Below are 939,127 nucleotides of genomic sequence, written 5' to 3' on the forward strand. Positions count from 1 at the left end.
TCTACGGAACGTTCAGGTTGTGCGGGGGTCTCCCATTTTTTTAGCAGGTTTACATGATATATTTGTGTTTTTATTGGACGGGAGGATATTTCGATAAGGTAGGTGACAGGGGAAACTGCTTTGATTACTCGATATGGGCCCTGCCATTTGGCCAGGAGTTTATGGTCGGAGGTGGGTCTCATTATTAGGACCTGGTCCTCGGGTTGGAAAACCCGTAGTTTACTTCCTTTGTCATAATAGGACTTTTGTGTTTGTTGGGCCTGTTCCAGGTTTGCGTGTACGTCGGTCCATAAGCTGTGTAGGTGGTTCCTCAATTTTTCCGCATATTCTAACAAAGGAGTCCCTGCTTCCTCAGCCTCGGCCTCCCAGGATTCTACCGCCATGTCTAAAAGGGACCGAGGTTGGCGTCCGAAGACCAACTCAAAGGGGCTATGCCCCGTGGATGCTTGCTCATGTGTCCGTATGGCGTACAACAGTAGGGGTAACTTTTGATCCCAATCCTTCCCTGTCTCATTGATAGTCTTTCTCAGCAGGGTTTTAATGGTTCGATTATATCTTTCGACTAATCCGTCCGTTTGAGGATGGTAAACGGAGGTTCTGATCTGAGCTATCCCCAATGTTTTACACACTTGTTTCATTAAGGTGGACATAAAAGGGGTCCCCTGGTCCGTGAGGATTTCATGTGGAAACCCAAGACGAGAAAATACGTTAATCATAGCTTGGGCCACTGTCTTGGTTGTCATACTAGTCAGGGGAATGGCCTCTGGGTATCGTGTAGCATAATCTACAATGACTAAGATGTAGGTGTGTCCTTTTGACGAAGGAATCAAAGGTCCCACTAGATCCATCCCTATTCTTTTGAACGGGATATCGATGATGGGAAGGGGTAGGAGAGGCGCCTTCCTAGGCCGACTAGGTTCGGTTAACTGACAACGGGGACATTGGGCGCAATACCTACGTATGTGGGCGTACACTCCAGGCCAATAAAACCTTCTGAGCAAATATTCCTCGGTGTTTTCTCTCCCAAAGTGTCCTCCCCCTGGGTGATTATGAGCTAGTGTAAGAACATGTTCCCGATAGTGGGTAGGTACCAGAAGTTGGCGTTTACGTTCTCCCCGTCGTGTGGTAGTAACCCGATATAATAAGTTTTTTTGCACTATAAAGTAGGGACCCACCTCTTCTGTCTCCTCTGTTACTGCCGACCTCCAGGCATTGTTAAGGGAGGGGTCCTCTCTCTGTTGTTGGACAAAAGTACTAGGAACTTCATGAATTTCTGCCACTATCTCTCCATAGGTGTTGTCACCTTTCGTCTTCCGATAGTCCCCTTTTCCCTGTCGTTTCTCTCTTCGTGACAACTTTCTACGATATAGCGGACACTCAATATCACTCTCTGAAAAAGGTGCCTCTCCCCACCAATCCTTAGTTTGTTTGCTATCTCTGACGTAGTCTAATAGTTCTTGGAAGTGGATGTAGTCTGTCCCAATGATACATTCCTCGATTAACCGGGGCATTATCCCCACTGGGAGGAAGTCCTGATAGGGTCCCCACCTGATCTGGAGTACCTGTATAGGATACTGGGCCTTGTCCCCGTGTATGCAACATATAGATACCCATTGTTTCTCTTCTATATCATTATTTATCAAGTCTTTCCTAATTACTGATTGGCTGCAGCCGGAGTCAACCAGGGCATATACACTTTTCCCGTCCACTTGTATCATCATTTTAAATTTTAGGGCGCCCTTCCCAGTACATAACACCCTTCGCCTTGTCATCCCTATCTCCATTGGTTCTCCCATTTCTTGTTTCTGGGGACACATACGTGCGATGTGTCCCCATTCGCCACAACTATAACATTGGGGTCCCCTGGTAGGCGGGCCTTCAGGAATCCTACGTGGTACTAGATAGTCGGGTGGACTTTTTACAAATGTCTTTGGGGTCGGTAGAACTGGTTTAATGATACTTCGCGTGGGACAGTTTCTGACATCGGTGGATCGATGAAAAGCACAGGCCAGATCGATGGCCGTCTCAGTATCCACTTTTGGGTGTTGTCTTATCCAGTGTTTTGTGGATGGAGGTAGACCATCTAGATATTGTTCCAGTATAATGGTTTTGATGACTTCCTCCCGACTATCTCCAATATGACCTAACCATTTTAATGCTAGATCCTTCACACGAAAATAAAAGGTTCTAGGATCTTCGTTGGTGCCCCATTTGACTTTACGAAATCTCATCCTGTAATATTCTGTGTCGTGACCCACCCTTTCTAGTATACTTGTTTTTATGTCTTGATAGGGGTTGACACCACCTGGGTTAGCGGCTTGATATGCTGATTGTAAGAGACCGGTGAGCAGGGGGGCCACATATTGTCCCCATTTATCTTCTGGCCATAGGGCGGAGGAGGCTACCCGTTCAAAGTTGGTGAAAAAGGATTCCGGATCCTCTCCCTCCTGATACTTCTGTAATACGGAACTAGGTACATTCGGATGTACCTTACTAGCGGCGATAGTCTCCGTTAGTTTTTTCATCGCACTTTCATGGACTAACTGGTTGTTCGCCAGTATGGTCGCCTGGCTCTTCAGAGCAGATTGTAAGGTTTCTCGGTCTTCTTTGGCCTCTCTCTGTTGGGCCTCCCATACTAGTTGTAAGTGTCTTTGCCCTTCCGCTAGTTGCTTAATCACGGTCTCTAACGATGGACTCTCACTCATTGTGTATACTGTCTGGACTGTTTTATGGAGAGGGATTAGAAACAAGATCCCACTTCTGACACCACTGTAGACAGTCCCCACAGTATAGACACTCAGGAGAGGTAAATTTGGGTTTTTGAGGTAAGTATTTATTAGTAATTTGAAATAAGAACTGATGAAAAGTCAGTACGACGTTTAGCGCCAGTTTCTTCTCTGGAGTGGTGAATATCTTCCTTCTAATCTGTGTCCCTTTTCTTCCTTTTCTCTAGGTGGCGTACCGGATCGTCCTCATCAGGTCCCGGATGTGACATACAAGAAAAAGGGAACACATACCGCTGGTGAGTGGAACGGACGCCTTATACCACGTCTTCTACTTATATGTTTTACTGGGGAAAAGGTTTAAGGAGGGGGGGGGGTTTTATGTGTGATATAGGTGCCAGTGAGGACTTCAGGGCTTGTGTATATTCCGTACTTTACCCTTTTGTGCTCTCCCGGTGCTCTCTAAAGTGCCCTTCTCTCCTCCCTCCCCTCACCCTGCCTCCCTCCCTTCCCCAGCGTTTCTCCCCTTTTATTGTGCCCCTCGGTTTGTCCAGAAGGACCGTACCTTGTAGAGCCACGACCCTCCAGGGTCGTGGCTGGCTCTGTGGAGGTCCTCTCGTCGGTCTGGGCTGGTCTCCCCTGCTTCCGGTCGGGCGCTGTTCCTCTGGGTTCGGGTTCCGCCGCTTCCAGGCCACTGGGGTCCTCCTCCGATGTCCTTGTCGCCGTCTCTCTCTTCCTCCTTAGGTTCGCCGTCGCCGCCGTCGTTCTCCTTCCTCTCTTCCTTCCCGGCTCTCCTCCTCTCGACCGGAGCTTCCGTCTTTTGGCCGCCTGGTGGCCAATCCGGAGCCTCCTCGTCACCGGAGGTTGCCGAGGCAACCTCAGGACGCTGGCCTCGTTGCGGACGCGTTTCCAGGGGAACCTGGGAACGCGGCCGTAGCGGTTCCGTTTCTGCCGGTTCCCCGCTGTTGCCCGGGGCGGCCCGGTCACAGGGTCCTTGCTTGAACAGGGGGTAACAACCTGACTGTCAACCAAAGACCCCATTTCTAACAATAACCACTCCTGACAAACATATACAACATCACCAATCTAACAATAAATGTGGAGAAGCTGTAATGCACAATGCAACTTTAGAAACATTCACCTTTAGGGAAGTTAACAAGTAGAAAGTTGACAACATCCGCGAGGCACCCCTGAAGCAGCACACAACTAGCTCTAGAGCCTTTAATGCAGCCAGCTGAAGGCTAATGGCCTTTAAATCCCTGGAAAATGAGCAACTATAATCTTAAAATGTAAATTAATCTGCTGTTGACTAAAAAGCTAGGACTGAACAAAGGTGTCAATTACATAAAACACAACCGCTTGGCTGCCATTTATGGGCTTCCACCCCTCAGACATTGCACTCCAAAGAAAGCTTCAGAGTACATAACCTTTCCAATCCTCAGACTCGAAAACACATATGCAACTTTTTTCCTATTTACTTAAACTTTGTGTACCAAACATTTGGCTCTGCGTGCAACGATATGCCATCTCGCTTCTATCAAATGAGGTTTATATTCAGGACAAGATCCAGCTCCCATCATATAGTGCAGCGTGAAGCTGAAGTTCAGGGCTCACGTGGCCTCCCCCCGGAGCTTGTGGAAATGTTTCCAGCCCTAGCATGACAGGTCAAGGCAGGTAATTTATTCATTTATGCATTTTTATATAGCACATACTTTACGCAGAGGTGTCAGAGCGCTTTCCAACAGTAATACACAAGAAATTCAAAGTAACATGGTGGTTGGTAGCAATACGTGTATCTACTACACTTACTCATGGTGATAGTTACATATTTCCAAACATATATTCACTAAAGATTACAAATTAAAAAAGGTTGGAGTGATTATAGGTGCAAGACTGCATAGTTACAGAGTCGAAGCACTAGGTGGTACTAGATCTCTCCTCAGTGTCATGTAAGAGTCAGAGTCACGCCTTGGGTTTGAGGGCGCGTGCCTCGTGAGGAGCTAGGCCATGACAATTATTGATAAAAGTGTCTTGGGAAGGTAAGAGCTTGAAGATGCGGAAAGAGGTGCTGGCGCGAAGGTCTGGAGGTAGCGAGTTCCAGATTCTAGTTGCATTACCTGAGAAGGATTGCTCCAGAAGTCTTTCCCCTTTGCATTTGTTAGCTGGTAGCAGAGGGTGGATGTGCGAATAGCTTTATGGGTGATACAAGCAGTAAACTGCTGCGGCACCTGGCCCCACCCCCTTCAGCATCTATGTGGCTTCAAGTGGCACAAGAATGATTTGCAGGGGTACGGAGGGCTTCCTGTCCTGTACAACCCACAAGTGTCGCCCATCAAGGCAGAAGATATGTCTCCTGCAGTCAATCGCTTACCTGCAGCTTACGGTCCCAAGCGCAGCCCCCGAGACCCAACGGTGCTCACCGTCCATGGCTGCAGGGTCCTTCCCCGGGTGGGACTCCGTTCCCGCCTCCACTTTCCTCTCACTTTCAGTTTTGAGAGCTCAGAAGAGACCGCCGGGCGGCGCCTATGCAGCTCCCTCACTCTATGTGGTAGCAGCTAAATGCTGGTGGTCTCTACCTGTGTATTACTGCAACCACAGCACGCCTGGCATGGCCCGACCGTGGTGATGTGGGCGCACAGGTGTCTTACATCACCAGTCTGAGCTAGAACCAGTGCTTTAAATGGGCCGGTACTGTCCGGTACTGAGTACCGGCACTTTTTTATTTTGAGAGGGAGAGTACCGGCACATCTCAGGAAAAACGTAATACTTTTAATTGGAGAGTACCGGCACTTCTAGGAAACAAGCAGGTACTCTGCCACAGAGTACCTGCACTTAAATTTTTCCATTTCAAGCACTGGCTAGAACACAGCACTTTACTCGGCGTGACGATCAGATTAGGTGCGGGGATGCGGACACCACCTCATTTGCGTTAGACTAACCTCTTACGAATGACATATGGCAGATCATGTGAACTTTCCTGTAGGATCTTGTTCCTGCATCGCATGGCAGGGAATTCCAGGTACAGTTTTTCAAAATATATTTTTTCTACAAAGGGATAATTTCCCTTATTTATTTACTGTATTTGTAGAGCGCTCAATCATCCTCGAAGGGATATCAAGACGCTAGACCTCGGACCAGTTAGACTCCACAGATCACAAAAACCATTAGAGATTACGAAATCAGAAGTCAAATGTAGATTGAGAGGGAGGGCGTTCCAGTGTGAAGCTGCCAAATAACCGAAGGAGCATTCACCCCTTCGATCTCTTCATGCACCCGCATTGCATCAAAGCGCTGGCTTGTAGAAAGCAACTCTGCCACGCAAGGTCAGTGAAGCACCCTATGCTCATGGCAAAGAAGCTTAAAGATGGATCTCTTACAGACTGGTAGCCAGTGAAGTGAATTAAAATAAGACGAGACCAAGCTCCTAGTGGCAAGATTGCAAACCAGTCCTGCTACTGAGTTTTCAATCAGTTGGAGGTGAGTAAACAAATATGCAGCCATTCCATCATACAGAGCATTGCCATAGTTTATAATACTATCTAGCAACGCATGTACAATGGTCTTGTGCCACACCACTGGGATCCACTGAAGCAATCTACAAAGAGTTCGTAGGTGCCCAAAACAGGTTCCACAGACACCATTCACCTGGTCCTGCACGGAAAGCGACTCTTCAGTCAGGAAAATCAGACTCTTAGCTACTCATTTAGGTCTGGGGACAGGGTCTAACAAAGAGGGCCACCAAGAGTCATTCCAAACACTAAGGGAGTCATTATGACCCCCACGGTTGGCGATAATGTGGTGGTAGTACAGACAATAGGCTGGTGGTAATTACCTCCATATTATGACATTGTACCACTCCGACCGCCATGGTGGTAGCAGCCGCCGGGCTGGAGATAACCATCTCCAGCCCGGCGGCCGCCATTGTGCCGCCTGCAAAATTATGACCCCGCCTACCGCCATGGTTTTCGTGGTGTTCCTAACGCCATGAAAACCATGGCGGTAGGCCCTATCAGTGACAGGGAGTTCCTTCCCTGTCACTGATAGGAGGACCCCCACCATTACAAACACCTCCCTAACCCCCCACCTCTCCAAACACCCCCCGACATCCACACCCCCATTCACACACACAGACACACACTCATTCACACATACATACATGCATGCATACATCCAATCACACACACATCAGCACACACTTCAAAACATACACGCAGACATGCATTACGATTTCTATACATACACGCACTCACACTTCCATACATTCACGCACGCAATCAACACTCAACACACACCCGCATTCAGGCACACACATACATGCACACCCCCCCACCCCCACACACAACACCTCCCTCCCCTGTCAGAGACCCAACTTACCTGGATCCAGGGGTCTTCTGGCAGGAGACAGGACGGGGTGCTGCTACCGCCAGCAGAACACCGCCAGGCCGTATTATTTCTCATAATATGGCTGGCAGCGGTCTATTGGCGTGGCGCTGCTTGTGGTAGCAGCACCACCCTACCGCCATCCGCAAGTATGGCTACAGCCGGATTTCCGCCCTTCTTGTGGCGCGAATCCGGCTGTGGTCATAATATGGCGGATGGCTGGTAGCTGCGCGATGGTCTTTTGGCAGCCGTCGCTGCGGCGGTAGGTGGTTTTTACCGCCGATGTTATAATGAGGGCCTAAGTACCCTACCAAAGAGCAGAATGTCAGTCTTTTCTGCTTTGTTTGAGACAGTGTGAGCGCATCCCCTTGCTGTCTCTGTGGGCAGCTCACTAAGTTTCCTTGCTTATGGATGCTTATCATCATTGGAAGCAATAAGCTGAGTGTCATTGGCATAAGCAGTGATCTCAAACCCCCAAGCTTTGACCATACCCTTTGTTTAAACATTGAACAAAGTGGGGCTGAAAGATGACGCTGAGGAACACCACAATGTGTCATCCTCGGGTCGGATTTAGAAGGGGGAAGTTGTAACGATTGACATCTGTTGCTCAGAAACTGCCAAAATAATTGCAAAGTTGTAGAATGCAGGCCGATGTCATGCAGCCTTTGCAATAATAGGCTGTCGGAAACAGTGTCGAAAGCAGCAGGCACGTCCGGAGGATGAGGGTCTCAGATTTACCCTCCTCGACCTGGAGCCTGATGCTGTCCAGCGCCACCAAAAGAGCGGATCCAGTAATGTTTTTGACTCTGAAACCAGTTTGGGAGGAGTCCAGCAAGTTGTTACTTTTCAAATAGTGGGAGAGTTGACTCTTGACTAATCTTTCCAGAACAGTTTCAGTGTATGGCAGAAAAGGGATGGGATGATAATTAGACAAATCTGAGATATCTGCCCCAGTTTTCTTCACCAATGGCAGACCAGGGCAAGCTTCCAGGCTGAGGGATACTCAGCTTTCCTCAATGACTTGTTCAAAAGTAATTTTAGATACAGACTTAGAACAGGGGCCAAATGGGAGTGAATAAAGGGAGGGCATGGATCCAGTGGCAAGCCTGACCACCTTTAGCGTAGTCCTTTCCACCGTCTCGTTGGTTAGTTCAGAGAACCCAGCCCAGTTGGACAAAGCCAAGGGATGAGACCCGGTATTGTTAGTGATCCCCTCCGGAGAAGGTTGTCTCCAGAAGATCCGCTATTCTCCTCACATCTCCTGACCAAGTGTTGCCTTTCAGCTTGTCTAAAGTGCTTCTGGTAAGCTTTGAGTGTGTTTCTATAAATAGTCTGGTCCTCTGAATCCTTAGAGTACCCCCCGAGCTCGAACAACTTACCTTTTCTTTTTTCCTCTCATAACTCATCTCAATACCACTTTGCTGAGATCGATTGCCTGGAGGAATTCTTCTCCTTCTGAGGGCGCAGACATCAATGCCTTTGGTCATAGCGTCTACAAATTCAGTAACTGCTGTCTCCACCGAGCTGCTCACTGTAGCCTTAGGATGACTCAAACTGTTGTCAAAATTCATTGGGTTTACTTTGCTCTATAATTTCTGCAAAGCTGGAGCCAGTCTATGCCTGGATGGAAAAGAGAAGGACAATTCAACCATGAAGTAGTCTGATCAGGCGATGGGGGTCAACTGATTGGATCTACAGTCTTTAATTTTGATTAGTGAGTAATAGATCAAGCATTTGCCCTGCCTTGTGCGTGGGACATTTTATCTATTGAGTAAGTTGTAAAATCTGCATCTCATTCTACAAGTGTCTGCTCAATGGATCCAACTGTTCCTCAAAATGAAGAATTAAGCCTCCGATAAGAAGGAAGGGATCAGTCTTCAGCAGAAATGGTGACAGCAGCGCAGACAGGTTTGCTGCCAACTGGGAATGATAACCAGGAGACCTATAGAGTAAAGCGCCTCCTAATTTGAACATGGTAATCCGTGAAAGTTGAAAATCATAAACTCGCAAGAGCCCATCGAGGAATCACTCATGCTAATGCATTCAAACATGTCCCAAAAGAGGATGACAACTCCCTCACCTTTACTTAAGTTACGATCTCTTTTTAGCACCCTGTATCCAGTCGGAACCGCCAAGGCCAGGTTTGGATTAAGCAAAGGTTCTGTAATAAATACCAAATCCAGCTTCAGGCTATAAATGGTGTTCAAAACCTCCATACAATGTTTAGGAAGCGATCTGGAGTTAATATATAGGCTGCTAATCAGGAGGTCTCCACCACTAAGCTCTCTGGAGAGTACTGAGGCATTCTCCCCAAATGGGCGACCACCAGGTTGTCCCCTTGCATATGAGCTCTGTTTCATGGACCCCTCCAATACCACACCTCGCCCTGCGTGGTACGTGCAGAACCATCTACAACTAGCGCAGACGAAAACTCCAGTTATAGTCCCTGGAACTCTCTTATGGCAATTGACCATGCTTTGAGCATTGAGAGCCATGGCAGGCAAGGCCTGACTTGAGTTCATGACAGGGTCTGAAACCAGGAGGGGTCCTCGCGACAGGTGACCTTTGGGCATGGATGGGCGCAGACAGGTTTGCCTTTGGTATGCCAGAAGCATGCTCAGTGTGTGTGTCCGCTGCGCACAGCACACATCCACACGACAAAATTCCGCTTCCCAGCATGTCAGAAGATTTAGGCCAGCCCTGTGCTTGAGTAAATATCCAACCTTATTCACAGTAGGAAAGAGATGGATTGGAGTTTGGGAATGCCAACTGATGTACAAGTTTGTGGGCAATGTGGCTTGTTGGCCTGAGGCCTAACAGTGTGGGGTAGTGGCAAGCATAGCGCACACCTGATCATTCATCAGGTTGCAACTATAGGTCTGTGCAACAAGCAGTCCTATTTATTAGCTCTGTGACCACATCGGTCACCAGAGTGTGTGTGTGTGTCTGCATGTACCTGACATGGTCAAGCCACACCGCTTGTCCCACACACTACATCCCTTATCAAATTCTATGTAAACAAAGTTTCCAACAAAACACCTTTTGTGTCCCAAACCTGTCTAACCCCTAGTTACAAGGTGTATTCTCATAACTTCACAGAGGGCGACAAGCTCAGGTGAACATTGTAACAACCCTCTCCTCATCCCGTGAAGGAAAAAGTCCACTGATTGTCAGTTGAGCCTGGTCTTCTTCTTCAGGCATTGACCTGGGTTCAGTCAGTCGAAGCTGCTCAAAATTGTCCAGGCATTCTCGAGCGTCGTCCAGTCGTGAACTCCTATCTCTCGATGGTCGGGGTCATAGACACAAATAACTAATATAAGGGGGTTGGCCACCCAACCACAACAAAAATTAATGAAGTAGAGTCCTGGATTAGGTTCTGTTTGAAAAATGCAGTTTATTTTGTGTGACTTTCTATCATACCATTCATTTGTTTGTATTTATTGACAATAGTGTGAGTAGTTCCCACTGTCAGGTTTCTTGGGTACAGGTGTGAGAAACAGGAGAGCATAAAATATGTCAGTCAAAACTATAATTTAAATACAACTCTATGGGTGGTTTGGCACTCTCCAAATAGAACTGTAGGTGGAAATTAGTCTCCAGTTGTGCATATAATGGCCATTAACCAGTAACTTTTATTCAGTGACTAACAAAGATAATTTGTTTCAGCCCCAAGGGATTTTGGTGATAGTGGTAAATGGAGCATCCCTAAGCATGCTGAATCACGGGCACTCGTAAGAACTGGAGAAATTTAAATAAAGACTTACAGGTGAACTTTTGGGTTCCTTCAAGGAACTCCTGTTAATATTGGAGGCAGCTAGAACATTTCATTCTCCATTGGGGTATGATTTTCAAAATACTGGCTTTGTTTAAAAACAACTTGGTGTGCATCATCGCAAAAGCTCCCCACCCTCAAGCTATCCACAACCATCAAATGCCAACTCCTTTCAGAAGCAAAGATGCAAAAACAACACCTCAGGCACAAGACCACTAACATCCAGGCCATGTACACATAGATTAAGACGATTACAGCCAATGGCCCTGGCAGCCATCAATCAACTCTTTGACTCCAAAGTCAAAGAGATGGGCGAGGCAAGTGGGCTTGTCGGATGCCCATCATACCTTTGTTCTCTCAAGCCACCAAGAACATTCAACTCTCAAACACTGCCATGATCCCAGCAAAATCCCCCCTAAACAAATCTACCACCGACTTTAACATCTCCCACGTCAAACTTCACATCAATGATAAAGAGCTGTGACTCGAGAACTCTGCCAGCTATCAATCAATCACCATTAACCACACTTAGGCCCTCATTACAACCCTGGCGGAGTGGCAATCGTACCGCCAACAGGCTGGCGGTACAATTCGCCATATTTTGTCCGCAGGGACTGGCGGTTTTCCGCTATGGTTGTCCCAGTGGTTATAATCCGCCAGCCCTTCCCACCATGGACCACCATGGAAAAGCTGGCGGGAAGGGGAGTCGCGGGGACCCCCCAGGCACAGCCCTGTCGCGATTTTCACTGTCTGCTTGGCAGACAGTGAAGAGCGCGACGGGTGCTGCTGCACCTGCCAAACTGCCACATTGCCGCCGGCTCCATTTGGAGTCGGCAGCATGTTACGGCCCAGCGGGGATGTCCAAATGCGGCCGGCGGGTTTCCGGCCGCATGGGTGGCCGTCTAGCTGTACAACCTTGCCGGTCGGACTCGTCCGACCGCCAAGATTGTAATGAGGGCCTTAGTGTAGGAAATCTTCTATTTCTGTGTGGTCAACCTATATTTTTCACCTTTTGCTGGACCCTATATTTCTGCTGACAGTAGGCCTATGTGCACTTTAACGCTGCTAACCAATGGCAAAGAGCTCCCCCTTTAAACATGGTCAAATTGGCACATTCCTAATTGGAATGTTTAACTTGCCTATACACCCCTAGTATATGCTACAAAATGTACCCAGGGCCTGTAAGATAAATGGCACAAGTGGACTGCAGCACCTATTGTGCCACCCACTACGGTGGACGTGCAAACATGGCTTCAGGGCTTCTGTTGTAACCTGATAGTGGCAGTTTAACCTTGACAATTCAACTGTCAAAATAAACCCTTTTGACAGATCAAAACCTCCCTTTTAAATATTAATAAGTCACCCATACATAGGCCTTGTAGTCCACAAGGCAGGGTGAGTGGCATTTAAAAGTAGGATATGTAGAAATTTAACGTAAACATGTTCTTACAGTGACTAGCCCCCAAAGGCTATTTTTTTACAGTGGCAGGTGTAGAGTCCTATGTAGGAAACCAGAGCGGAGATTAAAATCCTAATACTGTATCTTGGGAATAGGACAATGTAGAAAATAATTAAACAGCTATTTTTAATAGTTATTAAGATCCAATTTAACTATGAAGTCAGATTCGTAATAAACATTAGGGAAAAGTAACTTTTAGAAAGTTGCCTTTTCCTTGTCTGAGGTTCCTGGAGTCTAATATACATTTGCTCTCAAACATCTCCCAGCCAGGGATTAGCATTTGAATAGATGTGAAAAAGCTGTGAAAAGCCTCTTAGGAACAAACAATGGGATGACCTTAATGGGCAGAGGTGACACCACTGAATCTCATAGGCTATACAGGGCAGGGCCAAAAAGTGACTTTTTGGATTTTTAATTGGCTTTTGGTCTTAACTGGGATATTTTTTATTTATTCCTAAATTCATTCTTGCCCTTAGTTTTTGCACCTGGAGTTGTAGGAAACATTGATGTGGATCTGGCTAACATGGAGAGCCTTAACATTGCAAAGCCGAGAAGCATGTGCAAGCGAAGGTGACTGTAGCTGAACAAGTAGTCCAAGAAGGATGATTACCACACTGTCCTCAGAGCCTGGGAGGAAGTCAGTCACCTACAGTGCATGAGGAGAATGAGGTTGAAGAGGGAAAGGAAGAGGACACTGAGGAGGCTCCACTACCAGAGGACTGTGTCCCTTAATGAACACCTCTCCTGCCTAATCCAGGGAAGGGGGCAGTGTCAGCAGACAGCTTGTCATCATCAGAGCTGGAAGACAGACTGGCGGAGAGGTCCCGAAGTTACAACTGGCAACCCGGGCTGCAGAAGAAAAGCAGGCAGCCCAGGCAGCTGAGGGGAAGAAGGCAGCAGCAGAGATGGAACTGGAGGAGAATAAGTTAACCCTGTCCTTGGAGACGAAGAAGGTCCTGCTGGCTCATTAGTCCCACAGGGCCTTGGAGTCCAGTGATGATGGTGACAGTGACAGTGAAGTACCGCAGAGAGATGACATACGTACGTGGTATGCAGCAAATGATGTGGCCCTGCATATGCATAGGGACCCAGAGAGGGATTCTGGGGCCAGTGTGTGGAAGCACATGCCCACTGCAGGGAGGGATACCTTACTGGCTTCTGGAGCAGCCGACCTGATGAAGTGTGTCCCCATAGGCCCCCATGAAAGGAAGCCTTTATCATTAAGTTTGGCCTGACCCCTGAGAAGTAGTGTGTGAAGTTCAGAGCGTAGCCAGGAGCAGTCACACCGGTTATGGGCGGATTTGGTAGATCTTTCCAATAAAGCACAAGAAGGTTGGGCGAAAGGCAGCAAAGTTAATGATTATGATGGGCTGTACAATTCAGTTATAAAGGAGCACATTTTAAATGATTGTTTTAGACAGTTGCACCTGATTGATAGCAAACCCACTGTATCCAGAGAGCTTGAGAAAGAAGCTGACCTCTGGATCAGCTCCAGAGTGTCCAAGAAGGTTTCCAGGACTGAGCACATGAAGGAAGGTCGTCCAGGTTCCCCTCCACAGAAGGAATGAGAAGGCCAGGATAATACAGATAAGCTCCAGAAAGGTCACAAAAGGGTTTTGAATGGAAGGATTCCCAGGCCCTTTCAGAGGGGAGGCAGAAGCCCAGGGCACTCATTCACCTGCCCTGGTGTTATGACTGTCTCCAGTCAAGGCATCAGAAGGAGTACTCTGTGTATCCCAGGAAGCCACCCACGGGGGATCATCCCACGGGGCTGGATAATGTAGCTCTAGTGGGAGCTTATTTCCTAGAGAAGAGGGTACACAGCATGGATCCAGAAGGTAAGCTGGTGATCCCTGAAAGCAGCAGACATCACTTCCAGCCAGACCATGGCAGCAGCAAGGGTGTTTTTACTAGAACAGGATCTGCCAGGACAAATCTGTAGGGTAATCCAGGCACGGGGGCAGGATTTTATCTGCCTTATGACCCGGGTAGCCCTACAATGAGAGTGGGTACAGACTTAGAGGAGAGTCCTTGGGAGTCTCCAGATGCCCATTCACTCGTTCCTTGGCAATGAGAAAAGAGGTGGAAGAGGCAGTCACCCAGGGTGCCCCCAAAACAGATTTCTGGGGTAATGAAGGGTACAGGGACCTAGACCAAAAGTAAAGGGTAGGAAGTGGATGCCATTTGTGGTAGGACTAGTCTGTCAGGGGCTATCTGCCCTAAGAGAGGAGCACCCAAGACTGATCCTGGTGAGGTCACTTCAGACCTGGAGGTGGTCCCTGTCTCTCACAGAGACTGAGGACAAGAGACCTGCCCATGCAGACCCCTAGATGACACAGACAGAGGGGGTCATTCTGACCCTGGCGGTCACCGACCGCCAGGGCCAACGACCGCGGAAGCACCGCCAACAGGCTGGCGGTGCTTCCTGGGCCATTCTGACCGCGGCGGTAAAGCCGCGGTCAGAAAAGGGGAACCGGCGGTTTTCCCGCCGGTTTTCCCCTGGCCCAGGGAATCCGCCATGGCGGCGCTGCTTGCAGCGCCGCCATGGGGATTCCGACCCCCTTCCCGCCATCCCGTTCCTGGCGGTTTCTACCGCCAGGAACAGGATGGCGGGAATTGGTGTCATGGGGCCCCTGGGGGCCCCTGCACTGCCCATGCCACTGGCATGGGCAGTGCAGGGGCCCCCTAACAGGGCCCCAGCAAGATTTTCAGTGTCTGCTTGGCAGACACTGAAAATCGCGACGGGTGCCACTGCACCCGTCGCACCCCAGCAACTCCGCCGGCTCCATTCGGAGCCGGCTTCATCGTTGCTGGGTCTTTCCCGCTGGGCCGGCGGGCGGCCTTTTGGCGGTCGCCCGCCGGCCCAGCGGGAAAGTCAGAATGACCGCTGCGGTCATTTGACCGCGGTGCGGGCTTCTGGCGGTCTCCGCCCCGCGGGCGGTGCCCGCCGCCCGCCGGGGTCGGAATGACCCCTAGAGTGTGTTACCCTTGAGAGGGCCAGTGTCCATCCCCTGAAGTCCTGGACTGCCCGGTACCTGTTCCGTCTTAGGGTAAAGCAGGGGAGCCATGATGTCTTGAGGCCCCCTGCCCTCCCCTTGACAGCCACAGCATCATGGGTCCCCCTACTTTGTTTTCGGTGTGGTGAGGAGTCTCCACACCACATCACAGGCAGAGGAGCACTGGCCTGGTACACATGCCTCACCCCTTCAGAGACACAGACCGGGTTTCAGCACAATAACTCAAAAAAGCACAAAGGGTAGCATGTCCACCAGGGTGCCCCGTTAGGTAGAAATGGCAGGATTAGAGACAGTGGTGGCTGTCCAACACCAAGCTGCTCTGAGCAACAGCATAGCAAGTGAGTACACCCAGACAACAGTAAATAGTAGCAGTGATAGGGACCATCCCAGCCATCGAACCCTTTATCATTGCTGCGCTGCCCTCAGCCCAGGCACCCAGGTCATAGCTGCGGATGGAGACTTAAGATGTTCCTTTCTGCCACTGTGGTGCAAGAGTGTAGGAAGTGTCCTATGCCGCTGCACCTGGCAGGAGAAGTCCTATATAAGCTGCCTTGCATTTTCCCAGGGGCAGGTCCCCATACATCTCTGCCACCATAGTTCCCCTTGTCAATGACCATTTTGAACCAATGGCTAACCCTGTTTGTGAGTGGTCGGTACTCTATCAGGATCAGCAGGTACCAGGCTAATCTGTTGATGCTTTCTACACCCAGCTCATGTGCATGCGTGAGACGAAATAGATTCCAGATTAAATCAGGTGCCCGGTTCATCCAAATCTGTGCATCGGCCAATTCATGGAACAGATATTCCAAGTGCCTGGCAAGTCCCTGCAAGACATCCCCAACACTCCAAGGACCTGTCCAACATGAGAGCCTTGCACACAGAGGTAACAACAGAGCCAAGAAACAAAAGTCCAGTGATCAAGGGAGAATGGTGCCAACGGTCGCACCAACCATGTGGACATTGTGGAGAACTATTTCCCCATGCAAGGAAGTGCTCAGCCTGCAGGAAGAAATGAGCAACATATGGGAAGCTAAACTACCTTCCTAAAGTGTGCAGGTGGTCCCGTCCTCAGTAGGTGCCCCAGAAAAGATGTCGAACACCATAGCACACCCTCCTGAAAAACATGTGTAGGAGTGCAGGAATGCGGAGCTTGTCCCCTCCTTCTCCTTCCATGATGCCTGGCTTGGCTACAGTCACCTCTGCTCCTGGCCCTTACTTGCCGCCTCTCCCTGCCACCCACTTCTCCGAGCCTGTGTCTTCCTCGTGGCTTCTCTCTCTTTCCACTGTCTTGGGTCCTGCGTCTCCCTCACCTTCTATCTCTCCTTCCCATGCCTCGGGTCCCGCGTCCTCTTGGCAACTTCTCTGCCTCCGACATTTTGTATCCCACTTTGTCTTCTCCGCCACTCGTCCAGTCACTCTCCTTCTCTTTCCACCTTCTCAGTTCCTTTTCACTTCTGTCACACGTACTCTTCAATGTGCCCCAGGGGGAACTTAGAAGGGTTGCGAGGTGTGTGGCTGGCTTGCTCTCATCTCACCTCTGTAGCCCGTTACAATTACTTTATGTAGTGTATTCATGTCCTACTTCATGTAGTGTATTGTTGTTCTACTTCATGTTGTGTCTTGATGTCCTACTTCATGTTGTGTTTTCATGTCCTACTTCATGTAGTGTATTGTTGTTCTACTTCATGTTGTGTTTTGATGTCCTACTTCATGGTGTGTGTCGATGTCCTTTTCCATGCAGTGTTTCGATGTCCTACATCATGTTGTGTCTCAGTGTCCTACTTTACTTCATGTAGTGTCTGTGTCATACTTCATGTAGTGTCTCAGTGTTCTATTTCAAGTAGTGTGTCAATCTCCTACTTCATGTAGTGTCTCAGTGTCCTACTTTACTTCATGTAGTGTCTCAGTGTCCTACTTCATGTAGTGTCTCAGTGTCCTACTTCATGTCATGTCTCAGTGTCCTACTTTACTTCATGTAGTGTCTGTGTCATACTTCATGTAGTGTCTCGATTTATTACTTCATGTAGTGTCTCAATGTTCTATTTCAAGTAGTGTTTCAATCTCCTACTTCATGTAGTGTCTCAGTGTCCTACTTCACTTCATGTAGTGTCTCAGTGTCATACTTCATGTCATGTCTCAGTGTCCTACTTTATGTAGTGTCTGTGTGTACTACTTCATGTAGTGTCTGTGTGTACTACTTCATGTAGTGTCTGTGTCCTACTTCATGTAGTGTCTCTGTGTCCTGCTTCATGCAGTTTCTGTGTCCTGCTTCATGCAGTTTCTGTGTCCTACTTTATGTAGTGTGTGTCCTACTTCATGTAGTGTCTGTGTGCTACTTCATGTAGTGTCTCGGTGTCCTACCTCACGTGTTGTATCTGTGTCCTACCTCACGTGTTGTCTCTGTGTCCTACTTCATGTAGTGTCTCTGTGTCCTACTTCATGTAGTGTCTCAGTGTCCTACTTCATGTCATGTCTCAGTGTCCTACTTTACTTCATGTAGTGTCTGTGTCATACTTCATGTAGTGTCTCGATTTATTACTTCATGTAGTGTCTCAATGTTCTATTTCAAGTAGTGTTTCAATCTCCTACTTCATGTAGTGTCTCAGTGTCCTACTTCACTTCATGTAGTGTCTCAGTGTCCTACTTCATGTCATGTCTCAGTGTCCTACTTTATGTAGTGTCTGTGTGTACTACTTCATGTAGTGTCTGTGTCCTACTTCATGTAGTGTCTCTGTGTCCTGCTTCATGCAGTTTCTGTGTCCTGCTTCATGCAGTTTCTGTGTCCTACTTTATGTAGTGTGTGTCCTACTTCATGTAGTGTCTGTGTGCTACTTCATGTAGTGTCTCGGTGTCCTACCTCACGTGTTGTATCTGTGTCCTACTTCATGTAGTGTCTCTGTGTCCTACTTCATGTAGTGTCTCGATGTCTTACTTCCCATGGTGTCTCTGCACCCTACTTCATGTAGCGTCTGTGTCCTACTTCGTGTGGTGTCTGTGCCCTACTTCATGTAGTGTCTCAGTGTCCTACTTTATGTAGTGTCTCAGTGTCCTACTTCATGTAGTGTCTCAGTGTCCTACTTCATGTAGCGGCTGTGTCCGAGTTAATGTAGTGTCTCAGTGTCCTACTTCAAGTAATGTCTTGCTCTCCTACTTCATGTAGTGTATCAGTGTCCTATTTCTTGTAGTGTCTGTGTCCTATTTCATGTAGTGTCACAGTATATTACTTTATGTAGTGTCTTGATGTTCTACTTCATGTAGGTTCTTTATGTCCTACTTCATAGTGTGTCTCGATGTATTACTTCATGTACTGTCTCAGTGTCCTTTTTCATGTAGTGTCTCGGTGACCCACTTTATGTAGTGTATTGATGTCCTATTTCATGTAGTGTCTCGATGTCCTACTTTATGTAGTGTAGTGATTTCCTACTTCATGTTTTGTAGTGATGTCCTACTTCATGTAGTGAATGGATGTCCTATTTCATGTAGTGTCTTGATGATCTACTACATGTAGTGCCTTGATGTCATACTTCTAGTAGTGTCTTGAGTTATTACTTCATGTATATTCGCAATGTCCTATTTCATGTAGTGTCTCGATCTCCTACTTTATGTAGTGTATGAATGTCCTATTTCATGTAGTGTCTCAATGTCCTATTTCAAGTAGTGTCTTGATGTCCTACTTCATGTAGTGTATTGATGTTCTATTTCATGTAGGGTCTCAATGTTCTACCTCATGTAGTATATGGATGTCCTATTTCATGTAGTGTTTTGATGTTCTATTTCACGTAGTGGCTTGATCTCATACTCTGGTGTATTTCATGTAGTGTCTCAATGTAATACTGCATGTAGTGTCTCAATGTCCTACATCAGGTAGTGTATTGATGTCATACTTCTAGTGGTGTCTTGAGTTATTACTTCATGTTGTGTTGCAATGTCCTACTTCATGCAGTGTTTCCATGTCCTATTTCATGTTGTGTATTAATGTCGTATTTCAAGCAGTACTTCGAGGTCCTTCTTCATGTAGTGTCTCAATGTCCTATTTCATGTAGTGTCTCGTTGTCCTACTTTATGTAGTGTCTAAATGTCCTATTTAATCTAGTGTCTTGATGTTCTACTTCATGTAATGTCTCGATGTCCTATTCCATGTAGTGTCTCGATGTCCTACTTCATGTACTGTATTGATGTCCTATTTCATGTAGTGTCTCGAGGTCCTACTTCATGTAGTGTATTGCTGTCCTATTTCATGTAGTGTCTCGATGTTGTACTTCATGTAGTGCATTGATGTCCGACTTCATATATTGTCTTGAAATTCTACTTCATGTAGTGTCTTGATGTTCTACTTCATGTAATATCTTGATGTGATACTTCTAGTGGTGTCTTGAGTTATTACTTCATGGACTGTTGCAGTGTCCTATTTCATGTAGTGTCTCGATGTCCTACTTCATGTAGTGTATTGATGTCCTATTTCAAGTAGTGCCTCAATGTCCTACTTCATGTAGTGTATTGATGTCCTATTTCATGTAGTGTCTCGATAACATACGTTATGTAGTGTATTAATGTCCTATTTCATGTAGTGTCTCAATGTCCTACTTTATGTAGAGTATTGATGTCCTACTTCATGGAGTGTCTTGATGTCCTTCTTCATGTATTGTATTGATATCCTATTTCATGTAGTGTCTCAATGACATACGTTATGTAGTGTATTGGTGTCCTATTTCATGTAGTGTCTCGATGTCCTACTTTATGTAGAGTATTGATGTCCTACTTCATGTAGTGTCTTGATGTCCTTCTTCATGTAGTGTATTTATGTCCTATGTCAAATAGTGTGGCAATGTCCTACTTCATAGAGTGTCTCAATGCCCTGCTTCATGCAGTGTGTTGATACATTGCTTCATCTTGTTTGTATATGTCCTAATTTACTTCATGTAGTATCTCAATGTACTACTTTATGTGAAGTGGTACATCGACACACTAAATAGAGTCTCGATGTTCTAAGTGGAATAGGAGTCGGAACCACGAATGCTGGAGCCAGGCATGCCTAAACAACGCGGTCGGAACAACGACTGCGTTGTTACCACGAATACCTTAACAACGATTTTTCATTGTAAAGGCATTCCTGGTAAAGGAACGGCATGCGTGGTTCCAGCATCCGACTCCCCCCACCGATCTCCCCACCCCTAAAACAATCATACCCCAACCTCCCCACCCCTAACCCTAAAAACAATTCTACCACTACCCGACCCCGTCCCTAAAACCACTGCTACCCTCCACCCCCCTAAAAATTAAAAATACCCAACCCCCCACCACTGCCCCTAAAACTACCCTGACCACCCACCCGCCCCTAAAAACTAAAAATACCCCACCCCACCCCTAAAACTACTGCAACCCCCAACATCCCTTAAAACCTAAACTACCCAACCCCCCACCCGTCCCTAAAAACTAAAAATATCCGGACCCCCCACCCTCGCCCCTAATACTACAGCGACCCCCACTCCTCTAAAACCTAAACTACCTCAACCCCCCACCCGCCCCTAAAACTACTGCTACCCCCTGGCCCTCCTAAAACCTAAACCACCCCCACCCAACCCTAAAAACTAAAAATACCCGACCCCCCACTCCGCCCCAAAAACTACAGCGATCCCCCACTCGTGCCCCTAAAACTACAGCGACCCCATCCCCTCTAAAACCTAAATTATCCCGACCACCCACCCCGCCCCTAAAAACTAAAAATATCCCAACCCCCCACCCGCCCCTAAAACGACAGCGACCCCCAACCCTTGCCCCTAAAACTACTGTGACCCACCCATCCCCCCTAAAACAAACTACCCCCACCCCACCCCTAAAAACTAAAAATACCCCGACCCTCCCACCCCACCCCTAGCCCCTAAACCTACAGCGATCCCCCACCCCGCCCCTAAAACTACCACGACCCCCACTCCCCTAAAACCTAAACTATGCCGACTCTGCACCCTGACCTTAAAAACTTAAAATACCCCGCCTCCCCACCCCTGCTCCTAAAACTACTGCGACCCCCACCCCTCCTAAAATCTAAACTACCCCGACCTCACACCCCGCCCCTAAAAACAAAAAATGCCCCGACCCCCACCTGCCCCTAAAACGGGCCCAGCTCCACTTACCTGATCGAGTCCTCCGACGAAGCCCACTCCCTTCTTCTGTGTCTTAACCACACATGTGGGTTGTTCAGCACATGCTTGGTTAAGGTACAGAACAACAAAGTTGTGGTTACCGAAACCGTGTTCTGCTTTCGTTGTTCACGACTTCGTTGTTCCGGAGTCGTGGTTGGGGATGTTTCCCTCCTAAATCATGTGGTATGTCGGTTCCTACTTCATTTTGTGTTGCAATGTCCTACTTCATGTAGAGCCTCAATGTCCAAATCCATGTAGTGTCTTACCTCATGTAGTGTCAGTGTACTACTCATGTAGTGTCTTGATGTCCTACTTCATGTAGTGTATTGATGTCCTATTTCATGTAGTGTCTTGATGTCCTATTTCATGTAGTGTCTTGATGACATACTTCTAGCGGTGTCTTGAGTTATTACTTCATGCACTGTTGCAATGTCCTATTTCATGTAGTGTCTCGATGTCTGTCTTATCCAGGTGGCTGATTGACACCTGTTCGGTATAAGTCAATAAGGACGCTCAATGAAGGACCACACGCCAATTATGAATACAATTTAGCTTTACTAGAATTTCAGGTAAATGCAAGCATTTAGCACATCAACAATAGTGGAATAAGAATAGCAATGAAAAGCATCTATTTATATATAAGTACACTACAAAGAGCATCTATGTATACGGATGAGCAAAGAGTTCATTGACAGAGTAAGAATAGCAATGAAAAGCATCTATTCATATATGTGTACACTACAAAGAGTATCTATGTATACATATGAGCAAAGAGTTCATTGACAGAATAAGAATAGCAATAAAAAAAGCATCTATATATATATATATATATAGATGTACACTACAAAGAGCATCTATGTATACATCTGGGCAAAGAGTTCATTGACAGATATAAACTTGGAGTAACTGTACCAAAATGTGATACACTACGATGTTCAGGGAGCAGAATATAAACAAGTTGAATACTTCAGATAAGCTTTGATTTACTGCACAATAAAATGCATATTTCAATTACTGTGGCAGACTCACACTACGATGTTCAGTAAGGAAGAAAAACTATAAACGAGCTGAATTTCTCAGATTATAAACACAGTGCAAGCATATTAATCAATCATAATAATAGAGCAGAGAAACAAAAAGCCTTTCATCCCTGGGTGGAACTTAACTTAGTCCACGAATGCTGGGAAGCCCTCTACCGCCCGCTTGGACCTCTCTCCCCCTCGAGCGTCACTGTCTTGGAACAGCAAAACAGGGAGGCAGCTCTGGGTCTGAAGATGACAGTTTCATAACTCCATCTGCGAGCTTCAATTCCCTCACCCACCTTTCAGTGTTTAAATAACCTGAAGCTTGGATTCTACCCCCTTCCAGTATTTTCTAGCTATGTTATCAGTACATGTCTCTTGGCTGCCTTGCCATTCCCTGGCCATTGTTTTCATTCCATCTTTTACTGTGGTCTCGTTCTCAAGGTTGAGACTGAATCTCCTTCACAGCCTGTTTCTCACACATGCAGCTGCGAATAAGTTTATCTACGGAATGTCAAAAGAAAACAAGCTTGAAAGCGAACATTTCTTCCACGTTGCTCTGGCTTTGGTAGGCATCACGCTCATCAACACTGTTCAAGCTAATTAACCCTTCGCGTTACAATGTCTTCCGCACCTTTCCCTATACTGATCAATGTCCTACTTCATGTAGTGTATTGATGTTCTATTTCAAGTACTGTCTTGATGTCCTCCTTCATGTAGTGTATTGATGCAATACTTCTAGTGGTGTCTTGAGTTATTACTTCATGTACTGTTGCAATGTCCTGTTCCATGTAGTGTCTCAATGTCCTACTTCATGTAGTGTATTGATGTCCTATTTCATGTAGTGTCTTGATGTCCTTTATGTAATGTATTTATGTCCTATATCATGTAGTGTCTCGATGTCCAAATCTATGTAGTGTATTGCTGTCCTATTTCATGTAGTGTCTCAATATCCTACTTCATGTAGTGTATGGATGTCCTATTTCATGTAGTGTCTTGATGTTCTAATTCATTTAGAGGGTCATTCTGACCCTGGCGGCCGGTGGCCGCCAGGGCCACCGACCACGGGAGCACCGCCGACAGGCTGGCGGTGCTCCAATGAGCATTCTGACCGCGGCGGTTCAGCCGCGGTCAGATGCGGAAAGTCAGCGGTCTCCCGCTGACTTTCCGCTGCTCATTGGAATCCTCCATGGCTGCGGAGCGCGCTCCGCAGCCATGAGGATTCTGACCCCCCCTACCGCCATCCAGTTCATGGCGGGAAAGCCGCCATGAACAGGATGGCGGTAGGGGGGGTCGCGGGGCCCCTGGGGGCCCCTGCCGTGCCCATGCCAATGGCATGGGCACGGCAGGGGCCCCCGTAAGAGGGCCCCAAAATGTATTTCACTGTCTGCCTTGCAGACAGTGAAATACGCGACGGGTGCAGTAGCACCCGTCGCACCTTCCCACTCCGCCGGCTCGATTACGAGCCGGCATCCTCGTGGGAAGGTCGTTTTCCCCTGGGCTGGCGGGCGGTTTAACTGGAACCGCCCGCCAGCCCAGGGGAAAACTCGTAATACCCGCCGCGGTCTTTTGACCGCGGCGCGGTAATTTGGAGGGCGGGATCCTGGCGGGCGGCCTCCGCCGCCCGCCAGGGTCATAATGAGGCCCTTAGTGTCTTGATGTCATACTTCTAGTGGTGTCTTGAGTTATTACTTCATGTACTGTTGCAATGTCCTATTTTATGTAGTGTCTCAATGTCCTACTTCAGGTAGTGTATTGATGTTCTGTTTCAAGTAGTGTCTCGATGTCCTCCTTCATGTAGTATATTGATTTCATACTTCTAGTGGTGTCTTGAGTTATTACTTCATGTACTGTCGCAATGTCCTATTTCATGTATTGTCTCGATGTCCTACTTCTTGTAGTGTATTGATTTCCTCTTTCATGTAGTATCTTGATGTCCTATTTCATTTAGTGTCTCATGTTCTACTTCATGTAGTGTATTGATGTTCTATTTCATGTAGTGTCTGAATGTTGTACCTCATGTAGTGTATGGATGTCCTATTTCATGTAGTGTCTTGATGTTCAACTTCATGAACTGTATTGATGTCATACTTCATGTAGTGTCTTGATGTTCTACTTCATATAGTGTCTTCATACTCTACTTCATGTAGTGTCTTCATACTCTATTTCATGTACTGTCTCGATGTCCTACTTCATGTAGTGTATTGATGTTCTATTTCAAGTAGTGTCTCAATGTCCTCCTTCATGTAGTGTATTGATGTCATACTTCTAGTGGTGTCTTGAGTTAGTACTTCAAGTACTGTTGCAATGTCCTATTTCATGCAGGTTCTCGATGTCCTACTTCATGTAGTGTATTGATGTCCTATTTCATGTAGTGTCTTGAGGTCCTACTTTATGTAGATGTAGTGTCTTGATGTCCTATTTCATGTAGTGTCTCAATGTCCTACTTTATGTAGTGTCTCGATGTCCTACTTTATGTAGTGTCTCGATGTCCTAATTTATGTAGTGTATTGCTGTCCTACTTCATATAGTGTATTGATGTCATACATGTGGTACCTTGATGTTCTACTTCACGTAGTGTCTTGATGCTCTACTTCACGTAGTGTCTTGATGTCATACTTCTAATGGTGTCTTGAGTTATTACTTCATGTAGTGTCTCGATGTCCTACTGCATGTAGTCTCTCGATGTCCTACTGCATGTAGTCTCTCGATGACCTACTTCAGGTAGTGTATTGATGTTCTATTTTAAGTAGTGTCTCAATGTCCTCCTTCATGTAGTGTGTTGATGGCCTATTTCAAGTAGTGTCTTGATGTCCTACCTCATGTAGTGTATGGATGTCCCTTTTCATGCAGAGTCTTGATGTTCTACTTCATGTAGTGTCTTGATGTCCTACTTCTAGTGGTGTCTTGAGTTATTACTTCATGGACTGTTGCAGTGTCCTATTTCATGTAGTGTCTCAATGTCCTACTTCATGTAGTGTATTGATGTTCTGTTTCAAGTAGTGTCTCGATGTCCTCCTTCATGTAGTGTATTGATGTCATACTTCTAGTGGTGTATTTGAGTTATTACTTCATGTAATGTCGCAATGTCTTATTTCATGCAGGTTCTCGATGTCCTACTTCATGTAGTGTCTCGATGTCCTATTTCATGTAGTGTCTCGATGTCCTATTTCATGTAGTGTATTGATGTCCTAATTCATGTAGTGTCTTGATGTCCTTCTTCATGTAGTGTATTTATGTCCTATACCATGTAGTGTCTCGATGTCCAAATTCATGCAGTGTATTGCTGTCCTGTTTCATGTAGTGTCTCTATGTTCTACTTCATGTGGTGTCTTGATGTTCTACTTCACGTAGTGTCTTGATGCTCTACTTCACGTAGTGTCATGATGTCATACTTCTAGAGGTGTCTTGAGTTATTACTTCATGTACTGTTGCAATGTCCTATTTCATGTAGTGTATTGATGTCCTATTTCATGTAGTTTCTTGATGTCCTTCTTCATGTAGTGTGCTGATGTACTGCTTCATCTTGTTTGTCCTAATTTATTTCATGTAGTGTCTCAATGTACTACTTTATTTAGTGTGTCGATGTACCACTTCACGTAGAGTTTTGATGTCCTAATCATGTGGTGTGTCGGTTCCTACTTCATTTTGTGTCACAATGTCCTGCTTCATGTAGTGTCTCCATGTACTACTCATGTAGTGTCTCAGTGTCCTACATCATGCAGTGTCGGTGTCCTACTTCATGTAGTGTCTCAATGTCCTAGTTCATGTAGTGTATTAATGTCCTATATCATGTAGTGTCTCAATGTCCTACTTCATAGAGTGTCTCAATGCACTTCTTCGTGCAGTGTGCTGATGTACTGCTTCATGGTGCTTGTATACCTCCTAATTTACTTCATGTACTGTCTCAATGTACTACTGTATTTAGTGTGTCTATGTACCACTTCACGTAGTGTCTCGGTGTCCTAAATCATGTGTGGTGTCGGTTCCTACTTCATTTTGTGTCGCAATGTCCTACTTCATGTAGAGCCGCAATGCCCAAATCCATGTAGTGTCTTACCCCATGTAGTGCCTGTGTCCTACTTCATGTAGTGTATCAGTGTCCTGCTTCATGTAGTGTCTCAATGTCCTAGTTCATGTAGTGTTAGTGTACTACTCATGTAGTGTCTCGATGTCCTACTTCATGTATTGTCTCTGTGTCCTACTTCATATTGTGTCTCGGTGTCCTACTTTATGTAGTGTGTCGGTGTCCTACTTCATGTAGTGTGTCAGTGTCCTACTTCATGTAGTGTGCCAGTGTCCTGCTTCATGTATTAGCTCGGTATCTAGATGGATGAAGACCAACTGTCAGAACTCAACACACACAAAACAGAAGTGGTAGTCTTCTGCACAGACACCTCACTATGGCAATCCACCTGGTGGCCTGCAGACTTTGGCCCTACACCCTGTCCAGCCCCCTAAGCCAAAAACCTTTGACTACTGGTTGACAACCAGCATGTAATGCCCATCCAGGTAAATACAGTCACTGCCTCTGGTTTTCATACCTTCAAAATCCTCAAGAAGATCTCCAAGTGACTCCTGATCAACATACGCAGAGCCGGACTACGACAACTCTCTATTCATTGGTATCACTGCCCAACTGACCAGAAAACTTGTGATCATTCAATGTGCAGCAGCTAGGCCCACGCTTTCTTCATGCACACACATCACCCCACACCTAAAAGACTTTCACTGGTTCCCCATACTCAAATGTGCACTCTTCAAGCTTCTAAAACACGCACACACACACACACACACACACACACACACCTACACAATCTAGGTCCCACCTGCTTCCACATTCAAGTCACCTTCCACACATCTACAAGTCACTGCTGCCCAGCCAACTCGTGCTCAGACACATACTCCACAGACACAGAGTCGGAGCCAGGGGCCATGCATTCTCTTAATCTGATCCCAGACTCTGCAACGACCTACCCCTTCTTATAAGAGCCATCTCTTCAGTGCTTGAGTTCTACTTAGGCCTCAGACCTGGATAGTTATTTAGCCTCTACTTATCAGGGCCAGGATACTTAAGTAAAAGGTAGAAGAAAAGGCCAAGTTTGATAAGCAGAAATTCTTATTTATTTCTTTAAGATGTCGGGAAGAAACTCCAGCCACTCCTGCTCTGCTCCTCCACCAACTGGCAAGTCATAACATTCCAGGCAGTACCTTTGTTGGAGCAGGGGCAGCTGGAAGATACCATGTTACATGACAAATGTAAATAAAGAGCAAAGGAAGAAAAGATACAATGACATAAACCATGTGATACATTTTACATACATTAATACATTTTCAAAACACAATACCACACCATCTTTCCCCTTCAAACAAATAAATATATACATATATACATTACTTAATTTTGACAATCCTATTGAGATTCTACACACGCCCATCATCCAACTTAACTGCACCTCTGTAAATTTTAATAATCTTAAAGACCCTACTAGAGTGAGACTGCCCTCCACTGGTTCTTCTAGGCAGCTTGACTTTAACCAAATCACCCACACCAAGATGCATCTCTTTCACAGATTTCCTCACATCATACACCTGTTTTCTTTTCTCCTGACAAGACAAGTGTTTACTCACTGCCGATTCTCTCCGACCTTCATAATTGAGTTGTTCCTTGGTATATCCCTTAACCCACGGAGGTTTTACCACCGTGTGGGGAATACGTTTCTTGAATATGACAAATGGGGATTGGCCAGTGCTAGTGTGTGGCGTGAACCTATATTCCTCAACCTTTTTCTTGATCATGAATTCCCAATCACACCCTAAATGATTTGCCAACTGGATGGTCTCCTTTAATGTTCTGTTGAAGCGTTCCACCATGCCATTGGTTTCTGGATGATATAAGGCACTTTTTTTTGTGTAGAATCCCTCTTATTCTCAAAAACTCATACATAAGTTTAGATGTGAATTGAACGCCATTATCAGTCAAGATAGATCTAGGATTACCCTCTCTGCTAAATACGTCAGTGAGAAATTCTACAACAGTCAAAGAGGACACCTCAGAGGAGATCATGACTTCCGGCCACCTAGACAACTCATCCATGAGAACCACCACATGTCCCAAAATGTCAATGGAGACCGAATCCCACACTTCACTGGGAATTTCTTTGAGTATCATAGGTTGTGTTTTAATTTTCAACGACTTATCTGCAACATTACATTCCACACAATCTCGCACTTTTCTTTCAATAGTTAAATCCATCCCTGGCCACCAATACACTCCCCTTAGTCTTTCTTTAGTTTTGCAAATCCCATGATGACCACTGTGAGCAAGATCCATAATGCGCTCTCGCAATTTACATGGAGGAATCAACCTTTCCCCCCTTAACACTATTCCGTTCTGAATGGACAATTCATGCCAAATTTTCCTAATATTCTCCCTATTACCTAAGACTCTTCCAGCAGAAAGTAAGTCTCTGACACGGGAAAGATTGGCGTCATCATCCACTGCTTGTTTCCATTCATCCTCTGTAACACACCCATCTGTGACAGCACAGACCTTAACCTCCTCGTCTACCCACCAGGAATCATCAGTGTCGTCTTCACACAAATCTTTATTCCTCAGTCTAGATAAACAGTCTGCAGCTTTATTCTCGCAACCCAGAACATACTTCACATCAAAATGGTAATCCTGTAGTCCAACTATCCACTTACAAATACGACCTGAAACATTATCCACCCCCTTCTTCTCAAAGATTTCATGTAGGGTTTTGTGATCCATGCATACTTCAAACTTAGTTCCCCACAGAAATTGTTTAAATTTCCTTATAGCCCAAAAAATTGCCAAAGCCTCTTTCTCAATAGTAGAATATTTACACTCTGTGCCACGTAAACTGCGTGACGCAAAAGCAATAGTATTGATCTTATCATCATTAAATTGTCTCAAGACACAACCTAATCCTTTCTCAGATGCGTCTGTGGTAATGGAGCAAGGTAGGCCAGGTTGAAAGCTGTTAAGGGATTGCGCTGAAGATACACCTATCTTTAAATCATCAAATTCCCTCTGACATTCGGAGTTCCAAATAAAGTCAGACCGTTTTTTAAGTAAGTTCCTAATAGCACAAGTTCTCTTAGCCAAATCAGGAATGAACCTAGCATAAAATTCCACCATCCCCAAGTAAGTCTGCACATCAGACTTACTTTCAGGCGCTGCTAGATTTATAATGGATTTTACTAGTTCTTCTCTCGTCTTTACACCGTCTGCAGTAATCATGTGGCCAAGATAAGAGATCCCTGTTTTAAAAAATCTACATTTTTCTCCCTTTAGAGTTATACCCTTGTTTTGGAAAATGTTAAGCACACTCCTGACTGACGTTCTGTGTTGTTCAAGGGTATTCGAAAAAATAAGAACACCGTCCTGAAAAAATTCACAAATGGCAAATCCCCAAGTAACTAATTCATCAGTCTTTGAAAGACAGAAGCTGCCGAACATAATCCAAACGGCATCCTGTTGAATTTGTAAACACCAAAAGGGGTGATAAAGGAAGTTAACAATTTAGATTCTTCACATAGTAGAACCTGGTGATAAGCCGAGCTGAGATCTAAGGTGGTGAAGAATCTGGCATTACCCAACAAACTTATCATTTTGGTTATGTTAGGTAAAGGAAACCTGTCCTCAACTACTTCTTTATTCAAATTGCGCAAGTCCACACATAACCTTATATCTCCATTGGCTTTAGAAGCAACAACAATTGGGGCAATCTATTCTGCAGCCTCAACTTTCTCAATGATGTTTTCCAATTCTAATCTCTGAAGTTCCCCTCTAACTTTGTCCCTTATACTAAAAGGAATGTGTGGACCAAAACAAAGGCCATATCTGACTAAGGGGAAGGGGGGGAGGAAAGATAGAGGAGGAAAGGGAGGGAAATCGAAAGGGGCACGATAACGAACACATATGAGCACCCCACGAATCTATAACTAAAGATTGAGAGCACTTATTTCCCAACTCCTCACAGGCACCCACCCCTCCTTAAACCTCCTACCCATGCACAGAGAAAGAGTGAAATAACGTTGGTTAAAACCCCATACTTACCCGGGTGTTGTTTTCCTTTGTTTTCCGGTATCCGGGAATCCACCTGAGGGGATCCGCCAGAAGTCACCCGGGAAAAGAAATTGAGACTAAATCAACAATACAGGAAACTGAACAACAGCACTGAAAACCCTAAGGAAACCCGCCCGCTTGGTTATATACTACAACTTTTGTCATTATTCCACCTTAATCTTAGAATAAACCCCACCATAAACTAAACGCATATCTCGTCGTCATTTGTATATTGTTCGATCTGTCACAGAATGTTTCTAACTTTACTTGCTATTGGTATTGCTCCTTTCTTCAGCACAATGCAGTGCTTATACCCTTTTACACACCCAATTTTATTGGAAAAACATCAGGAAATTCATTCTTGAGATCTTCACCCCCAGCACAGACCTTTTGAACTTGAACTTGAGGAACCACATTAGGGTTCAATACAATATTAAGCAACTTCTGATGGGGCCAACCCAAAATAGTATCACCCACTACCTTAATATACATTTTTCCTTCAATCGTGTTTCCTTTGAACGCGATCTTAGCCTCAAAATACCATTTTAACTCAATAGGTTTTCCACCATACCTAAAAGGCATAACATCTGGTGGTTGAAGAGTTACCTTGTCGACAAAAAACTTTAAGTAATCAGACTCCGAAATCAGAGTCAATTTTGCACCCGAATCCATCATCATGGAAACCTTGACCCCATTCACTTCAACAACATCAATAGGATATTCACAGCGTACATTAGTAATACAGTTTACATCATTGACAACTTGTAAAACAAAAGATCTCTCTTCATCTTCATCACTGCAACCATACTCAATTTCATTCACCTTCACAACTTTCTTCTCTCCTGACTTGCAACACCTGGGAAAGTGCCCTTTCTTACCACATTTTTTACATAACACATTAAACGCTGGGCAATCTTTGCTATTAGCTAAATGTCACAAAGATTTACATCTATAGCATAACAGTTTAGATTTAGATGATCCTGTGTGTCTTTTTGTTGTGGTCTTTGCCTCAACCAATTGGACAGTTTTTGAGGCACCCTTGGATTTTCTTAAGTCTTCCATGCAGAGTTCGGAATGCTCAATTTGTTTTGCCACCATTATAACTTCATCCAGAGTGGGATCGCCTTTGGACCACAAAGCTTCTCTTATCTTGTCGCTTCTACATTCCAACATAAACTGATCTCTAATACGTTCCTCCACAGAGTCACCAAACTTACACTGGGCAGCTAATTTTCACAGATTTGTTACGAAATCCTCTACGGTTTCAGTTTCACTTGGCTTACATTTACCAAAGTAATATCTCTGTAGAATAATTGACACTTTTGGTAAAAAATGTCTATCCAACCGAAGAAGAGTTAACTCAAACTCATTCAAGTTCGTGTCACCTTCTGCTCCATCTGGGGAACTGATGACAGGTAAATTCTCCAAAATCTCCTGACCTTCTGCGCCCAAACAGTGTTGGAGAATAGAAGTCTTCCGGTCTCCAGACAAATTACTGCCACAAACTCGAATGTAAGTAAGGAAAACCTTCTTCCATTTACTCCACGGTATAGGTGGTTCACCAGGTAAAGACAAAAAAAATGGAGGCAGGGTAATATTCTGCATGTTTAAAAAAAATATATATACATAATCTTTGGATCTATAACTATTTAAATCCACTTCCTGTAATACCAGGTTGACCGACAAATTTGTTCCTTAAAATGCAAGTCTTTGCAGCAAAAATATGCGGTAGAATATCAAATTGCCTGCTATAATTATATTCAACAATCTTCAGTAACGGATGGGAACAGAGCATAGTAATGAAAAATGACAGTAGACATATTGCTTAGCAACGGTTCTGTTTATCAGGATCAGAAAGTCTTGTAAAAGTAGGTAAATAAACAATTTACTGTTGCTGTAGGCGTTTACCGGAGAGCTTCTGAATCCATGTAAGAGGCAGGAATGCGAGGCTCGAGTGCCGAAGAGGATTAAATCCTCTAATGCATAGGCATTAAACCCCCGGTCCTGAAAATGACACGACCAGGGGGTTACCTAGCAACAGTAGCATCGGTACTGCGATCAAATGTTGGCAAGCGGCCAGGCACAACACGGTTCCCGAAGGAGGTTAAATCCTCTATTGCGTAGGTGTCAAACCCTCCTTCAGTGCGCGCCGCAAGAGTACAAGGATCAAAGCGTTGGCAAGCGGCCAGGTGCAACACGGTTGCCGAAGGAGGTCTAATCTTTAAATGCGTAGGCGTCAAACCCTCGGTCCTGAAAATAACTCGACCAAAGGGGTTGCCTAGCAACAGTAGCGTCGACACACGTTCGCACGCACATTGCTTGTATAAGCGCTGAACGAAGGGAAAAAAAAAACAAATACAGGGATGAAAAACAAAATCCTTGAAGTTGAAATGTCCCAAAGGAAACCTCCCAAGTACTCGATGCAATGAAGCCTGGAAGTCTGGCAAAGATCCACAGCTTAACAAGAACAGCTCCAAGTCTTGGGTGTCCAGACTTCTTGAGCGCTGGAGTTTCAAGGGGCGCATCCCATCCTCGTCACCAAAACTGAAGTAAAGGGTAGAAGAAAAGGCCAAGTTTGATAAGCAGAAATTCGTATTTATTTCTTTAAGATGTCGGGAAGAAACTCCAGCCACTCCTGCTCTGCTCCTCCACCAACTACCTGGTCACAACATTCCAGGCAGTACCTTTGTTGGAGCAGGGGCAGCTGGAAGATACCATGTTACATGACAAATGTAAATAAAGAGCAAAGGAAGAAAAGATACAATGACATAAACCATGTGATACATTTTACATACATTAATACATTTTCCAAACACAGTACCACAGATACCCTCTCGGGTGAGTCGTGTCCTCTACAAGTTAACATAACATAACAGCAAAGTCGTTGTCTAGCTCTGTGGGCGGTCAGCTACTGGGTCCACAGATTGGTATAGAGCCCAGTGTGAAATCTGTTGCACCAACGTTGACAGCTGAAAGGCGTGGGTGACCACTCGCTTCTGGATCCAATACATTGCTGTTGGATCGTCCAAGCAGATTACTACAACCGTTCTGTGTAACTGTGTTTAACACATTTTGAGACCCACAAACACTGCTTTTAGCCCCAACCCAATGACATGGACTTGAGTCTTGGCGCAGGTCCACGTTCTCTAAATTACCAGTTTGATCTGTGGCTGATGATTTGGCAATTAACTGCCCAATTACAGGTTTTCTCTAGTTACATCAATGTAACCGGTGATCTACTCTGGGCGACAACAGCACTAGGGGCCATATTTATACTTTTTGACGCAAAGCTGCGCTAACGCAGTTTTGCGCCAAAAAAATTAGCGCCGGCTAACGCCATTCTGAAGCGCCATGCGGGCGCCGTATTTATTGAATGGCGTTAGCCGACCGGCGCTGCCTGGTGTGCGTGAAAAAAAAACACGTACACCAGGCAGCGCCGACGTTGGGAAAAATGGCGTTTGGGCGTCCAAAAATGGGGCAAGTCAGGCTGAGGCAAAAAAAACGTCTTAACCCGATTTGCGCCATTTTTTTTTGGCGCCCAGACGCCATTAACATGACTCCTGTCTTAGCAAAGACAGGAGTCATGCCCCCTTGCCCAATGGCCATGCCCAGGGGACTTCTGTCCCCTGGGCATGGTCATTGGGCATAGTGGCATGTAGGGGGGCACAAATCAGGCCCCCCTATGCCAAAAAAAATTAAATAAAAAATACTTACCACAACTTACCTTTTCTTCCCTGGGGTGGGTCCCTCCATCCTTGGGTGTCCTCCTGGGGTGGGCAAGGGTGGCAGGGGGTTTCCCTGGGGACTTGGGAGGGCACCTCTGGGCTCATTCTGAGCCCACAGGTCCCTTAACGCCTGCCCTGACCCAGGCGCTAAAATCCGGCGCAAATGCGGGTTTTTTAGTCCCGCCCACTCCCGGGCGTCTTTTTTGCCCGGGAGTATAAATCCGACGCAATAGCATCGGAGTCATTTTTTTAGACGGGAACGCCTACCTTGCATATCATTAACGCAAGGAAGGTGTTCACGCAAAAAAATTACGCTAACTCCATGAACTTTGGCGCTAGACGCGTCTAACGCCAAAGTATAAATATGGAGTTAGTTTTGCGTCAAATTTGCGTCGAAAAAAACGACGCAAATTTGGCGCAAACGGAGTATAAATGTGCCCCTAGATGTCCCAAGGCTCCACTGCACTAGGCCTCTGTCTTGCTGAGAGGTCCTGCAGCCTGCAGATATGAAGGCTAGCTTGAGAAACCTATAGAATGCATATGACACCATCACCTCCCTATATTCATTATAATTTTTGCTGTCAGAGATTGTAATGTCTGATAAACGCTGACATAATCAGATCCCATGATTTTACCATCACGTCTTACGCAGACGACACTCAGATTGTCATCTCTCTGGCCAATAATGACACAAGCACAGAGTCCAGGCTTTGTGACTGTATGTCGTCTTTTTATACCTGGATGAATGAAAACTGTTTAAGTTTAAATGCGGACAAGACCGAGGTGCTTTTTGAGTTCCAGACCTCTTTCTGGACCCCCGTCACCTGTGTCGAAGGCTCGTAATTTAGGTGTCCCCATTGATAATAAACTGCCTTACACTGAGCTTGTCAATGACGTGACTTCATCTGCCTTTCTCACTCTCAGTTCAATAAAAAAGGTCCTCACCTACATCCCTGAACATTTGAAAAAACATATTGTTGACCTCATTAGTCATGGCCACATTGGATTATTGTAACGGATTGTTCCTAATGGCCCATCACCGTATATTAAGCTTCAAATCCTGCAGCTCGATTATTGCTGAATATTCCCAAATATGTCTGAGTCTCCAGCCACATTAAAAAAAATCCCACGGGCTCCCTACAAGACAGAGAATAACTTTTCAAGCTCTCTGTTTTGCCTACAAAGTGCTTAGTAATCTTACCCCAGCTTTTTCCAACCACAACTTCCACTGGTATATCCCAGCAGGGACCCTCCGCTCTAATTCAGCAAAGCTGCCTGTGGTCCCCGAGTTTAGGCGCGTGTCTTGGGGTGGCAGAAGCTTTTTCAGGGGAGCTTCTCTTGCCTGGAATACTCTGCCATTTGCAGTTAAATCCTTCCCTAATCTTTTTGCCTCTAGGAAAGCTGTCAAAACGTGGCTGTTTAACATAGCATAGGAGTAAGTCCACCTAAGATCCCAGATTGATGTTTTTCAGATAGGTACCACCATGCTGTCTAGCTAGCGCCAAGAGACCTTCGGGTAAACGTTGCACTCTACAAAGTGATTTAACATAATATAACATAAATAGAAATTACTCTTCCCAATGGTGGACAGGATTTTGATGTTACCAGTGTGTGAGTCAGCCCAAACATCTGTAGGTGTGGCAGGTGTGTGGGATGTGTTTCAGAGGTCCATGGGCCTCCAGAGGGTGGTTGGCATCAAGTGAGGCCTTTTACCTCATGTCCTGGTGCTTCAGAGTCTAACGGACCCAAAACAGAGCCCCCTTTCGGCACTTGTTCCTCAGGGTAGCAAAGCTGACCAAGGCTTACTCATGGAGGTGGTGGTTAGAGACTCACATCAGTGACAAAAGCATGCTCTACATTACTATCTGACCAATGCTTTATTATAGCTACATCAGAATAGTACACATTTAATAACCAGACAGAAGTATCTACACAATGTTCTGGGGCAATTAGAGACTATGGGTAACATTAACAGATATTCTTCTATGCAAGTCTGGTTGCGTTGCTTTCCACAGTCTTTTTGTACTTGTTACGTAAGCTGCCCTGGTGCACCCTGGCATTCGCAGCCCGTGGACCATGCTGTTCCTAAGGACAGGTCTCATACCTCTCTTAGAATATCCCTCCCAAGATGCCTTCTAACTGGACAGGTTCATAGTTCTACTCAAGTATTAAGAACTTGGTCAATATCTATTCTTTCAGGAGTAGATCGCACCACACCAGGTAAGCCCATGAGCTTTTAGTTAGCTCTGCCTGTCAGGAGAGCATGTGTGCAGGCCACTCAGGGTGGTGTGATAATGGAAATCCTTGGGCAAGGCTGTAAAATACAGCATGCAAGGTGCAATCGGTGTGTATAAAAATATATACTCACGGGTACAAGGATCCATATAGCATTTGATAGCCATGACCAAACACGGACGGTTGATCCCCACCGGTCTTCTACACCAGTGACTCACTGAGTGAAAGGTTTATCACCTGCCTTATCCTTTGACTTCTCAGTATAGGCAGGGACTTTCCACAATCATTTGGCCACAGAAGGTGACCACCCCCCCCCCAGGTGCACTTATGTCCTGATGAGACCCTTGGATTCAATGAATGGTCAAAACATTGTTGACATTTGGTACAAACAAAGCTGCTGCCATCCCATGACTGACAGGTGCACAGGCGGCTGTGGGCCTGTTATTATGAATCAGGAACTGTTCGGTTGTTTGTATTCCAACACACTACTGTGTACTATTGCTCCACTGAGCTTTGGTTGAGGGTTTTGCACTGGGGCCACCTTTCATCTATTTCTTTGTGATGCCTACAGACAAATGTGATTTATGGTGGTAACAAACCATGGGCCATAAGTGCAAAATTTCAGATTTGCAATTTCCAAATGGCGAATCCGTAGAAATTGATATTAGTGAACAGCAAATTGATATGTATGTAACCACCGATTCCACTAATGGCGATTCCTACAGATTCGGATTCGCATTTAGGAACTCAGAATGTTGAGATCGCAAATTAGGGAGAGTTGCATTCTGGATGCAGAATGATTTCAGACCAGGTGTTTTACAAAGACAGGGTGTGGCCACAACCCACAAGCATAGCAAGGTGCAAGGGAATAGCTGTGACTGCATCATGTCCAAAGACAATGCGCACAAGGAGTCTGGGAGCAGGAAGAGGAAGGTTACATTCTCTGAAGAAGGAGCTCCTAACAGAGGAATTTGTGTCCCACGCAGACCAGCTATTTGGGAAAGCCTCTCTCTCTGTCACTGAGACCCAGAAGACCAAGATATGGAAGAGCATCTTGGAGAAGGTGGATTTCCTTGGTGTAACACAGAAGACCAGCCCAGAGATCTGCAGAAGGTGGAATTACCTGAGATCTCACACAAAGTAGAAGGTGGCCAGCAGGATGATTGAGGGTCGTGCCACAGATGGTGGACCCTCAAAACACCCCCTTCTACTCCCATAGAGACACTCATCAAGGGGACACTGGAACCGGGAAAGTGTGGTGGGAATGTCCAACATTGGCACCAGTCAGGGTTAGTCAACTCCCCTTTACTTACTCCACATAACGTAATGTTTGCAATTCTTCCAATAAAAAATCAGAGCAAATGTGACTCCATTGAGATGCTTGCACTAACTTGGCAATGCATCATGGGAGTTGTAGTACACCATAGTTGCATGCTGTACTGTGAGCTGAAAACTAAACTACATAGATCTGTCCATCGCCATCATGACACACAAATGAAGCACAGATACAACAATACTGTGAACAGACATAAATCATTTATATACACCAACTATATATATGCATTTCCACAGATCACAGCCAGGGTGTGTCAGAAACAATTGAGGCTGCGGAACCTTCTGACACGTCAAAATGGAGGCCAACACATCATCAAAACCTATGCCCATCAGTTCATCTCCAACTGATAGGAGAACAGCCGTTCCACCACTTCCAGTTTCTGTGGACATTAATGACGGACAAACGCAAAACAGGAGCATCAGCACATCAGTGGATATGACACACATGCATCGTAGGGGCCAGCCAGCTACAGTCCACAATGAGCATGTGTCAGATGACATGGCAGACAGCTCTCCTGTGTTTGGGTGCCCGAAGAAGGCCATCATCTCTGCGCAGTGCCTGCATACAAAACAAATTAAGACTGTTGAAAAGCATCTGCTCAATACGTCATGGTTGATACAGCAATTGCAGAGGGGGCAGGATCGTTGAATTGCTGCCATCCAGAAGGAGCAACGGGTGCAGAGACACAGGCAGCACCTGGAACGCTTTGATGCCTTCACCCGTTCCATCAGTCAATTGCCAGTAGCTACAACTCTTGAAAGGAGAACTGTCAACATATAGAATGACATGGGGCACTGCAGAGAGGGTGTTGCATGTGGGCTAGTTCAGGTGATCACAGTTCTTGTGAACATAAAGACCTACGACCTCTCTATCCCTGGCATACTGCCACTACCTGAGAGTGAAGATGGCTCTAGCGTCAGTGCCACATCTATGCAGAAGGTATTCTGCACCAGGTGTACACGCCAGAACACTTCTGGGTCGAGCATGTCCCCAGTCCCACAGGCCAGTGTGGCTGACAAGGCACCCAAACCCAGAGGAGGGAAGAAGTGACTACCCTGAACACTCTGAGTCATGAGTCCACTGTATGTTTGTAATGGCATATTTTGTTGCCTAGTTGTAAGGAAATGGCTCCCTGTTGCAGTTACCCCCCACTTTTTGCCTGATACTGATGCTGACTTGACTGAGAAGTGTGCTGGGAACCCTGCTAACCAGGCCCCAGCACCAGTGTTCTTTCACCTAAAATGTACCATTGTCTCCACAACTGGCACAACCCTGGCACCCAGGTAAGTCCCTTGTAACTGGTACCCCTGGTACCAAGGGCCCTGATGCCAGGGAAGGTCTCTAAGGGAGGCAGCATGTCTTATGCCACCCTAGGGACCCCTCACTCAGCACAGACACACTGCTTGCCAGCTTGTGTGTGCTGGTGGGGAGAAAATGACTAAGTCGACATGGCACTCCCCTCAGGGTGCCATGCCAGCCTCACACTGCCTGTGGCATAGGTAAGTCACCCCTCTTGCAGGCCTTACAGCCCTAAGGCAAGGTGCACTATACCACAGGTGAGGGCATAGGTGCATGAGCACTATGCTCCTACAGTGTCTAAGCAAAACCTTAGACATTGTAAGTGCAGGGTAGCCATAAGAGTATATGGTCTGGGAGTCTGTCAAAAATGAACTCCACAGCTCCATAATGGCTACACTGAATACTGGGAAGTTTGGTATCAAACTTCTCAGAATAATAAACCAACACTGATGCCAGTGTTGGATTTATTAAAAAATGCACACAGAGGCCATCTTAGAGATGCCCCCTGTATTTTACCCAATTGTTCAGTGCAGGACTGACTGGTCTGTGCCAGCCTGCTGCTGAGAGACGAGTTTCTGACCCCATGTGGTGAGGGCCTTTGTGCTCTCTGAGGACAGAAACAAAAGCCTGCTCTGGGTGGAGGTGCTTCACAACTCCCCCCTGCAGGAACTGTAACACCTAGCAGTGAGCCTCAAAGGCTCAGGCTTCGTGTTACAATGACCCAGGGCACTCCAGCTAGTGGAGATGCCCGCCCCCTGGACACAGCCCCCACTTTTGGCGGCAAGTCCAGGGGAGATAATGAGAAAAACAAGGAGGAGCCACTGGCCAGTCAGGACAGCCCCTAAGGTGTCCTGAGCTGAGGTGACTCTGACTTTTAGAAATCCTCCATCTTGCAGATGGAGGATTCCCCCAATAGGATTAGGGATGTGCCCCCTCCCCTCAGGGAGGAGGCACAAAGAGGGTGTAGCCACCCTCAGGGCTAGTAGCCATTGGCTACTAACCCCCCAGACCTAAACACCCCCCTAAATTCAGTATTTAGGGGCTCCCCAGAACCAAGGAACTCAGATTCCTGCAACCTAAGAAGAAGAGGACTGCTAAGCTGAACAACCCTGCAGAGAAGACGGAGACACCAACTGCTTTGGCCCCAGCCCCTACCGGCCTGTCTCCCCCCTTCTAAAGACACTGCTCCAGCGATGCTCTCCCCAGGGACCAGCGACCTCTGAAGCCTCAGAGGACTGCCCTGCATCTAGAAGGACCAAGAACTCCTGAGGACAGCAGCTCTGTTCACCCAAGACTGCGACTTTGCTACAAAGAAGCAACTTTGAAACAACTTGCGTTTCCCGCCGGAAGCAGGAGACTTGACACTCTGCACCCGACGCCCCCGGCTCGACTTGTGGAGAACAATCACTTCAGGGAGGACTCCCCGGCGACTGCGAGACCGTGAGTAGCCAGAAGTGACCCCCCTGACCCCCCACAGCGACGCCTGCAGAGGGAATCCCGAGGCTCCCCCTGACCGCGGCTGCCTGCTTCTCAGAACCCAACGCCTGGTAGAGACACTGCACCCGCAGCCCCCAGGACCCGAAGGATCCAAACTCCAGTGCAGGAGTGACCCCCAGGAGGCCCACTCCCTTGTCCAAGTGGTGGCTACCCCGAGGAGGCCCCCCCCCCTTGCCTGCCTGCATCGTTGAAGAGACCCCTTGGTCTCCCATTGCTTTCTATTACAAACCCGACGCTTGTTTGCACACTGCACCCGGCTGCCCCCGTGCTGCTGAGGGTGTACTTTCTGTGTGGACTTGTGTCCTCCCCGGTGCCCTACAAAACCCTCCTGGTCTGCCCTCCGAAGACGCGGGTACTTACCTGCTGGCAGACTGGAACCGGGGCACCCCCTTCTCCATTGAAGCCTATGCGTTTTGGGCACCACTTTGACCTCTGCACCTGACCGGCCCTGAGCTGCTGGTGTGGTAACTTTGGGGTTACTCTGAACCCCTGACGGTGGGCTACCTTGGACCCAAACTTGAACCCCGTAGGTGGTTTACTTACCTGCAAAAACTAACAAACTCTTACTCCCCCCCAGGAACTGTTGAAAATTGCACTGTTTAGTTTTAAAATAGCTATATGTGATTTATGTGAAAACTGTATATGCTATTTTGCTAATTCAAAGTTCCTAAAGTACCTACCTGCAATACCTTTCATTTGAAGTATTACATGTAAATCTTGAACCTGTGGTTCTTAAAATAAACTAAGAAAATATATTTTTCTATACAAAAACCTATTGGCCTGGAATTGTCTCTGAGTGTGTGTTCCTCATTTATTGCTTGTGTATGTACAACAAATGCTTAACACTACTCCTTTGATAAGCCTACTGCTCGACCCTACTACCACAAAATAGAGCATTAGAATTATCTCTTTTTGCCACTATCTTACCTCTAAGGGGAACCCTTGGACTCTGTGCATACTATTCCTCACTTTGAAATAGTGCATACAGAGCCAACTTCCTACACTAGTTGACAAATTGTCCGCAATGAATACAGTTGCTTTAGGAGAGTGACATTATTGTAACAACCTGAATAAAAGGTATCTTTCTGTTATGTTCCATACATTACCATTCTGTGTGATGTCCATTTCTTAAATGTTGCAATGACTTAACTAAAAAATAGTTGTTGATGATCTCTGTGCGTCGTGCACGACCCGCTGCTGCATGTGCCCCGTCCTGCTGCACATGTATTGTTGGTAAGTCATCATCTGAGGCAGATTCCTCCTCGATGGTGATGTTGTGTAGACCCCTCCTTATGGTGATGTTGTATAGTATGGCACATGTGGTGATGATCTTACAGCACATCGTAGGTCTGTACAGCAGTGCTTTGCCAGTCTGGTGGAGGCAGCGAAACTTGGACTTCAGTATCCCAAAGGTCCTCTCGCTGATGGAGCATGTTGTCTTGTGCACCCTGTTCTACTGTGTAGGAAGCTGGCTCTGTATATATTAGACCAAAACGAGGTACACTGTGTGTAAAGAGTTCAGACAAACCCCAGAGGTATCAGAGGGTCAAATGACACCCCAAATGCTCTCTTTTGTGGAAGTGTGTGCGAGCAGTTAGGCATATCAGAGGGTAGTGCTAAGCATGTAAGGCACACAAAGGCAGTAAGCGAGAGACACACTCAAAGGGATCAGTCCAATTTATAAAAAATAACACATACTTTTGTATACATTTAGAAACCAAGATCACTGGAATTGGGTGAGTATTTTGAGTTATGAATTTTTACAGTTTTCAAAAGTTGACAGTGCAATTTTTGGGTGTGGTAATATTTTCCTATGGGGGAAAAAGCATGTAAAGCATTCGGGCACTTAACAGCGACTTACGGAACTGTTCTCTGGGACTTAAGGTGAGTATGGGGCAGGGTCAAGGCCACACCAATAGGTTAATTCGGGGGGCTCTGGGACATTCAGGTGCAGAGGTGTTATGGCTTTGAGTGTCCCATTCACTTCAGTGGGGAACTGTCCAGTCGGAAAGTTACTAGGACTGGGGGGCCAGTCTGGGTGAACCCACAGGGAAGGCTCGACCCTTGAGGTGCATTGGCATATAGGGACACTGTTGGTCCACTTCTCCAGCTGTGGGGTTCGGGTGCAATGGTGTCTTTTGGCATCGGATCCAATGCTAAGGTTACTCGTGGTTGGAGGGGGCCCTGAAGCGGCAACTGGAAGTCCAGTCTGGCCAAACCTAAGGATGGGCTTAGCTCCAGATGGTCTCAGGACCCCGTGGCCACAGTCGACTCTCTCAAACTCGGGCTGTGGGGCTTAGGTGCACAGGTGCTTTGAGGGGTCGGGTTGCGATGGTCCGGGACTTGCTCTGGGTCTTGGTGACCTGTTGAAGAGGGGAACAGGGCAGTGGGACCACTCTCCTGAATGGCCTTGTGGATCCTGACTGTAGGAAAGTACCCTCTTTTTGGCATGTTTACTCCCATTTTCTGCCTGTCAGTGTGTTTGACTGTGTTCACTGGGATCCTGCTAACCAGGACCCCAGTGAGTATGCTCTTTCTCTTCTAAATTTTGTCGCTGCACACTGGTAACCCAGTCTTTCACCCAAAATTGGCATACTGGTGCCCCTTTATAAGTCCCTAGTATATGGTACTTAGGTACCCAGGGCATTGGGGTTCCAGGAGATCCCTATGGGCTGCAGCATATCTTTTGCCACCCATAGGGAGCCCATGGAAAGGCTTCTACAGGACTGCCATTGCAGCCTGTGTGAAAAGGTGCATGCACACTTTCACTACCATTTACACTGCAGCAAGTCACCTCTATTGCAGGCCTTCCAGCCCTGAAGGCAGGGTGCAGAGTACCTGTGTGTGAGGGCACTCCTGCACTAGCAGAGGTGCCCCCACGACCTCCAGGACCATTTTCCCAGACTACAGGAGTGCAGGGACGCCATTTTACGCGTGTATTGGAAATAGGTCACTACCTATGTCCAGCTACATAATGGTAACTCCAAAATTAGGAATGTTTGGTATCAAACATGTTGGAATCATACCCCAAAGCATTGGTTGTATGATTCCATGCACTCTGGGGGCTCCACAGTGGACCTCCAGTATTGCCATTACAGCCTTCTGAGGTTTTCCAGGCAGCCCAAGCTGCTGCCACCCTTCAGACAGGGTTCTGCCCTCCTGTTGCTTGAGCAGCTCAAGCCCAGGAAGGCAGAACAAAGGATTTCCTTTGGGAGAGGGGTGTTACACCCTCTCCCTTTGGAAATAGGTGTTGCAGGCTTGCGAGGAGTAGCCTCCCAGAACCTCTGGAAATGCTTTGAAGGGCACAGATGGTGTCCTCCTTGCATAAACCAGTCTACACTTGTTCAGGGGCTCCCAGTCCCTGCTCTGGTGCAAAACCTGACAAAGGAAAGAGGAGTGACCACTCCCTTGTCCATCACCACCCCAGGGGTGGTACTCAGAGCTCCTTCAGAGGGTCTCTGGGTTTTGTCATCTTGGATTCCAAGTTGGCAGGGCACTCTGGGAGCATCTGAGTGGCCAGTGCCAGCAGGTGATGTCAAAGCCCTGCCCTGATAGGTGCTTACTTGTTAGCTGACCAATCCCCTTTCAGGGCTATTTAGGGTCTCTATCTTGGGTGGTTCTTCAGATTCGGATTGCAAGACTCCATCAGGAATCCCCTGCATCCTTTACTTCACCTTCTTACCAAAGAAACTGTATCTGGACTCTCCAGGAACTCGACAATTGCAACAAAGAAGCAAAGACGACTTCTGCAACATTGTATCTTCAGCTCCTGCCAGCAACAACAACTGTTTCCCGGTTGTGCATCCTCAGAGGACAGCTTGTCTTCAGCCTGCACCAGAAGAATGAAGGAATCTCCCAAATCTCCCTTGGAGTGAAGGAGTCACTCCCCTGCTTCACTAGGCACCTCTCTGCAATGAAGGCCAGTTGTGTGGGACCCCCTCTCCTGATGAGCTGCATGGATCCTGCATCACGGGTGGTGGACTGAAGTGGTCTCGACGTCCAACTTTGGTGGAGGTAAGAGCTTGCCTCCATATGCAAGACAGTATACCCATGCACCGCATGTTTTGCAGTTGCCAAGGCTTGTTGGCATCCTTCCACAAACTTCTTTGTGCACCGTGCAGCTCCAGCCCCGAGCACTCTATCTTGCAACGCACAGCTTCCTGCGTGGTTCTCCAGCAGCATGGGACCCTTTGTTGTAGTGCTGCATAGGACTCCTTTTGCACCTTCTTTGTCCCAGTGCTGTGGGACTCCTGTGTGCGCTTCCTGGTCTTCTGAGGGCTCTCTGAGTTGCTGGGAGCCCCCTCTGACTTTCTCTCCGGGGTAGAGTCCATCAGGTACTTCCTGGTCCCGGGCAGCACCATTTTCCACTAATCCCAAGCTTTGTGTGTGCCAAGGCTTGTTGGCAGAATCCAGTGACACAAACCAGACTGCAATCATCCATCTGGCGTGGGGCATCATCTGCACCAACCAGGAACCCGCATCCGTCTTCTTGGGTGCAGTACTGACTGTTGTTCTTCACCGGTGGTTCTTCTTTTGCACTTTCATCCGGGTTAGCAAGGGCTCCTGTTCTTCCTGGACTCTTCTGTGCTTCTTGGACTTGGTCCTCTTCTTCCACAGGTCTTCAGGTCCAGGAATCCATCATTGGTGTCTTGCAGCCTCTTCTGGTTCTTGCAATAGCTTATTTCTCGTGTTCTTGTGTGTTCTAGGAAGATTACTGTGATTTACTCCTGCTTTCCTGGGCTCTGGGGTGGGTTCTATTACTTACCTTTGGTGTTTTCTAATTCTCCCAGTGCACCTCTACAGACTACACTTGCCTACGTGGGAGACAGACTTTCGCATTCCAGTTTCTTAGTATATGGTTTGTGTTCCCCCATGCCCATTTCTAACTATTGTGATTTTCACTAATGGCACTGTTTTCTAACAGCTATTTCTGCATACTAGTGTATATAATTTGTGTATTACTTACCTTCTAAGGGAGTATAGCCTCTATGGTATTTTTGATATTTATGTCACCAGAATAAAGTGCCTTTATTTTTGTAACACTGAGTATTTTCTTTCATGTGTGTGAGTACTGTGTGACTGTAGTACTATTGCATGAGCTTTGCATGTCTCATAGATAAGCCTTGGCTGCTCAGCTACAGCTACCCCTAGAGAGCCTGGCTTCTAGACACTGACTACATTTCAGTAATAAGGAATAACTGGACTTGGTATAAGGTGTAAGTACCTTAGGAACCCACAACAAACCAGGCCAGCCTCCTACATTGGTGGTGCAGCGGTGGGAAATTTACTTGCAATAGCCTTATCACCCTGTCACCGGTGCTTTCCACAGGAAAGAATACTCTGTACCTAGAGATATACACATATACCTAGTACAGGGTTCTAGCCTCTTACTTTTCTTTCCAGGAGACTAGAGGTTAAGTTCTCCTACACTACACTAACACACACTTACATCATGTCTACTGCTGGGCCTAGCTCTGAGGTCATGGGTAGTCCCTATGAGGGCATGACCTTCAAAGAACTGAAGGGGCTTTGCTCTGACAGAAGCCTAGATTTAGGAAAGAACCCCAACAAGAATATTCTGTTGAGCTTCCTTCTTCAGGATGACCAGGAACATGCTGACAACCAGGAGGAGGACGGGGAGGGAGATTCTAACCCCTTAGAATCAGGAAATCATCCTTCAGATTCAGGGGAGGGCTCTTCCAAAGATCTTCCACCTAGCAGGCCCACTAGTGTAGCTGGTAGTGGGAGGGGTAGTCATTCAGGTAGGGCTCCCTTCACACCCAGAGGTCAAGTCACTAGGGTCTCAAAGGTTAGGAAAAGATCTTCCTCTGCCCATTCCCATATCACCTCAGTGCCTGAGGGATCCCATGGTTCAACTCCAGGTGATGACTCCATAGATAGGGAGCTCCGGAAACTGAGACTGGAGGAGGCCAGGCTGAGGCTGAAATGGAAAGACAGCGGTTGGGGTTAGTTCCCCATGGTGGGGGCAGCAGTTTTAGGAGTTATGGAATTAGGGAGGACACCCTTGACTCTAGAAATCTTCACAAAATTGTTCCCCCATTCAATGTGGGGGATGATATCTACAAGTGATTTGCTGCACTTGAGAGGTCCTGCAAAGTACAGAGGGTCCCTCAAAGGTAGTGGGCTGCTATTCTGTGGTTGTCCTTTACTGACAAGAGGAGGGATAGACTTCTCACTGTCAGACAAGAAGATTCAGACAATAATGGTATTCTTAAAACTGCACTTTTGGATGGATTTGGCTTAACCACTGAACAATACAGAATTAAGTTCAGACAAACCAGAAAAGAGTCCTCACAAGATTGAAAAGACTTTGTGGACTGTTCTGTGAAGGCTTTGGAAGGTTGGTTACATGGCAGCAAGGTGGTTGACTATGAGGGCTTATATAATCTAATTCTGAGAGAGCCTATTCCGAATACCTGTGTGTCTGATTTTTTACACCAATACTTGGTAGACTCAGATTTGACCTCACCCGAATATCTTTGCTTTGACATGGGCTCAGTCCCAGAAACATAGAGGACAGGGAAACTTGGATCCTGGAACATTGGACCAAGAGCTTCCCAAAAGCAGGGGTAAAAAGGGTAAACCGTTATCCACTAGCCCTCCCTCCACTGATGATTACCCTTTTGAGGAGGAGGAGTCTACTCCCTGTGCAGAACCTACACCAGAGGAGCTTCAGGCTGGCACAGCTGTACTCTTGGGTGCAGGGGGCTTGCCAGGGAGGAATTAAGGGTGGCTCAGCAGACCTATCACACACTTGAGGGTTTAAGACAGCAAGCTGTCAAACAAGAGGCAGGGGAAGTCAGTGACACCCATAGAGTGTATTGGGAAAACAATCTCCTATACATATAGGCAAGGGACCCAAAACCTAGGGCCACCTGGAGGCTGGTTATTCCCTTGCAATATAGATAACTTTTGTTGACCCTAGTTCATGACATTCCCCTTGCTGGACATCTGGGGCAAAGTAAGACCTGGGACAGACTGGTCCCTCACTTTCACTGGCCTCACATGTCAGAAGACACACAGGAGTTTTGTCGCTACTGTGTCACTTGCCCAGCCAGTGATAAGACTGGTGGCACCCTAAAGGCCCCCTTGATCCCAGTGCCAGGGGTTGGGGTGCCCTTTGAAAGGGTAGGGGTTGACATTGTTGGCCCTCTTGACCCTCCTACCGCTTCTGGCAATAGGTTCATTTTAGTGGTAATGGAACATGTCACTAGATATTCAGAAGCAATACCTCTGAGGACCACTACAGCTCCTGCAGTGGCAAAAGCCCTCCTGGGAATCTTGATGTTGGAAGAATAAGAACACATCATATACATCACATACTTACAAACATAACTTCCCAAACCCCAATACAAACATTGTAGGCTAGAGATAGTTGTAAACCAATGTAAGGAGTGAAAGGCTTTATACATGACATGCTAAAAAAGACAGACTGTGGGTTCAATAGAAAAGGCAGGTCATATTTAGGACAAACAAACACTTATTACTTAGGAAACTTATACACATGCTGCATTGTTAAGTTAGCTGTGCTGAAACACACAAGAGGCCCAAACCACATTAGAATGAGAGTTTTTCTTTGGAGCTGCACCAACTGTCGCTTTCAAAATCTTCACTTAGCACGTACAGGGTGGAACAAAAGGGTGCATCCTGTCTTAGTACAGGGGTCCTAAAAGCCACAAGTCATTCATATCTTGGTGAGGGGAACTGTGTAAGGGTCAGAAAAGCATTTGCACAAGGCAGGACTACTGTGAGCAGCATGTAAAATATAATCATTTGTTGTGCAGAAAGATAGAGATGCTGAATGACGTCAATGTTACTTACTCACCCATGAGGCGACCGATAATCGTGCATGTGCTCTTTTCAAGAGGTACCTCTCCCCTATTATCTTATCTGTACTGCTTGTTCTTGGTTACGTCAATCCTGAACTTGTGACCGTATTTTTTTGTGTTTTTTACAGTATAAATACCACTGCTTGTGAACTAGAACTTTGAACTTCAGTCCTGGCCTCTATGTTGAGACTGCCTGTCGTTCCCAGCTGAAAATTGATTAAACCTATATTACTTTGTCAAATTGATCTGTCTTATTTACAGATTTCCTTCTAACAATCTTTTCCAGAGTGGGTTTTCCAAAAAAGGTTGTGTCAGACAGAAATAGCAACTTCATGTCTGCATGACTGAAAGCAATGTGGAAATAGTATGGTGTAACCTACAAATTCACCACACCTTATCATCCCTAAAGGAATGGGTTGGTTGAGAGGTTTAACAAAACCCTCATAGGTATGATTATGGGACTCTCAAAAAATCTCAGAAGGAGATGGGATATCCTGTTACCATGCCTCCTTTTTGCCTAAAGTGAGGTACCCCAGAAGGGAGTGGGCTACATCCCATTTGAACTTCTTTTTGGTCACCCTGTTAGGGGTTCATTAGCTCTTGTGATAGAGGGGTGGGAGAAAACCCTTGAAGCCCCCTAAACAAGATCTAGTGGACTATGAGCTTGGCCTAAGATCAAGAACGGGCAAGTACATGCAAAAAGGCCACTAAAAACCTTCAGGCAAGCCAGGAGTTACAGAAATAATGGCATGACCAGAAAGCTGTCCTGACAGTGTACCAACCAAGACAGAAGGTGTGGGTACTGGGGCCTGTGAAAGTCAAAACAGCTTTGTCTACCATTACAGGGCATTATCAGTTCACTGTTATGACCTTTGGTTTGAAGAATGCACCTGCCACTTTTAAGAGGTTGGTAAACACAGTCCTCCAAGGTCTGGAAGCTTTTAGTGCAGCATATTTTGATAATATTGCTGTCTTCAGCTCCACCTAGGATGACCACCTGGCCCACCTGTGGAAAGTTTTGGAAGCCCTGCAAAAGGCAGGCCTCGCTATCAAGGCCTCAAAGAGCCACACAGGGCAGGGGAAGGTGGTTTATCTGGTACACCTGGTGGGTGGAGAACAGATTGAACCACTTCAGGAGATGATCCAGACTATTTTAGACTGGGCTCTCCCTACAACACAGACCCAGGTCAGAGCCTTTGTTACTCTCACTGGGTATTACAGTAAGGTCATTAAGAACTATGGCTCTATTGTTGCCCCTTTTAATGACCTCACCTCAAAGAAGATGCCTAAGAAGGTATTGTGGACAGCTAGCTGCCAGAAAACTTTTGAGGAGCAAAAGCAGGCTATGTGTATTGCAACTGTCCTGAAAAGCCCAAACTGCTCCAAGACGTTTATAGTCCAGACTGATGCTTCAGAGGTACGGGTTGGGGCAGTTCTATCACAACTAAATTCAGAGGCCCAGGATCAACCTGTAGCTTTTATCAGCAGAAGGTTGACCCCTAGAGAAAAGCGTTGGTCAGCCATAGAGAGGGAGGCCTTTGCTGTGGTCTGGGTCTCGAGTTGATTGAGACCATACCTCTTTGGGACTCACTTCATAGTTCAGACTGACCACAAACCTCTCTTGTGGTTAAAACAAATAAAAGGTGAAAACCCTAAAGTGTTGAGGTGGTCCATTTCCCTACAGGGGATGGACTTTGGGAGTAACCACTTCAATGCAGATGGACTCGCCAAATATTCCCAGTTACACAATGAAGACTCATCTGGGCAAGGTTAGTCTTATTATCCCTCGTTTTTTGTGTAGGAAAGTACCCTCTTCTTGACATGGTTACCCCCATTTTCTGCCTGATGTCAGTGTGTTTGACTGTGTCACTGGAGTCCTGCTAACCAGGTCCCCAGTGATTATGCTCTATCTCCTCTGAATTTTGTCACTGAATACTGGTAACCCAGTATTTCACCCAAAATTGGCATACTGGTGTCCCCTTATAAGTCCCTAGTATATGGTACCTAGGTAGCCAGGGCATTGGGGATCCAGGGGATCCCTATGGGCTTCAGCATTTCTTTTGCCACCCATAGGGAGCCCATGAAAAGGTTTCTACACGACCGACATTGCAGCCTGTGTGAAAAGGTGCATTCACCCTTTCACTGCCATTTACACTGCACCAGGTCACTTATAAGTCACCCCTATTGCAGGGCTTCCAGCCGTGAAGGCAGGGAGCAAAGTACCTGTGTGTGGGGGCACCCCTGCACTAGCAGACGTGCCCCCACGACCTCCAGGACCATTTTCCCAGACTTCATGAGTGTGGGGACACCCTTTTATGCGTGTACTGGACATAGGTCACTCCCTGGCAGGGAGTAGGAGGATGCATCAAGAGGCGGGATGGTCAGACTCTCTACAGAAACAACGGGGTGAGATGGGTGGCCCGGTACACAACTTGAACATATGGTCCTGGAACATAAATGGGGTGGGGAGCACAATAAAGCACACTTTAGTAATACAGCATATAGAGCACCACTCCCCAGACATTGTCCTACTTTAGTAAACCCACCTAAGAGGCAACCACTATAAGGCACTGGACAGATTTGGCTACGCCCTCAAAGTACATGCAGGGTACACTACTGATGCTAGGGAAGTGGGCATTCTGGTGAAAAAAAAAACAATACCCCTTATCATCCACCAGCTGTGGCATGACCATATGGGCCGCTATGTGGCTCTCACGGGTACCTGGAGGGCATTATGCTCAATCTGTGCTCCATATACCCTCCCCTCGATTACAGCGCCCCTTGCAGAGATGGGGGATCTGCTGCTACACCTACCCTCAGCGGTTCTTATTTTGGGTGGCGTCCTCAATCAGACCATGAACTCGGAGTTCATGCCCCGGTTGGGGTTAAACTGCTCGGCCCACAACAGGATTACATGCTGCCGGGCAGACTGGACGTCTGGGGACTGAGGGACCCGGTGGTTAAAAAGAACATGCAGGAGGGGGCAACCCTTTACTTCTCAGAGAATCGGGGTTCAGTATCATCAATGGGGACATTATGGGAAGTCTTCAAGACAGTTCTGAGGTGTGTAGCTCATTTTGACCGATATCCCTCCTTAAAATGGAAGCCAAGGTACTAGCCAAAGTGTTAGCCAATAGGTTGCAGGGAGTGATAGGATCCCTAGTGCTTCCGGATCAGTCGGGCTTTATGCCGGACAGAAGTATGAGGCTCAATCTTTGGCACTTGTTTTGTGTGCTGCACCTGAACTATATGTTTGCAGTCCTGGAGAGACTGGGGGTCGGGCCGCAGTTCTGTAAGTGGATCCTGCTGCTCTATGCCGCCCCCATGGTGCGAGTGAAGGTCAACGTATATCCTTGTACGCGGATGATCTTCTTTATGCCTCGCGGCCCTCACTGACGATAGGCAGGCTCATGCAAATATTTAGAATTTTTGGCGACCATTCTGGATACACGATAAACTGGTCCAAGTCAGTGGTATATCCCCTGGCAGGAGGGGAACCAGCATCCCGGGAGACTGTGGGGCCCAGGTGGTGACGAGGGCTTTCACTAGCTTGGAATATATGTAACCAGGGACCCCGGAGACTTCCTGAGGAAAAACTTGACCTTTCAACTAGAGAGACTTAAGAGTGATGTGACACACTGGCACAACCTCCCTCTGACATTCATGGGAAAAGCTGTGTTTTATAAGATGATGAGACTGACGTGCCTCCTCTATGTTCTGCAAAACACCACGTTCAGCATTTTGCGTGAGGTGTTTGGCACAATCTCCTTAGAGGTGCAGACATTGCGTTGGGAGCAGGGGACACCAAGGATTGCCCTAACCAAGCTACAGAGGGTAAAATACAAGGGGGGATTGACAATACCAGACATTCAGAAATACTACTGCGCATCGCACCTTTTGGTGGTCAATGACTGGGTGTTTGAGGACCAACAGGACCCGGCATACAGGTTAGAGAGACATCTGATGGGGCGGGGGGAGTACCGAAGCCCTGCTACATGACACTCGACAGGTGCAGGCACTGCCGCTTCACACGAGGGCAGTGACCCAGGCCTGGAAAGAGGCAGCTAAACACCTGGGGTGGTTGGGGAAGCTCACTGACCTTACCCTGCTGTGGTACAGTCACAAGTTATCAGAGGTACGAGGCTTATCAGGATTCTGGAGATGGGAGACAATTTGCCTAGAACGCCTGGGTGACGTGTGGAGGGGACAGGCATTCATTAGTTTCGAGACACTTAGAGAGGAGTATGCACTATCACCCTGTGAACACTTTCGATACATTCAGCTCGGACATGAGTTGAGGAGATACATTAGGGAGAGGGATAGCCTGCCGGACTCTTTCCCGTAGGAAGATCGAATCCTACTGGAGCTAATTCATAGGCGGGGCACTTCTGTATTTATAAAAAAAACAAATTTACAACTCCCCCAACCCGTTGCACAACTTGAAGGAGAAATGTGAAACAGACTTGGGACCATTAGAGGAAGAGGAGTGGGGGGAGGCCATTGGCAGCGCCAAAGACATAGCCATCAGGGCTAGATTCAGACTGTTACAATTAAAAATCCTTCACAGAGTATACTACCCACGTACTCTGCTATTTAAGATTGGCAGGGCAGAGAATCCACGCTGTCTAAGGCACCATGGCGAAGATGGCACATTCATGCATATTTGATGGGAATGCTCTCACATGATGGAATATTGGGCAGGAGTGGTCTGAGAGATGTCACGCATCACTGTACTGGAAATTCTGTTCCTAAATGGTTAATTCTAGGAATATCAGGGGAATACACCTGGCCCAGATATATAGAAATATGGCTGAGACTGGTAGAGTGGAGAAACGTAACACTGTAAGAGTCTGGGGGAGCGCGGTTGCCCCACAAATATCAGATTGGCAACGCAATCTGGACTGGTGCCAACTGATTGAGAAGGTCATATATGAGGGCAGAGGCTGCCCCAAGAGATGGGAAAAAGTATGGGGAGCCTGAGCAACTGCTCTGGGCTCAGGCAGAGACTGAGGCATGTGGGAAGGTAGGGAGAGTGGACAACGAGGTGGGGAATCATTCCTTTGTCTAGATAGCGACAGGTCTGGTGAAGGGCCACGAATGACTGGATGATATGTTTTTGATAATGAGGCATGATGCTAAGCAACTCATGTATGTACCCTCTATGCATTGCTTGATGCGACAATGTGAACCCTGTTTATGGTTTGAAAAAACAATAAAAATATATATATATTTTTAAAAAAAGAATTCCTAATTCCACTTCAAACAAGATGGTAGAATTCCTAATTTTGTGTTCAATTCAGGCTGGTCACCCTAGAGGTGTGTCCACCCTGCAAGTTCAACACGCCTCCTGCATAGCTAATTTTCCTGCCTGTCCAGGTGCCAAATGGGCCCTGGTCAGGGGAGTTGCCATCCCCTCGCCTCTTGAGGGAACCCAGATCTGCATACCAAGGGTGGTGGGCTCTGTGAAGCCTCTTGCCCTGGAATGGAGATTTGCAGATCATCCTGTTGGGAAGGGTGTGTAACACCCCTGCAAGAGCAGACTTTGTTCCTGACTGCCCCAGAACGTGGGCTCTCACCCCTGGGGGTCAGAAACTCATCCCTGTTGGCAGGCTTGCTAAAACCTGTCAGTCAGCACACCAGTAGCTGGTTGGTTTTCAGGGGCCACTTCTAAGGTACCCTCTGGGTGCATGTATTAATAAATCCAACACTGGAATCAGCGAAGTTTTATAAATACGAGATGTTTGATATCAAACACCATAGGTTTCAGTGAAACCATTATGTAGCTGAGGAACTCGTTTTAATCCAGTGTATTCCTTAAGATGGCTTCCCTGTTCACTTGTATTGTCAGAATTGAACAGACCAGCGCAGCGGTATATCTGCTCATGCAGATATGACGTCACACATAGTATAATGCACGCTGTATGGCCTGTAGTTGGAGTGACTTACAAGTATTACATGCAGTGTTAGGGGACATGGCACACAGGCCGTGTGCCATGTTGTGTTTTCACTTTTAGGGAGCACCTTGTCATGCAGCCTGCAACAGCTATCTGCATGAGGTTGGTGCTGGGTCCCTTCGAGGTGTCCCTCTTCAGTACCCATGCCCACTTACTAGGGACTTACAGAGGTGCTAAAGGTCTGGCCACTTAGGGATCAAGTGACCAGTTGTCTTGTTTTTGGGTAAGGAACATTAGCACCGGGGACCTGGTTAGTAGAAACACAGTGCGCCTCAATCAAAGTTGTATCAAAAAGCAGGCAAACAATGGGGTGGGGGTACTGCAAGCAAAACCCAGTTTCCTACACACTGCCTCTCACTTCATGTTCTAGGAGTCAGGTATGGTGTGAGAATCCAGGGATGCAAGGCACATGCTCTGTCTCCATAAGGACATGAGAAGGAATACCATTAGGTCATATTACACACAGTTCTGCCCGCTGTATTCATGGAGTCAACTATTCTCTTACCAAGTAAGTAACCATCATCAAATTTACCCTGTGAGAGTCGGTTTTGTATACCACTGCGGCAAAACATGAAGGAGTCATGGGTGCTGCCTGGGACTCTGGCCACGAGGTCTGTTATGATACATGTGGCATCACACACTACCTGCACATCAGGTGTGAGCTTCTTCTGTCTCTATGTATGTATTCATTTGCTGTTGGGGGAGATATGGCAATATGTGTCCGATCAACACAGCTGATGACACTGGGGAACTGTGCTACCTGGTAAAACATTAGTTTGGTCTGTTGCAGATATTTGGGGTATTTGGAAAACAAATTTGTTGGTTAACCTTGTTAACCATGATGTTCAGGAACCTGTGAAAGAACCTGGAAAAAGCACTTTTTAACACGCCCCCGCCACTGCTATGAGCCCCCCTGGTAACTGCCAGATGTTAGGAGGTGAAGGCAACACAATACCTGCACATGTGCTGAGACTGCATTGTTCCAGACTGTTGGGGCGTAGCTGAGGTTGCAATAAGTTCCAGAATTGACCCAACAAGTCAACGCCATCTCCCCTCCTTCTGCTTCAACACCCTCCGCATGCTTCGTAAGATCTACAAATGTATCCCCACTGAAACCAGAAGAACGGTCACCCAAGCCCTCGTAAGCAGCAAATTGCAATACCCTCTACGAAGGAGCCCCGGCCAAACTCCAGAAAAGACTGCAACGCATACAGAACGCCTTTGCATGCGTCATCCTGGACATCCCCCGCCACTGCCACATCACAGCCCACCTGACAGACCTACACTGGCTCCCCGTCAACAAGAGAATCACGTTCAAACTCCTCACCCATGCTCACAAGGCGCTGCACAACACCGGACCAGAGTACCTCAAGAGACACCCCGGCCGACAGCTTTGCTCCGCCGACCTTGCCCTTGCCACCGTCCCACGCATCCACACAACGACTGCTAGGGGCAGAACGTTCTCCCACCTCGCCGCCAAGACATGGAACACTCTTCCCACCCACCTGCATCAGACACAGGACCTACTTACCTTCAGGAGACATCTCAAGACATAGCTGTTTGAGCAGTAGCAGCCCCCCTCCCGTCAGCGCCTTGCGACCCTCACAGGTGAGTAGTGCGCTTTACAAATACTCTGATTGATTGATTGATTACCTCCCCTAAGGAGTCAGTACTGCTCAAATATCTCCTCCTGTGTCTCTTCAAACAGGGAGACCCGCACCCTTAATATCCTCTCCTTTCTCCTCATCCTCCTCTCCATAACATACATGGCCACAATTCTGAAAGGACCTCATGCATTTTGGGTGCTTTTTAATAGCTTGCACCTGTTTACCACTAGATCCAGACTGATGGTAATTGCATTTCCTAAATGGCCATTTTGCGACTAGGAAATCCTTTGCACATGTGGTTAGCAATTTGCGATTTGTAAAGCGCTGTAAGCAATTTCCTATTGTGCAATTTCCAAAATGCTATTTCTACTGGATAGAATTTGCATTTTGCACCACCACAAATGCCTTTCTTACATACCAAAATGGTATCTTGCATTTCCTATTGGCCAGAAATTGCCATTAGCAACGTTAGGAAATGCACAATGCTTTTGTATATATCAGCCCATATCTCTTACAGGAACCTGTATAATTCTTTTTTATGCATTGACTGCTTACAAAAATCTTGCTGCATGGTATACGTATTTTAATTTAGATTTTTTAATTTGATTTTTTTAACACGTAGTTTCATTTTGACTGAATTATATGCAAACCACAGTTCTTCACACAACAGGCTAATCTGTGTGCAGGAGGAGGGCCCTTCCTCCACCTAAACTATGCTTTAAGGCCATTTCTTTCATGTATGTGTACAGCAGAATACAGTGTGCATGCAAAGACGAAAAAACACCAAGAGAAATAAAAATATTTCTACTGGTTACGGCAGCCTAATGGGCAAACAAGATTTTGGTGCAAATTGATATCTACAAGTGCGTGTAAGCATGGATCTGCATCAAACCCCATGAGTGAATGCAGAGATGCATCCATAGACCACCTGTGAAATACCCCCAGGACACAAAGTAACGAAAGATAGTGCATTGCACTACTGTAGGAAGTTGGCTCTGTATATACGATCTCAAAGTGAGAGATAGTGTGCACAGAGTCCAAGGGTTCCCCTGAGGGGTTGATAGAGGCAAAATTAGATATTTCTAATGCTCTATTTTGTGGTAGTGTGGTCGAGCAGTAGGCTTATCAGAGGGTAGTGTTAAGCATTTGTTGTACACACACAGGCAATAAATGAGAACACACACTCAAAGACTTAACTCCAGGCCAATAGTTTTCATATAGAAAAATATATTTTCTTAAGTTATTTTTAGAACCACAAGATTCAAATTTTAGGTAAGTCCATAAATTGTAAGGTACTTCACACAGGTAAGTATAGAACTTTGATTTAAAACAGTAGTATACACAGTTTTGGTAAAAATGGCAAATAGCTATTTTTAAAGTGGACACTGCAAAAATCAACAGTTCCTGGGGGAGGTAAGTTTTGGTTAGTTTCTCAGGTAAGTAAAGCACTTACAAGTTCAGTCTCTTGGGCATAGGCAGCCCACCATTGGGGGTTCAAGGCAACCCCAAAGCCACAGCACCAGGAACACAGAGCCGGTCAGGTGCAGAGGTCAAAGGAGGGTGCAAATAACATAGGCGCCTATGGAGAACATGGGTGCTCCGGTTCTAGTCTGCTAACAGGTAAGTACCTGCGTCCTCGGGGAGCAGACCAGGGTTTTTTTGAAGAGCACTGGGGGGGACACATACAAGCACACAAAACACACCCTCAGCGGCACAGGGGAGGCCGGGTGCAGTGTGCAAAGTAGGTGTTGGGTTTGTCGTAGAAAACAATGGAGGGAGCCGGGGGTAACTCTGGCGATGCAGGCAGGGCACAGGGGGGCTTCTCTGGCCAGCCACCAACTGAGCTAGGATGAGGGTGGTTCCTCTCGGTCCTGGGGGATGCGGGTCCAGTGCTTGGTCCAGGCGTCAGGTTCCTTTGTTACCAGGCAGTCGCGGTCAGGGGGAGCCTCTGGATCCTCTCTGCAGGCATCGCTGTAGGGGTGCAGGGAGTTCGACTCAGGGTGTCCACGTTGTTGGAGTCACCTGGGAGTGTTCTCCGCAGTGTTGGTTGTCCTGAACTCGAGCTGGGGGAGACGAGTGCAGAGTGTGAAGACTCACGCTTCCGGCGGGAATTTGGAGTCTCTTTAAAGTTGCTTTCGTTGTTGTTGTTTCTGGACAGAGCCTCTGTCCTCGGGAGCTTCTTGGTCCTTTAGGTGCAGGTCAATCCTCAGAGGTCGCTGATCCCGCTGGATGCGCCGCTGTGCATGTTCTTTGACTCTGGAGGCAGGCCGGTAGCGCTGGGGCCAAGTCAGTTGTTGTCTCCGTCGTCTCTGCGAGGCTTTCAGGTCAGCAGTCCTTCTTCTTTCTTCAGGTTGCAGGAATCTGATTTCCTGGCTGCAGGGTCGCCCCTACATACTCAATTTAGGGGTGTGTTTAGGTCTGGGGGCTGTAGCCAATGGCTACTGTCCTGGAGGGTGGCTACACCCTCTTTGTGCCTCCTCCCTGAGTGGGGGGGGGGGGGGCATCCCTATATCTATTGGGAGAATCCTCCCAAACCAAGAAGGAGGATTTCTTAAGGCAGGGGTCAGCTCAGCTCAGGACACATTAGGGGCTGTCCTGACTGGTGGATGACTCCTCCTCATTTTTCTCATTATCCCCTCCGGACTTGCCGCCAAAAGTGGGTGCTGTGTCCAGAGGGGCAGGCATCTCCACTAGCTGGGATGCCCTGGGGCGCTGTAACAGCAGGCATAAACCTTTGAGGCTCACCTCCAGATGTTACAGTTCCTGCAGGGGGAGGTGAGAAGCACCTCCACCCAGTACTGGCTTTTGTTCCAGGCCACAGAGTGACAAAGGCACTCACCCCATGTGGCCAGAAACCCGTCTGGTTGTGGCAGACTGGCGGGAACTAATCAGCCTAACACTGGTGTTTGGACTGATATACAGGGGGCATCTCTAAGATGCCCTCTGTGTGCATTTTTTAATAAATCCCACACTGGCATCAGTGTGGATTTATTGTGCTGAGAAGTTTGATACCAAACTTCCCAGATTTCAGTGTAGCCATTATGGAACTGTGGAGTTCGTGTTTAACAAACTCCCAGACCATATACTCTTTATGGCTACCCTGCACTTACAATGTCTAGGGTTTGGCTTAGACACTGTAGGGGCATAGTGCTCATGCAACTATGCCCTCACCTGTGGTATAGTGCACCCTGCCTTAGGGCTGTAAGGCCTGCTAGAGGGGTGACTTACTTATGCCACAGGCAGTTGGTTGAGGGCATGGCACTCTAACGGGAGTGCCATGTCGACTTAGTAATTTTCTCTCCACCAGCACACACAAGCTGTGAGGCAGTGTGCATGTGCTGAGTGAGGGGTCCCCAGGGTGGCATAATACATTCTGCAGCTCTTAGAGACCTTCCCTGGCCACAGGGCACTTGGTACCAGGGGTACCAGTTACAAGGGACTTATCTGTGTGCCAGGGCTGTGCCAATTGTGGGAACAAAGGTACAGTTTAGGGAAAGAACACTGGTGCTGGGGCCTGGTTAGCAGGATCCCAGCACACGTTCAATCATACCTAGCATCAACAAAAGGCAGAATGTTAGGGGGTAACCATGCCAAGGGAGGCATTTCGCTACAACTACACTGAATTACTTTTGGTTATAAACCAACACATATAGGCCCTCATTATAACATTTGTGGTGAAAACCGCCTACCGCCGCGGCAACGGCTGCCAAAAGACTGTCACCATGCCTACCAGCCGTCCGCCATATTATGACCAGAGCCGGATTTCCGCCACAAGAATGGCGGAAATACGGCTGTGGCCATACCGGCGGATGGCGGTAAGGTGGCGCTGCTACCACCAGCAGCGCCACGCCAGTAGACCGCCACCAGCCATATTATGACAAATAATATGACCTGGCGGTGTTCTGCTGGCGGGCGCTGCTGGCGGTAGCAGTGCCCCGTCCCGTCTCCTGCTGGAGGACCCCCTGGATCCAGGTAAGTCGGGTCTCTGACAGGGGGGGGGGGGGATGGGGGAGTTGTGTGTGTGTGGGGGGGTGTGAATGTATCTGTGCATGAATTCCCTGTCACTGATATGGCCTACCTCCATGGTTTTCATGGCGTTACGAACGCCACAAAAACCATGGTGGTAGGCGGGGTCATAATCCCGCAGGCAGATCAATGGCGGACACCGGGCTGGAAATGAATATCTCCAGCCCGGCGGCTTTTCCCGCTGTGGTGGTCGGAGTGGTACACTGCCAATGTCATAATGTGGCGGTAAGTACCACCAGCCTGTTGGCGGTACTTACCGCCACATTATAGCCGACCACTTGGGTCATAATGACCCCCCCATAGTGATTTCTGTTGGTTTATAAACATAAATATGAATTCTGTGTCAGATTTGCATTGAACAATTAATGTAAACTTGAAGCAAAATCTTTGAAAATCTCACAGAACCTATTGTTATAGACGTTTTGCTTTTACAGACAATTATAACAAGTGACTTACATTTTAATATTTTGTATAGACTGATATAGGGGACTATTATGATACATTAACTCTAAGAGACACACATTACAAACAGCATTATATTTTTCTATGTTTAAACCAGAAAGGTGGTCCTAAAAAGAACCTTTTTATAAGTTGCTTAACTTTATTCTTTTTTGTATTTCTGTATTTTTTGTGGAGTTCAACTTCAAAAAACAAAAACTGGGCATATGAACTTGACAAGGAAAAAAAACAAATTCTTCTTGGGACCCTTGTGTTGACTTGTTAACTTGTCACTCACTGAATTACTTTAGTTTACACACTACACAACGCTGCTGCACCTCCTGCAATATGATACCATTACATGATATGCTGGATTGATGTCAGGGACTCCCTGGCAGGCTGACAAGTCATCATCTCTTGCTCCCTCTTGTCTCCAGAAGCTATAGTTGAACCCACAAAAAAGCTCAAAAATAGAAAACCAGGTCAAGGCCCTAACACAAGATGTGCTTCTGTAGCAAGCTGGCTCTCTATATGGTGCACTAGAAAAGAACTACACTGTGCAGAGTCCAGTGGATCTCCAGTTGGTTTGCAGAGGCAAAAGTACATAGGACTAACGATGTATTTGTGAACGAGCAGTTAGGCTTATCAGAGGGTAGTGCTAAGTATTTGTTGTACACACCCAGGCAATAAATGACACATACTCAAAGAATAAATCCAAGACCAAGTTAAAAAATAATACTTTTGTTTATATTTACTTTAAACCTAAGGACCTCGTCATAAGGTAAGTATCTTTTCAAGCATAAATACTTTTTTATCTTCAAAAATCGACAGTGCAATTTCAGGGTTCTTTAATGTTAACCTATAGGAGGAAAACAATGTTCAGCAAACACACAGTTAACAATACCTTATGAGGCAAATCCCAGAGAGTTAAGGTAAGTACTGAGCACTGATCAGAACAACACCAGCAGGTCACTCCCGGCAACACTGTGGGGGCGGGTGCAGGGGTGCAGTAAGGTGTTGGGTGCCCAATAGTTTTCAGTGGGAATTGGTCCTCGAGAAAACAGGCTGCAGGCTAGGAAGCCAGTCGGGGACACCAAACAGGTAGGTTGTAGACATTGGGTGCTCCTGGACATAGATGCACCTTTGGTCCTTTTCTCCAGGGCCCAGGGGCGACAGATTCACGGGTGTCCTTAGGTTTCGGGTTTCTCCATCTGGGAGCACTCGCGGTCAGGGCGTCCTGTGTGATGAGGCTGCAGGCGTCGTCGGGAGTCCAGGAGGGGTGAAACCAGGGCCTGTGTCATCCGTTGAGGTCTGTGTAGGTCTGTCTTGGAAGAAGGACTGGATCCTGATCTACACAGACCTCAACAGATGACAGGCCTGAGATATCCATCAACATTCACACCTACAGATAATATGGTGCCATGCAAAATCCTCACCTTTGAAAAATCTGTCTTAAACGACGTGAGCAAATTGCGTCCCAAACGAACATTCATCAACCTTCCCACCAGTGAGAAGTTTGCTTTGGAAACTTTAACCAAGTATCCAAACATCACTATACAACCTGTGGACAAAGGGGGAGCTCTTGTTATACTTGATACTTAGACATACAGATGGGAATGCCTACGTCTTCTCAGTGACACTTCCTACTATGCCCCCATCTCACAGGATCCTACAAGGATATTACAGACACAGATATGCACCATGATTGAGGAAGTCAAGGCCAATGAGTGGATAACGCACAAGGAGGCTGACTTTTTGATGAGTCATAAGACCTGCACACCCTTTTTTTTAATGACCTCCCAAAAATTCACAAAAGGATACAACCGACCCCGGACCGTCCAATTGTTTCTGGGTTTGGTTCTTTATTAGAACCCCTGTCCAAATTTTGTGACTTTTGTCTACAACCAGTCACACGGGTACCTCCCCTTTTGAAGAATACCAAAGATGTCCTCAATATTATCAATGCTATTAATGAGGAAGGCCCTGTGGATGCCCTGATCAGTATGGATGTTGAGACCCTCTATACTAGTACACCCCAAGTCGCCACTCTGAGGGTCGTGGAGGAGATGCTGTTGGCTGGTAATTGGTCCTTAGCAACCCCTACTAAATGTATAAGGGACTGTGCCACCTTAGCCCTAACAGAAAACATTTTCCAATTTGAAAATCAGCTTTACCACCAAATACGCGGAACATCTATGGGTAGTACCTTTGCCCAAAGTCTGGCCTGCCTTTGTATGTTTCACTTCGATAATAATAATCCTTTTTCACATAACATCAGATTGTGGTGTTGTTACATTGATGACATCTTGATAGACTGGTTTGGTGATACCCATAAGGTGCAACCCTTTATTGATTGAGTTAATGGCCTGGATGGACTCATCCTCCTCGACCTCTCAGCTGCATTTGACACCATCTCCCACTCCACCCTCTGCGACAGACTACACAACACCGGCATCCGAGTTAAAGCACTGGATTGGATCAGGTTCTTCCTCACCGGAAGAACACTGTGTCAGACTACCATCGTTCACGTCATAACCTAAAGACACTTGCTGCGGAGTGCCCCAAGGATCTTCACTCAGCCCGACGCGTTTCAACATCTACCTGGCCCCGACTGCCAAGATTATCAAACAACACAGGCTAAACAGTCTCCTACACCGACGACACCCAACTGATCCCCTCCTTGTCCGAGGACTCTGCAAAGGCCAAGAGACATTTCTGCAACAGAATGAGAGCAGTCGCTGCCTGGATGGAGGCCAGCTGCCTCAAACTCAACATGGACAAGACAGAGATCCTTGTAATCGGCTACACCCCTTCTCCCTGGAACGATTCCTGGTGGCCCAACACTCTGGGAAGCGCCCCTACAGACCACGCATGCAACCTGAGCATCATCCTGGACTCCTCTCTCTCCATGACCCGCCAAGTCAACGCCATCTCTTCCTCATGCTTTCACACTCTCTGACTCCTGCTGAAGATTTTGAAGTGGATTCCCTCCGATACGAGAAAGGCAGTCATCCACGCACTTTTCACCAGCAAACTGGACTACGGCAATGTACTCTATGCCAGCATCACCAAGAAACTTCAATCAAAACTACAAGAGTCCAGAATGCAGCAGACAGATTCATCCTGGACATCCCCCGACACAGCTGCATCTCCTCCCACCTCAGAGACCTACACTGGCTCCCAATCAACAAGCACATCACATACAAACTCCTGATCCACACCTACAAGGCACTGCAAAACATAGGACCATCATACCTCAACCACCGCCTCGCCTTCTATATACCCAAGAGACAGCTCCACTCCTCCCAGCTCACTCTTGCAGCCGTCCCCAAGATCTGGAAAAGTACAGCAGGAGGAAGATCCTCCTCCTACCTCGCAGCCGGACATGAAACGTGCTACCCATCAAGCTCAGGCAGACGCATCACTGAAGAAATTCAGGAAGGACCTCAAGACCTGGCTCTTCAACTGAGCAGCACGCCCACAAACAGCGCCTTGAGACCCGCACACTACAAATCTATGATTGATTGGTTTAAGTTTACAGCAGTTGTCTCCACAAAAGAGACTGCTTTTCTTGACCTATTGATCATCATTGATCAGGGCAGACTGGTTACTGAAACCTATCACAAGAAAACGGATCGCAACAGCCTCCTGCTTTATGACAGTCACCATCCACGAGTACTACGCAATAATCTACCCCACGGACAATTCTTAAGGCGAAGGGGTAATTGCAGTGAAATATCCACCTTTGAAAATCAAGAAGAGGAACTTATTCAGAAGCTATTGAAGCAACATTATCCAGCATGACTCGTTAATTCTGCCAGGAAGAGAGCACAGAACAACCACAGGAAAACTCTACTGACCACCTCTCCTAAAGAGGCTGTGACACGACTCACATGTGTTACAACTTTTACACCTCTGACTAATGTGATAAAAAATTATCATCAACAAACGTTGGTCCATACTTAGGAGCGGGGAGAAGAACTTCCGAAACCCCTTTATGCATTTAAACAGACCAGGAACATTAAAGTTATGGTGGTCCATACTCACCCATGTCACACTGATTCTGAACCAGTACAGAAGAGACTTCAGCAACTTCCCCCAGTACAGAGACACTATCCCTTTGGAGGTTGCAATGTCTGCTCCCTTACGAGAAGATTGGACTCCATAGACCTTGGCCCTGCAGGGCGGTGGCAGTTAAGGAAATACTCTAAATGCAACACCTGCAACTGCACCTACCTTGTGACATGTCCCTGCTGTAGGAAAGTACCCTTTTTTTTGACACCCCCACTTTTTTCCTGCTATCAGTATGCTTAGACTGTTTTCACTGGGATCCTGCTAAACAGGACCCCAGTGATTGTGCTCTTGTCCTCTAAATTTGGTTGCATAGGACTTTGCACACCCCACAATTGGCATACTGGTGCCCCCTTATAAGTCCCTAGTATATGGTACCTAGGGCATTGGGGCACCAGGGGTTCCCCATGGGCTGCAGCATGTATTGTGCCACCCACGGGAGCCCAAGCAAAATGTGTCTGCAGGCATACCACTGCAGCCTGTGTGACAAGGGGCATGCACACTTTCACCACAAGTCACTGCACAGGTCACTGTAAGTCACCACTATGGTAGGCCCTCCTAGCCCAGAGGGCAGGGTGCAGGTCTCTGTGTGCGAGGGCACCCCTGCATGAGCAGAGGTGCCCTTATGAAATCTAGTTCCATTGCACTGGACTTCGTAAGTGAGGGGAAGCCATTTTACCCATGTACTGGACACAGGTCGCTCACTACCTGTGTCCAGCTACATAGTGGTAACTCCGAGCCTGGGCATGTTTGGTATCAAACATGTCAGAACGATACCCCAATACTGTTGCCTGTATTGTTTGTATGAATCCATGCACTCTGGGGGCTCCTTAGAGGACACCCCAGTATTGCTCCTGCCAGTCTTCTGGGGTTTTCTGGGCAGCCCGCGCTGCTGCAGCCCTTCAGGCAGGTTTCTGCCCTCCTGCTGCTTGACCATCTCAGGCAGGGGAAGGAAGAGCAAAGGATTTGCTGTAAGAGAGGGAGGCAACAACCTCTCCCTTGGAAATAGGTGTTACAAGGCTTGGGAGGGGCAGCCTCCCCAAGCCACCGGTTTGCTTTAAAGGGCACATGTCCTTGCATGAAGCGGTTTGCACCAGCCCAGGAGCAAAGGAAAGGGCAGTGACCGCTCCCCTGTTCATCACCACCCCAGGGGCAGTACCTAGAGCTCCTCCAGGTGACCACTTGATTCTGCCATCTTGAAACCAAGATGTGCAGAGGCCCCTGGGAGCATCTGAGTGGCCAGCTCAGGCAGGTGACATCACAGACCCCTGCTGATAGGTGGTCAAGTTACTAGGTGACCAAACCCCCTTTGAGGGTTATTTAGGGACTCCCTTGAGGTTGGGTCCCCTCTTCAGGAACTGACAAGCTGCAACTCCAGCAAACACTTCGCTTTGCAACATTGTTTCTCTGGCTACTTCCAGCAATTGTAACATATCCCTGGCTGTGTATCCTCGGAGGTTGTTGAGACTTCAGCCTGCACCACGAAGCAAGAAGGAATCTCCCTTGGAGTGAAGGAGTCACTCCCCTGCATCTGCAGCCACCATCTGCAACAACGACCGGATGCGTGGATCTGCTCTACCATGGAACTGCTTGGATCCTGCATCACAGGTGGTGATCTGGAGTGTTCACCTTTGTCTTCTCTGCCAGCTGTCGAACTTGAGAGACTGTAAGCCCTGGCAGCTCCTAGCAGGACAGTACCCCTATACACAGCAACTCTTGCTGCTACCATGGTTTGTTTGCTCCTGCTTCAAGTGACCTTCAGGCTCCGTGTACCCCTTGCCCCCATCACTACATCCTGACAAGCACAGTCTACTCTCTGCTGCTCCAGTGATGTGGGACTCCTCTTAAGGTGTGCTGACTGGGCCTCACTGCGACTTAGTGTGCCTGCTGCCAGTGGGTTGCCTGTGGGGGCTGCAACTACTTCTGTTGGCACTCCCGACTTTTGAGGGTCACCTCGGACTCCCCTCCATGGGTTGTGTCCCCTGGGCTTTGCTGGTCCGCTCCAGTCTTAGAACTCTTCTTTTGCTCCTCTTGCATTTGACAAGGCTTGTTGGTGGTTCTCCTGCACCACTGGCCATCTGCACTGCTCCATTGACTGCTCTTCAGCTCCTGGGCTGCACAGCTGGTCTTCTTCTCCCATTGTTGACCTGGTTTTGAATCCACAGAAGGTGGGGTAGTGGCTCCTGCCCACACTGGACACTCCACTGTGGATTGGACTCTGCCCTCTTCTTTTGCAGGTCCTCTTCTACCGGAATCCACCTTTTGGATTCTTCTTGTCTGGTTCTGTTCTCGTACAATGATTTTTCTAAGTCCTCCTGTATGTCCTTGGGAAAAACAGGTACTTATCTCTGCTCTCCTGGTCGCTGAGGGGGTCACTCTGCTACTCACCTCTTGGGGTTCCTAGTTCCTCCAGCTCCCCTCTCACAACTCCACATTCTTGGGTGGGGGACTGTTTCTTGCATTTCATTTTCTTAGTATATGGTTTGGCCCTCCCCTAGGGCTCTTTCTATTTTCAATAAGTATTGCCAATGCTTCTTGCTTCTATGCTATTCGCCGATTGCTATTGTGCACTGCCTATAAGTATTCTAGTGCTGTGTTACTATATTAAAGTACCTATATTCTTGTTACACTTTCATGTGTGTGACTGCTGTGTGACTACCGTGGTATTGCATGAGCTTTGCATGTCTCCTAGATAAGCCTTGGCTGCTCATCCACAGCTACCTCTAGAGAGCCCTGGCTTCTAAACACCGAATATGCTTACTAATAGGAGATCCCTGGACCTGGTATAAGGTGCAAAAACCATCGGTGTCCACCACACATCAGGCCAGCTTCCTACACCGGCAACTTGCATTATGTTGAGATGACCACCAGACCAGTAAACACCAGGATTAATGAACATCGCAGCAACAATGGGTGTGCACGGCCTGCCAGTAAACTCAGTACACATTTCATTGAGAAACTACAACCCCCATACAACTTATGGCCGATTGCTCTGGAGGCCGTGACTGACCCCGCAACAACCTCACAGCACGTATTAGAAAGAGAACAGAGATGGATGTTCAGACTGAAGACGAGTGACTGGACTCAATGATGATGTAGAATGGTCCAGTTTTTACACAAGAGTTGTATAATTAACCTGAAGACTCCTAGTTGTTCCATAATTATATACGGGTATACTTTTGTTTAATTAGTAAACCCCCTTTCTATGATCGATATCATTGTTATGATGCGCTACGTAGCACATCATACCAATCCATCCCCTACTTTGGCACCACACATTCTCCGTCTTTAAATTTTTAGGATCCCTCCCAAAAGTATTCTTTTTGGAATCAGCAAGAAGTACATGTTCATTCCACAAATAGTTAAACACTGAGTTTACTATGTCATAGCTTAGATTGTTGCACCACTTTACACCCGCTCCACACAAGCAAGTGTTCGGGTGGTCGCGTCAAAGTATTTTTTAATAGCGCCTGCTTATGCACAATCTGCCCCTGATTTTTCAGCGCTTGCATTCTTGCACCACAGATAAGTGGCGACCTAGCAGCACCATATATCGATTTGTAGAATAATGCAGTATTAGTAACGCATTGGTATCTTGCAGTCCATTAAGACTAAGTGTGAATGTACACTTGGCACATCATCACTATTCGAACACATTAATGGATGGTAAAACTTATGTCACAAACCCAACACCCCCCTCTTTTTCCTTAACAATGCAATATCACCATGTAACTCCACCCATCTACACCAGGGTGTGTTCACAGGAGCCAATGATTGCCTGGCCCTGGCGAGCCACGTAACCTATCTATTTCTGGGAATGAGGTCGCTGGGTAGGTGAATTGGTGAAGACCAACCGAGCGATAACCCCTTTATTCCTAAACTTTACAGTCTGGAACCAAGTTACTCGACTCTGTTCCTCCCGCTGTAAAGTTACATGGACCCATAATTTTCCTGACTAGCGGGCCCGCTTCTGTAGCAGTCCTTTAATTTTCAGTGGTTTTGAGGCACGCGCTTGTGTGACCACGGTTTTGGTAGTTTAGGTGACAGTTACCCAAACTATACGCACATGCTATTGCATAACTCTCAACTGACGCCAAGCTGTCAACGCGCCTTTAGGTTTTAGTAGAGGGGCACCATGTGAGCACTCGGTGGGGGCTGTCACGTTCCACATAAACCTTATCCATCCAGGGGGCCAAACTAAACGCACGCGCTATTGTGTAACTCTTGAGTGACGCTAAGTTGTCAACACTCCTATAGGTTTTAGGAGAGGAGCGCCATTTATGCGCTTGGTGGGGCTGTCATGTTCCACGTAAGCCTTACCCTTTCAGGGTCTATATTTACACAGCGTTGACGGTAACTTATATCCCATCTACCGCTCCTACCCGATATTTGGTGGGCGTTGTTATATCACTATAGTATGTTGCCTAAACGATACAACAGTCTTGACGTAGGTGTTACAAATTAGCAAGCTTTCTCATCTGGGGGATTGCAATATCATTCTATTTACGATACACCGATACATTCTATGGCTTGGCGGGGGCTGCCACGTCAATTCACTACACTCACTAAGCAGGAAAATACTTTTCCTTGGGCTGGTGTACTTTCTTGCATATCATTCATTACGCTACCTAAGTGATTCATTTGGTGTTGGCTCTCGTTATGGGCTTCATATCTTTGAGCTTTGTTTATTTCAGTATTACAGATGTCCAACGGCTCGCACCTTCCCAAGGGGCACTTTCCTTAGTATAGGAGGGTAAGGCAATCTTGTCTATCTCAAATGTTGTGTGTAATGACACAGGCTCTACAAGCTGTTTCTACATGAGATTTGACGGCAGAAACACCACATCCACCAACAACGCGTGTGCATGTTAACACTGAGTGCTCGGGCACCACATATATTTTAAGATGTATTGCCTTATTTGCACTGTATTATTTTCTATGTTATTTTTGTTTCAGGTCAACTTCAATATACAACACATGCGCACATATAAGTTCTCTACACTTTCAATACATTGTAGATACACTTAGGGTTTCTGTACGAGGATTAGGTTTATTTTCTTTGTTATTGGTCCTGAAGAAACACCACTGATCCTTTAGGGACAACCACAGGTGTGAAACATGTCGACCTTCACACTGGATTAAAGGATAGCCCACCCCCCCCCTTTCCTCTTCTTTGGCGAGTGTAGGAAAATGTTTTCCTTTGTTACTCAACACTCTGTTTTTAACTTTGACCTTGACACTTCAGGGAATAATAAACAGATGTTTTAGGGCCTATAGTCAATTTTAACACACTTTTCCCAATCCTTCACTTTTTTCACTGGCAGGATTAAGTTCACTCCTCCACATTCCAACAGCACTTATAAAAAAATATCTCTGGCAGAGAGCCCCCCTGTGGGGCAGTTGGGCATTGCAGTGCTGGCCCAACGTGGAGCAGGCCATGATGAAACATTATACCCATTTGGCTGTGTGAGTGCCCTTGCTTCCGAGCATAGAAGTGCCCAGTTGATCCATGATACAAGAAGGGACTAATTGAGTCCTTCTGTTTGGAACAGAGTACTTGGATATATTGCATATTCTGATTTGGGAGGCTGTCCACTGGACCGGTTATTCTCCCTGTCCCTCCTTTTGAATGATGTAAAAATGCTGTATAGTCACATTGTCACGGGGCCCATGTGTGCTGGGTAACATATAAAATACAAACGTTATGAAAGTCTTGACTTTCAGTGTCCAGGGGAGTGTGTAGCTCCCAAGCATCGTGACGTATGGTGTATTAGAACATTGGAACGTTGGCAGCTCCATTGAAAACAATGGAGCACTCCGGGTTTTTACTGGCCGGTAAAAGCCCACAGTGCCAACATTCCAATCATCTCTTTGTTCACAGCCAGAGCTGTGAACAAACCCTCACAGAGCCCGAGGGGATTTGAATCCCCTCGGCTCCGTGAGGCATTTGTTTTATTTGATAGAACATTCTACCCTGAGTGGCAGAACGTTCTAATAGCCTTAGAACCCGCCGTAGCGTGCTCTACCGGCTATTAAAGGCCCTCTCCCTTGTTAAAGGCCCTCGTCCACACCTTCTGAGCTACTCTTGGGCCCTCCTGTGTTCTCAAGCACAGCCCAGGATGGTTCAGGTCTACTATGCAGTTTACCTTCTTCTCCTGGCACCTCTTGCACAGTTTTGCCACCATCAGAGCCCACCTGGGACCCTTGTGTGCTCCACTACTGGGCAGATCGGCCCATTTTAATTAGGCCGATCTGCCCCCCAAGGGGGCAGAAACCACTAGACACCAGGGATTTTTTTTCCTTTACAGATGGGGAACGACCCCTTAGGCAAGTGTCAGTCTCCTGGTGGGTAATTTTATTTTAGGCCATTTCTGCCCTCCTTGGGAGCAGATCGGCCTATTTTTATTAGGCCGATCTGCCCCGAAGGGGGGCAGAAGGCACTACACACCAGGGATTTTTATTTTTTTTGTGGCAATTTCATGCAAGGGGAGCGACCCCTTTGGCAAGGTTTGCTCCAGTAGGGGGTCATATTTATTTTAGGCCATTTGTGTCCCCCTTGAGGGCAAATCGGCCTATTTTTATTAGTCCGATCTGCCCCTGGAGAGAGGGGGTCAGGGGGGGAAGAGGATTGGTCTGTGTGTGTTTTGTTTGAGGGTCGCTCCTCATGGAGGCACATTACTGTTGGCCATTTCTGCCCTCCTTGGGGGCAGGTCGGCCTATTTTTGTACAGCCCATCTGCCCCCAAAGGGGAGGGGGGGGGCAGAAACACCACAAGAGAACAGGGAAGATTTAAAAAAAAGAAAAGAAAAATGATATAAAATTTAAAAAAAAGAGGGTGGGGGTGGCCACACTCCCACCCCAAATATATGGGGACAAAGTTGCTCTGCCCACTGGTGGGCAGGTGGGGCATTTACCCCAGGACAACTCCCCGGGGTTGTAGAAAGCCTACTAGCTGGCAGGAAGTAAAAAAAAAAAAAAAAAATAGTGGGGTGGTGGTTACCAACCAGTACAGGCCTGGTTATGCCCCCACCCCAACTGAAGGGCGTAACAGTCTTTCAGCTCTCCCCACACACTAAAAGATCTTATCCCAACGGCAAGCAAGAGGATATTTGATGGTTTTGGTTTTACATTTGGGCCGTGAGAGCTTGTCTAACTCAAAATCGTCCCACTTGGAATGGTGAGGGCTGCACCTTTTGCAATTTGGGATGCTGCCATCTAGAAAAATCCACAAGACCTAGACACATCGGAAAACTAAACATCTAGTTGATTCCAGAGTGGTGTGCTTCACATGCACCTGCACCATTTTCTTACTCACAATGCCCTGCAAACCTCCAACTTTGCCCGGAAATCACACATTTTTCCTCACATTTTTGTGATAGAACCTTCCAGAATCTACAAAACTCCTACCACCCAGCATTTTCGTATCTATACCAATAAAAATTCTGCCTTACTTGTCAGCCTTAAAACTTTTTTTTTTCAAACTGCCCTTTGGGACCTGCTTTGGTTTCCCCTCATTTTCGACATGTTTTTGGCTCTACCCTGTCACAGGCACTTGGCCCACCTACACAAGTGAGGTATCATTTTTACCGGGAGACTGAGGGGAACATTGGGTGATTGGAAATTTGTGCTGGTGTGGTAATCCCACACAGAAATGAGGGAAAAATTTGATTTTATTTTTAGCTAAATTTGAAGCTTGCTGAGGATTCTGGGTAAGAAAACACTGGGGAATTCCCCACCCCTCCCACTACACCCCACCCCCCCCGAGTTAAAACGGGTAGTTTTGAATTTGATAATTTTGATGTGTCCACATAGTGTTTTGGGGCATTTCCTGTCGCAGGCACTAGGCCTACCCCGACAAGTGAGGTACCATTTTTATCGGGAGACCTGGCGGAACGCTGGGTAGATGGAAGTTTGCAGCTCCCCTCAGATTCCAGAACTTTGCAGCACCGAAATGTGAGGAAAACGTGTTTTTTTTGCCAAATTTTGAGGTTTTTTAAGGATTATGGGTAATGGAACGTTGGTGAGAGCACCACAAGTTACTGCATCCTTGGTTCCCCTAGGTGTCTAGTTTTCAGAAACATCCAGGTTTGCTTATACCTAGGTGCCGGCTGAGCTAGAGGCCAAAATCCACATCTAGACACTTTGCAAAAATCAGGTCAATTTTCATTGGGAAAATGTGATGTGTCCATGTTGTGTTTTGGGGCACTTCCTGTCGCGGGCACTAGGCCTACTCACACAAGTGAGGTACCATTTTTATCGGCGACTTGGGGGAATGCTGGGTGGAAGGAAATATGTGGCTCCTCTCAGATTCCAGAACTTTCGGTCACCGAAATGTGAGGAAACAATATTTGTTTGCCAAATGTTGAGGTTTGCAAAGGATTCTGGGTAACAGAACCTGGTGCAGGCCCCACAAGTCACCCCATCTTGGATTCCCCTAGGTCTCTAGTTTTCAGAAATGCACAGGTTTGGTAGGTTTCCCTAGGTGCCGGCTGAGCTAGAGGCAAAAATCCACAGCTAGGCACTTTGCAAAAAACAGCTCTGTTTTCTTTGGGAAAATGTGATGTGTCCACGTTGTGTTTTGGGGCATTTCCTGTCACGGGCACTAGGCCTACCCACACAAGTGAGGTATCATTTTTATCAGGAGACTTGGGGGAACACAGCATAGCAGAACACGTGTTATTGCCCCTTGTCTTTCTCTAATTTGTATCCTTCCAAATGTAACACAGTGTGTAAAAAAAGACGTCTATTTGAGAAATGCCCTGTAATTCACATGCTGGTACATGCACCCCAGAATTCAGAGATGTGCAAATAACCACTGCTCCTCAACACCTTAACTTACGCCCATTTTGGAAACACAAAGGTTTCCTTGATATCTATTTCTCTCTCTTTTTATTTCACCAAATGAATTGCTGTATACCCGGTATACAATGATAACCCATTGCAAGGTGCAGCTCATTTATTAAAATCATCCCTGCTCTTGACAGAGATGATGCGCTGATAGTTGGCCGGTAATTAATTAGGCCGACAATTGTCACATGGTGTGGGATAGAACTCAGTTTCCCACAATTCAGGTGATGCTGCTGCCCAAATCCAGCAGCCTCATTGGTATAATGAGAGCCAACACAACATGTTGCCGCCAACGTTTGATCAGTTACTGATTTTCGGATCCTCCTGCGCATCTGTCTCACTACTTGCTAAAGGCACCTCAAAACTACACACGTAGACGTCCGTGGTATTGAGGATTTCCTCCTCAGCTAGATAGGTAGTACCTTTTAGATGCTGTAGGTTGTTCAAGCTTGAACCTTAAGAGGATCCATCCCCAGTTGGTGTCCTTAACACTGAACAGGTATATTTACCATGGCGAACCCACAACGGGCAGCATTTGCAGTAAACACGCGACCTCCCCTCACTGCTCATTTATTAGCTAATGACCTTACAGCCCAGAGGTGTACTGTTATATTCTTGGGCCAACTTACCAGCAGTCGATGGGAACACTAATTCATTTCATACACCTGGTCATATACCTGCACAATACAGAGCATGCACATACTTAGAGATACCTCTCTTTTCAAGACCACAATAAATGGCTTGATGGCACCCTACCACACGCAATACTACACGTTAGGTCCCCTGAGTAATGATGGTCCTACCTGGCCTTTATTGGCCACATACACACTGCATCCTGATGTAGGTACCTTGGCGTAGCTGAGGTTCGCCGCTTCTATATTGAGCTTACAGCAACATATAGCCGGTTAGGAGAGTTTGTAATACAGACATTAAATACTAACCCAGTATGTGCTGCTCCAGGGCAACCGCATGCAGTTACACCAGGCATTAACCCTGCAACTGTACATTCAATTATGTGTAAGGTACCTATCAAACAGAAAGAAATTCCGTTTTGGTTACCTCCAAAAATAAATGCCCTGGAAGCAGTATTTCCCCATATGGGACCTCAAGTTAAACATAGAATACTAACTATGTGCTTTCCATTTGGGATGGTTCTGCAGTAGATAACTGCAACACTTGGGGCACGGTATTTGCCACGCTCTATACTACCGCACAGGGTACACCACCACTTACCAATCTTCCAGAAGTGTTAAAACAAATCCGAGAGGAATACGGGGTTGCCCTGGCCCTAGATTTGGGGATGCAATTAATGGGCAATTTTGCCACTGTGTCTTCAATAATATTAAGTAATCTTAAAGGGGAAGTGGTAGCACTAGCAGTGCGCATGCGGATCTGGGACGTTCCTGTACAGCAGTGGTTCCCAACCTGCGTCCCGGGGAACCCTGGGGTTCCGTGAAGCCTCCTCAGGGGGTCTGCGACTGCATGGAAAATTAAATAATATCAACAGATTAGGCCCTCAGCAATGACTCAGTAGGGCATCCCTCAAATTCCAATAATGATTCAGTGGAGGTCCACAGAATTCAAAAGGTTGGGAAGCACTGCTGTACAGGATCAAGAAAGCGAGCTGCCAAAGATTATCGCCGTGACCTACTCTAGTATTGGTCGGGATAGTCTGGGAGCCAGACCTCGTAAACCACAATTACAGGGTAAATCCAATAAGAATTCTACCAAGCAAGCAGTAGGGGTTGTAAAAAAAAAAAAAAAAAAAAAAAAAAGGAAAAAATGCTGGGATAAAACAAAACACACCTAGACCTAGACCCCTCAAACAAGCTATAATCTCAGAAATAGAGATCGTATAAAAACTCCTGATAGATATCCATATAATGATACATGCCAATCTTGTTCCTTTCAGGACTCACAAGATAAACATAGTGAGAAAGGTGGGTGGTCAGAGCAGCGAACTAAGAACGTGAAACCGAGAAAGGAGTCACAACACTCATCAGAAGTTCTGTAAAGAAAGAAGAGAAACATCCCCAGCAAAAACCTCAATTTAAAAAGAACAAAGTGGTAGCAATTTCTATACGAAATGGCACTCAGGATTAGAGCATTACTGAAGAACAGGAAGTAGGCACTGGCCCTGCTAGACAGCGCAGCAGAGGTCACAGTAGTTCTCCGGACTCTTCAAGAGCATCCGGAGGTGAAAGCAATTAACAACTTTTTACATGTCGAGACTGCGGACATGCGCGTCTCCACACTCAATAGGGTGTATAAACTGAAAATACATTTAGGAGACACTAAGCGCACAACTGATGCTATCTTTTCGGATCGTGTAACTACCATTTATAATATTTTATTGGCCAAAAAAGATTGGCCACCAGAATTTGTCCGTTATCTCCCATGCAGGGAAGAGGTAATCAAACCCTCTTTCTAGCCCCTTGTTCCAAAACAGCTCAGGGAGGCTTGCGCTATTGATTGGGCTTTGGTGCAGGTACCCGCCGCCGTATCGCAACCATGTAGAGTGGTATTAAAAAAAAAAACTTCTATCATATAATACCAATAAGGCCCGAACCACAACCTGAACCCCAATATCCAATGAAACATGAAGCTAAAGCACCCTTGAGAGAAATCCTCACGCAGTTAGACCACCAGGGCGTAATTGAACCAGGGGTCTCACCAATGAACAACCTGTTCTTCCCTGTAGCTAAAGCAGACCATTCATATAGAATAGTCTTTTAGTACAGACATTTAAATAGTCTCACACACACACATTTGCCATTCAAAATGCAAACAGTACAGCACTTATTAACAATTTAGTGTCCAAAAAATACAAATCAATCTTGGATATTTCCAATGGTTTCTTCTGCTAAAATATAGCTCCTGAAAGTAGGGATTTAACAAGTTTTAGCTCTTTAGGCTCGCATAAAAAACGTTTGCAGACTCCCACAAGGGTATAAAAACAGACCAGGATTGTTTTCAGTTTGTGTTAATTAAATTTTACACAATATTGAGGCATTGTCCTACGTATATCTACCTTACGGATGATGATCTCGCTCGACATTTAAGACGGGTAAGCCGCACTGTTATGGGATTTGCCGAAATAAGCTACAAATTTAATTTCACAAAAACAAAAATAGCCTTCCTTCGTGTTCTATTCTTGGTATATGAATTATCAGATGAAAGCAAGAGCCTAGCACGCCAGTTTCTAGAAAAGTGCACACAGTTGCAACCATCGAAGACCATCAAAAAGCTCCAGTCTTTGTTAGGCTGTTTAAACTTTGGCAGAACTTACATTCCAGATTATGCACAACAAATTAAACCATTGTATCACCTAATACGTCCAGATTTTTCAAGTAAATATTGGAGAGTTGAACACATCTGCATTCTTAGAGCATTACAACAAGAAATGCTTGTAGCTAAACACTTACACATGAGATAACAAAACACATTTGGTCATCAGGGCAGTTGCTGGTGTTATTGGTTTCACCCATGCAACGATTAATGAAGGTGATACCAACCCTATAGCATACATATCACATCCGTATTCCACAGCTGAACAACGCTTTGATCCCATAGAAAAAAGCCTGACTGCTGTTCAGATGGCTGTCACTAAAGAGAGACCTCTGGCCCAGGGGAAATGCTTTATTGTCATATCTCCAATCCCCGCACTCGAGGGTGTCACGCCAAGGCACTACATGCACGTTGGATTCAATGGGCAATGTCTCTGACAGCCACTGATGTTGATTATGTTTTTGACCCTACATTACAAACTCAAGAATTTCTCCAATATGAACTAGAATACCCAGTTCCAGCAAACACTTTGCTTACTGAACAATATCATACAATCTTTTATACCGCTGGTTCATCCCAACCAGCAGCAGGCACTAAACATCAATACTCCGCCGCCTGTGCGGTTGTGAGTCGTTGCATGAAGGATGGTGAATTCCATCCACAACATACCTACATGCAGACCTTAGGGGACTGCACTGTACAATTAGCAGAGCTTAAGGCTCTGTTGATGCCACTGGAACACACAAATCCAGGACAATTGACATTAACAGTCTGTGATTTGTATTACTGGTTCCAATCCTTCAATGAATACCTGCATTGCTGGCGCCAGAATGGGTTCAGAGATTCCAAAGGCAACACCATCAAACAGACTACTGTGGGGGAGGGGGGGAGAGTAGTGGATCTGAAGGAAATGCTACCCAATGTCCATGGAGTTCATACATTGGGGCATCAATGTGTTGGAATACACTTTACAGGCAATACCTTGAATGATGAAGTGCCAAAACCAGCAGTAACTACGGCTTCTGTTACTGCAATAACTCATTCACGGATGAGGTTGGATAATGAAACACTGGCTGCTGAGAAAGCTTCATCTGAAAGCAAGCCCATGCCAAAGCATATTCTGCCAAATATTCCTCCATCATGTCTAGCCTAAATACTACACTAGTAAAAATACCAGGGGTGGGTGATCATGTAATCCCCAACCAAGACCAAAGACCTGAGTTGATTAAAGCAGTGCATGAGGGAGTTGCTTCTGCCCATGCTGTTGTGGTGGCTACTATTTCACTATTACAATCACGTTATTGGTGGCCAGGCCTAAACAAACAGAATGTCCTTTGTTGTGACATCTGTCAGCAAATAAAAGAATAAAAGGGTCCACTGTTAAACACCCACCGCAGACACCCCTCCTGATTTCCAACAAACCTTTACAAAGTGTGTATTTGAATCATTGTGGTCACCTGATAATGTATACAAATACATCTTAGTCGCTGTCAACTCATGCTCCAGATTTCTATGGGTATGGCCACAGCGCTCAGCTGACACTCAAACTGTTATTAAAGATTTGCAAGTCTTTATCAGCACATATGCAGTTTCGACTTTCATTCGAACCAGGGCCCTGCTTTCACCTCAAGGGCATTCAGGGACACCATGACTTTGTTAGTGGCCCAACTGTATTATACATCTCCATATCATCCCCAGGGGAAATAGTGTTGTGGAGCGAAGAAACTGAGACTTAAAGCAATCCTTAACAGGACATAGTTGGCTTAATCACCTGTATGGAGTCCAGAGAGCACTTAATAATCTGCCCAGAAGGTCACTAAGAGAGTGTACCCCATATGAAGTCCTGTTTGGAACACAATTGTATGTTCCGGACCTTGGTGGTCCTGGTGCGGAGGTGGTACCTTTCACATAAATGAACGTGTCACTGTCTTGCAGGACTTACAACAGTTCTGTGATGACAACGTATCTGGCAGTGCTGCATCCTTGAGAATAGGGGATGCACCAATAACACCAACAGGCTGGATTCCAAAAGTTTGGGATCTAGTGCATGAAAAGATTGCTGTAAAAAAGGAGTTTGGTCCTTCCTATTGTACACTGGTTCCAATCCTGGGAATAAATGATACCAGAACTGTTATTTTACCACTGCTGCCTGGTTCTAAAGAAAACCGCTTTGCCTTCATCGACAATGTCAAGTTACACCGTATGGCCAAGCCTACGCAGCAGACCTAGAGGACTCCTGGGTAGTACCCAACTCCCTCTCACTACAGACCACGATGTTCCTCTCCAGGTTTTTGAGCAGCAAGGCGGACACCTCTCCGAGCTTGGGGAAGAGTGGAAAATGATCCTTCATTAGTTCCACTAACTTCTTCTGTGACAAGTAATGTCCACAACAATGAGCAGTTGTTCTCAAATAGATGGAACAGTCTACTATGAACCACCAAGGGAGTCTTCTGTCAGTGCTCCTAATGCAAACACGGCTCCAGTTTTTGCATGAACTGCTTCTGGATATTTTGCCAATGTCAATGACTCTTTCACCAACTCATCTGCAACAAGACTGTCAAGAGCATGTAAGCTGATAAATTGGCTCAAAATTAACTAGTTAATTCGTCCATGGAACTATCTGTAGCTCTTATTAACTGTACTTGCCTTCCCTTTTTTGGATTGGGTTTGCCATTGTCTTTTTCTTATTAATACATGGTCATTACCTTTCTGAACGCACTGCAGTTGAACTGGTGGATAAGGTCCCAAAACTAAATTTTTCCTCCCATAAGGTCCGTTGTGATTTGTCCCTAGTGAACATTTCAGCTATACCAATTCCTGATGGGATTGTTTGGGACAAAGTATCTTTTGACATATATGGCCCGACGGAGGTTATTCAAATTCCATATGTATTTACATTTTCAATGAATTCTGTAATATCATCTGTAGTTGTTTCTGATGATTGGGATGTGGAGACAGTTAATTCTATGTTACCTGAACTAGAGTATTTTATTGTATTTGAAAGTTAAGATTTTTATCGATCAAAATACCCCAAAGATAATTTCTTATTACACACAATGGGAACATTCTCCAACTCCAACAGTGGGGAGCTCGAAAACATACTCTGAAAAGTTTGTATATTTCTCTGCACACAACGCTAAAAATGCTGAATCACAGTATTTCAAATTGCCTATAATGGAAATGCACATTATTTTATTGATTGATACAAAAGTAATTTATTCTGGTTCCTTTGTTTACTACTTGGCTGTAGAAGGCTATAAATATTGGCTGAAATCGATTGAGAAAGATGGTAGGGGGAACTAAAAAGTGGCAAATAAGGGGAAAGGAAGTTTTATTTAGAGCATGTTTGATACCTGTTCAAATGATATTTTTAAATGAAAATGTACAACAGACAAGTTGTTTAGGCTTGGCAAAAATGTAGGAATTGAATGTGCCCAGTATCCCTGCTCCTGCTAGATTCTATAGATGGCAACACATCACTTGCATGTCCTGGCGGGTGGTTTTTGTGGCCAGTGGACACAAAAGGCTGTCATGCATGTTTGGTAAACTCCACAGGGGGTTTTAGAATTAGCAGACCAGACCCTCGCTATGTGTCATAAGAACATTCGATATAGTACCAACGTATAGTATAGGAAAAATTGTGCCAGCAATGGTTACAAAATTCCTCACAAGATGCTGTTAAAGAACATCTCAGTCTTTTCTCTTGCAGAATTTCCTGTTAGGCCCCACCAGACAACGCAAAAAGCACTTCTTATTTGCAACTTTCAATGAAATTTTAGAAACTTTCCTGAGAAGAAGCTGCTGCTTGGCTAAGGCAACTAGATCAGGAAAATGTACAGAAAGCATTAGTTGTTGTAGATAGTGGGTTTAACAGCTTGCCCAACCGCATATACACTTTAAACAACATTGTTTCATTTGTAATAGACATTGTGACATGTCATTTGTACTACATGGACAGAGCCAGCTTAGGTCCATTATGCAGTTGGGCGGGACACTACAAACAATAAAATCTGGTTGCATTCCTTGGCAACATGTTAGCGCAAGGGACATCTTTTCAGCATTTAATTTGACATGACAGCAATAAATAATGGCTAAAAAGGAAGCGACTTATGTTATGCTAAACATCGAGAAGTTCGAAAAGTTGCCTTTTACTCTGGCTGAAATACCATCTGCTGAATGGTTAATACATTGGGTTATCACTCTGCCTATTTCAACACTGCAATTCACGCCTTGCTTAAAACACATTCCAGTGGACAGATATAAAAGGCTAGGAGATAGTTACATCCATGAGGTGTGGGAGCTACCTTTTTCTCACAAATGTTTCAATTGCATGAAAGAGGTCTTTCTTAGCGGCAGCAAATGCGAGACTTCTGTGAGCCATTAAATGGTTTATAAGCAGCTCTCCTTGCAAGAGGTGTGCAACGCTTCAGCAACAAATTTAGCTTGCTATCTGAAGGGAGATCCAGTACCCTTGATTAGACCAGCATTACAGGTCCTTTCTAATGGAAGCTATGTGCTTCTTAATAGTGAGAGCGGTTGCAGAATGCAAGCCGGAGCTGCCTGTGAAGTTTAAATCTCCCAAATTGTCACCTGTTGCGGTAACGTTCTCCCCCACACACAACAGATGAAAGTAGCAGATATGTGGCTTCATATTTCTACTTCAAATGTGAATTTTGACAAGTTAAGCAGATTAAGAGTTCTATTGTTCTAAAAACATGTGATGCTCACATCTACACTGAGACCTATGCGCTCCAAGTGGCGAGGTCATCTTCATACAGTCCTTTTTAAATACAAATTTTCCAAGACACTTTGGTGAAATCGTGGGACGAATTTATAACGCGTCCAGTACATTTTTAATGCAGATTGTACATTTAAGACTGTTGGTTCTGGTTTTGTTAGCTCTTTCTCTATATTTGGCATAATACCTTAAGCCATACACTAATATTTTCAGGTATTTTGGGGGGATTTCCAATTACTTTCAATAAGTGGCATCTTGAGTTTATTATTCGCAATGGCTGTCTCATCGCAACAAGGAGGACTGATGGCGCTTCCACTAATGCTACTGTGTTATGAATGTATGAGGCAGTAGTTCGGAGCACCACTCCTGGAAGAACTGGAATGTAACTAGTCTCTGTCATTTAGACTGGTTTTGGATTGTGTGCAGCCCGTGCTTTGATGCATCAGGTGCCTTTTCGAATGTGCACTAAAAGTGCTTACATTAATTGGACGCTGATGTGTTCATGTTCTCGCTGAGGGCTCATTACCAGACATGCGTGTTGAGGATGCACTGCTACGGGAAGCCATTTATGAGCTGCCCTTTGTGGATCATGCTGCTCTTTCTTCAACATCTGGCACAACACAGAATGCTGCTGCCTCAGCTGGAGTTCAGGCTTTGGAACAGGAGTGCTCTTTGGTTTTTCGTGGCACCCATTTGGTCACATTACCACCTGCTGAAGTGGAACATTTCCTCGAGTCAATTGTCCCGGCTGTAATTGGAGATTTTCAAAATGACACTGACCTTTAAAAGTCGGCTTGATTGGCGCCACTGCTAACATTTTAAATTGTTTGTTTTGACTTGTCACAGTTCACATTTATGTATGTCTGTTTTAAAGTACTGCATTTTAATTGCTTTTAACTTAGGGACTAGGCGGCTCTACCACTTCTGAACTGACAAGGGAAGAGTGTTGTGGAGCCATTTAAGTGATGCCAGTAGAACATTATATTAGCAATTAGGCCGGCTGCCTGTGCCATTTAGCGTAGTAGCACTTCATTTTATTTTATTGTTTTAGAAATGATCACATTTGTGGTGGTGTTTTATTTTCCTTTATCTTGCTGTCCTTTTGCTTAGGAAAGCATTTAGATTTCTTAGCATTCTTTCTCTTCCAGGATGTGACAAGATAAGTTTGCCGGCACAAGTGATACACCACGTCTCTAACATTTCATAGAAACATACATATTTTTATGTGGGGATACTTCTCAGAACACTAGCTGTTTTGTTATAAAACATCTCCCTGCCTTCTGCAGGTTAGAGGGAGGTTGCAGGCAGATGACCACAACTGCATGCTGTCTAACTTCATTACAGCTGCTAGCTGAGACTACCGGTTCCCTGCCCTATATGAGGAAGATGTCTCAATAGACAAGCTCCTTCACTACTGTCATACTCTGGTATGGGGGATGATGTCTTCCTGGGAGGTCCTGAAGGGTAGATTAGGGTTTATCCTGCTGAGCTTTAACATAGAACATTAGTAGCGTAGGTAGAAATCACATCTTGCATAGTGACAGTATGGTGGGACTTTTCTTGTGTTTCAATTCTTTTGTCACTATTTTGCTTCTAGAATGTTTCATCATCCTAATTATTGCATGTTATGTTATTTTATCTAAGATGCACGTGATTCAATAAATCTTACTGAACCATTCTTTGATTCTGTTTGTCTTTGCATATGTAAGACGAATGTAACAGAGTAAAGGATGAGATCTGATCCACCATGATTTCCCTGAGAAGTCACAATGTCATGCACCTGGTTGTCAAAAATCACCCTGATACTTGAGCAGAGACAAGGTGCTGCTAGTTGGCCAGAAATGGATTAGGCTGTCAGCTGTCACATGATGAGGATCGAACTCAATTCCCTACAATTCAGGTGATGGTGATGCTGCTGCCAAAATCCAGCAGCCTCAATGGTATGAGAGCCAACACACCACCATAGAGCTGTAAGGCCTGCTAGATGGGTGACTTACGTATATTATATGCAGTGTTAGTGGACATGACACACAGGCTGTGTGCCATGTTGTGTTTTCACTTTTGTCTGCACCAAGACACGCAGCCTGCAATGGCAGCTTGTTGTAGGCGTGGTAAGGGGTCCCCTTAGGGTGGCACAATTCATGCTGCAGCCCTTCAAGACCCTTCCCGAGTATCCCAGGGCATAGGTACCAGGGGTACCATTACTAGGGACTTACAGAGATTGCTAAAGATTTTGTCAATGTGTGTCTGTGCAGTATTGGGGAAAGAGATCTGGCACTAGGGACCTGGTTAGCAGGAACCTAGTACACTTTCAGTCGAAATAACATGAGATACCAGGCAAAAGGTAGGGGCTAACCATGCCACAAAGCGTGCTTTCCTACACTGGTCAACACCCAAGAGGTGCTTGTAAGGTCAAAGGGAAGCACAGTGAACTGAAAGTGCCTGTGGCATACCATGAGCAGCAAGTAACATATGTGGGCAGACAAGAAGGGAACATGGAAATATGCTTCCTGCAAGTCCAACACTACCATCCAGTCTCCTGAGTCCAGGACTGGCCCCTTGTGAAAGTTAGAATAGGGGGTGCACAGGGATGTTACTTGCCAGACTGCTGGTTCCTTGATCCACGAGGTCAGTAGGGCCCACTGTCCCTGGCCAAACAGAGGCTGGTCAATATGCGTCGAACAGTGGCTGGAGGGAAATGAAAGAGGCGGGCATCCCCTTCTGTAGTCATGAAAGGGGCGAAAACCAGACTGAGGGGGAAGAAGGACAGCTGCGAGGCCCAAGGATCTGGCCATAGCCAGAGAGGCCTTTAAGTGCACAAGCTCAGACTCAGCTTTCTCTCCGAACAGACGGGGGCATATCCATATGGTTGGATTGGGCATCCCCCAACAAACCAGACGTCCTCAACCAGGCATGGCACCTCAAGATCACTTGGTGAAGCAACTGCTCTGCCTTGTGAGTTGGCCAAGTCCATAACAAATCATGAACTTTGCTGCGTCATGCGTGCCGGAGTCTGTGTCGTACAATGACAATCCGGCTGCGTGTCAGAGTCAGCAATGAAGATGGGGCCAGTGCCACTCGGGGGACATGAGAGGCGCTGGGCATCAGGACCAGCGTTTGGGAAGGTCAAGGTGGTACAACTGATGCCGGTCTGGATGCAGGAGTGGATTCTTCGGTGCCTCTTGGAGCTGAGGCTGAAGCCGCTGCCACAAAAACTGAAGGGGCCCCTTCCAACTCCACAGGGCCAGAAGGTGGTCCAGCGGAGTCGGGTTGCCCAAAAATGAGGCACATGATCTCAGAAAACTCTCGGAATTGGGCAGGGGAGTGCTCTGTCTCCCGGAAACTCGGGAGGGGAGATGTGGAGTCGGCCAAGATGCAGCCTCCGCAGACAGATGCCTAGAGCAACACCGCTCCCATTCCCTTGTCTTGTCGGCCGAGGTGAAGTCGAATGCTTGGAGGTCTTCGATCTTCTTCCTATCCCTCGACTTACTTGATCGTCCCAAGGACTTGGAGTGGGGAGACAAAGAAGGGGGTCTCTGCAACCGATCCCTTCCTCTCGACTCGGTCTTACAAGAAGACATCACTCGACCAACTAGGAGTATAGATACTCAAAAAAGTTGGACAAAGTCTAAAAAGACCAGTCAAAATGTCTGAGGGGAAGCTCTTTCTTCAGATCAGCGCTGGCTGGCGCGGAAAGAAAAGAACTGACATCAGCGTGCCAGGGTGGAGCGTATATAGGGCCTGCAACATCATATCCGGCACAGACAACGCTGACGACTGGCGCAGAACCGATCGAAGTCACCTAACGGAGCACAGGAGTACTGCTTGAGAAAGATCTCCAGCTCCAGATTGACGCCTGAGGAAATTCTAACGTAAAGAATCTGCAACAATATGACTATCAGATAACTTGACCCAGTACACACCCTGGTTGATCTTCTGTGGTACCTTTTCCAGCTTGATTTGGGAGTTTTTCCAATTCCTGCTACAAGTAAGTTCTTCTCTGGTATGGAGTTCTCAGTCTTGGCCTCATTATAGGTTGCCTTGAAAATCGCTCAATAAGCTTTGTCGTATGATGTTTAAAATCTACTTTTCAGAGGTGACTGTGCTGCATTCAGGAAATCATCATATTCTGACCCGTACCGATTGTGTGTGTTTGGGGCCTTTGACCTATGGGTCACTTGGCCGTCGGCCCAGACTCTTTAGTGGTCTGGACTCTCCATCCGACTGCCTCAAAAGTGCCGTCAAGACCTGTAGAGAACAGTCATGGGGGGGGGCGCTATTTGGCCACTTGTTTGCATTACAATTGATGCTTATGGGATAGCAGGTTGGAAGCGCCCTCTTCCCATTGATACCCTTACTGGGACTGACCCTCTTGTGATAGGGCCTTGAAACTAATGTCCCCATGGCTTTTGCTGTCTGATTGTTCTTTTTTAAATGCTGAAAGATTTTGAACTAAACCGCCAAGCATGCATTCTGAGAGTGGTACCTGTACCGATCTGTCTGCCTGCTGTATGAGCAACATACTGCTGGTTTTAAGTGTGTTGGCTATGGTTTTACCCTCTTGAAGGGCAGTTTTGCCTGCTTTTTGTATTGGTTGAGGAGGTGCTGCAATAGCTCCTCAAACTTGTCCGACTTCTGGTGATGCTATCAATCTGACTGTGCATTTGAGTTCGCTATCCTCCACTGGGTGATGGCCACTCTGTCCATTTCTCATCCCACCAACTCAACCCTCTTTGTCCATCTTTTCCAGTGGAGGGCCATGTGACATTAGGGAGTGACACAATGATGTAATCTGCCATTCCTGTGATTGAAAAGTGGTGTCTTGGGAGGAAAGTTTGTATTTTTCTCCACTCTTCCCCACGTCGAGGATACTTGGGAGTATCAGGCAATATAGTCTTTCTTCTGTGAGGGAATAAGGGTCTCCAGCAGAAACCATGACTGTCTGCTCATCTTCAAGACACACCATGGAGGAGATAGCAGCTCTTGTGATAAGCACACTGTAGAACCCACCCGGCCATCAGGAGGTGAGGACCTGGAGAGATAGGATTCGAAGCCATCCTCAGAAGAACCCGTATTCAGGTCTTGCTAGTCCTCTTATGTGGTCTCAAGGTTTTGTGATGATCCCTGCTCCTACTCTTCCTTTCTATTGCAGGAGAGTTCTTGCTGTTCTTCTTGGGGTATGGGAGTAGATGGTGGTTCTAGGTTGACTTGCTCCACTCCTTCCCCTTTGTCTTCCAGAGGCCTTGCTGAGATTTGTAATATCTTCAGTGATTCATCTAAATTCCATTGCTTTTGGAGGGTTGCAGCCATTTCAGTTTCGTGTCAGCATTTTGCCCTTTCAACCTTGAGCGCCGTTTGTTCAGCATCAAGGTTGGGAGGTGTCTTTCTCTTTAGAATTGGGCTTAAGGTTTTTACTCCTTTTCCCTCCTCAGATTTTGATCGCTTTTTGGCATCAAACTAGTGTCAAAGGGCTTGTCTCCAGCAGTGTCCTTGTGTCTGGACAAATGAGGTTCTTTGTTTCGACTTCCCATTGCTCGTTAAGAGTTTTGGCATTGAGGGGGTTTTGAGTCTGAAGTCTTCAGCTTGGTCCTACCGAATTTCAACTGTGTTACCTTTTTGCACTTTGAGTTTCCCTTAACTTGGTACCTTCCTTGGCTGCTGTTTGTGTTCGAGGTTGACAATGGTCTACTCAACGTTAGAAACTTCTTCTTGAGCCACCTCTGTTTCTTTGTGGTTTTCTTTGTCATCACTTGACAGACCTTCTGCTGTGCCCACATTAGGGTGTAGCGCACCCACCTTTTTTTTCCTGACCTGGAGTGCCTTAGGTTGGAACCAGATGCACACCGCATAGCCTCTGGCACTGTGGTCCAGTGGCAAACAGATATTGCAGACTTTGTGACCGTCCTTTTAAGCAAACTTGTTCGGGCTCTTGGGGCACAACTAAAAGGGGGTGGTCTCCATTTCCCTAGACCTTCCTAACCACTAGTTGTACTTTCATTGACCATGCAGTTACCGTTTGGCAGTGCACCCTTATTTCTTCAACACGTCTCATCCATGGTGTCTGTGTCTACTTGCTATTATGTTGCTTGCTTAACTCCTTCCATCAATGCCCCTTAGCTGCACCTGCTCCAGCCTTTGCTTCCAGACCCAACAGTGGAAAAAATAATCTAGAGATGGAGATTAGGCTAAGGGGCTGCTGGGCGTACGTCTTGCTTTACAGGATGGACATGACATCAAATGGTGGCTTTCGATAGCCAGGAGATAAAATAAAAGGGGACTACAGAAACATCACTAGATGGCAGAATAGTGCACAGGAAATGAATCTAGGTGCAAAACCAACTGTTTGACCGGAATCTGCCACAGCACATACTAAGAGTATGAAAAAACTGTAAGAAAGTGTGACAGCTTTGGACAAGACCACTAATTTTCAATCTGTCAAGCAATGTATGTGAAGTAATCACCTTAAATGTAGTTCATACAAAAGATCATGACGTGGAGATTAGAAGATCTGTTAACACTCAACATCCGTAACTTGGTGTTATGCCAATATCATCAACATAAGTTAGAACCCTGAAAGTGATCATGGACTCCAGCCTATGTTATGTTGATCTGTATAGCACACTAATCACCCGAGAGGGTATCCAGGTGCCTGGGCAGGTGTGTGGTCCCCAAGGCGCTTATATGAACAGCCAGGTCTTCAGCTTCTTGCAGTACTCGAGAAGTGAGGGGAAAGCTCTGATGTGGTGAAGGAGGTTGTTCCATGTCTTATGTGCGATGCAGGAGAAAGAGCGACCTCCAGTTTTGCTTTTGTGGATACGGGGAGTGTATGAGACTGAGGTAGAGTGTAGGTGTCTGGTGGGTTGGTGAAAGTGCATGTGGTTCATGTATTCTGGTCCTGTGTTGTGTAGGGCTTTGTATGCGTGAGTGAGAAGTTTGAATTGGCTGCACTTGTGAATCGAGAGCCAGTGAAGTTTCCAGAGGTGTGGTGTGATAGGGGTGGAGCATGGGAGGTTGAGCATGAGTCTTGCAGTGGTGTTCCGGATGGTCTGGAGTCTGTGTAGGAGTTGTTGGAGATTCTGGTGTACAGAGTGTTGACAAAGTAAAGCCTGCAAGTGATGAATGTTTGCATGAAGGTCCCTCTGGTGTTCTGAGGCAACCATAGGCAGCATGAGTAGGATGTAAAAGCAGGAGGTACACACTGCGTTAACTTGAGCTGTCATAATGAGCTTGTCATCTAGCATGATCCCTAGATTTCTTGCATGGTTGGTGGGTGTTGGTCCTCGCTCTGACAGCCACTAGGTGGAGCTCTATGTGGAGGTCTTGTTGCTGAAGTCCAGTACCTCCATCTTGTCAGAGCTGCACTTCAGGCAGGTGGTTTGCAAACAGTCTGTTACCATGGTCATGCAATTAGTGATGTTGATTCTAGTGGTGGTTGTCTTGCCTGTCAGGAAGAGGATGAGTTGGGAATCATCATCATAGGAGAGGACTGTCATTTCTCGTGATGGGATGATATTGACAAGTGGCGTCATGTAGAGGTTGAAAAGTTTGGGGCTGAGGGACGATCCCTGTGAGACTCTGCATATCAGTTTCTTGGTCTCTGATGTAAAGGGTAGCAGCCTGACCCATTGGGCTCTTCCTGTGAGGAAGGAACATATTCATTTGAGAGCAGATCCGTGTATGCAAATGTCCTGGAGTCGTCTGATGCGGGTGTTATGGGAGACATTCTCGAAGGCAGCAGAGGGGTTGAGCAGGATGAAGCCCATCGTTTCTCCTCAGTCCATGATGATTTGAATGTCATTGGTGGCTGCGATGAGAGCTGTTTTGGTGCTGTGGTTCTTTCTGAATCCTGACTGAGTGTTGTCTAGAAGATGGTGAAGTTCGAGGCGGCTTGTGAGCATACCACTGCCTCCTAAAGTAAACATCACAAGAAAATACACAATGACCTTTCGGTGAGGATTTCATTACAAGACCTGAGGCTATCAATGTGCAGTAACCTTTTATTGCTGCCCCCATAATGCAGCCCTTTAAAGAAAATAAATACATCATAAATAGCGAACATTCCACTCCAGAAGCACAATATGGGATATCTGTCCATGAGAACAGCTCTCTTCGTCTTTTACTAGCTGCTCCCGAACCGATAAGTACTTTACTGTTTACATGTGAATAATGTATTTTTACACTTATGGAATATGTATTTACTGCGGTATGTATAGACTTCTGTGGCCATTGCAATACATGCGCCACCCCGTCCCTCGTGCACTCCCAGCCAGAGAGGACCTGAGCCGCAGGAAGCGGACTCCAAATGCGCCTCGTGGAGCTCTGACCCTTCCTGCTGGGCGGCCTCCCTCGCATCGCTGCGACTCGGAGTCTCCGCCCAGGAGGGGCGAAGGGCTTTTGTCGCCTTCTGTCTCATGCTCTGTGCGAGCTTATGCAGCAGTTTGGTTTTCTGGGCTTGAAGTCACCTGCGGCGGCACAACAAGTGCATTGACACATAAAGCAGACTGCTTTACAGCCGCCGTCTTGGTCTGGCCTTTCTATTCTAGGCCAGTCCCCATAGCAAAGCTTATTCAGACAAACGCTCTTTGCTAGGCTGACAACCGCTTCCTCAACCACGGACACCTGCTTTATTTTTACTTTGCTACAATAGTTCACACACAAAAATACAAACGGAGAATATAGACTAGACATATATTAGATTAAGAGTATAGAAATCTGGGGTTAATGCCTATAGTATTATTTCCACAGAAACATTTAACTTGATTTTTTATTCTTGAGTATGGATATTTTGGCACTATGAGACGGCATGTCGGAGGAAAGTAAGTCCCCTCACTTAGAGGAGAGAGATGTTTTGAAGAGAGTCTTAAGACCTCTATCAATGAAGCAGTGGAAGCTTCAGTATCTAAAAGAAAGCGAAGTGTTCCTTCAGAAGACGAATACTTCTCGGTTTCTGATGAAGACAGACAATTGATTCCAAAAAAGGGCGGGAAGGCCCTGAGAAATACAAGGCATCTGAACAGACTCAAAAACAACGGGTCAAGGACAAAAAGGGACGAGACCCTGTCGTCTCTGAGGGGCAGCCTTAGCGCTGCAAGAGATTGGTGCCCACGGTAGCATCAAGAAGTGGTGTCCTCAGCGGCACAATAGAGAACCAGGACTCATCCAGCAGGGGTGATATGCTGGATATCAGTTATGATAGAAAAGGGCTCGAGGAATTAATCTTTGAAACAGATGAGGGTGTAGACACCCTGGAAAGTATAGTCAACGATTCACAGGGTTCCTCTTCAAGTAAACCAATTAAAGACCATTTGGTAAAGGACATGTTTAGCCCAGAGGCGAATAAACATCCACGCAGTTCAAAGTGCTGGCTATTAACTCATGTGGCAAAATTGATAAAACAGTGGATAAGGAGACCCCTTGAGAGGCAAGAACATAATTTGATGAGGGCTGAATGCCCATGACCAGCGGTCGGTGAGAAGGCGTGCCAGATACCAAACCTGGACCCTGAACTAGTTAAATTTCTATTTAAATCAGGGAAAAACCCTAGAAGGGGCATGGAACACTGTCTGAAACAATATCAGGACTGTCTCCTAGATGTCTTGCGCCATTTTGCACATGTCTGAGGAGGCATATATTAACGATACTGAAGCAAACCTAGACATCCTCACAGGTTGGGACAAGAAGGCGATCTGCATGCTAGGCAATGATATGGCGGGCCTAATTTCAGAAAGAAAAATGCCATTCTTATGAGAATGAGCCCTAAACTTGTGGAATTGGCCAATAGGGATTTGGAAGGTGACCTTGGGGCCTTCTCTTTGGACACAATTTTATTAAATCCATGGGCAAATGTGTGCCCACCTTCACATCTTTGAGTAAAGCCCAGTATAATATTAGGTGTGTTTTCGGGAAGACACGTGTTTTTGGAAGGGCAGACAGGATCAAGAGGTGGAAGAACCAGATCTGAAGGTTCACGCCCGGAAGGTAAGTGGAACAGTTGGTTCTTCCCAAATAAAAGTTGGTGGAAGACTAAAATATTTCTCTCACATGTGGAGAGAAGTGACAAGTGACCCTTGGGTTTTAGAAACTATTTCAGGTTTCAGAGTGGAGTTCTGTTCAGGTGTCTCAACCCCGCAAGATTGTCTTTGACAAAGAGAGAATGGCTTTGGTCGATGTAGAGATTTTACAGATGTTGCAGAAAGGTGCAACATTAGAAGTAAAAGACACAACTGTTGGCTTTGTAAGCACAATCTTTCTAGTAGAAAAGAAAGACGAGGAGTGGCGCCTAGTGATAAATCTAAGGGAGCAAACAGCACTTCAAGATGGAAGGAATCCATCTTTTAAGGAATATTCTGCAGGAAAAGGATTGGTTAGCAAAACTAGATTTAAAAGATGCATATTTCACGATGGCCATTGATCAGAATTCATAGAAGTATCTGCTTCAAATCGAGAGGGGTAATGTGCTAGTTTTGTTTTCTCCCCTTTGGGCTATCCACTGCTCCATGGTGCTTTACCAAAGCTTTAAGACCAGTAGCAGCTTTTCTGAGAGAAAGGGGTTTTTACCTGATAATATACTTGGACAAGATATTATTAATGAGCCAGAAAAAAACAGAACTGCATGATCATGTACGTATGGCAAGGGAACATCTAGAGAAGTTGGGGTCAATGTGAACATAAAAAAATCAGTATTGATAGAGAGTCAGTCTTTGGAATTCCTGGGTTTTCAAGGGGATACCCTAAGGACAATTACTCTTACCTCAGAAAAATATAAAGAAAATAAGAAAGGAAGAAAGATACATATTAGGAAACGAGGTGGTAATTCTCAGTCGATTGGGTCTGTCCTGGCTGGAGAGTGACTCCTTCTTGTTTTTCTCATTATCTCCCCTGGACTTGCCGCAAAAAGTAGGGGCTGTGTCCAGGGGGCGGGCATCTCCACTAGCTGGGGTGCCCTGGGGCATTGTAACACAAAGCCTGAGCCTTTGAGGCTCACTGCTAGGTGTTACAGTTCCTGTAGGGGGAAGTGTGAAGCACCTCCACCCAGAGCAGGCTTTGTTTCTGGCCACAGAGGGCACAAAGGCCCTCACCACATGGGGTCAGAAACTTATCTCAGTGGCAGGCTGGCACAGACCAACCAGTCCTGCACTGAAGAGTTGGGTAAAATACAGGGGACATCTCTAAGATGCCCTCTGTGTGCATTTTTTAATGAATCCAACACTGGCATCAGTGTGGGTTTATTATTCTGAGAAGTTTGATACCAAACCTCCCAGTGTTCAGTGTAGCCATTATAGAACTGTGGAGTTTGTTATGACAAACTCCCAGACCATATACCTAATATGGCCACACTGTAGTTACAATGTCTAAGAATAGACTTAGACACTGTAGGGGCATATTGCTCATGCACCTATGCCCTCACCTGTGGTATAGTGCACCCTGCCTTAGGGCTGTAAGGCCTGCTAGAGGGGTGACTTACCTATGCCACAGGCAGTATTTTGTGTGCATGGCATCCAGAGGGGGATGCCATGTCGACTTTGCCTTTTTCTCCCCACCAACACACACAATCTGCAATGGCAGTGTGCATGTGCTTTGTGAGGGGTCCCTTAGGGTGGCACAACATATGCTGCAGCCTTAAGGGACCTTCCCTGGTCACAGGGCCCTTGGTACTACTAGTACCTTTTACAAGGGACTTATCTGTGTGCCAGGGTTGTGCCAACTGTGGAAACAATGGTACATTTTAGGTGAAAGAACACTGGTGCTGGGGCCTGGTTAGCACAATCCCAGGACACTCTCAGTCAAGTCAGCATCAGTATCAGGCAAAAAGTGGGGGGTAACTGCAACAGGGAGCCATTTTCCTACAGGGGTTCATTGTGAACATAGAAAAATCAGTATTGATAGAGTCAATCTTTGGAATTCCTGGGTTTTCAAGTGGATACCCTAAGGACAATTACTCTTACCTCAGAAAAATATAAAGAGAATAAGAAAGGAAGTAAGATATATGTTAGGAAAGGAGGTGGTAACTCAGTCGATTGGCCAGGACTATTGGTCTCCTATCTTCATCTATCCAAGCAATTTCCCCAATTCCCCTACATTACGGAGCTCTTCAAAGGCTAAGAAAAGGTATACGCTATGTGGATTCAGTAACTTTATCCCTAGAGGCCGGGGAGGTTCTGGAGTGGTGGCTGAACAGTTCAGGGAGCTGGGATGGCAAACCTATTTTTGGAAATGTGACAGTTTACATTGTAAACAGATGTCAGTTCTTTAGGTTGGGGGGCCATTTAAACAACTTAGAGACAGGAAGAAGATGGTCGTCTCAGGAGGGTCTGTGGCATATAAATTGTCTAGAATTGATGGCAGGACTGAATGGTGTGAAGAGCTTCAAAACGTATTTATCAGTGTATTGATGATTGGTATTGACAAAGTTTCTGCGGCCTCGTATTTCAATCGCCAGGTGGCTCAAAATCGAAACTGTTAGCCGACCTAGCAAAGGAAACATGGTACTTTTGTTGGGAGCACAAGGTACCTGTCAGCAGGCCACATTCCAGGCGAACAGAATCAGAGAGCAGATTGGAATTCACATAATTTCAGAGATTCCAGCGACTGGCAATTAAACCTAATAATTTTCATGAAGGTTCAAGACTTTTGGGGCCCAACAGAACTAGATTAGTGTGCCAGCAGGCTAACGCATCAGGTTCAGAGATATTTCAGTTGGAGACCGGACCCAGAAGCACTGGCAGTGGACATCTTTGTGCAGGACTGGTTAGCGGAAGGGGCCTATGCTTTTCCCCATTTGCCATGATTCAGAGATCTTTTGAAGGTCCGGAAGGAAGGTTACAGGTTAATTCTGGTCACCCCTTTGGGTTCCTGGGGTAATGGAACTTGCAGTAGAGGAACCTCTTCTTATTCTGGTACAGCAAGATTGGCTAATGGGCCCAGATGGATAGGAGCATCCTTTGGTGTTAGAAAGCAAACTGGGCCTTCTTGTTTGGAACATATCAGGGGTTCTGGAGGAATCTCTGGCCTTTTAGGGAAGGCTAAATGTTGCACCAGGCCCCTTTTGCAGGTTCATCCCCAATCTTTTTGCCTCCTTCCTCAAAAAATTTCTGACCAGTTTTAGTTGGCTTTAGGACTCTGGGAACTTTACCACTGCTAAACAGTGCTAAAGTGCACATGCTCTCAGTGTAAATTGTACTGTTGATTGGTTTATCCATAATTTGCATATTTGATTTACTGGTAAAGTGCACCAGAGGTGCCTAGGACCTGTAAATCAAATGTTACTAGTGGGCCTGCAGCACTGGTTGTGCCACCCAAATTAGTAGCACTGTAAACCTGACGCAGACCTGCCACTGCAGTGACTTTGTGTGCAGTTTTAAACTGCCAATTCGACTTGGCAAGTGTACCCACTTGCCATGCCTAAACCTTCCCTTTTACTACATGTCAGGCACCCCTAAGGTATGACCTAGGTAGCCCCAGGGGCAGGGTGCAGTATATGTTTAAGGTAGGACATATACTAGTGTGTTTTATATGTCCTAATAGTGAAATACTGCCAAATTTGGTTTTCATTGTGCAAGGCCTATCTCTCTCATAGGTTAACATGGGGGCTGCCTTTAAATATCCTTAAAGCGCAGACTCCCCTTGAGAGCAGATACAAATATGTTGTTTAGGGTATCTTTAAGGAAATGGCTTCCTGTTGCAGTTACCCCCCACTTTTTGCCTGATACTGATGCTGACTTGATGGAGAAGTGTGCTGGGACCCTGCTAACCAGGCCCCAGCACCAGTGTTCTTTCACCTAAAATGTACCATTGTCTCCACAATTGGCACAAACCTGGCACCCAGGTAAGTCCCTTGTAACTAGTACCCCTGGTACCAAGGGCCCTGATGCCAGGGAAGGTCTCTAAGGGCTGCAGCATGTCTTATGCCACCCTGGGGACCCCTCACTCGGCACAGACACACTGCTTACCATCTTGTGTGTGCTGGTGGGGAGAAAATGACTAAGTCTACATGGCACTCCCCTCAGGGTGCCATGCCAGCCTCACACTGCCTGTGGCATAGGTAAGTCACCCCTCTTGCAGGCCTTACAGCCCTAAGGCACTATACCACAGGTGAGGGCATAGGTGCATGAGCACTATGCCCCCACAGTGTCTAAGCAAAACCTTAGACATTGTAAGTGCAGGGTAGCCATAAGAGTATATGGTCTGGGAGTCTGTCAAAAACGAACTCCACAGCTCAATAATGGCTACACTGAATACTGGGAAGTTTGGTACCAAACTTCTCCGAATAATAAACCCACACTGATGCCAGTGTTGGATTTATTAAAAAATGCACACAGAGGACATCTTAGAGATGCCCCCTGTATTTTACCCAATTGTTCAGTGCAGGACTGACTGGTCTGTGCCAGCTTGCTGCTGAGAGACGAGTTTCTGACCCCATGTGGTGAGGGCCTTTGTGCTCTCTGAGGACAGAAACAAAAGCCTGCTCTGGGTGGAGGTGCTTCACACCTCCCCCTGCAGGAACTGTAACACCTAGCAGTGAGCCTCAAAGGCTCAGGCTTCGTGTTACAATGCCCCAGGGCCCTCCAGCTAGTGGAGATACCCACCCCCTGGACACAGCCCCCACTTTTGGCGGCAAGTCCAGGAGAGATAATGATAAAAACAAGGAGGAATCACTGGCCAGTCAGGACATCCCCTAAGGTGTCCTGAGCTGAGGTAACTCTGACTTTTAGAAATCCTCCATCTTGATTTTGGAGGATTCCCCCAATAGGAATAGGGATGTGCCCCCCTCCCCTCAGGGAGGAGGCACAAAGAGGGTGTAGCCACCCTCAAGGACAGTAGCCATTGGCTACTGCCCTCCCAGACCTAAACACACCCCTAAATTCAGTATTTAGGGGCTCCCCAGAACCTAGGAAACTAGATTCCTGCAACCTAAGAAGAAGAGGACTGCTGAACTGAAAAACCTGCAGAGAAGACGGAGACACAAATTGCTTTGGCCCCAGCTCTACGGGCCTGTCTCCCCACTTCTAAAGACACTGCTCCAGCGACGCGCTCCACAGGATCCAGCGACCTCTGAAGCCTCAGAGGACTACCCTGCATCTAGAAGGACCAAGAACTCCCGAGGACAGTGGCTCTGTTCCCTAAAGACTGCAACTTTGCAACAAAGAAGCAACTTTGAACCAACACATGTTTCCCGCCGGAAGAGTGAGACTTTGCACTCTGCACCCGACGCCCCCAGCTCGACTTGTGGAGAACAAACACCACAGGGAGGACTCCCCGGCGACTACGAGACCGTGAGTAGCCAGAGTTGGCCCCCCTGAGCCCCCACAGCGACGCCTGCAGAGGGAATCCCGAGGCTCCCCCTGACCGCGACTGCCTGCTTCAAAGACCCGACACCTGGTAAAGGCACTGCATCCGCAGCCCCCAGGACCTGAATGATCCGACCTCCAGGGCAGGAGTGACCCCCAGGTGGCCCTCTCCCTTGCCGAGGTGGTGGCTACCCCGAGGAGCCCCCCCCCCCTTGCCTTGCCTGCTGAAGAGACCCCTTGGTCTCCCATTGAATCCTATTGCGAACCAGACGCTTGTTTGCACACTGCACCCGGCTGCCCCGTGCCGCTGAGGGTGTACTTTCTGTGTGGACTTGTGTCCCCCCCGGTGCCCTAAAAAACCCCCCTGGTCTGCCCTCCGAAGACGCGGGTACTTACCTGCTGGCAGACTGGAATCGGGGGTACCCCCTTCTCCATTGAAGCCTATGCGTTTTGGGCACCACTTTGACCTCTGCACCTGACCGGCCCTGAGCTGCTGGTGTGGTAACTTTGGGGTTGCTCTGAACCCCCAACGGTGGGCTACCTTGGTCCCAAACTTGAACCCCGTAGGTGGTTTACTTACCTGCAAAAACTAAAACACTTACCTCCCCCAGGAACTGTTGAAAATTGCACTGTCTAGTTTTAAAATAGCTATGTCATTTATGTGAAAACTGTATATGCTATTTTGCTAATTCAAAGTTCCTAAAGTACCTACCTGAAATACCTTTCAATTTAAGTATTACTTGTAAATCTTGAACCTGTGGTTCTTAAAATAAACTAAGAAAATATATTTTTCTATACAAAAACCTATTGGCCTGGAATTGTCTCTGAGTGTGTGTTCCTCATTTATTGCCTGTGTGTGTACAACAAATGCTTAACACTACTCCTTTGATAAGCCTACTGCTCGAACACACTACCACAAAATAGACCATTAGAATTATCTCTTTTTGCCACTATCTTACCTCTAAGGGGAACCCTTGGACTCTGTGCATACTATTCCTTACTTTGAAATAGTGCATACAGAGCCAACTTCCTACAGACTCTAAACTCACAATTTAAAAATACATCTTTTACTGAAGTTGGTTTTTAAACTGTCTGTTTGAAAATGCCACTTATAGAAAGTAGGCATTTGCTTACTTAAACCATTCTGTTACTGCCTGTTTGTGGATTGTCTGGGTCAGTTTGACAGTTGGACTGTTTTGCACCTCTCTAGACAGTGACACAAAGGGGACGGGGTTGTAGCCTGCATATCCTGATAAGCCATCAGAGCTAGAGGTGAGGGAGGAGTTGTCATTCACACCTGAAAGGACTGTGCCTGCCCTCACACAATGCAGTCTCCGACCCCCTGGTGTGTGTCTGGGGCCTGGCCTGGCCAAGGAAGGATCTGTCAAACACTTGAGACTTTGCTTTGAAGTTTGCCAACGGCAGAAAGGGGTATAAGAGGAAGACCCAAAACCCCAGACTTTTAGAATCTTTCTAGAATCAAGAGGAACCTCTGCCAAGGAGAAGAGCTGGAGGAGGAGTACTGTTCCTTTGCTGGACTGGCCTGCTGTTGCTGCTTCTGCCTGAGAAGAGTGCAAAGGGTGAACTTTGCTGTGTGTCCTGCTTGAGAAAGTTCTCCAAGGGCTTGGAGTAGAGCTTGCCTCCTGTTGGAAGTCTCAGGGACACCAAAGACTTCAGTTTCCTCGACCTGCAGCTCTGGGAACTGTGTGTTTTGGGCAGCACAAGAGAAGAAACCACTGTGATGCCATTGGCCTGCACGTGACCTGCCAACGCCGCACAAAGTCTCATTGCCCCGTTTTGCACCACGACCCTGGTCTCACCAATGGCGTCATCGGACAACTTCACTGAGCCGCTGCTCGCACCGCGATCTCTGGGCCCCACACTCCGGCATTGCCTGCTGACACCGCAGCATGGGCATCCCCGACACCGCCGCTCCTGCTGACACCGGCACCTCGACCTGCACCGTGGCCTGTAGACACTGCTTGTGAGGTACACTTAGCACCTCCCGTCCCACACCACAGCCCCGGGTCCACCGACGCCACATCATCGACTCCAGTGTCGAGGCTTGTGGACACTGCTCATGAGGGTCAAGATGCACTGTACGTTCCGCACCGCTAGCTGGGGCCTACAGACAGCGCTTCAGCAACGATGCCGCTGCCTGCACCGTGACCTGGTGACACCGCACGTCACCCCGCCCTGCAGCCCTGGTCTCACCGATGCCGCTGGACGCAGTCACCGAGCCGCTGCCTGCACCGTGACCTGTGGGCACTGCACGTCGCATCATCCCGCTTCACACCGCAGCACAAAGCCATCCACGCCAGCGCTCCTGACTTTATCAGCCCGGAGTTCGATCTGCATGCATGTGACTTCAAGGGCCAGATGACTCCCGCACCGACTCAGGAACCAACACCGCAACGCTGTTCTTCGGAGCTCACCGCGAGGATCACAACATCCTGCAATTCCAATGGTACTGTTTTGCGGGTCTTCATGACACCGTAGCTGGCCCTCAACGCCGCAGCTGGCCTAAACTTTTGGTTTTGTTGATCACAACGCCGTGATAGCCCCAGGTGGAGCTATCGACTTCAAGGAACTGTATTTGTTAGTAAATCTTGCAAAATTCATATCTTTAACACTGTATGTTGGATTTGTATCATTTTGGCCTTGCTTTGCAAAGATAAATATTGGCTATTTTTCTAAAACTGGTGTGGTGTCCTTTTGTAGTGTTTTTACTTAATACTGTGTGTTATGTGCAAATGCTTTACACATTGCTTCTGAGATAAGCTCGTGCCAAGCTACCAAGGGGGTGAGCAGGGGTTATGCGAGAGGATATCTCCCTTATTCTGACTAGAGTGAGGGTTTGTACTTGGACAGGGTGCAAACCGACTGCCAACTAGAGACCCCATTTCTAACACTAAAGATTTACTGGATGAATCATGGGCATCAAGTATTAGGAAAAGGTTTAAAGGGGTTTGGTGTAAATGGCGTAGTTGGTGCATGGAAAGGGATCTGGATCCTGTGGAAGCACCTATGACAGAGTCAGCAAATTATTTGGCTGAACTATTTCAGTCAGGCTTATCTTACAGGACTATGAACTGCCATAGGTCAGGGGCTTCTGTTGGCCATTGCCTGATTGGTGATGTTGCGATTGGATGTGATGTTCTTCTTATGTGTAGGTTAATGAAGGGCATAAGGCCTAAAAGACCACTTAGGGTTTACACTCTGTAAATTTGATATTTAAACTTTTTGATTCATGACCAGGAAATAATTACCTTTCTCTGACAGATTTCGCAAAAATTACCAACACTTCTCGGGGGTCCTTCAGAAGAGTCTCAGGTGCTATAGTTTTGGAAATTTGTAATAGGGTTTACTCATCAGATGGTTTACATTTCAACATATGGAAAAGAACAAAGAATATGTCTGGTCATATTTTCTATTCTTCACTTCAGGATTGTGCAAAACTGTGTGTGGCGAGTTGTATGAAGGTCTATGAGCAAAGGATGCTTGAATTTAGTGATGGAGATTTTCAACTCTTAATATCCTATGTCAAACCACATAAAGTTGTTTCTACAGCCACAATAGCTAGACGGGTTAGAACACTAATGAGCGAGGCAGGTATAGATATGTCACAATTCGGTACACACACTACAAGAGGAGCAATGGCCAGTTAGGAATTCTGGTCTGGAGGCACTCAACATTTTCATAGCAGCCGATTAGTCAAATGTCAGCACGTTCGCAAATTTGTATCTGAAACTAGTGAAATATGTAAGTAGAATTGTTATGGAAGGCTTTAAACATGCATAATGATAGCTTCTGGTCTTGTAATGAAATGACGATTCTCCAATTTGCATGCAGAGAAAATCTTGATTTCAATAAAGATAACTGAGGCTATCATTATGCCACCGACCTCACCCAGTATGAGTCTGGTGATAAAATATATATAGAAAATGTCACTTACCCAGTGTACATCTGCTCGTGGCATGTTCTGCTGCAGATTCACATGCTCTGCATATGGATTCCGACATCTTGTGTTGGGCTCAGAGTGTTACGGAGAGTGACCTGACCTGTTTTGGCCGGAGATCGCTCCCCTGCGCCTGCAGCACCACCTTGCTGCACTGTGTTCGAGGCCGGTAAGCATTACCAGACCTTCCTGTACCAGCGAGTCTGTTTTTTCCCACCCACTTGTGCACTGTCTCCCCTGCCCTATTTTGCTCTTACACTGTACCTTGCTCTTTTCCTTGCCGCCTGTATCGTTTTAATTGTGCCTTGCTTTCCTGCTCTATTTTGCTCTTTCACTGTACCTTGCTCTCTTCCTTGCCGCCTGTATTGTTTTAATTGTGCCTTGCTTTCCTGCTCTCTTTTGCTCTTTCACTGTGCCTTGCTCTTTTCCTTGCCGCCTCCACTTTTTTCAAATTAGTTGCCTGTTTTCCGATTGTGCCCACTCTGCCCAGTCTGTGTACTTTTCCCCGCTGCTGTGTCCCTGCGGCCCCACCCCTGCGCCCCATTCGCTTTTCCCTCCTGCCTCCCAGCTGCTCCTCCCTCCCACCTCCCCTCTTAATGGCGGTCGCTGAGCGGCCGCGCCAGAGGCAAGCCCATCTGCGTTCGTCCGCGCCTGGACCACGCCCAGCGCCAGTCCCCCTGGCCCTCCCAGTCAAGACCCCTCTGACAACACTACTCCTCACATACTCTCCACTCCATCAACCCAGGTCCACGCCTCACCTGCCCCTTACACACACAGCTATGCCTGCTGATTCTCTTGCTCCACCTCTCACCCCCCAACACCCACACGCCCCACACCAAACCCAGCCCCCCAACACCTAACATAACAACCGCACAGCCACCGCACACACCAACCACCCCACCACAAAAAAAACCACAACCTGAACTCACCCCACGCCAACACCACCAAGACCCACGGCGACACCACGAGCACCCACACCAACACCAGCACAGAACACAACAACAACACCCCCATCAATCACCTCAACTGCCTGCTCCTAAACACCCGCTCCCTACACAAACACGCCATAGAACTCTGGGACCTCATCACATCACACTCACCTGACATCGTCTTCCTCACGGAAACCTGGACGAACCACTCGTCAGAGCCCGACATAGCCATAGCCACCCCTACGGGATACAAACTCCAACGCAAAGACCGCCTCAACAAGCCAGGAGATGGCATCGCCATCCTGCACAAAGACACCATCAAGGTCACCACCAACACACACAACACCCTCAACAACGCAGAACACATGCACTTCCTTATCCACGTAAACAACACTAACACCTTCAGAGGCACACTTGTATACAGACCCCCAGGACCACGTCCCCCCTTCTGGGACACCATTGCTGACACCATCTGACCACACGCCCTCACCTCCACAGATTACATCCTCCTAGGCGATTTCAACTTTCACCAAGAGAACCACAACTCCTCCTCATTCCTAGACAACCTCACCAACCTCTGACTCAAGCAACTGGTCACAGCGCCCACCCACTCAGCAGGACTCACTCTTGACGCAATCTTCACCTCAAGCCAACACATAACCTACACCAACACCACCGAACTCCGCTGGACCGACCACCACTGCGTCCAATGCTCCTTCACCAAACCCGCCACACACCACCACCGACCCACCACCCCCTACTGCATGTGGGACAAGATCCCCACAGAACCCCTGAACTCCCAACTGGCACAGAACACCCTCCCTATCGCCAACAACCCCAACACCGCGGCACACAACCTCACAAAATGGATCACCACCTGCACAGACTCGCTCGCCCCCCCTCAGAAAAAACACTACCACCCGCAACATCAAGAACGCCCCATGGTTCACCGCAGAACTCCAAGACTCCAAACGCAAATGCCGCAAAGCAGAGAAAGCCTGGTGACAAGATGTAGGAAGTTGGCTCTGTATGTGCTATTTCAAAGTAAGGAATAGCATGCACAGAGTCCAAGGGTTCCCCTTAGAGGTAAAATAGTGGTAAAAATAGATAATACTAATGCTCTATTTTGTGGTAGTGTGGTCGAGCAGTAGGCTTATCCAAGGAGTAGTGTTAAGCATTTGTTGTACATACACATAGACAATAAATGAGGTACACACACTCAGAGACAAATCCAGCCAATAGGTTTTTATATAGAAAAATATCTTTTCTTAGTTTATTTTAAGAACCACAGGTTCAAATTCTACATGTAATATCTCATTCGAAAGGTATTGCAGGTAAGTACTTTAGGAACTTCAAATCATCAAAATTGCATGTATACTTTTCAAGTTATTCACAAATAGCTGTTTTAAAAGTGGACACTTAGTGCAATTTTCACAGTTCCTAGGGGAGGTAAGTATTTGTTAGGTTAACCAGGTAAGTAAGACACTTACAGGGCTTAGTTCTTGGTCCAAGGTAGCCCACCGTTGGGGGTTCAGAGCAACCCCAAAGTCACCACACCAGCAGCTCAGGGCCGGTCAGGTGCAGAGTTCAAAGTGGTGCCCAAAACACATAGGCTAGAATGGAGAGAAGGGGGTGCCCCGGTTCCGGTCTGCTTGCAGGTAAGTACCCGCGTCTTCGGAGGGCAGACCAGGGGGGTTTTGTAGGGCACCGGGGGGGACACAAGCCCACACAGAAATTTCACCCTCAGCGGCGCGGGGGCGGCCGGGTGCAGTGTAGAAACAAGCGTCGGGTTCGCAGTGTTAGTCTATGAGAGATCTCGGGATCTCTTCAGCGCTGCAGGCAGGCAAGGGGGGGGTTCCTCGGGGAAACCTCCACTTGATCAAGGGAGAGGGACTCCTGGGGGTCACTCCTCCAGTGAAAGTCCGGTCCTTCAGGTCCTGGGGGCTGCGGGTGCAGGGTCTCTCCCAGGTGTCGGGACTTTGGATTCAAAGAGTCGCGGTCAGGGGAAGCCTCGGGATTCCCTCTGCAGGCGGCGCTGTGGGGGCTCAGGGGGGACAGGTTTTTGTACTCACAGTCTTAGAGTAGTCCTGGGGTCCCTCCTGAGGTGTTGGATCGCCACCAGCCGAGTCGGGGTCGCCGGGTGCAGTGTTGCAAGTCTCACGCTTCTTGCGGGGAGCTTGCAGGGATCTTTAAAGCTGCTGGAAACAAAGTTGCAGCTTTTCTTGGAGCAGGTCCGCTGTCCTCGGGAGTTTCTTGTCTTTTCGAAGCAGGGGCAGTCCTCAGAGGATGTCGAGGTCGCTGGTCCCTTTGGAAGGCGTCGCTGGAGCAGGATCTTTGGAAGGCAGGAGACAGGCCGGTGAGTTTCTGGAGCCAAGGCAGTTGTCGTCTTCTGGTCTTCCGCTGCAGGGGTTTTCAGCTAGGCAGTCCTTCTTCTTGTAGTTGCAGGAATCTAATTTTCTAGGGTTCAGGGTAGCCCTTAAATACTAAATTTAAGGGCGTGTTTAGGTCTGGGGGGTTAGTAGCCAATGGCTACTAGCCCTGAGGGTGGGTACACCCTCTTTGTGCCTCCTCCCAAGGGGAGGGGGTCACAATCCTAACCCTATTGGGGGAATCCTCCATCTGCAAGATGGAGGATTTCTAAAAGTTAGAGTCACTTCAGCTCAGGACACCTTAGGGGCTGTCCTGACTGGTCAGTGACTCCTCCTTGTTTTTCTCATTATCTTCTCCGGCCTTGCCGCCAAAAGTGGGGCCTGGCCGGAGGGGGCGGGCAACTCCACTAGCTGGAGTGTCCTGCTGGGTTGGCACAAAGGAGGTGAGCCTTTGAGGCTCACCGCCAGGTGTGACAATTCCTGCCTGGGGGAGGTGTTAGCATCTCCACCCAGTGCAGGCTTTGTTACTGGCCTCAGAGTGACAAAGGCACTCTGCCCATGGGGCCAGCAACATGTCTCGGTTTGTGGCAGGCTGCTAAAACTAGTCAGCCTACACAGATAGTCGGTTAAGTTTCAGGGGGCACCTCTAAGGTGCCCTCTGTGGTGTATTTTACAATAAAATGTACACTGGCATCAGTGTGCATTTATTGTGCTGAGAAGTTTGATACCAAACTTCCCAGTTTTCAGTGTAGCCATTATGGTGCTGTGGAGTTCGTGTTTGACAAACTCCCAGACCATATACTCTTATGGCTACCCTGCACTTACAATGTCTAAGGTTTTGTTTAGACACTGTAGGGGTACCATGCTCATGCACTGGTACCCTCACCTATGGTATAGTGCACCCTGCCTTAGGGCTGTAAGGCCTGCTAGAGGGGTGTCTTACCTATACTGCATAGGCAGTGAGAGGCTGGCATGGCACCCTGAGGGGAGTGCCATGTCGACTTACTCGTTTTGTCCTCACTAGCACACACAAGCTGGCAAGCAGTGTGTCTGTGCTGAGTGAGAGGTCTCCAGGGTGGCATAAGACATGCTGCAGCCCTTAGAGACCTTCCTTGGCATCAGGGCCCTTGGTACTAGAAGTACCAGTTACAAGGGACTTTTCTGGATGCCAGGGTCTGCCAATTGTGGATACAAACGTACAGGTTAGGGAAAGAACACTGGTGCTGGGGCCTGGTTAGCAGGCCTCAGCACACTTTCAATTGTAAACATAGCATCAGCAAAGGCAAAAAGTCAGGGGGCAACCATGCCAAGGAGGCATTTCCTTACACAAGAACCCTCCACTACAAACTTCTCCACCCTCAAAACCTCCACCCGCAACCACCACCAACTCATACACACCACCAAAAGAGCACACTACAAGGAACGCATCAACAACTCCTAAAACAGCAAAGAACTCTTTACCGTCATCAAAAAGATCTCCAAACCTAAATCCAGCAACCTAGACCTCCCCCCCCCCCACACACACACAGACCCTCTGCAAGGCCCTCTCAAACCACTTCACCGCAAAATACTGGACATACACAACAGCTTCATACCAGACACATCTGCCACACACACACCCCAGTCTACTTACCACCTGGGCCCCTACCACCGACGAAGAAACGAAAAAAACAATGAACTCCATCCACTCTGGATCACCCTCCGACCCCTTGCCCCATCGAATCTACAACAAAGCCAGCTCAACCATCGCCCCCATACTTTGAGACATAATCAACAGCTCATTCAACACCGCCACCTTCCCAGACCCCTGGAAACACGCAGAAGTTACTGTACTGCTAAAAAAAAAAAAAAAAAAGCTCCTCTCCTTCCCTGCCAAGGTCGCTGAAAAACTAGTGAACGCCCACCTATCCCACTTCCTCGAGGAAAACCACACACTCAACCCCTCCCAATCTGGGTTCCGCAAAAACCACAGCATGGAAACCGCCCTCATCGCATGCACTGACGACATCAGAACCAAAGTCACCAGGGGCGAGACTGTCGCACTCATTCTCCTGAACCTCTCCGCAGCCTTTGACACGGTCTGCCACCAAACACTCCGCACACGTCTCCACAGCTATGGGATCCGACACAAAGGCCTCGACTGGATCTCCTCATTCCTCACCAACAGGACCCAAAAAGTCCACCTCCCACCCTTCCAATCCACTGCCACCAAAATCATCTGCGGAGTCCCCCAAGGATCATCCCTCAGCCCCACACTTTTCAACATCTACATGATCCCATTAGCCACCATCCTCCAACCACACGGCATCACCATTCTCTCCTAGGCAGACACCCAACTCATCTTCTCCCTCTCCCGCAACCCCAATACCACCAAAAGCAACCTACACATTGCACTCCTTGACACCGCCGCCTGGATGACAGCCAACCACCTCAAGCTCAACTCCAACAAAACCAAGATCATTTTCGGCCCCCACAAATCCATATTGGACACCTCCTGGTGGCCCACCGCTCTAGGCCCCGCACCTACCCCAGCACCCCACGCACGCAAACTTGGCATCATCCTCGACCCCCTCCCTCACCATGACCCAGCAAATCAACGCCGTCACCTCCTCCTGCTTCAACACACTGCGCATGCTGAAAAAACCCTTCAAATGGATTCCCACAGAGACCAGAAAAACCGTCACTCACGCACTAATCAGTAGCAGGCTAGACTACGGCAACGCCTTATATGCCGGCACCACACTCAAACTCAAGCGCAAACTCCAGAGAATCCAGAACACAGCTGCACGCCTCATCATGAACCTCCCCCACCAGGAACACATCTCACCACACCTCAAATCCCTCCACTGGCTCCCCACAGACAAAAGGATCACATTCAAAATCCTTGCGCACGCACACAAATCCATCCACAACACCGGCCCATCCTACCTCAACGATAGAATAAACTTCCACACCCCCACCTGCCATCTCAAATCCACCAACCTTGCACTCGCCACAATCCCACGCATCCAACACACCACCACAGGGGACAGATCCTTCTCATATCTCTGTTCTTAGTACAACTTTATGCTTGTGTACTTAGAAGAAAGGTTCCTCAAGAGTAAAGGCTTGGATTTCACTTACTCTTCTTAGAGAAGTAATTGCTACAAGGAAGGCAACTTTCCATGTTAGAAATTGAATTTGACACAAGTGCATTGGTTCAAAGGGTGGACCCATAAGTCTTGTAAGCACTATATTTAGATTCCAAGATGGAACTGGTGATGTTCTGGGTGGAATGATACGTTTTAAGCCTTCCATGAAATCTTTAATGACAGGAACTCTAAAGAGCTATGTTGGATATTTTGTAAATAGGCTGAAATTGCAGGAAGATGTATTTTTATTGAAGAAAATGCTAAATTAGATTTTTGTAAATGAAGTAAATAGCATACAATATCTTGTATTGATGCTGTAAGAGGATCTATATTTTTAGATTGACAGTAATATACAAATATTTTCCATTTGTTTGCATACCACTGTCTAGTAGTGGGTTTTCTTGCTTGTTTAATAACTTCCATACATTCTGATGGGATTTGTAAATATCCAAACTCTATGACCTCAGGAGCCAAATTGCTAGATTGAGAGCATTGGGATTTGGATGTCTGATTTGACCTCTGTTTTGTGTCAACAGATCTGGTCTGCATGGGAGTTTGGAACTACAGATAGATATAGTAATGTGAATCTGCAGCGTCTCATGCCACGAACAGATGTACACTGGGTAAGTGACATTTTCCGTTCGATGGCATGTGTAGCTGCAGATACACATGCTGTGCATAGACTAGTAAGCAGTAATCTCCCCCAAAAGGCGGTGGCTTAGCCTGTAGGAGTTGAAGTCGTTTGAAATAATGTTCATAATACAGCCTGTCCTACTGTGGCTTGTTGTGTTGATAACACATCTACACAGTAATGTTTTGTGAATGTATGAGGCGTAGACCATGTGGCTGCCTTACAGATTTCTGTCATAGGTATATTCCCTAGAAAAGCCATTGTGGCGCCTTTTTTCCTAGTGGAGTGCGCCTTTGGTGTAATAGGTAGATCTCTTTTTGCTTTGATATAGCAGGTCTGAATACATTTCACTATCCATCTGGCAATGCCTTGTTTGGATATTGGATTTCCTGCATGAGGTTTTTGGAAGGCTACAAACAATTGTTTTGTTTTGCGAAACTGTTTTGTTCCATCAATGTAATACATTAGTGCTCTTTTAATGTCTAACGTATGTAAGGCTCTTTCGGCTACTGAGTCTGGGTGTGGAAAAAAGACTGGGAGTTCCACTGTTTGGTTTAGGTGGAATGGTGATTTAACTTTTGGTAAGAATTTGGGATTTGTACGGATAACTACTTTATGTTTATGTATCTGTATAAAGGGTTCTTGTATAGTAAATGCTTGTATTTGACTTACTCTTCTAAGAGATGTGATAGCTATTAGGAAGGCTACTTTCCAAGTTAAGTATTGAATCTCACAAGAGTGCATGGGTTCAAATGGTGGTCCCATGAGGCGTGTTAACACAATATTGAGATTCCATGAGGGGACTGGTGGTGTTCTTGGGGTATGATTCTTTTTAGTTCCTCCATAAATGATTTAATGACTGGGATTCTAAAAAGCGATGTTGTATGTGTAATCTGCAGATAGGCAGATATTGCTGTGAGATGTATTTTAATAGAAGAGACTGCTAGTTTAGATTTTTGTAAGTGTAATAAGTAGCTTACAATGTTCTTTGCAGAAGCATGTAGTGGTTGAATTTGATTATTATGGCAGTAATAAACAAATCTTTTCCATTTGTTTGCATAACAATGTCTTGTAGTAGGTTTCCTAGCCTGTTTAATGACCTCCATACATTCTTGTATAAGGTCTAAATGTCCAAATTTTAAGACTTCAGGAGGCAGAATGCTAGATTGAGCGATGCTGGATTCGGGTGTCTGATCTGTTGTTTGTGTTGAGTTAACAAATCTGATCTGTTTGGTAGTTTGATATGAGGTACTACTGACAGGTCCAGCAGTGTTGTGTACCACGGTTGGCGAGCCCAGGTTGGTGCTATGAGTATTAGTTTGAGTCTGCTTTGACTCAATTTGTTTACTAGATAAGGAAGGAGTGGGAGAGGGGGGGAAGCGTAAGCAAATATCCCTGACCAACTCATCCACAACGCATTGCCCTTGGACAGAGGGTGTGGATACCTGGATGCAAAGTCTTGGCATTTTGCGTTTTCTTTTGTTGCGAATAGGTCTATTTGTGATGTTCCCCAGCGTAAAAAGTAAGTTTGTAGGATTAGGGGATGAATTTCCCATTCATGTGTTTGTTGGTGAGCTCGACTGAGATTTTCGGCCAATTGGTTTTGAATGCCTGGGAGGTATTGTGCTATTAGGCAAATGTGATTGTGAATTGCCCAATGCCAAATTGTTTGGGCTAAGAGACACAGTTGTGAGGAGTGTGTACCTCTCTGTTTGTTGAGGTAGTACATTGTCGTCATGTTGTCTGTTTTGACAAGAATGTGTTTGTGGGCTATCAGTGGTTGAAATGCTTTCAATACTAGAAACACTGCCAACAGTTCTAAGTGATTTATGTGCAGTTGTTTTTGTTGAATGTTCCATTGTCCCTGTATGCTGTGCTTGTTGGGGTGTGCTCCCCCCCCCCTATCATGGAAGCATCTGTTGTGATCACGTATTGAGGCACTGGGTCTTGGAATGGCCGCCCTTGGTTTAAATTTATAGGGTTCCACCATTGAAGGGAGAGGTGTGTTTGGCGGTCTATCAACACTAAATCTTGGAGTTGACCCTGTGCCCATTGTGTTGTTAGACACTGTTGTAAGGGCCGTATGTGTAGTCTTGCATTTAAGACGATGGCTATGCATGAGGACATCATGCCTAAAAGTTTCATTACAAACCTCACTTGGTAGTGTTGGTTTGGCTGTATGTTTAATATTGTATTGCGGAACGCTTGTACCCTTTGTGGACTTGGAGTGGCAATCGCCTTTTGTGTATTGAGTGTTGCTCCCAAGTATTGTTGTATTTGGGATGGTTGTACATGTGATTTTTGGTAATTTATAGAGAACCCTAGTTTGTGTATAGTTTCTATCACGTATTGTGTGTGTAGAAGACACTGTTGCTGAGTGCTGGTTTTTATAAACCAATCATCCAAGTAAGGGAATACGTGCATGTGCTGCATCCTGATGTGAGCGGCTACTACTACAAGGCATTTTGTGAATACCCTGGGGGGCTGTTGTTATCCCGAATGGTAACACCTTGAATTGGTAATGTATGCCTGGGATTACAAACCTTAAGTATTTCCTGTTGGAAGGATGTATGGGTATGTGGAAATATGCATCCTTGAGATCTAAAGTTGACATGTAGTCTTGTTTTTTGAGCAAGGGAATCACGTCTTGAAGTGTTACCATGTGAAAGTGATCTGATTTGATGTAAAGATTCAGGGGGTCATTACAACATTGGCGGTAAAAGCCGCTTACCGCCGTGCAGAAGACCGCCAACACATCACCGCGGCAAACCGCCACAGCTATTATGACCCACATCTCGGAATCCGCCGAAATTCAGACACCCACACAACTCCCCCACACCAAAGGTCAGTGATAAACTGGCGAAAACAAAACCTCCACCGTCACGCCAAAAGAAACACGCCCATGCTATCACGACCCACGAATCCACGCTGCAGTCTTTCAACCGCGGTATTCCATCCCACACTTCTCCAATACACCGCCACATTGGACAATTCCAAATACACACACCTGATACACATACAAACACCACTCCCACACACCCAACACAATATAAAACACCCACCCACATCACCCACAAACCCCTACGACCAAAAATCAGAGACGAAAGCGACAGAGCACAGCAATAGACAACCCCACCACACAGAGGCACACGACACCATCACCCACACAACATCCACGCACAAAACACCACACACCACTACACATCACCACACATCACCACATACACCACCCCACACATCACCTACACCACCCCATGGCACACCAAAGACACCCCAGGTTTTCGGAGGAGGAGCTCAGGGTTATGGTGGAGGAATTTGTACGGGTAGAGCCACAGCTATTTGGAGCACAGGTGCAGCACACCTCTATAGCTAGGAAGATGGAGCTATGGCGAAGAATCGTGGACAGGGTCAACGCAGTGGGACAGCACCCAAGAAATCGGGAGGACATCAGGAAGAGGTGGAACGACCTATGGGGGAAGGTGCGTTCTGTGGTCTCCAGGCACAACATTGTGGTTCAGCGGACTGGCGGCGGACCCCCACCTCCTCCCCCACAACTAACAACATGGGAGGAGCAAGTCTTGACCATTATGCATCCTGAGGGCCTCGGAGGAGTCGGTGGAGGAATGGACACTGGTAAGTCAAATCTTAACTGTCATACCCCCCACCCTCACCCCCTCCCCAATCACGCCAAATCCTCACTAATGTACAAATAGCACAAACCACACATCCCAACACCAAGCCCTGCATGACACAACAAAGCATGGACACCCATCACTAAAGCATGCCCACTGCACATACTCATAACACCCCCTAACCATCATCACACAAGCCCCCACACAGGAATGCCAGCACTGGGGTACACGTTCACCCACCCATTGCACACCATGACACACACAGATGCAATAATCATGTTTTTCCACCCCTGCAGGACCACTACCTAACGTCACCAGACAGGAGGGTCCAGACATCTCCACCCCACCCACAGAAGAGGCCCACAGTGACGACAGTAGCTCTGGCCAACTGGATCCAGATGACCAGCCTGGACCATCGTGGGCCTCGGGACAGTCGGTTCCCCTCGCACAGGCACAGCCCAACACAGAACTTTCACCCTCTGATAACACCAGCACAGCACCCACCCAGCGGGCCCATACCTCCGTCCCTAGGACACATTAATCAGCTGTGTGTCCACCACTACTGGGAACCCAGGATAACCCACCACCTCAACGACAACAGGGACCTGGGGGCAGTGGTAGTGGGCACACGGTCCAGGGGACGGAGGTACTGGAACACAGGGGAACTGGGAGGGCTGCTGTGCGACAGGAGGAGGACAGGCCAAGGGAACCCACTCTCCACGAGGCCCTATCCTCCATCATGGGAGCATACCACCACTCCCAGGAGATGATGGCTACGATCCTGGCCAAGTTTCAGGAGACCCAGCGCATGCAGGAGGAACAGTATTTGGGGTTCAGGGAGGAACTCAGAACCATCAGCTCTGCCCTGGGCACCATCGTAGGGGTGCTGAAGGACATACAGAACACCATGAGGGACACCGTGGCACTCCAAGGGGCCCCTGACACTAGTATGGACAATGAACTGCCCACCACCTCTGCCGGAGCTAGTGGACAGGACGCCCCGCCACAGGACCACCACACCAGCACCCCACCCCCTGCAGACGGAGAACCACCCCGCAAGCGGTCCCTGAGATCACGATGGCAAGACCCCCGCCAAGAAATGAGACCACCCTGATTGTCATCCTACTGTCCCACTTTGTTACCCTGTCCAAATTCCAACTGCCCCAGCTCCACTCCCTATGCCCATATGGGCAGTGCACCTGTGAGACTAATAGACTGGACTCTGCAATGGACATTCCTCCACCATCCCCCCTCACCATTTTGCCACCCCCTCCAATAATTAGCACGTCAATAAACACCGTTAAACCACAAAACAATCTGGAGTCAGTCTGTGATTTTTAAAAGTTGTATTATCTATGACAAGGACAAAATCCTTTCAAAGATTGTAATGTAAACATATCTATGTCACACATCACAAGTCAATGAAGGATGCAAGCAGATGACATACGTTGGTAACCACACCTGTGAAACCGTAATGGTTGGATCCGTTCCTGCTGCATGCCCTAGGCCCAGCCACACAAATCGGGTAGCGTTTTTATTGGGACAAGTGGCTTAACACTGGTTGGTAGGAGGTTTGTGGATTTCTACTGATTCCAGAAGTTTTCTTCACAGCAATGTGAGGAACATGTGTTGTTGTAGGAAAGGTTTGAGGTTTGCAGAGCATTTTAGGTAAGTGTAGGAAGTTGGCTCTGTATGTGCTATTTCAAAGTAAGGAATAGCATGCACAGAGTCCAAGGGTTCCCCTTAGAGGTAAAATAGTGGTAAAAAGAGATAATACTAATGCTCTATTTTGTGGTAGTGTGGTCGAGCAGTAGGCTTATCCAAGGAGTAGTGTTAAGCATTTGTTGTACATACACATAGACAATAAATGAGGTACACACACTCAGAGACAAATCCAGCCAATAGGTTTTTGTATAGAAAAATATCTTTTCTTAGTTTATTTTAAGAACCACAGGTTCAAATTCTACATGTAATATCTCATTTGAAAGGTATTGCAGGTAAGTACTTTAGGAACTTTAAATCATAAAAATTGCATGTATACTTTTCACGTTATTGACAAATAGCTGTTTTAAAAGTGGACACTTAGTGCAATTTTCACAGTTCCTAGGGGAGGTAAGTTTTGGTTAGTTTTACCAGGTAAGTAAGACACTTACAGGGCTTAGTTCTTGGTCCAAGGTAGCCCACCGTTGGGGGTTCAGAGCAACCCCAAAGTCACCACACCAGCAGCTCAGGGCCGGTCAGGTGCAGAGTTCAAAGTGGTGCCCAAAACACATAGGCTAGAATGGAGAGAAGGGGGTGCCCCGGTTCCGGTCTGCTTGCAGGTAAGTACCCGCGTCTTCGGAGGGCAGACCAGGGGGGTTTTGTAGGGCACCGGGGGGGACACAAGCCCACACAGAAATTTCACCCTCAGCAGCGCGGGGGCGGCCGGGTGCAGTGTAGAAACAAGTGTCGGGTTTGTAATGGAAGTCAATGGGAGATCTAGGGATCTCTTCAGCGCTGCAGGCAGGCAAGGGGGGGTTCCTCGGGGAAACCTCCACTTGGGCAAGGGAGAGGGACTCCTGGGGGTCACTCCTCCAGTGAAAGTCCGGTCCTTCAGGTCCTGGGGGCTGCGGGTGCAGGGTCTCTCCCAGGTGTCGGGACTTAGGATTCAAAGAGTCGCGGTCAGGGGAAGCCTCGGGATTCCCTCTGCAGGCGGCGCTGTGGGGGCTCAGGGGGGACAGGTTTTTGTACTCACAGTCTTAGAGTAGTCCTGGGGTCCCTCCTGAGGTGTTGGATCGCCACCAGCCGAGTCGGGGTCGCCGGGTGCAGTGTTGCAAGTCTCACGCTTCTTGCGGGGAGCTTGCAGGGTTCTTTAAAGCTGCTGGAAACAAAGTTGCAGCTTTTCTTGGAGCAGGTCCGCTGTCCTCGGGAGTTTCTTGTCTTTTCGAAGCAGGGGCAGTCCTCAGAGGATGTCGAGGTCGCTGGTCCCTTTGGAAGGCGTCGCTGGAGCAGGATCTTTGGAAGGCAGGAGACAGGCCGGTGAGTTTCTGGAGCCAAGGCAGTTGTCGTCTTCTGGTCTTCCTCTGCAGGGGTTTTCAGCTAGGCAGTCCTTCTTCTTGTAGTTGCAGGAATCTAATTTTCTAGGGTTCAGGGTAGCCCTTAAATACTAAATTTAAGGGCGTGTTTAGGTCTGGGGGGTTAGTAGCCAATGGCTACTAGCCCTGAGGGTGGGTACACCCTCTTTGCCCCTCCTCCCAAGGGGAGGGGGTCACAATCCTAACCCTATTGGGGGAATCCTCCATCTGCAAGATGGAGGATTTCTAAAAGTCAGAGTCACCTCAGCTCAGGACACCTTAGGGGCTGTCCTGACTGGCCAGTGACTCCTCCTTGTTGCTTTCTTTGTTCCCTCCAGCCTTGCCGCCAAAAGTGGCCGGAGGGGGCGGGCAACTCCACTAAGCTGGAGTGCCCTGCTGGGCTGTGACAAAGGGGTGAGCCTTTGAGGCTCACCGCCAGGTGTCACAGCTCCTGCCTGGGGGAGGTGTTAGCATCTCCACCCAGTGCAGGCTTTGTTACTGGCCTCAGAGTGACAAAGGCACTCTCCCCATGGGGCCAGCAACATGTCTCTGGTGTGGCAGGCTGCTGGAACTAGTCAGCCTACACAGACAGTCGGTTAAGTTTCAGGGGGCACCTCTAAGGTGCCCTCTGTGGTGTATTTTACAATAAAATGTACACTGGCATCAGTGTGCATTTATTGTGCTGAGAAGTTTGATACCAAACTTCCCAGTTTTCAGTGTAGCCATTATGGTGCTGTGGAGTTCGTGTTTGACAGACTCCCAGACCATATACTCTTATGGCTACCCTGCACTTACAATGTCTAAGGTTTTGTTTAGACACTGTAGGGGTACCATGCTCATGCACTGGTACCCTCACCTATGGTATAGTGCACCCTGCCTTAGGGCTGTAAGGCCTGCTAGAGGGGTGTCTTACCTATACTGCATAGGCAGTGAGAGGCTGGCATGGCACCCTGAGGGGAGTGCCATGTCGACTTACTCGTTTTGTCCTCACTAGCACACACAAGCTGGTAAGCAGTGTGTCTGTGCTGAGTGAGAGATCTCCAGGGTGGCATAAGACATGCTGCAGCCCTTAGAGACCTTCCTTGGCATCAGGGCCCTTGGTACTAGAAGTACCAGTTACAAGGGACTTATCTGGATGCCAGGGTCTGCCAATTGTGGATACAAAAGTACAGGTTAGGGAAAGAACACTGGTGCTGGGGCCTGGTTAGCAGGCCTCAGCACACTTTCAATTGTAAACATAGCATCAGCAAAGGCAAAAAGTCAGGGGGCAACCATGCCAAGGAGGCATTTCCTTACATAAATGTACAACTCAGTTACCAAATACTGCTTCAAATTGACAGACAGGATAGAGGTAGAAGTGTGAAAGTAAATGTACTAGTAAAGAAATTGTTCTCACCTGTGTGTCACTGGAAATATTGCTGTATGACAGAGTCCCTGTTGTCAATGTCTTCTACATCAGCTTCCTCCTCATCACTGTCCACAGGCTCCACAGCTGCCACAACACCATCATTCGGACCATCCTCCTGCAGAAAAGGCACCTGGCGTCGCAAAGCAAGATTGTGAAGCATAGAGCAGGCGATGATGATCTGGCACACCTTCCTTGGTGAGTAGAATAGGGAACCACCTGTCATATGCAGGCACCTGAACCTGGCCTTCAGGAGGCCGAAGGTGCGTTCGATCACTCTCCTAGTCTGCCCATGAGCCTCATTGTAGCGTTCCTCTGCCCTGGTCCTGGGATTCCTCACTGGGGTCAGTAGCCATGACAGGTTGGGGTAACCAGAGTCCCACAATAGCCACACCCGGTGCCTCTGGAGTTGACCCATCACATAAGGGATGCTGCTATTCCGCAGGATGTAGGCGTCATGCACAGAGCCAGGGAACATAGCATTTACCTGCAAGATGTATTGGTCTGCCAAACATACCATCTGTACATTCATCGAATGATAACTCTTCCGGTTCCTGTACACCTGTTCACTCCTGCGGGAGGATCAGAGCTACATGGGTCCCATCAATGGCACCTATGATGTTAGGGATATGTCCCAGGGCACAGAAGTCACCTTTAACTGTAGCCAAATCCTCCACCTGAGGGAAAACGATGTAGCTCCTCATGTGTTATAGCAGGGCAGACAACACTCTGGACAACACGTTGGAAAACATAGGCTGGGACATCCCTGATGCCATGGCCACTGTTTGAAATGACCCACTTGCTAGGAAATGGAGCACTGATAGCACCTGCACTTGAGGGGGGGATTCCAGTGGGATGGCGGATTGGTGACATCAGGTCTGGCTCCAACTGGGTACACAGTTCCTGGATTGTGGCACGGTCAAACCTGTAGGTGATGATCAAATGTCGCTCCTCCATTGTCAACAGGTCCACCAGCGGTCGGTACACCGGAGGATTCCGCCATCTCCTCACATGTCCCAGCTGACGGTGCCTAGGAAGGACAACAGCGACCACTGAGTCAACCAATTCAGAGGTATGTACCCACAGCTACACAGAACACGACACAAAATACAAAATAGTTTCTGTATGTGTGTTGAGAGTAGGCCTAGGTGTGTGTGACGCAGTTGCAAATGAATCCATGTGGGCCCCTGAAATGTCTGATGCCTGACCTCTAAAGTGGGACAATGGGATGTGAAGTAACTTTGCTGGCTTTGTACACCGTCGCGGTAGGCGATCGTAGACTGCGGCGCAATGCTGCATTGGTTAACATAAGACCCTATGGGTCCCAGGAGCCAATGATGAAGTGCGCCAGCGGTGATGATACGCACCGCAGTGGACGTGACCACCATTTTCTATCTGTTCAATCACTCGATACCTGATCTTCGACAGGAGAGGACCTACACTGCAAGTGCTGCTGTGACCTCGGTCTGGAAAAGACAATGGCACGTGCGTCTGGGGAAAGGGCCCCTGCCTTCACTGCACAGGAGTTGGAGAAGCTCGTGGACTGGGTCCTCCCCCAGTACACGTTACTCTACGGTCCACCAGACCAACAGGTGAGTACATAGGGTGCAAGTTGTATGGGCTATGCCTGGGTGGAGAGGGCTGGATGTAAGTAGGAAGGGGGCAGAGTTCAGCGAGCATGAAGGAGTGTGAATGTATGTGCCACATGGCAAGGGCAGGGATGTGGGCCACTCACTTCGACGGTGCAGTTGGTAATGACTTCTCTTCTTCCCCTGTACATGTCATGTAGGTCAGCGCCCACCAGAAGAAGGATATTTGGCGTGCCATCGCCAAGGACGTCCGGACCCTGGGGGTCCACCAGAGACGGAACACCCACTGCTGTAAAAGATGGGAGGACATTCGCCGCTGGAGCAAGAAGACGGCGGAGGCTGAGCTGGGGGTGGCCTCCCAACGTGGGAGGGGTGCCCGTCGCACCATGACCCCCCTGATGTTCCGGATCCTGGCGGTGGCGTACCCTGAGTTGGATGGGCTCATGAGGGCATCACAGAAGACACAAAGGGGTGAGTACACTCACATTCTCATGACTTTGCGCGCAGTGGAGGGGTCTTGGTGGGGGAGGAGGGCTGTGGGTTTCCCTAGGCCAGGGCGAGTTCCGTAGGCTAGGCCCCTCCAGAATGCAGGCCATGTGGCACTCCACCCCACCTCTGTAAAGTGCCAAGTACAGGTCTACATGCCCCTGTCATCTATGTGTGCAGATGTCCACCATAGCCATGTGGGCCATATCCCAGGAACTTCATCTGTAGAGCCCAAGAGCACGGCGTAGTGCAGGGGGCTGCTGTATCTTTATTGTCCACCAACGGTAGCGGTAAGCCATGCACTCAACCTGTCTTTCTTCTGTTTCTCCCCCCCCCCTTTTTGTGCTCTCCCTGTTCTCTTGTGCATCAGCATCATCAGGCGGAGGTCACCGGATCAGCAAACAGCGACAGACTCATCCTCCGATGGGAGCTCCCTTGTGGTGGCGGCAAAATCTGTGCCCCCCACTTCTACAGATACAGCCGCCACCCCCCCTACCAGCACCGCCCTCCCAGCAGCCCCATAGCCTTCGCCCCGTGCCCGCTCACCCAGGAGGGTGGGCATCACCTTCGCCCCAGGCACCTCAGCCCCTGCCCCGGTCACCCCTGCTGCCCTCAGTGAGGAGGCCATTGACCTCCTCAGGTCACTCACTGTTGGGTAGTCTACCATTGTGAATGCCATCCAGGGTGTAGAAAGGGAGTTGCAACACAGTAATGCATTTCTGGAGGGCATTCATTTTGGTCAGGCTGCCCTTCATCGAACCCTGCAATCTCTGGCCTCAGCACTGATGGCAGCCATTGTCCCTGTGTCTAGCCTCCCCCCTCCAACTTCCTCCACCCAGACCCAATCCCTTGTACCCCAGCCTATCCCAAGCACACCATCAGACCAGCCTGCACACACCTCAACACACAAGGGCAGCTCAGGCAAACATAAGCACCACATATCCCACAGGCACTCACACAAGCATCACCACATACAGACACAGCAAAATCCACTGCCTCCACTGTGTCCCCCTCCTCCCTCCCAGTGTCGTCTACACTCTCACCTGCATGCACTACAACTACAGCCACTAGGACTCGCACCAGAACGACTCGCACCAGAACACCCAGCACCACACCCCGCTCACCTGCACTCACGACCCCCACTACCCCTGTGTCCTCGCCCAGTGTGTCTGTGACGCCCCCTCCCAAAGTACACAAACGCGGGCACACACACACACACACACCCAACATCCATCCACCTCACAACAGCCTCCAGAACATGCACCTGCACCCAAATCATCAAAAGTTACACCTCCTACAACCACCTCCTCTTCCTCTACTCCCAGACCCCCTCCAGCTACCCGTCCCAGTGTTCGTCAGAAATTTTTCCTGAGCAACCTTGACCTCTGCCCCCCCCCCTCCTATTCATAGGTCCCGTAGTAGCACCTCAGCCAAAAAAAATCCGGTACCAGTGGTGGCTGTTAGAGGTATGTGGAGTGCACCGGGCACCAGGGCAGCCAGAGTGACACGGAGCCAAAGCACTGCCAGTCCACCCCCTGTGAAGCACCAGAAATTGGACAGTGCCCGACGGGAGAGGGTAAAGACTCCTGCAGGCAAAGCCACTCACAAGGGTCCCGGGGGGAGTGTCGAGTCAGCTGTGACTCCTCCCAAGGTGGGGAAGGGGCAGAAGAAGTCTCCAAAGTCAGGGAAGAGCAGCACGGCGGAGAAGGCCGCCATCCTCCCCGCTGCCCAGGACTCCACCGCCAGCCCCATCGTCACTGGTCCGGAGACCACCGCCAGAGTCAGTGCCCAGGAGGGCAGCAACATCGTCACTGGTCAGGAGACCACCGCCAGAGTAAGTGCCCCGGAGGGCCCCGGCAGCCACAGCCCCGCTGGGCAATGAGGGAAAGCCATGGCACACACCGCTGCACAGGTCAGAGACAGCAAACTGAAGCACCGCTGAACAGGCCAAGCACCGCTGAACAGGGCAAAGACCGCCAGGGCAAGCACCGCTGAACAGGGCAAGCACCGCTGAACAGGGCAAGCACCGCTAACCAGGCCAAGCACCGCTGAACAGGCCAAGCACCGCTGAACAGGCCAAGCACCGCTGAACAGGCCAAGCACCGCTGAACAGGTCAAGCACCGCTGAACAGGTCAAGCATCGTTAGGCCATGTGCGGCAGTGACGGAACTGGGACCGTCACAGGGAGCGTGAAGCACTGTGGGCACCAGTCCCCCTCCAGAACCAGTGGAGAACAGCATCCACTCCGTCTTTCCTTAACAGGATGAAGCACTCTGGGCACCAGTCCCCCTCCAAAACCAATGTAGACTATTATCCACTTGTGAGACTGTGGCTTTGCACTCCCCAGGATACATCTATGGGCATGGAGCCCCGTCGTGGATCTAGCATGGTGCTGTCATCCAGCTGAGGTGCACCCCCCTTCCCTTCCCCCTGAGGTGCATGTTGTATTTCTATCTGATGCCCCTGCAGTGTTCTCTCCGTTTCTGGACAGGTATCGTGTGTGGGCCTCGCCCATGCATTTTGTGCCCAGTGGTCCACGGACACAGAAATGTGCATACCTGCACTACTAATCGTGATGTATATATTTTGAATGTCTATATATTTATGTATATATGTGCTTAGTGTATTTTGATACATTACAATGGTTGTACTTCATTTCCTTTTGTCTTTGCATTCTTCCGGGGGGGTTGTTCCTGGGATGTTTGGTAATGCATTGGTGTGTGTGTTGTAGTGTGCGAGGGTCGGGGTGGGGGTGTTGCGTGTGTGTGTGTCTGACTTTTGCCTCCCCCCTCCCCTATGTCGTAGGTGCAGTACTCACCATTGTCTTTGGCGCCGCTGTTGCTGATGTTCGTAGAGGAGCAGGAACACAATCGCAGGGAGTATTTGGAGTTCCGGCTCCATGGTGCCCTCCTTCCTCATGGAGTATGTTCAGGTGAGGGTTTTCCCATTGCAAAAGCTGTTTCCACTGTTTTTTATCCACGGAGAATCCGCCCCGGAAAAGGTGGCGGATTGGCCTGTTGCAATACTGGGGGCGGTACTTTGTCTCTGGCCTGTCTGTTGGCGGTGACCGCCGTGCTGCTTGTCTGTACCGCCGTGGCGGTCGGAGTGTTAAAGTGGCTGTCTATGTTGGCGGTTTCCGCCACGGTCATAATTCCCTTTTTTGTTCCGCCGGCCTGTTTGTGGTATTACCGCGCTTTAACACCGACCGCCAGGGTTGTAATCACCACCTCAGTGTTCTGAGTTCTAATATGGGTCTCAGCGTTTTGTCCTTCTTTGGAATTAGGAAATACAGGGAGTAGACCCCTGTTCCTTTTTGATGATTGGGTACTAGTTCTATTGCTTGTTTTTGTAACAATGCTTGGACTTCTAGTTGTAACAGGTCTAAGTGTTGTTTGGACATATTGTATGCTCTTGGGAGCACATCTGGTGGGAATTGTAGGAATTCTATGCAATAACCATGTTGGATAATGGCTAGGACCCATGCGTCCGTAGTTATGTTTTCCCAGTTGTGGTAGTATGCGGTAAGTCTCCCCCCCCACTGGTGTTGAGTGGTGGGGGTTTGTGACATTGAAGTCACTGTTTGGTTTGAGGGTTTTTTGGGCTCTGGAATTTCCCTCTTGCCTTTGGGAATTGTCCACCCCTGTATGTTCCTCGAAAACCTCCTCTTTGATACTGGCCCTGACATGTGGGTCTGACTTGTGAGGTGGAAGGCTATGTGGTTTGGGAACGAAACACCCCTCTAAAGTGCGGCTTTTTAAAAGTGCCTCTGCTCTGTGGGGAGTAGAGCACGCCCATGGCTTTGGCCGTGTCTGTGTCCTTTTTGAGCTTTTCTATTGCCGTATCCACCTCCGGCCCAAACAATTGTTCTTGGTTGAACGGCATATTTAGCACAGCTTGCTGGATTTCTGGTTTAAAACCCGAGCTCCGCAACCATGTGTGCCTACGAATGGTTACCGCAGTGTTCACTGTCCTTGCTGCTGTGTCTGCCGAATTCATTGCAGACCTTATTTGGTTGTTTGAAATCGTTTGTCCTTCCTCAACAACCTGTTGGGCACGTTTTTGGTACTCCTTGGGCAAGTGCTGAATTATATGTTGCATCTCGTCCCAGTGTGCCCTGTCGTAGCGAGCCAGTAGAGCCTGAGAATTGCCAATCCGCCATTGATTGGCTGCCTGTGCTGCCACCCTTTTGCCTGCTGCATCGAATTTCCGACTTTCCTTGTCGGGCGGTGGTGCGTCTCCTGTGGATTGGGAGTTTGCCCTCTTTCGGGATGCTCCCACTACTACCGAATCTGGAGTTAGTTGCTGTGTTATAAACACAGGGTCCGTTGGGGGTTTATATTTCTTCTCCACCCTAGGCGTGATGGCTCTGCCTTTTACCGAGTCCTGGAACACCTGGTGGGTGTGTTTTAACATGCCTGGTAGCATTGGCAAACTTTGGTAAGAGCTGTGAGTGGATGCCAAGGTGTTAAACAAAAAGTCGTCTTCTATGGGCTCCACATGCATTGCTACATTATGGAAAGTAGCTGCCCTTGAAACCTGCATATATGCAGTGCTGTCCTCTGGTGGTGACGGCCTTGCCGGGTAGCATTCGGGACTATTGTCTGAGACCGGTGCATCATATAAGTCCCATGCATCCGGGTCATCTTGTATCATCCCCGTGTGTGTCGGCGACTGCATTGGGGGTGTTGCTACCGGGGACAGGTGTGGTGAATGCAATGATGAAGGCTGTGGCGAAAACCTTGGTGGTGTCTCGTCTTTTGCCACCTTTGCCCTTGGCTGCATTTCCGCCTCCTCGAATGCTAGCTTTCGCTTCATTTTTATTGGAGGAAGAGTTTGGATTTTCCCTGTCTCCTTTTGTATGTGCGGCCTCCTCTGGGTATGGTCTGGCTCTCCCATGCCCAGTTCCTGCTCAAAGCTGTGCCCCTGCATTTGGCTGGAAAGGCCGTGCTCTTCTGTATAGGAGCCTGTTTTCGGCACCAAAGGTTTCGGTATAGTCTTTTTCGGCTCCGAGGAAACCTTCTTGACTTTGGAGGTGTCGAACTCTTGGTGCCGAGATGGTTTGGAGCCGGTATCTCGACCGGAGTCGGATGTCTTCGGTTGCTGGGAGGCCTTTTTCGGTGCTGACCTGTTGGCGTGGCATCCCCTTGGCCTTTATAGTTTTTGAGTGAGTCTTTGCCGGGGCTGATTTACTCACAGTTTGTTGCTGCGTCTTTGGTTGCTCACTTTCGGACTCGTCTGAGTCTGAATCTCGAATGGAGAATCTCTCCTCTTCCTCGACGTCGATCTGTTCGGACGGTGTCGACGCCATCTGGAGTCTTCTAGCTCTTCGATTGCGTAGGGTCTTTTTCGATCGAAATGCCCGACAGGCCTCGCAAGTATCCTCCCTGTGTTCCGGTGATAGACACAGATTACAGACCAAGTGTTGGTCTGTATAAGGATACTTTGCGTGGCAATTCGGGCAGAAATGGAAGGGGTTCCGGTCCATGAGGTTTGAAGATGGACGCGGTCGGGCCGACCAGGCTGCGCTGAAGAGTGGAAGCCCCGAAGGGCCGCCAGAGCGCTTCTTTTTTTGGTGTCAATGTGCTAACACTAAACCGGTACAGAGCGCGAACAATACCGTTGAATTTTCTGATAACTAGCTAACTTTCCCGATTCGAAATACGGAGCGAAGAGGAACACGTCCGAACCCGATGGCGGAAAGAAAACAATCTAAGATGGAGTTGACGCCCATGCGCAATGGAGCCGAAATGGGAGGAGTCCCTCGATCTTGTGACTCGAAAACACTTCTTAGAAGAAAAACAACTTGTAGCACTCCGAGCCCAACACTAGATGGCGGGATATGCACAGCATGTGTATCTGCAGCTACACATGCCATCGAACATATACATATACATAGCAAGGAAGAAATACTCGTTTTTTGGAATAAGGAAATTAACATGTATGACTGTTGATGTATTTTATAAACTTCTTTTCATAGGGAAATTTTATTCCAAAGGAATATTATTGATTCTCATTTTTTCCATAGGAAACAATTCATGATGGGACTAGATTATTATAGACTGTTGGAATTGTTGTTTGCGTTCTTTAGATGTCCAGATTCGTTTCACGTTCAAGTCACCTTCTTCACGTCGCAGCCTAAGAAAGGATGAGAGCTGCTGTCATGGTCAGATATCCCATATTGTGGTTGTAAGGAAATGCCTCCTTGGCATGGTTACCCCCCTGACTTTTTGCCTTTGCTGATGCTATGTTTTGAATTGAAAGTGTGCTGAGGCCTGCTAACCAGGCCCCAGCACCAGTGTTCTTTCCCTAACCTGTACTTTTGTATCCACAATTGGCACACCCTGACATCCAGATAAGTCCCTTGTAAATGGTACCCCTGGTACCAAGGGCCCTGATGCCAAGGAAGGTCCCTAAGGGCTGCAGCATGTCTTATGTCTTATGCCACCCTGGAGACCCCTCACTCAGCACAGACACACTGCTTGCCAGCTTGTGTGTGCTGGTGAGAACAAAATGAGTAAGTCGACATGGCACTCCCCTCAGGGTGCCATGCCAGCCTCTCACTGCCTATGCAAGTATAGATAAGTCACCCCTCTAGCAGGCCTTACAGCCCTAAGGCAGGGTGCACTATACCATAGGTGAGGGCACCAGTGCATGAGCACTGTGCCCCTACAGTGTCTAAGCAAAACCTTAGACATTGTAAGTGCAGGGTAGCCATAAGAGTATATGGTCTGGGAGTCTGTTTTACACAAACTCCACAGCACCATAATGGCTACACTGAAAACTGGGAAGTTTGGTATCAAACTTCTCAGCACAATAAATGCACACTGATGCCAGTGTACATTTTATTGTAAAATACACCACAGAGGGCACCTTAGAGGTGCCCCCTGAAACCTTAACCATCTGTGTAGGCTGACTGGTTCCAGCAGCCTGCCACAACCGAGACATGTGGCTGGCCCCATGGGGAGAGTGCCTTTGTCACTTTGAGGCCAGTAATAAAGCCTGCACTGGGTGGAGATGCTAACACCTCCCCCAGGCAGGAGCTGTCACACCTGGCGGTGAGCCTCAAAGGCTCACCCCTTTGTCACAGCACCGCAGGACACTCCAGCTAGTGGAGTTGCCCGCCCCCTCCAGCCCCGGCCCCCACTTTTGGCGGCAAGGCCGGAGAAAATAATGAGAAAAACAAGGAGGAGTCACTGACCAGTCAGGACAGCCCCTAAGGTGTCCTGAGCTGAAGTGACTCCAACTTTTAGAAATCCTCCATCTTGCAGATGGAGGATTCCCCCAATAGGATTAGGGATGTGACCCACTCCCCTTGGGAGGAGGTACAAAGAGGGTGTACTCACCCTCAGGGCTAGTAGCCATTGGCTACTAACCCCCCAGACCTAAACACGCCCTTAAATTTAGTATTTAAGGACTTCCCTGAACCAAAGAATTTAGATTCCTGAAACTACAAGAAGAAGAGGACTGCTGAGCTGAAAAACCCCTGCAGAGGAAGAACAGAAGACACCAACTGCTTTGGCCCCAGACTTACCGGCCTGTCTCCTGCCTTCCAAAGAAACCTGCTCCAGCGACGCTTTCCAAGGGACCAGCGACCTCTGAAGACTGCCCTGCTTCAAGAAAGACAAGAAACTCCAGAGGACAGCGGCACTGCTCCAAAAGAACTGCAACTTTGTTACAGAGGAGCAGATTTAAAGACCCCTGCAAATCCCCGCAAGAAGCGTGAGACTTGCAACACTGCACCCGGCGACCCCGACTCGACTGGTGGAGAATCAACACCTCAGGGAGGACCCTCTGGCGACTCCGAGACCGTGAGTAACCAAAGTTGTCCCCCCTGAGCCCCCACAGCGACGCCTGCAGAGGGAATCCCGAGGCTCCCCCTGACCGCGACTGCCTGAACTCCATTTCCCGACGGCTGGAAAAGACCCTGCACCCGCAGCCCCCAGCACCTGAAGGAACGGAACTTCTGTGCAGGAGTGACCCCCAGGAGGCCCTCTCCCTTGCCCAGGTGGTGGCTACCCCGAGGAGCACCCCCCTTGCCTGCCTGCACCGCTGAAGAGACCCCTTGGTCTCCCATTGAAATCAACAGAGAACCCGACGCTTGTTTGCACACTGCACCCGGCCGCCCCCGCGCTGCTGAGGGTGTACTTTCTGTGTGGACTTGTGTCCCCCCCGGTGCCCTACAAAACCCCCCTGGTCTGCCCTCCGAAGACGCGGGTACTTACCTGCTGGCAGACTGGAACCGGGGCACCCCCTTCTCTCCATTGAAGCCTATGTGTTTTGGGCACCTCTTTGACCTCTGCACCTGACCGGCCCTGAGCTGCTGGTGTGGTGACTTTGGGGTTGCTCTGAACCCCCAACGGTGGGCTACCTTGGACCAAAAACTGAGACTTGTAAGTGACTTACTTACCTGTTAAAAATAACAATACCTTACCTCCCCCAGGGACTGTGAAAATTGCACTGTGTCCACTTTTAAAACAGCTATTTGTGTTTTATGTAAAAAGTATAAATGCTAATGTAATGATTCAAAGTTCTTAAAGTACTTACCTGCAATACCTTTGAAATGAGATATTACATGTAAAATTTGAACCTGTGGTTCTTAAAATAAACTAAGAAAAGATATTTATGTATAACAAAACCTATTGGCTGGATTTGTCTCTGTTTGTGTGTTCCTCATTTATTGCCTGTGTGTATGTACAACAAATGCTTAACACTACTCCTTTGATAAGCCTACTGCTCGACCACACTACCACAAAATAGAGCATTAGTATTATCTCTTTTTGCCACTATCTTACCTCTAAGGGGAACCCTTGGACTCTGTGCATGCTATTCCTTACTTTGAAATAGCACATACAGAGCCAACTTCCTACATTGGTGGATCAACGGTGGGGTACAAGACTTTGCATTTGCTGGACTACTCAGCCAATATCTGATCACACAACAAATTCCAAAAATTGTCATTAGAAATTAATTTTTCAAATTTGAACTATTTTCCTAAATTCTTTAAAGTCCTGCTAGGGCCTTGTGTTAGTCTCTGTTAGCATTTCTTTTAGAGTTTAAAAGTTTGGTAAAAGTTTGAATTAGATTCTAGAACTAGTCTTTAGATTCTTAAAAAGTATTCCAACTTTTAGAAGCATAATGTCTAGCACAGATGCGAATGTGGTGGAACTCGACACCACACCTTACCTCCATCTTCGGATGAGAGAGCTAAGGTCACTCTGTAAACTAAAGAAAATAGCAATGGGCTCCAGACCTTCTAAACTACAGGTCCAGGAGCTGTTGGCAGAGTTTGAAAGAGCCAACCCCTCTGAGGATGGCAACACAGAGGATGATGATAGTGACTTGGAGGGTGATTCCCCCCCCACCAGTCCTATCTAGGGAGAACAGGGCCTCTCAAGCCCTGACTCCAAAAATAATAGTCAGAGATGCTGGTTCCCTCACAGGAGGGACCAACCTCTCTGAAATCACTGAGGATAACCCCAGTGAAGAGGACATCCAGTTAGCCAGGATGACCAAAAGATTGGCTTTGGAAAGACAGATCCTAGCCATAGAAAGGGAAAGACAAGAGATGGGCCTAGGACCCATCAATGGTGGCAGCAACATAAATAGGGTCAGAGATTCTCCTGACATGTTGAAAATCCCTAAAGGGATTGTAACTAAATATGAAGATGGTGATGACATCACCAAATGGTTCACAGCTTTTGAGAGGGCTTGTGTAACCAGAAAAGTGAACAAATCTCACTGGGGTGCTCTCCTTTGGGAAATGTTCACAGGAAAGTGTAGGGATAGACTCCTCACACTCTATGGAAAAGATGCAGAATCTTATGACCTCATGAAGGGAACCCTGATTGAGGGCTTTGGATTCTCCACTGAGGAGTATAGGATTAGATTCAGGGGGGCTCAAAAATCCTCGAGCCAGACCTGGGTTGACTTTGTAGACTACTCAGTAAAAACACTAGATGGTTGGATTCAAGGCAGTGGTGTAAGTGATTATGATGGTGTAGGAAGTTGGCTCTGTATGTGCTATTTCAAAGTAAGGAATAGCATGCACAGAGTCCAAGGGTTCCCCTTAGAGGTAAAATAGTGGTAAAAATAGATAATACTAATGCTCTATTTTGTGGTAGTGTGGTCGAGCAGTAGGCTTATCCAAGGAGTAGTGTTAAGCATTTGTTGTACATACACACAGGCAATAAATGAGGTACACACACTCAGAGACAAATCCAGCCAATAGGTTTTGTTATAGAAAAATATATTTTCTTAGTTTATTTTAAGAACCACAGGTTCAAATTTAACATGTAATATCTTGTTTGAAAGGTATTGCAGGTAAGTACATTAGGAACTTTGAATCATTTCAATTGCATGTATACTTTTCAAGTTATTCACAAATAGCTATTTTAAAAGTGGACACTTAGTGCAATTTTCACAGTTCCTGGGGGAGGTAAGTTTTTGTTAGTTTTACCAGGTAAGTAAGATACTTACAGGGTTCAGTTCTTAGTCCAAGGTAGCCCACCGTTGGGGGTTCAGAGCAACCCCAAAGTTACCACACCAGCAGCTCAGGGCCGGTCAGGTGCAGAGTTCAAAGTGGTGCCCAAAACGCATAGGCTATAATGGAGAGAAGGGGGTGCCCCGGTTCCGGTCTGCTTGCAGGTAAGTACCCGCGTCTTCGGAGGGCAGACCAGGGGGGTTTTGTAGGGCACCGGGGGGGACACAAGCCCACATAGAAATTTCACCCTCAGCGGCGCGGGGGCGGCCGGGTGCAGTGTTAGAACAAGCGTCGGGTTCGCAATGGAAGTCAATGAGAGATCAAGGGATCTCTTCAGCGCTGCAGGCAGGCAAGGGGGGGCTTCCTCGGGGAAACCTCCACTTGGGCAAGGGAGAGGGACTCCTGGGGGTCACTTCTGCAGTGAAAGTCCGGTCCTTCAGGTCCTGGGGGCTGCGGGTGCAGGGTCTTTTCCATGCGTCGGGACTTAGGTTTCAGAGAGTCGCGGTCAGGGGAAGCCTCGGGATTCCCTCTGCAGGCGGCGCTGTGGGGGCTCAGGGGGGACAGGTTTTGGTACTCACAGTCGTAGAGTAGTCCGGGGGTCCTCCCTGAGGTGTTGGTTCTCCACCAGCCGAGTCGGGGTCGCCGGGTGCAGTGTTGCAAGTCTCACGCTTCTTGCGGGGAGATTGCAGGGTTCTTTAAAGCTGCTCCTTTGGATAAAGTTGCAGTCTTTTTGGAGCAGGTCCGCTGTCCTCGGGAGTTTCTTGTCGTCGTCGAAGCAGGGCAGTCCTCAGAGGATTCAGAGGTCGCTGGTCCCTTTGGAAGGCGTCGCTGGAGCAGAGTTCTTTGGAAGGCAGGAGACAGGCCGGTGAGTTTCTGGAGCCAAGGCAGTTGTTGTCTTCTGGTCTTCCTCTGCAGGGGTTTTCAGCTAGGCAGTCCTTCTTCTTGTAGTTGCAGGAATCTAATTTTCTAGGGTTCAGGGTAGCCCTTAAATACTAAATTTAAGGGCGTGTTTAGGTCTGGGGAGTTAGTAGCCAATGGCTACTAGCCCTGAGGGTGGGTACACCCTCTTTGTGCCTCCTCCCAAGGGGAGGGGGTCACAATCCTAACCCTATTGGGGGAATCCTCCATCTGCAAGATGGAGGATTTCTAAAAGTTAGAGTCACCTCAGCTCAGGACACCTTAGGGGCTGTCCTGACTGGCCAGTGACGACTCCTTGTTGCTTTCTTTGTTCCCTCCAGCCTTGCCGCCAAAAGTGGGGGCCGTGGCCGGAGGGGGCGGGCAACTCCACTAAGCTGGAGTGCCCTGCTGGGCTGTGACAAAGGGGTGAGCCTTTGAGGCTCACCGCCAGGTGTCACAGCTCCTGCCTGGGGGAGGTGTTAGCATCTCCACCCAGTGCAGGCTTTGTTACTGGCCCCAGAGTGACAAAGGCACTCTCCCCATGGGGCCAGCAACATGTCTCTAGTGTGGCAGGCTGCTGGAACTAGTCAGCCTACACAGACAGTCGGTTAAGTTTCAGGGGGCACCTCTAAGGTGCCCTCTGGGGTGTATTTTGCAATAAAATGTACACTGGCATCAGTGTGCATTTATTGTGCTGAGAAGTTTGATACCAAACTTCCCAGTTTTCAGTGTAGCCATTATGGTGCTGTGGAGTTCGTGTTTGACAAACTCCCAGACCATATACTCTTATGGCTACCCTGCACTTACAATGTCTAAGGTTTTGTTTAGACACTGTAGGGGTACCATGCTCATGCACTGGTACCCTCACCTATGGTATAGTGCACCCTGCCTTAGGGCTGTAAGGCCTGCTAGAGGGGTGACTGACCTATACTTGCATAGGCAGTGAGAGGCTGGCATGGCACCCTGAGGGGAGTGCCATGTCGACTTACTCGTTTTGTTCTCACTAGCACACACAAGCTGGCAAGCAGGGTGTCTGTGCTGAGTGAGAGGTCTCCAGGGTGGCATAAGACATGCTGCAGCCCTTAGAGACCTTCCTTGGCATCAGGGCCCTTGGTACTAGAAGTACCAGTTACAAGGGACTTATCTGGATGCCAGGGTCTGCCAATTGTGGATACAAAAGTACAGGTTAGGGAAAGAACACTGGTGCTGGGGCCTGGTTAGCAGGCCTCAGCACACTTTCAATTGTAAACATAGCATCAGCAAAGGCAAAAAGTCAGGGGGCAACCATGCCAAGGAGGCATTTCCTTACACAACCCCCCCCCCAAACGAAAGAGGATGAGACTAACCTTTCCCAAGAGAGTCTTCATTTTCTAAGTGGAAGAACCTGGAAAGGCCATCTGCATTGGCATGGGCAGTCCCAGGTCTGTGTTCCACTATAAAGTCCATTCCCTGTAGGGAGATGGACCACCTCAACAGTTTAGGATTTTCACCTTTCATTTGCATCAGCCATTTGAGAGGTCTGTGGTCAGTTTGAACTAGGAAGTGAGTCCCAAAGAGGTATGATCTCAGCTTCTTCAGGGACCAAACCACAGCAAAGGCCTCCCTCTCAATGGCACTCCAACGCTGCTCCCTGGGGAGTAACCTCCTGCTAATGAAAGCAACAGGCTGGTCAAGGCCATCATCATTTGTTTGGGACAAAACTGCCCCTATCCCATGTTCAGAGGCATCTGTCTGCACAATGAACTGCTTAGAATAATCTGGAGCTTTTAGAACTGGTGCTGAGCACATTGCTTGTTTCAGGGTGTCAAAGGCCTGTTGGCATTCCACAGTCCAGTTCACTTTCTTGGGCATTTTCTTGGAGGTGAGTTCAGTGAGGGCTGTCACAATGGATCCATATCCCTTCACAAACCTCCTGTAATACCCAGTCAAGCCAAGGAATGCCCTGACTTGAGTCTGGGTTTTTGGAGCTACCCAGTCCAGAATAGTCTGGATCTTGGGTTGGAGTGGCTGAACTTGGCCTCCACCGACTAGGTGGCCCAAGTAAACCACAGTTCCCTGCCCTATCTGGCATTTGGATGCCTTGATAGAGAGGCCTGCAGATTGCAGAGCCTTTAAAACCTTCTTCAGGTGGACCAGGTGATCCTGCCAGGTGGAGCTAAAGACAGCAATATCATCAAGATAAGCTGTGCTAAAGGCCTCCAAACCAGCAAGGACTTGATTCACCAACCTTTGGAAGGTGGCAGGGGCATTCTTTAAACCAAAGGGCATAACAGTAAACTGATAATGCCCATCAGGGGTGGAGAATGCTGTTTTCTCTTTTGCTCCAGGTGCCATTTTTATTTGCCAGTACCCTGCTGTCAAGTCAAAGGTACTTAAGAATTTGGCAGCACCTAATTTGTCTATGAGCTCATCAGCTCTGGGAATTGGATGAGCATCTGTCTTGGGGACAGAGTTGAGCCCTCTGTAGTCCACACAAAACCTCATCTCTTTCTTTCCATCTTTGGTGTGAGGTTTGGGGACTAAGACCACTGGGCTAGCCCAGGGGCTGTCAGAGCGCTCAATTACTCCCAATTCCAGCATCTTGTGGACTTCCACCTTGATGCTTTCCTTAACATGGTCAGACTGTCTAAAGATTTTGTTTTTGACAGGCATGCTGTCTCCTGTGTCCACATCATGGGTACACAGGTGTGTCTGACCAGGGGTTAAGGAGAAGAGTTCAGGAAACTGTTGTAGGACTCTCCTACAATCAGCTTGCTGTTGGCCAGAGAGGGTGTCTGAGTAGATCTCCCCATCTACTGAGCCATCTTTTGGGTCTGATGATAGAAGATCAGGGAGAGGTTCACTCTCTGCCTCCTGATCCTCATCTGTTACCATCAACAGATTTACATCAGCCCTGTCATGGAAGAGCTTAAGGCGGTTCACATGGATCACCCTCTTGGGGCTCCTGCTTGTGCCCAGGTCCACCAGGTAGGTGACCTGACTCTTCCTTTCTAGCACTGGGTAAGGGCCACTCCATTTGTCCTGGAGTGCCCTGGGAGCCACAGGCTCCAGAACCCAGACTTTCTGCCCTGGTTGGAACTCAACCATTGCAGCCTTTTGGTCATACCAAAACTTCTGGAGCTGTTGGCTGGCCTCAAGGTTTTTGGTTGCCTTTTCCATGTACTCTGCCATTCTAGAGCGAAGGCCAAGTACATAGTCCACTATGTCTTGTTTAGGCTCATGAAGAGGTCTCTCCCAGCCTTCTTTAACAAGAGCAAGTGGTCCCCTTACAGGGTGACCAAACAGAAGTTCAAAGGGTGAGAATCCTACTCCCTTCTGTGGCACCTCTCTGTAAGCAAAAAGCAGACATGGTAAGAGGACATCCCATCTCCTTTTGAGTTTTTCTGGGAGCCCCATGATCATGCTTTTTAATGTCTTGTTGAATCTCTCAACTAAGCCATTAGTTTGTGGATGGTATGGTGTAGTGAATTTGTAAGTCACTCCACACTCATTCCACATGTGTTTTAGGTATGCTGACATGAAGTTGGTACCTCTGTCAGACACCACCTCCTTAGGGAAACCCACTCTGGTAAAGATACCAATGAGGGCCTTGGCTACTGCAGGGGCAGTAGTCGACCTAAGGGGAATAGCTTCAGGATACCTAGTAGCATGATCCACTACTACTAGGATGTACATATTTCCTGAGGCTGTGGGAGGTTCCAGTGGACCAACTATGTCCACACCCACTCTTTCAAAGGGGACCCCCACCACTGGAAGTGGAATGAGGGGGGCCTTTGGGTGCCCACCTGTCTTGCCACTGGATTGACAGGTGGGGCAGGAGAGGCAAAACTCCTTAACCTTCTGGGACATATTGGGCCAGTAGAAGTGGTTGACTAACCTCTCCCACGTCTTGGTTTGTCCCAAATGCCCAGCAAGGGGAATATCATGGGCTAAGGTCAGAATAAACTCTGAACGACTGAGGCACTACCACTCTCCTAGTGGCACCAGGTTTGGGGTCTCTGGCCTCAGTGTACAGGAGTCCATCTTCCCAATAGACCCTATGTGTTCCATTTTTCTTGCCCTTGGACTCTTCAGCAGCTTGCTGCCTAAGGCCTTCAAGAGAGGGACAGGTTTCTTGTCCCTTACACAGCTCCTCCCTTTAGGGTCCCCCTGGGCCTAAGAGCTCAACCTGATAAGGTTCAAGCTCCAAAGGCTCAGTTCCCTCAGAGGGCAGAACTTCTTCCTGAGAAGAGAGGTTCTCTTTTTCTGACTGTGTTGCAGTTGGTTTCCCAACTGACTTTCCTTTTCTCTTGGTAGGCTGGGCCTTTCTTCCAGACTCCAGCTCTACTTTTTCACCCTGTGCCTTGCATTGTGCCCTTGTTTTTACACACACCAGTTCAGGGATACCCAGCATGGCTGCATGGGTTTTTAGTTCTACCTCAGCCCATGCTGAGGACTCCAGGTCATTTCCAAGCAGACAGTCTACTGGGATGTTTGAGGAGACCACCACCTGTTTCAGGCCATTGACCCCTCCCCATTCTAAAGTTACCATTGCCATGGGATGTGCTTTAGTCTGATTGTCAGCGTTGGTGACTGTATAAGTTTTTCCAGTCAGGTATTGGCCAGGGGAAACCAGTTTCTCTGTCACCATGGTGACACTGGCACCTGTATCCCTCAGGCCCTCTACACATGTCCCATTAATAAAGAGCTGCTGCCTGTATTTTTGCATGTTAGGCAGCCAGGCAGCTAGTGTGGCTAAATCCACCCCACCCTCAGAGACTAGAGTAGCTTCAGTGTGGACCCTGATTTGCTCTGGGCACACTGTTGATCCCACTTGGAGACTGGCCATTCCAGTGTTACCTGGTTTGGAGTTTGGAGTGGAACCTTTCTTGGGACAGGCCTTGTCTCCAGTTTGGTGTCCAGACTGACTACAGTTTCGACACCAGGCCTTTTTGGGATCAAAGTTTTTACCCTTGTACCCAGGATTGTTTTGTGAAGAGGCTCTGGGCCCACGCTCCTGTGCAGGTTTTTGGGGGCCTGTAGAAGACTCTTTACTATTTTTATTTTTGGCTGTCTCACCACCTTTCCCCTGGGGAGGTTTTGTGACCCCTTTCTTTTGGTCACCCCCTGTGGAAGTTTTGGACACCCTAGTCTTGACCCAATGGTCCGCCTTCTTTCCCAATTCTTGGGGAGAAATTGGTCCTAGGTCTACCAGATGCTGATGCAGTTTATCATTGAAACAATTACTTAACAGGTGTTCTTTCACAAATAAATTGTACAGCCCATCATAATTACTTACACCACTGCCTTGAATCCAACCATCTAGTGTTTTTACTGAGTAGTCTACAAAGTCAACCCAGGTCTGGCTCGAGGTTTTTTTGAGCCCCCCTGAATCTAATCCTATACTCCTCAGTGGAGAATCCAAAGCCCTCAATCAGGGTACCCTTCATGAGGTCATAAGATTCTGCATCTTTTCCAGAGAGTGTGAGGAGTCTATCCCTACACTTTCCTGTGAACATTTCCCAAAGGAGAGCACCACAGTGAGATTTGTTCACTTTTCTGGTTACACAAGCCCTCTCAAAAGCTGTGAACCATTTGGTGATGTCATCACCATCTTCATATTTAGTTACAATCCCTTTGGGGATTTTCAACATGTCAGGAGAATCTCTGACCCTATTTATGTTGCTGCCACCATTGATGGGTCCTAGGCCCATCTCTTGTCTTTCCCTTTCTATGGCCAGGATCTGTCTTTCCAAAGCCAATCTTTTGGCCATCCTGGCTAACTGGATGTCCTCTTCACTGGAGTTATCCTCAGTGATTTCAGAGTTGTTGGTCCCTCCTGTGAGGGAACCTGCATCTCTGACTATTATTTGTGGAGTCAGGGCTTGAGAAGCCCTGCTCTCCCTAAGAAGGACTGGAGGGGGGGAATTTCCCTCCAAGTCACTATCTTCATCCTCTGAGTTGCCATCCTCAGAGGGGTTGGCCTTTTCAAACTCTGCCAAAAGCTCCTGGAGCTGTACTTTGGTAGGTTTGGGGCCCATTGCTATTTTCTTTAGTTTACAGAGTGACCTTAGCTCTCTCATCTGTAGATGGAGGTAAGGTGTGGTGTCGAGTTCCACCACAGTCACATCTGTGCTAGACATTTTGCTTCTAAAAGTTGGAATACTTTTTAAGAATCTAAAACTGGTTCTAGAATCTAATTCAAACTTTTACAAACTTTTAAACTCTAAAAGAAATGCTAAACAGGATCTAACACAAGGCCCTAGCAGGTCTTTTAAGAATTTAGAAAACTTTTCAAATTGCAAAAATCAATTTCTAATGACAATTTTGGAATTTGTCGTGTGATCAGGTATTGGCTGAGTAGTCCAGCAAATGCAAAGTCTTGTACCCCACCGCTGATCCACCAATGTAGGAAGTTGGCTCTGTATGTGCTATTTCAAAGTAAGGAATAGCATGCACAGAGTCCAAGGGTTCCCCTTAGAGGTAAAATAGTGGTAAAAATAGATAATACTAATGCTCTATTTTGTGGTAGTGTGGTCGAGCAGTAGGCTTATCCAAGGAGTAGTGTTAAGCATTTGTTGTACATACACACAGACAAATGAGGTACACACACTCAGAGACAAATCCAGCCAATAGGTTTTGTTATAGAAAAATATATTTTCTTAGTTTATTTTAAGAACCACAGGTTCAAATTTAACATGTAATATCTTGTTTGAAAGGTATTGCAGGTAAGTACATTAGGAACTTTGAATCATTTCAATTGCATGTATACTTTTCAAGTTATTCACAAATAGCTATTTTAAAAGTGGACACTTAGTGCACTTTTCACAGTTCCTGGGGGAGGTAAGTTTTTGTTAGTTTTACCAGGTAAGTAAGATACTTACAGGGTTCAGTCCTTAGTCCAAGGTAGCCCACCGTTGGGGGTTCAGAGCAACCCCAAAGTTACCACACCAGCAGCTCAGGGCCGGTCAGGTGCAGAGTTCAAAGTGGTGCCCAAAACGCATAGGCTATAATGGAGAGAAGGGGGTGCCCCGGTTCCGGTCTGCTTGCAGGTAAGTACCCGCGTCTTCGGAGGGCAGACCAGGGGGGTTTTGTAGGGCACCGGGGGGGACACAAGCCCACACAGAAATTTCACCCTCAGCGGTGCGGGGGCGGCCGGGTGCAGTGTTAGAACAAGCGTCGGGTTCGCAATGGAAGTCAATGAGAGATCAAGGGATCTCTTCAGCGCTGCAGGCAGGCAAGGGGGGGGCTTCCTCGGGGAAACCTCCACTTGGGCAAGGGAGAGGGACTCCTGGGGGTCACTTCTGCAGTGAAAGTCCGGTCCTTCAGGTCCTGGGGGCTGCGGGTGCAGGGTCTTTTCCAGGCGTCGGGACTTAGGTTTCAGAGAGTCGCGGTCAGGGGAAGCCTCGGGATTCCCTCTGCAGGCGGCGCTGTGGGGGCTCAGGGGGGACAGGTTTTGGTACTCACAGTCGTAGAGTAGTCCGGGGGTCCTCCCTGAGGTGTTGGTTCTCCACCAGCCGAGTCGGGGTCGCCGGGTGCAGTGTTGCAAGTCTCACGCTTCTTGCGGGGAGATTGCAGGGTTCTTTAAAGCTGCTCCTTTGGATAAAGTTGCAGTCTTTTTGGAGCAGGTCCGCTGTCCTCTGGAGTTTCTTGTCGTCGTCGAAGCAGGGCAGTCCTCAGAGGATTCTGAGGTCGCTGGTCCCTTTGGAAGGCGTCGCTGGAGCAGAGTTCTTTGGAAGGCAGGAGACAGGCCGGTGAGTTTCTGGAGCCAAGGCAGTTGTTGTCTTCTGGTCTTCCTCTGCAGGGGTTTTCAGCTAGGCAGTCCTTCTTGTAGTTGCAGGAATCTAATTTTCTAAGGTTCAGGGTAGCCCTTAAATACTAAATTTAAGGGCGTGTTTAGGTCTGGGGGGTTAGTAGCCAATGGCTACTAGCCCTGAGGGTGGGTACACCCTCTTTGTGCCTCCTCCCAAGGGGAGGGGGTCACAATCCTAACCCTATTGGGGGAATCCTCCATCTGCAAGATGGAGGATTTCTAAAAGTTAGAGTCACCTCAGCTCAGGACACCTTAGGGGCTGTCCTGACTGGCCAGTGACTCCTCCTTGTTGCTTTCTTTGTTCCCTCCAGCCTTGCCGCCAAAAGTGGGGGCCGTGGCCGGAGGGGGCGGGCAACTCCACTAAGCTGGAGTGCCCTGCTGGGCTGTGACAAAGGGGTGAGCCTATGAGGCTCACCGCCAGGTGTCACAGCTCCTGCCTGGGGGAGGTGTTCGCATCTCCACCCAGTGCAGGCTTTGTTACTGGCCCCAGAGTGACAAAGGCACTCTCCCCATGGGGCCAGCAACATGTCTCTAGTGTGGCAGGCTGCTGGAACTAGTCAGCCTACACAGACAGTCGGTTAAGTTTCAGGGGGCACCTCCAAGGTGCCCTCTGGGGTGTATTTTGCAATAAAATGTACACTGGCATCAGTGTGTGTAAGGAAATGCCTCCTTGGCATTGTTGCCCCCTGACTTTTTGCCTTTGCTGATGCTATGTTTACAATTGAAAGTGTGCTGAGGCCTGCTAACCAGGCCCCAGCACCAGTGTTCTTTCCCTAACCTGTACTTTTGTATCCACAATTGGCAGACCCTGGCATCCAGATAAGTCCCTTGTAACTGGTACTTCTAGTACCAAGGGCCCTGATGCCAAGGAAGGTCTCTAAGGGCTGCAGCATGTCTTATGCCACCCTGGAGACCTCTCACTCAGCACAGACACCCTGCTTGCCAGCTTGTGTGTGCTAGTGAGGACAAAACGAGTAAGTCGACATGGCACTCCCCTCAGGGTGCCATGCCAGCCTCTCACTGCCTATGCAGTATAGGTAAGACACCCCTCTAGCAGGCCTTACAGCCCTAAGGCAGGGTGCACTATACCATAGGTGAGGGTACCAGTGCATGAGCATGGTACCCCTACAGTGTCTAAACAAAACCTTAGACATTGTAAGTGCAGGGTAGCCATAAGAGTATATGATCTGGGAGTCTGTCAAACACGAACTCCACAGCACCATAATGGCTACACTGAAAACTGGGAAGTTTGGTATCAAACTTCTCAGCACAATAAATGCACACTGATGCCAGTGTACATTTTATTATAAAATACACCCCAGAGGGCACCTTAGAGGTGCCCCCTGAAACTTAACCGACTATCTGTGTAGGCTGACTAATTTTAGCAGCCTGCCACAAACCGAGACATGTTGCTGGCCCCATGGGGAGAGTGCCTTTGTCACTCTGAGGCCAGTAACAAAGCCTGCACTGGGTGGAGATGCTAACACCTCCCCCAGGCAGGAATTGTCACACCTGGCGGTGAGCCTCAAAGGCTCACCTCCTTTGTGCCAACCCAGCAGGACACTCCAGCTAGTGGAGTTGCCCGCCCCCTCCGGCCAGGCCCCACTTTTGGCGGCAAGGCCGGAGAAAATAATGAGAAAAACAAGGAGGAGTCACTGGCCAGTCAGGACAGCCCCTAAGGTGTCCTGAGCTGAAGTGACTCTAACTTTTAGAAATCCTCCATCTTGCAGATGGAGGATTCCCCCAATAGGGTTAGGATTGTGACCCCCTCCCCTTGGGAGGAGGCACAAAGAGGGTGTACCCACCCTCAGGGCTAGTAGCCATTGGCTACTAACCCCCCAGACCTAAACACGCCCTTAAATTTAGTATTTAAGGGCTACCCTGAACCCTAGAAAATTAGATTCCTGCAACTACAAGAAGAAGGACTGCCCAGCTGAAAACCCCTGCAGCGGAAGACCAGAAGACGACAACTGCCTTGGCTCCAGAAACTCACCGGCCTGTCTCCTGCCTTCCAAAGATCCTGCTCCAGCGACGCCTTCCGAAGGGACCAGCGACCTCGACATCCTCTGAGGACTGCCCCTGCTTCGAAAAGACGAGAAACTCCCGAGGACAGCGGACCTGCTCCAAGAAAGGCTGCAACTTTGTTTCCAACAGCTTTAAAGAACCCTGCAAGCTCCCCGCAAGAAGCGTGAGACTTGCAACACTGCACCCGGCGACCCCGACTCGGCTGGTGGAGACCCGACACCTCAGGAGGGACCCCAGGACTACTCTGATACTGTGAGTACCAAAACCTGTCCCCCCTGAGCCCCCACAGCGCCGCCTGCAGAGGGAATCCCGAGGCTTCCCCTGACCGCGACTCTTTGAATCCAAAGTCCCGACGCCTGGGAGAGACCCTGCACCCGCAGCCCCCAGGACCTGAAGGACCGGACTTTCACTGGAGAAGTGACCCCCAGGAGTCCCTCTCCCTTGCCCAAGTGGAGGTTTCCCCGAGGAACCCCCCCCTTGCCTGCCTGCAGCGCTGAAGAGATCCCGAGATCTCTCATAGACTAACATTGCGAACCCGACGCTTGTTTCGACACTGCACCCGGCCGCCCCCGTGCTGCTGAGGGTGAAATTTCTGTGTGGACTTGTGTCCCCCCCGGTGCCCTACAAAACCCCCCTGGTCTGCCCTCCGAAGACGCGGGTACTTACCTGCAAGCAGACCGGAACCGGGGCACCCCCTTCTCTCCATTCTAGCCTATGTGTTTTGGGCACCACTTTGAACTCTGCACCTGACCAGCCCTGAGCTGCTGGTGTGGTGACTTTGGGGTCGCTCTGAACCCCCAACGGTGGGCTACCTTGGACCAAGAACTAAGCCCTGTAAGTGTCTTACTTACCTGGTTAACCTAACAAATACTTACCTCCCCTAGGAACTGTGAAAATTGCACTAAGTGTCCACTTTTAAAACAGCTATTTGTGAATAACTTGAAAAGTATACATGCAATTTTGATGATTTGAAGTTCCTAAAGTACTTACCTGCAATACCTTTCGAATGAGATATTACATGTAGAATTTGAACCTGTGGTTCTTAAAATAAACTAAGAAAAGATATTTTTCTATACAAAAACCTATTGGCTGGATTTGTCTCTGAGTGTGTGTACCTCATTTATTGTCTATGTGTATGTACAACAAATGCTTAACACTACTCCTTGGATAAGCCTACTGCTCGACCACACTACCACAAAATAGAGCATTAGTATTATCTCTTTTTGCCACTATCTTACCTCTAAGGGGAACCCTTGGACTCTGTGCATACTATTCCTTACTTTGAAATAGTGCATACAGAGCCAACTTCCTACATTGGTGGATCAGCGGTGGGGTACAAGACTTTGCATTTGCTGGACTACTCAGCCAATACCTGATCACACAACAAATTCCAAAATTGTCATTAGAAATTGATTTTTGCAATTTGAAATTTTTCTAAATTCTTAAAAGTCCTGCTAGGGCCTTGTGTGTTAAGTCCCTGTTTAGCATTGCCTTTTAGAGTTTAAAAGTTTGTTAAAAGTTTGAAATTAGATTCTAGAAACAGTTTTAGATTCTTAAAAAAGTATTCCAACTCTTAGCAGAATAATGTCTGATACAGAGATGCAGGTGGTGGAACTCGACACCACACCTTACCTCCATCTTAAGATGAGGGAGCTAAGGTCTCTCTGTAATATAAAGAAAATAACCATTGGCTCCAGACCTACCAAAATTCAGCTCCAGGAGCTGTTGGCAGAGTTTGAAAAAGCCAACCCCTCTGATGATGACCTCACAGAGGAAGAAATTAGTGACTTGGAGGCCAATGTCCCTCCTCCAGTCCTAAATAGGGAGAACAGGACCCCTCAAGTCCTGTCTCCAACTGTGTTAGTCAGAAATAGTGAGTCCCTCACAGGAGGGTCCCACATTTCTGAAATCACTGAGGATGCTCTCAGTGAAGATGACCTCCTGTTAGCCAGGATGGCCAAAAGATTGGCTTTAGAGAGACAGCTCCTAGCCATAGAAAGGTAAAGACAAGAGATGGGCCTAGGACCCATCAATGGTGGCAGCAATATAAATAGGGTCAGAGATTCTCCTGACATGTTAAAAATCCCCAAAGGGATTGTGACAAAATATGAAGATGGTGATGACATCACCAAATGGTTCACAGCTTTTGAGAGGGCTTGTGTAACCAGAAAAGTGAACAGGTCTCACTGGGGTGCTCTCCTTTGGGAAATGTTCACTGGAAAGTGTAGGGATAGACTCCTCACACTCTCTGGAAAAGATGCAGAATCTTATGACCTCATGAAGGCTACCCTGATTGAGGGCTTTGGATTCTCCACTGAGGAGTACAGGATTAGGTTCAGGGGGGCTCAAAAATCCTCGAGCCAGACCTGGGTTGACTTTGTTGACTACTCAGTGAAAACACTAGATGGTTGGATTCAAGGCAGTGGTGTAAGTAATTATGATGGGCTGTACAATTTATTTGTGAAAGAACACCTGTTAAGTAATTGTTTCAATGATAAACTGCATCAGCATCTGGTAGACCTAGGACCAATTTCTCCCCAAGAATTGGGAAAGAAGGCGGACCATTGGGTCAAGACAAGGGTGTCCAAGACTTCAACAGGGGGTGACCAAAAGAAAGGGGTCACAAAGACTCCCCAGGGGAAGGGTGATGAGACAACCAAAACTAAAAATAGTAAAGAGTCTTCTACAGGCCCCCAAAAACCTGCACAGGAGGGTGGGCCCAGAGCCTCTTCACAAAACAATGGGTACAAGGGTAAAAACTTTGATCCCAAAAAGGCCTGGTGTCATAGCTGTAAACAGCATGGACACCAAACTGGAGACAAGGCCTGTCCCAAGAAAGGTTCCACTCCAAACTCCCATCCAGGTAACACTGGTATGGCTAGTCTCCAAGTGGGATCAACAGTGTGCCCAGAGCAAATCAGGGTCCACACTGAAGCTACTCTAGTTTCTGAGGGTGGGGTGGATTTAGCCACCCTAGCTGTCTGGCCGCCTAACATGCAAAAATACAGACAGCAACTCTTAATCAATGGGACTAGAATAGAGGGCCTGAGGGATACAGGTGCCAGTGTCACCATGGTGACAGAGAAACTGGTTTCCCCTGGCCAATACCTGACTGGAAACACTTACACAGTCACCAACGCTGACAATCAGAAAAAAGTACATCCCATGGCAATGGTTACTTTAGAATGGGGAGGGGTCAATGGCCTGAAACAGGTGGTGGTCTCCTCAAATATCCCAGTGGACTGTCTGCTTGGAAATGACCTGGAGTCCTCAGCATGGGCTGAGGTAGAACTAAAAACCCATGCAGCAATGCTGGGTATCCCTGAACTGGTGTGTGTGAAAACCAGAGCACAATGCAAGGCACAGGGTGAACAAGTAGAGCTGGAGTCTGGAAGAATGGCCCAGCCTACCAAGAGAACAGGAAAGTCAGTTGGGAAACCAACTACAACACAGCAAAAGAAAGGGAACCTCTCTTCTCAGGAAGAAGTTCTGCCCTCTGAGGGAACTGAGCCTTTGGAGCTTGAACCTTATCAGGTTGAGCTCTTAGGCCCAGGGGGACCCTCAAGGGAGGAGCTGTGTAAGGGACAAGAAACCTGTCCCTCTCTTGAAGGCCTTAGGCAGCAAGCTGCTGAAGAGTCCAAAGGCAAGAAAAATGGAACGCATAGGGTCTATTGGGAAGATGGACTCCTGTACACTGAGGCCAGAGACCCCAAACCTGGTGCCACTAGGAGAGTGGTAGTGCCTCAGCTGTTCAGGAAGTTCATCCTAACATTGGCCCATGACATTCCCCTTGCTGGACATTTGGGACAAACCAAGACGTGGGAGAGGTTAGTCAACCACTTCTACTGGCCCAATATGTCCAACATGGTTAAGGAGTTTTGCCTCTCCTGCCCCACCTGTCAAGCCAGTGGTAAGACAGGTGGACATCCAAAGGCCCCCCTCATTCCACTTCCAGTGGTGGGGGTTCCCTTTGAAAGAGTGGGTGTGGACATAGTTGGTCCACTGGAACCTCCCACAGCCTCAGGAAATATGTATATCCTGGTAGTAGTGGATCATGCTACCAGGTATCCTGAAGCTATTCCCCTTAGGTCGACTACTGCCCCTGCAGTAGCCAAGGCCCTCATTGGTATCTTTACCAGAGTGGGTTTCCCTAAGGAGGTGGTGTCTGACAGAGGTACCAACTTCATGTCAGCATACCTAAAGCACATGTGGAATGAGTGTGGGGTGACTTATAAATTCACTACACCATACCATCCACAAACTAATGGCTTAGTTGAGAGATTCAACAAGACATTAAAGGGCATGATCATGGGGCTCCCAGAAAAACTCAAAAGGAGATGGGATGTCCTCTTGCCATGCCTGCTTTTCGCTTACAGAGAGGTGCCACAGAAGGGAGTAGGATTCTCACCCTTTGAACTTCTGTTTGGTCATCCTGTAAGGGGACCACTTGCCCTTGTTAAAGAAGGCTGGGAGAGACCTCTCCATGAGCCTAAACGGGACATAGTGGACTATGTACTTGGCCTTCGCTCTAGAATGGCAGAGTACATGGAAAAGGCAACCAAAAACCTTGAGGCCAGCCAACAGCTCCAGAAGTTTTGGTATGACCAAAAGGCTGCACTGGTTGAGTTCCAACCAGGGCAGAAAGTCTGGGTTCTGGAGCCTGTGGCTCCCAGGGCACTCCAGGACAAATGGAGTGGCCCTTACCCAGTACTAGAAAGGAAGAGTCAGGTCACCTACTTGGTGGACCTGGGCACAAGCAGGAGCCCCAAGAGGGTGATCCATGTGAACCGCCTTAAGCTCTTCCATGACAGGGCTGATGTGAATCTGTTGATGGTAACAGATGAGGATCAGGAGGCAGAGAGTGAACCTCTCCCTGATCTTCTGTCATCAGACCCAAAAGATGGCACAGTAGATGGAGTGATCTACTCAGACACCCTCTCTGGCCAACAGCAAGCTGATTGTAGGAGAGTCCTACAACAGTTTCCTGAACTCTTCTCCTTAACCCCTGGTCAGACACACCTGTGTACCCATGATGTGGACACAGGAGACAGCATGCCTGTCAAGAACAAAATCTTTAGACAATCTGACCATGTTAAAGAAAGCATCAAGGTGGAAGTCCACAAGATGCTGGAATTGGGAGTAATTGAGCGCTCTGACAGCCCCTGGGCTAGCCCAGTGGTCTTAGTCCCCAAACCTCACACCAAAGATGGAAAGAAAGAGATGAGGTTTTGTGTGGACTACAGAGGGCTCAATTCTGTCACCAAGACAGATGCCCATCCAATTCCAAGAGCTGATGAGCTCATTGATAAATTAGGTGCTGCCAAATTTCTAAGTACCTTTGACTTGACAGCAGGGTACTGGCAAATAAAAATGGCACCTGGAGCAAAAGAAAAGACAGCATTCTCCACACCTGATGGGCATTATCAGTTTACTGTTATGCCCTTTGGTTTAAAGAATGCCCCTGCCACCTTCCAAAGGTTGGTGAATCAAGTCCTTGCTGGCTTGGAGTCCTTTAGCACAGCTTATCTTGATGATATTGCTGTCTTTAGCTCCACCTGGCAGGATCACCTGGTCCACCTGAAGAAGGTTTTGAAGGCTCTGCAATCTGCAGGCCTCTCTATCAAGGCATCCAAATGCCAGATAGGGCAGGGAACTGTGGTTTACTTGGGCCACCTTGTAGGTGGAGGCCAAGTTCAGCCACTCCAACCCAAGATCCAGACTATTCTGGACTGGGTAGCTCCAAAAACCCAGACTCAAGTCAGGGCATTCCTTGGCTTGACTGGGTATTACAGGAGGTTTGTGAAGGGATATGGATCCATTGTGACAGCCCTCACTGAACTCACCTCCAAGAAAATGCCCAAGAAAGTGAACTGGACTGTGGAATGCCAACAGGCCTTTGACACCCTGAAACAAGCAATGTGCTCAGCACCAGTTCTAAAAGCTCCAGATTATTCTAAGCAGTTCATTGTGCAGACTGATGCCTCTGAACATGGGATAGGGGCAGTTTTGTCCCAAACAAATGATGATGGCCTTGACCAGCCTGTTGCTTTCATTAGCAGGAGGTTACTCCCCAGGGAGCAGCGTTGGAGTGCCATTGAGAGGGAGGCCTTTGCTGTGGTTTGGTCCCTGAAGAAGCTGAGACCATACCTCTTTGGGACTCACTTCCTAGTTCAAACTGACCACAGACCTCTCAAATGGCTGATGCAAATGAAAGGTGAAAATCCTAAACTGTTGAGGTGGTCCATCTCCCTACAGGGAATGGACTTTATAGTGGAACACAGACCTGGGACTGCCCATGCCAATGCAGATGGCCTTTCCAGGTTCTTCCACTTAGAAAATGAAGACTCTCTTGGGAAAGGTTAGTCTCATCCTCTTTCGTTTGGGGGGGGGTTGTGTAAGGAAATGCCTCCTTGGCATTGTTGCCCCCTGACTTTTTGCCTTTGCTGATGCTATGTTTACAATTGAAAGTGTGCTGAGGCCTGCTAACCAGGCCCCAGCACCAGTGTTCTTTCCCTAACCTGTACTTTTGTATCCACAATTGGCAGACCCTGGCATCCAGATAAGTCCCTTGTAACTGGTACTTCTAGTACCAAGGGCCCTGATGCCAAGGAAGGTCTCTAAGGGCTGCAGCATGTCTTATGCCACCCTGGAGACCTCTCACTCAGCACAGACACCCTGCTTGCCAGCTTGTGTGTGCTAGTGAGGACAAAACGAGTAAGTCGACATGGCACTCCCCTCAGGGTGCCATGCCAGCCTCTCACTGCCTATGCAGTATAGGTAAGACACCCCTCTAGCAGGCCTTACAGCCCTAAGGCAGGGTGCACTATACCATAGGTGAGGGTACCAGTGCATGAGCATGGTACCCCTACAGTGTCTAAACAAAACCTTAGACATTGTAAGTGCAGGGTAGCCATAAGAGTATATGATCTGGGAGTCTGTCAAACACGAACTCCACAGCACCATAATGGCTACACTGAAAACTGGGAAGTTTGGTATCAAACTTCTCAGCACAATAAATGCACACTGATGCCAGTATACATTTTATTATAAAATACACCCCAGAGGGCACCTTAGAGGTGCCCCCTGAAACTTAACCGACTATCTGTGTAGGCTGACTAGTTTTAGCAGCCTGCCACAAACCGAGACATGTTGCTGGCCCCATGGGGAGAGTGCCTTTGTCACTCTGAGGCCAGTAACAAAGCCTGCACTGGGTGGAGATGCTAACACCTCCCCCAGGCAGGAATTGTCACACCTGGCGGTGAGCCTCAAAGGCTCACCTCCTTTGTGCCAACCCAGCAGGACACTCCAGCTAGTGGAGTTGCCCGCCCCCTCCGGCCAGGCCCCACTTTTGGCGGCAAGGCCGGAGAAAATAATGAGAAAAACAAGGAGTCACTGGCCAGTCAGGACAGCCCCTAAGGTGTCCTGAGCTGAAGTGACTCTAACTTTTAGAAATCCTCCATCTTGCAGATGGAGGATTCCCCCAATAGGGTTAGGATTGTGACCCCCTCCCCTTGGGAGGAGGCACAAAGAGGGTGTACCCACCCTCAGGGCTAGTAGCCATTGGCTACTAACCCCCCAGACCTAAACACGCCCTTAAATTTAGTATTTAAGGGCTACCCTGAACCCTAGAAAATTAGATTCCTGCAACTACAAGAAGAAGGACTGCCCAGCTGAAAACCCCTGCAGCGGAAGACCAGAAGACGACAACTGCCTTGGCTCCAGAAACTCACCGGCCTGTCTCCTGCCTTCCAAAGATCCTGCTCCAGCGACGCCTTCCGAAGGGACCAGCGACCTCGACATCCTCTGAGGACTGCCCCTGCTTCGAAAAGACAAGAAACTCCTGAGGACAGCGGACCTGCTCCAAGAAAGGCTGCAACTTTGTTTCCAGCAGCTTTAAAGAACCCTGCAAGCTCCCCGCAAGAAGCGTGAGACTTGCAACACTGCACCCGGCGACCCCGACTCGGCTGGTGGAGACCCGACACCTCAGGAGGGACCCCAGGACTACTCTGATACTGTGAGTACCAAAACCTGTCCCCCCTGAGCCCCCACAGCGCCGCCTGCAGAGGGAATCCCGAGGCTTCCCCTGACCGCGACTCTTTGAATCCAAAGTCCCGACGCCTGGGAGAGACCCTGCACCCGCAGCCCCCAGGACCTGAAGGACCGGACTTTCACTGGAGAAGTGACCCCCAGGAGTCCCTCTCCCTTGCCCAAGTGGAGGTTTCCCCGAGGAACCCCCCCCTTGCCTGCCTGCAGCGCTGAAGAGATCCCGAGATCTCTCATAGACTAACATTGCGAACCCGACGCTTGTTTCGACACTGCACCCGGCCGCCCCCGCGCTGCTGAGGGTGAAATTTCTGTGTGGACTTGTGTCCCCCCCGGTGCCCTACAAAACCCCCCTGGTCTGCCCTCCGAAGACGCGGGTACTTACCTGCAAGCAGACCGGAACCGGGGCACCCCCTTCTCTCCATTCTAGCCTATGTGTTTTGGGCACCACTTTGAACTCTGCACCTGACCGGCCCTGAGCTGCTGGTGTGGTGACTTTGGGGTCGCTCTGAACCCCCAACGGTGGGCTACCTTGGACCAAGAACTAAGCCCTGTAAGTGTCTTACTTACCTGGTTAACCTAACAAATACTTACCTCCCCTAGGAACTGTGAAAATTGCACTAAGTGTCCACTTTTAAAACAGCTATTTGTGAATAACTTGAAAAGTATACATGCAATTTTGATGATTTGAAGTTCCTAAAGTACTTACCTGCAATACCTTTCGAATGAGATATTACATGTAGAATTTGAACCTGTGGTTCTTAAAATAAACTAAGAAAATATATTTTTCTATAACAAAACCTATTGGCTGGATTTGTCTCTGAGTGTGTGTTCCTCATTTATTGCCTGTGTGTATGTACAACAAATGCTTAACACTACTCCTTTGATAAGCCTACTGCTCGACCACACTACCACAAAATAGAGCATTAGTATTATCTCTTTTTGCCACTATCTTACCTCTAAGGGGAAACCTTGGACTCTGTGCATACTATTCCTTACTTTGAAATAGTGCATACAGAGCTAACTTCCTACACTACTCCTTTGATAAGCCTACTGCTCGACCACACTACCACAAAATAGAGCATTAGTATTATCTCTTTTTGCCACTATCTTACCTCTAAGGGACACCCTTGGACTCTGTGCATGCTATTCCTTACTTTGAAATAGCACATACAGAGCCAACTTCCTACAGTGGTCTAGAGTGGAATGTTTGTTATTTATGATGTATTTATTTTCTTTAAAGGGCTGCATTGTGGGGACAGCAATAAAAGTTCATTGCACAATGATAGCCTCCTCTGTATTCAATGAAATCAAGATTCTCTCTGCACATCAATTGGAGAATCATCATTCTGGAAGAACCTTTACGTTCCCACCAACCTTATTTAGGGCCACTTTCACTTTGCAAACAGACTTTCCTGGGGGTTATGCTCTGCCTATTGCAACCATTAAAAAGAATCCAGAATACAACAGCTTCAACACTTTCATGTATGTGAGCACATTCAATGGGTTCTCAGTCGCTTTAATGGCTTGGCTCACCATTAATTGGCCTCAACTTTCAAGAACCTGTGAATCACCCAATGGGTCAGCCTCAACCAGGTACAGCTCGAATGATACTCTAGCTAACTCGATCTCCTTATATAAAGAAATGGTGGAGCCGCGCTGTCTGTACAATTCATGAGGGCTTGAAAACCAGTCTCTTTTCAAGATTACTCCTGGTGGTACGGTGGTGGCATGGGATCCAATGACAAGGTGTTTCAGACCATCATCACGTGTATTCATGCCGCACAAACATTTACAATCTTCTGCTGGGTTCTTGCCTCTTGTTAAACAGAAAAGACAGGACAATGAAGAAAAACATGTTAATTATAAAAGTGATTCTTTATTAAGAGCAGCAAGTAGAAAAAAACCATTAAAAAAAACCTTTCCTGCTTGTTGTAAACGTCTGCATGAGGGGACGATGGACGGACACTAAAAGGGGTCTTGTGTCTGACCGAGAATAAAAAACATTACCAACAACTGGCACAAACTGGGGGTGTCTCCTCTTTTCAACTTTTAAAAATAAAAAAATTGTAACATATAAAAACAAGTCTGACCAAAAAATGAATTATATAAAAGGCGGCATTATACCTTGAGAAGCTCGTGAACATTTCCTTCATATGCCAGGCACTTAGTGTTCGAGTGATTAATACGTGTAATAATTAGTTGTGTTTCATGGTGGTCCCTGGTGAGGGGGCCCTGACTCCGCAGGGGCGCAGGGCAGGGGGAGGGAGGGTTGCCTTTAGATATGGTAATATGCTATAATGCCACAAACAAATACTAACAGTACAGTTATTAAAATAATATGCAAAATAAAACAAACAAAACCAAACTCAAAGCTAGAACCTCTGGAATAAAGAGACTGGTTCTTGTGCTCTTCCTAGGAGGGTCTTGGTATTGAATGGTTAATACGGTATCTACATGACAAACCAGACATGCATGTGCACACGTGTCACCAGGCAATGAATATGGCAGCGACCCAGTACCTGCTACTCATGTTTATGGGAGGACACACCTTGCCTGTGCAAAAAGTTTCCAGTCCATATGGGATGCAAGAAACCACTGACTGAAACAAGTGCATATAGAGTACCTAGATGCGAAGGGTTCGTGCAGGTGAGGGGAGATGACATGAAGGGTGGCATGCACAGGAGGCATCGAGCCAAGGCCAGCTCTTGAAAGAGAAGAACTGCTTACATCCTACTGTACAGTGTGTCTGGGACAAAGGAGAGCTGGCTACAGGAAGTGCTGCTAAAGCATAACAATGTATACGATTGCTAAGAGCAGCTTCTAGTATTCACAAATGATAGCCCTTTTGGAAGTGGAGCTCCAGACTTACAGAAGCGATTGTACGATAGCGCAGAGAGACCTGCTCTTAAACATACGGCAGGGACTGCAGAGAGACCCTCCCATTCCTTTGGGTCACCAGCAGGGACACCTGGATGTGCACATGGAAAGTATCCAATGTGATAGAGACAGTACCAGATCCTATTAGACAGGTGTAAAGTACAGAGAAAGGTCAGTTTAGGGGCAACAGACAAAGCAGAAGGGTGCAGGACATGATAGCTGAAAGCAGAAGGGAGCAGGTCCTGCAGGACAAGACAGCTGTAAAGCAGAGGGGAGCAGGGCGTGAAGGGAAGGATAGCTGTAAAGCAGGAGGGAGAAATCCCGCAGGACAGGACAGGACAGCTGTAAAGCAGGAGCGAGCAGGCCTTGCAAGACAGGATAGCTGAAAGCAGAAGGGAGCGGGTCCGGCAGGACAGGAGAGCTGTAAAGCAGGAGGGAGAGGTCCTGCAGGACAGGACAGCTGTAAAGCAGAAGGCAGCAGGTCCTGAAGGGAAGGATAGCTGTAAAGCAGGAGGGAGCGGGTCCTGAAGGGAAGGATAGCTGTAAAGCAGGAGGGAGCAGGGCCTGCAGGACAGGACAGCTGTAAAACAGGAGGGAGCGGGTCCTGAAGGGAAGGATAGCTGTAAAGCAGAAGGGAGCAGGGCCTGCAGGACAGGAAAGCTGTAAAGGAGCGGGGAACAGATGATGCAGGTCAGGTGTAAAGCAAAGGGGCACCGGCCCAGCTGGATAAGATGGATGCAAAGCAAACAGATGTGGGTGATGGGCTGGATTCTCATAAAGCACAGGACAACAGACCGGCCCCCTCAAACAAGCATTATTGGCCCTCTTGGATAGGAGTAAATCAATTGGGATCCTGTTGGACAGAGTAGGAGTGAAGCACACAGAACTAGATTCTTCTGGATAGGATCAGTATTAAGTGAACTCTGCATGGCTGAACGATAGACAACATATAAAAGACTGATGTGGACCCTGAACCAGCTGCACGTCAGAAGTCAAGGAATGATATTAAACACAAGGACTAGGGCTTTGGAGAATGATAATGGGATGAGGGGCTAAGGCAGGAAGTGTGCATGGCATGACAGCCGCTGTGCTCATATAGCATGGTTACAGATTGCTGGAGGGCGTGCCATGACAGTAGCTAAAAGGATCTCAAGTACAGTTTATGCAGTCCATAGAGTTTATGATTGCTCAGAGGCCAAGCTTGTTTTTTTCAGGATTCTAAAACAAGACTGGGATCGTCATCACCAGATGGAACTTGCTGTAGCCAGATTCTTGTAGACAGACTGAAGATCTAGCATTACTACTTCCGTCGGGAAATGTCAATAGCCTCTAGTCGGACAGAGGTAGAGTCGGGTGTTCAGGTCTTCACTGGAGGAAATGTAGTGAGGTGCTGTCCAGTCCGATCTGCTGAACAGAGGTCATGGGCTCGCAGCTCAGCAGCACAGAGCCAGAGGTTGCTAGTCCATTGCTTCTCCCAGATTGAAACGTTTTAGACTGACTCAAGCCTGTAGTGTGTACACGGTGCAAACACTGCAGTATATCCCAACCTTGGACTGTCCTTGTCCATGGTCAGATTTTAGTGTCAGAAGGGACATCCCCGAGTGTGTTGGCAATCTCACTAAATGATGGGCGGTCCTTGGGACTGGAGGCCCAGCATCGCTGCATCAGTTTGTAGAGTTTTGAAGGGCAACCGTCAGGCAGGGGTAGCTTCATCTTTCCGCTCTGCAAACCTGAGGGCAAAGAAGCATAAGGAAGTCATCAGCTGAATATTGTTTCATGTCCTTACAAGCAGTCTAGAAGAAACAAGTTACCTACCTGTAACTAAAATTCTCCAGCGTTGGTATCGTTCATAGATTCACATGCTTGCATTATTCCCCAGTTGTCAGGTTGGGAATTCCCAGTGGTTTAAGAGGTCTGAAATACTGTAAAAATGGTAACAAGGTCTAATAACAGCTTTTCTTTAGTAGCCTGTTCACATCACTGAAAAGCACCAAAACTTTAGCCAATCAGGTGAAAGCACCAGCACTTTCACTCCCCTTTGAGGGCGCTCTAGCTCAGATTTTTAATGCATGAATGTGTCAATCGGGGAGTCTCAGAATGGGAAGAAAGCTGGTTTAAGATGTGAATCTATCAATCTATGAATGGTGACAATGCTGGAGGAGAATAGGTACAGGTAAATAGTGTGTTTCTTCTCCAGTATTGTATCTTTTATAGTTTAAAATTTTTGACTTAGACTAGCTGGCAGTCTACAGTACATTAGGAAGTAGGAATCCATCACCTATCTAAAAGGGCTGGATAGATCTGATTGTCCGAACCAAGAGCATACTGCTGCATCCATATCCAGGCGATTGGTGAACATTTGTTTGTTCTTCCAGGTTGCGGCATGAAATCTGGTGCAGAGGCACTCCTGCATGCAAGGCTGTTTCCACTGAAAAACCGCTGGCTGAGTGTGTCATCACTCCTCTAACTGGTATGCTCTCCTTTTAGTGACGTAGCATGATACAGGTTGAGAGCCATTTCAACACTCCTTGCTTATAAAGTTAGCTGAATGTCACAAATATCTGGTCAGTTTGCCTTTTTTTAGTTTTGCCAAGGTAAAATGTGAGGCTCCTGCTTACAACCGGAATACAGAGACGTTCTGGCATAGGAGTAAGATTTCTGGAAAGAAAGAAGTGACAATGAATTTCTCGATGCAAGCATGGAACCTGGAACACTTTACCCTTTTTAAGTGCGGAAGTCGGCCAGTGGCAAGGACCCTCTGGTGCTGGCTGCCAAGGGATTCCTCTTGTTCAGTTTCAGCCTGGGCTACTTGTGAAGAGCTCCCTCAGCAGCCCAAGGCTGCTGTTTTTTTTGTTGAGTAATGAAGATCAGAGTGCAGGGAGTGCCAACGTCATTACTACAGAAGTGAAAGTAAAATGAGTCAATTGGCTCTTTCTACTTTCACTTCATCAGTGCTCGGGGGCATCTCTCAGCCCCCACGAGCACTTATTAACTTAGGGAGATAGTGTAGGAAACTGTAAAATCTCCTCTTTCAAATGGCATTTCTGCCCAGTGTGTTAATGCTTTGGGATCGCCGCAGGAGACGGACCCCAAAGCAGCGATCTGTCCACTAGACACCAGGGATTGGCAAGGGCTTGTGCTCTGTAACCCCCTCCCCCCCAATCTACCCCTGGACACGAGGGATACATGAAAATATAACAGGATAATGAGGTGAGGGCTGCCCTCCATGTATAGGGCCGTGGCACCACCCCAAAACAAGCAGTACAGTCTACCCCCTGTGAGGGGGCAGATTAGATGATTTGCTCCAATCTGCCTTCACCTGGGGCCGAAAGCCCACTAAACACTGGGGATTCAAACATAAAGTAAAACTAAAAGGTGGGGGCTGCCCTCCATAGGCCTGACCATGCCCCCATCCCAAAGGAGTGCAACAATCTGCCTCTACAGTGGGATCCCCATTATCTCTGGTTGGATCCGTTCCTGCTGCATGCCCTAGGCCCAGCCACACAAATCGGGTAGCGTTTTTATTGGGACAAGTGGCTTAACACTGGTTGGTAGGAGGTTTGTGGATTTCTACTGATTCCAGAAGTTTTCTTCACAGCAATGTGAGGAACATGTGTTGTTGTAGGAAAGGTTTGAGGTTTGCAGAGCATTTTAGGTAAGTGTAGGAAGTTGGCTCTGTATGTGCTATTTCAAAGTAAGGAATAGCATGCACAGAGTCCAAGGGTTCCCCTTAGAGGTAAAATAGTGGTAAAAAGAGATAATACTAATGCTCTATTTTGTGGTAGAGTGGTCGAGCAGTAGGCTTATCCAAGGAGTGGTGTTAAGCATTTGTTGTACATACACACAGGCAATAAATGAGGAACATACACTCAGAGACAAATCCAGCCAATAGGTTTTGTTATAGAAAAATATATTTTCTTAGTTTATTTTATGAACCACAGGTTCAAATTCTACATGTAATATCTCATTTGAAAGGTATTGCAGGTAAGTACTTTAGGAACTTTGAATCATTACATTAGCATGTATACTTTTTACATAAAACACAATAAGCTGTTTTTAAAAGTGGACACAGTGCAATTTTCACAGTTCCTGGGGGAGGTAAGTTATGGTTAGTTTTAACAGGTAAGTAAGTCACTTACAGGTTTCAGTTTTTGGTCCAAGGTAGCCCACCGTTGGGGGTTCAGAGCAACCCCAAAGTTATCACACCAGCAGCTCAGGGCCGGTCAGGTGCAAAGGTCAAAGAGGTGCCCAAAACACATAGGCTTCAATGGAGAGAAGGGGGTGCCCCGGTTCCAGTCTGCCAGCAGGTAAGTACCCGCGTCTTCGGAGGGCAGACCAGGGGGGTTTTGTAGGGCACCGGGGGACACACAAGTCAGCACAGAATGTACACCCTCAGCAGCGCGGGGGCGGCCGGGTGCAGTGTGCAAACACGTGTCGGGTTTTCAATGGAAGTTAATGAGAGATCAAGGGATCTCTTCAGCGTCGCAGGCAGGCAAGGGGGGGGCTCCTCGGGGTAGCCACCACCTGGGCAAGGGAGAGGGCCTCCTGGGGGTCACTCCTGCACAGAAGTTCCGTTTCTTTAGGGGCTGGGGGCTGCGGGTGCAGGGTCTTTTCCAGCCGTCGGGAAATGGAGTTCAGACAGTCGCGGTCAGGGGGAGCCTGGGGATTCCCTCTGCAGGCGTCGCTGTGGGGGGTCAGGGGGGACAACTTTGGTTACTCACAGTCGTAGAGTCGCCGGAGGGTCCTCCCTGAGTTGGTTGATCTCCACCAGTCGAGTTGGGGTCGCCGGGTGCAGTGTTGCAAGCCTCACGCTTCTTGCGGGGAGTTGCAGGGGTCTTTAAATCTGCTCCTTGTAACAAAGTTGCAGTTCTTTTGGAGCAGTGCCGCTGTCCTCGGGAGTTTCTTGTCTTTTTCGAAGCAGGGCAGTCCTCAGAGGATTCAGAGGTCGCTGGTCCCTTGGAAAGCGTCGCTGGAGCAGGTTTCTTTGGAAGGCAGGAGACAGGCCGGTAAGTCTGGGGCCAAGGCAGTTGGTGTCTTCTGTTCTTCCTCTGCAAGGGTTTTTCAGCTCAGCAGTCCTTCTTCTTGTAGTTGCAGGAATCTAAAATCTTAGGTTCAGGGAAGCCCTTAAATACTAAATTTAAGGGCGTGTTTAGGTCTGGGGGGTTAGTAGCCAATGGCTACTAGCCCTGAGGGTGGGTACACCCTCTTTGTGCCTCCTCCCAAGGGGAGGGGGTCACATCCCTAATCCTATTGGGGGAATCCTCCATCTGCAAGATGGAGGATTTCTAAAAGTTAGTCACTTCAGCTCAGGACACCTTAGGGGCTGTCCTGACTGGCCAGTGACTCCTCCTTGTTGTTTTCTTTGTTTCCTCCAGCCTTGCCGCCAAAAGTGGGGGCCGTGGCCGGAGGGGGTGGGCAACTCCACTAAGCTGGAGTGTCCTGCGGTGCTGTGACAAAGGGGTGAGCCTTTGAGGCTCACCGCCAGGTGTTACAGCTCCTGCCTGGGGGAGGTGTTAGCATCTCCACCCAGTGCAGGCTTTGTTACTGGCCTCAGAGTGACAAAGGCACTCTCCCCATGGGGCCAGCAACATGTCTCTAGTGTGGCAGGCTGCTGGAACCAGTCAGCCTACACAGATAGTCGGTTAAGTTTCAGGGGGCACCTCTAAGGTGCCCTCCGTGGTGTATTTTACAATAAAATGTACACTGGCATCAGTGTGCATTTATTGTGCTGAGAAGTTTGATACCAAACTTCCCAGTTTTCAGTGTAGCCATTATGGTGCTGTGGAGTTCGTGTAAAACAGACTCCCAGACCATATACTCTTATGGCTACCCTGCACTTACAATGTCTAAGGTATTGCTTAGACACTGTAGGGGCACAGTGCTCATGCACTGGTACCCTCACCTATGGTATAGTGCACCCTGCCTTAGGGCTGTAAGGCCTGCTAGAGGGGTGTCTTACCTATACTGCATAGGCAGTGAGAGGCTGGCATGGCACCCTGAGGGGAGTGCCATGTCGACTTACTCATTTTGTTCTCACTAGCACACACAAGCTGGTAAGCAGTGTGTCTGTGCTGAGTGAGGGGTCTCCAGGGTGGCATAATACATGCTGCAGCCCTTAGAGACCTTCCCTGGCATCAGGGCCCTTGGTACCAGAGGTACCAGTTACAAGGGACTTATCTGGATGCCAGGGTGTGCCAATTGTGGAATCAAAAGTACAGGTTAGGGAAAGAACACTGGTGCTGGGGCCTGGTTAGCAGGCCTCAGCACACTTTCAATTCAAAACCTAGCATCAGCAAAGGCAAAAAGTCAGGGGGTAACCATGCCAAGGAGGCATTTCCTTACAGTAAGAGGTAGGAAAACCTTGAGGGATCCATTCAAGACACACCACCCTGGATTCCCCTGGGTGTCTGGTTTTCACACGTCTGCAGTTGGCAGGTTTCCATGGGGGACGATACCCCTATGGCTTATCTCTCAATGTAGCGCATTAGGGGCTTCTTCTGTCATGCCCTCTAGGTCCACCCACACAAGTGAGGTAGCAATTTTTCAGGAGACATGTGGGTAATGCTGGGTAATAGGAAATTTGTAGCTCCCCACAGATTCCAAAAGTTTCCATCATGGAAATGTGAGGAAAATAAGTGTGTTTTAGATAAGGCAATCTGAAGTTTGCCAGGGGCTTCTGGGTAAAAAACATGACATCCTGGACTCTCTCGGGTGTCTAGTTTTTAGAAACGAGCAGGTCTAGTAGGTTTCCCTATGTGCCAGCTGAGCTAGGGCCCAAAATCCACAGCTAACCAAATTGCAATAAGGAATTGGTTTTCAGTAGAAAAAAGTTGATGTGTCCATGTTCTATTTTGGGTCCTTTCCGGTTGCAGGCAAGTGAGGTATCATTTTTTAATAGTCAACGGGGTGGGAGGATATTTATGGCTCCCCACAGAATCCAGGTCTTTCCATCACAGAAATCTGAGGAAAATGTACCCACGTTGAAAAAAACTAAATTATGATTCTGCTGATTGGAATATGATGCCTCCAGGTTGATTTTTAGGGTGTATTGTATCTCAGGTGCCAGGCCCAGACGCACAAGCGGAGCACTAGTTTTTACTGGGAGAAGTTTGGGAACACAGAATAGCAGAACATTTGCTGTTAATAACTGGATCAGTCTGCATTTGTGCATTCCAAATGTAAGCGTGTGTGTAAGAAAGACAACGCTTTGCAAAATGCTCTCCGAACCATATGCTAGTATGGGTGCCACAAATCCAGACAAATGCATATTACCACTGCTCTTAAACTAAGAATCTAGTGTACATTTCAGAACTACATAGGTTTCCTTTCCTCTATATTTGATCACTATATACTTTCCCTCTGTATGTTACCACATGAATTGCTTTATACTGGTACATGGTGAAAAACCATTGTAAGTGCAGCTCAGCTGTAGGCTCCGAGTACCTCTGGAGAACCTACAAACCCTATATTCCACAGTGAACAGAAAAGTCTAGCAGACAGTGGATTGTGTTCGTAAATAGACAATCGCAAGACGTTACAGACGAAAACGCATTTGAAAATGGCTGTTTTTCTGACTTTTTTTTATTTCAACAGTTTTTCTGGGAAAACCTTGTGGAATCTCTACAAACTACTTTTTAAATTTGTAATTTTGTCTATTTTTCAAAAACGTACAGCTTTCTACCATCAACCATGGGTTTTACACCTGTTTCCACCACAAACTGGAAATAGGTACCAATTTTGTTTTAAAAACGAGCTAGCCCTTAGATGCATACTTCTGTCTGCAGCCCTTGACGACCCTGGCCCAAAAGATAACCGCCCTGCAGCCATGCGACCTCCTAAACTTTGGGAGTACTGCCTTCCTCCACAAAGATCAAGATCACCAGAGAACATCAGACCTGTTCAAGAAGACACCAACTTTAAAAGAAAAAGAACTCTGCCCTGAGGAACCGCGAAACTACCTGTGGGCCCACCTCTGCACCCGACGCCCACAGGTCCTGTGAAGGTTCCCCAACGATCCTGAGCCAGAGTCCACCGTGGGTTGACCCCTGCTGGACTTTGCCTTTAAGCTTGCACCCTCAAATTGAAGACTCTCACTGACTGCGACCTGCCCAGCAAGCTGTTCCCAACGTCAAATGACACCACTGCACACAAAGCCCCTGGGCCTTGGGGAGCTGGACTGACGGTGTTCCTAAGTCCCCTAGCATCAGAACTTACCTGGGCAGCTGTGGGTTTTCTTTGTTCAGCCTCCTGGCCCAAGCCTGCAGCCTTTCTCCAAAACCAACCTCCCCCGTTGATTAACATTGGGCTCTCGACACTGATGGCACTCTGCACCCAACCTCTCCGTGCTGCTCATTTTGTAAGTTTGGTGCTGCCTTGTGGCCCCCCTTCGTTTTTACCTTAACCCCAGGAGAGCGACTCCTGACACCGCTTTACTCACCTGTGAGCAGCGCATCTTCGTTCACTCCCAGTCTCCACTGGTTAACATTGGGCGCCCGACGCTGTGTTGACACTCTGCACCGGGCTGCTCCCCATACCACTGCGGGTGTAAGTTTGGTGCTGCCTTGTGGCCCCCCCTTGTGCTTAACTCAACCCCAGGAGATCGACCCCTGAACCCGTTTACTCACCTGTGAGTGGCGCATCTTCATTCACCCCGGGCTACATTGGGCACCCAACCCTGAATTTAACCTCTGCACACGGCCGCACCTGTGCCTCTGTGGGTGCATTCTTGGTACTGATGTGCATCTCCAAAAGGACCTTCGTCCGATTCCTCCCAGTCAAGATGATGACTGGGTAGTAAAGCCGACACCTTGTTTGGAGATGTGTCGGTTGGATAAACGTCCTGTGCAGGTAGACTTCTGATGCTGACCATGGCTCGGAGAGCTGGAGACCTGGAAGAGGTAGGAATGGCCTCAACATGTCCACTAGGCATCACTGCTGTCGATGGCGTGAAAGTTGATGCAGCCGTGGATGGTGCAGATTTTTCCGTCGACGGTGGAGTCGCCGACGATGGTTTCGTCGACGATGGTCTCGCCGACGATGGTTTAGTAGACAGTAGTGTCGTCAACGGTAGTTTCTTTGACCCAGTCGATGGCGATAGCGCCGATGAGAATGACGTTGCTGAGGTTATAGTCGACGGGGCAGTCGTCGACGGTGCCGATGGAGTCTGGAGAGAAGGGATCGGACCCCTTACCGTCGATGTTAAGGTCGTCGACGCTGACGACGGTCTTGTCGACGATGAAGTGGAGACGGTAGATGTAGGTACCGTCGTCGTCGTCACGGTCGTCGACGGTGTAGTCGTCGTTCTAATTTTCAGAGTCATTTTTCCAGAAGCGGAAGACTCTGAAGAAGGAGATAGATGGTAAGACTCCTTCTTTTGAAGAGGAGAGGAAGGCTCAGAGGAGACTGAAGTCTGTAAGCCCTTCCCATGATGAGATTTCTGCCTCTTTCTGGATTTCTCTATGTGGCCTAGGTCCTCAGATCTGGACCTTTTATGTGGCCTCTCTGACCCACTCTCCTCACCTGAAGTACAGGATTTGGTCTGTATCCATGTCAGGAGTCTGCCCTCCCGGTCTCTGAGGCTCTTTGTGGACAAGGTGCAACATATTTTGCAGTCCTTAACCTGATGTTGTGGGTAGAGAAAGTACAAACATTCTTTATGTGGGTCATCCACATGGAGCCTTTTCTTCCCACAGGTCTTGCAAGGGCGGAAAAGGCCTTTTCTAGAAGAATCTGACATATTTGAAGCTTTCTTGAGAGAAAATCTCTGAAGTAGAAGAAAAACTGAGCAGAGCTCAGGGAGACTCCCTTCACACGACGTGCGGTAGAAAATCTGAGGAAGGGAGCTTCTCTGGAGAAGGTTCTAGAGGGTGCTGGTGCCTGATTGGACAGCAGGCAGGTTTGGGTCCTTTCACAAAAGGACATGGATAGGCTATATGAGCAAGCTCTGACTCCATTATAGCCTATGGCAAAAAAAATTATTTATTGCTATTTTATGTACCGTGGGACTCCCACTTCGACGACGGGGATGATTCAAGCATGTGAATTTATGAAAGATCCAATACTGCATAATTTAACCTTGCCTGGTGTTAACCTGAAACCCCGAAGACTGAATTTGTAAGTCGTGTACTTACCTACAAAACTGCTTCTTGTTTTCCTCCCATAGGGTAACACTGAGAGAACTCTGAAATTGCCCTGTTTATTTTTGAAGCTGCAAAGTATTTATGCTTCAATGTTTACTTACCCGTTTACAACGTCCTTGGATTTGAAACATATATAAAAAGAAATGTTTTTCTAAATTGGTCTCTGATTTATTATTTGCGTGTGTGTCTCATTTATTGCCTCTGCGAGAACAACAAGCAGTTAGCACTACCATGTGGTAAGCCTAACCGCTCACCTACACTACCACAAACAGAGCATAAGTACTATCTGCTTTTGCCTCTGCAGTACTAACTGGAGATCCTCTGGACTCTCTGCAGAGTGTACTTCATTTTAGTGCACAATATATGGGGAGCCAGCTTCCTACAAGTACCCATTAGAAATACAGGGTGACCGCCTGTAAGGAAATGCCTCCTTGGCATGGTTACCCCCTGACTTTTTGCCTTTGCTGATGCTATGTTTTGAATTGAAAGTGTGCTGAGGCCTGCTAACCAGGCCCCAGCACCAGTGTTCTTCCCCTAACCTGTACTTTTGATTCCACAATTGGCGCACCCTGGCATCCAGATAAGTCCCTTGTAAGTGGTACCCCTGGTACCAAGGGCCCTGATGCCAAGGAAGGTCTCTAAGGGCTGCAGCATGTCTTATGCCACCCTGGAGACCCCTCACTCAGCACAGACACACTGCTTGCCAGCTTGTGTGTGCTGGTGAGAACAAAATGAGTAAGTCGACATGGCACTCCCCTCAGGGTGCCATGCCAGCATCTCACTGCCTATGCAGGTATAGATAAGTCACCCCTCTAGTAGGCCTTACAGCCCTAAGGCAGGGTGCACTATACCATAGGTGAGGGCACCAATGCATGAGCACTGTGCCCCTACAGTGTCTAAGCAATACCTTAGACATTGTAAGTGCAGGGTAGCCATAAGAGTATTTGGTCTGGGAGTCTGTCAAACACGAACTCCACAGCACCATAATGGCTACACTGAAAACTGGGAAGTTTGGTATCAAACTTCTCAGCGCAATAAATGCACACTGATGCCAGTGTACATTTTATTGTAAAATACACCCCAGAGGGCACCTTAGAGGTGCCCCCTGAAACCTAACCGACTATCTGTGTAGGCTGACTGGTTCCAGCAGCCTGCCACACTAGAGACATGTTGCTGGCCCCATGGGGGGAGTGCCTTTGTCACTCTGAGGCCAGTAACAAAGCCTGCACTGGGTGGAGATGCTAACACCTCCCCCAGGCAGGAGCTGTAACACCTGGCGGTGAGCCTCAAAGGCTCACCCCTTTGTCACAGCACCGCAGGACACTCCAGCTTAGTGGAGTTGCCCGCCCCCTCCGGCCACGGCCCCCACTTTTGGCGGCAAGGCTGGAGGAAACAAAGAAAACAACAAGGAGGAGTCACTGGCCAGTCAGGACAGCCCCTAAGGTGTCCTGAGCTGAAGTGACTAACTTTTAGAAATCCTCCATCTTGCAGATGGAGGATTCCCCCAATAGGATTAGGGATGTGACCCCCTCCCCTTGGGAGGAGGCACAAAGAGGGTGTACCCACCCTCAGGGCTAGTAGCCATTGGCTACTAACCCCCCAGACCTAAACACGCCCTTAAATTTAGTATTTAAGGGCTCCCCTGAAGCTAAGATTTTAGATTCCTGCAACTTAAAGAAGAAGAGGACTGCTGAGCTGAAAAACCCCTGCAGAAGAAGAAAGAAGACACCAACTGCTTTGGCCCCAGTCCTACCGGCCTGTCTCCTGCCTTCAGAAGAAAACTGCTCCAGCGACGCTTCCCCCAGGACCAGCGACCCCTGAATCCTCAGAGGACTGCCCTGCTTCTAAGAGACCAAGAAACTCTCAAGAACAGCGGCCCTGTTCAACAAAGACTGCAACTTTGTTTCCAGAGGAGCAGATTTAAAGACCCCTGCAATCCCCGCAAGAAGCGTGAGACTTGCAACACTGCACCCAGCGACCCCGACTCGACTGGTGAAGAAACAACGCTACAGGGAGGACCCTCCGGCGACTCCAAGAGTGTGAGTAACCAAAGTTGTCCCCCATGAGACCCCACAGCGACGCCTGCAGAGGGAATCCCGAGGCTCCTCCTGACTCTGAAATCCCGACGCCTGGAAAAGACCCTGCACCCGCAGCCCCCAGGACCTGAAGGATCGGAACTCCAGCGCAGGAGTGACCCCCAGGAGGCCCTCTCCCTTGCCCAGGTGGTGGCTACCCCGAGGAGCCCCCCCCCTTTGCCTGCCTGCAACGCTGAAGAGACACCTTGGTCTCTCATTGAAAACAATTGGAAACCAGACGCGTGTTTGCACACTGCACCCGGCCGCCCCCGCGCCGCTGAGGGTGTACTTTTTGTGCTGACTTGTGTCCCCCCCCGGTGCCCTACAAAACCCCCCTGGTCTGCCCTCCGAAGACGCGGGTACTTACCTGCTGGCAGACTGGAACCGGGGCACCCCCTTACCTCCATTGAAGCCTATGTGTTTTGGGCACCTCTTTGACCTCTGCACCTGACCGGCCCTGAGCTGCTGGTGCGGTGACTTTGGGGTTGCTCTGAACCCCCAACGGTGGGCTACCTTGGACCCCAATTTGAACCCCGTAGGTGGTTTACTTACCTGCAAGAATGAAAATGTCACTTACCCAGTGTACATCTGTTTGTGGCATCAGTCGCAGTAGATTCGCATGTTTTGCAATAGCTCGCCATCTGGTGTTGGGCCGGAGTGTTACAAGTTGTTTTTCTTCGAAGAAGTCTTTCGAGTCACGGGACCGAGTGACTCCTCCTTTTGTCTCCATTGCGCATGGGCGTCGACTCCATCTTCGATTGTTTTTCCCCGCAGAGCGTGAGGTAGGAGTTGAATTGTAGTAATAGTGCCCATGCAATGGAGTGACTAAGTATGCACCTATTTAAGGTTGAGATGATACATATATAAATAATTGAAGGTAACTTCCAAACTGCTACAGGCTCCCGGGGAGGCGGGTGGGCACATGCAAATCTACTGCGACTGATGCCACGAACAGATGTACACTGGGTAATGACATTTTCAGTTCGATGGCATCTGTCGCTGTAGATACGCATGTTTTGCATAGACTAGTAAGCAGTTATCTCCCCAAAAGCGGTGGATCAGCCTGTAGGAGTGGAAGTAGTCTGAAATAATGTTCTTAATACGGCTTGACCTACTGTGGCTTGTTGTGCGGATAACACGTCTACACAGTAGTGCTTGGTGAATGTGTGAGGCGTAGACCATGTGGCTGCCTTACATATTTCTTGCATTGGGATGTTTCCTAGAAAGGCCATGGTAGCACCTTTCTTTCTGGTTGAGTGTGCCCTTGGTGTAATGGGCAGCTGTCGTTTAGCTTTAAGGTAGCAGATTTGGATGCATTTAACTATCCATCTGGCTATACCTTGTTTTGATATTGGGTTTCCTGCATGAGGTTTTTGAAATGCAATAAATAGTTGTTTAGTCTTTCTGATGTTTTTTGTTCTGTCAATGTAATACATCAATGCTCTTTTGACATCTAATGTATGTAGTGCCCTTTCAGCTACGGTATCTGGCTGTGGAAAGAACACTGGAAGTTCCACTGTTTGATTTAGATGGAACGGTGAAATAACCTTTGGCAAAAATTTAGGATTGGTCCTTAGGACGACCTTATTCTTGTGTAGTTGTATAAAAGGTTCCTGTATTGTAAACGCCTGAATCTCGCTTACTCTTCTTAGGGAAGTAATGGCGATGAGAAATGCCACCTTCCAGGTTAGGAACTGTATGTCGCAGGAGTGCATGGGTTCAAAAGGTGGACCCATAAGTCTAGTTAGGACAACATTTAGGTTCCATGAAGGAACAGGTGGTGTTCTTGGTGGTATAATTCTCCTAAGGCCCTCCATGAATGCTTTAATGACTGGTATCTTATATAGGGAAGTTGAATAGGTAGTCTGCAGGTATGCAGATATTGCTGCAAGGTGTATTTTAATGGAAGAGAAAGCCAGGTTAGATTTTTGTAAGTGAAGCAAGTAACCCACTACATGTTCTGGAGTTGTGTGTAATGGTTGTATTTGATTAATATGGCAGTAGCAAACAAACCTCTTCCATTTACTTGCATAGCAGTGCCTGGTGGATGGCCTTCTGGCTTGTTTTATGACTTCCATACATTCTTGGGTAAGTTGTAAGTGCCCGAATTCTAGGATTTCAGGAGCCAGATTGCTAGATTCAGCGATGCTGGATCTGGGTGTCTGATCTTTTGGTTGTGCTGTGTCAACAGATCTGGCCTGTTGGGCAATTTGATGCAGGGTACTACTGATAGGTCTAGCAGCGTTGTGTACCAGGGTTGCCTTGCCCAAGTTGGTGCTATCAATATGAGTTTGAGTTTGCTTTGACTGAGTTTGTTTACCAGGTAAGGAAGGAGAGGGAGAGGAGGAAAAGCGTAAGCAAATATCCCTGACCAGTTCATCCATAGGGCATTGCCTTGGGATTGTTCGTGTGGGTATCTGGATGCGAAGTTTTGGCATTTTGCGTTCTCCCTTGTCGCAAACAAGTCTATCTGAGGTGTTCCCCAGAGTTTGAAACAAGTGTTCAGAATTTGGGGGTGAATTTCCCATTCGTGGACCTGTTGGTGATCTCGAGAGAGATTGTCTGCGAGTTGATTTTGGATCCCTGGTATAAATTGTGCTATTAGGCGAATTTGGTTGTGAATTGCCCAACGCCAAATCTTTTGTGCTAGCAGGCTTAACTGCGTGGAGTGCGTCCCCCCCTGCTTGTTTAGATAATACATTGTTGTCATGTTGTCTGTTTTGACGAGAATGTATTTGTGAACTATTATTGGTTGGAAAGCTTTTAGTGCTTGAAAAACTGCTAGAAGTTCTAGGTGATTTATATGCAGTTTTGTTTGATGTACGTTCCATTGTCCTTGTATGCTGTGTTGATCGAGGTGTGCTCCCCACCCTGTCATGGAAGCATCTGTTGTTATTACGTATTGTGGCACTGGGTCTTGGAAAGGCCGCCCTTTGTTTAAATTTATGTTGGTCCACCACAGAAGCGAGAGGTAAGTTTGGCGGTCTATTAACACCAGATCTAGAAGGTGACCCTGTGCTTGTGACCATTGTGATGCTAGGCACTGTTGTAAGGGCCTCATGTGCAGTCTTGCGTTTGGGACAATGGCTATGCATGAAGACATCATGCCTAGGAGTTGTAGTACCCTCTTTGCGTGTATCCTTTGTGTTGGATACATGCGTTGTATGATGGTGTTGAAATTTCGAATTCTTTGTGGACTTGGAGTGGCTACTCCTTTTGATGTGTCTATTATGGCTCCCAGGTATTGTTGTACCTTGCGCGGCAGAATTTTGGATTTTGTGAAATTGACGGTGAACCCTAGTTTGAAGAGGGTTTGTATGATATGATTTGTGTGATTTGAGCACTGTATTAACGAATGGGCCTTGATTAGCCAGTCGTCTAGATATGGGAACACATGTATTTGCTGCCTTCTTATGTGTGCAGCGACTACCGCTAGGCATTTGGTAAAGACTCTTGGTGCGGTTGTTAATCCGAAAGGCAGTACCTTGAATTGGTAATGTATTCCTTTGAATACAAACCTTAGGTATTTCCTGTGCGATGGGTGTATTGGTATATGGAAATAAGCATCCTTGAGGTCTAAAGTTGCCATGTAGTCGTGTAGTTTTAGCAATGGCAATACTTCTTGTAGTGTGACCATGTGAAAGTGGTCTGATTTGATGAAAGTGTTCACTACTCTGAGGTCTAGGATTGGTCTCAGCGTTTTGTCCTTCTTTGGTATCAGAAAGTACAGTGAGTAAACTCCTGTGTTTATTTGTGTGTTTGGCACTAATTCGATTGCATTCTTTTGCAATAGTGCCTGCACTTCTATCTCCAGGAGATTGGAATGGTGTGTTGTCAAATTTTGTGCTTTTGGTGGTATGTTTGGAGGGAATTGTAGAAATTCTATGCAATAACCATGTTGGATAATTGCTAGAACCCAAGTGTCTGTAGTGATTTCCTCCCATGCTTTGTAATAATGACTTATTCTTCCCCCCACTGGTGTTGTGTGGAGGGGGTGAGTGACATGTGAGTCACTGTTTAGTAGTAGGGGTTTTGGGGCTCTGAAATCTTCCTCTATTTCTAGGGAATTGCCCTCCTCTATATTGTCCCCGAAAACCTCCTCTATACTGTCCCTGGTAACTGGACGGTGTTGCTTGTGAGGTGCTGGCTTGTGTGCTCTGACCCCGAAACCCCCCTCGAAAGGACGTTTTACGGAATGTGCTGTAATTCCCTCTGCTCTGCGGGGAGTAGAGTGCGCCCATGGCTTTGGCAGTGTCCGTATCTTTTTTGAGTTTCTCAATCGCTGTGTCCACTTCTGGACCGAACAGTTCTTTTTCATTAAAAGGCATATTGAGAACTGCTTGTTGAATCTCTGGTTTAAATCCAGACGTTCGGAGCCATGCATGCCTTCTGATAGTTACAGATGTATTAATTGTCCGTGCAGCTGTATCTGCAGCGTCCATGGAGGAGCGGATCTGGTTGTTGGAAATGGTCTGTCCCTCCTCAACCACTTGTTTTGCCCTATTTTGTAAGTCCTTGGGCAGATGTTCAATGATGTTGCATCTCGTCCCAGTGGGCTCTGTCATAGCGCGCAAGTAGTGCCTGGGAGTTCGCGATGCACCCCTGGTTTGCAGCTTGTGCTGCGACTCTTACCAGCTGCATCGAACTTGCGGCTTTCTTTATCTGGGGGTGGTGCATCTCCAGATGTGTGGGAGTTGGCTCTTTTTCTAGCTGCTCCTACAACGACAGAGTCTGGTGGCAGCTGTGTAGTGATGAAAACCGGGTCTGTAGGAGGCGCCTTATACTTTTTTTCCACCCTTGGTGTGATTGCCCTACTTTTGACCGGCTCCTTAAAGATTTCTTTTGCGTGCCGGAGCATACCAGGGAGCATAGGCAGGCTTTGGTATGAGCTGTGGGTGGAGGAGAGTGTGTTGAATAAAAAATCATCCTCGACCTGTTCTGAGTGGAGGCTTACGTTGTGAAATTGTGCTGCTCTAGCCACCACTTGAGAATACGCGGTGCTGTCTTCTGGTGGAGATGGCTTCGTAGGGTATGCCTCCGGACTGTTATCTGACACTGGGGCGTCGTATAGGTCCCATGCGTCTTGATCTTGGTCACCCTGGCTTATGGTGGTGTGAGCTGGGGAGTGTGATGGAGTTCGTGCTGGTGAGACGTTAATCACGGGCGGAGGAGAGGGTGGTGGGGTAACTCTTTTCACCACTTTTGGTTGTGGTGTCTGTTCAGTCTGGAACTCCAACCTTCTCTTTCTCCTAATGGGGGGAAGGGTGCTTATTTTTCCTGTCCCCTGCTGTATGAAGATACGCTTTTGCGTATGGTCCACATCAGTTGCTTGTAGCTCTTCCTCAAACCTATGCTTTTGCATTTGGGAGGTTAGCGAGTGCTCTTCTGTATAAGAGCCTGAAGCTGGGTCGCTTGCAGTTTGTTTCGGCATCGAAACCCTGTCTGCGTGTTTTTTCGGCTCCGAGGTGACTTTTTTCTTTTTCGGGGGCGAAACCTCTCGGCGTCGATCTTCTTCGGTGCCGCTGTCTCGGCGTCGAGCCGTGTCCACACCGGCATCTCGGTGTCGAGGCTTGTCTCCAGCACTTTCTCGGTCCCGAGAAGGCTGCGTGCTGGTGTCTCGACCGGAGTCGGACGACCTCGGCACTGTTTGGGCCTTTTTCGGTGCCGACGGTCGGTCACCGAATTTATGGGTGGAGCCATGGCCGGATGGCAGTGGCGTCCCCTGGGCCTTGTAAATCGTTCTCTGTGTGGTTTTCGACGTCTTACTCACGGTTTGTGTATCGTCGAATCCTTCGGAGTCCGATTCTTGGATCGAGAAGGTACCTTCCTCTTCCTGCTCCTCGAACTCTCGGTGGGCTGTCGGCGCGGACGCCATCTGAAGTCTTCTGGCTCGACGGTCTCGGAGTGTCTTTCGGGACCGGAACGCACGACAGGCCTCACAGGTGTCTTCACTGTGCTCAGGTGACAGGCACAGGTTACAGACCAAGTGTTGGTCTGTATAGGGGTATTTATTGTGGCATTTGGGGCAGAAACGGAACGGGGTCCGTTCCATCGGCGTTCTTCAGCACGCGGTCGGGCCGACCAGGCCCCGACGGGGGATCGAAAAACTACCCCGAAGGGCACCGGAGCTCTTCGATCTTCGATGCGGTGTGGAATCTAAGTACGCCGATCCCGAACGCAACAATACCGACGAAAATCTTCCGAAATTAGCTAATTCTCCGTTCCGAAACTCGGAGCGACAGGAACACGTCCGAACCCGATGGCGGAAAAAAAACAATCGAAGATGGAGTCGACGCCCATGCGCAATGGAGACAAAAGGAGGAGTCACTCGGTCCCGTGACTCGAAAGACTTCTTCGAAGAAAAACAACTTGTAACACTCCGGCCCAACACCAGATGGCGAGCTATTGCAAAACATGCGTATCTACAGCGACAGATGCCATCGAACCTAACATTACTTTACCTCCCCCAGGAACTGTGAAAATTGCACTGTGTCCACTTTTAAAACAGCTAAATGTGTTTTATGTAAAAAGTATATATGCTATTGTGATTATTCAGAGTTCCTAGAGTATTTACCTGCAATACCTTTCAAATGAGATATTACATGTAGAATTTGAACCTGTGGTTCTTAACATAAACTAAGAAAATATATTTTTCTATAACAAAACCTATTGGCTGGATTTGTCTCTGAGTGTGTGTTCCTCATTTATTGCCTGTGTGTATGTACAACAAATGCTTAACACTACTCCTTTGATAAGCCTACTGCTCGACCACACTACCACAAAATAGAGCATTTGTATTATCTCTTTTTGCCACTATCTTACCTCTAAGGGGAACCCTTGGACTCTGTGTATGCTATTCCTTACTTTGAAATAGCACATACAGAGCCAACTTCCTACAACAATATAGTGGCTTAGAGACAGTATGGAGAAAAAAACATATTACCTTGCCAAAACAAGTTTTCAAAGGGAAGCAACTCCCATAAGAAAACTGGAAAGATCTCTTTTTCAAACACTTTTGAAGGAAAAAACATGAATCGGTTTGTGGGTTGGTGTTCTACAGGGCGGGACTTTCACATGGAGGTTAGTGTTTCCCCACTGAGCTGAGAAATTATCTCACTGGATTGTTTTCAGTGTAATCCACAAATGGTTACTAAACGACGAAAATTCAAAACCAATAAGCCTCTTATTTTGAAATGTGAACTTCCTGATAGAGGCTAAAAGGTTCACTACTTGAGAGATGCACAGGCTCACCAAGTGAGCAACAATCACACATGAAGCATGAGATCAGCTTTACACCTTCCCTAAGCCTCAGGCCCCAGCACAAGTGGTCAGCACTGAACTGTAAAGAGCAACACAATAGAATATTTACTCGTTTGTCGAGCACAGGCCCTTGTAATACATACCTGACAGCACCTCGTCATCTGCTAACTTCGAGTGTGGTAGCTCCCCGTGTGTGAATACCTCCCACATCAAGACTCCGAAGGACCACACATCGGATTTGGTGGAGAACTCATCCTCTATCACAGCTTCTGGCGGCATCCAGCGAAGGGGGATCCAGGCTTGGCGGAAGTGATAGTACTCGCTAAAGAATAATAAAATAACAAGGTTGAATCATCACTGCTAGCGGAGCCTCCATCAAGACATGAACATTTAAACGCATGGTCAGTGACGTGGAATAAATTTACCCCCCAGACTGTGCAACACCCATGCTTTGCTTGTGTCCTTCAGTTCCATTCATGCTCCTCTAATCCCTACCTCAACCTACTCTGCACGCACATTAGTCTCACTCATTCTGCAGGGACACATTTGTAAACTTTGGTTCAAATAATCTCAAAATGTGCCCCATATCTGTCCAAATCCATCATCCGAACCTGTAAAAAACCATGAGACTGTTTTGCTAATGGCATGTTACGTCTGTGAAACACTTTTTTCTATAACCAACTGAGTGTTATTAAAGTTCTTATTTGGTTTTTATTTTACACTGCTTGTGAGACTGTAACACATGCAACCAAGTATGAAATTTACAACCAGGAAATGCAAGTACCGTAAACCTGTATTTTGGACTGTGGGAGACTAACTAGATGCAATCTACTAAGTTATTTGCAACTCTGAACACACTGCAAAGCTGTACTTGGTTTACCTGCAAGAAAGATGTTTGGTTATTTCCGGAGTTACCAGAAGTGTCTGGTCATTTCCTTTCTGTAAAGTTCTCTGACACATCCCAAGTCTAATATGCGCTACGTAGCCTAAGATCTGAAGACCATGCTTGGAAGGGGTACTACAAAGGTAACGTGTTGACATTTTACCAGCAGAACAGTGAACAGCTTCTGTGCTCTACCTGGCCAGCACACACGCATCCCTTCCAAAGAGTGGCCAACAGAAACAGAATGTTTTCTAAACACCTGCATTTCCCAGTTTCTGGTAAATAAAACCCTCAGTAATAAATAGATGATACAGAACTCTTCATCACCATCCAGTACTACAAGGAAGTAGTTACAGTCGGGTACCGGCAGGCTATAGAACTGATATTCAAAGATCAGTCTGTGCCCCATAGACATGCCTGCGGTTCTCTTTGTAACCTCAGGTCGGTAGGTCACCTTTCCTTGTTTGTGACTTCATCCTCACCTAATACTCTCATTTGTCTTTGCTTGAGCGTCGTCCATCTAGTCGGGCCCTTGAGGTGGGCTCCAGTTCAGGGGTGAGGGTGGTGGGCAGACAATCCTTAGATCATCAGTGCCCATGCTACTGGCTCTTCAGGGGGCTCAGGCCTTCCTACTTCGCTTCACGTGCACTCTGCCCACTGAATCACATCCTTCGTCAGCTTAGCGCCCTGCTGTGCTCTCAACCCACCCAGTTCCTGCTGTAGAATGTTTTACTATGATAGTACCCAGTGCTGCATGTTTTCTCTCTGGGGATTAAGGGCTATCGCCAATAAACACTGCTTTGGTGTGTCGCCAGGTAACGCGGCTACTACTATGTGCACTACATTTAGGACATTTGTCCTAAGCTGTTGCAGCACCAAACATGACTAGGTCACATCCAGCCTGTACCCCAACACTGAGGATATCTCGAGGGACATTGCAAATATATTCTGTAAAGTTTTATGGGTTTTAAATGCCTTAAGTGGGCCAATTTAAACCTCAAGCTGCTGAGAACCTGTTTAATGTGGTGGTATTCACTTTCCTGCTCTTTATCCAAGGCTGGCTCAGTGTAATCTCTTTCCCACTGCCCCCTGATGACGCGAGACCACCCTTCTCTGTCCAAGACTAGATCAGTGTAATCTCTCTCCTATAATCCCCTGTGAGGAGAGACCACCCTTCTCTGTCCAAGACTAGATCAGTGTAATCTCTCTCCTATAATCCCCTGTGAGGAGAGACCACCCTTCTTTGTCCAAGACTGGATCAGTGTAATCTCTTTGTTATAATCCCCTGATGAGGAGAGACCACCCTTTTTTGTTGAAGCCTGATTCAGTGTAATCTCTTTCGTATTATCCACTGACGAGGAGAGATCACCCTTCTTTGTCCAAGACAGGTTTGGTATAATCTCTTTCCTATAATCCATTGACAACGAGAGATTACCCTTCTCTGTCCAAGACTGGATCAGTGTAATCTCTTGCCTATAATCCCCTGATGAGGAGAGACCATCCTTGTTAGTCCAAGACTGGATCAGCGTAATCTCTCTCCTATAATCCCCTGTGAGTAGAGACCACCCTTCTCTATCTAAGACTGGTTTGGTGTAATCTCTCTCCTATAATCCCCTGTGAGGAGAGACCACCCTTCTCTGTCCAAGACTGGATCAGTGTAATCTCTCTCCTATAATCCCCTGTGAGGAGAGACCACCCTTCTCTGTCCAAGACTAGATCAGTGTAATCTCTCTCTTACAATCCCCTGTGAGGAGAGACCACCTTCTCTGTCCAAGACTGGATCAGTGTAATCTCTCTCCTATAATCCCCTGTGAGGAGAGACCACCCTTCTTTGTCCAAGACTGGATCAGTGTAATCTCTTTCCTATAATCCCCTGTGAGGAGAGACCACCCTTTTTTGTTGAAGCCTGATTCGGTGTAATCTCTTTTGTATTATCCACTGACGAGGACAGAGCACCCTTCTTTGTCCAAGACTGGATCAGTGTAATCTCTCTCCTATAATCCCCTGTGAGGAGAGACCACCCTTCTTTGTCCAAGGCTGGATCAATGTACTCTCTCCTATAATCCCCTGTGAGGAGAGACCACCCTTCTCTGTCCAAGAGTAGATCAGTGTAATCTCTCTCCTATAATCCCCTGTGAGGAGAGACCACCCTTCTCTGTCCAAGACTAGATCAGTGTAATCTCTCTCCTATAATCCCCTGATGAGGAGAGACCACCATTTTTTGTTGAAGCCTGATTCGGTGTAATCTCTTTCTTATTATCCATTGACGAGGACAGAGCACCCTTCTTTGTCCAAGACTGGTTCAGTGTAATCTCTCTCCTATAATCCCCTGTAAGGAGAGACCACCCTTCTTTGTCCAAGACTGGTTTGGTATAATCTCTTTCCTATAATCCATTGCTAACAAGAGATTACCCTTCTCTGTCCAAGACTGGATGAATGTGATCTCTTTCTTACAATCCTGTGATGAGGAGAAACCAGCTTCTTTGTCTTCAAACTCTCTGGTGCTGGTCCTCACATTCAGTTACAACCATTTCAGTTTCAGAAATAAAATGAAAGCTTTTCTTTTCTGATCTATTTCTGGCCTATTCAGTGTTGAATTCAAAATACACTGGCTTCTTTGAATGTTAGGAATATTGCATAAAAGCATCAGTATAGTTCTTTGGCATTTTCACACCATCCACCTGTCTCCCGCATTACTGAAATAATAGTCAGAATTTTCTTCAATAGTTGTTAGCACCACAATCTCATTTCCAGTGCAAACGGAGCTGCCTGTTGCTCTTCTCAACACTCTCCCACAAGCTTTGTTCACCATGTTGACTGTTTGGGCAATGCAATTACCCACATTAGCAGTCCCATCATGTCAGTTTAAGAGAGCCCTTGATGAGCTGCTTTGTCCAGTTTGGTTCTCCACGCACCCACCCACACGCTGCAACTGTGCCGCCATGGAGTACAATTACAGGTCTGGTAATCCCAGCCTAACATTCTTCCATGGCAGCTTAGGTCCTGCCTGTTTCACTCTGCCACACTTTCGTGTTCACACAAGCGAGACCAGTAATTGATCTCGTTTTTTGTGTGTGTAAGTTCTGGTGGTTGCTGCTGATGCATTGTCCTTACATCACATAGATAGACTTGTAACACCTGACAGAACACCACCTTACACAATCAAATTCAGCCAATACCAAGGGAGGTAGAGAACGTCACTGATTCACTCAAACAATCGAATACCGTGTCCGTCTTTTCTTATAATGATCTCTAGATGCATGGCTCACTTGGACCCCTGATTAACAGAAATCTGCATGTTTCCATTGCACTCATGTCCAGGCAAAGAATGTTTTCTTGGCACTAAAGTCCTCCCAGCAGAAATAACTTAGTTATATTCAAATTAAGAGAGGCTCAGACGATTTCCCCCGAATCCTCAAGTGCGTGCCCAAGAACCTGCACTAGTCTGCTTGTTCCAGCAATGTATCTGCATACACGAGACCATGTGTGTGGTGTCCCTGATCTTACTGTGCTATTTATCCAATTCAGCCTGTGCACGCCTCTGGTGTTGCACATCTGTTGCTTGCGCTGTACAGTGGGGCCATCCACCGCAGGAACCAAGACCTTTCTCACGCTTGTGTTTCTACAGTGACCTTAGACAAGGGGCGGGAAGAGGTGCTGGTTATGTATTTCTGCCCAGCTTTGAGCCCATCACTATAACCCTCTCTCACATTTATGGCTGCAACAGTTTAGCCTCATGTGCTTCCTGGCAACATATTAACCAGTAATTTGCCAAACAATGTATATGTCGGTGTATCTTTACCTTGGGTCTGCTTTAAAAGCAGCAACGGGTAGCACCTTTGTTACTGGAATACCCAGCTCCACACTGCTCTTTGGCCAGTTTGGGTACTGTGATCATATAAAGCGTGGCCTTGACACATCCCATACCTACTTCATTAGTTTGTCTATATGCCGCTCTCATGTGTGTGTTTAGGATTGCATTAATTCCTTCTTGGGCATGAACTCTCTCTCATTCTGCCATGATAGACAGAATGCAGTTCTTCCCTCCTGAAAGCCAGGAGAGAAGCCTGCCCATTCTCACCCTTTCTCTGAGTAATCTGTGTCTAAGTTCTTCTAGTTTACTTGTTTAGTGCATACCACACATAATTTACCCCTCATCACTCTATTCGGTCTGGTTTCTTCTCAGATCTCAATGGTGCTTCTTATTCCAGTCGTTTTAAGTTCTTTTTCCAAGACAAACTTGCCTCAAGATGCATTCTGCTGCAGTGCTGTTCTGACATACATTTCCCTCTATGTAACACTTTGAATGCTTTCCAGTCGATCGATTAAACAGTTTGTTGTGGATCCCTAATAACTCTCAAATTAAAGATCAATGACATCTCTTATGTGCCCCTAAAATACCCTGCCTTACTCCATGTTAACACTTAAATCTCCATGTGAGGGTTCGTGGTCTAGTCTGACGCCATACAATCAGCCTCCACCCTCTTGTGTACAGTGTCAGATATGACAGCAAATTATGTCTGAGTGTGGCTGTTACGTCCCATGACAATGTGTCAATGTGAGCTGCATCCACCATGTCTGCAGTATCACAGCTCTAATCACTACCGACAAGGTGCTCTTCATGTGGCAATACTCAACGGAATCCGTCTTCTTTCCTTTAACTGCCTGTCTGATAACCTTTCTTTTTATCCCTCACCTCCATCGAACAGACAGATGGCTAGTCCACATAATGTGTAAAACTCTCCCATTAAATAATCTGGATGAGCAATGCTCCCTGCATGCTTCTCGCTACCTTTCAACTACATTTCTACTAGCTACTCTCTAGTAGTCAATAGAAATCTAAAAATGTAGTCCGCTCTCTTGCTACTTGGGATTTAGCCTTGTCTTCATATGCGTGAGGGGTCCTGTGAGAGTCATGCAACCTCCGACTAGCAAGAGCCGGCTACTCCAGGCACAGACTGCCCTCTGCATCCTCCTCCTAAACGAGCAGCACCCTAATCACCAGAACGTGCCACCCTGTGGGTGTCTGGAAGTCGACGAGGAGGATCCGCAACGGCCAAACAGATTTCAAACTCCTCTCCTGTCCTGCTCCTAAAAGCAATTAAACAGAGCTTCTCTCCCTCCTCACTGTGCCTCTTGTGTTCATACACTTAGCATCAAATGGTTCGTCTGTGCTTTCTTTACCGTCAGTTTCCCTGGTTTTAACTCCTCTACTGTGCCATCTGCTATTTCATCTATCCTGCATGTTGTGTGCGGTGTCGTCCTCAGCATCCACTCTGTGTACGTCTGCAAATTCCTCTGGGGAATGACTGCTGCTGGTGTCGCGGCTGCCTCAACTCGCACTTCCCAGTACTAGCCATTCCCAGACACACACACTGGTTGACTACAAAAAGTGTGATTTCCCATTGTGTATTACCTTTAACTTAGCTGGGTCCAACAACATATATTTTAAATTAACTGCTCTTAGTTTCTTGCTTGAAAGACTTGCACAATTTCTGAACTTTAAGAGTGCATGCTAGGAAAATCAATATTGTGCAATTTTCGTATTTGGGTTTGTAGGAAGTTGGCTCTGTATGTGCTATTTCAAAGTAAGGAATAGCATGCACAGAGTCCAAGGGTTCCCCTTAGAGGTAAAATAGTGGTAAAAAGAGATAATACTAATGCTCTATTTTGTGGTAGTGTGGTCGAGCAGTAGGCTTATCCAAGGAGTAGTGTTAAGCATTTGTTGTACATACACAAGACAATAAATGAGGTACACACACTCAGAGACAAATCCAGCCAATAGGTTTTTATATAGAAAAATATCTTTTCTTAGTTTATTTTAAGAACCACAGGTTCAAATTCTACATGTAATATCTCATTCGAAAGGTATTGCAGGTAAGTACTTTAGGAACTTCAAATCATCAAAATTGCATGTATACTTTTCAAGTTATTGACAAATAGCTGTTTTAAAAGTGGACACTTAGTGCAATTTTCACAGTTCCTGGGGGAGGTAAGTTTTTGTTAGTTTTACCAGGTAAGTAGGACACTTACAGGGTTCAGTTCTTGGTCCAAGGTAGCCCACCGTTGGGGGTTCAGAGCAACCCCAAAGTCACCACACCAGCAGCTCAGGGCCGGTCAGGTGCAGAGTTCAAAGTGGTGCCCAAAACACATAGGCTAGAATGGAGAGGAGGGGGTGCCCCGGTTCCGGTCTGCTTGCAGGTAAGTACCCGCGTCTTCGGAGGGCAGACCAGGGGGGTTTTGTAGGGCACCGGGGGGGACACAAGCCCACACAGAAATTTCACCCTCAGCGGCGCGGGGGCGGCCGGGTGCAGTGTAGAAACAAGCGTCGGGTTCGCAATGTTAGTCTATGAGAGATCTCGGGATCTCTTCAGCGCTGCAGGCAGGCAAGGGGGGGGTTCCTCGGGGAAACCTCCACTTGGGCAAGGGAGAGGGACTCCTGGGGGTCACTTCTCCAGTGAAAGTCCGGTCCTTCAGGTCCTGGGGGCTGCGGGTGCAGGGTCTCTCCCAGGTGTCGGGACTTTAGGTTCAAAGAGTCGCGGTCAGGGGAAGCCTCGGGATTCCCTCTGCAGGCGGCGCTGTGGGGGCTCAGGGGGGACAGGTTTTGGTACTCACAGTATTAGAGTAGTCCTGGGGTCCCGCCTGAGGTGTCGGATCTCCACCAGCCGAGTCGGGGTCGCCGGGTGCAGTGTTGCAAGTCTCACGCTTCTTGCGGGGAGCTTGCAGGGTTCTTTAAAGCTGCTGGAAACAGAGTCGCAGCCTTTCTTGGAGCAGGTCCGCTGTCCTCGGGAGTTTCTTGTCTTTTCGAAGCAGGGGCAGTCCTCAGAGGATGTCGAGGTCGCTGGTCCCTTTGGAAGGCGTCGCTGGAGCAGGATCTTTGGAAGGCAGGAGACAGGCCGGTGAGTTTCTGGAGCCAAGGCAGTTGTCGTCTTCTGGTCTTCCGCTGCAGGGGTTTTCAGCTGGGCAGTCCTCCTTCTTGTAGTTGCAGGAATCTAATTTTCTAGGGTTCAGGGTAGCCCTTAAATACTAAATTTAAGGGCGTGTTTAGGTCTGGGGGGTTAGTAGCCAATGGCTACTAGCCCTGAGGGTGGGTACACCCTCTTTGTGCCCCCTCCCAAGGGGAGGGGGTCACAATCCTAACCCTATTGGGGGAATCCTCCATCTGCAAGATGGAGGATTTCTAAAAGTTAGAGTCACTTCAGCTCAGGACACCTTAGGGGCTGTCCTGACTGGCCAGTGACTCCTCCTTGTTTTTCTCATTATTTTCTCCGGCCTTGCCGCCAAAAGTGGGGCCTGGCCGGAGGGGGCGGGCAACTCCACTAGCTGGAGTGTCCTGCTGGGTTGGCACAAAGGAGGTGAGCCTTTGAGGCTCACCGCCAGGTGTTACAGCTCCTGCCTGGGGGAGGTGTTAGCATCTCCACCCAGTGCAGGCTTTGTTACTGGCCTCAGAGTGACAAAGGCACTCTCCCCATGGGGCCAGCAACATGTCTCGGTTTGTGGCAGGCTGCTAAAACTAGTCAGCCTACACAGATAGTCGGTTAAGTTTCAGGGGGCACCTCTAAGGTGCCCTCTGTGGTGTATTTCTCAATAAAATGTACACTGGCATCAGTGTGCATTTATTGTGCTGAGAAGTTTGATACCAAACTTCCCAGTTTTCAGTGTAGCCATTATGGTGCTGTGGAGTTCGTGTTTGACAAACTCCCAGACCATATACTCCTATGGCTACCCTGCACTTACAATGTCTAAGGTTTTGTTTAGACACTGTAGGGGTACCATGCTCATGCACTGGTACCCTCACCTATGGTATAGTGCACCCTGCCTTAGGGCTGTAAGGCCTGCTAGAGGGGTGTCTTACCTATACTGCATAGGCAGTGAGAGGCTGGCATGGCACCCTGAGGGGAGTGCCATGTCGACTTACTCGTTTTGTCCTCACTAGCACACACAAGCTGGCAAGCAGTGTGTCTGTGCTGAGTGAGAGGTCTCCAGGGTGGCATAAGACATGCTGCAGCCCTTAGAGACCTTCCTTGGCATCAGGGCCCTTGGTACTAGAAGTACCAGTTACAAGGGACTTATCTGGATGCCAGGGTCTGCCAATTGTGGATACAAAAGTACAGGTTAGGGAAAGAACACTGGTGCTGGGGCCTGGTTAGCAGGCCTCAGCACACTTTCAATTGTAAACATAGCATCAGCAAAGGCAAAAAGTCAGGGGGCAACCATGCCAAGGAGGCATTTCCTTACACAACCCCCCCCCAAACGAAAGAGGATGAGACTAACCTTTCCCAAGAGAGTCTTCATTTTCTAAGTGGAAGAACCTGGAAAGGCCATCTGCATTGGCATGGGCAGTCCCAGGTCTGTGTTCCACTATAAAGTCCATTCCCTGTAGGGAGATGGACCACCTCAACAGTTTAGGATTTTCACCTTTCATTTGCATCAGCCATTTGAGAGGTCTGTGGTCAGTTTGAACTAGGAAGTGAGTCCCAAAGAGGTATGGTCTCAGCTTCTTCAGGGACCAAACCACAGCAAAGGCCTCCCTCTCAATGGCACTCCAACGCTGCTCCCTGGGGAGTAACCTCCTGCTAATGAAAGCAACAGGCTGGTCAAGGCCATCATCATTTGTTTGGGACAAAACTGCCCCTATTCCATGTTCAGAGGCATCAGTCTGCACAATGAACTGCTTAGAATAATCTGGAGCTTTGAGAACTGGTGCTGAGCACATTGCCTGTTTCAGGGTGTCAAAGGCCTGTTGGCATTCCACAGTCCAGTTTACTTTCTTGGGCATTTTCTTGGAGGTGAGTTCAGTGAGGGCTGTCACAATGGATCCATATCCCTTCACAAACCTCCTGTAGTACCCAGTCAAGCCAAGGAATGCCCTGACTTGAGTCTGGGTTTTTGGAGCTACCCAGTCCAGAATAGTCTGGATCTTGGGTTGGAGTGGCTGAACTTGGCCTCCACCTACAAGGTGTCCCAAGTAAACCACAGTTCCCTGCCCTATCTGGCATTTGGATGCCTTGATAGAGAGGCCTGCAGATTGCAGAGCCTTCAAAACCTTCCTCAGGTGGACCAGGTGATCCTGCCAGGTGGAGCTAAAGACAGCAATATCATCAAGATAAGCTGTGCTAAAGGACTCCAAGCCAGCAAGGACTTGATTCACCAACCTTTGGAAGGTGGCAGGGGCATTCTTTAAACCAAAGGGCATAACAGTAAACTGATAATGCCCATCAGGTGTGGAGAATGCTGTCTTTTCTTTTGCTCCAGGTGCCATTTTTATTTGCCAGTACCCTGCTGTCAAGTCAAAGGTACTTAGAAATTTGGCAGCACCTAATTTATCAATGAGCTCATCAGCTCTTGGAATTGGATGGGCATCTGTCTTGGTGACAGAATTGAGCCCTCTGTAGTCCACACAAAACCTCATCTCTTTCTTTCCATCTTTGGTGTGAGGTTTGGGGACTAAGACCACTGGGCTAGCCCAGGGGCTGTCAGAGCGCTCAATTACTCCCAATTCCAGCATCTTGTGGACTTCCACCTTGATGCTTTCCTTAACATGGTCAGACTGTCTGAAGATTTTGTTTTTGACAGGCATGCTGTCTCCTGTGTCCACATCATGGGTACACAGGGGTGTCTGACCAGGGGTTAGGGAGAAAAGCTCAGGAAACTGTTGTAGGACTCTCCTACAATCAGCCTGCTGTTGGCCAGAGAGGGTGTCTGAGTAGATCACTCCATCTACTGTGCCATCTCTTGGGTCTGATGACAGAAGATCAGGGAGAGGTTCACTCTCTGCCTCCTGATCCTCATCTGTTACCATCAACAGATTCACATCAGCCCTGTCATGGAAGAGCTTAAGGCGGTTCACATGGATTACCCTCTTGGGGCTCCTGCTTGTGCCCAGGTCCACCAGGTAGGTGACCTGACTCTTCCTTTCTAGCACTGGGTAAGGGCCACTCCATTTGTCCTGGAGTGCCCTGGGAGCCACAGGCTCCAGAACCCAGACTTTCTGCCCTGGTTGGAACTCAACCAGTGCAGCCTTTTGGTCATACCAAAACTTCTGGAGCTGTTGGCTGGCCTCAAGGTTTTTGGTTGCCTTTTCCATGTACTCTGCCATTCTAGAGCGAAGGCCAAGTACATAGTCCACTATGTCCTGTTTAGGCTCATGGAGAGGTCTCTCCCAGCCTTCTTTAACAAGGGCAAGTGGTCCCCTTACAGGATGACCAAACAGAAGTTCAAAGGGTGAGAATCCTACTCCCTTCTGTGGCACCTCTCTGTAAGCGAAAAGCAGACATGGCAAGAGGACATCCCATCTCCTTTTGAGCTTTTCTGGGAGCCCCATGATCATGCCTTTTAATGTCTTGTTGAATCTCTCAACCAAGCCATTAGTTTGTGGATGGTATGGTGTAGTGAATTTATAAGTCACTCCACACTCATTCCACATGTGCTTTAGGTATGCTGACATGAAGTTGGTACCCCTGTCAGCCACCACCTCCTTAGGGAAACCCACTCTGGTAAAGATACCAATGAGGGCCTTGGCTACTGCAGGGGCAGTAGTCGACCTAAGGGGAATAGCTTCAGGATACCTGGTAGCATGATCCACTACTACCAGGATATACATATTTCCTGAGGCTGTGGGAGGTTCTAGTGGACCAACTATGTCCACACCCACTCTTTCAAAGGGCACCCCCACCACTGGAAGTGGAATGAGGGGGGCCTTTGGATGCCCACCTGTCTTACCACTGGCTTGACAGGTGGGGCAGGAGAGGCAAAACTCCTTAACCATGTTGGACATATTGGGCCAGTAGAAGTGGTTGACTAACCTCTCCCACGTCTTGGTTTGTCCCAAATGTCCAGCAAGGGGAATGTCATGGGCCAATGTTAGGATGAACTCTCTGAACAGCTGAGGCACTACCACTCTCCTAGTGGTACCAGGTTTGGGGTCTCTGGCCTCAGTGTACAGGAGCCCATCTTCCCAATAGACCCTATGTGTTCCATTTTTCTTGCCTTTGGACTCTTCAGCAGCTTGCTGCCTAAGGCCTTCAAGAGAGGGACAGGTTTCTTGTCCCTTACACAGCTCCTCCCTTGAGGGTCCCCCTGGGCCTAAGAGCTCAACCTGATAAGGTTCAAGCTCCAAAGGCTCAGTTCCCTCAGAGGGCAGAACTTCTTCCTGAGAAGAGAGGTTCCCTTTCTTTTGCTGTGTTGCAGTTGGTTTCCCAGCTGACTTTCCTGTTCTCTTGGTAGGCTGGGCCATTCTTCCAGACTCCAGCTCTACTTGTCCACCCTGTGCCTTGCACTGTGCTCTTGTTTTCACACACACCAGTTCAGGGATACCCAGCATTGCTGCATGGGTTTTTAGTTCTACCTCAGCCCATGCTGAGGACTCCAGGTCATTTCCAAGCAGACAGTCCACTGGGATATTTGAGGAGACCACCACCTGTTTCAGGCCCTTGACCCCTCCCCATTCTAAAGTAACCATTGCCATGGGATGTACTTTTCTCTGATTGTCAGCGTTGGTGACTGTGTAAGTTTTTCCAGTCAGGTATTGGCCAGGGGAAACCAGTTTCTCTGTCACCATGGTGACACTGGCACCTGTATCCCTCAGGCCCTCTATTCTAGTCCCATTAATTAAGAGTTGCTGTCTGTATTTTTGCATGTTAGGCGGCCAGACAGCTAGTGTGGCTAAATCCACCCCACCCTCAGAAACTAGAGTAGCTTCAGTGTGGACCCTGATTTGCTCTGGGCACACTGTTGATCCCACTTGGAGACTAGCCATACCAGTGTTACCTGGATGGGAGTTTGGAGTGGAACCTTTCTTGGGACAGGCCTTGTCTCCAGTTTGGTGTCCATGCTGTTTACAGCTATGACACCAGGCCTTTTTGGGATCAAAGTTTTTACCCTTGTACCCATTGTTTTGTGAAGAGGTTCTGGGCCCACCCTCCTGTGCAGGTTTTTGGGGGCCTGTAGAAGACTCTTTACTATTTTTAGTTTTGGTTGTCTCATCACCCTTCTGCTGGGGAGTCTTTGTGACCCCTTTCTTTTGGTCACCCCCTGTTGAAGTCTTGGACACCCTTGTCTTGACCCAATGGTCCGCCTTCTTTCCCAATTCTTGGGGAGAAATTGGTCCTAGGTCTACCAGATGCTGATGCAGTTTATCATTGAAACAATTACTTAACAGGTGTTCTTTCACAAATAAATTGTACAGCCCATCATAATTACTTACACCACTGCCTTGAATCCAACCATCTAGTGTTTTCACTGAGTAGTCAACAAAGTCAACCCAGGTCTGGCTCGAGGATTTTTGAGCCCCCCTGAACCTAATCCTGTACTCCTCAGTGGAGAATCCAAAGCCCTCAATCAGGGTACCCTTCATGAGGTCATAAGATTCTGCATCTTGTCCAGAGAGTGTGAGGAGTCTATCCCTACACTTTCCTGTGAACATTTCCCAAAGGAGAGCACCCCAGTGAGATCTGTTCACTTTTCTGGTTACACAAGCCCTCTCAAAAGCTGTGAACCATTTGGTGATGTCATCACCATCTTCATATTTAGTTACAATCCCTTTGGGGATTTTCAACATGTCAGGAGAATCTCTGACCCTATTTATGTTGCTGCCACCATTGATGGGTCCTAGGCCCATCTCTTGTCTTTCCCTCTCTATGGCTAGGATCTGTCTTTCCAAAGCCAATCTTTTGGCCATCCTGGCTAACTGGATGTCCTCTTCACTGGAGTTATCCTCAGTGATTTCGGAGTTGTTGGTCCCTCCTGTGAGGGAACCAGCCTCTCTGACTATTATTTGTGGAGTCAGGGCTTGAGAAGCCCTGCTCTCCCTAAGTAGGACTGGAGGGGGGGAATTTCCCTCCAAGTCACTATCTTCATCCTCTGAGTTGCCATCCTCAGAGGGGTTGGCCTTTTCAAACTCTGCCAAAAGCTCCTGGAGCTGTACTTTGGTAGGTTTGGGGCCCATTGCTATTTTCTTTAGTTTACAGAGTGACCTTAGCTCTCTCATCTGTAGATGGAGGTAAGGTGTGGTGTCGAGTTCCACCACATTCACATCTGTGCTAGACATTATGCTTCTAAAAGTTGGAATACTTTTTAAGAAACTAAAACTGCTTCTAGAATCTAATTCAAACTTTTAACAAACTTTTAAACTCTAAAAGAAATGCTAAACAGAATCTAACACAAGGCCCTAGCAGGTCTTTTAAGAATTTAGAAAACTTTTCAAATTGCAAAAATCAATTTCTAATGACAATTTTGGAATTTGTCGTGTGATCAGGTATTGGCTGAGTAGTCCAGCAAATGCAAAGTCTTGTACCCCACCGCTGATCCACCAATGTAGGAAGTTGGCTCTGTATGTGCTATTTCAAAGTAAGGAATAGCATGCACAGAGTCCAAGGGTTCCCCTTAGAGGTAAAATAGTGGTAAAAAGAGATAATACTAATGCTCTATTTTGTGGTAGTGTGGTCGAGCAGTAGGCTTATCCAAGGAGTAGTGTTAAGCATTTGTTGTACATACACAAGACAATAAATGAGGTACACACACTCAGAGACAAATCCAGCCAATAGGTTTTTATATAGAAAAATATCTTTTCTTAGTTTATTTTAAGAACCACAGGTTCAAATTCTACATGTAATATCTCATTCGAAAGGTATTGCAGGTAAGTACTTTAGGAACTTCAAATCATCAAAATTGCATGTATACTTTTCAAGTTATTGACAAATAGCTGTTTTAAAAGTGGACACTTAGTGCAATTTTCACAGTTCCTGGGGGAGGTAAGTTTTTGTTAGTTTTACCAGGTAAGTAGGACACTTACAGGGTTCAGTTCTTGGTCCAAGGTAGCCCACCGTTGGGGGTTCAGAGCAACCCCAAAGTCACCACACCAGCAGCTCAGGGCCGGTCAGGTGCAGAGTTCAAAGTGGTGCCCAAAACACATAGGCTAGAATGGAGAGGAGGGGGTGCCCCGGTTCCGGTCTGCTTGCAGGTAAGTACCCGCGTCTTCGGAGGGCAGACCAGGGGGGTTTTGTAGGGCACCGGGGGGGACACAAGCCCACACAGAAATTTCACCCTCAGCGGCGCGGGGGCGGCCGGGTGCAGTGTAGAAACAAGCGTCGGGTTCGCAATGTTAGTCTATGAGAGATCTCGGGATCTCTTCAGCGCTGCAGGCAGGCAAGGGGGGGGTTCCTCGGGGAAACCTCCACTTGGGCAAGGGAGAGGGACTCCTGGGGGTCACTTCTCCAGTGAAAGTCCGGTCCTTCAGGTCCTGGGGGCTGCGGGTGCAGGGTCTCTCCCAGGTGTCGGGACTTTAGGTTCAAAGAGTCGCGGTCAGGGGAAGCCTCGGGATTCCCTCTGCAGGCGGCGCTGTGGGGGCTCAGGGGGGACAGGTTTTGGTACTCACAGTATTAGAGTAGTCCTGGGGTCCCGCCTGAGGTGTCGGATCTCCACCAGCCGAGTCGGGGTCGCCGGGTGCAGTGTTGCAAGTCTCACGCTTCTTGCGGGGAGCTTGCAGGGTTCTTTAAAGCTGCTGGAAACAGAGTCGCAGCCTTTCTTGGAGCAGGTCCGCTGTCCTCGGGAGTTTCTTGTCTTTTCGAAGCAGGGGCAGTCCTCAGAGGATGTCGAGGTCGCTGGTCCCTTTGGAAGGCGTCGCTGGAGCAGGATCTTTGGAAGGCAGGAGACAGGCCGGTGAGTTTCTGGAGCCAAGGCAGTTGTCGTCTTCTGGTCTTCCGCTGCAGGGGTTTTCAGCTGGGCAGTCCTCCTTCTTGTAGTTGCAGGAATCTAATTTTCTAGGGTTCAGGGTAGCCCTTAAATACTAAATTTAAGGGCGTGTTTAGGTCTGGGGGGTTAGTAGCCAATGGCTACTAGCCCTGAGGGTGGGTACACCCTCTTTGTGCCCCCTCCCAAGGGGAGGGGGTCACAATCCTAACCCTATTGGGGGAATCCTCCATCTGCAAGATGGAGGATTTCTAAAAGTTAGAGTCACTTCAGCTTAGGACACCTTAGGGGCTGTCCTGACTGGCCAGTGACTCCTCCTTGTTTTTCTCATTATTTTCTCCGGCCTTGCCGCCAAAAGTGGGGCCTGGCCGGAGGGGGCGGGCAACTCCACTAGCTGGAGTGTCCTGCTGGGTTGGCACAAAGGAGGTGAGCCTTTGAGGCTCACCGCCAGGTGTGACAATTCCTGCCTGGGAGAGGTGTTAGCATCTCCACCCAGTGCAGGCTTTGTTACTGGCCTCAGAGTGACAAAGGCACTCTCCCCATGGGGCCAGCAACATGTCTCGGTTTGTGGCAGGCTGCTAAAACTAGTCAGCCTACACAGATAGTCGGTTAAGTTTCAGGGGGCACCTCTAAGGTGCCCTCTGTGGTGTATTTCTCAATAAAATGTACACTGGCATCAGTGTGCATTTATTGTGCTGAGAAGTTTGATACCAAACTTCCCAGTTTTCAGTGTAGCCATTATGGTGCTGTGGAGTTCGTGTTTGACAAACTCCCAGACCATATACTCCTATGGCTACCCTGCACTTACAATGTCTAAGGTTTTGTTTAGATACTGTAGGGGTACCATGCTCATGCACTGGTACCCTCACCTATGGTATAGTGCACCCTGCCTTAGGGCTGTAAGGCCTGCTAGAGGGGTGTCTTACCTATACTGCATAGGCAGTGAGAGGCTGGCATGGCACCCTGAGGGGAGTGCCATGTCGACTTACTCGTTTTGTCCTCACTAGCACACACAAGCTGGCAAGCAGTGTGTCTGTGCTGAGTGAGAGGTCTCCAGGGTGGCATAAGACATGCTGCAGCCCTTAGAGACCTTCCTTGGCATCAGGGCCCTTGGTACTAGAAGTACCAGTTACAAGGGACTTATCTGGATGCCAGGGTCTGCCAATTGTGGATACAAAAGTACAGGTTAGGGAAAGAACACTGGTGCTGGGGCCTGGTTAGCAGGCCTCAGCACACTTTCAATTGTAAACATAGCATCAGCAAAGGCAAAAAGTCAGGGGGCAACCATGCCAAGGAGGCATTTCCTTACACAACCCCCCCCCAAACGAAAGAGGATGAGACTAACCTTTCCCAAGAGAGTCTTCATTTTCTAAGTGGAAGAACCTGGAAAGGCCATCTGCATTGGCATGGGCAGTCCCAGGTCTGTGTTCCACTATAAAGTCCATTCCCTGTAGGGAGATGGACCACCTCAACAGTTTAGGATTTTCACCTTTCATTTGCATCAGCCATTTGAGAGGTCTGTGGTCAGTTTGAACTAGGAAGTGAGTCCCAAAGAGGTATGGTCTCAGCTTCTTCAGGGACCAAACCACAGCAAAGGCCTCCCTCTCAATGGCACTCCAACGCTGCTCCCTGGGGAGTAACCTCCTGCTAATGAAAGCAACAGGCTGGTCAAGGCCATCATCATTTGTTTGGGACAAAACTGCCCCTATTCCATGTTCAGAGGCATCAGTCTGCACAATGAACTGCTTAGAATAATCTGGAGCTTTGAGAACTGGTGCTGAGCACATTGCCTGTTTCAGGGTGTCAAAGGCCTGTTGGCATTCCACAGTCCAGTTTACTTTCTTGGGCATTTTCTTGGAGGTGAGTTCAGTGAGGGCTGTCACAATGGATCCATATCCCTTCACAAACCTCCTGTAGTACCCAGTCAAGCCAAGGAATGCCCTGACTTGAGTCTGGGTTTTTGGAGCTACCCAGTCCAGAATAGTCTGGATCTTGGGTTGGAGTGGCTGAACTTGGCCTCCACCTACAAGGTGTCCCAAGTAAACCACAGTTCCCTGCCCTATCTGGCATTTGGATGCCTTGATAGAGAGGCCTGCAGATTGCAGAGCCTTCAAAACCTTCCTCAGGTGGACCAGGTGATCCTGCCAGGTGGAGCTAAAGACAGCAATATCATCAAGATAAGCTGTGCTAAAGGACTCCAAGCCAGCAAGGACTTGATTCACCAACCTTTGGAAGGTGGCAGGGGCATTCTTTAAACCAAAGGGCATAACAGTAAACTGATAATGCCCATCAGGTGTGGAGAATGCTGTCTTTTCTTTTGCTCCAGGTGCCATTTTTATTTGCCAGTACCCTGCTGTCAAGTCAAAGGTACTTAGAAATTTGGCAGCACCTAATTTATCAATGAGCTCATCAGCTCTTGGAATTGGATGGGCATCTGTCTTGGTGACAGAATTGAGCCCTCTGTAGTCCACACAAAACCTCATCTCTTTCTTTCCATCTTTGGTGTGAGGTTTGGGGACTAAGACCACTGGGCTAGCCCAGGGGCTGTCAGAGCGCTCAATTACTCCCAATTCCAGCATCTTGTGGACTTCCACCTTGATGCTTTCCTTAACATGGTCAGACTGTCTGAAGATTTTGTTTTTGACAGGCATGCTGTCTCCTGTGTCCACATCATGGGTACACAGGGGTGTCTGACCAGGGGTTAGGGAGAAAAGCTCAGGAAACTGTTGTAGGACTCTCCTACAATCAGCCTGCTGTTGGCCAGAGAGGGTGTCTGAGTAGATCACTCCATCTACTGTGCCATCTCTTGGGTCTGATGACAGAAGATCAGGGAGAGGTTCACTCTCTGCCTCCTGATCCTCATCTGTTACCATCAACAGATTCACATCAGCCCTGTCATGGAAGAGCTTAAGGCGGTTCACATGGATTACCCTCTTGGGGCTCCTGCTTGTGCCCAGGTCCACCAGGTAGGTGACCTGACTCTTCCTTTCTAGCACTGGGTAAGGGCCACTCCATTTGTCCTGGAGTGCCCTGGGAGCCACAGGCTCCAGAACCCAGACTTTCTGCCCTGGTTGGAACTCAACCAGTGCAGCCTTTTGGTCATACCAAAACTTCTGGAGCTGTTGGCTGGCCTCAAGGTTTTTGGTTGCCTTTTCCATGTACTCTGCCATTCTAGAGCGAAGGCCAAGTACATAGTCCACTATGTCCTGTTTAGGCTCATGGAGAGGTCTCTCCCAGCCTTCTTTAACAAGGGCAAGTGGTCCCCTTACAGGATGACCAAACAGAAGTTCAAAGGGTGAGAATCCTACTCCCTTCTGTGGCACCTCTCTGTAAGCGAAAAGCAGACATGGCAAGAGGACATCCCATCTCCTTTTGAGCTTTTCTGGGAGCCCCATGATCATGCCTTTTAATGTCTTGTTGAATCTCTCAACCAAGCCATTAGTTTGTGGATGGTATGGTGTAGTGAATTTATAAGTCACTCCACACTCATTCCACATGTGCTTTAGGTATGCTGACATGAAGTTGGTACCCCTGTCAGCCACCACCTCCTTAGGGAAACCCACTCTGGTAAAGATACCAATGAGGGCCTTGGCTACTGCAGGGGCAGTAGTCGACCTAAGGGGAATAGCTTCAGGATACCTGGTAGCATGATCCACTACTACCAGGATATACATATTTCCTGAGGCTGTGGGAGGTTCTAGTGGACCAACTATGTCCACACCCACTCTTTCAAAGGGCACCCCCACCACTGGAAGTGGAATGAGGGGGGCCTTTGGATGCCCACCTGTCTTACCACTGGCTTGACAGGTGGGGCAGGAGAGGCAAAACTCCTTAACCATGTTGGACATATTGGGCCAGTAGAAGTGGTTGACTAACCTCTCCCACGTCTTGGTTTGTCCCAAATGTCCAGCAAGGGGAATGTCATGGGCCAATGTTAGGATGAACTCTCTGAACAGCTGAGGCACTACCACTCTCCTAGTGGTACCAGGTTTGGGGTCTCTGGCCTCAGTGTACAGGAGCCCATCTTCCCAATAGACCCTATGTGTTCCATTTTTCTTGCCTTTGGACTCTTCAGCAGCTTGCTGCCTAAGGCCTTCAAGAGAGGGACAGGTTTCTTGTCCCTTACACAGCTCCTCCCTTGAGGGTCCCCCTGGGCCTAAGAGCTCAACCTGATAAGGTTCAAGCTCCAAAGGCTCAGTTCCCTCAGAGGGCAGAACTTCTTCCTGAGAAGAGAGGTTCCCTTTCTTTTGCTGTGTTGCAGTTGGTTTCCCAGCTGACTTTCCTGTTCTCTTGGTAGGCTGGGCCATTCTTCCAGACTCCAGCTCTACTTGTCCACCCTGTGCCTTGCACTGTGCTCTTGTTTTCACACACACCAGTTCAGGGATACCCAGCATTGCTGCATGGGTTTTTAGTTCTACCTCAGCCCATGCTGAGGACTCCAGGTCATTTCCAAGCAGACAGTCCACTGGGATATTTGAGGAGACCACCACCTGTTTCAGGCCCTTGACCCCTCCCCATTCTAAAGTAACCATTGCCATGGGATGTACTTTTCTCTGATTGTCAGCGTTGGTGACTGTGTAAGTTTTTCCAGTCAGGTATTGGCCAGGGGAAACCAGTTTCTCTGTCACCATGGTGACACTGGCACCTGTATCCCTCAGGCCCTCTATTCTAGTCCCATTAATTAAGAGTTGCTGTCTGTATTTTTGCATGTTAGGCGGCCAGACAGCTAGTGTGGCTAAATCCACCCCACCCTCAGAAACTAGAGTAGCTTCAGTGTGGACCCTGATTTGCTCTGGGCACACTGTTGATCCCACTTGGAGACTAGCCATACCAGTGTTACCTGGATGGGAGTTTGGAGTGGAACCTTTCTTGGGACAGGCCTTGTCTCCAGTTTGGTGTCCATGCTGTTTACAGCTATGACACCAGGCCTTTTTGGGATCAAAGTTTTTACCCTTGTACCCATTGTTTTGTGAAGAGGTTCTGGGCCCACCCTCCTGTGCAGGTTTTTGGGGGCCTGTAGAAGACTCTTTACTATTTTTAGTTTTGGTTGTCTCATCACCCTTCTGCTGGGGAGTCTTTGTGACCCCTTTCTTTTGGTCACCCCCTGTTGAAGTCTTGGACACCCTTGTCTTGACCCAATGGTCCGCCTTCTTTCCCAATTCTTGGGGAGAAATTGGTCCTAGGTCTACCAGATGCTGATGCAGTTTATCATTGAAACAATTACTTAACAGGTGTTCTTTCACAAATAAATTGTACAGCCCATCATAATTACTTACACCACTGCCTTGAATCCAACCATCTAGTGTTTTCACTGAGTAGTCAACAAAGTCAACCCAGGTCTGGCTCGAGGATTTTTGAGCCCCCCTGAACCTAATCCTGTACTCCTCAGTGGAGAATCCAAAGCCCTCAATCAGGGTACCCTTCATGAGGTCATAAGATTCTGCATCTTGTCCAGAGAGTGTGAGGAGTCTATCCCTACACTTTCCTGTGAACATTTCCCAAAGGAGAGCACCCCAGTGAGATCTGTTCACTTTTCTGGTTACACAAGCCCTCTCAAAAGCTGTGAACCATTTGGTGATGTCATCACCATCTTCATATTTAGTTACAATCCCTTTGGGGATTTTCAACATGTCAGGAGAATCTCTGACCCTATTTATGTTGCTGCCACCATTGATGGGTCCTAGGCCCATCTCTTGTCTTTCCCTCTCTATGGCTAGGATCTGTCTTTCCAAAGCCAATCTTTTGGCCATCCTGGCTAACTGGATGTCCTCTTCACTGGAGTTATCCTCAGTGATTTCGGAGTTGTTGGTCCCTCCTGTGAGGGAACCAGCCTCTCTGACTATTATTTGTGGAGTCAGGGCTTGAGAAGCCCTGCTCTCCCTAAGTAGGACTGGAGGGGGGGAATTTCCCTCCAAGTCACTATCTTCATCCTCTGAGTTGCCATCCTCAGAGGGGTTGGCCTTTTCAAACTCTGCCAAAAGCTCCTGGAGCTGTACTTTGGTAGGTTTGGGGCCCATTGCTATTTTCTTTAGTTTACAGAGTGACCTTAGCTCTCTCATCTGTAGATGGAGGTAAGGTGTGGTGTCGAGTTCCACCACATTCACATCTGTGCTAGACATTATGCTTCTAAAAGTTGGAATACTTTTTAAGAAACTAAAACTGCTTCTAGAATCTAATTCAAACTTTTAACAAACTTTTAAACTCTAAAAGAAATGCTAAACAGAATCTAACACAAGGCCCTAGCAGGTCTTTTAAGAATTTAGAAAACTTTTCAAATTGCAAAAATCAATTTCTAATGACAATTTTGGAATTTGTCGTGTGATCAGGTATTGGCTGAGTAGTCCAGCAAATGCAAAGTCTTGTACCCCACCGCTGATCCACCAATGTAGGAAGTTGGCTCTGTATGTGCTATTTCAAAGTAAGGAATAGCATGCACAGAGTCCAAGGGTTCCCCTTAGAGGTAAAATAGTGGTAAAAAGAGATAATACTAATGCTCTATTTTGTGGTAGTGTGGTCGAGCAGTAGGCTTATCCAAGGAGTAGTGTTAAGCATTTGTTGTACATACACAAGACAATAAATGAGGTACACACACTCAGAGACAAATCCAGCCAATAGGTTTTTATATAGAAAAATATCTTTTCTTAGTTTATTTTAAGAACCACAGGTTCAAATTCTACATGTAATATCTCATTCGAAAGGTATTGCAGGTAAGTACTTTAGGAACTTCAAATCATCAAAATTGCATGTATACTTTTCAAGTTATTGACAAATAGCTGTTTTAAAAGTGGACACTTAGTGCAATTTTCACAGTTCCTGGGGGAGGTAAGTTTTTGTTAGTTTTACCAGGTAAGTAGGACACTTACAGGGTTCAGTTCTTGGTCCAAGGTAGCCCACCGTTGGGGGTTCAGAGCAACCCCAAAGTCACCACACCAGCAGCTCAGGGCCGGTCAGGTGCAGAGTTCAAAGTGGTGCCCAAAACACATAGGCTAGAATGGAGAGGAGGGGGTGCCCCGGTTCCGGTCTGCTTGCAGGTAAGTACCCGCGTCTTCGGAGGGCAGACCAGGGGGGTTTTGTAGGGCACCGGGGGGGACACAAGCCCACACAGAAATTTCACCCTCAGCGGCGCGGGGGCGGCCGGGTGCAGTGTAGAAACAAGCGTCGGGTTCGCAATGTTAGTCTATGAGAGATCTCGGGATCTCTTCAGCGCTGCAGGCAGGCAAGGGGGGGGTTCCTCGGGGAAACCTCCACTTGGGCAAGGGAGAGGGACTCCTGGGGGTCACTTCTCCAGTGAAAGTCCGGTCCTTCAGGTCCTGGGGGCTGCGGGTGCAGGGTCTCTCCCAGGTGTCGGGACTTTAGGTTCAAAGAGTCGCGGTCAGGGGAAGCCTCGGGATTCCCTCTGCAGGCGGCGCTGTGGGGGCTCAGGGGGGACAGGTTTTGGTACTCACAGTATTAGAGTAGTCCTGGGGTCCCGCCTGAGGTGTCGGATCTCCACCAGCCGAGTCGGGGTCGCCGGGTGCAGTGTTGCAAGTCTCACGCTTCTTGCGTGGAGCTTGCAGGGTTCTTTAAAGCTGCTGGAAACAGAGTCGCAGCCTTTCTTGGAGCAGGTCCGCTGTCCTCGGGAGTTTCTTGTCTTTTCGAAGCAGGGGCAGTCCTCAGAGGATGTCGAGGTCGCTGGTCCCTTTGGAAGGCGTCGCTGGAGCAGGATCTTTGGAAGGCAGGAGACAGGCCGGTGAGTTTCTGGAGCCAAGGCAGTTGTCGTCTTCTGGTCTTCCGCTGCAGGGGTTTTCAGCTGGGCAGTCCTCCTTCTTGTAGTTGCAGGAATCTAATTTTCTAGGGTTCAGGGTAGCCCTTAAATACTAAATTTAAGGGCGTGTTTAGGTCTGGGGGGTTAGTAGCCAATGGCTACTAGCCCTGAGGGTGGGTACACCCTCTTTGTGCCCCCTCCCAAGGGGAGGGGGTCACAATCCTAACCCTATTGGGGGAATCCTCCATCTGCAAGATGGAGGATTTCTAAAAGTTAGAGTCACTTCAGCTCAGGACACCTTAGGGGCTGTCCTGACTGGCCAGTGACTCCTCCTTGTTTTTCTCATTATTTTCTCCGGCCTTGCCGCCAAAAGTGGGGCCTGGCCGGAGGGGGCGGGCAACTCCACTAGCTGGAGTGTCCTGCTGGGTTGGCACAAAGGAGGTGAGCCTTTGAGGCTCACCGCCAGGTGTGACAATTCCTGCCTGGGAGAGGTGTTAGCATCTCCACCCAGTGCAGGCTTTGTTACTGGCCTCAGAGTGACAAAGGCACTCTCCCCATGGGGCCAGCAACATGTCTCGGTTTGTGGCAGGCTGCTAAAACTAGTCAGCCTACACAGATAGTCGGTTAAGTTTCAGGGGGCACCTCTAAGGTGCCCTCTGTGGTGTATTTCTCAATAAAATGTACACTGGCATCAGTGTGCATTTATTGTGCTGAGAAGTTTGATACCAAACTTCCCAGTTTTCAGTGTAGCCATTATGGTGCTGTGGAGTTCGTGTTTGACAAACTCCCAGACCATATACTCCTATGGCTACCCTGCACTTACAATGTCTAAGGTTTTGTTTAGACACTGTAGGGGTACCATGCTCATGCACTGGTACCCTCACCTATGGTATAGTGCACCCTGCCTTAGGGCTGTAAGGCCTGCTAGAGGGGTGTCTTACCTATACTGCATAGGCAGTGAGAGGCTGGCATGGCACCCTGAGGGGAGTGCCATGTCGACTTACTCGTTTTGTCCTCACTAGCACACACAAGCTGGCAAGCAGTGTGTCTGTGCTGAGTGAGAGGTCTCCAGGGTGGCATAAGACATGCTGCAGCCCTTAGAGACCTTCCTTGGCATCAGGGCCCTTGGTACTAGAAGTACCAGTTACAAGGGACTTATCTGGATGCCAGGGTCTGCCAATTGTGGATACAAAAGTACAGGTTAGGGAAAGAACACTGGTGCTGGGGCCTGGTTAGCAGGCCTCAGCACACTTTCAATTGTAAACATAGCATCAGCAAAGGCAAAAAGTCAGGGGGCAACCATGCCAAGGAGGCATTTCCTTACAGGGTTCTCCAGCTTTCCCTTCATGCTGACGAGTGTCATTTCTCTGTCACTCTAGCTTGGGAATTTAATTGTGAAAAATAAAGAGATGATGGTTACATGCAAGTCAGGCACTTCTATTGCTGTAAGAATACATCTGTGGAGCCTTAACCTAGCAACCAGAGGTTTATCTGGTTGTCCAGTGTAAGCTATAACGATGCCCGCCTAACAGATGAACGAGTACTTCGCTCCTGTAATGCTTTTCTGGTGGGTACTGTCTTTACCTGCAGATTCCACACCTTCTGACTATTCCTGCAGCCAGGCTGGATCCAGAAGCTTTTTGCTAGCGCTCTAAATGTTGGTAGGAGGCGCAGACTCTAGCACAGCTCTGCATGCGGCACCGTGTGGCAACCCTGGAGCCATGAAGAACCCTTGTTGGCGTGCTGATGTTAGTCAACATCCATTTTTTTTTTTTAGCACACCTTCGAGGCCAACAGATGAAGCTAGCATAAAAGGTATAGATGCAAACTTAATTGAAATGAAGATTACTGATTATCAGAATTACTAGTGCATAGTATTATGCACCGGGATGCGGGCGGGTAGGTGAGGAATCTGCAGGTAGAGAAGTAACTACCAGAAAAAGTGTTTCTGAAGGAAAGTGAATGTTCTTCTGATCGACAATTCTATATGCAGACTCCTCACCTTTTGAGCAGATTCCCCAACCATTCCAACAACTGGAGGTGGGTACATGAATGTCTAAACCAAAACATCCTAAAGAACACAGAGCCAAGTGACCATCTCGCTATAGTTTGGAATCCAAGCAATAGTGTTTGAAAGACCAAGTTTCTGCCTTGCAAATATCTGCCACAAGCACTCTTCTCGCCCTTGCTGATGCAGAAGATTTGCCTCTGGTAGAATGAGTATGAGTACCTTTGGAGGCCTGCTGTGTGCCGAGGTGTAGCAGATCTTGATGCACAAAATATCCCACTAGAACTAATCATCCAAACTGAGCCCACATGAATCGTACGAGCGGACATCGGCTTGATCTCAAAAGGACTGTGTTCGTCCTCTTTAGTTGGATGTGAAGGAGGGCAGAAAGGGTCGTATATTGAGTTAAGTGGAAGGGAGTTACCAAGGTTGGAAGGAACGCACCCCTGTATCTCAACACCAGTTTGTCTGGAAAGAACGAGAAGACGGGAGGCCTTACACTCAACACTGGAAGTTTGCTTACTCGTGTAGCCGACGTGATACTGTTTAAGTAGATAGCCTGAGATAATCTTATTGGAGAACAATGTAAGGGTTCAAATGGGGAACACATTAGGTAGGTAGGTAAGAAACAAACTGACCCCGTTGTGGCATAATAAAGGGAGGACAACGATAAAAGTTTGTGAAAACGTTTAGGAATCTTAGAAAAATAGGCAACTTAAAAACAGATGGTTGATCTGTTGGGAGACTGAAAAGCTGATAAGACTGAACTTCTAACAGGAGCAACTGGGCAGCCCCGCCGGGCCAGCGAGAATGCAAAACTGAGAATGTCAGACCAGTCCGCTTGTAGTGGCAATACGGATTTGTGTGTTCACCAGTTAACAAATTTGCCCCATCTGACTGAATAAACAGGTTTAGTGGGTGTAAGGAAATGCCTCCTTGGCATGGTTACCCCCTGACTTTTTGCCTTTGCTGATGCTATGTTTTGAATTGAAAGTGTGCTGAGGCCTGCTAACCAGGCCCCAGCACCAGTGTTCTTTCCCTAACCTGTACTTTTGATTCCACAATTGGCACACCCTGGCATCCAGATAAGTCCCTTGTAACTGGTACCTCTGGTACCAAGGGCCCTGATGCCAGGGAAGGTCTCTAAGGGCTGCAGCATGTATTATGCCACCCTAGAGACCCCTCACTCAGCACAGACACACTGCTTACCAGCTTGTGTGTGCTAGTGAGAACAAAATGTGTAAGTCGACATGGCACTCCCCTCAGGGTGCCATGCCAGCCTCTCACTGCCTATGCAGTATAGGTAAGACACCCCTCTAGCAGGCCTTACAGCCGTAAGGCAGGGTGCACTATACCATAGGTGAGGGTACCAGTGCATGAGCACTGTGCCCCTACAGTGTCTAAGCAAAACCTTAGACATTGTAAGTGCAGGGTAGCCATAAGAGTATATGGTCTGGGAGTCTGTTTTACACGAACTCCACAGCACCATAATGGCTGCACTGAAAACTGGGAAGTTTGGTATCAAACTTCTCAGCACAATAAATGCACACTGATGCCAGTGTACATTTTATTGCAATATACACCCCAGAGGGCACCTTAGAGGTGCCCCCTGAAACTTAACCGACTGTCTGTGTAGGCTGACTAGTTCCAGCAGCCTGCCACACTAGAGACATGTTGCTGGCCCCATGGGGAGAGTGCCTTTGTCACTCTGAGGCCAGTAACAAAGCCTGCACTGGGTGGAGATGCTAACACCTCCCCCAGGCAGGAGTTGTAACACCTGGCGGTGAGCCTCAAAGGCTCACCCCTTTGTCACAGCACCGCAGGACACTCCAGCTAGTGGAGTTGCCCGCCCCCTCCGGCCCCGGCCCCCACTTTTGGCGGCAAGGCCGGAGAAAATAATGAGAATAACAAGGAGGAGTCACTGGCCAGTCAGGACAGCCCCTAAGGTGTCCTGAGCTGAGGTGACTCTAACTTCTAGAAATCCTCCATCTTGCAGATGGAGGATTCCCCCAATAGGATTAGGGATGTGACCCCCTCCCCTTGGGAGGAGGCACAAAGAGGGTGTACTCACCCTCAGGGCTAGTAGCCATTGGCTACTAACCCCCCAGACCTAAACACGCCCTTAAATTTAGTATTTAAGGGCTCTCCCTGAACCTAGAAATTAGATTCCTGCAACAACAAGAAGAAGGACTGCCTAGCTGAAAACCCCTGCAGAGGAAGACCAGAAGACAACAACTGCCTTGGCTCCAGAAACTCACCGGCCTGTCTCCTGCCTTCCAAAGAACTCTGCTCCAGCGACGCCTTCCAAAGGGACCAGCGACCTCAGAATCCTCTGAGGACTGCCCTGCTTCGACGACGACAAGAAACTCCCGAGGACAGCGGACCTGCTCCAAAAAGACTGCAACTTTATCCAAAGGAGCAGCTTTAAAGAACCCTGCAATCTCCCCGCAAGAAGCGTGAGACTTGCAACACTGCACCCGGCGACCCCGACTCGGCTGGTGGAGAACCAACACCTCAGGGAGGACCCCCGGACTACTCTACGACTGTGAGTACCAAAACCTGTCCCCCCTGAGCCCCCACAGCGCCGCCTGCAGAGAGAATCCCGAGGCTTCCCCTGACCGCGACTCTCTGAAACCTAAGTCCCGACGCCTGGAAAAGACCCTGCACCCGCAGCCCCCAGGACCTGAAGGACCGGACTTTCACTGCAGAAGTGACCCCCAGGAGTCCCTCTCCCTTGCCCAAGTGGAGGTTTCCCCGAGGAAGCCCCCCCTTGCCTGCCTGCAGCGCTGAAGAGATCCCTTGATCTCTCATTGACTTCCATTGCGAACCCGACGTTTGTTCTAACACTGCACCCGGCCGCCCCCGCGCCGCTGAGGGTGAAATTTCTGTGTGGGCTTGTGTCCCCCCCGGTGCCCTACAAAACCCCCCTGGTCTGCCCTCCGAAGACGCGGGTACTTACCTGCAAGCAGACCGGAACCGGGACACCCCCTTCTCTCCATTGAAGCCTATGCGTTTTGGGCACCACTTTGAACTCTGCACCTGACCGGCCCTGAGCTGCTGGTGTGGTAACTTTGGGGTTGCTCTGAACCCCCAACGGTGGGCTATCTTGGACCAAGAACTGAACCCTGTAAGTGTCTTTCTTACCTGGTAAAACTAACAAAAACCTACCTCCCCCAGGAACTGTGAAAATTGCACTAAGTGTCCACTTTTAAAGTAGCTATTTGTGAATAACTTGAAAAGTATACATGCAATTGAAATGATTCAAAGTTCCTAATGTATTTACCTGCAATACCTTTCAAACAAGATATTACATGTTAAATTTGAACCTGTGGTTCTTAAAATAAACTAAGAAAATATATTTTTCTATACAAAACCTATTGGCTGGATTTGTCTCTGAGTGTGTGTACCTCATTTATTGTCTAGGTGTATGTACAACAAATGCTTAACACTACTCCTTGGATAAGCCTACTGCTCGACCACACTACCACAAAATAGAGCATTAGTATTATCTATTTTTACCACTATTTTACCTCTAAGGGGAACCCTTGGACTCTGTGCATGCTATTCCTTACTTTGAAATAGCACATACAGAGCCAACTTCCTACAGTGGGGTATCTTCTAGAACTTGAAATAATATGCACCACTTCAGGAGGTAAACAAAATAACCAAGGCTGCCTTACTCAATATTCACGCATACAAATGGAGACCGAGGTGTAGAAACTGCCCCTATGACTGTGAGAGGTCTACTTTGTGAGGGAGATGGAGTGGAGGGCAGAGGGAGAAGTGAATGAGGTCTGCATACTACACCCTGTGAGGTCAGTCTGGGGTGATTAAGATTACTCAGGCCCGGTCAAGATGTGGTTTCCTCAACACACAAGAAAGCAACAGTATGTGGAAAAAGCATATATAGGAAGCTGGACCTTTATGTGCTTGGTCTAAACAGTGTAAAGGTTCTAGGGGTTCCCCAGTAAGGGGACCGGACTTGCTATGCAATCCCAAAGTGCTCTATTTAGGGTCCTTTGGTTGAGCCATTAGACTTAACACAGATGAGTGCAAGACGTCTAGAAATACACACAATAGTCAATAAATGAGACACAACCCAAAAAGGATATCCAAACTAATTTATAAAAATAGCAAGTGTCTTTTTATATGTTTAGGCTCTAGAGAAAAATCATTCAGGTAAGTACGTTTTTAAATAGGAATTCTTGTCACTTTAAAAAGTGGACACTGCAATTTCTGAGTTCTGCAATGTTATCCTATCGGAGGGAAAACAAGTTCTGCAAACAGGGAGAGTACAGCAACTTACAAGACCAATCTCTGGGGTTAAGGTGAGTAGTGGCAAGGTCCAAGGTAGCACCAGCAGTACGTCCTCAGCAGCACAGGAGTGGGCGGGTGCAGGGTTGGCACACTGAAGAGCCGCCAAAGCAAAGGAAGAAGCACCTGACCTGTACCTAGTCCGCTGCTCTAGCCGAATTCCTCCAAAGTCGTCTCCCCGTACAGCTATTGTGCCTCCAAAGACTGGGAGGACTGCCTGCCTTTAACAAAAACCCAGGAACTTCCATGGAGCAGCAGAGCTGCTACCATGCATCTTGCAGGCACCCCATGACAAACTGTGAGGACTCCGGACAGTCAAAAACCTGACATCTGAAAGCACCACTGCACCAAGCCAACAGTGCCAGCGTGGTTCTCCAACCCTCCAGAGACAAAGTTGACCTTGGACTTGCCCACTGTGGACCCTCCAATGTCACCTGCAGCCTCTGCACGCAGGCCCCCTCAACCGCAAGTGCTCCCGGTGGAGAAATGCAGATGCCTCAAAGCATCTCTGCACCTGTCGCCTTTGGCCCGTGGAGAAGAGGACCAGAGGTGTCACCACGTGCCAGGACATTTTAAGACTGGAACCTACTTGTTGGTTCCTCCTGAATGGACTCCTCAGTCCTCACCTGCAGCATCTTTTCGACCAGACTGATCTCCACTGAGTAACCACCTAACGCCTGTACGAATGTACCCTCTTTCTTGGCATGGTTACCCCCATTTTCTGCCTGTTGTCAGTATGTTTGACTGTCTACTAGGTTCCTGCTAACCAGGACCACAGTAGTTTTGCTCTCTCATCCGATTTGTACCTTTTTCTTCCCACAATTTGCATCCTGCCCCCCCCATGTAAGTCCCTAGTATATGATACCTAGTAACTCAGGGCACTGGGGTTCCAGGGGATACAGTTATTTTGCCACCCATAGGGAGCCCATGCAAAGGGTTCTGCAGGCCTGCCATTGCAGCCTGCGTGAAACGGGTTCATGCACTTGTTTTCACTAAAGGTCACTACACCAGGTCACTATAGGTCAACCCTATGGTAGGCCCGCTCAGCCCAGAGGGCAGGGTGCAGGTACCTGTGTGTGAGGGCACCCCTGCACTAACAGAGGTGCACCCACAAACTCCAGATCCATTTTCCTGGACTTTGTGAGTGCAGGGATGCCATTTTACGCCTGTACTGGACATAGGTCATAGGTCAGTACCTATGTCCAGCTACACAATGGTAACTCCGAACCTGGGCAGATTTGGTATCAAACGTGTCGGAATCATAACCCAGTACTGTTGCAAGTATTGGAAGTATGATTCCATGCACTCTGGGGGCTCCTTAGAGGACCCCCAGCATTGCTACCACAAGTCTTACAGGGTCTTCCGGGCAGCCCAGCTGCTGCACCCCTCAGATAGGTTTCAGCTCTCCTGCTGCTTGACCAGCTGAGGCAGAGGAAGGCAGAACAAATTATTTCCTTTGGGAGAGGTAGGTAACACCCTCTCCCGTTGGAAATAGGTGTGACTGGATTGGTAGGGGTAGCCTCCACAAGCCACTGGTTTGCTTTGAAGGACACATTTGGTGCCCTCCATGCATAAACCAGTCCACACTGGTTCAGTGACCTCCAGTCCCTGCTCTGGCACGAAACTGTACAATGGAAAGGGGAGTGACCACTTCCTTGTCCATCACCACCCCAGGGGTGGTGCCCGGAAACCCTCCTGAAGGTACCTGGGTTCTGCCATCTTGTTTCCAAGGTTGTCAGGGAACTCTGGGAGCATCTGAGTGGCCAGGTCAGGCCGGTGACTTCAGAGCACCCTCCTGATAAGTGCTCATCTGGTTAGGTGACCAATCCCCCTTTCAGGGCTATTTAGGTTCTCTCTCTTGGGTGGGTCCTCAGATTCAGCTTGCAAGATTCCAGTAGGACTCCTCTGCAACCCCTACTTTGACTTCTCGCCACTGGAACCACAACGGGACCCTCCAGGAACCAACAAACGCTGCTATAACGAAGAAGACTCTTCCGAAACTTTGTTTCCACGTCTCCTGCCAACTTTGCTACATTTCCCGGTCGTGCATCCTCAGAAGACTGCAGCTCTTCAGCCTGCACAAGAAGAAGAAATCCCCCTTAGAGTGAAGGAGTCACTTCTTTGCAACCGCAGGAACATACAACAAGCGACGACCGGCTGAGTGGATCTCCCCTCACCTTGAGCTGCGTGGATCCTGCATCACGGGTGGTGGTCTGGAGTAGTTCCCTTGGTCCTCTCTACCAGCTGTACAACTTTGGTGGAGGTAAGCCTTTGCCTTACCGTGCAAGACAGTACCCCCGTGCACCACGTCTCTTGCAGCTGCCAAGGTTTGTTTGCATCTCCTCCAAGGGAACTTCAGGAGACGTGTAGCTTCAGTCCCCTGATCCACTCATCCTGCAAAGCACAGTGTCCTGCGTGGTTCTCCTGTGGCGTGGGATCCTCTTTTATAATGCACGTGGGCTCCTTCTGTGACTACTATGCCCCCGTCCTGTGGGACTCCTGTGGGTGCTGCCTCCGCTCCTGTGGACTCTCCGCGGAGCTGAGGGTTCCTGTGACTCCACCTCCTGGGCTGAGTCCTCCTGGGCCTTGCTGGTCCCCGGCAGCACCTCTTTTCCGCTAACCACAAGTTTGCCTTTACCAAGGCTTGTTGGTGGAATTTCTGCACCAACACCCACCTGCAATCTTCCTTCCAGTGTGGGACATCATCTGCATCCATCAGGAACTCTTCTCCGGCTCCAGGGCTGCAGTGCTGAGCTGCTGTTCATCACCGTCGACCAACTCCAGCACCCACAGCTGGGTGGGTAGTAGCTCCTCCTGGACTCCACTGTGACTCTTGGACTTGGTCCCCTCTTTCCGCAGGTCTTCTTTCTTCAGGAATCTACAGCTGGTTTTCTTGCAGTCTTGTTTGGGTGTCCTCATTTCTTCTTTTCCTCCTTTTAGGTGGTTTGGAGAATTCCAGTCATCTACTCCTGCTTTCCTGGTCGCTGGGGTGTACTGTGTTATTTACCTCTGTGGTTTTCTAGTACCCCCAGCTTCCCTCTACACATTCCACCTAACTATGTGGGGGTCCTGAGTTTGCATTCCATGTTTTTTAGTATATGGATTGTGCTCCCCCTAGGGCCACTATTGGTTATTGGTATTTGCACTATTTTCTAACCTTTTCTATGCCTGTTTCTGGTTACTAGTGTATATATTTAGTGTATTACTTACCTCCTAAGGGTGGGTCACCTTTTCTATTTTTTGTGGGGATTTGTTCCAAAAATAAAGTACCTGTATTTTTGTACAACTGAGTGTTTTCTTTCATGTGTGTGACTACAGTGGTATCACATGAGCTTTGCATATCTCCTAGATAAGCCTTGGCTGTTCATCCACAGCTACCCCTAGAGAGCCTGGCTTCCTAGACACTGCCTACTCTTTTCTTATAGGGGTCGCCTGGACCTGGTATCGAGGATAAGTACCATAGGTACACCCAACACACACCAGGCCAGCTTCCTACAACGGTATACTACACCTCTTCACTTTGCCGCCCAGAGCCGCCCGGTATGACCTGTTGGTGTGGTCCTGACCCTTGCTCAATACTCACCTTAAGCCCAGGAAACTGGTCTACGCAGCTTCTGGTCAGCCAGCTCTTGGTTCCTTGAAGGCACTAGTTGCCGCTTTGTGGAGTTGCCAGGCTCCCATAAGTTGGGCGCCATCTTAGAAGGGAGCGTTTTCCCATTTTTTAATCATTTTATGCTTTATCAGTGTTTTCACGTTTCTTTTAACTTACTGTTCTTTTACCAGTATACAGCTCTGCACAGGGGAGCCTGTGAGACCTGCAGGGGGTGCTAGACCCCAGTTTCTGAAACTATTTCATTTGCCCCACTGTTTTGGTGATCGCACTCTGCAGGCCTGGCTCGCTGCCAAGTCCTCTTTATGGAGGGACATTTAAACCGCCAAGCAGCATGTCCGTACTGCTGGCGTGCCAAAGGCATGCCCATCTACGCCTATCCGCACCAAGCGCCAGGACCCCAGAACCTTCCACCTACTTCCACCTGTGTGTCTGCTTTAATCTCTCTTCGTCTACCTCATCTGCATTTTCAGAGTGTAAGTGCCTTAACTGTGGTTTCCACTTTATGGAGCCCGCTAGTTGTCAGACATCATCGCTGCAGGGCAATCCTTCAGTCCCTCATGTATGCTGCTTGCCAGAGGAGACATCCAAAATGCGCTGTGCCCTTACTATTGCCTGTTCACCTCCTAAACACACATTAGAGACTTCTGACTTGATTGGCAATCAGAAGCTGGTCTTACTATTCATTACAGAAACCTGGGCAGATACTGCTGCTAGCACCGACTTTGGGTCAGTAGACCCAGCCAGCTTCTCAGTCCACAGACTAGATAGATTATCTAAGAGTAGGGGAGGAGGGGTGGCCTAGCTTTGATTTTTCGTGACATCACAGCCACTTTTGAAGAAATTCCTTCTCTTGACTGCAAAACTTTTCTATTTAACCTTAAATTCAATAGCAAACAATCCTTGGAAGGTATTCTACTCTACCGCCCACCGGGCCCCAGATCTAGATTGATAAACAGCTTAGGCACACTGCTTGAATCGCACTGCATGCGCTTAACATATCGCCATACTCAGAGACGTTCATTTTCATCCTGAGACTGCATCAGATAGGGACGCGGAAGCACTCATTTAGATAATGCACAGCTAGTTAACATCCCCACACATTCGGCAGGTAACACGTTAGATGGTTGGTTAACCAACTTTTCTGCCATCGACGGGCGTTTACCCTTGACTTGGTCAGATCGTCATGCTATCATTTTCAGCGTCGTCACGTCTCAAAACCCCCTACTTGACTCTCAAATTAATTGCTCTTCCTCCTTTTGGGCTTGTAATACTCGTGACAACTAAAACAACTGCTACAGTCACAACCTGATAACACACTGGGTTCAGAGTTAGCCTCACTGCACTATACAGATTGGCTTAACTCACTTTTCAATATTCTAGCTTCCTCTAAATATTCTACAGGTCACAGAAATAAACCTCTTTATCAAAGAAACCAGGTTTGAATGCAGCGGACCCTAACAACTATCGCCTCATTTTCCGCTTTCCTCTTCCGGCAAAAGATTGTTGAGAAGGACATGAACGCTCAGCTCTCCCAGCTCACTGTAGACCATCCACTATTGGATCCTTCATGATCTGGCTTGAGACCAGGGCATAGTACGATAACTGTCCTTAACAAAGCAACCGAGGAAATTAGGGCAGCACTGGACAGAGGTGGGGCTGTCACTCTCGTACTCCTGGACTTATCAGTGGCATTTGATACAGCTGACCATAAGCTTTTGCCAACCGCCTAAGGACTCCAGGCATTGAGGGGCACAGGAGAAATCTGCTCCCTTCCCTGCCCTGTGCACAATCAATGCAGTGCTGCTGCTTTCCCATGCAGAAGCCTCTGCCCCTGGCTGGAGCAGCTCTTTCCCTGCAGACAGTTTCTCTCTACTAAATCCTCAGCAGAAGTGAAAGGCATCTTTCTATGCTTTTCTTTGGTAGTACTGCTGCCTGCGGGAGGACCTCACCAGTCTTGTAAGCTATACAGAGCAACCTTTCATTCTGGAAGCAATCTCTGACATGCAGGCTCCCCCCGAAGCTATGCCCTGTGGAATGGGGGATAACGAGTGGGGCCTCCCCTTACCTGGCCAGCCCCGCTGTGTCTGACCTTCTGCCATACATAGTGAGGTTTGGTCGCTGGCCCTGTGGCCACCCACCACTGTGTACGGCAAAAGTGTGCGTGCGGCGGGGTGAACTGCCCCTGGAGGACGGGTGCAGAGGAAGACCAAGGGACCTCATAATACTTATTCCAACAAGAAACACCACATATAAGCACAACAATTAATAACACATTCAAACAAACAGGTGTGATATTTGTAGTCATCTCATTGATAATGCAACATAACATATATTCTTACCTGTAGCATCATTCATGACATTTGTAATTGCATCTGTTATATCAAGGGTGAGATCAGGAGCATTGAAACATGACCCACTGCTACACACATTACCCAGAGCGGTGCATGCAAAAACATGCACACGGAGGAACTCATGCTCGATGCACCCAAGTTCACACTAAAGAGTTTTCAGTTTTGTGCTCCTTCGCGTGGTTATAACATCAGGAACTACTAAATAAGTCCAGGTGGACATGCTTATATCAATCAGACCACAATGCTATCTGATTTCTTTCAGAACCCTAACATGGAAGGACCGGCAAAATAAACCTTAGATGTGAGCAGGGCATTGATTTTTTTTTGGTAAGAAAATCAGGGTATCAGGAAGGCCACACAATTGCTTGTTTGTGGCACATTACGATGAGCACTGAGCACAGCACTGACTAAAATAAAAAACAGTTGCTCCATGGCCAGTATTCGTTCTGCGTAGGTTCGGGCGCAGAGAGCCTGTGTCCCATAGGGCCTGGAGACTCTGGAAGGAGTCTGAGGTCCCCGTACAGTAAGTAATATTTCATGTCTACATGCTGATGCCCATCTGCTGCCTAGGCTAGGGGGTCGTTTGTGTGTAACCTCCTGTAATGGCGGCGGGCAGAGAGCCGGCAGCAGCAGAAAGTGTTCTCTCGAGATGAACCAGTCCATGAAGCCAGTTTTGCGTCCACAGAGCTAGAGTGGTGATAAAGGATAACAGCGTCCTGGCCAATCACAAGTAGTAGCTTTTTATATTTGGGACGGCTCGCCTAGTGTCCCGGGGACTCCCCATTTATTTGAAGGTCTGAATAAAATCAGAATTTGTAAAATACTGGACCATGGATCGGATGGAAGATATAAGAGCTCTCTGTAAGTTGATTAATGGTCCTTGTTTCTTAAAGTCTCACGAACGCCCGCTGTAAGGAAATATCTCCTTGGCATGGTTACCCCCTGACTTTTTTTTGCCTTTGCTGATGCTATGTTTTGAATTGAAAGTGTGCTGAGGCCTGCTAACCAGGCCCCAGCACCAGTGTTCTTTCCCTAACCTGTACTTTTGTTTACACAATTGGCACACCCTGGCATCCAGATAAGTCACTTGTAACTGGTACCCATGGTACCAAGGGCCCTGATGCCAGGGAAGGTCTCTAAGATCTGCAGCATATCTTATGCCACCCTGGGGACCCCTCACTCAGCACAGACACACTGCTTGCCAGCTTGTGTGTGCTGGTGAGCACAAAACGAGTAAGTCGACATGGCACTCCCCTCAGGGTGCCATGCCAACCTCACACTGTCTATGCAGTATAGATAAGTCACCCCTCTAGTAGGCCTTACAGCCCTAAGGCAGGGTGCACTATACCATAGGTGAGGGCACCAGTGCATGAGTACTGTGCCCCTACAGTGTCTAAGCAAAACCTTAGACATTGTAAGTGCAGGGTAGCCATAAGAGTATATGGTCCGGGAGTCTGTCATACACGGACTCCACAGCACCATAATGGCTACACTGAAAACTGGGAAATTAGGTATCAAACTTCTCAGCACAATAAATGCACACTGATGCCAGTGGACATTTTATTGTAACATACACCCCACAGGGCACCTTAGAGGTGCCCCCTGAAACCTTAACCAACTACCCGTGTAGGCTGACTGGTTTTAGCAGCCTGCCACACTCAAGACATGTTGCTGGCCACATGGGGAGAGTGCCTTTGTCAATCTGTGGCTAGTAACAAAGCCTGCACTGGGTGGAGATGCTTATCACCTCCCCCTTGCAGGAGCTGTAACACCTGGCGGTGAGCCTCAAAGGCTCTCCCCCTTTGTTACAGCACCACAGGGCATTCCAGCTAGTGGAGTTGCCCGCCCCCTCCGGCCACAGACCCACTTTTGGCGGCAAGGCCGGAGGAGATAATGAGAAAAACAAGGAGGAGTCACTGGCCAGTCAGGACAGCCCCTAACGCAACCTGAGCTGAAGTGACTGACTTTTAGGAATCCTCCATCTTGCAGATGGAGGATCCCCCCAATAGGGATAGGAATGTGACCCCCTCCCCTTGGGAGGAGGCACAAAGAGGGTGTAGCCACCCTCAGGGCTAGTAGCCATTGGCTACTGCCCTTCCTGACCTAAACACACCCCTAAATTCTGTATTTAGGGGCTCCCCTGAACCTAGGAACTCAGATTCCTGCAACCTAAGAAGAAGAGGACTGCTAAGCTGAAAAACCCTGCAGAGAAGACGGAGACACCAACTGCTTTGGCCCCAGCTCTACCGGCCTGTCTCCCCCCCTTCTAAAGACACTGCTCCAGCGACGCTCTCCCCAGGGACCAGCGACCTCTGAATCCTCAGAGGACTGCCCTGCTCTAGAAGGACCAAGAAACTCCTGAGGACAGCGGCTCTCTTCACCCAAGACTGCAACTTTGTTTCAAAGGAGCAACTTTAAAACAACTTGCGTTTCCCGCCGGAAGCGTGAGACTTACTACTCTGCACCCGACGCCCCCGGCTCGACTTGTGGAGAAACAACACTTCAGGGAGGACTCCCCGGCGACTGCGAGACCGTGAGTAGCCAGAGTTGCCCCCCCCCTGAGCCCCCAAAGCGACGCCTGCAGAGGGAATCCCGAGGCTCCTCCTGACCGCGACTGCCTGACTCCCAGATCCAGACGTCTGGTAAAGACTCTGCACCCGCAGCCGCCAGGACCTGAAAGATCGGAACTCCAGTGCAGGAGTGAACCCCAGGAGGCCATCTCCCTTGCCCAGGTGGTGGCTACCCCGAGGAGCCCCCCCCTTGCCTGCACCGCTGAAGAGACCCCTTGGTCTCCCATTGATTTTCATTGGAAACCCGATGTGTGTTTGCACACTGCACCCGGCCGCCCCTGTGCTGCTGAGGGTGTACTTTCTGTGCTAACTTGTGTGTCTCCCGGTGCCCTACAAAACCCCCCTGGTCTGCCCTCCGAAGATGCGGGTACTTACCTGCTGGCAGACTGAAACCGGGGCACCCCCTTCTCCATTGAAGCCTATGTGGTTTGGGCACCACTTTGACCTCTGCACCTGACCGGCCCTGAGCTGCTGGTGTGGTAACTTTGGGGTTGCTCTGAACCCCCAACAGTGGGCTACTTTGGACCCAAACTTGAACCCTGTAGGTGGTTTACTTACCTGCAAGAACTAACAAACTCTTACTCCCCCTAGGAACTGTGAAAATTGCACTGTCTAGTTTTAAAATAGCTATATGTGATTTATGTAAAAAGTATATATGCTATTTTGATTATTCAAAGTTCCTAAAGTACCTACATGCAATACCTTTCATTTGAAGTATTACATGTAAAATTTGAACCTGTGGTTCTTAAAATAAACTAAGAAAATATATTTTTCTATACAAAAACCTATTGGCCTGGAATTGTCTTTGAGTGTGTGCCTCATTTATTGCTTGTGTATGTACAACAAATGCGTAACACTACCCTCTGATAAGACTACTGCTCGACCACACTACCACAAAATAGAGCATTAGAATTATCTCTTTTTGCCACTATCTTACCTCTAAGGGGAACCCTTGCACTCTGTGCATACTATTCCTTACTTTGAAATAGTGCATACAGAGCCATCTTCCTACACCCGCAAAAAATAAAACACACAAACAAGAAAGGAACACAATATAGGAAGAACAAATGAGTAGACCAAGCAGCACATGTGAATGAGACTGAAATAGCTCAAGCTATGCTTTGGAAATTGTGCTTGCAGCTGGCCATGTATGCAGGCATAGAAGAACTACTGTGCAATTAGACAAGCCACAAGGCTTCTCTGACATTTGTGCCTCTTAAGAACAAAAATACATATTTTTCTACACGTGAATATCAAAGTTTCATGCCTTCTTGGCACAAGCCCTCTGTGCATCTTCTATATGTGAAGTCACACAAACAGAACACGACTAAAGAGTCAAGACACGTAGAGAAGACCGGTGAGACGCCACCTGGGCTCTTTATGTTTAAAAGTTGGCTTGTTCAATGAATGGAATTTGTCCAATACAGCATGTATTAGGGAGACAGAAGCACTCCAGGGTCGTGCACGCTGGAGGGGCACTTCAGTGCTTGTGACTACAAGGAGGATCTTGGGGCGGCGGGTGTGCGCACCAGGCACCCTCCTGTCCGCTGACAGCCGTTTGGGAGTAGAAGCAGTAATCAAACGGAGAAGGAAAGATTGGTTTAATTTTCAGAATAAAACATAGTCTTGCATTCATTAAAATTACAGTAACATATGTGGAACACATTACGAGTGGTGCGATCCAAGTAATCTTTCCTATGCAAGAGACACGTTTTGAGACTAATGATTCTTGGGGGTTGGCGGATCTGGGGTGGTTGTAGTAACCATGATTTAATTCAGGTTATCATAAAGGGCCTGACGGACGGATTATTCAGTCACAAACGTGACGGTTATCCTGCCCGCCGCAGTACAATTACATAACATCCTATGGAAATCGTAATACGGCGGGCGGGATATCTGTCACGTTTCTGACAAAATACCCTGTCTACCAAACTCTAAATCATGCCCAACACGTTTATAAGCAGGGCCTTTTACAATAAAAATACTTTTAAACATAGGTAAAATACTTTTTATACCCTCCACAATATATCTCCCCCCAACCCCCTCAGTTTACACATTATTGTTATGAAGACCATATGTGAAAAAGGTTTCTTGCCATGGCATCTCTCCAGCTGTTAATTCTAGCCTGATTATTTCACATGAATCTGTCCCTGAGACCAACCAGTTATCACCAGAAAACACTTAGCACAGAAAACTGCTGAAATGTTGACCCAACCAGTAGATGCAGGAATATTGACAGCACTTGAATCTAAACTAGATTCACATCTTACAAGGCCTTGGGCAGACTCGGTCTCTCGTGTCTCACACTTAAATCACCTGCGAGATCTGCAGTCAAGGTACCGTAGGCAGCTTTCCCACCGAAGGTAGGGGTAAAACCCCACTGGATAGCAGGAGTAGGCACAGCACATGCATCCACAGCCACAGATGCTAGCAAAGGCCTTTAACCTTCAGGTATAAACCAGCTGCCATTAACTGCATTCACTCCTACGAAGAGGCCTCAAACATGTCTGGTGAAACGTGGAGCACGTACAGTACCACACATCTGTTCTGTTGAGACTCATGCACGACCCAGTGCTGTGTCTCATGACTTCTACATACCTGTTGTACACATCCTTGCTGAGGCTGAGGGCTGACACCTTGACCTGTCGGTGGGCACTTATCAGGCAATTTCGAGCTGCTAGGTCTTTGTGAACAAACCTACTGTTCGAGAGGTGCTCCATTCCCAGTGCCACCTGGGCACATATGTGCACCTAGAACAAAGCAACAAATTCTCAACATTAGCAAAAAGAAAAGAAACTCTTTCATAACACACAGTCACTTGGTATACAGTGCAAACACACCAGTGACTCTGGAGGTGCAATCTTAAACGCATTCTAGGACTCGGAAAAGCTGCTCCCATCCAGCCATTAAGCTGCAGTAGTCTTCACTGAGGCTTCGTGAGGCTGTGTCTTTGTGGACATGGTTTGGACTCACACCTAGAACTGGACCATCCAGCCTGAGAGCCAAGACATGCGGAGGAGAGAACATAATTCACATGAAATGTGGGCTGGCTGAGCTCTGCAGGGAGGGCCAGTGCTTTACAAAAGATAGAGGAATGGATGAGGTGCACCGACGGAGCCTTGGGGTCCTCCCAGTAATAGGACCCTGGCCTGGTGGCTCCGTATAAGCTGCGAGCGTTCAGTTATGAGCTCCACTGGATGAGCCGAGTGGTCACTCCACACTGGGTTAGCTACTGCAGCTCAGTACAGAGTTGTATTTGTGGAGCTGCCTAAGTCACCCCAAAGGGAATAAATGCAAGACCTTGAAGTTACTACTGAAAGGCACAGGCTTAACTATTAACGAAATAGGGTCAAGTAATGTACATGTAAGCCTAGTTCTGCATTGTATGACGCCATAAACATTACCATCTGCCCAATCAGGGACACTCGAACACATGTAGAACTGTACCAATGAGGTCATAGATGGTGAACAGGGCAGTACTCCAGTACTGCCCCCACAAGGGACACTGACACATGTAGAACTGTACCAATTAGGGTATAGATGGTGAACTGGGCAGTACTCGAGGAGATACCTATAACAAACTGAAGTCCACCACCAGGTCAAGCGGTCACATTTAAATAATTTCACTCCATTTTTAAAAAAGAATACCAGAAATGGGAACAAAACTAACACCAATACACCTCTTGCAACTTACTCACAACTTCCTGCACCTAAACTAATATTTTAAAAAAAGTTAAAAATGTAAGGAAAATGCAGCCAGATAGGTAGCAGTCTTGCAGAGAATAGAAGAGAGAGCCGGTCCCCTTAAGAATCTAGCATGCATCCCTATTCCACTGGGCCATTGACGGGGCGTTGCTGGACAACACCACTTCTACCACAGCAATCTATCGTCCCACGGATATCTGCTTCCCTGTGTTCACAACTGGGTGGAGGGCCAGCTCTGTCCGGCCTCACTGAAGACAGTCAAGATGCACAACTAGGATTACAATGAACTTTACCGGCCACACTGCAGCGTCTTCGCGGATCGTCAGACATTTGAGTATGACACAGAGCTGTAGGGAAATGGGGTGAATTATATGGTGTGCTTGTGTGACCTCAACGCCCTTAAAACCCTTTAGGGCCAGAAGTTTGTGCGTGTGAACCCTTTAGTCCAACCCCAGTAGCTGTGTCTCTTACTCACCATAGAGTAGGGACTCACAAACACTTACTTGGAAGTCTCTAGTATATGGTTCCGGGTGCCCAGGGCCTGTAAGTTAGTGTCCCCCAGGGACTGCAGCACTTGTTGTGCCACCCCGAGAGGGACAAGGTAAAACATGGCTCCCAGTCTGCCACTGCAGACTGGAATAGTAGTTTAAAACTGCTAACTCGTCTGTGCCATTTAAAGTAATGGCAAAACCCCAAATCTCCCCTTTTAGGTCCAGAGTGCAAGCGCTTTTTGACCTGTTGTAAGTATACTGTGGGATTTTAACCACGTCCATAAATGTTAACTCGATTCTATGCTTGCCTTTCAAAAATCCCTTAATGTAATTGGTAAATGCTTTAAGTTTGTCCTGCATTGGGGTGGTTTTGTTACCGCTTTGCAGACTGACCCGGTTACATGGATTATTGCACGTTTGCGGATATACTTTAGCGTGGGCAAACTATTTTTTTCTTTTATCTCTCCCCTTCGTGCTCCATGGTGGCCACAGTGCTCACAGCACGAATAGAACAGATGAAACTCCACTGTCAGTGCTGGTCACGTTGTTTACACTGTTACCTAATCAGAGTCATGTCTCTTGGCTCTTCCCTTCACGCTCCATAGCTTTCACAAAATACCACTTGCAATTGGTAAATTCTTTACATAAAGAAATCCTCCAAGTGGCTCTCCTGACACAGCGGGAGAGCTGATACTACAATATTCACTGCACTTGGGAAACTCATTACTTTTACCAATAACTTAGCCTGTGGTGGTCCCAGGACAACAGGGCCACCTACAAAACTTTTAGCAGGATGTGATCTTTCTATCTGCATCATCCATCTCTGGGTCCCAATACTAGGTAAGTGGGACCCCAAAATAATAACCCCTCCCACCATTCAGTGTCTTTAAGCTCTCTCATGGCTCGGACTTTTGTTTTACAGGTGGGAGTACTTTGTGTTTTAAGGCCTTGTTTGTAGTATAATTATTGTAGGCCTGTTAGCTCAGAAAATGTGCAAGGCACTACGACCTCTAGGGCCTAAATATATATTTACATTGCATTACTTTCTGCCATTTTCTTTTCGTGTGGTTATGCTCTCTAGGGGCTAACTACATGGTTACATGACCATGTTTCTTACACATGCTATTTTCATTGTGGCGTCCTCTAGGGGCTATTCCAAGCATTACCGTCTAATGCCAAAAGTGTATTTCTATTAAATGTTTTTATTGGGTTTACATTATAATTGTATGTGTTTTATTAATCTCTCCTTATTGCAATTTTGACCATGATTCAGGCCAACTTAATATCCTTATTGCACTATGACTGTTGATATGTTTGGGTGACCCTTCTAGTTTATTTCTCTCGTTACTCCTCCGTGTCGGTCTTGTTTTGGGAAGTTTGTTAGAAGTCCAGTTGTCACTGGGCTACCCATTTGCCCAGAATCACGGTCACAGGGGACTCCTTCAGTGGGCAATAACATGCCTTCTAGATGACCAAGTTGCACTTTGACAACTCTACTGGGACCTGCAGATTTGGGAGCAACTTTTGAGCGTCGGGTCTTGGTCCATAGAGTTCTACGGCAGCAACTGAAAGATCTGGGCCACCAACTTGCCCCTGAAGGCTTCTTCAGCTGTTGTGGCTCTGTCCTGCGAACAGGTCAGCCATCTGACCTTTAGTCTCCTGCTTTGGCTGGCTCAAGCATCGGCTTCTCCACAAGCAGGACACAGCAGGTTCAGCTTCGCTAGCCGCCAGGTTCAGCAGTCTGAGCCACGTCAGTGCAGCCTCTCTCTGCCGGCCCTTGGTGCAGCAGAGTCGTCTCTCAGTTCTCTTCTCGAGGCTAACAAGGTCTGCGTTCTGGGCCCCTTTTATGCCCACAAAATGCCCTCAGAACACAGTCAGTAGTCAATGGACTACTAGGTTCCCGGAGGATAATCACTTCTTGCGATGTATGGCATCTAGGTATACCAAAAAGTTCCATTCTGCCAAAGTCCAAAATGGCAGAATCCCTCTCTTTGCGTCCAGAGCTCCCTAGCCCGACCCAGAGGTGTGGCTATCAAGAGGGATACATGCCCTTGGAAAACTGGTTTGCCCACTATGTCACTCGTGCCAGCCTGCCTGCGTGCGTGCCTAAACAATAGAACAGTTCTCCCTAGTGTTCCTCATTTGCATTGTAAAGGCGGCTTCTCCTTTAAGCTTACCCTTTGGCTAACATCCATATGGATTCCGGCCGGGGAGAGGTAACACCCCCCCCCCCCCCAGCTTCTACTGTGCCCTTCCCTGGGAGACGTTTGTACAGAAGGGCAGAAGGCTGCGAGGACAGTCTGTGTGCAACTGTAAATGGACACGGGATAATGGACACGGGATACTCTGGGTAATACTAAACTAGCCCCAACTCCTCTGTAGCTTCCCATGCGCAGAGGGGAACAGAGGCGGCACAAGAGTCCATATGTGCTTTCCCCCGCCGCCGTCGGCATGCTGGAGCCGGATCCCGCAATTTGTCATCAATTCGAGTTCGCAAACATCTTCTAATGCAGTAGTAAAATTGGGGGACAGCATTTCCAAGACTTACAGACTATGAGAGGAAAGTGAAAGTACCGGAAGATACCAGCTAGTGGCCCGGTAAGGGGAGGCTATGGATGCTGGAAGAAGTGTGCTGTAAAACACCACCTGCACACAGTACGACCTTGGGGCCCTTCCAATCACTTGGGAAACACTAAACTAACTCCCATGCCTCCTTGCAGAGATGACTAAGCTTCTGCCTTATACATGTTTAATGCCATTTATAGAATCTTATGGCACTGAATGGCCACTTCTAGGCACAAAGCCACAGTCCACTCAGAAGTTAAGTCTGTGATAAAGAAGCATAGGGAATCACAAAAGCTGGACGGTGCTGCATCCGTATTTGTTAACTACATGGGCTTGTGACGCAACATCACTCCTCTTCAACTTGGCCATGTTAGTCATTTGCTGCGTTTTACAGACCTGGCTAATGGCACAGCAGTAGTTAGGAAATAGGGGAGAGTGAGTTTGGAAAAAGCTGACAAGTGTATCCCGGATATAATCTGATACCTTCATCTTGAAACCCACCTTTTGCTTTGTGCTGATTGGCTGTGCTTTAATCTTCTCATCCTTGCTCTGGGATATCCTCAAATACTGCTTTAGGTCTCCCTGGAATGAGAAAGAATGAACATTCAATAGGGACACATGTATGTTACCTTAGCAACTGCAACTTGTAGGCTTTTGAAAAGAGGTCACTGCGGACATTAGGCGATGTTCATTAGCAGCTCCTTGAATGGTTGAATTATGGAGGGGAAGTTACGCTTTTACTGGTTATTAACACTTCGATTCAAGACAGCAGAGAGGTATAATTTTTCTAAGCAGCGGAACTACTAAGGTGCATAGGAATTAATGAAGAAGATACTTACCTTTGGTCAGAGGGATGGCTGGTCTGGCAACTGCACAAAGGGTGAGAAGGCAGAAAGAGAGCCCTTTAGAGTGAGCAAGAGAGACAAAGATAAGAGAGGGCAGCAAAAAGAGGTCCAGCCTGTTTCTCTGCACACCATGCCGCAAACGTGCCCCAGAGGCAGGTGTATACAGTCTAGCCGTTGGGCGCCTGGCTGTCAGAATAACATTGAAGACTTAGGACAGAAGGTGGAAAGCTGTCAACCGTCACTGCTCATTCTCCATGGATAAAGGAGGAGCATTGACAGGTTCGAGTAGAGAAGTCTTCACTGCTGCTACAACAGAACATCTTTCCAAGGAGGTAATCGGAGAGGAGGTTTGGTGGCCATGCTCAACAGCTCGGGATCCCAAACGTGAGCCCAGACCGGACCCAGATGGAGGACGTGGGCTCAGTCATTCCTGTTCTTCTTGATAACTGTGGGCAGGAGTAGTTTCCCCATGTTTACCGCCACTTTTGCCTGCTGTCAGTATGCTTTGACTGTTTTCAATGGGATCCTGCTAACCAGGACCCCAGTGATTGTGCTCTCTCACTCTAAATTTGGTTGACTAGTGTAGGAAGTTGGCTCTGTCCACACTATCTCAAAGTAAGGAATAGCATGCACAGAGTCCAAGGGTTCCCCTTAGAGGTAAGATAGTGGCAAAAAGAGATAATTCTAATGCTCTATTTTGTGGTAGTGTGGTCGAGCAGTAGGCTTATCCAAGGAGTAGTGTTAAGCATTTGTTGTACACACACAGGCAATAAAAGAGGAACACACACTCAAAGACTTACTCCAGGCCAATAGGTTTTTATAAAGAAAAATATATTTTCTTAGTTAATTTTAGGAACCACAGGCTCAAGATTTACAGTTAATACTTTAAATGTAAGATACTTCACTTAGATACTTTAGGAACTTTGAATGAAAGCAATATCATATACAGTCTTTGTAAAAATGGCAATAAGCTATTTTCAAAGTGGACACTGCAAAAATCAACAGTTCCTGGGGGAGGTAAGTAAAGGTTAGTTTGTGATGTAAGTAAAACACTTACAAGTCTCAGTTCTGGGGCAAAGGCAGCCCACCGTTGGGGGTTCAAGGCAACCCCAAAGTTGCCACACCAGCAGCTCAGGGCCGGTCAGGTGCAGAGGTCAAAGAGGTGCTCAAAACACATAGGCGCTTATGGAGAACAGGAGTGCTCCGGTTCCAGTCTACCAGCAGTTAAGTACCTGCGTCCTTGGGGGGCAGACCAGGGGGATTTTGTAGAGCACTGGCGGACACACAAGTAGGCAGACAAAACACACCCTCAGCGGCAAAGGGGCGGCCGGATGCAGTGTGCAAAGCAGGCGTCGGGTTTCAGATAGGAACCCATGGAGGGGTCACTCTAGCGGTGCAGGCAGGTACCGGGGGGAGGTTTGGGGGGAGCTTCACGGGACAGCCACCACCTGGGCTAGGACGAGGGTCGCCTGGGGGTCACTCCTGCGCTGAGGTTCGGTTCCTTCAGGTCCTGGGGGCTGCGGGTACAGTGCTGGTTCCAGGCGCCGGGTCCCTTGTTACAGGCAGTCGCGGTTAGGGGGAGCCTCTGAATTCTCTCTGCAGGTGCCGCTGTGGGGGTTCAGGGGGGTCGTCTCTGGCTACTCAAGGGCTTGCAGTCGCCGGGGGAGTCCTCCCTGGGGTGTTTGTTCTCTGGATCTCAAGCCGGGGGCGTCAGGTGCAGAGTGTGAAGTCTAACGCTTCCGGCTGGAAAAATGAAGTCTTTGGAAGTTGCTTCTTTGTTGCAAAGAAGTAGCTGGTTGTGAGCAGAGACGCTGCTCACAGGAGTTTCTTGGTCCTTTAGTCCAGGGCAGTCCTCTGAGACTTCAGAGGTCGCTGGTCCCTGTGGGAAGAGTCGCTGGTTGCAGGTTTTCAAAGTTGGAGACAGGCCGGTAGGGCTGGAGCCAAAGCAGTTGTCGTCATCCGTCTTTTCTGCAGGCTTGTAGGTCAGCAGTCCTTGTTTCTTCAGGTTGCAGGAATCTGATTTTCTGGGATCTGGGGTGCCCCTAAATACTAAATTTAGGGGTGTGTTTAGGTCTGGGAGGGCAGTAGCCAATGGCTACTGTCCAGGAGGGTGGCTACACCCTCTTTGTGCCTCCTCCCTGTGGGGAGGGGGGCACATCCCTAATCCTATTTGGGGAATCCTCCAAAACTAAGATGGAGGATTTCTAAAGGTAGGGGGTCACCTCAGCTCAGGGTAACTTACGGGTTGTCCTGACTGGTGGGTGACTCCTTTTTCTCATTATCTCCTCCAGCCTTGCCGCCAAAAGTGTCTGGAGGGGTGGGCATCTCCACTAGCTGAGATGTCCAGGGGTGCAGTAACAATAGGAAGGAGTCTTTGAGGCTCACCACCAGGTGTTACAGTTCCCTGCAGGGGGAGGTGAGAAGCACCTCCACCCAGTGCAGGCTTTGTACGCAGTGACAAAGGCACTCACCCCATGTGGCCAGAAACTGGTCAGCCTAACACTACGAGTCGGACCGGTATTCAGGGGGCATCTCTAAGATGCCCTCTGGGTGCATTTGACAACTCCCACACTGGCATCAGTGTGCATTCATTGTGCTGAGAAGTTTGATACCAAATTTCCCAGATTTCAGTGTAGCCATTTTTGAACTGTGAAGTTCGTGTTTGACAAACTCCCAGACCATATACTCTTTAGGACTACACTGCACTTACAATGTCTAAGGTTTTGCTTAGATGCTGTAGGGGCATAGTGCTCATGCACATATGCCCTCATCTGTGGTATAGTGCTCCTCTGCCTTAGGGATGTAAGGCCTGCTAGAGGGGTCACTTACCTATGCCACAGGCAGTGTGAGGTTGGCAGGGCACTCTGAGGGGAGTGCCATGTCGACAGTCATTTTCTCCCCACCAGCACACACAAGCCGTGAGGCAGTGTGCATGTGCTGAGTGAGGGGTCCCCAGGGTGGCATAAGACATGCTGCAGCCCTTAGAGACCTTCCCTGGCATCTGGGCCCTTGGTACCAGGGGGTACCAGCTACAAAGGACTTATCTGAGTGCCAAGGCTGTGCCAATTGTGGAAGCAAAGGTACAGTTTAGGGAAAGAACACTGGTGCTGGGGCAACTTTGCAACAACTTTTAAAGAGAATCTCACTTCCCGCCAGAAGCCTGAGTCTTCACACTCTGCACCCGAAGTCCCCGGCTCGAGTCCAGGACAACCAACACCGCAGAGAGGACTCCCTGGCGACTCCAACGACGTGGACACCCTGAGTCGACCTCTCTGCACCCCCACAGCGACACCTGCAGATAGGATCCAGAGTCCACCTCTGACCGCAACTGCCTGTTAAAGTAACCCGACGCCTGGACCAAGCACTGCAGCACTCAGGACCGAGAGGAACCACCTACCAGTGCAGGAGTGACCGGCAGACAACCCTCATCCTCGCCCAGTCGGTGGCTGGCCCGAGAAACCCCCTCTGTGCCCTGCCTGCATCACCAGTGACCCCCTGGGTCCCTCCATTGCTTTCTATAGCAAACCCGATGCCTACTTTGCCTACTGCACCCGGTCATCCCTGTGCCGCTGAGGGTGTGTTTTGTGGGCTTGTGTGTGTGTGTGTGTGTGTGTGTGTCCAGTGCTCCTCAAAACCCCCCTGTAAGGAAATGGCTCCCTGTTGCAGTTACCCCCACTTTTGCCTGATACTAATGCTGACTTGACTGAGAAGTGTGCTGGGACCCTGCTAACCAGGCCCCAGCACCAGTGTTCTTTCACCTAAAATGTACCATTGTCTCCACAATTGGCACAACCCTGGCACCCAGGTAAGTCCCTTGTAACTGGTACCCCCTGGTACCAAGGGCCCTGATGCCAGAGAAGGTCTCTAATGGCTGCAGCATGTCTTACGCCACCCTAGGGACCCCTCACTCAGCACAGACACACTGCTTGCCCCCTCAGGGTGCCATGCCAACTTCACACTGCCTGTGGCATAGGTAAATCACCCCTCTAGCAGGCCTTACAGCCCTAAGGCAGGGTGCACTATACCACAGGTGAGGGCATAGGTGCATGAGCACTATGCCCCTACAGTGTCTAAGCAAAACCTTAGACATTGTAAGTGCAGGGTAGCCATAAGAGTCTATGGTCTGGGAGTCTGTCAAAAACGAACTCCACAGCTCCATAATGGCTACAATGAATACTGGGAAGTTTGGTATCAAACTTCTCAGAATAATAAACCCACACTGATGCCAGTGTTGGATTTATTAAAAAAATGCACACAGAGTGCATCTTAGAGATGCCCCCTGTATTTTACCCAATTGTTCAGTGCAGGACTGACTGGTCTGTGCCAGCCTGCTGCTGAGAGACGAGTTTCTGACCCCCTGTGGTGAGGGCATTTGTGCTCTCTGAGGACAGAAACAAAAGCCTGCTCTGGGTGGAGGTGCTTCACACCTCCCCCCCTGCAGGAACTGTAACACCTAGCAGTGAGCCTCAAAGGCTCAGGCTTCGTGTTACAATGCCCCAGGGCATTCCAACTAGTGGAGATGCCCGCCCCCCGGACACAGCCCCCACTTTTGGCGGCAAGTCCAGAGGAGATAATGAGAAAAACAAGGAGGAGTCACCCACCAGTCAGGACAGCCCCTAAGGTGTCCTGAGCTGAGGTGACCCCTGCCTTTAGAAATCCTCCATCTTGATTTTGGAGGATTCCCCCAATAGGATTAGGGATGTGCCCCCCCCCCCCCTCCCCTCATGGAGGCGGCACAAAGAGGTTGTAGCCACCCTCAGGGCTAGTAGCCATTGGCTACTAACCCCCCAGACCTAAACACACCCCTAAATTGAGAATTTAGGGCCCCCCAGAACCTAGGAAACTAGATTCCTGCAACCTAAGAAAAAGAAGGACTGCTGAGATGAAAAACCTGCAGAGAAGACGGAGACACCAACTGCTTTGGCCCCAGCTCTACCGGCCTGTCTCCCCACTTCAAAAGAACTGCTCCAGCGACGTGTTCCACAGGGTCCAGCGACCTCTGAAGCCTCAGAGGACTACCCTGCATCTAAAAGGACCAAGAACTCCCGAGGACAGCATCTCTGCTCCAAGAAAGAAGCATCTTTGCAACAAAGAAGCAACTTTGAAAGAACACACGTTTCCCGCCGGAAACGTGAGACTTTCCACTCTGCACCCAACGCCCCCGGCTCGACTTGTGGAGAAACAACACTACAGGGAGGACTCCCCGGCGACTGCGAGCCCGTGAGTAGCCAGAGTTGACCCCCCTGAGCCCCCACAGCGACACCTGCAGAGGGAATCCAGAGCCTCCCTCTGACCACGACTGCCTGCTTCTAAGAATCCGACGCCTGGTAAGGACACTACACCCACAGCCCCCAGGACCTGAAGGATCTGACCTCCAGTGCAGGAGCGACCCCCAGGTGGCCCTCTCCCATGCCCATGTGGTGGCTACCCCGAGGAGCCCCCTCACCCCCCCGCCTCCCTGCTTCGCTGAAGAGACCCCTGGGTCTCCCATTGAACTACATTGCAAACTCGACGCCTGATTGCACTCTGCACCCGGCTGCCCCCATGCCGCTGAGGGTGTACTTTCTGTGCCCCCCCCGGTGCCCTACAAAAAACCCCTGGTCTGCCCTCCGAATACGCGGGTACTTACCTGCTGGCAGACTGGAACCGGGGCACCCCCTTCTCCATTGAAGCCTATGCGTTTTGGGCACCACTTTGACCTCTGCACCTGACTGGCCCTGAGCTGCTGGTGTGGTAACTTTGGGGTTGCCCTGAACCCCCAACGGTGCGCTACCTTGGACCTAACTTTGAACCCTGTAGGTGGTTTACTTAACTGCAAAACTAACACTTACCTCCCCCAGGAACTGTTGAAAATTGCACTGTGTCCAGTTTTAAAATAGTTTATTGCCATTTGTGTAAAAACTGTATATGCTATTTTGCTAATTCAAAGTTCCTAAAGTTCCTAAGTGAAATACCTTTCATTTAAAGTATTGTTTGTAAATCTTGAACCTGTGGTTCCTAAAATAAACTAAGAAAAGATATTTTTTTATATAAAAACATATTGGCCTGGAAGTGTCTTTGAGTGTGTGTTCCGCATTTATTGCCTGTATGTGTACAACAAATGCTTAACACTACCCTCCGATAAGCCTACTGCTCGACCACACTACCACAAAATAGAGCATTAGAATTATCTCTTTTTGCCACTATCTTACCTCTAAGGGGAACCCTTGGACTCTGTGCATGCTATTTCTTACTTTAAGATGGAGGATTTCTAAAAGTCAGTCACCTCAGCTCAGGATGCCTTAGGGGCTGTCGTGACTGGCCATTGACTCCTCCTTGTTTTTCTCATTATCTCCTCCGGCTTTGCCGCCAAAAGTGGGGCCGTGGCCAGTGGGGGCAGGCAACTCCACTAGCTAGAATGCCCTGGGGTGCTGTAACAAAGGGGGTGAGCCTTTGAGGCTCACCGCCAGGTGTTACAGTTCCTACAGGGGGGGGGGGGGGGGTGATAAGCATCTCCACCCAGTACAGGCTTTGTTACTAGCCACAGAGTGAATAAGGCACTCTCCCCATGTGGCCAGCAACATGTCTGGTGTGTGGCAGGCTGCTAAAACTAGTCAGCCTACACGGATAGTCGGTTAAGGTTTTAGGGGGCACCTCTAAGGTGCCCTCTGGGGTGTATGTTACAATAAAATGTACACTGGCATCAGTGTGCATTTATTGTGCTGAGAAGTTTGATACCAAACTTCACAGTTTTCAGTGTAGCCATTATGGTGCTGTGGAGTTCGTGCATGACAGACTGCCAGACCATATACTCTTATGGCTACCCTGCACTTACAATGTCTAAGGTTTTGCTTAGACACTGTAGGGGCATAGTGCTCATGCACCTATGCCCTCACCTATGGTATAGTGCACCCTGCCTTAGGGCTGTAAGGCCTGCTAGAGGGGTGACTTATCTATATCTGTAGGCAGTGTGAGGTTGGCATGGCACCCGGAGGGGAGTGCCATGTCGACTTAGTCTTTTTATCCCCACTAGCACACACAAGCTGACAAGCAGTGTGTCTGTGCTGAGTGTGGGGTCCGCAGGGTGGCATAAGATATGCTGCAGCCCTTAGAGACCTTCCCTGGCATCAGGGCCCTTGGCACCAGGGGTACCAGTTACAAGGGACTTACCTGGATGCCAGGGTGTGCCAATTGTGGAAACAAAAGTACAGGTTAGGGAAAGAACACTGGTGCTGGGGCCTGATTAGCAGGCCTCAGCACACTTTCAAATCAAAACTTAGCATCAGCAAAGGCAAAAAGTCAGGGGGTAACCATGCCAAGGAGGCATTTCCTCACAACCAGCGTCTGCACGCATGAAAGGCCTAACTAAACCAGTGCGATGTTACTGCGGCACCAGCGTCTGCACACATGAAAGGCCTAACTAAACCAGTGCGATGTTACTGCGGCACCAGCGACTGCACACATGAAAGGCCTAACTAAACCAGTGCGATGTTACTGAGGCACCAGCGACTGCACTCATGAAAGGCCTAACTAAAGCAGTGCGATGTTACTGCTGCACCAGCGACTGCACGCATGAAAGGCCTAACTAAACCAATACGAAGTTACTGCTGCGCCAGCGACTGCACGCATGAAAGGCCTAACTAAACCAGTGCGATGTTACTGCTGCACCAGCGACTGCACGCATGAAAGGCCTAACTAAACCAATACGAAGTTACTGCTGCACCAGCGACTGCACGCATGAAAGGCCTAACTAAACCAGTGTGATGTTACTGCGGCACCAGCGACTGCACTCATGAAAGGCCTAACTAAACCAGTGCGATGTTACTGCGGCACCAGCGTCTGCACGCATGAAAGGCCTAACTAAACCAGTGCGATGTTACTGCGGCACCAGCGTCTGCACGCATGTAGGAAGTTGGCTCTGTATGCACTATTTCAAAGTAAGGAATAGTATGCACAGAGTCCAAGGGTAAGATAGTGGCAAAAAGAGATAATACTAATGCTCTATTTTGTGGTAGTGTGGTCGGGCAGTAGGCTTATCAAAGGAGTAGTGTTAAGCATTTGTTGTACATACACACAGGCAATAAATGAGGAACACACACTCAGAAACAATTCCAGGCCAATAGGTTTTTGTTATAGAAAAATATATTTTCTTAGTTTATTTTAAGAACCACAGGTTCAAATTCTACATGTAATATCTCATTTGAAAGGTATTGCAGGTAAGTACTTTAGGAACTTTGAATCATTACATTAGCATATATACTTTTTACATAAAACACATTTAGCTGTTTTAAAAGTGGACACTTAGTGCAATTTTCACAGTTCCTGGGGGAGGTAAAGTAATGTTAGTTCTTGCAGGTAAGTAAACCACCTACGGGGTTCAAATTGGGGTCCAAGGTAGCCCACCGTTGGGGGTTCAGAGCAACCCCAAAGTTACCACACCAGCAGCTCAGGGCCGGTCAGGTGCAGAGGTCAAAGAGGTGCCCAAAACACATAGGCTTCAATGGAGAGAAGGGGGTGCCCCGGTTCCAGTCTGCCAGCAGGTAAGTACCCGCGTCTTTGGAGGGCAGACCAGGGGGGTTTTGTAGGGCACCGGGGGGGACACAAGTCCACACAGAAAGTACACCCTCAGCAGCGTGGGGGCAGCTGGGTGCAGTGTGCAAACAAGCGTCGGGTTCTCTGTAGAGTTCAATGGGAGACCTAGGGGTCTCTTCAGCGGTGCAGGCAGGCAAGGGGGGGGCTCCTCGGGGTAGCCACCACCTGGGCAAGGGAGAGGGCCTCCTGGGGGTCACTCCTGCACCGAAGTTCCGTTCCTTCAGGTGCTGGGGGCTGCGGGTGCAGGGTCTTTTCCAGCCGTCGGGACTTTAGGTTCAGGCAGTCGCGGTCAGGGGGAGCCTCGGGATTCCCTCTGCAGGCGTCGCTGTGGGGGCTCAGGGGGGACAACTTTGGTTACTCACGGACTCGGAGTCGCCGGAGGGTCCTCCCTGAGGTGTTGGTTCTCCATCAGTCGAGTCAGGGTCGCCGGGTGCAGTGTTGCAAGTCTCACGCTTCTTGCGGGGAGTTGCAGGGGTCTTTAAATCTGCTCCTTTGAAACAAAGTTGCAGTTCTTTTGGAGCAGGGCCGCTGTCCTCAGGGGTTTCTTGTCTTTCTTGAAGCAGGGCAGTCCTCTGAGGATTCAGAGGTCGCTGGTCCTTTGGAAAGCGTCGCTGGAGCAGGTTTCTTTGGAAGGCAGGAGACAGGCCGGTAAGTCTGGGGCCAAAGCAGTTGGTGTCTTCTGTTCTTCCTCTGCAGGGGTTTTTCAGCTCAGCAGTCCTCTTCTTCTTGTAGTTTCAGGAATCTAAATTCTTAGGTTCAGGGGAGCTCTTAAATACTAAATTTAAGGGCGTGTTTAGGTCTGGGGGGTTAGTAGCCAATGGCTACTAGCCCTGAGGGTGGGTACACCCTCTTTGTGCCTCCTCCCAAGGGGAGGGGGTCACATTCCTATCCCTATTGGGGGAATCCTCGTTCTACAAAATGGAGGATTTCTAAAAGTCAGAGTCACCTCAGGACACCTTAGGGGCTGTCCTGACTGGCCAGTGACTCCTCCTTGTTTTTCTCATTATCTCTCCTGGACTTGCCGCCAAAAGTGGGGGTTGTGTCCAGGGGGCGGGCATCTCCACTAGCTGGAGTGCCCTGGGGCATTGTAACACGAAGCTTGAGCCTTTGAAGCTCACTGCTAGGTGTTACAGTTCCTGCAGGGGGGAGGTGTGAAGCACCTCCACCCAGAGCAGGCTTTGTTTCTGTCCTCAGAGAGCACAAAGGCTCTCACCGCATGGGGTCAGAAACTCGTCTGCCAGCCTGCTGCTGAGAGAGACCAGTCAGTCCTGCACTGAACAATTGGGTAAAATACAGGGGGTATCTCTAAGATGCCCTCTGTGTGCATTTTTTAATAAATCCAACACTGGCATGAGTGTGGCTTTATTATTCTGAGAAGTTTGATACTAAACTTCCCAGTATCCAGTGTAGCCATTATGGAGCTGTGGAGTTCGTTTTTGACAGACTCCCAGACCATATACTCTTATGGCTACCCTGCACTTACAATGTCTAAGGTTTTGCTTAGACACTGTAGGGGCACAGTGCTCATGCACTGGTGCCCTCACCTATGGTATAGTGCACCCTGCCTTAGGGCTGTAAGGCCTGCAAGAGGGGTGACTTACCTATGCCACAGGCAGTGTGAGGCTGGCATGGCACCCTGAGGGGAGTGACATGCCGACTTAGTCATTTTCTCCCCACCAGCACACACAAGCTGGCAAGCAGTGTGTCTGTGCTGAGTGAGGGGTCCCCAGGGTGGCATAAGACACGCTGTAGCCCTTAGAGACCTTCCCTGGCATCAGGGCCCTTGGTACCAGTTACAAGGGACTTACCTGGGTGCCAGGGTTGTGCCAATTGTGGAGACAATGATACATTTTAGGTGAAAGAACACTGGTGCTGGGGCCTGGTTAGCAGGGTTCCCAGCACACTTCTCAGTCAAGTCAGCATCAGTATCAGGCAAAAAGTGGGGGGTAACTGCAACAGGGAGCCATTTCTTTACAACGCATGAAAGGCCTAATTAAACCAGTGCAATGTTACTGCTGCACCAGCGACCTCACTAATGAAAGGCCTAACTAAACCAGTGCGATGTTACTGCGGCACCAGCGACTGCACGCATGAAAGGCCTAACTAAACCAGTGCGATGTTACTGCTGCACCAGCGACTGCACTAATGGAAGGCCTAACTAAACCAGTGCGATGTTACTGCGGCACCAGCGACTGCACTCATGAAAGGCCTAACTAAACCAGTGCGATGTTACTGCTGCACCAGCGACCTCACTAATGAAAGGCTTAACTAAACCAGTGCGATGTTACTGCTGCACCAGCGACTGCACGCATGGAAGGCCTAACTAAACCAGTGCGATGTTACTGCTGCACCAGCGACTGCACTCATGAAAGGCCTAACTAAACCAGGGCGATGTTACTGCTGCGCCAGCGACTGCACGCATGAAAGGCCTAAGTAAACCAGTGCGATGTTACTGCTGCACCAGCGACTGCACGCATGAAAGGCCTAACTAAACCAGTGCGATGTTACTGCTGCGCCAGCGACTGCACGCATGAAAGGCCTAACTAAACCAGTGCGATGTTACTGCTGCACCAGCGACTGCACGCATGGAAGGCCTAACTAAACCAGGGCGATGTTACTGCTGCACCAGCGACTGCACTCATGAAAGGCCTAAATAAACCAGTGCGATGTTACTGCTGCACCAGCGACTGCACGCATGAAAGGCCTAACTAAACCAGTGCGATGTTACTGCGGCACCAGCGACTGCACGCATGAAAGGCCTAACTAAACCAGTGCGATGTTACTGCTGCACCAGCGACTGCACGCATGAAAGGCCTAACTAAACCAGTGCGATGTTACTGCTGCACCAGCGACTGCACGCATGAAAGGCCTAACTAAACCAGTGCGATGTTACTGCTGCACCAGCGACTGCACTCATGAAAGGCCTAAATAAACCAGTGCGATGTTACTGCTGCACCAGCGACTGCACGCATGAAAGGCCTAACTAAACCAGTGCGATGTTACTGCGGCACCAGCGACTGCACGCATGAAAGGCCTAACTAAACCAGTGCGATGTTACTGCTGCGCCAGCGACTGCACGCATGAAAGGCCTAACTAAACCAGGGCGATGTTACTGCTGCACCAGCGACTGCACGCATGAAAGGCCTAACTAAACCAGTGGAATGTTACTACTAGAACAGCGACTGCGCCCTATAGTTATAGAACCAAGACTGAAACGGGTAGTCTGACGGGTGTTACCGTACCAGGTCCACATACTCCAGGATCATGTAGTGCGGTTCCACCTCACGGCACAGCCCTAGAAGCCTCACCACATTGGCATGATTCAATTTGCCAAACATTTCAAACTCTCGTCTGAAGTCAAGTTGGAGCTGCTCGTCTCGGACCTGCAGGCTCTTCACGAGCACTACAGTCTCACCCTCACAGTCCTCAAGTCCTGTAGCTTTGGCCAAGAGAACGTCACCAAACTCACCCTTTCCTAAAAGTTTAAAAGAATAGAACAGTTAACATAAAATCATTATTAAACAGACATCTGGGTAGACCAGCGTAATCTTGATACACTCATTCTTTATCAGTGCTTAAGCTAGGTACACCACAGGAACCCCACACCGTCCTGTTCTTGAGTGACGGATGCAATCACACCGGCCACAGCAGAGGCTGCCCACTCTTCACACAAACCCCGACCCTCTGGATTTACAGGTGAAGGTTACCGAACGCTTGCCTTTAACACCCCAACCATGATGCAGCAGTGACTCCCAGCGATGGGGCCTCCCTCTCTACACCACCCCGTACAAGCAACCTGCTTGAGAGTCCATTAAAAGCTGCTGCCACTGATATCCGAGAAGGATCTTCCAGTCATACATTAAAACTAGAAATGCAGTTGCCCACATTCACGCTCAAAAACAACCAGTTCTATCCAGCCCCTGCCTTGGCCCTGCCCTCGGAAGCTCAGTGCAATCTGTCCCGAGGTAGAGCAGTGTCTACATACCCAGTGTAGTTATCATCTGCAGGTTGGAGCGGGGAAAGTGCATTTTATCAGCAGTGCTGTGCCGCTTGCTGGCGGAGGCACTGGGGCCCAGGTTAGTGAGGGAGACTTCTTCCTGTATTTCAGCAGCGCTCTGTCCATTCTGAAGCAGGGTGCCACCTAGGAAGCAAAGGGTGCATATCACAGGTGGGCTCCGGAGACAACTGAAAACAACTGGGCCTAAAGTTTGTTCACAAGCAAACTAGGGCTCTTGACGAGCAACAAAGAAACCCCCAAGACTGTATCTTTTTAATTCCTTTTATTTGAGCTGGAAATTATAAGTTTTTTGTATTAATGCAGATAGTCGAAAAGTAACTACGTTTATACATCGTTACCACATTTCCAACTACGACACTGAAAAATGCAATCCTAAGGATGAACCCCATACAATTAAACCCTTAGTGCTATTCTGTACACCCACAACACTATATACCAAACCTTTAACCCTGTGTCACCCGGATACACTTAGCATGCAACCCCTGACCTATAGCCTTAACCTCCACCTCCTATCCTGTTACCCCAAAACACAAAAATGTTTTCACAGTAAACCTGCACTCTTCACCCCAAACACGTAACTCCTGCCCCCCTAAACCTAACCCCAAATCACTATCCCTACACGTAAAACATTAACTCCATAAGCTAGCCCATATAAACCCACCTTCTAAACTTAACCCAGCTCAGGAAGCCATAACCTTTAACCCCTATAGCCTAAACCTCTGAACCATAACCCTGCACACCAAACCCTTAACAATATTCAGCGAATCCCCAACACCAACCCCGTAACATCATATTAGTAAAGCCTAATTCCATTCCCTTGACACCATACACTGCACGTTGTTTATCCCCTGAACATTTTACCACTAACCCCACATTCTTAACCCCCAAAACCCCTTGGCCACAACGCCCAAACCTTAACGGTACACTCCAAACTCCACACCCCCAACCTCCAGTGCCACAACCACTAACACCTACAAACCACACCTGAAGCTGAAACCCAAACCCGTGAGATCTTCGCCCGTCTCATGCGTTCTGTATTACTGAATCCATTTTTAAAACCGACGCTGGGAAGCGCTCCTGTCTCAAGGTATTTATGTTCAGAACTAATCATTAAGAAGCGTTTTTAGAAGTAGTGTTTCAAAGTGCGGAGGAAGTGTCCTATCCTTGCTATCTCAGCATCTACATCCCTGGGGATGAACACAGCTCCCACAGTGGACCCGACCTCTCGTCGTCGATACCTTTCAGAGCCCTCGCTGACACAAAGGTGGCCGGAGCTGCAGCATTCCTCCCTTAGGTATGAGCTTGACGGAGCCAGCAAGCTTTCCAAACTCATCTTTCTCCCTAGTGGTGGAGCTTTTGGACAACCAAACCTGCTTGTACTCATTTCAGGGTTTTCCTCCACAAAACCTGTCGTATATGGTCTATAGGGGAGGTCATCTAGCCAGTTTCACATGCCCTGGGTACAATCCACCAGCACCCATTTACTATGCTATGATATGATCATGGCAACAGGAAAACATAGTGGGTGTGTCCAGGCCCAATCCACCGATGTTTTGAATCCAGTCATGGGAGACTGAGGACTCTTGGCTCACACATCTGCACAATCCGCACGTCTTCAGGACTGGAAGAGTGCAGAGAATTTCGAATCTTGCAACACTTCTGCTGGCTGCAGCTCTCAACTTGGCTAACGCAGTTTGTAAGTTCTGCCCCCTCTCTGCCAGGTCTTGTGTCATTCTTGACTGGACACCTCGGATATGCATACTGGAGTTAGACGTGAAAAGAACCAGGAGAGAAAACGCCATCCTCCCTGCAGACTGCCCCCGAGTTTGCGAAGCCTTCAGAACTACCTTGCTACTGTGGACTGGGGAGGGATGGAAAGACTCCATGGAGACCTGGGCTGCATCTGCCTGTCGGAGACAGTCACAAGAACCTGTGGTCCAGAATTCCAGGCTAGAACCAGGTCAGCTGGGGAGCCATGATAAGTGCACAGCACAGTTTATCAGGGTAACAAGATCTGAAGAGCATCAGTGGATCATGAAGATGCATCCAAACCTGGTCTGGAAGCACAGAGGGTGGGCCTGCAGGGTCCCCGACCAACTGTGCACATTAATCCTGCTTCTCAGCCTCTGAGGGCCATGAGGAGGCCACTCCCAACACTACAGGAGTGCAAACCAGTCACATGGACTGCAGGAGCTGGCTCTCTTGACACCACAATGGTTTGAATCACTCTTCTTGCCTACACGATTACAGATATTGTAGGTCTTTAAATGTTTTAGCCTACCCCAAATGACCAGCTCACAGCTGTGCCGCTGTGGATATTCCAGGCACCGGAAAATCGAGACTGAACAATGGACCTGGGGATGCAGAACTCTAAAGGCGTAAAGCTGCACAGAGACGTGACTGCAGGCTCTGGCCCGCTGCTACATCTGTTCATCACAAATATCCCAACTAGTGGGCCCCAACCTGATTGGGGGTCTCCAGCAAATGTTGGGACTATGTTCTTAACTGGTTTTCATTAGCTTAGAAGACACCAGAAGCGAGACCTGGTGTCACAGCTGACGTACCACCGGATCTTATTGACGCACTCTTTCCCTGGGTGGAATACAGCCCTTTTAGTTTGGATAGAGGCTTTTGGGGCAATTAAATTTGTTGGGAAGTAATGAAAATGTCACTTACCCAGTGTACATCTGTTCGTGGCATTAGTCGCTGCAGATTCACATGTTGTGCATATCCCGCCATCTGGTGTTGGGTCGGAGTGTTACAAGTTGTTTTTCTTCGAAGAAGTCTTTCGAGTCACGAGACCGAGGGACTCCTCCTCTTTGCTTCCAATGCGCATGGGCGTCGACTCCATCTTCGATTGTTTTCCCCGCAGAGGGTGAGGTAGGAGTTGTGTGTGTTAGTAATAGTGCCCATGCAATGGAGTGAATAAGTAAGTACCAATTAAGGTTATAAGTAATATATTTACAAATTTACAAAGTTGAAGATAACTTCCAAACGGCTACAGGCTCCCGGGGAGGCGGGTGGGCACATGTGAATCTGCAGCGACTAATGCCACGAACAGATGTACACTGGGTAAGTGACATTTTCAGTTCGATGGCATGTGTAGCTGCAGATACACATGTTGTGCATAGACTAGTAAGCAGTTATCTCCCCAAAAGCGGTGGCTCAGCCTGTAGGAGTGGAAGTAGTCTGAAATAAAGTTCTTAGTACGGCTTGACCTACTGTGGCTTGTTGTGCAGGTAGCACGTCTACACAGTAGTGCTTAGTAAATGTGTGAGGCGTAGACCATGTGGCTGCCTTACATATCTCGTGCATTGGAATATTCCCGAGGAAGGCCATGCTAGCGCCTTTCTTTCGGGTTGAGTGTGCCCTTGGTGTAATGGGCAGCTCCCTTTTTGCTTTAATGTAGCAGATTTGGATGCACTTAACTATCCATCTGGCTATACCCTGTTTTGATATTGGGTTTCCTGTATGAGGTTTTTGGAATGCAATAAACAGTTGTTTTGTTTTTCTGATGTTTTTTGTTCTGTCAATGTAGTACATTAGTGCTCTTCTGATGTCTAATGTATGTAGTGCCCTTTCAGCTACCGAGTCTGGCTGTGGGAAGAACACTGGCAGTTCTACCGTTTGGTTTAAGTGGAACGGTGAAATAACCTTTGGTAGAAATTTAGGATTGGTTCTTAGGACTACCTTATTTTTGTGAATTTGGATATAAGGTTCTTGTATTGTAAACGCCTGAATTTCACTTACTCTTCTTAGAGATGTGATGGCGATGAGAAATGCAACCTTCCAGGTCAGGAATTGTATTTCGCAAGAATGCATGGGTTCAAAAGGTGGACCCATGAGTCTTGTTAAGACGATGTTGAGGTTCCATGAAGGAACCGGTGGTGTCCTTGGTGGTATAATTCTTTTGAGGCCTTCCATAAACACTTTAATGACGGGTATTCTAAATAGTGAAGTTGAATGGGTAATCTGCAGGTATGCAGATATTGCTGCGAGGTGTATTTTAATGGAAGAGAAGGCCAGGTTCGATTTTTGTAAGTGTAGTAAGTAACCCACTACATCCTTTGGAGATGCGTGTAATGGTTGAATTTGATTATCGTGGCAGTAGCAAACAAACCTTTTCCATTTGCTTGCATAGCAGTGTCTAGTGGACGGTCTTCTAGCTTGCTTTAGGACTTCCATACAGTCTTGGGTGAGGTTTAAGTGTCCGAATTCTAGGATTTCAGGAGCCAGATTGCTAGATTCAGCGATGCTGGGTTTGAATGCCTGATCTGTTGTTTGTGTTGTGTTAACAGATCTGGCCTGTTGGGTAACTTGACGTGAGGTACTACTGATAGGTCTAGCAGTGTTGTGTACCAAGGTTGCCTTGCCCATGTTGGTGCTATCAGTATGAGTTTGAGTTTGTTTTGACTCAATTTGTTTACTAGATATGGAAGGAGAGGGAGAGGGAGAGGGGGAAAAGCGTACGCAAATATCCCTGACCAGTTCATCCATAGGGCATTGCCTTGAGACTGCCTGTGTGGGTATCTGGATGCGAAGTTTTGGCATTTTGCGTTCTCCCTTGTTGCAAATAAGTCTATTTGAGGTGTTACCCAAACTTTGAAGTAAGTGTTTAGAATTTGGGGGTGAATTTCCCATTCGTGGACCTGTTGGTGATCTCGAGAGAGATTGTCTGCCAGTTGATTCTGGATCCCTGGAATAAACTGTGCTATTAGGCGAATGTGGTTGTGAATTGCCCATTGCCATATTTTTTGTGCCAGGAGGCACAGCTGTGTCGATTGTGTCCCTCCCTGTTTGTTTAGATAATACATTGTTGTCATGTTGTCTGTTTTGACAAGAATGTACTTGTGGGTTATGATGGGTTGGAATGCCTTTAACGCTAGGAAAACTGCTAGCAGTTCTAGATGATTTATATGCAGCTTTGTTTGATGTACGTCCCATTGTCCTTGGATGCTGTGTTCATTGAGGTGTGCTCCCCACCCTGTCATGGAAGCATCTGTTGTTATCACGTATTGTGGCACTGGGTCTTGGAAAGGCCGCCCTTTGTTTAAATTTATACTGTTCCACCATAGAAGCGAGATGTATGTTTGGCGGTCTAACAACACCAGATCTAGAAGGTGACCCTGTGCTTGTGACCATTGTGATGCTAGGCACTGTTGTAAGGGCCTCATGTGCAGTCTTGCGTTTGGGACAATGGCTATGCATGAGGACATCATGCCTAGGAGTTGTAATACCATCTTTGCCTGTATTTTTTGTGTTGGATACATGGTTTGTATAACCTTTAGGAAATTTTGAACCCTTTGTGGACTTGGAGTGGCTATTCCCCTTGTGTCTATTGTCGCTCCTAGGTATTGTTGTACTTTGCACGGCAGAATGTGTGATTTTGCATAGTTGACGGAGAAACCGAGTTTGTAGAGGGTTTGTATGACCTGATCTGTGTGGTGTGAACACTTTATCAGTGAGTTGGTTTTGATTAGCCAATCGTCGAGGTACGGGAATACGTGTATTTGCTGCCTTCTGATGTGTGCAGCTACTACTGCTAGGCATTTTGTAAAGACTCTTGGTGCGGTTGTTATACCGAACGGCAATACTTTGAATTGGTAATGTATTCCTTTGAATACGAACCTTAGGTATTTCCTGTGCGAGGGATGTACCGGTATGTGAAAATACGCGTCTTTGAGATCTAAGGTTGTCATGTAGTCCTGTTGCTTTAGCAATGGTAACACTTCTTGTAGCGTCACCATGTGAAAGTGTTCTGATTTGATATAGGTGTTTAGTGTTCTGAGATCTAGGATTGGTCTCAGTGTTTTGTCCTTTTTTGGTATTAGAAAGTACAGTGAGTAAACTCCTGTGTTTATTTGTGTACTTGGTACCAGTTCTATTGCGTTCTTGTGCAGTAATGCTTGAACTTCTATTTCCAGAAGGTCTGAATGCTGTTTTGATATATTCTGTGTTTTTGGTGGTATATTTGGAGGGATTTGGAGAAATTCTATGCAATAACCATGTTGGATAATTGCTAAGACCCAAGTGTCTGTTGTTATTTCCTCCCAAGATTGGTAATACTGACTTATTCTTCCCCCCACTGGTGTTGTGTGGAGGGGATGAGTGACCTGTGAGTCACTGTTTGGTTGCAGGTGTTTTTGGGCTTTTAAATTTCCCCCTGTTTCTAGGGAATTGTTCTCCTCTGTACTGTCCCCGAAAGCCTCCCCTTTGGTACTGTCCCTGGTAGGTAGACGGTGCTGAGTGTGATGTACTGGCTTGTGTGGCCTGACCCCGAAACCCCCCTCTGAAGGGTGTTTTGCGGAAGGTGCCGAAAGTGCCTCTGCCCTGCGGGGAGTAGAGTGCGCCCATGGCCTTGGCAGTGTCAGTGTCCTTTTTTAGCTTCTCAATTGCCGTGGCCACTTCAGGTCCGAACAATTGTTGCTCATTGAATGGCATATTGAGCACCGCTTGCTGTATTTCCGGTTTAAAGCCAGATGTCCGTAACCACGCGTGCCTTCTTATGGTTACTGCTGTGTTAATTGTTCTTGCAGCTGTGTCAGCTGCATCCATAGAGGAGCGTATTTGGTTATTGGAGATGTTTTGCCCCTCCTCAACCACTTGTTTCGCCCTTTTTTGCAAATCTTTGGGTAGATGCTCAATGAGGTGCTGCATCTCGTCCCAATGGGCTCTATCATATCGCGCTAGGAGCGCTTGAGAGTTAGCGATGCGCCACTGGTTTGCAGCTTGTACTGCGACCCTTTTTCCGGCTGCGTCGAATTTGCGGCTTTCTTTGTCCGGAGGTGGTGCATCGCCTGATGTGTGAGAGTTGGCTCTCTTGCGAGCCGCCCCTACTACAACTGAATCTGGAGGCAGTTGTGAGGTGATGAAAGCAGGGTCTGTGGGCGGTGCTTTATATTTCTTTTCCACCCTTGGTGTTATTGCTCTACTCTTGACAGGCTCCTTGAAGATTTGCTTTGCATGCCTTAGCATTCCTGGGAGCATAGGCAGGCTCTGGTAGGTGCTATGGGTGGAGGAGAGGGTGTTGAAAAGGAAGTCATCCTCGACAGGTTCCGAGTGTAGCGACACGTTGTGGAATTCTGCAGGCCCTAGCTACCACCTGTGAATACGCTGTGCCGTCCTCTGGTGGTGAGGGCTTGGTAGGATACGCTTCCGGGCTGTTGTCTGACACTGGGGCGTCGTATAGATCCCAAGCGTCCTGGTCATCTTGGCTCATGGTGGTGTGAGCCGGTGAGTGCGACGGAGTCTGTGCCGGTGATACGTAAGTTACAGGTGGAGGAGAGGGTGGCGGAGTTACCTTCTTCACCACTTTTGTTTGTGGTGATTGTTCCTGTGTTTGGAACTCAAGTCTCCTTTTTCTCCTAATAGGGGGAAGGGTGCTGATCTTCCCTGTTCCACTCTGTATAAAGATCCCCTTTTGAGTATGGTCTACTTCAGTGGACTGTAACTCTTCCACGAATCTATGTTTGCGTAATTGAGAGGACAGTGATTGCTCCTCTGAATATGAGCTGGTAGTTGGCTCGGTTGCCGGTCTTTTCGGCACCGAAACTATGTCCTTGCTCGTTTTCGGCTCCGATGCGATTTTCCTCTTTTTCGGAGTCGAAATTTCTCGGCGTCGATCTTCCTCGGTGCCGCTGTCTCTGCGCCGAGCAGCTTCGGCTCCGCTGTCTCGGCGTCAATCTTTTTCGGCAGCACTTTCTCGGTCCCGAGATTGCTGCGTGCCTGTGTCTCGACCCGAGTCGGACGACCTCGGCACTAGTTCGGCCTTTTTCGGTGCCTATGGGCGGTCACCGACTTTATGGGTTGAGCCATGGCCTGTTGGCAGTGGCGTCCCCTGGGCCTTGTCTGTTTTCTTGTGTGCTGGCTTCGACGTCTTACTCACTGTTTCGTCGAGTTCCTCTGAGTCCGATTCATGGATAGAGAAGGCCTCCTCTTCCTCTTCTTGTTCCTCGAACTCTCGGTGTCCTGTCGGCGTGGACGCCATCTGTAATCGTCTGGCGCGCCGGTCACAAAGCGTTTTTCGGGATCGAAACGCACGACAGGCCTCACAAGTTTCTTCCTTGTGCTCGGGCGACAGGCACAGGTTACAGACCAAATGTTGGTCTGTATAGGGATATTTGTTGTGGCATTTAGGGCAGAATCGGAACGGGGTCCGTTCCATCAGCTTCGATGTCACACGCGGTCGGGCCGACCAGGCCCCGACGGGGGATCGAAATTACCCCGAAGGGCTACCGGAGCTCTTCACGATTCGATGTCGATTCTATCTAACCCGATCCCGAACGCAACAATACCGACGCAATTTTCCGAATTTTTAACTATCTTTCCGTCCCGAAACCCGGAGCGAAAAGGAACACGTCCGAACCCGATGGCGGAAAGAAAACAATCGAAGATGGAGTCGACGCCCATGCGCAATGGAAGCAAAGAGGAGGAGTCCCTCGGTCTCGTGACTCGAAAGACTTCTTCGAAGAAAAACAACTTGTAACACTCCGACCCAACACCAGATGGCGGGATATGCACAACATGTGTATCTGCAGCTACACATGCTATCGAACCTTTACTTATTACCATAGTTCTAGGAAACTCAGCACCTGGGGTTTGAAACTACCCAGCCTTCCAGGACAGTATCCTAGAGCGGCTGATGAACAGAGCCGGGTTCAGAGTTCCTGCATCTCACTGCCTTGCGCATACCCGGAACCGCTTTTTGTGACTAAGATAGAGCTGAAAGCTCCTGAAGATTCACGATTCAACTTGAATCAAGCTCCAAGGGGTAACAATGACCACAATGTCAACGTTATGAGAAATGTGGGGCATATTAACATTTTGCGGTTTGCCTCTCTCATGGAAGGTGTCATCACCTCTGGGATCGTGTTTATCCAGTCTTTAATTGTTCTAATGTTTGCAATTGTATCTGAATGTTTACCGCCCTCCACATACAGTGTCCGCTTTGTGTGCTTGATCTTGCAACCCGAGAGGCCAAAGGGAGGGAGCGGGCGATCCAACTGGAGCATTGTGGCCTTGGGACAGAAGTATTCACAGTAACCCCCAAAGGATACTGCCCTGTAGTCCCCAACTGTATAAAGCGAAGCCCTCATCCCAAGATTTCAACCTGTCTATTCTCATCTCGTGGAAGCAAAGGGGAGCATTAGGACCATGACTTGCCGAAATTAAGTAGGGTGCTATGGTCGTACATCTGTAAGCAAAAAAACACATCGGACGCGTCAGCTGAAAATGTATGTAAACACACTTCTAAAGCGCTTGGAAGAGTGCAGCTGCTTCACTAATGGCTCTAGGAGCTTAGTGACACTACAAACCAGTCAGCATTGGGGACAACGGTCCCTGCACAGGAGTCAAAACAGAAATTTAGTTAACACGTATCCGCAGGCTGAACATTCACTTGCAAAATCTAATTGTATATTTTATAGACACTAAAGACAGACAAGTCAAGGTTTTGAAAAATTGTGACAACTTCTTTCCTTTTAGAAAATATTAAAAGGGAAAGGTTGAAAGCATAAAGAAAAAATACATTTACAGCCAAGAAAGGCAGAAAAAAGTGACTTGAAAGTAAACGCACAGTACAGCTAACAAACTGTCAATGGCTGATATTTGAACAACATATTCAGAGGTTCCTGGAGCAACAAACTAAATAAAGCAATCGGCTCCAGTGGGTCAGATTAGCTTATACATATATATACATACATATACATATATACATAGCTTATACATTTAACTCTAAACAAAACGGACCCTCAGAGGCTCAATACGCTCATTCATCACACTCAGCCATATTCTATCTACTATTATGATCCGAACTTAGCAAATAGTAATGTTAGCTGAGACATTCCATTCTTTAATCTCTCTTTGGTAGAGGTACAGTAGCCAATTTTTGAAAGATAAGTTTCCCACTTGCCTATATATCTGACAGAATGTAATGCAAACTGTGCGCAAGCAAACTTTAACATCCTGAGTCAGTAAACTCCAGGGGTTTGAATGTAGTGTTTGCATTAATATATATTAATGCTCTTGCCCAGAAGACGGTTGCCTCATGGAATAGTCGAGAATCACAAACACATCAGGGTAATAGCAGTATCTTAAGGCGCCCATTATATTTATGGAAGAACAGATACTACTGCCCTTCGGTTAAGAAGGTAGGATCATAAGGGTTTATGTCCTATGGTATATTTGGAAAATGTCACTTACTGTAGGAAGTTGGCTCTGTATGTGCTATTTCAAAGTAAGGAATAGCATGCACAGAGTCCAAGGGTTCCCCTTAGAGGTAAAATAGTGGTAAAAGAGATAATACTAATGCTCTATTTTGTGGTAGTGTGGTCGAGCAGTAGGCTTATCCAAGGAGTAGTGTTAAGCATTTGTTGTACATACACATAGACAATAAATGAGGTACACACACTCGGAGACAAATCCAGCCAATAGGTTTTGTTATAGAAAAATATATTTTCTTAGTTTATTTTAAGAACCACAGGTTTAAATTTTACATGTAATATCTCATTTGAAAGGTATTTCAGGTAAGTACTCTAGGAACTTTGAATCATTACTTTAGCATGTATACTTTTTACATAAAACCGTTGGGGGTTCAGAGCAACCCCAAAGTTATCACACCAGCAGCTCAGGGCCGGTCAGGTGCAAAGGTCAAAGAGGTGCCCCAAAACACATAGGCTTCAATGGAGAGAGGGGGGTGCCCCGGTTCCAGTCTGCCAGCAGGTAAGTACCCGCGTCTTCGGAGGGCAGACCAGGGGGGTTTTGTAGGGCACCGGGGGGGGGGGGGGGACACAAGTCAGCACGGAAAGTACACCCTCAGCAGCGCGGGGGCGGCCGGGTGCAGTGTGCAAACACGCGTCGGGTTTTCAATGGAAGTCAATGAGAGATCAAGGGATCTCTTCAGCGTCGCAGGCAGGCAAGGGGGGGGCTCCTCGGGGTAGCCACTACCTGGGCAAGGGAGAGGGCCTCCTGGGGGTCACTCCTGCACAGAAGTTCCGTTTCTTTAGGGGCTGGGGGCTGCGGGTGCAGGGTCTTTTCCAGCCGTCGGGAAATGGAGTTCAGACAGTCGCGGTCAGGGGGAGCCTGGGGATTCCCTCTGCAGGCGTCGCTGTGGGGGCTCAGGGGGGACAACTTTGGTTACTCACAGTCGTAGAGTCGCCGGAGGGTCCTCCCTGAGTTGGTTGTTCTCCACCAGTCGAGTCGGGGTCGCCGGGTGCAGTGTTGCAAGTCTCACGCTTCTTGCGGGGAGTTGCAGGGGTCTTTAAATCTGCTCCTTGTAACAAAGTTGCAGTTCTTTTGGAGCAGTGCCGCTGTCCTCGGGAGTTTCTTGTCTTTTTCGAAGCAGGGCAGTCCTCAGAGGATTCAGAGGTCGCTGGTCCCTTGGAAAGCGTCGCTGGAGCAGGTTTCTTTGGAAGGCAGGAGACAGGCCGGTAAGTCTGGGGCCAAGGCAGTTGGTGTCTTCTGGTCTTCCTCTGCAGGGGTTTTTCAGCTCAGCAGTCCTTCTTCTTGTAGTTGCAGTAATCTGTTTTTCTAGGTTCAGGGAAGCCCTTAAATACTAAATTTAAGGGCGTGTTTAGATCTGGGGGGTTAGTAGCCAATGGCTACTAGCCCTGAGGGTGGGTACACCCTCTTTGTGCCTCCTCCCAAGGGGAGGGGGTCACATCCCTAATCCTATTGGGGGAATCCTCCATCTGCAAGATGGAGGATTTCTAAAAGTTAGAGTCACTTCAGCTCAGGACACCTTAGGGGCTGTCCTGACTGGCCAGTGACTCCTCCTTGTTGTTTTCTTTGTTTCCTCCAGCCTTGCCGCCAAAAGTGGGGGCCGTGGCCGGAGGGGGCGGGCAACTCCACTAAGCTGGAGTGTCCTGCGGAGCTGTGACAAAGGGGTGAGCCTTTGAGGCTCACCGCCAGGTGTTACAGCTCCTGCCTGGGGGAGGTGTTAGCATCTCCACCCAGTGCAGGCTTTGTTACTGGCCTCAGAGTGACAAAGTGTAGGAAGTTGGCTCTGTATGTGCTATTTCAAAGTAAGGAATAGCATGCACAGAGTCCAAGGGTTCCCCTTAGAGGTAAAATAGTGGTAAAAAGAGATAATACTAATGCTCTATTTTGTGGTAGTGTGGTCGAGCAGTAGGCTTATCCAAGGAGTAGTGTTAAGCATTTGTTGTACATACACATAGACAATAAATGAGGTACACACACTCAGAGACAAATCCAGCCAATAGGTTTTGTTATAGAAAAATATATTTTCTTAGTTTATTTTAAGAACCACAGGTTCAAATTTAACATGTAATATCTTGTTTGAAAGGTATTGCAGGTAAGTACATTAGGAACTTTGAATCATTTCAATTGCATGTATACTTTTCAAGTTATTCACAAATAGCTACTTTAAAAGTGGACACAGTGCAATTTTCACAGTTCCTGGGGGAGGTAAGTTTTTGTTAGTTTTACCAGGTAAGTAAGACACTTACAGGGTTCAGTTCTTGGTCCAAGGTAGCCCACCATTGGGGGTTCAGAGCAACCCCAAAGTTACCACACCAGCAGCTCAGGGCCGGTCAGGTGCAGAGTTCAAAGTGGTGCCCAAAACGCATAGGCTTCAATGGAGAGAAGGGGGTGCCCCGGTTCCAGTCTGCCAGCAGGTAAGTACCCGCGTCTTCGGAGGGCAGACCAGGGGGGTTTTGTAGGACACCGGGGGGGACACAAGCCCACACAGAAATTTCACCCTCAGCGGCGCGGGGGCGGCCGGGTGCAGTGTTAGAACAAGCGTCGGGTTCGCAATGTAAGTCAATGAGAGATCACGGGATCTCTTCAGCGCTGCAGGCAGGCAAGGGGGGGCTTCCTCGGGGAAACCTCCACTTGGGCAAGGGAGAGGGACTCCTGGGGGTCACTTCTGCAGTGAAAGTCCGGTCCTTCAGGTCCTGGGGGCTGCGGGTGCAGGGTCTTTTCCAGGCGTCGGGACTTAGGTTTCAGAGAGTCGCGGTCAGGGGAAGCCTCGGGATTCCCTCTGCAGGCGGCGCTGTGGGGGCTCAGGGGGGACAGGTTTTGGTACTCACAGTCGTAGAGTAGTCCGGGGGTCCTCCCTGAGGTGTTGGTTCTCCACCAGCCGAGTCGGGGTCGCCGGGTGCAGTGTTGCAAGTCTCACGCTTCTTGCGGGGAGTTGCAGGGGTCTTTAAAGCTGCTCCTTGAAACAAAGTTGCAGTCTTTTTGGAGCAGGTCCGCTGTCCTCAGGAGTTTCTTGTCGTCGTCGAAGCAGGGCAGTCCTCAGAGGATTCAGAGGTCGCTGGTCCCTTTGGAAGGCGTCGCTGGAGCAGAGTTCTTTGGAAGGCAGGAGACAGGCCGGTGAGTTTCTGGAGCCAAGGCAGTTGTTGTCTTCTGGACTTCCTCTGCAGGGGTTTTCAGCTAGGCAGTCCTTCTTGTTGTTGCAGGAATCTAATTTTCTAGGGTTCAGGGTAGCCCTTAAATACTAAATTTAAGGGCGTGTTTAGGTCTGGGGGGTTAGTAGCCAATGGCTACTAGCCCTGAGGGTGGGTACACCCTCTTTGTGCCTCCTCCCAAGGGGAGGGGGTCACAATCCTAACCCTATTGGGGGAATCCTCCATCTGCAAGATGGAGGATTTCTAAAAGTTAGAGTCACCTCAGCTCAGGACACCTTAGGGGCTGTCCTGACTGGCCAGTGACTCCTCCTTGTTATTCTCATTATTTTCTCCGGCCTTGCCGCCAAAAGTGGGGGCCGGGGCCGGAGGGGGCGGGCAACTCCACTAGCTGGAGTGTCCTGCGGTGCTGTGACAAAGGGGTGAGCCTTTGAGGCTCACCGCCAGGTGTTACAGCTCCTGCCTGGGGGAGGTGTTAGCATCTCCACCCAGTGCAGGCTTTGTTACTGGCCTCAGAGTGACAAAGGCACTCTCCCCATGGGGCCAGCAACATGTCTCTAGTGTGGCAGGCTGCTGGAACTAGTCAGCCTACACAGACAGTCGGTTAAGTTTCAGGGGGCACCTCTAAGGTGACCTCTGGGGTGTATTTTGCAATAAAATGTACACTGGCATCAGTGTGCATTTATTGTGCTGAGAAGTTTGATACCAAACTTCCCAGTTTTCAGTGTAGCCATTATGGTGCTGTGGAGTTCGTGTTTGACCAACTCCCAGACCATATACTCTTATGGCTACCCTGCACTTACAATGTCTAAGGTTTTGTTTAGACACTGTAGGGGTACCATGCTCATGCACTGGTACCCTCACCTATGGTATAGTGCACCTTGCCTTAGGGCTGTAAGGCCTGCTAGAGGGGTGACTGACCTATACTTGCATAGGCAGTGAGAGGCTGGCATGGCACCCTGAGGGGAGTGCATGTCGACTTACTCGTTTTGTTCTCACTAGCACACACAAGCTGGCAAGCAGTGTGTCTGTGCTGAGTGAGGGGTCTCTAGGGTGGCATAATACATGCTGCAGCCCTTAGAGACCTTCCTTGGCATCAGGGCCCTTGGTACTAGAAGTACCAGTTACAAGGGACTTATCTGGATGCCAGGGTCTGCCAATTGTGGATACAAAAGTACAGGTTAGGGAAAGAACACTGGTGCTGGGGCCTGGTTAGCAGGCCTCAGCACACTTTCAATTGTAAACATAGCATCAGCAAAGGCAAAAAGTCAGGGGGCAACCATGCCAAGGAGGCATTTCCTTACACAAAGGCACTCTCCCCATGGGGCCAGCAACATGTCTCTAGTGTGGCAGGCTGCTGGAACCAGTCAGCCTACACAGATAGTCGGTTAAGTTTCAGGGGGCACCTCTAAGGTGCCCTCTGTGGTGTATTTTACAATAAAATGTACACTGGCATCAGTGTGCATTTATTGTGCTGAGAAGTTTGATACCAAACTTCCCAGCTTTCAGTGTAGCCATTATGGTGCTGTGGAGTTCGTGTAAAACAGACTCCCAGACCATATACTCTTACTGCTACCCTGCACTTACAATGTCTAAGGGTTTTGCTTAGACACTGTAGGGGTACAGTGCTCATGCACTGGTACCCTCACCTATGGTATAGTGCACCCTGCCTTAGGGCTGTAAGGCCTGCTAGAGGGGTGACTTATCTATACCTGCATAGGCAGTGAGAGGCTGGCATGGCACCTTGAGGGGAGTGCCATGTCGACTTACTCGTTTTGTTCTCACCAGCACACACAAGCTGGTAAGCCGTGTGTCTGTGCTGAGTGAGGGGTATCCAGGGTGGCATAAGACATGCTGCAGCCCTTAGAGACCTTCCCTGGCATCAGGGCCCTTGGTACCAGAGGTACCAGTTACAAGGGACTTATCTGGATGCCAGGGTGTGCCAATTGTGGAATCAAAAGTACAGGTTAGGGAAAGAACACTGGTGCTGGGGCCTGGTTAGCAGGCCTCAGCACACTTTCAATTCAAAACATAGCATCAGCAAAGGCAAAAAGTCAGGGGGTTACCATGCCAAGGAGGCATTTCCTTACAACGGTGTATTGAAAATGAAATCCTCTTCTAAGGGTTGTGCATGCATTTGTACTCCACGGTATGCAGCTGCCCTGGATATTACTCGGTTATAAGCTGTACTATCCTCTGGTGAAGTTCTTCTTGTGAAGAAGTGTTTGAGTGTGATGGTGGTGGCAGAGTGAGAGGTTGTGGTGAAAAAGAAAGTTGCAGTGAATATGGTGGAGAAAGCTGAAGAGGTTTCGTCTTCTCCTTCTGCTTGAAAATTGTAGGAGGCTGGACTGGCTTGTAGTGAGTACCTAGGGGTACTTGCACCTTGCACCAGGCCCAGTTATCCCTTATTAGTGTATAGGGTGTCTAGCAACCTAGGCTGATAGATAACGGTAGCTTAGCAGAGCAGCTTAGGCTGAACTAGGAGACGAGTGAAGCTCCTATAGTACCACCTAGTGTCATATGCACAATATCATAAGAAAACACAATACACAGTTATACTAAAAAATAAAGGTACTTTATTTTTATGACAATATGCCAAAGTATCTCAGAGTGTACCCTCAGTGAGAGGATAGGAAATATACACAAGATATATATACACAATACCAAAAATATGCAGTATAGTCTTAGAAAACAGTGCAAACAATGTATAGTTACAATAGGATGCAATTGGGACACATAGGGATAGGGGCAACACAAACCATATACTCCAAAAGTGGAATGCGAACCACGAATAGACCCCAAACCTATGTGACCTTGTAGAGGGTCGCTGGGACTATTAGAAAATAGTGAGGGTTAGAAAAATAGCCCACCCCAAGACCCTGAAAAGTGAGTGCAAAGTGCACTAAAGTTCCCCAAAGGACAAAGAAGTCGTGATAGGGGAATACTGCAGGAAAGACACAAACCAGCAATGCAACAACGATGGATTTCCAGTCTAGGGTACCTGTGGAACAAGGGGACCAAGTCCAAAAGTCACAAGCAAGTCGGAGATGGGCAGATGCCCAGGAAATGCCAGCTGTGGGTGCAAAGAAGCTTCTACTGGACAGAAGCAGCTAAGGTTTCTGCAGGAACGACAAGGGCTAGAGACTTCCCCTTTGGAGGACGGATCCCTCACGCCGTGGAGAGTCGTGCAGAAGTGTTTTCCCGCCAAAAGACCGCCAACAAGCCTTGCTAGCTGTAAATCGTGCGGTAAGCGTTTTTGGATGCTGCTGTGGCACCGGAGGGACCAGGATGTCGCAAATTGCGTCAGGAGACAGAGGGGACGTCGAGCAAGACAAGGAGCCCTCTCAGCAGCAGGTAGCACCCGGAGAAGTGCCAGAAACAGGCACTACGAGGATGCGTGAAACGGTGCTCACCCGAAGTTACACAAAGGAGTCCCACGTCGCCGGAGACCAACTTAGAAAGTCGTGCAATGCAGGTTAGAGTGCCGTGGACCCAGGCTTGGCTGTGCACAAAGGATTTCTGCCCGAAGTGCACAGGGGCCGGAGTAGCTGCAAAAGTCGCGGTTCCCAACAATGCAGTCTGGCGTGGGGAGGCAAGGACTTACCTCCACCAAACTTGGACTGAAGAGTCACTGGACTGTGGGGGTCACTTGGACACAGTTGCTGGATTCGAGGGACCTCGCTCGTCGTGCTGAGAGGAGACCCAAGGGACTGGTAATGCAGCTTTTTGGTGCCTGCGGTTGCAGGGGGAAGATTTCGTCGACCCACGGGAGATTTCTTCGGAGCTTCTAGTGCAGAGAGGAGGCAGACTACCCCCACAGCATGCACCACCAGGAAAACAGTCGAGAAGGCGGCAGGATCAGCGTTACAGAGTTGCAGTAGTCGTCTTTGCTACGATGTTGCAGTTTTGCAGGCTTCCAGCGCGGTCAGCTGTCGATTCCTTGGCAGAAGGTGAAGAGAGAGATGCACAGGAACTCGGATGAGCTCTTGCATTCGTTATCTAAAGTTTCCCCAGAGACAGAAACCCTAAATAGCCAGAAAAGAGGGTTTGGCTACCTAGGAGAGAGGATAGGCTAGCAACACCTGGAGGAGCCTATGAGAAGGAGTCTCTGACGTCCCCTGGTGGCACTGGCCACTCAGAGCAGTCCAGTGTGCCAGGAGCACCTCTGTTTCCAAGATGGCAGAGGTCTGGAGCACACTGGAGGAGCTCTGGACACCTCCCAGGGGAGGTGCAGGTCAGGGGAGTGGTCACTCCCCTTTCCTTTGTCCAGTTTCGCGCCAGAGCAGGGCTAAGGGGTCCCCTGAACCGGTGTAGACTGGCTTATGCAGAATTGGGCACATCTGTGCCCAAGAAAGCATTTCCAGAGGCTGGGGAAGGCTACTCCTCCCCTGCCTTCACACCATTTTCCAAAGGGAGAGGGTGTAACACCCTCTCTCAGAGGAAGTCCTTTGTTCTGCCATCCTGGGACAAGCCTGGCTTGACCCCAGGAGGGCAGAAACCTGTCTGAGGGGTTGGCAGCAGCAGCAGCTGCAGTGAAACCCCAGGAAAGGCAGTTTGGCAGTACCAGGGTCTGTGCTACAGACCACTGGGATCATGGGATTGTGCCAACTATGCCAGGATGGCATAGAGGGGGCAATTCCATGATCATAGACATGTTACATGGCCATATTCGGATTTACTATTGTGAAGCTACATATAGGTAGTGACCTATATGTAGTGCACGCGTGTAATGGTGTCCCCGCACTCACAAAGTCCGGGGAATTGGCCCTGAACAATGTGGGGGCACCTTGGCTAGTGCCAGGGTGCCCTCACACTAAGTAACTTTGCAACTAACCTTTACCAGGTAAAGGTTAGACATATAGGTGACTTATAAGTTACTTAAGTGCAGTGTAAAATGGCTGTGAAATAACGTGGACGTTATTTCACTCAGGCTGCAGTGGCAGGCCTGTGTAAGAATTGTCAGAGCTCCCTATGGGTGGCAAAAGAAATGCTGCAGCCCATAGGGGTCTCCTGGAACCCCAATACCCTGGGTACCTCAGTACCATATACTAGGGAATTATAAGGGTGTTCCAGTAAGCCAATGTAAATTGGTAAAATTGGTCACTAGCCTGTTAGTGACAATTTGGAAAGAAATGAGAGAGCATAACCACTGAGGTTCTGGTTAGCAGAGCCTCAGTGAGACAGTTAGTCACTACAGAGGTAACACATTCAGGCACACTTATGAGCACTGGGGCCCAGGCTGGCAGGGTCCCAGTGACACATACAACTAAAACAACATATATACAGTGAAAAATGGGGGCAACATGCCAGGCAAGATGGTACTTTCCTACAAAAATGTCTGCCGGTGGTGGGGCAGTATCAAGAGTCTCCTGAAATGCTAACTTTCTTTTAGTCTGTTGAGGCGGAGAAGTAATGAATTTTCCAGTCTTTTTCTAGATTTGGATTCTTCTCTGCTTGCTATCCTTACCTCTAAAATAGGTTGAATGTCCAATTCCTCCATTTGATGTTCAGAGGTATGTTCTGTGCCCTTAGAGGAATGTTCAGTCAATGTTTTGGGCACCTGCCTCATACGAGCTGTAAAGAAATGGCTCCCTGTTGCAGTTACCCCCCACTTTTTGCCTGATACTGATGCTGACTTGACTGAGAAGTGTGCTGGGACCCTGCTAACCAGGCCCCAGCACAAGTGTTCTTTCACCTAAAATGTACCATTGTCTCCACAATTGGCACAACCCTGGCATCCAGGTAAGTCCCTTGTAACTGGTACCAAGGGCCCTGATGCCAGGGAAGGTCTCTAAGGGCTGCAGCATGTCTTATGCCACCCTAGGGATCCCTCACTCAGCACAGACACACTGCTTGCCAGCTTGTGTGTGCTGGTGGGGAGAAAATGACTAAGTCGACATGGCACTCCCCTCAGGGTGCCAGGCCAACCTCACACTGCCTGTGGCATAGGTAAGTCACCCCTCTAGCAGGCCTTACAGCCCTAAGGCAGGGTGCACTATACCACAGGTGAGGGCATAGGTGCATGAGCACTATGCCTCTACAGCGTCTAAGCAAAACCTTAGACATTGTAAGTGCAGGGTAGCCATAAGAGTATATGGCCTGGGAGTCTGTCAAAAACGAACTCCACAGCTCCATAATGGCTACACTGAATACTGGGAAGTTTAGTATCAAACTTCTCAGAATAATAAACCCACACTGATGCCAGTGTTGGATTTATTAAAAAATGCACACAGAGGGCATCTTAGAGATACCCCCTGTATTTTACCCAATTGTTCAGTGCAGGGCTGACTGGTCTGTGCCAGCCTGCTGCTGAGAGACGAGTTTCTGACCTCATGCGATGAGAGCCTTTGTGCTCTCTGAGGACAGAAACAAAGCCTGCTCTGGGTGGAGGTGCTTCACACCTCCCCCCTGCAGGAACTGTAACACCTAGCAGTGAGCTTCAAAGGCTCAAGCTTCGTGTTACAATGCCCCAGGGCACTGCAGCTAGTGGAGATGCCCGCCTCCTGGACCCAGCCCCCACTTTTGGCGGCAAGTCCAGGAGAGATAATGAGAAAAACAAGGAGGAGTCACTGGCCAGTCAGGACAGCCCCTAAGGTGTCCTGAGCTGAGGTGACTCTGACTTTTAGAAATCCTCCATCTTGTAGAAGGAGGATTCCCCCAATAGGGATAGGAATGGGACCCCCTCCCCTTGGGAGGAGGCACAAAGAGGGTGTACCCACCCTCCGGGCTAGTAGCCATTGGCTACTAACCCCCCAGACCTAAACACGCCCTTAAATTTAGTATTTAAGGGCTTCCCTGAACCTAAGAATTTAGATTCCTGAAACTACAAGAAGAGGACTGCTGAGATGAAAAACCCCTGCAGAGGAAGAACAGAAGACACCAACTGCTTTGGCCCCAGACTTACCGGCCTGTCTCCTGCCTTCCAAAGAAACCTGCTCCAGCGACGCTTTCCAAGGGACCAGCGACCTCTGAATCCTCTGAGGACTGCCCTGCTTCAAGAAAGACAAGAAACTCCTGAGGACAGCGGCACTGCTCCAAAAGAACTGCAACTTTGTTTCAAGGAGCAGATTTAAAGACCCCTGCAACTCCCTGCAAGAAGCGTGAGACTTGCAACACTGCACCCGGCGACCCCGACTCGACTGGTGGAGAACCAACACCTCAGGGAGGACCCTCCGGCGACTCCAAGACCGTGAGTAACCAAAGTTGTCCCCCCTGAGCCCCCACAGCGACGCCTGCAGAGGGAATCTCGAGGCTCCTCCTGACCGCGACTGCCTGAACCTAAAGTCCCGACGGCTGGAAAAGACCCTGCACCCACAGCCCCCAGCACCTGAAGGAACGGAACTTCGGTGCAGGAGTGACCCCCAGGAGGCCCTCTCCCTTGCCCAGGTGGTGGCTACCCCGAGGAGCCCCCCCCCCCCCTTGCCTGCCTGCAACGCTGAAGAGATCCCTTGATCTCTCATAAGAAACCATTAAAAACCCGACGCGTGTTTTCACACTGCACCCGGCCGCCCCCGCGCTGCTGAGGGTGTACTTTTTGTGCTGACTTGTGTCCCCCCCGGTGCCCTACAAAACCCCCCTGGTCTGCCCTCCGAAGACGCGGGTACTTACCTGCTGACAGACTGGAACCGGGGCACCCCCTTCTCTCCATTGAAGCCTATGTGTTTAGGGCACCTCTTTGACCTCTGCACCTGACCGGCCCTGAGCTGCTGGTGTGGTGACTTTGGGGTGGCTCTGAACCCCCAACGGTGGGCTACCTTGGACCAAGAACTGAAACCTGTAAGTGACTTACTTACCTGTGAAACCTAACAAAACTTTACCTCCCCCAGGAACTGTGACAATTGCACTAAGTGTCCACTTTTAAAACAGCTTATTGTGTTTTATGTAAAAAGTATACATGCTAATGTAATGATTCAAAGTTCCTAAAGTACTTACCTGCAATACCTTTCAAATGAGATATTACATGTAGAATTTGAACCTGTGGTTCATAAAATAAACTAAGAAATGAAAATGTCACTTACCCAGTGTACATCTGTTCGTGGCATCAGTCGCAGTAGATTCGCATGTTCTGCAATAGCTCGCCATCTGGTGTTGGGCCGGAGTGTTACAAGTTGTTTTTCTTCGAAGAAGTCTTTCGAGTCACGGGACCGAGTGACTCCTCCTTTTGTGTCCATTGCGCATGGGCGTCGACTCCATCCTCGATTGTTTTTCCCCGCAGAGGGTGAGGTAGGAGTTGAATTGTAGTAATAGTGCCCATGCAATGGAGTGACTAAGTATGCACTTATTTAAGGTTGAGATGATACATATATAAATAATTGAAGGTAACTTCCAAACTGCTACAGGCTCCCGGGGAGGCGGGTGGGCACATGCGAATCTACTGCGACTGATGCCACGAACAGATGTACACTGGGTAAGTGACATTTTCAGTTCGATGGCATCTGTCGCTGTAGATACGCATGTTCTGCAATAGACTAGTAAGCAGTTATTTCCCCAAAAGCGGTGGATCAGCCTGTAGGAGTGGAAGTAGTCTGAAATAATGTCCTTAATACAGCTTGACCTACTGTGGCTTGTTGTGCGGATAACACGTCTACACAGTAGTGCTTGGTGAATGTGTGAGGCGTAGACCATGTGGCTGCCTTACATATTTCTTGCATTGGGATGTTTCCTAGAAAGGCCATGGTAGCACCTTTCTTTCTGGTTGAGTGTGCCCTTGGTGTAATGGGCAGCTGTCGTTTAGCTTTAAGGTAGCAGATTTGGATGCATTTAACTATCCATCTGGCTATACCTTGTTTTGAAATTGGGTTTCCTGCATGAGGTTTTTGAAATGCAATAAAGAGTTGTTTAGTCTTTCTGATGTTCTTTGTTCTGTCAATGTAATACATTAATGCTCTTTTGACATCTAATGTATGTAGTGCCCTTTCAGCTATGGTATCTGGCTGTGGAAAGAACACCGGAAGTTCCACTGTTTGATTTAGATGGAACGGTGAAATAACCTTTGGCAAAAATTTAGGATTGGTCCTTAGGACGACTTTATTTTTGTGTAGTTGTATAAAAGGTTCCTGTATAGTAAACGCCTGAATCTCGCTTACTCTTCTCAGGGAAGTAATGGCGATGAGAAATGCCACCTTCCAGGTTAGGAACTGTATGTCGCAGGAGTGCATGGGTTCAAAAGGTGGACCCATAAGTCTAGTTAGGACAACATTTAGGTTCCATGAAGGAACAGGTAGTGTTCTTGGTGGTATAATTCTCCTAAGGCCCTCCATGAATGCTTTAATGACTGGTATTTTATATAGGGAAGTTGAATAGGTAGTCTGCAGGTATGCAGATATTGCTGCAAGGTGAATCTTAATGGAAGAGAAAGCTAGGTTAGATTTTTGTAAGTGAAGCAAGTAACCCACTACATGTTCTGGAGTTGTGTGTAATGGTTGTATTTGATTAATATGGCAGTAGCAAACAAACCTCTTCCATTTACTTGCATAGCAGTGCCTGGTGGATGGCCTTCTTGCTTGTTTTATGACTTCCATACGTTCTTGGGTAAGTTGCAAGTGCCCGAATTCTAGGATTTCAGGAGCCAGATTGCTAGATTCAGCGATGCTGGATCTGGGTGTCTGATCTTTTGGTTGTGCTGTGTCAACAGATCTGGCCTGTTGGGCAATTTGATGCAGGGTACCACTGATAGGTCTAGCAGCGTTGTGTACCAGGGTTGCCTTGCCCAAGTTGGTGCTATCAATATGAGTTTGAGTTTGCTTTGACTGAGTTTGTTTACCAGGTAAGGAAGGAGAGGGAGAGGAGGAAAAGCGTAAGCAAATATCCCTGACCAGTTCATCCATAGGGCATTGCCTTGGGATTGTTTGTGTGGGTATCTGGATGCGAAGTTTTGGCATTTTGCGTTCTCCCTTGTCGCAAACAAGTCTATCTGAGGTGTTCCCCAGAGTTTGAAATAAGTGTTCAGTATTTGGGGGTGAATTTCCCATTCGTGGACCTGTTGGTGATCTCGAGAGAGATTGTCTGCGAGTTGATTTTGTATCCCTGGTATAAACTGTGCAATTAGGCGAATTTGGTTGTGAATTGCCCAATGCCAAATTTTTTGTGCTAACATGCTTAACTGCGTGGAGTGCGTCCCTCCCTGCTTGTTTAGATAATACATTGTTGTCATGTTGTCTGTTTTGACGAGAATGTATTTGTGAACTATTATTGGTTGGAAAGCTTTTAGTGCTTGAAAAACTGCAAGAAGTTCTAGGTGATTGATATGCAGTTTTGTTTGCTGTACGTTCCATTGTCCTTGTATGCTGTGTTGATCGAGGTGTGCTCCCCACCCTGTCATGGAAGCATCTGTTGTTATTACGTACTGTGGCACTGGGTCTTGGAAAGGCCGCCCCTTGTTTAAATTTATGTTGTTCCACCACAGAAGCGAGAGGTAAGTTTGGCGGTCTATTAACACCAGATCTAGAAGGTGACCCTGTGCTTGAGACCACTGTGATGCTAGGCATTGTTGTAAGGGCCTCATGTGCAGTCTTGCGTTTGGGACAATGGCTATGCATGATGACATCATGCCTAGGAGTTGTAATACCATCTTTGCTTGTATCTTTTGTGTCGGATACATGCGTTGTATGATGGTGTTGAAATTTTGAATTCTTTGTGGACTTGGAGTGGCTACTCCTTTTGATGTGTCTATTATGGCTCCCAGGTATTGTTGTACCTTGCGTGGCCGAATTTTGGATTTTGTGAAATTGACGGTGAACCCTAGTTTGAAGAGGGTTTGTATGATATGATTTGTGTGATTTGAGCACTCTATTAACGAATGGGCCTTGATTAGCCAGTCGTCTAGATATGGGAACACATGTATTTGCTGCCTTCTGATGTGTGCAGCGACTACCGCTAGACATTTGGTAAAGACTCTTGGTGCGGTTGTTAATCCGAAAGGCAGTACCTTGAATTGGTAATGTATTCCTTTGAATACAAACCTTAGGTATTTCCTGTGCGATGGGTGAATTGGTATATGGAAATAAGCATCCTTGAGGTCTAAAGTTGCCATGTGGTCGTGCAGCTTTAGCAATGGCAGTACTTCTTGTAGTGTGACCATGTGGAAGTGGTCTGATTTGATGAAAGTGTTGACTACTCTGAGGTCTAGGATTGGTCTCAGTGTTTTGTCCTTCTTTGGTATCAGAAAGTACAGTGAGTAAACTCCTGTGTTTATTTGTGTGTTTGGCACTAATTCGATTGCATTCTTTTGCAATAGTGCCTGCACTTCTATCTCTAGGAGATTGGAATGGTGTGTTGTTAAATTTTGTGCTTTTGGTGGTATGTTTGGAGGGAACTGTAGAAATTCTATGCAGTAACCATGTTGGATAATTGCTAGAACCCAAGTGTCTGTAGTGATTTTCTCCCATGCTCTGTAATAATGACCTATTCGTCCCCCCACTGGTGTTGTGTGGAGGGGGTGAGTGACATGTGAGTCACTGTTTAGTAGTAGGGGTTTTGGGGCTTTGGAATCTTCCTCTATTTCTAGGGAATTGCCCTCCTCTATATTGTCCCCGAAAACCTCCTCTATACTGTCCTTGGTAACTGGACGGTGTGGCTTGTGAGGTGCTGGCTTGTGTGCTTTGACCCCGAAACCCCCCTCGAAAGGGCGTTTTACGGAATGAGCTGTAATTCCCTCTGCTCTGCGGGGAGTAGAGTGCGCCCATGGCTTTGGCAGTGTCCGTATCTTTTTTGAGTTTCTCAATCGCTGTGTCCACTTCTGGACCGAACAGTTCTTTTTCATTAAAAGGCATATTGAGAACTGCTTGTTGAATCTCTGGTTTAAATCCAGACGTTCGGAGCCATGCATGCCTTCTGATAGTTACAGATGTATTAATTGTTCGTGCAGCTGTATCTGCAGCGTCCATGGAGGAGCGGATCTGGTTGTTGGAGATGGCCTGTCCCTCCTCAACCACTTGTTTGGCCCTATTTTGGAAGTCTTTGGGCAGATGTTCAATGAGATGTTGCATCTCGTCCCAGTGGGCTCTGTCATAGCGCGCAAGTAGTGCCTGGGAGTTCGCGATGCGCCACTGGTTTGCAGCTTGTGCTGCGACTCTCTTACCAGCTGCATCAAACTTGCGGCTTTCTTTATCTGGGGGTGGTGCATCTCCAGATGTGTGAGAGTTGGCCCTTTTCCTAGCTGCTCCTACAACAACAGAGTCTGGTGGCAGCTGTGTTGTGATGAAAGCCGGGTCTGTAGGAGGCGGCTTATACTTTTTTTCCACCCTTGGTGTGATTGCCCTACTTTTGACCGGGTCCTTAAATATGTCTTTTGCGTGCCGGAGCATACCAGGGAGCATAGGCAGGCTTTGGTAGGAGCTGTGGGTGGAGGAGAGTGTGTTGAACAAGAAATCATCCTCGACCTGTTCTGAGTGGAGGCTTACGTTGTGAAATTGTGCTGCTCTAGCCACCACCTGAGAGTACGCGGTGCTGTCTTCTGGTGGAGATGGTTTGGTAGGGTATGCCTCTGGGCTGTTATCTGACACTGGGGCGTCGTATAGGTCCCATGCGTCCTGGTCTTGGTCACCCTGGCTCATGGTGGTGTGAGCTGGGGAGTGTGATGGCGTTTGTGCTGGTGAAACGTTAATCACGGGCGGAGGAGAGGGTGGTGGTGTAACTCTTTTCACCACTTTTGGTTGTGGTGCTTGTTCCGTCTGGAACTCCAACCTTCTCTTTCTCCTAATGGGGGGAAGGGTGCTTATTTTTCCTGTCCCCTGCTGAATGAAGATACGCTTTTGCGTATGGTCCGCATCAGTTGCTTGTAGCTCTTCCTCAAACCTATGCTTCTGCATTTGGGAGGTTAGCGAGTGCTCTTCTGTATAAGAGCCTGAAGCTGGGTCGCTTGCAGTTTGTTTCGGCGTCGAAACTTTGTCTGCGTGTTTTTTCGGCTCCGAGGTGACTTTTTTCCTTTTCGGGGCCGAAACCTCTCGGCGTCGATCTGTTTCGGTGCCGCTGTCTCGGCGTCGAGCCGTGTCCACACCGGCATCTCGGTGTCGAGGCTTGTCTCCAGCACTTTCTCGGTCCCGAGAAGGCTGCGTGCCGGTGTCTCGACCGGAGTCGGACGATCTCGGCACTGTTTGGGCCTTTTTCGGTGCCGACGGTCGGTCACCGATTTTATGGGTTGAGCCATGGCCTGGTGGCAGTGGCGTCCCCTGGGCCTTGTAAATGTTTCTTTGTGTGGTTTTCGACGTCTTACTCACGGTTTGTGTATCGTCGAATCCTTCGGAGTCTGAGTCTTGGATCGAGAAGGTACCTTCCTCTTCCTGTTCCTCGAACTCCCGTCGGGCTGTCGGTGCGGACGCCATTTGAAGTCTTCTGGCTCGACGGTCTCGGAGTGTTTTTCGGGACCGGAACGCACGACAGGCCTCGCAGGTGTCTTCGCTGTGCTCAGGTGACAGGCACAGGTTGCAGACCAAGTGTTGGTCTGTGTAGGGGTATTTATTGTGGCATTTGGGGCAGAAACGGAACGGGGTCCGTTCCATCGGCGTTCTTCAGCACGCGGTCGGGCCGACCAGGCCCCGACGGAGGATCGAAAAACTACCCCGAAGGGCACCGGAGCTCTTCGATCTTCGATGCGGTGTTGAATCTAAGTATGCCGATCCCGAACGCAACAATACCGACTAAAATCTTCCGAAATTAACTATTTTTTCTGTTCCGAAACTCGGAGCGACAGGAACACGTCCGAACCCGATGGCGGAAAAAAAACAATCGAGGATGGAGTCGACGCCCATGCGCAATGGACACAAAAGGAGGAGTCACTCCGTCCCGTGACTCGAAAGACTTCTTCGAAGAAAAACAACTTGTAACACTCCGGCCCAACACCAGATGGCGAGCTATTGCAGAACATGCGTATCTACAGCGACAGATGCCATCGAACATATATTTTTCTATAACAAAACCTATTGGCTGGATTTGTCTCTGAGTGTGTGTTCCTCATTTATTGCCTGTGTGTATGTACAACAAATGCTTAACACTACTCCTTTGATAAGCCTACTGCTCGACCACACTACCACAAAATAGAGCATTAGTATTATCTCTTTTTGCCACTATCTTACCTCTAAGGGGAACCCTTGGACTCTGTGCAGGCTATTCCTTACTTTGAAATAGCACATACAGAGCCAACTTCCTACACAAGCCAAAAGCCTTGTCTCCTCTGTATAAGATGATGTTTTCGGCTCTGAAGTCGGACCGAGATGTTTCGGGTCTCAAGCAGAGCATACTCTTTTCAGATCCGTTGATCTTGGGTGTCAGCTTGGTTCGAAGGTTGAGGTTTGTAATTTTCGGCTCGACCCAAACACCAAAACAGGCGTGGTAACCTGTTGGAGTGTTTTGGCCTTTTTTGGTGCTGAACCCAAGGGTCAGGCGACGATTAATTTTTTCTGGGTGAAACCATGGCTTGACAGCAGTAATGCACCCAAGGCCTTGCCTTATTTTTTAAAAGCTGATGTTGGGGCTGGTGCACTCACGTACTGCGCTGCTGCTACTGGCTGGCTGTCATTGTCTGAACCCTGCTCGGATTCGGAGTCTGGGATCGAAACTTCCGTTTGTGCATGCTCCTCTACGAGAGTGTGGGTGGTGGACTCCGTGTGCTTGGACACCACCTCCAGTCTTCGTGCCCTTCGATCGCATAATGTTTTCTTCGATCGAAAAGACAGACACACCTCACTGCTTTCCTCTCGATGTTCCGCAGAAAGACAGATTACAAACCAAGTGCTGGTCGGTATAAGGATATTTTGCGTGGCACAGAGGACAGAATTGGAATGGAGTCCGATCCATAAGGCTATGACCCAGTAGGCCCGAAAAAGGCCCAAGGAGGGTGCAGGCGCCCGAAAGGGCGTTTCCTTGATCCCGACGGTACTATCGGATCGAGTGCAGAAGAAACTGCGTTTGAAACAATACCAATGGTATGAGAAACGTTTGAGCAAGTATAGAGTTTCCGAATTGAAAGTCCTGGAGCGAGAGGGAACAAGTCCGAACCCGACGGCGGAAAGAAAACAATCTAATAAAGGAGTCAATGCCCATGGGCACTATCACCGAGAGGAGGAGTCACTTGATCCTGTGACACGAAAAAAAGACTTATTAGAAGAAAAATAACTTGTAACACTCCGAGCCCAAGACTAGATGGCGAGATATGCAATATTTTGAATATGTTTCCCCTCAACAGTGCAGATGCACTTTACCTTTTATAATTGATCCCACTCATGACTGGGTGACACTTTACATCCTATTTCAAGAGGTTTAAATGCAAGGCTGATGAAATAAATTCAGACATGGTACTAGTGTGTACACAGATACTCAAACTTCAGCGATAACATTGGACTGGCCCTGTGTGACCTCCTGGGTGTGTTTACAACACCCTCAAACTTGAGCGATATCAGCAGTCTGGCCATGTGTGACCCGTGGGTGTGAGTACAGAGACCCTCAAACTTGAGAGTTATCACCGGGCTGGCCAGGTGTGACCCCCATAGTGTGTGGGACAAACGCGCTCAGACTTGAGATGTATCACCAGGCTGGCCATGTGTGACCCCCTGGGTGTGAGTACAGAGACGCTCAGATTTGAGGACTAGCCATGTGTGACCCTCTGTGTGAATGTGTGTGTACTGAGACCCTCAAACTTGAGGTGTGTGTGTAAGGAAATGCCTCCTTGGCATGGTTACCCCCTGACTTTTTGCCTTTGCTGATGCTATGTTTTGAATTGAAAGTGTGCTGAGGCCTACTAACCAGGCCCCAGCACCAGTGTTCTTTCCCTAACCTGTACTTTTGTTTTACACAATTGGCACACCCTGGCATCCAGGTAAGTCCCTTGTAACTATTGGCTGGATTTGTCTCTGAATGTGTGTTCCTCATTTATTGCCTGTGTGTATGTACAACAAATGCTTAACACTACTCCTTTGATAAGCCTACTGCTCGACCACACTACCACAAAACAGAGCATTAGTATTATCTCTTTTTGCCACTATCTTACCTCTAAGGGGAACCCTTGGACTCTGTGCATGCTATTCCTTACTTTGAAATAGCACATACAGAGCCAACTTCCTACAGTGTGTGTGTGTGTGTGTGTGTGTGTGTGTGTGTGTGTGTGTGTGTGTGTGTGTGTGTGTGTGTGTGTGTGTGTGTGTGTGTGTGTGTGTGTGTACCCTCCAACTTGAGAGGTATCAGCAGACGGGTCAGGTGTGATCCTTGTGCTGGGACCCTCAAACTTGAGAGGTATCAGCGGACTGGCCATGGACGATCCCTGTGTATGTATACTGAGACGCTCAAACTTGAGAGATATCACCTGACGGGCCAGTCCTTGGCAGCATGGAGCATCCAGGTCCTTCATGCAAAGAGTAGGACAACTCACCGTTCAAGCATTCCATCTCCGGCTCCTCGCCCTCGGGGTTCTTGTGCTGCCGCTTGGCTTTTCGCCGCTTCTTGCAGTAGAACATGAGGCCAAGCACGATGATGATGTAGGCCACAGCTGCACCAACTGACAGCCCGATGGTCTGGATCATTTTGTAGGGTGTGGGGCTCGTGGGGTCCATCCCAGGGCTCGGTTTCTCTAAAGGACACCAAAAGAAGCATGATGAGTTCCTTCTGAGGTAGTTAATCAGAGACTGATTTCAGGCCGCACTTGAGTAGGCGCATAAGGTGGTACGTGGCATATAAGACACAGGTTACTCACCTGTAAACCTTACTTCCTTTCAGGGGACCATGCTTTGAGGGCACAAGAGGCTAAACATACACACAAATATTCTTTCACCAAATGATAGTTTTCTTTAGAAACAGTCAATTACAAAATGTCACTAGTTTAAAATAAGTGACAAGAAAAATGTCTATTGCAATCCGTTTTGTTTTAAGGAAAAATGGAAGAAAACAGGACAAAATTAGCAGGCCAGCTTTCAGAGGCAGAACATCACTGATCCTTTATGGACACATGGACCATCAGTATCCATCCTGAATTGTCAGTGGCAGACCTCAGCTCTTTTACTTGTTTATTTTTAGAGAGGTGTGGTATCCTTATTTCACAACAGACATCCTCTCTTTCCACTGGAATGGAAGGAAGACTGCTTTGACTTCATTGTCTGCGACGATAGCACTGAAGGGGGGGGACTCGGATTACACGTAAATAACTTTTCCTTCTACTTCAGCGGATCTCCATGGGGTATAAAAAAAAACACTGCATAGAGTTTTGAGCCCATTTGTTCAAAGACAAGGACTGGCACAGCAGATAAGTCTGCCCAGCTTACCATGTTTCTGTGTGTGCAAACAGAACCAACATGCAAAAAAAGTCACAAATATAAAATGAAAGGAGCAGCCCAAGAGTCCAGCACACAAGCCCCGTCATGCGGATGCGCGCTTGTGATCAGGCAGAAGGCGGTCAGCAACAGTGCAAGGCAGCCAATAAGGTGAGCTGATCCACCGCCTCATGCTGTGTGCTGGGACAGCAGCTGAGTTTGAATTACGCTTGACTAAAGCAATGGATGAAGAAGCCTGAATGAATGTTTATACAAATGTATTTTTATTACAAATATGAGGAAATGGAGTATATTATATGGTTGGGTTGTGTGATTTTACCATGTAATACACTTACCAACCCCTTCAGGACTCTTAAGTTTCGTTTGTAAAACCTTCAGCTCAACGTTGAGTAGCTGTGGCTCTCGGCAGCAAGGCTTACATAAAAGGGACAAGTGTTAAGCATTTAAACAGCACCAAAACAATGGAAGAAGAGATTGACAAGACACCAAAGAAATCAGTCACCAATTTGTAAAATTAGACTATATTTACATGTATTGTTAGGCAATACAATTAAAAAGATCCACCAGAGGGTTGCAGAGATATAGAATTTACAAGGCATAGTAAATCAAAACATTTCATTCAAACCTGAAAAAGCACTGGAAAAGTCAACAAATTTGACACTTAAAAACGTTTTCAGTAAAAAGTTGGGCTAGCTGTAATACAATCATAAACTCACTTTAGATGACCAACTCCAGTAGGGAAGCGAGCCAGTCTGACCAGCCAGGCCCTCAGAAGGTGAAGTCGTCTTCATGTAGCTACAGAAACTTTTATCCCTTGCAGGTTTTTCTTTTAAAACTGGTCCTGATGCAAGGGATGAAGGATGCTGACGATGCTCAAAGGAGGCTTTGGATATGATGCGGTCAATGGGAGTTTTGCAGTGACTACTGCTCAGTCAGGGGGTGAGGTAATCCTTGTCACAGGGTCGACATATCCCTGGAAGTCCTTTAAGTGCTGACAATACAGTTACGACTAGACTATCAATCATCCAGTACTGCAGCCAAAAGCCAATCCATCCTGGGTCTGTAACTCGTCCTCTGGAGGTCCCTGCAGGTGCAGCTTTGTAGGTCGGGTTTAGTCCCTGGTGCTGTTAGGCAGCGGTTGGCGGCGGATGAAGAGTTGGGGCAACCAACTTGCTCAAGCAAGCTTCTTCAGCTGTGTTCCTTTGCTGCGAAGAGGAGGCCGGTCAGCCGGCTCTTGAGTTCTCTTGGCTTTGGTTGGGCTCTGGAGAAGGCGCCTCCTTGAGCAGGACACAGCAGACAGTCCCTCTCCTTTGCTAGGCACCAGGTGCAGTCCACAACGGTGCAGCCTCTCTCTGTTGTGTCCACGGAGCAGCAGGGCAGTCCTCCTTCGATCTGAGCTCGGGGTGCCCAGCATCAGCACTACCTCCATTGTACATGCGTGGATGTGAGGTTTGGAGGACATCATTTCCCTAATTGTTTAGGCCAGTCGTGCACAATATCCAGGCTGGACAGCTGCAGTTCTGTGTTACTGGAGATGCTCCGGAGTCCAGCTGATAAACGTTGTGCCGGACAGGCTCATTTTGAGCCAACGTACTCTAATCTTACCACCATTTAAGCATGTACTTGTCTGCCAATCAGGAAACCCTTTTTTTCCTTCTTTAAATTAACTAATTAAGTTATGACAGGAATCATATGCCCCAAGTAAGGGTGACAATCAAATAAAATATACATTCCATTCGGCAAATCGAGGGAGTAATTTCGATCATATTACAGTCCAATCGTGTTTAGTGAAGCAACTTCAAGGCCAGGTAGGAGGACAGCATGAGCATTTTCACCACGTCAACAGGAACGTACCCCAGCGAAAGCGACCCAAACCCAAGATGCAACTAAGGATCTGCAGCCAATATCATTAAGGGAAGGAACCATGCTTGCAGCCGCCAGGATTAAAACCATTCTACCTTTGAGTCACCTGGAAGATCCCTCCTTTACTGCGAGGGGTTTCACAGCCTCCACTGGTCCATAAGGCACGGAACACCCTCTGACAAGAGGCAAAATCTACTGAAGATCATTTAACTGTACCAAAAAAGAACATCTTTTTTTCCTTTGCTAGCCTGAATAGGTCAGGGTTTTGTCAGCACAGCTGTCAAACCGACCTAATGTACAACTGTAAGGAAATGCCTCCTTGGCATGGTTACCCCCTAACATTTTTCCGTTGCTGATGCCAAGTTATGATTTGAAAGTGTGCTGAGGCCTGCTAACCAGGCCCCAGCACCAGTTTTCTTTCCCTAAACTGTACCTTTGTCTCCACAATTGGCACAACCCTGGGACTCAGGTAAGTCCCTTGTAACTAGTACCCCCGGTACCAAGGATCCTGATGCCACGGAAGGTCTCTAAGGGCTGCAGCATGTCTTATGCCACCCTGGGGACCCCTCACTCAGCACATGCACACTGCCTCACAGCTTGTGTGTGCTGGTGGGGAGAAAATGACTAAGTCGACATGGCACTCCCCTCAGAGTGCCATGCAAACCTCACACTGCCTGTGGCATAGGTAAGTCACCCCTCTAGCAGGCCTTACAGCCCTAAGGCAGGGTGCACTATACCATAGGTGAGGGCATAGGCGCATGTGCACTATGCCCCTACAGTGTCTAAGCAAAACCTTAGACATTGTAAATGCAGGGTAGCCGTAAGAGTATATGGTCTGGGAGTTTGTCAAACACGAACGCCACAGTTCCATAATGGCTACACTGAAAACTGGGAAGTTTGGTATCAAACGTCTCAGCACAATAAATGCACACTGATGCCAGTGTGCAATGTATTGTAACATACACCCAGAGGGCATCTTAGAGATGCCCCCTAAATACCAACCCGACGTCTAGTATAGGCTGACCAGTTTCTGCCAGCCTGCCACACACCAGACATGTTGCTGGCCACATGGGGAGAGTGCCTTTGTCACTTTGTGGCCAGGAACAAAGCGTGTACTGGGTGGAGGTGCTTCTCACCTCCTACTGCAAGAACTGTAACACCTGGCAGTGAGCCTCAAATGCTCATGCCGGTTACAGCGCCCGAGGGCATCCCAGCTAGTGGAGATGCCCGCCCCTCCGCCCACTGCCCCCACTTTTGGTGGCAAGGCTGGAGGAGATAATGAGAAAAACAAGGAGGAGTCACCCACCAGTCAGGACAACCCCTAAGGGGTCCTGAGCTGAGGTGACCCTTACTTTTAGAAATCCTCCATCTTGAGTTTGGAGGATTTCTCCAAAAGGATTAGGGATGTGCCCCCCCTGCATACAGGGAGGAGGCACAAAGAGGGTCTAGCCACCCTCAGGGACAGTATCCATTGGCAACTGCCCTCCCAGACCTAAACACACCCCTAAATTCAGTATTTAGGGGCTCCCCAGATCCCAGGAAATCAGATTCCTGCAACCTGAAGAAACAAGAAGGACTGCTGACCTACAAGCCTGCAGAGAAGACAGACTACAACTGCTTTGGCCCCAGCCCTACCGGCCTGCTTCTAACTTCGAAAACCTGCAACCAGCGACGCATCCGACAGGGGCCAGCGACCTCTGAAGCCTCAGAGGACTGCCCTGGACTAAAGGACCAATAAACTCCGGTGAGCAGCAGCCCTGCTCAAAACCAGCTACTTCTTTGCAACAAAGAAACAACTTTCAAAGACTGCACGTTTCCAGCCGGAAGCGTGAGACTCCACACTCTGCAGCAGACGCCCCCGGCGACTGCGAGCGCGTGAGTAACCAGAGACGACCCCCCCTGAGCCCCCACAGCGACGCCTGCAGAGAGAATCCAGAGGCTCCCCCTGATCGCGACTGCCTTTAACAAGGGACCTGATGCCTGGAACCAGCACTGCACCCACACCGCAACCAGGACCTGAACGAACCGAAGCTCAGTGCAAGAGAGACCCCCAGATCTAGCCCAGGTGGTGGCTATGCCGAGAAGCCCCCCCTGTGCCCGCCTGCATCGCTAGGGTGACCCCCGGGTCCCTCCATTGTTTTCTACCTAACTACGCCTGCTTCGCACACTGCACCCGGCCGCCCCTGTGCCACTGAGGGTGTGTTTTGTGTGCCTACTGGTGTCCCCCCCCCAGTGCTCTACAAAACCCCCCCTGGTCTGCCCCTGAGGATGCAGGTACTTACCTGCTGGCAGAGTAGAACTGGAGCACCCCTGTTCCCCATAGGCGCCTATGTGTTTTCGGCACCACTTTGATCTCTGCACCTGACCGGCCCTGAGCTGCTGGTGTGGTAACTTTGGGGTTGCCTTGAACCCCCAACGGTGGGCTACCTATGCCCCAGAACTGAGACTTGTAAGTGTTTTACTTACCTCACAAACTAACCTTTACTTACCTCCCCCAGGAACTGTTGATTTTTGCACTGTGTCCACTTTGAAAATAGCTTATTGACATTTTTACTAAGACTGTATATGATATTGATTTTATTCAAAGTTCCTAAAGTATCTAAGTGAAGTACCTTTCATTTAAAGTGTTGTTTGTAAATCTTGAACCTGTGGTTCTTAAAATAAACTAAGAAAATATATTTTTCTATACAAAAACCTATTGGCCTGGAATTGTCTTTGAGTGTGTGTTCCTCATTTATTGCCTGTGTGTACAACAAATGCTTAACACTACTCCTTTGATAAGCCTACTGCTCGACCACACTACCACAAAATAGAGCATTAGAATTATCTCTTTTTGCCACTATCTTACCTCTAAGGGGAACCCTTGGACTCCGTGCACGCTATCTCTTACTTTGAAATAGTACATACAGAGCCAACTTCCCACAATAACATATACATAGAACTGGGTCTGCAGATTTCCTCCAATGGCCTTCTTCAACCAGCCCCTTTCAGCCACTGGCTTGACACTTTCTAATAATGTCTTGGCTCAACCAAGAGTATTCCCCTCTCCCCTAATGGCTGAGTTGGTATAACCTTCCCCTCCAATCGAGGTCATGCGCTTAAGAAAATGATGGACTATTTGACTACAAAAGTAGCACCCAATGGCACTCAACTGTTTGCTGCAAGTTCCCCTGTCGTGCCTGGTCCTGCTTGCTCCCTCCTACGCATCTGTCGAGGTCCGCTCTCTGTCCTCCTCCCGCTCTCTCCGGCAGGTGTCTGGCTCATTGCCACAGGCTCCTTCCTACCCCATCTGTCGAGGTCCGCTCTCTGTCCTCCTCCTCCCTCTCTCTCCGGCAGGGGTCTGGCTCATTGCCACAGGCTCCCTCCTCCCCATCTGTCGGGGTCCGCTCTCTGTTCCTACCTCCCTCTCCGGCAGTGGTCTGGGCCATTGCCACGGGCTCCCTCCTACCCCAACTGTCGAGGTCCGCTCTCTGCTCCTCCCGCTCTCTCCGGCAGGGGTCTGGCTCATTGCCACAGGCTCCCTCCTCCCCATCTGTCGAGGTCTGCTCTCTGTCCTCCCCCTCTCTCTCCGGGAGGGGTCTGGGTCATTGCCACAGGCTCCCTCCTCCCCATCTGTCAAGGTCCGCTCTCTGCTCCTCCTCCCGCTCTCTCCGGCAGGGGTCTGGCTCATTGCCACAGGCTCCCTCCTCCCCATCTGTCGAGGTCCGCTCTGTCCTCCTCCCTCCCCGGCAGGGGTCTGGCTCATTGCCACAGGCTCCCTCCTACCCATCTGTCGAGGTCCGCTCTCTGTCCTCCTCCCTCCCTCCCCGGCAGGGGTCTGACTCATTGCCACAGGCTCCCTCCTCCCCATCTGTCGAGGTCCGCTCTCTGTCCTCCTTCCTCCCTCCCCGGCAGGGGTCTGGCTCATTGCCACAGGCTCCCTCCTCCCCATCTGTCGAGGTCCGCTCTCTGCTCCTCCTCTCTCTCTCTAGCAGGGGTCTGGCTCATTGCCACGGGCTCCCTCCTCCCCATCTGTCGAGGTCTGCTCTCTGTCCTCCTCTCTCTCCGGCAGGGGTCTGGCTCATTGCCACAGGCTCCCTCCTCCCCATCTGTCGAGGTCCGTTCTCTGTCCTCCTCCCTCCCTCCCTCCCCGGCAGGGGTCTGGCTCATTGCCACAGGCTCCCTCCTCCCCATCCGTCGAGGTCCGCTCTCTGTCCTCCTCTCTCTTCGGCAGGGGTCTGGCTCATTGCCACAGGCTCCTCCATCATTGCCAGCACATCCCAGCTCTCCTGTCTCTCTTCCCCTGCCATCAGCTGGTGCTACAGCATACCCGGTCTTTGTGTCTCTGAAGTGGCGGGATGAGCGAGGCACTGTCATCCTTCCTGTCTACACGTGTGGTCTGTTCTGGCGCATTAGCGTGGAGAACAGAAACAAACCCAGCAGTACAGCAAGTGGCTGCACTTCTACTGCATCTGCTATTCCACCACATATGCCTGCACTGTGCCCAGTGCCTACCCTAGTCCTCGACATGGCGTCTGCAACCCTCAACGTCCTCAGTCCTGCAATGCTTCATCTCCCTCACAATGTTTCCGTGGAACTCATTCAGTCTTCCTTCCTTGATGTTTATCGCCGTTTGAGCAGTACCCAGACACTGTTTCTGCTACATCCTACCGCTTGCCTTCTCCACCATCCCTTCCTTGACAGTAATTTCTCCTTCCCTCCTTGTGGTCTTTCACTGCCTCCTTGCTCCCCCAGATACCTCTTCCCTGCCCCCTCCCCGGTCCTCGCTGGCTACCTTTACTAACATTGCTTCCCTACACCCTGCCTAAAGCCTCATCCTCTCTACTGCCACTTCCTCTACCGCATTCAACAGGCGCGCTATCATGAAATACGAGTACATGTACACAGCAAACAGAATCCATACCTTTTGGCTTGGACAATGCTTGTTTGATGCAGTTTCCCTACCTTTTCATTATAAGGTGAGGGTAGGGGCTTAGTGCTGGGATGGGAGTAAGAAGCACAACATCCTCCTCCTCTCTAATTACTCCTAGGAGGTGGACGTGCAGATAGGACACGAGCTGCCACTAAATATGGACAGATACATGATAGCAAAGAATTTACAAAGGCTGTAAAGCTGAATATGCTGAATAACAAGGACATGTTTGCCATGATGCAATGTCTACATGACAGACTGGAACAAGGCCTCTACTTTAACAATTCAGCTCGTCTTACCTACAACATACAGGGAAACCTCCTTCTGCTTGATATTACACATGTTCCCAGCGATGCAAGTATACTTTCCGGAATCCTCGCTAGTGACATCATAGATCACGAGGGACCCATTGAGCATGATCTCAATCCTGCAAAGAAGAAAATTCAATAAGTAAAGTACTGAGGGTCTGGAAATAAAAACAAACTACATTTTTGCAAGTATTTAATTCAAAGTTAAGAATGACCAAGACAGTGTGTATAAGGAAAATTAACTCCCCTCTAACGCACCACAATGTGCTCACTGAGCATGGGTCTTTAAATGTAGAAAATAAATGACTAACCCCTGATGTAATAGACAGTTCGTCTTTTGGAGGATGCAGGAAACTGAAGATAACATGTGAGAACGGGTACGGCCTAGTTCTCCACCCAAACAACCAGCGCATTCAAAAAGCAGCAAGTGAAAGGAATATGTTACTTGTAATCTTAATTCTTCACCTTGGATATTCTCCCTGAATTCTTAAAATATAGACTTTAAGTACTTTCAGAAATCTTCTTCCTGGCAGATCTCACGTTATTCTGTCATACAATGACTAGGACTGGAAGCTCTGTATAATTGTAAAGTCCTCAAGACACTAGGACATTGTATGTCCACAATCTTCCAGCACCTAGCTGTAACCTTCACATTTCGTTTAATTCATTTTTCTTTTTTAGATCAGCTCCCCATCAGCTGAGAGATGGGAAAGGTCACATGTGAATTTAAAGGAGCTTCAAGGTCGGAAAGGAAAATGTTTCGAACCTCTAACAACTGGTTTCAGATTGTAGTGCTGTAAATTCATTAGTGTTGTACACTCGCGCTGCCCCACATTGCAACCCAATCTCAAGGCTGTAAAAAGCGCTCAAATATCTCTTACTAAGGCCACACGTACACACACTGTGCCTCGAGCACAACTCTACAGGACTACTATTGCCTTCCAAGGCAACATACCTTCAGCAGCGCTAGGTAGAGAGGTTTATCAGTGCTCTACCCACATCTTCACTATGCGTTACTTGTCAAGACATTCAGGCACATCAGGAAGTGCAAATGGGAAGGAAAACTTGATTTGCCCTGTAACCTTCTGTTTGCAGCAAACAGTTCTGTAGATTCACATGCTCTACATACTCCTGCCATCTAGTGCTGGTGTACATTCACATGCTCTGCATACTCCTGCCATCTAGTGCTGGTGTAGATTCACATGCTCTGCATACGCCTGCCATCCACTGTTGGGTGCAGGCACTGGCAAGTTGCATTTGTTTGAAGTTTTTTTTTTTTTTTTTTTTGAGTCACCAGACTTGGTGAGACTCTACCCTTCATCCACAAGGAAACAGGAAAGATACTCCACCTTACCTTGTTTTTTACTCAACAACTGAGTAGTGCAGGTGCTGTGTAGTGTTGAGGGCAAAGTGTAAGGCGAAAGAGAAAAAACTGAAAAAGGAAGAAAAGATTGATGAAAGCATGACTGCTGGCTGTGCATGTACATCTAAAGAACTACATGCTACGAACAGATGGCTGTGTAGGGTTAAGTACCAAGCTGCCTTCTCAGCACGTGTGGCTGTAGATGTACATACAACGCACAGACTGTAAAGCAGTTCCTCTCCTAAGCACTGTTGGTAGTGGGAAGATGATGCAGAAGTTGGCAATAAAGTTGTTTTTACAGTCTGGACAAATAAAGACTGCTGGTGAGCTTGAATGTCCACACACACAAGCTTGGTGAACGTGTATGCTTGTAAGGAAATGCCTCCTTGGCATGGTTACCCCCTGACTTTTTGCCTTTGCTGATGCTATGTTTTGAATTGAAAGTGTGCTGAGGCCTGCTAACCAGGCCCCAGCACCAGTGTTCTTTCCCTAACCTGTACTTTTGTATCCACAATTGGCACACCCTGGCATCCAGATAAGTCCCTTGTAAATGGTACCCCTGGTACCAAGGGCCCTGATGCCAGGGAAGGTCTCTAAGGGCTGCAGCATGTCCTATGCCACCCTGGAGACCCCTCACTCAGCACAGACACACTGCTTGCCAGCTTGTGTGTGCTGGTGAGAACAAAATGAGTAAGTCGACATGGCACTCCCCTCAGGGTGCCATGCCAGCCTCTCACTGCCTATGCAAGTATAGATAAGTCACCCCTCTAGCAGGCCTTACAGCCCTAAGGCAGGGTGCACTATACCATAGGTGAGGGCACCAGTGCATGAGCACTGTGCCCCTACAGTGTCTAAGCAAAACCTTAGACATTGTAAGTGCAGGGTAGCCTTTGTCACTGTGAGTCACAGTTTGGTTGTAGGTGTTTTTGGGCCTTGAAATTTTCCCCGGTTTCTAGGGAATTGTCCTCCTCTGTACTGGCCCCGAAAGCCTCCCCTTTGGTACTGTCCCTGGTAGGAAGACGGTGTTGAATGTGAGTGACCACGAAACCCCCCTCTGAAGGTTGTTTTACGGAAGGTGCCGAAAGTGCCTCTGCCCTGCGGGGAATAGAGTGCGCCCATGGCCTTGGCTGTGTCAGTGTCCTTTTTTAGCTTCTCAATTGCAGTGTCCACTTCAGGTCCGAACAATTGTTGCTCATTGAACGGCATATTGAGCACTGCTTGCTGTATCTCCGGTTTAAAGCCAGATGTGCGCAACCATGCGTGCCTTCTTATGGTTACTGCGGTGTTTATTGTTCTTGCAGCTGTGTCCGCTGCATCCATAGAGGAGCGTATTTGGTTATTGGAGATGTTTTGTCCCTCCTCAACCACCTGCTTTGCCCTCTTTTGAAATTCTTTGGGTAGATGCTCGATGAGATGCTGCATCTCGTCCCAATGGGCTCTGTCATATCGCGCTAGGAGCGCCTGAGAGTTCGCGATGCGCCACTGGTTTGCAGCTTGTACTGCAACCCTTTTCCCAGCTGCGTCGAACTTGCGGCTTTCTTTATCAGGAGGTGGTGCCTCTCCTGATGTGTGGGAGTTGGCTCTTTTGCGAGCTGCCCCTACTACAACTGAATCTGGTGGCAGCTGTGAGGTGATGAAAGCAGGGTCCGTGGGCGGTGCTTTATATTTTTTCTCCACCCTCAGAGTTATTGCTCTACTCTTGACAGGTTCTTTGAAGATCTGCCTTGCGTGCCTTAGCATTCCTGGAAGCATAGGCAGGCTCTGGTAAGCGCTATGGGTGGAGGAGAGGGTGTTGAAAAGGAAGTCATCCTCGACAGGTTCTGAGTGTAGCGACACGTTATGGAACTCTGCTGCCCTAGCTACCACCTGTGCATACGCTGTGCTGTCCTCGGGTGGTGAGGGCTTGGTAGGATACGCCTCAGGACTATTGTCTGACACTGGAGCGTCGTACAGGTCCCAAGCGTCCTGGTCATCTTGGCTCATGGTGGTGTGAGCCGGTGAGTGCGATGGAGTCTATGCCGGTGATATCTGAGTTACAGGTGGAGGAGAGGGTGGTGGAGTTACCTTCTTCACCACTTTTGTTTGTGGTGATTGTTCCTGTGTCTGGAACTCAAGTCTCCTTTTTCTCCTAATTGGGGGAAGAGTGCTGATCTTCCCTGTCCCACTCTGTATAAAGATCCGCTTTTGAGTGTGGTCTACGTCAATGGTCTGTAACTCTTCCTCAAATCTGTGTTTGCGCATTTGAGAGGGCAGAGATTGTTCCTCTGAATATGAGCCGGTAATCGGTTCGGTTGCTGGTCTTTTTGGCACCGAAACTGTGTCCTTACTTGTTTTCAGCTCCGAGGCGACTTTTCTCTTTTTCGGAGTCGAGATTTCTCGGCGTCGATCTTCCTCGGTGCCGCTGCCTCTGCGTCGAGCAGCTTCGGTTCCGCTGTCTGGTGTCGATCTTTTTCGGCAGCGTTTTCTCGGTCCCGAGATTGCTGCGTGCCTGTGTCTCGACCCGAGTCGGACGATCTCGGCACCAATTCGGCCTTTTTCGGTGCCGATGGACGGTCACCTACTTTATGGGTTGAGCCATGGCCTGTTGGCAGTGGCGTCCCCTGGGCCTTGTCTGTTTTCTTGTGTGATGCTTGTTTCGACGTCTTACTCACGGTTTCCTCAACGTCGAATTCTTCCGAGTCGGATTCACGGATGGAGAAGGCTTCCTCTTCTTCTCCTTGTTCCTCAAATCCTCGTTGTCCTGTCGGCGTGGACGCCATCTGTAATCTTCTGGCTCGCCGGTCACGGAGCGTTATTCGGGACCGAAACGCACGACAGGCCTCACACGTTTCTTCTTTGTGCTCGGGCGACAGGCACAGGTTACAGACCAAATGTTGGTCTGTATATGGGTATTTGTTGTGGCATTTAGGACAGAATCGGAACAGGGTCCGTTCCATCAGCCTCGATGTTACACGCGGTCGGGCCGACCAGACCCCGGCGGGGGATCGAAATTACCCCGAAGGGTTACCGGAGCTCTTCGCGATTCGGTGTCGATTCTATCTGACGTAGTTTTCCGAAGTTTTGACTATCTTTCCGTCCCGAAACTCGGAGCGAAAAGGAACACGTCCAAACCCGATGGCGGAAAAAAAACAATCGAAGATGGAGTCGACGCCCATGCGCAATGGAAGCAAAGGAGGAGGAGTCCCTCGGTCTCGTGACTCGAAAGACTTCTTCGAAGAAAAACAACTTGTAACACTCCGACCCAACACCAGATGGCGGACTATGCACAACATGTGAATCTGCAGCTACACATGCCATCGAACACTGGTTTCCCCTGGCCAATACCTGACTGGAAAAACCTATCCAGTCACCAATGCTGACAATCAAACTAAAGTACATCCCATGGCAATGGTAACTTTAGAGTGGGGAGGGGTCAATGGCCTGAAACAGGTGGTGGTCTCCTCAAATATCCCAGTAGACCGTTTGCTTGGAAATGACCTGGAGTCCTCAGCATGGGCTGAGGTAGAACTGAAAACCCATGCAGCCATGCTGGGTATCCCTGAACAGGGCACAGTGCAAGGCACAGGGTGAAAAAGTAGAGCTGGAGTCTGGAAAAAGGGCCCAGCCTACCAAGAGGAAAGGAAGGTCAGCTGGGAAACCAGCTGAAACACAACAAGAAAAAGAGAACCTCTCTTCTCAGGAAGAGGTTCTGCCCTATGAGGGAACTGAGCCTATGGAGTTGGAACCTTATCAGGTTGAGCTCTTAGGCCCAGGGGGAATCTCATGGGAAGAGTTGTGTAAGGGGCAAGAAACGTGTCCCTCTCTTGAAGGCCTTAGGCAGCAAGCTGCTGAAGAGTCCAAAGGCAAGAAAAATGGAACACATAGGGTCTATTGGGAAGATGGACTCCTGTACACTGAGGCAAGAGATCCCAAACCTGGTGCCACTAGGAGAGTGGTAGTGCCTCAGGAGTTCAGAGAGTTTATTCTGACCTTAGCCCATGATATTCCTCTTGCTGGGCATTTGGGACAAACCAAGACGTGGGAGAGACTAGTCAACCACTTCTACTGGCCCAACATGTCCCAGAAAGGCAAGGAGGTTTGTGTCTCCTGTACCACCTGTCAAGCCAGTGGTAAGACAGGTGGACATCCAAAGGCCCCCCTCATTCCACTTCCAGTGGTGGGGGTCCCCTTTCAAAGAGTGGGTGTGGACATAGTGGGCCCACTTGAACCTCCCACAGCCCCAGGAAATATGTACATCCTAGTAGTAGTGGATCATGCTACTAGGTATCCTGAAGCTATTCCCCTTAGGTCGACTACTGCCCCTGCAGTAGCCAAGGCCCTCATTGGTATCTTTACCAGAGTGGGTTTCCCTAAGGAGGTGGTGTCTGACAGAGGTACCAACTTCATGTCAGCATACCTAAAACACATGTGGAATGAGTGTGGAGTGACTTATAAGTTCACTACACCATATCATCCACAAACTAATGGCCTTGTTGAGAGATTCAACAAGACATTAAAGGGCATGATCATGGGGCTCTAAGAAAAACTCAAAAGTAGATGGGATGTCCTCCTGCCATGTCTGCTTTTCGCTTACAGAGAGGTGCCTCAGAAGGGAGTAGGGTTCTCACCCTTTGAACTTGTTTGGCCACCCTGTAAGGGGACCACTTGCTCTTGTTAAAGAAGGCTGGGAGAGACCTCTTCATGAGCCTAAACAAGACATAGTGGACTATGTACTTGGCCTTCGCTCAAGGATGGCAGAGTACATGGAAAAGGCAAGTAAAAACCTTGAGGCCAGCCAACAGCTCCAGAAGTTTTGGTATGACCAAAAGGCTGCACTAGTTGAATTTCAACCAGGGCAGAAAGTCTGGGTTTTGGAGCCTGTGGCTCCCAGGGCACTCCAGGACAGATGGAGTGGCCCTTACCCAGTACTAGAAAGGAAGAGTCAGGTCACCTACTTGGTAGACCTGGGCACTAGCAGGAGCCCCAAGAGGGTGATCCATGTGAACCGCCTTAAGCTCTTACATGACAGGGCTGATGTAAATCTGTTGATGGTAACAGATGAGGACCAGGAAGCTGAGAGTGAGCCTCTCCCTGATCTCCTCTCATCAGACCCAAAAGATGGCTCAGTGGATGGAGTGATCTATTCAGACACCCTCTCTAGCCAACAGCAATCTGACTGTAGGAAGGTCCTACAGCAGTTTGCTGAACTCTTTTCCCTAACCCCTGGTCAGACACACCTGTGTACCCATGATGTGGACACAGGAGACCGCATGCCTGTCAAAAACAAAATATTCAGACAGTCTGACCAAGTTAAGGAAAGCATCAAGGTGGAAGTCCACAAGATGCTGGAATTGGGAGTAATTGAGCACTCTGACAGCCCCTGGGCTAGCCCAGTGGTCTTAGTCCCCAAACCTCACACCAAAGAAGGAAAGAGGGAGATGAGGTTTTGTGTGGACTACAGAGGTCTTAATTCTGTCACTAAGACAGATGCCCATCCCATTCCTAGAGCTGACGAGCTAATAGACAAATTAGGTGCTGCCAAATTCTTAAGTACCTTTGACTTGACAGCAGGGTACTGGCAAATCAAAATGGCACTTGGAGCAAAAGAGAAAACAGCATTCTCCACACCTGATGGGCATTATCAGTTTACTGTTATGCCCTTTGGTTTAAAGAATGCCCCTGCCACCTTCCAAAGGTTGGTGAATCAAGTCCTTGCTGGTTTGGAGTCCTTTAGTGCAGCTTATCTTGATGATATTGCTGTCTTTAGCTCCAACTGGCAGGATCACCTGGTCCACCTGAAGAAGGTTTTGAAGGCTCTGCAATCAGCAGGCCTCTCTATCAAGGCATCCAAATAAATGCCAGATAGGGCAGGGAACTGTGGTTTACTTGGGACACCTTGTAGGTGGAGGCCAAGTTCAGCCACTCCAGCCTAAAATCCAGACTATTCTGGACTGGGCGGCTCCAAAAACCCAGACTCAAGTCAGGGCATTCCTTGGCTTGACTGGGTACTATAGGAGGTTTGTGAAGGGATATGGATCCATTGTGACAGCCCTCACAGAACTCACCTCCAAGAAAATGCCCAAGAAAGTAAACTGGACTGTAGAATGCCAACAGGCCTTTGACACCCTGAAGCAAGCTATGTGCACAGCACCAGTTCTAAAAGCTCCAGATTACTCCAAGCAATTCATTGTGCAAACAGATGCCTCTGAACATGGGATAGGGGCAGTTTTGTCCCAAACAAATGATGATGGCCTTGACCAGCCTGTTGCTTTCATTAGCAGGAGGTTACTCCCCAGGGAGCAGCGTTGGAGTGCCATTGAGAGGGAGGCCTTTGCTGTGGTTTGGTCCCTGAAGAAGCTGAGACCCTACCTCTTTGGTACTCACTTCCTAGTTCAAACTGACCACAGACCTCTCAGATGGCTGATGCAAATGAAAGGTGAAAATCCAAAACTGTTGAGGTGGTCCATCTCCCTACAGGGAATGGACTTTATAGTGGAACACAGACCTGGGACTGCCCATGCCAATGCAGATGGCCTTTCCAGGTTCTTCCACTTCGAAAATGAAGACTCTCTTGGGAAAGGTTAGTCTCATCCTCTTTCGTTTGGGGGGGGGGGGGGGGGGGGGGTTGTGTAAGGAAATGCCTCCTTGGCATGGTTATCCCCTGACTTTTTGCCTTTGCTGATGCTATGTTTTGAATTGAAAGTGTGCTGAGGCCTGCTAACCATCAATTGGCACACCCTGGCATCCAGATAAGTCCCTTGTAAGTGGTGCCCCTGGTACCAAGGGCCCTGATGCCAAGGAAGGTCTCTAAGGGCTGCAGCATGTCTTATGCCACCCTGGAGACCCCTCACTCAGCACAGACACACTGCTTGCCAGCTTGTGTGTGCTGGTGAGAACAAAATGAGTAAGTCGACATGGCACTCCCCTCAGGGTGCCATGCCAGCCTCTCACTGCCTATGCAAGTATAGATAAGTCACCCCTCTAGCAGGCCTTACAGCCCTAAGGCAGGGTGCACTATACCATAGGTGAGGGCACCAGTGCATGAGCACTGTGCCCTTACAGTGTCTAAGCAAAACCTTAGACATTGTAAGTGCAGGGTAGCTGTAAAGAAATGGCTCCCTGTTGCAGTTACCCCCCACTTTTTGCCTGATACTGATGCTGACTTGACTGAGAAGAGTGCTGGGACCCTGCTAACCAGGCCCCAGCACCAGTGTTCCTTCACCTAAAATGTACCATTGTATCCACAATTGGCACACCCTGGCATTCAGATAAGTCCCTTGTAACTGGTACTTCTAGTACCAAGGGCCCTGATGCCAAGGAAGGTCTCTAAGGGCTGCAGCATGTCTTATGCCACCCTAGAGACCCCTCACTCAGCACAGACACACTGCTTACAAGCCTGTGTGTGCTAGTGAGAACAAAATGAGTAAGTCGACATGGCACTCCCCTCAGGGTGCCATGCCAGCCTCTCACTGCCTATGCAGTATAGGTAAGACACCCCTCTAGCAGGCCTTACAGCCCTAAGGCAGGGTGCACTATACCATAGGTGAGGGTACCAGTGCATGAGCATGGTACCCCTACAGTGTCTAAACAAAACCTTAGACATTGTAAGTGCAGGGTAGCCATAAGAGTATATGGTCTGGGAGTCTGTCAAACACGAACTCCACAGCACCATAATGGCTACACTGAAAACTGGGAAGTTTGGTATCAAACTTCTCAGCACAATAAATGCACACTGATGCCAGTGTACATTTTATTGTAAAATACACCCCAGAGGGCACCTTAGAGGTGCCCCCTGAAACTTAACCGACTGTCTGTGTAGGCTGACTAGTTCCAGCAGCCTGCCACACCAGAGACATGTTGCTGGCCCCATGGGGAGAGTGCCTTTGTCACTCTGAGGCCAGTAACAAAGCCTGCACTGGGTGGAGATGCTAACACCTCCCCCAGGCAGGAACTGTGACACCTGGCGGTGAGCCTCAAAGGCTCACCCCTTTGTCACAGCCCAGCAGGGCACTCCAGCTTAGTGGAGTTGCCCGCCCCCTCCGGCCACGGCCCCCACTTTTGGCGGCAAGGCTGGAGGGAACAAAGAAAGCAACAAGGAGGAGTCATTGGCCAGTCAGGACAGCCCCTAAGGTGTCCTGAGCTGAAGTGACTCTAACTTTTAGAAATCCTCCATCTTGCAGATGGAGGATTCCCCCAATAGGGTTAGGATTGTGACCCCCTCCCCTTGGGAGGAGGCACAAAGAGGGTGTACCCACCCTCAGGGCTAGTAGCCATTGGCTACTAACCCCCCAGACCTAAACACGCCCTTAAATTTAGTATTTAAGGGCTACCCTGAACCCTAGAAAATTAGATTCCTGCAACTACAAGAAGAAGGACTGCCTAGCTGAAAAACCCCTGCAGAGGAAGACCAGAAGACGACAACTGCCTTGGCTCCAGAAACTCACCGGCCTGTCTCCTGCCTTCCAAAGATCCTGCTCCAGCGACGCCTTCCAAAGGGACCAGCGACCTCGACATCCTCTGAGGACTGCCCCTGCTTCGAAAAGACAAGAAACTCCCGAGGACAGCGGACCTGCTCCAAGAAAAGCTGCAACTTTGTTTCCAGCAGCTTTAAAGAACCCTGCAAGCTCCCCGCAAGAAGCGTGAGACTTGCAACACTGCACCCGGCGACCCCGACTCGGCTGGTGGCGATCCAACACCTCAGGAGGGACCCCAGGACTACTCTAAGACTGTGAGTACAAAAACCTGTCCCCCCTGAGCCCCCACAGCGCCGCCTGCAGAGGGAATCCCGAGGCTTCCCCTGACCGCGACTCTTTGAATCCAAAGTCCCGACACCTGGGAGAGACCCTGCACCCGCAGCCCCCAGGACCTGAAGGACCGGACTTTCACTGGAGGAGTGACCCCCAGGAGTCCCTCTCCCTTGCCCAAGTGGAGGTTTCCCCGAGGAACCCCCCCCTTGCCTGCCTGCAGCGCTGAAGAGATCCCGAGATCTCTCATAGACTAACATTGCGAACCCGACGCTTGTTTCTACACTGCACCCGGCCGCCCCCGCGCTGCTGAGGGTGAAATTTCTGTGTGGGCTTGTGTCCCCCCCGGTGCCCTACAAAACCCCCCTGGTCTGCCCTCCGAAGACGCGGGTACTTACCTGCAAGCAGACCGGAACCGGGGCACCCCCTTCTCTCCATTCTAGCCTATGTGTTTTGGGCACCACTTTGAACTCTGCACCTGACCGGCCCTGAGCTGCTGGTGTGGTGACTTTGGGGTTGCTCTGAACCCCCAACGGTGGGCTACCTTGGACCAAGAACTGAACCCTGTAAGTGTCTTACTTACCTGGTAAAACTAACAAAAACTTACCTCCCCTAGGAACTGTGAAAATTGCACTAAGTGTCCACTTTTAAAACAGCTATTTGTCAATAACTTGAAAAGTATACATGCAATTTTTATGATTTAAAGTTCCTAAAGTACTTACCTGCAATACCTTTCGAATGAGATATTACATGTAGAATTTGAACCTGTGGTTCTTAAAATAAACTAAGAAAATATATTTTTCTATATAAAAACCTATTGGCTGGATTTGTCTCTGAGTGTGTGTACCTCATTTATTGTCTATGTGTATGTACAACAAATGCTTAACACTACTCCTTGGATAAGCCTACTGCTCGACCACACTACCACAAAATAGAGCATTAGTATTATCTCTTTTTGCCACTATCTTACCTCTAAGGGGAACCCTTGGACTCTGTGCATACTATTCCTTACTTTGAAATAGTGCATACAGAGCCAACTTCCTACAGTAGCCATAAGAGTATATGGTCTGGGAGTCTGTTTTACACGAACTCCACAGCACCATAATGGCTACACTGAAAACTGGGAAGTTTGGTATCAAACATCTCAGCACAATAAATGCACACTGATGCCAGTGTACATTTTATTGTAAAATACACCCCAGAGGGCACCTTAGAGGCGCCCCCTGAAACCTTAACCGACTATCTGTGTAGGGTGACTGGTTCCAGCAGCCTGCCACAACCGAGACATGTTGCTGGCCCCATGGGGGAGTGCCTTTGTCACTCTGAGGCCAGTAACAAAGCCTGCACTGGGTGGAGATGCTAACACCTCCCCCAGGCAGGAGCTGTCACACCTGGCGGTGAGCCTCAAAGGCTCACCCCTTTGTGCCAGCACCGCAGGACACTCCAGCTAGTGGAGTTGCCTGCCCCCTCCGGCCACGGCCCCCACTTTTGGCGGCAAGGCCGGAGAAAATAATGAGAAAAACAAGGAGGAGTCACTGACCAGTCAGGACAGCCCCTAAGGTGTCCTGAGCTGAAGTGACTCTAACTTTTAGAAATCTTCCATCTTGCAGATGGAGGATTCCCCCAATAGGATTAGGGATGTGACCCCCTCCCCTTGGGAGGAGGCACAAAGAGGGTGTACCCACCCTCAGGGCTAGTAGCCATTGGCTACTAACCCCCCAGACCTAAATACGCCCTTAAATTTAGTATTTAATGGCTCCCCTGAACCGAAGAATTGAGATTCCTGAAACTACAAGAAGAAGAGGACTGCTGAGCTGAAAAACCCCTGCAGAGGAAGAACAGAAGACACCAACTGCTTTGGCCCCAGACTTACCGGCCTGTCTCCTGCCTTCCAAAGAAACCTGCTCCAGCGACGCTTTCCAAGGGACCAGCGACTTCTGAATCCTCTGAGGACTGCCCTGCTTCAAGAAAGACAAGAAACTCCTGAGGACAGCGGCACTGCTCCAAAAGAACTGCAACTTTGTTACAGAGGAGCAGATTTAAAGACCCCTGCAAATCCCTGCAAGAAGCGTGAGACTTGCAACACTGCACCCGGCGACCCCGACTCGACTGGAGGAGAACCAACACTTCAGGGAGGACCCTCCGGCGACTCCGAGACCGTGAGTAACCAAAGTTGTCCCCCCTGAGTCCCCACAGCGACGCCTGCAGAGGGAATCCCGAGGCTCCCCCTGACTGCGACTGCCTGAACCTAAAGTCCCGACGGCTGGAAAAGACCCTGCACCCGCAGCCCCCAGCACCTGAAGGAACGGAACTTCTGTGCAGGAGTGACCCCCAGGAGGCCCTCTCCCTTGCCCAGGTGGTGGCTACCCCGAGGAGCCCCCCCCCCTTGCCTGCCTGCACCGCTGAAGAGATCCCTTGGTCTCTCATTGAAAACCCGACGCGTGTTTGCACACTGCACCCGGCCGCCCCCGCGCTGCTGAGGGTGTACTTTTTGTGCTGACTTGTGTCCCCCCCGGTGCCCTACAAAACCCCCCTGGTCTGCCCTCCGAAGACGCGGGTACTTACCTGCTGGCAGACTGGAACCGGGGCACCCCTTCTCTCCATTGAAGCCTATGTGTTTTGGGCACCTCTTTGACCTCTGCACCTGACCGGCCCTGAGCTGCTGGTGTGGTGACTTTGGGGTTGCTCTGAACCCCCCAACGGTGGGCTACCTTGGACCAAAAACTGAGAACTGTAAGTGACTTACTTACCTGTTAAAAATAACAATACTTTACCTCCCCCAGGAACTGTGAAAATTGCACTGTGTCCACTTTTAAAACATCTATTTGTGTTTTATGTAAAAAGTAAAAATGCTAATGTAATGATTCAAAGTTCCTAAAGTACTTACCTGCAATACCTTTCAAATGAGATATTACATGTAGAATTTGAACTGGGAAGTTTGGTATCAAACTTCTCAGCACAATAAATGCACACTGATGCCAGTGTACATTTTATTGTAAAATACACCCCAGAGGGCACCTTAGAGGTGCCCCCTGAAACCTTAACCAACTACCCGTGTAGGCTGAGTGGTTTTAGCAGCCTGCCACACTCGAGACATGTTGCTGGCCACATGGGGAGAGTGCCTTTGTCACTCTGTGGCTAGTAACAAAGCCTGCACTGGGTGGAGATGCCTATCACCTCCCCCTTGCAGAAGCTGTAACACCTGGCGGTGAGCCTCAAAGGCTCACCCCCTTTGTTACAGCGCCACAGGGCATTCCAGCTAGTGGAGTTGCCCGCCCCCTCCGGCCACGGCCCCACTTTTGGCGGCAAGGCCAGAGGAGATAATGAGAAAAACAAGGAGAAGTCACTGACCAGTCAGGACAGCCCCTAAGGCAACCTGAGCTGAGGTGACTCTGACTTTTAGAAATCCTCCATCTTGCAGATGGAGGATCCCCCCCAATAGGGATAGGAATGTGACCCCCTCCCCTTGGGAGGAGGCACAAAGAGGGTGTAGCCACCCTCAGGGGTAGTAGCCATTGGCTACTGCTCTCCCTAACCCAAACACACCCCTAAATTCTGTATTTAGGGGCTCCCCTGAACCTAGGAACTCAGATTCCTGCAACCTAAGAAGAAGAGGACTGCTGAGCTGAAAAACCCTGCAGAGAAGACGGAGACACCAACTGCTTTGGCCCCAGCTCTACCGGCCTGTCTCCCCCCTTCAGAAGAAAACTACTCCAGCGACGCTTTCTTCAGGACCAGCGACCTCTGAATCCTCAGAGGACTGCCCTGCTCTAAAAGGACCAAGAAACTCCCGAGAACAGCGGCCCTGTTCACCCAAGACTGCAACTTTGTTTCCAAAGAAGCAATTTAAAGACCCCTGCAATTCCCACCAGAAGCGTGAGACTTGCAACTCTGCATCCGATGCCCCCGGCTCGACTTGTGGAGAAACAACACTTCAGGGAGGACTCCCCGGCGACTCCGAGTGACTAAAGTTGTCCCCCCTGTGCCCCCATAGCGACGCCTGCAGAGGGAATCCCGAGGCTCCCCCTGACCGCGACTGCCTGACTCTCAGATCCCGACACCTGGAAAAGACCCTGCACCCACAGCCCCCAGGACCTGAAGGATCGGAACTCCAGTGCAGGAGTGACCCCCAGGAGGCCCCCCCCCTTGCCCAGGTGGTGGCTACCCCGAGGAGCACCCCCCCCCCCTTGCCTGCATCACTGAAGAGACCCCTTGGTCTCCCATTGATTCCAATTGAAAACCGACTGGTGTTTGCACACTGCACCCGGCCGCCCCGTGCTGCTGAGGGTGTACTTTTTGTGCTAACTTGTGTCCCCCCCGGTGCCCTACAAACCCCCCTGGTCTGCCCTCCGAAGACGCGGGTACTTACCTGCTGGCAGACTGGAACCGGGGTATCCCCTTCTCCATTGAAGCCTATGTGTTTTGCGCACCACTTTGAACTCTGCACCTGACCGGCCCTGAGCTGCTGGTGTCTTAACTTTGGGGTTGCCCTGAACCCCCAACGGTAGGCTACCTTGGACCCAAACTTGAACCCCGTAGGTGGTTTACTTACCTGCAAGAACTAACAATTACTTACCTCCCCTAGGAACTGTGAAAATTGCACTGTCTAGTTTTAAAATAGTTATATGTGTTTTATTTGAAAAGTATATATGCTATTGTGATTATTCAAAGTTCCTAAAGTACTTACCTGCAATACCTTTCATGCAAAGTATTACATGTAGAATTTGAACCTGTGGTTCTTAAAATAAACTAAGAAATGAAAATGTCACTTACCCAGTGTACATCTGTTCGTGGCATCAGTCGCAGTAGATTCGCATGTTCTGCAATAGCTCGCCATCTGGTGTTGGGCCGGAGTGTTACAAGTTGTTTTTGTTCGAAGAAGTCTTTCGAGTCACGGGACCGAGTGACTCTTCCTTTTGTCTCCATTGCGCATGGGCGTCGACTCCATCTTCGATTGTTTTTCCCCGCAGAGGGTGAGGTAGGAGTTGAATTGTAGTAATAGTGCCCATGCAATGGAGTGACTAAGTATGCACTTATTTAAGGTTGAGATGATACATATATAAATAATTGAAGGTAACTTCCAAACTGCTACAGGCTCCCGGGGAGGCGGGTGGGCACATGCGAATCTACTGCGACTGATGCCACGAACAGATGTACACTGGGTAAGTGACATTTTCAGTTCGATGGCATCTGTCGCTGTAGATACGCATGTTCTGCATAGACTAGTAAGCAGTTATTTCCCCAAAAGCGGTGGATCAGCCTGTAGGAGTGGAAGTAGTCTGAAATAATGTTCTTAATACGGCTTGACCTACTGTGGCTTGTTGTGCGGATAACACGTCTACACAGTAGTGCTTGGTGAATGTGTGAGGCGTAGACCATGTGGCTGCCTTACATATTTCTTGCATTGGGATGTTTCCTAGAAAGGCCATGGTAGCACCTTTCTTTCTGGTTGAGTGTGCCCTTGGTGTAATGGGCAGCTGTCGTTTAGCTTTAAGGTAGCAGATTTGGATGCATTTAACTATCCATCTGGCTATACCTTGTTTTGATATTGGGTTTCCTGCATGAGGTTTTTGAAATGCAATAAATAGTTGTTTAGTCTTTCTGATGTTTTTTGTTCTGTCAATGTAATACATCAATGCTCTTTTGACATCTAATGTATGTAGTGCCCTTTCAGCTACGGTATCTGGCTGTGGAAAAAACACTGGAAGTTCCACTGTTTGATTTAGATGGAACGGTGAAATAACCTTTGGCAAAAATTTAGGATTGGTCCTTAGGACGACTTTATTTTTGTGTAGTTGTATAAAAGGTTCCTGTATTGTAAACGCCTGAATCTCGCTTACTCTTCTTAGGGAAGTAATGGCGATGAGAAATGCCACCTTCCAGGTTAGGAACTGTATGTCGCAGGAGTGCATGGGTTCAAAAGGTGGACCCATAAGTCTAGTTAGGACAACATTTAGGTTCCATGAAGGAACAGGTGGTGTTCTTGGTGGTATAATTCTCCTAAGGCCCTCCATGAATGCTTTAATGACTGGTATCTTATATAGGGAAGTTGAATAGGTAGTCTGCAGGTATGCAGATATTGCTGCAAGGTGTATTTTAATGGAAGAGAAAACCAGGTTAGATTTTTGTAAGTGAAGCAAGTAACCCACTACATGTTCTGGAGTTGTGTGTAATGGTTGTATTTGATTAATATGGCAGTAGCAAACAAACCTCTTCCATTTACTTGCATAGCAGTGCCTGGTGGATGGCCTTCTGGCTTGTTTTATGACTTCCATACATTCTTGGGTAAGTTGTAAGTGCCCGAATTCTAGGATTTCAGGAGCCAGATTGCTAGATTCAGCGATGCTGGATCTGGGTGTCTGATCTTTTGGTTGTGCTGTGTCAACAGATCTGGCCTGTTGGGCAATTTGATGCAGGGTACCACTGATAGGTCTAGCAGCGTTGTGTACCAGGGTTGCCTTGCCCAAGTTGGTGCTATCAATATGAGTTTGAGTTTGCTTTGACTGAGTTTGTTTACCAGGTAAGGAAGGAGAGGGAGAGGAGGAAAAGCGTAAGCAAATATCCCTGACCAGTTCATCCATAGGGCATTGCCTTGGGATTGTTCGTGTGGGTATCTGGATGCGAAGTTTTGGCATTTTGCGTTCTCCCTTGTCGCAAACAAGTCTATCTGAGGTGTTCCCCAGAGTTTGAAATAAGTGTTCAGAATTTGGGGGTGAATTTCCCATTCGTGGACCTGTTGGTGATCTCGAGAGAGATTGTCTGCGAGTTGATTTTGGATCCCTGGTATAAATTGTGCTATTAGGCGAATTTGGTTGTGAATTGCCCAACGCCAAATCTTTTGTGCTAGCAGGCTTAACTGCGTGGAGTGCGTCCCCCCCTGCTTGTTTAGATAATACATTGTTGTCATGTTGTCTGTTTTGACGAGAATGTATTTGTGAACTATTATTGGTTGGAAAGCTTTTAGTGCTTGAAAAACTGCTAGAAGTTCTAGGTGATTGATATGCAGTTTTGTTTGATGTACGTTCCATTGTCCTTGTATGCTGTGTTGATCGAGGTGTGCTCCCCACCCTGTCATGGAAGCATCTGTTGTTATTACGTATTGTGGCACTGGGTCTTGGAAAGGCCGCCCCTTGTTTAAATTTATGTTGTTCCACCACAGAAGCGAGAGGTAAGTTTGGCGGTCTATTAACACCAGATCTAGAAGGTGACCCTGTGCTTGAGACCACTGTGATGCTAGGCATTGTTGTAAGGGCCTCATGTGCAGTCTTGCGTTTGGGACAATGGCTATGCATGAAGACATCATGCCTAGGAGTTGTAATACCATCTTTGCTTGTATCTTTTGTGTTGGATACATGCGTTGTATGATGGTGTTGAAATTTTGAATTCTTTGTGGACTTGGAGTGGCTACTCCCTTTGATGTGTCTATTATGGCTCCTAGGTATTGTTGTACCTTGCGCGGCAGAATGTTGGATTTTGTAAAGTTGACGGTGAACCCGAGTTTGAAGAGGGTTTGTATGATCTGATTTGTGTGATTTGAGCACTCTATGAACGAATGGGCCTTGATTAGCCAGTCGTCCAAATATGGGAACACATGTATTTGCTGCCTTCTTATGTGTGCAGCGACTACCGCTAGACATTTGTTAAAGACTCTTGGTGCGGTTGTTAATCCGAAAGGCAGTACCTTGAATTGGTAATGTATTCCTTTGAATACAAACCTTAGGTATTTCCTGTGCGATGGGTGTATTGGTATATGGAAATAAGCATCCTTGAGGTCTAAAGTTGCCATGTAGTCGTGTAGTTTTAGCAATGGCAATACTTCTTGTAGTGTGACCATGTGGAAGTGGTCTGATTTGATGAAAGTGTTGACTACTCTGAGGTCTAGGATTGGTCTCAGTGTTTTGTCCTTCTTTGGTATCAGAAAGTACAGTGAGTAAACTCCTGTGTTTATTTGTGTGTTTGGCACTAATTCGATTGCATTCTTTTGCAATAGTGCCTGCACTTCTATCTCCAGGAGATTGGAATGGTGTGTTGTTAAATTTTGTGCTTTTGGTGGTATGTTTGGAGGGAATTGTAGAAATTGTATGCAATAACCATGTTGGATAATTGCTAGAACCCAAGTGTCTGTAGTGATTTCCTCCCATGCTTTGTAATAATGACCTATTCTTCCCCCCACTGGTGTTGTGTGGAGGGGGTGAGTGACATGTGAGTCACTGTTTAGTAGTAGGGGTTTTGGGGCTCTGAAATCTTCCTCTATTTCTAGGGAATTGCCCTCCTCTATATTGTCCCCGAAAACCTCCTCTATACTGTCCCTGGTAACTGGACGGTGTTGCTTGTGAGGTGCTGGCTTGTGTGCTTTGACCCCGAAACCCCCCTCGAAAGGGCGTTTTACGGAATGTGCTGTAATTCCCTCTGCTCTGCGGGGAGTAGAGTGCGCCCATGGCTTTGGCAGTGTCTGTATCTTTTTTGAGTTTCTCAATCGCTGTGTCCACTTCTGGACCGAACAGTTCTTTTTCATTAAAAGGCATATTGAGAACTGCTTGTTGAATCTCTGGTTTAAATCCAGACGTTCGGAGCCATGCATGCCTTCTGATAGTTACAGATGTATTAATTGTCCGTGCAGCTGTATCTGCAGCGTCCATGGAGGAGCGGATCTGGTTGTTGGAAATGGTCTGTCCCTCCTCAACCACTTGTTTTGCCCTATTTTGTAAGTCCTTGGGCAGATGTTCAATGAGATGTTGCATCTCGTCCCAGTGGGCTCTGTCATAGCGCGCAAGTAGTGCCTGGGAGTTCGCGATGCGCCACTGGTTTGCAGCTTGTGCTGCGACTCTTTTACCAGCTGCATCGAACTTGCGGCTTTCTTTATCTGGGGGTGGTGCATCTCCAGATGTGTGAGAGTTGGCCCTTTTCCTAGCTGCTCCTACAACGACAGAGTCTGGTGGCAGCTGTGTAGTGATGAAAACCGGGTCTGTAGGAGGCGCCTTATACTTTTTTTCCACCCTTGGTGTGATTGCCCTACTTTTGACCGGCTCCTTAAAGATGTCTTTTGCGTGCCGGAGCATACCAGGGAGCATAGGCAGGCTTTGGTATGAGCTGTGGGTGGAGGAGAGTGTGTTGAATAAAAAATCATCCTCGACCTGTTCTGAGTGGAGGCTTACGTTGTGAAATTGTGCTGCTCTAGCCACCACTTGAGAATACGCGGTGCTGTCTTCTGGTGGAGATGGCTTCGTAGGGTATGCCTCCGGACTGTTATCTGACACTGGGGCGTCGTATAGGTCCCATGCGTCCTGATCTTGGTCACCCTGGCTCATGGTGGTGTGAGCTGGGGAGTGTGATGGAGTTTGTGCTGGTGAGACGTTAATCACGGGCGGAGGAGAGGGTGGTGGGGTAACTCTTTTCACCACTTTTGGTTGTGGTGTCTGTTCAGTCTGGAACTCCAACCTTCTCTTTCTCCTAATGGGGGGAAGGGTGCTTATTTTTCCTGTCCCCTGCTGTATGAAAATACGCTTTTGCGTATGGTCCACATCAGTTGCTTGTAGCTCTTCCTCAAACCTATGCTTTTGCATTTGGGAGGTTAGCGAGTGCTCTTCTGTATAAGATCCTGAAGCTGGGTCGCTTGCAGTTTGTTTCGGCATCGAAACCCTGTCTGCGTGTTTTTTCGGCTCCGAGGTGACTTTTTTCTTTTTCGGGGCCGAAACCTCTCGGCGTCGATCTGCTTCGGTGCCGCTGTCTCGGCGTCGAGCCGTGTCCACACCGGCATCTCGGTGTCGAGGCTTGTCTCCAGCACTTTCTCGGTCCCGAGAAGGCTGCGTGCCGGTGTCTCGACCGGAGTCGGACGACCTCGGCACTGTTTGGGCCTTTTTCGGTGCCGACGGTCGGTCACCGAATTTATGGGTGGAGCCATGGCCGGATGGCAGTGGCGTCCCCTGGGCCTTGTAAATGTTTCTCTGTGTGGTTTTCGACGTCTTACTCACGGTTTGTGTATCGTCGAATCCTTCGGAGTCTGAGTCTTGGATCGAGAAGGTACCTTCCTCTTCCTGTTCCTCGAACTCCCGTTGGGCTGTCGGTGCGGACGCCATCTGAAGTCTTCTGGCTCGACGGTCTCGGAGTGTTTTTCGGGACCGGAACGCACGACAGGCCTCGCAGGTGTCTTCGCTGTGCTCAGGTGACAGGCACAGGTTGCAGACCAAGTGTTGGTCTGTGTAGGGGTATTTATTGTGGCATTTGGGGCAGAAACGGAACGGGGTTCGTTCCATCGGCGTTCTTCAGCACGCGGTCGGGCCGACCAGGCCCCGACGGGGGATCGAAAAACTACCCTGACGGGCACCGGAGCTCTTCGATGCGGTGTGGAATCAAAGTACGCCGATCCCGAACGCAACAATACCGACGAAAATCTTCCGAAATTAGCTAATTTTCCGTTCCGAAACTCGGAGCGACAGGAACACGTCCGAACCCGATGGCGGAAAAAAAACAATCGAAGATGGAGTCGACGCCCATGCGCAATGGAGACAAAAGGAGGAGTCACTCGGTCCCGTGACTCGAAAGACTTCTTCGAACAAAAACAACTTGTAACACTCCGGCCCAACACCAGATGGCGAGCTATTGCAGAACATGCGTATCTACAGCGACAGATGCCATCGAACATATATTTTTCTATACAAAAACCTATTGGCCTGGAATTGTCTCCGAGTGTGTGTTCCTCATTTATTGCCTGTGTGTATGTACAACAAATGCTTAACACTACTCCTTTGATAAGCCTACTGCTCGACCACACTACCACAAAATAGAGCATTAGTATTATCTCTTTTTGCCACTATCTTACCTCTAAGGGGAACCCTTGGACTCTGTGCATACTATTCCTTACTTTGAAATAGTGCATACAGAGCCAACTTCCTACATTGGTGGATCAGCGGTGGGGTACAAGACTTTGCATTTGCTGGCCTACTCAGCCAATACCTGATCACACGACAAATTCCAAAAATTGTCATTAGAAATAGATTTTTGCAATTTGAACTATTTTTCTAAATTCTTAAAAGTCCTGCTAGGGCCTTGTGTTAGTCCCTGTTTAGTATTTCTTTTAGAGTTTAAAAGTTTTGGGAAAGTTTGAATTAGATTCTAGAACTAGTTTTAGATTCTTAAAAAGTATTCCAACTTTCAGAAACATAATGCCTGGTGCAGAAGTGAATGTGGAGGAACTCGACCTCACACCTTACCTCCATCTTAAGATGAGGGAGCTAAGGTCACTCTGCAAACTAAAGAAAATCACAATTGGCTCAAGACCCTCCAAACTACAGCTCCAGGAGCTTTTGGCAGAGTTTGAAAAAGCCAACCCCTCTGAGGATGACAACCTAGAGGATGATAGAGGCTTGGAGGAGAATTCCCCCTTCCAGTCCTTATAGGGAACCCAGGGACACTCAATCCCTGATTCCAACTGTGATAGTCAGAGATGCTGCTTCCCTCACAGGAGGGGCCAGCACCTCTGAAATCACTGAGGATAGCCTCAGTGAAGAGGACATCCAGTTAGCCAGGATGGCCAAAAGATTGGCTTTGGAAAGACAGATCCTAGCCATAGAAAGGGAAAGATAAGAGATGGGCCTAGGTCCCATCAATGGTGGCAGCAACATAAATAGGGTCAGAGATTCTCCTGACATGTTGAAAATCCCCAAAGGGATTGTAACTAAATATGAAGATGGTGATGACATCACCAAATGGTTCACAGCTTTTGGGAGGGCTTGTGTAACCAGAAAAGTAAGCAGATCTCACTGGGGTGCTCTCCTTTGGGAAATGTTCACTGGAAAGTGTAGGGATCGACTCCTCACACTCTCTGGAAAAGATGCAGAATCTTATGACCTCATGAAGGGAACCCTGATTGAGGGCTTTGGATTCTCCACTGAGGAGTATAGAATTAGATTCAGGGGGGCTCAAAAATCCTCGAGCCAGACCTGGGTTCATTTTGTGGACTACTCAGTGAAAACACTGGATGGTTGGATTCAAGGCAGTGGTGTACATGATTATGATGGGCTGTACAATTTATTTGTGAAAGAACACCTGTTAAGTAATTGTTTCAATGATAAGCTGCATCAGCATCTGGTAGACCTAGTGTAAAGAAATGGCTCCCTGTTGCAGTTACCCCCCACTTTTTGCCTGATACTGATGCTGACTTGACTGAGGAGTGTGCTGGGACCCTGCTAACCAGGCCCCAGCACCAGTGTTCTTTCACCTAAAATGTACTTTTGATTCCACAATTGGCACACCCTGGCATCCAGGTAAGTCCCTTGTAACTGGTACCCCTGGTACCAAGGGCCCTGATGCCAGGGAAGGTCTCTAAGGGCTGCAGCATAGCTTATGCCACCCTGGGGACCCCTCACTCAGCACAGACACACTGCTTGCCAGCTTGTGTGTGCTGATGAGAACAAAACGAGTAAGTCGACATGGCACTCCCCTCAGGGTGCCATGCCAACCTCACACTGCCTATGCAGTATAGATAAGTCACCCCTCTAGTAGGCCTTACAGCCCTAAGGCAGGGTGCACTATACCACAGGTGAGGGCATATGTGCATGAGCACTATGCCCCTACAGTGTCTAAGCAAAACCTTAGACATTGTAAGTGCAGGATAGCCATAAGAGTATATGGGCTGGGAGTCTGTCAAAAACGAACTCCACAGCTCCATAATGGCTACACTGAATACTGGGAAGTTTAGTATCAAACTTCTCAGAATAATAAACCCACACTGATGCCAGTGTTGGATTTATTAAAAAATGCACACACAGAGCATCTTAGAGATGCCCCCTGTATTTTACCCAATTGTTCAGTACAGGACTGACTGGTCTGTGCCAGCCTGCTGCTGAGAGACGAGTGTCTGACCTCATGCGGTGAGAGCCTTTGTGTTCTCTGAGGACAGAAACAAAGCCTGCTCTGGGTGGAGGTGCTTCACACCTCCCCCCTGCAGGAACTGTAACACCTAGCAGTGAGCTTCAAAGGCTCAAGCTTCGTGTTACAATGCCCCAGGGCACTCCAGCTAGTGGAGATGCCCGCCCCCTGGACACAGCACCCACTTTTGGCGGCAAGTCCAGGAGAGAGAATGAGAAAAACAAGGAGGAGTCACTGGCCAGTCAGGACAGCCCCTACGGTGTCCTGAGCTGAGGTGACTCTAACTTTTAGAAAACCTCCATCTTGTAGAAGGAGGATTCCCCCAATAGGGATAGGAATGTGACCCCCTCCCCTTGGGAGGAGGCACAAAGAGGGTGTACCCACCCTCAGGGCTAGTAGCCATTGGCTACTAACCCCCCAGACCTAAACACGCCCTTAAATTTAGTATTTAAGGGCTTCCCTGAACCTAAGAATTTAGATTCCTGAAACTACAAGAAGAAGAGGACTGCTGAGCTGAAAAACCCCTGCAGAGGAAGAACAGAAGACACCAACTGCTTTGGCCCTAGACTTACCAGCCTGTCTCCTGCCTTCCAAAGAAACCTGCTCCAGCGACGCTTTCCAAGGGACCAGCGACCTCTGAATCCTCTGAGGACTGCCCTGCTTCAAGAAAGACAAGAAACTCCGGAGGACAGCGGCACTGCTCCAAAAGAACTGCAACTTTGTTTCAAGGAGCAGATTTAAAGACCCCTGCAATTCCCCGCAAGAAGCGTGAGACTTGCAACACTGCACCCGGCGACCCCGACTCGACTGGTGGAGAACCAACACCTCAGGGAGGACCCTCCGGCGACTCCAAGACTGTGAGTAACCAACGTTGTCCCCCCTGAGCCCCCACAGCGACGCCTGCAGAGGGAATCCCGAGGCTCCCCCTGACCGCGACTGCCTGAACTCCATTTCCCGACGGCTGGAAAAGACCCTGCACCCGCAGCCCCCAGCACCTAAAGGAACGGAACTCCTGTGCAGGAGTGACCCCCAGGAGGCCCTCTCCCTTGCCCAGGTGGTGGCTACCCCGAGGAGCCCCCCCCCTTGCCTGCCTGCAACGCTGAAGAGATCCCTTGATCTCCCATAGGAAACTATTGGAAACCCGACGCGTGTTCCCACACTGCACCCGGCCGCCCCCGCGCTGCTGAGGGTGTAATTTTTGTGTGGACTTGTGTCCTCCACGGTGCCCTACAAAACCCCCCTGGTCTGCCCTCCGAAGACGCGGGTACTTACCTGCTGGCAGACTGGAACCGGGGCTCCCCCTTCTCTCCATTATAGCCTATGTGTTTTGGGCACCTCTTTGACCTCTGCACCTGACCGGCCCTGAGCTGCTGGTGTGGTGACTTTGGGGTTGCTCTGAACCCCCAACGGTGGGCTACCTTGGACCAAAAACTGAGACCTGTAAGTGACTTACTTACCTGTTAAAAATAACAATACTTTACCTCCCCCAGGAACTGTGAAAATTGTACTGTGTCCACTTTTAAAACAGCTATTTGTGTTTTATGTAAAAAGTATAAATGCTAATGTAATGATTCAGAGTTCCTAAAGTACTTACCTGCAATACCTTTCAAATGAGATATTACATGTAGAATTTGAACCTGTGGTTCTTAAAATAAATTAAGAAAATATATTTTTCTATAACAAAACCTATTGGCTGGATTTGTCTCTGAGTGTGTGTTCCTCATTTATTGCCTGTGTGTATGTACAACAAATGCTTAACACTACTCCTTTGATAAGCCTACTGCTCGACCACACTACCACAAAATAGAGCATTAGTATTATCTCTCTTTGCCACTATCTTACCTCTAAGGGGAACCCTTGGACTCTGTGCATACTATTCCTTACTTTGAAATAGTGCATACAGAGCCAACTTCCTACACTTAGGACCAATTTCTCCCCAAGAATTGGGAAAGAAGGCGGACCATTTGGTCAAGACTAGGGTGTCCAAAACTTCCACAGGGGGTGACCAAAAGAAAGGGGTCACAAAACCTCCCCAGGGGAAAAGTGTTGAGACAACCAAAAATAAAAATAGTCAAGAGTCTTCTAAAGGCCCCCAAAAACCTGCACAGGAGGGTGGGCCCAGAGCCTCTTCACAAAACAATCCTGGGTACAAGGGTAAAAACTTTGATCCCAAAAAGGCCTGGTGTCGAAACTGTAGTCAGTCTGGACACCAAACTGGAGACAAGGCCTGTCCCAAGAAAAGTTCCACTCCAAACTCCAATCCAGGTAACACTGGAATGGCTAGTCTCCAAGTGGGATCAACAGTGTGCCCAGAGCAAATCAGGGTCCACACTGAAGCTACTCTAGTCTCTGAGGGTGGGGTGGATTTAGCCACACTAGCTGCCTGGCCTCCTAACATGCAAAAATACAGGCAGCAGCTCTTTATTAATGGGACAGGTGTAGAGGGCCTGAGGGATACAGGTGCCAGTGTCACCATGGTGACAGAGAAACTGGTTTCCCCTGGCCAATACCTGACTGGAAAAACTTATACAGTCACCAATGCTGACAATCAAACTAAAGCACATCCCATGGCAATGGTAACTTTAGAATGGGGAGGGGTCAATGGCCTGAAACAGGTGGTGGTCTCCTCAAACATCCCAGTAGACTGTCTGCTTGGAAATGACCTGGAGTCCTCAGCATGGGCTGAGGTAGAACTAAAAACCCATGCAGCCATGCTGGGTATCCCTGAACTGGTGTGTGTAAAAACAAGAGCGCAATGCAAGGCACAGGGTGAAAAAGTAGAGCTGGAGTCTGGAAAAATGGCCCAGCCTACCAAGAGAAAAGGAAAGTCAGTTGGGAAACCAACTGCAACACAGTCAGAAAAAGGGAACCTCTCTTCTCAGGAAGAAGTTCTGCCCTCTGAGGGAACTGAGCCTTTGGAGCTTGAACCTTATCAGGTTGAGCTCTTGGGCCCAGGGGGACCCTCAAGGGAGGAGCTGTGTAAGGGACAAGAAACCTGTCCCTCTCTTGAAGGCCTTAGGCAGCAAGCTGCTGAAGAGTCCAAGGGCAAGAAAAATGGAACACATAGGGTCTATTGGGAAGATGGACTCCTGTACACTGAGGCCAGAGACCCCAAACCTGGTGCCACTAGGAGAGTGGTAGTGCCTCAGTCGTTCAGAGAGTTTATTCTGACCTTAGCCCATGATATTCCCCTGGCTGGGCATTTGGGACAAACCAAGACGTGGGAGAGGTTAGTCAACCACTTCTACTGGCCCAATATGTCCCAGAAGGTTAAGGAGTTTTGCCTCTCCTGCCCCACCTGTCAATCCAGTGGTAAGACAGGTGGGCACCCAAAGGCCCCCCTCATTCCACTTCCAGTGGTGGGGGTCCCCTTTGAAAGAGTGGGTGTGGACATAGTTGGTCCACTGGAACCTCCCACAGCCTCAGGAAATATGTACATCCTAGTAGTAGTGGATCATGCTACTAGGTATCCTGAAGCTATTCCCCTTAGGTCGACTACTGCCCCTGCAGTAGCCAAGGCCCTCATTGGTATCTTTACCAGAGTGGGTTTCCCTAAGGAGGTGGTGTCTGACAGAGGTACCAACTTCATGTCAGCATACCTAAAACACATGTGGAATGAGTGTGGAGTGACTTACAAATTCACTACACCATACCATCCACAAACTAATGGCTTAGTTGAGAGATTCAACAAGAAATTAAAAGGCATGATCATGGGGCTCCCAGAAAAACTCAAAAGGAGATGGGATGTCCTCTTGCCATGTCTGCTTTTCGCTTACAGAGAGGTGCCACAGAAGGGAGTAGGATTCTCACCCTTTGAACTTCTGTTTGGTCACCCTGTAAGGGGACCACTTGCTCTTGTTAAAGAAGGCTGGGAGAGACCTCTTCATGAGCCTAAACAAGACATAGTGGACTATGTACTTGGCCTTCGCTCTAGAATGGCAGAGTACATGGAAAAGGCAACCAAAAACCTTGAGGCCAGCCAACAGCTCCAGAAGTTTTGGTATGACCAAAAGGCTGCACTGGTTGAGTTCCAACCAGGGCAGAAAGTCTGGGTTCTGGAGCCTGTGGCTCCCAGGGCACTCCAGGACAAATGGAGTGGCCCTTACCCAGTGCTAGAAAGGAAGAGTCAGGTCACCTACCTGGTGGACCTGGGCACAAGCAGGAGCCCCAAGAGGGTGATCCATGTGAACCGCCTTAAGCTCTTCCATGACAGGGCTGATGTGAATCTGTTGATGGTAACAGATGAGGATCAGGAGGCAGAGAGTGAACCTCTCCCTGATCTTCTGTCATCAGACCCAAAAGATGGCACAGTAGATGGAGTGATCTACTCAGACACCCTCTCTGGCCAACAGCAAGCTGATTGTAGGAGAGTCCTACAGCAGTTTCCTGAACTCTTCTCCTTAACCCCTGGTCAGACACACCTGTGTACCCATGATGTGGACACAGGAGACAGCATGCCTGTCAAAAACAAAATTTTTAGACAGTCTGACCATGTTAAGGAAAGCATCAAGGTGGAAGTCCACAAGATGCTGGAATTGGGAGTAATTGAGCGCTCTGACAGCCCCTGGGCTAGCCCAGTGGTCTTAGTCCCCAAACCTCACACCAAAGATGGAAAGAAAGAGATGAGGTTTTGTGTGGACTACAGAGGGCTCAATTCTGTCACCAAGACAGATGCTCATCCAATTCCTAGAGCTGATGAGCTCATAGATAAATTAGGTGCTGCCAAATTCCTAAGTACCTTTGACTTGACAGCAGGGTACTGGCAAATAAAAATGGCACCTGGAGCAAAAGAGAAAACAGCATTCTCCACACCTGATGGGCATTATCAGTTTACTGTTATGCCCTTTGGTTTAAAGAATGCCCCTGCCACCTTCCAAAGGTTGGTGAATCAAGTCCTTGCTGGCTTGGAGTCCTTTAGCACAGCTTATCTTGATGATATTGCTGTCTTTAGCTCCACCTGGCAGGATCACCTGGTCCACCTGAAGAAGGTTTTGAAGGCTCTGCAATCTGCAGGCCTCTCTATCAAGGCATCCAAATGCCAGATAGGGCAGGGAACTGTGGTTTACTTGGGCCACCTTGTAGGTGGAGGCCAAGTTCAGCCACTCCAACCCAAGATCCAGACTATTCTGGACTGGGTAGCTCCAAAAACCCAGACTCAAGTCAGGGCATTCCTTGGCTTGACTGGGTATTACAGGAGGTTTGTGAAGGGATATGGATCCATTGTGACAGCCCTCACTGAACTCACCTCCAAGAAAATGCCCAAGAAAGTGAACTGGACTGTGGAATGCCAACAGGCCTTTGACACCCTGAAACAAGCAATGTGCTCAGCACCAGTTCTAAAAGCTCCAGATTATTCTAAGCAGTTCATTGTGCAGACAGATGCCTCTGAACATGGGATAGGGGCAGTTTTGTCCCAAACAAATGATGATGGCCTTGACCAGCCTGTTGCTTTCATTAGCAGGAGGTTACTCCCCAGGGAGCAGCGTTGGAGTGCCATTGAGAGGGAGGCCTTTGCTGTGGTTTGGTCCCTGAAGAAGCTGAGACCATACCTCTTTGGGACTCACTTCCTAGTTCAAACTGACCACAGACCTCTCAAATGGCTGATGCAAATGAAAGGTGAAAATCCTAAACTGTTGAGGTGGTCCATCTCCCTACAGGGAATGGACTTTATAGTGGAACACAGACCTGGGACTGCCCATGCCAATGCAGATGGCCTTTCCAGGTTCTTCCACTTAGAAAATGAAGACTCTCTTGGGAAAGGTTAGTCTCATCCTCTTTCGTTTGGGGGGGGGGGTTGTGTAAGGAAATGCCTCCTTGGCATGGTTGCCCCCTGACTTTTTGCCTTTGCTGATGCTATGTTTATAATTGAAAGTGTGCTGAGGCCTGCTAACCAGGCCCCAGCACCAGTGTTCTTTCCCTAACCTGTACTTTTGTATCCACAATTGGCAGACCCTGGCATCCAGATAAGTCCCTTGTAACTGGTACTTCTAGTACCAAGGGCCCTGATGCCAAGGAAGGTCTCTAAGGGCTGCAGCATGTCTTATGCCACCCTGGAGACCTCTCACTCAGCACAGACACACTGCTTGCCAGCTTGTGTGTGGTAGTGAGGACAAAACGAGTAAGTCGACATGGCACTCCCCTCAGGGTGCCATGCCAGCCTCTCACTGCCTATGCAGTATAGGTAAGACACCCCTCTAGCAGGCCTTACAGCCCTAAGGCAGGGTGCACTATACCATAGGTGAGGGTACCAGTGCATGAGGATGGTACCCCTACAGTGTCTAAACAAAACCTTAGACATTGTAAGTGCAGGGTAGCCATAAGAGTATATGGTCTGGGAGTTTGTCAAACACGAACTCCACAGCACCATAATGGCTACACTGAAAACTGGGAAGTTTGGTATCAAACTTCTCAGCACAATAAATGCACACTGATGCCAGTGTACATTTTATTGCAAAATACACCCCAGAGGGCACCTTAGAGGTGCCCCCTGAAACTTAACCGACTATCTGTGTAGGCTGACTAGTTCCAGCAGCCTGCCACACTAGAGACATGTTGCTGGCCCCATGGGGAGAGTGCCTTTGTCACTCTGAGGCCAGTAACAAAGCCTGCACTGGGTGGAGATGCTAACACCTCCCCCAGGCAGGAGCTGTAACACCTGGCGGTGAGCCTCAAAGGCTCACCCCTTTGTGTCAGCACCGCAGGACACTCCACCTAGTGGAGTTGCCCGCCCCCTCCGGCCCGGCCCCCACTTTTGGCGGCAAGGCCGGAGAAAATAATGAGAATAACAAGGAGGAGTCACTGGCCAGTCAGGACAGCCCCTAAGGTGTCCTGAGCTGAGGTGACTAACTTTTAGAAATCCTCCATCTTGCAGATGGAGGATTCCCCCAATAGGGTTAGGATTGTGACCCCCTCCCCTTGGGAGGAGGCACAAAGAGGGTGTACCCACCCTCAGGGCTAGTAGCCATTGGCTACTAACCCCCCAGACCTAAACACGCCCTTAAATTTAGTATTTAAGGGCTACCCTGAACCCTAGAAAATTAGATTCCTGCGACAACAAGAAGAAGGACTGCCCAGCTGAAAACCCCTGCAGAGGAAGACCAGAAGACGACAACTGCCTTGGCTCCAGAAACTCACCGGCCTGTCTCCTGCCTTCCAAAGAACTCTGCTCCAGCGACGCCTTCCAAAGGGACCAGCGACCTCTGAATCCTCTGAGGACTGCCCTGCTTCGACGACGACCAGAAACTCCCGAGGACAGCGGACCTGCTCCAAAAAGACTGCAACTTTGTTTCAAGGAGCAGCTTTAAAGACCCTGCAATCTCCCCGCAAGAAGCGTGAGACTTGCAACACTGCACCCGGCGACCCCGACTCGGCTGGTGGAGAACCAACACCTCAGGGAGGACCCCCGGACTACACTACGACTGTGAGTACCAAAACCTGTCCCCCCTGAGCCCCCACAGCGCCGCCTGCAGAGGGAATCCCGAGGCTTCCCCTGACCGCGACTCTCTGAAACCTAAGTCCCGACGCCTGGAAAAGACCCTGCACCCGCAGCCCCCAGGACCTGAAGGACCGGACTTTCACTGGAGAAGTGACCCCCAGGAGTCCCTCTCCCTTGCCCAAGTGGAGGTTTCCCCGAGGAAGCCCCCCCTTGCCTGCCTGCAGCGCTGAAGAGATCCGTTGATCTCTCATAGACTAACATTGCGAACCCGACGCTTGTTTCTACACTGCACCCGGCCGCCCCCGCGCTGCTGAGGGTGAAATTTCTGTGTGGGCTTGTGTCCCCCCCGGTGCCCTACAAAACCCCCCTGGTCTGCCCTCCGAAGACGCGGGTACTTACCTGCAAGCAGACCGGAACCGGGGCACCCCCTTCTCTCCATTCTAGCCTATGCGTTTTGGGCACCACTTTGAACTCTGCACCTGACCGGCCCTGAGCTGCTGGTGTGGTGACTTAGGGGTTGCTCTGAACCCCCAACGGTGGGCTACCTTGGACCAAGAACTGAACCCTGTAAGTGTCTTACTTACCTGGTAAAACTAACAAAAACTTACCTCCCCCAGGAACTGTGAAAATTGCACTAAGTGTCCACTTTTGAAATAGCTATTTGTCAATAACTTGAAAAGTATACATGCAATTGAAATGATTCAAAGTTCCTAATGTACTTACCTGCAATACCTTTCAAACAAGATATTACATGTTAAATTTGAACCTGTGGTTCTTAAAATAAACTAAGAAAAGATATTTTTCTATAACAAAACCTATTGGCTGGATTTGTCTCTGAGTGTGTGTACCTCATTTATTGTCTATGTGTATGTACAACAAATGCTTAACACTACTCCTTGGATAAGCCTACTGCTCGACCACACTACCACAAAATAGAGCATTAGTATTATCTCTTATTACCACTATTTTACCTCTAAGGGGATCCCTTGGACTCTGTGCATGCTATTCCTTACTTTGAAATAGCACATACAGAGCCAACTTCCTACACCATGATATTCCTCTTGCTGGGCATTTGGGACAAACCAAGACGTGGGAGAGACTAGTCAACCACTTCTACTGGCCCAACATGTCCCAGAAAGTCAAGGAGTTTTGTGTCTCCTGTACCACCTGTCAAGCCAGTGGTAAGACAGGTGGACATCCAAAGGCCCCCCTCATTCCACTTCCAGTGGTGGGGGTCCCCTTTGAAAGAGTGAGTGTGGACATAGTGGGTCCACTTGAACTTCCCACAGCCTCAGGGAACATGTACATACTAGTAGTAGTGGATCATTGTAGGAAGCTGGCTCTGTATGGGCTATTTCAAAGTAAGGAATAGTATGCACAGAGTCCAAGGGTTCCCCCTTAGAGGTAAGATAGTGGCAAAAAGAGATAATACTCATACTCTATTTTGTGGTAGTGTGGTCGAGCAGTAGGCTTATCAAAGGAGTAGTGTTAAGCATTTGTTGTACATACACAGAGGCAATAAATGAGAAACACACACTCAGAGACAATTCCAAGCCAATAGGTTTTTGTATAGAAAAATATCTTTTCTTAGTTTATTTTAAGAACCACAGGTTCAAATTCTACATGTAATATCTCATTTGAAAGGAATTGCAGGTAAGTACTTTAGGAACTTTGAATAATCACAATAGCATATATACTTTTCACATAAAACACATACAGCTATTTTAAAACTAGACAGTGCAATTTTTACAGTTCCTAGGGGAGGTAAGTAATTGTTAGTTTTTGCAGGTAAGTAAACCACCTACGGGGTTCAAATTGGGCTCCAAGGTAGCCCACCGTTGGGGGTTCAGAGCAACCCCAAAGTTACCACACCAGCAGCTCAGGGCCGGTCAGGTGCAGAGTTCAAAGTGGTGCCCAAAACGCATAGGCTTCAATGGAGAAGGGGGTGCCCCGGTTCCAGTCTGCCAGCAGGTAAGTACCAGCGTCTTCGGAGGGCAGACCAGGGGGGTTTTGTAGGGCACCGGGGGGGGACACAAGTCAGCACAGAAAGTACACCCTCAGCAGCACGGGGGCGGCCGGGTGCAGTGTGCAAACACGCGTCGGGTTTTCAATAGGTTTCAATGGGAGACCAAGGGGTCTCTTCAGCGATGCAGGCAGGCAAGGGGGGGGGGGGCTCCTCGGGGTCACTCCTGCACTGAAGTTCCAATCCTTCAGGTCCTGGGGGCTGCGGGTGCAGGGTCTTTACCAGGTGTCGGGATTTTGGATTCAGACAGTCGCGGTCAGGGGGAGCCTTGGGATTCCCTCTGCAGGCGTCGCTGTGGGGGCTCAGGAGGGACAACTTTGGTTACTCACAGTCTTGGAGTCGCCAGAGGGTCCTCCCTGTAGCGTTGTTTCTCCACCAGTCGAGTCGGGGTCGCCGGGTGCAGTGTAGCAAGTCTCACGCTTCTGGCGGGGATTGCAGGGGTCTTTAAATCTGCTCCTCTGGAAACAAAGTTGCAGTCTTTGTTGAACAGGGCCGCTGTTCTCAGGAGTTTCTTGGTCTTTCTTGAAGCAGGGCAGTCCTCTGAGGTTTCAGAGGTCGCTGGTCCTGGAGAAAGCGTCGCTGGAGCAGTTTTCTTCTGAAGGAGGGAGACAGGCCCGTGGGGGCTGGGGCCAAAGCAGTTGGTGTCTCCGTCTTCTTCTGCAGGGTTTTTCAGCTCAGCAGTCCTCTTCTTCGTAGGTAGAAGGAATCTGTTTTCCTAGGTTCAGGGGAGCCCCTAAAAACAGGATTTAGGGGTGTGTTTAGGTCAGGGAGGGCAGTAGCCAATGGCTACTAGCCCTGAGGGTGGCTACACCCTCTTTGGGCCTCCTCCCAAGGGGGAGGGGGTCACATTCCTATCCCTATTGGGGGGGGATCTTCCATCTGCAAGATGGAGGATTCCTAAAAGTCAGAGTCACTTCAGCTCAGGTTGCCTTAGGGGCAGTCCTGACTGGTCAGTGACTCCTCCTTGTTTTTCTCATTATCTCCTCCGGCCTTGCCGCCAAAGGTGGGGCCGTGGCCGGAGGGGGCGGGCAACTCCACTAGCTGGAATGCCCTGTGGTGCTGGAACAAAGGGGGTGAGCCTTTGAGGCTCACCGCCAGGTGTTACAGCTCCTGCAAGGGGGAGGTGATAGCATCTCCACCCAGTGCAGGCTTTGTTACTAGCCACAGAGTGACAAAGGCACTCTCCCCATGTGGCCTGCAACATGTCTCGAGTGTGGCAGGCTGCTAGAACCAGTCAGCCTACACAGGTAGTTGGTTAAGGTTCCGGGGGCACCTCCAAGGTGCCCTCTGGGGTGTATTTTACAATAAAGTGTATACTGGCATCAGTGTGCATTTATTGTGCTGAGAAGTTTGATACCAAACTTCCCAGTTTTCAGTGTAGCCATTATGGTGCTGTGGAGTTCGTGTTTGACAGACTCCCAAACCATATACTCTTATGGCTACCCTGCACTTACAATGTCTAAGGTTTGGCTTAGGCACTGTAGGGGCACAGTGCTCATGCACTAGTGCCCTCACCTATGGTATAGTGCACCCTGCCTTAGGGCTGTAAGGCCTGCTAGAGGGGTGACTTATCTATACCTGCATAGGCAGTGAGAGGCTGGCATGGCACCCTGAGGGGAGTGCCATGTCGACTTACTCTTTTTGTCCTCACCAGCACACACAAGCTGGCAAGCAGTGTGTCTGTGCTGAGTGAGGGGTCCCCAGGGTGGCATAAGACATGCTGCATCCCTTAGAGACCTTCCCTGGCATCAGGGCCCTTGGTACCAGGGGTACCAGTTACAAGGGACTTACCTGGATGCCAGGGTGTGCCAATTGTGAAAACAAAACTAAAGGTTAGGGAAAGAACACTGGTGCTGGGGGCCTGGTTAGCAGGCCTCAACACACTTTCAATTCAAAACATAGCATCAGCAAAAGCAAAAAGTCAGGGGGTAACTGTAAGGAAATGCCTCCTTGGCATGGTTGCCCCCTGACTTTTTGCCTTTGCTGATGCTATGTTTACAATTGAAAGTGTGCTGAGGCCTGCTAACCAGGCCCCAGCACCAGTGTTCTTTCCCTAACCTGTACTTTTGTATCCACAATTGGCAGACCCTGGCATCCAGATAAGTCCCTTGTAACTGGTACCTCTAGTACCAAGGGCCCTGATGCCAAGGAAGGTCTCTAAGGGCTGCAGCATGTCTTATGCCACCCTGGAGACCTCTCACTCAGCACAGACACACTGCTTGCCAGCTTGTGTGTGCTAGTGAGGACAAAACGAGTAAGTCGACATGGCACTCCCCTCAGGGTGCCATGCCAGCCTCTCACTGCCTATGCAGTATAGGTAAGACACCCCTCTAGCAGGCCTTACAGCCCTAAGGCAGGGTGCACTATACCATAGGTGAGGGTACCAGTGCATGAGCCCGGTACCCCTACAGTGTCTAAACAAAACCTTAGACATTGTAAGTGCAGGGTAGCCATAAGAGTATATGGTCTGGGAGTCTGTCAAACACGAACTCCACAGCACCATAATGGCTACACGGAAAACTGGGAAGTTTGGTATCAAACTTCTCAGCACAATAAATGCACACTGATGCCAGTGTACATTTTATTGTAAAATACACCCCAGAGGGCACCTTAGAGGCGCCCCCTGAAACTTAACCGACTATCTGTGTAGGCTGACTAGTTTTAGCAGCCTGCCACAAACCGAGACATGTTGCTGGCCCCATGGGGAGAGTGCCTTTGTCACTCTGAGGCCAGTAACAAAGCCTGCACTGGGTGGAGATGCTAACACCTCCCCCAGGCAGGAATTGTCACACCTGGCGGTGAGCCTCAAAGGCTCACCTCCTTTGTGCCAACCCAGCAGGACACTCCAGCTAGTGGAGTTGCCCGCCCCCTCCGGCCAGGCCCCACTTTTGGCGGCAAGGCCGGAGAAAATAATGAGAAAAACAAGGAGGAGTCACTGGCCAGTCAGGACAGCCCCTAAGGTGTCCTGAGCTGAAGTGACTCTAACTTTTAGAAATCCTCCATCTTGCAGATGGAGGATTCCCCCAATAGGGTTAGGATTGTGACCCCCTCCCCTTGGGAGGAGGCACAAAGAGGGTGTACCCACCCTCAGGGCTAGTAGCCATTGGCTACTAACCCCCCAGACCTAAACACGCCCTTAAATTTAGTATTTAAGGGCTACCCTGAACCCTAGAAAAATTAGATTCCTGCAACTACAAGAAGAAGGACTGCCCAGCTGAAAACCCCTGCAGCGGAAGACCAGAAGACGACAACTGCCTTGGCTCCAGAAACTCACCGGCCTGTCTCCTGCCTTCCAAAGATCCTGCTCCAGCGACGCCTTCCAAAGGGACCAGCGACCTCGACATCCTCTGAGGACTGCCCCTGCTTCGAAAAGACAAGAAACTCCCGAGGACAGCGGACCTGCTCCAAGAAAAGCTGCAACTTTGGTTCCAGCAGCTTTAAAGAACCCTGCAAGCTCCCCGCAAGAAGCGTGAGACTTGCAACACTGCACCCGGCGACCCCGACTCGGTTGGTGGCGATCCAACACCTCAGGAGGGACCCCAGGACTACTCTAAGACTGTGAGTACAAAAACCTGTCCCCCCTGAGCCCCCACAGCGCCGCCTGCAGAGGGAATCCCGAGGCTTCCCCTGACCGCGACTCTTTGAATCCTAAGTCCCAACGCCTGGGAGAGACCCTGCACCCGCAGCCCCCAGGACCTGAAGGACCGGACTTTCACTGGAGAAGTGACCCCCAGGAGTCCCTCTCCCTTGCCCAAGTGGAGGTTTCCCAGAGGAACCCCCCCCTTGCCTGCCTGCAGCGCTGAAGAGATCCCGAGATCTCTCATAGACTAACATTGCGAACCCGACGCTTGGTTCTACACTGCACCCGGCCGCCCCCGCGCCGCTGAGGGTGAAATTTCTGTGTGGGCTTGTGTCCCCCCCGGTGCCCTAAAAAACCCCCCTGGTCTGCCCTCCTAAGACGCGGGTACTTACCTGCAAGCAGACCGGAACCGGGGCACCCCCTTCTCTCCATTCTAGCCTATGCGTTTTGGGCACCACTTTGAACTCTGCACCTGACCGGCCCTGAGCTGCTGGTGTGGTGACTTTGGGGTTGCTCTGAACCCCCAACAGTGGGCTACCTTGGACCAAGAACTAAGCCCTGTAAGTGTCTTACTTACCTGGTTAACCTAACAAATACTTACCTCCCCTAGGAACTGTGAAAATTGCACTGTGTCCACTTTTAAAACAGCTATTTGTGAATAACTTGAAAAGTATACATGCAATTTTGATGATTTGAAGTTCCTAAAGTACTTACCTGCAATACCTTTCGAATGAGATATTACATGTAGAATTTGAACCTGTGGTTCTTAAAATAAACTAAGAAAAGATATTTTTCTATATAAAAACCTATTGGCTGGATTTGTCTCTGAGTGTGTGTACCTCATTTATTGTCTATGTGTATGTACAACAAATGCTTAACACTACTCCTTGGATAAGCCTACTGCTCGACCACACTACCACAAAATAGAGCATTAGTATTATCTATTTTTACCACTATTTTACCTCTAAGGGGAACCCTTGGACTCTGTGCATGCTATTCCTTACTTTGAAATAGCACATACAGAGCCAACTTCCTACAGTAACCATGCCAAGGAGGCATTTCCTTACACACCCCACCCCCCCTCCAAACGAAAAAGGATGAGACTAACCTTTCCCAAGAGAGTCTTCATTTTCTAAGTGGAAGAACCTGGAAAGGCCATCTGCATTGGCATGGGCAGTCCCAGGTCTGTGTTCCACTATAAAGTCCATTCCCTGTAGGGAGATGGACCACCTCAACAGTTTTGGATTTTCACCTTTCATTTGCATCAGCCATCTGAGAGGTCTGTGGTCAGTTTGAACTACAAAGTGAGTACCAAAGAGGAATGGTCTCAGCTTCTTCAGGGACCAAACCACAGCAAAGGCCTCCCTCTCAATGGCACTCCAATGCTGCTCCCTGGGGAGTAACCTCCTGCTAATGAAAGCAACAGGCTGGTCAAGGCCATCATCATTTGTTTGGGACAAAACTGCCCCTATCCCATGTTCAGAGGCATCTGTCTGCACAATGAACTGCTTGGAGTAATCTGGAGCTTTGAGAACTGGTGCTGTGCACATAGCTTGTTTCAGGGTGTCAAAGGCCTGTTGGCATTCTACAGTCCAGTTTACCTTCTTGGGCATTTTCTTGGAGGTCAGTTCTGTGAGGGCTGTCACTATGGATCCATATCCCTTCATAAACCTCCGATAGTACCCCGTCAAGCCAAGGAATGCCCTGACTTGAGTCTGGGTTTTGGAGCTGCCCAGTCCAGAATAGGCTGGAGTGGCTGAACTTGGCCTCCACCTACAAGGTGTCCCAAGTAAACCACAGTTCCCTGCCCTATCTGGCATTTGGATGCCTTGATAGAGAGGCCTGCAGATTGCAGAGCCTTCAAAACCTTCTTCAGGTGGACCAGGTGATCCTGCCAGGTGGAGCTGAAGACAGCAATATCATCAAGATAAGCTGCACTAAAGGATTCCAATCCAGCAAGGACTTGATTCACCAACCTTTGGAAGGTGGCAGGGGCATTCTTTAAACCAAAGGGCATAACAGTGAACTGATAATGCCCATCAGGTGTGGAGAATGCTGTCTTTTCTTTTGCTCCAGGGGCCATTTTGATTTGCCAGTACCCTGCTGTTATGTGAAAGGTACTTAAGAATTTGTCAGCCCCTAATTTGTCTATTAGCTCATCAGCTCTAGGAATGGGATGAGCATCTGTCTTGGTGACAGAGTTGAGACCTCTGTAGTCCACACAAAACCTCATCTCTCTCTTTCCTTCTTTGGTGTGAGGTTTGGGGACGAAGACCACTGGGCTAGCCCAGGGGCTGTCAGAGCGCTCAATTACTCCCAATTCCAGCATCTTGTGGACTTCCACCTTGATGCTTTCCTTAACTTGGTCAGACTGTCTAAATATTTTGTTTTTGACAGGCATGCTGTCTCCTGTGTCCACATCATGGGTACACAGGTGTGTCTGACCAGGGGTTAGGGAAAAGAGTTCAGCAAACTGCTGCAGGACCTTCCTACAGTCAGACTGCTGTTGGTTAGAGAGGGTGTCTGAGTAGATCACTCCATCCACTGAGCCATCTTTAGGGTTTGATGAGAGGAGATCAGGGAGAGGTTCACTCTCAGCTTCCTGGTCCTCATCTGTTACCATCAACAGATTTACATCAGCCCTGTCATGGAAGAGCTTTAGGCGGTTCACATGGATCACCCTCTTGGGGCTCCTGCTTGTGCCCAGGTCCACCAGGTAGGTGACCTGACTCTTCCTTTCTAGTACTGGGTAAGGGCCACTCCATTTGTCCTGAAGTGCCCTGGGAGCCACAGGCTCCAGAACCCAGACTTTCTGTCCTGGTTGAAATTCAACCAGTGCAGCCTTTTGGTCATACCACAACTTCTGGAGTTGTTGGCTGGCCTCAAGGTTTTTACTTGCCTTTTCCATGTACCCTGCCATTCTGGAGCGAAGGCCAAGTACATAGTCCACTATGTCTTGTTTAGGCTCATGAAGAGGTCTCTCCCAGCCTTCTTTAACAAGAGCAAGTGGTCCCCTTACAGGGTGGCCAAACAGAAGTTCAAAGGGTGAGAATCCTACTCCCTTCTGAGGCACCTCTCTGTAAGCGAAAAGCAGACATGGCAGGAGGACATCCCATCTCCTTTTGAGTTTTTCTGGGAGCCCCATGATCATGCCCTTTAATGTCTTGTTGAATCTCTCAACAAGGCCATTAGTTTGTGGATGATATGGTGTAGTGAATTTATAAGTCACTCCACACTCATTCCACATGTGTTTTAGGTATGCTGACATGAAGTTGGTACCTCTGTCAGACACCACCTCCTTAGGGAAACCCACTCTGGTAAAGATACCAATGAGGGCGTTGGCTACTGCAGGGGCAGTAGTCGACCTAAGGGGAATAGCTTCAGGATACCTAGTAGCATGATCCACTACTACTAGGATATACATATTTCCTGAGGCTGTGGGAGGTTCTAGTGGACCAACTATGTCCACACCCACTCTTTCAAAGAGGTCCCCCACCACTGGAAGTGAAATGAGGGGGGCCTTTGGATGCCCACCTGTCTTACCACTGGCTTGACAGGTGGGGCAGGAGAGGCAAAACTCCTTAACCTTCTGGGACATATTGGGCCAGTAGAAGTGGTTGACTAACCTCTCCCACGTCTTGGTTTGTCCCAAATGCCCAGCAAGGGGAATATCATGGGCTAAGGTCAGAATAAACTCTCTGAACGACTGAGGCACTACCACTCTCCTAGTGGCACCAGGTTTGGGATCTCTTGCCTCAGTGTACAGGAGTCTATCTTCCCAATAGACCCTATGTGTTCCATTTTTCTTGCCTTTGGACTCTTCAGCAGCTTGCTGCCTAAGGCCTTCAAGAGAGGGACAGGTTTCTTGTCCCTTACACAACTCTTCCCTTGAGGGTCCTCCTGGGCCCAAGAGCTCAACCTGATAAGGTTCCAGCTCCATAGGCTCAGTTCCCTCAGAGGGCAGAACTTCTTCCTGAGAAGAGAGGTTCTCTTTTTGGTATTGTGTTGCAGCTGGTTTCCGAGCTGACTTTCCTTTTCTCTTGGTAGGCTGGGCCATTTTTCCAGACTCCAGCTCTACTTTTTCACCCTGAGCCTTGCATTGTGCCCTTGTCTTGACACACACCAGTTCAGGGATACCCAGCATGGCTGCATGGGTTTTCAGTTCTACCTCAGCCCATGCTGAGGACTCCAGGTCATTTCCAAGCAGACAGTCTACTGGGATATTTGAGGAGATCACCACCTGTTTCAGGCCATTGACCCCTCCCCACTCTAAAGTTACCATTGCCATGGTGTAAGGAAATGCCTCCTTGGCATGGTTGCCCCCTGACTTTTTGCCTTTGCTGATGCTATGTTTACAATTGAAAGTGTGCTGAGGCCTGCTAACCAGGCCCCAGCACCAGTGTTCTTTCCCTAACCTGTACTTTTGTATCCACAATTGGCAGACCCTGGCATCCAGATAAGTCCCTTGTAACTGGTACTTCTAGTACCAAGGGCCCTGATGCCAAGGAAGGTCTCTAAGGGCTGCAGCATGTCTTATGCCACCCTGGAGACCTCTCACTCAGCACAGACACACTGCTTACCAGCTTGTGTGTGCTAGTGAGGACAAAACGAGTAAGTCGACATGGCACTCCCCTCAGGGTGCCATGCCAGCCTCTCACTGCCTATGCAGTATAGGTAAGACACCCCTCTAGCAGGCCTTACAGCCCTAAGGCAGGGTGCACTATACCATAGGTGAGGGTACCAGTGCATGAGCATGGTACCCCTACAGTGTCTAAACAAAACCTTAGACATTGTAAGTGCAGGGTAGCCATAAGAGTATATGGTCTGGGAGTCTGTCAAACCCGAACTCCACAGCACCATAATGGCTACACTGAAAACTGGGAAGTTTGGTATCAAACTTCTCAGCACAATAAATGCACACTGATGCCAGTGTACATTTTATTGTAAAATACACCACAGAGGGCACCTTAGAGGTGCCCCCTGAAACTTAACCGACTATCTGTGTAGGCTGACTAGTTTTAGCAGCCTGCCACAAACCGAGACATGTTGCTGGCCCCATGGGGAGAGTGCCTTTGTCACTCTGAGGCCAGTAACAAAGCCTGCACTGGGTGGAGATGCTAACACCTCTCCCAGGCAGGAATTGTCACACCTGGTGGTGAGCCTCAAAGGCTCACCTCCTTTGTGACAACCCAGCAGGACACTCCAGCTAGTGGAGTTGCCCGCCCCCTCCGGCCAGGCCCCACTTTTTGGCGGCAAGGCCGGAGAAAATAATGAGAATAACAAGGAGGAGTCACTGGCCAGTCAGGACAGCCCCTAAGGTGTCCTGAGCTGAGGTGACTCTAACTTTTAGAAATCCTCCATCTTGTAGAAGGAGGATTCCCCCAATAGGGATAGGAATGTGACCCCCTCCCCTTGGGAGGAGGCACAAAGAGGGTGTACCTACCCTCAGGGCTAGTAGCCATTGGCTACTAACCCCCCAGACCTAAACACGCCCTTAAATTTAGTATTTAAGGGCTACCCTGAACCCTAGAAAATTAGATTCCTGCAACAAGAAGAAGGACTGCCCAGCTGAAAACCCCTGCAGCGGAAGACCAGAAGACGACAACTGCCTTGGCTCCAGAAACTCACCGGCCTGTCTCCTGCCTTCCAAAGATCCTGCTCCAGCGACGCCTTCCGAAGGGACCAGCGACCTCGACATCCTCTGAGGACTGCCCCTGCTTCGAAAAGACAAGAAACTCCCGAGGACAGCGGACCTGCTCCAAGAAAAGCTGCAACTTTGTTTCCAGCAACTTTAAAGATCCCTGCAAGCTCCCCGCAAGAAGCGTGAGACTTGCAACACTGCACCCGGCGACCCCGACTCGGCTGGTGGCGATCCAACACCTCAGGAGGGACCCCAGGACTACTCTGATACTGTGAGTACCAAAACCTGTCCCCCCTGAGCCCCCACAGCGCCGCCTGCAGAGGGAATCCCGAGGCTTCCCCTGACCGCGACTCTTTGAAACCAAAGTCCCGACACCTGGGAGAGACCCTGCACCCGCAGCCCCCAGGACCTGAAGGACCGGACTTTCACTGGAGGAGTGACCCCCAGGAGTCCCTCTCCCTTGCCCAAGTGGAGGTTTCCCCGAGGAACCCCCCCCCTTGCCTGCCTGCAGCGCTGAAGAGATCCCTAGATCTCCCATTGACTTCCATTACAAACCCGACGCTTGTTTCTACACTGCACCCGGCCGCCCCCGCGCTGCTGAGGGTGAAATTTCTGTGTGGACTTGTGTCCCCCCCGGTGCCCTACAAAACCCCCCTGGTCTGCCCTCCGAAGACGCGGGTACTTACCTGCAAGCAGACCGGAACCGGGGCACCCCCTTCTCTCCATTCTAGCCTATGTGTTTTGGGCACCACTTTGAACTCTGCACCTGACCGGCCCTGAGCTGCTGGTGTGGTGACTTTGGGGTTGCTCTGAACCCCCAACGGTGGGCTATCTTGGACCAAGAACTGAACCCTGTAAGTGTCTTACTTACCTGGTAAAACTAACAAATACTTACCTCCCCTAGGAACTGTGAAAATTGCACTAAGTGTCCACTTTTAAAACAGCTATTTGTCAATAACTTGAAAAGTATACATGCAATTTTGATGATTTGAAGTTCCTAAAGTACTTACCTGCAATACCTTTCGAATGAGCTATTACATGTAGAACTTGAACCTGTGGTTCTTAAAATAAACTAAGAAAAGATATTTTTCTATATAAAAACCTATTGGCTGGATTTGTCTCTGAGTGTGTGTACCTCATTTATTGTCTATGTGTATGTACAACAAATGCTTAACACTACTCCTTGGATAAGCCTACTGCTCGACCACACTACCACAAAATAGAGCATTAGTATTATCTATTTTTACCACTATTTTACCTCTAAGGGGAACCCTTGGACTCTGTGCATGCTATTCCTTACTTTGAAATAGCACATACAGAGCCAACTTCCTACATTGGTGGATCAGCGGTGGGGTACAAGACTTTGCATTTGCTGGACTACTCAGCCAATACCTGATCACACGACAAATTCCAAAATTGTCATTAGAAATTGATTTTTGCAATTTGAAAAGTTTTCTAAATTCTTAAAAGACCTGCTAGGGCCTTGTGTTAGATCCTGTTTAGCATTTCTTTTAGAGTTTAAAAGTTTGTTAAAAGTTTGAATTAGATTCTAGAACCAGTTTTAGTTTCTTAAAAAGTATTCCAACTTTTAGAAGCATAATGTCTAGCACAGATGTGAATGTGGTGGAACTCGACACCACACCTTACCTCCATCTACAGATGAGAGAGCTAAGGTCACTCTGTAAACTAAAGAAAATAGCAATGGGCCCCAAACCTACCAAAGTACAGCTCCAGGAGCTTTTGGCAGAGTTTGAAAAGGCCAACCCCTCTGAGGATGGCAACTCAGAGGATGAAGATAGTGACTTGGAGGGAAATTCCCCCCCTCCAGTCCTACTTAGGGAGAGCAGGGCTTCTCAAGCCCTGACTCCACAAATAATAGTCAGAGATGCTGGTTCCCTCACAGGAGGGACCAACAACTCTGAAATCACTGAGGATAACTCCAGTGAAGAGGACATCCAGTTAGCCAGGATGGCCAAAAGATTGGCTTTGGAAAGACAGATCCTAGCCATAGAGAGGGAAAGACAAGAGATGGGCCTAGGACCCATCAATGGTGGCAGCAACATAAATAGGGTCAGAGATTCTCCTGACATGTTGAAAATCCCCAAAGGGATTGTAACTAAATATGAAGATGGTGATGACATCACCAAATGGTTCACAGCTTTTGAGAGGGCTTGTGTAACCAGAAAAGTGAACAGATCTCACTGGGGTGCTCTCCTTTGGGAAATGTTCACAGGAAAGTGTAGGGATAGACTCCTCACACTCTCTGGACAAGATGCAGAATCTTATGACCTCATGAAGGGTACCCTGATTGAGGGCTTTGGATTCTCCACTGAGGAGTACAGGATTAGGTTCAGGGGGGCTCAAAAATCCTCGAGCCAGACCTGGGTTGACTTTGTTGACTACTCAGTGAAAACACTAGATGGTTGGATTCAAGGCAGTGGTGTAAGTAATTATGATGGGCTGTACAATTTATTTGTGAAAGAACACCTGTTAAGTAATTGTTTCAATGATAAACTGCATCAGCATCTGGTAGACCTAGGACCAATTTCTCCCCAAGAATTGGGAAAGAAGGCGGACCATTGGGTCAAGACAAGGGTGTCCAAGACTTCAACAGGGGGTGACCAAAAGAAAGGGGTCACAAAGACTCCCCAGCAGAAGGGTGATGAGACAACCAAAACTAAAAATAGTAAAGAGTCTTCTACAGGCCCCCAAAAACCTGCACAGGAGGGTGGGCCCAGAGCCTCTTCACAAAACAATGGGTACAAGGGTAAAAACTTTGATCCCAAAAAGGCCTGGTGTCATAGCTGTAAACAGCATGGACACCAAACTAGAGACAAGGCCTGTCCCAAGAAAGGTTCCACTCCAAACTCCCATCCAGGTAACACTGGTATGGCTAGTCTCCAAGTGGGATCAACAGTGTGCCCAGAGCAAATCAGGGTTCACACTGAAGCTACTCTAGTTTCTGAGGGTGGGGTGGATTTAGCCACACTAGCTGTCTGGCCGCCTAACATGCAAAAATACAGACAGCAACTCTTAATTAATGGGACTAGAATAGAGGGCCTGAGGGATACAGGTGCCAGTGTCACCATGGTGACAGAGAAACTGGTTTCCCCTGGCCAATACCTGACTGGAAAAACTTACACAGTCACCAACGCTGACAATCAGAGAAAAGTACATCCCATGGCAATGGTTACTTTAGAATGGGGAGGGGTCAATGGCCTGAAACAGGTGGTGGTCTCCTCAAATATCCCAGTGGACTGTCTGCTTGGAAATGACCTGGAGTCCTCAGCATGGGCTGAGGTAGAGCTAAAAACCCATGCAGCAATGCTGGGTATCCCTGAACTGGTGTGTGTGAAAACAAGAGCACAGTGCAAGGCACAGGGTGAAAAAGTAGAGCTGGAGTCTGGAAAGATGGCCCAGCCTACCAAGAGAACAGGAAAGTCAGTTGGGAAACCAACTGCAACACAGCAAAAGAAAGGGAACCTCTCTTCTCAGGAAGAAGTTCTGCCCTCTGAGGGAACTGAGCCTTTGGAGCTTGAACCTTATCAGGTTGAGCTCTTAGGCCCAGGGGGACCCTCAAGGGAAGAGCTGTGTAAGGGACAAGAAACCTGTCCCTCTCTTGAAGGCCTTAGGCAGCAAGCTGCTGAAGAGTCCAAAGGCAAGAAAAATGGAACACATAGGGTCTATTGGGAAGATGGGCTCCTGTACACTGAGGCCAGAGACCCCAAACCTGGTGCCACTAGGAGAGTGGTAGTGCCTCAGCTGTTCAGAGAGTTCATCCTAACATTGGCCCATGACATTCCCCTTGCTGGACATTTGGGACAAACCAAGACGTGGGAGAGGTTAGTCAACCACTTCTACTGGCCCAATATGTCCAGCATGGTTAAGGAGTTTTGCCTCTCCTGCCCCACCTGTCAAGCCAGTGGTAAGACAGGTGGGCATCCAAAGGCCCCCCTCATTCCACTTCCAGTGGTGGGGGTGCCCTTTGAAAGAGTGGGTGTGGACATAGTTGGTCCACTGGAACCTCCCACAGCCTCAGGAAATATGTATATCCTGGTAGTAGTGGATCATGCTACCAGGTATCCTGAAGCTATTCCCCTTAGGTCAACTACTGCCCCTGCAGTAGCCAAGGCCCTCATTGGTATCTTTACCAGAGTGGGTTTCCCTAAGGAGGTGGTGTCTGACCGAGGTACCAACTTCATGTCAGCATACCTAAAGCACATGTGGAATGAGTGTGGAGTGACTTATAAATTCACTACACCATACCATCCACAAACTAATGGCTTGGTTGAGAGATTCAACAAGACATTAAAGGGCATGATCATGGGGCTCCCAGAAAAACTCAAAAGGAGATGGGATGTCCTCCTGCCATGTCTGCTTTTCGCTTACAGGGAGGTACCACAGAAGGGAGTAGGGTTCTCACCCTTTGAACTTCTGTTTGGTCATCCTGTAAGGGGACCACTTGCCCTTGTTAAAGAAGGCTGGGAGAGACCTCTCCATGAGCCTAAACAGGACATAGTGGACTATGTACTTGGCCTTCGCTCTAGAATGGCAGAGTACATGGAAAAGGCAACCAAAAACCTTGAGGCCAGCCAACAGCTCCAGAAGTTTTGGTATGACCAAAAGGCTGCACTGGTTGAGTTCCAACCAGGGCAGAAGGTCTGGGTTCTGGAGCCTGTGGCTCCCAGGGCACTCCAGGACAAATGGAGTGGCCCTTACCCAGTACTAGAGAGGAAGAGTCAGGTCACCTACTTGGTGGACCTGGGCACAAGCAGGAGCCCCAAAAGGGTGATCCATGTAAACCGCCTTAAGCTCTTCCACGACAGGGCTGATGTCAATCTGTTGATGGTAACAGATGAGGATCAGGAGGCAGAGAGTGAACCTCTCCCTGATCTTCTGTCATCAGACCCAAAAGATGGTACAGTAGATGGAGTGATCTACTCAGACACCCTCTCTGGCCAACAGCAAGCTGATTGTAGGAGAGTCCTACAACAGTTTCCTGAACTCTTCTCCTTAACCCCTGGTCAGACACACCTGTGTACCCATGATGTGGACACAGGAGACAGCATGCCTGTCAAGAACAAAATCTTTAGACAATCTGACCATGTTAAAGAAAGCATCAAGGTGGAAGTCCACAAGATGCTGGAATTGGGAGTCATTGAGCGCTCTGACAGCCCCTGGGCTAGCCCAGTGGTCTTAGTCCCCAAACCTCACACCAAAGATGGAAAGGAAGAGATGAGGTTTTGTGTGGACTACAGAGGGCTCAATTCTGTCACCAAGACAGATGCCCATCCAATTCCAAGAGCTGATGAGCTCATTGATAAATTAGGTGCTGCCAAATTTCTAAGTACCTTTGACTTGACAGCAGGGTACTGGCAAATAAAAATGGCACCTGGAGCAAAAGAAAAGACAGCATTCTCCACACCTGATGGGCATTATCAGTTTACTGTTATGCCCTTTGGTTTAAAGAATGCCCCTGCCACCTTCCAAAGGTTGGTGAATCAAGTCCTTGCTGGCTTGGAGTCCTTTAGCACAGCTTATCTTGATGATATTGCTGTCTTTAGCTCCACCTGGCAGGATCACCTGGTCCACCTGAGGAAGGTTTTGAAGGCTCTGCAATCTGCAGGCCTCTCTATCAAGGCATCCAAATGCCAGATAGGGCAGGGAACTGTGGTGTACTTGGGACACCTTGTAGGTGGAGGCCAAGTTCAGCCACTCCAACCCAAGATCCAGACTATTCTGGACTGGGTAGCTCCAAAAACCCAGACTCAAGTCAGGGCATTCCTTGGCTTGACTGGGTATTACAGGAGGTTTGTGAAGGGATATGGATCCATTGTGACAGCCCTCACTGAACTCACCTCCAAGAAAATGCCCAAGAAAGTAAACTGGACTGTGGACTGCCAACAGGCCTTTGACACCCTGAAACAGGCAATGTGCTCAGCACCAGTTCTCAAAGCTCCAGATTATTCTAAGCAGTTCATTGTGCAGACTGATGCCTCTGAACATGGGATAGGGGCAGTTTTGTCCCAAACAAATGATGATGGCCTTGACCAGCCTGTTGCTTTCATTAGCAGGAGGTTACTCCCCAGGGAGCAGCGTTGGAGTGCCATTGAGAGGGAGGCCTTTGCTGTGGTCTGGTCCCTGAAGAAGCTGTGACCATACCTCTTTGGGACTCACTTCCTAGTTCAAACTGACCACAGACCTCTCAAATGGCTGATGCAAATGAAAGGTGAAAATCCTAAACTGTTGAGGTGGTCCATCTCCCTACAGGGAATGGACTTTATAGTGGAACACAGACCTGGGACTGCCCATGCCAATGCAGATGGCCTTTCCAGGTTCTTCCACTTAGAAAATGAAGACTCTCTTGGGAAAGGTTAGTCTCATCCTCTTTCGTTTGGGGGGGGGTTGTGTAAGGAAATGCCTCCTTGGCATGGTTGCCCCCTGACTTTTTGCCTTTGCTGATGCTATGTTTACAATTGAAAGTGTGCTGAGGCCTGCTAACCAGGCCCCAGCACCAGTGTTCTTTCCCTAACCTGTACTTTTGTATCCACAATTGGCAGACCCTGGCATCCAGATAAGTCCCTTGTAACTGGTACTTCTAGTACCAAGGGCCCTGATGCCAAGGAAGGTCTCTAAGGGCTGCAGCATGTCTTATGCCACCCTGGAGACCTCTCACTCAGCACAGACACACTGCTTACCAGCTTGTGTGTGCTAGTGAGGACAAAACGAGTAAGTCGACATGGCACTCCCCTCAGGGTGCCATGCCAGCCTCTCACTGCCTATGCAGTATAGGTAAGACACCCCTCTAGCAGGCCTTACAGCCCTAAGGCAGGGTGCACTATACCATAGGTGAGGGTACCAGTGCATGAGCATGGTACCCCTACAGTGTCTAAACAAAACCTTAGACATTGTAAGTGCAGGGTAGCCATAAGAGTATATGGTCTGGGAGTCTGTCAAACCCGAACTCCACAGCACCATAATGGCTACACTGAAAACTGGGAAGTTTGGTATCAAACTTCTCAGCACAATAAATGCACACTGATGCCAGTGTACATTTTATTGTAAAATACACCACAGAGGGCACCTTAGAGGTGCCCCCTGAAACTTAACCGACTATCTGTGTAGGCTGACTAGTTTTAGCAGCCTGCCACAAACCGAGACATGTTGCTGGCCCCATGGGGAGAGTGCCTTTGTCACTCTGAGGCCAGTAACAAAGCCTGCACTGGGTGGAGATGCTAACACCTCTCCCAGGCAGGAATTGTCACACCTGGCGGTGAGCCTCAAAGGCTCACCTCCTTTGTGACAACCCAGCAGGACACTCCAGCTAGTGGAGTTGCCCGCCCCCTCCGGCCAGGCCCCACTTTTTGGCGGCAAGGCCGGAGAAAATAATGAGAATAACAAGGAGGAGTCACTGGCCAGTCAGGACAGCCCCTAAGGTGTCCTGAGCTGAAGTGACTCTAACTTTTAGAAATCCTCCATCTTGTAGAAGGAGGATTCCCCCAATAGGGTTAGGATTGTGACCCCCTCCCCTTGGGAGGAGGCACAAAGAGGGTGTACCCACCCTCAGGGCTAGTAGCCATTGGCTACTAACCCCCCAGACCTAAACACGCCCTTAAATTTAGTATTTAAGGGCTACCCTGAACCCTAGAAGATTAGATTCCTGCAACTACAAGAAGAAGGACTGCCTAGCTGAAAAACCCCTGCAGAGGAAGACCAGAAGACGACAACTGCCTTGGCTCCAGAAACTCACCGGCCTGTCTCCTGCCTTCCAAAGATCCTGCTCCAGCGACGCCTTCCAAAGGGACCAGCGACCTCGACATCCTCTGAGGACTGCCCCTGCTTCGAAAAGACAAGAAACTCCCGAGGACAGCGGACCTGCTCCAAAGAAAAGCTGCAACTTTGTTTCCAGCAGCTTTAAAGAACCTTGCAAGCTCCCCGCAAAAGGCGTGAGACTTGCAACACTGCACCCGGCGACCCCGACTCGGCTGGTGGCGATCCAACACCTCAGGAGGGACCCCAGGACTACTCTAAGACTGTGAGTACAAAAACCTGTCCCCCCTGAGCCCCCACAGCGCCGCCTGCAGAGGGAATCCCGAGGCTTCCCCTGACCGCGACTCTTTGAATCCTAAGTCCCGACACCTGGGAGAGACCCTGCACCCGCAGCCCCCAGGACCTGAAGGACCGGACTTTCACTGGATGAGTGACCCCCAGGAGTCCCTCTCCCTTGCCCAAGTGGAGGTTTCCCCGAGGAACCCCCCCCTTGCCTGCCTGCAGCGCTGAAGAGATCCCTAGATCTCCCATTGACTTCCATTACAAACCCGACGCTTGTTTCTACGCTGCACCCGGCCGCCCCCGCGCTGCTGAGGGTGAAATTTCTGTGTGGACTTGTGTCCCCCCCGGTGCCCTACAAAACCCCCCTGGTCTGCCCTCCGAAGACGCGGGTACTTACCTGCAAACAGACCGGAACCGGGGCACCCCCTTCTCTCCATTCTAGCCTATGTGTTTTGGGCACCACTTTGAACTCTGCACCTGACCGGCCCTGAGCTGCTGGTGTGGTGACTTTGGGGTTGCTCTGAACCCCCAACGGTGGGCTACCTTGGACCAAGAACTGAACCCTGTAAGTGTCTTACTTACCTGGTAAAACTAACAAATACTTACCTCCCCTAGGAACTGTGAAAATTGCACTAAGTGTCCACTTTTAAAACAGCTATTTGTGAATAACTTGAAAAGTATACATGCAATTTTGATGATTTGAAGTTCCTAAAGTACTTACCTGCAATACCTTTCGAATGAGCTATTACATGTAGAATTTGAACCTGTGGTTCTTAAAATAAACTAAGAAAAGATATTTTTCTATATAAAAACCTATTGGCTGGATTTGTCTCTGAGTGTGTGTACCTCATTTATTGTCTATGTGTATGTACAACAAATGCTTAACACTACTCCTTGGATAAGCCTACTGCTCGACCACACTACCACAAAATAGAGCATTGGTATTATCTCTTTTTGCCACTATCTTACCTCTAAGGGGAACCCTTGGACTCTGTGCATGCTATTCCTTACTTTGAAATAGCACATACAGAGCCAACTTCCTACAAGGGGCAGTAGTCGACCTAAGGGGAATAGCTTCAGGATACCTAGTAGCATGATCCACTACTACTAGGATGTACATATTTCCTGAGGCTGTGGGAGGTTCCAGTGGACCAACTATGTCCACACCCACTCTTTCAAAGGGGACCCCCACCACTGGAAGTGGAATGAGGGGGGCCTTTGGGTGCCCACCTGTCTTACCACTGGATTGACAGGTGGGGCAGGAGAGGCAAAACTCCTTAACCTTCTGGGACATATTGGGCCAGTAGAAGTGGTTGACCAACCTCTCCCACGTCTTGGTTTGTCCCAAATGCCCAGCAAGGGGAATATCATGGGCTAAGGTCAGAATAAACTCTCTGAACGACTGAGGCACTACCACTCTCCTAGTGGCACCAGGTTTGGGGTCTCTGGCCTCAGTGTACAGGAGTCCATCTTCCCAATAGACCCTATGTGTTCCATTTTTCTTGCCCTTGGACTCTTCAGCAGCTTGCTGCCTAAGGCCTTCAAGAGAGGGACAGGTTTCTTGTCCCTTACACAGCTCCTCCCTTGAGGGTCCCCCTGGGCCTAAGAGCTCAACCTGATAAGGTTCAAGCTCCAAAGGCTCAGTTCCCTCAGAGGGCAGAACTTCTTCCTGAGAAGAGGGGTTCTCTTTTTCTGACTGTGTTGCAGTTGGTTTCCCAACTGACTTTCCTTTTCTCTTGGTAGGCTGGGCCATTTTTCCAGACTCCAGCTCTACTTTTTCACCCTGTGCCTTGCATTGTGCTCTTGTTTTTACACACACCAGTTCAGGGATACCCAGCATGGCTGCATGGGTTTTTAGTTCTACCTCAGCCCATGCTGAGGACTCCAGGTCATTTCCAAGCAGACAGTCTACTGGGATGTTTGAGGAGACCACCACCTGTTTCAGGCCATTGACCCCTCCCCATTCTAAAGTTACCATTGCCATGGGATGTGCTTTAGTCTGATTGTCAGCATTGGTGACTGTATAGGTTTTTCCAGTCAGGTATTGGCCAGGGGAAACCAGTTTCTCCGTCACCATGGTGACACTGGCACCTGTATCCCTCAGGCCCTCTACACTTGTCCCATTAATAAAGAGCTGCTGCCTGTATTTTTGCATGTTAGGAGGCCAGGCAGCTAGTGTGGCTAAATCCACCCCACCCTCAGAGACTAGAGTAGCTTCAGTGTGGACCCTGATTTGCTCTGGGCACACTGTTGATCCCACTTGGAGACTGGCCATTCCAGTGTTACCTGGATTGGAGTTTGGAGTGGAACCTTTCTTGGGACAGGCCTTGTCTCCAGTTTGGTGTCCAGACTGACTACAGTTTCGACACCAGGCCTTTTTGGGATCAAAGTTTTTACCCTTGTACCCAGGATTGTTTTGTGAAGAGGCTCTGGGCCCACCCTCCTGTGCAGGTTTTTGGGGGCCTGTAGAAGACTCTTTACTATTTTTATTTTTGGCTGTCTCACCACCTTTCCCCTGGGGAGGTTTTGTGACCCCTTTCTTTTGGTCACCCCCTGTGGAAGTTTTGGACACCCTAGTCTTGACCCAATGGTCCGCCTTCTTTCCCAATTCTTGGGGAGAAATTGGTCCTAGGTCCACCAGATGCTGATGCAGTTTGTCATTGAAACAATTACTTAACAGGTGTTCTTTCACAAATAAATTGTACAGCCCATCATAATTACTTACACCACTGCCTTGAATCCAACCATCTAGTGTTTTTACTGAGTAGTCTACAAAGTCAACCCAGGTCTGGCTTGAGGTTTTTTGAGCCCCCCTGAATCTAATCCTATACTCCTCAGTGGAGAATCCAAAGCCCTCAATCAGGGTACCCTTCATGAGGTCATAAGATTCTGCATCTTTTCCAGAGAGTGTGAGGAGTCTATCCCTACACTTTCCTGTGAACATTTCCCAAAGGAGAGCACCCCAGTGAGATTTGTTCACTTTTCTGGTTACACAAGCCCTCTCAAAAGCTGTGAACCATTTGGTGATGTCATCACCATCTTCATATTTAGTTACAATCCCTTTGGGGATTTTCAACATGTCAGGAGAATCTCTGACCCTATTTATGTTGCTGCCACCATTGATGGGTCCTAGGCCCATCTCTTGTCTTTCCCTCTCTATGGCTAGGATCTGTCTTTCCAAAGCCAATCTTTTGGCCATCCTGGCTAACTGGATGTCCTCTTCACTGGAGTTATCCTCAGTGATTTCAGAGTTGTTGGTCCCTCCTGTGAGGGAACCTGCATCTCTGACTATTATTTGTGGAGTCAGGGCTTGAGAAGCCCTGCTCTCCCTAAGTAGGACTGGAGGGGGGGAATTTCCCTCCAAGTCACTATCTTCATCCTCTGAGTTGCCATCCTCAGAGGGGTTGGCCTTTTCAAACTCTGCCAAAAGCTCCTGGAGCTGTACTTTGGTAGGTTTGGGGCCCATTGCTATTTTCTTTAGTTTACAGAGTGACCTTAGCTCTCTCATCTGTAGATGGAGGTAAGGTGTGGTGTCGAGTTCCACCACAGTCACATCTGTGCTAGACATTTTGCTTCTAAAAGTTGGAATACTTTTTAAGAATCTACAACTAGTTCTAGGTTCTAATTCAAACTTTTACAAACTTTTAAACTCTAAAAGAAATGCTAAACAGGATCTAACACAAGGCCCTAGCAGGTCTTTTAAGAATATAGAAAACTTTTCAAATTGCAAAAATCAATTTCTAATGACAATTTTAGAATTTGTCGTGTGATCAGGTATTGGCTGAGTAGTCCAGCAAATGCAAAGTCTTGTACCCCACCGCTGATCCACCAATGTAGGAAGTTGGCTCTGTATGTGCTATTTCAAAGTAAGGAATAGCATGCACAGAGTCCAAGGGTTCCCCTTAGAGGTAAAATAGTGGTAAAAGGAGATAATACTAATGCTCTATTTTGTGGTAGTGTGGTCGAGCAGTAGGCTTATCCAAGGAGTAGTGTTAAGCATTTGTTGTACATACACATAGACAATAAATGAGGTACACACACTCAGAGACAAATCCAGCCAATAGGTTTTGTTATAGAAAAATATCTTTTCTTAGTTTATTTTAAGAACCACAGGTTCAAATTTAACATGTAATATCTTGTTTGAAAGGTATTGCAGGTAAGTACATTAGGAACTTTGAATCATTTCAATTGCATGTATACTTTTCAAGTTATTCACAAATAGCTACTTTAAAAGTGGACACTTAGTGCAATTTTCACAGTTCCTGGGGGAGGTAAGTTTTTGTTAGTTTTACCAGGTAAGTAAGACACTTACAGGGTTCAGTTCTTGGTCCAAGGTAGCCCACCGTTGGGGGTTCAGAGCAACCCCAAAGTTACCACACCAGCAGCTCAGGGCCGGTCAGGTGCAGAGTTCAAAGTGGTGTCCAAAACGCATAGGCTATAATGGAGAGAAGGGGGTGCCCCGGTTCCGGTCTGCTTGCAGGTAAGTACCCGCGTCTTCGGAGGGCAGACCAGGGGGGTTTTGTAGGGCACCGGGGGGGACACAAGCCCACACAGAAATTTCACCCTCAGCGGCGCGGGGGCGGCCGGGTGCAGTGTTAGAACAAGCGTCGGGTTCACAATGTAAGTTAATGAGAGATCAAGGGATCTCTTCAGCGCTGCAGGCAGGCAAGGGGGGGCTTCCTCGGGGAAACCTCCACTTGGGCAAGGGAGAGGGACTCCTGGGGGTCACTTCTGCAGTGAAAGTCCGGTCCTTCAGGTCCTGGGGGCTGCGGGTGCAGGGTCTTTTCCAGGCGTCGGGACTTAGGTTTCAGAGAGTCGCGGTCAGGGGAAGCCTCGGGATTCCCTCTGCAGGCGGCGCTGTGGGGGCTCAGGGGGGACAGGTTTTGGTACTCACAGTCGTAGAGTAGTCCGGGGGTCCTCCCTGAGGTGTTGGTTCTCCACCAGCCGAGTCGGGGTCGCCGGGTGCAGTGTTGCAAGTCTCACGCTTCTTGCGGGGAGTTGCAGGGTTCTTTAAAGCTGCTTCTTGAAACAAAGTTGCAGTCTTTTTGGAGCAGGTCCGCTGTCCTCTGGAGTTTCTTGTCGTCGTCGAAGCAGGGTAGTCCTCAGAGGATTCAGAGGTCGCTGGTCCCTTTGGAAGGCGTCGCTGGAGCAGAGTTCTTTGGAAGGCAGGAGACAGGCCGGTGAGTTTCTGGAGCCAAGGCAGTTGTTGTCTTCTGGTCTTCCTCTGCAGGGGTTTTCAGCTGGGCAGTCCTTCTTCTTGTTGTTGCAGGAATCTAATTTTCTAGGGTTCAGGGTAGCCCTTAAATACTAAATTTAAGGGCGTGTTTAGGTCTGGGGGGTTAGTAGCCAATGGCTACTAGCCCTGAGGGTGGGTACACCCTCTTTGTGCCTCCTCCCAAGGGGAGGGGGTCACAATCCTAACCCTATTGGGGGAATCCTCCATCTGCAAGATGGAGGATTTCTAAAAGTTAGAGTCACCTCAGCTCAGGACACCTTAGGGGCTGTCCTGACTGGCCAGTGACTCCTCCTTATTATTCTCATTATTTTCTCCGGCCTTGCCGCCAAAAGTGGGGGCCGGGGCCGGAGGGGGCGGGCAACTCCACTAGCTGGAGTGTCCTGCGGTGCTGTGACAAAGGGGTGAGCCTTTGAGGCTCACCGCCAGGTGTTACAGCTCCTGCCTGGGGGAGGTGTTAGCATCTCCACCCAGTGCAGGCTTTGTTACTGGCCTCAGAGTGACAAAGGCACTCTCCACATGGGGCCAGCAACATGTCTCTAGTGTGGCAGGCTGCTGGAACTAGTCAGCCTACACAGACAGTCGGTTAAGTTTCAGGGGGCACCTCTAAGGTGCCCTCTGGGGTGTATTTTGCAATAAAATGTACACTGGCATCAGTGTGCATTTATTGTGCTGAGAAGTTTGATACCAAACTTCCAGTTTTCAGTGTAGCCATTATGGTGCTGTGGAGTTCGTGTAAAACAGACTCCCAGACCATATACTCTTATGGCTACCCTGCACTTACAATGTCTAAGGTTTTGCTTAGACACTGTAGGGGTACAGTGCTCATGCACTGGCACCCTCACCTATGGTATAGTGCACCCTGCCTTAGGGTTGTAAGGCCTGCTAGAGGGGTGTCTTACCTATACTGCGTAGGCAGTGAGAGGCTGGCATGGCACCCTGAGGGGAGTGCCATGTCGACTTACTCGTTTTGTCCTCACTAGCACACACAAGCTGGCAAGCAGTGTGTCTGTGCTGAGTGAGAGGTCTCCAGGGTGGCATAAGTCATGCTGCAGCCCTTAGAGACCTTCCTTGGCATCAGGGCCCTTGGTACTAGAAGTACCAGTTACAAGGGACTTATCTGGATGCCAGGGTCTGCCAATTGTGGATACAAAAGTACAGGTTAGGGAAAGAACACTGGTGCTGGGGCCTGGTTAGCAGGCCTCAGCACATTTTCAATTGTAAACATAGCATCAGCAAAGGCAAAAAGTCAGGGGGCAACCATGCCAAGGAGGCATTTCCTTACAACAGCCCATCATAATTACTTACACCACTGCCTTGAATCCAACCATCTAGTGTTTTTACTGAGTAGTCTACAAAATCAACCCAGGTCTGGCTCGAGGATTTTTGAGCCCCCCTGAATCTAATTCTATACTCCTCAGTGGAGAATCCAAAGCCCTCAATCAGGGTTCCCTTCATGAGGTCATAAGATTCTGCATCTTTTCCAGAGAGTGTGAGGAGTCTATCCCTACACTTTCCAGTGAACATTTCCCAAAGGAGAGCACCCCAGTGAGATCTGTTCACTTTTCTGGTTACACAAGCCCTCTCAAAAGCTGTGAACCATTTGGTGATGTCATCACCATCTTCATATTTAGTTACAATCCCTTTGGGGATTTTCAACATGTCAGGAGAATCTCTGACCCTAGTTATGTTGCTGCCACCATTGATGGGTCTTAGGCCCATCTCTTGTCTTTCCCTTTCTATGGCTAGGATCTGTTTTTCCAAAGCCAATCTTTTGGCCATCCTGGCTAACTGGATGTCCTCTTCACTGGAGTTATCCTCAGTGATTTCAGAGCTGTTGATCCCTCCTGTGAGGGAAGCAGCATCTCTGACTAGTATATTTGAAAACAGGGCTGGAGTAGCCCTGTTCTCCCTAAGTAGGACTGGTAGGTGGGAATTTTCCTCCAAGTCACTATCTTTATCCTCTGTGTTGCCATCTTCAGAGGGGTTGGCTTTCTCAAACTCTGCCAAAAGCTCTTGGAGCTGTAGTTTGGAAGGTCTGGGGCCCATTGTGATTTCCTTTATTTTGCAGAGTGACCTTAGCTCCCTCATCTTAAGATGGAGGTAAGGTGTGAGGTCGAGTTCCTCCACATTCATCTCTGCACTAGACATTATGTTTCTAAAAGTTGGAATACTTTTTAAGAATCTAAAACTAGTTCTAGTTTCTAATTCAAACTTTCACAAAACTTTTAAACTCTAAAAGAAATGCTAACAGGGACTAACACAAGGCCCTAGCAGGACTTTTAAAAATTTAGAAAAATAGTTCAAATTGCAAAAATCAATTTGTAGTGACAATTTTTGGAATTTATCAGGTATTGGCTGAGTAGTCCAGAAAATGCAAAGTCTTGTATCCCACCGCTGCCACCAATGTAGGAAGTTGGCTCTGTATGTGCTACTTCAAAGTAAGGAATAGCATGCACAGAGTTCAAGGGTTCCCCTTAAAGGTAAGATAGTGGCAAAAAGAGATAATACTAATGCTCTATTTTGTGGTAGTGTGGTCGAGCAGTAGGCTTATCAAAGGAGTAGTGTTAAGCATTTGTTGTACATACACAGGCAATAAATGAGAAACACACACTCAGAGACAATTCCAAGCCAATAGGTTTTTGTATAGAAAAATATATTTTCTTAGTTTATTTTAAGAACCATAGGTTCAAATTCTACATGTAATATCTCATTTGAAAGGTATTGCAGGTAAGTACTTTAGGAACTTTGAATAATCACAATAGCATATATACTTTTCACATAAAACACATATAGCTATTTTAAAAGTGGACAGTGCAATTTACACAGTTCCTGGGGGAGGTAACTTATTGTTAGTTTTTGCAGGTAAGTAAACCACCTACGGGGTTCAAATTGGGGTCCAAGGTAGCACACCGTTGGGGGTTCAGAGCAACCCCAAAGTTACCACACCAGCAGCTCAGGGCCGGTCAGGTGCAGAGGTCAAAGTGGTGCCCAAAACGTATAGGCTTCAATGGAGAAGGGGGTGCCCCGGTTCCAGTCTGCCAGCAGGTAAGTACCCGCGTCTTCGGAGGGCAGACCAGGGGGGTTTTGTAGGGCACTGGGGGGGACACAAGTCAGCACAAAAAGTACACCCTCAGCAGCGCGGGGCGTCCGGGTGCAGTGTGCAAACACGCGTCGGGTCTCCAATTGTTTTCAATGAGAGACCAAGGGGTCTCTTCAGCGGTGCAGGCAGGCAAGGGGGGGGGCTCCTCGGGGTAGCCACCACCTGGGCAAGGGAGAGGGCCTCCTGGGGGTCACTCCTGCACTGGAGTTCCGATCCTTCAGGTCCTGGGGGCTGCGGATGCAGGGTCTTTTCCAGGCGTCGGGATTTCAGAGTCAGGCAGTCGCGGTCAGGGGGAGCCTCGGGATTCCCTCTGCAGGCGTCGCTGTGGGGGGTCAGGGGGGACAACTTTGGTTACTCACAGTATTGGAGTCGCCGGAGGGTCCTCCCTGTAGTGTAGTTTCTCCACCAGTCGAGTCGGGGTCGCCGGGTGCAGTGTTGCAAGTGTCACACTTCTTGCGGGGATTGCAGGGGTCTTTAAATCTGCTCCTCTGGATACAAAGTTGCAGTCTTTGTTGAACAGTATATATGCTATTGTGATTATTCAAAGTTCCTAAAGTACTTACCTGCAATACCTTTCCAATGAGATATTACATGTAGAATTTGAACCTGTGGTTCTTAAAATAAACTAAGAAAAGATATTTTTCTAGACAAAAACCTATTGGCCTGGAATTGTCTCTGAGTGTGTGTCCCTCATTTATTGCCTGTGTGTATGTACAACAAATGCTTAACACTACTCCTTTGATAAGCCTACTGCTCGACCACACTACCACAAAATAGAGCATTAGTACTATCTCTTTTTGACACTATCTTACCTCTAAGGGGAACCCTTGGACTCTGTGCATACTATTCCTTACTTTGAAATAGTGCATACAGAGCCAACTTCCTACAAGGGGTCTTTAAATCTGCTCCTCTGGAAACAAAGTTGCAGTCTTTGTTGAACAGGGCTGCTGTTCTCTGGAGTTTCTTGGTCTTTCTTGAAGCAGGGCAGTCCTCTGAGGTTTCAGAGGTCGCTGGTCCTGGAGAAAGCAGTTTTCTTCTGAAGGAGGCAGACAGGCCGGTGGGGCTGGGGCCAAAGCAGTTGGTGTCTCCGTCGTCTTCTGCAGGGTTTTTCAGCTCAGCAGTCCTCTTCTTCGTAGGTTGCAGGATTCTGTTTTCCTAGGATCAGGGGAGCCCCGAAAAACAGGATTTAGGGGTGTGTTTAGGTCAGGGAGGGCAGTAGCCAATGGCTACTAGCCCTGAGGGTGGCTACACCCTCTTTGTGCCTCCTCCCAAGGGGAGGGGGTCACATTCCTATCACTATTGGGGGGATCCTCCATCTGCAAGATGGAGGATTCCTAAAAGTCAGAGTCACTTCAGCTCAGGTTGCCTTAGGGGCAGTCCTGACTGGTCAGTGACTCCTCCTTGTTTTTCTCATTATCTCCTCCGACCTTGCCGCCAAAAGTGGGGCCGGGGCCGGAGGGGGCGGGCAACTCCACTAGCTGGAATGCCCTGTGGCGCTGGAACAAAGGGGGTTAGCCTTTGAGGCTCACCGCCAGGTGTTACAGCTCCTGCAAGGGGGAGGTGATAGCATCTCCACCCAGTGCAGGCTTTGTTACTAGCCACAGAGTGACAAAGGCACTCTCCCCATGTGGCCAGCAACATGTCTCAAGTGTGGCAGGCTGCTAAAACCAGTCAGCCTACACAGGTAGTTGGTTAAGATTTCAGGGGGCACCTCTAAGGTGCCCTCTGGGGTGTATTTTACAATAAAGTGTATACTGGCATCAGTGTGCATTTATTGTGCTGAGAAGTTTGATACCAAATGTAGGAAGTTGGCTCTGTATGTGCTATTTCAAAGTAAGGAATAGCATGCACAGAGTCCAAGGGTTCCCCTTAGAGGTAAGATAGTGGCAAAAAGAGAATACTAATGCTCTATTTTGTGGTAGTGTGGTAGAGCAGTAGGCTTATTAAAGGAGTAGTGTTAAGCATTTGTTGTACATACACACAGGCAATAAATGAGGAACACACACTCAGAGACAAATCCAGCCAATAGGTTTTGTTATAGAAAAATATATTTTCTTAGTTTATTTTAAGAACCACAGGTTCAAATTTTACATGTAATATCTAATTTGAAAGGTATTGCAGGTAAGTACTCTAGGAACTTTGAATCATTACTTTAGCATGTATACTTTTTACATAAAACACAATAAGCTGTTTTAAAAGTGGACACAGTGCAATTTTCACAGTTCCTGGGGGAGGTAAGTTATTGTTAGTTTTAACAGGTAAGTAAGTCACTTACAGGTTTCAGTTTTTGGTCCAAGGTAGCCTACTGTTGGGGGTTCAGAGCAACCCCAAAGTTATCACACCAGCAGCTCAGGGCCGGTCAGGTGCAAAGGTCAAAGAGGTGCCCAAAACACATAGGCTTCAATGGAGAGAAGGGGGTGCCCCGGTTCCAGTCTGCCAGCAGGTAAGTACCCGCGTCTTCGGAGGGCAGACCAGGGGGGTTTTGTAGGGCACCGGGGGGGACACAAGTCAGCACAAAAAGTACACCCTCAGCAGCGCGGGGGCGGCCGGGTGCAGTGTGCAAACACGCGTCGGGTTTTCAATGTAAGTCAATGAGAGATCAAGGGATCTCTTCAGCGTCGCAGGCAGGCAAGGGGGGAGCTCCTCGGGGTAGCCACCACCTGGGCAAGGGAGAGGGCCTCCTGGGGGTCACTCCTGCACAGGAGTTCGGTTCCTTAGGTGCTGGGGGCTGCGGGTGCAGGGTCTTTTCCAGACGTCGGGAAATGGAGTTCAGGCAGTCGCGGTCAGGGGGAGCCTGGGGATTCCCTAAGCAGGCGTCGCTGTGGGGGCTCAGGGGGGACAACTTTGGTTACTCACAGTCGTAGAGTCGCCGGAGGGTCCTCCCTGAGTTGTTTGTTCTCCACCAGTCGAGTCGGGGTCGCCGGGTGCAGTGTTGCAAGTCTCACGCTTCTTGCGGGGAGTTGCAGGGGTCTTTAAATCTGCTCCTTGTAACAAAGTTGCAGTTCTTTTGGAGCAGTGCCGCTGTCCTCGGGAGTTTCTTGTCTTTTTCGAAGCAGGGCAGTCCTCAGAGGATTCAGAGGTCGCTGGTCCCTTGGAAAGCGTCACTGGAGCAGGTTTCTTTGGAAGGCAGGAGACAGGCCGTTAAGTCTGGGGCCAAGGCAGTTGGTGTCTTCTGTTCTTCCTCTGCAGGGGTTTTTCAGCTCAGCAGTCCTTCTCCTTGTTAGTTGCAGGAATCTAAATTCTTAGGTTCAGGGGAGCCCTTAAATACTAAATTTAAGGGCGTGTTTACGTCTGGGGGGTTAGTAGCCAATGGCTACTAGCCCTGAGGGTGAGTACACCCTCTTTGTGCCTCCTCCCAAGGGGAGGGGGTCACATCCCTAATCCTATTGGGGGAATCCTCCATCTGCAAGATGGAGGATTTCTAAAAGTTAGAGTCACCTCAGCTCAGGACACCTTAGGGGCTGTCCTGACTGGCCAGTGACGACTCCTTGTTGTTGTCTTCGTTTCCTCCGGCCTTGCCGCCAAAAGTGGGGGCCGTGGCCGGAGGGGGCTGGCAACTCCACTAAGCTGGAGTGTCCTGTGGTGCTGTGACAAAGGGGTGAGCCTTTGAGGCTCACCGCCAGGTGTTACAGCTCCTGCCTAGGGGAGGTGTTAGCATCTCCACCCAGTGCAGGCTTTGTTACTGGCCTCAGAGTGACAAAGGCACTCTCCCCATGGGGCCAGCAACATGTCTCTAGTGTGGCAGGCTGCTGGAACCAGTCAGCCTACACAGATAGTCGGTTAGGTTTCAGGGGGCACCTCTAAGGTGCCCTCTGGGGTGTATGTTACAATAAAATGTACACTGGCATCAGTGTGCATTTATTGTGCTGAGAAGTTTGATACCAAACTTCCCAGTTTTCAGTGTAGCCATTATGGTGCTGTGGAGTTCGTGTTTGACAGACTCCCAGACCATATACTCTTATGGCTACCCTGCACTTACAATGTCTAAGGTTTGGCTTAGACACTGTAGGGGCACAGTGCTCATGCACTGGTGCCCTCACCTATGGTATAGTGCACCCTGCCTTAGGGCTGTAAGGCCTGGGAGAGGGGTGACTCATCTATACTGCATAGGCAGTGAGAGGCTGGCATGGCACCCTGAGGGGAGTGCCATGTCGACTTACTCGTTTTGTCCTCACCAGCACACACAAGCTGGCAAGCAGTGTGTCTGTGCTGAGTGAGGGGTCCCCAGGGTGGCATAAGACATACTGCATCCCTTAGAGACCTTCCCTGGCATCAGGGCCCTTGGTACCAGGGGTACTAGTTACAAGGGACTTACCTGGATGCCAGGGTGTGCCAATTGTGAAAATAAAAGTACAGGTTAGGGAAAGAACACTGGTGCTGGGGCCTGGTTAGCAGGCCTCAGCACACTTTCAATTCAAAACATAGCATCAGCAAAGGCAAAAAGTCAGGGGGTAACCATGCCAAGGAGGCATTTATTTACAATCATGCTACTAGATACCCTGAAGCTATTCCCCTTAGGTCGACTACTGCCCCTGCAGTAGGCAAGGCCCTCATTGATACCTTTACCAGAGTGGGCTTCCCTAAGGAGGTGGTGTCTGACAGAGGTACCAACTTCATGTCAGCATACCTGAAACACATGTGGAATGAGTGTGGAGGGACTTATAAATTCACTACACCCTATCATCCACAAACTAATGGCCTTGTTGAGAGATTCAAGAAGACATTAAAAGGCATGATCATGGGGCTCCCTGAAAAACTCAGAAGGAGATGGGATGTCCTCTTTCCATGTCTGCTTTTCGTTTACAGAGAGGTGCCTCAGAAGGGAGTAGGGTTCTCACCCTTTGAACTTCTGTTTGGCCACCCTGTAAGGGGACCACTGGCACTTGTAAAAGAAGGCTGGGAGAGACCTCTTCATGAGCCTAAACAAGACAGAGTGGACTATTGTAAAGAAATGGCTCCCTGTTGCAGTTACCCCCCACTTTTTGCCTGATACTGATGCTGACTTGACTGAGAAGTGTGCTGGGACCCTGCTAACCAGGCCCCAGCACCAGTGTTCTTTCACCTAAAATGTACCATTGTTTCCACAATTGGCACACCCTGGCATCCAGATAAGTCCCTTGTAACTGGTACCTCTGGTACCAAGGGCCCTGATGCCAGGGAAGGTCTCTAAGGGCTGTAGCATGTATTATGCCACCCTAGAGACCCCTCACTCAGCACAGACACACTGCTTACAAGCCTGTGTGTGCTGGTGAGAACAAAATGAGTAAGTCGACATGGCACTCCCCTCAGGGTGCCATGCCAGCCTCTCACTGCCTATGCAGTATAGGTAAGACACCCCTCTAGCAGGCCTTACAGCCCTCAGGCAGGGTGCACTATACCATAGGTGAGGGTACCAGTGCATGAGCACTGTGCCCCTACAGTGTCTAAGCAAAACCTTAGACATTGTAAGTGCAGGGTAGCCATAAGAGTATATGGTCTGGGAGTCTGTTTTACACGAACTCCACAGCACCATAATGGCTACACTGAAAACTGGGAAGTTTGGTATCAAACTTCTCAGCACAATAAATGCACACTGATGCCAGTGTACATTTTATTGTAAAATACACCACCGAGGGCACCTTAGAGGTGCCCCCTGAAACTTAACCGACTGTCTGTGTAGGCTGACTAGTTCTAGCAGCCTGCCACAAACCGAGACATGTTGCTGGCCCCATGGGGAGAGTGCCTTTGTCACTCTGAGGCCAGTAACAAAGCCTGCACTGGGTGGAGATGCTAACACCTCCCCCAGGCAGGAATTGTCACACCTGGCAGTGAGCCTCAAAGGCTCACCTCCTTTGTGCCAACCCAGCAGGACACTCCAGCTTGTGGAGTTGCCCGCCCCCTCCGGCCAGGCCCCACTTTTGGCGGCAAGGCCGGAGAAAATAATGAGAAAAACAAGGAGGAGTCACTGGCCAGTCAGGACAGCCCCTAAGGTGTCCTGAGCTGAAGTGACTCTAACTTTTAGAAATCCTCCATCTTGCAGATGGAGGATTCCCCCAATAGGGTTAGGATTGTGACCCCCTCCCCTTGGGAGGAGGCACAAAGAGGGTGTACCCACCCTCAGGGCTAGTAGCCATTGGCTACTAACCCCCCAGACCTAAACACGCCCTTAAATTTAGTATTTAAGGGCTACCCTGAACCCTAGAAAATTAGATTCCTGCAACTACAAGAAGAAGGACTGCCTAGCTGAAAACCCCTGCAGAGGAAGACCAGAAGACGACAACTGCCTTGGCTCCAGAAACTCACCGGCCTGTCTCCTGCCTTCCAAAGATCCTGCTCCAGCGACGCCTTCCAAAGGGACCAGCGACCTCGACATCCTCTGAGGACTGCCCCTGCTTCGAAAAGACAAGAAACTCCCGAGGACAGCGGACCTGCTCCAAGAAAAGCTGCAACTTTGTTTCCAGCAGCTTTAAAGAACCCTGCAAGCTCCCCGCAAGAAGCGTGAGACTTGCAACACTGCACCCGGCGACCCCGACTCGGCTGGTGGCGATCCAACACCTCAGGAGGGACCCCAGGACTACTCTGATACTGTGAGTACCAAAACCTGTCCCCCCTGAGCCCCCACAGCGCCGCCTGCAGAGGGAATCCCGAGGCTTCCCCTGACCGCGACTCTTTGAACCTAAAGTCCCGACGCCTGGGAGAGACCCTGCACCCGCAGCCCCCAGGACCTGAAGGACCGGACTTTCACTGGAGAAGTGACCCCCAGGAGTCCCTCTCCCTTGCCCAAGTGGAGGTTTCCCCGAGGAATCCCCCCCTTGCCTGCCTGCAGCGCTGAAGAGATCCCGAGATCTCTCATAGACTAACATTGCAAACCCGACGCTTGTGTCTACACTGCACCCGGCCGCCCCCGCGCCGCTGAGGGTGAAATTTCTGTGTGGGCTTGTGTCCCCCCCGGTGCCCTACAAAACCCCCCTGGTCTGCCCTCCGAAGACGCGGGTACTTACCTGCAAGCAGACCGGAACCGGGGCACCCCCTTCTCTCCATTCTAGCCTATGCGTTTTGGGCACCACTTTGAACTCTGCACCTGACCGGCCCTGAGCTGCTGGTGTGGTGACTTTGGGGTTGCTCTGAACCCCCAACGGTGGGCTACCTTGGACCAAGAACTAAGCCCTGTAAGTGTCTTACTTACCTGGTTAACCTAACAAATACTTACCTCCCCTAGGAACTGTGAAAATTGCACTAAGTGTCCACTTTTAAAACAGCTATTTGTGAATAACTTGAAAAGTATACATGCAATTTTGATGATTTGAAGTTCCTAAAGTACTTACCTGCAATACCTTTCGAATGAGATATTACATGTAGAATTTGAACCTGTGGTTCTTAAAATAAACTAAGAAAAGATATTTTTCTATAACAAAACCTATTGGCTGGATTTGTCTCTGAGTGTGTGTACCTCATTTATTGTCTATGTGTATGTACAACAAATGCTTAACACTACTCCTTGGATAAGCCTACTGCTCGACCACACTACCACAAAATAGAGCATTAGTATTATCTATTTTTACCACTATTTTACCTCTAAGGGGAACCCTTGGACTCTGTGCATGCTATTCCTTACTTTGAAATAGCACATACAGAGCCAACTTCCTACATTGGTGGATCAGCGGTGGGGTACAAGACTTTGCATTTGCTGGACTACTCAGCCAATACCTGATCACACGACAAATTCCAAAATTGTCATTAGAAATTCATTTTTGCAATTTGAAATTTTTCTAAATTCTTAAAAGTCCTGCTAGGGCCTTGTGTGTTAAGTCCCTGTTTAGCATTGTCTTTTAGAGTTTAAAAGTTTGTTAAAGGTTTGAAATTAGATTCTAGAAACAGTTTTAGATTCTTTAAAAAGTCTTCCAACTTTTAGCAAAATAATGTCTGATACAGAGATGAATGTGGTGGAACTCGACACCACACCTTACCTCCATCTTAAGATGAGGGAGCTAAGGTCTCTCTGTAATATAAAGAAAATAACCATTGGCTCCAGACCTACCAAAATTCAGCTCCAGGAGCTGTTGGCAGAGTTTGAAAAAGCCAACCCCTCTGAGGATGACTTCACAGAGGAAGAAATTAGTGACTTGGAGGGCAATTCCCCCCTTCCAGTCCTAAATAGGGAGACCAGGGCCTCTCAAGCCCTGTCTCCAAAAATGATAGTCAGAAATGTTGCTTCCCTCACAGGAGGGTCCAGCATTTCTGAAATCACTGAGGATGCTCTCAGTGAGGATGACCCCCTGTTAGCCAGGATGGTCAAAAGATTGGCTTTGGAAAAGCAGCTCCTAGCCATAGAAAGGGAAAGAAAAGAGATGGGCCTAGGTCCCATCAATGGTGGCAGCAACTTAAATAGGGTCAGAGATTCTCCTGACATCCTAAAAATCCCCAAAGGGATTGTAACAAAATATGAAGATGGTGATGACATCACCAAATGGTTCACAGCTTTTGAGAGGGCTTGTGTAACCAGAAAAGTGAACAGATCTCACTGGGGTGCTCTCCTTTGGGAAATGTTCACTGGAAAGTGTAGGGATAGACTCCTCACACTCTCTGGAAAAGATGCAGAATCTTATGACCTCATGAAGGGTACCCTGATTGAGGGCTTTGGATTCTCCACTGAGGAGTATAGAATTAGGTTCAGGGGGGCTCAAAAATCCTCGAGCCAGACCTGAGTTGATTTTGTAGACTACTCAGTAAAAACACTAGATGGTTGGTTAACTGGAAATGAAGTGTGTGACTATGTTGGGCTTTATAATTTGTTTATGAAAGAACACATTTTAAGTAACTGCTTCAATGAAAAGTTGCATCAGTATCTGGTAGACCTAGGTCCAATTTCTCCCCAAGAATTGGGAAAGAAGGCAGACCACTGGGTCAAGACTAGGGTAACCAAAACTTCCACTGGGGGTGACCAAAAGAAAGGGGTTACAAAAACTCCCCAGGAGAAAGTGGGTGACACTAGAAACAAAGAAAAAGAGTCCTCTGTAGGCCCCCAAAAACCAGAACAGGTGGGTGGGCCCCAAGACACAACCCAAAACAAAGGTGGGTACCAGGGTAAGAACTGGGATGCCACTAAGGCATGGTGCCACAACTGTAAACAGTCTGGGCACCACACCAAGGACACTTCTTGTCCCAAAAACAAACCCCAGAACAAAATTCCAGGGGTAACCAGTGTAGCCATGGGAGATGACTCCTCAGATGAGGAGGTCTTCCTAGCCTTCAACTGGAAACAGGGCCCAACAGGTGAGTTGGAGATTCCAGAGGGAAGTAGACACTTCCACCACCTACTGGTGAATGGAATCCCAACCACTGCCCTGAGAGACACTTGTTCCAGTCACACTATTGTGCATGACAGGCTGGTGCTCTCAAACCAGTACATCCCAGGTGAGACTGCCAGGGTAAGAGTTAGCCTAGACAGGGTCACTAAGAGGCCTGTGGCTTTAGTGCCCATAGAAGTGGGTGGCACTCTTAGCTGGAGAAGGGTAGTAGTCAGTACAGACCTCCCCCTTGATTGTCTCCTTGGAAATGACTACCCAGAGGTTAGTCAGAGCCCAAGAGAGAAACTGGTTCAGTGCCAGTCCTCTCCCAAGGATTCTGGAAGTCCTGCCTCTGCAGTAAATGCAAGCAGGCCCCAGAAGAAGAAGAAAAGAAAACAGAGTAGGAAGGGTGGACAACCTTTAGCCAAGGTTACAGCAAGCCAAGGAGATTCTGCTCCAGTAGGGGAGAACTCCAAAAATGGCCCTGATAAAGTCCAACCTGACCCACAAGAAGACCTGGCTAGTCAGGCAACTGTTAAACCTGAGTGGGTGGCTCCTCAGCTAACAGAAGCAAGAGTGGAAGAAGGGTGTTTACTACAAGATGTGGTAACCCCCCACTCCAATACAGCAGACAGGCAACCTGAACCCAAAGAAGCCTGTAACTTAGCCCCTTCCCTTTTAGGTGAAGAGCTAAAGGTGTGGTTCTGGGCACTGACAGCTGTCAGTGGCCTCTGCTGGGTGTTAGCCTTTATGGCTGCACTATCCTTAGCATGGTGGTCTGACCCCATGCCAAATAGCAAGTTAGGCCCCCTGACCCTATTGGTCATGGTGGGGTTACTCCAGCTCTGGGTAACCTCTCTGGGTAAGCTAGGGGTAACCCTGGCCAAGATAAGGTTAGCAGAGGTGGATACCTCTAAGACCAAGATAGAAAGAATGGGTGGAGACATTGAAGAGGCAGACAAGAGGCAATTCAGACTAGGTCCTATCACTGTGGAAGTAGGTCAGTTCCCCAAAGGGAATGACCTGAACAGAAGGATGTAAGGCAGAGTAGGCCCTGCAACTAACCAGCCTATTTCTCCTACTCTTCCTCGCCTGACAGACTAGGAAGACTCTCCCAGCTTGGGCTGAGTCTCCTGGCCTGTGGGCTGGGGGGGGCTTGTGTAAAGAAATGGCTCCCTGTTGCAGTTACCCCCCACTTTTTGCCTGATACTGATGCTGACTTGACTGAGAAGTGTGCTGGGACCCTGCTAACCAGGCCCCAGCACCAGTGTTCTTTCACCTAAAATGTACCATTGTTTCCACAATTGGCACACCCTGGCATCCAGATAAGTCCCTTGTAACTGGTACCTCTGGTACCAAGGGCCCTGATGCCAGGGAAGGTCTCTAAGGGCTGTAGCATGTATTATGCCACCCTAGAGACCCCTCACTCAGCACAGACACACTGCTTACAAGCCTGTGTGTGCTGGTGAGAACAAAATGAGTAAGTCGACATGGCACTCCCCTCAGGGTGCCATGCCAGCCTCTCACTGCCTATGCAGTATAGGTAAGACACCCCTCTAGCAGGCCTTACAGCCCTCAGGCAGGGTGCACTATACCATAGGTGAGGGTACCAGTGCATGAGCACTGTGCCCCTACAGTGTCTAAGCAAAACCTTAGACATTGTAAGTGCAGGGTAGCCATAAGAGTATATGGTCTGGGAGTCTGTTTTACACGAACTCCACAGCACCATAATGGCTACACTGAAAACTGGGAAGTTTGGTATCAAACTTCTCAGCACAATAAATGCACACTGATGCCAGTGTACATTTTATTGTAAAATACACCACCGAGGGCACCTTAGAGGTGCCCCCTGAAACTTAACCGACTGTCTGTGTAGGCTGACTAGTTCTAGCAGCCTGCCACAAACCGAGACATGTTGCTGGCCCCATGGGGAGAGTGCCTTTGTCACTCTGAGGCCAGTAACAAAGCCTGCACTGGGTGGAGATGCTAACACCTCCCCCAGGCAGGAATTGTCACACCTGGCAGTGAGCCTCAAAGGCTCACCTCCTTTGTGCCAACCCAGCAGGACACTCCAGCTTGTGGAGTTGCCCGCCCCCTCCGGCCAGGCCCCACTTTTGGCGGCAAGGCCGGAGAAAATAATGAGAAAAACAAGGAGGAGTCACTGGCCAGTCAGGACAGCCCCTAAGGTGTCCTGAGCTGAAGTGACTCTAACTTTTAGAAATCCTCCATCTTGCAGATGGAGGATTCCCCCAATAGGGTTAGGATTGTGACCCCCTCCCCTTGGGAGGAGGCACAAAGAGGGTGTACCCACCCTCAGGGCTAGTAGCCATTGGCTACTAACCCCCCAGACCTAAACACGCCCTTAAATTTAGTATTTAAGGGCTACCCTGAACCCTAGAAAATTAGATTCCTGCAACTACAAGAAGAAGGACTGCCTAGCTGAAAACCCCTGCAGAGGAAGACCAGAAGACGACAACTGCCTTGGCTCCAGAAACTCACCGGCCTGTCTCCTGCCTTCCAAAGATCCTGCTCCAGCGACGCCTTCCAAAGGGACCAGCGACCTCGACATCCTCTGAGGACTGCCCCTGCTTCGAAAAGACAAGAAACTCCCGAGGACAGCGGACCTGCTCCAAGAAAAGCTGCAACTTTGTTTCCAGCAGCTTTAAAGAACCCTGCAAGCTCCCCGCAAGAAGCGTGAGACTTGCAACACTGCACCCGGCGACCCCGACTCGGCTGGTGGCGATCCAACACCTCAGGAGGGACCCCAGGACTACTCTGATACTGTGAGTACCAAAACCTGTCCCCCCTGAGCCCCCACAGCGCCGCCTGCAGAGGGAATCCCGAGGCTTTCCCTGACCGCGACTCTTTGAACCTAAAGTCCCGACGCCTGGGAGAGACCCTGCACCCGCAGCCCCCAGGACCTGAAGGACCGGACTTTCACTGGAGAAGTGACCCCCAGGAGTCCCTCTCCCTTGCCCAAGTGGAGGTTTCCCCGAGGAATCCCCCCCTTGCCTGCCTGCAGCGCTGAAGAGATCCCGAGATCTCTCATAGACTAACATTGCAAACCCGACGCTTGTGTCTACACTGCACCCGGCCGCCCCCGCGCCGCTGAGGGTGAAATTTCTGTGTGGGCTTGTGTCCCCCCCGGTGCCCTACAAAACCCCCCTGGTCTGCCCTCCGAAGACGCGGGTACTTACCTGCAAGCAGACCGGAACCGGGGCACCCCCTTCTCTCCATTCTAGCCTATGCGTTTTGGGCACCACTTTGAACTCTGCACCTGACCGGCCCTGAGCTGCTGGTGTGGTGACTTTGGGGTTGCTCTGAACCCCCAACGGTGGGCTACCTTGGACCAAGAACTAAGCCCTGTAAGTGTCTTACTTACCTGGTTAACCTAACAAATACTTACCTCCCCTAGGAACTGTGAAAATTGCACTAAGTGTCCACTTTTAAAACAGCTATTTGTGAATAACTTGAAAAGTATACATGCAATTTTGATGATTTGAAGTTCCTAAAGTACTTACCTGCAATACCTTTCGAATGAGATATTACATGTAGAATTTGAACCTGTGGTTCTTAAAATAAACTAAGAAAAGATATTTTTCTATAACAAAACCTATTGGCTGGATTTGTCTCTGAGTGTGTGTACCTCATTTATTGTCTATGTGTATGTACAACAAATGCTTAACACTACTCCTTGGATAAGCCTACTGCTCGACCACACTACCACAAAATAGAGCATTAGTATTATCTATTTTTACCACTATTTTACCTCTAAGGGGAACCCTTGGACTCTGTGCATGCTATTCCTTACTTTGAAATAGCACATACAGAGCCAACTTCCTACATTGGTGGATCAGCGGTGGGGTACAAGACTTTGCATTTGCTGGACTACTCAGCCAATACCTGATCACACGACAAATTCCAAAATTGTCATTAGAAATTCATTTTTGCAATTTGAAATTTTTCTAAATTCTTAAAAGTCCTGCTAGGGCCTTGTGTGTTAAGTCCCTGTTTAGCATTGTCTTTTAGAGTTTAAAAGTTTGTTAAAGGTTTGAAATTAGATTCTAGAAACAGTTTTAGATTCTTTAAAAAGTCTTCCAACTTTTAGCAAAATAATGTCTGATACAGAGATGAATGTGGTGGAACTCGACACCACACCTTACCTCCATCTTAAGATGAGGGAGCTAAGGTCTCTCTGTAATATAAAGAAAATAACCATTGGCTCCAGACCTACCAAAATTCAGCTCCAGGAGCTGTTGGCAGAGTTTGAAAAAGCCAACCCCTCTGAGGATGACTTCACAGAGGAAGAAATTAGTGACTTGGAGGGCAATTCCCCCCTTCCAGTCCTAAATAGGGAGACCAGGGCCTCTCAAGCCCTGTCTCCAAAAATGATAGTCAGAAATGTTGCTTCCCTCACAGGAGGGTCCAGCATTTCTGAAATCACTGAGGATGCTCTCAGTGAGGATGACCCCCTGTTAGCCAGGATGGTCAAAAGATTGGCTTTGGAAAAGCAGCTCCTAGCCATAGAAAGGGAAAGAAAAGAGATGGGCCTAGGTCCCATCAATGGTGGCAGCAACTTAAATAGGGTCAGAGATTCTCCTGACATCCTAAAAATCCCCAAAGGGATTGTAACAAAATATGAAGATGGTGATGACATCACCAAATGGTTCACAGCTTTTGAGAGGGCTTGTGTAACCAGAAAAGTGAACAGATCTCACTGGGGTGCTCTCCTTTGGGAAATGTTCACTGGAAAGTGTAGGGATAGACTCCTCACACTCTCTGGAAAAGATGCAGAATCTTATGACCTCATGAAGGGTACCCTGATTGAGGGCTTTGGATTCTCCACTGAGGAGTATAGAATTAGGTTCAGGGGGGCTCAAAAATCCTCGAGCCAGACCTGGGTTGATTTTGTAGACTACTCAGTAAAAACACTAGATGGTTGGTTAACTGGAAATGAAGTGTGTGACTATGTTGGGCTTTATAATTTGTTTATGAAAGAACACATTTTAAGTAACTGCTTCAATGAAAAGTTGCATCAGTATCTGGTAGACCTAGGTCCAATTTCTCCCCAAGAATTGGGAAAGAAGGCAGACCACTGGGTCAAGACTAGGGTAACCAAAACTTCCACTGGGGGTGACCAAAAGAAAGGGGTTACAAAAACTCCCCAGGAGAAAGTGGGTGACACTAGAAACAAAGAAAAAGAGTCCTCTGTAGGCCCCCAAAAACCAGAACAGGTGGGTGGGCCCCAAGACACAACCCAAAACAAAGGTGGGTACCAGGGTAAGAACTGGGATGCCACTAAGGCATGGTGCCACAACTGTAAACAGTCTGGGCACCACACCAAGGACACTTCTTGTCCCAAAAACAAACCCCAGAACAAAATTCCAGGGGTAACCAGTGTAGCCATGGGAGATGACTCCTCAGATGAGGAGGTCTTCCTAGCCTTCAACTGGAAACAGGGCCCAACAGGTGAGTTGGAGATTCCAGAGGGAAGTAGACACTTCCACCACCTACTGGTGAATGGAATCCCAACCACTGCCCTGAGAGACACTTGTTCCAGTCACACTATTGTGCATGACAGGCTGGTGCTCTCAAACCAGTACATCCCAGGTGAGACTGCCAGGGTAAGAGTTAGCCTAGACAGGGTCACTAAGAGGCCTGTGGCTTTAGTGCCCATAGAAGTGGGTGGCACTCTTAGCTGGAGAAGGGTAGTAGTCAGTACAGACCTCCCCCTTGATTGTCTCCTTGGAAATGACTACCCAGAGGTTAGTCAGAGCCCAAGAGAGAAACTGGTTCAGTGCCAGTCCTCTCCCAAGGATTCTGGAAGTCCTGCCTCTGCAGTAAATGCAAGCAGGCCCCAGAAGAAGAAGAAAAGAAAACAGAGTAGGAAGGGTGGACAACCTTTAGCCAAGGTTACAGCAAGCCAAGGAGATTCTGCTCCAGTAGGGGAGAACTCCAAAAATGGCCCTGATAAAGTCCAACCTGACCCACAAGAAGACCTGGCTAGTCAGGCAACTGTTAAACCTGAGTGGGTGGCTCCTCAGCTAACAGAAGCAAGAGTGGAAGAAGGGTGTTTACTACAAGATGTGGTAACCCCCCACTCCAATACAGCAGACAGGCAACCTGAACCCAAAGAAGCCTGTAACTTAGCCCCTTCCCTTTTAGGTGAAGAGCTAAAGGTGTGGTTCTGGGCACTGACAGCTGTCAGTGGCCTCTGCTGGGTGTTAGCCTTTATGGCTGCACTATCCTTAGCATGGTGGTCTGACCCCATGCCAAATAGCAAGTTAGGCCCCCTGACCCTATTGGTCATGGTGGGGTTACTCCAGCTCTGGGTAACCTCTCTGGGTAAGCTAGGGGTAACCCTGGCCAAGATAAGGTTAGCAGAGGTGGATACCTCTAAGACCAAGATAGAAAGAATGGGTGGAGACATTGAAGAGGCAGACAAGAGGCAATTCAGACTAGGTCCTATCACTGTGGAAGTAGGTCAGTTCCCCAAAGGGAATGACCTGAACAGAAGGATGTAAGGCAGAGTAGGCCCTGCAACTAACCAGCCTATTTCTCCTACTCTTCCTCGCCTGACAGACTAGGAAGACTCTCCCAGCTTGGGCTGAGTCTCCTGGCCTGTGGGCTGGGGGGGGCTTGTGTAAAGAAATGGCTCCCTGTTGCAGTTACCCCCCACTTTTTGCCTGATACTGATGCTGACTTGACTGAGAAGTGTGCTGGGACCCTGCTAACCAGGCCCCAGCACCAGTGTTCTTTCACCTAAAATGTACCATTGTTTCCACAATTGGCACACCCTGGCATCCAGATAAGTCCCTTGTAACTGGTACCTCTGGTACCAAGGGCCCTGATGCCAGGGAAGGTCTCTAAGGGCTGTAGCATGTATTATGCCACCCTAGAGACCCCTCACTCAGCACAGACACACTGCTTACAAGCCTGTGTGTGCTGGTGAGAACAAAATGAGTAAGTCGACATGGCACTCCCCTCAGGGTGCCATGCCAGCCTCTCACTGCCTATGCAGTATAGGTAAGACACCCCTCTAGCAGGCCTTACAGCCCTCAGGCAGGGTGCACTATACCATAGGTGAGGGTACCAGTGCATGAGCACTGTGCCCCTACAGTGTCTAAGCAAAACCTTAGACATTGTAAGTGCAGGGTAGCCATAAGAGTATATGGTCTGGGAGTCTGTTTTACACGAACTCCACAGCACCATAATGGCTACACTGAAAACTGGGAAGTTTGGTATCAAACTTCTCAGCACAATAAATGCACACTGATGCCAGTGTACATTTTATTGTAAAATACACCACCGAGGGCACCTTAGAGGTGCCCCCTGAAACTTAACCGACTGTCTGTGTAGGCTGACTAGTTCTAGCAGCCTGCCACAAACCGAGACATGTTGCTGGCCCCATGGGGAGAGTGCCTTTGTCACTCTGAGGCCAGTAACAAAGCCTGCACTGGGTGGAGATGCTAACACCTCCCCCAGGCAGGAATTGTCACACCTGGCAGTGAGCCTCAAAGGCTCACCTCCTTTGTGCCAACCCAGCAGGACACTCCAGCTTGTGGAGTTGCCCGCCCCCTCCGGCCAGGCCCCACTTTTGGCGGCAAGGCCGGAGAAAATAATGAGAAAAACAAGGAGGAGTCACTGGCCAGTCAGGACAGCCCCTAAGGTGTCCTGAGCTGAAGTGACTCTAACTTTTAGAAATCCTCCATCTTGCAGATGGAGGATTCCCCCAATAGGGTTAGGATTGTGACCCCCTCCCCTTGGGAGGAGGCACAAAGAGGGTGTACCCACCCTCAGGGCTAGTAGCCATTGGCTACTAACCCCCCAGACCTAAACACGCCCTTAAATTTAGTATTTAAGGGCTACCCTGAACCCTAGAAAATTAGATTCCTGCAACTACAAGAAGAAGGACTGCCTAGCTGAAAACCCCTGCAGAGGAAGACCAGAAGACGACAACTGCCTTGGCTCCAGAAACTCACCGGCCTGTCTCCTGCCTTCCAAAGATCCTGCTCCAGCGACGCCTTCCAAAGGGACCAGCGACCTCGACATCCTCTGAGGACTGCCCCTGCTTCGAAAAGACAAGAAACTCCCGAGGACAGCGGACCTGCTCCAAGAAAAGCTGCAACTTTGTTTCCAGCAGCTTTAAAGAACCCTGCAAGCTCCCCGCAAGAAGCGTGAGACTTGCAACACTGCACCCGGCGACCCCGACTCGGCTGGTGGCGATCCAACACCTCAGGAGGGACCCCAGGACTACTCTGATACTGTGAGTACCAAAACCTGTCCCCCCTGAGCCCCCACAGCGCCGCCTGCAGAGGGAATCCCGAGGCTTTCCCTGACCGCGACTCTTTGAACCTAAAGTCCCGACGCCTGGGAGAGACCCTGCACCCGCAGCCCCCAGGACCTGAAGGACCGGACTTTCACTGGAGAAGTGACCCCCAGGAGTCCCTCTCCCTTGCCCAAGTGGAGGTTTCCCCGAGGAATCCCCCCCTTGCCTGCCTGCAGCGCTGAAGAGATCCCGAGATCTCTCATAGACTAACATTGCAAACCCGACGCTTGTGTCTACACTGCACCCGGCCGCCCCCGCGCCGCTGAGGGTGAAATTTCTGTGTGGGCTTGTGTCCCCCCGGTGCCCTACAAAACCCCCCTGGTCTGCCGTCCGAAGACGCGGGTACTTACCTGCAAGCAGACCGGAACCGGGGCACCCCCTTCTCTCCATTCTAGCCTATGCGTTTTGGGCACCACTTTGAACTCTGCACCTGACCGGCCCTGAGCTGCTGGTGTGGTGACTTTGGGGTTGCTCTGAACCCCCAACGGTGGGCTACCTTGGACCAAGAACTAAGCCCTGTAAGTGTCTTACTTACCTGGTTAACCTAACAAATACTTACCTCCCCTAGGAACTGTGAAAATTGCACTAAGTGTCCACTTTTAAAACAGCTATTTGTGAATAACTTGAAAAGTATACATGCAATTTTGATGATTTGAAGTTCCTAAAGTACTTACCTGCAATACCTTTCGAATGAGATATTACATGTAGAATTTGAACCTGTGGTTCTTAAAATAAACTAAGAAAAGATATTTTTCTATAACAAAACCTATTGGCTGGATTTGTCTCTGAGTGTGTGTACCTCATTTATTGTCTATGTGTATGTACAACAAATGCTTAACACTACTCCTTGGATAAGCCTACTGCTCGACCACACTACCACAAAATAGAGCATTAGTATTATCTATTTTTACCACTATTTTACCTCTAAGGGGAACCCTTGGACTCTGTGCATGCTATTCCTTACTTTGAAATAGCACATACAGAGCCAACTTCCTACAACTATGTATTTGGCCTACATTCAAGGATGGCAGAGTACATGGAAAAGGCAAGTAAAAACCTTGAGGCCAGCCAACAGCTCCAGAAGTTTTGGTATGACCAAAAGTCTGCAATGGTTGAATTTCAACCAGGGCAGAAAGTCTGGGTTTTGGAGCCTGTGTGTAAGGAAATGCCTCCTTGGCATGGTTACCCCCCGACTTTTTGCCTTTGCTGATGCTATGTTTTGAATTGAAAGTGTGCTGAGGCCTGCTAACCAGGCCCCAGCACCAGTGTTCTTTCCCTAACCTGTACTTTTGTTTTCACAATTGGGACACCCTGGCATCCAGGTAAGTCCCTTGTACTGGTACCCCTGGTACCAAGGGCCCTGATGCCAGGGAAGGTCTCTAAGGGATGCAGCATGTCTTATGCCACCCTGGGGACCCCTCACTCAGCACAGACACACTGCTTGCCAGCTTGTGTGTGCTGGTGAGGACAAAACAAGTAAGTCGACATGGCACTCCCCTCAGGGTGCCATGCCAGCCTCTCACTGCCTATGCAGTATAGATAAGTCACCCCTCTAGCAGGCCTTACACAGCCTTAAGGCAGGGTGTACTATACCATAGGTGAGGGCACCAGTGCATGAGCACTGTGCCCCTACAGTGTCTAAGCAAAACCTTAGACATTGTAAGTGCAGGGTAGCCATAAGAGTATATGGTCTGGGAGTCTCTCACACACGAACTCCACAGCACCATAATGGCTACACTGAAAACTGGGAAGTTTGGTATCAAACTTCTCAGCACAATAAATGCACACTGATGCCAGTGTACATTTTATTGTAAAATACACCCCAGAGGGCACCTTAGAGGTGCCCCCTGAAACCTTAACCAACTGCCCGTGTAGGCTGACTGGTTTTATCAGCCTGCCACACTCGAGACATGTTGCTGGCCACATGGGGAGAGTGCCTTTGTCACTCTGTGGCTAGTAACAAAGCCTGCACTGGGTGGAGATGCTTATCACCTCCCCCTTGCAGGAGCAGTAACACCGGGCGGTGAGCCTCAAAGGCTCACCCCCTTTGTTACAGCGCCACAGGGCATTCCAGCTAGTGGAGTTGCCCGCCCCCTCCGGCCACGGCCCCACTTTTGGCGGCAAGGCCGGAGGAGATCATGAGAAAAACAAGGAGGAATCACTGACCTGTCAGGACAGCCCCTAAGGCAACCTGAGCTGAAGTGACTCTGACTTTTAGGAATCCTCCATCTTGCAGATGGAGGATCCCCCCCAATAGGGATAGGAATGTGACCCCCCTCCCCTTGGGAGGAGGCACAAAGAGGGTGTAGCCACCCTCAGGGCTAGTAGCCATTGGCTACTGCCCTCCCTGACCTAAACACATCCCTAAATTCTGTATTTAGGGGCTCCCCTGAACCTAGGAACTCAGATTCCTGCAACCTAAGAAGAAGAGGACTGCTGAGCTGACAAACCCTGCAGAGAAGACGGAGACACCAACTGCTTTGGCCCCAGCCCTACCAGCCTGTCTCCCCCCTTCGGAAGAAAACTGCTCCAGCGACGCTTTCTTCAGGACCAGCGACCTCTGAATCCTCAGAGGACTGCCCTGCTCTAAAAGGACCAAGAAACTCCCGAGAACAGCGGCCCTGTTCACCCAAGACTGCAACTTTGTTTCCAAAGAAGCAATTTAAAGACCCCTGCAAGTCCCGCCAGAAGCGTGAATCTTGCAACTCTGCACCCGACGCCCCCGGCTCGACTTGTGGAGAAACAACACCTCAGGGAGGACTCCCCGGCGACTCAGAGACTGTGAGTAACCAAAGTTGTCCCCCCTGAGCCCCCACAGCGATGCCTGCAGAGGGAATCCCAAGGCTCCCCCTGACCCTCAGATCCCGACGCCTGGAAAAGACCCTGCACCCGCAGCCCCCAGGACCTGAAGGATCGGAACTCCAGTGCAGGAGTGACCCCCAGGAGGCCCTCTCCCTTGCCCAGGTGGTGGCTACCTCGAGGAGCCCCCCCCCTTGCCTGCATCGCTGAAGAGACCCCTTGGTCTCCCATTGATTCCCAATTGAAAACCCGACGTGTGTTTGCACAATGCACCCAGCCACCCCCGTGCTCCTGAGGGTGTACTTTTTGTGCTAACTTGTGTCCCCCCCGGGGCCCTACATAACCCTCCTGGTCTGCCATCCGAAGACGCGGGTACTTACCTGCTGGCAGACTGGAACCGGGGCACCCCCTTCTCCATTGAAGCCTATGTGTTTTGGGCACCACTTTGAACTCTGCACCTGACCGGCCCTGAGCTGCTGGTTTGGTAACTTTGGGGTTACTCTGAACCCACAACAGTGGGCTACCTTGGACCCAAACTTGAACCCCGTAGGTGGTTTACTTACCAGCAAGAACTAACAATTACTTACCTCCCCTAGGAACTGTGAAAATTGCACTGTCTCGTTTTAAAATAGCTATATGTGTTTTATTTGAAAAGTATATATGCTATTGTGATTATTCAAAGTTCCTAAAGTACTTACCTGCAATACCTTTCATGCAAAGTATTACATGTAGAATTTGAACCTGTGGTTCTTAAAATAAACTAAGAAAATATATTTTTCTATACAAAAACCTATTGGCCTGGAATTGTCTCTGAGTGTGTGTTCCTCATTTATTGCCTGTGTGTATGTACAACAAATGCTTAACACTACCCTCTGATAAGCCTACTGCTCGACCACACTACCACAAAATAGAGCATTAGTATTATCTCTTTTTGACACTATCTTACCTCTAAGGGCAACCCTTGGACTCTGTGCATACTATTCCTTACTTTGAAATAGTGCATAAAGAGCCAACTTCCTACAGGTTCATTAAGCATGGATCAGGAGAAGTGGAGGAAGATCCCACATCAGCTCATCCATGGGTTAGGAGTGTGGGTACCTGGAGCGGAACACATGTATGATTATATAACATAACATGCATTTGTAAAGCGCACGTTTACCCAGAAGGGTATCTTGGTACTGACTAACAGATGTTTATTGTTACCCAACTCAATGGTACTCATTTTATTGACCTCAGAATGATAAAAGGCTGAGCGGACCCACTGGGATTTGAACCTGCGACCATGAGGTTGAACACCGGCCCCTACAGTGGACGCATTGGTCCAATAAGCCATCACACCAGGCATGGCGATAGCCATGGTAGGAGTAGCTCGCTTGCTAAAGTACAGGCGGAGGACATGTGGATTCATTTCCCATTCACTGACTTGTAGATATTTTTGAAAAGGGCACATTTGCAATCTGGCATGCAGTCCTACTGCAATACAAGATGTCATCATCTCCTACACCTCATCACGGTTGGTATGTTGAGAGGACATCCCGTGCTGTTGTGGAATGCTGTCGCCCTCTCTTGATTGGGATAGGCACTTCCAGTGACAGCGTTTACCATCAACCCCAAAAAGGCTGGTTCTGCTGGGGCTGAGGATGGAGCTTTTTGGCAATGATGATAAACCCCAGGTAGGGAAGCAAAGGCCCTGCTGCCTGAGTACGTGTAGACACTGCTCTCTGTGTCCGCTCTGAATTAGTCAGATATAAAAAGACATGAACGGCATATCTGCGTACATGCACTTCCACGACCGCTAGAGGCTTTGTAAACACACCTGTGGGGATGCAGTAACCCAGTAATGTAGTAATTTGAATTGTTCACTTACCACAAAGTGGAGGTCTTTGTCTTTGGCTGGATGTTTGGGCATGGGGAAATGGGCATCCTTGAGGTCAAACCGCCATCAAGTACCATCTTTGGTGGAAGAGGATGGCTTACTGCAGGTTTGTCCTGTGGAGGTGCCCCAACAGGTTGTACGGATTTAAGGGCTGGAGGTCCAGGATTTTTGAGGATTGAAAGGTCTGAGGCGTAAACTCATTTGCCATGCTGGTGTGTGTGCACCAGCTTCATGGGTTCTTTGTTGAGAATCGCGTGCACTTCTTTCTTTAGGAGACACAGATGGTCGTGGCCGAGATGGAATGTTCGTGGCTTGGTGTTGAATTTTAAGCAGCAGCCCTGCTGTCCTGCCAAAATCACTCATTTCTCAGAGATTGTCTCCTTCCACAGGGAAAGGAAAAATCTCAGTCTTCCTCCCCGACTGGTTGTGTGAGCGAGGGAAATCACAGGAGAGTCACTGTTTTGAGGCAGAGATGCCCCTGTTGGATCTAACTCTTCCCCCTCCCCTCTTCTGTTGCTCTCGTAGCCACCCGTAGCCTTACTGGGGGTGGGGTTAAGGGAGAGGAGGGGGACATAGGTGTTTTTGCACTTCATAGTCTGTGAAATTTACCAAAAGCAGCCATAGGCACAGAGGTCTGCAGAGGCTACCATCGCTCTGACCTTTTTGGTGTCCTCCTGTATCCTTTCCAGCATGCTATCGATCTGTGGGCTGGAAAGACGATCTCCGTGGAAGGGCACAGTTAATACATGTGGGTAAACCTCTGGCTGGAAGGCAGAAATTTGTAGCCAAGCTTGATGGTGCAAGAGGATACTTGTGTTGATCGTCAAAGCATTATTTGCAGCAGCCAACCCATATCTCATATTAATAATGACCTTTTCTTCTGTTACAAGTTTTCGGCCCCTTTATACCACCACAAAACCAGGCATGACTTGTCCCCAAAATGTACAGGGTCATCAGGGAATACTTTAAACTTTTTTACTGGGTTTGGGGCAAGCAACCCTCGCCTTCAACGGATCCTTTAATGAACTTTCATGCACGCTGTACGGGTTGCTGCACTCCGATTTACCATCAATACAACCTAATGATGAAAGTCTTGTCATCAAAAAGGCAAATCTATCACTCCATCCTGTATCTGCGATTAAAAGTATGATGCTTGCAAGCAGGCGCCTCCACGTGCGGACAGACCCATTAACTGATTTTTCATATGTTTCTAAAAGGTCTTTATTAATGAGCAACTGTAGTCAGGAGGACTCTGCCTCTCAGAAAAGTGCAACCTTGTGCAAGAAGAAATGAACAGACTTATCACAGCTGACCCTATTAAAGGAATAGCTCTACAGAACCAGAAGGAGCCAATTGGAGTAGGAGACACAAAGAAGCAGGCTTTCCATTAGCTGTCTCCATGTCTTCGGACACTGGAAGTAGATAGCGGAAGTTCCTGTTCCACATCACAAACAGGAGCATGTGTCCACCTTCTTTCTAAATGCTGAGCAAGTGCAGCTGTTTCCCACGGTAAGATCCGAGAGGCTCCCGCATCAGCACAGAGAAACTGTGCTTCTTTCCCACAGTAAGATCCGAGAGGCTTCGGCATCAGCACAAACTGCGCTTCAGCACAGACAAACTGCGCTTCTTTCCCACGGTAAGATACGAGAGGCTTCGGCATCAGCACAGACAAACTGCGCTTCAGCACAGACAAACTGCGCTTCTTTCCCACAGTAAGATACGAGAGGCTTCGGCGTCGGCACAGACAAACTGCGCCGATATGGTGCTTGATTAGGAAGGTTGTCTTCTTCATTGGGATATAAAGTGGGTTACAGGATAAGGGTCAAATTAAAAAAAAAAGTACTGAGCAGCTGTTTAGCTGCACCTAGATGAATACAGGATTTCATCGAATCTATACTCTGAGGAAATATTTTTCAACTCAAAGAAAGCTTGACAAACTACTTCTGATGTCATCACTTTAGCGCTAATGTTAAGAAAAGAACTGCAGCAGCGACAGCAAGTGCTGGTTAGCAGATCTTGTCTTTCTAGAAGCTGAAGACCTTCTCAAAGCAGGTTCTGGTACCAAAAGAAGCAACGATTTAACAGAGGAAGCCACGCAGCCTCTGTGATGCACCTAAAGGGATGTTGCGGAAATGGAAGAACCTCTGTTACGTACACCCATACAAGGACCTGCACTAGGAGCCTGGCTCAAGATCAATCAAACTGTTTGGGGAATTTGACGCTGGGAACACATGTTCAGGGGCAGGAACATCCTCTTCGAGATACTAATGGATATGGAAAGGCTGTTTGGTATTACATGGCACCAAGTCACAGCTCTGTATTTTCATTGCAAAAAGCACCTCCAAAGTCGTCGCCAGAGTGTTGCCGGGACAGACGAGGAAACTATCTTTTTGTTAGCAATAGGCGCTGCCATCTCTGATCTACCTCGGTATTCCATCTTTTATCATACAGTACCAGTCTCCATCCCAACAGTAAGTCCAGGATTTCCCCGAACATCAATAACCTTCTCTGCAGCCTTGATGGACAGACTGAAGGCCATTGTAAGCTGCATGTCCGGCAGGGACAGGCGGGTTAAATGAAGACTAGTAAAGTTTATAAACTAAATCAAAAACAAAGCCAGGCACTGCCCAGTAAGGAACATAATGATGGGGAAAAACCTCAAAAAAATGAGGCAGCTCCAAAGAAATCCTTGCTGTACATCAACATTGTTGACCAGAAAAACAAAAAAAATGAGATGTTTTTGTAACGCACATAAAAAGAAGGGTGTTCACATTCAAGTGATGCACGCACATAGATGTTTCAAAATCTGAGAAAGTGACAGTTTTCTTTCTTAGAAGGTTTTCTGGCTGTGATGCCACCACAGGTGATGCACAACCATCTGTTAAAGGCGGTGCATCAACAGTGTGTGCAAGGTAAAGCTAATGGAGGTATGATGGTGTAGTGCACCGTATGATGGGCTCACACAGCAGAATCCCTGTGCATCCAAGAGCACTGCAAGCCACTCAATACAGAAAGAGGGATGTGTGTGGGAAGAGGTGGTGCTTCCAAGTGAAGCATAAACACTTGCTCAAGCATCAGCAGTCACATCCTCTATGACCAGCACGAAGGATGCGCATGTGGCTTCTTACCTGGGGCCGTTTTTAGCAGAATCCAGCATCCTATCTTTGCCCTTCCACTGAATCTGGGGGGTGGGGTCTCCTACAGCCTGGCAGTGTAACACCGCCATGTGTCCCTGGTACACAGTCGTATTTTCTGGTTCCCGCTTAAAGCTGATGTAAACTACAAAACACAAATGAACAGAATACAATGAGTAAAGTTGCAGGGGGAGGAGTGTTGGGACAGATACTAACAGCAAAAGAAGGAACACAAACATCTATAAGCAGCAACACATTGCAATCAGGATCTTCAATCTAGCACAATGTAGTTCTCACTCAAGTAGTGCGACTCTGCTCCAGACTACAAACAACTTCAAACCACACCACAGCACAGTTGTGAAAGGTCTCACAGGTTCAACTTGCAGTTAAGTTCTTGGATTACACCTAAGCACCAGCACACAGCACTCGACGTTGCTTCCGGCTGCAAAGGCAACAGCCCTTATGAGGTGGGATCTGCACTATTATACAGCCTGGCTCTCCTTCAATGTGAAACTTGTACATGCAGAACATCTCTCAAACATACCTGCCACGGTGAGATGGACCATGGACCGGATCTCCCCTTGCAGGCTGTTGGAAGCAATGCAGGTATAGTTGCCCGCGTCACTCTTTGTCACCTTGTAAAACTGCAAGGATCCTGCGTTGAGGCGGACATGATCCGGCATGCTGCTGCCATCTGCAAACGTGGAGAAGACAGACGGGAAAGGCATTCAGAATATTTAATACACAGATCTGGATGTGGAGTGAGATGGGGTCTGGGACAGACCATTAGATGGGTCACTCTAGTGGGAGGAGTGGGCATTATCAAAGGTGCGTGCGCCTTCAACCGCTCATGTTAAACTAAATGACGCTGAATTACAAAACTTTAAAAAAAAGAAAATGGCAGACAGGAGCCCATATGAAATAATGGTTGTAGGAAAATGGCTCCCTGTTTCAGTTAGCCCCCCCCCCACACTTTTTGCCTGATACTGATTTGACTGAGAAGTGTGATGGGACCCTGCTAACCAGGCCCCAGCACCAGTCTTCTTTCAGTACAAAATGTACCATTGTTTCCACCATTGGCACACCCCTGGCACACAGATAAGTCCCTTGTAAAAGATACCAGTGGTACCAAGGGCCCTGTGACCAGGGATGGACCCTAAGGGCTGCAGCATATGTTGTGCCACCCTAAGGGACCCTCACCTAACACATGCACACGGCCATTACAGATTGCCTTTTTCTCCCCACCAACACACACAAAGTCGACATGGCATCCCCCTCAGGATGCCATGCACACAAAATGCTGCATGTGGCATAGGTAAGTCACCCCTCTAGCTGGCCTTACAGCCCTAAGGCAGGGTGCACTATACCACAGGTGAGGGCCTAGCTGCATGAGCAATATGCCCCTACAGTGTCTAAGTCTATTCTTAGACATTGTAAGTACAGTGTGGCCATATTAAGTATATGGTCCGGGAGTTTGTCAAAAACGAACTCCACAGCTCCATGATGGCTACACTGAATACTGGGATGTTTGGTATCAAACCTCTCAGAATAATAAACCCACACTGATGCCAGTGTTGGATTTATTAAACAAATGAACACAGAGGGCATCTTAGAGATGCCCCCTGTATTTTACCCAATCCTTCAGTGCAGGACTGACTGGTCTGTGCCAGCCTGCTGCTGAAAGACAAGTTTCTGACCCCCTGGGGTGAGGGCCTTTGTGCTCTCTGAGGACAGAAACAAAGCCTGCTCTGGGTGGAGGTGCTTCACACCGCCCCCCTGCAGGAACTGTAACACCTAGCAGTGAGCCTCAAAGGCTCAGGCTTCGCGTTACAATGCCCCAGGGCACTCCAGCTAGTGGAGATGCCCGCCCTCTGGATACAGCCCCCACTTTTGGCGGCAAGTCCAGGGGAGATAATGAGAAAAACAAGGAGTCACCTACCAGTCAGGATAGCCCTAAGGTGTCCTGAGCTGAGGTGACCCCTGCCTTTAGAAATCCTCCATCCTGATTTTGGAGGATTCCCCCAATAGGAATAGGGATGTGCCCCCCTCCCCTCAGGTAGGAGGCACAAGGAGGGTGTAGCCACCCTCAAGGACAGTAGCCATTGGCTACTGCCCCCCAGACCTAAACACACCCCTAAAATGAGTATCTAGGGGCGACCCTGAACCCAGGAAATCAGATTCCTGCAACCTGAAGAAACAAGGACTGCTTACTTACAAGCCTGCAGGGAAGACGGAAGACGACAACTGCTTTGGCCCCAGCCCTACAGGCCAGTTTCCTGACTCGAAAACCTGCAACCAGAGACGCATCCGACAGGGACCAGCGACCTCTGGACCAAAGGACTAAAGGACCAAGAACCTCCAGTGAGCAGCGGCTCTGCTCAACAACAGCAACTTCTTTGCTAAAAGAAGCAACTTTAAAGACTTCACGTTTCCCACAGGAAGCGTGAAACTTCCCACTCTGCACCCGACGCCCCTGGCTCGAGATCCAGGGAACAAACACCACAGGGAGGACTCCTCGGTGACTGTGACCCCATGAGTAGCCAGAGACGACCCCCCCTGGACCCCCACAGCGACGCCTGGAGAGAGATTCCAGAGGCTCCCCCTGACCGTGACCACCTGTAACAAGGGACCAGACGCCTGGAACCAGCACTGCACCCGCAGCCCCCAGGACCTGAAGGAACCGAACCTTAGTGCAGGAGTGACCCCCAGGCGAGCCTCTGCCTAGCCCAGGTGGTGGCTGTCCCGTAAAGCCCCCCCTGTGCCTGCCTGCACCGCTAGAGTGACCCCCGGGTCCCTCCATTGTTTCCTATCTGAAACCAGACGCCTGCTTTGCACACTGCACCCGGCCGTCCCTGTGCTGCAGAGGGTGTGTTTTGTGTGCCTACTTGTGTCCTCCCCAGTGCCCTACAAAACCCCCCTGATCTGCCCTCTGAGGACGCGGGTACTTACCTGCTGGCAGACTGGAACTGGAACACCCCTGTTCTCCATAGGTGCCTATGTGTTTTGGGCTCCTCTTTGACCTCTGCACCTGACCGGCCCTGTGCTGCTGATGTGGTAACTTTGGGGCTGCCTATGCCCAGGAACTTGAACTTGTAAGAGCCTTACTTAACTGAAAAACTAACCATTACTTACCTCCCCCAGGAACTGTTGATTTTTGCACTGTTTCCACTTTTAACATAGCTTGCCATTTTAGCTAAAACTGTGTATATTACTGCTCTAATTCAAAGTTCCTAACTTACCTGTGTCGAGTATCTTGCATTTTATGTATTTACTTCAAATCTTGAACATGTAGTTCTAAAAATAAAGAAAAAACATTTTTCTATATAAAAACCTATTGGCCTGGAGTAAGTCTTTGAGTGTGTGTTCCTCATTTATTGCCTGTGTGTACAACAAATGCTTAACACTACCCTCTGATAAGCCTACTGCTCGACCACACTACCACAAAATAGAGCATTAGAATTATCTAATTTTGCCACTATCTTACCTCTAAAGGGAACCGTTGGACTCTGTGCACACTATCTCTTACTTTGAGACAGTATATACAAAGCCAACTCCCTACAGTATTCTTTTCTTAATTTATTTTAGAACCACAGGACTCAAATTTTAAGTAAGTACATAAATTGTAAGGTACTTCGCACAGGTTAGCATAGAACTTTGATTTAAAACAGTGGTACACACAGTTTTGGTTAAAATGGCAATAAGCTATTTTAAAAGTGGACAGTCCAAAAATCGTTCCTGGGGGAGGTAAATATTGGTTAGTTTCTCAGGTAAGTAAAGCACTTACACAGTCAGTCTCCTGGGCATAGGCAGCCCACCATTGGGGGTTCAAAGCAACCCCAAAGCCACAGCACCAGCAATCCAGGGCCGGTCAGGTGCAGAGGTCAAAGGAGGGCCCAAATTACATAGGCGCCTATGGAGAACAGGAGTGCTCCGGTTCCAGTCTGCCAGCAGGTAAGTACCTGCGTCCTAGGGGAGCAGACCAGGGGGATTTTGTAGAGCACTGGGTGGGGGGTACACTCACAAGCACAAAAAACACACCCTCAGCGGCACAAGGGTGACCGGGTGCAGTGTGCAAAGTAGGTGTTGGGTATATCGTTGAAAACAATGGAGGGACCCGAGGGTCACTCTGGTGATACAGGCAGGGCACAGGAGGGCTTCTCGGGCCAGCCACCGACTGGGCTAGGATGTGGGCTGCCTGCTGGTCACTCCTGCACTGGTAGGTGGTTCCTCTAGGTCCTGCGGGTGCAGTGCTTGGTCCAGGCGTCGGGTTCCTTGTTACCAGGCACTCGCGATCAGGGGGAGCCTCTGGATCCTCTCTTCAGGCGTCGCTGTGGGGGTGCAGGGAGGTCGACTCAGGGTGTCCACGTCGTTGGAGTTGCCTGGGAGTCCTCTCTGCGGTGTTGGTTGTACTGAACTCGAGCCGGGGGCATTGTGTGCAGAGTGTGAAGACTCACGCTTCCGGCGGGAATTTGGAGTCTCTTTAAAGGTGGTTTCTTGTTGCTGTTTTTTAACATAGCCACTGTTCTCGGGAGCTTCTTGGTCCTTTAGGTGCAGGGCAGTCCTCTGAGTCCTCAGAGGTCGCGTCGCTGTGCAGGTTCTTTGAGTCTGGAGACTTTGTCTCCGTTGTCTCTGCAGGGCTTTCAGGTCAGCAGTCCTTCTTTCTTCAGGTTGCAGGAATCCGATTTCCTGGGTTCAGGATAGCCCCTAAATACTAACTTTAGGGGTGTGTTTAGGTCTGGGGGGAGGCTGGGGGGGGGGAAAGTAGCCAATGGCTACTGTCCTGGAGGGTGGCTACACCCTCTTTGTGCCTCCTCCCCGAGGGGAGGGGGGCACATCCCTATCCCTATTGGGGAATCCTCCAAAACCAAGATGGAGTATTTCTTAAGGCAGGGGTCACCTCAGCTCAGGACACCTTAGGGGCTGTCCTGACTGGTGGGTGACTGATCCTTGTTTTTCTCATTATCTCCTCCGGACTTGCCGCCAAAAGTGGGAGCTGTGTCCAGAGGGGCGGGCATCTCCACTAGCTGGGATGCCCTGGGGCGCTGTAACAACAGGCATGAGCCTTTGAGGCTCACTGCCAGGTGTTACAGTTCCTGTAGGGGGAGGTGAGAAGCACCTCCACCCTGTGCAGGCTTTGTTCCTGGCCACAGAGTGACAAAGACACTCACCCCATGTGGCCAGAAACTCGTCTGGTTGTGGCAGGCTGGCAGGAACTGGTCAGCCTAACACTAGGAATTGGATTGGTATTCAGGGGGCATCTCTAAGATACCCTGTGTGTATTTTTCAATAAATCCCACAGTGGCATCAGTGTGGATTTATTGTGCTGAGAAGTTTGATACCAAACTTCCTAGATTTCAGTGTAGCCATTATGGAACTGTGGTGTTCGTGTTTGACAAACTCCCAGACCATACACTCTTTATGGCTACCCTGCACTTACAATATCTAACGTTTTGCTTAGACACTGTAGGGGCATATTGCTCATGCACCTATGCCCTCACCTGTGGTATAGTGCACCCTGCCTTAGGGCTGTAAGGCCTGCTAGAGAGGTGTCTTACCTATGCCACAGGCAGTGTGAGGTTGGCATGGCACTCTGAGGGGAGAGCCATGTCGACTTAGTCATTTTCTCCCCACCAGCGCACACAAGCTGGCAAGCAGTGTGTCTGTGCTGAGTGAGGGGTCCCCAGGGTGGCATAAGACATGCTGCAGCCCTTAGAGACATTCCCTGGCATCAGGGCCCTTGGTACCAGGGTACCAGTTACAAGGGACTTACCTGGATGCCAGGGCTGTGCCAATTGTGGAAACAAAGGTACAGTTTAGGGAAAGAACACTGGTGCTGGGGACTGGCTAGCAGGGTCCCAGCACACTTTCAATCATAACTGGCATCAACAAAAGGCAAAAAGTTAGTGGGTAACCATGCCAAAGGAAACATGTCCCTACAATGACCTTAAAGGGTACCAGTGTGTAGTCTGGAAAGCCATAAACAAGGGGTTTCTCAACATCTAGATAGGGGTCTTTCTTTGTGGTGCCTACGTGCCGCTGGCACATGTTTTGGCATCCTCTTCTTGTCAGTACTCAAATTATCTCAAATCCTTGCACCAACTCTTTAACTTCCAAAGCTGTTGGGCACCAAACATCCAATGTTGCTTCCAAATACAAGTGGCGGGAAAAAAGCTATGAAGACAGCCTTTACGTATTGGGCTACTATAGGGTGACGGTGAACGCCACTGCAAAATTCCTCCTATTCTCAAAGGAAACGTTTTTAGGTACGTTTGAACAAGTTCTCAAAAACAACCGCTAGATCACAGAATAATGCGTAGGATGTGAATCTAGAAAAGATTAATGCTGCAAAACAAGCAGTGATGACACAAAGTAGCAAAACACAGGGAACAAAGTCAGGCAAAAAATACATATTAGATCAGAGATTCACCGATAACTTGGGATCCACTATGATGCATAGAAAAGAAGAATTAAGGGGAATTCTTGGCACCACACACAAAAGTGTTTCTGATGAATGTGGAGTGGGCTGGTCACATGGAATATAAAAAGATAAATGCCTCAGGGCAGCTTCTTGACACAGACTAGTAAAGTATACTCAAGAGTGGAGGAAGGAGGCATCGAGAAGCAAACACGAGACAAAAAAAATCCATTTCAGCACACAAAGCAAATAAGTGTGGAAACCGATGGTGTGTTAACAAAATGCAGTGGCCACAATGGTTACAAAATGGCCAAAATACCTCCCAACACTCTTTCTCAAGCGACTAACCTGGCAAAAGGAGGAATTCTGGAAATTCTTCAAAGTTGTTACAATCGTTTAAGGACAAATTAACCAGACAGAAGAAATCAACAAATTAAATTAATTCCATCTTCTAGCAGCTACCATCATCCCATGCTTGCACAAGATAGTGAAACGGGTGATAAGCAAACCCTGAGGTGAAGTCACCAAACAGGGATGCTAGTCCTCCAGGAAAAGACCAATTTATTAAACCCATACTCACCTGCCTTTATCCACTGAATTTTTGGTTTTTCACGGCCCGTGGCTGAGCACACCACAGTCACCGTTTTATTATACTCCATGCACTGCAGGGGCTGAGGTGGTGGCGTGAACTTCAGTTTCTCTGAAAATAACAGGATTTTAGTTACTTGCAGTTCCACAAGGCAACCTTACAGGACAACAAACACAGATCCCTTGAGATGTAAACTTCTAACAGGGGGATTAGGTGAGGGCTTGACAAGCTGCTAGGATGGCAACTCATCTGCAGCTACAAAGGGCCCTGATCTGCACCAGGCCACGCAAAGGAACATGTGGTATGTACAATTAGTGTTTCATTTCACTCGGTGTTAGAGGGCCCATTACTTCCCACTTCTAACTCTCCCTTCCACAGCTAGACGAGTGGCCGTGTCATTGGTGCATTAGAAATCAGAGCAGTTCTGTTGAACAGTTATGGCTATTGACAGGCAACTGAAGCAGCTAAGTTTAAGGAAAACACTTTGGGATAGAGTTACTATGTGCTTGAACAGGGCTAGTTCTACATTCAATATTAAGCGGTGACATACAGACTTGTTGCGAAGTGACCACGTTTTGGGTGCTCACTCCCAATTCTTCATTTTTTGGGGGACTCATTTGAAGTAATCATGTGCTCTTACCCCTGAACAGGTTCAAATTGGCTTAAAACCTGACCGGCACATTAAACTTCCCAATTAGGCCACAGTACATGGTGCAGAAATACACCCATGCCAAAAGTTAAATGTCACTTGTGGACTACACCGTCTACTGTGTCATCCACTATAGCTGTAATGAAAAGACAGCTTCACCCCTTGTGTGTGTCTAACAGGAGAGCTGCAGGTTGGACCCCGGTGCACTGATGACACAGTCACGCTTCTGATCAGAAGGAAAACCTGATTTTAATTATTAAATAGTCCCCCCTAAGCTAAAGTGCATAACATTTAAGAGTGGACCATGTGTGACATTACAAATGACGTGCCAACAATGACTACACATATAATTACAATGTCCATGTTCTGGCAGACAGGAAACGGTAAAGTACAGATTATACACTTTCTATTGTGGTTCCTAACCTGTGGTACCGAGACCCCGGAGGGTCCGTGAATCCTCCACAGGGGGTCCACAACTGCTTAGAGAATGAATATTAACAGATTAATAAAATGTACATAAAGTGGGTAAATGTACAATTTGAAATTGGAGGCTAAAAATGAAATTAGTATCCTCAGATTGATTTGTGGGAGCAGCGCGGATGCATCACACAGAATACAGTGTGGACGATAGATGGCTTTAATTAAATTTAGAAAAGCTCCAACCTTCCTATTAAAATTACATTTTTTATTTATATTTGTTCACTAATTAAATACAATGTGTTATTATTTGTGCATGTGTGTAAGGAAATGCCTCTTTGGCATGGTTACCCCCTGACTTTCTGCCTTTGCTGAGGCCAAGTTATGATTTGAAAGTGTGCTGGGATCCTGCTAACCTTGCCCCAGCACCAGTGTTCTTTCCCTAACCTGTACCTTTGTCTCCACAATTGGCATACCCTGGCATCCAGGTAAGTCCCTTGTAACTGGTACCCCTGGTACCAAGGTGTAGGAAGTTGGCTCTGTATGTGCTATTTCAAAGTAAGGAATAGCATGCACAGAGTCCAAGGGTTCCCCTTAGAGGTAAAATAGTGGTAAAAAGAGATAATACTAATGCTCTATTTTGTGGTAGTGTGGTCGAGCAGTAGGCTTATCCAAGGAGTAGTGTTAAGCATTTGTTGTACATACACATAGACAATAAATGAGGTACACACACTCAGAGACAAATCCAGCCAATAGGTTTTGTTATAGAAAAATATCTTTTCTTAGTTTATTTTAAGAACCACAGGTTCAAATTTTACATGTAATATCTCATTTGAAAGGTATTTCAGGTAAGTACTCTAGGAACTTTGAATCATTACTTTAGCATGTATACTTTTTACATAAAACACAATAAGCTGTTTTAAAAGTGGACACTTAGTGCAATTTTCACAGTTCCTGGGGGAGGTAAGTTATTGTTAGTTTTAACAGGTAAGTAAGTCAATTACAGGTTTCAGTTTTTGGTCCAAGGCAGCCCACCGTTGGGGGTTCAGAGCAACCCCAAAGTTATCACACCAGCAGCTCAGGGCCAGTCAAAGAGGTGCCCAAAACACATAGGCTTCAATGGAGAGAAGGGGGTGCCCCGGTTCCAGTCTGCCAGCAGGTAAGTACCCGCGTCTTCGGAGGGCAGACCAGGGGGGTTTTGTAGGGCACCGGGGGGGACACAAGCCAGCACAGAAAGTACACCCTCAGCAGCGCGGGGGCGGCCGGGTGCAGTGTGCAAACACGCGTCGGGTTTTCAATGGAAGTCAATGAGAGATCAAGGGATCTCTTTAGCGTCGCAGGCAGGCAAGGGGGGGGGGGCTCCTCGGGGTAGCCACCACCAGGGCAAGGGAGAGGGCCTCCTGGGGGTCACTCCTGCACAGAAGTTCCGTTTCTTTGGGGGCTGGGGGCTGCGGGTGCAGGGTCTTTTCCAGCTGTCGGGAAATGGAGTTCAGACAGTCGCGGTCAGGGGGAGCCTGGGGATTCCCTCTGCAGGCGTCGCTGTGGGGGCTCAGGGGGGACAACTTTGGTTACTCACAGTCGTAGAGTCGCCGGAGGGTCCTCCCTGAGTTGGTTGTTCTCCACCAGTCGAGTCGGGGTCGCCGGGTGCAGTGTTGCAAGTCTCACGCTTCTTGCGGGGAGTTGCAGGGGTCTTTAAATCTGCTCCTTGTAACAAAGTTGCAGTTCTTTTGGAGCAGTGCCGCTGTCCTCGGGAGTTTCTTGTCTTTTTCGAAGCAGGGCAGTCCTCAGAGGATTCAGAGGTCGCTGGTCCCTTGGAAAGCGTCGCTGGAGCAGGTTTCTTTGGAAGGCAGGAGACAGGCCGGTAAGTCTGGGGCCAAGGCAGTTGGTGTCTTCTGTTCTTCCTCTGCAGGGGTTTTTCAGCTCAGCAGTCCTTCTTCTTGTAGTTGTAGGAATCTGTTTTTCTAGGTTCAGGGAAGCCCTTAAATACTAAATTTAAGGGCGTGTTTAGGTCTGGGGGGTTAGTAGCCAATGGCTACTAGCCCAGAGGGTGGGTACACCCTCTTTGTGCCCCCTCCCAAGGGGAGGGGGTCACATCCCTAATCCTATTGGGGGAATCCTCCATCTGCAAGATGGAGGATTTCTAAAAGTTAGTCACATCAGCTCAGGACACCTTAGGGGCTGTCCTGACTGGCCAGTGACTCCTCCTTGTTGTTTTCTTTGTTTCCTCCAGCCTTGCCGCCAAAAGTGGGGGCCGTGGGCGGAGGGGGCGGGCAACTCCACTAAGCTGGAGTGTCCTGCGGTGCTGTGACAAAGGGGTGAGCCTTTGAGGCTCACCGCCAGGTGTTACAGCTTCATCCTGGGGGAGGTGTTAGCATCTCCACCCAGTGCAGGCTTTGTTACTGGCCTCAGAGTGACAAAGGCACTCTCCCCATGGGGCCAGCAACATGTCTAGTGTGGCAGGCTGCTGGAACCAGTCAGCCTACACAGATAGTCGGTTAAGTTTCAGGGGGCACCTCTAAGGTGCCCTCTGTGGTGTATTTTACAATAAAATGTACACTGGCATCAGTGTGCATTTATTGTGCTGAGAAGTTTGATACCAAACTTCCCAGTTTTCAGTGTAGCCATTATGGTGCTGTGGAGTTCGTGTAAAACAGACTCCCAGACCATATACTCTTATGGCTACCCTGCACTTACAATGTCTAAGGTTTTGCTTAGACACTGTAGGGGCACAGTGCTCATGCACTGGTACCCTCACCTATGGTATAGTGCACCCTGCCTTAGGGCTGTAAGGCCTGCTAGAGGGGTGTCTTACCTATACTGCATAGGCAGTGAGAGGCTGGCATGGCACCCTGAGGGGAGTGCCATGTCGACTTACTCATTTTGTTCTCACTAGCACACACAAGCTGGTAAGCAGTGTGTTTGTGCTGAGTGAGGGGTCTCCAGGGTGGCATAATACATGCTGCAGCCCTTAGAGACCTTCCCTGGCATCAGGGCCCTTGGTACCAGAGGTACCAGTTACAAGGGACTTATCTGGATGCCAGGGTGTGCCAATTGTGGAATCAAAAGTACAGGTTAGGGAAAGAACACTGGTGCTGGGGCCTGGTTAGCAGGCCTCAGCACACTTTCAATTTAAAACATAGCATCAGCAAAGGCAAAAAGTCAGGGGGTAACCATGCCAAGGAGGCATTTCCTTACACAAGGGCCCTAATGCCAGGGAAGGTCTCTAAAGGCTGCAGCATCTATTATGCCACCCTGGGGACCCCTCACTCAGCACGGACACACTGCCTCACAGCTTGTGTGTGCTGGTGGGGAGAAAATGACGAAGTCGAAGTGGCACTTTCCTCAGGGTGCCATGCCAACCTCACACTGCCTATGGCATACATAAGTCACCCCTCTAGCAGGAATTACAGCCCTAAGGCAGGGTGCACTATACCATAGGTGAGGGCATAGGTGCATGAGCACTATGCCCCTACAGTGTCTAAGCAAAACCTTAGACATTGTAAGTGCAGGGTAGCCATAAGAGTATATGGTCTGGGAGTCTGTCAAACACGAACTCCACAGCACCATAATGGCTACACTGAAAAATGGGAAGTTTGGTATCAAACTTCTCAGCACAATAAATACACACTGATGCCAGTGTACATTTTATTGTGAAATACACCCAGAGGGCATCTTAGAGATGCCCCCTGAAAACATACCTGACTTCCAGTGTGGGCTGACTAGTTTTACCAGCCTGCCACACACCAGACATGTTGCTGGCCACATGGGGAGAGTGCCTTTGTCACTCTGTGGCCAGGAACAAAGCCTGTACTGGGTGGAGGTGCTTCTCATCTCCCCCTGCAGGAACTGTAACACCTGGCGGTGAGCCTCAAAGGCTCACCCCCTTTGTTACAGTGCCACAGGGCATCCCAGCTAGTGGAGATGCCCGTCCCCTCCGGCCACGGCCCCACTTTTGGTGGCAAGGCCAGAGGAGATAATGAGAAAAACAAGGAGGAGTCACTGGCCAGTCAGGACAACCCCTAAGGTGTCCTGAGCTGAGGTGACTGACTTTTAGAAATCCTCCATCTTGCAGATGGAGGATTCCCCCAATAGGATTAGGGATGTGACCCCCTCCCCACCAGGAGGAGGCACAAAGAGGGTGTAGCCACCCTCAGGGCTAGTAGCCATTTCTCTAGGACCAAGAAATGGATTCCACAGGTCACTTCACGGATCACTTCTGTAGCTACGGGGACACCATAAGCTGCAAGAGGCCTTTTTCCCTTAACTACCCAGCTGACCAGTGGCAACTGGACCAGGACTGGACTTTGCTCCGACCAATAGTTTCACACCAACAGATTGAATCTCAGCTTTCTCCTGCTCGAGGTTCCCAGCACCACTGAAAAAAGACTTAGGGGGTCATTATGAACACGGCAGAAACAACCGCCATGTTCATGCTGGCGGTCAAAACACTGAACGCCAGCGACCCCGGACCCCCGCCAGGCACATTATGAACCTTTCTGTGAGCTGGTGGGCAGAAACATTGTTTCCGCCCGCCAGCTCACAGAAAGGCTCGGCCGGACAATGACTGTGTCAATGCCTCTATGCGGCAGGTGCAGTTGCACCCATCGCGCAGACCGACCTGCGCGACCGGGCTCTGCACCGGGGCCCCTGCACTGCCATGCAAAGTGCATGGGCAGTGCAGGGGTACCCCCTCCGCCAGCCTTTTCCTGGCAGGATATCCCGCCAGGAAAAGGCTGGCGGAAAATATAACATAATCCGCAGGGTAGCGCAGCTACCCTGGTGGATGGTGTTTCAACCCACCGCCAGGCTGCCAGACAGCGGGAGCCTGTCGGTGGGTGACAGCTGCCGCTGGCGGGCGTCACCATCTCCATTATATGGCGGTTTGGCCAGCCATGCCGGCTGGCGGCTGCAGCCGCCACTGCCGGCATGGCGGTCCGAACCGCCATGTTCCAAATGAGGGCCTAAGTCCCATTCTGTGTTGGGACTTGGAAAACTTTCAGTGAGAAATCTAAGCCCCAGAGCTTTAGAGGAACCAATCTGCTTCAAGTACCTGGCCTTCAACACCCCGGTGGCGCCCACAATTTCAGTAGTAGTCCACTCAGGGAGAGTTTCTCTTCCCAAAAAGAGAGTCAGTCTCTTTCTAAAATGAGAGTTGCAAACTTTATCAAACTATGGCTTCCAGACTTTGACTGGGACCAGTCCACTTCGTTTATTTGATCATAGCTCTATCACGGTCACTCTCAAATTGTTCCTAAGTTCTGGGACCATTTACTAATACTGTGCTTTTTGGTGCTATTTTAACTGACATCTTTAAAAATTCATATCTCCAGTTCCCTGTAATGCAATATTTTAATTTTGCCCTTTTTTTTTATTTTATTTACTTATTACCGGTTTCTCTTTATTTTAAAATTGGTTGAGGGTTTTATTCCATTTTGGGTGACTTTTCCTCATTTGAATACACTGTCACACAACCAGGGAATGAGCACAGGTTTATTTTAGTTGTGCGATATCTAGAAGGTGGTGGCCTTCCTTTTTTCGATGTGAACTCTTGTCTACCACAAATAATCTACTTTCCTAAATCAACCACCTATGATGAGCCTTGCCCACACAGTAGCATTAAAGCTTGAGTCTCCCTTTGCACCTACATGTAGCTGTGGTTCAATACAGGAATCTAAATATCACTTCCTGGCTAGGAGGAGGTGCAGGGCACCCCAGACAAGGCAATTTCAAGAAGAGGAGATAACGTGCCATGGGAAACCACCCCCTCAATGGTCTGCCCGGGACAGCCCTCAAAACCCTATAGTTAAGTTTGAGTCCTAAGAGGCACAACAAGAAACGAAGCAAGCCAGAGACAATTACACTCTTCCTCATTGCTGACTGATCCATCACTCTGATCCCCACAACCCAATGGACATGCAGATGAGACTACTGTGCCTACCAAGGACATGCACCCGGGCCTGTTCCTCGATGCTCCCAGCGACCGTGCTGCTCACACACTTGTAGGAAGTCCCATCATAAACCTCCACGCTGTTGATACGTAATGTCCCGTTCTCAAAGATTTCAAAGCGGGAATCCTATCAAAGAGAGACACGCAGCTTTAGATGCCTTTTGGAGTCAGTATTACTTTACTTCAATCCAATCCATTACAACCAGTAATCCGGCCATTTGAAAATATGTATATACGTAAAATCTTCTTACATCATGCAATGAAACGAGACCAGATTTGCAACCTTCGGCATGTGATGCCACCACACCAAGCAGACGTTAAAGAACTTGGAGGGTTTACAAAAGGTCTCTCCAAAACAAAAACAAATCAGACAAGCAGCAGTGGAACAGATCTGAGAAACAGTACAACACAATATCTAACAGTATGAGCGCCAACTAATTCTATGACATTACTTTAGAAAGGCTCTTCTAGGTACTCACGTCAGAAATGGGATTCCCATTCCGAAACCACGATACTCGGGGCTTCAAGGAGGCCTTGGTGAGGCAGTGTAGATACCCGGGCTTGCCCTCCTCTAGGAAGCTGTCCTTGGGCATCTCCAGCCACTTGGGGATAGCTGTGGAAAGGAGCGAGGACATAACATGTGAGGCCTCCCAAAGCATGCTCAAAGTTCAACTACAACCAGCTTTGGATAAGCACAGCTGTCTAGGATGAAATCAGATGATCCCCATGTGTGCATTCATCCAGGCCCTGGTTTCAGCCTCCCTCGCACAAACACTGACAATCTCTTAAAAATTCATGGCGGTACGAAGCATGCACATCCGCTGACACTGCCTGCTTGTCACACTCTTGTTCCCCATCTATGTACTCCGTAGTGTTAGCTGCTTCATTGCACCAACAGATCTTAGGCTGAATCCCGGAGCTCCTCCCTTCCAGATTGCCTCCTATCTTTGCCTAAAAGAAGGGCCAGCACCCCAAAGCTGTATTTCCCTGCATCAGTCTCTTCATACCCCTCATCCTGATTCAGGACTTCTTCACTTACTTGCCACAGTTATGGTCAGACTTTGCTTCCGCTCTCCGGCCTTGTTCGAAGCGAAGCAAGTATACGTTCCAGCGTCCTTTTCTTCTATCGGACTGAAGACTAAGTACTTCCCATCCTGGTACACGGTCAGATCACTGTCGTCACTGGGATCTGGCCGGGCAATCCGGGTTCCTTCCTGCTCCCACCAGATGCTGGGCTCAGGCAACCCTTGTGGTGGATGGCAGGCGATACGCTGTATAGTGTTTGCCGTAAACACCTGGGGTGAGAAGGGCATCATGTCCTCAATATCTGAAAGAGGAAAGGCATTTCTGGTGAAATAATCATACGCTTGAAGATCACATCCAGGCCTGCCTCCCAAACAGGATGCACGGCCTCGCCAACAGAAAACCTGCCAGTACTACAAGCCCACAATTCAAGAGAAAATCCCATTCAAAATAGTTTACACGCCGTTCAGTGAACAAGGTTTGCTGGAATCAAGACTTTCAGAAAGGAGAATCTAAGATGATCGAGAAACACGAAGAAAGGGTTACATGCCTGTACTCCTGTTTCTGCATCCTAGGAATTTTCACTGCAGTTCAAAACTCTACAATAATTCTCTGCTGCACGCATGCACCCCTTCAGCACCTTTTTGTATTTCTTTCTTCAAGTTGCAGCATTTAAATGTAGAGAAAACCCGTTTCGGGCAAGAACACAAAGGTAAAAATGTAGCCTGCTAGGCTGAAAACAGAAAAAAGCTTCTCCTTTTAAGCACCTGGGAGGCACCCTTTCCCAGAATGCACTAATGCCAGCTGCCTCTCAGATCTAGTTCTTTTTAACGGTAAAGTACACAGTATGATTACATACGCATAAATAAAACGCCCAGCATTACAACAGCCGGGGAGAATGGCGGGTCGTTTTTGACTTCAATGAAGAGTCTTGTGATGAAGAACCAGGACCACAGGAGCATAACCTACAAATAACGAAATACCCTGCACTATCCATCTTGTGATGGATTGTTTGGAAGTGGCCAAACCTCGTCTTATGTGACCATCATTTACTGCTGATTTGGTTTTCTCATCTCTTTAGTTTTTTCTAGATAAAACTGTTAGACCCTCTAAATATCTAACAAGTGGAGAGCCCTTTGTGCTGGTGTATGTGTTTTAGGGAAGGAAACTAACAAGGGGATAGTCAGATTGATGTGGAAATCAGACAACTTTGGGTGAGAATGAAGGGTGTGTGCTTACACCAATCCTATTGGCTGAAAAACAGTAAACTGTAACACTACTGATACAGTTAACTCTTGAGGTGATGGAAATTAAAAAGACATTTTCCATTAGAGATGCTGCAATGTTGCTCTATTAACAGGCACAAGAGGACCACTCATTAATCTTGAAATTATCAGTTTAAGCTCCAATGATTTAGATCAGAGGTCTTCAAACAGGGGGGCGGGCCCCCCTATGAGGGCCTCAAGTGATTCCAGGGGGGCGCCAGGTTCCAGCAAAAGAAGCATTACACAGATAACGTTTTTTGTTGTTGTTTTTTTTAAAACAGAAACATGTTATTGCACTTTTAAAAAGGTAACCGTACTTAACTGCAATGTTAAATACGTCTGGACATATTTAAACATTGCCATCTTTATAAAATAACTGAGAAAAATTCTGAGGTAGGGCCATTGATTTCTATTTTTCAAATGGGGGGGCACGGCATTAAAAAGTTTGGAGATCACTGGTTTAGATGGTTGTTCCAAAGGTGGAAACACCTTCATGTGCTTTCAGACAATCTTTAACTACCGGAATCTTTAAGACTGAAGCTTGATGTGCTGGCATGCACTTATAGCAGCTGAAGTGAAAAGACGAGACTTGATTGGGCTAGATAAAGCAAATAAGGTAGTATCACTTCTTGGTATAAAATAAGATTGCGGCCCTGGCTGTGGCACATTATGCAGAATCTTTTCAATCTTTGTGCATAGCACGATCTTCTTGATGGACATTTTGCTTCTTTAATTATGTTCATAAATTCCTCACGAAACGTTAGCTGTCCATACTGTCCGATTTCAGGAGCTCGGCAGCCAAATTAAAGGACTGCAGAATTGGGTGGCACCTTCTATGTTCCAGTCTGTAGATCATGTCGACATGGAAGTGTTCTGTAGCGTAGGAGTGACTTATCTAGCGGGTCTAGTGTAGGAAAGTGCCCTCTTTCTTGGCATGGTTACCCCCATTTTCTGCCTGTTTCTCAGTTTGCTTGGCTGTGTTCACTGGGATTCTGCTAACCAGGACCCTAGTGACTGTGCTCTCTCCTCTAAATTTGGTTGCTGGTAACTCTTTCTTCACACAATTGGCATACTGGTCCCCCTATGTAAGTCCCTAGTATATGGTACCTAGGTACCCAGGGGACTGGGCTTCAGGGAATCCCTATGGGCTGCAGAATTTATTTTGCCACCCATAGGGAGCCCATGCAGAGGGTTCTGCAGGCCTGCCATTGCAGCCTGTGTAAAACCGGTGCATGAAACCGTTTTCACTACACCATCACTACACCAGGTCATTATAAGTCACCCCTATAGCAGGCCCTCTCAGCCCAGAGGGCAGGGCGCAGGTACCTGTGTGTGAGGGCACCCCTGCACTAGCAGAGGTGCCCCCACAAACTCCAGATCCATTTCCCTGGACTTCATGAGTGCGTGGACGCCATTTTACGCGTGTACTGGACATAGGTCACTACCTATGTCCAGCTAACTCCTTAACTGGGAATGTTTGGTATCAAACATGTCAGAATCATACCCCAATACTGTTACAAGTATTGGAAGTATGATTCCATACACTCTGGGGGCTCCTTAGAGGACCCCCAGCATTGCTACCACCGGTCTTACAGGGTTTTCCGGGCAGCCTGCACTGCTGCCACCCCTCAGACAGGTTTCTGCCCTCCTGCTGCTTGATCTGATCAAGACCAGGAAGGCAGAACAAAGGATTTCCTTTGAGGGGGTAACACCCTCTCCCTTTGGAAATAGGTGTCACTGGCCTGGGAGGGGTAGCCTCTCCAAGCCACTGGTTGGGTTTGAAGGGCACCAATGTGCCCTCAATGCATAAACCAGTCCACACCAGTTCAGGGACCCCCATGCTGTGGTGCGAAACTGGACAATGGAAAGTGGACTGACCACTCCCCTGTCTGTCACCACCCCAGGGGTGGTGCCCAGAGCTCCTCCAGAGGGTCCCTGGGGTTTTCCATCTTGTCTCCAAGGTTGTCAGAGACCCTGAGGAAATTCGATTTTTAATACGATCGTATCGACCCGCCATTTTGTAGCCCGCCGCCATTTTATGTTGCCTTCACTCAGGCAGCACAGCGAACGAAGTCCATTCTGCCTTTTCTGCTTATTCTGCAACATGGTGTTCAAAACAGCCTTCTGCCTCTATCTTTACAAGGCTGGTATTAAGGTCTGACCGAGTACACTAATCCCTGTCTGGTTTTCTAATCCTTGTTTCAACTATCTGTAGGCTCACACTATTCTCCGCCGATCTTATCTTATCGTCTGGCCTTCGCTGTCCTTTGCTAGTATTCTCTCATTTCACAACTGTCCTCCAAACGCACACAAACTTATCGCACCACATGCAACTTCGTTGTGGATCGGTTAATGAATTAGTTCAAGGGAGGGGTGACAAACACAGCTGGAGGGGAGGCAACCTTAAGTCACTTGATACTTTGTTCTGTCTTGTTTTCCGACATTTCTATTGGCTCTGTTCTATCTTTACATTATTCTTACTGGCTCCTTTCTATGTGTTCTGGGAGTGTATGTAGTTAATAAATGGTTTTTATACGGTATATAAGATTGTGCGCCACAAAGTAAAGTGGCAGTCTCCTGAGAACATACCTTGTGTACTTCTTGGACAACTGTACTAGCTGCAGCTAATAAAATCTGATCTTTTACGCCTGACAGAGTGTCCCGTGTCTCTGTTAGTTGAGGCAGGTGAATCCAAGGAGATTTCAGGCGTACCCTGCGCCGCCAGGCCCATAAGGTTCTGGTTCTTCAACTGGCGCCCAACGTGGGGCGGCTTCAGCGGTACCGGTTCTGCCTGAAGGTCGTGAGGAACCCCGCAAGAAAATTCTGGAGGAATCGCGAGCCACGTCAAGCGACCCCTGTATGTCGAAGTGGTCCGAAGGTCTTTTTCAGCGCGGTTACTCCTTCCTGACGGCTACTGACGACTGCTGCCCTGACTGCCGCCCTGCCTTGGCCCTTTCTTTGATGATGTATGGTAAAGCGAGACGATAGACGGGCCTCTGTTGGTGTAAGAAGACATCCTTAGTTAAGTATTTGGTGGGTCGCGCCCACAAATTTTGGTCTTTGTTTTGTCCTTAGGTCCTTAGATTTGGCCATTGCAGTGGCCAAAGCCGAGGGGTAAGTGCATTTGTGCTGTGTAAACTGAAAGTTTTACCCCCTTGATGTTTGTGAACAGCCAGTAAAAATCGTGAGATGTCTGGTCTGACTAAGTTTGGAAAACTTTGTTGCTTTGGTTGTAATAGGGACTCCCGGCTTGAGGACTCCTGTCCGATTCCTTCGGTTGGAACTCCCACATATGAGCTCTATTCTAAACATGGTGTTGGTCCTATTGCCTTTAATAAGACATGGACCCGATATACAAAGAAAGATGGTGTTTTAAAATGGCCAGAAAATGGTAGTTTCGAAACTGATGTGCTAGATAATTTAGAAGCAACGTTATTTAAAAGAAAAGCCCGGCCGGCAATGTTTGACTCTTTTCGCCTTTGGCGTAAGGAAGCCAAACAGAGAGAAATTAAACAAGCGAAACGAGATAGGAAAACACAGGGAATGACGATTATACAGGCTGCTCAGCAATTCAAAGATGATGAAATAGATAATGCAATGGAAATTTCAGACAGACAGCATCGAATGGCAATAGATAAATGCTATCCGACGTTGCCTATCTCTTCCCTTGATAAGAGAAAAGATTTTGAGGAAGATTCCTTAATGTCCCACTTATTGAAATTGCCTCCGCCCTATGTACAAGGTGCTAATGCACCCCCGATGTTACAGCCTGTTCAGCCGCCAGTTGTGCTTCCGCCTGCTCCAGCTTTTCCACATTTGCCTCCTCAAGTATTGCCTATGCCAGCTTTGCCTTTAACTCCTTTGCCTTCTGCTCCTTTGGCAATTCCTAATGCTCCTTTAGTTAATTCACCTAATACCTTGTCCCCTATCCTTATGTCAAATTCTCCATCTATGCGTAAGCGATTTGCAGATACTGTCTCTGGTCTCTTATCACCTTTCTTTGAAGCTTTAAACGTGTCTCCAGCTTTTTCTCGAAGACAGTCTCGTAGTCAATTCCCAGACTCCGAAGAGCGAGAAAAATTGGACTCACTTGCTTGTAGATGGATCAAGAAGGGTCCCCAATATAGTACGTCTGATATTATGTCCACCTTTCTGCAATGGAATGCACCTATGCAGAGATATGTTTTTAAAGTTATGTGCGATACTCTCGCTAAAGAATGGGAGGATATGAATTTGGGTTCGGTCCCACAGGATCTGTTAGATGTTCAGGCTGACTTTGACAAAGGACTTATTGTGGGTCCTAAGGTTGAAAACGCTGTCAGAACACTTATTTCTTTCAGATCCCTATTGTTCTCACAGACTTTTCCTGATTCTGATCCTTCAGTTAGGACAGCACTGAAAAACTATCCCATGAGAGAGGTTTCTCCAATATGGAAGGAAGAAGTTGCAGCAGCAGGTGCTAATCCAGCTATTCCTGCGCATTTTCAGCGCATATGGATACATGTCCCCTGGAAAAGGTCTGAAGTTTTAGCACTTAAACAGTCACTACCAGATCCACGCAAAAATCCTGCTGGTTACTATAAAGAGTTGTCGCAAACAGTTGATGCATGTACTATGAATCTAGCAGATATTGACATGTTGATGGGAAATGTAGTTCCACAGACAATATGGGCTAAAATTCGTAGAGAGGATCACGCTCAAGAATTAGGCGGCGATTGGAACGCTATTATTGCCGCAGATAGAGGTCAAGTAGGTGGTGCAAAGCCCGACGCTTTGATCTCAGAACTCCCTGGTAGGATTATTACATTAATGAAAACAATGATGCCTGCTTTGAGAGTTAATTGGGATAAGCTAGCAGTATGTAAACAAAAGAAAGATGAAAGTGTTTCCGATTTCTTTACCCGATTCGAGGAGACATTCATTGATCACAGTGGTCAAGATATGGCTACAGAAGGGGGACAGCGATTATTTGTGGATAAGTTCGTATATAACTTGCTTCCTGAACTATCACACAAGCTAAAAGACTCCGAGAGTTCATGGGCAGTTTCTTCTTCAGCCCAGATATTGGCTACTGCACAAAATTATGAAAATAGAGACAAAGAAGAAAGGGAAAAACAAGAGAAAAAGACGAAAGAATTAAAAACTAAAGTTCTCTTGCAACAGGCTTATCCTCCTCGTTATGTTCAGCCTCAGTTTCAACAGCCTCCGCAGTTTCAGAGGTTGTATCAAAAGCCTGAACCATTCATTCCAAGACCTTTGCTAGGTCCCAATCAATGTGCTTATTGTAGGGAGGAAGGTCATTTTAAGAACAATTGTCCGGCATTGTTGCAGCGTAATGGAGCAACATCTGCTTCACGAGGTCGTGGTGGTCTTCAGTCAGCAAATAGAGGTAGAGGTCGAGGTGTGTTAACCCAAGAGCAGCGTTCTTTTGTTCCTCCAAATTCCGGAAATTACTTTGACCAGCAAAATGTTAGGTCTACACAGTATTACAGTGAGGATCAGTATATTGAAGGAGGGAATGAAAGTCTTCATTTTGAATAGGACAGCCATGGACAAAGTAAGGGGGTTACGTCAATTCCAGTGGATCAGAATGGACCTTATGTTAATGTCACTACAATGGGTGTTTCAGAGCCATTTCTTTTAGATACTGGTGCCATGAGAAGCTCTATCATTCATTCTAAACTCCCTGGCGCACCTTTGTCTGGCTTAACGAATGTATCTGTAGGATTTTCTGGCGCCCCTGTTCGCAATCCAGTTTCTTGCCCTTTGCCTGTTTCAATAGACCCTTATGATTTAGAAGCTCCGCTTCTTCTGACGAATGGTTGTGGTGAAAATCTGTTGGGTTTAGATCTATTAAAAAGAATGCATGCTACGATATATTGTTCACCTTCTGGTGTATACCTCACTCTAGGACAGAAAATGACTAGTCCAATGTACTTATCAAAAGATCAATTCCCACCTGAATTGCTTTCTCTTCCCGAAACGCTTTGGGCTACGGGTCCGAATGACGTTGGTTGTCTTGAGATCCCACCTTATGTTGTTACTCTTAAGCCCAATGCTGAAATGCCACGTATTCCGCAATACAGAATCTCTACTGAAGGTGAGAAAGCACTTCTGGAAATTGTCCATGATTTGATTCAGAAGGGTGTGGTTGAGGAAACGAGAGGAAATACATGTAACAGTCCTGTTCTTCCGGTTCTTAAACGCACTGATCCTTCTCAGCCTCCTGTTTATCGTTTTGTAATTGATCTTCGGGAGGTAAACAAGATTGTCGTACCGCAGTTTCCTGTAGTCCCAGATATCACTGCTCTGTTGACGATGATACCTTCTACAGCGACTTGGTTTTCAGTTATTGATCTAAAGAATGCTTTCTTTAGTATTCCCATCGCCGAAGAGAGTAGAGATATTTTTGTTTTTTCCCTCGGAGGCCGAAGCTTCCGGTTTAAACGCGCACCTCAAGGTTATTGTGAAAGTCCCTCTATTTACAGTCAAGCTCTAAAATGTCATCTTGATGCCTTTTCCTTACCGTCTGGTGCCGCTCTCATTCAGTACATGGATGACTTATTAGTTGCCGCTGATTCAGAGGAGATTTGCAAAAACGTGACCGTTACACTGTTGCGTCATTTGTTTGATCTGAATCACAAGGTTTCTCCTTCTAAATTACAATATGTCTGTCGCGAGGTGACTTATTTGGGTCATCTCTTGTCAAAGGAGGGACGACGATTGACCCCCGAACGAATTCAGGCAATTGCACAAATGTCCGTGCCATCCACACAAAGAGAGGTACGTGCTTTTTTGGGCATTACTTCTTATTGTAGACAGTGGATTCCGAGTTTCTCTTTATTGGCTAAACCGCTGTTGGCGCTAACTTTAAAAGATACGCCTCAGCCTCTTCCGTGGACTGACGAATGTCAGAAGAGTTTTACTGATTTGCGTATTGCTTTGTGTTCTGCTCCTGTATTGGGTACTCCTGATTACAGTAAGCCCTTTATGCTCTATGTCCACGAAAGAGAGGGTTGTGCATTGTCAGTCTTAACGCAGCGTTTTGGAGATCAACAGCGACCATGCGCATATTTCTCAGCTACGTTAGATCCAGTAGCTAAAGCATTGCCTAGTTGTCTTAAGGCGACAGCGGCAGCAGCAATTTCTATTCGACAGTCTGCTGGAGTAGTGCTAGATAATACTCTCATTGTTATGGTGCCACATGCAGTGGATACTTTACTAAATAGGACAAAAACGCAGCATCTTACGAGTGCTCGGTTGTCCGGATATGAGCTGACGCTTTTGGCTAGTCACATACACATCAAACGATGTAATACCCTGAATCCAGCTACTTTGTTGCCTCTTCCAGAAGAGAGAGATGTCTCTTAACAGCATGATTGTTTTCTCCGTACTGAAGAAGAGACTAAGGGTAGAATTGACCTAAAAGACACGCCATTAGTGAATCCAGATGGAACACTATGGGTAGATGGTTCTTGTTTCAAGCTCCCGAATGGAGATACAGTTTCAGCCTACGCTATTACTACTTTGCATACGATTGTGGAGACAGCACGCATTAGACATAATTCAGCTCAGGCAGCTGAATTGATAGCCTTAACTAGAGCGTGTGTGTTATCCAAAGGAAAAAGAGTAAACGTGTACACTGATAGCCAATACGCTTTTGGTGTAGCGTTTAACTTTGGGCGTTTATGGAAGGAAAGAGGATTCTTTACTTCCCATGGTACTAAGATACAACATGGTCAATTAGTGACTGAACTTCTTGAGTCACTTACAATGCCTACTCAGATAGTGATCGTGAAGTGTAGTGCACACAAAAAGATTGTGGACGATGTTGGTCGAGGAAATGCATTTGCAGATGAGGTAGCGAAAAAGACAGCCAGAGACAACACAAGTCGAATGTATGTTGCAGGTCCCGCAAACTGCGTAAGAGAAAAGGGAATGTGTGAAGATACAGTAGAGAGTGTGAAATCAATTCAAGGAGAGGCTACGGAGAATGAGTTGAGAAAGTGGAAGGAAAGTACAGGAATGTTAGATGAGATGGGATGTTGGGTTGAATTATCAGATCAACGTTGGCTGTTACCAGATGCTTATGTACTATCTGTAGTTACTATGGCACATGGTCCAGCTCACCTAAGTGCAAAAGGAATATGTAAACTTCTGGCTCCAGTGTGGCAAAATGAGGGGATCCCAAAGTGTGCAAATAATGTAGTAAAACATTGTATTGTTTGCTTGATGTACAATCCGGGAAAGGGAACCCCAACTCCAGCAGGTCATTTTGCTCCTCCAACATATCCATTTGAGGTGTTGCAGATCGATTATATTCACATGGAACGATGCAACAACCTCAAATATGTTCTGGTGGTAGTATGTGCTTTTTCTAGATGGGTAGAAGCCTACCCTTTGAAGGACAATACTGCTTTATCAACTGCCAAAATACTTTTGAAAGAATTCTTCCCTAGGTTTGGTTTGCCGCGCATTGTCTGGAGTGACAATGGGAGCGAATTTGTGGGTCAAGTCATGCAAAAAGTTTGTGCAGGTCTTGGCATAAAACAGAAGTTCCACGCGGCGAATCACCCCCAGTCGGCTGGTGTAGGAAGTTGGCTCTGTATGTGCTATTTCAAAGTAAGGAATAGCATGCACAGAGTCCAAGGGTTCCCCTTAGAGGTAAAATAGTGGTAAAAATAGATAATACTAATGCTCTATTTTGTGGTAGTGTGGTCGAGCAGTAGGCTTATCCAAGGAGTAGTGTTAAGCATTTGTTGTACATACACATAGACAATAAATGAGGTACACACACTCAGAGACAAATCCAGCCAATAGGTTTTTATATAGAAAAATATCTTTTCTTAGTTTATTTTAAGAACCACAGGTTCAAATTCTACATGTAATAGCTCATTCGAAAGGTATTGCAGGTAAGTACTTTAGGAACTTCAAATCATCAAAATTGCATGTATACTTTTCGAGTTATTCACAAATAGCTGTTTTAAAAGTGGACACTTAGTGCAATTTTCACAGTTCCTGGGGGAGGTAAGTTTTTGTTAGTTTTACCAGGTAAGTAGGACACTTACAGGGTTCAGTTCTTGGTCCAAGGTAGCCCACCGTTGGGGGTTCAGAGCAAACCCAAAGTCACCGCACCAGCAGCTCAGGGCCGGTCAGGTGCAGAGTTCCAAGTGGTGCCCAAAACACATAGGCTAGAATGGAGAGAAGGGGGTGCCCCGGTTCCGGTCTGCTTGCAGGTAAGTACCCGCGTCTTCGGAGGGCAGACCAGGGGGGTTTTGTAGGGCACCGGGGGGGACACAGGTCCACACAGAAATTTCACCCTCAGCGGCGCGGGGGCGGCCGGGTGCAGTGTAGAAACAAGCGTCGGGTTCGCAATGTTAGTCTATGAGAGATCTCGGGATCTCTTCAGCGCTGCAGGCAGGCAAGGGGGGGATTCCTCGGGGAAACCTCCACTTGGGCAAGGGAGAGGGACTCCTGGGGGTCACTTCTCCAGTGAAAGTCCGGTCCTTCAGGTCCTGGGGGCTGCGGGTGCAGGGTCTCTCCCAGGCGTCGGGACTTTAGGTTCAAAGAGTCGCGGTCAGGGGAAGCCTCGGGATTCCCTCTGCAGGCGGCGCTGTGGGGGCTCAGGGGGGACGGGTTTTGGTACTCACAGTATCAGAGTAGTCCTGGGGTCCCTCCTGAGGTGTTGGATCGCTACCAGCCGAGTCGGGGTCGCCGGGTGCAGTGTTGCAAGTCTCACGCTTCTTGCGGGGAGTTTGCAGGGTTCTTTAAAGCTGCTGGAAACAAAGTTGCAGCTTTTCTTGGAGCAGGTCCGCTGTCCTCGGGAGTTTCTTGTCTTTTCGAAGCAGGGGCAGTCCTCAGAGGATGTCGAGGTCGCTGGTCCCTTTGGAAGGCGTCGCTGGAGCAGGATCTTTGGAAGGCAGGAGACAGGCCGGTGAGTTTCTGGAGCCAAGGCAGTTGTCGTCTTCTGGTCTTCCGCTGCAGGGGTTTTCAGCTAGGCAGTCCTTCTTCTTGTAGTTGCAGGAATCTAATTTTCTAGGGTTCAGGGTAGCCCTTAAATACTAAATTTAAGGGCGTGTTTAGGTCTGGGGGATTAGTAGCCAATGGCCACTAGCCCTGAGGGTGGGCACACCCTCTTTGTGCCTCCTCCCAAGGGGAGGGGGTCACATCCCTAATCCTATTGGGGGAATCCTCCATCTGCAAGATGGAGGATTTCTAAAAGTTAGAGTCACCTCAGCTCAGGACACCTTAGGGGCTGTCCTGACTGGCCAGTGACTCCTCCTTGTTATTCTCATTATTTTCTCCGGCCTTGCCGCCAAAAGTGGGGCCTGGCCGGAGGGGGCGGGCAACTCCACTAGCTGGAGTGTCCTGCTGGGTTGGCACAAAGGAGGGGAGCCTTTGAGGCTCACCGCCAGGTGTGACAATTCCTGCCTGGGAGAGGTGTTAGCATCTCCACCCAGTGCAGGCTTTGTTACTGGCCTCAGAGTGACAAAGGCACTCTCCCCATGGGGCCAGCAACATGTCTCGGTTTGTGGCAGGCTGCTAAAACTAGTCAGCCTACACAGATAGTCGGTTAAGTTTCAGGGGGCACCTCTAAGGTGCCCTCTGTGGTGTATTTTACAATAAAATGTACACTGGCATCAGTGTGCATTTATTGTGCTGAGAAGTTTGATACCAAACTTCCCAGTTTTCAGTGTAGCCATTATGGTGCTGTGGAGTTCGTGTTTGACAGACTCCCAGACCATATACTCTGATGGCTACCCTGCACTTACAATGTCTAAGGTTTTGTTTAGACACTGTAGGGGTACCATGCTCATGCACTGGTACCCTCACCTATGGTATAGTGCACCCTGCCTTAGGGCTGTAAGGCCTGCTAGAGGGGTGTCTTACCTATACTGCATAGGCAGTGAGAGGCTGGCATGGCACCCTGAGGGGAGTGCCATGTCGACTTACTCGTTTTGTCCTCACTAGCACACACAAGCTGGCAAGCAGTGTGTCTGTGCTGAGTGAGAGGTCTCCAGGGTGGCATAAGACATGCTGCAGCCCTTAGAGACCTTCCTTGGCATCAGGGCCCTTGGTACTAGAAGTACCAGTTACAAGGGACCTATCTGGATGCCAGGGTCTGCCAATTGTGGATACAAAAGTACAGGTTAGGGAAAGAACACTGGTGCTGGGGCCTGGTTAGCAGGCCTCAGCACACTTTCAATTGTAAACATAGCATCAGCAAAGGCAAAAAGTCAGGGGGCAACCATGCCAAGGAGGCATTTCCTTACACAACCCCCCCCCAAACGAAAGAGGATGAGACTAACCTTTCCCAAGAGAGTCTTCATTTTCTAAGTGGAAGAACCTGGAAAGGCCATCTGCATTGGCATGGGCAGTCCCAGGTCTGTGTTCCACTATAAAGTCCATTCCCTGTAGGGAGATGGACCACCTCAACAGTTTAGGATTTTCACCTTTCATTTGCATCAGCCATTTGAGAGGTCTGTGGTCAGTTTGAACTAGGAAGTGAGTCCCAAAGAGGTATGGTCTCAGCTTCTTCAGGGACCAAACCACAGCAAAGGCCTCCCTCTCAATGGCACTCCAACGCTGCTCCCTGGGGAGTAACCTCCTGCTAATGAAAGCAACAGGCTGGTCAAGGCCATCATCATTTGTTTGGGACAAAACTGCCCCTATCCCATGTTCAGAGGCATCAGTCTGCACAATGAACTGCTTAGAATAATCTGGAGCTTTGAGAACTGGTGCTGAGCACATTGCTTGTTTCAGGGTGTCAAAGGCCTGTTGGCAGTCCACAGTCCAGTTCACTTTCTTGGGCATTTTCTTGGAGGTGAGCTCAGTGAGGGCTGTCACAATGGATCCATATCCCTTCACAAACCTCCTGTAGTACCCAGTCAAGCCAAGGAATGCCCTGACTTGAGTCTGGGTTTTTGGAGCTACCCAGTCCAGAATAGTCTGGATCTTGGGTTGGAGTGGCTGAACTTGGCCTCCACCTACAAGGTGGCCCAAGTAAACCACAGTTCCCTGCCCTATCTGGCATTTGGATGCCTTGATAGAGAGGCCTGCAGATTGCAGAGCCTTCAAAACCTTCCTCAGGTGGACCAGGTGATCCTGCCAGGTGGAGCTAAAGACAGCAATATCATCAAGATAAGCTGTGCTAAAGGACTCCAAGCCAGCAAGGACTTGATTCACCAACCTTTGGAAGGTGGCAGGGGCATTCTTTAAACCAAAGGGCATAACAGTAAACTGATAATGCCCATCAGGTGTGGAGAATGCTGTCTTTTCTTTTGCTCCAGGTGCCATTTTTATTTGCCAGTACCCTGCTGTCAAGTCAAAGGTACTTAGAAATTTGGCAGCACCTAACTTATCAATGAGCTCATCAGCTCTTGGAATTGGATGGGCATCTGTCTTGGTGACAGAGTTGAGCCCTCTGTAGTCCACGCAAAACCTCATCTCTTTCTTTCCATCTTTGGTGTGAGGTTTGGGGACTAAGACCACTGGGCTAGCCCAGGGGCTGTCAGAGCGCTCAATTACTCCCAATTCCAGCATCTTGTGGACTTCCATCTTGATGCTTTCCTTAACATGGTCAGACTGTCTAAAGATTTTGTTCTTGACAGGCATGCTGTCTCCTGTGTCCACATCATGGGTACACAGGTGTGTCTGACCAGGGGTTAAGGAGAAGAGTTCAGGAAACTGTTGTAGGACTCTCCTACAATCAGCTTGCTGTTGGCCAGAGAGGGTGCCTGAGTAGATCACTCCATCTACTGTACCATCTTTTGGGTCTGATGACAGAAGATCAGGGAGAGGTTCACTCTCTGCCTCCTGATCCTCATCTGTTACCATCAACAGATTGACATCAGCCCTGTCGTGGAAGAGCTTAAGGCGGTTTACATGGATCACCCTTTTGGGGCTCCTGCTTGTGCCCAGGTCCACCAGGTAGGTGACCTGACTCTTCCTCTCTAGCACTGGGTAAGGGCCACTCCATCTGTCCTGGAGTGCCCTGGGAGCCACAGGCTCCAGAACCCAGACTTTCTGCCCTGGTTGGAACTCAACCAGTGCAGCCTTTTGGTCATACCAAAACTTCTGGAGTTGTTGGCTGGCCTCAAGGTTTTTGGTTGCCTTTTCCATGTACTCTGCCATTCTAGAGCGAAGGCCAAGTACATAGTCCACTATGTCCTGTTTAGGCTCATGGAGAGGTCTCTCCCAGCCTTCTTTAACAAGGGCAAGTGGTCCCCTTACAGGATGACCAAACAGAAGTTCAAAGGGTGAGAACCCTACTCCCTTCTGTGGTACCTCCCTGTAAGCGAAAAGCAGACATGGCAGGAGGACATCCCATCTCCTTTTGAGTTTTTCTGGGAGCCCCATGATCATGCCCTTTAATGTCTTGTTGAATCTCTCAACTAAGCCATTAGTTTGTGGATGGTACGGTGTAGTGAATTTATAAGTCACTCCACACTCATTCCACATGTGCTTTAGGTATGCTGACATGAAGTTGGTACCTCTGTCAGACACCACCTCCTTAGGGAAACCCACTCTGGTAAAGATACCAATGAGGGCCTTGGCTACTGCAGGGGCAGTAGTCGACCTAAGGGGAATAGCTTCAGGATACCTGGTAGCATGATCCACTACTACCAGGATATACATATTTCCTGAGGCTGTGGGAGGTTCTAGTGGACCAACTATGTCCACACCCACTCTTTCAAAGGGCACCCCCACCACTGGAAGTGGAATGAGGGGGGCCTTTGGATGCCCACCTGTCTTACCACTGGCTTGACAGGTGGGGCAGGAGAGGCAAAACTCCTTAACCATGTTGGACATATTGGGCCAGTAGAAGTGGTTGACTAACCTCTCCCACGTCTTGGTTTGTCCCAAATGTCCAGCAAGGGGAATGTCATGGGCCAATGTTAGGATGAACTCTCTGAACAGCTGAGGCACTACCACTCTCCTAGTGGCACCAGGTTTGGGGTCTCTGGCCTCAGTGTACAGGAGCCCATCTTCCCAATAGACCCTATGTGTTCCATTTTTCTTGCCTTTGGACTCTTCAGCAGCTTGCTGCCTAAGGCCTTCAAGAGAGGGACAGGTTTCTTGTCCCTTACACAGCTCCTCCCTTGAGGGTCCCCCTGGGCCCAAGAGCTCAACCTGATAAGGTTCAAGCTCCAAAGGCTCAGTTCCCTCAGAGGGCAGAACTTCTTCCTGAGAAGAGAGGTTCCCTTTCTTTTGCTGTGTTGCAGTTGGTTTCCCAACTGACTTTCCTGTTCTCTTGGTAGGCTGGGCCATTTTTCCAGACTCCAGCTCTACTTTTTCACCCTGTGCCTTGCACTGTGCTCTTGTTTTCACACACACCAGTTCAGGGATACCCAGCATTGCTGCATGGGTTTTTAGCTCTACCTCAGCCCATGCTGAGGACTCCAGGTCATTTCCAAGCAGACAGTCCACTGGGATATTTGAGGAGACCACCACTTGCTTCAGGCCATTGACCCCTCCCCATTCTAAAGTTACCATTGCCATGGGATGTGCTTTAGTTTGATTGTCAGCATTGGTGACTGTATAAGTTTTTCCAGTCAGGTATTGGCCAGGGGAAACCAGTTTCTCTGTCACCATGGTGACACTGGCACCTGTATCCCTCAGGCCCTCTACACTTGTCCCATTAATAAAGAGCTGCTGCCTGTATTTTTGCATGTTAGGCGGCCAGGCAGCTAGTGTGGCTAAATCCACCCCACCCTCAGAGACTAGAGTAGCTTCAGTGTGGACCCTGATTTGCTCTGGGCACACTGTTGATCCCACTTGGAGACTAGCCATTCCAGTGTTACCTGGATTGGAGTTTGGAGTGGAACTTTTCTTGGGACAGGCCTTGTCTCCAGTTTGGTGTCCATGCTGTTTACAGCTATGACACCAGGCCTTTTTGGGATCAAAGTTTTTACCCTTGTACCCATTGTTTTGTGAAGAGGCTCTGGGCCCACCCTCCTGTGCAGGTTTTTGGGGGCCTGTAGAAGACTCTTTACTATTTTTAGTTTTGGTTGTCTCATCACCCTTCTGCTGGGGAGTCTTTGTGACCCCTTTCTTTTGGTCACCCCCTGTTGAAGTCTTGGACACCCTTGTCTTGACCCAATGGTCCGCCTTCTTTCCCAATTCTTGGGGAGAAATTGGTCCTAGGTCTACCAGATGCTGATGCAGTTTATCATTGAAACAATTACTTAACAGGTGTTCTTTCACAAATAAATTGTACAGCCCATCATAATTATTTACACCACTGCCTTGAATCCAACCATCTAGTGTTTTCACTGAGTAGTCAACAAAGTCAACCCAGGTCTGGCTCGAGGATTTTTGAGCCCCCCTGAACCTAATCCTGTACTCCTCAGTGGAGAATCCAAAGCCCTCAATCAGGGTACCCTTCATGAGGTCATAAGATTCTGCATCTTGTCCAGAGAGTGTGAGGAGTCTATCCCTACACTTTCCTGTGAACATTTCCCAAAGGAGAGCACCCCAGTGAGATCTGTTCACTTTTCTGGTTACACAAGCCCTCTCAAAAGCTGTGAACCATTTGGTGATGTCATCACCATCTTCATATTTAGTTACAATCCCTTTGGGGATTTTCAACATGTCAGGAGAATCTCTGACCCTATTTATGTTGCTGCCACCATTGATGGGTCCTAGGCCCATCTCTTGTCTTTCCCTCTCTATGGCTAGGATCTGTCTTTCCAAAGCCAATCTTTTGGCCATCCTGGCTAACTGGATGTCCTCTTCACTGGAGTTATCCTCAGTGATTTCAGAGTTGTTGGTCCCTCCTGTGAGGGAACCAGCATCTCTGACTATTATTTGTGGAGTCAGGGCTTGAGAAGCCCTGCTCTCCCTAAGTAGGACTGGAGGGGGGGAATTTCCCTCCAAGTCACTATCTTCATCCTCTGAGTTGCCATCCTCAGAGGGGTTGGCCTTTTCAAACTCTGCCAAAAGCTCCTGGAGCTGTACTTTGGTAGGTTTGGGGCCCATTGCTATTTTCTTTAGTTTACAGAGTGACCTTAGCTCTCTCATCTGTAGATGGAGGTAAGGTGTGGTGTCGAGTTCCACCACATTCACATCTGTGCTAGACATTATGCTTCTAAAAGTTGGAATACTTTTTAAGAAACTAAAACTGGTTCTAGAATCTAATTCAAACTTTTACCAACCTTTTAAACTCTAAAAGAAATGCTAAACAGGATCTAACACAAGGCCCTAGCAGGTCTTTTAAGAATTTAGAAAACTTTTCAAATTGCAAAAATCAATTTCTAATGACAATTTTGGAATTTGTCGTGTGATCAGGTATTGGCTGAGTAGTCCAGCAAATGCAAAGTCTTGTACCCCACCGCTGATCCACCAATGTAGGAAGTTGGCTCTGTATGTGCTATTTCAAAGTAAGGAATAGCATGCACAGAGTCCAAGGGTTCCCCTTAGAGGTAAAATAGTGGTAAAAATAGATAATACTAATGCTCTATTTTGTGGTAGTGTGGTCGAGCAGTAGGCTTATCCAAGGAGTAGTGTTAAGCATTTGTTGTACATACACATAGACAATAAATGAGGTACACACACTCAGAGACAAATCCAGCCAATAGGTTTTTATATAGAAAAATATCTTTTCTTAGTTTATTTTAAGAACCACAGGTTCAAATTCTACATGTAATAGCTCATTCGAAAGGTATTGCAGGTAAGTACTTTAGGAACTTCAAATCATCAAAATTGCATGTATACTTTTCGAGTTATTCACAAATAGCTGTTTTAAAAGTGGACACTTAGTGCAATTTTCACAGTTCCTGGGGGAGGTAAGTTTTTGTTAGTTTTACCAGGTAAGTAGGACACTTACAGGGTTCAGTTCTTGGTCCAAGGTAGCCCACCGTTGGGGGTTCAGAGCAAACCCAAAGTCACCGCACCAGCAGCTCAGGGCCGGTCAGGTGCAGAGTTCCAAGTGGTGCCCAAAACACATAGGCTAGAATGGAGAGAAGGGGGTGCCCCGGTTCCGGTCTGCTTGCAGGTAAGTACCCGCGTCTTCGGAGGGCAGACCAGGGGGGTTTTGTAGGGCACCGGGGGGGACACAGGTCCACACAGAAATTTCACCCTCAGCGGCGCGGGGGCGGCCGGGTGCAGTGTAGAAACAAGCGTCGGGTTCGCAATGTTAGTCTATGAGAGATCTCGGGATCTCTTCAGCGCTGCAGGCAGGCAAGGGGGGGATTCCTCGGGGAAACCTCCACTTGGGCAAGGGAGAGGGACTCCTGGGGGTCACTTCTCCAGTGAAAGTCCGGTCCTTCAGGTCCTGGGGGCTGCGGGTGCAGGGTCTCTCCCAGGCGTCGGGACTTTAGGTTCAAAGAGTCGCGGTCAGGGGAAGCCTCGGGATTCCCTCTGCAGGCGGCGCTGTGGGGGCTCAGGGGGGACGGGTTTTGGTACTCACAGTATCAGAGTAGTCCTGGGGTCCCTCCTGAGGTGTTGGATCGCTACCAGCCGAGTCGGGGTCGCCGGGTGCAGTGTTGCAAGTCTCACGCTTCTTGCGGGGAGTTTGCAGGGTTCTTTAAAGCTGCTGGAAACAAAGTTGCAGCTTTTCTTGGAGCAGGTCCGCTGTCCTCGGGAGTTTCTTGTCTTTTCGAAGCAGGGGCAGTCCTCAGAGGATGTCGAGGTCGCTGGTCCCTTTGGAAGGCGTCGCTGGAGCAGGATCTTTGGAAGGCAGGAGACAGGCCGGTGAGTTTCTGGAGCCAAGGCAGTTGTCGTCTTCTGGTCTTCCGCTGCAGGGGTTTTCAGCTAGGCAGTCCTTCTTCTTGTAGTTGCAGGAATCTAATTTTCTAGGGTTCAGGGTAGCCCTTAAATACTAAATTTAAGGGCGTGTTTAGGTCTGGGGGATTAGTAGCCAATGGCCACTAGCCCTGAGGGTGGGCACACCCTCTTTGTGCCTCCTCCCAAGGGGAGGGGGTCACATCCCTAATCCTATTGGGGGAATCCTCCATCTGCAAGATGGAGGATTTCTAAAAGTTAGAGTCACCTCAGCTCAGGACACCTTAGGGGCTGTCCTGACTGGCCAGTGACTCCTCCTTGTTATTCTCATTATTTTCTCCGGCCTTGCCGCCAAAAGTGGGGCCTGGCCGGAGGGGGCGGGCAACTCCACTAGCTGGAGTGTCCTGCTGGGTTGGCACAAAGGAGGGGAGCCTTTGAGGCTCACCGCCAGGTGTGACAATTCCTGCCTGGGAGAGGTGTTAGCATCTCCACCCAGTGCAGGCTTTGTTACTGGCCTCAGAGTGACAAAGGCACTCTCCCCATGGGGCCAGCAACATGTCTCGGTTTGTGGCAGGCTGCTAAAACTAGTCAGCCTACACAGATAGTCGGTTAAGTTTCAGGGGGCACCTCTAAGGTGCCCTCTGTGGTGTATTTTACAATAAAATGTACACTGGCATCAGTGTGCATTTATTGTGCTGAGAAGTTTGATACCAAACTTCCCAGTTTTCAGTGTAGCCATTATGGTGCTGTGGAGTTCGTGTTTGACAGACTCCCAGACCATATACTCTGATGGCTACCCTGCACTTACAATGTCTAAGGTTTTGTTTAGACACTGTAGGGGTACCATGCTCATGCACTGGTACCCTCACCTATGGTATAGTGCACCCTGCCTTAGGGCTGTAAGGCCTGCTAGAGGGGTGTCTTACCTATACTGCATAGGCAGTGAGAGGCTGGCATGGCACCCTGAGGGGAGTGCCATGTCGACTTACTCGTTTTGTCCTCACTAGCACACACAAGCTGGCAAGCAGTGTGTCTGTGCTGAGTGAGAGGTCTCCAGGGTGGCATAAGACATGCTGCAGCCCTTAGAGACCTTCCTTGGCATCAGGGCCCTTGGTACTAGAAGTACCAGTTACAAGGGACCTATCTGGATGCCAGGGTCTGCCAATTGTGGATACAAAAGTACAGGTTAGGGAAAGAACACTGGTGCTGGGGCCTGGTTAGCAGGCCTCAGCACACTTTCAATTGTAAACATAGCATCAGCAAAGGCAAAAAGTCAGGGGGCAACCATGCCAAGGAGGCATTTCCTTACAGCTGGTTTAGTAGAATGCTACAATGGAACCTTGAAGCTTAAAATTGCTAAGGTGCAAGCTAGCACAGGACTTAATTGGCCTGATGCTTTACCATTGGCTCTTCTGTCCACCAGAACAGCAGTACACTCTCGTTTGGGGCTTAGCCCTTACGAAGTGATATTTGGTCGCCCAGCTAATGTATGGGGAGTTCCTCGCCCTAAGAAATACTCAGACTTGCCATACCCGATGTTGATTGACTACTTGCATGACCTTACAACTAAATTGCGTGTTCTTCATCAACAGGTTCAGAGTGCTCTACCAGAGGCTTCCACAGACCCAGGTCATTCCATCCGACCAGGTGACTGGGTCTGCACGAAAAATTTCCAACGACAGAGAAATTTGGAGCCCAGATGGAGAGAGCCACGCCTGGTTCTTTTGACCACAAGAACAGCAGTTAAAGTCGAAGGAAAGAAAAACTGGGTGCATGCGTGCACTGCAAGAAAGTGCCTTTGCCCTTGCCTTTCGATCAGTGGGTCCGTAGAGGCATCAGTGACTCTGAAAGTGAGAAAGTTCCGCAATTTGTACCATTCAGTGATGCGCGTCTAATTGGAACACTTTCTGAGAAAGAGGACGACGACATCCTTCAAGAAGCAATACCATCGCATCGTCGCTTGAACACGACAAATCCAGGAACATTGTTTCAAAACCAGACTGCCTCTGGACAGGAACGCTATAATTTGAGACCAAGACCAAAGAACTTGTAAATTTCTCTCCTATGTAGTACTCTATCCCGGTTGCAGGGTCACGGTAGGAGTCTTAGTTACGACCTGAGTAAGTGGCAATAGGCCTGCAGGACCTCACAGTGTCATAGGACGGTAGATAATCGTGACTACAGTGATTGAGAAAGATTGCCGTGAGCATCCACTTAGAAAGATGGAGGCTACATTAGATAAAAGAGAAAGTAAAAAATGTAAAGAATAATTGTAAAGAAATATATAGTCGTTGTAGTATTGCTCTATGCGTCATTATATTGTCGTGTATTCTTTTGGCATCTGTAAACTGGATCATTATTACTCTGCAGCAAAAAGTTGTCTCTTCTCCTACCTCTACATCTTCTTCTACTATCTCTCCGCACCTATTTCACACTCTTCCCCAGCATGAACTCATCAGAAGAACTGAATACTTTAACAATTCCTTCGTCCAGTTGTTACATCAACATCAGTTAGTGATCAATACAACTGACTGTTGGGTGTGTGGACTCATACCACATACGGTAGAAAAAGGAATGCGATATTTAGTTCTTCCATTCTCCTATGAAGGTTCCGCTTGGGCTTATTTTGTCATTTTCAATAATGCATATCAAAGTAAAATTAAACAACCTGTCAGTTCACATAGTGTTGGTTCAAATTTCAGTCATAGTTTATTGATAAAGGGAATGGTAGCTATGGCTAAAATCATGGAAAAAAGTGAAGCTTCCATAGATGAAAGAAAAGCATATACCAATTGGAACATAACTAATTACATTTCCAGCCTCAATGATAAGGTTAAGCAAGGAAAATCTCCTCCGATACGGGTCATACCCCAACAAGGAAATTTCTGTCTGCAAATAAATGGTAGAACTCCAAACACCGGACAAAGAGAAAGTTTATGTTCCCATACATATGTTTATTCAGCCCTGAATTCACCGCCGTTAGTACCATCTCAAGGTACATACTTCGTTTGCCACGATAGGGCTTATACATGGTTGCCAGCTGATTTCTCTGGTACTTGTTATATAGCCTTTCTTCTTCCCCCTACATACACCGCTCCTGCGAACCATCATAAAAATAGATATGGCAGAGGGATTGTGGATTCGAAAGACACAGCAGGACAAGAGGGAGGAGATTTCCTCAAAGGATTTCTTCCCTTCTGGGGTCCAATGGCCAACAGCAGAAATATAAGGCAATTGGTTCGTGTCGTAGAAACCACCATAGACATCACTGTAGGAGCTTTAAGTAACATTACAGCTGAACTACAGGCTGATCGTCTTATGACCTTGCAGAACCGTGTTGCCTTAGACTTTGTTCTTGCGGACCGTGGTGGAGTATGCAAATTGGTCGGATCAAGTTGCTGTATTTTCATACCTAATGACGCTCCGACAGTATACCAAGCTATCTCTAAGTTACACATAATCTCCGAGTCGATTCATCAGGACGAAGGAGATTGGTCCTTTTCAGAGTGGTTTTGGGGATTACTGTCCAAATGGGGTTGGAAGGTATTGACATTCCTTGGAGTAATTTTAGCTTTTATATTCTCTTGTTGTCTTTGTATGCACTACGGTCCTGCCATCTGCAACCTATGTGCTACTGCATGTATTCCCAAACCCAAGTCACAAAGAGCAGAGAATATCAAAATGATGGTACAGCAACAGCTTGATGACCTCATGGCCATAGACATCGACTCAGATTAACATGAGTTTGTGTATCTTGCCTGAGTTCTGGCAAAAGGAGGGTCTGAGGAAATTCGATTTTTAATACGATCGTATCGACCCGCCATTTTGTAGCCCGCCGCCATTTTATGTTGACTTCACTCAGGCAGCACAGCGAACGAAGTCCATTTTGCCTTTTCTGCTTATTCTGCAACATGGTGTTCAAAACCGCCTTCTGCCTCTATCTTTACAAGGCTGGTATTAAGGTCTGACCGAGTACACTAATCCCTGTCTGGTTTTCTAATCCTTGTTTCAACTATCTGTAGGCTCACACTATTCTCCGCCGATCTTATCTTATCGTCTGGCCTTCGCTGTCCTTTGCTAGTATTCTCTCATTTCACAACTGTCCTCCAAACGCACACAAACTTATCGCACCACATGCAACTTCGTTGTGGATCGGTTAATGAATTAGTTCAAGGGAGGGGTGACAAACACAGCTGGAGGGGAGGCAACCTTAAGTCACTTGATACTTTGTTCTGTCTTGTTTTCCGACATTTCTATTGGCTCTGTTCTATCTTTACATTATTCTTACTGGCTCCTTTCTATGTGTTCTGGGAGTGTATGTAGTTAATAAATGGTTTTTATACGGTATATAAGATTGTGCGCCACAAAGTAAAGTGGCAGTCTCCTGAGAACATACCTTGTGTACTTCTTGGACAACTGTACTAGCTGCAGCTAATAAAATCTGATCTTTTACGCCTGACAGAGTGTCCCGTGTCTCTGTTAGTTGAGGCAGGTGAATCCAAGGAGATTTCAGGCGTACCCTGCGCCGCCAGGCCCATAAGGTTCTGGTTCTTCAACCCCTCCTGATAGGTGCTTACCTGGTTAGGTGTCCAATCCCCCTTTCACGGCTATTTAGGGTTTCTCTATTGGGTGGGTGTGAGAAGGTAGCCTCTTTCTAGCCTTGTTACCCCCACTTTTGGCCTGTTTGTGAGTGTATGTCAGGGTGTTTGTCACTGTTTTCACTGTCTCACTGAGATCCTGATAGCCAGGCCTCAGTGCTCATAGTGAAAACACTATGTTTTCAGTATGTTTGTTATGTGTCACTGGGATCCTGCTGGTCAGGACCCCAGTGCTCATAGGTTTGTGGCCTATATGTATGTGTCACTGGGACCCTGTCACACAGGGCCCCAGTGCTCATAGGTGTGCATGTATATGTTCCCTGTGTGGTGCCTAACTGTCTCACTGAGGCTCTGCTAACCAGAACCTCAGTGGTTATGCTCTCTCATTACTTTCAAATTGTCACTAACAGGCTAGTGACCAATTTTACCAATTTACATTGGCTTACTGGAACACCCTTATAATTCCCTAGTATATGGTACTGAGGTACCCAGGGTATTGGGGTTCCAGGAGATCCCTATGGGCTGCAGCATTTCTTTTGCCACCCATAGGGAGCTCTGACAATTCTTACACAGGCCTGCCACTGCAGCCTGAGTGAAATAACGTCCACGTTATTTCACAGCCATTTTACACTGCACTTAAGTAACTTATAAGTCACCTATATGTCTAACCTTTACCTGGTAAAGGTTAGGTGCAAAGTTACTTAGTGTGAGGGCACCCTGGCACTAGCCAAGGTGCCCCCACATTGTTCAGAGCCAATTCACTGAACTTTGTGAGTGCGGGGACACCATTACACGCGTGCACTACATATAGGTCACTACCTATATGTAGCTTCACCATGGTAACTCCGAATATGGCCATGTAACATGTCTATGATCATGGAATTGCCCCCTCTATGCCATCCTGGTATTGTTGGTACAATTCCATAATCCCAGTGGTCTGTAGCACAGACCCTGGTACTGCCAGACTGCCCTTCCTGGGGTTTCTCTGCAGCTGCTGCTGCTGCCAACCCCTCAGACAGGCATCTGCCCTCCTGGGGTCCAGCCAGGCCTGGCCCAGGATGGCAGAACAAAGAACTTCCTCTGAGAGAGGGTGTGACACCCTCTCCCTTTGGAAAATGGTGTGAAGGCAGGGGAGGAGTAGCCTCCCCCAGCCTCTGGAAATGCTTTGTTGGGCACAGAGGTGCCCAATTCTGCATAAGCCAGTCTACACCGGTTCAGGGACCCCTTAGCCCCTGCTCTGGCGCGAAACTGGACAAAGGAAAGGGGAGTGACCACTCCCCTGACCTGCACCTCCCCTGGGAGGTGTCCAGAGCTCCTCCAGTGTGCTCCAGACCTCTGCCATCTTGGAAACAGAGGTGCTGCTGGCACACTGGACTGCTCTGAGTGGCCAGTGCCACCAGGTGACGTCAGAGACTCCTTGTGATAGGCTCCTTCAGGTGTTAGTAGCCTTTCCTCTCTCCTAGGTAGCCAAACCCTCTTTTCTGGCTATTTAGGGTCTCTGTCTCTGGGGAAACTTTAGATAACGAATGCACGAGCTCAGCCGAGTTCCTCTGCATCTCCCTCTTCACCTTCTGATAAGGAATCGACCGCTGACCGCGCTGGAAGCCTGCAAACCTGCAACATAGTAGCAAAGACGACTACTGCAACTCTGTAACGCTGATCCTGCCGCCTTCTCGACTGTTTTCCTGCTTGTGCATGCTGTGGGGGTAGTCTGCCTCCTCTCTGCACCAGAAGCTCCGAAGAAATCTCCCGTGGGTCGACGGAATCTTCCCCCTGCAACCGCAGGCACCAAAAAGCTGCATCTCCGGTCCCTTGGGTCTCCTCTCAGCACGACGAGCGAGGTCCCTCGAATCCAGCGACACCGTCCAAGTGACCCCCACAGTCCAGTGACTCTTCAGCCCGAGTTTGGTGGAGGTAAGTCCTTGCCTCACCTCGCTGGGCTGCATTGCTGGGAACCGCGACTTTGCAAGCTTCTCCGGCCCCTGTGCACTTCCGGCGGAAATCCTGTGTGCACAGCCAAGCCTGGGTCCACGGCACTCGAACCTGCATTGCACGACTTTCTAAGTTGGTCTCCGGCGACGTGGGACTCCTTTGTGCAACTTCGGCGAGCACCGTTTCACGCATCCTCGTAGTGCCTGTTTCTGGCACTTCTCCGGGTGCTACCTGCTTAAGGGAGGGCTCTTTGTCTTGCTCGATGTCCCCTCTCTCTGCAGGTCCAATTTGCGACCTTCTGGTCCCTCCTGGGCCCCAGCAGCGTCCAAAAACGCCAAACGCACGATTTGCGTGTAGCAAGGCTTGTTGGCGTCCATCCGGCGGGAAAACACTTCTGCACGACTCTCCAAGGCGTGGGGGATCCATCCTCCAAAGGGGAAGTCTCTAGCCCTTGTCGTTCCTGCAGTATTCACAGTTCTTCAGCCTAGAAAGAGCTTCTTTGCACCAACCGCTGGCATTTCTTGGGCATCTGCCCATCTCCGAGCTGCTTGTGACTTTTGGACTTGGTCCCCTTGTTCCACAGGTACCTTCAGACAGGAATCCATCGTTGTTGCATTGCTGATTTGTGTTTTCCTTGCATTTTCCCTCTAACACGACTATTTTGTCCTTAGGGGAACTTTGGTGCACTTTGCACTCACTTTTCAGGGTCTTGGGGAGGGTTATTTTTCTAACTCTCACTATTTTCTAATAGTCCCAGCGACCCTCTACAAGGTCACATAGGTTTGGGGTCCATTCGTGGTTCGCATTCCACTTCTAGAGTATATGGTTTGTGTTGCCCCTATCCCTATGTTTCCCCATTGCATCCTATTGTAACTATACATTGTTTGCACTGTTTTCTAAGACTATACTGCATATTTTTGCTATTGTGTATATATATCTTGTGTATATTTCCTATCCTCTCACTGAGGGTACACTCTAAGATACTTTGGCATATTGTCATAAAAATAAAGTACCTTTATTTTTAGTATAACTGTGTATTGTGTTTTCTTATGATATTGTGCATATGACACTAAGTGGTACTGTAGTAGCTTCACACGTCTCCTAGTTCAGCCTGAGCTGCTTTGCTAAGCTACCATTATCTATCAGCCTAAGCTGCTAGACACCCTATACACTAATAAGGGATAACTGGGCCTGGTGCAAGGTGCAAGTACCCCTTGGTACTCACTACAAGCCAGTCCAGCCTCCTACAGTGGGTCCTCTGATTCAGGCTTGCAAGATTCCAGCAGGACTCAACCTCTATTTCGACTTCTGGTCACTGGAACCGCGACTGGACCCTCCAGGAACTGACAGAGCTGTAGATCCACGAGGAAGATTGTAAGGAAATGCCTCCTTGGCATGGTTGCCCCCTGACTTTTTGCCTTTGCTGATGCTATGTTTACAATTGAAAGTGTGCTGAGGCCTGCTAACCAGGCCCCAGCACCAGTGTTCTTTCCCTAACCTGTACTTTTGTATCCACAATTGGCAGACCCTGGCATCCAGATAAGTCCCTTGTAACTGGTACTTCTAGTACCAAGGGCCCTGATGCCAAGGAAGGTCTCTAAGGGCTGCAGCATGTCTTATGCCACCCTGGAGACCTCTCACTCAGCACAGACACACTGCTTGCCAGCTTGTGTGTGCTAGTGAGAACAAAACGAGTAAGTCGACATGGCACTCCCCTCAGGGTGCCATGCCAGCCTCTCACTGCCTATGCAAGTATAGGTCAGTCACCCCTCTAGCAGGCCTTACAGCCCTAAGGCAGGGTGCACTATACCATAGGTGAGGGTACCAGTGCATGAGCATGGTACCCCTACAGTGTCTAAACAAAACCTTAGACATTGTAAGTGCAGGGTAGCCATAAGAGTATATGGTCTGGGAGTTTGTCAAACACGAACTCCACAGCACCATAATGGCTACACTGAAAACTGGGAAGTTTGGTATCAAACTTCTCAGCACAATAAATGCACACTGATGCCAGTGTACATTTTATTGCAAAATACACCCCAGAGGGCACCTTAGAGGTGCCCCCTGAAACTTAACCGACTGTCTGTGTAGGCTGACTAGTTCCAGCAGCCTGCCACACTAGAGACATGTTGCTGGCCCCATGGGGAGAGTGCCTTTGTCACTCTGAGGCCAGTAACAAAGCCTGCACTGGGTGGAAATGCTAACACCTCCCCCAGGCAGGAGCTGTAACACCTGGCGGTGAGCCTCAAAGGCTCACCCCTTTGTCACAGCACCGCAGGACACTCCAGCTAGTGGAGTTGCCCGCCCCCTCCGGCCCCGGCCCCCACTTTTGGCGGCAAGGCCGGAGAAAATAATGAGAATAACAAGGAGGAGTCACTGGTCAGTCAGGACAGCCCCTAAGGTGTCCTGAGCTGAGGTGACTCTAACTTTTAGAAATCCTCCATCTTGCAGATGGAGGATTCCCCCAATAGGGTTAGGATTGTGACCCCCTCCCCTTGGGAGGAGGCACAAAGAGGGTGTACCCACCCTCAGGGCTAGTAGCCATTGGCTACTAACCCCCCAGACCTAAACACGCCCTTAAATTTAGTATTTAAGGGCTACCCTGAATCCTAGAAAATTAGATTCCTGCAACAACAAGAAGGACTGCCTAGCTGAAAACCCCTGCAGAGGAAGACCAGAAGACAACAACTGCCTTGGCTCCAGAAACTCACCGGCCTGTCTCCTGCCTTCCAAAGAACTCTGCTCCAGCGACGCCTTCCAAAGGGACCAGCGACCTCTGAATCCTCTGAGGACTGCCCTGCTTCGACGACGACAAGAAACTCCCGAGGACAGCGGACCTGCTCCAAAAAGACTGCAACTTTATCCAAAGGAGCAGCTTTAAAGAACCCTGCAATCTCCCCGCAAGAAGCGTGAGACTTGCAACACTGCACCCGGCGATCCCGACTCGGCTGGTGGAGAACCAACACCTCAGGGAGGACCCCCGGACTACTCTACGACTGTGAGTACCAAAACCTGTCCCCCCTGAGCCCCCACAGCGCCGCCTGCAGAGGGAATCCCGAGGCTTCCCCTGACCGCGACTCTCTGAAACCTAAGTCCCGACGCCTGGAAAAGACCCTGCACCCGCAGCCCCCAGGACCTGAAGGACCGGACTTTCACTGCAGAAGTGACCCCCAGGAGTCCCTCTCCCTTGCCCAAGTGGAGGTTTCCCCGAGGAAGCCCCCCCTTGCCTGCCTGCAGCGCTAAAGAGATCCCTTGATCTCTCATTGACTTCCATTGCGAACCCGACGCTTGTTCTAACACTGCACCCGGCCGCCCCCGCGCCGCTGAGGGTGAAATTTCTGTGTGGGCTTGTGTCCCCCCCGGTGCCCTACAAAACCCCCCTGGTCTGCCCTCCGAAGACGCGGGTACTTACCTGCAAGCAGACCGGAACCGGGGCACCCCCTTCTCTCCATTGGAGCCTATGCGTTTTTGGGCACTACTTTGAACTCTGCACCTGACCGGCCCTGAGCTGCTGGTGTGGTGACTTTGGGGTTGCTCTGAACCCCCAACGGTGGGCTACCTTGGACCAAGAACTGAACCCTGTAAGTGTCTTACTTACCTGGTAAAACTAACCAAAACTTACCTCCCCCAGGAACTGTGAAAATTGCACTAAGTGTCCACTTTTTAAATAGCTATTTGTGAATAACTTGAAAAGTATACATGCAATTGAAATGATTCAAAGTTCCTAATGTACTTACCTGAAATACCTTTCAAACAAGATATTACATGTTAAATTTGAACCTGTGGTTCTTAAAATAAACTAAGAAAAGATATTTTTCTATAACAAAACCTATTGGCTGGATTTGTCTCTGAGTGTGTGTACCTCATTTATTGTCTATGTGTATGTACAACAAATGCTTAACACTACTCCTTGGATAAGCCTACTGCTCGACCACACTACCACAAAATAGAGCATTAGTATTATCTATTTTTACCACTATTTTACCTCTAAGGGGAACCCTTGGACTCTGTGCATGCTATTCCTTACTTTGAAATAGCACATACAGAGCCAACTTCCTACAAAGATTCTTCTGCAACATTGTATCCACGTCTCCTGCCAGCTCTGCAACATTTCCCCGAATGAGAATCCTCAAAAGACTACAACTCTTCAGCCTGCACAAGAGGAAGGGATCTCCCTTGGATTGAAGGAGTCACTTTCCTGCAACCACAAGCAACTACAAAAAGCGACGACCGGCTGAGTGGATCCCCCCTCCTGCTGAGCTGCGTGGATCCTACATCATGGGTGGTGGTACGGAGTAGTCCTCTGGGTGTCCTCTGCCAGCTGTCCAAGTTTGGTGGAGGTAAGCCTTTGTCTTCCCAAGCAGGACAGTACTCCTGTGCACTGCGTCTCTTGCAACTGCCAAGGATTGTTTGCATCTCCTCCAAGAGATCTCCAGGCAACGTGTAGCTCCAGCCCCCAACACTCCATCCTGCAAAGCACAGACTCCTGCGTGGTTCTTCTGCGGCGTGGGATCCTCTTTTATAGTGCACGTGAGCTCCTTCTGCGACTATATCCCCGTCCTGTGGGACTGCTGTGGGTGCTGCCTCTGCTCCTGTGGACTCTCTGCGATGCTGAGGGTTCCCTGTGACTCGCCCTCCTGGGCATTGCTGATCCCCGGAAGCACCTCTTTTCCACTAACGAGTTTGCCTTTGCCAAGGCTTGTTGGTGGACTTCCTGCACAGACCCCAGTCTGCAATCTTCCTTCCAGCGTGGGGCTTCATCTGCATCTATCTGTAACTCTCCTCCGGCTCCAGGGCTGCAGTGCTGACCTGTTCTTCATCACAGTCGACCAACTCCTGCATCCACAGCTGGGTGGGTAGTAGCCCCTCTCCTCCTGGACTCCACTGTGACTCTTGAACTTGGTCCCCTCTCTCCACAGGTCCTCTTCTTCAGGAATCCACCACTGGGTTTCTTGCAGGCTTCTCTGAGTGTCTTTTTCTTCTTTTCCTCCTTTTGGGTAATTTGGGGAAAATCCAGTCTTTTACTCTTGCATTCCTGGTCGCTGGGGGGGTACTGTGTTACTTACCTCTATGGTTTTCTGGTACTCCCAGCTCCCCTCTACACATTTTACTTACCTAGGTGGGGGGTAACTTGTTTGCATTCTATTTTTTATAGTATGGTTTGTGCTCCCCCTAGGGGCACTATTGGTTATTGCTTATTGCACTGTTGTCTAACTTTTTCTATGCCTATTTCTGATTGCTAATGTATATATTTAGTATATTACCTCCTAAGCGTGGGTCAACTGTCTAATGAGTTGTGATAATCTGTGACAAAAATGAAGTACCTTTATTTTTGTACAACCGAGTGTTATGTGTCTACAGTGGTACTGCATGGGCTTTGCATGTCTCCTAGATAAGTCTTGGCTGCTCATCCACAGCTACCTCTAGAGAGCCTGACTTCTAGACACCACCCACAGTTCACGAAGAGGGGATACCTGGACCTGGTGTAAGTACCATAGGTACACACCAGGCCAGCCTCCTACACCCTTCTTTGGTGCATTTGTCGGCAGTATCTATGGCGCACCACGCCTAGCACCCAAATGTCTGTGGTAATTTCCTCCCACTATTGTGGGCACCGCACTATTCTGCCACCTACTGGTGTTGTGTGGGGGCTTGAGAGCATTTGTGAGTCATCTGGTTGTTTTCCTTCCTCTGGGGGTTTGGCCCCTTGTCCTCCCTCTACCTCGAAGGGGTTGTCTGGCGGGGCGTTGCCACTGTTGGTATCTAGTCTGTTGGCTGTCCTGCAATGTACTACTCTGAGTTAGCTGCTGTTGCTGCCCAGAGGTAAAGACTCCCCTTCCTGTGGGCCTTCTGATGTTGCTCCCTCTCCTGAAGCTATCTCTGAACTGTAGAGCACCCATCGCCTTGGCCGTCTCAATGTCCTTCGTGATTTGTTGTAAGAACTCGTGCACTTCTTGGTTGAATGAGGACTCTTCAGTGAAGGGTTTGTTGACTATGAAGGACTGTGCTGAAGCTGGGCATCCTGAGCCATGCATGCCTTAGAGTTGCTCCAGTGCACATCTGCCTGCTCGCTGTGTCCGCGGCGTCTAGGGCTGATTTTAAACATGCATTGGCAATGGTTTTCCCCAATTGTATGGTGGCTTTTGCCCTCATTTGATCTGTTTCTGGGAGCTTTTCATGAGCTCTTCAGTTTCGTCCCACTGCTGGTGACCAGATCTGTTCAGGAGGGTGCTGGAGTTGGCTATATGTGGCTGTGTTGTAGCTTCTATTTCTACTTTACTCCCAACCAAATGCATTGTTTGCTCTCTCTTTCAGGAGGGGGCCTGTGGAGGAGTGTGCATTGTTCCTCCTTCTCAATGTCAAGACTATGATGGAGTCCACCACTGTATTTCCCTTGATATATTTGGGATTCTTTGGGGAGGGTTTGTATTTCTTTTTTACTCTGTGTAACTCCCTTGGCTGCTGCTGGTTCCTTGAAGGCCTCCTTACCCTGGTCTGGTATGAAGGGTAACATGGGAAGGTATAGGTTCTCCTAACTTGTTGGTATGATGGTCTTCAGTAGGAAGGAGGAGTCCCCTTTCTCTTCCTCCAGGGGTGCCCCTTATGTGTCCAATGCCCTCTTTACCAGGCTATTGTAGCATGTGATGTCGTCGGGGCAAAGGTTTCGAGGGGTATCTGTCGATCTCTTCTGGGCTCTCAGTTTCTAGGTCATGCCAATTGTCCTCGAAACGCCCCGTGGCTTCCTCCTTCCCGGGGCCATAGAACTCCTCCTCCGTCTCTTCATGTGGTTCGGGGTCTGCCGGTGCTTCAAGGTTTTTTTTTTACCTCTTTGGCCTCAGCATCTGGGGAGGTCATCAAGGGTTTCGGTGGGATTCGACATTGTTTCAGCGTGTTGTTGATGTCCTTTTTCTTTTGTAGGAGCGCTGCCATTTCAGCCTCCAGAGTTAGTCCTAACTCCTTCAGCGACTCGTGGTGCTTTTGGCTCTGCACCACTGTGTGTTGCTCCTCCCTCTGCTTTTGGCGTGCTTTGAGTGTCTTTGGGATGAATACGGCACAGGGATCGCAGCCCTTGCCTTTGTGATCCCTCAAGATACAGAGGTTGCAGACCTCGGGTGGGTCACACTGGGCTAACTTGTGGTGGCAGTTCAGGCAGAAAATTTAACGGCTTGTTTTCCATGACCCCTACCTTGCTTCAGTCTCCTGCTCTGTGGAATTTTTTGGCATCCTCCGCCGGAAAATGTGTCCGGCTGTCTCATAGTTTATGCTTTGTTGATCTCGGCATTCTCCTTTGTAGAAAACTTCAAAATCTTTACTTTAAGTTTTCAGCATCCTCTGTCCAAAACGTCAGAGCTCCTTCTTTGCTTCCAGACCCAACGGCAGAAAAAATAATCTGAAGGTGACTAGGAACCTATGGGGCACCATCTGACATCATGCAGGGACCAAACAGTGTTTGACGACACACAAAAAAAAAAAAAAAAAAAAAAAAAAAAAGATTACCGGACCCAACCACTGGATGGTGGGGAATGACGCACAGCATGTGATTCCAGAAAAAGATTCATGCTGCAAACTCCTTTTTCCCCAGATGTAGGAAGCTGGCCTGGTGTGTGGTGGGTACCTAAGGTACTTACACCTAATGCCAGGTCCAGGTATCCCCTATTAGTGTAGTGTAGGCAGTGTCTAGAAGCCAGGCTCTCTAGAGGTAGATGTGGATGAGCAGCCAAAGCTTATCTAGGAGACATGCAAACCTCTTGCAATACCACTGTAGTCACACAGCACTTACACGCATGAAAGAAAACAGTTATAAAAATAAAGGAACTTTATTTTAGTGACACAAATACCAAAAAGTACTAGAGAAGCAACCCTTCAATAGGAGGCAAGTAACACACTAGATATGTACACTAGCAAACAGAAATAGGCATAAAAAGTGATAGGCAATAGTGACCATAGAGGGAAGCTTAAACCATACACTAAAAAGTATTTCCAATGCAACGGGTCTCACATTTGCTCAAGTTAGAGCTTTTAGCGTTGTAAACTCTTAACCGGACTTTTCTTGCCACAGAAATTGAAAGAAAAAAACCAAGCGTGATTGCGCTATGTAAAAACCAGCACGATCACGCTGCGTGGAAAATAAAAAGATAAAGTAGAGCAGAAACCAGGCTGAAAACATGAAGCCTCGAATGTTTTCAGTAGTTGGCCGGTGCACTCGAGGAGGGCTAGATACCGGAAAAGGCATGATGTATGCATGCCTTTCACTAATAAAATCAAGCAGATTTTAAAAGGTAAGCCCAAGAACCAATGAACGTGACAGGCGTGGTTAAATGCCCATAGAGAGATTACAACAGGGATGGAGCGCTTGTGCGCTCAACCCTAAAAATGGAATGTGAATGCAGGATTCCCACCTTGTGGAATGTGTAGAGGGGAGCTGGGAGTACTAGGAATCCCCAAAGGTAAGAACCATAATGCCCCCCAGCGACCAAGAAGAAAGGAGTAAGTTAATGGATTTTCCAAAAACCACCCAAAAGGAAGAGAAAAAAAAAGAATATGCAACACCCAGACAAGATTGCAAGAAAAAAGTGGTGGATTCCTGAAGATGAAGACCTGTGGAAGAAGGGTACCAAGTCCGGAAGTGTTAGAAGAGTCCAGTGGGGGCAGGAGCCACTACCCACCCACATGTGGTTCCAGGAGTTGGTCGATGGTAGGATGAAGACGATGAAGACGATTAGAAATGCAGTCCTGAAACAGGTGAAGAGTTCCTGGCGGATGCAGTAGCTGGATGGAAAATTGCAGTTGGTCAGTGGCATGGGCAGGCCACCAACAAGCCTCGGTAAATGATGAAGTTGCGGTGAAGCAAAAGTGTAGCTGCCGGGGACCAGCAAGGTCCAGGAGGACTCAACCCATTGGGGGGGGTATGGGGGTCAGGGGGGACCCTCAGCAAGGCAGAGTGTCCACAGAAGAAAAGGCAGCCCTGACAAGACACCAACAGGAAGGGGAACGAAGAGTCGCAGAGGAGCCATCACAGCACAACTGGAGAATGGTCCCACACTGCAGGAGAAGCATGCAGAGGGCTGTTGCATCTCAGGGAAGAATGCTGGGAGCTGGGGCTACATGGCACCTGAAGAACCCTTGGAGGAGATGCCAGCAACCTTGGTAGCTGCAAGAGATACGGTGAATGGGAGTACTGTCCTGCGTAGGAAGGCAAGGGCTTACTCCACCAAAGTTGAACAGCTGGCAGAAAGGACCAAGAGGACAACTCCAGACCACCACCTGTGATGTAGGACCCACACAGCTCAGGATGAGAGGAGATTCACGCAGTCAGACACTGTTGCAGTTGGTGCCCATGCAGGTGAGTGACTCCTTTACTCCAAGGAAGATTCCTTCTTCCTTCTCATGCAGACTGAAGACTTGCTACCCTCACAGGATGCAAAGCCGGTGAAATGTTGCAGAAGCCTAAAGGAGCCGTGTAAACAATGTTGCAAGCAGGGTCTTCATCGTCGATGCAGATTGTCGGTTCCTGGAGGGTCCAGTCGCAGTTCCAGTGACCAGAAGTCAAAGCAGAGGTTGCAGAGGAGTCCTGCTGGAATCTTGCAAGGCAAATCTGAGGACCCACCCAAGACAGAGACCCTAAATAGCCCTGAAAGGGGGATTGGCCACCTAGCCAGATGACTACCTATCATGAGGGGTCTCTGACGTCACCTGCCTGACCTGGCCACTCAGATGCTCCCAGAGGTCCCTGTCCACAATGGATTCATGATGGCAGAAACCAGAGAACCTCTGGAGGAGCTCTGGGCACCACCCCTGGGGTGGTGATGGACAGGGGAGTTGTCACTCCCCTTTCCATTGTCCAGTTTCGTGCCAGGGCAGGGACCGAGGTCCCTGAACCGGTGTAGATTGGTTTATGCACAGAGGACACCAAATGGCCCTTAAAAAAACATAACAGTGGCTTGGGGAGGCTACCACTCCCAAGCCATTTGACACCAATTTCCAAAGAGAGAGGGTGTTACCCTCGCCCCCCCCTAAGGAAATCCTTTGTTCTGCTTCGTGGGCTTGAGTTCTTCAAGCAGCAGGAGGGCAGAAACCTGCCTGAGGGGTGGCAGCAACTTGGGCTGCCCACAAAACACCAAAAGGCTGGTAGGAGCAATGCTGGGGGTTCTCCAAAGAGCCCCCAGAGTACATGGAATCATACTTCCAATACTGGCAACAGTATTGGGGTATGATTCTGACATGTTTGATACAAAACATGCCCAGGTTCGGAGTTGGCTCTGTATGTACTATTTCAATGTAAGGAATAGCATGCACAGAGTCCAAGGGTTCCCCTTAGAGGTAAGATAGTGGCAAAAAGAGATAATACTAATGCTCTATTTTGTGGTAGTGTGGTCGAGCAGTAGGCTTATCAAAGGAGTAGTGTTAAGCATTTGTTGTACATACACACAGGCAATAAATGAGAAAACACACACTCAGAGACAATTCCAGCCAATAGGTTTTTGTATAGAAAAATATATTTTCTTAGTTTATTTTAAGAACCACAGGTTCAAATTCTACATGTAATATCTCTTTTGAAAGGTATTGCAGGTAAGTACTTTAGGAACTTGGAATAATTACAGTAGCATATATACTTTTCACATAAAACACAAATAGCTGTTTTAAAAGTGGACACACTGCAATTTTCACAGTTCCTGGGGGAGGTAAAGCATTGTTAGTTCTTGCAGGTAAGTAACCCACCTACAGGGTTCAGATTTGGGTCCAAGGTAGCACACCGTTGGGGGTTCAGAGCAACCCCAAAGTTACCACACCAGCAGCTCAGGGTCGGTCAGGTGCAGAGGTCAAAGAGGTGCCCAAAATACATAGGCTTCAATGGAGAGAACGGGATGCCCCGGTTCCAGTCTGCCAGCAGGTAAGTACCCGCGTCTTCGGAGGGCAGACCAGGGGGGTTTTGTAGGGCACCGGGGGGGACACAAGTCCACACAAAAAGTACACCCTCAGCAGCGCGGGGGCGGCCGGGTGCAGTGTGCAAACAAGCGTCGGGTTTCCAATGGGAGTCAATGGGAGACCAAGGGGTCTCTTCAGCGGTGCAGGCAGGCAAGGTGGGGGCTCCTTGGGGTAGCCACCACCTGGGCAAGGGTGAGGGCCTCCTGGGGGTCACTCCTGCACTGGAGTTCCGATCCTTCAGGTGCTGGGGGCTGCGGGTGCAGGGTCTTTTCCAGCCGTCGGGATTTTAGAGTCAGGCAGTCGCGGTGAGGGGGAACCTCAGGATTCCCTCTGCAGGCGTCGCTGTGGGGGCTCAGGGGGGACAACTTTGGTTACTCACAGCCTCGGAGTCACCGGAGGGTCCTCCCTGAGGTGTTGGTTCTCCACCAGTCGAGTCGGGGTCGCCGGGTGCAGTGTTGCAAGTCTCACGCTTCTTGCGGGGATTGCAGGGGTCTCTAAATCTGCTCCTCTGAGACAATGTTGCAGTCTTTTTGGAACAGGGCTGCTGTCCTCGGGAATTTCTTGTTCCTCTTGAAGCAGGGCAGTCCTCTGAGGATTCAGAGGTCGCTGGTCCTGGGGAAAGCGTCGCTGGAGCAGGTTTCTTTAGAAGGCAGGAGACTGGCCGGTAGGACTGGGGCCAAAGCAGTTGGTGTCTTCTTTCTTCTTCTGCAGGGGTTTTTCAGCTCAGCAGTCCTCTTCTTCTGTAAGTTGCAGGAATCTGCTTTCCTAGGTTCTGGGGTGCCCCTAAATACTGAATTTAGGGGTGTGTTTAGGTCTGGGAGGGCAGTAGTCAATGGCTACTATCCTTGAGGGTGGGTACACCCTCTTTGTGCCTCCTCCCTGAGGGGAGGGGGGCACATCCCTATTCCTATTGGGGGAATCCTCCTTCTACAAGATGGAGGATTTCTAAAAGTCAGAGTCACCTCAGCTCAGGACACCTTAGGGGCTGTCCTGACTGGCCAGTGACTCCTCCTTGTTTTTCTCATTATCTCTCTGTAGGAAGTTGGCTCTGTATGTGCTATTTCAAAGTAAGGAATAGCATGCACAGAGTCCAAGGGTTCCCCTTAGAGGTAAAATAGTGGTAAAAAGAGATAATACTAATGCTCTATTTTGTGGTAGTGTGGTCGAGCAGTAGGCTTATCCAAGGAGTAGTGTTAAGCATTTGTTGTACATACACATAGACAATAAATGAGGTACACACACTCAGAGACAAATCCAGCCAATAGGTTTTGTTATAGAAAAATATCTTTTCTTAGTTTATTTTAAGAACCACAGGTTCAAATTTAACATGTAATATCTTGTTTGAAAGGTATTGCAGGTAAGTATATTAGGAACTTTGAATCATTTCAATTGCATGTATACTTTTCAAGTTATTCACAAATAGCTATTTTAAAAGTGGACACTTAGTGCAATTTTCACAGTTCCTGGGGGAGGTAAGTATTTGTTAGTTTTACCAGGTAAGTAAGACACTTACAGGGTTCAGCTCTTGGTCCAAGGTAGCCCACCGTTGGGGGTTCAGAGCAACCCCAAAGTTACCACACCAGCAGCTCAGGGCCGGTCAGGTGCAGAGTTCAAAGTGGTGCCCAAAACGCATAGGCTTCAATGGAGAGAGGGGGGTGCCCCGGTTCCAGTCTGCCAGCAGGTAAGTACCCGCGTCTTCGGAGGGCAGACCAGGGGGGTTTTGTAGGGCACCGGGGGGGGGACACAAGCCCACACAGAAATTTCACCCTCAGCGGCGCGGGGGCGGCCGGGTGCAGTGTTAGAACAAGCGTTGGGTTCGCAATGGAAGTCAATGAGAGATCAAGGGATCTCTTCAGCGCTGCAGGCAGGCAAGGGGGGGCTTCCTCGGGGAAACCTCCACTTGGGCAAGGGAGAGGGACTCCTGGGGGTCACTTCTGCAGTGAAAGTCCGGTCCTTCAGGTCCTGGGGGCTGCGGGTGCAGGGTCTTTTCCAGGCGTCGGGACATAGGTTTCAGAGAGTCGCGGTCAGGGGAAGTCTCGGGATTCCCTCTGCAGGCGGCGCTGTGGGGGCTCAGGGGGGACAGGTTTTGGTACTCACAGTCGTAGAGTAGTCCGGGGGTCCTCCCTGAGGTGTTGGTTCTCCACCAGCCGAGTCGGGGTCGCCGGGTGCAGTGTTGCAAGTCTCACGCTTCTTGCGGGGAGATTGCAGGGTTCTTTAAAGCTGCTTCTTTGGATAAAGTTGCAGTCTTTTTGGAGCAGGTCCGCTGTCCTCGGGAGTTTCTTGTCGTCGTCGAAGCAGGGCAGTCCTCAGAGGATTCAGAGGTCGCTGGTCCCTTTGGAAGGCGTCGCTGGAGCAGAGTTCTTTGGAAGGCAGGAGACAGGCCGGTGAGTTTCTGGAGCCAAGGCAGTTGTTGTCTTCTGGTCTTCCTCTGCAGGGGTTTTCAGCTAGGCAGTCCTTCTTCTTGTTGTTGCAGGAATCTAATTTTCTAGGGTTCAGGGTAGCCCTTAAATACTAAATTTAAGGGCGTGTTTAGGTCTGGGGGGTTAGTAGCCAATGGCTACTAGCCCTGAGGGTGGGTACACCCTCTTTGTGCCTCCTCCCAAGGGGAGGGGGTCACAATCCTAACCCTATTGGGGGAATCCTCCATCTGCAAGATGGAGGATTTCTAAAAGTTAGAGTCACCTCAGCTCAGGACACCTTAGGGGCTGTCCTGACTGGCCAGTGACTCCTCCTTGTTATTCTCATTATTTTCTCCGGCCTTGCCGCCAAAAGTGGGGGCTGGGGCCGAAGGGGGCGGGCAACTCCAATAGCTGGAGTGTCCTGCGGTGCTGTGACAAAGGGGTGAGCCTTTGAGGCTCACCGCCAGGTGTTACAGCTCCTGCCTGGGGGAGGTGTTAGCATCTCCACCCAGTGCAGGCTTTGTTACTGGCCTCAGAGTGACAAAGGCACTCTCCCCATGGGGCCAGCAACATGTCTCTAGTGTGGCAGGCTGCTGGAACTAGTCAGCCTACACAGACAGTCGGTTAAGTTTCAGGGGGCACCTCTAAGGTGCCCTCTGGGGTGTATTTTGCAATAAAATGTACACTGGCATCAGTGTGCATTTATTGTGCTGAGAAGTTTGATACCAAACTTCCCAGTTTTCAGTGTAGCCATTATGGTGCTGTGGAGTTCGTGTTTGAAAAACTCCCAGACCATATACTCTTATGGCTACCCTGCACTTACAATGTCTAAGGTTTTGTTTAGACACTGTAGGGGTACCATGCTCATGCACTGGTACCCTCACCTATGGTATAGTGCACCCTGCCTTAGGGCTGTAAGGCCTGCTAGAGGGGTGTCTTACCTATACTGCATAGGCAGTGAGAGGCTGGCATGGCACCCTGAGGGGAGTGCCATGTCGACTTACTCGTTTTGTCCTCACTAGCACACACAAGCTGGCAAGCAGTGTGTCTGTGCTGAGTGAGAGGTCTCCAGGGTGGCACAAGACATGCTGCAGCCCTTAGAGACCTTCCTTGGCATCAGGGCCCTTGGTACTAGAAGTACCAGTTACAAGGGACTTATCTGGATGCCAGGGTCTGCCAATTGTGGATACAAAAGTACAGGTTAGGGAAAGAACACTGGTGCTGGGGCCTGGTTAGCAGGCCTCAGCACACTTTCAATTGTAAACATAGCATCAGCAATGGCAAAAAGTCAGGGGGCAACCATGCCAAGGAGGCATTTCCTTACACAACCCCCCCCCCAAACGAAAGAGGATGAGACTAACCTTTCCCAAGAGAGTCTTCATTTTCTAAGTGGAAGAACCTGGAAAGGCCATCTGCATTGGCATGGGCAGTCCCAGGTCTGTGTTCCACTATAAAGTCCATTCCCTGTAGGGAGATGGACCACCTCAACAGTTTAGGATTTTCACCTTTCATTTGCATCAGCCATTTGAGAGGTCTGTGGTCAGTTTGAACTAGGAAGTGAGTCCCAAAGAGGTATGGTCTCAGCTTCTTCAGGGACCAAACCACAGCAAAGGCCTCCCTCTCAATGGCACTCCAACGCTGCTCCCTGGGGAGTAACCTCCTGCTAATGAAAGCAACAGGCTGGTCAAGGCCATCATCATTTGTTTGGGACAAAACTGCCCCTATCCCATGTTCAGAGGCATCTGTCTGCACAATGAACTGCTTAGAATAATCTGGAGCTTTTAGAACTGGTGCTGAGCACATTGCTTGTTTCAGGGTGTCAAAGGCCTGTTGGCATTCCACAGTCCAGTTCACTTTCTTGGGCATTTTCTTGGAGGTGAGTTCAGTGAGAGCTGTCACAATGGATCCATATCCCTTCACAAACCTCCTGTAGTACCCAGTCAAGCCAAGGAATGCCCTGACTTGAGTCTGGGTTTTTGGAGCTACCCAGTCCAGAATAGTCTGGATCTTGGGTTCGAGTGGCTGAACTTGGCCTCCACCTACAAGGTGGCCCAAGTAAACCACAGTTCCCTGCCCTATCTGGCATTTGGATGCCTTGATAGAGAGGCCTGCAGATTGCAGAGCCTTCAAAACCTTCTTCAGGTGGACCAGGTGATCCTGCCAGGTGGAGCTAAAGACAGCAATATCATCAAGATAAGCTGTGCTAAAGGACTCCAAACCAGCAAGGACTTGATTCACCAACCTTTGGAAGGTGGCAGGGGCATTCTTTAAACCAAAGGGCATAACAGTAAACTGATAATGCCCATCAGGTGTGGAGAATGCTGTTTTCTCTTTTGCTCCAGGTGCCATTTTTATTTGCCAGTACCCTGCTGTCAAGTCAAAGGTACTTAAGAATTTGGCAGCACCTAATTTGTCTATGAGCTCATCAGCTGTAGGAATTGGATGGGCGTCTGTCTTGGTGACAGAGTTGAGCCCTCTGTAGTCCACACAAAACCTCATCTCTTTCTTTCCATCTTTGGTGTGAGGTTTGGGGACTAAGACCACTGGGCTAGCCCAGGGGCTGTCAGAGCGCTCAATTACTCCCAATTCCAGCATCTTGTGGACTTCCACCTTGATGCTTTCCTTAACATGGTCAGACTGTCTAAAGATTTTGTTCTTGACAGGCATGCTGTCTCCTGTGTCCACATCATGGGTACACAGGTGTGTCTGACCAGGGGTTAAGGAGAAGAGTTCAGGAAACTGTTGTAGGACTCTCCTACAATCAGCTTGCTGTTGGCCAGAGAGGGTGTCTGAGTAGATCACTCCATCTACTGAGCCATCTTTTGGGTCTGATGACAGAAGATCAGGGAGAGGTTCACTCTCTGCCTCCTGATCCTCATCTGTTACCATCAACAGATTTACATCAGCCCTGTCATGGAAGAGCTTAAGGCGGTTCACATGGATCACCCTCTTGGGGCTCCTGCTTGTGCCCAGGTCCACCAGGTAGGTGACCTGACTCTTCCTTTCTAGCACTGGGTAAAGGCCACTCCATTTGTCCTGAAGTGCCCTGGGAGCCACAGGCTCCAGAACCCAGACTTTCTGCCCTGGTTGGAACTCAACCATTGCAGCCTTTTGGTCATACCAAAACTTCTGGAGCTGTTGGCTGGTCTCAAGGTTTTTGCTTGCCTTTTTCCATGTACTCTGCCATTCTAGAGCGAAGGCCAAGTACATAGTCCACTATGTCCTGTTTAGGCTCATGAAGAGGTCTCTCCCAGCCTTCTTTAACAAGAGCAAGTGGTCCCCTTACAGGGTGACCAAACAGAAGTTCAAAGGGTGAGAATCCTACTCCCTTCTGTGGCACCTCTCTGTAAGCGAAAAGCAGACATGGCAAGAGGACATCCCATCTCCTTTTGAGCTTTTCTGGGAGCCCCATGATCATGCCTTTTAATGTCTTGTTGAATCTCTCAACTAAGCCATTAGTTTGTGGATGGTATGGTGTAGTGAATTTGTAAGTCATTCCACACTCATTCCACATGTGTTTTAGGTATGCTGACATGAAGTTGGTACCTCTGTCAGACACCACCTCCTTAGGGAAACCCACTCTGGTAAAGATACCAATGAGGGCCTTGGCTACTGCAGGGGCAGTAGTCGACCTAAGGGGAATAGCTTCAGGGTACCTAGTAGCATGATCCACTACTACTAGGATGTACATATTTCCTGAGGCTGTGGGAGGTTCTAGTGGACCAACTATGTCCACACCCACTCTTTCAAAGGGAACCCCCACCACTGGAAGTGGAATGAGGGGGGCCTTTGGGTGCCCACCTGTCTTACCACTGGATTGACAGGTGGGGCAGGAGAGGCAAAACTCCTTAACCATGTTGGACATATTGGGCCAGTAGAAGTGGTTGACTAACCTCTCCCACGTCTTGGTTTGTCCCAAATGCCCAGCAAGGGGAATATCATGGGCTAAGGTCAGAATAAACTCTCTGAACGACTGAGGCACTACTACTCTCCTAGTGGCACCAGGTTTGGGGTCTCTGACCTCAGTGTACAGGAGTCCATCTTCCCAATAGACCCTATGTGTTCCATTTTTCTTGCCCTTGGACTCTTCAGCAGCTTGGTGCCTAAGGCCTTCAAGAGAGGGACAGGTTTCTTGTCCCTTACACAGCTCCTCCCTTGAGGGTCCCCCTGGGCCTAAGAGCTCAACCTGATAAGGTTCAAGGTCCAAAGGCTCAGTTCCCTCAGAGGGTAGAACTTCTTCATGAGAAGAGAGGTTCTCTTTTTCTGACTGTGTTGCAGTTGGTTTCCCAACTGACTTTCCTTTTCTCTTGGTAGGCTGGGCCTTTCTTCCAGACTCCAGCTCTACTTTTTCACCCTGTGCCTTGCACTGTGCTCTTGTTTTTACACACACCAGTTCAGGGATACCCAGCATGGCTGCATGGGTTTTTAGTTCTACCTCAGCCCATGCTGAGGACTCCAGGTCATTTCCAAGCAGACAGTCTACTGGGATGTTTGAGGAGACCACCACCTGTTTCAGGCCATTGACCCCTCCCCATTCTAAAGTTACCATTGCCATGGGATGTGCTTTAGTCTGATTGTCAGCGTTGGTGACTGTATAGGTTTTTCCAGTCAGGTATTGGCCAGGGGAAACCAGTTTCTCTGTCACCATGGTGACACTGGCACCTGTATCCCTCAGGCCCTCTACACTTGTCCCATTAATAAAGAGCTGCTGCCTGCATTTTTGCATGTTAGGCGGCCAGGCAGCTAGTGTGGCTAAATCCACCCCACCCTCAGAGACTAGAGTAGCTTCAGTGTGGACCCTGATTTGCTCTGGGCACACTGTTGATCCCACTTGGAGACTAGCCATTCCAGTGTTACCTGGATTGGAGTTTGGAGTGGAACCTTTCTTGGGACAGGCCTTGTCTCCAGTTTGGTGTCCAGGCTGATTACAGCTACGACACCAGGCCTTTTTGGGATCAAAGTTTTTACCCTTGTACCCAGGATTGTTTTGTGAAGAGGCTCTGGGCCCACCCTCCTGTGCAGGTTTTTGGGGGCCTGTAGAAGACTCTTTACTATTTTATTTTTGGCTGTCTCACCACCTTTCCCCTGGGGAGGTTTTGTGACCCCTTTCTTTTGGTCACCCCCTGTGCAAGTTTTGGACACCCTTGTCTTGACCCAATGGTCCGCCTTCTTTCCCAATTCTTGGGGAGAAATTGGTCCTAGGTCTACCAGATGCTGATGCAGTTTATCATTGAAACAATTACTTAACAGGTGTTCTTTCACAAATAAATTGTACAGCCCATCATAATTACTTACACCACTGCCTTGAATCCAACCATCTAGTGTTTTTACTGAGTAGTCTACAAAGTCAACCCAGGTCTGGCTCGAGGATTTTTGAGCCCCCCTGAATCTAATCCTATACTCATCAGTGGAGAATCCAAAGCCCTCAATCAGGGTACCCTTCATGAGGTCATAAGATTCTGCATCTTTTCCAGAGAGTGTGAGGAGTCTATCCCTACACTTTCCTGTGAACATTTCCCAAAGGAGAGCACCCCAGTGAGATCTGTTCACTTTTCTGGTTACACAAGCCCTCTCAAAAGCCGTGAACCATTTGGTGATGTCATCACCATCTTCATATTTAGTTACAATCCCTTTGGGGATTTTCAACATGTCAGGAGAATCTCTGACCCTAGTTATGTTGCTGCCACCATTGATGGGTCCTAGGCCCATCTCTTGTCTTTCCCTTTCTATGGCTAGGATCTGTCTTTCCAAAGCCAATCTTTTGGCCATCCTGGCTAACTGGATGTCCTCTTCACTGGAGTTATCCTCAGTGATTTCAGAGTTGTTGGTCCCTCCTGCGAGGGAACCAGCATCTCTGACTATTATTTGTGGAGTCAGGGCTTGAGAAGCCCTGTTCTCCCTAAGTAGGACTGGAGGGGGGGAATTTCCCTCCAAGTCACTGTCTTCATCCTCTGTGTTGCCATCCTCAGAGGGGTTGGCTTTTTCAAACTCTGCCAAAAGCTCCTGGAGCTGTACTTTGGTAGGTTTGGAGCCCATTGCTATTTTCTTTAGTTTACAGAGTGACCTTAGCTCTCTCATCTGTAGATGGAGGTAAGGTGTGGTGTCGAGTTCCACCACATTCACATCTGTGCTAGACATTATGCTTCTAAAAGTTGGAATACTTTTTAAGAATCTAAAACTAGTTCTAGGTTCTAATTCAAACTTTTACAAACTTTTAAACTCTAAAAGAAATGCTAAACAGGATCTAACACAAGGCCCTAGCAGGTCTTTTAAGAATTTAGAAAACTTTTCAAATTGCAAAAATCAATTTCTAATGACAATTTTGGAATTTGTCGTGTGATCAGGTATTGGCTGAGTAGTCCAGCAAATGCAAAGTCTTGTACCCCACCGCTGATCCACCAATGTAGGAAGTTGGCTCTGTATGTGCTATTTCAAAGTAAGGAATAGCATGCACAGAGTCCAAGGGTTCCCCTTAGAGGTAAAATAGTGGTAAAAAGAGATAATACTAATGCTCTATTTTGTGGTAGTGTGGTCGAGCAGTAGGCTTATCCAAGGAGTAGTGTTAAGCATTTGTTGTACATACACATAGACAATAAATGAGGTACACACACTCAGAGACAAATCCAGCCAATAGGTTTTGTTATAGAAAAATATATTTTCTTAGTTTATTTTAAGAACCACAGGTTCAAATTTAACATGTAATATCTTGTTTGAAAGGTATTGCAGGTAAGTACATTAGGAACTTTGAATCATTTCAATTGCATGTATACTTTTCAAGTTATTCACAAATAGCTATTTCAAAAGTGGACACTGTAAGGAAATGCCTCCTTGGCATGGTTGCCCCCTGACTTTTTGCCTTTGCTGATGCTATGTTTACAATTGAAAGTGTGCTGAGGCCTGCTAACCAGGCCCCAGCACCAGTGTTCTTTCCCTAACCTGTACTTTTGTATCCACAATTGGCAGACCCTGGCATCCAGATAAGTCCCTTGTAACTGGTACTTCTAGTACCAAGGGCCCTGATGCCAAGGAAGGTCTCTAAGGGCTGCAGCATGTCTTATGCCACCCTGGAGACCTCTCACTCAGCACAGACACACTGCTTGCCAGCTTGTGTGTGCTAATGAGGACAAAACGAGTAAGTCGACATGGCACTCCCCTCAGGGTGCCATGCCAGCCTCTCACTGCCTATGCAGTATAGGTAAGACACACCTCTAGCAGGCCTTACATCCCTAAGGCAGGGTGCACTATACCATAGGTGAGGGTACCAGTGCATGAGCATGGTACCCCTACAGTGTCTAAACAAAACCTTAGACATTGTAAGTGCAGGGTAGCCATAAGAGTATATGGTCTGGGAGTCTGTCAAACACGAACTCCACAGCACCATAATGGCTACACTGAAAACTGGGAAGTTTGGTATCAAACTTCTCAGCACAATAAATGCACACTGATGCCAGTGTACATTTTATTGTAAAATACACCACAGAGGGCACCTTAGAGGTGCCCCCTGAAACTTAACCGACTGTCTGTGTAGGCTGACTAGTTCCAGCAGCCTGCCACACCAGAGACATGTTGCTGGCCCCATGGAGAGAGTGCCTTTGTCACTCTGAGGCCAGTAACAAAGCCTGCACTGGGTGGAGATGCTAACACCTCCTCCAGGCAGGAGCTGTGACACCTGGCGGTGAGCCTCAAAGGCTCACCCCTTTGTCACAGCCCAGCAGGGCACTCCAGCTTAGTGGAGTTGCCCGCCCCCTCCGGCCACGGCCCCCACTTTTGGCGGCAAGGCTGGAGGGAACAAAGAAAGCAACAAGGAGGAGTCACTGGCCAGTCAGGACAGCCCCTAAGGTGTCCTGAGCTGAGGTGACTCTGACTTTTAGCAATCCTCCATCTTGCAGATGGAGGATTCCCCCAATAGGGTTAGGATTGTGACCCCCTCCCCTTGGGAGGAGGCACAAAGAGGGTGTACCCACCCTCAGGGCTAGTAGCCATTGGCTACTAACCCCCCAGACCTAAACACGCCCTTAAATTTAGTATTTAAGGGCTACCCTGATCCCTAGAAAATTAGATTCCTGCAACTACAAGAAGAAGGACTGCCTAGCTGAAAACCCCTGCAGAGGAAGACCCGAAGACGACAACTGCCTTAGCTCCAGAAACTCATCGGCCTGTCTCCTGCCTTCCAAAGATCCTGCTCCAGCGACGCCTTCCAAAGGGACCAGCGACCTCGACATCCTCTGAGGACTGCCCCTGCTTCGAAAAGACAAGAAACTCCCGAGGACAGCGGACCTGCTCCAAGAAAGGCTGCAACTTTGTTTCCAGCAGCCTTGAAAGAACCCTGCAAACTCCCCGCAAGAAGCGTGAGACTTGCAACACTGCACCCGGCGACCCCGACTCGGCTGGTGGAGATCCAACACCTCAGGAGGGACCCCAGGACTACTCTGATAATGTGAGTACCAAAACCTGTCCCCCCTGAGCCCCCACAGCGCCGCCTGCAGAGGGAATCCCGAGGCTTCCCCTGACCGCGACTCTTTGAATCCTAAGTCCCGACGCCTGGGAGAGACCCCGCACCCGCAGCCCACAGGACCTGAAGGACCGGACTTTCACTGGAGAAGTGACCCCCAGGAGTCCCTCTCCCTTGCCCAAGTGGAGGTTTCCCCGAGGAATCCCCCCCTTGCCAGCCTGCAGCGCTGAAGAGATCCCGAGATCTCTCATAGACTAACATTGCAAACCCGACGCCTGTTTCTACACTGCACCCGGCCGCCCCCGCGCTGCTGAGGGTGAAATTTCTGTGTGGGCTTGTGTCCCCCCCGGTGCCCTACAAAAACCCCCTGGTCTGCCCTCCGAAGACGCGGGTACTTACCTGCAAGCAGACCGGAACCGGGGCACCCCCTTCTCTCCATTCTAGCCTATGTGTTTTGGGCACCACTTTGAACTCTGCACCTGACCGGCCCTGAGCTGCTGGTGTGGTGACTTTGGGGTTGCTCTGAAACCCCCAACGGTGGGCTACCTTGGACCAAGAACTGAACCCTGTAAGTGTCGTACTTACCTGGTAAAACTAACAAATACTTACCTCCCCTAGGAACTGTGAAAATTGCACTAAGTGTCCACTTTTAAAACAGCTATTTGTCAATAATTTGAAAAGTATACATGCAATTTTTATGATTTAAAGTTCCTAAAGTACTTACCTGCAATACCTTTCGAACAAGATATTACATGTTAAATTTGAACCTGTGGTTCTTAAAATAAACTAAGAAAAGATATTTTTCTATAACAAAACCTATTGGCTGGATTTGTCTCTGAGTGTGTGTACCTCATTTATTGTCTATGTGTATGTACAGCAAATGCTTAACACTACTCCTTGGATAAGCCTACTGCTCGACCACACTACCACAAAATAGAGCATTAGTATTATCTATTTTTACCACTATTTTACCTCTAAGGGGAACCCTTGGACTCTGTGCATGCTATTCCTTACTTTGAAATAGCACATACAGAGCCAACTTCCTACAGACACTTAGTGCAATTTTCACAGTTCCTGGGGGAGGTAAGTATTTGTTAGTTTTACCAGGTAAGTAAGACACTTACAGGGTTCAGTTCTTGGTCCAAGGTAGCCCACCGTTGGGGGTTCAGAGCAACCCCAAAGTTACCACACCAGCAGCTCAGGGCCGGTCAGGTGCAGAGTTCAAAGTGGTGCCCAAAACGCATAGGCTTCAATGGAGAGAGGGGGGTGCCCCGGTTCCAGTCTGCCAGCAGGTAAGTACCCGCGTCTTCGGAGGGCAGACCAGGGGGGTTTTGTAGGGCACCGGGGGGGACACAAGCCCACACAGAAATTTCACCCTCAGCGGCGCGGGGGCGGCCGGGTGCAGTGTTAGAACAAGCGTCGGGTTCGCAATGGAAGTCAATGAGAGATCAAGGGATCTCTTCAGCGCTGCAGGCAGGCAAGGGGGGGCTTCCTCGGGGAAACCTCCACTTGGGCAAGGGAGAGGGACTCCTGGGGGTCACTTCTGCAGTGAAAGTCCGGTCCTTCAGGTCCTGGGGGCTGCGGGTGCAGGGTCTTTTCCAGGCGTCGGGACTTAGGTTTCAGAGAGTCGCGGTCAGGGGAAGCCTCGGGATTCCCTCTGCAGGCGGCGCTGTGGGGGCTCAGGGGGGACAGGTTTTGGTACTCACAGTCGTAGAGTAGTCCGGGGGTCCTCCCTGAGGTGTTGGTTCTCCACCAGCCGAGTCGGGGTCGCCGGGTGCAGTGTTGCAAGTCTCACGCTTCTTGCGGGGAGATTGCAGGGTTCTTTAAAGCTGCTTCTTTGGATAAAGTTGCAGTCTTTTTGGAGCAGGTCCGCTGTCCTCGGGAGTTTCTTGTCGTCGTCGAAGCAGGGCAGTCCTCAGAGGATTCAGAGGTCGCTGGTCCCTTTGGAAGGCGTCGCTGGAGCAGAGTTCTTTGGAAGGCAGGAGACAGGCCGGTGAGTTTCTGGAGCCAAGGCAGTTATTGTCTTCTGGTCTTCCTCTGCAGGGGTTTTCAGCTAGGCAGTCCTTCTTCTTGTTGTTGCAGGAATCTAATTTTCTAGGGTTCTGATGCCAAGGAAGGTCTCTAAGGGCTGCAGCATGTCTTATGCCACCCTGGAGACCTCTCACTCAGCACAGACACACTGCTTGCCAGCTTGTGTGTGCTAGTGAGGACAAAACGAGTAAGTCGACATGGCACTCCCCTCAGGGTGCCATGCCAGCCTCTCACTGCCTATGCAGTATAGGTAAGACACCCCTCTAGCAGGCCTTACAGCCCTAAGGCAGGGTGCACTATACCATAGGTGAGGGTACCAGTGCATGAGCATGGTACCCCTACAGTGTCTAAACAAAACCTTAGACATTGTAAGTGCAGGGTAGCCATAAGAGTATATGGTCTGGGAGTTTGTCAAACACGAACTCCACAGCACCATAATGGCTACACTGAAAACTGGGAAGTTTGGTATCAAACTTCTCAGCACAATAAATGCACACTGATGCCAGTGTACATTTTATTGTAAAATACACCACAGAGGGCACCTTAGAGGTGCCCCCTGAAACTTAACCGACTATCTGTGTAGGCTGACTAGTTTTAGCAGCCTGCCACAAACCGAGACATGTTGCTGGCCCCATGGGGAGAGTGCCTTTGTCACTCTGAGGCCAGTAACAAAGCCTGCACTGGGTGGAGATGCTAACACCTCTCCCAGGCAGGAATTGTCACACCTGGCGGTGAGCCTCAAAGGCTCACCTCCTTTGTGCCAACCCAGCAGGACACTCCAGCTAGTGGAGTTGCCCGCCCCCTCCGGCCAGGCCCCACTTTTGGCGGCAAGGCCGGAGAAGATAATGAGAAAAACAAGGAGGAGTCACTGGCCAGTCAGGACAGCCCCTAAGGTGTCCCGAGCTGAGGTGACTAACTTTTAGAAATCCTCCATCTTGCAGATGGAGGATTCCCCCAATAGGGTTAGGATTGTGACCCCCTCCCCTTGGGAGGAGGCACAAAGAGGGTGTACCCACCCTCAGGGCTAGTGGCCATTGGCTACTAACCCCCCAGACCTAAACACGCCCTTAAATTTAGTATTTAAGGGCTACCCTGAACCCTAGAAATGAAAATGTCACTTACCCAGTGTACATCTGTTCGTGGCATCAGTCGCAGTAGATTCGCATGTTCTGCAATAGCTCGCCATCTGGTGTTGGGCCGGAGTGTTACAAGTTGTTTTTCTTCGAAGAAGTCTTTCGAGTCACGGGACCGAGTGACTCCTCCTTTTGTCTCCATTGCGCATGGGCGTCGACTCCATCCTCGATTGTTTTTCCCCGCAGAGGGTGAGGTAGGAGTTGAATTGTAGTAATAGTGCCCATGCAATGGAGTGACTAAGTATGCACTTATTTAAGGTTGAGATGATACATATATAAATAATTGAAGGTAACTTCCAAACTGCTACAGGCTCCCGGGGAGGCGGGTGGGCACATGCGAATCTACTGCGACTGATGCCACGAACAGATGTACACTGGGTAAGTGACATTTTCAGTTCGATGGCATCTGTCGCTGTAGATACGCATGTTCTGCAATAGACTAGTAAGCAGTTATTTCCCCAAAAGCGGTGGATCAGCCTGTAGGAGTGGAAGTAGTCTGAAATAATGTCCTTAATACAGCTTGACCTACTGTGGCTTGTTGTGCGGATAACACGTCTACACAGTAGTGCTTGGTGAATGTGTGAGGCGTAGACCATGTGGCTGCCTTACATATTTCTTGCATTGGGATGTTTCCTAGAAAGGCCATGGTAGCACCTTTCTTTCTGGTTGAGTGTGCCCTTGGTGTAATGGGCAGCTGTCGTTTAGCTTTAAGGTAGCAGATTTGGATGCATTTAACTATCCATCTGGCTATACCTTGTTTTGAAATTGGGTTTCCTGCATGAGGTTTTTGAAATGCAATAAAGAGTTGTTTAGTCTTTCTGATGTTCTTTGTTCTGTCAATGTAATACATTAATGCTCTTTTGACATCTAATGTATGTAGTGCCCTTTCAGCTACGGTATCTGGCTGTGGAAAGAACACCGGAAGTTCCACTGTTTGATTTAGATGGAACGGTGAAATAACCTTTGGCAAAAATTTAGGATTGGTCCTTAGGACGACTTTATTTTTGTGTAGTTGTATAAAAGGTTCCTGTATAGTAAACGCCTGAATCTCGCTTACTCTTCTCAGGGAAGTAATGGCGATGAGAAATGCCACCTTCCAGGTTAGGAACTGTATGTCGCAGGAGTGCATGGGTTCAAAAGGTGGACCCATAAGTCTAGTTAGGACAACATTTAGGTTCCATGAAGGAACAGGTAGTGTTCTTGGTGGTATAATTCTCCTAAGGCCCTCCATGAATGCTTTAATGACTGGTATTTTATATAGGGAAGTTGAATAGGTAGTCTGCAGGTATGCAGATATTGCTGCAAGGTGAATCTTAATGGAAGAGAAAGCTAGGTTAGATTTTTGTAAGTGAAGCAAGTAACCCACTACATGTTCTGGAGTTGTGTGTAATGGTTGTATTTGATTAATATGGCAGTAGCAAACAAACCTCTTCCATTTACTTGCATAGCAGTGCCTGGTGGATGGCCTTCTTGCTTGTTTTATGACTTCCATACATTCTTGGGTAAGTTGTAAGTGCCCGAATTCTAGGATTTCAGGAGCCAGATTGCTAGATTCAGCGATGCTGGATCTGGGTGTCTGATCTTTTGGTTGTGCTGTGTCAACAGATCTGGCCTGTTGGGCAATTTGATGCAGGGTACCACTGATAGGTCTAGCAGCGTTGTGTACCAGGGTTGCCTTGCCCAAGTTGGTGCTATCAATATGAGTTTGAGTTTGCTTTGACTGAGTTTGTTTACCAGGTAAGGAAGGAGAGGGAGAGGAGGAAAAGCGTAAGCAAATATCCCTGACCAGTTCATCCATAGGGCATTGCCTTGGGATTGTTTGTGTGGGTATCTGGATGCGAAGTTTTGGCATTTTGCGTTCTCCCTTGTCGCAAACAAGTCTATCTGAGGTGTTCCCCAGAGTTTGAAATAAGTGTTCAGTATTTGGGGGTGAATTTCCCATTCGTGGACCTGTTGGTGATCTCGCGAGAGATTGTCTGCGAGTTGATTTTGTATCCCTGGTATAAACTGTGCAATTAGGCGAATTTGGTTGTGAATTGCCCAATGCCAAATTTTTTGTGCTAACATGCTTAACTGCGTGGAGTGCGTCCCTCCCTGCTTGTTTAGATAATACATTGTTGTCATGTTGTCTGTTTTGACGAGAATGTATTTGTGAACTATTATTGGTTGGAAAGCTTTTAGTGCTTGAAAAACTGCAAGAAGTTCTAGGTGATTGATATGCAGTTTTGTTTGATGTACGTTCCATTGTCCTTGTATGCTGTGTTGATCGAGGTGTGCTCCCCACCCTGTCATGGAAGCATCTGTTGTTATTACGTATTGTGGCACTGGGTCTTGAAAAGGCCGCCCCTTGTTTAAATTTATGTTGTTCCACCACAGAAGCGAGAGGTAAGTTTGGCGGTCTATTAACACCAGATCTAGAAGGTGACCCTGTGCTTGAGACCACTGTGATGCTAGGCATTGTTGTAAGGGCCTCATGTGCAGTCTTGCGTTTGGGACAATGGCTATGCATGATGACATCATGCCTAGGAGTTGTAATACCATCTTTGCTTGTATCTTTTGTGTTGGATACATGCGTTGTATGATGGTGTTGAAATTTTGAATTCTTTGTGGACTTGGAGTGGCTACTCCTTTTGATGTGTCTATTATGGCTCCCAGGTATTGTTGTACCTTGCGTGGCCGAATCTTGGATTTTGTGAAATTGACGGTGAACCCTAGTTTGAAGAGGGTTTGTATGATATGATTTGTGTGATTTGAGCACTCTATTAACGAATGGGCCTTGATTAGCCAGTCGTCTAGATATGGGAACACATGTATTTGCTGCCTTCTGATGTGTGCAGCGACTACCGCTAGACATTTGGTAAAGACTCTTGGTGCGGTTGTTAATCCGAAAGGCAGTACCTTGAATTGGTAATGTATTCCTTTGAATACAAACCTTAGGTATTTCCTGTGCGATGGGTGAATTGGTATATGGAAATAAGCATCCTTGAGGTCTAAAGTTGCCATGTAGTCGTGCAGCTTTAGCAATGGTAATACTTCTTGTAGTGTGACCATGTGGAAGTGGTCTGATTTGATGAAAGTGTTGACTACTCTGAGGTCTAGGATTGGTCTCAGTGTTTTGTCCTTCTTTGGTATCAGAAAGTACAGTGAGTAAACTCCTGTGTTTATTTGTGTGTTTGGCACTAATTCGATTGCATTCTTTTGCAATAGTGCCTGCACTTCTATCTCTAGGAGATTGGAATGGTGTGTTGTTAAATTTTGTGCTTTTGGTGGTATGTTTGGAGGGAACTGTAGAAATTCTATGCAGTAACCATGTTGGATAATTGCTAGAACCCAAGTGTCTGTAGTGATTTTCTCCCATGCTCTGTAATAATGACCTATTCGTCCCCCCACTGGTGTTGTGTGGAGGGGGTGAGTGACATGTGAGTCACTGTTTAGTAGTAGGGGTTTTGGGGCTTTGGAATCTTCCTCTATTTCTAGGGAATTGCCCTCCTCTATATTGTCCCCGAAAACCTCCTCTATACTGTCCTTGGTAACTGGACGGTGTGGCTTGTGAGGTGCTGGCTTGTGTGCTTTGACCCCGAAACCCCCCTCGAAAGGGCGTTTTACGGAATGAGCTGTAATTCCCTCTGCTCTGCGGGGAGTAGAGTGCGCCCATGGCTTTGGCAGTGTCCGTATCTTTTTTGAGTTTCTCAATCGCTGTGTCCACTTCTGGACCGAACAGTTCTTTTTCATTAAAAGGCATATTGAGAACTGCTTGTTGAATCTCTGGTTTAAATCCAGACGTTCGGAGCCATGCATGCCTTCTGATAGTTACAGATGTATTAATTGTCCGTGCAGCTGTATCTGCAGCGTCCATGGAGGAGCGGATCTGGTTGTTGGAGATGGCCTGTCCCTCCTCAACCACTTGTTTTGCCCTATTTTGGAAGTCTTTGGGCAGATGTTCAATGAGATGTTGCATCTCGTCCCAGTGGGCTCTGTCATAGCGCGCAAGTAGTGCCTGGGAGTTCGCGATGCGCCACTGGTTTGCAGCTTGTGCTGCGACTCTTTTACCAGCTGCATCAAACTTGCGGCTTTCTTTATCTGGGGGTGGTGCATCTCCAGATGTGAGAGAGTTGGCCCTTTTCCTAGCTGCTCCTACAACAACAGAGTCTGGTGGCAGCTGTGTTGTGATGAAAGCCGGGTCTGTAGGAGGCGGCTTATACTTTTTTTCCACCCTTGGTGTGATTGCCCTACTTTTGACCGGGTCCTTAAATATGTCTTTTGCGTGCCGGAGCATACCAGGGAGCATAGGCAGGCTTTGGTAGGAGCTGTGGGTGGAGGAGAGTGTGTTGAACAGGAAATCATCCTCGACCTGTTCTGAGTGGAGGCTTACGTTGTGAAATTGTGCTGCTCTAGCCACCACCTGAGAGTACGCGGTGCTGTCTTCTGGTGGAGATGGTTTTGTAGGGTATGCCTCTGGGCTGTTATCTGACACTGGGGCGTCGTATAGGTCCCATGCGTCCTGGTCTTGGTCACCCTGGCTCATGGTGGTGTGAGCTGGGGAGTGTGATGGCGTTTGTGCTGGTGAAACGTTAATCACGGGCGGAGGAGAGGGTGGTGGTGTAACTCTTTTCACCACTTTTGGTTGTGGTACTTGTTCCGCCTGGAACTCCAACCTTCTCTTTCTCCTAATGGGGGGAAGGGTGCTTATTTTTCCTGTCCCCTGCTGAATGAAGATACGCTTTTGCGTATGGTCCGCATCAGTTGCTTGTAGCTCTTCCTCAAACCTATGCTTCTGCATTTGGGAGGTTAGCGAGTGCTCTTCTGTATAAGAGCCTGAAGCTGGGTCGCTTGCAGTTTGTTTCGGCGTCGAAACTGTGTCTGCGTGTTTTTTCGGCTCCGAGGTGACTTTTTTCCTTTTCGGTGCCGAAACCTCTCGGCGTCGATCTGTTTCGGTGCCGCTGTCTCGGCGTCGAGCCGTGTCCACACCGGCATCTCGGTGTCGAGGCTTGTCTCCAGCACTTTCTCGGTCCCGAGAAGGCTGCGTGCCGGTGTCTCGACCGGAGTCGGACGATCTCGGCACTGTTTGGGCCTTTTTCGGTGCCGACGGTCGGTCACCGATTTTATGGGTTGAGCCATGGCCTGGTGGCAGTGGCGTCCCCTGGGCCTTGTAAATGTTTCTTTGTGTGGTTTTCGACGTCTTACTCACGGTTTGTGTATCGTCGAATCCTTCGGAGTCTGAGTCTTGGATCGAGAAGGTACCTTCCTCTTCCTGTTCCTCGAACTCCCGTCGGGCTGTCGGTGCGGACGCCATTTGAAGTCTTCTGGCTCGACGGTCTCGGAGTGTTTTTCGGGACCGGAACGCACGACAGGCCTCGCAGGTGTCTTCGCTGTGCTCAGGTGACAGGCACAGGTTGCAGACCAAGTGTTGGTCTGTGTAGGGGTATTTATTGTGGCATTTGGGGCAGAAACGGAACGGGGTCCGTTCCATCGGCGTTCTTCAGCACGCGGTCGGGCCGACCAGGCCCCGACGGAGGATCGAAAAATTACCCCGAAGGGCACCGGAGCTCTTCGATCTTCGATGCGGTGTTGAATGTAAGTATGCCGATCCCGAACGCAACAATACCGACGAAAATCTTCCGAAATTAACTATTTTTTCTGTTCCGAAACTCGGAGCGACAGGAACACGTCCGAACCCGATGGCGGAAAAAAAACAATCGAGGATGGAGTCGACGCCCATGCGCAATGGAGACAAAAGGAGGAGTCACTCGGTCCCGTGACTCGAAAGACTTCTTCGAAGAAAAACAACTTGTAACACTCCGGCCCAACACCAGATGGCGAGCTATTGCAGAACATGCGTATCTACAGCGACAGATGCCATCGAACATTAGATTCCTGCAACTACAAGAAGAAGGACTGCCCAGCTGAAAACCCCTGCAGCGGAAGACCAGAAGACGACAACTGCCTTGGCTCCAGAAACTCACCGGCCTGTCTCCTGCCTTCCAAAGATCCTGCTCCAGCGACGCCTTCCAAAGGGACCAGCGACCTCGACATCCTCTGAGGACTGCCCCTGCTTCGAAAAGACAAGAAACTCCCGAGGACAGCGGACCTGCTCCAAGAAAAGCTGCAACTTTGTTTCCAGCAGCTTTAAAGAACCCTGCAAGCTCCCCGCAAGAAGCGTGAGACTTGCAACACTGCACCCGGCGACCCCGACTCGGCTGGTGGAGATCCGACACCTCAGGAGGGACCCCAGGACTACTCTAAGACTGTGAGTACAAAAACCTGTCCCCCCTGAGCCCCCACAGCGCCGCCTGCAGAGGGAATCCCGAGGCTTCCCCTGACCGCGACTCTTTGAATCCAAAGTCCCGACGCCTGGGAGAGACCCTGCACCCGCAGCCCCCAGGACCTGAAGGACCGGACTTTCACTGGAGAAGTGACCCCCAGGAGTCCCTCTCCCTTGCCCAAGCGGAGGTTTCCCCGAGGAACCCCCCCCTTGCCTGCCTGCAGCGCTGAAGAGATCCCGAGATCTCTCATAGACTAACATTGCGAACCCGACGCTGGTTTCTACACTGCACCCGGCCGCCCCCGCGCCGCTGAGGGTGAAATTTCTGTGTGGACTTGTGTCCCCCCCGGTGCCCTACAAAACCCCCCTGGTCTGCCCTCCGAAGACGCGGGTACTTACCTGCAAGCAGACCGGAACCGGGGCACCCCCTTCTCTCCATTCTAGCCTATGTGTTTTGGGCACCACTTTGAACTCTGCACCTGACCGGCCCTGAGCTGCTGGTGTGGTGACTTTGGGGTTGCTCTGAACCCCCAACGGTGGGCTACCTTGGACCAAGAACTAAGCCCTGTAAGTGTCTTACTTACCTGGTTAACCTAACAAATACTTACCTCCCCTAGGAACTGTGAAAATTGCACTAAGTGTCCACTTTTAAAACAGCTATTTGTGAATAACTTGAAAAGTATACATGCAATTTTGATGATTTGAAGTTCCTAAAGTACTTACCTGCAATACCTTTCGAATGAGATATTACATGTAGAATTTGAACCTGTGGTTCTTAAAATAAACTAAGAAAAGATATTTTTCTATATAAAAACCTATTGGCTGGATTTGTCTCTGAGTGTGAGTACCTCATTTATTGTCTATGTGTATGTACAACAAATGCTTAACACTACTCCTTGGATAAGCCTACTGCTCGACCACACTACCACAAAATAGAGCATTAGTATTATCTCTTTTTGCCACTATCTTACCTCTAAGGGGAACCCTTGGACTCTGTGCATGCTATTCCTTACTTTGAAATAGCACATACAGAGCCAACTTCCTACAGCAGGCCTCAGCACACTTTCAATTGTAAACATAGCATCAGCAAAGGCAAAAAGTCAGGGGGCAACCATGCCAAGGAGGCATTTCCTTACACTCTCCTTTAACACTGGCATCAGTGTGGGTTTATTATTCTGAGAAGTTTGATACTAAACTTCCCAGTATTCAGTGTAGCCATTATGGAGCTGTGGAGTTCGTTTTTGACAGACTCCCAGACCATATATTCTTATGGCTACCCTGCACTTACAATGTCTAAGGTTTTGCTTAGACACCCAGTGCAGGCTTTGTTACTGGCCTCAGAGTGACAAAGGCACTCTCCCCATGGGGCCAGCAACATGTCTCTAGTGTGGCAGGCTGCTGGAACCAGTCAGCCTACACAGATAGTTGGATACAGTTTCAGGGGGCACCTCTAAGGTGCCCTCTGGGGTGTGTTTCACAATAAAATGTACACTGGCATCAGTGTGCATTTATTGTGCTGAGAAGTTTGATACCAAACTTCCCAGTTTTTAGTGTAGCCATTATGGTGCTGTGGAGTTCGTGTTTGACAGACTCCCAGACCATATACTCTTATGGCTACCCTGCACTTACAATGTCTAAGGTTAGGCTTAGACACTGTAGGGGCACAGTGCTCATGCACTGGTGCCCTCACCTATGGTATAGTGCACCCTGCCTTAGGGCTGTAAGGCCTGCTAGAGGGGTGACTTATCTATACTTGCATAGGCAGTGAGAGGCTGGCATGGCACCCTGAGGGGAGTGCCATGTCGACTTACTCATTTTGTCCTCACCAGCACACACAAGCTGGCAAGCAGTGTGTCTGTGCTGAGTGAGGGGTCTCCAGGGTGGCATAAGACATGCTGCAGCCCTTAGAGACCTTCCCTGGCATCAGGGCCCTTGGTACCAGAGGTACCAGTTACAAGGGACTTACCTAGATGCCAGGGTGTGCCAATTGTGGATACAAAAGTACAGGTTAGGGAAAGAACACTGGTGCTGGGGCCTGGTTAGCAGGCCTCAGCACACTTTCAATTCAAAACATAGCATCAGCAAAGGCAAAAAGTCAGGGGGTAACCATGCCAAGAAGGCATTTCCTTACACAGTCACATTCTCCCATTATTTTGGGCCTCTACAGGAGCCCCTGTTGCAACCCAGATCAAAATGAGTTCTGGTTCCTGAAGGTCAGACAGGGCCGTGACTTCATCTCACAATATCTTCAGAAACTTAAGGGTTGGGAAGACTATAATGATTCCAGGATCCAGCAAACCATCTCCAGCCAGCAAACTCACAGTGGGATTGAATGAAGGGTGATTGACTCCAGATCTTTCCGGTTTGCAGAAGGGAGATGGGGGTACAAGCACCCGCAGGCAGAGGTCTGAGAGGGGACAGGCTCTCTCTCTTTTTTTCGATCAGTGAAGGCGAATGGGCAGTTCCTTGACCTAAAGGATACTCTTTCAGTTTTGACTCCTCATGAGAAGCAGGATAGACTGAGTCTATTGAGCTGCCCGCAGGCAGGTTCCTGCTACCGGCTGAAGCAGTGCAGATCTTCAGGTGGCCAAGTCCTCCTCCGCTCCCCATGGCACAGGAGCAAGGGACACCAAGTGTTTTTCAGAGTTGGCCCAAGCCTGAAAAGGACAGTGAAAGATACAAGCCTTGGTCAGGAATTACCTCCCTTACACCTGTGTGCAGACCTCCTCAGTGCCACAATAACAAAGGAAAACCAAGTATTGGCTGAGGAGTCCAGCATGCATACCACTCGGGTGTTGAGCGTAGGATGCCAAGCCTCAGACAGTGTTTTGAGTACTAGCCTCAGACTATGGTTTGGTTCTGGTTGCAGGGTGTCATGGGAGATCACCACAAGAGAGGAAATGTGAAAAGGGTTAGTTGAAAGGAGAACTGGTAAAGGGAATGGATAGAAACATCCCCCCACCTACCAGATACACAGGCTTCGGAGACTGAAATTGTGCACTAGCAGCCTGGTATATCCAAGATGGATATTATCAGCTCAGACACAAAGGTTAGCACCATTTTGTGCATCAGAGTTCACTTAGAGTTCACATGGACCCTAGCATGAACAGTTCGATCTGGTCCAACCTTCAGGACTGGAACTCGTGGGCTACGAGCTCCTGCCAAGTCATGGCATACCCGTGAGAGTTACTCTCACAAACTCTGCAATGCGTTAACTACTTCATTCAGGCTTCTCAAGAAGGAAGTTAAAGCCTTACTACTAGAAACACGTGTCATAAGTGAACTTGTGTGGAACTGTCACATCCAGCCTTCTCATTATTGTATACCATAGTTACTAGGCCTCGCACCTCACACTCTTTATAAGAGGACTCTTCCCAGCCTCTCATACACCTAATTAGTTATTGTACACAATTTCTGTTTGTATCTTGCTCTTCAAACTCTATGTACAGCATATGTTAGGTGACTGATGTCTTTTCTGTACTGCAACCATTAGCTTTCTTTGTACAGAGCTCTGATACCGTGAAGGTCATGTCCACATGTTGTAAAACACTAAAAATAAATAACAAATGCGTGCTAGCACAGGTCATCTTCTGCTATTAAGGAGGCACTGTGAGAAAGTGGCCTCTTTTTAGCCTGGTTACGCCCCCACTTTTGGCCTGTTTGTGAGCGTGTGTCAGTGTGTTTTTACTGTGTCACTGGGATCCTGCTAGCCAGGACCTCAGTGCTCATAGTTTGTGGCCTAATGTGTGTGTTGTCAGTAGTGCTTGACTGTGTCACTGAGGCTCAGCTAACCAGAACCTCAGTGCTTACGCTCTCTCTTCTTTTAAATTTGTCACTGTAAGCCAGTGACTTCACTTACCAATTTCACTTGGCACACTGGGCCCACCTTATGAGTCCCTAGTATATGGTACCTAGGTACCCATGGCATTGGGGTTCCAGGAGATCCCTATGGGCTGCAGCATTTCTTTTGCCACCCATAAGGAGCTCAGACAAACCCTTCCACGGACCTGCCATTGCAGCCTGCGTGAAATAGTGCACACATTATTTCGCAGCCATTTTCACTGCAATTGTAACTTACAAGTCGCCAATATGTACAACCTTCATTTAATGAAGGCTACGTGCAAAGTTACTAAATGTGAGGGCACCCTTGCACTAGCAAAGGTGCCCCCACATAGTTCAGGGCCATTTCCCGGGACTTTGTGAGTGCAGGGACTGCCTATATGTAGCTTCACAATGGTAACTCCGATTATGGCCATATTACATGTCTAAGATCATGGAATTGTCCCCCCGATTCCAAATCTGGTATTGGGGAGCCAATTCCATGCATCCTGGGGGCTCCACTATGGACCCCCAGTACTGCCAAACCAGCTCTGAGGCTTGCACTGCAGCTACAGCTGCTGCCACCTCACAGACAGGGTTCTGCCCTCCTGGGGTCTGAGCAGCCCAGTCCCATGAAGGCAGAACAAAGCATTTCCTCAGAGAGCAGGGTGTTACACTCTCTCCCTTTGGAAATAGGTGTTACAGGCTGGGGAGGGGTAGTCTACACAGCCTATGGAAATGCTTTCAAGGGCATAGATGGTGCCCTCCTTGCATAAGCCAGTCTACACCGGATCAGGGACCCCTTGTCCACTGCTCTGGCGCGAAACTGGACAGAGGAAACGGGAGTGACCACTCCCCTGTCCATCACCACCCTAGGGGTGGTGCCCAGAGCTCCTCCAGTGTGTCCCAGATTTCAGCCATCTTGCTTTGCAAGGTGTGGGGACACTCTGGAGGCCTCTGAGTGGCCAGTGCCAGCAGGTGACGTCAGAGACCCCTCCTGATAGGTCCTTACCTGACAAGGTAGCCAATCCCCCTCTCACGGCTATTTAGGGTCTCTCCTGTGGGTTCTCTTCAGATTATGCTTGCAAGTTTCCTTCAGGAATCCTCTGCAACCACTACTTCATCCTTTGACCTTGGATCGACCGAAGACTGCTCCAGGAACCGCTGTCACAGCAACAAAGTATCTACAAGGGATACTTTTCTTCTGCAACCTCAGCTTCGAATCAGCAACAGTTTCCATGGTGTGCACACTCTGGGGACTCCCTATCTTCACCCTGCACCAGAAGGACCAAAGAAATCTCCAGTGGGGTGACGGAGTCACTTCCCTGCTCCAGCAGGCACCTTATCAGACAACGACCGGTACCCTTGGACTCCTCTCACAGCGACAAGCGTGCTCCTAAGGACACAGAGGGCGGATATCATCGACATAGACTGTCCTGAGGTCCTGCTGATGCAATTTGGAGGAGGTAAGACCTTGCCTTCCCCGAGAACGACATTACCCCTGTGAACTGCGTCGTATTCTCCTTCTGAGGCCTCTGTGCACTATTTGCTCAATTCTTTCGTGTGCAGCCTGGCCCAGGTCCCCAGCACTCCATCCTGCGACGCTCAACTCGCTTCCTTTGTTGTGCTGCACCAAGCACGTTTTGAACCTCCTTCGTCCCTGTGTTCTGGGACTCTCGTGGGTGCTGTCTGGCATCCTGAGGGCTCTCTAAAGTGCTGAGAGCCCCCTCTTCCTCCTCACACAGAGTTGAGGCACCTGGGTCCAGCCAGTGCTATTTTGACACAAAACGCACGTACCAAGGCTTGTTGGCGACTTCCAACACAAAATCACGTCTGCATCCATCTTCACGTCGTGTGACATCCTTTGCATCAAGCAGGAACCCGCTGGCATCTTCCTAGGGTGCATTCCTGCAGTCCTCGACTAACCGGGGGCTCCTCTTTCGCACCCTCGTCTGAGCTGGCGGCGGCTCCTGTCCTTCCTGGAACTCCTTTCGACTTCTGGACTTGGTCCCCTTCTTTTGCAGGTCTTCAGGTCCAGGAATCCAGCATTAGTTGTTTGGAGACTTGGTTGGTTACTACAATAATCCATATCATGAGGTGTAGTGTGTGCTAAGGAAGCTTGCAATACTTTACTCCTGTTTTTCTGTGCTCTGGGGTGTACTTACTGTATTCTTACTCTCCCAGGAATTCTGCACACACAACACATGTCTAGGGGGGAATTTGTGATTCCCATTCCACTTTCTTAGTATATCGTTTGTGTTGCCCCTAGACCTATTTTCTCCCATTGCATTCTATAGCATTTCCTATTGTTTGCACTGTTCTATGACTATTAACTTGTCTAATTTTGGTGTCTAGTGTATATATTATGTATAATACGTCCCTCCAGAAGGAGTATTCTCTCTAAGATATTTTTGGTACTGTGTCACTGTAGGAAAACGGCTCCCTGTTGCAGTTACACCCCCCCACCCACTTTTTGCCTCATATTGATGCTGACTTGACAGTGTGTGCTGGGACCCTGCTAACCAGGCCCCAGCACCAGTGTTCTTTCACTTAAAATTTACCATTGTCTCCACAATTGGCACAACCCTGGCACCCAGGTAAGTCCCTTGTAACTGGTACCAAGGGCCCTGTGACCAGGGAAGGTCCCTAAGCGCTGCAGCATATGTTGTGCCACCCCAAGGGACCCCTCACCTAACACATGCACACTGCCATTGCAGAGTGTGTGTGTGTTGGTGGGGAGAAAAAGGCAAAGTCGACATGGCATCTCCCTCAGGAAACCATGCACACAAAATGCTGCCTGTGGCATAGGTTAGTCACCCTCTAGCAGGCCTTACAGCCCGAAGGCAGGGTGCACTATACCACAGGTGAGGGCATAGCTGCATGAGCAATATGCCCCTACAGTGTTTAAGTCTATTCTTAGACATTGTAAGTACAGTGTGGCCATATTAAGTGTATGGTCTGGGAGTTTGTCAAAAACAAACTCCACAGCTCCATAATGGCTGCACTGAATGCTGGGAAGTTTGGTATCAAACTTCTCAGAATAATAAACCCACACTGATGCCAGTGTTGGATTAATTAAAAAATGCACACAGAGGGCATCTTAGAGATGCCCCCTGTATTTTACCCAATCCTTCAGTGCAGGACTGACTGGTCTGTGCCAGCCTGCTGCTGAGAGACGAGTTTCTGACCCTCTGAGGCCAGAAACAAAGTCTGCTCTGGGTGGAGGTGCTTCACACCTCCCCCCTGCAGGAACTGTAACACTAACACCTAGCAGTGAGCCTCAAAGGCTCAGGCTTCGTGTTACAATGCCCCAGGGCACTCCAGCTAGTGGAGATGCCCGCCCCCTGGACAGCCCCCACTTTTGGCGGCAAGTCCAGGGGAGATAATGAGAAAAACAAGGAGGAGTCACCCACCAGTCAGGACACCCCCTAAGGTGTCCTGAGCTGAGGTGACCCCTGACTTTAGAAATCCTCCATCTTGATCTTGGAGGATTCCCCCAATAGGAATAGGGATGTGCCCCCCTCCCCTCAGGGAGGAGGCACAAAGAGGGTGTAGCGACCCTCCAGGACAGCAGCCATTGGCTATTGCCCTCCCAGACCTAAACACACCCCTAAATTTAGTATTTAGGGGCGACCCTGAACCCAGGAAATCAGATTTGTGCAACCTGAAGAAACAAGGACTGCTGACCTACAAGCCTGCAGAGAAGACGGAAGACAACAACTGCTTTGGGCCCAGCCCTACCGGCCTGTCTCCTGACTCGAAAACCTGCAACCAATGATGCATCCAACAGGGACCAGCGACCTCAGAAGCCTCAGAGGACTGCCCTGAACCTAAGGACCAAGAAATTCCCATGAGCAGCGGCTCTGCTCAACTTCAACAACAACTTTGCAACTTTAAAGAACTTCACTCTTCCCGCCGGAAGCGCAAGACTTCACACTCTGCACTTGACGCCCCCGGCTCAAGATCCAAAGAACCAACACCACAGGGAGTACTCCCCGGCGACTGCGACCCCGTGAGTAGCCCAAAACGACCCCCCTGGATCCCCACAGCGACGGCGGCAGAGAGAATCCAGAGGCTCCCCCTGACCGAGACTGCCTGTAAGGAAATGCCTCCTTGGCATGGTTGCCCCCTGACTTTTTGCCTTTGCTGATGCTATGTTTACAATTGAAAGTGTGCTGAGGCCTGCTAACCAGGCCCCAGCACCAGTGTTCTTTCCCTAACCTGTACTTTTGTATCCACAATTGGCAGACCCTGGCATCCAGATAAGTCCCTTGTAACTGGTACTTCTAGTACCAAGGGCCCTGATGCCAAGGAAGGTCTCTTAGGGCTGCAGCATGTCTTATGCCACCCTGGAGATCTCTCACTCAGCACAGACACACTGCTTGCCAGCTTGTGTGTGCTAGTGAGGACAAAACGAGTAAGTCGACATGGCACTCCCCTCAGGGTGCCATGCCAGCCTCTCACTGCCTATGCAGTATAGGTAAGACACCCCTCTAGCAGGCATTACAGCCCTAAGGCAGGGTGCACTATACCATAGGTGAGGGTACCAGTGCATGAGCATGGTACCCCTACAGTGTCTAAACAAAACCTTAAACATTGTAAGTGCAGGGTAGCCATAAGAGTATATGGTCTGGGAGTCTGTCAAACACGAACTCCACAGCACCATAATGGCTACACTGAAAACTGGGAAGTTTGGTATCAAACTTCTCAGCACAATAAATGCACACTGATGCCAGTGTACATTTTATTGTAAACTACACCCCAGAGGGCACCTTAGAGGTGCCCCCTGAAACCTTAACCGACTATCTGTGTAGGCTGACTGGTTCCAGCAGCCTGCCACACTAGAGACATGTTGCTGGCCCCATGGGGAGAGTGCCTTTGTCACTCTGAGGCCAGTAACAAAGCCTGCACTGGGTGGAGATGCTAACACCTCCCCCAGGCAGGAGCTGTAACACCTGGCGGTGAGCCTCAAAGGCTCATCCCTTTGTCACAGCACCGCAGGACACTCCAGCTAGTGGAGTTGCCTGCCCCCTCCGGCCACGGCCCCCACTTTTGGCGGCAAGGCCGGAGGAAACAAAGAAAACAACAAGGAGGAGTCACTGGCCAGTCAGGACAGCCCCTAAGGTGTCCTGAGCTGAAGTGACTCTAACTTTTAGAAATCCTCCATCTTGCAGATGGAGGATTCCGCCAATAGGATTAGGGATGTGACCCCCTCCCCTTGGGAGGAGGCACAAAGAGGGTGTACTCACCCTCAGGGCTAGTAGCCATTGGCTACTAACCCCCCAGACCTAAACATGCCCTTAAATTTAGTATTTAAGGGCTCCCCTGAACCGAAGAATTTAGATTCCTGAAACTACAAGAAGAGGACTGCTGAGCTGAAAAACCCCTGCAGAGGAAGAACAGAAGCCACCAACTGCTTTGGCTCCAGACTTACCTGCCTGTCTCCTGCCTTCCAAAAGAAACCTGCTCCAGCGACGCTTTCCAAGGGACCAGCGACCTCTGAATCCTCTGAGGACTGCCCTGCTTCGAGAAAGACAAGAAACTCCCGAGGACAGCGGCCCTGCTCCAAAAGAGCTGCAACTTTGTTTCGAGTAGCAGATTTAAAGACCCCTGCAACTCCCCGCAAGAAGCGTGAGACTTGCAACACTGCACCCGGCGACCCCGACTCGACTGGTGGAGAACCAACACCTCAGGGAGGACCCTCCGGCGACTCTACGACTGTGAGTAACCAAAGTTGTCCCCCCTGAGTCCCCACAGCGACACCTGCAGAGGGAATCCCGAGGCTCCCCCTGACCGCGACTGCCTGAACTCCATTTCCCGATGGCTGGAAAAGACCCTGCACCCGCAGCCCCCAGCACCTAAAGAAACGGAACTCCTGTGCAGGAGTGACCCCCAGGAGGCCCTCTCCCTTGCCCAGGTGGTGGCTACCCCGAGGAGCCCCCCCCCCCCTTGCCTGCCTGCAACGCTGAAGAGATCCCTTGATCTCTCATAAGAAACCATTGAAAACCTGACGCGTGTTTGCACACGGCACCCGGCCGCCCCCGCTACCAATCCGCGATGAAGCTGTAAATAACAGAAAATGAAAAACAGTAGCATGAAAGTGTTTGTTCTTTTATAGGAGGCTCACGCAATTTGCTGCCTGGTACCACAACCCTCCCCAAAAAATAAGATAGTGGGGGCAACTGAGGAGTTGGCGGGGAGAGGAAGTGTCTGGGAAGGGAGAAGCAGCACATAAGAGAACACAGGGCAGGGGAGAAAAACATCAGAGAGCTTGGGAGGCAGGGGGCTGGTGGGCGAGACACGCATGAGACAGCGTACAACAGAACTTGAGGGAGACAGCAACAAGGCGAAGGGAGGGGAATATTTAGTGAAGAAGCACACCAAGGCAAGAACTGAAAAACACATGGAGTGCATAACCCAAAGAAAAAGAAAGAAAGCAGTTCCCTAAAGGTGAGCCGATAGAAGCCAGCGAATCAGAGAGATAGGAGAGTAGCTATGCTCCAGGGGAGGGATAAAGATTTGATGGACAAGGAACACCACTAAATAAGAAGCAAGCAAATGAGTGACAAGAATACCAAACAATGGTAAGCGACTGGCAAGCTCTAAGACCCTGTAAGTTCTTGGAAAGCCCACAATAGATCCAGCTCTGTCTGGTAAACTCAATGTAGAAAACGAGCTGTGGACACTTAAGGAGATCACGCTTAAAGACGAGCCTACAAAAGATATGAAATGCAAGTAAAGTAATAAACCCCACACAACATCACAAATATGAACTCACCAGCCAAGCGGAGAGTGGCTTCCAGGACGGTGGGCTTTCCACGCTGCCCTCGGCCAACGCACTGGTACGTACCAGCACTACGTGCCTTCACCTGGGTTAGATGGAGAGTCCCGTTGGGAAACACCGTGACACTGAGGACGATAAGAGACAGGCATGCTATTTAGACCGAGAATGTCAACCTCTATCCAACTGTTTGAACAGAGTGCTTGGAGGCCTCCACTATACACACCTTACAGGACGTCAATATCATCACCTGACGGACCTCCCAGATATTAAAAATGCTTAGATAGCCCTACCTGACATACAAATATAAGGGCTTGCAGACAACAACAGATGTTATCACCAGATGTACCTGACAAACAAGCACTTGTAAACCCTCATTATATACAACACAGACATTATTAAGCAACAGATGTACTCACTAGATAGACCTCAAATACATTAAAAGCTCCTGAGTGCCCTCTACAGATGCACGGCGTTGTACAAGTGCTTTAAGGAGCTGTAAACACACTTTCCATACATTAGCAAGCACCTGCATGCCCTTGGTAGAGGTACCTTACGGACATTAACAAGTACACGCGGTAAGGCTTCGCAATGGATGAACGAGGAGCACCTCTCAGAGGTCCTGATCAGACGCACTGTAAGGAAATGCCTCCTTGGCATGGTTGCCCCCTGACTTTTTGCCTTTGCTGATGCTATGTTTACAATTGAAAGTGTGCTGAGGTCTGCTAACCAGGCCCCAGCACCAGTGTTCTTTCCCTAACCTGTACTTTTGTATCCACAATTGGCAGACCCTGGCATCCAGATAAGTCCCTTGTAACTGGTACTTCTAGTACCAAGGGCCCTGATGCCAAGGAAGGTCTCTAAGGGCTGCAGCATGTCTTATGCCACCCTGGAGACCTCTCACTCAGCACAGACACACTGCTTGCCAGCTTGTGTGTGCTAGTGAGGACAAAACGAGTAAGTCGACATGGCACTCCCCTCAGGGTGCCATGCCAGCCTCTCACTGCCTATGCAGTATAGATAAGACACCCCTCTAGCAGGCCTTACAGCCCTAAGGCAGGGTGCACTATACCATAGGTGAGGGTACCAGTGCATGAGCATGGTACCCCTACAGTGTCTAAACAAAACCTTAGACATTGTAAGTGCAGGGTAGCCATAAGAGTATATGGTCTGGGAGTCTGTCAAACACGAACTCCACAGCACCATAATGGCTACACTGAAAACTGGGAAGTTTGGTATCAAACTTCTCAGCACAATAAATGCACACTGATCCCAGTGTACATTTTATTGTAAAATACACCACAGAGGGCACCTTAGAGGTGCCCCCTGAAACTTAACCGACTATCTGTGTAGGCTGACTAGTTTTAGCAGCCTGCCACAAACCGAGACATGTTGCTGGCCCCATGGGGAGAGTGCCTTTGTCACTCTGAGGCCAGTAACAAAGCCTGCACTGGGTGGAGATGCTAACACCTCTCCCAGGCAGGAATTGTCACACCTGGCGGTGAGCCTCAAAAGCTCACCTCCTTTGTGCCAACCCAGCAGGACACTCCAGCTAGTGGAGTTGCCCGCCCCCTCCGGCCAGGCCCCACTTTTGGCGGCAAGGCCGGAGAAAATAATGAGAATAACAAGGAGGAGTCACTGGCCAGTCAGGACAGCCCCTAAGGTGTCCTGAGCTGAGGTGACTCTAACTTTTAGAAATCCTCCATCTTGCAGATGGAGGATTCCCCCAATAGGGTTAGGATTGTGACCCCCTCCCCTTGGGAGGAGGCACAAAGAGGGTGTACCCACCCTCAGGGCTAGTAGCCATTGGCTACTAACCCCCCAGACCTAAACACGCCCTTAAATTTAGTATTTAAGGGCTACCCTGAACCCTAGAAAATTAGATTCCTGCAACTACAAGAAGAAGGACTGCCTAGCTGAAAACCCCTGCAGAGGAAGACCAGAAGACGACAACTGCCTTGGCTCCAGAAACTCACAGGCCTGTCTCCTGCCTTCCAAAGATCCTGCTCCAGCGACGCCTTCCAAAGGGACCAGCGACCTCGACATCCTCTGAGGACTGCCCCTGCTTCGAAAAAGACAAGAAACTCCCGAGGACAGCGGACCTGCTCCAAGAAAAGCTGCAACTTTGTTTCCAGCAGCTTTAAAGAACCCTGCAAGCTCCCCGCAAGAAGCGTGAGACTTGCAACACTGCACCCGGCGACCCCGACTCGGCTGGTGGCGATCCAACACCTCAGGAGGGACCCCAGGACTACTCTGATACTGTGAGTACCAAAACCTGTCCCCCCTGAGCCCCCACAGCGCCGCCTGCAGAGGGAATCCCGAGGCTTCCCCTGACCGCGACTCTTTGAACCTAAAGTCCCGACGCCTGGGAGAGACCCTGCACCCGCAGCCCCCAGGACCTGAAGGACCGGACTTTCACTGGAGAAGTGACCCCCAGGAGTCCCTCTCCCTTGCCCAAGTGGAGGTTTCCCCGAGGAATCCCCCCCTTGCCTGCCTGCAGCGCTGAAGAGATCCCGAGATCTCTCATAGACTAACATTGCGAACCCGACGCTTGTTTCTACACTGCACCCGGCCACCCCCGCGCCGCTGAGGGTGAAATTTCTGTGTGGACCTGTGTCCCCCCCGGTGCCCTACAAAACCCCCCCTGGTCTGCCCTCCGAAGACGCGGGTACTTACCTGCAAGCAGACCGGAACCGGGGCACCCCCTTCTCTCCATTCTAGCCTATGTGTTTTGGGCACCACTTTGAACTCTGCACCTGACCGGCCCTGAGCTGCTGGTGTGGTGACTTTGGGGTTGCTCTGAACCCCCAACGGTGGGCTACCTTGGACCAAGAACTGAACCCTGTAAGTGTCCTACTTACCTGGTTAACCTAACAAATACTTACCTCCCCTAGGAACTGTGAAAATTGCACTAAGTGTCCACTTTTAAAACAGCTATTTGTGAATAACTTGAAAAGTATACATGCAATTTTGATGATTTGAAGTTCCTAAAGTACTTACCTGCAATACCTTTCGAATGAGATATTACATGTAGAATTTGAACCTGTGGTTCTTAAAATAAACTAAGAAAAGATATTTTTCTATATAAAAACCTATTGGCTGGATTTGTCTCTGAGTGTGTGTACCTCATTTATTGTCTATGTGTATGTACAACAAATGCTTAACACTACTCCTTGGATAAGCCTACTGCTCGACCACGCTACCACAAAATAGAGCATTAGTATTATCTATTTTTACCACTATTTTACCTCTAAGGGGAACCCTTGGACTCTGTGCATGCTATTCCTTACTTTGAAATAGCACATACAGAGCCAACGTCCTACATTGGTGGATCAGCGGTGGGGTACAAGACTTTGCATTTGCTGGACTACTCAGCCAATACCTGATCACACGACAAATTCCAAAATTGTCATTAGAAATTGATTTTTGCAATTTGAAAAGTTTTCTAAATTCTTAAAAGACCGGCTAGGGCCTTGTGTTAGATCCTGTTTAGCATTTCTTTTTAGAGTTTAAAAGTTTGTAAAAGTTTGAATTAGATTCTAGAACCAGTTGTAGATTCTTAAAAAGTATTCCAACTTTTAGAAGCAAAATGTCTAGCACAGATGTGACTGTGGTGGAACTCGACACCACACCTTACCTCCATCTTAAGATGAGGGAGCTAAGGTCACTCTGTAAAATAAAGAAAATAACAATGGGCCCCAAACCTACCAAAATACAGCTCCAGGAGCTTTTGGCAGAGTTTGAAAAGGCCAACCCCTCTGAGGGTGGCAACTCAGAGGAAGAGGATAGTGACTTGGAGGAAAATTCCCCCCTACCAGTCCTATCTAGGGAGAACAGGGTCCCTCAAACCCTGACTCCAAAAATAATAGTCAGAGATGCTGGTTCCCTCACAGGAGAGACCAACACCTCTGAAATCACTGAGGATAACTCCAGTGAAGATGACCCCCTGTTAGCCAGGATGGTCAAAAGATTGGCTTTGGAAAAGCAGCTCCTAGCCATAGAAAGGGAAAGAAAAGAGATGGGCCTAGGTCCCATCGATGGTGGCAGCAACTTAAATAGGGTCAGAGATTCTCCTGACATCCTAAAAATCCCCAAAGGGATTGTAACTAAATATGAAGATGGTGATGACATCACCAAATGGTTCACAGCTTTTGAGAGGGCTTGTGTAACCAGAAAAGTGAACAGATCTCACTGGGGTGCTCTCCTTTGGGAAATGTTCACAGGAAAGTGTAGGGATAGACTCCTCACACTCTCTGGACAAGATGCAGAATCTTATGACCTCATGAAGGGTACCCTGATTGAGGGCTTTGGATTCTCCACTGAGGAGTACAGGATTAGGTTCAGGGGGGCTCAAAAATCCTCGAGCCAGACCTGGGTTGACTTTGTTGACTACTCAGTGAAAACACTAGATGGTTGGATTCAAGGCAGTGGTGTAAGTAATTATGATGGGCTGTACAATTTATTTGTTAAAGGACACCTGTTAAGTAATTGTTTCAATGATAAACTGCATCAGCATCTGGTAGACCTAGGACCAATTTCTCCCCAAGAATTGGGAAAGAAGGCGGACCATTGGGTCAAGACAAGGGTGTCCAAGACTTCAACAGGGGGTGACCAAAAGAAAGGGGTCACAAAGACTCCCCAGCAGAAGGGTGATGAGACAACCAAAACTAAAAATAGTAAAGAGTCTTCTACAGGCCCCCAAAAACCTGCACAGGAGGGTGGGCCCAGAGCCTCTTCACAAAACAATGGGTACAAGGGTAAAAACTTTGATCCCAAAAAGGCCTGGTGTCATAGCTGTAAACAGCATGGACACCAAACTGGAGACAAGGCCTGTCCCAAGAAAGGTTCCACTCCAAACTCCCATCCAGGTAACACTGGTATGGCTAGTCTCCAAGTGGGATCAACAGTGTGCCCAGAGCAAATCAGGGTCCACACTGAAGCTACTCTAGTTTCTGAGGGTGGGGTGGATTTAGCCACACTAGCTGTCTGGCCGCCTAACATGCAAAAATACAGACAGCAACTCTTAATTAATGGGACTAGAATAGAGGGCCTGAGGGATACAGGTGCCAGTGTCACCATGGTGACAGAGAAACTGGTTTCCCCTGGCCAATACCTGACTGGAAAAACTTACACAGTCACCAACGCCGACAATCAGAGAAAAGTACATCCCATGGCAATGGTTACTTTAGAATGGGGAGGGGTCAATGGCCTGAAACAGGTGGTGGTCTCCTCAAATATCCCAGTGGACTGTCTGCTTGGAAATGACCTGGAGTCCTCAGCATGGGCTGAGGTAGAGCTAAAAACCCATGCAGCAATGCTGGGTATCCCTGAACTGGTGTGTGTGAAAACAAGAGCACAATGCAAGGCACAGGGTGAAAAAGTAGAGCTGGAGTCTGGAAAAATGGCCCAGCCTACCAAGAGAACAGGAAAGTCAGTTGGGAAACCAACTGCAACACAGCAAAAGAAAGGGAACCCCTCTTCTCAGGAAGAAGTTCTGCCCTCTGAGGGAACTGAGCCTTTGGAGCTTGAACCTTATCAGGTTGAGCTCTTAGGCCCAGGGGGACCCTCCAGGGAAGAGCTGTGTAAGGGACAAGAAACCTGTCCCTCTCTTGAAGGCCTTAGGCAGCAAGCTGCTGAAGAGTCCAAAGGCAAGAAAAATGGAACCCATAGGGTCTATTGGGAGGATGGACTCCTGTACACTGAGGCCAGAGACCCCAAACCTGGTGCCACTAGGAGAGTGGTAGTGCCTCAGCTGTTCAGAGAGTTCATCCTAACATTGGCCCATGACATTCCCCTTGCTGGACATTTGGGACAAACCAAGACGTGGGAGAGGTTAGTCAACCACTTCTACTGGCCCAATATGTCCAACATGGTTAAGGAGTTTTGCCTCTCCTGCCCCACCTGTCAAGCCAGTGGTAAGACAGGTGGGCATCCAAAGGCCCCCCTCATTCCACTTCCAGTGGTGGGGGTTCCCTTTGAAAGAGTGGGTGTGGACATAGTTGGTCCACTGGAACCTCCCACAGCCTCAGGAAATATGTATATCCTGGTAGTAGTGGATCATGCTACCAGGTATCCTGAAGCTATTCCCCTTAGGTCGACTACTGCCCCTGCAGTAGCCAAGGCCCTCATTGGTATCTTTACCAGAGTGGGTTTCCCTAAGGAGGTGGTGTCTGACAGAGGTACCAACTTCATGTCAGCATACCTAAAGCACATGTGGAATGAGTGTGGAGTGACTTATAAATTCACTACACCATACCATCCACAAACTAATGGCTTGGTTGAGAGATTCAACAAGACATTAAAAGGCATGATCATGGGGCTCCCAGAAAAGCTCAAAAGGAGATGGGATGTCCTCTTGCCATGTCTGCTTTTCGCTTACAGAGAGGTGCCACAGAAGGGAGTAGGATTCTCACCCTTTGAACTTCTGTTTGGTCATCCTGTAAGGGGACCACTTGCCCTTGTTAAAGAAGGCTGGGAGAGACCTCTCCACGAGCCTAAACAGGACATAGTGGACTATGTACTTGGCCTTCGCTCTAGAATGGCAGAGTACATGGAAAAGGCAACCAAAAACCTTGAGGCCAGCCAACAGCTCCAGAAGTTTTGGTATGACCAAAAGGCTGCACTGGTTGAGTTCCAACCAGGGCAGAAAGTCTGGGTTCTGGAGCCTGTGGCTCCCAGGGCACTCCAGGACAAATGGAGTGGCCCTTACCCAGTACTAGAAAGGAAGAGTCAGGTCACCTACCTGGTGGACCTGGGCACAAGCAGGAGCCCCAAGAGGGTGATCCATGTGAACCGCCTTAAGCTCTTCCATGACAGGGCTGATGTGAATCTGTTGATGGTAACAGATGAGGATCAGGAGGCAGAGAGTGAACCTCTCCCTGATCTTTTGTCATCAGACCCAAAAGATGGCACAGTAGATGGAGTGATCTACTCAGACACCCTCTCTGGCCAACAGCAAGCTGATTGTAGGAGAGTCCTACAACAGTTTCCTGAACTCTTCTCCTTAACCCCTGGTCAGACACACCTGTGTACCCATGATGTGGACACAGGAGACAGCATGCCTGTCAAGAACAAAATCTTTAGACAGTCTGACCATGTTAAGGAAAGCATCAAGGTGGAAGTCCACAAGATGCTGGAATTGGGAGTGATTGAGCGCTCTGACAGCCCCTGGGCTAGCCCAGTGGTCTTAGTCCCCAAACCTCACGCCAAAGATGGAAAGAAAGAGATGAGGTTTTGTGTGGACTACAGAGGGCTCAATTCTGTCACCAAGACAGATGCTCATCCAATTCCACGAGCTGATGAGCTCATAGACAAATTAGGTGCTGCCAAATTTCTAAGTACCTTTGACTTGACAGCAGGGTACTGGCAAATAAAAATGGCACCTGGAGCAAAAGAAAAGACAGCATTCTCCACACCGGATGGGCATTATCAGTTTACTGTTATGCCCTTTGGTTTAAAGAATGCCCCTGCCACCTTCCAAAGGTTGGTGAATCAAGTCCTTGCTGGCTTGGAGTCCTTTAGCACGGCTTATCTTGATGATATTGCTGTCTTTAGCTCCACCTGGCAGGATCACCTGGTCCACCTGGGGAAGGTTTTGAAGGCTCTGCAATCTGCAGGCCTCTCTATCAAGGCATCCAAGTGCCAGATAGGGCAGGGAACTGTGGTTTACTTGGGACACCTTGTAGGTGGAGGCCAAGTTCAGCCACTCCAACCCAAGATCCAGACTATTCTGGACTGGGTAGCTCCAAAAACCCAGACTCAAGTCAGGGCATTCCTTGGCTTGACTGGGTATTACAGGAGGTTTGTGAAGGGATATGGATCCATTGTGACAGCCCTCACTGAACTCACCTCCAAGAAAATGCCCAAGAAAGTGAACTGGACTGTGGAATGCCAACAGGCCTTTGACACCCTGAAACAAGCAATGTGCTCAGCCCCAGTTCTAAAAGCTCCAGATTATTCTAAGCAGTTCATTGTGCAGACGGATGCCTCTGAACATGGGATAGGGGCAGTTTTGTCCCAAACAAATGATGGTGGCCTTGACCAGCCTGTTGCTTTCATTAGCAGGAGGTTACTCCCCAGGGAGCAGCGTTGGAGTGCCATTGAGAGGGAGGCCTTTGCTGTGGTTTGGTCCCTGAAGAAGCTGAGACCATACCTCTTTGGGACTCACTTCCTAGTTCAAACTGACCACAGACCTCTCAAATGGCTGATGCAAATGAAAGGTGAAAATCCTAAACTGTTGAGGTGGTCCATCTCCCTACAGGGAATGGACTTTATAGTGGAACACAGACCTGGGACTGCCCATGCCAATGCAGATGGCCTTTCCAGGTTCTTCCACTTAGAAAATGAAGACTCTCTTGGGAAAGGTTAGTCTCATCCTCTTTCGTTTGGGGGGGGGTTGTGTAAGGAAATGCCTCCTTGGCATGGTTGCCCCCTGACTTTTTGCCTTTGCTGATGCTATGTTTACAATTGAAAGTGTGCTGAGGTCTGCTAACCAGGCCCCAGCACCAGTGTTCTTTCCCTAACCTGTACTTTTGTATCCACAATTGGCAGACCCTGGCATCCAGATAAGTCCCTTGTAACTGGTACTTCTAGTACCAAGGGCCCTGATGCCAAGGAAGGTCTCTAAGGGCTGCAGCATGTCTTATGCCACCCTGGAGACCTCTCACTCAGCACAGACACACTGCTTGCCAGCTTGTGTGTGCTAGTGAGGACAAAACGAGTAAGTCGACATGGCACTCCCCTCAGGGTGCCATGCCAGCCTCTCACTGCCTATGCAGTATAGATAAGACACCCCTCTAGCAGGCCTTACAGCCCTAAGGCAGGGTGCACTATACCATAGGTGAGGGTACCAGTGCATGAGCATGGTACCCCTACAGTGTCTAAACAAAACCTTAGACATTGTAAGTGCAGGGTAGCCATAAGAGTATATGGTCTGGGAGTCTGTCAAACACGAACTCCACAGCACCATAATGGCTACACTGAAAACTGGGAAGTTTGGTATCAAACTTCTCAGCACAATAAATGCACACTGATCCCAGTGTACATTTTATTGTAAAATACACCACAGAGGGCACCTTAGAGGTGCCCCCTGAAACTTAACCGACTATCTGTGTAGGCTGACTAGTTTTAGCAGCCTGCCACAAACCGAGACATGTTGCTGGCCCCATGGGGAGAGTGCCTTTGTCACTCTGAGGCCAGTAACAAAGCCTGCACTGGGTGGAGATGCTAACACCTCTCCCAGGCAGGAATTGTCACACCTGGCGGTGAGCCTCAAAGGCTCACCTCCTTTGTGCCAACCCAGCAGGACACTCCAGCTAGTGGAGTTGCCCGCCCCCTCCGGCCAGGCCCCACTTTTGGCGGCAAGGCCGGAGAAAATAATGAGAATAACAAGGAGGAGTCACTGGCCAGTCAGGACAGCCCCTAAGGTGTCCTGAGCTGAGGTGACTCTAACTTTTAGAAATCCTCCATCTTGCAGATGGAGGATTCCCCCAATAGGGTTAGGATTGTGACCCCCTCCCCTTGGGAGGAGGCACAAAGAGGGTGTACCCACCCTCAGGGCTAGTAGCCATTGGCTACTAACCCCCCAGACCTAAACACGCCCTTAAATTTAGTATTTAAGGGCTACCCTGAACCCTAGAAAATTAGATTCCTGCAACTACAAGAAGAAGGACTGCCTAGCTGAAAACCCCTGCAGAGGAAGACCAGAAGACGACAACTGCCTTGGCTCCAGAAACTCACCGGCCTGTCTCCTGCCTTCCAAAGATCCTGCTCCAGCGACGCCTTCCAAAGGGACCAGCGACCTCGACATCCTCTGAGGACTGCCCCTGCTTCGAAAAAGACAAGAAACTCCCGAGGACAGCGGACCTGCTCCAAGAAAAGCTGCAACTTTGTTTCCAGCAGCTTTAAAGAACCCTGCAAGCTCCCCGCAAGAAGCGTGAGACTTGCAACACTGCACCCGGCGACCCCGACTCAGCTGGTGGCGATCCAACACCTCAGGAGGGACCCCAGGACTACTCTGATACTGTGAGTACCAAAACCTGTCCCCCCTGAGCCCCCACAGCGCCGCCTGCAGAGGGAATCCCGAGGCTTCCCCTGACCGCGACTCTTTGAACCTAAAGTCCCGACGCCTGGGAGAGACCCTGCACCCGCAGCCCCCAGGACCTGAAGGACCGGACTTTCACTGGAGAAGTGACCCCCAGGAGTCCCTCTCCCTTGCCCAAGTGGAGGTTTCCCCGAGGAATCCCCCCCTTGCCTGCCTGCAGCGCTGAAGAGATCCCGAGATCTCTCATAGACTAACATTGCGAACCCGACGCTTGTTTCTACACTGCACCCGGCCACCCCCGCGCCGCTGAGGGTGAAATTTCTGTGTGGACCTGTGTCCCCCCCGGTGCCCTACAAAACCCCCCCTGGTCTGCCCTCCGAAGACGCGGGTACTTACCTGCAAGCAGACCGGAACCGGGGCACCCCCTTCTCTCCATTCTAGCCTATGTGTTTTGGGCACCACTTTGAACTCTGCACCTGACCGGCCCTGAGCTGCTGGTGTGGTGACTTTGGGGTTGCTCTGAACCCCCAACGGTGGGCTACCTTGGACCAAGAACTGAACCCTGTAAGTGTCCTACTTACCTGGTTAACCTAACAAATACTTACCTCCCCTAGGAACTGTGAAAATTGCACTAAGTGTCCACTTTTAAAACAGCTATTTGTGAATAACTTGAAAAGTATACATGCAATTTTGATGATTTGAAGTTCCTAAAGTACTTACCTGCAATACCTTTCGAATGAGATATTACATGTAGAATTTGAACCTGTGGTTCTTAAAATAAACTAAGAAAAGATATTTTTCTATATAAAAACCTATTGGCTGGATTTGTCTCTGAGTGTGTGTACCTCATTTATTGTCTATGTGTATGTACAACAAATGCTTAACACTACTCCTTGGATAAGCCTACTGCTCGACCACGCTACCACAAAATAGAGCATTAGTATTATCTATTTTTACCACTATTTTACCTCTAAGGGGAACCCTTGGACTCTGTGCATGCTATTCCTTACTTTGAAATAGCACATACAGAGCCAACGTCCTACACGCACTGTACACAAGTGAACAGGCACTCGAATGGATGCAAGAAATAAACATTGCACACAGTAATTACACAAGTTCACGCATGCAAATCTCACACATCAAGCGCTTGGATGCACTCACAAGATCCATCACAGACAAAAAGTGCTTAGAGGCCTTCAGAAAATATTCCTTACAGTAGTGAACAGGTGCTTAGATGCCACGAACAGATACACTTCACATATATTAACCTGCACTTACACCCTCTTTACACACACACACTTAGATACGTTCAAACCTTAGACATTAAAAGGGGCCTGGACGCCTCATTTGATGCACCTTAGAACATTTAGCAGCACATAGGATGACCTCATTGAGGACTTCAGACTGACAAGCACTTAAATCCCCTTAGCTAGTTCCACCTTCCAGAAAAGAAGTGCTTGCACTAAATAAACCTCACACAGTAAGCGCTTCTTGCAGTTATTAGACAACAATCAATTGTAAGAATGCTTTAGCATACAAGAGCCGTTTATGTTGGCAAATACATTTAAACGCGAAGATCACGGTTCATGGCTCTCATTTCATGGTTAAGTACAGTTAAACGTTGATCACAACATGACTGGAACACACCTGCGATCCTCAAAGGACAAGCAAGTGCTCCCACTCGGCTCACGTTGTACGACATGCATTCCATCACCCATGCACAAGTTACTTACAAATGATGTGTGTGAATTAATGGAAAATGAAAACCAAGAACTTACACTGGAGGAAACTAAGTTATGGAAACCAATTTTAAGTAAAGCCAGTTCTAAGAAAATGTTCATTGTACAGGAACAGATGAAATTTAGAGGTGGTGGGGAGTTTTTAGTTTTCACAGATGAGTGGGGTTTATGGGTGTAAGGTGGTTATAGGATGGGTGGAGTGTAGGTGTGTTGAGGGTTATTAGGGTTCACGAATGAGTAGAGTTTGGGACTAGTGATCGGAAGGGATTAGGGGTGATGTGTTTTAGGGCTCAGGATTGAGTGAGGTTTAGGGTGGTGAGGGTTTTAAGGATTCAGGGATGGATAGAGTAGGAAGTTGGCTCTGTATGTACTATCTCAAAGTAAGAAATAGTGTGCACAGAGTCCAAGAGTTCCCCTTAGAGATAAGATAGTGGCAAAAAGAGAATTCTAATGCTCTATTTTGTGGACGAGCAGTAGGCTTATCAGAGGGTAGTGTTAAGCATTTGTTGTACACACACAGGCAATAAATGAGGAACACACACTCAAAGACTTACTCCAGGCCAATAGGTTTTATATAGAAAATGAAAATGTCACTTACCCAGTGTACATCTGTTCGTGGCATCAGTCGCTGAGATTCACATGGTCTGCATAGCTCGCCATCTGGTGTTACAAGTTGTTTTTCTTCGAAGAAGTGTTTTCGAGTCACTGGACCGAGTGACTCCTCCTTCTGTGCTCATTGCGCATGGGCGTCGACTCCATCTTCGATTGTTTTCCCCGCAGAGGGTGAGGTAGGAGTTGTACTATAGTAATAGTGCCCGCGCAATGAAATGTGTAAGTATGTACCTATTAAAGGTTTAGATAATATATATATGTAAGGAAATGCCTCCTTGGCATGGTTGCCCCCTGACTTTTTGCCTTTGCTGATGCTATGTTTACAATTGAAAGTGTGCTGAGGCCTGCTAACCAGGCCCCAGCACCAGTGTTCTTTCCCTAACCTGTACTTTTGTATCCACAATTGGCAGACCCTGGCATCCAGATAAGTCCCTTGTAACTGGTACTTCTAGTACCAAGGGCCCTGATGCCAAGGAAGGTCTCTAAGGGCTGCAGCATGTCTTATGCCACCCTGGAGACCTCTCACTCAGCACAGACACACTGCTTGCCAGCTTGTGTGTGCTAGTGAGGACAAAACGAGTAAGTCGACATGGCACTCCCCTCAGGGTGCCATGCCAGCCTCTCACTGCCTATGCAGTATAGGTAAGACACCCCTCTAGCAGGCCTTACAGCCCTAAGGCAGGGTGCACTATACCATAGGTGAGGGTACCAGTGCATGAGCATGGTACCCCTACAGTGTCTAAACAAAACCTTAGACATTGTAAGTGCAGGGTAGCCATAAGAGTATATGGTCTGGGAGTTTGTCAAACACGAACTCCACAGCACCATAATGGCTACACTGAAAACTGGGAAGTTTGGTATCAAACTTCTCAGCACAATAAATGCACACTGATGCCAGTGTACATTTTATTGAGAAATACACCACAGAGGGCACCTTAGAGGTGCCCCCTGAAACTTAACCGACTATCTGTGTAGGCTGACTAGTTTTAGCAGCCTGCCACAAACCGAGACATGTTGCTGGCCCCATGGGGAGAGTGCCTTTGTCACTCTGAGGCCAGTAACAAAGCCTGCACTGGGTGGAGATGCTAACACCTCTCCCAGGCAGGAATTGTCACACCTGGCGGTGAGCCTCAAAGGCTCACCTCCTTTGTGCCAACCCAGCAGGACACTCCAGCTAGTGGAGTTGCCCGCCCCCTCCGGCCAGGCCCCACTTTTGGCGGCAAGGCCGGAGAAAATAATGAGAAAAACAAGGAGGAGTCACTGGCCAGTCAGGACAGCCCCTAAGGTGTCCTGAGCTGAAGTGACTCTAACTTTTAGAAATCCTCCATCTTGCAGATGGAGGATTCCCCCAATAGGGTTAGGAATGTGACCCCCTCCCCTTGGGAGGAGGCACAAAGAGGGTGTACCCACCCTCAGGGCTAGTAGCCATTGGCTACTAACCCCCCAGACCTAAACACGCCCTTAAATTTAGTATTTAAGGGCTACCCTGAACCCTAGAAAATTAGATTCCTGCAACAACAAGAAGAAGGACTGCCTAGCTGAAAACCCCTGCAGAGGAAGACCAGAAGACAACAACTGCCTTGGCTCCAGAAACTCACCGGCCTGTCTCCTGCCTTCCAAAGAACTCTGCTCCAGCGACGCCTTCCAAGGGACCAGCGACCTCTGAATCCTCTGAGGACTGCCCTGCTTCGAAAAAGACAAGAAACTCCCGAGGACAGCGGACCTGCTCCAAAAAGACTGCAACTTTGTTTCAAGGAGCAGCTTTAAAGACCCTGCAATCTCCCCGCAAGAAGCGTGAGACTTGCAACACTGCACCCGGCGACCCCGACTCGGCTGGTGGAGAACCAACACCTCAGGGAGGACCCCCGGACTACTCTACGACTGTGAGTACCAAAACCTGTCCCCCCTGAGCCCCCACAGCGCCGCCTGCAGAGGGAATCCCGAGGCTTCCCCTGACCGCGACTCTTTGAATCCTAAGTCCCGACACCTGGGAGAGACCCTGCACCCGCAGCCCCCAGGACCTGAAGGACCGGACTTTCACTGGAGGAGTGACCCCCAGGAGTCCCTCTCCCTTGACCAAGTGGAGGTTTCCCCGAGGAACCCCCCCCTTGCCTGCCTGCAGCGCTGAAGAGATCCCTAGATCTCCCATTGACTTCCATTACAAACCCGACGCTTGTTTCTACACTGCACCCGGCCGCCCCCGCGCTGCTGAGGGTGAAATTTCTGTGTGGACTTGTGTCCCCCCCGGTGCCCTACAAAACCCCTCTGGTCTGCCCTCCGAAGACGCGGGTACTTACCTGCAAGCAGACCGGAACCGGGGCACCCCCTTCTCTCCATTCTAGCCTATGTGTTTTGGGCACCACTTTGAACTCTGCACCTGACCGGCCCTGAGCTGCTGGTGTGGTGACTTTGGGGTTGCTCTGAACCCCCGACGGTGGGCTACCTTGGACCAAGAACTGAACCCTGTAAGTGTCGTACTTACCTGGTAAAACTAACAAAAACTTACCTCCCCCAGGAACTGTGAAAATTGCACTAAGTGTCCACTTTTAAAACAGCTATTTGTGAATAACTTGAAAAGTATACATGCAATTTTGATGATTTGAAGTTCCTAAAGTACTTACCTGCAATACCTTTCTAATGAGCTATTACATGTAGAATTTGAACCTGTGGTTCTTAAAATAAACTAAGAAAAGATATTTTTCTATATAAAAACCTATTGGCTGGATTTGTCTCTGAGTGTGTGTACCTCATTTATTGTCTTGTGTATGTACAACAAATGCTTAACACTACTCCTTGGATAAGCCTACTGCTCGACCACACTACCACAAAATAGAGCATTAGTATTATCTATTTTTACCACTATTTTACCTCTAAGGGGAACCCTTGGACTCTGTGCATGCTATTCCTTACTTTGAAATAGCACATACAGAGCCAACTTCCTACATTGGTGGCAGCGGTGGGATACAAGACTTTGCATTTGCTGGACTACTCAGCCAATACCTGATCACACGACAAATTCCAAAATTGTCATTAGAAATTGATTTTTGCAATTTGAAAAGTTTTCTAAATTCTTAAAAGACCTGCTAGGGCCTTGTGTTAGATCCTGTTTAGCATTTCTTTTAGAGTTTAAAAGTTTGTAAAAGTTTGAATTAGATTCTAGAACCAGTTTTAGTTTCTTAAAAAGTATTCCAACTTTTAGAAGCATAATGTCTAGCACAGATGTGAATGTGGTGGAACTCGACACCACACCTTACCTCCATCTACAGATGAGAGAGCTAAGGTCACTCTGTAAACTAAAGAAAATAGCAATGGGCCCCAAACCTACCAAAGTACAGCTCCAGGAGCTTTTGGCAGAGTTTGAAAAGGCCAACCCCTCTGAGGATGGCAACTCAGAGGATGAAGATAGTGACTTGGAGGGAAATTCCCCCCCTCCAGTCCTACTTAGGGAGAGCAGGGCTTCTCAAGCCCTGACTCCACAAATAATAGTCAGAGATGCTGGTTCCCTCACAGGAGGGACCAACAACTCTGAAATCACTGAGGATAACTCCAGTGAAGAGGACATCCAGTTAGCCAGGATGGCCAAAAGATTGGCTTTGGAAAGACAGATCCTAGCCATAGAGAGGGAAAGACAAGAGATGGGCCTAGGACCCATCAATGGTGGCAGCAACATAAATAGGGTCAGAGATTCTCCTGACATGTTGAAAATCCCCAAAGGGATTGTAACTAAATATGAAGATGGTGATGACATCACCAAATGGTTCACAGCTTTTGAGAGGGCTTGTGTAACCAGAAAAGTGAACAGATCTCACTGGGGTGCTCTCCTTTGGGAAATGTTCACAGGAAAGTGTAGGGATAGACTCCTCACACTCTCTGGACAAGATGCAGAATCTTATGACCTCATGAAGGGTACCCTGATTGAGGGCTTTGGATTCTCCACTGAGGAGTACAGGATTAGGTTCAGGGGGGCTCAAAAATCCTCGAGCCAGACCTGGGTTGACTTTGTTGACTACTCAGTGAAAACACTAGATGGTTGGATTCAAGGCAGTGGTGTAAGTAATTATGATGGGCTGTACAATTTATTTGTGAAAGAACACCTGTTAAGTAATTGTTTCAATGATAAACTGCATCAGCATCTGGTAGACCTAGGACCAATTTCTCCCCAAGAATTGGGAAAGAAGGCGGACCATTGGGTCAAGACAAGGGTGTCCAAGACTTCAACAGGGGGTGACCAAAAGAAAGGGGTCACAAAGACTCCCCAGCAGAAGGGTGATGAGACAACCAAAACTAAAAATAGTAAAGAGTCTTCTACAGGCCCCCAAAAACCTGCACAGGAGGGTGGGCCCAGAACCTCTTCACAAAACAATGGGTACAAGGGTAAAAACTTTGATCCCAAAAAGGCCTGGTGTCATAGCTGTAAACAGCATGGACACCAAACTGGAGACAAGGCCTGTCCCAAGAAAGGTTCCACTCCAAACTCCCATCCAGGTAACACTGGTATGGCTAGTCTCCAAGTGGGATCAACAGTGTGCCCGGAGCAAATCAGGGTCCACACTGAAGCTACTCTAGTTTCTGAGGGTGGGGTGGATTTAGCCACACTAGCTGTCTGGCCGCCTAACATGCAAAAATACAGACAGCAACTCTTAATTAATGGGACTAGAATAGAGGGCCTGAGGGATACAGGTGCCAGTGTCACCATGGTGACAGAGAAACTGGTTTCCCCTGGCCAATACCTGACTGGAAAAACTTACACAGTCACCAACGCTGACAATCAGAGAAAAGTACATCCCATGGCAATGGTTACTTTAGAATGGGGAGGGGTCAATGGCCTGAAACAGGTGGTGGTCTCCTCAAATATCCCAGTGGACTGTCTGCTTGGAAATGACCTGGAGTCCTCAGCATGGGCTGAGGTAGAGCTAAAAACCCATGCAGCAATGCTGGGTATCCCTGAACTGGTGTGTGTGAAAACAAGAGCACAATGCAAGGCACAGGGTGAAAAAGTAGAGCTGGAGTCTGGAAAAATGGCCCAGCCTACCAAGAGAACAGGATAGTCAGTTGGGAAACCAACTGCAACACAGCAAAAGAAAGGGAACCTCTCTTCTCAGGAAGAAGTTCTGCCCTCTGAGGGAACTGAGCCTTTGGAGCTTGAACCTTATCAGGTTGAGCTCTTAGGCCCAGGGGGACCCTCCAGGGAAGAGCTGTGTAAGGGACAAGAAACCTGTCCCTCTCTTGAAGGCCTTAGGCAGCAAGCTGCTGAAGAGTCCAAAGGCAAGAAAAATGGAACACATAGGGTCTATTGGGAAGATGGGCTCCTGTACACTGAGGCCAGAGACCCCAAACCTGGTACCACTAGGAGAGTGGTAGTGCCTCAGCTGTTCAGAGAGTTCATCCTAACATTGGCCCATGACATTCCCCTTGCTGGACATTTGGGACAAACCAAGACGTGGGAGAGGTTAGTCAACCACTTCTACTGGCCCAATATGTCCAACATGGTTAAGGAGTTTTGCCTCTCCTGCCCCACCTGTCAAGCCAGTGGTAAGACAGGTGGGCATCCAAAGGCCCCCCTCATTCCGCTTCCAGTGGTGGGGGTGCCCTTTGAAAGAGTGGGTGTGGACATAGTTGGTCCACTAGAACCTCCCACAGCCTCAGGAAATATGTATATCCTGGTAGTAGTGGATCATGCTACCAGGTATCCTGAAGCTATTCCCCTTAGGTCGACTACTGCCCCTGCAGTAGCCAAGGCCCTCATTGGTATCTTTACCAGAGTGGGTTTCCCTAAGGAGGTGGTGTCTGACAGAGGTACCAACTTCATGTCAGCATACCTAAAGCACATGTGGAATGAGTGTGGAGTGACTTATAAATTCACTACACCATACCATCCACAAACTAATGGCTTGGTTGAGAGATTCAACAAGACATTAAAAGGCATGATCATGGGGCTCCCAGAAAAGCTCAAAAGGAGATGGGATGTCCTCTTGCCATGTCTGCTTTTCGCTTACAGAGAGGTGCCACAGAAGGGAGTAGGATTCTCACCCTTTGAACTTCTGTTTGGTCATCCTGTAAGGGGACCACTTGCCCTTGTTAAAGAAGGCTGGGAGAGACCTCTCCATGAGCCTAAACAGGACATAGTGGACTATGTACTTGGCCTTCGCTCTAGAATGGCAGAGTACATGGAAAAGGCAACCAAAAACCTTGAGGCCAGCCAACAGCTCCAGAAGTTTTGGTATGACCAAAAGGCTGCACTGGTTGAGTTCCAACCAGGGCAGAAAGTCTGGGTTCTGGAGCCTGTGGCTCCCAGGGCACTCCAGGACAAATGGAGTGGCCCTTACCCAGTACTAGAAAGGAAGAGTCAGGTCACCTACTTGGTGGACCTGGGCACAAGCAGGAGCCCCAAGAGGGTGATCCATGTGAACCGCCTTAAGCTCTTCCATGACAAGGCTGATGTGAATCTGTTGATGGTAACAGATGAGGATCAGGAAGCAGAGAGTGAACCTCTCCCTGATCTTCTGTCATCAGACCCAAAAGATGGCACAGTAGATGGAGTGATCTACTCAGACACCCTCTCTGGCCAACAGCAAGCTGATTGTAGGAGAGTCCTACAACAGTTTCCTGAACTCTTCTCCTTAACCCCTGGTCAGACCCACCTGTGTACCCATGATGTGGACACAGGAGACAGCATGCCTGTCAAGAACAAAATCTTTAGGCAGTCTGACCATGTTAAGGAAAGCATCAAGGTGGAAGTCCACAAGATGCTGGAATTGGGAGTAATTGAGCGCTCTGACAGCCCCTGGGCTAGCCCAGTGGTCTTAGTCCCCAAACCTCACACCAAAGATGGAAAGAAAGAGATGAGGTTTTGTGTGGACTACAGAGGGCTCAATTCTGTCACCAAGACAGATGCTCATCCAATTCCAAGAGCTGATGAGCTCATTGATAAATTAGGTGCTGCCAAATTTCTAAGTACCTTTGACTTGACAGCAGGGTACTGGCAAATAAAAATGGCACCTGGAGCAAAAGAAAAGACAGCATTCTCCACACCTGATGGGCATTATCAGTTTACTGTTATGCCCTTTGGTTTAAAGAATGCCCCTGCCACCTTCCAAAGGTTGGTGAATCAAGTCCTTGCTGGCTTGGAGTCCTTTAGCACAGCTTATCTTGATGATATTGCTGTCTTTAGCTCCACCTGGCAGGATCACCTGGTCCACCTGAGGAAGGTTTTGAAGGCTCTGCAATCTGCAGGCCTCTCTATCAAGGCATCCAAATGCCAGATAGGGCAGGGAACTGTGGTTTACTTGGGACACCTTGTAGGTGGAGGCCAAGTTCAGCCACTCCAACCCAAGATCCAGACTATTCTGGACTGGGTAGCTCCAAAAACCCAGACTCAAGTCAGGGCATTCCTTGGCTTGACTGGGTACTACAGGAGGTTTGTGAAGGGATATGGATCCATTGTGACAGCCCTCACTGAACTCACCTCCAAGAAAATGCCCAAGAAAGTAAACTGGACTGTGGAATGCCAACAGGCCTTTGACACCCTGAAACAGGCAATGTGCTCAGCACCAGTTCTCAAAGCTCCAGATTATTCTAAGCAGTTCATTGTGCAGACTGATGCCTCTGAACATGGGATAGGGGCAGTTTTGTCCCAAACAAATGATGATGGCCTTGACCAGCCTGTTGCTTTCATTAGCAGGAGGTTACTCCCCAGGGAGCAGCGTTGGAGTGCCATTGAGAGGGAGGCCTTTGCTGTGGTTTGGTCCCTGAAGAAGCTGAGACCATACCTCTTTGGGACTCACTTCCTAGTTCAAACTGACCACAGACCTCTCAAATGGCTGATGCAAATGAAAGGTGAAAATCCTAAACTGTTGAGGTGGTCCATCTCCCTACAGGGAATGGACTTTATAGTGGAACACAGACCTGGGACTGCCCATGCCAATGCAGATGGCCTTTCCAGGTTCTTCCACTTAGAAAATGAAGACTCTCTTGGGAAAGGTTAGTCTCATCCTCTTTCGTTTGGGCGGGGGTTGTGTAAGGAAATGCCTCCTTGGCATGGTTGCCCCCTGACTTTTTGCCTTTGCTGATGCTATGTTTACAATTGAAAGTGTGCTGAGGCCTGCTAACCAGGCCCCAGCACCAGTGTTCTTTCCCTAACCTGTACTTTTGTATCCACAATTGGCAGACCCTGGCATCCAGATAAGTCCCTTGTAACTGGTACTTCTAGTACCAAGGGCCCTGATGCCAAGGAAGGTCTCTAAGGGCTGCAGCATGTCTTATGCCACCCTGGAGACCTCTCACTCAGCACAGACACACTGCTTGCCAGCTTGTGTGTGCTAGTGAGGACAAAACGAGTAAGTCGACATGGCACTCCCCTCAGGGTGCCATGCCAGCCTCTCACTGCCTATGCAGTATAGGTAAGACACCCCTCTAGCAGGCCTTACAGCCCTAAGGCAGGGTGCACTATACCATAGGTGAGGGTACCAGTGCATGAGCATGGTACCCCTACAGTGTCTAAACAAAACCTTAGACATTGTAAGTGCAGGGTAGCCATAAGAGTATATGGTCTGGGAGTTTGTCAAACACGAACTCCACAGCACCATAATGGCTACACTGAAAACTGGGAAGTTTGGTATCAAACTTCTCAGCACAATAAATGCACACTGATGCCAGTGTACATTTTATTGAGAAATACACCACAGAGGGCACCTTAGAGGTGCCCCCTGAAACTTAACCGACTATCTGTGTAGGCTGACTAGTTTTAGCAGCCTGCCACAAACCGAGACATGTTGCTGGCCCCATGGGGAGAGTGCCTTTGTCACTCTGAGGCCAGTAACAAAGCCTGCACTGGGTGGAGATGCTAACACCTCTCCCAGGCAGGAATTGTCACACCTGGCGGTGAGCCTCAAAGGCTCACCTCCTTTGTGCCAACCCAGCAGGACACTCCAGCTAGTGGAGTTGCCCGCCCCCTCCGGCCAGGCCCCACTTTTGGCGGCAAGGCCGGAGAAAATAATGAGAAAAACAAGGAGGAGTCACTGGCCAGTCAGGACAGCCCCTAAGGTGTCCTGAGCTGAAGTGACTCTAACTTTTAGAAATCCTCCATCTTGCAGATGGAGGATTCCCCCAATAGGGTTAGGAATGTGACCCCCTCCCCTTGGGAGGAGGCACAAAGAGGGTGTACCCACCCTCAGGGCTAGTAGCCATTGGCTACTAACCCCCCAGACCTAAACACGCCCTTAAATTTAGTATTTAAGGGCTACCCTGAACCCTAGAAAATTAGATTCCTGCAACAACAAGAAGAAGGACTGCCTAGCTGAAAACCCCTGCAGAGGAAGACCAGAAGACAACAACTGCCTTGGCTCCAGAAACTCACCGGCCTGTCTCCTGCCTTCCAAAGAACTCTGCTCCAGCGACGCCTTCCAAGGGACCAGCGACCTCTGAATCCTCTGAGGACTGCCCTGCTTCGAAAAAGACAAGAAACTCCCGAGGACAGCGGACCTGCTCCAAAAAGACTGCAACTTTGTTTCAAGGAGCAGCTTTAAAGACCCTGCAATCTCCCCGCAAGAAGCGTGAGACTTGCAACACTGCACCCGGCGACCCCGACTCGGCTGGTGGAGAACCAACACCTCAGGGAGGACCCCCGGACTACTCTACGACTGTGAGTACCAAAACCTGTCCCCCCTGAGCCCCCACAGCGCCGCCTGCAGAGGGAATCCCGAGGCTTCCCCTGACCGCGACTCTTTGAATCCTAAGTCCCGACACCTGGGAGAGACCCTGCACCCGCAGCCCCCAGGACCTGAAGGACCGGACTTTCACTGGAGGAGTGACCCCCAGGAGTCCCTCTCCCTTGACCAAGTGGAGGTTTCCCCGAGGAACCCCCCCCTTGCCTGCCTGCAGCGCTGAAGAGATCCCTAGATCTCCCATTGACTTCCATTACAAACCCGACGCTTGTTTCTACACTGCACCCGGCCGCCCCCGCGCTGCTGAGGGTGAAATTTCTGTGTGGACTTGTGTCCCCCCCGGTGCCCTACAAAACCCCTCTGGTCTGCCCTCCGAAGACGCGGGTACTTACCTGCAAGCAGACCGGAACCGGGGCACCCCCTTCTCTCCATTCTAGCCTATGTGTTTTGGGCACCACTTTGAACTCTGCACCTGACCGGCCCTGAGCTGCTGGTGTGGTGACTTTGGGGTTGCTCTGAACCCCCGACGGTGGGCTACCTTGGACCAAGAACTGAACCCTGTAAGTGTCGTACTTACCTGGTAAAACTAACAAAAACTTACCTCCCCCAGGAACTGTGAAAATTGCACTAAGTGTCCACTTTTAAAACAGCTATTTGTGAATAACTTGAAAAGTATACATGCAATTTTGATGATTTGAAGTTCCTAAAGTACTTACCTGCAATACCTTTCTAATGAGCTATTACATGTAGAATTTGAACCTGTGGTTCTTAAAATAAACTAAGAAAAGATATTTTTCTATATAAAAACCTATTGGCTGGATTTGTCTCTGAGTGTGTGTACCTCATTTATTGTCTTGTGTATGTACAACAAATGCTTAACACTACTCCTTGGATAAGCCTACTGCTCGACCACACTACCACAAAATAGAGCATTAGTATTATCTATTTTTACCACTATTTTACCTCTAAGGGGAACCCTTGGACTCTGTGCATGCTATTCCTTACTTTGAAATAGCACATACAGAGCCAACTTCCTACAATATACAAATGTACAAAATTGAAGGTAACTTCTGAACTGCTACAGGCTTCCGGGGAGGTGGGTGGGCCCATGTGAATCGCAGCGACTGATGCCACGAACAGATGTACACTGGGTAAGTGACATTTTCAGTTCGATGGCATCTGTCGCTGTAGATACACATGGTCTGCATAGACTAGTAAGCAGTTATTTCCCCATAAGCGGTGGCTTAGCCTGTAGGAGTAGAAGTTGTCTGAAATAGAGTTCTTAATACAGCTTGACCTACTGCAGCTTGTTGTGCGGATAGCACATCTATACAGTAGTGTTTGGTGAATGTGTGAGGCGTAGACCATGTGGCTGCCTTACATATTTCATGCATTGGGATGTTTCCTAAAAAGGCCATTGAAGCACCTTTTTTCCTTGTTGAATGTGCCCTGGGAGTAATGGGCAGTTGTCTTTTTGCTTTAAGGTAGCAGATTTGGATGCATTTAACAATCCATCTGGCTATACCTTGTTTTGATATTGGGTTACCTGCATGAGGTTTTTGGAATGCAATAAATAGCTGTTTAGTCTTTCTGATGTTCTTTGTTCTGTCAATGTAGTACATTAATGCTCTTTTGACATCTAATGTATGTAGTGCTCTTTCAGCCACAGAATCTGGCTGTGGGAAAAAAACTGGTAGTTTTACCGTTTGATTTAGATGGAACGGTGAAATAACTTTTGTTAAAAATTTTGGATTAGGTCGTAGGACGACCTTATTTTTATGTATTTGTATAAAAGGTTCCTGTGTTGTGAACGCTTGAATTTCACTTACTCTTCTCAGAGATGTAATGGCGATGAGAAAGGCAACTTTCCAGGTTAGGAATTGTATTCCGCAAGAGTGCATGGGTTCGAAAGGTGGGCCCATGAGTCTTGTTAGGACCACGTTTAGGTTCCATGAAGGAACAGGTGGTGTTCTTGGTGGTATAATTCTTTTAAGACCTTCTATGAATGCTTTGATGACTGGTATCCTATACAAGGAAGTTGAATATGTAGTTTGCAGGTATGCAGATATTGCTGCAAGGTGTATTTTAATAGAAGAGAAGGCTAGCTTTGCTTTTTGTAAATGGAACAAGTAATTTACTATATGTTTTGGAGTTGCGTCTAGTGGTTGTATCTGATTATGATGGCAGTAACAAACAAATCTTTTCCACTTACTTGCGTAGCAGTGTCTAGTGGATGGCCTTCAGGCCTGCTTTATGACCTCCATACACTCTTGGCTAAGTTGTAAGTGTCCGAATTCTAGGATTTCAGGAGCCAGATTGCTAGATTCAGCGATGCTGGATCTGGGTGTCTGATCTGTTGGTTGTGTTGCGTTAACAGATCTGGTTTGTTCGGCAGTTTGATGTGGGGTACTACAGAAAGATCTAGCAGTGTTGTGTACCAGGGTTGTCTTGCCCACGTTGGTGCTATTAAAATGAGTTTGAGTTTGTTTTGACTCAATTTGTTTACTAGATAAGGGAGGAGAGGGAGAGGAGGAAAAGCGTAAGCAAATATTCCTGACCAGTTCATCCATAGGGCATTGCCTTGGGATTGCTTGTGTGGGTATCTGGACGCGAAGTTTTGGCATTTTGCGTTCTCTTTTGTTGCAAATAAGTCTATTTGAGGTGTTCCCCAGAGTGTGAAGTAGGTGTTCAGAATTTGTGGGTGGATTTCCCATTCGTGGACTTGCTGGTGATCTCGAGAGAGATTGTCTGCCAGTTGATTCTGGATCCCTGGAATAAACTGTGCTATGAGGCGAATTTGATGGTGGATTGCCCACTTCCATATGTTTTGAGCTAATAAGCTTAACTGCGTTGAATGTGTCCCTCCTTGTTTGTTTAGATAATACATCGTTGTCATGTTGTCTGTTTTGACAAGGATGTATTTGTGGGTTATGATTGGTTGGAAAGCTTTTAGTGCTTGAAAAACTGCTAATAATTCTAGATGATTTATATGCAGTTTTGTTTGATGTATGTTCCATTGTCCTCTTATGTTGTGTTGATTGAGATGTGCTCCCCACCCTGTCATGGAAGCATCTGTTGTTATTACGTACTGTGGCACTGGGTCTTGGAAAGGCCGCCCTTTGTTTAAATTTATACTGTTCCACCATAGAAGCGAGAGGTAAGTTTGACGGTCTATTAACACCAGATCTAGAAGGTGACCCTGTGCTTGAGACCACTGTGAGGCTAGGCACTGTTGTAAGGGCCTCATGTGCAGTCTTGCGTTTGGGACAATGGCTATGCATGAGGACATCATGCCTAGGAGCTGTAGTATTGTTCTTGCTTGTATTGTTTGATTTGGAGACATGTGTTGAATGACTCTGTTGAAATTGTGAATTCTTTGTGGAGTTGGCGTTGCTACTCCTTTTGTCGTGTCTATTATGGCTCCTAGATATTGCTGTACTTTGCTTGGCTGAATGTTGGATTTTGCAAAGTTGACGGTGAACCCTAGTTTGTAGAGGGTTTGTATGACTTGATTTGTGTGGTTTGAGCATTGTGTGAGCGAACTGGTTTTGATTAGCCAGTCGTCTAGATACGGGAATACATGTATTTGCTGCCTTCTGATGTGTGCAGCGACTACTGCTAGGCATTTTGTGAATACCCTTGGAGCGGTTGTTAAACCGAAAGGCAATACTTTGAATTGGTAATGTATTCCTTTGAATACAAACCTTAGATATTTTCTGTGTGATTGATGTATTGGTATATGGAAATATGCGTCTTTGAGGTCTAGGGTTGTCATGTAGTTGTGTTTTTTGAGCAATGGTAACACTTCTTGTAGTGTGACCATGTGAAAGTGGTCTGATTTGATGAATGTGTTTACTACTCTGAGGTCTAGAATTGGTCTCAGTGTTTTGTCCTTTTTTGGTATCAAGAAGTACAGTGAATAAACTCCTGTGTTTATTTGTGTGCTTGGTACTAATTCTATTGCATTTTTTTGTAGTAATGCTTGAACTTCTATCTCTAGAAGCTGTGAATGGTGTTTTGATAAATTCTGTGCTCTCGGTGGTATGTCTGGAGGGAATTGCAGGAATTCTATGCAATAACCATGTTGGATAATTGCTAGGACCCATGTGTCTGTAGTTATTTCCTCCCATGCGTCGTAATATTGACCTATCCTTCCCCCCACTGGTGTTGTGTGGGGGGGGTGAGTGACGTGTGAGTCACTGCTTGTTGGTAGTGGTTTTGGGGCTTTGAAATCTTCCTCTATTCCTAGGGAATTGCCCTCCTCTATACTGGCCCCGAAAGCCTCCCCTGTACTGTCCCTGGTAGGTGGACGGTGCGGACTGTGAGGTGCTGGCTTGTGTGGCCTGACCCCGAAACCCTCCTCTAAAAGGTGTTTTGCGGAAGGTGGTATAAGATCCTCTGCTCTGCGGGGAGTAGAGTGCACCCATGGCCTTGGCAGTGTCAGTGTCCTTTTTGAGCTTTTCTATGGCTGTGTCGACCTCCGGACCGAACAGAAGTTTTTCGTTTACTGGCATGTTAAGTACTGCCTGCTGAATTTCTGGCTTGAATCCAGACGTTCTGAGCCATGCGTGCCTACGGATGGTAACCGACGTATTAATGGTCCTTGCGGCTGTGTCTGCTGCATCCATAGAGGAGCGTATTTGATTGTTGGAAATGTTTTGACCCTCCTCAACAACCTGTTTTGCTCTTTTTTGTAGATCTTTTGGGAGATGTTCAATGAGATGCTGCATCTCATCCCAGTGGGCTCTGTCGTATCGCGCTAGCAGCGCTTGTGAGTTTGCGATGCGCCACTGGTTTGCTGCCTGGACAGCGACCCTCTTCCCGGCTGCATCGAACTTTCTGCTTTCTTTATCTGGGGGAGGTGCATCCCCAGAAGTGTGTGAATTTGCCCGTTTTCTGGCAGCCCCTACCACCACAGAATCTGGTGGCAGCTGAGAGGTGATGAATACAGGGTCCGTAGGAGGCGCCTTATACTTTTTGTCCACTCTAGGCGTTACTGCCCTACTTTTAACTGGCTCCTTGAAGATCTCCTTTGCATGGCGTAGCATGCCTGGGAGCATAGGCAGGCTTTGGTAGGAGCTGTGGGTGGAGGAGAGGGTGTTAAATAAAAAGTCATCCTCTACTTGTTCAGAGTGTAGTTCCACATTATGGAACTGAGCTGCTCTAGCCACCACTTGTGAATAGGCTGTGCTGTCCTCAGGTGGTGATGGCCTAGTTGGGTATGTGTCTGGGCTGTTATCAGACACTGGTGCATCGTACAAGTCCCACGCGTCTTGATCTTGGTCGTCGTGGCTCATGGCGGTGTGAGCTGGCGAATGTGACGGGGTGTAAGTTGGCGAAGCCGGAGTTACAGGTGGAGGCGAGGGAGGAGGTGTTACCGTCTTTGCTGTTTGTTGCTGAGGAGCCTCTCGTGCTACAAACTGAAGTGTTCCCTTTCTTTTGACAGGTGGAAGGGTACTGATCTTCCCTGTCCCCTGCTGAATAAAGATACGCTTTTGCGTGTGATCCACTTCAGTGGATTGCAGTTCCTGTTCGAATCTGTGTCTTTTCATTTGTGAAGACATAGAAAGTTCTTCAGTATAGGAGCCTGAAACTGGGTCTGTTGGTGCTTTTTTCGGCTCCGAAAACCCTGTTGTTTGTTTTTTCGGCTCCGAGGTAACCTTCCTCTTCTTTTGTGCCGAAAAATCTTGGCCTCTATGGTCTTCAGCGCCACTGTCTCGGCGTCGATCCGTGTCGACACCGAACTCTCGGTGTCGATGCTTCTCTTTAGCACTCTCTCGGTCCCGAGGAGGCTGCGTGCTGGTGTCTCGACCGGAGTCGGACGATCTCGACACTGAATGGGCCTTTTTCGGTGCCGATTGTTGGTCACCGTGAATTTGGGTTGAGCCATGGCCGGTTGGCAGTGGCGTCCCCTGGGCCTTTTTGCCTTTTTTAATTTCTGATCTCGACGTCTTACTCACAGTTTTTGTATTGTCGAGTTCGTCGGAGTCTGAATCCTGGATGGAAAAGGATTCCTCCTGTTCCTCTTCTGTCTCGAACTGTCGATGCTCCTTTGGCGTGGACGCCATCTGCAGTCTTCTCGCTCGACGGTCGCGCAGAGTTTTTCGGGACCGGAACGCCCGACAGGCCTCACAGGATTCTTCGCTGTGCTCGGGTGACAGGCACAGGTTACAGACCGAGTGTTGGTCCGTATAGGGATATTTGTTGTGGCATTCAGGGCAGAATCGAAACGGGGTCCGTTCCATCGGCGTTGTTCTCCACGCGGTCGGGCCGACTAGGCCCCGACGGTGTGCCGAAATCTACCCCGAAGGGCACCGAAGCGCTTCGATGTTCAATGCGTTGTCGTATGTGTTTATCTCGAACCGGATCGCAACGATACCGTCGAAAATCTTCCGTTTTCAGCTATCTTTCCGTTCCGAAACTCGGAGCGACAGGAACACGTCCGAACCCGGTGGCGGAAAGAAAACAATCGAAGATGGAGTCGACGCCCATGCGCAATGAGCACAGAAGGAGGAGTCACTCGGTCCAGTGACTCGAAAACACTTCTTCGAAGAAAAACAACTTGTAACACTCCGACCCAACACCAGATGGCGAGCTATGCAGACCATGTGTATCTACAGCGACAGATGCCATCGAACATATATTTTCTTAATTTATTTTTACAACCAAAAGTTCAAGATTTGAAGTAAATACATAAAATGCAAGGTACTCCACACAGGTAAGTAAGGAACTTTGAATTAGAGCAATAGCATACACAGATTTAGATAAAATGGCACTAAGCTATTTTAAAAGTTGACAGTGCAAAAATCAACAGTTCCTGGGGGAGGTAAATAATGGTTAGTTTGTCAGGTAAGTAAAGCACTTACAAGTCTCAGTTCCTGGGCACAGGCAGCCCACGGTTGGGGGTTCAAGGCAACCCCAAAGTTACCACACCAGCAGCTCAGGGCCGGTCAGGTGCAGAGGTCAAAGAGGAGCCCAAAACACATAGGCGCCTACAAAGAACTGGGGTGCTCCGGTTCCAGTCTGCCAGCAGGCAAGTGTCCACGTATTCAGACAGCAGACCAGGGGGGTTTTGTAGAGCACTGGTGGGGAGATGGATGGGAGGGGGAGAGACAGGGGGACCGAACACAAGTAGGCACACAAAACACACCCTCAGTGGCACATGGGAGGCCGGGTGCAGTGTGCAAAGCAGGCATCGGGTTTTCAATAGGATTCAATGGAGCGACCCAGGGATCCCTCTAGCGGTGCAGACAGGGCACGGGGGCTTCTCGGGCCAGCCACTGACTGGGCTAGGCAGAGGGTCGCCTGGGGGTCACTCCTGCACTGAGGTTCGGTTCCTTCTGGTTCTGGAGGCTGCGGGTGCAGTGCTTGGTCCAGGCATCAAGTTCCTTGTTACAGGCAGTCGCGGTCAGGGGGAGCCTCTGGATTCTCTCTGGATGAGTCGCTGTGGGGGTCTGGGGGGGTCGTCTCAGGCTACTCACGATCTTGCAGTCATCTGGGAGTCCTCCATGTGGTGTTGGTTCTCTGGAGCTCGAGCCGGGGGCGTTGGGTGCAGAGAGTGAAGTCTCACGCTTCCGCCGGAAAGAGTGAATTCTTTAAAAGTTGCAGAACATTGCAAAGTTGTTGCTGTTGTTGAGCAGAGCCGCTGCTCACTGGAGTTTCTTGGTCCTTTGGTTCAGGGCAGTCCTCTGAGGCTTCACAGGTCGCTGGTCCCTTTCGGATGCGTCGCTGTTGCAGTTTTCTTCGAGTCAGGAGGCAGGCCTGTAGGGCTGGGGCCAAAGCAGTTGTTGTCTCCGTCGTCTCTGCAGGGCTTTCAGGTCAGCAGTCCTCCTTCTTGTTTCATGTTGCAGGAATCTGATGTTCTGGGGTGCCCCTAAATATGCCCCTAAATACTAAATTTAGGGGTGTGTTTAGGTCTGGGGGGCAGTAACCAATGGCTACTGTCCTGGAGGGTGGCTACACCCTCTTTGTGCCTCCTCCCTGAGGGGAGGGGGGCACATCCCTAATACTATTGGGGGAATCCTCCAAAACTAAGATGGAGAATTTCTAACGGCAGGGGTCACCTCAGCTCAGGGCACCTTGTTTTTCTCATTATCTCCTCCAGCCTTGCTGCCGAAAGTGGGGGCAGTGGCCAGAGGGGCGGGCATCTCTAATAGCTGGGATGCCCTGGGGCGTTGTAACAAAAGGGGTGAGCCTTTGAGGCTCACCGCCAGGTGTTACGGTTCCTGCAGGGGGAGGTGAGAAGCACCTCCACCCAGAGCAGGCTTTGTTCCTGGCCACAGAGTGACAAAGGCACTCTCCCCATGTGGCCAGCAACATGTCTGGTTGTGGCAGGCTGGCAGAAACTGGTCAGCCTAGCACTAGGAGTCGGACTGGTATTCAGGTGGCATCTCTAAGATGCTCTCTGGGTGCATTTCACAATAAATTCCACACTGGCATCAGTGTGCATTATTGTGCTGAGAAGTTTGACACCAAACTTCACAGATTTCAGTGTAGCCATTATGGAACTGTGGAGTTTGTGTTTGACAGACTCCCAGACCATATACTCTTTATGGCTACCCTGCACTTACAATGTCTAAGGTTTTGCTTAGACACTGTATGGGCATAGTGCTCATGCACATATGCGCTCACCTGTGGTATAGTGCACCCTGCATTAGGGCTGTAAGGCCCTCTAGAGGGATGACTTACCTATGCCACAGGCAGTGTGAGGTTGGCATGGCACTCTGAGGGGAGTGTATTGTCAACTTAGTCATTTTCTCCCCACCAACACACACAAGCTGTGAGGCAGTGTGCATGTGCTGAGTGAGGGGTCCCCAGGGTGGCAGAAGACATGCTGCAGCCCTTAGAGACCTTCCCTGCCATCAAGGCCCTTGGTACCAGGGGTACCATTTACAAGGGACTTATCTGGGTGCCAGGGCTGTGCCAATTGTGGAAGCAAAGGTACAGTTTATGGAAAGAACACTGGGGCCTGGTTAGCAGGGTCCCAGCACACTTTCAATCATAACTGGCATCAGCAAAAGGCAAAAAGTTAGGAGGTAACCATGCCAGGGAGGCATTTCCTTACAGATGGAGTTTAGATGTACAAAGGGCATTTTAAGGTTCAGTGATGGGTAGAATTTAAGGGTGGTGAGAGGCGTTTAGGGGTCATGAATGCGTTGTGATGGATTTAGGCCCAGATCTCTGTACTGGGGTGAATGTTTGACATTGTTCAGCATTCCGTCCATCACTTGTTCTTTTTGCGTTTGCTGCCCCAAGTGGGAAGGGTATGCCCAGACGGGGGTCCCCTGCTCCCCATGCCACTGGAGTCCAGCTAGCCTGGCTGATGAAGGGTGATACCCTGAAACCGGTCCTAGGATGTTTGTTTCCAGTTCAGGGAGGACCTGGCTTGGCAGTTCAGGCTATACTGTTCCCATGGGGAACAGGGTCAAGACTGATTTGCATATAGCTGGGTCCAAACTGGAATTGCATGGGTGGCAAACAAACGATGGATTTAGGCCCAGATCTCTGTACTGGGGGTGAATGTTTGGCATTGTTCAGCATTCCGTCCATCACTTGTTCATTTTGCATGGGTTGTGATGAAGGGCAGTGAGGGGTTCTTCATAGGATTTAGGGATGTGTAAAGTTTAGATTAGGTGGGGCTTTAAGGATGGGTGGGGTTTAGGTGTATAAAGGGTTCTTTATGGTTCATGAATGCGTAGAGCTTATGGTTAATGAGGGGTTTGTAAATCAGGAATGGGTGTACTGCAGGGGCAGAAAGGGTTTTTAGGGTTCAAGGGTGGGTGTAGTTTAGGTGTGGTGAGTGTTTTTTTAGGAGGGCAGGGATGGACAGTGTTTAGGGATGGTGAGGGGTCAGCACATTAAAAAGATCTGAAGTAATTGACAATGTAAAATATATCAATCTAGAATGATGTCCCCTCAAATAAAGCACTAAAATAAGTGTTTCTGAAAGTAAGACCTCCAACCATTGCATTTACACCACAAAAATAAGCATGCAAAGGCCGATTTCAAACAAAAATTCATTATACGAATTAGTTTCAATGATATGGCAAATATAATTAATTCTCAAAATGGCCATAAAACAGTTTAGGTGTAATGGCTTCTCAGAAACGGTACTCCATGAAACATTTCTCAGTTTTTGTCCCCAGTGAAACCGTTTCACAGAAAGGGTACTCTATGAAACCATTTCTCAGTAATGGTACTTCATGAAACCGTTGGTCAGTAATGGTATTCCATGAAACCGTTTCTCAGTAACGGTACTCCATGGAGCAGTTTCTCTGTAATGGTAATCCATGTAGGAAAGTACCCTCTTTTTGGCATGGTTACCTCCACTTTTTACCTGCTGTCAGTGTGTTTTGACTGTGTTCACCGGAATCCTGCGAACGGGGAAACCAGTGGCTGTGCTCTCTCCCTCTAAATTTGGTTGCTTAGAACTTTGGACACCCCACAATTGTCCCCATACAAGTCCCTAGTATATGGTACTTAGGTACCCAGGGCATTGGGGCACCAGGGGTCCCCATGGGCTGCAGCATGTATTGTGCCACCCACGGGAGCCCATGCAGGCCTGCCATCGCAGCCATCGCGAAAAGGTGTATGCACTGCTTCACCACAGGTCACTGCACCAGGTCGCTTTAAGTCACCCCCATGGTAGGCCCTCCTGGCCCAGAGGGCAAGGTGCAGGTACCTGTACGTGATGGCACTGCTGCATGAGCAGAGGTGCCCCCACGAACTCCAGCTCCATTACACTGGACTTCGTGCGGTAAGCCATTTTTCCCATGTACTGGACACGGGTCACTACCTATGTCAGGCTACATAATGGTAACTCTGAACCTGGGCAGGTTTGGTATCAAACATGTCGGAATCAGACCCCAGTGCTGTTGCCAGTATTGCTTGTATGATTCCATGCACTCCGGGGACTCCTAAGAGGACCCCCAGCATTGCTTCTACTAGTCTTCTGGGGCTTTCCAGGCAGCCCAAGCTGCGACCACCCCTCAGACATGTCCCTGTCCTCCTGCTGCTTGACCAGCTGAGGCAGAGGAAGGCAGAACAAAGGATTTCCTGAGGGAGAGGAAGTTAACACCCTCTCCCTTAGGAAATAGGTGTGATTGGCTTGGGAGGGGTAACCTCCCCAAGCCACTGGTTTGATTTGAAGGGCACATTTGGCACCCTTCTTGCATAAACCAGTTTGCACCAGTCCAGGGACCCCCGGTCCAGAGGCATGGAACTGGACAATAGAAAGAGGAGCGACCACTCCTCTGTCCATCACCACCCCAGGGGTGGTGCCCAGAGCTCCTCCAGGTGGCCAGTTGATTCTGCCTTCTTAAATCCAAGGTGGGAAGAGGCCTCTGGGACCATCTGAGTGGCCAAGTCAGGCAGGTGACATCACAGCCCCCTCCTGATGGGTGACCAATCCCCCTTGCTGGGCTATTTAGGGTCTCCCTCTAGGGTGGGCTCTCAGATATGATGTGCAAGATTCCAGCAGGACTTTTCTGCAAAGTTTACTTCATCTTCTGGCCACCAGGACTGCAACTGGACCCTCCAGGAACCAACTATCTGCAACTCCAGCACGACTTCACTCTGCAACATTGTTTCCATGGCTCCTTCCAGCAACTGCAACATTTCCCCGGCTGTGCATCCTTTGAGGGTGATGAGTCTTCAGTCTGCACAAGTAAGTAGGAATCTTGCTTGCAGTGAAGGAGTCACTCCCTTGCATCTGCATGCACCAACTGCAACGACGACCGGCTGCGTGGATCCTCTCTCCTCCGGAACTGCATGGATCCGGCATCACAGGTGGTGGTCTGGAGTGGTCCCCCTTGGTCCCCTCTACCAGCTGTCCAACTTGGGAGGCGGTAAGCCATTGCCTCTCCATGCACAACAGTAACCCTGTGCACAGCCACTCTTGCAGCTACCAAGGCTTGCTTGTTCCTCCTCCAAGGGATCTTCAGGCTCCGTGTAGCCCCAGCCTCCAGCACACCTTCCTGCAAAGCACAGCCTCCTGACTGCTGCTCCAGCGATGTGGCCTCACTGTGACTCCTGTGCCTACTGCCAGTGGATTGCCTGTGGGGGACGCCTCATCTTTTGTGACTCTCCCAGCTGCTGAGGGTCAAACCAGACTCTCCTCCTTGGGTCGAGTCCCCTGGACCTTGCTGGTCCCCTTCAGCCCTGCAAAACCTTCTCCTCCAACTCTTGCATTTGCCAAGGCTTTTTGGTGGTTTTCCAGCACCACTGACTGCATCAAGACTGCTGACGTGGGACATGACTTGCATCTCCTCTGGAACTCCTCTTCTGCTCCTGTGTAGCACTGCTGACTTTCTTCATCCACTGTCGACCTGATCCCGCATCCCCAGAAGGTTGGATAGTGGCTCCTGCCACAACAGGACAATCTATCACAGACTGGGCTAGGTCCTCTTCCTTTGCAGGTCCTCTTTTTTCAGGATCCACCTTTGGTTTCTTCCAGTATTGTCTTGGTCCTGCACAATGCTCTTCCAAATTTCTCCTGTTGGTCTGAGGGAAAACTAGATACTTACCTAGTTCCTCCAGCTCCCTTCAACTGATTCCTATTCCTTGGGAGGGGGGCTGCTTTTCACATTCCATTTTTTTTTAGCATATGGTTTGGCCCTCCCCTAGGGCCCTTATTATTTGCTATTGCGTTTACCCATGCCCATTGCTTTCTATGATATTTACTGATTGCTATTTACTTACCTCCAGGTGGGGTATTTCAGTATTTGTGTACCATAATAAAGTACCTTTATTTTTGTAACACTGTGTGGTTCTTTCATGTGTGTAAGTGCTGTGTGACTATAAGTGGTATTGCATACGCTTTGCATGTCTCCTAGCTAAGTCTTGGCTGCTCATCCACAGCTACCTTTAGAGGGCCCTGGCTTCCTAGACACTACCTACACTTATCTAATAGGGGATACCTGGACCTGGTATAATTTGATAACACCATAAGTGTTCACTACACACCAGGCCAGCTTCAACACCCTATGAAACGGTTTCTCAGTAGTGGTACTCCAGGAAACGGTTTCTCAGTAGTGGTACTCCAGGAAACGGTTTCTCAGTAGTGGTACTCCAGGAAACGGTTTCTCAGTAGTGGTACTCCAGGAAACGGTTTCTCAGTAGTGGTACTCCAGGAAACGGTTTCTCAGTAGGGGTACTCCAGGAAACGGTTTCTCAGTAGGGGTACTCCAGGAAACGGTTTCTCAGTAGGGGTACTCCAGGAAACGGTTTCTCAGTAGGGGTACTCCAGGAAACGGTTTCTCAGTAGGGGTACTCCAGGAAACGGTTTCTCAGTAGGGGTACTCCAGGAAACGGTTTCTCAGTAGGGGTACTCCAGGAAACGGTTTCTCAGTAGGGGTACTCCAGGAAACGGTTTCTCAGTAGGGGTACTCCAGGAAACGGTTTCTCAGTAGGGGTACTCCAGGAAACGGTTTCTCAGTAGGGGTACTCCAGGAAACGGTTTCTCAGTAGGGGTACTCCAGGAAACGGTTTCTCAGTAGGGGTACTCCAGGAAACGGTTTCTCAGTAGGGGTACTCCAGGAAACGGTTTCTCAGTAGGGGTACTCCAGGAAACGGTTTCTCAGTAGGGGTACTCCAGGAAACGGTTTCTCAGTAGGGGTACTCCAGGAAACGGTTTCTCAGTAGGGGTACTCCAGGAAACGGTTTCTCAGTAGGGGTACTCCAGGAAACGGTTTCTCAGTAGGGGTACTCCAGGAAACGGTTTCTCAGTAGTGGTACTCCAGGAAACGGTTTCTCAGTAGTGGTACTCCAGGAAACGGTTTCTCAGAAGTGGTACTCCAGGAAACGGTTTCTGAGTAGTGGTACTCCAGGAAACGGTTTCTGAGTAGTGGTATTCCAGGAAACGGTTTCTGAGTAGTGGTATTCCAGGAAACGGTTTCTCAGTAGTGGTATTCCAGGAAACGGTTTCTCAGTAGTGGTATTCCAGGAAACGGTTTCTCAGTATTGGTATTCCAGGAAACGGTTTCTCAGTAGTGGTATTCCAGGAAACGGTTTCTCAGTAGTGGTATTCCAGGAAACAGTTTCTCAGTAGTGGTATTTCATGAAACGGTTTCTCAGTAGTGGTATTCCAGGAAACGGTTTCTCAGTAGTGGTATTTCATGAAACAGTTTCGCAGTAGTGGTATTTCATGAAACAGTTTCTCAGTAGTGGTATTCCATGAAACAGTTTCTCAGTAGTGGTATTCCATGAAACAGTTCCTCTATGCAATCACACACAAGCATTTACAATACTTGTGTGGAAGTGCTCGGAGTCCTTGTTATGGGTAGTTAATTGCTACATAGCTGTAACAATACCTCACAAAGCTAACAAGGGCTCACTAAACACACCAAACTAAAAAAAAACACCTAAAGAGGTCATCAGTGTGTAGAAAAAAAACAGTTCTCTTGAAACAGGTCTCTTGAACCTGTTTAGCATTGCAAACACGTTTGATGACATTTTGGGTTTGGGTTTTGACACCACTGTGATCTCGGGCACAGGAAAGCCTAAAGGGAGAAAGTTCATCAATCCACGCACATACTCAACACACAACTTTAATAAAAAAGTGATCATATGAATTCAGTGAAAGCAATATTAAAGTGGGTGAAATCTGCACAGTTGGTCTTCAAATGGCAACTCAGTTACCACTGCTGGAGAAAGCTTGATGCACATCTGCTTTCCACAACTCGACGGGGCAATGCTAACAATAACCCGCCCCCTGTCCTGGCCTAGAACAACCCAGAGAAACACATTCTCCAGTTCTGGCCAAAAGAAAGATGCTGATGATCTCTCTGCAATCCTGAAAACTGGAGTCTCGCCCAGCCAGTCTGTGAACCCCAAATGTCACTGCTTTGCTTCTGAAGGAGCTGGCATTGCTTAAAAAATGACCTTCAAACTGGTGGTCAGCAGTTTACAAGGGCACACAAGTCTGCTCTCAACTCGCTAACCAACAGACCTATTTTTAGGACATCAAAGATGACTTCAGACCTGGAACCTCAAGAACCACCTCTGTGGTTTAAAGAGCAGAGACTGGTTGTAGGAAGTTGGCTCTGTATGTGCTATTTCAAAGTAAGGAATAGCATGCACAGAGTCCAAGGGTTCCCCTTAGAGGTAAGATAGTGGCAAAAAGAGATAATACTAATGCTCTATTTTGTGGTAGTGTGGTCGAGCAGTAGGCTTATCAAAGGAGTAGTGTTAAGCATTTGTTGTACATACACACAGGCAATAAATGAGGAACACACACTCGGAGACAAATCCAGCCAATAGGTTTTGTTATAGAAAAATATATTTTCTTAGTTTATTTTAAGAACCACAGGTTCAAATTCTACATGTAATATCTCATTTGAAAGGTATTGCAGGTAAGTACTTTAGGAACTTTGAATTATTACATTAGCATTTATACTTTTTACATAAAACACAAATATATGTTTTAAAAGTGGACACAGTGCAATTTTTACAGTTCCTGGGGGAGGTAAAGTATTGTTATTTTTAACAGGTAAGTAAGTCACTTACAGGTCTCAGTTTTTGGTCCAAGGTAGCCCACCGTTGGGGGTTCAGAGCAACCCCAAAGTCACCACACCAGCAGCTCAGGGCCAGTCAGGTGCAGAGGTCAAAGAGGTGCCCATAACACATAGGCTTCAATGGAGAGAAGGGGGTGCCCCGGTTCCAGTCTGCCAGCAGGTAAGTACCCGTGTCTTCGGAGGGCAGACCAGGGGGGGTTTTGTAGGGCACCGGGGGGGACACAAGTCCACACAGAAAGTACACCCTCACCAGCGCGGGGGCGGACGGGTGCAGTGTGCAAACAAGCGTCGGGTTCTCTGTTGATTTCAATGGGAGACCAAGGGGTGCAGGCAGGTGAGGGGCGGGCTCCTCGGGGTAGCCACCACCTGGGCAAGGAAGAGGGCCTCCTGGGGGTCACTCCTGCACAGGAGTTCCGTTCCTTCAGGTGCTGGGGGCTGCGGGTGCAGGGTCTTTTCCAGCCGTCGGGAAATAGAGTTCAGGCAGTCGCGGTCAGGGGGAGCCTCGGGATTCCCTCTGCAGGCGTCGCTGTGGGGGCTCAGGGGGGACAACTTTTGTTACTCACGGTCTCGGAGTCGCCGGAGGGTCCTCCCTGAGGTGTTGATTCTCCACCAGTCGAGTTGGGGTCGCCGGGTGCAGTGTTGCAAGTCTCACGCTTCTTGCGGGGATTTGCAGGGGTCTTTAAATCTGCTCCTCTGTAACAAAGTTGCAGTTCTTTTGGAGCAGTGCCGCTGTCCTCAGGAGTTTCTTGTCTTTCTTGAAGCAGGGCAGTCCTCAGAGGATTCAGAGGTCGCTGGTCCCTTGGAAAGCGTCGCTGGAGCAGGTTTCTTTGGAAGGCAGGAGACAGGCCGGTAAGTCTGGGGCCAAAGCAGTTGGTGTCTTCTGTTCTTCCTCTGCAGGGGTTTTTCAGCTCAGCAGTCCTCTTCTTCTTGTAGTTTCAGGAATCTAAATTCTTAGGTTCAGGGGAGCCCTTAAATACTAAATTTAAGGGCGTGTTTAGGTCTGGGGGTTAGTAGCCAATGGCTACTAGCCCTGAGGGTGAGTACACCCTCTTTGTGCCTCCTCCCAAGGGGAGGGGGTCACATCCCTAATCCTATTGGGGGAATCCTCCATCTGCAAGATGGAGGATTTCTAAAAGTTAGAGTCACATCAGCTCAGGACACCTTAGGGGCTGTCCTGACTGGTCAGTGGTGACTCCTTGTTTTTCTCATTATTTTCTCCGGCCTTGCCGCCAAAAGTGGGGGCCGTGGCCGGAGGGGGCGGGCAACTCCACTAGCTGGAGTGTCCTGCGGTGCTGGAACACAGGGGTGAGCCTTTGAGGCTCACCGCCAGGTGTTACAGCTCCTGCCTGGGGGAGGTGTTAGCATCTCCACCCAGTGCAGGCTTTGTTACTGGCCTCAGAGTGACAAAGGCACTCTCCCCATGGGGCCAGCAACATGTCTCTAGTGTGGCAGGCTGCTGGGACCAGTCAGCCTACACAGATAGTCGGTTAAGGTTTCAGGGGGCACCTCTAAGGTGCCCTCTGGGGTGTGTTTCACAATAAAATGTACACTGGCATCAGTGTGCATTTATTGTGCTGAGAAGTTTGATACCAAACTTCCCAGTTTTCAGTGTAGCCATTATGGTGCTGTGGAGTTCGTGTTAAACAGACTCCCAGACCATATACTCTTATGGCTACCCTGCACTTACAATGTCTACGGTTTGGCTTAGACACTGTAGGGGCACAGTGCTCATGCACTGGTGCCCTCACCTATGGTATAGTGCACCCTGCCTTAGGGCTGTAAGGCCTGCTAGAGGGGTGACTTATCTATACTTACATAGGCAGTGAGAGGCTGGCATGGCACCCTGAGGGGAGTGCCATGTCGACTTACTCATTTGGTTCTCACCAGCACACACAAGCTGGCAAGCAGTGTGTCTGTGCTGAGTGAGGGGTCTCCAGGGTGGCATAAGACATGCTGCAGCCCTTAGAGACCTTCCTTGGCATCAGGGCCCTTGGTACCAGGGGTACCCTTTACAAGGGACTTATCTGGATGCCAGGGTGTGCCAATTGTGGATACAAAAGTACAGGTTAGGGAAAGAACACTGGTGCTGGGGCCTGGTTAGCAGGCCTCAGCACACTTTCAATTCAAAACATAGCATCAGCAAAGGCAAAAAGTCAGGGGGTAACCATGCCAAGGAGGCATTTCCTTACACTGGTTAAACCATGTGCAAGGGGCAGGACAAAAACGCTGAAATTTGCTCATGTCCCCCCGTGCCCCTTACCAGCACAACGTTCATCTGACGATGGTTTGGCACTGCAGCAAGTGTAGACTCATCACAGACAAGAGTCCTGGGTTCAATGCAACTTCCAGAAACCATGGAAGATCCTGGACATCAGGCCATTTGGAAGGGAGGAGGCACCACCAATTACTGGCTAAGTTTATTTTCCACGCCCCAGTGTTCACCTGTCCTGATGTACTCCAATCAATCATGAAAGTACAGTGTCTCAAAGGAGTGGGTACCTGCTGTTTCTTTTTCGTCATGCTGTTTCCACCCGCCCTCATGCTTTGTCAGGTTTCCCACCTGTGGCCTCAAATCTACCTTCATTGATGATCAAGGGACATCTTTAGCTCTAGAAGCAGCAGAAGAGCACCAAGGTACCAGGAAAAGAGGGAGCTGGTGGAGTGTCTTCTGGTTCAGAGGGAACACTGGCTCACAAGACGCCCATACACAACCAACGGCAGGGAGGGGAATAGAAACGTCACACCTGTCACAACCTCTCCTCCAGACCCTTACAAACAGATGCAGTCTAGAAACCCAAACCATAATGCAGCTATGTGGAGGGCAGCAATATAACATTTCCTTCTGGTGGTTCCAGCCGATGCTCCAGAATGGTTTGCTCATGTGCGATGAGCAATTAGACACCCACCCAACAATACACCAACCAAGGTCTCGGTTGTCAACTACAGTGGTTTTGTGGACACTCGAGAGTACGACCACTGAGTCATTAGTCACGCTGCAGATATTAGTGTAAGGTTAACTTATACTCCCATCCCTTCCTTGGACGAAAGGCAGGAGGAACCCTGCCCACTCATCACCAGGACTCTTGGGTCTATTGATTCCCTCGAGCTTCAACAAGTGTAGCGCTGAGTCTCTCAGCAGTAATGTCACCGGCACATCCTAGATGTAGCTATAGTGCCCGAGGAATAGACCCCGGTGCCTGAGAAAGCGCTACGATTGAACCACTCAAGAAATGACTAAATGAACCGGATGCTCGCCCTAGGTGGAAGACGTAAACCAGACATTCTGCAGACACACTCTGAACTTAATTCTTTAAAATACTCTACTTTCGCTGGTGCCCTTTACTCTTCTTGGGGACATGATACAATACCTACCTGCAAGGAGCACTTCACAGAGAGCATTTTACTGCAGCAGGAAATTCCTGAAGACAGGCGCTGTGGCTAGTCATGCTAGGGCCCTGGCTAATACTGGACTATACGAACCAGCATCTGATGGGATAAGAGTAAGGTGGACACATATAGTTGAGATATGCTAATGATTAACGTACATATTCTTTTCAGACACAGCCAGTGCTTGAATAGTAACAAAGAGCTGGTGTTCACAGCACTGCTCAGAAGACAACAGCCGGTGCTATTGGATGTCGCTGCACGGAATACCAAGGCTGTGCAGTCCAGAGTCCACCTCACGCCTCTCTAACCCACTGTCAGACACTTCCTGGCCCTGTATCTCACGTTACAGGCTCCAGCTCTCTCAATTGTCGACGTTTTTAAAAATATTTTCTCCCTTAATTCCCGATTGTGTGGTTTCCCCTTTGCTGCTCTAGAGGAAGCCTTATAAAGAGAAATTAGTGCCTGAGAGCACCACCTGCAACCACCGGCTCAAATTAAGCACTGGACACACAGAAACAAAGGATTGGCCAAGAGCCACACATTTCCTTCAGGTCAAAATTAATATTCAATTAATATCACTGAGCAGATAACACCTACCTGAGAAAAGTTTGAAAGAATGAGCAGAACACGTGAGTAAGACATGTGTGAACACCATTGAGAGCATGCAAAGGAAAACTCGAATGAGCAGGAAATGAAGATGAAAACAAAATGTGTCGCCACATCCCTAACCTTACCGGCTCTTGTTGGTGACCAGAGAGTTGTCGAAGAACCACTCCTGTGTGGGAGGAGGCACGGCTGTGAAAACACAGTGAAAGATGGCCTCCTCGTTCTTGTTCACAATCTGATCTTCCGGAATGACCACTGGGGTAGGGAAGCTCTCATCTAAAGAAAAGCAAAGAAAAAACAATCCTCAACTCGCCAGTAGAGTAGGAACATCATCCTTTATCCACCTTCCACAAGCTAGCACGTCGAAGCACCTCAAGGGGTATGGCGGGATCAGCTACAAACAGGCTCTTGCGCCAGTCCATGGTGTCTGGATCGATGCGCATTAACTGCCCACTCTGTCTACATAGGTCTGCGGCTCGTGTTTCCACTCACTCGCAAACCAGGCCACACAGCGTCACATTCGCACTCAACTCCCTAGATTAGTAGGCAGCTGAATAATGCAGAGGAATGCCCTTGAACAGCTCTTCCACCAAGGCAAACATGAGTTCTGACTTGACTGCTACCGCCTTAACTAAACCCATTGCTTGCATGCTCTGCAAACCCAATCCTCCCTTGCCATGGTTAAAGCAATCATTCATTCTACAGCAAACTTGTGGCACCCAAGATGAAATCTGAGCAAACCACCCAGATTTTAGGAGAAGGCACTGGTTACCCTTAGAAGCTGGGATCAAAGGTAACTTCAGCTACCTGGTGTATTAGGGAATCTACCAGAGACTTTCTTAATATCTAGACACAATCCTTACAATCTCTGATGACAACAAGGATGAAGCACAGAACTTTTAGTACAAGTCCAACTCAACTCTCTATCTTTTAGAAAATTATAAGCAACACATCTTTTCAGTATGTATGTAAAATACCATACTCCCAAGAAGGACCGGCCCGCACACACCACCACCTGGTACCTTAAGCTGAATATTATTCTTTCAATGGATATAGCTGGTAGTGCACCAATAAGATCTGCTCCCTTAAATTTTGAGTACAAGACCCAGATATATATTCAAAGCTTCTTTATTTTCACCAATGACACAAAGCAGCAAAGTCAACAGGTTTCGTTCACTTGCTGTAAACTTCCTCAGGGCACTGATAAATCAAGACTCCAGTAGGACAACTCCTTCCACTTGTATTATACCACATCAGTTCCTCAGTATTTTGTATATGCCACCAATTCATTTATTCAAAAGGTGTACTCCGTTCATTACACACACTTTGGCCACACTGGTGGACAACGTAACAAATGTCTCACATCACACAGCACCATAGTCTTGCAACCGTGTTACAAACAGCGGTGAGCTAAAAACAAAAAACAAAAAACTCTTTGGAACACGTAGTTGCGAGACCACAGTGCTGTGACTATGAAAGCTGATGGGGTCCATTCCCATGTAACCAGGCTCCTGCTTCTTCCAAGTGGATGAACGCTCCGGTAGAAGCCTTGAGCTGCTCAGATGCCACTGGAGGCTGAAAGGACGATGCAGAAGAAGCACACAGTCACACAAGTCCTGCAAGTGGACTATTTTCAGAATTAGATCAGAGGGCCATGCTTCAAGAGCAAGCTTAATACCATTTATTCCTTTAACCATAAACTTTACCACCGTGATCAACTGCCACTCACTCTTACCCACCGATGATGTTGAGAGTGAAGTTCTCGCTGCTGCAGAGCTGGCCCACGACGTTCTTGGAGCAACAGTAGTACACTCCGTTGTTATCAGGGCTGGCACTTTTCAAGGTGAGTGTGCGTTCCTTGGCATTAATTGCATAGGTTGTGCCATCGTCCGTGATTCGCGATCCATCTCGGTACCAGTGGCAGGACGGCCTGAGAGAGGAGGGTGGAGAGGTGATTATTTTACCCTGCCTGGAGAAGAAGCCTAAATACCAGACTATTCTAGTAGCTGCAACACAATCATCCCATGGGGCAGGTTAATAACAGTTTGCAAAGGTTGTAACACTTATTTGCAAACTACACCTTTGAGGTGATGGTTACAAGCAGGTAACTAAGCAACACACTGAAATAACCAGCTGTTGTAAGTAACAGCAAATGCCCCAGAAAAATAAACTCTGGGCACACTCGGAGGGAACACACCAATGAAAAAATGTACAGATCATTACCAGAAGTGACGTAGTAGATGAGAATGACCATGGAAGGAACATGCACTGTTGGTGACTCCACAGCAGATGCATACTTAAAATGGTACTTACTGTGACAGGTTGTCTTGTACAGATATATTCACCAGGTTTAAATACTTCCATCTGCGACCACGTGGTGCAGGAGAAAAACAAAACACGGCAGAATGGATCGAATATAACCCGATAACTGAAAATGTGCCACATACTGCAAGGCTGCCTGGCTGGTGCGGCCTGTCAGGCTTTCAGCAGCCTGACGCGTTGGACCCAGAGAAAGGAGCAAACCCTGCAGGTAAAAACCGCCAAGCGAAGACCAGAGTGGAGAGGAATAAAACAACTGCACTGGCAAATCTACAGAAGCTTTGAGGAGAATGCCACTTTAGACACAACAGTAATGTGATGTTTTTAGAGGATGGGGTGAGACAGTCTTCAGGTTGTATCCGTTTAGTTCACAGATGTAACAAGGCAACAGCAATGCTCATTCTGTTCAAGCCCATGAAGTCCAGCAACAGAACTGAAGTCCCGATGGGGCAGAAACAAACGGATAAAAGGAGCAAATCAGTTCTGTGCAACACACCTCCTGGCCCTACCTTCAATTCTAGGGTCTCACACAACACTATGACAACTGGATGGAATCAATTCGTGGAACAGCGACACTAAAAGTGAACTACTTCGTAGGGAAGCTGCCAAATTTAGTGATTCCTAGATGACACTGGAATGTCTAATGATACTCATGAGAAACCGGGCATAAAATAATGAAATTGTGTCAAAAACAATGTTTCCTTTTAACTTAAACAGTCTTCTATACATTACCTTGGACAGTAGTGAGCAAAGTGGTGCTAAACCCACCTTCCCAGCCCACCAGCTATTCACCCCGAGACGCTCTACCTGCATTATGGCGGTCTGTGGTACTGGTCTGCTGAGGAGAATTACTGCTGTCAGGATGTCCCGCACCAATCTTACAGACACTGACCCAACTTCTGTTTATTCCTAATAATTCAGATAACGGAGTAAAAGGTCATTTAGTCAGAAGATTTCTGAAAATCAATCTGGTCTAGCTGAGAATGGGCACGTGAAGCAACCAGGCATTGTTTATACGGATATTCCATTTTCCCCACTGATGACGCTTGCAGAAGGAACCCTCACTGTGGGATTGGTGTTCTTCCATAAAGCTGTACAGGTGTCACTACTGGAAGGGACACTCATGCACCGCACGGGCCCTATCTCCTGTCCCCACAGCACAAAGACCATAAAAACAATCATTAGCAAACTACATAGGTCTGGATTTGGCAGCATTATGTGGAAAAAAAACAATGGGCAGAGGTGAAATTGTTTTCCCCAGACCAGATCTTTTCAGAACAGGAGCACCACATTATCAACGCTGACAATAAGACAAAGTCCCTTCCAATGGCTGGTGGACTCGAGTGGGGAAGAGCTTCAGACACAAAGCAGATACCTGCGTCTGCCCTGCCATCCTAGTAGAGTCTGCTGGGCAATAACCTGGAAAGTTCTGCTCTGGCACAAGTAGAAAGGAGGACTCATGCATCAATACTGGGTCTAGCTGACTGGGTGTGTGTTACTTACCACCAAAGCAAAAAAGGCCATGAAGGAGACTGAGTGTCAAGGGATCCTGGAGCCTTAAACTATGGGCCAAGTACCTAAGGTCAAGAGGAGGGGCATAAAGGCTGACTGCCCAGCCTCCAAGAGGCCACAGGCCCAGAAGGATCCCAACACTCGGAGGGAAGGCATGGTGAGTGGAAATTTAACTGATCCTGGTAACTTGTCAGACCCGGCCCGAGGAGCTGGGGGAGGGGCCTATAGGGAGAACTTCAGTAATAGACAAAGGATATGCCTAATTCTCTAGGAGGCCTTCAATAGCTCGCTGTCAGATGGGAACAGGATGATACCAGTGCCGCCAATAAGGTGTAATGGGAGGAGTCCCCGAAACCAGGGGCAATCAGATGATTGCTGGTTCCCCAGAAGTACCAGGCATTTCTCCTTATACTGGCCAAAATATTCTCCTAGCTTGACACCTGGGGCAGCCCAAGGCCTGGGAAGGCTGGTAACCATACTACTGGCTCCAGATGTTTGAGGAGATGGAGCAGTTCTGTTGTTCCTGTGTCACCTGCCAAAGGCAGGTGGCAGGCCAAACATTCCCCCGATACCACTACCTGTGGTGTCTTCCACCCACTGGTGAACTGTGATGTCTTTTTGTTTTGATGATGTTGGAGTTTGTTGCCCTCATGTTTGGTGCTGCAGCACAGCCATTTATTTGCTGGTGTTGAACTTCCTCTTCCTGACTGATCCTTGGCTCTAAGCTCTACCACTAAATGTATTCCTCCCTTGTCGCTGGTACTGCCAGCTTTGTGGCAAGGGTACTGACTGTGCACTCCCTGGAAGCGCTGATGAGTACTCCCAGCCTGAAAGGTACCGACTGTGCGCTCCCTGGAAGCGCTGATGAGTACTCCCAGTCTGAAAGGTACCGACTGTGCGCTCCCCTGGAAGCGCTGATGAGTACCACCAGTCTGAAAGGTACCGACTGTGCGCTCCCCTGGAAGCGCTGATGAGTACCACCAGTCTGAAAGGTACCGACTGTGCGCTCCCCTGGAAGCGCTGATGAGTACTCTCTGCCTGAAAGGTACCGACTGTGTGCTCCCCTGGAAGCGCTGATGAGTACTCCCAGCCTGAAAGGTACAGACTGTGCGCTCCCCTGGAAGAGCTGATGAGTACTCCCAGCCTGAAAGGTACAGACTGTGTGCTCCCCTGGAAGCGCTGATGAGTACTCCCAGCCTGAAAGGTACAGACTGTGCGCTCCCCTGGAAGAGCTGATGAGTACTCCCAGCCTGAAAGGTACCGACTGTGCACTCCCTGGAAGCGCTGATGACTACTCTCAGTCTGAAAGGTACCAACTGTGCGCTACCTGGAAGCGCTGATGAGTACTCCCAGTCAGAAAGGTACGAACTGTGCGCTCCCTGGAAGCGCTGATGAGTACTCCCAGTCAGAAAGGTACCAACTGTGCGCTGTGTTGCTGTGGTCAAATGTAGTATTCACCCAGTCACTGATGAATACGAGGGGTCATTCTGTTGTTGTCTGACCACCAAAGAAGTGACTTCTCGAGCCATCCTTCTAATGTCAACCTGCAAAGAAGCTTTGTCAGTAAATCTCCACAGCAAGTGGACTTTTGATGAGCAACAACCGGTGTGATACCTGTAGTGTCCTATAACTGCATCTCCACAGCAAGTGGACTGTGTGATGAAGAACAACCGGTGTGATACCTGCAGTGTCCTATAACTGCATCTCCACAGCAATGAGACTGTGTGATGAGGAACAACCGGTGTGATACCTGTAGTGTCCTATAACTGCATCTCCACAGCAATGAGACTGTGTGATGAGGAACAACCGGTGTGATACCTGTAGTGTCCTATAACTGCATCTCCACAGCAATGAGACTGTGTGATGAGGAACAACCGGTGTGATACCTGTAGTGTCCTATAACTGCATCTCCACAGCAAGTGGACTGTGTGATGAACAACCGGTGTGATACCTGTAGCGTCCTATAACTGCATCTCCACAGCAAGTGGACTGTGTGATGAGGAACAACTGGTGTGATACCTGTAGTGTCCTATAACTGCATCGCCACAGCAAATGGACTGTGTGATGAGCAACAACTGGTGTGATACTTGTAGTGTTGTGAAACTGCACCTCCAAAGCAAGTGGACTGTGTGACGAACAACAACCGGTGTGATACTTTTTGTGTTGTATTGTATAACTATCTCCTAAGCAAGTGGACTGTGATGATGAAGAAAACGTTACTTACCTGCCACAACCGGTGTTATACGTGTAATGTTACACACCTAACAGTCATTAAAGGTCAAACACTAAGTGTGCGACTCCAGACCCTCACGAATTCTGCGCACAGAGGCCCTGCTTCAATGTACCAGGGTGAGTCAAACGCTGCACATCTGCAGTATGTTTGCTTACTACGAACAGATTAGCAGCTATAGAAGACATGAAAACAAAGAAACTAGATTTTCCACAAATCGTTTGGTTTTATTCCTTTCCCACCTCGCAGCCACAGGTGCTATTTTACAGATGCACGGGCATATCAGAAAAGAATAGAGCTCAGCATTCGGGGCTTGGATGATCATGGTGGTCTTGTTCCTGCGTTCACATTTACACATACACACCTTTGCAAGTCACTGTCACCAGCTGACTGGTGACTCCTGGGGGTTCCTGTATTGTGCACTACAGGGGGATCTGAAATAAAGAGAAGCGTTTGACACCCCAGTGAGAAGGAGCTGGAAGAGGGCGGAGGGCTGTCATGTGAACGGAAGAGAGATGTGTGCCACGACCCCTCCTCGTGAAGCCACCTTGGAAGGATTCAATCAGCCTTTTCTCGGCTTACAGGCACAAAGCTGGTCCTTCCCGCCATAGATCTGAAGGAACAAAGTCTAATTGGGAGCTTTTCTACTATGCACGTGAGAACAGCTGCAGTAATGGGAGGGGGGACGGGTGGCGGCCCTCACTCAGTCCTGAGCAGCTGAAAGGGCCACAGAGAGCACCCAACCATCTTAATGAACCGAGGCTCACACAAAGAAAACACGGCTTCCTTGTCAAGCAGGATGCAATCTACCACAGGCACTGCAGGCATTCCCAATGCTGGGACCTAAGTCCCCTCACCCCCAAGGGCACAAGGCTTGGAAGCTGCGGGAATTATCAGACAATCCGGGGCAGATGTGCCACACGGAGCCAGAACTGGTCTGTCAAGGGTGCCATCTTATTTGGCCTGATAGCAAGTTACAGCTTACCTGTCACTGCACCTAAATGTAGCTGCAGAGGACCAGAGGCAGAGGTGAAAGGTCACCTGCATCCTGGACTCAGCTTCATGTGCCACAAGTGAAGTACAGCGCTCTGAGTCCGGGATGCAGAAGGTGACCTTTCACCTCTAGTTTGAGTGTAGCTAGAAACCAGTAGAGCGCCTGTACATTACATAGGGTCAGAGGTCACTTATGGCACATGAATTGTCAACAAGCACAAACAAATATAGGAAGTCGAATCTCTCTTCACCTTCATCGCTCTTATCCAAGGTATGGATTAGGCGCAGGAACGGCGCCATAAGTCAAGGCTCCACTGCCGCTCTCCGCCTGCAGAGCCTGAGCCGCCCTGAAGTTCCTGGAGCCAGAGTCCAGCTGGATGAGATGTGGTATGACGAGCTGGCGGATGCGAGTGGCCTGGACTCGTCAGACATTCGTCTGGTCTCTCCTAGTCTGGCTACGGAGGAAGGGCACCCTTCACTGTGCTAGTAAGGAGGGCGGTGGAGGTCCTCGACCTCCAGCTACTCATTCGTCTGGTCTCTTCTCCTGGTCTGTGCTGGTAAGGAGGACGGTGTAGGTCCTTGACCTCCTGCTACTCATTTGTCTGGTCTCTCCTCCTAGTCTGGCTACAGAGGAAGGGTATCCTTCACTGTGCTGGTGTTCCCCAACCTGCAGCTACTCATTCTTCTGGTCTCTCCTCCTGGTCTGGCTACGGAGGAAGGGCATCCTTCACTGTGCTGGTGTTCCCCGACCTGCAGCTACTCATTCTTCTGGTCTCTCCTCCTGGTCTGGCTACGGAGGAAGGGCATCCTTCACTGTGCTGGTGGTCCCCGACTGCCAGACACTCAGTGACTTGATGCTGTACCCGGTCAGTGACAAAGCTCACGTATTTCTGTATGCCATGTAGTCTGCTGTATGCATCAGTGGGAGGAGAGCAGAACTCTGTTTTAATACATCTCTTAAATGCCCTTAGGTGCAACACAGGTGTAAGGAAATGCCTCCTTGGTATGGTTACCCCCTGACTTTTTGCCTTTGCTGATGCCAAGCTATGATTTGAAAGTGTTCTGGGACCCTGCTAACCAGGCCCCAGCACCAGTGTTCTTTCCCTAAACCGTACCTTTGTCTCCACAATTGGCACAATCCTGGCACTCCGCTAAGTCCCTTGTAACTGGTACCCCTGGTACCAAGGGCCCTGATGCCAGGGAAGGCCTATAAGGGATGCAGCATGTCTTATGCCACTCTGGGGACCCCTCACTCAGCACATGCACACTACTTCACAGCTTGTGTGTGCTGGTGGGGAGGAAATTACTAAGTCAACATGGCACTCCCCTCAGGGTGCCATGCCAACCTCACACTGCCTGTAGCCTAGGTAAGTCACCCCTCTAGCAGGCCTTACAGCCCTAAGGCAGGGTGCACTATACCACAGGTGAGGGCATAAGTGCATGAGCACTATGCCCCTACAGTATCTAAGCAAAATCTTAGACATTGTAAGTGCAGGGTAGCCATAAGAGTATATGGTCTGGGATTTTGTCAAACACGAACTCCACAGCACCATAATGGCTACACTGAAAACTGGGAAGTTTGGTATCAAACTTCTCAGCACAATAAATGCACACTGATGCCAGTGTGCAATTTATTGTAAAATACACCCAGAGGGCATCTTAGAGATGCCCCCTGAAAACATACCCGACTTCCAGTGTGGGCTGACTAGTTTTTGCCAGCCTGCCACACACCAGACATGTTGCTGGCCACATGGGGAGAGTGCCTTTGTCACTCTGTGGCCAGGAACAAAGCCTGTACTGGGTGGAGGTGCTTCTCACCTCCCCCTGCAGGAACTGTAACACCTGGCGGTGAGCCTCAAAGGCTCACCCTCTTTGTTACAACGCCACAGGGCTTCCCAGCTAGTGGAGATGCCCGCCCCTCCTGCCACTGCCCCCACTTTTGGCGGCAAGGCCGGAGGAGATAATGAGAAAAACAAGGAGGAGTCACCCCCGAGTCAGGACAGCCCCTAAGGTGTCCTGAGCTGAGGGGACTCTTACTTTTAGAAATCCTCCATCTTGTGGATGGAGGATTCCCCCAATAGGATTAGGATGTGTCCCCCTCCCCACAGGGAGGAGGCACAAAGGGTGTAGCCACCCTCAAGGACAGTAGCCATTGGCTACTGCCCTCCCAGACCTAAACATCCCCCTAAATTGAGTATTTAGGGGCCCCCAGAACCGAAGAAGATAGATTCCTGCAACCTAAAGAAGAAGGACTGCAGTGAAGACGGAGACGACAACTGATTTGGCCCCAGCCCCACCTGCCTGTCTCCCTACTTCGACGAAAACTGCAACAGCGACGCATCCAACAGGGACCAGCGATCTCTGAAGCCTCAGAGGACTGCCCTGCATCCAAAGGACCAAGAAGCTCCTGAGAACAGCGGCCCTGTTCAACAAACTGCAACTTTTGGCAACAAAGAAGCAACTTTAAAGACTCCACGTTTCCCGCTGGAAGCGTGAGACTTTTCACTCTACACCTGACGCCCCCGGCTCGACCTGTGGAAAACAAACACCTCAGGGAGGACTCCCCGGCGACTGCGAGCCCGTGAGTAACCAGAGACGACCCCCCTGAGCCCCCACAGCGACGCCTGCAGAGGAAATCCAGAGGCTCCTCCTGAACGCGACTGCCTGTAACAACGGACCCGACGCCTGGAACCAACACTGCACCCGCAACCCCCCAGGACCCGAAGGAACCGAACTCCAGTGCAGGAGCGACCCCCAGGCGACCCTCTGCCTAGCCCAGGTGGTGGCTACCCCGAGGAGCCCCCCCCTGTGCCTGCCTGCATCACTGAAGAGACTCCCGGTCTCCCCATTGATTCCAATACAAAACCCAACGCCTGTTTGCACTCTGCACACAGCCGCCCCTGTACCGCTGAGGGTGTACTTTCTGTGCCTGCTTGGGTCTCCCCCGGTGCCCTACAAAACCCCCCTGGTCTGCCCTCTGAGGACGTGGGTACTTACCTCCTGGCAGACTGGAACCAGGGCACCCCTCTTTCCATTGAAGCCTATGTTTTGGGCACCTCTTTGACCTCTGCACCTGACTGGCCCTGAGCGGCTGGTGTGGTAACTTTGGGGTTGCCTTGAACCCGCAACGGTGGGCTACCTTGGACCCAACTTTGAACCCTGTAAGTGTTTTACTTACCTGTGAACTTAACATTTACTTACCTCCCCAAGGAACTGTTGATTTTTTTTACACTAAGTTAAAATAGCTTATTGCCATTTTTGTCAAAACTGTACATGCTATTGTGATTATTCAAAGTTCCTAGAATACCTGAGTGAAATACCTTTCATTTGAAGTATTACTTGTAAATCTTGAACCTGTGGTTCTTAAAATAAACTAAGAAAATATATTTTTCTATATAAAAAAAACCTATTGGCCTGGAGTAAGTCTTTGAGTGTGTTCCTCATTTATTGCCTGTGTGTTTACAACAAATGCTTAACACAACCCTCTGATAAGCCTACCGCTCGACCACACTACCACAAAATAGAGCATTAGAATTATCTCTTTTTGCCACTATCTTAGTATATAGTATATAAGGAGACAACTTCCTACAACGGGTCTTAGTGTCCCGTCTAGTACCGGTGGGACTCGTTCTATGTCCCTCTTGTTTAAGATGCAGTTGACTTTGTCACAAGCACAGCTTGACTTCCCTGCTGGTTCCCCTTCGTGTGGTCTTATTTTAGGTTTTTGGGTTACAAGTTCTATGCTGAAACCAAGTTTGATAAAATTTAGTATCCATCTGTAGGAGGCGATGTCTTTCCATTTCTTGAGCAAAGCTCTGATCTTTACTTCTAATGGTGACTTGTGTGGGAAGCAGAGTGTTGTAAACTCGCTCGCTGAAGGAGCCACACCTCCTTTGGATGGTTTCTCTTCCACAAACCATACTGCCACCGTGGTTATGTGGTTGATGGAGCATTTTGTGATGTAAAGGATGCGTGCTGTTGAAGGTTGTGTCCTTCCTCAGGTTGTGTTATGGTCTTCTTATAGGGTACATGTTCACCATTGATCTCTCTGTGCTTAAAAATGATACATTGCCTAGGTGATGGTGGATCAAGAATTCCTTGCTCTCATAAGCCTGTTTAAAAAGTTAAGTTTTATAAGATAAACTAAGAAATAGACTGTAAGGAAGGGCCTCCTTGGCATGGTTACCCCCTGACTTTTTGCCTTTGCTGATGCCAAGTTATGATTTGAAAGTGTGCTGAGGCCTGCTAACCATGCCCCAGCACCAGTGTTCTTTCCCTAACCTGTACCTTTGTTTCCACAATTGGCACACCCTGGCATCCAGGGCCATGATGCCAGGGATGGTCTCTAAGGGCTGCAGCATGTCTTATGCCACCCTGGGGACCCCTCACTCAGCACAGACACACTGCTTGCCAGCTTCTGTGTGCTGGTGGGGAGAAAATGACTAAGTCGCATTGGCACTCCCCTCAGGGTGCCATGCCAACCTCACACTGCCTATGGCATAGATAAGTCACCCCTCTAGCAGGCCTCACAGCCCTAAGGCAGGGTGCACTATATCATAGGTGAGGGCATAGGTGAGGGCATAGGCATAGCCATAAGAGTATATGGTCTGGGAGTCTGTCATGCACGAACTCCACAGCACCATAATGGCTACACTGAAAACTGGGAAGTTTGGTATCAAACTTCTCAGCACAATAAATGCACACTGATGCCAGTGTACATTTTATTGTAACATACACCCCAGAGGGCATCTTAGAGGTGCCCCCTGAAAACATACCCGACTACCAGTGTGGGCTGACCAGTTTCTACCCGCATGCCACACACCAGACATGTTGCTGGCCCCATGGGGAGAGTGCCTTTGTCACTCTGAGGCCAGTAACAAAGCCTGTACTGGGTGGAGGTGCTTCTCACCTCCCCCCTGCAGGAACTGTAACACCTGGCGGTGACCCTCAAAGGCTCACCCCTTTTGTTACAGCGCCCCAGGGCACTCCAGGTAGTGGAGATGCCCGCCCCCTCCGGCCACGGCCCCACTTTTGGTGGCAAGATAATGAGAATGATGATAATGAGAATGATGATAATGAGAATGATGATAATGAGAATGAGAGTGATGAGATAATGATCTAGTGATAAGATAATGAGAAAAACAAGGAGGAGTCACTGGCCAGTCAGGACAGCCTCTAAGGTGTCCTGAGCTGAGGTGACTCTGACTTTTAGAAATCCTCCATCTTGCAGATGGAGGATTCCCCCAATAGGATTAGGGATGTGCCCCCCTCCCTCAGGGAGGAGGCACAAAGAGGGTGTACCCACCCTCAGGGCTAGTAGCCATTGGCTACTAACCCCCCAGACCTAAACACACCCCTAAATTGAGTATTTAGGGGCTCCCAGAACCTAGGAAACTAGATTCCTGCAACCTGAAGACGAAGAGGAACTGCTGACCTGAAAGCCCTGCAGAGAAGACGGAGACTCCAACTGCTTTGGCCCCAGCCCTGCCGGCCTGTCTCCCCACTTCAAGAAAAACTGCAACAGCGACGCGTCCCCCAGGGTCCAGCGACCTCTGAAGCCTCAGAGGACTATCCTGCATCTAAAAGGACCAAGAACTCCTGAGGACAGCGGCTCTCCTCCAAAGAAGCAACAACTTTGCAACAAAGAAACAAATTTTAAAGGACTGCATGTTTCCTGCCGGAAGCGTGAGACTTTCCACTCTGCACCAGACGCCCCCAGCTCAACCTGCGGAGAACTAACACTACAGGGAGGACTCCCCGGCGACTGCGACCCTGTGAGTAGCCAGAGTTGACCCCGCAGAGCCTCCCAAGCGACGCCTGCAGAGGGAATCCAGAGGCTCCCCCTGACCGCGACTGCCTGCTTCTAAGAAGCCGACACCTGGTACAGACACTGCACCCGCAGCCCCCAGGACCTGAAGGATCCGACCTCCAGTGCAGAAGCGACCCCCAGGTGGCCCTCTCCCTTGCCCAGGTGGTGGCTACCCCGAGGAGCCCCAACCCCCTTGCCTGCTTCGCTGAAGAGACCCCTGGGTCTCCCACTGAACTCCATTGCAAACCAGACACTTGTTTGCACTCTGCACCCGCCCGCCCCCGTGCCGCTGAGGGTGTACTTTGTGCTGACTTGTGTCCCCCCCGGTACCCTACAAAACCCCCCTGGTCTGCCCTCCAAAGACGCGGGTACCTACCTGCTGTCAGACTAGAACCGGGGCACCCCCTTTTCCATTGAAGCCTATGCGTTTTGGGCACCACTTTGACCTCTGCACCTGACCGGCCCTGAGCTGCTGGTGTGGTAACTTTGGGGTTGTCCTGAACCCCCAACGGTGGGCTACCTTGGACCCAACTTTCAACCCTGTAGGTGGTTTACTTACCTACAAAACTAACAAACACTTACCTCCCCCAGGAACTGTTGAAAATTGCACTGTCTAGTTTTAAAATAGATTATCGCCATTTGTGTGAACACTGTACATGCTATTTTGCTGTTCCTAAGTTTGCTAAGTGAAATACCTTTCATTTGAAGTATTACTTGTAAATCTTGAACCTGTGGTTCTTAAAATAAACTAAGAAAATATATTTTTCTATAACAAAACCTATTGGCTGGATTTGTCTCTGAGTGTGTGTTCCTCATTTATTGCCTGTGTGTGTACAACAAATGCGTAACACTACCCTCTGATAAGCCCACTGCTCGACCACACTACCACAAAATAGAGCATTAGTATTATCTCTTTTTGCCACTATCTTACCTCTAAGGGGAACCCTTGGACTCTGTGCATGCTATTCCTTACTTTGAAATAGCACATACAGAGCCAACTTCCTACATCTACCATCCCGGTTTTCCACCAATAAGTTCAAACCACGTTTTTATGGACCCTTTCAAATTTTGCACATCCGCTTACCTCATACCTGGAGGGTTCATCCTGTTTTCCATGTGTCCCAGTTAAAACCCTTTGTTCCTGATCCTTACCATCGCCAGTTCCAACGTCCACCTCCTCTTTCTATCAACGGACAGCCTGAGTATGAAGTCCAGGAGATCTGTGATTCCAGAATTTTGATGCAAGCTACAGTTTTTGGTCCATTCGAAAGGATAACCCCTCAGTGACTGTTCTTGGGAGGATGCTGCCTCCGTCCATGCTCCCCGTTTGGTTCGCCTGTTTTTTGACAATCATCCTGACAAACCTGGTGCCTCGGGGAGGGGACCTACTGTTACGCCGCGCTCTGACGCAGCGTCTCTTTCTTTCCTCGCGGGTGGAACGCTGTTCCCCGCGTTTTTTGACTATGCTTTCTGGGAAGCATATATTTGGCCCCCGGTCGCGCTACACTTACTTGTAGCCTTTTTTCTTCTTTTGTTGTTGGTGGTGGGTTTTTTGTTGGTCTTTTTGCCTGTTTCTATCCATGTTGTGTCCATCTTTTCTTCGTGTTTTTGTCCCAGCATGCTCTGTTTCTCTTTTATACTACTTTCTTTTTCCTATACTGGTCTATGGGCTTTTCCCAATCCAAGATGGTGTTACTTCCCTTTCCTGTGATGTCACTTCCCTTTTACCAGTATATAAGTCAGTCAGTCTTGTTCCTCCTTGCGTTGCAAACACTTCCTTCTGGTTGTGCTGTTCGCTCCTGTTCTTTGTTCCTGCTTTTTTGCCTTGGGAGATTTTTGCCTGTTCTTTGTTCCTGCTTTTGCCTTGGGAGATTTTTGTCTGTTCTTTGTTCCTGCTTTTGCCTTGGGATATTTTTGCCTGTTCCTTTTTTCCTGCCTTTTACCCTGGATATTGCCTATTTTTGTTTCCTGTTGTCAAGTCCTGTTTTTTCTTGTTTTCCTTCAGGAGTTCCTGTTAGAGGTTTTTTCCCCAGTGTTGGGGTTTTTTTCCCTCTGGGACTCCTTCTGGAGGGTACGGTCTGCTTTGGCGTAGCCTGTCAAGTGGCACCGTGGCTACTAGAAGGGGTCGCCCTAATCTGGGAGTATCCAGGACCTGTAGAAGACTTGGTGTATTCGCCAATCCGAAATCCAGAGGTGAGAAGTCCAGCGCAGTACGTGACAAGATACAGCAGAGCCTACTTGAGAGTGTAACACGAGGTTTCCGTCAATCACCATTCCAAAGCTTTTAGCAAAGGTTGTGGAAGTGGGCACTGAACTGAGATTCAATGATCCCATATAAGGTTTTATCATTCACCAACACAATTTCAGTCTTATCTGCATTCAGTACCAAGTTTATAACCCGCATCAACCTGGCAATGAACTAGGAATGGGTGGTGAACTCCGCTCGTGGAGTTTGCAGAGTTTTTCCCACTCTGGATTCTGCTTAGAGCGAGGAAAATCTTACTCCAGACCACGTCCCACCGAGATTCCTCAATGTGGGCGGTTGCGGATGGTCGCTACCGCTCGTGTTGAGAAACCTTCCATTTCCGTTAAGGAAGCTACAGCCCGAGTAGAAAATTTACTCAAGCTGCAGGAAAGAAGCAGCACCCTCTTGCGCATGGTGCCATTCGCGTTTTTTTTTTCCAGAGCAGGATAAACACCCGGCACTAAAAATCAGCACAAACAGTGGGACCTAATGCACTCGGACGCTTGCAGAACTCCACATAGCTCAACAGAGTTTTTTGGTCACTTTGCTGAGTTCCACGTAGCAGAACTCTGCAAACTCCGCCCAGGTCTACAATAAACCTCAGTATTTTGGAGTTTTGCGTGTTGGAATAACAACTGAGAATCATCTGCATAGTTATAGACCCTGCAACCTGATGTGACCCGGGTCACAGAGGCCCGATTTATAGATTCAACAGATGCCGACAGAGTGCAGATCCTGGAGGTATACTCCACACTCTAGTCTAATGCTTTACCTAAAAAATGCCCTAACTTTACTGACTGCGTGCGCTCCCCAAGGAAGATTTGATCCGATGTACTGCAGTCCCTTGCACACCTGCCTCATTAACCCGTCAATAGAGATCTTATGATTGACTGCACCAAATGCTGCGGACAAATCCAGCAACACCAAAGCAATATCTTTCCCCTGGTCATTCTTCAATCTTAGTTCACCCAAAACAGTCATGATCATATAGCTTGTGCTGTGTAAAGGTCGAAAACCAGCTTGAGCAGGATGAATAAAGGCAGTATCCTCTAGGTGTTTCCACAGTTCTTGAGCAACAGGGCCTCTACAAGTTTTACTGGGAACAGAAGTAAGGAAAAAGGTTTACATTTTGCAGGACACTGCTCTTCGTCTTATTCCTTCATCGGTGGGATGACTTCCACATGCTTGAAGGCGGTCGGCACAACACCTTGTTGAAGGGATTTATTGAGTGCAGTTATCAGTGGGCTATTGTTATAGTAACAAGCTCTTTCAGAAGAGATGGTGGGCAGGGATTCTCTCGGCAAGCCCGACTTGACTTAAGAAATCAAATCACCCAAGAAATCATATCACCCAATTGATCGATTCCAGAGAAACAAGTTAGTGCTGTACTAAAGATCTCCTTACTACACAGTGACAGGTGTGTGACTGGAAGGGATACTGTCTTTATCTTTGGTTTATATATAAAGAGGGAGTTAAGTTTATCACACAAATCCAGGCTACCTCTTACTTTAACCGTAACCTTTTCTGAAGAATTTCTCTCAGGGGCTTAAACATTTTTTGAACATTTCTAGCTTTCACAATTGCATTAGTATAATAGCTGGATTTTACCAACATTAGTATTTTTTTATAGTCAGCTAGTCCCTCTTAAATTGTGAGTTATTTCCCATACTTCCTCCGCAATAGCCTTTGTAACTGGCTAGTTTGAGTTTGGCCTCCATAATTTCTTCAGTAAACCATTGTGCTCGGTTTACCCGATTAGTTACTCGGTCAGAGATGGGGCACTGCTAGTTAGCCGGAAACCCTGAATTAGGCAGACAGGTGTCACTAGGTGTGGAATTGTACTCAATACCCACAGCCTAGGCGATCCTACCGCCCAAATCCAGTAGCCTCATTACCCTAATGAGAATCTACGTGACAGTAGATGCCATCTGCTTAAGAATGACTTGTCTCCGCCTCCGTACATTTGTAATCTCCCGTGATTAGCTATGCATGGGAGTGTTCTCTTCCTTTGGGTCATACGTCCAAGAAAGGGCCGCTTGTACTGTAAAGCCCCCACTGCCTCTGCTGCCTCATTGCCTGTTTTCAGGCACTGCAGGGCTTATCAATTGTTTTCCCCATGGGATTATCTCCAGAGAATGTCATCTTAATTACTAAGGACCCGACACCCTCAGCCAGACTTGTCACCCTAGTGTAGTCGCCGCACAGTTGTCCGTTGGTAGTCCCAGCTTCGTCGAGCACTGATCTGGAGTAAGTACTGGCAATAGCCTTGCCCTCTTGGACTGCTGTTTTTTTTCTTTTTTACTCCTCAGGCAAATGCTGCATAAGATCTTCTTCCTCGTCCCACTGTTGATGTGTCTACCTGTTAAACAGCACATTTGTGTCTCATGCGCCACTGGGCTGGTGTGCACCTATTTCTCGTCCCAGCATGTGCACCCAGTTACTCTTCACAGCATGACTCCCGTTAAGTATGAGTATTTGCCCTCTTACTTACTGCTGCCACGATCAGCACGCCTACTGCCACCCTGCCACTGACGCAACGGGGTCCCCAGCAGAGTATCTGTATTTTTCCTTTACTCTTGGTGGGAAAGCTTCGGCAGCGACAGATTCTCCACATGCCTCACCCTGGTCCAGGACACTGGGTAACACGGGCAAGAAAGGATCTCTCTTCTGATGAGATGACCCTGTCCCCACCAGGCTGCACCTCTACGGGTAGGAGACCATAGGTATCTTACGCCCTCTTTATCATATTGTACACAGTAATGTCATCACGGGGTGATGGCCCAGATCAGAATGAATCTACCCCTTCATCTGGCGAATATGCACTGCGTTCTTAACATTCCTCTGTGGGCTATCCAAACTGCGAAGGATGCTGCTCGGCCAATTCTTACTCAACCTTCTTCTGCCCGTCACCTCTTGCTCTGTGCCTTTCCCTTCTGGAGCCTGAAGAGGGGTCTTGCATTTCTTAAACGAGTCATCATACTTTTGCTCAAGGCCTCCATTGCCGTTTTGAGCTGCTGTCTTTTCCCCTCTATCTCGAAAGCTTTTTGATAGGCACCAACCATCTCTGGTCTTTTCTTTACAGTTCGGGCAAAGCTGCCTTCACGGGAGATTCTTCTCCCTTCCACGCTCCTAATCACCTTTTCGAGCCACAACCTTTTCTGAAGGTCAGCCTCCAACAGAATCTTTGGGGCTCTTTAAACTTCTACCTGTCCTCAGGTGTCTAGGTTTTGGAATCAAAACTGTTTTATAATGCTTTGAGCCCAAAGATTTCAGCTGGGTCGCTGTAGGAACCTGGCTCTCTATATAGTGCACTAAAATGAAGTACACTCTGAAGAGAGTCCAGTGGATCCCCAACTGATATGCAGAGGCAAAAGTAGATAATACTAATGCTCTATTTTGTGGTAGCGTGGGGGAGCAGTTAGGCTTATTTGATGGTAGTGCTTGTCAGGGACAACAAACAGGTAGGTAGTAGACTTGGGGTGCTGTGGGACATGGGCGCACCTTGGGTCCTCTTCTCCTGTGCCCAGGGGCGATGGATGCAGGGGTGTTTTTAGGTGTCAGGTATTCACGTCAGAGAACACTCACGGTCTGGGGGTCCTGTGTGTTGAGGCTGCAGGCATCATTAGGGAGCAGGTAAGGGGTGGACCCAGCTCTTAAGAGGTGGGGAATGTCCTTGGCACCGGTGACTCACCTCAGATGGGGTCAGATATCACAGGTGCAGTGGTTGCTGCAGCTGTTTGGTTTTCTCTCTCCACAAGCCTGTGGAAAGGAGGCCTGCGTGCAGAGGCTGCAAGCGTCTCGGAAGAGTCCAACATGGGTGAGAAAACATGGGACTCAGTCTCAGGGCAGCTCAGGAACCACATTGGCAACAATGGTGGGCTTTACCTCAGGTCCTCAACATCGGGTGCAGAGGTCACTTCTGGTGTCTAGCTCCCAGGGTTCCAGCAGCTGCAGTCTTTTCTTTTGAGTTTCTTGTTGAAGGGCAAGTCCACTGCCCTCGGAAGACTTGAGTCTTTATTGAAGGCTGGCCGAGTTGGCTTCTTGTGCAGGATCCTTTGAGGTCAGCAGGTAGGCCGGAGGGGCTGGTTCCAGGTCAGCTGCTTCTTCCTGTCCTCGTCTGTGGATGCAAATCTTCTTTATCCAGACATCTTAGGTATCAAAATCTGAGTTCTAGGGTTCAGGGCTGCCACCTAAAAACTCAATTTAGGGGTGGTACATGGAGTGCCAGGTAGTAGCCAATGGGCTACTCACCTTGGGTGACTACACCATAACCCTAGTGGTCTAATTTTTTTCAAGCAAGATGGCGGAATTGGAAAAGCAGTGTCCACTGCAGCTTGTCCACCTTAGGAGTGGGATTAGCATGAAGTGGGCACACTCTAAATGTTATTTATTTTCCGAGCTGTGCTGCCACCAGAAGTGGTGTTAGGACAGGGGGGTTGGTCCTTTGCGCCATCTGGAGAGTCCTAGATCGAATTACAAAGGCGGCAGGGGATTTGAAGCTCCCTGCCCTGGAATCTCCATCCTGCCTGGGAGAGGAGGTCACACCTCTGCCCAGTGCAGGCCTTTGTCTCAGGCCCTCAAGAGCACTGGCTCTCACCTTGGGGACAGAAATGCTTCTGTGATGGCTGAACTGGTCAGGGCCAGTCAGTCAACACACTAGTAGCGGGTAGATTTTCAGGGGGCACCTCTAAGGTGCGCCCTCTGTCCATTTAAAAAAAAAAAAAAATCACTGACTGGAGTCAGAGGGGGGCATCTCTAAGGTGCCCTCTCTGTCTATTTAAAAAAAAAAATCACTGACTGGGGTCAGAGAGGGTTCATTATTCCGAGATGTTTGACACCAAACATCCCAAGATTCAGAGAAGCCATCATGTAGCTGGAGAGCTCGTAGTTACCGGTGTCGAGCACATGTATTTAAAATGGCTTCCTTGTGCACTTACTATGTCTCAGAATCGACAGAGGCATAGCAGGGCATATCTGTTTATGCATATATATGCCCTCATATGTCTGGATGCACCCTGACTTAGGGGTGAGTTACATCTGGCACATGCAGTGTTAAAGGGGACCCGGCACACAATAGTGTGCGCCAGGTTGTGTTTTCAATTTAGCTTGCTCCATCACAAACATTCTGATGGCCGCGATGTGTGGGTTTGGTGAGGGGTCCCTAAGGTTGGCATAACTGGTGCTGCAGCCCTCAGAGACCTTCCGTAGAACCCCAGGCACTCCGAACCAGAGGCACCATTTACTAGAGACGTTCAGTAGTAGCTACAGAGTTTGCCAATTGTGCAAAACAACTGTGTAGTTCTGGGGAAAGATATCGGGCACCGAGAACCTGCTTAGCAGGGCCGCAATGCACTAACCCACATCAGAAACCAGGCAAAAAGTGTGGGCTAACCATGTCAGAAAGGGTGCTTTCCTACAGTCACTTCACCTCCTTGGCGAGTTATATGGCATGTCTTGTTTCAGCGGCTTTCGGCTTTCTCTTGGGATTTCTATCTCTCTATATCGCTGTTTTTAAGGGCTAAACTGAATTGAAATAATATTTGATAACTTACACACAACTTGACATTGTATTACTTAGGAAAACACTACAAAGAACATGGGTGCTCTCTGATTTTTACTTCGATAGTAAACTAACTTTACAAACTGAAGTTCTGTGGTAGAAAACATTAGTAAAATCTACACGAAGACAGATGCAAGAAAAGGGCTGAAACGTTATACAACTCTCAGACGTAGATTGAAGGCTAACTTTCTGAAGAAAATTAGGATTTTCTGGTCAAAATGCTTTTGATGGGCAGACCCAAGTGCTGACATCTGGCTCGCAAGAGAGGACAAAACATTGACACAGCCTCGCAAGAGGACAAAACATCGACACTATTAATTAACAATATTCAGAAGTGACGCGATTAGATTTGCATATGCCCAAGTAGGTATGTTAAAAGTATAGAAAATAATTAAAATATTGCTTTGTACGCGTTCAGTGCCAAAAGCTGCTCCCACCATGGATCACTAAAGATCTCGCCAAGGTTGCTGACCTGGAATATCATGAGGAAGGGCAGAAAATATCCTGGGCATCACCAAGGCCAGCGCCAGGTGTGCAACCAAGGAGCTTGGGGGTGGGAGGGGGGGTTGCAGGAAGGGAGAGACGGGGAGTATCGGGCAGAGGAAGATAGCGAGGTAAAAGTTAGGAGCAGAAGCGTAAACACAAAGAAATTCATTCCCATGGAGTGATAAACAAGTAAACATATATAAAAAGCACAACAATGGGAGCTCCATGAAGTGCACAGTGAAAACAAGGGAAATGAGATTAGCAAAGAGAGCAAGTTAATCATAAGCATGGGTGGAGTACCGTATCTAATGCTGCCCGCAGGGAGACCTCGAAAAACGAAGAACGTTTCAACAGTGACAGCTGAGCATTATGCCACAGTACAACTACTACAGGCTCTTAAAGTTCAATTCAGGCTATGGAAGCCACTGCCCAACTTCTCTGCTTTCATCACATTTCCTTCACTTTTCTTTAAGAGATGATTTGGAAATTGCTTCTTCAGGACTTATTTTTAGTTTGATACCCTACTATTTTCATTTAATCATTTTGAAAAGAAAAAAATATCAACTACATTTAGATAATGCTGCCTTTACGAATATGTTTCCCTCTGTATACGTGCAGTTGGACCCGGCACAGGGGTGGACTCATTCAATGACTGACAATTAGGATCGCGAAGACTGGTAAGTATGAGTGCGTAGAAGACGGCAGCCCAGCAGTGACAAGGGCCGCCGGTCCCATGCCTTACCGTGGGTGCCCGTCGATGAGACAATGCAGTGTTACGGGGGCAGAGGTCTGGATCTCCGAGACACTTGCAGGACTCCTCAGCCTCACTCCTCCACTTTCCAGCCCTGTGAGGAGAAAGGACAGTTCTATGGTCAGCCAGCCTGGAAATGCAGAATTAGGATTGGAGTTCAAAGTAAAGGTTCTCATATGTACAAAATGAAGGGCAATGCAAGCACTTTAAACAATTTTCTCACTGAATGATAAACTGGACATCAACAGCTGTATGTCTTGCTCAATAATGTATGTCAGTCCAGAGAAACCTTGGTAATTCTTTAAGTCTGCCAAGTATTTCTTCCATGTCCATGATGCTAATGAGCAAGAGCAAACACATTCCAGTTTCACAAGGCAGCAGTGGAGAGGTCTCGTGCAGCAGTGGGGACATGCTGGCGAAGTTCAGCCCACTTTAACCCACTATAGAGAATGTAGCTTACAACTGCCAACGTTCAGGATACCACGCTTGCAACATTTGAGGGTTCTCTGGAAAATTCTATAGGCAATATTCTGAAGCCAAGCTCAGGGTCACCTTTGAATCCTTGCCCTCCAAAAGTTTAGCTCACGCTGCTCCCTCTAGTAATGTTTAAATAAACTCTCTTTTCAACATGTCGCTGGAAGAAGTAGTGCCTGCAAAGTGCAAAAAGGCCTTATTGCTGCCTTAGTCAAAAAATCAAATGCACTGAAGAGCAGCAATTTCCTCATTTTGACACCTTTCCGCTGATGTCCATCCTGAGGCTGGCGATCGGGGTAACTAATAGTGCTAGGGTTGGTATGCAATTTGGGGTCTGAGCAAAACTACTAACTTGTATGGTTTAGGAGGTTTCACCAGCTCTTCTCAATTTTTTTCCCCTACAGAGAAAGTTTGGAAACTTACTCCTGACACGGACAGGAGTAAAACTTCTTCCAGGCTTGGGAAAAAGTGGTTGGAGGGAAAGTGAGTTTGTGAATGATCAACAGATTTTTGCACAAGCACATCTACACATGCAATTTCACTTGTGCTAAAATGCAGTTCAGAATTATCATCTAGGCGTACGATTTCCTTGCCTACTTCTGCAAATTCACGAAATACGTAAATCTGAAGTAATGCAAGGACATCTACTATGTGCACACTTTTGTGATTTTCTTCAAGAATTGATCCCTCATTGATAACCCAATACTTCGTTTTTATTCAAATTCTCTCTCTCTCTGTGTTAATCAGATGCCTTCACTGAGTGACGGAATTCTACTCTTTCACAAGGAGCACAGCGGCACAAAGTAGGTTTTTTCAGTGCCCTGTACTACTGTGGCAAGGTGTGCTTTTTGAGACGAAAAATATTTTTGCTTTTTGCCAATGTTTGTTTTGATGGTCAGAGCCTAGAAGCTACCACAACAATAACATTTTACAAAAACTAGGTCAAAATAAGATAAGCATTGACAAAACCAAAAGGCTGACCACCAATGTCAGACCTACTGGCTTTGCCAATGTCGTTTATTTTCATGTTCCCCATAATCTTTTAGGAACTGGCTACACTGGCTTTTCCATTATGAATATTTTGGGAAACACGGCATGCATCAACATATTTTACTAAATGATGCTTCACAAAATGGCACCTGACTTTTTAACAGTAGTTTAGCAAAATGTTTTTTCCTAGTTGCATTTTTTCTGAACATTTTATTATGAAAGCAAATAATCATCAATCTTGCTTACATGCTACTACAAATATCTACATCTACCCAGACAGCATTCTGCAAACATTACACATTTTTATGCTGGAACCACTGTCAGTAGTGCAGTCCAAGTTTATGTTATTTTAGAGTGTTCACCCTCGTTATAAAGACTTTGCATTAATAAATCACAAATACAAGTTTAACAGCATTACACATGGACACAAATATTATCAAAACTGCAGACAATTACCTTGCTTGCTCCATAAAGTGCAATTGTAAACTGGCAGCCAAAGGGTTTGTGTTGCAGGGGGTTGGGCCTACTTGTCTCAAGGACAAAATAAACATGAAAAAGTGGTGCCCTTGACCCCAAACAAATATCCTAGGCATCTAGTAATAGGAATTTTACACCCCTGCATGTGCTGGCTGCAGATACACATGTACTCCTCTCACGGTAGCTATAGGTTTCAGATAGTCCAGATGTTTGAAAAGGTGTCCGTAGGACTGTTTGTCCCACAGGAGACTGCGGTTATCTCTAGCCTGGACATCCACACAACAGTGTTTAGTGAGCGTGTGTGGATTCAATCAAGTAGCTGCTTTACAAATGTCAGCTAAACGGACATCGCCCAATGAAGCCACTAAAGCAGCTTTTTTTCTAGTAGAATATGTGCCTGGAACTCTTGGTCCAGAATGTCTGACTTTAATGCAGCAAATTTTAATACATTTTACAAACCACCATGCAATATCTGCTTTAGAAACGGCTTTATCCTTACTTTGACTTGAGAAAGCCTCAAAAAGATATTGTGTTTTCCTAAAAGGTGACATTTTCCGTTCAATGGCATGTGTAGCTGCAGATACACATGCTGTGCACAGACTGTAAAGCAGTCCCCTCCTAAGTAAGCGGTGGCTAGACCGTAGTTTGGAATAAAGTCCTAAGTACTGCCTGTCCAACATTTGCTTTTTGGCGAGATAACACACCCACACAGTAATGTTTAGTAAATGTGTGTGGTGTAGGCCATGTAGCAGCTTTACATAGGTCTGCGACTGGTATGTTCCCTAAGAACGCCATTGAAATTCCTTTTTTTGTAGCGGAATGAGCTTTAGGAGCTAATGTTAACTGTCTTTTAGCTTTAATATAACAAGTCTGAGTACATTTTACTAACCGCCAGGCTAATCAATTTTCTGAGATAGGATTACCCTTGTGAGGTTCTGAAAATGAAATAAAAAGTTGTTTTGACTTTCTAAAATCTTTTGTTCCGTCTATCTAGTACACATGAGAACTCTTAACATCAAGGGTGTGTAGGGCTGTTTCTACAACTGAATCTGGCTGTGGAAAGAAGACTGGCAAATCCACTGACTTAGTGATATGAAAAGGTGAAATTACCTTAGGTGGGAATTTTGGATTTGTCCTAAGAACTAATGTGTCTTTATGGATCTGAAATAATGATTCTTCTAAAGTGAAAGTTTGAATTTCACTAACTCTTCTCAAAGAAGTTATTGCTACTAAAAACCAACCTTCCATGATAAGAACTGTAGGGTACAAGCATGCATGGGTGCAAGTGGTGACACATAAGTCTTGTGAGTTCAATGTGTAAATTCCATGCAGGAGCTGGAGGAACCCTAGGTGGGATTACTCTCTTACATCCAGCCATAAAAACTTCAATAAACAGGATCCTAAATATAGAAATATGCTCCCTGTTGTGAAGATAAGCTGCTCAGTGAAGTCTAATAGAGGAATTTGCCAGTTTTGCTTTCTGTAAGAGTAAAAAAAATAGACAATATCTTGTACTGAAGCGGTAAGTGGGTCAAGAATAGTACACAAAATGTTTCCATTTAGCAGCATATCATTGGCGAGCTGTGGGTTTGCGAGCTTCCTTCACAATATTCATACATTCAGATGGAAGTTGTAAGTAACCAAACTATGACTTCAGGAGCCATTTCGCAAGATTGAATGAGCTGGGATTTGCATGTCTGATTTGACCTTTGTTTTGGGCCACAACAGATCGGGCCGGTTTGATAGATTGTGATGTGGTCCTACAGACAGATCCAGCTGTGTTGTGTACCGCTGTTGTCGTGCCCACGTGGGAACTATGAGAATCATGGTGAGTGAGGTTTGTGGCAGTTTGCGTATCAGAAATGGTATGAGCGGGAGAGGCGGAAAAGCATAAACAAATATCCCTGCCCAGTACATCCACAGAGCACTGCCCTTGGATTGTGGGTACCTGGGTGCGAAGCTTAGGCATTTTGAGTTTTCTTTGGTGGCGAATAGGTCTATGTCTGGAGTCCCCCACATTTGAAAGTATTTCGGAATTACTTGCGGGTGAATTTCCCATTCGTGGACTTGTTGCTGCGCCCTGGTTAATAGGTCCGCTAGTTGACAGTCCATCCCTGGGAGATACCCTGCCACTATTTGTGTACATACATTGTTGTCATATTGTCTGTGCGTATTAATACTACTTTGTGTGCAGTTTGTGTCGGGCTAGGAATACTGCTAGTAATTCCAAGAAATTTATGTGGCAAGTCTGTTGAATGGGATCCCATTTCCCCTGGTATGGTGAGATTGTGGAGATGAGCTCCCCAACCTGTCTGACGCATCTATTGTTATGGTGGTCTGAGGCGCAGGGTCCTGAAAGGGCCGCCCTTTTGAAAGGTTGGTGGGATTCCACCATTGCAGAGAGCGGTGAGTCTGGCGGTCCAGCACCCCTAGATCCTGAAGATGACCCTGTGACAGAGCACTGCTGGGAAAGGCACTGCTGTAGTGCTCGCACGTGCAGTCTTGCATTTGGAAGTATGGCTAAACATTAAGTCGGCATTCCTAATAAGTTCATCAATGACTTCACTGTGTAAGTGTGGTTGTATTGTAGCTGAGATATTAAGTGATGAAGTGCCTGAATCCTTGCTGGGTTTGGGTATGCTAATCCTGACTGAGTGTTGAGAATTGCTCCCAAATACGGATGCATTTGTAATGGTTGTAGGTGGGATTTGAGGTAATTGATCGTGAATCCCAGACTGTGTAGGAGATCTATTGTATACCGAGTGTGTTTTGTCCTCTGAGGAATGCTGCAACTACAGCTAAACATTTGCTAACACCCTTGGTGCTGTTGTTACCCCGAAAAGTAGTACTTTGAATTGGTAGTGCTTTCCTCCGATGACAAATCGTAGGTATTTGCAATGTGCTGAATGTATGGGAACGTGGAAATATGCATCCTTGAGATCTAATGCTGTCATGTAATCTTATTTTTGCAGTATGGGTATGACTTCTTGTAGCGTGACCAAGGGAAAGCATTCTGAGAGAATGAATATATTGAGAGGCCCGATATCTTTAATTGGTCTTAATGCGCCGTCTTTCTTTGGTATGAGAAAATATAGTGAATACACGCCTGGTCCCTGTTGAGATATGGGTACTAACTCTATGGATCCTTTGGGCAGAAGTGATTGTACCTCCTCTTTTAGTAGATTGAGATTACCCTGAGTAAGTTTGTGTGAACGAGGAGGAATGTTTAGCGGAATAGTAATGAGTTCCAGGCAATAACCATATTGGATAACTGACAGAATCCATTGGTCTGTAGTGATGTGTTGCCATTGTGGATAACAATTTACCAGTCTTCCTCCCACAGGAGATGTGTGGGCTGTGGGGATGGTGAGTGAGTCACTGTTTATTTGATGCTCTGTAGGAACCTCTTGTGTAAAATTGCAAGGTGTGTTTTTGCTGTGAAGACGATGTTGTTTCTGTGTCTGCTGGATTGAAGCCACCTCTAAATTGTGGCCTACGAAAGCCCCTCGGGCTCGTGTAGTGTATAATGCACCCATTGCTTTAGCAGTTTCAGAATCTTTCTTCAGCTTTTCTTTAGTTGTGTCCACTTCTGGGACGACCAAATGTTCCTTAAACGGCATGTTTAAGACAGCTTTTTATATTTCAGGTTTGAACCCTGATCATATTAACCAAGCATGTCTTCTGATGACTGCCCTTGGTGTTGATGCCTCTGGCTGCGGTCAGCCGCCCGCATCTGTAGCACATCTAATAGCGTTTTTGAAAATTGCCTGTTTTTCTGTAACTATTTGCAGTCCCCGGTTTTGATGCTCTGGTGGAAGGTATTGTAGCAATTCTTCCATCTGGTCCCAGTGGGCCCTGTCGTAACTAGCTAAAAGAGCTTGAGAGTTAGCTATTCTCCAATGGTTTGCCGCTTGTGAGGCGACACTTTTTCCTGCAGCATCTAGCTTTTTGCTCTCCTTATCTGGAGGAGGAGCATCCCCTGTTGACTAGCTGTTAGCCCTTTTCCTTGCTGCACTAACCACTAGTGAATCCGGTGGTAACTGAGTTCTTATGAAAACTGGGTCTGAAGGATTCAGTTTATATATTTATTTTAAATCGACAAAGGAGTGCCAATTCTGGTTTTCACTGGTTCTTTAAATAAAAAATATAAAAAAATCAGATGAATGCCTAAGCATCCCAGGTCGCATTGGGATACACGGATATTCCTTTTGTGTGGATGTTAGTGAATTAAAAAGGAAATGCTCCTCTATGGAGTCTGCGTGCAGCTGCACATTATTGTGTGCAGCTGCACTTGCTATGACCTGATTGTATGCTGTAGTGTATTCTGGTGGAGAATGTCTAGCAGGGTACAAGTCGGGATCGTTTGAGGTAAGGGGATCAGAGTCATATAGTTCCCATGGGTCTGTATTTTGCTGAATATTACTAAGTTCATCCCAGTGTGGTGATGTTGAGGAGGTCTGTGGTGAGAACTGCATCTCGTCTGTGGGTTATGTTGGTGGGGGTGGTGATGTGGAAGGAAGAAGAAGAGGAGAATGTGGTGGGGAAGGCTGTTTTTGTTGAAAAGTCTTCTCTCTCTTTATCCTTTGAGACCTTTTTGGGTGGAGGTTCAGCATCAAATGTCTTCTGAAAGGTAAACTTTCTTTTAATAGTCACTTGGAGGAGAACCAATTATACTTCCTGTGTCCTTTTGAATTTGTGCTGTCTAGCGTCCACGACCTCTACAATTGGTTTTATGTCCAAGGTTTTTTGTGTGGAAGTAGCAGATTTACTACTTGGAGCTTTCGGCTCCGAAGGTTTAGTCATGGGAGTGTTTTGCTCGAACCGAAAGTATCTGCTCCAAAATGGATCAATGGTTTTTCGGCTCTGAAATCGATGTCTCTACTTCTCAGCTCTCAATCAATCAATCATTCGCATTTATAAAGCGCGCTACTCACCCTTAAAGGGTCTCAAGGCGCTGGGGGGGGGGGAATCAGTGCTCATAGAGCCAGGTCTTGAGCTGCCTTCTGAAGGAGAGGTGATCGGGTATGCTGCGAAGGTGGCTGGGTAGAGAGTTCCAGGTCTTCGCTGCCAGGAAAGAGAAGGATCTTCCTCCGGCGGTGGCTTTGCGGATGCGGGTACGGCTGCCAGGGCTTGTCCGGTTGAGCGTAGAGTGCGCAGAGGAGTGTAGAAGGAGACGCGGTTGTTGATGAGTTTAGGTCCGAGGTTGTGCAGGGCTTTGTGTGCGTGGGAGAGGAGTCTAAAGGTGATTCTTTTGTTGACTGGGAGCCAATGAAGTTTCCTCAGGTGTCCGGAGATGTGGTGGTGGCGGGGTATGTCCAGGATGAGTCGTGCGGCAGCTTTCTGGATCCGTTGCAGTTTCCTCTGCAGCTTGGTGGTGATGCCGGCGTAGAGTGTTCCCGTAGTCCAAGCGACTGGTGACGAGGGTGTGAGTGACGGTCTTCCTGGTGTCGGTGGGGATCCAGCGGAAGATCTTGCGGAGCATGCGGAGGGTGTTGAAGCATGCTGAGGTCACCGAGTTAACCTGTCTGTCCATGGAGAGGGATGAGTCTAGGATGAAGCCGAGGTTGCGTGCGTGGTCGGTGGGTTGGGGAGTGCTGCCTAGGGCGGAAGGCCACCAGGAGTCGTCCCATGCGTTGGGAGTAGGGCCGAGGATGAGGACCTCAGTTTTATCTGTGTTCAGTTTCAGCCGGCTGTCTGTCATCCAGTTCGCTACTTCCTTCATGCCTTCGTGTAGTCTGGTCCTTGCTGAGGTGGGGTTGTTGGTGAGGGATAAGATGAGCTGGGTGTCGTCGGCGTAGGATATGAGGTCGAGTCCGTGTTTGCGTGTGATGTTCGCCAGGGGTGTCATGTAGACGTTGAAGAGAGTGCGGCTGAGGGAGGATCCTTGGGGTACGCCGCAGATGATCTCCGTGGCTGTAGATCTGAAGGGGGGCAGGTGGACTCTCTGAGTTCTTCCGGAGAGGAACGAGACGATCCATTCCAGGGCCTTGCCTCTGATGCCGGTGTTGCTGAGGCAGTGTATCAGGGTACGGTGGCAGACCGTGTCGAAGGCTGCAGAGAGGTCCAGGAGTATGAGGGCCACGGTTTCTCCCTTGTCGGTCAGGGATCTGATGTCGTCCGTGGCTGCGATGAGGGCGGTTTCGGTGCTGTGGTTAGCCCTGAAGCCGAACTGTGTGGGGTCGAGGGAGTCGTTGGATTCCAGGGCAGTGGTGAGTTGAGCGTTGAAGATTTTCTCAATCACTTTGGCGGGGAACGGTAGGAGAGAGATGGGTCGGTAGTTTTTGAGTTCGGTGGGGTCTGCTGTGGGTTTCTTTAAGAGGGCGTTGAGCTCTGCGTGTTTCCAGCTCTCTGGGAAGGTGGCGGAGGTGATGGATGCGTTGATGACGTCTCGGAGGTGGGGTGCGATGATGTTGTTGGCCTTGTTGTAGATGTGGTGCGGGCAGGGATCGGAAGGGGATCCAGAGTGGATCGCGTTCATGACTCGGTGGTGGTTGGGCTCCAGGTGAGGATGGTGGTGATGTCGGTGGCGGGTTCCGGGGGGGGGGGGGGGGGGGGGTTCGTGTTGGTGAAGCTGTCGTATATGTCGGTGATCTTGTGGTGGAAGAAGGCAGCGAGGGAGTCGCAGAGGTCCTGTGAGGGAGGGATGGAGTGGTTTACTGCGTCCGGGTTGGAGAGCTCTTTGACGATGCCAAATAGTTCCTTGCTGTTGTGGGCGTTGTTGTCGAGTCTGTTCTGGTAGGCTGTACTGAGACAACTGAAACAGTTTGTTTTGTCGGTGCTGAATGAACCTTGGTGTTTATTCTCGGTGCCAAACCCGAAGGTTGGTCATAAGGACATGTTTTTCGGATCCAACCATGGCCCGAAGGCAGTGGAGGACCGAGGACCAGTGGTAGTTACTTTATTTTATGTCTTTGGGTGGTATGACGGGGCAGGTGTACTCAGGTACTGCGCCGGAGGTATGGAGTGGCTGTCCGCATCAGAGTTGTGTTTGGAATCCGAATCTGATGGAAAGCAGCACACTCTGTTCTTCCTTCTCCTGCGCGTGTTCCTCACCAAAAATATCGGGTGTATTTTCTGTGGACTTGGACGCCATTTCCAATCGACAAGCTCTTTGGTATAGAAGAGTCTTCTTAAATCTAAATGATTTAGGACAAGTCTCCTCTTGATGGTCGGGAGAAAGACAGATTACACACCAAATGCTGGTCAGTGTATGAGAACTTGGCGTGACCCAAAGGACAGAAGATCGTTCCATCAGCCCGACATTGAAGTAGGCCCTATAAGGGCGAGGCCTGTTGTCAAATATTTTACCATTACCCCGATGGTTTAATCGGATCGATTACAAATAGAAAATGCGATTGAAACAATACCAACAGTATTACAGAAAGGTATAATAAGTTCAGAAGGCCCGAACCAAGATCCACCGGAGCGAGAGGAAACACGTCTGAACCAGACGGTGGAAAGAAAACAATCTAACAAAGGACTCCATGCCCATGCGCAGTATTACCCAGAGGAGGAGTCACTTAATCTTGTGATTCAAAAACAGTCTTCAAGAACAACTTGCAACGCTCCGAGCCCAACACTAGATGGCAGACTTATGCAAAGCATGTGTATCTACAGCTACATCGAACATAAGGTTTTTCTACAGTAAGAGAATGAATTTCAATTCTTAGGGAGGTGATAACTACTACTAGGAAAGCAACCTTCCAAGAGAGGAACTGTAGTGGTCAATCAAGTAACCGTTCAAAAGGTGTGGCTTTCAACCATGTATGGACAACATTAAAATCCAAGAGGGTAACGGTGGTGCATGTGATGGGATTATTCTTTTCAACTCTTCCATAAAAGCCTTAATGACGATTATGTAAAAAAGTGACTGATGCTTACAGTTCTGCAGATAAGCCACACTTACCACAAGGTGCAGTCATATAGAAGTATATGTTAGATGTGACTTTTGTAGGTATAACAATTAGTGTACTATCTGGTGTACTGAAGGGGCACATGGGTCTAAGGGCTGGCCTATACAGTGGTGTACAAAGCATTTCCACTTCGCTGCAAAACAAGCTCTTGTGGTGGGTCTTGTGTCCCATAGTGTTCATACAATCCAGAGGCAACTGTACGTACCCAAACTACAACTACAGGAGCCAGACTGCAGGTTGAGTTGTTTGGGGTGTGAATGACTGACTGTAAGGAAATGCCTCCTTGGCATGGTTGCCCCCTGACTTTTTGCCTTTGCTGATGCTATGTTTACAATTGGAAGTGTGCTGAGGCCTGCTAACCAGGCCCCAGCACCAGTGTTCTTTCCCTAACCTGTACTTTTGTATCCACAATTGGCAGACCCTGGCATCCAGATAAGTCCCTTGTAACTGGTACTTCTAGTACCAAGGGCCCTGATGCCAAGGAAGGTCTCTAAGGGCTGCAGCATGTCTTATGCCACCCTAGAGACCTCTCACTCAGCACAGACACACTGCTTGCCAGCTTGTGTGTGCTAGTGAGAACAAAACGAGTAAGTCGACATGGCACTCCCCTCAGGGTGCCATGCCAGCCTCTCACTGCCTATGCAAGTATAGGTCAGTCACCCCTCTAGCAGGCCTTACAGCCCTAAGGCAGGGTGCACTATACCATAGGTGAGGGTACCAGTGCATGAGCATGGTACCCCTACAGTGTCTAAACAAAACCTTAGACATTGTAAGTGCAGGGTAGCCATAAGAGTATATGGTCTGGGAGTTTGTCAAACACGAACTCCACAGCACCATAATGGCTACACTGAAAACTGGGAAGTTTGGTATCAAACTTCTCAGCACAATAAATGCACACTGATGCCAGTGTACATTTTATTGCAAAATACACCCCAGAGGGCACCTTAAAGGTGCCCCCTGAAACTTAACCGACTGTCTGTGTAGGCTGACTAGTTCCAGCAGCCTGCCACACTAGAGACATGTTGCTGGCCCCATGGGGAGAGTGCCTTTGTCACTCTGAGGCCAGTAACAAAGCCTGCACTGGGTGGAGGTGCTAACACCTCCCCCAGGCAGGAGCTGTAACACCTGGCGGTGAGCCTCAAAGGCTCACCCCTTTGTCACAGCACCGCAGGACACTCCAGCTAGTGGAGTTGCCCGCCCCCTCCGGCCCCGGCCCCCACTTTTGGCGGCAAGGCCGGAGAAAATAATGAGAATAACAAGGAGGAGTCACTGGCCAGTCAGGACAGCCCCTAAGGTGTCCTGAGCTGAGGTGACTCTAACTTTTAGAAATCCTCCATCTTGCAGATGGAGGATTCCCCCAATAGGGTTAGGATTGTGACCCCCTCCCCTTGGGAGGAGGCACAAAGAGGGTGTACCCACCCGCAGGGCTAGTAGCCATTGGCTACTAACCCCCCAGACCTAAACACGCCCTTAAATTTAGTATTTAAGGGCTACCCTGAACCCTAGAAAATTAGATTCCTGCAACAACAACAAGAAGGACTGCCTAGCTGAAAACCCCTGCAGAGGAAGACCAGAAGACAACAACTGCCTTGGCTCCAGAAACTCACCGGCCCTGTCTCCTGCCTTCCAAAGAACTCTGCTCCAGCGACGCCTTCCAAAGGGACCAGCGACCTCTGCATCCTCTGAGGACTGCCCTGCTTCGACGACGACAAGAAACTCCCGAGGACAGCGGACCTGCTCCAAAAAGACTGCAACTTTATCCAAAGGAGCAGCTTTAAAGAAACCCTGCAATCTCCCCGCAAGAAGCGTGAGACTTGCAACACTGCACCCGGCGACCCCGACTCGGCTGGTGGAGAACCAACACCTCAGGGAGGACCCATGGACTACTCTACGACTGTGAGTACCAAAACCTGTCCCCCCCTGAGCCCCCACAGCGCCGCCTGCAGAGGGAATCCCGAGGCTTCCCCTGACCGCGACTCTCTGAAACCTAAGTCCCGACGCCTGGAAAAGACCCTGCACCCGCAGCCCCCAGGACCTGAAGGACCGGACTTTCACTGCAGAAGTGACCCCCAGGAGTCCCTCTCCCTTGCCCAAGTGGAGGTTTCCCCGAGGAAGCCCCCCCTTGCCTGCCTGCAGCGCTGAAGAGATCCCTTGATCTCTCATTGACTTCCATTGCGAACCCGACGCTTGTTCTAACACTGCACCCGGCCGCCCCCGCGCCGCTGAGGGTGAAATTTCTGTGTGGGCTTGTGTCCCCCCCGGGTGCCCTACAAAACCCCCCTGGTCTGCCCTCCGAAGACGCGGGGTACTTACCTGCTGGCAGACTGGAACCGGGGCACCCCCTTCTCTCCATTGAAGCCTATGCGTTTTGGGCACCACTTTGAACTCTGCACCTGACCGGCCCTGAGCTGCTGGTGTGGTGACTTTGGGGTTGCTCTGAACCCCCAACGGTGGGCTACCTTGGACCAAGAACTGAACCCTGTAAGTGTCTTACTTACCTGGTAAAACTAACAAAAACTTACCTCCCCCAGGAACTGTGAAAATTGCACTGTGTCCACTTTTAAAATAGCTATTTGTGAATAACTTGAAAAGTATACATGCAATTGAAATGAGTCAAAGTTCCTAATGTACTTACCTGCAATACCTTTCAAACAAGATATTACATGTTAAATTTGAACCTGTGGTTCTTAAAATAAACTAAGAAAATATATTTTTCTATACAAAACCTATTGGCTGGATTTGTCTCTGAGTGTGTGCACCTCATTTATTGTCTATGTGTATGTACAACAAATGCTTAACACTACTCCTTGGATAAGCCTACTGCTCGACCACACTACCACAAAATAGAGCATTAGTATTATCTCTTTTTACCACTATTTTACCTCTAAGGGGAACCCTTGGACTCTGTGCATGCTATTCCTTACTTTGAAATAGCACATACAGAGCCAACTTCCTACACTGACTCAGCCCTTGCTGTGAGTAAGGTCTGGTTTGTTTGGGAGCCACTCATGAGGTACTAGGGAAAACTCGAAGTGTGTCATGGATCAGGGTTGTCGTGCCCAGGTGGGGGTCTGCCTGAATTATTTTGAGAGATGTCCAAGTTTCCTGAGAAGAGAAGGAATGAGTGGGAGAGGCGGAAAAGCGTATGCAAGCACCCTGACCAATTCATCCAAAGATCATTGCCCGTGGACTGCGGATGGTGCTAAGTAGAGATGACGTTTTGGCATTTTGCTATGTCTACAGTGGCAAACAGATCTACATCCAATGTCCCCCACACCTGGAAGTACCACTTGCTGCTGCATCCTGCATAGCAGGTCTGCCTCAAATTGTCCACTTCAAGAAGATACTCCGCCAAGAGGTGGATGCGATGGTGGATAGCCCAGTGCCAAATGTCCTGTGCCAGCTGAGACATTTTATCAAGTGTTTCGAAATGTAGTACATTGTCATGTTGTCCACTCAGAGAATTTTTCTCAGTTATATTGGCGAGGAAGGCTTTCAGAGCCATCAGAATCACAATGAGCTCTAGTACACTGATGTGTAGCATGTGCTGATGACCGCTCCAAGTACCCTGAACCGTCATGTCCTCCATACACGCGCCCCACCCTATGAGTGATGCATCTGTGGTGATCGTCACTCGCGGGATCAGGTCCACAGAAGGTCTTGCCCTTAGGTAGATTCTCTGTGTTCCACCACTGCAATGATTAGTGGACCCTGGGCGGAACCAAAAATGGATCCTCTAAAATGTCCCCCGCTCCGACCACTGATATGCTATACCCTACTGTAAAGGTTGAATGTGGAGCGTGGCATGAAGATGTACAGGAGGCCATCATGCACAAAAGGCGCATCACTGTTCTGACTGCCAGGCGACAATGTGGCTGAAAAAGAGACAGTTCGTTCAGGAGACTGAGAACCCTCCGCGCATTGGGGTATAATGTGCCTGAGACCCAACTGAGGACTGCTCCCAGATATGGCTGTATCTGAAGAGGCTGCAACTATGTGATTTGGTGGCGTTTATGGTGAACCCCTATTTGTATAACAGATTGATAGTGGCCTGTGCATCCTGTAGGTACCTCTGCCTTGTAGAAACTCGATCAGCCGTTTGTCAATAAAGCAGAGGGAATACTCCCCTTTGCTGTGGTGTATGTGGAACTGGCACATTTTAACAAGACAGCTTTTACCTCCTCTTTGAGAATGTGAAGGTGCTGAGGAGTTGTCTGCGAGGAGAAATGTTTGGTGGGTGTGAAGCGAGTTCTAGGCAGTATCTGTTGTGAATTATTGATAGTACCCACTGGTCTGATGTTATTTCTGGCAAAAAGGATTGATACTGCTGCAGCCTTACCCCAACAGGTGTGGTTTGTTCGGGGGAATGCGTGGAGAGTCATTGTTTGTAGGAGGAGGCTCCCATTCCCGGAGTTCCCCTAACTCTGCCTCTCTGGATTCCCCCCCATAAAGATTCCTCTGTAGTAACTTTTACCTCCATGCTGGTGATATGTCTGCTGTTGCTTTGATATGTTTGGCTGTCAGAGGTGGTGGTCTTGGAGGCCCCTCTGCCCTAATAGTGGACTGCACCACCACCATGGATTTCACAGTTTCTGTATCTTTTTTTTTTTTTTCCCTCTATCTGGGAGTGTAGGAAAGTGCCACTGTTGGCATGGGTCCTCCTCCCCCCCCCCCCCCCCCCCCCCCCCCACACACACACACTCATTTTGCCTAGTGTTGATGCCAACTTTGAATGAAAGTGTGCTGGGATCCTGCTAACCAAGCCTCAGCACAAGTGTTCTTTCCCAAAATCTGTACCTTTGTTTCCACAACTGGCACACCCCTGGCACACAGTTAAGTCCCTTGTAAAAGGTACCAATGGTGCCAAGGTCCCTGTGGCCAGGGAAGGACCTCAAGGGCTGCAGCATGTGTTATGCCACCATGGAGAACCCCTCAGCTAACACATGCGCACTGCCTTGCAGCTTGTGTGCGCTGGTGGGGACAAAAAGGCAAAGTGAACACAGCACTCCCCTCAGCGTGCCATGCTCACAAACCACTGCCTATGGCATAGGGAAGTTACTCCTCTAGCAGGCCTTACAGCCCAAAGGCAGGGTGCATAATACCACAGGTAAGGGCATAGCTGCATGAACACTATGCCCCTACAGTGTCTAAGTCCATTCTTAGACATTGTAATTGCAGGTTACACATACTGAGTATATGGTCTGGGAGTTTGTCATTACGAACTCCGCAGTTCCATGATGACTTTACTGAATACTTGGACGTTTGGTATCAAACTTCTCGGCACAATAAATCCAGTTGGCCCAGTTAATGTGCAGATCTGAAACCGACTGCCCCCAGTCGCCATAGGAGCCCATGTTAATTTTGCCTACAATTTGACCTCTGCACCCAGCCGGCCTGTGTTCCTGGTAATGGGTGTTTGGGGTTAAATTGAACCCCAACCTGGGGACTTTCTAACCCCTGGAGACTGGAACTGTAAGTGTTGTACTTATGTGCACATCCATCAAATTTTTCTTCCTCCCCATGTACTGTTTCTGAAAATTGTACTGTGTCAAGTTTTAAATCAGATTATTGCCAATATTTCAAAACTGTATAATTTTCAAACAAAGTACTGTTGATACCTGTGTGAAATACCAATCTATTGAAGTAATTACCTGCAACTTGAATCTTGTAGTTCTAAAAATAAATTAAGAAAACATAGTTTTGCTATATAAAAACCAGTGGTCTGGAGTTATCATTGAGTGTGTGCTTCTTCTATTGTCTGTGTGTGTACAACAAATGCTTAACAAAACCCTCTGATAAACCTGACTGCTCGACCACACTACCACAAAAGAGGGCATTAGTATTATCTACTTTAGCCTCTGTTAAGGCTCTGGAGAACCCCTGGGCTCTGTGCACACTATATCTCACTTTGATATAGTATTTACAGAGCCAGCTTCCTAATGGGAGTCTACGTTCTGGCCGAAGAGATGTTCCTCATCAAACGGGACATTAAGCAGGTATTGTTGCACCTTGGATTTGAACCCAATGATGCATAGCCAGGCATGCCTTTGCAGAAGGATTAAGGAGTTCAATCCTCTTGATGAGGTGTCTGGGCTGTCTAATTTGCAGCATATACTTACATTAGAGATTTGCCTACCTCCAGTGACTAACCCTTCTCTCTTTTTGTACTGCTCTGGGAGATGATGTAGCAACTCTTCCAAGTCATCCCAAGTGGCTCTGTTATATCGTGATAACAAACCCACTGAATTGGCAATGACCAATGATTTACATGGCCCAGTTAACCTTGTTTTCCTGCCGCACCTATGTGTTTACTTTCCTTATCAGGAGGAGGAGTGTCTCCAGTCCTCAGGGAGGCTGCCCTCTTCCTTGCAGTTGTTACAACCAGGGAGTAAGCTGTTGGGTGTCCCTTGATATAAAGTGGGTCAACAGGGGATGGCTTGTATCTCTGATGAATGTGTGGTGTTAGTACCCTAGATTTTATTGGGTCTTTAAATATTTCAGTAGAGTTTCAGCACTGACCCTATCACTGGTAGGTAGCATTCTGTCTTGGAGGGGGTCTCGACTAAGGAGTTTCTTCCTCCACAGTATGATAGGCGGAAGTAGGCGGTGATGCTTTCGCTGGGACTGGCATCTCAAGGCCTGGGTCTGGTAGCACTACATCGTACGCGCCTCAATGACCTCCGCTTTTGGGGTGGACTCCCCTTGAGTCTGGGGCATGAGTGATATGACTTGGGCTCCCTGTGTCTACATCGTCTGAATGTGAGGATGATGGTGACACTGGTTGTGGAGGTGGTGAAATGTCAAGTGGACAAGCACCATGCACTGCTTCCATCCACAGTGCCAGTTGTACCTTTTTTAGCCACTACGTCTTTTAATTCCTGAGCTCTACTAGAGCGTGGGATATGGATGCCGTTGGTTTCTTTGGAGTCGATGTATGGCTTGGCTCCGACAGGGTATGCTGCACCAATTCCATACATCTGGTTGGCTCCGATGGCTCGCATGGCGTCAAAGGTTTTGTTGGTGACACGGGCTACCCATGCATTGAATGACTTTGTGGGGGACGAGTACTGCTGCAGCTCTGAGGGATTTGTCCTCCTCGCTGTCTGTCCCGGTGTCCTTGAGCCCACTCCAAGGCATACTTCTGGCGTGGCACACCAAAGCAATGGTGGGAAGGCTGTAGGGTTAGTCTTCTGCTATGTACAGTGGTCTCGGGACCTTGGGTACTCATGGCCCCTAGGATGGTCTTTGACTGAGGTCCCGATGCCGTCTGACCTTCCATAGATTCCACAGCCAGTATCATCTTCCTCCTTATGTTGACTGGAGCCCTCTGAAGCAACAGTGCAGACTGCAGAAGATGACAACATCCTCTAAGGGCACGTCCTTTTACTCTTCGTCCATCTCTAGCAGCTGCTCTTCATCTGCAGAATATTCCACCTCCACCAACAACTCCATATTATGAGCTAGTTATCGGTCACGTATGGAGCGTAGGGTTTTCTTGTTCTCGAAGATGCCGCAGGCAATGCAGTCCTGCTCATGTCGTGCTGGTCAGAGTATGTGTATTTTGTCCCGCATCAAGGGCGCTTCCTGAAGTCTCTTTTTTACCTTCCATCACCCAGAGGCGAACATTCTCGGCAGAACTTGCACAGTGGCCCTCGTGTTGAAGCCCATCCAAACAAAATGGTCGCTGTAAACTAGAGTCCGATGGTTAACGATGACAAGACAGCATCAGATTCTTCAAGTAGAACCCGTTATTTAGTTGTTGCGCTTCCACAGGCCACAAAGTTGACAAAAATGCACAGAGCTCCACTGCACTCAGTCCGAACCAAATGGCGGGGGGAAAAACAGTATAACAATGAAGCCATTGAACATGCGCAGTCTCTTGAACAGTAGGAGGCTCGACATCACATCAGCAATAAAAAAGACTTGGTAGAGAAAAACAAGTTGTAGATTCTGAGCCAAACACTAGATGACAGGAGTGTGCATAGCATGTGTATCTGCAGCCAACACATGCTAGGAATAGTCTTTTCTCCCAAAGGTGTACCCTATACTTGAGGTAGCCACTTCTTTCTTGTACACGTCGCCAGCTTGGCTTGCATGGACTGCGCTCGTCACAAAGGTTTCCTTGGAAAGGGCTCTACTGCTAGGTGGACAAGGCTGTTGTGGTAGTTATTACACTCACCCCATGAATCATCTGATGCAAAGGATTCTACTTCATGGGCATCCACCGCCGATGAGCAAGCCTTGGCACACACTGCACCACTGGGTTGCATTAATGCATGTATTTATATTTCACAACAGAGAGAACTAGGAATATTCCATGCCCTGGAGATCAGAAGGAAGGCGCCTTTGCCGGACAGCTAATGATGGTTCCTCTGCCCTAATTGCCTCTCTGCTGCATTAACTACTTAGCAGTCCTGGTCCCTGCCAGCCAATGGAGAGCATGCGGCACAAGCTTCCATGATGAATAATGTGGCAACACTGAAGTGCAGCATAGGTCGGTCAGTGACTGACACATCTGGCCTGGCTTGATAACTGGCTTGTTCCTCTTATTGCTATCTAATGAGACCATCTCCCCATAACTACTGACTGGAGCTGAGCGCCTACCTTCACTGCACCAGATAACAATTCGGTAAATAGCAGACATTTCTTCAAGACTCTGTTCAGTGGCAAGCTGTCGGACATCCGACATCTTGATCAGCAAGAGCTTTTCACAAGCTGCTGCATCCAAGCCTAGTTCCTCACTGTGGGAGGCAGGACGAGACGTGGAATTTTCCAGACTTCAATGAGCTGCATGGAGGCAGCCAGACAAACAAGCAGGCCACCTACAGATGGGCCCTGGCAGAGCAGCCACAAAGGAGGGCAACAAGGCAAGCTGTGATAATAACTGGTGCTCTCCAGACAGGCTACAGGGCCTGTGGGATCAATACTCAGCTGCCCAGCATGCCCATGGGAACAGGGCAAGTCCTGAAAAAGAATGAAAAGTTTCCCACAAGGGGGCATTTACTGCAATGTATGATAAAATTAACATTTTCAGAGAAGCTTGACCAGAAAAGAAATTCAAACTAACACACGTGGACATGTTTTATGAGAATTGTGTTGGACACTAAAATGAATAAACAATTAATGTCAATAGTTAAAAAGTTAATATTTCATAAAACAAAATTGCAAAATGTAGTTTCTGCCACAAGTATAGAGGTATAAATACATGATTTGAAGTGACTTAGTAAAAACAGCAATGTCTGTGGCCATACATGCTGTTCAAGTAATGGTTTTTCAAGAATGCATAATTTTTAAAAAGTACAACTGTTAAAAAAAATACACCATAATACGTGGTTTCAGCAAAAACTTAGGCACAAACAGCCCTTCTTCAGCACAACTGTGATGTACAATAGCAGCTTTGTGTACTGTGCTGTATTACCATGTGGCTCTTACTACCTCTATGTGGGCGCTGAAGTGCTTGCCTACATGGGGTAGCACGCTGCACCATTTAGGGCGAGTGGTTGAAACGATGTTTTCGTTTTGATCCCATGTGGGAACTGTCCTCATCGTCTGCGCGATGGCCACCGAGGTGTGGTTATTGTGTTATGGGATGCAGCACATGACGAGGTGTAAAACACAGCCATCCAGTTTTACAGTTTTCAGCAGCTTCGAACAGACCTGCAGGTCTCTTTAACGTACTTCATGATATAGTCTGTTTATCTGGTTACTACACTGGGTTGTCCAATCTGATATACTGTGCACTGATTTGGTCTGGAGCCGGCATAGTTGGAGGGCGAGAGGCGTGGCGAGATCTCTCGGGATGGGCATTTGTTGTCATCATCCCACATCGGAGTGTCTGTGAGATGCACAGAAGGGGGCAGCTTGGGTAAAAAAAATTAGACCTACATTAAAGTCTCCAAAACTGTGCAGCAATGTGCGTCAGATCTCTTCAGTTACTCCAGGGCTGTTCACCTGGGCATGACCGGTTGCACAGTGCTGGTGATAAGACATATTTGCTATGAGGTTTGTGTAAAGAAATGGCTCCCTGTTGCAGTTACCCCCCACTTTTTGCCTGATACTGATGCTGACTTGACTGAGAAGTGTGCTGGGACCCTGCTAACCAGGCCCCAGCACCAGTGTTCTTTCACCTAAAATGTACCATTGTCTCCACAACTGGCACAACCCTGGCACCCAGGTAAGTCCCTTGTAACTGGTACCCCTGGTACCAAGGGCCCTGATGCCAGGGAAGGTCTCTAAGGGCTGCAGCATGTCTTATGCCACCCTAGGGACCCCTCACTCAGCACAGACACACTGCTTGCCAGCTTGTGTGTGCTGGTGGGGAGAAAATGACTAAGTCGACATGGCACTCCCCTCAGGGTGCCATGCCAACCTCACACTGCCTGTGGCATAGGTAATTCACCCCTCTAGCAGGCCTTACAGCCCTAAGGTAGGGTGCACTATACCACAGGTGAGGGCATAGGTGCATGAGCACTATGCCCCTACAGTGTCTAAGCAAAACATTAGACATTGTAAGTGCAGGGTAGCCATAAGAGTATATGGTCTGGGAGTTTGTCAAACACGAACTCCACAGCACCATAATGGCTACACTGAAAACTGGGAAGTTTGGTATCAAACTTCTCAGCACAATAAATGCACACTGATGCCAGTGTACATTTTATTGCAAAATACACCCCAGAGGGCACCTTAAAGGTGCCCCCTCAAACTTAACCGACTGTCTGTGTAGGCTGACTAGTTCCAGCAGCCTGCCACACTAGAGACATGTTGCTGGCCCCATGGGGAGAGTGCCTTTGTCACTCTGAGGCCAGTAACAAAGCCTGCACTGGGTGGAGATGCTAACACCTCCCCCAGGCAGGAGCTGTAACACCTGGCGGTGAGCCTCAAGGGCTCACCCCTTTGTCACAGCCCAGCAGGGCACTCCAGCTTAGTGGAGTTGCCCGCCCCCTCCGGCCACGGCCCCCACTTTTGGCGGCAAGGCTGGAGGGAACAAAGAAAACAACAAGGAGGAGTCACTGGCCAGTCAGGACAGCCCCTAAGGTGTCCTGAGCTGAGGTGACTCTAACTTTTAGAAATCCTCCATCTTGCAGATGGAGGATTCCCCCAATAGGGTTAGGATTGTGACCCCCTCCCCTTGGGAGGAGGCACAAAGAGGGTGTACCCACCCTCAGGGCTAGTAGCCATTGGCTACTAACCCCCCAGACCTAAACACGCCCTTAAATTTAGTATTTAAGGGCTACCCTGAACCCTAGACAATTAGATTCCTGCAACAACAAGAAGAAGAACTGCCCAGCTGAAAACCCCTGCAGAGGAAGACCAGAAGACGACAACTGCCTTGGCTCCAGAAACTCACCGGCCTGTCTCCTGCCTTCCAAAGAACTCTGCTCCAGCGACGCCTTCCAAAGGGACCAGCGACCTCTGACTCCTCTGAGGACTGCCCTGCTTCGACGACGACAAGAAACTCCCGAGGACAGCGGACCTGCTCCAAAAAGACTGCAACTTTGTTTCAAGAAGCAGCTTTAAAGAACCCTGCAACTCCCCGCAAGAAGCGTGAGACTTGCAACACTGCACCCGGCGACCCCGACTCGGCTGGTGGAGAACCAACACCTCAGGGAGGACCCCCGGACTACTCTACGACTGTGAGTACCAAAACCTGTTCCTCCTGAGCCCCCACAGCGCCGCCTGCAGAGGGAATCCCGAGGCTTCCCCTGACCGCGACTCTCTGAAACCTAAGTCCCGACGCCTGGAAAAGACCCTGCACCCGCAGCCCCCAGGACCTGAAGGACCGGACTTTCACTGCAGAAGTGACCCCCAGGAGTCCCTCTCCCTTGCCCAAGTGGAGGTTTCCCCGAGGAAGCCCCCCCTTGCCTGCCTGCAGCGCTGAAGAGATCCCTTGATCTCTCATTGACTTCCATTGCGAACCCGACGCTTGTTCTAACACTGCACCCGGCCGCCCCCGCGCCGCTGAGGGTGAAATTTCTGTGTGGGCTTGTGTCCCCCCCGGTGCCCTACAAAACCCCCCTGGTCTGCCCTCCGAAGACACGGGTACTTACCTGCAAGCAGACCGGAACCGGGGCACCCCCTTCTCTCCATTCTAGCCTATGCGTTTTGGGCACCACTTTGAACTCTGCACCTGACCGGCCCTGAGCTGCTGGTGTGGTGACTTTGGGGTTGCTCTGAACCCCCAACGGTGGGCTACCTTGGACCAAGAACTGAACCCTGTAAGTGTCTTACTTACCTGGTAAAACTAACAAAAACTTACCTCCCCCAGGAACTGTGAAAATTGCACTAAGTGTCCACTTTTAAAGTAGCTATTTGTGAATAACTTGAAAAGTATACATGCAATTGAAATGATTCAAAGTTCCTAATGTACTTACCTGCAATACCTTTCAAACAAGATATTACATGTTAAATTTGAACCTGTGGTTCTTAAAATAAACTAAGAAAAGATATTTTTCTATACAAAACCTATTGGCTGGATTTGTCTCTTGAGTGTGTGTACCTCATTTATTGTCTATGTGTATGTACAACAAATGCTTAACACTACTCCTTGGATAAGCCTACTGCTCGACCACACTACCACAAAATAGAGCATTAGTATTATCTCTTTTTACCACTATTTTACCTCTAAGGGGAACCCTTGGACTCTGTGCATGCTATTCCTTACTTTGAAATAGCACATACAGAGCCAACTTCCTACAGTTTGTCTATGTGAATTTAACAGGTATAAGTTACAATTTGTTGATCGCTGTGAGCCATGACTCTTAAAAATGGCAGCACATAATTATATAATGGCCCGCCCACCCGTAGATAGCTCTTTTGCTGCATACATGCATAAAGGAGTTTGTTGGTTGAGTTGTTTGCAATTAGTTGGTTGTAGTCTGAGGATTGGGTTTGAAGGTGCGACCGTTGACTGTAGCGCAGCAAGAGGTTGGCAAAAAATGCTTGCCGAGCGCAATATCTATGCGAACTGCGTGGGAGGTGACAGGAGCGGGCTGTACTTTACTAAAACGACAGTAGTTTAACTAAACTTCTGTATTTAGTATTAGAATATACATTAATGCAGACTTTTTACACACATTTCACAAGCCAGGCGGATTGCAAATGAAGTAAAATTAGAGAGATAGTGGTAAGATGAGAAGGGAAAAGATTTGAGAACTTTTATCAAGGTACATTTTCTGGAGGCAAATCTCAGATAACGGGAGACACTGTTCCAGAAACACAAAGGTCTCCAATCAGAGCAGTGTTAAGGAGCAGGTGAAGGAGATGCAGGCGGTGAGTGCACATATCTGCTGGGCAGAGTGGATTGTTGGTGTTTTGTGGCGTTTGTGGATGAGTGATCCGAATTTGATTTATGCGGGAAGAGGGATAAACGAGCGAACCTTCAGGGCAGTGGTACTGCGGCTATGGTTGTGCTGACCAGTAAACATGGGTGTGACTAGTCCATGGAGCTGAGATCAGTGAGGTGGTAGGGTGGTGTCATTAAGTGTAGAGTAGGGATTTGCCTCGGAGTGAATATAAGAGGATAACTGTAGGAAGTTGGCTCTGTATGTGCTATTTCAAAGTAAGGAATAGCATGCACAGAGTCCAAGGGTTCCCCTTAGAGGTAAAATAGTGGTAAAAAGAGATAATACCAATGCTCTATTTTGTGGTAGTGTGGTCGAGCAGAAGGCTTATCCAAGGAGTAGTGTTAAGCATTTGTTGTACATACACATAGACAATAAATGAGGTACACACACTCAGAGACAAATCCAGCCAATAGGTTTTGTTTAGAAAAATATATTTTCTTAGTTTATTTTACGAACCACAGGTTCAAATTTAACATGTAATATCTTGTTTGAAAGGTATTGCAGGTAAGTACATTAGGAACTTTGAATCATTTCAATTGCATGTATACTTTTCAAGTTATTCACAAATAGCTATTTTAAAAGTGGACACTTAGTGCAATTTTCACAGTTCCTGGGGGAGGTAAGTTTTTGTTAGTTTTACCAGGTAAGTACGACACTTACAGGGTTCAGTTCTTGGTCCAAGGTAGCCCACCGTTGGGGGTTCAGAGCAACCCCAAAGTTACCACACCAGCAGCTCAGGGCCGGTCAGGTGCAGAGTTCAAAGTGGTGCCCAAAACGCATAGGCTTCAATGGAGAGAAGGGGGTGCCCCGGTTCCAGTCTGCCAGCAGGTAAGTACCCGCGTCTTCGGAGGGCAGACCAGGGGGGTTTTGTAGGGCACCGGGGGGGGACACAAGCCCACACAGAAATTTCACCCTCAGCGGCGCGGGGGCGGCCGGGTGCAGTGTTAGAACAAGCGTCGGGTTCGCAATGGAAGTCAATGAGAGATCAAGGGATCTCTTCAGCGCTGCAGGCAGGCAAGGGGGGGCTTCCTCGGGGAAACCTCCACTTGGGCAAGGGAGAGGGACTCCTGGGGGTCACTTCTGCAGTGAAAGTCCGGTCCTTCAGGTCCTGGGGGCTGCGGGTGCAGGGTCTTTTCCAGGCGTCGGGACTTAGGTTTCAGAGAGTCGCGATCAGGGGAAGCCTCGGGATTCCCTCTGCAGGCAGCGCTGTGGGGGCTCAGGTTTTGGTACTCACAGTCGTAGAGTAGTCCGGGGGTCCTCCCTGAGGTGTTGGTTCTCCACCAGCCGAGTCGGGGTCGCCGGGTGCAGTGTTGCAAGTCTCATGCTTCTTGCGGGGAGATTGCAGGGTTCTTTAAAGCTGCTCCTTTGGATAAAGTTGCAGTCTTTTTGGAGCAGGTCCGCTGTCCTCTGGAGTTTCTTGTCGTCGTCGAAGCAGGGCAGTCCTCAGAGGATTCAGAGGTCGCTGGTCCCTTTGGAAGGCGTCGCTGGAGCAGAGTTCTTTGGAAGGCAGGAGACAGGCCGGTGAGTTTCTGGAGCCAAGGCAGTTGTTGTCCTCTGGTCTTCCTCTGCAGGGGTTTTCAGCTAGGCAGTCCTTCTTGTTGTTGCAGGAATCTAATTTTCTAGGGTTCAGGGTGGCCCTTAAATACTACATTTAAGGGCGTGATTAGGTCTGGGGGGTTAGTAGCCAATGGCTACTAGCCCTGAGGGTGGGTACACCCTCTTTGTGCCTCCTCCCAAGGGGAGGGGGTCACAATCCTAACCCTATTGGGGGAATCCTCCATCTGCAAGATGGAGGATTTCTAAAAGTTAGAGTCACCTCAGCTCAGGACACCTTAGGGGCTGTCCTGACTGGCCAGTGACTCCTCCTTGTTATTCTCATTATTTTCTCCGGCCTTGCCGCCAAAAGTGGGGGCCGGGGCCGGAGGGGGCGGGCAACTCCACTAGCTGGAGTGTCCTGCGGTGCTGTGACAAAGGGGTGAGCCTTTGAGGCTCACCTCCAGGTGTTACAGCTCCTGCCTGGGGGAGGTGTTAGCATCTCCACCCAGTGCAGGCTTTGTTACTGGCCTCAGAGTGACAAAGGCACTCTCCCCATGGGGCCAGCAACATGTCTCTAGTGTGGCAGGCTGCTGGAACTAGTCAGCCTACACAGACAGTCGGTTAAGTTTCAGGGGGCACCTCTAAGGTGCCCTCTGGGGTGTATTTTGCAATAAAATGTACACTGGCATCAGTGTGCATTTATTGTGCTGAGAAGTTTGAAACCAAACTTCCCAGTTTTCAATGTAGCCATTATGGTGCTGTGGAGTTCGTGTTTGACAACCTCCCAGACCATATACTCTTATGGCTACCCTGCACTTACAATGTCTAAGGTTTTGTTTAGACACTGTAGGGGTACCATGCTCATGCACTGGTACCCTCACCTATGGTATAGTGCACCCTGCCTTAGGGCTGTAAGGCCTGCTAGAGGGGTGACTGACCTATAGTTGCATAGGCAGTGAGAGGCTGGCATGGCACCCTGAGGGGAGTGCCATGTCGACTTACTCGTTTTGTTCTCACTAGCACACACAAGCTGGCAAGCAGTGTGTCTGTGCTGAGTGAGAGGTCTCCAGGGTGGCATAAGACATGCTGCAGCCCTTAGAGACCTTCCTTGGCATCAGGGCCCTTGGTACTAGAAGTACCAGTTACAAGGGACTTATCTGGATGCCAGGGTCTGCCAATTGTGGATACAAAAGTACAGGTTAGGGAAAGAACACTGGTGCTGGGGCCTGGTTAGCAGGCCTCAGCACACTTTCAATTGTAAACATAGCATCAGCAAAGGCAAAAAGTCAGGGGGCAACCATGCCAAGGAGGCATTTCCTTACACAACCCCCCCCCAAACGAAAGAGGATGAGACTAACCTTTCCCAAGAGAGTCTTCATTTTCTAAGTGGAAGAACCTGGAAAGGCCATCTGCATTGGCATGGGCAGTCCCAGGTCTGTGTTCCACTATAAGGTCCATTCCCTGTAGGGAGATGGACCACCTCAACAGTTTAGGGTTTTCACCTTTCATTTGCATCAGCCATTTGAGAGGTCTGTGGTCAGTTTGAACTAGGAAGTGAGTCCCAAAGAGGTATGGTCTCAGCTTCTTCAGGGACCAAACCACAGCAAAGGCCTCCCTCTCAATGGCACTCCAACGCTGCTCCCTGGGGAGTAACCTCCTGCTAATGAAAGCAACAGGCTGGTCAAGGCCATCATCATTTGTTTGGGACAAAACTGCTCCTATCCCATGTTCAGAGGCATCTGTCTGCACAATGAACTGCTTAGAATAATCTGGAGCTTTTAGAACTGGTGCTGAGCACATTGCTTGTTTCAGGGTGTCAAAGGCCTGTTGGCATTCCACAGTCCAGTTCACTTTCTTGGGCATTTTCTTGGAGGTGAGTTCAGTGAGGGCTGTCACAATGGATCCATATCCCTTCACAAACCTCCTGTAATACCCAGTCAAGCCAAGGAATGCCCTGACTTGAGTCTGGGTTTTTGGAGCTACCCAGTCCAGAATAGTCTGGATCTTGGGTTGGAGTGGCTGAACTTGGCCTCCACCTACAAGGTGGCCCAAGTAAACCACAGTTCCCTGCCCTATCTGGCATTTGGATGCCTTGATAGAGAGGCCTGCAGATTGCAGAGCCTTCAAAACCTTCTTCAGGTGGACCAGGTGATCCTGCCAGGTGGAGCTAAAGACAGCAATATCATCAAGATAAGCTGTGCTAAAGGACTCCAAACCAGCAAGGACTTGATTCACCAACCTTTGGAAGGTGGCAGGGGCCTTCTTTAAACCAAAGGGCATAACAGTAAACTGATAATGCCCATCAGGTGTGGAGAATGCTGTTTTCTCTTTTGCTCCAGGTGCCATTTTTATTTGCCAGTACCCTGCTGTCAAGTCAAAGGTACTTAATAATTTGGCAGCACCTAATTTGTCTATGAGCTCATCAGCTCTAGGAATTGGATGGGCGTCTGTCTTGGTGACAGAGTTGAGCCCTCTGTAGTCCACACAAAACCTCATCTCTTTCTTTCCATCTTTGGTGTGAGGTTTGGGGACTAAGACCACTGGGCTAGCCCAGGGGCTGTCAGAGCGCTCAATTACTCCCAATTCCAGCATCTTGTGGACTTCCACCTTGATGCTTTCCTTAACATGGTCAGACTGTCTAAAAATGTTGTTTTTGACAGGCATGCTGTCTCCTGTGTCCACATCATGGGTACACAGGTGTGTCTGACCAGGGGTTAGGGAGAAGAGTTCAGGAAACTGTTGTAGGACTCTCCTACAATCAGCTTGCTGTTGGCCAGAGAGGGTGTCTGAGTAGATCACTCCATCTACTGAGCCATCTTTTGGGTCTGATGACAGAAGATCAGGGAGAGGTTCACTCTCTGCCTCCTGATCCTCATCTGTTACCATCAACAGATTTACATCAGCCCTGTCATGGAAGAGCTTAAGGCGGTTCACATTGATCACCCTCTTGGGGCTCCTGCTTGTGCCCAGGTCCACCAGGTAGGTGACCTCTTCCTTTCTAGCACTGGGTAAGGGCCACTCCATTTGTCCTGAAGTGCCCTGGGAGCCACAGGCTCCAGAACCCAGACTTTCTGCCCTGGTTGGAACTCAACCATTGCAGCCTTTTGGTCATACCAAAACTTCTGGAGCTGTTGGCTGGCCTCAAGGTTTTTGCTTGCCTTTTCCATGTACTCTGCCATTCTAGAGCGAAGGCCAAGTACATAGTTCACTATGTCCTGTTTAGGCTCATGAAGAGGTCTCTCCCAGCCTTCTTTAACAAGAGCAAGTGGTCCCCTTACAGGGTGACCAAACAGAAGTTCAAAGGGTGAGAATCCTACTCCCTTCTGTGGCACCTCTCTGTAAGCGAAAAGCAGACATGGCAAGAGGACATCCCATCTCCTTTTGAGCTTTTCTGGGAGCCCCATGATCATGCCTTTTAATGTCTTGTTGAATCTCTCAACTAAGCCATTAGTTTGTGGATGGTATGGTGTAGTGAATTTGTAAGTCACTCCACACTCATTCCACATGTGTTTTAGGTATGCTGACATGAAGTTGGTACCTCTGTCAGACACCACCTCCTTAGGGAAACCCACTCTGGTAAAGATACCAATGAGGGCCTTGGCTACTGCAGGGGCAGTAGTCGACCTAAGGGGAATAGCTTCAGGATACCTAGTAGCATGATCCACTACTACTAGGATGTACATATTTCCTGAGGCTGTGGGAGGTTCTAGTGGACCAATTATGTCCACACCCACTCTTTCAAAGGGGACCCCCACCACTGGAAGTGGAATGAGGGGGGCCTTTGGATGCCCACCTGTCTTACCACTGGCTTGACAGGTGGGGCAGGAGAGGCAAAACTCCTTAACCTTGTGGGACATATTGGGCCAGTAGAAGTGGTTGACTAACCTCTCCCACGTCTTGGTTTGTCCCAAATGCCCAGCAAGGGGAATATCATGGGCTAAGGTCAGAATAAACTCTCTGAACGACTGAGGCACTACCACTCTCCTAGTGGCACCAGGTTTGGGGTCTCTGGCCTCAGTGTACAGGAGTCCATCTTCCCAATAGACCCTATGTGTTCCATTTTTCTTGCCCTTGGACTCTTCAGCAGCTTGCTGCCTAAGGCCTTCAAGAGAGGGACAGGTTTCTTGTCCCTTACACAGCTCCTCCCTTGAGGGTCCCCCTGGGCCTAAGAGCTCAACCTGATAAGGTTCAAGCTCCAAAGGCTCAGTTCCCTCAGAGGGCAGAACTTCTTCATGAGAAGAGAGGTTCTCTTTTTCTGACTGTGTTGCAGTTGGTTTCCCAACTGACTTTCCTTTTCTCTTGGTAGGCTGGGCCTTTCTTCCAGACTCCAGCTCTACTTTTTCACCCTGTGCCTTGCATTGTGCTCTTGTTTTTACACACACCAGTTCAGGGATACCCAGCATGGCTGCATGGGTTTTTAGTTCTACCTCAGCCCATGCTGAGGACTCCAGGTCATTTCCAAGCAGACAGTCTACTGGGATGTTTGAGGAGACCACCACCTGTTTCAGGCCATTGACCCCTCCCCATTCTAAAGTTACCATTGCCATGGGATGTGCTTTAGTCTGATTGTCAGCGTTGGTGACTGTATAGGTTTTTCCAGTCAGGTATTGGCCAGGGGAAACCAGTTTCTCTGTCACCATGGTGACACTGGCACCTGTATCCCTCAGGCCCTCTACACTTGTCCCATTAATAAAGAGCTGCTGCCTGTATTTTTGCATGTTAGGCGGCCAGGCAGCTAGTGTGGCTAAATCCACCCACCTTCAGAGACTAGAGTAGCTTCAGTGTGGACCCTGATTTGCTCTGGGCACACTGTTGATCCCACTTGGAGACTAGCCATTCCAGTGTTACCTGGATTGGAGTTTGGAGTGGAACCTTTCTTGGGACAGGCCTTGTCTCCAGTTTGGTGTCCAGGCTGATTACAGCTACGACACCAGGCCTTTTTGGGATCAAAGTTTTTACCCTTGTACCCAGGATTGTTTTGTGAAGAGGCTCTGGGCCCACCCTCCTGTGCAGGCTTTTGGGGGCCTGTAGAAGACTCTTTACTATTTTTATTTTTGGTTGTCTCACCACCTTTCCCCTGGGGAGGTTTTGTGACCCCTTTCTTTTGGTCACCCCCTGTGGAAGTTTTGGACACCCTTGTCTTGACCCAATGGTCCGCCTTCTTTCCCAATTCTTGGGGAGAAATTGGTCCTAGGTCTACCAGATGCTGATGCAGTTTATCATTGAAACAATTACTTAACAGGTGTTCTTTCACAAATAAATTGTACAGCCCATCATAATTACTTACACCACTGCCTTGAATCCAACCATCTAGTGTTTTTACTGAGTAGTCTACAAAGTCAACCCAGGTCTGGCTCGAGGTTTTTTGAGCCCCCCTGAATCTAATCCTATACTCCTCAGTGGAGAATCCAAAGCCCTCAATCAGGGTACCCTTCATGAGGTCATAAGATTCTGCATCTTTTCCAGAGAGTGTGAGGAGTCTATCCCTACACTTTCCTGTGAACATTTCCCAAAGGAGAGCACCCCAGTGAGATCTGTTCACTTTTCTGGTTACACAAGCCCTCTCAAAAGCTGTGAACCATTTGGTGATGTCATCACCATCTTCATATTTAGTTACAATCCCTTTAGGTATTTTCAACATGTCAGGAGAATCTCTGACCCTATTTATGTTGCTGCCACCATTGATGGGTCCTAGGCCCATCTCTTGTCTTTCCCTTTCTATGGCTAGGATCTGTCTTTCCAAAGCCAATCTTTTGGCCATCCTGGCTAACTGGATGTCCTCTTCACTGGAGTTATCCTCAGTGATTTCAGAGTTGTTGGTCCCTCCTGTGAGGGAACCAGCATCTCTGACTATTATTTGTGGAGTCAGGGCTTGAGAAGCCCTGTTCTTCCTAAGTAGGACTGGTAGGGGGGAATTTTCCTCCAAGTCACTATCTTCATCCTCTGTGTTGCCATCCTCAGAGGGGTTGGCCTTTTCAAACTCTGCCAACAGCTCCTGGAGCTGTAGTTTGGAAGGTCTGGGGCCCATTACTATTTTCTTTATTTTACAGAGTGACCATAGCTCCCTCATCTTAAGATGGAGGTAAGGTGTGGTGTCGAGTTCCACCACATTCACATCTGTGCTAGACATTATGCTTCTAAAAGTTGGAATACTTTTTAAGAAACTAAAACTGGTTCTAGAATCTAATTCAAACTTTTAACAAACTTTTAAACTCTAAAAGAAATGCTAACAGGATCTAACACAAGGCCCTAGCAGGTCTTTTAAGAATTTAGAAAACTTTTCAAATTGCAAAAATCAATTTCTAATGACAATTTTGGAATTTGTCGTGTCATCAGGTATTGGCTGAGTAGTCCAGCAAATGCAAAGTCTTGTACCCCACCGCTGATCCACCAATGTAGGAAGTTGGCTCTGTATGTGCTATTTCAAAGTAAGGAATAGCATGCACAGAGTCCAAGGGTTCCCCTTAGAGGTAAAATAGTGGTAAAAAGAGATAACACTAATGCTCTATTTTGTGGTAGTGTGGTCGAGCAGTAGGCTTATCCAAGGAGTAGTGTTAAGCATTTGTTGTACATACACATAGACAATAAATGAGGTACACACACTCAGAGACAAATCCAGCCAATAGGTTTTGTTATAGAAAAATATATTTTCTTAGTTTATTTTAAGAACCACAGGTTCAAATTTAACATGTAATATCTTGTTTGAAAGGTATTGCAGGTAAGTACATTAGGAACTTTGAATCATTTCAATTGCATGTATACTTTTCAAGTTATTCACAAATAGCTACTTTAAAAGTGGACACTTAGTGCAATTTTCACAGTTCCTGGGGGAGGTAAGTTTTTGTTAGTTTTACCAGGTAAGTACGACACTTACAGGGTTCAGTTCTTGGTCCAAGGTAGCCCACCGTTGGGGGTTCAGAGCAACCCCAAAGTTACCACACCAGCAGCTCAGGGCCGGTCAGGTGCAGAGTTCAAAGTGGTGCCCAAAACGCATAGGCTTCAATGGAGAGAAGGGGGTGCCCCGGTTCCAGTCTGCCAGCAGGTAAGTACCCGCGTCTTCGGAGGGCAGACCAGGGGGGTTTTGTAGGGCACCGGGGGGGACACAAGCCCAAACAGAAATTTCACCCTCAGCGGCGCGGGGGCGGCCGGGTGCAGTGTTAGAACAAGCGTCGGGTTCGCAATGGAAGTCAATGAGAGATCAAGGGATCTCTTCAGCGCTGGAGGCAGGCAAGGGGGGGCTTCCTCTGGGAAACCTCCACTTGGGCAAGGGAGAGGGACTCCTGGGGGTCACTTCTGCAGTGAAAGTCCGGTCCTTCAAGTCCTGGGGGCTGCGGGTGCAGGGTCTTTTCCAGGCGTCGGGACTTAGGTTTCAGAGAGTCGCGATCAGGGGAAGCCTCGGGATTCCCTCTGCAGGCGGCGCTGTGGGGGCTCAGGGGGGACAGGTTTTGGTACTCACAGTCGTAGAGTAGTCCGGGGGTCCTCCCTGAGGTGTTGGTTCTCCACCAGCCGAGTCGGGGTCGCCGGGTGCAGTGTTGCAAGTCTCACGCTTCTTGCGGGGAGATTGCAGGGTTCTTTAAAGCTGCTCCTTTGGATAAAGTAGCAGTCTTTTTGGAGCAGGTCCGCTGTCCTCGGGAGTTTCTTGTCGTCGTCGAAGCAGGGCAGTCCTCAGAGGATTCAGAGGTCGCTGGTCCCTTTGGAAGGCGTCGCTGGAGCAGAGTTCTTTGGAAGGCAGGAGACAGGCCGGTGAGTTTCTGGAGCCAAGGCAGTTGTTGTCCTCTGGTCTTCCTCTGCAGGGGTTTTCAGCTAGGCAGTCCTTCTTCTAGTTGTTGCAGGAATCTAATTTCTAGGTTCAGGGAGAGCCCTTAAATACTACATTTAAGGGCGTGTTTAGGTCTGGGGGGTTAGTAGCCAATGGCTACTAGCCCTGAGGGTGGGTACACCCTCTTTGTGCCTCCTCCCAAGGGGAGGGGGTCACAATCCTAACCCTATTGGGGGAATCCTCCATCTGCAAGATGGAGGATTTCTAAAAGTTAGAGTCACCTCAGCTCAGGACACCTTAGGGGCTGTCCTGACTGGCCAGTGACTCCTCCTTGTTATTCTCATTATTTTCTCCGGCCTTGCCGCCAAAAGTGGGGGCCGGGGCCGGAGGGGGCGGGCAACTCCACTAGCTGGAGTGTCCTGCGGTGCTGTGACAAAGGGGTGAGCCTTTGAGGCTCACCTCCAGGTGTTACAGCTCCTGCCTGGGGGAGGTGTTAGCATCTCCACCCAGTGCAGGCTTTGTTACTGGCCTCAGAGTGACAAAGGCACTCTCCCCATGGGGCCAGCAACATGTCTCTAGTGTGGCAGGCTGCTGGAACTAGTCAGCCTACACAGACAGTCGGTTAAGTTTCAGGGGGCACCTCTAAGGTGCCCTCTGGGGTGTATTTTGCAATAAAATGTACACTGGCATCAGTGTGCATTTATTGTGCTGAGAAGTTTGATACCAAACTTCCCAGTTTTCAGTGTAGCCATTATGGTGCTGTGGAGTTCGTGTTTGACAAACTCCCAGACCATATACTCTTATGGCTACCCTGCACTTACAATGTCTAAGGTTTTGTTTAGACACTGTAGGGGTACCATGCTCATGCACTGGTACCCTCACCTATGGTATAGTGCACCCTGCCTTAGGGCTGTAAGGCCTGCTAGAGGGGTGACTGACCTATACTTGCATAGGCAGTGAGAGGCTGGCATGGCACCCTGAGGGGAGTGCCATGTTGACTTACTCGTTTTGTTCTCACTAGCACACACAAGCTGGCAAGCAGTGTGTCTGTGCTGAGTGAGAGGTCTCCAGGGTGGCATAAGACATGCTGCAGCCCTTAGAGACCTTCCTTGGCATCAGGGCCCTTGGTACTAGAAGTACCAGTTACAAGGGACTTATCTGGATGCCAGGGTCTGCCAATTGTGGATACAAAAGTACAGGTTAGGGAAAGAACACTGGTGCTGGGGCCTGGTTAGCAGGCCTCAGCACACTTTCAATTGTAAACATAGCATCAGCAAAGGCAAAAAGTCAGGGGGCAACCATGCCAAGGAGGCATTTCCTTACAATAACAATATCAGAAAAACTTCAAAGCTGAGCAGAAAGGTTTTATTCTCTGCATGAAGGAAGGTATTTCTTCTTTAGAGGCTGTAGGAAAATGCCTCTCATGGCATGGTTACCCCCTAACGTTTTGCCTTTTTGGTGATGCTAGTTATGATTGAAAGAGTGCTGGGACCTTGCTAACCAGGGCCCAGCACCAGTGTTCTTTCCCTAAACTGTACCTTTGTTCCCACAATTGGCACCGCCCTAGCACACAGATAAGTCTCTTGTAAATGGTACCCCTGGTACCAAGGGCACTGTGGCCAGGGAAGGTCTCTAAGGGCTGCAGCATGTATTATGCCACCCTGGGGACCCCTCACCCAGTACATGCACACTGCCTCACAGCTTATAAGTGCTGGTGGGGAGAAAATGACTAAGTCGACATGGCATTACCCTCAAAGTGCCATGCCAACCTCTCACTGCCTGTGGCATAGGTAAGTCACTCCTCTAGCAGGCCTTACAACCCTAAGGCAGGGTGCACAATAGCACAGGTGAGGGCATATGTGCATGAGCACTATGCCCCTACAGTGTCTAAGCAAAACCTTAGACATTGTAAGTGCAGGGTAGCCATAAGAGTATATGGTCTGGGAGTCTGTCAAACACGAACGCCACAGCACCATAATGGCTACACTGAAAACTGGGAAGTCTGGTATCAAACTTCTCAGCACAATAAATGCACACTGATGCCAGTGTGGGATTCATTGAAAAAACGCACACAGAGGCCATCTTAGAGATGCCCCTTGTATACCAGTCCAATTCCTAGTGTTAGGCTGACCGGTTTCTGCCAGCGTGCCACATCCAGATGGGTTTCTGGCCAGATGGGGTGAGTGCCCTTGTCACTCTGTGGCCAGGAATAAAGCCTGTACTGGGTGGAGGTGCTTCACACCTCCCCCTGCAGGAACTGTAAAAACCTGGCAGTGAGCCTCAAAGGCTCGAGCCTGGCGTTACAGCGCCCCAAGGCATCCCAGCTAGTGGAGATGCCCGCCCCTCTGGACACAGCCCCCACTTCTGGCGGCAACTTCAGAGGAGATAATGAGAAAAACAAGGAGGAATCACTCACCAGTCAGGACAGCCCCTAAGGTGTCCTGAGCTGAGGGGACCCCTGCCGTAAGAAATCCTCCATCTTGTTTTGGAGGATTCCCCCAATAGGATTAGGGATGTTCCCCCTTCCCACAGGGAGGAGGCACAAAGAGGGTGTAGCCACCCTCGAGGACAGTAGCCATTGGCTACTGCCCCCAAGACCTAACCACACCCCTAAATTGAGTATTTAGCGGCGACCCTGAAACCCAGGAAATCAGATTCCTGCAACCTGAAGGAAGAAGTACTGCTGACCTGAAAGCCCCACAGACGCGACTACTGACTTGGTCCCAGCCCTACCAACCTGTCTCCAAACTCAGAGAACCTGCACAGCGACGCATCCAGCAGGACCAGCAACCTCTGAGGACTGACCTGCACCTAAAGGACCAAGAAACTCCAGGCCAGCGCCTCTGTCCAAAACTGCAACAAGAAAGCCAACTTTAAAGAGACTCCAGCCTCACTCCAAAATCGTGAGTCTTCACACACTGCACCAGATGCTCCCGTCTCGTGTTCAGAGGAACCAACACCGCAGAGAGGACCCCCCACGCGACTAACGACGTGGACAACCCAAGTCGACCTAGCAACGCCTGCAGAGAGGATCCAGAGGCTCCCCCTGACCGCGACTGCTTGGTAACAAAGGAACCCGACGCCTGGACAAAGAAGAGCACCAGCAGCCCCTAGGACCGAGAGGAACCAACCACTGGTGCAGGAGTGACCAGCAGGCAGCCCTCATCCTAGCCCAGTCGGTGGGAAGCCCATGAAGCCCCCCTGTGCCCTGCCTGCATCACTAGAGTGACCCCCGGGTCCCTCCATTACTTTCATCGCAAAACCCGACACCTACTTCGCACACTACGTAGAGTCCGATTGGGAGCACACTGCCTAACATTCCAGTCGATTTCACCCCTTGCATCCTGGTACATGCAGTTTGAATAATTAACGCTTGCTTGAAAAAATCTGTACTATTTCACTAAAGTTAGTGCAGACAGTACTGTTCATCTCTAGATACGTGTTTCTGGGTTAGTGCTCTTCATCAGTAGAGACCAAAGAATAACAAAAATATTTGGGGTTGCTGGAAATGCCGCTGATATCGTCTCAGGTTTAGTACCACTCCCCGGCTCACAGGTGCATCTCCAGAGCTCGTCAGCTCAGTGGCTTGAGGGAGCCTTTTAAACATGACATGTCTAGAGATGAACAGTATTGTCTGCACTAACTTTAGTGAAATAGTACAGATTTTTTCAAGCAAGCGTTAATTGTTCAAACTGCATGTACCAGGATGCAAGGGGCAAACTCGACTGGAATGTTAGGCAGTGTGCTCCCAATCGGACTTCATGTTTGTAAGGAAATGCCTCCTTGGCATGGTTACCCCCTGACTTTTTGCCTTTCCTGATGCTATGTTTTGATTTGAAAGTGTGCTGAGGCCTGCTAACCAGGCTCCAGCACCAGTGCTCTTTCCCTAACCTGTACTTTTGTTTCCACAATTGGCACACCCTGGCATCCAGATAAGTCTCTTGTAAATGGTACCCCTGGTACCAAGGGCCCTGATGCCAGGGAAGGTCTCTAAGGGCTGCAGCATATCTTATGCCACCCTGGGGACCCCTCACTCAGCACAGACACACTGCTTGCCAGCTTGTGTGTGCTGGTGAGGACAAAACGAGTAAGTTGACATGGCACTCCCCTCAGGGTGCCATGCCAACCTCACACTGCCTATGCAGTATAGATAAGTCACCCCTCTAGCAGGCCTTAGAGCCCTAAGGCAGGGTGCTCTATACCATAGGTGAGGGCACCAGTGCATGAGCACTGTGCCCCTACAGTGTCTAAGCAAAACCTTAGACATTGTAAGTGCAGGGTAGCCATAAGAGTATATGGTCTGGGAGTCTGTCAAACACGAACTCCACAGCACCATAATGGTTACACTGAAAACTGGGAAGTTTGGTATCAAACTTCTCAGCACAGTAAATGCACACTGATGTCAGTGTACATTTTATTGTAACATACAGCCCAGAGGGCACCTTAGAGGTGCCCCCTGAAACCTTAACCAACTACCTGTGTAGGCTGACTGGTTTTAGCAGCCTGCCACACTCGAGACATGTTGCTGGCCACATGGGGAGAGTGCCTTTGTCACTCTGTGGCTAGTAACAAAGCCTGCACTGGGTGGAGATGCTTATCACCTCCCCCTTGCAGGAGCTGTAACACCTGGCGGTGAGCCTCAAAGGCTCACCCCCTTTGTTCCAGCACCACAGGGCATTCCAGCTAGTGGAGTTGCCCGCCCCCTCCGGCCACGGCCCCACTTTTGGCGGCAAGGCCGGAGGAAATAATGAGAATAAACAAGGAGGAGTCACTGGCCAGTCAGGACAGCCCCTAAGGTGTCCTGAGCTGAGGTGACTAACTTTTAGAAATCCTCCATCTGGCAGATGGAGGATTCCCCCAATAGGGATAGGAATGTGACCCCCGCCCCTTGGGAGAAGGCATAAAGAGGGTGTACCCACCCTCAGGGCTAGTAGCCATTGGCTACTAACCCCCCAGACCTAAACACGCCCTTAAATTTAGTATTTAAGGGCTCCCCTGAACCTAGGAACTCAGATTTCTGCAACCTAAGAAGAAGAGGACTGCTGAGCTGAAAAACCCTGCAGAGAAGACGGAGACACCAACTGCTTTGGCCCCAGCTCTACCGGCCTGTTTCCCACCTTTGGAAGAAAACTGCTCCAGCGACGCTTTCCCCAGCACCAGCGACCTCTGAATCCTCAGAGGACTGCCCTGCTCTAAAAGGACCAAGAAACTCCCGAGAACAGCGGCCCTGTTCACCCACGACTGCAACTTTGTTTCCAAAGGAGCAACTTAAAGACAACAGCGTTTCCCGCCAGAAGCGTGAGACTTGCAACCCTGCACCCGGCGACCCCGACTCGACTGGTGGAGAAACAACACTTCAGGGAGGACTCCCCGGCGACTCCGAGGCTGTGAGTAACCAAAGTTGTCCCCCCTAAGCCCCCACAGCGACGCCTGCAGAGGGAATCCAGAGGCTCCCCCTGACCGCGGCTGCCTGACTCCCAGATCCCGACGCCTGGAAAAGACCCTGCAGCCCCCAGGACCTGAAGGATCGGTACTCCAGTGCAGGAGTGACCCCCAGGAGGCCCTCTCCCTTGCCCAGGTGGTGGCTACCCCGAGGAGCCCCCCCCCCCCCTTGCCTGCATCGCTGAAGAGACCCCTTGGTCTCCCATTGATTCCTATTACAAACCCGACACTTGTTTGCACACTGCACCCGGCCGCCCCCGTGCTGCTGAGGGTGTACTTTCGGTGTGGACTTGTGTCCCCCCCGGTGCCCTACAAAACCCCCCTGGTCTGCCCTCCGAAGACACGGGTACTTACCTGCCGGCAGACTGGAACCGGGGCACCCCCTTCTCCATTGAAGCCCATGCGTTTTGGGCACCACTTTGAACTCTGCACCTGACCGGCCCTGAGTTGCTGGTGTGGTAACTTTAGGGTTGCTCTGAACCACCAACGGTGGGCTACCTTGGACCCAAACTTGAACCCCGTAGGTGGTTTACTTACCTGCAAGAACTAACAAACTCTTACTCCCCCTAAGAACTGTGAAAATTGCACTGTCTAGTTTTAAAATAGCTATATGTGTTTTATTTGAAAAGTATATATGCTATTGTGATTATTCAAAGTTCCTAAAGTACTTACCTGCAATACCTTTCATGCAAAGTATTACATGTAGAATTTGAACCTGTGGTTCTTAAAATAAACTAAGAAAATATATTTTTCTATACAAAAACCTATTGGCCTGGAATTGTCTCTGAGTGTGTGTTCCTCATTTATTGCCTGTGTGTATGTACAACAAATGCTTAACACTACTCCTTTGATAAGCCTACTGCTCGACCACACTACCACAAAATAGAGCATTAGTATTATCTCTTTTTGCCACTATCTTACTGTAGGAAGTTGGCTCTGTATGTGCTATTTCACAGTAAGGAATAGCATGCACAGAGTCCAAGGGTTCCCCTTAGAGGTAAGATAGTGGCAAAAAGAGATAATACTAATGCTCTATTTTGTGGTAGTGTGGTCGAGCAGTAGGCTTATCAAAGGAGTAGTGTTAAGCATTTGTTGTACATACACACAGGCAATAAATGAGAAACACACACTCGGAGACAAATCCAGCCAATAGGTTTTGTTATAGAAAAATATCTTTTCTAAGTTTATTTTAAGAACCACAGGTTCAAATTCTACATGTAATATCTCATTTGAAAGGTATTGCAGGTAAGTACTTTAGGAACTTTGAATAATTACGGTAGCATATATACTTTTCACATAAAACACAAACAGCTGTTTTAAAAGTGGACACAGTGCAATTTTCACAGTTCCTGGGGGAGGTAAAGTATTGTTAGTTTTAGCAGGTAAGTAAATTACCTACAGGGTTCAGTTTTGGGTCCATGGTAGCCCACCGTTGGGGGTTCAGAGCAACCCCAAAGTTACCACACCAGCAGCTCAGGGCCGGTCAGGTGCAGAGGTCAAAGAGGTGCCCAAAACACATAGGCTTCAATGGAGAGAAGGGGGTGCCCCGGTTCCAGTCTGCCAGCAGGTAAGTACCCGCGTCTTCGGAGGGCAGACCAGGGGGGTTTTGTAGGGCACCGGGGGGGACACAAGTCCACACAGAAAGTACACCCTCAGCAGCACGGGGGCGGCCGGGTGCAGTGTGTAAACTCGCGTCGGGTTTCCAATGGGAGTCAATGGGAGACCAAGGGGTCTCTTCAGTGGTGCAGGCAGGCAAGGGGGGGGCTCCTCGGGGTAGCCACCACCTGGGCAAGGGAGAGGGCCTCCTGGGGGTCACTCCTGCACAGAAGTTCCGTCCCTTCAGGTGCTGGGGGTGCAGGGTCTTTTCCAGCCGTCGGGACTTTGGGTTCAGGCAGTCGCGGTCAGGGGGAGCCTCGGGATTCCCTCTGCAGGCGTCGCTGTGTGGGCTCAGGGGGGACAACTTTGGTTACTCACGGTCTCGGAGTCGCCGGAGGGTCCTCCCTGAGGTGTTGGTTCTCCACCAGTCGAGTCTGGGTCGCCGGGTGCAGTGTTGCAAGTCTCACGCTTCTTGCGGGGATTTGCAGGGGTCTTTAAATCTGCTCCTCTGTAACAAAGTTGCAGTTCTTTTAGAGCAGTGCCGCTGTCCTCTGGAGTTTCTTGTCTTTCTTGAAGCAGGGCAGTCCTCAGAGGATTCAGAGGTCGCTGGTCCCTTGGAAAGCGTCGCTGGAGCACGTTTCTTTGGAAGGCAGGAGACAGGCCGGTAAGTCTGGGGCCAAAGCAGTTGGTGTCTTCTGTTCTTCCTCTGCAGGGGTTTTTCAGCTCAGCAGTCCTCTTCTTGTAGTTTCAGGAATCTAAATTCTTAGTTTCAGGGGAGCCCTTAAATACTAAATTTAAGGGCGTGTTTAGGTCTGGGGGGTTAGTAGCCAATGGCTACTAGCCCTGAGGGTGAGTACACCCTCTTTGTGCCTCCTCCCAAGGGGAGGGGGTCACATCCCTAATCCTATTGGGGGAATCCTCCATCTGCAAGATGGAGGATTTCTAAAAGTTAGAGTCACTTCAGCTCAGGACACCTTAGGGGCTGTCCTGACTGGTCAGTGACTCCTCCTTGTTGTTCTCATTATTTTCTCTGGCCTTGCCACCAAAAGTGGGGGCCGTGGCCGGAGGGGGCGGGCAACTCCACTAGCTGGAGTGTCCTGCGGTGCTGGAACAAAGGGGTGAGCCTTTGAGGCTCACCGCCAGGTGTTACAGCTCCTGCCTGGGAGAGGTGTTAGCATCTCCACCCAGTGCAGGCTTTGTTACTGGCCTCAGAGTGACAAAGGCACTCTCCCCATGGGGCCAGCAACATGTCTCGGTTGCGGCAGGCTGCTAGAACCAGTCAGCCTACACAGATAGTCGGTTAACTTTTCAGGGGGCACCTCTAAGGTGCCCTCTGGGGTGTATTTTACAATAAAATGTACACTGGCATCAGTGTGCATTTATTGTGCTGAGAAATTTGATACCAAACTTCTCAGTTTTCAGTGTAGCCATTATGGTGCTGTGGAGTTTGTGTAAAACAGACTCCCAGACCATATACTCTTATGGCTACCCTGCACTTACAATGTCTAAGGTTTGGCTTAGACACTGTAGGGGCACAGTGCTCATGCACTGGTGCCCTCACCTATGGTATAGTGCACCCTGCCTTAGGGCTGTAAGGCCTGCTAGAGGGGTGACTTATCTATACTTGCATAGGCAGTGAGAGGCTGGCATGGCACCCTGAGGGGAGTGCCATGTCAACTTACTCATTTTGTTCTCACCAGCACACACAAGCTGGCAAGCAGTGTGTCTGTGCTGAGTGAGGGGTCTCCAGGGTGGCATAAGACATGCTGCAGCCCTTAGAGACCTTCCTTGGCATCAGGGCCCTTGGTACCAGAGGTACCATTTACAAGGGACTTATCTGGATGCCAGGGTGTGCCAATTGTGGATACAAAAGTACAGGTTAGGGAAATAACACTGGTGCTGGGGCCTGGTTAGCAGGCCTCAGCACACTTTCAATTCAAAACATAGCATCAGCAAAGGCAAAAAGTCAGGGGGTAACCATGCCAAGGAGGCATTTCCTTACACTTACCTCTAAGGGGAACCCTTGGACTCTGTGCATACTATTCCTTACTTTGAAATAGTGCATACAGAGCCAACTTCTTACAATGTTTAAAAGGGTCCCTCGAGCCATTGAGCTGACGAGCTCTGGAGACGCACCTGTGAAGACCTTGCCTTCCCCGAGAATGACGGTACCCCTGTGTATTGTGTCTTCTTCGCCTCCGGAGGCCTCTGTGCACTCTTTGCAAAATTCCTTTGTGCACAGCCTGGCCCAGGTCCCCAGCACTCCATCCTCCAACGCTCAACTCGCTGAGTTGTTCACCGGTGGCGTGGGACCTTCTTTTGCTGTGCTGCATCAATCGCGTTTTGCACCTCCTTTGAAGCCTGCGGCTTCTGGGGGTGCTGGCTGGCATCCTGAGGGCTCTCTGAAGTGCTGAGAGACCCCTCTTCCTCCTCACACAGAGTTGAGGCCCCCAGGTCCCTCCTGGGTCCATCCAGCACCATTTTGATGAAAAATGCACTTTTGTCTAAGCCACAGCTTGTTGGCGCCTTCCAACACGAAATCTCGTCTGCAACGACCTTCACGCCGTGGGACATCTTTTGCATCATGCAGAAACCCGCTGGCATCTTCCTAGGGTGCATTTCTGCAGTCTTCTACTAACCGGGGACTCTTCTTTTGCACCCTCTTCTGGGTTGGCAGGGGCTCCTGTCTTTCCTGGAACTTCTTTCGACTTCTGGACTTGGTCCCCTTCCTTTGCAGGTCTTCAGGTCCAATAATCCAGCAGTTGTTCTTTGGAGACTTGGTTGGCTGCTGCAAAATCCCAAAAACGAGTTTCCTTAGCGTGTCCTAAGGAAACTTGCAGTACTTTACTCCTGCTTTTCTGGGCTCTGGGGTGGGGTAATTTACTTACCTTTAATGTATTCTTACTCTCCCAGCGATTCTGCACACACTACACTTGTCTAGGGGGGAATTCGTGATTCACATTCCACTTTAGTATATCGTTTGTGTTGCCCCTAGACCTATTTTCTCCCATTGCATTCTATAGGATTTCCTACTGTTTGCATTGTTCTATGACTATTTACTTGCCTAATTTTGGTGTCTGGTGTATATATTGTGTATAATACTTACCTCCAGAAGGAGTATTGTCTCTAAGATGTCTTTGGTACTGTATCACCCAAATACATACCTTTATTTTTGGTAACACTGAGTATTGTCTTTACTTGTGTATAAGTACTGTGTAACTATAAGTGGTATTGCATGAGCTTTGCATGTCTCCTAGTTTAGTCTAAGCTGCTCTGCGATAGCTACCTCTATCAGGCTAAGCTGCTAGAACACTACTACATTCACTAACAAGGGATAACTGGACCTGGTGTAAGTACCCAAGGCACCCACTACAAGCCAGGCCAGCCTCCTACAAGGGCTGATACAGACTTTGGGACTGATGTAGATCTTGGCAGACTGTTTACTGCGTCACAACGGTGACAGACATCTCATCTGCCAAAATCTAAATCCCATTATTTCCAATGGTATTGAGATTTCTGCAAACGGGATATCCATCACCACTGTGACAGTGTAACTGTACGCCAATATCTAAATCGGGCCCGTTTATCTCAACATGAGGATCCTTCGGTGGCCCTAAGGATGCAGAAGGTTTGAGATCTGGCGAAGCAAGAAGACAAGGACTGGACAGAGACCGAAATTGCACAAACTAAAAAAACTAATTATCCTGCCTGCAACGAACACAATTCAAGCATTTTCATCAGATATACTATCCCCCTGAAACGCTATGGAATTTAACTTGGTGACAAACCCAAATGGTCACACTGTAACAGAAATAGGTTTCTTCATACATGCCCTACAAATAAGGATTGTACTACTGAATATCAACCCCAAGAATCTTGTACTACAAGAATATAGAGGACAGTATTGAGACAAAATACTGAAAGGTAACTTCATGTAGAGAATTATATATTTACTATTTCTACCCTAACATCTATGCACCTTGAAGATATATGTTTTAATAAGGTGCATACAGATGGAGTAAGGTAACATACCAGTTGATATTTTTTCAATATTTTCTGCTGTATATTTTGACCAATCAACATTCTAGCATTGACATCTGTAGTGAAATGTGTGTTTTGACCACTGACTTTGTTCTGCACCACTTTGCACCTGGATTAGCGGTCCAGTGTTCACCAGTTACAGGCTACATTTTATATTCAGTTTAGCCTTAGATTCATTCTGCCTATTGACTTTATCATAGAATTAGACACTGCCATGTTAAAGGCTGCTTGTGATTTTCCACATTGTAAACTGTGCATTCTGTCTTGTTTTCGTGCTCTTTCTCACCAAGGCCTTTGGTTAATAAGGATGTACTGAGACGGCAGGGAACAGCCTTGTTTTGATTTGACATATTGGGATTGTGGCCAAAACCCAACGTGTTATTTTCAAAGCATACCTAAACTAGCAAGCATGTTTGAATTGCAAAATCAGGGTTTTTTTTCCAGAAAGCTCCTTTTGGTTTTTCAAGATATAAGAGAACCCAGTGCGACAGTGAGAGCGTGAGTGGCCTTAATCAGTATTCTGGATGTCGCATGCCTGATATCTTTCCCGTGAGGGTAGAGATCTCTTTCTCTTTCGCAGTCAAATGGGGTAATTGTCTTGCTGGCATGAGAAAGATTAAGAACTTGGCAGACCCTACGGTAATGCATTTTTAATTCATTATTTGCTTTGCATTATGAAATAGATACATATATTTGCTGTGTATATTGTAGTGGAGAATCATTTTAGTATGTTTTCCTTTCATTGTTGTGACTATTTGTAAACATGGGCTTTCAACATGCTGATCTCCTTTTAGGAACCGCTTGGTGAAATAATAATAAATGTCTTCTTTGAATTCAGAAGTTCATTCCAGAGATTGTCAGCTCGGTCATTAGTGAAAAGCAAAACAACATCTAGGGTGCTCACCCAATTACGGATTACAGGACATGTGGATGTCACTCTAAGGAAAGTGGTGGATAGACCTGATATAACAGAGAACAATTCGATTTTGTGGCTGGAGGAGTGGAAAGGTCCTGGGAACTCAAACAGAGGCCATAGGGATGCTTGTGACCAATGTGGACATTCCATTACTAGATACCAGACAGGACTCCTCCACTGGAAGAACGGCTCAGGCCATGGATTAATGCACGAAAACATTGTACAAAGCTAGGGGCTGCTGAAAAAACGTGAAGACATGAGGGCACTGGTGGGTGTATTCCTGAAGCTAGTAGCAAAACTGTGAAAGGGATCAGTGAGCAAAAAATACATATATGTTTGCTGAGGAAAAATTGATTGTACAAATATATATACCAGTGTTGTTCCACCTGCCAATTGACATCTGTTATGTTTATAAATAATGGAAAAACAAAAAACAGTAATAAAAAGAAGTTAGATAGCAATTTGCATTGTAGGCATAATTTGTGACTCTCGTGTATTTGACAGGCTTTTGCATGTGCTGTACTGCAACTGGGAGTGTTAGACATTTTACTTTCTCTATTGATTTGCATATTTGTTAAAAAGAGATCCAAGCTCCCTGCGTTCAGCGCTAACTTCAACTAACGCTTACAGCTTTCAAAAAGAGGCTACAATGCAGATTCTAAGGCTTCTGAAGACTATCAAGACAAGATACAGAAGAGACCTCTAACCCCTGTCAATGGCACACCGAGTTTCTGCAAAAGATATATGGAGGAGTTACTAATAAGGAAAAGGACGTTGTCAGTGTAGACAGAGGGGTTTTGGTCACAGGATTGGCATTTTTTTCATAACTTTGCTTGGTGGTGCCTTAGTCTCTGTAGGAGTGGGATCAAGGCTGGAACGAAGTTAAGAGAGGGCATAACTGTCTGGTTCCACTTTGGAGACTGAATGTGGAGAGGATACCATTAAGGAGAACTTAAGCTTGGGGGTATGCATAGAAACTTTAAGCTTAAAAATGTTGTCAAAGAAAATGTGCAACTCAAGCAGTTTGGAGAAGAATTCCTATTCAACTCTCTGAAAGGTCTTCGCAGCATCAGCGGCACACCACGCGAGCTCCTCTGCCGTAGGAAAGATGCTGCAGTGGAGACGAAGTACGTGCCTTTGGCAAAGCCTCACTGGTCCAGTGGATCAGTGATGACAACTGGTTTATGACCGGTCGCAAGAACCTTTGCTGGATCTTAGTCTGCACTGATCAATGTGATAGGCAATCACTCCGTCAGCAGAGTGTCTTTACCTAGTTTCTGAATAAGGGTCACTATTGCTTCCCTAAACAGCCCTCGTGGATTTTGAATATTAGCAAAATGGCTAATAGATATTTTAGCGCCAATCTGCTCTTCAGAGACCGGCTGAAATCAGCTGAGAAGTCATGAACACCTTCTTCAATGCTTACAATGCTTCAATATTCCAATGCCTGCTTTTCACTTTGCCCAACTAGGACCCGATTAGACTTCTCCTTTCTTTGATTTTAGGACATTCGCAGGATGCCGACCCCATATATTACCCTTCTGATTGATATTTGGCTTGGATTTTTCACAAACCCAACAGGTCAGTGAAGGTATGGGATAAGAATTAACAAAATGAAATTTACCAGATCAATGCCATGCTGCTGCCATAGAAGACACAATGGAAGCCCGGTAAGGCTTCTTTACCCTGAATCATCTCTCCCCATTAATGATCCCTTAACATGCTACCTGGCTAAATGGATAAACAGGTTCACGAGTCCAACAGGTAAGAAGTCAGAGCTGCTTTCACTGATATTCAGGACAAAGGCTGAAAGAGAAGGATGATAGCCCGAATTACATTAACTAGTTGAGATGGAAGAAACGCCCTGAACTGCACCATGTCCCGAACAGCTCCTTTAAAATGATGCGTCTGCAAAGGAGTCAGGTGTGACTTTGGCACAACAGAGAACCCAAACAACATATGGAAGTGCACCTTTGTCTTGATGTGGTCTCTGACAGACTATGGCAAGCCCACCTTCAACAGCCAAGCAAGGGGAAATCTGGTGTCCTAACCTCCAAACACGGCATGCGCAGCAACTACCGGCATCACTTTTCTGAACACCAGAGGGGCGCTGTTAAAGTCGAAGTGGAGTAGATGAACTGAAAATGCTCCTGGCCTACTTTGAACTACAGGTAACGCCTTTTGCAATGCAGTTTGGGCACATGAAAGTATGCGTTCTGCAAGTCCAACTGCCTGGATCCAAGCCAGACAGAACATGGCCCAGTGTGAGCATTTTGAATATGCCCTTCTGCTTTAAGACTAAGATCAGCGAAGATCTAAAACTGGACAAAGGCCTCTGTCCTTCATCATAAGGGACGAGTGGGATTGACAACCCACCCCGATTTCCATCGTCAGTGCCCTCTTGATGGCCCCTTTGGACAGTACAGCTGGCCCCTCTTGCATTAAGATGGGTAGGTGGTCCTTAGAGTTGCTTGGCTGTGGGCTGAATATGTGGACAGTCAGAAAGAAACAAGGGCAAAGAAAGAAAGAAGGGCTGGACAATCTGGAGTACCCATCTGTTGGATGCAATGGGCTGCCAGACTGGGACAAAATGTCATATCCTGCCTCCCACAGGCGGTTGTTTCTAGCTAAGGGAAAACCTTGCTGTATCAGGGGAAGTATCAATCCACTGGCCCTCTGTAAAGACATCATCATACTGTGCGGGTAAACTATCCCTATCAGCTCCACTGCAATCAACAAGTAGTAGCAGAGTGTGACCTCAGTCAGGCCAGATTTTGGTCAGCATAAGAGCCACTTCCAGCGACATTGAGGTTGGCTCCAATGAGGAAGGGACCGTCACTTCTTGGAGCCAGAACAGAAGTTGGCATTGGAGTCTGTGTGGAACCAGCGGTTTGTTTCAGGGGCTCAGAAGGATCAGGGATTAATAAACCTGCAGTAACCTGAGCGGAGGCCCCTGCGGATCCTGTGGGCCCGAAGGCAATCAATAGGGAACTGGTTGAGGGGAACTTATGGAACGTTCAGATTAACTGTGGGATCGGCTCCTCAATCAAAAATCAGGAGTGAGTTGGAATGGCACTATGGCACCATCACAACTATTCTTTAGCTAGAGAGTGGCAGGTGGGGTCGTCCCTTTCCATCTTCTTGTGTTTCCATTTCGAGTTTCACTCACCAGATGATCTTTACTATGAGCAGGATCTCTCATGGGATCGACATTGCGGAAACAGGTCCGCAGCTTCAACTTACAGTGGGACTTGTAGACTTCTTTTGATATTTCTGGGACATACAGCTTTGCTCCACAGTCCCAGACCACCTTCAAGTGTACATTCCACAAATGACAAAGTCATGCCTTGAACCTAAACACCTGAGGCGGATTTCTTGCTCGTCCAGCACGGACATTGTTTTCAACAGTCATGGCATGGTTTGAACTCTTTAGCCTTGGGAGGGGACAAGAACTGGAATTCAGTTTTAACTAACAACAAAAAGGGAGCAGATCTCCGGATCCGTGTTGAAAGGCATAGAAAGAAAGGAACTGATGTCAGCATGCAGGGATGGCGCTTATATGCACCCCAGCTTTGTCACTTGGAGGGTGGATTAAAGCCAATGTGGAGCTACATGGCACCACCTGAGGGCACTCATGAGCACTGCTATGAAAACTTCCAGATCCAGTCCGCCAGGAGAATATTCTTAAGGTGAGGAATCTGGGGTTAGAAGTACCCATTAGAAAATAGGGTAGTTAAGTGTATAGGTACTAGGGTCTATAGGTAGAGAAGAAGTAACAGAATATAGGTAAAGATGTTAAGGTATAGGGAACGGTTGAAGTTCTTGGGTATGGGTAGAGGTGTAAAAGCAGGACTGGAGGACAGAAGTACAGAAAAAAAGCATTTGAGGGCGCAGAGAGGACAGCAGGGCCATAGGAAAAGCTCTGTAGAGAGAAGAAAGGGGGAAAGAGGGGAGAGAAAGGGGTTTTGATGGTGAAACCAAAATAGGGGATTTATACATGCCTGGATAAAAGACAGACTGCGTGGAATCTGCACTTATGAAAAGCATTCATCAGGATTGATCTGAGATTCTGGGAGTTCCGTATTGAAAAAAAAAAAAACTTTTTCTCCAGAATCAGAAGTAAAAAGCTGATGTGAAGCTGCAAAGACTCACACTTGATGTTGAAAGAGGCATTGGTGGTGCGGGCCTCCTCCCCAGTGACCAGGTTCCTGGCGATGCACTGAAAGTTACCAGCATCTTGTCGCCGGTCGACGGCGGTAAACTGGAGGTTGCTGCCTTCCTTGAATCGCCTGTCACTGTCTTCAACGGGGGTGCCATTTTGCAGCCACTGGAAGTCTATGTTGGAGGGGTCCTCTACTTCACATGGAAGGATGGCGCCTCGACCATGTAGGATGTCCTGAGAGTATGGCTCCTTGGTGAAGAGGATGGACGCTTGGGCACCGACCACTGGAAAAGAGAAAAGGTCATCATTAAGTTTAATTACAGATAACATATGCAGACATGAGTATGGACGATACAACACCTGCTCCATATACTTCATAAATGTACAGGTAGTAGAAAAGAAGACAAACTCATCCTGTGCCGACACTGAGACTGCAATCCACCCTCCCAGACCACAGCCCGCTCCAGGTGTGCTCACTTCTCAGCCTCCCTGGCCTTCTCAAGCCACGCACCCTGCCAATACCCCAGTTCACCCCCGCTCCTGCTTGTTACACACTACAAGCTTTCCTGCTTGCTTCTTTTTACTCTCTGCACTGCCACCGTGCCCAGCACACCCCCACTCAGCCCTGCTTACTTCTTTCTACTCTCGGCTCTGCCACCGTGCCCAGCACACCCCCACTCAGCCCTGCTTACTTCTTTCTACCCTCGGCTCTGCCACCGTGCCCAGCACACCCCCACTCAGCCCTGCTTGCTTCTTTCTACTCTCGGCTCTGCCACCGTGCCCAGCACACCCCCACTCAGCCCTGCTTGCTTCTTTCTACTCTCGGCTCTGCCACCGTGCCCAGCACACCCCCACTCAGCCCTGCTTGCTTCTTTCTACTCTCGGCTCTGCCACCGTGCCCAGCACACCCCCACTCAGCCCTGCTTGCTTCTTTCTACTCTCGGCTCTGCCACCGTGCCCAGCACACCCCCACTCAGCCCTGCTTGCTTCTTTCTACTCTCGGCTCTGCCACCGTGCCCAGCACACCCCCACTCAGCCCTGCTTGCTTCTTTCTACTCTCGGCTCTGCCACCGTGCCCAGCACACCCCCACTCAGCCCTGCTTACTTCTTTCTACTCTCGGCTCTGCCACCGTGCCCAGCACACCCCCACTCAGCCCTGCTTACTTCTTTCTACTCTCGGCTCTGCCACCGTGCCCAGCACACCCCCACTCAGCCCTGCTTACTTCTTTCTACTCTCGGCTCTGCCACCCACTCAGCCCTGCTTACTTCTTTCTACTCTCGGCTCTGCCACCGTGCACAGCACCCCCACTCAGCCCTGCTTACTTCTTTCTACTCTCGGCTCTGCCACCGTGCACAGCACACCCCCACTCAGCCCTGCTTACTTCTTTCTACTCTCGGCTCTGCCACCGTGCCCAGCACACCCCCACTCAGCCCTGCTTACTTCTTTCTACTCTCGGCTCTGCCACCGTGCCCAGCACACCCCCACTCAGCCCTGCTTACTTCTTTCTACTCTCGGCTCTGCCACCGTGCCCAGCACACCCCCACTCAGCCCTGCTTGCTTCTTTCTACCCTCCACACCCCCACTCAGCCCTGCTTGCTTCTTTTTACTCTCTGCACTGCCACCGTGCCCAGCACACCCCCACTCAGCCCTGCTTACTTCTTTCTACTCTCGGCTCTGCCACCGTGCCCAGCACACCCCCACTCAGCCCTGCTTACTTCTTTCTACTCTCGGCTCTGCCACCGTGCCCAGCACACCCCCACTCAGCCCTGCTTGCTTCTTTCTACTCTCGGCTCTGCCACCGTGCCCAGCACACCCCCACTCAGCCCTGCTTGCTTCTTTTTACTCTCTGCACTGCCACCGTGCCCAGCACACCCCCACTCAGCCCTGCTTACTTCTTTCTACTCTCGGCTCTGCCACCGTGCCCAGCACCCCCACTCAGCCCTGCTTACTTCTTTCTACTCTCGGCTCTGCCACCGTGCACAGCACACCCCCACTCAGCCCTGCTTACTTCTTTCTACTCTCGGCTCTGCCACCGTGCCCAGCACACCCCCACTCAGCCCTGCTTACTTCTTTCTACTCTCGGCTCTGCCACCGTGCCCAGCACACCCCCACTCAGCCCTGCTTACTTCTTTCTACTCTCGGCTCTGCCACCGTGCACAGCACACCCCCACTCAGCCCTGCTTACTTCTTTCTACTCTCGGCTCTGCCACCGTGCACAGCACACCCCCACTCAGCCCTGCTTACTTCTTTCTACTCTCGGCTCTGCCACCGTGCACAGCACACCCCCACTCAGCCCTGCTTACTTCTTTCTACTCTCGGCTCTGCCACCGTGCACAGCACACCCCCACTCAGCCCTGCTTACTTCTTTCTACTCTCGGCTCTGCCACCGTGCACAGCACACCCCCACTCAGCCCTGCTTACTTCTTTCTACTCTCGGCTCTGCCACCGTGCACAGCACACCCCCACTCAGCCCTGCTTACTTCTTTCTACTCTCGGCTCTGCCACCGTGCACAGCACATACCCATTCAGCCCTGCTTACTTCTTTCTACTCTCGGCTCTGCCACCGTGCACAGCACAACCCCACTCAGCCCTGCTTACTTCTTTCTACTCTCTGCACTGCCCCCGTGCCCAGCACACCCCCACTCAGCCCTGCTTACTTCTTTCTACTCTCGGCTCTGCCACCGTGCCCAGCACACCCCCACTCAGCCCTGCTTACTTCTTTCTACTCTCGGCTCTGCCACCGTGCCCAGCACACCCCCACTCAGCCCTGCTTACTTCTTTCTACTCTCGGCTCTGCCACCGTGCCCAGCACACCCCCACTCAGCCCTGCTTACTTCTTTCTACTCTCGGCTCTGCCACCGTGCCCAGCACACCCCCACTCAGCCCTGCTTACTTCTTTCTACTCTCGGCTCTGCCACCGTGCCCAGCACACCCCCACTCAGCCCTGCTTACTTCTTTCTACTCTCGGCTCTGCCACCGTGCCCAGCACACCCCCACTCAGCCCTGCTTACTTCTTTCTACTCTCGGCTCTGCCACCGTGCACAGCACACCCCCACTCAGCCCTGCTTACTTCTTTCTAATCTCGGCTCTGCCACCGTGCACAGCACACCCCCACTCAGCCCTGCTTACTTCTTTCTACTCTCGGCTCTGCCACCGTGCACAGCACACCCCCACTCAGCCCTGCTTACTTCTTTCTAATCTCGGCTCTGCCACCGTGCACAGCACAACCCCACTCAGCCCTGCTTACTTCTTTCTACTCTCGGCTCTGCCACCGTGCACAGCACAACCCCACTCAGCCCTGCTTACTTCTTTCTACTCTCGGCTCTGCCACCGTGCCCAGCACACCCCCACTCAGCCCTGCTTACTTCTTTCTACTCTCGGCTCTGCCACCGTGCCCAGCACACCCCCACTCAGCCCTGCTTACTTCTTTCTACTCTCGGCTCTGCCACCGTGCCCAGCACACCCCCACTCAGCCCTGCTTACTTCTTTCTACTCTCTGCACTGCCCCCGTGCCCAGCACACCCCCACTCAGCCCTGCTTACTTCTTTCTACTCTCTGCACTGCCACCGTGCACAGCACCCCCACTCAGCCCTGCTTAATTCTTTCTACTCTCGGCTCTGCCACCGTGCACAGCACAACCCCACTCAGCCCTGCTTACTTCTTTCTACTCTCGGCTCTGCCACCGTGCCCAGCACACCCCCACTCAGCCCTGCTTACTTCTTTCTACTCTCGGCTCTGCCACCGTGCCCAGCACACCCCCACTCAGCCCTGCTTACTTCTTTCTACTCTCGGCTCTGCCACCGTGCCCAGCACACCCCCACTCAGCCCTGCTTACTTCTTTCTACTCTCGGCTCTGCCACCGTGCCCAGCACACCCCCACTCAGCCCTGCTTACTTCTTTCTACTCTCGGCTCTGCCACCGTGCCCAGCACACCCCCACTCAGCCCTGCTTACTTCTTTCTACTCTCTGCACTGCCCCCGTGCCCAGCACACCCCCACTCAGCCCTGCTTACTTCTTTCTACTCTCTGCACTGCCCCCGTGCCCAGCACACCCCCACTCAGCCCTGCTTACTTCTTTCTACTCTCTGCACTGCCACCGTGCCCAGCACCCCCACTCAGCCCTGCTTAATTCTTTCTACTCTCGGCTCTGCCACCGTGCACAGCACAACCCCACTCAGCCCTGCTTACTTCTTTCTACCCTCGGCTCTGCCACCGTGCCCAGCACACCCCCACTCAGCCCTGCTTACTTCTTTCTACTCTCGGCTCTGCCACCGTGCCCAGCACACCCCCACTCAGCCCTGCTTACTTCTTTCTACTCTCGGCTCTGCCACCGTGCCCAGCACACCCCCACTCAGCCCTGCTTACTTCTTTCTACTCTCGGCTCTGCCACCGTGCCCAGCACACCCCCACTCAGCCCTGCTTACTTCTTTCTACTCTCGGCTCTGCCACCGTGCCCAGCACACCCCCACTCAGCCCTGCTTACTTCTTTCTACTCTCGGCTCTGCCACCGTGCCCAGCACACCCCCACTCAGCCCTGCTTACTTCTTTCTACTCTCGGCTCTGCCACCGTGCCCAGCACACCCCCACTCAGCCCTGCTTACTTCTTTCTACTCTCGGCTCTGCCACCGTGCCCAGCACACCCCCACTCAGCCCTGCTTACTTCTTTCTACTCTCGGCTCTGCCACCGTGCCCAGCACACCCCCACTCAGCCCTGCTTACTTCTTTCTACTCTCGGCTCTGCCACCGTGCCCAGCACACCCCCACTCAGCCCTGCTTACTTCTTTCTACTCTCGGCTCTGCCACCGTGCCCAGCACACCCCCACTCAGCCCTGCTTACTTCTTTCTACTCTCGGCTCTGCCACCGTGCCCAGCACACCCCCACTCAGCCCTGCTTACTTCTTTCTACTCTCGGCTCTGCCACCGTGCCCAGCACACCCCCACTCAGCCCTGCTTACTTCTTTCTACTCTCGGCTCTGCCACCGTGCCCAGCACACCCCCACTCAGCCCTGCTTACTTCTTTCTACTCTCGGCTCTGCCACCGTGCACAGCACCCCCACTCAGCCCTGCTTACTTCTTTCTACTCTCGGCTCTGCCACCGTGCCCAGCACACCCCCATTCAGCCCTGCTTACTTCTTTCTACTCTCTGCACTGCCCCCGTGCCCAGCACACCCCCACTCAGCCCTGCTTACTTCTTTCTACTCTCGGCACTGCCACCGTGCCCAGCACACCCCCACTCAGCCCTGCTTACTTCTTTCTACTCTCGGCTCTGCCACCGTGCCCAGCACACCCCCACTCAGCCCTGCTTACTTCTTTCTACTCTCGGCTCTGCCACCGTGCCCAGCACACCCCCACTCAGCCCTGCTTACTTCTTTCTACTCTCGGCTCTCCCACCGTGCCCAGCACACCCCCACTCAGCCCTGCTTACTTCTTTCTACTCTCGGCTCTGCCACCGTGCCCAGCACACCCCCACTCAGCCCTGCTTACTTCTTTCTACTCTCGGCTCTGCCACCGTGCCCAGCACACCCCCACTCAGCCCTGCTTACTTCTTTCTACTCTCGGCTCTGCCACCGTGCCCAGCACACCCCCACTCAGCCCTGCTTACTTCTTTCTACTCTCGGCTCTGCCACCGTGCCCAGCACACCCCCACTCAGCCCTGCTTACTTCTTTCTACTCTCGGCTCTGCCACCGTGCACAGCACACCCCCACTCAGCCCTGCTTACTTCTTTCTACTCTCGGCTCTGCCACCTTGCACAGCACACCCCCACTCAGCCCTGCTTACTTCTTTCTACTCTCGGCTCTGCCACCGTGCACAGCACACCCCCACTCAGCCCTGCTTACTTCTTTCTACTCTCGGCTCTGCCACCGTGCACAGCACACCCCCACTCAGCCCTGCTTACTTCTTTCTACTCTCGGCTCTGCCACCGTGCCCAGCACACCCCCACTCAGCCCTGCTTACTTCTTTCTACTCTCGGCTCTGCCTCCGTGCCCAGCACACCCCCACTCAGCCCTGCTTACTTCTTTCTACTCTCGGCTCTGCCACCGTGCCCAGCACACCCCCACTCAGCCCTGCTTACTTCTTTCTACTCTCGGCTCTGCCACCGTGCCCAGCACACCCCCACTCAGCCCTGCTTACTTCTTTTTACTCTCTGCACTGCCACCGTGCCCAGCACACCCCCACTCAGCCCTGCTTACTTCCCTGCTTACTTCTTTCTACTCTCGGCTCTGCCACCGTGCCCAGCACACCCCCACTCAGCCCTGCTTACTTCTTTCTACTCTCGGCTCTGCCACCGTGCCCAGCACACCCCCACTCAGCCCTGCTTACTTCTTTCTACTCTCGGCTCTGCCACCGTGCCCAGCACACCCCCACTCAGCCCTGCTTACTTCTTTCTACTCTCTGCACTGCCCCCGTGCCCAGCACACCCCCACTCAGCCCTGCTTACTTCTTTCTACTCTCTGCACTGCCCCCGTGCACAGCACACCCCCACTCAGCCCTGCTTACTTCTTTCTACTCTCGGCTCTGCCACCGTGCCCAGCACACCCCCACTCAGCCCTGCTTACTTCTTTCTACTCTCGGCTCTGCCACCGTGCCCAGCACACCCCCACTCAGCCCTGCTTACTTCTTTCTACTCTCGGCTCTGCCACCGTGCCCAGCACACCCCCACTCAGCCCTGCTTACTTCTTTCTACCCTCGGCTCTGCCACCGTGCACAGCACACCCCCACTCAGCCCTGCTTACTTCTTTCTACTCTCTGCACTGCCACCGTGCCCAGCACACCCCCACTCAGCCCTGCTTACTTCTTTCTACTCTCTGCACTGCCCCCGTGCCCAGCACACCCCCACTCAGCCCTGCTTACTTCTTTCTACTCTCGGCTCTGCCACCGTGCACAGCACACACCCACTCAGCCCTGCTTACTTCTTTCTACTCTCTGCACTGCCCCCGTGCCCAGCACACCCCCACTCAGCCCTGCTTACTTCTTTCTACTCTCTGCACTGCCACCGTGCCCAGCACACCCCCACTCAGCCCTGCTTACTTCTTTCTACTCTCGGCTCTGCCACCGTGCACAGCACCCCCACTCAGCCCTGCTTACTTCTTTCTACTCTCGGCTCTGCCACCGTGCCCGGCACACCCCCACTCAGCCCTGCTTACTTCTTTCTACTCTCGGCTCTGCCACCGTGCACGGCACACCCCCACTCAGCCCTGCTTACTTCTTTCTACTCTCGGCTCTGCCACCGTGCCCAGCACACCCCCACTCAGCCCTGCTTACTTCTTTCTACTCTCGGCTCTGCCACCGTGCCCAGCACACCCCCACTCAGCCCTGCTTACTTCTTTCTACTCTCGGCTCTGCCACCGTGCCCAGCACACCCCCACTCAGCCCTGCTTACTTCTTTCTACTCTCGGCTCTGCCACCGTGCCCAGCACACCCCCACTCAGCCCTGCTTACTTCTTTCTACTCTCGGCTCTGCCACCGTGCCCAGCACACCCCCACTCAGCCCTGCTTACTTCTTTCTACTCTCGGCTCTGCCACCGTGCCCAGCACACCCCCACTCAGCCCTGCTTACTTCTTTCTACTCTCGGCACTGCCACCGTGCCCAGCACACCCCCACTCAGCCCTGCTTACTTCTTTCTACTCTCGGCTCTGCCACCGTGCCCAGCACACCCTCACTCAGCCCTGCTTACTTCTTTCTACTCTCGGCTCTGCCACCGTGCACAGCACACCCCCACTCAGCCCTGCTTACTTCTTTCTACTCTCTGCACTGCCCCCGTGCCCAGCACACCCCCACTCAGCCCTGCTTACTTCTTTCTACTCTCGGCTCTGCCACCGTGCACAGCACATACCCACTCAGCCCTGCTTACTTCTTTCTACTCTCGGCTCTGCCACCGTGCCCAGCACACCCCCACTCAGCCCTGCTTACTTCTTTCTACTCTCGGCTCTGCCACCGTGCCCAGCACATACCCACTCAGCCCTGCTTACTTCTTTCTACTCTCTGCACTGCCCCCGTGCACAGCACACCCCCACTCAGCCCTGCTTACTTCTTTCTACTCTCGGCTCTGCCACCGTGCCCAGCACACCCCCACTCAGCCCTGCTTACTTCTTTCTACTCTCGGCTCTGCCACCGTGCCCAGCACACCCCCACTCAGCCCTGCTTACTTCTTTCTACTCTCGGCTCTGCCACCGTGCCCAGCACACCCCCACTCAGCCCTGCTTACTTCTTTCTACCCTCGGCTCTGCCACCGTGCACAGCACACCCCCACTCAGCCCTGCTTACTTCTTTCTACTCTCTGCACTGCCACCGTGCCCAGCACACCCCCACTCAGCCCTGCTTACTTCTTTCTACTCTCTGCACTGCCCCCGTGCCCAGCACACCCCCACTCAGCCCTGCTTACTTCTTTCTACTCTCGGCTCTGCCACCGTGCACAGCACACACCCACTCAGCGCTGCTTACTTCTTTCTACTCTCTGCACTGCCCCCGTGCCCAGCACACCCCCACTCAGCCCTGCTTACTTCTTTCTACTCTCGGCTCTGCCACCGTGCACAGCACACACCCACTCAGCCCTGCTTACTTCTTTCTACTCTCTGCACTGCCCCCGTGCCCAGCACACCCCCACTCAGCCCTGCTTACTTCTTTCTACTCTCTGCACTGCCACCGTGCCCAGCACACCCCCACTCAGCCCTGCTTACTTCTTTCTACTCTCGGCTCTGCCACCGTGCACAGCACCCCCACTCAGCCCTGCTTACTTCTTTCTACTCTCGGCTCTGCCACCGTGCCCGGCACACCCCCACTCAGCCCTGCTTACTTCTTTCTACTCTCGGCTCTGCCACCGTGCACGGCACACCCCCACTCAGCCCTGCTTACTTCTTTCTACTCTCGGCTCTGCCACCGTGCCCAGCACACCCCCACTCAGCCCTGCTTACTTCTTTCTACTCTCGGCTCTGCCACCGTGCCCAGCACACCCCCACTCAGCCCTGCTTACTTCTTTCTACTCTCGGCTCTGCCACCGTGCCCAGCACACCCCCACTCAGCCCTGCTTACTTCTTTCTACTCTCGGCTCTGCCACCGTGCCCAGCACACCCCCACTCAGCCCTGCTTACTTCTTTCGACTCTCGGCTCTGCCACCGTGCCCAGCACACCCCCACTCAGCCCTGCTTACTTCTTTCTACTCTCGGCTCTGCCACCGTGCCCAGCACACCCCCACTCAGCCCTGCTTACTTCTTTCTACTCTCGGCACTGCCACCGTGCCCAGCACACCCCCACTCAGCCCTGCTTACTTCTTTCTACTCTCGGCTCTGCCACCGTGCCCAGCACACCCCCACTCAGCCCTGCTTACTTCTTTCTACTCTCGGCTCTGCCACCGTGCCCAGCACACCCCCACTCAGCCCTGCTTACTTCTTTCTACTCTCGGCTCTGCCACCGTGCCCAGCACACCCCCACTCAGCCCTGCTTACTTCTTTCTACTCTCGGCTCTGCCACCGTGCCCAGCACACCCCCACTCAGCCCTGCTTACTTCTTTCTACTCTCGGCACTGCCCCCGTGCCCAGCACACCCCCACTCAGCCCTGCTTACTTCTTTCTACTCTCGGCTCTGCCACCGTGCACAGCACATACCCATTCAGCCCTGCTTACTTCTTTCTACTCTCTGCACTGCCCCCGTGCCCAGCACACCCCCACTCAGCCCTGCTTACTTCTTTCTACTCTCGGCTCTGCCACCGTGCACAGCACCCCCACTCAGCCCTGCTTACTTCTTTCTACTCTCGGCTCTGCCACCGTGCACAGCACACCCCCACTCAGCCCTGCTTACTTCTTTCTACTCTCGGCTCTGCCACCGTGCCCAGCACACCCCCACTCAGCCCTGCTTACTTCTTTCTACTCTCGGCTCTGCCACCGTGCACAGCACCCCCACTCAGCCCTGCTTACTTCTTTCTACTCTCGGCTCTGCCACCGTGCACAGCACACCCCCACTCAGCCCTGCTTACTTCTTTCTAATCTCGGCTCTGCCACCGTGCACGGCACATACCCACTCAGCCCTGCTTACTTCTTTCTACTCTCTGCACTGCCCCCGTGCCCAGCACACCCCCACTCAGCCCTGCTTACTTCTTTCTACTCTCTGCACTGCCACCGTGCCCAGCACACCCCCACTCAGCCCTGCTTACTTCTTTCTACTCTCGGCTCTGCCACCGTGCACAGCACCCCCACTCAGCCCTGCTTACTTCTTTCTACTCTCGGCTCTGCCACCGTGCACAGCACACCCCCACTCAGCCCTGCTTACTTCTTTCTACTCTCGGCTCTGCCACCGTGCCCAGCACACCCCCACTCAGCCCTGCTTACTTCTTTCTACTCTCGGCTCTGCCACCGTGCCCAGCACACCCCCACTCAGCCCTGCTTACTTCTTTCTACTCTCGGCTCTGCCACCGTGCCCAGCACACCCCCACTCAGCCCTGCTTACTTCTTTCTACTCTCGGCACTGCCACCGTGCCCAGCACACCCCCACTCAGCCCTGCTTACTTCTTTCTACTCTCGGCTCTGCCACCGTGCCCAGCACACCCCCACTCAGCCCTGCTTACTTCTTTCTACTCTCTGCACTGCCCCCGTGCCCAGCACACCCCCACTCAGCCCTGCTTACTTCTTTCTACTCTCGGCTCTGCCACCGTGCCCAGCACACCCCCACTCAGCCCTGCTTACTTCTTTCTACTCTCGGCTCTGCCACCGTGCCCAGCACACCCCCACTCAGCCCTGCTTACTTCTTTCTACCCTCGGCTCTGCCACCGTGCACAGCACACCCCCACTCAGCCCTGCTTACTTCTTTCTACTCTCTGCACTGCCACCGTGCCCAGCACACCCCCACTCAGCCCTGCTTACTTCTTTCTACTCTCTGCACTGCCCCCGTGCCCAGCACACCCCCACTCAGCCCTGCTTACTTCTTTCTACTCTCGGCTCTGCCACCGTGCACAGCACACACCCACTCAGCCCTGCTTACTTCTTTCTACTCTCTGCACTGCCCCCGTGCCCAGCACACCCCCACTCAGCCCTGCTTACTTCTTTCTACTCTCTGCACTGCCACCGTGCCCAGCACACCCCCACTCAGCCCTGCTTACTTCTTTCTACTCTCGGCTCTGCCACCGTGCACAGCACCCCCACTCAGCCCTGCTTACTTCTTTCTACTCTCGGCTCTGCCACCGTGCCCAGCACACCCCCACTCAGCCCTGCTTACTTCTTTCTACTCTCGGCTCTGCCACCGTGCACGGCACACCCCCACTCAGCCCTGCTTACTTCTTTCTACTCTCGGCTCTGCCACCGTGCCCAGCACACCCCCACTCAGCCCTGCTTACTTCTTTCTACTCTCGGCTCTGCCACCGTGCCCAGCACACCCCCACTCAGCCCTGCTTACTTCTTTCTACTCTCGGCTCTGCCACCGTGCCCAGCACACCCCCACTCAGCCCTGCTTACTTCTTTCTACTCTCGGCTCTGCCACCGTGCCCAGCACACCCCCACTCAGCCCTGCTTACTTCTTTCTACTCTCGGCTCTGCCACCGTGCCCAGCACACCCCCACTCAGCCCTGCTTACTTCTTTCTACTCTCGGCTCTGCCACCGTGCCCAGCACACCCCCACTCAGCCCTGCTTACTTCTTTCTACTCTCGGCACTGCCACCGTGCCCAGCACACCCCCACTCAGCCCTGCTTACTTCTTTCTACTCTCGGCTCTGCCACCGTGCCCAGCACACCCCCACTCAGCCCTGCTTACTTCTTTCTACTCTCGGCTCTGCCACCGTGCCCAGCACACCCCCACTCAGCCCTGCTTACTTCTTTCTACTCTCGGCTCTGCCACCGTGCCCAGCACACCCCCACTCAGCCCTGCTTACTTCTTTCTACTCTCGGCTCTGCCACCGTGCCCAGCACACCCCCACTCAGCCCTGCTTACTTCTTTCTACTCTCGGCACTGCCCCCGTGCCCAGCACACCCCCACTCAGCCCTGCTTACTTCTTTCTACTCTCGGCTCTGCCACCGTGCACAGCACATACCCATTCTGCCCTGCTTACTTCTTTCTACTCTCTGCACTGCCCCCGTGCCCAGCACACCCCCACTCAGCCCTGCTTACTTCTTTCTACTCTCGGCTCTGCCACCGTGCACAGCACCCCCACTCAGCCCTGCTTACTTCTTTCTACTCTCGGCTCTGCCACCGTGCACAGCACACCCCCACTCAGCCCTGCTTACTTCTTTCTACTCTCGGCTCTGCCACCGTGCCCAGCACACCCCCACTCAGCCCTGCTTACTTCTTTCTACTCTCGGCTCTGCCACCGTGCACAGCACCCCCACTCAGCCCTGCTTACTTCTTTCTACTCTCGGCTCTGCCACCGTGCACAGCACACCCCCACTCAGCCCTGCTTACTTCTTTCTAATCTCGGCTCTGCCACCGTGCACGGCACATACCCACTCAGCCCTGCTTACTTCTTTCTACTCTCTGCACTGCCCCCGTGCCCAGCACACCCCCACTCAGCCCTGCTTACTTCTTTCTACTCTCTGCACTGCCACCGTGCCCAGCACCCCCACTCAGCCCTGCTTAATTCTTTCTACTCTCGGCTCTGCCACCGTGCACAGCACAACCCCACTCAGCCCTGCTTACTTCTTTCTACTCTCGGCTCTGCCACCGTGCACAGCACACCCCCACTCAGCCCTGCTTACTTCTTTCTACTCTCGGCTCTGCCACCGTGCCCAGCACACCCCCACTCAGCCCTGCTTACTTCTTTCTACTCTCGGCTCTGCCACCGTGCCCAGCACACCCCCACTCAGCCCTGCTTACTTCTTTCTACTCTCGGCTCTGCCACCGTGCCCAGCACACCCCCACTCAGCCCTGCTTACTTCTTTCTACTCTCGGCTCTGCCACCGTGCCCAGCACACCCCCACTCAGCCCTGCTTACTTCTTTCTACTCTCGGCTCTGCCACCGTGCCCAGCACACCCCCACTCAGCCCTGCTTACTTCTTTCTACTCTCGGCTCTGCCACCGTGCCCAGCACACCCCCACTCAGCCCTGCTTACTTCTTTCTACTCTCGGCACTGCCACCGTGCCCAGCACACCCCCACTCAGCCCTGCTTACTTCTTTCTACTCTCGGCTCTGCCACCGTGCCCAGCACACCCCCACTCAGCCCTGCTTACTTCTTTCTACTCTCGGCTCTGCCACCGTGCCCAGCACACCCCCACTCAGCCCTGCTTACTTCTTTCTACTCTCGGCTCTGCCACCGTGCCCAGCACACCCCCACTCAGCCCTGCTTACTTCTTTCTACTCTCGGCTCTGCCACCGTGCCCAGCACACCCCCACTCAGCCCTGCTTACTTCTTTCTACTCTCGGCTCTGCCACCGTGCCCAGCACACCCCCACTCAGCCCTGCTTACTTCTTTCTACTCTCGGCTCTGCCACCGTGCCCAGCACACCCCCACTCAGCCCTGCTTACTTCTTTCTACTCTCGGCTCTGCCACCGTGCCCAGCACACCCCCACTCAGCCCTGCTTACTTCTTTCTACTCTCGGCTCTGCCACCGTGCACAGCACAACCCCACTCAGCCCTGCTTACTTCTTTCTACTCTCTGCACTGCCCCCGTGCACAGCACCCCCACACCTAGCTCAAGAACACAGTGCCTTTTCAAATCAGACATGTCAGGCAGTGTTGATGCTGTTGTGAGGTGACAAGCAAGAGGCGATTTAGGGGACGTCTCTCCCATTTTTGCCTCCCCTTAAGGGATAATTACATGCACATTACCAGAGGTGCACAACATTGCTTTTTCGATGCCACAATCATTGCACTCTTTTTGGGATACACTAGCTTTATGCCACAATCCTTGCACTGTTTTTCAGATGCGCTACTTTTATGTTAAAATCTGTTCATTGTTTTTGGGACGCGCTAGCTTTATGACACAATCCCTGCACGGTTCTTCACATGCACTAGCTTTATGACACAATCATTGCACTGTTTTTGGGACGCACTAGCTTTATGACACAATCCCTGCAGTTCTTCACATGCACTAGCTTTATGGCACAATCATTGCATTGTTTTTCAGATGCGCTAGCTTTATGCCACAATCCTTGCACTGTTTTTCACATGTGCTAGCTTTATGCCACAATCCTTGCACTGTTTTTCACATGTGCTAGCTTTTTGCCACAATCATTGCACTGTTTTTGAGATGCGCTAGCTTTATGCCACAATCCTTGCACTGCTTTTGGGATACGCTATCTTTATGCCACAATCCTTGCACTGCTTTCTGGATGCATTAGCTTTGCTGATTTTCACTGAGCTAGAATTCCTGTGTTGGACCTGGCTCTTTTGCAGGGTTATCCCCAACATTTTGCCTTATTCCTCCTTTTTTTCTTACCTCTTTTTGTTGGCTTTAGGACGCTGGGCATTTTACCATTGATAACCAGTGCTAAACTGCAAGGGCTCCCTGTCTAAATGTACTGGTGATTGATTTATCCATGACTGGCATATTTGATTTACTGGTAAGTGCCTAGTATAGTGCACCAGGTGTGCCCAAGGCCTTCAAAAAAAAAAAGCTACTAGTGGGCCTGTAGCACTGGCATCGTCACCCACATGAGTAGCCCTGCAAACATGTCTCATGCCTGCCACCACAGTGCACATGTGCAGTTTAAAACTTCCATTTCGGCCTGGCAAGTGCAACTACTTGCTAGATCCAAACCTTCCCTTTTACTACATGTAAGTCACCCTTAAAGTAGGCCCATGGCCAAGTGCAGTGTATTCAAATGGTAGGACATGTACAGGTATGTTTTACATGTCTTGGTAGTAAAATACATCGAAATATGGCTTTGTCTATTGCAAGGACTATCTCTCCCACAGGGTAACATGGGGATTGCCTTGAAGTATCTTTTTAGTGTAATTTCCCATAGAGATCTGAAGTTTAGGGTCTCAGAACCCACAATTTAAAAATACACCTTTTGGTGAAGTTGGGTTTTGAACTGTAAGTTTGAAAATGCCACATTTAGACAGTGGGCATTTTCTTGTGTAACTATTCTGTGCCTCTGCCGGCTGTGACACATACGGGTCAGGATGACAGTTGGTCTGCTTGTAAATTCGTTCTAGACAGTCACACAAAGGGAGCGGAGGTGTGCCCTGAATTTCCTGATGGGTCTTCCTGAGCTAGAGTGGTGGGAGCAGCTGACACTTGCACCTGAATAGGGCTGTGCCTGGGCTTACACAAAGCAGTCTCAAACCCCCTAGTGTGTGTCTGGTGCCAGGAAAGGGCAGGGTCTTGTGCACTACAAAGACTTCTCTTTGAACTTTGCCTACTTCAAATACAGAAATGGGTATAAGTACTGGACCTCTGACACCACAAAATAAGAAAACTTCGGGACTGAGGACATTCTGCCATGAAGAAGAGCTGGATGCTGTAGAAGGGACTGCCACTCTGCCTGTTGCTTTGTCATGCTGGCTTGCTGCTTCTGTCCCAGAACTAAAAGGACTGGACTTTGCTTTCTATATCCTGCTTTCCAAGATTCGCCAAATGCATGAAGTGAGCTTGCCTCCTGCTAAGAAGTCTCAAAGACATCAAAGACTTCCTCTGCCAGTGCCTGGGCTCTTCGGCTGAGAATCCTGACTTGCCAAAGTGTGCCAACTCCAGTCCCTGGGCCATTTGGAAGTGATAACTGGTGACCTGAAGGAGAACATCCACGCACAGACAAGTCGCAGTAGAAAAATCAACTAGGTCACAATAGAAAATAAACGCAACCATCGTTTTATCACGGTTCCATCAACACAGTGCATATGGATTTTCCATGCATCGCCTATGGGGCATCAATTTGTCATCAATCCTGCATCACAGTAAGGAACAGAGGTTGCGTGTCCGGAAACCAATGCACCACTTTTCCTGCGAGGAAAGAGTCAACACATCACCTTCCCTGCACAGTAAGGAACAGACGCATCGCTTTGCTTTCTGGAATCTCACCTGCAGCCCACATTGTCTTTGTTTTTGATGCATCCCAGGTACTTTGTACTAAAAATATACAACCATTGAATTCCTTGGACACATGGCCCTGATTTAAACATCACAGACTTCAGCTGGCAGCTACAGGGACCAGCAGGACCCCTGGACCCACGTCTGTCAGTGCCACAAGGCCCTGATTTATACATCACAGACTGCACTGCACTGAGGCTGGCAGGCCCCCATAGTGCTTGGCACCTTCAGGGGATCAGCAGGACCCCCGGATCCAGGTCTGTCAGAGCCACAGGCCACGAATGGAGCAATTCTCCTCATAGTGGGGGTGCAGGCGTTAGAGGGGAGCCTTTTCGGCAGCCACCATTATAAACCCAATCACTTCCGCCTCGTATTACCCACATTCCCTGGCACACCACATCTACAGCTCAGTGAGATTATATTAATCTTCCTTGTGCTCTGGGTACATCTGATACCAACCGGCCTCAGAAGGATGACGGGCACGAGGGGCAGGGGGCGCACGAGGGAGTATAGTATAGAATTTATTTGCACATTTAATAAAAAGCATTGCAATCATCACATAAAAAAGACACTGTTGTCTATTAAGCGTCATAAAAACTCCAAATAGAAGCCATATTTCTCGCTATTCGTTAAAAACTAAGTAAAAACGTGGTGACGTATTGGACACCCAGTGGTTGTACTGTAATACATAAAAGATCAGCATCGAGCCACAGGTGTGTTTTGTACCAACTCGGGGGACTAAGTGACAAATTAAGATCTTGAAAGGTGCGACGTCGATTACTCACATAAAAGGGCTGTTAAAATATAATTTGCCGGCTCTGGAGACTAGCTCATAAAAGTACTGTCACGGGCTACCCGCCGCTCACGATCAGTTGGAACTGGAGGACGACCTCTATTCTTGCAGGTCGTCCTCTGGCCAAGGTAAGGGCGGCCCTTTCTGGTAGTCACGGTGCTGCCGACAATGGTATGTCAAAAGGCAGTCCGTGCCCTCCAGAAGGAGTCCCAGAGGAAAAACCACAAAGGGAAAAAACCTCTGACAGGAACTCCCTGGAACAGAAAAAAAAAAAGTCAGACTTCCAATTATGAAAAAATAACGGAAGCTGGAACAAGCAGGGGAAAAAGGCCGGAATAAGAAGAAAACAACCGGAGCGTGATCCCACTAAAGGAAGTGTTGTAGTGCAAGAAGAGCAAGAATCCAACTCCTTAAATACCCCTGAACAGGAAGTTACATACAGGAAAAGCAAGGACGCCAGGTTGGATTGGGCAAAGACTATGAGAATGATGAGGACGCCATTTTAGTAAGGGAACCAGATGCATGCAGGGAAGAAGAAAGGCATGCTGGGAGAAAGAATAATATGGCCTCTAATTATGTTGGGAGAAAGAAGAATATGGCCCCTAATTAGAAGAAAGTAAAGAAGAAAAAGAAGAAAGAAAGAAATAAGAGGAAGGAAGCTCAACAGAAAGGCCAGTCACCAGGTAAGTGAGGGGGTATGCACCCACTCCTAAACGCGAGGGCGGGCCCCGCCCCGAACTAGCCGAGGCCCAATGCCTAATCCAGGGCCTCGGGCGACATGAGGCCAGGAAAAAGGCCACAGAGGCCCATGGCGTAACAAGTACAGTTAAAAGAGGAGCTGTGTCCCTTCTTCATGCTAAAGGAGCTGACAGTGTTTAATTTGGACACAAACTTATAGCTCGGTCAACTTTAAGAGGTGCTCAGCTTTTGAAATAAATTTAGCCAAGCAAGCCATATATTGAGGTGTCAACCCTATAAGACAAAACAAAATTGCCTGCCAGCACGATCTAGTACCATTGGAGTTGAAGATATTTTTGAGATACAACTTCCACCAAGGTAACAGTACAGGGCACATACAAAGCATATGTAAGAAGTCTTCCCGTGTGACAAGCACAAAGCCTGTATCTGCTGCTGTTTGGGGGTGTGCGCCATTGGGAGCTGCTTCCAATGAAGGGAGTAGTTTGAGTCTGGTGAGCAGCATCTTTGTTTTTTTTTATATGTCTGCTATATATGGCTGCGCTATTAGAGCCTTATAAGTGTGGATTGTCATCCATGAGTGCAATCGCTTTCTGAACAGGTCTTTGCCTTGGTCCACGAGAGCCGCTTGATTTGTTTATTTAATAATTGCTTGAGGAATTTGTGCTGTAGAGACTTTTGCCATAGATCTTCTGCCTGCAAATGCTTTTACTCCAAAGCCATTCTCTCAGACCATGAATTTGCACTTCCGCAGGTTCAGACCTATTTCTTCCCAAATCAGCGCTTTTAGTGTGTTTGGTTACACGTGTCTCAGCATAAAGGCATCTTTGAAGAGCACCTCATCTTGTATCAATGCTTGGTCTTGTAGCCGAAATTCCAGCCTGATTTGCTCAGGTGAGGAACTGTGAGGAAGTTAAGGCAAAAACTTTACTCTGGTCGATGTTCCTTAAGTAGTTAAACTTACTGGGAAATATTTCCAGACCATATGTCAGGGAAGGCAAAAACTTTGCCTTGATCACCATGAGGAGTAAACTTCAGATTGGACTTTGCAATTTCATAGAATTTGGGACGCCATTCTTGCTTTCAAGATGTTTAGGTGCAGGAGATGGGACCAGCGCTTCTGCAGCCAGGCACCAAAGTATTTATAGCTGCCATTTCTGCCCACTAGATGATCCCCACAGAGCAATTGTTTTTTTTTTTCATTTCTTGCTTGCCAAAGATAAATACCTTGTTTTTTTCCAGATTTACCAACAGCTCACTTGTTTTACAGTACTGGTCAAAGATGTGTATCACTTTTTGAAGACCTGTGCCTAGAGATTCGATAGGACAATATCATCTGTATATAATAATAATGTTGGAGGATGAGCTAGGGGTGTTCAGTGGTGTGCACAAATCTGCCAAGTATAGGTTGAAAAACATCGAGGCTAGCGCACAACCTTGACGCCTCGGTCCATCTGGATTTTAGTGGACCCTCTTCCATTACCGCCTATTTTCACTCTTGTCCAGTTGTCAGAGCATAAGCTGTATTCCTTTTAACAGTTTCGGCGGGATACTAAGGTTCACTAGCTTCCTCCACAACCTGTGCCGATCCACTGAGTCAAAAGCTTTGGATAAATCCAGGGTGCAGGTGCACAAGACTTTTTTTTTTGGTTAGTGTATGGAGGAGGGATGGAAGCCAGTTTGAATCGGGGTTTTTAAATTAAGCTTGGTTGCCCATTCTTTCAGTTCCTCTAGCAGGAGGCCCGCAAAAGGCGCAGTCCCTCAGTGGATAGCTGTCAGGGTTTCTATAGGTGCCCTTCTTGTAGACTGGTTGAAAACCACGAGGGGCGGGGGAGGGGGGCACAACAGTTCAAAGACATGAAAAGGACTGGAAGAAGGACACAGGTGTGTCACATGCTGTGATCTGAGTCCACACTCAGTGAGTGAGCAGATTAAACTGCAGGAGGCTGGGGGGCAGAGCTTGTAAACTGTGCGTGGCCCTCAGACCCCACAGGGGTGTGCTATTTACAGTCTTATTACCAGTGCCAGCATATATGAATAAGCTGCTGCAGTGCCAGCCTTGGCCATAGGCACAGAGCTTCTGCAGTGCCAGCCTAGGCTACAGGCACCGAGTTTCCTAAGTACCAGCCTAGGCTACTAGCACAGAGCTTCTGCAGTGCCAGCCTTGGCCACAAGTACCGAGTGTCAGGCATCAACCTTCTGTAGTGCCAGCCTAGGCTACAGGCACTAAGCTTCTGCAGTGCCAGCCTTGTTCATAGGCACCGTGCTTCTAAAGTGACAGTCTAAGCTACAGGTACTAAGCTTCTGCAGTGCCAGCCTTGGCCACAAGCACCGAGTGTAAGGCATCAACCTTCTGCAGTGCCAGCCTAGGCTACAGGCACTAAGCCTCTGCAGTGCCAGGCTAGGCCACAGGCACTGTGTTTCTGCTGTGCCAGTCTTGGCCATAGGCACAGAGCTTCTGCAATGCCAGCCTAGGCCACAGGCACCAAGATTCTGCAGTGCCAGCCTGGTTCATAGGCACTGTGTTTCTAAAGTGCCAGGCTAAGCTCCAGGTACTAAGCTTCTGCAGTGCAGCGTCGTCCACCATAGGACGAGTATCCCAGCCCCGTGCACTGGGTTCATCTACAGCACCGGTGTCCACCATCGGACGAGTATCCCAGCCCCGTGCACTGGGTTCATCTACAGCACCGGTGTTAACCATCGGGCGAGTATCCCAGCCCCGTGCACTGGGTTCATCTACAGCACAAGTGTCCACCATAGGACGAGTATCCCAGCCCCGTGCACTGGGTTCATCTACAGCACCGGTGTCCACCATCGGACGAGTATCCCAGCCCCGTGCACTGGGTTCATCTACAGCACCGGTGTCCACCACAGGACGAGTATCCCAGCCCCGTGCACTGGGTTCATCTACAGCACCGGTGTCCACCACAGGACGAGTATCCCAGCCCCGTGCACTGGGTTCATCTACAGCACCGGTGTCCACCACAGGACGAGTATCCCAGCCCCGTGCACTGGGTTCATCTACAGCACCGGTGTCCACCACAGGACGAGTATCCCAGCCCCGTGCACTGGGTTCATCTACAGCACCGGTGTCCACCACAGGACGAGTATCCCAGCCCCGTCCGCCACAGGACGAGTATCCCAGCCCCGTGCACTGGGTTCATCTACAGCACCGGTGTCCACCACAGGACGAGTATCCCAGCCCCGTGCACTGGGTTCATCTACAGCACCGGTGTCCACCACAGGACGAGTATCCCAGCCCCGTGCACTGGATTCATCTACAGCACCGGTGTCCACCACAGGACGAGTATCCCAGCCCCGTGCACTGGATTCATCTACAGCACCGGTGTCCACCACAGGACGAGTATCCCAGCCCTGTTCACTGGGTTCATCTACAGCACCGGTGTCCACCATCGGACGAGTATCCCAGCCCCGTGCTCTGGGTTCATCTACAGCACCGGTGTCCACCACAGGACGAGTATCCCAGCCCCGTGCACTGGGTTCATCTACAGCACCGGTGTCCACCACAGGACGAGTATCCCAGCCCCGTGCACTGGATTCATCTACAGCACCGGTGTCCACCACAGGACGAGTATCCCAGCCCCGTGCACTGGGTTCATCCAGAGCAGCGGTGTCTGCCACAGGACGAGTATCCCAGCCCCGTGCACTGGGTTCATCTACAGCACCAGTGTCCACCACAGGACGAGTATCCCAGCCCCGTGCACTGGGTTCATCTACAGCACCGGTGTCCACCACAGGACGAGTATCCCAGCCCCGTGCACTGGGTTCATCTACAGCACCGGTGTCCACCACAGGACGAGTATCCCAGCCCCGTGCACTGGGTTCATCTACAGCACCGGTGTCCACCACAGGACGAGTATCCCAGCCCCGTGCACTGGGTTCATCTACAGCACCGGTGTCCACCACAGGACGAGTATCCCAGCCCCGTGCACTGGATTCATCTACAGCACCGGTGTCCACCACAGGACGAGTATCCCAGCCCCGTGCACTGGGTTCATCTACAGCACCGGTGTCCACCACAGGACGAGTATCCCAGCCCCGTGCACTGGGTTCATCTACAGCAGCGGTGTCCGCCACAGGACAAGTATCCCAGCCCCGTGCACTGGATTCGTCCAGAGCAGCGGCGTCCACCACAAGGCGAGTATCCCAGCCCCGTGCACTGGGTTCATCTACAGCACCAGTGTCCACCACAGGACGAGTATCCCAGCCCCATGCACTGGGTTCATCCAGAGCAGCGGTGTCCACCACAGGACGAGTATCCCAGCCCCGTGCACTGGGTTCATCCAGAGCAGCGGTGTCCACCATCGGACGAGTATCCCAGCCCCGTGCACTGGGTTCATCTACAGCACCGGTGTTAACCATCGGGCGAGTATCCCAGCCCCGTGCACTGGGTTCATCTACAGCACCGGTGTCCACCACAGGACGAGTATCCCAGCCCCGTGCACTGGGTTCATCTACAGCACCGGTGTCCACCACAGGACGAGTATCCCAGCCCCGTGCACTGGGTTCATCTACAGCACCGGTGTCCACCACAGGACGAGTATCCCAGCCCCGTGCACTGGGTTCATCCAGAGCAGCGGTGTCTTCCACAGGACGAGTATCCCAGCCCCGTGCACTGGGTTCATCTACAGCACCGGTGTCCACCACAGGACGAGTATCCCAGCCCCGTGCACTGGGTTCATCTACAGCACCGGTGTCCACCACAGGACGAGTATCCCAGCCCTGTGCAGTGGGTTCATCTACAGCACAAGTGTCCACCATCGGACGAGTATCCCAGCCCCGTGCACTGGGTTCATCTACAGCACCGGTGTCCACCATCGGGCGAGTATCGCAGCCCCGTGCACTGGGTTCATCTACAGCACCGGTGTCCACCACAGGACGAGTATCCCAGCCCCGTGCACTGGGTTCATCTACAGCACCGGTGTCCACCACAGGACGAGTATCCCAGCCCCGTGCACTGGATTCATCTACAGCACCGGTGTCCACCACAGGACGAGTATCCCAGCCCCGTGCACTGGGTTCATCTACAGCACCGGTGTCCACCATCGGGCGAGTATCCCAGCCCCGTGCACTGGGTTCATCTACAGCACCGGTGTCCACCACAGGAAGAGTATCCCAGCCCCGTGCACTGGGTTCATCCAGAGCAGCGGTGTCTTCCACAGGACGAGTATCCCAGCCCCGTGCACTGGGTTCATCTACAGCACCGGTGTCCACCACAGGACGAGTATCCCAGCCCCGTGCACTGGGTTCATCTACAGCACCGGTGTCCACCACAGGACGAGTATCCCAGCCCCGTGCACTGGATTCATCTACAGCACCGGTGTCCACCACAGGACGAGTATCCCAGCCCCGTGCACTGGGTTCATCTACAGCACCGGTGTCCACCACAGGGCGAGTATCCCAGCCCCGTGCACTGGGTTCATCTACAGCACCGGTGTCCACCACAGGACGAGTATCCCAGCCCCGTGCACTGGGTTCATCTACAGCACCGGTGTCCACCACAGGACGAGTATCCCAGCCCCGTGCACTGGGTTCATCTACAGCACCGGTGTCCACCACCGGACGAGTATCCCAGCCCCGTGCACTGGGTTCATCTACAGCACCGGTGTCCGCCACCGGACGAGTATCCCGGTTCATCTACAGCACCGGTGTCCGCCACAGGACGAGTATCCCAGCCCCGTCCGCCACAGGACGAGTATCCCAGCCCCGTGCACTGGGTTCATCTACAGCACCGGTGTCCACCACAGGACGAGTATCCCAGCCCTGTGCACTGGGTTCATCTACAGCACCGGTGTCCACCACAGGACGAGTATCCCAGCCCCGTGCACTGGGTTCATCTACAGCACAAGTGTCCACCACAGGACGAGTATCCCAGCCCCGTGCACTGGGTTCATCTACAGCACCGGTGTCCACCACCGGGCGAGTATCCCAGCCCCGTGCACTGGGTTCATCTACAGCACCGGTGTCCACCACCGGACGAGTATCCCAGCCCCGTGCACTGGGTTCATCTACAGCACCGGTGTCCACCACCGGACGAGTATCCCAGCCCCGTGTACTGGGTTCATCTACAGCACCGGTGTCCACCACCGGACGAGTATCCCAGCCCCGTGCACTGGGTTCATCTACAGCACCGGTGTCCACCACAGGACGAGTATCCCAGCCCCGTGCACCGGGTTCATCTACAGCACCGGTGTCCACCACAGGACGAGTATCCCAGCCCCGTGCACCGGGTTCATCTACAGCACCGGTGTCCACCACAGGACGAGTATCCCAGCCCCGTGCACCGGGTTCATCTACAGCACCAGTGTCCACCACAGGACGAGTATCCCAGCCCCGTGCACTGGGTTCATCTACAGCACCAGTGTCCACCACAGGACGAGTATCCCAGCCCCGTGCAGTGGGTTCATCCAGAGCAGCGGTGTCCGCCACAGGACAAGTATCCCAGCCCCGTGCACTGGATTCGTCCAGAGCAGCGGCGTCCGCCACAGGATGAGGACACCAGCACCGTGCACTGGGTTCATCCCGGGCAGCGGTGTCCACCACAGAACGAGGACACCAGCACCGTGCACAGGGTTCATCCAGAGCCTGTGTGCCCAACATAGAGGACGACACCCCAGATCAATGCTAGGTGCTTTAATTAAAATGGGAGCAAATATATATGGATCTCCTAAACATTTGGGGTGGACCTGGTTATACTGGGCATGCGATAAATAACCCTGTCCCCTGTGCTCAGACTGAAAAGGTTCTGCAGTGCTGTGCCAACCTGGCAAGCTACCCAGCATGATCTAGACTACCTGGTCCTCTTCATTCCATCGCTGTGCCCCATGCCAGCCTGTGCCATATGAGCAAATGGGTGCCCTCTAGAGCAACATGTGACATGATCATGCCACCACCCACAGCTCGGCCAGACCATGGAATTTAGCGTGAAATCAGTGCCTCCAGGCCAGCATTACTCATGCGTCTGATGTGTAAAGGTAAACTGCGATAGGGAGGCAGGCGTGGTAATAACAGCACGACACACCTTAGAGGCTGGGATGGGAGATGCCAACATAGACAAATAAGAGGCGGGATGGGCTGATTAACAGAGACTGCGAAAATATTACAACACAAAGCAGACCAGGCCACAGACAGAAAGCGACCACCAGAGAAATAACTACAATTAACCATCAGACACAGGGTTGGTTATAATCACATTAGCAGGTCTATGCCAGTCTGACAGAGGGTGGCAGTCAAAGCCTGTGAGCTGAGCACAGAGAGCAATTACAGGTCTGGCATCGACACGAGTTCTACCATGTAGGAAGCTGGCCTGGTGGGTGTGTGTGTGTGTGGGTACCTAAGGTACTTACACCTTATACCAGGTCCAGGTATCCCATATTAGTGTAGTGTAGTCAGTGTCTAGAAGCCACGCTCTCTATAGGTGGCTGTAGATGAGCAGCCAAGACTTTCTAGGAGACATGCAAAGCTCATGCAGTACCACTGTAGCCACACAGTACTCACACACATGAAAGAAAACACTCAGTAAAGGTACTTTAATTTTGAGCCACAATAACCACAAAATAATAGAAGGGCAACCCTCCAATAGAAGGTAAGTAATACACTAAATTTATACACTAGTAATCAGAAATAGGCATGGAAAAAGTTAGATAACAGTGCAAATAGCAATAACCAATACAGACCCTAGGGGGAGCTCAAACCATATACTAAAAAAATGGAATGCGAACACAGAACCCCCACCTAGGTAAGTGAAATGGTTAGAGGGTTAGCTGGGAGTACTAGAAAACCACTGAGGTAAGTAACACACTACCCCCCAGCGATCAGGAAAGCAGGGGTGAATGACTGAAATCCCCCAAACCACCCAAAAGGAGGAAAAAAAAAAAAAAAAAAAAAAAAAAAAGATACCCAGACAAGACTGCACAAAACCATCGGTGGATTCCTAAAGAAGAGGACCTGTGGAGAGAGGGGACCCAGTCCAAAAGTCACAGTGGAGCCCAGGAGGAGTAGGAGCTAATACCCACCCAGCTGTACTTGTAGGAGTTGGTCGATGGTGAGGAAGAACATGTCAGCACTGCAGCTCTGGAGCTAGAGAAGAGTTCCTGAGGGATGCAGAAGATGTCCCACGATGCAGTGAAGATTGCAGACTGGTGTCGGTGCAGGAATTCCACCAACAAGCCTTGGCAAAGGCAAACTCGTGCTTAGTGGAAAAGTGGTGCTGCCAGGGACCAGCAAGGCACAGGACTCCTCAGCCCAGAACCGGGAAGTCACAGGGGACCCTCAGCGTCGCAGAGTCCACAGGAGCAGATGCAGCACCCACATGAGTCCCACAGGATGGGGACACAGAAGTTGTAGAAGGAGCCCACACAGCACTACAGGAAGGGATCCAACGCCGCAGGAGAACCACGCAGAGGGTTGTGCGTTGCCCGAAGATCCCTAGGAGGAGATGCAAACAAGCCTTGGCAGCTGCAAGAGACTCGTTGCACAGGGGTACTGCCCTCTGTGGGAAGGCAAAGGCTTATCTCCACCAAAGTTGGACAGCTGGCACAGAGGACCAAGACGACTACTCCGGACCACCATCCGTGATTCAGGATCCACTCAGCTCAGGATGAGACGAGACCCACCAGCCAGCCGTCACTGCAGCAGGTGCCTGCGGATTCAGGGGAGTGACACCTTCACTCCAAGGGAGATTTCTTCTCCTTCTTGTGCAGGATGAAGAGTTGCTGTCGTCTGAGGATGCACGGCCGGGGAAATGGTGCAAAGCTGGCAGGAGTCATGGAAACAAAGTTGCAAAAGAGTCTTCTTAGTTGATGGCAGCATTGTCAGTTCCTGATGGGTCAGTTGCAGTTCCAGTGGCCATAAGTTGAAGTGGAAGTTGTGGAGGAATCCTGCTGGAGTTTTGCAAGCCGAATCGAAGGATCCCACCCAAGATAGAGACGCTAAATAGCCCTGAAAGGGGGATTGGTCACCTAACCAGGTAAGCACCTATCAGGAGGGGACTCGGACGTCACCTGCCTGGCCACTCAGATGCTCCCAAAGTTACATGCCAACCTTGGAAACAAGGGACCCTCTGGAGGAGCTCTGAGCACCACTCTTGGAGTGGTGATTGACAGGGAAGTAGTCACTCCCCTTTCCACTGTCCCATTTCGCGCTAGAGCAGGGACTGGGGGTCCCTGAACCGGTGTGGACTATTTTATGCACGGAGGGCACCAAATGTACCCTTCAAAGCATATCAATGGCTTGGGGAGGCTACCCCCTTTAAGCCAGTCACACCTATTTCCAAAAAGAGAGTGTGCTTCCTCCCTCTCCCAAAGGAAATCCTTTGTTCTGCCTTCCTGGGCTTGATGATCAGGTCAAGCAGAAGGAGGGCAGAAACCTGTCTGAGGGGTGGCAGCAGCTTGGGCTGCCTGGAAAACCTTGTAAGACTGGTAGTAGTGATGCAGGGGGCCCTATAAGGAGCCCCGAGAGTGCAAGGAATCATACGGGGGATGATCCCAACATGTTTGACACCAAACATGCCCAGGTTACGAGTTACCATTATGTAGCTTAATATAGGTAGTGACCTATGTCCAGTACACATGCAAAATGGCGTCCCCGCACTCACAAACTCCAGACAAATGGATCTGGAGTTTGTGGGGGCATCTCAGCTACTGCAGGGGTGCCATCACACACAGGTACCTCCAACCTGCCCTCTGGACTGGGAGGGCCTACCATAGGGGTGAGTTGCAGTGACTTGGTGCAGTGACCTGTAGTGAAAATGGGTGCAAGCCCCCTTTCACGCAGGCTGCAATGACAGGCTTGAAGAACCCTTTGCATGGGCTCCCTTATGGGTGGCAGAATAACTGCTGCAGCCCATGCGGATCCCCTGGTACCCCAATGACCTGGGTACTTAGGTACCATAGACTACAGCAGTGGTCTCCAAACTTTTGAATGCCGCGACCCCCCCAGTTTAAAATTAAAAATCATCGCCCCCCCCCCCTCAGAATTTTTAACAATTCGTTCATAAAGATTACAATGTTTAAATATGTATGGACATATTTAAACATTGTAATTAAGTACTGGAATCTTTTGAAAAATGCAATAACATGCTTCTCCTTAAAACGAAGTCCTGTTATCTGTATAATGTTTCTTTTGGCCAGAGTCTGGCGCCCACCCAGGGATCACTTGAGGCCCCCCTAGGGTCCGCCCCCCAGTTTGAAGACCTCTGAACTAGAGACTTACATGGGGGGCCCAGTATGCCAATTGTGGGAAGAGGAAGGTACACTTACCAATTTAGAAGGGAGAGAGCATAACCACAAGGGTCCTGGTTAGCAGGATCCCAGTGGACACAGTCGAACACACGGACAACAGGCAGAGAATGAGGGTAACCATGCCAAGAAAGAGGGCACTTTCCTACATACCACTAGACAGGTTTGGTTATAATCACAAAACAGGTCTATGCCAATGTGTGCCAGCGGGGCACTCAATGACTTGAGCTGGGCACAGACCATACACAGGGTTGGTAATGCCACGTGTTCTATCATCAGACACAGGTTGGGTTATAATCACATTAGCAGGTCTGTGCCAGTCTGTGCCAGCAGGTGTGACTCAATGACCCTGAGCTGAGCAGAAGAGCCATACACAGCATTGGTACAGAGAGGAGGTCTACCACCAGACACAGGTGTGATTATAATCAAATGAGCAAATCTGTGTCAGTCTGTGCCAGCGGGAGGCACATAACGATCGTGAGCTGGGCACAGCCATACACAGGGTTGGCACAGAAACGAGTTCTGCCATCAAATACAGGTTTGGTTATAATCACATGAGCAGGTCTGTGCCAGCGAGTGGCGGGTAATGCCTGCGAGCTGGGCACAGAGACACCTGAGAGATCAACTGGGGCAGCTGCAGAGGGCCGCAGGTATGTGCAACACTGAACAAAACACACTTCGGAGGTACTCACAAGCGGCTGCACCCCCTGCATGCCAAGGCAGAGCTCCGGGAAACCTTACGAAACCCGGATTCTAAACAGAGCATCATCCTGCCAACGCAGAAACCAACCACTTGTCTTACCCCCCCTCCCACTGGCATACACAGGGTCTTCCAATGAACAGCTGGGGGCCTCTGGGTACCCCTAGTCTGTCCAGGGCTCCCAAACTGTGACACCAAACCGCGGAAGTGAAAATGAACACATTAAAGCGCCTACCACTGAATGTGGCCGGAAGCCTCCAGTCTCAGAGGCACAGACACCCCAACACAAAGCCTCCCTTCCAGGAAGGGAGCCCCTGGGGCCCTGGAGCAGACCCAGAGAGACCACTGGGCTTTAGAAGGTGACAGGGGTAGGGGCACCTGGCACTACTTCACCCATCACCCTTTAGTGAGATTCAGGGGCGTGCATCGGTGCAGGGGTCTGCCTTAGACTGGGGGCGGGAAGGAGGGGTCACAGGTAGGGGAGAGGGAAACCTCTCACCGTCCCCACCATCCTCTGAGAAGATCCAGGGAGGCGGAGACTGAAGAGGGGCGGAGGAGGGCACCCGCACCCCTCCCAGGCATGGCACAGACAGGCCGCCCTTCAGCTCCAGCCCGGAACTAACCCGAGGAATGCGCTGAAAGCCTCAGGTTGGGCCAAGAACAGCTTCAGAGCAGAGAGCAGCCATTGTGTCTTCGTGCCCCACCCTGGCAGCCTGGCACAGGGTCCCCCCAGAGTTGGGATCACAGGTGCCACCTGGGGAAGGGTTTCTGGCCACAGGGACCCGCTACCCGGGGGAGGTGGAGGGCTTCTGGGAACAGGGACCTGCTGGTTTTAGTGAATATTTGTCATTTGGGCTTTACCAAGTGTCTTGATCTCTTTTTGGATGCAAAGAAAATCTTTGCATCACAATTCAAAATTAGAAAAACTGTTTCATTCGTGCTGTCCTAATTGGTGACACTTTGAAATGTGTACAATTCACTTGCCAATATTTAAATGTTGTTGAATGTTAGAAAAACCACTGACCTGCCTGGCAGTGGCCTAGGTAGGCGGGGAAAGGGAGGGCCCCGAGACAGACCAGAGGCAGACCGGTGCTCGCAGAGGTCCAGGCAGGGGAGCTGACCGTGGTTCTTAAGCTGGAGCTCTCCAAGGCGGCCAAGACCCCTAACATTACACACTTCACCCAAGAAAGCTAGACTAGGATTCTGACAGTGCAAACTGTCTCTACCCACAGTTTGTCACAGAGGATAACAAACATCCGCACTCCTGTCTCCTGCGGTAGCTGATCTGTGAGGCTGCATGAAACCAAACACCTCTATATAGACTAACACACAGAAATAACAACCTACCCTAAATGTCTTGTAACTTCAGAATGTGCTTTTCACAATAAATACATCACAATCTGTGCCTTTATCATACCACCTGTAGCCATGATCTCTGCCACAACCACCTCAGCCCTGCTCCATCGAGTATACGCCAAACACTGCAGTACAAGCCGTGTTAATAGTGAAAGCACACAAACTCGGCCCAATCAAACCCTGTACTCAGGGGAACCAACATGAGGGTGGACCCTAAGCCCCTCCCAGTACTATCCGTGCACCCCTGAAAGTGCAAGCTCAGGCAGCGGGAAAACAAGGTCTATTCACAGCTTTGTGGAGGGGAAGCACTTTTTTCTGTGGAAGCGCACACATTCTGCACCAATCGAGGCATGCGGCCCTGCTACCCACGCGTGGACGTAGCCAATGAGCCTTCATGCGGTACTGCGAGAAGCTCTTGTAATGCTGATCACGTTACATCTGGTGACCGCTGCACTGCTAGGCCTAAAAACCAAGATTATATGTAACAGAACACAAAACGGCTACAGTTTGTGAAGGGAAACCAGCAAGAAACAGTTCAAATAGTTAGCCACAAAAGTCAAATAAATATTTGCAATGCAACCAGTCTTGCGTCTGCCCGAGTTAGAGCTATTAGCGTTGTAATTTCCTAACTAGACTTTTCTTGCCACATGAAGTAAAACCTTAGTTGACATAAGCTACCGACTCAAAGCGCCACGGCCACCATGAGCGCGAAGGAGACACAAAAGAAAACAAGCATTTGCAATGCAACGGGTCTCGCGTTTGCTCATGTTAGAGCTGATCGCGTTGTAAACTCCTAACCCAACTTTTCATCTATCTGCAAAAGTGCTTTTATGTACGTAACCCGAAAAAGTGAAATTAACTGTGTAAAGCGCTCGACTTCTGCCAAGCGAAATCACGCTAGGAAAATAGAGAAAAAGTAGTCCACGATCCGACAGAAAACAGCGACCCTCGCATGTTTTCTGTACTTGGTCACTGTGCTCGAGGAGGGCTAGCCACCGGAAAAGGCATGACGTATGCAGGCCTTCGACTAATGAAAGCAAGCAGATTTTTAAAAGGCAAGCCCACGAACCAATGAAACGCACCGATGTGATGTCGACAGGGCTCCGAGCCCTTTTCTAATAACAACGTGCAACGTGCATGCAACGCAGGCTCGACCCTAAAAAAAAAAAAAAGTTTGCTGTCAGTCAAACGTATCGGCAAACAAGCAGTTATCCATGTAACAGGGTCGATGGCCACGGAGGTAACCAAACCGCCTCAAGGAGGGACAAACGTAAAGCAGTTACCAATGATAACACAGGATTTTTAAAAGGAGAGCCACGAACAAGTGATATTGATGGGCGAGCGGAGAGCGTCGTTAAAAGCCCAGATAGATACCAATACGTCAGAAAAGCAGTGCTTACGCGCTCCACCTAAAAATGCCAATAATGAAAATGGAGACTGAAAGCCTGCTTTGAATCTAGGCGCATCAGGCAGTAATGGCCACCAGAGGTCTCTCAACAAAGAACACTTCCCAAGAAACTGAACTCCCACAGCACCTCTGCACTTTCTGCATCAAGTTATGTCAGTCTTTCAGGAGAGAGACATGAACCAACTGGGTGAAAGCCACCTTACATGCAAGAGAAAAGGACAAGCAATCTGACAATGTCAGAACAGCAGTGTAGAGGGTCCCAAAGAGGCAGGAAACCAAAACCATTACGAAAAGGCCCATTTCCTTCAGTAAGGCTCTTACCATGCACATATCACCATGATGCTGTTACCATAACACCAGCCGGATCCACTGTAAGGCGAGAGCATTGCCATGAAGCGACAACGTATATGAGTGCCGCGCACTATCACAACATGTACATCCAATGAACACAGTCCACATGCGTGCAACACACCACTGTGAGGTGTACATGTGATGGACATTGTCCACACAAGTGCAGCACACCATCACAATATGTACATCCAATGAACACGGTCCACACGCATCCAGCATACCATCACAACATGTACATCCAATGAACACGGTCCACACACGAGCAGCACACCACTGTGAGGAGTACATGTAATGGACATAGTCCACAAGCGCACCACAGCATCGCGACGCGTACAGCCAACTGTTTAGACGTGGGTTGGGAGATCTGGGGGGCTGGTGGGTGTGAAGGAGCGGAATGGGAGATGGGGGGGCTGATGTGTGAAGGGTTGGGAGATCTGAGGGGCTGGTGGGTGTGAAGGAGCGGAATGGGAGATGTGGGGTGCTGATGAGTGTGAAGGAGCGGGTTGGGAGATCTGAGGGGCTGGTGATTGCGAAGGAGCGGATTGGGGGATATGGGGTGCTGATGAGTGGAGGAGCTGGTTTGCAGATCTTGAGGGTTTGGTGAGTGTGAAGGAGCGGGTTTGCAGATCTGGGGGGCTGCTGCGTGTTTAGATGTGGGTTGGGAGATCTGGGGGGCTGGTTATTGTGAAGGAGCGGAATGCGAGATGTGGGGGCTGATGAGAGTGGAGGAGTGGGTTTGCAGATCTGGGGGGTTTGGCGAGTGTGAAGGAGCGGGTTTGCAGATCTGGGGGACTGGTGCGTGTTTATAGGTGGGTTGTGAGATCTGGGGGGCTGGCGATTGTGAAGGAGCGGAATGGGAGATGTGGGGGGCTGATGAGAGTGAAGGAGCGGGTCTGCAGATCTGGGGGGTTTGGTGCGTGTTTAGATGTGGGTTGAAGACAGCGGGGGATGTTCTTGGCCCCGCCGGGTATTAATGTCCGCCTGCAAGGGGCTGGGGATGGTATGACATGACATTCTTTATTAAATGCGGTTTCAACTAAGTAACCCGATCTGCTCGTAGGGTCAGGGAGGGGGTTCACTGCCACGGCTTTACATGCCTCCTCTCACAGCAGACACAAGCAGTAAATTGATAAACACATGCCTGCTCTCACAGCACACACTAGCAGCAAGGTGATAAACAAGGGATTAGGACGATTTCACAACTCTTAGATTACAAAAAAAACAACCATTCTAAAGAAGAGAGGCCAAAGAGACCCTTTTGGGGGCTGCTAACTGCTATCCTTCTGGTGTTAAACACGAGCCTTGGGTGAGGGCCTGCCTCCGTTCAGATCCACTGAGAGGCCACGGTGCTCTCCCAGCAGCAGCACACGTCTGGCCACCCCGCCCTGGGGAGCAGACATCACAGCAGACGTCCCACCCTGGGAAGCACACCTATCCTGGGGAGCAGAAACCCCACCCTGGGGGGCACACACCACAGCAAACGCCCCGTCCTGGGAAGCACACCTAGTCTGGGGAGCACCCACCCACAGAATATTCCCCATTTTGTGGAGCAGACACCACAGCAGAACTCCCACCCTGTGGATCAGACACCCCCGAAGCATACACCCAGTCTGTGGAGCAGCCATCAACCCTGGAGAGCAGACACCTCACTCTGGGGAGTAGATACCACAGCAGACACCCCAACCTGGGGGGCAGACACCACTGCAGACGCCCCATCTTGTAGGCCAGGGACCACACACCCCATCCTATTTAGAAGACAGCCATCCTGTGCAGCAGCCACCGCCTGCCCTGGGGATCAAACACCCCGCACTGGGGAGCAGAGAATTTACAGGCAGCAGCTGGTGATATGGAGGAGCAGTTTACAGGCGGCAGCGGGTGATGCAAAGGAGCCGTTTACAGGCGGCAGCGGGTGATGCAAAGGAGCCGTTTACAGGCGGCAGCGGGTGATGCAAAGGAGCCGTTTACAGGCGGCAGCGGGTGATGCAAAGGAGCCGTTTACAGGCGGCAGCGGGTGATGCAAAGGAGCCGTTTACAGGCGGCAGCGGGTGATGCAAAGGAGCCGTTTACAGGCGGCAGCGGCTGATGCAAAGGAGCAGTTTTCAGGCGGCAGCGGCTGATGCAAAGGAGCAGTTTGCAGGGACGAGTGGGTGATGCAAAGGAGCAGGTAACAGGCGGCAGTGGGTGATGCAAAGGAACAGGTAACAGGCGGCAGCGGCTGATGCAAAGGAGCAGTTTTCAGGCGGCGGCGGCTGATGCAAAGGAGCAGTTTTCAGGCGGCGGCGGCTGATGCAAAGGAGCCGTTTACAGGCGGCAGCGGCTGATGCAAAGGAGCAGTTTTCAGGCGGCAGCGGCTGATGCAAAGGAGCAGTTTGCAGGCGGCAGCGGTTGATGCAAAGGAGCAGTTTGCAGGGACGAGTGGGTGATGCAAAGGAGCAGGTAACAGGCGGCAGTGGGTGATGCAAAGGAGCAGGTAACAGGTGGCAGTGGGTGATGCAAAGGAGCCGTTTAAAGGCGCAACGGATGATGCAAAGGAGCAATTTACAGGCGGCAGTGGGTGATGCAAAGGAGCAGTTTACAGGAGGCAGCGGTTGATGCAAAGGAGCAGTTTACTGGCGGTAGCGGCTGATGCAAAGGAGCAGTTTACTGGCGGCAGCGGCTGATGCAAAGGAGCAGTTTACTGGCGGCAGCGAGTGATGCAAAGGAGCAGTTTACTGGCGGCAGCGAGTGATGCAAAGGAGCAGTTTACTGGCGGCAGCGAGTGATGCAAAGGAGCAGTTTACTGGCGGCAGCGAGTGATGCAAAGGAGCAGTTTACTGGCGGCAGCGAGTGATGCAAAGGAGCAGTTTACTGGCGGCAGCGAGTGATGCAAAGGAGCAGTTTACTGGCGGCAGCGAGTGATGCAAAGGAGCAGTTTACTGGCGGCAGCGAGTGATGCAAAGGAGCAGTTTACTGGCAGCAGCAGTTGATGCAAAGGAGCAGTTTACAGGCAGCAGCAGTTGATGCAAAGGAGCAGTTTACTGGCGGCAGCGAGTGATGCAAAGGAGCAGTTTACTGGCGGCAGCGAGTGATGCAAAGGAGCAGTTTACTGGCGGCAGCGAGTGATGCAAAGGAGCAGTTTACTGGCGGCAGCGAGTGATGCAAAGGAGCAGTTTACTGGCGGCAGCGAGTGATGCAAAGGAGCATTTTACTGGCAGCAACGGGTGATGCAAAGGAGCAGGTGATGCAAAGGAGCAATTTATAGGCGGCAGCACGTGACGCAAAGGAACAGTTTACAGGTGGTGGGGGGATGAAGGAGCAGTTTACAGGCAGCAGCGGGTGATGCAAAGGAACAGCTTACAGGCGGTAGAGGGGGATGAAAGAGCAGTTTACAGGCAGCAGCGGGTGACGCAAAGGAGCAGTTTACAGGCAGCAATGGGAGATGCAAAGCAGCGGGTGATGCAAAGTAACAGTTTGTAGGCAGGAGACAGTGATGCAAAGGAGCAGTTTACAGGAGGCAGCGGGTGACGCAAAGGAACAGTTTACAGGCAGGAGCCAACAGTGAAAAGGAGCAGTTTACAGGTAGGAGCCGGTGATGAAAAAGAGCAGTTACGGGGAGGTGCCGTGAGGCAAAGGAGCAGAGACAGGCAGGAGCGTGTGATGCAAAGGAGAAGTTTACAGGGAGGAGCGGGAGATGCAAAGGAGTCGTTTACAGGGAGGAGCGGGTGACGCAAAGGAACAGTTTACAGGGAGGAGCAAGTGATGCAAAGGAGCAGTGTACAGGCAACAGCCGGTGATGCAAAGGAGCAGTTTACTGGCGGCAGCAGTTGATGCAAAGGAGCAGTTTACAGGCTGCAGTGGGTGATGCAAAGGAGCCGTTTACAGGTGGCAGTGGGTGATGCAAAGGAGCCATTTACAGGCGGCAGTGGGTGATGCACAGGAGCCGTTTACAGGCGGCAGCGGGTGATGCAGAGGAGCCGTTTACAGGCGGCAGCGGGTGATGCAGAGGAGCCGTTTACAGGCGGCAGCGGGTGATGCAAAGGAGCAGTTTACAGGCTGCAGCGGTTGATGCAAAGGAGCAGTTTACAGGCTGCAGCGGTTGATGCAAAGGAGCAGTTTACTGGCGCCAGCGGGTGATGCAAAGGAGCAGTTTAAGGGTGGGAGCAAGAGATGCAAAGGAGCAGTTAGTTTACAGTCAGCAGAGGGTGATGCAAATGAGCAGGTTACAGGTAGAAGCCAGTGATGCTAACGAGTAGTTTACAGGGAGGTGCGGGTGAGGCAAAGGAGCAGTTTACAGGGAGGAGTGGGAGATGCAAAGGAGCAGTTTACAGGGAGGAGCGGGAGATGCAAAGGAGCAGTTTACAGGCAGCTGCGGGTGATGAAAAGGAGCAGTTTACAGGCAGCTGCGGTTGCTGCAAAGGAGCAGTTTACAGGCAGGAGCCAGTGATGCAAAGGTGCAGTTTACAGGCAGGAGCCAGTGATGCAAAGGTGCAGTTTACAGGCAGGAGCAAAGGAACATTTTACAGGTGGCAGTGGTTGATGGAAAAGAGCAGTTTACAGGTGGCAGCTGGTGACGCAAAGAAGCAGTTTACAGGGGGCACCAGGTGATGAAAAGAAACAGTTTATAGGCGGCAAAGGAGTAGTTTACAGGCGGCAGCGTGAGTTGCAAAGCGGCGTGTGATGCAAAGGAGAAGTTTACAGGCAGGAGCCGGTGATGCAAAGGAGCGGTTTACAGGGAGGGGCTGGTGACGCAAAGAAGCAGTTTACAAACAGCAGAGGATGACACAAATGAGCAGTTTCCAGGCAGCAGCGGGTGACGCAAAGGAGCAGTTTACAGGTGGCAGTGGGTGACGCAAAGGAGCAGTTTACAGGTAGCAGTGGGAGAGACAAAGGAGCTGTTTTCAGGCAGCAGCGGGTGATGCAAAGGAGCAGTTTACTGGCAGGAACTGGTAATGCAAAGGAGCTGTTTACAGGCAGAAGTGATGCAAAGGAGCAGTTTACACACATGAGCCGGTGATGCAAAGGAGCTATTTACAGGCAGGAGCGTGTGATGCAAAGAAGTAGCTTACAGACAGGAACAGGTGCTGCAAAGGAGCAGTTTACAGGCAGGAACTGATGATGTAAAGGGGCAATTTACAGGCAGGAGCCACCACACACCACCCACCTCAACACTTCCTCCTGTCCCCCACACCACCTCCAAACTCCCTCCTATCCATCACCATCACACACCACCTCCACACACCCGCCTGTCCATCACCACCACACCCTCCTGTTTATCACCATCACACCCCATCCTGTCCATCACCACCACATACCACCTCCACACACCCTCCTGTCAATCACTACACATCTCCACACTCCCTCCTGTCTATGTCCACACACCACCTTCCAGCAACACGTCACACACCATGCTGTCTATCATGAACACCTTCCAACACCCCCTTCCTGTCCATCAGCACCACACTCCACCTTCACACATCCTCCGGTCCATCACCCTCCCCACAAAATACATCCACAGTCCCACCTGTCCATCACTACCACCACTACACACCCTACTGTCCATCCACAGCACCTCAACACACCCGCCTGTCCATCCCCACCACAAACTACCTCCGCACACCCTCCTGTTTATCACAAGCACACACCACGCCACATACGCCCTTCTGCCCATCGCAACCACAAATCACCTCCACAATCCCGCCTGTCATCGCTACTGCACACCATCTCCACACACTCTCCTGTCCTTCACCACCACACACCACCTCCACACACTCTCCTGTCCTTCACCACCACACACCACCTCCACACAGTCTCCTGTCCTTCACCACCACACACCACCTCCACACACTCTCCTGTCCTTCATCACCACACACCACCTCCACACACTCTCCTGTCCTTCACCACCACACACCACCAAACATCCTCTTGTCCATCTCACCCACACACCACCTCCAGACACCCTCCTGTCCATCACTTCCAATACCAGGGAGGAGTGTTTTACAATGCCACCATACACCTTGTCCACATATCATCCCTGCCCAATACCGCCAAAATCAGATAGGATCCTCGGAGGACTTCGGCAGCTAGGACGTTTTTAAAGCTGGTTGTACATTTTTACAAATTCTGGGGCAAAGCACGGAAACAGACCCAGTGTGGGAAGGAGCAACTTGTACCTTGCAGAGGGCTCATTTTACAGTCAGAGGAGCTAAGTGTCCCATAAATCCTAGGGAGAGGAAGGCCTGGGGCCACAGGCAGAATTATAGCTTCAGTGAGCAAGACAATACTGCTGGAGGCAGCACAGCTTTGTCTCCCTGCACAGAGCAGGCACAAGAAGGAACTGTACACACTGCAGGCTGGAGATACATGAAGCAGTCACATAGGAAGGGCTGGGGCATGGACTGCACACACTGCAGGCTGGAGAGGCATGAAGCAATCACATAGAAAGGGCTGGGGCAGGGACCGCACACACTGTAGGCTGGAGAGGCATGAAGCAGTCACGCAGGGAGGGCTGGGGAAGGCACTGTACACACCTCAGACTGGACTGGCATGAAGCAGCCACATAGGAAGGGCTGCAGGAGGGACTGTACGCAGCACAGGATTGAGAGGCATGAAGCGTTTGGGGCAGTGACTGTACATGGCAGGCAGAGGCTGCACACACCGCAGGCTAGAGAGGCATGAAGCAGTCAGGCAGGGAGGGCTGGGGCAGGGACTGCACACGCTGCAGGCTGGAGAGGCATGAAGCAGTCAGACAGGGAGGGCTGGGACAGGGACTGCACACACTGCAGGCTGGAGAGGCATGAAGCAGCCACATAGGAAGGGCTGCAGGAGGGACTGTTCACAGCGCAGGATGGAGAGGCATGAAGCGGTTGGGGCAGGGACTGTACATGGCAGGCAGAGGCTGCACACACCGCAGGCTGGAGAGGCATGAAGCAGTCAGGCAGGGAGGGCTGGGGCAGGGATTGTACATGGCAGGCAGAGGCTACACACACCGCAGGCTGGAGAGGCATGAAGCAGTCAGGCAGGGAGGGCTGGGGCAGGGACTGCACACACTGCAGGCTGGAGAGGCATGAAGCAGTCAGGCAGGGAGGGCTGGGGCAGGGACTGCACACACTGCAGGCTGGAGAGGCATGAAGCAGTCACATCGGAAGGGCTGGGGCAGGGACTGTACACACCTCACACTGGACCGGCATGAAGCAGCCACATAGGAAGGGCTGCAGGAGGGACTTTTCACAGCGCAGGATGGAGAGGCATGAAGCGGTTGGGGCAGGGACTGTACATGGCAGGCAGAGGCTGCACACACCGCAGGCTGGAGAGGCATGAAGCAGTCAGGCAGGGAGGGCTGGGGCAGGGACTGTACATGGCAGGCAGAGGCTGCACACACCGCAGGCTGGAGAGGCATGAAGCAGTCAGGCAGGGAGGGGTGGGGCAGGGACTGCACACACTGCAGGCTGGAGAGGCATGAAGCAGTCACATATTAAGGGCTGGGGCAGGGGCTGTACACACCTCAGACTGGACCGGCATGAAGCAGCCACATAGGAAGGGCTGCAGGAGGGACTGTACACAGCGCGCAGGACGAGCACAGGCCACTCTCCGGGGCTTCATGCTCCACTAAATGCACTTTATCTGACTTAAAAAGAGGATTAAATGCACTTCTGGGGAGCTGCCGACTCCAAACTGGCAGCAGGGAGAAAGCCCACACGGGCCGGGTGAAGAGGGCCCCCAGGGCAGCTCTCAAGGCCTCTTAAGCACGTCTGGTCCCCAGTGGATGGGCAGCCCCCGGGCATCCTTTAAATTACCCTCACCCCGTGCCAGCCAGCCGGAGACGAACGGTTTGCCCCGGAGGAAGGCACGGATTCCGGGATTAACAAACACATCCTTCTTCTGGGACGGGAGGTGCGGAGGATTACTGGTGGTGAGAGCCAGTGATGCCGGCCAAACCTTCCTGGGAACCAGGGGCAGCCGGAAGGAAGGCTGCGGAGCCAGCCATGCGTGCCAGTGAGATCTGGCAGCCGCATGCCAGCTCCGCCTGGCACCCACGGGCAGCCGCAGTGTCACCTCCGCCTGGCACCCCACGAGCAGCAACAGTGTCACCTCCGCCTGGCACCAGCAACAGTGTCACCTCCACCTGGCACCCACGAGCAGCAACAGAGTCACCTCCGCCTGGCACCCACGAGCAGCAACAATGTCACCTCTGCCTGGCACCCCACGGGCAGCCGCAGTGCCACCTCCAGCTGGCACCCCACGGGCAGCCGCAGTGCCACCTCCAGCTGGCACTCATGGACAGCCACAATTCCACCTGCACGTGGCACCCACGGACAGCTGCAGTGTCAGCTCTTCCTGGCACCCATGGGCAGTCACAGTGTCAACTCCTCCTGGCACCCACGGGCAGCCATAGTGTCAGGTGTGGGGCAGTGGCTGGCACCCATGGCATCTGCAGTTCCAGCAGTGGGGCAGTGCCTCACACCCAGGCAGCTGCAGTGTCAGGTGAGGGGCAGCGCCAGCTAACGGACGTGGACGGCATCAGAGTAAACTGTAGGGTAATGCCACCTGCCCGCCACGATGGCAGGCAGGAGGGTGAGGGGGCAATGATGCCAGCCATTCCACCCTGGCGCGCATGTGGAGCCAAAGACTATTGTGAGTGCCAAAGGTGACACGCACCTGGCTAGGGCACAGCAGGCTGAGGGTACTGATGCCAACCAAAGAGCGACAAACTAGGCTCTGAGGCTTCCAGATGGCCCACCACAGAGCGATGCCAAGGCCAGTCCATGTGTAACCTACCCTGTAGCCCGGGTGGGGGTGGGGGGGTGGGGGTGGAGACATGCCAGGGCAGAAGGGTGGCCGGAGGGGTGGCAGAACAGCAGAGCTCACAGTTCAACGCGCCTGTCCTCAGACTGCACCCACAGCACCCAATGAACCAATGCAACTGACACTCAAACCCATCTTCAACCTAAAAGAAGCTCCTGCGCAACTGACTCAAACCCATCTTCAACCTAAAACAGCTCCAGTGCAACTGACTCAAACCCAACTTCAACCTAAAACAGCTCCTGCGCAACTGACTCATCTCAGAATGTGCACAGACCCCCTTGACCAGCGGTGCTGGACAGGGGTTTGTTCATACAGCGCTTGGCTGTCCCAGAGGGGCTTCCAAGCGCCAGGTCCGAAGCTGTGACAGACTGTCCAGCGAAGGCAGGCAGGCCTGGAGCGTGTTGGGGGTGTAAAGGAACAGCCAGTGCTGTTGAAGGCTCGGTGGGTGAGGTGACTCAGTGAGTTAAACTGAACGCATGTCTCTGGAGCCAGCGGTGGTTCAGGGAGGCGTCCAAGCAATCCAGCTGCAGCACTTTGGATAATCTGCAGTCTCATCCTGAGGTCCCGGTGATGCCGAGGGTCAAGATGCTGCCTTAATCCAGGCTCGAAATTCACAGCCCGAGTACCCATCCCCTGCATAGAGCCATCCCTGCCTTCATTTCTAAGGCGAACGCCGAAACCCTCTCTCTCCAGACACCGCCACCATGTAAAGAATACACTGTGTATAATCCTGGAAGAAATGGGGGTAAACCATCACTAGAGAGACCAGAGCTCACACAAGAGCGATTCGGTGGAGAGCACAAGTGTAGGCAACACCAGAGTGGGGCCTGTGATGCGCCAAACCAGGGCATGTGATGCGCCACACCCAGAGTGGGGCCGGTGATGCTCCAAGCCCAGAGTGGGGCCGGTGATGCTCCAAGCCCAGAGTGGGGCCGGTGATGCTCCAAGCCCAGAGTGGGGCGAGAGAGAGCCCACGCACAGACAGCCCAGGCTGAGGTAAAGTGGCCCAGGCACGTACAGCCCAGGCACGGGGGCCCGGAGAGAGAGCCCAGGCATGGCGGACTAGGTTCGGAGGCACAGAGAGCCCAGGGGCGGAGGGCACAGCGAGAGATACCAGGCACGGACGCCCAGAGAGAGACCAGGCACGGAGGCAGAGAGAGAGAGAGCCCAGACCAGGCACGGAGGCAGAGAGAGAGAGCCAAGGCAGAGAGAGAGAGCCCAGGCACAGAGAGAGAGAGAGCCCAGGCACAGAGAGAGAGAGAGCCCAGGCACAGAGGCAGAGAGAGAGAGAGACCAGGCACAGAGGCAGAGAGAGAGGGCACAGAGGCAGAGAGAGAGAGCCCAGACCAGGCACGGAGGCAGAGAGAGAGAGCCAAGGCAGAGAGAGAGAGCCCAGGCACAGAGAGAGAGAGAGCCCAGGCACAGAGAGAGAGAGAGCCCAGGCACAGAGAGAGAGAGAGCCCAGGCACAGAGAGAGAGCCCAGGCACAGAGGCAGAGAGAGAGAGAGACCAGGCACAGAGGCAGAGAGAGAGGGCACAGAGGCAGAGAGAGAGAGCCCAGGCACAGAGAGAGAGAGAGCCCAGGCACAGAGGCAGAGAGAGAGAGAGCCCAGGCACAGAGGCAGAGAGAGAGGGCACAGAGGCAGAGAGAGAGAGCCCAGGCACGGAGGCAGAGAGAGAGAGCCCAGGCACAGAGAGAGAGAGAGCCCAGGCACAGAGAGAGAGAGAGCCCAGGCACAGAGGCAGAGAGAGAGAGAGACCAGGCACAGAGGCAGAGAGAGAGAGAGACCAGGCACAGAGGCAGAGAGAGAGGGCACAGAGGCAGAGAGAGAGAGCCCAGGCACAGAGGCAGAGAGAGGGCACAGAGGCAGAGAGAGGGCACAGAGGCAGAGAGAGAGAGAGACCAGGCACAGAGGCAGAGAGAGAGGGCACAGAGGCAGAGAGAGAGAGCCCAGGCACGGAGGCAGAGAGAGAGAGCCAAGGCACAGAGAGAGAGCCCAGGCACAGATGCAGAGAGAGAGGGCCCAGGCACAGAGAGAGAGAGAGCCAAGGCACAGATGCAGAGAGAGAGAGCCCAGGCACAGATGCAGAGAGAGAGAGCCCAGGCACAGAGGCAGAGAGAGAGAGCCAAGGCACAGAGAGAGAGCCCAGGCACGGATGCAGAGAGAGAGGGCCCAGGCACAGATGCAGAGAGAGAGAGCCAAGGCACAGATGCAGAGAGAGAGAGCCCAGGCACAGATGCAGAGAGAGAGAGCCCAGGCACAGATGCAGAGAGAGAGAGCCCAGGCACAGAGGCAGAGAGAGAGAGCCCAGGCACAGAGGCAGAGAGAGAGAGCCAAGGCACAGAGAGAGAGCCCAGGCACGGAGGCAGAGAGAGAGAGCCAAGGCACAGAGAGAGAGCCCAGGCACAGATGCAGAGAGAGAGGGCCCAGGCACAGATGCAGAGAGAGAGAGCCCAGGCACAGATGCAGAGAGAGAGAGCCCAGGCACAGATGCAGAGAGAGAGAGCCCAGGCACAGAGGCAGAGAGAGAGAGCCCAGGCACAGAGGCAGAGAGAGAGAGCCCAGGCACAGAGGCAGAGAGAGAGAGCCCAGGCACAGAGGCAGAGAGAGAGGGCCCAGGCACAGAGGCAGAGAGAGAGGGCCCAGGCACAGAGGCAGAGAGCCGAGGCACAGTGGCAGAGAGAGCCCAGGCACGGTGGCACTGAGACACCAAATACAGAGAGCCCAGGCACGGAGGCCCATGCACGGAGAGTCCAGGCACAGTGGCCCCGGCACAGCTTGTCTGCTCATCTGCACACACAGGGATCAGATCACATCACTCAACTTTAAAGAGCTGTTTTTTTAAATCACAGAACCAAGTTTTTGCTTTCCCAATGTTTAACACTCTACAAGCATTCTCATCCTTCAGCTGGTGTTGTGTGTTGAGTCACAACATTCTTTTTTTTTGTGTAAATGTATCATTGTTTAAAATTTCAAGATTAAACGCCATAAAGGCGTGGGATTAACTCACAAATATGCGCGCTGGCGCCAAATAAGGCAAGAGCATCAGCTAAAATCCAAGATGCTTATCACAACAAACCACAGAAAACATCAACACAACCACCACAGACACATCTGCAACACACCAGCCTCCCGGCATCCTGGCCTTGTGACAGGGAAGTAGGCTTGGGGCAGGGATAGTGTGTCGGGCAAGACCCCACTGCGACAGGTACACACCCAGCAGGACCCCATTGCCACAGGCTACACACCCAGCAGAACCCCCACTGCCACAGATACACACCCAGCAGAACCCCCACTGCCACAGATACACACCCAGCAGGACCCCCACTGCCACAGATACACACCCAGCAGGACCCCCACTGCCACAGGTACACACCCAGCAGGACCTCACTGCCACAGGTACACACCCAGCAGGACCTCACTGCCACAGGTACACACCCAGCAGGACCTCACTGCCACAGGTACACACCCACTGCCACAGGTACACACCCACTGCCACAGGTACACACCCCGCAGGACCCCCACTGCCACAGGTACACCCAAGCAGGACCCCCACTGCCACAGGTACACCCCAGCAGGGCCCCACTGACACAGGTACACCCCAGCAGGGCCCCACTGACACAGGTACACCCCAGCAGGGCCCCACCGACACAGGTACACCCCAGCAGGGCCCCACCGACACAGGTACACCCCAGCAGGGCCCCACCGACACAGGTACACCCCAGCAGGGCCCCACCGACACAGGTACACCCCAGCAGGGCCCCACTGACACAGGTACACCCCAGCAGGGCCCCACTGACACAGGTAGACCCCAGCAGGGCCCCACTGACACAGGTAGACCCCAGCAGGGCCCCACTGACACAGGTAGACCCCAGCAGGAGCTCACTGACACAGGTAGACCCCAGCAGGAGCTCACTGACACAGGTACACCCAGCAGGAGCTCACTGACACAGGTACACCCAGCAGGAGCTCACTGACACAGGTAGACCCCAGCAGGGCCCCACTGACACAGGTAGACCCCAGCAGGAGCTCACTGACACAGGTACACCAAGCAGGACCCTACTGACATAGGTACACACCCAGCAGGACCCCACTGCGACAGGTATACACCCCACTGCAACAGATATACACCCAGCAGGACCCCACTGCGACAGGTATACACCCAGCAGGACCCCACTGCGACAGATATACACCCAGCAGGACCCCACTGCGACAGATATACACCCAGCAGGACCCCACTGCGACAGGTATACACCCAGCAGGACCCCACTGCGACAGGTATACACCCAGCAGGACCCCACTGCGACAGGTATACACCCAGCAGGACCCCAATGCCATCAGCACCCAGCTTCTCTGACGATGGACCACCAGACCCGAATGGTGGTTTCCAGCGACTAGTAGATTGCTTGTTACTGTTAGAGTGCCAATGTGTCTGGTTCTGTGGGAGGTAATATTACCAGCAATACTCTCACCAGTGTTAGTGGTTGTAGTGGGCGGTAGGAATACCAGCAATACTCTCACGAGTCAGCGGTTCTGAGGGCGGTAGGATTTTCAGCAATACTCTCACGAGTGTCAGTGGTTCTGTAGGAGGCAGGAGTACCAGCGACACACTCATGAGTATCATTGGTTCTGGGGTAGGATTATCAGCAATACTCTCACGAGTGTCGGTGGTCATGCGGGCGATAGGATTATCAACAATACTCTCACGAGTGTCAGTAGTTCTGTGCGAGGTAGGAGTACCAGCGAGAGAGACACTAGTATCATTGGTCCTGTGGGCAGTAGGATTATCAGCGATACTCTCACGAGTGTCGGTGGTCATGTGCGAGGAAGGAGTACCAGCGACACACATACTAGTATCATTGGTTCTGTGGGTGGTAGGACTATCAGCAGTACTCTCCCGAGTGTCAGTAGTTCTGTGAGAGCTAGGGTTACCAGCGGTACTCTCACGAGTGTCGATAGTTCTGTGGGAGGTAGGAGTACCGTATCATTGGTCCTGTGGGTGGTAGGATTATCCGCAGTACTCTCACGAGTGTCGGTGGTCATGTGGGCAGCAGGTCAGCAGCAACAGACTATCATTGTCTAGTGTTAAGTTGTAGGGGGGCCCTGCACCTCCTTAATGAAGTCACCCACCAAACACTACACACAGAAAACTACCCGCCTCCAAGCATAGGTGCTCTGGGCGTCATTTTGGCACACACTTACACACTTCAAACTGTGACAACACATGCAAATCATCACTCTATGCTCAGTTTTCATACATGACAAAACAGGGAAGGTTTCTCAGCAGCTTATGGAGGCACTCGTTAAAGCTACACCCAGCAGTCCGTTGTTCCCTGGCAGGAAGCAAGGGGAGTGGGGAATGTCCTCTCAGCAGACACAATTAAGCACATATTACCAAGAAGGCATAAAAATGCTGGCGGCCTGCCCAGCACCACACTTGGAGACCAATGCAAATATTTTGAAAGCCAAGGATGGTCTACTGCGGACACATCCCCTCCCCCAAAAACGGCAAACTAGGATATGGGGGGGCTGAAGTAGCTTGGCTGGTGCCACGTGGTGAAGAACAGGCAGCTTCAACCAAACATCCTGCCGAAAACCAACAAGCCTAGCTAACAAACACCGAACACCACCAAAGAAATCCACCCCACACCAGATACAGTCAACCGAACACCCCACCCAACGCCAGAAACCAAACCCACCCATCTCCAGATATAACCAAACAAACCCACCCAACACTACAAATAACCAAAGCCTCCCAACAAAAAGAAAATCACAGAACAAACCTGCTAATCACCAGATATAACAAAACTCACAACAGACGAAACAAGCAGACGCACGAAACATCAAATATCAGTAAATAAACCCACCCAAAATAAGATTTCAACAAATATACCCCATCCACATCAAATATTACCACATAAACCCACCCAATATATCAACAAATAAACTCCCAAAACCGGATATCACAAAATCTCACCTAACATCAGATATCACAGCCAACTTCGGATAAATGAATCCTACCTAATACCAGGTATCCCCAAACAACCCTACCCAAAATCAGATATCTCTAAACAAACCCACCTAACATTAGATTTTAAAAAAAAAATCCTACCGAACACCAAATATCACCAAACAACTCCAACCAACATCTGGTTTTAAAAACCCAACCCTCCCAACAACAGACATCACCAACCCATGCAACACCAGATCTAACCAGACAAGGCCAACCAACACAAGAAATATCAAACACAACCAACATCAAACCCAAGACATGGCAGGGATAGCCAAACCCACCTAACACGAGATCTAACCAGACAAGTCCAACCAACACCAGATATCACCAAACATATCCACCCAAATCCAGATGTCAAACAAACAGATCCAAACATCAGACAAAGAAATCCAACACCAGACGAACTCATTCAACACCAACTTTCACCAAACAAACCCACCCAAAACCAAATAAAACCAGAGAAACACACCGGAAATCACCCCCCTCCCCACCCCTAACAAACCTAACACCAGATATCACCAGGCAAATCGATATAACGCTATTAGATAACTCCACCAATATCTGATAGTTTTAGTTAATATCACAAAACAACTTGTTACCAGACAAGCCCTCCCACCGCCATAAGAACCAGACAAGCCACCACGCAGGGAGCGGCGCCCTGAAGAGCAGCCTCCCGTTGAGCCGGATCACACTGCTGCCTGCGGGCCCCACATGACTGCATCTGCCTGTGTGAGGCACACCGCTCCCTCGCGGTGAAGGGGCAAAGTGATAATGGACTGGAAGGAGGTGAGGGCTTCTGTAGCGCCATCACAAACCCCTTGTGTCTCTAGGCGCTGTAAATGTGTCTCAGAGGCGCTCCTGCTGTACAGGGACCCACACACAGCTCATACTGTGCACCTGAATAATGTCCTACACGGCTCAAGTGCTGGGACCGACGCACAGCTCATACTGTGCACCTCAATAATGGCCCACACGGCTCCAGTACTGGGACCGATGCACAGCTCACACAGTGCACATCACTAATGGCCCACACGGCTCCAGTACTGGGACCGACGCACAGCTCAGTGCACCTCAATAATGACCCACACCGCTCCAGTGCTGGGACCGACGCACAGCTCACACAGTGCACCTCAATAATGACCCACACCGCTCCAGTACTGGGACCGACGCACAGCTCAGTGCACCTCAATAATGACCCACACAGCTCCAGTGCTGGGACCGACGCACAGCTCACACAGTGCACCTCAATAATGACCCACACCGCACCTCAATGATGTACCACACCGCTCCGGTACTGGGACCGACGCACAGCTCACACAGTGCACCTCAATAATAACCCACACAGCTCCAGTGCTGGGACCGATGCACAGCTCACACAGTGCACCTCACTAATGACCCACACGGCTCCGGTACTGGGACCGACGCACAGCTCACACAGTGCACCTCACTAATGACCCACACGGCTCCAGTACTGGCACCGATGCACAGCTCACACAGTGCACCTCACTAATGACCCACACCGCACCTCAATGATGTACCACACCGCTCCGGTACTGGGACCGACGCACAGCTCACACAGTGCACCTCAATAATGACCCACACAGCTCCAGTGCTGGGACCGACGCACAGCTCACACAGTGACCCTCAATAATGACCCACACAGCTCCAGTGCTGGGACCGATGCACAGCTCACACAGTGCACCTCACTAATGACCCACACGGCTCCAGTACTGGGACCGATGCACAGCTCACACAGTGCACCTCACTAATGACCCACACCGCACCTCAATGATGTACCACACCGCTCCGGTACTGGGACCGACGCACAGCTCACACAGTGCACCTCAATAATGACCCACACAGCTCCAGTGCTGGGACCGACGCACAGCTCACACAGTGACCCTCAATAATGACCCACACAGCTCCAGTGCTGGGACCGATGCACAGCTCACACAGTGCACCTCACTAATGACCCACACGGCTCCAGTACTGGGACCGATGCACAGCTCACACAGTGCACCTCACTAATGACCCACACCGCACCTCAATGATGTACCACACCGCTCCGGTACTGGGACCGACGCACAGCTCACACAGTGCACCTCAATAATGACCCACACAGCTCCAGTGCTGGGACCGACGCACAGCTCACACAGTGACCCTCAATAATGACCCACACAGCTCCAGTGCTGGGACCGATGCACAGCTCACACAGTGCACCTCACTAATGACCCACACGGCTCCAGTACTGGGACCGATGCACAGCTCACACAGTGCACCTCACTAATGACCCACACCGCACCTCAATGATGTACCACACCGCTCCGGTACTGGGACCGACGCACAGCTCACACAGTGCACCTCAATAATGACCCACACAGCTCCAGTGCTGGGACCGACGCACAGCTCACACAGTGACCCTCAATAATGACCCACACAGCTCCAGTGCTGGGACCGATGCACAGCTCACACAGTGCACCTCACTAATGACCCACACGGCTCCAGTACTGGGACCGATGCACAGCTCACACAGTGCACCTCACTAATGACCCACACCGCACCTCAATGATGTACCACACCGCTCCGGTACTGGGACCGACGCACAGCTCACACAGTGCACCTCAATAATGACCCACACAGCTCCAGTGCTGGGACCGACGCACAGCTCACACAGTGCACCTCACTAATGACCCACACCGCTGCTCAATTATGTACCACACCGCTCCGGTACTAGGACCGACGCACAGCTCACACAGTGCACCTCAATAATGGCCCACACGGCTCCAGTACTGGGACCGACGCACAGCTCACACAGTGCACCTCAATAATGGCCCACACCGCTCCGGTACTGGGACCGACGCACAGCTCACACAGTGCACCTCAATAATGGCCCACACCGCTCCGGTACTGGGACCGATGCACAGCTCACACAGTGCACCTCACTAATGACCCACACGGCTCCGGTACTGGGACCGATGCACAGCTCACACAGTGCACCTCACTAATGACCCACACGGCTGCTCAATCATGTACCACACCGCTCCGGTACTGGGACCGACGCACAGCTCACACAGTGCACCTCAATAATGACCCACACAGCTCCAGTGCTGGGACCGACGCACAGCTCACACAGTGCACCTCAATAATGGCCCACACCGCTCCGGTACTGGGACCGATGCACAGCTCACACAGTGCACCTCACTAATGACCCACACGGCTCCAGTACTGGGACCGATGCACAGCTCACACAGTGCACCTCACTAATGACCCACACCGCTGCTCAATCATGTACCACACCGCTCCGGTACTAGGACCGACGCACAGCTCACACAGTGCACCTCACTAATGACCCACACGGCTCCAGTACTGGGACCGACGCACAGCTCAGTGCACCTCACTAATGACCCACACGGCTCCAGTACTGGGACCGATGCACAGCTCACACAGTGCACCTCACTAATGACCCACACGGCTCCGGTACTGGGACCGATGCACAGCTCACACAGTGCACCTCACTAATGACCCACACGGCTCCAGTACTGGGACCGACGCACAGCTCAGTGCACCTCACTAATGACCCACACGGCTCCAGTACTGGGACCGATGCACAGCTCACACAGTGCACCTCACTAATGACCCACACGGCTCCGGTACTGGGACCGATGCACAGCTCACACAGTGCACCTCACTAATGACCCACACGGCTCCGGTACTGGGACCGACGCACAGCTCACACAGTGCACCTCAATAATGACCCACACGGCTCCAGGACTGGGACCGATGCACAGCTCAGTGCACCTCACTAATGACCCACACGGCTCCGGTACTGGGACCGATGCACAGCTCACACAGTGCACCTCAATAATGGCCCACACGGCTCCAGTACTGGGACCGATGCACAGCTCACACAGTGCACCTCACTAATGACCCACACGGCTCCGGTACTGGGACCGACGCACAGCTCACACAGTGCACCTCAATAATGACCCACACGGCTCCAGTACTAATGGCCCACACCGCTCCGGTACTGGGACCGATGCACAGCTCACACAGTGCACCTCAATAATGGCCCACACCGCTCCGGTACTGGGACCGACGCACAGCTCACACAGTGCACCTCAATAATGACCCACACAGCTCCAGTGCTGGGACCGACGCACAGCTCACACAGTGCACCTCACTAATGACCCACACGGCTCCAGTACTGGGACCGACGCACAGCTCACACAGTGCACCTCAATAATGACCCACACTGCTCCAGTGCTGGGACCGACGCACAGCTCACACAGTGCACCTCACTAATGACCCACACCGCTGCTCAATCATGTACCACACCGCTCCGATACTAGGACCGACGCACAGCTCACACAGTGCACCTCAATAATGACCCACACGCCTCCGGTACTGGGACCGACGCACAGCTCACACAGTGCACCTCAATAATGGCCCACACCGCTCCGGTACTGGGACCGATGCACAGCTCACACAGTGCACCTCAATAATGGCCCACACCGCTCCGGTACTGGGACCGATGCACAGCTCACACAGTGCACCTCACTAATGACCCACACGGCTCCAGTACTGGGACCGATGCACAGCTCACACAGTGCACCTCACTAATGGCCCACACGGCTCCGGTACTGGGACCGACGCACAGCTCACGGTGCTAGCACTGGGCAGGCACTGAACCTGGGCGCTTCTCAGTAGAGCTCCGATCCTTGTACTTGGAAGTAGTAAACAGGCACTCTGGGCTAGGCATCGCCAACACTTCCACACGTGGGCGGCTTCTCTTCCTTGCTGCCTCTCCGGCCCCCCTCACCCTCTGGCTGGGGCCCCCTCACCTCTTCCCCCATTGCTCCCTGGCCTGGCTCCCCTTTCACCATCTCTTAGTGGCACTCCTTTCAGCAGGGTGGAGGTGGGCGGTGCATGGCAGCCAGGAATAGGGGGGCTCTGGGGAGCCCAGACCGGGGCCGGGGAGACCGAGGGCGCCTCACTCCAGGCCCCGGAAGGCTTCGAGGCGCTCTCTGGGCCCCCGGGGCAGGAGGGGCAGGCCGGGCAGCATTCCCCGAGAGCCGCAGCCAGGAAGTGGTGGAGGCTGGAATGTGGCAGGCTCAGCTCTGGGGGTGGGAGCGGGTCTGTGTGAGGAGCGGGCCTGTGTGTGTGGTGGTGTGTGGAGGAGTCTGTGTGTGGAAGGGGACTGTGTGTGGAAGGGGACTGTGTGTGGAAGGGGACTGTGTGTGGAAGGGGACTGTGTGTGGAAGGGGACTGTGTGTGGAGGAGTCTGTGTGTGGAAGGGGACTGTCTGTGGAAGGGGACTGTCTGTGGAAGGGGACTGTCTGTGGAAGGGGACTGTCTGTGGAAGGGGACTGTCTGTGGAAGGGGACTGTCTGTGGAAGGGGACTGTCTGTGGAAGGGGACTGTCTGTGGAGGGCAGTGGTGGGGGCTGTGTGGAAAGGGTGTGTGTGTGTGTGTGGGGAGGGTGTGTGGGTGTGTGTGTGTGGAGGTGTCTGTGTGTGGAGGGGGTCTATGTGGAAGGGTCCGTGTGTGGAGGAGTCTGTGTGGATGGGGTCTGAGTGTGGAGGGGACTGTCTGTGGTGGGGCCTGTGTGTGTGTGTGTGGAAGGGGTATGTGTCTGGAGGGGGCTGTGTGTGTGGAGGTGTCTGGGTAAAAGGGTTCTGTGTGCAGAAGGCAGTGGCGGGGCCTGTGTGTGTGGAGATGGGTGGAAGGGTCCGTGTGTGGAGGAGTCTGTGTGGAAGGGGTTTGAGTGTGGAGGGGACTGTCTGTGGAGGGCAGTGGTGGGGCCTGTGTGGAAGGGGTGTGTGTGTGTGTGGAAGGGGGGGGTGTGTGGAAGGGGTATGTGGTTGTGTGTGTGGAGGGGGTATGTGTGTGGAGGGGGTATGTGTCTGGAGGGGGTCTGTGTAAAATGGATCTGTGTGTGGAAGGCAGTGGCGGTGTCTGTGTGTGGAGATGGGTGGAAGGCTCTGTGTGTGGAGTGGTTTGTATCTGGAGGGGTTCTGTGTGCGGAGATAGGTGGAAGGGTCTGTGTGTGGAGAGGTCTGTAAGGAGGGAATGGGGGGAGGTCTGTGTGAGAAGGCATGTGGAAGGTTGGTGTCTGAGGATGTGTGTGTGTGGGGGGGTCTGTATTTGGAGGAGGGGTGTGTGTGTGTGGAGGGATCTGTGTGTCGAGGGTGTGGGGGGGGTCAGTGTCTGAGGAGGGGTCAGTGTGAGAAGGGTGTGGGGTGTCTTGGGAGGAGGAGTGTGGAGGCAGTCTGAGGAGGGATGTGTGTGTGGAGGGGGTCTGTGTGAGGAGGGGGTCTGTGTGAGGAGGGGGTCTGTGTGAGGAGGGGTGTGGAAGGTAGGTGTCTCAGGAGGGGTGTGTGTGGAGGTGTCTGTATGTGGAGGAGGTGTGTGTGGAGGGATCTGTGTGTCGAGGGTGTGGGGAGGTCAGTGTCTGAGGAGGTGTGTGTGGAGATAGGTGGAAGGCTCTGTGTGGAGGGGTTTGTATCTGGAGGGGCTCTGTGTGGAGATGGGTGGAAGGGTGTGTGTGTGGAGGGGTCTGAGGAGGGAATGGGGAGGTCTGTGTGAGAAGGCGTGTGGAAGGTTGGTGTCTGAGGAGAGGTGTGTGTGGAGGGGTCTGTATTTGGAGGAGGGGTGTGTGTGAGAAGGGTGTGGGGTGTCTGTAAAAAGGCATGTGAAGGTTGGAGTTTGTGAGGAGGAGTGTGCTGGCAGTGTGCGCGGAGGGATCTGTGTGAAGAGGGGTGTGGAGGGGGTCTGTGTGAAGAGGGGTGCTGAGGGGGGTCTGTGTGAGAAGGGGTGTGGAAGGTAGGTGTCTAAGGTGGGGGGTGTGGAGGGGTCTGTATGTGGAGGTGTGTGTGTGGAGGGGTCTCTGTCGCGGGTGTGGAGGGGTCGGAGTGGAGGGGTCTGTGTCGCGGGTGTGGGGAGGTCGGTGTCTGAGGAGGTGGTTGTGTGTGTTTGGTGTCTGTCAGAAGGCATGTGTAGGTTGGAGTCTGTAAGGAGTGTGGAGGCAGTCTGTGTGAGGAGGGAGTGGGGGAGGTCTGTGTGAGAAGGCGTGTGGAAGGTTGGTGTCTGAGGAGGTCTGTATTTGGAGGAGGGGTGTGTGTGAGACGGGTGTGGGGTGTCTGAAAAGGCATGTGAAGGTTGGAGTTTGTGAGGAGTGTGGTCGCAGTGTGCGCTGAGGGATCTGTGTGAAGAGGGGTGTAGAGGGGGTCTGTGTGAAGAGGGGTGTGGAGGGGGTCTGTGTGAAGAGGGGTGTGGAAGGTCGGTGTCTAAGGAGGGGGTGTGGAGGGGTCTGTATGTGGAGGAGTGGAGGGAGGTCGGTGTCTGAGGAGGTGGTTGTGTGTGTGTGTGTGTGTGTGTGTGTGGTGTCTGTCAGAAGGCATGTGTAGGTTGGAGTCTGTAAGGAGTGTGGAGGCAGTCTGGGAGGAGTGTGTGTGGAGGGGTCTGTGTGAGAAGGCGTGTGGAAGGTTGGTGTCAGTGAGGAAGGGGGGTGGATAATAGCACCTAAGGCCAAGAGGCGTGACTCCGCGCGCACTGCATGTATGTAGCTGGTGTGTTCATCTCAACACGTGCTGAATGAGTGTTTTATTCTATTCTGAGGTGGGCGCAACCCGAAACATGTCCCCTTTTATTCCACTTCCCTTCAAAACACCCCCAGCACGAGAACGGTGATGATAACCTCTCGAGGGTCCTTAGAGCACTGTGTGCCCACCCTCTCACGTGACAGCATCCCTCCATGCAGAACACTCTGTACACCACACACCAGGCAGGAGGAGACAACTCCAAGCTCTCCAGGGAGAAGTAACAGTCTGTAGATCCCAAGACCAGGCCACCTACCACTCGAGGGTCCTCAGAACGGTATGTGCCCCCCCTCCCCTCCCCGTGACAGCACCCCTCCATGCAGACCGCTCTGTACACCACACACCAGGCAGGAGGAGACACCTCCAAGCTCTCCAGGGAGAAGTAACAGTCTGTAGATCCCAAGACCAGGCCACCTACCACTCGAGGGTCCACAGAACGGTATGTGCCCCCCTCCCCTCCCCGTGACAGCACCCCTCCATGCAGAACACTCTGTACACCACACACCAGGCAGGAGGAGACACCTCCAAGCTCTCCAGGGAGAAGTAACAGTCTGTAGATCCCAAGACCAGGCCACCTACCACTCGAGGGTCCACAGAACGGTATGTGCCCCCCTCCCCTCCCCGTGACAGCACCCCTCCATGCAGAACACTCTGTACACCACACACCAGGCAGGAGGAGACACCTCCAAGCTCTCCAGGGAGAAGTAACAGTCTGTAGATCCCAAGACCAGGCCACCTACCACTCGAGGGTCCTCAGAACGGTATGTGCCCCCCTCCCCTCCCCGTGACAGCACCCCTCCATGCAGACCGCTCTGTACACCACACACCAGGCAGGAGGAGACACCTCCAAGCTCTCCAGGGAGAAGTAACAGTCTGTAGATCCCAAGACCAGGCCACCTACCACTCGAGGGTCCTCAGAACGGTATGTGCCCCCCTCCCCTCCCCGTGACAGCACCCCTCCATGCAGACCGCTCTGTACACCACACACCAGGCAGGAGGAGACACCTCCAAGCTCTCCAGGGAGAAGTAACAGTCTGTAGATCCCAAGACCAGGCCACCTACCACTCGAGGGTCCTCAGAACGGTATGTGCCCCCATCCCCTCCCCGTGACAGCACCCCTCCATGCAGAACACTCTGTACACCACACACCAGGCAGGAGGAGACACCTCCAAGCTCTCCAGGGAGAAGTAACAGTCTGTAGATCCCAAGACCAGGCCACCTACCACTCGAGGGTCCTCAGAACGGTATGTGCCCCCCTCCCCGTGACAGCACCCCTCCATGCAGAACACTCTGTACACCACACACCAGGCAGGAGGAGACACCTCCAAGCTCTCCAGGGAGAAGTAACAGTCTGTAGATCCCAAGACCAGGCCACCTACCACTCGAGGGTCCTCAGAACGGTATGTGCCCCCCTCCCCTCCCCGTGACAGCATCCCTCCATGCAGACCGCTCTGTACACCACACACCAGGCAGGAGGAGACAACTCAGAACTCTCCAGCGACAAGTGAGAAGACTAGTTCAGCATCCTGGAGGTTGCCAAAGGGCCCCTGAGCCCACATGAGGCATGCCAGGTCCCTGGCGACAACAAAGCACGCCGTCGTGCTTGCCAACACACAGCACCCGCACAAAGTAGCACACGGTGACAGCACAAGCCTCGCACAGCAGTTTGTAAACTTCTCCCACTGCCCTGCCTGCGAACCGAGTGTGTTTGTGGCATTACAGGACTGACTGCCTGTGGAATTCAAAATAAGATTCCATTGCTAAAAGATGCAGGGTGCCCTGGGCCGGGTGTACGTGCGCTGCGTGCTACCTGTCTGGCGTGCCACAGCGGGGCTGAGCGGGGAGGAGTGCCTGGGTGGCACCCACTGGTGGCACCCACCTTGAGAGGCATGGAGGGTGGCATGGGCCTGGTGTACGTGCCCCCTGTCCAGCGTGCCACAGCTGGGGTGAGGGGAGGGTGCTGGGAAGCACAGTGGAGTGCTTCGGTGGCACCCACCGTGAGAGGCATGGAGGGTGGCCTGGTGTACGTGCCCCCCTGTCTGGCGTACCACAGCTGGGGTGAGGGGAGGGTGCTGGGAAGCACAGTGGAGTGCTTCGGTGGCACCCACCTTGAGAGGCATGGAGGGTGGCATGGGCCTGGTGTATGCCCCCTGTCCAGCGTGCCACAGCTGGGGTGAGGGGAGGGTGCTGGGAAGCACAGTGGAGTGCTTCGGTGGCACCCACCTTGAGAGGCATGGAGGGTGGCATGGGCCTGGTGTATGCCCCCTGTCCAGCGTGCCACAGCTGGGGTGAGGGGAGGGTGCTGGGAAGCACAGTGGAGTGCTTCGGTGGCACCCACCGTGAGAGGCATGGAGGGTGGCCTGGTGTACGTGCCCCCTGTCCGGCGTGCCACAGCGGGGGGGGGAGCTGGTCAGCAGGTGCACCGGCCTCACATTCACGCAGGGCAGGACAAAGCCTCACTGGAACAAGCAATGGCAAAGGCAATTGGTCCGATGTTGCCTGCCAGCCTTTTGGCTCTGCCAATACTTGTTTTTATCATTTTTTTAAAGCTCCATCCTTAGGGGGGGGGGGGGGGTCTAGACCCAAAACATAAAATATTGACTGAAATCAAATATTGTTTCGTCTCAAAAACTATCCATTGCCAAAACAGCCCTTTTGTGGGCGGATGAGCTCCTTGTGAAAGAGCAGAACGCGGTCACTCACGTAGGTTATCCAATGGTTGAAGTGTGCTGAGTTACTGCCCCAGGCGGCTGTACTGGGCAGGAGAACAACAGACCAACTGTAAATGAAGACGGCTGGTCAGAAGCCCCCATAAGTACATTAGATGTATAATCTTAGTAAAACCAAAAATCGTAGCATGTATGTGAGCGCAGAGCTCTGGAGCTCAGAGTAACTTCAGCTGAGATACAGACATGTGGCGAGACAGAGGAAGAAGGTGGAAAGAGAAGACTTGGAAACTAAGGGCTCACGTTAAGCAACGCCACCTAGAAGGTCAAACCTCAAACAAGTTTGGAGTCCACCTGACAGAGCCACGAAGATGCTCCGAGAAGGACCCATCTAGCACTTGTGATGGGCCAGACCTCCAAGCCGCAGAAGGGGACAGAGCAAGGGGACGCAAGGCAAGGATTCAAGTCAGAAGTCACAGGACCAAGTGGGTCCCTCGAGGACTTCACAAGGGGAAGACGGACGGGGTAGACGCACTGCAGTGGTGCAGCAGGAACAGTGATTTCCAACACACTTTATAAGCCCATGGGTGTAACACTGCTGACCTCAACAGCTGTGCCGGACTACTGAACAGAGGCGATCACCTCCTAGGTACCAACATGCAGGGTGAAGCCCACAGGAACTCCTCAACCAGCCACTATGTTCCACTTCAAACAAGGAAACTCAGGAGAAAGTGTGTGACATGATCTCTGCTAGGAGAGTAGGTGTGGGTGAGAGGATTAGTGTAGCATAAACCAGAATCCTTTAATAGAGCTGATGCACATGCCTCAAACCCTGGAGCCAGGAGACCACTCCTAGAGACCAGAGACCGCTCCCAGAGTCAAGAGTCCAGAGACCGCTCCCAGAGTCAAGAGTCCAGAGACCGCTCCCAGAGTCCAGAGTCAAGAGTCCAGAGACCGCTCCCAGAGTCCAGAGTCAAGAGTCCAGAGACCGCTCCCAGAGTCCAGAGTCAAGAGTCCAGAGACCGCAGCTCCCAGAGTCCAGAGTCAAGAGTCCAGAGACCGCAGCTCCCAGAGTCCAGAGTCAAGAGTCCAGAGACAGCAGCTCCCAGAGTCAAGAGTCCAGAGTCAAGAGTCCAGAGACAGCAGCTCCCAGAGTCAAGAGTCCAGAGTCAAGAGTCCAGAGACAGCAGCTCCCAGAGTCAAGAGTCCAGAGTCAAGAGTCCAGAGACAGCAGCTCCCAGAGTCAAGAGTCCAGAGTCAAGAGTCCAGAGACAGCAGCTCCCAGAGTCAAGAGTCCAGAGTCAAGAGTCCAGAGACAGCAGCTGCCAGAGTCAAGAGTCCAGAGTCAAGAGTCCAGAGACAGCAGCTCCCAGAGTCAAGAGTCCAGAGACAGCAGCTGCCAGAGTCAAGAGTCCAGAGTCAAGAGTCCAGAGACAGCAGCTCCCAGAGTCAAGAGTCCAGAGACAGCAGCTGCCAGAGTCAAGAGTCCAGAGTCAAGAGTCCAGAGACAGCAGCTCCCAGAGTCAAGAGTCCAGAGACAGCAGCTCCCAGAGTCAAGAGTCCAGAGACAGCAGCTCCCAGAGTCAAGAGTCCAGAGTCAAGAGTCCAGAGACAGCAGCTCCCAGAGTCAAGAGTCCAGAGACAGCAGCTGCCAGAGTCAAGAGTCCAGAGACAGCAGCTGCCAGAGTCAAGAGTCCAGAGTCAAGAGTCCAGAGACAGCAGCTGCCAGAGTCAAGAGTCCAGAGTCAAGAGTCCAGAGACAGCAGCTCCCAGAGTCAAGAGTCCAGAGACAGCAGCTCCCAGAGTCAAGAGTCCAGAGACAGCAGCTCCCAGAGTCAAGAGTCCAGAGACAGCAGCTGCCAGAGTCAAGAGTCCAGAGTCAAGAGTCCAGAGACAGCAGCTGCCAGAGTCAAGAGTCCAGAGTCAAGAGTCCAGAGACAGCAGCTCCCAGAGTCAAGAGTCCAGAGACAGCAGCTCCCAGAGTCAAGAGTCCAGAGACAGCAGCTCCCAGAGTCCAGAGACAGCAGCTCCCAGAGACAGCAGCTCCCAGAGTCCAGAGACAGCAGCTCCCAGAGACAGCAGCTCCCAGAGTCCAGAGACAGCAGCTCCCAGAGTCCAGAGACAGCAGAGACCAGGGACCGCCCCCAGAGACCAGGGACCGCCCCCAGAGACCAGGGACCGCCCCCAGAGACCACTCCGAGTCAAGAGTCCAGAGACCACTCCCAGAGTCGGCCCAGAGACCACTCCCAGAGTCGGCCCAGAGACCACTCCCAGAGTCGGCCCAGAGACCACTCCCAGAGTCGGCCCAGAGACCACTCCCAGAGTCGGCCCAGAGACCACTCCCAGAGTCGGCCCAGAGACCACTCCAGGAGGCCACTACCAAAGACCAGAGGAAGAAGAGAAGACCACTCCCAAGGTAGGGTGATAACATGTGAGCAGTGGTTGGGATTACAAAACGCACAACCCAGGCACGCAGCCTCCAAGAGAGCTTGATGTGAGCCGACCAATCAGGCGAAGCCTCTGGTGACACAAGTTAAACCACTACCTGGACTCAACCTCAGCAGGGAATCTTCAGGCACCATCACACAGTTCAAGTGAAGCCGAACCTGTGGTTAACCTGCTGATGGTCAGTAAACTTGAGCAGATGTGAACAGGCAACACGTGTTGGACGCAAGAACCCTCTGAAGGCTACGAATAATGTAGGTGCTGACAGGGAGCTGCGAATGTCACACCTACCAAATACGTGCCATGCTACTGTCCTATCCCAAACAGAAGAAGCACGTTTTCACCACGTTCCCTCTGTTTTTCCCTGAAAGGTCATTAATCGCTAATAATGAAAGTGAAATCTGCCTGGGAAGAAATTCTAGGTCATGAGGATAGCTTCTTATGTAACTTAAAAAGAGCAAGTGCATCTGGGATCAAAGATCATTATTAGGCTTGAACGGTTGGGTGAAGTCAAAAGAGCAATAAGGCAAGCGGACCCACTCCTGTGTTAGAACAACTAACCAACCACTCTTCACCTCACCCTCTTAAATGCAAGGTGCCAGTCTGGCCAACTAACCAACCACTACCTCACCCTCTCATGTGCATGCTACCAGTCTGGCCAACTAACCAGACACTATTGCACCCTCTCAAGGGCAGGGTGCCAGTCTGCCCAACTAACCAACCAACCACTATCCCACCCTCTTGTGTGCAGGGTACCAGTCTGGCCAACTAGCCAACCACTATCTCTCACCCTCTCATGTGCATGCTACCAGTTTGACCAACTAACCAACCACCATCTCACCCTCTCACGTGCAGGGTACCAGTCTGGCCAACTAACCAGACACTATTGCACCCTCTCAAGGGCAGGGTGCCAGTCTGCCCAACTAACCAACCAACCACTATCCCACCCTCTTGTGTGCAGGGTACCAGTCTGGCCAACTAGCCAACCACTATCTCACCCTCCCATGTGCATGCTACCAGTCTGGCCAGCTAACCAACCACTATCTCACCCTCTCATGTGCATGCTACCAGTCTGGCCAACTAACCTACCACTACCTCACCCTCTCGTGTGCAGGGTGCCAGTCTGGCCAACTAGCCAACCACTATCTCACCCTCTCGTGTGCAGGGTGCCAGTCTGGCCAACTAGCCAACCACTATCGCTCACCCTCTCATGTGCACGGTGCCAGTCTGGCCAACTAATCAACCACTTTATCTCACCTGCTCATGTGCAGGGTCCAAGGCACAGCTCAAAGGCGTCCCCGACTGGTGCTTATCAACCTTTGGGAGCGAAGCCTTCAGAAGGTTAGGGCAGAAACCCCTGCTCAAAACTTTAGCTTCCTTGAGACTGGTCGGAGTACGTGACTCTGTGCCCCTTTGAAGATTCTATAATTTCTGCGTTGGTCACCAGCCTGGTTTCTTCTTACACTTCTTTCCTCGTTCACGAGGTGCATTCGTTCAGCAGCAGGCAGTATCCTTACCTTTATTATTAAAACAATGCATGGCTACTGCTCAAGAAACCAGTTCCACTCCCTCCTTTGCCCTTTTGGCATCATTTAACACTGTCCCATACTGGTACCAGACGTACTACAGACTACACAGCCAGATTAACCCCTTTTCTTCTGTACACACAGCATATATGCAGCTCTGGCCAGGCTGGTCCTTTGACAGCTTATTGTTTTATTCCTTATCAGAAATATAATTTGCATTTAGCTCTCTTAGAAACCATCACCTATAACACCCGCAGGCCCCTTGTCCCATAACATGATAACCTCAGGAAATTCTTAGAAACGTGGCTACTCCCCTCATGCCCAAGTACCCACTCTCGGTCCATTTTAGGATTTAAACCCGTACCCTCCTTAACCTGGGTAGCAAGGCCCTGCTGACATGCATCAATGCAGACTCTAGAAACACTCAGTGGTCCTCCTGAACCCCAAGGCCTCCAAGAACATCTAGCAAGGTGTCTCCAACCAGTCGAACACCAGCTACCAGTAGCTCTTAGGCCCCTTCAGAGCAGCTCACAGCCTACATTTCTAATTAAGCATAGATAGGGTCACGATTTTCCTTTTAAAGTGAAAAGAAGGCTGTATTTATGTTGTATTATTATCAGGATGCAGATAGCAGGGCCTGATAAGGAGCAGTGCTGGAGTCAGATTTATGAAATAGGACACAGAGGTGAAGAACTGAAGCAATGAGATATTTAAATCTTAAAGTCCTTGTTAACTTAATATTAAAGCATGAGAACAAAATTATGTTTCTCAATGTTTTTAAATCAGACAAAATTGACATTAAAGGTTATCTAATGAGTAAGTTAACTTTTTATTTTAATTTTCTCAATTTTGTTTTTCAAAATGCTGCTTTTGCAAGCAGCAGGTCTCTTGCTCCCCCCAGTGGCCAGTAGAACACTCTGCCATATTTATAACAGAAAAATGCAGGGTTTTCTTTAAATGGGAGAAATTTGAAGTGCAGAAAAATGTTCCACATTATGAAAATTTTTACTTTTTAAATTTCTCCCACTTAAAAAAAATGCTTGTGTGTTTGTGTTATACATGTAACAGTGCCACATATGGCAAACGGAATGCCCTGTGCCACAAGTACATACGACACAGCTCTCAGTTACCCGTACACATATATCCCATTCATATGCACATGTTTATACATTCCCGAAGACCACTCTCTTACTGATGCACATGGCAGCCCTGTCAGTGCCCCTAGACTAAGTATTTTGTTCAAACCAAAGTATCTGGCTCTATGACCATTAGACTTAACGTCAAGGAAGCTGGGCATGGGGGTATCCAGTAACATTGTAGGAGTTGTTTAGCCTTCAGTAGCTCATAATGATTTTCACTGATCAAAATAACATCTTACTACAGGAAAGGTTGGAGAGCCCTGATCTAGACAGAGTTTCAGGGTAGCAGAGAGGCTCAAGATAAAGAAAACAAACCCAACAGAAAAAAGACCTGAAAAGGTTCCTTGGACCAGGACAACTCCTACACCTGCCCACGGTCATATTAAATGGTTTGCTGATCTCCAAACCTCACCAGGACACACGAGAGGCACACAGCAGATGGACATAACCATTCTGGCCCTCACTCCTTGCAGTGAGCCACAGAAGAGTGCAGGCATGAGCAGCCAATGTAGACCTACAGCAAGTATTTCTGAAAAACAAAACTGTCTTCCAAGTGGGAGGGGCAATACATGATAGAGTATCTTTCTTCACAGTGCTAGGAAAGGTGCTTTTAGGGACGAGTGAGGACAGCGCTTCCTCTACCTGGCTCCAGCGCATCATTAAATAACTAGCGGAGCAGCTTTGAGGGACCTAGAGAGGTCAGCGTTTCCTCTACCCAGCTCGAGCGCATCATTACATAACTAGCGAAGCAGCTTTGAGGGACCTAGAGAGGTCAGCGTTTCCTCTACTCAGGATCCAGAGCATCATTACCTAACTATTGGAGCAGCTTTGAGGGACCTAGAGAGGTCAGCGTTTCCTCTCCTCAGGATCCAGAGCATCATTACCTAACTATCGGAGCAGCTTTGAGGGGCGAGTGAGGACAGCGTTTCCTCTACTCTGGCTCCAGACCATCATTACATAACTAGCGGAGCAGCTTTGAGGGACGAGTGAGGACCGCGTTTCCTCTACTCAGGATCCAGAGCATCGTTACATAACTAGCGAAGCAGCCTTGAGGGAAGGGTGAGGACAGCGTTTCCTCTACTCTGGCTCCAATGCATCATTACATAACTAGCGGAGCAGCTTTCAGGGACGAGTGAGGACAGCGTTTCCTCTACTCAGGATCCAGAGCATCATTACATAACTAGCAGAGCAGCTTTGAGGGACGAGTGAGGACAGCGTTTCCTCTACTCGGGATCTAGAGCATCATTACATAACTAGCAGAGCAGCTTTGAGGGACAAGTGAGGACAGCGTTTCCTCTACTCAGGATCCAGAGCATCATTACATAACTAGCAGAGCAGCTTTCAGGGACGAGTGAGGACAGCGTTTCCTCTACTCAGGATCCAGAGCATCATTACATAACTAGCGGAGCAGCTTTGAGGGACGAGTGAGGACAGCGTTTCCTCTACTCGGGATCTAGAGCATTGTTACATAACTAGCGGAGCAGCTTTCAGGGACGAGTGAGGACAGCGTTTCCTCTACTCAGGATCCAGAGCATCATTACATAACTAGCAGAGCAGCTTTGAGGGACGAGTGAGGACAGCGTTTCCTCTACTCGGGATCTAGAGCATCGTTACATAACTAGCAGAGCAGCTTTCAGGGACGAGTGAGGACAGCGTTTCCTCTACTCAGGATCCAGAGCATCATTACATAACTAGCAGAGCAGCTTTGAGGGACGAGTGAGGACAGCGTTTCCTCTACTCGGGATCTAGAGCATCGTTACATAACTAGCGGAGCAGCTTTCAGGGACGAGTGAGGGCAGCGTTTCCTCTACTCTGGCTCCAATGCATCATTACATAACTAGCAGAGCAGCTTTGAGGGACGAGTGAGGACAGCGTTTCCTCTACTCGGGATCTAGAGCATCATTACATAACTAGCAGAGCAGCTTTCAGGGACAAGTGAGGACAGCGTTTCCTCTACTCAGGATCCAGAGCATCATTACATAACTAGTGGAGCAGCTTTGAGGGACCTAGAGAGGACAGGGCTTACTCTATCAGGCTGACAGACCATTACAGTACGGGCAGAGCAGCTTGAAGGACTAGTGAGGAGTGTTTCCTCTATCCAACTGCCAGACCATAACGGTACTCGCAGAGCAGTTCTCAGGGCTCCAGTGAGGGCAACGTTTACTGAGCGTAGGTTATAGAGCATCAAAGATTCAATGCCTTGATTTAGTCTGCACTCGTTTAAGAGTTTTTTTAAAATTGTTTCACTGGTAAGGCCCAAGGGTTTGGTGCCCCATGTGTAGTCTTCAGTAAAGTTCATTAGTTTACATTCCACAAGCACTGTTCCATGTCTGAAATGGCTCTCTGTGGATGGTGCCAGACATCAGTTTAGCTTTGCTCAATGTTGATGTTAAAACGCTGATCTCTTACTTTCTAGGTTGGAAAGGAAGATTCTTTCCTCTGGAAGTCCCAAGGTGAAATGAGTTCCGGTGCGCCTCCCTATCACAGGATCTCTGGACCTGAAATGTTTTCCAGTGTGGTTTTGCTAGATCTTTTGCAGGTTTCCAGAGGTGAAATGAGATCAGTGGGTCTCAGTTAGATCCTCTGCAATATCTCCAGTGTAAAGGAGTTCTGCTGAACCTTCTGACTGAGTTCCAGAGGTTACATACAGAGAACATGGCGAGCCTAAGCTAGCTCCTTCATGGGACGAATGAGGCCTGGTGAGCCTTTACTACAAAGTTCAAGAAGGCTCAAAAGTAAAAATAACTTCTACAGAGCCTCACTGAGACCCTTAAAGGAACGTCCTGAGCCAACAAGTATCTGCAATCTTCAGCTAGATGGCCAGCTAAAGCTCCTCTCAATATTGAGATTAGGTGGCCCGAGCACGAGGAAGTTAAGAAGGACTTAGAATGGCTGAACTTCTAGGCATACGAAGGCAGCTCTGGTATGAACCACATACCAGGTTTAGAGCCTGGACATGCACCAGTCTGCACTCAAGGGGAGGGAAACGCGAGACATAATGGTAGAGGTTGAATCTACCAAAGAATCAGCTGAAGGCAAAAGGCGATTCAGGGACTGAACAGCCTAAAGTTCTTTACTGCAAACTGGAGTGGGGAGCACCTCAGGGGCAAAGCAGATTGTAACCAAGTAATTTCTAAATTTCCACTTCTGCTTCCCAGGCTAAGGCTACTACCGCTCTAGCCGCATCCAGTGCAATCTAGGACACTCATTTTTGATGATTCAAAGGTTTTTCCACTCAGGTGTTTGCATATCCTAGAGACAGACCTGCGGTGAGCTTTTACTGGATGTGGTAACCTTCAAGCAGCCTTCGTGGACTTGAGGGAAGAGAGAAGACTGCAGCCGAGAGGGACGGGCTAATGCGTTTTACAAGTCGCCGGATGAAGTCAGAAACCAGAATTGGAGAAGACCTCTTAACATGTCCACGGATAGCTTTTTATCTCTCCGCTTTCATACATTATTTACAAACGACCATAACCGCACTTCCTCTGGTATCTAAAAATGTCAGGCCCATTAGAGCTGGGGCTGCCGGAGTGGTGCAGAGCGATCAATAGCCGTGGTCCTCACATCGGATACTGCGCAGGAGGCAGTGCTGAGAAAATCCAGCCAATGCAAGGAGCCAGGGCCATTGATTCTCTAATTGAATCTTGCAGAAAGCAGCGGTGCTCCTCTTACAGGATGTGCAGGTTTAGGTGGCATCAATTTCCACCTCCAATGGTGACACCTGCGGATCCAGCTTTCTCTAGGCCCAAAATGACCTGATGAAGCACCTTTCAGCTTCATTCCTGTCAGATACAAGAAAGGGGGAAGAGGACAACTAATCACAGCCCAACAGTGAGTCCCCAGAAAGAAGGAGCCTCAGGGGGAGCCAGAGAGCAGGGACAAAGACCCTCACTGCTTGTCCGCCATGCTTCATGACTCGTGTTGGAAGAAGCATCCTAGCGCTGGGAGCTAACTTCCATACGCATCTGGGACAGGCACTTCCAAGCTAACACTGCGTAAGGGAAGCCCCTAAGGAATGGTATCGCTCTCACCCACTAACACCACAAGGTCTCTACACATGATGGACATTCTCAGGCTTCAAAATATGAGGGTTCACCTATGAGAATGAGGTGCTCACAAACCGCAGGGGCTTCAGCTATGAGAAAAGAATACTCACATGTCAACAACCCACAGGGGTTTCACCTAAGAGGCTGGGGAACTCCCAATCTAACAAGTGACAAGAGTTTCACCAACGAACCAGGGGTACTTCCATGCTAACAACCCACAGGGGTTTCACCTATGAGGCCGAGGTACTCCCACACTAACAACCCACAGAGGTTTCCCCTATGAGGCAGAGGTACTCCCACAGTAACAACCCACAGGGGTTTCACCCATGACGCTGGGGTACTCCCATGGTAAACCACAGGGAGTTCACCCATGAAGCTGGGGTTCTCCCATGCTAACAAGTCACAGGGGATTCACCCATGAGGTTGGGGTACTTCCATGCTAACAACCCACAGGGGTCCACCCATGAAGCTGGGGTACTCCATGCTAACTCCTCACAGGGGTCCACCCATGAGGCTGGGGTACTCCATGCTAACAAGTCACAGGGGATTCACCCATGAGGTTGGGGTACGTCCATGCTAACAAGTCACAGGGGATTCACCCATGAAGCTGGGGTACTCCCATGGTAAACCACAGAGTTCACCCATGAAGCTGAGGTACTCCCATGCTAACAAGTCACAGGGGGTTCACCCATGAGGGTGGGGTACTTCCATGCTAACTACTCACAGGGATTTCCACTAGGAGGCTGAGGTACTCCCACGCTAACCCACAGGGGTCCACCTATGAGGCCGGGGTACTCCCACGCTAACAACCCACAGGGGTCCACCCATGAGGCCGGGGTACTCCATGCTAACAAGTCACAGGGCTCCACCCATGAGTCTGGGGTACTCCATGCTAACAAGTCATGGGGTCCACCCATGAGGCCGGGGTACTCCATGCTAACAAGTCACAGGGGTCCACCCATGAGGCTGGGGTACTCCATCCTAACAACCCACAGGGGTCCACCCATGAGGCTGGGGTACTTCATGCTAACAAGTCACAGGGGTCCACTCATGAGGCTGGGGTACTCCATGCTAACAAGTCACAGGGGTTCACCCATGAGGCTGGGGTACTCCATGCTAACAAGTCACAGGGGTCCACCCATGAGGCTGGGGTACTCCATGCTAACAACCCACAGGGGTCCACCCATGAGGCTGGGGTACTTCATGCTAACAAGTCACAGGGGTCCACTCATGAGGCTGGGGTTCTCCATGCTAACAAGTCACAGGGGTCCACTCCTGGGGCACTCCATGCTAACAAGTCACAGGGGTTCACCCATGAGGCTGAGGTACTCCCATGCTAACAACCCACAGGGGTCCACCCATGAGGCTGGGGTACTCCATGCTAACAAGTCACAGGGGTTCACCCATGGGGCACTCCAGGCTAACAACCCACAGGGTTCCACCCAGGAGTCTGGGGTACTCCATGCTAACAAGTCACAGGGTCCACCCATGAGGCCGGGGTACTCCATGCTAACAACCCACAGGGTCCACCCATGAGGCTGGGGTACTCCATGCTAACAAGTCACAGGGGTCCACTCATGAGGCTGGGGTACTCCATGCTAACAAGTCACAGGGGTTCACCCATGAGGCCGGGGTACTCCATGCTAACAAGTCACAGGGGTTCACCCATGAGGCCGGGGTACTCCATGCTAACAAGTCACGGGGGTCCACCCATGAGGCCGGGGCACTCCATGCTAACAAGTCACAGGGGTTCACCCATGAGGCTGGGGTACTCCCATGCTAACAACCCACAGGGGTCCACCCATGAGGCTGGGGTACTCCATGCTAACAAGTCACAGGGGTTCACCCATGGGGCACTCCATGCTAACAACCCACAGGGGTCCACCCATGAGGCTGGGGTACTCCATGCTAACAAGTCACAGGGGTTCACCCATGGGGCACTCCATGCTAACAACCCACAGGGGTCCACTCCTGGGGCACTCCATGCTAACAACCCACAGGGGTTCACCCATGGGGCACTCCATGCTAACAACCCACAGGGGTCCACCCATGAGTCTGGGGTACTCCATGCTAACAAGTCACAGGGTCCACCCATGAGGCCGGGGTACTCCATGCTAACAACCCACAGGGTCCACCCATGAGGCTGGGGTACTCCATGCTAACAAGTCACAGGGGTCCACTCATGAGGCTGGGGTACTCCATGCTAACAAGTCACAGGGGTCCACTCATGAGGCTGGGGTACTCCATGCTAACAAGTCACAGGGGTTCACCCATGAGGCCGGGGTACTCCATGCTAACAAGTCACAGGGGTTCACCCATGAGGCCGGGGTACTCCATGCTAACAAGTCACAGGGGTTCACCCATGAGGCCGGGGTACTCCATGCTAACAAGTCACAGGGGTCCACTCATGAGGGTGGGGTACTCCATGCTAACAAGTCACAGGGGTCCACCCATGAGGCTGGGGTACTCCCATGCTAACAACCCACAGGGGTCCACCCATGAGGCTGGGGTACACCCATGCTAACAACCCACAGGGGTCCACCCATGAGGCTGGGGTACTCCATGCTAACAAGTCACAGGGGTCCACCCATGAGGCTGGGGTACTCCATGCTAACAAGTCACAGGGGTCCACCCATGAGGCCGGGGTACTCCATGCTAACAACCCACAGGGTCCACCCATGAGGCTGGGGTACTCCATGCTAACAAGTCACAGGGGTTCACTCCTGGGGCTGGGGTACTCCATGCTAACAAGTCACAGGGGTTCACCCATGGGGCACTCCATGCTAACAAGTCACAGGGTCCACCCATGGGGCCGGGGTACTCCATGCTAACAAGTCACAGGGGTCCACCCATGAGGCCGGTGTACTCCATGCTAACAACCCACAGGGTCCACCCATGAGGCTGGGGTACTCCATGCTAACAAGTCACAGGGGTTCACTCCTGGGGCTGGGGTACTCCATGCTAACAAGTCACAGGGGTCCACTCCTGGGGCACTCCATCCTAACAAGTCACAGGGGTTCACCCATGAGGCTGGGGTACTCCCATGCTAACAACCCACAGGGGTTCACCCATGAGGCTGGGGTACTCCCATGCTAACAACCCACAGGGTCCACCCATGAGGCTGGGGCACTCCATGCTAACAACCCACAGGGGTTTCACCCATGAAGCTGGGGTACTCCATGCTAACAAGTCACGGAGGTCCACCCATGAGGGTGGGGTACTCCATGCTAACAAGTCACGGGGGTACACCCATGAGGCTGGGGTACTCCATGCTAACAAGTCACAGGGGTTCACCCATGGGGAACTCCATGCTAACAACCCACAGGGGTCCACCCATGAGTCTGGGGTACTCCATGCTAACAAGTCACAGGGTCCACCCATGAGGCCGGGGTACTCCATGCTAACAACCCACAGGGTCCACCCATAAGGCTGGGGTACTCCATGCTAACAAGTCACAGGGGTCCACTCATGAGGCTGGGGTACTCCATGCTAACAAGTCACAGGGGTTCACCCATGAGGCTGGGGTACTCCATGCTAACAAGTCACAGGGGTTCACCCATGAGGCTGGGGTACTCCATGCTAACAAGTCACAGGGGTCCACCCATGAGGCTGGGGTACTCCATGCTAACAAGTCACAGGGGTCCACTCATGAGGGTGGGGTACTCCATGCTAACAACCCACAGGGGTCCACCCATGAGGCTGGGGTACTCCATGCTAACAAGTCACAGGGGTCCACTCCTGGGGCACTCCATGCTAACAAGTCACAGGGGTTCACCCCTGAGGCTGGGGTACTCCCATGCTAACAACCCACAGGGGTCCACCCATGAGGCTGGGGTACTCCATGCTAACAAGTCACAGGGGTCCACCCATGAGGCTGGGGTACTCCATGCTAACAAGTCACAGGGGTCCACCCATGAGGCTGGGGTACTCCATGCTAACAAGTCACAGGGGTTCACCCATGGAGCACTCCATGCTAACAAGTCACAGGGTCCACCCATGAGGCCGGGGTACTCCATGCTAACAAGTCACAGGGGTCCACCCATGAGGCTGGGGTACTCCATGCTAACAAGTCACAGGGGTCCACCCATGAAGCTGGGGTACTCCATGCTAACAAGTCACAGGGGTCCACCCATGAGGCTGGGGTACTCCATGCTAACAAGTCACAGGGGTTCACCCATGGGGTACTCCATGCTAACAAGTCACGGGGGTTCACCCATGAGGCTCGGGTACTCCATGCTAACAACCCACAGGGTCCACCCATGAGGCTGGGGTACTCCATGCTAACAAGTCACAGGGTCCACCCATGAAGCTGGGGTACTCCATGCTAACAAGTCACAGGGTCCACCCATGACGCTGGGGTACTCCATGCTAACAAGTCACGGGGGATTCACCCATGAGGTTGGGGTACTTCCATGCTAACAACCCACAGGGGTCCACCCATGAAGCTGGGGTACTCCATGCTAACTCCTCACAGGGGTCCACCCATGAGGCTGGGGTACTCCATGCTAACAAGTCACAGGGGATTCACCCATGAGGTTGGGGTACGTCCATGCTAACAAGTCACAGGGGATTCACCCATGAAGCTGGGGTACTCCCATGGTAAACCACAGAGTTCACCCATGAAGCTGAGGTACTCCCATGCTAACAAGTCACAGGGGGTTCACCAATGAGGGTGGGGTACTTCCATGCTAACTACTCACAGGGATTTCCAATAGGAGGCTGAGGTACTCCCACGCTAACCCACAGGGGTCCACCTATGAGGCCGGGGTACTCCCACGCTAACAACCCACAGGGGTCCACCCATGAGGCCGGGGTACTCCATGCTAACAACCCACAGGGGTCCACCCATGAGGCCGGGGTACTCCATGCTAACAAGTCACAGGGGTCCACCCATGAGTCTGGGGTACTCCATGCTAACAAGTCACGGGGGTCCACCCATGAGGCTGGGGTACTCCATGCTAACAACCCACAGGGGTCAACCCATGAGGCTGGGGTACTTCATGCTAAGAAGTCACAGGGGTCCACACATGAGGCTGGGGTACTTCATGCTAACAAGTCACAGGGGTCCACTCATGAGGCTGGGGTACTCCATGTTAACAAGTCACAGGGGTCCACTCATGAGGCTGGGGTAATCCATGCTAACAAGTCACAGGGGTTCACCCATGAGGCTGGGGTACTCCATGCTAACAAGTCACAGGGGTCCACTCCTGGGGCACTCCATGCTAACAAGTCACAGGGGTCCACTCATGAGGGTGGGGTTCTCCATGCTAACAAGTCACAGGGGTCCACTCCTGGGGCACTCCATGCTAACAAGTCACAGGGGTTCACCCATGAGGCTGGGGTACTTCATGCTAACAAGTCACAGGGGTCCACTCATGAGGCTGGGGTACTCCATGTTAACAAGTCACAGGGGTCCACTCATGAGGCTGGGGTACTCCATGCTAACAAGTCACAGGGGTTCACCCATGAGGCTGGGGTACTCCCATGCTAACAACCCACAGGGGTCCACCCATGATGCTGGGGTACTCCCATGCTAACAACCCACAGGGGTCCACCCATGAGTCTGGGGTACTCCATGCTAACAAGTCACAGGGGTCCACTCATGAGGCTGGGGAACTCCATGCTAACAACCCACAGGGGTCCACCCATGAGGCTGGGGTACTTCATGCTAACAAGTCACAGGGGTCCACTCATGAGGCTGGGGTACTCCGTGTTAACAAGTCACAGGGGTCCACTCAGGAGGCTGGGGTACTCCCATGCTAACAACCCACAGGGGTCCACCCATGAGTCTGGGGTACTCCATGCTAACAAGTCACAGGGTCCACCCATGAGGCCGGGGCACTCCATGCTAACAACCCACAGGGTCCACCCATGAGGCTGGGGTACTCCATGCTAACAAGTCACAGGGGTCCACCCATGAGGCTGGGGTACTCCATGCTAACAACCCACAGGGTCCACCCATGAGGCTGGGGTACTCCATGCTAACAAGTCACAGGGGTTCACCCATGAGGCCGGGGTACTCCATGCTAACAAGTCACAGGGGTTCACCCATGAGGCTGGGGTACTCCATGCTAACTCCTCACAGGGGTCCACCCATGAGGCTGGGGTACTCCCATGGTAAACCACAGAGTTCACCCATGAAGCTGAGGTACTCCCATGCTAACAAGTCACAGGGGGTTCACCCATGAGGGTGGGGTACTTCCATGCTAACTACTCACAGGGATTTCCACTAGGAGGCTGAGGTACTCCCACGCTAACCCACAGGGGTCCACCTATGAGGCCGGGGTACTCCCACGCTAACAACCCACAGGGGTCCACCCATGAGGCCGGGGTACTCCATGCTAACAAGTCACGGGGGTCCACCCATGAGTCTGGGGTACTCCATGCTAACAAGTCACAGGGGTCCACCCATGAGGCTGGGGTACTCCATGCTACCAACCCACAGGGGTCCACCCATGAGGCTGGGGTACTTCATGCTAACAAGTCACAGGGGTCCACTCATGAGGCTGGGGTACTCCATGCTAACAAGTCACAGGGGTTCACCCATGAGGCTGGGGTACTCCATGCTAACAAGTCACAGGGGTCCACTCATGAGGGTGGGGTTCTCCATGCTAACAAGTCACAGGGGTCCACTCCTGGGGCACTCCATGCTAACAAGTCACAGGGGTTTACCCATGAGGCTGGGGTACTCCCATGCTAACAACCCACAGGGGTCCACCCAGGAGTCTGGGGTACTCCATGCTAACAAGTCACAGGGTCCACCCATGAAGCCGGGGTACTCCATGCTAACAACCCACAGGGTCCACCCATGAGGCTGGGGTACTCCATGCTAACAAGTCACAGGTGTCCACTCATGAGGCTGGGGTACTCCATGCTAACAAGTCACAGGGGTTCACCCATGAGGCCGGGGTACTCCATGCTAACAAGTCACAGGGGTTCACCCATGAGGTTGGGGTACTCCATGCTAACAAGTCACAGGGGTCCACCCATGAGGCTGGGGTACTCCCATGCTAACAACCCACAGGGGTCCACCCATGAGGCTGGGGTACTCCATGCTAACAAGTCACAGGGGTTCACCCATGGGGCACTCCATGCTAACAAGTCACAGAGTCCACCCATGGGGCCGGGGTACTCCATGCTAACAAGTCACAGGGGTCCACCCATGAGGCTGGGGTACTCCCATGCTAACAACCCACAGGGGTCCACCCATGAGGCCGGGGTACTCCATGCTAACAAGTCACAGGGGTTCACCCATGAGGCTGGGGTACTCCATGCTAACTCCTCACAGGGGTCCACCCATGAGGCTGGGGTACTCCCATGGTAAACCACAGAGTTCACCCATGAAGCTGAGGTACTCCCATGCTAACAAGTCACAGGGGGTTCACCCATGAGGGTGGGGTACTTCCATGCTAACAACCCACAGGGGTCCACCCATGAGGCCGGGGTACTCCATGCTAACAAGTCACAGGGGTCCACCCATGAGGCCGGGGTACTCCATGCTAACAAGTCACGGGGGTCCACCCATGAGTCTGGGGTACTCCATGCTAACAAGTCACATGGGTCCACCCATGAGGCTGGGGTACTCCATGCTAACAACCCACAGGGGTCCACCCATGAGGCTGGGGTACTTCATGCTAACAAGTCACAGGGGTCCACTCATGAGGCTGGGGTACTCCGTGTTAACAAGTCACAGGGGTCCACTCAGGAGGCTGGGGTACTCCATGCTAACAAGTCACAGGGGTTCACCCATGAGGCTGGGGTACTCCATGCTAACAAGTCACAGGGGTTCACCCATGAGGCTGGGGTACTCCATGCTAACAAGTCACAGGGGTCCACTCATGAGGGTGGGGTTCTCCATGCTAACAAGTCACAGGGGTCCACTCCTGGGGCACTCCATACTAACAAGTCACAGGGGTTCACCCATGAGGCTGGGATACTCCCATGCTAACAACCCACAGGGGTCCACCCATGAGTCTGGGGTACTCCATGCTAACAAGTCACAGGGTCCACCCATGAAGCCGGGGTACTCCATGCTAACAACCCACAGGGTCCACCCATGAGGCTGGGGTACTCCATGCTAACAAGTCACAGGGGTCCACTCATGAGGCTGGGGTACTCCATGCTAACAAGTCACAGGGGTTCACCCATGAGGCCGGGGTACTCCATGCTAACAAGTCACAGGGGTTCACCCATGAGGCTGGGGTACTCCATGCTAACAAGTCACAGGAGTCCACCCATGAGGCTGGGGTACTCCCATGTTTAACAACCCACAGGGGTCCACCCATGAGGCTGGGGTACTCCATGCTAACAAGTCACAGGGGTTCACCCATGGGGCACTCCATGCTAACAACCCACAGGGGTCCACCCATGAGTCTGGGGTACTCCATGCTAAAAAGTCACAGGGGTTCACCCATGGGGCACTCCATGCTAACAAGTCACAGGGTCCACCCATGGGGCCGGGGTACTCCATGCTAACAAGTCACAGGGGTCCACCCATGAAGCTGGGGTACTCCATGCTAACAACCCACAGGGTCCACCCATGAGGCTGGGGTACTCCATGCTAACAAGTCACAGGGGTCCACCCATGAGGCTGGGGTACTCCATGTTAACAAGTCACAGGGGTCCACTCATGAGGCTGGGGTACTCCATGCTAACAAGTCACAGGGGTTCACCCATGAGGCTGGGGTACTCCATGCTAACAAGTCACAGGGGTCCACTCATGAGGGTGGGGTTCTCCATGCTAACAAGTCACAGGGGTCCACTCCTGGGCACTCCATGCTAACAAGTCACAGGGGTTCACCCATGAGGCTGGGGTACTCCCATGCTAACAACCCACAGGGGTCCACCCATGAGGCTGGGGTACTCCATGCTAACAAGTCACAGGGGTTCACCCATGAGGCTGGGGTACCCCATGCTAACAAGTCACAGGGGTCCACCCATGAGGCTGGGGTACTCCATGTTAACAAGTCACAGGGGTCCACTCATGAGGCTGGGGTACTCCATGCTAACAAGTCACAGGGGTTCACCCATGAGGCCGGGGTACTCCATGCTAACAAGTCACAGGGGTTCACCCATGAGGCCGGGGTACTCCATGCTAACAAGTCACAGGGGTCCACTCATGAGGGTGGGGTACTCCCATGCCAACAACCCACAGGGGTCCACCCATGAGGCTGGGGTACTCCATGCTAACAACCCACAGGGGTCCACCCATGAGGCTGGGGTACTCCCATGCTAACAACCCACAGGGGTCCACCCATGAGGCTGGGGTACTCCATGCTAACAAGTCACAGGGGTTCACCCATGGGGCACTCCATGCTAACAAGTCACAGGGTCCACCCATGGGGCCGGGGTACTCCATGCTAACAAGTCACAGGGGTCCACCCATGAGGCTGGGGTACTCCCATGCTAACAACCCACAGGGGTCCACCCATGAGTCTGGGGTACTCCATGCTAACAAGTCACAGGGGTCCACTCATGAGGCTGGGGAACTCCATGCTAACAACCCACAGGGCTCCACCCATGAGTCTGGGGTACTCCATGCTAACAAGTCACAGGGGTCCACTCATGAGGCTGGGGAACTCCATGCTAACAACCCACAGGGGTCCACCCATGAGTCTGGGGTACTCCATGCTAACAAGTCACAGGGTCCACCCAGGAGGCCGGGGTACTCCATGCTAACAACCCACAGGGTCCACCCATGAGGCTGGGGTACTCCATGCTAACAAGTCACAGGGGTCCACCCATGAGGCTGGGGTACTCCATGCTAACAACCCACAGGGTCCACCCATGAGGCTGGGGTACTCCATGCTAACAAGTCACAGGGGTTCACCCATGAGGGTGGGGTACTTCCATGCTAACAACCCACAGGGGTCCACCCATGAGGCCGGGGTACTCCATGCTAACAAGTCACGGGGGTCCACCCATGAGGCCGGGGTACTCCATGCTAACAAGTCACAGGGGTTCACCCATGAGGCTGGGGTACTCCATGCTAACAAGTCACAGGGGTCCAATCATGAGGGTGGGGTTCTCCATGCTAACAAGTCACAGGGGTCCACTCCTGGGGCACTCCATGCTAACAAGTCACAGGGGTTCACCCATGAGGCTGGGGTACTCCCATGCTAACAACCCACAGGGGTCCACCCATGAGTCTGGGGTACTCCATGCTAACAAGTCACAGGGGTTCACCCATGAGGCCGGGGTACTCCATGCTAACAAGTCACAGGGGTTCACCCATGAGGTTGGGGTACTCCATGCTAACAAGTCACAGGGGTCCACCCATGAGGCTGGGGTACTCCCATGTTTAACAACCCACAGGGGTCCACCCATGAGGCTGGGGTACTCCATGCTAACAAGTCACAGGGGTTCACCCATGGGGCACTCCATGCTAACAACCCACAGGGGTCCACCCATGAGTCTGGGGTACTCCATGCTAACAAGTCACAGGGGTTCACCCATGGGGCACTCCATGCTAACAAGTCACAGGGTCCACCCATGGGGCCGGGGTACTCCATGCTAACAAGTCACAGGGGTCCACCCATGAGGCTGGGGTACTCCATGCTAACAACCCACAGGGTCCACCCATGAGGCTGGGGTACTCCATGCTAACAGGTCACAGGGGTCCACCCATGAGGCTGGGGTACTCCATGTTAACAAGTCACAGGGGTCCACTCATGAGGCTGGGGTACTCCATGCTAACAAGTCACAGGGGTTCACCCATGAGGCTGGGGTACTCCATGCTAACAAGTCACAGGGGGCCACTCATGAGGGTGGGGTTCTCCATGCTAACAAGTCACAGGGGTCCACTCCTGGGCACTCCATGCTAACAAGTCACAGGGGTTCACCCATGAGGCTGGGGTACTCCCATGCTAACAACCCACAGGGGTCCACCCATGAGGCTGGGGTACTCCATGCTAACAAGTCACAGGGGTTCACCCATGAGGCTGGGGTACCCCATGCTAACAAGTCACAGGGGTCCACTCATGAGGCTGGGGTACTTCATGCTAATAAGTCACAGGGGTTCACCCATGAGGCCGGGGTACTCCATGCTAACAAGTCACAGGGTCCACCCATGAAGCCGGGGTACTCCATGCCAACAACCCACAGGGTCCACCCATGAGGCTGGGGTACTCCATGCTAACAAGTCACAGGGGTTCACCCATGAGGCCGGGGTACTCCATGCTAACAACCCACAGGGGTTCACCCATGAGGCCGGGGTACTCCATGCTAACAAGTCACAGGGGTCCACTCATGAGGGTGGGGTACTCCATGCTAACAAGTCACAGGGGTCTACCCATGAGGCTGGGGTATTCCCATGCTAACAACCCACAGGGGTCCACCCATGAGGCTGGGGTACTCCATGCTAACAACCCACAGGGGTCCACCCATGAGGCTGGGGTACTCCATGCTAACAACCCACAGGGGTCCACCCATGAGGCCGGGGTACTCCATGCTAACAAGTCACAGGGGTCCACCCATGAGTCTGGGGTACTCCATGCTAACAAGTCACAGGGGTTCACCCATGAGGCCGGGGTACTCCATGCTAACAAGTCACAGGGGTCCACCCATGAGGCTGGGGTACTCCATGCTAACAACCCACAGGGGTCCACCCATGAGGCTGGGGTACTTCATGCTAAGAAGTCACAGGGGTCCACTCATGAGGCTGGGGTACTCCATGCTAACAAGTCACAGGGGTCCACTCCTGGGGCACTCCATGCTAACAAGTCACAGGGGTCCACTCATGAGGGTGGGGTTCTCCATGCTAACAAGTCACAGGGGTCCACTCCTGGGGCACTCCATGCTAACAAGTCACAGGGGTTCACCCATGAGGCTGGGGTACTTCATGCTAGCAAGTCACAGGGGTCCACTCATGAGGCCGGGGTACTCCATGCTAACAAGTCACAGGGGTTCACCCATGAGGCTGGGGTACTCCATGCTAACAAGTCACAGGAGTCCACCCATGAGGCTGGGGTACTCCCATGTTTAACAACCCACAGGGGTCCACCCATGAGGCTGGGGTACTCCATGCTAACAAGTCACAGGGGTTCACCCATGGGGCACTCCATGCTAACAACCCACAGGGGTCCACCCATGAGTCTGGGGTACTCCATGCTAAAAAGTCACAGGGGTTCACCCATGGGGCACTCCATGCTAACAAGTCACAGGGTCCACCCATGGGGCCGGGGTACTCCATGCTAACAAGTCACAGGGGTCCACCCATGAAGCTGGGGTACTCCATGCTAACAACCCACAGGGTCCACCCATGAGGCTGGGGTACTCCATGCTAACAAGTCACAGGGGTCCACCCATGAGGCTGGGGTACTCCATGTTAACAAGTCACAGGGGTCCACTCATGAGGCTGGGGTACTCCATGCTAACAAGTCACAGGGGTTCACCCATGAGGCTGGGGTACTCCATGCTAACAAGTCACAGGGGTCCACTCATGAGGGTGGGGTTCTCCATGCTAACAAGTCACAGGGGTCCACTCCTGGGCACTCCATGCTAACAAGTCACAGGGGTTCACCCATGAGGCTGGGGTACTCCCATGCTAACAACCCACAGGGGTCCACCCATGAGGCTGGGGTACTCCATGCTAACAAGTCACAGGGGTTCACCCATGAGGCTGGGGTACCCCATGCTAACAAGTCACAGGGGTCCACTCATGAGGCTGGGGTACTCCATGCTAACAAGTCACAGGGGTTCACCCATGAGGCCGGGGTACTCCATGCTAACAAGTCACAGGGGTTCACCCATGAGGCCGGGGTACTCCATGCTAACAAGTCACAGGGGTCCACTCATGAGGGTGGGGTACTCCCATGCCAACAACCCACAGGGGTCCACCCATGAGGCTGGGGTACTCCATGCTTACAACCCACAGGGGTCCACCCATGAGGCTGGGGTACTCCCATGCTAACAACCCACAGGGGTCCACCCATGAGGCTGGGGTACTCCATGCTAACAAGTCACAGGGGTTCACCCATGGGGCACTCCATGCTAACAAGTCACAGGGTCCACCCATGGGGCCGGGGTACTCCATGCTAACAAGTCACAGGGGTCCACCCATGAGGCTGGGGTACTCCCATGCTAACAACCCACAGGGGTCCACCCATGAGTCTGGGGTACTCCATGCTAACAAGTCACAGGGGTCCACTCATGAGGCTGGGGAACTCCATGCTAACAACCCACAGGGCTCCACCCATGAGTCTGGGGTACTCCATGCTAACAAGTCACAGGGGTCCACTCATGAGGCTGGGGAACTCCATGCTAACAACCCACAGGGGTCCACCCATGAGTCTGGGGTACTCCATGCTAACAAGTCACAGGGTCCACCCATGAGGCCGGGGTACTCCATGCTAACAACCCACAGGGTCCACCCATGAGGCTGGGGTACTCCATGCTAACAAGTCACAGGGGTCCACCCATGAGGCTGGGGTACTCCATGCTAACAACCCACAGGGTCCACCCATGAGGCTGGGGTACTCCATGCTAACAAGTCACAGGGGTTCACCCATGAGGGTGGGGTACTTCCATGCTAACAACCCACAGGGGTCCACCCATGAGGCCGGGGTACTCCATGCTAACAAGTCACAGGGGTCCACTCATGAGGGTGGGGTTCTCCATGCTAACAAGTCACAGGGGTCCACTCCTGGGCACTCCATGCTAACAAGTCACAGGGGTTCACCCATGAGGCTGGGGTACTCCCATGCTAACAACCCACAGGGGTCCACCCATGAGGCTGGGGTACTCCATGCTAACAAGTCACAGGGGTTCACCCATGAGGCTGGGGTACCCCATGCTAACAAGTCACAGGGGTCCACTCATGAGGCTGGGGTACTCCATGCTAACAAGTCACAGGGGTTCACCCATGAGGCCGGGGTACTCCATGCTAACAAGTCACAGGGGTTCACCCATGAGGCCGGGGTACTCCATGCTAACAAGTCACAGGGGTCCACTCATGAGGGTGGGGTACTCCCATGCCAACAACCCACAGGGGTCCACCCATGAGGCTGGGGTACTCCATGCTTACAACCCACAGGGGTCCACCCATGAGGCTGGGGTACTCCCATGCTAACAACCCACAGGGGTCCACCCATGAGGCTGGGGTACTCCATGCTAACAAGTCACAGGGGTCCACCCATGAGGCTGGGGTACTCCCATGCTAACAACCCACAGGGGTCCACCCATGAGTCTGGGGTACTCCATGCTAACAAGTCACAGGGGTCCACTCATGAGGCTGGGGAACTCCATGCTAACAACCCACAGGGCTCCACCCATGAGTCTGGGGTACTCCATGCTAACAAGTCACAGGGGTCCACTCATGAGGCTGGGGAACTCCATGCTAACAACCCACAGGGGTCCACCCATGAGTCTGGGGTACTCCATGCTAACAAGTCACAGGGTCCACCCATGAGGCCGGGGTACTCCATGCTAACAACCCACAGGGTCCACCCATGAGGCTGGGGTACTCCATGCTAACAAGTCACAGGGGTCCACCCATGAGGCTGGGGTACTCCATGCTAACAACCCACAGGGTCCACCCATGAGGCTGGGGTACTCCATGCTAACAAGTCACAGGGGTTCACCCATGAGGGTGGGGTACTTCCATGCTAACAACCCACAGGGGTCCACCCATGAGGCCGGGGTACTCCATGCTAACAAGTCACGGGGGTCCACCCATGAGGCCGGGGTACTCCATGCTAACAAGTCACAGGGGTTCACCCATGAGTCTGGGGTACTCCATGCTAAAAAGTCACAGGGGTTCACCCATGGGGCACTCCATGCTAACAAGTCACAGGGTCCACCCATGGGGCCGGGGTACTCCATGCTAACAAGTCACAGGGGTCCACCCATGAAGCTGGGGTACTCCATGCTAACAACCCACAGGGTCCACCCATGAGGCTGGGGTACTCCATGCTAACAAGTCACAGGGGTCCACCCATGAGGCTGGGGTACTCCATGTTAACAAGTCACAGGGGTCCACTCATGAGGCTGGGGTACTCCATGCTAACAAGTCACAGGGGTTCACCCATGAGGCTGGGGTACTCCATGCTAACAAGTCACAGGGGTCCACTCATGAGGGTGGGGTTCTCCATGCTAACAAGTCACAGGGGTCCACTCCTGGGCACTCCATGCTAACAAGTCACAGGGGTTCACCCATGAGGCTGGGGTACTCCCATGCTAACAACCCACAGGGGTCCACCCATGAGGCTGGGGTACTCCATGCTAACAAGTCACAGGGGTTCACCCATGAGGCTGGGGTACCCCATGCTAACAAGTCACAGGGGTCCACTCATGAGGCTGGGGTACTCCATGCTAACAAGTCACAGGGGTTCACCCATGAGGCCGGGGTACTCCATGCTAACAAGTCACAGGGGTTCACCCATGAGGCCGGGGTACTCCATGCTAACAAGTCACAGGGGTCCACTCATGAGGGTGGGGTACTCCCATGCCAACAACCCACAGGGGTCCACCCATGAGGCTGGGGTACTCCATGCTTACAACCCACAGGGGTCCACCCATGAGGCTGGGGTACTCCCATGCTAACAACCCACAGGGGTCCACCCATGAGGCTGGGGTACTCCATGCTAACAAGTCACAGGGGTTCACCCATGGGGCACTCCATGCTAACAAGTCACAGGGTCCACCCATGGGGCCGGGGTACTCCATGCTAACAAGTCACAGGGGTCCACCCATGAGGCTGGGGTACTCCCATGCTAACAACCCACAGGGGTCCACCCATGAGTCTGGGGTACTCCATGCTAACAAGTCACAGGGGTCCACTCATGAGGCTGGGGAACTCCATGCTAACAACCCACAGGGCTCCACCCATGAGTCTGGGGTACTCCATGCTAACAAGTCACAGGGGTCCACTCATGAGGCTGGGGAACTCCATGCTAACAACCCACAGGGGTCCACCCATGAGTCTGGGGTACTCCATGCTAACAAGTCACAGGGTCCACCCATGAGGCCGGGGTACTCCATGCTAACAACCCACAGGGTCCACCCATGAGGCTGGGGTACTCCATGCTAACAAGTCACAGGGGTCCACCCATGAGGCTGGGGTACTCCATGCTAACAACCCACAGGGTCCACCCATGAGGCTGGGGTACTCCATGCTAACAAGTCACAGGGGTTCACCCATGAGGGTGGGGTACTTCCATGCTAACAACCCACAGGGGTCCACCCATGAGGCCGGGGTACTCCATGCTAACAAGTCACGGGGGTCCACCCATGAGGCCGGGGTACTCCATGCTAACAAGTCACAGGGGTTCACCCATGAGGCTGGGGTACTCCATGCTAACAAGTCACAGGGGTCCAATCATGAGGGTGGGGTTCTCCATGCTAACAAGTCACAGGGGTCCACTCCTGGGGCACTCCATGCTAACAAGTCACAGGGGTTCACCCATGAGGCTGGGGTACTCCCATGCTAACAACCCACAGGGGTCCACCCATGAGTCTGGGGTACTCCATGCTAACAAGTCACAGGGGTTCACCCATGAGGCCGGGGTACTCCATGCTAACAAGTCACAGGGGTTCACCCATGAGGTTGGGGTACTCCATGCTAACAAGTCACAGGGGTCCACCCATGAGGCTGGGGTACTCCCATGTTTAACAACCCACAGGGGTCCACCCATGAGGCTGGGGTACTCCATGCTAACAAGTCACAGGGGTTCACCCATGGGGCACTCCATGCTAACAACCCACAGGGGTCCACCCATGAGTCTGGGGTACTCCATGCTAACAAGTCACAGGGTTTCACCCATGGGGCACTCCATGCTAACAAGTCACAGGGTCCACCCATGGGGCCGGGGTACTCCATGCTAACAAGTCACAGGGGTCCACCCATGAGGCTGGGGTACTCCATGCTAACAACCCACAGGGTCCACCCATGAGGCTGGGGTACTCCATGCTAACAGGTCACAGGGGTCCACCCATGAGGCTGGGGTACTCCATGTTAACAAGTCACAGGGGTCCACTCATGAGGCTGGGGTACTCCATGCTAACAAGTCACAGGGGTTCACCCATGAGGCTGGGGTACTCCATGCTAACAAGTCACAGGGGGCCACTCATGAGGGTGGGGTTCTCCATGCTAACAAGTCACAGGGGTCCACTCCTGGGCACTCCATGCTAACAAGTCACAGGGGTTCACCCATGAGGCTGGGGTACTCCCATGCTAACAACCCACAGGGGTCCACCCATGAGGCTGGGGTACTCCATGCTAACAAGTCACAGGGGTTCACCCATGAGGCTGGGGTACCCCATGCTAACAAGTCACAGGGGTCCACTCATGAGGCTGGGGTACTTCATGCTAATAAGTCACAGGGGTTCACCCATGAGGCCGGGGTACTCCATGCTAACAAGTCACAGGGTCCACCCATGAAGCCGGGGTACTCCATGCCAACAACCCACAGGGTCCACCCATGAGGCTGGGGTACTCCATGTTAACAAGTCACAGGGGTTCACCCATGAGGCCGGGGTACTCCATGCTAACAACCCACAGGGGTTCACCCATGAGGCCGGGGTACTCCATGCTAACAAGTCACAGGGGTCCACTCATGAGGGTGGGGTACTCCATGCTAACAAGTCACAGGGGTCTACCCATGAGGCTGGGGTATTCCCATGCTAACAACCCACAGGGGTCCACCCATGAGGCTGGGGTACTCCATGCTAACAACCCACAGGGGTCCACCCATGAGGCTGGGTACTCCATGCTAACAACCCACAGGGGTCCACCCATGAGGCCGGGGTACTCCATGCTAACAAGTCACAGGGGTCCACCCATGAGTCTGGGGTACTCCATGCTAACAAGTCACGGGGGTCCACCCATGAGGCCGGGGTACTCCATGCTAACAAGTCACAGGGGTCCACCCATGAGGCTGGGGTACTCCATGCTAACAACCCACAGGGGTCCACCCATGAGGCTGGGGTACTTCATGCTAAGAAGTCACAGGGGTCCACTCATGAGGCTGGGGTACTCCATGCTAACAAGTCACAGGGGTCCACTCCTGGGGCACTCCATGCTAACAAGTCACAGGGGTCCACTCATGAGGGTGGGGTTCTCCATGCTAACAAGTCACAGGGGTCCACTCCTGGGGCACTCCATGCTAACAAGTCACAGGGGTTCACCCATGAGGCTGGGGTACTTCATGCTAACAAGTCACAGGGGTCCACTCATGAGGCTGGGGTACTCCATGTTAACAAGTCACAGGGGTCCACTCATGAGGCTGGGGTACTCCATGCTAACAAGTCACAGGGGTTCACCCATGAGGCTGGGGTACTCCCATGCTAACAACCCACAGGGGTCCACCCATGAGGCTGGGGTACTCCCATGCTAACAACCCACAGGGGTCCACCCATGAGTCTGGGGTACTCCATGCTAACAAGTCACAGGGGTCCACTCATGAGGCTGGGGAACTCCATGCTAACAACCCACAGGGGTCCACCCATGAGTCTGGGGTACTCCATGCTAACAAGTCACAGGGTCCACCCATGAGGCCGGGGTACTCCATGCTAACAACCCACAGGGTCCACCCATGAGGCTGGGGTACTCCATGCTAACAAGTCACAGGGGTCCACCCATGAGGCTGGGGTACTCCATGCTAACAACCCACAGGGTCCACCCATGAGGCTGGGGTACTCCATGCTAACAAGTCACAGGGGTTCACCCATGAGGCCGGGGTACTCCATGCTAACAAGTCAAAGGGGTTCACCCATGAGGCTGGGGTACTCCATGCTAACTCCTCACAGGGGTCCACCCATGAGGCTGGGGTACTCCCATGGTAAACCACAGAGTTCACCCATGAAGCTGAGGTACTCCCATGCTAACAAGTCACAGGGGGTTCACCCATGAGGGTGGGGTACTTCCATGCTAACTACTCACAGGGATTTCCACTAGGAGGCTGAGGTACTCCCACGCTAACCCACAGGGGTCCACCTATGAGGCCGGGGTACTCCCACGCTAACAACCCACAGGGGTCCACCCATGAGGCCGGGGTACTCCATGCTAACAAGTCACGGGGGTCCACCCATGAGTCTGGGGTACTCCATACTAACAAGTCACAGGGGTCCACCCATGAGGCTGGGGTACTCCATCCTACCAACCCACAGGGGTCCACCCATGAGGCTGGGGTACTTCATGCTAACAAGTCACAGGGGTCCACCCATGAGGCTGGGGTACTCCATGCTAACAAGTCACAGGGGTTCACCCATGAGGGTGGGGTTCTCCATGCTAACAAGTCACAGGGGTCCACTCCTGGGGCACTCCATGCCAACAAGTCACAGGGGTTCACCCATGAGGCTGGGGTACTCCCATGCTAACAACCCACAGGGGTCCACCCATGAGGCTGGGGTACTCCATGCTAACAAGTCACAGGGGTTCACCCATGGGGCACTCCATGCTAACAACCCACAGGGGTCCACCCATGAGTCTGGGGTACTCCATGCTAACAAGTCACAGGGTCCACCCATGAAGCCGGGGTACTCCATGCTAACAACCCACAGGGTCCACCCATGAGGCTGGGGTACTCCATGCTAACAAGTCACAGGGGTCCACTCATGAGGCTGGGGTACTCCATGCTAACAAGTCACAGGGGTTCACCCATGAGGCCGGGGTACTCCATGCTAACAAGTCACAGGGGTTCACCCATGAGGTTGGGGTACTCCATGCTAACAAGTCACAGGGGTCCACCCATGAGGCTGGGGTACTCCCATGCTAACAACCCACAGGGGTCCACCCATGAGGCTGGGGTACTCCATGCTAACAAGTCACAGGGGTTCACCCATGGGGCACTCCATGCTAACAAGTCACAGGGTCCACCCATGGGGCCGGGGTACTCCATGCTAACAAGTCACAGGGGTCCACCCATGAGGCTGGGGTACTCCCATGCTAACAACCCACAGGGGTCCACCCATGAGTCTGGGGTACTCCATGCTAACAAGTCACAGGGGTCCACTCATGAGCCTGGGGAACTCCATGCTAACAACCCACAGGGGTCCACCCATGAGTCTGGGGTACTCCATGCTAACAAGTCACAGGGGTCCACTCATGAGGCTGGGGAACTCCATGCTAACAACCCACAGGGGTCCACCCATGAGTCTGGGGTACTCCATGCTAACAAGTCACAGGGTCCACCCATGAGGCCGGGGTACTCCATGCTAACAACCCACAGGGTCCACCCATGAGGCTGGGGTACTCCATGCTAACAACTCACAGGGGTCCACCCATGAGGCTGGGGTACTCCATGCTAACAACCCACAGGGTCCACCCATGAGGCTGGGGTACTCCATGCTAACAAGTCACAGGGGTTCACCCATGAGGCCGGGGTACTCCATGCTAACAAGTCACAGGGGTTCACCCATGAGGCTGGGGTACTCCATGCTAACTCCTCACAGGGGTCCACCCATGAGGCTGGGGTACTCCCATGGTAAACCACAGAGTTCACCCATGAAGCTGAGGTACTCCCATGCTAACAAGTCACAGGGGGTTCACCCATGAGGGTGGGGTACTTCCATGCTAACAACCCACAGGGGTCCACCCATGAGGCCGGGGTACTCCATGCTAACAAGTCACGGGGGTCCACCCATGAGGCCGGGGTACTCCATGCTAACAAGTCACGGGGGTCCACCCATGAGTCTGGGGTACTCCATGCTAACAAGTCACAGGGGTCCAGCCATGAGGCTGGGGTACTCCATGCTAACAACCCACAGGGGTCCACCCATGAGGCTGGGGTACTTCATGCTAACAAGTCACAGGGGTCCACTCATGAGGCTGGTGTACTCCGTGTTAACAAGTCACAGGGGTCCACCCATGAGGCTGGGGTACTCCCATGCTAACAACCCACAGGGGTCCACCCATGAGGCTGGGGTACTCCATGCTAACAAGTCACAGGGGTTCACCCATGGGGCACTCCATGCTAACAACCCACAGGGGTCCACCCATGAGTCTGGGGTACTCCATGCTAACAAGTCACAGGGTCCACCCATGAAGCCGGGGTACTCCATGCTAACAACCCACAGGGTCCACCCATGAGGCTGGGGTACTCCATGCTAACAAGTCACAGGGGTCCACTCATGAGGCTGGGGTACTCCATGCTAACAAGTCACAGGGGTTCACCCATGAGGCCGGGGTACTCCATGCTAACAAGTCACAGGGGTTCACCCATGAGGTTGGGGTACTCCATGCTAACAAGTCACAGGGGTCCACCCATGAGGCTGGGGTACTCCCATGCTAACAACCCACAGGGGTCCACCCATGAGGCTGGGGTACTCCATGCTAACAAGTCACAGGGGTTCACCCATGGGGCACTCCATGCTAACAAGTCACAGGGTCCACCCATGGGGCCGGGGTACTCCATGCTAACAAGTCACAGGGGTCCACCCATGAGGCTGGGGTACTCCCATGCTAACAACCCACAGGGGTCCACCCATGAGTCTGGGGTACTCCATGCTAACAAGTCACAGGGGTCCACTCATGAGGCTGGGGAACTCCATGCTAACAACCCACAGGGGTCCACCCATGAGTCTGGGGTACTCCATGCTAACAAGTCACAGGGGTCCACTCATGAGGCTGGGGAACTCCATGCTAACAACCCACAGGGGTCCACCCATGAGTCTGGGGTACTCCATGCTAACAAGTCACAGGGTCCACCCATGAGGCCGGGGTACTCCATGCTAACAAGTCACAGGGTCCACCCATGAGGCCGGGGTACTCCATGCTAACAACCCACAGGGTCCACCCATGAGGCTGGGGTACTCCATGCTAACAACCCACAGGGTCCACCCATGAGGCTGGGGTACTCCATGCTAACAAGTCACAGGGGTTCACCCATGAGGCCGGGGTACTCCATGCTAACAAGTCACAGGGGTTCACCCATGAGGCTGGGGTACTCCATGCTAACTCCTCACAGGGGTCCACCCATGAGGCTGGGGTACTCCCATGGTAAACCACAGAGTTCACCCATGAAGCTGAGGTACTCCCATGCTAACAAGTCACAGGGGGTTCACCCATGAGGGTGGGGTACTTCCATGCTAACAACCCACAGGGGTCCACCCATGAGGCCGGGGTACTCCATGCTAACAAGTCACGGGGGTCCACCCATGAGGCCGGGGTACTCCATGCTAACAAGTCACGGGGGTCCACCCATGAGTCTGGGGTACTCCATGCTAACAAGTCACGGGGGTCCAGCCATGAGGCTGGGGTACTCCATGCTAACAACCCACAGGGGTCCACCCATGAGGCTGGGGTACTTCATGCTAACAAGTCACAGGGGTCCACTCATGAGGCTGGTGTACTCCGTGTTAACAAGTCACAGGGGTCCACCCATGAGGCTGGGGTACTCCCATGCTAACAACCCACAGGGGTCCACCCATGAGGCTGGGGTACTCCATGCTAACAAGTCACAGGGGTTCACCCATGGGGCACTCCATGCTAACAACCCACAGGGGTCCACCCATGAGTCTGGGGTACTCCATGCTAACAAGTCACAGGGTCCACCCATGAAGCCGGGGTACTCCATGCTAACAACCCACAGGGTCCACCCATGAGGCTGGGGTACTCCATGCTAACAAGTCACAGGGGTCCACTCATGAGGCTGGGGTACTCCATGCTAACAAGTCACAGGGGTTCACCCATGAGGCCGGGGTACTCCATGCTAACAAGTCACAGGGGTTCACCCATGAGGTTGGGGTACTCCATGCTAACAAGTCACAGGGGTCCACCCATGAGGCTGGGGTACTCCCATGCTAACAACCCACAGGGGTCCACCCATGAGGCTGGGGTACTCCATGCTAACAAGTCACAGGGGTTCACCCATGGGGCACTCCATGCTAACAAGTCACAGGGTCCACCCATGGGGCCGGGGTACTCCATGCTAACAAGTCACAGGGGTCCACCCATGAGGCTGGGGTACTCCCATGCTAACAACCCACAGGGGTCCACCCATGAGTCTGGGGTACTCCATGCTAACAAGTCACAGGGGTCCACTCATGAGGCTGGGGAACTCCATGCTAACAACCCACAGGGGTCCACCCATGAGTCTGGGGTACTCCATGCTAACAACCCACAGGGGTCCACCCATGAGTCTGGGGTACTCCATGCTAACAAGTCACAGGGGTCCACTCATGAGGCTGGGGAACTCCATGCTAACAACCCACAGGGGTCCACCCATGAGTCTGGGGTACTCCATGCTAACAAGTCACAGGGTCCACCCATGAGGCCGGGGTACTCCATGCTAACAAGTCACAGGGTCCACCCATGAGGCCGGGGTACTCCATGCTAACAACCCACAGGGTCCACCCATGAGGCTGGGGTACTCCATGCTAACAAGTCACAGGGGTCCACCCATGAGGCTGGGGTACTCCATGCTAACAACCCACAGGGTCCACCCATGAGGCTGGGGTACTCCATGCTAACAAGTCACAGGGGTTCACCCATGAGGCCGGGGTACTCCATGCTAACAAGTCACAGGGGTTCACCCATGAGGCTGGGGTACTCCATGCTAACTCCTCACAGGGGTCCACCCATGAGGCTGGGGTACTCCCATGGTAAACCACAGAGTTCACCCATGAAGCTGAGGTACTCCCATGCTAACAAGTCACAGGGGGTTCACCCATGAGGGTGGGGTACTTCCATGCTAACAACCCACAGGGGTCCACCCATAGGCCGGGGTACTCCATGCTAACAAGTCACGGGGGTCCACCCATGAGGCCGGGGTACTCCATGCTAACAAGTCACGGGGGTCCACCCATGAGTCTGGGGTACTCCATGCTAACAAGTCACAGGGGTCCAGCCATGAGGCTGGGGTACTCCATGCTAACAACCCACAGGGGTCCACCCATGAGGCTGGGGTACTTCATGCTAACAAGTCACAGGGGTCCACTCATGAGGCTGGTGTACTCCGTGTTAACAAGTCACAGGGGTCCACTCAGGAGGCTGGGGTACTCCATGCTAACAAGTCACAGGGGTTCACCCATGAGGCTGGGGTACTCCATGCTAACAAGTCACAGGGGTCCACTCATGAGGGTGGGGTTCTCCATGCTAACAAGTCACAGGGGTCCACTCCTGGGGCACTCCATGCTAACAAGTCACAGGGGTTCACCATGAGGCTGGGGTACTCCCATGCTAACAACCCACAGGGGTCCACCCATGAGTCTGGGGTACTCCATGCTAACAAGTCACAGGGTCCACCCATGAAGCCGGGGTACTCCATGCTAACAACCCACAGGGTCCACCCATGAGGCTGGGGTACTCCATGCTAACAAGTCACAGGGGTCCACTCATGAGGCTGGGGTACTCCATGCTAACAAGTCACAGGGGTTCACCCATGAGGCCGGGGTACTCCATGCTAACAAGTCACAGGGGTTCACCCATGAGGCCGGGGTACTCCATGCTAACAAGTCACAGGGGTCCACCCATGAGGCTGGGGTACTCCCATGTTTAACAACCCACAGGGGTCCACCCATGAGGCTGGGGTACTCCATGCTAACAAGTCACAGGGGTTCACCCATGGGGCACTCCATGCGAACAACCCACAGGGGTCCACCCATGAGTCTGGGGTACTCCATGCTAACAAGTCACAGGGGTTCACCCATGGGGCACTCCATGCTAACAAGTCACAGGGTCCACCCATGGGGCCGGGGTACTCCATGCTAACAAGTCACAGGGGTCCACCCATGAGGCTGGGGTACTCCATGCTAACAACCCACAGGGTCCACCCATGAGGCTGGGGTACTCCATGCTAACAAGTCACAGGGGTCCACCCATGAGGCTGGGGTACTCCATGTTAACAAGTCACAGGGGTCCACTCATGAGGCTGGGGTACTCCATGCTAACAAGTCACAGGGGTTCACCCATGAGGCTGGGGTACTCCATGCTAACAAGTCACAGGGGTCCACTCATGAGGGTGGAGTTCTCCATGCTAACAAGTCACAGGGGTCCACTCCTGGGCACTCCATGCTAACAAGTCACAGGGGTTCACCCATGAGGCTGGGGTACTCCCATGCTAACAACCCACAGGGGTCCACCCATGAGGCTGGGGTACTCCATGCTAACAAGTCACAGGGGTTCACCCATGAGGCTGGGGTACCCCATGCTAACAAGTCACAGGGGTCCACTCATGAGGCTGGGGTACTCCATGCTAACAAGTCACAGGGGTTCACCCATGAGGCCGGGGTACTCCATGCTAACAAGTCACAGGGGTTCACCCATGAGGCCGGGGTACTCCATGCTAACAAGTCACAGGGGTCCACTCATGAGGGTGGGGTACTCCATGCTAACAAGTCACAGGGGTCCACCCATGAGGCTGGGGTACTCCCATGCTAACAACCCACAGGGGTCCACCCATGAGGCTGGGGTACTCCATGCTAACAACCCACAGGGGTCCACCCATGAGGCTGGGGTACTCCATGCTAACAAGTCACAGGGGTTCACCCATGGGGCACTCCATGCTAACAAGTCACTGGGGTCCACTCCTGGGCACTCCATGCTAACAAGTCACAGGGGTTCACCCATGAGGCTGGGGGACTCCCATGCTAACAACCCACAGGGGTCCACCCATGAGGCTGGGGTACTCCATGCTAACAAGTCACAGGGGTCCACCCATGAGGCTGGGGTACTCCATGCTAACAAGTCACAGGGGTCCACTCATGAGGGTGGGGTTCTCCATGCTAACAAGTCACAGGGGTCCACTCCTGGGCACTCCATGCTAACAAGTCACAGGGGTTCACCCATGAGGCTGGGGTACTCCCATGCTAACAACCCACAGGGGTCCACCCATGAGGCTGGGGTACTCCATGCTAACAAGTCACAGGGGTTCACCCATGAGGCTGGGGTACCCCATGCTAACAAGTCACAGGGGTCCACTCATGAGGCTGGGGTACTCCATTCTAACAAGTCACAGGGGTTCACCCATGAGGCCGGGGTACTCCATGCTAACAAGTCACAGGGGTTCACCCATGAGGCCGGGGTACTCCATGCTAACAAGTCACAGGGGTCCACTCATGAGGGTGGGGTACTCCATGCTAACAAGTCACAGGGGTCCACCCATGAGGCTGGGGTACTCCATGCTAACAACCCACAGGGGTCCACCCATGAGGCTGGGGTACTCCATGCTAACAACCCACAGGGGTCCACCCATGAGGCCGGGGTACTCCATGCTAACAAGTCACAGGGGTCCACCCATGAGTCTGGGGTACTCCATGCTAACAAGTCACGGGGGTCCACCCATGAGGCCGGGGTACTCCATGCTAACAAGTCACAGGGGTCCACCCATGAGGCTGGGGTACTCCATGCTAACAACCCACAGGGGTCCACCCATGAGGCTGGGGTACTTCATGCTAAGAAGTCACAGGGGTCCACTCATGAGGCTGGGGTACTCCATGTTAACAAGTCACAGGGGTCCACTCATGAGGCTGGGGTACTCCATGCTAACAAGTCACAGGGGTCCACTCCTGGGGCACTCCATGCTAACAAGTCACAGGGGTCCACTCATGAGGGTGGGGTTCTCCATGCTAACAAGTCACAGGGGTCCACTCCTGGGGCACTCCATGCTAACAAGTCACAGGGGTTCACCCATGAGGCTGGGGTACTTCATGCTAACAAGTCACAGGGGTCCACTCATGAGGCTGGGGTACTCCATGTTAACAAGTCACAGGGGTCCACTCATGAGGCTGGGGTACTCCATGCTAACAAGTCACAGGGGTTCACCCATGAGGCTGGGGAACTCCCATGCTAACAATCCACAAGGGTCCACCCATGAGGCTGGGGTACTCCCATGCTAACAACCCACAGGGGTCCACCCATGAGTCTGGGGTACTCCATGCTAACAAGTCACAGGGGTCCACTCATGAGGCTGGGGAACTCCATGCTAACAACCCACAGGGGTCCACCCATGACTCTGGGGTACTCCATGCTAACAAGTCACAGGGTCCACCCATGAGGCCGGGGTACTCCATGCTAACAACCCACAGGGTCCACCCATGAGGCTGGGGTACTCCATGCTAACAAGTCACAGGGGTCCACCCATGAGGCTGGGGTACTCCATGCTAACAACCCACAGGGTCCACCCATGAGGCTGGGGTACTCCATGCTAACAACCCACAGGGTCCACCCATGAGGCTGGGGTACTCCATGCTAACAAGTCACAGGGGTCCACTCATGAGGCTGGGGTACTCCATGCTAACAAGTCACAGGGGTTCACCCATGAGGCCGGGGTACTCCATGCTAACAAGTCACAGGGGTTCACCCATGAGGTTGGGGTACTCCATGCTAACAACCCACAGGGGTCCACCCATGAGGCTGGGGTACTCCATGCTAACAAGTCACAGGGGTTCACCCATGGGGCACTCCATGCTAACAAGTCACAGGGTCCACCCATGGGGCCGGGGTACTCCATGCTAACAAGTCACAGGGGTCCACCCATGAGGCTGGGGTACTCCCATGCTAACAACCCACAGGGGTCCACCCATGAGTCTGGGGTACTCCATGCTAACAAGTCACAGGGGTCCACTCATGAGGCTGGGGAACTCCATGCTAACAACCCACAGGGGTCCACCCATGAGTCTGGGGTACTCCATGCTAACAAGTCACAGGGGTCCACTCATGAGGCTGGGGAACTCCATGCTAACAACCCACAGGGGTCCACCCATGAGTCTGGGGTACTCCATGCTAACAAGTCACAGGGTCCACCCATGAAGCCGGGGTACTCCATGCTAACAACCCACAGGGTCCACCCATGAGGCTGGGGTACTCCATGCTAACAAGTCACAGGGGTCCACTCATGAGGCTGGGGTACTCCATGCTAACAAGTCACAGGGGTTCACCCATGAGGCCGGGGTACTCCATGCTAACAAGTCACAGGGGTTCACCCATGAGGTTGGGGTACTCCATGCTAACAAGTCACAGGGGTCCACCCATGAGGCTGGGGTACTCCCATGCTAACAACCCACAGGGGTCCACCCATGAGGCTGGGGTACTCCATGCTAACAAGTCACAGGGGTTCACCCATGGGGCACTCCATGCTAACAAGTCACAGGGTCCACCCATGGGGCCGGGGTACTCCATGCTAACAAGTCACAGGGGTCCACCCATGAGGCTGGGGTACTCCCATGCTAACAACCCACAGGGGTCCACCCATGAGTCTGGGGTACTCCATGCTAACAAGTCACAGGGGTCCACTCATGAGGCTGGGGAACTCCATGCTAACAACCCACAGGGGTCCACCCATGAGTCTGGGGTACTCCATGCTAACAAGTCACAGGGGTCCACTCATGAGGCTGGGGAACTCCATGCTAACAACCCACAGGGGTCCACCCATGAGTCTGGGGTACTCCATGCTAACAAGTCACAGGGTCCACCCATGAGGCCGGGGTACTCCATGCTAACAAGTCACAGGGTCCACCCATGAGGCCGGGGTACTCCATGCTAACAACCCACAGGGTCCACCCATGAGGCTGGGGTACTCCATGCTAACAAGTCACAGGGGTCCACCCATGAGGCTGGGGTACTCCATGCTAACAACCCACAGGGTCCACCCATGAGGCTGGGGTACTCCATGCTAACAAGTCACAGGGGTTCACCCATGAGGCCGGGGTACTCCATGCTAACAAGTCACAGGGGTTCACCCATGAGGCTGGGGTACTCCATGCTAACTCCTCACAGGGGTCCACCCATGAGGCTGGGGTACTCCCATGGTAAACCACAGAGTTCACCCATGAAGCTGAGGTACTCCCATGCTAACAAGTCACAGGGGGTTCACCCATGAGGGTGGGGTACTTCCATGCTAACAACCCACAGGGGTCCACCCATAGGCCGGGGTACTCCATGCTAACAAGTCACGGGGGTCCACCCATGAGGCCGGGGTACTCCATGCTAACAAGTCACGGGGGTCCACCCATGAGTCTGGGGTACTCCATGCTAACAAGTCACAGGGGTCCAGCCATGAGGCTGGGGTACTCCATGCTAACAACCCACAGGGGTCCACCCATGAGGCTGGGGTACTTCATGCTAACAAGTCACAGGGGTCCACTCATGAGGCTGGTGTACTCCGTGTTAACAAGTCACAGGGGTCCACTCAGGAGGCTGGGGTACTCCATGCTAACAAGTCACAGGGGTTCACCCATGAGGCTGGGGTACTCCATGCTAACAAGTCACAGGGGTCCACTCATGAGGGTGGGGTTCTCCATGCTAACAAGTCACAGGGGTCCACTCCTGGGGCACTCCATGCTAACAAGTCACAGGGGTTCACCCATGAGGCTGGGGTACTCCCATGCTAACAACCCACAGGGGTCCACCCATGAGTCTGGGGTACTCCATGCTAACAAGTCACAGGGTCCACCCATGAAGCCGGGGTACTCCATGCTAACAACCCACAGGGTCCACCCATGAGGCTGGGGTACTCCATGCTAACAAGTCACAGGGGTCCACTCATGAGGCTGGGGTACTCCATGCTAACAAGTCACAGGGGTTCACCCATGAGGCCGGGGTACTCCATGCTAACAAGTCACAGGGGTTCACCCATGAGGCCGGGGTACTCCATGCTAACAAGTCACAGGGGTCCACCCATGAGGCTGGGGTACTCCCATGTTTAACAACCCACAGGGGTCCACCCATGAGGCTGGGGTACTCCATGCTAACAAGTCACAGGGGTTCACCCATGGGGCACTCCATGCGAACAACCCACAGGGGTCCACCCATGAGTCTGGGGTACTCCATGCTAACAAGTCACAGGGGTTCACCCATGGGGCACTCCATGCTAACAAGTCACAGGGTCCACCCATGGGGCCGGGGTACTCCATGCTAACAAGTCACAGGGGTCCACCCATGAGGCTGGGGTACTCCATGCTAACAACCCACAGGGTCCACCCATGAGGCTGGGGTACTCCATGCTAACAAGTCACAGGGGTCCACCCATGAGGCTGGGGTACTCCATGTTAACAAGTCACAGGGGTCCACTCATGAGGCTGGGGTACTCCATGCTAACAAGTCACAGGGGTTCACCCATGAGGCTGGGGTACTCCATGCTAACAAGTCACAGGGGTCCACTCATGAGGGTGGAGTTCTCCATGCTAACAAGTCACAGGGGTCCACTCCTGGGCACTCCATGCTAACAAGTCACAGGGGTTCACCCATGAGGCTGGGGTACTCCCATGCTAACAACCCACAGGGGTCCACCCATGAGGCTGGGGTACTCCATGCTAACAAGTCACAGGGGTTCACCCATGAGGCTGGGGTACCCCATGCTAACAAGTCACAGGGGTCCACTCATGAGGCTGGGGTACTCCATGCTAACAAGTCACAGGGGTTCACCCTTGAAGCCGGGGTACTCCATGCTAACAAGTCACAGGGGTTCACCCATGAGGCCGGGGTACTCCATGCTAACAAGTCACAGGGGTCCACTCATGAGGGTGGGGTACTCCATGCTAACAAGTCACAGGGGTCCACCCATGAGGCTGGGGTACTCCCATGCTAACAACCCACAGGGGTCCACCCATGAGACTGGGGTACTCCATGCTAACAACCCACAGGGGTCCACCCATGAGGCTGGGGTACTCCATGCTAACAAGTCACAGGGGTTCACCCATGGGGCACTCCATGCTAACAAGTCACTGGGGTCCACTCCTGGGCACTCCATGCTAACAAGTCACAGGGGTTCACCCATGAGGCTGGGGGACTCCCATGCTAACAACCCACAGGGGTCCACCCATGAGGCTGGGGTACTCCATGCTAACAAGTCACAGGGGTCCACCCATGAGGCTGGGGTACTCCATGCTAACAAGTCACAGGGGTCCACTCATGAGGGTGGGGTTCTCCATGCTAACAAGTCACAGGGGTCCACTCCTGGGCACTCCATGCTAACAAGTCACAGGGGTTCACCCATGAGGCTGGGGTACTTCATGCTAACAAGTCACAGGGGTCCACTCATGAGGCTGGGGTACTCCATGTTAACAAGTCACAGGGGTCCACTCATGAGGCTGGGGTACTCCATGCTAACAAGTCACAGGGGTTCACCCATGAGGCTGGGGAACTCCCATGCTAACAATCCACAAGGGTCCACCCATGAGGCTGGGGTACTCCCATGCTAACAACCCACAGGGGTCCACCCATGAGTCTGGGGTACTCCATGCTAACAAGTCACAGGGGTCCACTCATGAGGCTGGGGAACTCCATGCTAACAACCCACAGGGGTCCACCCATGAGTCTGGGGTACTCCATGCTAACAAGTCACAGGGGTCCACTCATGAGGCTGGGGAACTCCATGCTAACAACCCACAGGGGTCCACCCATGAGTCTGGGGTACTCCATGCTAACAAGTCACAGGGTCCACCCATGAAGCCGGGGTACTCCATGCTAACAACCCACAGGGTCCACCCATGAGGCTGGGGTACTCCATGCTAACAAGTCACAGGGGTCCACTCATGAGGCTGGGGTACTCCATGCTAACAAGTCACAGGGGTTCACCCATGAGGCCGGGGTACTCCATGCTAACAAGTCACAGGGGTTCACCCATGAGGTTGGGGTACTCCATGCTAACAAGTCACAGGGGTCCACCCATGAGGCTGGGGTACTCCCATGCTAACAACCCACAGGGGTCCACCCATGAGGCTGGGGTACTCCATGCTAACAAGTCACAGGGGTTCACCCATGGGGCACTCCATGCTAACAAGTCACAGGGTCCACCCATGGGGCCGGGGTACTCCATGCTAACAAGTCACAGGGGTCCACCCATGAGGCTGGGGTACTCCCATGCTAACAACCCACAGGGGTCCACCCATGAGTCTGGGGTACTCCATGCTAACAAGTCACAGGGGTCCACTCATGAGGCTGGGGAACTCCATGCTAACAACCCACAGGGGTCCACCCATGAGTCTGGGGTACTCCATGCTAACAAGTCACAGGGGTCCACTCATGAGGCTGGGGAACTCCATGCTAACAACCCACAGGGGTCCACCCATGAGTCTGGGGTACTCCATGCTAACAAGTCACAGGGTCCACCCATGAGGCCGGGGTACTCCATGCTAACAAGTCACAGGGTCCACCCATGAGGCCGGGGTACTCCATGCTAACAACCCACAGGGTCCACCCATGAGGCTGGGGTACTCCATGCTAACAAGTCACAGGGGTCCACCCATGAGGCTGGGGTACTCCATGCTAACAACCCACAGGGTCCACCCATGAGGCTGGGGTACTCCATGCTAACAAGTCACAGGGGTTCACCCATGAGGCCGGGGTACTCCATGCTAACAAGTCACAGGGGTTCACCCATGAGGCTGGGGTACTCCATGCTAACTCCTCACAGGGGTCCACCCATGAGGCTGGGGTACTCCCATGGTAAACCACAGAGTTCACCCATGAAGCTGAGGTACTCCCATGCTAACAAGTCACAGGGGGTTCACCCATGAGGGTGGGGTACTTCCATGCTAACAACCCACAGGGGTCCACCCATAGGCCGGGGTACTCCATGCTAACAAGTCACGGGGGTCCACCCATGAGGCCGGGGTACTCCATGCTAACAAGTCACGGGGGTCCACCCATGAGTCTGGGGTACTCCATGCTAACAAGTCACAGGGGTCCAGCCATGAGGCTGGGGTACTCCATGCTAACAACCCACAGGGGTCCACCCATGAGGCTGGGGTACTTCATGCTAACAAGTCACAGGGGTCCACTCATGAGGCTGGTGTACTCCGTGTTAACAAGTCACAGGGGTCCACTCAGGAGGCTGGGGTACTCCATGCTAACAAGTCACAGGGGTTCACCCATGAGGCTGGGGTACTCCATGCTAACAAGTCACAGGGGTCCACTCATGAGGGTGGGGTTCTCCATGCTAACAAGTCACAGGGGTCCACTCCTGGGGCACTCCATGCTAACAAGTCACAGGGGTTCACCCATGAGGCTGGGGTACTCCCATGCTAACAACCCACAGGGGTCCACCCATGAGTCTGGGGTACTCCATGCTAACAAGTCACAGGGTCCACCCATGAAGCCGGGGTACTCCATGCTAACAACCCACAGGGTCCACCCATGAGGCTGGGGTACTCCATGCTAACAAGTCACAGGGGTCCACTCATGAGGCTGGGGTACTCCATGCTAACAACCCACAGGGTCCACCCATGAGGCTGGGGTACTCCATGCTAACAACCCACAGGGTCCACCCATGAGGCTGGGGTACTCCATGCTAACAAGTCACAGGGGTCCACCCATGAGGCTGGGGTACTCCATGCTAACAACCCACAGGGTCCACCCATGAGGCTGGGGTACTCCATGCTAACAACCCACAGGGTCCACCCATGAGGCTGGGGTACTCCATGCTAACAAGTCACAGGGGTCCACTCATGAGGCTGGGGTACTCCATGCTAACAAGTCACAGGGGTTCACCCATGAGGCCGGGGTACTCCATGCTAACAAGTCACAGGGGTTCACCCATGAGGTTGGGGTACTCCATGCTAACAAGTCACAGGGGTCCACCCATGAGGCTGGGGTACTCCCATGCTAACAACCCACAGGGGTCCACCCATGAGGCTGGGGTACTCCATGCTAACAAGTCACAGGGGTTCACCCATGGGGCACTCCATGCTAACAAGTCACAGGGTCCACCCATGGGGCCGGGGTACTCCATGCTAACAAGTCACAGGGGTCCACCCATGAGGCTGGGGTACTCCCATGCTAACAACCCACAGGGGTCTACCCATGAGTCTGGGGTACTCCATGCTAACAAGTCACAGGGGTCCACTCATGAGGCTGGGGAACTCCATGCTAACAACCCACAGGGGTCCACCCATGAGTCTGGGGTACTCCATGCTAACAAGTCACAGGGGTCCACTCATGAGGCTGGGGAACTCCATGCTAACAACCCACAGGGGTCCACCCATGAGTCTGGGGTACTCCATGCTAACAAGTCACAGGGTCCACCCATGAAGCCGGGGTACTCCATGCTAACAACCCACAGGGTCCACCCATGAGGCTGGGGTACTCCATGCTAACAAGTCACAGGGGTCCACTCATGAGGCTGGGGTACTCCATGCTAACAAGTCACAGGGGTTCACCCATGAGGCCGGGGTACTCCATGCTAACAAGTCACAGGGGTTCACCCATGAGGTTGGGGTACTCCATGCTAACAAGTCACAGGGGTCCACCCATGAGGCTGGGGTACTCCCATGCTAACAACCCACAGGGGTCCACCCATGAGGCTGGGGTACTCCATGCTAACAAGTCACAGGGGTTCACCCATGGGGCACTCCATGCTAACAAGTCACAGGGTCCACCCATGGGGCCGGGGTACTCCCATGCTAACAAGTCACAGGGGTCCACCCATGAGTCTGGGGTACTCCATGCTAACAAGTCACAGGGGTCCACTCATGAGGCTGGGGAACTCCATGCTAACAACCCACAGGGGTCCACCCATGAGTCTGGGGTACTCCATGCTAACAAGTCACAGGGGTCCACTCATGAGGCTGGGGAACTCCATGCTAACAACCCACAGGGGTCCACCCATGAGTCTGGGGTACTCCATGCTAACAAGTCACAGGGTCCACCCATGAGGCCGGGGTACTCCATGCTAACAAGTCACAGGGTCCACCCATGAGGCCGGGGTACTCCATGCTAACAAGTCACAGGGTCCACCCATGAGGCCGGGGTACTCCATGCTAACAACCCACAGGGTCCACCCATGAGGCTGGGGTACTCCATGCTAACAAGTCACAGGGGTCCACCCATGAGGCTGGGGTACTCCATGCTAACAACCCACAGGGTCCACCCATGAGGCTGGGGTACTCCATGCTAACAAGTCACAGGGGTTCACCCATGAGGCCGGGGTACTCCATGCTAACAAGTCACAGGGGTTCACCCATGAGGCTGGGGTACTCCATGCTAACTCCTCACAGGGGTCCACCCATGAGGCTGGGGTACTCCCATGGTAAACCACAGAGTTCACCCATGAAGCTGAGGTACTCCCATGCTAACAAGTCACAGGGGGTTCACCCATGAGGGTGGGGTACTTCCATGCTAACAACCCACAGGGGTCCACCCATAGGCCGGGGTACTCCATGCTAACAAGTCACGGGGGTCCACCCATGAGGCCGGGGTACTCCATGCTAACAAGTCACGGGGGTCCACCCATGAGTCTGGGGTACTCCATGCTAACAAGTCACAGGGGTCCAGCCATGAGGCTGGGGTACTCCATGCTAACAACCCACAGGGGTCCACCCATGAGGCTGGGGTACTTCATGCTAACAAGTCACAGGGGTCCACTCATGAGGCTGGTGTACTCCGTGTTAACAAGTCACAGGGGTCCACTCAGGAGGCTGGGGTACTCCATGCTAACAAGTCACAGGGGTTCACCCATGAGGCTGGGGTACTCCATGCTAACAAGTCACAGGGGTCCACTCATGAGGGTGGGGTTCTCCATGCTAACAAGTCACAGGGGTCCACTCCTGGGGCACTCCATGCTAACAAGTCACAGGGGTTCACCCATGAGGCTGGGGTACTCCCATGCTAACAACCCACAGGGGTCCACCCATGAGTCTGGGGTACTCCATGCTAACAAGTCACAGGGTCCACCCATGAAGCCGGGGTACTCCATGCTAACAACCCACAGGGTCCACCCATGAGGCTGGGGTACTCCATGCTAACAAGTCACAGGGGTCCACTCATGAGGCTGGGGTACTCCATGCTAACAAGTCACAGGGGTTCACCCATGAGGCCGGGGTACTCCATGCTAACAAGTCACAGGGGTTCACCCATGAGGCCGGGGTACTCCATGCTAACAAGTCACAGGGGTCCACCCATGAGGCTGGGGTACTCCCATGTTTAACAACCCACAGGGGTCCACCCATGAGGCTGGGGTACTCCATGCTAACAAGTCACAGGGGTTCACCCATGGGGCACTCCATGCGAACAACCCACAGGGGTCCACCCATGAGTCTGGGGTACTCCATGCTAACAAGTCACAGGGGTTCACCCATGGGGCACTCCATGCTAACAAGTCACAGGGTCCACCCATGGGGCCGGGGTACTCCATGCTAACAAGTCACAGGGGTCCACCCATGAGGCTGGGGTACTCCATGCTAACAACCCACAGGGTCCACCCATGAGGCTGGGGTACTCCATGCTAACAAGTCACAGGGGTCCACCCATGAGGCTGGGGTACTCCATGTTAACAAGTCACAGGGGTCCACTCATGAGGCTGGGGTACTCCATGCTAACAAGTCACAGGGGTTCACCCATGAGGCTGGGGTACTCCATGCTAACAAGTCACAGGGGTCCACTCATGAGGGTGGAGTTCTCCATGCTAACAAGTCACAGGGGTCCACTCCTGGGCACTCCATGCTAACAAGTCACAGGGGTTCACCCATGAGGCTGGGGTACTCCCATGCTAACAACCCACAGGGGTCCACCCATGAGGCTGGGGTACTCCATGCTAACAAGTCACAGGGGTTCACCCATGAGGCTGGGGTACCCCATGCTAACAAGTCACAGGGGTCCACTCATGAGGCTGGGGTACTCCATGCTAACAAGTCACAGGGGTTCACCCATGAGGCCGGGGTACTCCATGCTAACAAGTCACAGGGGTTCACCCATGAGGCCGGGGTACTCCATGCTAACAAGTCACAGGGGTCCACTCATGAGGGTGGGGTACTCCATGCTAACAAGTCACAGGGGTCCACCCATGAGGCTGGGGTACTCCCATGCTAACAACCCACAGGGGTCCACCCATGAGACTGGGGTACTCCATGCTAACAACCCACAGGGGTCCACCCATGAGGCTGGGGTACTCCATGCTAACAAGTCACAGGGGTTCACCCATGGGGCACTCCATGCTAACAAGTCACTGGGGTCCACTCCTGGGCACTCCATGCTAACAAGTCACAGGGGTTCACCCATGAGGCTGGGGGACTCCCATGCTAACAACCCACAGGGGTCCACCCATGAGGCTGGGGTACTCCATGCTAACAAGTCACAGGGGTCCACCCATGAGGCTGGGGTACTCCATGCTAACAAGTCACAGGGGTCCACTCATGAGGGTGGGGTTCTCCATGCTAACAAGTCACAGGGGTCCACTCCTGGGCACTCCATGCTAACAAGTCACAGGGGTTCACCCATGAGGCTGGGGTACTCCCATGCTAACAACCCACAGGGGTCCACCCATGAGGCTGGGGTACTCCATGCTAACAAGTCACAGGGGTTCACCCATGAGGCTGGGGTACCCCATGCTAACAAGTCACAGGGGTCCACTCATGAGGCTGGGGTACTCCATTCTAACAAGTCACAGGGGTTCACCCATGAGGCCGGGGTACTCCATGCTAACAAGTCACAGGGGTTCACCCATGAGGCCGGGGTACTCCATGCTAACAAGTCACAGGGGTCCACTCATGAGGGTGGGGTACTCCATGCTAACAAGTCACAGGGGTCCACCCATGAGGCTGGGGTACTCCATGCTAACAACCCACAGGGGTCCACCCATGAGGCTGGGGTACTCCATGCTAACAACCCACAGGGGTCCACCCATGAGGCCGGGGTACTCCATGCTAACAAGTCACAGGGGTCCACCCATGAGTCTGGGGTACTCCATGCTAACAAGTCACGGGGGTCCACCCATGAGGCCGGGGTACTCCATGCTAACAAGTCACAGGGGTCCACCCATGAGGCTGGGGTACTCCATGCTAACAACCCACAGGGGTCCACCCATGAGGCTGGGGTACTTCATGCTAAGAAGTCACAGGGGTCCACTCATGAGGCTGGGGTACTCCATGTTAACAAGTCACAGGGGTCCACTCATGAGGCTGGGGTACTCCATGCTAACAAGTCACAGGGGTCCACTCCTGGGGCACTCCATGCTAACAAGTCACAGGGGTCCACTCATGAGGGTGGGGTTCTCCATGCTAACAAGTCACAGGGGTCCACTCCTGGGGCACTCCATGCTAACAAGTCACAGGGGTTCACCCATGAGGCTGGGGTACTTCATGCTAACAAGTCACAGGGGTCCACTCATGAGGCTGGGGTACTCCATGTTAACAAGTCACAGGGGTCCACTCATGAGGCTGGGGTACTCCATGCTAACAAGTCACAGGGGTTCACCCATGAGGCTGGGGAACTCCCATGCTAACAATCCACAAGGGTCCACCCATGAGGCTGGGGTACTCCCATGCTAACAACCCACAGGGGTCCACCCATGAGTCTGGGGTACTCCATGCTAACAAGTCACAGGGGTCCACTCATGAGGCTGGGGAACTCCATGCTAACAACCCACAGGGGTCCACCCATGACTCTGGGGTACTCCATGCTAACAAGTCACAGGGTCCACCCATGAGGCCGGGGTACTCCATGCTAACAACCCACAGGGTCCACCCATGAGGCTGGGGTACTCCATGCTAACAAGTCACAGGGGTCCACCCATGAGGCTGGGGTACTCCATGCTAACAACCCACAGGGTCCACCCATGAGGCTGGGGTACTCCATGCTAACAAGTCACAGGGGTTCACCCATGAGGCCGGGGTACTCCATGCTAACAAGTCAAAGGGGTTCACCCATGAGGCTGGGGTACTCCATGCTAACTCCTCACAGGGGTCCACCCATGAGGCTGGGGTACTCCCATGGTAAACCACAGAGTTCACCCATGAAGCTGAGGTACTCCCATGCTAACAAGTCACAGGGGGTTCACCCATGAGGGTGGGGTACTTCCATGCTAACTACTCACAGGGATTTCCACTAGGAGGCTGAGGTACTCCCACGCTAACCCACAGGGGTCCACCTATGAGGCCGGGGTACTCCCACGCTAACAACCCACAGGGGTCCACCCATGAGGCCGGGGTACTCCATGCTAACAAGTCACGGGGGTCCACCCATGAGTCTGGGGTACTCCATGCTAACAAGTCACAGGGGTCCACCCATGAGGCTGGGGTACTCCATGCTACCAACCCACAGGGGTCCACCCATGAGGCTGGGGTACTTCATGCTAACAAGTCACAGGGGTCCACTCATGAGGCTGGGGTACTCCATGCTAACAAGTCACAGGGGTTCACCCATGAGGCTGGGGTACTCCATGCTAACAAGTCACAGGGGTCCACTCATGAGGGTGGGGTTCTCCATGCTAACAAGTCACAGGGGTCCACTCCTGGGGCACTCCATGCCAACAAGTCACAGGGGTTCACCCATGAGGCTGGGGTACTCCCATGCTAACAACCCACAGGGGTCCACCCATGAGGCTGGGGTACTCCATGCTAACAAGTCACAGGGGTTCACCCATGGGGCACTCCATGCTAACAACCCACAGGGGTCCACCCATGAGTCTGGGGTACTCCATGCTAACAAGTCACAGGGTCCACCCATGAAGCCGGGGTACTCCATGCTAACAACCCACAGGGTCCACCCATGAGGCTGGGGTACTCCATGCTAACAAGTCACAGGGGTCCACTCATGAGGCTGGGGTACTCCATGCTAACAAGTCACAGGGGTTCACCCATGAGGCCGGGGTACTCCATGCTAACAAGTCACAGGGGTTCACCCATGAGGTTGGGGTACTCCATGCTAACAAGTCACAGGGGTTCACCCATGGGGCACTCCATGCTAACAAGTCACAGGGTCCACCCATGGGGCCGGGGTACTCCATGCTAACAAGTCACAGGGGTCCACCCATGAGGCTGGGGTACTCCCATGCTAACAACCCACAGGGGTCCACCCATGAGTCTGGGGTACTCCATGCTAACAAGTCACAGGGGTCCACCCATGAGGCTGGGGTACTCCATGCTAACAACCCACAGGGTCCACCCATGAGGCTGGGGTACTCCATGCTAACAAGTCACAGGGGTCCACTCATGAGGCTGGGGAACTCCATGCTAACAACCCACAGGGGTCCACCCATGAGTCTGGGGTACTCCATGCTAACAAGTCACAGGGGTCCACTCATGAGGCTGGGGAACTCCATGCTAACAACCCACAGGGGTCCACCCATGAGTCTGGGGTACTCCATGCTAACAAGTCACAGGGTCCACCCATGAGGCCGGGGTACTCCATGCTAACAACCCACAGGGTCCACCCATGAGGCTGGGGTACTCCATGCTAACAAGTCACAGGGGTCCACCCATGAGGCTGGGGTACTCCATGCTAACAACCCACAGGGTCCACCCATGAGGCTGGGGTACTCCATGCTAACAAGTCACAGGGGTCCACTCATGAGGCTGGGGTACTCCATGCTAACAAGTCACAGGGGTTCACCCATGAGGCCGGGGTACTCCATGCTAACAAGTCACAGGGGTTCACCCATGAGGCCGGGGTACTCCATGCTAACAAGTCACAGGGGTCCACTCATGAGGGTGGGGTACTCCATGCTAACAAGTCACAGGGGTCCACCCATGAGGCTGGGGTACTCCCATGCTAACAACCCACAGGGGTCCACCCATGAGGCCGGGGTACTCCATGCTAACAAGTCACAGGGGTTCACCCATGAGGCTGGGGTACTCCATGCTAACTCCTCACAGGGGTCCACCCATGAGGCTGGGGTACTCCCATGGTAAACCACAGAGTTCACCCATGAAGCTGAGGTACTCCCATGCTAACAAGTCACAGGGGGTTCACCCATGAGGGTGGGGTACTTCCATGCTAACAACCCACAGGGGTCCACCCATGAGGCCGGGGTACTCCATGCTAACAAGTCACGGGGGTCCACCCATGAGGCCGGGGTACTCCATGCTAACAAGTCACGGGGGTCCACCCATGAGTCTGGGGTACTCCATGCTAACAAGTCACAGGGGTCCAGCCATGAGGCTGGGGTACTCCATGCTAACAACCCACAGGGGTCCACCCATGAGGCTGGGGTACTTCATGCTAACAAGTCACAGGGGTCCACTCATGAGGCTGGTGTACTCCGTGTTAACAAGTCACAGGGGTCCACTCAGGAGGCCAGGGTACTCCATGCTAACAAGTCACAGGGGTTCACCCATGAGGCTGGGGTACTCCATGCTAACAAGTCACAGGGGTCCACTCATGAGGGTGGGGTTCTACATGCTAACAAGTCACAGGGGTCCACTCCTGGGGCACTCCATGCTAACAAGTCACAGGGGTCCACTCCTGGGGCACTCCATGCTAACAAGTCACAGGGGTTCACCCATGAGGCTGGGGTACTCCCATGCTAACAACCCACAGGGGTCCACCCATGAGTCTGGGGTACTCCATGCTAACAAGTCACAGGGTCCACCCATGAAGCCGGGGTACTCCATGCTAACAACCCACAGGGTCCACCCATGAGGCTGGGGTACTCCATGCTAACAAGTCACAGGGGTCCACTCATGAGGCTGGGGTACTCCATGCTAACAAGTCACAGGGGTTCACCCATGAGGCCGGGGTACTCCATGCTAACAAGTCACAGGGGTTCACCCATGAGGCCGGGGTACTCCATGCTAACAAGTCACAGGGTTCCACCCATGAGGCTGGGGTACTCCCATGTTTAACAACCCACAGGGGTCCACCCATGAGGCTGGAGTACTCCATGCTAACAAGTCACAGGGGTTCACCCATGGGGCACTCCATGCTAACAACCCACAGGGGTCCACCCATGAGTCTGGGGTACTCCATGCTAACAAGTCACAGGGGTTCACCCATGGGGCACTCCATGCTAACAAGTCACAGGGTCCACCCATGGGGCCGGGGTACTCCATGCTAACAAGTCACAGGGGTCCACCCATGAGGCTGGGGTACTCCATGCTAACAACCCACAGGGTCCACCCATGAGGCTGGGGTACTCCATGCTAACAAGTCACAGGGGTCCACCCATGAGGCTGGGGTACTCCATGTTAACAAGTCACAGGGGTCCACTCATGAGGCTGGGGTACTCCATGCTAACAAGTCACAGGGGTTCACCCATGAGGCTGGGGTACTCCATGCTAACAAGTCACAGGGGTCCACTCATGAGGGTGGAGTTCTCCATGCTAACAAGTCACAGGGGTCCACTCCTGGGCACTCCATGCTAACAAGTCACAGGGGTTCACCCATGAGGCTGGGGTACTCCCATGCTAACAACCCACAGGGGTCCACCCATGAGGCTGGGGTACTCCATGCTAACAAGTCACAGGGGTTCACCCATGAGGCTGGGGTACCCCATGCTAACAAGTCACAGGGGTCCACTCATGAGGCTGGGGTACTCCATGCTAACAAGTCACAGGGGTTCACCCATGAGGCCGGGGTACTCCATGCTAACAAGTCACAGGGGTTCACCCATGAGGCCGGGGTACTCCATGCGAACAAGTCACAGGGGTCCACTCATGAGGGTGGGGTACTCCATGCTAACAAGTCACAGGGGTCCACCCATGAGGCTGGGGTACTCCCATGCTAACAACCCACAGGGGTCCACCCATGAGGCTGGGGTACTCCATGCTAACAACCCACAGGGGTCCACCCATGAGGCTGGGGTACTCCATGCTAACAAGTCACAGGGGTTCACCCATGGGGCACTCCATGCTAACAAGTCACAGGGGTCCACTCCTGGGCACTCCATGCTAACAAGTCACAGGGGTTCACCCATGAGGCTGGGGGACTCCCATGCTAACAACCCACAGGGGTCCACCCATGAGGCTGGGGTACTCCATGCTAACAAGTCACAGGGGTCCACTCATGAGGGTGGGGTTCTCCATGCTAACAAGTCACAGGGGTCCACTCCTGGGCACTCCATGCTAACAAGTCACAGGGGTTCACCCATGAGGCTGGGGTACTCCCATGCTAACAACCCACAGGGGTCCACCCATGAGGCTGGGGTACTCCATGCTAACAAGTCACAGGGGTTCACCCATGAGGCTGGGGTACCCCATGCTAACAAGTCACAGGGGTCCACTCATGAGGCTGGGGTACTCCATGCTAACAAGTCACAGGGGTTCACCCATGAGGCCGGGGTACTCCATGCTAACAAGTCACAGGGGTTCACCCATGAGGCCGGGGTACTCCATGCTAACAAGTCACAGGGGTCCACTCATGAGGGTGGGGTACTCCATGCTAACAAGTCACAGGGGTCCACCCATGAGGCTGGGGTACTCCCATGCTAACAACCCACAGGGGTCCACCCATGAGGCTGGGGTACTCCATGCTAACAACCCACAGGGGTCCACCCATGAGGCTGGGGTACTCCATGCTAACAAGTCACAGGGGTTCACCCATGGGGCACTCCATGCTAACAAGTCACAGGGGTCCACTCCTGGGCACTCCATGCTAACAAGTCACAGGGGTTCACCCATGAGGCTGGGGGACTCCCATGCTAACAACCCACAGGGGTCCACCCATGAGGCTGGGGTACTCCATGCTAACAAGTCACAGGGGTCCACCCATGAGGCTAGGGTACTCCATGCTAACAAGTCACAGGGGTTCACCCATGGGGCACTCCATGCTAACAAGTCACAGGGTCCACCCATGAGGCCGGGGTACTCCATGCTAACAAGTCACAGGGGTCCACCCATGAGGCTGGGGTACTCCATGCTAACAAGTCACAGGGGTCCACTCATGGGGCTGGGGTACTCCATGCTAACAAGTCACAGGGGTTCACTCCTGGGGCTGGGGTACTCCATGCTAACAAGTCACAGGGGTCCACTCCTGGGCACTCCATGCTAACAAGTCACAGGGGTTCACCCATGAGGCTGGGGTACTCCCATGCTAACAACCCACAGGGGTCCACCCATGAGGCTGGGGTACTCCATGCTAACAAGTCACAGGGGTTCACCCATGAGGCTGGGGTACCCCATGCTAACAAGTCACAGGGGTCCACTCATGAGGCTGGGGTACTCCATGCTAACAAGTCACAGGGGTTCACCCATGAGGCCGGGGTACTCCATGCTAACAAGTCACAGGGGTTCACCCATGAGGCCGGGGTACTCCATGCTAACAAGTCACAGGGGTTCACCCATGAGGCCGGGGTACTCCATGCTAACAAGTCACAGGGGTCCACTCATGAGGGTGGGGTACTCCCATGCTAACAACCCACAGGGGTCCACCCATGAGGCTGGGGTACTCCCATGCTAACAACCCACAGGGGTCCACCCATGAGGCTGGGGTACTCCATGCTAACAACCCACAGGGGTCCACCCATGAGGCTGGGGTACTCCATGCTAACAAGTCACAGGGGTTCACCCATGGGGACTCCATGCTAACAAGTCACAGGGGTCCACTCCTGGGCACTCCATGCTAACAAGTCACAGGGGTTCACCCATGAGGCTGGGGGACTCCCATGCTAACAACCCACAGGGGTTCACCCATGAGGCCGGGGTACTCCATGCTAACAAGTCACAGGGGTTCACCCATGAGGCCGGGGTACTCCATGCTAACAAGTCACAGGGGTCCACTCATGAGGGTGGGGTACTCCATGCTAACAAGTCACAGGGGTCCACCCATGAGGCTGGGGTACTCCCATGCTAACAACCCACAGGGGTCCACCCATGAGGCTGGGGTACTCCATGCTAACAACCCACAGGGGTCCACCCATGAGGCTGGGGTACTCCATGCTAACAACCCACAGGGGTCCACCCATGAGGCCGGGGTACTCCATGCTAACAAGTCACAGGGGTCCACCCATGAGGCCGGGGTACTCCATGCTAACAAGTCACGGGGGTCCACCCATGAGGCCGGGGTACTCCATGCTAACAAGTCACAGGGGTCCACCCATGAGGCTGGGGTACTCCATGCTAACAACCCACAGGGGTGCACCCATGAGGCTGGGGTACTTCATGCTAAGAAGTCACAGGGGTCCACTCATGAGGCTGGGGTACTCCATGTTAACAAGTCACAGGGGTCCACTCATGAGGCTGGGGTACTCCATGCTAACAAGTCACAGGGGTCCACTCCTGGGGCACTCCATGCTAACAAGTCACAGGGGTCCACTCATGAGGGTGGGGTTCTCCATGCTAACAAGTCACAGGGGTCCACTCCTGGGGCACTCCATGCTAACAAGTCACAGGGGTTCACCCATGAGGCTGGGGTACTTCATGCTAACAAGTCACAGGGGTCCACTCATGAGGCTGGGGTACTCCATGTTAACAAGTCACAGGGGTCCACTCATGAGGCTGGGGTACTCCATGCTAACAAGTCACAGGGGTTCACCCATGAGGCTGGGGTACTCCCATGCTAACAACCCACAGGGGTCCACCCATGAGGCTGGGGTACTCCCATGCTAACAACCCACAGGGGTCCACCCATGAGTCTGGGGTACTCCCATGCTAACAACCCACAGGGGTCCACCCATGAGTCTGGGGTACTCCATGCTAACAAGTCACAGGGGCCCACTCATGAGGCTGGGGAACTCCATGCTAACAACCCACAGGGGTCCACCCATGAGTCTGGGGTACTCCATGCTAACAAGTCACAGGGTCCACCCATGAGGCCGGGGTACTCCATGCTAACAACCCACAGGGTCCACCCATGAGGCTGGGGTACTCCATGCTAACAAGTCACAGGGGTCCACCCATGAGGCTGGGGTACTCCATGCTAACAACCCACAGGGTCCACCCATGAGGCTGGGGTACTCCATGCTAACAAGTCACAGGGGTTCACCCATGAGGCCGGGGTACTCCATGCTAACAAGTCACAGGGGTTCACCCATGAGGCTGGGGTACTCCATGCTAACTCCTCACAGGGGTCCACCCATGAGGCTGGGGTACTCCCATGGTAAACCACAGAGTTCACCCATGAAGCTGAGGTACTCCCATGCTAACAAGTCACAGGGGGTTCACCCATGAGGGTGGGGTACTTCCATGCTAACTACTCACAGGGATTTCCACTAGGAGGCTGAGGTACTCCCACGCTAACCCACAGGGGTCCACCTATGAGGCCGGGGTACTCCCACGCTAACAACCCACGGGGGTCCACCCATGAGGCCGGGGTACTCCATGCTAACAAGTCACGGGGGTCCACCCATGAGTCTGGGGTACTCCATGCTAACAAGTCACAGGGGTCCACCCATGAGGCTGGGGTACTCCCATGCTAACAACCCACAGGGGTCCACCCATGAGGCTGGGGTACTCCATGCTAACAAGTCACAGGGGTTCACCCATGGGGCACTCCATGCTAACAAGTCACAGGGTCCACCCATGGGGCCGGGGTACTCCATGCTAACAAGTCACAGGGGTCCACCCATGAGGCTGGGGTACTCCATGCTAACAAGTCACAGGGGTCCACTCATGAGGCTGGGGAACTCCATGCTAACAACCCACAGGGGTCCACCCATGAGTCTGGGGTACTCCATGCTAACAAGTCACAGGGGTCCACTCATGAGGCTGGGGAACTCCATGCTAACAACCCACAGGGGTCCACCCATGAGTCTGGGGTACTCCATGCTAACAAGTCACAGGGTCCACCCATGAGGCCGGGGTACTCCATGCTAACAACCCACAGGGTCCACCCATGAGGCTGGGGTACTCCATGCTAACAAGTCACAGGGGTCCACCCATGAGGCTGGGGTACTCCATGCTAACAACCCACAGGGTCCACCCATGAGGCTGGGGTACTCCATGCTAACAAGTCACAGGGGTTCACCCATGAGGCCGGGGTACTCCATGCTAACAAGTCACAGGGGTTCACCCATGAGGCCGGGGTACTCCATGCTAACTCCTCACAGGGGTCCACCCATGAGGCTGGGGTACACCCATGGTAAACCACAGAGTTCACCCATGAAGCTGAGGTACTCCCATGCTAACAAGTCACAGGGGGTTCACCCATGAGGGTGGGGTACTTCCATGCTAACAACCCACAGGGGTTCACCCATGAGGCCGGGGTACTCCATGCTAACAAGTCACGGGGGTCCACCCATGAGGCCGGGGTACTCCATGCTAACAAGTCACGGGGGTCCACCCATGAGTCTGGGGTACTCCATGCTAACAAGTCACAGGGGTCCACCCATGAGGCTGGGGTACTCCATGCTAACAACCCACAGGGGTCCACCCATGAGGCTGGGGTACTCCATGCTAACAACCCACAGAGGTCCACTCATGAGGCTGGGGTACTCCGTGTTAACAAGTCACAGGGGTCCACTCAGGAGGCTGGGGTACTCCATGCTAACAAGTCACAGGGGTTCACCCATGAGGCTGGGGTACTCCATGCTAACAAGTCACAGGGGTCCACTCATGAGGGTGGGGTTCTCCATGCTAACAAGTCACAGGGGTCCACTCCTGGGGCACTCCATGCTAACAAGTCACAGGGGTTCACCCATGAGGCTGGGGTACTCCCATGCTAACAACCCACAGGGGTCCACCCATGAGTCTGGGGTACTCCATGCTAACAAGTCACAGGGTCCACCCATGAAGCCGGGGTACTCCATAATAACAAGTCACAGGGTCCACCCATGAAGCCGGGGTACTCCATGCTAACAACCCACAGGGTCCACCCATGAGGCTGGGGTACTCCATGCTAACAAGTCACAGGGGTCCACTCATGAGGCTGGGGTACTCCATGCTAACAAGTCACAGGGGTTCACCCATGAGGCCGGGGTACTCCATGCTAACAAGTCACAGGGGTTCACCCATGAGGCCGGGGTACTCCATGCTAACAAGTCACAGGGGTCCACCCATGAGGCTGGGGTACTCCCATGTTTAACAACCCACAGGGGTCCACCCATGAGGCTGGGGTACTCCATGCTAACAAGTCACAGGGGTTCACCCATGGGGCACTCCATGCTAACAACCCACAGGGGTCCACCCATGAGTCTGGGGTACTCCATGCTAACAAGTCACAGGGGTTCCCCCATGGGGCACTCCATGCTAACAAGTCACAGGGTCCACCCATGGGGCCGGGGTACTCCATGCTAACAAGTCACAGGGGTCCACCCATGAGGCTGGGGTACTCCATGCTAACAACCCACAGGGTCCACCCATAAGGCTGGGGTACTCCATGCTAACAAGTCACAGGGGTCCACCCATGAGGCTGGGGTACTCCATGTTAACAAGTCACAGGGGTCCACTCATGAGGCTGGGGTACTCCATGCTAACAAGTCACAGGGGTTCACCCATGAGGCTGGGGTACTCCATGCTAACAAGTCACAGGGTTCCACTCATGAGGGTGGGGTTCTCCATGCTAACAAGTCACAGGGGTCCACTCCTGGGCACTCCATGCTAACAAGTCACAGGGGTTCACCCATGAGGCTGGGGTACTCCCATGCTAACAACCCACAGGGGTCCACCCATGAGGCTGGGGTACTCCATGCTAACAAGTCACAGGGGTTCACCCATGAGGCTGGGGTACCCCATGCTAACAAGTCACAGGGGTCCACTCATGAGGCTGGGGTACTCCATGCTAACAAGTCACAGGGGTTCACCCATGAGGCCGGGGTACTCCATGCTAACAAGTCACAGGGGTTCACCCATGAGGCCGGGGTACTCCATGCTAACAAGTCACAGGGGTCCACTCATGAGGGTGGGGTACTCCATGCTAACAAGTCACAGGGGTCCACCCATGAGGCTGGGGTACTCCCATGCTAACAACCCACAGGGGTCCACCCATGAGGCTGGGGTACTCCATGCTAACAACCCACAGGGGTCCACCCATGAGGCTGGGGTACTCCATGCTAACAACCCACAGGGGTCCACCCATGAGGCTGGGGTACTCCATGCTAACAAGTCACAGGGGTTCACCCATGGGGCACTCCATGCTAACAAGTCACAGGGGTCCACTCCTGGGCACTCCATGCTAACAAGTCACAGGGGTTCAGCCATGAGGCTGGGGGACTCCCATGCTAACAACCCACAGGGGTCCACCCATGAGGCTGGGGTACTCCATGCTAACAAGTCACAGGGGTCCACCCATGAGGCTGGGGTACTCCATGCTAACAAGTCACAGGGGTCCACTCATGAGGGTGGGGTTCTCCATGCTAACAAGTCACAGGGGTCCACTCCTGGGCACTCCATGCTAACAAGTCACAGGGGTTCACTCCTGGGGCTGGGATACTCCATGCTAACAAGTCACAGGGGTTCACCCATGAGGCCGGGGTACTCCATGCTAACAAGTCACAGGGTTTCACCCATGAGGCCGGGGTACTCCATGCTAACAAGTCATAGGGGTTCACCCATGAGGCTGGGGTACTACATGCTAACAAGTCACAGGGGTTCACCCATGGGGCACTCCATGCTAACAAGTCACAGGGGTCCACTCCTGGGCACTCCATGCTAACAAGTCACAGGGGTTCACCCATGAGGCTGGGGGACTCCCATGCTAACAACCCACAGGGGTCCACCCATGAGGCTGGGGTACTCCATGCTAACAAGTCACAGGGGTCCACCCATGAGGCTGGGGTACTCCATGCTAACAAGTCACAGGGGTTCACCCATGGGGCACTCCATGCTAACAAGTCACAGGGTCCACCCATGAGGCCGGGGTACTCCATGCTAACAAGTCACAGGGGTCCACTCATGGGGCTGGGGTACTCCATGCTAACAAGTCACAGGGGTCCACTCCTGGGGCACTCCATGCTAACAAGTCACAGGGGTTCACCCATGAGGCTGGGGTACTCCCATGCTAACAACCCACAGGGGTTCACCCATGAGGCTGGGGTACTCCCATGCTAACAACCCACAGGGTCCACCCATGAGGCTGGGGTACTCCATGCTAACAAGCCACAGGGTCCACCCATGAGGCTGGGGTACTCCATGCTAACAACCCACAGGGGTCCACCCATGAGTCTGGGGTACTCCATGCTAACAAGTCACAGGGTCCACCCATGAGGCCGGGGTACTCCATGCTAACAACCCACAGGGTCCACCCATAAGGCTGGGGTACTCCATGCTAACAAGTCACAGGGGTCCACTCATGAGGCTGGGGTACTCCATGCTAACAAGTCACAGGGGTTCACCCATGAGGCTGGGGTACTCCATGCTAACAAGTCACAGGGGTTCACCCATGGAGCACTCCATGCTAACAAGTCTCAGGGTCCACCCATGAGGCCGGGGTACTCCATGCTAACAAGTCACAGGGGTCCACCCATGAGGCTGGGGTACTCCATGCTAACAAGTCACAGGGGTCCACCCATGAAGCTGGGGTACTCCATGCTAACAAGTCACAGGGGTCCACCCATGAGGCTGGGGTACTCCATGCTAACAAGTCACAGGGGTTCACCCATGGGGTACTCCATGCTAACAAGTCACGGGGGTTCACCCATGAGGCTCGGGTACTCCATGCTAACAACCCACAGGGTCCACCCATGAGGCTGGGGTACTCCATGCTAACAAGTCACAGGGTCCACCCATGAAGCTGGGGTACTCCATGCTAACAAGTCACAGGGTCCACCCATGACGCTGGGGTACTCCATGCTAACAAGTCACAGGGGTCCACTCACGAGGGTGGGGTACTCCATGCTAACAAGTCACAGGGGTCGTCCACCCATGAGGCTGGGGTACTCCATGCTAACAAGTCACGGGGGTCCACCCATGAGGCTGGGGTATCCGTGCTAACAAGTCACAGGGGTTCACCCATGAGGCTGGGGTACTCCATGCTAACAAGTCACAGGGGTCCACTCATGAGGCTGGGGTACTCCATGCTAACAACCCACAGGGGTCCACCCATGAGGCCGAGGTACTCCATGCTAACAAGTCACAGGGGTCGTCCACCCATGAGGCTGGGGTACTCCATGCTAACAAGTCACGGGGGTCCACCCATGAGGCTGGGGTATCCGTGCTAACAAGTCACAGGGGTTCACCCATGAGGCTCGGGTACTCCATGCTAACAAGACACAGGGGTCCACCCATGAGGCTGGGGTACTCCATGCTAACAATCCACAGGGGTCCACCCATGAGGCCGAGGTACTCCATGCTAACAAGTCACGGGGTTTCACCCATGAGGCCGGGTACTCCATGCTAACAAGTCACAGGGTCCACACATAAGGCTGGGGTACTCCATGCTAACAACCCACAGGGGTCCACCCATGAGGCTGGGGTACTCCATGGTAACAACCCACAGGGTCCACCCATGAGGGTGGGGTACTCCATGCTAACAAGTCACAGGGGTCCACCCATGAAGCTGGGGTACTCCATACTAACAAGTCACAGGGTCCACCCATGAAGCTGGCGTACTCCATGCTAACAACCCACAGGGGTCCACCCATGAGGCTGGTCGGAACCTTAGCAGTTGTAAAGGGAGAGATACCCGTCCCTTGCAGCACAGCTCCCGGAGGCCTCAGGAGACAGTGAGCTTCGCATCTGTGTTGAAGACACTGACATCCTAAGTCCGAGGGGAGCGATGTAGGAGTTCAGGGACACCACATTGCACCACTTGGTGTTGACAGACCCACCCCCCCTTACAAAGTGAGAGCTTTGAAGTTTCCAGAACCAGTCTGAAGCCTGGCATTACTCTACAGGCGAGGAACCTGCAGGTAGAAGTACCCATGGGTAACAACCCTTAGTATGAAGTGAGAGACCGACTCGGTGGGCGGAGCCAAAGCACACGCTGCATGGAATATCAAGTACTGCAACCAAGAGAAGCTGCAGAACTAGAAATCAAACGGAAACGAATTCAGCTCAAGAAAACTGCACACAGGAGATATAAGCTGCTCCCTCAGGAAGATTAGAACGGCGTCTAGAACACTGATCACTCTGGGGGGGACTATTCTGGGCCTCACATTATACACAGAGCACGACACAGCCACTCACACAGCTCAGTCTACAATCTCAATGGACTGGTAATGCAAGGAAGGGCCACACAGGTGCAGTCTGAACTCAAAGCACTTGGAGATTAAACTGATGCCTGTGACAGCTTGAACTATCCCAGACGAACCCATCTTCTTGTGAATGGTTCAGGAACACAAGAGAGGACAAGCAGGCCAGCTTTACGACCTCCCAAGCTGGCGTGTTAGGAGGATCTGAAGACATCCATCTCTGGAAAACTAGCCATCACATCTGCAAACATAACATCCTACCAACAGGTGTAAAGGAAGGTCGGCTACACTCCTTACCGACAGCCTACTAGTGGGTACAGAGCAAGACGTGTGAATGCAGAAGTAAATGTGCCTACAAACAAGCTACCCCCACCAGCCTGCACAGCTCAATGGATGCAAAAAGACTTCTTGGGAAATTCCAATGCACAGAACCTGCACTCACACCACAGTATATGTACTGATGACGTAGCCTCCACAGTACCTGCACTGTCCCCGTACTTACCTCATGCTAGGCACAAATTTATAGGTTGGTCCTTAGTAGTCAACGGTTCCTCCCTCATAGTGGTAGCATGCCGGTTCTGTTAACAGACCTCTAAACTGGAGCCTCAAAACAGCGTACAACCAACATGAGGGAGGGACCGTCGCTGCTGTGTACAGACCTCTGGGCTGGCTCCTTACAAGCCTAGAAACCTCACACAGTGATAGTACACAACCCAGACTAGAGACCTCTAGGCGGGGTCCTTTCAAGCCGGGAGTGCCTCCTCCACAGTGGCAGTACACAGACCTGCCTACAGACCTCTAGGCTGGCTCCTTACCAGCCTGGAGTGCCTCCCTCACAGTGACAGTACACAGACCCGATTACAAACCTTGAGGCTTGGACCTTACCAGCCATGGGTGTCTCCCCCACAGCGGTAGTACACAGTCCTAGTTACAGACCTCTAGGCTGGGTCCTTACCATCCAGGAGTGCCTCCCCCACAGTTATACTACAGTCTTAGTTACAGACCTCTAGGCGGGGTCCTTTCAAGCCGGGAGTGCCTCCTCCACAGTGGCAGTACACAGACCTGCCTACAGACCTCTAGGCTGGCTCCTTACCAGCCTGGAGTGCCTCCCTCACAGTGACAGTACACAGACCTGATTACAAACATTGAGGCTTGGACCTTACCAGCCAAGGGTGCCTCCCCCACAGCTATACTACAGTCTTAGTTACAGACCTCTAGGCGGGGTCCTTTCAAGGTTGGAGTGCCTCCTCCACAGTGGCAGTACACAGACCTGCCTACAGACCTTTGGGCTGGGTCCTTACCAGCCAAGGGTGTTCCCTAACAGTGGTAGTACACAGTCCTGGTTACAGACCTCTAGGCTGGGTCCTTACCAGCCAGGAGAGCTTCCCCCACCTCGGTAGTACACAGTCCTAGTTACAGACCTCTGGGCTGGGTCCTTACCAGCCAAGGGTGTTCCCTCACAGCGGTAGTACACAGTCCTGGTTACAGACCTCTAGGCTGGGTCCTTACCAGCCAGGAGAGCTTCCCCCACCTCGGTAGTACACAGTCCTAGTTACAGACCTCTGGGCTGCGTACTTACCAGCCAAGGGTGTTCCCTCACAGCAGTAGTACACAGTCCTGGTTACAGACCTCTAGGCTGGGTCCTTACCAGCCAGGAGAGCTTCCCCAACCTCGGTAGTACACAGTCCTGGTTACAGACCTCTAGGCTGGGTCCTTACCAGCCAGGAGAGCCTCCCCCACCTCGGTAGTACACAGTCCTAGTTAGAGACCTATGGGCTGGGTCTTTATCAGCCAAGGGTGTCTCCCTCACAGCGGTAGTACACAGTCCTGGTTACAGACCTCTAGGCTGGGTCCTTACCAGCCAGGAGAGCTTCCCCCACCTCGGTAGTACACAGGCCTGGTTACAGACCTCTAAGCTGGGTCCTTACCAGCCAGGAGAGCTTCCCCCACCTCGGAAGTACACAGGCCTGGTTACAGACCTCTAGGCTGGGTCCTTACCAGCCAGGAGTGCCTCCCTGACAGCTGTAGTACAGTCTTAGTTACAGACCTCTAGGCGGGGTCCTTACAAGCCTGGAGTGCCTCCTCCACAGTGGCAGTACACAGACCTGCCTACAGACCTTGAGGTTGGACCTTACCAGCCAAATGTGTTTCCCCTCACAGCGGTAGTACACAGTCCTGGTTACAGACCTCTAAGCTGGGTCCTTACCAGCCAGGAGAGCCTCCCCCACCTCGGTAGTACACAGTCCTAGTTACAGACCTCTAGGCTGGGTCCATACCAGCCAAGGGTGTCTCCCTCACAGCAGTAGTACACAGTCCTAGTTACAGACCTCTAGGCTGGGTCCTTACCAGCCAGGAGAGTCTCCCCCATCTCAGTAGTACACAGTCCTAGTTACAGACCTCTAGGCTGGGTCCTTACCAGCCTGGAGTGCCTCCCTCGCAGGGATAGTACAGAGGCCGGATTACAGGCCTAAACCGGCCATGCTGCACTCTACTTACGATGCCCCCAGTGCCAGAAAGAGAGCCTAGGTTGGCACTTGAGCACTCCGGTCTCCAGCTGAGGCCGCCCCGTGCAGGCTCTGCAAGCGGGCACACATGACTTGAGCACTGTACGTGAAGACAAGACCCCCAATGTGTGCAAGAATAGCCAGCCTGGGGCTGGGCCACCATTGCTGCTCCATAAACTGCCAGAGTAAACACTGTGGAGGGGGGCAGCCGACGAACAGCCCGGCGATTGTCCCAGCTTCGTGCAATGCAACCTGCAGGGCACAGTCATGTCTGATCCTGGGCGCTCCAAGAGTGCAGGGTGCCCTGAGATACTCCTGGGTCGCGTCAGAATCAAGCCACGTGTGATCCTGGGTGCTCCTAGAGTGAAGCCACGTGTAATCCTGGGCGCTCCAAGAGTGCAGGGTGCCCTGAGATACTCCTAGGCCACGCCAGAATAAAGCCACGTGTGATCCTGGACGCTCCAAGAGTGCAGGGTCCCCTGGGATACTCCTGGGCCGCGCCAGAATGAAGCCACGTGTGATCCTGGCGCTCCAAGAGTGCAGGGTGCCCTGAGATACTCCTGGGCCACGCCAGAATGAAGCCACGTGTGATCCTGGGCGCTCCAAGAGTGCAGGGGGCCCTGGGGTACTCCTGGGCCGCGCCAGAATGAAGCCACGTGTGATCCTGGGTGCTCCAAGAGTGCAGGGTGCCTTTGGGATACTCCTGGGCGCTCCTAGAGTGCAGGGTCCCTGGGGTACTCCGGGGCCGCGCCAGAATGAAGCCACGTGTGATCCTGGGCGCCCCAAGAGTGCAGGGTGCCCTTGGATACTCCTGGGCGCTCCTAGAGTGAAGCCACGTGTAACCCAGGGCGCTCCAAGAGTGCAGGGTCCCTGGGGTACTCCTGGGCCGCGCCAGAATGAAGCCACGTGTGATCCTGGGCGCTCCAAGAGTCCAGGGTGCCCTGGGGTACTCCTGGGCCGCGCCAGAATGAAGCCACGTGTGATCCTGGGCGCTCCAAGAGTCCAGGGTGCCCTGGGGTACTCCTGGGCCGCGCCAGAATGAAGCCTCGTGTGATCCTGGGCGCACCAAGGAGGCAGTGTGAGCACGGTGCTGGCTATTCTAACAACCACAGTATATTTAATGCTCGTGTACAGTGTCCAGACCTGCATCCCACGGAGGCTTGTGCCCTTGTGGGCCCCACGCGGTTCACACTTGTCACTGCTGCTGTCGAGGTGTCAGTTCACCACACAGGCGGAGAGTCACACTGTCCACAGCACGCAAGGCATCAAGTGACCTCCAGGGCTCCTCCATGGACTAATCACAGCTGCAGTCTGTCTTCAGTACCTCTCCCTGGCCACAGCCTCAGCCTGTCCTTGGTGCCACAGAAGCGGCGTGGCCTTGGTGCCACAGCAGCTGCCTGTCTTACTCCAGGAGCCAGAGGGGATTAGAGGCTCAGACTGTGAGAGACAGTGAACAATACTCAAGCCTTACAGGCTTAGACTGTCAGAGACAGTGTGAATAGTACTCAAGCCTTACAGGCTCAGACTGTGAGAGAAAGTGTGAATAGTACTCAAACCTTACAGGCTCAGACTGTGAGAGACAGTGAACAGTACTCAAACCTTACAGGCTCAGACTGTGAGAGACACTGAACAGCACTCAAGCCTTACAGGCTCAGACTGTGAGAGACAGTGTGAATAGTACTCAAGCCTTACAGGCTCAGACTGTGAGACACTGAACAGCACTCACGCCTTACAGGCTCAGACTGGGAGAGACAGTGTGAATAGTACTCAAGCCTTACAGGCTCAGACTGTGAGAGACAGTGTGAATAGTACTCAAGCCTTACAGGCTCAGACTGTGAGAGACACCGAACAGCACTCAAGCCTTACAGGCTCAGACTGTGAGAGACAGTGAACAGCACTCACGCCTTACAGGCTCAGACTGTGAGAGACAGTGAACAGCACTCAAGCCTTACAGGCTCAGACTGTGAGAGACACCGAACAGCACTCAAGCCTTACAGGCTCAGACTGTGACAGACAGTGAACAGCACTCACGCCTTACAGGCTCAGACTGTGACAGACAGTGAACAGCACTCACGCCTTACAGGCTCAGACTGTGACAGACAGTGAACAGCACTCAAGCCTTACAGGCTCAGACTGGGAGAGACACTGAACAGCACTCAAGCCTTACAAGCTCAGACTGTGAGAGAGTGAATAGTACTCAAGACTTACAGGCTCAGACTGTGAGAGACATTGAATAGTACTCAAGCCTTCAGACTGTGAGAGACACCGAACAGCACTCAAGCCTTACAGGCTCAGACTGTGAGAGACAGTGAACAGCACTAACGCCTTACAGGCTCAGACTGAGAGGCACTGAACAGCTCTCAAGCCTTACAGGCTCAGACTCCGTGAGAGACAGTGAACAGCACTCAAGCCTTACAGGCTCAGACTCCGTGAGAGACAGTGAACAGCACTCAAGCCTTACAGGCTCAGACTGTGAGAGACACTGAACAGAACTCAAGCCTTACTGGCTCAGACTCCACAAGATACAGTGACTAGTGCTCAAGACTTACTCCAGGACTAGGAGGGGCTTAGAAGCCAAGGCTCAGTGTGACTGTAACACGACTGGAGCACAACACATGACGCTTCACACGGACACACACATTCCCCGAGTGTGCACAAGTGTTACCTACAGCATAGTTACATGCACCGAGGCAAGGGGAGCGGGCCAAGCGCCCCAGTGCCAGAGGGACTTGTGAAAGCAGCTCGAGCGCTACAGAACAAAGCCTCAAGCTCACTGAAGAACTGGCGATACCAGCCACAAATGTGGGCCATACCCAGGGAAGCAAGGCTCGGTGAAGGGGTGCTGGGGAGCCCCTCTCCCCCCAACCGCCCTCTGTGTCACCTGTGGCTGCGGTTGCATTAATGCCCCACACTGCTCCAGGCCAGAGGCCCGGGGCGTTGGAGTTAAGGACCCCCCCAAAGGGCCTGCCGTTCCATTAATGCCCACACGGTACCCCAGGGCAGAGGGTTGGGGTCAGACACACTGCTCCAGGGCAGACAAGAGACCTCTGTACCCGGCACAGGGAGCCATTCACCAGCCCCAACCAGAGCGCAGGACTCCGGACTCTTGAAGGCCCCTGTACAGGTCACACGGGGCACCCTATAAACACCCCACTTCCAGCAGAGGCTGAATGAGGGCTTGGAGGCCCAGGTAAGGCTGGGATTTATAGGGTCACCCACGCCCAGCAGTAACGCAGATCCTTCCCTGGTGGAAAGGGGGGCAGGGAGCTGGCGCTACCTGCACCTGCTGCACACTCCAAGCACAGTGGGCCCCGGACCACGGGTGGGAGGCTACACACAACCCCACGGTACACACAGTCTACAAGTGCAGAGGACCCCGGAGCACGGGTGGGAGACTACACACAACCCCACGTTACACACACCTTCAAGTACGGAGGACCCCGGAGCATGGGTGGGACAGACTACACACAACCCACGTTACACACACCTTCAAGTACGGAGGATCCAGGACCCCGGAGCACGAGCGGGAGACTACACACAACCCCACGTTACACACAGTCTACAAGCACAGAGGACCATGGAGCGCGGGTGGGAGGCTACACACAACCCCACGTTACACACAGTCTACAAGCACAGAGGATCCCGGAGCATGGGTGGGAGACTACACACAACCCCACGTTACACATACTGTCTGCAAGTACAGAGGGGGGCAGAGCACGGGTGGGTCAGACTACACACAACCCTACGTTACACACACTGTCTACAAGTACAGAAGGGGGCAGAGCACTGGTGGGTCAGACTACACATAACCCCATGTTACACACAACTTCAAGTACAGAGGGCCCCGAATAACAGGTATACTACACACAACCCCACGTTACACACATCAAGTACAGAGGAACCCCGGAGCACGGGTGGGAGGCTACACACAACCCCACGTTACACACAGTCTACAAGCACAGAGGACCCTGGAGAATGGGTGGGAGGCTACACACAACCACAGGTTATACACCTTCAAGCACAGATGACCCCAGAGCACAGGTAGGAGACTACACACAACTCCACGTTACAGAGTCTACAATCACAGAGGACCCCGGAGCACAGGTATGAGGCTACACACAACCCTACATTACACATACTGTCTACAAGTAAGAATGGGGGCAGAGCACAGGTGGGATAGACTACACACAACCCCATGTTACATACAGTCTACAAGCACAGAGGAGGCAGAGCACTGGTAGGAGGCTACACACAACCCCATGTTATACATACTGTCTACAAGTACAGAGGACTCCAGTGCACGAGTGGGAGAATACACACAACCACGTTACATACACCTTCAAGTACAGAGGACCCCGGGGCACTGGTGGGACCGGCTGCACACAACCCTACGTTACACACTATGTCTACAAGTACAGAGGACACCGGATCACAGGTGGGAGGCTACACACAACCCTACGTTACAGATACTGTCTGCAAGTACGGAGGGGGGCAGAGCACGGATGGGATAGAGTACACACAACCCTATGTTACACACTCTGTCTACTAGTACAGAGGACCCCGGAGCAAGGTGGGGGGAGGCTACACACAACCAAACATTACACACACTGTCTACAAGTACAGAGGACCCCAGAGAACGGGTGGGAGGCTACACACCCCAAACTTTATAAACTCCTTTAAGTACAGAGGACCCCGGACTGCAAAGTACTGTACGTGGAGTACACAGTCATCATTAGTATACCAGACCGTAGGGTACCGGCAGGATAACGGACTACACACACTGTACGAGGAGTATCCAGTCAACAATAGCATACAAGACAGGAGCGCACCGGCGGGGTAACAGGCTACACACAGCCGTACGAGGAGTACACCGTCATCAGTAGTATATGAAACCGGTGAGTACTGGCGGGGTAACAGGCTACACACAGCCGTGCGAGGTGTACACCGTCATCAGTGGTACACATGTTCACACAAAACTACCGTGGCTGGAATTAAGAACCAAAGGAGGCCGCAGGACACATGGTGCACAGACAGTCAGATGTTAGATCTGTACGAGGCGGCCCGGAGGTAGGCACACAGAAATATTACCATCATTTTAAACAAGCCTCGTGGGTTGGTAAACAAGTGTCTGTGCTCGGATGTGAGCACACACAGATGTTAGCACAGCAGCAGCCATGGCACACACAGATGTAAGCACGGCACATGCCCTGGCACACACATACGTAAGCACAGAACAGGCCTTGGCACACAAATATGTAAGCACAGGACAGGCCCTGGCACACACAGGTACATGCACAGGGCAGGTCCCTGCACACACAGGTACATGCACAGTACATGCCCTGGCACACACATGCGTAAGCACAGCACAGGCCCTGGCACACACAGGTACATGCACAGCGCATGCCCCTGCACACACAGGTACATGCACAGCACATGCCCTGGCACACACATATGTAAGCACAGCACAGGCCCTGGCACACACAGGTACATGCACAGGACAGGCCCTGGCACACAAATACGTAAGCACAGGACAGGCCCTGGCACACACATACGTAAGCACAGGACAGGCCCTGGCACACACATACGTAAGCACAGGACAGACCCTGGCACACACATACGTAAGCACAGGACAGACCCTGGCACACACATACGTAAGCACAGCACAGGCACTGGCACACACATAGGTAAGCACAGGAGAGGCCCTGGCACACACATAGGTAAGCACAGGAGAGGCCCTGGCACACACGGGTACATGCACAGCACATGCCCTGGCACACAAATACGTAAGCACAGCACAGGCCCTGGCACACACATACGTAAGCACAGGACAGGCCCTAGCACACACATACGTAAGCACAGGGCAGGCCATGGCACACACATACGTAAGCACAGGGCAGGCCATGGCACACACATAGGTAAGCACAGGGCAGGCCCTGGCACACACATAGGTAAGCACAGGACGGGCCCTGGCACACACATAGGTAAGCACAGGACAGGCCCTGGCACACACATAGGTAAGCACAGGACAGGCCCTGGCACACACGGGTACATGCACAGCACAGGCCTTGGCACACACATACGTAAGCACAGGACAGGCCCTGGCACACACATACGTAAGCACAGGACAGGCCCTGGCAACCACATACGTAAGCACAGGGCAGGCCCTGGTACACACATACGTAAGCACAGGGCAGGCCCTGGCACACACATACGTAAGCACAGGACAGGCCTTGGCACACATATGTAAGCACAGGACAGGCCCTGGCACACAGAGGTACATGCACAGGGCAGGTCCCTGCACACACAGGTACATGCACAGCACATGCCCTGGCACACACAGGTACATGCACAGCACATGCCCTGGCACACACATACGTAAGCACAGGACAGGTCCTGGCACACACAGGTACATGCACAGGACAGGCCCTGGCCAGCAGAGACCAGTGTGATCTGATACGGTGGGAGTCAGGCCCCAGCACATGGCACAGACACGCGTCAGTGTGTCCGGATGTAAGCACAGCACAGGCTCTGGCCCGGGCAGCAGAGTCCAGAGTAATCCGATAAAAAGGTTAGAGTCAGGTCTGACAGGTCACACGAGTGCTCTCGGCCATGTCCGCGCAGAACTGGTTTCGAACAGGTTGACCCTGTAAAGATGAATGCCCAGGACACGGGCACAGGGGGGTTGAATGAGAAGCATAAACCTGGACACTGCCCTTCCACACGGACATTGTCTGTATTTCTCTTAGGGTGCTACGAGGAGCTAACGGATGGTTCATAGACACACAGAAGGCGCCTCTAGGCGCTGGGGGGGGGGCGTTGTTGGTCACCGAGGGCGGTATATGTACCCCTGGGGGCTCCTGTGCCCACACTCGGCCGGTGACTGCATGGCCTGGGAGGCACAGTCGGTGTCTGCAGATGTTACTAGCCTCACCACCCCGCCCGAGCCCCTATGCCCATGCCCTGCGTGGCCCCTCGCCGTGAGAGGCCACCTGTGCTTCGGTGAGGGGCCGGTGGCCGCTGCTTTTCTTGTTCATTTCCTCCTCGTCTAGGTCCCACATCTCTTCTGCCCTTCTTACTTACTTTGGCTGTTTAGGGTGTCCTGCAGCTCCACTGGGTCACCGGGAGCAAGTGTCAGCTGCTTCTGGGCCAGGCAGGCACCACCGTGGAGGGATGCGGGGGGGGGGGGGGGGGGGGGGGAGGGCACACCCTGAGGGCCACTGCTTCTGGCCAGGTAGGCACCACCGTGGAGGGATGCAGGGGACCCCACACTGGGGACCACTGCTTCTGGCCAGGCAGGCACCACCGTGGAGGGATGCAGGGGGCCCCACCTTAGCACCACTGAGGAGGGGATCACTTCTGCAGTGCGCCCCACACTGGGGACCACTGCTTCTGGCCAGGTAGGCACCACCTTGGAGGGATGCAGGGGGGCCCACCCTGAGGGGCACTGATACTGGGCAGGCAGGTACCACCGTGGAGGGATGCAGGGGGCCCCACACTGGGGACCACTGCTTCTGGCCAGGCAGGCACAACCGTGGAGGGATGCAGGGGGCCCTACCATGAGGGTTACTGCTTCTGGGCAGGCAGGTACCACCGTGGAGGGATGCAGGGGCCCCACCCTGAGGGGCACTGATATTGGCCGGCCAGGCAGGCACCATAGTGGAGGGATGCAGGGGCCCACCCTGAAGGGGCACTGCTTGGCACTACTGTGGAGGGATGCAGGGGGCCCCACCCTGAGGGGGCACTGCTTGGCACTACTGTGGAGGGATGCAGGGGGCCCCACCCTGAGGGGTACTGCTTCTGGTCAGGCAGGTACCACTGTGGAAGGATGCAGGGGGCTTCACCCTGAGGGGCACTGCTTTTTGCCAGGAAGGCACCGCCGTGGAGTGCCTGAAGTCCCCTGGGACAGACAAACAGAGCCCTGGACACTGCCGGCCTCGGGGGCCCTCTGACAGCCAGGGTCACTCAGGAAGGGAGCGAGGCTTGTGTATCAGGACAGGGCCCGTGCAGCCGCCACAAAATCATCCCAGCACACTCGGTGTAGGGCCAGCCCCCGCACCTGGGAAGATCACTCAAGCATCATCGGCAGACATGAAAGCATGGCCAGCTTTCAGACTAAGCGCCTAGGAGTCACTTCTCGCCGCCCAGCAGCGGGGCCCGCATTACTGCCCCTTTGTACCTGCGCCGGTGCATTCCTCCCACATACCGTGTGCGTCTCAGCGCAATTAGTGGCAGCTGCCACTGTACAGCTGTCTGATAACATACCAGCAGGCAGCCCTGCAAGCAGCAGCTGTCCCTCAGCAGACACCACAAGGAACAGGCAGGGCCTGGGACTGGGCCTGGCCTGGGAGCCAGGGGACACTCACACCAGGTCAGGGGCCCGAGGAGAGGCTGCTTCAGCAGGAGCGGGCGGGCTCAGTACACAGGGCGCACTCCATCACTGCAGCAGGAGCTCAGTACACAGCACGCACTCCATCCCTACAGCAGGAGCGGCCTCAGTACACAGGGCGCACTCCATCACTACAGCAGGAGTGGCCTCAGTACATAGGGCGCACTCCATCACTACAGCAGGAGCGGCCTCAGTACACAGGGCTCACTCCATCACTACAGCAGGAGCGGGCTCAGTACACAGGGCGCACTGCATCACTACAGCAGGAGCGGCCTCAGTACACAGGGCGCACTCCATCACTACAGCAGGAGCGGGCTCAGTACACAGGGCGCACTCCATCACTACAGCAGGAGCGGCCTCAGTACACAGGGCGCACTCCATCACTACAGCAGGAGCGGCCTCAGTACACAGGGCGCACTCCATCACTACAGCAGGAGCGGCCTCAGTACACAGGGCGCACTCCATCACTACAGCAGGAGCGGCCTCAGTACACAGGGCGCACTCCACTACAGCAGGAGCGGGCTCAGTACACAGGGCGCACTCAATCACTACAGCAGGAGCGGCCTCAGTACACAGGGCGCACTCCATCACTACAGCAGGAGCGGCCTCAGTACACAGGGCGCACTCCATCACTACAGCAGGAGCGGCCTCAGTACACAGGGCGCACTCCATCACTACAGCAGGAGCGGCCTCAGTACACAGGGCGCACTCCATCACTACAGCAGGAGCGGCCTCAGTACACAGGGCGCACTGCATCACTACAGCAGGAGCGGCCTCAGTACACAGGGCGCACTGCATCACTACAGCAGGAGCGGGCTCAGTACACAGGGCGCACTCCATCACTACAGCAGGAGCGGGCTCAGTACACAGGGCGCACTCCATCACTACAGCAGGAGCGGGCTCAGTACACAGGGCGCACTCCATCACTACAGCAGGAGCGGCCTCAGTACACAGGGCGCACTCCATCACTACAGCAGGAGCGGGCTCAGTACACAGGGCGCACTCCATCACTACAGCAGGAGCGGCCTCAGTACACAGGGCGCACTCCATCACTACAGCAGGAGCGGGCTCAGTACACAGGGCGCACTCCACTACAGCAGGAGCGGGCTCAGTACACAGGGCGCACTCCATCACTACAGCAGGAGCGGCCTCAGTACACAGGGCGCACTCCATCACTACAGCAGGAGCGGGCTCAGTACACAGGGCGCACTCCATCACTACAGCAGGAGCGGCCTCAGTACACAGGGCGCACTCCATCACTACAGCAGGAGCGGCCTCAGTACACAGGGCGCACTCCATCACTACAGCAGGAGCGGCCTCAGTACACAGGGCGCACTCCATCACTACAGCAGGAGCAGGCTCAGTGCACAGGGCGCACTCCACTACAGCAGGAGCAGGCTCAGTACACAGGGCGCACTCCACTACAGCAGGAGCAGGCTCAGTACACAGGGCGCACTCCATCACTACAGCAGGAGCGGCCTCAGTACACAGGGCGCACTCCATCACTGCAGGAGCGGGCTCAGTACACAGGGCGCACTGCATCACTACAGCAGGAGCTCAGTACACAGGGCGCACTCCATCACTACAGCAGGAGCGGCCTCAGTACACAGGGCGCACTCCATCACTACAGCAGGAGCGGCCTCAGTACACAGGGCGCACTCCACTACAGCAGGAGCAGGCTCAGTGCACAGGGCGCGCTCCATCACTACAGCAGGAGCGGCCTCAGTACACAGGGCGCACTCCACTACAGCAGGAGCAGGCTCAGTACACAGGGCGCACTCCACTACAGCAGGAGCGGGCTCAGTACACAGGAGAGCACTCCTTCCCTGAGGAGGGCTCAGTACACAGGAGAGCACTCCTTCCCTGAGGGAAGGGGGCTCAGCAGGTGCTATGAAAGCTTCTCCCCTGCAGGATCAAACACAATCCCCCGATAACACGCCCCACACCAGTCAGTGGCTGCACCATCGGGATGGCAAGGATGCATCTGCTATTACTTGTAAATAAAGATACCCTGACAACAAAGGCCGTTCCCAGCCTGTTTTCATTTGCACGCAGCAGTTGAAGTGCCAAGAAAGTGTGGGGAACTGAAACACTAAGTGTGGGGGGTGGGGGCAGGTGATGGGGAGTCAGAGAGGTGGCGAAAAAGAACAAGATATCCTGCATATAAAACACCATGGGCGCACTTGAAATGAAAGGCGATGGGACGTGCTCTTGTGTAATGAAACCTGCAGAGGTCTGTGCGCGTGGCCAGAATATCATAGTTCAATCCTGATGGGTGCACAAGAGTAGTCGCTTGTTTATTGCTAATGCTGTGAGATACGAGTGTTACAGAAAGCACTGTTAATATGTCATTATTTTAAAACTGTACAAAACACAAAAAAGTATGCCGCAAATAAAAAGTGCTTTAAAATTCACACTTCCCTATTAGGTAATCAGGCTGTATCCAAAGCTAATATTTTTATTCAAAAAGAATGTGTCACCATGAAGCTTAAAGTAACTCCAGCAATTAGAGTTTAGACTGGCTGCAAAGCTCCTTTATATTAAGTGATTAACTCTTTGCACACATTAACATTTCTTCAAGGTAGCAGGCACCCTGGTTCTTCCTTAGCTTTCACAGCACAAGCCCATCCACCCTGCCCTACTGTGAAAGGGAATGGGGCCCGTTTTCCTTGCTAGCATTAGGACCCAAGTCACCATTGATGTATGGGAGCATAGCCCAAGCAACAGGACGAGTGGGTGGGAGATACATGTGTCTGTGGGATTTAACACGCCTGGGAGAGATGTCCCTGTGGGATGGGTGGAGCAGACACCTTCGCTTCACCTAGCTCTACAACCGCAGAAGGGGGCCTCTGTTCCAACCTTTCCTTTCTTGATTAGGGGACCGGTACCTCCTCGCCGCTCCACTCTTGCTCTGGGTCCCGGAGCAGAGGAGAGACCTTGGTTTGGGCACCAGAGATGACAGGGGAGGGACGCCATGAGATACGAGCCCAGGTTGTTCTCCGGCAGAGGAGACCGCCGGCTTCGCAAGGCAGTACCGACCATTAGTGAAGCAGGTGCAGTGGCTCCGGGACCAAGGGGTCACTGTGAGGAAGACGCTCTTTAATCCAGGCCCAAATCAAGGACAAACAACATCCCGCTGTAATAAGAGAGACGATGTGATAATGGCACAGGAACAAACCCAACTGTTCACATGTCTGCCTGTGAACCGAAGGTGGTCTCAGAAATTGTCCAATGAGAATTTAGCACAGTCATTTCTCAGCAATCACACATATATGGATTACGCGTCCAGCTATCGCCAGCCAAGATTTCATAGTGTTTATATTTACTGTCCAGTCACATCACAGTAATATTGCATTATAAGCAAGTACATAGAAATAATCATGGGTTCCCCCTAATGTCAGTTGGGAACTTCCCTGAGATTAAGAAACATGTTAAGCGATGCCAGGCGTCTTGATATGACAATAACGCACTAGTGCTGCGCTGGCGTGCTGCGGGTATCAGAGTGCGGTCTCTTGAGCAAGCCTTGCATCAAACTGCGTGCCAAGCACAAATCAGAAAAACAATGGGTCATCCAGGTCATGTACTCAACAACAGGCAGTGTTATCATTGAGCATCACTGGACTGTTCAGAAAACAAGATGGATTCCGGACCGCATCCAAATTACGATTCCACAACTGCATCACAATCATCAACATATTGCTTTATGGTACAGACCTGTTTTACTGATTTTATATAGTTAAACTGGTACAAAACAAACAAAATGCTTTGCAGATAATAACTTCACCCTAACAGCACCCGGCAGGCGCCTGGAGTCAGAACAGCAGAGGCAGCCAAAACAATCTGCCAACCATCCCCTCGCCCACTGCACTCTCTCTTACTCACTATGATACTTGTCGCTGGCCTCTGGGTACACACACAGGTAGTAAGCACTACGTAAACACCCCAAAACAATACATCCTGCGCCCTTTGGGTACACACATAGGTAGTAAGCACTAGGTAAACAGTTCAAACCAATACATGTTGCTGCCCTTCGGGTATACACACAGGTAGTAAGCACTAGGTAAACAGTTTAAACAACACATGTTTCTGGCCTCTGGGGACACGCTATGAAGTTTTACCACAGTGGTTCTCAACCTGTGTTCCACGACGTCCACAAAGTGGCCTGCAACTATTCATATAAGTAAATAATCATAGGAGATTAATAAAGTACATGTACATAGAAAAGCAAAATGTAAAGTTTTAAAATGCATTGTAAATGTAAAGGAATTTGAAATTGGAAGCTACAAATTAAGCTGCTATCCTTATCTTGATTGATGCACTGGGAACAAAACAACATTTTTTCACAAGGCCTAGCATATCACGTTGTCTTTTAGAAATAAAACTATATTTTGAGAAGCCTCACCCTTTCCATTACAATTTCCAAACCATACAAATTAGTTAGGTAAGGGTCCCCATGTTCCAGAGGTGATTCACTGGGTGCACACACAAGTCCACCAATGCCCCCTGCTATGGAGTCTTGCCAAGGGAAGGCCTGGCACAGGAGTACTGCCACACAGTGAGCCCAGAACACAGCTGCCCTGTCTTTGAGCCCTTCCATTTTCAACGCATAATGCACATACCTGTCAAAGGGACTACTGTCACACTGCCCTGCCCCAAGTGGTGCCATCCCTTCTCAAGATAAGAACTAATAGAGCCTAGAAGCATAGAGCCCAGAAGCCGTGGAGTTCTCAGAACTCCACTATAGAAGAAACTAGAGCTGCTGTGACAAACATGTGGAAGAAATTTAGCATCTGGACATGAAATGTGCTGGAGGAGACGCATTAACCACAGAGCGGACACCACACACAGGAAACTCTTATATAAAATGGTTTACTAGACCCTGGGTCCTGGCAGCGGCCTGCAGCAGTTACCATGTACGGTAAATGTAGCTGGTGTGTGCAGGGGACTAGAGCTGAGCGATGAGGGGGTTGTCCAGAGCTCAGGGTGAGGGGAAATGGGCCTTCCCGGCCAAAGTGAGCCCATGGGGGCGAGGCCTGCACTGTTGGGATCCGGACAGAGCGCATGGAGCAGAGTACACTGCACCCATGGATCTGAACATACTGCAGAAAGCAGTGTACACTGCACCGATGGATCTGCACAGACTGCATGGGTTGTGTGCAGAAAGCAGTGTACACTGCACCCATGGATCTGCACAGACTGCAGAAAGCAGTGTACACTGCACCAATGGGCTTTGCATAGACTGCAGGAAGCAGTATACGCTGCACCAATGGGCTCTACACAGACTGCATAAGACTGCAGGGAGCAGTGTACACTGCACCAATGGATCTGCACAGACTGCATAAAACAGAGTACACCACATCGATGGATATGCACAGACTGCATGGGTTGTGTGCACTGCACCGATGGGCTCTGCATAGACTGCGTGGGTTGTGTGCACTGCACCGATGGGCTCTACACAGACTGCAGGGAGCAGTGTACACTGCACCGATGGGCTCTACACAGAATGCAGGGAGCAGTGTACACTGCATTGATGGGCCCTGCACAGAGTGCTGGGGCAGTGTACACTGCATTGACGGGCCCTGCACAGACTGCATGGGTTGTGTGCACTGCATTGACGGGCCCTGAATAGAGTGCTGGGGCAGTGTGCACTGCATTGATGGGCCCTGCATAGAGTGCAGGGAGCAGTGTACACTGCATTGATGGGCCCTGCATAGACTGCAGGGAGCAGTGCACACTGCATTGATGGGCCCTGCATAGACTGCAGGGAGCAGTGCACACTGCATTGATGGGCCCTGCATAGAGTGCTGGGGCAGTGCACACTGCATTGACGGGTTCTGCATAGAGTGCTGGGGCAGTGCACACTGCATTGATGGGCCCTGCATAGAGTGCTGGGGCAGTGTACACTGCACTGATGGGCCCTGCATAGAGTGCAGGGAGCAGTGCACACTGCATTGATGGGCCCTGCATAGAGTGCAGGGAGCAGTGTACACTGTATTGATGGGCCCTGCATACAGTGCAGGGAGCAGTGTACACTGCATTGATGGGCCCTGCATAAAGTGCTGGGGCAGTGTACACTGAATTGATGGGCTCTGCATAGAGGGCTGGGGCAGTGTACACTGCATTGATGGGCTCTGCAAAGAGTGCTGGGGCAGTGTACACTGCACTGATGGGTTCTGCATAGAGTGCTGGGGCAGTGTACACTGCACTGATGGGTTCTGCATAGAGTGCTGGGGCAGTGTACACTGCACTGATGGGTTCTGCATAGAGTGCTGGGGCAGTGTACACTACACTGATGGGCCCTGTATAAAGTGCTGGGGCAGTGTACACTGCATTGATGGGCTCTGCACAGAGTGCTGGGGCAGTGTACACTGCATTGATGGGCCCTGAACAGAGTGCTGGGGCAGTGTACACTGCATTGATGGGGCAGTGTACACTGCATTGATGGGCCCTGCACAGAGTGCTGGGGCAGTGTACACTGCATTGATGGGCCCTGCATAGAGTGCTGGGGCAGTGTACACTGCATTGATGGGCCCTGCATAGAGTGCTGGGGCAGTGTACACTGCATTGATGGGCCCTGCATAGAGTGCTGGGGCAGTGTACACTGCATTGATGGGCTCTGCATAGAGTGCTGGGGCAGTGTACACTGCATTGATGGGTTCTGCATAAAGTGCTGGGGCAGTGTACACTGCATTGATGGGCTCTGCATAGTTGCTGGGGCAGTGTACACTGCATTGATGGGCTCTGCATAGAGTGCTGGGGCAGTGTACACTGCACTGATGGGTTCTGCATAGAGTGCTGGGGCAGTGTACACTGCACTGATGGGTTCTGCATAGAGTGCTGGGGCAGTGTACACTGCACTGATGGGTTCTGCATAGAGTGCTGGGGCAGTGTACACTGCATTGATGGGCCCTGCACAGCGTGCTGGGGCAGTGTACACTGCATTGATGGGCCCTGCACAGCGTGCTGGGGCAGTGTACACTGCATTGATGGGCCCTGCACAGAGTCTGGGGCAGTGTACACTGCATTGATGGGCCCTGCACAGAGTCTGGGGCAGTGTACACTGCATTGATGGGCCCTGCACAGAGTGCTGGGGCAGTGTACACTGAATTGATGGGGCAGTGTACACTGCATTGATGGGCCCTGCACAGAGTGCTGGGGCAGTGTACACTGCATTGATGGGCCCTGCACAGAGTGCTGGGGCAGTGTACACTGCATTGATGGGCCCTGCACAGAGTGCTGGGGCAGTGTACACTGCATTGATGGGCCCTGCATAGAGTCCAGGGAGCAGTGCACACTGCATTGATGGGCCCTGCATAGAGTCCAGGGAGCAGTGCACACTGCATTGATGGGCTCTGCATAGAGTACTGGGGCAGTGTACACTGCATTGATGGGCTCTGCAGAGTACTGGGGTGGTGAACAGTGCAACGATGGTTGTGCACAGACTGCTGAGGATGACATTGAAATGGCAGATACGGCTGTGTTATGTGCCCCCCCCACCCCGCGCCCTTTGAAATCGGAGAATCATTTAACCAATTTCTCTTTTACCTTTCTTCAAGATCACGGAGAAACGTGACCAACTTCCAGCGTTTTGGAAAGCAACGCCCTCCTCCCAGGACTCATTCGAGCTTGTGTTCTTCCTTTAGTACTGAAGGCTCTCGGGTGATGGAGAGGTGGTTATAATGCTAGATCTCAGGGCTGCATTTGACATGGTATCTCATACAATTATATCAAAAAGACGGTAGGCAGGTGATACTGGCAATGAGGCTTGGCTCAGGCTCGCCTCTTTCCTGCAAGGTCAAACCTTTCAGGTTTCTTAAAATCTGTTTCACTCAGAAACGCTTGCATTGTTCCAAGGAGGGCCTCGGGGACTTTCCCGACACAACTCTCTCTAACACTATGTCCGCCCTTTGGCGGACATCAGGGAACCCTCTGGCTTTACCATCATTTCGAATGAGGGTGATACACAGATGACCATCATCCTCTCATAATAGGAACAACACTGCTTCCCAGCGGTGCTTGGGGCTTTCTGAAGCAGCCACTTTGAGGGACAACAAACTTTCTAACGCTAAGTGGTGAGAAGACCGGGGTGCGGATCCTGGGTAAACAGGCTGACACCTGGTCCACCACATGGTGGCCTCCCGTCTGGGTCTCTACCATCACCAAAGCAAAGAGTAAAACAATCGTGGAACCTGGCTCCATCCGCCTTTTGACATCCAAGTAAACTCTCCAGCCGGAAGATGCTTTAGGACATTGAAAAACATCAAATATCCGGGGCTTTCACCATGTCAAGCCAGACAACTGTTCTTCAAGCTTTGGTCAGGTCCAGGTTGGGCCACTGTACTGCCCTTTACCTGGGCCTCTCTCAATCGCAACTCGTCAGACTTCATTCAATGCGTTCAGAAATCTGCCGCACGTTTCCGGCTGAAACTTCCCAGACGACTTCTATCGGGACCGGCCTGTACAAACTGCCCTGGCCTCCTATAAGCAGAGAAGTGCCTTAAACGCTCTGTTATTGCTACGAGGCTTTATTTTATTTCCCTGTGGTTTGTGCTACCTTGAACCTCTGATTAAAGATAATCGGATGCCAGGTGAACTACGATTATACACATGTAAAGAAGGCAGCTTGTTTAGCTATCTGGAACCCCCGGCATAAAAAAAAAGGTGAAGGCCTCATACGCAGCCTCCTTTGGGAAACAGTTAAAAACTTGGCTTTGCACCGATTTCCTGACATGTGCCTTTTTCACTGCAGCGGCGTCTTGGCGCTGGGACATCTCAATGAAGTAGCCACGCGCTCTATAAATCTGCCTGTCATTATCTGTACATATAGGCGCCCAGAGGCTCGGTACCACTGGCGAGAGTGGGACTCCAAGGAAACGCTTATTACCCCAGAACAGATGAAATCTGAATAGGAACCACACAGGGTGCGAAATAAACTCCGAGAACCAGCTAAGTAAGAAACCATGACGCATCCTTCCTCTCTACCCTATAAAGTGATGGGGTTTGCAGGGAGTTTGTGGTCCTGAAGAAAGCAGAGCGGCCCATATGAGCAGCAAGATATTTTGGCTTAAACATGCAGACAATACCATTGGCAGATGGAAAAACAGTTACATGTTTTTTATATATATATATATATATATATATATATATATATATATATATATATATATATATATATATATATATATATATATATATATATATATATTCCGTAATCATGGAATGGGTAACTACTGGACAAAGAGAAATCTTGGGCTTACCCATAGTCAGTGATAACTAGAACCCCGCACTAATTTGCAGAACAAAAATATCCATTACAAGTTCTCAAAAACAAATCTCCTCAAACTAGGTTGAGCCCACCAGAGTGCTATTTACTTACCTGGGTGAGAGGCCGCCATAGGACGGGTGAAGCGCCTCCTCTAATATCTGAAGGAGATTCCTGTAGGACATGCTAGGAACCTCCATTCAGAAGGCGGATGGATGTTTGGGCTATTGTACCCCGTGCGGAATAGTGTGCAAAGCCCGCTAATACTTTCCCCCAATCTCCTCGTGAGTGGTACATGTAGAAGGCACTGCCCGCGCAGGGTACAGGGGCTGTGTACACCTACAATGCACTGCACGGCTACATGACAAGGCTGTGGATGCTAGAACGCAGTGGCTGGCGCTGCTGTAATCCCACTAGCCGCAGTATTGGGGACCCCCCGAATGATATGCATTTCTACATCCCAGATGCATTTATACACCATTTACTGAACCCTATGTGCTGAAAATGTAGGTAACATGCACTCCTACATTCTAGGGGTTCGTGCTGCATACACCCCGTTAGCACATACACAGGCACGGTTACACAATGTTTATGTTAGGACAGCAAGCACAGCTTTAAGATATGTCATGTATGTCACAGACCAGTGTCCATCTTTTGCATAACGAGAACATACACTGGAAGCATATTTATAAATGACACTCATACATCTGCTTATTTCTTAATTAACTAACAACCAATTGATGTTCTGGAGCCAACTATAAAGTATACAGCACACCAGTGCTCTCTAATATGAAACATTTGCCTCTATGTCAGCACTGTCCGGACCTTTGTACTGAACCCGCATATCACAAAGGGCAACCATCAGCTCTTATTCAAAAGGAGAGCCACAACCCCAGCAACTGCCCAAGCCCCCAGGAGGGGCTCAAACACCATGCACTTCTATATTATCTAAGACATGGGTCTCCGACGATTTCTGTAATAAGAGCTACTTATGCTCCAGGAAACTCACGAAGAGCTTATAGTATTAATGTTGTAATAGTGATATCATATGACATAAAACAAGATTGCGTTAGTGGCCACCATATGCAAGATTACTACCAGGGATTACCTCAGTGCATCAGGCATGATTGCCAGCACTAATGTTAAAAAACGCGTTGCCAATTTGGAATGTCTCTACATGGGTAGCATGTAAAAGCCATAGCTGCAATGCCTCTGGTACTAAGGTAATAACTTGTTTAAAAATGATCTGCAATGACACACAATTTACACTAAATATGCGCTTTAAATATATTTTAGAAATACAAATCATTTTTCTTCAAATATCAGTTGATTTCTTAGAAACACATTTTTGTCTCAAATACAAACTAAAGGTGTGGTCATGACCGCCGTTGGTTTGGTGGTCCGACAGCCAAATTAAAAATCTGGCAGCTGGACCGTCAAACGACTGACATCTCTGACAGGAACATTGTCTCCGACAAGCTGATAGCAGTGCAAATCAGAATCTGCCAGGGCGTCGTTGAACTCAGTGATGTCCTGCTGATTACGACCTTGTTCTCCGTCGGCCTTTTCATGGATGAATAGGCTGCCGGAGAACAGGTGCAGGGGGGACCCCTGCACAGCACCCTCGTAATGTACACTGACTGACACCCCCGTTGGGTATAGAGCCCCATGCCTACCAATCCTGTCCTCCCCTGGCACTCACATCGTAACCTGCCCTCTTCATTGGAGTGCCAGCCCCTGCACAGCAGCACATTCAACAATGCACCTTCTCATTTGCACTCCATGCTAGGCACCCATGGCAGGCCTATTGACTGCCCTGCTGCAATGCCCTCCCCTGTGCATGGCCCCGTACTCTGCACATCCCATCCTACAGAAAGCAGTAGCCCCAGACTGCACAGCACCCTGTGAAATGCCCTCCTTGTGCTGTACACCAAGGGCGAGGAGCCAGTCTTTTACTTTAATTCCCATCTCTTGGATGCCCCTCTGCACTGCCCAGGGCAGGCGTGTCAGACTTCATGCTTGCAATGCCCCCCTGTGCATGACCACATACTCTGCACATTCCATCCTACAGAAAGCAATACCCCTACTGCACAGCACCCCCTGCTTTACCCATCCGGACAGAGCTGGGCACCCCGGGTGAAAAGTTAGCTGTATGTGCATGGCTCCATACACTGGCCACCCATCCTACTGGACGCAGTGTCCCAGACTGCACAGCACCCACTTGCAATGCTCTCCCCTGAGCTGTGCACCCCAGGTGAAGAGTCAGCTGCCTGTGCCTAGTGACCGCAGTGCCCTCCCCTGTGCACCCCCTGCAGCGCCCTCTGTGCTGTGCACCCCCCTGCAGTGCCCTCCCCTGTGCACCCCGTGCAGCGCCCTCTGTGCTGTGCACCCCCTGCAATGCCTGCCGTGCACCCCCTGCAGTGCCCTCCCGTGCACCCCCTGCAGTGCCCTCCCGTGCACCCCCTGCAGTGCCCTCCCGTGCACCCCCTGCAGTGCCCCCTCCTGTGCACCCCCTGCAGTGTCCTCCCTGTGCACCCCCTGCAGTGCCCTCCCCTGTGCACGCCCTGCAGTGCCCTCCCCTGTGCCCCCTCCTGTGCACCCCTGCAGTGCCCTCGCCTGTGCCCCCTCCTGTGCACCCCCCTGCAGTGCCCCCACTGTGCTGTGCCCCCCCTGCAGCCCCCTCCTGTGCACCCCCTGCAGTGCCCCCTCCTATGCACCCCCTAGTGTCCTCTGTGCTGTGCACCCCTGCAGTGCTCCCCCTGCAGCCCCCTCCTGTGCACCCCTGCAGTGCCCCCTCCTATGCACCCCCTAGTGTCCTCTGTGCTGTGCACCCCTGCAGTGCTCCCCCTGCAGCCCCCTCCTGTGCACCCCTGCAGTGCCCCCTCCTATGCACCCCCTAGTGTCCTCTGTGCTGTGCGCCCCCTGCAGTGCTCCCCCTGCAGCCCTCCCTGTGCACCCCCTGCAGTGCCCCCTCCTGTGCACACCCCGGCAGCCCCCTCCCCCCGTGCACCCCGGTGCTGGGTCACCCGCCCTGCACCCCCCTGCTGGTGCCCCGCTGCTGCACTGCCCCTCTGACACCCCCCAGCGCCTCCTGGCCCCCGGCGCAGCGCCAGCCTCGGGGTGCACGGACGCCCCTCCTGCACCGGCGGCTGCCCCCTGACCTCGCCCCCTCCTCTGCGCCCGCGGAGGGGGGGGGGGGCGAGCTCGACGGCCCCTCCCCGTAGGAAGCCTCCCCGCACTCACCCAGCAGAACCAGCAGCGCTGTCCCCGCGGCGCTCCCGTCCTCCATGGCCGCCGCCGCCTCTCACTGCCTCTCCCGGAGCCGCCGACCGTCCGCCGCCACTGACCCCAGCCGTCGGAGCGCGCGGCCACACCCGCCCACCCGCGTGACGTCCGACCCCGCCGTCCAATGGGGCGCAGGCTCCGGGGCCGATCCGAAGAGCCCCCGCCCACTCACACAACTACACCGGTCTGACGTCACGCTCTAGGCGGAACTTCAACCACAAACTCGCAAGCTGGTGGAGCCCGCCCACTGCTTGCCCCGCCCCCTAGCGGAGCGCTCCGCCTGCGCGAGACCGGAAGCCGCTTTGTATTCTATGGCAACTACTTCTGAGCGTCTCGTTCAGAGCCCCGCCCCTAGCGCTCGAGAACCCGATGCCACCTGAGAGTAACACAGGGCTGACGTCACTACCGCCGACGTAGACATGGAGGACGGACTGAGGCGAGTGCCGGGGCCGCCGCCATCTTGTCTTCTTCCCCTGCCAGCGCCTCGAGGCCAAGCTTCGCGGTGCTGTAAACACGAAAACTTTGAAAACCTTCACTTGCGCCGACGTTACCGTGCGGGCCTCGCCCCTCCCACCACTTCCAAGCTGCTCCCAGTAGTAGGAAGCACAGTTGTCACGTTGTCAGCCTCCTAATGTGTGACATTCCAAACACACAGAGCCCTTCTATGAGTGACAGAGTGCCCAATGCGTGACACTATGAGTGACACTTTTACACCAGCAAACCAAGCTATAGAGTCTATCTAAAAAGAAAAAAAAACTAAACTCAGAGCTGCCATGTTTTCTCTCTGCCAGGGTCCGACATTTCCCCCTTCTCCCTGTCTCAGCAAAGACTACAACTCCCAGAATCCATTAAAAATCCTGTACTAGAGCAGCACATCACGCATGAGCTGGGAACCCCGGCAGCTATGGCACTACCTCTGTGGCCGCTTTATCATGCATCGACTGAGGAAGTTACTCCTACTTGCCAACTGACCCGATAAGGCTCCAGCTCCATGGACTCAGTTTCCTCAGGGGATAAGACATCTTCCTGAGAAGAGAGGTTCTGTTTCTTGTGCTGTGTTGAAGATGGTTCCCCAGCCTTCTTTCCTTTTCTCTTGGAATGTTGGGCCATTATTCCAGACTCCAACACTTCTTTTTCACCCTGAACACACACATCTTGACACACACCAGTTCAGGGATACCCAGAAAGGCTGCATGGGTCTTGAGCTCTACCCCAGCCCCCATGCTGAGTACTCCAGATCATTCCCAACAAACACTCTACTGGGATTGCAGAGGAGACTACCACCTGTTTCAGACCAGTGACCCCTCCCCATTCTAAAGTTACCATTAACTGCATGTATTCACTGCATCGAATGATTACATGTAATCATTGCATCTACTCACTGTATCTAATCACTGCATATAATCACTGCATTTAATCAGTGTAGGAGGCTGGACTGGCTTGTAGTGAGTACCAAGGGGTACTTGCACCTTGCACCAGGCCCAGTTATCCCTTATTAGTGTATAGGGTGTCTAGCAGCTTAGGCTGATAGATAATGGTAGCTTAGCAGAGCAGCTTAGGCTGAACTAGGAGACGTGTGAAGCTACTACAGAACCACAAGTGTCACTTGCACAATGTCATAAGAAAACACAATACACAGTTATTCTAAAAATAAAGGTACTTTATTTTTATGACAATATGCCAAAGTATCTTAGAGTGTACCCTCAGTGAGAGGATAGGAAATATACACAAGATATATATACACAATAGCAAAAATATGCAGTATAGTCTTAGAAAACAGTGCAAACAATGTATAGTTACAATAGGATGCAATGGGGAAACATAGGGATAGGGGCAACACAAACCATATACTCCAAAAGTGGAATGCGAACCACGAATGGACCCCAAACCTATGTGACCTTGTAGAGGGTCGCTGGGACTATTAGAAAATAGTGAGAGTTAGAAAAATAACCCTCCCCAAGACCCTGAAAAGTGAGTGCAAAGTGCACTAAAGTTCCCCAAAAGACAAAGAAGTCGTGATAGAGGAATAATGCAGGAAAGACACAAACCAACAATGCAACAACTGTGGAGTTCCAATCTAGGGTACCTGTGGAACAAGGGGACCAAGTCCAAAAGTCACAAGCAAGTCGGAGATAGGCATATGCCCAGGAAATGCGAGCTGTGGGTGCAAAGAAGCTTCTACTGGACAGAAGAAGCTGCGGTTTCTGCAGGAACGAAAAGGGCTAGAGACTTCCCCTTTGGTGGACGGATCCCTCTCGCCGTGGAGAGTCGTGCAGAAGTGTTTTCCCGCCGAAAGAACGCCAACAAGCCTTGCTAGCTGCAAATCGTGCGGTTAGCGTTTTTGGATGCTGCTGTGGTCCTGGAGGGACCAGGAGGTCGCAAATTGGACCAGGAGAGAGAGGGGACGTCGAGCAAGACAAGGAGCCCTCTCAGCAGCAGGTAGCACCCGGAGAAGTGCCAGAAACAGGCACTACGAGGATGCGTGAAACGGTGCTCACCCGAAGTTACACAAAGGAGTCCCACTTCGCCGGAGACCAACTTAGAAAGTCGTGCAATGCAGGTTAGAGTGCCGTGGACCCAGGCTTGGCTGTGCACAAAGGATTCCGCCGGAAGTGCACAGGGGCCGGAGTAGCTGCAAAAGTCGCGGTTCCCAGCAATGCAGCCCAGCGAGGTGAGGCAAGGACTTACCTCCACCAAACTTGGACTGAAGAGTCACTGGACTGTGGGGGCCACTTGGACAGAGTTGCTGGATTCGAGGGACCTCGCTCGTCGTGCTGAGAGGAGACCCAAGGGACCGGTAAAGCAGCTTTTTGGTGCCTGCGGTTGCAGGGGGAAGATTCCGTCGACCCACGGGAGATTTCTTCGGAGCTTCTGGTGCAGAGAGGAGGCAGACTACCCCCACAGCATGCACAAACAGGAAAACAGTCGAGAAGGCGGCAGGATCAGCGTTACAGAGTTGCAGTAGTCGTCTTAGCTACTTTGTTGCAGGTTTGCAGGCTTCCAGCGCGGTCAGCAGTCGATTCCTTATCAGAAGGTGAAGAGAGAGATGCAGAGGAACTCGGCTGAGCTCTTGCATTCGTTATCTAAAGTTTCCCCAGAGACAGAGACCCTAAATAGCCAGAAAAGAGGGTTTGGCTACTTAGGAGAGAGGATAGGCTAGCAACACCTGAAGGTGCCTATCACAAGGAGTCTCTGACGTCACCTGGTGGCACTGGCCACTCAGAGCAGTCCAGTGTGCCAGCAGCACCTCTGTTTCCAAGATGGCAGAGGTCTGGAGCACACTGGAGGAGCTCTGGACACCTCCCAGGGGAGGTGCAGGTCAGGGGAGTGGTCACTCCCCTTTCCTTTGTCCAGTTTCGCGCCAGAGCAGGGGCTAAGGGGTCCCTGAACCGGTGTAGACTGGCTTATGCAGAATTGGGCACATCTGTGCCCAAGAAAGCATTTCCAGAGGCTGGGGGAGGCTACCCCTCCCCTGCCTTCACACCATTTTCCAAAGGGAGAGGGTGTAACACCCTCTCTCAGAGGAAGTCCTTTGTTCTGCCATCCTGGGACAAGCCTGGCTTGACCCCAGGAGGGCAGAAACCTGTCTGAGGGGTTGGCAGCAGCTGCAGTGAAACCCCAGGAAAGGTAGTTTGGCAGTGCCAGGGTCTGTGCTACAGACCACTGGGATCATCGAATTGTGCCAACAATGCCAGGATGGCATAGAGGGGGCAATTCCATGATCTTAGACATGTTACATGGCCATATTCGGAGTTACCATTGTGAAGCTACATATAGGTATTGACCTATATGTAGTGCACGCGTGTAATGGTGTCCCCGCACTCACAAAGTTCAGGGAATTGGCTCTGAACAATGTGGGGGCACCTTGGCTAGTGCCAGGGTGCCCTCACACTAAGTAACTTTGCACCTAACCTTTACCAGGTAAAGGTTAGACATATAGGTGACTTATAAGTTACTTAAGTGCAGTGTAAAATGGCTGTGAAATAACGTGGACGTTATTTCACTCAGGCTGCAGTGGCAGGCCTGTGTAAGAATTGTCAGAGCTCCCTATGGGTGGCAAAAGAAATGCTGCAGCCCATAGGGATCTCCTGGAACCCCAATACCCTGGGTACCTCAGTACCATATACTAGGGAATTATAAGGGTGTTCCAGTAAGCCAATGTAAATTGGTAAAATTGGTCACTAGCCTGTTAGTGACAATTTAGAAAGAAATGAGAGAGCATAACCACTGAGGTTCTGATTAGCAGAGCCTCAGTGAGACAGTTAGTCACTACACAGGTAACACATTCAGGCACACTTATGAGCACTGGGGCCCTGGTGAACAGGGTCCCAGTGACACATACAACTAAAACAACATATATACAGTGAAAAATGGGGGTAACATGCCAGGCAAGATGGTACTTTCCTACACAACCCCCCCCCCAAACGAAGGACAATAAGACTAGCCATGACCTGATGAGTCTTCATTGTCTAAGTGGAAATATCTGGAGAGTCCATCTGCATTGGAGTGGCTACTCCCAGGTCTATGTTCCACTGTATAGTCCATTCCCTGTAGGGATATGGACCACCTCAACAATTTAGGATTTTCACCTTTCATTTGTTTTAGCCAAAGTAGAGGTTTGTGGTCTGTCTGAACAATGAAGTGAGTGCCAAACAGGTCTGGCCTCAACTTCTTCAGAGCCCAGACCACAGCAAAGGCCTCCCTCTCAATGGCAGACCAACGCTTTTCTCTAGGGGTCAACCTCCTACTAATAAAAGCAACAGGTTGATCCTGGCCCTCAGAATTAAGTTGTGATAGGACTGCCCCTACTCCTAATTCAGATGCATCAGTTTGGACATATAATTTTTTAGAGTAACAAGGGCTTTTCAGGACAGGTGCAGAGCACATGGCCTGCTTCAGCTCCTCAAAAGCTTTCTGACAGTTTGCTGTCCATAATACCTTTTTAGGCATTTTCTTGGATGTGAGGTCATTAAGAGGGGCTGCAATGGAGCCATAGTTCTTAATGAACCTCCTGTAATACCCAGTGAGGCCTAGGAAGGCTCTCACCTGAGTCTGAGTGGTAGGGGGAATCCAATCAATAATTGTTTGGATTTTCCCCTGTAGTGGTGCAATCTGTTCCCCACCAACAAGGTGTCCCAGATAAACCACCTTACCCTGCCCTATCTGGCACTTTGAAGCCTTGATAGTGAGGCCTGCCTTTTGCAGGGCCTGCAAAACTTTCCATAGGTGGACCAGGTGATCATCCCAGCTGGAGCTAAAGACAGCTATATCGTCCAAATATGCTGCACTGAAAACTTCCAGCCCTTGCAGGACTGTATTCACCAACCTCTGAAAAGTGGCAGGTGCATTCTTCAAACCAAAAGGCATTACAGTAAACTGGTAATGGCCTCCAATGGTTGAAAATGCAGTCTTAGGTTTAGCATCTTCTGACAATTTGATCTGCCAATACCCTGCAGTCAAGTCAAAAGTGCTTAGATACTTGGCAGATGCCAGTGTATCTATGAGCTCATCTGCCCTGGGTATAGGGTGAGCATCAGTTTTGGTTACCAAGTTGAGACCTCTATGGTCTACACAAAACCGCATTTCCTTCTTTCCATCTTTGGAATGGGGTTTTGGTACCAGTACCACAGGAGAAGCCCATGGACTGTCAGAGTGCTCAACCACTCCTAGTTCTAACATTTTCTGGACCTCTTGCTTTATGCAGTCCCTGACATGGTCAGGCTGCCTATAGATCTTACTTTTGACAGGTAAACTGTCTCCAGTATCTATAGTGTGCTCACACCAAGAAGTGGTACCAGGCACAGTAGAGAAGAGTTCAGAGAATTGATCTAGGAGGTTTATGCAATTGTCTTTCTGCTCAGCAGTAAGACAATCAGCCAAAACTACACCTTCCACAAGAGCATCTTGTTCTGTGGAAGAGAAGAGATCGGGTAGAGGATCACTGTCTTCTTCCTGTCCCTCATCAGTTGCCATGAGCAGGGTGAGATCAGCCCTGTCATAGTAGGGTTTCAGGCGGTTGACATGGAGCACCCTAAGGGGACTCCTGGCAGTGCCTAAGTCAACTAAATAGGTGACTTCTCCCTTCTTTTCAACAATTGTGTGGGGTCCACTTCATTTATCTTGGAGTGCTCTTGGGGCCACAGGCTCCAAGACCCACACTTTCTGCCCTGGTTGGTACTGAACCAAAACAGCCTTCTGGTCATGCCATTGCTTCTGGAGCTCTTGGCTGGCCTGAAGGTTTTTGCTGGCCTTTTTCATGTACTCAGCCATCCTTGATCTGAGGCCAAGTACATAATCCACAATATCCTGCTTAGGAGCTTTTAAAGGTTGTTCCCAACCCTCCTTTACAAGTGTGAGTGGACCCCTAACAGGGTGTCCAAAAAGAAGTTCAAAGGGGCTGAAGCCCACTCCTTTCTGGGGTACCTCCCTGTAGGCAAAAAGGAGGCATGGTAGAAGGATATCCCATCTCCTGCGGAGTTTTTCAGGGAGACCCATAATCATGCCTTTGAGAGTTTTATTAAATCTCTCGACCAGTCCATTTGTTTGTGGATGATAGGGTGTTGTGAACTTGTAAGTTACACCACACTCCTTCCACATGGCCTTTAAGTATGCAGACATGAAATTGCTTTCCCTGTCTGATACTACTTCCTTTGGGAAACCCACCCTGGAAAATATTCCCAGGAGGGCCTTTGCCACTGCAGGAGCTGTAGTGGTCCTTAAAGGAATAGCTTCCAGATATCTTGTGGCATGGTCCACTACCACCAAGATAAACCTATTGCCTGAAGCAGTAGGAGGGTCAAGGGGGCCAACTATGTCAACCCCTACCCTTTCAAAGGGAACCCCAACCACAGGCAATGGAATAAGGGGTGCCTTTGGGGTGCCACCTGTCTTGCCACTGGCTTGACAGGTTTCACAGGACTTACAAAATTCCTTTGTGTCCTCAGACATTCTAGGCCAATGAAACAGGGGAACAGGCCTGTCCCAAGTTTTCATTTGTCCTAGATGCCCAGCTAGGGGAATGTCATGTGCCAGGGTTAGGAGGAACTTTCTGTACTCCTGAGGAATCACTAATCTCCTGGCAGCTCCAGGTTTAGGATCCCTATGCTCAGTGTACAAGAGGTTGTCCTCCCAGTAAACTCTGTGAGAGTCACTGACATCCCCATTAGCCTGTTTGACAGCTTGCTGTCTGAGACCCTCTAATGTGGGACAGGTTTGCTGTGCCACACTCAGCTCCTCTCTGGCAGGCCCCCCTTCACCCAAAAGCTCAGCAGTGTCTGCTTGAAGCTCCTCTGGTGTAGGTTCTGCACAGGGAGGGAATTCTTCTTCCTCTGAAGTTGAATCCACTGTAGAGGGAGGGATAGTAGGAAGTGGTTTGCTTCTACTAGCCCTAGCTTTAGGGAGCACTTGGTCCATTGTTCCAGGATCCAAGCTTCCCTGTCCTTTTTGCTTTTTGGCCTGAGCCCTTGTCAAAGCAAAAATATGCCCTGGGATGCCCAGCATTGCTGCATGGGCCTCCAACTCCACATCTGACCAAGCTGATGTCTCCAAATCATTCCCTAATAGACAGTCTACAGGTAAATCTGAAGCTACCACAACTTTCTTTGGACCAGTAACCCCCCCCCCAGTTGAGATTAACAACAGCCATGGGGTGGCTAAGTGTGTTGTTGTGAGCATCGGTTACTTGGTACTGGTGACCAAGTAGGTGTTGTTCAGGGTGGACCAGTTTCTCTATGACCATAGTCACACTGGCACCAGTGTCCCTGTAGGCCTGAACCTCAACACCATTTATTAGGGGTAGCTGCTTGTACTTATCCATATTAAGGGGACAAGCAACTAAGGTGGCTAAATCAATAGCCTCCTCAGAGACTAACACAGCCTCTGTGGCCTCCCTAACAAGGCCAACCCCAACTAAGTTACCAATAGTGAGCCCAGCTACTCCCTTGGATTGGCTATTAGTAGGTTTGCTCCCACCACCACTGCTATTAGTAGGGACACTAGGGGTAGCAGTAGGGGTTGTAGTGGTAGGAGCATTGGTGCCTTTCTTTGGACAACTGGGATCTGTTGTCCAATGGCCTTTTATTTTACATAAATAGCACCATGGTTTCTTTTCCTTGTTCTGATTAAAAGAGGATTTGGGCCCACCACCCCCACCAGAGTGTTTTTGTGGGCCTGATGAAGACTCATTTTTAGATTTGTCCCCACCCTTGTCAGAAGACTTACCATCCTTCTTTTTGTTGCCATCTTTGTCACCCCCTGTATGAACTTTTCTGTTCACTCTTGTTCTGACCCATTTGTCTGCCTTCTTTCCCAATTCTTGGGGAGAGGTCAGATCAGAGTCCACCAAGTACTGGTGCAACAAATCAGACACACAATTATTAAGAATATGCTCTCTCAGGATCAAGTTATACAGGCTGTCATAATCAGTAACTTTACTGCCATGTAACCACCCCTCCAAGGCCTTCACTGAATGGTCAATGAAATCAACCCAGTCTTGTGAAGACTCCTTTTTGGTCTCTCTGAACTTTATCCTGTATTGTTCAGTGGTTAAGCCATAACCATCCAGGAGTGCATTCTTAAGAACTTGGAAATTATTAGCATCATTTTCTTTCACAGTAAGGAGCCTATCCCTACCTTTTCCACTAAATGATAGCCATAGGATAGCAGCCCACTGCCTTTGAGGGACATCCTGTACAGCACAGGCCCTCTCAAGTGCAGCAAACCACTTGTTAATGTCATCCCCCTCCTTATAAGGGGGAACTATCTTATGCAGATTCCTGGAATCATGCTCTTTTGCAGGATGACTATGGGGAATACTGCTGCTGCCACCATGGGTTTCTAAACCCAACTTCTGTCTTTCCTTCTCTAGTTCAAAAGACGGTCTATCCAAATCCAGCTGTTGCTTTTTAAGCTTCAGTCTGGTTTGTTCCACCCTCAACTTATTGAGTTCCCTCTCTAACATTCTGTCATCAGGGTTGGTGGGAGGGACATTCCTAGATACAGAGGTATGATGGGAATGAACAGAAGGAGACCTGTCCCTTACAGAAGCCACCCTAGCAGCTTGGCTAACAGAAACATTACTACCAGTATGGTGAGAATAAATGCTTTTGCTATGATGTGAGACAACACTATTTGTATGGTGTGGCTCATCATCATTACCAACTATGCTAGACTGTCTAGTAATGGGCAGGCTAGGAAGTTTCTTTCCTGAATCTTTTCCTGGGGGAGTCCCTGAATCAGATTGGGAACTATTAGGTACTTTTTCAATAGATGGGGCACCTATAGCCTTATCTTGTTCTCTAAGCATGTTAAGCAACAATTCCAAGGAAGGATTCTTCCCTACACTCAAACCTCTCTCTATGCAGAGACTCCTTGCTCCTTTCCAGCTAAGGTGATCATATGCAAGTTTGGACAGATCAACATTTTGGCCTGTGCCAGACATTTTTAGAGAGAGTTAAAGTGATAGAAAAAGAAAAAAAGTTTTCAGAACTTTTTAAAAAGACAGAAAAAAACTTTTTAAACTTTTAAGAACTTTTTGAAAGTTTAGAAGTACTTTTCAGCACTTAGAAAAGACTGAAAAGAGGAAATGCAAAACTTTTTGGCTATGTGTATATACACTGACCTTGTTTTGTATATTTTTCTCTTATGAAAAGTACAATGACAAGAGTGGTAAGTAGTCTCAAGCACTTATCCCACCACTGCACAACCAATGTAGGAGGCTGGACTGGCTTGTAGTGAGTACCAAGGGATACTTGCACCTTGCACCAGGCCCAGTTATCCCTTATTAGTGTATAGGGTGTCTAGCAGCTTAGGCTGATAGATAATGGTAGCTTAGCAGAGCAGCTTAGGCTGAACTAGGAGACGTGTGAAGCTACTACAGTACCACAAGTGTCACTTGCACAATGTCATAAGAAAACACAATACCCAGTTATACTAAAAATGAAGGTACTTTATTTTTATGACAATATGCCAAAGTATCTTAGAGTGTACCCTCAGTGAGAGGATAGGAAATACTGTATACACAAGATATATATACACAATAGCAAAAATATGCAGTATAGTCTTAGAAAACAGTGCAAACAATGTATAGTTACAATAGGATGCAATGGGGAAACATAGGGATAGGGGCAACACAAACCATATACTCCAAAAGTGGAATGCGAACCACGAATGGACCCCAAACCTATGTGACCTTGTAGAGGGTCGCTGGGACAATTAGAAAATAGTGAGAGTTAGAAAAATAACCCTCCCCAAGACCCTGAAAAGTGAGTGCAAAGTGCACTAAAGTTCCCCAAAAGACAAAGAAGTCGTGATAGAGGAATAATGCAGGAAAGACACAAACCAACAATGCAACAACTGTGGATTTCCAATCTAGGGTACCTGTGGAACAAGGGGACCAAGTCCAAAAGTCACAAGCAAGTCGGAGATGGGCATATGCCCAGGAAATGCCAGCTGTGGGTGCAAAGAAGCTTCTACTGGACAGAAGAAGCTGCGGTTTCTGCAGGAACGAAAAGGGCTAGAGACTTCCCCTTTGGTGGACGGATCCCTCTCGCCGTGGAGAGTTGTGCAGAAGTGTTTTCCCGCCGAAAGAACACCAACAAGCTTTGCTAGCTGCAAATTGTGCGGTTAGCGTTTTTGGACGCTGCTGTGGCCCTGGAGGGACCAGGAGGTCGCAAATTGGACCAGGAGAGAGAGGGGACGTCGAGCAAGACAAGGAGCCCTCTCAGCAGCAGGTAGCACCCGGAGAAGTGCCAGAAACAGGCACTACGAGGATGCGTGAAACGGTGCTTACCCGAAGTTACACAAAGGAGTCCCACATCGCCGGAGACCAACTTAGAAAGTCGTGCAATGCAGGTTAGAGTGCCGTGGACCCAGGCTTGGCTGTGCACAAAGGATTCCGCCGGAAGTGCACAGGGGCCGGAGTAGCTGCAAAAGTCGCGGTTCCCAGCAATGCAGCCCAGCGAGGTGAGGCAAGGACTTACCTCCACCAAACTTGGACTGAAGAGTCACTGGACTGTGGGGGCCACTTGGACAGAGTTGCTGGATTCGAGGGACCTCGCTCGTCGTGCTGAGAGGAGACCCAAGGGACCGGTAAAGCAGCTTTTTGGTGCCTGCGGTTGCAGGGGGAAGATTCCGTCGACCCACGGGAGATTTCTTCGGAGCTTCTGGTGCAGAGAGGAGGCAGACTACCCCCACAGCATGCACAAACAGGAAAACAGTCGAGAAGGCGGCAGGATCAGCGTTACAGAGTTGCAGTAGTCGTCTTAGCTACTTTGTTGCAGGTTTGCAGGCTTCCAGCGCGGTCAGCAGTCGATTCCTTATCAGAAGGTGAAGAGAGAGATGCAGAGGAACTCGGCTGAGCTCTTGCATTCGTTATCTAAAGTTTCCCCAGAGACAGAGACCCTAAATAGCCAGAAAAGAGGGTTTGGCTACTTAGGAGAGAGGATAGGCTAGCAACACCTGAAGGAGCCTATCACAAGGAGTCTCTGACGTCACCTGGTGGCACTGGCCACTCAGAGCAGTCCAGTGTGCCAGCAGCACCTCTGTTTCCAAGATGGCAGAGGTCTGGAGCACACTGGAGGAGCTCTGGACACCTCCCAGGGGAGGTGCAGGTCAGGGGAGTGGTCACTCCCCTTTCCTTTGTCCAGTTTCGCGCCAGAGCAGGGGCTAAGGGGTCCCTGAACCGGTGTAGACTGGCTTATGCAGAATTGGGCACATCTGTGCCCAAGAAAGCATTTCCAGAGGCTGGGGGAGGCTACCCCTCCCCTGCCTTCACACCATTTTCCAAAGGGAGAGGGTGTAACACCCTCTCTCAGAGGAAGTCCTTTGTTCTGCCATCCTGGGACAAGCCTGGCTTGACCCCAGGAGGGCAGAAACCTGTCTGAGGGGTTGGCAGCAGCAGCAGCTGCAGTGAAACTCCAGGAAAGGTAGTTTGGCAGTGCCAGGGTCTGTGCTACAGACCACTGGGATCATCGAATTGTGCCAACAATGCCAGGATGGCATAGAGGGGGCAATTCCATGATCTTAGACATGTTACATGGCCATATTCGGAGTTACCATTGTGAAGCTACATATAGGTATTGACCTATATGTAGTGCACATGTTTAATGGTGTCCCCGCACTCACAAAGTTCAGGGAATTGGCTCTGAACAATGTGGGGGCACCTTGGCTAGTGCCAGGGTGCCCTCACACTAAGTAACTTTGCACCTAACCTTTACCAGGTAAAGGTTAGACATATAGGTGACTTATAAGATACTTAAGTGCAGTGTAAAATGGCTGTGAAATAACGTGGACGTTATTTCACTCAGGCTGCAGTGGCAGGCCTGTGTAAGAATTGTCAGAGCTCCCTATGGGTGGCAAAAGAAATGCTGCAGCCCATAGGGATCTCCTGGAACCCCAATACCCTGGGTACCTCAGTACCATATACTAGGGAATTATAAGGGTGTTCCAGTAAGCCAATGTAAATTGGTAAAATTGGTCACTAGCCTGTTAGTGACAATTTAGAAAGAAATGAGAGAGCATAACCACTGAGGTTCTGATTAGCAGAGCCTCAGTGAGACAGTTAGTCACTACACAGGTAACACATTCAGGCACACTTATGAGCACTGGGGCCCTGGTGAACAGGGTCCCAGTGACACATACAACTAAAACAACATATATACAGTGAAAAATGGGGGTAACATGCCAGGCAAGATGGTACTTTCCTACAATCAGTGCATGTCATCACTGCAAGAAATCACTGCACCTAATCACTACAAATAATCACTGCATATAATCACTTCCAATAATGCATCTAATCACTGCGTGTAATCACTGCATCTCATAGCTGTATATAACAACTGCTTCCAATCGCTGCATGTAATCACTACATCCAATCACTGCATGCAATAGCTGTATCTTATCGCTGCAAGTAATCATTGCATCTAATCACTGCATGTAATCAATGCATTTAAACACTTCATGTAATCACTGCATCTAATCACTGTATCTATTCACTGCATGTAATCACTACATTTATGAATCACTGCAATTAATCACGGAATCTAATCACTGCATCTACTCACTGCATGCAATCGATGCATCTACTCACTGCATGTAATTACTGCATCTAAACACTGCAATTAATCGCTGCATCCAATCACTGCATGTAATCACTGCATGTACTCACTGAATATAATCATTGTATGTAATCACTGCATGTAACCAGTGCATGTAATCATTGCATGTAATCACTGCATGTATTCACTGAATCTAATAATTGCATGTGAACTCTGCATGCAATCATTACATGCAATCACTACATCCAATCACCTCCTGTAATCACTGCATCTAATCAGTGCAATTAATTACTACATCTAATCACTGCATGTAATCACTCCGTGCAATCACTGCATGTAATCACTGCATCTAGTCACTACATCTAATCACTTTAGGCAATCACTGCATCTAAACACTGCATCTAATCAGTGCATATGATCTCTGCATGTAACCACTACATATATTCACAGCATGTAATCACTTAATGTAATCACTGCATGTAATTACTACATCCAATAACTGCATGTAATGTCTGCATTTAGTCACTACATCTAAACACTGCATCTAATCACTACATGTAATAACTGCATCAAATCACTGCATGTAAACACTGAAGATAATCACTACATAAAATCACTACATCTAAACACACTGCATCTAATCACTGCAAGTAATCAGTGCATCTAATCACTGCATGTAATCACTGCATCTAATAGCTGCATGTAATAACTGAATGTTATCACTGCATGTAATAATTATATCAAATCACTGCATGTAATCACTCCATGTAATCACTGAATGTAGTCACTGAATGTAATCACTGCATGTAATCACTACCTCCAATTACTGCATGTGACCACTCTATCTAATCACAGCATCTAATCCCTACATTTAATCACTTTAGGCAATCACTGCGCCTAATCACTGCATGTGATCACTGCATGTAATCACTATATCGAATCTCTGCATGTAATCACTACGTGTAATCACTGAATGTACTCACTGCATCTAATCTTTGCATGTAATCACTGCAATTAATCATTGTGTGTAATCACTGCAAGTAATCACTGCATCTAATTTGTGCATGTAATCATGTCATCACTGCATCTAATAACTGTACGTAATCACTGCATCTACTCACTCTACCTAATTACTGTATCAAATCACTGCATGTGGCCACTGGATCTAATTGCTACAACTGATCACTGCACCTAATCATTGCACTGAATCAGTACACGTAATCACTGCATCTAATCACTGCACTAGACATTGTGCCTTATTCCAGGGGGGTACGGAATTGGTAACTCTTCGTGTGAGATCGGTATTGTCTGGTGTGACTCAATTCATTGCGCTTCAGGGAGGTATGGAATTGTTAACTCTTTGTGTGTGATTAGAATTGTATGGTGTGATTCAAGTCATCGAGCACCAGACATTGGCCCTCATTACAACCTCTGCGGTCTTCTGAGAAGACCACCGAGGCTCCGGGTGCGCCAGTGCTGGCGGTAGTCCTGGCTCCCTATTTCGACTTTTCCGCTGGCCCAGCGGACAGTAACAGTGTTACCGTCCGCTGGCCCAGCGTAAAAGTCACATCAACAGTGCTGGCGGCTCGTAATAGAGCCGGCGGCAATGCTGATGTGCAGCGGGTGCAGTAGCACCTGTCGCGCGTGCACGATGGGGCTGTGCCTGGGGGCTCCTGCACTGCCCATGTCAAATGCATGGGCAGTGCAGGGGCCCCCCGAGTCCTCTTACTGCCAGCCTTACAGGCTGGCGGTAAGGGGAGTTGAAATCCCCAGGGCAGCGCTGCCCTGGCGGATTACAACCGCTGGGACCGCCATGGCGGTATACCACCGGTCCTGGCGGTATTACTGTGGTGGAAGCACCACGGTTGAAATGAGGCAGGCAGTACCACCAGTCTGTTGGCTGTACTACCGCCACAATAGCCCTTGTGGTCACCGACCGCCAGGGTTATAATGAGGGCCATTGTGCTTTATTCCAAGGAGGTATGGAATTGTGACTTTTTGTGTGTGAACGGGATTGTCTGGTGCAACTCAAGTCATCGCGCCCCAGATGTTGTGCCTCATTCAAAGAAGGTACAGAATTGGTAACTCTTTGTGTTTGATCGGAATTGTCTGGTGCGATTCAAGTCATTGCACACCAGACATTGTGCATCATTCCAGGTAGGCACGGAATTGGTAATCCGTCATGTGTTAGAAATTTTCCAGTGAGACTCAAGTCATCGCACACCAGATGTTGTGCCCCATTTCCAGGGGGGCTGGGAGTAACAGATTTGTGTACTGGAGTGCCCAGCTTAGCTGGATGCTATTGTGAACGGTGTGTGTCCTACGGTGACCGTCTCCCCCTGCTTTGCAGAACAGGGCCTGTGCCGGAAGGCACAGTTTGGAGACCTTTGAGTGAACTTCCTGAGTGGGAGCCAAACCTCCATTTGCTGACTGCAACCTGATCAGCATGTTTTCTACCCTCCCCCCAACTTTCCCCCGGGACCCTGAATAAGTGTGACTCCCGACGCGATCAGCCTCGTACCTGGTGAAAGGTTTCTTTCATCTCCAGCCCGTGGGGGTGGGGTGGTAGGGGTTGATTGAAGGGTGGAGGTGGGTTTGGGCCCACGGGATCTGTGAATACAGTCAGTGCACTGCATTAGGGTGTTGGGAGCAAGTGTGCGCGAGTGAGCGCTATATGAGCCTGCCTCATATCCGTGCCACCACGCAGCAGTGTGGGGTGAGCGTGTGGGAGTAACTGCATATAAACAATTGGACCGCACGTCGGTGATGCCAAAAACTTTGCTTCTTTGCCAAAAGATTACCATGGTTGACATTGATTTCCACTCGTGCAGCCTAGGCAGACAAGGCTATTTTAAAGTACTGTAATTATCTGTGTGAACTGCTGCTATTGTTGTGAACTGGGGCGCACCCCATAACTGCATGGTATTGAATTGGAATAATTTCTAGGGTGGGTCTTGTGCTGACAAAGTTTTGCACCACATTAGAGTGTTGGGAGGGAATGCAGGATTTTTCCCAAGTGTACATATTGCTGATGTTGTTTTAACACGGATGGCCCTAATACTGCTAGTGTTCTTTCAAATGTGATTTATGCCCAGAAGTACATGATGTACATGTTGTGTTAGGTAATGTGTGTGTTGAATACAAATCTTCTTTACATACACAACATGTGACATCTGTTGTGTGACACACAGTGTATTTATTGTGTGAGAGTGCTGTGCCAATGCTTGACACAGTACCACTGTGATGAGCCTGACTGCTCGGTGCACGCTACCCAAGGGTGAGCACAGGTTATACAGTGAGTGTAATCACCCACCCCTGATGGGAGTGATAGGTTCTGCCTGGCTAGGGCCTCCCCTCATGGAACCAGAGCATGCCACCTCCAACAGCAGCTCTGACTATAACACCAATTCCTCTCCTCACTTGAACCAACAGAGACCATTTCATGGTTCAGATGTAACAGCTGTTGCATGGAGTGCCAAAACTGAGAGAGAAATCAAAGGAAGAAGAAAATGATTGTGTAGGGATGAGAGCCACATAGAGGGGTGAGTGGGAAAGAGACAGAGATGAATTGACAAGGGAGAGGAGAGCACCAAGGGACAAGAAAGGGGGTAAGAGTTAGAGGACAGGGAGTGACAAATGGAGTATGGTGAGATGGTGGGTGTAGGAAGTTGGCTCTGTATGTGCTATTTCAAAGTAAGGAATAGCATACACATAGTCCAAGGGTTCCCCTTAGAGGTAAGATAGTGGCAAAAAGAGATAACTCTAATGCTCTATTTTGTGGTAGTGTGGTCGAGCAGTAGGCTTATCAAAGGAGTAGTGTTAAGCATTTGTTGTACACACACAGGCAATAAATGAGGAACACACACTCAGAGACAATTCCAGGCCAATAGGTTTTTGTATAGAAAAATATATTTTCTTAGTTTATTTTAAGAACCACAGGTTCAAATTCTACATGTAATATCTCATTTGAAAGGTATTGCAGGTAAGTACTTTAGGAACTTTGAATAATCACAATAGCATATATACTTTTTACATAAAACACATATAGCTATGTGACCGGGTGGTCCCGGCAAGGAGAGCCACATATGACGTATCGGACGGTGCCGATACGTCATTTCCGCGTCTCCCCGTTGCCGGGGAAACGCGGCGAGAGCGAGGCATGCGGGACGGCGTTACCTGGGAAACCAAGTCGGTTTCCCGGGACGGAAGAAGAAAAGGAGAGGACGCGCTGGGAGAAAGGAAGACGGACAAGGAGAAGGAGGACGAGAGGAGAGAGGAACACGGGGAGCAGAAGGAGGACGAGAGGAGAGAGGAACACGGGGAGCAGAAGGAGGACGGGAGGAGAGAGGAGAGCGAGGAGAAGACGGAGGACGGGAGGAGAGAGAAGCACCAGAGCCTGGAAGAAGGAGATAACCAGGAGGATCACTACAACGCCAGCCACAACCCTGGAGGGTCGTGGCTAAGGAAGGTACGGTCCTTGTGGACACAGAAGAGGGGCATAAGTAAAAAGGGGACTGGGGAGGGAGTATAGAGGAGGGGTGGGAAGGGAGGTCTAGAAAGGGGCACCACGACCAGCACATCGGTGACACTTATTCTTCACTAAAATTAGATGTGGTCACGTCATTCCCCAACTCCTCACTGGCACCAAACCCCCTCCTTTTGTATTTACCTTTTCCCCAGTCCGGAGATAGTAGAGAGAGAAAACCCCGGTATAAACCCAATACTTACCCCAGCGTTTTTTCCTTCTGTTTCCGGTATCTTCCTGGATTCATCTGAGCGGGCAAGGCTGTACTCCCACCTGAAAAGACAACAAGACCACCATAAGAAATCACCTATTTGGAACAGATAAAAGAACAAGGACCGAATTACCGTAAAACCCATCGTACCTTTGTTAAAAACACTTTATTTCACCATATAACGTAAAATAAACCACTTACCACAATAATAACAACACCTCTCCGTTGTCTTTATACTGTTCGACCTGGCACAGTGGTGTCAGAAGTGGGATCTTGATCCTGTTGGACCCCTTCTCGGCCATCGAACAGTATAACAATGAGCGACAACCCCTCGTTGGAAGATATGATAAAACAATTGGCCGAAGGCCAGCGACATCTGCAGCTGGTGTGGGAGGCACAACAGCGAGAAGCTAAAGAGGACCGGGAAGCCTTACAGTCGGCTTTGAAAAGTCAGGCAACAATCCTCACGAATAATCAACTGGTCCATGAGATGGCCATGAAGAAATTGACCGAGACTATTGCTAGTAGTAAGGTTCATCCCAATGTACCAAGTTCTGTGTTGCACAGAAATATCAAGACGGAGAAGACCCCGAAGCCTTTTTCACCAATTTTGAGCGAGTGGCTTCATCAGCTCAATGGCCTGAGGATAGATGGGGTCAATATGTCGCCCCCCTACTCACAGGAATATTACAAGCAGCATATCAAGCAGCAAACCCGGGCGGAACCACGCCATACCAAGAGATAAAGACTAGTATCTTAGAACGTGTGGGACATGACACTGAATACTATAGGGTCAAATTCCGGAAAATCAAATGGGGACCGAATGAGGATCCCCGAACCTTTTATTATCGAGTAAAGGATTTGGCGTGGAAATGGTTGGGTGCTTCCGGAAATAGTAGGGAGGAAGTGATCCAAACGATCGTTCTCGAACAATATCTGGAGGCCCTGCCTACGGCCACAAAACACTGGATCCGTCAACATCCAAAGGTGAATACTGACATGGCGATTGACTTAGCATGTGCTTATCATCGATCGACGGATATAAGAAGTGTACCACCCCGACCCAGCCTAAAACCGGGGCCTTCCAACCCTAAAAACACTCCAAGAGCCCTTTCCGAGGAACCAGTTCCTCACAGACTAACCGACCATCCACCGATAGCCGGACCCCAATGTTACAACTGTGGGGAATGGGGACACATTGCCCGAATGTGCCCAAGGAAGCAGGATAGTAGTGAGCCAATGGAGATCGGAGTTACCCGGCGACGGGTACTGTGTACCGGAACAGGTAACCAGAAGTTTAAACAAGCCCTGAATGTCAATGGACGAGCGGTATGGGCTCTTATTGATTCAGGCTGTAGCCATTCTGTAGTGAGGAAAGATATAGTAAACGTGGTAGATAAAGAAGCCGAGCGTTGGGTGAATATTTGTTGTATTCACGGAGATAAAGAGCAATACCCCTTACATGAAATAACGGTGGAATGGGGAACCTACCGGGATGTCCTACCGATGGGAATAATGACAGACCTGATCGAGGAGTGTATCATCGGAACTGATTATGAACATTTTCAAGAGATCCTGGATTATGTTAGACAACCCAAACTGACACAGGACTGGTGGACAGAAGCTCCTTTTTCTGATAGTGTTATAGAACACCCCACCACCCGTAGGAAATTGTCACGTAGAGAAAAACGAATAGAAAGAGCGCATTACCTGGGAAAAGAGGCACCAGGACAGAGCACAGGTCTTATTGCCGAAACACATGAGTTCCCTGTCAGTTTTCCCCAGCAACAAAGAGAAGATCCTTCTCTCGCCCAAGCATGGAAGTCAGCAAAAGAGGAGGAAACCGAGGAGGTGGGTCCCTACTTCCTCATTAAGAAAAACCTCTTATACAGGATAACCACTACTCGTACAGGGGAACGTAAACAACAATTATTGGTACCCGAACATTATAGAAATCAGGTCCTAACTCTGGCTCATTGTCAACCAGGTGGGGGTCATTATGGGAGGGAAAACACAGAAGAATATCTCCTTCGACGGTTCTATTGGCCGGGAGTTTTCGCCCACATACGTAAATATTGTTCCCAATGTCCCAGGTGCCAACTTACTGAACCCGGTAGACCTAAGAAAGCCCCTCTAATGCCCCTACCCATCATAGACATTCCCTTCAGTAGAATAGGGATGGACCTGATTGGACCTGTAGTGCCATCAACGAAAGGTCACACGTATATCCTAGTCATGGTTGATTACGCCACCCGATACCCCGAGGCCGTTCCATTAAAAAGTATGACAACCAAAACGGTTGCCCAAGCAATGATAAACATCTTCTCTCGAGTTGGGTTTCCGCATGAACTACTCACCGACCAGGGGACCCCCTTTATGTCTACTCTCATGAAGCAGGTGTGTAAAACATTAGGTATTTCCCAAATTCGAACTTCGGTATATCATCCCCAGACGGATGGACTGGTGGAACGGTATAACCGAACAATAAAAACCTTACTAAGAAAAATAGTAGAAGACTCAGGGAGAGACTGGGATCAAAAATTGCCATTAGTGCTATACGCTATACGAACCCATGAACAGGCTTCTACAGGCCACAGCCCTTTTGAGCTTGTGTTCGGAAGACAGCCTCGATCCCTTTTAGATATGGCCATGGAGACATGGGAAGAAGAGGCAGAAGAAGGAGGAAGACCCCTTCTAGAATATGCCCACAATTTACGGTCTCAGCTACAAGGTTTATGGGACACAGTCAGAGTAAATATGGAACGAGCTCAACAAACTCAAAAACAATATTATGACCGAGGGGGCAAGTCAAGGGTTTTACAACCAGGAGATCAGGTTTTAATAATGCGTCCCACGTCTGAACAAAAACTGATCGCCAAATGGCAGGGTCCCTATAAGGTACTGCGAGCTGTTTCTCCTGTCACCTACCTGGTTGAAATCTCGAACACTCCTCAGAAAACCCAGATTTATCATATAAATCTCCTAAAAAAATGGGAAGAACCAGACAACTCAGACACTTCCGGAGTAATGGCTAGATTCTTATGTCCTAGCAACAACTTAAATATAGAATTCTGTCCAACCGAACACAGCAATGAGGAGGGGCTACCCACAATAAATGAAACCTTAACGAAATCAGAGAAGGAACAGGTATATGACTTACTAGAACACTTCCGGAAGTTCTTTTCAGTAATGCCAGGTAAAACCACCTTGATAACCCATTAAATAAGAACTACACCAGGGAAAATTATTAGGTTACGGCCGTATCGTATTCCCGAGGCAAGAAAACAGATTATGGAGTCTGAAATACAGAAGATGCTAGAACTAGGAGTGATAGAGCCTTCGACTAGTCCCTGGTGCTCCCCAGTTGTTCTGGTGCCAAAACCTGATGGTACTATTAGATTCTGTATTGACTTCCGGAAACTTAACGAAAATTCAATGTTTGACACATATCCCATACCCAGAGTAGATGACGTTCTAGAAAAACTGGGAAAAGCAAAATATATGTCTACCTTAGATTTGACAAAAGGGTATTGGCAGATTCCATTAGCCCCAGAGGATAAAGAGAAAACAGCTTTTGCCATTCAGTCCGGTCTGTACCAGTTCACCGTGCTACCATTCGGTCTCCATGGAGCACCAGCTACATTCCAACGTTTAATGGATAGACTCTTAAACCCATTTCAGTCTTTTGCAGCAGCTTACCTAGATTATGTAGTGATCTTTAGTGAAAGCTGGGACGATCATCTAAACCATTTACAACAGATATTCCACACTCTCACCACCGCTGGGTTAACTGCCAACCCCAAAAAGTGCGTTATAGGAAAACCCGGCATATCATACTTAGGCTACAAAATTAGTCAAGGGAGCCTACAACCTCAAACAAAAAAAGTAGATGCCATTCTAAACGCACCTAATCCTGTAACTAAGAAAGATTTACGCTCGTTCCTAGGGTTGGTAGGCTACTATCGACGGTTCATACCCGAATATTCCACCCTTGCCGCCCCTCTCACAGATCTTCTGTCTAAATCCCATCCTAATAGGTTAGCACCTTTTTCGGGTCAACAGAAAGCTAGCTTTGAGCAACTGAAGTCCTATCTGACCAGAGACCCAATACTCCGGTGCCCGGATTTTTCGAAACCGTTTCATCTATACACTGATGCCTTGGATGTAGGTTTGGGGGGTGTACTGGCCCAGCCCGACGGGGAAGGTAGGGATCACCCGGTAGTCTATGTCAGTAGAAAGCCGTTTCCCCGGGAAAAACACTATCCAACCATCGAAAGGGAGTGTTTGGCCATTAAATGGGCCGTCGATACATTACAGTATTACCTTTTGGGTCGACCTTTTATACTTTTTACGGATCATGCACTCCTCACTTGGTTATCTGCTCATAAGGATACCAATTCACGGATTTTAAGATGGTTCCTTGAACTACAACCATTTTCCTTCCAGGTCCGTCACATACCGGGACCCCAGCAGGCCCCGGCTGATTATTTGTCTCGGTTCCCAGACTCTACTGCGGTCCTCGAACAGGACCGTTCATGGGGAGAGGTATGTGACCGGGTGGTCCCGGCAAGGAGAGCCACAGATGACGTATCGGATGGTGCCGATACGTCATTTCCGCGTCTCCCCGTTGCCGGGGAAACGCGGCGAGAGCGAGGCACGCGGGACGGCGTTACCTGGGAAACCAAGTCGGTTTCCCGGGACGGAAGAAGAAAAGAAGAGGACGCGCTGGGAGAAAGGAAGACGGACAAGGAGAAGGAGGACGAGAGGAGAGAGGAACACGGGGAGCAGAAGGAGGACGAGAGGAGAGAGGAACACGGGGAGCAGAAGGAGGACGGGAGGAGAGAGGAGAGCGAGGAGAAGACGGAGGACGGGAGGAGAGAGAAGCACCAGAGCCTGGAAGAAGGAGACAACCAGGAAGATCACTACAACGCCAGCCACGACCCTGGAGGGTCGTGGCTAAGCAAGGTACGGTCCTTGTGGACACAGAAGAGGGGCATAAGTAAAAAGGGGACTGGGGAGGGAGTATAGAGGAGGGGTGGGAAGGGAGGTCTAGAAAGGGGCACCACGACCAGCACATTGGTGACACTTATTCTTCACTAAAATTAGATGTGGTCACGTCATTCCCCAACTCCTCACTGGCACCAAACCCCCTCCTTTTGTATTTACCTTTTCCCCAGTCCGGAGATAGTAGAGAGAGAAAACCCCGGTATAAACCCAATACTTACCCCAGCGTTTTTTCCATCTGTTTCCGGTATCTTCCTGGATTCATCTGAGCGGGCAAGGCTGTACTCCCACCTGAAAAGACAACAAGACCACCATAAGAAATCACCTATTTGGAACAGATAAAAGAACAAGGACCGAATTACCGGAAAACCCATCGTACCTTTGTTAAAAACACTTTATTTCACCATATAACGTAAAATAAACGACTTACCACAATAATAACAACACCTCTCCGTTGTCTTTATACTGTTCGACCTGGCACAAGCTATTTTAAAAGTGGACACTGCAATTTTCACAGTTCCTGGGGGAGGTAAGTTAATGTTAGTTCTTGCAGGTAAGTAAACCACCTATGGGGTTCAAATTGGGGTCCAAGGTAGCCCACCGTTGGGGGTTCAGAGCAACCCCAAAGTTACCACACCAGCAGCTCAGGGCCGGTCAGGTGCAGAGTTCAAAGTGGTGCCCAAAACGCATAGGCTTCAATGGAGAAGGGGGTGCCCCGGTTCCAGTCGGCCAGCAGGTAAGTACCCGCGTCTTCGGAGGGCAGACCAGGGGGGTTTTGTAGGGCACCGGGGGGGACACAAGCACACACAGAAAGTACACCCTCAGAAGCGCGGGGGCGGGCGGGTGCAGTGTGCGAACAAGCGTCGGGTTTGTAATAGGAATAAATAGGAGACCAAGGGGTCTCTTCAGCGATGCAGGCAGGCAAAGGGGGGGGGGGGTCCTCGGGGTAGCCACCACCTGGGCAAGGGAGAGGGCCTCCTGGGGGTCACTCCTGCGCTGGAGTTCCGATCCTTCAGGTCCTGGAGGCTGCGGGTGCAGGGTCTTTTCCAGGCGTCGGGATTTTGGATTCAGACAGTCGCGGTCAGGGGGAGCCTCGGGATTTCCTCTGCAGGCGTCGCTGTGGGGGCTCAGGGTGGTCAACTTTGGTTACTCACAGTCTTGGAGTCGCCGGGGGGTCCTCCCTGTAGCGTTGGTTCTCCACCAGTCGAGTCGGGGTCGCCGGGTGCAGTGTTGCAAGTCTCACGCTTCTGGCGGGAATTGCAGGGGTCTTTAAAGTTGCTCCTCTGGAAACAAAGTTGCAGTCTTTGTTGAACAGGGCCGCTGTTCTCGGGAGTTTCTTGGTCCTTTTAGAGCAGGGCAGTCCTCTGAGGATTCAGAGGTCGCTGGTCCTGGGGAAAGCGTCGCTGGAGCAGTTTTCTTCCGAAGGGAGGAGACAGGCCAGTAGGGCTGGGGCCAAAGCAGTTGGTGTCTCCGTCTTCTCTGCAGGGTTTTTCAGCTCAGCAGTCCTCTTCTTCTTAGGTTGCAGGAATCTGATTTCCTAGGTTCAGGGGAGCCCCTAAATACAGAATTTAGGGGTGTGTTTGGATCAGGGAGGGCAGTAGCCAATGGCTACTAGCCCTGAGGGTGGCTACACCCTCTTTGTGCCTCCTCCCAAGGGGAGGGGGTCACATTCCTATCCCTACTGGGGGGATCCTCCATCTGCAAGATGGAGGATTCCTAAAAGTCAGAGTCACTTCAGCTCAGGTTGCCTTAGGGGCTGTCCTGACTGGTCAGTGACTCCTCCTTGTTTTTCTCATTATCTCCTCCGGCCTTGCCGCCAAAAGTGGGGCCGTGGCCGGAGGGGGCGGGCAACTCCACTAGCTGGAATGCCCTGTGGTGCTGGAACAAAGGGGGTGAGCCTTTGAGGCTCACCGCCAGGTGTTACCGCTCCTGCCTGGGGGAGGTGATAGCATCTCCACCCAGTGCAGGCTTTGTTACTAGCCACAGAGTGACAAAGGCACTCTCCCCATGTGGCCAGCAACATGTCTTGAGTGTGGCAGGCTGCTAAAACCAGTCAGCCTACACAGGTAGTTGGTTAAGGTTTCAGGGGGCACCTCTAAGGTGCCCTATGGGGTGTATTTCACAATAAAATGTACACTGGCATCAGTGTGCATTTATTGTGCTGAGAAGTTTGATACCAAACTTCCCAGTTTTCAGTGTAGCCATTATGGTGCTGTGGAGTTCGTGTTTGACAGACTCCCAGACCATATACTCTTATGGCTACCCTGCACGTACAATGTCTAAGGTTTGGCTTAGACACTGTAGGGGCACAGTGCTCATGCACTGGTGCCCTCACCTATGGTATAGTGCACCCTGCCTTAGGGCTGTAAGGCCTGCTAGAGGGGTGACTGATCTATACTGCATAGGCAGTGTGAGGTTGGCATGGCACCCTGAGGGGAGTGCCATGTCGACTTACTCGTTTTGTCCTCACCAGCACACACAAGCTGGCAAGCAGTGTGTCTGTGCTGAGTGAGGGGTCCCCAGTGTGGCATAAGATATGCTGCAGCCCTTAGAGACCTTCCCTGGCATCAGGGCCCTTGGTACCAGGGGTACCAGTTACAAGGGACTTACCTGGATGCCAGGGTGTACCAATTGTGGATACAAAAGTACAGGTTAGGGAAAGAACACTGGTGCTGGGGCCTGGTTAGCAGGCCTCAGCACACTTTCAATTCAAAACATAGCATCAGCAAAGGCAAAAAGTCAGGGGGTAACCATGCCAAGGAGGCATTTCCTTACACCACCCCCCCCCAAACGAAAGAGGATGAGACTAACCTTTCCCAAGAGAGTCTTCATTTTCTAAGTGGAAGAACCTGGAAAGGCCATCTGCATTGGCATGGGCAGTCCCAGGTCTGTGTTCCACTATAAAGTCAATTCCCTGTAGGGAGATAGACCACCTCAACAGTTTTGGATTTTCACCTTTCATTTGCATCAGCCATCTGAGAGGTCTGTGGTCAGTTTGAACTACAAAGTGAGTACCAAAGAGGTATGGTCTCAGCTTCTTCAGGGACCAAACCACAGCAAAGGCCTCCCTCTCAATGGCACTCCAACGCTGCTCCCTGGGGAGTAACCTTCTGCTAATCAAAGCAACAGTCTGGTCAAGGCCATCATCATTTGTTTGGGACAAAACTGCCCCTATCCCATGTTCAGAGGCATCTGTCTGCACAATGAACTGCTTGGAGTAATCTGGAGCTTTTAGAACTGGTGCTGTGCACATAGCTTGTTTCAGGGTGTCAAAGACCTGTTGGCATTCTACAGTCCAGTTTACTTTCTTGGGCATTTTCTTAGAGGTAAGTTCTGTGAGGGCTGTCACAATGGATCCATATCCCTTCACAAACCTCCTGTAATACCCAGTCAAGCCAAGGAATGCCCTGACTTGAGTTTGGGTTTTTGGAGCTGCCCAGTCCAGAATAGTCTGGATCTTAGACTGGAGTGGCTGAACTTGGCCTCCACCTACAAGGTGTCCCAAGTAAACCACAGTTCCTTGCCCTATCTGGCATTTGGATGCCTTGATAGAGAGGCCTGCTGATTTCAGAGCCTTCAAAACCTTCTTCAGGTGGACCAGGTGATCCTGCCAGTTGGAGCTAAAGACAGCAATATCATCAAGATAAGCTGCACTAAAGGACTCCAAGCCAGCAAGGACTTGATTCACCAACCTTTGGAAGGTGGCAGGGGCATTTTTTAAACCAAAGGGCATAACAGTAAACTGATAATGCCCATCAGGTGTGGAGAATATACTGTCTTTTCTTTTGCTCCAGGTGCCATTTCGATTTGCCAGTACCCTGCTGTTAAGTCAAAGGTACTTAAGAATTTGGCAGCACCTAATTTGTCTATCAGTTCATCAGCTCTAGGAATGGGATGGGCATCTGTCTTGGTGACAGAGTTAGGTCCTCTGTAGTCCACATAAAACCTCATCTCTCTCTTTCCATCTTTGGTGTGAGGTTTGGGGACTAAGACCACTGGGCTAGCCCAGGGGCTGTCAGAGTGCTCAATGACTCCCAATTCCAGCATCTTGTGGACTTCCACCTTGATGCTTTCCTTAACTTGTTCAGACTGTCTGAATATTTTGTTTTTGACAGGCATGCTGTCTCCTGTGTCCACATCATGGGTACACAGGTGTGTCTGACCAGGGGTTAGGGAAAAGAGCTCAGCAAACTGTTGCAGGACCTTCCTACAATCAGATTGCTGTTGGCCAGAGAGGGTGTCTGAATAGATCACTCCATCAACTGAGCCATCCTTAGGGTTTGATGAGAGGAGATCAGGGAGAGGTTCACTCTTAGCTTCCTGGTCCTCATCTGTTACCATCAACAGATTCACATCAGCCCTATCATGGAAGAGCTTTAGGCGGTTCACATGGATCACCCTCTTGGGGCTCCTGTCACGACTCACGTGCTGCTTGCGCCTGGAATTTGCAGATCTAGTGGCATGGATCTTCGATGTTCGGCTTTGGCCCAAAAAGGGGCGACTCTTTCTGGTAGCCACGGTGCTGTAGGTGATGGAGACGCCAAGAACAGACCGTGGCCTTCAGAAAATAGCGCCAGAGGGAAAAAAACCCTTAGAACAAAAGGGGAAAAAACCTCTAAACAGGAGGACTCCTGAAAAACAAGAACAAAAAGCAGGAATCAAAAAGAACAAAATTCAGGAAACACAGAGCGATGAAATCCAGAACCAAAAAGGCGAGGAAATCAGGAGCGAAGACACTATCTGAGCAGAAAGTGTTGCAGCGCAAGGAAATGAAGAAAACACAGCCCTTATATACCAAAAGACAGGAAGTGACCCACAGGAAGTAAAAGGACACCATATTAGACAGGGAGAGGTACATAGAACAAAACAGAATAGAAACCATAGAGAATAGGGAACAATGAATGCTGGGAAGAGAAAGGTAACCTGGGAAGGGAAGAAGACATAAAAAAAGTACAACAAAAAGACCCCAGAAAGAAAGAGGACAAGAAAGAAGAACAGGTAAGGGGGGTCAGGAGACCCCAGCAAGGCGGTGGAAAACGACAGAGCGAGGCCCCATGCAATGCCTGGGGCCTCGAAAAGTGCATGAAAGGCTGGGGGCGCGCCGCGTTTTAGAAACGCGCTGTGCGGCCCCAGCCGAACGCCCGGCTTGTGCCGAACATTCGGCTCGCGCCGCACCACGCGGCGCGACAGTAGGTCCCCCTCCCGAAGGTCCAGGTTTGAGAGGAAATAAACGGTGAAAGCGTTGAATCAGGAGAGGAGCGTGAACAGAAGATGCATCTTCCCAAGAGCATTCACTGAGAGGATAACCCTTCCAATGAATCAGATATTGAAGCCGTCTGTGAAATAGACGAGAGTCACAGATTTCCTGTACCTCATATTCAGGAACATCGTTCACCAACACAGGATGAGGACAAGGAAACTGACGAGAGAAAGGGTCAGGTACGTAAGGTTTGAGCTGGGAAACATGAAAGACGGGATGAATCTTCCAAGTATGAGGTAAGCGAAGACGGACAGTGACAGGATTGATCAGCTGAAGAATACAGAAAGGTCCGTAGTAACGAGGTGTGAACTTGTTCAGAGAAAGACGTGAGGGTAGGAATTTGGATGAGAGCCAGACTTTATCTTGCGGGTGATAGTCTGGAGTGGTTCCACGTTTCTTGTCTGCAGCCTTCTTCATATATCTTTTGGTTTGTAACAGATTGGATCGAATTAGTCTATGGATCTGTAAAAGTCGTTTGGAGAGGTGAGTAATAGCAGGCAAAGGAGAGGTGGATGGAGGAGAAGTAGGAAAGGAGGTAGGATGAAAACCATAGGAGCAGAAAAAAGGAGTGACCTTGGAAGCACTGTGGACAGTATTATTGTAGGAAAATTCAGCAATAGGGAGATAAGTGTTCCAGTTGCTTTGGGTTGAATTGCAAAAACAGCGAAGGTATTGCTCTAGTCCTTGGTTCAGACGCTCGGTCTGTCCATTGGTCTGTGGATGGAACCCCGATGACAGGGCTCTGTTGATATTGAGTGTCTTACAGAAATACCTCCAAAACCGGGAAATGTACTGGGGTCCTCTATCAGATATAATGGTATGTGGAAGTCCATGAAGGCGGAAGATATGATCAATAAATATCTGGCTTAGTTCTTGAGATGTAGGCAGCCTTTTTAGGGCAGTGAAATGAGCCATCTTAGTAAAGGAATCCACAGTGACCATGATAACCCGGTTTCCTGCTGAAGGTGGGAGCGAACACATGAAATCGGTAGAGATGGTGTGCCATGGAGCTGGCGGAACAGGCAAGGGCTGTAGCAATCCTGCAGGTCTGGTACGGGGAATCTTGACTTGAGCACAAATAGGACAAGCCTGAACATATCTTTCAACATCCTGCTTCCAGGTAGGCCACCAGAAAAACCGTGAGAGAAGTTCTTGTGTGGCCTTGATGCCTCTATGACCAGCCACCGGTGAATCATGGCACATTTGTAATGCTTTTTCTTTCACTCTGTCAGTAGGGAGGAATATCAAGTTCTGATAATAATGGAATCCTTGTCTCTTATTCAACAAAGGTCTTAGGTTCTCTACTTCGTGGTCCGATAGTTTGGTGTATTCCAGTTGTACTTCCTCCAGAAAAGATTGAGCCACTCCAATGATCTTACTAGGTTCCAGTAGATACTGAGATGGGGAAGGAGTACAATCTGGATAACGACGAGACAGAGCATCAGCCAGAATGTTTTGAGATCCAGGAATATAGGTGACGTAAAAATCATACTGACTGAAGAAAAAGGCCCAACGAGCCTGGCGACTATTCTGGCACACAAAATTTCGTAAACATTGTAGGTTACGGTGGTCTGTTCTAACCTCAAAAGGCTCTTTGGAACCCATCAGAAACTGTCTCCACTCTAGGCAGGCTGTTTTCAAAGCCAATAATTCCCGTTCAAGTACAGAGTAATGTTGTTCTGCTGTAGAGAGGATATGAGACAAATAGAAAACAGGATGTTCAAGACCATCATCCTCTTGTTGTTGGAGTAAGACAGCTCCGATGGCTCTTTCAGAAGCGTCGGTGACAACAATAAATTGTTTGTTGGTATCTGGATGCCGTAAGATGGGAGCTTGTGTGAAAGCTTTCTTTAAACCTGTAGGAGGCTGGACTGGCTTGTAGTGAGTACCAAGGGGTACTTGCACCTTGCACCAGGCCCAGTTATCCCTTATTAGTGTATAGGGTGTCTAGCAGCTTAGGCTGATAGATAATGGTAGCTTAGCAGAGCAGCTTAGGCTGAACTAGGAGACGTGTGAAGCTACTACAGTACCACTTAGTGTCATATGCACAATATCATAAGAAAACACAATACACAGTTATACTAAAAATAAAGGTACTTTATTTTTATGACAATATGCCAAAGTATCTTAGAGTGTACCCTCAGTGAGAGGATAGGAAATATACACAAGATATATATACACAATAGCAAAAATATGCAGTATAGTCTTAGAAAACAGTGCAAACAATGTATAGTTACAATAGGATGCAATGGGGAAACATAGGGATAGGGGCAACACAAACCATATACTCCAAAAGTGGAATGTGAACCACGAATGGACCCCAAACCTATGTGACCTTGTAGAGGGTCGCTGGGACTATTAGAAAATAGTGAGAGTTAGAAAAATAACCCTCCCCAAGACCCTGAAAAGTGAGTGCAAAGTGCACCAAAGTTCCCCTAAGGACAAAATAGTCGTGTTAGAGGGAAAATGCAAGGAAAACACAAATCAGCAATGCAACAACGATGGATTCCTGACTGAGGGTACCTGTGGAACAAGGGGACCAAGTCCAAAAGTCACAAGCAGCTCGGAGATGGGCAGATGCCCAAGAAATGCCAGCGGTTGGTGCAAAGAAGCTCTTACTAGGCTGAAGAACTGTGAATACTGCAGGAACGACAAGGGCTAGAGACTTCCCCTTTGGAGGATGGATCCCCCACGCCTTGGAGAGTCGTGCAGAAGTGTTTTCCCGCCGGATGGACGCCAACAAGCCTTGCTACACGCAAATCGTGCGTTTGGCGTTTTTGGACGCTGCTGGGGCCCAGGAGGGACCAGGAGGTCGCAAATTGGACCTGCAGAGAGAGGGGACGTCGAGCAAGACAAGGAGCCCTCACTGAAGCAGGTAGCACCCGGAGAAGTGCCAGAAACAGGCACTACGAGGATGCGTGAAACGGTGCTCGCCGAAGTTGCACAAAGGAGTCCCACGTCGCCGGAGACCAACTTAGAAAGTCGTGCAATGCAGGTTAGAGTGCCGTGGACCCAGGCTTGGCTGTGCACGAAGGATTTCCGCCGGAAGTGCACAGGGGCCGGAGAAGCTTGCAAAGTCGCGGTTCCCAGCAATGCAGCCCAGCGAGGTGAGGCAAGGACTTACCTCCACCAAACTTGGGCTGAAGAGTCACTGGACTGTGGGGGTCACTTGGACGGTGTCGCTGGATTCGAGGGACCCCGCTCGTCGTGCTGAGAGGAGACCCAAGGGACCGGAAATGCAGCTTTTTGGTGCCTGCGGTTGCAGGGGGAAGATTCCGTCGACCCACGGGAGATTTCTTCGGAGCTTCTGGTGCAGAGAGGAGGCAGACTACCCCCACAGCATGCACAAGCAGGAAAACAGTCGAGAAGGCGGCAGGATCAGCGTTACAGAGTTGCAGTAGTCGTCTTTGCTACTATGTTGCAGGTTTGCAGGCTTCCAGCGCGGTCAGCGGTCGATTCCTTATCAGAAGGTGAAGAGGGAGATGCAGAGGAACTCGGCTGAGCTCATGCATTCGTTATCTGAAGTTTCCCCAGAGACAGAGACCCTAAATAGCCAGAAAAGAGGGTTTGGCTACCTAGGAGAGAGGAAAGGCTACTAACACCTGAAGGAGCCTATCACAAGGAGTCTCTGACGTCACCTGGTGGCACTGGCCACTCAGAGCAGTCCAGTGTGCCAGCAGCACCTCTGTTTCCAAGATGGCAGAGGTCTGGAGCACACTGGAGGAGCTCTGGACACCTCCCAGGGGAGGTGCAGGTCAGGGGAGTGGTCACTCCCCTTTCCTTTGTCCAGTTTCGCGCCAGAGCAGGGGCTAAGGGGTCCCTGAACCGGTGTAGACTGGCTTATGCAGAATTGGGCACATCTGTGCCCAACAAAGCATTTCCAGAGGCTGGGGGAGGCTACTCCTCCCCTGCCTTCACACCATTTTCCAAAGGGAGAGGGTGTCACACCCTCTCTCAGAGGAAGTTCTTTGTTCTGCCATCCTGGGCCAGGCCTGGCTGGACCCCAGGAGGGCAGATGCCTGTCTGAGGGGTTGGCAGCAGCAGCAGCTGCAGTGAAACCCCAGGAAGGGCAGTTTGGCAGTACCAGGGTCTGTGCTACAGACCACTGGGATCATGGAATTGTACCAATAATGCCAGGATGGCATAGAGGGGGCAATTCCATGATCATAGACATGTTACATGGCCATATTCGGAGTTACCATGGTGAAGCTACATATAGGTAGTGACCTATATGTAGTGCACGCGTGTAATGGTGTCCCCGCACTCACAAAGTTCATGGAATTGGCTCTGAACAATGTGGGGGCACCTTGGCTAGTGCCAGGGTGCCCTCACACTAAGTAACTTTGCACCTAACCTTTACCAGGTAAAGGTTAGACATATAGGTGACTTATAAGTTACTTAAGTGCAGTGAAAAATGGCTGTGAAATAACGTGGACGTTATTTCACTCAGGCTGCAGTGGCAGGCCTGTGTAAGAATTGTCAGAGCTCCCTATGGGTGGCAAAAGAAATGCTGCAGCCCATAGGGATCTCCTGGAACCCCAATACCCTGGGTACCTCAGTACCATATACTAGGGATTTATAAGGGCGTTCCAGTAAGCCAATGTAAATTGGTAAAATTGGTCACTAGCCTGTTAGTGACAATTTGAAAGTAATGAGAGAGCATAACCACTGAGGTTCTGGTTAGCAGAGCCTCAGTGAGACAGTTAGGCACCACACAGGGAACATATACATGCACACCTATGAGCACTGGGGCCCTGTGTGACAGGGTCCCAGTGACACATACATATAGGCCACAAACCTATGAGCACTGGGGTCCTGACTAGCAGGATCCCAGTGACACATAACAACCATACTGAAAACATAGTGTTTTCACTATGAGCACTGGGGCCTGGCTATCAGGATCCCAGTGAGACAGTGAAAACAGTGACAAACACCCTGACATACACTCACAAACAGGCCAAAAGTGGGGGTAACAAGGCTAGAAAGAGGCTACTTTCTCACACAACCCCCCCCCAAACGAAGGACAATAAGGCTAACCTTGGCCAGTTGAGACTTTATTGTCTAAGTGGTGATAAGTAGAGAGTAGCTCTGCAATAGACTGGTTACTCCCTTTATCATCCACTATATGGTTACTTCCCTGTGGGGATGTAAACCACCCTGTTTGAAGTTTTTTAGCTAACCAACAATGTGAAGATGTATTTTCAGAGTTTCTATCAGTATGTTTTAGTTTAGAGCAGTGGGAATTATCCACTGAACCTATTTGTAATGATGGAAATGCCAGACAGGGATGCTGTCTCAGTAAAGCCATAGCTGGGCAAAAACTTTGTCCATATGGCTGGAAGAGAGAACAGGGATGCTGTTTCTCTTGGGTTGGAGCAGGGCAGGGATGCTGTCCTATTAGCTCCACACTAGGGCAGGGATGCTGTCCTAAGTGTTGTGAGGCAGTGCAGGGTTTCTGCACTAAAGTTTCTCTGGGAGGGTTGGAGGGATGCTCCATGTTAACTAAAATGGTGCTCTTTTTCTCACCAATGTTAGTTATCCCACAGAGAGGTACTTCCACCTCAGGGAGTCCAGCTATGCCAGCTGATGATTCCCTTGGAACAGGTGCCACCCCAGGAGAGGTTTCTCCCACCACAGGAATGGTATCCTGAATGGTAGAGTGGTTAGGGGATACTGTGATACCCTTTTTACCTGTTGATGGAGAGGGATCCTGAGTTTTCAGGCCTTCTCTCCTTTGCTTTTTCATTTCAGTAGGAATGAGAGGGAACAATTCCTCAGGGATGCCCAGCATGGCTGCATGGGCATAAAACTCTACATCAGCCCAACCTGAGGCCTCTAGGTCATTACCTAAGAGACAGTCTACAGGTAAGCTAGGTGATACCACCACCTGCTTAGGGCCAGTAACTCCACCCCAACTAAACTGAATTATAGCTAAGGGAAGAAACTTAGTGGAGTTATGGACATCAATAATCTTATACTGTTGTCCAATGATGTGTTGTTCAGGAGGCACTAGGTTTTCAGTCACCAAAGTGAAACTGGCACCTGTGTCCCTGTAGGCCAAGGCCTCAACACCATTTATTGAAACTGTCTGCCTGTACTTATCCTTTGTAAGGGGGCAAGCAGCCAGTGTGGCAAGGCCAATGCCACTAGGTGTGACAGAAACTGTCTTGGGACTGATTACATCAGTTTCCACTATGGACCCATAAGTGAACCCAACTACACCCTTTGCTTGACTGTTGCCAGCAGTCCCACCACTAGTACCACTACTGCTAGGGGCACTAGAGCTTGATGTATTAGTGGTGGTAGGCTCAGGGGGTTTACCTGGACAGGACTTATCCCCTGGCCTATGGCCTCTGTTTTTACACACAAAGCACCAGGGCTTTTTAATGTGTGCAGGTTGGGAAGAAGAGGAAGAATTTGTTTTATCCCCACCCTCTGAAGAGTGTTTAAGATTTGAAGTGGGATCTTTGGTTTTACCCTTATCCCCATGCTTATCTTGAGATTTTTCACCATCTTTCTTCTTATTGCCATCTTTGTCACCCCCTGTATGAACTTTTCTGTTCACCCTTGTTCTGACCCATTTGTCTGCCTTCTTTCCCAATTCTTGGGGAGAGGTCAGATCAGAGTCTACCAGGTACTGGTGCAACAAATCTGACACACAATTATTAAGTATATGCTCTCTCAGGATTGTGTTATACAGGCTTTCATAATCAGTAACTTTACTGCCATGTAACCACCCCTCCAAGGCCTTCACTGCCTGGTCAATGAAATCAACCCAGTCTTGTGAAGACTCCTTTTTGGTCTCTCTGAACTTTATCCTGTACTGTTCAGTGGTTAAGCCATAACCATCCAGGAGTGCATTCTTAAGAACTTGGAAATTATTAGCATCATTTTCTTTTACAGTAAGGAGCCTATCCCTACCTTTTCCAGTGAATGATAGCCATAGGATAGCAGCCCACTGCTTTTGAGGGACATCCTGTACAGCACAGGCCCTCTCAAGTGCAGCAAACCACTTGTTAATGTCATCCCCCTCCTTGTAAGGGGGAACTATCTTGTGCAGATTCCTGGAATCATGCTCTTTTGCAGGATGACTATGGGGAATACTGCTGCTGCCACCATGGGTATCTAAACCCAACTTCTGTCTTTCCCTCTCTACTTCTAAAGACTGTCTATCCAAATCCAGCTGTTGCTTTTTGAGCTTCAGTCTGGTTTGTTCCACTCTCAATCTATTGAGCTCCCTTTCTAACAATCTGTCATCAGGGTGGGTGGGAGGGACATTTCTAGATACAGAGGTATGATTGGAATGAACAGAAGTAGACCTGTCCCTTACAGAGGGCACCCTAACAGCTTGGCTAACAGTATAATGTGAGAGCACACCATCAGTATGGTGTGATTCAACCTCTGTACCAACTATGCTAGACTGTCTAGTAATGGGCAGGCTGAGAAGTTTCTTTCCTGAATCTTTTCCTGGGGGAGTCCCTGGATCAGATTGAGAACCATTAGCTACTTTTTCTACAGATTGGGCACTTATGGCCTTATCCTGTACTCTAAGCATATTAATTAACAGTTCTAAGGAAGGATTCTTCCCTACACTCAAACCTCTCTCTATGCAGAGACTCCTTGCTCCTTTCCAGCTAAGGTGATCATATGCAAGTTTGGACAGTTCAACTTTTTGGCCTGTGCCAGACATTTTTTAGAGAGAGTTAAAGTGATAGACAAAGAGAAAAAAGTTTTCAGAACTTTTTGGAAAGACAGAAAAAAACTTTTTAAACTTTTAAGAACTTTTTGAAAGTTTAGAAGTACTTTTCAGCACTTAGAAAAGAGTGAAAAGAGGAAATGCAAAACTTTTTGGCTATGTGTATATACACTGACCTTGTTTTGTATATTTTTCTCTTATGAAAAGTACAATGACAAGAGTGGTAAGTAGTCTCAAAGCACTTATCCCACCACTGCACAACCAATGTAGGAGGCTGGACTGGCTTGTAGTGAGTACCAAGGGGTACTTGCACCTTGCACCAGGCCCAGTTATCCCTTATTAGTGTATAGGGTGTCTAGCAGCTTAGGCTGATAGATAATGGTAGCTTAGCAGAGCAGCTTAGGCTGAACTAGGAGACGTGTGAAGCTACTACAGTACCACTTAGTGTCATATGCACAATATCATAAGAAAACACAATACACAGTTATACTAAAAATAAAGGTACTTTATTTTTATGACAATATGCCAAAGTATCTTAGAGTGTACCCTCAGTGAGAGGATAGGAAATATACACAAGATATATATACACAATAGCAAAAATATGCAGTATAGTCTTAGAAAACAGTGCAAACAATGTATAGTTACAATAGGATGCAATGGGGAAACATAGGGATAGGGGCAACACAAACCATATACTCCAAAAGTGGAATGTGAACCACGAATGGACCCCAAACCTATGTGACCTTGTAGAGGGTCGCTGGGACTATTAGAAAATAGTGAGAGTTAGAAAAATAACCCTCCCCAAGACCCTGAAAAGTGAGTGCAAAGTGCACCAAAGTTCCCCTAAGGACAAAATAGTCGTGTTAGAGGGAAAATGCAAGGAAAACACAAATCAGCAATGCAACAACGATGGATTCCTGACTGAGGGTACCTGTGGAACAAGGGGACCAAGTCCAAAAGTCACAAGCAGCTCGGAGATGGGCAGATGCCCAAGAAATGCCAGCGGTTGGTGCAAAGAAGCTCTTACTAGGCTGAAGAACTGTGAATACTGCAGGAACGACAAGGGCTAGAGACTTCCCCTTTGGAGGATGGATCCCCCACGCCTTGGAGAGTCGTGCAGAAGTGTTTTCCCGCCGGATGGACGCCAACAAGCCTTGCTACACGCAAATCGTGCGTTTGGCGTTTTTGGACGCTGCTGGGGCCCAGGAGGGACCAGGAGGTCGCAAATTGGACCTGCAGAGAGAGGGGACGTCGAGCAAGACAAGGAGCCCTCACTGAAGCAGGTAGCACCCGGAGAAGTGCCAGAAACAGGCACTACGAGGATGCGTGAAACGGTGCTCGCCGAAGTTGCACAAAGGAGTCCCACGTCGCCGGAGACCAACTTAGAAAGTCGTGCAATGCAGGTTAGAGTGCCGTGGACCCAGGCTTGGCTGTGCACGAAGGATTTCCGCCGGAAGTGCACAGGGGCCGGAGAAGCTTGCAAAGTCGCGGTTCCCAGCAATGCAGCCCAGCGAGGTGAGGCAAGGACTTACCTCCACCAAACTTGGGCTGAAGAGTCACTGGACTGTGGGGGTCACTTGGACGGTGTCGCTGGATTCGAGGGACCCCGCTCGTCGTGCTGAGAGGAGACCCAAGGGACCGGAAATGCAGCTTTTTGGTGCCTGCGGTTGCAGGGGGAAGATTCCGTCGACCCACGGGAGATTTCTTCGGAGCTTCTGGTGCAGAGAGGAGGCAGACTACCCCCACAGCATGCACAAGCAGGAAAACAGTCGAGAAGGCGGCAGGATCAGCGTTACAGAGTTGCAGTAGTCGTCTTTGCTACTATGTTGCAGGTTTGCAGGCTTCCAGCGCGGTCAGCGGTCGATTCCTTATCAGAAGGTGAAGAGGGAGATGCAGAGGAACTCGGCTGAGCTCATGCATTCGTTATCTGAAGTTTCCCCAGAGACAGAGACCCTAAATAGCCAGAAAAGAGGGTTTGGCTACCTAGGAGAGAGGAAAGGCTACTAACACCTGAAGGAGCCTATCACAAGGAGTCTCTGACGTCACCTGGTGGCACTGGCCACTCAGAGCAGTCCAGTGTGCCAGCAGCACCTCTGTTTCCAAGATGGCAGAGGTCTGGAGCACACTGGAGGAGCTCTGGACACCTCCCAGGGGAGGTGCAGGTCAGGGGAGTGGTCACTCCCCTTTCCTTTGTCCAGTTTCGCGCCAGAGCAGGGGCTAAGGGGTCCCTGAACCGGTGTAGACTGGCTTATGCAGAATTGGGCACATCTGTGCCCAACAAAGCATTTCCAGAGGCTGGGGGAGGCTACTCCTCCCCTGCCTTCACACCATTTTCCAAAGGGAGAGGGTGTCACACCCTCTCTCAGAGGAAGTTCTTTGTTCTGCCATCCTGGGCCAGGCCTGGCTGGACCCCAGGAGGGCAGATGCCTGTCTGAGGGGTTGGCAGCAGCAGCAGCTGCAGTGAAACCCCAGGAAGGGCAGTTTGGCAGTACCAGGGTCTGTGCTACAGACCACTGGGATCATGGAATTGTACCAATAATGCCAGGATGGCATAGAGGGGGCAATTCCATGATCATAGACATGTTACATGGCCATATTCGGAGTTACCATGGTGAAGCTACATATAGGTAGTGACCTATATGTAGTGCACGCGTGTAATGGTGTCCCCGCACTCACAAAGTTCATGGAATTGGCTCTGAACAATGTGGGGGCACCTTGGCTAGTGCCAGGGTGCCCTCACACTAAGTAACTTTGCACCTAACCTTTACCAGGTAAAGGTTAGACATATAGGTGACTTATAAGTTACTTAAGTGCAGTGAAAAATGGCTGTGAAATAACGTGGACGTTATTTCACTCAGGCTGCAGTGGCAGGCCTGTGTAAGAATTGTCAGAGCTCCCTATGGGTGGCAAAAGAAATGCTGCAGCCCATAGGGATCTCCTGGAACCCCAATACCCTGGGTACCTCAGTACCATATACTAGGGATTTATAAGGGCGTTCCAGTAAGCCAATGTAAATTGGTAAAATTGGTCACTAGCCTGTTAGTGACAATTTGAAAGTAATGAGAGAGCATAACCACTGAGGTTCTGGTTAGCAGAGCCTCAGTGAGACAGTTAGGCACCACACAGGGAACATATACATGCACACCTATGAGCACTGGGGCCCTGTGTGACAGGGTCCCAGTGACACATACATATAGGCCACAAACCTATGAGCACTGGGGTCCTGACTAGCAGGATCCCAGTGACACATAACAACCATACTGAAAACATAGTGTTTTCACTATGAGCACTGGGGCCTGGCTATCAGGATCCCAGTGAGACAGTGAAAACAGTGACAAACACCCTGACATACACTCACAAACAGGCCAAAAGTGGGGGTAACAAGGCTAGAAAGAGGCTACTTTCTCACAAAACCTTGAAAGGCTGTTTCAGCCGCCTCAGTCCAGATAAACCCTTTCGTTAAATTCTCCTTCTTTAAGGTATGTGTTATGTGGCTAGTTTGTTTTGCAAAGTCCAATATAAACTGCCGATAAAAGTTTGCTAATCCTAAAAAACATTGTGCTTCTTTAATAGAAGAAGGAGAAGGCCAGTCTAGAATAGCTTGTACTTTTTCTTGGTCCATAGCTATGCCGGTGGAACTTAAATGATAACCCAGGTATTTTACCTCCGTCTTGTCGAACTCACATTTTTCTGGTTTGCAAAATAGTTGATGTGCCCGGAGTCTTTGAAGGACTTGTTTCACATGGGACGAATGGAGTTCAGGATCTCTGGAATAAATCAGAATATCATCTAGGTAAATGACCACTGTCTGGTTCAGAAGGTCAGAAAACACCGAATCCATAAATCTCTGGAAGATTGCGGGGGCATTAGTGAGACCAAACGGCATAACTCTGTATTCAAAGTGACCAAATGGGGTCCTGAAAGCTGTCTTCCACTCATCTCCTTCTTTTATGCGTAAAAGGTGATAGGCTCCTCACAGATCAAGTTTAGTAAAACGTTGAGCCCCTCTAACTGCTTCTAGAATGTCCCTGATGAGAGGCAAAGGATAACGGTCTTTAATGGTTATCTTATTCAGACCTCGAAAGTCCAGGCAAGGACGAAGATCCTTTGTCTTCTTGGGTACAAAAAAGAGAGGAGCCCCGGCCGGAGAAGATGAGGGAACTATAAGACCACTCTGGACATTGTCATCCAGATATTCTTTTAGAACTTCTTTTTCAGGTTCCGTGAGGGAATACATCCTCCCAAAAGGAACGATTGTGCCAGGTTCTAAGGGAATAGCACAATCGTAGTCTCGATGTGGAGGTAACACAGGTTTGGATGGTTTTTGGAACACATCTTGAAACTCCAAATAGTGTTCAGGGACTCCTTGGACTGTATTAATGGAAGAACCAGTAATACTTTCAGTGACTATAGATCTTTTCGGTGACCAATACTTGTCGGAAGCAAAACAGTTTTCATGACAAAATTGCGAAGACAAGGAAACTGTCCGGGTTACCCAGTTCACATATGGATTATGTCTGATGAACCACGGAATTCCAAGAATAATGGTATGGTTGGGGGACGTGATAAGATCAAAAGAGATGTGTTCTTGATGGTTTCCGATCTGTAAACTTAACATCAGGGTAGTGGTGTCCACTGGACCAGAGGATAATAAGGATCCATCCACGGTGTGCACCTGTTCGGGAACTTCTTTAGATTGTGTAGGAACTTGGTGAGTAGCAGCCCACGTCTGGTCCATGTATATTCCACTAGCACCACAATCTAGTAATGCCATAGTCTCTTCTTGACGACCGTCAGGAAGTTGCAACAAGACAGGAAAAATGAACAAGGAGGTTGTATTGTCATTAAAGGAGCTGATGGAAGGTATAGCTGTAGATCCCGTCCCCTCCCTTCTTACAGAGGACGGGAAGTGGCGTTTCCCGATGGCCTGGGCGGACGTACAGGACAGTTTCGAATTATGTGACCAGCAGAACCACAGTACAGGCACAACCCTTTCTTGCGTCTGTCTTCTCGCTCGCTGGCGGAGAGCGGACCTCGGGTAGTATCTACCTGCATGGGTTCCCCTTCGACGTCTCTAGCAGGAGGGCGAGGTTCCTCAGAACGCTGCAGACCAGCTCGTGAGGTACTTGGCTGGGAGAACCCTCTACTCCTTCTCTTCTCCGATCTCCGTTCCTGAAGACGATATTCGATGGACAGTGCTTGATCCATCAGGCCACGAAGATCTTCCACTCTGGTAGAATGTACTAGTTCATCCTTTATTTCTTCTTTGAGTCCTCTGCGAAATAACGTTACCAGAGTACGTTCCACCCAAGTGGTCTCTGCTGCTAGCTGACGAAAACGGGTTATATATTGCAGAACATCTTGTGAGCCTTGGTGAATGTCGCATAAGGCTTCTTCTGCAGAGGCTTCCAATCCAGGTCGACTGAACATTTGTTTGAAGCGACTCACAAAGGTGGAATAGTCCGACAAAACTGGGTCATTGGATGACACCATCGGGGTTGCCCAGGCCAAGGCTGGACCGGATAAGGCACTGATGAGATAACCCACCTTGGTCCTGTCGTGGGAGAATTGGGTTGGTCGGAAGGCGAAGTACACCGTTAATGCATCCAGGAACTCACGAAGCTTGGTTGGTTCGCCGGAGAAACGAGGGGTAGAAGCGGAGATAGTCGGAACATCACTAGTGCGGAGAGCCAAAGCCTGTCGTAACGCAGCATTTTCATTGCGTAGTTGTTGCAATTCCTGAGCTTGTTGATGAATCGTGGTCAAAAGAGATTGATCAGAATCTGCAGCAGCCGCCACTGTATTATCCATGGTGTTTGAGGACGTCGGAATGGTTGGGCGCTCAATCTGTCACGACTCACGTGCTGCTTGCGCCTGGAATTTGCAGATCTAGTGGCGTGGATCTTCGATGTTCGGCTTTGGCCCAAAAAGGGGCGACTCTTTCTGGTAGCCACGGTGCTGTAGGTGATGGAGACGCCAAGAACAGACCGTGGCCTTCAGAAAATAGCGCCAGAGGGAAAAAAACCCTTAGAACAAAAGGGGAAAAAACCTCTAAACAGGAGGACTCCTGAAAAACACGAACAAAAAGCAGGAATCAAAAAGAACAAAATTCAGGAAACACAGAGCGATGAAATCCAGAACCAAAAAGGCGAGGAAATCAGGAGCGAAGACACTATCTGAGCAGAAAGTGTTGCAGCGCAAGGAAATGAAGAAAACACAGCCCTTATATACCAAAAGACAGGAAGTGACCCACAGGAAGTAAAAGGACACCATATTAGACAGGGAGAGGTACATAGAACAAAACAGAATAGAAACCATAGAGAATAGGGAACAATGAATGCTGGGAAGAGAAAGGTAACCTGGGAAGGGAAGAAGACATAAAAAAAGTACAACAAAAAGACCCCAGAAAGAAGAAAAGAAAGAGGACAAGAAAGAAGAAAGAAGAACAGGTAAGGGGGGTCAGGAGACCCCAGCAAGGCGGTGGAAAACGACAGAGCGAGGCCCCATGCAATGCCTGGGGCCTCGAAAAGTGCATGAAAGGCTGGGGGCGCGCCGCGTTTTAGAAACGCGCTGTGCGGCCCCAGCCGAACGCCCGGCTTGTGCCGAACATTCGGCTCGCGCCGCACCACGCGGCGCGACAGCTCCTGCTAGTGCCTAGGTCCACAGGTAGGTGACCTGACTCTTCTTCTCTAGCACTGGGTAAGGGCCACTCCATCTGTCCTGAAGTGCCCTGGGAGCCACAGGCTCCAAAACCCAGACTTTCTGCCCTGGTTGAAATTCAACCATTGCAGCCTATTGGTCATACCATAACTTCTGGAGCTGTTGGCTGGCCTCAAGGTTTTTACTTGCCTTTTCCATGTACTCTGCCATCCTTGAACGAAGGCCAAGTACATAGTCCACTATGTCTTGTTTAGGCTCATGAAGAGGTCTCTCCCAGCCTTCTTTCACAAGAGCTAGTGGTCCCCTTACAGGGTGGCCAAACAGAAGTTCAAAGGGTGAGAACCCTACTCCCTTCTGAGGCACTTCTCTGTAAGCGAAGAGCAGACATGGCAAGAGGACATCCCATCTCCTTTTGAGTTTTTCTGGGAGCCCCCTGATCATGCCCTTTAATGTCTTGTTGAATCTCTCAACAAGGCCATTAGTTTGTGGATGATAGGGTGTAGTGAATTTATAAGTCACTCTACACTCATTCCACATGTGTTTCAGGTATGCTGACATGAAGTTGGTACCTCTGTCAGACACCACCTCCTTAGGGAAACCCACTCTGGTAAAGATACCAATGAGGGCCTTGGCTACTGCAGGGGCAGTAGTCGACATAAGGGGAATAGCTTCAGGATACCTAGTAGCATGATCCACTACTACTAGGATGTACATATTTCCTGAGGCTGTGGAAGGTTCAAGTGGACCCACTATGTCCACACCCACTCTTTCAAAGGGGACCCCCACCACTGGAAGTGGAATGAGGGGGGCCTTTGGATGTCCACATGTCTTGCCACTGGCTTGACAGGTGGTACAGGAGACACAAAACTCCTTAACTTTCTGGGACATGTTGGGCCAGTAGAAGTGGTTGACTAGTCTCTCCCACGTCTTGGTTTGTCCCAAATGCCCAGCAAGGGGAATATCATGGGCTAAGGTCAGTATGAACTCTCTGAACTCCTGAGGCACTACCACTCTCCTAGTGGCACCAGGTTTGGGATCTCTTGCCTCAGTGTACAGGAGTCCATCTTCCCAATAGACCCTATGTGTTCCAGTTTTCTTGCCATTGGACTCTTCAGCAGCTTGCTGCCTACGGCCTTCAAGAGAGGGACAGGTTTCTTGCCCCTTACACAACTGCTCCCTTGAGGGTCCCCCTGGGCCTACGAGCTCAACCTGATAAGGTTCCAACTCCATAGGCTCAGTTCCCTCAGAGGGCAGAACTTCTTCCTGAGAAGAGAGGTTCTCTTTTTGTTGTTGGGTTGCAGCTGGTTTCCCATCTGTCTTTCCTTTCCTCTTGGTAGGCTGGGCCCTTTTTCCAGACCAGACTCCAGCTCTACTTTTTCACCTTGAGACTTGCACTGTGCCCTTGTCTTGACACACACCAGTTTAGGGATACCCAGCATGGCTGCATGGGTTTTCAGTTCTACCTCAGCCCATGCTGAGGACTCCAGGTCAAACAGTCTACTGGGATATTTGAGGAGACCACCACCTGTTTCAGGCCATTGACCCCTCCCCACTCTAAAGTTACCATAGCCATGGGATGTACTTTAGTTTGATTGTCAGCATTGGTGACTGGATACGTTTGTCCAGCCAGGTATTGACCAGGGGAAACCAGTTTCTCTGTCACCATAGTGACACTGGCACCTGTATCCCTCAGGCCTTCTACACTTGTCCCATTAATTAAGAGCTGCTGCCTGTATTTTTGCATGTTAGGAGGCCAGGCAGCCAGTGTGGCTAAATCCACCCCACCCTCAGAGACTAATGTAGCTTCATTGTGACACCTGATTTGCTCTGGGCACACTGTTGATCCCACTTGGAGACTAGCCATTCCAGTGTTAGCTAGAGTGGAGTTAGAAGTGGTACTTTTCTTGGGACAGGCATTGTCTCCAGTTTGGTGTCCAGACTGACTACAGCTACGACACCAGGCCTTTCTGGGATCAAAGTTTTTACCCTTGTACCCAAAATTGGTTTGTGAAGAGGCTCTGGGCCCACCCTCCTGTGCAGGTTTTTGGGGGCCTGTAGAAGACTCTTTACTATTTTTGTTTTTGGATGTCTCAACACCTTTCCCCTGGGGAGGCTTTGTGACCCCTTTCTTTTGGTCACCCCCTGTGGAAGTCTTGGTCACCCTAGTCTTGACCCAATGGTCCGCCTTCTTTCCCAATTCTTGGGGAGAAATTGGTCCTAGGTCTACCAGATGCTGATGCAGTTTATCATTGAAACAATTACTTAATAGGTGTTCTTTCACAAATAAATTGTACAGCCCATCATAATTACTTACACCACTGCCTTGAATCCAACCATCCAGTGTTTTTACTGAGTAGTCTACAAAGTCAACCCAGGTCTGGCTCGAGGATTTTTGAGCCCCCCTGAATCTAATCCTATACTCCTCAGTGGAGAATCCAAAACCCTCAATCAGGGTACCCTTCATGAGGTCATAAGATTCTGCATCTTTTCCAGAGAGTGTGAGGAGTCTATCCCTACACTTTCCAGTGAACATTTCCCAAAGGAGAGCACCCCAGTGAGATCTGTTCACTTTTCTGGTTACACAAGCCCTCTCAAAAGCTGTGAACCATTTGGTGATGTCATCACCATCTTCATATTTAGTTACAATCCCTTTAGGGATTTTCAACATGTCAGGAGAATCTCTGACCCTAGTTATGTTGCTGCCACCATTGATGGGTCCTAGGCCCATCTCTTGTCTTTGCCTTTCTATGGCTAGGATCTGTCTTTCCAAAGCCAATCTTTTGGCCATCCTGGCTAACTGGATGTCCTCTTCACTGGAGTTATCCTCAGTGATTTCAGAGGTGCTGGTCCCTCCTGTGAGGGAAACAGCATCTCTGACTAGTATATTTGGAGACAGGGCTTGAGTAGCCCTGTTCTCCCTAAGTAGGACTAGAGGAGGGGAATTCTCCTCTAAGTCACTATCATCATCCTCTGTGTTATCCCCAGAGGGGTTGGCTTTTTCAAACTCTGCCAAAATCTCCTGGAGCTGTTGTTTGGAGGGTCTTGAGCAAATTGTTATTTTCTTTATTTTGCAGAGTGACCTTAGCTCCCTCATCTTAAGATGGAGGTAAGGTGTGAGGTCGAGTTCCTCCACATTCATCTCTGCACTAGACATTATGGTGGTCATTCCGCCCGCCAGTGTGGAACCGCCAGTCGGCCACCACGCGGCCAAAAGACCGCTGCCGGCATTCCAACCTTCCCGCTGCGCTGGCGGGCGCTAACCATGTTAGCGCCCGCCGGCCCAGCGGTAAGGTGGCCTGCAACACAGAAGCCGGCTCCAAATGGAGCCGGCGGTGTTGCGGGCGTGCGACAGGTGCAGTTGCACCCGTCGCGCTTTTCACTGTCTGCTAGGCAGACAGTGAAAAGCTGCCCGGGGCCCTGTTAGGGGGCCCCTGCACTGCCCATGCCAGTGGCATGGGCAGTGCAGGTGCCCCCAGTGGCCCCAAGACACCCGTTACCGCCAGCCTCTTCCTGGCGGTGACAACCGCCAGAAACAGGCCGGCGGTAAGGGGGTCAGAATCCCCATGGCATGGCGGATTCGCCCAGCTGGGGCTAAAACGGTGGGAAACCGCCGGCCCCGGTTTTCTGACCGCAGATTTACCGCCGCGGTCAGAATGGGCTATGAAGCACCGCCAGCCTGTTGGCGGTGCTTCCGCCATCCGCGACCCTGGCGGTCATAGACCGCCAGGGTCAGAATGACCCCCAATGTTTCTAAAAGTTGGAATACTTTTTAAGAATCTAAAACTATCTCTAGAATCTAATTCAAACTTTCACAAAACTTTTAAACTCTAAAAGAAATGCTAACAGGGACTAACACAAGGCCCTAGCAGGACTTTTAAAAATTTTGAAAAAAAGTTTCAAATTGCAAAAATCAATTTCTAATGACAATTTTTGGAATTTGTTGTGTGATCAGGTATTGGCTGAGTAGTCCAGCAAGTGCAAAGTCTTGTATCCCACCGCTGATCCACCAATGTAGGAAGTTGGCTCTGTATGTGCTATTTCAAAGTAAGGAATAGCATACACAGAGCCCAAGGGTTCCCCTTAGAGGTAAGATAGTGGCAAAAATAGATAATACTAATGCTCTATTTTGTGGTAGTGTGGTCGAGCAGTAGGCTTATCAAAGGAGTAGTGTTAAGCATTTGTTGTACATACACACAGGCAATAAATGAGGAACACACACTCAGAGACAATTCCAGGCCAATAGGTTTTTGTATAGAAAAATATATTTTCTTAGTTTATTTTAAGAACCACAGGTTCAAATTCTACATGTAATATCTCATTTGAAAGGTATTGCAGGTAAGTACTTTAGGAACTTTGAATAATCACAACAGCATATATACTTTTTACATAAAACACATATAGCTATTTTAAAAGTGGACACAGTGCAATTTTCACAGTTCCTGGGGAAGGTAAGTTATTGTTAGTTCTTGCAGGTAAGTAAACCACCTACGGGGTTCAAATTGGGGTCCAAGGTAGCCCACCGTTGGGGCTTCAGAGCAACCCCAAAGTTACCACACCAGCAGCTCAGGGCCGGTCAGGTGCAGAGTTCAAAGTGGTGCTCAAAACGCATAGGCTTCAATGGAGAAGGGGGTGCCCCGGTTCCAGTCTGCCAGCAGGTAAGTACCCGCGTCTTCGGAGGGCAAACCAGGGGGGTTTTGTAGGGCACCGGGGGGGGACACAAGCCCACACTGAAAGTACACCCTCAGCAGCGCGGGTGCGGCCGGGTGCAGTGTGCGAACAAGCGTTGGGTTTGTAATAGGAATCATTGGGAGACCAAGGGGTCTCTTCAGCGATGCAGGCAGGCAAGGGGGGGGGGGTCCTCGGGGTAGCCACCACCTGGGCAAGGGAGAGGGCCTCCTGGGGGTCACTCCTGCGCTGGAGTTCCGATCCTTCAGGTCCTGGGGGCTGCGGGTGCAGGGTCTTTTCCAGGCGTCGGGATTTTGGATTCAGACAGTCGCGGTCAGGGGGAGCCTTGGGATTCCCTCTGCAGGCGTCGCTGTGGGGGCTCAGGGGGGACAACTTTGGTTACTCACAGTCTTGGAGTCGCCGGGGGGTCCTCCCTGTAGCGTTGGTTCTCCACCAGTCGAGTCGGGGTCGCCGGGTGCAGTGTTGCAAGTCTCACGCTTCTGGCGGGAATTGCAGGGGTCTTTAAAGTTGCTCCTCTGGAAACAAAGTTGGAGTCTTTGTTGAACAGGGCCGCTGTTCTCGGGAGTTTCTTGGTCCTTTTAGAGCAGAGCAGTCCTCTGAGGATTCAGAGGTCGCTGGTCCTGGGGAAAGCGTCGCTGGAGCAGTTTTCTTCCAAAGGGGGGAGACAGGCCGGTAGGGCTGGGGCCAAAGCAGTTGGTGTCTCTGTCTTCTCTGCAGGGTTTTTCAGCTCAGCAGTCCTCTTCTTCTTAGGTTGCAGGAATCTGATTGCCTAGGTTCAGGGGAGCCCCTAAATACAGACGTTAGGGGTGTGTTTAGGTCAGGGAGGGCAGTAGCCAATGGCTACTAGCCCTGAGGGTGGCTACACCCTCTTTGTGCCTCCTCCCAAGGGGAGGGGGTCACATTCTTATCCCTATTGGGGGGATCCTCCATCTGCAAGATGGAGGATTCCTAAAAGTCAGAGTCACTTCAGCTCAGGTTGCCTTAGGGGCTGTCCTGACTGGTCAGTGACTCCTCCTTGTTTTTCTCATTATCTCCTCCGGCCTTGCCGCCAAAAGTGGGGCCGTGGCCGGAGGGGGCGGGCAACTCCACTAGCTGGAATGCCCTGTGGTGCTGGAACAAAGGGGGTGAGCCTTTGAGGCTCACCGCCAGGTGTTACCGCTCCTGCCTGGGGGAGGTGATAGCATCTCCACCCAGTGCAGGCTTTGTTACTAGCCACAGAGTGACAAAGGCACTCTCCCCATGTGGCCAGCAACATGTCTCGAGTGTGGCAGGCTGCTAAAACCAGCCAGCCTACACAGGTAGTTGGTTAAGGTTTCAGGGGGCACCTCTAAGGTGCCCTCTGGGGTGTATTTCACAATAAAATGTACACTGGCATCAGCGTGCATTTATTGTGCTGAGAAGTTTGATACCAGACTTCCCAGTTTTCAGTGTAGCCATTATGGTGCTGTGGAGTTCGTGTTTGACAGACTCCCAGACCATATACTCTTATGGCTACCCTGCACTTACAATGTCTAAGGTTTGGCTTAGACACTGTAGGGGCACAGTGCTCATGCACTGGTGCCCTCACCTATGGTATAGTGCACCCTGCCTTAGGGCTGTAAGGCCTGCTACAGGGGTGACTGATCTATACTGCATAGGCAGTGTGAGGTTGGCATGGCACCCTGAGGGGAGTGCCATGTCGACTTACTCGTTTTGTCCTCACCAGCACACACAAGCTGGCAAGCAGTGTGTCTGTGCTGAGTGAGGGGTCCCCAGGGTGGCATAAGATATGCTGCAGCCCTTAGAGACCTTCCCTGGCATCAGGGCCCTTGGTACTAGGGGTACCAGTTACAAGGGACTTACCTGGATGCATGTGCCAATTGTGTGAACAAAAGTACAGGTTAAGGAAAGAACACTGGTGCTGGGGCCTGGTTAGCAGGCCTCAGCACACTTTCAATTCAAAACATAGCATCAGCAAAGGCAAAAAGTCAGGGGGTAACCATGCCAAGGAGGCATTTCCTTACAGTGGGATACAGAGAAAGGTGGAGGTGGAAGTGGGGGAGATATACAGAATGAGAGGATGATAATGGTGGACAGGAGAGAGAGAGGAAAGATAACAGAGGAAGAAGGAAAAGACAGCAGCTTCAGAGAGATGAAGGAGTGTTCAAGAAAAATGGGACTCAGGAGAAGAGGGAGGAAAGGGAGAGGGGGATTGAGCTGTGGGGCAGTTTAAGATTGGGAGAGAACATGGATGCCAAAAGACCTGAGTCAGGTATGAGACACCCAACGTTTGATGTGAAAAATAGCTTCGTTTTGGATGTCACCAGTCTGAAATTGCTTCTGTTTCAATACAGGTCAATGAGGCAAATACATGATCCTGACTATTTTTTTTAAATCTCTCATTTTCTTTTTCTACAATGTTGGCGTGTATGAAAGAGGGAGAGCGAAGGGAGGAGACTGGGCTTGAGAGTGAGTGAATGTGGAGCACTTATGCCTACACACCCCAAAGCCTATAAATGCAAGCTCTGTTGAGCGGAAGTGTGCTCCATGCCATCCTGCCTGTTCTGTATTTTGTTTCAGCGCTTCAGGAAAGTGGCGTTTATTTTGAGGCCCTGTTCCACACACTGTATTTCAAGAGAGTGAGTCGTTTCTGTCGAACGAACCACGCTTGCGAACATTTTAAAATAAGGAAGAGGGAAATATTGGAACAAAAATAGTGACTTGATTTTCCTCATTGACATACATTGAAACAAAGGCAATTTTAGGTGGGAGATGGGTAAAATAAAGCCATTTTTGGCTTTATCAGGTAGAGCTCTTAGGCCCAGGGGGACCCTCAAGGGAACAGCTGTGCCAGGGACAAAAGACTTGTCCCACTCTTGAAGGCTTAAGACAGCAAGCAGCTGAGCATTTGGGACAAACCAAGACTTGGGAGAGCTTAGTCAACCATCTCTATTGGCCCAGTATGTCCCAGAAGGTAAAGGAGTTTTGCAGCTCCTGTGTCACCTGACAAGAAAGTGGCAAGACAGGTGGCCATCCAAAGGCCCCCCTCATTCCACTTTCAGTTGTGGGGGTCCCCTTTGAGAGAGTGGAAGTGGGCATAGTGGGTCCACTTAAACCTCCCACAGCATCAGGGAACCAATATATACTGGTAGTAGTGGATCATGCTACCAGGCACCCTGAAGCAATTCCCCTTAGGTCCACTACTGCCCCTGCAGTAGCCAAAGCACTCATAGGTATCTTTACCAGAGTGGGATTTCCTAAGGAGGTGGTTTCTGACAGAGGTACCAACTTCATGTCAGCTTACCTAAAACATATGTGGAATGAGTGTGGGGTGACTTACAAATTCACCACACCATATCATCCACAAACCAATGGTCTTGTGGAGAGATTTAACAAGACATTGAAGGGCACGATCATGGGGCTCCATGAAAAACTCAAAAGGAGATGGGATGTCCTCTTGCCATGCCTGCTTTTCGCCTAGAGAGAGGTGCCTCAGAAGGGAGTAGGGTTTCCCCCTTTGAGCTTCTGTTTGGCCATCCTGTAAGGGGACCACTGGCACTTGTAAAAGAAGGCTGGGAGAGACCTCTCCATGAGCCTAAACAGGACATAGTGGACTATGTACTAGGCCTACGCTCAAGGATGGCAGAGTACATGGAAAAGGCAAGCAAAAACCTTGAGGCCAGCCAACAACTCCAGAAGTTGTGGTATGACCAAAAGGCTATAATGGTTGAGTTTCAGCCAGGGCAGAAAGTCTGGGTTCTGGAGCCTGTGGCTCCCAGGGCACTTCAAGACAGATGGAGTGGCTCTTACCCAGTGCTAGAAAAAAAGAGTCAGGTCACTTACTTAGTGGACCTGGGCACTAGCAGGACACCAAAGAGGGTGATCCATGTTACCCACCTAAAGATCTACAATGACAGGGCAGACCTAACCATGCTGACGGTTACTGATGAGGATCAGGAAGCAGAGAGTGAACCTCTCCCTGACCTCCTCTCAACTGACCCTAAAGATGGCTTAGTAGATGGAATTGTCTACTCTCTCTAGACAACAGCAAGCCGACTTCAGGCAAGTCCTCCTGCAGTTTGCTGAGCTCCTTTCTTTGACCCCTGGTCAGACACACCTGTGTACCCATGATGTGGACACAGGAGACAGTTTACCTGTCAAGAATAAAATATTCAGACAGTCTGACCAAGTCAAGGAAATCATCAAAGTGGAAGTCCACAAGATGCTGGAGTTAGGAGTGATAGAGCACTCTGACAGTCCCTGGGCTAGTCCAGTGGTCTTGGTCCCCAAACCTCACACCAAGGATGTAAAGAGAGAGATGAGGTTTTGTGTGGACTACAGAGGGCTCAACTCTGTCACAAAGGCAGATGCTCACCCCATACCAAGGACAGATGAACTGATTGACAAATTAGGTGCAGCCAAATTCGTAAGCACCTTTGACTTGACAGCAGGGTACTGGCAAATCAAAATGGCACCTGGAGCAAAAGAAAAGACAGCATTTTCCACACCTGATAGGCATTATCAGTTTACTTTTATCTCCTTTGGCTTAAAGAATGCCCCTGCCACCTTCCAAAGGCTGGTGAATCAAGTCCTTGCTGGCTTGGAGTCCTTTAGTGCAGCATATCTTGATGATATTGCTGTCTTTAGTTCCAAATAGGGGAGGGTACAGTGGTTTACGTGGGACACCTTGTAGGTGGAGGCCAAGTGCAGCCATTATAACCCAAGATCCAGACTTTTCTGGACTGGGAAGCTCCAAAAACCCAGACTCAAGTCAGGGCATTCCTTGGCTTGACTGGCTACTATAGGAGGTTTGTGAAGGGATATGGATCAATAGTGACTCCCCTCACAAAACTTACCTCCCAGAAAATGCCCAGAAAGGTTAACTGGACCTTGGACTGTCAAAAGACCTTTGGCACCCTGAAAGAAGCTGTGTACTCAGCACCAGTTCTGAAAGCTCCAGATTATTCTAAGCAATTTATTGTGCAGACAGATGCCTCTGAACATGGGATAGGAGCAGTTCTATCCCAAACCATTGATGGTGGCCTTGACCAGTCTGTTGCTTTTATTAGCAGGAGGTTACTTCCCCAGAGAGCAGCGTTGGAGTGCCATTGAGAGGGAGGCCTTTGCCGTGGTTTGGTCCCTGAAGAAGTTGAGACCATACCTGTTTGCTACTCACTTCACAGTTCAAACGGACCACAGACCTCTTAGATGGCTTATGCAGATGAAAGAAGAGAACCCTAAACTGTTGAAGTGGTCCATATCCCTACAGGGAATGGACTTTGTAGTGGAACACAGATCTGGGACTGCCCATGCCAATTCAGATGACCTTTCGAGGTTCTTCCACTTAGAAAATGACGACTCTCTTGGGAAAGGTTAGTCTCATCCTCCTTCGCTTGGGGGGTGATGAGTAGGAAACTGCCACTGTTGGCATGGTTACCCCCTAACCTTTTGCCTTTTGTTGATGCTAGTTATGATTGAAAGTGTGCTGGGACCCTGCTAACCAGCCCCCAGCACCAGTGTTCTTTCCGAAACTATCTCCACAATTGGCACAGCCCTGGCACACAGATAAGTCCCTTGTAAATGGTACCCCTGGTACCAAGGGCCCTGTGGCCAGGGAAGGTCTCTAAGGGCTGCAGCATGTATTATGCCGGCCTGGGGCCCCCTCACTCAGCACAGCTTGTGTGTGCTGGTGGGGAGAAAAAGACTAAGTCGACATGGCACTCCCCTCAGGGTGCCATGCCTACAACCCACTACCTGTGGCAAGTCACCCCTCTAGCAGGCCTTACAGCCCTAAGGCAGAGTGCACTATACCACAGGTGAGGGCATAGCTGCATGAGCACTATGCCCCTACAGTGTCTAAGCCAACTCTTAAACATTGTAAGTGCAGGGTAGCCATAAAGAGTATATGGTGTGGGAGTTTGTCAAACACGAACTCCACAGTTCCATAATGGCTACACTGAATACTGGGAAGTGTGGTATCTAACTTCTCAGCACAATAAATCCACACTGATGCCAGTGTGGGAGTTATTGAGAAATGCACACAGAGAGCATCTTAGAGATGCCCCCTATATACCAGTCTAATTCCTAATGTTAGGCTGACCAGTTTCTGCAAGCATACCACATCCAGACGGGTTACTGGTCACATGGGGAGAGTGCCTTTGTCACTCTGTGACCAGGAACAAAGCCTGCATTGGGTGGAAGTGCTTCACACCTCCCCCTGCAGGAACTGTAACAACTGGCAGTGAGCCTCAAAGACTCAAGCCTGGTGTTACAGCGCCCCAGGGCACTCCAGCTAGTGGAGATGCCCGCCCACGTGGACACAGCCCACACTTTTGGCAGCAAGTCCGGAGGAGATAATGAGAAAAACAAGGAGGAGTCACCCTCCAGCCAGGACAGCCCCTAAGGTGTCCTGAGCTGAGGTGACCCCTGTCTTAGAAAATCCTCCATCTTGCTTTGGAGGATTTCCCCAATAGGATTAGGGATGTGCCCCTCTCCCCACAGGGAGGAGGCACAAGAAGAGTGTAGCCACCTTCAGGGACAGTAGCCATTGACTATTATCCTTCAGCCCTAAACACACCCCTAAGTTGAGTAGTTAGGGGCAACCCTGAACCCAGGAAAACAGATTTCCTGACGACCTAAAGAAGAAGAAGGACTGCTGACCTAAAAAGCCTTGCAGAGTCGACGGAGACAACAACTGACTTGGCCCAAGCCCTACCAGCCTGTCTCCAGACTCAAAGAACATGCAAACCTGCAACAGTGACGCATCCAGCGGGACCAGCGACCTCTGTTGACTCAGAGGACTGCCCTGCAACCCAAAGGACTAAGAAACTCCTGGGGACAGTGGCTCTGTCTAATCTACAAAGAAGAAACCATCTTTGAAGGGACTCCAGCCTCACTCCGGAAGCGTGAATCCCCGACAATCTGCACCCGACGCCCCGGCTCGTGTCCAAAGAAACCAACACTGCAGCGAGGACCCCCAGGTGACTCCCACGAAGTGGACAGCCTGAAACGACCTCCCTGCACCCGCACGGCGACGCCTGCAAAGAGAATCCAGAGGCTCCCCCCGAACGCGACTGCCCGGTAACAAAGAACCCGACGCCTGGGAGAAGCACTACACCCGCAGCCCCCAGGCCAGAGAGAAACCAACTACTGGTGCAGGAGTGACCAGCAGCCTCATCATTGCCCAGTCGGTGGCTGGCCAGAGAAGCCCCCCTGTGCCCTGCCTGCATCGCCAGAGTCACCCCTGGGTCCCTCCATTGATTCCTATCTAAAAACCAACACCTACTTTGCACACTGCACCCGGCCGCCCCTGTGCCGCTGAGGGTGTATTTTGTGTGCCTATTTGTGACCCCCCCAGTGGTCTACAAAACCCCCCTGGTCTGCTCCCCAAGGGCACAGGTACTTACCTGCTGGCAGACTGGAACCAGAGCACCCCTAGTCTCCATAGACGCCTATGTTATTTGGGCCCTGCTTTGACCTCTGCACCTGACCGGCCCTGTGTTGCTGGTGCTGGGGGTTTGGGGTAGACTTGAACCCCCAACGTGGGCTGCCTATGCCCCGGAGACTGAACTTGTAAGTGCTTTACTTACCTGATAAACAAACTTGTACTTACCTCCCCCAGGAACTGTTGATTTTTGCACTTTTAAAATAGCATATTGCCATTTTTGCAAAAACTGTGCACATTACTGTTTTAATTTAAAGTTCCATACTTACCTATGCCAAGTACCTTACAATTTATGTACTTACTTCAATTCTGAATCTTGTGGTTCTAAAATAAATTAAGAAAATAATATCTTTCTATATAAAAACCTATTGGCCTGGAGTAAGTCTTTGAGTGTGTGTTCCTCATTTATTGCCTGTGTGTGTACAACAAATGCTTAACACTACCCTCTGATAAGCCTACTGCTCGACCACACTACCACAAACTAGAGAATTAAAATTATCTCTTTTTGCCGCTATCTTACCTCTAAGGGGAACCCTTGTACTCTGTGCACACTATCTCTTACTTTGAAATAGTACATACAGTGATTAGATACATTGATTAGATGCAGTGATTATATGTGCTGATTACAATAAGTGGTTACGTGGAGTGATTAGATGCAGTGACTACATGTAGTGATTAGAAGCAGTGATTAAATGCAGTGATTTCATTCAGTGCTTACAGGCAGTGATTAGATACAGGGAGTAGATGCACTGATTACATGCAGTGATTAGATGGACTGATTGCATGTAGTGATTACATGCAGTGGTTACAGGCAGTGATTAGATACAGTGATTAGATGCAGTGATTATATGCAGCGATTAGATACAGTGATCAAATACATTTAGTAGATGCAGTGATTACAGGAAGTGGTTACATGCAGTGGTTACATGCAGTGATTATATACAGCGAATACATGCAGTGATTAGATGCAGTGATTAGATGTATTGAGAAGATGCAGTGATTAGATGCAGTGATTACATGAAGTCGTTATATGCAGCGATTAGATGCAGTGACTAGATGCAATGATTACTAGCAGTGATTAGATGCAGTGATTAAATGTAGTGATTAGATGCAGTAACTACATGCAGTGATTAGATTCAGTGATTACATGCAGTGGTTACAGGCAGTAATTAGATACAGTGAGTAGATGTAGTGATTACATGCAGTGATTAGATGCAGTGATTACATGCGTAGATAGGATGCAGTGAGAACATGCATTAATTAGATGCAGTGATTACATGCAGTGATTAGATGAAGTGTGTTGATGCAGTGATTACATGCAGTGATTAGATACAGTGATTAGATACATTGACCAAATGTAGTGATTAGATGCAGTGATTACATGCATTGAGTGGATACAGTGATTAGATACAGTGATCAGATGAAGTTGTTACATGCAGTGATTACATGCAGTGAGGAGATGCAGTGATTACATGCAGTGATTACTTGCAGTGGTTACAGGCAGTGATTAGATACAGTGAGTAGATGTGGGTATTACATGCAGTGATTACATGCAGTGATTAGATACAGTGATTACATGTAATGATTATTTGCAGTGATTAGACATAGGGCCTGATTCTAACTCTGGAGGACGGTATTGAACCGTCCCAAAAGTGGTGGATATACCACCTACCGTATTACGAGTCCATTATATCCTATGGAACTCGTAATACGGTAGGTGGTATATCCGCCACTTTTGGGACGGTTTAACACCGTCCTCCAGAGTTAGAATCAGGCCCATAGTGTTTACATGCAGTGATTAGATGCAGTGATTACATGAATTGATTGGATGCAGTTATTACATGCAGTAATTAGATGCAGTGATTACATGCAGTGAGTTGATGCAGTGATTACATGCAGTGATTAGATACAGTGATCACATGTAATGATTCAGTGCAGTGATTGCATGCAGTGATTAGATGTAGTGATTAGATGCAGTGATTAGATGCAGTGATTACATGAAGTGAATAGATGCAGTGATAATTGCAGTTATTAGATGCAGCAATTACATGCCGTGATTGGATATAGTGATTGCATGCAGTGATTAGATGTCGTTATTGCATGCAGTGGTTGCATGCAGTGATTAGATGCAGTGAGTAGATGCAGTGATTACGTGCAGTGATTAAGTGATGTGCCCGCACAGTAGATAGTGGCCAACTATCCCTATCCTGGGTGTATCACGCGATAGTTGCACGGTACTCTGATTGTGATGACCTGCCCTTTTGTCTGTGTCAGGGGACTTGTATTTATGTATTAATTTCTTCTGTTTCAATAAGGCAATTGCTTTTGTTCGTCAACCCATCCCAAACTTTCATGAAATGATTTAGTCGCTGGCTGGTGCAACAGTTTTCTCTACCTTGGATCTTGCTAGCCACGTCATTAAGTTGTCCTACGGAAGGATCAAGACATCTCACTGTATTTGTGTAATTTTTTTACGTTAATGTGGTCCAAGGAGGCCAAAGTCACAGCAGCAAATTTACAAAGTGGCACAAAGCATGCATTGCAACACTTTGTAACCCTTTGCGCTACATTATTCATGCGCAAGGCATAATGTATGCAAAGGTTGCGTTCTCCCAATAGGGGGGGGCCGAAAAAATGGCGCAAAGAAATCTCAGAGATTACTTTTTGTCATATTTTTGGCACTTTTACCGCCTGCTCAGAGCAGGCCTCAAAAGAGGGCTCCCATTGTTTCCAATGGGCCTCAATGGGCTTTGCAGGATTAGCGTAGACATTTTTTACACTAATCCTGCAAAGCTCCCAACTAGCATCAAAAGGTTTGACACTAGTTCCCTAACTACCGCCATGGTGCGCCGTATCTTAGATGAGGGACTCACATGGTGGAGTTAGGGAGGATGCGCTAAGGGGAGCATGAAAAGTGACGCTCACTGGGTACCGCGCCGTTTTTCTTAAATCTGTCCCAATGTGTTTTGTGTCTGTATTTATTTTAAAAAGCTGAACAATACAGGAAATTTTAATTCTAGTGATTAACCCTCCATGCCGCCTTCAATGAATTCCAAGCAGCAATGAGCAGATACAAGCAGGAGGTGTTCAAAGAGAGGATGGGAATGTCTTAAATACACGCATATGCTAGCATATATTTGTAGCCAGTGCTAATATTTATCTGTGGATGCAGTTTTTTGTTATCTTTGTCTGCTTAGTTTGCTAAAACACGACAAGCATCAAAGTAGGAGTGCGTTCTTGTCGCTTAAATAAATGTGTAAATATATTCGATTTGTCTCCTTTTATTCTCAAAACACAGAATAAATATGGATAGGTACAAATGAGTTGGGCAAAAAAACAAATATGGATAAATACAGACGGAAATGTTAACAAAATAACTGCCAGAAAAGCGGGAGCCCTGATTAGAAGGAAACTTGGGTTGTAATGGAGGTTGCTGTGGCCTTTCAAGATGATATGCTTGGACTTGGAAAGGAGCTGTACGATGCAAGGCTAGGGTGGGTTCTTCTATATTATTACCCAAGTGACTTTGAAACTGAGCACATGACTTCAGCTGTGACGGTGGGGAGTATCCGGGCCACACCACGTCCAAAAATGGGGTCACACCTCGGGACTCTTGCTTGAAGGCGATTCTGCAGACCCCTGGTCCAATATCCAAGGGACAGGTGATATTGTTTTTGGGACTCATGGAGTTCTATGTGACGTTTTTGGAAAATTACTCTACCAAAGTAGACCCCTTGAAGTCCATTTTAAGAGTAAAATTGGTGCAGTACAAAAGGCAGAAGAAGCCATTCAAGTAGCTCAAGAAGGATGTTATAATATGCTCGGTGTTGGAAAGCTCTTGTTCTGGGTCTGGAATGTCTTATGTCGGTGTAGACCAGCTGTGGTGGCTTGGGTGTGGAGTTACAGCAACGTGATGCCACGGTGTGCGATTGTGGCCTGTAGTCCAAGGTGGTACATCCTTTTCAGAGCCGTTAGGGCCTGGTTTAGAGTTTGGTGGACGGGTTAGTTTGTCACAAAGGTGACATATCTCCCATCCACTCTATCAGGATCTCCACAGGATATAATGTGATTTTAATGTGGCGGACGGGATGTCCGCCATGTTTGTGATGGAGTAACCCCTCTGCCAAACTCTGAATTAGGCCCTTAATTATCCAGAAGAGTTTGTAGCTTGGACCGGGCCTCGGGAACGGTCCATGGTCAGGGCTGTAGCTTGCTGGGCTGGAGGGTGAGGTTCAGGCCGCTATAGAACGTTACAATACATTACAGAATAAGCAGGCGCGTGAGAGGGGCTTAATGCAGTTTGGTAGAGGGTACAAGGGCCAGACTTAAATAAAGTGGCGCTGCATTACATGCAGCTTGACATTTCGTGTGCCCCTTTGCTCCCCCCACAGCCACCATTGTGTGCGTCGTATTTAAACTATGGCGTACCATGGCGCCGGGTAGGGGACAATAGCATCATTGATGCTACTGATGCACCGTTCAGGGTTAGCGGCAACATATTGGCGCTAACCCTGAACAGTACATAGGGGTCCATTGAAAACAATGGCATGCCCCCTTTTAGCCCCTGCTCTGAGCAGGCGTTAAAAATGCTGAAAAAAATGACACAAAGAAATCCTTTTGATTTCTTTGCGCCATTTTTATGCCCCCCCCCCAACGGGGGAACGCCTCCCTTTCATACATTATGCCTGGCACAGACATAATGTAGCGCAAAGGGTTACAAAGTGGTGCAATGCATGCATTGTGCCACTTTGTAAATTTGGCAGTGATTTTGGCCTTGTTGGGCCACATTAGCGTAAAACTAAATTTATGCTAATGTGACGCAAGGAGGTGCTGGGGCTCTTAAATATGCCCCTAAGTGAGAGAAAGGACAATGGGCCCCATTTACAACAAACTGGTGCATCGATCATGATGCACCAGTTTGCTTGCGCTGCCCTGCGCCCCCCTAAGAACATCATGGTAGTAGTGTATTTACAATACAGTGCACCTAGGCAGTTGTTAGGACAGCTGCGTCAGAGTTGTGGTGCTTTCCCGGACCAGTGTCAAAAATGTTGGCGCTAGTCCAGCAAAGCTCAAAAAATCCCATTGAAAGCAGCCTAGAGTCACTTTAACACCCGAGCAGGCGTTAAAAAACGACACTAGAATGGCTCCTTGAAATCTTGTAGATTTCATTGCAGCATTCCTGTGGGCCTTTTGCTGGGGAACACCTCCCTTGCATACATTATACCTGGCGCAGGTATAATATGGCTCAAAGATTTACAAACTGGCACAATGGTACCATTTCGCCAGTTTGTAAATATGGCACATGGTTGGGGACTGTTCTGCGCCACCATAGCATTAAAAAAGTGCCAATGCGGCACTACATGGGCCTTGTAAGTGAGCCCCAATATCCTGTAAAATATTTTCTGAAGACTTTAAAAACGGAGAGAGGGATAGTGTGTGTATGTAAAAATCCGACAAACACTGAACCAAACCCCACTGAAATCACCTGTGTCCAACTATTTACTAGAAAATAGTTATATCAGGTGGTGTAAAATCCCAAACTCCCCCCTGAAGCCGAAGGTTGGTCCTCTGCGACACAACATCTGTGATTAGGACAGATGACAAGCTACTTGTGGCAGGCTTTCTCCAGGTTGGGGGGATCTTTTGGGCAGACTGGCCAAACCTGCTGCCAAACTTTGCTGTATACAGCCAGGTATCCGTGAAATGTAGCCAACACTCTGTCTGTCTCTTGTGTTCCCCTGGCTGTCCAGGATGTGTGCTGAGGTGGACGTGAGGTTGTTTTCAGCATCCGTGACACTGGTGCGTCCTTTGTGTCCACCAGACCCTTTGGTCACAAGCACTGGTGAGCGATAGAGAACTATTTAAAGTAAAAACAAACAATGTTGTGTCTGGGTGGCCTTAGGATTGGGATTACAGGAGGAATTACAATTTTTGTCAAGATTCATTGAGACCTGGCCTGGGGGAATGGTGGAACTGTGAGAGGTGACAAGAAGGTCCCACCAGTTACAGTGATGCGAGGCGCTATAGCCCAGTGAAGCTCTCACTCCTTGTGTCACCGGCCATGTTTACAAGCCCCTTGCGCCCGGTGCCCCAGTGCCCCACTTCTTTTGATGCTGCGAAGGCGCATATTGCACACCCATATCTACGAGGCCATGCAAAGTCACTTTATGTGGCTTTTCATGGCCTCGCAGATATGGTGTAAGGCAACGCAGGGCAAGTCACTGTGCTTCCTCACACTGCGTCAGGGTAGCGTGCCATGGGTGTTACGGTGGGTGTCTCCACGCAACACCCCTGGGTTTTGATGCTGTCCCAGATTTACAAGAATCTGTAAACGTGTGAATGTGTCAAAACCGTATGCCTTCCCAGGGAAGGCGTAACACGAAAAAATATCTCAGTTTCTCCTTGTTTTTTCTCTTTCTATGTGTGCTTCGTTCCTCAGCACACATAAAAAGAGGAAAAAGACCCCCAGGATTGTTTGTGTGCAGGAAGGTGAGCCTTCCTGCACAAAAACAATCCTGTCTGCAATGTAGGCACCCTTGCACCGTGGCGCCAGGGTGCCTGTGTTGGCGCTAGGCTGCTGAATCATCACCAGTCCAGTGGGAAAGGACAGGAATGCACCATATTTAAAAAATACAGCACATTCCTGCCCTTTCCTTGTGGCGCAGGCAGCACAGTAAGAAGAATTGCCCCACTTGTTTGTAAATATGCCCCACAGTTTGCAAGCCTGGGTCTGGTGCTGGCCAGGAGAAGCTTGGCTCTCGGTTGAGGGAGGAGTAACACTCACATCTCCCACACCGCCCATGGACCACCCCTCCCGGGTCCTGCCAGGATGCAGGGCGGAGGAGGGAGCTGGGTGTACCTGGGCAGGAGACAGAGCATCGGGCAGCACCTGTGGGGATGCTAAGGCTGGGGTGTATTCACTGCCAGGTGTGCCTGTCTTGTACCAGCCAATTACTGCTCAGCTATACTTTGTACCTCAATGTAAACAGATTGTTAATGATGCGGAATATGAGCTTTGCTGCCAACTTCAAGGTGGATTTCTAGTAAGTACCTGGTTTCAGTTCCCTTTGTATTCCATCTTACCCCGCACCTGTGCGCATTCATTGGACCGAAAGGGAACAGTGAAAGGAAGCAACACTCTCAACCCTACGAAATGTCATGACGATGGCATTAGAAACTCAAACACGGTTTTCATTAAACTCAAACATTGTGATGGAAGAGAAGCTCAAGCAGCGCTCATCACAAACTCCTTCGTTTCATCATAACCCCCCATGCGCCCCCTAACGCCACCATGTGTGCGCCGTATTTATGAGACAGCGCACCAAGGCGCTATTAGGAACAATATTGTGGCGCTTAACTTAGGGCAATGTGTAAAATATTTATGCGCTACCAAAACAGCAATAAACTCGAAATGCCAAACTGTACAAGTCATAAAAACAGGCTAAAATAAGGTAAAAAGTAAAGTAAAGTATCATGGAAAAATGCCAACAGAAGGGCAAATATATCATATTGGGAACTGAAGATGTATATTTTAAAACTTGTAAATGAAAATAGCACCAAAAACACAAAGGGGCAGATTTGTGAAAAGTGGCGGGGCACCTAGTGCACCCAGGGCAGCGCCACTTTTCTCCCACCCCTTAGTGACCCCCTAACACCACCACATGTGCGCCGAATTTAATATACAGCGCACTCTCACAGTAGTTAGGGAACTAGCATAAGAATTTTTGACAGAAGTTCGGCGATTTGCAGGATTAGCGTAAAAAATTCTGACGCTTATCCTGCAAAGCACCCACAGCCTGCCTATAAAAGTGCCCAAAAAAATGATGCAAAGAAATCTCTTAGATTTCTTTGCACCATTTTTTGGCTACTCCTAACGGGGGAATGCCCCCTAAGCATACATTATGCCTGACGCTGGCATGATGTAGTGCAAAGGGTTACAAAGTGGCGCAATGCACGCATTGTGCAAGTTGGTCATCTAGTACGGCGATTTTGGCTTTGCTGGGACACATTAGCGTAAAAGAAATTGCGCTAATGGGGCGCAAGGAGGTGCTAGGGGTGCCTAAATCCGCCCCAAAGCGCCAATGATAGTCAATTTAAAACTGACCACAATAGAGCACAGTTCAGATCCACCAAACAGGCTCGTCCTCTTACCTTCTGACTTAGGGCCTGATTCTCAAACCGCACTTGTACAAACTGTACATGCTGACTGTACTTAGATGCACTGACTTCTTAACCCAGACTGCGGAGTATCAGCACATAGGTTTTAGCAGTAAGGGGCATATTTAAGAGCCCCTAGCGCCTCCTTGTGCCACATTAGCGTAATTTTTTTTTTTACACTAATATAGCCCAACAAGGCTGAAACCGCAGCACCAAATTTGCATGCATTGCGCCACTTTGTAACCCTTTGCACTACATTATGCCTGCGCCAGGCCTAGTGGATGCAAAGGGGGCATGCCAGCATTTGGGGGGGGGCAAAAAACAGGCGCAAAAGAAATCTAAGAGACTTCTGTGTGTCATTTTTTTCAGTACTTTTAACGCCTGCTCAGATCAGGCATTAAAAGGAGGCGCACCATTGGTTACAATGGGCCTCAATGGGCTTTGCAGGATTACGCTAATCCTGCAAAGCTCTGAACTAACGTCAAAAACACTGACTCTAGTCGCCCTAGCTACCACCGTGGTAGATACGGTGCACACATGGTGGAGTTAGGGGGGCGCTAATAGGTGCAATAAGAGTGACGCAGGACTGGGTGCAGTGCCACCTTTATTAGATGTTGGTCCTAAATGTGGGAGGGATACAGGGGAGTGGGTGAGAAAAGGGGCACTCTTGATGCTAAAGGAGATGGGATGATTGGGGAGTAAGGTGTTTAGGGAGGTAAATATGGCGACAATGGTGTAAAGATGAAAAGGCAGCGTTATGGTTAACACCCCAGCCGGCACTCCACAGAAGCTCCAAATGCCACCAAAGCTCTCAGGAATGGTCAAATCGTGGCAGTCCCCACCACGAGATGCCTAGCAAACAGACACCCACATGTCCCCTTGTTTCCAAAAAAGATTAAGTAGCAACATATTTATAATATGCAATAATGACATTGGACAGATTACAAAGTCAAATTTAAAAACACAAAAATATAAATGCACATATATGTTGTAGTAAAGCCTTTCAAAAGAGCTACACACAATAGTGAGGTGAACCAATATATACATCACTTGTTCACAAAGAAAGGTAGATCACCCCCTTGTTCTAAGACTTCTTCTTTATACTCCAAATTAATTTAATTTTGGATCAGGGGTGCTAGACCTCGCCTCCTTGGTGTGGTCTCTATACACACTATATGAAAGTGAGATAGTGTGCACAGAGTCCAGGGGTTCCCCAGAGGCTAAAGTAGATAATACTAATGCCCTATTTGTGGTAGTGTGGTCGAGCAGTTAGGCTTATCAGAGGGTAGTGGAAAGCATTAGTTGTACACACACAGACAACAGAAGAAGCACACACTCAATGACTTAACTCCAGACCAATGATTTTTATGTTGCAAAAATATGTTTTCTTAGTTTATTTTCAGAACCACAAGATTCAAGTTGCAGATAAGTACCTTAAAAGTTTTGTATTTCACACAGGTATCAACAATACTTTGTTTGAAATAGGTAAGTAATACAGTTTTGGAAATATTGGCAAAAAGCTATTTTAAAAATGGACACTGCAATTTTTAAACAGTTCCTGGGGGAAGAAAAGTTAGATCTGTTTGCAGGTATGTACAATACTTACAGTCTCAGTCTCCAGGTTTTATGAAGTCCATCGTTTAGGGTTCAAGTTAACCCCAAACTCCCACCACCAGCAACATGGGGCCGGCTGGGTGCAGAGGTCAAAGTTGAGCAAAATTAACGTGGGCTCCTATGGAGACGGAGAGTACTCAGAATCCAGTCAGCCAGCATGTATGTACCCGCGACTTGGAGAGCAGACCAGGGGGGATTAGAGGAGCACTGGAGGGGCCACAAGTAGGCACCAAACACACACCCTCAGCGGCACAGAGGCGACCAGGTGCAGGTTGCAAACAGGAAGTCGGGTTTCCAACGCTGGTCTATGAGGAGACCCCAGGGGTCACTCAGAGGCTGCAGACCAGGTTTGGGGGTATGTTTCAGGCACACCATTGGTTGGACAGGGCTGAACGATGAGGCACTGTGGGTCGGTTTCTCCAAGGTCTGGGGGACTGTGGGTGCAGTGTGTTCTTTAGGTGTCGGATATCTTCGTCCAGAGCTCGCGGTCAGGGGGGTCCTCGGGATTCCCTCTGCTGACGTCATCGTGGAGGGGTGGAGAGGTCAACCCAGGGTAGGCACTTGCTCGCAAGCGGCTGGGGACCCTTTCTTGCTGGGTGAACCACCTGGACATGGGCCGTGGGCATAGGGTGCATAGGGGTCAACATTCACGCATCTGGAGTAAGGTGGGAGTCCTTGGTTGTAGGTTTCTTCAGACAGAACCGCTGTCCTCTGGAGTTCTTGGTCCTTTTTGGTGCGGGCAGTCCTCTGGAGTTGGCAGAGGTTGCTGGGCCCGCTGGATGCGTCGCAGGTCTTTTTGCAGGTTCCTTGAAGCGGGAGACAGGCCGGTAGGGCTGGGGCCAAAGCAGTTGTCGTCTTCCTTCTTCTCTGCTGGGGGTTTCATTTTAGCAGTCGTTCTTCTTCTTGTGGGTCGCCAGGAATCTGGTGAGCTGGGTTCAGGGAGGCCCTAAAATCCTAGATTTAGGGGCATGTTAGGGGTCAGAGGGCAGTAGCAAATGGCTACTGTCCCTGAGGGTGGCTATACTCTCCTTGTGCCCACTCCCTTTGGGGAGGAAGGCACATTCCTATCCCTATTGGTCCCTGTCCTTCAAACCAAAATGGAGGATTCTGCAGGGAGGGGGGTCACCTCAGCTCTGGACACCTTAGGGGTGGTCCTGACTGGGATGGTCACTCCTCACTGCTTTCCCTAATTTTGAGCCTTTGAGGCTCACTACCAGGTGTTACAGTTCGTGAAGGGGGAGGTGTGAAGCACCTCCACCCAGGGCAGGCTTTGTTTCTGAGCACAGAGTGCACAATGGCACTCACCCCATATAGTCAGAAAAGTGTCTGAAAGTGGCAGGCTGGCACAGACTGGTCAGTCCTACACTAGCAGTTGGGCTAACATACAGGGGGCATCTATCTCTAAAATGCCCTCTGTGTGCATTTTTCAATGAATCCCACACTGGCATCAGTGTGTGTTTATTGTGCTGAAAAGTTTGATACCAAACTTCTCAGTATTCAGTAAAGCCAATATGGTGCTGTGGAGTTCATAGTAACAGACTCCCAGACCGTATACTCAATATGGCTACACTGCACTTACAATGTCTAAGAATGGACTTAGACAATGTAGGGGCATAGTGCTCATGCAGCTACGCCCTCACCTGTGGTACAGTGCACCCCGCCTGAGGACTGTAAGGCTTGCTAGAGGGGTGACGTACCTATGCCAGAGGCAGTGGTTTGTGGGCGTGGCACCCTTAGAAGGGTGCCATTTCGACTTGGTCTTTTTCCCCCCACCAGTACACACAAGCTGCAAGGCAGTGTGTATGGCTGAGTGAGGGGTCCCCTAGGGTGGCATAAGATATGCTGCTGCCCTTAGAGACCTTCCCTGGCCACAGGGCCCTTGGTACCATGGGTACCTTTTACAAGGGACTTAACTGTGTGCCAGGGCTGTGCCAATTGTGGAAACAAACGGACAGTTTTAGGTAAAGAACACTGGTGCTGAGGCCTGGTTTGCAGAGTCCCAGCACACTTTCAATCAAAGTTGCCATCAACACTAGGCAAAAAGGGGGAATGATCATGCCAACAGTGGCACTTTCCTAAAGTCTCCCCTATCTTTTTGCCTCTGTTTCCCAGGTTGTTGATGTGTGTTGGACTCTGTTTTTGCTGTTTTTGATACTCTGGGCACTTTGCCACTGCTATCCAGTGCTAAAGTGCAAGTGCTTGTATATAAAATGTATGTGTGTAAGGAAATGCCTCCTTGGCATGGTTGCCCCCTGACTTTTTGCCTTTGCTGATGCTATGTTTACAATTGAAAGTGTGCTGAGGCCTGCTAACCAGGCCCCAGCACCAGTGTTCTTTCCCTAACCTGTACTTTTGTATCCACAATTGGCAGACCCTGGCATCCAGATAAGTCCCTTGTAACTGGTACTTCTAGTACCAAGGGCCCTGATGCCAAGGAAGGTCTCTAAGGGCTGCAGCATGTCTTATGCCACCCTGGAGACCTCTCACTCAGCACAGACACACTGCTTGCCAGCTTGTGTGTGCTAGTGAGGACAAAACGAGTAAGTCGACATGGCACTCCCCTCAGGGTGCCATGCCAGCCTCTCACTGCCTATGCAGTATAGGTAAGACACCCCTCTAGCAGGCCTTACAGCCCTAAGGCAGGGTGCACTATACCATAGGTGAGGGTACCAGTGCATGAGCATGGTACCCCTACAGTGTCTAAACAAAACCTTAGACATTGTAAGTGCAGGGTAGCCATAAGAGTATATGGTCTGGGAGTCTGTCAAACACGAACTCCACAGCACCATAATGGCTACACTGAAAACTGGGAAGTTTGGTATCAAACTTCTCAGCACAATAAATGCACACTGATGCCAGTGTACATTTTATTGCAAAATACACCACAGAGGGCACCTTAGAGGTGCCCCCTGAAACTTAACCGACTGTCTGTGTAGGCTGACTAGTTCCAGCAGCCTGCCACACTAGAGACATGTTGCTGGCCCCATGGGGAGAGTGCCTTTGTCACTCTGAGGCCAGTAACAAAGCCTGCACTGGGTGGAGATGCTAACACCTCCCCCAGGCAGGAGCTGTAACACCTGGCGGTGAGCCTCAAAGGCTCACCCCTTTGTCACAGCCCAGCAGGGCACTCCAGCTTAGTGGAGTTGCCCGCCCCCTCCGGCCACGGCCCCCACTTTTGGCGGCAAGGCTGGAGGGAACAAAGAAAGCAACAAGAAGGAGTCACTGGCCAGTCAGGACAGCCCCTAAGGTGTCCTGAGCTGAGGTGACTCTAACTTTTAGAAATCCTCCATCTTGCAGATGGAGGATTCCCCCAATAGGGTTAGGATTGTGACCCCCTCCCCTTGGGAGGAGGCACAAAGAGGGTGTACCCACCCTCAGGGCTAGTAGCCATTGGCTACTAACCCCCCAGACCTAAACACGCCCTTAAATTTAGTATTTAAGGGCTACCCTGAACCCTAGAAAATTAGATTCCTGCAACAACAAGAAGAAGGACTGCCCAGCTGAAAACCCCTGCAGAGGAAGACCAGAAGACAACAACTGCCTTGGCTCCACAAACTCACTGGCCTGTCTCCTGCCTTCCAAAGAACTCTGCTCCAGCGACGCCTTCCAAAGGGACCAGCGACCTCTGCATCCTCTGAGGACTGCCCTGCTTCGACGACGACAAGAAACTCCAGAGGACAGCGGACCTGCTCCAAAAAGACTGCAACTTTGTTTCAAGAAGCAGCTTTAAAGAACCCTGCAACTCCCCGCAAGAAGCGTGAGACTTGCAACACTGCACCCGGCGACCCCGACTCGGCTGGTGGAGAACCAACACCTCAGGGAGGACCCCCGGACTACTCTACGACTGTGAGTACCAAAACCTGTCCCCCCTGAGCCCCCACAGCGCCGCCTGCAGAGGGAATCCCGAGGCTTCCCCTGACCGCGACTCTCTGAAACCTAAGTCCCAACGCCTGGAAAAGACCCTGCACCCGCAGCCCCCAGGACCTGAAGGACCGGACTTTCACTGGAGAAGTGACCCCCAGGAGTCCCTCTCCCTTGCCCAAGTGGAGGTTTCCCCGAGGAAGCCCCCCCTTGCCTGCCTGCAGCGCTGAAGAGATCCCTTGATCTCTCATAGACTAACATTGAAAACCCGACGCTTGTTTCTACACTGCACCCGGCCGCCCCCGCGCTGCTGAGGGTGAAATTTCTGTGTGGGCTTGTGTCCCCCCCGGTGCCCTACAAAACCCCCCTGGTCTGTCCTCCGAAGACGCGGGTACTTACCTGCAAGCAGACCGGAACTCCATTATAGCCTATGCGTTTTGGGCACCACTTTGAACTCTGCACCTGACCGGCCCTGAGCTGCTGGTGTGGTAACTTTGGGGTTGCTCTGAACCCCCAACGGTGGGCTACCTTGGACCAAGAACTGAACCCTGTAAGTGTCTTACTTACCTGGTAAAACTAACAAAAACTTACCTCCCCCAGGAACTGTGAAAATTGCACTGTGTCCACTTTTGAAATAGCTATTTGTCAATAACTTGAAAAGTATACATGCAATTGAAATGATTCAAAGTTCCTAATGTACTTACCTGCAATACCTTTCAAACAAGATATTACATGTTAAATTTGAACCTGTGGTTCTTAAAATAAACTAAGAAAAGATATTTTTCTATAACAAAACCTATTGGCTGGATTTGTCTCTGAGTGTGTGTACCTCATTTATTGTCTATGTGTATGTACAACAAATGCTTAACACTACTCCTTGGATAAGCCTACTGCTCGACCACACTACCACAAAATAGAGCATTAGTATTATCTCTTTTTACCACTATTTTACCTCTAAGGGGAACCCTTGGACTCTGTGCATGCTATTCCTTACTTTGAAATAGCACATACAGAGCCAACTTCCTACATTGGTGGATCAGCGGTGGGGTACAAGACTTTGCATTTGCTGGACTACTCAGCCAATACCTGATCACACGACAAATTCCAAAATTGTCATTAGAAATTGATTTTTGCAATTTGAAAAGTTTTCTAAATTCTTAAAAGACCTGCTAGGGCCTTGTGTTAGATCCTGTTTAGCATTTCTTTTAGAGTTTAAAAGTTTGTAAAAGTTTGAATTAGATTCTAGAACCAGTTTTAGATTCTTAAAAAGTATTCCAACTTTTAGAAGCAAAATGTCTAGCACAGATGTGGCTGTGGTGGAACTCGACACCACACCTTACCTCCATCTACAGATGAGAGAGCTAAGGTCACTCTGTAAACTAAAGAAAATAACCATAGGCCCCAAACCTACCAAAATACAGCTCCAGGAGCTTTTGGCAGAGTTTGAAAAGGCCAACCCCTCTGAGGGTGGCAACTCAGAGGAAGAGGATAGTGAATTGGAGGAAGATTCCCCCCTACCAGTCCTATCTAGGGAGGACAGGGCCTCTCAAGCCCTGACTCCAAAAATACTAGTCAGAGATACTGGCTCCCTCACAGGAGGGACCAGCAACTCTGAAATCACTGAGGATAACCCCAGTGAAGAGGACATCCAGTTAGCCAGGATGGCCAAAAGATTGGCTTTGGAAAGACAGATCCTAGCCATAGAGAGGGAAAGACAAGAGATGGGCCTAGGACCCATCAATGGTGGCAGCAACATAAATAGGGTCAGAGATTCTCCTGACATGTTGAAAATCCCTAAAGGGATTGTAAATAAATATGAAGATGGTGATGACATCACCAAATGGTTCACAGCTTTTGAGAGGGCTTGTGTAACCAGAAAAGTGAACAGATCTCACTGGGGTGCTCTCCTTTGGGAAATGTTCACAGGAAAGTGTAGGGATAGACTCCTCACACTCTCTGGAAAAGATGCAGAATCTTATGACCTCATGAAGGGTACCCTGATTGAGGGCTTTGGATTCTCCACTGAGGAGTATAGGATTAGATTCAGGGGGGCTCAAAAAACCTCGAGCCAGACCTGGGTTGACTTTGTAGACTACTCAGTAAAAACACTAGATGGTTGGATTCAAGGCAGTGGTGTAAGTAATTATGATGGGCTGTACAATTTATTTGTGAAAGAACACCTGTTAAGTAATTGTTTCAATGATAAACTGCATCAGCATCTGGTAGACCTAGGACCAATTTCTCCCCAAGAATTGGGAAAGAAGGCGGACCATTGGGTCAAGACAAGGGTGTCCAAAACTTCCACAGGGGGTGACCAAAAGAAAGGGGTCACAAAACCTCCCCAGGGGAAAGGTGGTGAGACAGCCAAAAATAAAAATAGTAAAGAGTCTTCTACAGGCCCCCAAAAACCTGCACAGGAGGGTGGGCCCAGACCCTCTTCACAAAACAATCCTGGGTACAAGGGTAAAAACTTTGATCCCAAAAAGGCCTGGTGTCGAAACTGTAGTCAGTCTGGACACCAAACTGGAGACAAGGCCTGTCCCAAGAAAAGTTCCACTCCAAACTCCAATCCAGGTAACACTGGAATGGCTAGTCTCCAAGTGGGATCAACAGTGTGCCCAGAGCAAATCAGGGTCCACACTGAAGCTACTCTAGTCTCTGAGGGTGGGGTGGATTTAGCCACACTAGCTGCCTGGCCGCCTAACATGCAAAAATACAGGCAGCAGCTCTTTATTAATGGGACAAGTGTAGAGGGCCTGAGGGATACAGGTGCCAGTGTCACCATGGTGACAGAGAAACTGGTTTCCCCTGGCCAATACCTGACTGGAAAAACTTATACAGTCACCAATGCTGACAATCAAACTAAAGCACATCCCATGGCAATGGTAACTTTAGAATGGGGAGGGGTCAATGGCCTGAAACAGGTGGTGGTCTCCTCAAACATCCCAGTAGACTGTCTGCTTGGAAATGACCTGGAGTCCTCAGCATGGGCTGAGGTAGAACTAAAAACCCATGCAGCCATGCTGGGTATCCCTGAACTGGTGTGTGTAAAAACAAGAGCACAATGCAAGGCACAGGGGGAAAAAGTAGAGCTGGAGTCTGGAAAAATGGCCCAGCCTACCAAGAGAAAAGGAAAGTCAGTTGGGAAACCAACTGCAACACAGTCAGAAAAAGGGAACCTCTCTTCTCAGGAAGAAGTTCTGCCCTCTGAGGGAACTGAGCCTTTGGAGCTTGAACCTTATCAGGTTGAGCTCTTAGGCCCAGGGGGACCCTCAAGGGAGGAGCTGTGTAAGGGACAAGAAACCTGTCCCTCTCTTGAAGGCCTTAGGCAGCAAGCTGCTGAAGAGTCCAAGGGCAAGAAAAATGGAACACATAGGGTCTATTGGGAAGATGGACTCCTGTACACTGAGGCCAGAGACCCCAAACCTGGTACCACTAGGAGAGTGGTAGTGCCTCAGTCGTTCAGAGAGTTTATTCTGACCTTAGCCCATGATATTCCCCTTGCTGGGCATTTGGGGCAAACCAAGACGTGGGAGAGGTTAGTCAACCACTTCTACTGGCCCAATATGTCCCAGAAGGTTAAGGAGTTTTGCCTCTCCTGCCCCACCTGTCAATCCAGTGGTAAGACAGGTGGGCACCCAAAGGCCCCCCTCATTCCACTTCCAGTGGTGGGGGTCCCCTTTGAAAGAGTGGGTGTGGACATAGTTGGTCCACTGGAACCTCCCACAGCCTCAGGAAATATGTACATCCTAGTAGTAGTGGATCATGCTACTAGGTATCCTGAAGCTATTCCCCTTAGGTCGACTACTGCCCCTGCAGTAGCCAAGGCCCTCATTGGTATCTTTACCAGAGTGGGTTTCCCTAAGGAGGTGGTGTCTGACAGAGGTACCAACTTCATGTCAGCATACCTAAAACACATGTGGAATGAGTGTGGAGTGACTTACAAATTCACTACACCATACCATCCACAAACTAATGGCTTAGTTGAGAGATTCAACAAGACATTGAAAGGCATGATCATGGGGCTCCCAGAAAAACTCAAAAGGAGATGGGATGTCCTCTTGCCATGTCTGCTTTTTGCTTACAGAGAGGTGCCACAGAAGGGAGTAGGATTCTCACCCTTTGAACTTCTGTTTGGCCACCCTGTAAGGGGACCACTTGCTCTTGTTAAAGAAGGCTGGGAGAGACCTCTTCATGAGCCTAAACAAGACATAGTGGACTATGTACTTGGCCTTCGCTCTAGGATGGCAGAGTACATGGAAAAGGCAACCAAAAACCTTGAGGCCAGCCAACAGCTCCAGAAGTTTTGGTATGACCAAAAGGCTGCACTGGTTGAGTTCCAACCAGGGCAGAAAGTCTGGGTTCTGGAGCCTGTGGCTCCCAGGGCACTCCAGGACAAATGGAGTGGCCCTTACCCAGTGCTAGAAAGGAAGAGTCAGGTCACCTACCTGGTGGACCTGGGCACAAGCAGGAGCCCCAAGAGGGTGATCCATGTGAACCGCCTTAAGCTCTTCCATGACAGGGCTGATGTGAATCTGTTGATGGTAACAGATGAGGATCAGGAGGCAGAGAGTGAACCTCTCCAAGATCTTCTGTCATCAGACCCAAAAGATGGCTCAGTAGATGGGGTGATCTACTCAGACACCCTCTCTGGCCAACAGCAAGCTGATTGTAGGAGAGTCCTACAACAGTTTCCTGAACTCTTCTCCTTAACCCCTGGTCAGACACACCTGTGTACCCATGATGTGGACACAGGAGACAGCATGCCTGTCAAGAACAAAATCTTTAGACAGTCTGACCATGTTAAGGAAAGCATCAAGGTGGAAGTCCACAAGATGCTGGAATTGGGAGTAATTGAGCGCTCTGACAGCCCCTGGACTAGCCCAGTGGTCTTAGTCCCCAAACCTCACACCAAAGATGGAAAGAAAGAGATGAGGTTTTGTGTGGACTACAGAGGGCTCAATTCTGTCACCAAGACAGATGCTCATCCAATTCCTAGAGCTGATGAGCTCATAGATAAATTAGGTGCTGCCAAATTCTTAAGTACCTTTGACTTGACAGCAGGGTACTGGCAAATAAAAATGGCACCTGGAGCAAAAGAGAAAACAGCATTCTCCACACCTGATGGGCATTATCAGTTTACTGTTATGCCCTTTGGTTTAAAGAATGCCCCTGCCACCTTCCAAAGGTTGGTGAATCAAGTCCTTGCTGGCTTGGAGTCCTTTAGCACAGCTTATCTTGATGATATTGCTGTCTTTAGCTCCACCTGGCAGGATCACCTGGTCCACCTGAAGAAGGTTTTGAAGGCTCTGCAATCTGCAGGCCTCTCTATCAAGGCATCCAAATGCCAGATAGGGCAGGGAACTGTGGTTTACTTGGGCCACCTTGTAGGTGGAGGCCAAGTTCAGCCACTCCAACCCAAGATCCAGACTATTCTGGACTGGGTAGCTCCAAAATCCCAGACTCAAGTCAGGGCATTCCTTGGCTTGACTGGGTACTACAGGAGGTTTGTGAAGGGATATGGATCCATTGTGACAGCCCTCACTGAACTCACCTCCAAGAAAATGCCCAAGAAAGTGAACTGGACTGTGGAATGCCAACAGGCCTTTGACACCCTGAAACAAGCAATGTGCTCAGCACCAGTTCTAAAAGCTCCAGATTATTCTAAGCAGTTCATTGTGCAGACAGATGCCTCTGAACATGGGATAGGGGCAGTTTTGTCCCAAACAAATGATGATGGCCTTGACCAGCCTGTTGCTTTCATTAGCAGGAGGTTACTCCCCAGGGAGCAGCGTTGGAGTGCCATTGAGAGGGAGGCCTTTGCTGTGGTTTGGTCCCTGAAGAAGCTGAGACCATACCTCTTTGGGACTCACTTCCTAGTTCAAACTGACCACAGACCTCTCAAATGGCTGATGCAAATGAAAGGTGAAAATCCTAAACTGTTGAGGTGGTCCATCTCCCTACAGGGAATGGACTTTATAGTGGAACACAGACCTGGGACTGCCCATGCCAATGCAGATGGCCTTTCCAGGTTCTTCCACTTAGAAAATGAAGACTCTCTTGGGAAAGGTTAGTCTCATCCTCTTTCGTTTGGGTGGGGGTTGTGTAAGGAAATGCCTCCTTGGCATGGTTGCCCCCTGACTTTTTGCCTTTGCTGATGCTATGTTTACAATTGAAAGTGTGCTGAGGCCTGCTAACCAGGCCCCAGCACCAGTGTTCTTTCCCTAACCTGTACTTTTGTATCCACAATTGGCAGACCCTGGCATCCAGATAAGTCCCTTGTAACTGGTACTTCTAGTACCAAGGGCCCTGATGCCAAGGAAGGTCTCTAAGGGCTGCAGCATGTCTCATGCCACCCTGGAGACCTCTCACTCAGCACAGACACACTGCTTGCCAGCTTGTGTGTGCTAGTGAGGACAAAACGAGTAAGTCGACATGGCACTCCCCTCAGGGTGCCATGCCAGCCTCTCACTGCCTATGCAGTATAGGTAAGACACCCCTCTAGCAGGCCTTACAGCCCTAAGGCAGGCTGCACTATACCATAGGTGAGGGTACCAGTGCATGAGCATGGTACCCCTACAGTGTCTAAACAAAACCTTAGACATTGTAAGTGGAGGGTAGCCATAAGAGTATATGGTCTGGGAGTCTGTCAAACACGAACTCCACAGCACCATAATGGCTACACTGAAAACTGGGAAGTTTGGTATCAAACTTCTCAGCACAATAAATGCACACTGATGCCAGTGTACATTTTATTGCAAAATACACCACAGAGGGCACCTTAGAGGTGCCCCCTGAAACTTAACCGACTGTCTGTGTAGGCTGACTAGTTCCAGCAGCCTGCCACACTAGAGACATGTTGCTGGCCCCATGGGGAGAGTGCCTTTGTCACTCTGAGGCCAGTAACAAAGCCTGCACTGGGTGGAGATGCTAACACCTCCCCCAGGCAGGAGCTGTAACACCTGGCGGTGAGCCTCAAAGGCTCACCCCTTTGTCACAGCCCAGCAGGGCACTCCAGCTTAGTGGAGTTGCCCGCCCCCTCCGGCCACGGCCCCCACTTTTGGCGGCAAGGCTGGAGGGAACAAAGAAAGCAACAAGGAGGAGTCACTGGCCAGTCAGGACAGCCCCTAAGGTGTCCTGAGCTGAGGTGACTCTAACTTTTAGAAATCCTCCATCTTGCAGATGGAGGATTCCCCCAATAGGGTTAGGATTGTGACCCCCTCCCCTTGGGAGGAGGCACAAAGAGGGTGTACCCACCCTCAGGGCTAGTAGCCATTGGCTACTAACCCCCCAGACCTAAACACGCCCTTAAATTTAGTATTTAAGGGCTACCCTGAACCCTAGAAAATTAGATTCCTGCAACAACAACAAGAAGGACTGCCCAGCTGAAAACCCCTGCAGAGGAAGACCAGAAGACAACAACTGCCTTGGCTCCAGAAACTCACCGGCCTGTCTCCTGCCTTCCAAAGAACTCTGCTCCAGCGACGCCTTCCAAAGGGACCAGCGACCTCTGCATCCTCTGAGGACTGCCCTGCTTCGACGATGACAAGAAACTCCCGAGGACAGCGGACCTGCTCCAAAAAGACTGCAACTTTGTTTCAAGAAGCAGCTTTAAAGAACCCTGCAACTCCCCGCAAGAAGCGTGAGACTTGCAACACTGCACCCGGCGACCCCGACTCGGCTGGTGGAGAACCAACACCTCAGGGAGGACCCCCGGACTACTCTATGACTGTGAGTACCAAAACCTGTCCCCCCTGAGCCCCCACAGCGCCGCCTGCAGAGGGAATCCCGAGGCTTCCCCTGACCGCGACTCTCTGAAACCTAAGTCCCGACGCCTGGAAAAGACCCTGCACCCGCAGCCCCCAGGACCTGAAGGACCGGACTTTCACTGGAGAAGTGACCCCCAGGAGTCCCTCTCCCTTGCCCAAGTGGAGGTTTCCCCGAGGAAGCCCCCCCTTGCCTGCCTGCAGCGCTGAAGAGATCCCTTGATCTCTCATAGACTAACATTGAAAACCCGACGCTTGTTTCTACACTGCACCCGGCCGCCCCCGCGCTGCTGAGGGTGAAATTTCTGTGTGGGCTTGTGTCCCCCCCGGTGCCCTACAAAACCCCCCTGGTCTGTCCTCCGAAGACACGGGTACTTACCTGCAAGCAGACCGGAACCGGGGCACCCCCTTCTCTCCATTATAGCCTATGCGTTTTGGGCACCACTTTGAACTCTGCACCTGACCGGCCCTGAGCTGCTAGTGTGGTAACTTTGGGGTTGCTCTGAACCCCCAACGGTGGGCTACCTTGGACCAAGAACTGAACCCTGTAAGTGTCTTACTTACCTGGTAAAACTAACAAAAACTTACCTCCCCCAGGAACTGTGAAAATTGCACTGTGTCCCCTTTTGAAATAGCTATTTGTCAATAACTTGAAAAGTATACATGCAATTGAAATGATTCAAAGTTCCTAATGTACTTACCTGCAATACCTTTCAAACAAGATATTACATGTTAAATTTGAACCTGTGGTTCTTAAAATAAACTAAGAAAAGATATTTTTCTATAACAAAACCTATTGGCTGGATTTGTCTCTGAGTGTGTGTACCTCATTTATTGTCTATGTGTATGTACAACAAATGCTTAACACTACTCCTTGGATAAGCCTACTGCTCGACCACACTACCACAAAATAGAGCATTAGTATTATCTCTTTTTACCACTATTTTACCTCTAAGGGGAACCCTTGGACTCTGTGCATGCTATTCCTTACTTTGAAATAGCACATACAGAGCCAACTTCCTACATTGGTGGATCAGCGGTGGGGTACAAGACTTTGCATTTGCTGGACTACTCAGCCAATACCTGATCACACGACAAATTCCAAAATTGTCATTAGAAATTGATTTTTGCAATTTGAAAAGTTTTCTAAATTCTTAAAAGACCTGCTAGGGCCTTGTGTTAGATCCTGTTTAGCATTTCTTTTAGAGTTTCAAAGTTTGTAAAAGTTTGAATTAGATTCTAGAACCAGTTTTAGATTCTTAAAAAGTATTCCAACTTTTAGAAGCAAAATGTCTAGCACAGATGTGGCTGTGGTGGAACTCGACACCACACCTTACCTCCATCTACAGATGAGAGAGCTAAGGTCACTCTGTAAACTAAAGAAAATAACCATAGGCCCCAAACCTACCAAAATACAGCTCCAGGAGCTTTTGGCAGAGTTTGAAAAGGCCAACCCCTCTGAGGGTGGCAACTCAGAGGAAGAGGATAGTGAATTGGAGGAAGATTCCCCCCTACCAGTCCTATCTAGGGAGGACAGGGCCTCTCAAGCCCTGACTCCAAAAATACTAGTCAGAGATACTGGCTCCCTCACAGGAGGGACCAGCAACTCTGAAATCACTGAGGATAACCCCAGTGAAGAGGACATCCAGTTAGCCAGGATGGCCAAAAGATTGGCTTTGGAAAGACAGATCCTAGCCATAGAGAGGGAAAGACAAGAGATGGGCCTAGGACCCATCAATGGTGGCAGCAACATAAATAGGGTCAGAGATTCTCCTGACATGCTGAAAATCCCTAAAGGGATTGTAACTAAATATGAAGATGGTGATGACATCACCAAATGGTTCACAGCTTTTGAGAGGGCTTGTGTAACCAGAAAAGTGAACAGATCTCACTGGGGTGCTCTCCTTTGGGAAATGTTCACAGGAAAGTGTAGGGATAGACTCCTCACACTCTCTGGAAAAGATGCAGAATCTTATGACCTCATGAAGAGAACCCTGATTGAGGGCTTTGGATTCTCCACTGAGGAGTATAGGATTAGATTCAGGGGGGCTCAAAAATCCTCGAGCCAGACCTGGGTTGACTTTGTAGACTACTCAGTAAAAACACTAGATGGTTGGATTCAAGGCAGTGGTGTAAGTAATTATGATGGGCTGTACAATTCATTTGTGAAAGAACACCTGTTAAGTAATTGTTTCAATGATAAACTGCTTCAGCATCTGGTAGACCTAGGACCAATTTCTCCCCAAGAATTGGGAAAGAAGGCGGACCATTGGGTCAAGACAAGGGTGTCCAAAACTTCCACAGGGGGTGACCAAAAGAAAGGGGTCACAAAACCTCCCCAGGGGAAAGGTGGTGAGACAGCCAAAAATAAAAATAGTAAAGAGTCTTCTACAGGCCCCCAAAAACCTGCACAGGAGGGTGGGCCCAGAGCCTCTTCACAAAACAATCCTGGGTACAAGGGTAAAAACTTTGATCCCAAAAAGGCCTGGTGTCGAAACTGTAGTCAGTCTGGACACCAAACTGGAGACAAGGCCTGTCCCAAGAAAAGTTCCACTCCAAATTCCAATCCAGGTAACACTGGAATGGCTAGTCTCCAAGTGGGATCAACAGTGTGCCCAGAGCAAATCAGGGTCCACACTGAAGCTACTCTAGTCTCTGAGGGTGGGGTGGATTTAGCCACACTAGCTGCCTGGCCGCCTAACATGCAAAAATACAGGCAGCAGCTCTTTATTAATGGGACAAGTGTAGAGGGCCTGAGGGATACAGGTGCCAGTGTCACCATGGTGACAGAGAAACTGGTTTCCCCTGGCCAATACCTGACTGGAAAAACTTATACAGTCACCAATGCTGACAATCAAACTAAAGCACATCCCATGGCAATGGTAACTTTAGAATGGGGAGGGGTCAATGGCCTGAAACAGGTGGTGGTCTCCTCAAACATCCCAGTAGACTGTCTGCTTGGAAATGACCTGGAGTCCTCAGCATGGGCTGAGGTAGAACTAAAAACCCATGCAGCCATGCTGGGTATCCCTGAACTGGTGTGTGTAAAAACAAGAGCACAATGCAAGGCACAGGGTGAAAAAGTAGAGCTGGAGTCTGGAAAAATGGCCCAGCCTACCAAGAGAAAAGGAAAGTCAGTTGGGAAACCAACTGCAACACAGTCAGAAAAAGGGAACCTCTCTTCTCAGGAAGAAGTTCTGCCCTCTGAGGGAACTGAGCCTTTGGAGCTTGAACCTTATCAGGTTGAGCTCTTAGGCCCAGGGGGACCCTCAAGGGAGGAGCTGTGTAAGGGACAAGAAACCTGTCCCTCTCTTGAAGGCCTTAGGCAGCAAGCTGCTGAAGAGTCCAAGGGCAAGAAAAATGGAACACATAGGGTCTATTGGGAAGATGGACTCCTGTACACTGAGGCCAGAGACCCCAAACCTGGTACCACTAGGAGAGTGGTAGTGCCTCAGTCGTTCAGAGAGTTTATTCTGACCTTAGCCCATGATATTCCCCTTGCTGGGCATTTGGGGCAAACCAAGACGTGGGAGAGGTTAGTCAACCACTTCTACTGGCCCAATATGTCCCAGAAGTTTAAGGAGTTTTGCCTCTCCTGCCCCACCTGTCAATCCAGTGGTAAGACAGGTGGGCACCCAAAGGCCCCCCTCATTCCACTTCCAGTGGTGGGGGTCCCCTTTGAAAGAGTGGGTGTGGACATAGTTGGTCCACTGGAACCTCCCACAGCCTCAGGAAATATGTACATCCTAGTAGTAGTGGATCATGCTACTAGGTATCCTGAAGCTATTCCCCTTAGGTCGACTACTGCCCCTGCAGTAGCCAAGGCCCTCATTGGTATCTTTACCAGAGTGGGTTTCCCTAAGGAGGTGGTGTCTGACAGAGGTACCAACTTCATGTCAGCATACCTAAAACACATGTGGAATGAGTGTGGAGTGACTTACAAATTCACTACACCATACCATCCACAAACTAATGGCTTAGTTGAGAGATTCAACAAGACATTGAAAGGCATGATCATGGGGCTCCCAGAAAAACTCAAAAGGAGATGGGATGTCCTCTTGCCATGTCTGCTTTTTGCTTACAGAGAGGTGCCACAGAAGGGAGTAGGATTCTCACCCTTTGAACTTCTGTTTGGCCACCCTGTAAGGGGACCACTTGCTCTTGTTAAAGAAGGCTGGGAGAGACCTCTTCATGAGCCTAAACAAGACATAGTGGACTATGTACTTGGCCTTCGCTCTAGGATGGCAGAGTACATGGAAAAGGCAACCAAAAACCTTGAGGCCAGCCAACAGCTCCAGAAGTTTTGGTATGACCAAAAGGCTGCACTGGTTGAGTTCCAACCAGGACAGAAAGTCTGGGTTCTGGAGCCTGTGGCTCCCAGGGCACTCCAGGACAAATGGAGTGGCCCTTACCCAGTGCTAGAAAGGAAGAGTCAGGTCACCTACCTGGTGGACCTGGGCACAAGCAGGAGCCCCAAGAGGGTGATCCATGTGAACCGCCTTAAGCTCTTCCATGACAGGGCTGATGTGAATCTGTTGATGGTAACAGATGAGGATCAGGAGGCAGAGAGTGAACCTCTCCCTGATCTTCTGTCATCAGACCCAAAAGATGGCTCAGTAGATGGGGTGATCTACTCAGACACCCTCTCTGGCCAACAGCAAGCTGATTGTAGGAGAGTCCTACAACAGTTTCCTGAACTCTTCTCCTTAACCCCTGGTCAGACACACCTGTGTACCCATGATGTGGACACAGGAGACAGCATGCCTGTCAAGAACAAAATCTTTAGACAGTCTGACCATGTTAAGGAAAGCATCAAGGTGGAAGTCCACAAGATGCTGGAATTGGGAGTAATTGAGCGCTCTGACAGCCCCTGGGCTAGCCCAGTGGTCTTAGTCCCCAAACCTCACACCAAAGATGGAAAGAAAGAGATGAGGTTTTGTGTGGACTACAGAGGGCTCAATTCTGTCACCAAGACAGATGCTCATCCAATTCCTAGAGCTGATGAGCTCATAGATAAATTAGGTGCTGCCAAATTCTTAAGTACCTTTGACTTGACAGCAGGGTACTGGCAAATAAAAATGGCACCTGGAGCAAAAGAGAAAACAGCATTCTCCACACCTGATGGGCATTATCAGTTTACTGTTATGCCCTTTGGTTTAAAGAATGCCCCTGCCACCTTCCAAAGGTTGGTGAATCAAGTCCTTGCTGGCTTGGAGTCCTTTAGCACAGCTTATCTTGATGATATTGCTGTCTTTAGCTCCACCTGGCAGGATCACCTGGTCCACCTGAAGAAGGTTTTGAAGGCTCTGCAATCTGCAGGCCTCTCTATCAAGGCATCCAAATGCCAGATAGGGCAGGGAACTGTGGTTTACTTGGGCCACCTTGTAGGTGGAGGCCAAGTTCAGCCACTCCAACCCAAGATCCAGACTATTCTGGACTGGGTAGCTCCAAAAACCCAGACTCAAGTCAGGGCATTCCTTGGCTTGACTGGGTACTACAGGAGGTTTGTGAAGGGATATGGATCCATTGTGACAGCCCTCACTGAACTCACCTCCAAGAAAATGCCCAAGAAAGTGAACTGGACTGTGGAATGCCAACAGGCCTTTGACACCCTGAAACAAGCAATGTGCTCAGCACCAGTTCTAAAAGCTCCAGATTATTCTAAGCAGTTCATTGTGCAGACAGATGCCTCTGAACATGGGATAGGGGCAGTTTTGTCCCAAACAAATGATGATGGCCTTGACCAGCCTGTTGCTTTCATTAGCAGGAGGTTACTCCCCAGGGAGCAGCGTTGGAGTGCCATTGAGAGGGAGGCCTTTGCTGTGGTTTGGTCCCTGAAGAAGCTGAGACCATACCTCTTTGGGACTCACTTCCTAGTTCAAACTGACCACAGACCTCTCAAATGGCTGATGCAAATGAAAGGTGAAAATCCTAAACTGTTGAGGTGGTCCATCTCCCTACAGGGAATGGACTTTATAGTGGAACACAGACCTGGGACTGCCCATGCCAATGCAGATGGCCTTTCCAGGTTCTTCCACTTAGAAAATGAAGACTCTCTTGGGAAAGGTTAGTCTCATCCTCTTTCGTTTGGGTGGGGATTGTGTAAGGAAATGCCTCCTTGGCATGGTTGCCCCCTGACTTTTTGCCTTTGCTGATGCTATGTTTACAATTGAAAGTGTGCTGAGGCCTGCTAACCAGGCCCCAGCACCAGTGTTCTTTCCCTAACCTGTACTTTTGTATCCACAATTGGCAGACCCTGGCATCCAGATAAGTCCCTTGTAACTGGTACTTCTACTACCAAGGGCCCTGATGCCAAGGAAGGTCTCTAAGGGCTGCAGCATGTCTTATGCCACCCTGGAGACCTCTCACTCAGCACAGACACACTGCTTGCCAGCTTGTGTGTGCTAGTGAGGACAAAACGAGTAAGTCGACATGGCACTCCCCTCAGGGTGCCATGCCAGCCTCTCACTGCCTATGCAGTATAGGTAAGACACCCCTCTAGCAGGCCTTACAGCCCTAAGGCAGGGTGCACTATACCATAGGTGAGGGTACCAGTGCATGAGCATGGTACCCCTACAGTGTCTAAACAAAACCTTAGACATTGTAAGTGCAGGGTAGCCATAAGAGTATATGGTCTGGGAGTCTGTCAAACACGAACTCCACAGCACCATAATGGCTACACTGAAAACTGGGAAGTTTGGTATCAAACTTCTCAGCACAATAAATGCACACTGATGCCAGTGTACATTTTATTGCAAAATACACCACAGAGGGCACCTTAGAGGTGCCCCCTGAAACTTAACCGACTGTCTGTGTAGGCTGACTAGTTCCAGCAGCCTGCCACACTAGAGACATGTTGCTGGCCCCATGGGGAGAGTGCCTTTGTCACTCTGAGGCCAGTAACAAAGCCTGCACTGGGTGGAGATGCTAACACCTCCCCCAGGCAGGAGCTGTAACACCTGGCGGTGAGCCTCAAAGGCTCACCCCTTTGTCACAGCCCAGCAGGGCACTCCAGCTTAGTGAGCGTGAGACTTGCAACACTGCACCCGGCGACCCCGACTCGGCTGGTGGAGAACCAACACCTCAGGGAGGACCCCCGGACTACTCTACGACTGTGAGTACCAAAACCTGTCCCCCCTGAGCCCCCACAGCGCCGCCTGCAGAGGGAATCCCGAGGCTTCCCCTGACCGCGACTCTCTGAAACCTAAGTCCCGACGCCTGGAAAAGACCCTGCACCCGCAGCCCCCAGGACCTGAAGGACCGGACTTTCACTGGAGAAGTGACCCCCAGGAGTCCCTCTCCCTTGCCCAAGTGGAGGTTTCCCCGAGGAAGCCCCCCCTTGCCTGCCTGCAGCGCTGAAGAGATCCCTTGATCTCTCATAGACTAACATTGTAAACCCGACGCTTGTTTCTACACTGCACCCGGCCGCCCCCGCGCTGCTGAGTGTGAAATTTCTGTGTGGGCTTGTGTCCCCCCCGGTGCCCTACAAAACCCCCCTGGTCTGTCCTCCGAAGACGCGGGTACTTACCTGCAAGCAGACCGGAACCGGGGCACCCCCTTCTCTCCATTATAGCCTATGCGTTTTGGGCACCACTTTGAACTCTGCACCTGACCGGCCCTGAGCTGCTGGTGTGGTAACTTTGGGGTTGCTCTGAACCCCCAACGGTGGGCTACCTTGGACCAAGAACTGAACCCTGTAAGTGTCTTACTTACCTGGTAAAACTAACAAAAACTTACCTCCCCCAGGAACTGTGAAAATTGCACTGTGTCCACTTTTGAAATAGCTATTTGTCAATAACTTGAAAAGTATACATGCAATTGAAATGATTCAAAGTTCCTAATGTACTTACCTGCAATACCTTTCAAACAAGATATTACATGTTAAATTTGAACCTGTGGTTCTTAAAATAAACTAAGAAAATATATTTTTCTATAACAAAACCTATTGGCTGGATTTGTCTCTGAGTGTGTGTACCTCATTTATTGTCTATGTGTATGTACAACAAATGCTTAACACTACTCCTTGGATAAGCCTACTGCTCGACCACACTACCACAAAATAGAGCATTAGTATTATCTCTTTTTACCACTATTTTACCTCTAAGGGGAACCCTTGGACTCTGTGCATGCTATTCCTTATTTTGAAATAGCACATACAGAGCCAACTTCCTACAATGTGTAATTGGCTTTCCATGATTGGCCTATTTGATTTACTACTAAGTCCCTAGTAAAGTGTACTAGAAGTGCCCAGGGCCTGTAAATCAAATGCTACTAGTGGGCCTGCAGCATTGGTTGTGCCACCCACATGAGTATCCCTGTAAACATGTCTCAGACCTGCCAATGCAGTGTCTGTGTGTGCAGTTTTAAACTGCCAATTCGAATTCACAAGTTTACCCACTTGCCAGGCCTCAACCTTCCCTTTTTATACATGTAAGGCACCCCTAAGGTAGCCCCTAAGTAGCCCCCTAGGCAGGGTGCAGTGTATGTTTAAGGTAGGACATATACTATTGTGTTTTATATGTCCTACAGTGAAATACTGCCAAATATGGTTTTCGCTGTGCAAGGCCTATCTATCTCATAGATTAACATGAGGGCTGCCTTCAAATATTATTAAAGTGCAAATTCCCTTTGGGAGCAGATAAAATAGGGAGTTTAGGGTCTCTGAACTCACAATTTAAAAATTCATCTTTTAGTAAAGTTTGTTTTCAGATTGTGTGTTTGCGAATGCCACTTTTAAAAAGTAGGCATTTTCGTGCTTAAACCATTCTGTGACTCTGCCTTTTTGTGGATTCCCTGTCTGGGTCAGTTTGACAGTTGGGCTGTTTGCACCTCTCCTCTAGTCAGTGACACAAAGGTAGCTGGGGTATAGCCTGCATATCCTGATGTGCCATCTGTGCTGGGATGGAGGGGAGGAGTGGTCACTCACACCTGAAAGGGCTGTGCCTGCCCTCATACGATGCAGTCTTCAACCCACTGGTGTGTGTGTGGGGCCTGGCCTGGCCAAGGCAGGATCTTACAAACAAGAGAGACTTTCCTTTGAAGTTTGCCTACTTCAAATGCAGAAAGGGGTATACGTAGTGGACCCAAAACCCCTGAAAATTAGATCACTTCTGGAATCAAGAGGAACCTCTGGCAAGGAGAAGAGCTGAAGAGCTGAGGAGAAGTGCTGCCCCTGCCTTTCTCCCTGCTTTGCTGGGTTGGCCTGCAGTTGCTGCTTCTATCTGAGAGAGGACAAAGACTTCCCACTGGTGAAGAATCTCCAAGGGCTTGAACTGAGCTTGCCTCCTGTTGTTGAAGTCTCAAGAACATCAAAGACTTCTCTCTGCCAGTACCTGGACTTTCAGCTGAGAGTCCTGCCCTGCCAAGTGGTCCCCTAACCTGTCTCTGGGCCCTTGAAAGGTGAAGCTGGTGGAAAAGGACAGAAATCCACGGAAAGACCGCAGTGTGGGGAAACTTTCGACGCACCACCCACAACACGGCTGTTAAACAATGTGCTGCCAGCCTTGCGGCCAAAATCGATGTTCCGCCTTCATCGTGACTGGGAGATCGACGCAACCCGGCTGGAGAAACAAGGAGCAACACCTGCAGCGGCTGCTGTTAACGACACAAACCCCCATTGTTGGACTTTTTGCCTTACGCAGGGTCATTCCCAGTCTTTTTGCCTCCTTCCTCCTGGTTTTTCTGACCTCTCGCTGTTGGCTCTAGGACTCTGAGCACTTTATCACTGCTGACCAGTGCTAAAGTGCAGGTGCTCTCCCATCTAAAGTTGGTATGATTGGCTTATACCTAATTTTCATATTTAATTTACCTATAAGTCCCTTGTACAGTGGTATCTCTATACCCAGGGCCTGTAAATTAAATACTACTAGTGGGCCTGCAGCGCTACTTGCGCCACCCACTGAAGTAGACTTTCAAACCTGTCTCAGGCCTGCTAGCGCAGGGCCTGTGTACACAGTTTTCTGCCACAGGGACCTGGCATCTAAACTTACTTGCCAGGCCCAGAACTACCCTTTTACTACATGTAAGTCACCCCTAAGGTACGCCGTAGCCAGCCCTATGGGCAGGGTGCCATGTATGTAGAAAGGCAGGACATGTGCCATGTTGCGTGGCCTGTCCTGGTAGTGACAAACAGCCTAACTTGGTGTCTCACTGCTGTGAGTGCTGCCTTCTCATAGGATTGCATTAGAAATGCCCTGCCTTATGTGTAAGGGGTATTGTCTGATTTATGAGGGGTAGCGTAGGCATGTTTGGTATGGTTGTGATGGCGATAATAAATGCTGCTTACTGGTGTGGGTGTATTTTTTATTACTATCACAGAAATGCCACTTCTAGAAAGTGCGCATTTATCTGTGCTTATGACTCTGGTGTTTTGCAGCTTGACTGCAATCCACGTCTGGGCAGAGAGACAGTTGGGGCTTTGTGCATACTTCTCAGACAGCCTGAACACAGGGAGGGTGGATCAGACAGCCTGTACACAGGGAGGGTGGATCAGACAGCCTGTACACAGGGAGGGTGGATCAGACAGCCTGTACACAGGGAGGGTGGATCAGACAGCCTGTACACAGGGAGGGTGGATCAGACAGCCTGTACACAGGGAGGGTGGATCAGACAGCCTGAACACAGGGAGGGTGGAGGTGTCACAGAGGTGCATCTGCATACTGAATAGTCTTCCTGGGCTGAGAGAAGGGAGAGGCGGGGCACACCTGCATTTGTAAAGACTCTGCCCTGGCCTCACACAATAGGGTCGTTAACCCCCCACTGATGCGTGGAGCCTGTGCTGAAAGGAGAGAGGGGGCACTCCCAGAACCAGTTGTAACTGGCTGGAACCTCCTCTCCCTACCATTGTAAAACACTGTAAGAACTGACTATAAGTACAGGGGAATTTTTCCCACAATTTGAACTCTCTTGGAACTTGAAACTGGACACAGAACGCTGATGAATGAACTCACCAGGACCCACCTTAGACTGCTGCTGCTGTGCTGACCTGTGACCTGCCTGGTCACTAGGAGGAACTGCCACCATCCGCACCCCTTGTGCTGGCCTGTAGCTGGGCCCACCAGCCCTGTACCTTTTTCTTGCTTTATTGTTCCCAGGGGCAGGGTGCTGTGGCCCCTGACCCCTGCCACGATCTCCACAGCTTTGCCTGAAGTGCTTAGAAAAAGCGCTCTCTCTTAAAAATAGCTGTAAAAGATCACCGCCGCAGCCCGGGCTTTAGATTGCTCTAGCGCTTTGGGAAGCGCTTTATTTCTGAACCCCGAGAACACCGCCGCAGCCCGGGAGCCTCAAAGCGCCCTTGCGCTCTCCACGGCGCCTCTTCTTTGTTGGGATCACCGCTGCAGCCCAGGCGGAGCATTTGGTTTTGAGCACGAGGATCGCGCTGACTCTAGTACCCCCGGAGCACTTCCCAAGGTGGAGGAAGGAGCTAGCACGCTCCTATTGTGCCCCCGGGTGACGCGCACTTTTCGGAGCGCTCCCAGGGCACACCTGGTCTTCAGATCTCCGCGCTGCCTCCCTCGAGGACGAGGGAAGGCAGAACAGCGTCTTGCGCACCGGACCGGGTGCGGCCGCTTTCGGAAGCGGGTGTAGTGCCTCAAAGGAGGTCCCTGCTCCTTCACTACTTTGGTGGCAGCCGCACCGAGGACAAGGGCGGCTGCCTCCCTGCAAGCAGGACGCAGGGGAGAAAGGGGGTTCCCCTTCCCCAGGTCACTGCGCTAGGGGCGTGAACGCCCCTACGGCTCTAATCTTTGGCGCTTTGGGCCCCCGCTTTTGGAGAGGACCGGTTGAGGCCCGAGGGGGGGCCCTAAAGATCATGAGTCCCCAGGAGGGACCCAATAAGGATCGGGGAGGGTGCGTGCTGCCCCTATCCCTTTACAGTATCACGAGGCCCCTGTTTTGCGCAGGGAGCGCCGGGGGCCCCCTTGTTTCTGTTCCTGTTCCTCAGGCACTGGAGGTGCCTCTACCACCCAAGCAGGTACTCCCTAAAAAGGGGTCCACATATGTAATCTAAAGTTCTTACTAGAGACTTCTTCTGATTTATATGTTGCCTACCTGTTTTTGATGCTTTTACATATATGTGCAAATGTTCCTTTTATGGGCATGACTTGCTAATATGTTTCCCTAACTTGCCATATGTTTTCTAATGTTCCTACTATGGGCGTTTTATGATATTCCTATGACAAGTGTTCTAATGTGAGTAACCTGTGTGTTATGTGTGACTACTGCTAGGTTGCAGAGTAACTAATGTGTACCGTTCTGACAACCACTAAGGTAGCAGGATAGTACTGATATGTGATGTTTGGTCTGATAATTGCGTTGTGTACAATACAGTATATTTTCATATAATCTGGTGTTGTGTTTCCTTTGTGGTGGGGATATTGCGTCACGTGTGTGTTGTGCAAACGCTTTACACATTGCCTCCAGGTTAAGCCTGACTGCTCGTGCCAAGCTAACAAGGGGGTGAGCAGGGGTTATCTTGGACGTGTAACTCCCTTGCCCTGACTAGAGTGGGTAAGTTCTGCCTGGCTGAGGTGCATACCCTAGCCAACCAGAAACCCCATTTCTAACACCCACACAGCGCAGTTTCCTGACACAGTGCAACCAGATTTCAATGCAACATCGCTCTACGCGGAAAATCAATGCAAAGCCTGCCCAGACCCGAGGTGCCTGTCTGGGATCGACGCATCTCTCTCTTGCGGGAAAGAAGAAACGAAGCACGCCGTCCCGACCAGAGGAGGAACGATGCACAGCCTTGTTTGCAAATGAGAAATCAACGCATCGCTGGCCTTTTTCAAAGCACACTTATTTTGACGCTACCCAAGTATTTTTGTGCAATAACACCATTCTCACTGTTTTCTAAGGATTAAGACACCTATTCTTTTTCAAATTCATATCTTGACTTGTGTATGTTGGATTTTTTTCGTTTTGGTCTCGTTTTGTTTAGATTAATATTACCTATTTTTCTAAACCTGTGTTGTGCCGTTTTGTAGTGTTTTCACTGTATTACTGTGTGTTGGTACAAATACTTTACACATTGGTTCTGAAGTTAAGCCTGCCTGCTCGTGCCAAGCTACCAAGGGGGTGAGCGGGGTTAACTGAGGGTGATCCTCCTTTACCCTGACTAGAGTGAGGGTCCTTGCTTGGACAGGGGGTAACCTGATTGCCAACCAGACTCCATTTCTAACAAGTACAAACAGTAAACCCAAGCTTTCTCATTTCCACTGAAACTGTATTTACCTTTTATTTAGAGATGTGACTAATGTACTAATCAGTTGCATTGCAAAATGTACATTTGCAGGAGCTCCCAAAACCCCTGTCCAGTGCTTAATTTGTAATAAAGTAAGTGCCTGGGCTCTTCTCAGGAAGCCACAGCGGCTTTCACCACCCATCACCCTTGCCAGCGCTGCCAATGGCAGCACCACCACAACCACTAACCATCTCACTTTTACAAGTGTGACAACTGAGACAAGTCCAGGCCACTTAAACCTATAAGAATGTCATGTGCAGCTGGTATTATTCATTTTAATGTATATTAAATTAGTAAACACTATGGTGGTCTGTAGGAGGCTGGCCTGGTTTGTAGTGGTACCAAGGGGTACTCACACTCTGCACCAGGTCCAGTTATCCCTTATTAGTGTAGAAGAGGTGTCTAGCAGCTTAGGCTGATAGAAAAGGGTAGCTTAGCAGAGCAGCTGAGGCTGAACTAGGAGACGTGTAAAGCTCCTACTATACCACTGGTGTCATATGCACAATATCATAAGAAAACACCATACACAGATATACTAAAAATAAAAGTACTTTATTTTTATGACAATATGCCAAAAGTATCTCAGTGAGTACCCTCAGTATGAGGATAGCAAATATACACAAGATATATGTACAAAATACCAAAAATATGCAGTAATAGCAAAAGAAAACAGTGCAAACAATGTACAGTCACAATAGATTGCAATGAGAGCACATAGGTATAGGGGCAACACAAACCATATACTCCAAAAGTGGAATGCGAACCACGAATGGACCCCAAACCTATGTGAGCTTGTAGAGGGTCGCTGGGACTGTAAGAAAACAGTGAGGGTTAGAAAAATAGCCCACCCCAAGACCCTGAAAAGTGGGTGCAAAGTGCACCTAAGTTCCCCAGAGAGCACAGAAGTCGTGATAGGGGAATTCTGCAAGGAAGACCAACACCAGCAATGCAACAACGATGGATTTCCGGACGAGAGTACCTGTGGAACAAGGGGACCAAGTCCAAAAGTCACGATCAAGTCGGGAGTGGGCAGATGCCCAGCAAATGCCAGCTGTGGGTGCAAAGAAGCTGCCACTGGATGGTAGAAGCTGTGGATTCTGCAAGAACGAAGAGGACTAGGAACTTCCCCTTTGGAGGATGGATGTCCCACGTCGCGAAGAAGCTTGCAGAGGTGTTTCTGTGCAGAAAGAACGCAAACAAGCCTTGCTAGCTGCAAGGGTCGTGGTTAAGGTTTTTGGATGCTGCTGTGGCCCAGGAGGGACCAGGATGTCGCCAATTGTGTGAGGAGACAGAGGGGGCGTCCAGCAAGACACAGAGCCCACTCAGAATCAAGCAGCACCCGCAGAAGTGCCGGAACAGGCACTACGAAGAAGAGTGAACCAGAGCTCACCCGAAGTCACAAAAGAAGGTCCCACGACGCCGGAGGACAACTCAGGAGGTCGTGCACTGCAGGTTAGAGTGTCGGGGACCCAGGCTTGTCTGTGCACAAAGGAAATCCTGGAAGAGTGCACAGGAGCCGGAGCAGCTGCAAATCCGGAGCCGGAGCAGCTGCAAATCACGCTGTACCCAGCAATGCAGTCTAGCGTGGGGAGGCAAGGACTTACCTCCACCAAACTTGGACTGAAGAGTCACTGGACTGTGGGAGTCACTTGGACAGAGTTGCTGAGTTCCAGGGACCACGCTCGTCGTGCTGAGAGGGGACCCACAGGACCGGTGATGCAGTCTTTTGGTGCCTGCGGTTGCAGGGGGAAGATTCCGTTGACCAACTGGAGATTTCTTCGGAGCTTCTAGTGCAGAGAGGTGGCAGACTACCCCCACAGCATGCACCACCAGGAAAGCAGTCGAGAAGGCGGCTGGATCAGCGTTACAAGGTTGCAGTAGTCGTCTTTGCTACTTTGTTGCGGTTTTGCAGGCGTCAAGAACAGTCAGCGGTCGATTCCTTGGCAGAAGGTGAAGAGAGAGATGCAGAGGAACTCTGATGAGCTCTTGCATTCGTTATCTAAAGAATTCCCCAAAGCTGAGACCCTAAATAGCCAGAAAAGGAGGTTTGGCTACTTAGGAAGGAGGATAGGCTAGCAACACAGGTAAGAGCCTATCAGAAGGAGTCTCTGATGTCACCTGCTGGCACTGGCCACTCAGAGCAGTCCAGTGTGCCAGCAGCACCTCTGTTTCCAAGATGGCAGAGGTCTGGAGCACACTGGAGGAGCCCTGGGCACCTCCCAGGGGAGGTGCGGGTCAGGGGAGTGGTCACTCCCCTTTCCTTTGTCCAGTTTCGCGCCAGAGTAGGGCTGGGGGATCCCTGAACCGGTGTAGACTGGCTTATGCAGAGATGGGCACCATCTGTGCCCATCAAAGCATTTCCAGAGGCTGGGGGAGGCTACTCCTCCCCAGCCCTGACACCTTTTTCCAAAGGGAGAGGGTGGAACACCCTCTCTCTGGGGAAGTCCTTTGTTCTGCCTTCCTGGGCCAAGCCTGGCTAGACCCCAGGAGGGCAGAAACCTGTCTGAGGGGTTGGAAGCAGCAGCAGCTGCAGTGAAACCCCGGGAAAGGTAGTTTGGTAGTACCCGGGTCTGTGCTAGAGACTCGGGGGATCATGGAATTGTCTTCCCAATGCCAGAATGGCATTGGGGTGACAATTCCATGATCTTAGACATGTTACATGGCCATGTTCGGAGTTACCATTGTGAAGCTCTACATATGTAGTGACATATGTATAGTGCACGCGTGTAATGGTGTCCCCGCACTCACAAAGTCCGGGGAATTTGCCCTGAACAATGTGGGGGCACCTTGGCTAGTGCCAGGGTGCCCACACACTAAGGGCCAGATGTAGAAAAACGCCAATTTGCGACTTGCAAATTGCGAGTCGCTGCGACTCGCAATTTGCAACTCGCAAATTGGTATGCAGTACGGTGTCTCAGACACCGACTGCGACTCGCTATGGGGTCGCAATGACCCACCTCATTAATATTCATGAGGTGGGTCGCTAATTGCGCCCCCATAGCGAGTCTAGGCACTCGCAAACATGGAGGCCTGCTGTCGTCAGCAGACCTCCATGTTCGTGACTGCTTTAAATAAAGCAGTTTTTTTTTTTTTAAGTGTAGCCCGTTTTCCTTAAAGGAAAACGAGCTGCACTTAAAAAAAAAACCGAAACCTTTTGATTCGGTATTTTTTCAGGGCAGGGAGTGGTCCCTTGGACCACTCCCTGCCCTGAAAAAATATTTGCGGGTCCATTCACAAAGTGGAAGGGGTCCCATGGGGACCCCTTCCAATTTGCGAGTGGGTTACCATCCACTTCAAGTGGATGGTAACTGCGACTCCATTTGCGACCTCATATGCGGTCGCAAATGGAATTGCATTCCACTCCGAATCGCAAATAGGAAGGGAACACCCCTTCCTATTTGCGATTCTGAAATGCATATTGCGAGTTAGTCCCGACTCGCAATATGCATTTCTGAATAGCAAAGAGGCTGACTACCCCCACAGCATGCACCACCAGGAAAGCAGTCGAGAAGGCGGCTGGATCAGCGTTACAAGGTTGCAGTAGTCGTCTTTGCTACTTTGTTGCGGTTTTGCAGGCTTCCAGCGCGGTCAGCAGTCGATTCCTTGGCAGAAGGTGAAGAGAGATGCAGAGGAACTCTGATGAGCTCTTGCATTCGTTATCTAAAGAATTCCCCAAATCAGAGACCCTAAATAGCCAGAAAAGGAGGTTTGGCTACTTAGGGAGGAGGATAGGCTAGCAACACAGGTAAGAGCCTATCAGAAGGAGTCTCTGACGTCACCTGCTGGCACTGGCCACTCAGAGCAGTCCAGTGTGCCTGCAGCACCTCTGTTTCCAAGATGGCAGAGGTCTGGAGCACACTGGAGGAGCTCGGGGCACCTCCCAGGGGAGGTGCAGGTCAGGGGAGTGGTCACTCCCCTTTCCTTTGTCCAGTTTCGTGCCAGAGCAGGGCTGGAGTATCCCTGAACCGGTGTAGACTGGCATATGCAGAGATGGGCACCATCTGTGCCCATCAAAGCATTTCCAGAGGCTGGGGGAGGCTACTCCTCCCCAGCCCTGACAAATTTTTCCAAAGGGAGAGGGTGTAACACCCTCTCTCTGAGGAAGTCCTTTGTTCTGCCTTCCTGGGCCAAGCCTGGCTGGACCCCAGGAGGGCAGAAACCTGTCTGAGGGGTTGGCAGCAGCAGCAGCTGCAGTGAAAACCCGGCAAAGGTAGTTTGGCAGTACCCGGGTCTGTGCTAGAGGCTCGGGGGATCATGGAATTGTCTCCCCCATGCCAGAATGGCATTGAGTTGACAATTCCATGATCTTAGACATGTTGCATGGCCATTTTCAGAGTTACCATTTTGACGCTATACATATGTAGTGACATATGTATAGTGCACGTGTGTAATGGTGTCCCCGCACTCACAAAGTCCGGGGAATTTGCCCTGAACAATGTGGGGGCACCTTGGCTAGTGCCAGGGTGCCCACACACTAAGTAACTTAGCACCCAACCTTTACCAGGTAAAGGTTCGACATATAGGTGACTTATAAGTTACTTAAGTGCAGTGGTAAATGGCTGTGAAATAACGTGGGCGTTATTTCACTCAGGCTGCAATGGCAGGCCTGTCTACGAATTGTCAGAGCTCCCTATGGGTGGCAAAAGAAATGCTGCAACCCATAGGGATCTCCTGGAACCCCAATACCCTTGGTACCTCAGTACCATATACTAGGGAATTATAAGGGTGTTCCAGTATGCCAATGTGAATTGGTGAAATTGGTCACTAGCCTGTTAGTGACAATTTGTAAAGAGAGAGCATAACCACTGAGGTTCTGGTTAGCAGAGCCTCAGTGAGACAGTTAGGCATAACACAGGGAACACATACATATAGGTCACAAACTTATGAGCACTGGGGTCCTGGCTAGCAGGATCCCAGTGACACATAACAAACATACTGAAAACATGGGGTTTTCACTATGAGCACTGGGCCCTGGCTAGCAGGATCCCAGTGAGACAGTGAAAACACCCTGACATATACTCACAAACAGGCCAAAAGTGGGGGTAACAAGGCTAGAAAGAGGCTACTTTCTCACATTGTCCTCATCTCAAAATTAGGCAGATAGCGCCCCCATGTGGCTGGCTGTCATTGGTGCAGGTGTTGGGAATTCATTGCTGGTGCTGAGCACTGGACACCACAATCTCAAATTAAGCACTGCCCCCACCTCATGAGTGTTAATGAGGCAGAAGTAATTTTATGACTTACGAATGCCTGTGGTCTCAGGGATGGAGGCCAGCAAGAGACAACAGACCTCTGTCACTGTTTTTGCATTCTTTACATATGATCATTTTTAGGTCGAGCGCAAGCGCTCTGACGTGTTGTAATCTATCTGTGGGCTTTTAACCACGCCCATCACTATCACTCGTTTGCAGGCTTGCCCTTCAAAAATCTTTGCTATCATTGGTAAATGCTTTACGTTTGTCCCTCCTTGGGGCGGTTTGTTACTGCCTTGCAGACTGACCCTCTTACATGGATAAGGGCACGTTTGCCAATATGTTTAAATTTAAGTGAACTTCTTTTTCTTTTTGTGTCTCTCCTTCAAGCTCCCGCTCATGGCAGCCGTGGAGCTTTGAATCGACTTGCTTATGTGAACTGTTTTACTTTTCATTTTCAATGTATGTGGCAAGAAAAGTCCAGTTAGGAATTTACAAAGCTAATAGCTCTAACTCGAGCAAACGCGAGACCCAGTGCATTGAAAGTGCTTGTTTTCTAAGCAGCAGGTATCCTTTAAAGGGGCACAGTCTTCTTTTAAAGAGCAGTTCACATGTTAGTAATGGTGCTTGGAGGAGCGGGGAGGGGTGTCACTTTGCAAGCTGCACTCCTGTGTCAATAATGTTTCTGTTGTGGTTCCAAACCATTGATTCATAGCAATGCTACTCACAAATAGGAGGGGAGTGCCAGTTTCATGCCCCTTTCTATGTACAAGTTGGACTGTACCGCCAAAGACATTTGCCATTTAGAAAAACTTTTCAGACTGGCTAAATGGCTTTTGTACATTGCAGCCAGTGATTCTGAGGACACTTCCATCCCATCACAAGATGGCTGAGGGGGCAGGAGCTCCATGGGGTAGCTCTCCATTGTCCCATCTTCTTCTTCCATGTCAGGGCCCATCTGCTGTCCTAAACCCTATCCGGACCTGGACAGGACCCCAGAGATGTTTCAAGGCCTGGTAAAGTGGGCTCTCACCCAGGGCCCCAGCCTTTCAGGGGCCCCTGATAGAACTAGCTCTGTTCTGCGGAGGGTGTGGTCCTGATAACCTTGAATAATTCTAAAACATATTGTTTTAAATATTGTTTTCCTTTCATTTATTTTTAATGTCGGTTATGTGTGAGAGCTTATTACAGATAGTTTGCAGAGAAATGTTGTCTTTATGTTACATACATCCATTAAAAAAAGTTTGTTTTAGCTCAAAATAGGATGTTACATATGAGCAATGGAGGGTGTCACAGATATTATTTGCAGTAATATTACTGAGCTGTGGCTGTGTTACAATATTGAAAAAACAGTCACTATCCCTGAACATCAGATGTAAACACACTTAGAATTTGGATGGGTTTGTCTGTGTACTGTCAGTGCAGCCCTGCCAAGTACCATGCATCAGGCGTTAGACTAACACATTTGAATGTGACGGTCCGCATCACTGCATTGCCACACATTTTTAGCACCTTGACCACCTGCCAAGCGCTGAGCCTGGGTGCACTAAGCAGGAATTAAGGGCCAGATGTACGACCATTTAATTTTATGAGTCTCTAATTGCCATTCATTGCGAATCGCAATTAGAGAGTCGCAAAATGAAATTTCTCAGACACATTTAGCTATTCCCAATGGGGTTGCAAATGGCCTACCTCATAAATATTCATGAGGTAGGTCGCAATTTGCTACCCCACTGGGAATGACCGCACACACAGGGATGGTGGCCTGCTGGGGACAGCAGACCACCATGTCTTTGATTGCCTTTTAAATAAAGCAGTTTTTTTTAATGCATCCCATTTTCCTTAAAGGAACACAGAATGCCTTTCAAAAAGAAAATTGAAAAGTATTCCTTTTATTTTTCAGAGTAGGTAGTGGTCCCATCTGCCTGCTCTGAAAAAATATTTTTGCTTCCATTCACAAAGGGGAAGGGGTCGCAGGGGACCCCGAACAGGCTACCACCAACTTGAAGTTGGTGTTAACTGGGATTGTTTTGCAACAGCATTCACTGTTACAAAATAATCTCACATACCATTCAGATTAGGTGTTAGGAAGGGACGCCCTGAACACGGCCTTTCCTAATACCAAATCGCATTTTGGGCTTTGTACATCCCAAAAAGCATTTTCCTAGTCGCAAACAGAAAAATGCTTTCTACATGTGGCCCATAGTGTTTTCATCTCAGTACGTTGCTGCCGCCTGCTGGACACTTGGTGCAGCACATAGGCTAAGGCTGTGTTACTCTTAAACGTCTTTTTGCGCCTCTCATTTCCAGTTAAATTCTGTTTATTGCTGTGTTTTGTGTGAGTAGAATTTTATGTCTGGAACAGAATCCAGAGTTTTTGGTAGTATACACTGATAGTCTGTTTTATTTTTAATTGCTTCTGGAGCCCGGCTTCACTGGGCTCCCTCCAAAATTAGCAGAGACTTCTTAAATAGCATCTCTTGAAGGAAACAGAAGTCGTTTTAATTGTGTTTTTTCTTCCTACTGTGACGGGAACAGGGTTCTTTGGCTTTAACATATAACTTTCTGTTTTTGTAATTCTCTCTCTATTTTTAATTTATAAAAAATCCCATCTCTTTAATAATACATACAGAATATTTTCCAAAATCACCAATCTACCCAAAAAGTTTGTGTTTTTAGGTCTAATAGGCTGTCAATATTTTTTTATTTGTAAGTAACTTATTTCTGACTCGAATTCTTTACATTAATTCTTGAACCTCGATGAGCTCTCAGAGCACATTGTTTTCCCTTGGATGAGTCGATGTATACCTTTATTTACGGTTGGTCCATTTTCTGGCAAAGCGCTTGTCCCGCTGTGTCCTGGGCATCTCATGGCTGACAGAGCAGGCACCGAGGTGCCCTTCCGTTCCTGGGGCTTTGCAAAAATTTGAAGGTCTTCTTGGAGTTTCTCGTCACTACAATGGATGTAATTTCTGATATTTACATGGTTCCTTCGTCTTCATCGCTTGATTTTGCTCCAAAGAAAGTGTCACTCATAGTCCATGAATGTCACTCATAATCACTCTGAAATCATGAAAATGTCACGCATGAGCCGTGACATGTGTCAGTGACCTGCCAAGGAGGGCATGAAAGAGTTGAACCTGGATCATATGTTTGGCCCTGGGCCCCCAACATCCTTCAGAGGCCCCTGCCTAAGTGACGGACTGAAGGCGCTGGATGGCCTCCTCTCCAGATACGCCCCCCCTCACTGTAACCTACCCGAGGTTTATAAGAGCCAAACGTGGGGGTAAAGTGCCTGTCTAACCTCCTCTCTGGACACCCAGGGACCCTGATCGTGGTAACCACTTCAGGCCGGTGCCTCAAGGGCTTCTGGCCGCCTGAGATAGATAACCTGCCAAATCACAATCTTCTTACCAAGAAGAAGGGCAGAGCGGAGGAGGCGGGGGGCCTTAATCCACAGCGCTTAGATGTCACTGCAGCCGCTAGCTTGCTTCTCTTCCTTCCAGGTGGAGCCCGGCCCTTTCCCCTCTAGATGTGATGCAGTCGCCTCTAGGGTCCCACAAGGCTTCCCTCTGTCTTCCTCCCACCAGAACATCTCACCCCTCCCACATAGGACATCATTCACACGGGGATGATATTCAGTTACACGTGAGGTTTGAGGAGACTTGTGGCCACACATAGAAACTTGCTCGCTGCTTACCCCAGCACCACCGGTTGTGCCTGAATGACAAGGAAACTGAGCTTCTGCATCTGACATCCCTCTCCTGGACCATCTCCTCCTCACCTGGCCTGAGTCCTTGGGTCCCCTCTTCCAGCCAGTGGATATCTCTCACAACCTGGGGTGCTGCTTAACAGCAGCCTCCTCATCCTTCCTCAAGTAAACTGTCCCCTGAGGGCCAAAGATGCCAACTGGGGACCCAGGATCGAGCCTTGGGTTCGCCTCAACATCCTGTGACCCTCAGCACATCACTTAGGGCCTGATTACGGCCTTGGCAGACAAGGTTACTCCATCATGAATGTGACAGATATCTTGTCCAATGTATAAGAATTCCATTATAGCCTATGGAGATTGTAATACGGTGAAGCGGATATCCGACGGTTTGTGGCGCAGTATTCCATCCGCCAAGATCATAAACAAGCCCAAAATCTCCCCGGGCCTAAGGAAGAAAACAAATTCTTCTATGATGTAACTGGTGCTCATGCAAAGCCAGTGCCTAATTTATTAAAAATAAAGACCCTCATTATGAGATAAGCGGCAAATGCCACCTACCGCCACGGCGACGGCCACCAACATACTGTCGCTGTGGCTACCGACCATCCATGCCATTATGACCGTAGACGGAATACCGCCAGAAGGCTGGCGGAATTCCGTCAACTGTCATGGCGGCGGGTGGCGGTAAGGTGGCGCTGCTGCCAGCAGCAGCACCACGCCAGCAAAACACCACCTACCGTATCATGTTTCATGATACTGCCTGGTGGTGTTTTGCTGGCGGACGCTGCTGCTGGAAGCAGCGCTGCGTCCTGTCTCCTGCCGGAGGACCCCCTGCAAGCAGGTAAGTCGGGTTCTCCGACAGGAGAGGGGATGGGGGGCGTTTAGTGTGTGAGTGGGGGTGTGTGTAACCGTGTGTGAATGCGTGCATGCGTGTGTAATGCGTGTGTGCATGAGTGGGTGTGTGTGTACGTGCATGTTGTGTCGTGAGATTGTGTGTGTGCCTGGATGTATGTTCGTGAGTGTTGCTGTGAGTGTGTATGAATGTATGAATGCCTGGGTGAATGTGTGTATGCATGTGTGTATGGGTGTGTATGTATGTGCGTGTATGTGTGCAGTTTGCAGGGTTTTTCCACTGCTGCCATCATACAAAAGGGTTTCTGCCCTCCTGCTGCTTCAACAGCTCAAGCCCACAAAGGCAAAACAAAGGATTTCCTCTGCGAGAGGGAGGCAACACCCTCTCCCTTTGGAAACGGGTGTTACATGGCTTGGGAGGGATAGCCTCCCCCAGCCTCTGGAAATGCTTTGAAGGGCACATTTTGTGTCCACTTTGCATATACTAGTCTGCACCGGTTCAGGGACCTCCAGTCCCGGCTCTGGTGTGAAACTGGACAATGGAAAGGAGAGTAACGACTCCCCTGTCCATCACCACCCCAGGGGTGGTGCCCAGAGCTCCTCCAGGTGGCCACTTGATTCTGCCATCTTGAATCCAAGGTGGGCAGAGGCCTCTGAGAGGATCTGAGTGGCCAGGTCAGGCAGGTGACATCACAGCCCTCTCCTGATAAGTGGTCACCCTGCTGGTGACCAATCCCCCTTTTAGGGCTATATAGGGTCTCCCTCTTGGGTGGGTCCTTAGATTCGACATGCAAGATTTCAGCAGGACTCCTCCACAACATTTACTTCGACTTCTGGCCATTGGAACTGTAACTGGACTTCGCAGGAACCTACAATCTGCAGCTCCAGCGACGACTTCGCTCTGCAACATTGTTTCTCCGGCTCCTTCCAGCAACTGCAACATTTTCCCGGCTGTGCATCCTCTGACAGCAGCAAGTCTTCAGTCTGCACCAAGAAGCAAGACGGAATCTCCCTTGGAGTGAAGGAGTCGCTCCCCTGCATCCGCAGGCACCAACTACAACGACAGTCGGCTGAATGGGTCCTATCTCCTGCAACTCTGCGTGGATCCTGCAACATAGGTGGTGGTCTTGAGTGGTCCACTTGGTCCCCTCTACCAGCTATCCAAATTGGGAGGTGGTGAGTCTTTATTTCTCCTTGCAGGATGGTACCCCTGTGCACCGCAACTCTTGCAGCTACCAAGGCTTGTTGGGTCTTCATCTGCTCCAGCGACTCCTTTCCACATGTGCTGAGTGGGCCTCACTGCGACTCCTGTGCCTGCTGTCTGTGAGTTGCCCGTGGGGGCTGCATCCACAACTTCTTGCTCTCCTGACTGCTGGAGGTTGCCTGGGACTCCCCTCCTTGGGTTGAGTCCCCTCAGACCTTCCTGGCCCGAGCAGCTCTGCACCTTCTCTTCTGCGACTCTTGCATTTGCCAAGGCTTGTTGGTGTTTTTTCACACCACTGATGGACTACAATACTTCTTCCGATGTGGGAAATCGACTGCATCATTTCTGGAACTCTTTCTCTGCTCCCGTTCTGCATAGCCGACCCCTGGTCTTCACCGTCGACCTGGTCCTGCACCTCCAGGAGGGTGGGTAGTGGCTCCTGCCCCAACCGGACACTCCAACTCGAACTGGACTTGGTCCCCTTCATTTGCAGGTCCTCTTCTGTCTGGATCCATCTTCTGTTTCTTCCAGTTTTGCTTGGGTCTTTCACAGTCCTTTTACAAAGTTTCTCTGTGGGTTTGGGAAAAAACAGTTACTTACCTCTTCTCTTCTGGTCGCTGGGGGGCACTCTGGTACTTACTGTTTAGGGTTCCTAGTTCCTCCAGCTCCTCTCTACAGATTCCAATTACCTGGGAAGGGGTCTGATATTGGCATTCCTTTTTTTTAGCATATGTTTTGGTCTCCCCCTAGGGCCTCTATTATTTTCTGCGATTTCACTGTTTTCTATAGCTTTCTATGCCCATTCCTGATTACTAATGTGTGTGTAATAGTGTGTTTATTCACCTGCTAGTAGAGTATTGCCTATGTAGTATTTTGGTATTTGTGTCACTAAAATAAAGTACCTTTATTTTTGTAACACTGTGTGGTTCTTTCATGTGTGTAAGTGCAGTGTGACTATAAGTGGTATTGCATGAGCTTTGCATGTCTCCTAGATAAGCCTTGGCTGCTCATCCACAGCTACCTCTAGAGAGCCTGGCTTCTAGACACTGACTACACTTCACTAATAGGGGTCGCCTGGACCTGGTATAAGGGGTAAGTACCTTAGGTACCCACCATACACAAGGCCAGCCTCCTACAGTGTACAATAGATAACAGAGGAGTGGCAGAGAGCAGAGCAGAGTAGAATGGAGTAGAGTGCAATAGCGTAGTGCTGCATAGTATACTGGTGTAGAGTGCAGTGGCATACAGTGGTGCAGAGTAGAGTATAGTGGCGTAGAGTGGATTGACAAGGCGTAGAGTGTCGCAGAGTAAAGTGTCGTAGAGTGCAGTGGTGTAGAGCGGCAGAGAGTGTATAGGCGAAGAGAGCAGTGGTGCAGAGAAGAGTGCAGTGGCTCATGGTGCAGTGATGTAGAGTGGAGCTCAATAGAGTGCAGTGGCGTGGAGTGATGTGAAGTAGAGTGGTGTGGAGTGCAGTGGTGAGGAGTAATTATTTCAGAGCAGAGAGAAGTGGCATAGAGTGAAGTGGTGCAGAGTAGAGTGCAGAGGCATAGAAAGCAGTAGTGCTGAGTAGAGTACAGTGGCATAGGATAGATTGGTTCAGAGTAGAGTGAAATGGTGTAGAGTGGTGCAGGGTAGAGTGCAGTGGCATAGAATAAAGCAGTGTAGAGTGTAATAGCATAAAGTAAAGTGGTGAAGAGTGCTGTGGCACAGGGTGTAGTGGAACAGAGTAGATTAGAGTGGCGTACAGTGGATTGGCATAGGGTGCGGGGCATAGAGTGGAGTGGTACAGAGTAGAGTGCATTGGTGTAGAGAGTATTGGCATAGATGTCATTGACACTGAGTGCAGTTTGCAGAGTGGCGTGGAGTGGACTGGACTAGAGTGGTGTAAAGTACTGAGGCAAGGAGTGCAGGGGTGTAGAGTAGACTGGCATATAATGCATTGCCATAGAGTAGACTGGTGCAGGGCAGAGTAGGGACGCGTAGCATGAAGTGGCGTAGAGTGTAGTGGTGCAGAGTGCAGTGGCGTGGAGTGATGTAAGGTGGAGTGCTGCAGCGTAGAGTGCAGAAGTATGGAGCGGTGCAGAGTAGAGTGGAGTATTCATGGTGTGGTAGCATACTGTCATTACAAACAACACATTTTCACAGAAATACAGTTTTACTAATAAACCTCTGTAGCACACAATGATAATGTGTTGAAATTGCACCACCTAGTGTACTGATTTGGTTTGGTCATAATAAAGTATTTGTTTCCAACACACTTCAGAATTAACAAAAAACGTGCTTTCCTAATTCTGATATATTCTGAAATACTTGCACAGCTTGTTTGAATGTTGTTAGGTGCTATAAAAAAACCTTTCCCACCCCCAGTAGCCAGCAGGGTTGCCACATAAATTCTCTCACTTTTGTCGTGGGTCCTTGTTAGTTAGTCTCTTGGACACAGTGATAGATTAGCTGAGGCTTGTGACCTGTGCCCTTTTACCTAGTGAATATGCTCTATATTTTTGTATTCATTTTTATTAATTTTATTATTCCTTCTTTTAGTGGCATTGTCTTAATTTCATTATCAGCTGCTATTCTGTGAAAGCGTCATTATCACTGCTATGGATGACATACTTTGCATCATCCTTTGGAACCACAAGAACGGAATGCAAGGCACACAGAAAAATATTATTTATTGCTGGCCCCAAGACTGAGTAAACAATCCAGCACTTAGGTACATACCCGCATCAGGCTTCTGGGCAAAAACAAAAACATAAACATGTCCCCTATACAAATATCTTGTAGGACAAAGGGCATTAGAGAGGGCTCCAGTTGGAATTTCCATCCATGCTGCATGCCGGTTTTCGGTAGACCTCAGCCTTTGTGTCTCAACGGATCCTGATCTGGAGACTGGCGGCCTGACCTGGTACCAAGGTAACAGGGGTAACGGGGGTGGGGTGTGCTTCACATGGACACAGTACGGACAGAATTACATCACCATGCGCTCGCTTAAGGGCTAGAGATTACGATTTTAGGTAGGAATTGTGTACGCACGTCATGACAATATGTTGGTGTTGTTCATATTTACGTCTCTAATTTTCACAATCCTGATTTTGTTATTCCTCAATATGCTAATCATTGCAGATCATGTCTTTTTATCATAGATTGCAGTCTTTTGAATAAATGTATTGAAAACTGCCCTCCATCTCTTCTCTTGCCTCCGTGTGTGTAGGAGACTCGTATGTGGAGAGAAAAGGTTGGGGATTGTTTCACTACGATTTTCCTGAGGGGTTTCCACGGTTACATGCAAGGCTGCCACAGATCACCTTTACCGGTTGGGATTTGGTGAGGTGCTGCTAGATAGCCGGAAAGGTTGGGCTGACTGCTGCCAACTCGTGTCAGAGGGACTCAGTCACCTACAACGCAGTGGTGCTACGACCCCAAATCCAGCAGTCTCGTTGGAGTAAAAGAGTCCATATGACACTTTGAAGTCAGAGAAAAAAAGGTAAACACCAAGCTTTCGGAAGACAGAGCCTGACATTTGACCTCTGCCTTTGAATGCACAGCAAATTTGACAAGATAAGAGCAAAATGTACAGGCCCGTTTCCAGAAAGGAGCACTCATGGAAGAATACAATGAGAGGTAGTGTGAAAAGGCTTTGCTCCTTGGAAGGGACGAACTCAAGCTAGACAGCCTAAAACAAATAAAGCCAGAAAATAGAAAGCCAGAAAAGGTGAGTTATAAACCACAAATGGTAAGCAATGGGCGAAATGCATTCCCAGAAAAGCTTTCTGAATGTCTGGTACGACCTAAAAATGTACTCTGGGAACCCATAAACTGGATGTCAAGGTGTGGTAGAGGAAGGGAGTGGAGTCATGAGGGGTGGTGCTTCAAAAGCAGATTCTGACAGTAAACCTATACATTTATTTTATAAAACTGCTGCAAAGAAATTGGCAGCAAGGACAAATGTGACAACAAATCTGTTATTGATTACTTAATTGTCCACAAAGAGGCTCCATATAAAAAAATCTCACAGAGTTAAGACAACTATAGCAGAGTTCTTAATGTGTCCCTCAATTTTAAGGGGATTTGTAATAGCATTAAGATAACTCTGGTGGTTAATGCAGTACTGGGAGAGTTCTGTGTTTTCCCCAATCATAGTTTTGACTCATAAAGTAGCATAGAGGGTTAATGTGCCTGCTTCAAAGCACACAGTGTAACATGTAGATCACAGATTTGTATTTTATGCAGATAGGCTAAGGGGGCTACTACTTTCTACAATGAGATATTTTATTATTTCTAGTTCATAAGTTGCAATTCTTCTAATATAGCACAGTGATATATTTCTGCACATCAAGGAGCTGCACGCAAACTATAAGTCATCATTTTAGGTCATTATTGTTTTTTGTGGTAATTATAAGATTACAAAGAAGGACTCCTCTGGGAATTAATACAGTCTTGTTAGTATGGACAACCCAAATCACTGCAGACTGTTCTATATCCTGAGCTTGTGTTTCTCCTGACAGTTCACTCTTAACAAATAATCTCTACAGTGGGGTGTATAGCACTGTAAAATAACTTAGAAATTAGTAGGAGACATTTAAATCATTATTAGTGTAATTACTCATCCATGCAGCTAATGCTTACGTCCTTACAGTGCATGCACATCTCTTACATAGGGGGGTTGAACAAAGTCAAAACTTGCCTCAAAATCATATTTTCTTTAAAGTACTTGTGAAGTGATAAGCCATGTGCCTTTGTTTCCTTCCATTGCACTGGCGTCCAGACATTAGATCAGATATCTCTCAACTAGGGTGGTACTTGAACAAAAGATGGGCTGACGGTCCTTTAAATGAAGCATATGTTTTTTGTTCCACTGAAAGTAAAAATTGTAAAGCCCCCCTTGCTGCCTGAAGGACGCTTTACCAAATGGAATGCAGACAATGTCTGTACACTGCTGAATTGTGTCCCGGTGTCGAAAATGACACCAGGAAAAGTTCAGCATATTTCCCTTGGTTTGCCGGATCCCAGATCACACCCAGAAATAGCTGCTGGAACTGGGATCTGTTTAATGCACCTACGTCCCAGCTCTGTGCATGAGCATCTAGCAGTGTCATATGTGTGAGGTTTATGTGAAAAGACTGCAAGGGCTAGATCTGGATGGAGTTTATACAAACCATAGTGTCCCAGTTTGCGAGACGCAGGAACAGCCAGGCACGGAGGCCCGTATTTATACTCCGTTTGCGCCGAATTAGCGTCGTTTTTTTCGACGCAAATTCGGCGCAAAACGAACGCCATATTTATACTTTGGCGTTAGACGCGTCTAGCGCCAAAGTATGGGCAAATAGCGTCATTTTTTTGCGTGAACGCCTTCCTTGCGTTAATGAGATGCAAGGAAGGCGTTCCCGTCTAAAAAAATGACGGCGACGCAAACGCGTCGTATTTATACTCCCGGGCAAAAATCACGCCCGGGAGGTGGCAGGTCAAAAAACCCCGCATTTGCGCCACTATTTAACGCCTGGGTCAGGGTAGGCGTTAAGGGGCCTGTGGGCTCAAAATGAGCCCACAGGTGCCCCCCCTGCCCCCAGGGACCCCCCCTGCCCACCCCAGGAGGACACCCAAGGATGGAGGGACCCACCCCAGGGACATTCAGGTAAGTTCAGGTAAGTATAATTTTTTATTTTTTTTTTAAAAAATTGGGTGGCATAGGGGGGCCTTATTTGTGCCCCCTACATGCCACTATGCCCAATGACCATGCCCAGGGGACAGAAGTCCCCTGGGCATGGCCATTGGGCAAGGGGGCATGACTCCTGTCTTTACTAAGACAGGAGTCATTTAAATGGCGTCTGGGCGTCGAAAATAATGGCGCAAATCGGGTTGAGGCGATTTTTTTGCCTCAACCTGACTTGCCCCATTTTAAGACGCCATAACGCCATTTTCCCCCTACGCCGGCGCTGCCTGGTCTACGTGGTTTTTTTCCACGCACACCAGGCAGCGCCGGTCTGCTAGCGCCGGCTAACGCCATTCCATAAATACGGCGCCCGCATGGCGCTTCAGAATGGCGTTAGACGGCGCTAAATTTTTTGACGCTAAACTGCGTTAGCGCAGTTTAGCGTCAAAAAGTATAAATATGGGCCGGAGTGTTCTAGATGGATACTGATAGGTCATGTTATCTTGGCTGCTTGTTTGAGAGCTGATATGTTTGTACTGCGGCAGTGCTACCTCCAATGCTCTGTGATTAAAAATGGTGGATGATATGGGGGAGGAGCCATGATGGACCTAAAGCTATTCCTTTGCACAATTTGAGTTTCAAATATGGAAGACAAGTCATCTTCTGTGAAACACCCAGTGCGCAATGCAGAGCACTTTGCAAATAATTCTCTTTACTACATGTAGCCAGTTTAAGAGCTTGAGGGCAGAGGTGATGTGTTTAGAACTTGTCTTGCAACTATGTTCTAGATTTGTTGAAGCTTCCCTTTATTTTATTTTTTAAATATGATATAGAGGACATTTGCACAGTGAAGGCATGACGCCACTAAGGCTATTGATTCATCAATCCTGGGCGACTGTACGCAGTAAAGGACGATACGTGGGACTTCTATCTGAGAGAACTGGGGAACAAATTGTTAATTAGTAATCAAAGAGGCCTGAAAAATGTGAAGGACTTTAGTTTTAGTAAATGAGAACTCCGAGGGCTGTAACTTGTTCCTCTTGCGGTTTAATAGATCCATCAGTCAGTGGATAACCTAAGGGCCTAACATGATTATTGGCTACTTTACATTTCTATGGTTGATATGTGATTCCCCAACCCATTTTAAGGTTGTTGAAACAGTTTGTAAGTCTTGTAAATGTTTGTTTCCAGCAAACAATATATATATAATATCATCAATGTTCTTGGTGTTTTTCAGCAGCCTCTTCATTAATCTTTGAAATGTGCTTGGGACTCCATCCAGCCCAGAAGGGAAGACTTCAAACTGATACTCAGCATTTGGGGTAGATACAATGTTTTTGTGGGCTAAAGGGGATTTGCCAATCCCCCTTCTTCAGATCAAGGGTGGTAACCCTAACTGTTCAGTCATCTCACTGACGCGAGGTAGTGGGTAAGAATCAAATTTTGAAATGTATTATTTATTTATGCATTTTTATATAGCACAGGCATTACCCTAAGGTGCTAGCTTGTTTTACAATAAAACATAGATTGTTACATAAAGTCATTACATAAAGTACATTACAGTAAAACACAGGTTGCAACATAAGGCCCAAAAGTACAAAGTATCTGTTCATTACTTAAGGTTGTTAAATGAGGTCCAAAATTACAAATTAGCAGTTTATTACATAAGGCATTGAATTACAATTATTCAAGCACATAGGTAGTATAAGTTGGAGCAGTGAACAAGTTGTCAATTGATAGCATCTACAGAAATAGAGGTAGAGCAAGTAGTCTCAGGCCAGTGGTCAGAGGCTAGGACATATTTCCACTGGAGAAATAGCTGAAATTTGGTTAAACATATGACAGTCAATACAAATGCTGATTGACCTATCAGGCTTCAGACCCAGAACAACTGGTGATTTCTAATTACTATTAAACTGTTCTATCACTCTCATTTCAGCATTTTCTCTATTTCTTCCTGAATGTCTAGACATCTTGCCTCGGGGATGCAATAGGGTTTCTATTACATAATATGTACTTGCACGATGTGTGTATAATGTATTGGGTTCTCTTGGGGTGCTATGTCTCTGAGGAAAGTTAGGACACCCTGGAGATTCTTTATTTCTCTTTCTGATAGATCAACCTGGTACCCATACAGGGGATATTGGAGGTATGGAACACTCCCATTGTTTTAAGTGGTTGACATGGAAGATATGGGTTTCTTGTCTCCTTTTTAGGAACTCTACTTTATCAGTTGCTGAAGCCTTTTGCAAGATGCTTATCTGTCTGAAAGGCACAGCCTCTGGATAACGGGTGGCTTGATACACTAGGACTAATATGTACATCTTTACCCTTTATTGGAAGCAGCTAGAAGACCAACTAGGTTTATTCCTGTGTGGCGAAGGGCACATCCGTAATAGGCATATTTGGGGAGGGTGCTTTTGGACGTCTATAAGGATTGGTCGTCTGGTAGTTTGGACCCTGCTTGAAATATTTATTAAGAGGAGCAAACAATCCTGGCCAATACAATTGTTTAACAAACAATCTTCTCAAACAATCTTTTCTATCTTCTCAGCCCCAAAAGTGCTCCCCCATAAAATGTGTGGGAGCTAAAAACAATATATTTCATTGTGGCTTAATGGTTAGAGCGGCAGACCCTGAAGCAGAGATCTGGCTCAAGACCAGGGTTCAAGTCCCGCTTCGGCAGGTCTTGGGCTCAATTCCCCTTGACCAGATAATTCTCGCCTCGGTGCCTAATCTAATTCATGGGTCCCACTCTGCAACTCTGGGCAATAGCTTGCTTAATCTCCACAACAGCGCTTGGATGCCTGGCTTTACCCTGGGGGTGCTCAGGAGTGGGTGCCTCACAGGGAAAAGCCAGGAGGGGTTCCATAGCGGTATGAGTACAGCGCCTTGAGACTCTAACGGGTGAGTAGTGCGCTATACAAGTGCTAATTTACATTTTACAAGGTTGCCATATTAAAAGTTCAAGAGATAATTCCTTTACAGGCTTGCTGTACAGCACCCCATCCTTTTTTTAAAAATAAATTTCTTTTTATTGGTTTCACCAGTGTAAAGAATACAGACAAATAGCAATACAGCAAACCATTTGAAAGAACAAGATTACTGCCATCCCAAACTAGTTTGACATGTAGCATAAACATATTATCACAGATCCATGACCAATACATGAAATCAAATATCCCTTGTGTATGCGTCCGTTGCCCTCCCCTCTTGATGTTACCTAGAACAAATTCCCATTACCATAGTTGTTCACCCCTCTTCATCTGTCGAGTCTGTCTCTCCCTAACCTTTCTTAAACCTTAAGAATGCTCCCCAAATCTGCAGGGCTTCTATAGCTCTGTCATTCCATCTGCATCGTCTCAGCCACCATCCATTCAGACATGCCTCTCTTCCAGCCAACCACACTTGGGCCCGTCTGACCCATCCAAGTAATTGCGACTCTTCGTTTACAGCAACCCATCCTCAAGACAAAAACAGGGTCCTGCTTCAGAGTCTCTTTCCATTTCCTGTGCCTCCTCCCAGACATTTGCCAACAGCCGTTCCTCTCACTGAGCAGCCTGGAAGTCTTTATCGTTGCTTTAAATCTCCTGAGTTAGAAGTGAACTGTGCTCCTGACTTCCCTTTTTTCTTATCCTGTCTTCTCTCTCTTAGTTCTACAGTTTTCTGAGTTAAGAAAGACAGCTCTTCAGCTGAGGAAGGAGCCTCTGTCAGCCAAGGCTCCTGGTCCCCAAACTCTACCTCACATGGGATAGAACTGGTGATTATTGGTCCTGATGATTAAGGGCTTTGGTAAATCTGGTATTACCCCTACTTGGGTGGTGACTTCCACATCTGTATTTCTCTGTACACATACTTGACCAACGGGGTATTCTCGGCAGCCCCCTTACACATATCTGATTGCCACTTTCTGCTTAGGCATCAGCTGAAGTGACTGAACAAATGTGTCTTCAGCTACTGGCGGTCTACATTCTGCGCCCAATAAAGCAACGTGCGACTCATAAATGGATGATTCCATGGTGGAGTAAACAGGCTTATGAGCCAAGCTAATATCCATTGGTTCTTCTTAGTTCCTTTACGTACAAATATCAGCAATATGCTCCCATCCCTCTGTGTACTGGGGATCCCGCAATTTTGACACCCCAAAATTTACCTCAACAGAACGCCCACAACTCAATGAATCGGAGAACGTGTTAACCACTAGTATCATAAGGAATGTCCCCCCCAAGGTAAGGCACCTCCCAAAAACATCAAAATACCAAACAAACAGCAAATAAGATAAAAGGGCCCATTTAACACCCGAGTTCTAGATCAGCCTAATAGTTTAAAGTATTTATTACAAAAAATCTAAAGAAACGCGAGTCAATGCCATGAAGCTCTCAGCAAATAGGGCATTACAAAGAAATGCAAAATAAAGAATAATCTAAGTCTCAAGTGGGCCGCAAAGTTAAGAGAGAAGTGGACAGCATCCCTAGCAGCACTGAAATCTCCAGGAAAGCATTCTGGATCACCCCAATATCAAAGGTTTTTTACATTATTTTTACATATGAACTTAGTAACATTGCAGTTTCATCTGATGAAATATGCTACATTATCAGCAAATCAGAGCACAGTTAAGCATCATATTGCTTTATCGCCTAAGCACTATCACAGTACATGAATATTAACTCTTCCCACTATATGCTAATACCATCCGGAGGCGGTGGAACAAACTACACACGCTAGCTATACGCAAGCTGTGATGAGTGAGCAGGGTACTGTGAGCACTACACACGCTAGCTTGACGCAAGCTGTGATGAATGAGTGGGGTGCTGTGAGCACTACACACGCTAGCTAGACGCAAGCTGTGATGAGTGAGCAGGGTACTGTGAGCACTACACACGCTAGCTTGACGCAAGCTGTGATGAATGAGCGGGGTACTGTGAGCACTACACACGCTAGCTAGACGCAAGCTGTGATGAGTGAGCAGGGTACTGTGAGCACTACATACGCTAGCTTGACGCAAGCTGTGATGAATGAGTGGGGTACTGTGAGCACTACACACGCTAGCTAGACGCAAGCTGTGATGAGTGAGCAGGGTACTGTGAGCACTACACACGCTAGCTAGACGCAAGTTGTGATGAATGAGTGGGGTACTGTGAGCACTACACACGCTAGCGGTACTGTGAGCACTACACACGCTAGCTAGACGCAAGTTGTGATGAATGAGTGGGGTACTGTGAGCACTACACACGCTAGCGGTACTGTGAGCACTACACACGCTAGCTTGACACAAGCTGTGATGAATGAGCAGGGTACTGTGAGCACTACACACGCTAGCTAGACGCAAGCTGTGATGAATGAGCGGGGTACTGTGAGCACTACACACGCTAGCTAGACACAAGCTGTGATGAATGAGCAGGGTACTGTGAGCACTACACATGCTAGCTTGACGCAAGCTGTGATGAATGAGCGGGGTACTGTGAGCACTACACATGCTAGCTTGACGCAAGCTGAGATGAATGAGCGGGGTACTGTGAGCACTACACACGCTAGCTAGACGCAAGCTGTGATGAATGAGCAGGGTACTGTGAGCACTACACACGCTAGCTTGACGCAAGCTGTGATGAATGAGTATGGTACTGTGAGCACTACACACGCTAGCTAGACGCAAGCTGTGATGAATGAGCAGGGTACTGTGAGCACTACACACGCTAGCTAGACGCAAGCTGTGATGAGTGAGCAGGGTACTGTGAGCACTACACACGCTAGCTAGACGCAAGCTGTGATGAGTGAGCAGGGTACTGTGAGCACTACACACGCTAGCTAGACGCAAACTGTGATGAATGAGCGGGGTACTGTGAGGACTACACACGCTAGCTTGACACAAGCTGTGATGAGTGAGCAGGGTACTGTGAGCACTACACACGCTAGCTAGACACAAGCTGTGATGAGTGAGCAGGGTACTGTGAGCACTACACACGCTAGCTTGACGCAAGCTGTGATGAATGAGCAGGGTACTGTGAGCACTACACACGCTAGCTAGACGCAAGCTGTGATGAATGAGCGGGGTACTGTGAGCACTACACACGCTAGCTAGACGCAAGCTGTGATGAATGAGCCGGGTACTGTGAGCACTACACACGCTAGCTAGACGCAAGCTGTGATGAATGAGCAGGGTACTGTGAGCACTACACACGCTAGCTAGACGCAAGCTGTGATGAATGAGTATGGTACTGTGAGCACTACACACGCTAGCTAGACGCAAGCTGTGATGAATGAGTAGGGTACTGTGAGCACTACACACGCTAGCTAGACGCAAGCTGTGATGAATGAGTGGGTACTGTGAGCACTACACACGCTAGCTTGACGCAAGCTGTGATGAATGAGCAGGGTACTGTGAGCACTACACACGCTAGCTAGACGCAAGCTGTTATGAATGAGTATGGTACTGTGAGCACTACACACGCTAGCTTGACGCAAGCTGTGATGAATGAGCAGGGTACTGTGAGCACTACACACGCTAGCTAGACGCAAGCTGTGATGAATGAGCGGGATACTGTGAGCACTACACACGCTAGCTAGACGCAAGCTGTGATGAGTGAGCGGGGTACTGTGAGCACTACACACGCTAGCTTGACGCAAGCTGTGATGAATGAGCGGGGTACTGTGAGCACTACATACGCTAGCTAGACGCAAGCTGTGATGAATGAGCAGGGTACTGTGAGCACTACACACGCTAGCTAGACGCAAGCTGTGATGAATGAGCAGGGTACTGTGAGCACTACACACGCTAGCTAGACGCAAGCTGTGATGAATGAGTATGGTACTGTGAGCACTACACACGCTAGCTTGACGCAAGCTGTGATGAATGAGTGGGGTACTGTGAGCACTACACACGCTAGCTAGACGCAAGCTGTGATGAGTGAGCAGGGTACTGTGAGCACTACACACGCTAGCTTGACGCAAGCTGTGATGAATGAGCAGGGTACTGTGAGCACTACACACGCTAGCTTGACGCAAGCTGTGATGAATGAGTGGGTACTGTGAGCACTACACACGCTAGCTAGACGCAAGCTGTGATGAATGAGTAGGGTACTGTGAGCACTACACACGCTAGCTAGACGCAAGCTGTGATGAATGAGTGGGTACTGTGAGCACTACACACGCTAGCTTGACGCAAGCTGTGATGAATGAGCAGGGTACTGTGAGCACTACACACGCTAGCTAGACGCAAGCTGTGATGAATGAGCAGGGTACTGTGAGCACTACACACGCTAGCTAGACGCAAGCTGTGATGAATGAGCGGGGTACTGTGAGCACTACACACGCTAGCTTGACGCAAGCTGTGATGAATGAGCGGGGTACTGTGAGCACTACACACGCTAGCTAGACGCAAGCTGTGATGAGTGAGCGGGGTACTGTGAGCACTACACACGCTAGCTTGACGCAAGCTGTGATGAATGAGCGGGGTACTGTGAGCACTACACACGCTAGCTTGACGCAAGCTGTGATGAATGAGCGGGGTACTGTGAGCACTACACACGCTAGCTAGACGCAAGCTGTGATGAATGAGTGGGGTACTGTGAGCACTACACACGCTAGCTAGACGCAAGCTGTTATGAATGAGCGGGGTACTGTGAGCACTACACACGCTAGCTAGACGCAAGCTGTGATGAATGAGCAGGGTACTGTGAGCACTACACACGCTAGCTAGACGCACGCTGTTATGAATGAGTGGGGTACTGTGAGCACTACACACGCTAGCTAGACGCAAGCTGGTATGAATGAGTGGGGTACTGTGAGCACTACACACGCTAGCTAGACGCAAGCTGTGATGAATGAGTGGGGTACTGTGAGCTACCTGAAGAACCTTGAAGTATCGTTACAGTTTTGTGACTGGGCCGGGGAAGATTAATCAAGAACATTGTGATGAATGGCTACAGAAATAAACAAACATAATTCTGCAGAAATAACAAACGGTGAAACGGACAGAGGAAGATAGAAGGGTCATCCATTTTAAAAAAGATGGCTGCTATGCTCAAATTGACGCCTACTTAACAAAGGTAGAGGAAAACACATCTGCACATCATAGAAAATTTGCTTTAAAAACAATTATGTTATATCAGTGAGTAAATGGGTAATCAAGTGTAAAACTACATTCTGCATGTTGTAAATAATGCATGAAACAGGAATGCACAACAATCTCTAACATCCCCCACACTCAAAACTTTGGGGATTGTGGGCAGGTGGGCCTATGGGTTTCTAATTGCTAAATCACCAAGAACGTCCATTGTAGGTCCCACAGGTCTTTTAATTCTATTTTTGCTGTTGCCATCCTTCTGACCCAAGTCAAAGTCAAGTCAAAGTAAAAGTATCTGTGCAGTTTTGGCATCAGTACCAGTCATTTCATTGGCAGCTGACAATGTAGGATCGCGGTGTTGTCTGGTGTTGTTGACACGTCACTGAATGTCAAAGAGTAGGGCATTTAAGAATTATACTATGTAAACTTTATCTATAATGTACTCTTAAGCAGAGCGTTTGGGTTTTAGCCATCGATCTCCTAAGGGCTTGATTTTACAATACAAAGCGCATAGAGTTTCACCCAGTAGGTGTCTCGCTTCTAACCCTGACTTAATAAGTCTCTGACTCTTTACCCATCCTTTCTAACGTAGGTCATTTTACCTCCATGTATGAGGTGTTGCCTGTGGAGGTGGCAGTTGGGGCAATTCTTGCAAGGTTACTAAACAAAACTCTGGGTCCATCAATGGGGTGTACTTTTATAAAACTACAGAGGGAATCTGCAGACTTGTTCTCGGTTGAGCCAGTCTCTCTTAGATTCCCCAAGTAGTGTTCTCAGCCAGACTGACTTGCCTGATTTGTTACGTGCGAGTCTGAATGGTCTGGTGCAGAGTGTCTCTGTAGCAAATGGGTTCCGCCCTTGAAGTACACCACGATTTTTTACTACAGAGACCCTGTTTTTTAGACGGTTTTTAGGCTTTTACTGGGTAAAACATGCACGCTTAGTTTGAATTTGAAGTCCCCAAAAATCCACATTGACATCTTATGGGACTTCATTATTTGTCATATTTCTCAGACTCAGCTCATAATCGGATTCCATACCTCTATCACCCCCCTAATGGGCAGAGTTATTTACGCAGCTCCCTAGTAGAGGTATGGAATGCGTCTCCCCACAAAAGGCCAAGTTAATTAATCCCCTCCCCAACAGAGATATCAAAGGTCTCCCCACACAAAAGGGCAATGAACAGTGCTTGACAGTTCCTGGGAAATGAAAGGGGTTGGGGCTGAAATCTGCAGAATGGATCAAATCTGCAAAGGAAAGTTATATCCGATGTAATCATTTCTTGGTTTCTGTTAGAGCAGCCCATAACCAGAGGCAAGGTATCAAGGATGGTTTACATTATGTGAATAAGACACGGCATACATGATTCAGAGACCAGGCAGAGTAGAGCATCAATTTTCACAAAAAATGTGGCAACAAAATGTATATAACCACCACGGATGCAACAGGGATGTGCTTGTTTTCTACTGGACATCAGTATATATCAAACTATAGAGAAGACCTTGGCAAGGTTATTGTGCATGCCTTCGAAATACAAAATACATAACGCGGCAAGAAGAACTCTGGGTTTCTAGAGTCAGTGCAAGGCATCCAGACACAGGGTGATAGTTTCCCCTCTAAGTGCTGATTGACGATACTGAGGTTGGCCGGTCATAGTAGCGCACTCGCAACCAAACGTTGCCTACACACAGGGACGGAATATTCGGTTTCTTTGAAAATACTAGTAGCTTGGGAATATACGGTTACCAAATCATGAGCTTTGGGAATCAAGGATTTTGATGTGCGAATTTTTGATGTACTACACAGTCATAATAAGGACATTAATTTTGAAGTAACTCTAACATTATATGAGAATAGCCCTGAAGAAGTCGTTGGGGAACATAGGACTTTCCCCTGACGAAACACGTGTTGGCTCAATGTTTATCCTCATGAAGCATGCTGATAATCTGAAGATCGGATCCAATAAACCTTGGATATGATTGGACTTTTAAAGACTGGCGTGATATTTGAGATTGCGTTCATTTGAAATTTACTCACTTGTGATTTGACTTATTCATATAACTTTTTGAACAAATAAGGGAGAAAACCTCCCATTATGTCACTTATTGTTGGGTTCCCTAATATGGAATAATATAAATTCACTCACTAAGATTAGTGATGTATTCAAGATTACTTTGACTTTGAATTTCACTTACTTGAGATTTGACTCATTGAATTTAAAATAGGTAAACTTTGAGAAATAACAATAAGGAAGAAAAGGGTATAAGAAAAAGGAGGGCGCCTCACATTGTGTAAAAAAAATGGCCGGTCATAGGCCCTTCATCGGTTAATGCCAACATAAAGAAAAACTGGAGGTCTCGCAGCGTACTTGCAGATGGGTGCTCCCTGAATGCAGTCTGGCGAGGAGGTCACAGACAGGTACGCCCCAGCCTGAGCATCAGGCACAGCCATCTTAGACACAACACTGTAGTTTGTCGCCCAGCCAATGCCAGGCCACTAGCATGGAAAACACAAAAGATAAACAAACCTGCCTCTGAGCTCTACCCCCCAGGTGCGTTACACTACACTGCTACAAGCAACTTCGCCAGTCTCCTGCCCTGAATGCCACTAGAAGCCCGTGCCCACACAACCACGACATACAGTCTACCTCCCAGGCGTGTTACACCACACTGCCACAAGCGACTTCGCCAGTCTACTGCCCTGAATGCCACTAAAAGCCCATGCCCACCCAACCACGACATACAGTCTACCTCCCAGGTGCGTTACACCACACTGCCACAAGCGACTTTGCCAGTGTACTGCCTTGAATGCCACTAGAAGCCTGTGCCCACCCAACCACGACATACAGTCTACCTCCCAGGTGTGTTACACTACACTGCCACAAGCAACTTCGCCAGTCTCCTGCCCTGAATGCCACTAGAAGCCTGTGCCCACCAAACCATGACATACAGTCTACCTCCCAGGTGCGTTACACCACACTGCCACAAGCGACTTCGCCAGTCTACTGCCCTGAATGCCACTAGAAGCCATGCCCACCCAACCACAGTGCATTCTGCTGGAAGATGGAACATGGACAGCCTTCTTGTAACTACTGTGAAATGTCCACTCCCAGTAGCAATAACCATGCGTGCTCTGAAAGAATGACTGCACTGGTCCTTTGTGCCAGAAATGGTTAGTGGATTGAATGGAAGGGCAGTAGGCCAGGCCTTTCCAGGACAATATTGAGTAGGGTACCATTCTTTTCATGCATTGCGTGCCCAGGGTGAAATGACCTGAAGTGGATCGTGAAGACAGGTCACTTCCAATCCCACGGTGTGGCCAAGGCAAGCATACCGCTCTCTCACCGCACTCCTTGGCAGGGTCGGTGCATCGCTGACCACAGCCTTCCGGGGGACGAGCTGACTTTCCCTTCAGGCTAGAGTTGGGAAAATGTCCCCAGATAAGAGTCCAGTTTCTCAGCACAAGGGGTGGGAATCTCCCTCACTCTTCTCGCCTGATGAACCACAGCTCATTTCGACGATGAGGAACTGTAGGGTTCTCATACGTTGCCACCAAATATGTCCCTCGCAGAACTGTGTCCGTGTTACCGACCAAAGCCCAAAGCTGGTCCACATCCCTGCGAAGCGAGTCTTCTGTGGTTGCCCCGTAAAAGACCCTGAAAGGCACAGATGAAAAATTGGTTCATAAATGTAATTCTTACAAATACATAAATACAAAGGTCTCAATCATTAACACAGTTAACCTGACAAACTCTCACCACACTGCGCTACTTTAAAAAAAAAAACACTATTGTTTGGATTTGAAATTTTCACCACAAAATATGAAAGGAGCGCAGATAAAACCAAGACAAGTAACATCAACATTTATCCCGCTACTCGTTATATCCACACCCAGTGTCAACAGAGAACAAATCCACACTGGTGAAGAAGCATCTTACAATGATGAATACCAGGTCAACAAAGCATACATGTGCTGAATATTATAAGAACATGCCTGGAATCCGAATCACTACAAAGACGTGTGCAGGTGATGAAGTACACCGCTATCTCTAGAGTCCAGATCAGACCCGTCAGTGCTTACCCATGTGTTTGAAGTTGTTCCAATCTGGAGAGCCTGATATGCTGTTCCTCCACAACTGCCCATTCCAAGACATCACTGACCCACATGTGAGGCTGAGGTGCACGAGTGCCCATCTAGCTAATGGCTACTCTGCCTTTAGCCAGAGGAGTGCCAACTGCGCAAATCTGTACACCATTTTATTGCCCTGAGGCTGTGGCATCACCCCCAGTAAACACCTCCCGGGTGACATTCGAATCTGGAGTCTAGTAGCAGCCTCAATTTGTGGTACTACGTCCTCCCAATATGCACTAACCGCCCCACAATCCCACAACATGTGCAGAAAGCTGGCACTATCCGCCCGCATCTAGGGCACTTCGACTCTCCAGTGGGATAGATCTTGCTAAGAACATAAGGCGTCATGTACATTCGGTGAAGGTAATAAAAGTGTGTAAGTTTGAATCTGCTGTTTCAGGAAACCTTGAGAACCAATGCACACAGAGATCCAGTCTGTATCTCTAAAGGGGTCATCCAATTTCAATTCCCATGTGCTCTCCGTGCTCGCAAGGCGGGCTGGGCTGCGTCAATCCAAAAGTCCCTATACAGGAGCGTTATAAGATCCATCCTTCCCCCAGCCAAGGTCAGAGACGGTTCAAGCACTGCCTGGAACGTGCACCACAACTCCCAAGCGATACTTTCTAACTTAGCATATTGCAAGAATTGCCCTGCACACACCTGGAAGGTGTCCTGGGCCTCCTGGAAGGAGATGAAGACCTCACCAGGATATAGGTCACCAGCCAGTAGGCAGCCACCCTTTCACCAAAGCGTCACAGACATGTCAGTATCTACACTATGAAGGGGAAGGAGATCCCACAAGCTAAGTCCCTGCTCAAATGGTGCCCTGTGGATTACCTTAGTGACCATCCTCTTCACAGATGGTTGCCGTCTGTTGAATTAGATAGGGAAGCGGAGTATCTGCATTCCCCTCGTAAGGAGTCGTGGCAGCGTCTCATCACTGAATGTACCGTGCAACAAGCGTTTCTCCCAGTTATCCGAGTCAACAAGCCACTGTGCCGCATTCTGCAAGTGGGCTGCATAGTAGTAATGTTACATACCAGGCAGAGCCAGCCCTTCAGTCATGTCCCATTTCAAAACTTGCAGTGCCACTCAGCTGCGGCGTTCTGCCCACACCCGTAAACTGAGCAAGCTGTCCAGTGTTCTAAAGACCCCGGAGGATATTGGACATAAAGAATTCTGGACCATATAGAGTCAGCGAGGTAAGAATACCATTTTGGCAGTGGCCACCCTGCCCATACCGAGAGCGGTGGCGTGTTTGAGAAACGAATGGACTCGCAAACACCTGCACTACCCAGTCTACATTGCAACGGTTCTGATGTGACTCCGTGTGGCCCCCATGACCCCTCGGTAACGGAAGCTCTCAGTCTCCCCTTGGAATCTGAGCTCCGGGAGGTGGCCTCGCGGGGGAGTGGTCAGCCCCCAAGTGAAAATAAGGGTCTTCTGCTTGTTGACTGACCCAGAGTCCAGAGACCTCCCCAAATGCCTCAACATGCCTCATTAGGGCCCACACCGCCTCCCCAGGACAGAGCTCATACACAAGCATCGAGCCAGACAATGTGTTCGGTGTCTCCCACTGAGATACCACAGCCCCTCATCTCCTGCCATAACATCACAGCCACAGGCCTCAGTGCCAATGCAAAAAGGGGGGGGGAGAGCGAGGACAGCCCTGTCGGGTACCCCTCTCTACCACCCATCTGTCTGAAAGTGCTCCCTGCACACTGACCCGGGCTACAACCTCTGTGTATAGTAAGTGCATCCAGGTTCTAAAGAACGGACCACATCCATCGCCCCCAGCACTGACATTAAGTACGACCAGCCCACAGTAACAAAAGCCTTCTCCAGGTCTATGGCCACCAAGGCTAGTTCCTGTTCCTCCTCCCCAACCTCAAGCAACACATGGGTCAGTCGGCGTATGTTCATCGATATGCTTTGACCTGAGATAAAGCCACATCAGTCAGTGTGTACAAGGTCCTGCACCTCCTCCCCAAGTCTGGTTGTTAACAAATTGCAGAGTATCTTAACATCTGAGTTAATCTTAGTAAGGGCTCGGTACAAGGAAAAGTATGTCTGATCCCCCCTGGCTTAATCAATAAACATATGACACCCTTGTGCATAGTTAATGGGAGAATTTTCTTTGCACATGTTTCCTGGAAGATTTCCAGCAACTTCTCCGACAAGTGGGCGGTATAAGTTTGATAAAACTCCATGGGGTAGCCATTGCTTACTGCCATCTAAGGTTTATTGAGTTACCGCATGGACCTTCTCAAGTCCTCCAGAGAGAGGTCCTCATACAACTCCTGCACGCTCTCCGGGGCAAGCACAGGGAGTTGCAAACCACAGAGAAACATCTCTAACTGTCTCTCATCTACAGACTCCCCCGTGCTGAAGACCATCTGTAAGTGAACCTGAAAGGCCCTCAATATGTCCAATTGGCACGCAAACATGCCCCTCCCCGCTCGTAGTGGGACTAGGGGAAGAGACTCCCACTCCTGCTTGGGAATCCAAACCAGGAGTTCCCAGATTCGTCCACCTCTTTATGTCTGTGCTCACTGCGCCACTGGATTCAAGCTAGCCTGGCTGATGAAGGGTGATACCCGGAAACCGGTTGCCGGATGCTTGTTTTCAGTCCAGAGAGGACCTGGCCTGGTAGTTCGGGCTGGACTGTTCCTATGGGAAACAGGGTCAAGACTGATTTGCATATGGCTAGGTCCAAACTGGGGTGGCGTGGTGAGCAAAAAAATTATGGATTAAACCCAGAGCTGTGACTGGGGTGAATGTTTGATTGGTTCTGCATTCCGTCGATCATCTGTTCATTTAGCATTTGTCACCTCTTTATATACGCATTGTCTGTAACAAGTGAGGGTACACTTGTCCAGTGTATCCCAGAGGTCAAGTAATTTGCATCTTGTCTCCTCTACCCGCCAACCCATGTCCCCCAGCCTCAGGGGAGTCCGCCTCCTCCATCTGATAGTCTGACAACAGTTTTTCCTAAATCACTATATTTGCCTCCTGCTGCCTGCACCTCCCAATGGTGGAGCCAATACAGAGCCCCCTCACCATCGCCTTCATGGCCTCCCACTCAGTGGCTCTGGATGTCGCTGAACCTCAATTATGCTCAAGATACTCTGTGCCTCAGCCAGTGATTCCCTACATGCAATATCCGTGAGGACGTTGGGGGGTAAACGCCAGTGTCTCGCCCTTGCTGTCTCATCATACCACTGATACGCAGCACTGTCCGAGTGTGGTCAGAGAGACATCTTCACAGATGTACTGCCTTCTGCAAAGCATGATGTGGAAATCTCGTCACAAGTATGAGATCCAACCCACTGTGAGTATTGTGCATTAAGGAGGGCCAGGTAAATGCACGTTTTGTAGGGTGGAATGCCTTCCCACTATCCAGCAAATTCAGATTGCACATTACTTGTGTAAGTGACTCAGCCCCAGGCGAGGTGGGTGACAGTCAGCACTACCATCCACAACACAGTTAAAGTCCCACACCCAGCACACAGGGGAGGCAGTACTGCCCTGGAGCAGATCCTGCATCTCCACAAAAAAGTGCCATCTGTGTCGGGTGCAGAGGCATTCAGAATGGTAATAGGTTTTCTGTCCAGTGTGCCCTGTACCAGTACATAGCAGCCACACATATTTGCCTCAATGTACGTGTGACAAAATGGCACCCATGGGGCCTCCCATATGAACACCCCTCTGGTGTAAGGGGAGTATGTGGTGGAATAGAGCTGCCCCCTCTAGTTTTTGGCCAATTTTGTCACCTCATCGGCCGTGCAGTGTGTTTCCTACAGACATGCTATGTGTGGCTTAGTGCGACTCAGAAATGAATGGACACGGTACCACTTCGTATAATCCCTGAACCCCTGAATATTCCAGGACATTATATTAGTGGTGCTCATCAAATGGGATTGTGTGCGCCCATTCGTGCCCTCTCCCACCCTGGTGTATGAGTCATTAGGTGCCTGAAAACAATAACAAACCAAACACTAAACTTCCCCACCCCTCTCCTCTGGCAAACAATGCAATAAGAACCAACAACAGACATGTTCGACCTTTCGTGGAAAGCTGCCAGGACCTGCAGCATAAACCCAAATTAAAGAAAAACAACAAGGCCTACCACTCACAGAGTGGGAGGAAGCCCACCCCAACCCCGTGCATAAAATAAAACACAAAAAGGCACACATAGAACTACTCCCTCGTACCAACTCCCCAACGTACTTCCAGTTAGTGCCACCGGCACACATATGGTCCCCATCGCAGGTCAATAAGAAATCAGTATGAAAAGGAATCTGCACCCAAGTTCAGGTGGAGTCTTGATGACCGGTCTCCATGAAGATGACACTGAACTCCGGCTCCATGACCACTGAGACCACATCCCGACCCCCACTCCCTCCAGACACAGCTCCTCTGCCATGGTGCCACCTGATTGGATCACGATGCGGGGAGACACAGTCCTCCCATCGCAATGAGACTGCAACCGCCAGCTCTGTCTCTGGCCCTACAGCCATTACAGGAGCCCCGTCTCAGCTTGGTACCTTGCTCCAAGATCCGGTTGTATCATGGAGTCCCTTATCCCACATTTCCAGCCAGCGTTTATCATCATCTGGACAATAAAGGAAGTGCGATTTGCCCCCAGAAATCACCCAGAGCTTGTCCCACATATTTTAGCCCCATAGCTCTTACCTTCCTCTTGGCTTCTAGGAAGGATTTCCTGTCCCCCTGAACTTGCTGCATGTAGTCCGGGTAGATGAAGATTTTGTGTTTGTCATAGTGGGCGCTGGCTTGGAGAATACTGTCCCTATCCCTGTAGTTAAGGACAGGGACAATAATCGCCTGGGGAGGAGCCTCAGGGGGTGGCAGAGCATTTCGCACCCTGTGTGCTCTCCACAACAAAGCGATCAGAGAGGCTCCCTGTCTTCAGTACCCCCGCACCCACCTTCCAACTAAGTGCTTCAATGACCTCCACTCAGTACGTTCAGGGAAACCCAGGAGGCGGACATTGTTACATCGTGATCTCCCCTCATGAAGCAACAATGCCAGGGCCAGGCCTCCAGAGATGCCGCCCTGGAGAGGACGCCACCCATTTGTTTTTGCAAAGTACCCACTTCTAGTTGATGGCCCCAATAGTCTCCTCGGCTGTGTGTACCCTTTCTGAGACCTTTCGGTGATCGGTGCAGAGCAAGTTAATGTATATGGACACTGTCCAGATCTTTTCCTCCAGCGCAGCTCTGGATCCCTGAATCACTCCCAGCAGATCTGCCCTGGAGGGTTCCACCCTCTGCGCACGTGGGCCAGGATTGTGCCTCAGGCTTCCCAGTCGTGTCTATCTGTGGGTGCTTGGTTGGAAAGCAGGGTACTGTTTCACTGTGTAGCCCTGGCATGGACCCTGGGGTTTAACCTTTCACATATGCAATGTGTACAGCGGGCTGAAAAAGCAATGAAGAAGAGGGAGCAACGCCCCATCCGGCTACAAGATCACAAGGCGAATCCCCTCCTCAGTCACTTGTATGGAGTCCCCTCTGGCGCCTTTACAGTGCCAGAATGGGCAGCTCATACCTAAAAAGGGTCTCCAAGCCACCAGTGCCTATGAGCGCCCCTCTCACCCACAACAGAAGCATCCTGAAGAGGCCACCAGTCCAGGCAGTGTCTCAACTTGGAGTTTTAGAGTCTAGGAGCCTCTTGATGGAGGGGGGGAGGCCCATCGCCCAGTTCTCAGATGTGCCCCAGAGATCCCGTCTGTCAAGTAGATGGTCCCAGTGGGCAAAGTGAGGCCACTAATAAAATGAAATGTGGGGCATCCTGGGGCAGCTCCTGGCGTCAGTCTCACTGTAGTGCGGAGGTATCGGGAAGCTGCCGGCCTCCTCGGTTACTCAATGGCATGCCAGGTACTCTCTCAGCAACTCAATCGTCTGGCACAGCCCCATCACTCCTGTGAGGAAAGGATGTGGTGTTGGGTGAAGTAAAGCCTACCGCTATGCTCCTCTGACTTCAGCGGCCTCCAGCTCCCCCTCCGGCAGTCCCATGTAGCAGCTGTCCTGCAGCACCCCCATACAGAGAGAAGGCTGTCTCCTGCAGCCCCCGTGGCATGCACCTCACTTCCAGCGTCAGCCACCCAGCCCAGATGCACTCACAGGTCCTGATGGAGTCTTCACACCACCCAACCTTGAGGTGCCTCTAGCCTCAGATGAACCAGATCCCAGCGCCGGGCTGCGATGCAAAAGAAGCCAGAGGGGAGGGGGAATGTAGGACGCCACACAGTCCCAGCTGGGGAGCAGCAGTTTTTAGACAGGATACCGGGGGATTAGGCAGAATGCCCATGGGGCCCAAGAGGAGCTCTTCAGAGATGCGTCCTGTCGGCCATCGGAGGTGGCCACGCCCCATCACACTGCACTATTTAGTGCCTCCTAACTTGAGTCAGTGGTTGCAAGTGGGGCCCACCAGCACTTACACTCATTTTTTGGGCACAGGCACTTATTTTTTCATCATCACCCTTTGATCCAGAACAAGAGACAGCAAAGCAGCAATATTCATTAGGTTAAAGAGGTGTTACAGGCTCAGACACAGGAAAGCAAAGGTTTACCTCCGGTTACACAAACCTTGGAGGCTCTAGTATTTAATAGTATCACTATTCTTCAGGTCTTACAGGCTCGAAAGAACTTGACTGCAAATAGGCTCAGGCACATAACAGCAAAGCTGTTCATCAGGTTACATGGGCCTCACAGTCACAGGCGTCAGACAACAGGCCTATCACTCTGGGTACACTTATCTTCCACGCTAGGGTATGAGCGAGGTTCCAACTATCTTATGAGTCTACACTCTAGCAGCAAATCTATCCCTTTAGTAATGTACACTTTACTAGATCAGAGATACAACAGGGGGGAGGGGCAACCAAATCCAACCCTAAACAAGACCCTCCTACCCAGCCCATATTACACAGAGCGAGCGAGTCGAACCTCCGGAGGAGCTGGAGTTGTGGCTCCTTCCACACCGAAGGTACAAGGATGGAGCAAGGCACTACATTTTTATTCCAGGATCTGCTGCAGTCAGTGCACCAGAGTATTATCACTGTGCAGCAGCAAAATCTGTCCGCCTTGTAGCAGCCCTCCAGGAAACCTCTTGTCTTATCTGTGCCCTGGTGAAGTCCTGCCTGACATCACCGCTGTCCCTCAGACTGCAAAGACCTTACAGGCGTAGACTTATGACAAAAGCATTACAGAGAATTACTGGCTTTAAGAATCAGGGGCTCATTACGAACCTGGCAGTTCAGACAGCCATGTCAGTGGTGGCGGAAAAGACCGCCACTGGCATGGCAGTCTGAACCACCATATAATAAACACAGGGAGGGCCGCCAGGGGCAGCCCTCCGTCACAGCCAGGCTACCACCAACAGGCATCCTGATGATGGCGGATTACATTATCCGACAGGGCAGCGTAGCAAGCAGCGCTGCCCTCCAGATAATGAACCCTGTTTCCCCCAGCCTTTCCCTGGTGGGCTCCCAGGGAGAGGCTGGCAGAAGGGGTGCTCCGGGGCACTTGGCATGGGCAGTGCAGGGGCCCCCGTGCAGTGTCCCGTTGTGCAAGTCACTGCCCAATTTATGGGCAGTGATCTGCGCGACAGGTGCTGTTGCACCCACCGCACTGAGGCATTGACGACGGCTCTATGTGGAGCTCTCTGCAATGTCCTCGCTCTGCATTCTCCTGGGCCGGCGGGCGGAAACAATGTTTCCACCCAGCAGCATGTTTGTAATGCGGCCGGAGGCTTTTCAAGGGGGCTGGTGGTCTATGGAAAGACCACCAGCATGCCACAGATCATACAGCATTCAGGTTTAGCTATCCCTAACTATAAGACATCTTTCAATCCAAGGTTGTCGCCTTAAGAACTAACATCAGGTCACAAAGATTGCATATCTCAAGGCTTTAGACAGAAAACCCAAGCCTTTGATTGCACATATTGTGCAGAATGTATGTCAGATTATACAAACGTCACAAGCTCGGGCCTCTATCAGGAGAGCTATCCTGGTCACTCCCCTTTCCATTGTCCAGGTTTGCGCCAGAGCAGGAACTGGGGATTCCTGAACCGGTGTGGACTGGTTTATACACGGAGGGCACCAAATGTGCCCTTCAAACCCAACCAGTGGCTTGGGGAGGCTACCCCTCCCAAGCCAGTCACACCTATTTCGAAAGGGAAAGGGTGTCACCTCCCTCTCCAAAGGAAATCCTTTGTTCTGCCTTCCTCTGCCTCAGCTGGTCAAGCAGCAGGAGGGCTGAAACCTGTCTGAGGGGTGGCAGCAGCTGAGCTGCCTGGAAAACCCTGTAAGACCGGTGGTAGCAATGCTGGGGGTCCTTTAAGGAGCCCCCAGAGTGCATGGAATCATACTTCCAATACTCGCAACAGTACTGCAGGATGATTCCAACATGTTTGATACCAAACATGCCCAGGTTCGGAGTTACCAGTATGTAGCTGGACATAGGTAGTTATCTATGCCCAGTACACGCGCAAAATGGCATCCCTCACACTCACAAGGGCCAGGAAAATGGATCTGGAGTTTGTGGGGACACCTCTGCTGGAGCAGGGGTGCCCTCACACACAGGTGTCTGCACCCTGCCCTCTGGTCTGAGAGGGCCTACCATAGGGGTGACTTATACTGACCTGGTGCAGTGACCTGTAGTGAAAAAGGGTATTTGCACCCTTTCACGCAGGCTGCAATAACAGGCCTGCAGAACCCTTTGCATGGGCTACGTATAGGTGGCAGAATAACTGCAAAAAAGAGGGGATTAGGAGGAACTATGGTCCAGTGTATAGCCTCCCAATGGAAACGTCAAGAAATATATGATACACTGTTCCAACCAGAAAGAACGGAAACTAATGGCGGGGGTCCTAAATTCTAGGAGCAAGAAACCTCACACATCCATAGGATGTCATGCTTCATCATCGGAACTGCTCCTCGTCAGACCAGCACTGCAATGTCTGACGGGCACCACCCCTGGTGGGGGGGCTCTTTGCCAGAGATCTTTTTCAATGATGGTGCCGTGACCCCAAAGGTGAATAAGTGACAGAGGAGATCGAAAGAAATCGTGGTTAAAATTGGCTCTCAAAACCGCCACTGGGTCAATAGTTTTATTAGACCAGATGAACGGTCAGGACCAAGGTTAAAAAGTATAGTCATAAGAGTGAACCAGAGATAATGATCAATCACTCTATAGTAAAAGTAGCAAAGGGAGGAATTGGGGATATTCCAAAGCCAACCCTATCATGGGTCAACATGTTTCGCATCCTGGTGGTCCATACGGATCCAGTGATGCTTCATCAGGACCTAGATGACTATGTGTATCTCCAAATTATATGGGCCACATATGTTTCCTTAGTCAAGTGTACAGATTACTGGCAACTACAGAGTATCTTGGAGAAATAACAGTCACTTACATAAATATGGAACCAATAATTCCTAACTGTCGCCCTGTGAATGAAAATACACAAGTTAATCCAGAGTAAGGGCGAGTCATAACCAAATTACTAGAGGTTGAAAAAACATATATATATCGTGGGAAAAGAAGGCAACCGTGCTATGCAGTGAAAGTGTCAACTCGTGAAAAACACGCATGCATTTACACATTGTACAGGCTTACCGTCCTAAATTAGAGAACGAGTTTCCTAGGAACACATAGACCAATGGTCCAGCGCAAATAAAGTCTAAGGAAGGTACATTCCTACAGTCGCTCACCTGGATATCACCTGTACTGACTGGACTTCACTGGGCTATAACCTGTATGGTTGATCACCTAGACATCACCTGTACAGGACTTCACTGGGCAATAACCTGTACAGTCTCTTACCTGGATATCACCTGTACCGGACTTCACTGGGCTAGAACCTGTACAGTCTCTTACCCGGATATCGCCTGTACCGGACTTCACTGGGCTAGAACCTGTACAGTCTCTTACCCGGATATTGCCTGTACCGGACTTCACTGAGCTAGAACCTGTACAGTCTCTTACCCGGATATCACCTGTACCGGACTTCACTAAGCTAGAACCTGTACAGTCGCTCACCTGGATATCACCTGTACCGGACTTCACTGGGCTAGAACCTGTACAGTGGCTCACCTGGATATCACCTGTACCGGACTTCACCGGGCTGTAATCTGTGCGGTCCCTCACCTGGATATCACCTGGAAGGATCCCTGGTCAAGGATGAGCACCTCAGGGTCCAGGGGAAGAGGAGGGTCCTGCTGAAACTCAGCTGGGAGATAAAACTCTGTGCTGATTTCGCCCACTAAGGCAGTGCCATCCTCGTCCATATGGAATCGGTTCAGAACTGGCACAGTCATTCCCAAATAGCGCCCTGAAAGGAGAGATTCACAAAACACAGTGAACAGACAAGAAATCCTAGCTCACAGGAGACAATCATGGCAAGCAGTACACAATGTTAGCCTGTCCTAAACATAGGCACATTCGTCTACACGTTAATACATCATTTGCGTCAGTCTTAAACTTTTCTGCCATACCAAGGGCCTGATTCAGATCTTGGCGGAGGAGTTATTCCGTCATATCAGTGATGGCTATCCAGTCCACCGAAATAGAAATCCCATAGGATACAATGGAATTTATATATGTAGATCACTGTCTGAATGGTCCTGCAAGAGGACAAGCACATTTTCACATGTGTGACTGTTTGCAAGGGAGTATTCGGCATTCCTTCGGGAGCTGCCACCTCTCAGAACCCTTTGAACAGCTCAGTCCTTTAGTTAGCAAGCCATCTGTGGAGTGGCTCAATGAGCCTTCTTTGGCCACCGACCCAAGCTGTGGTACCTTCTGATCTGGAGTTTACTCTGAGCTCTGTTAGCCGCTTTCGGAGTTTTCCAACAAAGGTCCTACTTACTGTTGCTTGCTTCCTCACAGATTGGCTTTCGGTCTTTAGGTAAACTGTGGCTACTGCACTGAGGGCTCTGGTTAAACGACTATACATATCTTCCAGGCGAGTCGCCGGTTCGGCTTACACTGGGGCTGCACAGTGAAGTGAGACGGATGCTTCTTGACACCTGCCTGGAACACCACTGGTCTACTCATGAGGCGCCCTCCTTTAATCACAATCGAATAATGATGATTTATGCGGAATTGTAATGTCAGGTATGAGACCACAACTAAATGCAAGTTCTGTGGTGCGGCCTGCTGTCTGGGCCAAAAACACGATTAGTTTGTGTAGAACAGCTTTAGATGTCACTTCACTTTGCATGCTGATTGCAATGGGATGTCCACACCGCCACAAAGGCATATCCTGCTTTCTCTTGATGAAACTTGGTTTCATTCTGCTGCAACTTTTCAAACTTCTATAATCTCCATTTTAGGCTGGATGACCAGAAACTTGCTTAAGCTCAGGTCCAACAAGACAGAGGTCCTGGTGTCAGGTGGTCCATCATCTGTCCTCACTTGTTCTTGGTGGACCAAGCAGGTTGGCACCCTCTCTAACACAATTCCTACAATTGGAACCCTTGGAAAAATGTATCCATTTACTTATTTAAGAAGTTTGCAGTGAGGCTACCCTAGCTTCTTGCTTAGACACGGCACAAGCTAGTGGAGCCACCCTCCTTCCAGAAACACAGGGAAACGCTTACTGGTTCCCAGTAGCTTGTTGGGCCTATTATACACAAGTACCCAGACAGAGGGTTGTCTAACATCGTCCCATAAGCTCTCTCAGATCAGCATCCCTGCATGTCCCTTATTTTAGACGGGTTCCCTTAGGTGATAGCTCCACCTTCTGTGTCAATGTCTTACGGAAAAATTTCCCTTCTAAACTTTACCTCAACAACAGTCATCTCTCCTCCTACAAAGATTTAAAGACCCATCTCAGTACCCTTCTCCAGGTTCCAGCTGTCCCTGAAGTCCATCACCAGGACACTCTTGGTTAATCATTGCGCTTTATATATGAAAAACAAATATCAATAAATCATTCAGTGTATCAAAACTTTTGTAAATCCTATGATATTAGAAACGTCTGTTGCCAAACTTTTGAAAGGGCCGTTAACCCAAATACTGCTGTGCCCCCAGAGCAGAGACTGAGAACGCCAACTGTAAAAATGATACACATTAGGTGCGATGTAACGCATGAGCTTCATGAACCCTTAAGCGGTGCTCTGCTCATGCGCACCCACCAGTTGAGTTCTCCTTGCAGATGTAACACGTGAGCTTCATGAAGCCATATGCAGTGCTCTGCCCATGAGCACCCACCTGTTGAGTTGTCCCTGTAGATGCAATGCATGAACTTCATGAAGCCTTAAATGGTGCTCTGCTTACGTGCACCCACCTGTTGAGTTCCCCTTGCAGATGTAAGGCATGAGCTTCAGGAAGCCTTAAGTGGTGCTCTGCTCATGAGCACCCACCTGTTGAGTTCTCCAGGCAGATTTAAGGCGTGAGTTTCATGAAGCCGTTAGCGGTGTTCTGCTCATGCACACCCAACTGTTGAGTGCTCCCTGAAGATGTAACGCATGAGTTTCATGAAGCCATAAGCAGTGCTCTGCTCATAAACACCCACCTGTTTAGTTCTCCCTGCAGATGTAACGCATAAGCTTCATGAAGCCGTAAGCAGTACTGTGCTCATGCACACCCACCCGTTGAGGTCCCTTTGCAGATATAAAGCATGAGGTTCATGAAGCCTTAAGCCGTGCTCTGCTCACGCACACCCACCTTTTGAGTTCTCCCTGCAGATGTAATGCATGAGCTTCATGAAGCCATAAGCAGTGCTCTGCCCATGAGCACCCACCTTTTGAGTTCTCCCTGCAGATGTAATGCATGAGCTTCATGAAGCCATAAGCGGTGCTTTGCTCATGCGCACCCACCAGCTGAGTTCTCCCTGCAGATGTAATGCATGAGCTTCATGAAGCCATAAGCGGTGCTTTGCTCATGCACACCCACCAGCTGAGTTCTCCCTGCAGATGTAACGCATAAGCTTCATGAAGCCTTTAGCAGTGCTCTGCTCATGCACACCCACCTGTTGAGTTACCCTTACAGATGTAATGCATGCACTTCATGAAGCTTTAAACTGTGCTCTGCTCACGCGCACCCACCTGTTGCGTTCTCCTTGCAGATGTAATGCATGAGCTTCACAAAGTCGTAAGCGGTGCTATGCTCACGAGCACCCACCTGATGAGTTATCCTTGCAGATGTAACACATGAGCTTCATGAAGCCATAAGCAGTGCTCTGCTCATGCACACCCACCTGTTGAGTTACCCTTACAGATGTAACGCATGCACTTCATGAAGCTTTAGGCAGTGCTCTGCTCATGCGCACCCACCCATTGAGTTCCCCTTGCAGATGTAACACATGAGCTTCATGAAGATTTAAGTGTTGCTCTGCTCATAAACACCCACCTGTTAAGTTCCCCTTGGAGATGTAAGACATGAGCTTCATGAAGCCTTAAGCGGTGCTCTGCTCATGCGCACCCACCTGTTGAGTTCCCCTTGCATATGTGACACATGAGCTTCATGAAGCCATTAGCGGTGCTCTGCTCATGCGCACCCACCTTTTGAGTTCCCCTTGTAGATGTAACCCATGAGTTCATGAAGCTATAAGCGGTGCTCTGCTCAAGTGCACCCAGCTGTTGAGTTCTCCCTGCAGATGTAACGCAGGAGCTTCAAGAAGCTTTAGGCAGTGCTCTGCTCATGCACACCGCCTGCTGAGTTCCCCTTGCAGATGTAACGCATGGGCTTCATGAAGCTTTAAATAGTGCTATGCTCATGCACACCCACCTGTTGAGTTCTCCTTGCAGATGAAAGGCGTGAGCTTCATGAAGCCTTTAGCGGTGACCTGCTCATGCGCACCTACATGTTGAGTTTTCCTTGAAGACGTAACGCGCGAGTTTCATGAAGCTATAAGCGGTGCTCTGCTCACGTGCACCCAGCTGTTGAGTTCTCCTTGCAGATGTAACGCATGAGCTTCATGAAGCTATAAGCGGTGCTCTGCTCACGTGCACCCACCTGTTGAGTTCTCCTTGCAGATGTAACGCATGAGCTTCATGAAGCCGCAAGCGGTGCTCTGCTCATACAGTGGCTCTTGCTTCCTTATGCAGGCCCACTTCCCGGCAGGGTACTGGCGTTCTTCATAACCTTCATCCTGAATAAAAACACCCCATGAGAACGCAGGAAAGACGCCAGACAAAATGACTTAGTTACAATACTACTGCGGAGAGGCATATGTGAGAATTTCAGGTAGTAAGAAAACAAAATGAAAAAGGGCAGTAATGATCATGAAAACAGCTACACCATAAAAATAGCTACATATCCTTAGATGTAACTCCTGCTACCTTGTCAGAGAGTGGCCAGGATCCCACTGGGCAAACCGTTTGACAATAGCCTCTGCTTTGTAAAAAAAAAAAAACAGAAGCATTCATCAACATTGAAATGACTGAGAATCAGCGGAAAGGTTAAAGCGATAATTCAGAGCATTGCGCTACCTGTCTGCATGTTTCAGGAGTTCCAGGTATTTTATGAGGGGTGTGTAAAATAACATACCACACTCATTTCTAAGTTTGAGAACCACTTGTTTCGGTCAATTGATTTCAAACTTTCCGTGCACTATTGTTAGAAAGTTATATAAAAAATAACTTGAGAAAAAAGGAAAAGGTATAATTACAACATTTTAGTGCATACAACAAATTGTATCTGCAGCTGAAAGCTAACCATGACAAAATGTTCCATTTATTTTGACATTACACACATCTGTTTATGGAAGCGCTGGCATGAGCCAAGTTGAATTAAAGCGAGTAGAGGAGTGCATTACAAGCTGGCGTCATTCACCTGGACTGCTGCAGGACTGAGGGTTTAAACGCTGGTGACTAAGATACTTGAACGAGCTCAAAGAAATTTCTAACACAGACATCCCAGGTGTGTGTCCAATGATTAACAGTTCAGGTTATGAAACGCAGCTATGAAAATGCCCCCTCCTCCCAGCGAGGAAGAAAAGGTGGTGTGGCAAGTACTCCGAATCGCCTCACATTTTCTTGTAAGTGCTTTCAGAAAGTGGCACTTTACAACTAGGAGCCCTAAATGTTCCCCCCTTAAGTGTTATAAGTGCCAGAAGCTGACAAAAGGGACCATTATCTTTTAAAACTCAAGTAACCACTTACATTCATCGCGATGCGCTCAGTGTGACCGAGGAGAGTGACTTCACTCAGGATAACCACGAGGCTGCGCACCCGTTCTATATGTCCATCTGCTCTCAGTGACGGGAGTTAATAGCATTTGAAAATATCACTATCTTTGAAAGTTTTTACCCTCCCAAGGATTAAGGAGACAGTTAAACAGTTATCTTTCCTCACCACTTCACTCCAACGAGTAGATACAACATCTGTGGTTTGTGGCAATGGTCTAACAGCAGTGTGATCCGAACGGTGACTCCATTACTCCCAGTCTGCTGTGTCTCTCTCAGGTCACAGAACATCTGGCACAAAATCTGCATGAACCTGATCTTCTTATGAACAGGCGATCACTACAGCTGATGCACCAAGGTCCTGGGTTATCGTTCGCTCCGCCACGGAGAACACACGGGTTAGTAATGGCTGATCTTTAGAGACGGCAGGTAATGCAATACGCAGTTTCATACGGCCAGCTGCATTAACTAGCCTACCTACACTCAGTTTCACAGGCTCTGCTACACTCAGAGTGTTGTGGTACTCTGATGAGCCAGCCAGCTGATCCGACAACCTCACTACAATTTAAGAGACCTCAGACTGGGCAGTCTACTCCTTCACGACTATCAGTCTCGTTCCATCTCAGCTGTACATTCTTTGCCAATGATTCTGATTCCCTCTTGAAAATGTGCTACCAACCCTCTTCAATATCTACATGGCTCCGCTCACCACAATCCTCAGACAGCACGGCCTCAACATAGTCTCCCACGCTGACGACACACAGCTAATTCTCTCCCTCACCGAGGAACCATCAACAGCCAAGAGCAGATTCCACAACGGAATGAGAGCAGTCACCAACTGGATGAAAAACAGATGCCTCAAGCTCAACTCGGACCACAAAGAGTCCTCCTCCTGGGCCCCACTTCGCCTGGGATGACTATTAGTGGCCAGCTGCCCTTGGAAGTGCCCCCTACTCACCGACCACGCACACTACCCGGGCATCATCCTGGACTCCACGCTGTCCATGACCCACCAAGTCAACGCCGTCTGATCGTCATGCTTCCACACTCTCCACCTCCTCCGGAAGATCTTCAGGTTGATCCCCACCGAGGCAAGAAGGACGGTCACCCACACACTTGTCAGCGGCAAACTCGACTTTGGCAATGCTCTCTATGCCGGCATCATGAAGAAGCTTCAAGCAACACTTCAGAGAATTTAGAACACAGCAGCCAGACTGATCCTAGACATCCCCCGCCACAGCCACATCTCTGCCCACCTTAGAGGCCTGCACTGGCTCTCCAGCAACAAACGCATCACCTACAAGCTCCTGAGACACACCTACAAGGCGCTGCACAATATGGGACTGGCCTACCTCAACTACTGCCTACCTTTCTACACCCCCACCAGACAACTCTGAGCTTCTCAACTTGCCCTTGCCACAACCCCTGGAATCAGGAAGAGCACAGTGGGAGGCAGATCTTTCTCCTACCTCGCAGCGCACACCTGGAACACGCTTCCAATCCACCTCAGGCAAGCCCCCTCAGGAAGGACCTGGCTCTTCGACTGATCAGCATCCCCATGACAGCGCCTTGAGGCCCCGTGGGTGATAAGCGCCGCTATACAAAATTGCTAATTGGTTGACTGATTGCTACCTGAAATTATTTTACCATTAAGTAATCATATCTAGGCTGGTTTATAAAGCTGGCTAATTTTTCACCAGATTCTGTTTCGTCTGCAAGCAAGTAATGATATGAATGCACGTTTATGGATTATAATCATTTCTCTGAGCCATTGCTCCTGAATGTATGGTACCTTTTCTAGAGTGTTATTCCATGAAACCAAAGCTAAATATAACACTGTTGATAACATGCAATGAAGTCAGAGGTTTGAAGTTGTATCTTTTAATCAAATATTTGATGGGTTGTTGGCTGATTAGATTTTTTTTTACCTAATGTCGTCTTGTTTTTCACCTGACCTGATTTCTTAGGCCATGACTGGTTGTAAAGTGTGGCGTGTTCTTGCAGCGTTCAGCAACAGATATGTGGACAGTCATTCAAAGCAACATGTGTGCACCCCTCCATCGTATCGCTGTTAGCCAAAGAATGGGTGCCCTACTTACCTTCTCATCGAGCGACAGTGGCACAAAGGGAATGGGCTCACGTATATGGCTCTGTCTGGTCATCTCAGAGATTGGACCAGCGATATCTGAAAGGAGAGGCAACACAAACAGCACATGACTGGGCAAGAGAGGAAAGTTGGCATCTGAGAAAACATGCTCCTCCCGCCAGCAAAGAACAATTCACTGCAGGACACAAAGGGCCTGATTACAACTTTGGCGGAGCGGGTTAATCCGTCCCAAATGTGACGGATATACCACCAGCCGTATTACGAGTTCCATAGGATATAATGGACTCGTAATACCACGGGCACACTTGGGACGGATAAACTCCCTCCGCCAAAGCTGTAATCAGGCCCAAAATGTCTAAACTTACTGGAACAGCATAATTCACACAAAATGAATTATTCTGCAAGTGCAAGTTTTGACCATGCTCCTAATATTCCATATTCGAATAATAAATGAACCAAAATAAGGTATAATAGATAACGTGAGCAGCTCCTCACTCGGAGGGATGTCGGCCACGACTTTCTAGCTATGGATCTCTCAGCGACATTTAACACTAAGGATCATGCTACTTATAGGCAGTGCTCGAGGCCCGATAGGTGCCACAGTAACTGTGTTAAAATGAACTGTCTTTTCCTACATTCCAAAGAAAAGTGTGTCAGCTGTGTGGAATAGTGCTAAGTGGCTGAAGGTGAGCTGTGATGAACATTGCTGAGTGACTGGAGGTGAGCTGTGATGAACAGTGCTAAGTGACTGGAGGTGAGCTGTGGGGAACAGTGCTGGGTGACTGGAGGTGAGCTGTGGGGAACAGTGCTGGGTGACTGGAGGTGAGCTGTGGGGAACAGTGCTGAGTGTCTGGAGCTGAGCTGTGGGGAACAGTGCTGACTGTCTGGAGGTGAGTTGTGGGGAACAGTGCTGAGTGACTGGAGGTGAGCTGTGGGGAACTGCGCTGAGTGACTGGAGGTGAGCTGTGGGGAACTGCGCTGAGTGACTGGAGGTGAGCTGTGGAGAACAGTGCTGAGTGACTGGAGGTGAGCTGTGGGGAACACTGCTGAGTGACTAGAGGTGAGCTGTGATGAACAGTGCTGAGTGACTGGAGGTGAGCTGTGGGGAACAGTGCTGAGTAACTGGAGGTGAGCTGTGGGGAACAGTGCTGAGTGACTGGAGGTGAGCTGTAGGGAATAGTGCTGAATGACTGGAGGTGAGCTGTGGGAAACAGTGCTGAGTGACTGGAGGTGAGCTATGGGGAACAGTGCAGAGTTACTGGAGGTGAGCTGTGGGGAATAGTGCAGAGTTACTGGAGATGAGCTGTGGGGAACAGTGCTGAGTGTCTGGAGGTGAGCTGTGGGGAACAGTGCAGAGTAACTGGAGGTGAGCTGTGGGGAACAGTGCTGAGTGACTGGAGGTGAGCTGTGGGGAACAGTGCTGAGTGACTGGAGGTGAGCTGTGGGGAACAGTGCTGAGTGACTGGAGGTGAGCTGTGGGGAACAGTGCTGAGTGACTGGAGGTGAGCTGTGGGGAACAGTGCTGAGTGACTGGAGGTGAGCTGTGATGAACAGTACTGAGTGACTGGTGGGGAACAGTGCTGAGTGACTGGAGGTGAGCTGTGGGGAACAGTGCTGAGTGACTGGAGGTGAGCTGTGGGGAACAGTGCTGAGTGACTGGAGGTGAGCTGTGGGGAACAGTGCTGAGTGTCTGGAAGTGAGCTGTGGGGAACAGTGCTGAGTGACTGGAGGTGAGCTGTGATGAACAGTGCTGAGTGACTGGAAGTGAGCTGTGGGGAACAGTGCTGAGTGACTGGAGGTGAGCTGTGGGGAACAGTGCTGAGTGTCTGGAAGTGAGCTGTGGGGAACAGTGCTGAGTGACTGGAGGTGAGCTGTGATGAACAGTGCTGAGTGACTGGAAGTGAGCTGTGGGGAACAGTGCTGAGTGACTGGAGGTGAGCTGTGGGGAACAGTGCTGAGTGACTGGAGGTGAGCTGTGGGGAACAGTGCTGAGTGACTGGAGGTGAGCTGTGGGGAACAGTGCTGAGTGACTGGAGGTGAGCTGTGGGGAACAGTGCTGAGTGACTGGAGGTGAGCTGTAGGGAATAGTGCTGAATGACTGGAGGTGAGCTGTGGGAAACAGTGCTGAGTGACTGGAGGTGAGCTATGGGGAACAGTGCAGAGTTACTGGAGGTGAGCTGTGGGGAATAGTGCAGAGTTACTGGAGATGAGCTGTGGGGAACAGTGCTGAGTGTCTGGAGGTGAGCTGTGGGGAACAGTGCAGAGTAACTGGAGGTGAGCTGTGGGGAACAGTGCTGAGTGACTGGAGGTGAGCTGTGGGGAACAGTGCTGAGTGACTGGAGGTGAGCTGTGGGGAACAGTGCTGAGTGACTGGAGGTGAGCTGTGGGGAACAGTGCTGAGTGACTGGAGGTGAGCTGTGATGAACAGTACTGAGTGACTGGTGGGGAACAGTGCTGAGTGACTGGAGGTGAGCTGTGGGGAACAGTGCTGAGTGACTGGAGGTGAGCTGTGGGGAACAGTGCTGAGTGTCTGGAAGTGAGCTGTGGGGAACAGTGCTGAGTGACTGGAGGTGAGCTGTGATGAACAGTGCTGAGTGACTGGGGGTGAGCTGTGGGGAACAGTGCTGAGTGAGTACCAAACTTCACTCTCAGGGCAGTGAGGGTGATCTGCGAGGGTGAGCAGTGAGGGTGTAGGAAGTTGGCTCTGTATATACTATTTCAAAGTAAGAAATAGCATGCACAGAGTCCAAGGGTTCCCCTTAGAGGTAAGATAGTAGCAAAAAGAGATAATTCTAATGCTCTATTTTGTGGTAGTGTGGTCGAGCAGTAGGCTTATCAGAGGGTAGTGTTAAGCATTTGTTGTACACACACAGGCAATAAGTGAGGAACACACACTCAAAGACAATTCCGGGCCAATAGGTTTATATATGGAGAAATACCTTTTCTTAGTTTATTTTAAGACCCACAGGTTCAAGATTTTAAGTAAATACAGAAAATGCAAAGTACTCCATACAGGTAAGTTAGGACCTTTGAATTAAAGCAATATCATATACAGTCTTTGTTAAAATGGCAATAAGCTATTTTCAAAGTGGACACAGTGCAAAAATCAACAGTTCCTGGGGGAGGTAAGTAAAGGTTAGATTAGGAGGTAAGTAAAACACTTACAAGTCTCAGTTCTGGGGCATAGGCAGCCCACCGTTGGGGGTTCAAGGCAACCCCAAAGTTACCACACCAGCAGCTCAGGGCCGGTCAGGTGCAGAGGTCAAAGAGGTGTCCAAAACACATAAGCGCCTATGGAGCACAGGGGGGCTCTGGTTCCAGTCAGCCAGTAGGTAAGTACCTTTTTTCTTTGGGGTCAGACCAGGGGGGTTTTGTAGAGCAATGGGGAGGACACAAGTAGGCACACAAAACACACCCTCAGCAGCACAAGGGTGGCCGGGTGCAGTGTGCAAAGCAGGCGTCGGGTTTTAGATAGGAAACAATGGAGGGACCCGGGGGTCACTCTAGCGATGCAGGCAGGCACGGGGGGCTTCTCAGGACAGCCACCACCTGGGCTAGACAGAGGGTCGCCTGGGGGTCACCCTTGCACTGAGGTTCAGTTCCTTCAGGTCCTGGGGGCTGCGGATGCAGTGCTTGGTCCAGGCGTCAGGTTCCTTGTTACAGGCAGTCGCGGTCAGGGGGAGCCTCTGTATTCTCTCTGCAGGTGTCGCTGTGGGGGGTCCAGGGGGGTCGTCTCGGGCTACTCACGGGGTCGCAGTTGCCGGGGAGTCCTCCCTGTGGATTTTGTTCTCTGGATCTCGAGCCAGGGGCCTCGGGTGCAGAGTGTGAAGTCTCACACTTCCGGCGGGAAGAGTGAGTTCTTTGGAAGTTGCTTCTTTGTTGCAAAGATGTAGCTGTTGTTGAGCAGAGCCACTACTCATGGGAGCTTCTTTGTCCTGGGGGTCAGGGCAGTGCTCTGAGGCTTCAGAGGTCACTGGTCCCTGTTGGATGCATGCTGATTGCAGGTTTCTGACTCTGGAGACAGGCCGATAGGGATGGGGCCAAAGCAGTTGTCATCGTCCATCGTCTCTGCAGGCTTGTAGGTTTGCAGTCCTTCTTTGCAGTTCAGGTTGCAGGAATCTGATTTCCTGGGTTCTGGGGTGCCCCTAAATACTCAATTTAGGGGTGTGTTTTGGTCCGGGGGCAGTAGCCAATGGCTACTGTCCTTGAGGGTGGCTACACTCTCCTTGTGCCTCCTCCCTGAGGGGAGGTGGGCACATCCCTATTCCTATTGGGGAAATCCTCCAAAACTAAGATGGAGGATTTCTAAAGGCAGGGGTCACCTCAGCTCAGGGCACCTTAGGGGCTGTCCTGACTGGTGGGTGACTCCTCTTTGTTTTTCTAATTATCTCCTCCAGCCTTGCCGCCAAAAAGTGGATGCAGTGGCCGGAGGGGCGGGCATCTACACTAGCTGGGATGCCCTGGGGCGCTGTAACAAAGGGGGTGAGCCTTTGAGGCTCACCGCCAGGTGTTACAGTTCCTGTAGGAGGAGGTGTGAAGCACCTCCACCCAGTGCAGGCTTTGTTCCTGGCCACAGAGTGACAAAGGCACTCTCCCCATGTGGCCAGCAACTCGTCTGGTTGTGGCAGGCTGGCAGAAACTGGTCTGCCCCACATTAGAAGTCGGTTGGTATTCAGGGGCATCTCTAAGATGCCTTCTGGGTGCATGTTACAATAAATTGCACACTGGCATCAGTGTGCAATTATTGTGCTGAGAAGTTTGATACCAAACTTCCCAGTTTTCAGTGTAGCCATTATGGAACTGTGGAGTCCGTGTTTGACAAACTCCCAGACCATATACTCTTATGGCTACCCTGCACTTACAATATCCAAGGTTTTGCTTAAACACTGTAGGGGCATAGTGCTCATGCACATATGCCCTCACCTGTGGTATAGTGCACCCTGCCTTAGGGCTGTAAGGCCTGCCAGAGGGGTGACTTACCTATGCCACAGGCAGTGTGAGGCTGGCATGGCACTCTGAGGGGAGTGCCATGTCGACTTAGTCATTTTCTCCCCACCAGCACCCAGAAGCTGTGAGGCAGTGTGCATGTGCTGAGTGGGGGGTCCCCAGGGTGGCATAAGACATGCTGCAGCCCTTAGAGACCTTCCCTGGCATCAGGGCCCTTGGTACCAGGGGTACCAGTTACAAGGGACTTACCTGAGTGCCAGGGTTGTGCCAATTGTGGAAACAAAGGTACAGTTTAGGGAAAGAACACTGGTGCTGGGGCCTGCTTAGCAGGGTCCCAGCACACTTTCAATCAAAACTTAGCATCAGCAAAGGCGGCAAAATGTTAGGGGGGTAACCATGCCAAGGAGGCATTTCCTTACAGAGGGTGAGCAGCAAGGGTGAGCAGCGAGGGCGAGCAGCAAGTGTGAGCAGTGAGGGTGAGCAGCGGAGTGAGCAGCAAGGGTGAGCAGTGAGGGTGATCAGCGGGGGTGAGCAGTGCTGCGAGGGTGAGCAGTGGGGGTGAGCAGCGAGCAGTGAGGGTGTGCAGCGAGTGTGAGCAGCAAGGGTAAGCAGTGCTGCGAGGGTGAGCACCGAGGCCGACCAGCCACAGGTGTCTCAGGGAAACAGTGCAGGGAGCAAGAGCTCATAACTCAACAACTAATCAACAATACATTGTTCAGACTACTACTTATCATGTAAGTACAAGAAAGAATTTTAATCTCACAGCAGAACTGAATACAAAACACTTCCAGTGGGACATAACAGAGGGTCACGCTACATCCCCCTCTTTCGTTGTCCTCTCTCCTGACCAAGACAGAAGTCATGGTTGAGATCTCATGACTACAGGTGTAAGCATCAATCAGGCACACGTTAAATAATGTCAAATACAGGGGGCATGGGCGAGGCGTCAAGATGGCGATCGCAATTTACAAATGCTCCCAACCCCTCCATTATCCGACCTCGTTTGAGCCCAGCAAACCCTCAGCCCACCGGGAGTCCCAGAGGCGAGCAAACCCTGTGCAGGGCAACGCCGAAGGATTGAAGCACCACCGCGCAAAATGGAGGCCGCCATCAGAGCAGAGCGATGAGGCGCATCCTTTTGGTTCAGGCAGCGCATGAAGGAAGGAAGTGCAGGAGCGGTGTGTAGCGGTGGCTGAGAGAGGCGACCAGCGGGCCCCGTCTGAGTCCGGGGCCTGGATGCGGCCAGGAGAGGGGCCCCATGGAGGGAGCTCCGCTGTCCCTGTGGCTGTGGCGGTAAGGGAGGCCAAACCAGAGGATCAAGGCGCCACCATGCAAAATGCTGGCCGCCAGACAAGTAGAGCGCTGAGGCGCAGCCCTTAGGTTTGGGCTGCGCGTGAAGAGAGGAGGCACAGGAGCGGTGTGCCAAAGTGGCTGGGAAATGCAACCAGTGGGCCCCGCCTGCGTCTGGGGCCTTTACGCAGCCTGGAGAGGGCCCGAAAGGAGGAGATCTGCCATCCTTATGACTGTGGCAGTGGGGTGGGCCGCCCAGGGCCCGGCCGCCTAGAAAGGGGTTCCTGGGGGCCTGATCGTGGTCCGGAGCGTCTGGCCCAGGAAGGAGTGGGTGTCAGGCTTTACATTTCAACCCTGGAGGCCGGTGCCCTGCGTCTGGAGGCTACTCAATCCACACGGTCCACTGAGGAGCTGAATCAGCAACTCATGCGTGTGCGGGAGGAGATGCGTGACCTCTCCTTGGAGGCAGCAAGACACTTATGGTGCGGTCCACTGCCCAGGTATATGGGTGAGGAGACAAAAATGGTAAACTGCTTTATTGGCTGGTATCACACCATCACACATCTAAAATTGTCCCTGAAATTAGTACTACAGGGAGGAAGTGGTCACCAGGTTACAAGAGGTAGCAGATGCCTTCGCCTCTTACTAAAGTAACTCACACAAAGCCTCCTTGACGATCATCCCAGAACACGCTCGCCAATTACTAAACAACGTTCCCTTCCCGGAGCTGCCACAAATGGTCAGAGATATCCTTGATGAACCGATAATGGGGGGAAAAATATGTGCAGCGATTAAGTCGCTGGGGGCTGAGAAAACTCCTGGACCCAACAGGTTTCCGTTGGAATTTTACAAAATGTTCCAGGAGGTGTTAGTGCCTCATCTGCAGGCCCTCTATGAGGAAGTGGCCCAGGTTGGGTCCTTTCCAAAAGGAATGGACGCGGCCACCAAAGTGGTGCTCCTTAAGAAGCAGCCGCCGACCAGGTCTTGCGCGGACTACAGACCAATTTCCCTTATTAATAACGCCATAAAAATGTATGCCAAATTTCTTGCGACCCGCCTCAAGAAGGTCCTGCCACTTCTGATTTACCCTGACCAATGTGGCTTCGTGACCAACCGGAGTACGCGTCATTGTATACATCGTCTTCACATAGCCTTGGCTCGACGTCACCACATCTCCTCTGACTTAGCACTCCTTTTCATTGATTTTGAAAAAGCCTTTGACACTGTGGACTGGGACTACTTATGACTGGTGTTCATCGGGGCCGGCATAGGGCCAAGATTTTGTCGAATGGTCCAAGCTCTCTACATCAATCCAGTAGCCAGGGTTCAGGTGAACAATACGTTGCCCTCCACTGTCGTAGTTTGGACTCTTGCTCTGAGCAAGACTAGTGGTTGAAGGATGACAGTACTTTTGTTTGTAGGCGACTACGCCTTTCCTACAACAAATCGCAACTGTTGTCCTAACCTTACCGGCTCACTAGCAGCACCTCACCAGAAACAAATTAGTAAAAGGTGATTTATGGCAGCCGTTTACGCATGGACTCTAACATTGGATATCTCAGGGAGTGTCGTGGTTAAACGGAGATTACCCCTTTCTCACAGATATATCTTCTCTATTGGCCGGGGGACGCGCCAGGGCTGTCCCCTAACTCCACTACTATTTGCTTTGGCAATCGCGCCTTTGGCTCGTCTGATTAGGATGGATTCATTGTACCGCGGATGGAGTTGGGATCAGACGTATGAAGATCGCGTGGCGTTGTACGCAGATGACGTCCTACTGTATATGGCGGACCCTAGTGAAACCGTCCTGCAGAGCCTTCAGTTGCTACATTGCTTTGAGGAGGCATCAGGCTTGTGGGTGAACTCGGCTAAGGCTGTTCTGGTGCCATTGGGCACTTCACAGGATTGTTATGATTGGTAGACCCGGATCCCCATCCGCTGACTGAGATTTAAGTACTTGGGTGTTTGGGTGACTCTTCTTCCTGAGCTAACATGGGCACTGAACATGACCCCACTTGGTGAAGTGGCAGTCCATGCCATTAAACGCTTCAGGTCGAGTGGCCTTATATAAATTTATGATTTTGCCATGATTTTTGTACGCTCTTCAGAACTTCCCGCTTCCAGTCCCTCGCTTGTGGTTTTGGACCCTAGAGCGAGCGGCGGTCTCCTTTCTTCGGCACGGGACAAGACATCGCATTGCGCTGCAGTATTGTCAAAGGGGTATTTACGACGGGGGGATGGGCATGGTCAATCTGCAATTGTACTATTGGACAAGACAACTATTGGTCATACATGACTGGTTCAATGGGGGTTAGGCAGACCCAGCTTTTCAGCTGGAACTAACAGCTCTGGGCTTTCCCCAGACACTAGCATTCCTCTACGGACCCACACTCCCTTGTGACTTAGAACCAATAACTAAGTTGACTTTCCTTGCCTGGAAGACAGCTTTGCGACACCCGCACCAGGAAAATGCAATCACTCAGCAGAGCCCCCTATGGTATAGTACTTGGCTGAAGGAATCGTCCACCTTGCGGGGATTTGGAAGGTGGGATCTGTTGGGCATATCATTGCTGGGAGATGTGTGGAGGGGGGAGCTATGAGAACCTTTCAGGACCTACAGGAGGTCCACCAACATGCTCACACACAGTTTTAGAAATACCTCCAACTCCGACATGCCCTTCAAGTACACTTGTCGCGCGTCAACACGATTCCAGAACATAGCCAGTTGAGGCCAAGGGGCTGATGGGGGCTTTGGGGAAGGCGGGTGTTTCCCAGCTCTATGAAATGCTAATCAATAACATTCAGGGTGACCTGGACCATCTGTGGGCCTGCTGGGAGGGTTGGCTGGGTCCCCTGGATGAGGCGGACTGTAGGAATCCACTGATGGTACCTAGGTTGATAACGATATTGCCCAGATTGAGGGTGATATGGGGCATCTCTGTCTCCGGTGCAAGTTTACCTACATACAACAAATCCTTCTTTCTTTGTCGATTCATGTCTTTTACCCTGTGGTGTATTTTCCTATTTCTTCAAAAATCAATAAAATGGTTTATTAAAAATAAAAATAATGTCAAATACTATTAATGGCCAACTCAGTCAATTTTTTTGGCCCTCTGGCAAAAGTCTCAAGCGTATGTGGTGGACTTATCGGCTCCTGCTAGTGTCTTGTCCCAGATGCAGGCAGTGCCCGAGTTCACTTGCTGGCTATGATTGCAGTTGTAACAGTGTGATGGAGGAGGATTGCAGTCCCACTCTCATGATGATGGCTCCTCTTCTGTATGAGTCTTAGTGGCAGCCTCGCTTAGAGACAGTGTTCTAGTAATGAAATCGGTGAGCAGGTTTATGTGGCAGCACTTGTCTTCAGCAGAGATGGCCTTCCCGGACAGCTGTAGAGAGGTGCTCAGCCTCCAGGCCTAGTCTTCTGAGGTGGTATGTCTTTGGCAGTTGCAGCCTCTCAGACAGTCAGAGCTTCAAGCTTCAGCTGTGCCAGGCCTTCACTCTCTCCGATGTCGGCAGTGGCAGTATCAGTCTTTCAAGTCGCTAGCAGACTGTTGGGGGATGCGGACAAAGTCTTTCTTAATGCAGCTCATGCAAAAACCACAAAGAGAGAACGATGGGCTTCTTCACAGCATGGGCCACTTCTGGCTTTGCTCTATGGGTGCATCTCACACCAGGAAAACTCTGGACTTTTACTGCTGGATGGCCTCAAAAGACAGGCTTCTAGGCACTTTAGGAAGACAATCAGTTCCTCCAACACAAAGTGCAGACATCAAGGTCAGCCTTTGGGAGACTGGTTGTCAGTCAGACACCTGCCCTGGTTGAACAGCACCTCTCGGAGTACTCTGTATATATATATACCTAAACCAGTTCTGAATCATTAAACAATATATATATGCAATATATATACGCTCGTTTGCTGTCTCATGGGTCGTCCTCTGCTCTCCTACGAATTGTAGATGGTTGTCCACACAGAGGCAACACACAGCGTGTTACTCCCACTGCCTGCATTACAGCTCTGAGCGTTTTAACCAGCTCTCATCCATTTTATTTCCTTCTCGGCACCTGGAGCACCTCTTCAACACACCTATGCAGCAGCCAGAGGGTTAGCATGTAAATAGGTAACTCTGTTTAAATCCTCGCAATTGCGTGCCAGCGGCCCACAGAATCCTACAAGTGGTCCTGATCATGGAAACTCAGGGTCGACGCTCGGATCTCAGTGGAAAGGTAACTGCCGTGCTCACTGCCAGGCTCTGTCCCAACACCCGGTCCGAAGTGTTACAAAGAGGTTTTCATCTGCTGAGCATAGGTTATGCAGCAGGGTGTACTGCATTTTTTGTTATTTACTGGAGAAATCTGCGGCAACATCTGTGATGAATAATTAAATGAAAAAGAACAGATTATGGTCAGAATGCAGAACAATTTAAACACTCATACCCAGTCACATATCTGGGTTTAATCCATCAGATTTTTTTTTGCTTGCCATGCCATTCCAGCTTGGACCCAGCCATACGGAAATCAGTCTTGATCCCGCTCCCCATGGGAACAGTCCAGCCCTGGCTGCCCTCATCAGCCAGGTTAGCTTGAACCTGGTGGCCTAGAAAGCACGGGGCCCACATTTGGGCATACCCTTCCCACTTAGGGGGACAAATGCAAAAAGAACAGATGATGGACGAAATGCAGAACAAATCAAACATCTTGAATGTGACTTTGTTCTTGATTGGCAGCCTTTGGGGGGTTTAGACATTTTTTGCTATTGGTTGATATTTTGTAAGACAAAAGATAAGCCTCCTGCTGTGTTTTGCCCGTTATTATTCTTCTGCTTTGCTATGATAATCAGCAGTTGTACAAGTTTGTACAGTACTCACATTTTGAGCAGACTAGGAACCCAACAGCAGTGATCACCGGTGGGGATGAGTGAGAGGTCCTAGGAGGATGTGGTGGAATGGTGACTTGACAGTAGCTCCCAGTAGCACTCACATCTGGCTGAGTTGTTTCGTGCTTTTGTTTTCATGATGATGATGAGTATTTGTAAAGTGCAACAACTACCTGACAGCGGATGCCCTGGCACTTGAGCCGAGGGAAGCAGATGCGTTTTTAAAACCTTGTGAAATTTAAGATAGTTGGATGCTTGTCGAAGATGAGTAGGGCGATCCATTTCTTAGGGCTATATAGGAGAGGGCTCTTATTCACACATAGGATCAAGAGGCCGGGGATCTACTGCCAGAGAGGCAGCAGCAGAAGGGAGCATGCACCTAGGGGTGTAGTGATTGATTCAGGATTAGACTGGGCTGCAGTTTTTAGGGCTCTATGGCAGATACATAAGGCCTTAAAAACCGTGCCATGTTCCAAAATCTCTAAGATAGGTAGAAATAGGACAGCACAAGGTAAGGCTTAGCAGGACCCTAGGTGCCAGACTTTGAATCGGTTGTATGTGGGAGTTTTTGATTACAGAGGCCACTATACAGTGACTTACAGTAATCTTTGTGCAAGACAGTTCCTTGAACCACTGACCAACATGAATCCAGTGGGAATATGGAATTTTGTTGCATAAAAAGTATAGATATGAAAAGCAAGCAAGAAAGTGTAAGGGCATTAGTTTGCATCACAAAGTCAAAGAAACAGCCAAGATGATTTGAAGATTGGTTGCAGAGTTGGTAGGGTGGGGGCTGCGCACAGCTCGGAGGGCCACCACCAGGGGGACCAAATAAGAGAAGCATTGTGGAATAGGAGCAGCTTCGCTTTTTTCATCTGTTAAGCTTAAGAGAATTAATTTCGATCCAAGAGCCACAGCCAGCAAACATGCATGAACAATACCGGCAGAGGCGGAAGCTGGTCTGCGACGAATACTCTGATCTGTGCATCATCCACATAGGACTTGAGAGAGAAACTGAAATCACAGAGAAAGTCAGCAGAAGGAGCAAGATTAGTATACAAAGGATGTGGACAAGTTAAGGACATTTGCGGCACACGGCACACCAGAGTCCTGCGATGAGGACAGATTGGAGTCAGAAGGACTGACTGAGACCAGTGCTCTTGAAGAGAAGAAAGCAAAGTGACTGCCTTATCTTGAGCGACTATAAAATGTAACCCCTGGTGTAGTGTGCAATGGGAGACCATGTCAGATGCAACACCAAGCTCTAAAAGCTTCCAGTGTCTGACATCACGCGTATGTATTCTGTGACTGTTAGTAAAGTTGCCACCAGCCTGACTAGTGTCCAAGATTGGATTATTTTCTAGAAAGGTGGAGAGTTACAAGTTTATTCTGCTTTTCAAGATCTTAGACGGAAACGAAAGAAGAGAGATGAGGCTGTAATTGCTCACAGTGGGAGGGAATGCTGCTAGCTTTGTCAGCATGGGGACTGCCAGGGCTTCTTCCCACAGGTGAGGCAACGTGGCAAAAGTAAGAGAAACATTATAAAAAGGCTGTATCACTGGTGCTGGTGCATCCGCTGCCATTGTGTTGGGGGGCAGGCATCGTGAGAAGAGCCTGGCTTCATCGCAGAGGCGTGTGTCTCCAAAGAAGGTGGTCAGTCAGTGGGTTAAGGTGTGCATGTTTTTTAGGAGGTGTGTTGGGCTGAATTTTAGGTTTTGAGACTGTCAGAAAAGGAGTGTCCCCTTCGTGGTAAATAACATGTACTCCTGCCAGGAGTGCCTGGCTGCATATGAAAGTGGTGCCCTGACTTTCATTGTAGCCATGGTGTCACACTAACCTATTGTATGTGCAAAAACCTGGGCATCTTCAACCCAATCTAGAGCCTGCTCTGTGACCTGGGGGGCGCACAAAGCACACCTTCATAGCAGAGACTGCACTATAATCCTGCCCTAGGTCTAGAATGTAAAGCAGCAGGGGCAGTGTACCTTGTTTTTAGAATCCGTAGTGTTTCCCGACCATTTTTCTGTGTCATTAAGACTGTAGTCTATAGATTCCACTTCTGTAAAGTTCCGCAGTTATGTGACACTCGGAATCTTGCGCTGACATCCCATGTGCGTGTTGACTGCGTGCATGTGAGGTTAGTGTGTAGCGCATAGGGAAACATCCTTTATTACGACGTCTTTTTAACGAAGTCGTGGTTAACGAAAGCGCAACAACGCTTTTTTTAACTACAACTCCGTTATTTTGTGCCTTAACTACGTATGTTCTGAACTACGAACATGCGTGGTTAAGGTACAAAGAAGGGAGTTGGCGAAGGAGGAGGACGCAGGTGAAATCCCTTATGGATGACACTGATTTAGCGTGACACAAACAGAGGGCAGCTTTCCCAGACAGTAGACGAGCATTGCCTGCATTCATGGGGCTGGTGGGTGGAGACCTGGACCAGTGCTTAATTTGTCCCTGTGGTTGTCGGTAGAGGGCACTGACAGTTATTTTGGGGGGCCAGCACTTACTATTTTGCTTCTGGCATTTACTGCGAGCAAAAGACACTAATGGGAAATAAGTAAGAGAAAAATGGAAAAGCATCACAATTGGAGAAAGCTGCCAGAGTGAGCTGAAGGGGCAGGGGGTGACTGTAAATGGATTAAAGAGGCTTGAGATGGCTTTAGGATTACGCTGCCTTAGTATTGTGCACTAGCACATTTAATTGCAGCCGCAACGAGTTTCTGAGGAAAGCTTTGAGAACCAGCACATTTTTATTTACAAATTAACCACTGACTCGGACACTGAAGTGAGGAGAATGGATGGAGACCGGGCTCCCTTTAGAAATTCCATGAGCACCTTGTTAGCACATAACTGCAGATTAGTTGTTCCTGAGAAGTAAAATTAGGTAGGGGTGAAGCATGGGACCGTGGTTTCTGTTGTTGAAGGTGAGGAAGTTTTAGGCTTCACAAAGGCTGATGACATCAAGGTGCAGAGATCTCTCACTTCATTGTGCCCATGTTTTGCATACTCTGCTTGGAGCCATCCACATTTCTGCCTGCTGTGAAAAGTATCACTTTGTACAAAGGCTGTGTCTTAGGAGCAGCCTGAATATGACATTTGAAACAGAACTAACCCAAATCGGTTCTGAATCCTTAAACAGTGTATATGTATACGCTCATAAGACAGATGCTGAAACTGAAGTCCGAGTGGTCTCTGCAGCTGAAAAAGGGGTTGCATGGGGAGGCGAGCCCCAGGAGGAGCAGTGATTTTCTGTTAGACCCCAGGAGAGTCCAACCAACCTGGGACAGTGGTACAGTTCTGCAGCAGACAAGAGACTGTAGAAATGCAACAAAAGAAAGAGGTAAACAAGATTTATTTCTGCACCATGACCAGTAGAGAAGTCAAAGATGAGGAGGCCAGTGGAAAATTATACATCATTGGAAGCAATTCTCAAGCTTTAGATATGTTCTAATGTTTGTTTGAGCGTTTCAGTTGTCTTTTTTGCAATAATGTTTTGTCAAGAACAGGACATTATGAACCCTCTAAGAATGTGATTGAGACCAGAGCTGGGTATCCTAGAAGAACTGGCATACCAAGTGGATTCTGACCCACTGAGTCATGTAGCAATACAGAGCATCATGTCAAATCTGCTTCACTCTGAAACCCTCAACCCTATAAGGCTGCGAAAACCTTAATATGGTAAAATAGGCACACAGACTGCTCTGTAATTCCTCGTAAAAGTCCACTATAAAAAAGGCAGCCCCAGATCATGTTATGCAGATATGTAGCGCGCATTTTCACCCAGGAAGGTGTGTTGGTGCTGACCAGGTGTGAGTCTAGGCACACCTAGGATCTGGTGGGACTACTTGAACAGCCAGGTCTTTAGATTAGTGCGGAATTCAAGATATGGGAAGCAGCCTCTTAGGTGAAGCGGCAGGTCGTTCCACGCTTTAAGAACAAAGTAGGAGAAAGCTTGAACGCCGGATCTGGTTTTCCTTATGTGTTGGATTTGTGCAAGTAGAGTCCAGATGAGCAGAGGTGTCTGGAAGGTTTGTGAAAGCAGATGTGGTTGCTAAGGTATGCTGGGCTAGTGTTATATAGTGCCTTGAAAGTGTGGGTGAGTTTAGATTGTGCTTGTTTGTGAACAGGGAGCCAGTGGAGCTCTTTCAGGTGTGGTGTGATGTGACTGCGAAGTGGGAGGTTGAGAGTGATTCGGGACACAGAGTTCTGAATGGTCTGCAGCCTTCTGGTGAGTCTTTTTGTTGGTTCAGACATGGAGGGAGGTTCCGTAGTCCAGCTTGCTAGTGACTTGCTATCGATCACAGTGTGCAGGAACATTTTATGGGTGATGATTGAGAGCCGTTTGAAAAATGTTCCCAGCATCCTCAGGGCATTTAAGCATGAGGCTATGACAGCACGTCTTGGGCGGTCTTGTCTAGTTGCTGTTGATGATGATCCTGAGGTTCTTGGCAAGGGCAGGTACTTTTCCTAGCTCTGCTGGGCACCAAGCAGAGTCTTATGGTGATGTACTCTCCGCAATGATTATGATTTCACTGTTCAGCTTTAGACAGGAGGTCTTCATACAGTGGGGATTTCAGTTATGCAGTTTCCAGGTACTGGGTGCCTTGCCCATGAGGGAGAGAATGAGTTGTGTGTGGCCAGCATAGGGGAGGATGTTGAGATCGTAAAAGAAGATGATGCTGGCTACAGGGATCATTTATGCACTGAAGAGGGTTGGACTGAGGGAAGATCCTTGCGGAACTCCGCAGATGGGAGTCATGGACATCCATGGTGTACGGTGCTAAGCCGTAGATCCATCAGAGTGCGTGTATTTGGAATCCGATATTGTGTAAGTGTTGGATGATGATGGGGTGGGAGACTGTCAAATGCTGCAGAGACATCCAGTGGCTTGAGACCCTAGCGGGTGAGTAGTTGCGCTGTACAAGCACTGATTGATTGAGTGGATGAGGGCAGCCATGCCTCCTCTGTCCAGGGTAATGCGGAAGTCATCCATGGAAGAGAGGAGGACAGTTTCTGTACTGTGGCTGGGTATGAAACTAGAAAGAGTGTTACTGAGGAGCTGGTTGTCGTTGAGGTATACAAAGAGGTGTCTGTTGATGGTTTTCTCTAAGATCTTGGTCGAGAATGATAGCAGGGTGATCAGTCTGTAGTTGGCGAGGGATTAAGGGTCTGCAGAGGATTTCTTCAGCAATGGGAGGTCAGTTGTGTGTTTCCAAGCATCTGGGAAGGTCACAAAAGAGACGGAATTCAGAATGGTTGTGAGCATGATGCTGATGGGTGGGACTCCCCTGGAATCTGCATGATGGGGGTAGGAGACTTATGGGGCTCTTGAGTGGATGGAGTTCATGACCGTAGTGTTTTTTTCTGTGGTGTTGATGGGCCATGTGGGTAGCACTGATTCTTTAGAAAAGATCTGGGCGCATTTGGTGAGATATGTTGGGTCCGGTTGCAGGCGGTAGTTGCTGTAAATGGCAGTAATTTTGTTGCTGAACAATTGAGAGGGATTGTTGCAGAGATCCTGTGTTGTCGTAATCGAGTTGGAGGCTGCCAATGGTGAGATAAAATCTCGGACAATGTCAAAGACGTCTTTGTTTCTGTTGGTGCTGGCATCAATTTGGCCTGCTAGCGGAGGACATTTGGTGGTCTAGATCATTTGGTGGTAGCGTCTTAGGGCAGATTAGAATGTGTTCCTGTCTGCTTCGTCCCGGCTGTCTCCATTTCTTTACAGTGGCATTTCATCTGTCTGAGTTCCCCCACATACTGACTGGCCTAGGGTATGGATCTTGTTGCATTGCTGTGTTTGAGGGGGGCCACAGAGTCACTGCGGGAGGTGATCCAATTTCTGAAATTCTTGATGGCTTCGGTGGTGGCGTTGAGAGCGGCCTTCCAGTCTTTGTCAGTGATTCTGTTTCAGTTTATTCAGGCTGGACTGGCAGTGCTGCATGCGAGTTGGACAGGGACAAAGATGCTGAACTTGACGAGGGCGTGGTCTGTCGAGGGGACCGGGGAGGGCTTTTTAACGTGGATGTTGCCGATGCTGATGAAAATAGGGTCCAGGTGTTTGGTGATATGGGTACATCCATTTACTTGTTGGGTGGGGCCCAGGTTTCCAAGGTCTTCAATGAGTGCTCTTTAAACTAACGATTCTTGCCCGTGAGTTGTACCTCCCTTAAATACAGAAAAGTGAATTTCCAGAATTCAGCACAGATTATGTGGACATTGGGCTTCAAAAGAGATGTTTCTCTCGTCCTGTACTACAAAAGGTGGCAAAAGTTAAGCAATCTTCAAACTGAAAGTAATAGAATCCATGTTTTCCTGAAATTCAAAAAGTCTCCTTTCAGGCTGTATGGGAGCACCAAAGTCTGCAGTCCAAGCTGGAGGGGCCTGGTAAGGCGTTGGTCAAGATGAGCCCTGGGGTCTTCCTCCAATTCTGTGCGGCTGAGGGTTACATATAATGGCAAGGTATACGTCTTCTTGCACATAAAAATAGCTGAAGGATCCTATGTGACATTTAGGACATCATGCTAAATCATATAGATGCATATGATGTCAGCGAGTGAGAATTGAACTATAATCCTGCTCGATTCATCTCCTGAGCCACAGAGGAATCGATGTGACTTTGGACAGGAGAAAGGTCCTTGGTTTAAAGTGATGAGTGAATCCAAAGAAAAGGAGAGCGTGCAAGAGCTAGAGGAGAAAAATAAAAGAAGGAAGGGTGCTAGAAGTTAGGGAACAAAGGTAAAAGACAGGCAGGAAATTACTGGGAGAGAAACCAGAAGAGTTAATAAGTGACAGGGCACGACATATGTAGGAAGAAACTCAAAGAAGATGGGAAGAGGACAGAAAATCAGAAAATGGCTAACAAAAAACCAGCAAGAGAGCCCATGGGGCTGGGGGGTATTTATTTATCTCTATGCAAAGAAACTCACCAGGAGGAAGGCTGACATGGTGAGCAGACGCCACGACCTCCCAGCGGGAGAACAACTGACTCTGGGCTAGATCCTCCTGCTGCTGTTCCTGGGGGCCAGCATCTTCCATCGGCTCATTGTCTAACTGGTTTAGGTCCTCCAGAGAGATGAGGGACATCCTGTGACTCAGAGGAAGGCTGACCGGTCACTACGGGAGATCTTGGGAAGCAGAAACAACACATTAGAGAGATGGAATTTGTACTGCATAACTGGGAATTCCCACGCAGATTATTCTCCCCTCCCAAGCACAGAAGGCAACACAACTGGGTTTTCTTGCAAGATCGTCAAATCAGATAAATGTCATGGATGCATTCTAGTTATTGTACCTGGTACTTTTGCTGCCTGAGGTGACACTGTGCCCAGGCCAACCTCCAAGAAAAAACCTTGACTCACTAAAAGTCAAAGCTTAAAGAGGAACACTGTGGCATTTCAGTGAGCTCATAGTAGTATCTGGTTTCTGTATTTCCAGGGACAGCAGCGATTCTTGTTATAAGGATTGGTTTATCTGCCCTGGAGTTGTCCAGGACCCAAAGAGCTGGCCTCACAAACCTAGATGTACTTAGGCTACCAAAATCACACAGTGTGGATTTTCTGCAATTGAGTCATTCTGTTGGATGCCTCGGGACGATGTATTGTATTGCAACATTTATATAACACTTACTACCCATATGTGGGGTGCAGAAGCACTTGCTTACATGGGTAGCAGGGTACACCATGTAGTGTGTGGTTCGAAGAGTGTTGTATTTGCTTTCATCTTGTGTAGGAATTATTTCCATATCATGTGTGATGACCACTGAGGTGCGATTATCGTGTTATAGAAAGTGGCGCTCAGCAGTGTAATGAGTGGCAAAGTGTGAGAGACAGGCACAAAGTTTATGGTCGTCAGTAAGCTGGTAGTTTTGAGCAACTCCATAGGTCCCTTTGTGGTATTTCACACTTTCATAGTCCACTTAGCAGGTACTACACTGGGTTGTCCATTCAAAGATATATTGTTCAAAGTTTATGTTTATTAGCAGGCATAGGATAAAGGGACCAATAGTGGCGAGATCTGCTAGGATGGACATTGTTAATGTAATTTCATAGCTGATTGTTTTGGTGAGATGTCAAGAAGCAGCCGTAGTATGCAGCTAGTTGGGACCCCCATTGGTGGACTAAATTAATGTCCTCTCTTGGTCAGCAGCATTTGGAATGATCTCTACAGAGATTCTATGCTTGCCCAGCTAGTAATTGAGTGGATCATGATTTCAAATCCCAACAAAGCAGAAACGCGCTTTCATCCACCCAGGGTGTGTAATCATATCAAGCAATAGAAACATGTGTTATTTAAAGAGCATAGACACAGCAAATCATTCAATAACAATCACTTCTTATTAGCACACCTCCCTCACAATCGCTGTGATTGTGCTACTCACCATGGTCTCACGTTCACCCTCAGAACGAAATGCATCCCACGGGCCCGAGTGGAATGACATGCTTTCACAAAATCTCTCATCTTCATGGAGTTCAACTGAACAACTACTGGGAGACTGACCGCATCCAGGGGCAAGGGCAACAGATGCATTTCTACAAGATTGGAGTCTCTTCCACTCCTATGCCTTTCCCCCGTTTGTGATGATTCCCAGAGTACTAGCGCAATGGTGACGCCAGGAAGCAGAAATGGTGTTGATTGCTCCACTTTGGTGGACTCAAACGTGGTTTCAGAATGTATTGGAGTTAGCCTGTGCCCCTCCTGTCGCGATACCCTGGTGTTGGAATCTTCTTCTGGACCCAGTAGGTCATCCACATTCAATGATTCAAACAGGTCAACTGTCAGTGGCAGCCTGGCATCTTTCACGCAAATGTGACATCACCCAGACCTTTCAATAGAGACTCAAGACTACATTAATCAAGCATATGCATCTAGTACCCACAAATGATACACCTCTGCTTGGAGACACTGGTGTAGGTGCAATTCACGGAGTGCAGATCCCTTTAACACAGATTGCATCATGATATTGAATTTTCTTTCCTTCTTGGCAGCGTCGGGCATGGCATATAGTTCCATCAACAATTTCCATCCTGCTGGCCATGCATTTATCGAGGGGAAGCCTGTGGGTCAATCATCAATTGTAAGCAAATTGGTGCGGGCATTAGGATGTTGACTCCCCCTCTTCCAAAGTGTTTGGGACGTCAATATGGTCCTTAGGTTTTCAGACAACAAATATCTGTCCAGGAAGCAGTTGTCAGCTAAAATGACTATGCTATTGTGTCTTATTTGATGTAAAAGAGTCTCAGACATGAAAGCTTTAGACTTGGCAGGTCGACGTGTTTCCCCCAGAGGGAGTATCATCTGTTATCTCCAAAGGACGAAATGTTGTACCAGGTTGGTATCTTATCCCGCTTTTCCGGATAACCCCAAACTGGGTGTGGTGCAATGTTTGAAGGATTATGAGGTAAGTACAGGCGAATCAGCTTTTGGTAGCCTTACAGAAGCTATTTCGTCCTGTTTCATCTGCTACTTTGGCAAGATGGATGAGATGGCTCCTGTCGGAAGCAGGAGTAGATGGGTCTAAATTTGAAGCTCATTCGGCCAGAGTTGCAATGGCTTCAAAATCTTTTTCTTTGGGGTCACATTTGGAGGATATCTTAAGGGTTGCTGATTGGTCACTGGAATCTACCTTTAAAACTTATTACAAACCAATTATGGAAGTATCTTCAGTAGTCAAGGCACAGCTTTAAACAAGCATAATCGGAGCCTCCAGTCCTGATATAGAAAGTAAAAAAATTTTGCATTTGTGACAAGAATTTTCAATTCTGTTAAAGACATGGAAGTGAGGTTTATCGAACCCTGTGATGTCATTCAATGGTATTAAAGTTATGTATTCATAAGTTTAAATATACATTTTGTTGTTCTATTTGAATTTTTCTCTCCCTTGATAATTTACGATTGTCTTCTTTGTTACTAGAGACAGAGTTTAAGGCTTGTCCTTCTCTGTTGTTTTTTCATAGGTCAAGAGGAAAAAGATAGCCTTCCATCCGTTCATATTATGTGATCCATGTTTGTGGGAATCTTCAACTATGTTCAAGGTAGGCATCGTCGGTTTGAGGTCCTGGGTCCTTGAATTCCGGACAGTGTTTTCCCTTGGGGCTAAGGTTCTTTGTTCTTGTTTGGATGGTTCAGATTTAGTGAATTAACTGTGTCTGAGATGCAAAGAAAGAGGAAGTGGTTATGAAGTACTCAGGTTTTATAGGGCCATGCTCTACGGTTAGTCATGGTTACTATGGTTTGATGGGAAATGTACTATTTATAAAAACTTCAATCTTATTGAAGTGTCCTCGTCCTTAACAGATCTGAAAATACGTGTTGCGCATGCTAGAACATTTTACAATGTCCCCAAGTCATGAGTGACACTATTACTCTGCTCTGTTTATTCACACGATGGAAAGGTACATTCTGGAGCATGGAGTTTTTAGGTGTCGCCTGCGACAATGCATGCGCTACTGATGCATGCAAATTTGCTTGCAAATTATTTTATTTATTATAAGGGGCTTTGAGCCCGCTCACTGCTTGCTATTTGTGGGCTTCATTGTTAATCGCACTCACCGGCTCCTCACTGGCCAGTGCGGGCCGGCTGCACTTCCTCTTCTTTCGTCTGGAGCACGGACCAAGCATAGCTTCGTGTTGATTAGGGTCCTTTCGCTCTTGGCGCTGAGGCTGAAGCAGTATTTCTCATTCTACCTCGTGCAGTTGTCCCACTCCTCACTGCCTATTGGATTTTTAGGGTCTAGCCTGCGTCGCATGCGCTTGTGCATGCGTTTCACTTGCGAGGTGCTTTAGTAGTTAGAAAAGGGCTCGAAGCCCCACCCATGTTATGTCAGTGCCTTTCATTGGTTCGTGGGCTTGCCTGTTAAAATCTGCTTGCTTTCATTAGTGGACGGCATGCACACGTCATGCCTTTTCCGTTGGCTAGCCCTCCTCGAGCACAGCGGCCAAACGAGCGCTTTGCATAACATCGGCCATGTTACATAGTTAATTGCTCTTTTGCCGGTTACGTAGATATTTGCACTTTTGCCGATCGGTTTCACTACGAGTGAATTGTAGCAGCGCAATCGCACTCTTTGTTTCCATTTAATGTGTCAAGAAAAGTCCGGTTGGTAGTTTGCAACTGCTAATAGCCCTAACTTGGAGAAATGCGAGACCCGTTGCATTGCAAATGCTTGTCTTTCTACCCAGTGCGCTTGCTGCACCCCTCCTTGTCCACTTTGCTTCTTCCCTCCCACCTCAGCGCAAAAATAAAACACCAAGATGACGCGGCCACATTCCCCACTGTAGCGCTTTCTTTCCATAACTGTGCTGCACAGCAGCCGTCCTGCGCTACACCATGGCTGTGAGGCACTGGCCCAGCCCTGGAGACCTATTGGCTTTGTCAATGCTTGTTCTTCGAGCGCCCCCTGCCGGCCTGTGGTTGCAAGCAGCGGGGCCTTCCTGTCAGCTCTGGGAGCTCACCCGCCAGGAAGGCGCCGGAGGGTCAGGGGTCAAATGTCACGCACAGGCCCGGCTCCTGCGGGTCAAAGTTCACGCACAGGCAAGGGTCCCGCGGGGCAAAGGTCACGCACCTGGATGTCTGGAGAGGGCACGCACCTGGACAGCCTACACAGGTCAAAGGTTATGGGGGGGCTCCAGCGGGTTAAAGGTCACGCTCCTCAACGACCTCAGTAGGGGTCAGGTCACGAACCTGGACGTCTCCCATGGTTTAAAGGTCACGTACCTGAAAGGTTCAGAGAGAGCCTGGCGGGTTGAGCATCCTTCACATGCTGTCCCAGGCGGCTCTCGCTCGATGTTTACTTCGCACGAGGAAGCAATAAATCATCAGCTGCGTCGCTGGGGCCAGAGGGCACCCACCGGGAGAATGGACAGAGACGACGGACAAACGCTGCCGCGAGCGGCCATTTTACGGCAGGCGGAAGTCTATGATAGAACACGGACACGTGCGGCCATCTTGCTACAGGCGGAAGTCTATGATAGATCACGGACAGGAGCGGCCACGAGCAGCCATCTTACTACAGGTGTTCGTGTGTGATAGAAACAGAAGGCGGACTTCGCGGTCTTCCTAGGTATGCGTACTAGACTGCCGAAGCGTATGCCGGGTCTGCGAGCCTGTTTCAAGTCACACACGGCAGTTTGTTTTCTTGACGGACATGCTCTGGTTTGCGAACGCCCACGATCTCGGCCACCCGATTCAGGCGGGACACACCAGATCTTTAAGGCACATGACGTTATTTTCGCGTTCTCCCCCCTAGAATTGCCTCTGTTTTAACGTACGATGATTATTTTATCAAACTCACCCTCTTCCTAGAGTCAAATGTTGGCATGAACGGCTTGGTTTGCAGAGGCCTCAGACACAGGAGGCCGCTCTAAGATGGCGGCGCGGTTTGCAGGCTCCCAGCACGGCGCAGGCCACCGCGCGCCCCCTCGGCACTAGAAGTAGACGAAGGACAACTGACAGGCAAGACCCTTATTTTTTTTAATTTATTTTATTTTATGCGTTTTTATATAGCGCGGACTTTACCCGAAGGTGTCAGAGCGCTTCACAATAGGCAAAGTAAAGATACAAGAGGAGAAGAATTACAAGTGAGCCTGTTACAAACGCAAACGTTACATTACATGAGGCAATACGAAAGGAAAAAGTTACGTGTGCAGGTTACAAGAGCAAATAAAGTACGAGTAGAGGTAAAAAAAAAAAATTGCAATAAATGGTAGACACTCAAAACACTAACAATAGTTACGTTACATGAGGCAGTGGTGGCCGTTGTGCATGTATCAAAAGCAAACAAGATAAAAGCGGTAACAAATGATACGTTGTAAAAGGACCCTCAGGCAATGATGATGCACTAAAGCAGCTTCTAGCTTACGCATCACAAATAAAACATTTTCTGGATGACGTGATAAGAATAAAACATTTTCTAGGTTACGCGTCAAGAATTGTTCTACCGACCAGGCGGACGCCACCTTCTATCCCCCTCGCAGAGGAGCCGCTCCAGGTATCGAAGAGGACCCCGCAGGGGCCGGCAGGGAGCGATCCAGGAGTCCAGTTATGCAGGTGAGCATTATTCAGTATTCTCAAGTGTGTCTTGGGGGCAGGGTGGGCTTGTTTCTGGAAAAAGATTTCAGGAGACAACTGGATTCTTCAAACAGTATTAGGGTTTCATCTAGAATTCATCGGGACTCCGATTCAACTAACCCCTCCAGCGCAAATGTATTTTTCCCCTCGCAGATCACACCTTTATAGACATAGAGGTTCTGAGAGACGAGTTTCTGCTCCCCTGAGGTGAGGGCCTTTGTGCTCTCTGAGGACAGAAACAAAGCCTGCTCTGGGTGGAGGTGCTTCACACCTCCCCCTGCAGGAACTGTAACACCTAGCAGTGAGCCTCAAAGGCTCAGGCTTCGTGTTACAATGCCCCAGGGCACTCCAGCTAGTGGAGATGCCCGCCCCCTGGACACAGCCCCCACTTTTGGCGGCAAGTCCAGGAGAGATAATGAGAAAAACAAGGAGGAGTCACCCGCCAGTCAGGACAGCCCCTAAGGTGCCCTGAGCTGAGGCAACCCCTGTCTTTAGTCATCCTCCATCTTGGTTTGGAGGATCTGAGCCAATAGGGAAAGGAATGTGCCCCTTCCCCAAAAGGAGTGGGCACCAGGAGGATGTAGCCACCCTCAGGGACGGTAGCCATTAGCTATTACCCACTGACCCCTAAAACGCCCCTAAATCTTGTATTTAAGGGCTCCCTGAACCACGCTAGTCAGATTCCTCACGACCTCACTAGAAGAAGGAGGACTGCTTAGCAGAAACCCCAGCAGAGAAGGAAAGGAGACAACAACAACTGTCTTGGCCCCAGCCCTACCGGCCTGTCTCCTGCTTCAAAGAACCTGCAGAAGAAAAGCGACCTCTGAAAAACCTCCAGCGGACCGCCTGTATCACAGAGGATCAAGAACTTCCATGGACAGCAGCCCTGTCCAAAGAAGAACAGAAGAAGAAACCTTTTCTAAAGGACACCCACCTCACTACAGAAGTGTGAGTCCTAACCACTCTGCACCCGACACCCACACCTGAGTCCAGGTGGCCCAACCGACCAGAGAGGACCCCCAGGCAACGGTGACCAAGTGCCCACCCGGGGTTGACCTCGCCACCCCTCCAGGACGACACCTGCAGAGGGAATCCCGAGGACCCCCCTGACCGCGACTGACCTGGACGAAGATAGCCGACGCCAAAGGACCCACTGCACCCGCAAGCCCCCAGGCCTTGAAAATCGACACCCAGTGCAGCAATGATCAACAGACGGCCCTCTTCCCTGTCCGACTGGTGGTGTGCCCGAGACACCCCCCCTGAACCTCGCCTGCAGCGCCTGAGTGACCCCCCGGGTTCCCCTCATAGAGCTTCATTGGAAACCCAATGCCCTGTTTGCACCCTGCATCCGGCTACCTCAGTGCCGCTGAGGGTGTGGAATTGGTGCCTACTTGGGGCCCCTCCAGTACTTACCTGCTGGCAGACCGAATTCCGAGTACCTCCTGTCTCCATAGGAGCCCACATTACAATTGCTCAACTTCGACCTCTGCAACCGGCCGGCCCGTGTTGGTGGTGGTGGGTGTTTGAGGTCGACTTGAACCCCCAACGGTGGACTGCCTATAACCCGGAGACTGGAACTGTAAGTCGTGTACTTACCTCTAAAACTGTACTTTATTTTCTTCCCCCATGAACTGTTCTGAAAATGCACTGTGTTCACTTGTAGAATAGATATTATCTGTTTTCCTAAAAACTGTATACTTGACTAAAGTGAAACAAAGTTACATTGATGTCTATGCTAAGTACTTACCTGCAACAGTATTTACTTCTGAACTGACTCTTGTGGTTCTAGTAATAAAGTAACAAAAATATATTTTTCTATATAAAATCCTATTGGTCTGGAGTTAAGTCATTGAGTGTGTGTTTTTTCTATTGCTTGTGTGTGTACAACAAATGCTCTCTCAAAGCTTTCGGGTCCATGGCCTGGCAGTCGGAACACAACTTTGAGTCGTGGTCTCTGTCGAGGCACCAGAGACGTATCTGATGGGGGTCCATCACCGACATGGCCTCATGCCATGCACCACACGGCTTGAACCCCGTCTTCCTCAATGACATCCTCGCACAGACTTGAAAAAGGTTGAAAAAAAGGCAGAGGGTAGCTCGAGTCCAGACCTGTGCTTAACCAGCGCAGAAGGAAAATAACTGACGTACGTGTGCTGGGATGGTGCAGTGACGTCACGGACGGCTTAAACGACTCAGACATCGCACCACGGATCCGAAAGATGCCACTCGGCACCGCGCACAGGGGACTGCTCAACCGAAAAATTCCAGATTCCAAGCTGACACCAGGAAATTCTAAGGTAAGGAATCTGCAGCTAGAAGTCTCTATCAGATAAGAAGAGTAGAGTTCTGTATCCATGAGCGTTGGTAACCATTTGATGATGTATTCAAGGAACGTGAAATACATCATCACTGGAATGTACAACAAGTCAGTTGATAGCTGTAGGAAGCTGGCCAGGTGTGTGGTGGGTACCTATGGTACTTACACCTTAAACCAGGTCCAGGTATCCCCTGTTAGTGAAGTAGTCTAGAAGCAAGGCTCTCTAGAGGTAGCTGTGGATGAGCAGCCAAGGCTTATCTAGGAGACATGCAAAGCTCATACAATACCACTACAGTCACACAGTACTTACACACAAGAAAGAAAACACTTGGTTGTACAAAAATAAAGGTACTTTATATCTGGAACACAGTATAAAAAAATACTAGAGAGGCAACCCTCCAATAGGAGTTAAGTAAATACACTATATATATACACTAATAAACAGTAAGAGGCCTACGAAGCATAGAAAACAGTGTAAAATAGCAATATGCAATAGTAACGATAGGGGGTGCCCAAACCATATACTATGAAAGTGGAATGTGAACACAGGGCCCCCACCTAGGTAAGTAAATCGTGTAGAGGGGAGCTGGGAGTACTAAGAAACAACACATGTAAGTAATACAGTACCCCCCAGTGACCAGGAATGCAGGAGTAAAACATCGGATTTCCCCAAAACCACCCCAAAGGATGAAAAGAAGAAAAAGATGATACCCAGAACAGCCTGCAAGAAACCAGCAGTGGAAAACTGAAGATGGAGACCTGTGGAGAGAAGGGACCAATTCCAGATGTGTCTGTGGAGTCCAGGAGGAGTGGGAGGTACTACCCACCCAGAGGTACCTTTTGAAGTTGGCCGATGAAGAAGGAAGACAGGTCAGCACTGCAGCACAGAAGCCGGAAAAGAGTTCCTGATGTGTGCAAAAGGTGTCCAACACTGGAAGCTGGATTGCAGATGGGTGTCGGTGAAAATTTTTCACCAACAAGCCTTGGCAAAGGCAAATTCGCGGTTGGAGGAAAAGAGGTGCTGTGGGGGACCAGCAAGGCCCAGGAGCAGAGGCAGCACCCACAAGTGTCCCACAGGACAGGGAAACAGAAGTCACAGAAGCAGCCCATGCAGCACCACAGAAGTTGCTCCCACGTCTCTGGAGGACCACGCAGAGGCCCAAAAGTTACAGGAGGGAGTGCTGGGGGCTGGAGCTACACGTTGTAGGAGGCTGGCCTGGCTTGTAGTGGGTACCAAGGGGTACTTACACTCTGTGCCAGGTCCAGTTATCCCTTATTAGTGTAGAAGAGGTGTTTCTAGCAGCTTAGGCTGATAGAAGGTAGCTATAGCAGAGCAGCTTAGGCTGAACTAGGAGACATGCAAAGCTCCTACTATACCACTGGTGTCATATGCACAATATCATAAGAAAACACAATACACAGATATACTACAAATAAAGGTACTTTATTTTTATGACAATATGCCAAAAGTATCTCAGTGAGTACCCTCAGTATGAGGATGCCAAATATACACAAGATATTTGTACACAATACCAAAAATATGCAGTAATAGCAAAAGGAAGTACTGCAAGCAGTGTAAAGTTACAATAGATTGCAATAGGAGCACATAGGTATAGGGGCAACACAAACCATATACTCCAAAAGTGGAATGCGAACCACAAATGGACCCCAAACCTATGTGAGCTTGTAGAGGGTCGCTGGGACTGTAAGAAAATAGTGAGGGTTAGAAAAATAGCCCACCCCAAGACCCTGTAGGGTAGGTGTAAAGTGCACCTACAACCCCCAGAGAGCACAGAAGTCGTGATAGGGGGATTCTGCAAGAAAAACCAACACCAGCAAAGCAACAACAGTGGATTTCCGGACCTGAGTACCTGTAAGACAAGGGGACAAAGTCCAAGAGTCGCGACAGTGTCAAGAGTGGGAAGATGCCCAGGAAATGCCAGCTGAGGGTGCAAAGGAGCTGCCACCAGATGGAAGAAGCTTGGTGTTTTGCAAGAATGAAGAGGACTAGGAACTTCCCCTTTGGAGGATGGATGTCCCACGTCCTGAAGAAGCTTGCAGAGGTGTTCCCACGCAGAAAGACCGCAAACAAGCCTTGTTAGCTGCAAGGGTCGCGGTCAGGGTTTTTGGATGATGCTGTGGCCCAGGAGGGACCAGGATGTCGCCACTTGGATGAGGAGACAGAGGGGGCGCCCAGCAAGTCAGGGAGCCCTCACAGAAGCAGGCAGAACCCGCAGAAGTACCGGAACAGGCACTTAGAAGAGGAGTGAACCGGAGTCCACCCGAAGTCACAAAAGGGAGTCTCACGATGCCGGAGGACAACTCAGAAGGTTGTGCACTGCAGGTTAGAGTGTCGGGGACCCAGGCTTGGCTGTGCACGAAGGAAATCCTGGAAGAGTGCACAGGAGCCGGCGCAGCTGCAAATCACACGGTACCCAGCAATGCAGTCTAGCGTGGGGAGGCAAGGACTTACCTCCACCAAACTTGGACTGAAGAGTCACTGGACTGTGGGAGTCACTTGGACAGAGTTGCTGAGTTCCAGGGACCACGCTCGTCGTGCTGAGAGGGGACCCAGAGGACCGGTGATGCAGTCTTTTGTTGCCTTCGGTTGCAGGGGGAAGATTCCGTCGACCCACGGGAGATTTCTTCAGAGCTCCTGGTGCAAGAAGGAGGTAGGCTACCCCCAGAGCATGCACCACCAGGAAACAGGCGAGAAAGCCGTCAGGATGAAGCGATACAAGGTTGCAGTAGTCTTTGCTACTTTGTTGCGGTTTTGCAGGCGTCCTGAGCAGTCAGCGGTCGATCCTTTGGCAGAAGGTGAAGAGGGAGATGCAGAGGAACTCTGGTGAGCTCTTGCATTCGGTATCTGAAGAATTCCCCAAAGCAGAGACCCTAAATAGCCAGAAAAGGAGGTTTGGCTACCTAGGAAGGAGGATAGGCTAGTAAGAAAGGTAAGAGCCTATCATAAGGAGTCTCTGACGTCACCTGCTGGCCCTGGCCACTCAGAGCAGTCCAGTGTGCCAGCACACCTCTGAATCCAAGATGGCAGAGGTCTGGGGCACGCTGGATGAGCTCTGGGTACCTCCCCTGGGAGGTGCAGGTCAGGGGAGTGGTCACTCCCCTTTCCTTTGTCCAGTTTCACGCCAGAGCAGGGCTGGGGGATCCCTGAACCGGTGTAGACTGGCTTATGCAGAGATGGGCACCATCTGTGCCCATCAAAGCATTTCCAGAGGCTGGAGGAGGCTACTCCTCCCCAGCCCTGACACCTATTTCCAAAGGGAGAGGGTGTAACACCCTCTCTCTGAGGAAGTCCTTTGTTCTGCCTTCCTGGGCCAGGCCTGGCTGGACCCTAGGAGGGCAGAAACCTGTCTGAGGGGTTGGCAGCAACAGCAGCTGCAGTGAAACCCCGGGAAAGGCAGTTTGGAAGTGCCCGGGTTCTGTGCTAGAGATCCGGGGGATCATGGAATTGTCTCCCCAATGCCAGAATGGCATTGGGGTGACAATTCCATGATCTTAGACATGTTACATGGCCATGTTCGGAGTTACCATTGTGACGCTATACATAGGTAGTGACCTATGTATAGTGCACGCGTGAAATGGTGTCCCCGCACTCACAAAGTCCGGGGAATTTGCCCTGAACAATGTGGGGGCACCTTGGCTTGTGACAGGGTGCCCACACACTAAGTAACTTTGCACCCAACCTTCACCAGGTGAAGGTTAGACATATAGGTGACTTATAAGTTACTTAAGTGCAGTGGTAAATGGCTGAGAAATAACGTGGATGTTATTTCACTCAGGCTGCACTGGCAGGCCTGTGTAAGAATTGTCAGATCTCCCTATGGGTGGCAAAAGAAATGCTGCAGTCCATAGGGATCTCCTGGAACCCCAATACCCTGGGTACCTCAGTACCATATACTAGGGAATTATAAGGGTGTTCCAGTATGCCAATGTGAATTGGTGAAATTGGTCACTAGCCTGTTAGTGACAATTTGGAAAGCAGAGCGAGCATAACCACTGAGGTTCTGGTTAGCAGAGCCTCAGTGAGACAGTTAGTCATCACACAGGGAACACATACAGGGCATACTTATGAGCATTGGGGCCCTGGCTGGCAGGGTCCCAGTGACACATACACTAAAACAACATATATACAGTGTAATATGGGGGTAACATCCCAGGCAAGATGGTACTTTCCTACACACGTCTCCTGAAGTTCCCCTTAGAGGTAAACAAACATTGGCAGCTGCAATGGATGCAGTGCACAGGGGTGCTGTATTGCATGGAATGAAAAAGACTTACCACCACCAAAGTACGACAGCTGGTAGAGCAGACCAAGGGAGACTCTCCAGACCACCACCTATGATGCAGGACCCACGCCACTCAGGATGAGGGGAGATCCACGTAGCAGGTCGTCGATGCAGCCAGGTACCTGTAGTTACAGGGGAGTGATGCCTTCATCTCAAGGGAGATTCCTTCTTCTTCTTGTGCAGGCTGAAGAGTTGCAGTCTTTTGAGGATGCACAGCTGGGGAAATGTTGCAAAGCTGGCAGTAGTTCTGGAAACAATGTTGCAGAAGAGTCTTCCTCATGTATCTGCACCTTGTCGGTTCCTGGAAGGTCCAGTCGCGGTTCCTGAGGCCAGAAGTCGAAGTGGAGGTTGCAGAGGAGTCCTGCTGGAATCTTGCAAGCCGAATCTGAGGACCCACCCCAGAGGAAGACCCTAATTAGCCCAAAGAGGGGGCTTGGTCACCTAACCAGGTAACTGCCTATCAGAGGGTGCCTCTGATTTCACCTGCCTGGCCTGGCCACTCAGATACTCCCAGAGTTCCCTGACAACCTTGGAATCAAGATGGCAAAAGCCAGGGACCCTCTGGATTAGTTCTGGGCACCACCCCTGGGGTGGTGATGGACAGGGGAGTGGCCACTCCCCTTTCCATTGTCCAGTTTCACACCAGAGCAGGGGGGGTCCCTGTACGGGTGTAGACTAGTTTATGCCAGGAGGGCACCAAATGTGCCCTTTAAAGCATTGCCAATGGCTTGGGGAGGCTACCCCTCCCAAGCCTGTAACACCTATCTCCAAAGGGTGAGGGTGTCCTTTCTTCTGCCTTCCTAGGCATGAGCTTCTCAAGCAGCAGGAGGGCAGAAACCTGCCTGAGGGGTGACAGCAGCTGGGCAGCCCGGGAAAACCCTGCAAAACTGGTGGTAGCAATGCTGGGGGCCCTCTAAGGAGCCCCTAGAGTGCATGTAATCATACTTACAATACTTGCAACAGTATTGGGGTATGATTCTGACATGTTTGATGCCAAACATGCCCAGGTTTGGAGTTATCATTATGTAGCTGGACATATGTAGTGACCTATGTCCATTACATTTATAAAATGGCGTCCCCGCACTCACGAGGTCCAGTAAAATTTGGTTGGAGTTCCTGGAGGCACCTCCACTAGTGCAGGGGTGACCTTACACTGAGGTACCTGCACCCTGCCCTCTGGGCTGAGAGGGCCTACCATAGGGGTTACATATAGTTACCTGGCGCAGTGACCTGTTGTGAAACCGGGTGAGTGCACCCGGTTCATATAGACTGCAATGGCAGGCCTGAAGAACCCTTTGCCTGGGCTACCTATGGGTGTCAGAATAACTGCTGCAGCCCATAGGGATCCCCTGGAACCCCAAGGCCCTGGGTACCTAGGTACCATATACTAGGGACTTACATGGGGGGATCAGTATGCCAATTGTGGAGAGAAAAGGGTACAATTTGGAGGAGAGAGCAAAGATCCTGGTTAGCAGGAGCCCAGTAAACAAAGTCAAACACAGTCAAACATACAGACAACAGGCAGAAAATGGGGGTAACCATGCCAAGAAAGGGGGCACTTTCCTACAATAGCTGGCTCCGTGGCTGAAGGCAACAAATCTGCTGGCTTGGATGGGGCTAGTGAAGTTTGGACTTTAATGAAGGGATATTTTATTTACTCATTTCGTCTACATGTTCATGGTACTTTCACGTTTTAATGACAAACGACGTGCAACTGGAGACACTAGGAGTGAGAGAAAATGAATCACAACTCTTGCGCCCATTCTCGCAGGAGGTTTAACAGAAAAACAGTGAAGTTCACCATAAAAAGGGTAAAGTTGTGAACGACCCGGGGGGCGTGGCCAAGATGGCGGCCGGAGCGGCAGCTTAATCGTAGAGCTCCGCTCTCGGCCCACCGTTTCATCAAAATCCTGTGCCCTGCTGTGACCCAAAGCGCCTGGGATCACAGCGCAATCACTGCCAGGCATAAACGGAAGTTCCGGGAGAACGGTGCCCCGGAAGGCGCGGCGATCACGGAGGACCCGGTGATCTCGGATCGAAGCGGCCGCCATCGCGGAGGATCGCGGCCATCGCTAGAGCGCGTTGCGTGCCGAACAAAGAGGAGGTGGGGAGAGCGTCCGGCCTCCTCGCCCCTCGACGAGCGTCCCTGTCCCGACGACTGGACTGAGGAGCGGGAGGCGCTCCTCACTCCAGAGTGAGCGCCCCAACCGGGCTGGGCCCGGCCACACGCCTGGAGGAACGATAGGGAGCAGTGGATGCCAGCACCAGATGCTCTGGGCCCTTCCTGCCCCCAACGCGAGACCATCGCTCGAGCACACAGTGCGCCGAAACAAGAGGAGGTAGGGAGAGCGCCTGGCCACCTCGTCCCTTGACGAGCGTCCCCCGACCCGCCACCCGGATTGGGGAGCGGGAGACGCCCTTCGTCCCTGAGAGGGCGCCCCACCCGGGCTGGCCCCCGTGGGATGATCGATGGTGATTGATGCCTACATTGAATGCCCGGGGCCTATCCAGCTACTTACGGGGGGAGAAACATCGTTCCCCACCACGGCGCCACACGAGAGCCCCAGACCCAACGTGCATGGCCTAAATTCCTCAAATGAGGGAGACCTAAGGCACGGCCTCCCACAGTCTACAGATATCATCGTGGGAGCCCTCAGTAATCATAGCTGTGGGTTTTCCCGTGGCCTCGGTTCATGAACAGTCCCCCCCCCCCCTCGGCGCAGGGCACTGTACGGTGTGCCGGATCCAGCTGAGCCCTCCATACAGGCCGCGGGGCCCGCTGCCGCACTGTCTGGGGCACTTATGAAACAAACTGGGCCCCAGCCCTCGGAGGCGCAATAAACTTAAACTTAAAAAAACAAAAACATCAAAATGAACACCAATAATAGTATGAGCAATGGAATATCGTGTTGGGCAGAAACCGGAGGTATAAGCGGACCCTCCCAGCAAATACCCGTCCATTAATCCCAGTGGAACGACTCAGTGCAAGATTTCAAGGAAACATGGTCAAACCAAAACACCCCAAGACAGGGCCGTTAGGAGATGGTGATCCTCCCCCGCCAACTGGACATCCAGACAAGCAATCGGCCACTTCCCTACAACTCACTGAAACACTCCGCACGTACTCCCTCCAATTCGATAAAATAATGCAAGCAATAATGGACACTAAGGGGGTGATTCTGAATCTGGCGGGTGGCGGAGGCCGCCCACCAGAATTCCGCCCCCATTATACCGCTCCGCGGTCAGAAGACCGCAGAGGGTATTATGAGTTTTTCCCTGGGCTGGCGGGCGGTCTCCAAAAGACCGCCCGCCAGCCCAGGGAAAAACTCCCTTCCCACGAGGATGCCGGCTCGTAATCGAGCCGGCGGAGTGGGAAGGTGCGACGGGTGCAGTGGCACCCGTCGCGTATTTCAGTGTCTGCAAGGCAGACACTGAAATACTTTGCGGGGCCCTCTTACGGGGGCCCCTGCCGTGCCCATGCCATTGGCATGGGCACGGCAGGGGCCCCCAGGGGCCCCGCGACCCCCCCTACCGCCATCCTGTTCATGGCGGCTTTCCCGCCATGAACAGGATGGCGGTAGGGGGGGTCAGAATCCTCATGGCTACGGAGCGCGCTCCGCAGCCATGGAGGATTCAAACGAGCAGCGGAAAGTCAGCGGGAGACCGCTGACTTTCCGCTTCTGACCGCGGCTGAACCGCCGCGGTCAGAATGCTCGTTGGAGCACCGCCAGCCTGTTGGCGGTGCTCCCGTGGTCGGTGGCCCTGGCGGCCACCAGCCGCCAGGGTCAGAATGACCCCCTAAATCCTCGCTGGAAGGGAAAATTGACGCCGCAGTACTGGAAGTCTCACTGCTACGCGCTGACCACCGCAAATTAACAGATAGGGTCCATGACACTGAAACGACCCTGAAAACCGTCCAACCAGAAGTATTGGATATGAAAACTAAAATGCAACAAATGGAACTGGACATAGCTCAATTACAACGCAGAGCGGAAGAAGCTGAAGGACGCTCCAGACGCAATAACATCAGATTCCTTGGAATCCCGGAGCATATGGAATCCCCTAAGGCAGAGGTGTTTTTGGAGTCCTGGCTGAAAAACATACTCACAGAACAGTCCCCTGGTACAACGCCAGTGATCGAAAGGGCGCACAGAATTCCGAGCAACCCGCCCCGCCCTGGGGCTCCGCCTCGACCACTAACAGCACGCTTCCTGAATTATAGGGACAGAGACCTGGTGCTCCAATGCTTCAGAACGTCAAACCAGATCCAGCTGGAAAATAGCAGGGTCATAGCTTACCCTGACTACACTATGGAGGTACAGCGCAGAAGAGGGGCGTATAACAAGGTCAAACAGTTGCTGCGTGAAAAAGGCATTACCTACTCCTTCACGTTCCCAGCACGACTACGCATAGTAATGGACGAGACAACCCTAATGTTCCCCACACCTGAAGATGCATGGACATGGATCCACGCAAAGGGCTTGGTAGACCCAACCAAAGAAGACACACCAACCGAAGAATGGACTACCGCTTGCCCCAGAAAGAAAAGGAAAAAACCTAAAACGTCCTCTCGCCCCACAAAAGCGCAAATGGCGTTAGAGCAAGCACAAACACTAAAAGACACTAAGGGGGTGATTCTAATCCTGGCGGGCGGCGGAGGCCGCCCGCCAGAATTCCGCCCCCATAATACCGCTCCGCGGTCAGAAGACCGCAGAGGGTATTATGAGTTTTTCCCTGGGCTGGCGGGCGGTCTCCAAAAGACCGCCCGCCAGCCCAGGGAAAAACTCCCTTCCCACGAGGATGCCGGCTCGTAATCGAGCCGGCGGAGTGGGAAGGTGCGACGGGTGCAGTAGCACCTGTCGCGTATTTCAGTGTCTGCAAGGCAGACACTGAAATACCTTGCGGGGCCCTCTTACGGGGGCCCCTGCCGTGCCCATGCCATTGGCATGGGCACGGCAGGGGCCCCCAGGGGCCCCGCGACCCCCCCTACCGCCATCCTGTTCATGGCGGCTTTCCCGCCATGAACAGGATGGCGGTAGGGGGGGTCAGAATCCCCCATGACCGCCGGTTTACCCTTTCTGACCGCGGCCAAAGCGCCGCGGTCAGAATGCCCTGCGGGGCACCGCCGGCCTGTCGGCGGTGCTCCCGCCGACCCTCGCCCCGGCGGTCAAAGACCGCCGGGGTTAGAATCAGGGCCTAACTGTTTTGCCCGTGCAATGATGGACCTTAGGAGCGAATCGGACACTAACGACACTACCTCACCTGGGGGCGACACAAGCCCTACTCCCTCCCCACTGCTAGTGGGCCCAGACCTTACCCCACGATCGGCAGACGAACTTTAAAAGTAAAAGATCGGCGTCCGTGGTCCCCCCCCCGGGCGGCAGCGACAACTGAGGTGCAACCCGCCTTCGCCATTGGGGCTCTCTCCTTGGAATCCTCAGTGGACAACAGTCCTCAACTTAAGAAACAATGACTGAATCTTTGATAAACCGAACAAATGCGCTTGGTACAGCAGAGACATATCCTGACGGTGGGCCTCCCAAAGGCCCGACCTCGTCCATCCACGACCCCCTAAACCTGAACGGTTTCCGAACGGACCTGACTTCCCTGGAAGTTATCTTAGGCACCGGTTGTGCCACTTTGTTTAACGAACGGACATTGTCCGTAATATCCTTTTGGTTGGAATATTTTCTTCTTTATCTTTCTCTCTTAACCCACTATGGGATTCTTCTTCTTCGACGCGCGGGAGCTGGTTGGGCATTGGATGGGGTAGGTTGGGGCGGGTGGGCGTGGGTGGGGTGGGGGGGCCCGAGGGATGGGGAGGTTTGAGCTAACACTGATTAGATAGCACCCACCAATTCCCACACAACGCAATGAACAAGGACCCTATATATAACTTAATAACCTGGAATGTGAAGGGCATGGCTGGCGCCAGTAAACGTCATAGAGTACATGCATATCTAAAGCGCCACCATATGCACATAGCAATATTGCAGGAAACACACATTACAACTGCGGAGGCCGCCCGGTTGGAAAAACACTGGTCGGGCTCAATATATAGCGCTGGCGACTCATCCTTTGCTAGAGGGGTGCTGGTCTGGATAGCCCCGGTGGTCCCCTTCACAGTACAACACAGCATAAAAGACAAGGACGGTAGGTTTATACAATTAAAAGGGCTACTGGACGGGTAGGAGCTCGCGATAAATGGACTATATGTCCCGAATATCAAGCAAGGTGAATTCTTACAAACAACAATATCACAACTAACCAACGACTTAACTACATCATGCATCTGGGGAGGGGACATGAACTGCGTTCCACACGTTGATAAAGATAGATCTCATCCCCCATTAGTGGCCACCCTCCCAATGAAAAATTCCCAAGCTTTAGGTACTTGGATAGAAGAGCGACGGCTGACAGATATATGGAGGCACTTGCATCCACATAAAAAAGAATATTCTTATTATTCCCCAGTACACCAATTGTATACCCGGATAGACCTCATTCTTACCTCACAGAACATAACACACAAAATAATGAACGCAGAGTACTCTGCCAGGGTACTCTCGGATCACTGTCCACTCAAAGCACAAATCCGATGGGGCAAGCCCCGCTCATGTATCCCAACTTGGCGGCTGCAAACGCAATTACTACAAGACCCACCATTCAGGAAGGACATAGCCACGCATATATCAGCATATTTGAGGTCGAACGCTGGGACAACTAGCTCCAGAGCTATTGAATGGGACGCACATAAGACAGTCATAAGGGGGGTATGTATCTCAACCACAGTCGGCGTACGTCAGACTTTAGTGCGCGATCTCCGAGCATTGGAACAAGATATCCAAACCTCTGAATGCGAACTTGCTAAAGGCACCATAACTCTTTTGCAAAATCACTGATATGCGCTCTAAATGGACTGACGCAGATAGCCGCCTCAGGCATTACGACTATCGTCACTATTTAGCTCTTACACACGCTGAAGGCGACAGATCTGGCAAATTATTAGCATGGCTTATAAACAATGAACGCCGGAATCTCCCCATTGGGGCTATTCGCCTTGAATCTGGGTCGATAGTGAACACGCAGGCAGAGATAAATAATGCTTTTCGAGAGTACTATAGCTCGTTGTATCAACCACGACAACCTCCCACTAACACTCAACTAAAGGACTTCTTCAGCGGTATTACCTTGACCCGTTTATCTGCCGCCCCCCACGCGACATAGTTAGACAGCCCAATAGAGATAGCTGAAATTCAGCGTGCACTACAACAGTTAACGCATGGCAAAGCACCTGGCAGCGATGGTATTCCCATCGAATACTACACCACGTTTCAACCCCAGATTTTGACACCATACCTAATAATGTTAAGGGAGGCTCTAGAGCTAAACCAGCTCCCCGACACATGCCGGGAAGCACTGATAGTAGTACTCCTGAAGGCGGGCCGCGACCCACTAGATGTTCGCTCATATAGGCCATTATCACTGCTAAATACTGATTGTAAATTACTTGGCAAGATTTTAGCCAACCGCCTGCTACCATGCATAGCTGAACTGGTCCACCAGGACCAGGTAGGCTTCATACCCGGGCGCAGCACCTTTAGCAACATCAGGAATCTGTTGCGCCTGATGGGAAACCCCCCAGCAAATGATGAGCTGCAAGTTGCAGTCTCACTGGACATCGAAAAGGCGTTCGATACACTGGGATGGCCTTTCCTAATAGAAACACTCAATCGAATGGGTTTTGGGCGCACATACATCGGCTGGGTGGAAACACTATATGCTGGCCCGGCGGCCAGGGTCAAGACTGGAGACACAATTTCCGAAAAATTCAACATCGGAAGAGGCACCAGACAAGGATGTCCACTATCCCCACTTTTATTCGCACTAGCCATCGAGCCCCTGGCCGCCCATCTCCACGTAATGGCCCCCATATGGGGCATCCTTGATGGCCAGTCGCACCAGATAGTTTCCTTATATGCAGATGATGCCCTGATTTTTCTACGTGACCATGCTATGGCCATCCCGGGCCTGCTGGAACTCCTTAAAAAATACAGCGCGGTAGCCGAGCTAACAGTTAACTGGGCAAAATCCTGTATATTCCCCTTGCGCCCGGTCCCCGAGACTCTCAGAACGCAATCAAGCCTGGGTGGCTTGAAATGGTGTTATATCACATTCAAATACCTAGGTGTAAATATATTCCACGATAATCAAGACCTAAGAGATGGCAACCTTGGTCAAGTGATCAGATCAACGAGGGGCTCATTGCCCTTCTGGTGCTCACTCCCATTGTCTCCCATGGGCAGAACTGTCATCGCAAAGATGATAGTGCTCCCACGCCTCCTCTATTATTTCAGGGCATTGCCCCTAACATTGCCGAGCTCCTTTTTTAAACTACTGAATAGCCTATTAACAGACCTAATATGGGGCAAGGAACGCAGACGCGTCGCATTGGTAAAAATAACCCAGCCACTTAAAATAGGGGGGCTGGGCGCCCCCAAGTTTGAAGCGTACTATGCAGCCTCCCAGATACAATGGATAACCACCTGGATGGGAAATCCCACCGGCGCGGAAGCACAGAAGGCGCTGGCTGATCTTGATGGAACGGAAGTACTGCAATACCTCATGAATCGGACAAATCCTAGACACACAAGTAATATGCTACTGACCACAGCACACTGGGCCTGGGGACGCTATGCACTGCGAAACAGTAAAGACCTGCAGTACTCCCCCAGGATACCACTATTGGCACACCCGCCGCTGGCAAATATTGCGGTCACGCTGGGTCTGAACACCTGGGTCAAGAGAGGTATACACACACTTGGAGACATTTACCAAGAAGGGCAACTTCAGTCATATGGATCATTAGCCGATAAACACGAATTGGGTCAGGGGGGTTTTATAGCCTATGGCGCAATCAGACAGGTAATGCGAGAGTCCTGGAGAAAAGGCAACTCGGAACCAGAGGTCTCCCCCTTGCTCCATGAGCTACTGGGGAACATCAATGTTTCATCGAGCATTTCAAATATATATTGCATCCTCACCACCCAAACCGAACACAAACAGGAACAAGCGAAGAACAGATGGGATAGTGTGCTACCGGAGCCTTTAACACTTAACTTATGGGAACAGGCGATGAGAATGACCCGAGAGGTCTTGCGCAATCCCCGCTTTCGATATACTCAGTTTAACTATGTACATCAGACTTATTTAGCACCACACCGTATTACACGCATGTTCCCCCTTTCACCCCAGACGTGCCCCAGATGCAATACAGAAGAAGCCACCTTTTATCACATGACTTGGGAATGTCTCCCGGTTAGGAACACTTGGATAGCCATAACATTGTTATTGACTGAATGGACGAACATCACATTATCCCCCACTCCCGAAGTATGCTTACTTGGTATAACACCCCTCTCCAAGAAACACAAACGATCATATAAATGCATCGCCCTGGCCCTGGTGCTATATAGACGCCTTATTGCCATGCACTGGAAGGCCCCGGGCGCCCCTACGATCGCCCAATGGCGAGAAGAGGTGATACGCTGGGCCAAAGCAGAAACACAGACCCTACAAAATATGCTGGAGAAGGGTATTCCGGTAAAAGGCCTAGAGGTATGGAATACATTTGTGATAGCTGCAGAAAACAAAGATGACGTTCGTCCTCCCTAAAACAACACAATAACACAACCCCCGTTACCTCTGCAGCAAATAGAATCATTACTACAAAGATTGACCGAAACGTTCGGTGAAAGAGATACACCAACACAGAATCCGAAATAACCTGCGAAGAAACCCCCAGCCAGTTCGCTGGAGATGCGGAAAATGAGCGGCGCTACCTCTCCCCATCCCGACATATAACTCACGCCGCTGCTGCCTCCCCCCCCTGTCTGCCCCCTCTCACCCCTCTCTGACTGTCCCCGCCGTGCCCACTCTGTCTCTCTGCTTAATTCCCTTTCCTATATCTCTCTGTTTATTTACTGACGTTGCACATACTAAACTACTGTATGTCTTAAAAATATAATCTAGAATGCCCAAACTGGGCTGCGGCTGAACTGTGTCATGTAGTGTGTGCATATAACGACAGTCATGAACAACGCGTCTCGAATATACTGTAATCTCGGTTATTTTATTTGTAAGTTGCCACCTGGCTGATAAAACAATAAAAATATATTTTAAAAAATAAAATAAAATTGTGAACGACCCCAAATTTAGCTTTGAACATTCTTACCGGTGTGAATAATGGTAGTGAAGCCATTGTGCTCTACGGCTTGCACACCGTGGCTTGTGCGGCTCAGAATCTCTAGTCACGAGCAGCTGTCCAAACATGTCTGCAGACGCAGCAACCTGACGTTAATAGTCACTAGGACAGTGCGCCTTAGCATCTTGCGTTTCCAAGTACCGGTGCTCTCTTGTAACTTTGTATGTGCGCACTGTCAATTAAGGAAACCCAGGTGGCTGCGAATTGAAACGGGTAAGAAGAGAGCGAGCGTATCACACGGTGAGACACATACCGGTAAGGCTACACGGCGCCCATATTTGATTTGGAGGAATAGCGTGTCGAGCGGTGAACTGCACACCAATAAGACCCACAACTAATACGCGCACCGGGAACACTGCACTGCGTCCATTTCAAATTAGAGGAGCAATGCGTTAATCAGTGACACACACACAAGTCAAGTTCAAAGTTGTGGTACAGCGTGACGAGCGCTGATACGCACACTAGGAAGTCCCAGAACTATAACATGCTTGATTAGTAGAATACAGAGACAAGCATTACGTTCACCAGATATATTGGTCTGCACACCCATTATTTATTTATGATGTGCACTCTGATCATGAACATCTAGGTACTGTTTATATTGTGAATGACATTTGAATAGTCTGGTTCCTTGATGTCTGCTTTAGAGTTGTGTAGTACATCTGTGCAGTGTGTCACTTGTGAAACGCACCACAGCGAGGCATACTGATCATATTCCCTAGGTAGAAACTCAGTTTAGTAGCAGAACATTTCAAATTGCCTGAGCAAAGTAGCAAGTGCTCCCAGACACTTCAATCATTATTCATTGGAGAATATCATACAGTGAATGATGCAGAATGTTCCGGCAGCACCATTCTTTTTAGTATCATCAGGTGATCCCCCAGTACATTAGCAGAAGTGGAAAAAAGTCTTCAACAACTATGCCAAGATGTGTGGGACATCACTCAGTGCAGAAAGGAAAATGTCTTTATTGATGCACTGTTTGCGTACAGAGGTGCAGGAAGTATTTGAAAACCTACCTGATTTATCTGATAATGATGCAGTAGGCCTTAGCAAATGTGAAATTTGTATAAAAAATTAGATTTACATTACTTGCCCAAGGTGAGCAAAATACTTGAACTGTACCAATTCGGAAAAGAATGCAACACCAGGGAGAGTCAATAGAACAGTATATAACTGAAAGGCTAGCTTCAACGTGTGCGTTTGGTAATACGTATGAAGAACGATTAAGGAATCAGTTTATGCTGGGATGCTCAATAGAGAAACTAAAGAAAATATGTAGCAGAAGGACAATCCCTCCTTGAATGAAGTGTTGGTGATGGCGAAAACTAGCAAACACTCAAAAAAGTATGTAGAAGTTCTTCATAGTGACAACGCAGATACATACAAAAAGGATAAAGAAGAAAATGTTGTAATAAAAAGAGTCCAGAGCAGAGCGTCAGAGTAAAGTTAAAACAAACATAGGAAGCATGAAAGCAGAGAAAACATTTACAGGAAACTGTTTCAGGTGAGGGAATGTTAGGCATATGGCCAACAATAAAGATTGCCCGGCTTGGAAAATGGTTTTCAAAACCTGTGGTAAAAGAGGTCACCTCCCCTAGTGTTGTAGGTCAAAACATGGTGCAAAGAATGTCAGAGAGGTTGAATATGAAGATGATGTATGTGATGTAGAAACGGTGAGTGAAGTCCAGATTTTGCAAACAAAACATGGGTCCCCTAATGGTCCCATGGAAACGATATTGGTAAATGGTGAGGCCGTTAAAATTTTATTTGACTCTAAAATTACATTGATGCCGAAAACATTTTATGATCAATGCTTGAAAGGTAAGGTCAACTTGATGAAATCAGACATTAAACCCAAAGGCTATGGAGGAGAACCAATTAAATTGCTAGGTTACTTCTGGGGCACTCACGAATTTAAAGAAAGATTAGTACCCGCGAAAGTTTGTATTTCTATAAAAGGAGACTCACTGATTAGTTGGTTTCATCAACTTGACATATATGTGTAAATAAATGGATCCTACCGAAAGTCCACCAGTCAGGCTCAAAGAGATTCCCAAGGTTGACAGTGTGTCAGAAGATGGGAATGTGTGGGTGAATAAATTCCCAGGGTTGTTTAGAAAAGACTTGGCCTGTCTCAAGAATTACATGCATGAGATAAGGCTTAAACCCAATGCTCAACCTAAAGTTGCAAAATTGAGAGGCGTTCCACTAGCGGTAAAAGAGAAGATGATGGAAGAGATTGAAAAGTTGGTTAAGAATGGCATTATTCAAGAAGTTGAGGCCTTGGAATGGGTAACACCTATAGTAATGGCACAGAAGGCCAAAGGAGAGGCCAGATTATGTGTTGACTTATGAGAATTAAACAAGTCAGTGATAGTGGATCATTATCCAGTTCCTAATATTGGTGAAATGTTATGCTCACTGAATGGTGCCAAATATTTCTCAACACTTACTCTAACGTCAGTGTACCGTCAGATAAAAATACACCCTTCATCTCAAGAACTCACCACTTTTGTCACACCGTTTGGCATGTTCACATTTCTCAGGATGCTTTTTGGTTTAATATTAGCAGCCTCTGTATTTCAGAGAGCAAGGGAGAAAAGTTTTGGTGGAATGAAAGGGGTGAAGGTATATCAAGCTTTGACACAAAAGATAAGACCATAGTAATGACAGATGCCAGTTCTAGTGGCCTAGGCACAGTATTGATGCAAAAATCAAACAGGAAAAGTAGGACTATACTCTTCATATCAAGAGGCTTGAGAAGGGCTGAACATAATTACTCAGTAGTGGAAAAGGAGGCTTTGGGATTTTACTGGTCTGTGAATTAAGGACATTTCAGTGGAGAACACAAGTTTGAAATATTAACTGATCATAAGTCTCTCAGAGAAGTATTTATGAAAAAAGGGATTGACATGGTGTTGCATAGGATTCGGAAATGGGTAGTTGCTATGCAAGAGTTTGAGTATGAGGTGTCTTATATGACAGGAGTATTGAATATACAAGCAGGCTGTCCCTCAAGATTATGGGGTGTACAGAATGGTGAGAAAATAGATGTTTGGAACAACTTTGATGGAGACTATTTTGCTGGTGAAGTCTTTGAAGAAGAAGTGAATGTATGCTTGGTAACGAACGCAGTTCTTCAAGAGACAGAATGGAAATGCACTACTGAAAGATGAGACTTTACAGAAGGTCTTGGACATGATGCCTAAGGGATAGGGTACCAAGCGGAAATGTGATGATAATTTGCTAGCTTATTGGCAGGTGAGAAATTAGTTAGCTGTCTCGGATGGGTTGTTGGTGAGGGGCTGCAAATTAATTCTGCCTTACAGTTTAAGAAAATAATTGGTAGATCATTCTTATCTGACGGAAAGGGATCAGATCAGACTTATTCACATTGATCAGAAACCCCAGGTCTTGAATCAATTGAATTCTAGGTGTTTTGTGAGGGATTGGACATCCTGGGCCATAAGGAAGATGTTGTCTAAGTAGGCAATCATACGTACCCCTCTGGAACGAAGTTTCTCCAACACCGGGCGCATAACCTTGGTGAAACACCAAGGGGACGGAGGAGATTCCGAAGGGAAGGACCTTGAAGTGGAAACATTGAGTGTTCCATATGAATTGCAGGAATTTCCTGTGAATGGAAAAAATCAGGATTGAGTGATAGATGTTCTTCAGGTACAAGCAAACCATCCACTCGCCCTCTCTGAGAAATCCAGCTGTTGAATTCTTTCAAATTGATTACTAGGCAGGAGCCCCCTCTTTTCTTGTTCACTACAAATATATTGCTGCAAAAACCCAATGGGTTGGGCTGGCAAGGGGCGATCACACCCTTGGACAACATCTGGTCTAATTCTTGCTGAATAAAGGAGCGATCTAGTAGGTAGCAATAATTCAGGTGTGCTAGGCATGTTTGGTGAAGGATCTTAAAGGAATCTAGTAGGAAACCAGCTACCATCTCCAGCACCCATGGATCAGAGGTCAACAAGGAACAGTTGTTCCAGAAAAGTCTGGTTCTGCACCCCCCCCAGTATTACTGATGAGGGTGGGATCTGATACTGATGCTGACTTCACTGAGAAGTGTGCTGGGACCCTGCTAACCAGGCCCCAGCACCAGTGTTCTTTCACCTAAAATGTACCATTGTTTCCACAATTGACACACCCCTGGCACACAGATAAGTCCCTTGTAAAAGGTACCAGTGGTACCAAGGGCCCTGTGACCAGGGAAGGTCTCTAAGGGCTGCAGCATGTGTTGTGCCACCCTTAAGGACCCCTCACCTAACACATGCACACTGCCATTGCAGATTGTGTGTGTTGGTGGGGAGAAAAAGGCAAAGTCGACATGGCATCCCCCTCAGGGTGCCATGCACACAAAATACTGCCTGTGGCATAGGTGAGTCACCCCTCTAGCAGGTTTTAAAGCCCTAAGGCAGGGTGCACTATACCATAGGTGAGGGCATAGGTGAGGGCATAGTTGCATGAGCAATATGCCCCTACAGTGTCATTCTTAGACATTGTAAGTACAGTGTGGCCATATTAAGTATTTGGTCTGGGAGTTTGTCAAAAACGAACTCCACAGCTCCATAATGGCTACACTGAATACTGGGAAGTTTGGTATCAAACTTCTCAGAATAATAAACCCACACTGATGCCAGTGTTGGATTTATTAAAAAGTGCAAACAGAGGGCATCTTAGAGATCCCCCATGTATTTTACCCACTTGTTCAGTGCAGGACTGACTGGTCTGTGCCAGCCTGCTGCTGAGAGATGAGTTTCTGCTCCCCTGGGGTGAGAGCCTTTGTGCTCTCTGAGGACAGAAACAAAGCCTGCTCTGGGTGGAGGTGCTTCACACCTCCCCCCTGCAGGAACTGTAACACCTAGCTGTGAGCCTCAAAGGCTCAAGCTTCGTGTTACAATGCCCCAGGGCACTTCAGCTAGTGGAGATGCCCACCCCCTGGACACAGCCCCCACTTTTGGCGGCAAGTCAAGGGGAGATAATGAGAAAAACAAGGAGGAGTCACCCACCAGTCAGGACAGCCCCTAAGGTGCCCTGAGCTGAGGTGATCCCTGCCTTTAGAAATCCTCCATCTTGGTTTTGGAGTATTCCCCCAATAGGATTAGGGATGTGCCCCCCACCCCACAAAGGGTGGCACAAAGAGGGTGTAGTCACCCTCAAGGACAGTAGCCATTGGCTACTGCCCTCCCAGACCTAAACACACCCCTAAATTCAGTATTTAGGGGCACCCCAGATCCCGCAGCCCCCAGGACCTGAAGGAACCGAACTTTGATGCAGGAGTGACCCCCAGGTAACCCTCTGCCTTGCCCAGGTGGTGGCTGTCCCGAGAAGCCCCCCCTGTGCCTGCCTGCACTGCGAGAGTGACCCCCGGGTCCCTCCATTGAAACCTATACAAAACCCGACGCCTGCTTTGCTCACTGCACCTGGCCGCCCCTGTGCTGCTGAGGGTGTGTTTTGTGTGCCTACTCGTGTCCCCCCTAGTGCTCTACAAACCCCCCTGGTCTGCCCACCGAGGACGCAGGTACTTACCTGCTGGCAAACTGGAACCGGAGGACCCCTGTTCTCCATAGGCGCCTATGTGTTTTGGGTACCTCTTTGACCTCTGCACCTGACCGGCCCTGAGCTGCTGGTGTGGTAACTTTGGGGTTGCCTTGAACCCCCAACGGTGGGCTGCCTATGCCCCAGGACTGAGACTTGTAAGTGTTTTACTTACCTCCTAATCTAACCTTTACTTATCTCCCCCAGGAACCGTTGATTTTTGCACTGTGTCCACTTTGAAAATAGCTTATTGCCAATTTTACAAAGACTGTAGATGATACTGTTTTCATTCAAAATTCCTAAAGTATCTAAGTGAAGTACCTTACATTTAAAGTTTTTGATGTAACTCTTGAACCTGTGGTTCTTAAAATAAACTAAGAAAATATATTTTTCAATATAAAAATCTATTGGCCTGGAGTAAGTCTTTGAGTGTGTGTTCCTCAGTTATTGCCTGTGTGTGTACAACAAATGCTTAACGCTACCCTCTGATAAGCCTACTGCTCGACCACACTACCACAAAATAGAGCATTAGAATTATCTACTTTTGCCACTATCTTACCTCTAAGGGGAACCCTTGGACTCTGTGCACACTATTTCTTACTTTGAAATAGAATATACAGAGCCAACTTCCTACAGGAAGTCACTTCTGTTGTAATGGGCACGTCCTGCTCGCACCCTGGAGGGATAGAAGGTGTCTCTAGCTTGAGTCATATATATCCCCTGCCTGAGATGGTGTAGCCTGTTTGACAGCTGCATGAGATGGAGCAGCCGAACAGACACCCTCAATTTCTGCTGGCCCTGGAACAAATGCTGGAACACTGTGTTCAGGGAGGCTTGGGCCTTGTCTAGGGCTGTGAATGTATGCACAAATATGCAGAAGTCCTTGACAACTTTGTCCCCGAATAGTAGACCACTGGCCAGGGGTTTCGGTTCAGCAGTGGCCAAGTCCGCAAACTTGGGATTAATGCGCGAAAGAATCTATTGCCTCCTCTCCATCGAGATTGTGCAGTTCGCATTGCCCAAAATGCACAATGCATGTTGTGCCCAACCTGCCAGGGTCTCTAGGTCAATCGTGGAGCCAGACTCCTTAGCAGCTACTGCAAGATCTAAGATTTGGCATGAGGAACCTGCTAGGTCAAGGACCTTGCCCTGGCAGGATTTCCAGGACCTATCAACTCGTTTCTTAGGGTCTTTGGATGAGTGTTTAATGAAAGTCACCAGGTTAAGGTCTAGTTCTGGTGACAGGGCTACCTTGCCTGCTATATCATGACGGGGGCACACAGAACAATGGCATTTCCTAACGTCCTTGTCCAAGGCCTTCCTGAGTCTTGCTTGGGTGTAGTCAATAACTGAAGGCAAGGGGAACCAGCGTGATGACCTGGAATGAACTATCGCGTCTGGATCAAATGTGAGGGAGGATGTTAGGTCTCGGACTTCGCCTGTTGGGGTGGCCATCAGAGGTGTGGCGCCGTCGTTTCCAGGGGGAGAGAGGTGTAGTCATCTGAGTCTGACTAAGGCGAGTGCGAGTCATCGGATATGTCATGTGAAGGGGGAAAAGAAAAGGCGTGAGCGCTGGTGGAGGGCTGCGCAGAGTACTCATGGTCTGTGGATATGGATTTAGATAGGCGGGCCATGGAAGCTTTATGGAGCCATTCGGAGGAGAGCAGGGATCGCTCGTCCCTGTGGGGGAGGAAGTGGCATGGGGCTAGTCTGTCCATAGGGGGGATGGTCAGGGCATACTTCTTGTGCTGCCTGGCAATTAGCTGAAATGCTACTGCTAGGACCCTGTTAACTGATTGGGCAACGGAGGCGTTAAGGGCATGCACAATGTCCTCTGCAAATAGCAGGCCTTCCTTCTCTTGGAAAAATGAGGCATTGTCAGGGGCCTGCCTGTCTGCCCTTATGGTAGAATCTGTGAGGGCAAGAAGCCCTTCTAGAAATAGTAGGAAGGAGAACAGGCCCTTCTATTGACAGTAAAGGGGGCGGATCCCCAGATAATTTTTGGCTGGTGGGGGCGGTACAGTCAACTTCCTAAAAGCAGCAGCAGAGGAAGTGTCTTTCACTGTTTTTTTCCCCCTCAGGCAGAGCCTGTAATAGCCAAGGTACAGCCTAGGCAGGAGGCGTAGGGGAGACGCTAAGCTCAACCGTGCTAGGGACACAGCAGGAGCTGAAACTTTGCTTCTCGAGTCAAGGCGCAAACTTGCGCTCCTTTGCGAATTGGAGATTATGCCTATGGCGTGAAGCGCGCGGACAGCAAGCCAGATCGAGGACTGTGGTCCTCATGCTAATGTGCCCTTGTCTTGGCCTCTCAGCACCCCCACTGGGTGCACAGTGCGTTGCGACCTGTGCTTATCAGCACATGTGGCGTGTACAATGAAATAGTGACACTCCATTTGTGAGAAAGTAGCCTCTTTCTAGCCTTGTTACCCCCACTTTTGGCCTGTTTGTGAGTATATGTCAGGGTGTTTTCACTGTCTCACTGAGATCCTGCTAGCCAGGGCCCAGTGCTCATAGTGAAAACCCTATGTTGTCAGTATGTTTGTTATGTGTCACTGGGACCCTGCTAGCCAGGACCCCAGTGCTCATAAGCTTGTGGCCTATATGTATGTGTTCCCTGTGTGATGCCTAACTGTCTCACTGAGGCTCTGCTAACCAGAACCTCAGTGGTTATGCTCTCTCTGCTTTCCAAATTGTCACTAACAGGCTAGTGACCAATTTCACCAATTCACATTGGCATACTGGTACACCCATATAATTCCCTAGTATATGGTACTGAGGTACCCAGGGTATTGGGGTTGCCACCCATAGGGAGATCTGACAATTCTTACACAGGCCTGCCAGTGCAGCCTGAGTGAAATAACGTCCACGTTATTTCTCAGCCATTTACCACTGCACTTAAGTAACTTCTAAGTCACCTATATGTCTAACCTTCACCTGGTGAAGGTTGGGTGCAAAGTTACTTAGTGTGAGGGCACCCTGGCACTAGCCAAGGTGCCCCCACATCATTCAGGGCAAATTCCCCGGACTTTGTGAGTGCGGGGACACCATTACACGCGTGCACTATACATAGGTCACTACCTATGTATAGCGTCACAATGGTAACTCCGAACATGGCCATGTAACATGTCTAAGATCATGGTATTGTCACCCCAATACCATTCTGGCATTGGGGGGACAATTCCATGATCCCCCGGGTCTCTAGCACAGAACCCAGATACTGCCAAACTGCCTTTTCAGGGTTTGCACTGCAGCTGCTGCTGCTGCCAACCCCTTAGACAGGTTTCTGTCCCCCTGGGGTCCAGGCAGCCCTGGCCCAGGAAGGCAGAACAAAGGATTTCCTCTGAGAGAGGGTGTGACACCCTCTCCCTTTGGAAATAGGTGTGAAGGCTGGGGAGGAGTAGCCTCCCCCAGCCTCTGGAAATGCTTTGATGGGCACAGATGCTGCCCATCTCTGCATAAGCCAGTCTACACCGGTTTAGGGATCCCCCAGCCCTGCTCTGGCGCGAAACTGGACAAAGGAAAGGGGAGTGACCACTCCCCTGACCTGCACCTCCCAGGGGAGGTGCCCAGAGCTCCTCCAGTGTGCCCCAGACCTCTGCCATCTTGGATTCAGAGGTGTTGCTGGCACACTGGACTGCTCTGAGTGGCCAGGGCCAGCAGGTGACGTCAGAGACGCCTTCTGATAGGCTCTTACCTCTCTTAGTAGCCAATCCTCCTTCCTGGGTAGCCAAACCTCCTTTTCTGGCTATTTAGGGTCTCTGCTTTGGGGAATTCTTCAGATACCGAATGCAAGAGCTCACCAGAGTTCCTCTGCATCTCCCTCTTCACCTTCTGCCAAAGGATCGACCGCTGACTGCTCAGGACGCCTGCAAAACCGCATCAAAGTAGCAAAGACGACTACTGCTTTCTCACCTGTTTCCTGGTGGTGAATGCTCTGGGGGTAGCCTGCCTCCTTCTCGCACCAGGAGCTCTGAAGAAATCTCCCGTGGGTCGACGGAATCTTCCCCTTGCAACCGCAGGCAACAAAAGACTGCATCACCGGTCCTCTGGGTCCCCTCTCAGCATGACGAGCGTGGTCCCTGGAACTCAGCAACTCTGTCCAAGTGACTCCCACAGTCCAGTGGCTCTTCAGTCCAAGTTTGGTGGAGGTAAATCCATGCCTCCCCACGCTAGACTGCATTGCTGGGTACCGCGTGATTTGCAGCTGCTCCGGCTCCTGTGCACTCTTCCAGGATTTCCTTTGTGCACAGCCAAGCCTGGGTCCCCGACACTCTAACCTGCAGTGCACAACCTTCCGAGTTGTCCTCCAGCGTCGTGGGACTCCCTTTTCTGACTTCGGGTGGACTCCGGTTCACTCCTCTTCTAAGTGCCTGTTCCAGTACTTTTGCGGGTGCTGCCTGCTTCTGTGAGGGCTCCCTGTCTTGCTGGGCGCCCCATGTGCCTCCTCATCCAAGCGGCGACATCCTGGTCTCTCCTGGGCCACAGCAGCATTAAAAAACCCTGACCGCGAATCTTGCAGCTAGCAAGGCTTGTTTGCGGTCTTTCTGCGTGGGAACACCTCTGCAAGCTTCTTCACGACGTGGGACATCCATCCTCCAAAGGGGAAGTTCCTAGTCCTCTTCGTTCTTGCAAAACACCAAGCTTCTTCCATCTGGTGGCAGCTCCTTTGCACCCTCAGGTGGCATTTCCTGGGCATCTGCCCACTCTCGACACTGTCGCGACTCTTGGACTTGGTCCCCTTGTTTCACAGGTACTCTGGTCCGGAAATCCACTGTTGTTGCTTTGCTGGTGTTGGTTTTCCTTGCAGAAATCCCCTATCACGACTCCTGTGCTCTCTGGGGGTTGTAGGTGCACTTTCCACCTACCTTACAGGGTCTTGGGGTGGGCTATTTTTCTAATCCTCACTGTTTTCTTACAGTCCCAGCGACCCTCTACAAGCTCACATAGGTTTGGGGTCCATTTGTGGTTCGCATTCCACTTTTGGAGTATATACCTATGTGCTCCTATTACAATCTATTGTAACTTTACACTGCTTGCATTACTTCCTTTTGCTATTACTGCATATTTTTGGTACTGTGTACATATATCTTGTGTATATTTGGCATCCTCATACTGAGGGTACTCACTGAGATACTTTTGGCATATTGTCATAAAAATAAAGTACCTTTATTTTTAGTATATCTGTGTATTGTGTTTTCTTATGATATTGTGCATATGACACCAGTGGTATAGTAGGACCTTTGCATGTCTCCTAGTTCAGCCTAAGCTGCTCTGCTATAGCTACCTTCTATCAGCCTAAACTGCTAGAAACACCTCTTCTACACTAATAAGGGATAACTGGACCTGGTACAGAGTGTAAGTACCCCTTGGTACCCACTACAAGCCAGGCCAGCCTCCTACACCATTAAAGTGAATAAAGGATACGATATAGGTGTATAAAACATGCTATGCCTGCTATAGTGGTACGCGAGCTCATAAGCCCAAACATCATGCATAAGGCTGAAATATGAGGTAATCCTTATCTTCCGTTGCGAAGCAGCAAAGGAAGAGGACGGTTTATGGTTTCTAGTGTTTATATACTGTATGTTATGCCGTGATTGGTAATGATGTTATGATGTCACATGTAGAGAGCTGGGCTGGTGTGTGGTGAGCACCTAGGTGTTATCACCTTATACCAGGTCCAGGTATACCCTATTAGTGTAGTGTAGGCAGTGTCTAGAAGCCAAGCTCTCTAGAGGTAGCTGTGGATGAGCAGCCAAGACTTATCTAGGAGACATGCAAAGCTCATGCAATACCACTGTAGTCACACAAAACTCACACACATGAAAGAAAACACTAAGAGGGTCATTCTGACCCTGGCGGCCGGTGGCCGCCAGGGCCACCGACCACGGGAGCACCGCCAACAGGCTGGCGGTGCTCCAATGAGCATTCTGACCGCGGCGGTTCAGCCGCGGTCAGAAGCGGAAAGTCAGCGGTCTCCCGCTGACTTTCCGCTGCTCTTTGGAATCCTCCATGGCTGCGGAGCGCGCTCCGCAGCCATGAGGATTCTGACCCCCCCTACCGCCATCCAGTTCATGGCGGGAAAGCCGCCATGAACAGGATGGCGGTAGGGGGGGTCGCGGGGCCCCTGGGGGCCCCTGCCGTGCCCATGCCAATGGCATGGGCACGGCAGGGGCCCCCGTAAGAGGGCCCCGAAAAGTATTTCAGTGTCTGCCTTGCAGACACTGAAATACGCGACGGGTGCCACTGCACCCGTCGCACCTTCCCACTCCGCCGGCTCAATTACGAGCCGGCATCCTCGTGGGAAGGTCGTTTTCCCCTGGGCTGGCGGGCGGTTTTACTGGAACCGCCCGCCAGCCCAGGGGAAAACTCGTAATACCCGCCGCGGTCTTTTGACCGCGGCGCGGTAATTTGGAGGGCGGGATCCTGGCGGGCGGCCTCCGCCGCCCGCCAGGGTCATAATGAGGCCCCTAGTGTTACAAAAATAAAGGTACTTTATTATGGTAACACAAATACAAAAATACTGTACAGGCAATACCCCAACTGGAGGTAAGTAAACACACTATTATGTACACATCTGGAGTCAGTGATTAGCCTAAAAGACAATAGAAAACAGTGAAGCGACCTCTGACCCTGCATCCTTGCAGGCAGGTCGCTTCCTCCTCACCACTGCTCCGGTAAGTGCTGCCATTGTTTTGGGCTTGTCTGGGCTTGTCCGGGCTTGTTTGGGCTTCTTGGCTTCTCCTCTCCCGGAAGGCCCCACCCCCCTCCCTCCTCCTAGGAGCTCTTTCCACTCCTGACTCCTGCTGTCCCTGCCCCCGCACTCCCATTGGAGGTTTCCCGCCATCCTCCCAGCTGCCACTCCCTCCCACCTCCCCTCTTATGCAGGCCGCATCGCGAGGTTAGAAGCGGCCTCTGTCCCTGCATCCTTGCAGGCAGGTCGCTTCCTCCTCATCACTGCTCCGGTATGTGCTGCCATTGTTTTGGGCTTGTCTGGGCTTGTCTGGGCTTGTTTGGGCTTCTTGGCTTCTCCTCTCCCAGAAGGCCCCGCCCCCCTCCCTCCTCCTCGGAGCTCTTCCCACTCCTGACTCCTGCTGCCCCTGCCCCGCACTCCCATTGGAGGTTTCCCTCCCTCCTCCCAGCTGCCACTCCCTCCCACCTCCCCTCTTATGCCGGCCGCAGCTCGAGGTTAGAAGCGACCTCTGACCCTGCATCCTTGCAGGCAGGTCGCTTCCTCCTCACCACTGCTCCGGTAAGTGCTGCCATTGTTTTGGGCTTGTTTGTGCTTGTCTGGGCTTGTTTGGGCTTCTTGGCTTCTCCTCTCCCGGAAGGCCCCACCCCCCTCCCTCCTCCTCGGAGCTCTTCCCGCTCCCGACTCCTGCTGCCCCCGCCCCCGCACTCCCATTGGAGGTTTCCCTCCCTCCTCCCAGCTGCCACTCCCTCGCACCTTCCCTCTTATGCCGGCTGCAGCGTGAGGTTAGAAGCGACCTCCGACCCTGCATCCTTGCAGGCAGGTCGCTTCCTCCTCACCACTGCTTCGGTAAGTGCTGCCATTGATTTGGGCTTATTTGGGCTTGTCTGGGCTTGTTTGGGCTTCTTGGTTTCTCCTCTCCCGGATGGCCCAGCCCCCTCCCTCCTCCTCAAAGCTCTTCCCGCTCTTGACTCCTGCTGCCCCCACCCCCGCACTCCCATTGGAAGTTTCCCTCCCTTCTCCCAGCTGCCACTCCCTCCCACCTCCCCTCTTATGCCGGCCGCAGCGCGAGGTTAGAAGTGACCTCTGACCCTGCATTCCTTGCAGGCAGGTCACTTCCTCATCACCACTGCTCCGGTAAGTGCTGCCATTGTTTTGGGCTTGACTGGGCTTGTTTGGGCTTGTTTGGGCTTCTTGGCTTCTCCTCTCCCAGAAGGCCCCACCCCCTCCCTCCTCCTCGGAGCTCTTCCCGCTCCTGACTCCTGCTGCCCCCGCACTCCCATTGGAGGTTTCCCTAACTCCTCCAAGCTGCCACTCCCTCCCACCTCCCCTCTTATGCCGGCCGCAGCGCGAGGTTAGAAGCGACCTCTGACCCTGCATCCTTGCAGGCAGGTTGCTTCCTCCTCACCACTGCTCCGGTAAGTGCTGCCATTGTTTTGGGCTGGTTTGGGCTTGTCTGGGCTTGTTTGGGCTTGTTGGCTTCTCCTCTCCCGGAAGGCCCCGTCCCCTCCCTCCTCTTCGGAGCTCTTCCCGCCCCTGACTCCTGCTGTCCCCGCCCCCGCACTGCCATTGGAGGTTTCCTTCCCTCCTCCCAGCTGCCACTCCCTCCCACCTCCCCTCTTATGCCGGCCGCATCGCGGACGCACCGCTGGTGCAGCGAAGGCGCGCCAAAGGCAAGCCCGTCTGCACCAAGACCGCGCCCAACGCCAGGCCCCCTGGCCAACATGCCTCCCGCGCCACCAAACACCTTTACACTGCCAACAAACTCCACGCCCTTAATCCAGGACGTTCCTCCATCTGCTTCCAGTCCACACCGACGCACACCTAAGGACCCTTCTCCTGCAAAGCCTGCAATTTCACCTGCAACCTAACCTCCAAACTCCAAAGCAAAACAGACAACCGCCTAAGATGCATCCTACTTAACACCCGCTCCGTCCACAAACATGCAATTGAACTCTGGGACCTCCTGACCACATACTCGCCCGATGTCGCATTCCTCACCGAAACCTGGATGAATTCGGCTTCAGAATCAGACGTAGCCATAGCCATACCAGAAAACTACAAGATCACCAGAAGAGACCAAATCAACAGACCAGGAGGAGGAATCGACATAGTCCACAAAAACAACATAAGAGTCTCCACCAACTCCCACGACACCATCAACTCCGCCGAGCACCTCCACTTCAAAATCCACATCAACGCCAACAACACACTCAGAGGAACACTGGTCAACAGACCCCCTGGACCTAGACCTCAGTTCTGTGACGACATCGCTGACGCCATCAGCTCCCAAGCCCTCGCCTCAACAGACTACATCCTCCTTGGTGACCTAGACTTCCACCTAGAAAATAACAACGATATCAACACCACCAACCTAATCAACAACCTCGCCAACTTCGGCCTCAAGCAACTCATCGCTACACACACCCACTCCGCAGGCCACACACTCGACCCCATCTTCTCAGCCAGCAACGACGTCTCTTTCAGCCACACCACCGAACTCAGTTGGACAGACCACCACTGCATCCACTTCTCCTACCAAAAACCAGTCACTCACCACCACCGCACACAACCCCCCCGACGCAACTGGAGCAAAATATCAACGGATCAACTGATCTCCACTCTCGCCCAGGCCCCACCCCCTGGGACCCCGGACCCCAACATAGCCACCACCAACCTGCATCGCTGGATAGAAGATTGCGCCAACACCCTCGCACCGCTCCAAAAAAAACCAAACACCTCCCACAGAATCAAGGCCAGCTGGTTCACCCCAGAACTACAGGAATCCAAACGACAATGTTGCAGAATGGAAAAAACCTGGCACCTTGACCCCACCAACTCCAACCACATCGCTTTCAAGGATGCCCTACGCAAACATCACTAACTGATCCGCACCACCAAAAGGACCCACTTCAAAAACCGCATCGACGCCAACGCTCACAACAGTAAAGAGCTCTTCGGCATCGTCCATGAGCTCTCCACCCCCAGGACCTGCTCCAACGAACCCCTGCCATCACAGGAGTTCTGCAACTCACTGGCAACCCACGTCCGTCGAAAGATAGAAGAAATCCACAATAGCTTCAAACCCCAGACCCACCAGCTGACTACAAACACCCAAGAAGCCAACGCTCCAAGCAACACCCACCCCCTCCACACCTGGACCCCCGTCAATATAGAGGACACCGCCACCACCATGGCCTCCATCCACTCCGGATCACCATCAGACCCCTGCCCACACCATATCTTCAATAAGACACACATCATCATCGCCCCCCACCTCTGCAAAACCATCAACAGCTCCTTCGAGTCAGCCACCTTCCCAGAAAGATAGAAGCACGCAGAAATCAACGCCCTGCTAAAGAAACCAAAGGCAGACCCAGACGACCCCAAGAACTACCGGCCGATCTCCCTCCTCCCCTTCCCAGCCAAGGTCATCGAAACAATTGTAAACAGCCAACTATCCTGGTTCCTGGAAGACAGCAAGGTACTCGACACCTCCCAATCCGGATTCCGCAGAAACCACAGCACTGAGACTGCACTCATTGCTGCCACAGACAACATTAGGACCATGCTCGACGAAGGAGAAACAGCAGCACTCATCCCCCTGGACCTCTCCACAGCTTTCGACACGGTATGTCATCACACTCTCCGCACACGCCACCACAACGCTGGAATCCGCGACAAGGCACTCGATTGGATCTCGTCATTTCTCTCAGACAGAACCCAGAGAGTCCGCCTCACACCGTTCCTGTCAGAAGCCTCCAGAATCATCTGTGGCGTTCCCCAAGGATCTTCGCTCAGCCCCACGCTCTTCAACGTTTACATGGCCCCCCTCGCCAACATCGCACAAACCCACCACATCAACATAGTTTCCTACGCAGACGATACTCAGCTCATCCTCTCCCTCACGAAAGACCCTACAACTGCAAAGAACAACCTCCACAATGGACTTCACGCCATCGCCAGATGGATGGAATCAAGCCACCTCAAGTTAAACACAGACAAGACAGAAATCCTCATCTTTGGCACCAACCCCTCAGCTTGGAATGACTCCTGGTGGCCCACCTCCCTAGGAACCGCGCCCTCACCCACCACCCACGCACACAACCTAGGCTTCATCTTGGACTCCACACTCAGCATGACTCAGCAGGTCAATGTCATCTCCTCTTCCTGCTACAACACTCTCTGCATGCTCTGCAAAATCTTCAAGTGGATTCCCGTAGGAACCAGGAAAACTGTCACCCACGCCCTGGTCAGCAGCCGATTGGACTACGGAAATGCCCTATATGCAGGAATAACAACCAAACTCCTAACAAAACTGCAAAGAATCCAGAACGCCTCCGCCCGCCTCATTCTGGACATCCCACGCCGTGACCACATTTCCCCCCACCTCAGAGACCTTCAGTGGCTACCAGTATCAAATAGGATCACCTTCAAACTACTCAACCACGCACATAAGGCCCTCCACAACACAGGCCCAGCCTACCTCAACGACAGACTCACCTTCCACACCCCCACCCGCAATCTTCGCTCCGCCAGCCTCGCCTCCATCCCCCGCATCCACCGCACCACCGCCGGAGGAAGATCCTTCTCTCACCTAGCCGCCAAGACCTGGAACTCCCTACCGCTCCACCTTCGCCAGACCCAAGACCTCTTGACATTCAGGAAACACCTCAAGACATGGCTCTACGACCAGTAGCTCCCCCCCCAGCGCCTTGAGACCCTAACGGGTGATTAATGCGCTCTATAAATCCTTGATTGATTGATTGATTGAATACTGAAGGCTCTGGGGGGTCCAAACCATATACTAAGTAAGCAGAATGCGAAAGTCTGACCCCCACTCAAGGAAGTGGAATCGGTAGAGGAGAGCTGGGAGAACTAGGAAACCCACAAGGTAAGTACCAGAGTGTCCCCTAGCGACCAGGAGAAAAGAGGTAAGTATTTGGTTTCCCCCCACCCCACCAAAAGGACTTCAGAAGAGGATAATGGAAGACCCAGACAAGACTGCAAGAAACCAAAGGTGGATACTGGTAGAGGAAGACCTGTAAAGGAAGGGAAATAAGTCCAGTTCACATTGGAGTGTCCAGTCGGGCAGGATCCACTACCCACCCGTCTGTGGATGCAGGACTAGGTCGACTGTGAACAAAGACAGTCAGCAGTGCAGCACCGGACCAGCCGAAGTGTTCCTGAAGTGATGTAGTCGACGTCCCACGCCGGAAGAAGGATTGGAGTCGGTAAGTGGTGTGGGAAAACCACCAACAAGGCTTGGCAAAGGCAAATGTTGTGAAAGAAGAAATGCGGAACTGCCAGGACCAGCAAGGTCCAGGGGGACTCAACTCAGAGAGGGGAGACCTGGGTGACCCTCAGCAGTGACGAGAGACCGAGGAAGAGGAGGCAGCCCCCACAGGCGACCCACAGGCAGCAAGCACAGGAGTCGCAATGGGGGCCACAAAGCACGCCTTGGAAGGAGTCCCACGTCACAGGAGCAACATGCATAGGGCTGAGCTTCGCAGGGGAGAGTGCTGGTGGTTGGGGCTACACAGAGCCTGAAGATCCATTGGAGGAGATGCCAACAGGCCTTGGAAGCTGCAAGAGACGCACTGCACGGAGGTACTGTCCTGCGTGGACAAGCAAGGGTTTACCATTTCCAAAGTTGGACAGCTGGCAGAGAGGACAGAGGGAACCACTCTAGACTGCCACCTGTGATGCAGGATCCATGGAGATCTGGAAGAGAGGAGATCCATGTAGCCGGTCGTCATTACAGTTGATGCCTGCGGATGCAGGGGAGTCACTCCTTTACTTCAAGGGAGTCCTTCTTGCTTTTTGTGCAGACTGAAGACTTGTCACCCTCCGACCCTCAGAGGATGCACAGCCTAGGAAATGTTGCAGTTGCTTTAAGAAGCCATGGAAACAATGTTGCAAGCAGAGTCATCGCTATGGATGCAGATTGTCGGTTCATGGAGGGTCCAGTTGCAGTTCTAGAGCCAGAAGGTGAAGTAAACGATGCAGAAGAGTCCTGCTGGAACCTTGCACGTCGAATCTGAGGACCACCCAAGAGGGAGAATCTAAATAGTCCAGGAAGGGGGACTGGTCACCTGGCAGGGTAACCACCTATTAGGATGGGGCTGTGATGTCACCTGCCTGACCTGGCCACTCATATGCTCCCAGATGCCTCTGTCCACCTTGGATTCAAGATGGCAGAATTAAGTGGCCACCTGGAGGAGCTCTGTGCACCACCCCTGGGGTGGTGATGGACAGGGGAGTGGCTACTCTCCTTTCCATTGTCCAGTTTCGCGCCAGAGCTGGGACTGGAGGTCCTGGGACCGTTGCAAATCGGTTTATACAAGGAGGGCACCAAGTGTTCCCTTCAAAGCATACCAGTGGCTTGGAGATGCTACCCCTCTCAAGCCATTTAACACCTATTTCCAAGGGAGAGGTGTTACCTCCCTATCCCACAGGAAATCCTTTCTTCTGCCTTCCGCTTCTTGAGCTGGTCAAGCAGCAGGAGGGAAGAAACCCGTCTGAGGGGCGGCCGCAGCGTGGGCTGCCCAGAAAATCCCCAAAAGCTGGTAGGAGCAATGCTGAGGGTCCTCTAAGGAGCCCCCAGAGTGCTTGGAATCATACAACCAATACTGGCAGCCATACTGGGGTATTACTCCGACATGTTTGATACCAAACATGCCCACGTTCGGAGTTACCATTATGTAGCTGCACACCTGTGTCCAGTATATGCTTAAAATATCACCGCACTTACGAAGTCCAGTGCAATGAAATTGGAGTTCGTAGGGGCACCTCTGCTCATGCTCCTCGCACACAGGTACCTGCACCCTGCCCTCTGGGCTATGAGGGCTTACCATAGGGGTGAAATACAGTGACCTGGTGCAGTGACCTGAAGTAAAAGGGTGCATGCACCTTTTCACATAGGTTGCAATGGCAGGCCTGCAGACACATTTTACATGGGCTCCCATGGGTGGCATAATACATGCTGCAGCCCATTTGGAACCCCTGGTGCCCCAATGTTCTGGGTATGTGGGTACCATATACTAGGGACTTATATGGGGGCACCATTAGGACAAATGTGGGGTGTGTGAAGTCTCAAGCAACCAAATTGTAAGGGAGAGAGCACAATCACTGGGGTCCTGGTTGGCAGGATCCCAGTGAACACAGTCAAAACACACTGACAGCAGGCAAAAAGTGGGGGAAACCATGCCAAAAAGAGGATGCCAGGAGATCCCTATGGGCTGCAGCATTTCTTTTGCCACCCATAGGGAGCTCTGACAAATCTTACACAGGCCTGCCACTGCAGCCTGAGTGAAATAACGTCCACGTTATTTCACAGCCATTTTACACTGCACTTAAGTAACTTATAAGTCACCTATATATCTAACCTTTACCTGGTAAAGGTTGGGTGCTAAGTTACTTAGTGTGTGGGCACCCTGGCACTAGCCAAGGTGCCCCCACATTGTTCAGGGCCAATTCCCCGGACTTTGTGAGTGCGGGGACACCATTACACGCGTGCACTACATATAGGTCACTACCTATATGTAGCTTCACAATGGTAACTCCGAATATGGCCATGTAATATGTCTATGATCATGGAATTGCCCCCTCTATACCATCCTGGCATAGTTGGCACAATCCCATGATCCCAGTGGTCTGTAGCACAGACCCTGGTACTGCCAAACTGCCTTTCCCGGGGTTTCACTGCAGCTGCTGCTGCTGCCAACCCCTCAGACAGGCATCTGCCCTCCTGGGGTCCAGCCAGGCCTGGCCCAGGATGGCAGAACAAAGGACTTCCTCTGAGAGAGGGTGTTACACCCTCTCCCTTTGGAAAATGGTGTGAAGGCAGGGGAGGAGTAGCCTCCCCCAGCCTCTGGAAATGCTTTCATGGGCACATTTGGTGCCCATTTCTGCATAAGCCAGTCTACACCGGTTCAGGGACCCCTTAGCCCTGCTCTGGCGCGAAACTGGACAAAGGAAAGGGGAGTGACCACTCCCCTGACCTGTACCTCCCCTGGGAGGTGCCCAGAGCTCCTCCAGTGTGCTCCAGACCTCTGCCATCTTGGAAACAGAGGTGCTGCTGGCACACTGGACTGCTCTGAGTGGCCAGTGCCACCAGGTGACGTCAGAGACTCCTTGTGATAGGCTCCTTCAGGTGTTGCTAGCCTATCCTCTCTCCTAGGTAGCCAAACCCTCTTTTCTGGCTATTTAGGGTCTCTGTCTCTTGGGATTCCTTAGATAACGAATGCAAGAGCTCATCCGAGTTCCTCTGCATCTCTCTCTTCACCTTCTGCCAAGGAATCGACTGCTGACCGCGCTGGAAGCCTGCAAAACTGCAACATATTAGCAAAGACGACTACTGCAACTCTGTAACGCTGATCCTGCCGCCTTCTCAACTGTTTTCCTGGTGGTGCATGCTGTGGGGGTAGTCTGCCTCCTCTCTGCACTAGAAGCTCTGAAGAAATCTCCTGTGGGTCGACGGAATCTTCCCCCTGCAACCGCAGGCACCAAAAAGCTGCATTACCGCTCCCTTGGGTCTCCTCTCAGCACGACGAGCGAGGTCCCTCGAATCCAGCAACTCTGTCCAAGTGACTCCCACAGTCCAGTGACTCTTCAGTCCAAGTTTGGTGGAGGTAAGTCCTTGCCTCACCTCGCTAGACTGCATTGCTGGGAACCGCGACTTTTGCAGCTACTCCGGCCTCCGTGCACTTCCGGCGGAAATCCTTTGTGCACAGTCCAGCCTGGGTCAACGGCACTCTAACCTGCATTGCACGACCTCCTAAGTTGTTCTCCGGCGACGTGGGACTTCTTTCTGCGACTTCGGGTGAGCACCGTTTCACGCATCCTCGTAGTGCCTGTTTCTGGCACTTCTCCGGGTGCTACCTGCTGCTAAGAGGGCTCCTTGTCTTGCTCGACGTCCCCTCTACCTCCTGGTCCAATTTGCGACCTCCTGGTCCCTCCTGGGCCACAGCAGCATCCAAAAACGCTAACCGCACGATTTGCAGCTAGTAAGGCTTGTTGGCGTTCTTTCGGTGGGAAAACACTTCTGCACGACTCTCCACGGCGAGAGGGATCCGTCCACCAAAGGGGAAGTCTCTAGCCCTTTTCGTTCCTGCAGAAACCTCAGCTTCTTCTGTCCAGTAGAAGCTTCTTTGCACCCACAGCTGGCATTTCCTGGGCATCTGCCCATCTCCGACTTGCTTGTGACTTTTGGACTTGGTCCCCTTGTTCCACAGGTACCCAAGATTGGAAATCTATTGTTGTTGCATTGTTGGTTTGTGTCTTTCCTGCATTATTCCTCTAACACGACTTCTTTGTCCTTAGGGGAACTTTAGTGCACTTTGCACTCACTTTTCAGGGTCTTGGGGAGGGTTATTTTTCTAACTCTCACTATTTTCTAATAGTCCCAGCGACCCTCTACAAGGTCACATAGGTTTGGGGTCCATTCGTGGTTCGCATTCCACTTTTGGAGTATATGGTTTGTGTTGCCCCTATCCCTATGTGTCCCCATTGCATCCTATTGTAACTATACATTGTTTGCACTGTTTTCTAAGACAATACTGCATATTTTTGCTATTGTGTATATATATCTTGTGTATATTTCCTATCCTCTCACTGAGGGTACACTCTAAGATACTTTGGCATATTGTCATAAAAATAAAGTACCTTTATTTTTAGTATAACTGTGTATTGTGTTTTCTTATGATATTGTGCATATGACACTAAGTGGTACTGTAGTAGCTTCACACGTCTCCTAGTTCAGCCTAAGCTGCTCTGCTAAGCTACCATTATCTATCAGCCTAAGCTGCTAGACACCCTATACACTAATAAGGGATAACTGGGCCTGGTGCAAGGTGCAAGTACCCCTTGGTACTCACTACAAGCCAGTCCAGCCTCCTACAGTGGTTGTGCAGCGGTGGGATAAGTGCTTTGAGACTACTTACCACTCTTGTCATTGTACTTTTCATAAGAGAAAAATATACAAAACAAGTTCAATGTATATACACATAGCCAAAAAGTTTAGCATGTCCTCTTTTCACTCTATTCTAAGTGCTGAAAAGTACTTCTAAACTTTCTAAAAAGTTCTAAAAAGTTTAAAAAGTTTTTTTTCTCTGTCTTTCTAAAAGCTCTGACAAACTTTTTATCTTTTACTATCACTTTAACTCTCTCTAAAAATGTCTGGCACAGGCCAAAATGTTGATCTGTCCAAACTTGCATATGATCACCTTAGCTGGAAAGGAGCAAGGAGTCTCTGCATAGAGAGAGGTTTGAGTGTAGGGAAGAATCCTTCCTTGGAATTGTTAGTTAACATGCTTAGAGAACAAGATAAGGCAAGAAGTGCCCCATCTGGTGAAAAAGTAGCTAATGGTTCCCAATCTGATCCAGGGACTCCCCCAGGAAAAGATTCAGGAAAGAAACTTCCTAGCCTGCCCATTACTAGACAGTCTAGCATAGTTGGTAATGATGGAGAGCCACACCATACAAATAGTGTTGTCTCACATCATAGCAAAAGCATTTATTCACACCACAGTGGTACTGATGTTTCTGTTAGCCAAGCTGTTAGGGTGCCCTCTGTAAGGGACAGGTCTCCTTCTGTCCATTCTCACCATACTTCTGTTTCAAGGCATGTCCCTCCCACCCACCCTGATGACAGATTGTTAGAAAGGGAGCTCAATAGATTGAGAGTGGAACAAACCAGACTGAAGCTCAAGAAGCAACAGCTGGATTTGGATAGACAGACTTTAGAAGTAGAGAAGGAGAGACAGAAACTGGGTTTAGAAACCCATGGTGGCAGCAGCAGTATTCCCCATAGTCATCCTGCAAAAGAGCATGATTCCAGGAATCTGCACAAGATAGTTCCCCCTTATAAGGAGGGGGATGACATTAACAAGTGGTTTGCTGCACTTGAGAGGGCCTGTGCTGTACAGGATGTCCCTCAAAGGCAGTGGGCTGCTATCCTATGGCTATCATTTAGTGGAAAAGGTAGGGATAGGCTCCTTACTGTAAAAGAAAATGAAGCTAATGATTACAAAGTTCTTAAGAATGCACTCCTGGATGGTTATGGCTTAACCACTGAACAATACAGGATAAAGTTCAGAGAGACCAAAAAGGAGTCTTCACAAGACTGGGTTGATTTCATTGACCATTCAGTGAAGGCCTTGGAGGGGTGGTTACATGGCAGTAAAGTTACTGATTATGACAGCCTGTATAACTTGATCCTGAGAGAGCATATTCTTAATAATTGTGTGTCTGATTTGTTGCACCAGTACTTGGTGGACTCTGATCTGACCTCTCCCCAAGAATTGGGAAAGAAGGCAGACAAATGGGTCAGAACAAGGGTGAACAGAAAAGTTCATACAGGGGGTGACAAAGATGGCAACAAGAAGAAGGATGGTAAGTCTTCTGACAAGGGTGGGGACAAATCTAAAAATGAGTCTTCATCAGGCCCACAAAAACACTCTGGTGGGGTGGTGGGCCCAAATCCTCTTCTAATCAAAACAAGGAAAAGAAACCATGGTGCTATTTATGTAAAATAAAAGGCCATTGGACAACAGATCCCAGTTGTCCAAAGAAAAGCACCAAGCCTCCTACCACTACAACCCCTACTGCTACCCCTAGTGTCCCTACTAATAGCAGTGGTGGTGGGAGCAAACCTACTAATAGCCAATCCAAGGGAGTAGCTGGGCTCACTATTGGTAACTTAGTTGGGGTTGGCCTTGTTAGGGAGGCCACAGAGGCTGTGTTAGTCTCTGAGGGGGCTATTGATTTAGCCACCTTAGTTGCTTGTCCCCTTAATATGGATAAGTACAAGCAGCTACCCCTAATAAATGGTGTTGAGGTTCAGGCCTACAGGGACACTGGAGCCAGTGTGACTATGGTCATAGAGAAACTGGTCCACCCTGAACAACACCTACTTGGTCACCAGTACCAAGTAACCGATGCTCACAACAACACACTTAGCCACCCCATGGCTGTTGTTAATCTCAACTGGGGGGGGGGTTACTGGTCCAAAGAAAGTTGTGGTAGCCACAGATTTACCTGTAGACTGTCTACTAGGAAATGATTTGGAGACATCAGCTTGGTCAGATGTGGAGTTGGAGGCCCATGCAGCAATGCTGGGCATCCCAGGGCATATTTTTGCTTTGACAAGGGCTCAGGCCAAAAAGCAAAAAGGACAGGGGAGCTTGGATCCTGGAACAATGGACCAAGTGCTCCCTAAAGCTAGGGCTAGTAGAAGCAAACCACTTCCTACTATCCCTCCCTCTACAGTGGATTCAACTTCAGAGGAAGAAGAATTCCCTCCCTGTGCAGAACCTACACCAGAGGAGCTTGAAGCAGACACTGCTGAGCTTTTGGGTGAAGGGGGGCCTGCCAGGGAGGAGCTGAGTGTGGCACAGCAAACCTGTCCCACATTAGAGGGTCTAAGACAGCAAGCTGTCAAACAGGCTAATGGGGATGTCAGTGACTCTCACAGAGTTTACTGGGAGGACAACCTCTTGTAACCTGAGCATAGGGATCCTAAACCTGGAGCTGCCAGGAGATTAGTGATTCCTCAGGAGTACAGAAAGTTCCTCCTAACTCTAGCCCACGACATTGCCCTAGCTGGACACCTGGGACAAATGAAAACTTGGGACAGACTTGTCCCCTTGTTTCATTGGCCTAGGATGTCTGAGGACACAAAGGAATTTTGTAAGTCCTGTGAAACCTGTCAAGCCAGTGGCAAGACAGGTGGCACTCCAAAGGCACCCCTTATTCCACTGCCTGTGGTTGGGGTTCCCTTTGAAAGGGTAGGGGTTGACATAGTTGGCCCCCTTGACCCTCCTACTGCTTCAGGCAATAGGTTTATCTTGGTGGTAGTGGACCATGCCACAAGATACCCTAAAGCAATTCCTTTAAGGACCACTACAGCACCTGCAGTGGCAAAGGCCCTCCTGGGAATATTTTCTAGGGTGAGCTTCCCAAAGGAAGTAGTATCAGACAGGGGAAGCAATTTCATGTCTGCATACTTAAAGGCCATGTGGAAGGAGTGTTGTGTAACTTACAAGTTCACTACACCCTATCATCCACCAACCTATGGACTGGTGGAGAGATTTAACAAAACTCTCAAAGGCATGATTATGGGTCTCCCTGAAAAACTCCGCAGGAGATGGGATATCCTTCTACCATGCCTCCTTTTTGCCTACCGGGAGGTACCCCAGAAAGGAGTGGGCTTCTTTTTGGACACCCTGTTAGGGGTCCACTCACACTTGTAAAGGAGGGTTGGGAACAACCTTTAAAAGCTCCTAAGCAGGATATTGTGGATTATGTACTTGGCCTCAGATCAAGGATGGCTGAGTACATGAAAAAGGCCAGCAAAAACCTTCAGGCCAGCCAAGAGCTCCAGAAGCAATGGCATGATCAGAAGGCTGTTTTGGTTCAGTACCAACCAGGGCAGAAAGTGTGGGTCTTGGAGCCTGTGGCCCCAAGAGCACGCCAAGATAAATGGAGTGGACCCCACACAATTGTTGAAAAGAAGGGAGAAGTCACCTATTTAGTTGACTTAGGCACTGCCAGGAGTCCCCTTAGGGTGCTCCATGTCAACCGCCTGAAACCCTACTATGACAGGGCTGATCTCACCCTGCTCATGGCAACTGATGAGGGACAGGAAGAAGACAGTGATCCTCTACCTGATCTCTTCTCTTCCACAGAACAAGATGCTCTTGTGGAAGGTGTAGTTTTGGCTGATTGTCTTACTGCTGAGCAGAAAGACCATTGCATAAATCTCCTAGATCAATTCTCTGAACTCTTCTCTACTGTGCCAGGTACCACTTCTTGGTGTGAGCACACTATAGATACTGGAGACAGTTTACCTGTCAAAAGTAAGATCTATAGGCAGCCTGACCATGTCAGGGACTGCATAAAGCAAGAGGTGCAGAAAATGTTAGAACTAGGAGTGGTTGAGCACTCTGAAAGTCCATGGGCTTCTCCTGTGGTACTTGTACCAAAACCCCATTCCAAAGATGGAAAGAAGGAAATGCGGTTTTGTGTAGACTATAGAGGTCTCAACCTTGTAACCAAAACTGATGCTCACCCTATACCCAGGGCAGATGAGCTCATAGATACACTGGCATCTGCCAAGTATCTAAGCACTTTTGATTTGACTGCAGGGTATTGGCAGATCAAATTATCAGAAGATGCTAAACCTAAAACTGCATTTTCAACCATTGGAGGACATTACCAGTTCACAGTAATGCCTTTTGGATTGAAGAATGCACCTGCCACTTTTCAAAGGTTGGTGAACACAGTCCTGCAAGGGCTGGAAGCTTTCAGTGCAGCATATTTGGACGATATAGCTGTCTTTAGCTCCAGCTGGGATGATCACCTGGTCCACCTATGGAAAGTTTTAGAGGCCCTGCAAAAGGCAGGCCTCACTATCAAGGCTTCAAAGTGCCAGATAGGGCAGGGTAAGGTGGTTTATCTGGGACACCTTGTTGGTGGGGAACAGATTGCACCACTTCAGGGGAAAATCCAAACAATTATTGATTGGGTTCCCCCTACCACTCAGACTCAGGTGAGAGCCTTCCTAGGCCTCACTGGGTATTACAGGAGGTTCATTAAGAACTATGGCTCCATAGCAGCCCCTCTTAATGACCTCACATCCAAGAAAATGCCTAAAAAGGTATTATGGACAGCAAACTGTCAGAAAGCTTTTGAGGAGCTGAAGCAGGCCATGTGCTCTGCACCTGTCCTGAAAAGCCCTTGTTACTCTAAAAATTTCTATGTCCAAACTGATGCATCTGAATTAGGAGTAGGGGCAGTCCTATCACAACTTAATTCTGAGGGCCAGGATCAACCTGTTGCTTTTATTAGTAGGAGGTTGACCCCTAGAGAAAAGCGTTGGTCTGCCATTGAGAGGGAGGCCTTTGCTGTGGTCTGGGCTCTGAAGAAGTTGAGGCCATACCTGTTTGGCACTCACTTCATTGTTCAGAAAGACCACAAACCTCTACTTTGGCTAAAACAAATGAAAGGTGAAAATCCTAAATTGTTGAGGTGGTCCATATCCCTACAGGGAATGGACTATACAGTGGAACATAGACCTGGGAGTAGCCACTCCAATGCAGATGGACTCTCCAGATATTTCCACTTAGACAATGAAGACTCATCAGGTCATGGCTAGTCTTATTGTCCTTCGTTTGGGGGGTGGTTGTGTAGGAAAGTACCATCTTGCCTGGCATGTTACCCCCATTTTTCACTCTATATATGTTGTTTTAGTTGTATGTGTCACTGGGACCCTGTTCTCCAGGGCCCCAGTGCTCATAAGTGTGCCTGAATGTGTTACCTTTGTAGTGACTAACTGTCTCACTGAGGCTCTGCTAATCAGAACCTCAGTGGTTATGCTCTCTCATTTCTTTTAAATTGTCACTGACAGGCTAGTGACCAATTTTACCAATTTACATTGGCTTACTGGAACACCCTTATAATTCCCTAGTATATGGTATTGAGGTACCCAGGGTATTGGGGTTCCAGGAGATCCCTATGGGCTGCAGCATTTCTTTTGCCACCCATAGGGAGCTCTGACAAATCTTACACAGGCCTGCCACTGCAGCCTGAGTGAAATAACGTCCACGTTATTTCACAGCCATTTTACACTGCACTTAAGTAACTTATAAGTCACCTATATATCTAACCTTTACCTGGTAAAGGTTGGGTGCTAAGTTACTTAGTGTGTGGGCACCCTGGCACTAGCCAAGGTGCCCCACATTGTTCAGGGCCAATTCCCCGGACTTTGTGAGTGCGGGGACACCATTACACGCGTGCACTACATATAGGTCACTACCTATATGTAGCTTCACAATGGTAACTCCGAATATGGCCATGTAATATGTCTATGATCATGGAATTGCCCCCTCTATACCATCCTGGCATAGTTGGCACAATCCCATGATCCCAGTGGTCCGTAGCACAGACCCTGGTACTGCCAAACTGCCTTTCCCGGGGTTTCACTGCAGCTGCTGCTGCTGCCAACCCCTCAGACAGGCATCTGCCCTCCTGGGGTCCAGCCAGGCCTGGCCCAGGATGGCAGAACAAAGGACTTCCTCTGAGAGAGGGTGTTACACCCTCTCCCTTTGGAAAATGGTGTGAAGGCAGGGAAGGAGTAGCCTCCCCCAGCCTCTGGAAATGCTTTCATGGGCACATTTGGTGCCCATTTCTGCATAAGCCAGTCTACACCGGTTCAGGGACCCCTTAGCCCTGCTCTGGCGTGAAACTGGACAAAGGAAAGGGGAGTGACCACTCCCCTGACCTGTACCTCCCCTGGGAGGTGCCCAGAGCTCCTCCAGTGTGTTCCAGACCTCTGCCATCTTGGAAACAGCGGTGCTGCTGGCACACTGGACTGCTCTGAGTGGCCAGTGCCACCAGGTGACGTCAGAGACTCCTTGTGATAGGCTCCTTCAGGTGTTGCTAGCCTATCCTCTCTCCTAGGTAGCCAAACCCTCTTTTCTGGCTATTTAGGGTCTCTGTCTCTTGGGATTCCTTAGATAACGAATGCAAGAGCTCATCCGAGTTCCTCTGCATCTCTCTCTTCACCTTCTGCCAAGGAATCGACTGCTGACCGCGCTGGAAGCCTGCAAAACTGCAACATAGTAGCAAAGACGACTACTGCAACTCTGTAACGCTGATCCTGCCGCCTTCTCGACTGTTTCCTGGTGGTGCATGCTGTGGGGGTAGTCTGCCTCCTCTCTGCACTAGAAGCTCCGAAGAAATCTCCCGTGGGTCGACGGAATCTTCCCCCTGCAACCGCAGGCACCAAAAAGCTGCATTAGCGGTCCCTTGGGTCTCCTCTCAGCACGACGAGCGAGGTCCCTCGAATCCAGCAACTCTGTCCAAGTGACTCCCACAGTCCAGTGACTCTTCAGTCCAAGTTTGGTGGAGGTAAGTCCTTGCCTCACCTCGCTAGACTGCATTGCTGGGAACCGCGACTTTTGCAGCTACTCCGGCCTCCGTGCACTTCCGGCAGAAATCCTTTGTGCACAGTCCAGCCTGGGTCCACGGCACTCTAACCTGCATTGCACGACCTCCTAAGTTGTTCTCCGGCGACGTGGGACTTCTTTGTGCGACTTCGGGTGAGCACCGTTTCACGCATCCTCATAGTGCCTGTTTCTGGCACTTCTCCGGGTGCTACCTGCTGCTAAGAGGGCTCCTTGTCTTGCTCGACGTCCCCTCTACCTCCTGGTCCAATTTGCGACCTCCTGGTCCCTCCTGGGCCACAGCAGCATCCAAAAACGCTAACCGCACGATTTGCAGCTAGCAAGGCTTGTTGGCGTTCTTTCGGCGGTAAAACACTTCTGCACGACTCTCCACGGCGAGAGGGATCCGTCCACCAAAGGGGAAGTCTCTAGCCCTTTTCGTTCCTGCAGAAACCTCAGCTTCTTCTGTCCAGTAGAAGCTTCTTTGTACCCACAGCTGGCATTTCCTGGGCATCTGCCCATCTCCGACTTGCTTGTGACTTTTGGACTTGGTCCCCTTGTTCCACAGGTACCCAAGATTGGAAATCTATCATTGTTGCATTGTTGGTTTGTGTCTTTCCTGCATTATTCCTCTAACACGACTTCTTTGTCCTTAGGGGAACTTTAGTGCACTTTGCACTCACTTTTCAGGGTCTTGGGGAGGGTTATTTTTCTAACTCTCACTATTTTCTAATAGTCCCAGCGACCCTCTACAAGGTCACATAGGTTTGGGGTCCATTCGTGGTTCGCATTCCACTTTTGGAGTATATGGTTTGTGTTGCCCCTATCCCTATGTGTCCCCATTGCATCCTATTGTAACTATACATTGTTTGCACTGTTTTCTAAGACTATACTGCATATTTTTGCTATTGTGTATATATATCTTGTGTATATTTCCTATCCTCTCACTGAGGGTACACTCTAAGATACTTTGGCATATTGTCATAAAAATAAAGTACCTTTATTTTTAGTATAACTGTGTATTGTGTTTTCTTATGATATTGTGCATATGACACTAAGTGGTACTGTAGTAGCTTCACACGTCTCCTAGTTCAGCCTAAGCTGCTCTGCTAAGCTACCATTATCTATCAGCCTAAGCTGCTAGACACCCTATACACTAATAAGGGATAACTGGGCCTGGTGCAAGGTGCAAGTACCCCTTGGTACTCACTACAAGCCAGTCCAGCCTCCTACACTCAGCCCAACCTGAGGCCTCTAGGTCATTACCTAAGCGACAGTCTACAGGTAAGCTAGGTGATACCACCACCTGCTTAGGGCCAGTAACTCCACCCCAACTAAGCTGAACTATAGCTAAGGGAAGGAACTTAGTGGAGTTGTGGACATCAATAATCTTGTACTGTTGTCCAATGATGTGTTGTGCAGGAGACATTAGGTTTTCAGTCACCAAAGTGATACTGGCACCTGTGTCCCTGTAGGCCTGGGCCTCAACACCATTTATTGAAACTGTATGCCTGTACTTATCCATTGTAAGGGGACAAGCAGCCAGTGTGGCAAGGCCAATGCCACTAGGTGTGACAGAAACTGTCTTGGGACTGACTACCCCAGTTTCTATGATGGACCCAAAAGTGAACCCAACTACACCTTTAGTTTGACTATTGCCAGTAGTCCCACCACTATTACCACTACTGCTAGGGGCACTAGTCTGATGTCTTAGTGGTGGTAGGCTCAGGGGCTGTACCTGTGCAGGACTTATCTCCTGGCCAATGGCCTTTATTTCTACACACATAGCACCAAGGATTTTTCTGATTGTGTGAAGAGTTTGAAGAAGATGAAGAAGTTTTATTCCCACCCCCAGAGGAGTGTTTTGGACCTGAAGAAGGATCTTTGAGCTTACTTTTATCCCCATGCTTGGCCTGACATTTTTCACCATCTTTCTTTTTGATGTCTTTGTCACCCCCTATTTGAGCTTTTCTGTTCACCCTTGTTCTGACCCATTTGTCTGCCTTCTTTCCCAATTCTTAGGGAGAGGTCAGATCTGAGTCCACAAGATACTGATGTAACAAGTCAGACACACAGTTGTTTAAAATATGCTCTCTCAGAATCAAGTTATACAGGCTTTCTTAGTCAGTCACCTTACTGCCATGTAACCAACCTTCTAGGGCGTTCACAGAATAGTCCACAAAGTCTGTCCAGTTCTGTGATGACTCCTTTCTGGTCTCTCTGAACTTAAGTCTGTACTGTTCAGTGGTTAAGCCCAGACCATCCAAGAGTGCATTTTTAAGAATTTGGTAATTATCTGCAACATCCTCTCTGACAATAAGAAGTCTGTCCCTCCCCTTGCCAGAGAAGGATAACCAAATGATAGCAGCCCACTGTACATGAGGGGCCCTCTGAACTTTACAGGCCCACTCAAGTGCAGCAAACCACTTGTTGATGTCATCACCATCCTTGTAAGGAGGGACAACGTTGTGCAGATTCCTAGAATCAAATGAAGGTTCCCTAACATTTGTATTTCTAAAACTGCTGCTGCCATCATGGGGAACTAACCCCAAACCCTGCCTCCCTTTCTCCACAGCCAGGTATTCCCTGTCTAAGGCCAACTGTTGCTGCATTTGCCTCAGTCTGGCCTCCTCTAACCTCAGCTTTCTGAGTTCCCTATTTAGGGACTGGTCCTTAGGGTTAGAATTATGTGAAGCCTCTGAAACAGAGGTAAGATGAGAGTGTGCAGAGGCAGACCTATCTCTAACAGGGGCCACTCTAGTGACCTGGCCTCTAGGGGTGAAGGGTTGCCCTACGTGAGTGTGAACCCTTACCACTACCACTTATACTAGGGGGCTTGTTGACAGATAGGTCTGTGGCAGGACCCTCCTCAGGATTCTCATCTTGCTTCTCTGAGCACTCCTGGTTGGAGTCATCCTCTACCTCTTCCCCTGTCTGATCTGGACCAGTGCTGAGTCCCTTGTCATCTTGGAGGAGAAGATTTAAGAGGAACTCCTTATTGGGGTTCCTCCCAATCCCTTAACTTCTTTCAATACCCAGACCCCTCAAACTTTTAAAGTTTAGATTCTCATAGGTAGTCTTGACAACTCTAGGGGTAGCTTCTACAGAAGACATATTGAAAGAAAAAAGTTTAGGGAAGTGAGTAAAAAGTTAGTAGAATAACAGAGCTAACTTTTTATTGAAAAGAAGAAAACTTTTCAGAACTTTGTAAAAACTTTTCCAAAGTTTAAAGAACTTTTAAGAAAGTTAGAAAATTGTTTCTAGGTAAATATTATTAATGCTCTAAGTATTGGAGCAAGCTTTTCTTGTGAAAAGCACAGGTAACAAAGTGGTAAAGCACCACCAATGTAGGAGGCTGGCCTGGTTTGTAGTGGGTACCTTGGGTAATTACACCTTATGCCATGTCCAGTTATTCCTTATTAGTGAAGTAGTAGTGTTCTAGCAGCTTAGGCTGATAGAGGTAGCTATAGAAGAGCAGCTTAGGCTGAACTAGGAGACCTGCGAAGCTCATGCAATACCACTTATAGTTACACAGTACTTATACACAAGTAAAGACAATCCTCAGCGTTACCAAAAATAAAGGTATTTATTTGGGTGACACAGTACCAAAAATACCTTAGAAACAATACTCCTTCTGGAGGTAAGTATTATACACAATATATACACTAGACACCCAAATTAGACAAGTAAATAGTCATAGAACAATGCAAACAATAGGAAATGCTATAGAATGCAATGGGAGAAAATAGGTCTAGGGGCAACACAAACCATATACTAAGAAAGTGGAATGCAAATCACGAATTCCCCCCTAGACAAGTGTAGTGTGTGCAGAATTACCCCACCCCAGAGCCCAGAAAAGCAGGAGTAAAGAAAGTACTGCAAGTTTCCTTAGGACACACTACACCTCATGATAAGGATTTTGCAGCAACCAACCAAGTCTGCAAAGAACAACTGCTGGATTCCTGGACCTGAGGACCTGCAAAGGAAGGCGACCAAGTCCAGAAGTGGAAAGAAGTTCCAGGAAGGACAGGAGCCCCTGCCAACCCAGAAGAGGGTACAAAAGAAGAGCCCCTGGTTAGTTGAAGACTGCAGGATTGCACCCTAGGAAGATGCCAGCGGATTCCTGTATGATGCAAAAGATGTCCCATGACGTGAAGATCGTTGCAGACGTGATTTCGTTTTGGAAGTCGCCAACAAGCCTTGGCTACGACAAAAGTGCATTTTGTATCAAAATGGTGCTGGATGGACCCCGAAAGGACCTGGGGCCTGAACTCTGTGTGAGGAGGAAGAGGGGTCTCTCAGCACTTTATGGATCAAATCTGTTTATTATTATTTTGCAACTATAAACATACAGAATACAACACAATACAACTCGGGCAGTAGATAACATATTTCACTCCAGCAAAGACCACAGCACTGACGGCGGAAGATCTGCCCATTGAAATCCCACTCTCCGGGCCACACCGAAGGCAGCCTCCCACCATCCCCATATCATAACCCAGAGAGTCAGCGAGCAGTGCCAATACACTTCCAGATTGCGGGTCCTGCTAATGTGTATCCCCCAAACAAATAAATAAAACATACGAACAATGCTTCCCTCTAGAGTCCAAGTCCTCTCTGTGTCTCTCTCGGGCCCCACCACTCCCCTCCCCAACTTCAGTTCGCCAAAGTCTGCCTTCCCGATAACCTGCACCTAGATCAAGTCAATCTCAAAACCCTCAAATAGGCCGGGCATGTCAATTCCGTAAACTCTGAGGATAGAATCTGAAGAAATGGCTTCCATAATTCATTCAAATAATTCACTCGCTGCTGGAAGGCCAAAGAGAGTTTTTCCATAGCCAGGATAAACCACAGCTTCTGTAACCATGCTATCCGCGTCGGAACTCTGTCTGTACCCCAGAGAGCAAAAATCTGCTGTAACGCAGCATTAAGCGCCAGAGCCATCTGCCTCCCTTTTAGCGATCTTAGGGGGAAAACAAGGGGATTGGGTAACCCCAGCACTATATACGATGGGAACCTTGGAATCTCAGTGTGAAATGCCGTATCTATATCATCTAGTATACTTTCCCAGTAACGATGTAGCTCAGGACAGTGCCATAGTAAATGCACCAGTGTACCTGTGACTCCACAAACCCTCCAGCACCGATCTGACTTATCAGGGCTCCATGCATGGATACGCGCTGGAGTATAATACCAGTAGGAGGCCACTTTATATGATGTATCTGTCCCTGCTGCATTATAGGCTGTGTGGTGTGTTCTATAGAATATGCTGTCCCACTCCTCGTCTGTGAATTCCCTCTCCAGTTCTCTCTCCCATCTCAGCTGCCCCTTCGACTTGGGCGGTCGCTTTTCCCCCTGTAGGAGTCGATACAGCTCAGAGATGACACTCTTATCCCCCTTATTTAGCAGCAGCCATTTCTCGAATGGTGTAAGGGGCCTATGTATTAATGCTCTATTGGCCGGCAGGAGGGCCAAGTGTCGGACCTGATAATACATCAACCTATCCACCTCCCGTAAGCCGTACATCTCCTTCATCTGGTCAAAGGACAATACCCCTTGTTCATCGAAGAGACTTCCCACTCTCCTACAGCCCCCCTCGTACCAGTGTCTCAGTCCCTCCAAATTAAGCCCAGGCTCGAAGTCCGGATTCTCACCAATGGGGGTCATTGGGGACGGAAAAGACGTCAACCCCAAACGACAAGCCACAGTGTCCCATATTCGTAGGGTTACTTCCGTGACCGGAGAAGAATAAAGTCCCCTAGCTCTATGCCGACGTAGGAGCCAGGGCTCCTTCCATATATGGGAGCCCGCTACCGCTTGATCCATAAAGCACCAATGTTTCTCCGTGAGCGGACGGCTCCACTCTAAAAGAAAACACAACTGCGTTGCCTGGAAGTAACGCAGGAGACACGGAATCGCTAATCCTCCCCCGTTCTTAGGGTGATACAAAACCTGTTGCGGCAGTCGCGCCGGTCGGCCCTCCCAAATAAACCTCAGAACCGCCGATTGAAGAGTGGCAATCGTCCGGGGAGGTGGGGTCAGCGGGAGCGCTTGGAATACATAAAGAATACGCTGTAAAACAGTCATCTTAACCGCCGCCATTCTACCCAGCCATGACAGCCTATGTCTCCCCCACGACTCCAAATCTCACTGTACCTCGCAGACCAGCTTCATATAATTCGCTCTCGCTGTCTTCGCAGCAGAGATCGCCAGATCTACACCCAATTAAGAAAGGCGTGTAGACGACCACAGGAAGGGGTATCTCGCTCTCAGGTCCGCCTCGTGATCCGGGTTCATCGATAAGCTCAGGATCTGCGATTTCTGCATGTTCACCTTAAATCCCGAAACGTGGCTAAACTCATCTAGTATCCCCAAGAGCGCAGGCAACGAGGTCATATGCTCTGCCACTGTAAGGATAACATTGTCAGCATAAAGAGTAATAAGATGGTGGTCCCCACCGAATTTCACACCGGAGACCAAAGGACTGTCTCGCAAGCGCTGCGCGAGGGGCTCCATGTAGAGCGCAAACAAGAGGGGTGAGAGCGGGCATCCCTGTCTAGTCCCGTGCCTAACTGCGAACGGTAGGGAGAGCACACCATTAACCCGAACCGCCGCCCTAGGGGATTGATAGGCGCATCGTATCCAGGATCTAAACCCGGGGCCCAGACCAAAACGCTTCAACACCTGAAAACGGTAAGGCCAGTGAACTCTGTCGAATGCCTTTTCGGCGTCTATAGCTAAGAAGAGCGTGGCCCTACGAGATCGATCTGTTTTATCTAACAAATGCAGAAGCCGCTTCGTGTTATCGCCACATTGACGATGTGGGTAAAACCTGACTGGTCCGGATCGATAAGACCCGGCATATAAGGGTTAAGGCGATGTGCAAGAATCCCGGTAAACAGCTTGGCGTCAATATTCAGAATCGAAATCGGTCTGTATGAAGCGCACTCTTCTGGGTCTTTACCCGGCTTATGTATAACAGCAATGGTAGCATCTAACATGCTAGGCGTCAAAGCTCCCGTCATCTGAAAGGAATTAAAAAGACGCACAAGGAGCGGGGCGAGCTCCGCACAGAAGGTCTATAGAATAACGCTGTGTACCCGTCAGGACCCGGAGACTTTCCGGCCTTTAGGCGCGAGATAGCTGATATGACCTCCTCTGCTCTTATCGGCAGATCCAGCATGGACGCCTCCCTCTCCCCAAGAGGGGTAACTGCTATGTCCTCTAAATAGGGTTCCAGAGCCATGTCATCCCGCACGTCTGCCGCATACAAGCCCCGATAAAAGTCTGCAAAAGCTTCAGCAATCTGGTCGCTCGAGTGGGCCTCCCCCCTGAGGGGGAACGAATTAATTTTATCGCCGAAGCCGCCCGTTGCGCTCTCAGTCGGTCCGCTAAGAGTTTCCCGCACCTGTTGCTGCCAATATAATATTTATGCTTAAGTCGCACAACCGCATACTCCGCCCTATCCCAATCTAGTCTTTTCAGTTGCTGCCTCACCTTCTCTAACTCCCGCCAAGTTCTCGGTGCGCCCGTGGATTTGTGGGCACGTTCTAGTATGGCCACCTTCTGCTCCAGCTGCTCCCTTATCTCCCTCCGTGTCTTATTGTCTCTTGCGGACAGTGCCATTACCTCGCCCCTCACCACGGCTTTCAAAGCCTCCCAAACCGTCTCCACAGAAGTACTACCATCATCATTGAGGCTTATGTAGTCCACGATCGCGCGTCGAAGCGTCTCTACTACCATCTCGCTCTGCAGCAAGGAATCCCTAAAACGCCAAGTCGGTGTGCCCACTCGACCAACTTCCATGGAAAGCTCTACGGTAACCGGAGCATGATCAGTCAAGGCCCTCGGTTCGATCGTGGCCTCCCTAACTCGGGGCAGAAACTCATGTGAGGCCAGGAAAAGATCAAGCCGTGCGTAAGTCTTAGACGCTGCTGAATAAAAGGAATAATCTCGCAGCGTAGGGTGAAGCTTCCTCCATACATCCTCCAACCCACATTCAGGCAGCCACTGTCGTCCAGCCTCCGATAGCACCCCTCCCTGCCCAAAGCGTTGGCCCGAGCGGTCAAGCTCGTTGTCCATTACTAGATTAAAATCTCCGCCCACCAAGATGGCGCTATCTGGTGAGCTAAGTGTTGAGGAAACCACCTGTCTCAAAAATGCCTCTTGCTGGACATTTGGAGCATAGAGGGAGGCAACGGTGAAGAAGAAGGGCCCCAATTTTACTCTAATAGCCAGGAACCAACCTTGCACTTCGTGTACCTTCCCCACCACTTCCCCAGGGAAGGACCTTGAGAGCAGTATTGCCACCCCTGCATGCTTCGAAGCTGCCGAGGACCAAAGTTGTCTAGGAAACCAGCGCAAGCGCATGCGGAAAGTGTCTTTGTGCAATAGGTGTGTCTCCTGTAATAAACAGATATGGCTCCCAGATTTCTCTAGAGCTGACAATATCGCGAGCCGCTTGGTCGGATTGTTAAGCCCTCGGACATTCAGACTCAAGCACTTAACTGCCATACATCTCAGGGAAGAATTTGCCATGAGGGAGAAGGGATCGATAGGGCGACCAGAACCTAGGCCTAACACAGTACCTCAGCCACTCTAGGTCGCACAGCCCGCCCATTGTAACCCATATACACCAGTCTCGCAGGGAAGCAAACCAACATAAACCTATAACACACAACAAATGCTCAGAGCAACAAAGTCCTCTCCCACATATCCCAAAGAGGAAATGTTCCTACGAGGCCGTAGAACCACAACGTATTGTCCACCAGGTCCAACGACCCCGCCGCCAAGACCTCGCTCGAAGGATCGTAGGCTCGCCCGAGCGGCCTCCAACCGATCAACAGCTCCCGGCTTCCATCACCTAGGCACTTGTCCCAGCCGCCACACTGCTGACTGCCGCTTGACGTTCCGATATCTGCTCCGGCACAGTAGGACGCCGTCTATTTCTGCGTTTCTCCCTCCTCTGCCACTGCGGGCGGGGCCCGCCGGCCACCCCCAGCATCAAGGCCGAGCCCTGGGTATCCTCTTCCAAACCCAGGATCCGGTTCGCCTCCATCAACGATTTCACCTGATGAAGCTGCTCCTCCCAGCAAAAGACAAGGCGAAACGGGTGACCCCATGAGTACAACACTCCATGTTCACGCAGGTGCTCTGCAATAGGCTTAAACTCACGCCGTCGCTGCAAAGTCCGAACCAAGAGGTCCTGGAATAATTGGAGCTGATGACCTCTAAAGTGGACCTGTGGGAGGTTGCGCGTTCGCTGCAGGATACTTTCTTTCAGCCCAAAGTTGTGGACGCACGCCAAAATATCCGGCGGGCGGTGTCCTGCTCCACCAGGGCGGCGCACACGGTGAACTCTGTCCAGGACGATCTCTCGAGGTTCCTCCGGATCAAGGACAGAGCGGAACAACGCTGTCACAAAGCCACCAATGTCCTCCTTCTCGGCCCCAGTCGGCACCCCTCTAATGCGGATGTTATGTCTGCGTGACCGATTCTCCAGATCCTCCACCGCCATCTGGAGGAGGTCCTGCTGCTCCCGCAAGCGAATAACCTCCCTCTCAGCACTTTAGAGAGCCCTCAGAATGCCAGCCAGCACCCCCGGAGGTCCCAGGACACAGGGACAAAGGAGGCGCAAAACACGATGATGCAGCACAACAAAGGAACGTCCCACGCCGCCGGAGAACAACTCAGCGAGTTGAGCGTTGCAGGATGGAGTGCTGGGGACCTGGGCCAGGCTGTGCACTAAGGAATTTTGCAAATAGTGGTCAGAGGCCTCAGGAGGTGAAGAAGACGCAGTACACAGGGGTACCGTCGCTCTCTGGGAAGGCAAGGTCTTACCTCCTCCAAATTGCATCAGCAGGACCTCAGGACAGTCTATATCGATTATGTCCACCTCTGTGTCCTTAGAAGCACGCTCCTCATTGTGAGAGGAGTCCCATGGTACTGGTTGTTGTCTTAGAAGGTGCCTGCTTGGAGCAGGGGAGTGACTCCGTCACTGCACCAGAGATTTCTTAGGTTCTTCTGGTGCAGGATGAAGACAGGGAGTCCCCCGTGTGCACACCATGGAAACTGTTGCAATTGCTGACTTGGAGCTGAAGTTGCTGAAAAAAGGGTCTCTTGTAGACACTTTGTTACAGTTACAGCGGTTCTTGGAGCAGGCTGCGGTTGATCCGAGGTCAGAGGAGGCTGATTTTGTTGCAGAGGAGGTAGTTTATCCTCCATTTCCTCCAACGGATACACAGCTGGGCCATACCTTCTGGCAGACTGATTTTTTTCCTGGTCCTTTCCATTCATTTAATCTTCCATCCATTATAAACTGATGTATGGGCAAACCCAAATTAGACACTTTCTTGAATTGCCTCAACACAGCATCTCTTAAGGAGATCCAGGAGCCTCCTTTATTGCAAACCCCATATTCTGTCACATGTTGGTCAGCAACTGCAGCAACACTTCCTTCGAAATATATTATATCCTTGTAACCCACTTCAGAGGGCTGTACCGGGGGTTAAAGGCCATAAACACGAGTTACAGGCCAGTGTTGCAGATGAGGGCCTATAATAAGGGTGAGGGTCTTTAACAACGGGTATAGCCCAAGGCAGAAGGGCTCTAAGGCTATTAGAACCTTCCACTCACTAGGGGTAGAATGTTCTAAATTAAAGAAGGAGAAACTTAAAGACAAAAATTGGAATGTTGGAGCTCCAGGCTTCCACCTGGCATTATGATCCCAGAGCCACTCCACAGTCTTCCGTGGAGCTCTAAACATCCCAGTGTTGTAATTCCCCTTCTGGTGAAAAGTGGAAGTCAAATCATTACTATGCTGCGAATCAAAGACATCAGAGTATCCATTCCCTTGCATCCCACAGCCTTGGCCATCTGGATGATTTTTCCATCAGTGCAACAGTAGTACTCAGTACTATCATCCTGATTTACTCCTCATCAAAATCCATTCCCCCATCTCTGGATCGCTTGGGGAGAGGGAGAAGAGCGAGAATGAAAAGACCAGGAGAGGGAAGATGGAGTCACAAGAGAAACATTTCCTCTTGCTGGAATGCTTCACTTCAGGGTTGCCAACACTGCGGCTAAACATTGCCCCCAAAATACTCACCTTGCTTCATACACTCAATACAGTATCATTTGAGGTGACTGACTCTAAAGAAAAGTTCGCACATGAACAGAGTCTGCACGCGTGCATGGAAGAGTCAATTCACATGCGCAGACCAACGTCCTCTTTCTATGTAGATTCTCCCCTCTGCAAGGACCTTCTCCAGGCCAACCACTGGACAGACTGAGGAGCACCATCCATGACATCCCCCGAAGCCACACAGTGGAGGAACACTCTTGGAGAATACCATAGGATGATCAGAGCCTACCCAAACGCCAACACCTCTCGCCCTTCTTCCTTCACATGAAAATAGCAGGAAGTGCTATGGCAAGCTATCATTACATAGCACCCAGCTGAGGTTGGGCAGGGCTCCGTCAGTATTCCTGCTGTTTTCCTGTCTCCGAGGTGGGATTTACCTTACATGTTTATGACTGGGACGAGGAATGCTGAGGTAATATGGAACTTGACTGAACAGTTGGGTTTGGGACAACTGCCCAAGGCCAAGATGTAATCTGCACCATACTCAGTGTTTGCCTTTCATCTGAAGAAGTTCTGCACATCAATGTTTTGTAAGGCCAGGGCCAGAGCCAGAATAGTTGCTGTCTCCCTTAACCCTGAACCTACTCAGGCTTTTCCACCCCCATTTCTGAGCCCCTTTTTAATGGTCAGGGCACTTCACACTCAAGCCTTTATAACTTTTTTCCACAAAAAGTGTGCATGCCAAATCCTTCATATGTTGTGGACTCTAAAGCTACCCAAGGTTTGTGGAGTCCCATTGAGGGAACCGTGAAAACAGACAAAACATAACAACATTTTGTGTTTTTTTATTTTTTGGAAAAATGCAGAAAAAGTGCTGTTTAATAAAGCTTAGTGTTTTTTTTTTTTAACAAGAAATTGAATCAATACAGAGCTTTCTGTGCTAAGGTCACAATTTTCCCAGCTTTTATGAACATGTAGGGTTGTAAAAAAAAAAAAGTGCGTTTCCGGTTTTTCTGAAAGTAGTTCAGACAGGTGTGCAACCTATGCATTTCTAAAAACTACACAAAAATCCGAATTCATCAGGGGGTCATTTGTGTGGAGCACTCATAGTGTACATAAAAATAACTAATTGTTAAAATCAGAAATAATGTGAAAAATAGGAAAAAATTACATTTACATCTGTAATTGCTCACCCTGATAGCTGATTCCCTCCTATGTCCGTCAGACCCTTCTGATCGCAGGCATATATAGAGTTTGTTGGGTGGCCAACTCCAAACCGCCAGGAACCACACAGCTAAGCAACAACTCTGCTTGGGCCTTGAATAATGAAATACGTACGTAGGTAGAGAGCCGATGAACAACAGTATACCCCCTCCTCAGAGCTCCAGGTTATGCCAGATACCTAGGAAAAAAAAACTTTCAAACTAATTCAGGGGTGTGTATCCCAGCAGCAGGTTCTGATCTGAAATTCGGTAACTTCCACCATATCAAATATTGGAGTTTACCCTGAAAAAATTGAGAATCAACAATGTCAGAAATTTCATATTCAGCTTCGTCATTAATCTTAACTCGTGGAAGATGATTCCTAGAAAAATCTTCGAAAAACAAAGAGTTTCAACTGAGATACATGGAAGATGGGATGGACCTTCCAGAAAGATGGGAACCTAAGAAGGGCAGCTACAGGAGAAATCTTCTGGACGATAGGGAAGGGACCCAGAAAACGTGGCCTTAATTTAGAGAATCCCGCCTTAGTAGGCAAGAAGCGAGCTGACAGCCAGACCCCCACCCTATAGTCAGGTTCCTTAAGTCTATGTCTGTCAGTCTGTTTCTTCATCCCAGTTGAAGCCCTCCATAAATTCTCGGCTACCAATTTCTGGACTTCGTCCTCTTGTTGTATGAGGTCAGTAACTGATGGAACAGAATCAGGAATTCTAAGGGTTTAAAAAAAACCTTAGGATGGATGGAGGTAATTCAACTATGAAATCTGTTGCAACAGTTTCCCAAGTTTCGCAAGGGTGGTAATAAACCCATCGGTTTCCTTTGAGAAGCTTTCATCTGAGAGCAAATGGGACAAGATCTCACATTGCAAACCACTTCATGTTTCATCTTGGGCAACCAAAAGGATCGAGCAAGCAGCCTGTAGGTATCTTTTTAATTCCTCGATGCCCTTCATCTCAGAATAATGGCATAAAAAGAGCACTTTCCTTTGAAGAACTGAAGTTTGAATAAAAAGTGCCTTTCTAAAGAAACATAGCCCATCTCGTAGTAACTGTAGAGAATCCTGACATGTCCCATTTGATTGAAAATCCAGCTGCTGTTGTGCTGTTTTGACTACTTCTAGAAAAGTAATGGCAATGGAAATATTACGATCAGGTGAATGATACGTGTTATTTCAGTATCTGAGACATCAGGGTATCTTCGGGATAAACCATCTGCAAGTATCTTTTGAGTGTCGGGAATGTAACTCACTGTGGATTCGTATAGTGAAAAAAAGTAGGCCTATCTTGTTTGAGGACTGTTCCTGCACTGGATTGTTTCTAAAGCTTGTATATTTCTATGATATGTTCTGATCTCAAAGATTTGTCTTGCTCCCAACTGATTTCTCCATTCGTTACAAGCTTCCTCCATAGCTAGAAGCTCCCTTTCAAGGATGGAATAATTCCTTTCTGGTGATGAAAGAGAAAAAGAGTAGTAGAAGACGGGGTGTTCCCTTTGGCCATCCTCTTGAAACTGAAGTAGAACTGCTCCCGGGCTGCCTTAGAAATATCTGTTTATACCAGTAGTTTGTAGGTGGAATTGGGATGAAGAACAGCCATTGCCTTAGTGAAGGCAGACTTCAGAGCTTGAAATGCATTCTCTGTCTTCTGGTTTCAGTCAAAACCTCCTTTAAGATGTTTCTTATTCAAGGTTCTGGAAATATTGATGGAATGTGTGGAAAAGGTCTTTACAAACTGACAGTAAAGGTTGGCAAAGCCAAGAAAGCTCTGAACTTTTTTATGGTAGTTGTAGAAGGCCAGTCTAATAATACAGAGACTTTTCGTCGATCGATTAATAAGTCAGAAAAAAAAAAAATATTCCACTTCTTGGATTTCAAAGATACACTTTTCTGGCTTACCAGTGAGTTGGTTCTTAAGAAGGTGATGCAATACTTTCTTCACCTGCTTCCTAAGGTTGACTAAAGATTTAGAAAATATCAGTATATTATCTACAAAGGTGACAACAAAAATATTCAAGACATGACAAAATGCTACCCATAAATCACTGAAAGATAGACAGGCAATGGCATCAACTCAATACTCAGTGTCCATAAGAGCTTCATAGCTTTGGGGATTTAACCTCAAGGAATGGGCGATTCCTTTCTGCAGTGGAGTAAACAGTCTCCATGGACATAAATCACTGCTGAGGAGGGGAAAAAAAGCTGAGGCAAGAACCATCCGATGACAACAGCAGGGAACCAAACTCCAAAGCACCACCAAAATATCCTAAACAGGGTAAGAAAGTAGGAAAAGAGCATAGAAAACATGACTCTAACACAGAAGGAGCCTACCGACACACAGACCAACCACCAGACTCCACGTAAATAGTCCTACCTGACTTGGAAGTGAAGACACCTACATAGGGACTAACTTCATCCATGCTGCTGGAATGGGCCAACTCTTACCCCAGAATGAGGGACATCTAGGACTAATATGAAGCCCAATCCAAGATGGCGCCAGTATTGGCATCATCGGAGCACTGACACTGCAAGTGCCGAAACGTTCCCTCCTGCCGGGTAGAAGGGGCATCCTGCCAGCACCCGATTCCAGACCCCCAGGGACCAACAAGGTAAGCGGCGAGTCTGCCTGTGGCCCCAATTAACGAAATATGTGTACAAGCTAGGCAAGAGCGCCAATATCCAACCACAACTGACCGTTAGCTTTACTTGTGTATTGACTATGCTTTAAATTGTATGGTAAAATCTAATTAACAAAAAATGTATATGAAGCAAATCTACTGCCTTGCATTTTGAAGCTAAAACTGGAGAGAAATTCAACTGTTAATAACAAATGGTACACTTTTATGTGTTCCCACACTTCAGCCGATAAAAGCAGTGCCCCACTTGTGTGGGTCGGCCCTCCGCCTGACAGCAAAAACCCCAGTATGGAGACATCAAAATGTCACTATCAAAATCAACCCATTTTGGTGATGTGGATATCAACAGTATTTGAACCTGGGCTTCCCCCCACCAAGGGAAACCTACTGAACCCAGACATTTCTGAACACTAGACATTTCGGGAAGTTGAGGGTGGTGTGACTTGTGTGGCCCGCACTATGTTTTCTAACCCAGAATGCCCTGCAAACCTCAAACTCTTGCTTGAATCAAACGTTGTCCTCACATTTCTGTGGCAGAAAATTCTGAAAATTGTGATGAACGGTAAAGGTCCTACCATCCTGTATTCCCACACTTGTACCTCTAAAAACAGTACCTCACATATGTGGGTGGGCTATCAATTTAAAAAAAGAACAGCCCAAAACTATGACCTTGTGAAGTTAACCCCCCTCCCCATCTGCTCGCTAGTTAAGGGGTTCAGCTCAATTGTGTAAGAGCTCTGCCTATTCTTAAAGTAGCTGTGGAGTTGTTCTCCTTCTGTGTCTACCTCGTCCTTGTTCCATACCACGATCACACCATGATGGGCTAATGCCTATATTTCGCCCGCCGCCAAGACAATGGACCAACGGCCATCTTGTTCTTGTGGCCATGGCTGCTGCCTTAGAGAACAAAGGCCAAGCACTCTGTGGGGATGGGGTCCAACCAATCACCTGCTGCAAGTTGTGTGAGTAAAGCCCAAGGTGTGCCGCTGCAACCACTCGTTCCACTGCCTGTCCAGACCCTCTGGCCAACCCGGTCAGGGCTAACTAGGAAGACGAGAGGGGGGCTCAGGTGAGCTCGGGTGACTCAGGAGGGGGCTGTGGATGGGACAGCTTTGCTTGTCCTGTTAATTGTGCCTGCCTGACATCAAAGAAGATGGTATCCATGAAAGAGGACTTAGCCCTCTCCCTTTGTGGATCTGAAAACAGGTGCCTTTTCCAAACATTTGCGTATGCCCATATTTAATTTTACTTTATTTTCCCCCACTAGTATTCAAACTCAATAATGCCTGTTCCACTGTACGCTGGCTAGCAGTTAATAAGATTCATACATTTCTAACCCACCCCAAGGACATTTTTAGGATGTGTGTGAGCGTTACAGAGTGGACCACTACCTACTTTAAACCCTGAACAATTGCTTAAATTCTAGTCAAGACCTGTGGGTTAAGATAACATTTTATGTGTTTTAGCACTGAAAGCTGTTTGCTAATCAATGTAGGCATTATAAAGCCTGTGTTGTGGAAGCCCAAACCATCTTTCTAGGTGACAAGATTGTACAGGTGGCTAATTTCTATACAAAAGGACTTGGTGCAAGAAGGTGTGTTCTGACCCCAAATTGCATAGAAGCTTCTGTCTCCCCCTCTAGCACCAACTGTGACAGGCCTGGCGGTATGCTTAAGCATACAATCCATTTGGTTTACGCTTGTATTGAGCCACACTTAGTTGTTGTTGAGTCCACTCCAGCTCGCACTGTGTCTGAACATGTAGCAGTGCGGCCAGAGTCCTGCCCCACAATCACTGAAAATAAGATTCTTTCTATCTATTATTCTACTAAAGTCGGCAGCTCCTACTGTTTCTTCACACCCTTTCATCTTAGGATCCAACAATAACTTCCTTACTTAACAAGTTGTTTTCTACTTCTGATGTCTCTCGGTGCTGGAAGGAAGGAGTCTTTGTGCCTCTTCTAAGGACACCTTCTAATGATTCTAATGAGGAATCTCCCTTCTACCGTCCATCACTGACCTGGTGAAAAGGTCCCATCCACCAGCTCACCAGAAGTTCACAGATTTTTCTACACTTCAGGCGGATGTTTTTTTGCCAGCGATGGGGATGGTGATGATTCTGGTGCTAGTTTTCAATGAGTCGAAGCGCGGCCTTGATTCTCGTCATCCAGCAGGACTCATTCTTTCAGATATCTCTGCTAACTTTGAAATGGTCAATCATTCCATGTTCAACCACCGTCTGGAGGTAGCTAACCCACAGCACTCCCTTTTTTTTTTGGTTTTCTTCTTGTGTCCAGCCTCTACCGCTCCCTTGCTCTTCCATCATTTTGTTGTAAAATGTTTTAGTTTACTGCAGAATTCTATGGGGGCTCCTCATAATAACCAGTGCTGTCTAACCTACTGATGCATCTTTCAGTGCCCATCATCAGATCCTGCATAATGGCAATGTACTATTATGATACCCACCTCAGTCTGCATTAATCAACCGCTATCAATGTGCTCTCCATTTCTGCCTTATCTTCCGCCCGTGATGGCTGAGGAGTGCCTTGTTGAAGCTCAACACAAACAAGATGGCTGTGACAATCTATGGAATCACTTCTTTTGGCTCAAAAAGACTTGGCCTCAATCTATTTCTGTTCCCAAAGTAAAGAAATTGGGATTTCTGTTAAACAAGGAACTTTTCTTTGTTGACCAGTCAAATTGGTAGTTTTGTCCTACTCTTTTTAGATGAGGCTCTTGTGGAAAATATCTAAAATCTTTTGGTCCCAAAGATTTGTTTGCTTCCAAGGTGGAGGCAGGCAAGTGGTCAAGGCTCAACTGTGGCAATTCAAGAGCCTGGATTACCAACTGTTATCACTGACAAGCTGCAACAGGTCCAGAACATGACAGCATGTTTAATGCTCAATCACCAGAAATCTGAGCATGCTTCTGAACAGTGGAATAAACTTCATTAGCTCCTGATACTGCAGTTTATAGTTTTTAAGGCATCAAGCCTTCTACAGAATGTATGTCAGCTTCTGTCCTCGCATTGCCTCACTTCCCTCCTGTCTGTGTTTCTCCATCCCATGTCAGGTGAGTCCAAACTGTTACAACTGCTTTTTAAACCACAACACCTCAGCTCTACAACAAATAGCCCCGCTGATGTCTTCAAAGTGGCACTGCCCAGTTAGCCTACAGAAGTGCTGTGGCTTTCATCACAAACTTTGGACAAGATGCCTTTGGGTGTTTGTTGTACTGAAGTAGATTTTGCTTCCATGTATGCCAATGTTGCAGGCATTTGCTCGAGGCCCCTAGTTTACCGGTTTGCTATACAGTGTCGGTTTCAGAAGATGGCACAGCTAAGACAGCTTGACTGAACCTGCTACAAACAGTACAATAGTCTTTCGTTAAAGCACTCAAAATCTACCTGCTTTGTTAGAAGTGACACTGGCCCCTTGGCCTAGAGAAGGGCTATGGCTTTCATCACATACAGTACTCGGAACAGTAAGCTCTCAAGGATGATACCTTGCACTTATATATCAGTCAAGTATAATGGCTAGACGGTAAGAGAGGTCAATGCATCAGGTCTTTGTCCAAACAATTACAGAAGACATGGATGAATCCAGGCTTGGCGGAGACAGCCTTTTACACTTCTGAGGCCAAAAGAGTAGAGGTGGGAGGATGAGGGTCAGCACTGAGGCAATGTGGCCACTCCGGAGGTGAGCTCTCCCCGGATCTTGCTCCTACGAGCCTACAAATAAATGGGAAGCAGTCGTCAATGGAAATGACAGAGAACAGCGATGGATCCCATAGTGACCTGGTGTGAGGAGCAGCAACACAGATTTAAACACCACTGAGCTGATCAGTAACAGGCGAGGGTTTCTGGTGGCCATCTTGGGACTGCTCTTCTCCATAAGGTTGGTGAAATGCTTCTGGGGGCCATCTGTGGACTGCTCTCCTTCAAAGGATGGGGAAATGCTTCTGGTGGCCAACTTGGTACTACTCTTCTCCCGAGGATGGGGGAAATGCTTCTGGAGGCCATCCTGAGACTGCCCTTCTCCTGAAGATGGGGGAATGTTTTTGGTAGCTATCTTGGGCTGCTCTTCTCCTGAGGATGGGGGAAATGCTTCTGGTGGCCATCTTGGCACTGCTCTTCTCCTGAAGATGGGGGAATGCTTCTGGTGGCTATCTTTGGACTACTCTTCTCCTGAGTATGGGAGAATGGTGACCATCTGGGACTGCTCTTCTCCTGAAGATGGGGGAATGCTTCTGGGGGCCATCTTTGGACTGCTCTTCTCCTGAAGATGGGGGAATGCTTCTGGGGGCCATCTTTGGACTGCTCTTCTCCCAAATATGGGGGAGATGCTTCTGGGACCCATCCTAGAACTGCACTTCTCCTGAAGATGGGGGAATGCTTCTGGGGGCCATCTTTGGACTGCTCTTCTCCAGAGGATGGGAAAAATGCTTCTGGTGGCCATCTTGGGACCGCTCTTCTCCCGAAGGTGGGGGAAATGCTTCTGGGGGCCATCTTGGCACTGCTCTTCTCCTGCAGATGGGGGAATGCTTCTGGTGGCTATCCTGGGCTGCTCTTCTCCTGAGAATGGGGGAATGGTGACCATCTTGGGACTGCTCTTCTCCCAAAGACGGGTAAAATGCTTCTGGTGGCCGTCTTGGCACTGCTCTTCTCCCGAAAATAGGGGAAATGCTTCTGGGGGCCATCTTGGGACTGCTCTTTTCTCAAGGATAGTGGAAATGCTTCTGGTGGCCGTCTTGGCACTGCTCTTCTCCTGAAGATGGGGAAATGCTTCTGGTGGCCATCCTAAGACTGCTCTTCTCCCAAAGATGGGGGAATGCTTCTGGTGGCCATCTTGGGACTACTCTTCTCTCGAAGATAGTGGAAAAGCTTCTGGTGGCTATCGTGGGACTGCTCTTTTCCAAAGGATGGAGGAAATGCTTCTGGTGGCTATCTTGGACTGCTCTTCTCCTGAGAATGGAGGAAATGCTTCTGGTGGCCGTCTTGGCACTGCTCTTCTCCTGAAAAAGGGGGAATGCTTCTGGTGGCCATCTTGGGCTGCTCTTCTCCTGGGTATGGGGAAAATTATTTTGGTGGCCATCTTGGGACTTCTCTTCTCCTGAGGATGGGGGACTGGTGACCATCTTGGGACTGCTCTTCTCCCAAAGATGGGTAAAATGCTTCTGGTGGCCGTCTTGGCACTGCTCTTCTCCCGAAGATAGGGGAAATGGTTCTGGTGGCCAACTTGGGACTGCTCTTTTCTCAAGGATAGTGGAAATGCTTCTGGTGGCTGTCTTGGCACTGCTCTTCTCCTGAAGATGGGGAAATGCTTCTGGTGGCCATCCTAAGACTGCTCTTCTCCCGAAGATGGGGGAATGCTTCTGGTGGCCATCTTGGGACTGCTCTTCTCCCGAAGATAGTGGAAAAGCTTCTGGTGGCTATCATGGGACTACTCTTTTCCAAAGGATGGAGGAAATGCTTCTGGTGGCTATCTTGGGCTGCTCTTCTCCTGAGGATGGAGGAAATGCTTCTGGTGGCCGTCTTGGCACTGATCTTCTCCTGAAGATGGGGAAATGCTTCTGGTGGCCATCTTCGGCTGCTCTTCTCCTGAGGATGGGGGACTGTTGACCATCTTGGAACTGCTCTTCTCCCAAAGATGGGTAAAATGCTTCTGGTGGCCGTCTTGGCACTGCTCTTCTCCCGAAGATAGGGGAAATGTTTCTGGTGGCCATCTTGGGACTGCTCTTTTCTCAAGGATAGTGGAAATGCTTCTGGTGGCCGTCTTGGCACTGCTCTTCTCCTGAAGATTGGGAAATGCTTCTGGTGGCCATCCTAAGACTGCTCTTCTCCCGAAGATGGGGGAATGCTTCCGGTGGCCATCTTGGGACTGCTCTTCTCCAAAGGATGGAGGAAATGCTTCTGGTGGCTATCTTGGGCTGCTCTTCTCCTGAGGATGGGGGACTGGTGACCATCTTGGGACTGCTCTTCTCCCAAAGATGGGTAAAATGCTTCTGGTGGCCGTCTTGGCACTGCTCTTCTCCCGAAGATAGGGGAAATGCTTCTGGTGGCCATCTTGGGACTGCTCTTTTCTCAAGGATAGTGGAAATGCTTCTGGTGGCCGTCTTGCACTGCTCTTCTCCTGAAGATGGGGAAATGCTTCTGGTAGCCATCTTGGGCTGCTCTTCTCCTGAGGATGGGGAAAATGCTTCTGGTGGCCATCTTGGGACTGCTCTTCTCCTGAAAACGGGGGAAGCACTGTACTGGTGTAGTTGAGCCATCTCTTATCAGGCACAGTGGATAACCACCAGACAGAAGCCGGATCCCTTCTGTACGTCACATGCTTAGAGGAGGAGATGCCCAGAGTCCAAACCACCTCTAAGGAGCATAATAGACAAGAAAAGAATGGTGAGTGCAAGATGGGGCATGAGGCCCAGGACAGCAAAAGAGAAAACATGCAATACCTGCCCAGAGGAGCCTCACTAGCGGCCTTAAGGTACTAAGTGAGAAGTCAAGCTCCAGCACTCGATGGCTAGTGAAGGGGAAGGAACCCTGCAATGACTGCCCCAGGGGGTGAAGGGAGATGCAACAGTGTGATACTGGCACCCTGTGCTCCAAGGAGCCTGCTCTCGACAAGGGCTGAAAATTCCAGTGATTACACCCACGAGGAAATAGCGACTTGTGAGAATGCCCAGTACAACGTGCACGAGCATAAAGGGAAAGACTCCCATGAAGGAGTCTGACACGGGGAGGCACCAGTGTGCCATTTGGTGCAGCTGGGATTTGGAAATTACCTGAAGGAGCACAAGAGCAGACACCCCAACTTAGCCACAGGTCCCATCTGACCCCACCATCGTCTCAAAGAGAAGAGGCTCCCCCGACAAAGGACCGAGAAAACATCTATTAACTATGAGCGAGAAGTATGTGTGCTAAAGGCCATCTAGGAAACCCATTATTACAGAATTTGATACAAATGTAGAAATCAGCTCAGTGCTAAGTCGGGAGGAATTCTAATGAAGACTGATTTCTTGATAGGTTTGATTTAATGATTGCCATCTAGTACGTTGCCAATTTGTTAGTTTTTTCCAAGTATCATATTTATTGTTTTCACCAATATTCTTATATGTACAATAACCCTCACTCATGTCATCTACACTAAAAATCAGTATTTAATAAAGCCTTTTCAAAGGCACAGAGTGCATTTCTTGAGTAAGTCTATCCTGTTGGGGGAATGTTCCAAAGTCCACTAGAATATGAATGTTTTTCTGACAGTCTTTCACAGGACTGCACATAGCCCAATTGTAGGAAAGTAAAATCTTGCCTGGCATGTTACCCCCATTTTTCACTGTATATATGTTGTTTTAGTTGTATGTGTCACTGGGACCCTGCTAGTCAGGGCCCCAGTGCTCATAAGTGTGCCGGAATGTGTTACCTGTGTTATGACTAACTGTCTCACTGAGGCGCTGCTAACCAGAACCTCAGTGGTTATGCTCTCTCATTACTTTCAAATTGTCACTAACAGGCTAGTGACCAATTTTACCAATTTACATTGGCTTACTGGAACACCCTTATAATTCCATAATATATGGTACTGAGGTACCCAGGGTATTGGGGTTCCAGGAGATCCCTATGGGCTGCAGCAGTTCTTTTGCCACCCATAGGGAGCTCTGACAATTCTTACACAGGCCTGCCACTGCAGCCTGAGTGAAATAACGTCCACGTTATTTCACAGCCATTTTACACTGCACTTAAGTAACTTATAAGTCACCTATATGTCTAACCTTTACCTGGTAAAGGTTGGGTGCTAAGTTACTTAGTGTGAGGGCACCCTGGCACTAGCCAAGGTGCCCCCACATTGTTCAGGGCCAATTCCCCGGACTTTGTGAGTGCGGGGACACCATTACACGCGTGCACTACATATAGGTCACTACCTATATGTAGCTACACAATGGTAACTCCGAATATGGCCATGTAATATGTCTATGATCATGGAATTGCCCCCTCTATACCATCCTGGCATAGTTGGCACAATCCCATGATCCCAGTGGTCTGTAGCACAGACCCTTGTACTGCCAAACTGCCTTTCCCGGGGTTTCACTGCAGCTGCTCCTGCTGCCAACCCCTCAGACAGGCATCTGCCCTCCTGGGGTCCAGCCAGGCCTGGCCCAGGATGGCAGAACAAAGGACTTCCTCTGAGAGAGGGTGTTACACCCTCTCCCTTTGGAAAATGGTGTGAAGGCAGGGGAGGAGTAGCCTCCCCCAGCCTCTGGAAATGCTTTCATGGGCACATTTGGTGCCCATTTCTGCATAAGCCAGTCTACACCGGTTCAGGGACCCCTTAGCCCTGCTCTGGCGCGAAACTGGACAAAGGAAAGGGGAGTGACCACTCCCCTGACCTGTACCTCCCCTGGGAGGTGCCCAGAGCTCCTCCAGTGTGCTCCAGACCTCTGCCATCTTGGAAACAGAGGTGCTGCTGGCACACTGGACTGCTTTGAGTGATCAGTGCCACCAGGTGACGTCAGAGACTCCTCCTGATAGGCTCCTTCAGGTGTTGCTAGCCTATCCTCTCTCCTAGGTAGCCAAACCCTCTTTTCTGGCTATTTAGGGTCTCTGTCTCTTGGGATTCCTTAGATAACGAATGCAAGAGCTCATCAGAGTTCCTCTGCATCTCTCTCTTCACCTTCTGCCAAGGAATCGACTGCTGACCGCGCTGGAAGCCTGCAAAACTGCAACATAGTAGCAAAGACGACTACTGCAACTCTGTAACGCTGATCCTGCCGCCCTCTCGACTGTTTTCCTGGTGGTGCATGCTGTGGGAGTAGTCTGCCTCCTCTCTGCACTAGAAGCTCCGAAGAAATCTCCCGTGGGTCGACGGAATCGTCCCCCTGCAACCGCAGGCACCAAAGAACTGCATCACCGGTACCTTGGGTCTCCTCTCAGCACGACGAGAGAGGTCCCTTGAATCCAGCAACTCTGTCCAAGTGACTCCCACAGTCCAGTGACTCTTCAGTCCAAGTTTGGTGGAGGTAAGTCCTTGCCTCCCCACGCCAGACTGCATTGCTGGAAACCGCGACTTTTGCAGCTACTCCGGCCTCCGTGCACTTCCGGCGGAAATCCTTTGTGCACAGTCCAGCCTGGGTCCACGGCACTCTAACCTGCATTGCACGACCTCCTAAGTTGTTCTCCGGCGACGTGGGACTCCTTTGTGCGACTTCGGGTGAGCACCATTTCACGCATCCTCGTAGTGCCTGTTTCTGGCACTTCTCCGGGTGCTACCTGCTGCTGAGAGGGCTCCTTGTCTTGCTCGACGTCCCCTCTATCTCCTGACGCAATTTGCGACAACTTGGTCCCTCCTGGGCCACAGCAGCGTCCAAAAACCTTTACCGCACGATTTGCAGCTAGCAAGGCTTGTTGGCGGTCTTTCGGCGGGAAAACACTTCTGCACGACTCTCCACGGCGTGAGGGATCCGTCCTCCAAAGGGGAAGTCTCTAGCCCTTGTCGTTCTTGCAGAAACCTACGCTTCTACTGTCCAGTAGCAGCATTTTTGCACCCACAGCTGGCATTTCCTGGGCATCTGCCCATCTCCGACTTGCTTGTGACTTTTGGACTTGGTCCCCTTGTTCCACAGGTACCCTCGACTGGAAATCCATCGTTGTTGCATTATTGGTTTGTGTCTTTCCTGCAGAATTCCCCTATCACGACTTCTATGTCCTTTGGGGAACTTTAGTGCACTTTGCACTCACTTTTCAGGGTCTTGGGGTGGGCTATTTTTCTAACCCTCACTATTTTCTAATAGTCCCAGCGACCCTCTACAAGGTCACATAGGTTTGGGGTCCATTCGTGGTTCGCATTCCACTTTTGGAGTATATGGTTTGTGTTGCCCCTATCCCTATGTGTCTCCATTGCATCCTATTGTAACTATACATTGTTTGCACTGTTTTCTAATACTATTACTGCATATTTTGGTATTGTGTACATATATCTTGTGTATATTTGCTATCCTCATACTGAGGGTACTCACTGAGATACTTTTGGCATATTGTCATAAAAATAAAGTACCTTTATTTTTAGTATATCTGTGTATTGTGTTTTCTTATGATATTGTGCATATGACACTAAGTGGTACTGTAGGAGCTTCACTCGTCTCCTAGTTCAGCCTAAGCTGCTCTGCTAAGCTACCATTATCTATCAGCCTATGCTGCTAGACACCCTATACACTAATAAGGGATAACTGGGCCTGGTGCAAGGTGCAAGTACCCCTTGGTACTCACTACAAGCCAGTCCAGCCTCTTACATTGGTTGTGCAGCGGTGGGATAAGTGCTTTGAGACTACTTACCACTCTTGTCATTGTACTTTTCATAAGAGAAAAATATACAAAACAAGTTCAGTGTGTGTACACATAGCTAAAAAGTTTTGCATTTCCTCTTTTCACTCTTTTCTAAAGTGCTGAAAAGTACTTCTAAACTTTCAAAAAAGTTCTAAAAAGTTTTTAAAGTTTTTTTCTCTGTCTTTCTAAAAGCTCTGACAAACTTTTTTCTCTTTTTCTATCACTTTAACTCTCTCTAAAAATGTCTGGCACAGGCCAAAATGTTGATCTGTCCAAACTTGCATATGATCACCTTAGCTGGAAAGGAGCAAGGAGTCTCTGCATAGAGAGAGGTTTGAGTGTAGGGAAGAATCCTTCCTTGGAATTGTTACTTAACATGCTTAGAGAACAAGATAAGGCTAAAAGTGCCCCATCTGTTGAAAAAGTAGCTAATGGTTCCCAATCTGATCCAGGGACTCCCCCAGGAAAAGATTCAGGAAAGAAACTTCTTAGCCTGCCCATTACTAGACAGTCTAGCATAGTTGGTACTGAGGTGGAGTCACATCATACAGATGGTGTGCTCTCACATTACACTGTCAGCCAAGCTGTTAGGGTGCCCTCTGTAAGGGACAGGTCTCCTTCTGTCCATTCTCACCATACTTCTGTGTCTAGGAATGTCCCTCCCACCCACCCTGATGACAGATTGTTAGAAAGGGAGCTCAATAGATTGAGAGTGGAACAAACCAGACTGAAGCTCAAGAAGCAACAGCTGGATTTGGATAGACAGTCCTTAGAAGTAGAGAAGGAGAGACAGAAACTGGGTTTAGAAACCCATGGTGGCAGCAGCAGTATTCCCAATAGTCATCCTGCAAAAGAGCATGATTCTAGGAATCTGCACAAGATAGTTCCCCCTTATAAGGAGGGGGATGACATTAACAAGTGGTTTGCTGCACTTGAGAGGGCCTGTGTTGTACAGGATGTCCCTCAAAGGCAGTGGGCTGCTATCCTATGGCTATCATTTAGTGGAAAGGGTAGGGATAGGCTCCTTACTGTGAAAGAAAGTGATGCCAATAATTTTACAGTTCTTAAGAATGCACTCCTGGATGGTTATGGCTTAACCACTGAACAATACAGGATAAAGTTCAGAGAGACCAAAAAGGAGTCTTCACAAGACTGGGTTGATTTCATTGACCATTCAGTGAAGGCCTTGGAGGGGTGGTTACATGGCAGTAAAGTTACTGATTATGACAGCCTGTATAACTTGATCCTGAGAGAGCATATTCTTAATAATTGTGTGTCTGATTTGTTGCACCAGTACTTGGTGGACTCTGATCTGACCTCTCCCCAAGAATTGGGAAAGAAGGCAGACAAATGGGTCAGAACAAGGGTGAACAGAAAAGTTCATACAGGGGGTGACAAAGATGGCAACAAGAAGAAGGATGGTAAGTCTTCTGACAAGGGTGGGGACAAATCTAAAAATGAGTCTTCATCAGGCCCACAAAAACACTCTGGTGGGGGTGGTGGGCACAAATCCTCTTCAAATCAAAACAAAGAAAAGAAACCATGGTGCTATTTATGTAAAATAAAAGGCCATTGGACAACAGTTGTCCAAAGAAAAACACCAAGCCTCCTACCACTACAACCCCTACTGCTACACCCAGTGTCCCTACTAATAGCAGTGGTGGTGGGAGCAAACCTACTAATAGCCAATCCAAGTGAGTAGCTGGGCTCACTTTTGGTAATTTAGTTGGGGTTGGTCTGATTAGGGAGACCACAGAGGCTGTGTTAGTCTCTGAGGGGGCCATTGATTTAGCCACCTTGGTTGCTTGTCCCCTTAACATGGATAAGTACAAGCAACTACCCCTAATAAATGGTGTTGAGGTTCAGCCCTACAGGGACACTGGAGCCAGTTTGACTATGGTCATAGAGAAACTGGTCCACCCTGAACAACACCTACTTGGTCACCAGTACCAAGTAACCGATGCTCACAACAACACACTTAGCCACCCCATGGCTGTTGTAAATCTCAACTGGGGGGGGGGGGGTTACTGGTCCAAAGAAAGTTGTGGTAGCTTCAGATTTACCTGTAGACTGTCTATTAGGGAATGATTTGGAGACATCAGCTTGGTCAGATGTGGAGTTGGAGGCCCATGCAGCAATGCTGGGCATCCCAGGGCACATTTTTGCTTTAACAAGGGCTCAGGCCAAAAAGCAAAAAGGACAGGGAAGCTTGGATCCTGGAACAATGGACCAAGTGCTCCCTAAAGCTAGGGCCAGTAGAAGTAAAACACTTCCTACTAGCCCTCCCTCTACAGTGGATTCTACTTCTGAGGAAGAAGAATTTCCACCCTGTGCAGAACCTACACCAGAGGAGCTTGAAGCAGACACTGCTGAGCTTTTGGGTGAAGGGGGGCCTGCCAGGGAGGAGCTGAGTGTGGCACAGCATACCTGTCCCACACTAGAGGGTCTAAGACAGCAAGCTGTCAAACAGGCTAATGGGGATGTCAGTGACTCTCACAGAGTTTACTGGGAGGACAACCTCTTCTATACTGAAGCAAGGGATCCTAAACCTGGAACTGCCAGGAGGTTAGTGATTCCTCAGGAGTACAGAAAGTTCCTCCTAACTCTAGCCCACGACATTCCCCTAGCTGGGCATCTAGGACAAATGAAAACTTGGGACAGGCTTGTTCCCTTGTTTCATTGGCCTAGGATGTCTGAGGACACAAAAGAGTTTTGTAAGTCCTGTGAAACCTGTCAAGCCAGTGGCAAGACAGGTGGCACCCCAAAGGCACCCCTTATTCCACTGCCTGTGGTTGGGGTTCCCTTTGAAAGGGTAGGGGTTGACATAGTTGGCCCCCTTGACCCTCCTACTGCTTCAGGCAATAGGTTTATCTTGGTGGTAGTGGACCATGCCACAAGATATCCTGAAGCAATTCCTTTAAGGACCACTACAGCACCTGCAGTGGCAAAGGCCCTCCTGGGAATATTTTCTAGGGTGGGCTTCCCAAAGGAAGTAGTATCAGACAGGGGAAGCAATTTCATGTCTGCTTACTTAAAGGCCATGTGGAAGGAGTGTGGTGTGACTTACAAGTTCACTACACCCTATCATCCACAAACTAATGGACTGGTGGAGAGATTTAACAAAACTCTCAAAGGCATGATTATGGGACTCCCAGAAAAACTCCGCAGGAGATGGGATATCCTTTTACCATGTCTCCTTTTTGCCTACAGGGAGGTACCCCAGAAAGGAGTGGGCTTCAGCCCCTTTGAACTCCTCTTTGGGCACCCTGTTAGGGGTCCACTAACACTTGTCAAGGAGGGTTGGGAACAACCTTTAAAAGCTCCAAAGCAAGATATAGTGGATTATGTACTTGGCCTCAGATCAAGGATGGCTGAGTATATGAAAAAGGCCAGTAAAAACCTTCAGGCCAGCCAAGAGCTCCAGAAGCAATGGCATGATCAGAAGGCTGTTTTGGTTCAGTACCAACCAGGGCAGAAAGTGTGGGTCTTGGAGCCTGTGGCCCCAAGAGCACTCCAAGATAAATGGAGTGGACCCCACATAATTGTTGAAAAGAAGGGTGAAGTCACCTACTTAGTTGACTTAGGCACTGCCAGGAGTCCCCTTAGGGTGCTCCATGTCAATCGCCTGAAACCCTACTATGACAGGGCTGATCTCACCCTGCTCATGGCAACTAATGAGGGACAGAAAGAGGACAGTGATCCTCTACCTGATCTCTTCTCTTCCACAGAACAAGATGCTCTTGTGGAAGGTGTAGTTTTGGCTGATTGTCTTACTGCTGAGCAGAAAGACCATTGCATAAATCTCCTGGGTCAGTTTTCTGAACTCTTCTCTACTGTGCCAGGTACCACTTCTTGGTGTGAGCACACTATAGATACTGGAGACAGCTTGCCTGTCAAAAGTAAGATCTATAGGCAGCCTGACCATGTCAGGGACTGCATAAAGCAAGAGGTGCAGAAAATGTTAGAACTGGGAGTGGTTGAGCACTCAGAAAGTCCATGGGCTTCTCCTGTGGTACTTGTACCAAAACCTCATTCCAAGGATGGAAAGAAGGAAATGCGGTTTTGTGTAGATTATAGAGGTCTCAACCAGGTAACCAAAACTGATGCTCACCCTATACCCAGGGCAGATGAGCTCATAGATACACTGGCATCTGCCAAGTATCTAAGCACTTTTGATTTGACTGCAGGGTATTGGCAGATCAAATTATCAGAAGATGCTAAACCTAAAACTGCATTTTCAACCATTGGAGGCCATTACCAATTCACAGTAATGCCTTTTGGATTGAAAAATGCACCTGCCACTTTTCAGAGGTTGGTGAACACAGTCCTGCAAGGGCTGGAAGCTTTTAGTGCAGCATATTTGGACGATATAGCTGTCTTTAGCTCCAGTTGGGATGATCACCTGGTCCACCTATGGAAAGTTTTAGAGGCCCTGCAAAAGGCAGGCCTCACTATCAAGGCTTCAAAGTGCCAGATAGGACAGGGGGAGGTGGTTTATCTGGGACACCTTGTTGGTGGGGAACAGATTGCACCACTTCAGGGGAAAATCCAAACTATTATAGATTGGGTTCCCCCTACTACTCAGACTCAGGTGAGAGCCTTCCTAGGCCTCACTGGGTATTACAGGAGGTTCATTAAGAACTATGGCTCCATTGCAGCCCCTCTTAATGACCTCACATCCAAAAAGATGCCTAAAAAGGTATTGTGGACAGCTAGCTGTCAGAAAGCTTTTGAGGAGCTGAAGCAGGCCATGTGCTCTGCACCTGTCCTGAAAAGCCCTTGTTACTCTAAAGAATTCTATGTCCAAACTGATGCATCTGAATTAGGAGTAGGGGCAGTCCTATCACAACTTAATTCTGAGGGCCAGGATCAACCTGTTGCTTTTATTAGTAGGAGGTTGACCCCTAGAGAAAAGCGTTGGTCTGCCATTGAGAGGGAGGCGTTTGCTGTGGTCTGGGCACTGAAGAAGTTGAGGCCATACTTGTTTGGCACTCACTTCATTGTTCAGACAGACCACAAACCTCTACTTTGGCTAAAACAAATGAAAGGTGAAAATCCTAAATTATTGAGGTGGTCCATATCCCTACAGGGAATGGACTATACAGTGGAACATAGACCTGGGAGTAGCCACTCCAATGCAGATGGACTCTCCAGATATTTCCACTTAGACAATGAAGACTCATCAGGTCATGGCTAGTCTTATTGTCCTTCGTTTGGGGGGGGGGGGGGGGTTGTGTAGGAAAGTACCATCTTGCCTGGCATGTTACCCCCATTTTTCACTGTATATATGTTGTTTTAGTTGTATGTGTCACTGGGACCCTGCTAGTCAGGGCCCCAGTGCTCATAAGTGTGCCTGAATGTGTTACCTGTGTTATAACTAACTGTCTCACTGAGGCTCTGCTAACCAGAACCTCAGTGGTTATGCTCTCTCATTACTTTCAAATTGTCACTAACAGGCTAGTGACCAATTTTACCAATTTACATTGGCTTACTGGAACACCCTTATAATTCCCTAGGGCTGCAGCATTTCTTTTGCCACCCATAGGGAGCTCTGACAATTCTTACACAGGCCTGCCACTGCAGCCTGAGTGAAATAACGTCCACGTTATTTCACAGCCATTTTACACTGCACTTAAGTAACTTATAAGTCACCTATATGTCTAACCTTTACCTGGTAAAGGTTGGGTGCTAAGTTACTTAGTGTGAGGGCACCCTGGCACTAGCCAAGGTGCCCCCACATTGTTCAGGGCCAATTCCCCGGACTTTGTGAGTGCGGGGACACCATTACACACGTGCACTACATATAGGTCACTACCTATATGTAGCTTCACAATGGTAACTCCGAATATGGCCATGTAATATGTCTATGATCATGGAATTGCCCCCTCTATACCATCCTGGCATAGTTGGCACAATCCCATGATCCCAGTGGTCTGTAGCACAGACCCTGGTACTGCCAAACTGCCTTTCCCGGGGTTTCACTGCAGCTGCTGCTGCTGCCAACCCCTCAGACAGGCATCTGCCCTCCTGGGGTCCAGCCAGGCCTGGCCCAGGATGGCAGAACAAAGGACTTCCTCTGAGAGAGGGTGTTACACCCTCTCCCTTTGGAAAATGGTGTGAAGGCAGGGGAGGAGTAGCCTCCCCCAGCCTCTGGAAATGCTTTCATGGGCACATTTGGTGCCCATTTCTGCATAAGCCAGTCTACACCGGTTCAGGGACCCCTTAGCCCTGCTCTGGCGCGAAACTGGACAAAGGAAAGGGGAGTGACCACTCCCCTGACCTGTACCTCCCCTGGGAGGTGCCCAGAGCTCCTCCAGTGTGCTCCAGACCTCTGCCATCTTGGAAACAGAGGTGCTGCTGGCACACTGGACTGCTCTGAGTGGCCAGTGCCACCAGGTGACGTCAGAGACTCCTCCTGATAGGCTCCTTCAGGTGTTGCTAGCCTATCCTCTCTCCTAGGTAGCCAAACCCTCTTTTCTGGCTATTTAGGGTCTCTGTCTCTTGGGATTCCTTAGATAACGAATGCAAGAGCTCATCAGAGTTCCTCTGCATCTCTCTCTTCACCTTCTGCCAAGGAATCGACTGCTGACCGCGCTGGAAGCCTGCAAAACTGCAACATAGTAGCAAAGACGACTACTGCAACTCTGTAACGCTGATCCTGCCGCCTTCTCGACTGTTTTCCTGGTGGTGCATGCTGTGGGGGTAGTCTGCCTCCTCTCTGCACTAGAAGCTCCGAAGAAATCTCCCGTGGGTCGACGGAATCGTCCCCCTGCAACCGCAGGCACCAAAGAACTGCATCACCGGTACCTTGGGTCTCCTCTCAGCACGACGAGCGAGGTCCCTTGAATCCAGCAACTCTGTCCAAGTGACTCCCACAGTCCAGTGACTCTTCAGTCCAAGTTTGGTGGAGGTAAGTCCTTGCCTCCCCACGCCAGACTGCATTGCTGGAAACCGCGACTTTTGCAGCTACTCCGGCCTCTGTGCACTTCCGGCGGAAATCCTTTGTGCACAGTCCAGCCTGGGTCCACGGCACTCTAACCTGCATTGCACGACCTCCTAAGTTGTTCTCCGTCGACGTGGGACTCCTTTGTGCAACTTCGGGTGAGCACCGTTTCACGCATCCTCGTAGTGCCTATTTCTGGCACTTCTCCGGGTGCTACCTGCTGCTGAGAGGGCTCCTTGTCTTGCTCGACGTCCCCTCTGTCTCCTGACGCAATTTGCGACATCCTGGTCCCTCCTGGGCCACAGCAGCGTCCAAAAACCCTTACCGCACGATTTGCAGCTAGCAAGGCTTGTTGGCGGTCTTTCGGCGGGAAAATACTTCTGCACGACTCTCCACGGCGTGAGGGATCCGTCCTCCAAAGGGGAAGTCTCTAGCCCTTGTCGTTCTTGCAGAAACCTACGCTTCTACTGTCCAGTAGCAGCATCTTTGCACCCACAGCTGGCATTTCCTGGGCATCTGCCCATCTCCGACTTGCTTGTGACTTTTGGACTTGGTCCCCTTGTTCCACAGGTACCCTCGACTGGAAATCCATCGTTGTTGCATTATTGGTTTGTGTCTTTCCTGCAGAATTCCCCTATCACGACTTCTATGTCCTTTGGGGAACTTTAGTGCACTTTGCACTCACTTTTCAGGGTCTTGGGGTGGGCTATTTTTCTAACCCTCACTATTTTCTAATAGTCCCAGCGACCCTCTACAAGGTCACATAGGTTTGGGGTCCATTCGTGGTTCGCATTCCACTTTTGGAGTATATGGTTTGTGTTGCCCCTATCCCTATGTGTCTCCATTGCATCCTATTGTAACTATACATTGTTTGCACTGTTTTCTAATACTATTACTGCATATTTTGGTATTGTGTACATATATCTTGTGTATATTTGCTATCCTCATACTGAGGGTACTCACTGAGATACTTTTGGCATATTGTCATAAAAATAAAGTACCTTTATTTTTAGTATATCTGTGTATTGTGTTTTCTTATGATATTGTGCATATGACACTAAGTGTTACTGTAGGAGCTTCACTCGTCTCCTAGTTCAGCCTAAGCTGCTCTGCTAAGCTACCATTATCTATCAGCCTATGCTGCTAGACACCCTATACACTAATAAGGGATAACTGGGCCTGGTGCAAGGTGCAAGTACCCCTTGGTACTCACTACAAGCCAGTCTTACACCAATACACAGATGCGTGGGTCACAGTCTGACTTCCCGTCTCAAGTTGGTACTTTGGCTCAAATCTGAGCTAGACAGAGGGCCTTAGGAAATCTGTCTGGCCATACTTACAGGTGGACCTGTAAAAGGGTATAATGGTGCCTCAACCCATGGGCCTGGAGTTTCTGGAAACTCTTAAGGGCCACACACAAGTATGTAACAGGTATTACTCGTGTGGAGCTGTATGTTGTAATAAAGGTCTTCTCCATCAGATCAGACAGGAATTCTGTAGGAAGGTAGCCTCTTTCTAACATTGTTACCCCCACTTTTGGCCTGTTTGTGAGTTTATGTCAGTGTGTTTTTACTGTCTCACTTGGATCCTGCAAGCCAGGACCCCAGTGCTCATAGTGAAAACCCTATTTGTCAGTGTGTTTTATATGTCTCACTGGGACCCTGCTAGTCAAGGGCCCCAGTGCTCATAGTTTGTGGCCTGAATGTGTGTTCCCTTTGTAGTGCCTAACTGTGTCACTGAGGCTCTGCTAATCAGAACCTCAGTGCTTATGCTCTCTCTGCCTTTAAGATTGTCACTGCAGGCTAGTGACTGTTTTTACCAATTCTAATTGGCACACTGGAACACCCTTATAATTCCCTAGTATATGGTACCTAGGTACCCAGGGTATTGGGGTTCCAGGAGATCCCTATGGGCTGCAGTATTTCTTTTGCCAACTATAGGGAGCTGAGACAATTCTTACACAGGACTGCCACTGCAGCCTGAGTGAAATAACAGTAAGGTTATTTCACAGCCATTTTACACTGCACTTAAGTAACTTATAAGTCACCTATATGTATAACCCTCACTTAGTGATGGTTAGGTGCAAACTTACTAAGTGTGAGGGCACCCTGGCACTAGCCAAAGTGCCCCCGCATAGTTCAGAGCACTTTCCCCAGACTTTGTGAGTGCGGGGACACCATTACACGCGTGCACTACATATAAGTCAATACCTATATGTAGCTTTGCAATAGTAACCCCGAATATGGCCATGTAACATGTCTAAGATCATGGAATTGTCACCCCCATGCCAAATCTGGTATTGGGGTGCCAATCCCATGCATCCCCGGGGCTCCATCATGGACCGCGGGTACTGCCAAACCAGCTCTCTGGGGTTTTCACTGCAGCTACCACTGCTGCCAACCCACAGACAGGCTTCTGCCCTCCTGGGTCTGGGCAGCCCAGTCCCAGGAAGGCAGTACAAAGGATTTCCTCTGAGAGAGGGTGTTCCACCCTCTCCCTTTGGAAATAGGTGTTAATGGCTGGGGAGGAGTAGCCTCCCCCAGCCTCTGGAAATGCTTTGAAGGGCACAGATGGTGCTCTCCTTGCATAAGCCAGTCTACACCGGTTCAGGGATCCCCCAGCCCCTGCTCTGGCACGAAACTGGACAAAGGAAAGGGAGTGACCACTCCCCTGTCCATCACCATCCCAGGGGTGGTGCACAGAGCTCCTCCTGTGTGTCCCAGACCCCTGCCATCTTGAATGCAGAGGTGTCAGGGCACAATGGAGGCCTCTGAGTGGCCAGTGCCAGCAGGTGACGTCAGAGACCCCTCCTGATAGGTGCTTACCTGACTTGGTGGCCAATCCTCCTCTGAGGGCTTTTTAGGGTCTCTCCTGCAACAAAGTAGCAAGAAGACTACCAGCAACATTGTAGCGCCTCATCCTGCCGGCTTTCTCGACTGTTTCCTGGTGGTGCATGCTCTGAGGGCTGTCTGCCTTCACCCTGCACTGGAAGCCAAGAAGAAATCTCCTGTGGGTCGACGGAATCTTCCTCCTGGTAACGCAGGCACCAAAACTTTGCTTCACCGGTCCTCTTGGTCCCCTCTCATCGTGACAAGCGTGGTCCCTGGAACACAGGAGCTGGATCCAAGTGACCCCGACAGTCCAGTGGTCCATCTGTCCAAATTTGGTGGAGGTTAAGTCCTTGCCTCCCCATGACAGACAGTAATCCTGTGTACTGCAAGAACTGCAACTGCTAGGGCTTCTGTGCACTTTTGCAAGGAATCCTTCGTGCACAGCACAGCCCAGGTCCCCAGCACTCCGTCCTGCATTGCTCAACTCAATGAGTTGACCACCGGCTTCGTGGGACCCTCCTTTGTAGTGTTGACACAACCGCTGTGCTCAGTTTTCTTGAACCTGTGTTCAAGTACTTCTGTGGATGCTGCCTGCTTCTGCGTGGGCTCTCTGTGTTGCTGAGCGTCCCCCTCTGTCTCCTCCTCCAAGGGGCGACCTCCTGGTCCTTCCTGGGCCTGGGCAGCACCTGTTTTCTTCAACTGAGAACTTTGCAGCTAGCAAGGCTTGTTTGCGGTCTTTCTGCATGGAAACAACTCTGCATCCTCCAGCACGCCGTGGGGCATCTTCTGTGCAAAGGAGAAGTTCCTTGCATCTTCCGTTGTCAGCTTCTTCCACCAGTAGGCAGCCATTTTGCACCTTCATCCAGGGTTTAGTGGGCTCCTGCTCCTCCCCTGGACACTTTCGTGACTCTTGGACTTGGTCCCCTCCCTTTGCAGGTCCTCAGGTCCAGGAATCCGTCTTAAGTGCTTTGCAGTCAGTTGTGGTCTTTGCAGAATCTCCTATCACGACTTTAGTTTGTTTCCGGGGAAGTAGGGTCACTTTACTCCTACTTTTCAGGGTCTTGGGGTGGAGTATCTTGGACACCCTTAGTGTTTTCTTACACTCCCAGCGACCCTCTACACACTACACTAGGCCTGGGGTCCCCAAGTGGTTCGCATCCCACTTTCTTAGTATATGGTTTGTGTTGCCCCTAGGCCTAATGCATCCTATTGTATTGTACAGTGTTTGCACTACTTTTCTGTTTACTTACCTGATTTTGGTTTGTGTGTATATTTTGTGTATTTTACTTACCTCCTTAAGGAGTATATCCTCTGAGATATTTTTTGCACATTGTCACTAAAATAAAGTACCTGTATTTTTAGGAACTCTGAGTATTGTGATTCTAATGATATAGTGCTATATGATATAAGTGGTATAGTAGGAGCTTTGCATGTCTCCTAGTTCAGCCTAAGCTGCTCTGCTATAGCTACCTCTATCAGCCTAAGCTGCTAGAACACTACTGATCTACTAATAAGGGATAACTGGACCTGGCACAAGGTGTAAGTACCATCAGGTGCTCACTATAAGCCAGGCCAGCCTCCTACAAATTCCCCATCTGTTGAAGGGTTTATCAAACTCTTGAATGGTAAAAGGTTCTCCCTATTCAACTAAATGCAGACTCATCTTCTGACTCTGGGGGTCATTCTGACCCCGGCCGGCGGCGGAAGCCGCCGGCCTGGCTGGAACCGCCAGAATACCGCAGCACGGTCACAAGACCGCCGCGGGTATTCTGGGTTTCCCGCTGGGCTGGCGGGCGACCGCCAGAAGGCCGCCCGCCAGCCCAGCGGGAAACACCCTTCCATGAGGATGCCGGCTCCGAATGGAGCCGGCGGAGTGGAAGGGGTGCGACGGGTGCAGTTGCACCCGTCGCGATTTTCAGTGTCTGCATGGCAGACACTGAAAATCTTTGTGGGGCCCTGTTACGGGGGCCCCTGCAGTGCCCATGCCATTGGCATGGGCACTGCAGGGGCCCCCAGGGGCCCCATGACACCCCATACCGCCATCCTGTTCCTGGCGGCCAAAACCGCCAGGAACAGGATGGCGGTATGTGGGTCGGAATCCCCAAGCTGCGCCGCCATGGAGGATTCCCCAGGGCAGCGGGAAACCGGCGGTACACCGCCGGTTTTCCGTTTCTGACCGCGGCTGTACCGCCGCGGTCAGAATGCCCATGGGAGCTTCTCCCGCGGTCGTTGGCCCTGGCGGATTTTACCGCCAGGGTCAGAATGACCCCCTCTGTGTTAAAAGGGTGACAGTAGGGTCTTTACAGATGAGGGCAAACCTTAGAGGTCCGCTTGACATAATATATGACAGGGTGAGGATTCCCCACGGAAGCGGTGAGGTTACTTTAGTAGAAGCAAGTTCAGCTTATCCTCTTGAAGTATTTTACTCATGGGTGAAGTTTGATCCACTAGTTAAAGGCACTAGACACTTTACAACATATGACAGACATGAAACCCCCAGCGATTCCCAAGGACATGCAGCATGGTTGGAGAGGAAGTGTCCACGTGCAGTTGTGCAGGCGCCTCATTAAATGCAGACATTCATCCAGAATAGGAAGACAGTTAACAGCAAAGTGCCCACGGAGTGGGACAAAATGATACCTTCGGTTGCTTATAAAGCTAATCATTGGCAAGTGGCCTATAATCCTACATCACCCGAAGATAAACATAGAATACTGACTGTGTGTGCTGCCCTCGTGTGGTACCGTCTTTAGAGGATTGCATGGTCTTCCCACTTTCTTCTTAACAACGTTCAGGGGGAGGCAGCTGTGCTGGTCCACATGCCAGCGTGTGGCTGCTGTTGCTATGCAGAAAAGTGAAATGCGTAATATTATTTTGAGCGAATTTAGACCCCAGGTTAAGATACCTTGAGTACTTGCCCTTCAAAGCTGCAACTCAAGTGCAATAGAGCCAGATGGAAGTTAAACTCCTGAACCAAGAGAAAGCAGAAAGTGACACAGAAAAGAAGATGTGGGCCTCATCCACAGCCTGGGTCTGGAATGGGTGGTGACAGCTTGAAAGACCATGAAAAAATTAAAAGGCTGCATCAGTATTACAGTATTGATACGGCGATGGCTGTTCTTCCTAAGCATCCTTGGAAAGAAGAGTGAGTTTGCAAGAGAGTAGTACAAAGAAAAAGAGAAAGGGTTGGAGCCAAATGCTCAGAATTACAAGAAAAAAGAGGCTTGTTTGACAAATGAAAAGAAACAAGCAAACAAGAGCCTGAGGCCAATGGTCATACTCAATGTAATACAATACCCGTCACAACTCCACTTCCGCTCCTATTACATGTGAATTTTAAGTCTGGCTTCGACTACGTACAGCGATCTTCTGCCTTTTGGCTAGGTCTGCACTACAAAATACAATAAACATACATAAATACTCCCCTTAGATGCCAAAAAGGCGTTCAACTGAGTTGATTTGGTTTTCCTGAGATCAAATCAATCAGTCAAATCAGTCAATGATTGTAAAGCGCAGCTACTCAGGTTACTCTTAAGGCGCAGGGTGGGAGGGTGGGGGGGATAGTGGCCTCATCCGAAGAGCCACGTTGTGAGGTTCTTCCTGAAGATGGTAAGCGATGTGCTTTGTCGGAGGTGCAGGGGGAGGTTGTTCCAGCTCTTTGCTGCAGTGTAGGTGAAAAATCGGCCTCCGGCGGTGGCTTTGCAGAGACTGATGCAACAGTAGATAGCGGCTAGCTCTGCAGGGTCAGTCAGTGACACCATGATAAATAAGAACAAAACACTAGCTGCTAGGCTAAGCAGGAGCACAGGACAGGGAATATCTTCTTGGGCTGGCTGCTCTCTGCACGCTCAACAGAGCCACTAGCACAAAAGATCAGAGATTCATAGATATGGAGGGGATATACATCAGATGCATGGCACACAAAACCCACCTGTTCACAGACAATATACTAACACTAAAAACCCCCTGAATTGTTAATACCAGGAGGTCTACACAGTGTTGAGAAATCTCAATCTATTTCAGGGTCCAAAGTGAATCTAGACAAATCAGAAATGCTGGGCACAGACCGTCAAGAAAACACTCATGAGGCTGGCGGCTATTCCCCTTTCCTCTGGGCTAACACAAATACTAGAAGATACAAGGACTTTATGGGGCTAACTAACCACCAATGCGCCTGTGGGTTGGGCAGAGAAACGGCACTCAAAATCAATGGTGGTTATATATCTTTCAAGCAGTACTAGTCTCCATTCCCAAACCTGACAAACAAGAGCACATACTTTTGGGAAAAAAAGAGTTGGGTTGGGTGATAATGCCATTGGTTTCTCAAGCTTCTAAGTATAACAGTGTTTTATGGTACAAACATATTTAATGCTATAATCACTAATAATGTTTACATTCAGGGTCATTGAATTGTCCAAAATGACCTTCAATTAATAAAGGAGACGGGCAGACTAATTAACAAATATGTCCCTAAAACAACTGCAGAGGCAGCTCGGACGGGCACTGCAGCTGGGGGCCCTGCTGCCTTCATTCAAAAAGCACGCGCCCACCCAGAAGTAGGAAACACAACAGAAGTCTGCTTTCCACAGACAAGGTATCATAGAAAAATAACAGATTTAATTAAAAACCCAATCATCGTTACAAATCAGAAAAAGGCATGGCACACCAACAAATTACACACAATTGAAATGATAAATAGACAGATTTACACAGCAAAGAAAGCAACAATTACATTCTCTGTTTCTGAAGCTGGGCCTTCCTTTGCAGGCTGCTGTCAGAGGTCTCTGCCTAACCCAGCTGGGGAAGTGAGGGAGAGAGGGGAGAGGGCAGCAGCAGATGTAGGCCTCTATTTGTAGACATCAGAGTCCAAATCATGGAATAATGAGGGCGAACTCAGACAAGGGCAACAGGCTCAGGAGAAACAGTGCAATCATGAAATTAGAGAAGGAACTGGTAAATTAGATGGGTTTGGCAGCCCTTCTCCCTATCGCGTGATTAGAGCCTTTATTCACCCTTGAATGGAGTCTACCCCTATATGTGGGCCATATCTTCCCTTTGATATTGTCTCCCTACTCCAGGGTGGAGCTTTCACACTACCTTGCAACAGTTTGCTTTGCCTGGCAGTCTCAAGTTGCTCTGCCAGAAGAACTAATCCCATTTGTCTTGGCTACAGCTCTCCCTTTATTTTGCCTAGAACCACAAACACCTTTCCAGAGCCCTCACCTTTACCGTGCATGGGGTGGGGCGTTTAGTTGATCTAACCAGGCATGCCACCCCCTTTACCTTGGTTACAGCATCCCACTTCACTGTACCTGGAGGTTTCTCTTTACAGCTTGCTGGGCCCCCTCGTGATTTTTAGGATGGTTATTTTTTATTGTGGACATGATTTTGCAAGGATCTGGGCTAAGCCGCTGGCTTTACATAGCAGTGGCAAACATTCCACACATGGTCACATAAAACATAGGACAATTGCTATGTATGTCTAGGGGTCCTTAATTGTAAGTGCTGTGGATAGTGGGGTGGGCGTGATGGGACACAGGTTATTTAGGCACTCGGTATTAGGGATATAGAAGACACATTTGTTTTCAGGTCTTTGCTAAGTGCTGCAAGGAGGAACGAGTCTGAGATGGGAGGAGATGTGTGTAAGAGGTTATTCCTAACAGTGAGCTGGGTTGTGTGGGCACTTCCAGATAGATTGATGTTTTGTGTAAGGTCGTCTGTGTTTATCAATCCTAAATCTTATCCATCAAGCTACAGGATTTTAATCTGATGTAGAGTTGTTTTACTCAGGTCAGGTGCTACCTTATTAAATAAACTTCTCCTCTTGATCCAGCAGGGAGAGGTGTGTAGGGTGGCGTTCACTGGAGTTAGAAAGGATTCTGGTGAGCTGGTGCATGTAGGATGTTGACTGTAAGTGGGGTAACAGGGGAGACTGAACAGAGGTGCAGAGAGCGTTGGGAGGAAAGGTTTGTTTCTTCACAGGATGCTCACTAAGAACCAGTCTATCTGGACATGTTTCGGTACTTTTGAAAACAACACGCTCAGAATTGGCCACTGAGTTCATGTTTGCTCGCTCTTATGCCAGCTCTTTTCAGGGTTGTTTTGATAGAGAGTGTGTCTTGCCCGGCAAAGCTGAGCCTATGTGGGAGACAGGTGATCTGGCAGAAGGGCTTAGGCAGAGGCACACCTGAGGGTCATGTCAGCCAGCCACACCTTACCTGTGGTTGGAGAATGCCACAGTTTGACTGCATCGTCGGTCCTTCTGGTGGCCTTGTGTGAACTTTTAGTTGCGTCTTCCTTCCACCTTGGCTGAAGCGTCTCCACGGTGTTGGCTGGAGCTCCCTATCTACTGTTCATTGAGCCCCCTGTAATATTGGTGAGGCCTTGCCTTTTATCAGACTTTCAGCTTCCACTTTACTTTGTCTTGAGCATTGTTTTAGGGCACTCAAGACTAGTGTTTACTTGTCCAAATCCACGAAACTTGTTTCGTTCTTTACCCAAGGATTAGCCTATTTTTTAAAGTACTAAGTGGTGGTAATATCTTGATTTACTCCAGACGTCTGCCAAGAATTCATCGACTGCGAATGACAAGCGGTGTGCTCACTAAAGCGAATCTGTTAGAAGAAAGTAACTGTTGGCCTAACCTTAGTTTCTACACTTTCAGGTCTACGTTACTACCCATGCCTTAGATAACTCATCTGGAAATGGGAACCCAAAACTGTAGTGTGTGTCTACTCATCAAGTCAAGTGAGTTTACAACCAGGGAAGCGCCTGAGGACACAAACCAGCACAAATCAGGTGAGCAGGAAGCATGTCACCACTTTCCAAACAAGTGGCCGAGCAGGGTGGGGATGCGATGGTCCTGAGCTGGGTAGAGGCTAGGCTGCCAGAGTCAAGACTGGACCTCTCAGGTCTAGGCACTGAAGCTTCCCTTTCCTGCTCACCTGGACCGACAGATCATGTGTCAGTGGCTCGCAAGCTGCTCAATGTGAAAATGATAATATGAAGTCCTATATAAATTGTTAATAATCTTTAAAGGTGTCTGCAGTCCTCACATGAGGTTCGCTTGAAGATGTTGGTGGCATCAGGTGGGAGAGGAGAAGGTAGCTGTGGCTGCACTGTCTTGGAGGTCTTTCCTCTGCTCCTTTCTCTGAGGCATGAGTGGGCCTGAGTACTCCTGCAGCACCAGCCTCAGCAGGCACCGGGGATTGCAAGGAGCCATGTGTCAGGAACAAGACACTCGAGGAATCTCAGCGATTCACCTCTGGGGTGCTGGCCATGGAATATAGATGAGAAAATCAGGAAAGAATGGCGGACCGGTCTATGGCATTGAGGACTCAGGGTCATCCCTGTAGAGGTCAAAGAGAGTGACTTCCAGGTTAAGAGTAAAAGCAGGACTTTAGAAGAAGTTCACTCTCTTAGAAAGACGACTGGCAACTTCCCATGTTCATTTGCTCCTTCGATTTCACTTCAGTTTATTAATGTGTCATGCGTCCCCCTTGTCCGTTCCCTCAGATTTTTCTGACCCTTTGCTTGAAATCTGACTTCCTTTCTGGATTACGGTTTGGTATTGTCGGTCTTGCCTTTGGTTACTGCTCTGTCCTCCATTTCTTCCAGGTTTGCAGGTCCCTGGCTTCCAGCATGGCTGCTACCGGCTTCCTTGGCTTCTGGCTGAGGCTCCCTGCAGCCACCAGTACATACCCGGTTAGCCTAGGTGCCAATGCACGCTTCTTTCGGTGCATTTTTAATGTTTACGCAAGACAGTAAAACTTTGTTTTGTTACCTACAATATACGTCTGAGAATCGATCACCTTTGAAAAGGCTGTTGTGAATTCTCTGAAGTACGAGAGACGGTTGATGGCAGATGCCTCTGGAGTGCCCCGTCCCCTCCAGAGATTAGTTCAGTTTGTGGTTTCTCACACACGGGAGTGGGACAGACTGTCTTCAGACTCTGTCGGTCAAGGCCCACGACTCTTAGCACCACGATGGAGCTGGGGACATCCACAGAGCAGAGCCATGGCCTGCAGTGGTGGTGACTTCAATGACTCCTCTTCTTTGATTGAACCTCTCCCTGGTGGCCCGGGAGGATTTCTAAGCAGGTACCTGGGTGGGACTAGAGAGAAGCCGACTCTGAAAGAAGCCGTCTAGCCAGGGGAGAGTAAATACTTACTTAGTCTTATACAGTACCTAGATGCTACCACTCTTATTTACACACAGTGCACAGAGTATACAGCTAAGGACAGAGAGAGAAGCCTGAGAGAAGGGGGGCTGGCCAAGTGTTGGGGTGAAGGGGGGCAGCTCACTAGTCAATCCACACATGGTATGCTTGTGTGCCTGGATTTCCTTTCAATGGCTCTGAACACAATGTGACTGGATCTGCAGCTAAACATAATTACAGTCCATGCCAGTGACCTCTGTAACTCTTTAGATATCTGCAAAATGAAGTATAATTACCAGCCTTTAGGAGATCAACTGCATATAGGGCTTACAACCGTATGTAAGTCCACGCAAGACTGTAAAACCTCTTGGAGCTGGCAGGGGTTTCAGTGTGCACTAGCAGATTGTGAAAAGTGTTAGCATGAAGACACATGGGCCAAACTATTTGCCATCCATAATGGTTTGTCTCGGTTGATGCGGATGGCAAAGGAAGGAGAATTTATGGGGAAGGGACATGATTGTGTGAAACATTTTTTGTAGTGGGCCCAAGGTATAAAGTGTATGTTTATTGTCCCAGGAAGGTCTTGCAAAGTAAAGAATCCATGGGCACTCTACCCCTACCATGAAGAAGAATGAGACAAACACTGGAAAACCATGGAATGAATATACAAGACCAGGCGAAAGGCAGAGGAAGGAAACTGAGGCTGTGATTGAAGCAACTGAAGGAGGCTCCTCCAAGTGGGTAAGCTGCGGGTTGTCATAGTCCATGTGGAAATGTTGGGGGTGAAGCCAGGAGGGGACAGAGGGGATGGTAAAGGCAACAGTAGACAGAGGTGGCCTGCGGAGCTGGAATGTTTTACTGTGTATAAAATACATATATATATATAGATAGATACTCCAGGATGCTAGAGGGCAGCATAATATTGTCTATCCCGAGTTTAGTATCTAACATCTGTCCCATGCTGAGCTACCCCAATGCTGACGTTTAGGCGAATATCTACCCCCACTGTAGGACTGTCCCGAGTGACGGTGTGTAACATCTATGACTGGACAGAGGAGGCCCAATGATAAGGTGTAGGTGTACATCCCATCTCGATACAGCTGTCCCGGCGTATGGTACACCCCCCTCATGCTACAGCTGTCCCAGTGCAGGTGTACATCCCCTCACGATACAGCTGTCCCGATGAGAGGTACATCTGCCTCACTGTACAGCTGTCCCGATGAGAGGTACATCTGCCTCACTGTACAGCTGTCCCGGTGTAGGTGTGTAACATCTATGTCTGGACAGAGGAGGCGGGTGCTACAGTGCAGGTGTACACCCCCCTCACTGTACAGCTGTCCCAGTGTAGTGTATGGTACATCTGCCTCACTGTACAGCTGTCCCAGTGTATGGTACATCTGCCTTACTGTACAGCTGTCCCGGTGAGGGGTACATCTGCCTCACTGTACAGCTGTCCCGGTGAGAGGTACATCTGCCTCACTGTACAGCTGTCCCGGTGTATGGTACATCTGCCTCACTGTACAGCTGTCCCGGTGTATGGTACATCTGCCTCACTGTACAGCTGTCCCGGTGAGGGGTACATCTGCCTCACTGTACAGCTGTCCCAGTGTATGGTACATCTGCCTCACTGTACAGCTGTCCCGGTGTATGGTACATCTGCCTCACTGTACAGCTGTCCCGGTGAGGGGTACATCTGCCTCACTGTACAGCTGTCCCGGTGTAGGTGTGTAACATCTATGTCTGGACAGAGGAAGCGGGTGCTACAGTGCAGGTGTACACCCCCCTCACTGTACAGCTGTCCCAGTGTAGTGTATGGTACATCTGCCTCACTGTACAGCTGTCCCAGTGTAGTGTATGGTACATCTGCCTCACTGTACAGCTGTCCCGGTGTATGGTACATCTGCCTTACTGTACAGCTGTCCCGGTGAGGGGTACATCTGCCTCACTGTACAGCTGTCCCGGTGTATGGTACATCTGCCTCACTGTACAGCTGTCCCGGTGAGGGGTACATCTGCCTCACTGTACAGCTGTCCCGGTGTAGGTGTGTAACATCTATGTCTGGACAGAGGAAGCGGGTGCTACAGTGCAGGTGTACACCCCCCTCACTGTACAGCTGTCCCAGTGTAGTGTATGGTACATCTGCCTCACTCACTGTACAGCTGTCCCAGTGTATGGTACATCTGCCTTACTGTACAGCTGTCCCGGTGAGGGGTACATCTGCCTCACTGTACAGCTGTCCCAGTGTATGGTACATCTGCCTTACAGTACAGCTGTCCCGGTGAGGGGTACATCTGCCTCACTGTACAGCTGTCCCGGTGTATGGTACATCTGCCTTACTGTACAGCTGTCCCGGTGAGGGGTACATCTGCCTCACTGTACAGCTGTCCCGGTGTAGGTGTGTAACATCTATGTCTGGACAGAGGAAGCGGGTGCTACAGTGCAGGTGTACACGCCCCTCACTGTACAGCTGTCCCAGTGTAGTGTATGGTACATCTGCCTCACTGTACAGCTGTCCCAGTGTAGTGTATGGTACATCTGCCTCACTGTACAGCTGTCCCGGTGTATGGTACATCTGCCTTACTGTACAGCTGTCCCGGTGAGGGGTACATCTGCCTCACTGTACAGCTGTCCCGGTGTATGGTACATCTGCCTTACTGTACAGCTGTCCCGGTGAGGGGTACATCTGCCTCACTGTACAGCTGTCCCGGTGAGGGGTACATCTGCCTCACTGTACAGCTGTCCCGGTGTAGGTGTGTAACATCTATGTCTGGACAGAGGAGGCGGGTGCTACAGTGCAGGTGTACACCCCCCTCACTGTACAGCTGTCCCAGTGTAGTGTATGGTACATCTGCCTCACTGTACAGCTGTCCCAGTGTATGGTACATCTGCCTTACTGTACAGCTGTCCCGGTGAGGGGTACATCTGCCTCACTGTACAGCTGTCCCGGTGAGGGGTACATCTGCCTCACTGTACAGCTGTCCCAGTGTAGTGTATGGTACATCTGCCTCACTGTACAGCTGTCCCAGTGTATGGTACATCTGCCTTACTGTACAGCTGTCCCGGTGAGGGGTACATCTGCCTCACTGTACAGCTGTCCCGGTGAGGGGTACATCTGCCTCACTGTACAGCTGTCCCGGTGTAGGTGTGTAACATCTATGTCTGGACAGAGGAAGCGGGTGCTACAGTGCAGGTGTACACCCCCCTCACTGTACAGCTGTCCCAGTGTAGTGTATGGTACATCTGCCTCACTCACTGTACAGCTGTCCCAGTGTATGGTACATCTGCCTTACTGTACAGCTGTCCCGGTGAGGGGTACATCTGCCTCACTGTACAGCTGTCCCAGTGTATGGTACATCTGCCTTACAGTACAGCTGTCCCGGTGAGGGGTACATCTGCCTCACTGTACAGCTGTCCCGGTGTATGGTACATCTGCCTTACTGTACAGCTGTCCCGGTGAGGGGTACATCTGCCTCACTGTACAGCTGTCCCGGTGTAGGTGTGTAACATCTATGTCTGGACAGAGGAAGCGGGTGCTACAGTGCAGGTGTACACGCCCCTCACTGTACAGCTGTCCCAGTGTAGTGTATGGTACATCTGCCTCACTGTACAGCTGTCCCAGTGTAGTGTATGGTACATCTGCCTCACTGTACAGCTGTCCCGGTGTATGGTACATCTGCCTTACTGTACAGCTGTCCCGGTGAGGGGTACATCTGCCTCACTGTACAGCTGTCCCGGTGTATGGTACATCTGCCTTACTGTACAGCTGTCCCGGTGAGGGGTACATCTGCCTCACTGTACAGCTGTCCCGGTGAGGGGTACATCTGCCTCACTGTACAGCTGTCCCGGTGTAGGTGTGTAACATCTATGTCTGGACAGAGGAGGCGGGTGCTACAGTGCAGGTGTACACCCCCCTCACTGTACAGCTGTCCCAGTGTAGTGTATGGTACATCTGCCTCACTGTACAGCTGTCCCAGTGTATGGTACATCTGCCTTACTGTACAGCTGTCCCGGTGAGGGGTACATCTGCCTCACTGTACAGCTGTCCCGGTGAGGGGTACATCTGCCTCACTGTACAGCTGTCCCAGTGTAGTGTATGGTACATCTGCCTCACTGTACAGCTGTCCCAGTGTATGGTACATCTGCCTTACTGTACAGCTGTCCCGGTGAGGGGTACATCTGCCTCACTGTACAGCTGTCCCGGTGAGGGGTACATCTGCCTCACTGTACAGCTGTCCCGGTGTAGGTGTGTAACATCTATGTCTGGACAGAGGAAGCGGGTGCTACAGTGCAGGTGTACACCCCCCTCACTGTACAGCTGTCCCAGTGTAGTGTATGGTACATCTGCCTCACTGTACAGCTGTCCCAGTGTATGGTACATCTGCTTACTGTACAGCTGTCCCGGTGTATGGTACATCTGCCTCACTGTACAGCTGTCCCGGTGAGGGGTACATCTGCCTCACTGTACAGCTGTCCCGGTGTATGGTACATCTGCCTCACTGTACAGCTGTCCCGGTGAGGGGTACATCTGCCTTACTGTACAGCTGTCCCGGTGAGGGGTACATCTGCCTCACTGTACAGCTGTCCCGGTGAGGGGTACATCTGCCTCACTGTACAGCTGTCCCGGTGTAGGTGTGTAACATCTATGTCTGGACAGAGGAGGCGGGTGCTACAGTGCAGGTGTACACCCCCCTCACTGTACAGCTGTCCCAGTGTAGTGTATGGTACATCTGCCTCACTGTACAGCTGTCCCAGTGTATGGTACATCTGCCTTACTGTACAGCTGTCCCGGTGAGGGGTACATCTGCCTCACTGTACAGCTGTCCCGGTGAGGGGTACATCTGCCTCACTGTACAGCTGTCCCGGTGAGGGGTACATCTGCCTCACTGTACAGCTGTCCCAGTGTATGGTACATCTGCCTCACTGTACAGCTGTCCCGGTGAGGGGTACATCGGCCTCACTGTACAGCTGTCCCAGTGTATGGTACATCTGCCTCACTGTACAGCTGTCCCAGTGTAGTGTATGGTACATCTGCCTCACTGTACAGCTGTCCCAGTGTATGGTACATCTGCCTTACTGTACAGCTGTCCCGGTGAGGGGTACATCTGCCTCACTGTACAGCTGTCCCGGTGTATGGTACATCTGCCTCACTGTACAGCTGTCCTGGTGAGGGGTACATCTGCCTCACTGTACAGCTGTCCCGGTGTATGGTACATCTGCCTCACTGTACAGCTGTCCCGGTGAGGGGTACATCTGCCTTACTGTACAGCTGTCCCGGTGAGGGGTACATCTGCCTCACTGTACAGCTGTCCCGGTGAGGGGTACATCTGCCTCACTGTACAGCTGTCCCGGTGTAGGTGTGTAACATCTATGTCTGGACAGAGGAGGCGCGTGCTACAGTGCAGGTGTACACCCCCCTCACTGTACAGCTGTCCCAGTGTAGTGTATGGTACATCTGCCTCACTGTACAGCTGTCCCAGTGTATGGTACATCTGCCTTACTGTACAGCTGTCCCGGTGAGGGGTACATCTGCCTCACTGTACAGCTGTCCCGGTGTATGGTACATCTGCCTCACTGTACAGCTGTCCCGGTGAGGGGTACATCTGCCTCACTGTACAGCTGTCCCGGTGTATGGTACATCTGCCTCACTGTACAGCTGTCCCGGTGAGGGGTACATCTGCCTTACTGTACAGCTGTCCCGGTGAGGGGTACATCTGCCTCACTGTACAGCTGTCCCGGTGTAGGTGTGTAACATCTATGTCTGGACAGAGGAGGCGGGTGCTACAGTGCAGGTGTACACCCCCCTCACGGTACAGCTGTCCCAGTGCAGTGTATGGTACATCTGCCTCACTGTACAGCTGTCCCAGTGTATGGTACATCTGCCTTACTGTACAGCTGTCCCGGTGAGGGGTACATCTGCCTCACTGTACAGCTGTCCCGGTGAGGGGTACATCTGCCTCACTGTACAGCTGTCCCAGTGTATGGTACATCTGCCTCACTGTACAGCTGTCCCGGTGAGGGGTACATCTGCCTCACTGTACAGCTGTCCCAGTGTATGGTACATCTGCCTCACTGTACAGCTGTCCCGGTGAGGGGTACATCTGCCTCACTGTACAGCTGTCCCGGTGTAGGTGTGTAACATCTATGTCTGGACAGAG

At 49.7% G+C, this 939,127-nt stretch overlaps 2 protein-coding genes across 3 annotated transcripts; both read right to left on the reverse strand.

Moving 5' to 3' along the window:
- Positions 1-149,085: 149,085 nt before the first annotated feature.
- PTK7 (protein tyrosine kinase 7 (inactive)) lies at positions 149,086-684,406 on the reverse strand. The gene is made up of 20 exons (XM_069236405.1): positions 684,260-684,406; positions 543,539-543,832; positions 494,891-494,993; positions 474,734-474,924; positions 473,123-473,270; positions 431,432-431,562; positions 364,129-364,416; positions 363,569-363,702; positions 363,081-363,216; positions 356,068-356,187; positions 349,617-349,766; positions 349,067-349,217; positions 265,640-265,767; positions 257,671-257,868; positions 227,914-228,069; positions 227,171-227,403; positions 215,014-215,094; positions 210,350-210,501; positions 169,724-169,902; positions 149,086-151,836 (listed from the first exon to the last, which is right to left on the reverse strand). The coding sequence occupies exons 1-20, from the start codon at positions 684,303-684,305 to the stop codon at positions 151,676-151,678; spliced, it is 3,180 nt and encodes a 1,059-aa protein (XP_069092506.1). The 5' UTR covers positions 684,306-684,406; the 3' UTR covers positions 149,086-151,675.
- Positions 684,407-791,497: 107,091 nt separating this feature from the next.
- On the reverse strand, positions 791,498-842,522 carry LOC138296901 (heme-binding protein 1-like). 2 transcript variants are annotated; one of them, XM_069236406.1, is made up of 6 exons: positions 842,358-842,522; positions 837,571-837,768; positions 819,518-819,603; positions 816,248-816,383; positions 812,435-812,618; positions 791,498-801,789 (listed from the first exon to the last, which is right to left on the reverse strand). In XM_069236406.1, the coding sequence occupies exons 2-6, from the start codon at positions 837,725-837,727 to the stop codon at positions 801,615-801,617; spliced, it is 738 nt and encodes a 245-aa protein (XP_069092507.1). In that variant the 5' UTR covers positions 837,728-837,768; positions 842,358-842,522; the 3' UTR covers positions 791,498-801,614. The 2 variants fall into 2 exon arrangements, with proteins under 2 accessions (XP_069092507.1, XP_069092508.1); XM_069236407.1 differs by lacking the exon at positions 842,358-842,522 and adding an exon at positions 839,022-842,338.
- Between the last annotated feature and the right edge of the window lie 96,605 nt (positions 842,523-939,127).

The sequence above is a fragment of the Pleurodeles waltl genome, chromosome 5 (assembly GCF_031143425.1).
Source record: "Pleurodeles waltl isolate 20211129_DDA chromosome 5, aPleWal1.hap1.20221129, whole genome shotgun sequence".
Classification (NCBI taxonomy): domain Eukaryota; kingdom Metazoa; phylum Chordata; class Amphibia; order Caudata; family Salamandridae; genus Pleurodeles; species Pleurodeles waltl.

Coding starts and splice junctions, on each gene's coding strand:
- PTK7 (XM_069236405.1), bottom strand. CDS start 684,305: ATGGAGGACGGGAGCGCCGCGGGGACAGCGCTGCTGGTTCTGCTGG. Junction 431,563..473,122: donor CTGGTCACCAACAAGAGCCG/GTAAGGTTAGGG, acceptor TATCGTCCTCAG/TGTCACGGTGTTTCCCAACG. Junction 356,188..363,080: donor GGCCCGGGTGCATGTCCTTG/GTAGGCACAGTA, acceptor TGTTATTTTCAG/AGAAACTGAAGTTCACGCCA.
- LOC138296901 (XM_069236406.1), bottom strand. CDS start 837,727: ATGTCCCTCATCTCTCTGGAGGACCTAAACCAGTTAGACAATGAGCCG. Junction 819,604..837,570: donor CCATGTCAGCCTTCCTCCTG/GTGAGTTTCTTT, acceptor CTCTCCTTTCAG/ATATCGCTGGTCCAATCTCT. Junction 816,384..819,517: donor CACTGTCGCTCGATGAGAAG/GTAAGTAGGGCA, acceptor GTTTTTATTCAG/GATGAAGGTTATGAAGAACG.